Source organism: Thalassophryne amazonica, chromosome 13 (assembly GCF_902500255.1).
Source record: "Thalassophryne amazonica chromosome 13, fThaAma1.1, whole genome shotgun sequence".
Taxonomy (NCBI): domain Eukaryota; kingdom Metazoa; phylum Chordata; class Actinopteri; order Batrachoidiformes; family Batrachoididae; genus Thalassophryne; species Thalassophryne amazonica.
This window is the reverse complement of record NC_047115.1, coordinates 89,376,440-90,224,804: the sequence shown is the minus strand read 5'-3', so window position 1 is coordinate 90,224,804 and position 848,365 is coordinate 89,376,440. Positions and strand designations below refer to the sequence as shown.

Sequence of the window (848,365 nt, the reverse complement as noted above, 5' to 3'; positions counted from 1 at the left end):
GTATTCTTTGTTTGAGTGTCTGTGTGTCTGATTGTCTGTATTTCTTTGTTTGAGTGTCTGTCTCTCTGATTGTCTGTATTTTTTTGCTTGAGTGTCTGTGTCTCTGATAGTCTGTATTTCTTTATTTGAGTGTCTCTGTCTGTATTTCTTTGCTTGAGTGTCTGTCTCTCTGATTGTCTGTATTTCTTTGTTTGAGTGTCTGTGTCTGTCTTTCTTTGTTTGAGTGTCTGTGTCTGATTGTATTTCTTTGTTTGAGTGTCTGTGTCTGATTGCATTTCTTTGTTTGAGTGTCTGTCTGTCTGTCTGTATTTCTTTGTTTGTCTGTCTCTCTGATTGTCTGTATTTCTTTGTTTGAGTGGCTGTGTCTGATTGTCTTTCTTTGTTTGAGTGTCTGTCTCTTTGTCTGTATTTCTTTGTTTGAGTGTCTGTGTCTGATTGTATTTCTTTGTTTGAGTGTCTGTGTCTGATTGCATTTCTTTGTTTGAGTGTCTGTCTCTCTGTCTGTATTTCTTTGTTTGTCTGTGTGTGTGATTGTATTTCTTTGCTTTAATGTCTATGTCTCTGATTGTCTGTATTTCTTTGTTTGAGTGTCTGTGTCTCCTTGTTTAAGTGTCTGCATGTCTGATTGTCTGTGTCTCTTTGTTTGAGTGTCTGTGTCTCTGATTGTCTGTATTTCTTTATTTGAGTGTCTGTGTCTCTGTCTGTATTTTTTTGCTGTAGTGTCTGTCTCTCTGATTGTCTGTATTTCTTTGTTTGAGTGTCTGTGTCCCCTTGTTTAAGTGTCTGCATGTCTGATTGTCTGTGTCTCTTTGTTTGAGTGTCTGATTGTCTGTGTCTCTTTGAGTGTCTGTCTCTCTGATTGTCTGTATTTCTTTGTTTGAGTGTCTGTCTTTCTGATTGTCTGTATTTCTTTCAGTGTCTGTGTCTCTGATTGTATTTCTTTGTTTGAGTGTCTGTCTCTCTGATTGTCTGTATTTCTTTGTTTGAGTGTCTGTGTCTGATTGTATTTCTTTGTTTGAGTGTCTGTATCTGATTGTATTTCTTTGTTTGAGCGTCTGCCTCTCTGATTGTCTGTATTTCTTTGCTTGAGTGTCTGTGTGTCTGATTGTCTATTTCTTTGCTTGAGTGTCTGTCTCTCTGATTGTCTGTATTTCTTTGTTTGAGTGTCTGTGTCTCCTTGTTTATGTGTCTGCATGTCTGATTGTCTGTGTCTCTTTGTTTGAGTGTCTGTGTCTGATTGTATTTCTTTGTTTGAGTGTCTGTCTCTCTGATTGTCTATTTCTTTGTTTGAGTGTCTGTGTGTCTGATTGTCTGTATTTCTTTGTTTGAGTGTCTGTCTCTGATTGTCTGTATTTCTTTATTTGAGTGTCTGTGTCTCTGTCTGTATTTCTTTGCTTGAGTGTCTGTCTCTCTGATTGTCTGTATTTCTTTGTTTGAGTGTCTGTGTCTGATTGTATTTCGTTGTTTGAGTGTCTGTCTCTCTGATTGTCTATTTCTTTGTTTGAGTGTCTGTGTGTCTGATTGTATTTCTTTGTTTGAGTGTCTGTCTCTCTGATTGTCTGTACTTCTTTGCTTGAGTGTCTGTGTGTCTGATTGTCTGTATTTCTTTGTTTGAGTGTCTGTGTCTCTGATTGTCTGTATTTCTTTATTTGAGTGTCTGTGTCTCTGTCTGTATTTCTTTGCTTGAGTGTCTGTCTCTCTGATTGTATTTCTTTGTTTGAGTGTCTGAGTCTCTGTCTGTATTTCTTTATTTGAGTGTCTGTGTCTCTGTCTGTATTTCTTTGCTTGAGTGTCTGTCTCTCTGATTGTCTATATTTCTTTGTTTGAGTGTCTGTGTCTGATTGTATTTCTTTGTTTGAGTGTCTGTCTCTCTGATTATATTTCTTTGTTTGTCTGTGTGTCTGATTGTCTATATTTCTTCATTTGAGTGTCTGTGTCTCTGTCTGTATTTCTTTGCTTGAGTGTCTGTGTGTCTGATTGTCTGTATTTCTTTGCTTGAGTGTCTGTCTCTCTGATTGTCTGTATTTCTTTGTTTGAGTGTCTGTGTCTCCTTGTTTATGTGTCTGCATGTCTGATTGTCTGTGTCTCTTTGTTTGAGTGTCTGTCTCTCTGATTGTCTGTATTTCTTTGTTTGAGTGTCTGTGTCTGATTGTATTTCTTTGTTTGAGTGTCTGTCTCTCTGATTGTCTATTTCTTTGTTTGAGTGTCTGTGTCTCTGATTGTCTGTATTTCTTTGAGTGTCTGTGTCTCTGATTGTCTGTATTTCTTTGTTTGAGTGTCTGTCTCTCTGATTGTCTGTATTTCTTTGAGTGTCTGCGTCTCTGATTGTCTGTATTTCTTTATTTGAGTGTCTGTGTCTCTGTCTGTATTTCTTTGCTTGAGTGTCTGTCTCTCTGATTGTCTGTATTTCTTTGCTTGAGTGTCTGTGTCTCTGTCTGTATTTCTTTATTTGAGTGTCTTTCTCTCTGATTGTCTGTATTTCGTTGAGTGTCTGTGTCTGATTGTATTTCTTTGTTTGAGTGTCTGCGTGGCTGATTGTATTTCCTTGTTTGAGTGTCTCCGTGACTGATTGTATTTCTTTGTTTGAGTGTCTGCGTGGCTGATTGTATTTCTTTGTTTGAGTGTCTCCGTGACTGATTGTATTTCTTTGTTTGAGTGTCTGCGTGGCTGATTGTCTGTGTCTCCTTGTTTGAGTGTCTGTGTCTCTGATTGCTGATTTCTTTGTTTGAGTGTTGCGTGGCTGATGTATTTCTTGTTTGAGTGTCTCCGTGGGATTGTATTTCTTTGATTTGAGTGTCTGCGTGGCTGATGGTATTTCTTTGTTGATGTCTCCGTTGCTGTTGATTCTTGTTTGAGTTGTCTGCGTGGCTGATTGTTATTCTTTGTTTGGGAGGGTCTCCGTGGATGACTTGTATTTCTGTGATTTGAGTGTCTCCGTGGCTGATTGTATTTCTTTGTTTGAGTGTCTCCGTGGCTGATTGTATTTCTTTGTTTGAGTGTCTCCGTGGCTGATTGTATTTCTTTGTTTGAGTGTCTGCGTGGCTGATTGTATTTCTTTGTTTGAGTGTCTCCGTGGCTGATTGTATTTCTTTGTTTGAGTGTCTGCGTGGCTGATTGTCTGTGTCTCCTTGTTTGAGTGTCTGCGTCTCTGATTGTCTGTATTTCTTTGTTTGAGTGTCTGCGTGGCTGATTGTATTTCTTTGTTTGAGTGTCTGCGTGGCTGATTGTCTGTGTCTCCTTGTTTGAGTGTCTGTGTCCCTGATTGTCTGTATTTCTTTGTTTGAGTGTCTCCGTGGCTGATTGTCTGTGTCTCCTTGTTTGAGTGTCTGTGTCCCTGATTGTCTGTATTTCTTTGTTTGTCTGCGTGGCTGATTGTCTGTGTCTCCTTGTTTGAGTGTCTGTGTCCCTAATTGTCTGTATTTCTTTGTTTGAGTGTCTGCGTGGCTGATTGTCTGTGTCTCCTTGTTTGAGTGTCTGTGTCTCTGATTGTCTGTATTTCTTTGTTTGAGTGTCTGCGTGGCTGATTGTATTTCTTTGTTTGAGTGTCTGCGTGGCTGATTGTATTTCTTTGTTTGAGTGTCTGCGTGGCTGATTGTATTTCTTTGTTTGAGTGTCTGCGTGGTTGATTGTATTTTTTTGTTTGAGTGTCTGCGTGGCTGATTGTATTTCTTTGTTTGAGTGTCTGCGTGGCTGATTGTCTGTCTCCTTGTTTGAGTGTCTGCGTCTCTGATTGTCTGTATTTCTTTGTTTGAGTGTCTGCGTGGTTGATTGTATTTTTTTGTTTGAGTGTCTGCGTGGCTGATTGTATTTCTTTGTTTGAGTGTCTGCGTGGCTGATTGTCTGTGTCTCCTTGTTTGAGTGTCTGTGTCCCTGATTGTCTGTATTTCTTTGTTTGAGTGTCTCCGTGGCTGATTGTCTGTGTCTCCTTGTTTGAGTGTCTGTGTCCCTGATTGTCTATATTTCTTTGTTTGAGTGTCTGCGTGGCTGATTGTCTGTGTCTCCTTGTTTGAGTGTCTGTGTCCCTGATTGTCTGTATTTCTTTGTTTGAGTGTCTCCGTGGCTGATTGTCTGTGTCTCCTTGTTTGAGTGTCTGTGTCCCTGATTGTCTATATTTCTTTGTTTGAGTGTCTGCGTGGCTGATTGTCTGTGTCTCCTTGTTTGAGTGTCTGTGTCCCTGATTGTCTGTATTTCTTTGTTTGAGTGTCTGCGTGGCTGATTGTCTGTGTCTCCTTGTTTGAGTGTCTGTGTCTCTGATTGTCTGTATTTCTTTGTTTGAGTGTCTGCGTGGCTGATTGTATTTCTTTGTTTGAGTGTCTGTGTCTCTGATTGACAGTGACTACGTTTACATGCAGCCAATAACCCTTTCATAACCGGAATATTAGCAATAACCTGGTTGTACACGGCCATGTAAACACCCGCAAAAACCCGAATATGCTCATATTCCGGTTTTTAAAAACCCAAATAAGACCTCTGGGTTACTCCTTTTCTAACCTGAATATCAGGTCATATAAACACGCATTGGGATAGCCCCATAGAAAGGAACATTATTTTGTGTTCCACGCATGTCCTATGCGCAAAGAATCTTGGTCTTTTGAGTACAGCAACTACTTGTATGCGGTGCGCGCAGCCCACCGGACACCACAGAAGCAGAGATAAACAGCGCACTGTGTTCTGCATCCTTATCAGGTGGGCCGGTTGCGGCACGGTCGGCATCACCGAGGATTGCTCTCACTGCGGCTCGGTAAATGCTGCAGCGGGCCACTCACACCGCCCTCCTCTCTGCTGTGCGGAGCTGTGCCAACTCTGGCAACAGGTCTAGAGACTAGCTCGCTGTTTTGATGCAGAGTGCTCTGGCATTTGCAGAAAAATCCACAGCGCCGCAAGGTCTTGGTATACCGCAGCTGCAGAGCTCTGTGGCCATGACTTGGATTCTTTGCAGGTCCCACATCCATGCCCCTGGAGGCAGTGAGCGAAGGGAGAGCACGCGCATTGTGTTCTGCATGTGTCTGTTTATAATCTTCTCGCCCAGAAGAAAAACGAGTGTTTTCACAGGAGAGAAAAGTGAGAAAATGTTAATGCCTGTTTGAGAAAAGTGTATAACGTGTGTAATGAGGGGTTTTACAGCCTTAAAACATCTATAATAATTGTAAAAACTAACATTGACTACTTTGCGGATTTCGCCTATTGTGGGTTATTTTCAGAACGTAACTCCCGCGATAAACGAGGGACCACTGTACGTCATTAGTATCGTGAAAGACATGAATATAATGTCTTTTATTGATGGTATAAAGTCCCGAGATAGCGACATTTACAAGAAGGTGGCCGAAAACTTACACGAAGCAGGATTTGCATGAATGCCAGACTAAATCAAGCACCAGTGGAAGACGTGTGTCACTGTTTAGATGGGGATATTCCAAATGATACCAATGACCATGAATACAGGAGTAACTCTGTCTGCTTAAACATGTAAACGGGTTATTCCTAATGATTCAGAAACCGGAATATTGACCTTAACCTGAATATTAATGGCATGTAAACGTAGCCTGTGTCTCATTGTTTGATTGTCTGTGTGTCTGATTGTCTGTATTTCATTGTTTGATTGTCTGTGTGTCTGATTGTCTGTGTCTCATTGTTTGAGTGTCTGTGTCTCTGATTGTCTGTGTTTCTTTGTTTCTGAGTGTCTGTGTGTCTTTCTTCCTTTGGTATCCAGACCATTTTGTGTCCCTTGCAGCCTTGGAGGATACCCATGAACAAAACCACAATAAAAGGTCACTCTAAAATGTTCAGTTTTATCATAGCAAAATGCCACAGAGGGAGCGTGCAATTGTCATGTGGACTACAGGAATATCCATCAGAGCTGTTGCCCATGAACTGAATGTTCATTTCTCTACCATAAGCCATCTCCAAAGGTGTTTCAGAGAATTTGCCAGTACATCCAACCGGCCTCACAACCTCAGACCACGTGTATCCACACCAGCCAGGACCTCCACATCCAGCATGTTCACCTCCAAGATCGTCTGAGTCCAGACACCCAGACAGCTGCTGTAACAATCAGTTTGCAGAACCAAAGAATTCCCGCACAAGCTGTCGTAAGCTGTCCCAGGAAAGCTCATCTGCATGCTCATCGTCCTCATCAAGGTCTCGACCTGACTGCAGTTCTTTACTGTAAGCAACTTGAGTGGACAAGTGCGCACATTAGATGGTGTCTGGCACATTGGACAGGTGTTCTCTTCACAAATGAATCCCGGTTTTCATTGCTCAGGACAGATGGCAGACAGTGTGTGTGGCATTGTGTGGGTGAGTCATTTGCTGATGTCAACATTGTGGATTGAGTGGCTCATGGTTTGTGCAGGTATATGTTATGGACAATGAACACAGGTGCATTTTATTGAAGGCATTTTGAATGCACAGATATACTGACGAGATCCTGAGGCCCATTGTTGTGCCATACATCCACAACCATCTCTTGTGTCATTCATCCATGACCATCATGCAGCATGATTCATGCACAGCCCCATGTTGCAAGGATCTGTAAACAATTCCTGGAACCTGAAAATATCCCAGCTCTTGCATGGCCAGCTTACTCAGTGGACATGTCACCCACTGAGCATGTTTGGGATGCTCTGGATCAGCGTATACGACAGGATGTTCCAGTTCCTGCCAATATCTAACAACTTCGCACAGCCATGGAAGAGGAGTGGACCAACATTCCACAGGCCACAATTAACAACCCGATCAACTCTATGTGAAGATGTGTTGCACTGCGTGAGGCACACCTGTGCAGTATTCATGCTTTCTGATCAGCATCTTGATATGGCACACCTGTGAGGTGGGATGGATTATCTCAGCAAAGGAGTTGTGCTCACTAAGATTTAGACAGATTTGTGAACAATATTTGAGAGAAATAGGGCTTTTGTGTACATAGAAAATGCTTTAGATCTTTGAGATTAGCTCATGAAAATGGGAGCAAAAAGAAAAGTGTGTTTATATTTTTGTTCAGTATATGTCACATTTGTATGGCAAATGGGCTGCATGAATATAGTGCATTTAAATCTATATAAGAAGCTCAAACTGCTTTACATTAATGCCTCACATTCACCCATTTACACACACACACACACACACACACACACACACACACACACACACACACACACACACACACACACACACACACACACACACACACACACACACACACACACACACAGATGTCAGGGTGTTGCCATGCAAGGTGCTCACTACTACCAGGAGCAACTTGGGGATTAAGGACCTTGTGTTGCAATTTAACGTCTGAACAAACCCAACATGCAGACAGAGATGAGACAGGAGGTAAATTGTTAAATCCAAGGTGATTTAATATTGAAATAGTGACAAGCAGTCCAAGAAAGTGACATGAAAGAATGTGGGTAAAAGAGTGCAAACCAAACATGTCAAAGGAATCTAATCACAGAATATACACAATTAAATACAGCAGTTTAAAGGACGTGAGATTAGATTAGATTAGATGAGATTAGACAGAACTTTACTGATCCCTTGGGAAGACTCTCTCGGGGAAATTGAGGTTCCAGCAGCATTGTATAGCAGCAGACAGGGTAAGAAGCACACAGAGTATCAAAAGTGAAAGTTTAAAAAAAAAACAGTTTGCAAATATAAATATACATACACAATATAAATACTGGACATACTGATCAATACTGATTTACTGGTTACTACTGTTCCTCTCCTTCCTGTCCTCTGTTTTAGTGTTGCTCCTCCTCCCCCTGAGTGAGGAGATATACAGTCTGATGGCCTGTGGGACAAATGAGTTTTTCAGTCTGATGGTCCTGCACTTGGGAAGGAGCAGTTTGTGGCTGAAGGGGCTCCTCTGGTTGCTGATGACAGTGTGCAGAGGGTGACTGGCATCGTCCATAATGTCCAGCAGTTTGTCCAGTGTTCTCTGCCAACTTCACCAGAGAGTCCAGCTTCATGCCAACCACAGAGCCAGCCTGCTTGATCAGTTTGTTGAGCATGGATGTGTTCTTCTTGCATGTGCTGCTTCCCCCCAGCACACCATGGTGTAAAAGAGGATGCTGGCTACTACGGATTGTTAGAACATCTATAAGAGTTTCCTGCAGAGGTTAAATGGCCGCAACCTCCTGTGAAAGTATAGAGTGCTCTATCCCTTCCTGTACAGGTGTTTGGTGTGGGTTATCCAGTCCAGTTTGCTGTCCAGCCACAGCCCGAGGTACTTGTAGGAATCCACAGGGTTTACCTCAGCTCCCTGGATCAGAACTGGGCACGGACTTTGGACTTCCAAAGTCAATGACCAGTTCCTTTGTTTTCGAGGTGTTGAGCTGTAGATGGTTTCTATGGCACCGGGCAGCAAAGTCCTTCACTAAGCTCCTGTACTGCTCCTCTCTGTTATCCCTGATGTATCCAGCAATGGCTGTGTCATCTGTGAACTTCTGGATGTGACACAGCTCAGAGATGTAGCAGAACTTGGAGGTGTACAGGGTGAAGAGAAGAAGGGCCAGTACCATGCCCTGGGGTGCTCTGTGCTATTTATCACAGCGTCAGATGTGGTGTCCCTCAGCCAGTCGGTGAGGTAACTGGAGATCCAAGTGACCAGGCAGGGGTACACTCGCATTCTGTTCAGTTTGTCCTGGAGCACAAGGGGCTGGATGGTGTTGAAGGCACTTGAGAAGACCCCAGAAGGAAAAGACAAAGGAACGGTGACAATCAATTCTCAAGGTAATTACAAAATCCAAGGGTGTTGTTCATTGAACAAATCAATCAATTCAATCAATTTTATTTATATAGCGCCAAATCACAACAAACAGTTGCCCCAAGGCGCCTTATATTGTAAGGCAAGGCCATACAATAATTACGGAAAAACCCCAACGGTCAAAACGACCCCCTGTGAGCAAGCACTTGGCAACAGTGGGAAGGAACAACTCCCTTTTAACAAGAAGAAACCTCCAACAGAACCAGGCTCAGGGAGGGGCAGTCTTCTGCTGGGACTGGTTGGGGCTGAGGGAGACAAATGAACAATAGGTGTGTGATGAGGTCAAACATCAAGAGTTAGACTAACAATAAAATGATGAGTAGAAACTAAACAGACATCTAAAGGTAAGTAGAAACAAAACATGACAAAAATCAAACATAACCTAAGAAGAAGAAAAACCACAAAACCAAAATCAGGACAAAGGAGGAAGGAAGAACGCATGTGAAACCTCAATGAACATACAGCGACAGAAACCTAAAACCAAACTCAAGAGAAAATAGAAAAATGTATAACAAAAATACCATAACAAAATCGAACAGAGGAAAATAAATAAAAATACCATATAAGTCCAAGTGCAAAAACAAAAACACAGAACTAAATGCAGAACTCAACAAGTGAATAAGCGAACCCGAGACAAAACTAACATGGACTAACACAAAATAGCTACCTAAATAATAGTACTACTGAAGAGCGACAAAAGTGCAAACAAGGAACCAATAAACACAGTGCAAACAGGGTACAAAGTAAAACATGATCAATATGGCACCTCATGCAGGAACTCAAGGGCCAGGAACACTAGGACATTGAGGACTCAGGACAGGGGAAAGTACAGGTCAAACAGACACCATGAGGACACACACGGATGCCAGACAAAAACAGCGGAACATGATGACACATCACAGACGGGATGGATGACAGAGACAGTGATGACAAAAACAGATCAACAACATAGACCAAGGATGAGCCACAGGGGGAGCCAAACACAGACAAGAACCAAGACAGCAGGAGAACGGACACAAACCACAAGACCCATACATAAAACCAGGACTGGAAACACACACAAACACACACACACCAAACAACAAGGAAGAGATACAAATTAAATCCAAAACCAATTAATGAACAAATTAACACCACGTGTGTGACCAGAGCAAAGGTTAAGGGATAGTCTAACAATAAAAAGGTGACTAGAAACTAAATAAACATCTAAAGGTAAATAACTGGACTGCATTTATATAGCACATTTCCATCTGAATCAGAAGCTCAAAGCACCTCACAGTTATGGCTCGCATTCACACAGACACACAGACACACGCACACACACCGATGTCAGGGTGCTGCCATACAAGGCGCTCACTACACACCGGGAGCAACTATGGATTAAGGACTTTGCCCCAGGACGCTTTGTGATTTTCCGGTGTGGCTGGGTTTTTGAACTGAAAGAGAAGGCCAAGGGGATGCTCACGGTTCACATGGCTGCACCAGATAGATAGTTACAGTGAGGAAAATAAGTATTTGAACACCCTGCAATTTTGCAAGTTCTCCCACTTAGAAATCATGGAGGGGTCTGAAATTTTCATCTTAGGTGCATGTCCACTGTGAGAGACATAATCTAAAAAAAAAAAAAAAAAAAAAAATCCAGAAATCACAATGTATGATTTTTTAATAATTTATTTGTATGTTACTGCTGCAAATTATTTGAACACCTGTGAAAATCAATATTAATATTTGGTACAGTAGCCTTTGCAATTACAGAGGACAAATGTTTCCTGTAGTTTTTCACCACGTTTTCACACACTGCAGCAGGGATTTTGGTCCACTCCTCCATACAGATCTTCTCCAAATCTTTCAGGTTTGGAGTTTCAGCTCCCTCCAAAGATTTTCTACTGAGTTCAGGTCTGGAGACTGGCCAGGCCACTCCAGGACCTTGAAATGCTTCTTACGGAGCCCCTCCTTAGTTTCCCTGGCTGTGTGTTTGGGGTCATTGTCATGCTGGAAGACCCAGCCATGATCCATCTTCAATGCTCTTACTGAGGGAAGGAGGTTGTTTGCCAAAATCTCAGAATACATGACCCCATCCATCCTCCCTTCAATACGGTGCAGTCGACCTGTCCCATTTGCAGAAGTGCACCCCCAGAGTATGATGTTTCCACCCCCATGCTTCACGGTTGGGATGGTTTTCTTGGGGTTGTTCACATCCTCTAAACATGGTAAGTGGAGTTGATTCCAAAAAGCTCTATTTTGGTCTCATCTGACCACATGACCTTCTCCCATGCCTCCTCTGGATCATCCAGATGGTCACTGGTGAACTTCAAACGGGCCTGGACATGTGCTGGCTTGAGCAGCGGGACCTTGCTGCCCTGCAGGATTTTAAACCATGACAGCATCATGTGTTACTAATGTAATCTTTGTGACTGTGGTCCCAGCTCTCTTCAGGTCATTGACCAGGTCCTCCTGTGTAGTTCTGTGCTTTCTCAGAATCACCCTTACCCCACAAAGTGAGATCTTGCATGGAATCAAAGACCAAGGGAGATTGACAGTCATCTTGTGTTTCTTCCACTTTCTAATAAATAATCATAACAGTTGTTGTCTTCTACTAAGCTGCTTGCCTGTTGTCCTGTAGTCCATCCCAGCCTTGTGCAGGTCTACAGTTTTGTCCCTGGTGTCCTTAGACAGCTCTTTGGTCTTGGCTATAGTGGACAGGTTGGAGTGTGATTGATTGAGTGTGTGAACAGGTGTCTTTTATACAGGTAACAAGTTCAAACAGGTGTAATTAATACAGGTAAAGAGTTCAGAATAAGAGGACTTCTTAAAGAAAAATTAACAGGTCTGTGAGAGACAGAATTCTTGCTGGTTGGTAGATGGTCAAATACTTATTTGCAGCAGTAACATACAAATAAAATATTAAAAAAATCATACATTGTGATTTCCAGATTTTTTTTTTTAGATTATGTCTCTCACAGTGGACATGCACCTAAGATGAAAATTTCAGACCCGCCCATGATTTCTAAGTGGGAGAACTTGCAAAACCGCAGGGTGTTCAAATACTTATTTTGCTCATTGTATTTTAGAGATGTAGGAATGGACTGGATGTTTGCCTGGGTAGTTGCCATCCAGGACCCAAGGCGGTTCCATGGTGTTGTGGATGTTGCAAAGTGCAATTTGTTGACTTGACCCCTGTGTAATTCTTCATTGACATTGACCCCTACCTGGCTATAGCTCCACCCTGGAATGGCTATCATACATTTTTGTGTAGGCCATAGTACATGGAGGGGGAATTTTAAGTGTCCTTTATTCCCATTAAGTAGTTGCAACAATGTTGCTAAGAAATTCTTTAAGTAAAGTGTTTTCCAGCCTCAGCATAAGGCCTGTCAGGAGGAAATTTCTTCACCAGTTGCACTATTATTGCCTTTGGGATTAGAGTCATACGGCACACTCTGGAGCAGCGTGTTCTGGACTTGTTCCAATTTCAGACCTTCTCCTTTGCATATAATTACAGTATACTGAATTCACACATCAGGTCTCTTGCCTTCAAGGACTCTGAAAAAATTGAAAGTGGAATGATGAAAGGGACTCACAACACCATTATCCGTGATTGATATGGAAATAGGAAACACAGCAGAAAACACACTGGTGTATTTTTAACATTTTCATCACATTGTCCTGGCACTTGTTTTTTCATTTCTTTCCCATTTTCTTTTTTTTTTTTTCCCTACATAATGCTGAAGTGAAGAAAATGACTGGTACATTTATGGACATTTTATTTCCCAAGTGAACATTCAACATCACCATTAGGGTTAGTTAAAATCTTTAACTTACTTGGCAACATCTGATGCCTCGGAAATGTCATACATTACCATCAGGACATGATGCAAGAGTTACTTCCTGTCATGCATATTCAGTGTGTGTATGAATGTTGATCTGCGTTTTACCAACACTGAAATCAACAGCTAATGTTTGGAAACCTTCTCCTCTCTCATTCAAATGAATGCCTTTCACCTTTTCTTCTAATGCTAAAGCTTTTCTGAGATGTTTTACCAGTAGGAACCTTTTTTCTTAGTTGTTTTGTTTACTGGAGTAATCGCATAAGCTCATGTTTGTGTAGCAGTTTTAATGTGACTTCTGTGGAAAAAACTGAATGGGAATTTCCACAGAATGGCCACTGTTAAGAGGATTTTCATCCTTTTGAGTGGGCTGCTGGATGCATTTGAGGAGTGGCCTCACTTGAGAGGGGAAATGAATAGAAAGTCTGTAGAAATGTGGCCGTATATGAGGGGCCACTATATATATGGGATAACAACATTCAGAGGCAGATCACATGGTCTGGAACACTCAACCTATGTAACATGGTAGACTCAGACAAAAAAAAAATAAATCCCTCCTTTTCCCCTTTGGCAGTGCATTGCCCAAATCACCCTTATGAACATGGCACCCCTGGAGGAGGGGCATCAAACACTACTTTATTTTCCCAGAAAGATATTTAGTATTTTGGCGTGACACCTCCACAACCTCAGTGAATGCGGATGCTCTGAGCTGGTAGAGTCCTTTTCACACCAGGCCAACGCAGAGCTGCGTAATGCGGCATACCAACTATGCCAAGCTTACGCAGCCCTACGCCAAGCTTACGCAGCCCTACGCCAAGCTTATGCAGCACTACGTGACAATACGCACAGGGATGCAAAGGGGTCTGCGATATGGATGAAAAAATTAAGCATATTAAATTGGTAGATTTTATGAATCCTGCTGGACTCTGCTGAACTTTTCTGGCACTGAAGCTTCAAAACCACAGAAGAAGCAGAGGCGGGCCAAAACCACAGAAGAAGAAGGGGCAGACCAAAGCTTCCCCCTCTGCACGCCATATACACAGCCATTCCTGCATAATAGATATGCAGCACAATGCAACTCTGTGTAGGCCCAGTGTGAAAGGGGCTTAAGACGCCTTTTGCTGTGCCCTCCTTAAGTCCATGCACTGTTTTTCATGGTTAAGAAATTTTAAAGAATCATAGTAACTTCTGGATTCATCTTTGTCAGTCTTGTGCAAACGTGGAATACGTAGTAGTTACGGCCATCATCTGCACCAGATTTGAAATTGCATCCAATATTTGAACTTTTCAAAAATTTCATCCTGATTCTCAAAACTGTTGATAGTACATAGCAGCTTCCTGGTATCTGTAGTCTTAATAGCTTCAGTCATGCTTGATTTTCTTTAAGTGTGGTATTCATTGTGATGAAGGCTCGAAACCTGATTGTGGTCCACTGGGGTGAAAATTTGATGCTGAAGCAGCACTTGTTGCGGTTTTTATTCAAAGTTGAAAAGCTTGATTATGCCTGGCCGAGGGTAGAGCTCCTTTGCTTCAGTTTTCAGACAAGTTGCCAGGTCTCTGCTTTATAAGGTGGCCAGTTGCCAGGTCTGCACATTATAAACCAGCTTGTTAGGAGGCAAGATGGATTAGGCTGTTTCATTGTTTTTTGCACTTTTTTGGACCATGGGCAATTGTAGCACCACGGTGCCCTGTGGAATAGGTGTGTGACATCTGTGCAAGTTTATATATTTTCAATTGATGTATAAACAAACTAACACAATCCCATTTCTTTTAAACTGCCTCTCTCTGTGCCTGAATGGCAATGTTGTATAGTCACTAAAACAAGAGGTTCATATAAGTTGGGACAATAAACCAGACTGTGAAAAGCCTGTTACTGTATTTACATTACATGAAAAGCAATAAACAGACTTTTGGACATATTTATTGTAAATTCCTTTAATTGTGCAACACAGCCGATGTCGACAGCACAAGCATTCACTTTGAACAATGCACACATACACACAATAGCTTCAGTAGCACTGTACAGTCTGACAGCAAGGCTGTTGAAACACTAAACATCCTCAGAATTCTGCAGCTGCATAATGTAAAAGTGTTCCTTTGCATATTATACGGAATTACAAAATAATGTTCCAATTACAAGGTAAACCTTTTTAATACAAACAACCTCAAACATAACATGTTTCTTAAGTAAAGCAACAAATACATGCTCCAACGTTCACACTTTGACAAGATACATTAGGCTCCTTTGTTTTCTTCTAGGATGCATTTCACACACTGCAGTCCTTTTATTGTACATAAAGATTAGAAATGCCAAAACACAGTTCAAAGAGTTACCAAGGCCAGGCATGCTTATTCATAAAAAAAAAACTAATACCGCTGGCATGCCGCAAACAAAGACTTTACTTTTACACACTTTCCCCCCCACACATCTATTCATATAAATGACTATTTTATTTTTTTTTTACATTTTAAGCCTTCAGTCCTTGAAATAGCAAAATGACTTAAAAAAAAATTAAATCATGCGAACAACCAATGTTGCCCGTGAGCATCTGATTGATAAAACAGAATTTCAAATATCCTGTATAAAATTACTGACCAGCTTCATTTCAACATGGCACATCCACCATTCAAAAACATGACACCTACAGTACTGCTACAAAATGATCTATAGCACCAGATGAAAACAAATCGTGGAACACCTCCAAGTTGACACATAAGTAGCAGCGACTTCTAAACACTTTTCAAACTTTACGAGCTAACAGAAGGAATCTGATATAATACAAACTTCAGGCTGACACATAGATGTGCATTTAGAAAGTATAATGCATTTGTGTTGCAATTATTTCACCTCAAATCTGATTTAAATGTCTAATTCCAGGTTCAGATGATCTGTAAGACTCTGTGTCCATATAGGGTTTTTTCCTAGCAGAAAAGTTCTCAGAGTGTGCAGAGGAAGGCTTCAATCCCAGAACCTCATCTCAGTGCTTTTGTAAGAATCAAAAGCCATTCTTGTGGGATCTGTGTCGATGACAATAAACAGCTTTCGACTAGTTGATAATGTTCAGCAATAGAAAGCACTCACCCTCATCAGGAGCACAGTGTCTGTCCAATCTGCTATCACGGATGAGAGGTTTTGTGTGTGTGTGTGTGTGTGTGTGTGTGTGTGTGTGTGTGTGTGTGTGTGTGTGTGTGTGTGTGTGTGTGTGTGTGTGTGTGTGTGTGTGTGTGTGTGTGTGTCTGAAAGGTTCACAAATTTTCAAGATAATGCACTTGTCACAGCCACAGGAACAAAAGCTGTCTTAAAAAAGATCCATTTTCTCTCTAGGCAGCCACACATGCTATTCTCATTTAGAGCAAGTGAAAAAAACAAAATGCTGCCGCTCAGAAAAGTGGGGAAAAAACACTATATGGACATGGGGTCTTGTTCGGGTCAGGGTGTAACTCCCTTTTGTACTGATGAAATTGTTGCTAATTTTTATTTTGTATTGCATTGGCATGTAACACCAGATGGCTCAGACACCTGCACAGACATCTCCACCGCAGATTGCACACTTGCCCGTGCCTCCGTTTTTCAGTAAAGTGGCAGCGGTGGTAGTGAGTGAGGCTTTGTTGTTACTGATTTCAACAAATGTTGATATGAGTATTGCACAGACTGAAGTTCAGAATTATGCAAAAAAAACATCTAAGGATGACTTTGTTTTCTGGTTCTTCCTCAAAAAAAAAAAAAAAAAATCTTCTTTCATACAGTCAGTTATTAACAGGGGAGACACAACAGACACGTGAACACGATGACAAGACAATTTAACATTTACAAAACACAGAAAGCCAAATGTGAGATTTTTGGAGACTTGCTTTATATCAACCTTTTACTGCTTTTGAAAGAGTTAGCTTTCAAAATAATGGGAAAAAAGAAAAAAAATTTGATTTTTTTTTTTTTTTGTAGATACATTATTTACACTCTTTCCATGTTAGAAAATGGCACTTTTTTGTTGCTTTGTGTGTGTGTGTGTGTGTGTGTGTGTGTGCGCGCGCGTGCGTGCGTACGTGCGTGTGTGTGTGTGTGTGTTTGTGTGTGTATATGCATGAATAAAACCTGCAGTTTCACCTGTACACTGAAATCACAGCAATGGAAAATACATACATTTAGTAATGAAAGAAAACTACCTATAAATTCCAAAACTTATTTCACACCAGAATTGTGCCTACATTATGGCTGTGTTGCAGAACTACCATGGCTCATGTGTGGCTTTCATTTTTGTAGAGATTTGTTTTCAGTTTGAGTTTAAATGGATAACAAAGAAAAGACACATTTTTTTTTTTCAAAAGAAACTAAACTGTGTAAAAGGCCAAGGGTGTGTAGACTTTCTAAAGCCACTGTAGCTGGATGTCAACATTTCTCATTCTCAGTGTTTATCTGTACTTGGTCTCTGAGAAAACCTGTATATACAATAGATCTCATTCAGGACCCTATACTGTGACAGTGCTAAACAGAAAAGTGAATGATTCCTCTGGAGATGGTAGACCTGTCCACTGCTAAATTCACTCACTCAGACGCCAGTCTGTTGCAGGGCCACATATAGACAAACAAACACATTCACACCTACGGACAATTTAAAGTTTCCACTTCACCGAACCTGCAAGTATTTGGATGTGGAAGGAAGCTGGAGCACTGGAGAAAACCCACAGAAACACAGAGAGAGCATGCAAGCTCCACACAGAAAGGCCACAGGTGGGAATCGAATCCATGACCTTCTTGCTGTGAGGCAACAGTGCTAACCACTAAGGCACCATGCTGCCCCTGTTAAATTCAAATCCACAACATTTATAATAAGAACTAACACCTTAACTTACACTTCATCAGTACTCTGTTGCTGTCTTGCTTTTAGGTCCAGTTCCTGACATTCTTGCCATTTCTGCAGGAGCCCCCATAGGTTTCCCTGTATCACTACAAAAACAAACCTACAGGAAAAAGTCATTGTGATTCTTAACATCCTAAACAGTTCTTCTGTTTAGGATACTAGAAGTGTTTTAGAACTGTTCTACAATAACCATACATGATTCTGACAGGGTTTTTCAAGTAAAGGTGCTGCACCTTATCTCTATAGACCCACTGCAACTGTGAGGCTCCACCCGTGCCTGAGATGCACGTGTCATGCAGTTAGTGTGCGAGCTGTAACTTGTTATCATGTGTACCAAAATTACAGTCATGACACTCTGCAGGTGTGATGCATGTCCAACACATCTGGTGTGAAACAGGCTTAAGAGAACAAAAACAGGCTCCAAACTGCGTATCGACAAGAAGAGAACATCACAGGCATGTAAACAACCAACGCACAAGAAGGCTATACATCTTTGGCATCTGCTTCATTTTAACATGGTTTCCCTCAACTACTGCTTGATGAATAAAAGATGAAAAATTGATTGTGAAATATTCTGTAAACATGTGAATGGGGGTTTCAGGATTGTCTCCACAATTCTAGATTTTCAATTTGCAGGAGTACAACATACTGAATCCCATTTATAAAGTCTGTGTAGTGCAGTGCTGTAATTTTAATGTGGTCATAAGCAGCACTGCCTGATGCCCCTTAATGAAGATTAATGCATGATCTGTCACATTTTGTGCCTTTTGCTCAGACCACTCATTTATTGGGACCACATGACTGTGCAACTCCTCAGAATGCGTTATGTGCAGTGGTTATGAAAATAGTAGCAGGAAAAGGATAGATGAAGGTGCTGTGCACAAGGAAGGAATGCCGTATAAGAGAACTCAAAAGTACAATAAAAAACAGCAAACCAAATACTTATATATGTTTGGTGTGGTGGATATGGTGGCACATGGTGCCAGAGCAAAAATAGACATAAAAATAATTCACAACCACAGTCATCTTCTTTGAACTACAGGTAGTAAGACAGGCCTTGGATTTATTCTGCATTCTATTGTTCACTTCAAAAGTCACATTAACAACAAAATCAAAATCATACCTAACATTCATTTATACAGATGCAGAATTTACAGTATGTTTCATTGTGATTGTGAGAAACATTTATATACTTTCATTTCACAGGAATTGAATTGTTGTAATACTCTGATGCAAGAGCACAACATATGAAAATCCAATAACTATGGTCCTTGAACATGACTAAAAAGAACATATTACTCCAGATGCCTGGATCTCAGTGATCTGGAGTAATGGGAATTACTACTGAATCAGAGGACACACTCCCTGTGATGCACTGAAAATCCCTGCGAGAACTAATAGGACCATAGCTCCACACCGATTTCCACCATGATGTAGTTTTGAATCAAGTGAATGCTTTCATAGTAACTGAGGTACCAATTTTTATCAACAATTCCAACTGAGAAATAAGTGGACATTTTTAATCATGACAGGAAAGCTGGGTGACTGGAGGAATAGCTACACACATGGGAAGAACAGGCCAACTGAACACGCCTTGGAACCTAACCCACAACCTACTTGTTGGGAGTCCGGCCAAATGCTTCAGTTGGGCAGGAGAGTTTGAGGAGCATATGATGGCCTGGGATGCTGTGTGGAGATCACATTCCTGTGGGAGAAACTTCAGCATCGCACCAGTCATCCACAGCTGGGTGAGTGTTTTTACAGTGAGTGGAGGTCAAATTCTGCTACAATCTGTATGGATTAATGTTATATCCATGATAAAGCAACTTGGGCAGACCACAGTTTAATCACTAGGGTGGTTGTCCTCTGAAAAACTGTCAGTGTATTAAATCCCAGATAAGACTGACTCTGTGTTCAAGTGTCTTTGAGCAATACGCTGGGCTGAAAACAATACTGATTGCCAGCAAAGATCATAATGTCCTTCTTAAGGAATATAGTCCAGTCAGAACTATGAGCAAGGTTGGGTAGGATTACTTTGAAGGAATACATGTGGATTACATGTATGTATGTACATACATTTGGATTACTTGTAATTTGATTACTTTTGGATTACATTTCAAAGTAATCCTACCCAACCCTGCCTATGAGGTCATCAAATTCTGGTTTTCTAATTGGACTTTGAAGCAGATCAACTGAAACAATCTTCAGAAAATGTATTTCTGCTCTCTAGAAACGAGTCTGATGGTTTGAGATCAGTCATGACAGTAAACATTAAAAGTACACTGAAAACTGTTCTGTTCTACAAAATTAAAGCCTGATTTTGAGTAACTAGGTGACTGGATTTCTGAGGAGACTTTTACATCTGGCACACAGTTGAACTACTGTACAAGCCAGGAAGTGTCAACCACACTCCCTTCACACATCAAATCAATTCAAATCAACTTTATTTATATAGCGCCAAATCACAACAACAGTTGCCCCAAGGCGCTCCAAGGTGTGATTTGCCCTGATTCGTATATAAGTACGAATCAGGGCAGATCACAGCGAAACAGCCCGAATGAGCGAACCACGAAAACACTGAGCCAACACGGTCAGGCAGGCGTGAATGATCCCGCTGCGACAGTTTCATGCATGCTCGAGCACACGCAATGCAAGCAGCTGGAACGTGTTGCACCACATCGTGCCACTGCTATGGAGAAAGCAAAATGAAAACCGCACACCATATAAAACACTGCAATTCCCAATATTTAATCCCTCTTACTGAGTTGACAAGACAAGTATTGTATGATGCCTCTGTATATGACCCATGGTCACAGACGTACAGTCACGAAATGACATAAATGAAGCAGTGCGCTCTTATTATATTATGTCCATCCAGGTATAGAAATAATTACTACAATAACTACATACACAATTACATGCCAACATAACTAAATAAAATGATCACATAAACAGTGCGCTCACTCCAGCCCATCACAAAAGCGATATATGTTTTTATGTATTTCCACATAAGGACAGCAAGCACACAGACGCACATCACGGTGGACAGTTGTAAGTCATGATCTTCAAAACATGGTACTTGTTCTAGAGCTGTGACGTCCAGGACCAGAGATCTCAACAACTGCTGCTGTTTGGAGCCATGCCCCCTGTTCCTTCAGCGCACAGACCTAAATGTCACTCTCTATTTCTGTGTTATGTGATCATTTTATTTAGTTATTTGTTATTTAATTGTGTCTGTAGTTACTTATTTATATACCTGTTCCTGGCTGTGGTCTCTGTTTTTAATGTGACACGTTGTGTGCACTGAGCCGTTATTTGCAGCTGTCAGTGAGTCTCTGCCCTGCAAATCAGCTGAGAGGCGTCTTGTTGTGCTGTGTGCACACAGACGTGGCTGGCCAGTCCCCATCTGTAAATACATGTCAGCATTATATGCAGGTGTGCCCCCCCATCCCCCATGCCACATTGTGTTGCGGGGGGGGGGGGGGGGGCAGGGAGGGAACGAGACAGACACACATGACATGTGTTGTGGGGAGGAGCGGTGATACACATGCATGCCACATATTGACGGTGAGGTCGACACGCTGACATGCCATATGTGTGTTGGTTGGCAACGCCAGAAAGTTCTTCTGCTATGGATTTTGAGGAGCAAACTGGAGCGATCTGAATTGTTCAGCAACTGACAGTTGGATGAATATGGGGGTGTGTGTGGACAATTCACCTCATTCACAATGTGTCAGAACTTAATGATGCGCTGTTGCGCACGATAGCTCGCAACAACGCGGAACATTATTCTTGACCGTGCGTAATGGCTCCTGATAATTCTCCAGCAACACATGCCATTAATCGTAGCATGTGGTAACAGGTTGCAGCAGTTGCTGAGGACACCTGACGCCTCTGCCTCAAATCATCACATTTGTGATCAGCAGCCAAGAATGTGTACTTCATGGCATTTGTGACGTGCCATTGTTATGTGTAAATGCAGCTTAAGAGAACTATTTACAGAACAAGTTTTTTTAAGAACTCAGAACATGAATATTCTTAAGTGTATGAAGGAATATTTACAGAACAGCCTCAGAATTGACGTTCAATGTGGTATGAAATTATGAACTACTAAGTTTGCATGAGAGAGTTGTCATACTCAACACAACTTTCTTTTTTTTATTTTATTTTTTAATTTTATGATGAAATTGTGATTTTTTTTAATTATTTATTTTTACTATAATGTTCTTGCCATTTTTTCCACACAAAGGTAAACAATGTTGATTAAGGGGTGTGTGTGTGTGTGTGTGTGTGTGTGTGTGCGTGTGTGAGACTGACTGTGTGGGAGAGAGAGAGGTTGTTCTACTAACCAGTTTATTTTTATGAACTGCAGTGAGAAAGTGTCAGATACTGCATGCAGCCATATACAATAAAAATATTATTTTTATGGAGAAAGCATTGTGTGTGAAGCTACGTATATGTGTGTAAGTGGTCTGTAAGACTGTTTATTTTTCATGATGTGTGAACTTGGTGATTCATGCAAAGATCCAGTGATGGCAAACGGAAATAATATGTCAGCCTTGTTCACTGTATTTTTCTCAAAAGCACCGCATTCAGTACAAGCAAAGTTTTCCAACTGACTTTATATCACCAGCCAAACTAAGAGCAAACAAATGATTTAAAAAAAGAACCCGACCGGAGTGGAGGCAGTGACCAATGCAACACGAGCAGTTTTCAGCTCTGTCTTGTCAAATGCACCGCATACTTTATGAAACAAGCTCACCAAGTAACTTTAAGTATCATACAAACCGAAATAGAGGTGAGCTGAAGAAAACCTAAGGAGTACTGAAGACAGCAATGTGAGGTAGTCAAGCCAAGCACAGAGAGTGTCTGTGTGAGAGAGCCACAGGTCTGGCTGCAGAGACGTGTCTGTGTAGGGAGGGGTGGGCACTGTTTGTGACTGGCCAATCACAGACCATGAAGGTAATCAGTTAGCCAATGAGGATTTTCCTTCAGCACGAGCACAGATATTAACGAGTTTTACCTGTATCATGCTCGAACCTGTCAAAAAAACTTTACCCATACCGGATACTCGTCTGAAACAAGTATCCAGCTCAACCCTACTGTCAAGCAAAGTGATTCAAGAACTTGGTAGGACTTTATAAAGAGTGGACTAAGGCTGAAGTCAGGATATCAAGAGCCACCTTGCACAGACCTGTCCAGGAAATGGGCAACAAGTGCTGCATTCTGAGGAAGAACTCAGTCCTGGACCAGAAATAATGTTGGACGCATCTTTTCTGGACTAAAGAGGAATAAAGAACTGGACCTTTGCTCAGTGATACAAAGTCCTATTTTCAGATGAAAGTACATTTTGCATTTCATTTGGAAACCAAGGTCCCAGAGTTTGGAGGAAGAGTGGAGAGGCACAGAATCCAAGCTGCTTGAAGTCCAGTGTGAAGGTTCCACAGACACTGATGATTTGGGGTGCCATGTCATCTGCTGTTGTTGATCCACTATATTTGATCAAATCCATAGTCAACACAGCCATCTAACCGGAGATTTTAAAGTACTTCATGCTTCCATCTGCTAATAAGCTTTGTGGAGATGCTGACTTTCTTTTCCATCAGGCCTTAGCACCTGCCCACAGTACCAAAAACTGCTAGTACTGGTTTACTGACCATGGCACAACTGTACTTGATTGGCCCCATAGGCTTTCCTGTAGTTTTTCTTTGGGGCATTGTCAAGAGGAAAATGGGAGACACAAGACCCAATAATGCAGATGAGCTGAAAGCTGCTATCACGGCAACCTGGGCTTCCATAACACATCAGCAGTGTTACAGGCCTATCCCAGCAGTCATAGGGTGTGAGGCGGGGCACACCCTGGACAGGACGGCAGTCCGTCACAGGGCTACATATAGACAGACAAAGATAAGTCCACCCGCACGCACACCTATTGACAATTTAAGGTTTCCAGGTCACCTAACCTGCATGTCCCTGGATGTGGAGAAAAAGCCAGAGCACCCGTAGGGAACCCACACAAACACGGGGTGAACATGAAAAGTCCACACAGAAAAGCCACAGATGGGAATCGGTCCCATTATCTTCTTGCTGTGAGGCAACAGTGCTAACCACTAAGCTGCCATGCTGCCCTGAACTTTTCACAATATTGGAATTTTTTGAGATGCTCTTGCATGTCTTGGAGTCAATGACTGGTAGGAGGATGATGATGCCTGGAAGGACACCAAACTGGTTAAAAACAGTTCCATCAGGGAGACTAAATAGACCTTTGTCTGGTAGGAACTGTCTTGGGATGAACTCAGGCAGCATGGTGTTTGGCCATCAAGAATTCAGAATCACCCACTAGTGGAACTGAGTAAATCATTGCTGTCAGTCTATGTTCCCTGACCAGTTTGGGATTTACAGTTTGTCAACAAATATGTGTCAAAATTACAGAAATGTTTAAAAATAATGTCCCTCAAAGACAGATTTGAAAGTATTTGAAAATTTCTCCATCTACAGTATATTTGGTACTTCAGCTTTTGCCATGATCCCCCTGGTGCCCCCCTGTGCTTCCCAGAATGCACCGCAGAGCCAGCAGAGTTCCGCCATCTCACAGCGCATGTAAATAATGGCAAAGCAAGGATGTGGATGGCGTTGATTTAGCGAGTTCCTGGGCGATTATGATGATGACACGTTCTCCCAAGTTGAGAGGGTTATCTAGAGGAGGTGTAGCACCTGTGATGGACTTCTGTTGTGCCCCAATGTTATCTTATTTTCCATACTTCAATGAGGTGTGTTTACACTGTGCTGTGTATGCTGAGCTCCTGACAATGGAACTCTGCTGAAACCGACCTCTCGTGTGAGTCACAGACTGCAAGGTGGCGGGAGATTCACAACTGTAAAACAGGGAATTGTATCCTTGAAAATTTCAAGGAATCTGGAGGAATTACAGTGCTTAACCCTATGGGGTCCAAGGGCATTTTTTTGGACAGTTCACTTGCCTGACATAAATGTTTTATTATTGCTGTTAATAGCTCTCGCTGTATCCCACAATCAAGTTTTATGTCTCTTTTTTTCAGGACAACCTGTGCTTTCAGAATATATATGCTTTTGTTGTGTTTTATAAGTGTAATAAAGGTTTACAAACAAAAATAAGAAAGAAAAAAGAGAAAGGGAAAATAATTTTCCACACACATTTATTCAAAACACACAGCAAACTATAATAAACAACTGTTTTGACACTTTATAAAGGTAATTTGAGGTCTTATGTGAAAGACTGTACAACAAAAAGGTTCAAACAATAAACACAAATGCACATTTTGAACAATATATACAAAATGGTCTATGTGGGTTTTTTTTGTCTTCATCTCAAAGCAATTTCTGTCTGCTATTACACAAAGGTTATAACACAAATTTCTACTTGTACTCTGTTTTAGACTGTTCTGTGCTGCTCCTAAAGCAGCTTTTACATGAGATTGTCATCAGAGGCTCTCCTTCTGCTTTTACTGATCGCTGTGCGTAAATGGCGCAGGGCGCACTGAGTATGTACTAATAGTATCTACTCATTGGAGCACCCAGGGGGCTATTCAAATGGGCTAACTAGTAATATATCACTTCTGAAAATGATCTTTGGCTTTTCACATGAGGTAAATCTGTCCTACGATTGGATTTTGGAAAACCATATGATGGTGAACCAATTCCAATTGGATACATTGCGCACGCCATCACACAGCTTCTATGAGGAGTACAAAGCTGGCCAATGGGTGGCTCAAAAGTCAGCTGAGTTAACTTTTCAGCAAAAAAAAAAACTAAGTTTCTATCTCATATCATTAAAAAGTTATTTATAATTTAGTAAAGCTTGGTTTTAGCCTCTGGGGCCAACGCCGTCGGCCCCAGAAGGTTAAAGGCCAAGGTCACAAGCCTAAGGTGAATGAATAACTCTGATCTCCCCTCCTTCAGTCAGCACTACATCAGATACAATGATTCATCAATAGTTGATATACAGTTGTGCTCAAAAAGTTGTGCTCAAAAAGGTACCCATGTAGGTGCCCTTTTACCATCCTGTAAATTCCTGGGCTGTTTTGCATGAACTGCATGTTTGAGATCTTCCAGAGTAGCTCAGTGATTTTGAGGTCAGGAAACTGAGATGGTCACTCCAGAACCTTCACTTTATTCTGCTGTAGCCAATGACAGGTCGACTTAGCCTTGTGTTTTGGATCATTGTCATGTTGCAACGTCCAAGTACATCCCATGTGCAGCTTCTGGGAGGGACACACGGTCGGACAGGTGTGAGCGATACTGCATGACAGTTTTTTCATGCTTATGCTCGTGCACGTGCACGAACACACTGCAAGCACCTGGAACATGTAACACCACATTGCACCGCTGCTGTAGGGGAAAAAAACACACACAAAAAAACACAGCAATTTCTAATATTTAATCACTCTTATCGAGCAGACAGTCAAGTATTATCCTTCTGTTCCTTTGTATATGACACATGGTCATAGATGCCATCATGGAATGCCATGAATGAAGCAGTGCGCTCTTATCATGAGTGCTGGCGCCACATCCACAGCGAGTGGTGCACCAAAGGACACTGTGTCATGTGGACTATAGCTGACTTGGGTGATGTGACGTGACATGGGACAACCTGCCGATGTGTGTGCTGACATAGTCGCTCCTACCCATTGCAAAGGAGCTATGTGTTTTTATGAATTTCCACGTGAAGACAGCATGCCCATGCACGCGCCTCATGGTGGAGTGTTGTCGGGTGAAATCCTTCAGGGAACAGTATGTGTTCTCCAGCCGTGACTTGCGAGCCCACAGATCGCAACAGCAGCAGCTGGCATGGACACGCCCACCTTATGGAACAAACTCAGCTCAAAGAAAAAAGTCTCACTCTCTGTTCCTTTGTTATGTGATTATTTATTTTATGTATTTCTTATGTAATCATGTATGTAGTTATTGGTGTATGTATTTATTTAATTGTCATGTTTGTGTACACTGAGATGCTGTCAGCTGGAACTGACAAGAGTATGAGAGCCCGCGCACACATGCATTGTGTGGAGTGTTGTTCATGCTGTTGATGACACAACATATGTCCTCCAGCTGAGTTGCGAGTACACAGCAGTCAGCTTTTCCTAGCTGGACATTAGAGCCACCCAGATGCATGCTGCACTGGACGGCGATTGTATTCTGGCCACGTCAGCCGCACCTGACAATGTTGTATCATGGCGTGGGTTGGGGACGTTGGAGACACACTCCTCACGACGTCTGTGTTGCGGGCAGGGTGTGACACACTCGCACGCCACCTGTGTTGTGAGGGGGAGCCTTGCATGACGTGTGTTGCTTGGTAACGGCACACCTGTGGGGCACTTAGAACATGTGGGGCCACTCGCACAGCCAGGTCGAAAGTGGTCACCTGCTCTCTACTCTCGTGCTGGCAGTGCAAAGGGCCCCGCCTTTTTTAAGTGCCCCATGAATGGTGTTGGATGCTCATGCGTGACACCTGGACTCCAGCTGACTCTGGCCGAGAGTGGGTCGAGTGGCCACTTGCATGGCATTCAACGACTTTCGGCCGCTGGTGTGAAGGCTGCCACGATCACATCATTCAGCACGGTTCAACATGGATGATGATTTTGTGCAGCTGCTTGGCCGGGCACGATATGTCCGACCTGTGTATGACATGCTGTTCAAATGCTCCGAACATGATCAGATAGTAGTACGACATCATCATGCCCACCATTCAAATGGGTTTCCGGCGTGAGCGGCATGCGAATATAGAGTGCATGTTCTGTGCCCGTTGGAATGTTGTGACTGCTGTATGAGGCGTTCGAGTGTGGCTCCGATTTTCCACAAGTACCATTTGACTCCTCCTTCCTGCTCCATTCTGCCTCAATTGTGTTATGTGTGAAGGGGCCTTAACGTTTATGGGTGTGGCCAAAAAGTTCAATTTTGGTGTCATCACTCCAAATGACTTTGTTCTCTGAGTTGATTGGCATATTGTAAGTAGAATACTTTGTGGCGGGTGACTTCAATATTCATAAGGACAATGCTAATAACTCTCTCACAAAAGATTTTACATCCTGTTTGGACAGTTTTGGACTTCAACAGTTTGTCAACTTTCCCACACACAACAAAGGTCATATTCTTGATTTAATCTGCTGCTCAGGACTTGCTCCTATGGATTGTAAAGCTGCTCAACTCCCTTTTACTGACCATCTGCTCCTATAATTCAGTATCACATTGTCTTTTTCAAAATCCAACCCTCCATGTACTATTTACTTCCATAACATCAAGGATATTAACCTGGACAGTTTAAATACTTACATTAATAACATCCCCATTGCTGATAGTCTTTCTACAATAGATGAGTTTCTTACACACTACAACACCCATCTCCATAATATTCTTAACACTTTGGCTCCACTCAAAACCCACACTGCACCTTGGTTCACCCCCACTCTCAGACTGTTAAAAACTAAAGGCTATCAGCTGGAAGGACTTTATCGCAAAACTGGACTCACCATTCATAAGGAAATGTACTCAGCCCATATCATCCACTACAAGGATTCCATATCTATAGCTAAATCCAAATACTACTCTGGTTTAATCTGCGCAAATGAAGGAAATCCTAGAGCACTTTTTTCACTCCTCTCACACATCGCAAAACCCCCGGACTTATTACCATTTCATCTTTATTGGACTGACCTGGCTTCATTTTTCACCACGAAAATCCAACACATTCACCAGCAACTCTCCCCCCTTTCTGCTCCAAAAGAACCCCTCCCATGTCCTCCTGCCCTGTCCCATCTATTCTCTACATTTACCCTCCCTACAGTCAACCAAATCTCCACACTTATTCAAAAATCTAAATCTTCTGTTATGTGTCGGACGCAGCTCGGAGAACCGACCAGCGTTTGAAGGACCCAGTATGAAATAAGCAGAGCACGGTACAAAGGCTAACTGAATTTAATACATAACAGTGATGTGATACAAAACAACAAAAGAGTGTGCGGTCTGGCGTGGTGGTGATACGGTGCGCTCCCAGCAGCGCTAACGGTCCGGAGCCAGAAGCCGTTCAGACCCAAGGACCCCGCCGACACCCCCCAGGTGGCCGCAACAAACCGAGTCTGTGAAAGAAGGAACCATTATGTGAGTCCACACTCTACACACAGAGAGACCACTCAAAGGTGTACATAAACAGCAAACACTTCCTGGCTTAATTACTAATCAGCTTCCCAACCTGCAGGCATGGAACATCCAGTTCACAAAACTCCACTGCAGTGGAAGCCGATACATGACTAACGTACAGCTCAATATAATAAGGTGTGAGGGACACCACATTTACTGACTGTATAAACGTTAGTCACAAAATCTAACGTACCTCAGGAAGTGTGCTGACGAGCGTGAGACCTCACCCCCTCCTCTTTCACAGACCGTGCATCAAACCCTGGACGTTCTCTGCATCCACTGATGATGAGATGGCTCCCGAGACGACGATCTCACCCATCTGGTCACAAGGTCGAGTCTCTGGCAAATACACACTGTACACTCCAGTCTTAAATGCCACCATGTTCCAATCCATATAGATGCACCACAGCTGTGAGTCCTGACGAGCCGCAGGTGATCAGGCTGAGGTCCTGATAACCTCAGCAACACAGCCACTCAGTCCCAAATGCAAGCCACCTGGAAGGAAAAACAAAAGACAGAAACAAAAAGGCAGCCAGGCCCCCCAGCCATACAACACTTTTAACAGGAAGAAACCTCCAGCAGAACCAGGCTCAGGGAGGGGCAGTCTTCTGCTGGGACTGGTTGGGGCTGAGGGAGAGAACCAGGAAAAAGACATGCTGTGGAGGGGAGCAGAGATCGATCACTAATGATTAAATGCAGCGTGGTGCATACAGAGCAAAAAGAGAAAGAAACAGTGCATCATGGGAACCCCCCAGCAGTCTACGTCTATAGCAGCATAACTAAGGGATGGTTCAGGGTCACCTGATCCAGCCCTAACTATAAGCTTTAGCAAAAAGGAAAGTTTTAAGCCTAATCTTAAAAGTAGAGAGGGTGTCTGTCTCCCTGATCTGAATTGGGAGCTGGTTCCACAGGAGAGGAGCCTGAAAGCTGAAGGCTCTGCCTCCCATTCTACTCTTACAAACCCTAGGAACTACAAGTAAGCCTGCAGTCTGAGAGCGAAGCGCTCTATTGGGGTGATATGGTACTACGAGGTCCCTAAGATAAAATGGGACCTGATTATTCAAAACCTTATAAGTAAGAAGAAGAATTTTAAATTCTATTCTAGAATTAACAGGAAGCCAATGAAGAGAGGCCAATATGGGTGAGATATGCTCTCTCCTTCTAGTCCCCGTTAGTACTCTAGCTGCAGCATTTTGAATTAACTGAAGGCTTTTTAGGGAACTTTTAGGACAACCTGATAATAATGAATTACAATAGTCCAGCCTAGAGGAAATAAATGCATGAATTAGTTTTTCAGCATCACTCTGAGACAAGACCTTTCTGATTTTAGAGATATTGCGTAAATGCAAAAAAGCAGTCCTACGTATTTGTTTAATATGCGCTTTGTCTTCCAACAGAATGGTTGATGTCCTCTCCTCTGGCTGCATCCTTGCCTTTGTTTCAGTCAGTCACTTAGCACAGGTGTGGCCAGGAGTTCTTAAACCTGTGCGGTCAGCCTTTATCCAACCATGTGCGGTCATTAGTCATAAAACAAAAAAGACAAACATAAACAACCAAACCACCCCCCCCTCCCCAGGGGACCGTCCTATCAAACCCCGGGAAGAGGAGAAAAGAAAAACCCCAAACTTAAGCTTACAAATAAAAGCGCTAAAACACCCCCCCCCCCCCCCCCCAAACGACATGTAGGGACCAACACCCCCCAGAGGACTTCCCGCCAGCTCCAGGAGTAATAACCACATGTAGAAGAATTTTTAGGTCCATATTTGAACTGTGATGAACTATCAAGTGTCCTGATCCGAACTGTATGTCCTCTGGTTGAACTAGCAGGTGTTCAACCCAAAAAAAAGGGCTCTATTAGTCATTCAGTCTGTCAGGGGCTTTCCAAGGCCTTTTAGGTGCTTTCCCGCAGGCCACGTGCAGGGGCCTCAGGCCAGCTGCACGTGTGGCTGAGGCCACGTGCGGAGGGGGCCTCAGGCCAGCTGCACCTGTGGCTGAAGGTCTTTTAAAAAAATCAGTTGTAAATCCTTCACGTTTTAATGGGAGCGTTTGTCACATTGAAATAATGGCCTAACACCTGCTTAGGGTTCACTAGAGGACGCTTCCAATAGAAAACCATGTCTTGGGAATGAAATAAATAAAAAAGTCGAAGGAGGAGCGATGCCCGCGGGTCTCCAATAAATAGATGAGCGCGGTTGTCATATTCAGTCTCTCTAGAGGACTCAGTTTGTCTAAGCTTTGTGTCGAAGGCTTAAATAAACTTAAAAACTCTGTGCATTTTATCTTGCTTAAGGCTGAATTATTCTAAAGTGTTGTGTCCTTTTTCTAGCATATCACTTGCAATTAGTTTGTGTTATCTAAAAGAAGACATCCCGAGAAGACTAAAGACGAGCCGCGACAGAACTTGGCGAGCCAGCTTCAGGAGGGTCCAGGGGCATTCCGGCAGCCTGGGGCAGTCCAGCTCATCCCTCCAGACCGTAAATAACAGTGATCACGACTAAAAGGTAAGCAGAAACCTTTTATAATTTCTGCACGATCTGGAGGAGTGAGTCGGGATTTCCGCCCAAGTTGACAGGTGATATTTTTTAATTGCCTCTTACCCAAAAGAACCTGGACTAAGAAAATTGATAAGAGACTAAAAAAAGATAAGATTGAAAATTATCAGGCCTTGTAGATAAAATGCTCAGAAGGTGTGTGTGTTCCCGGGAAAAAGAATGTCTATGTGAGTGAAAGGTCAGGAATGTTCATGAACTCTGGTGCGGAAAGAGTGCGTGAAGAACTAACCTGGATGCTTGGGGAATAATTGGTGTTGAAATTCGTTAATAACGTGCCGGCTGATAGCATGTGCTGTAGGGGTTAATTTAGGGGAGTATACTGACAAATAGATACAAGGTAATACAAGGTTGTTTAAAGAGTTTAACAGAGACTGAAGTGAAATAAGTGAGAAAAAGAGTTTAACAGAGAATACGTGCAGAGGAAGCACAAGATAAGCGCCTGAGGGGGCGCAGTAGAAATACCGTACGTGATAAAGAGATTTAAAAGTGCAAAGTGGCACAGCTGACAGTAAGTAAAAGAGCTCAATAAAGGACGTCATTTTTTAAGAAAAGAGAAAAACTATAAAAAAAATAAAAAATAAAAAAAAATAAATGAAGAGTTAGTGCAGAATACATGAGAATTAATGAAGCAGAAAATAGTGCAGTAAGGCACCAGATACACGCTTGTGGGGCGTGGGAGAAGAATAAGTAATTAAGTACACAGTAATATGAGTTTTTTTTATAAGAAAAGAAAAAGAGAATATTTTCAGTGCAAAGGCACATTAAGCTCATGAGGAGCTCAGTAAGTGAAGAAAAAAAAGGTAGAAGAAAGTGCAGAAAGGCACAGGATACGCATGCGAGGCGCGGTAAGGCATAGACATAAATGAAATATTGTATGCTCAGAAAAGAGCTTGTGAAAATAATATAGTAAGCACAGGATACGCACGCGAGGCGCGGTAAGGCGTAGAAGTAAATGAAATATTGTACGCTCAAAGAGGGCTTGTAAAAAAGTAATATATGAAGTTGCTGACAGCGCCGGAGAAGCTGTCTAACGTGAAGAAGAGATACATGCTTAAACAGAACACATTGGTGTTAAGTGAATAAAAAGGTTGTTTAAAGCCGCGGAGTGAAAAGTGGCAGAAGTCTAGATAGAGATATATAGAAAGTTGTTTTTAATAATTTTTGTGTATAAAGCTTTTGAAAATTGTGTGTGGGAGAGTGGAGAGTAAGCGGGGAGGTGCAAGCAAAGCTGTGGGCTTGCAAGCTGGCTGACATACAAGATTAATGTGAAAGAGTACGAGGGGGAGGTATTTAGACCCAACAGGAGGACTTGGGAGGTGCATGACAGGCAGAGAGGAAAGTGTGAAACAGAGACAGTGAAGAAAAAGACAGGAGAAGAGTGCTATGTAAATAAAGAAAAGGTAGATATTATTTCAAAGAGAGAAAACTAATAAACAAACATAGCAGAAAAAGACGAGAAGCAGAAAGTTAAAAAATTAGAAGGAAAATAGAAAGTCGGGAGCAAAGACATTAGGAAGTGTTAGGGTTGTAAGAGGATTAAATAAATAAAGTTGGTTATAAATCAAAAGAGTTAAAGCTTAGATTATAGTGAAAAAGCTGACAGACTGATCAATGCTTGGGACAGTCTTTGATGGGAGACTTAAGTGATGATGAAATAATACTCCCAGAACATTACTTGACTGACGGAGACATCGAAACCCAGGGAATCAGGACACATTTTTGGCTGGAAAGGACCTATTTTGACAGTGTAGGAGCAGAACATTGGCAGGACGAACAAGAGATCAATCAGAAATTATGGCAGATTACTAAGGTAATCAATCTGAAGCAAAAGAAAGAACAATTCCCTCTAATTAATTGGGAGCTGCTGATAAGACGTCTGTGGCATCAGGGTTTAACCCGTGGCTGGAGCTGCTTTGTGCTGACCCTAATAAAGAACTTAGCATACCATTAAATCATTTAGTAACACTGCCAGCCGATCCAGGTGAAGAACTGTTTCCTAGGTTGACTCTGACTGTGGTCCCAAGGAAGGTTCGGTGGGAAACAGGTAAATTTTCGTATTTAGTTAAAGAAAAAGAAGACGGGCATAACAGTTGGAAATTTAATCCTTTTAAGGGTTTAAAATACAAAACAGGTGTTACAGCCAGCAAGTTATTGGTCTGGATCAGGACAGCCCCTGAGGGACTACCAGAACACCATAGAAACACCTCACATAGCGTTTGTCAGGGTTACATGGGTAACTCTCAAGGTCAAGGTCGGGAAAGTACCCCGCTAGACTTAGTACTAAGAAAATATCCAGGAAAACGCATTAAGGCCAACCAATGTATGAGAAAGTGGCACAAAAGGTCACATGGGGGCAGGCAATGGCCTTTGGAGGGATCATTTGATCCGGTGATGTGTGAAGCAGTTGCGGTAGAAATACAGAAAAAAGAAATTAAAGATCAGCAGAAGAACGTAAATAACAACAAAAAACGCACTGAAGAAAAAGAAGTTTTGGCCTTGTTCAAGCAGGAAGCACAGAGGCTACAGCAGAAAAGAGAAAAAATGACAGAGGAAAGATCCAGAGAGACTAAAGCCAGTGCACCGAGCTGGGAATCAGAGCCACCCCCATATAAACGTCATGATATGGGAAAGACAGCTGGACAATTTGTATTAGGAACTCGTGAAGAGGACCAAGGCATGGATATGGAGGGCAAATTCACACTGACACTAAAAGCTCGAGAGCCACAAGGAGACAGGTCCTCAGTCTGTCAAATGGATCATACAAGGTCTCCAAGTCCGAAAGTAAGTGGTCGCTCACCACGACCAGCAGGGGGGGCCACAAATAACAGTGACACGGAGGCAGACGAGGATAAAGAGAGAGACCTGAAGGCTCCGCCTGCACATCGAGGTCCACTGAAAACCGTCCCCTCCCACCATAAGTCAGCCGACTGGACCTTCACAGGCTATAGAGGCTCCGAAGAGTGGCACAAGAGCTTCTGTGACACACTGGATCTGGCCAGAAGAGATAATGAAGAACTAGCTGAGCAACTTCGGCTAGCGAAGGAAAGAATACAAAGACATAGGGACGCCGAGGAAAGAAGAATATTACAACAATCGACGCCCAATCAAGGGAATCACATTATAGAGCCACCCACCCGAAAAATTTCTGGTGGGATCATCATTGAGAGTGCAAAAGAGGCCCGACTCAGGCAAAGACAACAATGTGTAGCCAAAGACATAGCGGCTTTAGAACAGAATATAACCGACTGGATGGACTGCCTGGAACCAGTCAGTCGCACTCGATCTGGAAGACAGTATGGAGCCCGCACAGAAGAAGAGGAGGACGAAGACCTCATATGCCCATTGGTGGTTAGAAATGGTCATCATGTGTATACCCCATGGAGCTGGACAGACATGGTGGGGCTGGCCAACAGGCTGCCAGACATCACCCAAGGAGCTGGGAGATGGATAACTGCCTTAGAAGAAGGCACTGCAGGGGTAACCTTGTCTTTAGGTGACATAAAAGCCTTGCTAATGCATGTCATGGGAAAACATGACACTGAAGAATTAGCAGGAAAGGTTGGACTAACACAAATGATGGGCACTAATCAACATGATGAAGTCCCCTTTAATCGCTATAGAAACTCCATGTGGGAAGGACTGAGAAGAAAGTACCCTGAGGTCTTGGATCCCTCTAAATTGGATGATGAGGAGTGGACACCTGAAGAGTGCCCAAAGAAGTTCCTGCACCGATTCCAGAAAAGATGGGCGGAGGAAACAGGAAATGCATGGAACCATTCTCCAGCAACTGAAATCCTGTTTAAAATAACTGTAAAAAAGGCTCTACCAGATGAGGTTCAGAAAGCCCTAGATGGAGTCGTGGGACTATCAAAAATGAATTGGGCTTTATACTCTGAGCATATTTGTCACCATCTTGAAATCTACAAGAAAGAAAAACAAAAAGAAGAAGATGCAGCAAAATCCCTGACGAAAAAATTGGTGCAGATGCAGTTGGGAGAGCTAACCAAAGTCAAGAAAGAAAAAACAAAGACCCAGGCACCAATGATGACCCCTGTTCCTTCTGAGTCGGCAAGCACAGGCCCTACGACAAACACTGCTGCCACCATACAGGCACCTGTGGTAACAGCCACACAGAGCCCCCAAGGAGCAGCAGGGAGCACTGCTGCAGGAGAAGTCTCAGCACCAGTGGAGCATCACTATCACTACCATAGCACTGGCACACCCGGAAATGGACCCACCTACAGTCATGGGTGGAGAGGAGAGTCACGGAACTTTCAAGGTCAAAGAGGAGGGTGGCGAAGAGGATCTCGCCAACCTTCATTTGGAAGCAGATTCCAAAACTCAGCTCCCAGGAACAGTCAAGCGGGACCGCCTATGGGACCAACACCCCCAATAGGGGATCAACCCTCTAATGAGTGTTGGAGCTGTGGACAACCTGGACATCAAATGAGAAATTGTCCGGCCCGACCTTGGGTTGGACCCTCTGCCTATTGGCAATAGGGAGGCCTAGAGAAGACAGAGGGGGAAACGGTGGCATTGGCTATTTCGATGATACCTAAGGAAGAGCCAACCGTCACTGTTAATATACAAAACAGAGATTTCCCTTTCATGGTGGATACAGGGGCAACATACTCGTGCATAGGGAAAATGGGCGCTCATCTCCCCCTCTCTGGGTCTGTAATTAAGACCATCGGCTTCTCTGGGAAAACTCAAATAATACCGTTTACACGCCCACTTCCTGTAACGATTGTAGGAAAAACAATTGAAGCACCCCTGTTATACTCACAAAATACACCTGTGAATTTGCTGGGAAGAGACATTTTATGTAAGCTACAAACCCAGATAGTGTGTACCCATCAAGGACTGCAAATACACTTTCCTGACGAAGCACTCGCCAACATTATGGTGCTTATGGACATGGAAAACAAGGTCCGACCTGTGCAACCCATGGTATACTGGCTGAAGTTACAACCAGAAAATTCAAATCTTCAACTGCAATGGGAAAAATGGAAGCCCTGGGCCGAACAACACTATGAAGCAGTATATTCACCTACACTCAACAAAAATATAAACGCAACACTTTTGTTTTTGCTCCCATTTTGTATGAGATGAACTCAAAGATCTAAAACTTTTTCCACATACACAATATCACCATTTCCCTCAAATATTGTTCACAAACCAGTCTAAATCTGTGATAGTGAGCACTTCTCCTTTGCTGAGATAATCCATCCCACCTCACAGGTGTGCCATATCAAGATGCTGATTAGACACCATGATTAGTGCACAGGTGTGCCTTAGACTGTCCACAATAAAAGGCCACTCTGAAAGGTGCAGTTTTATCACACAGCACAATGCCACAGATGTCGCAAGATTTGAGGGAGTGTGCAATTGGCATGCTGACAGCAGGAATGTCAACCAGAGCTGTTGCTCGTGTATTGAATGTTCATTTCTCTACCATAAGCCGTCTCCAAAGGCGTTTCAGAGAATTTGGCAGTACATCCAACCAGCCTCACAACTGAAGACCACGTGTAACCACACCAGCCCAGGACCTCCACATCCAGCATGTTCACCTCCAAGATCGTCTGAGACCAGTCACTCGGACAGCTGCTGAAACAATCGGTTTGCATAACCAAAGAATTTCTGCACAAACTGTCAGAAACCGTCTCAGGGAAGCTCATCTGCATGCTCGTCGTCCTCATTGGGGTCTCGACCTGACTCCAGTTCGTCGTCGCAACTTCGCACAGCCATTGAAGAGGAGTGGACCAACATTCCACAGGCCACAATTGACAACCTGATCAACTCTATGCGAAGGAGATGTGTTGCACTGCAAATGGTGGTCACACCAGATACTGACTGGTATCCCCCCACCAATAAAACAAAACTGCACCTTTCAGAGTGGCCTTTTATTGTGGACAGTCTAAGGCACACCTGTGCACTAATCATGGTGTCTAATCAGCATCTTGATATGGCACACCTGTGAGGTGGGATGGATTATCTCAGCAAAGGAGAAGTGCTCACTATCACAGATTTAGACTGGTTTGTGACCAATATTTGAGGGAAATGGTGATATTGTGTATGAGGAAAAAGTTTTAGATCTTTGAGTTCATCTCATACAAAATGGGAGCAAAACCAAAAGTGTTGCGTTTATATTTTTGTTGAGTATAGTTTACCTTTACATGTCACCCTGATGTTCGATGCCAAACAAGAACAAACTGACTATGCATGCTGCTGGGATGTATTGATGAATCAACGGCTGTTTCACATAACCACCACAGAAATTTATTTAGGCCCCCAAGGGGCCGCAGCTTCTGTCAAGCTAACTTCAGCTGAACAACAATGGTATCAAGTGCCGAATGCCACGCCTCATGTGACCCTTTTAGTCTCAGAAAAGTACGAATCCCATGACCTAGGTCCAATGGTAAAGACAGCCTCAGAAGTTGAAGAATGGCAAAACATGGAAAGTCCACAAGTACATCTGTCAAAAGACCAGCAGTTTATACGAATTAATTTAAAAGTAAATGATGAGGCTATAGCTCAAAAAGTGGAGCTCAATCCTAGACCAGAGGGACAGATGGTGTTATCGGCCCAACAAGAGAAATTGTTAGAGCAAATACCACCAGTGGTGTGGTCCAAAAGCAAAACAGATGTAGGACTAGTAATAACAGCCTTACCAGTAAAAATAAAAGTAAAACCGGGAGCAAAACTGCCTCACCAAAGGCAGTATCCATTAAAACCTCAGGCTATTGAAGGCATAAAACCAGTAATTAAGGGACTAATGGCAGCTGGAGTTTTAATAAAAACTGCAAGCCCATGCAATACTCCTATCTATCCTATCCCTAAAAACAATACCAAAGAGTATCGGCTGGTACATGATCTGCGTCCTATCAATGCAATAATAGAAATGGATGCACCTATAGTACCTGATCCGCATACTATACTATCAAGCATCCCTGCTGGAGCAGAATGGTACACAGTAATAGATCTGTGTTCAGCCTATTTCAGTGTGCCTGTGCACCCAGACTCACAACATTTGTTTGCATTCACATTTCTGGGACAACAGCTAACGTATACACGGCTACCTCAGGGACTGAACCTGTCCCCAGCCATCTTTAACAAAGTCCTGGCTGAAGATTTACAACACCTTGATATACCCAGTACATTGGTGCAATATATGGATGATCTCCTTATTGCATCAGAGACTCAAGAACAGTGTGAAAAAGATTCATTAATTGTATTGCATGCATTGGCAGAGGGAGGTCATAAAGTAAGTAAGGACAAATTGCAGTTCTGCAAACAACAAGTAGAATACTTGGGAAGACAGTTGTGTGGGACCACGCGATGTATAGCCCCAAGCCAAGTGGAGGCTATAATCAAGGCTCCCAAACCCCAAACAGTGGGACAGATGCTTTCATTCCTTGGGATGGCAGGGTACAGTCGGCCGTGGATTTGTGATTATGCTATAAAAACTGCACCTTTGCGTGCCATGATTAGAGCAGTGGGGCAAACAAGCAATGCAGCTCTCCTCGTCTGGACAGATCAGGCAACGGGAGCTTTTGAGGCCCTAAAAACAGACATGCAATCTGCTCCCGCGTTAGGTAACCCAGATTATGGGAAACCTTTCCATTTGTATGTTACTGAAAAAGCTGGATATGCTTGTGCTGTACTAATGCAGGAAACAAATGAAGGAAAACAACCATTGGCCTATTATAGTACAAAGCTTGACAACATTGAAACAGGATTGCCACCATGCTATCAGGGTCTAGCAGCAGCTGCCTTTGCATTTCAAAACGCATCATCCATAATCATGGGACATGCAGTAACGTTGTAAACGTCGCATCAGTTACATGCCCTGCTAACCAGTCAACGTTTTGTCTTAACACAAGCTAGACGCACTGGATATGAAGTTGTGTTGTCCGCTCCAGAAATAACAATACAACGTTGTCACACGGTGAATCCTGCCACCAAATTGACCACACCGTTAGATGGTACTCCACATAACTGTGTGGCAGAGACAGAGAAATTTTTGAGAGCCAGAGAACATTTGTATAATCACGCCATAGATACAGATCTAACCCTGTTCGTGGATGGCTCATGCTTTCGGGATGCCGCGGGATTGCATGCGGGTATGGGGATTGTTAAACTAAACACAGATGGCGAGACCTTTGAATTACTGGAGTCCCAAGGAATTGATCAGCCTTGTTCAGCCCAACTGGCAGAAATCAAAGCCTTAACTATGGCTTGCCAGATAGCTAAAGATCAACGTGTTAATATCTACACAGACTCAGCCTACGCTTATGGCGTATGTCATGTACATGCAAACATTTGGAAACAAAGGGGATTCCTGAGAGCAGATGGCACCCCTGTCACTCATGGAGAAGTGATTTCCCAACTGTTACAAGCTCTCCAATTACCGTCTGAGGTAGCCATCATTAAATGTGCAGGTCATCAAAAGAATAATAACATCATAGCTCAAGGTAACAACCTAGCAGATGACGCAGCGCGCAAAGGAGCACAAGGAGAAAATATGTTTCCCCTGCTAACCATCCAAGATTGTGCCCCACTGGTTTCACTTGACGCACTGATAGTGGCTCAAAGTAGGGCCAGTGGAGAAGAAAAACGAATGTGGGTTAAACGAGGAGCTATTGAGACACGCAGTCAGGGGCCAGCGGACAAGCTGTGGCGCAGTAGTCATGGACATTTTGTGTTACCCACCAATTTATTACGACATGCAGTCATTTGGGCCCACGGACCCGATCATTGTTCGCGAGTCCAAATTATGAACAAACTAAAAGCTGTCTGGTGGTCACCATATATGGCAGCAACAGTGGACCGTTTGTTGAATGAGTGTGAGGTATGTGCACAGTACAATGTCCGGAAATCATTCACAGCCCCTTTAGCCCACATTCCGGTCCCTGATGGGCCATTCAGACATCTTATGATGGATTTCATAGACATGGGAGCTGAAAATCGAGTTAAACGAATGAGATATGTTTTGGTAGTGATATGCAGATTCAGCCGATGGATTGAGGCAGTAGCCTCTGCAAATCAAGACCATAAAACGGTAGCCAAATTCTTGTGCCGAGATGTCTTTCCAAGATTTGGCATTCCAGATACTATCTCATCTGACAACGGTAGGGCTTTTGTAGCCAAGGTTACACAAGAAACATTCAAACAATTGGGTATCAAACAGAAGTTTGGGTGTGTTTATCACCCCCAATCAAATGGGGCGGTGGAACGGGCTAATGGCATTTTAAAGAACAAACAAGCAAAAATCATAGCAGACAGTAATGGCAAACTAACCTGGCTGGATGCGTTGCCGCTTGCTTTATTGTCAATGCGCTCACAAACTAACCGACTAACCCATTTGACACCATTTGAAGCTCTTACAGGTCGGCCGATGCCTATTCCATACCTGAGAGGACCCTACGAAGGACCATCGCTGGAGCAGCTACAAGACGAATGGCATAATTATCTGAGACAGTTAACCCAAATACACAAAACTATCTTTTTGCAGGTCAAAGGTGCTACAGAAGACAGAGAAGCAGAGATTCCACTTGAAAATCAGAGCATCCAGCCTGGTGATCTGGTTTACGTCAAGGTGTTCAAAAAGAAGTGGGACAGGCCCCGCCGAGAAGGTCCTTTTAAAGTTATTCTTGCCTCACGTACAGCAGTCAAAGTAGACGGTAAGGACATTTGGTTTCATTTAAACCACTGCTGTAGGGTTGGTGGCCCAGCGCCCCTGCGGCCTCGGCAAGCTCGTCTTGGCAGAGCCGCCGGGCCAAGGGGGGAAGCAGGAGAAGCCAGAGACCCTACAGCAGCACCGAGGGACGGCCACGCCTCCCTGCAGCCAGAAGAAGCACCGAGGGAAGGCCACGCCTCCCTGCAGCCAGGCGAACACTGGCCAAGGCGCTCACAGAGACTGATTGAACAAAGACGACGCACAGCTTCAGAGAGTAGTGGATCCCTGCCAGATAGAGCAGCGACAGACTCAGATGCAGACTCAGAAACAACTGGAGATGCAGGCCAACAGACAGACAGAAATACAGACCGACAGATAGACAGGCCACAGGAGACATCAGACTCGGACAGCAACTCAGTAGATTTACCGACAGAAGAACCGCAGGAAGTACAACCCAGACAAAGCACAGATACACCACACATCCCTAGTGACAGCTCATCTAGTGACGGCTCACTTAGTAGCACATCTAGTAGCACATCTCAACAGTCATCAGAGCAATGATTAAGGAATTATTCAAGGGATTGACAATACTACTGGTGATCAGTATGGGAGAAAATAGACATCCAAAACATACAACGGACTGTGCCGTGGCCATGGCCGCAATAGCAGCTAAACAAGGCATTCTAAACACAGGAAAAACATATAATTTGGTATACATTAAATCAAAAGCCTACAAGAACATAGGAATACAGGGAAAGCTGGGGGATTACATATTAGGCGAAGCCATTAGCATCAAATGTGAAGAGGAGGGAACACTCAACATAGAGGTAATTTGTGATAAAAGAGGATGCAGGGAAACCAAGCAAGACGTAACTGTTACAGTACATGAAGCCACAAAATGGGTAAAAATCAAACCAAGGAAAAAGAGGACAATTAGAAGCCTAGAAACAAGCAGTCACTTAGGGAGATGGGATCCCAGTACAGACCTAGCCCGCACACAAGGGTTGAAGACCAATTTATTTTACCAATGGTTGAAATTTTCGGCTAGGCAGATCAGTGAAAAGCCTTGCATAGCCTGTCACCGGAAAGGTGTGATACCTCAGGCTAAACCCCTACCTGATATCAACAACTGTTATAGGAGTCCCCAACATAACTCAGACCAAGCAGAATGCTATACACAATGTGTTATGAAAATGGCAGTAGGTGATGAAAAATATGCTGCCGACAGTAAACTTTGTCCAGTGCCCCTAAGTACAGAAGGAACCGTTCCACCTATGATTAAAATAGAGAAAGGGATGATACACCCATTCTGTATAGCTAAAGGCTTAGTAGCACAATACATAAGCGATTGGCAGGTAGGGACGACCCAGCCAAAACACCACATACAGTGTATGCAAAAGCAGCAAGAATACAAACCGGCCAAAACAGCATGGAACATTACCGTCTGTCACACCCTGCCAGCAGCAGGCATACAGTGTGAACAAATAGTACCGGCCACAGGGGGGTCTGTAATTGGACTGAATCTCACCCATGCTTCATGGGTATCTACTCCAAATTTAGCTAAGGGAACGGTACCCTTAGCTGACATCTTTTGGATATGCGGACAAAGAAGGAAACTCCTGTCATCGCTGTCCCCTAATTGGAAGGGCCTTTGTGCTCCTGTGATGCTCACAGGAGCTATAACAGTAATTGAAATGCCAAATTCAATACAACCCATGCCACAGAAACTTCGTAAGAAAAGAGGAATAATGACGTTTAAAACAGACTACAACATCACAGTAAGAAACGGGATACCAGAAGGGATACCCCGACAGTTAGAAGCCATAGACAGTAGCAGAGTTAAAGCAGATGAAGATGCGGATAAATGGGGATGGGCATTGGCTCTGTTCGGGGTTACTCCAAAAATCCGTTCTAGGTTCCAGGAGGTGCAGTGGATTAATTACTTGTGGTATAATCAGCAAAGATACCTGAACTGGACATTATGAACGTATATGTATATTACTAGGACACAGGAGTATGGCTGAGAGACCAGACTCCCCTGATCAGGGACCTATGCCTGATCTGCCTCTATCAAGTCTGATTGGACTCTCAGAACTGTTTGGAGAAGAGGATATACAGGAGGGATGGTCGAGACATGATTGGTCGCCACAGCCGCCTTCCATCCAGCAGCTAAACCAGTTGGCAACAGAAGGATCTTCATCATTCCAGCACCTGGCGATGACGGCTTCACAGAATCTGCCTGCAGCAAGAGTCGGCCCGAGGACTCCACCATCACCTGAAGGACCCTTTGGACTCAGGAACACACCCCTTCCGCAGATGCCATGGAGACAGTCACATGTGCCAGTGGCAACGATACCCTCCAGGGGAGGCAGCCAAGGTCGGCCATATGCAGCAACTGCCCGAGTGCATCCTAGACCCAATTCACTGCTAGGACCTGTCCCCAGCTTTCCACCCCCAAGGCAGGAGAGATATTCTGATCAGCCCAGTACCTCTGGAGGAGGATCAGCAGGGGTAGACCTTTAGCCGAACTCACCCACCAGGACAGAGGGGAGCTTTGTACAGGCTGCTAAATGCCCAGAGTGTCCCACCCACTTGCCTGTGCGACATCAACAATACTCCCCCCACACATGAAATGCCTTCCCCCTTGTACTTCCTGTCCCCTGGACTGCACAACCTTAATCTGGTCATGGTCACCCCACAGGACATGGCAATCTTGGTTCGAGAGCTTCATCTTCCACAAGAGTCTGTTCCAAAAACCTTGGAGCAGCTCCTGCCCCTCACAAATCACATTCCCCATGAGCTATTTGAGGAAATCATGCCACAACTAAGTCAGACAGCTGCATACCTGTTCAGGATACACCGTGACAATGCCAACATCTCTTGTGCTCAGGAGGGCCTCCATACTCAACTGTGTGGTCTTCAGTCTAGTATGGACATGCTAGCCTGCATGATGGAGCATATGGAAAGGGAACAGCTAAGGCTGGCCACCACCACCCTGAATGTGGGCAAGAATTCTCTGGGGGCCCTGTACAACCTGGCCAAGCAGCACAAGGAGCTGGAAAGATCCATCAGAGAACTGCACGACTGTCTGAAAGCCAGAATTCCTGATCCTCCCCCCACTACCCCTGAAAGGCCAACCTCCCCATGTTCCCCAACTTCTCCCAAAACTTCAGATGCTGAGTAAATGCTGAGGAGCGCGGACTGACGTAATGGCACTGAACACGGACTATGATCTTGGTTCTTGAGTTTGAATTGCGGACTGGTTTCAGAAATCTGAGTGTAAATAAAACAAAGAAGGATATATGTTAGTAACGAAGGTTGGGTAAATGTCTGTCCTTACCATCATCTGCGTAACACAGATAAAGCTAAATGCATACACATAGATATCACATTGCAAAGTTATAAAAAGGGGACCCTTACACGGCGTGTTTGTAGATTTAGTAGTAAAGATGCACCATAGGGACCCCTTTTTCTTAAATTATAGCATGCCTCAAGAGACATGCATCGCCTAAATTTGGCGTCTGGCCAAAAAGGGCATTAGAAAACAAGCTGAAAAAGAAGAAAAACAAAGTGGAGAATGTTGAGAAATGGCCTATAATGAAAACCATTATATGATTGACTAAGGCAAATGACTTAAGGACGGACATGAAGGGAAACCATTTATTGTGTTTATCATTTAACTAGACATAGCTGCGCTAACCTTAGAATAGTTTCTTGATTGGTTGACTAAATAGTGGTAACGTAGGGGTTATTTGATGCATTTAAATAATAAATGTGTGACGCTTTAACAAAATAATATGTAGAACCAAGTATAATGGGTTGGAGCCTCTGGTTGAGTGAGTCAATAGATGCCAGAAGATGATTGGTTGCACTGATGTCAATGTGAAGCCTTTACTTTGCCATGATTAAGAGGTTGATGTAACTTGTTTTATGTGGCCATTTTAAGTGCCTTGAATTACACCAAAACTCAATGTTTGAATGTCACCTTGCGTTGATATAATCCGGCTAATTGCTCACCTTGTGCCTTAGTATGTAGGTTCACCTGCACTTCAATATATTTACCGTGTGAAGTATCACTGATATTCATATCCGCACCAGAGTTATCAGTAAGTCGAGTGATGTGTTTTTCTTTTTTATTGCAATGCACAAATGAGGATGTCTTGTCAGTAAACAACCCAAGAGTATAATTGAAGTAATGGGACTCTTTCGAGTCCCAGAGGAGGGACTGTAGAAGAATTTTTAGGTCCATATTTGAACTGTGATGAACTATCAAGTGTCCTGATCCGAACTGTATGTCCTCTGGTTGAACTAGCAGGTGTTCAACCCAAAAAAAAAAGGGCTCTATTAGTCATTCAGTCTGTCAGGGGCTTTCCAAGGCCTTTTAGGTGCTTTCCCGCAGGCCACGTGCAGGGGCCTCAGGCCAGCTGCACGTGTGGCTGAGGCCACGTGCGGAGGGGGCCTCAGGCCAGCTGCACCTGTGGCTGAAGGTCTTTTAAAAAAATCAGTTGTAAATCCTTCACGTTTTAATGGGAGCGTTTGTCACATTGAAATAATGGCCTAACACCTGCTTAGGGTTCACTAGAGGACGCTTCCAATAGAAAACCATGTCTTGGGAATGAAATAAATAAAAAAGTCGAAGGAGGAGCGATGCCCGCGGGTCTCCAATAAATAGATGAGCGCGGTTGTCATATTCAGTCTCTCTAGAGGACTCAGTTTGTCTAAGCTTTGTGTCGAAGGCTTAAATAAACTTAAAAACTCTGTGCATTTTATCTTGCTTAAGGCTGAATTATTCTAAAGTGTTGTGTCCTTTTTCTAGCATATCACTTGCAATTAGTTTGTGTTATCTAAAAGAAGACATCCCGAGAAGACTAAAGACGAGCCGCGACACACAGCCGAGGTCCCTCTGGGATCCAACGTCACCCACGGGGACTCCCAGCGCCTCCCAGAGGACCACTCGTCAACCCCAGGAGACGCCTCCCCTCATGACCAACGGACCCAGCCCCGGCCGTCTATGGCTAGATGGACCCACAGCCCTTTCCCCCCGAGAGGACACCACAGTCAAACCCTGAGGGCGGAAACTGGGGGGAAAAACAAGAAGAGAGAAAAAAAAAACATACAAACAAAACAACCCCAACCCCACCCCCTTGGCGCAGTGGAAACTGGAAGCACGTCCAGTGTCACCAACCGTGACTATACCCCAGAAGCCAACCGGGAGGAGTGGTACAGCAGTTATGGCAAACGGCACAAAACGGCGCCACTCCTCCGACTTCTACACCAGCCACTAGCTGCGGGTATATCCCACTGCCCCAAACCTCAGCCACGCCGATGGCAGATGGCCAAAGGCGTGCTGAAGCCGGAGGTGGAACAGGGAATCAAAAAACACACCCCCCCCCCCCCCCCCAGGTGCAGAGGTTACCCGGGAAACGCCCAGTATAACCAAACTGCACCACTCCAGCAACGCCGACACTACGGCTCACCCGGCTGGAGCCAGAGGAGAAGAGAGGGAAGAAAAAGAAAATACCCCAACCCCCCCCCCCCCCCCTCCCGGGTGCAGAGGCTACCTGGGAAATGCCCAGCACAACCAAACTACACCCCTCCAGCAACGCCGACACTACGGCTCACCCGGCTGGAGTCAGAGGAGAAGAGAGGGCATAACAAAAACAAACAAAAAAAAAGAAAAAAAAACCCAAGTACCACCCCATCACCCCCCAGGGGACCATCCCATCAAACCCCGGGGAGGTGAAACAAAAAGAAATAAAAAGAAAGACTAACAGACCAACATACAGTTGTTTGGGTCCTTATTTTTTTTTTTCTTCTTAGACAGGCTGCAGGGTCACAACCCCAGACACAAACAGTGGAAAAAAAAAAAAATAAATCCCACACAAAAAACAACTCAAAAAACACCCACACGAAATGAACTAACACAAAACAAATCAGTGACGTATACCGTTAAGCTCAAACAAATCGAACACACCTGTTCTAACTTAAGAGCTTAACGGTAATGTGACTAAGTCACCAAAAGAGGGAGCCAAAGTGCTAAAAATGAAAAAAACCCCTTTGGTGACAGAAAACAAACGAGCTGCATCTCCGTGCGCAGCTGTGTGCAACACACAACCAAAATGTGCTCAACTAAATAACACCGGAGCTGATACAACAGACGCAGTAGTTATCTTTATCCGGGGAAACGGGGCTACAACTGTAACACAGGAAGCTCAGCGACCCGTGCCACAGAGCTCCGCCGTGCGCGTGCACCCATTACAGACACACTCTTGCAGCTCCCGTTTAAACCTCTTATCCGGTCGGAGCGTGACGCGAAGCCGTCGCCAGTCACACTCCACCACGACCCACGGATAAGGCACAAACACAGGAACACGGCTGCAAGAGAGCACAAATCAGTATTCAGTAATGGGTCTCAAACACGCACCATCCGGGCGGAGAGCACCCGCAACTGATCCGGATAACTACTGAACGTCTGCTGCCGCCTTCCCGGCGCGTTACCGTCTCTGCTACCGCTGGGTCCGTGATGTTTGGCCAGAGACTACTGTTATGTGTCGGACGCAGCTCGGAGAACCGACCAGCGTTTGAAGGACCCAGTATGAAATAAGCAGAGCACGGTACAAAGGCTAACTGAATTTAATACATAACAGTGATGTGATACAAAACAACAAAAGAGTGTGCGGTCTGGCGTGGTGGTGATACGGTGCGCTCCCAGCAGCACTAACGGTCCGGAGCCAGAAGCCGTTCGGACCCAAGGACCCCGCCGACACCCCCCAGGTGGCCGCAACAAACCGAGTCTGTGAAAGAAGGAACCATTATGTGAGTCCACACTCTACACACAGAGAGACCACTCAAAGGTGTACATAAACAGCAAACACTTCCTGGCTTAATTACTAATCAGCTTCCCAACCTGCAGGCATGGAACATCCAGTTCACAAAACTCCACTGCAGTGGAAGCCGATACATGACTAACGTACAGCTCAATATAATAAGGTGTGAGGGACACCACATTTACTGACTGTATAAACGTTAAGTCACAAAATCTAACGTACCTCAGGAAGTGTGCTGACGAGCGTGAGACCTCACCCCCTCCTCTTTCACAGACCGTGCATCAAACCCTGGACGTTCTCTGCATCCACTGATGATGAGATGGCTCCTGAGATGACGATCTCACCCGTCTGGTCACAAGGTCGAGTCTCTGGCAAATACACACTGTACACTCCAGTCTTAAATGCCACCATGTTCCAATCCATATAGTTGCACCACAGCTGTGAGTCCTGACAAGCCGCAGGTGATCAGGGTGAGGTCCTGATAACCTCAGCAACACAGCCACTCAGTCCCAAATGCAAGCCACCTGGAAGGAAAAACAAAAGACAGAAACAAAAAGGCAGCCAGGCCCCCCAGCCATACAACATCTTCTTCCTGTCAACTTGACCCACTCCCCACTGTCCTTGTTAAAGCTTCTCTTCCTGTGTTGTCCCCTCTCATCACTACCATAATCCATGCCTCCCTCACCTCTGGAACTGTACTACCTTCACTCAAGACTGCTGCTGTCACTCCTGTCCTCAAAAAAACCTAGTTCCGATCTGTCTGACCTCAATAATTTTCGCCCCATTTCAAATCTTCCTTTCATCTCAAAACTTCTTGAAAAATCTGTTGCCGCTCAACTACAAACCCACCTTTCCTCCAATAACTTGTATGAAAAATTTCAATCTGGCTTCCGTTCCCTCCGTAGTACTGAAACTGTTCTTCTTAAAATTACCAATGACCTGCTCCTCTCTGTTGACTCTGGTTCACTATCCATCCTCCTTCTGCTAGATGTCAGTTCAGCCTTTGACACCATCTCACACCCCATCCTTCTGGACCGTCTTGCCTCCATTGGCATTACTGGCACACCCCTTACCTGGTTCCATTCTTATCTCTCAGACCGCACTCAGTTTATCCAACTAAAATCTTTCACCTCACACCCCTTTCCCCTCACTTCTGGTGTTCCTCAGGGTTCTGTTCTAGGCCCCCTCCTGTTCATTATCTACTTACTCCCTCTTGGCCACATCTTCAGAAAGCATCAAATACATTTCCACTGCTACGCGGATGACACCCAGCTCTATATTTCCAGTAAACCCAACACTGCTCTTCCACCATCATCCCTAACCAACTGCCTCTCTGAAATCAACTCCTGGTTTACCTCAAACCTCCTTAAATTAAACAGCAATAAAACTGAATTCCTACTCACCGGTACCAAATCCACCCTTAACAAAACCCAACTATTCTCCATTTTCATTAACGGCATCCCCGTCTCCTTTTCCCCTCAGGTAAAGAGTCTGGGTGTCATCCTCGACAGCTCCCTCTCCTTTGCACATATAAATAACATCGTCCGCTCCACTTACTTTCACCTCCGAAACATCCACCGCCTTCGTCCCTTCCTCAGTTCTCACTACACCGCCGTCCTCGTTCACAGCCTCGTCACCTCCCGTCTGGACTACTGCAACTCCCTCCTGTTTGGTCTCCCCCACAAAAGTATTCATAAACTTCAACTGGTCCAGAATTCTGCCGCCCGCATCATCACACACACACCCTCCATAAATCACATCACCCCTGTTCTCCAGCAGCTTCACTGGCTCCCCATCTCACACCGCATCCATTACAAACGTCTGCTCCTCACATTTAAAGCCATCCACAACCTCGCCTCCCCGTACTTGACTGACCTCATCCATATCAACTCACTTGCCCATTCCCTCCGCTCCGCTTCCTCCCTCCAGCTTTGTGTCCCCCCCGCCCATCTTGTCACTGTGGGGAGCAGGGCATTCAGCCGCTCTGCTCCCCAGCTCTGGAATGCTCTCCCCCCAGCCCTCCGCAATACCACTTCACTCACTGACTTCAAATCTAAACTCAAAACTCATCTGTTTAGACAAGCCTCCTCACTACAACCATAACTGCTTTGTCCTGTTTAATTTTAACCTGAACTGTTTTTAACTTTGTTTTAATGTCATTTTATATTGTTGTTGTTTGTTGTATTGTTGTAAGGCGACCTTGAGTGCCCAGAAAGGTGCCTAACAAATAAAATGTATTATTATTATTATTAGAATCAATTTGTGCTGCCATGATGAAAATGAGGCGCTTTTTGTCACAATATCATAAACCAATAGATTAATGTATATTTTGTGCTGCTGAATCACGACTTGCCGTGAGACCAGGTTGTTCTGCACACATTACAAAGGCATGGCTGCTGAAAAGCTGGACAAATGTACTGGACTGGTCTGCCTGTGGTCCTACCCTGTCCCCAATACAAAAATGTGAGGAGAATATTGAAATGTACAATGTAATTAGGGTTGAGCCGGATACTCGTTTTAGAGGAGTATCCAGTACGGATAAAGCATTTTTGAGGAGCACGATCATGAGCATGATCCGAATAAAACTCATCAATATCTGTGCTCGTGCTGAAGGAAAATTCTCATTGGCTAACTGACTGTCTTCACACTCTTGTGATTGGCCAGTCACACACAGTGCCCACCCCTCCTTACACAGACACATCTCTCTGCAGCTTCTCACACACACACACAGACAGGATTCCTCTCTGTGCTTGGCTGGATTCTGCCTCACGTTGCTCTGTCAGTACTCTAAGTTTTCTTCAGCTTGCCTCTTTTTCAGTTTGTCTGACATTTAAAATTACTTGGTGAACTTGTTTTGTATCTTACGCGGTGCTTTTGACAAGACAGAGCTCTTGTCACGTCCGTCACTACCTCCACTACGGTCGGCTTTTTTATTTATTTATTTTTTAACTTTGCTTGCTCTTTGTTTGGTTTGGTGATATAAAGTCAGTTGGAAAACTGAATGCGGTGCTTTTGAGAAGAATACAGTGAACAAGGCTGACATATTATTTCCCTGTTTGCCATCACTGGATATTTGCATGAATCACAGATCATTCAAAAATAAACAGTCTTACAGACCACTTACACACATACACACATATAGCTGAACACACAAAATAGCCTATATTAATATTTTTATTGTATATGGCTGCATGCAGTATTTGACACTTTCTCACTGCAGTTCATAAAAATAAATTGGTCAGTCGACCAACCTCTCTCTCCCTCTCACACAGTCACACACACATGCACACACAGACAGTCATGCACGCTCAGACACACATGCACACACAGACACACACACACACACACACACACACACACACACACACACACACACACACACACACACACACACACACACACACACACACACACACACACACACACACACACACACACACACACACACACACATATCTTAATCAATATTGTTTAACTTTGTGTGGAAAAAAATGCCAAGAATGTTAGGTAGTAAAAATAATTAATTGAAAAAAATCAGTTTGATCATAAAATAAAAAAAAAAAGAAAGTTGTGTTAAGTATGACAACTCTTGTTCATGCATACTTAGTGGTTCATAATTTCCTACTACATTGAATGTCAATTCCGAGGCTGTTCTGTTATTCATTCTTACACTTAAGAATATTAATGTTCTGAGTTAATAAAAACTTGTTCTGTAAATAGTTTTCTTTTGTGATCAAAAACATTGATTTGAATCTCAATTTTGAAGCTGTTCTGTAAATAGTTTTCGAATAAACAATAAATATAGCAACTTCTGATCAATCCATATCAATTTCAGACTTAAAATAATGTACTGATTTAAGCTCCAGCCATTTCTGGTTAAACCACGCCCACTTCTGGTTTAGGCCCCACCCACTATGAGTACAGATACGGATACAGATCATTTAGATGGTTGAACAGATACAGATAGTGATGTACTCGCTCATCCCTAAATGCAACAACAATAAATCTGTACTGCTGCACAACTAAGGGCCCCTTCACACATAGTATGATTGTGGTCAAATTGAATTACGCATGAAGCAGGAATCGTATGCAATACATATAAAATCGTAGCTGCCTCCAATGCCTTGTACACCTGTTGCTACAAATATTTGCACACATCAGCGGCTGAAAGACAGAGTGTGCCCTGTGAGAGTCCATTCAATCCCTCTCACGGCAGGTGTTGGTCAGATTCCAGGTGATACACACGAACATCTAACTCCACTAACTTGGTACTTAGAAAATGTGTGGCTGTTCGCACTATTAGCATGAAAACAGTCAGGAGACAATCACTTTCGAGATGGTGGTGAAATTTGTGCCTCCCCGACTGTGGAGTTGCCAAATACACATGTACTTCATTCCATTCCAGAGTGTCGCCCCCCCCAACACGTGCTATGTGTTGTTCGCGCACCCCCCCGCACCCGCACATGAGGCACCTCTCGTCTGATCATCTGATCACAGAGTGACACCTTGGTCTTTGCACTGAACGGATGGGGGCGTGGCTGGCTCCTAGAAGTCACAGCTGCAGAACACGTACCATGTTTTGACAGACACACGCGTGTGTGCTTGCTGTCCTCACGTGGAAATACATAAAAACATATATTGCTTTTGTGACAAACACACATTGACAGACTGTCCCAGGCTCCCAGCTGGAACAGACCATCAGTTCATGTGGACATGCAGCAGGCAATCTGAATGTCACATCTGTCTGACAGGACGCAGCATGCCGCCGCACTATATACCAAGCCAACATTGCGACAAATACGCCACTTTCAGTCACGTATCAGCAGAAATACGCCGTAACAAACACCGTTTGGTCAATTATCATGTCGCTTTAAAAAAAAACACGTTTATGCCCTTGTTAATATCAGCCATTTTTCTGCACCTTTTATAGGACAGTGATGGTAGCACAGTGGTAAAGTTTCTGGCTGGCAACCTGACCTTTTGTACATTGCAGGTTTGAATCCCGTGGGTGGCATGTATTTTTCTTCTTTTTTTTTCATAGCAGCTGCGTGATATGGTTACACATGCTCCAGCTGCTCGCACTGTGTTCCCACTGTTGAAGCAGGTTTGTTCATGCCTGCCCATCAGCTCAATGTTTTTGTGGTTTGCTCCTATGAGCTGTTCCACCGTGATTTTATCTGATTAGTACTTATTCGTACTATGAGGTCTGTCCATAAAGTATCATACCTTTTTATTTTTTTCAAAAACTATATGGATTTCATTCAAATGTTTTTACGTCAGACATGCTCGGAGTGTTAGAGGACAAGTTGGGACATGTCCAGCTCTCCACAAGTTCTTTTATACTCACTCAACTGGTAAGCACTGAAAGCCAAGATAGACATGTCCCAACTTGTCCTCTAACACTCCGAAACGGAGGTGTTCCTTTGTCTCGCTTCATCAGCGAATCGGTCGTGACGCGCGAAGCCTCCGCGCGGCTTTCCATGACAAAATCTCTTGTTAAAAGTGAAATCTGCCGGAAAATGGCTGATGTCCAGGTCTTGTGATAACCAGAGAAAGAGCACACGATGGTCTCGTATCCACAGAGCCATCAGCTTAAAAATGATCCAGTGGTTTGTGCCGCATCATCGCAGCTCGCAGCGCGGCGCACCGACCGTCCTTAAAGGGGTCCTTAAAGCTGTAGTTAAAGTCCTTATTCTCTGTGAAGCCCGTAAAATTTTCACTGAAAGCCAGATAAATTTTTCTAATGGTTTCTAGGTGCCAGTCTCTAACAGCTTCTGAAAAAATTCTGATGGAAAAAAAGTCCTTTTCATTCCGCCATTTCCAGACAATGAAAATCCGACGAGGGGGCGGGACCACTCCTTCCACAAGGCGTGCTCACAGGCGAATGACGTCACCGACAGGCGTGGAAAAACTCACGCATGTGCACGAGGGTTCAAGCATGTCTGACGTAAAAACATATGAATGAAATCCATATAGTTTTTAAAAAAATAAAAAGGACCGTTAATTTATGGACAGACCACGTATGTGTGAAGGGGCATTTAGGACGTGTGCAAGACGAATAAGACACCATAACATTCATCTCTTGGTATTTTCAATGCCAAAATGTCCTTTAAGCATTCTGAGAAGGAATGGCAACATTAGATAATAGATGTTTCAGCATCCCAATTTTTTTTTTTTTTTTGGAATGTCTTTAATCCAGGTATGGCTGTAGATTAACAAATGAAATAAAGATGTTTTGTGTGAAATTGATCACACAAAACATGATATGTCTTGTCAACTTTTTCTGATTTGGAGTTGTATGCGTTAACACTTCTCTCCACAACAGAAGTGAAAGGCCACTTCTACAAGGCCCTATTTGAGGCAGAATCCAGGAGTATGTCACTGAAGGGATTGTATGTGCTCAAAGACAACAATGCTCGAGCTGACAAAGAAGCCATACACACATCAAGGGAAGGAAATAAGCTTCACAGGGTCTCTCAAAACACACCCACAATCCCAACACTTGCATTAGTTTGACCTCCTCATCACCAAATGCATAACTTTGGCCAGCATCTACTTCACCCACAGTTATCACAGTGCTGAATGTGAATACCTATCACTTTTTAAAGAACAGCAAAGTGAGGATCATGACCAAGAATATTCACTAATTTGAAACAAATGGTTGGCCACATTTCAACAGCTCATCAACACTGACAAAAGATCTTTGGGGATGGTTCTGGCAGTGGTGGGCACATCTTACCAAAAAGTTAGCTTTGATAACCATTAATCAGATAACTGAAAAGTTATCTTTTATGAGGATAAACCAATAAACTGCTAAAAAATTATCTTTATTACAGATCAATCAATCAATCAATTTTTTTATATAGCGCCAAATCACAACAAACAGTTGCCCCAAGGCGCTTTATATTATAAGGCAAGGCCATACAATAATTATGTAAAACCCCAACGGTCAAAACGACCCCCTGTGAGCAAGCACTTGGCTACAGTGGGAAGGAAAAACTCCCTTTTAACAGGAAGAAACCTCCAGCAGAACCAGGCTCAGGGAGGGGCAGTCTTCTGCTGGGACTGGTTGAGGCTGAGGGAGAGAACCAGGAAAAAGACATGCTGTGGAGGGGAGCAGAGATCGATCACTAATGATTAAATGCAGAGTGGTGCATACAGAGCAAAAAGAGAAAGAAACAGTGCATCATGGGAACCCCCCAGCAGTCTACGTCTATAGCAGCATAACTAAGGGATGGTTCAGGGTCACCTGATCCAGCCCTAACTATAAGCTTTAGCAAAAAGGAAAGTTTTAAGCCTAATCTTAAAAGTAGAGAGGGTGTCTGTCTCCCTGATCTGAATTGGGAGCTGGTTCCACAGGAGAGGAGCCTGAAAGCTGAAGTCTCTGCCTCCCATTCTACTCTTACAAACCCTAGGAACTACAAGTAAGCCTGCAGTCTGAGAGCGAAGCGCTCTATTGGGGTGATATGGTACTATGAGGTCCCTAAGATAAGATGGGACCTGATTATTCAAAACCTTATAAGTAAGAAGAAGAATTTTAAATTCTATTCTAGAATTAACAGGAAGCCAATGAAGAGAGGCCAATATGGGTGAGATATGCTCTCTCCTTCTAGTCCCCGTTAGTACTCTAGCTGCAGCATTTTGAATTAACTGAAGGCTTTTTAGGGAACTTTTAGGACAACCTGATAATAATGAATTACAATAGTCCAGCCTAGAGGAAATAAATGCATGAATTAGTTTTTCAGCATCACTCTGAGACAAGACCTTTCTGATTTTAGAGATATTGCGTAAATGCAAAAAAGCAGTCCTACATATTTGTTTAATATGCGCTTTGAATGACATATCCTGATCAAAAATGACTCCAAGATTTCTCACAGTATTACTAGAGGTCAGGGTAATGCCATCCAGAGTAAGGATCTGGTTAGACATCATGTTTCTAAGATTTGTGGGGCCAAGTACAATAACTTCAGTTTTATCTGAGTTTAAAAGCAGGAAATTAGAGGTCATCCATGTCTTTATGTCTGTAAGACAATCCTGCAGTTTAGCTAATTGGTGTGTGTCCTCTGGCTTCATGGATAGATAAAGCTGGGTATCATCTGCGTAACAATGAAAATTTAAGCAATACTGTCTAATGGGGTCTAATAAACATGTTGATGGTTTGGATGAAGTAACTAATGAAAATAACTCAGACAGAACAATCGGAGAGAAAGAGTCTAACCAAATACCGGCATCACTGAAAGCAGCCAAAGATAACGATACATCTTTGGGATGGTTATGAGTAATTTTTTCTCTAATAGTTAAAATTTTGTTAGCAAAGAAAGTCATGAAGTCATTACTAGTTAAAGTTAATGGAATACTCAGCTCAATAGAGCTCTGACTCTTTGTCAGCCTGGCTACAGTGCTGAAAAGAAACCTGGGGTTGTTCTTATTTTCTTCAATTAGTGATGAATAGAAAGATGTCCTAGCTTTACGGAGGGCTTTTTTATAGAGCAACAGACTCTTTTTCCAGGCTAAGTGAAGATCTTCTAAATTAGTGAGACGCCATTTCCTCTCCAACTTACGGGTTATCTGCTTTAAGCTACGAGTTTGTGAGTTATACCACGGAGTCAGGCACTTCTGATTTAAAGCTCTCTTTTTTAGAGGAGCTACAGCATCCAAAGTTGTCTTCAATGAGGATGTAAAACTATTGACGAGATACTCTATCTCACTTACAGAGTTTAGGTAGCTACTCTGCACTGTGTTGGTATATGGCATTAGAGAACATAAAGAAGGAATCATATCCTTAAACCTAGTTACAGCGCTTTCTGAAAGACTTCTAGTGTAATGAAACTTATTCCCCACTGCTGGGTAGTCCATCAGAGTAAATGTAAATGTTATTAAGAAATGATCAGACAGAAGGGAGTTTTCAGGGAATACTGTTAAGTCTTCTATTTCCATACCATAAGTCAGAACAAGATCTAAGATATGATTAAAGTGGTGGGTGGACTCATTTACTTTTTGAGCAAAGCCAATAGAGTCTAATAATAGATTAAATGCAGTGTTGAGGCTGTCATTCTCAGCATCTGTGTGGATGTTAAAATCGCCCACTATAATTATCTTATCTGAGCTAAGCACTAAGTCAGACAAAAGGTCTGAAAATTCACAGAGAAACTCACAGTAACGACCAGGTGGACGATAGATAATAACAAATAAAACTGGTTTTTGGGACTTCCAATTTGGATGGACAAGACTAAGAGTCAAGCTTTCAAATGAATTAAAGCTCTGTCTGGGTTTTTGATTAATTAATAAGCTGGAATGGAAGATTGCTGCTAATCCTCCGCCCCGGCCCGTGCTACGAGCATTCTGACAGTTAGTGTGACTCGGGGGTGTTGACTCATTTAAACTAACATATTCATCCTGCTGTAACCAGGTTTCTGTAAGGCAGAATAAATCAATATGTTGATCAATTATTATATCATTTACCAACAGGGACTTAGAAGAGAGAGACCTACCACTCAGACAGCCAGCAATTCAAGGAGAACATGCGGCTAAACATGTCACTCCCGGTCCGATTGGGGAGGGGCCCAGAGAAAACTACAGAGTCCGACATTGTTTTTGCAAAGTTACACACCGATTTAATGTTAATTTTAGTGACCTCCGATTGGCGTAACCGGGTGTCATTACTGCCGACATGAATTACAATCTTACCAAATTTACGCTTAGCCTTAGCCAGCAGTTTCAAATTTCCTTCAATGTCGCCTGCTCTGGCCCCCGGAAGACAATTGACTATGGTTGCTGGTGTCGCTAACTTCACATTTCGCAAAACAGAGTCGGCAATAACCAGAGTTTGATCCTCGGCGGGTGTGTCGCCGAGTGGGGAAAAACGGTTAGAAATGTGAATGGGTTGGCGGTGTACATGGGGCTTCTGTTTAGGGCTACGCTTCCTCCTCACAGTCACCCAGTCGGCCTGCTTTCCCGGCTGCTCGGGATCTGCCAGAGGGGAACTAACGGCGGCTAAGCTACCTTGGTCCGCACCAACTACAGGGGCCTGGCTAGCTGTAGAATTTTCCACGGTGCGGAGCCGAGTCTCCAATTCGCCGAGCCTGGCCTCCAAAGCTACGAATAAGCTACACTTATTACAAGTACCATTACTGCTAAAGGAGGCCGAGGAATAACTAAACATTTCACACCCAGAGCAGAAAAGTGCGGGAGAGACAGGAGAAGCCGCCATGCTAAATCGGCTAAGAGCTAGTAGTTACGCTAAGCTAGCGGATTCCTAAAAACACGCAAAGATAGCCGATAAGTATTAGAATTGATTTGGACGCGGCCACATCAGATTACACTGTCGGCTTCTGATAAACCAGTTTCACTTTAAAGTAGATATGACTCCTAAAAAATTAGGTAAAACTGATATAAATATCAAAATATACATACAGTATAGTAAGTTGAAAATGGTTTTAATTATTATCACTGAGAAATAAAGTTTGTACAGTTTCTCAAAAGTGTGTTTCTTGGAAAACGCGCTGACAGAGTTCCATTAGCGGTCACGTGATGCTGTGACGTCACAGCATGTAGAGTCCCGTCTTTGTCTGTTTGATTGACAACAGGAACAGATGGACCTCAGCATGGACAGCGACGAGATCGAGAACTTTTCTGACTCCTCTTCAAGTGTGGATTATTTCTGACTCGGATCCTGAGGATGTCGCAGCAGTGATTAGACCCTACAGATTGGAGCCGTATCTTTCGGACGAACATTCAAATCAGGAGCATTCTGACAGGGAAAATAATGCAGACGGTGCTTATGGCGGAGCCGAAGCAGAGGCAAGAGACGTGCAAATTCCGATGGATTTTGAAAGGCTGCAGAATACGGAATGGTAAGGGAGGCATTGATTTTTGTTGCTGCAGTTTATAACACTCTAATTACAGTGGTCCCTCATTTATCGCGGGAGTTACATTCTAAAAATAACCCGCGATAAGCGAAATCCATGAAGTAGTCAGCACTATTTTTTGCAATTATTATAGGTGTTTTAAGGCTGTAAAACCCCTCACTACACACTTTATACGCCAGATTTGGCGCAGCTCCGCACAGCAGACAGGAGGGCGGTGTGAGTGGCCCGCTGCTGCGTTTACTGAGCACGCAGACTCAGTAAGCGCATCGGAGGCAGTGAGAACAATTGCAGTGATGCCGACCGGTGCCGTGACCGGCCTGCCTGATAAGGATGCAGAACACAATGTGCTGTTAAATTAAATTCATCCATGTTTAGTTGCGTTATTTTCACAAAAGAATAGGAAATAAACGGCGAACGTTTCGAGAAAGATCGCCGAAAACAACAGTGAACATGCCGCCGCCGTGTTTACTACGTATTGCACTGATATTTTTACAAGTTCCTTGACCATTTCAAGATTATTGTGAACATATTATTTGGGGTTGACATTTTATGTGTTCCTGTGAGCAGTGTGAGAACATGGAGATGGTAGAGGAAAGTGTCTGCTGTCGGGAGCAAATACGGGTGTGCGAGCGGAGCGAACGGCAGCCGGACATTTCGTGCATCACACAACACCGCGGCTTTCTATCAATCTGCCTGGACTCGAAAAGGCTAAAACCTTTCGCCCTTGTGTTTGTGCAATATGCTCCGACACACTGGTCATATCGACAAACAAATCCCTGAGAGCTGTGTTTAATCCAAGTTTCTGCTGCTAAAAAAGTGTAAACAACGGCCACCAGGCGCGCAAGCCGATACGGTCTACACGTAGTGATGTATTTCAGGCTTAACTTTTGTTCTGCTGGAGGTTTCTTCCTGTTAAAAGGGAGTTTTTCCTTCCCACTGTAGCCAAGTGCTTGCTCACAGGGGGTCGTTTTACCGTTGGGGTTTTACATAATTATTGTATGGCTTTGCCTTACAATATAAAGCGCCTTGGGGCAACTGTTTGTTGTGATTTGGCGCTATATAAAAAAATTGATTGATTGATTGATTGATTGGTGCTCAGCGGGAAGCTGGTCACGGGGTGTGCACATTTTTCAGTGGCGGGACGTTCAAATGTTATATATAACGGGAGAACCATGTCCATTTTCCCAAAACGCTTAGGTTGACTGAATTATATAACCTTTGTTACATGTAATAAGACTATGTTGTTTTTAAGTGTCATATCAACTTTAAGTGCTGCAGGGGCTTCTGGGTAAATTCAAGGATCACAAACAAAAAGAGCACATGAAAAATGAATAAATAAAAAATAAAACCCCAAACACTGTCATCATCTTTCAAAAGCAGTAAAACACAGTATTAGAAGTCACAATTTATCTCAGTATTAGATACACTGTCATTCACAAGCTAAAAGCTGCTGCTTTTTTCGCATGCTTTGAACCCTGCGGCTTACACAACCGAAATACATTCATGAATGCACTGATTGGCAGAGTAAAATACATGTAGTAAATATAAATTCTTACTGTTAGTTTCAGTAGGATTCATCTGAATAAATAATCCACATAAAGCGTCCTTTTTTAAAATCCAAAACAGTGTCTAAAGCCCCTTTCACACAGGGGCTGCTCCCAGTTGCTCCCTGTGGAGTCATGACGACGCAGGAATTTCTGCGTCAGGTGCTCGCAGCAGGGAGCAGAGAGGAGGTGAGAACGCAACCTGCAGGTTCTCTGCACAGAGAAGTCAGAGTGCACAGTTTGGCTGCAGACAGACTGTGCACTCTGACTTCTCTTCTACTTGTTGTGCTGCAGGGCTGCGCTCTGAGTTCTCTTATAGTGCGTGCGCGCACGAACCATCCTTAAAGCAAATGTGGAGATGTGTGGAGTTCTACTTGATGTTGACATGTCCTGGACTTATGTGCTTTTTTAACTGTGATAAGAGTGTCTGAGGAGAGAAAGGAACTAACTGCCTGCAGACATTTTTTTTTCTTTTCTTTCCTCCTTTGACCGCGAGCGAAGCGTCAAGCAAATGTGGAGAGGTCTGGAGTTCTACTTGATGTTGACATGTCCTGTCTCAGGACTTAAGTTCTTTTTTGTCCTTTTTTTTAACTGTGATGTGAGAGTTTGAGCAGAGAACAAGGAACTATTGCCTGCAGTCAGACTTTTTTTTTCTTTTAATTGTTCACATGTGCGCGCGTGAACGAACGTCCATGAGTGTACTAGAGATGTCCGGACTTTTTACTGGATATTTCTGGCAATCATTCTGCATTTTTTTTTTCTTCAGTATGTAGTTTTTACTGCATTAAGTACACGGTATAACAACAATCCTGCGTGATTTATACTGCGGGAACAATGGAACAGCAGGAATCATAAATTGGCTTCGAGTCACACCAGGTAACACCTGTTTGCCCCAAATTATGCCTCTTTGCCCCGACTTGGGCTGGAACCACTTCTTTTCTGCGTGGAGCACAGGACGCCAAAAAAATTAAACAGGTTTAATTTTTCGGCACCCGACTTGCTTCCTCCTTTGCGCCCTCGCGCTGTTGTGGCAGCGAACTGCATCATCTCGGCACTGAGTTGCTTCCACACGGTGTCATCAGAATGACGCACGGCACAACTGGGAGCAACCGGGAGCACCCCCGGTGTGAAAGGGGCTTTACACTTTAGAGCCTGAGTCTGCGCAAATTTGTGCAGGTAAAGGTACCCCCCTCTACTCCAAGAGCCCATCATTATGGCACAATGGTTCATTAACGAGCCATTCAGTAGCCCAAACATACGAGGTCTGTCCAAAAAGTAACGGACCTTTTTATTTTTTTCAAAAACTATATGGATTTGAATCACGTGTGATTGCATCAGCCAAGCTTGCACATGCGTGAGTTTTTCCACGCCTGTTGGTTGCGTCATTCGCCTGTGGGCAGGCTTTGAGTGAACACTGGTCCACCCCTCCCGTCGGATTTCTTTTGTATGAGAACTTGCTGAGAGACTGCCGCTTTGCTCCATGAAATTTTTTTCAGAAACTGTTAGAGACAGGCAGTTGGAAACCATTCAAAAGATTCAATTGGATATCGGTGAAGATTCTGTCGGCGTCACGCGGATTCTGAACTGTTAAACCTTTTTAAAGATGGCCCACAGCGGCGGAGGGCGCACGGCGCGCCGAGCGGCCATTCAACAGGCTGGATCGACCAGATCATTTCTAAACTGAATGCTGTGTTGATCCAGGACATCATGTGACTACCAGAGAAATGGCAACAGAGCTGGACATAGCACTTTTGCGGCACATTCCACTGTTACAGGAGATTTTGTAATTTTGGAGGATTTCGCACGTCGGCACGAAGCAGCTCAGGACACGCAGCAAAAAAAAAAAAACACCTCTGTGTTGGAAACCATTCAGAAGATTCAGACGGCTTTCGATGGCTTTCAGTCGAGTGAGTATCCGAGAAATTGTGTAACAGCTGGACATGCCCCAACATGTCCTGTGAGACTTCCAAGACTGAGGTCTTTTTTTGCTGCATTTGGCAGAACCGGTGCCATGTGTGACTGCTGGTCAAAATGCTTCGGCATTCCGGAAATCATGTCCACAATGTCCCGAGACCGATATGAAGAGTTGATGCACTATTTACGCGTCAATATTAAGGACACCCGTTTGGAACGCATGCAGACGGACAAATTTGCTGCCATTTCAGACATTTCAAATCAAATCAAATCAATTTTATTTATATAGCGCCAAATCACAACAAACAGTCACCCCAAGGCACTTTTGGGGGTGCTTTGTTCAGAACTGTGTGCTGTCGTACAACCCAGGGCAACACATAACAGTTATTTCCAACAAAGGTCCGATGTCCTTTTCTGCAATACATTGCATCTAAACCGGACAAGTTTGGAATAAAGTTTTGGATTGCAGCAGACTTGAACACTAAGTACATGTGCAATGCCATTCCTTATTTAGGAAAAGACCCCAGCCGTGCCATAGCAGAGTGACTTCCAGACAATGTTGTGACAAGACTTATGGAACCCTTTTTGGACAGAGGCAGAACTGTCACTATGGACAGTTTTTCACATCGTTGTCTGGTGAACAGGCTTCTATGTACAACGCAACACAACTCTTTTTGGCACAATAAACAAAATTTGACGGGAAGGTCCAGAGCAGGTAAAAAACACCAGAGAACGTGAGTTTTCAAGACAGGTGTTCACTTCTGGCAGTGCCCTGCTAACAGTTTATGCAGCTAAAAAGAAGAAAAATGTGTGTCTTCTCAGCATACTGCATAAGAAAGTGAAGAAGATTTGCGGTGAAAACCAAATGTAATCATAGACTACAACCATTTGAAATGTGGTGTGCTGGATCAAAAACTGCATGCTTACACAGTGCGCTCAGGATAGCTGTCTTCTGCAACATCCTGGACATTGCTGCTGCTAATGCACATACTGTACAAGGCATGTACAGGATCAAAGGAGTCGAGGCGAAAGTTCCAGCATAAGCTTGCAATTGAACTGAGAAATAGACACATGCAGGAACGCGCTCTGGAAAGAGAGAGAGAGGAGGCACTACGTGAAATGAGAAGAGTTTCTGAAGGGAAAACAACATGCCAGGTGCGTCAGAGTTGCAACAGAAATCGCAGTACAGAGAAATGTGCAATTTGCCACAAGTACACCTGTCGAAAATGTAGGAAAGGATCTCCATTCATGTGTAAAAATTGAACACTGTACATAGGAACTCACAATTTGTTGACTGTGCTGACAAATTGTTTATCAATGCAATTTCTCTTGAATATTTTTATGTGTGAAATAAATGTTGTTGTTTTTTCACTGAAGTCCTTTGTTTGGTCTATCCTTCAATTTAGGCCAGGGATGCCCAACCCTGGTCCTCAAGACCTGTTATCCTACATGTCTCCCTCTTTCAACACAGTCTGAGTGGGGCAAGGCAGCAGGTACTGATCCAATTTGCAACTCAAAGGAACCAGTCAGTAGGGTGATCACCACAACACTAATCTGAGAGGGGGAGGAGGGCCTTGCAGGAGGGACCCAGGGTATATAGGGAGAAGGATGCTGAGGATGGAGCCACCAGGCAGGAGGAGAAGAGGGAGACCAAAGAGGAGGTTCATGGATGTGCTGAGAGAGGACATGCAGGTGGTTGGTGTGACAGAGGAAGATACAGAGGACAGGGTGAGATGGAAACGATTGATCGGCTGTGGCGACCCCTAACGGGAACAGCCGAAAGACAAAGAAGAAGGAGGAGGGCCTTGCAGCAGCAGGCATTCTAGTGCTAAACGTTAAGAAAAGTCCCTCCCTTTGTACACACAGCTGCGCCATGAAAGCTCCTCTCCCCCACCGAGTCTTGGCGATTAAATTACAGCTACAAAGAAATAAAATAAAATGTTAAAATTAGTCTGTTTTGTTTTTGTGTCGAGTGAACAAGTCACTGTAACGTCCAAAGTGAACCTGAACTATACTACCCGTAATGCTCCCTGCGTCGACCGGCCAATCACGTTTTGCACTTAACGATGATGTCATCAGCAAGTGACAGGCAGCCATGCAAACACACAACAAACGGACTAAAATGTTTGATTTTAGGGTTTACAAACGTTTTTGACCATTAAACTTTACTGGCAAAGAAAATGTTATCGGACTGAAAGTTATCTGAACTAAATTTATCGGAAGATAATTGGTCCGATGATGGTTTTAAAACTTATCTGGAAAGCTAATCCGATAGCAAAAACATTAGCTTCAATAATTATCTGCTATCGTATTAGTTGAACTGTGCCCACCACTGGGTACTGGTAATGATAACACTGAATCAGCGTGGGTCAGCCTATGTGACACAATACGAATGTGGCCATTGAACGCTTGTGAAAAGAAAGAATACAAGAACATCAACTGCTACAAGTTCAGAAGCCAAGAGGGAAAGTGGTTTAGATTTACAAAAAAAAAAAAAAAAAACAAGTCAGGGTACTAAAGACACTCTAAGATCCGCTCGCTACTGCACCAGTGATGACGAGCTAAAGTTGCGCAGTAGTTTCCAGACGGCAGCTGACACGAGAAATGTCAGGGCAATGTTCAAATGTATCAAGAAGGCAACTGGCCCCGTTGCCTCTGGGACCACTCCCTTAAGGCAAAGACTGATCACTGGTTTGAGCACTATCTTGTGTGATACATATAAGGACAAAATTACCCCCCCTCCCCTCCCCCCATGAAATTTAAAGTTTTCCCAAGTGCATTTTTAACATTCATTCATCCATTTTCTTCCGCTTTATCCGGAGTTGGGTCGCGGGGGCAGCAGCTCAAGCAAAGCCGCCCAGACCTCCCGATCCACACACACCTCCCCCAGCTCCTCCGGGTGAACCCCAAGGTGTTCCCAAGCCAGCGGAGAGATGTAGTCCCTCCAGCGTGTTCTTGGTCTTCCCCGGGGCCTTCTCCCAATGGGACGTGCCCGGAACACCTCTCCAGCAAGGCGTCCAGGGGGCATCCGGAAAAGATGCCCAAGCCACCTCAACTGACTCCTTTCGACGTGGAGGAGCAGCGGCTCGACTCCAAGCTCCTCCCGAGTGACCGAGCTCCTCACCCTATCTCTAAGGGAGATGGGGTGAGGGTGCATTTTTAACAGAGCAAGAAATTTTCAACACAGCCTTTCTAAACATCCTAGATTTATTTTGGATGTTTAGATTATTTTACTTTGAATAATCCCACCGCTAAATCATTATTATTAATTTTTCAAGCATACAAGCAAAATTATTTCACAAAAAGCAAAACCTAACAGAGTCAAAATTAGAAGCCCTTGTCGATGTAGTCAATTGTGTGTACTTTTTGCTGGATAACAGCCTGCAGCCATTTGTTGTAATTTTCAACAAGTCTCAGACATGTCTTTGCGTAATCACAGCCCATTCTTCTCAAACTCAAGCTCCTCCAGATTTGATGGACTTCTGACAAGGACCTTGTTCTTGAGTACACCCCCCACATTTTCAATGGAATTCAAGTCAGGGCTTCATGCAGGTCAGTCAATAACGTTCACTTTGGTCTTCTTGAGGTAGTTCTTCACCAGGACCAGTACATGTATTGGGCCATTGTCGTGCTAGAAGACAAAACAATGACCCAGTCCCACCTTTCCTGCTGACTGCTTGAGATTTTGTTTCAGAATCTTCCAAACCCTTTTTTCTACATTATTCAATCCACATTGAGGAGATTCCCAATTCCAGATACACTAAAGCATCCCCACAGCATAATCTTCCCACCACCATGTTTCATTGTGGGGACAGTATTCTTTTGGTTTTGCATATCTCCCTTCTTTTTGGCCGAAGAGCTCTTGTTTCATCTCATCTAACCAAAGGATGTTTCCAGTATACATAATCTTTCTCCAGGTTGTCCTTAGGCCCCCATCACACATAACAAGAATGTGGAGGAGCCATTCCAACACGGCAAATACTGCCATTATCCGATGCAGTCGGTAGAAAAAGAGGCATGGCCAGCCTTGGTCCGAACGCATCCAGTCTGCCTCGTGCACACCTGCAGGATGCAGCCCAAACATATTTCAGACAACAGTCAGATGACACAGACTGCACTCAGATGGCACCGACATTGGAGCCATCACTCACCCACTCACTCACGCAATCAAATCTGTGCTCGTCTTCACATTCCCAGCATTAAATTGACCTCTCATCAGTGTGTGTCTCACTCTGACATGATGAGAGCAGTGTGCGAGTGTGTGGCAGAAATGTTCTCTCAGCTGCGTGTATATGTGTCCATAAATGCTGTACCAGCAACTCTCCATGCACGAGCATTGGGGGTAATGTCCATTTGAGCATACTGACAGCTGTCAGTGATCACCTGCTGTTGTACAGTCTCGTGAAAAATAGGTGTTTAGGTGTTTGATCAGTATATACTTGCATTGCTAGATTTTATTTGTCCAGCTGGACTCCATAACTGCTGCTGAATTGCTGCTGGCAGTGCGGCAACGTCCGACATGTGCGCAACATTCAGATGCAGCCAGTGGACTTTCTCTTTTTTAAAACTTTTTTTGTTGTTGTTGTCATTTTACTTGATATACATCATAACACAACTGTAGCTGGATTATCGTTGTGGGACGACACTTCACATGGGATTTAATTATACGAGGTGGATTATGCTTTTGTCATCTGATCGATGTTGCCAGCACAAAGCACAGCGGGTGAAAAGGACTGTCTGTGCCGCACTGTGGAACATAAGGTACCAGAGGTGAGTTACATGTTTATTTATGTCATCGTGTGCTGGGCAAACATTTCCGCATCATACCTGCTACAAACGTAGGAAGTGTACGTGTAATAACGTGTGTTACAGCGATGAAATCCTATTCAGCTGCGTTGCAGTACTGCACCATGCCTTTGATGCGCGCACACTGCTACATATGTGTTATTACATAACAATATTTCCTTCGCCCTCCCTGGCCAGGGTCCAGTGGAGGTGGACAAACATGGCACAACAATGTCAGCAGGCTTTGCTGTGATCAATCGATCGATCTCAAAGCTCAATCAACCACAATCAGATCGTTTAAAATCCTGTTTATGCCGCTATCGGAATATGGAAATTACGGTCAGATGGTCGTCAGATTACATATGGGACGCTGTTGGATAGGTGTCCCATCTCAACGCTGCCTGGAGAGTTTTGAACATGTGCATCACACTCAGGGCCACCAGCCGATTTTGACCAACTGTGCGGATTTCTGCTGATGGCTGTCAGAAGGTTTTGGAACTGAAATCTGACACATTTCAGATGTGTGCCAATTCACAACTCCAACAGCACTCTGCGTGATTCCGGCTATGTGTGACAGGGGTATTAGCATACTTCAGTCTGGCATAAAGATGCTTCTTCTGCAGAAGTGGAGTTTTTCTTGCTCGCGAGCCTTGCAGTCATTCCTGTCTGGGGTGTATTGCATTGTCTTCCTTGAGACTACAATTCCCAACCTGGCTGAGTCATTCAGTAGTGTCTTGGCAGTTGTTCTGGGGTCTTTAGACACATCTCTCACTAGTTGTCTTTCCAGAGTCTTTGAAATTTTTATGCCCCAGTCACACGGCACACTGCAAAAGCAGGACAAAGGATAAAAAGTCTAATTCATAGGTGGACAAAAGCTGCTGCACTTTTCCCATCACAGAAAAGCCTGTGAATCACGCAAACTCAAACAGAACTTAAAACAAAAAGAAAATGAAGCGAACATCTAAAAACCGCGGTTTAAAATGTAATCAAAACAAAACATTCAGGATGACATGACCGAAAGTGGGTATAAAACCAAGTGCAGCCAGCCTTGTCCTCATTTCTGCAGTACTTGCAGGTGCAAGATTTTGTTTTTCTTCACAAGTTTTGTTTGTCTTCACATTCTGAGTTCTCGCAGGGTGTCTGTACCTTGTTGTACACTTTATCTGTGATAGTACTTGTCCTGACAAGTTTATTTGTTTATTTGCATCCCCATGCTGCAGCTACTCTTCCTGGGGTCCACTTAAATTTACAAACACAATAAATCAAAAGTACATTAAAAAAATATATAAGAAAAAATATGAATGAAAATAAAAATCAAGAAAATAAAAAATCAAATCAAATCAAATTCATCATCACACATGGGCATAAATTTTTTTTATATGTTTAAAGGTCTGACCCAGATTGCTCATTATACCAACATATGCAGTTTCATAAGTTTTTTGAAAAGACATTCATTAGAAGTGAGTTTAATGTAATCCGGTAATAAATTCCATTCCTTCATACCCCTAAATATGATAGTGTTCTTAATGGCATTAGTTCTAGCTGCAGGTAGCTTATAGTTTCCCATCACAGCATGTCTGGTTATGTATTTATGTTTTTCTGAACTGAAAGAAAAATCCCTAAACAAAATATAAGGTAACTTAGTGACAATAATCTTTGTGGTAAAAATAATAAGTGAATACAAAAGTCTGTCTTTGACTAACAGCCAATTTCAATTTTTGTGCATTGTGATGATATCTGTCCTATAACTGCACTTAAGTGCTATACGAGCAGACCTATTTTGAATAATCTGTAATTTATTCATCATTTCTCCAGTGGCATTTGACCAAGCTACTGGGCAATAGTCCAAGTATACTAATAGTAATGCTTTAATAGTATTCAATGTAGTTCAGTAATAATTCAATGTAGTACAACTTAAAAACCTTGCATGTCTTCTCATAATTGATATACTCCTGTCCATTTTTACAAAAATATTATTTATATATTTTTCCATGATAGTTTTGAGTCTACATTACACCCAGCAGCTTAGTCTCATGTACTTGATTTATTATCATATAATTAATTTTGATACTTAATATGGGCTTTTTCATCATAACGCAACTGGAGCCAATAATCATACAATTAGTCTTTACTGTATTAACACTAGCTTATTGGATGTTACTCAGTCAACTACCTTGTGCAGTTCCATGTTTAAAACAGTTTCTAAAGCATTGTGTGAGCGTGCTGATGCATAAATGGTAGAATCATCAGCATAAATCACTATACTAGCTTTATTAAAAATATATGGTAAATCATTCTTGAAAATAGCAAATAACAATGGACCGAGACAACTCGGTCATCTTTGGACTCGGTTTCTTTGACAAGTCCATGGCATCAGCCATGGGAAACCGTCCGTGTCAGACGAAGGCTACTTCTGAAGACACATACACATGCAAGCACATGCAGGCCAGCCACAAAAGGTTGAAAGTGCCTTAATAGTTAAAGTAGTTGATAAAATGTTCTTAACGTTAGTGTTTCTGTATTAAAACATTGCTTTTTCAGGCCAATCGATGATTCATTCAGCATCTCGAAGCTTTGGTGATTGATTCGTTGAGAGGTCATCAATGTTGGACTTGGGAGGTTAAACGAAGTTGGATACAAGTAAAATGAAATGCTAACATTATGAAAACTAAACAAACGATAAGAAACCATCAAGAATGAAAGCAAAACAAAAGACGGATGAAAATTGTTGTCGGTATTCGTTCAAATTTTTCAAGGGTTGAAAAATTCTGACGAAGTGCCAGCTACAGGAACGAAGCTGGATGAAGGTTAAATGATGCCTCCGAAAGTCAATGAAAGTCCAGATTTCTTGTTTTGTTTGGGCTTCGTTTGTGCCGTGTGACCGGGGCTTTAAATTCCTACCTCTACCAGGCTTCTGTACTGTGTAACCATCACTGAATTTCTTGATGATACTTCTCACTCCAGTTCTTGGCACTTGGAAATGCTATGATAACTCCATGATATTTTTTGGTTTTGTGAAATATTTTTGTTTCTGTGTGTAAAGTAAAATAGTGTAAGCATCAAAAATAAACTAAGATTTTTAGAAACACTGTGTTGAAAATTCCTTGCTCTGTTAAAAAAGCACTCAAGGAAATTTGGAAGAAACTGTAAAATTTCACAGGGGACTAATAATTTTGTCCTTATCTGTATGTAATCCAAAACATGGTGGCTGACATTGCCTTGGAATCCATCCCAAGAATGTCTGTCATGAAGAAGCATGACAGACATTACCACTGCTGCAGAAGCAGCTTACCACTAATGCCACGTTCACACCGGATGCCACGCGACGCCACAAATTCACATCCCTCGCCTGCCGATGGACACCCCACCATCACTCGGTGTGTCGCTCTGCTTGAGCCGCATTCACACCGGACACCACGCGATGCCACAAATTCATCATTTGGTGCAGGAACTGTGTCTGGATGATGGCCACTTTCAGCGGTACTTCTGCCTCTCCAGGACCCAGTTTGAGGACCTCCTGTCCCGTTCGCATGCGCACATGTGAACAAAGAAAAAAAACTGGCTGCTGCTGCAGTTCATCGCTCTTCTCTCTCAATGTGTCATACAAGTAATTGTGTTACATAAGTAAAGGACAGGGGCGTAAGCCATGCTCACAGGCTGATTGCCAGAGACAGGACATGTCCACATCAAGTATAAACTCCAGACAGCGCCACATCACTACATATCTAGTCCCTGATTGGTCATCGCAGTGTGACAAGTTCAGATTTTTCAACTTGGAGAAGAGGGCGATGCGATGCAACGCGATGCAATGCGATATTGTGCCACAAATGCACCAATCGCTCAAAATCGCTTCATTTGCATCGCTTGATTCGCATCTATTGCGTCGCATTGCGTGGCTTGAACGTTTGTGGCGCCACAACGTGTCCATCCATAGGTATTACATGGCAAGCTGTCGCTGTCGTCGCTCGTGTGGCATCTGGTGTGAACGCGGCACAAGAGCTTAACAAAGCCATGGACTCTTACCTGTGGGAAGTTCCCTAGGAATGATAGTATACCATCTGGAACTTTGAAATGCAAGAAGGCAGCATGACGGCAGCCACAATACAAGCTCTCTGTCTCTGCTGGTACAAAGTCTACATCCAGCAGGACATGTGTGACTCTGACATTATCACAATGTTCAAAACAAAAATTGACTGCAGTGATGGTAAGAACTACTGCAGCATAGTGCTCAAATTCTTTTGCTTAATTCACCCTGATGTGCTTGCAGACCCTCGCTTCCCATGTCTACTCTGAGTCCCAGTACAGTTTCAGAGCCAGGAACGTACTGTAGGCATGATCTTCTCACTATGGCAACTGCAGGAGAACTGTCTTAAGCAGCAAATAAGCCTCTTAAACACATTTATTGCAACAAAGACTGCATCAGCCGAAGCTGGCTTTTTAAACTGCCGGAAAAGGGCAGCTGTCTCCAAAAGCTGCTGAACATCACCATTTTCTTCCATGACAAGATGCATAACACGTTCTGTTTCAACAGAAAAAAAATCAAAAGCCTTCACAGCAAGTAGTAGAGCAGTAAAAGGATATATCCTGATGCACACCCTCTTTGAAATGTTTTCTATGATCCTGCAATGTGCTTCTGAAGACTCTAAAGTCCTGTCTGTTTTCCTCCATGCCAGTGTTCACTGATGGCAACTTTTCAACCTTGCATGGGTTTTCTCCAACAGAAAAAAAAAAAAAATTACCAAGTCCTGGTCCATAAGCTCCTCTGTACAGAAGATGGAGCAGTGGTGTCCCACATGTAAGGCCAGTTGCTGTTCAACTGCAGAAAAGTTGAATTCACCATGAGCTGAAAGAAGACGAACATCATGGACCCAGTTTCATAAAGCAGTCTAATCTTGTTTAGTCAACTAAACTCACTTAATTGACTAATCTTTTTTTCCCCTGTCTGCATATATAGTAATGGTAAATGCCACACTGGCAGAACCATTTATGAACATTAATACACATATATGCAATTTATTCTCGCAAGACAGAAGGTATGTAGTGCGTGAGTGATCGTGGTGTGTGTGTGTGTGTATGACCCCCATCCACCCTTCCTGATCAGCCTACCACATCCTACTCAAAGCCAACTGACAGCTTCTATCTATTCAGCCGACCACCAAAACAACGCAAAGACAGACAAGAACGAAAGACAAATGGTGAAGGCAATGACTGTGAAGTGATGAGAAGAGACACAGAGACCCCAACCATACAACTTACCAGGACAAACAACCACACATGAACAAGTAATGACAGCAACAGTCTGTCTAATTATTGAGCATCCATACCCTAATCTAGGACACCAGAGTCTTGATCCCCTTGAGAGCACCCAAACCGAATTGTGGTAACGGCCACAAACACACAACCATCCACACACAGAGACCCAGATCACAGCTAAATATCCGATCACTACTGTGGCTGGTGAGCTGGGCCAAGACAAAAGTACAGAACCTTACCATATGACGTGGACCACTCTGGCACGTAAGAAGCCATGTGGCCGACTGCACGCAATGACGGAAATGGGTCCAGGACGCAGGGCCCCAGGAGAAAAAGGGCAGCGGAAGGGCACAGGGGCCAGGAAGGGCAGCCACCAGAGCCACCGGGGCAGCAAGATGAACCTCCCGCTGTGTTTAGAAATATTTATTATAAACGCAACAGGAGATGATGTAACAATGACTGCAGTGTGTCTGTTAATTAGGATTTCTCAGTGTTTTTTATTTAGTCATTTCCACAATTAATTACCTACTTGTTGACTATGTGATTGCTTTTCATGTTGTAATCAGGGCAGAGTAATTGCTATAATATGAATTTGACCATTCCACTGACTGTGAATGCTTTGAAATTGTGCAAAATGGGTGGGGCTTCTTCTACCTGTACAAGTGTCTTATTGACTTAATTTTGACTTCATGGACATGTTTAATAATTCATTAATTTAATGTTAAAATATAGGAAAGGAAACAGCTTTTTCAAATAATAAAATAGTTGCTCTTTAAAGAACCTTTGTTTTATTTAGAAGTGCAGCAGCAGGTGTTGGTTTTCAGAGACGATGGACCCTCAAGACATCTGATCTCTTGGTGGAGTTTTTGGAGACAATTTTCTCACATTTTGCAGAGCAGAGATGTTCTATTCTTTTTTCTGGATTATAGGTTTTGGTGTTCACCTCCATCACTGGACGTTTTTGAAGTGCATCTGGATTTATAGGGTTCTCTGCATAGAAAATGATGAAATGTTCCTGATGTGAGACAAGTGAAGAAATATATATATTTCATAAAATACAAAGAAATGGGAAACACTGTTCTACTATTTTCTGCTATCCCTGCTCTGCTATCTTCTTTGTCTGATTACAAGATAGTCAGGGCTTAATTTGAGGGGGAGCATGCCGGAGCACGCTCCGGAACCTCGGATGCGCGCTCCGGAACCTCTGACGTTGGCTCCACCAGCTATTTATCCCTTTATCTACGGCGATGGTGTCCACGCCATATTTTCCATATGCATATTTTTTTTACCGTAACTCCGCCATAGTTTGTCCAATCCGAATGATTCAAAGGGCATTGTAAAGCTAACACCAAGGGCTTTCCAATGATATATAGTGTATTACGGTAAACATAGCCTGTGATGTCATAACGCAGAGGAAAAACACGGAAGTTTCACACTAGTGCGCTGCTGATTCTCATTACCGTAAGTTCTCATGTAAGGCCTCAATCTGAAAAATTTCAACACTGACAGCAAGCCAAGAACCAACAGTATGCTATATGTTGCATATATTACAGTAAAAGTGCGTTCGGTGACTTTTGAAACGAGGGAAAAGTATGAAAAAGAGCGCAAAAGTGGCAGAAAAGTACAGAGACAGACAGCAAACATAAATGTAGTAATTTTTGAGGAAAAGGCAGGGTGTTAGTGTCATCTGTGAAGGTGTGTGTGCGTGTTTGTGTGGGTATGCAGTTTATTTTAAGTGTGACGCACAGCGTTGTTCGAAAGCCCCCCCGCCCTTCTTTTTTTTTCCTGCACCAGAGCCATCCTCTGCGCTCTGGGACCTCCCACTTTACAAATTAAGCACTGAAGATAGTTAAAGAAAATTCAACTAAAAGAAATCTAAGTTATTTAAAGTTGAGACTGTTCTTCCAGTCACAGCAGTAACAACTACAAAACTGTGTAGCTTTATTTGGTAAGAAGAGATAAACTGAATTGAATTGGCTTGCTGTCTCCTCCTCCGCTCTCTCTCAGTCTCTGACTTGAACACCGGCCGCTTCAGCTTCAGCCAGCCGGACACTCTGAAGAGTCGCTGAAAAAAGCTTCCCCCAGCAGAGTTGTGGTTATGTGGTATTGTGGTTATGACTGGCAGACTGAGTGTGTTGTTTTTTTCTGTTCCAAATCCATGATGGCAATTGTCTGGGTTGTTCACAGGGCCCTCAAAAGCCAGATAGTAGTGCAAGGGAAAGCGATGATCGACCGACATGTTCAATGTGAAAGGCCCTTAAATCCTAAGTACTGTACTGTATGACATCAAAGCACAGACAGCATAGGCAAGACAGGAAAAATGACAAATCAAATACCAATGACTTTGGCTCAGGTGTATCCTACACATCTCCTGGGAAAGGCAAAATTTTTGCTGCAGAGACATTCCCAGCATATTCACTTTTTTCAGCCATCTCATTTGGTACCTCACATGGTTAGGCTCTATACTTGGCTTAGAGGCAATGCATCAGAAGTGGGATGGAGCTTGCACAGATGGCCAGAAATGCACAGCATGTAGATACAAGGACAAGTGCATCATCATACAACTATTGGTAGCATGACTGCTACTCCAGAGGGGGACTGTGCAACTAACACACGGCTTAACCTTGTGCTGCACCATCATCTCGTAAGATGGAAGTATGCCAACAACAACACCAAGCATGTGTAGATGTTCATTTTACCTGTCTCTGTGGTTTTTGTACTGGGTGTTTAGGCAGATTGTTTTTGTGTGCTGGTTACTTGGATTCACTTCTTCTAAGTGCAAGACACTGCATATTGGGAACAAGCAGCTGGTGGTATATTATATGACAGAAGGGGAACTTTCGATGGAGAAAGACCAAAGAATCCAAGTTAGTGATGACCTCAAGCCAACAGCTCAGTGTACTGCCACAGAAAACAAAAATACATAAGCTCACAGATTGATAAAGAACTTGTTCAGTGCCATCACTAAAGAAAGCTTCCCTGTTCTGTATGGCACCTGTCATACCACACCTGGGATATTATGTCCAAGCATGGAGTCTGTATCTGAACGAAGACATGAACCTCATGGAAAAGGTACAAGGAAATGCAATAAAAATGGCAGAATGATTAAGTGATTATCATAAATGTGGTCAGAAAACCTGTGCCTGTAGACTCTAGAACAGAGAAGAGTAAGAAGAGACCTGATAGAACTGAACAAGATGGTACAAAAATAAGGCTGCACCTCAACTAGGGATATCCTCCAGAAAGGACAAAGAATGCAAAAAAAACTATGAAGAATTGATCAGAAACTTATTAACCAGTGATGCCAGACCCAGATTCTTCATACAAGTGGTAGACTACTGGAGCAAGCTCCTTCCCTCAGTAATCAATGAGAAGACTGTGGCCAGTTTTAAGAATGCTCAGGAAAAGCACTGGTTGTCAGATAGGTATCAACAAGGCCAGTGGCCTCAAACGGCCATTAAATATAAGTGTGAGTGTGTGTTTATAGTTCCACATGTTGATTTTGCATGTTTTACACTGCATGTCCTTCTTGATGCAAATCCAGATATATAAGGAGACGGTGGTATAGCAGGGCTTTACCCACCACCCCTTCTTGCAGTGAGGCAAGAGCGCTACCACGTTGCACCTTTCTGCACCACCAACAAATAGCAAATAAAGTACAACATGTATTAGTAACATACAGATTTAAACCATACCAACACAATATTTTCAACAGTTTTCCTCAAAGCTTCTAAATGTTTTTGGACCATTATACAAAGAAGCTGCTGATTTGTTAACACCCAACAGCAAAAGACATGCAACAAAGGTTGCCCAGCTCAAGAATGGATCCACATGATGGTGCAAACTTCAGTTTGGTGCGCACACAAACCCTCAGTCTCATTCATTGATTCATTGATTCATGTTTTTGGTTGTTGACACTTTGGGAATGACACTGATCTCATGCATTCATCGATGCTGAATGGTAGTTCTTATAAAGGTTATGCCCAAAACAGTTTCAAGTGAAACTTTACTGCAGATCAAAATCTCCAGGATTTCTTAACTGAGCTGGCTGATGGAAGTCTGTCTCCACTACTGCAATATTTCTAAAAGTAAAACAATTTGATAAAAAAATTTAATTAAAATGTTATGTAATGTAATTAAATGTTTTGTGATAAAAGCATGGCATTTGGCACACATATTCTAAATTAACTAATGTTTATTTTCAGATATGGTGCCATCATGGAGCTGACCTCTAATGAGCTACAGGAGTAAATAAAGAATTACGCGAGGTCAAAATTTAAAAATGCTCCAATCATGTTGAAAACTATACCATATTATTTGTCTGATCATACCAATTCCAAAACAGTATAGTGTGGACTATCTGTGCCTGATTTCCATGGAGTTATGGGGTAAAACAGCAAAAATGATGACAAAGGTCAGTTTCAGTTTGTACAGGGATCAAAAGTGAAAGTTGCGCCAATTTTGGAAAAAAAAATTGTGCAAATTATTGGTTAAGAGCATTTTAAAAAGGAATATCGTTGTACCATCTGTCATGCTTAGTTATCATGTTATGAGGTAACATGTCATATGTCATAGAATCCAATGGACGTCGACCTTGTTTGACCTTTACTTTGGTCAGTCAAAATGATTCCATTTATTAATCTTTTTATTTCAACCAATAATTTGCATCACTTTTTACCAAAATGAACCATTATTGTGAATAATAAACTACAGTGAACTAAATATCATGTCAGTATCATGAATCAGATGTGGGGTTTTCTTTAGTTATTACTTCCATTCATGACTAAATCTAACAAAAAAAAGAAAACTTTTTTGAAGCAGCTCAGGGTTAATGGATGTGTGGCAGTAGATTTTCATGTGTTACAAGACATCACTGCATCTCATGGTTTAAATGCACCCCAACTGTTGGTCCCAGCTTTTTAATCAAACAAACATTATATATATATATATATATATATATATTTCTAGCAATAGTTTTGCTTTTTATCCATCAGTGATGATGTACCATACGAGGTGTATTAGAAAACTAACCGGCAGTTTTATAAAAAAAAAAAAAAAACACTATATGGATTTGAATCACGTGCGATTACACCAGACATGCTTGAACCCTCGTGCGCATGCGTGAGTTTTTTCACGCGTCGGTGACGTCATTCGCCTGTGGGCAGGCTTTGAGTGAGCAGTGGTCCAGCCCTCTCGGCTGAAATCCTTTCTGAGACGCTGCTGGAGACGGCGCGCGTTGCTTTATCAAAAATGTTTTGGGACCTGTGAGGAATATCCAAGTGGACACTATTCAAGAAATTCTGCTGGTTTTCGGTGAAAAGTTTAACGGCTGATGAGAGGTTGTGGAGTTTCTTTCGCTTTAAGGACAGCTCACAAAGCAGATCGGCGCGGCGCGGTCGGAGGTGGCGTCCGTCTGGCTGTTTTGAGCTGAAAACGTCCTAATTTAAGGCTCTGTTCACCCAGGACGTTGTCAGAGAACAGAGAAGTTTCAGAAGAAGTCGGCATGAGGAGTTTATGCGGACATTCCACTGTTAAAGGAGATTTTGTAATGAAAGAACGTGTGGGCAAATTCGCCGAGTCGGTTCCGTGACGCCGCCGCAAATCCGTCTGCGCCACGACAGGAAAAACACCTCCGTGTTGAAAACCATTTGTAAAATTCAGGCAGCTTTTGATGGCTTTCAACAAGTGAGTATCTGAGAAATTGTTTAACAGCTGGTTTGGTGTTTGGTTCAAGTGTATGGCTCAAAATTGAGGCCAGTTGCCTACTACTCATCTAAATTGGATGCAGTAGCAAGTGCTCTACCACCATGCGTACAGGCTGTTGTTGCAGCCTCTATGGCTGTTCAAAGTAGCAGTAATGTTGTTCTATTCCATCAGTTGACACTGAAAGTTCCACATGCAGTTTCTGCACTTCTGTTGCAGACAAACATGAGCCTTTTGTCCCCAGCAAGACATCTTTCGTGTATGTCCTTGCTATTATCACAACCACACCTTACGGTAGAGCGCTGTACAACATTGAATCCATCCACATTGATACCTTTGCCTGAGGATGGTGAGCCGCACAATTGTCTTGATGTAGCTACGGTCTGTACGAAAGCACGCCCAGACCTCCAGGACACACCCATCCCAAACAGTACAATTGTGTATGTGGATGGTTCTTCCACTAAAAACGCTTATGGACAAACACAATCTGGATATGCTGTTGTCACAAATTCAGAAGTATTGGATTCTGCTTCATTGCCATCGTCATTTTCAGCACAAGCAGCTGAATTAGTTGCTTTAACTGCAGCTTGCTATCTGTTTAAAGGTACGGCTGTATCAATTTATACAGACAGCCAGTACGCTTTCAGTACGCTGTGAAATTGCCTAACCAAATTGCTATATGCAAATGTGCGGCTCACACCAAAGGCTCTGACAGTGTTTCAAAAGGAAATGACGTTGCTGACAAAACCGCAAAGGCGGCAACAGCTCTTTCTATTTTTCTCCTATATGACACCCCTCCGGATATGACCACAAAAGAAGCCCATATTGCCAAAAAATATGTTTAAATGGGCAGCTATTATGAGCCATGGCGTGACGCATGTCTCATCAGGGGGTATGATATCGCAATTGCAATCTATTTTTTGTCTTTATGGGTTCGATGCATATGCAAAACAGCATTGTAGAGCATGCATGACATGTGCAAAACACAACTCACAAGGCAATTTGAGACCCCAAAGAGGCAAATTTCCAACACCACAATATCCCTTTCAAGTGATTCATATGGATTATATACAGCTGAGTAAACATGAAGGGAAGGAATTTTGTTTAGTCATAATTGATGCCTTCTCAAAATGGGTAGAATTGTTCCCTACAAAACATGCAGATGCACTTACAGTGGCTAAGGCATTGTGCAAAGACATCATTCCACGATTTGGAATACCAGAAACAGTTTATTCAGATAATGGAGCGCATTTGTTAATACAATAGTGCAATACGTAGGAGAAGCGCTACAGGTCAATCTCAAAAATCATTGTGCTTATCAACCACACAGTGCCGGATTAGTGGAAAGGACAAAGGGCACAATAAAAATAAGATTAAGGAAATGTATAGAAGAGACAAAACAAACCTGGATTGAATGTTGGACCTAGTAAAATTGTATATGAGAATAACACCAACACCATCAGGGTTAACACCATTTGAGATACTTTATGGACGACCATATCGTCTACCAATTTTGACATGGATACTAAAACAGCAGATGAGGAACAAACATTAGCAAATTTTATGAAAAAGACATTAACACAGAAAGAGATAACTTAAACACATTTACTGCCGAATAATTTTGATCTTCCACAGGACGGCCTTCCAGTAGTCTAGCCAGGAGACTGGGTGTTCATCAGAGTCCAGTCCTCGTTGGGAAGGTCTATACCAAGTGCTGTTAACAACACCAACTGCAGTAAAGATAGCGGAGAGATCAACGTGGATACATCACTGTAAGATACAGCGTGTGTTGGCTGCCTCCACAGTGTAAGGGGAAGTCTGGCTACAAAGGGAGTCTATTTAATTAGTAATAGATTGTCTCAATGCCAGTGAAGCAGGGAGATCCTTGCACTATTAGGTGAGGTGGTTAACAACACTGTATCCTAGCAATCATGACTGAACTACAGCAGACCCCGGAGCGGCGTGCTCAGCGCCGCCGCTGCCGGACTGTTGGTAGGGCAGCCGGTTGCGTTGTGATCTTAGTGTGTTTCGTGCTCCTCGGATTCCTGGCCTGGTGGTTGACCCAAGAATTGCAGCTCACTGTGGACCGAGCCAGAGAACAACGCAAGCAACGTCAGAAGAGGTTTATTCATAATGTGAACGAGACAGATGGACACCCTCATATATACCATACTAATATGTGGTACAGACATGTTCATTTATTGGCTATGGAATTACGTTACTAATTGTTATGTTTGTTCGCAAATACCTATATCCTCAACACACCCAGCTCTGACGGCTAAACCGTACCCTGCTAGGGTGACAGAATGTCTTATCATACGGATGCATAATCAAACTGTATTTCGGGGGCAGCAGTTCTCAGCAAATCTGATAAGATGTAACACCACTTGCCTCAGTGCAACCACTTATATGATAGGGATTTCAACAGAGGACGTACAAGCGTGCCCAAGTGCTGCTCCATTGACTAGACTGAAGGGAAACGCAAAAATATCATCACGTTAAATTGTCATCACAACGGCCATTCCCAATTTGCTTTTACGGGACAGGGAATAAAAATGTAGGTAAAATTAAGAAACGTCTGTGTACCCAAACATATGTTTTATCAAATAATTTAAGCCTAACCAAAACATAATATGTGGATGGTACTTATCTTCATCACATTGGACGGGGATGTAATTATACAGGCTCCTGTCCATGGGGAACGGATGAATCATGTGCTTATGTTAGTTTTTGCTACCACCTGTAAATGGTACTCCGGTGTATGATGACATCTATTGGCTTTATGGTTCCAGACTGTACATGAGTCTCCCACCAAATTGGGGTGGTGTGTGTGCACCTACCCAGGTGACTGACCATACATATGTGGTAGGACCTCCACAGAGAAGAATGGCAGCACCAGACGGAGGAGATTGATATACCCAGATGTGTTACCACATGATCACATGTGGGGCTCGGATGTACTAAAGGACCAAAAAATTGTGGTCTGTAGGAGATAAAATAGCACATTCATTGTTCCCCTGGATAGGAGTGGGAAAAAATTAATTAATGATTGAAACTCTGAATTATTGATTGGGTCTGTTCATGAATGTAACTAAAAAAATAGTAGCAGCTCAAAACACTGAAATAGATGCTTTACGTACCATGGTGATGCAAAATCGCATGGTTTTAGACTTGCTTACTGGTTCACAGGGAGGAGTTTGTGTTCTGCTGAACACAACATGCTGTACTTTCATCCCAGACTCCATTCATTCAGTGGATATGCAGGACGCATTGGAAGAGCTGAATAAACTTCGTGATGCAATGCATAAAGACACCCTAGCCATGAACCGGTGGAATCCCTGGTCCTGGTTGACTTCAGGACCATGTTGGCAGTTACTATTGAAAATGGTGACACCAGTTATTGTAGTCCTAATTCTGATTGGACTTTGCATGTGTTGTGTGATCCCTTATATCAAAACAATGGTTGGCAAAATGGTGTCAAATACATTTGTACAGTGTAATCTGGCCTTCCAACAAACTATGCCAAAATATCAAGCATTGAAACAGTCAGACCTTAGTGGAGAAAACTGTAATGACTGTACTGAGAATTATGATGATATTGAAAAGCTCACAACTCCAGTTCAAGCTTGAACTGTTGACGTGATGAGTTAACACACTCTTAGCCTATGAAGCTTTAGCTGAAAAAGTAATAAGACAAGTGGTGTAGTCGAATAATACAGAAAAAACAGTTCATTTATACCAGTCGGTAGGAGTGATGTATGGTGGTGGTGTGGTGATAACAGAATCTTTGACAGACTGCCACGAAATGTGTCAGGTTATTGTGCATTAATATCATTATTGTTACCCATGACCCCTGAAGACGTTACGACATATGCAGCCTCTCTTATTCCTGAGGATTGGCAGAAAGGCATAGCCAGACATAGAGTAAAAAGAGATTGGAAAGGAGTAGGAAATCCAACATATATTGACGCAATAGGAGTCCCCAGAGGAGTGCCTGACGAGTATAAACTGGCTGATCAGATAGCAGCTGGATTCAAATCTTCCATCTGTTGGTGGTGTTCAATTAATAAAAACGTGGACAGAATAGATTAAGTTAATAAACTAACTAACTAAGCTGGGTGATGCCTACTGTATGTTTAACAGGTGATAAACAAGTGGGAAATGTTAAGGATTTTATATATATATATATATGTTATCACTGTTAAACATTTGTACCTTTTGTCTTCTTTCTGATGAGAACGGTGTTGTGCTGTTTGCACTTAACCCCGAGAATGTACGTGTTATTCAACCTTGTTTTAGCATGCTGGGGTCAGGCTGAACTGGGAGTAAAAGAACTGAAGGTTGTTTTGACTGTTATGACGTGATGCTTAGTGTGAAGACCAGGACACTCCAGGCAGATGCAGAACAGCTGATAACTGCAACAGATGAACGAGATGTGCTGACCTTCGACGAGTAAAAGAAAGAAACTGTTTTTGCTTACAGCTGCACTTATTGACGTGTGTGTTTATGTTACGGGAAGAAACTTGTCTTGCGTCATTCCCCCACCCTTAGGACAAGTTTTTGTTCATGTGATGAGGGATTCACTAATAAAAAGAGCGAAGCGCAGGCCAGACTTTAGTGTAGCTTTGGTGTATAGCCTGACTGCACTCCGCGCGTAAAATTTGACTTTCTGTCTCACTGGTGGTTCTTGACTCTGTTTGTCTTATCAAAGGTTTTAAGAATGTTTGGAGGAGAAAATACCCAACAGCATGTTCCAACTTGTCCGTTAAGGTTTCCATTGGAGGTGTTTTTCCTGTCACGACCCCCCGCGGTCAGGTCCGGCCCGACATGTGAATCTGCCCGCACGTTCTTTCATTACAAAATCTCCTTTAACAGTGGAATGTCCGCATAAACTCCTCATGCCGACCTCTTCTGAAACTTCTCTGTTCTCTGACGACTTACTGGGTGAACAGAGCCTGAAATGTGGAAGTTTTCAGCTTGAAACAGCGAGACGACGCCACCTCGGAGCGCAGATCGCCATCAGGCGCCATGGGCCGTCCTTAAAGCAACACTTACACACCAAAATCTCTCATCAGCCATTAAAATTTTCACCGAAAACCAGGTGAATTTATCGAATGGTGTCCACTCAGTTGTGCCTTACAGTTTTTGAAAAAAATTTTATCAAACAAAGCAGCAGTCTCTGAGCCATTCCTAAACAATGAAAAAAAACGACGAGAGGGTGGGCGACTCCTCACTCAAAGACTGCCCACAGGCGAATGACGTAACCGACAGGCGTGAAAAAACTCTCGTATGCCCACGAGGGTTCAAGCATGTCTGATGTAATCACACGTGATTCAAATCCATATGGTTTTTGAAAAAAATAATAAGGTAGAATACTTTTCTAACAGACCTCGTATTCACACATTGAATCTAAATGTAGACATTCACAAGTGCAAGAACCAGATATATAAAAATAAAATAAAGCTGAAATAACAAAGTGTCACAGAGATGGGGTGTGATAGTCGGGCCTTGTGTGAAGTGTATTACTGTTCACTGGAATGTATACAAGAGCCAGTCCTTCATTGGGCAGGGGGAGGCGGTGTTGGAGGATTTGGGATGGTGTTGGAGGGTGTCTGGGTGGCCACTAGTCATACAGGCCCCTCAGTCAAGCCCTCCAAGGGAAGGGTGGTGGCATTGTCAGTAGGCTGAGGGTCCTCCTGGGGGTGTGAAGGCGTGTGCGTGGCAGCAGCCAAGCTGGCGTAAGGCAGGTGGCAGTTCATGTGCAGAAACGGTGGATAATGCTGACGATAGCAGATATATGCAAACATCAACCCGATCACACCTCCAACAAAGGCATCTGTAATGGAACAGCACACATGTTGATGGTTAATTTTAGCATTAAGTGGAGGAAGCACAATCAACACTTTTTTTTTGCCCTGTTAATTAGGTGCGATGTACTGTGTTGTTCTCTGTGAGTGTTCTTCATGCATGGCTGGTTGGGACAGAGATGAAAGTAAACTGAAGGACGAAGCAGTGAATCTGAGAAGCTTTCACTTGCCTTCAGACAGGCTGTCTCTTTCACTTTGTCATCTCCACTGAACAGCTTCGTATTATACCTGCTCCGCTTTGAGCAATAATACATCATAATATTATACTGCCATGGTGAATATGAAACCTATATTGCAGCGTATAGCTCAAAATGACACGGCCATCTGCTGACTGTATCCACGAGACTAGAAGCTTATATTTCTCCCCCCACCTCTGCAAAGAGGTTATGTTTTCATATGTTGATGTGTTGATTGGCCTCTCATCAGAACTACAACTCATTTAAAATAAAAAAGGACAACTGCCACAAAACAGAGAAAAGATTAGTTGTGGCCCAAAACAGAATCCATAAAATTTTATGGCGGAGCCGCAAATATTTAATATATTACAACCGCAGGAGACCAATTTGTTAATGAATTTAATATTTTATGAAATCTGGTGGAAAGGTCAGGCCTGTCTGGAATGGAGATCATTACATTTCACAGATGATCTGTAATAAAAGAGCAAACCAGGAAGCCAGGGGGGATTACAAACTGGACAGGACGGCAGTCTGTCGTAGTGCCACATACAGACAAACAAACATATTCACACCCGTACGCACACTTACGGACAATTTAAAGTATCCAATCCACCTAACCTGCGAGTCTTTGGATGTGAGAGGAAGCCGGAGCATCCGGAGGGAACCCACACAAACACGGACAGAACACACAAACTCCACACAGAAATTTGGCCACAGGTGGGAATTGAACCCATGACCTTCTCGCTGTGAGCCAACAGTGCTAACTACTAAGCCCCCCCCCCCAATGGTTCGGCATGCTTGATAACTACGGCTTAATAGCAAACTTTACATAAGTGTGATTTCTTGTCATCATGGATTGTTTTTAAAGTGATAACTATTAATTTTGATGCAGTTGTGGTAAAATCACAGTCTGAATGGAAGAAATGCATCTACACACTCACACAGTCTCGCAGAGATACAATCTCTCCCTCTGTACGCTTGTTCCAGACTTAGCGCAATTCTGAATCCAACCACAGAAAGAATCTCTCAAATGTTAAAGGAGTTGAGGACAAAGTATCTGCCGTCTATTCCATGTGCAGTCATTAGCCCACTGAACTGAGTATTGTGCTCAAAGTGTGTTCACAGTCGAGGTGGCTGAAAGAATGCAGCCCCAGAGAATAACGAGTATTCCCAATTTTTTCTGAGCATCTCCTTGGCTGGACCACTGATCTGAATGAATTCAAATTAGTGAGTAGGATGGTATATTTATTTGGAAAGTATTATAATAAACATATTATTGTTATCTTCTTACCAGACAATGTAGACATCCTGATATCTTGTAAAAATAAATAAATGAAACGAGCGTGTTGCCCGTGGGGCTCCACGGGCTCTAGATTGGGTAGTGTTTAGGTAGCTGACATTTTTCAAGGGTGGTAATAAATTAAGCAATGAGTTGGAATGGCGTGTGAGTCCAGAATGTTTTTAGAACCTTTGACCTCAACAATTTTCAGAAGAGGAACTCAACCCTTTAATTTCCTGTTAATTATTTTTTTATGTTAACTGTCTTAATGTATTTATAAATTATTTAGGCTGTTGTTATCATATATACACACTATTATTATTATCATTATTATTATTGTCATTGTTATTATGTTTATTTTATTATTACTTCTATTTTGTCATTTGATTTTTAAATGGGCCACAATGGAAACAAGTGTAAGTGTAAGGGGAGGTGATGGTTTAGGGGAGGTGATGGTCTAGTGCAGGGGTGGCCAAGTTCGGTCCTCGAGAGCCACCTTCCTGACACTCTTAGTTGTCTCCCTGCTCCAACACACCTGAATCCAATGAAAGGCTCATTATATATATGTATGTATATATATATATATATATATATATATATAGCTTTTACTGAGGCATGGACACACATAGTACAAATAAGTACAGCTTACGGTGACTCACGGCGGAACAGCTCGTATGAGCGAACCACAAAAACATCGCACCAACGGGCAGGCATGCACGATGCTGCTGCGACAGTTCATGCACGTGGGAACACAGTGCAAGCAGCTGCGAGATTTGTAACCACATCGCACAGCTGCTGTGAAAATAAAAAATAAAAAATACATGCCACCCACGGGATTCAAACCTACATTGCCAGCCAGAAACTTTACCACTGAGCTACCATCACTGGCCTGTAATCAGTGCGGAAAACTGCCTGAAATCAACAAGAACCTGGATGAGGAGCACTGCCGCTGCAGCCCAGTGCAAAGGCGAAAGATGTTTTATATATTTCTACATGGGGACAGCAGGCAGAGGCATGTGCCTCACACATGTTGTAAGTTCATGTCCTTCCAAACACGGAACGTGTCCTCCCGCTGGGATGTCCAGGAGCAGAGATCTTTACAGCCGCGGCTGTGAGCGGACACACCCCCGTCCATTCAGCACCCAGACCAACGTGTCACTCTCTGTGTTATGTGGTCAGTCATTTTCGTTATTTGTTATGTAATTGTGTATGTAAGTGTTGTCATAATTATTTATATAACTGTCCTGGCGGTGTATTTTTGTGTTTGTAATGTGTGCACTGAGCTGTGATCCAGTTGTCAGTGTGCTGTGATCAACTGACAGGCCCCTCCCCTTGCTGTGTGTGATCAAACCTCACTGTGATCAGATCTGTACATACACATAAGCATTTTATGCATGTGTGCTCCCCCCGGGATGCCAGATGACAAATTTCACATCCAGCTCAACAGTGATCGACTGCTGACTGTTTTCGTGATGACAGTGTGAATGGCCACATATTTTCTAAGTGCCATGCAGTGGTCTTACATGTTCATGCGTGTCAGCTGGAATTTGGCCATACTGCCGCGAGAGGGTTCGATGGGCTCTGACAGTGCAAACTCTGTCTTTCAGCCACTGGTGTGTGCAAATAGTTGTAGCAATAGGTGTACGAGGTGTTGGAGGCAGCTACAATGTTACACATATTGCATACAATTCCTGCTTCTTGTGCACTTCATGCGCAATTCGACCAAATTTGCACTATGTGTGAAGGGGCCCTTAGGGTTTGCACATATGTAATAAATTAATAACACAATATCTAGGGCACAAACATCCAGGTATTGACTAAATCACACAACATAGCATAATGGGACTCTTTAAAAGGTTATTTCTAGAAAGGAATGGACCCAGAAAATTTTCACACTTCTAGTTTTGAAGCATGCCCTCTGAATGTTTCATCAGCTTGTGTTAACAGAGTGTGTGTCTCGAGGCAGCGGGTTTTACTCAAATTTTGTGCAGCACTTTGGTAACATTCTGTGAAATAAAGTTGATTGGATTGGATTGGGTTAGTTTGGTGGCCTTATTGAGATGGTCATCAGAAGCTCAGTCTTTGTCTCTGAGGATCATGTGCCACCAAAGCGCAAAGAGATCCTGAGTTTGTTAGAATTCATCAAGCACAGCTCAGCAGCCCGGCTGGTGGGGGCTTGCAGCTCGTGTTTACTGAGTACAGATTTAATGATTGTATTTTGGATATAGAGGAGGGCAAATGGACTGCTGACTGTGTGTCGAACTAAGAAAAACAAACTACTGTCACTCAGAAAGTGGTCTGCTGGCTGCATGCTGATTATAATTTGGATTTTATTTTTTGACAGAAATTAATTAAAAATAGTTAAAGAGTGTTTGCTGTCTGTTTGGCAGCCATCCTGCTCCTCAGAACACATGGCTGCAAAAGCTAAATACACAGGATGACAGAATTGTTGTCATGTTATCAGAAACTCTCTGCCACACCACACCCGCATATCTGCTCTGTTTCATTCATCATGATGACATCTACGGCTGTTTGAGAATAAAGATGAAAAAAAAACAAAAACAAAGAAAGCTTCATCAGTTCTAAGTTACAGTAGTGAGAAGCTGAAACATTTATCCTCTGGTGGATCACTGATGTTACAGTGAGTACGTTTACATGCCATTAATATTCGGGTTAAGGTCAATATTCCAGTTTCTGAATCATTAGGAATAACCCATTTACATGCTTAAGCAGACAGAGTTACTCCTGTATACATGGTCACTGGTATCATTTGAAATATCCCCATCTAAACAGTGACGCACGTCGTCCACCAGTGCTTGATTTGATCTGGCGTTCGTGCAAATCTTGCTTCGTGTAATCCTGCTTCGTGTAAAACCCCTCACTACACGCTTTTTTTTTTTTTTATATTTATTTCATTCATTTAAAAGAAAAACAGAAAAGCAAAAACAGGCATTTCTCAAACAGGCATTAACATTTTCTCATTTTTCTCTCCTGCGGGCTGCCTCCACATCAAAACAGCGAGCGTCTCTGGACCTGTTGCCAGATTTGGCGCAGCTATGCACAGAAGAGAGGAGGGCGGTGTGAGTGGTCCGTTGCGGCATTTACCGAGCCGCAGACGTAAGCGCATTGGAGGCAGAGCAATCGCGGAGATATGCCAACAGGTTTTGTGGATGATGTGGTTCTATTGCCTTCATCAGACTGTGACATCTTTGAGGATGAGAGTGAAATGACTGGGATGAGGATCAGCACTCACAAATCTGAGACCATGGCCCTCTGTCAGAAAAGGGTGGATCGTCCCCTTTGGATCAGGGGAGAGTTATTCTCCAAGTGGAGGAGTTTAGGTATGTCAGGGTCTTTTTCACGAGTGGGGTTAAGCTGGAGCGTGAGATTGACAGATGGTGCTTATATCTGAAGTCCTGCAGACACTGTACCAGGCCATTGTGGTGAAGAAAGAGCTGAGACAGAAGGTGAGGCTCTCAATTTATCGATTTAGGCTCCTGTCATTACCTATGGTCAGGAGCTTTGACAAATGACCGAAATAACAACGTTGCGGATACAAGTGACAGAAATGTGGTTCTTCAGTAGAGTTTCCATGCATACACTCAGGAAGACACATAGAAAGATGCAGGGATGTGATTTAGTAACAGAGAATTCTGAGGAAAAGTAAACATTCAGGCTGTGGGTCTGGGGCCCGCCTGGAGCCCCATAATCTGAAAGGTTGTAGATGTTCTGAAATGCATTGTCCTGTATTTTACAGTAATACATTAAAGAAATTTCTTGAGACTTTCATGAGAAGGTTTGTGAAAATTTTGTGAAATACATCAGTAAGAGTAATTATTAGCAAAGTTACACATGCCATGACAATCCAGTAATATTCATCTGCCCTCAGTGGTAGAAGTAACACATGCACAGCAGTAAAAGTATCCCAGTTGTATTTAAGATTGTTCAGTATTCCATTGAACCAATAGAGAAACACAGAGTTTGACAAATTATTATACAAAGCTTGACTTAGCAATCAAAAGGATAATAGCAAGTATTGTTTCTACAGTAATGTTCAGTATTTGAAGGGAGAAATAAAGTTATAAAGCTGACATCTATCTTAGAATTACAAGCTATGAAATGATATCTACACAAGTTAGTTATTCTGAGATACGTTTGTCTTTAATGTTAAGAGATTTTTTTTTTTTTGAATTGTTGGATTCAGACGTGCCGAGCCTGTTGTCTGTGTGGAGCACGAGACAGCACAGGCTGCGTGATCATGTTACAGTGGGAGCACATCTCTCTGCAAGGCTGTTTAAAAAACAACAACAAAAAGAAAAAAAGAACAGTAGAGAAGCTTAAATCTTCGACTGGACTGGGTTGCTTGACACGAGGATGTTTCGCTTCTAATCGCAGAAGCTTCCTCAGCTGAATTCTTGCTCGAGTAGTCTGAATCCTGTCTAGACTCTTGTAGAGAAGAATAACAGAAGCCAGCAAAAGCTGGAGTTTAAACCCATGGAAATATAGACCTGGAATGGACGTGTGCGCCTCAGTCTATTAGCATCGCTCAGGACAGGGCGGCGGCATTGCTAAGGGTGGAGATGTGCAGATCATAAATAATACACTGACCGGTTTTTCACACTAGCATCTCTATTTCTTAACGGATTTTAATAAATGTAGGCTTGTTTTAAAGCCCTTTGAAAGCTCTTTGCTATGGTTTAGATGCGAATTGAGGAGCGGTCCAGTATCTGACTGAACCCAGCATGAAATAATCAGAAGCAGTTCCAAAAAGAAAACACATTTATTTTTCTCCCTTTGTGCTATACATGAAATACTAAATAATTAGAGTTCTGGTGAGGTGAAAAGGCGGCGCGCTCTCTCAACAGTCGGAGTCCGAACGTTCAGGACTCAGGAGTCCCGCCAACACCCCCCCAGGTGACTTTCCCAGACTGTACTCTGCGAAGGAGGAACAGAGATGAGATTATTCAACACTTATTACTACGAAATATTGTTTAGAGGCAAACTTATCAGCTACACGTTTAGGTCTGTTTTCAAAACTTAGTTCAAAGAGGCTGCTGCTCACAGCTAGTGGAGGATCATTAATCCGCACGCCACTGCCGTGAGGAGCACGCCAAACAATTTCCACCAATAATTACTTATAGCTGCGTATAAACGCCAATTTACATTCACGGATAAACTTTTCAGAATATTCACCTCTGTCGTGTGCTGACAACGTTTGCCTCTCACCCTCGTCCTCCTTCACAGGCGCGATGTCAGACTCTGAAACGGCCCTCAGCGTCCCCACACGGTCGTCACAAGGTCGTATTCTCCGGCAATCTTATCCAACTCACTGCTGGTTTAAATGTAGTTCTTCATCATTACATTGGTACCAGCTGGAAGTCCTCAGATCTGCACGTGAACATCACAGGTGTCGTGGATTGTCCTAATAGAGAGCCGCACGAGAATGCAACAGGTGCAGCCAATCATCGTAACAGAGGAGAGAGACTCTTCTGCAGCACATTTTCCTCAGAGAACAGCCCCAAATCACCTGGGAAGGAAAGTAAACACAAAACAACCCAACCTTGTCCAGCCAAACCCCACCAACACACAACACCCTTTCCAGTGAACCTATGCATGTTTGGGTGAAAAAAAAACTTTTTTGTAAAATGCAGAAATTTGGGGAAATTATGAGAAACTCTGCTGCTTTTCTCTCTCTATTGTCGCTATTTGTTACCAGATTTTAATAAACATAGGCTTGTTTTAAAGCCCTTTAATTGCGCTTTCTGATGAACCAATACATGTCTGGGTAGAAAAACAAAATGTTTTATGTAAAGTGTGGAAATGTAGGGCAAAATATGCCATTCTGTTCATTTACTGTGATGGTTTTTTTCTTGTCATCATAATTCTCGGATTTTTATAAATGAAGCCTTGTAAGTTGTATTCAAGCTGATTAAAAGCTCTAACGAACCCATACATGCCTGGATAAACAATCCTTATGTATTAAAATATAAATCTGAAGTATGCCTTGCCATTGTGCTCATTTACCTTGCTGCATTTTCCACTGTAATATTACTGCTAGTCTTTTAGTGACAACAACATGTATATGATTTTTACTAACATTTTATTACAAGTAGATATAAAGCCATTCAGAATTTATGACTTTTGACCCTCAGTCAGGGTAAAAGTACCTCCTCCATCCCCTCCAACCACACTGTTAAAATTTAAATGCCACCTGTGACCACCATGTACATATTATATTAAACAACTGCAAGTATATATACAGAAATATATTTAAACATTTTTGTTTCCATATTTGTATGCATGTGAACGCAGCTTCATGAAAAGAACTTATGGCGCTGAGTTATAGTCTCAGTATATCGATATCAATATTAAATTGCGACATAAGGACTTTAAAATAGGCATTTGTTTTACATAATTACTCTACATTAAGGCGATTGTACATTTTAGTGCAGTTGATGGCGAAGCACTGGCTGCCTTTTTTCTTCTCATTTCGCTTCTTAACAGGTACCATAACTGGCTCAAGGCGCTCTCTCCTCCATTAGTAATGGCCACCATGCAGCACACCATTAGTCACGTGACGTCCATTCCAGGTCTATATTTCCATGTTTAAACCTAAACAGACCCCTGCTACTGAGAGGCGGACTGCTATTGGCTAGTGACTAACAACTGCTCTAATTAGCACCTATTGTGCTCTAGTTAGCACCCTCCTAATGACAGGGCAGCTGTCCCTCCTAGCGACGGGACTGACACCTCTCCTGATGATGTGATTGACTCATTAACATGAACAAAAGACTGAAACTGCTTTGACCTGAGTACCCCATTGTAAACAGACTCACTCCCCGGTTAAGGCTGGGTTTCTGTTTCACATACAATGCTTCCTTCACTCCCCTCTCAAACCATTTCTTTTCTTTGGATAAGATTTTAACTTCCTTGTCCTCAAACGTGTGGTTAGTGTCTTTAAGGTGGAGATGAACTGCAGACTAAGGTCCACCGGTGCCCTCTCTGCGGTGCTGGTATAGCCTTTTGTGCAACGGCTGCTTAGTCTCACCTATGTAGTGTCCGTTACAGTTTTCTTATAGAATACACTACATTGCTCTGTTTGTAACTAGGGATCCTGTCATTAGGGTGAACTAATTTCTCTCTCGAGGTGTTAACAGGTTTAAAGTAAACTGGGATTTTGTGCTGTCTGAAGATCCTCTGTAGTTTTTCCCCTACTCCTGCTAAATAAGGAAGAGACACTCCTCTTCTTCGTGGCTCCGTCTCCTGTCTGTCTGGTCTCTTTGTTCTTTGGGACTTCTGCATTTTATCCAGGGACCATCGTGGGTACCCACATACTGTGAGGGCTTTCTGTACATGTTGTTCTTTAGCCCTTCCCTCTGTACTTGTGGGCACCTGTAGGGCTCTGTGTTGAAGAGTCCTGATCATCCCAAGCTTGTGTTCAAGGTGGTGGTTTGAGCCAAAAAGCAGATATTGGTGAGTGTGAGTGGGTTTTCTATAAACTCATGTCTGGAGCTGCCTGTTCTCCCAATCGTAACATCACAGTCCAAGAAGGATAAATGGTTGTTTCTGGCATCCTCACGTGTGAACTTGATATTGGAGTCCACCGAGTTGATGTGCTCTGTAAGGGCTCCGCTTCCTGCTGCTTGATTTTAACCCATGTGTCATCGACATTTCTGAACCAGTGACTGGGAGAGATGCCCGTGAACAATGCCAAGGCTCTCTACTCCACTAGCTCCATGGACAGATTGGCCACAATGGGGGACACCGGAGACCCCATCGCACAACCATGGATCTGCCTTTAGTAATTCCCCCTAAACAGGAAATACGTGCATGTTAAGACAGATCTCCAAGATTTGGCAGATGTGGTCTGGTGTACGTTTGGTCCTTTCAAGTACAGACGCATCCTCCAGCAGCCTCTGCCTCACAGCTGTGATGGCCTCAGCAGTGGGCATGCAAGTGAACAATGATGTCACATCGAATAACACCATAGTTTTATCTGCCTCCAGCTGAAGGTCCTTGATCTTGTTCACAAAATCTTGTGTGTTCTCTACATGGTGGACTGAGTTACCCAATAGAGGAGCCAAAATCCACTTGAGGTGCTTGGCCAAATTGTAAGTGATGGAATCTGTGCTACATACAAAAGGCCTGAGTGGCACGTCCTGTTTGTGGATTTTGGGCAGCCCATAGATGCATGGCATCCCCAGGGTACAGCCTGTAGTACGCCTGGCTGTTGATGAGTCCCTCTTTCACCAGGTTTTGGAGGTAGTTAATGATTTTCTTCTTATAGCCACTTGTGGGGTCTCTCTTCAGATGTTCGTATGTACTGGAGTCACTGAGCCACTTGCTGACCTTGGCCTCGTAGTCCGATGTGTTCAAGACCACTGTGCATCTGCCTTTATCCGCAGGCAGGATAAGGATGCTTTGGTCCTTCTGCAGTTCTGACAATGCTTTCCGTTCTTCTCCTGTGATTTTGGAAGGAGGAGGCTTAGCCTTGTTCAGCACTGCTGTGACTCTTAGCCGGAGGTCCCCAGCTTCTGACTCTGACAGACTGTTATGTTTCATGAATGACTCTACTGCAGTGATGTAATCTACTGTCGGTATATGTTTAGGGGTCACTGAGAAATTTAGTCCTTTTGCGAGCACATCCTTTTCTGTCTGTGTAAGAACCCTGTCGGACAGATTCTTTACCCAATTTTCCCTGTTCTCAATAATTTGTCTGGGTGTATCTTTATACCTACCCTCTGCTCATGAAAGTAAGTCTTTTCTACACTAAAAGGTTGTGAAACTTCCTGATTTTCCGCTCCTTACTTTTAAATGCTCAGACATTTGAATTTAACTATGAACTTTGTGATCTTATTATGGGCCTCTTCCCACACTAAAGTTGTAACCTTTTTTTTTTTTTTTTTGAAGACTATCCAAAATCATTTTGGAGGTCTAAGATTTTAAATTAAGCCTTCTAAGACCCAAAATCCTCCTAAGTGTGCAGGCTTTTTTCTGCTGTGTGACCTGCTTCTAGTGCCTTTTGCTTCATGCATTTGGGAATAACGTTGTTTTGTCTGCATCTCAGGTTAAATCTTAAGTGGCTTCTAAAGTTAGCTATCTTTTTAGCAGTCTTTTCCATCTTACGTACCAGTGCCAGTGGACCTCAGTCTCCAGTGCATCTCTATCGACACTAACCACACGTTTGAGGACAAGGAAGTTAAAATCTTAGCCAGAGAATAGAAATGGTTTGAGATGGGAGTGAAGGAAGCATTGTATGTGAAACAGTTGAAACCCAGCCTTAACTGGGGAGGGGGTCTGAGACACGCTTTGTCCCCTGTTTACAATGGGGTACTCAGGTCAAAGGAGTTTCAGGTCTTTTGTTCATGCTAATGAGTCATCAGGAGAGGCGTCAGTTCGTCATAAGGAAGGGACAGCTGCCCTGGCATTAGGAGGGTGCTAACTAGAGCGCAATAGATGCTAACTAGAGCAATTGTTAGTCACTAGCCAATAGCAGTCTGCCTCTCGGTAAGGAAGGGTCTGGGTTAGGTTTAAACTCCAGCTTTTGCTGGCTTCTGTATTCTTCTCTACAAGAGGTCCAGATATAAGTCAGACTACCAGAGCAAGAATTTAGCTGAGGAAGGTTCTGAAATTAGAAGTGAAACGTCCTCACGTCATGCAACCCTGTCCAGTCGAAGATTCAAGCTTCTCTACTATGGAAACCACCTGGACAACTGAGAGCCTACACAGAAACAAAAAGAGGAGGTTATGCGAGCACAGAGTTGTTGTTTAATTCCACAGACTGAGATTTGTACCACAACTGCATCAAAAATTAACAGTCAGAACTTTAATATCAAGTCACCATGACAAACACACACACACACACACACACACACACACACACACACACACACACACACACTTATTTTGCACTTAAATTTTTCAATTAATCTGTGGTTCACATGTGTGCTGAACCCTGAGGGGTCGGTCCAGAAGGATCACAGATCAACCAGGGTTGGCGATGGTCTAGTGGTTAATGCTTTGGGCTTGAGACCAGAAGATCCTCAGTTCAAATCCCAGCCTGACTGGAAAATCACTAAGGGCCCTTGGGCAAGGTCTTTAATCCCCTATTGCTCCCAGTGTGTAGTGGGTGCCTTGTATGGCAGCACCCTCACATTGGGGGTGAATGTGAGGCATTATTGGTAAAAGCACTTTGAGTGTCTGATGCAGATGGAAACGCACTATATAAATGCAGTGTTATGTGTCGACGCGGGTTGAGGAGCGGACCTGCGTCAGACGGAACCCAGCGCTACAAATAACCAGAAAAGCGGTTCCAAAAACAATATATTTATTTCACCCGCTGTGCTTAAAAGGTGTAAAAAACAAAAATAGCGTCCTTCTGGTGGAGTGACTGTTGGTACGCTCTCCAGCGCCCGCAAGGATCAAAGCCCGGCGCTCCTGGACCCACTACCACCGCCAAACACTCCCCAGGTGGACACGACAAACTGACTCTCTGTGAAGCAAAGAAGAGGTGAGGTAAGTCAGCAGTTACAACAATAACTTTCAAAAGACACACGCTATCAGCAACACATTCAGGTCTGTATCTTTTTAACTTTATGCAAATGAGCAGCTTCTCACAACAGGTGGAGGATCACTTATCCGCATGCCACAGCAGTGAGAAGCAAGCTGCACAATTCTCATCACAATTCAAGTATACTGTGTAACAAAACACCAAGTTACTATCAACAATTAGTCAAACACTTAATCACCTTTGATGTGTGCTGACAGCATGTGTCCTCACCCTTCCTTGCTTCACGGGCTCGATGTGTCAAACCCAGGCGCGGTCCTCAGCGTCTCACAAACGAACATCACAAGGTCGAGTTCCCGGCAGTTCTGCTTGAATCACACATGACTTAAATGCAGAACGCCACAGGTGCTTCACATGATGTTGATGAGGGTGAGGACTCTTCAGCCAGCACCTTCTCCACAGAAGAATCAGTTTCCATGCCACCTGAAGAGCAAAGAAAAGAAAAGAACACCAAAACATCCAGCCACACCCCCCAACACACAACATGCAGTCCATTTACCCTTTACCATTACACCACTAAACTATGGAAATCTGCCATTCCGTGGAAATTTCATATCCCTGATGATAGCCTCAGTTGTCCACAAGGAACTCGGAGTAGAACTATTGCATCTTCACATGAAAGGGAGCCCAGTGGGGTGGTTTGGGGCATTCTCAGTGGCTTGGAAACATTTAGGGATCTGTGGACTTCGCTTCCCATTGTCAGGGATTTGGTCGGGACAGGGCGCCGAGGCCCTTATTTTTCCCCGTTTTGTGGTTTTCCTTCTGCTTCAGCTTTGATTTGTCAGTAATTATTTCATCATGAGTTATTCTGTTATGTTTTTCTTATCACTTTGTTACTTTCCATACTTTAGCCATTGTCCAGTTCTGTTCTAGTTTATTCAGCCGGTTTGTGTTTTCATTGTTTATCATTTAGCTTTCATCTGTTTCTGTTATACTTTATATCGGGTTTTGATATCTGTTTATTAGTCTGTTCCTGTTTAATTCTGCTTTTCTATTGATTTCCTGATCAGTTCTAGTTGCTAGAACTCTAGTAGTACTCTTGCTCATGTTTGATTTGGTTCCTGTTGTTGTATGATATTTTGACCATGATTTCCAATTTAGCTCTCTTCTGTTTTTGCCATTTGTTTCCACTTCGCACCTCCCATCATGTCTTCGTTCCTTGTCTCACGCCCAGTTACTTATTTTCACTCCACGTCCTGGCACCTGCCCCATGTCTTTGTTTCCCACCTTGTTTATTTTTGCTTTGTGTTTCATTCACTCCCACTCTTGTTCCAGCTCTCGTGTCTTTGTATGTTACTTCACTCCACTCTGTGCTTTCCTTCCTTCACTATCTTGTACTCTGCACAACCATTGGCTCCCCCAGTCACGCCCCCTTACCAGAGACTTCCATGCACCTGCTTTACATCACCCTAATTTGTTTGCTCCTTATTTAAACCATCACAGTCTCACAGCTCACTGCTAGTTTCTTGTCACTTTTTGCACACATCCCAGCCTTTTGTTCTCAGTCCTGTTTTGCCAAGCCGTGTATCGATTGTTGCTCTGTTTTTTCCTCGACCACGTTTTTTGCCTCGTCCTTGATAACTGTGTTTGCTCGTGCCTTGACCCCTTCTAGATCATGACTGCGTTTTTGTCTGACCCCAATTGTACCTCTGCTTCACTGCTTGATCACCTGTGCACTGAACCTAAGCCTGAAATAAAGACCATGTTTTTTCCTATTCCAACTACAAGTCTGGAAGTCTGCATTGCGGGTCCAGCCACTATGGATGTCGGGCAGTCGCCCGTCCTGACACCCTCTGTGCAAGACTGTTGCAATGTCCCACATAAACAATGCCGGTGGAGACAGGCACAAAATATTTTTTTACCTAAATCAACAGAGGAGGGCACTGTACATTCTTGTGACATCATAAACACACTTGTGGAGCAGGGGGATAAGGAGTAATACAATAATTTTAGAGACCTGGGTTCAATTTCCAGTCATCGTGGCCTATACAGGACTCACTTTGTCTTATTATAAATAGACTTAGCTTCATGACATCATACCATAGGAAGGCTGTGTTGGTGTGAGGTTATATCTTTCTAATGAGGTTTTCCTTTTACAATGTCACAAAACCAAAATGATGTTACTTGATGAAAGAGATCCAGGATGCACCCCCACTTCCCCTTTATCCTGGGTCTGAAAAAGCAGTCTCATTTGAGCGTGGGCACTACAGGGGTAAAAAAAAAAAAATGACCCAGGTGAGAGAGAAGGTGAGAGAAAGCAGCTGGTCTGGTTAGCTGTATAGGCTAACACTTACTGACAAAACGTCTCCCATTCACCTCGTCTTCCTTTCTCCACTGGGAACTGAAAAAAAACTCCACTTTACGCAACTGCTTTGGTGATTGCAACCGACAACAAAGCAGTACACCAGTTATCCGGGTGAAGTTATGCTGTGTATATGTTGCGCAACGGGAACAGCTGTCCCCATAACCCCATAAGTGGTCAAATCCCATGATATCATGCAGGATTCAAATGAGACTGCACTGTCCTATTATGTCACAAGAAATCATGTCAGGACTGAGATTTTGTTGTCACAAACTAAAAAATATTATTTGATGATAGTGTGTATGTGGGGATGGGGCATCTCGGATCTGCCTCAGGATCTGGTCTGCTCCAAAACCTCCTATCTTTCACTGTGAAATAGCAAAACAGCAAACACAACCTTACTGTTGCACCTAAGAGCACTGCATTTGGTGGATAAGCAATTCAGCTTCATCATCACCTTACTGTGGTATAATTACTTTGTCAACCATGATTTTCAATTTGAAAACTATAATTATTATAAAAACAAAAACAAAAAAGAGCATTTGTTTAAAAACACAGTCAGTCATGCATTATCTTGTGCAGTGATCGAGACAGGTGTAATAAACACAAATTTCTTCACTGCAAGCCTTCTCAAGCTGACACCAGCAGATGTAACATGAATGAAGAAAAACGATATCCCGTCCATCGTGGCTGAGTGCTGCACCTGACCTTGCCAGTGATGTTTGTAGTCGCAGGTTCGGGACAAAGCAATCATCATAGCACTGTAGAGGGGTAAAACCATGGCACAGAGACGCCAGCTCCGCCCCCGCCCCTGGTCTGTGAAACACTGCAGCTTCCCCGCCAGGTAGAAGGAGGTGAAACCAAGACCAGAGAAAGCAACTGGTGGGACATGACAGGCAAAGACACAAAACAACATTTCAGCATAATACAGAGCGGCCAGATGCTCAGCATCCATCCTCATAGATCAGAGGTGAGGTGGTGAGAAATAGAGTCTATCCAGCAACTTTTAATATCCCTTTCAGATCCACAATGGTTTCTCATTGTTGATTTTTCTGAGATGTGTTGTATGAATGTGATGTACCCCACTTTATGACATACCCACGTACAAGACAGTGCCTCATATTCTAGTGTTATCTAGACAATATTGTTGTGTCACTATGAAGACAGTATGCAGGACAGAATATCAGCACGCTTGTATTTGTGTGTGTGTGTGTTTGTTGGCAGTTCTGCCAGTCACACGTCCTTGTGCCCATGGTAAAAAAAAAAGTAAGTCCCTTCATCTGATTTCACAGCATATCTAAGGTGGATCTGGAGGTTGATTTGGCACAAGTTCTCCACCAGATACCCTTCCTGACACAACTTCATATTACTGAGAGTGGACAGGTGTGGGGGTTGAACTGGTAACCTTCCACACTGGAAACAAACACACTTAACCACTTGGCCAACACCCCTGTCTCTTGTGCCCATGGTAACCTAAAGAATTTTTTTCACTAAAGTTGAAATGAACATCACAAATAAATATCTTTGATGCATTTGAAATGGAGTATGAATGTGTTTCAGTAATACACTGCAAGACTGGCAACTTTACTGAACATATGACTCAGGTGGACCAGTGAATTTTGTACGTTATAATCAAAATCCATTGTATGTGTAAAATGGATAAAAGCCATTATATGTATGTAACGGATTAGTTACAGTCAGGAGGCGCCGAAGGATCTACAGAGAATCCTGAATAGGGGCCTGCCACATTTAATGACCGGTGTCGCTGGATTTATGCTTCTCCTGCTCTGTGGCCATGCAAAGACATTGATGTCCACGTGACCCTTTGAAAGATCTCCATCGCATCTTCTTACAATTTGCTGCAGGAACAGTGGCTTTTTCTGGATTAATTTGTCCTTCAATGAGCTTCTTTATACGAACATAATCTCCAAACCAATGGTAAGGTACATTCAATTTCCCTCCATGAATTGTGGGTTATTTAAGCGTCTTTTTCTGACTCTGTGTTGTAAAGTTGGTCATATTTGCACACTTTTCTGCCAAACGCATTTGATCCATGATCAAAATGTAATAGGCGAGCACACTGCAAAAACTTTTAAAATATGTTGGGGGAGGAAGGAATGAAACCGGAAAAGTGACAAATCACAGCTCTTGCGGCCTCCGTCATTTGGCAGGTCGCGTCAGGCTGTGGGGAGGGTTCGCAGCCACGCAGAGTGCTCTGATGTACAACTCTTTGGTTCGTCACACCCAGGGATATGTGTGAAAATTAACACCATATTACAGTGTAGGCAACAAGTAGCATTTTGTTAATAATCACCAGCCATGAATTACACCCTGCCTTGTTTAGATCTGTGTTTGAGCACAATTTGAAAAAAATAAATGGCTGGTCTTTTAGTCACGGAAATACGGTACCCGCTATCCTGGAATTGGCAATGAGTGTCGGGGCTGAACTGCATTTCATACCTCTGTTACTGGGCACAGTCAGACTGCTCTATTCGGTACATGAGAGGGGTTTTTAATTGAAATATAATGCAATGGGATGGGACGTTTTGTCCGATGTGAGCAAAAGTCTGTTAGACAAAATCTGGTATATACAGTATTACAAAGAAAACCATATAAAAGCAATGGGACTTTTGCTTTTGCCTGATGATTGCAAATATACAATGACAGTTGAGGCGACTTTTACTGTAGCTTGAAAAAGAGAATTGAAGTGGACATCTCAAATGTCCAAGACCCTGTAAGGTCGTCCACAACACCAAACAGCATGTTGATGACTGTAATTTATTATCAGGCTTTAAATTTTGAAAGAGAAGTGACAATTTTCTACAACACCAAAACAAAAATAAAGTTGAGAGTATATAGAAAATGCAAACAAAACAAAACACAGTGGTTCTGAATATTTATTTTGCCTTCTATTTCACTGCAGACTTGTATGAACTCAAGGTAATTAAGGTCATTTCTTTATACTATGTTCAGTTATTCACCCAATCCTGTAAGTCATTCCAAAAAACGCTGGGACATGGTCAACTTTGGGCTAGTAATGATCTAAAACAAAATAAAATTATGATGTTATTTTAAAAATGCAATGTCAATAGGTGTTGGTAATCGTCATTTGGTACAAAAACAGGATCCATGAAAGGCTGAGTCTCTAAGTTGCAAAAATGAGCAGAGAATCTGCAGTCTGTGAACAAATGCATCAGAAAATTATTAGAATGTTTTCAACCAATGTTCCTCAAAGAAAAATTGGAAGATATTTGCATATTTCTCCCTCTATCTACAGTGCAGAATATCATTAAATGATTCAAATAATCTGGGGGAATTTCAGTGCATAAAGGGCGAGGGTGCAAGCTTAACCTGTAGACCCATGAGTTCTGATCCCCCACTGCATCAAGAACAGTCAGTCATCAGTAGCTGATCTCATCATTGTGGCAATCCCTTGGTGGTGAGGATAACCGCATGGACTAGGGATTAATTTGGGAAACCTTTGTGAAGTGCTATAATACAGTCCTATACACAAATGCCACTTAAAACTTTACTGTGAAAAAAGTACAGGTGAGCCCTGTTAACTTGTGCGAGTTGGGGTCCACAAAATTATACCCCCTGTTATCATAAGCGCGAGTGAATGAAGTTGACCAGAAAAATATACAGTACAACAACGGGGTTCACCTATATTTTGTCATACCCCGTCACGAATGAGGCTGAATGGCGTCCGAAAGACAAATCGACCCACATCTGAAAAGTGCCGAGGTGCGGTCTGAAAACGTCAGACATCAGTCTCATAGCAGTTGACATGAGCGGGCCCATTTGCACAGCTGCCTCAAATGTTTTGCACATGTGCAAAACACCCGTGGTGCAGTCCAGGTGGGACACCCATCGAACCGCAGTCAATGTGCAGTCCGAGCACAATCCCACTGCAATCTATATATTCGTATGGCGTCATAACAGCATTCGGAACAATGTGATTGTGGTCGAGGGAACCCAGAAATGGATCGGGCACGTCAAATCCTACCGGCATACCCCGCTTGTGCCACGTACGTGCACCTCCATTGGATCCTGTTCAGGAAGCGCAAAGGAAATCTTGATATGCAGCATGTATATGGCACTCATCCATCATGTACAGTCAATGTGAACATTCAGCAATCGAACCGAAAGCACCAAGCAAGTCAATGCATCATTGTGCGTGTCAGAGGCTTGCCGCAATGCGGGGCCCCTGCGCAGCTGAACAGGATGTCCCCCCATAATACACATATAACATGTTCACCATCGAACTCTGTCAGCAGAATGACAGTGGAACTGTTTCGCTAGCCCATGACACCATAAATAAGCATGTAACTCACCTCTGTTACGGCCCCACATGCATGTCACAGTGCAGGGTGGACACCACCCAGGCACTGCAGCCTGTGGTGAAATCCTTCTCACTTTGGCTGCTGCTGCTGACAAAATCAACTCACAAATGCCTTGTCCAACACAGTATAAATATATCCCATGTCAAGCGCCGTCCCGTGGTATGCTACACGCAATTATCTGACTGGACAGTGCGGCGCACAGCCCCTCCGTGCACTCCGTGTGCGCAACATATCGCCCTCACTGTGTACTGTGTCTGTGAACACAATGCTGACAGTCCGTCATGTGTGGGACACACATGTCCATCCTGGTGGCGCAGTGTCCTGCTCAGAAGTCAGTGCATGCGAGGGAGTGAGTGGACGTGTGAATCACAAGTGAATTTATGATTCTGGTGCAGTCTGGCAGCAGTCCATGTCTACGTTCTGTTGTCCAACAACGTTTGGTCTGCACTCATGCAGGTGTGCACGACTCAGTCCGGACTGGATACGCCCACATTCTACGTGGTCATCTGGCAGTTGTACACAACTGTCCCTCCCGACTGCACCTTGAAGTTAGTTTTTTCCCATTCCAGCTGATTCTGGTTGATTTCTGCTCATTCTTGCTATGTGTGATGGGGGTCTTAATCTTGTACAGAAGCAACATCTACTTCTCTGGGTTGCAAGGCATTTGAGGTGGAACATCACATTGTGGAACCATGTACGTGGTCTGTCCATAAATTAACGGTCCTTTTTTATTTTTTTAAAAACTATATGGATTTCATTCATATGTTTTTACGTCAGACATGCTTGAACCCTCGTGCGCATGCGTGAGTTTTTCCACACCTGTCGGTGATGTCATTTGCCTGTGAGCACACCTTGTGGAAGGAGTGGTCCCGCCCCCTCGTCGGATTTTCATTGTCTGGAAATGGCGGAATGAAAAGGACTTTTTTCCATCAGAATTTTTTCAGAAGCTGTTAGAGACTGGCACCTAGAAACCATTCGAAAAATTTATCTGGCTTTCAGTGAAAATTTTACGGGCTTCACAGAGAATAAGGACTTTAACTACAGCTTTAAGGACCCCTTTAAGGACGGTCGGTGCGCTGCGCTATCTCGGCTTTCAGTGCTTACCAGTCGAGTGAGTATAAAAGAACTTGTGGAGAGCTGGACATGTCCCAACTTGTCCTCTAACACTCTGAAACGGAGGCGTTCCTTTGTCTCTCTTCATCAGCGAATCAGTCGTGACGCGCGAAGCCTCCGTGCGGCTTTCCATGACAAAATCTCTTGATAAAAGTGAAATCTGCTGGAAAATGGCTGATGTCCAGGTCTTGTGATAACCAGAGAAAGAGCACACGACGGTCTCGTATCCACAGAGCCATCCGTTTAGAAATGATCCAGTGATTTGTGCCGCATCGTCGCAGCTCGCAGTGCGGCGCACCGACCGTCCTTAAAGGGGTCCTTAAAGCTGTAGTTAAAGTCCTTATTCTCTGTGAAGCCCGTAAAATTTTCACTGAAAGCCAGATACATTTTTCGAATGGTTTCCAGGTGCCAGTCTCCAACAGCTTCTGAAAAAATTCTGATGGAAAAAAAGTCCTTTTCATTCCACCATTTCCAGACAATGAAATCCGACGAGGGGGCGGGACCACTCCTTCCACAAGGTGTGCTCACAGGCGAATGACATCACCAACAGGCGTGGAAAAACTCACGCATGCGCATGAGGGTTCAAGCATGTCTGACGTAAAAACATATGAATGAAATCCATATAGTTTTTGAAAAAATAAAAAGGTACAATACTTTATGGACAGACCTCGTATAGTGGTCTGACAACTCAGTATTTCAGATCTTTCATTTTCTGGGGTCTTGGAGTCTGTCACAGCAGTCATACTGCCTAGGGCAGGGTACATACACCCTGGACAGGATGCCAGTCTATTGCAATGGACAAGGGACAAATACATTCACATGCACACCTACAGGGAGGAACCCACACAAACACAGAGAGAACATGCAAACTCCACACAGAAAGTGATCCACAACCTTCTTGCTGTGATGCAACAGTGGTAACCACTAAGGCACACAGATACAGGGCACACAGAGGACACAGGCAGGTAGTGTAATTGGGCATCAAACCCAGGTCTGCATATTGGTAATCCACCTCCTAATCCCAATGAGCTATCTGCTCTGCATGGTGGTGAAACCCAAAAATGAAATGTAAACCTGTTGGAGAGCCACTCATTTATGATGTACAGTTCAAGTTTTCTGAGAATCATATATTTTATTCAAATTGTTGTGTCCGCTAGAGCCCTGTGATAGATTGGTGTCCTGTTCAGTGTGTACTCCGCCCTATGACTGCTGGGACAGGCTCCAACCAGTTAAACTGAACATTAAGAAAAGCAAAGAGTACGACAGAGGATGGCAAATCTGTCTAGAGGAGGCCCCTCACAGAGACTTGGCCTGCATGAAGAAAAATAGTGAGGGAAGCCATCAACAGGCTCCAGGAGCTATGGATTTGAGAGTTTTGTTGCTTCATCAGACATGTTTTCGTGGTATTTTGTGGTGATGTGCTGAGGTACAAAAATCCATCTTGACCTGAAGACTAACCCCGCTAACACAGACCAGTGTATGTCCATGTTTACATCTCCAAAACAAAGACACTGCCACAGGGCATAAAACATTCACATTCAGAGATGCTGTTTTATGTTTGAGAGTTTATGAAGGAGAACCTCTTCATAGAGCTGAAGCTGAGAGCTGAGCTGGATACTTCGTAAACACTCTGTTCTTCAGACTGAGCAATTTGATCCACTGATTTCAATCATCTGAGGCTACATTTATAACCACTGCTCAGCCACAAAATAACATACATTTCATGGACAACAATTTTAATGCGTATGTTGTGATTTATTTTGCAAACATTTCTGAGATGCTGTGCATTTTGGAGAGGATTAAAATGTGAGTGGCAGCACTGAATGTCATTCATAACATACAGAAAATGGTCGTGTGTCCCACTGAGTGTGTCCCACATGATGATAAATTTTATAAACTGGAGTTGTTAGATGTGGTGGTGAGACGTCATTATTCCACAGTGACTGTTCAGATGTTCAATACAGGTGCATCACAAAAATTTAGAGTATTGTGGAAAAAGTACAGTAGTTTTTGTCAGGTCTTTCAGAAAGTCAAACTAAATGTTCTAAGCATGTTTATTTTAATTTTGATCATTTCAGCTCAAACAAACAAACAACAGAAAACCCAAAATCTCAGAATATTAAAACATGTCATAAAAATCAATCCAAGATAAAAGGATTGACATTACAGAAATGCTGAATTTTTGAAATGTGAGTTTATTTATGCACTCAGTATTTGGTTGTGGCTCCTTTTGATCAAATTCCTGCATCAGTGCAGCACAGGGGGTGATCAGCCTGAGGTGTTCTAGAAGCCCAGGTTGCTGTGATAGCGGTATTCAGTTGGTCTGTATTGTTGGGTCTGGTTGGTCGTCCTCCTCGTGACAGTAACCCAAAGAGAAACTGCAGGGTACTGTCAATGAAGCCAGTCAAATACAGTAATACCATGGTCAGTAAACCCGTTACTAGTAGTGTCTGCACTGTGTGCAGGTGCCACGTCCTGCTGGAAAAGGAAATCAGCATTTCCATAAAGTTAGTCAGCAGATGGAAGCATGAAATGCTCTAAAATCTCCTGACTTTGGACTTGATAAAACACAGTGGACCAACAACAGCAGATGACATAGCACAGGGGTGGCCAAGTTCGGTCCTCGAGAGCCACCTTCCTGACACTCTTAGTTGTCTCCCTGCTCCAACACACCTGAATCCAATGAAAGACTCATTAGCAGACTTTTAATGAGCCTTTCATTGGATTCAGGTGTGTTGGAGAGGGAGACAACTAAGAGCATCAGGAAGGTGGCTCTCGAGGACTGAACTTGGCCACCCCTGGCACAGCACCACAAATCATTCCTGGAAACATCCCACTGGTCTTCAAGCAGCTTGGATTCTGTGCCTCTTTGTGGATTCTGTGCCTCTCTTCACTTTTCCTTCAGACTATGGGACACTGATCTGCAAATGAAATGCAAAATTCACTACTTTTACCTAAAAAGGGGACTTTAGATCCTCGAGCAATGGTCCAGTTCTGTTTCTCATAAGCGCAGATAAGATAATTCTGACATTCTGACTGGTTTAGGTGTGCCTTGACACTTAGAATGTTTCATTTGCAGCCTATTTCCTGGAGAGCCTCAGTTCACTCATCTCATCTCATCATCTCAAGTTTCTGAGTCGGCTTTGCTTGTCAGTCTTCTCAAGGTTGTGGCCATCCCTGTTGCTTATGCAACTTTTCTGACCACTCTTTACCCCTCCAGTCAACTTTCCATGACTAAGCTTTGATACAGCATTCTGTGAACTGCCTGTTGTGAAAGTGTAGGAACACGGACCCACAACAGGGGGCGCAATGAATGGACAATGGAGGAAGTAAAAAACAAGATTTACTACTGAAACAAGCACGAGTAGTATAACAAACACAATGTTTAGGGTCGAATCCGCTGGTGTCGTGTGGGCAGGCTCGAAGATAGGAGACGTCCGTCTCAGTCGAACCGGAACCACCCAGATCTCCACTGCCACCGAACCCCGGAAATACTGGAACCGCCAAGTCCCGAATTCCCAGGTGGCCACTGCCTCCGCTCGTCGGATCCGGTACTGCTGGCAGGAGAGAGCAAGAACACACAGGAGTGGATGAACGCACCCAGTACAGAGAGGGGAGAAGCCGCCTCCACCTCTTGGCAAAGTTCAGCAGGAAGGTGAGTACTTATCCAAAGAAGGAGGGTCTCAGTAGTCACCAGTCCTGAAAGGTTTAACAAGTTTATCAATCACAGAATATGCTGCAGAGAATGTTACCTTGGTCTTAGGCGATATCTCGGCACTGAGGTGGAGACGCCGTCCTCCTGATATACCTCGGTGCTGAGTAGAAAACAGCTTTGTTTGGTGAGGGTGACAGCTGTCACCCAGATTACTCCCATGATGCGGTAGCGCCCTCTGGTGCCTGGAGCCCGCACTCCAGGCAGGGCGCCTTCTGGTGGTGGTGGGCCAGCAGTACCTCCTCTTCAGCGGCCCACACAACACTGCCAGTCCTTTCAGCAATGATCCTTTGTGGCTTACGTGGAGGGTGTCAGTGAGTGTCTTCTGAACAAGTGTCAAGTTAGCAGTCTTCCCCATGATTGTTTCTGTGTGTACTGAACCACATCAAGAAATTCATGTTATTTAAGGTCCGGGGGCATTTTTGGACAGTTCACTCGCCTGGCACAAATGATTATTATTGCTGTTAATAGCTCTCGCTGCATCCCACAATCAAGTTTTATGCCTCTTTTTTTCAGGACAACCTGTGCTTTCATAATATATATATGCTTTGCTGTGTTTTATAAGTGTAATAAAGGTTTACAATCAGAATAAGAAAGGACAAAGTAAAGCGATATTAATTTTCCACACACATATATTCAAAACACACAGCAAACTATAATAAACAACTGTTTTGACACTTATAAGGTAATTTGAGGTCTTGTATGAAAGCCTGTACAACAAAAAGGTTCAAGAATAAACACAAATGCACATTTTGAACAATATATACAAAATGGTCTAGTGCGTTTTTGTTTGTCTTCATCTCAAAGCAATTTCTGTCTGCTATTACACAAAGGTTAAATCACAAACTTCTACTGTCTTTTGGAGTGTTCTGTGCTGCTTCTAAACCAGCTTTCATTCACACTTTGGCCCTGTTTGGCTCCTTACAGTCTGAGGAGCGGCCCTCCCCCTCGCTCCATTGATGTGGTAAACAAGTGCTTTACGCCAAGAAAGCAACAGAGTTATCCAGTAACATTCACATGCAAACTAGTGGAGCAATCCTGATAGTTACACACTCTTTGTTTGAGTTCACTCTTTGTTTGTTTCAGCTCTCTGTCTGCTCTGTCTGCTTTCACTGATCGCTGTGCATAATGGCACAGGGCGCATTGGAGCCCAATAGTATGTACTCATTGGAGCATCCAGGAGGCTATTCAAACGGGCCAACTAGTAACATATCACTCCTGAAAAACGATCTTTGGCTTTTCACTTGAGGTAAATCTGCCCTACGATTGGATTTTGGAAAACCATTGATGGTGAAACCAATTCTGATTGGACACTCACATTGCGCACGTCATCACACAGCTTCTATGAGGAGTCCAAAGACGGCCGATGACTGGCTCGAAGGTCCGTGGAGTTAACTTTTCAGCAAAAAAGTAAGTTTCTATCTCATATCATTAAAAAGTTATTAATAATTTAGTAAAGCTTTGTCTTAGCCGTCGTATAAGACGGCGTTGGCCCCAGACAGTTAAGCAGCATAAATAAGGGTGAATCAAATGTACAGTGGATCTAAAAAGTAAAAGATAAGATAATCCTTTATTAGTCCCATGACAGGAAAATTTCTGATGTTACAGCAGCAAAATTCTACACATGACACCCATAATTGACAATGTAAAAAAGTATTTTTTTTATTTTGCAAATTTATATATATATATATATATATATATATATATATATATATATAATATATATATATATATATATATATAAAATAAAACTAAGAAATCACATGTACATAGGTATTCACAGCCTTTGCCATTAAGCTCAAAATTGAGCTCAGGTGCATCCTGTTCCACTGATCATCCTTGAGATGTTTCTACAGCTTAACTGGAGTTCACCCGGGGTAAATTCAGTTGATTGGACATGATTTGGAAAGGCACACACTTGTCTACATATAAGGTCCCACAGTTGACAGTGCATGTCAGAGCACAAACCAAGCATGAAGTCAGTGAAACTGACTGTAAACCTGATATTGATATTGATAAGAATTTATTGATATCGATGCCATTATTGATTCTGCTTATCGATCTGATTTCTTATCGATTCCCTTATCGATACCGCTTGTGAATTTTCTGTGTACTAAAAGTAGGCTTTACAGGTTTTCTATGTCAGCAACATTTTAAATTGGTCACTGGATCCGTGATCTCTGGACATAAATAAAATAAATAAAATCTGTAGTTTTGTCAAAAGCATTTCCTTTCAGCATTTGGCATGAATGTCTCTCCGTACCTCTGAACTGTGCTCAGCTGGCTGCTGCACGTAAAAGCGCAGGACGTCTCATTTTGGGAGGAAAAAACATTTTGATTAATTGCAGTTTGTTTGTATTACAACATCTGGAAAGAGGTGTCAACTGATTTCAACAGCGTTTTGCTTTGAAGTTATTAATTCCAACTATCGTTCTAACTTGACTCGGCAGAGAGCCGCACACCGTTTGGAGCTGTGTGAAAAGAACGGAGGACGATTCTCGTTTCTTTCTCGCAACAAGACCGGAGTCCCAGTTAGTGACTTTAATCTGCACAAAAGTGACTCATGGTTGACATATTCATGGATGAAAGTGGTGAAAAACAAAAAAAGCTGTAACCCAAAATACCCCCCCCAACACCTCCCGCACAAAAATGTTTGAATTCTAGAAGCTCTGAAATGCAATCTGGGACTATTCCAGACAATAAACTGTAGTGAGTGCAGCATCCATTTTGGTGAGAAAAAAACCCAACTTTCCTTATTCAGATTCATTCCAGTAGTATTCTGCTCTTACTGGGATGCAGCAGGTTTCTAGTTTGGCAGATAGTTCTGGAGGAAATCACTGAAGAAATTAACACATTGAAAATATGGTTTGACCGAAACAAACTGTCATTAAACTTAAATAAAACGGGGATGAAGTGGAGGTGTGAGAGTCACTAGGTGTTCACAGGAAACACTTATTTATTTCTATATTTATTTATTTTCATTGTTAGTTGGTTTTATCTTTTCTGTTGTGTTTTGTTTCATCAGGTTCTTTTTGTCTCTTTCTCTAAAATTGTATTGTAGCATTATTAATTATGAGTTATTATTACTATTATTGTTGTTGCTATTATTATTAATATATGAATAAAAATAAAAAAATACAATTTGACTCTTTTACAACAACACGCTGAGCCATTATGTACACAACAAACATGCTGCAATGCGAACAGCTTAATGCTAACTTTAACACTGAAAATGCCATAGACATGCTAACACTTTAGCATCGGTTCCATTTTTAAGTTGTAAAATACATCTGTCAACTGTTTCAGAAGACCATAACAGGTCGGTTTAACATAAAAAAGGTAAATATTACTCACAGACATATGCTCTTTAGGATTTTAGTGGGTGAAAATTAAGATGAAGCGAAATAAAACAATGAATCAATGAAGCAGCAAATTGAAGCACTGCTTCGATCTGCAAATCACTGCTTCAATTGGTTCAAGGTTCAAAGCAGCTCTGCAGAAAAATTGATTCAATCAATGTAGAGAAATTATCATTTTCCTGACAAACGCCCCGAAAAACAAAGGCCACTGAAGGACTGATAAGGGAATCATTAAGCAAAAAGGTTATTGATGTTGGTGGATAGGATCATTTCTTAACGATACCCGAAAGGAACCGGTTCTCAATTCTCATCCCTACTTGTTGTCCTTTTTTTAGGCTTGTCACTTTATTTCCTTGTTTTGCCCCTTTGTTTTGTTCATGTTAATTATTGTTTGTCTTGAGCACATCATGCTTTTCACTGTTGGGATTTTCTGCCACTTAATTCTCTTGCTTTGGTTTGCTTTGCTTGTTGTGACACTTCACTATCTTGTACCTGCCTTTGTGTTTGTCAGTCACGCCCCATTCAGAAACTTCCTCACACCTGTTCATCATTCACGCCCTGATTAGCCTGCCATTGTTTAAGCCCTCACAGTTCCACAGTTCACTGCCAGATTACTGATTTCTTATCACTTTCCAGTCTCCAGTCCCAGCTCTGTTTTGTCTTGTGTTTGCCTGGCTGTATTTTGACTTTGTTTTGCCCTTGACCTTGTATTTGTCTTTGCCTCTGAACACCACCTCACTGTGTATTTTCACCTGTGCCTGTTTTTTGGACCATGACTCAGCCTCACATGTGTCTGTTACCTTTGCCTCACTGCTGGACCACCCGTGTATAGACTCCCTGCTTATTTTGACCATTAAACATTTTTCTTGCTCTATCGGTTGTGAGAGTGCACATTGAAAAATATGACAAAGGGGTGACACTTACACACAAACAAAATGGAGTTTGCAGCTAGCTAGACTAGCCTGTGACGTCACCATGCTAATGTCCACAAAATGTCTTGTAAATCACTTTAGAGGTGTTATCAGATTTCAAAAACAGCATTTTCAGTTTCAGAAGTGTTTATTTCTCTCTAGCCTTTAGATGATATATGACAAAGAGGTTGTTTTTACACACAAATGAAACAGAGTTTGCAGCTAGCTCGACCAGCCACTGATGTCACGGTGCCGCTCTACTCTGATTGGCTGTCACCCCCACCCCTAAAACAAAAAAAACAAAACAAAACAAAAAAAAACCAGAACAGAATGAAACAGAATGTAAAGTTTTACCTCTTAAAATATCTCTTAAAATAGGACAAGGTTAGCCATCTTTGAACATGTCCAAGGTCTGATTCCCAAGAATATTCCCTGTGAATTTGAAGTCTCTGGCAGTAATAAGACTGGATTTATGAGTACAGACAGACAGACGGAAGCGAAGTCTTCACAATACCCGATGGCCTTATTTGATGGCCTCAGATAAAAAAACAGAAGAGGATGATATCACATTGAAATGAACTTTAGTCATGATAAAAACACAAACTGGCCTGTTTTTATATTTAAAACTAATTCCCTTCGGCTGCTCTCTTGTTTGCACTCGGGGTGCCACAGCAAATCCGAGGTGGATCTGCATGTTGAATTGGCACAAGTTTCACACCAGATGCCCTTCCTGACGCAACTCCACATGGACAAATGTGACTGGGGTGGGGTTCAAATCGGGAACTTTCCACACTGAATTCAAGCACACTAACCACTTGGACACCACCTTTTCACAATTAATACAGCATAGCTATACACTTTATGACCTCTTACTACCTGTACCTTTTATTTTAGTCTTCAATCAATCAATCAATCAATTTTATTTATATAGTGCCAAATCACAACAAACAGTTGCCCCAAGGCGCTTTATATTGTAAGGCAAGGCCATACAATAATTACGTAAAAACCCCAACGGTCAAAACGACCCCCTGTGAGCAAGCACTTGGCGACAGTGGGAAGGAAAAACTCCCTTTTAACAGGAAGAAACCTCCAGCAGAACCAGGCTCAGGGAGGGGCAGTCTTCTGCTGGGACTGGTTGGGGCTGAGGGAGAGAACCAGGAAAAAGACATGCTGTGGAGGGGAGCAAAGATCAATCACTAATGATTAAATGCATAGTGGTGCATACAGAGCAAAAAGAGAAAGAAACACTCAGTGCATCATGGGAACCCCCAGCAGTCTAAGTCTATAGCAGCATAACTAAGGGATGGTTCAGGGTCACCTGATCCAGCCCTAACTATAAGCTTTAGCAAAAAGGAAAGTTTTAAGCCTAATCTTAAAAGTAGAGAGGGTGTCTGTCTCCCTGATCTGAATTGGGAGCTGGTTCCACAGGAGAGGAGCCTGAAAGCTGAAGGCTCTGCCTCCCATTCTACTCTTACAAACCCTAGGAACTACAAGTAAGCCTGCAGTCTGAGAGCGAAGCGCTCTATGGGGGTGATATGGTACTATGAGGTCCCTAAGATAAGATGGGACCTGATTATTCAAAACCTTATAAGTAAGAAGAAGAATTTTAAATTCTATTCTAGAATTAACAGGAAGCCAATGAAGAGAGGCCAATATGGGTGAGATATGCTCTCTCCTTCTAGTCCCCGTTAGTACTCTAGCTGCAGCATTTTGAATTAACTGAAGGCTTTTCAGGGAACTTTTAGGACAACCTGATAATAATGAATTACAATAGTCCAGCCTAGAGGAAATAAATGCATGAATTAGTTTTTCAGCATCACTCTGAGACAAGACCTTTCTAATTTTAGAGATATTGCATAAATGCAAAAAAGCAGTCCTACATATTTATTTAATATGCGCATTGAATGACATATCCTGATCAAAAATGACTCCAAGATTTCTCACAGTATTACTAGAGGTCAGGGTAATGCCATCCAGAGTAAGGATCTGGTTAGACACCATGTTTCTAGGATTTGTGGGGCCAAGTACAATAACTTCAGTTTTATCTGAGTTTAAAAGCAGGAAATTAGAGGTCATCCATGTCTTTATGTCTGTAAGACAATCCTGCAGTTTAGCTAATTGGTGTGTGTCCTCTGGCTTCATGGATAGATAAAGCTGGGTATCATCTGCGTAACAATGAAAATTTAAGCAATGCCGTCTAATAATACTGCCTAAGGGAAGCATGTATAAAGTGAATAAAATTGGTCCTAGCACAGAACCTTGTGGAACTCCATAATTAACCTTAGTCTGTGAAGAAGATTCCCCATGTACATGAACAAATTGTAATCTATTAGATAAATATGATTCAAACCACCGCAGCACAGTGCCTTTAATACCTATGGCATGCTCTAATCTCTGTACTAAAATTTTATGGTCCACAGTATCAAAAGCAGCACTGAGGTCTAACAGAACAAGCACAGAGATGAGTCCACTGAGGCCATAAGAAGATAATTTGTAACCTTCACTAATGCTGTTTCTGTACTATGATGAATTCTAAAACCTGACTGAAACTCTTCAAATAGACCATTCCTCTGCAGATGATCAGTTAGCTGTTTTACAACTACCCTTTCAAGACTTTTTTAGAGAAAAGGAAGGTTGGAGATTGGCCTATAATTAGCTAAGATAGCTGGGTCAAGTGATGGCTTTTTAAGTAATGGTTTAATTACTGCCACCTTAAAAGCCTGTGGTACATAGCCAACTAATAAAGATAGATTGATCATATTTAAGATCGAAGCATTAAATAATGGTAGGGCTTCCTTGAGCAGCCTGGTAGGAATGGGGTCTAATAGACATGTTGATGGTTTGGATGAAGTAACTAATGAAAATAACTCAGACAGAACAATCGGAGAGAAAGAGTCTAACCAAATACCGGCATCACTGAAAGCAGCCAAAGATAACGATAAGTCTTTGGGATGGTTATGAGTAATTTGTTTCTAATAGTTAAAATTTTATTAGCAAAGAAAGTCATGAAGTCATTACTAGTTAAAGTTAAAGGAATGCTCGGCTCAATAGAGCTCTGACTCTTTGTCAGCCTGGCTACAGTGCTGAAAAGAAACCTGAGGTTGTTCTTATTTTCTTCAATTAGTGATGAGTAGTAAGATGCTCTCTTTTTCAGAGGAGCTACAGCATCCAAAGTTGTCTTCAATGAGGATGTAAAACTATTGACAAGATACTCTATCTCACTTACAGAGTTTAGGTAGCTACTCTGCACTGTGTTGGTATATGGCATTAGAAAACATAAAGAAGGAATCATATCCTTAAACCTAGTTACAGCGCTTTCTGAAAGACTTCTAGTGTAATGAAACTTATTCCCCACTGCTGGGTAGTCCATCAGAGTAAATGTAAATGTTATTAAGAAATGATCAGACAGAAGGGAGTTTTCAGGGAATACTGTTAAGTCTTCAATTTCCACACCATAAGTCAGAACAAGATCTAAGATATGATTAAAGTGGTGGGTGGACTCATTTACATTTTGAGCAAAGCCAATTGAGTCTAATAATAGATTAAATGCAGTGTTGAGGCTGTCATTCTAAGCATCTGTGTGGATGTTAAAATCGCCCACTATAATTATCTTATCTGAGCTAAGCGCTAAGTCAGACAAAAGGTCTGAAAATTCACAGAGAAAGTCACAGTAACGACCAGGTGGACGATAGATAATAACAAATAAAACTGTTTTTTGGGACTTCCAATTTGGATGGACAAGACTAAGAGTCAAGCTTTCAAATGAATTAAAGCTCTGTCTGGGTTTTTGATTAATTAATAAGCTGGAATGGAAGATTGCTGCTAATCCTCCACCTCGGCCCGTGCTACAAGCATTCTGGCAGTTAGTGTGACTCGGGGGTGTTGACTCACTTAAACTAACATATTCATCCTGCTGTAACCAGGTTTCTGTAAGGCAGAATAAATCAATATGTTGATCAATTATTATATCATTTACTAACAGGGACTTAGAAGAGAGAGACCTAATGTTTAATAGACCACATTTAACTGTTTTAGTCTGTGGTGCAGTTGAAGGTGCTATATTATTTTTTCTTTTTGAATTTTTATGCTTAAATAGATTTTTGCTGGTTATTGGTGGTCTGGGAACAGGCACCATCTCTACAGGGATGGGGTAATGAGGGGATGGCAGGGGGAGAGAAGCTGCAGAGAGGTGTGTAAGACTACAACTCTGCTTCCTGGTCCCAATCCTGGATAGTCATGGTTTGGAGGATTTAAGAAAATTGGCCAGATTTCTAGAAATGAGAGCTGCTCCATCCAAAGTGGGATGGATGCCGTCTCTCCTAACAAGACCAGATTTTCCCCAGAAGCTTTGCCAATTATCTATGAAGCCCACCTCATTTTTTGGACACCACTCAGACAGCCAGCAATTCAAGGAGAACATGCGGCTAAACATGTCACTCCCGGTCCGATTGGGGAGGGGCCCAGAGAAAACTACAGAGTCCGACATTGTTTTTGCAAAGTTACACACCGATTCAATGTTAATTTTAGTGACCTCCGATTGGCGTAACCGGGTGTCATTACTGCCGACATGAATTACAATCTTACCAAATTTACGCTTAGCCTTAGCCAGCAGTTTCAAATTTCCTTCAGTGTTGCCTGCTCTGGCCCCCGGAAGACAATTGACTATGGTTGCTGGTGTCGCTAACTTCACATTTCTCAAAACAGAGTTGCCAATAACCAGAGTTTCATCGTCGGCGGGTGTGTCGTCGAGTGGGGAAAAACAGTTAGAAATGTGAACGGGTTGGCGGTGTACACGGGGCTTCCTCCTCACAGTCACCCAGTCGGCCTGCTTTCCCGGCTGCTCGGGATCTGCCAGAGGGAAACTAACGGCGGCTAAGCTACCTTGGTCCGCACCAACTACAGGGGCCTGGCTAGCTGTAGAATTTTCCACAGTGCGGAGCCAAGTCTCCAATTTGCCCAGCCTGGCCTCCAAAGCTACGAATAAGCTACACTTATTACAAGTACCATTACTGCTAAAGGAGGCCGAGGAATAACTAAACATTTCACACCCAGAGCAGAAAAGTGCAGGAGAGACAGGAGAAGCCGCCATGCTAAACCGGCTAAGAGCTAGTAGCTGCGCTAAGCTAGCGGATTCCTAAAAACACACAAAGTGAATAATGTGTAAATAATTTAGAGGTGATTCAGCAGAGGGAGTGCTTTATTTAAGGCACGTGAAGATTACACTGTGAAGCAAATCGTTATCTAGGTAACTACATCAATCTAACTGCACAGATTAAACAGCTAACAGATACAGCAAAACACAGCTGTGCTCCGGAAACGGAAGTGATACAATACCGCAGTGAGAGCCAACCACCAGTAGAGGCAAGCCAATATGTAACATGTTCCAAAAAATGTGGGGAGGACTCAAATAAATCTGCATGGCTCTATGTTTATCCATTTTTATACCTGCTTACTCAAAATATGGGTCACGGGTTGGCTGGAGCCTATCCCAGCAGTCATCCGGTATGAGCCAGGATACACTCTGGACAGGACGCTAGTCTATAGCAGGGCCACAATCCAAATGCTCCCGACATCCCGACAGTGTATATCATCCCAACAGTGCAGCATTGAACTGAACAATGGTAGCCTTAGCGTTACCCGGCACTCAGTGCTTTTTTTAGTTCTTGCTTTTTAAGAGATACTTGTCTGTTTTATTGCATGCCCTTCTATTCCTACTCTTCTATGCCGCGATGTGACACTGAAATTTCCCCATTGAGGGATGAATAAAGGCTTTTCTTATCTTATCTCTATCTTATGGTTCACCGTTGTTTTTTCAGATTGACCCTTAGAACTGACTTTAGCCCAAAACTTTTTCCTCCTTACACTTCAGAAATCCTCAGCGTCCATCTGGTTGACAGGCTGAGCTGATGGCAAGGCGGACAGCTCGGCCCGATGCCTGATGGTTAGCAGGCTAAGCCGACATCAGATGGCTAGCAGACTGAGCAGCTCACACATCCCACTAAAAGAGCTGCTCTTACTGCCGCGACCCAAACATAAAACCCCTCACAGCCTCAGGCTAAGATGATGGGTAATGGCCACGTCCCCACTAGCAAGTTTGATAAGTTGACTGTTCATTTTCTAAAAGCACCATGCAGCTACAAAAAGTGGGGATAGAAAAGAAGTTCAGATTTAATAAGACCATACTGCAGGAGTATCCAGGCGTGTGGTCTCGTGGTCTACAGTTTCCATCCATGTTTAAATCTATTTGTGAATCTGATGGACCACAATGATGAATTCTCTATTCCAAGAATATTTTACATTTTACAAGTCCATTTTATCGGCTGAAGCCACTGGCACCCAGGAAGTTAAGCTTTATGGTTTAAAATTTGTTGCCAGTATGTGTGATACTTCTATATTTTATTCTCAAACATCAAACTGAGTGATTGGTCCTGGTGACAACGCCACAGCAGAGTTGCCGTGAACTGTGCAGTCAGTTTTCTAATAATAGTCACACATGCACAGTGTGCACGTGGCATTAATATGCATGTGAAATAAAATGCAGGAAGAAATTAGATTCCAAGCTGAGATATTGATTGTATCACTTCCTGTTCCGGAGCACAGCTGTGTTTTTCTGTATCTGTTAGCTGTTTAATCTGCGCAGTTAGATTGATCTAGTTATCTAGATTACGATTTGTTTCCCAGTGTAATCTTTACGTGCCTTAACTAAAGCAGTCCTTCTGCTGAATCACCTCTAAATTATTTACACATTATTCACTTTGCGTGTTTTTAGGAATCCGCTAGCTTAGCGTAGCTACTAGCTCTTAGCCGATTTAGCATGGCGGCTTCTCCTGTCTCTCCCGCACTTTTCTGCTCTGGGTGTGAAATGTTTAGTTATTCCTCGGCCTCCTTTAGCAGTAATGGTACTTGTAATAAGTGTAGCTTATTCGTAGCTTTGGAGGCCAGGCTGGGCGAATTGGAGACTCGGCTCCGCACCGTGGAAAGTTCTACAGCTAGCCAGGCCCCTGTAGTCGGTGCGGACCAAGGTAGCTTAGCTGCCGTTAGTTACCCCCTGGCAGATCCCGAGCAGCCGGGAAAGCAGGCCGACTGGGTGACTGTGAGGAGGAAGCGTAGCCCTAAACAGAAGCCCCGTGTACACCGCCAACCCGTTCACATCTCTAACCGTTTTTCCCCACTCGACGACACACCCGCCGAGGATCAAACTCTGGTTATTGGCGACTCTGTTTTGAGAAATGTGAAGTTAGCGACACCAGCAACCATAGTCAATTGTCTTCCGGGGGCCAGAGCAGGCGACATTGAAGGAAATATGAAACTGCTGGCTAAGGCTAAGCGTAAATTTGGTAAGATTGTAATTCACGTCGGCAGTAATGACACCCGGTTACGCCAATCGGAGGTCACTAAAATTAACATTAAATCGGTGTGTAACTTTGCAAAAACAATGTCGGACTCTGTAGTTTTCTCTGGGCCCCTCCCCAATCGGACCGGGAGTGACATGTTTAGCCGCATGTTCTCCTTGAATTGCTGGCTGTCTGAGTGGTGTCCAAAAAATGAGGTGGGCTTCATAGATAATTGGCAGAGCTTCTGGGGAAAACCTGGTCTTGTTAGGAGAGACGGCATCCATCCCACTTTGGATGGAGCAGCTCTCATTTCTAGAAATCTGGCCAATTTTCTTAAATCCTCCAAACCGTGACTATCCAGGGTTGGGACCAGGAAGCAGAGTTGTAGTCTTACACACCTCTCTGCAGCTTCTCTCCCCCTGCCATCCCCTCATTACCCCATCCCCGTAGAGACGGTGCCTGCTCCCAGACTACCAATAACCAGCAAAAATCTATTTAAGCATAAAAATTCAAAAAGAAAAAATAATATAGCACCTTCAACTGCACCACAGACTAAAACAGTTAAATGTGGTCTATTAAACATTAGGTCTCTCTCTTCTAAGTCCCTGTTGGTAAATGATATAATAATTGATCAACATATTGATTTATTCTGCCTAACAGAAACCTGGTTACAGCAGGATGAATATGTTAGTTTAAATGAGTCAACACCCCCGAGTCACACTAACTGTCAGAATGCTCGTAGCACGGGCCGGGGCGGAGGATTAGCAGCAATCTTCCATTCCAGCTTATTAATTAATCCAAAACCCAGACAGAGCTTTAATTCATTTGAAAGCTTGTCTCTTAGTCTTGTCCATCCAAATTGGAAGTCCCAAAAACCAGTTTTATTTGTTATTATCTATCGTCCACCTGGTCGTTACTGTGAGTTTCTCTGTGAATTTTCAGACCTTTTGTCTGACTTAGTGCTTAGCTCAGATAAGATAATTATAGTGGGCGATTTTAACATCCACACAGATGCTGAGAATGACAGCCTCAACACTGCATTTAATGTTGTGTGGGCCGCTGAAGAGGAGGTACTGCTGGCCCACTACCACCAGAGGGCGCCCTGCTTGGAGTGCGGGCTCCAAGCACGAGAGGGCGCCAGACCCAGAGGAAGTGACAGCTGTCACTCATCACTCCAGCTGTCACTCATCTACACTACTATATAAACCAGACTGCAACTCCACCTCCCCGCCGAGAAATCGACTACCAGAACCAAGGTAATTTCTCTGCTGAATTTAAACTGTGACTTACGTCTGTTTGCAGCCGTAATCCTGTGAAGACCCAGAAGAGGGACAAACAGGAGCTGCACGAGTGTGTGTGATTTGGAGGTGGAGGTGCTCCCTCCTAACGGTATCTGGACTATATATTACTGAGTGTGCGGACTCACACTCACACATCATATTTCTGCTTTCTGCCAGCAGTACCAGGGTCGACAGTCGAAGACAGAGGCCACCTGGGGACTCGGGACTTGGCGGCTCCGGTGTTCTTCAGGCCGTTGGTGGTGGAAGCCGTGTGGGACGCGGCTTCTCTCTCGTCGGGCGTCTTCTATCTTCGAGCCTGCCCACACTTCACCTGGTGTTTATTGACTGTGAGATTAAGACACGTTTCGTTGTGTAATATCACAACATTAAATTGTTACCTTTTGGCTTACTCATTGTCCGTTCATTTGCGCCCCCTGTTGTGGGTCCGTGCTACGACACCTTCCCAACATTTAATCTATTATTAGACTCTGTTGGCTTTGCTCAAAAAGTAAATGAGTCCACCCACCACTTTAATCATATCTTAAATCTTGTTCTGACTTATGGTATGGAAATAGAAGACTTAACAGTATTCCCTGAAAACTCCCTTCTGTCTGATCATTTCTTAATAACATTTACATTTACTCTGATGGACTACCCAGCAGAGGGGAATAAGTTTCATTACACTAGAAGTCTTTCAGAAAGCGCTGTAACTAGGTTTAAGGATATGATTCCTTCTTTATGTTCTCTAATGCCATATACCAACACAGTGCAGAGTAGCTACCTAAACTCTGTAAGGGAGATAGAGAATCTCGTCAATAGTTTTACATCCTCATTGAAGACAACTTTGGGTGCTGTAGCTCCTCTGAAAAAGAGAGCTTTAAATCAGAAGTGTCTGACTCCGTGGTATAACTCACAAACTCGTAGCTTAAAGCAGATAACCCGTAAGTTGGAGAGGAAATGGCGTCTCACTAATTTAGAAGATCTTCACTTAGCCTGGAAAAAGAGTCTGTTGCTCTATAAAAAAGCCCTCCGTAAAGCTAGGACATCTTTCTACTCATCACTAATTGAAGAAAATAAGAACAACCCCAGGTTTCTTTTCAATCAATCAATCAACTTTTTTCTTATATAGCGCCAAATCACAACAAACAGTTGCCCCAAGGCGCTCCATATTGCAAGGCAAGGCCATACAATAACCATGAAAAACCCCAACGGTCAAAACGACCCCCTATGAGCAAGCACTTGGCCACAGTGGGAAGGAAAAACTCCCTTTTAACAGGAAGAAACCTCCAGCAGAACCAGGCTCAGGGAGGGGCAGTCTTCTGCTGAGACTGGTTGGGGCTGAGGGAAAGAACCAGGAAAAAGACATGCCGAGAAGGGGGGCAGAGATCGATCACTAATAATTAAATGCAGAGTGATGCATACGGAGCAAAAAAAGAAAGAAACAGTGCATCATGGGAACCCCCCCACAGTCTACGTCTAAAGCAACATAACCAAGGGATGGTCCAGGGTCACCCGATCCAGCCCTAACTATAAGCCTTAGCGAAAAGGAAAGTTTTAAGCCTAATCTTAAAAGTAGAGAGGGTATCTGTCTCCCTGATCTGAATTGGGAGCTGGTTCCACAGGAGAGGAGCCTGAAAGCTGAAGGCTCTGCCTCCCATTCTACTCTTACAAACCCTAGGAACTACAAGTAAGCCCGCAGTCTGAGAGCGAAGCGCTCTAATGGGGTAATATGGTACTACGAGGTCCCTAAGATAGGATGGGACCTGATTATTCAAAACCTTATAAGTAAGAATAAGAATTTTAAATTCTATTCTAGAATTAACAGGAAGCCAATGAAGAGAGGCCAACACGGGTGAGATATGCTCTCTCCTGCTAGTCCCCGTCAGTACTCTAGCTGCAGCATTCTGAACCAACTGAAGGCTTTTTAGGGAACTTTTAGGACAACCTGATAATAATGAATTACAATAGTCCAGCCTAGAGGAAATAAATGCATGAATTCGTTTTTCAGCATCACTCTGAGACAAGACCTTTCTGATTTTAGAGATATTGCGTAAATGCAAAAAGGCAGTCCTACATATTTGTTTAATATGCGCTTTGAATGACATATCCTGATCAAAAATAACTCCAAGATTTCTCACAGTATTACTAGAGATCAGGGAAATGCCATCCAAAGTAACGATCTGGTTAGACACCATGCTTCTAAGATTTGTGGGGCCAAGTACAATAACTTCAGTTTTATCTGAGTTTAAAAGCAGGAAATTAGAGGTCATCCATGTCTTTATGTCTGTAAGACAATCCTGCAGTTTAGCTAATTGGTGTGTATCCTCTGGCTTCATGGATAGATAAAGCTGGGTATCATCTGCGTAACAATGAAAATTTAAGCAATACCGTCTAATAATACTGCCCAAGGGAAGCATGTATAAAGTGAATAAAATTGGTGCTAGCACAGAACCTTGTGGAACTCCATAATTAACTTTAGTCTGTGAAGAAGATTCCCCATTTACATGAACAAACTGTAACAAGAACAACGGGCCTCCCGCCCACAGCGTCTGAGCGCCGCGCTCTCAGACGCTGTGGGCGGTCTTTAAACTGGCTGGAGCACTCCTTAATCTGTGTAATCCCCATAAAATCGTCCCTGAAAGCTATATTAATTTTCCGAATGGTGTCCACCTGGAGGTCTCTCACAGTTTCAGGAAAAAATTGATGCAGCAAAGCTCCAAATCATTCCGCCATTTCCTTAACGACGAGAGGGGTGGACCACTGCTCACACAAAGCCTGCTCACAGACGAATGACATAACCGACAGGCGTGAAAAAACTCACGCATGCCCACGAAGGTTCAAGCTTGGCTGATGCAATCACACATGATTCAAATCCATATGGTTTTTGAAAAAAATAAAAAGGTCCGATACTTTTCTAACAGACCTTGTATACATATACCTTATGACCTCATATCTGTATCAGCCCTCAAGGGCTGATACATCAGGGCATGATGCGTGATACATAAACAGACATGTAATAAGATATTTATCAGATACAGTATTACAACAAAAATAAAGAACAAGAACCATATAATTATCGTCAACTCCATTTGTCAAGTTCTACCGGAGAAAGAACAAGGAGCTCTTTCTTCTCATTCGTGGTTCCACTCAGCCATTCAGTGAACAAGTTCACGTCACTCTCTGTTTTCCTGGTGGTGTTCTTGTTCTTATGTCTCTGTATAAAGTCATGAGTGTCCTCTTCACTAACTTCTTGGTGTCTCACAACTTCAGTATAAGACTCAAGTTGTAGAATTCTCCCTGCTAGGGAGGCTAAAACTCTCTCACCTTGATCAGACATCTTGGCTGAATAAACTGATCTGGATCCTGTATCAGGATCCTGCACATGTCACCAGAGTAACACATAGGGGTGTGTCATTGGTTGGACCGAGAAATGGGAACTCCTGATTGGGCGATACAAAGCCTGGTATTTTCAATATCTTTTTTTGTATCACCCTGTTTTGAGATTTGTATTGCCTTGATTTTATTGCCACAGTATCCAGGGCAGTAAAATTGATAGGCAGAGTATGTTTTATCAGTCCTATTTTTTCTTGTATCTCATGAGGGCTGGTTTACGAGTATAGGGTATATTTTTGTTGTAACGTGATTAAAAACACATGTTTTTCAGATGATGTTTCCCTTGACCTTTGAGTGGTGACCCTGAGTGCAAACATGGGAGCAGCAAAAGGGATTTACTTTTGTATTGTATCCATTGACATTTGACCAAATTCTAATCACTTAAATCACTAATCTAATCACTTCACTGAAGTAATATCCAAACCAAGTTTGAAGGAAACCCTACTACAGATTTGCAGGGTAATGAATCGGTAGTTACAAGAATACACTGGCTGCTTGGCAGAATACACTGGCTGCTTGGCAGAGGCTGGTACTGACTCTTTATTTAAAAGTGACCTCACAGTGTCATCTAAACTCTCACGCAATGTTAAGAATTTTCTTCAGATGATTGTATTTTTACATCAGGGCATTTTGGGAAAAACATAGGCCTCCTTGATTTAACATCAACATGTATCCACTGGTCAAAATGATGCAACACAATAAAAACTCCAGTTATAACTATGCAAATGACTTGGCTGAGTTCCCAAGTGATCACAGCTGTGGATTCTGTTCAACTCCACTCGGCCAAATATGACCAGAATAACTCAATCAGCTTTTGGGGGAAAGAGGCTGAAAAATAAGATCCAATTACACATTCATTCTCTGGAACACACAAAAAAAGCTTGTGAGAAAAGTGATGCAATCACAGATGCATTGCTGAACTTTAGCACTCATATTAAATTAGTATCACTGGAGGCTTCACATGACTGGGATTGGCTGCAGCTCCACCGTGACCCTTAATGGGAGTAGGCGGGTTTAGAAAGTGGATAGATGGATAGAGACATCACAACCTAAACTTATCCAGACTTTTATTTCCAGTATATTGAATAACTGTAACACACTTGTCTGGTTTCACCCTCAAAAACACTCACATGCAAGTGGAAACAACAAAGGTGAAGAAACGTGAGCCCATGAAAAGTCTTAGGTCTGTATACATTGGAAATGACTAATATAAATTACCACTGCTTCAATGGTTTGGGACCAGAATGTACAATAGTGTTCAGAATAATAGTAGTGCTATGTGATTGTTACATGGGAAACAAGGTACCAGTAGATTCAGTAGATTCTCACAAATCCAACAAGGCCAAGCATTCATGATATGCACACTCTTAAGGCTATGAAATTGGGCTATTAGTAAAAAAAAAGTAGAAAAGGGGGTGTTCACAATAATAGCAGTGTGGCATTCAGTCAGTGAGTTCATCAATTTTGTGGAACAAACAGGTGTGAATCAGGAGTCCCCTATTTAAGGGTGAAGCCAGCACCTGTTGAACATGCTTTTCTCTTTGAAAGCCTGAGGAAAATGGGACGTTCAAGACATTGTTCAGAAGAACAGCGTAGTTTGAATAAAAAGTTGATTGAGAGAGGAAAACTTATATGCAGGTGCAAAAAATTATAGGCTGTTCATCTACAATGATCTCCAATGCTTTAAAATGGACAAAAAACAAAAAAACAAAAAACAGAGACGCGTGGAAGAAAACGGAAAACAACCATCAAAATGGATAGAAGAATAACCAGAATGGCAAAGGCTCACCCATTGATCAGCTCCAGGATGATCAAAGACAGTCTGGAGTTACCTGTAAGTGCTGTGACAGTTAGAAGATGCCTGTGTGAAGCTAATTTGTTTGCAAGAATCCCCCGCAAAGTCCCTCTGTTAAATAAAAGACATGAGCAGAAGAGGTTACAATTTGCCAAAGAACACATCAAGTGGCCTAAAGAGAAATGGAGGAATATTTTGTGGACTGATGAGAGTAAAATTGTTCTTTTTGGGTCCAAGGGCCGCAGACAGTTTGTGAGACGACCCCCAAACTCTGAATTCAAGCCACAGTTCACAGTGAAGACACTGAAGCATGGTGGTGCAAACATCATGATATGGGCATGTTTCTCCTACTATGGTGTTGGGCCTATATATCACATACCAGGTATCATGGATCAGTTTGGATATGTCAAAATACTTGAAGAGGTTATGTTGCCTTATGCTGAAGAGGACATGCCCTTGAAATGGGTGTTTCAACAAGACAATGACCCCAAGCACACTAGTAAATGAGCAAAATCTTGGTTCCAAACCAACAAAATTAATGCCTCGCAGATGTGAAGAAATCATGAAAAACTGTGGTTATACAACTAAATACTAGCTTAGTGATTCACAGGATTGCTAAAAAAGCAGTTTGAACATAATAGTTTTGAGTTTGTAGTGTCAAAAGCAGATGCTACTATTATTGTGAACACCCCCTTTTCTACTTTTTTTTTTTTTTACTAATAGCCCAATTTCATAGCCTTAAGAGTGTGCATATCATGAATGCTTGGTCTTGTTGGATTTGTGAGAATCTACTGAATCTACTGGCACCTTGTTTCCCATGTAACAATAAGAAATATACTCAAAACCTGGATTAATCTTTTTAGTCACATAGCACTACTATTATCCTGAACACTACTCTTTCTATCTCTGTGTTAACCCGCACGGAAAACTGAATCCTATCTGATGTTGCATCTCAGTGACATAAGCAAATTGTCTGTTTCTTTTCTTACATTCAGCTATTGTGTTCATACAACTCCCACACGAGTTAAACAGTTGTAACGGCTGAAGCAGATGGCAGAGGTTATCACTGCAAAGCAGGTGCTCTGCAATCACCATGTCCATTTGTCCACAGTAATATCTTTAACAAGAGTGCTCTGAGAGCACAGTATCCCCGCTGGCAAATGCTGCTTTGGTACAAGTGCTTGCTACATGCTGATAACATTTCAAGGACTGTGATAGTTGATTTCAGAATGCAGACACAAATTCATGAAAGCGGCGGTGTCTAGCTTTGTTATTCAAGGGCCATAACTCTGCCTAAATGTGTCAATCTTGCACAATATTACAATATGTGTATTAATAACAACCAATAAAAAGGAATTGTACCAAGTTTCCCAAAATTCCTACTAATTCCTACTAGCCAAGATTTGTTAGGGCCCTTTCACACATAACACGATGTTGGATGAAAGACACAGAAACCAAAAGAAAATCTGCAAACAAAAGACAAAATGGGGAACCGCAAACTATTCCACCTGTCATCGGGAGGGACACACGGTCAGACAGGTGTGCACGATACCGCAGCGATGGGTTTGTGCATGTTCGTGTTGACCCACACAAACACAGTGCGAGCATGTGGAAAGCCACGTACACAGCAGCGGAGCAAAACAATTTTAAAAACAAGACACTTTATAATACTTAATTTCTGTTATAAATAGCGGACTTGGCCCCCGCCTAGATGTACACCAGGAAGTAATGAAATGACTTGGATTACTGTTCTCCTTGTTATGTTTTTGAATGAATGAATGAAAACTGTTTATTTCGAACATTTGATACAACAACAATTACAAGATAGATCAGTAAAGACAAAACAAAAAAGTTCCTACTGTGTACCCAACATGTCCGAAAAGGGGTAGGGTGAAGCATCAGCTTATTTATCCCTACCCCTTCTTCCCCACAACCAGTAATACCCTTTGCCACATATACACATAGATTCCTACACACCTAAACCGATATCAATATATATATATATATATATATATATATATATATATATATATATATATATATATATATATATATATATATATATACATATATATATATATATATATATATATATATATATATATATATATATATATATACACATATATATATATATATATATATATATACATATATATATATATATATATATATACACACACATATATATATATATATATATATATATATATATATATACACATATATATATATATATATATATATATATATATATATATATATATATACACATATATACACATATATATATACATACACACATCAACATACATACACATATACACACATATACATATATACATATATATACACATATATATACACAAACATAAATATACACCTACACATACCTACTTACATACAAAATACTATATATTTACAAGCCGAAGCAAAAAACAAAAACACCCTAACCCTCATTACCCTTCCTCCTCCCTATACCTAGAAAAAAACATATTTTTGTACCGCTGTTTGAACTGGTTCATGCTTGGACATTGCTTGAGCCCCACTCCCAATCTGTTCCACATCCTCACCCCACAGACAGAAATACAGAAACCTTTCAATGTTGTTCGTGCCCACTGATGCTTTAAATTAAATTTCCCCCTCAGACTATAATCCCCTGATCTGTTAAAAAACATATTTTTAATATTTGCTGGAAGTAAATTGTTTATTGCTTTATACACAATTTGTACTGTTTGAAAATGAACCAAGTCTGTGAATTTTAAGAATTTGGATTGTAAAAATAGTGGATTTGTATGATCTCTATAGCCAGTATTATGAATAATTCTTATAGCTCTTTTCTGCATTACTGATAGTGATTGTGTTGTACCTTTATAAGTATTACCCCATACCTCTGCACAGTACTGTAAATATGGTAAAACCAGTGAGCAGTAAAGAATGCGGACTGAGTTGTGGTCCAGAATATGTTTCGCTTTGTTTAGAACTGAAATGCTTCTTGACAGTTTACTTTGTATATGTTTTATATGAGTCTTCCAGTTTATCTTATCATCTATTATCACCCCCAGAAACTTATTTTCATGTACCCTTTCAATATCTACCCCCTCGACTTGTAACTGAACCTGTATGTCTGTATTACAATAGCCAGATAACATGTATTTTGTTTTACTTAAGTTTAATGATAATTTGTTTCTGTCAAACCATATTTTCAATTTTCCCATTTCTATACTGATCCTCCTCAGTAACTCCTGCAAATCCCCCCCTGAACAAAAAATGCTTGTGTCATCTGCAAATAATACTAATTTTAATATTTTGGAAACATTGACAATATCATTTATATAAATTAGAAATAGTTTTGGACCCAATACTGACCCCTGTGGGACGCCACAAGCATTGTCCAAGCATGATGATGTATATTCCCCCAACTTCACAAACTGTTTTCTGTTACTTAAGTAGCTTCTCACCCAGTGCAACACCAACCCCCTAATCCCATACTGTTCAAGTTTATTGATTAATATGTCATGATTGATTGTATCAAAAGCCTTTTTAAGGTCTATAAATATTCCAACTGAATGTAATTTGTGGTCTATGGCGTTTGTAATCTCAACTGATTCTATTAATGCAAGTGATGTTGAACTATGTGCTCTGAATCCATATTGACTATCAGTAAGTAATTTATGTTTATTTATGAATTTGTATAATCTATTATTGAATAACTTTTCTAATAATTTGGAAAATTGTGGAAGCAAAGAAACAGGTCTATAATTTGTGAAGTGGTGTCTATCCCCAGTCTTATACAGCGGCACAACCTTAGCTATTTTCATTTGATTGGGAAATTTACCGGTTTGAAATGATAAGTTACAGATGTATGTTAATGGTTCTACAATCCATTCAATGACCACCATATCACCACCATATCAATTTCATTTAAATCGGTAGATGTTTTATATTTACAATTATTCACAATGTCTATAATTTCTTTTCCATCCACTGCTGTGAGGAACATTGAACAGGGATTTCTTTCTATGAGATTATTATCCCAATCCTCAGGTTGGGAATCGGGAATTTTTTCTGCCAAGCTTGGTCCAATATTTACAAAAAAATTATTAAAACCGTTGACTACCTCATCCTTATTTTCCTTCTTGACATTATTATCAATGAAATACTGAGGGTAACTCTGTTTTTTATTACCATTTTTGATAATGCTATTTAATATATCCCATATTCCTTTAATATTGTTTTTGTTATTATATAATATGTTACTATAATATTCCTTCCTACATACCCATATAATATTAGTTAATCTATTTTTGTATTTCTTATATCTATTTTCTGCCTCTTTAGTCTTTAGTTTTATGAATTCTCTATACAGTGTATTTTTCTTATTACATGCATTTCGTAACCCTTTCGTCATCCATGGTCGAGCTTGGATTTTTTGTTTTCTGTAGTCTTGTTTAATTGGACAATTTTTATCATATAATGATGTAAATATTTGTAAAAAAGTTTCATATGCACTATCAACTGTTATGTGTCGGACGCAGCTCGGAGAACCGACCAGCGTTTGAAGGACCCAGTATGAAATAAGCAGAGCACGGTACAAAGGCTAACTGAATTTAATACATAACAGTGATGTGATACAAAACAACAAAAGAGTGTGCGGTCTGGCGTGGTGGTGATACGGTGCGCTCCCAGCAGCGCTAACGGTCCGGAGCCAGAAGCCGTTCGGACCCAAGGACCCCGCCGACACCCCCCAGGTGGCTGCAACAAACCGAGTCTGTGAAAGAAGGAACCATTATGTGAGTCCACACTCTACACACAGAGAGACCACTCAAAGGTGTACATAAACAGCAAACACTTCCTGGCTTAATTACTAATCAGCTTCCCAACCTGCAGGCATGGAACATCCAGTTCACAAAACTCCACTGCAGTGGAAGCCGATACATGACTAACGTACAGCTCAATATAATAAGGTGTGAGGGACACCACATTTACTGACTGTATAAACGTTAGTCACAAAATCTAACGTACCTCAGGAAGTGTGCTGACGAGCGTGAGACCTCACCCCCTCCTCTTTCACAGACCGTGCATCAAACCCTGGACGTTCTTTGCATCCACTGATGATGAGATGGCTCCCGAGACGACGATCTCACCCGTCTGGTCACAAGGTCGAGTCTCTGGCAAATACACACTGTATACTCCAGTCTTAAATGCCACCATGTTCCAATCCATATAGATGCACCACAGCTGTGAGTCCTGACGAGCCGCAGGTGATCAGGGTGAGGTCCTGATAACCTCAGCAACACAGCCACTCAGTCCCAAATGCAAGCCACCTGGAAGGAAAAACAAAAGACAGAAACAAAAAGGCAGCCAGGCCCCCCCAGCCATACAACAATCAACATCACTTTCACTGTATACCTTTTCCCAGTTTTGCTCCTGTAAATCCTTCTTTAGTGTGTTCATGTTTTCCTCTGTCCGCACTCGCCTGTATTTTATTTTCTCCTCTGGCTGATTCCGCCGATGGTTTCTATTATAAACGATGAAAACTGGTAGATGATCACTAATGTCATTGATTAATAATCTACTCACAGTGTTATTCACAATATCATTGCTGAATATATTATCAATTAAGGTGGCACTATGGGATGTAATTCTGCTTGGCCTGGTGATTTTTGGATATAAACTCATACTGTACATTATACTGATAAATTCATCTGTTATTTTATGCTTATTTGGATTGAGCAGATCAATATTTAAGTCACCACAAATGAACACAGTTTTTTGATTAGTTTTTGAGAATGTTTTTTCCATACAGTCAGTGAATGTTTCAATACTAGATCCTGGTGCTCTATATATACAGCTGACTAATACATTTTTGCTTTTTTCTTCACATATTTCAATAGTTATACATTCTAATAAGTTATCAATCACAGTTGTCATATTGTCTACTGTTTTATAATCCATGTTCTTATCCACATACACAGCCACTCCTCCTCCACTCTTATTCTTTCTGTTTACACAATTAAATTCATATCCATCCAGTTCAAAATCCATTCCTTTATCTTCATTGATCCATGTTTCTGATATAGCAATTATGTTAAATATTTTTTTAAACTGACTTAAATATTCTTTAATGTTGTTAAAGTTTGCATATAGACTTCTGCTGTTGAAATGGATTATTGATAATTTGTTATCCGTTCTAATGATCCGATTAAACTGTTCATCTGTATAATAGCAACAACTGTCATTGATATTTGAGAAGAAATTATTGTCCGGGTCTATATCGTGCTCCAAGTCCAGTACATTGTGGTCTGTGTATTTAAATGTTCTCAGTTCTACTTTTCCATGATCAGCAATCCTTTGAGTTATATCCTTCTTGTCTCCAGATGTAGATGATGTAGTAGATGAATAGGTTCCTCTGGTCTGTGTCATGGTGTTGTGATGTGTTTGTGTCCTCATACCTTATTGGTCGTAATTGTCCAGTTCCTCGATGTTCCTGATTACCATAACCTTCGCTTGTTCTGGTGTTCCATTCAATTTGATAAATGTTTTGCAGTTGGATGTCCATGTCTGTTGAATTTTTCCCTGCTTTTTTAAGAAACGAGCTTTCCTGGCGATGTCTGCGTTTCTTTTGGTCAGATGTTCATTGATGAATACGTTTGTTCCTTTAAGTTTCCGTCCCTGTTTTAACAATGCCATTTTATGTTTTCTGTTGACAAACCTCATTATAACTGCTCGCTTGTCTCCATCCTCTCTCCTGGGCAGGGGGTGGCATACTTCAATGTTATTACAGTCCATTTGAATACCTTTAGATTGCAGGAAGTCAGCCACCTGTTGTTCCACTGAGCTGGCCTCCTGCTCACTGGCCTCCCCTCCGCTGTCTTCTGACACCGCCCGTGCGTAGGATTATGGTTTAATATGAATTCCTGTAATATAACGTCGTTCATCCTCTGTGTACTGTTCCAACTCCGCAAACGGTTTCTCAAGGTGCACAGAAGCCGGGTCTTCTTCCGGCATTCTGGATCCGGAGAGCCTTCACTTCTTCCACCAGCCCATAATGGATTTCTGCCTGCATTTTAAACATTTTTAATTTTACATGAATTACCTGATGCACTTACTCTCATGGAGACATCAGCCGGGCTCTCGTTTTAGAGTCGGCTCCCATGTCATGAAGCGCTGGCCTCCCGTGTCATGAACACATCAGCCGGCATGGCATGTCCACTGCACAGTGAAACTGTGGTGACCGCATTGGAAATGTGATATGTGTTTTAATTATCCCTGAAATCCCACAATGACACAAGCCTTGCTGTGATTTTCTGCATGGCATGAAATTCACCAGTGTTGCGGTGCGCTGACACAACTGAAGTGATATGTTTTAATTTATTGCTACATGAGGACAGCAAGCTGATGTCCGTGCTTCAAGGTGACGTTATGCGATGTCATAGTCTACCAGCCACTACAGGTGTTCTTCAGTTGTGACTTGCAAGCACAGATATCTGAACAGCTGCCAGTCATAGGGACACCCCCCCCTTTGTCTGCCAGATGTTGTCAGCTCACAGAAAAAAAGGCTCACTCGGCTTTCCTCTATTCTGTAATTTTATTTCATGTATATATTTTTATTGTTTGTCCTGCATCTGTCTGTCTGTTTTTGCATGCACAGTCTGGTCCAGCTGTTAGCCAGTCGGGCGGTCAGCTGACAGGCACCGCATGTCCACAGGCCAAATCGATCACAAATGAATGAGTCACGCCTTTACCTTTATTAGTTTTATTAATGTCCACTCTTTCTGTCTGTCATGTAAACTACAATTTATGTGGTGGAAGTGACATCAGCCTGCCTGGCCAGCTCAATAATTTCGCACTGTGCACTTCAGTCAGATGGTGGCCAGTCCTCATGAGGGCATGAGCGCCCACCCACACTGGGCATAGCGTGTTCTTAAGCTGAGCTGCAGTACACAGCAGCGCACTGCGCAGCAACTGGACTCTGTGACCATCAGCCACAGCTGACAATGTTGGATTTATGGTGTGTGTGTGTGTGTGTGTGTGTGTGTGTGTGTGTGTGTGTGTGTGTGTGTGTGTGTGTGTGTGTGTGTGTGTGTGTGTGTGTGCAGGTGGATGGGTGGGGGGTTGGCACAGTCATAACCATGTCTTGCTAGGTTACACCACACTCGTGTTGCACTTAAACAATTTTTACAGACAGCTCAAATGTGGTCGTCTGCTCTCTACTCTCGTGCCCCGCCTTTTCTAAGTGTCCAGTGAGCAGTGTTGAATGTTCGTATGTGACACCTGGAATTTGTCCGACACCTGCCGAGAGGGGGATCGAATAGACACTCGCAGGGTGCTCGCTGTCTTTCAGCCACTGGTGTGTGTGAATGGCATCAGACCAAATTCTGTGGTCTGATGAGACAAAGCTTGAATCTTTGGCATGAATGCCAGGCGTTATGTTTGGAGGAAACCAGCCACCATCCCGACAGTGAAGCATGGTGGTGGCAGCATCATGCTGTGGGGATGTTTTTCAGCAGCAGGAACTGGGAGACTAGTCAGGATTGGGGTAAAGATAAATGCAGCAATGTACAGAGACATCTTGAATGAAAACCTGCTCCAGAGTGCTCCTGACCTCAGCCTGGGGCGACAGTTCATTTTTCAGCAGGACAATGACCCTAAGCACACAGCCAAGGTATCAAAAGTGTTGTGTGTTGGGGGGGGCGTGGCTGGATGTTTTGGTGTTCTTTTCTTTTCTTTGCTCTCCAGGTGGCATGAGGGCTGATTTGTCTGTGAAGAAGGTGCTGGCTGAAGAGTCTTCACCCTCATCAACATCATGGAAAGCACCTGTGCTTGGTGCTCACGTGCAACCTGGACGACTTGCAGCTGAAGCAGATAATTGGATGGCGTTCTGCATTTAAGTCATGTGTGATTCAAGCAGAACTGCCGGGAACTCGACCTTGTGACGTTCGTTTGTGAGACGCTGAGGACCGCGCCTGGGTTTGACACATCGAGCCCGTGAAGCAGGGAGGGGTGAGGACACATGCTGTCAGCACACACGAAAGGTAATTAAGTGTTTAAGTACTTGTTGATAGTAACTTGGTGTTTTGTTACACAGTGTACTGGAATTGTAAAGAGAATTGCGTAGTTTGCTTCTCACTGCTGTGGCGTGAAGGATAAGTGATCCTCCACTTGTTGTGAGAGGCTGCTCATTTGCATAAAGTAAAAGAAAGGACACTGACCTGAGTGTGTTGCTGGCAGCGTGTGTTTATTGGAAGATATAGTTGTATCTGTTGATTTACCTCACCGTCTCTTTGCTTCACAGAGAATCAGTTTGTCGTGTCCACCTGGGGGGTGTTTGGCGGTGGTAGGAAGTCCAGGAGCGCCGGCTTTAATCCTTGCGGGCGCTGGAGAGCGAGCCACGATAACTCCACCAGAGGGACGTTGTTTTTTTTATGTTTTTACACTTTTAAACACAGGTGTATAATAAATAGTTTTTGTTTGGAACCGTTTTCTGGTTATTTTTAGCGCTGGGTCCTGTCTGACGCAGGTTCGCTCCTCAATCCGCGTCGACACATAACAGTAGTTCCCGGCCATTCCATAATGGACCCAGCGGCAGAAGCGGTTCCTTTTGTCGAAAAAGTTCAGGAACACTTGGAGAACATACGGGAGCAATTACAGCATCTCGCGAACCAAATTAAACAAACAGACGCCCGTGTTACGGAGCTTGCAGCGCAAGCTGTTCTGCTTCCTGCTGCTCCAGCTGCGGCACTATCGATATCGGTGCCGATAACTCCGTCACCCACAGGTTGGAATGCCGCAGTTTTACGAGGCGTATTTGTGGACGGGTTAAATGAGTCATTAAAAGACGAGCTGGCGGTCCGTGATGAGCCAAACGATTTAGACGAGCTAATATCGTTGGTGATTCGTCTAGATGATCGGATGAAGGAGCGTGGACGCGAGAGAGGACGCCCATTAGAGCGGTTTTTTTTTTTGTCTCGGGGCTTTCCCCGACACAAAGCTGGGCCGCCTCTTCTTCGCCCCACTGCGGCTCCTCCGACGGGACCTCCGGCTCCTCCTATTGACGAGCCCATGCAGCTTGGACAAGTCGAGATTCCTGTGTTGCCCCGACACGTGGGCATCAAGAGAAATGGCGGTGACGTAACTCCAAGTGTTCTTGGACAGACAACAGAACCCACATAACAAAAAAAAAAAAAAAAAAATTTCTAGCACACGTAAATGTTTGGTTTCTTTAATCAGGGGTTATACTTGTTTGGGGTGGTAGGGGCGTATCTGGTGGAGTGATAGGCGGTCAGAAGCCCGCCTGGGCTCACTTACCTGTCAATTGTGTCTGTGTTTTTAGGTATTTTCTGTTTGGGTTGTTGGGTCGTTTTGTTTTGTTGTTTTTATTTCTCTACATTCCTAACCCCAACCTCAGTTGCCCTTAGACCGCTTGTCTTGTGGGTTGTGGGGTGGTGCAGGTTGGTCACGCTGAGCATTCTCAGAAGACCTCTGCACCTAGGGGGGGGGTGTTAGAGGCGTTCTTTTTGGTTTGGTTAGGGCCCGGTTCCACTCCAGCCTCGGTGAGCCTTTGGACCGATTGTCATGGGTGTTGCCGGGGTGTGGTGCAGCGGAGACATGCCTCAGTCGGAGGGGTGGGCCGATCTGTTGCTGTTTGCCATTTCGGTAGTTCCACCCCTCCCGAGTGGCTGGTGTTTGGTCGAGTTGGGGCACCGGACGTATTTCCGGTTCTCCGCTGCGCTTTGGGGTTGGAGCTGGGTTAGTTTTTACCTGTTCCCTTCTCCGGCTTACTATTTTGTGCCGTTTGCCACAATAGAGCCGCCAAAGGGCTCTGGGAGGGACCTGGGGTCTTTTGGGGTGCCGGGGAGGGCAACGGGGTTTATGGTCGTTTTATATCCCCCCGGGGTTGTTTTTGGTTGTCCTCCGGGGGTTGGTTTTTGGTTTTATTTTGTTTCCTTCCGGGTTCCGCCTCCAGGGTTGATGGGACGGTCCTCTGGGGGGGGGGGAATTGGCTTGGGACCGGCCGGCCAAGTGTGACCGGATCTTGGGTTCCGGGGTTGTGGGGAGGGTGCCTCCTGGGGTTGATGATACGGTCCCCTGGGGGGCACCGTTTCACTCCATGTATACCTGGGGACCTTTGTGGGATCACGGTTTTGGCTGTTCCTCCTGGAACTGGCAATGAAGGCCTTCTGAGGGGGGGTTGGGCTCTGCAGGTCATTCTGGGGGGGTTGTTTGTTATTTTTCTTTTATGCATCTACGTTTGTACTGTGTTGTGGGACTGTGTTGGGTTTTTGTGTTTTGGAGTTTTTCTTTTCCTCCCGGGGTTTGATGGGACGGTCCCCTGGGGAGGTTTTGGGTGGGTTTTATGTTTTTTTTGTGTGAGTGGACTTGTTCTGGGGAATGTTTTGGGGCTTTTGTTGATTCCAGCCGGCCTTCCAGCTGCGGTGCCTGTCTTGCCGTCTGCTTCCTGACGTGGACCCCGGAGGGAGGGGCTGTTCTCGGGCCTGGTCTGTTCGGTCGCCGGGAGGCTTCCCGTTGATGGGGGGGTACTGTTGTGTGTTGGGGGGGGCGTGGCTGGATGTTTTGGTGTTCTTTTCTTTTCTTTGCTCTCCAGGTGGCATGAGGGCTGATTTGTCTGTGAAGAAGGTGCTGGCTGAAGAGTCTTCACCCTCATCAACATCATGGAAAGCACCTGTGCTTGGTGCTCACGTGCAACCTGGACGACTTGCAGCTGAAGCAGATAATTGGATGGCGTTCTGCATTTAAGTCATGTGTGATTCAAGCAGAACTGCCGGGAACTCGACCTTGTGACGTTCGTTTGTGAGACGCTGAGGACCGCGCCTGGGTTTGACACATCGAGCCCGTGAAGCAGGGAGGGGTGAGGACACATGCTGTCAGCACACACGAAAGGTAATTAAGTGTTTAAGTACTTGTTGATAGTAACTTGGTGTTTTGTTACACAGTGTACTGGAATTGTAAAGAGAATTGCGTAGTTTGCTTCTCACTGCTGTGGCGTGAAGGATAAGTGATCCTCCACTTGTTGTGAGAGGCTGCTCATTTGCATAAAGTAAAAGAAAGGACACTGACCTGAGTGTGTTGCTGGCAGCGTGTGTTTATTGGAAGATATAGTTGTATCTGTTGATTTACCTCACCGTCTCTTTGCTTCACAGAGAATCAGTTTGTCGTGTCCACCTGGGGGGTGTTTGGCGGTGGTAGGAAGTCCAGGAGCGCTGGCTTTAATCCTTGCGGGCGCTGGAGAGCGAGCCACGATAACTCCACCAGAGGGACGTTGTTTTTTTTATGTTTTTACACTTTTAAACACAGGTGTATAATAAATAGTTTTTGTTTGGAACCGTTTTCTGGTTATTTTTAGCGCTGGGTCCTGTCTGACGCAGGTTCGCTCCTCAATCCGCGTCGACACATAACAAAAAGAGTGGCTTTGGGAGAACTCTGTGAATGTCCTTGAGTGGCCCAGCCACAGCCCAGACCTGAATCCAATTTTACATGTCTGGCGAGATCAGAAAATAGCTGTGCACTGATGCTCCCCATCCAACCTGATGGAGCCTGAGAGGTGCTAGCAAAGAGGAATGGACAAAACTGCCCAAAGATAGGTGCACAAGCTTGTGACATCATATTCATGAAGATTTGTGGTTGTAATTGCTGCCAAAAGTACATCAACAAACTATTGGCATAGGGTGTGAATACTTAAGTACATCCAATGTCTTAGTTTTTTAGTTGTAATAAATTTGCAAAAATTGCAAAAAAAAATTGCAAAAAAAATTGCAAAAAAAAAAAAAACATTTTCATGTTGTCTTCATGGGGTGAGTACACTTGGAGGAGAAAAATTAATATACTCCATTTCGAATATAACGAACCATGGAAAATAGTGAAGCACTGTGAATACTTCTGGATGCAGCGTTGTACGTCTTATCACCAAATACTCCCTGTTCTGAGAGGTGCTCCAAGAGGAAATGGGTAAAACTAGCCCAAAGAGAAGTGCAACCAAGCTTGTGGCCTATATTCATGAGCGATCCAGCTGTTGATTGGCTAACACACCTGACTGAGCTGATCTGGTCTGAGAATATGATGGACATGTTGTATTTTGGGTACAAGGTCATGATTGGTCATGATTGAGAAACACCACTCTACACTGTTTCTTTGGGCTAAGTTGAAATGGGATAGAAAATGTGCAAAGTCAAATAATAGAGGGCAGCACATGCTGGTGACTCCATGGCCACCTGTAGTACCAGCTTTTTATGCGAGACCAAAATCTATTCAGATGTCCAGCATTTTAAAACTGAACAGGAGTTCACGGTATATTGTGAAATGAATTACCCAAGGATGAAATGAATAAGGTATGAAATTATTTCTATTTCAACAAAGTCTTCTGCAGGACCTTCCAGCCACTGCCATCTGCTCCAAACTTTGATGTTATATCAAACCAAAGGCTTCTTTTTCTCTTCAACCTTCCTTCTAACTCCCCTGCAGTAGTCTACAAATATATCAAATCATCTTCTCCTGAGGGCGTGTTTCTCCATTTTCTTCTTTATTTTTAAGAGAAGACCTGCATATTCTGCTACAGTATTCCTACTCTATGCCCCCCCCCCCACCCCCACCCCCAAGGGCGTAGGTTTGGTCTCAGCTTTGGTAGGGACAATACCACCCCCCCCACCCGGCCCCCCTGGCTCACCACCATCACCCCATAACCCCACTCATACCATTAGACGCACAAAGTAAGCATAATACATAACATATGACGACATAATGCTGAATAATTTAACACTTTATTTACAATATTAAGTGTGTAGGCAACCAAACAAATAGCTTAAATAACAAAATTGCACCCAAAATCACTATCTATTCTATAGGCCTACACCTGAGAGAACAAGACAACAAAAAAAAAATACTTGTGGAGCTAACAAAAAAAAAAAAGTTTTGCAAACAAGATGTATAATCTATTCTCTTCATCAATAATACAGTTGTAGGTATCTGGCAACCTAATTTGCCCAAAAAAAAAAGGGATTTCCAATGATATATATGGTGTATTACGGTAAACGTAAGCCTGTGATGTCATAACGCAGAGGAAAAACACGGAAGTTTCACACTAGTGCGACCGCTGATTCTCATTACCGTAAGTTCTCATGTAAGCCCTCACTCTGAAAAATTTCCAACACTGACAGCAAGCCAAGAACCCGTGCTTTCCACAGTATGCTATATGTTGCATATATTACAGTAAAGTGCGTTCGGTGACTTTTGAAACGAGGGAAAAGTATGAAAAAGAGCGCAAAAGTGACAGAAAAGTACATAGACAGACAGCAAACATAAATGTATTTTTTAAGGAAAAGGCAGGGTGTTAGTGTCATTTGTGAAGGTGTGTGCAGTTTATATTTAAGTGTGGCGCACGCATTGTTCGCAAGCCCCCCCCCCCCCCCCCCCCCCCGCCCTGCTTGTTTTTTTCTGCACCGGAGCAGTGTTGCCAGATATGAATATGAAACTATCGACCAACACCTCAAATTATCGTATTTTGGGAGAAATTATCAGACACAAACAAAACGCATACAACGTAGCTATTTTAGCGTTTTTTTTTTTAAATTTACAAAGAATTTTATGTGACATTTTCAAACAGTAATTATATAGATGGGGACTATGGCACAAAAAGAACGCAAATGCACAAGCAAATGCACTACCAGACTGTGAAGTAACACAAACGTGTTAATTACCAGACTAGAGTCGAATTCAACCTCGAGGTCGCTGTCGTCATCCGATGCCACTTGTGCAGATTTTGTTGAACACAGAAAAAATGTTGACACCTCCATAAGGAACTTGAACTTTTTTTTATTTTTCTTGTATATCTCTTTGCTCTTGTGTTTTGTTCGTTTGTTATTGCATTTGTTGAAATACAGTTTCGAAAAAAAAAAAAAAGATGTCGGTTGGGGAATCTTCCTGTCCTGTCCTGCAGAGATTGGATGGGAACTCATTACTTTGTATGGGGAGGGGGCGGGCTTTCAAATGACAGCAGCCCTGTGTGTGGTGTGTCTTTGATGCCGCCTGAGTGCAACGCCTGCAAAATGATTCTTGGGTGTCAGAGAGAGATGCGCGTTTGGGCAACCAACTGAAATTATCGTACATATTGTGTTTTTTCCCATTATAGATCGTACATCGTACAGATGGCAAAACTATCGTACAAATACGATAATTATCGTACATCTGGCAACACTGCACCGGAGCCACCCATCCTCTGCGCTCCGGGACCTCCCACTTTACATATTAAGCACTGCCTGCCACGAGATGCGCTTTGTTTACGTCCATGTGAGAAGAACGTGAGCCAATGAAATTGCAACATGGCACGTCGAAAACACAAAACGTGACGACTAAAATTATAGTATCGAGTTCGCAAAAAAATAGTGAATGATTTTGTTATATAAACAAAAATGCTAAATATTGGTAGGGACTATTTTGCCATCCCAAAATATTGGTTGTGACTTGTCCCTATGGTCCATATGCAAACCTACGCCCCTGCCCACCCCAACCACTCATTCATACATTTTTTCTCTCTGACTAATCCACATCATTCCCCCACACCCACAGTTTGGAATCAGGTGCTTGGGGTCACCACAGTGGATCTGGTACAGATCTGCATTGGGTGTTGTCACAATCTTTACAAAAGAGTAATGTCTAAGGAGCATTTGTGCTGAATCTGGTGCTTCTATCGCCATCTGCTGCACTATTAGACAAGTCAGGTTTTGGATACATCTAAGACATGTCATTTACATCAAATCATGGTACTGCGTGGTAAATCTGTCTGGAGGAGGCAAGAAGGAAATTAGTGAGGAAACCCACCAAGACACCCATGACAACTCTGAAGAAGTGATAGGCTTTGTGGCTGTGATTGGAGAAATTGTGCACGGTGCAACGTTTTGCCTGCACTGCTCACAGTCTCCTAGTGAAATGGCAACAAAGACAACAAAATTGATCAGATCTAGGCTTGCATCTCTCATGTATACCTGCTGGCAAACTAGCTGAATTTTCACATCTTTTTTTAAAACCTTCTCTGTGCTGCCCCACCATGAAGCTGTATAACTGGTGATGCAACAACTAAAAGTTACATTGACCAGTTTTTACACTCATCACTGCCACAGATGCCTATCACTTCTTCAGAGTTACTTTTGGTGTCCTGGTGGCTTCCCTCACGAGTCTTGGGAGCATTTACAAGTGTTAAGGCAGACACACAGTTTCTAACTCAGCTTTGCATTTTCTCATGAGTTGTGGACAAAGTGGAGATTCCCTGCCCATGATTGCTACTCAAAAACGCATTAGCCTTTTATTCCTACCCAGTTCTTTCATGTAATTTACTGCCCCTTACCAAGAACCAAACCATTGTATTCCTCATTTTTAGTTTATTAAAGGTCACAACAAAAACCAGGCCAGTGTCCCTCATAGCCTGCTTCCAGCGTAGGCGATGCACATTAAGCCTGCGTTCGGTGGCCATTTTGTAAACTGATATGGTGGGAATTTCCACTGGTCATGCCTTGCAACGCCACGAACGTGAGACAATGTGTAGCCTGTTTCCGGCGTAGGCGATGCACATTACCCTGACGTCATAAGTTATGCACCAATCACAGTAGGGGAGGAGACCCGCGGTACCTGGCTCTTTTGAGCCACTCCAGGCTATGTCCCTCACAGACAGTGTCCATCTTGTGAAGGCACACAAAGTAGCCTGTACAACACTTTTATTCAATGTGGGTTTCAACAATGGGTGTGGTTTAGTGTCACATTTCTAATGTTACTGGCTCTCACCAACAGGGGGAGATCTCCCTGCGTCTGAAACTTGGACATATCATGGAAGTGACACTTAACTTACATCTCTCAGAACTTCCAATTTCAATTTCAATTTATTTCAGTTTATTTTCATTTATATAGCACCAAATCACAACAGAGTTGCCTCAAGGTGCTTCACACAAGTAAGGTCTAACCTTACTAACCAAACAAATAACACAAATACTTGATAGCTAACATAAAATAAAGAATTATCACAGATATTATCTAACAGGCCTTTCACACTGCACGCATTATTTGCATATTTTGATGCCTCCCCTTGCACTGGATACGTTGGAGGCATTCAACACGTTGGACGGGGCAAGGGTAGTGGAGATTCCTATGTCACTATCTGGCTTTTCGGGAGTGCCATGAACAAGCAGTACAATTACCATCTTGGAATTGCAGCAGGACAAGCAAGACAGTCTGCCACTCGTAACCACAAAAAGCAGAAGGAATCACCCTGCTGGGAGAAGCTTTTTTTTAGTAACTGTTCGGAGTGACGCCAAGCCTGTGGAGAATTGTTCAGGCATTGGGAGCGATCTGACCAGGACAGTGGGAAGAGTCACACACAGCAGCCAGCGGTTCAGGCCACAGCCTCGGTCAGAGCCACACACAGCAGCCGGGGATTCAGACCACAGCCTCTGTCAGAGCCACACACGGCAGCCGGGGATTCAGGCCACAGCCTCGGTAAGAGCCACACACGGCAACCGGGGGTTCAGGCCACAGCCTCGGTCAGAGCCACACACGGTAACCGGGGGTTCAGGCCACAGCCTCGGTCAGAGCCACACACGGCAACCGGGGGTTCAGGCCACAGCCTCGGTCAGAGCCACACACGGCAACCGGGGGTTCAGGCCACAGCCTCGGTCAGAGCCACACACGGCAACCGGGGGTTCAGGCCACAGCCTCGGTAAGAGCCACACACGGCAACCGGGGGTTCAGGCCACAGCCTCGGTAAGAGCCACACACGGCAGCCGGGGGTTCAGGCCACAGCCTCGGTCAGAGCCACACACGGCAGCCGGGGGTTCAGGCCACAGCCTCGGTCAGAGCCACACACGGCAGCCGGGGGTTCAGGCCACAGCCTCGGTCAGAGCCACACACGGCAGCCGGGGTTCAGGCCACAGCCTCGGTCAGAGCCACACACGGCAGCCGGGGTTCAGGCCACAGCCTCGGTCAGAGCCACACACGGCAGCCGGGGGTTCAGGCCACAGCCTCGGTCAGAGCCACACACGGCAGCCGGGGGTTCAGGCCACAGCCTCGGTCAGAGCCACACACGGCAGCCGGGGTTCAGGCCACAGCCTCGGTCAGAGCCACACACGGCAGCCGGGGTTCAGGCCACAGCCCCAAAGACACTTGCACAGGTGGAAGAAGCCCGACCCCTATTGTGCAGAATTTCAAAGCATTCACAATCACTAGAATAGTCAGATTCATATTTTAGTAATTACTCTGTCCTAATCACAACATTAAAAGCAATCACATAGTCAATGAAGATGTAATTAAATGTTGATTGTTGAAATGTTGATTTATGTCATATTTAGAAATCCCAGTTAACAGACACACCACAGTTGTTGCATCATCTCCTGTTGTGTTTATAAGAAATATTTATATTTATTTATGGTGTCTTTTTTCCTGGTTGAAATGCAGATATGAATTAATGAATTTACCAGACTTAAAAAATGTACACAATACATTTCATGCTATATTATTTGTCTCAAAATAAATGTCCAAGGTTCCTATCATATCAATCAATCAATCAATCAATCAATTTTTTTATATAGCGCCAAATCACAACAAACAGTTGCCCCAAGGCGCTTTATATTGTAAGGCAAGGCCATACAATAATTATGTAAAACCCCAACGGTCAAAATGACCCCCTGTGAGCAAGCACTTGGCTACAGTGGGAAGGAAAAACTCCCTTTTAACAGGAAGAAACCTCCAGCAGAACCAGGCTCAGGGAGGGGCAGTCTTCTGCTGGGACTGGTTGGGGCTGAGGGAGAGAACCAGGAAAAAGACATGCTGTGGAGGGGAGCAGAGATCGATCACTAATGATTAAATGCAGAGTGGTGCATTTAATCATCATCATATCATATCATCTGAAACAACAACAGGTAAGTTATGGTTTTAATTTACAGATGAACAAAGATTTCTAAAGATTTTTTTCTTTACTTAAAGCTATTTTAATTACAAGTTTTATAATGGAAGAAACTTTTTTCTTTATATCAAAATGTACAGTAATTAGAAAATCTTGCGCTAAAAAAAAAAAATTGTAAGGATTTTCTTTAGAAAATTGCTGTGTATAAATAAGTAGTTCTGTGACACATTTCTGCACTCTGTAGTCTGTGTTTTGGCCTGATGCATCATTCCTATTGGACAGTGCAAAGCTACATCACAGTGCGCAGTGGTGAAAGTTGGATTGGATTGAACTTTGACCACGGTGGCCTGACGATAAGCGGCAATGCGCCAAAGGTGGAGCGTCATGCTAGCTCTGTTTTTGACATGTCGTGCTGTGACGTGTCAAAAGCACAATGCTTCTTAATGAAAATAATGGGTTTTATAGCAATCTGCAACACCTTTAAGGCCCATCAGCCTTTCAACCAAATCATTACTAAAATCACCTGCTGGAAATAACATCATTATTTATGTACCTCATTACAATCCATACATTTCCCCCATCCCAGCTTTTCTAGAAATGTGTTGGAGGCCTTAAATGCATGACTATTAACATCCTTTTGGCTTCTCCCTTTTCCCTTTCAGGTCACCACAGCAGATCCAATATGAGTTGATTAGGCACAGGTTTTATGCCAGATTCCCTTCCTGACACAACTTATTGTACGGAGAATGGGCATGGGTGGTCCTGAACTGGGAACCTTCTGCTTTAGAAGCAAGTACTTGATCAATACACTGCCCAGAATGGATATATATGAACACATGAAATTAAGTTGACCACGCAAAACATGAAATATCTTCAGTTCATATTGTCTGCAAAGAAATAAAAATCACAATTTTTTCTTTTTTTGCATTTTCCATATCATCCCAAGTTCATAAATTTTCTCTAATTTGGACTGTCTAATTTGACTGTCTAATATTGTCATCAGCAGTATATAAAATAGTTTCACCAGCACAGAGTCCAAATGAATATGTGGGGTTGTTGATTATTGATTTATTCTGCCTTACAGAAACCTGGTTACAGCAGGATGAATATGTTAGTTTAAATGAGTCAACACCCCCGAGTTACACTAACTGTCAGAATGCTCGTAGCACGGGCCGGGGCGGAGGATTAGCAGCAATCTTCCATTCCAGCTTATTAATTAATCAAAAACCCAGACAGAGCTTTAATTCATTTGAAAGCTTGACTCTTAGTCTTGTCCATCCAAATTGGAAGTCCCAAAAAACAGTTTTATTTGTTATTATCTATCGTCCACCTGGTCATTACTGTGAGTTTCTCTGTGAATTTTCAGACCTTTTGTCTGACTTAGTGCTTAGCTCAGATAAGATAATTATAGTGGGCGATTTTAACATCCACACAGATGCTGAGAATGACAGCCTCAACACTGCATTTAATCTATTGTTAGACTCTATTGGCTTTGCTCAAAAAGTAAATGAGTCCACCCACCACTTTAATCATATCTTAGATCTTGTTCTGACTTATGGTATGGAAATAGAAGACTTAACAGTATTCCCTGAAAACTCCCTTCTGTCTGATCATTTCTTAATAACATTTACATTTACTCTGATGGACTACCCAGCAGTGGGGAATAAGTTTCATTACACTAGAAGTCTTTCAGAAAGCGCTGTAACTAGGTTTAAGGATATGATTCCTTCTTTATGTTCTCTAATGCCATATACCAACACAGTGCAGAGTAGCTACCTAAACTCTGTAAGTGAGATAGAGTATCAATAGTTTTACATCCTCATTGAAGACAACTTTGGATGCTGTAGCTCCTCTGAAAAAGAGAGCTTTAAATCAGAAGTGCCTGACTCCGTGGTATAACTCACAAACTCGTATCTTAAAGCAGATAACCCGTAAGTTGGAAAGGAAATGGCGTCTCACTAATTTAGAAGATCTTCACTTAGCCTGGAAAAAGAGTCTGTTGCTCTATAAAAAAGCCCTCCGTAAAGCTAGGACATCTTTCTACTCATCACTAATTGAAGAAAATAAGAACAACCCCAGGTTTCTTTTCAGCACTGTAGCCAGGCTGACAGAGTCAGAGCTCTATTGAGCTGAGTATTCCATTAACTTTAACTAGTAATGACTTCATGACTTTCTTTGCTAACAAAATTTTAACTATTAGAGAAAAAATTACTCATAACCATCCCAAAGACGTATCGTTATCTTTGGCTGCTTTCAGTGATGCCGGTATTTGGTTAGACTCTTTCTCTCCGATTGTTCTGTCTGAGTTATTTTCATTAGTTACTTCATCCAAACCATCAACATGTTTATTAGACCCCATTCCTACCAGGCTGCTCAAGGAAGCCCTACCATTATTTAATACTTCGATCTTAAATATGATCAATCTATCTTTGTTAGTTGGCTATGTACCACAGGCTTTTAGTGGCAGTAATTAAACCATTACTTAAAAAGCCATCACTTGACCCAGCTATCTTAGCTAATTATAGGCCAATCTCCAACCTTCCTTTTCTCTCAAAAATTCTTGAAAGGGTAGTTGTAAAACAGCTAACTGATCATCTGCAGAGGAATGGTCTATTTGAAGAGTTTCAGTCAGGTTTTAGAATTCATCATAGTACAGAAACAGCATTAGTGAAGGTTACAAATGATCTTCTTATGGCCTCGGACAGTGGACTCATCTCTGTGCTTGTTCTGTTAGACCTCAGTGCTGCTTTTGATACTGTTGACCATAAAATTTTATTACAGAGATTAGAGCATGCCATAGGCATTAAAGGCACTGCGCTGCGGTGGTTTGAATCATATTTGTCTAATAGATTACAATTTGTTCATGTAAATGGGGAATCGTCTTCACAGACTAAAGTTAATTATGGAGTTCCACAAGGTTCTGTGCTAGGACCAATTTTATTCACTTTATACATGCTTCCCTTAGGTAGTATTATTAGATGGTATTGCTTCAATTTTCATTGTTACGCAGATGATACCCAGCTTTATCTATCCATGAAGCCAGAGGACACACACCAATTAGCTAAACTGCAGGATTGTCTTACAGACATAAAGACATGGATGACCTCTAATTTCCTGCTTTTAAACTCAGATAAAACTGAAGTTATTGTACTTGGCCCCACAAATCTTAGAAACATGGTGTCTAACCAGATCCTTACTCTGGATGGCATTACCCTGACCTCTAGTAATACTGTGAGAAATCTTGGAGTGATTTTTGATCAGGATATGTCATTCAAAGCGCATATTAAACAAATATGTAGGACTGCTTTTTTGCATTTACGCAATATCTCTAAAATCAGAAAGGTCTTGTCTCAGAGTGATGCTGAAAAACTAATTCATGCATTTATTTCCTCTAGGCTGGACTATTGTAATTCATTATTATCAGGTTGTCCTAAAAGTTCCCTAAAAAGCCTTCAGTTAATTCAAAATGCTGCAGCTAGAGTACTGACGGGGACTAGAAGGAGAGAGCATATCTCACCCATATTGGCCTCTCTTCATTGGCTTCCTGTTAATTCTAGAATAGAATTTAAAATTCTTCTTCTTACTTATAAGGTTTTCAATAATCAGGTCCCATTTTCCTTCCCACTGTAGCCAAGTGCTTGCTCACAGGGGGTTGTTTTGATCGTTGGGGTTTTACATAATTATTGTATGGCCTTGCCTTACAATATAAAGCGCCTTGGGGCAACTGTTTGTTGTGATTTGGCGCTATATAAAAAAAAAAATTGATTGATTGATCTTATCTTAGGGACCTTGTAGTACCATATCACCCCAATAGAGCGCTTCGCTCTCAGACTGCAGGCTTACTTGTAGTTCCTAGGGTTTGTAAGAGTAGAATGGGAGGCAGAGCCTTCAGCTTTCAGGCTCCTCTCCTGTGGAACCAGCTCCCAATTCAGATCAGGGAGACAGACACCCTCTCTACTTTTAAGATTAGGCTTAAAACTTTCCTTTTTGCTAAAGCTTATAGTTAGGGCTGGATCAGGTGACCCTGAACCATCCCTTAGTTATGCTGCTATAGACGTAGACTGCTGGGGGGTTCCCATGATGCACTGTTTCTTTCTCTTTTTGCTCTGTATGCACCACTCTGCATTTAATCATTAGTGATCGATCTCTGCTCCCCTCCACAGCATGTCTTTTTCCTGGTTCTCTCCCTCAGCCCCAACCAGTCCCAGCAGAAGACTGCCCCTCCCTGAGCCTGGTTCTGCTGGAGGTTTCTTCCTGTTAAAAGGGAGTTTTTCCTTCCCACTGTAGCCAAGTGCTTGCTCACAGGGGGTCGTTTTGACCGTTGGGGTTTTACATAATTATTGTATGGCCTTGCCTTACAATATAAAGCGCCTTGGGGCAACTGTTTGTTGTGATTTGGCGCTATATAAAAAAAATTGAATTGATTGATTGGTTGTTGTGTGTGCAAACATGGCTGTTTAGACCGAAGCTCATGCTGAAGTGTTTGTTGCACTGTCGACAAGATAATGCCAAATGAATACTGTGCACATAACAATATCTGAAAGATGCTTTCCAAGAGGCACTACGAGTCCCACAAAGGCCATGTGACAAAGACGAGGCAACAAATAGAAAAACATCAAGGCAATGAATCTGCTTCATGCATTTTAAAAGCCTGGAACAAATCCCTCCAGACAAAACAAAGATACCTAATGACAGTGTCGAGTGGCGTGCTCCTGCTTATTTCAATTTCAGCACAGGGCTTGTTTTGAGTTTCCGCTGAAGAAATGTATGACTGCACTCTGCAGACTCTCCACAGACACCGTGCTTAGAAAGACAGCAGAAAAATAGATTTCTATCACATTTCTTATGTCTAACAGTTATCATATCATTCAATATGACACACTCATGGTACAACATGCCCACTGTATGTCAGGATTCAGTAAGACTGACTCAAACAATGGTGTGTAACACGACTCACAGTGCGGGAAGATGACAAACAGACAAAATCAGAACTTTACCCATCACTCTGTTATTACAGGCAACTTTAAAAAGAGTGACGAGCAGAAAAGTCGCTCTACACATCGTATTTAAAGCATCACTCAACACCAAGTCAGACAGGCACAAAGCCACAAGTGAAGCCTTAGAAGTGTTTTTTTTTTTGTCAGTCATCACAGGTGATTTTGGACTCACATACGAGGTCTGTGAGAAAAGTATCCGACCTTTTTTATTTTATGTAAAAATATATGGATTTGATTCATATGTTTTTACGTCAGCCAAGCTTGAACCTTCGTGCGCATGCGTGGGTTTTTTCACGCCTGTCGGTTGCGTCATTCGCCTGTGGGCAGGCTTTGAGTGAGCACTGCTCCACCTCTTTCGTCGTTGTTTCATTGCGAGGAAATGGCGGAATGATTTGGGCTTTTTTTCCATCAGAATTTTTTCAGAAACTGTTAGAGACAGGCAGCTGGAAACCATTCGGAAAATTCACATGGCTTTCAGTGAAAATTTTATGGGCTTCACAGAGATTACGGATTGTTACTACCGCTTTAAGGACGGCCCACAATGGCGCAAGGCGCGCGCTCCGAGCCATGATCGACAGGCAGAAACCACCATTTCATTTCTAAATGGATGGCTGTGTCGATCCGGGACCGTCGTGTGCAATTTCTCTGGTTATCACAAGAGCTGGACATCAGCCATTTTCCGGCAGATTTCACTTTTAACAAGCGATTTTGTCATGGAAAGCCGCGCGGAGGCTTCGCGCGTCACGACGGAGCCACTTATGGAGCAAGACAAAGAACACCTCCATTTTGGAGTGTCAGAGGACAGCAATTCAGCTGAACTACGCTACATGGATAGCTATTATCAAGTCAAAAAAACATTCCAATGGTTTTTGTGAAATTTTCCATTTTGATATGAGCCCTGGAGTATGACCATGCCCACTTTCAAGTTGTCAGTTTAAGCATCATGTTCTCCAAAACCACTGAGTCAGTGGAGCTGAAATTTAGTGTGTTTGTCCCTACCCATGAGGGCACCAAAGTTTGAGGCATTCCAATCTGAACTCAAATGTGGGACACCATGGTGGCCACATCCCCCCGCCCCTCCTCCCACTTCCTTTGCCCTCTACAGTGGACAGAATGTGTCAGGTGGAGACTACCAGTGACACTTGAGTCACGCTGTGTGCCACTTTAGACCGTGTGGAGGACAGAGACATTAGTGTGTCATCTGTGACTCAGTGCAGTTATACATTATATTGACAGAAGCTCACATCGAAGAATACAGTAGAATATGCGATCAACGGTCTGTTAAAATGGTCATTTTTATGGCTGTGACATCTCTATCACAATGCCACATCACTTCAGAAGACTCCTGTGAGGAGAAGACATCTCATTTGTCTAACGTGATTTCCCTATTCAAACATCTTGTCCTCACATTCCTCTCTTGCATGTTTAGTAGGATAGAAAGAGGCAGCGGGGAAATGTGGATGCAAGTAGCAGCGTGTTTGTTCTGTGTGTTTATACATGGATTTATTGATTTCAAAAAATGGTTTTAGCCCACACTGTGCTCATCCACACAGATATAAGCAATGGATATATCAGACTTATTTGACTTGTAAATTCTTTATTTATTGCAGATGTATCATTGTAAATGTCAAAATGTGCACAACATTGTAGACTGTGTATTTTCCTCACATTTGGAAAAGCCAAGGCAAATAAATGAATGAGTCCAACTCCTCCAGTTCTTATCTTGTAAGCCATCAAATTAATAAGACATACTATGAGGATAAACCTTTTCATAACTGGTGAACTTTGATGCACCAGATCAATTACAAATATAATGTTTTGCCTATGTAATACCCCATAGACATGTCTGCTACCTGCTACTACCGGACGGAGTGTGAAAAATTAGGAACCATTGTGGAGAAACGTAAACCCTTGTACACGGGCAATTATGAGACAAAATGTAAAGTCAGGTCAGGTCAAGCAGAATGTGGACATCCTTTTAGAGCCTTTTCCATTTGCATGCTGGACGTGCCACATGCTCAAAATGTTGTAGCTGAGATTCTGTCACAATGCAAGTGTAAGACTCATCTAAGGTTCCCAACCTAACCATTCATTTAACACAAAATCACTCCAACGGGCCCCGGGAATATTCCACAGAGAGCTCGTACCAAAGACATACATTCATTACTTCAGGTCACTGCTGTTGTCCAAGTCACACAACCATCCACTAAAACAGGAAGCGTCAGAACCCCAAGGATTTGGACCTTCATTTTCCTGCAAAGGTATCTGCACTGTGAAACACCTCTGTCCAGAGAAACTCTTTCTAGATGTCACTCAATCACAAATGCTGAGGACCCAGACACATTAACATCACTTCTGAGATAAGTGAATATCTCTGCAAGTTTGACACTTTCATTGCATACAGACCTCTGTTGGTCATGTCCAGAAAGTCACTGAAAGCATGCACATGAGTCTTGATGCAGAAAAATCATAAACCCAGGCACTCCAGAGTCTGCTTCTCAAATACTGCAATCAGGGCATCCATTGATTCCGTAAAGATCACAGTATTGTCTGCATAGTCAGGGGCAATAAACCTCCCCTTATTAGGGCCCCTTCACACATAGTACGAATAAGTACAAATCAGGGCGAATCATGGCGAAACAGCTCGTATGAGCGAACCACAAAAACATCAAGGTGACGTCGGGAGGGACACATGAACAATCCCGCTGCGACAGTTTCATGCACGAACGTGCTCGAACCTGCAATTTACAAAAGCTCTGATTTCCAGACAGAAACTTTACCACTGCGCTACCATCGCATCAGCAGTTCATGCAAGTGTGCTCCCCCCACCCAGCACGCCACAACACACGCGTGATTCACATGCACAGCACATGTGTTGCAGAGGGAGCCGAGACTCTGGCACGCCACGTGTGTTGCTGTTTTGCAACACCACACTCGTGGGGGCACTTAGACATATTTCACAGTCAGCTCAAAAGTGATCGTCTGCTCACTATTTTTGTGTTAACAGCGCAATTGGCCACACATTTTCTGTGTCAAGAGATCTTTTAGATTTAGATATTCGTGTGTGTCACCTGGAATTTGGCCGACACCTGCCACAAGAGAGATCGAATGGGCTCTCGCAGGGCACACTCTGTCTTTCAGCTGCTGGCGTGTGCAAATAGTTGTAGTGACAGCTGTATGAGGCGCTGGAGGCACCTCTGATTTTATATAAATTGCATATGGTTCCTGCTTCATGTGCAATTTGGCCACATTCGTACAATGTGTGAAGGGGCCCTTAACAAAGACACTGAAATTGCTGATCCCCTCAAGCCTACCCAACAGTAAGTCTGAGTAGACATCAGGGTGTATTCCTGTTAAACAGAATTCAATGGAAAGAAGTCAGAGACTCCACACCTGATCTGCACAGCACTCACATTACGTCTGTGCAGGCAACTTATTTGGGATCCTGCAAATTTTCAGGATGTCTAAGAAAACAATCTGATCAACTGAGTCAAATTCAAAAAACAACATAAGCTGCAAAGAACTGCCAATTATTCAAGTTTGTGTCCAATAACTAATTGTAGAGTAAAGATGGAGGTCAATGTTAGCTTCTTGAGTTTGAAACCAGGCTGTTCTGGTTGCTGAGTGGAAGTAACTGGGACTGAATGCTATTAAGAATAATCCCTGTGAACACCTTTCTTTTTATTCGATGTCTTGAACATTCCAGTTTTGCATGAGTGATCCCTGCAAAAGCAAAATACATAAGCGCGTTGGAAATTCTGCCCCTGTCTCCATCTGTGGACAGTTGCATGAACACAATTGCATAAAAACGGGTAAAGTGAAATTATTTTAATTCAGTAAAAAAAAATATGCACACAGATTTTCATTTGCCAATTTATTAGACAAACCAAGACAATACTGACACATTACAAATAAAGAGTCTTGCAATAATTCCTCCCTTCAGGGTTATAAACTGACATGTTAATGTTATGACTGAATCTTTTTGAGAGAAGTGATGATTTATTTTAAGGTCATTGTTAACGGTATTTTAAGGTTTAAGGATTTGCCAAACTGTTGTTATACTGAGAGAAGAAGAGATGCTGAGTCCATCTGGATAATGCTAATCCTCACGCACTGTAGAATGAAGTGGATGAGAATCTGCAAGTCCCCAGGATGGGAGGTCAGTTCATCGTAGGTTACCACCCCAGCCAAGGCTGGTAGCCATTTACAGCTGGGTGAATTGAGACAATGCAGATCAAGTGTCTTGTCCAGGAACAATGACAGTGTGACTGGGAATTTGACCTGGAACAATATATTGGTTCCAACTCCTATCCCACTGAGCCACCTGCTCTATAAGAGAGTATTTTAGGGAGCCGGCAGCCAAAGGTTGTAGGCTTCCGGTTACAAGAGACACAGAAAATGATTTTGTGAGAATTCAGCCAAAGTAGACACTTCTTCCCTCTCCCTCTCTCTCGGTTCCTGACCATGTGCAGTTTTGAAGTGGAGGTTACACTGAACTTTCATTAAAATCACCAGTTATCACCAATATCACCAGTTATCCATCTTCATGATGAAGTGGTATAGAGGAGGATTTTCTTAAAAAGAAGACCTGAAAGTTTTTTTTATTTATATAGCGCCAAATCACAACAACAGTTGCCCCAAGGCGCTTTATACTGTAAGGCAAAGCCATTCAATAATTACAGAAAAACCCCAACAGTCAAAATGACCCCCTGTGAGCAAGCACTTGGCGACAGTGGGAAGGAAAAACTCCCTTTTAACAGGAAGAAACCTCCAGCAGAACCAGGCTCAGGGAGGGGCAGTCTTCTGCTGGTACTGGTTGGGGCTGAGGGAGAGAACCAGGAAAAAGACATGCTGTGGAGGGGAGCAGAGATCAATCACTAATGATTAAATGCAGAGTGGTGCATACAGAGCAAAAAGAGAAAGAAACACTCAGTGCATCATGGGAACCACTTAGCAGTCTAAGTCTATAGTTTAGTTACAAATTGCCAGAAGGTACATCTGAGATGCAAGCCTGGATTTGATCTGTTCTGGTGAAAGAAAATCCTTCTGTGCTCTACTCCACTATGAAGCTAAGAGTAGTGATGCAAAATGCAAAGCTTGCACTGTGGACAATTTCTCCAATCACAGCCACATAAGCCCATAACTTCTCCTGGGTTGTCTGGATGTCTTGGTGGCTTTCCTCACTCTTCTCCTTCTTGCACAGTCACTCAGTTTTTGAGAACTGTCTACTCCATGCAGATTTACCATAGAGTGCCATACTGTTTGTATTTCTTTGTAATTAATGTAACTAAAGTCCAAAACATATTCAGTGGCAGCTTTACTATCAGAGAGCCTCGTCCAAAACTACCACAAAAAACTCCAAGCTATCATTGATGTTAAAGGGGGCAATACATGTTATTAAGTACAGATGTATGTAAACTTTGATCAGGGTCATTGGGTAGTTTTGTGTTGTCAACACGGTTTAAAAAGAGTAAATCTGGTTGTTTGACAATACATGGCTTCACCCAACCACTAAACGTGAGTGAAAAAAAAGTTTTTGTGTTTATAATTCATATTCTCTGAAAAATGGCCAAAAAACAAAAATGCCAGGGTATGTAAACTTTTGAGTTCAACTGTACCTTTGACATTGGCTCTTCTCTGTGAAATTACCATACTCTTACCATTTCTCAAGGTTATCTATACAGAAAATGTGTCATAAAATCCACAAATGTAAAGCAAAAAAAAATGTCATATTTATTGTTATTCAAACCCGAACCTTAATTATAACCATAACTCATATTTCTGAATATTAAATGGGAAACACATGTTGCACATGTATGTGGAAAACCACAGAAATATGCACGAAATATCACACTTACAGCCGTCCGGCCTTTGAAATTTCACTAAACTGACAACATTTAGTTTCTGCTAGAATCCAAGCATGAATGCTGAGTTTACACATCGGCAAGACACATTATGAATGTCATATTTGCGTCATTCTTGGCACATTCCTGACATTCTTAATGTGACTTAACGCATCTGAATAGGTTTCTTAATAGTGCGATCAGTGAAAGCAGGAGCAGACAGACAGCCTCTGATGACAATCTCACGTGCTCAAACAAAGAGTGTATAACTATCAGGATTGCTCCACTAGTTTGCATGTGAATGTTACTGGGTAACTCTCTTGCTTTCTCTGCGTAAAGCACTGTTTACCATATCAATAGACAACAAAACGCATAGACCATTTTGTATATATTGTTCAAAATGTGCATTTGTGGTTATTGTTTGAACCTTTTTGTTGTACAGTCTTTCACACAAGACCTCAAATTATCTTTATAAAGTGTCAAAACAGTTGTTTATTATAGTTTGCTGTGTTCTTTGAATAAATGTGTGTGGAAAATTATTTTTCGCTTTATTTTTTCCTTGCCTATTTTTGATTGTAAACCTTTATTACACTTATAAAACACAACAAAAAAAACACAACAAAAACATATATATTCTGAAAGCACAGGTTGTCCTGACAAAAAGAGACATAAACGTGATTGTGGGATGCAGGGAGAGTTGTTAACAGCAATAATAAAACATTTATGCCAGGCAAGTGAACTGTCCAAAAAATGCCCTCGGACCCCAGAGGGTTAAACCCTGCTACACCGCTTTCAGTTTCATTGCTGCAGTATGCTGAAGAAGGACAGTGATGCCAAGTCAGCTAAAAGTTTTGTTCCAGTGCTCCTCAGCACGCTCCTGCAGGTGTTCCACCTGCTGCATGTGCCTGTTTGTGAAAACAAGTGAGACGAGTCACGTGGAGCCACACATCTGGCTCTCTGCGTCTCCTCCTCCTTTCTGCACCACTCCACGGCACAGAGCCCAACTAAGCATGCAGTCACAAAGTTCTTCTGCTGTGGATTTTGTGGAGCAAACTGGAGCAATCTGAAATGTTCAGCAACTGATGGATGAATATGAGGGTATGTGTGGAGACAATTCACCTCATTCACAATGTGACAGAATGCAACAATGCGCTGTTACATGCAATAGCGCGGAAAATTTTCTTGACCGTGCGTAATGGTTCCTTATAATTCGCCAGCAACACGTGCCATTAATCATAATGCGTGGTAACAGTTTGCAGCAGTTCCTGAGGACACCTGACGCCTATGCCTCAAATTATCACATTTGTGATCAGAGGCCAAGAATGTATACTTCATGGCATTCGTGACTTGTCGTCTTTATGTGTAAATGCAGCATAAAATGTCAGTTTATATTTGAAACGTGATTCATAATTACAGCTCATTTTAATGAAGAGAACATATTACCTGTGGGAATTCCATAATGAATATGTTATTTTCCTTTAAACACTGTCTTCAGGAGGAGATGTGTGTGCATGCACAAGGTTTTTGAAACTACTGAAAGCTACCTTGACCTTAAGTGATGCGTGTACACGAGGCATGCACACATCTGTAAGATGCTACGGACTTTTACTCACCAACTTTTACAAAATATACGAGAAACATTAGATTTATACAGAAATAAGTTGTTTCAGAGAGTGTTTTCCAACATGCTGGATTATTTTATTGGAGAGAGCAGCCAGCAAACACCACTGTGCCTCTCTACTGTGATTGGCTGTTGCCATGTGCTTCCCAGTATCCCTCGCACGGGAAGCCACTGTGTGATCTTTGACATGGCTGTGGGTCTATGACTGTATAGGTCGTTATCATAAGTAGTTCAAGGCCGTCTGTTCATTTGAATTTTTTTATTTATATTGTCAGTCATATTATGAGTTCCCTATTTAAAAGCTAATAAATACAATTATAGTGGTGCCAAATAAAACTATTTTTTATGACTTTTTGAATTTTCTGTCACTTTTTGAATGTCTGATTTTTAACTGAACACTTTAAATCAGTCTTGTGAATGAAACGATAAGAGCGTAGCGCAGTGACCTGTGAGACAGCTGTCGCAGAACTGTGTAATCACATTTATTCCAGACTACACACAGTAAGCACTGTAAATTTGGATTTAATTGCCCTCAAATTAATTATTTATAAGCTCTGAGTTTTTTTTGACCAATTTCATCCTGGATGACATGCACAAAAGTAAAGGCTCATTACTCTTGAACATGTGGCAAATGACTCATTTATGTTGTACCAGCTGAGAAATGGGATTTGACAAGCTTGAGGAAAATGAGTTGGCATCAAGTTCAGACATTTCCAGCTTCAACAATGATGATAAAAAGACTGACATTATGAATGAGAAGAGGATTTTGCTTCACATCATGTATTCTTCAAAATGAACACAAGAAGTCAGCTACTTAAACATTAAGTCCCTTCAGCTGCTCCCTTGTTTGCACTCGGCTGTAACTATAGCAAGGCTGTAACTGTAATAAAATGTGGACAAAGTGAAGTGCTGTGGATATTTTCTGGATGCACTATAACCTGCGGGTCTTTGAAAGTGGGAGGGAGCCAGAGCACATGAACATGGAGACATGCAAACTCCACATTGAAAGGAGATTCTTGTTGCGAGGCAACAATGCTAAACACTAAGCAACCGAGCTGCCTGTCTTATAATTGGAGCTGTCTTGTATTCGTGGCCATATAGAATTTTACAAACAAAAGCTGGTCTGTTAGTGGGGGGGGGGGGGGGGGGGGTTCCCCTGTTGTCATAGGACGAGAGACAGGGTTCAAGAACGGGGCACCTGTCTATCGGGCCATATAGACAGACAAACTAATAGACAGACAAACTAATAGACAGACAAACTAATACACAGATAAACTAATTCACACCTGCCATCAATTTAAAGTTCCAGTTCACCTAACATAAATGTCTCTGGATGTGGGAGGAATCTGGAACACCCCCAGGGAACCCATACAAACACAGTGAGAACATACAAATTGAACACAGAAAGGACCAGGTGGGAAACAACCCCATGACCTTCTTGCAGTGAGGCAACAGTACTAATCACTAATCCACTGTGCCACCTGTCAGTAAAGATTCTAACACGTTTTACCGTGCGCTGTGCAATCCATCCACATGAAAAATGAAAAATAAAAATCAATGTTCAATAATAAAAATAAATAAAAATCCTCTGTGTGTATTTTTCCATGACAATTACCTTTTGGAAAAGACTGAATAAAAATGTTTGTTTTCAATTGTTCACTAAGTTCACTTTTTTGACTTTCTGAGTTTGTTTCTATCTTCTATTACAGAAGAAAAACTGGTGCTAGCACATGATACTTCACACAAACACACAGCACTCCACTCTGCCTGATATGTGACATTCTCTGGCCTCTTGGGTTGATTGTGACTGAAGGATTGTGATTGTGAGTGAAGGATTGTCTACAAACCAGATGCACACTCTTTGTGAGAAGTTGTACATTCAGGAAGTGGTCAAATGAATGTGCTCCTTGTGCACTGTTGTGTGGGCCGCTGAAGAGGAGGTACTGCTGGCCCACCACCAGAGGGCGCCCTGCCTGAAGTGCGGGCTTCAGGCATGAGGGGGCGCAACCGCCTCGCAGGAGCAACCGGGAGTGACAGCTGTCACTCATCATCAACACCAGCTGTCACTCATCACCACCATCACCATAAAAGCTGGGCAGCAACTCCACCTCCCTGCCGAGATATCGTCTTACCTTCAGATAAAATTCTCAGCCGTTGTTGTGCCAAATGCACGTAATCTCTCTGAACTGTTTGCAGGTGTCCGTATTCACGCTACTTTGCAGCTGGAGGCTGGGTTCACGGATGTGGAGGAGTGACACACTTCACTCCTCACTCTGAACTTCAACAAGTAGGAATACAGACTCTGCATAATTGTGTACTTGTTTCGGAGGTGTTTTTTCCCACCCGATAACGGAGAGACTGTTGCTGACTGTTTTACTAGGCGTGTACACACACACCCACCATTAACTGTTTCTGCCTCCTGCCAGCAGTACCAGGTCTGACAGCTGGAGACGGTGGCCACCTGGGGATTCGGGACTTGGCGGCTCCGGTGTGCTCCAGATCCGTTGGCAGTGGAAATCATGTGGGACCCAGCTCTTCTCTGGACAGACGTCTTCTATCCTCGAGCCTGCCCACACGTCACCTTTATATATTGACTGAATTCAAAATCTGTGATTGTCTATATTTCGTTGTGCACATTCACAACAGTAAATTATCTCATCCACTGTCCGTTCATTTACACCCCCTGTTGTGGGTCCGTGTCACTACACTTTCCCAACATGCACATTCTGTTGTGCTCGACAGCACTTTGGACACCAGTCAGTGCTGTAAAGTGCTTTATAAATAAATGTTGATTGATTGATTGATTGATTGAAATGAGGTCTATGTGACATTCTGTCACTGATCCATTGACAGAAACACAAGGAAAAGAGAATCATGACACAAAGGCGCGTCACTAGGGCTCAGGTAAATGTCTGCCACATGTGGTAACCATTATGCATCACAAGTGCATTGCAGTTCAAAATGTATTTTACTGAGTAAGCACACATTTGGTAGTGACCGAAGATCAATGTCACAGATACAAGCGGCAGAAATTAGGTTCCTCCATCTGGTATCTGTGCTTACATTCAGGGAGAGGACGAGTGGCTTGAACGTCTGCAAAGCCTGAGTAGAGGTGATGCTTTTTCACATTTGAAAGGAGCAAGCTGAGGTGCTTCAGCCATCTGTTCCCCGGGGAAATGACAGCACATCTCACTAATATATTACTTTTAGCTTCACAGAGGAGTGGAACAAAGAAGGATTCTCTTTCAACAAAACAGATCAGATCTAGGCTTGCATCTCAGATGTACCTTCTTGCAAATTGTAGCTGAATTTTCAGGTCTGCTTTTAAAGAAAATCCTCCTCTTCACTTCATCATGAAGCTGTATAAATGGGAATGCAAAATGCAAAACTTGTACTATGCAGAATTTCTCCAATAACAGACACACTGGCTTGTAACTTCTTCTGAGGTGTCTGGGTGTCTTGGTGGTATTCCTCATTCTTCTCCTTCTTGCACAGAAATTGAGTTTTTGAGAACTGTCTCCTCCAGTCAGAGTTATCATACAATTTTGTTTGTTTGTATTTCTTAAAGACTGATGTACATGTATCCATCCCCTGACTTGTCTCAAGAAAACAGAATAAAACTGCATGTTATATCAAAGGGGACCATTACGTTTGCAATCCATCATTTTGGCTTGATATTTATATTTAATTTATATCAAGCTGTAGAGTTTAAAGTTTAAAGAGGATAATTTTACAAATTCTAATATTGAGAAGCCTGAATTACTTTTTGTATTTGAAATGGCATAAACAAATTAAAATGTGTAAAATCCCAAGGGGTTGAATACTTTATCAAGGCACTGTATTCTGTGTAACCACACACTGAGACTCGTGGTTATATTGTATTTCTCTCCTGCTCACAGGCCTTCTCATTTTCACTGAGAAATCTCTGACACCTGCAGGAGCCAGTGGGACACCCTTCAGACTCCTATTAGAAATGGTGCATGTTAATTAACCACTTCACACTGAGGCTACACCCATTACTGTGTAATAACCTGACAGAAGGTCAACTTTAATGCTCCGCAAACTGTGTCTGCTGTCCTGACTGAATTAACGCACGCCCCATCATTTAAAAGACCAGTTTGCAAAAGTGCACTTTTCTCAGTACACTGAACTAATATTATGGCTATTCAAGATCCAATTTTATATGGACCCTTACTGCTTCAGTGAAAAGGAAAGGTGGAAATTTGAATATAGTTCTGTTTTAGAAGAATAATTTAGCTATTGAAGAGAAAGTAGGTGGCAGATGGTTTGAAAACATAATAACTGATCATATCCAATGGCTTAAAATCCACAGGAGGATGAGATGAATATGAATGAGATAATTTCACCCAATTACAACATGCATGTTGCACTGTTGTCTTACTAGTGCAGGATAGTTTGCTTTTATTATTTTGTTTCCTCTTTCTTCCAAATGCTGTGACCCAGACAATTAGCTTGTATTATTAACAACACAGTAAATAGTACAATCCCAAATAAGATAAAAGTTGGAAAGATATGGATAATACAAATGAATAAACAAGAACGCAGTGACTCTTACATATTCTTTTGACTTCTATTTCACTGCAGACAGTAAGAACCCAAGACAGTCATGTTTGTCTGGTCAACTTCATTTAATTTGTTAATATACAGCAAGAAAACATCAAAACAACCAAACAAGAAAACTGGCAATAACACTGATTATTATATGGCTGCGACACTACGCACGCTCTGTTTGGCTGATTACTGGTCGAATACTTTCCCATATCTGGACCAGTTTCCATGACAATCGGTAGGCAAGGCGTATTTTTGTTACAACCAGGAAGCTAAAAACACGACTAGGAAAACCAAGTCAGACATGAACTTACTTCCATAAATATCTAAACAGCATTGAAAAAAAAAACACAGATTGAAAGTTTACCAGCTAACGACCCGGACCACCTGCTAGCAAGTTCTTCATGGAGGGTGAAAAAAAGCGAACAAGCTCAACAATATCAGCAGCATATTCAGGGGGTACTGTAAGTTTGCATTTTTTAAACATGCTGCTTTGTTTAGTTATGTCCATTTTGTACCTCTCTTTAACATAAAGAGCTGTTACAAGTTTTGGATGTTGAACTCAACTTTACAACTCAACTCAACTTGTAAACTTGAGTTCAACATCAAAGAGAGTGCAGTGAGAAAAAACAAAGCAGACAGAGGCAAGAGAAAATAGTGACAGAAAAACCAACGGTGAATAACCTAAAATGCCAAAAGACAGATAAAACCCAAAACCAGCAATTATTAATACGAACAAAGAGGTAAAGTAGGAAATAAAATGACAAACTTAAAAAGGGAACAACAAGAAAATAAAGACTATTACTAAACTATAACAGAACTCACACTGGCAAAAGGAAAATTGATAATACGACTAATGACTGCACAAAGATAAGCTGAGAATCAAACCAGTGACAAAAAGCATAACACAAAGAAAGAAATAATCAGAACCAAACTAAGACTTAAGTAACTGCTATACAATCATGAGAAAAATAAAACAGATGATTCCAAATAAGACAAAAGAAAAACAAACAGGTGAAACAACTAATGATAATACAATGGAGAAAAACAAAGGCTGGAAAAAACTGGAACGGAAGAAGACATGGCTCAAGTAGGATAGACAGAAAATCAAAGACCGAGGTTGAAGATGGAGGGCATAGATATAAATGTGAGACCAGACCATAACAAGAGCCCAGAGTGGGCAGAATCATGACACAATGATGCAAGCCTAAGATAAAGATAAAATTCACATATTACGTCAGCTCTTAAAAAACACACAGGTGGGTGCAAGTAGAGGAAAATGTTCATCAAACAGTGTGTGCAAGGATAAGCAATGATAATAATACTTGTAACAGTACAAGACATAAGAAATGAGGTAGAAATAGAATATGTATGTATGTATAAATATACACACACACACGCACACACACATACATATACACATACATAAATGGACTGCATTTATATAACACTTTACCATCTGAATCAGAAGCTCAAAGCGCTTTACAAGCTGACCGCACAAAGTATGAAATATCTTGGGGTCATGCTGCCTGCAGAGAAACAGAAGCCAAAGTATAAATGTCTTTGTGTTTTGTTTGGCTTTCTTGATTGCTTTTTTTATGGGGGGGGGGCATTTTCCAGAGTCTGTGATGGCTTTTTAGTTCTGGAAACCCACCAACATTACTACAGTACCACTAGGGGAACACTAGGGGATACAGTGGATCAGAAATGTTATTTTGTGGCAGCATAAACACATTAATACAGCAAGTTATTGTTTATAGGCTGTGTCTTTATGTCTCCCTACGTGTAATTTACAGGTGTTTAAAATCGATTTTAAAATTTTTGATTCACTGTGTCCCGGGGCACAGTGAATCAACTTAGAATATAATGACAAAGCACATAATCATAAAGATTTCTTCAAAATTATTAAATATATGCTGATGCATATACAAACTATAATCCGGCAAACCAGCTATGTAATGTGTGATATAAGTCCTTTAGAAACTATTATACAACTGTTATAGTTTCTGTTCAAATGTGAAAACAGTTGGTTATATAGAATAGAATAGAATAGAATAGGTCTTTATTGTCACTGTAATATATACACGAAATTTTAAAATGCTCTCCGGTCGGTGCAACATCCCTATGTATATAAATATATAAAAACTATTTAAAAACTTAAATTAATAGTTCACATACATACACACATACATGCATACATAAATACATACATTCACACCATACACACCTCCACATACATAGTTGGCATGGTCACACTGTTACTATCCTCTAATGGCATTGAGAATAGTTATTGCAGATGGATAAAAGCTGTGTTTGAGTCTGTTTGCCCTTACAATTCAGTGACCTGTACCTTCTTCCTGATGGTAACAGTTCAAACAGGGAGTGACCTGGATGGTGTATGTCCTTGATAATGTTCTTAGTTTTTTTTAAAACAACAGTCACGGTGTAGCTCTTCCATTGTGGTGAGAGGGCAGTCGACAATCCCTTGGGCAGTATTGATGACCCCCTGGAGCGCCTTCCTCTGAGCCACTGTGCAGCTTGTATACCATACGCCCATGCAATATGTTAAAATGCTCTCTATGCAGGCATGGTAAAAGGTCACCAGCAGATGTTGTGTGATGTTTATTCCTCCTGAGTAGTCTCAGGAAGTACAGTCTCTGCTGGGTCTTTTCAGAAGCTCAGTGGTATTCACACTCCAGGACAGGCCTTCTTCAATATGTACTCCAAGAAAGCGAAAGTCTGCTACCCTCTCCACACAGTCCCGTTTATAAATAGTGGTGTAACTGTTGTGTGTTGGGGGGTTTGGCTGGATGTTTTGTGTTGTTTTTCTTTTCTTTGCTCTCCAGGTGGTATGCAAAACTGGTTTTTTGTCTGTGGAGAAGGTGCTGGCAGAAGAATCCTTCACCCTCATCAACATTATTGACTGCACTGTGGAGGATGTTCATGTGCAGGCCTAATGACTCGCAGCACCTGTGGATGATGCTCACGTGCAGACTTAAAGACTTTCAGCTGAAGCAGATAATGAGATGGCGTTCTGCATTTTAAGCCATGAGTGATTCAAGCAGAATTGCCAGGAACTCGACCTTGTGACGTTCGTTTGTGAGACGCTGAGGACCGCGCCTGGGTTTGACACTCGTGCCTGTGAAGGAGGACGGGTGAGGGACACATGCTGTCAGCACACATCAGAGGTGATTGATTGTCTGAATAAGTGTTAATAGTAATTTGGTATTTTGTTACGCAGTATATTTGAACATTGATGAGAATTGTGCAGCTCGCTTCTCACGGCCGTGGCGTGCGGACTGATGATCCTCCACCTGTTGTGAGAAGCTGCTCATTTACATAAAGCTTAAATTCAGACCTGAATGTGTTGCTGATAGTGTGTGCCTTTGAAGGATATTAGTTGTAGGCTGTTGACTTACCTCACCTCTTCTATCCTTCACAGAGTCAGTTTGGTCGTGTCCACCTTGGGGGGTGTTTGGCGGTGAATTTGAGTCCAGAAGCGCCGGGGCTTGATCCCTTTGGGCGTTGGAGAGCGCGCCGTCCTTCACTCCGCCAGACAAACCATATATTATGTTGTACACAATTATTGCACAGAAAGGGAAATAAATGTTTTGTTTTTGGAACCGCTTTCTGGTTATTTAGCGCTGGGTTCAGTCAGACGCAGGTCCGCTCCTCAACCCGCATCGGCACATAACAGTAACCTCCATTTCTTCCTCCTGTAGTCAGTGATGAGTTCTTTAGTTTTTGCTGTGTTGAGGAGCAGGTTGTTAGCCTTACACCATGTTGAAAGCTGCTCCACCTCCTCTCTGTAGGCCGATTCATCTCCCCCCCTGGAGATGAGCCCCACCACCGTGGTGTCATCAGCAAATTTCACAATGGTGTTACTGTGATGGACAGGTAAACAGTCGTGTGTATAAAGGGAGTAAAGGACTCAGCACACAGCCCTGGGGAGAGCTGGTGCTGAGGCTTAGGTTCGTGGATGTATAATGGCCTACTCTAACCCTTTGTCTACGGTCAGACAGGAAGCTGTGAATCCATATACAGGTATTTTGTGGCAGCCCCAAGTCCCTCAGCTTGGCCACCAGCCTATGAGGGAGGATGGTGTTAAAAGCAGAACTATAATCCACAAAGAGCATTCGCACATAGCTCCCCTGCTGCTCCAGGTGGGAAAGTGCAGTGTGGAGTGCTATGGCTACAGCGTCCTCTGTGGATCGGTTTGCCTTATAGGCAAACTGTTGGGATCAATACTGGGGGGGGGGGCTGCTATGATGTGATTACAGACCAGTTTCTCAAAGCACTTCATCACCACTGGTGTTAGTGCCACTGGTCGGTAGTCATTAAGCCCTGAAATGTGGGGTTTCTTGGGAAGGGGGACTATGGTTGAGGATTTCAGGCAGGGTGGAACAATGACCTGTGCCAGGGACCGATTAAAGATCTTTGTAAAAATTCTAACCAACTGGTCTGCACAGTCCTTCAGCACACGTCCGGGGACACCATCAGGACCAGTGTCCTTCCTTGGGTTTACAGCCCGCAGCACACGCCTCACCTCATGTTCCTCCACCATGAGGTTTATGCTGCTGGCTGAATGGGAATGTGGAATGGGCAAAGAAGCTGTTCAGCTCCTCTACCAGCCCGGGGTCACCTTCAGCAACTTCAAGGTTGGTCCTGTAGTTGGTTAGATGTTGAATTCCCTGCCACACCTGCCTGCTGTTGTTGCTGCTCAGGTGGTCCTCTATCCTCCTCCTATAGTCCACCTTGGCCTCCCTGATGCTCCTCTTCAGGTTGGCTCGGGCCGTGCTGTAGTGGTCGCTATTTCCGGACCTCCAGGCGGTGTTCCTCTCCTTCAACAGCCACTGGACCCTCCTTGTCATCCAGGGCTTCTGGTTGGGGTAGACCCGGATATATTTGTTCACTGTGACAGTGTCTATGCAGTGTTTGATGTAGCACAGAACCCTGTCCGTGAACACCTCCAGCTCATGATGTTCAAAAACCCCCCAGTCGGTCCTCTCAAAGCAGTCCTGCAGCTGCTGGGAGGCACCCTCTGGCCATGCGGCAACAGTCTTTGTAATGATGGGAGCAGTTTTTCTGAGGGGGGCATATGCAGGGATTAGCAACAAAGACAGATGGTCAGACTGGCCCAGATGTGGAAGTGGCCTTGCCCTGTAGCCCAGCTTAATGTTGGAAAACACCTTGTCCAGAGTGTTATCTCCCCTAGTAGCACACTTAACATGCTGGTGTAATTTAGGGAGTGCTGTCTTCAGGTTTGCATGGTTAAAATCACCTGCTATAATATGCACAGCCTCGGGATGCGTGCTCTGCTTGTTGGTATTATTTGCATGCAATAGTCCAATGGCGCGCTAACATTAGCATCTGGTGGTATATACACAGCTGTGATCATGACAACCGTAAACTCCCGTGGGAGGTAAATGGGCCTGGATTTAACAGTCAGATATTCTAAGTCTGGAGAGCAGTGACTTTCCACCGTCACAGTGTTGGTACACCAGTTGCTGTTAACATACACGCAAAGCCCCCCTCCCCTGTTCTTACCAGAATCTGATGTTCTGTCATGGCGCAGTGTATTGAAGCCTGCTATCTCGATAGCAGAGTCCGGAATAGAACTCTGAAGTCACGTCTCTGTGATGAGCAGAATGCATGCATCCTTCACGGTGTTGTTTACTGCAATCCATAATCTTAACTCATCCATTTTATTCGCAAGGGATCTTGCATTCATGAGAAATAGGCTGGGAAGCGGTGGTCGACGTGGCTGCCTCCGCAGCCTTATTAGCACGCCAGCTCGGCAGCCTCACTTATAAACACAAATTATATAAATAATTCATGGAAAAATAAATGCATAAGCATCAACAAGTTATATTTGTCATGCACTTGATACTGGGGCCTAGTAAATCACTTTCTAGACTGATTCACTGTGCCCTGATTCATTGTGCCCCGGGTGCATGTGACACGCATGAGTCATGTTATCAAATAGCTGATAGTCTGGAGAAGACATAACACATGCTCATCAGTTGGACAGGGTAGTCTTCTAACTAAAAACAATTTTGGGCCACCTTTCCTCTGTTGTGAGAAATAAATACAAAGACACTGACATCCACAAAATTTACTTTTGCTAGGAAAAACTGACTTCACTTGCTACTTAGTTTACCCTTAATGTATCCAAAAACAAAACACTAATTTATAAGGGGTTGTCTTTATGCATTAAAATATGGCTGCTGCAAATACTATGTAGTTTTGCAGATATAGCTACTGATTCACTGTGTCCCTTGATTCACTGTGCCCCAGTTTCCCGTATACAGAGATCAGTTAAAAATAGTTTTTAAAAAGCATTTCTTTCAAAAAAAAATTACACAGGAACAAAGACTAACAACACAGTCAAAATGCCAAAAACTGACAGGAAATGGAGATCTGTGAGCAAACTATACCTGTGCTAAGCTGGAGTATCATATGTGGTTGATGGAATTATGATGAAATTCCTGAATAATCAAACTGGTTAACCTATGGTTAACCTTTTTAAAAAAAATACATTTTTGTGTTTTTATATTCTATTTTCAGATTGTTTGTTTTAAATTTGTCATGTTTTATATGTATATTTGTGGGCCTTGAGTCTGACAATAAAGGTTCATTCATTCTGTGTTGAAGAACCCAACAAGTCAGTATATACATGTAACTGACAAACATGATGGACAAAATTAAATGATCTCCCCTTGAAGATGTCACAGTGGAATTGTTTCTGTCATGCAGATCATCACTTTGCGCTATCATTAAGTGACGATTCACTGAAAGTGATAAAGTGCTTTAGGAGGAAATATAAAATCAAATCAAATCAATTTTATTTATATAGCGCCAAATCACAACAAACAGTTGCCCCAAGGAAAATATGCTTACAAGTCTCATGGACAGATGGAGGAACGGACAGGGTGATTCCTACATACCCCTCAAACATTTGCTTGTAACATATTAAAAATGTTACATTATATAGTTCAGGTAAAATCCCGCTAAATGGGCAAACTCCGCCATCTGCTGCTGGAAAGCTGTAACTGCATTGGGTAATAAAGGCAAAGGATTATGGGTAATCCTCAGTGGAATGGAGAATTCACCATGGAGGTAGCATGTCTGTGATTGTCCATGGATGAATTGTAAACTCACTTGTAAACGGTGCTCGAGCTAAGATGGTTTTCTTTGGTTGGTTATTGTTTGCTTTACAGTATTTTTTAGTGTAGTCAAGAAATTGTTTTAGATTTATTGCCAGTTAGTGTAGTTAGAGAACATCCACATGGTGCCATCTTTCCAGATGGAGAATGAACTGTTTATCCACACGAAGACTGAATTAAATGCCTTTGTTCAGGTATGTTAGTGTGTAGCCCATTAGAGTGGGAAATTTATCAAAAAATCTGTAATATGTTATTTTTGTATTGGTTTTATATACTAATTTGTTCTCAATGGAAAACAGTACCAGTCCAAGTCTAAAAGTGAAAACTACATTTTTATTTTAATTGGTTGTTTAGCCAGTGCTGTAGACATTTCCCAGGAGAGAGTTCATTTGGTTCTGATAGAAGAACTGTGAATGACAAAAGGTTTCTCATGATAGATCAGAAATCCAGCGAGTCTTCGGCTTTTTGAGGCAGAGCCGGATAACTTCATGTGATGATTCGTGACTATGGACAAAACCTGGGTCCATCACTTCAAACCAGAGTCCAAATAACATTCAAAGTGCTGGAAACATGTAGGTTCTCCCCCGCCAAAGCTGTTTCATCTGCTGGAAAGGTCATGGCTTCTGTCTTCTGGCATGCTGAGAACATCATAATGGTGGACTATCTCTAGAAGGGACAGACCATCAGTGGGGCTTATTATTCTGCCCTTTTAGCGACAGCTACGGGAGAAAATAAAGCAGAGGCAGCTTGGAATGCTCCAATGAGGTGTTCTGTTTCACCAGGACAATGCTCCACAGGTCAGTCATCGCAATGGCTGCTATTCATGAATGTGGCTTTGAACTTGTTCTGCAACCACATTATTCCCATGATTGGCTCCTTCAGACTTCCATCTGTTGCCACACATGAAAAGACATCTTGCTGAAACTCATATAATATTGATAATGATGTCATGTCTGCAATGGATGACTTCCTTGAGCTCCAGCATAAGACCGTCTAGGAGAATGGTATTAAGGGACTGCAGCCATACTGGAAAAACTCTGCAGACTTACATGGGGATTACATTAAAAATAAAGCATTACTTTATACAGTTGTGGTTTCTTCTTCGTCTGGCTCAAAACTTTTCAATAAGCACTCATATTGTCTCCAGTAATATTGTGATTGATGTTTTACAATGTACAATCTAATGTTATTGAGCATTTAAATGACCTCACACGTACTGAATGTCCACGCATTCGTGGATCAAAGGTGCATGGCAGCAAAAGCCCCTTGCTGGGCAGAGCAGTATTATTGATTGGGTTTGGATTTTTTAAAAACTAATTTGGTGGGCAAATGTTTTGGCATCAGTTTGGAGTTCATGCTAATTTGAAACAAAACCCGGTTAGATGAAGCCAGTTTTTGAACAGCTTTTGGGTTGGAAATCATCAGCTGTATCTTGCAACACTGCAGCAGAGCAAAGCAAGATAGTTTAACACTTAGCATGACTGAGGTAAAAAAAAAGTGAAAAAGGAGACGACAGTAGACACCTCCAGCGTACAGTCAACCTTGGAAGATTTAGTTGCTTGGTGTGGATCAACCTCTCCAGTGGAGGTGGTCTGGATTTGAAAACACGAGAGGTGATGGTCTAGTTGTTAAGCGTTGGTCTTCAGACCAGAGGATCCTCAGTTCAAATCCCAGCCTGACCGGAAAATCACTAAGGGCCCTTGAGCAAGGTCCTTAATCCCCTAGTTGCTCCCGGTGTGTAGTGAGTACCTTGCATGGCAGCAGCCTGACATCAGGGTGAATGTGAGGCATTGATGTGTAAAGCGCTTTGAGCGTCTGATGCAGATGGAAAAGTGCTACATAAATGCAGTCCATTTACCATGTAACATGGATATTGGTCAAAAGGCCAGAATTTGCAGAATATGTTGAAAACCTGTTGCTGTTAAAAACAGCTGGACAACAAACTTGTTTCACCACATGTGAACTACCCTACAAGCCAAATTCCAATGAAGTTGGGACGTTGTGTAAAATGTAAATAAAAACAGAATACAATGATTTGCAAATCCTCTTTAACCTATATTCAATTGAATACACCACAAAGACAAGATATTTAATCTGATCAACTTTATTGTTTTTGTGCAAAGATTTGCTCATTTTGAAAGCATATCAAAAGCTTTGAGACTCAGCTGCCCAAGAAAACCTCAATCAGCCGATGTGCTGCCACAGTACACTTAGCAAACTTTATTTGATTCGCGTAATATTTGTACTTTTGATTTTTGTGTTGTTTTTACTTTAATGTTTAAGTTTTAAAGAAATAAAAACCATTATCATTAACAGCATTTCCATTAATGTCATTAATAAGCAACAATTAATGCCTTCTACTACCACAACTTTTACAAACATATCATCTAACATCATTGTCAAAGTCACAAAAATTTCCCATATGTTTACCTCACGAACTTTGCACAAGTGTCAGTGGGGTGCCCTTTCACCAAAAGACATATACAATAAAACTCTTGGGGACACATATCTTAAATGTGGTGCTTGTATAGGCCCTAAGGCCCACTGCTGCAGGTGCTTCTCCCTAGACACCACAGCATGAAATGGATGAGAGTCTATGACTCCCCCTGGACAGGATGCTAACCTGTTATCTCCCCAGGCAAGGATGGTACCCATTTACAGCTGGGTGGACTGGGATGTAATATATTACTAGACTACCTAATCATCATTATATATTCCTCATCTTTTTTTAGAGCAACTGTCACACTGTGATGGATTGAGAAACTGAGGAAACGTACGAGGGCTGTCAATAAAGTGTAGGTCCTTTTTATTTTTTTCAAAAACTATGGATTTCATTCATATGTTTTTACGTCAGACATGCTTGAACCCTCGTGCGCATGCGTGAGTTTTTCCACGCCTGTCGGTGACGTCATTCGCCTGTGAGCACTCCTTGTGGGAGGAGTCGTCCAGCCCCTCGTCGGAATTCCTTTGTCTGAGAAGTTGCTGAGAGACTGGCGCTTTGTTTGATCAAAATTTTTTCTAAACCTGTGAGACACATCGAAGTGGACACGGTTCGAAAAATTAAGTTGGTTTTCCGTGAAAATTTTAACGGCTGATGAGAAATTTTGAGGTGATACTGTCGCTTTAAGGACTTCCCACGGAGTGAGACGTCGCGCAGCGCTCCCAGGCGCCGTTGTCAGCCTCTTTCAAGCTGAAAACCTCCACATTTCAGGCTCTATTGATCCAGGACGTCGTGAGAGAACAGAGAAGTGTCAGAAGAAGTCGGTTTCAGCATTTTATCCAGATATTCCACTGTTAAAGGAGATTTTTTTAATGAACGTGCAGACGGGTCCGCGCATCGGGACGCAGCCGGCACGGTGCGGCGGCACAGGAAAAACACCTCCGTGTTGATAACCATTTGTAAAATCCAGGCGGCTTTTGATGGCTTTCAGTGGATGAGTATATGAGAAATTGTTTAACAGCTGGACATGTTCCAACTTGTCCTTAAGGCTTCCAACGGAGGTGTTTTTCCTGTGACGGAGCGTCGCAGCGGCTGCGAGCCAACGCTGCAATCCGCCCGCACGTCTTTCATTAAAAAAATCTCCTTTAACAGTGGAATATCCGGATAAAATGCTGAAACCGACTTCTTCTGAAACTTCTCTGTTCTCCACGACATCCTGGATCAATAGAGTCTGAAATGTGGAGGTTTTCAGCTTGAAACAGGCTGACGACGGTGCCTGGGAGCGCTGCGCGACGTCTCGCTCCGTGGGAAGTCCTTAAAGCGACAGTATCACCTCAAAATCTCTCATCAGCTGTTAAAATTTTCACGGAAAACCAGCTTAATTTTTCGAACCGTGTCCACTTCGATGTGCCTCACGGTTTAGAAAAAATTTTGATCAAACAAAGCGCCAGTCTCTCAGCAACTTCTCAGACAAAGGAATTCCGACAAGGGGCTGGACGACTCCTCCCACAAGGAGTGCTCACAGGCAAATGACGTCACCGACAGGCGTGGAAAAACTCACGCATGCGCACGAGGGTTCAAGCATGTCTGACGTAAAAACATATGAATGAAATCCATATATTTTTGAAAAAAAATAAAAGACCTATACTTTATTGACAGACCTCGTATGAGTAACCAATACAAAATTTTGACATCCATCCATTTCCGTTTTGTCCTGTACAAATCCTTTTCTCATTGTGAAATGCATTCCTTGTCAGTTGATGTTCAGTGAGGCCATTGGAAAGTTTTGTGCAGACATCAGTTGGAGAGCTTCCCCGATGGCTGAACATTTGTTTTGCGCTTCTTATGCATTTTTTTTTCTGCTACTTGTTCATTACTTCTACAGTACTCATGCATTCATATCCTGAGGTTGTCCATTTGGCTTCTGACTGGGCTCCATCAGAGTGGGAGGAGGGAGAACCATCCCTGGGTGACTGCTCTGGCTCATCGTGCTATTCTGGCTCATCTGCTGCCTGGTCCTGCCCACTCTCACTGGTACTCTGAGGAGGAAGTGGAGGAGGGCAGCCCTCCGTCCTTCCTTCTTTGGCAGCATACTGAAAGATGAACTGCAGATGTGAATCATTGAGAAGCATAGGAATAGTGTGTATGCAGTAACTAGTCCATCCGGTCAATGTCCATCACATGACCTTTGCTTACGTGTTTGTTGTGTAGCTTACTGGTAGATGTCCAGTAAGGTGTAGTCACACTGACGGACTGAGTGAATTGACTAGAATGGATTTAAATAATTTGTCCACTGGCAAAATTTGCCTAATCCATCAGTCTTCAGAGGATTGGGACTTTGATGGAATGAGTGGACAACTACCGAATGTAGGTGAGCAGTGCTTCTCGATGCGATGGGAGGGGACATGAACAGATAATGCACGGATAAAACTAATGTCTACTGGATGTCCATTTGCAAGCTCACAAACAAGTATAGCATAAAACAGCAAATGTAGGTGCAACTGCTGCAGAAGCTCCCCATCTGAAGCACTCATTAGACATCAGCTGACAAGGAACGTGTTTATCGAATGAGAAAAGGATTTGTGCAGGACAAAAACAGACAAACATATATAAATGTAATTTCCGTTGCTCATATGTTTCCTCAATCTGTCACAGTGCGACAACGGCTGTAGATTTGTTTTCCATTCACCACAGTATTCGCAGTGTCAGTAAAGTCACTAAACATTCAGTGGTTGTCTACTCATATATCCTGTACTTATCAGAGCCCCACATCCACTGGAGACTGGGGGATTAAGTAATTTAATTCATTCAATCTGTCATAGTTTGACACCTTTAGATTTATAGGGCGAATTTTTCAGTTTAACTTCACACTTATTTGCACTTGATGTGGTGTGCATTGTGTGTTTTGAATTGAGCATCTGGCCTTTTTGGAGAGTGCCGACGTGTCCATGCTGCCCATAAAGTGGCACAAACACAGAGAGACAGCTGCAGACATCTCTGAAGAAGTCTATATCTGCGTGTGTCATGTGCCTCACCCTGTTAGCCATCCACTGACACATTTCTCTGGGTACATTTTGTGTGATGTACTGTATGCACAGTGAAACAGGGGTTATCCTGGTGAAAAGGGTCTGAGACAGGAAATTGGATTCCTTCTGTCTTGACACAGTGGCACGTGGGCGCGCCTCTCAATCACCTACTCACAGCCCAGCACTATGAAGCCATTAGAGCTGGTGTGCAGCAGGTGTAATCCACACACACAGTGATGCACAGAATTACACAGCAAAGTCTCTCTGCCAGTTCTGAAGGGACAGACACAGCACTTCAAAGTGTTTGTTACTTAAAGCTGATTTCTGACAAGCTGTAAGTAAGCAAATTTAACACCATGTTCACACATCAATTTCAAATGAGGATGGACCATGAAATTGCATTCTCCTTCAGTGCCAGTGAAAATTTGCATTGTGTCATCTCCCACCTCACTCACAGATGAAGCAAATGTTTATCTGCTGCTTTATTGCAGAAGGATATTAGTAATAATCATCCTCCCTGTGGCATTAGATCTCCAGTCACTATAAGAACATTCACCCAGGTCCACACCACCTGAAGGTGGACACGAGTGTGGTGCGCATGTCTGCACATTCCCATGCATCACAACTAGAAGCACATGATCTGAGAAATATTCCCATATTTTATATGAGGCCTTAGTCTACTAAAATTAATCACACATATATTCTAATCCAATTACATTTTTTCTGTGAATCTGATAGTTAATCATGTGTTAATCATCATCCCTGACCAGTGTTCTGACGAGATGTCATTCCTGTTGAATGCACATGCATGTGCAGTATTGTCAGGACACGGAACTGCTGATTTATGCGACGAGACACACAATTTGACAGAATAACAACTGTGTGCGCTGCTAGTTGTTAGTGCTGTTAGCTGAGAGCAAGAGAAAATCACATATGCCGCTGCCGCCGCCACCTCCGAAATGGGTGAATTTAAGCTACCATACAAAAGTATCAGTGTAGATTCTGATATAGTATTACTGTTTTACATTTGATCAATCAATCAATTAATCAATTTTTTTTATATAGCGCCAAATCACAACAAACAGTTGCCCCAAGGCGCTTTATATTGTAAGGCAAGGCCATACAATAATTATGTAAAACCCCAACGGTCAAAACGACCCCCTGTGAGCAAGCACTTGGCTACAGTGGGAAGGAAAAACTCCCTTTTAACAGGAAGAAACCTCCAGCAGAACCAGGCTCAGGGAGGGGCAGTCTTCTGCTGGGACTGGTTGGGGCTGAGGGAGAGAACCAGGAAAAAGACATGCTGTGGAGGGGAGCAGAGATCGATCACTAATGATTAAATGCAGAGTGGTGCATACAGAGCAAAAGAGAAAGAAACAGTGCATCATGGGAACCCCCCAGCAGTCTACGTCTATAGCAGCATAACTAAGGGATGGTTCAGGGTCACCTGATCCAGCCCTAACTATAAGCTTTAGCAAAAAGGAAAGTTTTAAGCCTAATCTTAAAAGTAGAGAGGGTGTCTGTCTCCCTGATCTGAATTGGGAGCTGGTTCCACAGGAGAGGAGCCTGAAAGCTGAAGGCTCTGTGTGTGGGCCGCTGAAGAGGAGGTACTGCTGGCCCACCACCACTAGAGGCGCCCTGCCTGGAGTGCGGGCTCCAGGCACCGGAGGGCGCTGCCGCCTTACGGGAGCAGCCAGGACGACAGCTGTCATCCATCACTGGAGACAGCTGATCCCAATCAATACGGAGGTATATCAGCAGGATGGCATCTCCACCTCATTTGCCGAGATATCGCCTGACCAAAGAGGTAACAATCTCTGCCCATACATATAACTAACCATTGTTGTATTTCTTGTGGAGCATTTGTAGGACAGCTGACTACTGAACGACTTTTGGATAAGTACTCACCTTCCTACACTCCTGTATCGTTGTTAACGAGAGGTGGAGGTGGACTCTCCACCCTCCGTGTTACTGGGTGCAGCCGCATCCACACCTGACTGTTTTTGTTCCTTGCCAGCAGTACCGGATCCGACGAGCGGAGGCAGTGGCCACCTGGGGATTCGGGACTTGGCGGCTCCAGTATTCCCGGGGTTCGGTGGCAGAGGAAATCGGGTTGGTTCCGGTTCGACTTGGACAGACGTCTCCTATCGTCGAGCCTGCCCACACGACACCGTTGTTATTGGACTCAGTCTCCATATTGTAATCGGCTGTGTTGTTGTGCCTGTTTTCACAACAGTAAAAACAGTGTTATTTGATTCCTCCATTGTCCGTTCATTTGCGCCCCCTGTTGTGGGTCCGTGTTCCTACACTTTCACAACAGGCTCTGCCTCCCATTCTACTCTTACAAACCCTAGGAACTACAAGTAAGCCTGCAGTCTGAGAGCGAAGCGCTCTATTGGGGTGATATGGTACTACGAGGTCCCTAAGATAAGATGGGACCTGATTATTCAAAACCTTATAAGTAAGAAGAAGAATTTTAAATTCTATTCTAGAATTAACAGGAAGCCAATGAAGAGAGGCCAATATGGGTGAGATATGCTCTCTCCTTCTAGTCCCCGTCAGTACTCTAGCTGCAGCATTTTGAATTAACTGAAGGCTTTTAGGGAACTTTTAGGACAACCTGATAATAATGAATTACAATAGTCCAACCTAGAGGAAATAAATGCATGCATTTGATGGATTTGATGGCTTTTCACATTTGATGGATTACTCCACACCCTGACCGCTGATGGAGCGATGCAGCCTTGGCTTGACGGTAAGCCTCACCAGCCAAATTACCTACAGAATAATGAACCGTGCAAACGATGGGATTGAATTAGAATGGGAATAACCCCCGTAAAGCTCAATTTGTGACCGCATAACCAGCATCCATCCATCCATCCATCCATCCATTTTCTTCCGCTTTATCCGGAGTCAGGTCGCGGGGGCAGCAGCTCAAGCAAAGCCGCCCAGACCTCCCGATCCACACACACCTCCCCCAGCTCCTCCGGGGGAACCCCACCGCATTCCCAAGCCAGCCGAGAGACGTAGTCCCTCCAGTGTGTCCTGGGTCTTCCCCGATGCCTAGTACCGATGGGACGTGCCCAGAACACCTCTCCAGCGAGGCGTCCAGGGGGCATCCGGAAAAGATGCCCGAGCCACCTCAACTGACTCCTTTCGACGTGGAGGAGCAGCGGCTCAACTCCGAGCTCCTCCCGAGTGACCGAGCTCCTCACTCTATCTCTAAGGGAGCGCCCAGCCACCCTGCGGAGGCAACTCATCTCGGCCACTTGTACTCACAATCTTGTTCTTTGGTCATGAGCCAAATCTCATGACCATAGGTGAGGATCAGAACGTAGATCGATCGGTAAATCGAGAGCTTTGCCCCCCTACTCAGCTCTCTCTTTACCACGACGGTCCGATATAACAACCGCATCACTGCAGATGCTGCACCAATCCGTCTATCGATCTCACGCTCCATCCGTCCCTCACTCGTGAACAAGACCCCGAGATACTTAAACTCCTCCACTTGAGGCAAGGACACTCCCAAACATAACCAGCATGAATGTCCGCAAATCATCTGACACAACAGGGTTATTCCCTAAATGAAACACCACAAATCATGAACGAGAACTGTCCTACTGAGGCATGATGGTGAGTGTTTGATCTGATACATTTTAAATGACATTATAATATGAAATGCAGTAAAATCTTTGTTGTCATTATATTGCAGAGATTTTCCATTTGTTGTTGTTTGTATTTAATGGTCTCAGCTCAGGTGCCGCATCCTTCTGCAATTAGTCTCATTTTGAAGTTTCCTTGTTGTGCCGTTAATGAATGCAGCCTTCCTTCCACTGAAAATGAAGGATACACCACGTATATCTTTTGTGGCCCAAACAATCCCAAGCATCACTGCACATTTTTTTTAAGACAAAATGGTTTGTAAATTAAAAAAAAGACTATTTCATTTAATTTTTGCAGTCCTCACAAAAGAACAGACCAAAAACTCCACAGTGTAAGAAAATGTAACTTCAATTACATTAATCCACTGAGCCATCACATCATTCCTACTCCCACGCTGTCTTTGGAGTGGGTGTGGCAAGCAGCAGATCCTTTCTGTTTAAAGGAACAGGAGCATAGCAGTCAAGAAGAAAAAAAAAAAATCACATTGTCAATTTTTTCCAAATCCAATGTACTTCGTAGCTTCAAAGTTTCATTCATAGGTGGTTTGAAGTAAGTTTCAAGTTACATTTTTGCCAATCTGGTTCGGTTTGACCACTCAAATCAAATTCTGAGTAAGTTTTGTTACGTCTGTGACTTTTAGAGTTGTACTCTGCCCGTGCTCCCGGCAATCAAAGCCACTGCAGACCGCGCCGCTCATTAGCGCTCTCAATTCTGGTGAAGTTACACCCCACTCCAATAAAACTGCTCACCATTCACTCCAAAAGGAAAACAACATGTTTGACATGAGGTGTCAGGGACAATTAAAGGAGCCAGACTGGGGCGGGGGAGGGCTGCTTGCAAGTAAGAAAGTAGAGTAGGAGATTTCAGGTGACACTCACTTTTTTTCAAATGCACCATAGGCACTATGTCATTACAATAGCAACCAATGTAGATAAATTTGAAAATGACGATTGCCAAAACAGACCAGATCTGGTCACTTGCTATCTTATATAATGTTAACCAGGAGTGCCCACACATTTTTGGCTTGCAAGCTACTTTAAAATGACCAAGTCAAAATGATCTACAATACAAATGCTAAACATACATTGGCTCATCAACTGAACTGAGTGCTAACCATAGTAAAACTTAGTCCCAGAGTAATACTAAACATTTCAATTGTTATAATAATAATAATAATAATAATAATAATAATAATATAATATATATTTTATTATTATATATTAACTATTATAAGTAGTAGTAGTATTTAGTAGTATGAAAAAAATGCTTCAAAAGTGGACCTTTAATCTAGAGGTGGTGTGCTCCCCACCCAACTCCCCCCGCCCCCCCCCCGCCACACCCCTTTTCTATCTCGATTCGCCCCTGGTTTGCTGTCTGAGCAGGAAGAATAGATAACTTGTATTTATGCAGAAAGTACAATCTGACTGACAGGTAAGGAGGTTTCATTTTGTGTTTTTTTATGTCATGCTGTCCTCACAAGAGACTTTAGGTGCATTTGGTGGGGAAAAGTGTTCAAATTTGTTGTTAATGTGTCGCAGGTCTTCAGCTGTTTTTAGTTTAACCACAGCGAGGACACTCACAGAGTGGCACAGAGTTTTAAAGAAAAGTGTAAAAATGTCGTAAAGCTAGCACTGCAGGTGTGCTGCCATCACTGTGCTTTGAGACGATGACAACTGTTTCTTCGACTTGGAGCTGCTGTGCAAAACAGTGGATGAACAGCTTGTAGCATCAAAAACTAAAATTGGGCGAAGTGGGTGATTCGCCAAAGCCCGACTTCCCCCTGACTATGGGCCAGTTTTCCTGGCCCATAGTCAGGGGGCTGCTGCCCACTGATGGACATGGATGAGGAGGCCATGGAGGATGTAGCTGTCAGAGATGATCATGTGGGAAATACAAAACGCTGAGAAATCACTGATAATTGTTAACTGTACTGTTTAGGCCTATACTAACAGCAGATACAGAAGAGAACAAAATTATTAGCCCCCTCTGAAACTAAATTTAAGGTCTTCCAAAATTTCCCAAGTAATGTTTTTTATTTTTTTTATTTTGTAAACACAGCAAGGAAATTTCAACACATTTGTAAAGTTTTATTTTGTATGCTTACACTTGTTTTACTGTGCATACAGAAACATTATTTCACAAAGAGCAAAAACCTTGAGGGTCAAAAATACAAATTATTTTTATACTGTATGTACATTGGAAGATGACACTTTTACAGTGACTGTGCTAGTCGGGACCTCTTTGATGGTGTGGACCTGGACATTGTTCTCTGGGTAGCGATCAGCCACCATCCATTTGTGACAGTGCCAGTCGGGACATTTTTGATGACAGGGACCTAGACATTATTCTAAGTTGGAGATTGCACCATCATACATGTGTGATGGTGCCAGTCTGGCCATTTTTGATGACGTGGACCTGGATATTATTCTCTGGCTGCAAGTGATCTGTGCGTGATGACTTCTTTGATAGTTTGGACTTTACATATACTCAACAAAAATATAAACGCAACACTTTTGGTTTTGCTCCCATTTTGTATGAGATGAACTCAAAGATCTAAAACTTTTCCACATACACAATATCACCATTTCCCTCAAATATTGTTCACAAACCAGTCTAAATCTGTAATAGTGAGCACTTCTCCTTTGCTGAGATAATCCATCCCACCTCACAGGTGTGCCATACCAAGATGCTGATTAGACACCATGATTAGTGCACAGGTGTGCCTTAGACTGCCCACAATAAAAGGCCACTCTGAAAGGTGCAGTTTTATCACACAGCACAATGCCACAGATGTCGCAAGATTTGAGGGAGCATGCAATTGGCATGCTGACAGCAGGAATGTCAACCAGAGCTGTTGCTCGGTATTGAATGTTCATTTCTCTACCATAAGCCGTCTCCAAAGGCGATTCAGAGAATTTGGCAGTACATCCAACCAACCTCACAACCGCAGACCACGTGTAACCACACCAGTCCAGGACATCCACATCCAGCATGTTCACCTCCAAGATCGTCTGAGACCAGCCACTCGGACAGTTGCTGAAACAATCGGTTTGCATAACCAAAGAATTTCTGCACAAACTGTCAGAAACCGTCTCAGGGAAGCTCATCTGCATGCTCATCATCCTCATCGGGGTCTCGACCTGACTCCAGTTCGTCGTCGCAACCGACTTGAGTGGGCAAATGCTCACATTCGCTGGCGTTTGGCACGTTGGAGAGGTGTTCTCTTCACGGAAGAATCCCGGTTCACACTGTTCAGGGCACATGGCAGACAGCGTGTGTGGCATCGTGTGAGTGAGCGGTTTTCTGATGTCAGTGTTGTGGATCGAGTGGCCCATGGTGGCGGTGGGGTTATGGTATGGGCAGGCGTCTGTTATGGACGAAGAACACAGGTGCATTTTATTGATGGCATTTTGAATGCACAGAGATACCGTGACGAGATCCTGAGGCCCATTGTTGTGCCATACATCCAAGAACATCACCTCATGTTGCAGCAGGATAATGCACGGCCCCATGTTGCAAGGATCTGTACACAATTCTTGGAAGCTGAAAATGTCCCAGTTCTTGCATGGCCGGCATACTCACCGGACATGTCACCCATTGAGCATGTTTGGGATGCTCTGGACCGGCGTATACGACAGCGTGTACCAGTTCCTGCCAATATCCAGCAACTTCGCACAGCCATTGAAGAGGAGTGGACCAACATTCCACAGGCCACAATTGACAACCTGATCAACTCTATGCGAAGGAGATGTGTTGCACTGCATGAGGCAAATGGTGGTCACACCAGATACTGACTGGTATCCCCCCCAATAAAACAACACTGCACCTTTCAGAGTGGCCTTTTATTGTGGGCAGTCTAAGGCACACCTGTGCACTAATCATGGTGTCTAATCAGCATCTTGATAAGGCACACCTGTGAGGTGGGATGGATTATCTCAGCAAAGGAGAAGTGCTCACTATCACAGATTTAGACTGGTTTGTGAACAATATTTGAGGGAAATGCTGATATTGTGTATGTGGAAAAAGTTTTAGCTCTTTGAGTTCATCTCATACAAAATGGGAGCAAAACCAAAAGTGTTGCGTTTATATTTTTGTTGAGTGTATTTAATCTTGGAAGTCATTCTACAAGTGGGTGAGTGTCCTGTTCAGTTTTTTTTTTCCTTTTGTATTTTGTTCTCTTCAGTGGAGGTGGTAGGCTTTGTTATTTTTATTTTACTTTAAGATAGTCTACTTGATTTTGGATCTCTATTTTGGATCCCATGATGCATTGTTTCTTTCTCTTTTGCTCTGTATGCACCACTCTGCATTTAATCATTAGTGATCGATCTCTGCTCCCCTCCACAGCATGTCTTTTTCCTGGTTCTCTCCCTCAGCCCCAACCAGTCCCAGCAGAAGACTGCCCCTCCCTGAGCCTGGTTCTGCTGGAGGTTTTTCCTGTTAAAAGGGAGTTTTTCCTTCCCACTGTAGCCAAGTGCTTGCTCACAGGGGGTCGTTTTGACCGTTGGGGTTTTACATAATTATTGTATGGCCTTGCCTTACAATATAAAGTGCCTTGGGGCAACTGTTTGTTGTGATTTGGCGCTATATAAAAATTGATTGATTGATTGATTGATATGTGTCTGGAGTCTGCTGTCTACCAGAAAAGCACCCCAGTATAGCTCCCACCATGAATGTGCACGCAGAACTCTCTGCTGTTTTCAGGCTGCCTGATAACACAAATGTTTTCTTAGATTTTTCAGAATTAAACTGAGAACAACACTTACAAGCATGGACAAAGCCGAGCTTCTAGCAGAGGACTGTTTTTAACACGCTGCGTTTATGACTAATGGAAGGGTACATCTTCTCACAGTGGAGAGCAGCTGCTGATTTTACCATGAATGCATCAAACAACAGTTATCACTTAAAAAGAGTCATCATAAGATGACATCACACTTATGGAAACTTTGTAATTAATCTGTGGCTCTGTTCTTAACATTTGCAGCTACATTCCATTCAAGCATGCACTGGGATGTTTCCTTCAATGCTACATAAATGCTGTGGAAAAATGATTCTTGTGAGTACCTTGTTTTGTCAGTTCTGTAACTGTTTGTTGTGAATGTTGTATAGTTTGAGACCGGTCACGGAAGTGACAAAGTAATCCTGTGTATCATTGGATGATCACTAACAGCCTAAATCTAATTTATGATTTTTGTGCGACATGTCCTTTAGTGTACTTTTATTTGTATCATATGGTGTTTATTCTGCAGGACTGACTTAACACTACAATCACACAACAACACTGTTGTATTCTGGACAACGCCAGAATTACTTAAGATTATGCTGAATTAGAAGACCTTGTAAAGAAATATATCCAGTCAAGTGTCCAGAGTTCCACAGCGGTTAAACACAACTGCAGCAAATCCAGTGTGATGCCATAATAGTGAAGCTGACAGGTGAATAAATGGAAATACTACAACATACACTACCCCAGGTGGAAATACGGCATCCTGTTGGTACATTCATAATTACCTTTGAATGTAGCTATGAACAAGATTGCTGCGTTAAAATGTTACGTGCAACAGTGGCCTTGTGGCCACAGGACTCCGACATTTGCAACAAGGCTTCTGCTCACGTGTTGATGCACACTCATCTGATATAAGAAAAAGCAAGTTGCCAGTGTGAAACAGAAATTCTCCCATGATGAGCAGATCAAACACAAGAGGATTGGAGTTACTCACTGAGTCTACAAAATTTCTGCCTTCTAAACCTTCTAAATATTAAACTGCAATTTTTCAATTTTGATAGACAGATTAGAACCAGTGAACCTGTGCTGTGGGCCACATTGGTCAGGGCGTGGCACAAAATCGACTGTGGACACAAATGCGAACTCTCATAGCAAAATGCAGTTAGAATAAGGTTAATGATAGTAACAGAGCAGAGATTCGGTACACAGATGGTCCAGCAGTGAAGCAAAGGTACAGACAGCCGTAAGGCTGAGGCTTGGTCGACAAAACAGGCTGAGGTCAAAATACACGGTCGTGTTGGCAATCAGAGGCAGAGACAAAAAAAACGTGGCAAAGGCAAAAACAAGTGTTCCAATACAGGCAGGCAGATCACCAGCAAAACAAGGCAGGACGTGAGAGCTGGAAAGTGAAATACATTCGACAACGAGCAAGGGACTGTGACGACTGTGCGGGCTTATATAACTGGTGACGTAATTAGTGCAACAAGACACACGTGTCGATGAAGGTTCTGGAAGGGGGCGTGACCAGCGGAAGACAAGGTAAGTTGCAAGAGAGTGAAGGCAGGAAGGACAGAGTGAAGTGATGAGAGACAAAGGACACATGAGCAAGTGCAAGAGTGGGACCGTGAACGAAATACAAAGCAGACAGAAAAAGAGTGAGACAAAAACACAATGGCTGGTGTAGTGAGTGAACACAAACAAATGAGGATGACGTGAGAACCGAGCTAAAACAGAATATGATACTAGGGGACCAGGACAGATCAAGCATCATGGGCACAAAAAGCAAACCAGATATAATAAGTACAAAAGAAAAAACTACATGAGAACTGCAGATAAACTGGTGACTACAGAATAGTGCAATAAAGAAAAAGAACTAACTGATGAGCAATAAGTGACAAACAGAACATAATCAGAAGAAACACTGGAAGATAAACCAATAACCAAAACCTGTGACTAAAGCATATCACAAAATGTGATAAACAGAACTAAGCTATGAATACAGATGCTCAAAAGAAAACTGGAACCAGTGACCAAAGCATTAATACAAGAAATGAAGTAAACAGAATCAAACTAAGACTGGAGGAACTAAGTGACCAAGAGTGAATAAATACAAGGTTAATTTGACAAAAACAAAACCAATGATAACATGAAAAACCTGACAAGAACAAGAAACAAGACCAGCTGAAGCATGACTATGATACATGGCATGATAAAAAAAAAAAATACAAAGGCTCAGAGTACAAACGTGGAAAAAAAAGACTTCAAAATAATAACAGCCAAGCCCAACAGGGCTGGATCATGACAACATTGGCACTCTTCCATCATGCAAATGACCGTGCCATAAGATAAAGAAATAAGATGGATAAGTCTTGACTAATCTCTTCATAGAAATGTTGTTACATGACAAACACATGGTCCTCCACAGATCCTGGGAAATCTCAGACCACTGGGGTCTGAGGGACCTGCTGCAGCCTTCATTCCACCTTCACAGTCATTGGGTTAAAAGCATCACTTCCTCCGCCTGATCCACCATTGAGTGCTTCTTGTTTCATCAGAGACCTGTTTGCCATCTTTGTGTTTGGGGTTCCTCTTGGGCACATAAGCCCCCCTTCATATTCACCCCGACAGGCAATCCCCTACTTGATCTATTACTCAGGTGTTGCAACGGGGACAAGGGTTGGATTTTAACGCCCTCTGTGCAAGTGCAATATCAAGGAACGTATCACCATCACATCAGGACTCAATATCAGCAGATACTGAACATTAATTGACTTGGATTTGGGCCATGGCTGGAACCGGGGCCCTAAGGGGCAACATGGTGGCTTAGTGGTTCGCACTGTTGCCTCACAGTGAGAAAGTCATGGGATTGATCCCACCTGTGGCCTTTCTGTGTGGAGTTTGCATGTTCACCCAGTGTTTGCGTGGGTTTCCTCTGGCTGCTCCGGCTTCCTCCCACATCCAAAGACATGCAGGTTAGATGAATTGGAAACTTTAAATTGATCCTATGAGTGCGTGTGGGTGTTGAATGTGTTTTTTTTGTCTATGTGCCAGCCCTACGTCCTGTCCAGGGTGTACCCCGCCTTACCGCTGCTGTGATAGTATCCAGCTCCCCGTGATCTGATCTTGGATAAGCGGCTGAAGATGAGTGTGTGTATTAGTGTGAGATCTCTAAGAAATTTAAATGTCATAATAGGCCTCATAACAGGTAATGCAGAGGTTTTTGCAGCATATGGTATGTCAACGACGGTAGCATTTCAGAGGTAAATATAGTTTATACAGAAATTTTGTGGACTCACTGACTCATTCTTTGAATCCTATGCACGCCTGACTCACTGCAGAGAGGATCATGCACAGAGATATTTTTTGCTGTAGTTGTAAGTGGTGTTGATGAAGTGTCTCGAACATGTTTGGCATTAGATTGGTAAATGCTACTCACAGGAGGAGTGGCTGCTGGGGAAACTTTTGCGTCCCTCTGAGATGATTTCTGGCTCCCCAGTGCACAGCATTTTGTCATTCTCCTGTCCGTCTGGGAAACAGCGATGGAATAATCTGGCCTCGGTCCTGTGTCAAGAGCAGAGGGAATTGTCGAAGTACTTATTAAAAATTAAGGTACTTTTTACAAGAGTTTGTGTATATTTACAGTGTGATTTATGGAAGACTATTAGGGCCACATTTGTTCTTTATAGCTTTCCCATGATGACCTGCCATGAAGTACTATTTGATAATTACGGGACACCTCATAAGGATGATGCAGTTTCCTTATTATGAGCAGAGATGCCATCAGCATGATGTATTGTGTGAATATTATGAGGTAGATGTGCTGATGATTATGAGATGGTTTCTTATAATTATCATGAACACCGGTAAACGTGCTGTACTTTTTCATAAATATAAGATGGTAATTCAAATTCATCAAAATAATAAATTAAAGTTAGAATAAAGAGTTCTTTATAATGAGGGTCAGGGGCAGCAGAAACAGTTTTCCACAGAAACAACATGGTGTCTTTTTAATGCTTGAGGTGATGACTGTACCTGCCCACAATTAACTTGATGGTATTGGTGAAGACTCCATTGAGGGCGAGAGCCAGGGACACCGCTGCAGGAGGAAGATTGAGACACATTCAGACAGGCTATCAGTGCATCATTAGACCTGATTTTTTTTTTTAATTTCACTTCAATACCAATGTGGACAACACAGCTCAGCCACACAGCTCAGGGACATGTCTGACACAACATGGTGCAATAGCAGAATGATACAAATCTGCTTCGCACATCACCCTGCTGGGAGGAGCATCATCAGTGACTGTTCATCAGTGAGGCTGTGCAGAGCTGATGGAGACACAGTCAGAAATTCTTCACTTTTGGGTATATACACAGAACCAGTGTGAAAAACAGAGCTTCTGTGAATTTGTCTGAGGTGAGTTATTGCACCACTGAACATTGAAGTTTTGTTGGGTAATGTTAGCTTTGCCTTTAGCTGCAGTACGCTGTCAATCACTCACTTTTCACCAAACTTGGTGAGAAGATTACTTGGGCACATATCTCAAGATGATTAACTGTTGGAGAAGCTCAAACAAAAATCAAGGTCAAGATTTTAACAAAGATGTGAAAAACATTTTCTGCTATATCTCTAAAATCAATAGCACAAGAGAGACGATCTGAAGTTTAGATTGATCAGCAAAATATCTGCGATTGACTGGTAACATGAACTATTGGAGTATATCCCAGCGTGCAGAGTGTGCAGGATTTAGGTTAGCCATCTGATGCCTTCAGCTTAATGGCTCTTGCACTGTTTAATGTAAAAAAAAACCACTATGCTGGTTGTTATACCAGTTTTTTTGTTGGTCTATGGTGCACGTGCTTGCAGCTTTCACATGATAGAAACACACCATCACTTCACCTGGTCACATCTCATATTTAGACCAACATGCTCACGATTGCAAAGATCACCTCAAGTGGCCTTGTGATATAAAATATGTGGCAGCTCAGCGTGAAAACCAGAACTGCATCACGTGGACTCATCCAGTAAGAAAATATCAGCTATGAGAAGGTCTGTGTCAGTCTGTCTGAAGGAAATGGATCACAAAAAATAAATAAATAAACACTTTGAAAAGCAATGACAATGTGGTTTTAATAAAAAGTCTTGGAGTTGATTTTTCCTGTATATTTAGTGGTGAGTTCAGACTGGCTTTGCCCAACAGTGGCACGTTTGTCGTGAAACAACACAAGAATCATGAGTGCCCAGCATAAACCCACCCTCTGAGAGCTACAGTATGTCTGCATAAAACCGAACACTTCTTAAAGGGCCGTGCCTGGATTAAATATCCATTTTCTCACCAATGAAGAAAATGTTGAACCACAGTTCCTTCTCTTCTGCCATTAAGAAAAAAAAAAATAGTCTTCCAGAAATTGTGGTCCTTGAGTTTTTCAATAAGCTACTGGACCCACATCAGGGTTCAAACATAGTGCAAATATTCCAAAAACTGGTAATGCCAAACCACAGACAAAAACAACCACATCCTCATCCAACACCACTAAAGACGGTGACAGGAACAGACAAAGTGGCAGCTCATGTGATGGCAAAACCACAGCATAAAGCATACTGAGAGTATGCGCGCATGTGTGTGTGTGTGTGTGAGAGAGAGAGAGAGAGAGAGAGAGAGAGAGTCAGGGTTTAACTGGGCTAAATGTAAGGAACTGTATCATCGTCACAATGCCTCGAGGGTTCACGGGGAGAGCTGCAGGCACAGCCGCGGACAGAGAGGTGCACACAGCCAGAGGACAAACTGCCCAAAGGTCAGCTATCCACACCGCCAGCAGACAAGAAGCCATGAAAAACTCAGGCACAACCTCTTCCCGGAGACGTACGTACGCCAACCTCATCTACAAGAACAGCCAGGTTCCATTTTCAGACAAGTAGACTGCCTAAGACATTTTCTGTTAAAAGCAGACAGCAGAGGGAATCTTATGCATTTTGACCTGCTGAATTCAAAAATTGCTCTTGTCAAGTTGTAGCCTTTACTCCTTCACCCTCTAATTTGCATAAAGCAACGTGGCACACAACACAGTTCCTCAAGTCTCAGCAGCACTAAAGACCTTAAAATGAAAACATCCTTATCAGTTAGTTGTGAAAATATCATTAATATATGCAGGCCTGGTATGATTTAAATCCACTGATTTAAATTATGATTTAAAATGCTGTAAAAATAAAAAAAAAAAAAAAAAAAAAAAAAAAAAAAATATATATATATATATATATATATATATATATATATATATATATATATATATATATTATATATATATATATATATATATATATATATAGAAACAATACTTAAAACATCACCAAAATATGAAATCACTACCACTAATTTATGGTACTTATACATGTCGTATGTGACCATTATGTTTTAACAGGTCAATAAAGATTATAACTAATGATATTATTTGTATAGTCTCACTGAAAATAGTGAAACAAAAAAATGAAAAACATTTAAATCAATAAACATCAGTTTAAATAGAAAAAAAAATCATAAACCATGAGTTTAAATAACAAAGACTTTTTTTTTTTTAGCCCTGATTAGATTTCATATAACTGGGGGCATAATAGTATTGAAAACACTAATCTTGATTATGCAAATTGAGGATGAAGGATTACATGTACAGCTTTAATATGGTTATTTTGGAGTTAATCTCACCAAAGTATTTGACATTTTTCATTTTATTTTGGAACACATACAGTGAGCAAATAAATATTTGATCCACTATCAATTTTGCAAGTTTTCCCACCTACAAACATTAACATAGGTACACTTCAACTGTGAGAGACAGAATCTAAAAAAATCAATAAATAAATAAAATCACAAAATCACACTGTATGATTTTTAAATAATTAATTTGCATTTTATTGCATGAAATAAGTACTTGATCACCAGCAAGAATTCTGGCTCTGACAGACCTGTTAGTTTTCTTTAAGAAGCCCTCCTATTCTGCACTCTTTACCTGTATTAATTGCACCTGTTTGAACGTGTTACCAGTATAAAAGACACCTGTTCACACACTCAGTCAATCACACTCCAACCTGTCCACCATGGCCAGGACCAAAGAGCTGTCTAAGGACACCAGGGAGAAAATTGTAGACCTGCACAAGGCTGGGATGGGCTACAGGACAATAGACAAGCAGATTGGTAAGCCAGCAACAACTGTTGGCGTAATTATTAGAAAATGGAAGAAACACAAGATGGCTGTCAGTCTTCCTCGGTCTGGGGCTCCATGCAAGATCCCACCTCGTGGGGTACAGATGATTCTGAGAAAGCCCAGAAACACAGGAGGAAATGGTTAATGACCTGAAGAGAGCTGGGACCACAGTTGCAAAGAGACACAGGTGGCAGAAGCTATCTCTGGGGGTGCTGAACATCACCTCATTATAGGGAAGGAGCCAGAGCTTGTGCATGAGGTGGAGCGCTACCACTTAGATCTGGTGGGCCTTGCCTCCACGCACAACCCTGCCTCTGGAACCACTCTCCTTAATAGGGGTTGGACCTTATTCTTCACTGGAGTTGGCCAGGTTATGAGGCCCCAGGCATTTGTGGGATTCTCAGCCCCTTTTCTCAAGCCCCTGCTTGAGCATCGCTGCATTGGAGTTTACCTCGGTAGGTGAGAGGGTTGACTCCCTGCACTTTCGGGTTGTGGGGGTGGGGGAGGGACTCTGACTGTTGTGTGTATGCACCGAACAGCAGTTCCCTTGTAGAAGCCCCTGGCTGGAGTCGTGCATGGGGCTCCAGTGGGGGAATCCATTGTTCTGCTGAGGGACTTCAATGCACACATGGGCAATGACAGAGACACCTGCAGATGCATGATTGGGAGGAACGGCCTGCCTGATCTAAACCCGAGTAGTTGTTTGTGATTGGATTTCTGTGATAGACATGGACTGTCCGTAACAAACATCATGTTCGAACATAAGGATGCTCATAAGTGTACATGGCACCAGAGTACCCGAGGCCGAAGATTGATGATCGATTTTGTGATCGTATCATCTAATCTGAGGCTGCATGTTCTGGGAACTCGAGTGAAGAGAGGGACAGAGCTGTCAACTGATCACCATGGTGGTGAGTTGGATCAGAGGATGGGGAAGACTTTGGACAGACCTGGTAAGCCCAAATGAATAGTGTGAGTGAACTGGGAATGTATGAAGGAGCCCACTGTCCAAGAGATCTTTAACTCACACCTCTGGAGGAGCTTTTCTGGCATCCCTGTTGAGGTTGGTGGCATTCAACATTGTGTGGAGGTCTGGGACAGTGCCAAAGGAGTTGCAAACTGGGATGGTGGTCCCCATATTAAAAAAAGGGACCAGAGAGTGTGTGCCAACTACAGGGGCATCGCACTACTCAGCCTCCCAATGTGGATTCCACCCTGGCTGTGGAACAACTGACTAGCTTCCTCTCTGACAAGGATCCTGGAGGGGGCATGGGAGTATGTCTATCCACTCTACATGTTTGTGGACTTGGAGAAAGCATTTGTTCAGGAATCCTGAGAGATGCTGTGGGAGTATGGAGTGAAGGGTTCTCTTTACAAACCCATCCAATCTCTGTACTCACAACGCGAGATCTGTGTTTGGGTCTTCTAAAGTAAGTCAAACTTGTTTCCAGTGGAGTTTGGCCTCCGTCAGGGCTACGCAGTATTGCCAATCCTGTTTGTTATATTCATGGACAGGATATTGAGACGTAGTTGGGGGGAGGAGGGTCTTCAGTTTGGTAGGCTGAGGGTTTCATCACTGCATTTTGCAGATGATGTGGTCCTGTTAGTATCATCGGCCTGTGATTTCCAGCACTCACTGGATCCATTCCCACCTGAGTATAGAGTGGCTGTGATAAGGATCAGCACCTCTGAATTTGAGACCATGGTGCTCAGCAGGAAACCGATGAACTGCCTACTCTGGATAGGGAATTAGGTCTAGCCCCAAGTGTGAAGGAGTTTAAGTACCTCGGGTCTTGTTCATGAGTGAGGGTACAATGGCGCGTGAGATTGGCCATGGAGTCAGACAGTATTGCATTCACTTTACCATACCGTTGTGATGAAAAGAGAGTTGAGTCGAAAGACAAAGCTCTCAATCTATCAGTCAATCTTGTTCCTACTGACCTATGGTCATAAGGGTTGGATCATGATCGAAAGATACATGATCCAACAAGCGGCCGAAATGGGTTTCCTCAGGAGGGTGGCTGGGGTCTCCCTTACAGATTGGGTGAGAAGCTCAGTCATTCATGAGGAACTTTGAGTAGAGCCGCTGCTCCTTCACATTGAGAGGAGCCAGCTGAGGTGGTTCAGGCATCTGGTAAGGATGCTTGCACATCCTGCCGGGAGGATACCCCGGGGAAGACCCAGGACTGCTACAGCCCATTTTAAAGTGAAGGATACCTGCCACTCAGATTATTTGCTGGACAAGAAATTGCCAAGAATAATGAATGTAGTAATGCCAACTAGGGCATGACCCAAATTTTATTGCACCCTCAGAACAATTTAATTTACTGTTAGCCATTAAAGTAGTGTCCGAGAGAATGTGGGCATTAGATAGTCTTACGCAAAAGATGTTATGTTCTGTATTTGGCCCCATGTCCACAGTTTTTGTTGTTGTTGTTTTGTACTTTTTTCTGCACACCGCACATATTTCAATTACTCTGAATGAGATGAACAGTATGTGGCTGCATGTGGCTACCTAAAGGAAAAAAAAAACAGCATCCAGCGTATTTTGTGTGGCTGAACAAGCACTTTAACATGAAAATCAGTGAAACTTTTCTGAAAGGACCTCTGTCCTCACTGCAGAGCATTAAAAGGCAACCAATCAAATGAACCAAAATTTGTCACTCTTCCAGAAGCAGATTTTTTTGCTGCTTCTGCCTGCAGTAAGTTGATATGTCACACAAAATCTAAACCAATAAAAAAAAAAACAAAAAAAAAAAAAAAGCAAACAAAAAACAAAACCATCATCTGTGATAACAGAATTGATTGACAATGTTCCTGCTGGGGGTGACTACTTTTTTATGCCATACATTAAAAGTAGTTGTTAGAAGTGTATTCTGCATTTCATAGAAACAAATCCCACCAGGAGACCTTTATTTTTAAGAAAGCACCCTCTCGGCACTTTTCTGCCAAAAAAAGTGCTGCTGTATGGATATGGAGCATTATTTAATACATCATTAAATGGAGGTTTCTGTTAAAAGGGAGTTTTTCCTTCCCACTGTCGCCAAGTGCTTGCTCATAGGGGGTCGTTTGACCGTTGGGGTTTTTCCGTAATTATTGTATGGCTTTTGCCTTACAATATAAAGCACCTTGGGGCAACTGTTTGTTGTGATTTGGCGCTATATAAATAAAATTGATTTGATTTGATCACCATGCAATAAAACACATTCTAGTCTTTTTCTCAAGTTCATCTTTGATTTCAAACCCAAACACTGTCAGTGTACAGCAAAAACAAATTCAATGTCCTAGCTGTGCTAATACCTTTTGAGGGAACACTACTTGGCCAAATGTCTTCAAACATCATGGTGTCAATCCACTGCATGCTAAAATAAAAAAATACACTAGCAATCTTTGTAACACCGTGAAAACCATCCTTTAAATTTGAAACTTCACATGTTGCATTCCCCTTTATTCTTTCTAATCAGAAAAAAAAAAACTAAATGAATGAAAAGGTGTTCTCACTGTACAGATCAATGAACACATAGTCAAACATTTAAAAGCAGTGGCGTTAAAAAACACATACTTGGAATGTTGGGTAGCTGTGATTCACATGGACTCTAATATCAATCTGAGGTCTGCCAGTGTCAGACAGATAGACATTTTATTATAATAACTGTAAATTTGTTCCGCAGACAATGACACAAAGCAGTGGAGCTCATTAATGGCAGTGCATCCCTCATCTGATAATCCCAGCACTAAAACCTATTATTCTCTGGGTAAGCAGAGAGGAGCACTGTGACAGTGGTATTTAACTGCCTGTTAATTTGGCCAAATTATTTTGATCTGATGAAAATGGGAATGAGACACATTCAGAGGAAGGTCGGCACTAAACATTTATTGGACTCCTCATGATGACTAAACTCTAATATTTTGGAAGGTGCCGTTCAGAGGTGTTCAAACGGTAATGAAGACATCAATTTATGCAAGGTAACAAATTAATAACCCAACAGTGGGAGTGATGTCGATGTAGAGTTTATGGAGCTACATCAAGGCCAAAAGTTTTGTAATCTGAAAATAAAAAAAGATTGAAAAAATACATTTTGAAACTGAAAATTCAATGTTTGTTCTTGAATTTTATAGTCATTTAAAAAGTATTAAAATAAAAAAAGTGTAACATATATATTTTTCAGTTTAAATAAATTTTTGATTCAGCTCTGTAATTTTTTGATCAAATAATTTATTTTCATTCATATTTCTTTTTTCACCTTCAGATGTTTTTTCACTTTCAGATCTTACAGTATTTTTTCAATTTCAAACTTTTGGCTCCGTTCTGGCGTGGGAGGGCGTGGCTTCGATTGAGAGGGGGTGGGAATTGTGAATGACAGCAGAGCAATCAGTGCTCACATGATGTTGCTTTCAGGAAACGTGGGTACTTGATAGATAATGGCTCTGCTCCTGTCTCCTTTGTTTATTATTACGCGGTGGTGTGTGAAAGAAAATGTAGAGAATGAAAGCTTATTACAAGGCTTTAAACCCTCGAGATAAAGCTGTTTATTGTGATCGATGTGTAACAGTTGGTTCAGTGGATCCGTATGTTGTACCGGATAGTGAATTTAATGACGATGTAACAAAGTGACCGGCAGTTTCACAGCGTAAACTTAATATGACCAGAACCAAGCAGACTGCCAGTAAATCCAAATCCAAAGCCGCCCGGAAGAGCGCTCCGGCTACCGGTGGTGTGAAGAAGCCTCACCATTACAGGCCTGGCACTGAGGCGCTGAGAGAGATCCGCCGCTACCAGAAATCCACCGAGCTGCTGATCCAAAAGCTGCCGACCAGGTCAGCCTCGCCGGCCTCCTGCAGAGCATCACAGAGGAGCTCTGAAAGCGGAGGTCGGTCTTGAAGTCCTGAGTGATTTCTCTCACCAGGGGTGGAAGGGCAGCTTGTGGATCAGCAGCTCGGTGGATTCTGGTAGCGGCGGAGTGCCACAGTGCCACCGCGCCTGTAACGGTGAGGCTTTCACACCGCCGGTAGCCGGAGAGCTCTCCGGGCGGCATTGGATTTGGATTTACGGGCAGTCTGCTTGGTTCTGTCCATATTTAAAGCTTCCTCTGATCTGCTGAGCCAGGTCTCTGTGTGTCACTTAGAAAGCTCGTAACACTCCACTGCAGCCTGTAAATTGAGCGACTTGCCTCATTTTTATGCGGCGATGCTGTGCTGCGTTCACGGTCTTGTGTGGATTTGGGACACATCGTTTTTTTAGGTATAGGTGTTAAACTTTACAATCTTGCATATTTTCCAGTTTTAAACATCAAAAAAATGACCAAGAGTGGTCAGAATTACTTGTAATAGACATCTTTAGCATCACTTTATTTACAGGTATCAAGACAATACAGTGGAGAGAAAGTGTTAAGTCATTATCTATCAAAGTACCCACATCATGTGAGGACTGACCGCTTCTCCTGTCAGTCACAATTCCACGCCCCTCTCAATCGAAGCCACGCCTTCCTATGCTAGAACGGGGCCAAAGTTTGAAATTGAAAAAATAAGATCTGAAAGTGAAAAAAAGATCTGAAGTGAAAAAAAGAAATATGAATGAAATAAATTATTTGATCAAAAAAAATTACAGAGCTGAATCAAAAAATTTTAAACTGAAAAATATATATCTTACACTTATTTTTTTTTGAAATACTTTTAAATGAATAAAATTCAGAAAACAAACATTGAATTTTCAGTTTCAAAATGTATTTTTTCAATCTTTTTTATTTCAGATTACAAAACTTTTGGCCTTGATTTAGCTCCATAAGAGTTAGGATGAGAAATATTTGGACAAAACAATGGTTTTGTTCAATTAACTTACTTTCACAGCATATGGTGTATGTCACAGAAAAAATTCTAAGTTCATATTCCACGGTCTGCTTTAATTTGAGGGCATATGTGTCAAACCAGGTTGTCACTAATCACGTTTTGGCTCAGGTCTTGTTTTGCCATTTTGGTTGTGTGGTATAAGTCATTCTGAGTTACTTCTGGTAATTTCCCCTCAGTGTCACTGGGTGGTGTTTCTTAGTCATCCTCTCATTGTGACATTTGTCCTGTGTTCGCTCGGGTTTGTTTTACTTTCAGAGTTTTTGTCTTCCACATTTGCCTGCCATTTTGGACTCAATTCTTATGATTTCCGAGGTGATGGAACCTAAAAAATCAGATAGAGACCAGCAGGAGTATAAAGTAAGGAGTTTTTTTTTTTTTTTACTGTGACAGAAGTTGATAATGGGAGTCCAACAGTGGCTAACAATCCAAACAATCAGGAACAACCCAAACGATAAGTAGGCAGCAGCACTGGTACAAGAGGAAACAAGCAAACACAGAACTAACTACTACCAACAGGACGAGATGAACTAGAATAACCCAGCAAAGTGAAAGCAGAACAGCTGAGGAGAAACCAGGTGCTTGGACCATGCCTACTAACACACAGATGGCCTGACAGAGAGAAACATCAAACCACAACAAATCCTGGGGTTAGTAATACCTAAAACTAACTATAAATAATGACCAAACTAAGGGGGGACCAAAAACTGACTGAAAACAAAACCAAGGAACAATGGCTGAAAACAAAAGTGAAAAAGAAAGGCATGAATGCAATAAAGGAAAACACAGCAACTAACCAACAGGACATAAGACAAGGACAGGGCCACAGCATCAATGATATGAGAATCTCTGATTGAGCTGTGACCGCGTTTTGGAGAACTCTCATGCCCAATTCCTAGAAGGACTATAGCCTTGAGGAATTTTGGTTACTGAACTATGTGTGGTTTTTGGATTACTCCTCTGTTTACCCCCTTAAATTGGACTGTACCTGCTGATTATTATGTGCCTAACTGGAGCCTAATCAAATCAAATCAAATCAATTTTATTTATATAGCGCCAAATCACAACAAACAGTTGCCCCAAGGCGCTTTATATTGCAAGGCAAGGCCATACAATAATTACGTAAAAACCCCAACGGTCAAAACGACCCCCTGTGAGCAAGTACTTGGCGACAGTGGGAAGGAAAAACTCTCTTTAACAGGAAGAAACCTCCAGCAGAACCAGGCTCAGGGAGGGGCAGTCTTCTGCTGGGACTGGTTGGGGCTGAGGGAGAGAACCAGGAAAAAGACATGCTGTGGAAGAGAGCAGAGATCAATCACTAATGATTAAATGCAGAGTGGTGCAATAGTCAATCAATTTATATAGCGCCAAATCACAACAACAGCTGCCCCAAGGCGCTTTATATTGTAAGGCAAGGCCATACAATAATTACGTAAAACCCCCAACGGTCAAAATGACCCCCTGTGAGCAAGCACTTGGCGACAGTGGGAAGGAAAAACTCCCTTTTAACAGGAAGAAACCTCCAGCAGAAACAGGCTCAGCGAGGGGCAGTCTTCTGCTGGGACTGGTTGGGGCTGAGGGAGAGAACCAGGAAAAAGACATGCTGTGGAGGGGAGCAGAGATCAATCACTAATGATTAAATGCAGAGTGGTGCATACAGAGCAAAAAGAGAAAGAAACACTCAGTGCATCATGGGAACCCCCAGCAGTCTAAGTCTATAGCAGCATAACTAAGGGATGGTTCAGGGTCACCTGATCCAGCCCTAACTATAAGCTTTAGCAAAAAGGAAAGTTTTAAGCCTAATCTTAAAAGTAGAGAGGGTGTCTGTCTCCCAGGAGAGGAGCCTGAAAGCTGAAGGCTCTGCCTCCCATTCTACTCTTACAAACCCTAGGAACTACAAGTAAGCCTGCAGTCTGAGAGCGAAGCGCTCTATTGGGGTGATATGGTACTACGAGGTCCCTAAGATAAGATGGGACCTGATTATTCAAAACCTTATAAGTAAGAAGAAGAATTTTAAATTCTATTCTAGAATTAACAGGAAGCCAATGAAGAGAGGCCAATATGGGTGAGATATGCTCTCTCCTTCTAGTCCCCGTTAGTACTCTAGCTGCAGCATTTTGAATTAACTGAAGGCTTTTAGGGAACTTTTAGGACAACCTAATAATAATGAATTACAATAGTCCAGCCTAGAGGAAATAAATGCATGAATTAGTTTTTCAGCATCACTCTGAGACAAGACCTTTCTAATTTTAGAGATATTGCGTAAATGCAAAAAAGCAGTCCTACATATTTGTTTAATATGCACTTTGAATGACATATCCTGATCAAAAATGACTCCAAGATTTCTCACGTATTACTAGAGGTCAGGGTAATGCCATCCAGAGTAAGGATCTGGTTAGACACCATGTTTCTAAGATTTGTGGGGCCAAGTACAATAACTTCAGTTTTATCTGAGTTTAAAAGCAGGAAATTAGAGGTCATCCATGTCTTTATGTCTGTAAGACAATCCTGCAGTTTAGCTAATTGGTGTGTGTCCTCTGGCTTCATGGATAGATAAAGCTGGGTATCATCTGCGTAACAATGAAAATTTAAGCAATGCCGTCTAATAATAAGGGAAGCATGTATAAAGTGAATAAAATTGGTCCTAGCACAGAACATTGTGGAACTCCATAATCAGTTAGCTGTTTTACAACTACCCTTTCAAGAATTTTTGAGAGAAAAGGAAGGTCTGGCCTATAATTAGCTAAGATAGCTGGGTCAAGTGATGGCTTTTTAAGTAATGGTTTAATTACTGCCACCTTAAAAGCCTGTGGTACATAGCCAACTAATAATGATAGATTGATCATATTTAAGATTGAAGCATTAATTAATGGTAGGGCTTCCTTGAGCAGCCTGGTAGGAATGGGGTCTAATAGACATGTTGATGGTTTGGAGGAAGTAACTAATGAAAATAACTCAGACAGACAGAACAATCAGAGAGAAAGAGTCTAACCAAATACCGGCATCACTGAAAGCAGCCAAAGATAAGATATGTCTTTGGGATGGTTATGAGTAATTTTTTCTCTAATAGTTAAAATTTTATTAGCAAAGAAAGTCATGAAGTCATTACTAGTTAAAGTTAAAGGAATACTCAGCTCAATATAGCTCTGACTTTGTCAGCCTGGCTACAGTGTTGAAAAGAAACCTGGGGTTGTTCTTATTTTCTTCAATTAGTGATGAGTAGTAAGATGTCCTAGCTTTACGGAGGGCTTTTTTATACAGCAACAGACTCTTTTTCCAGGCTAAGTGAAGATCTTCTAAATTAGTGAGACGCCATTTCCTCTCCAACTTACGGGTTATCTGCTTTAAGCTGCGAGTTTGTGAGTTATACCATGGAGTCAGGCACTTCTGATTTAAGGCTCTCTTTTCAGAGGAGCTACAGCATCCAAAGTTGTCTTCAATGAGGATGTAAAACATCCTCATTGCTCATCCTAATGCTGTTAGCTGTTAAATTATGGTGAAAAATAACACCAAAAACTGTTCAACTGTCCATCAACTGAAATGGCTATCTCTGATTTTTGGCTGATCCCTAAGATCAAAATAACACTAGAAAAAAAAAAAAAGACTTGATTTGAGTGATGAGAAAACATCATGTGGAACGCGATGGCCCAAGCTGAACACCATTCTGAAAGAGATCTTCCAGAAATGCTTTCATCAATGGCAGAACAGCTGGGAGAAGTGTGTGCAGTCCCAAGGAGACTACTTCAAAGGGGATTAGAATTTCAGACCCCTAGGTGAGTAACTGTATTTTTCACATCCAAAGGATGGATATTTTATGAATTCACCTCGTATTTATATTAATAGTCCAGTTATCACCTCATTGAAGATGTGAAAGAAGAATTCTTTTCTTTTATAAACATTGTCATGTGTACCTATGTGTGAAATATCATTTAAAAAAACCAACAACTATGTTTAGGAAGCACACACGGGTCACAGTGATGACTAAATAACAAAAACAATGTCCGTGTGTAAATATTGGTAGCTCTTCCTGTCCTTGGATGTACCTGGATTTAAACATGCCCTCTAAAAAGCATTAGATGAAAGACTAATTCTTATCGATATACTGTAACTGGCCTTTCACTGATTATACTCATTGACCCCATGAGGAGTCATGAGAGGAAAATTCAAGATGATAAGGGGTTATGCACAAGACATCCTGAAATCAGCCACTCAAACCCAAACCCGACATTGTTACCAGTACAGGAAAAAAAAATGTAACTTTTGTCAAATCTTTGCTCTTTTCCCTTGTGAAAAACCATACCATTGTTATTTTCAGAGTTAAGTGTAACCAGACACTAATCTATTCAGGCCAAATAAGTCTTCAGTTTAATTACACAGTACGAGGAGTGAAACATAACTATGCTGAGAACCACTGATCTCAGTTGCCACACTGCTGCTGTGCCGTTGCAGAAGGGACAGTACTTTTTGTAGAAATGTACAAAATGCCATTATATTTAAAGCTTTTATGCACAGCCAGGGGCTTCAGGGTTTCCTGAATCAAACTTGAAGCTCATAAAGGGGCTCCATGTGCCCTTGAGTCACATTTGGAGTTCCTCGCAGCTTTGTGCCAGCTGCTTTTAAATCACACTAAGTGATGTGATTGGCTGTTTTTGAAGCCCACTTGAACTCCACCTGCTGATACTGCATTCCTCCTAGCATACTCTGTAATCCTCCTGCAGCCTGCGCCATACTGCACCACAGTGTACAATGATTGTGCTTGTGCCATGTTCCATTTGTGCATAATGACTGAGCTTGTGGCTGTGAATATTAAAAAATCTTGTAATCAATCACAGCCACACTGAGTTGGCGTTCATTAGATAAGAGACAAAAGAATAAAATCAATTATATTTTTATCAGATTTCTGAACCAATTTCCTACTCCTAAAGGTGTTGTGACACTGTGATTGACAGAGCAAATGGATTAGTTATATTTAAACATTTGTCCTGTGGCAAAATCACATAATCCATTAGTCTCCTGTGGATTTCAGCCACCCAGGAGCTGAAAGGTTTCAGTCATGCTCATGCTCCCAAGAACCATTTTAATGAAAAATGTCTGAAGGACCTAAAGGACATGGTTAGATAGTGAGGACCTTCCCTGCATGTGAGATGCAAATAAGGAAAAATGCTTAAAAAGGTGGGGGGTCTGGGGGTGCAGAACTCCCCCAGAAGATGAAAGGTTTTAGCCATGCTAATGCTCCCCTGAAACATTAACTCAAAAAAATCTGAAGGACCTAAATGACACGGTGAGATGCTGAAGAGCTTCACTTGTTCATGTCTCTCTTAACATAAAGAGCTGTTACAAGTTTTGGATGTTGAACTCAACTTTACAACTCAACTCAACTTGTAAACTTGAGTTCAACATCAAAGAGAGTGCAGTGAGAAAAAACAAAGCAGACAGAGGCAAGAGAAAATAGTGACAGAAAAACCAACGGTGAATAACCTAAAATGCCAAAAGACAGATAAAACCCAAAACCAGCAATTATTAATACGAACAAAGAGGTAAAGTAGGAAATAAAATGACAAACTTAAAAAGGGAACAACAAGAAAAATAAAAGACTATTACTAAACTATAACAGAACTCACACTGGCAAAAGGAAAATTGATAATACGACTAATGACTGCACAAAGATAAGCTGAGAATCAAACCAGTGACAAAAGCATAACACAAAGAAAGAAATAATCAGAACCAAACTAAGACTTAAGTAACTGCTATACAATCATGAGAAAAAAAACAGATGATTCCAAATAAGACAAAAGAAAAACAAACAGGTGAAACAACTAATGATAATACAATGGAGAAAAACAAAGGCTGGAAAAAACTGGAACGGAAGAAGACATGGCTCAAGTATGATAGACAGAAAATCAAAGACCGAGGTTTGAAGATGGAGGGCATAGATATAAATGTGAGACCAGACCATAACAAGAGCCCAGAGTGGGCAGAATCATGACACAATGATGCAAGCCTAAGATAAAGATAAAAATTCACATATTACGTCAGCTCTTAAAAAACACACAGGTGGGTGCAAGTAGAGGAAAATGTTCATCAAACAGTGTGTGCAAGGATAAGCAATGATAATAATACTTGTAACAGTACAAGACATAAGAAATGAGGTAGAAATAGAATATGTATGTATGTATAATATACACACACACGCACACACACATACATATACACATACATAAATGGACTGCATTTATATAACACTTTTCCATCTGAATCAGAAGCTCAAAGCGCTTTACAAGCTGACCGCACAAAGTATGAAATATCTTGGGGTCATGCTGCCTGCAGAGAAACAGAAGCCAAAGTATAAATGTCTTTGTGTTTTGTTTGGCTTTCTTGATTGCTTTTTTTATGGGGGGGGGGGCATTTTCCAGAGTCTGTGATGGCTTTTTAGTTCTGGAAACCCACCAACATTACTACAGTACCACTAGGGGAACACTAGGGGATACAGTGGATCAGAAATGTTATTTTGTGGCAGCATAAACACATTAATACAGCAAGTTATTGTTTATAGGGCTGTGTCATTTATGTCTCCCTACGTGTAATTTACAGGTGTTTAAAATCGATTTTAAAATTTTTGATTCACTGTGCCCCGGGGCACAGTGAATCAACTTAGAATATAATGACAAAGCACATAATCATAAAGATTTCTTCAAAATTATTAAATATATGCTGATGCATATACAAACTATAATCCGGCAAACCAGCTATGTAATGTGTGATATAAGTCCTTTAGAAACTATTATACAACTGTTATAGTTTCTGTTCAAATGTGAAAACAGTTGGTTATATAGAATAGAATAGAATAGAATAGGTCTTTATTGTCACTGTAATATATACAACGAAATTTTAAAATGCTCTCCGGTCGGTGCAACATCCCTATGTATATAAATATATAAAAACTATTTAAAAACTTAAATTAATAGTTCACATACATACACACATACATGCATACATAAATACATACATTCACACCATACACACCTCCACATACATAGTTGGCATGGTCACACTGTTACTATCCTCTAATGGCATTGAGAATAGTTATTGCAGATGGATAAAAGCTGTGTTTGAGTCTGTTTGCCCTTACATTCAGTGACCTGTACCTTCTTCCTGATGGTAACAGTTCAAACAGGGAGTGACCTGGATGGTGTATGTCCTTGATAATGTTCTTAGTTTTTTTTAAAACAACAGTCACGGTGTAGCTCTTCCATTGTGGTGAGAGGGCAGTCGACAATCCCTTGGGCAGTATTGATGACCCCCTGGAGCGCCTTCCTCTGAGCCACTGTGCAGCTTGTATACCATACGCCCATGCAATATGTTAAAATGCTCTCTATGCAGGCATGGTAAAAGGTCACCAGCAGATGTTGTGTGATGTTATTCCTCCTGAGTAGTCTCAGGAAGTACAGTCTCTGCTGGGTCTTTTTCAGAAGCTCAGTGGTATTCACACTCCAGGACAGGCCTTCTTCAATATGTACTCCAAGAAAGCGAAAGTCTGCTACCCTCTCCACACAGTCCCCGTTTATAAATAGTGGTGTAACTGTTGTGTGTTGGGGGGTTTGGCTGGATGTTTTTGTGTTGTTTTCTTTTCTTTGCTCTCCAGGTGGTATGCAAACTGGTTTTTGTCTGTGGAGAAGGTGCTGGCAGAAGAATCCTTCACCCTCATCAACATTATTGACTGCACTTGTGGAGGATGTTCATGTGCAGGCCTAATGACTCGCAGCACCTGTGGATGATGCTCACGTGCAGACTTAAAGACTTTCAGCTGAAGCAGATAATGAGATGGCGTTCTGCATTTAAGCCATGAGTGATTCAAGCAGAATTGCCAGGAACTCGACCTTGTGACGTTCGTTTGTGAGACGCTGAGGACCGCGCCTGGGTTTGACACATCGTGCCTGTGAAGGAGGACGGGTGAGGGACACATGCTGTCAGCACACATCAGAGGTGATTGATTGTCTGAATAAGTGTTAATAGTAATTTGGTATTTTGTTACGCAGTATATTTGAACATTGATGAGAATTGTGCAGCTCGCTTCTCACGGCCGTGGCGTGCGGACTGATGATCCTCCACCTGTTGTGAGAAGCTGCTCATTTACATAAAGCTTAAATTCAGACCTGAATGTGTTGCTGATAGTGTGTGCCTTTGAAGGATATTAGTTGTAGCTGTTGACTTACCTCACCTCTTCTATCCTTCACAGAGTCAGTTTGTCGTGTCCACCTGGGGGGGTGTTTGGCGGTGAATTTGAGTCCAGAAGCGCCGGGCTTTGATCCCTTTGGGCGTTGGAGAGCGCGCCGTCCTTCACTCCGCCAGACAAACCATATATTATGTTGTACACAATTATTGCACAGAAAGGGAATAAATGTTTTGTTTTTGGAACCGCTTTCTGGTTATTTAGCGCTGGGTTCAGTCAGACGCAGGTCCGCTCCTCAACCCGCATCGGCACATAACAGTAACCTCCATTTTCTTCCTCCTGTAGTCAGTGATGAGTTCTTTAGTTTTTGCTGTGTTGAGGAGCAGGTTGTTAGCCTTACACCATGTTGAAAGCTGCTCCACCTCCTCTCTGTAGGCCGATTCATCTCCCCCCCTGGAGATGAGCCCCACCACCGTGGTGTCATCAGCAAATTTCACAATGGTGTTACTGTGATGGACAGGTAAACAGTCGTGTGTATAAAGGGAGTAAAGGACTCAGCACACAGCCCTGGGGAGAGCTGGTGCTGAGGCTTAGGTTCGTGGATGTATAATGGCCTACTCTAACCCTTTGTCTACGGTCAGACAGGAAGCTGTGAATCCATATACAGGTATTTTGTGGCAGCCCCAAGTCCCTCAGCTTGGCCACCAGCCTATGAGGGAGGATGGTGTTAAAAGCAGAACTATAATCCACAAAGAGCATTCGCACATAGCTCCCCTGCTGCTCCAGGTGGGAAAGTGCAGTGTGGAGTGCTATGGCTACAGCGTCCTCTGTGGATCGGTTTGCCTTATAGGCAAACTGTTGGGATCAATACTGGGGGGGGGGCTGCTATGATGTGATTACAGACCAGTTTCTCAAAGCACTTCATCACCACTGGTGTTAGTGCCACTGGTCGGTAGTCATTAAGCCCTGAAATGTGGGGTTTCTTGGGAAGGGGGACTATGGTTGAGGATTTCAGGCAGGGTGGAACAATGACCTGTGCCAGGGACCGATTAAAGATCTTTGTAAAAATTCTAACCAACTGGTCTGCACAGTCCTTCAGCACACGTCCGGGGACACCATCAGGACCAGTGTCCTTCCTTGGGTTTACAGCCCGCAGCACACGCCTCACCTCATGTTCCTCCACCATGAGGTTTATGCTGCTGTTGGCTGAATGGGAATGTGGAATGGGCAAAGAAGCTGTTCAGCTCCTCTACCAGCCCGGGGTCACCTTCAGCAACTTCAAGGTTGGTCCTGTAGTTGGTTAGATGTTGAATTCCCTGCCACACCTGCCTGCTGTTGTTGCTGCTCAGGTGGTCCTCTATCCTCCTCCTATAGTCCACCTTGGCCTCCCTGATGCTCCTCTTCAGGTTGGCTCGGGCCGTGCTGTAGTGGTCGCTATTCCGGACCTCCAGGCGGTGTTCCTCTCCTTCAACAGCCACTGGACCCTCCTTGTCATCCAGGGCTTCTGGTTGGGGTAGACCCGGATATATTTGTTCACTGTGACAGTGTCTATGCAGTGTTTGATGTAGCACAGAACCCTGTCCGTGAACACCTCCAGCTCATGATGTTCAAAAACCCCCCAGTCGGTCCTCTCAAAGCAGTCCTGCAGCTGCTGGGAGGCACCCTCTGGCCATGCGGCAACAGTCTTTGAAATGATGGGAGCAGTTTTTCTGAGGGGGGCATATGCAGGGATTAGCAACAAAGACAGATGGTCAGACTGGCCCAGATGTGGAAGTGGCCTTGCCCTGTAGCCCAGCTTAATGTTGGAAAACACCTTGTCCAGAGTGTTATCTCCCCTAGTAGCACACTTAACATGCTGGTGTTTAGGGAGTGCTGTCTTCAGGTTTGCATGGTTAAAATCACCTGCTATAATATGCACAGCCTCGGGATGCGTGCTCTGCTTGTTGGTATTTGCATGCAATAGTCCAATGGCGCGCTAACATTAGCATCTGGTGGTATATACACAGCTGTGATCATGACAACCGTAAACTCCCGTGGGAGGTAAATGGGCCTGGATTTAACAGTCAGATATTCTAAGTCTGGAGAGCAGTGACTTTCCACCGTCACAGTGTTGGTAACCAGTTGCTGTTAACATACACGCAAAGCCCCCCTCCCCTGTTCTTACCAGAATCTGATGTTCTGTCATGGCGCAGTGTATTGAAGCCTGCTATCTCGATAGCAGAGTCCGGAATAGAACTCTGAAGTCACGTCTCTGTGATGAGCAGAATGCATGCATCCTTCACGGTGTTGTTTACTGCAATCCATAATCTTAACTCATCCATTTTATTCGCAAGGGATCTTGCATTCATGAGAAATAGGCTGGGAAGCGGTGGTCGACGTGGCTGCCTCCGCAGCCTTATTAGCACGCCAGCTCGGCAGCCTCACTTATAAACACAAATTATATAAATAATTCATGGAAAATAAATGCATAAGCATCAACAAGTTATATTTGTCATGCACTTGATACTGGGGCCTAGTAAATCACTTTCTAGACTGATTCACTGTGCCCTGATTCATTGTGCCCCGGGTGCATGTGACACGCATGAGTCATGTTATCAAATAGCTGATAGTCTGGAGAAGACATAACACATGCTCATCAGTTGGACAGGGTAGTCTTCTAACTAAAAACAATTTTTGGGCCACCTTTCCTCTGTTGTGAGAAATAAATACAAAGACACTGACATCCACAAAATTTACTTTTGCTAGGAAAAAACTGACTTCACTTGCTACTTAGTTTACCCTTAATGTATCCAAAAACAAAACACTAATTTATAAGGGGTTGTCTTTATGCATTAAAATATGGCTGCTGCAAATACATATGTAGTTTTGCAGATATAGCTACTGATTCACTGTGTCCCTTGATTCACTGTGCCCCAGTTTCCCGTATACAGAGATCAGTTAAAAATAGTTTTTAAAAAGCATTTCTTTCAAAAAAAAATTACACAGGAACAAAGACTAACAACACAGTCAAAATGCCAAAAACTGACAGGAAATGGAGATCTGTGAGCAAACTATACCTGTGCTAAGCTGGAGTATCATATGTGGTTGATGGAATTATGATGAAATTCCTGAATAATCAAACTGGTTAACCTATGGTTAACCTTTTTAAAAAAAATACATTTTTGTGTTTTTATATTCTATTTTCAGATTGTTTGTTTTAAATTTGTCATGTTTTATATGTATATTTGTGGGCCTTGAGTCTGACAATAAAGGTTCATTCATTCTGTGTTGAAGAACCCACAGTCAGTATATACATGTAACTGACAAACATGATGGACAAAATTAAATGATCTCCCCTTGAAGATGTCACAGTGGAATTGTTTCTGTCATGCAGATCATCACTTTGCGCTATCATTAAGTGACGATTCACTGAAAGTGATAAAGTGCTTTAGGAGGAAATATAAAATCAAATCAAATCAATTTTATTTATATAGCGCCAAATCACAACAAACAGTTGCCCCAAGGCAAATATGCTTACAAGTCTCATGGACAGATGGAGGAACGGACAGGGTGATTCCTACATACCCCTCAAACATTTGCTTGTAACATATTAAAAATGTTACATTATATAGTTCAGGTAAAATCCCGCTAAATGGGCAAACTCCGCCATCTGCTGCTGGAAAGCTGTAACTGCATTGGGTAATAAAGGCAAAGGATTATGGGTAATCCTCAGTGGAATGGAGAATTCACCATGGAGGTAGCATGTCTGTGATTGTCCATGGATGAATTGTAAACTCACTTGTAAACGGTGCTCGAGCTAAGATGGTTTTCTTTGGTTGGTTATTGTTTGCTTTACAGTATTTTTTAGTGTAGTCAAGAAATTGTTTTAGATTTTATTGCCAGTTAGTGTAGTTAGAGAACATCCACATGGTGCCATCTTTCCAGATGGAGAATGAACTGTTTATCCACACGAAGACTGAATTAAATGCCTTTGTTCAGGTATGTTAGTGTGTAGCCCATTAGAGTGGGAAATTTATCAAAAAATCTGTAATATGTTATTTTTGTATTGGTTTATATACTAATTGTTCTCAATGGAAAACAGTACCAGTCCAAGTCTAAAAGTGAAAACTACATTTTTATTTTAATTGGTTGTTTAGCCAGTGCTGTAGACATTTCCCAGGAGAGAGTTCATTGGTTCTGATAGAAGAACTGTGAATGACAAAAGGTTTCTCATGATAGATCAGAAATCCAGCGAGTCTTCGGCTTTTGAGGCAGAGCCGGATAACTTCATGTGATGATTCGTGACTATGGACAAAACCTGGGTCCATCACTTCAAACCAGAGTCCAAATAACATTCAAAGTGCTGGAAACATGTAGGTTCTCCCCCGCCAAAGCTGTTTCATCTGCTGGAAAGGTCATGGCTTCTGTCTTCTGGCATGCTGAGAACATCATAATGGTGGACTATCTCTAGAAGGGACAGACCATCAGTGGGGCTTATTATTCTGCCCTTTTAGCGACAGCTACGGGAGAAAATAAAGCAGAGGCAGCTTGGAATGCTCCAATGAGGTGTTCTGTTTCACCAGGACAATGCTCCACAGGTCAGTCATCGCAATGGCTGCTATTCATGAATGTGGCTTTGAACTTGTTCTGCAACCACATTATTCCCATGATTGGCTCCTTCAGACTTCCATCTGTTGCCACACATGAAAAGACATCTTGCTGAAACTCATTATAATATTGATAATGATGTCATGTCTGCAATGGATGACTTCCTTGAGCTCCAGCATAAGACCGTCTAGGAGAATGGTATTAAGGGACTGCAGCCATACTGGAAAAACTCTGCAGACTTACATGGGGATTACATTAAAAATAAAGCATTACATTTATACAGTTGTGGTTTCTTCTTCGTCTGGCTCAAAACTTTTCAATAAGCACTCATATATTGTCTCCAGTAATATTGTGATTGATGTTTTACAATGTACAATCTAATGTTATTGAGCATTTAAATGACCTCACACGTACTGAATGTCCACGCATTCAGTGGATCAAAGGTGCATGGCAGCAAAAGCCCCTTGCTGGAGCAGAGCAGTATTACTTGATTAGTGGGTTTGGATTTTATTAAAAACTAATTTGGTGGGCAAATGTTTTGGCATCAGTTTGGAGTTCATGCTAATTTGAAACAAAACCCGGTTAGATGAAGCCAGTTTTTGAACAGCTTTTGGGTTGGAAATCATCAGCTGTATCTTGCAACACTGCAGCAGAGCAAAGCAAGATAGTTTAACACTTAGCATGACTGAGGTAAAAAAAAAGTGAAAAAGGAGACGACAGTAGACACCTCCAGCGTACAGTCAACCTTGGAAGATTTAGTTGCTTGGTGTGGATCAACCTCTCCAGTGGAGGTGGTCTGGATTTGAAAACACGAGAGGTGATGGTCTAGTTGTTAAGCGTTGGTCTTCAGACCAGAGGATCCTCAGTTCAAATCCCAGCCTGACCGGAAAATCACTAAGGGCCCTTGAGCAAGGTCCTTAATCCCCTAGTTGCTCCCGGTGTGTAGTGAGTACCTTGCATGGCAGCAGCCTGACATCAGGGTGAATGTGAGGCATTGATGTGTAAAGCGCTTTGAGCGTCTGATGCAGATGGAAAAGTGCTACATAAATGCAGTCCATTTACCATGTAACATGGATATTGGTCAAAAGGCCAGAATTTGCAGAATATGTTGAAAACCTGTTGCTGTTAAAAACAGCTGGACAACAAACTTGTTTCACCACATGTGAACTACCCTACAAGCCAAATTCCAATGAAGTTGGGACGTTGTGTAAAATGTAAATAAAAACAGAATACAATGATTTGCAAATCCTCTTTAACCTATATTCAATTGAATACACCACAAAGACACAAGATATTTAATCTGATCAACTTTATTGTTTTTGTGCAAAGATTTGCTCATTTTGAAAGCATATCAAAAGCTTTGAGACTCAGCTGCCCAAGAAAACCTCAATCAGCCGATGTGCTGCCACAGTACACTTAGCAAACTTTATTTGATTCGCGTAATATTTGTACTTTTGATTTTTTGTTGTTTTTACTTTAATGTTTAAGTTTTAAAGAAATAAAAACCATTATCATTAACAGCATTTCCATTAATGTCATTAATAAGCAACAATTAATGCCTTCTACTACCACAACTTTTACAAACATATCATCTAACATCATTGTCAAAGTCACAAAAATTTCCCATATGTTTACCTCACGAACTTTGCACAAGTGTCAGTGGGGTGCCCTTTCACCAAAAGACATATACAATAAAACTCTTGGGGACACATATCTTAAATGTGGTGCTTGTATAGGCCCTAAGGCCCACTGCTGCAGGTGCTTCTCCCTAGACACCACAGCATGAAATGGATGAGAGTCTATGACTCCCCCTGGACAGGATGCTAACCTGTTATCTCCCAGGCAAGGATGGTACCCATTTACAGCTGGGTGGACTGGGATGTAATATATTACTAGACTACCTAATCATCATTATATTCCTCATCTTTTTTTAGAGCAACTGTCACACTGTGATGGATTGAGAAACTGAGGAAACGTACGAGGGCTGTCAATAAAGTGTAGGTCCTTTTTATTTTTTTCAAAAACTATGGATTTCATTCATATGTTTTTACGTCAGACATGCTTGAACCCTCGTGCGCATGCGTGAGTTTTTCCACGCCTGTCGGTGACGTCATTCGCCTGTGAGCACTCCTTGTGGGAGGAGTCGTCCAGCCCCTCGTCGGAATTCCTTTGTCTGAGAAGTTGCTGAGAGACTGGCGCTTTGTTTGATCAAAATTTTTTCTAAACCTGTGAGACACATCGAAGTGGACACGGTTCGAAAAATTAAGTTGGTTTTCCGTGAAAATTTTAACGGCTGATGAGAAATTTGAGGTGATACTGTCGCTTTAAGGACTTCCCACGGAGTGAGACGTCGCGCAGCGCTCCCAGGCGCCGTTGTCAGCCTCTTTCAAGCTGAAAACCTCCACATTTCAGGCTCTATTGATCCAGGACGTCGTGAGAGAACAGAGAAGTTTCAGAAGAAGTCGGTTTCAGCATTTTATCCAGATATTCCACTGTTAAAGGAGATTTTTTTAATGAAAGACGTGCAGACGGGTCCGCGCATCGGGACGCAGCCGGCACGGTGCGGCGGCACAGGAAAAACACCTCCGTGTTGATAACCATTTGTAAAATCCAGGCGGCTTTTGATGGCTTTCAGTGGAGTGAGTATATGAGAAATTGTTTAACAGCTGGACATGTTCCAACTTGTCCTTAAGGCTTCCAACGGAGGTGTTTTTCCTGTGACGGAGCGTCGCAGCGGCTGCGAGCCAACGCTGCAATCCGCCCGCACGTCTTTCATTAAAAAAATCTCCTTTAACAGTGGAATATCCGGATAAAATGCTGAAACCGACTTCTTCTGAAACTTCTCTGTTCTCTCACGACATCCTGGATCAATAGAGTCTGAAATGTGGAGGTTTTCAGCTTGAAACAGGCTGACGACGGTGCCTGGGAGCGCTGCGCGACGTCTCGCTCCGTGGGAAGTCCTTAAAGCGACAGTATCACCTCAAAATCTCTCATCAGCTGTTAAAATTTTCACGGAAAACCAGCTTAATTTTTCGAACCGTGTCCACTTCGATGTGCCTCACGGTTTAGAAAAAATTTTGATCAAACAAAGCGCCAGTCTCTCAGCAACTTCTCAGACAAAGGAATTCCGACAAGGGGCTGGACGACTCCTCCCACAAGGAGTGCTCACAGGCAAATGACGTCACCGACAGGCGTGGAAAAACTCACGCATGCGCACGAGGGTTCAAGCATGTCTGACGTAAAAACATATGAATGAAATCCATATATTTTTGAAAAAAAATAAAAGAGACCTATACTTTATTGACAGACCTCGTATGAGTAACCAATACAAAATTTTGACATCCATCCATTTCCGTTTTTGTCCTGTACAAATCCTTTTCTCATTTGTGAAATGCATTCCTTGTCAGTTGATGTTCAGTGAGGCCATTGGAAAGTTTTGTGCAGACATCAGTTGGAGAGCTTCCCCGATGGCTGAACATTTGTTTTGCGCTTCTTATGCATTTTTTTTTCTGCTACTTGTTCATTACTTCTACAGTACTCATGCATTCATATCCTGAGGTTGTCCATTTGGCTTCTGACTGGGCTCCATCAGAGTGGGAGGAGGGAGAACCATCCCTGGGTGACTGCTCTGGCTCATCGTGCTATTCTGGCTCATCTGCTGCCTGGTCCTGCCCACTCTCACTGGTACTCTGAGGAGGAAGTGGAGGAGGGCAGCCCTCCGTCCTTCCTTCTTTGGCAGCATACTGAAAGATGAACTGCAGATGTGAATCATTGAGAAGCATAGGAATAGTGTGTATGCAGTAACTAGTCCATCCGGTCAATGTCCATCACATGACCTTTGCTTACGTGTTGTTGTGTAGCTTACTGGTAGATGTCCAGTAAGGTGTAGTCACACTGACGGACTGAGTGAACTAGAATGGATTTAAATAATTTGTCCACTGGCAAAATTTGCCTAATCCATCAGTCTTCAGAGGATTGGGACTTTGATGGAATGAGTGGACAACTACCGAATGTAGGTGAGCAGTGCTTCTCGATGCGATGGGAGGGGACATGAACAGATAATGCACGGATAAAACTAATGTCTACTGGATGTCCATTTGCAAGCTCACAAACAAGTATAGCATAAAACAGCAAATGTAGGTGCAACTGCTGCAGAAGCTCCCCATCTGAAGCACTCATTAGACATCAGCTGACAAGGAACGTGTTATCGAATGAGAAAAGGATTTGTGCAGGACAAAAACAGACAAACATATAAATGTAATTTCCGTTGCTCATATGTTTCCTCAATCTGTCACAGTGCGACAACGGCTGTAGATTTGTTTTATCCATTCACATCCACAGTATTCGCAGTGTCAGTAAAGTCACTAAACATTCAGTGGTTGTCTACTCATATATCCTGTACTTATCAGAGCCCCACATCCACTGGAGACTGGGGGATTAAGTAATTTAATTCATTCAATCTGTCATAGTTTGACACCTTTAGATTTATAGGGCGAATTTTTCAGTTTAACTTCACACTTATTTGCACTTGATGTGGTGTGCATTGTGTGTTTTGAATTGAGCATCTGGCCTTTTTGGAGAGTGCCGACGTGTCCATGCTGCCCATAAAGTGGCACAAACACAGAGAGACAGCTGCAGACATCTCTGAAGAAGTCTATATCTGCGTGTGTCATGTGCCTCACCCTGTTAGCCATCCACTGACACATTTCTCTGGGTACATTTGTGTGATGTACTGTATGCACAGTGAAACAGGGGTTATCCTGGTGAAAAGGGTCTGAGACAGGAAATTGGATTCCTTCTGTCTTGACACAGTGGCACGTGGGCGCGCCTCTCAATCACCTACTCACAGCCCAGCACTATGAAGCCATTAGAGCTGGTGTGCAGCAGGTGTAATCCACACACAGTGATGCACAGAATTACACAGCAAAGTCTCTCTGCCAGTTCTGAAGGGACAGACACAGCACTTCAAAGTGTTTGTTACTTAAAGCTGATTTCTGACAAGCTGTAAGTAAGCAAATTTAACACCATGTTCACACATCAATTTCAAATGAGGATGGACCATGAAATTGCATTCTCCTTCAGTGCCAGTGAAAATTTGCATTGTGTCATCTCCCACCTCACTCACAGATGAAGCAAATGTTTATCTGCTGCTTTATTGCAGAAGGATATTAGTAATAATCATCCTCCCTGTGGCATTAGATCTCCAGTCACTATAAGAACATTCACCCAGGTCCACACCACCTGAAGGTGGACACGAGTGTGGTGCGCATGTCTGCACATTCCCATGCATCACAACTAGAAGCACATGATCTGAGAAATATTCCCATATTTTATATGAGGCCTTAGTCTACTAAAATTAATCACACATATATTCTAATCCAATTACATTTTTTCTGTGAATCTGATTAGTTAATCATGTGTTAATCATCATCCCTGACCAGTGTTCTGACGAGATGTCATTCCTGTTGAATGGCACATGCATGTGCATATTGTCAGGACACGGAACTGCTGATTTATATGCGACGAGACACACAATTTTGACCAGAATAACAACTGTGTGCGCTGCTAGTTGTTAGTGCTGTTAGCTTGAGAGCAAGAGAAAATACACATATGCCGCCTGCCGCCGCCACCTCCGAAATGGTGTGAATTTAAGCTACCATACAAAAGTATCAGTGTAGATTCTTGATATCGTATTACTGTTTACATTTGATCAATCAATCAATAATCAATTTTTTTTTATTATAGCGCCACATCACAACAAACAGTTGCCCCAAGGCGCTTTATATTGTAAGGCAAGGCCATACCAATAATTATGGTAAAACCCCAAACGGTCAAAACGACCCCCTGTGAGCAAGCACTTGGCTACAGTGGGAAGGAAAAACTCCCTTTTAACAGGAGAAACCTCCAGCAGAACCAGGCTCAGGGAGGGGCAGTCTTCTGCTGGGATGGTTGGGGCTGAGGGAGAGAGAACCAGGAAAAAGACATGCTGTGGAGGGGACAGAGATCGATCACTAATGATTAAATGCAGAGTGGTGCATACAGAGCAAAAGAGAAAGAAACAGTGCATCATGGGAACCCCCCAGCAGTTACGTTCTATAGCAGCATAACTAAGGGATGGTTCAGGGTCACCTGATCCAGCCCTAACTATAAGCTTTAGCAAAAAGGAAAGTTTTAAGCCTAATCTTAAAAGTAGAGAGGGTGTCTGTCTCCCTGATCTGAATTGGGAGCTGGTTCCACAGGAGAGGAGCCTGAAAGCTGAAGGCTCTGTTGTGTGGGCCGCTGAAGAGGAGGTACTGCTGGCCCACCACCACTAGAGGGCGCCCTGCCTGGAGTGCGGGCTCCAGGCACCGGAGGGCGCTGCCGCCTTACGGGAGCAGCCAGGACGACAGCTGTCATCCATCACTGGAGACAGCTGATCCCAATCAATACGGAGGTATATCAGCAGGATGGCATCTCCACCTCATTTGCCGAGATATCGCCTGACCAAAGAGGTAACAATCTCTGCCCATACATATAACTAACCATTGTTGTATTTCTTGTGGAGGCATTTGTAGGGACAGCTGACCTACTGACGACTTTTGGATAAGTACTCACCTTCCTACACTCCTGTATCGTTGTTAACGAGAGGTGGAGGTGGACTCTCCACCCTCCGTGTTACTGGGTGCAGCCGCATCCACACCTGACTGTTTTTTGTTCCTTGCCAGCAGTACCGGATCCGACGAGCGGAGGCAGTGGCCACCTGGGGATTCGGGACTTGGCGGCTCCAGTATTCCCGGGGTTCGGTGGCAGAGGAAATCGGGTTGGTTCCGGTTCGACTTGGACAGACGTCTCCTATCGTCGAGCATGCCCACACGACACCGTTGTTATTGGACTCAGTCTCCATATTGTAATCGGCTGTGTTGTTGTGCCTGTTTCACAACAGTAAAACAGTGTTATTTGATTCCTCCATTGTCCGTTCATTTGCGCCCCCTGTTGTGGGTCCGTGTTCCTACACTTTCACAACAGGCTCTGCCTCCCATTCTACTCTTACAAACCCTAGGAACTACAAGTAAGCCTGCAGTCTGAGAGCGAAGCGCTCTATTGGGGTGATATGGTACTACGAGGTCCCTAAGATAAGATGGGACCTGATTATTCAAAACCTTATAAGTAAGAAGAAGAATTTTAAATTCTATTCTAGAATTAACAGGAAGCCAATGAAGAGAGGCCAATATGGGTGGAGATATGCTCTCTCCTTCTAGTCCCCGTCAGTACTCTAGCTGCAGCATTTGAATTAACTGAAGGCTTTTAGGGAACTTTTAGGACAACCTGATAATAATGAATTACAATAGTCCAACCTAGAGGAAATAAATGCATGCATTTGATGGATTTGATGGCTTTTCACATTTGATGGATTACTCCACACCCTGACCGCTGATGGAGCGATGGCAGCCTTGGCTTGACGGTAAGCCTCACCAGCCAAATTACCTACAGAATAATGAACCGTGCAAACGATGGGATTGAATTAGAATGGGAATAACCCCCGTAAAGCTCAATTTGTGACCGCATAACCAGCATCCATCCATCCATCCATCCATCCATTTTCTTCCGCTTTATCCGGAGTCAGGTCGCGGGGGCAGCAGCTCAAGCAAAGCCGCCCAGACCTCCCGATCCACACACACCTCCCCCCAGCTCCTCCGGGGGAACCCCACCGCATTCCCAAGCCAGCCGAGAGACGTAGTCCCTCCAGTGTGTCCTGGGTCTTCCCCGATGCCTAGTACCGATGGGACGTGCCCAGAACACCTCTCCAGCGAGGCGTCCAGGGGGCATCCGGAAAAGATGCCCGAGCCACCTCAACTGACTCCTTTCGACGTGGAGGAGCAGCGGCTCAACTCCGAGCTCCTCCCGAGTGACCGAGCTCCTCACTCTATCTCTAAGGGAGCGCCCAGCCACCCTGCGGAGGAAACTCATCTCGGCCACTTGTACTCACAATCTTGTTCTTTTGGTCATGAGCCAAATCTCATGACCATAGGTGAGGATCAGAACGTAGATCGATCGGTAAATCGAGAGCTTTGCCCCCCTACTCAGCTCTCTCTTTACCACGACGGTCCGATATAACAACCGCATCACTGCAGATGCTGCACCAATCCGTCTATCGATCTCACGCTCCATCCGTCCCTCACTCGTGAACAAGACCCCGAGATACTTAAACTCCTCCACTTGAGGCAAGGACACTCCACCAAACATAACCAGCATGAATGTCCGCAAATCATCTGACACAACAGGGTTATTCCCTAAATGAAACACCACAAATCATGAACGAGAACTGTCCTACTGAGGCATGATGGTGAGTGTTTGATCTGATACATTTTAAATGACATTATAATATGAAATGCAGTAAAATCTTTGTTGTCATTATATTGCAGAGATTTTCCATTTGTTGTTGTTTGTATTTAATGGTCTCAGCTCAGGTGCCGCATCCTTCTGCAATTAGTCTCATTTTGAAGTTTCCTTGTTGTGCCGTTAATGAATGCAGCCTTCCTTCCACTGAAAATGAAGGATACACCACGTATATCTTTTGTGGCCCAAACAATCCCAAGCATCACTGCACATTTTTTTTAAGACAAAATGGTTTGTAAATTAAAAAAAAGACTATTTCATTTAATTTTTGCAGTCCTCACAAAAGAACAGAACCAAAAACTCCACAGTGTAAGAAAATGTAACTTCAATTACATTAATCCACTGAGCCATCACATCATTCCTACTCCCACGCTGTCTTTGGAGTGGGTGTGGCAAGCAGCAGATCCTTTCTGTTTAAAGGAACAGGAGCATAGCAGTCAAGAAGAAAAAAAAAAAAATCACATTGTCAATTTTTTCCAAATCCAATGTACTTCGTAGCTTCAAAGTTTCATTCATAGGTGGTTTGAAGTAAGTTTCAAGTTACATTTTTGCCAATCTGGTTCGGTTTGACCACTCAAATCAAATTCTGAGTAAGTTTTGTTACGTCTGTGACTTTTAGAGTTGTACTCTGCCCGTGCTCCCGGCAATCAAAGCCACTGCAGACCGCGCCGCTCATTAGCGCTCTCAATTCTGGTGAAGTTACACCCCACTCCAATAAAACTGCTCACCATTCACTCCAAAAGGAAAACAACATGTTTGACATGAGGTGTCAGGGACAATTAAAGGAGCCAGACTGGGGCGGGGGAGGCTGCTTGCAAGTAAGAAAGTAGAGTAGGAGATTTCAGGTGACACTCACTTTTTTTTCAAATGCACCATAGGCACTATGTCATTACAATAGCAACCAATGTAGATAAATTTGAAAATGACGATTGCCAAAACAGACCAGATCTGGTCACTTGCTATCTTATATAATGTTAACCAGGAGTGCCCACACATTTTTGGCTTGCAAGCTACTTTTAAAATGACCAAGTCAAAATGATCTACAATACAAATGCTAAACATACATTGGCTCATCAACTGAACTGAGTGCTAACCATAGTAAAACTTAGTCCCAGAGTAATACTAAACATTTCAATTGTTATAATAATAATAATAATAATAATAATAATAATAATAATAATAATAATAATTATTATTATTATTATTATTATTAACTATTATAAGTAGTAGTAGTATTTAGTAGTATGAAAAAAATGCTTCAAAAGTGGACCTTTAATCTAGAGGTGGTGTGCTCCCCACCCAACTCCCCCCGCCCCCGCCCAGCAACACCCTTTTTCTATCTCGATTCGCCCCTGGTTTGCTGTCTGAGCAGGAAGAATAGATAACTTGTATTTATGCAGAAAGTACAATCTGACTGACAGGTAAGGAGGTTTCATTTTGTGTTTTTTTATGTCATGCTGTCCTCACAAGAGACTTTAGGTGCATTTGGTGGGGAAAAGTGTTCAAATTTGTTGTTAATGTGTCGCAGGTCTTCAGCTGTTTTTAGTTTAACCACAGCGAGGACACTCACAGAGTGGCACAGAGTTTTAAAGAAAAGTGTAAAAATGTCGTAAAGCTAGCACTGCAGGTGTGCTGCCATCACTGTGCTTTGAGACGATGACAACTGTTTCTTTCGACTTGGAGCTGCTGTGCAAAACAGTGGATGAACAGCTTGTAGCATCAAAAACTAAAATTGGGCGAAGTGGGTGATTCGCCAAAGCCCGACTTCCCCCTGACTATGGGCCAGTTTTCCTGGCCCATAGTCAGGGGGCTGCTGCCCACTGATGGACATGGATGAGGAGGCCATGGAGGATGTAGCTGTCAGAGATGATCATGTGGGAAATACAAAACGCTGAGAAATCACTGATAATTGTTAACTGTACTGTTTAGGCCTATACTAACAGCAGATACAGAAGAGAACAAAATTATTAGCCCCCTCTGAAACTAAATTTAAGGTCTTCCAAAATTTCCCAAGTAATGTTTTTTATTTTTTTTATTTTGTAAACACAGCAAGGAAATTTCAACACATTTGTAAAGTTTTATTTTGTATGCTTACACTTGTTTTACTGTGCATACAGAAACATTATTTCACAAAGAGCAAAAACCTTGAGGGTCAAAAATACAATTATTTTTATACTGTATGTACATTGGAAGATGACACTTTTACAGTGACTGTGCTAGTCGGGACCTCTTTGATGGTGTGGACCTGGACATTGTTCTCTGGGTAGCGATCAGCCACCATCCATTTGTGACAGTGCCAGTCGGGACATTTTTGATGACAGGGACCTAGACATTATTCTAAGTTGGAGATTGCACCATCATACATGTGTGATGGTGCCAGTCTGGCCATTTTTGATGACGTGGACCTGGATATTATTCTCTGGCTGCAAGTGATCTGTGCGTGATGACTTCTTTGATAGTTTGGACTTTACATATACTCAACAAAATATAAACGCAACACTTTTGGTTTTGCTCCCATTTTGTATGAGATGAACTCAAAGATCTAAAACTTTTCCACATACACAATATCACCATTTCCCTCAAATATTGTTCACAAACCAGTCTAAATCTGTAATAGTGAGCACTTCTCCTTTGCTGAGATAATCCATCCCACCTCACAGGTGTGCCATACCAAGATGCTGATTAGACACCATGATTAGTGCACAGGTGTGCCTTAGACTGCCCACAATAAAAGGCCACTCTGAAAGGTGCAGTTTTATCACACAGCACAATGCCACAGATGTCGCAAGATTTGAGGGAGCATGCAATTGGCATGCTGACAGCAGGAATGTCAACCAGAGCTGTTGCTCGTGTATTGAATGTTCATTTCTCTACCATAAGCCGTCTCCAAAGGCGATTCAGAGAATTTGGCAGTACATCCAACCAACCTCACAACCGCAGACCACGTGTAACCACACCAGTCCAGGACATCCACATCCAGCATGTTCACCTCCAAGATCGTCTGAGACCAGCCACTCGGACAGTTGCTGAAACAATCGGTTTGCATAACCAAAGAATTTCTGCACAAACTGTCAGAAACCGTCTCAGGGAAGCTCATCTGCATGCTCATCATCCTCATCGGGGGTCTCGACCTGACTCCAGTTCGTCGTCGCAACCGACTTGAGTGGGCAAATGCTCACATTCGCTGGCGTTTGGCACGTTGGAGAGGTGTTCTCTTCACGGAAGAATCCCGGTTCACACTGTTCAGGGCACATGGCAGACAGCGTGTGTGGCATCGTGTGAGTGAGCGGTTTTCTGATGTCAGTGTTGTGGATCGAGTGGCCCATGGTGGCGGTGGGGTTATGGTATGGGCAGGCGTCTGTTATGGACGAAGAACACAGGTGCATTTTATTGATGGCATTTTGAATGCACAGAGATACCGTGACGAGATCCTGAGGCCCATTGTTGTGCCATACATCCAAGAACATCACCTCATGTTGCAGCAGGATAATGCACGGCCCCATGTTGCAAGGATCTGTACACAATTCTTGGAAGCTGAAAATGTCCCAGTTCTTGCATGGCCGGCATACTCACCGGACATGTCACCCATTGAGCATGTTTGGGATGCTCTGGACCGGCGTATACGACAGCGTGTACCAGTTCCTGCCAATATCCAGCAACTTCGCACAGCCATTGAAGAGGAGTGGACCAACATTCCACAGGCCACAATTGACAACCTGATCAACTCTATGCGAAGGAGATGTGTTGCACTGCATGAGGCAAATGGTGGTCACACCAGATACTGACTGGTATCCCCCCCAATAAAACAACACTGCACCTTTCAGAGTGGCCTTTTATTGTGGGCAGTCTAAGGCACACCTGTGCACTAATCATGGTGTCTAATCAGCATCTTGATAAGGCACACCTGTGAGGTGGGATGGATTATCTCAGCAAAGGAGAAGTGCTCACTATCACAGATTTAGACTGGTTTGTGAACAATATTTGAGGGAAATGCTGATATTGTGTATGTGGAAAAAGTTTAGCTCTTTGAGTTCATCTCATACAAAATGGGAGCAAAACCAAAAGTGTTGCGTTTATATTTTTGTTGAGTGTATTTAATCTTGGAAGTCATTCTACAAGTGGGTGAGTGTCCTGTTCAGTTTTTTTTTTTCCTTTTGTATTTTGTTCTCTTCAGTGGAGGTGGTAGGCTTTGTTATTTTTATTTTACTTTAAGATAGTCTACTTGATTTTGGATCTCTATTTTGGATCCCATGATGCATTGTTTCTTTCTCTTTTTGCTCTGTATGCACCACTCTGCATTTAATCATTAGTGATCGATCTCTGCTCCCCTCCACAGCATGTCTTTTTCCTGGTTCTCTCCCTCAGCCCCAACCAGTCCCAGCAGAAGACTGCCCCTCCCTGAGCCTGGTTCTGCTGGAGGTTTCTTCCTGTTAAAAGGGAGTTTTTCCTTCCCACTGTAGCCAAGTGCTTGCTCACAGGGGGTCGTTTTGACCGTTGGGGTTTTACATAATTATTGTATGGCCTTGCCTTACAATATAAAGCGCCTTGGGGCAACTGTTTGTTGTGATTTGGCGCTATATAAAAATTGATTGATTGATTGATTGATATGTGTCTGGAGTCTGCTGTCTACCAGAAAAGCACCCCAGTATAGCTCCCACCATGAATGTGCACGCAGAACTCTCTGCTGTTTTCAGGCTGCCTGATAACACAAATGATTTTCTTAGATTTTTCAGAATTAAACTGAGAACAACACTTACAAGCATGGACAAAGCCGAGCTTCTAGCAGAGACTGTTTTTAACACGCTGCGTTTATGACTAATGGAAGTGTACATCTTCTCACAGTGGAGAGCAGCTGCTGATTTTACCATGAATGCATCAAAACAACAGTTATCACTTAAAAAGAGTCATCATAAGATGACATCACACTTATGGAAACTTTGTAATTAATCTGTGGCTCTGTTCTTAACATTTGCAGCTACATTCCATTCAAGCATGCACTGGGATGTTTCCTCAATGCTACATAAATGCTGTGGAAAAATGAGTTCTTGTGAGTACCTTGTTTTTGTCAGTCTCTGTAACTGTTTGTTGTGAATGTTGTATAGTTTGAGACCGGTCACGGAAGTGAACAAAGTAATCCTGGTGTATCATTGGATGATCACTAACAGCCTAAATCTAATTTATGATTTTTGTGCGACATGTCCTTTAGTGTACTTTTATTTGTATCATATGGTGTTTATTCTGCATGACTGACTTAACACTACAATCACACAACAACACTGTTGTATTCTGGACAACGCCAGAATTACTTAAGATTATGCTGAAATTAGAAGACCTTGTAAAGAAATATATCCAGTCAAGTGTCCAGAGTTCCACAGCGGTTAACACAACTGCAGCAAATCCAGTGTGATGCCATAAAGCTGAAGCTGACCATGTGAAATAAATGAAATATACAACATACACCTACCCCAGGTGGAAATACGGCATCCTGTTGGTACATTTCATAATTACCTTTGAAATGTAGCATGAACAAGATTGCTGCGTTAAAATGTGTACGTGCAACAGTGGCCTTTGTGGCCACCAGGACTCCGACATTTGCAACAAGGCTTCTGCTCACGTGTTTGATGCACACTTCATCTGATATAAGAAAAAGCAAGTTGCCAGTGTGAAACAGAAATTCTCCCATGATGAGCAGATCAAACACAAGATGGATGGAGTTACTCACTGAGTCTACAAAATTTCTGCCTTCTAAACCTTCTAAATATTAAACTGCAATTTTCAATTTTGATAGACAGATTAGAACCAGTGAACCTTTGACTGTGGGCCACATTTGTCAGGGCGTGGCACAAATCGAGTGGACACAAATGCGAACTCTCATAGCAAATGCAGTTAGAATAAGGTTTAATGATAGTAACAGGCAGAGATTCGGTACACAGATGGTCCAGCAGTGAAGCAAAGGTACAGACAGACGTAAGGCTGAGGCTTGGTCGACAAAACAGGCTGAGGTCAAAATACACGGCGTGTTGGCAATCAGAGGCAGAGACAAAAAAAACGTGGTCAAAGGCAAAACAAGGTCAAATACCGGCAGGCAGATCAACAAGCAAAACAAGGCAGGACGTGAGAGCTGGAAAGTGAAATACATTCGACAATCGAGCAAGGGACTGTGAGACTGTGCGGGCTTATATAACTGGTGACGTAATTAGTGCAACAAGACACACGTGTCGATGAAGGTTCTGGAAGGGGGCGTGACCAGGGAAGACAAAGGTAAGTGCAAGAGAGTGAAGGCAGGAAGACAGAGTGAAGTGATGAGAGACAAAGACACATGAGCAAGTGCAAGAGTGGGAGTGAACGAAAATACAAAGCAGACAGAAAAAGAGTGAGACAAAAACACAATGGCTGGTGTAGTGAGTGAACACAAACAAATGAGGATGACGTGAGAACCGAGCTAAAACAGAATATGATACTAGGGGACCAGGACAGATCAAGCATCATGGGCACAAAAAGCAAACCAAGATATAATAAGTACAAAAGAAAAACTACATGAGAACTGCAGATAAAACTGGTGACTACAGAATAGTGCAATAAAGAAAAAGAACTAACTGATGAGCAATAAGTGACAAACAGAACATAATCAGAAGAAACACTGGAAGATAAACAATAACCAAAACCTGTGACTAAAGCATAATACAAAAATGTGATAAACAGAACTAAGCTATGAATACAAGATGCTCAAAAGAAAACTGAACCAGTGACCAAAGCATAATACAAGAAATGAAGTAAACAGAATCAAACTAAGACTGGAGGAACTAAGTGACCAAGAGTGAATAAATACAAGGTTAATTGACAAAAACAAAACCAATGATAACATGAAAACCTGACAAGAACAAGAAACAAGACCAGCTGAAGCATGACTATGATACATGGCATGATAAAAAAAAAAAATACAAAAGGCTCAGAGTACAAACGTGGAAAAAAAAGACTTCAAAATAATAACAGCCAAGCCCAACAGGGCTGGATCATGACAACATTGGCATCTTCCATCATGCAAATGACCGTGCCATAAGATAAAGAAATAAAGATGGATAAGTCTTGACTAATCTCTTCATAGAAATGTTGTTACATGACAAACACATGGTCCTCCACAGATCCTGGGAAATCTCAGACCACTGGGGTCTGAGGACCTGCTGCAGCCTTCATCCACCTTCACAGTCATTGGGTTAAAAGCATCACTTCCTCCGCCTGATCCACCATTGAGTGCTTCTTGTTTCATCAGAGACCTGTTTGCCATCTTGTGTTTGGGGTTCCTCTTGGGCACATAAGCCCCCCTTCATATTTCACCCCGACAGGCAATCCCCTACTTGATCTATTACTCAGGTGTTGCAACGGGGACAAGGGGTTGGATTTTAACGCCCTCTGTGCAAGTGCAATATCAAGGAACGTATCACCATCACATCAGGACTCAATATCAGCAGATACTGAACATTAATTGACTTGGATTTGGGCCATGGCTGGAACCGGGGCCCTAAGGGGCAACATGGTGGCTTAGTGGTTAGCACTGTTGCCTCACAGTGAGAAAGTCATGGGATTGATTCCCACCTGTGGCCTTTCTGTGTGGAGTTTGCATGTTCACCCAGTGTTTGCGTGGGTTTCCTCTGGCTGCTCCGGCTTCCTCCCACATCCAAAGACATGCAGGTTAGATGAATTGGAAACTTTAAATTGATCCTATGAGTGCGTGTGGGTGTGAATGTGTTTTTTTGTCTATGTGCAGCCCTACGTCCTGTCCAGGGTGTACCCCGCCTTACCGCTGCTGTGATAGGATCCAGCTCCCCGTGATCTGATCTTGGATAAGCGGCTGAAGATGAGTGTGTGTATTAGTGTGAGATCTCTAAGAAATTTAAATGTCATAATAGGCCTCATAACAGGTAATGCAGAGGTTTTTGCAGCATATGGTATGTCAACGACGGTAGCATTTCAGAGGTAAATATAGTTTATACAGAAATTTTGTGGACTCACTGACTCATTCTTTGAATCCTATGCACGCCTGACTCACTGCAGAGAGGATCATGCACAGAGATATTTTTTGCTGTAGTTGTAAGTGGTGTTGATGAAGTGTCTCGAACATGTTTGGCATTAGATTGGTAAATGCTACTCACAGGAGGAGTGGCTGCTGGGGAAACTTTTGCGTCCCTCTGAGATGATTTCTGGCTCCCCAGTGCACAGCATTTTGTCATTCTCCTGTCCGTCTGGGAAACAGCGATGGAAATAATCTGGCCTCGGTCTGTGTCAAGAGCAGAGGGAATTGTCGAAGTACTTATTAAAAATTAAGGTACTTTTTACAAGAGTTTGTGTATATTTACAGTGTGATTTATGGAAGACTATTAGGGCCACATTTGTTCTTTATAGCTTTCCCATGATGACCTGCCATGAAGTACTATTTGATAATTACGGGACACCTCATAAGGATGATGCAGTTTCCTTATTATGAGCAGAGATGCCATCAGCATGATGTATTGTGTGAATATTATGAGGTAGATGTGCTGATGATTATGAGATGGTTTCTTATAATTATCATGAACACCGGTAAACGTGCTGTACTTTTTCATAAATATAAGATGGTAATTCAAATTCATCAAAATAATAAATTAAAGTTAGAATAAAGAGTTCTTTATAATGAGGGTCAGGGGCAGCAGAAACAGTTTTCCACAGAAACAACATGGTGTCTTTTTAATGCTTGAGGTGATGACTGTACCTGCCCACAATTAACTTGATGGTATTGGTGAAGACTCCATTGAGGGCGAGAGCCAGGGACACCGCTGCAGGAGGAAGATTGAGACACATTCAGACAGGCTATCAGTGCATCATTAGACCTGATTTTTTTTTTTAATTTCACTTCAATACCAATGTGGACAACACAGCTCAGCCACACAGCTCAGGGACATGTCTGACACAACATGGTGCAATAGCAGAATGATACAAATCTGCTTCGCACATCACCCTGCTGGGAGGAGCATCATCAGTGACTGTTCATCAGTGAGGCTGTGCAGAGCTGATGGAGACACAGTCAGAAATTCTTCACTTTTGGGTATATACACAGAACCAGTGTGAAAAACAGAGCTTCTGTGAATTTGTCTGAGGTGAGTTATTGCACCACTGAACATTGAAGTTTTGTTGGGTAATGTTAGCTTTGCCTTTAGCTGCAGTACGCTGTCAATCACTCACTTTTCACCAAACTTGGTGAGAAGATTACTTGGGCACATATCTCAAGATGATTAACTGTTGGAGAAGCTCAAACAAAAATCAAGGTCAAGATTTTAACAAAGATGTGAAAAACATTTTCTGCTATATCTCTAAAATCAATAGCACAAGAGAGACGATCTGAAGTTTAGATTGATCAGCAAAATATCTGCGATTGACTGGTAACATGAACTATTGGAGTATATCCCAGCGTGCAGAGTGTGCAGGATTTAGGTTAGCCATCTGATGCCTTCAGCTTAATGGCTCTTGCACTGTTTAATGTAAAAAAAAAACCACTATGCTGGTTGTTATACCAGTTTTTTTGTTGGTCTATGGTGCACGTGCTTGCAGCTTTCACATGATAGAAACACACCATCACTTCACCTGGTCACATCTCATATTTAGACCAACATGCTCACGATTGCAAAGATCACCTCAAGTGGCCTTGTGATATAAAATATGTGGCAGCTCAGCGTGAAAACCAGAACTGCATCACGTGGACTCATCCAGTAAGAAAATATCAGCTATGAGAAGGTCTGTGTCAGTCTGTCTGAAGGAAATGGATCACAAAAAATAAATAAATAAACACTTTGAAAAGCAATGACAATGTGGTTTTAATAAAAAGTCTTGGAGTTGATTTTTCCTGTATATTTATGTGGGTGAGTTCAGACTGGCTTTGCCCAACAGTGGCACGTTTGTCGTGAAACAACACAAGAATCATGAGTGCCCAGCATAAACCCACCCTCTGAGAGCTACAGTATGTCTGCATAAAACCGAACACTTCTTAAAGGGCCGTGCCTGGATTAAATATCCATTTTCTCACCAATGAAGAAAATGTTGAACCACAGTTCCTTCTCTTCTGCCATTAAGAAAAAAAAAAAATAGTCTTCCAGAAATTGTGGTCCTTGAGTTTTTCAATAAGCTACTGGACCCACATCAGGGTTCAAACATAGTGCAAATATTCCAAAAACTGGTAATGCCAAACCACAGACAAAAACAACCACATCCTCATCCAACACCACTAAAGACGGTGACAGGAACAGACAAAGTGGCAGCTCATGTGATGGCAAAACCACAGCATAAAGCATACTGAGAGTATGCGCGCATGTGTGTGTGTGTGTGTGTGAGAGAGAGAGAGAGAGAGAGAGAGAGAGTCAGGGTTTAACTGGGCTAAATGTAAGGAACTGTATCATCGTCACAATGCCTCGAGGGTTCACGGGGAGAGCTGCAGGCACAGCCGCGGACAGAGAGGTGCACACAGCCAGAGGACAAACTGCCCAAAGGTCAGCTATCCACACCGCCAGCAGACAAGAAGCCATGAAAAACTCAGGCACAACCTCTTCCCGGAGACGTACGTACGCCAACCTCATCTACAAGAACAGCCAGGTTCCATTTTCAGACAAGTAGACTGCCTAAGACATTTTCTGTTAAAAGCAGACAGCAGAGGGAATCTTATGCATTTTGACCTGCTGAATTCAAAAATTGCTCTTGTCAAGTTGTAGCCTTTACTCCTTCACCCTCTAATTTGCATAAAGCAACGTGGCACACAACACAGTTCCTCAAGTCTCAGCAGCACTAAAGACCTTAAAATGAAAACATCCTTATCAGTTAGTTGTGAAAATATCATTAATTATATGCAGGCCTGGTATGATTTAAATCCACTGATTTAAATTATGATTTAAAATGCTGTAAAAGTAAAAAAAAAAAATAAAAAAATAAAAAAAAAAAAATATATATATATATATATATATATATATATATATATATATATATATATATATATATATATATATATATATATATATATATATATATATATATATAGAAAACAATACTTAAAACATCACCAAAATATGAAATCACTACCACTAATTAATGGTACTTATACATGTCGTATGTGACCATTATGTTTTAACAGGTCAATAAAGATTATAACTAATGATATTATTTGTATAGTCTCACTGAAAATAGTGAAACAAAAAAATGAAAAACATTTAAATCAATAAACATCAGTTTAAATAGAAAAAAAAATCATAAACCATGAGTTTAAATAACAAAGACTTTTTTTTTTTTTAGCCCTGATTAGATTTCATATAACTGGGGGCATAATAGTATTGAAAACACTAATCTTGATTATGCAAATTGAGGATGAAGGATTACATGTACAGCTTTAATATGGTTATTTTGGAGTTAATCTCACCAAAGTATTTGACATTTTTCATTTTATTTTTGGAACACATACAGTGAGCAAATAAATATTTGATCCACTATCAATTTTGCAAGTTTTCCCACCTACAAACATTAACATAGGTACACTTCAACTGTGAGAGACAGAATCTAAAAAAATCAATAAATAAATAAAATCACAAAATCACACTGTATGATTTTTAAATAATTAATTTGCATTTTATTGCATGAAATAAGTACTTGATCACCAGCAAGAATTCTGGCTCTGACAGACCTGTTAGTTTTTCTTTAAGAAGCCCTCCTATTCTGCACTCTTTACCTGTATTAATTGCACCTGTTTGAACGTGTTACCAGTATAAAAGACACCTGTTCACACACTCAGTCAATCACACTCCAACCTGTCCACCATGGCCAGGACCAAAGAGCTGTCTAAGGACACCAGGGAGAAAATTGTAGACCTGCACAAGGCTGGGATGGGCTACAGGACAATAGACAAGCAGATTGGTAAGCCAGCAACAACTGTTGGCGTAATTATTAGAAAATGGAAGAAACACAAGATGGCTGTCAGTCTTCCTCGGTCTGGGGCTCCATGCAAGATCCCACCTCGTGGGGTACAGATGATTCTGAGAAAGCCCAGAACTACACAGGAGGAAATGGTTAATGACCTGAAGAGAGCTGGGACCACAGTTGCAAAGAGACACAGGTGGCAGAAGCTATCTCTGGGGGTGCTGAACATCACCTCATTATAGGGAAGGAGCCAGAGCTTGTGCATGAGGTGGAGCGCTACCACTTAGATCTGGTGGGCCTTGCCTCCACGCACAACCCTGCCTCTGGAACCACTCTCCTTAATAGGGGTTGGACCTTATTCTTCACTGGAGTTGGCCAGGTTATGAGGCCCCAGGCATTTGTGGGGATTCTCAGCCCCTTTTCTCAAGCCCCTGCTTGAGCATCGCTGCATTGGAGTTTACCTCGGTAGGTGAGAGGGTTGACTCCCTGCACTTTCGGGTTGTGGGGGTGGGGGAGGGACTCTGACTGTTGTGTGTATGCACCGAACAGCAGTTCCCTTGTAGAAGCCCCTGGCTGGAGTCGTGCATGGGGCTCCAGTGGGGGAATCCATTGTTCTGCTGAGGGACTTCAATGCACACATGGGCAATGACAGAGACACCTGCAGATGCATGATTGGGAGGAACGGCCTGCCTGATCTAAACCCGAGTAGTTGTTTGTGATTGGATTTCTGTGATAGACATGGACTGTCCGTAACAAACATCATGTTCGAACATAAGGATGCTCATAAGTGTACATGGCACCAGAGTACCCGAGGCCGAAGATTGATGATCGATTTTGTGATCGTATCATCTAATCTGAGGCTGCATGTTCTGGGAACTCGAGTGAAGAGAGGGACAGAGCTGTCAACTGATCACCATCTGGTGGTGAGTTGGATCAGAGGATGGGGAAGACTTTGGACAGACCTGGTAAGCCCAAATGAATAGTGTGAGTGAACTGGGAATGTATGAAGGAGCCCACTGTCCAAGAGATCTTTAACTCACACCTCTGGAGGAGCTTTTCTGGCATCCCTGTTGAGGTTGGTGGCATTCAACATTGTGTGGAGGTCTGGGACAGTGCCAAAGGAGTTGCAAACTGGGATGGTGGTCCCCATATTAAAAAAAGGGACCAGAGAGTGTGTGCCAACTACAGGGGCATCGCACTACTCAGCCTCCCAATGTGGATTCCACCCTGGCTGTGGAACAACTGACTAGCTTTCCTCTCTGACAAGGATCCTGGAGGGGGCATGGGAGTATGTCTATCCACTCTACATGTTTGTGGACTTGGAGAAAGCATTTGTTCAGGAATCCTGAGAGATGCTGTGGGAGTATGGAGTGAAGGGTTCTCTTTACAAACCCATCCAATCTCTGTACTCACAACGCGAGATCTGTGTTTGGGTCTTCTAAAGTAAGTCAAACTTGTTTCCAGTGGAGTTTGGCCTCCGTCAGGGCTACGCAGTATTGCCAATCCTGTTTGTTATATTCATGGACAGGATATTGAGACGTAGTTGGGGGGAGGAGGGTCTTCAGTTTGGTAGGCTGAGGGTTTCATCACTGCATTTTGCAGATGATGTGGTCCTGTTAGTATCATCGGCCTGTGATTTCCAGCACTCACTGGATCCATTCCCACCTGAGTATAGAGTGGCTGTGATAAGGATCAGCACCTCTGAATTTGAGACCATGGTGCTCAGCAGGAAACCGATGAACTGCCTACTCTGGATAGGGAATTAGGTCTAGCCCCAAGTGAAGGAGTTTAAGTACCTCGGGTCTTGTTCATGAGTGAGGGTACAATGGCGCGTGAGATTGGCCATGGAGTCAGACAGTATTGCATTCACTTTACCATACCGTTGTGATGAAAAGAGAGTTGAGTCGAAAGACAAAGCTCTCAATCTATCAGTCAATCTTTGTTCCTACTCTGACCTATGGTCATAAGGGTTGGATCATGATCGAAAGATACATGATCCAACAAGCGGCCGAAATGGGTTTCCTCAGGAGGGTGGCTGGGGTCTCCCTTACAGATTGGGTGAGAAGCTCAGTCATTCATGAGGAACTTTGAGTAGAGCCGCTGCTCCTTCACATTGAGAGGAGCCAGCTGAGGTGGTTCAGGCATCTGGTAAGGATGCTTGCACATCCTGCCGGGAGGATACCCCGGGGAAGACCCAGGACTGCTACAGCCCATTTTAAAGTGAAGGATACCTGCCACTCAGATTATTTGCTGGACAAGAAATTGCCAAGAATAATGAATGTAGTAATGCCAACTAGGGCATGACCCAAATTTTATTGCACCCTCAGAACAATTTAATTTACTGTTAGCCATTAAAGTAGTGTCCGAGAGAATGTGGGCATTAGATAGTCTTACGCAAAAGATGTTATGTTCTGTATTTGGCCCCATGTCCACAGTTTTTGTTGTTGTTGTTTTGTACTTTTTTCTGCACACCGCACATATTTCAATTACTCTGAATGAGAATGAACAGTATGTGGCTGCATGTGGCTACCTAAAGGAAAAAAAACAGCATCCAGCGTATTTTTGTGTGGCTGAACAAGCACTTTAACATGAAAATCAGTGAAACTTTTCTGAAAGGACCTCTGTCCTCACTGCAGAGCATTAAAAGGCAACCAATCAAATGAACCAAAATTTGTCACTCTTCCAGAAGCAGATTTTTTTGCTGCTTCTGCCTGCAGTAAGTTGATATGTCACACAAAATCTAAACCAATAAAAAACAAAAACAAAACAAAAAAGCAAACAAAAAACAAAACCATCATCTGTGATAACAGAATTGATTGACAATGTTCCTGCTGGGGGTGACTACTTTTTTATGCCATACATTAAAAGCTAGTTGTTAGAAGTGTATTCTGCATTTTCATAGAAACAAATCCCACCAGGAGACCTTTATATTTTTAAGAAAGCACCCTCTCGGCACTTTTCTGCCAGAAAAAAGTGCTGTATGGATATGGAGCATTATTTAATACATCATTAAATGGAGGTTTCTTCCTGTTAAAAGGGAGTTTTTCCTTCCCACTGTCGCCAAGTGCTTGCTCATAGGGGGTCGTTTGACCGTTGGGGTTTTTCCGTAATTATTGTATGGCTTTTGCCTTACAATATAAAGCACCTTGGGGCAACTGTTTGTTGTGATTTGGCGCTATATAAATAAAATTGATTTGATTTGATCACCATGCAATAAACACATTCTAGTCTTTTTTCTCAAGTTCATCTTTTGATTTCAAACCCAAACACTGTCAGTGTACAGCAAAAACAAATTCAATGTCCTAGCTGTGCTAATACCTTTTGAGGGAACACTACTTGGCCAAATGTCTTCAAACATCATGGTGTCAATCCACTGCATGCTAAAAATAAAAAAATAACACTAGCAATCTTTGTAACACCCGTGAAACCATCCTTTAAATTTGAAACTTCACATGTTGCATTCCCCTTTATTCTTTCTAATCAGAAAAAAAAACAACTAAATGAATGAAAAGGTGTTCTCACTGTACAGATCAATGAACACATAGTCAAACATTTAAAAGCAGTGGCGTTAAAAACACACCTACTTGGAATGTTGGGTAGCTGTGATTCACATGGACTCTAATATCAATCCTGAGGTCTGCCAGTGTCAGACAGATAGACATTTTATTATAATAACTGTAAATTTGTTCCGCAGACAATGACACAAAGCAGTGGAGCTCATTAATGGCAGTGCATCCCCTCATCTGATAATCCCAGCACTAAAACCTATTATTCTCTGGGTAAGCAGAGAGGAGCACTGTGACAGTGGTATTTAACTGCCTGTTAATTTGGCCAAATTATTTTGATCTGATGAAAATGGGAATGAGACACATTCAGAGGAAGGTCGGCACTAACATTTATTGGACTCCTCATGATGACTAAACTCTAATATTTTGGAAGGTGCCGTTCAGAGGTGTTCAAACGGTAATGAAGACATCAATTTATGCAAGGTAACAAATTAATTAACCCAACAGTGGGAGTGATGTCGATGTAGAGTTTATGGAGCTACATCAAGGCCAAAAGTTTTGTAATCTGAAAATAAAAAAAGATTGAAAAAATACATTTTGAAACTGAAAATTCAATGTTTGTTCTTGAATTTTATAGTCATTTAAAAAGTATTAAAATAAAAATAAGTGTAACATATATATTTTTCAGTTTAAATAAATTTTTGATTCAGCTCTGTAATTTTTTGATCAAATAATTTATTTTCATTCATATTTCTTTTTTTCACCTTCAGATGTTTTTTTCACTTTCAGATCTTACAGTATTTTTTCAATTTCAAACTTTTGGCTCCGTTCTGGCGTGGGAGGGCGTGGCTTCGATTGAGAGGGGTGTGGAATTGTGAATGACAGCAGAGCAATCAGTGCTCACATGATGTTGCTTTCAGGAAACGTGGGTACTTTGATAGATAATGGCTCTGCTCCTGTCTCCTTTGTTTATTTATTACGCGGCTGGTGTGTGAAAGAAAATGTAGAGAATGAAAGCTTATTACAAGGCTTTAAACCCTCGAGATAAAGCTGTTTATTGTGATCGATGTGTAACAGTTGGTTCAGTGGATCCGTATGTTGTACCGGATAGTGAATTTAATGACGATGTAACAAAGTGACCGGCAGTTTCACAGCGTAAACTTAATATGACCAGAACCAAGCAGACTGCCAGTAAATCCAAATCCAAAGCCGCCCGGAAGAGCGCTCCGGCTACCGGTGGTGTGAAGAAGCCTCACCATTACAGGCCTGGCACTGAGGCGCTGAGAGAGATCCGCCGCTACCAGAAATCCACCGAGCTGCTGATCCAAAAGCTGCCGACCAGGTCAGCCTCGCCGGCCTCCTGCAGAGCATCACAGAGGAGCTCTGAAAGCGGAGGTCGGTCTTGAAGTCCTGAGTGATTTCTCTCACCAGGTGGTGGAAGGGCAGCTTGTGGATCAGCAGCTCGGTGGATTTCTGGTAGCGGCGGAGTGCCACAGTGCCACCCGCGCCTGTAACGGTGAGGCTTCTTCACACCGCCGGTAGCCGGAGAGCTCTTCCGGGCGGCATTGGATTTGGATTTACGGGCAGTCTGCTTGGTTCTGTCCATATTTAAAGCTTCCTCCTGATCTGCTGAGCCAGGTCTCTGTGTGTCACTTAGAAAGCTCGTAACACTCCACTGCAGCCTGTAAATTGAGCGACTTGCCTCATTTTTATGCGGCGATGCTGTGCTGCGTTCACGGTCTTGTGTGGATTTGGGACACATCGTTTTTTTAGGTATAGGTGTTAAACTTTACAATCTTGCATATTTTCCAGTTTTTAAACATCAAAAAAATGACCAAGAGTGGTCTAGAATTACTTGTAATAGACATCTTTAGCATCACTTTATTTACAGGTATCAAGACAATACAGTGGAGAGAAAGTGTTAAGTCATTATCTATCAAAGTACCCACATCATGTGAGGACTGACCGCTCTCCTGTCAGTCACAATTCCACGCCCCTCTCAATCGAAGCCACGCCTTCCTATGCTAGAACGGGGCCAAAAGTTTGAAATTGAAAAAATAAGATCTGAAAGTGAAAAAAAGATCTGAAGATGAAAAAAAGAAATATGAATGAAAATAAATTATTTGATCAAAAAAAATTACAGAGCTGAATCAAAAAATTATTTAAACTGAAAAATATATATCTTACACTTATTTTTATTTTGATAATACTTTTTAAATGATTATAAAATTCAAGAACAAACATTGAATTTTCAGTTTCAAAATGTATTTTTTCAATCTTTTTTTATTTTCAGATTACAAAACTTTTGGCCTTGATTTAGCTCCATAAGAGTTAGGATGAGAAATATTTGGACAAAACAATGGTTTTGTTCAATTAACTTACTTTCACAGCATATGGTGTATGTCACAGAAAAAATTCTAAGTTCATATTCCACGGTCTGCTTTAATTTGAGGGCATATGTGTCAAACCAGGTTGTCACTAATCACGTTTTGGCTCAGGTCTTGTTTTGCCATTTTGGTTGTGTGGTATAAGTCATTCTGAGTTACTTCTGGTAATTTCCCCTCAGTGTCACTGGGTGGTGTTTCTTAGTCATCCTCTCATTGTGACATTTGTCCTGTGTTCGCTCGGGTTTGTTTTACTTTCAGAGTTTTTGTCTTCCACATTTGCCTGCCATTTTGGACTCAATTCTTATGATTTCCGAGGTGATGGAACCTAAAAAATCAGATAGAGACCAGCAGGAGTATAAAGTAAGGAGTTTTTTTTTTTTTTTTACTGTGACAGAAGTTGATAATGGGAGTCCAACAGTGGCTAACAATCCAAACAATCAGGAACAACCCAAACGATAAGTAGGCAGCAGCACTGGTACAAGAGGAAACAAGCAAACACAGAACTAACTACTACCAACAGGACGAGATGAACTAGAATAACCCAGCAAAGTGAAAGCAGAACAGCTGTGAGGAGAAACCAGGTGCTTGGACCATGCCTACTAACACACAGATGGACTGACAGAGAGAAACATCAAACCACAACAAATCCTGGGGTTAGTAATACCTAAAACTAACTATAAATAATGACCAAACTAAGGGGGGACCAAAAACTGACTGAAAACAAAACCAAGGAACAATGGCTGAAAACAAAAGTGAAAAAGAAAGGCTAATGCATGCAATAAAGGAAAACACAGCAACTAACCAACAGGACATAAGACAAGGACAGGGCCACAGCATCAATGATATGAGAATCTCTGATTGAGCTGTGACCGCGTTTTGGAGAACTCTCATGCCCAATTCCTAGAAGGACTATAGCCTTGAGGAATTTTGGTTACTGAACTATGTGTGGTTTTTGGATTACTCCTCTGTTTACCCCCTTAAATTGGACTGTACCTGCTGATTATTATGTGCCTAACTGGAGCCTAATCAAATCAAATCAAATCAATTTTATTTATATAGCGCCAAATCACAACAAACAGTTGCCCCAAGGCGCTTTATATTGCAAGGCAAGGCCATACAATAATTACGTAAAAACCCCAACGGTCAAAACGACCCCCTGTGAGCAAGTACTTGGCGACAGTGGGAAGGAAAAACTCTCTTTTAACAGGAAGAAACCTCCAGCAGAACCAGGCTCAGGGAGGGGCAGTCTTCTGCTGGGACTGGTTGGGGCTGAGGGAGAGAACCAGGAAAAAGACATGCTGTGGAAGAGAGCAGAGATCAATCACTAATGATTAAATGCAGAGTGGTGCAATAGTCAATCAATTTATATAGCGCCAAATCACAACAAACAGCTGCCCCAAGGCGCTTTATATTGTAAGGCAAGGCCATACAATAATTACGTAAAACCCCCAACGGTCAAAATGACCCCCTGTGAGCAAGCACTTGGCGACAGTGGGAAGGAAAAACTCCCTTTTAACAGGAAGAAACCTCCAGCAGAAACAGGCTCAGCGAGGGGCAGTCTTCTGCTGGGACTGGTTGGGGCTGAGGGAGAGAACCAGGAAAAAGACATGCTGTGGAGGGGAGCAGAGATCAATCACTAATGATTAAATGCAGAGTGGTGCATACAGAGCAAAAAGAGAAAGAAACACTCAGTGCATCATGGGAACCCCCCAGCAGTCTAAGTCTATAGCAGCATAACTAAGGGATGGTTCAGGGTCACCTGATCCAGCCCTAACTATAAGCTTTAGCAAAAAGGAAAGTTTTAAGCCTAATCTTAAAAGTAGAGAGGGTGTCTGTCTCCCAGGAGAGGAGCCTGAAAGCTGAAGGCTCTGCCTCCCATTCTACTCTTACAAACCCTAGGAACTACAAGTAAGCCTGCAGTCTGAGAGCGAAGCGCTCTATTGGGGTGATATGGTACTACGAGGTCCCTAAGATAAGATGGGACCTGATTATTCAAAACCTTATAAGTAAGAAGAAGAATTTTAAATTCTATTCTAGAATTAACAGGAAGCCAATGAAGAGAGGCCAATATGGGTGAGATATGCTCTCTCCTTCTAGTCCCCGTTAGTACTCTAGCTGCAGCATTTTGAATTAACTGAAGGCTTTTTAGGGAACTTTTAGGACAACCTAATAATAATGAATTACAATAGTCCAGCCTAGAGGAAATAAATGCATGAATTAGTTTTTCAGCATCACTCTGAGACAAGACCTTTCTAATTTTAGAGATATTGCGTAAATGCAAAAAAGCAGTCCTACATATTTGTTTAATATGCACTTTGAATGACATATCCTGATCAAAAATGACTCCAAGATTTCTCACAGTATTACTAGAGGTCAGGGTAATGCCATCCAGAGTAAGGATCTGGTTAGACACCATGTTTCTAAGATTTGTGGGGCCAAGTACAATAACTTCAGTTTTATCTGAGTTTAAAAGCAGGAAATTAGAGGTCATCCATGTCTTTATGTCTGTAAGACAATCCTGCAGTTTAGCTAATTGGTGTGTGTCCTCTGGCTTCATGGATAGATAAAGCTGGGTATCATCTGCGTAACAATGAAAATTTAAGCAATGCCGTCTAATAATAAGGGAAGCATGTATAAAGTGAATAAAATTGGTCCTAGCACAGAACATTGTGGAACTCCATAATCAGTTAGCTGTTTTACAACTACCCTTTCAAGAATTTTTGAGAGAAAAGGAAGGTCTGGCCTATAATTAGCTAAGATAGCTGGGTCAAGTGATGGCTTTTTAAGTAATGGTTTAATTACTGCCACCTTAAAAGCCTGTGGTACATAGCCAACTAATAATGATAGATTGATCATATTTAAGATTGAAGCATTAATTAATGGTAGGGCTTCCTTGAGCAGCCTGGTAGGAATGGGGTCTAATAGACATGTTGATGGTTTGGAGGAAGTAACTAATGAAAATAACTCAGACAGACAGAACAATCAGAGAGAAAGAGTCTAACCAAATACCGGCATCACTGAAAGCAGCCAAAGATAATGATATGTCTTTGGGATGGTTATGAGTAATTTTTTCTCTAATAGTTAAAATTTTATTAGCAAAGAAAGTCATGAAGTCATTACTAGTTAAAGTTAAAGGAATACTCAGCTCAATATAGCTCTGACTCTTTGTCAGCCTGGCTACAGTGTTGAAAAGAAACCTGGGGTTGTTCTTATTTTCTTCAATTAGTGATGAGTAGTAAGATGTCCTAGCTTTACGGAGGGCTTTTTTATACAGCAACAGACTCTTTTTCCAGGCTAAGTGAAGATCTTCTAAATTAGTGAGACGCCATTTCCTCTCCAACTTACGGGTTATCTGCTTTAAGCTGCGAGTTTGTGAGTTATACCATGGAGTCAGGCACTTCTGATTTAAGGCTCTCTTTTTCAGAGGAGCTACAGCATCCAAAGTTGTCTTCAATGAGGATGTAAAACATCCTCATTGCTCATCCTAATGCTGTTAGCTGTTAAATTATGGTGAAAAATAACACCAAAAACTGTTCAACTGTCCATCAACTGAAATGGCTATCTCTGATTTTTGGCTGATCCCTAAGATCAAAATAACACTAGAAAAAAAAAAAAGACTTGATTTGAGTGATGAGAAAACATCATGTGGAATGCGATGGCCCAAGCTGAACACCATTCTGAAAGAGATCTTCCAGAAATGCTTTCATCAATGGCAGAACAGCTGGGAGAAGTGTGTGCAGTCCCAAGGAGACTACTTCAAAGGGATTAGAATTTCAGACCCCTAGGTGAGTAACTGTATTTTTCACATCCAAAGGATGGATATTTTATGAATTCACCTCGTATGTTGAATATATTAATAGTCCAGTTATCACCTCATTGAAGATGTGAAAGAAGAATTCTTTTCTTTTATAAACATTGTCATGTGTACCTATGTGTGAAATATCATTTAAAAAAACCAACAACTATGTTTAGGAAGCACACACGGGTCACAGTGATGACTAAATAACAAAAACAATGTCCGTGTGTAAATATTGGTAGCTCTTCCTGTCCTTGGATGTACCTGGATTTAAACATGCCCTCTAAAAAGCATTAGATGAAAGACTAATTCTTATCGATATACTGTAACTGGCCTTTCACTGATTATACTCATTGACCCCATGAGGAGTCATGAGAGGAAAATTCAAGATGATAAGGGGTTATGCACAAGACATCCTGAAATCAGCCACTCAAACCCAAACCCGACATTGTTACCAGTACAGGAAAAAAAAATGTAACTTTTGTCAAATCTTTGCTCTTTTTCCCTTGTGAAAAACCATACCATTGTTATTTTCAGAGTTTAAGTGTAACCAGACACTAATCTATTCAGGCCAAATAAGTCTTCAGTTTAATTACACAGTACGAGGAGTGAAACATAACTATGCTGAGAACCACTGATCTCAGTTGCCACACTGCTGCTGTGCCGTTGCAGAAGGGACAGTACTTTTTGTAGAAATGTACAAAATGCCATTATATTTAAAGCTTTTATGCACAGCCAGGGGCTTCAGGGTTTCCTGAATCAAACTTGAAGCTCATAAAGGGGCTCCATGTGCCCTTGAGTCACATTTGGAGTTCCTCGCAGCTTTGTGCCAGCTGCTTTTAAATCACACTAAGTGATGTGATTGGCTGTTTTTGAAGCCCACTTGAACTCCACCTGCTGATACTGCATTCCTCCTCCTAGCATACTCTGTAATCCTCCTGCAGCCTGCGCCATACTGCACCACAGTGTACAATGATTGTGCTTGTGCCATGTTCCATTTGTGCATAATGACTGAGCTTGTGGCTGTGAATATTAAAAAATCTTTGTAATCAATCACAGCCACACTGAGTTGGCGTTCATTAGATAAGAGACAAAAGAATAAAATCAATTATATTTTTATCAGATTTCTGAACCAATTTCCTACTCCTAAAGGTGTTGTGACACTGTGATTGACAGAGCAAATGGATTAGTTATATATTTAAACATTTTGTCCTGTGGCAAAATCACATAATCCATTAGTCTCCTGTGGATTTCAGCCACCCAGGAGCTGAAAGGTTTCAGTCATGCTCATGCTCCCAAGAACCATTTTAATGAAAAATGTCTGAAGGACCTAAAGGACATGGTTAGATAGTGAGGACCTTCCCTGCATGTGAGATGCAAATAAGGAAAAATGCTTAAAAAGGTGGGGGGTCTGGGGGTGCAGAACTCCCCCAGAAGATGAAAGGTTTTAGCCATGCTAATGCTCCCCTGAAACATTAACTCAAAAAAAATCTGAAGGACCTAAATGACACGGTGAGATGCTGAAGAGCTTCACTTGTTCATGTCTGTGACATATACATATTAATAATAAGAATAAGAATAAGAATAGATCAATTTTATTTGTTCATATTCATGTCATAAACATTTATCGTGAAAATAAATCAACAGAAGGAAGATGAATCTTGTATTCTCTGTTCCTTGTAATGAAAAATAAATACAGTTGTATGTAAAAGTTTGGGCACCCCTTATGATTTCCATGATTTTCCTTTATAAATCATTGGTTGTTTGGATCAGAAATTTCTGTTAAATATATCATATAGTAGACAAACACACTGACATTTGAGAAGTGAAATGAAGTTTCTAGAATTTACAGAAAGTGTGCAATAATTATTTAAACAAAATTGGTCAGGCACATAAATTTGGGGACCCTTGTCATTTTATTGATTTGAATACATTTAGCACTAATTATTGGAACATAAAATTGGTTTGGTAAGCTCATTGACCCTTGACCTCCTTACACAGGTAAATCCAATCATGAGAAAGGGTATTTAAGGTGGCCATATGCAAATGTTTCCCCTCTTTGAATCTTGTCTGAGTGGCAACATGGGAGCCTCTAATTAACTCTCAAATGACCTAAAAAAAATGTTCAACATCATGGTTTAGGGAAAGGATACAAAAAGCCATCTCAGAGATCTCAGCTGTCAGTTTCCACTGTGAGCAACATAGTGAGGAAATGGAAGATCGCAGGCACATTACTAGTTAAGGCCCACAGTGGCAGGCCAAAAAAATCTCAGATAAGCTAAAGTGAAGGAAGGAGAAAATTAGACATCAACAGTTTTTTGAAGAAGTCAACCCTTTTATTTCCTGTTAATTACACACTTTTTTAAAGTTTAATTTACTGTCTTAATGTTTATTTATTTATTTGTCTGTCTGTTAGCAGGATCATATCAAAACTATTGGAGGGATTTTGACAAATGTTTCACCACAGACAGATACGAGGTCTGTGATGAAAAAAGCGTTCCTTTTTATTTTTTCAAAAAATAAATGGATTTGATTCATATGTTTTTACGTCAGACAAGCTTGAACCCTCGTGCGCATGCGTGAGTTTTTTCACGCGTGTCGGTGACGTCATTCGCCTGTGGGCAGGCCTTGAGTGAGGAGTGCTCCACCCCGCCCGTCAGAATCTCTTTGTCTGAATAGCCAGTGCGGACGGCGCGCGTTGCTTTATCAACATTTTTTCTGGACCTGTGAGGAATATCCGAGTGGACACTATTCGAGAAATTAAGCTGATTTTCGGTGAAAAGTTTAACGGCTGATGAGAGATTATGGGGTGTTTCTGTCGCTGTAAGGACTTCCCACAGAGCGGGACGTCGCGCAGTGCTTCCAGGCACCGTCGTCGGCCTGTTTCGACCTGAAAACATTCTAATTTAAGGCTTAATTCACCCAGGACGTCGTGAGAGAACAGAGAAGATTCAGAAGAGGCCGGCATGAGGACTTTATGCGGACATTCCACTGTTTAAGAACATTTTGTAATGAAAGACGTGCGCGCAAATTCGCCGAGTCGTTTCCGTGACGACTCGGCGAATCTGTGTGTGCCGCGACAGGAAAAACACCTCTATGTTGAAAACCATTTGTAAAATTGAGGCGACTTTTGATGGCTTTCAACAAGTGAGTAACTGAGAAATTGTTTAACAGCTTGGGCATGTTCCAACTTGCCCCTTAAGGTTTCCAACGGAGGTGTTTTTCCTGTTGCGACCCCCCACGGTTGGGTCCGGCCCGACATGTGACTCTGCCCGCACGTTCTTTCATTACAAAATGTCCATTAACAATGGAATGTCCGAATAAACTCCTCATGCCGACTTCTTCTGAAACTTCTCTGTTCTCTGACGACTTACTGGGTCAACAGAGCCTGAAATGTGGAAGTTTTCAGCTTGAAACGGCGAGACGCTGCCGCCTCGAAGCGCAGATCGCCATCAGGCGCCGTGGGCCATCCTTAAAGCGACACTACCAGACCAAAATCTCTCATCAGCCGTTAAAATTTTTACCGAAAACCAGCTGAATTTTCGAATGGTGTCCACTCAGTTGTGCCTTACAGTTTTTGAAAAAAAATTGATCAAACAAAGCAGCAGTCTCTGAGCCATTCCTAAACAATGAAAAACGACGAGAGGGTGGGCCACTCCTCACTCAAAGACTGCCCACAGGTGAATGACGTAACCGACAGGCGTGAAAAAACTCTCGCATGCCCACCAGGGTTCACGCATGTCTGATCCATATGGTTTTTGAAAAAAATAATAAGGTCTGTTACTTTTATCACAGACCTCATATTACACTGTGGAAGACTCCATTAAATTTTGGAGGTGATCCAGATCCCGATTCTGGATCAAGGTTTCACTTTATATAGGCTTTGAAGGATTATGTCAAAACTACTTCATGGACTCTCCCACAATTTTCACCACGGATAGATATTAGGGCATATGGAAGACTCCACTGAATTTTAGAGGTGATCCAGATCCGGATTGTGGTTCAGGATTTCACTTTATAGGCTTTTAAGGATTACGTCAAAACTGCTTCATGGTCACCAAATTTGCACCACAGATAGATATTAGGGCATGGAAGACTCCACTGAATTGTGGAGGTGATCTGGATTCGCAGATGTCAGAAATCTCACATTGCTCAATTTTAATGTAAATTTACTGTCTTAATGTATTTATAAATTGTTTAGGCTTTTGTTATCATATACACACACACTATTATTATCATTATTATTGTACTTATTATTATTTCATTTTATTATTACTTCTATTTTGTTATTTGATTTTTAAATGGTCCACAATGAAAATAAATGTTTTCACTTTGTGTCATCAGTGTATTTTAATGTATTTACAATTATATTATGTACTTACATTGATCTTACTAAATAAAAGCACAAACACACTCACGCTTTAAATATGCACATACACACTCACGCTTTAAATATAAAGCTAATTTACCACCCCCTGCTGAAATGGCATGTGAGTCCAGAATGCAATTAGCAATGTTAGCTAATGTCCATAGCTTCTCCAAAATGGGAAATTTTCACGCACCTACAGGCTAACTTCTGCTAAACTTTTACTGTGAATTGAGACTTTTTGTACAACAGCAAGTCAGTCTAAGCTCCGCAGAAAGTTTACTCTTTTTACATAATTTGTTTTAGATCTTACAAGAGTGAAGTTTCAAGATGTGTACCAATTAATAGAGACACTCTCCCACAGCCCGTTCCAAACTGGATTAAGGATACAGTTTATTTTTGAATGCTTCATCTACAACTATGAGGGTTGGTAGCTAGTCAGCTGAGCATCAGCTCATATATAAACACTGTTAACATTATAATGTGTGCAGTCGAGGGTAAAGTTAAACCTAACTAAACAGTTTATCCACTTTTTAAAAATAAGAATGAGCTGACTTATTTTGTAGACTGTTATGTAAAGAACTATGTTAGCCAATGTTAGCAACAGTTAGCGCTAGTTAAGACTGTCCTGTGTACCTGAATAAACAATCCATAGTCCAGTGTAGGCATTTGTACGGAACATAATAGAAATTTGGCTATTAGATTATTGTAAATGTGATGTTGAGTTCTTACAATGAAGCAGGACACTATTCCACTCATGTTAATATTATTCCCAGGGGATTCATGCAGATACAGTTCAGGACGCAGCTGTGAGGAGACCAAAGCCATCAGCCAGGAGTGTCTGTAAACCAACATTATCAAAGGCACACACAGGCAATGATACTATTAAACTGTTGGCTAGTGTATAATAGAATGTCTGCAAACCAACACTCTATCAAACACACACACAGGCGATGATACTATTAAACTGTTGGCTAGTGTATAATAGAATGTCTACAAACCAACACTCTATCAAACATACACACAGGCGATGATACTATTAAACTGTTGGCTAGTGTATAATAGAATGTCTGCAAACCAACACTCTATCAAACATACACACAGGCGATGATACTATTAAACTGTTGGCTAGTGTATAATAGAATGTCTGCAAACCAACACTCTATCAAACACACACACAGGCGATGATACTATTAAACTGTTGGCTAGTGTATAATAGAATGTCTGCAAACCAACACTCTATCAAACACACACACAGGCGATGATACTATTAAACTGTTGGCTAGTGTATAATAGAATGTCTGCAAACCAACACTCTATCAAACATACACACAGGCGATGATACTATTAAACTGTTGGCTAGTGTATAATAGAATGTCTGCAAACCAACACTCTATCAAACACACACACAGGCGATGATACTATTAAACTGTTGGCTAGTGTATAATAGAATGTCTACAAACCAACACTCTATCAAACACACACACAGGCGATGATACTATTAAACTGTTGGCTAGTGTATAATAGAATGTCTGCAAACCAACACTCTATCAAACACACACACAGGCGATACTATTAAACTGTTGGCTAGTGTATAATAGAATGTCTGCAAACCAACACTCTATCAAACATACACACAGGCGATGATACTATTAAACTGTTGGCTAGTGTATAATAGAATGTCTGCAAACCAACACTCTATCAAACACACACACAGGCGATGATACTATTAAACTGTTGGCTAGTGTATAATAGAATGTCTGCAAACCAACACTCTATAAAACACACACACAGGCGATGATACTATTAAACTGTTGGCTAGTGTATAATAGAATGTCTGCAAACCAACACTCTATCAAACATACACACAGGCGATGATACTATTAAACTGTTGGCTAGTGTATAATAGAATGTCTGCAAACCAACACTCTATCAAACACACACACAGGCGATGATACTATTAAACTGTTGGCTAGTGTATAATAGAATGTCTGCAAACCAACACTCTATAAAACACACACACAGGCGATGATACTATTAAACTGTTGGCTAGTGTATAATAGAATGTCTACAAACCAACACTCTATCAAACATACACACAGGCGATGATACTATTAAACTGTTGGCTTAGTGTATAATAGAATGTCTGCAAACCAACACTCTATCAAACATACACACAGGCGATGATACTATTAAACTGTTGGCTAGTGTATAATAGAATGTCTGCAAACCAACACTATCAAACATACACACAGGCGATGATACTATTAAACTGTTGGCTAGTGTATAATAGAATGTCTGCAAACCAACACTCTATCAAACACACACACAGGCGATGATACTATTAAACTGTTGGCTAGTGTATAATAGAATGTCTGCAAACCAACACTCTATCAAACACACACACAGGCGATGATACTATTAAACTGTTGGCTAGTGTATAATAGAATGTCTGCAAACCAACACTCTATCAAACATACACACAGGCGATGATACTATTAAACTGTTGGCTAGTGTATAATAGAATGTCTGCAAACCAACACTCTATCAAACATACACACAGGCGATGATACTATTAAACTGTTGGCTAGTGTATAATAGAATGTCTGCAAACCAACACTCTATCAAACACACACACAGGCGATGATACTATTAAACTGTTGGCTAGTGTATAATAGAATGTCTACAAACCAACACTATATCAAACATACACACAGGCGATGATACTATTAAACTGTTGGCTAGTGTATAATAGAATGTCTGCAAACCAACACTCTATCAAACACACACACAGGCGATGATACTATTAAACTGTTGGTTAGTGTATAATAGAATGTCTGCAAACCAACACTCTATCAAACATACACACAGGCGATGATACTATTAAACTGTTGGCTAGTGTATAATAGAATGTCTGCAAACCAACACTCTATCAAACATACACACAGGCGATGATACTATTAAACTGTTGGCTAGTGTATAATAGAATGTCTGCAAACCAACACTATCAAACACACACACAGGCGATGATACTATTAAACTGTTGGCTAGTGTATAATAGAATGTCTACAAACCAACACTATATCAAACACACACACAGGCGATGATACTATTAAACTGTTGGCTAGTGTATAATAGAATGTCTGCAAACCAACACTCTATCAAACACACACACAGGCGATGATACTATTAAACTGTTTCTTAGTGTATAATAGAGTGTCTGTAAACCAACCCTCTATACTATTAAACTGTTTGTTAGTGTATAATAGAATGTCTGCAAACCAACACTCTATCAAACACACACACAGGCGATGATACTATTAAACTGTTGGCTAGTGTATAATAGAATGTCTACAAACCAACACTCTATCAAACATACACACAGGCGATGATACTATTAAACTGTTGGTTAGTGTATAATAGAATGTCTGCAAACCAACACTCTATCAAACATACACACAGGCGATGATACTATTAAACTGTTGGCTAGTGTATAATAGAATGTCTGCAAACCAACACTCTATCAAACATACACACAGGCGATGATACTATTAAACTGTTGGCTAGTGTATAATAGAATGTCTGCAAACCAACACTCTATCAAACACACACACAGGCGATGATACTATTAAACTGTTGGTTAGTGTATAATAGAATGTCTGCAAACCAACACTCTATCAAACACACACACAGGCGATGATACTATTAAACTGTTGGCTAGTGTATAATAGAATGTCTGCAAACCAACACTCTATCAAACACACACACAGGCGATGATACTATTAAACTGTTGGCTAGTGTATAATAGAATGTCTGCAAACCAACACTCTATCAAACACACACACAGGCGATGATACTATTAAACTGTTGGCTAGTGTATAATAGAATGTCTACAAACCAACACTATATCAAACACACACACAGGCGATGATACTATTAAACTGTTGGCTAGTGTATAATAGAATGTCTGCAAACCAACACTATATCAAACATACACACAGGCGATGATACTATTAAACTGTTGGCTAGTGTATAATAGAATGTCTACAAACCAACACTATATCAAACATACACACAGGCGATGATACTATTAAACTGTTGGCTAGTGTATAATAGAATGTCTGCAAACCAACACTCTATCAAACACACACACAGGCGATGATACTATTAAACTGTTGGTTAGTGTATAATAGAATGTCTGCAAACCAACACTCTATCAAACACACACACAGGCGATGATACTATTAAACTGTTGGTTAGTGTATAATAGAATGTCTACAAACCAACACTCTATCAAACACACACACAGGCGATGATACTATTAAACTGTTGGCTAGTGTATAATAGAATGTCTGCAAACCAACACTCTATCAAACACACACACAGGCGATGATACTATTAAACTGTTGGCTAGTGTATAATAGAATGTCTACAAACCAACACTCTATCAAACACACACACAGGCGATGATACTATTAAACTGTTGGTTAGTGTATAATAGAATGTCTGCAAACCAACACTCTATCAAACACACACACAGGCGATGATACTATTAAACTGTTGGCTAGTGTATAATAGAATGTCTGCAAACCAACACTCTATCAAACACACACACAGGCGATGATACTATTAAACTGTTGGTTAGTGTATAATAGAATGTCTACAAACCAACACTCTATCAAACACACACACAGGCGATGATACTATTAAACTGTTGGCTAGTGTATAATAGAATGTCTGCAAACCAACACTCTATAAAACACACACACAGGCGATGATACTATTAAACTGTTGGCTAGTGTATAATAGAATGTCTGCAAACCAACACTCTATCAAACACACACACAGGCGATGATACTATTAAACTGTTGGCTAGTGTATAATAGAATGTCTACAAACCAACACTCTATCAAACACACACACAGGCGATGATACTATTAAACTGTTGGCTAGTGTATAATAGAATGTCTGCAAACCAACACTCTATCAAACACACACACAGGCGATGATACTATTAAACTGTTGGCTAGTGTATAATAGAATGTCTGCAAACCAACACTCTATCAAACACACACACAGGCGATGATACTATTAAACTGTTGGCTAGTGTATAATAGAATGTCTACAAACCAACACTCTATCAAACACACACACAGGCGATGATACTATTAAACTGTTGGTTAGTGTATAATAGAATGTCTGCAAACCAACACTCTATAAAACACACACACAGGCGATGATACTATTAAACTGTTGGCTAGTGTATAATAGAATGTCTGCAAACCAACACTCTATCAACACACACACAGGCGATGATACTATTAAACTGTTGGTTAGTGTATAATAGAATGTCTACAAACCAACACTCTATCAAACACACACACAGGCGATGATACTATTAAACTGTTGGTTAGTGTATAATAGAATGTCTACAAACCAACACTCTATCAAACACACACACAGGCGATGATACTATTAAACTGTTGGTTAGTGTATAATAGAATGTCTGCAAACCAACACTCTATCAAACACACACACAGGCGATGATACTATTAAACTGTTGGTTAGTGTATAATAGAATGTCTACAAACCAACACTCTATCAAACACACACACAGGCGATGATACTATTAAACTGTTGGCTAGTGTATAATAGAATGTCTGCAACCAACACTCTATCAAACACACACACAGGCGATGATACTATTAAACTGTTGGCTAGTGTATAATAGAATGTCTACAAACCAACACTCTATCAAACACACACACAGGCGATGATACTATTAAACTGTTGGTTAGTGTATAATAGAATGTCTACAAACCAACACTCTATAAAACACACACACAGGCGATGATACTATTAAACTGTTGGTTAGTGTATAATAGAATGTCTGCAAACCAACACTCTATAAAACACACACACAGGCGATGATACTATTAAACTGTTGGCTAGTGTATAATAGAATGTCTACAAACCAACACTCTATCAAACACACACAGGTAATGATACACAGCTGATGATACCATAAAACTGTTTTATAATAATGTAGATTGCTGTATATTGTCACTTATTGTTCACATTAATGTAGCAAATAAAACATTGAAATGAGCAGTTTACCAGAATGACTGTTGACGTCAGAATCGAAAATCAAAACAAGTTGCAAGAGATGTGTGAAAGGTCAGTGAATTTAACACGTATTTATTTATTTATTTTGCTTAATTTATTTCAGGACTCCGCCTGACACATTATCATTTCTTGGTGAAGGAGTGAAGCGCTTCGGACTGGAACCATTGATTTCCTCGGTGCTGCGTGGCCTGTCTGAGCTCTCCATGGTGGACTGTAGGTTCGACCTGTGCCACAAGGTTCACCCCGGTCATACTACAAACCAGAAAATCTTGATCTCCACTTCTCAGCTGTATATTTAGGAGACCACTAACTGTAAATAATAAATAAAAAAAAACTCAGACATGTTTTGTCAAGTTATTAAATGTTTACTAAATGTTAGTGTCATTCACAAATGTTAAATTAACTTTTTACATCTCAAATGAGTGACTCTTCTCATATTCAATGTATACATACAACTAACTATATACATTACAACAGAACTAGGCCAATATACTAACTATATACACGACAACTGTGTGATCCATGTGCAGAGTTGTTGTACAAAAGGACGGAGGTTTGATTCTAGGGGTGAATTTGCACTGCAATATTTGAATGAAGACAAAAAAAATGATGCATTATTTCATATCAAGTCATCCCTGGAAGTCAGTCATCACACAGCAGTTGATCCACAGCTGGTTGACTGTCCCAGACAAGGTCAGAGGAAGAGTGTGTTCCCAGATGTGATACTCCTTCAGTCTGCGAATGGCTCCTTCCACAACGATTCGAAGTTGGGCAATTGCTTGGGTTTTCAGAGCATCTTCTTTGCTGAGCTGCACTGTGGTTAGGAGTGAAATTAATTAATTTATATTAGAAACAATTGTCTGCGCATTTTAAAAACATACCATCAGTCACAATTTTCATTTGAAATGTTGATTTTGTGTCCTGCCCAGCTGTCATCTTGAAGGCTGGTATCATCTTTATAACCAGATCCTTTACTTCAGTCTCCGACTGCTGTATGTTGGCAGCTGCAGCTTCCAGTGCACCTGTATGAAATCAGACAAAATAATGAAAATGAGAAAGCATTCTTCAGCTCAATATTTACCTTTTCTTGCTATTGTTAGACTATTACTTTTAATATTACTTTTAATTGAGCAGAATTTTGCACTGTGGTCAAAATAAAGTTGGTCAAATGCTAAGACGGCAATTACACTGAGATTTGCCGATCAAATTCAATGTCTGGAATTAAGCTCATGTGCCAGTGATAATTTATATTAACTCCACACTCACAAAAGTACAGAATTCTCAGGCGTTTAAATGGTTTTATGATGGCATTTTAGTAACTCTACCTGTATTCCATGCTGGCTGGATGTTGTGATGTTTATTTTATTTATTGAAATGAGTGTGTGTGTGTATATATATATATATATATATATATATTTACACACACACACACACACACACACACACACACACACACACACACACACACACACACACACACACACACACACACACACACATATACACACATTTTGTATATGTTGTGTGGGTTATGTTCATGCTGTGCTGCCTTCTTGAGCAGGTCACTCTTGAAAAATAGATTTTTAATCTCAATGAGGCTTTTACCTGGTTAAATAAAGGATATATATAAAACCTACCTGGGTGAGGAGCTGAAAGGTTGCTGTGTTCTGTCATCACAGCTGCCATGTTCTCGTCTTTGTCCTCACACAGCAGCTCCTCCACAGTCAGAGCAGAGTGATCATCATGGTCTAAGCTCTCACCTATTTCTTTCAGAGACTTTTGTCACTCGGGAATGGGTGAAAGCTGAGGTATAACTGTGTTTGTTGGAATTGCAGAGTGGCAAGGAGCAGTGACACTGTGAAGCCGCTTCTCCCACTGTTGATACCTGAACGGAACTTCAGATGCACAGTTAACTTTTACTTCCACATAAGAAACCTGGAAACGTGAAAATCCCCCAGTGTTAGTTCTATCAACATTCCATTTTGAAGCTGATCATCCTTGACCCAAAACACATAAGCATACAGGAGTGTTCAGAATAATAGTGCTATGTGACTAAAAAGATTAATCCAGGTTTTGAGTATATTTCTTATTGTTACATGGGAAACAAGATACCAGTAGATTCAGTAGATTCTCACAAATCCAACAAGACCAAGCATTCATGATATGCACACTCTTAAGGCTATGAAATTGGGCTATTAGTAAAAAAAAGTAGAAAAGGGGGTGTTCACAATAACAGTACCATCTGCTGTTGACACTACAAACTCAAAACTATTATGTTCAAACTGCTTTTTTAGCAATCCTGTGAATCACTAAACTAGTATTTAGTTGTATAACCACAGTTTTTCATGATTTCTTCACATCTGTGAGGCATTAATTTTGTTGGTTTGGAACCAAGATTTTGCTCGTTTACTAGTGTGCTTGGGGTCATTGTCTTGTTGAAACACCCATTTCAAGGGCATGTCCTCTTCAGCATAAGGCAACATGACCTCTTCAAGTATTTTGACATATCCAAACTGATCCATGATACCTGGTATGCGATATATAGGCCCAACACCATAGTAGGAGAAACATGCCCATATCATGATGCTTGCATCACCATGCTTCACTGTCTTCACTGTGAACTGTGGCTTGAATTCAGAGTTTGGGGGTCATCTCACAAACTGTCTGCGGCCCTTGGACCCAAAAAGAACAATTTTACTCTCATCAGTCCACAAAATATTCCTCCATTTCTCTTTAGGCCAGTTGATGTGTTCTTTGGCAAATTGTAACCTCTTCTGCACATCTCTTTTATTTAACAGAGGGACTTTACGGGGGATTCTTGCAACTAAATTAGCTTCAAACAGGCGTCTTCTAACTGTCACAGCACTTACAGGTAACTCCAGACTGTCTTTGATCATCCTGGAGCTGATCAGTGGGTGAGCCTTTGCCATTCTGGTTATTCTTCTATCCATTTTGATGGTTGTTTTCCATTTTCTTCCACGCATCTCTGGTTTTTTTTGTCCATTTTAAAGCATTGGAAATCATTGCAGATGAGCAGCCTATATTTTTTTTGCACCTGTGTAAGTTTTCCACTCTCCAATCAACTTTTTAATCAAACTACGCTGTTCTTCTGAACAGTGTCTTGAACGTCCCATTTTCCTCAGGCTTTCAAAGAGAAAAGCATGTTCAACAGGTGCTGGCTTCATCCTTACATAGGGGACACCTGATGCAAACCTGTTTGTTCCACAAAACTGACGAACCCACTGACTGAATGCCACACTACTATTCGTGTGACCACGACCTTTTCTACTTTTGTTTACTAATAGCCCAATTTCATAGCCTTAAGAGTGTGCATATCATGAATGTTTGGTCTTGTTGGATTTGTGAGAATCTACTGAATCTACTGGTACCTTGTTTCCCATGTAACAATAAGAAATATACTCAAAACCTGGATTAATCTTTTTAGTCACATAGCACTACTATTATTCTGAACACTACTGTATACTCAATGGCAAATGTCAGCTGTCCCCAGATTATGCATGATCTAAACCATAAACATGCACACAGAGGCCACTTGGCTATTATAATATTATATTGGTTATTATAATAGCCAAGTGGCCTCTGTGTGCGTGTATGCGAGTGTACGCATATGTGCTTGCGTGTGCATGGCTTTGATAATGGAGAAAATGGAGAGAGCTGACATTTGCTGTTTGGAATGCTTATGTGTTTTGGGTCAAGAATGAATGTTGCTGTAAGAGAAAGTTGATAGGACTAATATTTTTGGAGAAATGAGCAATATTAGCTAACAACAGTGAACAATGGCTACAATGTCCATTGTTCACTGCAATTCACCATGGGAGTTTGGGGTTTTAAATCTTATTGTGGCTCATGTTAGTTTAACAGTGTTGTTAGTGTTATTGTTTTATTGTATTTTTGTAATTCACTTGGTTTACTTAAGTTGTGTCTTGCTAACGTTACCATGAGTGAGGAGTGTAGTGCATTTGATGTCTTCTGTCACCATCACTGCTTGTGGGTGTGTAAAAATAAAAGCACCAATTTTGTTGTGTGGGCCGCCGAAGAGGAGGTACTGCTGGCCCACCACCACCAGTCGGCGCCCTGCTTGGAGTGCGGGCTTCAAGCATGAGAGGGTGCCGAGACAGAGAGTGACAGCTGTCACTCATTTACACCAGCTGTCACCAATCACCTGCATCCCTACAAAAGCCGGATCATTACTCCACCTCCTCGCCGAGAAATCAACTACCGTGAAGGTAATTCTCTTCTGTGATTAGTGCTAACTAATTATTCTGTGTGCAGCCGTAGTCCTGAGGATTCAGTGATTTTTGGATTGGCGTGCAGTGAGAGTCTGCGACGTCTTCGCCTCTCACTCCATCCAAGGAGCAACTGTCAGGAGCTGCACGGGTGATTTTGTATCGGAGGTGGAGGTTTTCCCTCCTCGAATATCTGTAGGTGAAGGATTACTGGGTGTGTGGATACACACTCACCATTAACTGTTTTTCATCTTCTGCCAGCAGTACCAGGGTCTGCAACAGAAGACGGTGACCACCTGGGGACTCAGGACTTGGCGGCTCCGGTGTTCTTCTCTGTGTGGGTCCCGGCTCTCCAATCGCCAGAGGTCTCCTATCTTCGAGCCTGCCCGCACGTCACCTTGTGTTTAATTGGCATTATCTTTGTCTGTATCCAGTTGTGCGTTTCACAACATTAAATTGTTACTCTTTGTCTTATCCATTGTCCGTTCATTTGCGCCCCCTGTTGCGGGTCCGTGTTACGACACCTTCCCAACACATTTGAGGCAGAATGCAGAAAAGACAAAATGTCTGTGTGTGTGCATAAATGTAACTTTGATCATGGACAAACTGGGAAGAGTTGACATTTGCCGTTTGGTATGCTTGTGTATTTTGGGTGAAGAATGAACGCTGCCAAAATGGAACACTGATATGACTAATATTTTTGGAGAAACTACAGATATTAGCTGACAACACTGAACAATAGATGTTGATACTTAGGTTCTGGACTCAGATGCCATTCCAGCAAGGGGCGGTAAATCTTCTATATATTAAAAGCGTGTGTGCACGTGTGCGTGCTTGAGTGATTTTATTTAGTAAGTTCAATGTAAGTACATAATATAATTGTAAATATGTTAGAAATACATGGATGACACAAAAAAGTGAAAACACGTATTTCCATTTTGTTGATTTAAAAATCAAATGACAAAACAGAACTAATAATAAACAGAATTAATAAAATAATAATACTGTGCATACGATAACAAGAACCTAAGCAATTTATAAATAAATTAAGACTGTAAATTATCATAAAAAATTATGTAATTAACAGAAAAAAGGGAATGAGTTCTTCTAAAAACTGTTGAGGTCTAAGGCTCTAAAAACATTCTCGACTCACACGCCATTCCAACTCATTATACAAACTTTGTATATTTTTCCCCCCTTTAAAAATGTCTTGGGCTTCCCTCAGAGGAGCTGGGGGAGGTGTGTGTGGATATACGAGGTCTGTGATAAAACTAACGTACCTTTTTAGTTTTTTTCAAAAACTATATGGATTTGAATCACGTGCGATTACATCAGACAACCTTGAACCCTCGTGCGCATGCGTGAGTTTTTTCACGCCTGTCGGATACGTCATTCGCCTGTGGGCTGGCTTTGAGTGAGGAGTGGTTCACCCCTCCCGTCGGAATCTCTTTGTCTGAGAACTTCCTCCGTGTTGATAACAATTTGTAAAAACCAGGCGGCTTTTGATGGCTTTCAGTTGAGTGAGTATCTGAGAAATTGTTTAACAGCTGGACATGTTCCAACTTGTCCTTAAGGCTTCCAACGGAGGTGTTTTTCCTGTGGCGGCGCACCGCGCCGGCTGCGTCCCGACGCACGGACCCATCCGCACTTTCTTTCATTACAAAATCTCCTTTAACAGTGGAATGTCCGTATAAACTGCTGATCCTGACCTCATGCCCACGAGGGTTCAAGCTTGTCTGATGTAATCGCACGTGATTCAAATCCATATCGTTTTTGAAACAAATTAAAAGGTCCGATACTTTTCTAACAGAACCCCTGGCAAAAATTATGCAATCACCGGCCTCGGAGGATGTTCATTCAGTTGTTTAATTTTGTAGAAAAAAAGCAGATCACAGACATGACACAAAACTAAAGTCATTTCAAATGGCAACTTTCTATCTTTAAGAAACACTATAAGAAATCAGGAAAAATAATTGTGGCAGTCAGTAATGGTTACTTTTTTAGACCAAGCAGAGGGAAAAAAATATGGACTCACTCAATTCTGAGGAATAAATTATGGAATCACCGTGTAAATTTTCATCCCCAAAACTAACACCTGTATCAAATCAGATCTGCTCATTAGTCTGCATCTAAAAAGGAGTGATCACACCTTGGAGAGCTGTTGCACCAAGTGGACTGACATGAATCATGGCTCCAACACGAGAGATGTCAATTGAAACAAAGGAGAGGATTATGAAACTCTTAAAAGAGGGTAAATCATCACGCAATGTTGCAAAAGATGTTGGTTGTTCACAGTCAACTGTGTCTAAACTCTGGACCAAATACAAACAACATGGGAAGGTTGTTAAAGGCAAACATACTGGTAGACCAAGGAAGACATCAAAGCGTCAAGACAGAAAACTTAAAGCAATATGTGTCAAAAATCGAAAATGCACAACAAAACAAATGAGGAACGAATGGGAGGAAACTGGAGTCAACGTCTGTGACCGAACTGTAAGAAACTGCCTAAAGGAAATGGGATTCACATACAGAAAAGCTCAACGAAAGCCATCATTAACACCTAAATAGAAAAAACAAGGTTACAATGGGCTAAGGAAAAGCAATCATGGACTGTGGATGACTGGATGAAAGTCATATTCAGTGATGAATCTCGAATATGCATTGGGCAAAGTGATGATGCTGGAACTTTTGTTTGGTGCCGTTCCAATGAGATTTATAAAGATGACTGCCTGAAGAGAACATGTACATTTCCACAGTCATTGATGATATGGGGCTGCATGTCAGGTAAAGGCACTGGGGAGATGGCTGTCATTACATCATCAATAAATGCACAAGTTTACGTTGATATTTTGGACACTTTTCTTATCCCATCAATTGAAAGGATGTTTGAGGATGATGAAAGATGATAATGCATCTTGCCATAGAGCAAAAACTGTGAAAACATTCCTTGCAAAAGACACATAAGGTCAATGTCATGGCCTGCAAATAGTCCGGATCTTAATCCAATTGAAAATCTTTGGTGGAAGTTGAAGAAAATGGTCCATGAGAAGGCTCCAACCTGCAAAGCTGATCTGACAACAGCAATCAGAGAAAGTTGGAGCCAGATTGATGAAGAGTACTGTTTGTCACTCATTAAGTCCATGCCTCAGAGACTGCAAGCTGTTATAAAAGCCAGAGGTGGTGCAACAAAATACTCGTGATGTGTTGGAGCGTTCTTTTGTTTTTCATGATTCCATAATTTTTTCCTCAGAATTGAGTGATTCCATATTTTTTTCCCTCTGCTTGGTCTAAAAAAGTAAATGTTACTGACTGCCACAATTATTTTTCCTGATTTCTTATAGTGTTTCTTAAAGCCAGAAAGTTACCATTTGAAATGACTTTAGTTTTGTGTCATGTCTGTGATCTGCTTTTTTTCTACAAAATTAAACAACTGAATGAACATCCTCCGAGGCTGGTGATTCCATAATTATTGCCAGGGGCTGTATATATATATATATATATATATATATATATATATATATATATATATATATATATATATATATATATATATATATATATATATATATATATATATATATATATATATATGCACAAACATACAGTGAGACAAATAAGTATTTGATCCACTTTCGATTTTGCATGTTGAGGTCTGAATTTTTATCGTAGGTACACTTCAACTGTGAGAGAGAGAATCTAAAAAAGAAATTCACAAAATCACACTGTATGATTTTTTTATATAATTAATTTGCATTTTATTGCATGGAATAAGATCACCAACCCACCAGCAAGAATTCTGGCTCTCACAGAGCTGTTAGTTTTTCTTTAAGAAGTCCTCCTATTCTGCATTCTGTACCTGCATTAATGGCCCCTGTTTGAACTTGTTACCTGAATAAAAGACACCTGTCCACACACTCAATCAATCAACACTTCAACCTATCCACCATGGCCAAGACCAAAGACTTGTCTAATGACACCAGGGACAAAATTGTAGACTTGCACAAGGCTGAGATGGGCTACAGAACAATAGGCAAGCAGCTTGGTGAGAAGGCAAGATGGCTGTCAATGTTCCTCAGTCTGGGGCTCCCTGTAAGATCTTCCCCCACGAGGCAGGATATTACAGGGATCCCCAGGCCAGTGACTATATGGATGATCCAGAGGAGGCATGGGAGAGGATCATGTGGTCAGATGAGACCAACATAGAGTTTTTTTGTATCATCTGCACTGGCCGTGTTTGGAGGATGAGAACAACCTCAATGACACCATCCTACCCATGAAGCATGGGGGTGGAAACATCATTTTTGAGGGTGCTTTTCATCAAAGGGGACAGGACAACTGCACCGTATTGAAGGGATGATGGATGGGGTCATGTATCTCAAGATTTTGGCAAACAGTCTCCTTCCTTCGGAAAGAGCACTGAAGATGGGTCGCGGCTGAGTCTTCCAGCATGACAATGACCCAAACACACAGCTAAGGCAAGTAAGGACTGGCTCCATAAGAAGCATTTCAAGGTCCTGAAGTGGCCTAGCCAGTCTCCCGACCTGAACTCAATAGAAAATCTTTGGAGGGAGCTGAAACTCCAAACCTGAAAGATCTGTGTTGTGAAAGTGTAGGAACACGGACCCACAACAGGGGGCGCAAATGAACGGACAATGGAGGAGTCAAATAACACTGTTTTTACTGTTGTGAAACAGGCACAACAAATACAACCGATTACAATATTGAGACTGAGTTTAATTACAACGGTGTCGTGTGGGCAGGCTCGACGATAGGAGACGTCTGTCCAAGTCGAACCGGAACCAACCCGATTTCCTCTGCCACCGAACCCTGGGAATACTGGAGCCGCCAAGTCCCGAATTCCCAGGTGGCCACTGCCTCCGCTCGTCGGATCCGGTACTGCTGGCAAGAAACAGAAACAGTCAGGTGTGGATGCGGCTGCACCCAGCAACACGGAGGGTGGAGAGTCCACCTCCACCTCTCGTCAACAACAATCAAGAAGTGTAGGAAGGTGAGTACTTATCCAAATGCTGTCTGGTAGTCAGCTGTCCTACAGATAATCAACAAGAATACAATTAAAGTCACACGTATGTGTAGGCTGAGATTGTTACCTCTTTGGTAAGGCGATATCTCGGCAAATGAGGTGGAGATGCCGTCCTGCTGATATACCTCCTTGTTGATTGGGATCAGCTGTCTCCAGTGATGGGTGACAGCTGTCATCCTGGCTGCTCCTGTAAGGCGGCAGCGCCCTCCGGTGCCTGGAGCCCGCACTCCAGGCAGGGCGCCCTCTAGTGGTGGTGGGCCAGCAGTACCTCCTCTTCAGCGGCCCACACAACAATCTGGAGAAGATCTGTATGGAGGAGTGGACCAAAATCCCTGCTGCAGTGTGCAAACTCGGTCAAGAACTACAGGAAACATCTGACCTCTGTAATTCAAAACAAAGGTTTCTGTACCAAATATTAAGGTCTGTTTTTCCTAGTATATCAAATACTTATTTCATGCAATAAAATACAAATTAATAATTTAAAAATCATACCATGTGACTCTCTGGATTTTTTTCGATTCTGTCTCTCACAACTGAAGTGTACCTACGATAAAAATGATAGACCTCTCCATTCTTTGTAGGTGGGATAACTTGCAAAATCGAGAGTGGATCATTATTTGCCTTACCGTATATATATATATATATATATATATATATATATATATATATATATATATATATATATATATATATATATATATAGTGGTAGCAGTATATTAAAATATATTATCAAATATTGTAACTGTTATTTTAAAAAGTAAACTTATTTTACTTCCATGAAATATTTTTAATAAATATTGCAAAAACATGATGCATTTTATTCCAGTGACTGTATACGTTTGAATCTCTTGAATCTGTCTGAGGTTTTGCAGAGACTGGCTGAAGCTGCAGCCAAGGTCAGATCACCAGAGAGTTGTGCTGTACTTCTGTAGGTTCCTGACTAATTCTGGACTGAATTATAACTTCAATATCTCTTATTGTCCTTGCATTTGATCTGAAAATGTGGGTTAAGGCTTATTTAAATCTGACCTGTTATAGTCAGTATGCTTCCACACTACTGTTCATCACAGTTACGGGTATTTGCATCAATTTAAAATTCCATGTTGTTTGTCTAATTCTCAAAAACCATCTGGGCACATCTTTCAGATGGTTTTTCATGCATCCCTTGGGTTGAGAGGCCTGTGGAGGCTTTGGCATATCACAGAGCACGACAGAAGTTTAATACAAATCCAGTTAACTAGACACAGAGAGATGAAACGTGTGGAGAGGGTGGCTTAGTGCATCAGTGTGGAGATCAGAGTTCTGTGTCGAACTTAACAGGCCCATTATTTTGCATGCAGAGCAACACTTCTCCCAGGCTTTAACGCCATGCGGGAAACATCATCAGTCAGAGTGGCAATAACAAAGGATAAAGAGCCCATTATTCTAACACGTTTCTACACCATCATACTTTCAAAAGAGCTGCAAAGCTACCTACAAACCAAATGAAAAACGAATTCAGAAATACACATCTAGAACTATGGAGCATCCAGAAAGTATTCACAGCGCTTAACCTTTTCCATGTTTTTTTTTTTTTTTTATGTTAGAGCCTTATTCAAAAATGGATGAAGTTCATTTTTTCCCCAACATTCTACACACAATACCACATAACGACAATGTGAAGTAAGTTTTTTTTCTTAGATTTTTGCAAATGATTAAAAAAACAAACTAAACAAAACTAAGAAATCACATATACATAAGTATTCACAGCTTTTGTCACGAGGATCATAATTGAGCTCAGGTGTATCCTATTTCCACTGATCTTCCTTGAGATGTTTCTACAGCTTAACTTGAGTCCACCTGGGGTAAATTCAGTTGACTGGACATGATCTGGAAAGACACACACCTGTCTACATATAAGGTTCCACAGTTGACAGTCAGAGCACAAACCAAGCATGGAAGGAATTGTCTGTAGACCTCTGAAACAGGATTGTCTTGAGGCACAAATCTGGGGAAGGGTACAGAAACATTTCTGTTGCTGTAAAGGTTCCAATGAGCACAGTGGCCTCATCTTCCAAAAATGGCAGATGTGCGGATCCACCAGGCCTCTTCCTAGAGCTGGCTGCCTGTCTAAACTGAGCTATTGGGGAGAAGGGCCTTAGTCAGGGATGTGACCAAGAGCCCAATGGTCACTCTGTGAGAGCTCCAGCATTCCTCCATGGAGAGAGCAAGACCTTCCAGAAGGACAATCCTCTCTGCAGCAATCCACCAATCAGGCCTGTATGGTAGAGTGGCCAGACGGAAGCCACTCCTTTGTGAAAGGCACATGGCAGCCTGCCTGGAGTTTGCCAAAAGGCACCTGAAGGGCTCTCAGACAATGAAAAATAAAATCCTCTGGTCTAAAGAGACAAAGATTGAACTTTTTGGTGTGAATACCATGTTTGGAGGAAATCAGGCACCATCCCTACAGTGAAGCATGGTGGTGGCAGCATCATGCTGTGGTGATGTTTTTCAGCAGCAGGAACTGGGAGACTAGTCAGGATTGAGGGAAAGATGAATGCAGCAATGTACAGAGATATGATGAAAACCTGCACCAGAGCGCTCTTGAACTCAGACTGGGGCAACGGTTCATCTTTCAGCAGGACAGTGACCCTAAACACTGCCAAGATATCAAAGGAGTGGGTTCAGGACAACTCTGTGAATGTCCTTGAGTGGCCCAGCCTTTAGAAATATATTTACTGAGAAAAACTGTGACGTGTTCAATACTTATTTTACCCGTTTTCTATATACAGTATATATATATATATATATATATATATATATATATATATATATATATATGTACACACACACATGGATGCACAGTCTATGCCTATTGACTTATTGTCTGAGTTTTCTGTGTTGTAATCCAAACCAATCATGCAGCTATTATAAGGCGGTGAAGGTGTTAAGCCTGGCTCACATGGCAGGATTTTAAAATTGTTTGTCGGTTTCCAAAATCTGAGAGACCACATACGTGGAGATAAAAAATCATAGATCTAACAGTGTTGGTCGTCCAGTGTGTGGTGTTCAGCCACACGGTAAAAACAACACCACACACAAACACATGTTCACACATGAACATTCCCAGGACAGACAGGAAATCTCGCAAAATCTCTCAAGATTAAATGTGACTTAAGAGTAAACAAATGTAGATACTTTACTCAGAGGAAAAAACGATACAAAAAGAAAAAGAAAAGGCGTTCTTTCAAGGAGTGGAGACAGCACGACCACCGGACTTTCTGGTAAGTCAGAACAGCTGTTTTGATTTTATTTTCCACTCTGTGTGTCCGTCACCTCGCTTTCTGATTGGCTGCACGTCACATTCATCAGGCTGCAGGCTCGTTTGTGAATGGAGGACACCGCTGCAATATCAGGCCAAGACAATCCAACATGTTGAATATCCTCGATTTGCGATCAGAGCGCTCCTGACGTCCTTCCAAGCAGGTCAGAGTGCTCTTAACACACACACAGGAGGAATATCTGATAAGATTATCTTTTGTCGGGGCGTCTTTAAGGTTGTTGGAAGGAAGATAAGGGCTTATACTGGCATAATTATCTTGCTGTGTGAACCAGGCATAAGTGTGTCAAAAAGTCCTTGGTCCTTTGATTACCCATGATCCTCTTATTTGATATGGCCATAAGCTAAAATGACTAAAGTAAACTAAAGTCAATAGTTGTATGTATACACCAGTGGTGGGCACAGTTCCACTAATCTGCTAATTATCAAAGCTAATGTTTTCATTATCAGATTAGCTTTTCAGATAACTTTGAAAACCATCAGCGGACCAATATTCTTCTGATAAATTTTGGTCAAATAATTTTTAGACCACTAACATATTTTTGCAGGAGTAGCAAATAAAGCTGTAACAGTTAAAAACATTTGTGAAGTCTGATATCAAAGATTTTAGTGCCTACTTGTTAGATATTTTGTAGTAGATGTATAGTTCTATCCTCTGCCGACAGAGGAGAACTGATCACAGAAAAAAAAGTGAAAAAAAAAAAATCATTTTTCTTGATATCAAATCATTTTTCTTGATACCATACTAAATTGCTGGCAATATCACCCAAGTCATCCAGAGGCATACAGTTTTAACTTATGGTTAAAATTTTAAGCAAACTAATTTCAGACACGTTATTTAAATTAATGTCACTTCTGAAGTTTTATAAAGTGAAAATATCAGCTATATGTTTCAGTTTTAAAGTATTGCACTAATTGTGAAGGTTTTAGTGTGGACATGCCTCAGCAGTGCATTATGGGTAAAGATTAACAACAGGAGAAATGCATTTGAGACAGTCTGATTGGGCTCCACATGGACAACAGCATTAAACCCTTTGTATACTGTGCCTAAAACTCTCAAGAATATATTCTCTGGGTTTATGGATGTTGTTATTGTGTTTGTTTTGTGTAAAAATGCCAGAAGAAGCTCAGGTTGCTTCTCCATTATTTTCAGTGGGAATCACTGTGAGCTGCAATCGCTTCTTGTTTGCTCTTTAAAGTCCTGCTTATTGTCCTTTACAACACTGTCGTCTTTGTTCCAGAGTAATATATAGATAAAATGTCTGAAATTCGGTTTGTGTTCATTAAATTCCATGCAGATTAAACGTAGCAGACACAGATTATTTATTTGGAATATTTGTTTTGGCAAGTTTTCATGGTCTCTACTGCCATCTATTGGCCAGTAGTATTCATGGCAGTATTCACCCTCAGTATTGAGATATCCCATAATCCTTTGCTCGCCAGAGAGTTGTTGCAGCCTCTTGCTGCAGCTGATGAAAAGAAATAAAAATGTGTTAGGAAGGTGTCGTAACACGGACCCACAACAGGGGGCGCAAGTGAACGGACAATGGATAAGAAAAGGAGTAACAATTTAATGTTGCGAAAGTACACAACGGAATACAAACAGAAATAACAGGTGCCAATTGTATACAAGAGGACAGTGGGCAGGCTCGAAGATAGGAGACCTCTGATGAACGAGGAGCCGGGGCCCACACCGCTTCCACCACCAACGGCCTGAAGAACACCGGAGCCGCCAAGTCCTGAATCCCCAGGTGGTCTCTGTCCTCCGTTGTCGGCCCTGGTACTGCTGGCAAAGAAGAAACAGAAGGAGGTGAGTGTGAGTCCTCACACCCAGCAACCTTTACACTCAAAGTCTCTGGGAGGGAAAACCTCCACCTCCAGATACGTTTCTCGCGTGCAGCTCCTGTTGGTCCCTCTTCTGGATCACCACAGGAATGCGGCTGCACACAGAACAAAGTTTAGACAATCGATAAGTCAGCAGAGAAATTACCTTTGTGGTAGATGATTTCTCGGCGAGGAGGTGGAGTTGTGATCCGCTTCTTGTAAGGAGGTTAATGAGAGACAGCTGGTGAGGTTGACAGGTGACAGCTGTCACTTCCAATAGCTCTGGCGCCCTCTCATGCTTGAAGCCCGCACTCCAAGCAGGGCGCCGACTGGTGGTGGTGGGCCAGCAGTACCTCCTCTTCAGCGGCCCACATAACAGGACCCCCCCCCTCAACGGGCGCCTCCCGACCAGGCTTGTCCGGGTGTCGGCGGTAGAAATCGACCAGAAGGGCCGGGTCCAGGATGAAGCTCCGTTTCACCCAGGAGCGTTCTTCGGGTCCATAACCCTCCCAGTCCACCAAGTACTGAAAACCCCGGCCCATCCGACGGACGTCCAGGAGCCGACGAACAGTCCATGCCGGCTCCCCGTCGATGATTCGGGCAGGAGGTGGCTCGGGTCCAGGGGTGCAGAGTGGTGAGGTGTGGCATGGTTTAAGCCTAGAGACATGAAAAATGGGATGGATCCGCAGTGAAGCCGGGAGTGTCAGCTTCACTGCGGCCGGACTGAGGATCTTGGCGATAGGGAACGGCCCAATGAAACGGTCCTTCAGTTTCTGAGATGTCACCTGAAGCGGGATGTCTTTGGTGGATAACCACACCTCCTGCCCAGGTTGGTATGCAGGGGCCGGGGAACGCCGGCGGTCTGCATGGGTCTTGGCCCTCGTCCGGGCCCGCAACAGGGCAGAACGGGCGGTTCGCCACACCCGGCGGCACCTCCGTAGGTGGGCCTGGACCGAGGGTACCCCGACCTCTCCCTCCACAAGTGGGAATAATGGGGGCTGGTAGCCCAGACACGCCTCGAAAGGGGAGAGGCCGGTGGCGGAAGACACTTGGCTGTTGTGCGCGTACTCGATCCAGGCCAGATGGTTGCTCCAGGCCGCCGGATGCGCGGAGGTGACACAGCGAAGGGCCTGTTCTAGGTCCTGGTTCGCCCGCTCTGCCTGGCCGTTCGTCTGTGGGTGATGCCCGGACGAGAGACGTACGGTGGCCCCCAGCTCCTTACAAAAACTCCTCCAGACCTGCGAGGAGAACTGGGGACCACGATCAGAGACGATGTCCGATGGTATCCCATGCAGACGCACGACGTGGTGGACCAGGAGGTCTGCTGTCTCCTGGGCCGTCGGGAGCTTCGGGAGGGCCACGAAGTGGGCCGCCTTGGAGAACCGGTCCACTATCGTCAGTATGGCGGTGTTGCCCTGGGACGGCGGGAGGCCCGTGACGAAGTCCAGGCCAATGTGGGACCAGGGGCGATGAGGCACAGGCAGGGGTTGGAGGAGACCCCTGGTCTTGTGATGGTCCGCCTTGCCCCTGGCACAGGTGGTGCAGGCCTGGACGTAGTCCCGGACGTCGGCTTCCAGTGACGCCCACCAGAAGCGCTGCTGGACTACTGCCACGGTCCTACGCACTCCAGGATGACAGGAGAGCTTGGAGCCGTGACAGAAGTCCAAGACGGCAGCCCTGGCCTCTGGTGGGACGTAAAGCTTGTTCTTTGGACCGTCTCCCGGATCCGGGTTCCTTGCCTGGGCCTCCCGGACGGTCTCCTCTACGTCCCAGGTGAGGGTGGCCACGACAGTGGACTCTGGAAGGATGGTATCGATGGGGTCCGACAACTCAGCCTTGGCCTCCTCTTCGTGCACCCGGGACAGTGCATCGGATCGTTGATTCCTAGTCCCGGGGCGGTAGGTGATCCAGAAGTCGAAGCGAGCGAAGAACAGGGACCAGCGGGCTTGCCTGGGGTTCAGCCGCTTGGCGGTCCGGATGTACTCCAGGTTCCGGTGGTCTGTGAAAACCGTGAAAGGCTCCGTAGCTCCCTCCAACAGGTGTCTCCACTCCTCCAGAGCCTCCTTCACCGCGAGGAGTTCTCGATTGCCCACGTCATAATTCCGCTCTGCGGGGGTCAACCTGCGGGAAAAGTAGGCACAAGGATGGAGAACCTTACCGGACTCCCCGCTCTGGGACAGGACGGCTCCTATTCCTGAGTCTGAGGCGTCCACCTCCACTACAAACTGGCGAGTAGGATCAGGCTGCACCAGAACTGGCGCAGACGAAAACCGGCGTTTCAACTCCTGAAATGCGGCCTCGCACCGGTCCGACCAGGTGAAGGGGACTTTAGTGAAGGTCAGGGCGGTCAGGGGGCTAACAACCTGACTGTAGCCCTTAATGAACCTCCTGTAGAAGTTTGCAAAGCCGAGGAACTGTTGCAGCTTCCTACGGCTCTTTGGTTGGGGCCAATCCCTCACCGCCGCAACCTTGGCCGGATCCGGGGCGACGGAGTTGGAGGAGATGATAAACCCCAGGAAGGACAAAGAAGTGCGATGGAACTCACACTTCTCGCCCTTCACAAACAACCGGTTTTCCAACAACCGCTGAAGGACCTGACGTACATGCCGTACATGGGTCTCAGGGTCCGGGGAAAAGATGAGTATATCATCCAGATATACGAAGACAAACCGATGCAGGAAGTCCCGCAAGACGTCGTTAACCAATGCTTGGAACGTCGCGGGCGCGTTGGTGAGACCAAACGGCATGACCAGGTACTCAAAATGACCTAAAAGGGTGTTAAATGCCGTCTTCCATTCGTCTCCCTTCCGGATCCGAACTAGGTGATAAGCATTCCTAAGATCAAGTTTGGTGAATATTCGGGCTCCATGCAGGGGTGTGAACACCGAATCCAAGAGGGGCAATGGGTATCGATTGCGAACCGTGATCTCGTTCAACCCCCTGTAATCAATGCATGGACGGAGTCCGCCGTCCTTCTTGCCCACAAAAAAGAAACCAGCACCCATCGGGGAGGTGGAGTTCCGGATCAACCCGGCAGCCAAGGAGTCCCGGATGTAGGTCTCCATTGATTCGCGTTCCGGGCGTGAGAGGTTGTACAGTCTACTGGACGGGTACTCAACGTCCGGGATCAAATCAATGGCACAATCGTACGGTCGGTGCGGTGGAAGAGTGAGTGCCAGATCTTTGCTGAAGACGTCAGCTAGATCATGGTACACCTCTGGCACCGCCGTCAGATTGGGGGGGCTCTTAACCTCCTCCTTAGCCGTGAACCCGGGAGGAACCGAGGATCCTAAACACTCCCGGTGGCAGGTTTCGCTCCACTGCACCACTGCCCCAGACGGCCAATCGATCCAGGGATTGTGCTTAACCATCCAAGGAAAACCCAAAATCACTCGGGAGGTAGAAGGTGTCACGTAAAACACGATCTCCTCCCGGTGATTCCCAGACACAACCAGAGTCACGGGCTGGGTCCGGTGTGTAATCAACGGGAGTAGGGTGCCATCTAGTGCCCGTACCTTCAAAGGCGAAGGCAGAGCCACTAGAGGGAGCCCCACTTCCTTTGCCCATCTGCTATCCAACAGATTCCCTTCGGACCCCGTGTCCACCAGTGCTGGGGCGTGAAGGGTTAAATCCCCACTTAGGATTATCACTGGGATTCGTGCTGATTTGTGGGGTTTCCCCGTGTACATGTTATGGCCCACCCTTAGCCCAGTTTCTAAGGGCGGGCGTTGGTGTTTGACCGTTTGGGGCAGTCTTTTAACAAATGCTCACATGAGCCACAGTAAAAACACTCCCCGCGGGCCAGCCTCCTTTGTCTGACATCAGATCTTACTTTGGCCCTGCTCGTGTCCATAGCTTCGTCAGCAGCTGTTGCCACACGGAGCCCACTGGCAACGGAGCATGGGGACGACGTCACCCTTTCTGACCCGGAAGAGAGAGGGACGGCTTGTGCCCGGCCACGCCCTCCGGCCTGCTCCCGACGGTGTTCATTTAAGCGGTTGTCTAATCGTATAATCAGATTAACAAGCCCGTCGAAATCCTGCGGTTCATCTTTAGCCAGTAAATGCTCCTTCAGTACTGGAGACAGTCCTGTTAAAGATTTTGTATATATGTTATCACTGTTAAACGTTTGTACATTTGTCTTCTTTCTCATGAGAACGGTGTTGTGCTGTTTTGCACTTCACCCTGAGAACGTACGTGTTATTCAACCTTGTTTTAGCTTTGTCTTCTTTCTCATGAGAACGGAGATGTGCTGTTTTGCACCTGTCTTAATGCAATCCTGAGAATTCAATTTTGTTTTAGCACTCTGGGGTCAATCTGAGCTGGGAATGAAGGACTGGATGTACTTATTGTTATAACATAACTTTGTTTTCGCAGCCTCTAACGACTGGGAGCAAGAGAACGTTTTGACTATTGTGATGTGGTGTTTAGTGTGAAGGAGTGTGGAAGACAGGACACTTCAGGCAGATGCAGAACAGCTGATACCTGCAACAGACGAACGAGATGTGCTGACCTGAAGTGTTCTTCCTTACAGCTGCACTTGACGTATGCGTTTATGTTATGGGAAGAAACTTGTCTTGCGTCATTACCCCCACCCTTAGGACAAGTTTCTTGTTTATGTGATGAGGGCGTCTCTTAATAAAAAGAGCGGAAAAGCAGGCCAGACTTTAGTGTAGCCTTGGTGTACAGCCTGGCCGCACTCCGCGCGTAATATTTGATTTTCTGTCTCACTGGTGTTTCTTGACTCTGTTTGTCTTGTTAAAGGTTGTACAAATGTTTGGAGGAGAAAATACCCAACATTGACTGGGGGCTCGTCCGGGAGTTGAACCCGGGACCTCTCGTCCAGACGTAAATCCTTGGCCAAGGTCTGATCGATCGATTGATCGTGTCTGCAATTGTCGACCACCGTTGGCATCGTCTGGTTGACGAGATTTTCCCGAAGACGACAGACAGGAAGTCGAGTCAGTGAGTAAAATTTCTTTGTAAACAGTACTGAGTGAGTGGTGATCAGATCACATAAAACGGTTAAATTCCGCAAGCGATGATACAGAATCGCCTGTTAATGCAAAGCAGTTAAACTCTGTAAGGAGGGTGCGGACTCCTCTGTTTTAATACGCGTACCGGTAGGGGATAAAAGTGATCACATAAAACAGTTAAACTCCGTAAGCGATGATACAGAATCGCCTGTTAATGCAAAGCAGTTAAACTCTGTAAGGAGGGCGGACTCCTCTACGGTTGCGAGGGACGCAAGTAGTTAAATTCCGGAAGGAGGATACGGACTCCTCTGTTTTAATACGTAAAGGAAATCCCGGGTAGAAATACGTGCACTGTAAAAAAGTAGTTAAATTTGGCAGGGACGGCGGAGTCCCCTAAGGCAGGACATTAGTTAAATTTCACGGGAGGGCGAGCTCCCCTGACATAAGAATACGCGTACGATTATTAGGAGTGTTTCTATGTGTAAATAGTGTTTGCGCAAGTGTAAATAACTGTGTGAAAGTGTAATACTTTGGACAACGTTAGTGACAACCGTGCGTGTGGAAGCAGAGGCAAGTGATTCCGCTTCCTACGGGGAGGTGAAAGGAATCAACCACACGACGGCAAATTAATTGTCACGTCCAAAGAAAGTGTGAAAACTTCAGATTTAGAACACCCTAGGTGTGCCCCCGTCTGAAGTCCAAATTATAACAAGGGATAATAAAAATGGGGGGTAAGACGTCTAAAAATAAGGAAAATTTATCAACTGACGACTGGAAAGTTATGGAGGCAAAAAATCCAAAAGCAACAAAGAAATTGGAGACCTGGATACATAAACATGACTTTGACGGACGACTGAACCTGATCAGTATACAGAAGCTAAAGAAGGAGTTAGAACGGGAACATAAAGGTGATGAGAAAAAGATGCAGAAAGTAGGGGCAGGTTTAGTGGCATTTTGGGAGGAAGAAGCAGAGAACAGACAGAAAGGAGCAGAGAAGCGACGATTAGAGAAAGCAAGGAAAAAGAAAGCTGTAGGTAAGGCAGAAGAAGATGTGATAATTCAGCACAGAGAGCCAGAACAGCCTCAACAATCACCGCCGGCTGGATCGTCGGTGACAAAGAGACCTTTATCTCCTCTACCAGAGGATGACGATGTACCGCCACCACAGTATGATTTGGCGGTAAAACCTAAGGTAAAAAGAGAAAAACCAGAAAAACCACAAACACGCAGTCAAGCGAAAGTGCCTACAGCCCCTCCCATGGTGGAACATAGTGATCAGGGAGGTGCCTATCCTATGATAGAAGTACCAAATCCTCGTGCAGGAACAGCAGGACAGCTACCAACCATGCTCGTTTATCGGACATGGAATGCTGATGATATCAAAGCAGCAGTCGACATGATACCATCGCCACATGTCGATATTGAGGGATTTATGCAGGATATAGAAAACATTAGAACATCTTACCACCTTAATGGACCTGAAGTCCAACAGGTGTGGATGAAAGCATGTGGCCCTAAATGGAGTCAGGTACGCGGAGACTGGAATCCTGCAGATCAACAAGGCGTGCCACTGACACATGATGATCTAGTCTTGAAAACAAGAGTGGAAGCTATGATTACACGTGCAAAAGGAGTGTTAGGACCAAAGATAAATTATACTGAAATTACCAGGACAACTCAGAAGAAGGAGAGCCATGGACAGAGTTTAGGTGCAGATTTGAGAATGTGTTTAGGGTCCATAGTGGCATATTGCCAGAAACACCTGTGTATGAACAACAATTGAAAAACGCTCTGATCCAACATTCCAATAAGGATATAAAAGCTTGGATACAGAAACATTGGATTGGATTGCACATCTCGATTTTCTCCTCCAAACATTTGTACAACCTTTAACAAGACAAACAGAGTCAAGAAACACCAGTGAGACAGAAAATCAAATATTACGCGCGGAGTGCGGCCAGGCTGTACACCAAGGCTACACTAAAGTCTGGCCTGCTTTTCCGCTCTTTTTATTAAGAGACGCCCTCATCACATAAACAAGAAACTTGTCCTAAGGGTGGGGGTAATGACGCAAGACAAGTTTCTTCCCATAACATAAACGCATACGTCAAGTGCAGCTGTAAGGAAGAACACTTCAGGTCAGCACATCTCGTTTGTCTGTTGCAGGTATCAGCTGTTCTGCATCTGCCTGAAGTGTCCTGTCTTCCACACTCCTTCACACTAAACACCACATCACAATAGTCAAAACGTTCTCTTGCTCCCAGTCGTTAGAGGCTGCGAAAACAAAGTTATGTTATAACAATAAGTACATCCAGTCCTTCATTCCCAGCTCAGATTGACCCCAGAGTGCTAAAACAAAATTGAATTCTCAGGATTGCATTAAGACAGGTGCAAAACAGCACATCTCCGTTCTCATGAGAAAGAAGACAAAGCTAAAACAAGGTTGAATAACACGTACGTTCTCAGGGTGAAGTGCAAAACAGCACAACACCGTTCTCATGAGAAAGAAGACAAATGTACAAACGTTTAACAGTGATAACATATATACAAAATCTTTAACATTCCCCTCCTGTTTATCGCCTGTTAAACATACAGTAGGCATCACTCAGCTTAGCACTTCTTTTTGAGATTTTCACTAAGAGGTTCATCATGGTATGTTTTCTCTATAGGCTTACACCCCAGAGGTGATGTCATCATTGTCACCATCATCGGTGTCTGGGTCATCATACTTCCATTGGTCTGGGTACAGGTCAGGAGAGCCATCGTCCTCCTTGTCGTCATCTGTCCCCAGAAGTGGATATGATGCTGGACCCCCTCCTGGTCCTGGACTTATTGCTGTGGTTATCATTCTATTTACAAGGCCTCGGAGACATGGAATACAACAACATCCACACAATGTTAGAATTGCAGCAAATACTGCTATAGACACTAATAGTGAAGAAATCAAAGACCTCCATTTTCCCATCCCTTCCAGCCACCAATCCCAGCCTTCGGTGTTTACTCCACTGTGCTCTTTCATCTTCCTGTTCAACGTTCTCAGCCCGTCAATGGCTTGAGTGAGACTGCCGTCTGCAGCTGTGTTGTTGGGAATGAATGTGCAGCATTGTTCTCCGAACATGGCACAAACACCTCCTTTCTCTGCCAACAACATATCCAGAGCAATGCGATTCTGGAAGGCCATAAGGGACGTGGCTTCTAACTGTGAATGGACAGCCTTAAATCCTTCCTCAGTCCAATTTCCTAATTTCTGTACATTGTAGTGGATGTAGTTTATTCTGTCCACGTTTTTATTAATGGAGCACCACCAACAGATGGAAGATTCGAATCCAGCTGCTATTTGATTAACCAGTTTATACTCGTCAGGCACTCCCCTGGGGACTCCTATTGCGTCAATATATGTTGGATTTCCCACTCCTTTCCAATCTCTTTTCACTCTATGTCTGGCTACGTCTTTCTGCCAATCTTCAGGAATAAGAGAGGCTGCATATGTCGTAACGTCTTCAGGGGTCATGGGTATGGCTTCAACTGGTAACAATAATGATATTAATGCACAATAACCTGACACATTTCGTGGCAGTCTGTCAAAGATTCTGTTATCCCCACACCACCACCATACGTCACTCCTCCCGACAGGTTTGAATGTGGGAGTACTATGGACCACATTCTTACACCAGGCGGTGTGGTTTAAGCTACCCAAAGTCTTACTTGTCCCTGTCAAGTGTACACATGTATGGTTAGCATGCCCAACTTTGCTTGAGAATAAAGGTTTAATCTTAGTCAATTTGGTCACTGGATAGATCTTGTCCCACTTAGAACATTTGTTGTTTGCCGCAATGTATGTCTGTGTCATAGCAGTCAGTAGACAGTCTTTGGGTAATGCTGCCGGTATTACCTGTAATATAGGTCTGGGTCCCATACACACAACACAGTCCTTCTTTGCTGCTAGTCCTGCTTGTTCTGCCATTAAAAGCCAATTGTTATTTTGTCCACTAATTCCTGTAGTTACTAGGAACTAGTCATCTGCCTTCACGTCTTTTGTGCCTTGTACAGACACCCCCTTTGCTTGTATGGGCACCCCCTTTGCTTGTATGGACACCCCCTTTGACGTACTTAAGTCGGTCAATATTGGTTGCTGTACTCTATCTGTTTCACAGAGGAAGAAATGGAAATACGGATCTTTTCCTTGTTTGTATACCCAAAGGAGGAACAACCAACAGTCTCCCTCTATATCAGGTGGGAATATGGTTCCTTTTTCTGTGGTATTCACCACTATAGACAGCTTATCATCTGTTTGATACATTTTGAGACTTTGACTCTGGTACTTAGCCCACTCGGTTTGTGCCCATCTTGGTGTCCATCTACTCCATTCATCGGCTACCAACGTTTCCCATCTCCTATCTTGTTGATCGTTGGTCATATACCATGAGAAACTATTTCCGTAATTAGTCCCTCTGTCACCATCCGGCATTCCATGGATAAGAGCACTATATGGTACAGAGATGATCACAGAAGTATTTCTAGGAATGCAGGCCTGTACACCAAATCGGTATGCATTATTCCCATCACAGCTATGTACTGTGGCATTGATTATTGGACTGGGGTCTTTGTTACTTCTTTTTGGTCTCTGCAATCTGTGGATGTGATCCTTATTATCATGTCCCGTGCTCATGGCTTTTAATAATAATACCAATTCAAAAAAGAAAAGTAGCATAACAAGGACTGTCCGTGGGGTCCAGAAACCCCCTTTCTTTTTATCTTTTTCTTTCGCCATTTCTGCACACTACAGCACACCTATGTTCAGAACAGTGGCTTCTTAATGTCTTCTGCTAGCTTTCGTGTCTAACCTGGATCTTAACACCAAGCTCACACACTATTACTAGTCTTGTCCTACTGTTCTTACTGTTTGTCTGTGTCTGCAGAAATGACTTTCTTACAGTGAGTTAATTGAATCCATGTACTTCTTTCCCCAATTTTCAAAGCTGTGGGTGTTGTGAGTAGTACTTGATAGGGCCCTTCCCATTTAGGTGAATGCCAGTGTTTTCTCTTGATGCTTCTTATCAACACCCAGTCTCCAGGTACCACTTTAGGGTCCTCCTGTGGAGAAATGGGATCATCAGTGTTTGGAACTCTCCCTCGTTGTCCTTCTAACATTTTTCTCATGTAATCCGCCAAATTGGCTTCCTCAGGTACATCCCAAATTTGTCCATAATATGGCAATCGATATTTTCTGCCAAACAATGTTTCATACGGTGTCAACCCCATGGTACTAGTTATGTTTATATACATTTTACCAAATCTACACAATGTGTCCATGGTCTGCCTGTTTCCTCCATTGTCTTTCTAAGTCTGTTTTTTACTGTTCCATTCATCCTTTCCACTAATCCGGCGCTTTGTGGATGATAAGCACAATGATTTTTGAGATTAACCTGTAGTGCTTCTCCTACGTATTGCACTATTGCATTAACAAAATGCGCTCCGTTATCTGAATAGACTGTTTCTGGTATTCCAAATCGTGGGATGATGTCTTTGCATAATGCTTTAGCCACTGTAAGTGAATCTGCATGTTTTGTAGGGAACAATTCTACCCATTTTGAGAAGGCATCAATTATGACTAAACAAAATTCCTTCCCTTCATGTTTACTCAGCTGTATATAATCCATATGAATCACTTGAAAGGGATATTGTGGTGTTGGAAATTTACCTCTTTGGGGTCTCAAATTGCCTTGTGAGTTGTGTTTTGCACATATCATGCATGCTCTACAATGCTGTTTTGCATATGCATCGAACCCATAAAGACAAAAAATAGATTGCAATTGCGATATCATACCCCCTGATGAGACATGCGTCACGCCATGGCTCATAATAGCTGCCCATTTAAACATATTTTTTGGCAATATGGGTTTCTTTTGTGGTCATACGTACAAGTCATTTGCATACGTAGCGCCTTTAGCTATCCACATTTGTTTTTCTCTGTCTGTTGCCTGCTGTTGCATATCAGCAAGCAGTGTACGCCCTATATACAAATCTGGAGTTGTTTCCTGTATAACAAAAATAGAAGAAGCTGCGGCTGCCTCTTTTGCTACTCTGTCAGCAAAATCATTTCCTTTTGAAACACTGTCAGAGCCTTTAGTGTGAGCCGCACATTTGCATATAGCAATTTGTTGAGGCAACTTCACAGCTTGCAGTAGGGCAGTTAGGAGAGTGGCATGAGTCACTGGCTTTCCAGATGATGTCACCATTCCACGCTCCTCCCACAGTTTTGCAAACACATGCACTGTGCTGAAAGCGTACTGGCTGTCTGTATAAATTGATACGGCCGTACCTTGAAACAGATAGCAAGCTGCAGTTAAAGCAACTAATTCAGCTGCTTGTGCTGAAAATGACGATGGCAATGAAGCAGAATCTAATACTTCTGAATTTGTGACGACAGCATATCCAGATTGTGTTTGTCCATAAGCATTTTTGGTGGAAGAACCATCCACATACACGATTGTACTGTTTGGGATGGGTGTGTCCCGGAGGTCTGGGCGTGCTTTGTACAAACTGTTGCTACATCAAGACAATTGTGCGGCTCACCATCCTCAGGTAAAGGTATCAATGTGGAGGGATTCAATGTTGTACAGCGCTCTATCGTAAGGTGTGGCTGTGCTTATGAAGGCAGCGCGGAGCGCAACGTCGTTCCAGCCAGACCTCGCAGCCGCGATGCGGAAGTCGACAGCGTACTCAGCTGCGCTCCGACGCCCCTGTCTCAGTGACAGCAGCACGGTCGAGGCAGTCTCGCCTCTGTTGGGATGATCAAACACTTGTTTGAATTCCCGTATAAACCCAGCGTATGATGACAGAAGCCATGAATCCTGTTCCCAGAGCGCTGTAGCCCAAGCGCGTGCCTCACCTCGAAGCAGATTAATTACATAAGCCACCCGGGTGGCGTCTGATGCGTACATAACTGGACGCTGTGCAAAAACGAGCGAACACTGCATTAGGAAGTCTGCGCACGTTTCTACACAGCCTCTGTACGGTTCGGGAGGACTTATGTAAGCTTCAGGGGACGGTGGGGGGGGGTAGTTGAACGGCCAGTGGAACATCTCTATCAGGCACCGGGCCAGCAGGAGGAGACACTGCAGCGACGCTTGACTCGCGTGCTTCCACTCTGGCGGTGAGAGCCTCCATCCTCCGATTCAGAACAAAGTTTAGACAATCGATAAGTCAGCAGAGAAATTACCTTTGTGGTAGATGATTTCTCGGCGAGGAGGTGGAGTTGTGATCCGCTTCTTGTAAGGAGGTTAATGAGAGACAGCTGGTGAGGTTGACAGGTGATAGCTGTCACTTCCAATAGCTCTGGCGCCCTCTCATGCTTGAAGCCCGCACTCCAAGCAGGGCGCCGACTGGTGGTGGTGGGCCAGCAGTACCTCCTCTTCAGCGGCCCACATAACAAAAATGTACATTTTGGTTGCATAATGTTCATTTACAATTGTCGTCTTGTGTTTTCTCTCTGTGCTGTTTAAACAGCAGCAACTCTCTGGTGTACAAAGGATTATGGGTTAGGGTCTGAGCGTCTGGGTGTCAGTAGATGGCACTGTTCTATACATTTTGACCCTGGTTATATCAGACAGTTGTCTAATCACAACTTGACTTTTGGCTTTTGCAAAGGGCTTTAAAAAAAGAATAAAATGGCATATTTTACAAAAGCACATGTACATACAAACCAACACACACATCACATTAACGTGTTGGTTTTTACATAGAATGAATGAGGCTCATTTTACCCATAATGCCTTTGGCATCTGTGTGTGTTTGTTACAAATCTTCAGATTTAGTGCATTATGTAAAATTAAAAGATATGTGTTATATTTTAACTTTGTACAAAAGACAGAATTGTCATTAATTGTTTGTTTGTCTATTTGTGGCCCTGCGACAGACTAGCGTCCTGTCCTGGGTGTACCCCGCCTCGCACTCTATGACTGCTGGGATAGGCTCCAGCCCCCCGTGACCCTTAATTGGACTAAGCGGTAGAAGATGGATGGATGGATGGATGGATGGATGGATGGATGGAGTCATTCCATCAAGATAAATCTGATTTATAAATCAAGACCACAAGTCAAAATTGCTTTATTTTCCCAGACTTCTGCCTCACGGGGTGGGGGACTACTACATGCTGTTAAGGAGTAATGATTTTTTTTTCTTTTTTGTTTTGTGGTAATGTGGTGGTCAGTGTCTTTTTGCTGCGGTAAAGGTGAGGTTAACGCTGCTCAACTGCTTCATTGCTGCAAAATACATAGCAAACAGGAGCTTCCAGCAGTGGTCAGGGCACACAAAGACAGAAATGGTGACTCATTGTCTGGGTTTGTGGTTGTGGTGTTAAAACTCAAAATCGGCTTGTTAGTAGCTGAGAGTATACCGAGACAATACTGAAAATTATCCGTTAGCGTTAGCTTCCGATATATTTTTTGGTGGTTTATTGGTTTAGCTTCATAAAAGATAACTCCCATTTTTCATGAGTTGAACTCAAAGATCTAAAACATTTTCTATAGACACAAAAGACATATTTCTCTCAGATATTGTTCAGAAATCTGTCTCAATCTATTGTGCTGTGTGATAAAACTGAACATTTCAGAGTGGCCTTTTATTGTGACCAGCCTAAGGCATATCTGTGCAATAATCATGCTGTCGAATCAGCATCTTGATATTAAAGGGTGGATGGATTATCTCAGCAAAGGAGAAGTGCTCCCTAGCACACATTTAGACAGATTTGTGAACAATACCTGAGAGAAATAGGCCTTTTGTGTATATTAAAAAATGTATTAGATCTTTGAGTTCAGCTCCTGAAAAATGGGAGAAAAACAAGTGTAGGGGAGAGTATCCAAGTATTGAATGAAACTTGAATTTATTGAATAGAAGCTTGAATATGTTGAATGAAACTGGAATATATTGAATGGAAAATTGAATATATATTGAATGAAAACTTGAGCATATTGAAGGGAATCTTAAATATACTGAATGAACCTTGAGAGTATTGAATGGAAGTTTGAATATACTGAACAGAGCAGACTCACAAACGTCAATCCCCCAAAAACAAAATAACCAAACTTCTGCAGCTTTTCTTTATCAGTTTATTTCTTCAGCTCTGAAAGAACAGATTGATCGCGACAGTGACTTTCAAATTTTCTGTGGGGTTGACTTTTTTGTGCTTTGATCACTTGATGGAGAAAAAAAAAACATTTCACATTGCAATATTTTTGTTGTCTTTTAAACCTGCATGCACATGCAAGAGCTCCATGCCTATGAGCCACAGGCAGACTGTGTAGGAGAACAACGGACACACACGATGACCAGAGGAGGGGAACGGAATGAAACACAGCTCACACAGACATGCAGAGAGAGAGACAGAAAGAGAACTCTTTTCCAGTACTGAACATCCGGGCTTATTTATACTCCGGTCTTCAATAGTGTTGCCCCGGGCCATTTCATACCGGGTTTCAGTACCTGTCCCTTCCACAGCACTGCCATTTTTTAGAGTACACATTTTAAAATATGTTCAGTAATAAATGCAAACTTACTGAACATAAATAGGTCAGTCACTTCAGCTTCTCCCCTTTTCTCACTTCAAGTCAACACACATCAGATCCAACATGGATCTGCATGTTGTTTTCTCCACATATACTTCCATTACATGCAGAATGGGTAGGGGTGGTCTTGAACTGAGAACCGTTTTCTCAGTATGTTTTCTCAGCTTGCCCACCATGGTGGCAAAAGTTACTGAACACAAATGACAAAAGAAAATATTTTTAGAATGCAATTAAAAAATATAATGCATGCTGGACACTTTTCTTCTATGACACATTACATTATTTTTATTTCATTATGAAACTTTTTTGTTTGTGCATTGTGCACATGTGATTGCAGCAGCAGTGCTGAGATGCTGTGTGTTAAGTGGAGGAGGAAAAAAAACTGATGCAATCAATTCTATTGTAAATGAGTTTGGAATCCTACAGTATACTAATTTTTATCCTAGACCAAAATATGGCAATCAAGTATTGCCATAGATTTTGCATCTGTCCATCTATGCTCAGCATAACTCCATTCCTTTTACTGCCAGGGTCTTTAACTTTACAGCAAGCATTCTTGGGACACAGACCTTAGACAAGTTCAAAGATGGCTAACCTTGACCCATTTTAAGTAGTTAAAAGGCCCCATTCTGCCACGATGTTCGCGTCCCGCATATCCTGGGGGATGTAGCCCTGTTCCCAGCAGAGGCAAAGTAGGTTGTGCAGTGGCTGAAGTAGTGCAGGTTTCCCGCTCTTGAGGACCTCTGGTAGTATGCCATCGCTTCCAGGGGCCTTCCCACAAGCAAGGCAGTCGATGGCTTTGCTGAGCTCTTCCACAGTGGGTGGGATGTCTAGCTCCTCCAAGACCGGCATGTCTGGGATGGCGTTGAGATCAGTGTCTGTAACGACGTTCTGTGTTGCGTACAGTTCCAGGTAGTGCTCGGTCCACCGCTACATCTGCTTCTCCTGGTCGATGATGACTTCGCCCGTCTTGGACTTAAGGGGGGCTGTCTTGGTGGGTGCTGGGCCCGTTGCCTTCTTTATGCCCTCGTACATCCCTCTCGTGTTCCCTGTGTCAGCGGCGGATTGAATGCTGCTGCAGAGGTTCAGCCAGTAGGTGTTGGCGCAGTGGCGAGCGGTCTGCTGAGCCTCTTTCTTGGCAGTCCTAAGGGCTTGTAGAGTGCCGGGGCTTGGCTTGGATTTGTAAGCCAGGAGGGCTTTCCTTTTTGCTTTGACTGCAGGTTCCATTTCCTCCCAATGGGCCTAGAACCAATCGGTGCCTGTACGCTCTTTCTTCCCGTAGGCAGTGATGGCAGAGTTGTAAACAGCGTCATGAAGGTGGGACCAGTTGGAGTCAATGGTGTCGTCTGCAGGAGTTTTCTCAGCCAGCGTTGCTTCCAACTTGCTGACGAACTGCTGGGCTTTTTCTGGATTGCTTGCACAGCGAGTGTTGATGCGGGGACAACCCTTCTTCCTGGAGTGGTGCAGCTTCTTTGGTGTTACACGCACCTTGCTGGCGATGAGGGCATGATCCATGTCGCAGTCTGCACTGTGGTAGCTGCGGGTGAGGAGCACACTGGCGAGGTCCGAATGCCTGGTGATGACTAGGTCAAGCTGGTGCCAGTGGCGGGAGCGCGGGTGTCTCCAGGACACCTGATGAATCTGCTTGCAGTTGAAGAAGGTGTTAGTCATGCATAAGCCACGAAAGCAGCACAGCTCCAACAGTCTTTGTCCATTCTCATTGATTTTTCCCTTCCCGAATCTTCCAAGGCATGTAGGCCAAGCCTCGTGATCAGCTCCAACTCTGGCATTGAAGTCTCCCAGGAGGTAAAAGCCTTCAGCGCTGGGGATCCAAGATATAACTTCATCCAGAGCCTGGTAGAACTGATCTTTCACCTCGGGTGTGGCACAGAGGGTAGGAGCGTACACGCTGATGATGTCGGCGGGGCCTGAGGATGTTGATAGCCGGAGGCTGAGGATCCTCTCTGAGCCTGCTACTGGGGGCTCGATGTAGCCGATGAGAGTGTTCTTCACAGCAAAGCCCACACCATGCTGCCAAGGTTCGTCCAGAGGCATTCTTTGCCAGTAGAAGGTGTAGTTTACTTCCCTAATGGTGCCGTTGTCTGCCAGCTGTGTTTCCTGTAGGCACGCGATATCGATGTTTAGTCATGCAAGCTCTTTATTGATGACTGCAGTCTTTCTTGCATCGTCAATCTGTTGAGGGTCTGTGGAGAGACCGGGACACATTGTCCTGACATTCCAGCTAGCGATGCGGAGTGCAGGGGACTTTTTGTTATTGTTTTTTGTTGTGCCTGGTCCAGAAGTTTTTGGCCCACTTGTCGAGGAGGTTCTCTAATCTCCACACACCCAGTGGAGCAGGTGAGCCATGGCGGGACAGCACCTTACTGGCTGCTCAGCTTAAGGCGGGCGGTAGCTGTCCAATGAGGCGCGATGACGTCTCCCACTGTCAGAGGTAACCCCTGGCGCTCGTTTCCTTCGCCAATCGGATTAAGCTTATAACCGGTGACTGCCCCCTCCCATGTTGTGCCGGCATCTTGCGATGTCGCTGGAGTGACCTCTCCAGTGGGACTACAGTAGCCTGGGCGGGTAGGTATGGTGAGTCAGCTGTCACCCAAGCAGCAAATCCCCCCTCTCCACGCAGCTGGCGGATCCAAGGGAGTGAAAGAATCGATACAGCTTGGCACCATCTTTGTCACAGGAGTTGCCGGTGTTGATGATACAGTGTCAGGCCGCCTTAGGAACTCCAGCTCCTGATTTTCTGTTGGGGTTTACTCCCATAGCCTTTCCCTTGAAGGGGTAGCCCGCAAGGCAGCGGGGGTTTGAAATCAGAGTTGCCTTCTCCTAGATGGGCTACCGCAAACAGTTAACGAGCCCCATCTACCCGAAGCAGCCGGTTAAGGCGCCAGCGGACTGCCTTTGCCCCTTCTCCTGTCAGTAGAAACAGTTTCGACGGACTTAGAAGCTAAGTCACACTTGAAGGCCAGGAGCTGGACTTGGTTGTCAGAGGCTTTTTGAGACGCGCCTTGGGAGTATTTTATAGGGAGTGGGAGCTTATCCCCACTACCACCCCTGGCTTAACAACCTTGAAATTCATATCAATATATATATATATATATATATATATATATATATATATATATATATATATATATATTAGCTTCTTGAAAGCCTGGGTGGATGAAGCTCTTTGTGAGTCTGGTGGTGCAGGACCGGAGGCTCCTGTACCTCTTCCCGGAGGGCAGAGGTGCGGGACCGGAGGCTCCTGTACCTCTTCTCGGAGGGCAGAGTGCTAAACAGGCTGTGTGCGGGATGGTTTGCATCGCCCACAATTGTGGTTGCTTTGCGGGTGAGGTGGGTGGTGTATATGGCTTGCATACGTAGATGGGAGTGAGGCACCAATGATCCTTCCAGCTGCATTCACTATGCACTGCAGGGCTTTCCTGTTGTAATCAGTGCAGCTTCCGCCACAGTGATGCAGCTGGAGAGGATGCTCTCAATGGTGCCATGGTAGAAAGTGCTAATGATGGTTGGTGCAGCACTTGCCCGCTTGAGTTTGCGCAGGAAGTAGAGACGCCGCTGGGCCTTCTTTGCCAGTGATGCAGTGTTGGTGGTCCAGAACAGGTCCTCACTGATATGCACCCCCAGGAATTTGTTGCTGCTCACTCTCTCCACAGCAGCACCCTCGATGGTCAGTGGCAGGTGTTGGGTGTGACCTTTCCGGAAGTAAAGAACAATCTCCTTGGTCTTGCTGACATTCAGCAGGAGGTTGTTGTTTCTGCACCGCGTGTTCAGAAGGTTGACCTCTTCCCTGTAGTGAGTTTCATCGCCCTTGGTGATTAGCCCCACCAGAGTTGTGTCATCCACAAACTTCACTATGTGGTTTGTGCTGTGGGTTGTTGTGCAGTCATGTGTCAGTAATGTGAAGAGCAGTGAACTGAGCACGCAGCTTTGAGGAGCCCCTGTGTTTAATACAATGCTGCTCGAGGTGTTGTTGCAAACACGGACTGCTTGTGGCATTGCATTTAGCATTGCATTCTAAATTTTAGATTAGATCACGGAGAAACTGGGGAGTGATGATATTTGCCATTTTGTATGCTTATGTATATTGGGTCAAGGATGAACGCTGCGAAAATGGAAAATTGATAGGACTAATATTTTTTGGAGAAATTAGCGATATTAACTAACAACAGTGAACAATGGACATTGTGCTGCAATGCACCATAGGAGTTCGGGGTTTTAAATGCTGTTATTGTGATTCATGTTAGTGTTATTGATTTGTGATTTTGTAATTCAATTGGTTTAGTCATTTTAGTTATGTGTCATATTGCCATTATCATGAGTGAAAACTGTACTGCATTTGATATCTTCCAGTACCATCTCCATTTGTGGGTGTGTAAAATTAAAACCACCCGCTTGCAGCAGAAGGCTGAAAAGACTAAAAGTTCTGTTTGCAAGCCCAGGTTTAACTGCGATTACAGACAAGCTGGGGAGAGCTGACATTTGCTGCTTGGTATACCTATTTATTTTGTGTCGAGGATGAATGTCGCCAAAACGGAACATTGATAGGACTAATATTTTTTGAGAAACAGTGGATATAAGCTAACAACAATGAACAATGGATGTTGCTAATTACATTCTGGACTCACATGCCATTCCAGCAGAGGGTGGTAAATCATTTTTATTATAAAAGCATGAGCATGTGATTTTATTTATTAACTTCAGTGTAAGTACACAGTGTAATTGTAAATATGTTAAAAATACATGGATGACACAAGAAAGTGAAAACACTTCTTTCTATTGTGGTCCATTTAAAATCAAATGACAAATAGAAGTAATAATAAAATTAAATAATAATAGTGTGTATACAGTCATAAGAACCTAAACAATTTATAAATACATTAAGACAGTAAGTTAACACACTTTGGAGACAGTGTTATAGAAAGGATGTGTATGGCTGCCAGTGGGACTGGGTCACTGGTGTTTGAAGATGATAAAGCTGATTTGGATTTTTTAAATGGCTGGAATGTCTTAAAAGTTTAGGCAATTCACTGGTTGTTGGCTCTCACTGCGGTATTGTATCACTTCCTGTTCCGGAGCACAGCGGTGTTTTTCTGTATCTGTTAGCTGTTTAATCTGTGCAGTTAGATTGATCTAGTTATCTAGATTACGATTTGTTTCCCAGTGTAATCTTTACGTGCCTTAACTAAAGCACTCCTTCTGCTGAATCACCTCTAAATTATTTACACATTATTCACTTTGCGTGTTTTTAGGAATCCGCTAGCTTAGCGTAGCTACTAGCTCTTAGCCGATTTAGCATGGCGGCTTCTGTCTCTCCCGCACTTTTCTGCTCTGGGTGTGAAATGTTTAGTTATTCCTCGGCCTCCTTTAGCAGTAACGGTACTTGTAATAAGTGTAGCTTATTCGTAGCTTTGGAGGCCAGGCTGGGCGAATTGGAGACTCGGCTCCGCACCGTGGAAAATTCTACAGCTAGCCAGGCCCCTGTAGTCGGTGTGGACCAAGGTAGCTTAGCCGCCGTTAGTTACCCCCTGGCAGATCCCGAGCAGCCGGGAAAGCAGGCTGACTGGGTGACTGTGAGGAGGAAGCGTAGCCCTAAACAGAAGCCCCGTGTACACCGCCAACCCGTTCACATCTCTAACCGTTTTTCCCCACTCGACGACACACCCGCCGAGGATCAAACTCTGGTTATTGGCGACTCTGTTTTGAGAAATGTGAAGTTAGCGACACCAGCAACAATAGTCAATTGTCTTCCGGGGGCCAGAGCAGGCGACATTGAAGGAAATTTGAAACTGCTGGCTAAGGCTAAGCGTAAATTTGGTAAGATTGTAATTCACGTCGGCAGTAATGACACCCGGTTACACCAATCGGAGGTCACTAAAATTAACATTAAATCGGTGTGTAACTTTGGAAAAACAATGTCGGACTCTGTAGTTTTCTCTGGGCCCCTCCCCAATCAGACCGGGAGTGACATGTTTAGCCGCATGTTCTCCTTGAATTGCTGGCTGTCTGAGTGGCGTCCAAAAAATGAGGTGGGCTTCATAGATAATTGGCAAAGCTTCTGGGGAAAACCTGGTCTTGTTAGGAGAGACGGCATCCATCCCACTTTGGATGGAGCAGCTCTCATTTCTAGAAATCTGGCCAATTTTCTTAAATCCTCCAAACCGTGACTATCCAGGGTTGGGACCAGGAAGCAGAGTTGTAGTCTTACACACCTCTCTGCAGCTTCTCTCCCCCTGCCATCCCCTCATTACCCCATCCCCGTAGAGACGGTGCCTGCTCCCAGACTACCAATAACCAGCAAAAATCTATTTAAGCATAAAAATTCAAAAAGAAAAAATAATATAGCACCTTCAACTGCACCACAGACTAAAACAGTTAAATGTGGTCTATTAAACATTAGGTCTCTCTCTTCTAAGTCCCTGTTGGTAAATGATATAATAATTGATCAACATATTGATTTATTCTGCCTTACAGAAACCTGGTTACAGCAGGATGAATATGTTAGTTTAAATGAGTCAACACCCCCGAGTCACACTAACTGTCAGAATGCTCGTAGCACGGGCCGGGGCGGAGGATTAGCAGCAATCTTCCATTCCAGCTTATTAATTAATCAAAAACCCAGATAGAGCTTTAATTCATTTGAAAGCTTGACTCTTAGTCTTGTCCATCCAAATTGGAAGTCCCAAAAAACAGTTTTATTTGTTATTATCTATCGTCCACCTGGTCGTTACTGTGAGTTTCTCTGTGAATTTTCAGACCTTTTGTCTGACTTAGTGCTTAGCTCAGATAAGATAATTATAGTGGGCGATTTTAACATCCACACAGATGCTGAGAATGACAGCCTCAACACTGCATTTAATCTATTATTAGACTCTATTGGCTTTGCTCAAAAAGTAAATGAGTCCACCCACCACTTTAATCATATCTTAGATCTTGTTCTGACTTATGGTATGGAAATAGAAGACTTAACAGTATTCCCTGAAAACTCCCTTCTGTCTGATCATTTCTTAATAACATTTACATTTACTCTGATGGACTACCCAGCAGTGGGGAATAAGTTTCATTACACTAGAAGTCTTTCAGAAAGCGCTGTAACTAGGTTTAAGGATATGATTCCTTCTTTATGTTCTCTAATGCCATATACCAACACAGTGCAGAGTAGCTACCTAAACTCTGTAAGTGAGATAGAGTATCTCGTCAATAGTTTTACATCCTCATTGAAGACAACTTTGGATGCTGTAGCTCCTCTAAAAAAGAGAGCTTTAAATCAGAAGTGCCTGACTCCGTGGTATAACTCACAAACTCGTAGCTTAAAGCAGATAACCCGTAAGTTGGAGAGGAAATGGCGTCTCACTAATTTAGAAGATCTTCACTTAGGCTGGAAAAAGAGTCTGTTGCTCTATAAAAAAGCCCTCCGTAAAGCTAGGACATCTTTCTACTCATCACTAATTGAAGAAAATAAGAACAACCCCAGGTTTCTTTTCAGCACTGTAGCCAGGCTGACAAAGAGTCAGAGCTCTATTGAGCTGAGTATTCCATTAACTTTAACTAGTAATGACTTCATGACTTTCTTTGCTAACAAAATTTTAACTATTAGAGAAAAAATTACTCATAACCATCCCAAAGACGTATCGTTATCTTTGGCTGCTTTCAGTGATGCCGGTATTTGGTTAGACTCTTTCTCTCCGATTGTTCTGTCTGAGTTATTTTCATTAGTTACTTCATCCAAACCATCAACATGTTTATTAGACCCCATTCCTACCAGGCTGCTCAAGGAAGCCCTACCATTATTTAATGCTTCGATCTTAAATATGATCAATCTATCTTTGTTAGTTGGCTATGTACCACAGGCTTTTAAGGTGGCAGTAATTAAACCATTACTTAAAAAGCCATCACTTGACCCAGCTATCTTAGCTAATTATAGGCCAATCTCCAACCTTCCTTTTCTCTCAAAAATTCTTGAAAGGGTAGTTGTAAAACAGCTAACTGATCATCTGCAGAGGAATGGTCTATTTGAAGAGTTTCAGTCAGGTTTTAGAATTCATCATAGTACAGAAACAGCATTAGTGAAGGTTACAAATGATCTTCTTATGGCCTCGGACAGTGGACTCATCTCTGTGCTTGTTCTGTTAGACCTCAGTGCTGCTTTTGATACTGTTGACCATAAAATTTTATTACAGAGATTAGAGCATGCCATAGGTATTAAAGGCACTGCGCTGCAGTGGTTTGAATCATATTTGTCTAATAGATTACAATTTGTTCATGTAAATGGGGAATCTTCTTCACAGACTAAAGTTAATTATGGAGTTCCACAAGGTTCTGTGCTAGGACCAATTTTATTCACTTTATACATGCTTCCCTTAGGCAGTATTATTAGACGGTATTGCTTAAATTTTCATTGTTACGCAGATGATACCCAGCTTTATCTATCCATGAAGCCAGAGGACACACACCAATTAGCTAAACTGCAGGATTGTCTTACAGACATAAAGAGATGGATGACCTCTAATTTCCTGCTTTTAAACTCAGATAAAACTGAAGTTATTGTACTTGGCCCCACAAATCTTAGAAACATGGTGTCTAACCAGATCCTTACTGTGGATGGCATTACCCTGACCTCTAGTAATACTGTGAGAAATCTTGGAGTCATTTTTGATCAGGATATGTCATTCAAAGCGCATATTAAACAAATATGTAGGACTGCTTTTTTGCATTTACGCAATATCTCTAAAATCAGAAAGGTCTTGTCTCAGAGTGATGCTGAAAAACTAATTCATGCATTTATTTCCTCTAGGCTGGACTATTGTAATTCATTATTATCAGGTTGTCCTAAAAGTTCCCTAAAAAGCCTTCAGTTAATTCAAAATGCTGCAGCTAGAGTACTGACGGGGACTAGAAGGAGAGAGCATATCTCACCCATATTGGCCTCTCTTCATTGGCTTCCTGTTAATTCTAGAATAGAATTTAAAATTCTTCTTCTTACTTATAAGGTTTTGAATAATCAGGTCCCATCTTATCTTAGGGACCTCGTAGTACCATATCACCCCAATAGAGCGCTTTGCTCTCAGACTGCAGGCTTACTTGTAGTTCCTAGGGTTTGTAAGAGTAGAATGGGAGGCAGAGCCTTCAGCTTTCAGGCTCCTCTCCTGTGGAACCAGCTCCCAATTCAGATCAGGGAGACAGACACCCTCTCTACTTTTAAGATTAGGCTTAAAACTTTCCTTTTTGCTAAAGCTTATAGTTAGGGCTGGATCAGGTGACCCTGAACCATCCCTTAGTTATGCTGCTATAGACGTAGACTGCTGGGGGGTTCCCATGATGCACTGTTTCTTTCTCTTTTTGCTCTGTATGCACCACTCTGCATTTAATCATTAGTGATCGATCTCTGCTCCCTTCCACAGCATGTCTTTTTCCTGGTTCTCTCCCTCAGCCCCAACCAGTCCCAGCAGAAGACTGCCCCTCCCTGAGCCTGGTTCTGCTGGAGGTTTCTTCCTGTTAAAAGGGAGTTTTTCCTTCCCACTGTAGCCAAGCGCTTGCTCACAGGGGGTCGTTTTGACCGTTGGGGTTTTACATAATTATTGTATGGCCTTGCCTTACAATATAAAGCGCCTTGGGGCAACTGTTTGTTGTGATTTGGCGCTATATAAAAAAAATTGATTGATTGATTGATTGATTTTTATTAAACCCTTTGAATTAAATCTACACTTCAGACACATACTGACTGTGCCATTTCAAATTCAGTGTGTTCGTGTACAGTGGAAAAATGAATCCTTATGTTTTCTGTGTGTGTGCGTGTGTGTGTGTGTGTGTGTGTGTGTGTGTGTGTGTGTGTGTGTGTGTGTGTGTGTGTGTGTGTCTGACCAAGAAAGACTGAGAATAATGTTTCAGCACCAAACTTCACAGGTTTATTGTGGCATAAGATGGATTTTGATCTGAGAAGGGATGGCTCTCTTCAAGAGCCCCATATGGCACCATGATGAACCAGGAAAATAATGATAATAATGACTTGGATTTTTGAGCACCTTATTATTGCTAAGATAACTAAAGCGCTTACAAGTTGCACTGTTATTTATCCACTCGCACATTCACACATTGGTGGTGGTAAGCTACTAGTGCAGCCACAGCTGCCCTGGGACAGAATGGCTGGAGCGTGGCTGCCATTCTGCACCTACGGCCCCTCCAACCACCACCTGTACTACATCAAGAACAACAGGGCCTACCTTTGCTACAACCACAGCAAAAGCAGATTGCTCTGTCGCCTCAAAGGCAGATCATTATATGGCATCAAAAGTACTGGAAAGCCTTTGAGATCCTGGGGGTACAGCTTAATGTAGAGGCGGGGTACACCCAGGACAGGATGCCAATCTGTCACAGGGCCACAAACAGACAGACAAACACTGTCACACCCTATATCAATTGAATACACCATGAAGACAAGATATTTAATGTTCAAACTGATAAACTTTATTGTTTTTGTGCAAATATTTGCTCATTTTGAAATGATGCCTGCAACACATTTCAAAAAATCTGGGACAGTGGTATGTTTACCACTGTGTTATGTCACCTTTCCTTCTAACAACACTCAATAAGCGTTTGGGAACTGAGGACACTAATTGTGAGTATCATGATTGGGTATAAAAGAAGCATCCCCAAAAGGCTCAGCCGTTCACAAGCAAAGATGGGGTGAGAATCACCACTTTGTGAACAACTGCATGAAAAAGTAGTCCAACAGCTTATGAACACTGTTTCTCAGTGCTCAATTGCAAGCAATTTAGAGATTCCATCATCTACAGTCCATAAAATAATCAGAAAATTCAGAGAATCTAGAAAACTTTCAACACGTAAGCGGCAAGGCCGAAAACCAACATTGAATGCCCGTGACCTTCGATCCCTCAGGCGGCACTGCATTAAAAACTGACATCATTGTGTAAAGGATCTTACCACGTGGGCTCAGGAACACTTCAGAAAACCACTGTCAGTTAACACAGTTCATTGCTACATCTACAAGTGTAAGTTAAAACTCTACCATGCAAAGCGAAAGCCATACATCAACAACATCCAGAAATGCGACTGCCTTCTCTTGAAATGGACAGACACAAAGTGGAAAAGTGTGCTGTGGTCTGATGAGTCCACATTTTGGAAATCATGGGTGTTGTGTCCTCCAGACAAAAGAGGACAATGACAATCCAGATTTTTACCAGTTTAAAGTTCAAAAGCCAGCGTCTGTGATGGTATGGGGTGTGTTAGTGCTCATGGCATGGACAACTTACACATCTGTGATGACACCATCAATGCTGAAAGTTACATCCACATTTTGGAGCAACACATGCTGCCATCCAAGCAACGTCTTAATCAGGCACGTCACTCCTTATTTCAGCAAGACAATGCCAAGCCACATTCTGCACGTTACAACAGCGTGCCTTCGTAGTCAAAGAGTGCGGGTACTAGACTGGCCTGCCTGCAGTCCAGACCTGTCTCCCATTTAAAATGTGTGGCGCATTATGAAGCACAAAATACGACAACGGAGACCCCGGACTGTTGAACAACTGAAGTCGTACATCGAGCAAGAAGGGGGGAAAAAATTCCACCTACAAAGCTTCAACAGTTAGTGTCCTCAGTTCCCAAACGCTTATTGAAGGAAAGGTGATGTAACACAGTGGTAAACATACCACTGTCCCAGCTTTTTTGAAATGTGTTACAGGCATCCATTTCAAAATGAGCAAATATTTGCACAAAAACAATAAGGTTTATCAGTTTGAACATTAAATATCTTGTCTTGGTGGTGTATTCAATTGAATATAGGTTGAAGAGGATTTGCAAATCATTGTATTCTGTTTTTATTTACATTTTACACAACATCCCAACTTCACTGGAATTGGGGCTGTATGTTCAGTGTTTCTCATAGGATTTTGTGAGATGATGGTGGGCAGATCACGGGTATTCTGATCAATCTGGTGCACTTTGTAGCAAATATGCAAAAACACATCTTTATGGAACAAGGTGGCTTCAATTTTCATTTTAAGGCACCTCCAAACATAACATGATTGAGGCCGAATGGTGCACAAAGGTGGATACGAATGCCACTCGTGAAAAATTGGAGCCGCCTTGAATGCTTCGTAAAGTGACCTTCCACAGGTTTTGGAAGCCAGGGCATTTTTGACAGCAAACACCAAAATATTCATGCTGGGATGGTGAACCTAACTTCTACAGAACCGACGAACCATCATATTCTGTCCTGCTGGGAAACCAATGGAGCAGTCTACATACCTGTATTCATTTGGGAAGAGCCAGTGGGTTTACCCCGACACAGGTTGATCAAAGGAGGCCAGCAAATGGTCGATCAGGAAACTGGATCTTCACTCCACCCAAAGGACCCAGATAATTGAACCTTCAAGTGTTCTGATGGTCTTTGCTGTCAGTGATGCAAAATGGCTTTCTTTGTTTCATTTTCCTAATAATAACAATAATTTGTGAACCCAAATTCTTTAATTTTTTATTTAGTGCCTTGTTCTTTCTTTTTTGATTGCTCCTCATATCTCAGCATCAACATATCACCTCAGAAATAAACCTGTGAATCATTCTTCATATTCTCAAAATCAATCAATCAATCAATCAATCAATTTTTTTATATAGCGCCAATTCACAACAAACAGTTGCCCCAAGGCACTTTATATTGTAAGGCAAGGCCATACAATAATTATGTAAAACCCCAACGGTCAAAACGACCCCCTGTGAGCAAGCACTTGGCTACAGTGGGAAGGAAAAACTCCCTTTTAACAGGAAGAAACCTCCAGCAGAACCAGGCTCAGGGAGGGGCAGTCTTCTGCTGGGACTGGTTGGGGCTGAGGGAGAGAACCAGGAAAAAGACATGCTGTGGAGGGGAGCAGAGATCAATCACTAATGATTAAATGCAGAGTGGTGCATACAGAGCAAAAAGAGAAAGAAACAGTGCATCATGGGAACCCCCCAGCAGTCTACGTCTATAGCAGCATAACTAAGGGATGGTTCAGGGTCACCTGATCCAGCCCTAACTATAAGCTTTAGCAAAAAGGAAAGTTTTAAGCCTAATCTTAAAAGTAGAGAGGGTGTCTGTCTCCCTGATCTGAATTGGGAGCTGGTTCCACAGGAGAGGAGCCTGAAAGCTGAAGGCTCTGCCTCCCATTCTACTCTTACAAACCCTAGGAACTACAAGTAAGCCTGCAGTCTGAGAGCGAAGCGCTCTATTGGGGTGATATGGTACTACGAGGTCCCTAAGATAAGATGGGACCTGATTATTCAAAACCTTATAAGTAAGAAGAAGAATTTTAAATTCTATTCTAGAATTAACAGGAAGCCAATGAAGAGAGGCCAATATGGGTGAGATATGCTCTCTCCTTCTAGTCCCCGTCAGTACTCTAGCTGCAGCATTTTGAATTAACTGAAGGCTTTTTAGGGAACTTTTAGGACAACCTGATAATAATGAATTACAATAGTCCAGCCTAGAGGAAATAAATGCATGAATTAGTTTTTCAGCATCACTCTGAGACAAGACCTTTCTGATTTTAGAGATTTTGCGTAAATGCAAAAAAGCAGTCCTACATATTTGTTTAATATGCGCTTTGAATGACATATCCTGATCAAAAATGACTCCAAGATTTCTCACAGTATTACTAGAGGTCAGGGTAATGCCATCCAGAGTAAGGATCTGGTTAGACACCATGTTTCTAAGATTTGTGGGGCCAAGTCCAATAACTTCAGTTTTATCTCAGCCACATGTGTTTGTACCTGTAAGTGTGCAAATAAAATTTATAAAAATTATGCCAGTTGGTTTGCATTGTGTCCAGTTGAAGACAGATATTTAATCAATCGCATCCACAGCTTATGACCTTCAGATCAACGACCAATTAATATCAAGCACATTGCTCTTATGCTTCTACGTAGGTTGTGCCCTCTTGTATTTAATTCAATTTCAGATTTTATTAAATATTGTTTTAAGTTATATCCCTTACAACTTTGAGAGAGCAAAATTAATCCTGTGGAGTCGATAGATGCACTGGCACATCAAGTCGAATTATTGTCATAACTCTACTTCAACAGTTTACAGATGGAACATACCAGAAACGTCTTTTGACAACTTGTTGAAATTATAAATTCTCAGCAATAAAATGGATCTTGTCTCTCGACGATCTTTGATTCACAGCCAATCCTAGACGCCGAGAATTTCATATGGTCTGTTTCCACTGTGGCTTGCCTGTGCCCTATTTTCTTTAAAGATTAATTTATTCAAAATCCTTTCTGCAGGGTTATGTGGAGGAGTGACCATGTTATTTGAGTCTTACAACATAACCACTGTGAAACAATCAGAAAGTAACAGTCCACTTTTCTGACTGCTGTGCAACATGTGTTTGTCTATCTCAGTGACACCCACACCTGCTCCTAATCCATCATCCATGGATTAGGTGGCAGACAAAAAAAAAAAAAAAACTTTTTGGGTTGTTCTGATGCACCAAAGTTCACTAAATCTGAATGAGCTTGTCCTCATTATAAGCCCTTTTAATTTTGAGAGTTAAAAATGACAGCATTTGCAGGTTTTTTTTTGTTGTTTTCTAAACAAACTGGAGGGGATATACACATTTATCTATTCACTCATTGCATTTTAGCAGCTGTTACGTGCCTAGGAACCAGCACAGCTGAGCAGAACAATTATTTCTGCAAACAAATAATGAAACATTTTGCTCAAAGCCCAATATTATTCTCTGATATTTTTTTTTCTAAATGTCTTTCTAATTATTGTTAGTCTAATTAAAGTAGCTGTAGAGTGAGTCTGTGTTTATATGTTGGAGGCTGCCTCCATTTATAATAAAGCCAAAGCACCTTAACAGCTTTATACCATCCCAGCGCAGGGAACCATGAAAGAAACCACTTGCCAATAATTCTGAAAAGCAAAATCTCAAATACACACACTTTTGTTTGCTTTTCAAAAGCAACACTGTGACCAACAACCAAATAAGTGCATTTCATTTCGTCAGCTGCACGTACCTAAACATGCCTCCTTTATCTCCGTTCTGTCCGTCCTCTGAATTATCTTCACCACAAATATCACTGCCAGAGGGGTAAGGAATGAAATTGCCTGGAGGAAAGACAAAGAAATTATAGTGATAGTTGTTTATTTATTTATTTTATTTATTTATATTTATATAGCGCCAAATCACAACAAACAGTTGCCCCAAGGCGCTTTATATTATAAGGCAAGGCCATACAATAATTACAGAAAAACCCCAACGATCAAAACGACCCCCTGTGAGCAAGCACTTGGCGACAGTGGGAAGGAAAAACTCCCTTTTAACAGGAAGAAACCTCCAGCAAAACCAGGCTCAGGGAGGGGCAGTCTTCTGCTGGGACTGGTTGGGCCTGAGGGAGAGAACCAGGAAAAAGACATGCTGTGGAGGGGAGCAGAGATCGATCACTAATGATTAAATGCAGAGTGGTGCATACAGAGCAAAAAGAGAAAGAAACACTCAGTGCATCATGGGAACCCCCCAGCAGTCTAAGTCTATAGCAGCTTAACTAAAGGATGGTTCAGGGTCACCTGATCCAGCCCTAACTATAAGACATGAGAGATGCATTTTAGCCATCCGTGATGTCCATTTTGGAGGTTAAGCATGCAGTGATTTCTGCCACAGGGAATGTTGCAAAAGCATCTATTATTCAGAGCTCATTTAACAAAGCAAAACAAAGGCACCAAGCAAAGCCATTTATTGTTCTTTTGGGTTTTCTGCTGAAAAATATGAGATTTCAGGCTCCACAATGTCGGGGAAATTAACTATGCCTTGCAATATTCACTGCCTAAAGCAGCAGAGGTAGTAAAAGCAAAGACAGGTTTTTAGTGCCATTATTACAGCATGCATATTGAATTTCCTTGAGGTAATGTGTATCCTTTTGGCTACACATAAATCTGTGTATGTCTGCCATTATAAACTTATTTTCACATTCACAACAGTGATAACAATCATAACTGCACAAACACTCACCAAAAGACAGCAACCCAGGAAAATCATAATTATGATGCTTCACCCTAAAGCACAATTTTGCCAGTATTCTGGAAGTTAAGATGACCACGTTAGAGCCATTAATATTAAATAGCAACTGACCATAACAAACAGGAGACATTAAAGGCTAAATACATGTTGTCTACTGTTAACTGCCAACCTTTTACTGTAGCTAGTGTTTTATGTGGCCAGGATGGCATACAGTGTTTTTGTTCATATTTCTAATTAGCCACTGGGGGCAGTGTTGCATACAGTAGCAGAAGGTGCAGCCCAGAAACAAGAAACCAGGACTTTTCTGCCTGTTACTGCCAAGCCCCAACATCCAGCTGTTCAAAATGAAGCCACTCAGAAGAGGAAAAAATTCCTTGAATGACTGCTGGAGGCTGGCTCCAAAAGTGAGCAGATTCCAATAGAATTCCATGTTAAAATGTCCAACATTAGAGGAGAAATAAATATGTTTACCGCCTCAAACAAAAAATAATTTATGGTTTCTACAGTGAGTTTACCCTCCATGGAAGCTGTGTGTGGGGGGGGGGGGGGGGGGGGGGTCTGTTTAAGACATTTTAGGGGTGTGTGTGTGTGATGGAGGCAAGCCAATGCGCTGTGCATATGAAGCCAGAAAACATCACTCCCCAATGCAAAAAACTAAAAAATAAAAAAAGATGCTCCACATACAGTAGAGTAGACCCATGGCTTTTAGCCCCATGGCTTTTAGTGCCTGCCTCCCATCTGGGAGAAACGCAAACACAACACAGAGGTTAAATGTGGTTGTGACAATAGGGGTGTCAGAGTGTCCCACGTCACAAAGTATCTGTCCCCAAGCTCTATTCCATTCAACTCGGCTTCACCTTGTTGAATGGTATGTTCCAGCTTTCACCTCATGAAATATTCATACCATTGAACTCATAAACATTCATTATTTGTATTATATATATATATATATATATATATATATATATATATATATATATATATATATATATATATATATATATATATATATATATATATATATATATATATATGGTGTGTGTGTGTGCGTATGCATGGACGCACACACACGGGGCAAAAACAAAGTAGGGTATGGTTTTCCTTCTTTTGCTTTCTGAAAAACCAACATTTCTGAAGAATGTCTGAACTTTTACTCACTGGGTGTGATGTTGAGAATTACTGAACATGTCACCATTTTTTCAGTACGTATTTTTCTAAAAGTGCTATTGACATGATATTTTCACCAGATGTAGGTCACAATGCAAGTAATAAATATGAACATGGAGCTCAAACCATAGAGGTCCATAAATTATATGTAATAATGTGAAATGACAGAAAAAGTATTGTACTGAGCTAAAGAAAGGGAGATAAAAAAGCATGGAAAGCCAAGATACCAGCTGAAATGGATCAGTAATTGGAATGCAATCCTGATCCTTGTCAGTGCAAACTATTATCAGCTGGTTCAATCCCAACTGATGGCCTATAAAAAGATGTCACACAAGAAACAACTCATGATCGGTAAAAGCAAACTCTCAAGATATTTGCAACATTATTGTTGCAAAAGATTCTGATGCCATTGGTCACAGAAGGATTTTGAAACTTCTAAATGTTCTATTGAGCACTGTGTAGTGAGGAGCCTGCATTGAACAACCTCCTAAGTTTGCATTAAGCAAAAGTCATAAAAAATTCTTCAAAGACAGCTCAAGATCTGGGAAATATCAAGTTGCCAAAAGGAGGCTTTCCTGACCATAGCACAGGATGGCCAACTGTCACCAACCCCCACCATTTAAGATTCTCTAAAGTGCATTCCTCATGGAGCTGTGGATTCCCTTATCAGCCCCGAAACCAGATGTTGCCAACTCCTTTCTCACCTAAAAGAACAGACCACAGAAAGCCCTACTTTCTCCAAAGTCCAAAAACTGTGCTGTTACTGCAAATTCCATACAAGACCATATAACAGAAGGATTACTCTCAACTTGGGAATCACACTGCAGTTTGTCTGGCTCAAATCAATGCAGAATTGACAAATATAATATTTTACGATGAAATCCAAAACCCAGTCCCTTCCAGTCCGTGAACCAAGAGTGACCCAAGTTGGACAAATTGGGGAAGGGCAGGTGGAGCTTTTAACCCTTTAAAAAGCATGCGCCCCTGGGGAATCACTCTTCCTCTTGCTCTTGCTTCTCCTTTCTCTTTCTGCATGTTTCTAGACACCTTCATCACTTTTCTCTGTTTGGCCATTTCTTCCTGAGCAGCGTTGAGCTGCAGCAGGCTGAGCTGGCCCAGTGTGGCCTGCAGCTGCTCCCTGCTGCTCTCCACCTGCTCCTGTAACTGCACATTGCGCTCTCCCACTCTCTCTCTTCTTGGGTCTTGAGACAGGGCCTAGCCGTCCAAAATTTTTATGACCCTTTATCTGCAACCACGTGTTGTGTAAACTTTTTTCTTGTTTGTGTGTGCCAACAACAAATTACTTTTTCCTTTTTTCTACAGATAACGTTTGCTCAACTTTTGTAAAGTTAAACGCGCAGGCGCATTTAACTTCTTTTTGCGATTTTTCAAATTAAAACTGTTTTCTTCATTTCTTGAACTCCAAATTCATCTCGCAAACATTTTTCTTACAAAGTCAACTATTTTTGCATTGAGTTTTGTGATTTGATCCGGCTTCCAAAGACAACGACGAAAGACAAATTTTTCTTTTGGCGAATAGAAAAATAAAGACACTCAAGCCTTTATTCTGACGATCCCAGACTACAAGCACTGCAGAGATAAATACATCCAGGTCAGCTGAGATGTCAACAGCGATTTGAACCGCTGCCACAAGTAACAGCCTAACAACGGAAAGCGTCCCCGGTAACCAACGAAACCGGGCGGGGTAACTGGCAGAGTCTCTTTGTCAAGGTCCCTGAAGCAGCTGTGTGACAGACATATCATCGACTGAAAACGAGATGATTCCCAGCACATGACCTACGGAGACCGATCTGCACAGCGTCCAAGTAAGACCAAGTTAGGGTGTCAGATAAAAACAGAGTGGCTTTATTTTAATTCTGTTCACCTTCACTAACTATCTCACGTTAATAAATACGAAAGTAAATTCCCTGATGATTAGGATGAAATTCATTCTTAAATTCCCGCAATTAAACCAAGTTATCTGAATGTCATACAATAATTGTTCAGTGAAATTCATCATTATCAAATTGTCTTACTGCCTGAGTTAAATAAATATCTTAAACATGTGAAGTTGTCTGTGATTTTGTATGGTTTTACTGAGGGGGTCAGACTTGACATGTACAACTTACGACTGAAGATTAGAGACTGATTTTAATATTGCCTATTGACTGACCCTAAAATCATAGATATTACAACCTTGTTATAATATCATTCAGTCATAGGTGGTATTCGAGGTAAAATTATCTACAATTGATAATTTTAAATATACTAAAACACATATTCTGCCTGATGCTACAACTGTTAGGGCCAGAATCCAGAAGTGGAAAGAACATCATTGAACAGGCCATGGCCAGGTGCTTCAGAAAGACCTGGAATCACCAGGTACAATTATTTCAAAGAAAACTATATGTAATGCACTCAACTGCCATGGTCTGTATGCACACTCAACATGTAAGACTCCATTGCTGAAGAAAAAGTATGTTGAAGCTTGTTTAAAGGTTGCTGCACAACATTAAGACAAGCCTGTGAAATACTGGTCAGATATAGTACTGGTCAGTTTTGGGGATGAAAATTTACAGGGTGATTCCATAATTTATTCCTCAGAATTGAGTGAGTCCATATTTTTTTCCTCTGCTTGGTCTAAAAAAGTAACTGTTACTGACTACCACAATCTTTTTTTCTTGATTTCTTATAGTGTTTCTTAAAGCCAGAAAGTTGCCATTTGAAATGACTTTAGTTTTGTGTCATGTCTGTGATCTGCTTTTTTTCTACAAAATTAAACAACTGAATGAACATCCTCCAAGGCCGGTGATTCCATAATTTTTGCCAGGGGTTGTAGATATGAAAAATATAGTTTGGTCAGATGAGAGAAAATTTGAAGTTTTTGCATGTCAAAAGACATGCAAATGGAAGTCAAATATCACTGCACTTCACTCCAATAACACCATACCTAAATCGAAGTCTGGAGGTGGAAACATCTTGTTGTGGGGCTGTTTTTTCAGCATATTGCACTGGCAAACTTCATATAACTGAAGGAAGGATGAATGGAAAAATGCACCGAGACACTGTTGATAAAAATCTACTGCTATCTACCAGGATGATGAAGATGAAATGAGGGTGAACATTTCAGCAAGACAATGATCCCAAACACACAGTCAAGGAAACTCAATTGGTTTCAGAAAATGAAAATAAAGCTGCCAGAATCACCTGACTTGAATTCAACAGAAAATTGATGGAAAGAACTAAATATCAGAGTTCACAGAAGAGGTCCACAGAACCTTAATAAGTCTCCCCTAAAAAAAAAAAAAAAAGAAAAAAATCAAAGTCCAGATTTCAAAAAAGAAGAGAAAAAAAGGACAGGGAAAGAAAACTAAATGAGGGAAAACAGCTGCTAACCAAATTCTTTGAGAGGTGAGCTCGAAAACTAGTTTAACGCACATGCAGGAAACTGAGGGCATATAAATTTCACAGATTAAAAGTGAAAGACAAGATAAACCCACACCGGTTTTGGTGGAAAAATAACTAAAATATAATCTGAATGAATGTCAACAAGCAGCCGTAGCTCTGCTCACCACAGTCCACACGGGAGGGAGAAAGGGAGGCAGGGGGACACAGAGTAGCGCACGGCTGCTGCTGTGATGACACACAGGACAGGAGCAAGGCAGCTTGCTTCTGTTGCAAGAAAATCAAATGTCTTTTTCTCCCCTGACTTGCCACTTGTTGTTCATGCATTTATTGCAAATTACAACCCCAATTCCAGTGAATTTGGGATGTTGTGTAAAATGTACTGTAAATAAAAACAGAATAATGATTTGCAAATACTCAACTTATATTCAATTGAATACACCACAAAGACGAGATATTTAATGTTCAAACTGATAAACTTTATTATTTTTGTGCAAATATTTGCTATTTTTTAAATGGATGCCTGCAACACGTTTCAAAAAAGCTGGGAGAGTGGTATGTTTACCACTGTGTTACATCACTACAACAATCAATAAGCATTTGGGAACTGAGGACACTAATTGTTGAAGCTTTGTAGGTGGAATTCTTTCCCATTCTTGCTTGATGTATGACTTCAGTTGTTCAACAGTCCGGGGTCTCCATTGTCATATTTTGCGGTTCATAATGTGCCACACATTTTCAGTGGGGACAGGTCTGGACTGCAGGCAGGCCAGTCTAGTACCCGCACTCTTTTACTACGAAGCCACGCTGTTGTAACCAACTCAGTCTCATGGCAAGTCGTGATTCAGCAGCACGAAATATACATTAATCTATTGGTTCTTGATATTGTGACAAAAAGCACCTTATTTTCATCATGGCAGCACAAAGCCCCGCTGTTGTAACACGTGCCGAATGTGGCTTTGCATTTCCTTGCTGAAATAAGCAGGGACGTCCCTGAAAAAGACGTTGCTTGGATGGCAGCATGTGTTGCTCCAAAACCTGGATGTAACTTTCAGCATTGATGGTGCCATCTCAGATGTGTAAGTTGTCCATGCCATGAGCACTAACACACCCCCATACCATCACAGATGGTGGCTTTTGAACTTTGTGCTGGTAACAATCTAGATGGTCTTTTTCCTCTTTTGTCCGGTGGACATGACGTCCATGATTTCCAAAAACAATTTGAAATCTGGACTCCGCAGACCACAGCTCACTTTTCCACTTTGCGTCTGTCCATTTCAAATGAGCTCGGTCCCAGAGAAGGCAGTCGCATTTCTGGATGTTGTTGATGTTTGGCTTTCGCTTTGCATGGTAGAGTTTTAACTTGCACTTGTAAATGTAGCAACAAACTGTGTTAACTGACAATGGTTTTCTGAAGTGTTCCTGAGCCCACGCGGTAAGATCCTTTACACTATGACGTCGGTTTTTAATGCAGTGCTGTCTGACGGATCGAAGTTCATGGGCATTCAATGTTGGTTCTCGGCCTTGCTGCTTACGTGTACAAAGTTCTACAGATTCTCTGAATCTTGTGATTATATTATGGACTGTAGTTGATGGAATCCCTAAATTCCTTGTAATTGAAAGTTGAGAAACATTGTTCTTAAACTGTTGGGCTGTTTTTTCATGCAGTTGTTCACAAAGTGGTGATCCTCGCCCCATCTTTGCTTGTGAACAGCGGAGCCTTCTGAGGATGCTCCTTTTATACCCAATCATGACACTCACCTGTTTCCAATTAACCTGTTACCTGTGGAATGTTCCAAACAGGTGTTCTTTGTTGCCCCTGTCTCAGCTTTTTTGAAACGTGTTGCAGGCATGCATTTCAAAATGAGCAAATATTTGCACAGAAACAATAAAGTTTTCAGTTTGAACATTAAATATCTTGTCTTTGTGGTATATTCAATTGAATATAGGCTGAAGAGGATTTGCAAATCATTGTATTCTGTTTTTATTTACATTTCACACAACGTCCCAACTTCATTGGAATTGGGGTTGTAATTACCCAAATGATGAAAACAACTGCATGCATTTAGCGATGTCCCTTTCATTATATATGCACAGATTTTTAAAAGTCTGCTTTATTACAAGGACACAAAAAACACGTATTAGCCTGCCTGTCTTCTGTGGGATTTAATATGACCACAGTCCAGTTGCACACACACCTGCCTACAAAAACACATGCACACATACAAATAGGTTAAATCTTTTACAATAAAAAAATGTATTATCAGAATGTAATATTAACATTATGAACCCCATGGCATTTAGTTTCAGACAAAGCAGCATGTGCTGGTCCAGGTTCTGGTCCCTCATATTGTCCAAACAGCAATGAGGATGTTAGTGAAGGTGAGCTTATGGAGCCACTTTACAAGCAAATGATTTCACTAAAATGTAATTGAATTTTAGTAACCTTTACAATTTTTTTTTTTCTGTTTTGTGTATTTGTTTTTTAGCTAGCATTTTACCTAATAAATGGTGTGTCTTTGTAGTTGCAGGAACTGAGGGACAGATAGAAGATGAGTATACAAACTATACAATATTACACAGAATTATAAAGTATACAGAATAAGAGTAGGGTTATTATGGTATGTAGAGAGTATATAATATGAATGAACCTTTGTCCTTATTTTTTTAACAAACAAATATACTGCATTGATTTATTCAATCTAATATTGTTAAGAAATAACAGGAATTACCTTCTTTTTTTCAAATACAGAGTTATAAAATATGTCATTTTTATTATGACATTATTTTATATTACCTCATGAGACAGTACAGTAATTCCAAAACTACAAGTTGTGGGTTAAAGAAGTAATATTCTGAAAGTCTGTCTGTTATTCATGTGGACTGAGTGAATGACATTGACTAAAAGATGGGTAATCTGTTCTTTAAAGTTTTGATTGTAGAATATTGTATTATGTATTTTTTCCCTTCACAAAGGGAATTACACACTGTTAAGCCATGAATTAAACTTACTTTTATTTAATTACTTATTTTGGAAAATTGTGTTAAATTAGATATTTTGCTGTTACTATAGATCTTATATCCCTAACCCTAACCCTAATTTGTAGTCAAGTTAACATTGGGGTATATGTCTGTTAAAATGCACAGGAATGGCCCAAATTGCACCATTTTTTCTAGAAAATGGTGCAATTTGGTCCTCCAGACCTCCCAACTCAATATTGCGCTCCCAACTTTAAAAAGGGCTCTAACTCCCAGGTGTGATCTTAGCAGTGGTGGGCACAGATAACCAAAAAATAACTTCGATAACAGATAATCAGATAACTGAAAAGTTATCTTTGATAAAGATAAAACGATACCCCCCCCCCCCCCCCCCCCCAAAAAAAAAAATGTATTGGAAGTTACAGATAACCGATAAATTCCAGTATTGTCTACAGTACACTTGCAAGTACTAACAAGGTGATTTTGAGTTTTAACACCACAACCACTTTTGGAAGCATCAAAAGCAACAACAGACCCAAACAATGAGTCAGCACTTCTGTCTTTGAGTGACCAGTCCCCTGCTGGAAGCTCCAGTTTATTACATGGCTTCCAGCACAGAAGCCATTGAGAGGCGCAACAAAGCTCAACTCTCTACTCAATCACAAGGCTGCCATCAGGCTGAGGTCTTGGAAAATAAAGCTGTGCTGAGTTATGGTTTGGTGTATAAATAAAATGAATACTGATAGAATAACTCCATTAATGTCAATTCTGTCATTTACGCAAAGTTAAGATATATATATTTTAATGTTTAATAATGCACTAATTCTGAGGTTTTGTAACAAACACAGACAGATGGCATTCTGGGTAAAATGTGCCTCCACTAACACTGTTTGATTCATTCTATGTAAACCAACACGTTAATGTGAGGTGTGTTGTGTATTGGTGTTTACAGATAAATGTGCTTTTGTAAAATATGCCATTTTTTAATTTGTAAAAAAAAAAAAAAGACATTTTCAAAAAAAAAAAAAAAGCCAAGTTGTAATTAGATAACCGTCTGACATAACCGGTGTCAAAATAAATACAACATTGCCATGATCTACTGGTGCCAGTGCGAGTTTTGGCCCCTTGTCAGCTGATTTTTCATTTGTGTGAGAATTTTTTGGATCGCGCCGGGTTTCAGGTTAATCAAGCGTCCTCTGCTTCCTTTCGTATACATGGAGTAACGAGCTGCGTTTAACATCTCACGACCACCTCCTGATCAGCGATTGTATGGTCAGATGAAAATCAAACCTGTTTGATATTCTGGTCGGCCATCGTGAGGGTGTCCTGCTGCTGAAGCACTACAACCGTCCAAACTTTCGCACTGTGCCTGTGCAAACACCGCAGACCTGTCTTGTAATTTTTTTTTGTTTGTTTGTTTGTTTTAAATTTTGATGTCTCTCATTGAGAGTTTTTGTAAATTAAGTTTGAAAAATAGCTTCTCCTTATGTTTTGCTTCTGGAAACACGAGTCCGACGTGTGATTTTTGAACGTACAATGTGTGTGAGAACATAAATCGTGCGCACTGAACTTTTAAACAGTGCGGTTCTGTGGTACAGTTTGAGCTGGAACCGAGTACAGTGATTGAAAATATTGTACAGTGTCTGCCCAGTTTCAGTTTGAATACTGCCATGAACACTACTGGCCAGTAGATGGTAATAGAGACCTTGAAAACTTGCCAAAACAAAATTCCAGATAATCTGTGTTGCTACTTGCTATGTTTAAGATGCGTGGAATTTAATAAATGCAAACACAATAACAACATCTTTAAACCCAGAGAATATATTCACGAGAGTTTTAGGCACTAGAGTTTAATGCTGTTGTCTGTGGAGCCTGATCAGAATGTCTGAAATGCATTTCTTCTGTTGTGAACGTACTGAGATTACCCTATCACCCATAATGCACCTGGACACAGCATGTCCACACTAAAACCTTAAAAATTAGTGCATTCCTTTAAAACTAAAACATATCTGATATTGTCACTTTATAAAACTTCAGACGTGACATTAATTTAAATAACTTGTCCGAAATAAGTTTGGTTAAAATTTGAACCGTAAGTTAAAAATGTATGCCTCTGGATGACTTTGGTGATAATGTCTATGGGGTTAAAAGAAATTAGGGTTTTTTTTTGTGATCAGTTCTTCTTTGCCTGCAGAGGATAGAGTGGTTTCTTCTAGATGCAGTTTTCCTCTGTTTGCAGAGGGTAAGAACTACACATCTGTTCACCTTTGTTTACCACGTTAACAGTCTAAAAATTATCGGACAAAAATTTATCGTAAGATAATTAGTCCGATAATGGTTTTCAAAGTTATCTGAAAAGATAATCCGATAATGAAAACTTTATCTTGGATAATTATTGGTTATTGGAACTGTGCCCACCACTGGATCTTAGGTATACATGATTTAGACCTGGTTTGACTACGCATTAGAAATTTGGTGTTTCCATTAATAAAAAAGAACATAACAGTGGGGAAGGGCTTCAATATGGCTAGTACCTAGGCCCAGAATTTGGTGCTATGCCTCTGCTTTTAGTGGTGTAGCTTGGCTAAAATTTCCATAAAAATGGTTCATTTTTAGATAAAAGCATGGAATGTGGCACACAGTGGTGGGCACATTCCAATAATTATAATATTATTATAATTATATTATAATTATATTATTATATATTATAATAATACTACTAATAATAATATATATTATTATTTTAAAATTATCTTTGATAATTATCGAAGATAATATTTTCATTATCTGATTATCTTTTTAGATAACTTTAAAAAACATTATCGGACTAATTATCTAGTGACCCCATACTGATACATGGGCAATATCACCCAAGTCATCCAGAGGCATACATTTTTAACTTATGGTTCAACTTTTAACCAAACTAATTTCGGACAAGTTATTTAAATTAATGTCATGTCTGAAGTTTTATAAAGTTAAAATATCAGATATATGTTTTAGTTTTAAAGTAATGCGCTAATTTTTAAGGTTTTAGTGTGGATATATGCTGTGCCCAGCAGTGCATTATGGGTAGGATAGGGTAATCTCAGTACGTTCACGACATGAGAAATGCATTTCAAACACTCTGATCAGGCTCTGTGGACAACAGCATTAAACTCTAGTGCCTAAAACTCTTGTTAATATATTCTGTGGGTTTATGGACGTTGTTACTGTGTCTGCGTTTATTAAATTCCACGCATCTTAAATGTAGCAGACACGGATTATCTGGAATTTTGTTTTGGCAAGTTTTCAAGGTCTCTACTGCCATCTACTGGCCAGTAGTGTTCAAGCTGGGCTGATATATTTTCAATCACTGTACTCGGTTCCAGCTCATAATGTACCACAGAACCGCATGGTGTAAAAGTTCAGAGCACACGATTTATGTTCTCACACACAATGTACGTTCAAAAACCACACGTCGGACTCATGTTTCCAGAAGCAAAACATAAACAGAAGCTTTTTATTCAAACTTAATTTACAAAAACTCTCGATGGGAGTACGGAACCCAGGAGAGGTCACTTAAAGTGATATTTTTTTCTGGCCATGATAATTTGTGCGCATGTTTTCCTTTAATTGAGCCCACAAATTAATAAAACATGCTCTCAAATTAATAAAACCTGCACACATTTTCCTGGCTGTGATAATTCGTGCGCACGTTTTCCTTTAATTGAGCCCGCGAATTAATAAAATGTGCGCGCACATTTTCCTTTCATTCAAAATGAACTTCATAATATGACCTAAATTGTCATTCTCACGACGGGGAGATGCTTCGCCCTCAGCATCCTTTTTAATGTGCTTAAACTCCAGATCAATCAATCAATCAATTTTTTTTATATAGCGCCAAATCACAACAAACAGTTGCCCCAAGGCGCTTTATATTGTAAGGCAAGGCCATACAATAATTATGTAAAACCCCAACGGTCAAAACGACCCCCTGTGAGCAAGCACTTGGCTACAGTGGGAAGGAAAAACTCCCTTTTAACAGGAAGAAACATCCAGCAGAACCAGGCTCAGGGAGGGGCAGTCTTCTGCTGGGACTGGTTGGGGCTGAGGGAGAGAACCAGGAAAAAGACATGCTGTGGAGGGGAGCAGAGATCGATCACTAATGATTAAATGCAGAGTGGTGCATACAGAGCAAAAAGAGAAAGAAACAGTGCATCATGGGAACCCCCCAGCAGTCTACGTCTATAGCAGCATAACTAAGGGATGATTCAGGGTCACCTGATCCAGCCCTAACTATAAGCTTTAGCAAAAAGGAAAGTTTTAAGCCTAATCTTAAAAGTAGAGAGGGTGTCTGTCTCCCTGATCTGAATTGGGAGCTGGTTCCACAGGAGAGGAGCCTGAAAGCTGAAGGCTCTGCCTCCCATTCTACTCTTACAAACTCTAGGAACTACAAGTAAGCCTGCAGTCTGAGAGCGAAGCGCTCTATTGGGGTGATATGATACTACGAGGTCCCTAAGATAAGATGGGACCTGATTATTCAAAACCTTATAAGTAAGAAGAAGAATTTTAAATTCTATTCTAGAATTAACAGGAAGCCAATGAAGAGAGGCCAATATGGGTGAGATATGCTCTCTCCTTCTAGTCCCCGTCAGTACTCTAGCTGCAGTATTTTGAATTAACTGAAGGCTTTTTAGGGAACTTTTAGGACAACCTGATAATAATGAATTACAATAGTCCAGCCTAGAGGAAATAAATGCATGAATTAGTTTTTCAGCATCACTCTGAGACAAGACCTTTCTGATTTTAGAGATATTGCGTAAATGCAAAAAAGCAGTCCTACATATTTGTTTAATATGCGCTTTGAATGACATATCCTGATCAAAAATGACTCCAAGATTTCTCACAGTATTACTAGAGGTCAGGGTAATGCCATCCAGAGTAAGCATCTGGTTAGACACCATGTTTCTAAGATTTGTGGGGCCAAGTACAATAACTTCAGTTTTATCTGAGTTTAAAAGCAGGAAATTAGAGGTCATCCATGTCTTTATGTCTGTAAGACAATCCTGCAGTTTAGCTAATTGGTGTGTGTCCTCTGGCTTCATGGATAGATAAAGCTGGGTATCATCTGCGTAACAATGAAAATTTAAGCAATACCGTCTAATAATACTGCCTAAGGGAAGCATGTATAAAGTGAATAAAATTGGTCCTAGCACAGAACCTTGTGGAACTCCATAATTAACTTTAGTCTGTGAAGAAGATTCCCCATTTACATGAACAAATTGTAATCTATTAGACAAATATGATTCAAACCACTGCAGCGCAGTGCCTTTAATACCTATGGCATGCTCTAATCTCTGTAATAAAATTTTATGGTCAACAGTATCAAAAGCAGCACTGAGGTCTAACAGAACAAGCACAGAGATGAGTCCACTGTCCAAGGCCATAAGAAGATCATTTGTAACCTTCACTAATGCTGTTTCTGTACTATGATGAATTCTAAAACCTGACTGAAACTCTTCAAATAGACCATTCCTCTGCAGATGATCAGTTAGCTGTTTTACAACTACCCTTTCAAGAATTTTTGAGAGAAAAGGAAGGTTGGAGATTGGCCTATAATTAGCTAAGATAGCTGGCTCAAGTGATGGCTTTTTAAGTAATGGTTTAATTACTGCCACCTTAAAAGCCTGTGGTACATAGCCAACTAACAAAGATAGATTGATCATATTTAAGATCGAAGCATTAAATAATGGTAGGGCTTCCTTGAGCAGCCTGGTAGGAATGGGGTCTAATAAACATGTTGATGGTTTGAATAAAGTAACTAATGAAAATAACTCAGACAGAACAATCGGAGAGAAAGAGTCTAACCAAATACCGGCATCACTGAAAGCAGCCAAAGATAATGATACGTCTTTGGGATGGTTATGAGTAATTTTTTCTCTAATAGTTAAAATTTTGTTAGCAAAGAAAGTCATGAAGTCATTACTAGTTAAAGTTAATGGAATACTCAGCTCAATAGAGCTCTGACTCTTTGTCAGCCTGGCTACAGTGCTGAAAAGAAACCTGGGGTTGTTCTTATTTTCTTCAATTAGTGATGAGTAGAAAGATGTCCTAGCTTTACGGAGGGCTTTTTTATAGAGCAACAGACTCTTTTTCCAGCCTAAGTGAAGATCTTCTAAATTAGTGAGACGCCATTTCCTCTCCAACTTACGGGTTATCTGCTTTAAGCTACGAGTTTGTGAGTTATACCACGGAGTCAGGCACTTCTGATTTAAAGCTCTCTTTTTTAGAGGAGCTACAGCATCCAAAGTTGTCTTCAATGAGGATGTAAAACTATTGACGAGATACTCTATCTCACTTACAGAGTTTAGGTAGCTACTCTGCACTGTGTTGGTATATGGCATTAGAGAACATAAAGAAGGAATCATATCCTTAAACCTAGTTACAGTGCTTTCTGAAAGACTTCTAGTGTAATGAAACTTATTCCCCACTGCTGGGTAGTCCATCAGAGTAAATGTAAATGTTATTAAGAAATGATCAGACAGAAGGGAGTTTTCAGGGAATACTGTTAAGTCTTCTATTTCCATACCATAAGCAGAACAAGATCTAAGATATGATTAAAGTGGTGGGTGGACTCATTTACTTTTTGAGCAAAGCCAATAGAGTCTAATAATAGATTAAATGCAGTGTTGAGGCTGTCATTCTCAGCATCTGTGTGGATGTTAAAATCGCGCACTATAATTATCTTATCTGAGCTAAGCACTAAGTCAGACAAAAGGCCTGAAAATTCACAGAGAAACTCACAGTAACGACCAGGTGGACGATAGATAATAACAAATAAAACAGTTTTTGGGACTTCCAATTTGGATGGACAAGACTAAGAGTCAAGCTTTCAAATGAATTAAAGCTCTGTCTGGGTTTTTGATTAATTAATAAGCTGGAATGGAAGATTGCTGCTAATCCTCCGCCCCGGCCCGTGCTACGAGCATTCTGACAGTTAGTGTGACTCGGGGGTGTTGACTCATTTAAACTAACATAATCATTCTGCTGTAACCAGGTTTCTGTAAGGCAGAATAAATCAATATGTTGATCCATTATTATATCATTTACTAACAGGGACTTAGAAGAGAGAGACCTAATGTTTAATAGACCACATTTAACTGTTTTAGTCTGTGGTGCAGTTGAAGGTGCTATATTATTTTTTCTTTTTGAATTTTTATGCTTAAATAGATTTTTGCTGGTTATTGGTAGTCTGGGAGCAGGCACCGTCTCTACAGGGATGGGGTAATGAGGGGATGGCAGGGGGAGAGAAGCTGCAGAGAGGTGTGTAAGACTACAACTCTGCTTCCTGGTCCCAACCCTGGATAGTCACGGTTTGGAGGATTTAAGAAAATTGGCCAGATTTCTAGAAATGAGAGCTGCTCCATCCAAAGTGGGATGGATGCCGTCTCTCCTAACAAGACCAGGTTTTCCCCAGAAGCTTTGCCAATTATCTATGAAGCCCACCTCATTTTTTGGACACCACTCAGACAGCCAGCAATTCAAGGAGAACATGCGGCTAAACATGTCACTCCCGGTCCGATTGGGGAGGGGCCCAGCGAAAACTACAGAGTCCGACATTGTTTTTGCAAAGTTACACACCGATTTAATGTTAATTTTAGTGACCTCCGATTGGCGTAACCGGGTGTCATTACTGCCGACGTGAATTACAATCTTACCAAATTTACGCTTAGCCTTAGCCAGCAGTTTCAAATTTCCTTCAGTGTCGCCTGCTCTGGCCCCCGGAAGACAATTGACTATGGTTGCTGGTGTCGCTAACTTCACATTTCGCAAAACAGAGTCGCCAATAACCAGAGTTTTGGTAATGTAATGATGCCATGCTGGGCAGCTGGAGTTCTCTATGTGTCCTTGTGCTCACAAACCATGATGATACACTCTGACCAGATCCATTTCTAATGGGGAAATGTATTACACTGTCTCCTGGTTTGTTGGCTAATAGCCAACATTTATGTGTCAATATTGAGTGGATGTTTTACAAATTGTGGCCACGTTTAAGTAGATTATGCCCTTGTTTTACTTAAACGATGCTTAAAGCATGCGCACAATATCATAAAATGTGCGCACAATATAATAAAAACGTGCACACAATATAATAAAATGAGTGCACATTCTCTCCACATGCAAAACATTTTGCGATGACACTTCCAGGGCCCTGTAAAAATGCCTGTTTTTACAAATAAAAAATGGAATATTTTACAAAAGCACATTTATCTGTAAACACCAACACATGACACACGTCACATTAACATGTTGGTTTACATAATCAATGACTCAACCAATCAGTGTTTAACGGAGGCACATTTTACCCAGAATCCTTTGCGATCTGTCTGTGTTTGTTACAAAACTTCGGAATTAGTGCATTATTCAACATTAAAAGATATATGTTATATTTTAACTTTGTACAAATGACAGAATTGACATTAATGGAGTTATTCTATCAGTATTCATTTTATTTGTACACCAAACCATAACTCAGCATTGCTTTATTTTGCAAGACCTCCGCCCGATGGGAGTGTTGTGATTGGCTGAGCTTTGTGTTGCTGTTTGCTGGAAACCACGTAGTAAACAAGAGTTTCTAGCAGTGGGCAAGATGTTCAAAGACAGAAGTGCAGGCTCATTGTTTGGGTCTGTTGTTGCTTTTAATGGTACCAGAAGTGATTGTGGTGTTAAAACTCAAATTCAGCTTGTTAGTAGTTGCACGTGTACCAGAGACAATATTGGAATTTATCGGTTATCTGTAACTTCCGATACATTTTTGGGTGGTTTATTGTTTTATCTTTATCAAAGATAACTTTTCAGTTATCTGATTATTTGTTATCAAAGTTAATTTTTTGGTTATCTGTGCCCACCACTGGTGGCACACATATTCTAAATTAATTAATGTTTATTTTCAGATATGGCGCCATCCTGGAGCTACAGAGGTCAATAAAGAATTAAAAATATGCAACATTATTTGGCTGATCATAACAATTCCAAAAGGTATAGTTTGGACTATCTACGAGGGTAGGCTGAAAAGTTCTAAGGCTCCCCATGAAGGAGTAATGCATTAACTGCATTATAGTGAGCCTTAGAACTTTTCAGCCTACCCTCGTATGGCTGAATTCCAAGTGCGCAGCAGAATTCTGCACGAGCTGTAAGCGGATATGGAAGGATTTGTCTACTCCACAGTACAGCGAGTTGCAGTAATCAAGTCGTAACAGGATACAAGTGAGGACAACTTGCTCAAAATCCTTGCGGGGGAGGTAAGGTTTCACCTTGCTTCGGACTCGTAGTTGAAAAAAGCTAGCTTTAACCACAGAATTCATCTGTTTGTCCAACTTAAATGAGCTGTCTATTAGAACTCCAAGGTTTTTTTTTTAACCACATACTGGGAGAAAGGTGCCAAGGGGCAAATAACACAATCAGTGGATGATGGGGAATTGGGATGGCCAAACACACAACGTTGGTTTTGTCTTCATTCAATTTAAAAAAAAAAAATTGAGCCAGCCAATTCGTCACATCCTGCAGACAAGCCAGGAAAGTCACTGTGCTGCCTGATCTGAGGGGCAAATAAATCTGCAAGTTATCTGCAAAACAGTGGAAGGTAATATTTTATATTTTTAAAAATATTACTGAGAGGCAAAATGTATAAAGAAAATAAAACCGGGCCCAGGGCCGAACTCTGGGGAACACCACAGGTCAGAGGAGCTGAACCACATGATTAAGGCCCCAGATGTACAGAAAAAGTCTTGTTATCCAAGTAAGACTTGAACCAACAAAGGACATCGACCTTGTTTGAACTTTACTTTGGAGACCAAGCATTCAACACAGTCAAAACTGGAACAGTTTTGACTGTTTTGACTGTTGAATGCTTGGTCTCCAAAGTAAAGTCCAATCCTTTTATTTCAACCAATAATTTGCATCACTTTTAACCAAAATTGGAGCAGCTTTAACTTGTGACCCATGTAAAAACTGAAACTGAACTTTGTCACCATTTTTGCAGTTTTTACCCCATAACTCCAGAACATTCAATCATAGATAGCCCAAAGTATACCTTTTTGGAATTGTTATGATCAGACAAATAATGTGGTATAGTTTTCAATATGATTGGGGTATTTTTACATTTTAACCCCTGTGTAATTCTGTATTGACCCCTCTAGCTCATTAGAGATCAGCTCTAGGAAGGCTCCATATTTGAAAATAAACATTAGTTAATTTAGAATATGTGTGCCAAATTCCATGTTTTTATCACAAAATGAACAATTGTTTTGCTATGCCGCCCCACTATTTTATACGTTCGAGACTGAAATGATGGTTCTTGGTCCAGCAAGACATCATCATCAGTTTGACCAGCTAACGCTTTTAACCTAGGCATGTGTGTCATACAGCACACTGACAAAGTGAGAAACCTTGGTATGATTTTTGCTCCCACATTGTCCTTTCACCAACACATAAGAGATATTACAGGGACGGCTTTCTTCCACCTGTGAAATATAGCAAAGATTTGTTCATCCTGTCTTTGACTGATGCTGAGACCCTGATTCATGCATTTGTCTCTTCTAGATTGGACTTCTGCAATGTTCTATTTTCTGGTTTACCGCAGTCCACCATTAGGGGTCTCCAGTTGGTTCAAAATGCTGCTGCCAGACTCTTGACACGAAGCGGAAAGTTCTACCACATTACACCCATTTTGGCGTCTCTTCTCTGGCTTCCTGTCTCTGTGAGATCAGATTTTCTGCTATTAACCTACAAAAATATTCACAGAGTGGCACCTCCCTACTTAGCTGACCTAATTAAACCCTACCGGCCCAGGCTCTGTGTTTTCAGGGTGCAGGACTACTTTGTTTCCCCACAGTGAATAAAAGGTCTGCGGGTCACAGAGCTTTCTCTTATCGTGCACCTGCTTTGTGGAATGATCTCCCTGCATCAATAAAACAGATTCTGGATTCTGTAGAGACTTTGAAGTCCAGACTAAAGGCGCATTTATTCTTTACTTCTTATCCTTTTAAACTTTATCTAAATTATGGGTCAGTTAGTGAAGCTTAGGACTAGTGGCTGGTGATCACCTTAGTAATTTCTATGCTTTCCTGTTGATTTAAAGCTGATGATTTATACCTTAGCTGTGTTTTTTATGGTTGATTAATTATGTTGTTTCTCTCTCTGTCCAAGGTGCAGAGGGCAATGCACAGGAGTGACATCTGTGGACAACTAGATGCTGGACTGACCGCGAGATATGGTGCCTGAAGCTGATGCAACAGATGTTGTTTAAATTTCCACTTTTCTGTTTCTTCAGCTTTGTAAAACTTTGTGAAAACTTTGTAACTGTTAAGGGCCTTTCACACTGTGCGCTTTATAAACTTCAGGCAACGCCTACCAATGCATTAACATCTCAACACGTGACGTCAGACACTTCGCTTAGATTGCTACATCACACCCTGGCTGTTTTCCCAACCAGAAAAAATTTGAGTGATCACCATCTTTGAATTTGCATCAGCAAGACCACATAAAAGCTTTAAAAAAAACAGCAGTAGAACAATTCTCCCATCGCCCTGCTGCGAGAAGCTTTTTTCAGCTACTTTTCAGAGTGACGCCAACTGAGGGAGGACTGATGACTTGGTGGAATATCGATCGAAACGCGACAGAGGGCCGACCCACACGGAGAAGCTGGGGTTCAGGCATCATAACTGGGCAGAGCGAGGCAGGCAGCCGGGGCGATGGAGCAGACCCATTCAGTCCTAAATCTCCCACTTTTTGGATATATGGAAGTCCCAGTTTGACCAACAGAATTTAGTTCTGCAGCTTTATTGAGGTAAAAATAATATAAAAATAAAATGTGAAGTTTAGTGCACTGCTGAGAAGGTTTAATGATCGGCTAATGTTAGCTAAGCATTTTAGCACAGTTGATCTGAGTGAACGCTTTAATTTGCAAATGGTTTAGTCTTTTTTATTTTTAACCAAATAAAGTTACAGCTTTTTTCGGAGACCACAAAAGCTCAACTTTAAATAACTTTTTTTTGGGGGGGGGTTGGGCATTTTTTCCGTGTTTGTTTTCCGATATATATATATATATATATATATATATATATATATATATATATATATATATATATATATATATATATATATATATATATTATGAACTGCAATGTTTCTTTATATTTTAAGAAATATTTTTTATTTGTCCCAATCAGAACATTTGCTGTGCAGACAACCTTAATACACCATTGATGAGCTAAACACCATGAAGTCCAGTCGGAAAAAAACATCTCTGCTCTTGACCTTCTTCAGCAACAACACCAGAGGTCAAAGCTGCAGAAGAGACCTTCATCTGGTCCCAAGAATCCAGCATAGCATCACCTGCTTCTAAATAAAAGGCTCTTTAAACAGCATCTATTTTATTATTTTTTAAAAAGCTGTTTGATTTTATATTTTAACAATAAATTAATGGATCATTAAACATGTCCACAGAATAAAAGTTAAGTTAGAAGACATTTGCACAGATAGAAGCTCTCCCCTTATTGTGCACAATTTTAAAACATTCACAATCACTAGACAAATTCATATTTTAGAAATGACTCTGTCCTGATCACAAGATTAAAGGCAATCACATATTTTGACATAATTACAAGTTCAAATGACTCAATTAAAAAAAAAAAATTTCATCATGAGGTTTATGTCACAGAAATTCTGCTTTTCAATCACACTGCAGTCATTGTTAAATTATCTTTCCCCTATCTTATTTAGGGGAGGTGATGGTCTAGTGGTTAAGGTGTTGAGCTTGAGTCCAGAAGATCATGGGTTCAAATCCCCGCCTGACTGGAAAATCACTAAGGGCCCTTGGGCAAGGCCTTTAATCCCCTATTACTCCTGGTGTGTAGTGAGCACCTTGTATTGCAGCACCCTGACATCGGGGTGAATGTGAGGCATTATTGTAAAGCACTTTGAGCGTCTGATGCAGATGGAAAAGCGCTATATAAATGCAGTCCATTTAACATTTACCATCTCCTGTTGCATTTATAATAAGCATTTGTATTTATTAACAGTGTCTGTTTTTCTGGTTGGAATGAGATATTAATAATCTATCAGACTTTTAAAAAAATGTACAAATTGCATGTTATTTTATTTGTCTAAAAATAAATGTCCAACGTTCCTTATGTTAAATAAGAAAATAAATGGTAAATGGACTGCATTTATATAGCGCTTTTCCATCTGCTCAAAGCACTTTACAAATAATGCCTTACATTCACCCCGATGTGAGGGTGCTGCCATACAAGGCACTCATTACACACCGGGATCAATAGGGAATTAAAGACCTTGCCCAAGGGCCCTTAGTGATTTTCCTGTCAGGCTGGGATTTGAACCGAGGAGCTTCTGGTTTCAAGCCCAACGCCTTAACCACTAGACCATCTAAAATAACATCCATCCATCCATCCATCCATCCATCCATCCATCCATCCATCCATCCATTTTCTTCCACTTATCCGAGGTCGGGTCGCAGAGGCAGCAGCTCAAGCAAAGCCGCCCAGACCTCCCGAGCCGCACACACTTCTCCCAGCTCCTCCAGGGGAACCCCAAGGCGTTCCCAAGCCAGCTGAGAGACGTAGTCCCTCCAGCATGTCCTGGGTCTTCCCCGGGGCCTCCTCCCAACAGGACGTGCCCGGAACACCTCTCCAGCGAGGCGTCCAGGGGGCATCCGGAAAAGATGCCCGAGCCACCGCAGCTGGCTCCTTTCGACATGGAGGAGCACCGGCTCGACTCCGAGCTCCTCCCGAGTGACTGAGCTCCTCACCCTATCTCTAAGGGAGCGCCCAGCCACCCGGCAGAGGAAATTCATCTCGACTGCTTGTACTCGCGATCTTGTTCTTTCGGTCATGAGCCAAATCTCATGACCATAGGTGAGGGTTGGAACATTGATCGATCGGTAAATCGAGAGCTTTGCCTCCCTGCTCAGCTCTCTCTTCACCACGATGGTCTGACACAGCGACCACATCACTGCAGACGCTGCACCGATACGTCTATCGATCTCACGCTCCATCCGTCCATCACTTGTGAACAAGACCCTGAGATACTTCACCTCCTCCACTTGAGGCAAGGACACCCCACCGACCTGAAGAGAGCAATGCACCTTTTTCCGGTTGAGAACCATAGCCTCGGATTTGGAGATGCTGATCCTCATCTGGATGCTTCACACTCGGCTGCAAACCGCCCCAGTGCACACTGAAGGCCTTCGTTTGATGAAGCCAACTGAAGCCGACTGGACTGGGTTGCTTGACGCGAGGATGTTTCGCTTCAAATCGCAGAAGCTTCCTCAGCTAAAATTCTTGCTCTGGTAAAGATTCAAGCTCCTCTACTATTCTGTGGTTCCAAAGCCGGATCCCCTCTACACCCTGGCTGCGCCTAGAAATTCTGTCCATAAAGGTGATGAGCAGAAGCAGTGACAAAGGGCAGTCCTGGCGGAGGCCAACGTGCACTAGGAACAGATTTGACTTACTACCAGCAATGCGAACCAAGCTCCTGCTGCGGTCATACAGGGACCGGATAGCCCTTAGCAAAGGACCCCGGACCCCGTAATCCCAGAGCACCCCCCACAGGGCGCCTCGAGGGACATGGTCAAATGCCTTCTCCAGATCCACAAAGCACATGTGGACTGGTTGGGCGAACTGCCATGAACCCTCGAGCACCCATTGAAGAGTGTAGAGCTGGTCCAGTGTGCCGTGACCAGGATGAAAAATCTGAAATAACAGGTGGTTTTAATTTACAGATGAAGAAAGGTTTCTAAAGAACCTTATATTTATTTGCTATTTTAGATATACTTTATTGATCTCCCAGTGGAGAAATTACATTTACACTCCAGTTACCTCAGACAGCAATTACTCCACAATTATTACTTGTTTACCATAATAATGGCACACATCAGAATTAAAGGCAACACATACACATTTGACATTGTTTATGTGCGCTCAGTTTGAAGACGTCCGTTATCCAAATTGAGGCAAGTGGGTGAAGGCCACGCAACAACCCTGAGATGCGTCGCCGTCAACTTGGGGGGGAGTGACGGGGGCTGCAGCTAAAACTACACCGCACCCGCCGAAGGGTGAAGGAATGACTGTGAATGAATATTGGCCTCTCTTCATTGGCTTCCTGTCAATTCAAGAATAGAATTTAAAATTCTTCTTCTTACTTATAAGGTTTTGAATAATCAGGTCCCATCTTATCTTAGGGACCTCGTAGTACCATATCACCCCAATAGAGTGCTTCGCTCTCAGACTGCAGGCTTACTTGTAGTTCCTAGGGTTTGTAAGAGTAGAATGGGAGGCAGAGCCTTCAGCTTTCAGGCTCCTCTCCTGTGGAACCAGCTCCCAATTCAGATCAGGGAGACAGACACCCTCTCTACTTTTAAGATTAGGCTTAAAACTTTCCTTTTTGCTAAAGCTTATAGTTAGGGCTGGATCAGGTGACCCTGAACCATCCCTTAGTTATGCTGCTATAGACGTAGACTGCTGGGGGGTTCCCATGATGCACTGTTCCTTTCTCTTTTTGCTCTGTATGCACCACTCTGCATTTAATCATTAGTGATCGATCTCTGCTCCCCTCCACAGCATGTCTTTTTCCTGGTTCTCTCCCTCAGCCCCAACCAGTCCCAGCAGAAGACTGCCCCTCCCTGAGCCTGGTTCTGCTGGAGGTTTCTTCCTGTTAAAAGGGAGTTTTTCCTTCCCACTGTAGCCAAGTGCTTGCTCACAGGGGGTCGTTTTGACCGTTGGGGTTTTACAGAATTATTGTATGGCCTTGCCTTACAATATAAAGTGCCTTGGGGCAACTGTTTGTTGTGATTTGGCGCTATATAAAAAAATTGATTGATTGATTGATTTAGCAGGCGCCGGAAAGGGGGGGGGGTGTTGATGGGGGAAGGAGGGGGTGGGGGAGGGAATGGAGGATGCTTCAGTCCTGTGAAAAGCAGTTTATTGTCTTTGTGAGATGAGATAAGAAACAGCCAATGTTCCCCAGGCCAAAACAAATCCCTCTGGAGGAAAAACAGTCGGGCAATTTGACCTTCAGGCTTGATAAGCCTGTAATGTTATGGTTTGAGCAGTGAAAAACATTTTTTAACAGTTCCACTTGCACAACCAAATCCCAATTAGGAATTAAGAATATTCCCAATTATGAATAAAGAATATTTATAAGTTTACAGTAATCAGAAATTCTGAGGTAAAACAAAAAATGCAAGGATTTTTCGTCAGAAAACTGCTCTATAAATGAGCAGTCCTGTGACACTTTTCTGTTTTGTAGAGATCAGTGGTTTCTGCACTGATCTGTTTTGTAGAGATCAGTGGTTTCGGCCACTAGTCTTCTATGTTTTGGCCCGACGTGTCATTCCTATTGGACAGCACAAAGCTACATCACAGTTTGGCGAAAGTTGGACTGGGTTGAACTTTGACCACGTCAGCCTGTCAAAAGCGGCAATGCGAGCTCCTGTCAGAAGCGTCGGTTTAGCTCGGCTTTTGACATGACGCTTCTGACGCCTCTAAAAAGCAATGTGTCTCATTGAAAATAATGCACTTCAGACCGATTTGTGATGCCTCTGATGCTTCCAAAGCATCCGGTGTGAAAGGCCCTTAGGCTGGCCCAAGCAGTGGGTCACCCGTCTGAGGCTGGTCTGCTTGAGGTTTCTTCCTCAGTATCATCAGAGGGAGTTTTTCTTTACCACTTGTGCGAAGTGCCCGGAGGCAGCTTTGTTGTGATTTAGCGCTACATACAGTAGTGTTCAGAATAATAGCAGTGCTATGTGACTAAAAAGATTAATCCAGGTTTTGAGTATATTTCTTATTATTACATGGGAAACAAGGTACCAGTAGATTCAGTAGATTCTCACAAATCCAACAAGACCAAGCATTCATGATATGCACACTCTTAAGGCTATGAAATTGGGCTATTAGTAAAAAAAAAAAGTAGAAAAGGGGGTGTTCACAATAATAGTAGCATCTGCTGTTGACACTACAAACTCAAAACTATTATGCTCAAACTGCTTTTTAGCAACCCTGTGAATCACTAAACTAGTATTTAGTTGTATAACCACAGTTTTTCATGATTTCTTTACATCTGCTAGGCATTCATTTTTTTGGTTTGGAACCAAGATTTTGCTCGTTTAGTAGTGTGCTTGGGGTCATTGTCTTGTTGAAACACCCATTTCAAGGGCATGACCTCTTCAGCATAAGGCAACATGACCTCTTCAAGTATTCTGACATATCCAAACTGATACATGATACCTGGTATGCGATATATAGGCCCAACACCATAGTAGGAGAAACATGCCCATATCATGATGCTTGCACCACCATGCGTCACTGTCTTCACTGTGAACTGTGGCTTGAATTCAGAGTTTGGGGGTCATCTCACAAAGTGTCTGCGGCCCTTGGACCCAAAAAGAACAGTTTTACTCTCATGAGTTCACAAAATATTCCTCCATTTCTCTTTAGGCCAGTTGATGTGTTCTTTGGCAAATTGTAACCTCTTCTGCACATGTCTTTTATTTAACAGAGGGACTTTGCGGGGAATTCTTGCAAATAAATTAGCTTCACACAGGCGTCTTCTAACTGTCACAACACTTACAGGTAACTCCAGACTGTCTTTGATAATCCTGGAGCTGATCAATGGGTGAGCCTTTGCCATTCTGGTTATTCTTCTATCCATTTTGATGGTTGTTTTCCATTTTCTTCCATGCGTCTCTGGTTTTTTTGTCCATTTTAAAGCACTGGTGATCATTGTAGATGAACAGCGTATAATTTTTTGCACCTGTGTATAAGTTTTCCCCTCTCCAATCAACTTTTTAATCAAACTACGCTGTTGTTCTGAACAATGTCTTGAACATCCCATTTCCCTCAGGCTTTCAAAGAGAAAAGAATGTTGAACAGGTGCCGGCTTCATCCTGAAATAGGGGACACCTGATTCACACCTGTTTGTTCCCCAAAATTGACGAACTCACTGACTGAATGCCACACTACTATTATTGTGAACACCCCCTTTTCAATTTTTTTTTTTTTTACTAATAGCCCAATTTCATAGCCTTAAGAGTGTGCATATCATGAATGCTTGGTCTTGTTGGATTTGTGAGAATCTACTGAATCTACTGGTACCTTGTTTCCCATGTAACAATAAGAAATATACTCAAAACCTGGATTAATTGTTTTAGTCACATAGCACTACTGTTATTCTGAACACTACTGTAAATGAAATCAATTGAAAATGAAAAAATTGAATTAACAATCAAACACAATGAATATAACTTAACATATAACTTAGGACTGGCCATCAAATAAATCTAAAGTTAAATTATGCTCATTCACGTGTACATTCTTGCCTTTTATCTCAATGAAGGTAAAGCAATGTTTGTAGTTCCAGATTTACAACACTAATGTTGCATGTGTGTCTGTATTTGTGTATGAACTCAATTTCAGTTTCAATTTATTTTCATTTATATAGCTCCAAATCACAACAAGGTTGCCTCTAGGCGCTTCACACAAGTAAGGCCTAACTTTACCAACCCCCAGAGCAGCAGGGGTAAGGAAAAACTCCCTCTGAGGAAGAAACCTCAAGCAGACCAGACTGAAAGCGGTGACCCTCTGCTTGGGCCATGCTACAGACACAAATTACAAAACAATTCACAAAACAATTCTGAAACAAATACCACACCCATCTCTGGATGGAGCCACACCTCAAACAGAGAGAAAAAAACAAAGCAGACTCAAGCATCAGAAAGACAGTGTAATTTGTCAGCATTAAGCAACAGGAAAAACAAAAGAAATACTAAGGTGATCACCAGCCACTCACCCTAAGCTTCACTAAACAACCCAGAATTTAGATAAAGTTGAGGCTGTGGCCTGCTCCGTTTCCTAATAACGAATGAATGAATGAATAAATTAATTTATTCACCACACACAGTCCAAAACAACAACTAAAAACAACGAAGAAAGACAATGGATTAACAATGCATCCGTGTACCCGAAAGGGTATAGGCAGAAGCAAAGCTTATTAACGCCTACCCCTTTAACCCAAAATAAAATTATCTAGTCCAAAAGGAGTGGGGGGAAGTAAAAAAAACACCCATCTGATCACACTCCCATTTTCAAACACTTCAAACTCTTCAGCTTAAAGGACACAATCTGAATGCTACCAAACAAATTTACATTTACAATTGGCAACACACAAAACTCATCCTTCTTCAAATCAAAATCAAATCAATTTTATTTATATAGCGCCAAATCACAACAAACAGTTGCCCCAAGGCGCTTTATATTGTAAGGCAAAGCCATACAATAATTACGGAAAAACCCCAACGGTCAAAACGACCCCCTGTGAGCAAGCACTTGGCAACAGTGGGAAGGAAAAACTCCCTTTTAACAGGAAGAAACCTCCAGCAGAACCAGGCTCAGGGAGGGGCAGTCTTCTGCTGGGACTGGTTGGGGCTGAGAGAGAGAACCGGGAAAAAGACATGCTGTGGAGGGGAGCAGAGATCAATCACTAATGATTAAATGCAGAGTGGTGCATACAGAGCAAAAAGAGAAAGAAACACTCAATGCATTATGGGAACCCCCCAGCAGTCTAAGTCTATAGCAGCATAACTAAGGGATGGTTCAGGGTCACCTGATCCAGCCCTAACTATAAGCTTTAGCAAAAAGGAAAGTTTTAAGCCTAATCTTAAAAGTAGAGAGGGTGTCTGTCTCCCTGATCTGAATTGGGAGCTGGTTCCACAGGAGAGGAGCCTGAAAGCTGAAGGCTCTGCCTCCCATTCTACTCTTACAAACCCTAGGAACTACAAGTAAGCCTGCAGTCTGAGAGCGAAGCGCTCTATTGGGGTGATATGGTACTACGAGGTCCCTAAGATAAGAAGGGACCTGACTATTCAAAACCTTATAAGTAAGAAGAAGAATTTTAAATTCTATTCTAGAATTAACAGGAAGCCAATGAAGAGAGGCCAATATGGGTGAGATATGCTCTCTCCTTCTAGTCCCCATCAGTACTCTAGCTGCAGCATTTTGAATTAACTGAAGGCTTTTCAGGGAACTTTTAGGACAACCTGATAATAATGAATTACAATAGTCCAGCCTAGAGGAAATAAATGCATAAATTAGTTTTTCAGCATCACTCTGAGACAAGACCTTTCTAATTTTAGAGATATTGCGTAAATGCAAAAAAGCAGTCTTACATATTTGTTTAATATGTGCTTTGAATGACATATCCTGATCAAAAATGACTCCAAGATTTCTCACAGTATTACTAGAGGTCAGGGTAATGCCATCCAGAGTAAGGATCTGGTTAGACACCATGTTTCTAAGATTTGTGGGGCCAAGTACAATAACTTCAGTTTTATCTGAGTTTAAAAGCAGGAAATTAGAGGTCATCCATGTCCTTATGTCTGTAAGACAATCCTGCAGTTTAGCTAATTGGTGTGCTTCATGGATAGATAAAGCTAGGTATCATCTGCGTAACAATGAAAATTTAAGCAATGCCGTCTAATAATACTGCCTAAGGGAAGCATGTATAAAGTGAATAAAATTGGTCCTAGCACAGGACCTTGTGGAACTCCATAATTAACCTTAGTCTGTGAAGAAGATTCCCCATTTACATGAACAAATTGTAATCTATTAGATAAATATGATTCAAACGACCGCAGCGCAATGCCTTTAATACCTATGGCATGCTCTAATCTCTGTAATAAAATTTTATGGTCAACAGTATCAAAAGCAGCACTGAGGTCTAACAGAACAAGCACAGAGATGAGTCCACTGTCTGAGGCCATAAGATCATTTGTAACCTTCACTAATGCTGTTTCTGTACTATGATGAATTCTAAAACCTGACTGAAACTCTTCAAATAGATCATTCCTCTGCAGATGATCAGTTAGCTGTTTAACAACTACCCTTTCAAGAATTTTTGAGAGAAAAGGAAGGTTGGAGATTGGCCTATAATTAGCTAAGATAGCTGGGTCAAGTGATGGCTTTTTAAGTAATGTTTAATTACTGCCACCTTAAAAGCCTGTGGTACATAGCCAACTAATAAAGATAGATTGATCATATTTAAGATCGAAGCATTAAATAATGGTAGGGCTTCCTTGAGCAGCCTGGTAGGAATGGGGTCTAATAGACATGTTGATGGTTTGGATGAAGTAACTAATGAAAATAACTCAGACAGAACAATCTGAGAGAAAGAGTCTAGCCAAATACCGGCATCACTGAAAGCAGCCAAAGATAACGATACGTCTTTGGGATGGTTATGAGTAATTTTTTCTCTAATAGTTAAAATTTTATTAGCAAAGAAAGTCATGAAGTCATTACTAGTTAAGTTAAAGGAATACTCGGCTCAGTAGAGCTCTGACTCTTTGTCAGCCTGGCTACAGTGCTGAAAAGAAACCTGGGGTTTGTTCTTATTTTCTTCAATTAGTGATGAGTAGTAAGATGTCCTAGCTTTACGGAGGCTTTTTTATAGAGCAACAGACTCTTTTTCCAGGCTAAGTGAAGATCTTCTAAATTAGTGAGACGCCATTTCCTCTCCAACTTACGGGTTATCTGCTTTAAGCTGCGAGTTTGTGAGTTATACCATGGAGTCAGGCACTTCTGATTTAAAGCTCTCTTTTTCAGAGGAGCTACAGCATCCAAAGTTGTCTTCAATGAGGATGTAAAACTATTGACGAGATACTCTATCTCACTTACAGAGTTTAGGTAGCTACTCTACACTGTGTTGGTATATGGCATAAAGAAGGAAACATATCCTTAAACCTAGTTACAGCGCTTTCTGAAAGACTTCTAGTGTAATGAAACTTATTCCCCACTGCTGGGTAGTCCATCAGAGTAAATGTAAATGTTATTAAGAAATGATCAGACAGAAGGGAGTTTTCAGGGAATACTGTTAAGTCTTCAATTTCCATACCATAAGTCAGAACAAGATCTAAGATATGATTAAAGTGGTGGGTGGACTCATTTACATTTTGAGCAAAGCCAATTGAGTCTAATAATAGATTAAATGCAGTGTTGAGGCTGTCATTCTCAGCATCTGTGTGGATGTTAAAATCGCCCACTATAATTATCTTATCTGAGCTAAGCACTAAGTCAGACAAAAGTTCTGAAAATTCACAGAGAAACTCACAGTAACGACCAGGTGGACGATAGATAACAACAATAAAACTGGTTTTTGGGACTTCCAATTTGGATGGACAAGACTAAGAGTCAAGCTTTCAAATGAATTAAAGCTCTGTCTGGGTTTTTGATTAATTAATAAGCTGGAATGGAAGATTGCTCCTAATCCTCCGCCTCGACCCGTGCTACGAGCATTCTGGCAGTTAGTGTGACTCGGGGGTGTTGACTCATTTAAACTAACATAATCATTCTGCTGTAACCAGGTTTCTGTAAGGCAGAATAAATCAATATGTTGATCCATTATTATATAATTTACTAACAGGGACTTAGAAGAGAGAGACCTAATGTTTAATAGACCACATTTAACTGTTTTAGTCTGTGGTGCAGTGAAGGTGCTATATTATTTTTCTTTTTGAATTTTTATGCTTAAATAGATTTTTGCTGGTTATTGGTAGTCTGGGAGCAGGCACCGTCTCTACGGGGATGGGGTAATGAGGGGATGGCAGGGGGAGAGAAGCTGCAGAGAGGTGTGTAAGACTACAACTCTGCTTCCTGGTCCCAACCCTGGATAGTCACGGTTTGGAGGATTTAAGAAAATTGGCCAGATTTCTAGAAATGAGAGCTGCTCCATCCAAAGTGGCATGGATGCCGTCTCTCCTAACAAGACCAGGTTTTCCCCAGAAGCTTTGCCAGCAGATGCATATCTTGAAAACATCATGTCTTTATATTGATTTTAAATTGATTGATATTTGGACATCATTTGAGTTCCTCTGTCAGGTTATTCCATATTCTAGGGCCACACATGGAGACAGAAACCTTTCCTGGGCATCCGTGCGCCAAGAATTTTAAAACGATACAAACCCCATAAATTATATTTTCCCTCTCTCTTACAAAAATATTCTTGAATTGTAAAGGGCACTTGTTTATTTTTCACTTTGTACATTAATTGAACAGTATTGAACAAAATCATATTGTGAAGTTTTAATGTTTGAGATTTAATGAACAATTGGTTGGTGTGGTCACAATAAACTGCATTATGAATTGATCTTAATGCTCTTTTTGAAGAATGAATAATGGTTCCACTGTAGTTTTATAACTGTTGTCCTTCAGCACAGGAAGTCAGGTAGGGTGCAACCAATGAACAATACAAAGTATGTAGTGCTCTGCAATCAAGAACATGTTTTGCTTTATTTAATATTGCAATATTTGATACCTTCTTTTGAACATGATGAATATGAGCATTCCAATTAATTTTTTTGTCAATAATGACACCTAAAAACTTATTTTCTTTGACATGTACATTTAACTGTATTTGTATGTCTTTTTTATAATTTCCAAATAACATTAATTTAGTTTTTGACAAATTGAATGATAATTTGTTCATATCGAACCATCTCTTTAACTTTATTATTTCAGTTCCTAAATCACATAACAACTGTTGCAGATTTTCTCCTGAGCAAAACAGGTTTGTGTCATCTGCAAAGAGAACTGCTTTAAACAGATCTGAAACTTCACATAACTCGTTGATGTATAAAATAAATAATTTCGGTCCGAACACAGAACCCTGTGGAAGCCCACAAATGATGTCCAGACATGAAGAACAGTCGCCCCCGAGTTTAACAAACTGCTTCTGGTTTGGTAACTAACTTTTAATTCAACTCAGAGCCACCCCTCTGATCCCATACAGTTCCATCTTTTGAAATAATACATAGTGATCAACTGTGTCAGAAGCCTTTCTTAGGTCAAGGTTCAATGCCACCTCCAATCTAACGACCCACAAAACATGTGGAGGGACATCACGGACTACAAAAACAATGTAGCACAGTGCTCTGCAGACCCAGCACTCCTGGACACTCTGAATGCCTTTTATACGTGTTTTGAGGCGTCCAACACTGAACACCGAGATCCTCAGGGCCTTCTACAGCTGTGCAGTGGAGAGTGTCCTGTCCTGCTGTCTCCCTGTGTGGTATGGTGGCTGCACGGTGGCGGAGAAGAAAGTGCTGCAGCGGGTGGTGAAGTCTGCACAGAGGACCATCGGATGCAGCTTACCACCACTGAGGACATCTACATCTCCAGATGTAGAGACAAAGCCACCTGCATCCTCCGAGACTCCATCCACCCTGTGCAAAGTCTGTTCAGACGCCTTCCCTCTGGAAGGATGCTGTGCAGCATCCAGGCAAAAACGTCCAGACTCAAAAACAGCTTCTACCCAAATGCTGTCAGACTGTTGAACAGTTCAACATCCACCACCAAACTGTGAACATTGCACTACATGCACATTGTCACCTTCTTAATACTCTAACCGTTGCTGCTGCTGCCGACCCTGTGCCTTGTATGTATATTCTATGGCCACAGGGGTGTGTACAAGGTCTATTAGAAAAGTATCCGACCTTATTATTTTTTCAAAAACCATATGGATTTGAATCACGTGTGATTACATCAGACATGCTTGAACCCTCGTGGGCATGCGAGAGTTTTTTCACGCCTGTCGGTTACGTCATTCGCCTGTGGGCAGTCTTTGAGTGAGGAGTCGTCCACCCGCTCGTCGATTTTTTTCATTGTTTAGGAATGGCTCAGAGACTGTTGCTTTGTTTGATAAAATTTTTTTCAAAACTGTAAGGCACAACTGAGTGGACACCATTCAATAAATTCAGCTGGTTTTCGGTAAAAATTTTAACGGCTGATGAGAGATTTTGGTCTGGTAGTGTCGCTTTAAGGACGGTCCACGGCGCCTGACGGCGATCTGCACTTCGAGGCGGCAGCGTCTCGCCGTTTCAAGTTGAAAACTTCCACATTTCAGGCTCTGTTGACGCAGTAAGTTGTCAGAGAACAGAGAACTTTCAGAAGAAGTCGGCATGAGGAGTTTATTTGGACATTCCATTGTTAACGGTCATTTTGTAATGAAAGAACGTGCGGGCAGAGTCGCATGTTGGGCTGGACCCGACCGCGGGGGGTCGCGGCAGGAAAAACACCTCCGTTGGAAATCTTAACGGGCAAGTTGGAACATGCCCAAGCTGTTAAACAATTTCTCAGTTACTCACTTGTTGAAAGCCATTAGAAGCCGCCTGAATTCTACAAATGGTTTTCAACACGGAGGTGTTTTTCCTGTCGCGGCGCACACAGATTTGCCGAGTCGTCACGGAAACAACTCGGCGAATTTGCGCGTACGTCTTTCATTAAAAAAATGTCCTTAAACAGTGAAATGTCCGCATAAATTCTTCATGCCGGCCTCTTCTGAATCTTCTCTGTTCTCTCACGATGTCCTGGGTGAATTAAGCCTTAAATTACAATGTTTTCAGCTCTAAACAGGCCGACGACAGCGCCTGGAAGCGCTGCAGGACGTCCCGCTCCGTGGGAAGTCCTTACACCGACAGAAACACCCCATAATCTCTCATCAGCCGTTAAACTTTTCACAGAAAACCAGCTTAATTTCTCGAATAGTGTCCACTCGGATATTCCTCACAGGTCAAGAAAAAATTTTGATAAAGCAACGCGCGCCGTCTCGAGCAGCGTGTGAAACAAAGGAATTCAGCCGAGAGGGCGGGACCACATCTCACTCAAGGCCTGCCCACAGGGAAATGACGTCACCGACACGCGTGAAAAAACTCACGCATGCGCACGAGGGTTCAAGCATGATTGGTGTAATCGCATGTCATTCAAATCCATATAGTTAAAAAAAAAAATAAAAGGGTCGGTTTATTATCTAAGAGACCTCGTATATTGTACATTGCAAAAGTTTATATTGCAAAAATTTATATAATAGGTTAGGCTAAAAAAACTGTCCAGGTTAACTACACCAAGACCTGGACAAACTACATTTTGTTCTGCCTATAAGGGTTGAGTGAGTAAAATAAAATATAAGTGAGTCTGAGTCTGAGTCTAAATTAACCTAATACTATTTCTCTTTGGTCCACATGTCTGTTGATCTCTTCTATTGAATCAAGCAATGCCTGTGCAGTGGACCTTTCTGCTCTAAAACCATACTGACTTTAATCAAGCAAGTTGTGTCATTCTATAAATTTATCCAGTCTGCTGTTGTAAAGTTTTTCCAATATCTTAGAAAATTGTGACAATAGAGACACTGTGTTGTGAAAGTGTAGGAACACGGACCCACAACAGGGGGCGCAATGAACGGACAATGGAGGAAGGTGAATAACAAGGTTTACTGTTGTGAAACGAGCACAATGAATACAACAATCACAATTTGGGGTCGAATCCGCTGGTGTCGTGTGGGCAGGCTCGAAGGTAGGAGACGTCCGTCTCAGTCGAACCGAAACCACCCAGATCTCCTCTGCCACCGAACCCTGGAAATACTGGAACCGCCAAGTCCCGAATTCCCAGGTGGCCACTGCCTCCGCTCGTCGGATCCGGTACTGCTGGCGGGAGAGAGCAACAACACAGGCGTGGATGCGACAGCACCCAGTAACGGAGAAGGGAGAAGCCGCCTCCACCTCTAGTCACAATATGGCAGGCAGGTGAGTACTTATCCAAGCAATTTAGCTTACAGTAATCAGCTGTCCTGAAAAGGTTTAACAAGTCTTTTAGCTAGTAGTCAGAATATAAATGCAGAGAACGTTACCCTCAGTCTAAGGCGATATCTCGCACTGAGGTGGAGACGCCGTCCTCCTGATATCCTCTGTGCTGAGTGGAACATGCTGTGCTCCAGTGATGGTGACAGCTGTCACCCCGGCTGCTTCCCATAAGGCGGCAGCGCACTCTGGTGCCTGGAGCCCGCACTCCAGGCAGGCCGCCCCTCGGTGGTGGTGGGCCAGCAGTACCTCCTCATTCAGCGGCCCACACAACAGGACCCCCCCCCCTCAACGGGCGCCTCCTGGCGCACGGCCGGGCTTGTCCGGATGGCGCCGGTAGAAGTCGGCCAGGAGGGCCGGGTCCAGGATGAAGCCCTTCTTCACCCAGGCAGCGTTCCTCGGGACCGTACCCCTCCCAGTCCCACCAGATATTGAAAACCCCGGCCCATCCGACGGACATCAAGGAGCCGGCGTACAGTCCCAAGCAGGTTTCCCCGTCGATGATCCGGCAGGAGGCGGCGCCGGGCCTCGGGGTGCAGAGGGGTGAGGTGTGAAGGGGCTTGATCCGGGAGCCATGAAAAACTGGATGGATCCGCAGGGAGGCCGGAAGCTGGGAGCCTCACTGTCGGCGGGGTTGATGACCTTGATGATCTGTAAGGTCCGATGTACCGTTCTTAGAAGTTACGGCGAGTCTACCTGCAGAGGGAATGTCCTTGGTGGACAAACCAGACCTCCTGCCCAGGACGCTACTTGGGGCGGGGCCCGCCGCCGGTCTGCCTGTTTCTTCGCCCTCGTCCGGGCCTTCAACAAAGCAGAGCGGTGCGGCACGCCAACACCCGACGGCACTTCCGTAGGTGGGCCTGGACGAGGGCACACCGACTCTCCCTCAACCACTGGAACAAGGGGGGCTGATACCCCAAGCACACCTCAAACGGGGAGAGGCCGGTGGCAGATGACACTTGGCTGTTGTGGGCGTACTCGATCCAGGCCAGGTGGGTACTCCAGGCCGTCGGTGGTGCGCGGCTGTCACACAGCGAAGTGTCTGCTCCGTTCCTGATTCGCCTCCGCTCTGCCTGCCCGTTGGTTCTGGGGGTGGTACCCAGACGAGGAGGCTGACCGTGGCCCCCAGTTCCCGGCAGAAGCTCCTCCAGACGTGCGAGGTGAACTGGGGACCGCGATCGGAGACGATGTCTGATGGTATGCCATGCAGACGGCACGACGTGGTGGACCAGGAGGTCCGCTGTCTCCTGGGCCGTTGGGAGCTTCGGGAGGGCCACGAAGTGGGCCGCCTTGGAGAAACGGTCCACTATCGTGAAGACGACGGTGTGTCCCTGGGACGGCGGGAGACACCGTGACAAAGTCCAGGCCGATGTGGGACCAGGGGCGATGAGGCACGGGCAGTGGCTGTAGCTGCCCTGAGGTCTTTCTGTGGTCGGCCTTTGCCCCTGGCGCAGGTGGTACAGGCCTGGACGTAGTCCCGGACGTCGGCCTCCAGGGATGCCCACCCAGAAGCGTTGCCGGACGACTGTCACGGTCCTTCACACCCCAGGTGTGACAGGAGAGTTTAGAACCGTGACAGAAGTCCAGGACTGCAGCCCTAGCCTCTGGTGGGACGTATAGTCTGTCCTTTGGTCCGTTTCCGGGGTCCGGGTCACGGGTCAGGGCCTCCCGGACGGTCTTCTCTACGTCCCAGGTGAGGGCGGCCACGATAGCGGACTCCGGGATGATGGGATCCGGGGGATCCGACGGTTCAGTTTTGACTTCGTCTTCGTGCCACCCGGGACAATGCATCCGATCCTTGATTCTTGGTCCCGGGACGGTAGGTGATCTGGAAAGTCAAACGGCCAAAGAACAGTGACCAGCGGGCTTGCCTGGGGTTCAACCGCTTGGGCGGCCCTGATGTACTCAGGTTCCGATGGTCAGTGAAAACCGTGAATGGCACGGCTGTTCCCTCCAACAGATGTCTCCACTCTTCGAGGGCCTCTTTCACAGCAAGGAGTTCCCGATTGCCGACGTCATAGTTCCGTTCAGCGGGGGTCAACCTGCGGGAAAATAGGCACACGGGTGAAGGACCTTATCGGTCTTCCCGCTCTGGGAGAGCACCGCTCCTATCCCTGAGTCCGAGGCACCACTTCAACCACTAACTGGCGGCTAGGATCGGGCTGCACCAGAACTGGTGCAGACGAGAAGCGCCGTTTCAACTCCTTGAACGCGGCTTCGCACCGATCCGACCAGGTGAAGGGGACTTTTGGGGAGGTCAGGGCTGTCAGGGGGCTAACTACCTGACTGTAGCCCTTAATAAACCTCCTGTAGAAATTAGCAAAGCCGAGGAACTGTTGCAGCTTCCTACGGCTTGTTGGTTGGGGGTCAGTCTCTCACCCGCCGCAACCTTGGCCGGATCAGGGGCGACGGAGTTGGAGGAGATGATGAACCCCAGGAAGGACAAAGAAGTGCGGGTGGATTCACACTTCTCGCCCTTCACAAACAGGCGGTTCTCCAACAAACCGTCTGCAGGACCTGACGGACATGCCGGACATGTGTCTCAGGATCCGGGGAAAAGATGAGTATATCGTCTAGATACACGAAGACGAACCGGTGCAGGAAGTCCCGCAAGACATCGTTTACCAACGCTTGGAAAGTCGCGGGAGCATTAGTGAGACCGAACGGCATGACCAGGTACTCAAAATGACCTAAGGGGGTGTTAAATGCCGTCTTCCATTCGTCTCCCTTCCGGATCCGAACCAAATGATACGCATTCCTAAGATCCAGCTTGGTGAAGATTTTGGCTCCATGCAAGGGGGTGAACACTGAATCCAACAAGAGCAACGGGTATCGGTTGCGAACCGTGATTTCGTTCAACCCCCTGTAATCAATGCATGGACGAAGCCCGCCATCTTTTTTACCCACAAAAAAGAAACCTGCACCCATCGGAGAGGTGGAATTCCGGATCAACCCGGCAGCTAATGAGTCCCGGATGTAGGTCTCCATTGATTCACGCTCCGGCCTTGAGAGGTTGTACAGCCTACTGGACGGGAACTCACTGCCTGGAACCAAATCAATGGCACAATCATACGGGCGATGGGGAGGAGCGTGAGAGCCAGATCCTTGCTGAACACGTCAGCGAGGTCATGGTACTCCGCCGGCACCGCCTTCAGATTGGGCGGGACCTCGGACCTCCTCCTTAGCTTGGGAGCCGGGAGGAACCGAGGAAACCTAGACACTCCCGATGGCAGGTTTCGCTCCACTGAACCACTACCCCGGACGGCCAATCGATCCCGGGATTGTGCTTAGCATCCAGGGAAAACCCAAAACACACGGGAGGTGGCCTGAGTCACAAAGAACTCGATCACCCTCCGGTGGTTACCTGACACCACCAGAGTTACTGGAGGTGTCTTATGCGTGATTGGTGGGAGTAGGGAGCCATCTAGCGCCCGAACCTGCACAGGCGAGGTAAGAGCCACCAGAGGGAGCCCTATCTCCCTGGCCCATCTACTATCAAGCAGATTCCCCTCAGAGCCCGTGTCCACCAGTGCTGGGGCCTTCAGGGTTGAATCCTCAAACAGGATCGTGACTGGGAGTCGTGTAGCAATGTGGGTGTGTCCCACGTGAATGTTTTGGCCCACCCCTGGCCCAGTCTCTAGGGGCGGGCGTTTGGCGTTTGACCGCTCGGGGCAGTCTCTCACATGGTGCTCTATTGAACCACAAACAAGACACGCTCCGTGGGTCCATCTCCTCTGTGCATCTGGTGCCCTAAATGTTGCCCTACTCGTGTCCCTAGCTTCGTCAGTAGGGGGAGCTGTGACCCCACGGAGCGCAGGGGCTGTGGAGCGTGGGGAAGGCGGAGCCTCGATCGGAACCGGAAGGGAGAGGGACGACGCGTGCCTGGCCACGCCCTTCGCCTCGTTCCCGACGGCGTTCTTCTAACCGGTTGTCGAGTCGTATGACCAGATCGATGAGCCCATCTAAGTCCCGCGGGTTCGTACTTCGCCACCACGTGCTCTTTTCGGACAATGACAGTCCGGTTTACAAAGGCGGCGCGGAGGGGCAGTGCTATTCCAGCCGGATCTCGCCGCCGCGATGCGGAAGGCGACTGCATAGGCAGCTGCGCTCCGACGCCCCTGTCTCATTGACAGTAGCGCGGTTGAAGCGGACTCTCTCTGTTGGGATGGTCGAACACCGTTCTGAGCTCCCGTACAAACCCAACGTATGTATGAAGGAGCCGTGAGTTCTGCTCCCAGAGCGCTGTAGCCCAAGTGCGTGCCTCCCCGCGAAGCAGATTTATTACATAAGCTACTTTGCTAGCATCAGTCGCGTACATCACGGGACGCTGTGCGAAGACGAGCGAACACTGCATCAGAAAATCCGCGGCACGTCTCCACACAGCCTCCGTACGGTCTGGAGGGCTTATGTATGCTTCTGGGGACGGAGGAAGGGACCGTTGAACGACCAGTGGAACGTCACTTTCACGCGCAGGGGTCCTCGGGAGGGAGAGCCGCAGCGGCGGTCCGAAGGGCGCGCCTCCACTTGTGCGGCGAGAGCCTCCACCCTGCGGTTTAGGAGAACGTGCTGCTGTCGGGTCATTAAATCGATCCGAGAGGTGAAAGCGGTGAGGATCCGCTGCAACTCACCGATTACCCCTCCCGAAGCCGCCGACGCGCCTTGGTCTTCCATTGGCCGTTCAACAGCCGGTTGACGCCCCTCGGGGTCCATGACGCTGGCCGAGATATCCTGTTGTGAAAGTGTAGGAACACGGACCCACAACAGGGGGCGCAATGAACGGACAATGGAGGAAGGTGAATAACAAGGTTTACTGTTGTGAAACGAGCACAATGAATACAACAATCACAATTTGGGTCGAATCCGCTTGGTGTCGTGTGGGCAGGCTCGAAGGTAGGAGACGTCCGTCTCAGTCGAACCGAAACCACCCAGATCTCCTCTGCCACCGAACCTGGAAATACTGGAACCGCCAAGTCCCGAATTCCCAGGTGGCCACTGCCTCCGCTCGTCGGATCCGGTACTGCTGGCGGGAGAGAGCAACAACACAGGCGTGGATGCGACAGCACCCAGTAACGGAGAGGGGAGAAGCCGCCTCCACCTCTAGTCACAATATGGCAGGCAGGTGAGTACTTATCCAAGCAATTTAGCTTACAGTAATCAGCTGTCCTGAAAAGGTTTAACAAGTCTTTTAGCTAGTTAGTCAGAATATAATGCAGAGAACGTTACCTCAGTCTAAAGGCGATATCTCGGCACTGAGGTGGAGACGCCGTCCTCCTGATATCCCTCTGTGCTGAGTGGAACAGCTGTGTCCAGTGATGGGTGACAGCTGTCACCCCGGCTGCTCCCATAAGGCGGCAGCGCCCTCTGGTGCCTGGAGCCCGCACTCCAGGCAGGGCGCCCTCTGGTGGTGGTGGGCCAGCAGTACCTCCTCTTCAGCGGCCCACACAACACACTGGCCTGTATTTAGTTAAAAGATGCTTGCTACCAGCATAATAAAATAAAGTTAAAGAGTAAAAGGCATAGAAAAATACTATGCCAGTATACTCGCCATGCGAAAGGGAAAATAAAACCATCTTAAATCTGGACTTGAAAGTCTCTACAGAATCTGACTGATTTACTGATGCAGGGAGATCATTCTACAGAAGAGGGCCCCATAAGAGAAAGCTCTATGACCCGCAGACCTCTTATTTCACACAAAGTAGTCCTACACCTTGAGAATGCGAAACCGGGGCCAGTACATAGGGTTTAATTAGGTGAGCTAGGTAGGGAGATGCCAGTCTGTGAACAATTTTATAGGCTAGTAGCAGAACCTTAAAATCTGGTCTCACTGGGACAGGAAGCCAGTGAACAGATACCAAAATGGGTGTAATGTGGTTAAACTTTCTGCTTCGTGTCAAAACTCTGGCAGCAGCATTTTGAACCAACTGGAGACCCCTAATGCTAGACTGCGGTAAACCAGGAAATAGAACATTGCAGTAGTCCAATGTAGAAGAGATAAACGCATGGATCAGGGTCTCAGCATCAGCCATAGACAGGATTGGACGAATCTTCGCTATATTTCGCAGGTGGAAGAAAGCAGTCCTAGTAATATTTCTAACTTTGTCAATGTGATGTATGACACATGACCCGAAGCTGAGTGTTAACTGGTCAAATTGATGCCGATGTCTCACTGGACCAAGAACCATCATTTCAGTCTTATCAGAGTTTAAAAGTAGGAAGTTTCTAGACATCCAACTTTTCACTGCTGCAAGGCAATCTTCTAAGGATTTTATGTGAACGAGATTACCAGCAGTTATCGGCATGTATAACTGAGTATCATCTGAATAGCAGTGAAAGGTAATCCCAAAATGCCGCAATATGTGCCCAAGGGGTGCTATATAAAGGGAGAAAAGCAGGGGACCTAAGACAGACCCCTGTGGAACCCCAAATTTCATGTCACTATGGTTAGAGGTAGTGTTACTGTAAAAAACACAATGAGAACGACTGGTCAAGTATGATGTCAGCCATGCAAGGGCACTCCCAGTAATCCCAAAGTGATTTTCCAGCCTATCAAGTAGAATATGATGATCCACTGTATCAAATGCAGCACTGAGATCTAACAGCAACAGAACCGTAGTGGTGTCCGAATCCATTGTAAGCAGAATATCATTCACCACTTTAATGAGCGCCATCTCTGTGGAATGATATTTTCTAAAAGCAGACTGCAGTGGCTCAAAGAGATTATTCTCAGTAAGATAGTCTACGAGCTGCCGTGACTGTTATGTGTCGGACGCAGCCCGGAGAACCCACCAGCGTTTGAAGGACCCAGTATAAAATAAGCAGAGCACGGTACAAAAGATAACTGAATTTAATACATAACAGTGATACAAAACAACAAAAGAGTGTGCGGTCTGGCGTGGTGGATTGCGGTGCGCTCCCAGCAGCGCTAACGGTCCGGAGCCAGAAGCTGTTCAGACCCAAGGACCCCGCCGACACCCCCCAGGTGGCCGCAACAAACCGAGTCTGTGAAAGAAGGAACCATTATGTGAGTCCACACTCAACACACAGAGAGACCACTCAAAGGTGTACATAAACAGCAAACACTTCCTGGCTTAATTACTAATCAGCTTCCCAACCTGCAGGCATGGAACATCCAGTTCACAAAACTCCACTGCAGTGGAAGCCGATACATGACTAACGTACAGCTCAATATAATAAGGTGTGAGGGACACCACATTTACTGACTGTATAACTGTTAGTCACAAAATCTAACGTACCTCAGGAAGTGTGCTGACGAGCGTGAGACCTCACCCTCTCCTCTTTCACAGACCGTGCATCAAACCCTGGATGTTCTCTGCATCCACTGATGATGAGATGGCTCCCGAGACGACGATCTCACCCGTCTGGTCACAAGGTCGAGTCTCTGGCAAATACACACTGTATCCTCCAGTCTTAAATGCCACCATGTTCCAATCCATATAGATGCACCACAGCTGTGAGTCCTGACGAGCCGCAGGTGATCAGGGTGAGGTCCTGATAACCTCAGCTACACAGCCACTCAGTCCCAAATGCAAGCCACCTGGAAGGAAAACCAAAAGACAGAAACAAAAAGGCAGCCAGGCCCCCCCAGCCATACAACAGTACCCCACCCTCACGGGAAGCCTCCCGGCGACCACACAAACCTGGCCCAGGAGAAACACCCCCCTCCAGGGACCATGGCTGGAAACCGCATCTGCATTCGTCTTCCAACAGAATGGTTGATGTCCTCTCCTCTGGCTGCATCCTTGCCTTTGTTTCAGTCAGTCACTTAGCACAGGTGTGGCCAGGAGGTCTTAAACCTGTGCAGTCAGCCTTTATCCAACCATGTTCGGTCTTTAGTCATAAAACAAAAAAGACAAACACAAACAACCAAAACATCCCCCCTCCCCAGGGGACCATCCCATCAAACCCCGGGAAGAGGAGAAAAGAAAAACCCCAAACTTAAGCTTACAAATAAAAGTGCTAAAACACCCCCCCCCCCAAACGACATGTAGGGACCAACACCCCCCAGAGGACTTCCCGCCAGCTCCAGGAGTAATAACCACAGCCGAGGTCCCTCTGGGATCCAACGTCACCCACGGGGACTCCCAGCGCCTCCCAGAGGACCACTCGTCAACCCCAGGAGACGCCTCCCCTCATGACCAACGGACCCAGCCCCGGCCGTCTATGGCTAGATGGACCCACAGCCCTTTCCCCCCCAGAGGACACCACAGTCAAACCCTGAGGGCGGAAACTGGGGGGAAAAACAAGAAGAGAGAGAAAAAAAAAAACATACAAACAAAACAACCCCAACCCCACCCCCTTGGCGCAGTGGAAACTGGAAGCACGTACAGTGTCACCAACCGTGACTATACCCCAGAAGCCAACCGGGAGGAGTGGAACAGCGGTTATGGCAAACGGCACAAAACGGCGCCACTCCTCCGACTTCTACACCAGCCACTAGCTGCGGGTATACCCCACTGCCCCAAACCTCAGCCACGCCGATGGCAGACGGCCAAAGGCGTGCTGAAGCCGGAGGTGGAACAGGGAATCAAAAAACCCCCCCCCCGGGTGCAGAGGCTACCTGGGAAATGCCCAGCACAACCAAACTGCACCCCTCCAGCAACGCCGACACTATGGCTCTCCCGGCTGGAGTCAGAGGAGAAGAGAGGGCATAACAAAAACAAACAAAAAAAAAGAAAAAAAAAACCCAAGTACCACCCCATCACCCCCCAGGGGACCGTCCCATCAAACCCTGAGGAGGTGAAACAAAAGAAATAAAAAGAAAGACTAACAGACCAACATACAGTTGTTTGGGTCCCTTTTTTTTTTTTTTTTCTTCTTAGACAGGCTGCAGGGTCACAACCCCAGACACAAACAGTGGGAAAAAAAAAATAAATCCCACACAAAAACCAACTCAAAAAACACCCACACGAAATGAACTAACACAAAACAAATCAGTGACGTATACCGTTAAGCTCAAACAAATCGAACACACCTGTTCTAACTTAAGAGCTTAACGGTAATGTGACTAAGTCAACAAAAGAGGGAGCCAAAGTGCTAAAAATGAAAAAACCCCCTTTGGTGACAGAAAACAAATGAGCTGCATCTCCGTGCAACACACAACCAAAATGTGCTCAACTAAATAACGCCGGAGCTGATACAACAGACGCAGTAGTTATCTTTATCCGGGGAAACGGGGCTACAACTGTAACACAGGAAGCTCAGCGACCCGTGCCACAGAGCTCCGCCGTGCGCGTGCACCCATTACAGACACACTCTTGCAGCTCCCGTTTAAACCTCTTATCCGGTCGGAGCGTGACGCGAAGCCGTCGCCAGTCACACTCCACCACGACCCACGGATAAGGCACAACACAGGAACACGGCTGCAAGAGAGCACAAATCAGTATTCAGCAATGGGTCTCAAACACGCACCATCCGGACGGAGAGCACCCGCAACTGATCCGGATAACTACTGAACGTCTGCTGCCGCCTTCCCGGCGCGTTACCGTCTCTGCTAACGCTGGGTCCGTGATGTTTGGCCAGAGACTACTGTTATGTGTCGGACGCAGCCCGGAGAACCGACCAGCGTTTGAAGGACCCAGTATAAAATAAGCAGAGCACGGTACAAAAGATAACTGAATTTAATACATAACAGTGATACAAAACAACAAAAGAGTGTGCGGTCTGGCGTGGTGGATTGCGGTGCGCTCCCAGCAGCGCTAACGGTCCGGAGCCAGAAGCTGTTCGGACCCAAGGACCCCGCTGACACCCCCCAGGTGGCCGCAACAAACCGAGTCTGTGAAAGAAGGAACCATTATGTGAGTCCACACTCAACACACAGAGAGACCACTCAAAGGTGTACATAAACAGCAAACACTTCCTGGCTTAATTACTAATCAGCTTCCCAACCTGCAGGCATGGAACATCCAGTTCACAAAACTCCACTGCAGTGGAAGCCGATACATGACTAACGTACAGCTCAATATAATAAGGTGTGAGGGACACCACATTTACTGACTGTATAACTGTTAGTCACAAAATCTAACGTACCTCAGGAAGTGTGCTGACGAGCGTGAGACCTCACCCTCTCCTCTTTCACAGACCGTGCATCAAACCCTGGACGTTCTCTGCATCCACTGATGATGAGATGGCTCCCGAGACGACGATCTCACCCGTCTGGTCACAAGGTCGAGTCTCTGGCAAATACACACTGTATCCTCCAGTCTTAAATGCCACCATGTTCCAATCCATATAGATGCACCACAGCTGTGAGTCCTGACGAGCCGCAGGTGATCAGGGTGAGGTCCTGATAACCTCAGCTACACAGCCACTCAGTCCCAAATGCAAGCCACCTGGAAGGAAAACCAAAAGACAGAAACAAAAAGGCAGCCAGGCCCCCCCAGCCATACAACAGTGACACCACTTTTTCCAGAACTTTAGAGAAAAATGATAGATTTGATATCGGCCGATAGTTTGTCAATACACTAGGGTCAAGATTGGGTTTCTTAAGTAATGGTTTAATCACTGCAGATCTGAAACATTTAGGAACAGATCCAGAAGTTAAAGAAAGATTAATAATTTCCAGCACAGTCGGCCCAAGAGTGGGCCACAGGTCCTTAAACAGTTTTGTTGGTATAGGATCAAATAAACAGGTTGTGCTTTTTGTTGACATTACGAGTTTTGTCAGCATGCCTAGTGAGATACTGTCAAATTCTGTAAATCTAGGTAATACCTCAGTAGTGGTGCCCACATCAATAGCAGGGTGTAGTGGCTGGATTAAGGCATGCCGGGATATGTTTAACCTGATATCTTCTATTTTCTTCCCAAAGTTATCCAGGAAGTCTTCTGCTGTAAAAGGAGAGCGAACTACAGGTGGTTGTCCATGTAAAAGTGTTGCCACCGTGTCGAACAAGAACTTTGTGTTATGCTTGTTTTTGTTGATCAAATCAGAGTAGTAAGTCCGCTTTGTCGCCAATAATGCATGCTTATAGTCTAAGATAACTTCACACCATGCAAGGTGAAATACTTCTAATTTTGAACAACACCATTTCTGTTCTAGACCTCTTGCTTTATGCTTGAGGTCACGCAGATAATCATTGAACCAAGGTGACTGTGATTTGGGGGTATGCGGTTTTAACACAGGTGGTGCAATCATGTCGAGTGTAGTTTTGAGCACTGAGTTTAAAGTCTGTCTACTGACTGGGTATTTGTAAAATGTGAAGCTAAGACATCAGGCAGTCTAGCTTTGAGTTCAGTCTTAGTTGAGGAGTTGATACATCGCCGTAATGATATATAAGGTTGTTGTTCCACTAAACACGGCAGCGAAACTGTAAGCTTAATAAGTGAGTGATCAGACACCACTGATGTAAGAGGCATGATGTCAGTATTCATGACAGCAATACCATGTGCAAGAACCAGATCCAGGGTATTTCCACTAATGTGCGTTGAATCCTGAATGCATTGCCGAAATCCTAATGCATCCACAATTTCCATAAATGATTTGCAGAGGGGATCAGAAGGCTTATTTATATGAATGTTAAAGTCACCAATGATCAGAATGTTATCTGCACTAGTTGCCAAGTTAGAGATGAACGCACCAAATTCATCTAAGAATTCAGAATATGGGCCAGGAGGCCTATATACAGTGACAAAGTAATACGACTGATTTTTATTCTTCTGACCTTGGCAATGTGTAACATCCTGAGCAGAGCGGAGAATCAGATGCTCAAACGAGTGATATTTGTAACCCCCAACAGCTAATAAGCTAAACCTAGATTTATAAATAAGAGCAACACCCCCGCCTTGCTTTGCATCATGAGGGACATGACTAAATGTATATGCTGGTGGGCAGGCCTCATTTAAGGGGAGGACAGCTGTAGGTTTAAGCCAGGTTTCACATAGCCCAATCATATCTAAGTGATGATCAATAATTAGATCATTGATCAACAATGATTTTGAGGACAGTGATCTTATGTTAATGAGACCCAGTCTAAGGACCTCAGTGGGGTTGACAGTTGGACTGTTTGGGTTTAGGGGTGGTTCCAGAGTAGCATATATAAGATGCCTAGAAGTAGGTTTAGGTTGAAGACATTCCACGCGCGTTGTAGGTAGCAGACACCAAATCTTTGCTATTGCTGGAACAACCACTGGGCCATCCTCAATTTCAACATCATCCAATATAGTAATGGCTTTTAAGTTTGGAAAGCATATCCCTCTATGATTTTTATGGACACGACTACGGAAGCAGGCCACAGTCTCAACTTGTTGAAATTCCCTCCTTGGCAAATAAACTGCACTAACACCATAGTGGATTTTCTGCACTAAATTCCCCGCTAAGCTAATGGATTCCACACCCACATTTGTCATAAGCCTTGCAGGGTCTGTAATCACCTGCTCTGTGGCCTGCTGTAGATTCCTAATGTTACCCTCCCTATAGAGCTCTATCTATGCCTCGTGCTCTATGACTGCTGGGATAGGCTCCAGCTCCCCATGACCCTTAATTGGATTAAGCGGTTAAAGATGAGTGAGGGAGAATTCCCATAGGTGCTTGTGAGACTCATCAAACAAACTGGACTTCGCAGGTGTCCACACTATGACATGTCTAAGAGACTAATTCTGTATGCCAGGTTACATCATGGGAAAAACTGTCACCATGTGTCTCTGTGTTGCATGGCGTGTCCTCCTATAGGTAGCACACGTGTTGCAGCAGGCACACGTGTTGCAGCAGACAAGTCCTCCTTCCTCGTTAACAAAAAATCCCTTGCTTTAGCCAAAGAACAGAATCAGAATCAGAACAGCTTTTATTCGGCAACTATCTACAGAATACAAGGAATCTGACTTTGGTTTGAACTGTACTCTCTCTGTACAAGCATGTATAAATATACACTAAACACTAAATAATTCACAGTAATAACGTGCAAATGAAATTTGGAAGAAAAATAAAATGTGCAATAAGAGAAAAAGAAAAAGAAAAGGATGTATAAGACAGACAAGAGACTGAAGTTAAGTTGTACATGAGGTAGATGAATGAGTGATTTTTTTTTGGCAGGTTATATTGTTCATCAGTGTGATGGCCTGTGGAAAGAAAGTGTTCCTGTGTCTTATTGTTTTGACGTACAGAGCTCTGTAACGTCGACGAGAAGGGAGGAGTTTGAACAGTGATCATCATCTCTACAGTCTTGAGTGGGTTCAGCTCCAGGTTGTAATGACCACACCAGAGGACAAACTGTTCCACCTCCTGTCTGCATGAAGCCTCATCACCATCTTGGATGAGTCCAGTGATAGTGGTGTCATCCGCAAACTTCAGGAGTTTAACAGAGGGGTTCTCTAAGGTGCAGTTGTTTGTGTAGAGGGAGAAGAACAGTGGGGAGAGCACACACCCCTGAGGCACGCCAGTGCTGACTGGCCATATGCTGGATGTGATGCTCCCCAGCTGCACCTGCTGCGTCCTGTATATGAGGAAGGTCGAGATCTACTGACAGGTGGGAGATGGCACAAAGAGGTTGGAGAGTTTTTGGTGGAGAATGTCGGGATGATGGTGTAATGTAAATTTGTATCACAAACACAAAATTGTGCATGTGTTCATCACTGACATTTGAAATAAATGTCTCATTTATGTGACTGCAACTTCTTTTCTGCCGGTGGACGACTGTCCAGTCTCTCCGTGTTGCCCACGTCCGCACCTCCGTGCGCCTTCAGCCCATGTTGCAGTGGGTTTTCCAGGACCAATTTTCCTTCCCACTGTCGCCAAGTGCTTGCTCATAGGGGGTCGTTTTGACCGTTGGGGTTTTTCTGTAATTATTGTATGGCTTTTGCCTTACAATATAAAGCACCTTGGGGCAACTGTTTGTTGTGATTTGGCGCTATATAAATAAAATTGATTTGATTTGATTTTCCACAATGTCCTTCACTCCATTCATGTGGGCTGTGACAGAGATGGTCAGCGATTCTCCTCAACCTCCAACAGTCTGATCACGGTGTAACTAGGGCTTAAAGTGGATTATAACTACTGTGCATATACCAATATTTCATTCCTTTTGTTCTTGCTGGGTTTTTTAAAATGTAAAACAAGCATTATACAACCTCAATTCCAATGAAGTTGGGACGTTGTTTAAAATGTAAATAAAAACAGAATACAATGATTTGCAAATCCTCTTCAACCTATATTCAATGAATACACCACAAAGACAGATATTATATGTCAAACTGATAAACTTTATTGTTTTTTTTGTGCAAAATTTGCTTATTTTGAAATGGATTGCCGCAACACATTTCAAAAAGCTGGGACATTGGTATGTTACCCTGTGTTACATCACCTTCCTTCTAACAACACTCAGTAAGTGTTTTGGAACTGAGGACACTCATGATTGGGTATAAAAGGAGCATCCCAAGAAGTCTCAGCTGTTCAAAAGGAAAGATGGGTTGAGGATCATCACTTTGTGAACAACTGCATGAAAAAATAGTCCAACAGTTTAAGAACAATGTTTCTCAACGTTCAATTGCAAGGAATTTAGGGATTCCATCATCTACAGTCCATAATATAATCATAAAATTCAGAGAATCTGGAGATCTTTCTACATGTAAGCGGCAAGGCTGAAAACCAACAATGCCCATGACCTTCAATCGTTCAGGCGCCGCTGCATTAAAAAAGGATCTTACTGCATGAGCTCAGGAAACCATTGTCAGTTAACACAGTTCATCGCCACATCTACAATTGCAAGTTAAAACTCTACCATGCAAAGAGAAAGCCATACATCAACAACATCCAGGAACGCTGCCGCCTTCTCTGGGCCCAAGCTCATTAGAAATGGACAGACGCAAAGTGGAAAAGTGTGCTGTGGTCTGATGAGTCCACATTTGAAATTGTTTTTGGAAATCATGGACGTCGTGTCCTCTGGACAAAAGAGGAAAAAGACAATCCAGATTGTTACCAGCGTAAAGTTCAAAAACCAGCATCTGTGATGGTATGGGGGTGTGTTAGTGCCCATGGCACGGGCAACTTACACATCTGTGATGGCACCATCAGTGCTGAAAGGTACATCCAGGTTTTGGAGCAACACATGCTGCCATCCAAACAACATCTTTTTCAGGGATGTCCTTGCTTATTTCAGCAAGACAATGTCAAGCCACATTCTGCACGTGTTACAACAGCATGGCCTGCAGTCCAGACCTGTCACCCATTGAAAATGTGTGGCGCATTATGAAGCGCAAAATACGACAATGGCGACCCTGGACTGTTGAACAAACGAAGTCACATCAAGCAAGAATGGGTAAGAATCCACCTACAAAGCTTCAACAATTAGTGTCCTCAGTTCCCAAACGCTTATTGAGTGTTGTTAGAAGGAAAGGTGATGTAACACAGTGGCAAACATACCACTGTCCCAGTATTTTTGAAACGTGTTGCAAGCACCCATTTCAAAATGAGCAAATATTTGCATAAAACAATAAAGTTTATCAGTTTGAACATTAAATATATTGTCTTTGTGGTGCATTCAATTGAATATAGGTTGAAGAGGATTTGCAATTCATTGTGTTCTGTTTTAATTTACATTTTACACAACGTCCCAACTTCATTGGAATTGGGGTTGTATGTGCTAAATTGAAGATGACATTTTCCAGCTTGAAATGACTGAAGGTAACAGTAACCACCTACTCTGCAGCTGTTTCAGCAAATAATGAAATGACTAAGATGTGTGGAAGAGAATGGGATGGAGAGAAGTGCCAGTCAAATGCTGTCACTCCAGAAAAACGTGAGGATATACACCTTATGCTACTGTTTTTTTTACATAAAAAAAACAGTAAATACATGATACTGTCCTAGGCTTAGACGTTGTCATATTTTTCTAACAATGAAAAGGTTTTTTTTTGTTTGTTTGTTTTTGTTTTTTGTTTGTTTGTTTGTTTTTTCTCCCCAGCTTTGTCAGTGATTCAGGAGGAAATCTGATATGAAAATCCCAAAACTCTCCTACGCCATTTATATTTTTTTTTTTTTTAATTTCAGTGATGAAACGACTATATTTTTTTGGAGTATATGTCAAACTGGAGTGTAAGTCACATTGGTCCAAAAATGCCTCTTTAAGAGGAGAAACAACAAAAAAACAGAGTATATAAGTCGCATCGGAGTACAAGTTGCAAATATCACTTCAATACAAGAAGCAAAATGGATTAATTTGCTGTGTTATTCATTTATAAGGCACACATGTAAGGAGCACAGCTAACAAGATAATTAATGTTAAGTCCTTCCTTCCTTCAATCCTTGCTTCTGATTAGACAGCTTCCGGCCACCTCAAGCTGGACAGTCCCCAGCCAGTAGGTGCTGTCTCGCCATGGCTTGCTTGCTCCACTGGGTGCATGAAGCTTACAGTAAACTTCGAAGGCAGGCCACAAGAACAAAAGAAGAAAGAAGAGTCCAGCTCTTGTTTTGCAAGCTGGAACGTCAGGTCCTTTCAACAGTGCTTTTATTAACATGTACTTTTGTTTTTCTTGCTAATGTATTCAATACTTTTTTTAATCAAAATGTAGACCTTAAAATCTATCCATAATGTGTCTACTTTTTGTTTGCCACAATGTTTTCAGTAAACGTTGAGTAAACAGTGTAACAATTCCATGTTAAAGGTGTAGCTCTCCCCTGCTTCTGTGAGGAGGGGAATACAGGAATATTAATTCTATATTTCGAGTCAGAAAATTTGTTTTCCGCAAGTTACACCTTGCGGAAAACTAGTTATACCTTCCAATTTTATCTCCAAATGTTTTTCTGATGACTCCTCCAGAATCATCTGGGTCAGACTTTGAGCTTCGTCACATGATCAACTTCAAACACATGAAACCCTAACTAGCAAAACTGTAGAGTCGGTGGTTGATTTCAGAAGGATTTAGATTAAACATCACATTTGTTGGGATGAATTCACAGGAACAAAGCATTTTGTCATAATGCATACAAAGATGTCTGTAAACTCATAAGCTTGTGGTATTTCAGAACATATTCCATCGTGTTTGTAAGTCTTTGGAAAGGGTGGCGGGCAGTAAAATAATATTTCTGTTTTTAGCACAGTGTCCTGTTTTGGCACTCCTTTGCATTGACACATTTTACCACACATGCGCTCAAAGCAACATATGGCACATTACAATGTTGGATACTGAATATTATAATTCCCAGTATGCCAGCATTTCAACTGTGCTAAAGCCAGTGATTGTTGTTCATTTTCACTAAGAAATACACTGAGAACAAGACTGGCACAGATGCTCCAAACTGTGACAGATGTTTGTCTCCAGATACTGATTTGCTGGTTGCTTTTTCAGAATGTGCTGGAGGTAAAAACACTTCCAGCCTCATCAGGCTGTATTGATTAACAGTTCATCTTCATCCAGCTCTGCCCACCTCTGTCCAAGAGGGGATGATATTTAAATTGGGAGCACTAATCACCTCAGCTTCTCATATCTATGAACACACACACACTCACCTCAGCAGTATTGATTGACGTCACCATGCACATTACTAGGAGTTAAACGGAGGATGCACACTTTAAAAACCTCAATAACCACCAAGCAGCTTGTGGCAGTCAAGAGAGGAATAAGAACAAAGTGTAATTAAACAGGTACTTACAAACATCACCCTCTTAGGAATGTGGTCTGACTCCACCAGAGGATTCTTGTAAAGCCAAAGCTCTTCAGGTTGAATTACTCTCTCAAATGGCTCCAGGAATTCTGTAAACCTGTAGGATGTAACAAAGTTCAGTCACTTGTCTTATACCAACACATTTTTCTGCACGGATAGTTAAGTTGCACATCCACTTTGGTACAACAGCACACTTCATATGAACTGTCTGCCTGGAATCAGGAGACTAACAAGGGACACGGTGCCTTAAGTCCCTTTCACATCGGGCCAATGTAGAGTTGAGTAATGCACCATACTGATTACGCCGAACTTATACGTACAGCCCTATGTGGCAGTACACTGAGGGACACAAAGGGAGCCGCGAAATGGACACAAAAAATTAAACATGTTTAATTTTTTTCACGGACATTCCGCATACAGCACTATGTCCAGCACTGCTATTGTACACCAAGCCTCTGCAATTGTACGCTACCCTGCTTTTACTTTTTTTTTTTGTATCAGAACATACTCTACCTGCATTGCTAGATTTTATTCATCCCACTGGACTGTGCTGAACTTTGCTGGCAGTGAAGATTCAAAACCACAGAAGAAGAAGAGGTGGGCCAAAGCTCCGCCCCCCTCCCCTCCCCGTGCACAACATATGCAGCCACTTCTGCGTAATAGATATGCAGCATAATGCAACTCTATGCAGGCTCAATGTGAAAGCGGCTTTCGTGGTTAGCACGGTTGCCTCACAACAAGAAGGTCCTGGGATCGCTTCCCGCCTGGTCCTTCCTGCGTGGGTTTTCTCCAGACACCCTGGTGTCCTCCCACAATCAAAAACATGCTTATATAGGGTCTGTTCCTTTCTCTGCCACTGACCAAGGACATAGTCCTCTTCATACTGGAGTAGGTCCCAAGGGGCCAAGACTGCGGCTAGCTCCTAGTGGGTTGGATTGTGTCTAACTGTAATTAGGATGAGTTCAATGCAGAGGACAAATTGTGTTGTATGTCAGAATTGGAATCAGAATCGGAATCGCCTCTATTGTCATTCTAATTGGGATTACAATGAGATTTGAGTGTAACTCCAAAAAGGTGCTTCCGTGGTGCAAGTAATTTTCAGCCAAATAAAAGATTGAATAACTGAGTATATGTACAACTAATATAAACTGTTGTATGGCTGGGGGGCCTGGCTGCCTTTTTGTTTCTGTCTTTTGTTTTTCCTTCCAGGTGGCTTGCATTTGGGACTGAGTGGCTGTGTTGCTGAGGTTATCAGGACCTCACCCTGATCACCTGCGGCTCGTCAGGACTCACAGCTGAGGTGCATCTATATGGAGTGGAACATGGTGGCATTTAAGACTGGAGTATACAGTGTGTATTTGCCAGAGACACGACCTTGTGACCAGACGGGTGAGATCGTCGTCTCGGGAGCCATCTCATCATCAGTGGATGCAGAGAACGTCCAGGGTTTGATGCACGGTCTGTGAAAGAGGAGGGGGTGAGGTCTCACGCTCGTCAGCACACTTCCTGAGGTACGTTAGATTTTGTGACTAACGTTTATACAGTCAGTAAATGTGGTGCCCCTTTTCAAATCGGACCTGGCCACGCTGTACAGGGCCCTGTCCCCTGATTTAAAGGCGGTGTTGCGGCTTTTTAATAGAGACTGGACTATGCTGTTCACCCAGGGCTTCTGGTTGGGAAAAACCCTGACACTTTTGTTGACGGTGACAGTGTCAACACAGTTCTTAATGTAGGAGAGTACGGTGTCGGTGTACTCCTGCAGGTTGTGGCTGGAAAATGAATCCCATACAGTCCGTGAGAAGCAGTCCAGGTGCTGGGAGAGCGCTCCTTCAGGCCAGGTTTGGATTGTCTTCCGTTGTGGCTTTGTTCGCCTCAGCAGGGGGTGTAGGTGGGGGTGAGGGACAGGCAGAGATGGTCAGACCCAGCGAGATGGGGGAGGGGAGTGACTTTGTACGCGTGTTTAATGTTTGAGTGGTTCAAACATGGTTCAAAGTATTTTCCCCTCTGGTGGCACACTTCACGTACTGGACGAACCTGACCCTGCTGCTACAGCACCACTCGTGGTTCACATAAACACAGAGCCCTCCACCTCTTCACTTACCCGAATCACTGGTTCTGTCCTGCCGGTGTAGCGTGCGGCCTGCTAGCTCGACTGCAGCGTCGGGGATCAGCAGGTGATACCACGTCTCCGTGATGAAAATAATGCTGCAGTTCTGCACAGAGCTGTTTGTGGCCATCTGTAGCTCCTATTTGTCCATTTTGTGTGTGATGGATCTGGTGTTTGAGAGGAAGAGGCTCCGTAATGCTGGCCTGTGTGGTTGTTTACGTAGCCTAGCATCGGAGCAGGACCGACATCCTCGCTTCTGCTCCTGTCTCTACGCCGCCTACTCCGCCTGCTGGGCAGGCTGGTAATCTACGGAGAGCCCGGTGTTCTCGCTATGGTCCCTCGGGATGTTTGTGGTACTGGTGGAATTCGCTCGTAACCGACAGTTTGTACCTCAGACCGAGGTCGATAAGGTTCTAGCGGCTGAAGCTGTGGGTCTCTTTACAAAACTCGAAGAATATACACACAAAAAGTAAGAAAAACAAGCACCAAATTGGAGAGGTAAAAGCCGCTGCCACCCGTGCGCGGCGCCCGCCATCACGCTCAATATTCGGCATGTGTGTATTTTTCTATGTACAATAAAGGCTCTTCACTTGCCAGAGTATGACGTCTTTCACAGAATATCACATGAACACTGCAGTAGCAAAAACATTTGTACTGATTGTCAAACCACACATTTCCTCTTAAAGTGCCATTTGAAAGAACAGTGACTGTACTTTCTCAATCTGACGCTGCTGTGCTCATGTGAATCCGCACGTCTTCACAGAGGCTCACTTACATTTACCGCGGTAGCCCACTCCACCTCCAGTGTCTACCGTTTGAGTCTTGGAACAGATAATGTAAATTCTTCAGATGATATAAGCTAGTAGCAGCCGGTAGTATGAACAGCGGTGAAGTGAAAGTGCTCACACCAGAGTGACTGACCTCATGAGCAAGTGCTGGTGCACAGCTGCAAAGCCTTCAGTGGGTTTTATGAGTGCACGATGAGTCTGCATTATATTACAATGAGGGATATGCATGCAGTGATTTATGTTTCCAACATATATTCTTGGCTCATATGATGTGCAAAACTACATCTGTGAGGCAGCACAAGTGTCCTAACTGTCACATTGGGCAGCCACTCACAAAACGTAACTGCTGGGAAGTATGACACTTTGATTAGGCGTGGGCTCATTAAATTTAATGTCAGAACTGAGAATAGTGTATACTGAAGATTGAGTGCATCGTCCTCTCAGTTCTCAAAAAGTAATATTAAATAGTAATAATCTGTCCTTAAATGTGCAAAATCACTCTGCACATTCTTCAAAAAGGAAAATACATCCATCCATCCATCCATTTTCTTCCGCTTTATCTGGAGTCGGGTCGTGGGGGCAGCAGCTCAAGCAAAGCCGCCCAGACCTCCCGATCCAACACACCTCCCCAGCTCCTCCGGGGGGAACCCCAAGGCGTTCCCAAGCCAGCCGAGAGATGTAGTCCCTCCAGCGTGTCCTGGGTCTTCCCTGGGGCCTCCTCCCAATAATGTATTTTCCCAATTTTTCCCATTGGGAAAATACATTATTTCATCATTTTAATGGTCAGAATTTAAGCAACCTTAAGAATTTGAAATGCGCTGATGAAGACTTGAGAATTGACCTGGAACAGCAGTATAGTTTATTGTGTAAAGGTGATGATTAATTTAATTGTCTTTTAAATCAAAGCCTTTGTAAGACGAGATCATTTTGTTCATTTGAAATCTGGTGTCAATCAAGATATCTGTCACTGTGCAAGTACCATGAAATGGTGATGAAGTGAACCTCTAGAAGCCTCGTAAGCACCTATGCAAAACCTTTAAGCCCTATACAACAAGGTTGCACAAATTTTGATTTGTAGAATTGTAATTCTGCATCCTGTTTGCTCACTGAGTTCACAATTCAACTCAAAATCATTCTCAGTTCATTTCTGAATTTTACACAGCCCCGCTCTACAAAGTACACAAGTATTTAAACACGACTCCATCACAACCAAGTTATAGAATATTACAAGAGATGTTTTTTTTAAATAACACAGATACTATACACAACTGGATAGACTAAAATAAGACAGATAATAACTGAAACGTGCTGAGAGTCCACAGCTTCACTTAATAACACTACATGTCAATGTGTGAAGGAGGGATGGGATGTGGAGCTTTGGGGGTTTGGGGGTAACGTCTGTGATGCTGAGAGTCAGTGTGAGGAGGGGAAGGGTTACTGCTGTGTGCTCAGCACTGACCGATCCCTGTAATACAGAGAAGCTGACCCCAAGCCTGGTCATGCACTCGTAAGGGCTGTGTTGTGCTCACCAGATGGCAGGAGGGCAAACATATTGTGACCAGGCTGTGAAGTGTCTGTGATTTTTTGGGTCCGGCGGGTCCTCTAGATATCCCCCAGTATGTGGAGCAGAGAGCAGCAGGGCAGGTGATTGTTTCTGCTGTCTTGATGACGCACTGGAGACTCTTTGAAACTCTCCTGTTTGAAGCACAGCCCAAGTACCACCATGTGAAGCAATAGGTGATAACAGACACAGTGGCTCTCCAGCAGCTGTTTCTTCAGACACCAGAAAATGAAGCCTTCAACAGCCTTTCTTGGCCATCACTATGGTCTTGATGGAACACGTCACATCCTGGGTGATGTGGACTCTAAGATATCTGAAGCTCTGCAGGATCTCCACCCACTCACTACTGATGTTAATCACGCAAAAAGACAGCAGGCTTCAGCCTCCTGAAGCTCAGGATCATCTCCATTGTCTTTGCAGTGCTGAGGATCAGGTTGTTATTCCAGTCCCAGCTCTCCAGGTTCTCAACCTCTGCTCTGTAGGCTGACTCAATATTGGCGATCTGCCAATCACAATGGTGCCATCTGCACCATAATGATGGTGCCAACACAACACCATCACTATCCCTTTTGTGTGTAGAGGGACAAAGTAAAGGGCTCAACACACATCCCTGCAGTATACTGATGCACGCTTGTCTATACATACAGTCTCTGGTCTACAAGTGAGGAAATCCAAGACCTACACAGTAAATTTTGCTGAGTAAAATATACTCTGCCTGGATAACATTTGGCCACAGTCTAAACAGAGTAAAATACACTCTATTATAGACTTTTGCTATGTTGTTTAGGATGGTTTGGGGCACCATTAAGCTTTAGTTTGAAGAGTGTGGCAGAAAATAGCAAAATTTCAATGCTTTTAAATCAATGTATGCAAACAAAATTTTACAAAGCATGTTTTTTTCATCAATTGGAACCTACTGAGTATTAAATTTCAAAACTTCGCAAAATAAGGACCAACCTACTGTGTGTGTGGACTCAGGTGCTTTAGTGAAGTTTAGCTTAGCCTTAGCTAGCAGAGGGATGTAAACTGTGAGAAAACTTAACCAAACATCCTTAGCAGACAAAATGTCCTGGATTTCAGTGAACAAAACTGCACAGTAATGTCTGTGGAGATGCAACAGGTGTTGTTTCCATATTACACACTCTACCGCCTTCATGCTAGCTCGATAGCTGCACTGGGGATGCTAGCATTCAATCAAGTTCATCCTGTGTGAATAAATCCTGTCTCAGTTCTAGGGATGGGTCTTGATAAGATTTTATCGATATCGATACCATTATCGATTCTGCATATCGATCCAATTCCTTATCCATTCCCTTATCGATACCTCTTGTGAATTTTCTGTGTACTAAAAGTAGGCTTTACAGGTTTTCTATGTCAACAACATTTTATTGAGTCTTAAAGTAAATAAATATGAAATTGGTCACTGGATCCTTAAACTCTGGACATAAATAAACTCTACATGGTGGATCCTTGATCTCTGGACATAAATACAAATAAACAAAATCTGTAGTTTTTGTCACAAGCATTTCCTTTCAGACATTATTGGCATGAATCTCACTCCATACATCTGAGCTGAGCTCTTGCAGCTGGCTGTGATGCATGACAGCATCAATGTAATTCATAAAGAATGCAGGACGTCTCGTTTTGGGAGCAAAAAAACATGCCTATTGTAGTTTCTTGTCTGTATTACAACGTTTGGAAAGAGGTGTCGTTTTATTTAAAACCGCAATTTGCTTAGAAGTAATTAATTCTGAACTCCACCGTGACTCAGCAGACAGCCACAGAGCATTTGGAGCTGTGCCAACGGAGTGGAGGACTATTCTTGTTTCTTTCAGTGATGCTGAAAGGCTGGTCCATGCCTTTGTCTCCTCCAGGCTAGACTATTGTAATGTCCTCCTCGTCGGGAGCATGCAGAAGCTCCAGCACATCCAGAACTGTGCTGCCTGGGTCCTGATGAGGAGGTGCAAATATGACCACATCACCCCCATACTTCAATTCCTCCATTGGCTCCAGCAGAGGATTGACTGCAAGATCTGCCTGCAGACCACCCAGTGCCTCCATGGCCACGCCCCAGACTACCTGACAGAGCTGCTCACTCCACACACCACCACCTGACGCCTCCGGTCCACTAACTCAAATCGCCTCTGTCAACCTCGGACCAAGCTCTGCACCACAGATCTTTTCAGGCAGCTGCCCCACGACTTTGGAACACCCTGCCCCAACACCTGAGAATGCCACAGTCTGTGTAGTCTTTTAAAAAGCAGCTTAAAATCTTTTTATTTAGAAAGGATTTTAATGTGTAGTTTTAATGTGTTTCTGTTCATTTTTATGCTGTAGCTCTTTGAGATTTTTTTTTGCAAATGTAAAGTGCGTTATAAATAAAATTTATGATTATTCTTATTCTTGACTGCAACAAGACAAGAGTCCCAGTTAGTGACTTGAATTCACACAAAAGTGACTCATAATTGACATATTTTAATGGCTTTGAGAGGGGTTAAGAAGCTTTCTTGCCACTACTGAAGAGCAGGAAATCAAAGAACCAACAAAGCAGGGGATCGAAGCACTGCTTCATTGGTTCAAACTTCAAAGCAGAGTCGCGCTGCAGAAGCGGTTGATTAAAGACCCGCTGCAGGGTCTGTAATCAACATAGAGAAATGATCATTTTCCCGACAAACACCCTCAAAAACAATGGCCACTTTGAAAGACTGATAAGGGAATCATTAAGCAAAAAGGCTATTGATGTTGGTGGATCGAATCATTTCTTAATGATACCTGAAAAGAACCGGTTCTTGATACCCAACCCTACTCAGCTCATAGATTTTGTACACAATGGACAGATGTTCAAGACGAACAGGCTGGGTAAAGCTGGTTTGTTGTGGGAGCTCCTTAACCTGTAGCATGAATGCCACCCACTTGCCCTGCTTTAGCTTCCTGCTTCCTCCCTGGGCTCAAAATCCAGCCAGGCACTGATGTGTGGAGCAGCTCGTCGTCTGTATTGGATGCAAGGGATGAAATAAAGTTTTCAATAATAATGCCCAGTATTTCCTCTCAGCTGTGTGTTATGGGAGCAAATCTTGATTTACAAGAAAGGCTTTGTACACACAGAAAGTGGAAAAACAGGAACAAACGGCAGCAAGTGACAGAGCTCTGAGATGTTATGTCTGTGCACACTGCAGTGAAATTTAAAAGAAAAATAAAATGTGTTCATGTCAAGGGTGCTGAGATGTTTTCATACCACTGTATGTATGACTTCGAGCAAGAAATGGAATTGATCTTGTTATATGTCTTACGTCCTGATTTCCTAAGGGTTTGTATGTTTAAAATGCAAACATCATAGCTCTGAAACAATTGTGTGCTTGCTCATTTACAAACGGTGCAGACTGAGGACAGTTTTTTTCCAAAGCACAAAAATAGTGTTTATTGTACATTTAACACATTGCATTCATGAATATGCTGTTTGGAGTATGACCACCTCTGTGTGCAGTTATTTAGGTGGTAAACATGCAAGTGGGTGAGGTTTGCACAGGAACTGAAATTGCATTTATACAGTTGTGCTCAAAATTGTACATACTTGAGCAGAATTGTTGTTTTTTGGCCATTTTTCAGAGAATATGAATGATAACACAATAACTTTTTTTTTTACTCATGGTTAGTGGTTGAGTGAAGCCATTTATTGTCAAACAACTGTGTTTAGTCTATTACTGTAAATCATAATGACAACAGAAACTACCCAAATGACCCTGATCAAAAGTTTACATCCCCCTGTTCTTAATACCGTCTGTTGCCCCCTTTAACATCAATGACAGCTTGGAGTATTTGTGGTCATTGTGGATGGAATTCTCTGATGGTGAAGCTGCCACTGAATATGTCTTGGACTTTATTTGCATCAATTATGAAGAAATACAAACAGTATGACACTCTTTATTTCTTTATTTAAGGAACTCCATTAGTCTTTACCAAAGTAGAGACTATTCTTCCTGGGGTCCATTCTCAAATAAAAATCTTACAATTACATCAAAGTATTACAATTTATACAACTCACAAGCACCAACTGTACAATTCACAGAACATACACAAGTAACAGTTATTTCTTCATAAAACAAACACCAACACTACATTCACTACATTAGAAGAACTGTCTTGTTGAGTACACATTTCTTAAGACTTGCTTTAAAAACTATATGATTTCGTATTAACCTCACATCCGGAGGCAACTGATTCCAATATAAGATTGATCGACATATAAATGTATTTTTTAGAGCATTCGTTTTTGGCAGCGGCAAAACAAAAATAGAACTAGTAGCTTGTCTTGTGTTAAACTCATGCCTGTTACCAGTGAGTTGAAGTTTAGAGAACAGGGTAAAAGGTTTGTGTGTGGTCCAAATTTTTTGCAAAGAAATGACAGAAGAACAGGCCAGTCTCTCCCTCACTGTCATCCTTGACAATCTTTGATGTAGGATGTTAACACTGGTTCGAAAAGGACAGCCTAGAGCGAGTCTTGCTGCTCGATTCTGTGCTATCTGGAGTTTGTTCAGGTCTTTGAGAGCAGCCTTTGACCACACAACAGAACAGTAGTCTAAGTGACACAACACTAAAGACTGTAAAACTAATTTCCTTGTTGCTGTTGACATAAATTGAGCATGGATCGAATTAAAAGATGTTTCTGCTCATTTTGGTCACAATATTATTAATATGTGTTGTCCAAGACATCCTTTGAACCAAAGTCACCCCAAGCAATTTTATCTCAGTCACGTGTTCTAATAATTGATTGTGCAGAGAGAGGTTTAACTTCGGGGTGTCTCTTAAGGTATGTTTAGAGCCTAAAATCATACACTTAGTTTTTAACACATTCAATTTTAACCTGTTTACCACCACCCAGTCATAAGTCAACATTAGCTCTTTTTGTAAAGTGCTATTGACCTGATTCAGGCTAGAAGCAGAAACATATATTGTTGTATCGTCTGCATAGACAGTCATACATATGACATATCATTTACAAAAATACTATACAGCAAAGAACCAAGACAACTGCCTTGTGGAATGCCACATGTTAGGGTCACAGTATCTGAAAATGAACCATTGAAAGCAACACATTGCTTTCTGTCGACCAAATAACTTCTTAAAAAACATAAAGCAGAGCTTTTAAATCCATATGCTGATAATTTCCCAAATAGAAGTTCATGATCGACTAGGTCAAAGGCCGCACTAAAGTCCAGAAATGCAATTCTTATGAGTTGCTTACAATCAATTTGTCGCAGCCAGTCATCAGTCAGAGCTGTAAGTGCTGTACTTGTTGAGTAGCATTCTTTATAGGCATGCTGGGCATCAGAATGAAGATGATTTACTTCAAAATAATTCTGAATCTGTTTGAACATAATCCCCTCCAACAGTTTACTCAGGACAGGTAAGATGCTTATTGGTCTGCTGTTCTGCCCAGTCAGTGGCTCTTTGGAATTTTTTGTTAGAGGAATAATTTTTGCTATTTTCCATCGATCTGGATAAATACAGTCATCAAAACATTGATTGAAAATATAGCTTACCGACCTGGCTATTGATGTAGCTGCAATTTTTAAAAGTTTTCCATCCATGTTATCAAATCCACATGGTTTCTCACAGTTTATATTTTCCAGTAATTTTTGAATTTCATTGTCATTAACAGATTTAAAAACAAATGAACAACTCTTACCATACATAATTTGATTAGTTATGATTTCTTCTGACATTTTCCCACCAACTGAGGGCAGCTCATTTCTGATTGTTTTTACTTTGTCCTGGTAATACTTGCTGAAGTAGTTTGCGATTTCAAAGGGTTTAGTAATGAATGTTCCATTCAGCTCAATAAATGAAGATATTTTACTTGTTTTGCTTTGACACATAAGTTCATTTATCATCCTCCATATTTGTTTACTATTATCACCACATTCTTTAAATGTCTTTAGTCTGAATTCTTTAGTCTGATAGTAGTTTTTTCTTTTGCCTGTTAATTTTGTTACTTTGTTTCTCAATAAACGATAAGCTTGCCAGTACTTGTTTTGCTTCGACACATAAGTTCATTTATCATCCTCCATATTTGTTTACTATTATCACCACATTCTTTAAATGTCTTTAGTCTGAATTCTTTAGTCTGATAGTACAGTTTTTTCTTTTGCCTGTTAATTTTTGTTACTTTGTTTCTCAATAAACGATAAGCTTGCCAGTCTCTGGAGCTACAAGACACTACAGCAACTTTTTTCATTTGATCCCTTGTACTGTATGGTACCACTCTATGGTAAATCTGCATGGAGTAGACAGTTCTCAAAAACTGATTGACTGTGGAAGAAGGAGACGAGTGAGGAAAGCCACCAAGACACCCAGACAACCCAGAAGAAGTTCCAGGCTTATGTGGCTATGATTGGAGAAACTGTGCACAGTGCAAGCTTTGCATCACCATCTTTGTATCACCAGTTATACAGCTTCATGATGAAGTGGTACATAGGACGGTTTGTCACTATGACGCTAACAGTTACTTTTCTGATGACTCAATTTTAAAAGTAACTAAGTTACATTACTAGTTACTTTATTAGTTACTTTCAGCAGCTGCTGACAACACCCCCTGCCACCTCAACATGAAAATGATAACCTGCTTTGTCAATACACTTTATAGTCACCCTTTCTTGACTTCAATGAACATAAATACTTGTTTTATAAAAAACAAAATAAAGACATATTGCTTGACCTCATATTTAAATGATGCCAACACTATAACAGTAAAACTTACTATTTCTAACCAACATTGTATATAAATGTAAGTATTAAATTTTTCTAACATTTTTCTAACATTTAATTTTTTTTCTAACATTTTAGTTGTTGAAATTATTATAAGTACTATTAGTAGTAGTAGTAATAAAAAAATGTCTTCAAAAGTGGACCGTTAATCTAGGGGTGTTGGGGGGAGCCGCATTCCCCTCCATGCCCCCTTTCCATCTGGATTTGTCCCTGCCTTGGCTTCTGAGCACAAAGAATGGATAACATGACAAGATTGACAGGTAAGAAAATTTTATCAGCAATTTTGCATCATATCGTCCTCAGAAAAAGACTTTAGGTGCATTTAGGTAGAAAAAGGTGTTAGTTGTTAAAGCGTCGCAGTTCAGATTTTTAGCGAGGACACACTGAACGGCAGAGTTTTAAAGAAAAAAACATAAAAATGTATTTCTAAAGCTCAGTGCAGATGTGCTGCTGTCACCATGCTTTGAGAGACAAGGACTGTTTTTCAACTCGGAGCTGCTCGGACAAAAAGCTTGCAGCTTGCTGAAAGTTGGCAAAAGTCAATGGTTCAGCCTAATCACGACTTGCTCCTGCCCACAGCAGTTTTAATGCTGCGATTGTCCACAATACAAAAATAATAGTAACACAGAGGGACTTGGAGAAGTAACTTCAACCTGATGACTGATTTTGAAAAATTAATGTGTTAGATTACTTGTTACTAAAAAAAGTGGTCAGATTAGAGTAACACATTACTAAGTAAGTAACATGTTACCAGCATCACTGGTTAACACAGACAAAACAATTAAATATTCATTTCTAGGAGCCTGTTTTCCATGTGACATTTCTGTGAAATGGCAAATGGATTGCATTTATATAGCGCTTTTCCATCTGCATTAGACGCTCAAAGCGCTTTACAATTATATCTCACATTCACCCAAACACACTCACACACTGATATCAGGGTGCTGCCATGCAAGGCGCTCACTACACACCAGGAGCATTTTTCAGTCAGGATGGGGTTTGAACTGAGGATCCTCTGGTCTCAAGCCCAACGCTTAACCATTAGACCATCACCTCCCCAAGAGAAAAGAATGTGGAACAGAAACATAATCTCTGCAACCACGTATGAGAGCTGAGAGCAGTAACAACCATAGTCTGTGGTTCAGCACCACGGACAGCTCCTTGGACAGTATTGACACGACACCCAGCTAAATATTAAACATACACAAACTGGAGCATTGCACTCATAGCGTGCAAACCTCCGTCAATATTAGTTTTTAATTCCAATTAATTTAGTTTTTACTTTGGAAAAGATTTTCAAGGTCAAAGTCGTGCTAAAAGTGGCAGAAAGGTAAAATATAATACAAAAAATATAGATCAAAAGGGTTTTTCAATGTTAAAATCTAATATCCACTAAATAAGCGGTACAAATCAGATGCAGAACAGTCTGCACCTCATTGTCACAAATGAGAGTGATTGAAGCACTTTTGATTGATATATAATACACTAAATAAATGTATAAATGTACACCAAATGGGCTTTTCAATATTAAATTTAAATGTCTACAAAATCCACAAACCTTGTCAGTGTTGGGAAGGTGTCGTGACACGGACCCACAACAGGGGGCGCTAAGGAACAGACAATGGATAAGCCAACGAGTAACAATTTAATGTTGTGAAAACACACAACGGAATACAGACAGAAGTATGGACTGCCAATAATACACCAGGTGACGTGTGGGCAGGCTCGAAGATAGAAGACCTCTGGCGAGAGAAGAGCTGATTCCCACACAGCTTCCACCACCAACGGGCCTGAAGAACACCAGAGCCGCCAAGTCCCGAGTCCCCAGGTGGCCTCTGCCTTCGGCTGTCGACCCTGGTACTGCTGGCAGAGAATAGAGAAAGTCCAGGTGAGTGTGAGCCCGCACACTCAGTAGTCCACTCACAGTTAATGTTCTTTTTAGGAGGGGGATTCCTCCACCTCCAAACACACACTCGTGCAGCTCCTGTTACCACTTATCTGAGATGAGCGTGATGCAAAGTCGTCGCGGTCACGCCTTTACACCAAGCTCCGATAAGGACACCACAGGGCAAACGGCTGCAAAGAAGAGTTCAGTTGTAGTTTAGCAGAGAAATTACAATAGAGACAGGTTACCTCTTGGTTGCTGATTTCTCGGCGGGGAGGTGGAGTGGCAGTCCGGTTTTTAAGGGTGAAGAGGTGATGAAAGACAGTTGGTGTGTAGGAGTGACAGCTGTCACGGCCGGTGGTTCCGGCGCCCTCTCGTGCTTGAAGCCCGCACTTCAAGCAGGGCGCCATCTTGTGGTGGTGGGCCAGCAGTACCTCCTCTTCAGCGGCCCACACAACAGACAGGTGATGATGAGTGACAGTCTGCACATCACTTTCAAATATGAGAGTGACTGGGGCATGTTTGTTTTAGATATAATGTAAAATATACATTAAATAGGCTTTTCAATATTAAATTAAAATGTCCACAAAATCCACAAACCTTGTCAGGTGACAGTGAGTGATAGTCTGCACCTCATTTTCAAATATGAGAGTGATTGGGGCATGTTTGTCCACAAAATCCACAAACCTTGTCAGATGACAGTGAGTGACAGTCTGCACCTCACATTCAAATATGAGAGGGACTGGGGCATGTTGTTTTAGATATAATGTAAAATCAGATCTGGATCACTATCCTACATAACACTCTCAAATAGGAAAGAAATTAAATCTTTTTTGACAGAGTTATGAATTTTTGAATATTAGTTCAATGTTAAAGATAGGGATTTTTCCAGATTTCCAAGATTTTTCCTGGCTTTACCCTTTGACCTATGACCTTGAAAATGTAATCAGTTCTTGCCTATTAGGATATGAATCTTCAGTAAAAATGCCATAACAATATATAAAAAATTGTGGGCTCAGGGCTGTTCACAGACAAACAAACAAACAGGAGTGATAACATTACCTCCTCCACCTTTCTTGATGGAGGTAATGACTCTCCTTCTATATCAGTTGCTACAAATGCAACTATGGAATCATGCAACTGTTCTCTTCATGTTCTTTTTCACACCGGAGTCAGTTTGCGCACAGTGAAACACACCTCTGTCGTGGGAGCGAGCATGTGAAGAATCCCAGATCACCTCATTATCTAGACACAAGAAATGGATGCTGAGTCTATTTACAGCAAAGTGACTTCAATTAATAAAATCTAACTCTTTATCGATGTGGGCGGGAGCTGTTGATGGCAGCGGTGCTGAATTTGGACTGATGCCACACACCTCACATCTCCCGTGAAAGAGCAGACAAATTATTTTGAAGGCACATTCATTTTTGATTTGCTAAACGTTTAATGAATGAAGTTGTCAGGTAAAACGTGTGCTTGTCGTATTGGATTTCACTTTGTGCATACAGTCATTCACATGTGCCAAATCCTCATTAACATACTGCCGTCCACGTCAGGTTACCACCCACAGGTATGTGTCCTATATTCACTGGGTTGGTGAATGTTTTGCAGATAATTTACAATGTGCAAAAGTTTGGAATGTTCTATGGGATCTTAGTTAATCAGCTCCTTCATGTTGTTTGAGAAATCAGGGTCAGAGTTTATTTTATTACCTTCATCAGTGACATTCCTGGGCAGTTTTTCACTTTATTATGCAAATAATAATGAATCCATTTGAATTAAACTTAGTGGAAGAGTGGAAAATTTAGAGAGAAATCACCAGGATTTGGTTCAGATCTGAATGAAGTGGCACAATTTGACTTTGGCCCCTAATGGAGATTTTTTTATCCTGATTCCTTTCGTCATTATGGTTGAGGATAAAAGCAACCTGTAATTGGGATGTCTGCTCAGCAATCAGGATCACAATTTGGGTACATGATGAAAGATTAGTGATCTGGATCAAACATCAACAATCAGGGTCAAAGCTCAGCAATCAGGAGTAAATATTAGTGACAACCATCAAAGATCAGCCATCAGGACTGAAGATTAGGATTCATTCATCAAGGACTAAAGTTCAGGATCAAAGACGACTCGTGTGGAAGAAGGCCAGGATCCAGATCGGAAAGACACAATGTCACAATGTACTTTTAAAGGGTGATCTACTAGAGTTTGGCGTATAAATGAACAGAACGTTGTGTGGCCATGGGAAAGGTATGCGCTCAGCTGAGTGCACTTCTAGTTTTAACGTGTGTACACTGGAATGTGTTTGAAGATGCAGGATGATACTTCACACACCCAGTAAAAAGACCCAGAAAAATTAGCATGCTTGTGGTTTCTCCGGCATCCTCTGCGGACACCCAGTGTTTTGCAAGACATGACCTTGTGCTCTGTCAGCTGATCAAAGTCCTTGTTTGTGACTGCCCTCCAAAGCAATTCAATAGTCTCCTCTGTTCCGTGTCCCACAGTGAGGCTGAGAGATAATTCCCAGGGGATCAGCAAGTTACACATAAGACTCATTGATGAAAATGAACAAACAGGAGACTGCAGTCGGTCAGGACACAAGTACGTCAACCCAACTGGAGCCGGCTCCATCAATAGGACGTGGACCCTCACAGTGGAACCCCCACTGTCATCATCTGTGATGCTGTTCCTGAGCAACCAAGCAATCACACACACACACACACACACACACACACACACACAACACACACACACACACACACACACACACACACACACACACACACACACACACACACATGCACGTTCTTAAGCTTTTCATATCTTCTGCCAGAAATTTGCAATTTATCATTTATTTAGACATTCCTTGCACAGCGTTTTCCACGACACTATGCCTTTGAGATCGAGAGGGACCTGGGAAGAGCGTGTGGACTCATGATGTCACTGGAAATAGCTGTTTGGTGATCATGACATCTTTGCAGGCAAACGAAGGTCCACATTTTTGGGATACTGGTGCTTCTTGTCTTGCTGTATGATTGTGAGACATGGACACTAACCAGAGGATCCTTGGGTCCCACCAGTATAACGCTGTGTCAAACAAGTGATTACTAAGAGACAGCAGGATGAGAAGTATGACTTGCATTGTGAGGGAGCACCAGCTATGCCATTTTGGCCATGTGTCCAGTTGGTCTGTGCTTGATCCAACACACAGGTGGCTGAGTGCTGAGGACCCCAGTAGCTGGAGAAGGCCAAGGGATGCCCATGTTTCACCTGGCTGCAGCAGATGGTTATGTTAGAGAGGTGAGAATAGACCAGTTGTCTGCCTGGGTGGCTGCCATCCAGTACCTCAGGAGGTTCTGTGGTGTTGTGGATGTGGCAAAGTGTAGCATCAGTTTATTCTCACAGACCTGACTTGATGATGCCTCTTGTGTTTGTTTATGATTCTAAATACCTTACACTATGTTTATGGTTATTGTTCTGCAAGATGAGACCAAACCAAATGAACCTACTTGGCAATAAATCTGATTCTGAGTGAAAAGTTATTAGAGTAATTGCTGGGAATAATAAAGGAGCACAATTGTCACCCAGAGGCACTAAGTTTTGTTTAAATCCCTCATTTGTTTAAATTAACAGAGTAGAAAAGCCACTCTGCTGGGATTTAGGGACCTTCACATGCAGAAAGCTGGCACAGGTTCTGGTGTTGTGCCCAGTAATTTTCACTGGGAGAACTTGATTGGTCTGACAGCAGATCGATCCATTTGCACTCACCTTCAGTGAAATGTTAAGAGTCACTCTATGACCCATTATTGACAACTACATTTGTTCTCATCATTGATAAATGGATTATCTTCCTTGACATAGAAATCAACAACCCAAAATATCAAGAATATCAGTCTCACATTGTGTCAAACATTTGTTGTTGCTCCTTCAGATTGGTGCTGTTTCTAAGTTCTGGAAAATGGGGGCAAAAACATAGTGTAATGTAATGTAAGAGAAAACCTTTGGTGTGTTTAGCATGTCCCACTTTTCTCCTCAAAACCTATAGCATTTGAACTGTAAGAAATGATCACTGTATAGTTATAGTAGTTTGACACTGTGGGAGATGGCTGCCTCTCCAGTTTTACCTCTTTTTGTAGCTTTTTTTTCCTATATAAGCGTCTTTGAGTTTCTAGAAAAGCGCTATACAACTAAAATGTATTATTATTATTATTAAAGTCATTGTGTGCTTTATACATAGCCAATGGATATTTTTAAAGTTCTAATGCTACCAAGAGCCAACGTTTTCCCTTATTCAAGAGAGGAACTGCTGTCACTGAAAACAAAGGGATGAGCTGGGATATGACACTCTATCCCGGCAGAGTTGAGGAGGAGACCCAGGGGCTGCAAGGCCGGGTCTAAGCTAAAGGCTAGCTTAGCAGACAACTGGAGGTGCTTGAAACCCTCCGTGATCATGGGAAATGTGAACTTGCTGCAGAACCAAATCGGCAGCAAGTTCCCGTGGAAATACCATGAAAGCAGCATGTTTATCTTTACAGAGATGTGGCTAACCCACCTTGTACTGGATGCTAACGTGGACCTGCTGAGATTCACTGCTGTGAGAGTCGATAGAGACACTAAAGTGTGTGGAAATAGCGAAGCGGATGTTAATCATGTACATTAACAACCGCTGGTGTAACCCAGGACATACGTATGTCCATAAAGACGGTTTTGTGTTGCCGGGTCCCCAAGCTGCTAACCATTAGTCTGTGGCCATACTACCTACCGAGGGAGCTTAGTCATATGATCACCGTCTGCGTTTACATCCCCTCCGAGAGCAGACGCATGTGAGAAAATTCACACATCACAGTAAGGCTGCAGACAAAGCAGCCTGAGGCACTGATGATGGTTTCGGGGGATTTTAACCACGCAACTTTGGACTCTACTTTGGCTGCTTTTCACACAACTTTTATTGTGACGATACAAGTTGTGTGAAAAGACTATTTTCTCATATTGGCAAGATGACAAAACGATAATACACAGTCTGCCACATGGATTAGAATACAATGTTATTATTACAATTTAATAAGTCTGCATATTCACATTGGATTAATGTTCTGTTTCTACATTTATCTAAACATTTTACTTCAGCAATTTGTGCTTTCATATCAAATGATAGTGTCTTAGTGTAAAAAACAAATAAAAATTGATACAAGTAAAGCTGCATCTACTGTTCATTAAGTCACCAATTTAACTTTTAGTTCTCAGGAACAATGATTTGGGTTTAAATTAGATTCTTATTCACTTCTATGAATGAGAAACGCAATAACACAGACTTTTCCATCCACTGCTGATGTCAGCATTTCTTAAGTGTTGTGCAAAATGACGCGCAAACATTGTTTACATCAATATCTGACTTCTACAAGCATGTTAAATATTAATATTTTCCTCCACATGAATATTTGAGACACACACACATAACAGAAGAAACCATAAAAAGCAGATTTAGCAGACTAACGTTTCACGTTTCACATTTGCATGGAGACAGTTTGAAGTAAATTCATCCCAAAGACAGAGTTTGATTTTTGTGAAACAACTGGAATAACGTCAACTGACAAAGACTTTTGTCAAAAACATGATATAATGATATGAAAGACTTACTATGAGTGCTAACTTTTCCATATAAATAATGATTTTGAAAAAAAGGTCTAGTCGGCGTTGCTCGACCAGCCCCGTTTGAATTTATTCCTGATGAACTTTCCATGCGGAGCTCATTTCAAAATGTGTAACCACGTCTCCCATTCATGGCTGTGTGGATGAGCGGCGAAACGTTACATTATCCACTGTGACGTCTAATCAGAGACGTGTCTATACAATTTTACAACTGCAAACACAGTGAAAGAGAGACCACAGACTAAATCCGACACATGCCAGTTAAACAAAAATAAGCCGCCTTCTTCTTTCAAGTTTATTGGTGGTTTCGGGCAAAAATAACAAAGAAACATTTATGATGTAAGTAAAAACCCGGATTTCTACGAATTTATGGAAAACTCCCATCACTGTTTACACTGTGGTGTGCATGTGCAGTTTGCACCTCATTGTCACAAATGAGAGTGATTGAGGCACTTTTGATTGAGATACAATGCAAAATGTACACCAAATGGGCTTTTCAATATTAAATTCAAATGTCCACAAAATCCATAATCCAGCCCAAATGACATAAGTCTCCCAGAGCCGTACGGAGGTTGTGTGGAGATGTGCGCGGACTTTCTTATGCAGTGTTCGCTCGTCTTTGCACAACGTCCCGTAATGTACGCGTCTGACGCCAGTAAGGTGGCTTATGTAATTAACTTGCTTCGTGGTACGGCACGCGCTTGGCCTACGGCGCTTTGGGAGCAAAATTCACGGCTCCTTACCACTTATAATGGGTTTGTGAGGGAGTTCAGAACAGTTTTTGATCACCCTAACAGAGGAGAGACTGCTTCAACAGTGCTGCTGTCAATGAGACAGGGGCGCCGGAGCGCAGCCGAATATGCAGTCGACTTCCGCATCACGGCTGCGAGGTCCGGCTGGAATGACGTTGCGCTCCGCGCCGCCTTCATAAACTGACTGTCATCGGTCCTGAAGGAGCACCTGGTACCGAAGGAAGAACTGCGGGATTTAGATGGGCCTATTGATCTCATTATATGGTTGGACAATCGGTTAGAGGAACGCCGTCGGGAGCGAGACGAAGGACGTGGCCGGGTACGCGCCGTCCCTCTCCCTTCCGGTTCCGAAAGGGTTCCGCCCTCCCCACGCTCCACAGCCGCAGCGCTCTGTGGGGCAACAGCTCCCCCTGCTGACGTTGCTAGGGAAACGCACAGGGCCAAAATGAGAACAGATGACAGAATGAGGAGGCTGGTCCGCGGGGAGTGTTTTCTCTGCAGCTCAAAAGAGCACATACAGAAAAACTGCCCCAAACGGCCAAAACGACAACACTCGCCTTTAGAGACTGGGCTAAGGGGGGGTCATAACATTCATGTGGGACACACACATATTGCCACACGACTCCCAGTTACAATCCTGAGCGGGGATTTAACCCTTCAAGCCCCAGCACTGGTGAACACGTGGTCGGAAGGGAATCTGCTAGACAGCAGATTGGCTAGGGAGGTAGGGCTCCCTCTGGTGGCGCTCCCTTCGCCATTGCAGGTGCGGGCACTAGATGGCACCCTTCTCCCTTTAATCACGCACAAGACACAACCAGTAACTCTAGTGGTGTCTGTAAATCATCGGGAGGAGATTGAGTTTTTTGTGACTCCTTCTACCTCCCGCGTGATTTTGGGCTTCCCGTGGATGCTGAAGCACAATCCCCGGATTGATTGGCCATCTGGGGTGGTGGTTCAGTGGAGCGAAACCTGCCATCGGGTGTGTAATCTGACAGCGGTGCCGGTTGAGTACCACGATCTTGCTGACGTCTTCAGCAAGGATCTGGCACTCACCCTTCCCCCGCACTGTCCGTACGATTGTGCCATTGATTTGATTCCAGGCATGGAGTTTCCGTCCAGCAGGCTGTACAACCTCTCACGACCTGAGCGCGAATCAATGGAGACCTACATCCGGGACTCATTAGCTGCTGGGCTGATCCGGAATTCCACCTCCCCGATGGGTGCAGGTTTCTTTTTTGTGGGCAAGAAAGATGGCGGACTCCGTCCATGCATTGATTACAGGGGGCTGAATGAGATTACGGTTCGCAACCGATACCCGTTGCCGTTGTTAGATTCCGTGTTCACCCCCCTGCATGGAGCCAAAATCTTTACAAAGTTGGATCTTGGGAATGCGTATCACCTGGTTCGGGTCCAGAAGGGAGACGAATGGAAGACGGCATTTAACACCCCGTTAGGTCACTTCGAGTACCTGGTAATGCCGTTCGGCCTCACTAACGCCCCCGCGACGTTCCAAGCTTTGGTAAATGACGTCTTGCGGGACTTCCTGCACCGATTCGTCTTCGTATATCTGGACGATATACTCATCTTTTCTCCGGACCCTGAGACTCATGTCCAGCATGTACGTCAGGTCCTGCAGCGGTTGTTGGAGAACCGGCTGTTTGTGCGAGTTCCACCGCGCTTCTTTGTCCTTCCTGGGGTTTATCATCTCCTCCAACTCCGTCGCCCCGATCCGGCCAAGGTTGCGGCGGTGAGAGATTGGCCCCAACCAACAAGCCGTAGGAAGCTGCAACAGTTCCTCGGCTTTGCAAATTTCTACAGGAGGTTCATTAAGGGCTACAGTCAGGTAGTTAGCCCCCTGACAGCCCTGACCTCTCCAAAAGTTCCCTTCACCTGGTCGGATCGGTGCGAAGCCGCGTTCAAGGAGTTGAAACGACGGTTCTCGACTGCACCAGTTCTGGTGCAGCCCGACCCTAGCCGCCAGTTTGTGGTTGAAGTGGACGCCTCTGACTCAGGGATAGGAGCCGTGCTATCCCAGAGCGGAGAGACCGATAAGGTTCTTCACCCGTGTGCCTACTTTTCTCGCAGGTTGATCCCGGCCGAACGGAACTATGACGTCGGCAATTGAGAACTCCTTGCGGTGAAAGAGGCTCTTGAGGAGTGGAGACACCTGTTGGAGGGAGCGTCTGTGCCATTCACGGTTTTCATCGACCATCGGAACCTGGAGTATATCAGGACCGCCAAGCGGATGAACCCCAGGCAAGCCCGCTGGTCACTGTTCTTTGGACGTTTTGACTTCCGGATCACCTACCGTCCCGGGACCAAGAACCAGAGATCGGATGCCTTGTCCCGGGTACACGAAGACGAAGTCAAAACTGTGCTGTCGGATCCACCGGAGCCCATCATTCTGGAGTCCACTGTTGTGGCCACCCTCACCTGGGACGTGGAGAAGACCGTCCGAGAGGCCCTGACATGGAGCCCGGACCCGGGGACAGGTCCGAGGGTCAAGTTGTATGTCCCACCAGAGGCCAGGGCTGCGGTCCTAGACTTCTGTCACGGTTCCAAGCTCTCCTGTCATCCAGGAGTGCGAAGGACCGTGGCGGTTGTCTGGCAGCGCTTCTGGTGGGCGTCTATGGAGGCCGACGTCCGGGAGTACATCCATGCCTGCACCACCTGTGCCAGGGGCAAGGCAGACCACAGGCGGTCTCAAGGACTGCTCCAGCCGCTGGTCCCACATCAGCCTGGATTTCGTCACGGTCCTCCCACCGTCCCAGGGCAACACCACCATCCTCACGATAGTGGACCGATTCTCCAAGGACCGAAGCTCCCAACGGCCCAGGAGACAGCGGACCTCCTGGTCCACCACGTCGTCCGTCTGCATGGGATACCAACTGACGTAGTCTCGGATCATGGTCCCCAGTTTTCCTCTCAAGTCTGGAGGAGTTTCTGCAGGGAACTGGGGGCCACCATGAGCCTCTTGTCCGGGTACCACCCACAGACGAACGGACAGGCAGAACGGGCCAACCAAGAGTTGGAACAGACCCTCCGCTGTGTGACATCCGCGCACCCGACGGCCTGGAGTGACCATCTGGCCTGGATCGAGTATGCACATAACAGCCAGGTGTATTCTGCCACCGGCGTCTCCCCATTTGAGGTGTGTCTGGGGTACCAGCCCCCGTTGTTTCCCGTGGTGGAGGGAGAGGTCGGTGTGCCCTCGGTCCGGGCCCACCTGCGGAGGTGCCGTCGTGTGTGGCGCACCGCCCGTTCTGCCTTGTTGAAGGCCCGGACGAGGGCTAAGGCCCATGCAGACCGCTGGCGGTCCCCGGCCCCTGCATACCAGGCCGGGCAGGAGGTGTGGTTATCGACGAGGGACATCCCCCTCCAAGTGGACTCCCCTAAGTTGATGGTCAGGTTCATCGGACCCTTCAAAATCCTCAAGATCCTCAGCCCTGCCACAGTGAAGCTCCAACTCCCAGCTTCACTGCGGATCCATCCTGTTTTCCACGTGTCCAGATTGAAACCACACCACACCTCACCCCTCTGTGCTCCCGGTCCGGCGCCGCCTCCTGCCCGGATCATTGACGGGTAGCCGGCCTGGACAGTACGCCGGCTCCTGGATGTCCGTCGAATGGGCCGGGGGTTCCAGTATTTGGTGGACTGGGAGGGGTATGGACCTGAAGAACGCTCCTGGGGGAAGAGGAGCTTCATCCTGGATCCGGCCCTCCTGGCCGATTTCTACCGCCGACACCCCGATAAACCTGGTCGGGCGCCATGAGGCACCCGTTGAGGGGGGGGGGGTCCTGTTGTGTGGGCCGCCTGAAGAGGAGGTACTGCTGGCCCACCACCACCAGATGGCGCCCTGCCTGGAGTGCGGGCTTCAGGTACGAGAGGGCGCTGCCGCCACGGACACAGCCGGGGGTGACAGCTGTCACTCATCATCTCATGACAGCTGTCACCCATCAACACTTCATCATGCTACTCCATAAAACCCGGACGTCATCTCCACCTCGTTGCCGAGATATCTTCGACCTGTGAAGGTAACACTCTCAGCCATTGTTGTGCTAAAACACAGAATTCTCTGAGTTGTTGCAGGAGTTCCTACTGTTAACGGGACGCTAAGTTTGGGGAAACGTGACAAGTGACGCACGTCAGACTAAGTAGCCCTCAGTCTCTTACTGTGTTAGAGTTGGAGGTGGAATCTCCACCTTTGTTGTTACTGGGTGTACACACACCCACATCTTATTGTCTCTGCTCCTCGTCAGCAGTACCAGATCCGACACTCGGAGACGGTGGCCACCTGGGGACTCGGAACTTGGCGGCTCCAGTATTCTCCGGGTTCGGTGGCGGAGGAAATTGTGTGGTTCCGGTTCTTCTCAGGACAGACGTCTTCTATCCTCGAGCCTACCCACACGTCACCTTTGTGATTGACTGTTTGCAAAATCTTATATTCCTCTGTATTGTGGTTGTGTTCATTCACGACAGTAAAGTGTTCATATTCGACTCTTTCATTGTCCGTTCATTTACGCCCCCTGTTGTGGGTCCGTGTCACTACACTTTCCCAACACACTTAAGCTCTTATCCTCAAACCCAGAGGCTTTGAACAACACACGACTACTTCAAGGGCATTGAAAGGAGGACGGGGCTAAGCAGGTACAACAACACAAACGGCAAATGCTTTTGGACAGTAATTAAGTTATTAATGTTTTTGTTACCCACTGCAGCATACTGGAGCTGAAAGCAATTACATGGTCAAAGTGCAAACATTGGGTGGTGCCAACTTTCACATATATATTAGGGTGGTTCACAACTTACACCTCCCAGATCTGGAAATGAGAAAAGAACACAGTGAAAACTATTCAATTCCAATAACATTTTGGGGACGATCAGGTGAACCAAAGTTTGGGGCAACTTCTTTGAGGACTTACTGATGTTTGTGAATGAATGATTGTTTGTGTTCAAGTTTAGTATTTAGTTATCATACTTTTTTCACATCAGGGAATTACTTTCTGTGATCAGTAAGGACCTGAAACAGATATTACAGTTGGTCTTCATCTTTTGTATGCTTGCTCTTGAAAAGTGGAATAAGAGCAACACCTCCCTCTGTGCAGTCATTCACGACCGTGAGGTTATGAGAGCAAGCTTTGGCATGGAGGAATTGGCCATCATCAAGCCAAGTCTTTGACTGCTCATCCAACTTTTCAATGTCAAGGTCAATACTTTCTTTGAATTTCTTGTTGCCAGAGATTTCAGTGATTAATTTTCATCAAAATTCATGAGACCTTTTGGACATTACTCCTCTCCCCCGTTGTCTTTCATAGGTTTTATGTTTTTCTTAATTTAATCGGGCATACAGTGCATTCAAAAAGTATTCAATGCTGCAATTTTTCCACATTTTTTTTATGTTACAGCCTTATTCCAAAATGGATGAAGTTAATTTTTTTCTTCAAAATTTTGCACACAATACCGCATAATGACAATGTGAAATAAGTTCTGATCCACCAGGACTCTTCCTAGAGCTAGACACCCGTCTAAACTGAGTGATTGGGGGAGAAGTACCTTAGTCAGGGAGATGACCAAGAACCTGATGGTCACTCGTCTGAAGAAAGGAGCACCTTCCAGAAAGACAACCATCTCTGCAGCAATCCAACAATCAGGCCCGCATTATAGAGTGGCCAGACAGAAGCCACTCCTTAGTAAAAATAATAATAATCATCATCATCATTTTTATACTCAACAAAAATATAAACGCAACACTTTTGGTTTTGCTCCCATTTTGTACGAGATGAACTCAAAGATCTAAAACTTTTTCCACATACACAATATCACCATTTCCCTCAAATATTGTTCACAAACCAGTCTAAATCTGTGATAGTGAGCACTTCTCCTTTGCTGAGATAATCCATCCCACCTCACAGGTGTGCCATATCAAGATGCTGATTAGACACCATGATTAGTGCACAGGTGTGCCTTAGACTGCCCACAATAAAAGGCCACTCTGAAAGGTGCAGTTTTGTTTTATTGGGGGGGGATACCAGTCAGTATCTGGTGTGACCACCATTTGCCTCATGCAGTGCAACACATCTCCTTCGCATAGAGTTGATCAGGTTGTCAATTGTGGCCTGTGGAATGGTGGTCCACTCCTCTTCAATGGCTGTGCAAAGTTGCTGGATATTGGCAGGAACTGGTACACGCTGTCGTATACGCCGGTCCAGAGCATCCCAAACATGCTCAATGGGTGACATGTCCGGTGACTATGCCGGCCATGCAAGAATTGGGACATTTTCAGCTTCCAAGAATTGTGTACAGATCCTTGCAACATGGGGCCGTGCATTATCCTGCTGCAACATGAGGTGATGTTCTTGGATGTATGGCACAACAATGGGCCTCAGGATCTCGTCACGATATCGCTGTGCATTCAAAATGCAATCAATAAAATGCACCTGTGTTCTTCATCCATAACAGACGCCTGCCCATACCATAACCCCACCGCCACCATGGGCCACTCGATCCACAACATTGACATCAGAAAACCGCTCACCCACACGACGCCACACACGCTGTCTGCCATCTGCCCTGGACAGTGTGAACCGGGATTCATCCGTGAAGAGAACACCTCTACAACGTGCCAAATGCCAGCGAATGTGAGCATTTGCCCACTCAAGTCGGTTACGACGACGAACTGGAGTCAGGTTGAGACCCCGATGAGGACGACGAGCATGCAGATGAGCTTCCCTGAGACGGTTTCTGACAGTTTGTGCAGAAATTCTTTGGTTATGCAAACCGATTGTTTCAGCAGCTGTCCGAGTGGCTGGTCTCAGACGATCTTGGAGGTGAACATGCTGGATGTGGAGGTCCTGGGCTGGTGTGGTTACACGTGGTCTGCGGTTGTGAGGCTGGTTGGATGTACTGCCAAATTCTCTGAAACGCCTTTGGAGACGGCCTATGGTAGAGAAATGAACATTCAATACATGAGCAACAGCTCTGGTTGACATTCCTGCTGTCAGCATGCCAATTGCACGCTCCCTCAAATCTTGCGACATCTGTGGCATTGTGCTGTGTGATAAAACTGCACCTTTCAGAGTGGCCTTTTATTGTGGGCAGTCTAAGGCACACCTGTGCACTAATCATGGTGTCTAATCAGCATCTTGATATGGCACACCTGTGAGGTGGGATGGATTATCTCAGCAAAGGAGAAGTGCTCACTATCACAGATTTAGACTGGTTTGTGAACAATATTTGAGGGAAATGGTGATGTTGTGTATGTGGAAAAAGTTTTAGATCTTTGAGTTCATCTCATACAAAATGGGAGCAAAACCAAAAGCGTTGCGTTTATATTTTTGTTGAGTGTAGATGTGGACCATTCTCACATTTTCTGGAAATGTGCAAAACTTTTAGATTTTTGGAAAGCTGTCAGTAATGTCCTGTATCATGTTTTGAGATATGTAATTCCATCGAAACCTGACTTTCTTTATTTGAATAATTTCCAAGATGGCACCATTGACAAATGTAATTAACAAATATTTGGTAAAGGTAATGTTAATAGAAAAGGGAGGTGAGGAGGCGAGTCTTGTGGTTAAGGTGTTGGGCTTGAGACCAGAAGATCCTCAGTTCAAATCCCAGCCTGACAGGAAAATCACTAAGGGTCCTTGGGCAAGGTCTTTAATCCCCTATTGCTCCTGGTGTGTAGTGAGTGCCTTGTATGGCAGCACCCTGACATCGGGGCGAATGTGAGGCATAATTGTAAAGCGCTTTGAGCATCTGATGCAGATGGAAAAGTGCGATATAAATGCAGTCCATTTAGAAAAGAAATGTATAAGAAATGTATAACGAGGAAGTGGGGGAAGGTGGATGTGCCATCAAAGCACCAATAGATCGCCACGACAGAGGGTATATTCTTAATGAAAAATTAAAGCACAGATTGAGACTACAGGAACCACAAATGGACAAAAAAAAAGGAAAAAATAGACACTGTTTAAACAAATAAATAATACTGTGTTACCCAGACATATGTATTTTGATGTTGATTTGTATAATTGTGTTATAAAGTTATAATTATAAATTATAAGTTAAAAAAGCTATCAAAAATCTAAATTAAATCTCACCACAGCTTCACCTGGGTACACTGCTAATAAACACAACTATTAACTACAACATTTGATACATTCTTCAGAAGAATGTACTGGTAGTCTCACAAACACCAAAAGACATCAAATACAACAAATTGCAAATGTTAGGGCCCCTTCACACATAACACGATTGAAGCCGACTAGCACACGAAGGAGGAATTGCATGCCATTTGTAAAAAAGCAGAGCCGCCACAAACGCCTCGTACACCTGTCGCTACACCCATTGTGCACACAAACAGTTGAAAGACAGCGAATGCCCTGCGTGTGCTCATTTGATACCCCTCTCGGCAGGTGTCGGCCAAATTCCAGATGTCACATATGAACATCTAACACCGCTCACTGCACACTTAGAAAAGGCAGGGCTATTCGCGCACTTGGTACGATAGTAGAGAGCCGGCAATCACATTCGACCTATCTGTGAAAAGTGTCTAAGTGCCACACGAAAGTGCCATAACCTAGCAACACATATGGGTGTAACTGTCCCCACCCCCCCTTACACACACAAATGGCGTGTGGAGTGTTTCATCGTTGTCCTGGAGTCTGGTGCTGGACCAGCTAACTGCTGTGTCCTGCCCCTCAGCTGGAGAACATGCAGTGCACATGTTTGTGCGGGCGCTCACGCCCTTATGAGGACCGGCTAGCGTCTGAGTGAGCGGCACGGTGTGAAGCCGGCTGGCCGGCTGATGTCACTTCCACCATGTAAATTGTAGTTGACATGACAGACACAAAGAGTAGAAATTAAATAAAACACGAGGGTGAAGGCGTGAACTTATTCATGTCTGATTACTTTGCTCATACGCTTTTCTGTGGACATACAGCGTCTGTCAGCTGACTGCCAACTGACTGACAGCTGGACGTGACCGTGCACACAAGGCATTACATTACAACACAGACATCAGACAGATGCAGGAGAAACACATAATAATACATACATGAAATTAAAATCACAGAACAAAGCCACAGAGAGTGAGCGTTTTTTTCTGTGAGCTGCGAGGTCCGCTGACAGAGGTGGGCATGTCCCCCTGCGACATGCAGCTTTTCGGATATCTGTGCATGCAAACCATAGCTGGGAAACACCTGTAGTGGCTTGTAGGATACTATGTCGCATAACTACAGCGTGAAGCGCGGACGTCGGCACACTGTCCTCGCATGTGAATAAATTAAAACATACTGCTTCAGCTGACCGCTGCATCAGTGCACCGCAGTGCTGCTGAATATCATGCCATGCAGAAAATCTCCCCACCGGATCCTCCCGTGAGGCGCGTGTCACTGTGGGATTTCCCCACATTGTAATAATTAAAACACATATCACATTTGCACCAAATCACTGCTGATGTGTTCACGATGCAAGAGCCAGCTCTTCATCACACGGAAGCCGACTTTTCATGACACGTGAGCCGGCCAGCTCAAGCGCATCAGGTAATTCATGTAAGAAACATGCCTGTCTAGGTGGAGGCTAAATCTGCTGTTTATAGCAGGAATTAAGTATTATAAATTGTGGTGGGTTTTTTTTTCCTCTGCTGCTATGTGCAATTTGTTAAAAAAAAACAAATGATTTACAAATTGCTGCAATTTTTTGTCATCTCTCTATCCTATAAGGTGTGGAGACATCCTTGAAAATGTAATTTACAGATTTTATTTTTGACGACCTTAAACTTTGATCAGTCTGCTCCAAAAATGAGTGATTTAGAGAAAGTCAACCAGGAATTATTCTGAAAAGTTATTTTGTATACAGACATCAGTGAGTGATTAAATGGACAATATCCCACTAACGTGTACTAGAACAACAAATATGTAAAATATAGTGTACAGCAGGGGTCAACAGCAGAGCACATGCCCTGCATGTTTTCCATGTCTTCCTGCTCAGGTCACACCTTTTAAAAACCAGTTTTAAAAACTGGTGTTTTCCACCTCTTGAATTATCCGGGAGTAGAACAGGCAGAGTTCGAAAACATGCAGGATCGGTGATCTCCAGGAACAGGGTTGTAGACACCTGGTCTGCAGTATCTGGGACTCTGATTTGCATCTTGTGCCATTGTGAACAACTGATGGTTGTTTTGTTGCAACATTTCTGTAATTGCATGTTTGGCTAATTCTGTGTTGTGTGCTTTGTTTTTTCTTGTTCGTAATGTGATGATGCACATCACATTACTAAACTTATCCTGATGCAGTGTGGACCAGCATCAGTCTGTTTGAGGTTTCTTCCTGTACAATCCAAAAACACTGGAGTAGTTTTCCTTTGCCACTATTGGCAATGTGCTTGGTTTTGATATAGTTGTGTGTAGCATGTTGAGATGTCTTATGACTGTGCACGATATACTAAAATATTAAAACAACATATGCTGAACTAAGTCTCTATTAGACTGAGTTGTTCCACCCCAGTTACAAATAAAAGTCGAGATTTCATTGTTGTATCACATTTTTTGATTTGGGAATTCATAAATAACACAGTGATGTATCTATATGAACCTTTGAAGAATGATGATTAAAACAGATAAAGATGCCTTTTTTAAACGTTTAACTGGGTTCCTTATTTTTGAGAATCAGATTCACATCTTCTCCAACAAAATCAATCAATCAACTCTCAAAGGATCTGCCTGCGCTCAAGAATAAGATTGAATTTTTTATTATTATTTTTTGGGGCTCACAACTCTAAACTATAACTATAAACGTTATTAAAGTAATACTTCAGTGTGCTTTAGTTGTACTTTAAGGCCTCTGGGCTCCTAACTTCAAACATAGTTGGAATTAATCCAGCCTTCATCCGTCTTTCCTTCCACATGGATGGAAATATCTGGCCTTTGTGGAATTGAGTATTACTTGTGCTGTAATTTACTGGCTCAGATGAAAGCGGCAGGAGGTGCGTCCTTCACAGTTGCAGACAGAAGATGCTTATGTGTTGTTACAATCACACGGTTCCTGCTGTTAGAAGAAAACAGAGTTAATGGTAACCGCAGCAGTCGCCCCAATTTACCCTACTTTGGGATAATTGTAATTGCCTCATTTCAATGACAGAAAGCAAGATCGTATTGGTAAAACCTCAGAATTTAATAATTGTCTCATTACTCATGAAAAGGTGGAATGTTCAACATTTTCCTGCTATTTATTGATTGCTTTCCTTGTTTTAAGGACATCTGAATGGGTAGCTCAATGAGATAGGATTTGGGCTACCAGTACTGTGTGTAGACCTGGGATTGATGCCCGATCATGCTACTTGTCTGCAGCCTAGTAAAAGACACTTAATCGGAATCATCTCAGTCTATCTAGCTGTAAATGGGTGCTGGCCTTGGCTGTGGAAGTAACCAGTCGATCAGTCAACCAGTTGACTTTATTGCTCTGTAATGATGCTTTAAGTCTGGCATCTACTTCTCACTGATCATGTGATTATAGTATGTGGTCTGCCACACAGTATTATCAACAGTGCTTGGTTAGAGTTGCCCCACTCCATGGACCTCCTCTAAGATAAGAGTCGGACACAGCTGTGCATGACAGGTCGGTGGGGGGTGGACTGGACCATGAACATGCCAGGGACTATCTGAAAACAGTTTTCCACTCCCTGTGTCTGTCAGAAACAGTGCACCTCAAGTCTGGCCCTGTTCAGTCATCTCCGCGTCCACCATCCCATGCAGGAGTCTATTAAGAGATAATCTTCCTTGGCAATGAGGGATTACCGTGACTCTGCACATGCACACAGTCTCTGAGTGGTATTCAACACAATGGTCACAAAAACTGACTGGAAGGTGCTCAACTGTCATCTGTGGATGTGGCAGTGTGACTAACTCTGTTTTTTATCATGTTTCCATTAATAAATCAATGATGGGATATTACAGACTTAACTCAATTACTTCCTGAAATTACAGAGTAACATGTCCTCTTGTTTCAAACCCTGTTGTAGAAAAAGCCAATCCCACAGATGCTGTTATATATTCAGTGTATCTGCACATTTTTATTAGTAGGGTTCTACTGGTTTAGCAGCAAATGCATGCTCATTGGTGTTGAACCTATAATAATTATAATTATTCTTATAATAATTATTATCTTATTATATCGCAGTCACATTTACTGTGTACATGTGTCATTGAGGAATAATGGTCTTGGCTCTTCTCTCCCATCACTGATGAATCTTTGTATTCCAACATTTCTTTATTTTTGTTGCCTTAAAATCAGGGATGCACGATCCTGATACCAGTATCGGGTATCGGCCCAATCTCTGATACTACGTCACCCGATACCCCTTTACAGCAACATGATGTCAACCTCTCAATGGGGGATTTTCTCCCACACGCGCCGTAATTTCCAGACTATAAGCCGCTACTTTTTTCATACATTTGGAACACTGTGACTTAAACAGTGATGCGGCTAATTTATGGATTTTTACAGGCTTTCATGTAATTTACTCATAAGTTGAAATACGTCTATCAATGCTGTCCACTGATTGGCTGGAAGCTGTGGTCCAACACGCAGAGTAAATTCACATACAGAGTAAATAAAAGGTCTTACCTGCTTCAGTGGAAAAATAATCCAGACAAAGCCTCCTGAGTTTGGAACACATCTGGAAACACTTTAATTCCTTGTGTGGCTGAAAAAAGTTCCTCCCTGACTTCGGCACTTTGCGCCAGTTCCTCCGTCAGAACTCAGATCAGCATTTCAGCGGCGGAGGTCGTCTATCAGGTTGGTGGGTTTTAGCCCTTGGTGTAGGTGTTCAGGCTGATGGGAGACCGGCTCAGTCAGCTACAGGTTGAATGTCTGCGCCTGAAGTCAGAAGTTGAGTCACTGTTCTTTGTCAATGGCTCAGTTACCACAGGCAACAGGCCATTCTGTCTGAACACGAGGAAATTATACCATGATCCACAAAGAAAAAATAAAATAAATTAATCTTAAAATTACTCAGTTTTGCCTCCGTGTGTTGCAGAGATGTTCAAAACACTCCATCAAAATGGACTGCATTTATATAGCGCTTTTCCATCTGCATCAGATGCTCAAAGCGCTTTACAATTATGCCTCACATTCACCCCGATGTCAGGGTGCTGCCATACAAGGCGCTAACTACACACCGGGAGCAATAGGGGATTAAAGGCCTTGCCCAAGGGCCCTTAGTGATTTTCCAGTCAGGCGGGGATTTGAACCCATGATCTTCTGGACTCAAGCCCAACACCTTAACCACTAGACCATCACCTCCCCTAAAGATGCGATGCACATCTGACAGCGGTCTATATGCAGTTTTTGCATTATCTGATCACAGTCTACATATTATGATGGCATTAAAACAGCATCTGAAATGATCTGTTCGCGGTTGATTGAGCTCTGACATCACCTGATCACAGCAAAGTCTGCCGGCATGTTGTGTCACGTTTTTCCACCTCCACTGGACCCCAGCCAGGGAGAGCAAAGGAAATGCTGATGTGTAATAACATGAATGTGGCACTCGTGTGCGTCACAGGCTCGGTGCAGCGCCTCATAACGCAGCTGAACGGGATGTCACCACTGTAATACAGGTATTATTACATGTTCACCTCCTAAGTCTGTAACAGGTATGATGTGGAAATGTTTGCTCAGCCCATGATAACATAAATAAACATGCAACTTACCTCCGGTACCCCGTGTTCCACAGCACAGCGCTGACAGCTGGTGAAATCCCTTTCAGCCAGCTCCGCTGTATGCTGGCAACATCCATCGTGTCACAATTGTATAATCCACCTCTGGCATATATAAATCCCATGTGAAGCACCGTCCGACACCAATAATCCAACCACACTTGTGTTAAGATGTGTATCAAGTGAAATGGCCACAAAAAAAGAGTTTAAAAAAGAGAGAAGAAAAAGTTCACTGGCTGCATCTGAGGAATGTTGCACACATGTGGGAATTTGGCGCATTGCCAGCACAGTTCAGCAGCAGTTACAGAGTCAAGCCAGATAAATAAAATCTAGCAATGCAAGTATATACTGATCAAACACCTAAAGGGATTCTTCAACAGACTACACAAGCAGGCGATCAGTTATCAGCCTTTTTGTGCACTGTCAGGATGAACAGCTCCTGTGATCGTGCATGCACACATGTGCATGTGTGCCCCATATGTGCCCCATGTGTGCATGTGGAGTGGCTCGCACAGCCATTATGAACACACACACATACAGCTGAGCGAACATTTCGGTCACACACTCGCACGCTGCTTTGATCACCTGTGATAAAAAAAAAGTGGTATCGGTGCATCACTACTTAAAATGTGATGGGCAGCGTGTTCTCTCATGGGAACATGCTGGCTGCTAGAGACTCTAATACATTCTGAACTGATACGTCATTCCAGCAGGGGGCAGCAAATCATCTATATATTAAAAGTGTGTTTGCGTGCATGTGTTTTGTGCGTGTGTGATTTTATTTAGTAAGTTCAATGTAAGTATATAATATAATTGTAAATGTGCTAAAATACATTATTATCAGTATTATTGTTATTATTAATTTATTTTATTATTACTTCTATTCTGTCATTTGATTTTTAAATGGACCACAATTGAAATAAGTGTTTTCAGTTTCTTATGTCATCCATGTATTTGTAACATATTTCCAATTATATAATATATTTACATTGGACTTATGAAATAACATCATGCATGCACACACACACTCATGCTGTTAATATAACGATGATTTACTGCTCCTTGCTGGAATGGCATGTGAGTCCTGAAAGTAGTTAGCAATGTCCATTGTTCAGTGTTTTTAGCTAAAATCCAGTGTGTCCAAAAATATTAGTTCTATCAATGTTCCGTTTTGGGAGTGTTCATTCTTGACACAAAATACATAAACATATCAAACGGCAAATGTCAGCTCTCCCCAGTTAATCTGTGACTGAAGTTATATGCACGCACCAAAGCAGAGCTTTTTGTCTTTTCAGCACTGCTGCAATTAGGTGCTTCTATTTTTACACACAGGCAAAGAGACACAGTGGCGAAAGACATCAAACGCACTACAATTCTCACACATGGTAACAATAACATGACACTTAACTAAACCGACTAACTCAGTTGCATGACAAAAACACAAGAAACAATGACACTTACAACACTGTTAAACTAACATGAACCACAATAATGACACTTAAAACTGCAAACTCTCACTGTGCACTGCAACACAATATCCTATTTTTCACTGTTAGTTAATATTAATGGAAAATGTCAGCTCTTCCCAGTTTCTCTGTGGTCGAAACCATACACACACGCATATGTGCACACGGGCACCCAGTGAATTAACATAAAAATTACATATTTAACAGGAAAAAAGAGGGTTGCATTCTTCTAAAAACTGCTGAGGTCTAAGATCTAAGGTTCTAAAAACAATCTGGACTCACACGCCATTCCAACTCATTATACAAACTTTGCACAGTTTATTACCACCCTTGAAAAATTTCAGCTACCTATTTTATAAACACTACCCAATCTAGAGCCCGTGGATCCCCACAGACAACACACTAGTGCTTATATATTTGTCTTGAACACTGGTTAAAAGATATAACTTTGCTCTAAACCTGAAAATATGAAATATGTTTTGAGAAATTCGTCTGGAGGAGCCTCTCCAGGAACCATGACCTTATCATGGTGGAGAGGTTTGTGTGCCCCTTTGAACCTGAGACCTGTGTTGTCTGGAGCTGTCATGCTCCTGGCAAGATCTTCCATGGAAAACTAGTCTCAGGTGAGGGGTTCGAGTCAGAATGGTTCACAATGACCCCAAGAATAAATGAGGAAGAATTCCAGGACCCTCGTCTGGAGCCAGGCTTGGACGGAGGGCCCTTCAGTGCGTGCCTGTTGGCCAGGCTTGCCACACAGCCCAGTCAGGCACAGCCCAAAAAGACAATATAGACTTTAAACCCTGTGGGCTCACCACCCACAGAGGGAACCGCTGGAGTTGAGTTCGCTGTCCCATGGGTGGCAATGAAAGTCGAGGGCCTCGACCGACCAAACCCGGGCAGCAGAGGCCGGCTCTGGGGGCACAGAATGTCACCTTGCTTTGGGGGAAGGTGCTGCTGCATTGGATTTTACCCTGTGAGATGACAGGGTTGTCTCCCTGTCATCTACCAATAAAACAAAAACCACGCTCCTGCCACAAGCAACTGCTGGGTTTGAAACAACAAAATAATCCTGTAATCCTGCAAACGTTACCCCCCCCCACAATGCAATTCTACATGGTGATTTGTGGGTGGATTATCACATGGGATTTATGTTTGGCATGTTGTTTGCAGCATTCCACCACACGCTGTGTGGGCCTGGCTCCTGGCACATTGCGCTGTGAAATGCTCCTGGAGGTGAGATTCATGTTTCATATGTTGTCATGGCGACACAGTTCCATGTCATATGTCTGACAGAATTAAATTGGAACAAGCAATAATTTGTTTATTACATTGTTTATTTACAGTGGTTACAGTTTATTACAGTGAGATCTGTTCAGCTCTGAGCCTCTGACGTGAGGTGTGACAGTGTGTGCACCTGTCTGCCAGCTGTCGTGGTGTCGCAGATCTGACGGGCACAATATTTCACATTGTTATGTCGCCCATGGGGAGGAATATTATCTGTACTGTAAGAACTATTATGGATATAACAGCCTGTCCAGATCTGCAGCGCCATGCGCTGTGCCACACATTGACCCACACTGGACACGGTGCTTCGTTCTGTTTGCGCTGTGTTCACATCACCTGAACATCGATGGCTGCGAGCCACATACATATCAACGAACAACAGTTTCTTTGCATTCCGGGGGGGGCAGTGGAGGTGGGCATTATTATACATGGCCCATGCAGATACTGGCAGGCTTGGCACCATGTCAGGTTCCCTCGTATGTGCTCAAATCATTTCAGATGCTGTTTTGTCGCCATCACAATATGTAAATTGCGGTTAGATGGTCCTCAGACTGCTCATGGACCTCCGTCGAATAGGTGTCTCATCTCAACCACACCAAGAGAATTATGAACATGTGTTTCACACTCAGGGCCGCTGGCCCTGATTTTGACCAGCTGTGTGGACTTCCACAGATGGCTGTCAGAATGTTTAATTCACACAGAAGGTTTTTTTTTTTATCAATCTGTCATTTTTTTTTTTTCTCATCATAACGTGCCTTTTCCATAGGACAGCGCACAGATGTTCTCTGGTGTGGGTTTACTTTTCAGGGAGTCTTTTGCACCAACACTCTGCGCAGCTGTGGGAAAAGTTCCCTTGCAGCGTACCACACAGCGAGTTGCTGAGGCGAGTATTTGTAGGGGAGAACAGGACCATTTTCCCCCAGAACATTTTATAATTTATAACTCTCTGAAACACTATTACCTGCATTTTGAGAGCCAAATTGTGTGAAGTAAAGCCATAGTTTTTCTTTAAAATCTTCCCTACCGCCTTACCTTAGCTTATAGTTAGGGCTGGATCAGGTGACCCTGAACCATCCCTTAGTTATGCTGCTATAGACTTAGACTGCTGGGGGGTTCCCATGATGCACTGAGTGTTTCTTTCTCTTTTTGCTCTGTATGCACCACTCTGCATTTAATCATTAGTGATCGATCTCTGCTCCCCTCCACAGCATGTCTTTTTCCTGGTTCTCTCCCTCAGCCCCAACCAGTCCCAGCAGAAGACTGCCCCTCCCTGAGCCTGGTTCTGCTGGAGGTTTCTTCCTGTTAAAAGGGAGTTTTTCCTTCCCACTGTCGCCAAGTGCTTGCTCACAGGGGGTCGTTTTGACAGTTGGGGTTTTTCTGTGATTATTGTATGGCTTTGCCTTCCAATATAAAGCGCCTTGGGGCAACTGTTTGTTGTGATTTGGCGCTATATAAATGAAATTGATTTGATTTGATTTACCTTAAAGCCAAAAGAAATGAGGCATCGGGCCAAAACATATGTACCTGTGTCAGGTGCAATAAACCAGGTACCTCTGACGGCCTCTTTTGACTAGCCTGGATCAGTTCAGTAATTCTGCCCTCCAGCATGTTTGTGAAATAAAAATACTACTCTATCATTCTGGGAGGGAATTGGTCCATGCCATCAGTCTTATAGCCATCATTATTAACTACCAATACTTCACTAATTAGCTGTCAAATGTCAACATAACACTAGTATTAATATGTTGCATAACTAGACAATCAGGAAACAGCTCAAAAACAGTTTTAATAACACTAACCCAAATTATAATTTATTACTTTATTTGATCAAACCCTACGTACCAGCCCAGGCTCTGCGTTCCCAGGGCGCAGGACTACTTTGTGCCCCTAGGGTGAATAAAAAGTCTTTGGGCCACAGAACATTCTTTTATCATGCCCATTTTGTAGAATGATCTCGCTGCGTCAATAAAAGTCAGATTCTGTGGAGACTTTCAAGTCCAGACTTAAGACGCATTTACTTTCCCTTTCATATGGCTATCATACTGGCATAGTATGCTACTATGTTTCCTACCCTTTTAAATTCATTTTATTAGTAAACATTGCGGGTCTCAGCCTCAACTTTATCTAAAGTCTGGGTCTGTTAGTGAAGCTTATGGTTAGTGGCCGGCAATCAGCTTAGTATTTCTTCTGCTTTCCTGTTGCTTAATGCTGACAAATTATACCTTAAGTGTAGTTTTTCTGGCTGACTGATTCTGTTTTCTTTTTCTCTCTGTCCAAGATGCAGCTGGATCCACATGCTGAATTATGTGATTTCTGGAGTGGATGCAAACAGACTCTGCTGCAGGAATAGATCCAACAAGTGGTTTGATGATGAATCTGCTCACTTTTGGAGCCAGACTCAAGCACCCAGGCAAAGAACTGCAACTTTCCATCTTCTAGGTGGCTTCATTTTTGACAGCCTGGGGGCTTCATTATTATGTCGCTGTTTAAAAGGCATTATATAAATTTCATTCTTATTCTATTTAATTTTTGCTTCCATTTCAGCTTTGATGACTTATGAACACTGCATTAAGTTTATCATATTTAAACTATAACCCAAATGAATGGGAAATGCTATCTGCCATAAATATGTAAAATACTAGCAGGACTAATTAGTATATATTTATCTAATTGTGTGTGAGAGTTTGTGACTTTTTATTTTACTTTCTTATGGTGTTTTGCCTGATTTGAACATGTTCCATCTGACTGTACGCACAATGGTCCCACCCTGCCCACTGCATATATTGCATTTCTTTCTTTCTTAATATGTAGTAGTATTTATTTTGTTCATTATTTTTATTTGCCATAACAAGGTATTTTGTTTTCCTTCTATTTTCACACTTTCCCTTTGTGTGACTGTTTTCTAATTCTATTTCCAGACAGATTATTGCATTGATGTTTGCCGAGTAATGGGCTGGGTGCAGATTCTTACACATTGGTGGCTACATGTGGTACCGGTCGGTGTCACAGACACTCGATGTGCATCCTGCCTCTTAGTCAGCACACATCGATGTGATAATCTAGCTTGATCCAGACGCTCTGCAGCATATCTGGCGTGATCAAGAGATGCACAGAAATTCTCTGGGTGAGAAAAAAAAGTTTTTGATTTAATGAATCTGCAGTCAAGATACTTATAAACATATTCCAATAAGTTTTGATATTATACAGTAGCTACTTGGAATCAAGAAGTGTTTTTTTTTTTTTTTTTTTTTTGTGCTCATCCTGTATATTTATATTTTCTACAGAAAAAAAGACCACACTTATCAGACTCATCTCTGAACATCAGCTCTCTCATCAAGGAAGCCCAGCAGAGGATGTACATCCTGCAGCAGGTGAAAAAGTTCAGCTTGCAAAAAACAATGATGGTGCACATCTCCAGATCCATCACTGAGACCATCCTCACCTCATCCATCAACATCTGGTCCACTGCTGCCAGCACCAAGGACAAGGACAGAATGCAGCCACTGCATCATCCGCTCTACTGAGGTGATTGGCTGCAATCTTCCATCTCTCCAGGACCTGTGTGTCTCTGAGACCTTGAGGCAAACATGAAGGATCCTGTCTGACCCCTCTCACCCCAGATATTATCTTTTTGAGACTGTTGCCTCTGGTAGGAGGCTGTAGCGAACCCTTGAACTCTCTGGTGAATCACTTTGCACTCATGCACTACCACAGGATGTGCTCATTTTAACAGCACAGTATATACACACTAAACCTTTGTATTTCTGCGCTTTAAGTTATAGAACTGGTTTTATTCTGTTGATGTTTATTGTTGTACATCAATGCTAATCCTTTGTTAGTGGAAACATACTTGGCAATAAATTTGATTCTGATATTCATTCATTCATTTTCAAGAACAGAATAGAATACAATAGTCTTTATTGTCATTGTATGGGGGGTTACAATAAAATTGGGGTTGCTCCTGCAGAGCTAATGTACACCACAGAAAAATAAGACATCAAAAAAGGTTATATATGAAATATCCACTATATGCTTATAATAATAATAATAATAATAATAATAATAAATGCTATTTATATTGCACTTTATATTTGTTTCCAAATCTCAAAGTGCTACAGAGACAAAAAAAAAAAAAAAAATACACATCAGTTAATAACATTAGCTGTAAGCTTTTCTAAAAAGATACATTTTTAGTCCTATACACTCATCTTTATGGAGCTAAATCAAGGCCAAAAGTTTTGTAATCTGAAAATTTAAAAAAAAAGATTGAAAAAATAAAATAATTATAAAATAATTCCATGCCCCTCTCAATCGAAGCCACGCCCTCCCACACGCCAGAACGGGGCCAAAAGTTTGAAACTGAAAAAATAAGATCTGAAAGTGAAAAAAATAAATATGAATGAAAAAAAATTATTTGATCAAAAAAATTACAGAGCTGAATAAAAAATTTATTTAAACTGAAAAATATATATCTTACACTTATTTTTATTTTGATAATACTTTTCAAATGATTATAAAATTCAAGAACAAACATTGAATTTTCAGTTTCAAAATTTATTTTTTCAATCTTTTTTATTTTCAGATTGCAAAACTTTAATTTTCAGCTTCAAAAATTATTTTTTCAATCTTTTTTATTTTCAGATTACAAAACTTTTGGCCTTGATTTAGTTCCATACATCTTCACCCACTTAGTGCAATCAAGGGCCACGGGGGGCTGGAGTCTATCCCAGAAGTCATACAGCACGAGGTGTGGCACACCCCGGACAGGACACCTGTCTGTCGCAGGGTCACATATGGACAAACAAACGCATTCACACCCACACGCACACCTACGGACAAGGTAAAGATTCCAATCTACCTAACCTGCATGTTGTTGGATGTGGGAGGAAGCCGGAGCAAACACGGGCAGAACACACAAACTCTACACCAGGGGTGGGCAACTTGTTCCAGAAAGGGCCAAGAGGGTGCAGGTTTTCTTCGCAGCCACTGACTCCACCAGGTGATTTCACTCATTAACTGATTCCATCTGCTCAAAGTGATATTAATGAGTGAAATCACCTGGTGGAGTCAGTGGCTGCAAAGAAAACCTGCACCCTCTTGGCCCTTTCTGGAACAAGTTGCCCACCCCTGCTCTACACAGAAAGGCCACAGGTGGGAATTGAACCCATGACCTTCTAGCTGTGAGGCAACAGTGTAACCTACAAGCAACAGTGCTGCCTCTGTGTGTGTGTGTGTGTGTGTGTGTGTGTGTGTGTGTGTGTGTGTGTGTGTGTGTGTATATATATATATATATATATATATACACACAATGGTGGGCACAGTTCCGATAATTCGATAACAGATAATTATCGTAGATAATGTTTTCATTATCGGATTATCTTTTTAGATAACTTTAAAAACCATTATCAGACTAATATCTTCCGATAAATTTTTGTCCGATAACTTTTAGACCGATAACTTAGTAAACAAAGCTGAACAGCGGCAAACATTTTTAAAATTTAAAATCAGTTGAGCACCTACCTGTTAAAAGTTTTCTAACAGATGTATAGTTCCACCCTCTGCAAACAGAAGAGAACAGAACAGAAGAGAAGAGAGAGAAACCACTCTATCCTCTACAGGCAAAGTAGAACTGGTCACAAAAAAAAAACATTTCCTTTAACACCATACTGATATGCTGGCAATATCACCCAAGTCATCCAGAGGCATACATTTTTAACTTATGGTTCAAATTTTAACCAAACTAATTTTGGACGTTATTTAAAATTACTGTCATGTCTAAAGTTTTATAAAGTGAAAATATCAGATATATGTTTTAGTAATGTGCTAATTTTTAAGGTTTTAGTGACCAAATGCTGTGCCCAGCAGTGCATTATGGGTAGGATAGGGTAATCTCAGTACATTCACGACAGGACAAATGCATTTCAGACACTCTGTTCAGGCTCCACGGACAACAGCATTAAACTCTAGTGCCTAAAACGCTCGTGAATATATTCTCTGGGTTTACAGACGTTATTTTATTTGTGTTTGTTAAATTCCGCGGATCTTAAATGTAGTAGACACGGATTATCTGGAATTTTGTTTTGGCAGGTTTTCAAGGCCTCTACTGCCATCTACTGGCCAGTAGTGTACATGGCAGTTCATGGCAGTATTCATCCTGAAGCTGAGCAGACACTGTATGATATTTTTAATCACAAGTTAAGTTTTTTTCAAACTTAATTTACAAAAACTCTCGATGGGAGACATCAAAGTTTAAAAACAAAACAAAACGACAAAAAAAAAAAAAAATTACAAGACAGGTCTGCAGTGTTTTCACATGCACAGTGCGAGCGGTTGGATGCTTGTTGTTCTTCAGCAGCAGGATACCCTCACGACGGCCGACCAGAATAATATCAAACAGGTTTGATTTTCATTCGACCATACGATCACCGATCAGGAGGTGGTCGTGAGATGTTAAACGCAGCTTGTTACTCCATGTACACTTCACGATGCAGGACGCGCGATTAACCTGAAACCCGGTCCAAAAAATTCTTGCACGAATGAAAAATCATCTGAAAAAGGGCCAAAACTCGCACAGTGTAAAGCCAACATTTATATGTCAAGACAATATTGAGCGCAGGTTTTACAACATCATCAAACATGCGCACGGCATTAATAAAGCAAGCGCACATTCTCTCCACATGCAAAACATTTTGCGATGTCAGTTCCAGGGCTCTGTAAAAATGTCTGTTTTTACAAATTAAAAATAGAATATTTTACAAAAGCACATTTATCTGTAAACACCAACACACGACACACGTCACATTAACGTGTTGGTTTACATAATGAATGAATGAACCAATCAGTGTTTAGCAGAGGCACTTTTACCCAGAATTCTTTGCAATCTGTCTGTGTTTGTTACAAAACCTCAGAATTAGTGCATTATTCAATATTAAAAGATATATGTTATATTTAACTTTGTACAAATAACAGAATTGACATTATTGGAGTTATTCTATCAGTATTCACACCAAACCATAAGTCAGCATGACTTTATTTTTCAAGACCAGTTTATTAGTAGTTGCAAATGTACCAGAGACAATACTGGAATTTATTGGTTATCTGTAACTTCTGATACATTTTTGGGTGGTTTATCGTTTTATCTTTATCAAATATAACTTTTCAGTTATCTGATTATCCGTTATCGAAGTTAATTTTTTGGTTATGTGTGCCCACCACTATATATTATATATAAATATATATATATACGGACAAAGACTGCATCTTAGCAGCCGGGTCACAGCTGCACCAGGTATAGAGCATGTAGGAGACGTGCTCCAAAGTGACTGTGGGGATAAGTACTCACAAACAAGATTGAAGAGGCAACCAGTAAGAAATGCTTATTTATTTACTTAATGCTGGTGGATTGTTACGTGTGGGCTGTGGTAGATTGTGCTAAGACTTTTACTAGCAGTCTCAGTGCTTGTGGTTTAGATGTGAGCATTAAACAGCCAATGCGTGCCAGCTGAGATGCCTGGACTTTAAAATATGCGGTGTGGCGTCTCGGTGGCATGTGAACTGTTTGGCGTTTGTGATGTGTTAATATAATATTAATGTTTTGATGACTGCATGCATTTTTAGTGGTTCGAGAAGTGCCTTTATTGTTTGCTTTAGACGCCTTTATTTGATTAAATAAAGTAACATTAAAGGGTAAATAATCTTGGTTACTGGGCATAGTGCAATGTAGCAGTTGTTGAAAATTAATTATTATTAGTTGGACTTTGTAAATTAAATAATAGTATTTGTTGATTATGTAGTTAATTTTAGACTTCAAATTGTGTTAAATGAGTTAGTGTACTGGTTGAGATTTTAAATTATGCATAGAAATGAGATGAATTTATTGTGGTTTATAATTTTCACTGCAAATAAGTGTATGTGTATCTGTGTTTAAGGTTTTTAACCTGGCTTTTTGGGAAATAAGGCAAAATAAGCAAACTCCTAATAAAGAAAAGAAAGGAAAAGAAACGTAATGCTGCAGCCTGAGTAATCCATGCAAATCTTCAACTGGGTACTCCTCTTTTCAAATGTGGGGCACCGTGCATTCAATGTACACTTGACACACACACACACACACACACACACACACACACACACACACACATATATATATATATATATATATATATATATATGTATATATATATACTCAACAAAAATATAAACGCAACACTTTTGGTTTTGCTCCCATTTTGTATGAGATGAACTCAACGATCTAAAACTTTTTCCACATACACAATATCACCATTTCCCTCAAATACTGTGCACAAACCAGTCTAAATCTGTGATAGTGAGCACTTCTCCTTTGCTGAGATAATCCATCCCACCTCACAGGTGTGCCATACCAAGATGCTGATTAGACACCATGATTAGTGCACAGGTGTGCCTTAGACTGCCCACAATAAAAGGCCACTCTGAAAGGTGCAGTTTTGTTTTATTGGGGGGGGATACCAGTCAGTATCTGGTGTGACCACCATTTGCCTCATGCAGTGCAACACATCTCCTTCGCATCATCCGTGAAGAGAACACCTCGCCAACGTGCCAAATGGCAGCAAATGTGAGCATTTGCCCACTCAAATCGGTTACGACGACGAACTGCAGTCGGGTCGAGACCCCGATGAGGACGACGAGCATGCAGATGAGCTTCCCTGAGACAGTTTCTGACAGTTTGTGCAGAAATTCTTTGGTTATGCAAACCGATTGTTTCAGCAGCTGTGCGAGTGGCTGGTCTCAGACGATCTTGGAGGTGAACATGCTGGATGTGGAGGTCCTGGGCTGTTGTGGTTACACGTGGTCTGCGGTTGTGAGGCTGGTTGGATGTACTGCCAAATTCTCTGAAACGCCTTTGGAGACGGCTTATGGTAGAGAAATGAACATTCAATACACGAGCAACAGTTCTGGTTGACATTCCTGCTGTCAGCATGCCAATTGCACGCTCCTTCAAAGCTTGCGACATCTGTGGCATTGTGCTGTGTGATAAAACTGCACCTTTCAGAGTGGCCTTTTATTGTGGGCAGTCTAAGGCACACCTGTGCACTAATCATGGTGTCTAATCAGCATCTTGATATGGCACACCTGTGAGGTGGGATGGATTATCTCAGCAAAGGAGAAGTGCTCACTATCACAGATTTAGACTGGTTTGTGCACAGTATTTGAGGGAAATGGTGATATTGTGTATGTGGAAAAAGTTTTAGATCGTTGAGTTCATCTCATACAAAATGGGAGCAAAACCAAAAGTGTTGCGTTTATATTTTTGTTGAGTAGAGAGTGGGAAGGTGATGGAGGATTATCATCAATTTCCCTGGTGGAAGTCACTGAGGTAGTCAAACAACTCTGCAGTGGCAAGGATTGATGAGATCTGTCCAGAAATGCTGAAGGCTCTGGGTGTGGAGGGACTGTCTTGGGTGAGACGTCTCTTCAACGTTGCGTTGAGGTCTGAGACAGTGCCTAAGGAGTGGCAAACTGGGGTGGTGGTCCCCATATTTAAAGAAGGGGACCAGAGAGTGTGTGTGCCAATTACAGGTGCATCACACTACTCAGCCTGCATGATAAAGTCTACTCCAGGGTGCTGGAATGGCGGGTTCGGCCAATAGTTGAACCTCTGATTGTATAGGAACAATGGGGGTTCCATCCTGGTCGTGGAACAACCGACCAGCTCTTCACTCTCACAAGGATCCTGGAGGGTGCCTGGGAGTATGCTCATCCAGTCTATATGTGTTTTGTGGACTTAGAGAAGGCATATTATTGGGTAGCCCTGGAAATACTATGGGAAGTGCTGCAGGAGTATGGAGTGAGGGGGTCCCTTCTCTGGGCCATCCAATCTCTGTACTCACAAAGTGAGAGCTGTGTTCGGGTGCTCGGCAGTAAGTCAAACTCGTTTCCAGTGGGGGTTGGCCTCCACCAGGGCTGTACCTTGTCACCAATCCTGTTTGTGATATTCATGGACAGGACTACATTCCCTACTTCAGGTAGGTAATGCGGTCTTGCCCCAAGTGAAGGAGTTCAAGTGCCTTGGGGTCTTGTTTATGAGTGAGGGACAATGGAGTGTGAGACTGGCCAGAGAATTGGTGCAGCAGGGGCGGTATTACATTCGCTCTACCGTACTGTTGTGACAAGATGGGAGCTGAGCCAAAAGGCGAAGCTCTCTGTCTACTGGTCAATCTTCATACCTACTCTCAGCTATGGTTATGAGGGTTGGGTCATGACCAAAAGAACTACATCACGGGTACAAGTGGCAAAATGGGTTTCCTCACGAGGGTGGCTGGTGTCTCCCTTAGAGATAAGGTGAGAAGCTCAGTTATAAATTGGGGGGCTTGGAGTAGAGCTGCTGCTCCTTCGCATTGAAAGCAGCCAGCTGAGGTGGTTGAGGCATCTGGTAAGGATGCTCCTTGGGCGCCTCCCTAGGGAGGTGTTCCTGGCACATCCATCTGGGAGGAGACCCTGGACTAGGTGGAGAGATTATATCTCCACCCTAGCCTGGGAACACCTCGGGATGCGCCAGTCAGAGGTGGTCAATGTGGCCTGGGAAAGGGAAGTCTGGAGTCCCCTGCTCGAGCTGTTGCCCTCGCGACCTGATCCCGGTAAAGCGGTTGAAGATCAGTGAGTGAGTGATATATGAAGTCACCCATGGGAGGGTATGACAATGAATCTGTTAAATTAGGCTCATCGTGGACATAACAGCCTGTCCAGATGTGTGCGCTGTACTGGACAGCTATCACACTGCACTCCCACCGTCGTTTGTGCTTTTGTCATCTTGACCACACCTCGAATATGGTGTCATGTGCACTACATTCAGGCTGGCCGTGTGAATGGGCCCAGCTGTTGTAAATGCACTGCGACTGCTGTTGGAGGCCTTTGGATTGCGCATCAACTTTGGGCGAGTGTAGGTCAAATGGGCATTTGGCCACCATTCACCCCCATTTGCCCTGTAGTGTGAAGGCTGGCTCAGTCAGGGTATTCAACCAGGATTGGATGTCGCCAAACATTTTGCACGGCCCCTCGACCGCAGTCCGAATGGTCCAACTTGCGTACCGACTTACAAATGCGTACGGTACAAATGTTGTGACATCAGTGAGATGGCAGTATGACTGCATCTCAACTGCCTTTCAACTGGGTTTCCAACGTGAGTGCAACACGAGTTCTGTGACCGAAAGGATGTGCCGCCTGCTATACGAGGCGTTTAACCCTATAACGCCAAGTGTATCATATTTGATACAGGATTTTCTGAGATGTCTGCTTCATCAGTGTGATATTTTCTCCCCAAAAAACCCATCGTATACAATGAGATACTTGTAGTGCACAGACAAACCACCAGATGTCAGTATCTTGCATCAGAGGGCCTTCAGATGAGACATTCATAATGGCTGCCTGAAACAAGTGATCCACAGTAATTTCCCTAAGAAAATGCAGCATTTTATAGGTTTGAAATGTTATGTTTGCTCTGGATTTAAATAAAAACTGATATATGCAAAAAGGTTTTTTTTTTTTTTTTTTTTTGGTGGGTTTGTTAAAAGGTCCAATAAAGACTCTTGTTTAAAAAAATTAGAGTTTTCTGACAATTATTTCACAGGGTGGGCTTTATAGGGTTACGTGCAGTTCAAATTTGCATGACAGTCATCCGAATCCTCATTCAGCCTCATTTGTGCTATGTGTGAAGGGGCATTTAGATAACGTATAATTTTACTGAAACTGGAGTATATGGAGACTCACTTATTGAGGAAATCACAGAGAGAAGTTCACAATAAGACTGAAAATTAATACAGAAGACAAATACAAACAAAAAACACAAGATTAATTGTTAAGCTGCACTTCAGTTGTACTTCATCAGCTTTGGTTGTTTTGTGCCATAATGGGATGGTGCATTTCTTCTGAAGATGAAGATGAAAAAGTAAGCTCTTCTGAAATTCACTCAACTACCAGGTACCCTGGCCCACCCGCAGACAGCTTAGGACAGCACAGGGATGGCGAAGTGCACACTTGGTATACAGACTTACCATCTGAACCAGTAGCTTTTCCTTTTGAAATTAATCTAGATTCTGTGGGTCACAGAGCTCTTTGTGAGTTTCATTGACCATTTAGAAAAGTGAAAACCAGAAAACTGATTTTGTAACTGGACTGGAGTCATGTGACTTCTTTCAATTGTTGACTCGCAGCTGTAGGGTCTAGCTCCCTCGTGGAGCTTAATTAGAATAGAAAATGGATGGATGGTATTGTTCCTCTATTTTTGCCATGTGCCACTCACATCCCATGTGAAAAATGGGTGCTGTCCTGAACCTATCGAACAGCATGGCAGCCATGGTGTGAGACATTTGGGATGCTTCCCTCATGCAGTCAGCGTGCAAGCTGTAACTTGTTAACATGGCCACTGAAATGAAAATCAACATGCAAGGCAGCTGACCCTCAACACACACAAACACAGTTGGTGTGTTTTAGGCCCAAGTTATAAATTTCCTCATTACTGTTCCATAAATCAGTGTGATTTCATGTTGAGCATCAATCTGGTTAAGTAGTATTATCTGCTTTCTAATTAGCTAACATTAACATCAAAGGATGACAGGACAAGCTACTGGAGATGATGTTTCACAAGTTTTAGAAAACAATCATCTTTAAAGAAATGTTGAAAGTCTCAGAAGAGCTGAAGCTTTAGTCTGTGCAGACTGTCAGTGATTTATACTCAGCTTGTTCTGAAGTAGCGATTTGTGTGTGTGTGGAAAGGACAGAAGAATCACTTCTTTTCCAACGGCAAAAAGTTTCAGAACCACTGACTGTCACGAAATGTGTTACATTGTCAAGATGGTATCACAAAATTATTTTGTAATGGCATCACAAAATTTGGGGTGACGTGAGGGGGATGTTGTTGTTAAGGTTAAAAATAGTGACCTAAACTTGACCACATTTTGTGACAGTAAAAAAAAACAAAAAAACATGAGACTGGGGTGGAAGGTATAGGTCAGTTTAGGTCTTGGAGGATGGTTTGCTTCTGTGCATTTCCACAACTGCCATTCGTCCTGGAAGGCAACTATCCTGGCAGATAACTGGTCCAATTCTGCGGCAACCAGGTGAAAGGTGGGTATTGCCTTGGTTATTTCATCTACATGCTGAATCATGACGAGTAATGTGCCACATGACCAAAACATGCAAGCTGATCTTCCCTTGCAATCCAAGTGTCACTTCCCATCTGCGTCTCCCTGTCAGGGATTTGGCCGGGTCAGGGCGCTGAGCCCTTGTTTTCCTCCTTTCTGTTGCTTTCGGTCTGTTTCAGCTTTGATTTATTAATATTTATTTTCATCAGAATTTATTCTGTCATGTTTTTCTTGTCAGTTTGTTCTTGTCATGATTCACTAGTTATTTTGTTTTCATCATATGGATATTCCCAGTTCTGTTCTAGTTTTGTTCTGTCAGATCATTATTGATCATTAGTTTATCATCTGTATATTTTCTAATTTGTGTTATCTATTATGCTTTATACCGGGGTTTTGCTTTCTGTTTTTCTTGTAGTTTGTTTTCTTCTTATAGTTCATTCATCACCTTGTTTTCCTAGTCTAGTTCTGCTCTTGTATTTGTTTCCGATCAGTTCTCGTGTCTAGTCTGCTTCCAGCCATAATATGTTCTGTTCATAGTTCCCTGGTTCTCCTCACGCCCATCTGAGTTCTATTTCACTCCGCACCCACACCTTCATGTCTTCGTCCCTCACTTATATCTGATTATGTTCTCTCTGCACCTGCCATGTGTCCCTGTCTCTCACTTTAATTCTGTCTGCTTTGTGTTTCCTTTCTCTCTCACACTGTGCACCTGTTCACATATCTTTGTCTTTTCTTCACTCCACCTTGTGTTCTCTTCCCTCACTATCTTGCGCACATAGTATCTTTGTTCATTAGCCATGCCCCCTTTCTGGATCTTTCCTCTCACATGCATCTTGTTAACACCACCTGTTCCTAATTAGTCCACGTGTATATAAACCCTCACAGTCTCACAGTTCCTCGCCAGATTGTTGTCTCTCTCCAGCCTTCTAGTTCTCTGTCTCTGTCCTGATAGTCTTGCCGTGTACCAGTTCTTTGCTTTGAGTTTCTTGACCGAGTCTTTTTGCCTCAGCCTATATGCCAGTGTTTGCTTATGCCTCAGACCCCTGCCCGGAAATGATTACAGTTGTGCCTCGCTCAGCTTGTACCTCTGCTCCGCTATATGACCACCTGTGTCCAACCTCTGCCTGTAATAAACATGACAACTTCTTATACCTCAAAGCCTGGTCTGGGAGTTTGTACCATGGGTCCACCCGCTCCTGGTGTTGGGCAGCTGCCCGTCATGACACTCCCTAAGTACCTGCTCCTTTGACACAAAGTCATTCCAACAGTACCCAAGGATCCTCCAAAGACACCTCGTATCAGACATATCCAGTCATGGCCTTAGGTCACTGTTTCATAAAGTAAAGGTTGAATGCTTGTTGTGAAAGTGTTGGAACACGGACCCACAACAGGGGGTGCAAATGAACGGACAATGGAGGAAGTCAAATAGCACTTTTACTGTTGTGAAATAAGCACAACAAGCACGACAGATTACAATAGAAAATAATAAAGTCAATTCACAAAGGTGTCATGTGGGCAGGCTCGAAGATAGAAGACGTCTGTCCAAAGCAGAACCGGAACCACACGATTTCCTCCGCCACCGAACCCCGGGAATACTGGAGCCGCCAAGTCCCGAACTCCCAGGTGGCCACTGCCTCCGCTTGTCGGATCTGGTACTGCTGGCGAGGAACAAAAACAGTTAGATGTGGGTGCGTTTGCACCCAGCAACACGGATGGTGAAAAAAACACCTCCACCTCTTGTCAGGAAAATGTGAGTACTTATCAAAAAGGGTTCAATACAGTCTCCAGCTGCAAGTACTCACCAACCACTATCAAAACACAAGCAACAAAGTCACTGTCTGAAAGACAACACAACGGCTGAGTTCGTTACCTCCTCGGTAGAACGATATCTCGGCAAAGAGGTGGAGATGACGTCTTGCTGATATACCGATGCAGATCAGATGAGTGGTGACAGCTGGCAGGGTGCCCTCTGGTGGTGGTGGGCCAGCAGTACCTCCTCTTCAGCGGCCCACACAACAATGCTTGCATTTATGAAAAATACGCACTGTCTGCTTGTGATGGATGGTGTAAATGATATGCTTCTCACTGACCAATCAGGGAGAATTTCCATATGCATAAGAAGGTTTTTCTTGTCATCTTGTCTGTTATCCTCCTGCTAATAACCACTGTACCGGTTTACTCCAGTTAAGAGCCACAGGGTGGCTGGAGCCAATCCTAGTAGTCATAGGGTGTAATGTTATATGAAACAACGACAGTAATAATTATGATGTATGTATTTTAACAACTAAAATATAGCCACCAACCATTAATAAATGTTTAGTCAATATTACTAATATTCTAATTTTGGCACTACAATGCTGCACTCAGTGGAATTGATGACCCATTAAAAAAAATCTCTTAAAAAATCTCTTGCACTTTGTTGTTTGTGAAAAAAAAAACCATAAAGGCGCATAATGGATTGAAGATAGCGGCCAGCTCTAGGAAGTGTCCTGGTGGAGCCAAACATCTTCCATTTATGGATGATGGAGGCCGCTGTGCTCTTTGAGACCTTCAAAGCAGCAGAAATGTTTCTATATCATTCCTCAGATTTGTGCCTTGAGACAATCCTGTCTCAGAGGTCTACAGACAAGTCCTTTGACTTCATGCTTGGTTTGTGCTCTGACATGCACTGTCAACTGTGGGACATTATATGTCGACAGGTGTGTGCCTTTGCAAATCATGTCCAATCAACTGAATTTACCCAGGTTGACACCAATTAAGCTGCAGAAATATCTCAAGGATGATGTGATTTCGTAGCTTTTTATTTTTAATAAATTTGCAAAAATCTCAACAAAAACATTGTCACATTGTTATTATGGGGTATTGTGTGTAGACTTTTGAGGTAAAAAAAAAAAAAATTTAATCCATTTTGGAATAAGGCTGTAACATAACAAAATGTGGAAAAAGTGAAGCACTGTAAATACTTTCCGGATGTACTGTATTTATCACAAATCCACAAATGTGGTTATGTATTTAAAACAAACTGAGTTTATCTGTAGCCAAGTATTAGATTAATCTCATTGTTATCAATTTCTTGTATCCATGGCTGTGTTTCTCATCTTGGCAGGAACATGCTTCAAAGTCCGTGCGTCCTTGAGTGTTGGCATTGGGCCACACACTTCTGACAGCTGATTGCAGCATGTCATTACAATTATTCTCACTGAAATGGGATCTTAGTCTTGAACCAGGATAACAGCAAACTGAGATCATCCTACTCCTCACTCAGCTTTTCAAGTGCTGCAGTCAGGGAAACCACAAAGGTCACAGCAGCGTCTGAAAAGTCAAGGTCAATAAACCCTACCACACCAAAAAAAAGGCACCTACACATAAGTTGCACAGGATCCACAACCCTACCCAACAATCCATGCAAGCACTAAATACAGTAGGAGGAACAACACACCCTGATTGTCCAGAACTCATAGTACCTGTGTATAGGATGCTATGATGTCCACCAACATATGGCGTTTCCATGAATTCTTAGGATGTACTACAGAGCAGCTCGGTCAATGATATCGGACACTTGGTTAAAATGAACACAGTCTGCAAAGAAACACTGCTGGTATTCATACTTGAGTTCAATGAGGACTCATATCTAGGATGTGATTGATGGTCGACTTCTTTGATGTGAAGCAAAACTGTTCCAGTCATTGGCGGCAATTAACTGCTTCTGAATGTTGTTAAAAATGATCCTCACAAGTAGTTTTCCTGGCACAGAGAGCGGTGTAATACTCCTGTTGGTGCTCCAGTCCAGACGGGCAACCTTTGCTTTCCACAGACAGACATGAATCTGTGTCAAACACTTACAATATGACTATTTCACATTCTGAGTAGCTTCTATTTTGACGTATCTTTAAACAATAGCTGGTGTTGAACACAATCCTACTTCAAAACATTTGTTTCTAAAATTATTTGATTTCAGCTCTGATCTCCTACTGAACTTCACACAATGACTTTAACTGCCTGAGAGCTAAAATAGTGATTGATCATCAAGAGTCAAACTACAGTCCCCTCTAAAAGCACTGGTACAAGGACAACTCTTTTGTTTTTGATGTACTCCAGAAACATTTGTTTTAGATGAAAAGATTTTGAGCAGACAGTTCAAACAGTCAGGCATGAAATAAGACATGACTTTGTAGATTCAACCTAAAACACCACTGTTTAAATTTACCAAAAAAGTTTCATAACTGAATAAAACACTCATCTCTTTTCTTTTTCATTTTCTCAATGACATATACTGAGCATAAGTTGAACCTGATAAAAAAAAAATGTCCCTTGAAAAGGAGAAAAAAAAAACATAACTTGCGCATTTTTCTGTGTTATGAGCTCTTTAATTTTGGATTATTGGGCATTGTTGTAGTGTATTTTTTATTGTTGATGTTTATGCTTTTATTGTTGGTGTTTATTTTGTACAGTGCTTTGATTCTTGGGAAAGGTTTATATAAAACACTCATCTCTTTTCTTTCTCAATTTCTCAATGACATACTGAGCATAAGTTGCACCTGATGAAAATGTCTTTTGAAGAAGAAAAATAAAAACATATACAATGGTTTGCAAAAGTATTCAGCCCCTTGGTATTTCACGCATTTTAATTTATTTACGCCATTTAAAATATAACAAGTAAATTAGGCTTCTCAATATAAAACTTTCTAAAATTATCTTCCTTAAACTCAACATCAAATCAAATCTCTACAACTTGATATAAATTAATTAAAAATAGGGAGGCAAAGCTCTTGATTTACCGATCGATCTACGTTCCGATCCTCACCTATGGTCATGAGATTTGGCTCATGACCGAAAGAACGAGATCGCGAGTACAAGCGGCCGAGATGAGTTTCCTCCGCAGGGTGGCTGGGTGCTCCCTTAGAGATAGGGTGAGGAGCTCGGTCACTCGGGAGGAGCTCAGAGTCGAGCCGCTGCTCCTCCACGTCGAAAGGAGTCAGCTGAGGTGGCTCGGGCATCTTTTCCGGATGCCCCCTGGACGCCTCACTGGAAAGGTGTTCCAGGCACGTCCCATTGGGAGGAGGCTCCGGGGAAGACCCAGGACACACTGGAGGGACTACATCTCTCGGCTGGCTTGGGAACGCCTTGGGGTTCCCCCGGAGGAGCTAGGGGAGGTGTGTGTGGATCGGGAGGTCTGGGCAGCTTTGCTTGAGCTGCTGCCCCCGCGACCCGACTCCAGATAAAGCGGAAGAAAATGGATGGATGGATGGATGGATGGATATAAAAGCCAAGATGATGGGCTGCATAAGTAATGGGTCCCTTTGGTATAATACCTGTAAATAACCAGTTTTATTGCCAGTGTCCTTCAGACAAGTCAGGGGATAGATACATGAACATTTCCAAGTCACTGAATATGTCTTAGACTTTATTTACATCCATTATGAAGAAATACAAACAGTATGGCACTCTATGGTAAATCTGTGTGGAGTAGACAGTTCTCAAAAACTGAGTGACTGTGCAAGAAGGAGAAGAGTGAGGAAAGACACCAAGACAGCCAGACAACCCAGAAGAAATTACAGGCTTCCGTGGCTGTGACTGGAGAAATTGTGCCTAGTACATGTTTTGCATTTTGTATCCCCAGTTATACAGCTTCATGATGAAGTGGTACAGAGGAGGGTTTTCTTAAAAAGAAGAGCTGAAAGGTCAGCTGCAAACTTGATGTTTTGGTGAAAGAGAATCCTCCCACATGTGGTGTCAGGAAATAGTTTTCCTGCAAAGGCAGACTGTGGTCCATGCTGCAGTAACACCTGAGGCCCTGAGACACAAAGTGTGGTCAGAATAACTAAAGTGACGATGAGCACAGTCCAGAAAAAGCCTGAACTCAGCACCTCCTGTCGCCATTGTGGAAAGCCCCACATTCTTTTTATCAGCTTCTGCTGCCTGTGTGCATAATTGTTATTGAGTGCAGCAATAACATCTGCTATAGGAGCACTAAGCATTATAGATTAAAGGATAAAAGGCTATTTTGTAAGGTATATTTTATGATCGGTATTAAAGTTTCCAAAAACTTGAGACACTTTGTGTAGGGAAGCATTTTGTCTTCTTTCAGCTTCCTAATTGTGAGGCGGTTGGCACTGATCTTCAGCGGAAACAAACATACACATAAATTTCCACAGAGAGCTGATTAAACCAACCCTTTATTCTTAGCTGTAAGGGGTTCCCGGGGTGTAGTGAGTGCCTTTTATGCGAATGTGTCTGTGTGAATGGGTGAATGTGAGACATAACTGTAAAGTGCTTTGAGCTTCTGATGCAGATGGAAAAGTGCTTTATAAATGTAACCCATTTACCAGCATTTATCTGTAAGTAAAAGAGGCCAGCATGTAGCTGTTACACTTAAAAAAATGCACTGTGTGACCATCAGGGGTGAAAGTAAGCCGGTGCCATCGGGAACGACATAGTGTTAAAAGACTGAGAGTAGTACATAGTCGTGGTAACACCAGCTGGCTGCTCTCTGCCAAAAACCCACATTCAAAACCAATCAGGACACACTACTATCACTATGTCATCTGAAACACACATTATTCTCCTTTATGAGTCATCCTGAAATCCCTCTCAAGTGTCTGTGCAGTGATTTTTATGGGTTTGTGCCGGACATTAGCATCTGACTGTTACTCACAGTCAGAGTTTGGCAGGAGGACGTTTGGTGCCAAAAATGTCACAAATAAAAAATGAAGCTCTTTCACGGTATTAAATCAAATCAAATCAAATCAGTTTTATTTATATAGCGTCAAATCACAACAAACAGTTGCCCCAAGGCGCTTTATATTGTAAGGCAAAGCCATACAATAATTACAGAAAAACCCCAGCGGTCAAAACGACCCCCTGTGAGCAAGCACTTGGTGACAGTGGGAAGGAAAAACTCCCTTTTAACAGGAAGAAACCTCCAGCAGAACCAGGCTCAGGGAGGGGCATTCTTCTGCTGGGACTGGTTGGGGCTGAGGGAGAGAACCAGGAAAAAGACATGCTGTGGAGGGGAGCAGAGATCAATCACTAATGATTAAATGCAGAGTGGTGCATACAGAGCAAAAAGAGAAAGAAACACTCAGTGCATCATGGGAACCCCCCAGCAGTCTAAGTCTATAGCAGCATAACTAAGGGATGGTTCAGGGTCACCTGATCCAACCCTAACTATAAGCTTTAGCAAAAAGGAAAGTTTTAAGCCTAATCTTAAAAGTAGAGAGGGTGTCTGTCTCCCTGATCCGAATTGGGAGCTGGTTCCACAGGAGAGGAGCCTGAAAGCTGAAGGCTCTGCCTCCCATTCTACTCTTAAAAACCCTAGGAACTACAAGTAAGCCTGCAGTCTGAGAGCGAAGCGCTCTATTGGGGTGATATGGTACTATGAGGTCTCTAAGATAAGATGGGATCTGATTATTCAAAACCTTATACGTAAGAAGAAGAATTTTAAATTCTATTCTAGAATTAACAGGAAGCCAATGAAGAGAGGCCAATATTGGTGAAACATGCTCTCTCCTTCTAGTCCCCGTCAGTACTCTAGCTGCAGCATTTTGAATTAACTGAAGGCTTTTCAGGAAACTTTTAGGACAACCTGATAATAATGAATTACAATAGTCCAGCCTAGAGGAAATAAATGCATGAATTAGATTTTCAGCATCACTCTGTGACAAGACCTTTCTAATTTTAGAGATATTGCGCAAATGCAAAAAAGCAGTCCTACATATATTTGCTTAATATGCGCACTGAAGGACATATCCTGATCAAAAATGACTCCAAGATTTCTCACAGTATTACTAGAGGTCAGGGTAATGCCATCCAGAGTAAGGATCTGGTTAGACACCATGTTTCTAAGATTTGTGGGGCCAAGTACAATAACTTCAGTTTTATCTGAGTTTAAAAGCAGGAAATTAGAGGTCATCCATGTCTTTATGTCTGTAAGACATTCCTGCAGTTTAACTAATTGGTGTGTGTCCTAGCTTTACGGAGGGCTTTTTTTATAGAGCAACAGACTCTTTTTCCAGGCTAAGTGAAGATCTTCTAAATTAGTGAGACGCCATTTCCTCTCCAACTTACGAGTTATCTGCTTTAAGCTGTGAGTTTGTGAGTTATACCACGGAGTCAGGCACTTCTGATTTAAGGCTCTCTTTTTCAGAGGAGCTACAGCATCCAAAGTTGTGCTCAATGAGGATGTAAAACTATTGACGAGATAATCTATCTCACTCACAGAGTTTAGGTAACTACTCTGCACTGTGTTGGTATATGGCACTGGAGAACATAACAAAGAAGGAATCATATCCTTAAACCTAGTTACAGCGCTTTCCAAAAGACTTCTACTGTAATGAAACTTATTCCCCACTGCTGGGTAGTCCATTAAAGTAAATGTAAATGCTATTAAGAAATGATCAGGCAGAAGGGGGTTTTCAGGGAATACTGTTAGGTCTTCAATTTCCATACCATAAGTCAGAACAAGATCTAAAGTATGGTTAAAGTGGTGGGTGGACTCATTTACATTTTGAGCGAAGCCAATTGAGTCTAATAATAGATTAAATGCAGTGTTGAGGCTGTCATTCTCAGCATCTATGTGGATGTTAAAATCGCCCACTATAATTATCTTATCTGAGCTAAGCACTAAGTCAGACAAAAGGTCTGAAAATTCACAGAGAAACTCACAGTAATGACCAGGTGGACGATAGATAACAACAAATAAAACTGTTTTTTGGGACTTCCAATTTGGATGGACAAGACTAAGAGTCAAGCTTTCAAATGAATTAAAGCTCTGTCTGGGTTTTTGATTACCGTATTTTCCGGACTATAAGTCGCACCGGAGTATAAGTCGCACCAGCCACTTTATCCATTATAAAGAAAAATAAACCATAGATAAGTCGCACTGGAGTACAAGTCGCATGGACATACAAGTATGTTAACTTAACATGAAAGTTCAGATGATAATATTATGATATTATGATGATAATATCTGCACGTTGTTCGAGCACCCATGTGCGGACTCGTTCCTCTAGCTGTGGCCATCTACCTTTTAGCCCGTGATTAGTTTTTTGTTTTTTTCATGGTGGTTAGAGTAACCTCCGCTTTCCTCCAGTCCCTCACAAGTTTCTCACTCGCTCCAAACTCTCTCTCTGCTGGTCGATTACCATTTTCGGATGCATATTTCACCAGTCGCAACTTGTAATCTGCAGAGGATGCTTTTCTTTTTGGTGGCATTTTTTTCTGGCCTTCTCCGTTGTCTTGTTATCAGTAATGTCGAAATTTTAATTTTTCTATGGTAGTCAGAAGTCGCAGGAACAGTCACACAAGCCTTGAGTGCCCTCTCGTGAGCTACATTTTACCTACGGATATGTTTGTATTTTGCGGACCACATTGCGAGCCGAACCATGCAGCACCTACCTGCATAGCTCATGACCGACCTGTGGTGTCGAAGCCAGCTCCTTCCAAGTGCAGATGCTAATCCTCCGTCGTCGCTCACCCATTGCTCCCACGCAGCTCTCAGCATCAACTCTGCTCACACTGATATCCAAGGGTTGAAGCTGTTTTGTTAGCCCTCCCAGAATAAGCACCGTGTTCGTCTGCTTCACACACTGTCTCACAATCATTGTCTGGGTGAAGTGAGGAATACGCATCCATTGTTCTGTTCTCTGATTGGTTATCCTGACCAGCGTAACCTATAGGACGGCTGCCATACTACAGTGCCCATGATGCATTGCATTTCCATTTCCGGTGGCCATTTTAAAACATAGAGCAACTCTGTCACGTAAAATTGTTTTATTACGGTAAATTAATTGAGAATCTACCGGTATATTTTTCATTTATAAGTCGCACTGGAGTATAGGTCGCACCCCCTGCCAAAACATGTAAAAAAGTGCGACTTATAGTCCGGAAAATACGGTAATTAATAAGCTGGAGTGGAAGATTGCTGCTAATCCTCCCCCTCGGCCTGTGCTACGAGCATTCTGACAGTTAGTGTGGGGTGTTGACTGTGGTGCAGTTGAAGGTGCTATATTATTATTTTTTTTCTTTATGAATTTTTATGCTTAAATAGATTTTTACTGTTGTTGGTGGTCTGGGAGCAGGCACCGTCTCTACGGGGATGGGGTATTGGGGGGATGGCAGGGGGAGAGAACCTGCAGAGAGATGTGTAAGACTACAACTCTGCTTCCTGGTCCCAACCCTGGATAGTCACAATTTGGAGGGTTTAATAAAATTGGCCAGATTTCAAGAGACGAGAGCTGCTCCATCCAAAGTGGGATGGATGCTGTCTCTCCTAACAAGACCAGGTTTTCCCCAGAAGCTTTGCCAATTATCTATGAAGCCCACCTCATTTTTTGGACACCACTCAGACAGCCAGCAATTCAAGGAGAACATGCGGCTAAACATGTCACTCCCGGTCCGATTGGGGAGGGGCCCAAAGAAAACTACAGAGTCCGCCATTGTTTTTGCAAAGTTACACACTGATTCAATATTAATTTTAGTGACCTCCGATTGATGTAACCGGGTGTCATTACTGCTGACGTGAATTACACCAAATTTACGCTTAGCCTTAGCCAGCAGTTTCAAATTTCCTTCAGTGTCGCCTGCTCTGGCCCCCGGAAGACAACTGACTATGGTTGCTGGTGTCGCTAACTTCGCATTTCTCAAAATAGAGTCGCCAATAACCTGAGTTTGTTCCTCAGTGGGTGTGTCGCCGAGTGGGGAAAAACGGTTAGATATGTGAACGGGTTGGTGGTGTACAGGGGGCTTCTGTTTAGGACTACGCTTCCTCCTCACAGTCACCCAGCCGGCCTGCTTTCCCGGCTGCTTGGGATCTGCTGGGGGACAGCTAACAGCGGCTAAGCTACCAATACCAGCTAATGCCCACATGCAGAACCAACAGACTAAAAAACTCTTTTATTCCCACAGCCATTGCTCTCCTAAATAACACCTAAGGACCCACTGTTGCACTTAAGTCTACACTGACTTGCACCTTATCTCTTGGTTTTTGTTTTGTATATTTATTCTGCTGTGTTTTTGTGAACTTGTATGATGTGTTTTTATGAATGCAATTTTTACTGCTGACTGCACCTGAATTGCCCCCATGGGGACTAAATAAACGATCAAATCAAATCAAATCAAATCAAAATCAAATCAAACCGTGGTCCCCCCAAATTGCTCACTACTTTGGCTCAAAGACTGATCCAAACTCAAAGACACAACATGGACAGTTTGCACCCAGACATCGGGAGAGACCCACATACTGGGAAAGACAAACTGATAACCAACACCAAAGCAGGACTTCCCCTGCAGATGAACATGAAAACTCTGCCTTTAGGCAGAAAACTCTAAGCATCCTACGAGACACCCTCTACGACCTGAAGGAAGAGAATCATCAACATAGGGCTGATGTGCTATCCATCACCTGTATGGTTCCACCTTCAAACGTAGCAACATCATTCCCTCAGTCTCACAGAACTGAGGAAGGTCACAGACTGACTCAGACACAGATCCCGAGTCCTAGACTCGAAGCTCAAGACCAAACACTACGGAAAGGTCCACCTTTCTCCTCCAGCAATGCTCGTGGAGACAAGGTCAACCTTGAGGAGCAAACATGTGCTCACCCAGACGGAGTCAGCATAAATGAACAAGGCCAACCAAAGTTTTTGTGCAACCTGTCAGAAAACGACAGAATGCAAGAACTATACATGCCTGTAACTCTTGAGAATTCCTTCCAGCAGGAAGCCCTCATTGACACCGCTGCCGATGTCACACTTATTTCACCAAAACTGTTTAACAAACTGCAGGCTGAGACTAACAAGAACCTTACACACGCACCTTGCTCAGTTAAGATATAATCTTACACTGACCAAGACACAATGATGTCATCCATGGCCCACACCCACCTGACGGTGGGGCCCATGAGTTTTGTCCATCCAGTCGGTATATCACAACTGGATACTTTTCCACTTCTTCTCGGCAAAGACTTCTTTGACTGAATTGAACCTCTCATAGACTTTAAGCGGTTGAAACTTTGGGCTCAGGTGCAGCAACCGCATCCCCCGAAACCGCTATGACCGACTGTCAACTTGAGGCGCTACGTACCTAGACCACATGACCAAAGCACCAGTAGACCGACCTGGGCATTCCTTCCCCGTAGGGCTGGATCTCACCTGGTGTGGGACAAAATCTACACTGATGTGGATCAATTTAAAATCAGCAGAGATCAAAGAGAAATTTAAAGCAACCTTCAGTTTCAATCGAAACAAAGAATGGGATCAATGATGCAGACCTACAGGGTCTGCAAACTGTTGAAACAGGCTGAACCCTGAATAGCTTCCAAGAAAACACTCTTTGAAGCTTCCCAATATAGAAAACAAAATGTTTTGCTTTGTTTTGTTTATTTGAGCCAATTTGTGCCTATGACATCAGCCTTTCCAACAAGCATCGCCTGGGAGGACCTCGTCCATCATCAGCCACCGATGACTCTTCTTGGCCAGCTTCTTCCTTGTGATGGAATCGACATCATCTATTCCTCCATCAAATGGGGGGATATGTAGCGCCATGGCCTCGATTCGCCCTAATTAAATGAAGTACATTAAGGCTGTCTCAACAACAACCTAAGTTTTCAACTGGAGACAGACTGTGCTTTCCACTCTCAGTTGAGAAATTCCTAAGTCATCTGGAGATCTTCAGATAAGTCTGGAGATGTCCCCCGATGGTCCAACACTGCTTCGCAGAGGAAAAACATTTTATTTCATGCAATAAAATGCAAATTAATTACTGTATTTAAAAATCATACAATGTGATTTTCTGGATTTTTTTTTGAGATTCTGTCTCTCACAGTTGAAGTGTACCTACGATAAAAATTACAGACCTCTCTATTCTTTGTAGGTGGGAAAACCTTTGGAGGGAGCTGAAACTCCAAACCTGAAAGATTTGGAGAAGATCTGTATGGAGGAGTGGACCAAAAGCCCTGCTGCAGTGTATGAAAACTTGGTCAAGAACTACAGGAAACGTCTGACCTCTGTAATGGCAGACAAATGTTTCTGTACCAATTGTTAAGCTCGGTTTTTCTAGGGGGTCAAATACTTATTTTATGCAATAAAATGCAAATTAACTACTTAAAAATCATACAGTGTGATTTACTGGATTTTTTTTTAGATTCTGTCTCTCACAGTTGAAGTGAACCTACGATAAAAATTACAGACCTCTCCATTCTTTGTAGGTGGAAAACCTGCAAAACTGACAGGGGGTCAAATACTTATTTTCCCCACTATACGAGGTCTGTCAATAAAGTAACGGTCCTTTTTATTTTTTTCAAAAACTATATGGATTTCATTCATATGTTTTTACGTCAGACACGCTTGAACCCTCGTGCGCATGCGTGAGTTTTTCCACGCCTGTCGGTGACGTCATTCGCCTGTGAGCACTCCTTGTGGGAGGAGTCGTCCAGCCCCTCGTCGGAATTCCTTTGTCTGAGAAGTTGCTGAGAGACTGGCGCGTTGTTTGATCAAAATTTTTTCTAAACCTGTGAGACACATCGAAGTGGACACGGTTCGAAAAATTAAGCTGGTTTTCAGTGAAAATTTTAACAGCTGATGAGAGATTTTGAGGTGATTCTGTCGCTTTAAGGACTTCCCACGGTGCTAGACGTCGTGCAGCGCTCTCAGCCGCCGTCGTCAGCCTGTTCAAGCTGAAAACCTCCACATTTCAGGCTCTATTGATCCAGGACGTCGTGAGAGAACAGAGAAGTTTCAGAAGAAGTCGGTTTCAGCATTTTATCCGGATATTCCACTGTTAAAGGAGATTTTTTTAATGAAAGACGTGCGGACGGGTCCGCGCGTCGGGACGCAGCCGACGCGATGCTCCGCCACAGGAAAAACACCTCTGTTGAAAGCCTTAAGGACAAGTTGGAACATGTCCTGCTGTTAAACAATTTCTCATATACTCACTCCACTGAAAGCCATCAAAAGCCGCCTGGATTTTACAAATGGTTATCAACACGGAGGTGTTTTTCCTGTGCCGCCGCACCGCGTCGGCTGCGTCCCGACGCGCGGACCCGTCCGCACGTCTTTCATTAAAAAAATCTCCTTTAACAGTGGAATATCCGGATAAAATGCTGAAACCGACTTCTTCTGAAACTTCTCTGTTCTCTCACGACGTCCTGGATCAATAGAGCCTGAAATGTGGAGGTTTTCAGCTTGAACAGGCTGACGACGGCGGCTGAGAGCGCTGAGCGACGTCTCGCACCGTGGGAAGTCCTTAAAGCGACAGAATCACCTCAAAATCTCTCATCAGCCGTTAAAATTTTCACTGAAAACCAGCTTAATTTTTCGAACCGTGTCCACTTCGATGTGTCTCACAGGTTTAGAAAAAATTTTGAACAAACAACGCGCCAGTCTCTCAGCAACTTCTCAGACAAAGGAATTCCGACGAGGGGCTGGACGACTCCTCCCACAAGGAGTGCTCACAGGCGAATGACGTCACCGACAGGCGTGGAAAAACTCACGCATGCGCACGAGGGTTCAAGCGTGTCTGACGTAAAAACATATGAATGAAATCCATATAGTTTTTGAAAAAAATAAAAAGGACCGTTGCTTTATTGACAGACCTCGTATATATATATATATATATATATATATATATATATATATATATATATATATATATATATATATATACGTATATCATCATGTGGTTATGCACGACAGCCAGGACCACATTGATTGTGTGGACTCCTGGACATTACATATATATAATTCTGCAAAAGCATTCTACAACTCCTGTTCACAGTTTTCTTCCTGATGTATTTTTTTTTCTTCTCAGTGGAGGAAAAAGGGTTAGTTATTATTTATTCATTTATTTTTCTGAGGACAGAAGTGGATTTAATTTTAATGATTCTGGTCGCACACACAGTGTGCATGCATGAACAGCATGCTGACATCATTCTGCAAGTCTATGAGTGGCTTTCCACACATTTCTTGCATTTTTAATATTTTATTATTATTTTATTATTTATTTTACATTATTTTAGCATGATTTACAATTCTTTTTCTGCTTAAAGTCGGGGGAATTTTCACAGCCTCATTCATATAACAACAATGTAACAGTCCACATCCATCCTGAGCACTGTGTGTGCAAATGTCATTTTCACCCATACCAGTGATGCTCAATATCCGTGAGTGCTGCGCAGCACTTACATGCAAATCCTTGCACCTGCAAAGACTGTGCCAATGCTGATATAAATATACTCTAAGTCACCAGTTTATTAAGTACATCTACTTATTGTGAGGCAACAATACTAACCACTGAAGCACAGTGCCACCCATTACTATTATTATTATTGTTGTTGTTGTTGTTCATTCATTAATTCATTCATTTTGTATACATGTTTCTCCAATTAAGGGTCATGGGGGGCTGGAGCCTTATCCCAGGAGTCATACGGTGTGATGCAGGGTACACCCTAGACAGGACGCCAGTCCACAAATAGAGAGACAAACACATTAACGCTTGGACACACGCCTACGGTCAAGTCAGAGTAAATGTCAATGTCAGCTTTATTTATATAGCACATTTACACAGCCAATGGCCTCCCAAAGTGCTTTACAGTAAAACAGGCACACCAATAAAAACCATAAAAACAACAACAGTACAGTGTAATAAAACAGATAAAAGACCCAATAAAAGTGATTTTATTCAACTGAACAAGTGAGACTTAAGAAAATATCCAGATGTATCAAAGTGTGTGTACGCATGGATCCAAGCATGTTCCATTTGTACATCACAATCAACGTGGAATTGAGCACACATGCACACGCACTAAGCTCCTCACTTTCCATTCACCTGTTTAAATATGGAGCTAGGAATCCCCACTCCATCAGATCAGTCAAGATGAACACAGAAAATAATTTATATCGAGTGTGAGCTCAGATTGTGAGTTCAGATGATTAGACATGTTGTGGAGACACACAGGGATATTTTATTTGGTACCCTGTTAAACATAATAATCATGAAACGGGAAAAAGTTAGTGGCAGCCTGTGTGTGTGAGGCCACTGTGAGCTCAGAGCAGCGTACACACATGGATGTTAAAAGAAATTAGTTGTTCTGGTTGACAGTGCGTTACATTCACAACTTTACACATGCGCTTATTGACAAATACTGAACACATGGAGACAATCGGAGGCCTGTTAAGAATCTGCAGCTCTAATGTCACTATAAAGGAAAAGAAGACATTAATAAGAAGAATAAAAAACATATTTGAATGTGCACATGCCCAAATGTGCCTGCACTAGTTTTTGTTTGGAACAATTACACAAATAAACTATCCATGCAGCCATCCATTGCGCACCATGCCAGCTTCTGTTCCCAACCCAACCCAATGCATTTGCACATCACATATGATTTGAACATTGATGGAATGAAATTGTTTCCTATTAACAAAACACTGGAATGCCCCTGTTGCCAGGAAGCTCAGATGGTCACCACCTGTGTGGCATACATGTCAACCCCTTTGAGGGTCCACCTGTATCACCAATTGAGAAAATCCATAAAATCAACACAAAAGCCTTATAACATCCAAATTGCACCAAAATCAGTTTTATTACAGTATACACAACTGCATAGCGGTGTCACATAACTGGGTTTTTGTCCACATATTGTGAGTTGCCACAATGCCATTAAAGTCAGGATCATTAGTATTTCCTCCACAGGTGAATTTTAAACAATAGAGATCTAGTATTCATGCATCAAGCTAAATTTTATAGAACTGAATGTGTCAAATTTAGTTATTTTTTACAGAAACAAGAACTGTGTGTCACTAGTGGTTGTGTACCTGCGGTATTGTATCACTTCCTGTTCCGGGGGACACAGCAGTGTTTTGCTGTATCTGTTAGCTGTTTAATCTGCGTAGTTAGATTGATCTAGATAACTAGATAATGATTTATTTCACAGTGTAATCTTCAAGTGCCTTAACTAAAGCACCCTCTCTGCTGAATCACCTCTAAATTATTTTCACATTCTTCACTTTGTGTGTTTTTAGGAATCCGCTAGCTTAGCACAGCTATTAGCTCTTAGCTGGTTTAGCATGGCGGCTTCTCCTGTCTCTCCCGCACTTTTCTGCACTGGGTGTGAAATGTTTAGTTATTCCTCAGCCTCCTTTAGCAGTAACAGTACTTGTAATAAGTGTAGCTTGTTCGTAGCTTTGGAGGTCAGGCTGGGCGAATTGGAGACTCGGCTCCACACCTTGGAAAATCCTACAGCTAGCCAGGCCCCTGTAGTTGGTGCGGACCAAGGTAGCTTAGCCACCATTAGCTGTCCTCCAGCAGATCCCAAGCAGCCGGGAAAGCAGGCCGGCTGGGTGACTGTGAGGAAGAAGCATAGTTCTAAACAGAAGCCCCCTGTACACCACCAACCGGTTCATATCTCTAACCGTTTTTTCACCACTCAGCGACACACCCGCCGAGGAACAAACTCTGGTTATTGGCGACTCTGTTTTGAGAAATGTGAAGTTAGCGACACCAGCAACCATAGTCAAATGTCTTCCGGGAGCCAGAGCAGGCGACACTGAAGGAAATTTGAAACTGCTGGCTAAGGCTAAGCGTAAATTTGGTAAGATTGTAATTCACGTCGGCAGTAATGACACCCGGTTACGCCAATCGGAGGTCACTAAAATTAATATTGAATCGGTGTGTAACTTTGCAAAAACAATGTCGGACTCTGTAGTTTTCTCTGGGCCCCTCCCCAATCGGACCGGGAGTGACATGTTTAGCTGCATATTCTCCTTGAAATGCTGGCTGTCTGAGTGGTGTCCAAAAAATGAGGTGGGCTTCATAGATAATTGGCAAAGCTTCTGGGGAAAACCTGGTCTTGTTAGGAGAGACGGCATAAATCCCACTTTGGATGGAGCAGCTCTCATCTCTAGAAATCTGGCCTATTTTATTAAACCCTCCAAATTGTGACTATCCAGAGTTGGGACCAGGAAGCAGAGTTGTAGTCTTACACACCTCTCTGCAGCGTCTCTCCCCCTGCCATCCCCCCAATACCCCATCCCCGTAGAGACGGTGCCTGCTCCCAGACCACCAATAACCAGTAAAAATCTATTTAAGCATAAAAATTAAAAAAGAAAAAATAATATAGCACCTTCAACTGCACCACAGACTAAAACAGTTAAATGTGGTCTATTAAACATTAGATCTCTCTCTTCTAAGTCCCTGTTAGTAAATGATATAATAATTGATCAACATATTGATTCATTCTGCCTTACAGAAACCTGGTTACAGCAGGATGAATATGTTAGTTTAAATGAGTCAACACCCCCAAGTCACACTAAAAGTCAAAATGCTCGAAGCACGGGTCAAGGAGGAGGATTAGCAGCAATCTTCCACTCCAGCCTATTAATTAATCAAAGACCCAGACAGAGCTTTAATTCATTTGAAAGCTTGACTCTTAGTCTTGTCCATCCAAATTGGAAGTCTCAAAAACCAGTTTTATTTGTTATTATCTATCGTCCACCTGGTCGTTACTGTGAGTTTCTTTGTGATTTTTCAGACCTTTTGTCTGACTTAGTGCTTAGCTCAGATAAGATAATTATAGTGGGTGATTTTAACATCCACATAGATGCTGAGAATGACAGCCTCAACACTGCATTTAATCTATTATTAGACTCAGTTGGCTTCGCTCAAAATGTAAATGAGCCCACCCACCACCTTAGCCACACTTTAGATCTTGTTCTGACATATGGCATAGAAATTGAAGACTTAACAGTATTCCCTGAAAACCCCTTTTTGTCTGATCATTTCTTAATAACATTTACATTTACTTTAATGGACTACCCAGCAGTGGGGAATAAGTTTCATTACAGTAGACGTCTTTCTGAAAGCACTGTAACTAGGTTTAAGGATATCATTCCTTCTTTGTTATGTTCTTCAATGCCATATACCAACACAGTGCAGAGTAGCTACCTAAACTCTGTGAGTGAGACAGATTATCTCGTCACTAGCTTTACATCCTTATTGAGCACAACTTTGGATGCTGTAGCTCCTCTGAAAAAGAGAAACTTAAATCAGCTTAAAGCAGATAACCTGTAAGTTGGAGAGGAAATGGCATCTCACTAATTTAGAAGATCTTCACTTAGCCTGGAAAAAGAGTCTGTTGCTCTATAAAAAAAAGCCCTCTGTAAAGCTAGGACATCTTACTACTCATCACTAATTGAAGAAAATAAGAACAACCCCAGGTTTCTTTTCAGCACTGTAGCCAGGCTGACAAAGAGTCAGAGCTCTATTGAGCCGAGTTGTTGTGTGGGCCGCCAGAAGAGGAGGTACTGCTGGCCCACCACCAGAGGGCGCCCTGCCTGAAGTGCGGGCTTCAGGCATGAGAGGGCGCTGCCGCTACGAACACAGCCGGGAGTGACAGCTGTCACTCATTATTTCCTGACAGCTGTCACTCATTCATGCTTCATCATCTCACTCCATAAAACCCAGACGTCATCTCCACCTCATCGCCGAGATATCGTACTTCTATGGAGGTAACCTTCTCAGCCTGCAGATTCAGATAAGTGGTTACACAGACGCTGCACGAGTGTGTGTTAGAGGTGGAGGTGGCATTCCCACCGTTGTTGTTACGGGGTGTACACACACCCACACTTGACTGTCTTTGCTCTTCGCCAGCAGTACCAGATCCGACAGTCGGGGACGGTGATCACCTGGGAATTCGGGACTTGGCGGCTCCAGTATTCACCAGGTTCGGTGGCGGCGGAAATCGTGTGGTTCCGGCTCTTCTCAGGACAGACGTCTTCTATCCTCGAGCCTGCCCACACTTCACCTTTGTGGATTGACTGTTATCAGATTCTGAGATTGTTTGTATATTCGTTGTGCACCTTCACAACATTAAATTGTTACTTTTTGGCTCATCTATTGACCGTTCATTTGCGCCCCCTGTTGTGGGTCCGTGTCACTACACTTTCACAACAGGATATCTCGGCCAGCGTCGTGGATCCCGAGGGGCGTCACCCATCTGTTGGACAGCCAATGGAAGAGCAGGGTGCACAGGTGTCTGCAGGAGGCGTGCTCGGTGAGTTGCAGCAAATCCTCACCGCCTTTACCGCTCGGCTGGATTTGACGTCCGAGCAAAACGTCATCCTTAATCGCAGGATGGAGGCTCTCACCGCACAGGTGGAAGCGCGCGATCAGAGCGCTGCTGCGGCTCCTCCTCCTGCCGACCCGGTGCCGGATATTAACATTCCACTGGTCGTTCAATGAACACCCCCACCATCCCCTGAAGCATACATAAGTCCCCCAGAGCCGTACGGGGGTTGTGTGGAGACGTGCGCGGACTTTCTGATGCAGTGTTCGCTCGTCTTTGCACAACGACCCGTGATGTACGCATCTCACGCCAGCAAGGTGGCTTATGTTATTAACTTTGCTTCGGGGTAAGGCACGCGCCTGGGCTACGGCGCTCTGGGAACAGAACTCACGGTTGTTATCAGCATACACTGGGTTTGTGGGGGAGTTCAGAACAGTGTTTGATCACCCTAACAGAGGAGAGACCGCTTCAACAGTGCTGCTGTCAATGCGACAGGGGCGCCGGTGTGCAGCCGAATATGCAGTCGACTTCCGCATCGCAGCTGCGAGGTCCGGCTGGAATAACGTTGCGCTCTGCGCCACCTTCATAAACGGACTGTCATCGGTCCTGAAGGAGCATCTGGTAGCTAAGGAAGAACCACGGGATTTAGATGGGCTTATCGATCTCATTATACGGTTAGACAATCGGTTAAAGGAACGCCGTCGGGAGCGAGGTGAAGGACGTGGCCGGGTACGCGCCGTCCCTCTCCTTTCCGGGTTCGAAAAGGGTCCGCCCTCCCCACGCTCCACAGCCGCAGCGCTCCGTGGGGCAACAGCTACCCCTGCTGGTGTTGCTAGGGAAACGCACAGGGCCAAAATGAGAACAGATGACAGAATGAGGAGGCTGGTCCGCGGGGAGTGTTTTCTCTGCAGCTCAAAAGAGCACATACAGAAAAACTGCCCCAAACGGCCACAACGCCAACAACCGCCCTTAGAGACTGGGCTAAGGGGGGGTCATAACATTCCGGTGGGACACACACATATTGCCACACGACTCCCAGTTACAATCCTGAGTGGGGATTTAACCCTTCAAGCCCCAGCACTGGTGGACACGGGGTCAGAAGGGAATTTGCTAGACAGCAGATGGGCAAGGGAGGTAGGGCTCCCTCTGGTGGCGCTTCCTTTGCCATTGCAGGTGCGGGCACTAGATGGTACCCTCCTCCCTTTAATCACACACAAGACACAACCAGTAACTCTGGTGGTGTCTGGAAACCATCGGGAAGAGATTGAGTTTTTTGTAACTCCTTCTACCTCCCGCGTGATTTTGGGCTTCCCATGGATGTTGAAACACAATCCCCGGATTGATTGGCCGTCTGGGGTAGTGGTTCAGTGGAGCGAAACCTGCCATCGGGTGTGTTTAGGATCCTCGGTTCCTCCCGGTTTACATGCTAAGGAGGAGGTCAAAGTCCCTCCCAATCTGACGGCAGTGCCGGTTGAGTACCACGATCTTACTGACGTCTTCTGCAAGGATCTGGCACTCACCCTTCCCCCGCACCGTCCGTACGATTGTGCCATTGATTTGGTTCCAGGCATTGAGTTCCCGTCCAGCAGGCTGTACAACCTCTCACGACCTGAGCGCGAATCAATGGAGACTACATCTGGGACTCATTAGCTGCAGGGCTGATCCGGAACTCCACCTCCCCGATGGCTGCAGGTTTCTTTTTTGTGGGCAAGAAAGATGGCGGACTCTGTCCATGCATTGATTACAGGGGGATGAATGAGATCACGGTTCGCAACCGATACCCGTTGCCGTTGTTAGATTCTGTGTTCAGCCCCCTGCATGGAGCCAAAATCTTTACTAAGCTGGATCTTAGAAATGCGTATCACCTGGTTCGGATCCGGAAGGGAGACGAATGGAAGACGGCATTTAACACCCCGTTAGGTCACTTTGAGTACCTGGTCATGCCATTCGGCCTCACCAACGCCCCCTCGACGTTCCAAGCCTTGGTTAACGACGTCTTGCGGGACTTCCTGCACCGATTCGTCTTCGTATATCTGGACGATATTCTCATCTTTTCTCCGGATCCTGAGACCCATGTCCTGCATGTACGTCAGGTCCTGCAGCGGTTGTTAGAGAACCGACTGTTTGTGAAGGGCGAGAGGTGCGAGTTTCACCGCACGTCTTTGTCCTTCCTGGGGTTTATCATCTCCTCTAACTCCGTCACCCCTGATCCGGCCAAGGTTGCGGCAGTGAGAGATTGGCCCCAACCAACAAGCCGTAGGAAGCTGCAACAGTTCCTCGGCTTCGCTAATTTCTATAGGAGGTTCATTAAGGGCTACAGTCAGGTAGTTAGCCCCCTGACAGCCCTGACCTCTCCAAAAGTCCCCTTCCCTGACCTCTCCAAAAGTCCCCTTCACCTGGTCGGATCAGTGCGAAGCCGCGTTCAAGGAGTTGAAACGACGGTTCTCTACTGCGCCAGTTTTGGTGCAGCCTGACCCTAGCCGCCAGTTCGTGGTTGAAGTGGACGCCTCTGACTCAGGGATAGGAGCCGTGCTATCCCAGAGCGGAGAGACCGATAAGGTTCTTCACCCGTGTGCCTACGTTTCTCGCAGGTTGACCCCGGCTGAACGGAACTATGACGTCGGCAATCGAGAACTCCTTGCGGTGAAAGAGGCTCTTGAGGAGTGGAGACACCTGTTGGAGGGAGCGTCTGTGCCATTCGCGGTTTTCACTGACCATCGGAACCTGGAGTATATCAGGACCGCCAAGCGGCTGAACCCCAGGCAAGCCCGCTGGTCACTGTTCTTCGGGCGTTTTGACTTCCGGATCACCTATCGCCCCGGGACCAAGAACCAGAGGTTGGATGCCTTGTCCCGGGTACACGAAGAGGAGGTCAAAACTGCACTGTCGGATCCACCGGAGCCCATCATGCCTGAGTCCACTATCGTGGCCACCCTCACCTGGGACGTGGAGAAGATCGTCCGGGAGGCCCTGGCACGAAGCCCGGACCCGGGAACTGGACCAAAAGACAAACTATGCGTCCCACCAGAGGCCAGGGCTGCGGTCCTAGACTTCTGTCACGGTTCCAAGCTCGCCTGTCATCCGGGGGTGCGAAGGACCGTGGCAGTTGTCCGGCAGCACTTCTGGTGGGCGTCTATGGAGGCCGACGTCCGGGAGTACATCCAGGCCTGCACCACCAGTGCCAGGGGCAAGGCTGACCACAGGAAGTCCCAAGGTCTGCTCCAACCGCTTCCTGTGCCTCATCGCCCCTGGTCCCACATCGGCCTGGATTTTGTCACGGGTCTCCCACCGTCCCAGAGCTACACCACCATCCTCACGATAGTGGACCGATTCTCCAAGGCGGCACACTTCGTGGCCCTCCCGAAGCTCCCTATGGCCCAGGAGACAGCGGACCTCCTGGTCCACCACGTCGTCCGTCTGCATGGCATCCCTACTGACGTAGTCTCGGATCGTGGTCCCCAGTTTTCCTCTCACGTCTGGAGGAGTTTCTGCAGGGAACTGGGGGCCACCGTGAGCCTCTTGTCCGGGTACCATCCACAGACGAACGGACAGGCAGAGCGGGCCAACCAGGAGTTGGAACAGACCCTCCGCTGTGTGACATCCGCGCACCCGACGGCCTGGAGCAACCACCTGGCCTGGATCAAGTATGCGCATAACAGCCAGGTGTCTTCTGCTACCGGCCTCTCCCCATTTGAGGTGTGTTTGGGGTACCAGCCCCCATTATTTCCCGTGGTGGAGGGAGAGGTCGGTGTGCCCTCGGTCCGGGCCCACCTTCGGAGGTGCCGTCGGGTGTGGCGCACCGCCTGTTCTGCCTTGTTGAAGGCCCGGACGAGGGCCAAGACCCATGCAGACCGCCGGCGATCCCCGGCCCCTGCATACCAGCCCGGGCAGGATGTGTGGTTGTCGACGAAGGACATCCCGGTTCAGGTACAGTCACCGAAACTGATGGACAGGTTCATCTGACCCTTTCGCATCCTCAAGGTCCTTAGCCCTGCCGCAGTGAAGCTGGGAGCTGGAGCTTCACTGCGGATCCACCCGGTGTTCCACATCTCCAAAATCAAACCGCACCACACCTCACCCCTCTGTGCTCCCGGTCCGGCGCCGCCTCCTGCCCGGATCATTGACGGGGAGCCGGCTTGGACAGTGCACTGGCTCCTTGACGTCCGTCGAATGGGCCGGGGGTTCCAATATCTGGTGGACTGGGAGGGGTATGGACCTGAAGAACGCTCCTGGGTGAAGAGGAGCTTCATCCTGGATCCGGCCCTCCTGGCCGATTTCTACCGTCGACACCCCAATAAGCCTGGTCGGGCGCCAGGAGGCGCCCGTTGAGGGGGTGGTCCTGTTGTGTGGGCCGCCAGAAGAGGAGGTACTGCTGGCCCACCACCAGAGGGTGCCCTGCCTGAAGTGCGGGCTTCAGGCAAGAGAGGGCGCTGCCGCCACGGACACAGCTGGGAGTGACAGCTGTCACTCATTATTTCCTGACAGCTGTCACTCATTCATGCTTCATCATCTCACTCCATAAAACCCAGACGTCATCTCCACCTCATCGCCGAGATATCGTACTTCTATGGAGGTAACCTTTTCAGCCTGCAGATTCAGATAAGTGGTTACACAGATGCTGCACGAGTGTGTGTTAGAGGTGGAGGTGGCATTCCCACCGTTGTTGTTACGGGGTGTACACACACCCACACTTGACTGTCTTTGCTCTTCGCCAGCACTACCAGATCCGACAGTCGGGGACGGTGATCACCTGAGAATTCGGGACTTGGCGGCTCCAGTATTCACCAGGTTCGGTGGTGGCGGAAATCGTGTGGTTCCGGCTCTTCTCAGGACAGACGTCTTCTATCCTCGAGCCTGCCCACACGTCACCTTTGTGGATTGACTGTTATCAAATTCTGAGATTGTCTGTATATTCGTTGTGCACCTTCACAACATTAAATTGTTACTTTTTGGCTCATCTATTGACCGTTCATTTGCGCCCCCTGTTGTGGGCCCGTGTCACTACACTTTCACCACTCGAGTATTCCTTTAACTTTAACTAGTAATGACTTCATGACTTTCTTTGCAAATAAAATTTTAACTATTAGAGAAAAAAATATTCATAACCATCCCAAAGACATATCTTTATGTTCGACTGCTTTCAGTAATGCTGGTATTTGGTTAGACTCTTTCTCTCTGATTGTTGTGTCTGAGTGTCATTAGTCACTTCCTCCAAACCATCAACATGTCTATTAGACCCCATTCCTACCAAATCAAATCAAATCAAATCAATTTTATTTATATAGCGCAAAATCACAACAAACAGTTGCCCCAAGGCGCTTTATATTGTAAGGCAAAAGCCATACAATAATTACAGAAAAACCCCAACGGTCAAAACGACCCACTGTGAGCAAGCACTTGGCGACAGTGGGAAGGACCAGGCTGCTCAAGGAAGCCCTACCGTTAATTAATGCTTCAATCTTAAATATGATCAATCTATCTTTATTAGTTGGCTATGTACCACAGGCTTTTAAGGTGGCAGTAATGAAACTATTACTTAAAAAGCCATCACTTGACCCAGCTATCTTACCTAATTATAGACCAATCTCCAACCTTCCTTTTCTCTCAAAAATTCTTGAAAGGGTAGTTGTAAAACAGCTAACTGATCATCTGCAGAGGAATGGTCTATTTGAAGAGTTTCAGTCAGGTTTCAGAATTCATCATAGTACAGAAACAGCATTATTGAAGGTTACAAATGATCTTCTTATGGCCTCAGACAGTGGACTCATCTCTGTGCTCGTCCTGTTAGACCTCAGTGCAGCTTTTGATACTGTTGAGCAAAAAATTTTATTAGAGATTAGAGCATGCCATAGGTATTAAAGGCACTGCGCTGCAGTGGTTTGAATCATATTTATCTAATAGATTACAATTTGTTCACGTAAATGGGGAGTCTTCTTCACGGACTAAGGTTAATTATGGAGTTCCACAAGGTTCTGTGCTAGGACCGATTTTATTCAGTTTATACATGCTTCCCTGAGGCAGTATTATTAGAAAGCATTGCTTAAATTTTCATTGTTACGCAGATGATACCCAGCTTTATCTATCCATGAAGCCAGAGGACACACACCAATTAGTTAAACTGCAGGAATGTCTTTCAGACATAAAGACATGGATGACCTATATCTCTAAAATTAGAAAGGTCTTGTCTCAGAGTGATGTTGAAAAGCTAATACATGCATTTATTTATTTTAGGCTGGACTATTGTAATTCATTATTATCAGGTTGTCCTAAAAGTTCCCTGAAAAGCCTTCAGTTAATTCAAAATGCTGCAGCTAGAGTACTGACAGGGACTAGAAGGAGAGAGCATATTTCACCCATATTGGCTTCTCTTCATTGGCTCCCTGTTAATTCCAGAATATAATTTAAAATTCTTCTTCTTACTTATAAGGTTTTGAATAATCAGGTCCCATCTTATCTTAGGGACCTCATAGTACCATATCACCCCAATAGAGCGCTTCGCTCTCAGACTGCAGGCTTACTTGTAGTTCCTAGGGTTTGTAAGAGTAGAATGGGAGGCAGAGCCTTCAGCTTTCAGGCTCCTCTCCTGTGGAACCAGCTCCCAATTCAGATCAGGGAGACAGACACCCTCTCTACTTTTAAGATTAAGCTTAAAACTTTCCTTTTTGAAAAAGCTTATAGTTAGGGCTGGATCAGGTGACCCTGAACCATCCCTTAGTTATGCTGCTATAGACTTAGACTGCTGGGGGGTTTCCCATGATGCACCCAGTGTTTCTTTCACCTCTTTTTGCTCTGTATGCACCACTCTGCTTTTAATCGTTGGTGATTGATCTCTGCTCTCTTCCACAGCATGTCTTTTTCCTGATTCTCTCCCCTCAGCCCCAACCAGTCCCAGCAGAAGACTGCCCCTCCCTGAGCCTGGTTCTGCTGGAGGTTTCTTCCTGTTAAAAGGGAGTTTTTCCTTCCCACTGTCGCCAAGTGCTTGCTCACAGGGGGTCGTTTTGACCGTTGGGGTTTTTCTGTAATTATTGTATGGCTTTTGCCTTACAATATAAAGCGCCTTGGGGCAACTGTTTGTTGTGATTTGGCGCTATATAAATAAAATTGATTTGATTTGATTTGATTTAGTGGAAATACAATAATAAAATGAAAAATAAATTGAATGTAATGAACAAAATAAAACATACCTCAGAACTTCATCAAGTGTAACGAAAATCGCCTCGCCAGTGCCGATGTTGCGGACTGACATGTCAATGATCCTCGACTTCGCCCCTGTGTTTATTAGGGATGGGTATCGAGAAGATTTTATCAATATCGATTGCGCTTATCGATCCGATTCCTTATTGATTCCCTTCTTGTGAATATTTTGTGTAATAAAAGTAGGCTTTACAGGTTTTCTATGTCAGCAGGTCAAAGAGCTTTTTCTTATCATGCAGCCGCTCACCCACTCTGTGGAACGGTCTTCCTGCGACCATGATGCAGTTGGAGTCCGTGAACATTTTTAAGTCAAGACTTAAAGCCTATTTTTATTCTCTTTCTTATGAATAGTTTTTATTTTTTATCTGTTTTATTCTTTTACTTCTGTTTTTAATTATGTATTTTAATTTTTTAATTTTGATTTATTTATTTTTATTTTTTATGTTGAACTGTTCTATATGAGGTGCCTTGAGATGACTTTTGTTGTGATTTAGCGCTTATAAGCCGTTAAATTGAAATTGAATTGAAAATGAACAACATTTTACTGAGTCTTAAAGTAAATAAATATGAAATTGGTCACTGGATCCTTAAACTTTGGACATAATAAACTCTACATGGTGGATCCTTGATCTCTGGACATAAACAGGAATAACCAAAATCTGTAGTTTTTGTCAAAAGCATTTCCTTTCAGACATTATTGGCATGAATGTCTTTCCATCCATCTGAGCTGAGTTCTTGCAGCTGGCTGTGCTGCACGTCAGGATGTAATTCATAAAGAATACAGGACATCTCATTTTGGGAGGAAAAAAGATTTTAGTCGATTGTCGTTTCTTGTCTGTATTCCGTTTGTAAGAGGTGTCATTTTATTTAAAGCGGCAGTTGGTTTTGAAGTTATGAATTCCGACTGGACTATGTCTCGGCAGAGAGCCGCGCAGCGTTTGGAGCTGTGTCAATGGAACGGAGGACGATTCTCATTTCTTGACTGCAACAAGAGAAGAGTCCCAGTTAGTGACGTTAATCCACACAAAAGTGACTTGCTGTTTCTGAAGTGCAGCGAATCAAAGAACCAACGAACTAGTGGATCGAAGCATTTCTTCATTGGTTCACACTTCAAAGTGGAGTCGCGCTGCAAAAACGGTTGATTACAGAGCCGCTGCAGACCAAACGCCGCAGTTCCCCACGTAATTCCAGTAACAGTGGCCTTGGTAATCAAAATTGTCTTATGGTAAATGGTAAATAGACTGCATTTATGCTTTTTCCATCTGCATCAGATGCTCAAAGTGCTTTATAATAATGCCTCACATTCACCCCAGTGTTAGGGTGCTGCTACAAGGCGCCCACTATACACCGGGAGCAACTAGGGGATTAAGGACCTTGCCCAATTTTCTGGTCAGGCTGGGATTTGAACCAAGGATTCTCTGGTCTCAAGCCTAATGCTTAACCACTAGACCATCACCTCCCCAATGAGTCAGTTGTAATTTGGAAGTAAATCCTTGCATTCCCTGAATACATGCTCACCTCAGATTACACCATTTGTAAGGTCCTCTAACAATGCTAACAAAACCATTGTTAATGCCATTTTCTTCATCACTTTGTGCATACTTTTATGTCCACCCTTATAATTGCAGACATGTGGGTGTGTTAATTGTTCATGAGTGAGTCGTTGATGTGCACATCACTCTGATGACTTCATGTTTTCACACTATTAACAGTTTCCCAGCATCACCTCTACGTGTCGGCAGTGGAACAGTAGCTGTAGAAATATGGGGCACTGCACAGTTCCACAGTCATTTCATGTTTGATACATCTGAACGTGAGCGTGGAGATGCACATATCTGTACGCATGCTTTGTACATGAGGCCCAAGATGGGAAGTGGTCCCACAACCTTCTTGCTGTGAGGCAACAGTGCTAACCACTAAACCACCATGCTGCCCATCTAGTATTATTATTATTACTGAGACACTTTGCTCTCCAACTTTTCTTCCGTAATCGTTTCTTCCTTTTCTCATTTCCACAGCTATGACACATGCATAAACATGCTTCCATGTAATATTGAGGCAGCTCATCTGAGAATATTAGAATTTTTTGTATCTGTAAGGATTTGTATCTGTATATTCTGTGCAGGACTACTGCGTCTGGTTTTGTGAGAGGAAGAAGTGTGCATTGAGGTGGCAGATCTGTGGGTAAACTAATAACCTCTTTGTTTTCATTTTCTCTGCAACCTTTGGTAAAGCAGGGCTTCCTCTTTCCGGAGTTGTCAAAATCTATAAACCTCACCGCCACAAACTGTAGCTCACAACAGCGTGTGGCATTTTAACTCCAAGTGCCCTGCCCACCATGCTGTCATGACACCAATGAGGAGCCTTTACTACATCACGCAGTGTCTTTATACACAGCCATGACCTCATCTAAACCTGACAGAACTTCAGCAACAGTCATACCAATAAAAGCATTACAAAGAGACACTGACCACAGGGCTCTCACCAGAAATTTCGAGCATGATGGCCCAAGAAGTCAAGTACCCCCCAACCCACCCCCACTTCATTGTAGAGAAGCTCTAGGATTTTGCCTTCTTCAAATACCAATGGAAGCCATTTCCTGCAACTTCAGCTTTACATCTCATCTAAAATTACAAACTAAGGCCTTGTCCACACAGAAACAGATGTGATCTTTTTCTTTATCATTTTCAAAACGTGTTCCGTAAGCATGGCACCATTTCAAATAATAAATGCACATGAATCCCCTGAAAACGCTGTAGTGCATATGCCAGGCCTGTATGTGGTGCTGTAAAACTCCCACAAAAAAAAAAACAAAAAAACAGAGAGACGTGGAGCATGGACATAACCGGTGTCAGGACTAAATCAACATAGCAGCCGTTGCAAGAACTTTACAAAGAGGCACACTGAGTAAAATAAAGCCTTTTAAGAGAAAGGAGGTTCACTGGCTGCTGTTATGTTATAACAGAATTTATTTATTTACTGGGGTTTGTGCAACTTGATTCAAAGAAGTTAGATAATCCTTATCAATTTAATTGAAACTATCTATTTTTGAAGATGTTGAACCATCTTAAACAGATTGTGTTAATCCAGCCTAAGTAAATTGCCAAACCTTGCAACCAAGTTTAATGGACCCTAATAAATTAAGTTAAACTCTGCTAAGTACCTTAAGTTGGACCACAAAAAACTAGTGCATGTTGAAGATAAGACAAACTTTCTTTGATTTTTCTTTAAAGTAAATCCAAAGAATAGTTATTTTGAGTGTATTGTAACAGTTTAATTCAGTAGCCTCACTCATCTTCACCCACTTATCTGGGACTGGGTTGCGTGGACAACAGCTCCAGCAGGGGACCCCTGACTTCCCTTTCCTGGGCCACATTGACCACCTGACTGAGGGAGCCCGAGGAATTCCCAGGCCAGTGTGGACATATAATCTCTCTACCTAGTCCTGGGTCTTCCCCAGGGTCTCCTTCCAGATGGACGTGCCTGGAACACCTCCCCACAGATGACCGAGCTTCTCACCTTATGTCTAAGGGAGACACTAGCCACCCCCCTAAGGAAGCCATTTTGGCCACGTGTACCCGTGATCTAGTTCTTTCACTCATGACCCAACCCTCGTGGCCATAGGTGACAGTAGGAACAAAGACTGACTAGTAGATCAAGAGTTTCACCTTTTGGCTCAGCTCCCTTTTTGTCACAACAGTACAGTAGCATGAATGCAACACCGCCCCTGCTGTGCCGATTCTCTGGCCAATCTCATGCTCCATTGTCCCCTCACTCGTGAACAAGACCCCAAGGTACTTGAACTCCTTCACTTGGGAAGACCACATTCCCTACCCGGAGTGGGCAATCAATTGGTTTCCTGCTAAGAACCATCCCACAAATTCCCATAATTAGTTTTAATGCAGAAGCCTATTAAAACTAATTGTGAGATTTTGCCTTATACATCATAAACACATAGAGTTGATAAACTTATATTTAAGGCAGGTACACTCCAAGTCTCTTCATCACCAGCTCATGGGAGATGCAGCACGGCAGAGCAGAGCATCAAAATAAAGACCTTCACCATGCTTCAAGACAATTCCTCATGTATTTTCTCACAGGTTTGGCATCCTCTTTAACCCTCTGGGGTCTGAGGGCATTTTTTGGACAGTTCACTCACATGGCATAAATGTTTTATTATTGCTGTTAACAGCTCTCCCTGCATCCCACAATCAAGTTTTATGTCTCTTTATTTCAGGACAACCTGTACTTTCAGAATATATATGCTATAATGGTGTTTTATAAGTGTAATAAAGGTTTACAATCAGAAATAAGAAAGGAAAAAGTAAAGCAGATTAATTTTCATACACATTTATTCAAAACACACAGCAAACTGTAATAAACAACTATTTTGACACTTTATAACGGTAATTTGGGGTCTTGTAAAACAGAATATACAAAATAAATGTTCTAATAATAAACACAAATGCACATTTTGAACAATATATACAAAATGGTCTATGCATTTTGTTTGTCTTCATGTCATATCTCAAAGCATTTTCTATCTGCTATTACACAAAGGCTTGTAACACAAACTTTTTTCTTTCCTGGAGTTTGACATTCTCTTGGAATGTGTTCCTGCACTGTAAACAACCTATCTTCACAGTTTGAGGCCCTGTTAACACCCCCCCCCCCCCCCCCCTTTCATTTATATGTGTAAATGGCACTTTACGAGCGAGAGTGAGACAGGTTTATTCAACAATATTCCTGGCCAAGTAGTGAGTCATTTCTGCCAGTGACACTCTTTGTTAGACCACGTGATCACTTCATTCATGAAGGTGATCACCTTCATTCATATGTGCAACGCTGCGCTTTTACGCATGGAGCCAGGAGCCAGAGGGCTGTTCAAACAGCATTCACATGCCAGAGAGTAACACATTCTTTCTACAAACAATCTTTGGGATACCATGTGAGACTGCTCTGCCCTATGATTGGATATTGAAAAACCATGTGATGGTGAACCAATTCTGATTGGACACTCACATTGCACACATCATCACACAGCTTCTATGAGGAGTACAAAGATGGTGGATGGCTGGCTCGAAAATCAGCAGAGTTAACTTTTCAGCAAAAAAAAAAAAAAAACAGTAAGTTTGTATCTCATATCATTAAAACGTTATTTATAATTTAATAAAACTTGGTCTCAGCTGTCGTATACGACGGCGTCGGCACCAGAGGGTAAGAGCACACTCCCACCCGCTGATGGTCAGGGATACAAGTTTTTCAAGCATGTGGGGACATTGACTGTCTCATGTTATTTTGGCATGACTGAATCAATTAAAAACTATGCAGGTGAACTCCAAGCAAATATTACATGATTTATTCACGTTCATTTTGTAAACAGAACATTTTATACTTCTTCATCATCAGTCTATGAAGATGGCGTTGGACCATGATAGACAGCCGTCAGACCAACCTGGTCTCATGGCAAGTCGTGATTCAGCAGCACAAAATACAGTATACATTAATCTATTGGTTCGTGATATTGTGACAAAAAGCACCTCATTTTTGTCAAAATGCACAAAATTAAAAGTGAAGTGGGGGGGTTGGGAGTGGTTATGGTCAGGGTTGGGGGAAGGAGTAGGGTTAGTAATAGTGAGTTTAAAAAAACCCCGTCACGAAAATTTGACTGATTTCTTGACGGGTGCACAAAAAAAACGTGAGACTGGACTGCGTCACACATGAGGGGCATACAAGGTTGATACCTCTAGTCCAAATGGAAGTGTGCTAAGCACTACAACCCTGCATATGTTTAGCTTCATGTTAAGTCTTATACGTTTCACATTCCACAGCCGGTCCTGAAGGCATCCGATTGCAGTTGAGGCAGCTCGCACCTGTGTGTCAATCTCACTTACCATGGAGTTATCATTTGCCACTGTAGATCCCAGATATGGGAAAGTTTCCATCTCAATGAATCGGGTTCTGCCCACCACAACCCATAGTGGGGTGTGCAGCTGCCCAGCAACTGGCTGGTAGAGAGTACCCTGGTTTTCTTTTATGGTCATACCATAAGCTCTGGCTGCTGCGGTGAACTCCTCCAACAGCCGCTGGATATCGTCCAGTATGTGCGGCACCAGAGCAGAGTCACTGACATAGAGGAGCTTGCGAATGCACCTAACCAGTACAAGATGCTTGGATTTTAAGCGGGCAAGGTTGAGGAGTCCATTGTCCGATCGAGTTCGGATGTAAATTCCGTCCAGTACACACTGGATGGAACATTTCTTCAGTGACAGTGCAAACAAAGTGGGGGCTAAAATGCATCCCTCTTTAGTCCCATGAAAGACCTGGAAGAAGTCAGACATTGAAAGTCACCATGGCTCGCATGTCCGTGTGGAAGGGCTTGATGACAGCCAGCAGCCTTGATGGACATCCATATTTCTCCAGAATGCACCATAAGGCATCCCTTCACATAGATAAAAGGCCCTCGTGAAGTCTATGAAGACGATGTACAGTGTCATCTTTTGTTTAACAGCCTTTTCTTGAAGTTGTCTTGGCGCACAGATCATATCTGTGATTCTGCACCGACTCTCTGACAGTATTCCCTCCAAAATTGCTTGCAATCTTGATAATGCAACCTTGGCCAGTACCTTGCCAACAATTTTGAGAAGCAATATTTTTGTTTTCCTTCCCAGCCGTCTTTTTGCTGCTGGCAACCCGGCACTCGTAGTGAGGGGTTCAGTAGTCTTCTGCAGGCACTTCTTTGAAGCCAGTTGGGTCTTGCTGGCCCGCCCATAACCTTGCCCCCACTATCAGGATGCAGTTTAACATCATACCCAGGACTTACATGATTTATTCATGTTCATTTTGTAAACACAACATTATATAGTATACACATAATGTGTCTCATTGAATGGAACATTCTTTCTTTCACCTCAATGAAATATTCTTTCCATTCCAGGAAAGAAAAAAAAATCAGTATTTGTTTTATATAAAGCCAAAATAGATCCTTGACTTTTGATATTTTATTAATTTATAAACAAGAAAAAGGGACGTATGCCCTTCCTGGTCCTATGGTGTCCACCAAAGCTCGGTACTGAGACAAGATGCCCCGTCTCACCCAGGTGTCATCTGATGGAGCCTGCTGATCCTTAATAGCCCCCTGCAAGTCCCGAGCTGTGGTGGGGTCAACCTGGCCTGCACAGCTCTGTCTCCTGTAAACACTGCTTTCTCAGGACTCCCAGACTCGCTCTCGAGCCCCCTCAGCACATCCAGCCTTCCCGTCCGTTACTCAGCAAGTCTGGGCACTGTGTCGGGCCACTGATTGGTGATCCCCTCTTGCTTGCCTCTACTGGTGGTTGGCTCTCACTGCGGTATTGTATCACTTCCTGTTCCGGAGCACAGCGGTGTTTTTCTGTATCTGTTAGCTGTTTAATCTGCGCAGTTAGATTGATCTAGTTATCTAGATTACGATTTGTTTCCCAGTGTAATCTTTACGTGCCTTAACTAAAGCACTCCTTCTGCTGAATCACCTCTAAATTATTTACACATTATTCACTTTGCATGTTTTTAGGAATCCGCTAGCTTAGCGTAGCTACTAGCTCTTAGCCGATTTAGCATGGCGGCTTCTCCTGTCTCTCCCGCACTTTTCTGCTCTGGGTGTGAAATGTTTAGTTATTCCTCCGCCTCCTTTAGCAGTAATGGTACTTGTAATAAGTGTAGCTTATTCGTAGCTTTGGAGGCCAGGCTGGGCGAATTGGAGACTCGGCTCCGCACCGTGGAAAATTCTACAGCTAGCCAGGCCCCTGTAGTCGGTGCGGACCAAGGTAGCTTAGCCGCCGTTAGTTACCCCCTGGCAGATCCCGAGCAGCCGGGAAAGCAGGCTGACTGGGTGACTGTGAGGAGGAAGCGTAGTTCTAAACAGAAGCCCTGTGTACACCGCCAACCCGTTCACATCTCTAACCATTTTTCCCCACTCGACGACACACCCGCCGAGGATCAAACTCTGGTTATTGGCGACTCTGTTTTGCGAAATGTGAAGTTAGCGACACCAGCAACCATAGTCAATTGTCTTCCGGGGGCCAGAGCAGGCGACATTGAAGGAAATTTGAAACTGCTGGCTAAGGCTAAGCGTAAATTTGGTAAGATTGTAATTCACGTCGGCAGTAATGACACCCGGTTACGCCAATCGGAGGTCACTAAAATTAACATTAAATCGGTGTGTAACTTTGCAAAAACAATGTCGGACTCTGTAGTTTTCTCTGGGCCCCTCCCCAATCAGACCGGGAGTGACATGTTTAGCCGCATGTTTTCCTTGAATTGTCGGCTGTCTGAGTGGTGTCCAAAAAATGAGGTGGGCTTCATAGATAATTGGCAAAGCTTCTGGGGAAAACCTGGTCTTGTTAGGAGAGACGGCATCCATCCCACTTTGGATGGAGCAGCTCTCATTTCTAGAAATCTGGCCAATTTTCTTAAATCCTCCAAACCGTGACTATCCAGGGTTGGGACCAGGAAGCAGAGTTGTAGTCTTACACACCTCTCTGCAGCTTCTCTCCCCCTGCCATCCCCTCATTACCCCATCCCTGTAGAGACGGTGCCTGCTCCCAGACTACCAATAACCAGCAAAAATCTATTTAAGCATAAAAATTCAAAAAGAAAAAATAATATAGCACCTTCAACTGCACCACAGACTAAAACAGTTAAATGTGGTCTATTAAACATTAGGTCTCTCTCTTCTAAGTCCCTGTTGGTAAATGATATAATAATTGATCAACATATTGATTTATTCTGCCTTACAGAAACCTGGTTACAGCAGGATGAATATGTTAGTTTAAATGAGTCAACACCCCCGAGTCACACTAACTGTCAGAATGCTCGTAGCACGGGCCGGGGCGGAGGATTAGCAGCAATCTTCCATTCCAGCTTATTAATTAATCAAAAACCCAGACAGAGCTTTAATTCATTTGAAAGCTTGACTCTTAGTCTTGTCCATCCAAATTGGAAGTCCCAAAAAACAGTTTTATTTGTTATTATCTATCGTCCACCTGGTCGTTACTGTGAGTTTCTCTGTGAATTTTCAGACCTTTTGTCTGACTTAGTGCTTAGCTCAGATAAGATAATTATAGTGGGCGATTTTAACATCCACACAGATGCTGAGAATGACAGCCTCAACACTGCATTTAATCTATTATTAGACTCTATTGGCTTATTCCCCACCCAGCAGTGGGGAATAAGTTTCATTACACTAGAAGTCTTTCAGAAAGCGCTGTAACTAGGTTTAAGGATATGATTCCTTCTTTATGTTCTCTAATGCCATATACCAACACAGTGCAGAGTAGCTACCTAAACTCTGTAAGTGAGATAGAGTATCTCGTCAGTAGTTTTACATCCTCATTGAAGACAACTTTGGATGCTGTAGCTCCTCTAAAAAAGAGAGCTTTAAATCAGAAGCGCCTGACTCCGTGGTATAACTCACAAACTCGTAGCTTAAAGCAGATAACCCGTAAGTTGGAGAGGAAATGGCGTCTCACTAATTTAGAAGATCTTCACTTAGCCTGGAAAAAGAGTCTGTTGCTCTATAAAAAAGCCCTCCGTAAAGCTAGGACATCTTTCTACTCATCACTAATTGAAGAAAATAAGAACAACCCCAGGTTTCTTTTCAGCACTGTAGCCAGGCTGACAAAGAGTCAGAGCTCTATTGAGCTGAGTATTCCATTAACTTTAACTAGTAATGACTTCATGACTTTCTTTGCTAACAAAATTTTAACTATTAGAGAAAAAATTACTCATAACCATCCCAAAGACGTATCGTTATCTTTGGCTGCTTTCAGTGATGCCGGTATTTGGTTAGACTCTTTCTCTCCGATTGTTCTGTCTGAGTTATTTTCATTAGTTACTTCATCCAAACCATCAACATGTTTATTAGACCCCATTCCTACCAGGCTGCTCAAGGAAGCCCTACCATTATTTAATGCTTCGATCTTAAATATGATCAATCTATCTTTGTTAGTTGGCTATGTACCACAGGCTTTTAAGGTGGCAGTAATTAAACCATTACTTAAAAGCCATCACTTGACCCAGCTATCTTAGCTAATTATAGGCCAATCTCCAACCTTCCTTTTCTCTCAAAAATTCTTGAAAGGGTAGTTGTAAAACAGCTAACTGATCATCTGCAGAGGAATGGTCTATTTGAAGAGTTTCAGTCAGGTTTTAGAATTCATCATAGTACAGAAACAGCATTAGTGAAGGTTACAAATGATCTTCTTATGGCCTCGGACAGTGGACTCATCTCTGTGCTTGTTCTGTTAGACCTCAGTGCTGCTTTTGATACTGTTGACCATAAAATTTTATTACAGAGATTAGAGCATGCCATAGGTATTAAAGGCACTGCGCTGCGGTGGTTTGAATCATATTTGTCTGATAGATTACAATTTGTTCATGTAAATGGGGAATCTTCTTCACAGACTAAAGTTAATTATGGAGTTCCACAAGGTTCTGTGCTAGGACCAATTTTATTCACTTTATACATGCTTCCCTTAGGCAGTATTGCTTAAATTTTCATTGTTACGCAGATGATACCCAGCTTTATCTATCCATGAAGCCAGAGGACACACACCAATTAGCTAAACTGCAGGATTGTCTTACAGACATAAAGACATGGATGACCTCTAATTTCCTACTTTTAAACTCAGATAAAACTGAAGTTATTGTACTTGGCCCCACAAATCTTAGAAACATGGTGTCTAACCAGATCCTTACTGTGGATGGCATTACCCTGACCTCTAGTAATACTGTGAGAAATCTTGGAGTCATTTTTGATCAGGATATGTCATTCAAAGCGCATATTAAACAAATACGTAGGACTGCTTTTTTGCATTTACGCAATATCTCTAAAATCAGAAAGGTCTTGTCTCAGAGTGATGCTGAAAAACTAATTCATGCATTTATTTCCTCTAGGCTGGACTATTGTAATTCATTATTATCAGGTTGTCCTAAAAGTTCCCTAAAAAGCCTTCAGTTAATTCAAAATGCTGCAGCTAGAGTACTAACGGGGACTAGAAGGAGAGAGCATATCTCACCCATATTGGCCTCTCTTCATTGGCTTCCTGTTAATTCTAGAATAGAATTTAAAATTCTTCTTCTTACTTATAAGGTTTTGAATAATCAGGTCCCATTTTATCTTAGGGACCTCGTAGTACCATATCACCCCAATAGAGCGCTTCGCTCTCAGACTGCAGGCTTACTTGTAGTTCCTAGGGTTTGTAAGAGTAGAATGGGAGGCAGAGCCTTCAGCTTTCAGGCTCCTCTCCTGTGGAACCAGCTCCCAATTCAGATCAGGGAGACAGACACCCTCTCTACTTTTAAGATTAGGCTTAAAACTTTCCTTTTTGCTAAAGCTTATAGTTAGGGCTGGATCAGGTGACCCTGAACCATCCCTTAGTTATGCTGCTATAGACGTAGACTGCTGGGGGGTTCCCATGATGCACTGTTTCTTTCTCTTTTTGCTCTGTATGCACCACGCTGCATTTAATCATTAGTGATCGATCTCTGCTCCCCTCCACAGCATGTCTTTTTCCTGGTTCTCTCCCTCAGCCCCAACCAGTCCCAGCAGAAGACTGCCCCTCCCTGAGCCTGGTTCTGCTGGAGGTTTCTTCCTGTTAAAAGTGTTGTATGGCTGGGGGGCCTGGCTGCCTTTTTGTTTCTGTCTTTTGTTTTTCCTTCCAGGTGGCTTGCATTTGGGACTGAGTGGCTGTGTTGCTGAGGTTATCAGGACCTCAGCCTGATCACCTGCGGCTCGTCAGGACTCACAGCTGTGGTGCATCTATATGGATTGGAACATGGTGGCATTTAAGACTGGAGTATACAGTGTGTATTTGCCAGAGACTCGACCTTGTGACCAGACGGGTGAGATCGTCGTCTCGGGAGCCATCTCATCATCAGTGGATGCAGAGAACGTCCAGGGTTTGATGCACGGTCTGTGAAAGAGGAGGGGGTGAGGTCTCACGCTCGTCAGCACACTTCCTGAGGTACGTTAGATTTTGTGACTAACGTTTATACAGTCAGTAAATGTGATGTCCCTCACACCTTATTATATTGAGCTGTACGTTAGTCATGTATCGGCTTCCACTGCAGTGGAGTTTTGTGAACTGGATGTTCCATGCCTGCAGGTTGGGAAGCTGATTAGTAATTAAGCCAGGAAGTGTTTGCTGTTTATGTACACCTTTGAGTGGTCTCTCTGTGTGTAGAGTGTGGACTCACATAATGGTTCCTTCTTTCACAGACTCGGTTTGTTGCGGCCACCTGGGGGGGGTCGGCGGGGTCCTTGGGTCCGAACGGCTTCTGGCTCCGGACCGTTAGCGCTGCTGGGAGCGCACCGTATCACCACCACGCCAGACCGCACACTCTTTTGTTGTTTTGTATCACATCACTGTTATGTATTAAATTCAGTTAGCCTTTGTACCGTGCTCTGCTTATTTCATACTGGGTCCTTCAAACGCTGGTCGGTTCTCCGAGCTGCGTCCGACACATAACAAAAAGGGAGTTTTTCCTTCCCACTGTAGCCACGTTCTTGCTCACAGGGGGTCGTTTTGACCGTTGGGGTTTTACATAATTATTGTATGGCCTTGCCTTACAATATAAAGCGCCTTGGGGCAACTGTTTGTTGTGATTTGGCGCTATATAAAAAAATTGATTGATTGAATTGACTGATTGATTGTTTTTAAGCTAAGCGCCGTTGCCGCTAGTATGAGCACCTGGTGGTTACAAAACATATGGAACCAAATTTGCACAGTAAATGGAACACAATGGCAAAAGGAATGAATGATCAATATCATATCACATAAAAACCACCAATCAAATGACAAATATATTTAGGCATTATATAATAGGAAATGAATGTTACACTTAAGTAAATGGAACAGTCAACCTAATTCCTTTTTTTAAGTTTACATTATCACAAGAGAGCCATGACCTGTTCGTTTTGAACAAAAACGTGCCAAAATCTCTTTTAAATACGGAGTGCAACATGTCTTTACGTCATCAATACGGACAATGATTGATGGGTACTGATGCAGCTGAAGAAGGAAAAGAGGAAAAATGAGGTTGGTGGTTTCTGGCCAGTGTTTGTTGAGGTTTTGTTGCCATGTCATCAGTCCTCCCAGCCCATACCATACCATACCAAATGGTAAATGGACAACAATGCATGCTTTAAATGATGCCTTACATTCACTCAGGATAGTCTAAACTGTACCTTTTTAGAATCTTTATGATCATAGAAATAATATGGTATATTTTTCAATATGATTGGAATATTTTAAATTTTGACCCCTGTGTAGTTCTTCATTGACTCCTGTAGGTCATTAGAGGTCAACCCCAGGATGCCTCCACATTTGAAAATAAACATTAATTAAATAACATTAATTAATATGTGCCAAATTTGCAGCTTCAATCACAAAATGAACAATTGTTATGGAAATTTTAGCTAAGCTGCACCACTACCTCTCAGAAATACAAAACTAAACATTAAAGTTCTTCCAAAGCATACAATCAGATACCAAAAATGAATGCAATTTTGTACTGACAAGACACCAAAAAAAGCATGTTTTGTATCGCACTACCTGCACAACTCGACAAACAAAACATGGATTAACATGCTAATTTATCTTAGGGTTTGTCATAACAGAATAAATGACGAAATATGTTCTTCATTCCTACAAAGTGCTGTGTGTGTGTGTGTGTGTGGGGGGGTAAAACTCAGAAGTAGATACATTGTGAAGTAAAAGGTCACTCAGAATTTAGGTTTCCATTTCACTGGTGCACTGCTGCAGGAAGGAAGGCAGGATGCATGGATCCAAGCACGATCCTTTTGTACATCCCAATCAACATGCAACTGATTAGGGAAACTGCGCTGTAATGTTGGAATGTGATCTACCTGGATGACATTTGGATGATTGCATTCCACACAGCTGGCATGGCTCGGCTCAGGGTTGAGTGGCATACTCCTGGGCGATCGATGACCTCCTGCTGGAATGCCCCTGTTGCCAGGAAGCCCAGTGTGGTCAGCACCAGTGTGGGCACAGACAAACCCTGGGTTCTCGCCATATTGCACTATGGGCCAGCCGCGGTCTGCGCACAACTCCAGTAACAGTGGCTTTGGTAATCGAAATCGGCTTATGAGCGAGTTATTGTCATTTGCAAGTAAATCCTCATGTTCCCTCAATGCACGCCCACGTCGGATTGCACCATTGGCAAGGTCCTCAAGGTCAATTGTTAATGTCATTTTACAGATCAATTGCAAACACGTGGGTGTGTGAATGGTTCATAAGTGTGTCGCTGATGTGGACGTCACTCTGATGACTTCAAGTTTTCACACTAACGGTTCCCAGCATCAACTCTACGTATCGGCCAGTGGCGATTGGTGAAAAAAAATCTTGGTGAGGTTGGTGTGCCAACAGATTTCCATGCCTATTCCAGTACAGGCATTCAAATGAACATTCCAATACAACACTCAAGTTCTTGAGCAAGGAACGTTTCACCATTTGACAACAATTACACACACAGTACACCAAACTGTATTGCACTGCCATTATCTTCAGCCAAACACATCCTGGGGTTCACAATGACACCCCCTGAATAGAAATGAAAATAACACCAAATTTGGACTCTTTCAAAATATGGAAAAATTCTTCTGTTGACAAAAAGAACACTATGTACATACGACAATGTTCACACCACCTTCCAAAAAAAGAGAGAGTAAAAGAGGTGGTGTGTGTGTGTGTGCGTGTGTGTGTGTGTGTGTGTGTGTGTGTGTGAGAGAGAGAGAGAGAGAGAGCGAGGGAGAAAATTAGGGTAAAGTTAAGGTAATAATTTGCATGAACATTACTGAACGGAATGGAGGTAAGATAAAGAAACTAGAATAACTTAAATTAAATAATATGGCTAACTAATAACATCAAAACCTTTAAATTAAATCAGTTAAAATTAATTAACAATGTAGAAGACAAAGCAAATTGAGTATACAATACCACTTAATTAAATGCTTTGCTATACTTGAGTTAGTCTGACTATAAGCGTCTTGTGTGAACTCAGTAGTGGCTGAGTTAGAATTTCTTTAAAAACATGCAAATTGCTACTTTTGTTTTGTTTTTGTTTTTTTTTTTCAAATCTTTCATTTTAGACTGTGGAATACTCCAAATAATATTTCACTTCTGTGGGCTGATCCTCATTACATGTCAACTGAAATCAAGTTGAAACTACTCCAATATTTTATGACCAAAAATGCCACCATGGCTGCAGCTTTGAATGTTGTCACAAACAGCCCCGGTCTCCCCTAACTGTTATAACTGGTCCGCTGTACCAATGAAGATCACAGCTTTGACCCCCAAAACAAACAAACATCACTCATTCATTTTATCTTAAATTTTCATACTCATTTCCACACCAGGAGCAACATTCGGACAGCTCGACGTAAGCTCACCTGAGCTGAAGTGCGATCCAAAGGTAAATCTGCAGCTGAAAACCACTGAGATATAACGGCCAGGAGGAGCACGCAGCAATCATAAAGTACCAACATTCTTCAAGTTACTCCAGCAAAACATAAGACAAAAAAAAAAAAAAAAAAAAAAAAAAAAATATATATATATATATATATATATATATATATATAAAATCCAAACATCAGTGGGATTTCTGTTTCTGCCAAAAATAGCAGCACTTTCATAAATCCATGTTCAAACCAAGCCATTAAATTTGGCGATGCTGATTGGCCAAATATTTATTATATTTCCTTAGCAACCACACACAATTGGTCATTTCGCTGAGTTCAAGGGGCAGATGAGTGAGCGCCCAAGATGAGAAATTATACGCTCTGTGCTTCTATCGGTGGAAATGCACTCTTGAATGAGAGTCAGGTGGTGGAAATGTTGTTTTAATAATTCAAATTACATGTAGGCACATACTATTAAGTAAAACTAACTGATAATACTTTTAAAATATATATTTTATCCTTTTTCCCCTCCACATCTGGGAGGGCAGCGCCCCCTATGGGCCAGCCCCACTGGTATCGGCAGTGGAACAATTGCTGTAGAAACGTGTATGCCGGCTAGGATTTTGCATTAAGCACTGCATATTTCCACAGTCATTTCACGTTTGATAAATCTGAACGTTGGTGTGGAGAAGGACATATGCCACGTTTTTGTGTGTGCGCCCTCTTTGTACATGAGGCCCCTGCCCATTTCTGCCACAAACACTTGGAAGGCAACATAAAGTTGAATATTTTAATATATAAAGATAATATACAGAATATTAGAACAGTCTTTGGCATAGTTCCCAGTCACAGCAAAGAGTAGCAGCACTATGATCTCAAATTCAGTCACTAGGAAAGGCAGAGTCAGAGCCTTCCCCCAGGTAAGGGACAGGGACCAACTGATGGTGATGGAGTGGAGGTAGCATTTGGTCAGCCAGCAGGAAGAAATAAGTTAAAACTTTAACATTTTAAAGAATGTGTGCTTCCTATTGGTTGACAGTTGATGACTACAAGAGAACACCAGCTTCTCTTGAGAAATTACAGTTGCTGTTGTTGACTCACTGATTCTAAATTAATATTAAAAACTTAGTGTTGTGGTAAAATGCACACAACTCTGAATTTTCAAGTCTTTGCACCTCAGTGTAGCCACTTCGATGCAAAGCAGTGGAAGAATGTGATGCTTGCAAAGAAAGGATAGTCCAGGTGTGTCCACCTGCATGAGCAATCTAAGGTTTCGACCTGGACATCACTGTGCAGTGGACAACCCCTCAGCACATGGTCAAGTAAAGCAATGGTCTCATGACCAGAGGCTCCTCAGTTCAAACCTCCTTCATACGGCCGTCACACTTAATCCCAAATGAGATCAAATGCCATACGAATGAAAATTTGGCTTTGATTTGGGCAAAGTCGAGACACATTCGGAAATCTTCTATAGCAATCTGAGTGCACTCCAAACAGTTGGGCACAGTTGTCCAGCCAGCCCGAATGTAGAGCACGTGCTTTCCATTCTTGAGGTGTGTTGAGGTGTGCATCAAAACAGCATTCAGAACAGTCTGATAATGCTTGAGAGACATTCACCATGGTCAGACACGTCAAATCCTTCTGGCATGTCCCGGATCACACCTCCAGTGCATCCCATTTGGGGTGTAATGTGGAAAGTCTGTAGCATTCATTCATTTTGTGGAGTAGACATGAACATTGTGCAATCATACCGAAAACATCATCTGTCGCTATGAGTCAATGAGTCTCAGCGCTGTGGGGCATCTGGGTGGGGTGCTACATCCATAATAATCATATTAGCACTGATACATTGTCAGTCCCTCTCATGGGCTAGATCATGTATCTGTAATATTATGGACATCATAGCTGTAACACCACATGCAGATGCACTGCATCACAGTGACTCAATGCATTTCAGTGGCAGGATAACACGTTTGAACGGGGTGTCACAGCTGTAATAAACATTATCACAGATACACCATCGAACACATTAGAAGGAATGATGGTGCAACTGTTTCACCAAGCCATTACAGTATGAATAAAATATATAAACACCTTATAACCAGCCTATGTTATAATCTATGTGATCCTGGGAGCGGAGTGAGATGGCGACACCAGCAAAGTACCAAGAGGAAATGCGCCGTCCACTACGACATAAATATTAAATATGATGTGGCGGCAGCACCCAGTGATGGATGAAAGTCAGGTATCTTCTCCTGTGGTTTTGTCTTTTCCAGATATCCATGATTTACTTTTCATGTAGTTTGTTTACAAGAAATAATTAACATTTTCTCAGACTAAGATGGATAAAAGCTGAAATGATTTTGATAATTGGACTGCATTTCTGTACAAAGCAGCTCAGAGGGCACACACACACACACACACGCACACACACACAACTGCATACTGCTACCAATTTGAGGACAAGGGCCTTGCTCCATGGCACTTTTGTGAGTGATCAGTGAATTGAACCAAGGATGCTTTGGTCAAAGACCCACTTCTCTGACCTCCAGGCGACGTCCTTCTAATATATATACTTGCAGTTTGCAGTAAGTCATAGTAATGTGATGGTAACTTGATCAATATAAAAATCTGCAGTAATTAGGACTGTTTTCACCACCCCTCACTGGCTACAGCTGTAATGCATACAACATCACTGATGAGATGTACAGTGTAATTAGAATGACTGCTTCAGATTAGACTGGGCTGAGTATTCCACACCGATAGAAGTGTTGCAGATTTACTGTTAATAGCATAAACGTCTGCATGTGTGGCTGTTTGCACCTTCCCTTTGAATAGATGACAATTTTCAGATCTGACTCTGATGAAGGAGGCGAATCAGGGTTTCTTTATCACACCTTCCTGGAGAAATGTTGGCAGTCTGGAAGCCTAAAAATGTGACACTTTATTAAAATATTTCATGCATGATATATTATTGTCCTTAAAAATAGTCAAACATATTTATATAACGTATTTCAGGCAACGACTGCAGCATTTCCATTTTTAGATACGGTTAGTGTAATGCGCTGGCTATGTTGTTGTAGTTTCAAGGACAAAAGTTATTCATATTGTCAAAATTAACAGGAAAAATCAAATGTCTGTGTCCACCCTTCTGCAGCTCATCACCTGGGTGTATTTAAGCTTCATTGGTTGCACTAGTTCTCCGCCAGATTGTTGTGCTTTGTGCCTTCATTTCCAGCTCTGTATTATGCGTTTTCTAGTCCTGCTTCCACATTGTGTTTTGACCACCTGCCTGTTTATCCAACCACGCCTAACGCCTGATGATTCTGATTTGTTTGCTGATTTTGGACTGCCTTTCTGAGTACCGGACCCCACTGTTTCATTCAGTAAACAATCTTAAAAACCAAAGCTATGTTGTTAAGTCCATCATTTGTGTCCAGACGTCTCTGTCCACCAAATGTGATAGAATGATCTGGCCAAAAAAGGACACAGCATACTCACATATGTTCCAGTAAGCCATCATAGCCACCAGCTAGTGCAGCAAGAGAACTGTCTTACCGAGCTGAGCTCCAGATCCAGTGACCTCGCCAAGTGGCAAGACGCATCCATGTCATCCCTGTGTTCTCAGATGGAACAGCTTCTTGCTAAACTGCCTCATCAGGCCTCTAATGACTCTGCACCCACCATATCCAGTCAATCATTTCTGCGACTAAGGGCAGCCCCACTGGTGTCTACAGCTGCACCTGTTTTCTGCAGTCAGCTGTCACAAGTGTTTCTCCAGAGAGTCTGGAGATGTCAAGCCTTTTATCACCCAGTGTGAACTGCATTTTGAGTTAATCTCAGCAATGTTTCCATCTGAACAGATGATGATAACATTCATGATAACTCACCTTACCGACCGGGCTACAGCATGGGCGTCGGTAGAGTGTTGCTGGCAGTCACCCTCATGTGTCTCTCTCCAAGCTTTCATGACTGCTGTCCTGCAAGTCTTCCAGCATACGTTACTGGGATGTAAAGCAGCATGTTCCCTGATGATGCTCAAGCAAGACAGCAGAAGTGCCGCCGACTATGCCGACTATATCGACTTCCACATCCATAACCACCTCATCACCACAGACCTGCCCGAAGATCTGGATGAGCTCCATTTCTTCTTATATACCACAGAACGTAATCTCTGCTAAATTTCTCTCAGAGCACTCATCTTTTTCCACTCCAGTTTTTATTGACTCGCCAGGTCCCTGCACCTTAAACTGTACCATCTCTCGCACCCTCTGGTGGTGCATGCTGTGGATGGCCACGAACTCGGTCAGATCACCAACTGTTCATCATTCTGAGAGTTTTCATGTATTTGACAAAATAACTCATTCGACTATTTTGGGGCACCCCTGGCTAAAGAAACACAGCCCACACCATGACTGGTCAAAAGGACAAATTAGTTCATGCCTGGGTAGGCCGTTGTTTGGACAGTTCCACCGTTAAGGTCCCTACACCTAATCCAGATCTCTCTGGAGTCCTGCCCTGTTATCACGACCTTGCTCAGGTCTTTAGTAAAGCCCAAGCTAAATCTCTACCTCCACATCGATCTTATGATTCTGCTATCAAGTTCCTACCAGGAACTAGTCCCCCTCGGGGTAAACTATTCTCTCTGTCTGCACCTGAACACGTCGCAACGAATGACTATATCCAAGAATCATTAGAGGCAGGTTTGATTCAGCCCTCATCTTCACCAGCAGGGGCGGGATTCTTCTTCGTGGAGAAGAAAGACAAGTGTCTCTGCCAGTGCATAGATTATCGGGGCCTTAATGACATAACAGTAAAGAATTGTTATCCCCTACCTCTCATTGCCACCACGTTTGAACTGCTAGAGGGTGCCAAAGTGTTCACGAAATTGGATCTGCCTAACTCGTATCATTTAGTACACATAAAACATGGTGATGAATGGAAAATGGCCTTCAACACTCCTACTGGTCACTATGAGTACCTAGTCATGCTGTTTGGTCTAATGCACCCACAGTGTTCCAAAATCTGGTAAATGACATCCTACGCAAGTTTGTATTTGTTTATTTAGACAATATTCTGATTTTCTCTCTGGACAAAGAGACACACACACACGCATCAAGTACGCACAGTTCTGCAAAGCCTGTTGTGCATCACTTATTCGTCAACGCTGAAAAGTGTGAAATTCACACCAAAAACACCGAACACCCCTGATTTTTTTTCCCCCCAGCCATTTTGCTGTTGAATTGCATGTAAGACACATCAGGCTTGGGGGCAGGTGGTACTCAAGCATGTTAGAGACCTGGGGATTGATGAATTGTCTTGTCTCCTTCCCTTTTTGGTGTTTTTAGTGTCATTAATAATAATGATTATTAATATTATTATTATTCTAATGATAATAAAAATGGATGCTGGATCTACTGGACTACTATTGGATTAACCATGGAATTGATCAGCTGGTCTCTGAATACTATTGACACCATTTTTTTCTACAAGAAGGTCAGGACCGGGGGATCCTACCTGCCCAGATGGAACGTATCCTGCAGGCTATGTCCTCGACTCCTGGGGGTCTTGGCGTGTTGCATGCTTGGCGCCTTTCTCCATTGAGGACATCGAGGATTTATTCATTTTTGGTCTCATGGTAGCAGGGCTAGTACTTTTTGGCTTATGTGCTGCGCTGATCTACCGGAAAATTGGCAAGACGGCGGCATCAAGAATCACGGCCCCTCGCTTGTCCGTCATGATTAATGAGGTTGGCAAGGCAGTGCATTCTCAGATTACGATGACTCTTGACTCAAATTGGATGACATCTTGGAGCAGATGCATGCTTTGCAGTTGAAGCTGAAAGTTTCGGAGCCCGGTGAATATTCTTAATTCATAATTGGGAATATTCTTAATTCATAATTGGGATTTGGTTGTTCAAGTGAAACTGTTAAAAGTGTTTTTCACTGCTCAACCACAACACTCCAGGCTTATCTAGCCTCAAGGACAAATTGCCCAATGTTTTCCTCCAGAAGAATGTCTTCAGGCTCTGGTGAGATTATCTAATTGTGGATTAATTGCTGTATCTTGTCTGAGGTAATTGGAGTGTAAACATAATTGCCCTTTTTTGGGTTCAATAAAGTTGTCTGAAGTCTGAAATAAAATCAGCAGCTGATGTTAAACTAAGTAAAGTACGCTTACCAAGGGTGAGCACCGAAAAGGGTAGAATAAGGACAAGGGATTCTATGGCTCCATGATTGACAGGGGCCCAGAGAGGCCCCTAATACAATATATACATAAATATATGTATATATAAATATAATACTGACAAAATAGTATATCATTCAGTTATAAACTTACAATCAAACATATATTTTATTTACCGTGCATAGTTTTATGTAAAACCGTATCAAAATTTTCCACTGGACTGGTGGCCGGTTATGGAGGGAGAGGGGCAGTGAAATTTCTTTCATGGGGCCAAAACTCCCTTGCTGCACCCCTGCCTGCACCTCACACAGGATGGGACCCAGAACCATGTCCACATGCAAGTTTCTGACACCGGAGAGTTCCCATTAATTAAAATATGTTACACTGGCCATAGAGAGTTTCATGTGAGCAATAAATGTGATTAACACAATCACTTGAGAGCCGCAGTGGAAGTTCAACACATGGAGAGATTTTCTTTTCCCTCTTCATTTTGATTAATGGTCTTATTCAACTTTAGAGTATACCAGCTTTTGCCATTAAAGGGACATCATTTGGTAATAACTTATTTGTAAGACAGAGCTTCAATTTCTCATATGTCACCTCCGTGGCAACATTCTGCACAAGGGCCTAAAACCAGGATTTATAGGTTTAATGTTTTCTACTTGAATGCTTTTTTTTTTAAGGTTTTTTTTTTTTTTAAGTGTGGGCTTTGTTTGTGAACATATTGCAAGAAAAAAAACTGCCAGGTGTTTAACTGACATTATTTTTGAAGAACCTGACATAACACTAGTTTTATAGAGTGATTTAATCACTGAGCAGAGCTGTTCCAAAGTGATTTATGCTGTTTCCGGGTTCTTACGCTCAGAGGTTTTGTTGAGCCCTGAGGAGAACGCCACTTGTTTCAGTGTAATTTTAGCTTCATTTAACACAGAAAAGTCATTTTTCTCCTCCAACTGCCCATCACATGCAGCTGCAGAGGCTGACGATTTGACAGGCGGGAAGCAAGAACGACCCCAGCCTTAATATATTTTTATTGTTCAACCCTTGCATGGCTATAAGGTATTGGGATATTACAGGGGTCTCCTGTGACCTTGCCTCCCCCTGCCTCTCATCCCCGTGCGTCCGTTGATTTGAAAGAAGGTATTAACCAGTCATTTAAATTCAAACACAATTACTGTGAGGGCTAGTCCACCACTCAGAGATTTACTGAACAGGATTTAACTGTCACAAATTTTGACAGAATTTAAGTTTTACAGAATGAGTGAGATAAACAAAAACATACCCAGACATTCTCAGGGTTCCTCTCTGCTGTCAGCTTGCTGGGACACCACATTGCTGGTTGGAAGCTCACGGCTCCTGGGACCCTCAGAACTTCTTCTTTTTTTTTTTTTTTTTTTAATATCTAGAAATTGTTCAATTGTAGGAGAAGAGAGTGGTTCCGGAGCCGAGGCTGTGTTTCCGGTTTGGTGGGCTCAGGGTCTCATCACTGCTTTTTACAGATGATGTGGTCCTGTTGGCTTCATTGGCCGGTGACCTCCAAGACTCACTGGAGCGGTTTGCAGCCGAGTGTGAGGCAGCTGGGATGAGGATCAGCACCTCTAAATCTGAGGCCATGGTTCTCAGCGGGAAACAAATGGATTGCCTACTCCAGATAGGGATTAGGTCTTGCCCCAAGTGAAGGAGTTCAAGTACCTCGGGGTCTTGTTCAAGAGTGAGGGGACGATGGAGCGTGAGATTGGCCGGAGAATCGGTGCAGCAGGGGCAGTGTTGCATTCGCTCTGCCATACTGTTGTGACAAAAAGGGAGCTGACCCAGAAGGTGAAGCTCTCGATCTACTGGTCAATCTTTGTTCCTACTATCACCTATGGTCATGAGGGTTGGGTTATGACCGAAAGAACTAGATCGCGGGTACAAGCGGCCGAAATGGGCTTCCTCAGGACACTGGCTGGTGTCTCCCTTAGAGATAGGGTGAGAAGTTCAGTCATCTGTGGGAGGCTTGGAGTAGAGTCGCTGCTCCTTTGCACTGAAAGGAGCCAGCTGAGGTGGTTCGGGCATCTGGTAAGGATGCCTCCTGGGCGCATCCCAAGGGAGATGTTCCAGGAACGTCCATCTGGGAGGAGACCCCGGGGAAGACCCAGGACTAGGTGGAGAGATTATATCTCCACACTGGCCTGGGAATGCCTCGGGATCCCCCAGTCAGAGGTAGTCAATGTGGCACGGGAAAGGGAAGCCTGGGGTCCCCTGCTGGAGGTTTGCCTCTGCGACCCGAACCCGGAAAAGTGGTTGAAGATGAGTGATGAGTGATGAGTTCAATTGTAATAAGATTTCTTAAAACAATTGGTTATTTTTAAAGTAGACCTGCATTGAAATAAATGTGGTCAGATTTCAGAAATAAATAGCTGATATGTATTTATAAGACCCTTGTGAATGCAGTAAAGTAAATCTCTAAGCCCAAATTTGTAATTCAGCGGAGAAATCTTAGTTTAAAAATGACAAATTTGAAGCTAAAATTTAGCCCTCTGCGAAAACAGTTTGTACATCCGGATCATTTCCGTGACATCGGGGACAAGACGACGCGCTCCCGCCTTCAGTCCGATCCTGCATTGAAATTGATTGTACTATTATACACATCCTGGTTTCAACATCCAAAACTAAGCTGCAATGAATGTGAGATACAGCTCTGCATGCTCAGATCAGCGGCGACATCAACAGCGGGCGACGTTCTTCCCCGACGCCTTGCTCTCACGGCCCACGATGCGCTTACCGAGTGCATGCTCTTGTTAAATTCCGCCGCAGGCCACTCACACCCCCGTGTCTGCTGTGCAGCCACAGACACGGCTCTGTCTACTGAATGGAGGTGCAGCCAACTTGGCACAAATCCAGAGACTACGCTCGCCGTTTTGATGCGGAGCGGCCGGTGACACCTGTTGCTGCAAGGACAGACTTCTTGCGGCAGCGCCGCACATCTCGGTAATCAGAACCGCAGAGCTCCGTGGCCGCTGAGAGAGGTTTATATCTTTTTAATGACTTGGATTCTTTGCGGGTCCCGCCTCCGTATCCCGCAACGTAACACCGGAGGCAAAAGACAGTAGATTTTCAATGCAACACCACTCAATCAAACGGGCGTATGAAAAAGTCCCCAAAAATAATTTTCAAGCACAAATAAAAGAAATGTGTACTCACCAAGCGTACCGCAAGACAATATGAAGTTTTAAAAAAGTAGATCCTTCCGTATAAGACAAGAAAAAGGTGCAGATGCAAACTGACGTAAATCCACAAATTACAGTTGGCGCGCGCAATGCATGCTGGGATAGGGTCTTCTCCCTGACGTCTCGGCAGCGTCCCGGATGTGATGACAGTTTTGCGGAGGGCTAAATTTTAGCTGTAAATTTCTCATTTTTAAATGAAGATTTCTCCGTTGAATGACAGATCTGGGCTTGCCGATTTACTTTACTACATTCAGAAGGATCTTATGTGTAAATATAAGTCATTTTTGGTCCAAAGATCTGACTGCATTTATTTCAATGCAGGTCTACTTTAAACAGGATAAAATGGCTAAACTTGAGTTAAAATTCTGCACTGTATGGCCAAATAGGAAGCACCGATTGTCTCAGGTGAAGCCCGGCCAGAAGAAGAAAAAGTTGCAGTTCCTCAACTGGCCCCTTCAGGCTGGCTCCTACACAGATGCCCATAGCTGTCCATTTACAGGATAAATAAATGTTTACAGCCTGGTACAAAAGCGACTTGGGTCTGTATTTATTGTAGTTTTTCTTCCATGACAATGGTACAGAGGAGAATTTGTTTCAGTCTTCTTAGTTTCAGACATTTTGAGTTATACAGGTATGTGTGGGGGGCATGCTCGCTTTGAGTGACAGCTGCTGAGCCAAGCAACTCAGCCTCTGATAACTTGGTGTATATATATATATATATATATATATATCAATCAATTCAATCAATTTTATTTATATAGCGCCAAATCACAACAAACAGTTGCCCCAAGGTGCTTTATATTGTAAGGCAAGGCCATACAATAATTACGTAAAAACCCCAACGGTCAAAATGTCCCCCTGTGAGCAAGCACTTGGCGACAGTGGGAAGGAAAAACTCCCTTTTAACAGGAAGAAACCTCCAGCAGAACCAGGCTCAGGGAGGGGCAGTCTTCTGCTGGGACTGGTTGGGGCTGAGGGAGAGAACCAGGAAAAAGACATGCTGTGGAGGGGAGCAGAGATCAATCACTAATGATTAAATGTAGAGTGGTGCATACAGAGCAAAAGGAGAAAGAAACACTCAGTGCATCATGGGAACCCCCCAGCAGTCTAAGTCTATAGCAGCATAACTAAGGGATGGTTCAGGGTCACCTGATCCAGCCCTAAGTATAAGCTCTAGCAAAAAGGAAAGTTTTAAGCCTAATCTTAAAAGTAGAGAGGGTGTCTGTCTCCCTGATCTGAATTGGGAGCTGGTTCCACAGGAGAGGAGCCTGAAAGCTGAAGGCTCTGCCTCCCATTCTACTCTTACAAACCCTAGGAACTACAAGTAAGCCTGCAGTCTGAGAGCGAAGCGCTCTATTGGGGTGATATGGTACTACGAGGTCCCTAAGATAAGATGGGACCTGATTATTCAAAACCTTATAAGTAAGAAGAAGAATTTTAAATTCTATTCTAGAATTAACAGGAAGTCAATGAAGAGAGGCCAATATGGGTGAGATATGCTCTCTCCTTCTAGTCCCAGTTAGTACTCTAGCTGCAGCATTTTGAATTAACTGAAGGCTTTTCAGGGAACTTTTAGGACAACCTGATAATAATGAATTACAATAGTCCAGCCTAGAGGAAATAAATGCATGAATTAGTTTTTCAGCATCACTCTGAGACAAGACCTTTCTAATTTTAGAGAGATTGCGTAAACGCAAAAAAGCAGTCCTACATATCTGTTTAATATGCGCATTGAATGACATATCCTGATCAAAAATGACTCCAAGATTTCTCACAGTATTACTAGAGGTCAGGGTAATGCCATCCAGAGTAAGGATCTGGTTAGACACCATGTTTCTAAGATTTGTGGGGCCAAGTACAATAACTTCAGTTTTATCTGAGTTTAAAAGCAGGAAATTAGAGGTCATCCATGTCTTTATGTCTGTAAGACAATCCTGCAGTTTAGCTAATTGGTGTGTGTCCTCTGGCTTCATGGATAGATAAAGCTGGGTATCATCTGCGTAACAATGAAAATTTAAGCAATGCCGTCTAATAATACTGCATAAGGGAAGCATGTATAAAGTGAATAAAATTGGTCCTAGCACAGAACCTTGAGGAACCATAATTAACCTTAGTCTGTGAAGAAGATTCCCCATTTACATGAACAAATTGTAATCTATTAGATAAATATGAATCAAACCACTGCAGCGCAGTGCCTTTAATACCTATGGCATGCTCTAATCTCTGTAATAAAATTTTATGGTCAACAGTATCAAAAGCAGCACTGAGGTCTAACAGAACAAGCACAGAGATGAGTCCACTGTCTGAGGCCATAAGAAGATCATTTGTAACCTTCACTAATGCTGTTTCTGTACTATGATGAATTCTAAAACCTGACTGAAACTCTTCAAATAGACCATTCCTCTGCAGATGATCAGTTAGCTGTTTTACAACTACCCTTTCAAGAATTTTTGAGAGAAAAGGAAGGTTGGAGATTGGCCTATAATTAGCTAAGATAGCTGGGTCAAGTGATGGCTTTTTAAGTAATAGTTTAATTATTGCCACCTTAAAAGCCTGTGGTACATAGCCAACTAATAAAGATAGATTGATCATATTTAAGATCGAAGCATTAAATAATGGTAGGGCTTCCTTGAGCAGCCTGGTAGGAATGGGGTCTAATAGACATGTTGATGGTTTGGATGAAGTAACTAATGAAAATAACTCAGACAGAACAATCGGAGAGAAAGAGTCTAACCAAATACCGGCATCACTGAAAGCAGCCAAAGATAACGATACGTCTTTGGGATAGTTATGAGTAATTTTTTCTCTAATAGTTAAAATTGTATTAGCAAAGAAAGTCATGAAGTCATTACTAGTTAAAGATAAAGGAATACTCAGCTCAATAGAGCTCTGACTCTTTGTCAGCCTGGCTACAGTGCTGAAAAGAAACCTGGGGTTGTTCTTATTTTCTTCAATTAGTGATGAGTAGAAAGATGTCCTAGCTTTACGGAGGGCTTTTTTATAGGGCAACAGACTCTTTTTCCAGGCTAAGTGAAGATCTTCTAAATTAGTGAGACGCCATTTCCTCTCCAACTTATGGGTTATCTGCTTTAAGCTGCGAGTTTGTGAGTTATACCACAGAGTCAGGCACTTCTGATTTAACGCTCTCTTTTTCAGAGGAGCTACAGCATCCAAAGTTGTCTTCAATAAGGATGTAAAACTATTGACGAGATACTCTATCTCACTTACAGAGTTTAGGTAGCTACTCTGCACTGTGTTGGTATATATAGTATATGAGAGTGATGCTGAAAAACTAATTCATGCATTTATTTCCTCTAGGCTGGACTATTGTAATTCATTATTATCAGGTTGTCCTAAAAGTTCCCTGAAAAGCCTTCAGTTAATTAAAAATGCTGCAGCTAGAGTACTAACGGGGACTAGAAGGAGAGAGCATATCTCACCCATATTGGCCTCTTAGGCTTAAAACTTTCCTTTTTGCTAAAGCTATAGTTAGGGGCTGGATCAGGTGACCCTGAACCATCCCTTAGTTATGCTGCTATAGACTTAGACTGCTGGGGGGTTCCCATGATGCACTGAGTGTTTCTTTCTCTTTTGCTCTGTATGCACCACTCAGCATACAGAGCAGAGATCAATCATTAGTGATTGATCTCTGCTCCCCTCCACAGCATGTCTTTTTCCTGGTTCTCTCCCTCAGCCCCAACCAGTCCCAGCAGAAGACTGCTCCTCCCTGAGCCTGGTTCTGCTGGAGGTTTCTTCCTGTTAAAAGGGAGTTTTTCCTTCCCACTGTCGCCAAGTGCTTGCTCACAGGGGGTCGTTTTGACCGTTGGGGTTTTTACGTAATTATTGTATGGCCTTGCCTTACAATATAAAGCGCCTTGGGGCAACTGTTTGTTGTGATTTGGCGCTATATAAATAAAACTGATTGATTGATTGATTGATATGGCATTAGAGAACATAAAGAAGGAATCATATCCTTAAACCTAGTTACAGTGCTTTCTGAAAGACTTCTAGTGTAATGAAACTTATTCCCCACTGCTGGGTAGTCCATCAGAGTAAATGTCAATGTTATTAAGAAATGATCAGACAGAAGGGAGTTTTCAGGGAATACTGTTAAGTCTTCAATTTCCATACCATAAGTCAGAACAAGATCTAAGATATGATTAAAGTGGTGGGTGGACTCAAGTCAGACAAAAGGTCTGAAAATTCACAGAGAAACCCACAGTAACGACCAGGTGGACGATAGATAATAACAAATAAAACTGTTTTTTGGGACTTCCAATTTGGATAGACAAGACTAAGAGTCAAGCTTTCAAATGAATGAATGAATGAATGAATTAATTAATAAGCTGGAGTGGAAGATTGCTGCTAATCCTCCCCCTTGGCCCGTGCTACGAGCATTCTGGCAGTTAGTGTGACTCGGGGGTGTTGACTCATTTAAACTAACATATTCATCCTGCTGTAACCAGGTTTCTGTAAGGCAGAATAAATCAATATGTTGATCGTTGGGTGAAGACTTGACTTGACTCTTGCTTGCCTCTACTGGTGGTTGGCTCTCACTGCGGTATTATATCACTTCCTGTTCCGGAGCACAGCGGTGTTTTTCTGTATCTGTTAGCTGTTTAATCTGCGCAGTTTGTTGTATGGCTGGGGGGCCTGGCTGCCTTTTTGTTTCTGTCTTTTGTTTTTCCTTCCAGGTGGCTTGCATTTGGGACTGAGTGGCTGTGTAGCTGAGTTTATCAGGACCTCACCCTGATCACCTGAGGCTGATCACCTGCGGCTCGTCAGGACTCACAGCTGTGGTGCATCTACATGGATTGGAACATGGTGGCATTTAAGACTGGAGTACACACTGTGTATTTGCCAGAGACTCGACCTTGTGACCAGGCCGGTGAGATCGTCGTCTCGGGAGCCATCTCATCATCAGTGGATGCAGAGAACGTCCAGGTTTGATGCATGGTCTGTGAAAGAGGAGAGGGTGAGGTCTCACGCTCGTCAGCCCACTTCCTGAGGTACGTTAGATTTTGTGACTAACATTTATACAGTCAGTAAATGTGGTGTCCCTCACACCTTATTATATTGAGCTGTATGTTGGTCGTTTAAATCAGCTTCCGCTGCAGTGAGTTTGTGAACTGGATGTTCCATGCCTGCAGGGTGGGAAGCTGATTAGTAATTAAGCCAGGAAGTGTTTGCTGTTTGTGCACCTTTGAGCGTTCTCTCTGTGTGTTGAGTGTGGACTCACATAATGATTCCTTCTTTCACAGACTCGGTTTGTCGCGGCCACCTGGGGGGTGTCGGCGGGGTCCTTGGGTCTGAACCAGTTCTGGATCCGGACCGTTAGCGCTGCTGGGAGCGCACCGCAATCCACCACGCCAGACCGCGCACTTTTGTATTTTTCACAGCACTGTTATGTTCATTAAACTCTGTTATCCTTTGTACCGTGCTCTGCTTATTTTATACTGGGTCCTTCAAACGCTGGTCGGTTCTCCGGGCTGCGTCCAACACATAACACAGTTAGATTGATCTAGTTATCTAGATTACGATTTGTTTCCCAGTGTAATCTTTACGTGCCTTAACTAAAGCACTCCTTCTGCTGAATCACCTCTAAATTATTTACACATTATTCACTTTGCGTGTTTTTAGGAATCCGCTAGCTTAGCGTAGCTACTAGCTCTTAGCCGATTTAGCATGGCGGCTTCTCCTGTCTCTCCCGCACTTTTCTGCTCTGGGTGTGAAATGTTTAGTTATTCCTCGGCCTCCTTTAGCAGTAAAGGTACTTGTAATAAGTGTAGCTTATTCGTAGCTTTGGAGGCCAGGCTGGGCGAATTGGAGACTCGGCTCCGCACCGTGGAAAATTCTACAGCTAGCCAGGCCCCTGTAGTCGGTGCGGACCAAGGTAGCTTAGCCGCCGTTAGTTACCCCCTGGCAGATCCCGAGCAGCCGGGAAAGCAGGCTGACTGGGTGACTGTGAGGAGGAAGCGTAGCCCTAAACAGAAGCCCCGTGTACACCGCCAACCCGTTCACATCTCTAACCGTTTTTCCCCACTCGACGACACACCCGCCGAGGATCAAACTCTGGTTATTGGCGACTCTGTTTTGCGAAATGTGAAGTTAGCGACACCAGCAACCATAGTCAATTGTCTTCCGGGGGCCAGAGCAGGCGACACTGAAGGAAATTTGAAACTGCTGGCTAAGGCTAAGCGTAAATTTGGTAAGATTGTAATTCACGTCGGCAGTAATGACACCCGGTTACGCCAATCGGAGGTCACTAAAATTAACATTAAATTGGTGTGTAACTTTGCAAAAACAATGTCGGACTCTGTAGTTTTCTCTGGGCCCCTCCCCAATCAGACCGGGAGTGACATGTTTAGCCGCATGTTCTCCTTGAATTGCTGGCTGTCTGAGTGGTGTCCAAAAAATGAGGTGGGCTTCATAGATAATTGGCAAAGCTTCTGGGGAAAACCTGGTCTTGTTAGGAGAGATGGCATCCATCCCACTTTGGATGGAGCAGCTCTCATTTCTAGAAATCTGGCCAATTTTCTTAAATCCTCCAAACCGTGACTATCCAGGGTTGGGACCAGGAAGCAGAGTTGTAGTCTTACACACCTCTCTGCAGCTTCTCTCCCCCTGCCATCCCCTCATTACCCCATCACCGTAGAGACGGTGCCTGCTCCCAGACTACCAATAACCAGCAAAAATCTATTTAAGCATAAAAATTCAAAAAGAAAAAATAATATAGCACCTTCAACTGCACCACAGACTAAAACAGTTAAATGTGGTCTATTAAACATTAGGTCTCTCTCTTCTAAGTCCCTGTTGGTAAATGATATAATAATTGATCAACATATTGATTTATTCTGCCTTACAGAAACCTGGTTACAGCAGGATGAATATGTTAGTTTAAATGAGTCAACACCCCCGAGTCACACTAACTGTCAGAATGCTCGTAGCACGGGCCGGGGCGGAGGATTAGCAGCAATCTTCCATTCCAGCTTATTAATTAATCAAAAACCCAGACAGAGCTTTAATTCATTTGAAAGCTTGACTCTTAGTCTTGTCCATCCAAATTGGAAGTCCCAAAAACCAGTTTTATTTGTTATTATCTATCGTCCACCTGGTCGTTACTGTGAGTTTCTCTGTGAATTTTCAGACCTTTTGTCTGACTTAGTGCTTAGCTCAGATAAGATAATTATAGTGGGCGATTTTAACATCCACACAGATGCTGAGAATGACAGCCTCAACACTGCATTTAATCTATTATTAGACTCTATTGGCTTTGCTCAAAAAGTAAATGAGTCCACCCACCACTTTAATCATATCTTAGATCTTGTTCTGACTTATGGTATGGAAATAGAAGACTTAACAGTATTCCCTGAAAACTCCCTTCTGTCTGATCATTTCTTAATAACATTTACATTTACTCTGATGGACTACCCAGCAGTGGGGAATAAGTTTCATTACACTAGAAGTCTTTCAGAAAGCGCTGTAACTAGGTTTAAGGATATGATTCCTTCTTTATGTTCTCTAATGCCATATACCAACACAGTGCAGAGTAGCTACCTAAACTCTGTAAGTGAGATAGAGTATCTCGTCAATAGTTTTACATCCTCATTGAAGACAACTTTGGATGCTGTAGCTCCTCTAAAAAAGAGAGCTTTAAATCAGAAGTGCCTGACTCCGTGGTATAACTCACAAACTCGTAGCTTAAAGCAGATAACCCGTAAGTTGGAGAGGAAATGGCGTCTCACTAATTTAGAGATCTTCACTTAGCCTGGAAAAAGAGTCTGTTGCTCTATAAAAAAAGCCCTCCGTAAAGCTAGGACATCTTTCTACTCATCACTAATTGAAGAAAATAAGAACAACCCCAGGTTTCTTTTCAGCACTGTAGCCAGGCTGACAAAGAGTCAGAGCTCTATTGAGCTGAGTATTCCATTAACTTTAACTAGTAATGACTTCATGACTTTCTTTGCTAACAAAATTTTAACTATTAGAGAAAAAATTACTCATAACCATCCCAAAGACGTATCGTTATCTTTGGCTGCTTTCAGTGATGCCTGTATTTGGTTAGACTCTTTCTCTCCGATTGTTCTGTCTGAGTTATTTTCATTAGTTACTTCATCCAAACCATCAACATGTTTATTAGACCCCATTCCTACCAGGCTGATCAAGGAAGCCCTACCATTATTTAATGCTTCGATCTTAAATATGATCAATCTATCTTTGTTAGTTGGCTGTGTACCACAGGCTTTTAAGGTGGCAGTAATTAAACCATTACTTAAAAAGCCATCACTTGACCCAGCTATCTTAGCTAATTATAGGCCAATCTCCAACCTTCCTTTTCTCTCAAAAATTCTTGAAAGGGTAGTTGTAAAACAGCTAACTGATCATCTGCAGAGGAATGGTCTATTTGAAGAGTTTCAGTCAGGTTTTAGAATTCATCATAGTACAGAAACAGCATTAGTGAAGGTTACAAATGATCTTCTTATGGCCTCGGACAGTGGACTCATCTCTGTGCTTGTTCTGTTAGACCTCAGTGCTGCTTTTGATACTGTTGACCATAAAATTTTATTACAGAGATTAGAGCATGCCATAGGTATTAAAGGCACTGCGCTGCGGTGGTTTGAATCATATTTGTCTAATAGATTACAATTTGTTCATGTAAATGGGGAATCTTCTTCACAGACTAAAGTTAATTATGGAGTTCCACAAGGTTCTGTGCTAGGACCAATTTTATTCACTTTATACATGCTTCCCTTAGGCAGTATTATTAGACGGTATTGCTTAAATTTTCATTGTTACGCAGATGATACCCAGCTTTATCTATCCATGAAGCCAGAGGACACACACCAATTAGCTAAACTGCAGGATTGTCTTACAGACATAAAGACATGGATGACCTCTAATTTCCTGCTTTTAAACTCAGATAAAACTGAAGTTATTGTACTTGGCCCCACAAATCTTAGAAACATGGTGTCTAACCAGATCCTTACTGTGGATGGCATTACCCTGACCTCTAGTAATACTGTGAGAAATCTTGGAGTCATTTTTGATCAGGATATGTCATTCAAAGCGCATATTAAACAAATATGCAGGACTTTTTTTTTTGCATTTACGCAATATCTCTAAAATCAGAAAGGTCTTGTCTCAGAGTGATGCTGAAAAACTAATTCATGCATTTATTTCCTCTAGGCTGGACTATTGTAATTCATTATTATCAGGTTGTCCTAAAAGTTCCCTAAAAAGCCTTCAGTTAATTCAAAATGCTGCAGCTAGAGTACTGACGGGGACTAGAAGGAGAGAGCATATCTCACCCATATTGGCCTCTCTTCATTGGCTTCCTGTTAATTCTAGAATAGAATTTAAAATTCTTCTTCTTACTTATAAGGTTTTGAATAATCAGGTCCCATCTTATCTTAGGGACCTCGTAGTACCATATCACCCCAATAGAGCGCTTCACTCTCAGACTGCAGGCTTACTTGTAGTTCCTAGGGTTTGTAAGAGTAGAATGGGAGGCAGAGCCTTCAGCTTTCAGGCTCCTCTCCTGTGGAACCAGCTCCCAATTCAGATCAGGGAGACAGACACCCTCTCTACTTTTAAGATTAGGCTTAAAACTTTCCTTTTTGCTAAAGCTTATAGTTAGGGCTGGATCAGGTGACCCTGAACCATCCCTTAGTTATGCTGCTATAGACGTAGACTGCTGGGGGGTTCCCATGATGCACTGTTTCTTTCTCTTTTTGCTCTGTATGCACCACTCTGCATTTAATCATTAGTGATCGATCTCTGCTCCCCTCCACAGCATGTCTTTTTCCTGGTTCTCTCCCTCAGCCCCAACCAGTCCCAGCAGAAGACTGCCCCTCCCTGAGCCTGGTTCTGCTGGAGGTTTCTTCCTGTTAAAAGGGAGTTTTTCCTTCCCACTGTAGCCAAGTGCTTGCTCACAGGGGGTCGTTTGACCGTTGGGGTTTTACATAATTATTGTATGGCCTTGCCTTACAATATAAAGCGCCTTGGGGCAACTGTTTGTTGTGATTTGGCGCTATATAAAAAAATTGATTGATTGATTGATTGATTGAAAGTGAAAGCAATCTTGGAACGGACCAAGCGATGATCCGTATACCAATCCGCGCTAGGCATCACCCTGGTATGTAGTACGTCTCTTCTATCACGCTGTCGCGTCAGAACGTAGTCCAGAAGGTGCCAGTGTTTGGAGCGTGGGTGTCTCCAGGTTGCTTTGAATCTCTCTTTCTGCTGGAACAGGCTGTTGGTGATCGTCAAGTCATGTGCAGAGCAGAACTCCAGCAGCAGGCGGCCATTGTCGTTACAGTTGCCTATGCCATGTTTCCCTAGCACGTCCTTCAAATCAAAAATCAAATCAATTTTACTTATATAGCGCCAAATCACAACAAACAGTTGCCCCAAGGTGCTTTATATTGTAAGGCAAGGCCATACAATAATTACGGAAAAACCCCAACGGTCAAAACGACCCCCTGTGAGCAAGCACTTGGCGACAGTGGGAAGGAAAAACTCCCTTTTAACAGGAAGAAACCTCCAGCAGAACCAGGCTCAGGGAGGGGCAGTCTTCTGCTGGGACTGGTTGGGGCTGAGGGAGAGAACCAGGAAAAAGACATGCTGTGGAGGGGAGCAGAGATCAATCACTAATGATTAAATGCAGAGTGGTGCATACAGAGCAAAAAAGAGAAAGAAACACTCAGTGCATCATGGGAACCCCCCAGCAGTCTAAGTCTATAGCAGCATAACTAAGGGATGGTTCAGGGTCACCTGATCCAGCCCTAACTATAAGCTTTAGCAAAAAGGAAAGTTTTAAGCCTAATCTTAAAAGTAGAGAGGGTGTCTGTCTCCCTGATCTGAATTGGGAGCTGGTTCCACAGGAGAGGAGCCTGAAAGCTGAAGGCTCTGCCTCCCATTCTACTCTTACAAACCCTAGGAACTACAAGTAAGCCTGCAGTCTGAGAGCGAAGCGCTCTATTGGGGTGATATGGTACTATGAGGTCCCTAAGATAAGATGGGACCTGATTATTCAAAACCTTATAAGTAAGAAGAAGAATTTTAAATTCTATTCTAGAATTAACAGGAAGCCAATGAAGAGAGGCCAATATGGGTGAGATATCCTTCTAGTCCCTGTCAGTACTCTAGCTGCAGCATTTTGAATTAACTGAAGGCTTTTCAGGGAACTTTTAGGACAACCTGATAATAATGAATTACAATAGTCCAGCCTAGAGGAAATAAATGCATGAATTAGTTTTTCAGCATCACTCTGAGACAAGATCTTTCTAATTTTAGAGATATTGCGCAAATGCAAAAAAGCAGTCCTATATATTTGCTTAATATGCGCATTGAAGGACATATCCTGATCAAAAATGACTCCAAGATTTCTCACAGTATTACTAGAGGTCAGGGTAATGCCATCCAGAGTAAGACACCATGTTTCTAAGATTTGTGGGGCCAAGTACAATAACTTCAGTTTTATCTGAGTTTAAAAGCAGGAAATTAGAGGTCATCCACCCCAACCAGTTCCAGCAGAAGACTGCCCCTACCTGAGCCTGGTTCTGCTGGAGGTTTCTTCCTGTTAAAAGGGTGTTTTTCCTTCCCACTGTCGCCAAGTGCTTGCTCACAGGGGGTCATTTTGACCGTTGGGGTTTTTACGTGATTATTGTATGGCATTGCCTTACAATATAAAGCACCTTGGGGCAACTGTTTGTTGTGATTTGGCGCTATATAAATAAAATTGATTGATTGATTGATCCATGTCTTTATGTCTGTAAGACAATCCTGCAGTTTAGCTAATTGGTGTGTGTCCTCTGGCTTCATGGATAGATAAAGCTGGGTATCATCTGCGTAACAATGAAAATTTAAGCAATGCTTAATACTTATGGACCCGACTGTACAAACAAATACTTAAGTGTGGAGATCACTGGGGCATGTTTTGAATAATCTTTCCAAAAATTAGGCAAACACCTGTGATCACATCACATCTTGAATGTACATAAAGGTCATGTTGGCTCGTGCACTGAGAAGCACACTTGCTTTGATGAAATGACACTGAATACACATGGTTTCCTCATGGCACAAAAACTGTATATAGGATGTACAGAAGTGTTCAGAATAATAGTAGTGCTATGTGACTATGAGATTAATCCAGGTTTTGAATATATTTCTTACTGTTACATGGGAAACAAGGTACCAGTAGATTCAGTAGATTCTCACAAATCCAACAAGACCAAACATTCATGATATGCACACTCTTAAGGCTATGAAATTGGGCTGGATGAAGCCAGCACCTGTTGAACCTGCTTTTCTCTTTGAAAGCCTGAGGAAAATGGGACATTCAAGACATTGTTCAGAAGAACAGTGTAGTTTGATTAAAAAGTTGATTGGACAGGGGAAAACGTATACGCAGGTGCAAAAAAATTATAGGCTGTTCATCTACAATGATCTCCAGTGCTTTAAAATGGACAAAAAAACCACAGACGTGTGGAAGAAAACGGAAAACAACCATAAAAATGGATAGAGGAATAACCAGAATGGCAAAGGCTCACCCATTGGTCAGCTACAGGATGATCAAAGACAGTCTGGAGTTACCTGTAAGTGCTGTGACAGTTAGAAGACGCCTGTGTGAAGCTAATTTATTTGCAAGAATCCCCTGCAAAGTCCCTCTGTTAAATAAAAGACGTGCAGAAGAGGTTACAATTTGCCAAAGAACACATCAACTGGCCTAAAGAGAAATGGACGAATATTTTGTGGACTGATGAGAGTAAAACTGTTCTTTTGGGTCCAAGGGCCGCAGACAGTTTGTGAGACAACCACCAAACTCTGAATTCAAGCCACAGTTCACAGTGAAGACAGTGAAGCATGGTGGTGCAAGCATCATGATATGGGCATGTTTCTCCTACTATGGTGTTGGGCCTATATATCGCATACCAGGTATCATGGATCAGTTTGGATATGTCAAAATACTTGAAGAGGTCATGTTGCCTTATGCTGAAGAGGACATGCCCTTGAAATGGGTGTTTCAACAAGACAATGACCCCAAGCACACTAGTAAACCAGCAAAATCTTGGTTCCAAACCAACAAAATTAATGCCTTGCAGATGTGAAGAAATCATGAAGAACTGTGGTTATACAACTAAATACTAGTTTAGTGATTCACAGGATTACTAAAAAAGCAGTTTGAACATAACAGTTTTGAGTTTGTAGCGTCAACAGCAGATGTTACTATTATTGTGAACACCCCCTTTTTTTACTTTTTTTTTCTAATAGCCCAATTTCATAGCCTTAAGAGTGTGCATATCATGAATGCTTGGTATTCTTTTGTGAGATTTGTGAGAATCTACTGAATCTACTGGTACCTTGTTTCCCATGTAACAATAAGAAATATACTCAAAACCTGGATCAATCTTTTTAGTCACATAGCACTACTATTATTCTGAACACTAATGTATTTGGGCACTGTGCAGTGAGAGTTTTTACGATGTTCTGAAGGTCACTGATTGTGTTACAGTCAGTGCCTCAGCTCAGCACGTCAAAACACACAGCGCCACGCCGGTCATGTCAGGGGCCGAGAGACAGAGAGAGCGAGGACTGACACTCCGCCTTCCCTGGAGAAATGCACTCTCAATTTTGCTGAAAGGGAGAAAACTGGCTAATATCCTTTTGTTGTCATGCAAAACCGTGTTGAAGGATATCCAGGGTCAGAGCATGACAGCCTGAGATGCCGCGCTCAAGAAGAAACAGCATAACAAGTGTAGGCAGCGTGACTTCAGGGGTGTGGTCACAGTAAAATCTCTGAAATACTCACAGACTTAAAAATGATGAAATTCACCCGTCTGAAGCTGACAAGAATCGGTCGCTGCACACAAAGGGGGCCAAAGGGTTCCAGCACACAGCTACAGAGAAAAAAGTGCGCAGATGATTTCCCAGCAGGCTTTGTAGGCTCACGTTCACTGAGTGTGCTGAGGAAAAGCATCGACTTCAACCTCCCCCTGGCATCACATGATCACATTTACTGAATGTTCTCTCCATCACACTGCACAGAGGCAGCGGGCAGCGGCACAACCGTCAAATTCAAATGAATTCTGGAGCTTCGGGTGAGTTTGCCGTACTCTGTTTTTACTTTAGGGGGTGCAAAAGGTGTGACAAGTGACAGGATATGACACAAATATCGTAATATATAACTACATCGCTGTTCACACTGATTTTGTAGAAAGTAATCTGTGGGGTGTGTTAATTTAAACAAAGTTCATTATTTCTATAAACTTTTCATGGCATTGAAATTCTTATTCAAAAAATAACAATAGAATTTAATACATGCTGTCTATGATATGTGATTCCACCCATATTTAGTAAAATAATTTCACATTTGCTCACCTTATGAGATTTCCAGGCAACAATTTAACGAAATCACACAATAGGGCAGATAAAGGCTTGTGAAACAGGGAAGTGATCTTAAACTAAGTGCTGAAATGGTCATGATAAATATGTTTCTTTTTCAACTGATTTTTTCATACATCCTCTGAACTGGATGCATCCAAAATTTCAGCTCCTTTGGTCAAGAGAGCCACTGTCTGCAGTTAAACTTTTGTTTTTTGTTTTGGTTTGGTTTTTTTGATTGCTTGTTTAATTTTTTAGATTTTATAGATGTCAGATTTATATATACTAGACCTCTTGGCGAAACTGTATTGTATCTGCATTAATGTTAAGCATCACAAGGTGGAGATATCGCTCCACTTCAAGAACCTTGAGTATAGGCTGCTGTGGGACAATGGAGACCAACCTATTGCTTATATAAGTAGATTAGTATTTTCTGGATGTTATCCCTTTATCTACGGCAATGGCGCCCACGTCATATTTTCTATATGCATATTTTTTTTACCGTAACTCCGCCATAGTTTGTCCAATCCGAATGATTCAAAGTGCATTGTTAAGCTAACACCAAGTGCTTTCCAATGATATATGGTGTATTATGGTAAACATAAGCCTGTGACGTCATAACGCAGAGGAAAAACACAGAAGTTTCACACTAGTGTGCCGCTGATTCTCATTACCGTAAATTCTCATGTAAGCCCTCAATCTGAAAATTTTCAACACTGACAGCAAGCCAAGAACCCGTGCTTTCCAACAGTATGCTATATGTTGCATATATTATGGTAAAGTGCGTTTGGTGACTTATGAAACGAGGGAAAAGTATGAAAAAGCGCTAAAGTGACAGAAAAGTACAGAGACAGACAGCAAACATAAATGTAGTAATTTTTGAGGAAAAGGCAGGGTGTTAGTGTCATTTGTGAAGGTGTGTGTGCGTGTTTGTGTGGGTGTGATTGCTCCATCTGCCACAAGCCACTGCCCGGTGCCAACAAGCACTGGAAACCCAACTTGCCAGCGATCCACAAAGGGGTGGCGTTCTTGCAAGGTTTGCAAGAGGTCAGCCTGCTGGATGTGCAAACTTTGTAAAATTGGTCTCTGTCTTCAGCCAGACAGAAACTGTTACAAACAGTACTACAAACAGTACCACACTGACTGATGTAGTTTAGATCTAATTTTGATTCTTGGTTATATATTTGTATATAGTTTGACACTTTATTGTTTTATTCATATTGTATAATTTTGCACAAAATGAGTGATCAAATGAATGATTTATTATACATTTTAATAATACAGATAATAATAGATATATTTATATATAGTTTTGCACTTTGTTTGTTGTTATTCATATTGTTTGGTTCTGCACTTTAAAATTGGTTACTTTTCGCATATTTTCGCCTTGCAAAATTTTACTTTTGCACTGTTTCTGCGCTGTTTCTGAGTTCTAGACACACAAAATTAATTATTTTGATTGTAAACACTTACAGCTTCCTGTTAAAAATGTGAAATCCAAACTTCCATTACATAATAATTTTTCACTAAAAAACAGAAAAAAAATCAAGTTCATTTTTGTGTTTTTTTCTCATTTTAAATGCTAAAACTTACAAATAATGTGTATAAATAGTTAATCAGGTGTAATATAACTGAAATTCAGGTACTCTTGGAAAGGGGTACCAAAGCACACAAACATAGAACATTATTTCTTAATTTTATTACTATAATAAAAAAATTATAACCAATCGTCCATTTATAGCCTCACTAGGTAAAGGGTTAAGGCATGCAATTTTTTTACTTCTGGGAGCAAGGCTTTGAACCAGTTCGTTGAACGAAAACAAAACCAGAAACCTTTTGTATTTTGCTAGAAACAAAAATGAAACCAGAAACTTTATATTTTTTATATTCCAGAACAGAACTGTTTATTTAAAATAATGGCACCATTATTATTTTTTGCATTCTTGAAAAGATTTCTATTTACAATGACCCGGTAAAGACGTCCATTAACACTCTAAACCTAAACACACCTGGAGCAGACAAACACTGAGGGACTTCTTTCAAAACACTGTGTTTCTTCAGCAATTTCCTTGATAAGGAATTAAAGTATTTCTCAGACATTGTCTACCAAAACAAGAACTCATCAGGCTGTGATGATGAATCCATCTGAAACGATGTAACAGGTCAGAATAAGACTTTATGTTATGTTTTTTGTCTCTGTGTGTTTTGCTGGAGTAAGTTGAAGAACTTTGGGACTTTACGATGCTGCTCCTCCTGGTCGTTATGTCCTCGGTGGTTTTCAACTGCGCATTCGCCTTCAGATCCCACTTCAGCTCAGGTGAGCTGACGAGCTGTTAGGATTTATTCCAGAATGTTGCTCCTGGTGTGGAAACGAGGATGAAAATTTAAGATACAATGAATGAATGATGTTTGTTTGTTTGTTTGTTTGTTTTAGGGGTCAAAGCTGTGATCTTTACTGCTATCAGACAGTTATAACAGTTAGGGGAGACCGGGCTGTTTGCAACAGTGTTCAAAGCTGCAGCCATGCTGGCATTTTGGTCATAAAATATCAGAGTAGTTTCAACTTGATTTCAGTTTACGCATCATGAGGATCAGCTCACACAAGTGAAATATTCTTTGTAGTATTGAAGTATTCCACTGTCTAAAACGAATGATTTGCAAAAAAAAAAAAAACCTAAAGTAGCAATTTGCATGTTTTTTTTAAAAGAAATTCTAACTCAGCCGCTACTGAGTTCACACAAGACACTTATAGTCAGACTAACTCAAGTTTAGCAAAGCATTTAAATAAGTGGTTTTGTATACTTAATTTGCTTTGTCCTCTACACTGTTAATTAATTTTAACCACTTTAATTGAAAGGTTTTGGTGTTATTAGTTAGCCGAATTATTTAATTTAAAGATATTCTAGCTTCTTTATTTTGCCTCCATTCCACTCAGTAATGTTCATGCAAATTATTGCCTCAATTTTGTGAAGTTTAAAAACATTTTTTTAACTTATTTCACTAAAGTTTGAATAAATTACATGTTCAAGTTTTACAGTCAAACTGTTAACTTTAAAACTATTGCCAACCTATGTCCAACTGTTTTAATTTTGCCACACACACACATGCTCTCTCTCACATACACACACACTCTCTTCATACACTCAGTCCCACACTCACCTTAAACCCCCCACTCATTCATTCACACACACTTTTCATAAAATCACTCAGTCCCCCACTTATCATACAACCCCTGACAAAAATTATGGAATCACCGGCCTCGGAGGATGTTGATTCAGTTGTTTAATTTTGTAGAAAAAAGCAGATCACAGACATGACACAAAACTAACTTTCTGGCTTTAAGAAACACTATAAGAAATCAGGAAAAAAAAAATTGTGGCAGTCAGTAACGGTTACTTTTTTAGACCAAGCAGAGGGAAAAAAATATGGACTCACTCAATTCTGAAGAAAAATTATGGAATCATGAAAAACAAAAGAACGCTCCAACACATCACTAGTATTTTGTTGCACCACCTCTGGCTTTTATAACAGCTTGCAGTCTCTGAGTCATGGACTTAATGAGTGACAAACAGTACTCTTCATCAATCTGGCTCCAACTTTCTCTGATTGCTGTTGCCAGATCAGCTTTGCAGGTTGGAGCCTTGTCATGGACCATTTTCTTCAACTTCCACCAAAGATTTTCAATTGGATTAAGATCCGGACTATTTGCAGGCCATGACATTGACCCTATGTAAGGAATGTTTTCACAGTTTTTGCTCTATGGCAAGATGCATTATCATCTTGAAAAATGATTTCATCATCCTCAAACATCCTTTCAATTGATCGGATAAGAAAAGTGTCCAAAATATCAACGTAAACTTGTGCATTTATTGATGATGTAATGACAGCCATCTCCCCAGTGCCTTTACCTGACATGCAGCCCCATATCATCAATGACTGTGGAAATTTACATGTTCTCTTCAGGCAGTCATCTTTATAAATCTCATTGGAACGGCACCAAACAAAAGTTCCAGCATCATCACCTTGCCCAATGCAGATTCAAGATTCATCACTGAATATGACTTTCATCCAGTCATCCACAGTCCACGATTGCTTTTCCTTAGCCCATTGTAACCTTGGTTTTTTTTTTCTGTTTAGGTGTTAATGATGGCTTTCGTTTAGCTTTTCTGTATGTAAATCCCATTTCCTTTAGGCGGTTTCTTACAGTTCGGTCACAGACGTTGACTCCAGTTTCCTCCCATTCGTTCCTCATTTGTTTTGTTGTGCATTTTCGATTTTTGACACATATTGCTTTAAGTTTTCTGTCTTGACGCTTTCATGTCTTCCTTGGTCTACCAGTATGTTTGCCTTTAACAACCTTCCCATGTTGTTTGTATTTGGTCCAGAGTTTAGACACAGCTGACTGTAAACAACCAACATCTTTTGCAACATTGTGTGATGATTTACCCTCTTTTAAGAGTTTGATAATCCTCTCCTTTGTTTCAATTGATATCTCTCGTGTTGGAGCCATGATTCATGTCAGTCCACTTGGTGCAACAGCTCTCCAAGGTGTGAGCACTCCTTTTTAGATGCAGACTAAAGATCTGATTTGATGCAGGTGTTAGTTTTGAGGATGAAAATTTACAGGGTGATTCCATAATTTATTCATCAGAATTGAGTGAGTCCATATTTTTTTCCCTCTGCTTGGTCTAAAAAAGTAACCGTTACTGACTGCCACAATTATTTTTCCTGATTTCTTATAGTGTTTCTTAAAGCCAGAAAGTTGCCATTTGAAATGACTTTAGTTTTGTGTCATGTCTGTGATCTGCTTTTTTTCTACAAAATTAAATAACTGAATGAACATCCTCCAAGGCCGATGATTCCATACTTATTGCCAGGGGTTGTAGAACCCCCCAACTCATCCACTCACACACAAACACACACATACATACACACCACCCCTCTCTCTCTCTCTCTCTCTCTTTTGGAAGGTGATGTGAACATTGTTGTATGTACATAATGTTCTTTTGTCAATTGAGAAAATTTTTCCATATTTTGAAAGAGTCTAAATTTGTTGATATTTTCTGTTCTATTCAGGGGGTGTCATTGTGAACCCCAGAATCTGTTTGGCTGAAGATAATGGCAGTGCAGTAGTTTCACAATGGTGAAATGTTCCTTGCTGAAGTACTTGAGTGTTGTATTGTATTTGATCCGGTTCCTTTCCAAAGTATAAATGAGGCCTAATATAGCTGTCAGTGGTTAACTTTATCTGTGAAACTGCTGATTTTGAGAAGGACGTTAAATGATTATTGTGGAATTGTAGTCATTTTCCAACTGTTCATTTGAATGCCTGTACTGGACCAGGCAGGGAAATCTACTGGCACACCAGCCCCACCAAGATTTATTTTTCATCAGCCGCCATTGAATGGGTGTTTCCATCCAAATTGTTGATGCTTTTAATTGGGATCTTTATCCCAAACCAGCACACTCGGGATCCAAGCAGGGTTTTGTTTTTTATATATTTTCTCACTTGTTATACTTACTCAACTGAAATTTTATGTAACTGTCACCTATGCAGTTGTTTTCAATTTCACTTAGTTTGAGCCAGCTTGATTAAATACAGTGGGCTCCTTAATCATTTATCTTATGGGGTCTGCCTGGACACCAATTTGAATAAAATGGTATCCTGTCAGATTCCATTGCAAAATTTGAGCTAAGCATCAATGTTCTCATAACTACTAAACTGTCAGAGCAGTTTTTCTTCAGGTTATTTGCATCAGAGCAACGACAGGGAGTAAGGGTTAGGGTTAGGGCTAACCCTAACCCTAACCCTAACCCTGGTATCACAAAATGTGGGGTAACATGGGGCGGCGGGCATTTGGGTTAAAAATTAGTGACCAAAGGGTGACCGCATCATGAATAGTAATACATTTTCTAATGGTATCAAAAAAAGTGAGACTAGGTTGGATCAAAAGAGGAAAAAAAAACTGTAAAAAGCTTTCAAAATGAAATGTGGTTTATCAGAAAGATACTCAAATGCATTTTTTCCAAATAATTGTAAAGTGATCTTGTTCAGTTGGGGTGATGGGTGGGAAAAAATACATGAGAATTGCAATTCTTATTCTTAACAATTCAAAAAATAAATAAATAAATAAATAAAATAAAAAATAGATTCTTAAAATGTCTGTTTTGACTCAATTTCTCCTCATGACCATTAATGTAGAGTTGCTATCACATGTTCTTCCCAGCTTCTATACAACAGTCCACACTAGCCCCTCTCATCTCTAAAGACCTGCAACCTGAGAGCGTCATGGAATAACACCACCATTATTCATCAGTTAGCTTTTATGTGACCCTTTTCAAATATAAAACGACATAATCTGAGACACACTTTGCTTTTGTGGCAAATATTGATTTTGAATGTAATTGTGACCCCATGAACTGAATCGTGAGATACTGGAAGATTCAAACTCCTATTATTATAGGCACCTTCAATCAAGAATGGCATAAATTGCACATAAATGGCACATGAGCACATAATCAATGAAATTGTGTAGAAACAATGTCATCTTTTGACCCCTTAGAATAGGTCAAGGTTAGCCATCTTTGAACCTTGTCCAAGGTCTGTGTCCCAAGACTGGTCTCTGAATTTGAAGACCCTGGCAGTAATGGTAATGGATTTATGGTCAGAATAGTCAGATGGATGGATGGAGAGTCTTCAGAATACCCGATGGCTTTATTTTGTCCCCAAGTAATGAAAACGGTCCTGGTTAACATTTGTCACATTTCCACAGAGATATGTCTCTTTTATGGTGGATTTTGAGAAATCTGCCATCATATTTCCTCATGGTGAGTGTGCAAAGAGAAAAAAAGAGAGAGAGAGAGAGAGAGAGAGAGAGAGAGAGAGAGTTGTCAGTTTGGATTTATCAGCTAAATGTGGAGAAAAAGGACATCACTGGACAAATAACAAATTTCACTGGACGTTTATGGCTAGAACATAATTGACAGCCACGAAAAACACAAACTGATTTTTTTAAACCATTGCAGGAACTGAAAAAGTCATATGACTATTGTCCTCTTCAGAAAAACTCACGTTTATTTCTTCTTCTTTCAACTGGAGCTCCACACGGTGCTCTGCGAGTCAAACTCTGAATGCTGCAATTCATGCAAAAATGGACAAAACTGTAGTGAGTCCACAACAGGGATGGGCATTGATAAGATTTTATCGATATCGATGCCATTATCGATTCTGCTTATCGATCCGATTCCTTATCGATTCCCTTATCGATACCTCTTGTGAATTTTGTACTAAAAGTAGGCTTTTACAGGTTTTCTATGTATTTCATTGAGCCTTAAAGTAAATAAATATGAAATTGGTCACTGTATCTTTGATCTCTGGACATAAATAAAAATAAACAAAACAGTGTTTCGTTATTAATTCCGAATGGACTCTATTGTTCTAACTTGACTTGGCAGAGAGTCGCTCAGCGTTTGGAGCTGTGTGAACAGAACAGAGGATGATTCTCGTTTCTTTCTTGCAACAAGACAGGAGTCCCAGTTAGTAACCTTAATCCGCACAAAAGTGACTCACGATTTCACATATTCAGGGATGAAAGTGGTGAAAAACAAAAAAAGCTGAAACCCAAAATTACCCCCAACACCACCTGCACGAAAATGTTTGAATCTAGAAGCTCTGAAATGCAATCTGGGATTATTCCAGACAATAAACTGTAGTGAGTGCAGCATCCATTTTGGTGAGAAAAAAAAACAACTTTCCTTATTCAAATTCATTCCAGTAGTATTCTGCTCTTACTAGGATGCAGCAGTTTTCTAGTTTGGCAGATAGTTCTGGAGGAAATCACTGAAGAAATTAACACACAGAAAATATGGTTTGACCAAAACAAACTGTCATTAAACTTAAATAAGACAGGGATGAAGTGGAGGTGTAAGAGTCACTAGGTGTTCACAGGAAACAGTTAATTATTTCTGTATCTATGTATGTATTTATTTATGTATGTTCATTGTTAGTTGGTTTTATATTTTCTGTTGTGTTTCTATTCAGGTTCTTTTTGTCTCTTTCTCTAAAATTGTATATAATCATTAGATTAGTTATTGTTAATATTATTCTTGTGCTTGCTATTATTATTAATATATAAACAAAAATAAATTGAAAAAATATTACAATTTGTAATAAATTTGACTCTTTTACGACAACAAACGCTTGACAGCTGCAACTGCTTAATGCTAACATTAACACTGAAAATGCCATAGACATGCTAACGTGTTAGCATCGGTCCCGTTTTTAAGTTATAAAATACATCTATTAACTGCTTCAGAAGACCATAACAGGTTGGTTTAACATAAAAACGTAAATAATACTCACAGCCATATGCTCTTTAGGGTTTTAGCAGGGGAAAGCGAAAGAAAAAAATTAAATCAACGAAGCAATGATCGAAGCACTGCTTCGATCTGTGAATCACTGCTTCGATCTGCAAATTACTGCTTCGATCTGCGAACCACTGCTTCCATTGGTTCAAGGTTCAAAGCAAAGCCGCACTGCAGAAAAGTTTATTACAGACCCACTACAGGGTCTGTAATCAATGTAGAGAAATGATAATTTTCCTGACAAACACCCCCAAAAACAACAGCCACTCTGAAGGACCGATAAGGGAATTGTTAAGTAAAAAGGTTATTGATGTCGGTGGATCAAACCATTTCTTAACGATACCCGAAAAGAACCGGTTCTCATCCCTAGTCCACAATGAACTTAATGTACCTACTTATATAGGTACATTAGGTGTTGTCAGGTGCAGCGGAAAAAAAAAAACCTTGCACATGCACACATAATCCAAATAGAATGTGAATATACAGAAACATGAAAAAAGCATTAATTTAATATTTAGCTGGTTTTGGTTCCATTGTGACACGTATTTAGTTAGTTAGTGCTTCAGGTTGTCATCATAACAGCAGTTGGGTGCAGATTATGTTCTGACGTGACACATAATTTCGGTGACATTTCCACTTGTGCTGAATTGACTCTAGAGGTTTCAGAAGCCCAGAATGAACCATCAGCTGCAGGAAAAGTAGAAGACAAATATTTCCGCCTGATCTGTTCAGATTTGAACATGCACGAAGGTTTCTGACAAACTTGGCAGACATCAGCTGACAAGGACTGTGACACTGCAATAATTTCCAAACTCACGTCTCTCCGGTCACTGGATGGACTGTGGTTGCTGTGGCGAAAAAGGCCACAGTAACAGCAGACTGTCCACATGGGGTGGTCATGGGGTGGTCTTTGAGGTGATTTTGTAGGGCCTGTGTGGTATTTGTGTGCCTTCTGGCCTTGGTGACTCTTCTGCAGAAATCAGGTGCAGCTTCACTGCAACCATTGTGATCATTTGTGCGAGGAGCCCGAGAGGACCTTCCATGGTCCTGGCGGCAGCTGAACGCCACTACTGCATCAAGCGGTGTTCAATGCGATTTTACGACAAGAACCACTGGACAGATCCCGTCCCTGTGAAAAGGGGGTTTTAGAAACTAAATTGTGACTGATTGGAGAAAAAATGAGAATCTGACATTCCAGGTACGAGACAGGCTCAAACTGCCCTAGGACCCCTGGGAGTGCAACAAAATTGCGAATACAGGTCAGTGTGATACAAAGTAAAAAATTTCACTAAGTTGAATATTTTCTCAAAATTGTGTCTCCAACTACTTCACAACTCTCGCAGCCTAGTTAGCTGGTACTTTAAAACATGATTCTCATATTACAGTAAAGTGTGCCTAAACCATCGGCATATTAACTGGATACTCAAACTCACATCGGACAAAACATCACACGCCATCGTAATGTATTTCCATTAATAAAAACCCCTCCCATGTACCAGACAGGGCAGTCTGAGTGTGCCCAGTAACAGAGGTATGAAATGAAGTTCAGCACTGACACTTGCCAAATAGAGAAAAATGGGTACCATATTTCCTTGACTAAAAGTCCGACCATTTATTTTTTTCAAACCATGCTCAGACCCGGCACCTAAAAAAGGCAGGGCCGATGATTATTAACAAAATGCTGCTTGTTGCCTACACTGTAATATGGTGTTAGGTTTCACACGTATCCCTGGGTGTGGAAACCAAAGAGGTTTAGATCAGCCCCCTCTACGTGGCTGTGAACCCATACACCTGCTAAATTGGAGACCGCAGAGGGCTGTGATTTGTCACTTTTATGTTTTCAGTCCTACCTCTCCCTTCATATTTTAAAAGTCTTTGCAGTGCGCACACTGATTACATTTCGATCATGTGACCCACAATTCATGGAGGGAAATTGTATGTACCGTACCGTTGGTTTGGAGGTTGATGATTGTATAAAGAACTGGAGCTTGTTGAGGGACAAATTAATCCAGAAAAAGCCACTGCTCCTGCCGTAAATTTCCTAAAAATGCGACGGAGAACTTTAAAAGGGTCACGTGTACATCTACGTCATTGCATGGCCACAGAGTTACAGAGTTGCAGAAGCATAAATCAGGCTTTAGGATTTAAGGTAACACTCTACAGCAGACTTGGAAAAAAAATGACTCTTTTTAATGCACATGATGCCCGGCGCTTATTTAAGGCAGGTGTTTATTTTTTCAGACGTAGTTTAGAGACGGTCATTAAATGAAGCAGGTTCAGATTCAAGGTCAGGCGTTTAATCAAGGAAATATGTAAGCCTAATTAGTGCTGCGGCTTCTCCGTAGATCGTTCGGTGCCTCCTGGCTGTAACTAATCTGTTACATACATATAATTGATATTATTTATTTTATACATATAACAGATTTTGTCCATTATCCATATAACAGATTATTATCCATCCATATAACAGACAAAATTCACTGGTCCACCTGAGTCTATTATATGCAAGTTTTACTGTATAAAAATAAATATTGCCAGTATTATTCCACACCCCTGCTGTTCCTGGCCCAAGGAAAGCCTGATGTGATAACAGAATGAACACCAGTTAGTGACATCAACTGGTGGACAATCAGTTTCCTTGGGCATATCAGCAGTTTGGTGTGGACATGTGTCTCTAGTGACCTAAAACCACAATCCCAGTTTCCTATAAAAGCTATGGAATGTTATCAATCTGTGTCTCAACACTGTTCAGACTCACGGTTGAAATAACTCCGAAACCTGCTTGACTGCTGTAATTTCTGTGTCCTGTATTCTTTAAATCACAGAACTTTTTGAACAAACGTAGGTCAAAGTGCATGTGACCCTGGTAGAGAATAAAATCTGTACTTTAACAGTCTGTAAGAATTTTAGGCGTTATAATTCCAACAATGTCCTTCTTTTTTTTTTACTTTGGTGTGCTGCTTTGTGCGCTGACTAGCTAAGTCATCAAAAGGTCAAATGTGCTCAGGCAGAAACAGATTTGCTAATTAATTCAGCAGACTGTATAAGTGACATCTTCAGTCACGTCAGACGCTCAGCGAAAACACCAAATGTTCCACTTCTCTCACTTGGATGAGATTGACAATGAGGTTGAGCGAACTGGCACCATGCGCAGGAGGACAGAAGGGAGGTGGAAATAATCAGCAATGGCTTGATCTGTCTCACATGATGTTGGACACAGATATACAACTGGGACACCAGGACATTTGTCACTGTTGTCATGTCCATTGTTGGTTCTGGCAAATGTCGAACGAGCTATTAAAATGTTCTGCATGGGTGAACAAACACATCCTTCATCCATATCTGCAGAAGATGAAACCTATACATGCATGAAGTCTACCTGAATGTTTTATAGAGCTATCATTTTTTGTCAGCTGTGGTCCTAATGGTCTTTTGTTGCATCCCTCCCACATCCAGTTGCCACAGGCTGTTTAACAATGTGTTGACATCAGAGCTGTTCAGTTTAAATCAAATTCTGCTGTGGTTCCTCCCATGGCACCATTCCAGTTGGCAGAATGAACATATCATTCACCCTTTGCAGGAGATCCTAATCCAAATGTGGTGTTCTCTGTTTCATCAAGGTATTCATGCAGTTCCACCTTAGGAAGGGATTCAAAAGCAGCAACCACAAGAACTATTACAGATACCTTTATATGTAACCTTCAACACTGTTCCAAAATTCAACTCTCAGGAGAGAAATAAACTTAAAAATGAATGAAGTTCAGCACTGCCTGCTGTGAAGATGCAGTACAAACTGATTCTACTCCAGCAGTTCACCCAGTGGTGACAGCATTAGAAGCCAGGTGTGGCAGCATGCACCGGTGGTGCACGTCAACAAGCTACAGAACCAGTCTGAGCCCTGGTTAGCAACCACCCAGATAGCAACCATCCATCCCCAGCTCTCCCATCTGGAACTTTTTGGAAACACAAATTTTTATTTTTCTAATTTATTGTCATTTATATAGCGCCAAATCACAACAGAGTTGCCTCAGGGCGCTTCACACAAGTAAGGTCTAACCTTACTAAACACAAAGCCTTTCAACTGTAAAACAATCTGTAAATTTCTAAATGTATCATCAGCGAGGCTCACGCGAGGGACTCTGGATTAATACTGAAGGATTGTGATGGAGTTTTTTCCCATTCAGCATACAGAAACAAACTCTGCTCAGCTCTGCTCTTATGCTCTGAGCTGCTCTTTATAGCATTTCACAGCCTTGGGACACCAAAGCTGTTGATTTTTTTTTTTTCAGCAGACATTTCTAGTTATTTTTTCAGAATATCCTGCCTCGGCGGCACAGACAGTTTGAACCCAAGAGACAAAATTTGTTGCTACCCATGGCTTAAAACTCTTGCCTGCAGTGTGCGGAAGAAACGGCTCAACTTCAGCTCAGCTTCAGCTCAGAAACCACCCCCTCCCTCATCGCCTCCTCACGCTGACCAGTAAACAGCAGAGAGCATGCAGCAGTTGAGAGGTTTCACAGATGAGGCTTCTCTTCGGTATCGGAAAATGCCGCAGCTTATATCAGTATTTTCTGATACTTGAATTAACTTGGTATCGGAACACGATACCAATATTAGATTGGAGGGGCCACACCCCTGCCACCTTTACCAGTCATGCTGCCAACATTCAAAGTCCCGACTCTCTCTTACACCCTTCTAGTTCTCCTCTTTTCCCACTGTCTCTGGACATGTTCTCCTCCTCCTCTTCTTCTTCACCCAGCAGTAGCCCAATTTCTGCCGGTATCCTGTTGGGCAACAACACCAACAGTCCCAGTTGATGTTAATCCGGTGTAACAGTTTATCTTCCCCCCTGGATAATCGTACCCCCCCCCTTTGTTTTGGCAGGATGTTTGTCAGTATATATGTTTGTTTGTAATCATTGTATTTTTCACCTTTTAAATCGCTGTGCAGCACACAGTTTACATCGCAGACTCTTGCAACTAGACATATAGCAGCCATAGTAAGGTACCTTTCAGTACACAAAAGGATCAAGGTCAAAGGTCAAGGTCACAGGGAGGTCAAACACTAAATTCAACTAAACAACTTTCCTAGTCACAATTTTTTAAATTTTGCCTACAAATTTCAATCAGTCAATCAACTTTTTTCTTATATAGCGCCAAATCACAACAAACAGTTGCCCCAAGGCGCTCCATATTGTAAGGCAAGGCCATACAATAATTATGAAAAACTCCAACGGTCAAAACAACCCCCTATGAGCAAGCACTTGGCAACAGTGGGAAGGAAAAACTCCCTTTTAACAGGAAGAAACCTCCAGCAGAACCAGGCTCAGGGAGGGGCAGTCTTCTGCTGAGACTGGTTGGGGCTGAGGGAAAAAACCAGGAAAAAGACATGCCGTGAAGGGGGCAGAGATCGATCACTAATGATTAAATGCAGAGTGGTGCATACGGAGCAAAAAGAGAAAGAAACAGTGCATCATGGGAATTACAGTAAAACATGTGCTGTAATACACCAAATTACTAATATTTTATGATTATGTTAGTACTAGCAGAATACAGTTATATGAGTACAAATAGATAAAACTTTAATTATAAGTGTTCATTACAGCAAACTATTGCTATCATACTGGGTTTTGAAAAAGTAACATAAATGTGTTGTTTGCTTTGTTTGCTGTTTGTGTATTTATTTATTAGAGCCTGTACATGGGGAACCATTAAAATGTAGTGTATTATTGAATTTACAGATATTCAGGCCTCGCAACGGGGGACCATAAAGATGTAAACCAATTATGAAATAAAACGTCACACGCGAGCACCAGAAGAATGCAGCAATTTATTTATAAAGCCTCCACACGGAGACGCATTAGATATATAGCGAATGTAATGAATAAGTAGTTAAACTCCCAAATTGAACTAGATTGGACTAGGCCCCATATAATGAGTCACCAAAATAATTAATTTCTGATTTAATACTTATTATTTAATTACACTATGTAACAAATTTTTTATTTTTGTTTTGTTCCTGGGTACACAGTGTTTTTTCCTAAACTGTTATGCCTTAAATAAATAGAAAATAGCTGCTATTCCACAGAAACTTTGCTTCTGTGATCAGGACAGTGATATTTTGAAATTTGTCTGTTTTCATGAATATTCTCGATTCGCCTTCACTACTACTGAGTAGTCTTCTAGAATATTCTTTAACTGCTAGAACTGTCCAGAATTTTCTAGAAGTTTCCAGAATTATCTAGAAATTTCAAGAAACTTTTAGAACTTTCTAGAATGTTAAAAAAAAATAAAATAAAATCAAAGTTTGTGCTGAATGTAGTCATTTTTCCATAGAATTTAAACATAAGCAGTTGAAATATAACACTTAGAAGCCAGGAACAAAAATTGTTACATAGTGTTATTACTCAGGGCACCACCTATTTGAAGCATAGGTGCTTTAATTTAAACATTCATTAATTTATCAGTCTCAAATTAATTAATCAGTCTCTGATCTGAAAGTGAATTCACACGATACGGTTGACCGAAGGTTTCCTTCTGAACACAAAATGAACCACAGCAGAAATATTTACAATTTATTTACAAGTATACAAGAACTGAACAGTTTACTGGCATTTTTGTGGACAGTGATCAAATAAGTTCATTCATGGAAACAATTTTCTTACTCAAAAGACATTTGAAAGAGAGAGAGAGATGAAGCTTAAAGACTTTAAGTGAATAAATCTGATTGGAATTCAATTATGAAATTTGAAGACAATTATTAAGAAAAATATTAAACAAACATATGAATATGTTTAAAAGGAAGAATAATAATAAGAAGGAGCCACTTTTTATCCATCCATCCATCCATCCATTTTCTTCCGCTTTATCCGGAGTCGGGTCGCGGGGGCAGCAGCTCAAGCAAAGCCGCCCAGACCTCCCGATCCACACACACCTCCTCCAGCTCCTCCGGGAGAACCCCAAGGCGTTCCCAAGCCAGCAGAGAGATGTAATCCTTCCAGCATGTCCTGGGTCTTCCCCGGGGCCTCCTCCCAATGGGACGTGCCCGGAACACCTCTCCAGTGAGGCGTCCAGGGGGCATCTGGGAAAGATGCCCGAGCCACCTCAACTGACTCCTTTCGACGTGGAGGAGCAGCAGCTCAACTCCGAGCTCCTCCCGAGTGACCGAGCTCCTCACCCTATCTCTAAGGGAGCGCCCAGCCACCCTGCGGAGGAAACTCATCTCGGCCGCTTGTACCCACGATCTCGTTCTTTCGGTCATGAGCCAAATCTCATGACCATAGGTGAGGATCTGAATGTAGATCGATCGGTAAATCGAGAGCTTTGCCCCCCGACTCAGGTCTCTCTTCACCACAACGGTCCGATACAGCGACCGCATCACTGCAGATGCTGCACCGATCCGTCTATCGATCTCACGCTCCATCCGTCCCTCACTCGTGAACAAGACCCCGAGATACTTAAAATCCTCCACTTGAGGCAAGGACACACCACCGACCTGAAGAGGGCAAAGCACCTTTTTCCGGTCAAGAACCATGGATTTGGAGGTGCTGATTTTCATCCCAGACGCGTCACACTCGGCTGCAAACCGCCCCAGTGCACGCTGAAGGTCCTGATTTGACGAAGCCAACAGAACCACATGGGGCTGAGGGAGAGAACCAGGAAAAAGACATGCTGTGGAGGGGAGCAGAGATCAATCACTAATGATTAAATGCAGAGTGGTGCATACAGAGCAAAAAGAGAAAGAAACAGTGCATCATGGGAACCCCCCAGCAGTCTAAGTCTATAGCAGCATAACTAAGGGATGGTTCAGGGTCACCTGATCCAGCCCTAACTATAAGCTTTAGCAAAAAGGAAAGTTTTAAGCCTAATCTTAAAAGTAGAGAGGGTGTCTGTCTCCCTGATCTGAATTGGGAGCTGGTTCCACAGGAGAGGAGCCTGAAAGCTGAAGGCTCTGCCTCCCATTCTACTCTTACAAACCCTAGGAACTACAAGTAAGCCTGCAGTCTCAGAGCGAAGTGCTCTATTGGGGTGATATGGTACTATGAGGTCCCTAAGATAAGATGGGACCTGATTATTCAAAACCTTATAAGTAAGAAGAAGAATTTTAAATTCTATTCTAGAATTAACAGGAAGCCAATGAAGAGAGGCCAATACGGGTGAGATATGCTCTCTCCTTCTAGTCCCCGTTAGTACTCTAGCTGCAGCATTTTGAATTAACTGAAGGCTTTTCAGGGAACTTTTAGGACAACCTGAAAATAATGAATTACAATAGTCCAGCCGAAAGGAAATAAATGCATGAATTAGTTTTTCAGCATCACTCTGAGACAAGACCTTTCTAATTTTAGAGATATTGCGTAAATGCAAAAAAGCAGTCCTACATGTTTGTTTAATATGTGCATTGAATGACATATCCTGATCAAAAATGACTCCAAGATTTCTCACGGTATTACTAGAGGTCAGGGTAATGCCATCCAGAGTAAGGATCTGGTTAGACACCATGTTTCTAAGATTTGTGGGGCCAAGTACAATAACTTCAGTTTTATCTGAGTTTAAAAGCAGGAAATTAGAGGTCATCCATGTCTTTATGTCTGTAAGACAATCCTGCAGTTTAGCTAATTGGTGTGTGTCCTCTGGCTTCATGGATAGATAAAGCTGGGTATCATCTGCGTAACAATGAAAATTTAAGCAATGCCGTCTAATAATACTGCCTAAGGGAAGCATGTATAAAGTGAATAAAATTGGTCCTAGCACAGAACCTTGTGGAACTCCATAATTAACCTTAGTCTGTGAAGATGATTCCCCATTTACATGAACAAATTGTAATCTATTAGATAAATATGATTCAAACCACCGCAGCGCAGTGCCTTTAATACCTATGGCATGCTCTAATCTCTGTAATAAAATTTTATGGTCAACAGTATCAAAAGCAGCACTGAGGTCTAACAGAACAAGCACAGAGATGAGTCCACTGTCTGAGGCCATAAGAAGATCATTTGTAACCTTCACTAATGCTGTTTCTGTACTATGATGAATTCTAAAACCTGACTGAAACTCTTCAAATAGACCATTCCTCTGCAGGTGATCAGTTAGCTGTTTTACAACTACCCTTTCAAGAATTTTTTAGAGAAAAGGAAGGTTGGAGATTGGCCTATAATTAGCTAAGATAGCTGGGTCAAGTGATGGCTTTTTAAGTAATGGTTTAATTACTGCCACCTTAAAAGCCTGTGGTACATAGCCAACTAATAAAGATAGATTGATCATATTTAAGATCGAAGCATTAAATAATGGTAGGGCTTCCTTGAGCAGCCTGGTAGGAATGAGGTCTAATAGACATGTTGATGGTTTGGATGAAGTAACTAATGAAAATAACTCAGACAGAACAATCAGAGAGAGTCTAACCAAATACCGGCATCACTGAAAGCAGCCAAAGATAACGATATGTCTTTGGGATGGTTATGAGTAATTTTTTTCTCTAATAGTTAAATTTTATTAGCAAAGAAAGTCATGAAGTCATTACTAGTTAAAGTTAAAGGAAAGGAAGTAAATGTAAATGTTATTAAGAAATGATCAGACAGAAGGGAGTTTTCAGGGAATACTGTTAAGTCTTCTATTTCCATACCATAAGTCAGAACAAGATCTAAGATATGATTAAAGTGGTGGGTGGACTCATTTACATTTTGAGCAAAGCCAATAGAGTCTAATAATAGATTAAATGCAGTGTTGAGGCTGTCATTCTCAGCATCTGTGTGGATGTTAAAATCGCCCACTATAATTATCTTATCTGAGCTAAGCACTAAGTCAGACAGAAGTTCTGAAAATTCACAGAGAAACTCACAGTAACGACCAGGTGGACGATAGATAATAACAAATAAAACTGGTTTTTGGGACTTCCAATTTGGATGGACAAGACTAAGAGTCAAGCTTTCAAATGAATTAAAGCTCTGTCTGGGTTTTTGATTAATTAATAGGCTGGAGTGGAAGATTGCTGCTAATCCTCGGACCGTGCTACGAGCGTTCTGGCAGTTAGTGTGACTCGGGGGTATTATATCATTTACTAACAGGGACTTAGAAGAGAGAGACCTAATGTTTAATAGACCACATTTAACTGTTTTAGTCTGTGGTGCAGTTGAAGGTGCTATATTATTTTTTCTTTTTGAATTTTTATGCTTAAATAGATTTTTGCTGGTTATTGGTAGTCTGGGAGCAGGCACCGTCTCTACGGGGATGGGGTAATGAGGGGATGGCAGGGGGAGAGAAGCTGCAGAGAGGTGTGTAAGACTACAACTCTGCTTCCTGGTCCCAACCCTGGATAGTCACGGTTTGGAGGATTTAAGAAAATTGGCCAGATTTCTAGAAATGAGAGCTACTCCATCCAAAGTGGGATGGATGCCGTCTCTCCTAACAAGACCAGGTTTTCCCCAGAAGCTTTGCCAATTATCTATGAAGCCCACCTCATTTTTTGGACACCACTCAGACAGCCAGCAATTCAAGGAGAACATGCGGCTAAACATGTCACTCCCGGTCCGATTGGGGAGGGGCCTAGAGAAAACTACAGAGTCCGACATTGTTTTTGCAAAGTTACACACCGATTCAATGTTAATTTTAGTGACCTCCGATTGGCGTAATCGAGTGTCATTACGTGAATTACAATCTTACCAAATTTACGCTTAGCCTTAGCCAGCAGTTTCAAATTTCCTTCAATGTCGCGGGTGTGTCGTCGAGTGGGGAAAAATGGTTAGAAATGTGAACGGTTTGGCGGTGTACACGGGGCTTCTGTTTAGAACTACGCTTCCTCCTCACAGTCACCCAGTCGGCCTGTTTTCCCGGCTGCTCGGGATCTGCCAGAGGGAAACTAATGGCTGCTAAGCTACCTTGGTCTGCACCGACTACAGGGGCCTGGCTAGCTGTAGAATTTTCCACGGTGCGGAGCCGAGTCTCCAATTCGCCCAGCCTGGCCTCCAAAGCTACGAATAAGCTACACTTATTACAAGTACCATTACTGCTAAAGGAGGCTGAGGAATAACTAAACATTTCACACCCAGAGCAGAAAAGTGCAGGACAGGAGAAGCCGCCATACTAAACCGGCTAAGAGCTAGTAGCTGCGCTAAGCTAGCGGATTCCTAAAAACACACAAAGTGAATAATGTGTAAATAATTTAGAGGTGATTCAGCAGAGGGAGTGGTTTAGTTAAGGCACATGAAGATTACACTGTGAAACAAATCGTTATCTAGTTAACTAGATCAATCTAACTGTGCAGATTAAACAGCTAACAGATACAGCAAAACGCCGCTGTGCTCCGGAACAGGAAGTGATACAATACTGCAGTGAGAGCCAACCACCAGTAGAGGATTACACAGATTTGACCATTGGGGTTTTACATAATTATTGTATGGCCTTGCCTTGGGGCAACTGTTTGTTGTGATTTGGCGCTATATTAAAAAAAATTGATTGATTGATTGATTAAGGAGTGCTCCAGCCGGTTTAAAGACCGCCCACAGCGTCTGAGAGCGCGGCGCACTCCGAGCACCGATCGACAGGCTGAAACAACCAGATCATTTCCAACGTGAAGGATTTGTTGATCCGGGACGTCGTCTGACTTACACAACAATGGCAGAAGACGTGGGCATCAGTACTTTTTCGGCACATTCCACTGTTACAGGAGTTTTTTCATGGAAAGAGGAGCGGAGGGATGGGCCACCGTGCCGCTCATGGCGCGGCACAAAACCACCTCCGTGTTGGTCTCACAGGACGGCTTTCAGATGGCTTTCGGTGGCTTTTCAGTTGTGTGACTATCCGAGAAATTGTGCATGAGCTGGACATGCCCCAACATGTCCTGTGAGGCTTCATCACGGTGTTGCTTTGCGCCATGCAGACTTTGCTCTTGTAACAGTGGAATGTACCATTCATTTCCAAACTGGACGCTCTGTTGATCCGGGACGTCGTCTGACTAGGACATGAATTGCGGAAGACGTGGACATCAGCACTTTTTCGGCACATTGAGACAGACGTGCGGAGGAATTGTGCGTGTTGCGGTGGAGCCACATGGCGCAAAGCAACGCCATGATGAAGGACGTGTTGGGGCATGTCCAGGTCATCCACAATTTCTCGGATAGTCACACGACTGAAAAGCCACCGAAAGCCGTCTTTAAGCCATCTGAAAGCCGTCCTGTGAGACCAAAACGGAGGTGGTTTTGTGCCGCGCCATGAGCGGCACGGTGGCGCATCCCTCCACTCCTCTTTCCATGAAAAAAACTCCTGTAACAGTGGAATGTGCTGAAAAAGTACTGATGTCCATGTCTTCCGCCATTGTTGTGTAAGTCAGACGACGTCCCGGATCAACAAAGCCTTCACATTGGAAATGATCTGGTTGTTTCAGCCTGTCGATCGGCGCTCGGAGTCTGCCACGCTCTCAGACGCTGTGGGTGGTCTTTAAACCGGCTGGAGCACTCCTTAATCTGTGTAATCCCCATAAAATCGTCCCTGAAAGCCATCTGAATTTTCCGAATGGTGTCCACCTGGAGGTCTCTCACAGTTTCTGGAAAAATTTGATGCAGCAAAGCTCCAAATCGTTCAGACATTTTATTCGCAATAAAAATCCGACGAGAAGGGTGGACCACTGCTCACACAAAGCCTGCTCACAGGTGAATGACGCAACCGACAGGCGTGAAAAAACTCATGCATGCGCACGAAGGTTCAAGCTTGGCTGATGCAATCACACGTGATTCAAATCCATATGGTTTTTGAAAAAAATAAAAAGGTCAGATACTTTTCTAACAGACCTCGTATACTATGGATATTTTATGCAAAACTAAATTGGAGTATTTTCCATCACATTTCCAAATCAGGTCCATATAATTTGTAGAGTATATTTGGAAGGGGGATTTAAAGATACTTGAGAATAGGAAATATATGACTATTGCAGATACAAAAAGAAAACCAATATTGTTCACCATCAAACTGCTTCATCTGTGACCATAAAACATCCAGGACATATAGAGTTTAAAGGTTGTCCTGATTGGGCCTTATCAAGGTTTGGGTTAATCACTGCTGCCCTACAGGAATGTTGCCTGTCGATTTCTTTGACTGTGAGATACTTGTGATATTGTCACACCAAAGAAATTGCAGTTTTTTCTTTAAATAAAGCCCTAAAAAGAGTCATTATTCAAGTAAATTTTTTGTTTAAGAGACAAAAATACAAATGGTCAGAAATCCAAAAGATGGTAAGCTTTTGACAGATAGTTGTGTTGCAAGGTTTGGTTTCACTGTCGCGTTAGCTGAAGGTGAAAAAGTTTTTGGTGCTCACGCTTAGCTTACTAACCATGCTAAGTTTACTTTCTGATTCTACTGGCATGGCAATTACTTCATTTGCTGTTCAGACTGTGATTCATAAACACATTTAGGAACTGAATGTCAGTTCTATGATATAGCTGTCGCAGATTTTGTGTAGGCAATCACAGCGGCGACTCCTAACACATTTCTATGGTGAGCAAATGTTGCAATGGGGACTAAGGTGACCCATTCAGTCATTCACATAAAACTAACTAGACAGTTTGTTTCACTGTATTACGCAAATTCGTCATCAAGCAAACTTACAATTGTCTGGTCACCTTATGTAGCAATACCACCAGTAAATACTAGGCTAGTCAATAGTTCTGTCCGGGTTCACGGTCAGTGTCAATTTGAATAAAATTAAAAGCCTAGGACCTACAATGACTGAACTGCAGATAATGAGCATTTATGTGGTCATTTCTCAGAATACCCTCATATACTTAGAACACATACTTATCTTTTCGCCAATCTGTCACCTTCAATATGAAAACCACATTATGAATGCATTGGATCAAAAGGTTGTCATTAGTAAGATAAATTACACTAAATACCCAAATGTTGATAATGATCTAAAATCAGTGGTGGGCACAGTTCAGCTAATCCGATAGCAGATAATTATCAAAGCTAATGTTTTTGCTTCGGATTAGCTTTTCAGATAAGTTTTAAAACCATTATCGGACCACTTATCTTCTGATAAATTTAGTTCTGATAACTTTCAGTCTAACATTTTCTTTACTGGTAAAGTTTAACGGTCAAAAATGTTTGTAAACCCTAAAATCAAACATTTTAGTCCGTTTATGGTGCGTTTATAGCCACTGAGCAGACTGGCTGCCTGCCGCTTGCTGATGACATCATCAATAAGCACAAAACATGATTTGCCAGTCGATGCAGGGAGCATTGTCCGTAGTGTAGATCAGGTTCATTTTGGACGTTACAGTGACTTGTCCACTCGACTCACAAACAAAACAGACTCATTTTAACATTATTTTATTTAATTTGTTTGTGGCTATAATTTAATCGCCAAGACTCGGTGGGGGAGAGGAGCTCTCATGGCGTAGTTGTGTGTACAGAGGGAGGGACTTTTCTTCACGTTTCGACACTGTTTTAGATTAAAAAAGAACGCTTTATGTGGATTATGTATTCAGATGAATCCCACTGAAACTAACAGGTAAGAATTTATATTTACTACGTCTTTTACTCTGCCAATGAATGCATTAATGGAAGTATTTTGGTCATTTAAGCCACATGGTTGAAAGTTTGAGAAAAAGCGGCAGCTTTTAGTTTGTAAATGATGGTGTATCTAATACTGAGATAAACTGTGACTTCTAATACTGTGTTTTACTGCTTTTGAAAGATGATGACAGTGAGTGGGGTTTTATCTTTTTGTTTATTCGTTTTTAGTGCGTTCTTTGTGTTTGTGATCCTTGAATTTACCCAGCATGTTGTGTGTTGGGGGGTTTGGCTGGACATTTTGGTGTTCTTTTCTTTTCTTTGCTCTCCAGGTGGTATGCAAACTGATTTATTGTCTGTGGAGAAGGTGCTGGCAGAAGAGTCCTTCACCCTCATCAACATAATGAGCAGCACCTGTGGATGGTGCTCACGTGCAACCTTAAAGACTTTCAGCTGAAGCAGATAATGAGATGGCATTCTGCATTTAAGCCATGTGTGATTCAAGCAGAATTGCCAGGAACTCGACCTTGTGATGTTCGTTTGTGAGACGCTGAGGACCGCGCCTGGGTTTGACACATCGTGCCTATGAAGGAGGACGGGTGAGGGACACATGCTGTCAGCACACATCAGAGGTGATTGATTGTCTGAATAATTGTTAACAGTAACTTGGTATTTTGTTATGCAGTATATGTGAACATTGATGAGAATTGTGCAGCTCGCTTCTCACAGCCGTGGCATGCGGACTGATGATCCTCCACCTGTTGTGAGAAGCTGCTCATTTATATAGAGCTTAAATTCAGACCTGAATGTGTTGCTGATAGTGTGTGCCTTTGAAGGATATTAGTTGTAGCTGCTGACTTACCTCACCTTTTCTATCATTCACAGAGTCGGTTTGTCGTGTCCACCTGGGGGGTGTTTGGCGGTGAACGTGGGTCCAGAAGCGCCGGGCTTCGATCCTTTTGGGCGCTGGAGAGCGTGCCGTCCTTCACTACGCCAGACTGACGCAGTTTATGTTTGTACACTTTGTATTGCACAGAAGGGGGAAAAAATAAAATTGTTTTGTTTTTGGAACCGCTTTTTGGTTGTTTTGGCGCTGGGTTCCGTCAGACACAGGTCCGCTCCTCAACCCGCGTCGACACATAACACAGCAGCCCCTGCGGCACTTAAAGTGAAACTGGTTTATCAGAAGCTGACAGTGTGATCTGATGTGGCCACATCCAAATCAGTACTAATAGTTATCAGTTATCATTATCTGTAATAAAGATAACTTTTTAGCAGTTTATCGGTTTATCGTCATAAAATATAACTTTTCAGTTATCTGATTAATGGTTATCAAAGCTAACTTTTTAGTTAGCTGTGCCCACCACTGTCTAAAATAATAATTAACTGACTATGGAATATTATTCCTTTTAATCAAACCACACACAACATAGGCTAAGCCATTTTTATTTAGTAGTTACTCTAGTCAGGGGTTGGCTTCTATTATTTAGTATTAAACTTTTACTATGTTTACAGTTATTCCTATTTATTGTATTTTGTAGCCTTGTTAGTTTTATATGGGTCATATTGTATATTCCAGTCTGCTGCACACACGCTACTCGTGTACGTAGTTTTGGGCTGCAATGGAAATACGTTTGTTTTTACACTTTATGTGTTGTCCTCTGTGATTATTTATGTGTGTATTTTACATCTCTGGAGTTTTACCAAAATAAACCACCCAATCCAAATATTGTTGTTGTACGTATAATTTTATACAATGTTATTTTAACAATGAATAAATCATATTAATTAATGCAGGTTCAGTTGGTTGGTACTCACCTTTCTCACAAAATTGCCACAAAAAGAATCACATAGGGACAGCATGGTGGCTTAATGGTTATCACTGTTGCCTCACAGCAAGAAGGTCATGGGAGCGGTGTTCTGCTGTATCTGTTAGCTGTTTGAACTGAGCTGTTTGAGTTCTTTGAATTAACAGTCTTTTTCAAGACTTTTTTACTTTTTTTTTTACTTTTTCACCGTGCTCCAACGCCTAAAGAAGACCTCTAACGGTCGAAGCATCGCGACGGAGCTCTTTTATCAGCTAACCTTCATCAGCGTTGGCAAGCTAACTAGCTTGCTAACGCTTTCGTTTTTATTTTTATTTTATTTTTTAGCACTGTTGTCGTGCTGCTCCACAGCCTGCCTAGTGGATTTTTATTTTATTTTAGCACTGTTGTCGTGTGTTACCTGTGCTGCTCCACAGCCTGTCCAGTGGATTTTTATTTTATTTTTAGCACTGTTGTCGTGTGTTACCTGTGCTGCTCCACAGCCTGTCCAGTGGATTTTTATTTTATTTTTAGCACTGTTGTCGTGTGTTACCTGTGCTGCTCTACAGCCTGTTCAGTGGATTTTTATTTTATTTTTTACCACTGTTGTCGTGTGTTACCTGTGCTGCTCCACAGCCTGTTCAGTGGATTTTTATTTTATTTTTTACCACTGTTGTCGTGTGTTACCTGTGCTGCTCCACAGCCTGTCCAGTGGATTTTTATTTTATTTTTAGCACTGTTGTCGTGTGTTACCTGTGCTGCTCTACAGCCTGTTCAGTGGATTTTTATTTTATTTTTTACCACTGTTGTCGTGTGTTACCTGTGCTGCTCTACAGCCTGTTCAGTGGATTTTTATTTTATTTTTTACCACTGTTGTCGTGTGTTACCTGTGCTGCTCTACAGCCTGTTCAGTGGATTTTTATTTTATTTTTTACCACTGTTGTCGTGTGTTACCTGTGCTGCTCTACAGCCTGTTCAGTGGATTTTTATTTTATTTTTTACCACTGTTGTCGTGTGTTACCTGTGCTGCTCCACAGCCTGTTCAGTGGATTTTTATTTTATTTTTTACCACTGTTGTCGTGTGTTACCTGTGCTGCTCTACAGCCTGTTCAGTGGATTTTTATTTTATTTTTACCACTGTTGTCGTGTGTTACCTGTGCTGCTCCACAGCCTGTTCAGTGGATTTTTATTTTATTTTTTACCACTGTTGTCGTGTGTTACCTGTGCTGCTCTACAGCCTGTTCGGTGGATTTTTATTTTATTTTTTACCACTGTTGTCGTGTGTTACCTGTGCTGCTCTACAGCCTGTTCAGTGGATTTTTATTTTATTTTTTAGCACTGTTGTCGTGTGTTACCTGTGCTGCTCCACAGCCTGTTCAGTGGATTTTTATTTTATTTTTTACCACTGTTGTCGTGTGTTACCTGTGCTGCTCTACAGCCTGTTCAGTGGATTTTTATTTTATTTTTTACCACTGTTGTCGTGTGTTACCTGTGCTGCTCTACAGCCTGTTCAGTGGATTTTATTTTATTTTTTACCACTGTTGTCGTGTGTTACCTGTGCTGCTCCACAGCCTGTTCAGTGGATTTTTATTTTATTTTTAGCACTGTTGTCGTGTGTTACCTGTGCTGCTCTACAGCCTGTTCAGTGGATTTTTATTTTATTTTTTACCACTGTTGTCGTGTGTTACCTGTGCTGCTCTACAGCCTGTTCAGTGGATTTTTATTTTATTTTTTACCACTGTTGTCGTGTGTTACCTGTGCTGCTCCACAGCCTGTTCAGTGGATTTTTATTTTATTTTTTACCACTGTTGTCGTGTGTTACCTGTGCTGCTCTACAGCCTGTTCAGTGGATTTTTATTTTATTTTTTACCACTGTTGTCGTGTGTTACCTGTGCTGCTCTACAGCCTGTTCAGTGGATTTTTATTTTATTTTTTACCACTGTTGTCGTGTGTTACCTGTGCTGCTCTACAGCCTGTTCAGTGGATTTTTATTTTATTTTTTACCACTGTTGTCGTGTGTTACCTGTGCTGCTCTACAGCCTGTTCAGTGGATTTTTATTTTATTTTTTACCACTGTTGTCGTGTGTTACCTGTGCTGCTCCACAGCCTGTTCAGTGGATTTTTATTTTATTTTTTAGCACTGTTGTCGTGTGTTACCTGTGCTGCTCTACAGCCTGTTCAGTGGATTTTTATTTTATTTTTTACCACTGTTGTCGTGTGTTACCTGTGCTGCTCCACAGCCTGTTCAGTGGATTTTTATTTTATTTTTTACCACTGTTGTCGTGTGTTACCTGTGCTGCTCTACAGCCTGTTCAGTGGATTTTTATTTTATTTTTTACCACTGTTGTCGTGTGTTACCTGTGCTGCTCTACAGCCTGTTCAGTGGATTTTTATTTTATTTTTTACCACTGTTGTCGTGTGTTACCTGTGCTGCTCCACAGCCTGTTCAGTGGATTTTTATTTTATTTTTTACCACTGTTGTCGTGTGTTACCTGTGCTGCTCTACAGCCTGTTCAGTGGATTTTTATTTTATTTTTTACCACTGTTGTCGTGTGTTACCTGTGCTGCTCTACAGCCTGTTCAGTGGATTTTTATTTTATTTTTTACCACTGTTGTCGTGTGTTACCTGTGCTGCTCTACAGCCTGTTCAGTGGATTTTTATTTTATTTTTTAGCACTGTTGTCGTGTGTTACCTGTGCTGCTCCACAGCCTGTTCAGTGGATTTTTATTTTATTTTTACCACTGTTGTCGTGTGTTACCTGTGCTGCTCTACAGCCTGTTCAGTGGATTTTTATTTTATTTTTTACCACTGTTGTCGTGTGTTACCTGTGCTGCTCTACAGCCTGTTCAGTGGATTTTTATTTTATTTTTAGCACTGTTGTCGTGTGTTACCTGTGCTGCTCTACAGCCTGTTCAGTGGATTTTTATTTTATTTTTTACCACTGTTGTCGTGTGTTACCTGTGCTGCTCTACAGCCTGTTCAGTGGATTTTTATTTTATTTTTTACCACTGTTGTCGTGTGTTACCTGTGCTGCTCTACAGCCTGTTCAGTGGATTTTTATTTTATTTTTAGCACTGTTGTCGTGTGTTACCTGTGCTGCTCTACAGCCTGTTCAGTGGATTTTTATTTTATTTTTTACCACTGTTGTCGTGTGTTACCTGTGCTGCTCTACAGCCTGTTCAGTGGATTTTTATTTTATTTTTTACCACTGTTGTCGTGTGTTACCTGTGCTGCTCTACAGCCTGTTCAGTGGATTTTTATTTTATTTTTAGCACTGTTGTCGTGTGTTACCTGTGCTGCTCTACAGCCTGTTCAGTGGATTTTTATTTTATTTTTAGCACTGTTGTCGTGTGTTACCTGTGCTGCTCTACAGCCTGTTCAGTGGATTTTTATTTTATTTTTAGCACTGTTGTCGTGTGTTACCTGTGCTGCTCTACAGCCTGTTCAGTGGATTTTTATTTTATTTTTAGCACTGTTGTCGTGTGTTACCTGTGCTGCTCTACAGCCTGTTCAGTGGATTTTTATTTTATTTTTAGCACTGTTGTCGTGTGTTACCTGTGCTGCTCTACAGCCTGTTCAGTGGATTTTTATTTTATTTTTAGCACTGTTGTCGTGTGTTACCTGTGCTGCTCTACAGCCTGTTCAGTGGATTTTTATTTTATTTTTAGCACTGTTGTCGTGTGTTACCTGTGCTGCTCTACAGCCTGTTCAGTGGATTTTTATTTTATTTTTAGCACTGTTGTCGTGTGTTACCTGTGCTGCTCTACAGCCTGTTCAGTGGATTTTTATTTTATTTTTACCACTGTTGTCGTGTGTTACCTGTGCTGCTCTACAGCCTGTTCAGTGGATTTTTATTTTATTTTTTAGCACTGTTGTCGTGTGTTACCTGTGCTGCTCCACAGCCTGTTCAGTGGATTTTTATTTTATTTTTTACCACTGTTGTCGTGTGTTACCTGTGCTGCTCTACAGCCTGTTCAGTGGATTTTTATTTTATTTTTACCACTGTTGTCGTGTGTTACCTGTGCTGCTCTACAGCCTGTTCAGTGGATTTTTATTTTATTTTTAGCACTGTTGTCGTGTGTTACCTGTGCTGCTCTACAGCCTGTTCAGTGGATTTTTATTTTATTTTTAGCACTGTTGTCGTGTGTTACCTGTGCTGCTCTACAGCCTGTTCAGTGGATTTTTATTTTATTTTTTACCACTGTTGTCGTGTGTTACCTGTGCTGCTCCACAGCCTGTTCAGTGGATTTTTATTTTATTTTTTACCACTGTTGTCGTGTGTTACCTGTGCTGCTCTACAGCCTGTTCAGTGGATTTTTATTTTATTTTTAGCACTGTTGTCGTGTGTTACCTGTGCTGCTCCACAGCCTGTCCAGTGGATTTTTATTTTATTTTTAGCACTGTTGTCGTGTGTTACCTGTGCTGCTCTACAGCCTGTTCAGTGGATTTTTATTTTATTTTTTACCACTGTTGTCGTGTGTTACCTGTGCTGCTCTACAGCCTGTTCAGTGGATTTTTATTTTATTTTTAGCACTGTTGTCGTGTGTTACCTGTGCTGCTCCACAGCCTGTTCAGTGGATTTTTATTTTATTTTTTACCACTGTTGTCGTGTGTTACCTGTGCTGCTCTACAGCCTGTTCAGTGGATTTTTATTTTATTTTTTACCACTGTTGTCGTGTGTTACCTGTGCTGCTCTACAGCCTGTTCAGTGGATTTTTATTTTATTTTTAGCACTGTTGTCGTGTGTTACCTGTGCTGCTCTACAGCCTGTTCAGTGGATTTTTATTTTATTTTTAGCACTGTTGTCGTGTGTTACCTGTGCTGCTCTACAGCCTGTTCAGTGGATTTTTATTTTATTTTTTACCACTGTTGTCGTGTGTTACCTGTGCTGCTCCACAGCCTGTTCAGTGGATTTTTATTTTATTTTTTACCACTGTTGTCGTGTGTTACCTGTGCTGCTCTACAGCCTGTTCAGTGGATTTTTATTTTATTTTTAGCACTGTTGTCGTGTGTTACCTGTGCTGCTCTACAGCCTGTTCAGTGGATTTTTATTTTATTTTTTACCACTGTTGTCGTGTGTTACCTGTGCTGCTCTACAGCCTGTTCAGTGGATTTTTATTTTATTTTTACCACTGTTGTCGTGTGTTACCTGTGCTGCTCCACAGCCTGTTCAGTGGATTTTTATTTTATTTTTTACCACTGTTGTCGTGTGTTACCTGTGCTGCTCTACAGCCTGTTCAGTGGATTTTTATTTTATTTTTTACCACTGTTGTCGTGTGTTACCTGTGCTGCTCCACAGCCTGTCCAGTGGATTTTTATTTTATTTTTAGCACTGTTGTCGTGTGTTACCTGTGCTGCTCTACAGCCTGTTCAGTGGATTTTTATTTTATTTTTAGCACTGTTGTCGTGTGTTACCTGTGCTGCTCTACAGCCTGTTCAGTGGATTTTTATTTTATTTTTACCACTGTTGTCGTGTGTTACCTGTGCTGCTCTACAGCCTGTTCAGTGGATTTTTATTTTATTTTTAGCACTGTTGTCGTGTGTTACCTGTGCTGCTCTACAGCCTGTTCAGTGGATTTTTATTTTATTTTTTACCACTGTTGTCGTGTGTTACCTGTGCTGCTCTACAGCCTGTTCAGTGGATTTTTATTTTATTTTTTACCACTGTTGTCGTGTGTTACCTGTGCTGCTCCACAGCCTGTTCAGTGGATTTTTATTTTATTTTTTACCACTGTTGTCGTGTGTTACCTGTGCTGCTCTACAGCCTGTTCAGTGGATTTTTATTTTATTTTTTAGCACTGTTGTCGTGTGTTACCTGTGCTGCTCCACAGCCTGTCCAGTGGATTTTTATTTTATTTTTAGCACTGTTGTCGTGTGTTACCTGTGCTGCTCTACAGCCTGTTCAGTGGATTTTTATTTTATTTTTTACCACTGTTGTCGTGTGTTACCTGTGCTGCTCTACAGCCTGTTCAGTGGATTTTTATTTTATTTTTTACCACTGTTGTCGTGTGTTACCTGTGCTGCTCCACAGCCTGTTCAGTGGATTTTTATTTTATTTTTTACCACTGTTGTCGTGTGTTACCTGTGCTGCTCCACAGCCTGTACAGTGGATTTTTATTTTATTTTTTACCACTGTTGTCGTGTGTTACCTGTGCTGCTCCGCAGCCTGTCCAGTGGATTTTTATTTTATTATTTTATTTTATTTTTTTATTTTTATTTTTTTTTTTTATTTATTTATTTATTTATTTATTTTTTAGCACTGTTGTCGTGCGTTACCTGTGCTGCTCCACAGCCTGTCCAGTGGATTTTGATTTTTATTTTATTTTTTTGGGCGCTGTTGTCGTGCGTTACCTGTGCTGCTCCACAGCCTGTCCAGTGGATTTTTATTTAGCGTTGTTGTCGTGCGTTACCTGTGCTGCTCCACAGCCTGTCTAGTGGATTTTTATTTTGTTTTAGCACTGTTGTCGTGCGTTGCCTGTGCTGCTCCACAGCCTGTCCAGTGGATTTTTATTTTATTTTATTTTTTAGCACTGTTGTCGTGCGTTACCTGTGCTGCTCCACAGCCTGTCCAGTGGATTTTTATTTAGCGCTGTTGTCGTACGTTACCTGTGCTGCTCCACAGCCTGTCTAGTGGATTTTTATTTTGTTTTAGCGCTGTTGTCGTGCGTTACCTGTGCTGCTCCACAGCCTGTCTAGTGGATTTTTATTTTATTTTAGCACTGTTGTCGTGCGTTACCTGTGCTGCTCCACAGCCTGTCTAGTGGATTTTTATTTTGTTTTAGCACTGTTGTCGTGCGTTGCCTGTGCTGCTCCACAGCCTGTCCAGTGGATTTTTATTTTATTTTAGCACTGTTGTCGTGTGTTACCTGTGCTGCTCCACAGCCTGTCCACTGGATTTTTATTTTATTTTAGCACTGTTGTCGTGCGTTACCTGTGCTGCTCCACAGCCTGTCTAGTGGATTTTTATTTTATTTTAGCACTGTTGTCGTGTGTTACCTGTGCTGCTCCACAGCCTGTCTAGTGGATTTTTATTTTATTTTTTACCACTGTTGTCGTGTGTTACCTGTGCTGCTCCGCAGCCTGTCCAGTGGATTTTTATTTTATTATTTTATTTTATTTATTTATTTATTTATTTTTTTTTAGCACTGTTGTCGTGCGTTACCTGTGCTGCTCCACAGCCTGTCCAGTGGATTTTTATTTTATTTTTTAGCACTGTTGTCGTGCGTTACCTGTGCTGCTCCACAGCCTGTCCAGTGGATTTTTATTTTATTTTTTACCACTGTTGTCGTGTGTTACCTGTGCTGCTCCACAGCCTGTCCAGTGGATTTTGATTTTGATTTTATTTTTTTGGGCGCTGTTGTCGTGCGTTACCTGTGCTGCTCCACAGCCTGTCCAGTGGATTTTTATTTAGCGCTGTTGTCGTGCGTTACCTGTGCTGCTCCACAGCCTGTCTAGTGGATTTTTATTTTGTTTTAGCACTGTTGTCGTGCGTTGCCTGTGCTGCTCCACAGCCTGTCCAGTGGATTTTTATTTTTATTTTGTTTTTTAGCACTGTTGTTGTGCGTTACCTGTGCTGCTCCACAGCCTGTCTAGTGGATTTTTATTTTATTTTAGCACTGTTGTCGTGTGTTACCTGTGCTGCTCCACAGCCTGTCTAGTGGATTTTTATTTTATTTTTTACCACTGTTGTCGTGTGTTACCTGTGCTGCTCCGCAGCCTGTCCAGTGGATTTTTATTTTATTATTTTATTTTATTTATTTATTTATTTTTTTTTTTTAGCACTGTTGTCGTGCGTTACCTGTGCTGCTCCACAGCCTGTCCAGTGGATTTTTATTTTATTTTTTAGCACTGTTGTCGTGCGTTACCTGTGCTGCTCCACAGCCTGTCCAGTGGATTTTTATTTTATTTTTTACCACTGTTGTCGTGTGTTACCTGTGCTGCTCCACAGCCTGTCCAGTGGATTTTGATTTTGATTTTATTTTTTGGGGCGCTGTTGTCGTGCGTTACCTGTGCTGCTCCACAGCCTGTCCAGTGGATTTTTATTTAGCGCTGTTGTCGTGCGTTACCTGTGCTGCTCCACAGCCTGTCTAGTGGATTTTTATTTTGTTTTAGCACTGTTGTCGTGCGTTGCCTGTGCTGCTCCACAGCCTGTCCAGTGGATTTTTATTTTTATTTTGTTTTTTAGCACTGTTGTTGTGCGTTACCTGTGCTGCTCCACAGCCTGTCCAGTGGATTTTTATTTTGTTTTAGCACTGTTGTTGTGCGTTACCTGTGCTGCTCCACAGCCTGTCTAGTGGATTTTTATTTTGTTTTAGCACTGTTGTCGTGCGTTACCTGTGCTGCTCCACAGCCTGTCTAGTGGATTTTTATTTTGTTTTAGCACTGTTGTCGTGCGTTACCTGTGCTGCTCCGCGGCCTGTCTAGTGGATTTTTATTTTTATTTTTATTTTATTTTTTAGCACTGTTGTTGTGCGTTACCTGTGCTGCTCCACAGCCTGTCCAGTGGATTTTTATTTTTATTTTATTTTATTTTTTAGCACTGTTGTTGTGCGTTACCTGTGCTCCTCCACAGCCTGTCTAGTGGATTTTTATTTTATTTTAGCACTGTTGTCGTGCGTTACCTGTGCTGCTCCACAGCCTGTCTAGTTGATTTTTATTTTATTTTAGCACTGTTGTTGTGCGTTACCTGTGCTGCTCCACAGCCTGTCTAGTGGATTTTTATTTTATTTTAGCACTGTTGTCGTGCGTTACCTGTGCTGCTCCACAGCCTGTCTAGTGGATTTTTATTTTATTTTAGCACTGTTGTCGTGCGTTGCCTGTGCTGCTCCACAGCCTGTCCAGTGGATTTTTATTTTTATTTTATTTTTTAGCACTGTTGTTGTGCGTTACCTGTGCTGCTCCACAGCCTGTCTAGTGTCGGATTCCCTGTTTGGGAATCCGCTAGCTTAGCATAGCTACTAGCTCTTAGCCGTTTTAGCATGGCGGCTTCTCCTGTCTCTCCTGCACTTTTCTGCTCTGGGTGTGAAATGTTTAGTTATTCCTCGGCCTCTTTTAGCAGTAACGGTACTTGTAATAAGTGCAGCTTATTCGTAGCTTTGGAGGCCAGGCTGGGCGAATTGGAGGCTCGGCTCCGCACCGTGGAAAATTCTACAGCTAGCCAGGCCCCTGTAGTCGGTGCGGACCAAGGTAGCTTAGCCGCCGTTAGTTCCCCCCTGGCAGACCCCGTGCAGTCGGGAAGGCAGGCTGACTGGGTGACTGTGAGGAGGAAGCGTAGCCCTAAACAGAAGCCCCGTGTACACCGTCAACCCGTTCACATCTCTAACCGTTTTCCCCACTCGACGATACACTCGCCGAGGATCAAACTCTGGTTATTGGCGACTCTGTTTTGAGAAATGTGAAGTTAGCGACACCAGCAACCATTGTCAATTGTCTTCCGGGGGCCAGAGCAGGCGACATCGAAGAACATTTGAAATTGCTGGCTAAGGCTAAGCGTAAATTTGGTAAGATTGTAATTCACGTCGGCAGTAATGACACTCGGTTACGCCAATCGGAGGTCACTAAAATTAACATTGAATCGGTGTGTAACTTTGCAAAAACAATGTCGGACTCTGTTGTTTTCTCTGGGCCCCTCCCCAATCAGACCGGGAGTGACATGTTTAGCCGCATGTTCTCCTTGAATTGCTGGCTGTCTGAGTGGTGTCCAAAAAATGAGGTGGGCTTCATTGATAATTGGCAAAGCTTCTGGGGAAAACCTGGTCTTGTTAGGAGAGACGGCATCCATCCCACTTTAGAGGGAGCAGCTCTCATTTCTAGAAATCTGGCCAATTTTTTGGGATCCTCCAAACTGTGACTGTCTAGCGTTGGGACCAGGAGGCAGAGCTGTGGTCTTATACACCTCTCTGCAGCTTCTCTCCCCCTGCCATCCCCTCGTTGCCCCATCCCCATAGAGACGGTGCCTGCTCCCAGACCACCAATAACTAGCAAAAATCTATTTAAGCATAAAAATTCAAAAAGAAAAAATAATATAGCACCTTCAATTGCACCACAGACTAAAACAGTTAAATGTGGTCTATTAAACATTAGGTCTCTTTCTTCTAAGTCCCTGTTGGTAAATGATATAATAATTGATCAACGTATTGATTTATTCTGCCTAACAGAAACTTGGTTACAGCAGGATGAATATGTTAGTTTAAATGAGTCAACACCCCCGAGTCACACTAACTGTCAGAATGCTCGTAGCACGGGCCGGGGCGGAGGATTAGCAGCAATCTTCCATTCCAGCTTATTAATTAATCAAAAACCTAGACAGAGCTTTAATTCATTTGAAAGCTTGTATCTTAGTCTTGTCCATCCAAATTGGAAGTCCCAAAAACCAGTTTTATTTGTTATTATCTATCGTCCACCTGGTCGTTACTGTGAGTTTCTCTGTGAATTTTCAGACCTTTTGTCTGACTTAGTGCTTAGCTCAGATAAGATAATTATAGTGGGCGACTTTAACATCCACACAGATGCTGAGAATGACAGCCTCAACACTGCATTTAATCTATTATTAGACTCTATCGGCTTTGCTCAAAAAGTAAATGAGTCCACCCACCACTTTAATCATATTTTAGATCTTGTTCTGACTTATGGTATGGAAATAGAAGACTTAACAGTATTCCCTGAAAACTCCCTTTTGTCTGATCATTTTTTAATAACATTTACATTTACCCTGATGGACTACCCTGCAGTGGGGAATAAGTTTCATTACACTAGAAGTCTTTCAGAAAGCGCTGTAACTAGGTTTAAGGATATGATTCCTTCTTTATGTTCTCTAATGTCATATACCAACACAGAGCAGAGTAGCTACCTAAACTCTGTAAGGGAGTTAGAGTATCTTGTCAATAGTTTTACATCCTCATTGAAGACAACTTTGGATGCTGTAGCTCCTCTGAAAAAGAGAGCTTTAAATCAGAAGTGTCTGACTCCGTGGTATAACTCACAAACTCGTAGCTTAAAGCAGATAACCCGTAAGTTGGAGAGGAAATGGCGTCTCACTAATTTAGAAGATCTTCACTTAGCCTGGAAAAAGAGTTTGTTGCTCTATAAGAAAGCCCTTCGTGAAGCTAGGACATCTTTCTACTCATCACTAATTGAAGAAAATAAGAACAACCCCAGGTTTCTTTTCAGCACTGTAGCCAGGCTGACAAAGAGTCAGAGCTCTATTGAGCTGAGTATTCCATTAACTTTAACTAGTAATGACTTCATGACTTTCTTTGCTAACAAAATTTTGACTATTAGAGAAAAAATTACTCATAACCATCCCAAAGATGTATCGTTATCTTTGGCTGCTTTCAGTGATGCCGGTATTTGGTTAGACTCTTTCTCTCCGATTGTTCTGTCTGAGTTATTTTCATTAGTTACTTCATCCAAACCATCAACATGCTTATTAGACCCCATTCCTGCCAGGCTGCTCAAGGAAGTCCTACCATTATTTAATGCTTCAATCTTAAATATGATCAATCTATCTTTGTTAGTTGGTTATGTACCACAGGCCTTTAAGGTGGCAGTAATTAAACCATTACTTAAAAAGCCATCACTTGACCCAGCTATCTTAGCTAATTATAGGCCAATCTCCAACCTTCCTTTTCTCTCAAAGATTCTTGAGAGGGTAGTTGTAAAACAGCTAACTGATCACCTGCAGAGGAATGGTCTATTTGAAGAGTTTCAGTCAGGTTTTAGAATTCATCATAGTACAGAAACAGCATTAGTGAAGGTTACAAATGATCTTCTTATGGCTTCGGACAGTGGACTTATCTCTGTGCTTGTTCTGTTGGACCTCAGTGCTGCTTTTGATACTGTTGACCATAAAATTTATTACAGAGATTAGAGCATGTCATAGGTATTAAAGGCATTGCGCTGCGGTGGTTTGAATCATATTTGTCTAATAGATTACAGTTTGTTCATGTAAATGGGGAATCTTCTTCACAGACTAAAGTTAATTATGGAGTTCCACAAGGTTCTGTGCTAGGACCAATTTTATTCACTTTATACATGCTTCCCTTGGGCAGTATTATTAGACGGTATTGCTTAAATTTTCATTGTTACGCAGATGATACCCAGCTTTATCTATCCATGAGGCCAGAGGATACGCACCAATTAGCTAAACTGCAGGATTGTCTTACAGACATAAAGACATGGATGACCTCTAGTTTCCTGCTTTTAAACTCAGATAAAACTGAAGTTATTGTACTTGGCCCCACAAATCTTAGAAGCATGGTGTCTAACCAGATCGTTACTCTGGATGGCATTTCCCTGATCTCTGGTAATACTGTGAGAAATCTTGGAGTTATTTTTGATCAGGATATGTCATTCAAAGCGCATATTAAACAAATATGTAGGACTGCCTTTTGCATTTACGCAATATCTCTAAAATCAGAAAGGTCTTGTCTCAGAGTGATGCTGAAAAACTAATTCATGCATTTGTTTCCTCTAGGCTGGACTATTGTAATTCATTATTATCAGGTTGTCCTAAAAGTTCCCTAAAAAGCCTTCAGTTGGTTCAGAATGCTGCAGCTAGAGTACTGACGGGGACTAGCAGGAGAGAGCATATCTCACCCGTGTTGGCCTCCCTTCATTGGCTTCCTGTTAATGCTAGAATAGAATTTAAAATTCTTCTTCTTACTTATAAGGTTTTGAATAATCAGGTCCCATCTTATCTTAGGGACCTCATAGTACCATATTACCCCATTAGAGCGCTTCGCTCTCAGACTGCGGGCTTACTTGTAGTTCCTAGGGTTTGTAAGAGTAGAATGGGAGGCAGAGCCTTCAGCTTTCAGGCTCCTCTCCTGTGGAACCAGCTCCCAATTCAGATCAGGGAGACAGATACCCTCTCTACTTTTAAGATTAGGCTTAAAACTTTCCTTTTCGCTAAGGCTTATAGTTAGGGCTGGATCGGGTGACCCTGGACCATCCCTTGGTTATGTTGCTTTAGACGTAGACTGTGTTTCATAGTTGTTGTATGGCCTTGCCTTGCAATGTGGAGCGCCTTGGGGCAACTGTTTGTTGTGATTTGGCGCTATACAAGAAAAAAGTTGATTGATTGATTGATCGATTCCCACCTGTGGCCTTTCTGTGTGGAGTTTGTGTATTCTCCCCGTGTTTGCGGGGGTTCCCTCTGGGTGCTCTGGCTCCCTCCCACATCCAAAGACATGCAGGTTAGATGGATGGGAGACTTAAATTCTGCACAGATGTGCATGCTGGTGTGAATGTGTTTGTTTTGTCTGTATGTACGCCCTGTGACTGCTGGGATAGGCTCCAGTCCCCCCATGACCCTTAACTGGAGTAAGTGGTTGAAGGTGAGTGTGATATCCCATAAGATCCTCTCTCTCTCTCTGTACACAACCGAGCTGTGAGTGTTTACAACCCGGTCTCATGCTTTTTCTTTGTGCCCCTGCCACGAAAAGCACCTGATTTTCGAGATTTTTTTTTCTTTTTTTTGCTATTTTGAATTTTCTAATTCTCCAAACTATAAACATAACCATAGTGTTAGTGTCTACCCTCCACTCACCTAACCATAGCCCCCAGTTCCTCCGTCACTCCACATTTCGTACCCCCACCATGGAAGAAAATCATCCCCCTGTCACGAAAAGGGGCACATTTTCGTGCCCCCGTCACAAACCCATAGATTAATGGACTTTTTGTCATGCTGCCACAAACTGCCGTGAGACCGGGTTGGTGTTTATTACATGCAGCTGAAGCCCTCAGTCATGGCAGCGAGGTGCCAAACGAGCTGCCATTAGCCTGGTCTTCACTTTTTCTGCTACCGGAAGAATATGAACTGTATTTGTTGGGATGACACCAGTTGGAATAATGAGCCATGTTGATTTTGAATGACTGGCTGATTTTTAATGTGACTGGCCGCTTGCAGCTGAGCTAATTACCATTACATCATTCCCTGCATGACGGAACAATGTTAAGTGCACGCATGAGGAACTGTGACATAGATTGCACGGAGAACCTGCAGTTTGAAAAAAAAAGTCTTGCAAGTTTTACATAAAGTCTGTCGCTGAAGTCATCCCAAAGGGGGCGGTACTTCACAAAGAAAAACTTCACACTGATTGGATGATGATTCAAAGGCAAGAAAAACTTTGCACACCATCTGAAACTGCATGAGGGAATGTGACAGAAACATTCCCTCATCTCTTGTAAATGTTCTTCTCTGGTGGTGCATCACACCATCGACCGCGTGGACGAGTCACCACTGGCCAATGAGCAGAAATGTGGGCAATGGATTTTTTGTGTTTCCACAGGATTAACTTACATAAATCGAGTTTAGAGAACAGAAGTGTGAGAGCAAAAAGATCCTTTTCACAGTGTGCTTTGAAAATCATTAACACCCTTCTCTACCTGAGTTATCAAGTCTGAAAGTGTCACTTCCACTTTCTTGAGGTGCGGCTGCACGGTGTGTGACCCGTCTGTCTGTAGGGAAAAAGTGAACCATGAGGGAGTGTTTGGGTCTGACAGTCCTGATGGACACACAGATTGTTCTATTTCCTTGATCCGTCGTGACTTTGACAGATAGAAGTATGGAACCAAAAATGACAGTAATGGAGCAGATCTAATAAAGCAGCTGTGAAAAAGCCCAGTGTGACAGTGTGTAATAATAGAACTTGCATGACTGCAGGAAAGCTGCAGCGCAGCGATGTTCTCTGTTCCTGCAGGAACTGTCATTTTACCCAGAAGGCCTCTCACCAAGAACCTGTGACAGCCCACCCGGAAGCGAACATTTGCAAACATCAAACAAATGTTCATATAATGTTTGTTTACTGTTCACCAAGTTTGTGAACGTTCATGTAATGTTTGTGACGTTTGTCTAATGTTTGCATGGAGGCGAAAATTTGTGAACATCAACTGAACGTTCATAGAATGTTCATTTACTGTTCAGCAAGTTTGCGAACATTCATATAATGTTTGTGATGTTTGTCTAATGTTTGCATGAAAGCAAACATTAGACAAACATGTAAGGAAACATTTGCAAAAATCAATCAAATGTTTATAGAATGTATGCTTAATGTTCAGTGTGTTTGTGAACATTCACATAATGTTCATGGTGTATGTGCAAAGCTTAGCTTGCCTCTAAATAAAAATATATATATATTCTAAAATTTTGTAAAATTTCATATACAGCTAGGAAAACAATAAATATCATTTTGCCTACAGAAAGTTAATGTTGGACTCCATTTAAATCATGTATGCAAACATAGGTAGAATGAACAGGAAATAATTAAGCACTCTACCATGGTAACCAATAATTTGTCGATTTATGATTTATTCAGGCCTATACTGAATATAGAATTTCAAGATTACTGTGATAAACTGACAGAAAACATGTCTTGGGCAACTTGCATAAACATGCAATCTGTTGAAATATTAATTTTTGCAAAATAATTTAAGCCACTAGATTGTCAGCTACCAAAAATATATATTTTTTTATGGAAACAGATTGCAATGCCAGCTTATTATAAGTCTTATTATAAGTATAAATTTTATAAAAGCATAATATATTTAACATTTTTGTAAATAAGGAAAATATATAAAGGTATTAAAAATTGATTTACAAAATAATGTTTTCAACATGCATGAGCAGGAAACACTGACATTTAAATAAAACAGCTCATAGACAAATAATATTTTTTACAGGTCATAAGCGAACATTTGCGAGCAAATGTTCATAGAATGTTTGCTTATTGTTCAGCAAGTTTGAGAGCGTTCATGTAATGTTCGCGATGTTTGTGTGATGTTTGCATGGAAGCGAACATTTGCAAACGTACGTATCAAACGTTCATAGAGTGGTTGCCATAGCGGAGCGTTTTTTTTTTTTTTTTTTGGCTGTGTTTTCATTTGGTTGCGTCATGATATAGCAGAGCCTTGATATGTAGTGATTTGCAGCGCATTTTTTGTTGTGTTTATATTTGGTTGTGTGGTGCAGAGATGTTTTTTTTTTCTTTTTGTTGCATTTTTGTCGGCACCTCACTGCACAACTCAGGATTCTCTGGTCACAAGCCTTAGGGTATGCAGAGGTAAAGTGCAGCCTTTATGTTTGGTTGTGTAATTTGCTGGGTGCTTTTTTTGTATTTTATTTTTTTATTGTGTTTATATGATCGTTATGTTTGGAAGCGAACATTTGCATGTATCAAACATTGAATGTTTGTCTATTTATTTGCCTTAATTTGCAGAGAATTTTTTGTGTGTTTGTTGGTTGTCATGGTAATTTGCAGAGCATTTTTTGTGTTTATATTTGGCTGTATTAATTTGTCGAGCGGTTTTTTTTTCCTTCTTTTTTGTGTGTAATCAAGAAGTTTGTTGGTCGCACGCGACTCCCCGCAAGCCCAGTACCTTTAAAATCACGCGTGATTTGCGCGAGATTTGAGACCTGAACGGCACATACGGCCTTCGTTTCCCATCGCCATTTTGCGGTTTGGGAGCTTGGAGAGAGGTGCGCCGAATTTGTGAATTAAAATCTATCGCCATCAGGTAAGAAATATCTATTGCAACGCTTTCAAACATACTGCAAAAATTATCGGAACGTCGTGGTTATACGCTGGTCTCCATATTATACTTATTGTCGTTTTTATGTTATAACTGTGATGTTTTTTGAACTGATCTGATTGCGTCTTTCCATTGATTTACCGTCTTTAATTTCTTAAGAAACACACTTTGGACTTACATAACAATGAAAAAGCATGTATATGTTATGCTCACGACATAGCTGACCTGTCTAAAAGTTTGGATAGAGGTCTGTATTTAGCAACAACTTGTTTATCTGATCAATCCACGGCCTGGACGGCTTGGCACAAATCTTAATTATTATCGTCTCCAAAACAACATTAAACCATTGCCGCGAGTCATGCAGTTCGTGGCTTGTTAATAAATAAATTTGAAGTTCGAATAATACTTGACATTTTACATTTATTATGCTGGAACAAAAAAAAAAACGCAGTAGGCCTGAAAAAATCCCCAGATCGAGGCCTTCAATTCCAATTCGCCCTATTGACGTATCCCATAATCCCTTGCGTGCCAGAGAGTCGCTGCAGTCAAACATATAGAGAATCCACATGATGACAATTGTAAATGAATGTTATACTACAAAAATGTAATTTTTTTTCTGCTTTTCATTACGTTAATAAGAGACTGCTGCATGATACCCTGAAAACTTGCTAAGACAATTATTATAATGTATACTGAGGCCATCTTACAAAAACAAACGCTAAACAATTAAATAGAAGTAATTATTTGGAGTCAGTCTGGTTCACTCTGCTCCATTTTGTTACATTTTAGACCATTTCGTGATTATCAGTCTCCATTTCATATTTTAGTATGGCCCAGACAGAATACCTGATGGTAGGGTGTAGGACCAGCTATAAAGACAGGGGATACAGAACTTCCAATGCATTCTAAACAAGAATAATAGACAAATATGACATTTATGTTGTAATGTTTGTAATATCAAAGTTCTTTTTTGCATGTTTCTGTCAAAATCTAAGTTAATATAATGTTGCACATTAATTGTTTTGTCTTTTTCAATATATTTTTGCATTAAAAAACAAAAAAAAATATAACCCCAATTGTTTTATTTCAACAGAGCTGAACTTGTATTAATCGAGGAAAACGGACATCTGGGACACTGGTCACGTGATCTGAAGCGCACCCTAGTCACCATTTTAAAGTAAGTGAAAACAAAGGAAACCCCTTTGTCCTTTGTAGCATTTTGAGTGGTTCTGATCCAGTAAATGTGCTCGCTATATATATATATATATATATATATATATATATATCTACAACTCGGAGCAGAATATAAATTTGAAAAGAGACCTTTAGATGTCTCTTTTGCGTAATATTGTTTTTATATGCCCATGTGAGTATTTTATCATTTACATGCTTTATTTATTATTTATTATCCTTCCTCTCAATGTACATAACTTTTTATAACCAGAATTAAAATTTATATGCTGTCTGTTACTAGGCATTCAGGAAATTTAAGTTCAAATAACATGTTAGTGCACAGAAAGAGACTTTGTGAAAATAAGTTTGATTCAGTTGTGTTTTTGCATTGCCACAACTGTTTTATATTTTTGTGTGAATATTTAATTATTGATTGTAACTTTCATTACTGCCATAGGTTTTGCATGTGTAATTACTTCAAATTGTTTGTTTGCCCTTTACAAATGCGACCAATAATAATAATTTTTTGGGTTATTGTTTATTTTTCTTTTCAAAAGTAACCATGCCTGCTGTCATAAGAGCTGCCACATCAGTGATTCCATCCGACCAACCGGTTGAGCCTGAGCCAAACGCCATGATGGCAGTTCAGTCACACCAACAGCCCGATCAGTCTAAATCGGAAAGTAGTAGTGAATCCACAGGTTTGTATTTTGTTTAAATGAGACTGTACAGCGACTTACTTTTAATATTGAGTGTTTATTTTCTTTTGGCATAGAAACATCAGCTAGTCTTGACTGAGAACTGAAACCTTCTGAACATGTGCCGGCAGTTGTGTGAAGACGCATGTCCTGCAGACAGCATCTGTTGACAAATTCTCTAAAGGATGCTCAAGATCAGGGGTGGGCAACTTGTTCCAGAAAGGGCCAAGAGGGTGCAGGTTTTCTTTGCAGCCACTGACTCCACCAGGTGATTTCATTGATTAATATCACTTTGAGCAGATTTAATCAGTGAAATCACCTGGTGGAGTCAGTGGCTGCAAAGAAAACCTGCACCCTAATGGCCCATTCTGGTCAACAAGTTGCCCACCCCTGCTCTAGAGTCTACAAGTTTTCATATAATGTACATTGAAAAAATTTGTATAGGTGTAATAAGTCTGGGGTGAGATACAGAGGTTTAGTGATTATGCATCTTGCACATTCTCTGTCTAGCCAGTTAGTGGTTGTGTTTCCATATGTTTGTAATTTTCTTGGAAATGATGATTATATATATGTCACTGCTTTTGTTTTTTGAAGCTTTGTCATCTGCAAGAAGACCTGCGGCTGAGCTTACGGCACGTTGTCATTTGGCAAGTGTTTCTGCTGCAGATGCACAGCTGTCTGAGATTCCTCGTGTTGAGTTGACGCCAACAGAACGACTTGGCAGCATCATGCAGATGCTGGGCATATTGATGGTATGTTTAATTTACTCAAGTTTTACCTTTTTATATTATACAATTATAAAGGGAGCTGTGGTGGCCTAGCACTAATGCACTGGTCCCTGTGTCACAGTTTGAACTGTCCCCTTTTGTGTACTGCGCATGTGTCATTTCGGACAGTCAGCAGCAAATTAACAGAACATTGCCTTGTTTCTGCTTTAAACTGACTTTAGAATAAGAACAAGGTGAAAATCTGTGAATCACTGCTGGCGGTCTGAAATGACGTATGCAAAAGGAGACCGCTTTTTAACAACACTGAGTTCAAAGCTCATGTTGTGCTGTATGCGAACTAGGAGACTATGAAACACTGTGCACTCGGCACACCCTAACCCTTTTCCAGCTGACTGTGTGTGTGTGTGGTGTGAGCACTTTGTGGAGTAACACCGCTCTGCTTCACGTTGTGGTTTTTTAGACTCCGCCTCGTGCGTTCAAACAGTATAATGCATGGCTTCAAGTTGTTTAATCCTTATACCATGGTCCCAACACAGTGACTAACACACAAATACTTATTTAAGTTAACAGAACTTGATTAAAAATGCGTAAGTATTTGGGACTAGGTTTATGCCGTCTCAAGATATTTTCATCCTTGCCAACCGTATCATCTTCTTTCCCGTCTCAATCTTGTCAGGTCGTCGGATGTTAAATCTTTATGCCGTTGCTTTTGCTGTTCTTCTTTGTTTAGTGCAGTAGATAACTGAAACAATCTTTCAAATGGTGATACAAGCACCAAATTTGGGACATGTATTCTTTAGACATATTCTTTTGAGAAACCAGACTGTCCACTTGATTGTTCAGTAGGCGCCAAGTGGGTCAATGAAGAATTACAGAGGTCAGATTTACAATGCTCCAATCATATTGAAAAGTATACATATTCATCTGATCATACAGATACCAAAAAGGTATCACTTAGTCTATCTTTGATTAAATGTCTTGACGTTATGGTGTGAAAACAGCATAAATGGTAACAAAGGTCAACGTCAGTTTGTATGGTGGGCCAAAATTAAAGTTGCTCCATCACTATTCACGTTTACCACTATTTATTGTTTATCACTATTTACAAAAATTGGAGCTTGGAACTTTTGCCTCCCGTACAAACTGAAATTAAGCTTTGTCACCGTTTTTGCTATTTTTGACCCATAACTTCGGAACATTCAGTCAAAGATAGTCCAAACTATATCTTTGGAATCTTTATGGTTGGACGAATATGTGGTATAGTTTTCAATATGATTGCAGCATCTTTTAATTTTGATCCTGTGTAATTCTCATTGACCCCTACCTGACTGCCTATTGAAAATCGAGTGGATACTCTGCTTTTTTCAAAAGAGTAATGTCTAAGGACTATTGTATTGAATTTGGTGCTTGTATCACCATTTGAAAGATTCCCCTGTAAATATTCTCAAATCTGCTGCAATATTTGCTCTCCTCCTCTTCCCATTCCTCAAACATTTAATTTAGGCCAAAAATATTAAAATTCACTTGGAAATCCATGTTTTATCATGTTTCTGTTATTCACCTGTCAAAACACAGCTGATCTGTGCCAAATGATTTGTGCGTTGCTGTGGTGCCGACCACAACGGAGTGATATTACACTGACTTAACTTGCTGAACTACGTGTGCGTATTCACAAAAATAATGCACGCCAGTTAGACATGTAATTCTCACTGACCATGGTGTGTGTGTGTGTGTGTATATATATTATATATATATATATATATATATATATATATATATATATATTATATATATATATATATATATATATATACATACACACACACACACACACAAAACTGTATACTCTCTCTAGGGCAAAAAAAAAGTGACCTGTCCCAACTAAAAACTGATTTTGTTGTAGATTGGGGGGGGGGGGGGGGGGGGTCAATGGGAACTTCTGTATTAAGGGTAGTAATATTTGTGTGCACATTTTATGTTACAGGAGAAAGCAGAATGACCTCATCTGCAAAGTTGATGCATTGCTCACACAAAGTGTCCGTTCCCGAACATACCAGGAGAGGGAACTTGAACTTGAGATGAGGATGATTGTTAGAAGAATGTCCAGCTCTAATCTGGAAATGTGAGCTACAACAAATTACAAAGCAGTGCCTGGAAGTCTTGGGCCTTCCTGTAAAGTCACTTGAAGAAAGTGAGTTAATACATTTTACATTTGTCTATCCTCTTCACTTAACAAAATTTTGTTTTATTTTTTAGAGTATATTATGAAACAACATGCTGTATTTATGGCATATACCACTTCTGAGTTTTCTCCATTGTGGTAGCTGATAACTACATAACTTGAGAAAATTCTGCAAACCAGTATAAAACAAGCTTGATAAAAATATAGGGCCTGTACAATAGGTTGTTGGGTTGAGAATACCAATTCTGACCATGCTGCTGAATTGTATAGTATCTTAATAGTAAAATGTGTCTCATTTCTTATGAATAACAATGGCAATTTTCAACTTGCAGCTGAGAGTGCCAATGAGAAACTTGATGGTGAGGACAAGGGAGCCAGGCGCCGAAGGAATGCCCTCATCAACGCTTTGACTGCATATGCCCCTGGAATTGGACATGGAAAGAATACTATAACCAGCATTGTCAGGGACTGCTTGTATGCTATAGCCCCAGTTTATCTCTGGCAGTGCTTCAGCAGTCAGGGAAAGTCGGGAACTGCCAAAGGCAGCCTTGCCAGGGATCTTCCAACAAATTATAGGGTTGTCATGGCAGCTGTAATAGCTATTACATCAATGGACAGCAACACTATAATTTCTACGATTAGTACCGTAATACGAAGCTGTCCCAACAGAGCAGAATCAAGGAAGTATAGACAGGACCATCCTGAACTTTTTCCTGACCAGAAAAAAGGAGAATAAAACAACTGAGGACACCATAATCCACCCAGCCATTGCCATCAGCTCTGTCAATGGTAGGCCTCTCTCCTCTGATGAGTACTCCGAGGAGGACATTCCGGCCTCATCTCCAGAGTGCTCTACCAGACAACAGCCTCTTTTTCCATTAATGAATCTTCAGAAGACACGTGGAGTTCTGTCTGCACCCGGGGTGTCGTCTTCTGAATCTGAAGAGGTACTGGAGGTGGATTATTTAGATGACTGTGATGACAGCCAATCAGAGTAGAGATGCACCATGACATCAGGTCATGGCAGAATCCACTTCCAAATTGCAGGGTGTCAGATCAATGCCAAAACCACATAAAAAAAAAAAAAAAAACACCATAGTGCCATACGTTACCATTTCCCTCGGTCGAGAAGCAGTTTCCTCACATGGAGATATGCCTTTGTTTTTTTTGTTTTTTCTTTCAGACTCCGTTAAAATGTGGTGAATGTCTCAATGTCACAGATAATATAATAAAGCATAATGCTCATTTCCATTGTGTTGTATCTGACTGCCATACTATTTTCAACGTCTGTATGTAATAAAACTTGCAGTATTTTTTTTTTTTTCACTTTTTGTACTTCCCCCCCCCCCCCCCCCCCCCCCCCCCCCCCCCACTCTGGAAATATTGCTTGCAGTGTGTTATAACTTAAGTTTCTTGTCTGCATGAAAACATTTGGGGTGGTTTGTTTCATTTGATTTCCAAGTCATCGGAATAAAACACTGAATTTTGAAACATTCATAGTTTGTTTTACTTCACTTTTTGGTTTTCAATATGGAGAGTAAACCTTTCATACAATCAAATTGTAGGCCAATGCCTGCATGTAAATGTATAATGTTGGCATATATAACATACAAACATGAACAGCTGAAGCGGGACATGTCCCGCTTCAGCTGAACATTCCCGAAATTTTCATTGATTGCAAGCGGGACATGTCCCGCTTCAGCTGAACATTACAGAAATTTTCATTAATTGCAATCAATGAAAATTTCTGTAATGTTCAGCTGAAGCGGGACATGTCCCGCTTGCAATCAATGAAAATTTCGGGAATGTTCATATAACGTTCATAGATGAACGTTATATGAACATTATACAAATGTCCACAAACATTATATGAACAGTTGAAGCAGGACATTCAATGAACATTTGTATAATGTTCATATAATGTTTGCATACAAAATGTTACATGAACATTATACAGATGTTCACTGAATGTTCTGCTTCAGCTGTTCATACAATGTTTGTGAACATTTGTGAACATTTGTATAATGTCCATATAATGTTCATGTGCAAACATTACCTGTCCTCATTCTTTGTTCATCTGACGTTCATGCAGTGTTCATGGCTTGTTTGCAAACGTTTGCATGCAAACGTTATATGAACATTCAAAAAACGTTTGGTTTCCGGGTGGGAGTTCACATGTTTTGTCTACAGAATCTAAACCTAAAACCATTCTGTTTCTAACATGTACAGCAACATTTTTATATTTAAATTACTGCATATGTGCATTTTTAACCCCTCATTTAGACACTCATCATCATAGAACTCTTTAATCATATGCAACGAGAGGAAGGTTTTGATTGAAAAGTTTTGAGCTTCACACAGAAAAAGTAGGGTGTGGTTCTCCATCTTTTGCATTCTGAGAAACCAACATTTCTCTTAAGAATGTGCGAAATTCTGACTCACAGGGTAATATTTCAGTGAAGCAAGTAGGGGTGTAACAGACTGACAAAATGGACAAAGCTGATGGGCGTGCTGTGATTCTGGGTCTCACAAAAAAGGGGAATGTCTCTGAAGGAGATCCATGAGGACATGGTAATGACATTAGGGGAGGATGCCCCATTTTATGCAACAGTTAAATGCTGGACAGCCGAATTCAAGAGCGGCAGTATAAGCATTGACGAAAGAGCAAGATCAGGAAGACCCAGAACTGCCACCTCGACCGATATGATCCAGGAGATCCATGAAATGATCCTCTTTGGCAGAAAAGTAAGTGAGTGTCACATATCCAGTACTGTAGGCATTTCTCAGGAGAGAGAGTTCTGATGATGAATAACTATGAGCACAAAGGCTTCTGGCAGCCAATCAGAAACACGTGGGGTTCCAGATGTCCAGGGAGAATCTTTAGCTTTTTGAGGCAGTTTCAGATAATGTCATACAATGATTCTTGACCATTTTTTCAATTTAATTTATTTTCATTTATATAGCGCCAAATCACAACAGAGTTGCCTCAAAGTGCTTCACACAGGTAAGGTCTAACCTTACCAACCCCCAGAGCAACAGCGGTAAGGAAAAACTCCCTCTGAGGAAGAAACCTCAAGCAGACCAGACTCAAAGGGGTGACCCTCTGCTTGGGGCATGCCACAAACATAAATTAGAGTCCAAACAACACTTGAAGCAATTTAAACGTGGGATCTCCCCTGCCAAAGAAATCTAATGCTGTCTCATCTGCTGGAAAGGTCATGGTCTCTTCTGGGATGCTGAGGGCTTCATAATGGTAGACTATTTCCAGAAGATACAGACCATCAATGGGGCCTACGTGCGCACAGCACAACACAAATGGCAAAAACTCTGATCTCCCCTATATATATATATATATATATATATATATATATATATATATATATATATATATATATATATATATATATACACACACTGGGGAGATTGTGTAATGTGTAGCACTGGAGAAGGGAAGAAGAGGGTGCTACAGGATTATATTCCATAGTACACACCAGACACCCCCATCCCCAAATAATCTGATGCACGGGTTTTTACTTAAAAAACAGATGTGATCGGATGTGACCTCCTTGGTGATGCATGCCAGAGCACTGCACTGTAATGCAGCACAGACCAACAGTGGGTGTGTTCCTTCTTTCAGAACCTTGGACAGCAGCGTAACCTCAAGGCTCACGTCCAAAGAATGTGTCATGTCCACCCACACAAGCTACAACCCCAATTCCAGTGAAGTTGGGATGTTGTGTGAAACATAAGTATAAACAGAATACAATGATTTGCAAGAAAATCTCTTCTTTATGTTCCCTAATGCCATATACCAACACAGTGCAGAGTAGCTACCTAAACTCTGTAAGTGAGATAGAGTATCTCGTCAATAGTTTTACATCCTCATTGAAGACAACTTTGGATGCTGTAGCTCCTCTGAAAAAGAGAGCTTTAAATCAGAAGTGCCTGACTCCGTGGTATAACTCACAAACTCGCAGCTTAAAGCAGATAACCCGTAAGTTGGAGAGGAAATGGCGTCTCACTAATTTAGAAGATCTTCACTTAGCCTGGAAAAAGAGTCTGTTGCTCTATAAAAAAGCCCTCCATAAAGCTAGGACATCTTACTACTCATCACTAATTGAAGAAAATAAGAACAACCCCAGGTTTCTTTTCAGCACTGTAGCCAGGCTGACAAAGAGTCAGAGCTCTATTGAGCCGAGTATTCCTTTAACTTTAACTAGTAATGACTTCATGACTTTCTTTGCTAATAAAATTTTAACTAGTAGAGAAAAAATTACTCATAACCATCCCAAAGACGTATCGTTATCTTTGGCTGCTTTCAGTGATGCCGGTATTTGGTTAGACTCTTTCTCTCAGATTGTTCTGAGTTATTTTCATTAGTTACTTCATCCAAACCATCAACACGTCTATTATAGACCCCATTCCTACCAGGCTGCTCAAGGAAGCCCTACCATTATTTAATGCTTCGATCTTAAATATGATCAATCTATCTTTATTAGTTGGCTATGTACCACAGGCTTTTAAGGTGGCAGTAATTAAACCATTACTTAAAAAGCCATCACTTGACCCAGCTATCTAGCTAATTATAGGCCAATCTCCAACCTTCCTTTTCTCTCAAAAATTCTTGAAAGGGTAGTTGTTAAACAGCTAACTGATCATCTGCAGAGGAATGGTCTATTTGAAGAGTTTCAGTCAGGTTTTAGAATTCATCATAGTACAGAAACAGCATTAGTGAAGGTTACAAATGATCTTCTTATGGCCTCAGACAGTGGACTCATCTCTGTGCTTGTTCTGTTAGACCTCAGTGCTGCTTTTGATACTGTTGACCATAAAATTTTATTACAGAGATTAGAGCATGCCATAGGTATTAAAGGCACTGCGCTGCGGTGGTTTGAATCATATTTATCTAATAGATTACAATTTGTTCATGTAAATGGGGAATCTTCTTCACAGACTAAGGTTAATTATGGAGTTCCACAAGGTTCTGTGCTAGGACCAATTTTATTCACTTTATACATGCTTCCCTTAGGCAGTATTATTAGACGGCATTGCTTAAATTTTCATTGTTACGCAGATGATACCCAGCTTATCTATCCATGAAGCCAGAGGACACACACCAATTAGCTAAACTGCAGGATTGTCTTACAGACATAAGGACATGGATGACCTCTAATTTCCTGCTTTTAAACTCAGATAAAACTGAAGTTATTGTACTTGGCCCCACAAATCTTAGAAACATGGTGTCTAACCAGATCCTTACTCTGGATGGCATTACCCTGACCTCTAGTAATACTGGTGAGAAATCTTGGAGTCATTTTTGATCAGGATATGTCAGTCAAGCGCATATTAACAAATATGTAAGACTGCTTTTTTGCATTTACGCAATATCTCTAAAATTAGAAAGGTCTTGTCTCAGAGTGATGCTGAAAAACTAATTCATGCATTTATTTCCTCTAGGCTGGACTATTGTAATTCATTATTATCAGGTTGTCCTAAAAGTTCCCTGAAAAGCCTTCAGTTAATTCAAAATGCTGCAGCTAGAGTACTGACGGGGACTAGAAGGAGAGAGCATATCTCACCCATATTGGCCTCTCTTCATTGGCTTCCTGTTAATTCTAGAATAGAATTTAAAATTCTTCTTCTTACTATAAGGTTTTGAATAGTCAGGTCCCTTCTTATCTTAGGGACCTCATAGTACCTATCACCCCAATAGAGCGCTTCGCTCTCAGACTGCAGGCTTACTTGTAGTTCCTAGGGTTTGTAAGAGTAGAATGGGAGGCAGAGCCTTCAGCTTTCAGGCTCCTCTCCTGTGGAACCAGCTCCCCAATTCGGATCAGGGAGACAGACACCCTCTCTACTTTTAAGATTAGGCTTAAAACTTTCCTTTTTGCTAAAGCTTATAGTTAGGGCTGGATCGGGTGACCCTGAACCATCCTTAGTTATGCTGCTATAGACTTAGACTGCTGGGGGGTTCCATAATGCATTGAGTGTTTCTTTCTCTTTTTGCTCTGTATGCACCACTCTGCATTTAATCATTAGTGATTGATCTCTGCTCCCCTCCACAGCATGTCTTTTTCCCGGTTCTCTCCCTCAGCCCCAACCAGTCCCAGCAGAAGACTGCCCCTCCCTGAGCCTGGTTCTGCTGGAGGTTTCTTCCTGTTAAAAGGGAGTTTTTTCCTTCCCACTGTTGCCAAGTGCTTGCTCACAGGGGGGTCGTTTTGACCGTTGGGGTTTTTCCGTAATTATTGTATGGCTTTGCCTTACAATATAAAGCGCCTTGGGGCAACTGTTTGTTGTGATTTGGCGCTATATAAATAAAATTGATTTGATTTGAAATCATCTTCAACCTATATTCAACTGAATACAACACAAAGACAAGATATTTAATGTTCAAACTGATAGACTTTTTGTTTTTGTGCAATATTTGCTCATTGTTGAAATGGGTGCCTGCAACACATTTCAAAAAAGCTGGACAGGGGCAACAAAAGACTAGGAAAGTTGATGAATGCTCAAAAAACACCTGTTTGGAACATTCCACAGGTGAACAGGTTAATTGGAAAACACGTGAAATGTCTGACTCAAGAGTCAGACAGAATCAGACTTCCAGAGCAAGAATTTTAGCTGAGGAAGCTTCTGAGATTTGAAGTGAAACGTCCTCGTGTCAAGCAACCCAGTCCAGTCGAAGATTCAAGCTTCTCTACCACGTGAAACACGTACCATGATTGGTTTATAAAAAGGAGCATCCCCAATATGCTCAGCCATTCACAAGCAAAGATGGGGTGAGGATCAGACTTTGTGAACAACTGCTTGAAAAAATAGTCCATCAGTTTAAGAACAATGTTTCTCAATGTTCAATTGCAAAGGAATTTAGGAATTCCATCATCTACAGTCCATAATATAATCAGAAGATTCAGAGAATTTGGAAACTGTGTACATGTAAGCGGCAAGGCCAAAAACCAACAAAGAATGCCTGTGACCTTCGATCCCTCAGATGGCACCACATTAGAAACCGACATCATTGTGTAAAGGATCTTACTGCATTGGCTCAGGAACATTACAGAAAACTATTGTCAGTTAACACAGTTCGTCACTACATCTACAAGTGCAAGTTAAAACTCTACCATGCAAAGAGAAAACAATACATCAACAACAACCAGAAAACACTGCCGCCTTCTCTGGGCCCGAGATCTTTTGAAATGGACAAATGCAATGTGGAAAAGTGTGCTGTGGTCTGATGATTCCAGATTGCAATTTGTTTTTGAAATCATGGACGCTGTGTCCTCCGGGCAAAAGAGGAAAAAGACATTTTTACCAACACAAAATTCAAAAGCCAGCATCTGTGATGGTAATGGGGTGTGTTAGTACCCATGGCATGGGCAACTTACACATCTGTGATGGCACCATCAATGCTGAAGGTACATCCAGGTTTTGGAGCAACACATGCTGCCATCCAAGCAACATCTTTTTCAGGAACGTCCCTGTTTATTTCAGCAAGACAATGCCAAGCCACATTCTGCACGTGTTAACAGCATGGCTTCATTCTTTGCTCTGTTTTTGCTTGCATGTGTTTGACTGCATGATTTTTGACCTTGATTTTGCCTTGCCTCTGGTAGCCCTTACACCGTAGTTTTTGACCTGTGCCTGTCAGCCTCTCGCCTTTGCTACCTTTGCCTCGCTGCTGGACCTCCTGTGTACCGAATCCCTGACTGTTATTAAACCATCTGAACAATACCAAGTCTAGTGAGCTTGCATTTGAGTCCACCTGGTTTGCCAAGCCTGATATTTTAAACATTAAATATCTCATCTTTGTGGTGTATTCAACTGAATATAGGTTGAAGAGGATTTGCAAATCATTGTATTCTGTTTTTATTTACATTTTACACAACATTCCAACTTCATTGGAATTGGGGTTGTATTTTTATTGTAATATTGAATGATTCTCACAATATACCATGAAAAAAATGTATGCACAGTCTGTTCAGCATTACACCTACCTACAATGTCATAGATAGAAGCTGAGGACAGACACAAAGTGATATTGGCTGTGCTAACACAGGTACACCAACATTGGAATACGAGGCGGCAGAGGCGATGGGGGGCATCCTTTTGCATGCACTCCTGGCTTGTGACACACTCTAGTCAGGAGTGACTGTCTCGGACAGACCACCTGACTAGAGTTCCCCACCTCTCATGCACAACAGGTGTGCAACCCTTACGTGACAAGTACCACGCCCATACTCTTTCACAAACTTTTCCCCCGGATACCTGCGGCACAGCTGCGACCTGCCACTCCCTGTGACATGAGCCTGTCCAACACACATGCGGTGCATTGTGAGTGAGGCTTAACAGATCTGCAGGGTGGAGTCGTGTGATTGGACCGGTTCCACACCAATCTGTACCACTGGACTTGCATGCAATGCAAAATTTAAAAATCATACCAAGTATATTTATCTTGTCAAAACATCAAATATACAGTAATAAAATTGACATTTTACTTCAGTGATTCTGAGTTAATGATCCTTTCCTGAAGAAAGCTTTAAACACTCTACTTAGTGGTGAGATGTATTATTATCCTGACAAGTCTTCATCATCACTGTGTTTTCAGAATGACACATGTATCCATAATGATGCTGCACAACGTCTGCACAGGACTGAGTTAATGCTTCTCTGCTGGTCCTTTACTAAATATTGAGACATTGTTTGTTTACTTCCGTCATTATTTATACTGTATGTTTACTAGAACAGCACCAGACTAAAGTTCCAGCATCACTTCCTGCCAATACATAATGAGACTTTATCACTGAGCATCCCTTCCATCCAATTAGCCGCACTGCACCACTGTTCCAGGGGGGCAACAATTTACTACGTGGCCTATATGAGATGCATATCGTGATACTCTTATCACAATTGATACATATCACAATATGTAATTAGATCACTGTTCCCATTAAACATATAGAAAGTAATCTGTAGTGAATGGTATAACTTTAAAAGAAACAAGTTATTGTGAAGCATAAATGTCTACCCTTGATATTATCTGTTTGTACATTTGACGAATCATCTATGACACTTTCTGAAAGAGTCATTATTTCTTCTGTGCAGTAGTTGCCTTTTCATGGTATCATGATACTAATTTAAAAAAATACTATTCTACACAGGCTTCAGGACAAATGGTCACGATTCAAGATGCATTGCAACACCCTTAAAATTGGACAGCCTTTAACTATACACACACACACACACCATCAACAGCTTAGTCCAATTAGGGTATTCATCACATGACATTGACAATATGATAAAAATATGCATTGTCTAGAAAAAAAAATAAAAAAAGTTGCATGAAGGGGAAAATTTTAAATGAACACACGGCCTTGAACTACTCACAGTAGAGACCCACACAGTCTGTAATAGAGATGTCATAGAGCACATGGAGGCTTACCCTAACTTGCAGGACGGACATAGCGACAGCCAATCAGAGTAGAGATTGCATAGTGACATAAGCTGACTGGTCTCTAAAATAACTGAATAACTACAATAAATGACTAAAATAATCCAAGACAGTGGTAAATGCTCTCAAACATCTTATTCTGTATAAATCTGTTTTCTCATATATTTAGTTAAAGTTTGCAAAAAAATAAATACTTCTAAATCTACAAAGGCTGTTTTTGTAACCAGCTAACACCTCTGAAGTCCTTTACAAGACATGTTACGGATGTTAGTGTGCCGCTCTGTGTATGCACGTCACGCAAGGTCAAAAGTAACTTCCTGTAATTTTCAAAGCCTCATGCACGCACACATGCACATCTTCCTGCAACAGCATAAAAAAAAATCAGTATGGAATTCCCCCCCAAGATAAATATGTTTTTTCTTCATTGAAATAAGCTGCAATTTGCAACACATTTCAAAAATAAACCAACATTGTATTCTTGGATTTTAGCGAAATTAAATTGTGCTTGTTTTGTTAAATTTGGCCAGACTCCTTTAACAGTTTCTCTTTAGCCCACTATGGTCTTTTCTTCTCTCTGGAGGTCTTAGTGCTAATTAATGTTTGGGCTGTCTACCCTATTTCTGGAGTACAAGTCGCACCTATAAAAAAATGCCTTTTGAAGGAGAAAGAACCATATGTAAAAGTTGCAGGGCCTCCTAGTAAAAAAAAAAAACAGGCCTTCTACTCCAAAAAATACAACATATGTAAGTAAATATGTTAGCCTCAGGAGGTCAAAAAGTAACAGTATCCAATACAAGAGGCGAATTAGAGTCAAAGGCTAACAGCGGACAAAAAACAGTACTGCTTGAAAACTGGAAAAAAATACTCACTTGGGAAGCCAAGAAAGCAGAATAAACATGACAGTCTAGCGGGAAACTGGGAGTGCAGCATTTTTTAAAAAGGGCTCAGACCCTCAAAGCTGCAAAAGTGGAGGCATAAAGGCTTGAACTAACTGCTGCTGGAAGTGCCGGCTGAAGAGGTCTCTAAGCAATGAGGAAAAACTTGCGTACCATATTCGCAGCACTAGGAGGAAGAAAAGTCACAATCACCACAAAAAAACACAAGATATTGCAAGGAGACCCTCAGAGACAAAAGCGACAAACCTGTGGTGAACCCAAATAATTAAGAAGAGAAACCTGCTCACTGTTTCACATGGCAAGAGGAGGAGAGCAGAGAGAAACTGCTCGTGGTTGTTCTGTCATCGTGAACGGGGGAAATGAGAAGCTCACTTGAAAAGCCTGGGGGTGGGGTGGGGGGGGCAAATACAGAATGAAACAAGGAACCCATCACACAACAGTACATGAAAAACATAGGCCCATGACACAACCAACATCTTTTGCCAGACGCACCCACTGAATTTCCATTATGGAGGAGTTTTATCATCCATTGGATTGTTGTCACTGAAAATGCTCTTGCTTGGTACCGATGTTTCCTTTCAGTTTAGCCAATTCCAACAGCTCAGTAGTGTCTGAAAACTCGCTACTTTATCTGTGGACTACTTTCGATTTTTTGACCAGTGCAGGTATTTGTTTTAGAAAAGACAAGAGTCATTACATTTTTTTTTCCCTCAACAAGTGATTCATAATTCTTCTTGACTTGATCTGGACAACAATATGTCACTGGTTCAATAATCACACTTTATTGTTTGAGGTATTTCTCATGAAAACAGAACTTTTGCGAAGATGAATAGGCATGGCTGAGTCTGCAAGCAAAGCTTTGGTGCAGGAATTAAGTTAGTATGTATGTTAGGGATGCACCAATCCACTTTTTCCTCACTTCCGATCCGATCCCGATACCTGAATTTGAATATCTGCCGATACCAATACTATTCTGATACCAGAGTGTGTGTGGGCTGCTGAAGAGGAGGTACTGCTGGCCCACCACACCAGAGGGCGCACTGCCTGGAGTGCGGGCTCCAGGCACCAGAGGGCGCGCCGCCTCACAGGAGCAGCCGGGGTGACAGCTGTCACTTATCACCGACGACAGCTGTCATCATCACCAGATATACAGGGGTATATCAGCAAGACTGGCATCTCCACCTCATTGCCGAATATCGCTCTACTAGGAGGGTAATATTCTCAGCTGACTGTGTTTGTTGACAGGAATAATCTGTTACTTGTGTGAGTTGGACAGTATTCATTCTGTTCCTTTTTTCGACGAGAGGTGGAGGTGGTTTCCTCACCATACGTTGTTGCTGGGTGCACACGCACCCACTTCTAACTGTGTTTGCTCCTCGCCAGCAGTACCAGATCCGACACGCGGAGGCAGTGGTCACCTGGGAGTTCGGGACTTGGCGGCTCCAGTATTCCCGGGGTTCGGTGGCGGAGGAAATCGTGTGGTTCCGGTTCGACTTCCGACCGATGTCCTATCTTCGAGCCTGCCCACATGACATCTTGTATTTGACTTCATTCACTATTGTAATCGGTGTTGTTGTGCATTTTCACAACAGTAAAGTGTTGTTATTCGGCTTTATCCATGTCCGTATCTTGCGCCCCCTGTTGTGGGTCCGTGCTCCTACACTTTCCCAACACCAGAGATCTGGTTTGCTTTAACAGTTTTTACAACCGCTATGACCCCTTTGTCAGAACCTTAAACACTTTTTTCAAACTGTTAACGCACATCACACCTGAACACACAATTCCCCAAACAGCTAATTCATGCTCAAATTCACGCAGTGTAAATAAACACAGACACACACTTCCAAAATACAGTAATACACTAACACAATTCACCAAATAAACCAAAGCACTGACACACACTGTCTTCCAACAGAAAACATGTAGTCAGTCACAGCAGTGTCATAAAAAACACTGACAACTGATGAAATAACACAAACTGAATCACTTTGGCATGTGTCAAATCTACTTTTGTCCTTTTCTGTTACAATCAACAGATTATTGTATTGATCATACATGTAAATTAATGTTTGTGATGATGTTCTTCATTTTTCCTTTGTTGGGCATGAATTTTGTTCCTTTTTTTGAACAACACTCAGCACAAAAGTGAATGACCCATGTCAGAGCACCTTTGCAAAATGCTTATGAAGGGAAGAGACAGTAAATGACAGGATTTGCAGTAAACACTTTACCTGTATTGCAAGTGAAAAATGACATACAGTAAGAGGAAAAAAAATCAGCATTAGCTGTCATTCATTACTGTATTGTCAAATACACAAAAGAAAAAGAAGCAGAAGAAATTACTGTAAAAGAGGAAGAAAAAAAAGCTCATCTGTTCAGTCATCAGCATTGGGCCACATGATTTCATTGACATGACACCTGATGTCTTCTCTGCCATGGCATCTTGGGAAGTATCTTGTTTGCATGCCTTATCCAGCCCTGGCAGTTGTCATCTGTGATGTCCTAGCATGCAGCAGCCCATTGCATCCAGGAGGGACATTTGGTCATTGGATGGTGATCGAATGATCGATGATGTCGCTTTTATTTCATCTGTCACCCTATCTCTGGCCCTTCTTTGAGCCCCACCATGCATTCTAAACTCTCTACCTCTAGCATTTTTACTCACTTGTTTTTTTGCAAGTCCTCCACCTTGTCCTTGTCTTGTCTTTTGTTCTTTTCCCTCACAAGATACGCCTATAAATATAGGTAATGTTATTGGTAATGTGACTGACAAAGCCCAGCACCTGAGCTGGGTGAGACGGGAATCAGCTGTGATCAATGTCATCTTTGCTCCATTAGTTTTGAACATGAGGTTTTCTGTTTTGACCAACCGAGTGAAAGCAATTGAAAATACACCAGTTAACATCTACTGTTTTGGTCATGATGAGCTTGTGTGTAAAGGGAGTAAAACTCATTTTAAACATGTAAATGTGTGTATTTTGTGTCAACACTAAGAAGAATATGTTCATTGTATAGCCCACACAGGCTGATGTTGTGGTAACTGTGTGAAGAGTTTTGAAAAAGCCTTTAAAAGGTATTGAACAACAGGTCAAAGCAGTTGTAAAAAAACTGTAATATATGTGATTTTATATGAGGATATTTTGTATTCCCAGTTTTACAGTTTCATGATGACATGATATAGAGGAGAATTTTCTTAAAAAAGAAGACCTGAAAGTTCAGCTACATTGGCCAGAAGGTACATCTAAGATGCTGTTTCGGTGAAAGAATTAAATACTTTATTTATTGTTGGGTCAGGGGCCTAAAGTTTTCATCTCTTGAACACCAGATGGCACACCTGCCTTGAGTACATGCACCGTGGTTCAGGACAGAGTCCATTTCCCACGTTTCCAAACTGCAACAAAAAATATTGAAAGTACTTACTTTACTCCATTTGGAGTCAGTCTGGGTCAGTCTGGATAAATTGTCACAACCTTCCGGCTGACCTCCTTTTGTCTTTCTGGTCCCAGCTAAAAAGATCCTCTGCACTTTAATATGGTGCTTTTTCAAATGTTGATTAATTTCGTTGTATTGTAGGTTACATGTAGGAGCTTCTCGGTACAACGGCTTTGCAACACTGCACGTTGCTGTCCTGCTTTGCGGTGTTATAGTGTAAAAATACAGAGGACATGCGTGGATAGAAGAGTTAGTCTAGAACAGCTTAATGTTCGTGTGCTAGCGACTGAAAAACTGTGGAAGGGATTTCCTAAATGGAGGGCTGTCCCATTACTCCACATCTCATGAGACACGCCTCCATTCAATTGAAATCTTGTGGCACAATCCTACAATTTGTGGTGTGGTAAAACAGCAGTATCCTGGAAGAGTTGGCACAACAATGGAATATGTACCCTGCATAATCTGGAATGATGTTGAAAGTGTTTATGGCCTGCACTGATGTACTGAGTAGGGATTGGGTATCGAGAACTGGGTTCTTTCTGGATATCATTAAGAAATTATCGATCCATCGACATCAATAACCTTCTGCTTAAAGATTCCTTTATACGGCCCTTCAGAGGGCTGTTGTTTTTGGGGGTGTTTGTCAGGAAAATGATCATTTCTCTACATTGATTACAGACCCTGCAGCGGGTCTGTAATCAACCATTTCTGGATGCGCGGCTTTGCTTTGAAACTTGAACCAATTAAGCAGTGCTTCAATTTGCTGCTTCATTGATTCTTTGTTTTATTTCGCTTTATCTAATTTTACCCACTAAATCCTAAAGAGCATATGTCTGTGAGGAATATTTACCTTTTTTTTTTTTTTATCTTAAACTGACCTGTTATGGTCTTCTGAAACCGTTGATAGATGTATTTTACAACTTAAAAATGGGACTGACTGCTAACGTGTTAGCATGTCTATGGCGTTTTTATTGTTAAAGTTAGCAATTAAGCTGTTCATATCTCAACACGTTTGTGTGCATTTGTTTTCTGCATAATAATTAATGGCGCAGCGTTGTTGTCCTTAAAGAGCCAAATGTATTACAAATTGTATTTTTTATTTATATATTATAATAATATAGCAACAGCAGCACCAATAATAGTAATAATAACTAATAATGCTACAATACAATTTTAGAGAAAGAGACAAAAAGAACCTGATAAACAAAACACAACAGAAAAGATAAAACCAACAATGAAAATAAAAAATATAGAAATAAATAAGTGTTTCCTGTGAACACCTAGTGACTCTCACACCTCCACTTCATCCCCGTTTTATTTAAGTTTAATGACAGTTTGTTTCGGTCAAACCATATTTTCAATGTGTTAATTTCTTCAGTGATTTCCTCCAGAACTATCTGCCAAACTAGAAACCTGCTGCATCCCAGTAAAGCAGAATACTACTGGAATGAATCTGAATAAGGAAAGTTGGGTTTTTTCTCACCAAAATGGATGCTCACTCACTACAGTTTATTGTCTGGAATAGTCCCAGATTTCATTTCAGAGCTTCTAGAATTCAAACATTTTCATACAGGTGGTGTTGGGGGGTAATTTTGGCTTTCAGCTTTTATTGTTTTCACCACTTTCATCCCTGAATCATGAGTCACTTTTGTGCAGATTAAAGTCACTAACTGGGACTCCGGTCTTGTTGCGAGAAAGAAATGAGAATCGTCCTCCGTTCTGTTCACACAGCTCCAAACGGTGTGCGGCTCTCTGCCGAGTCAAGTTAGAATGATAGAGTCCAATCGGAACTAATAAATTCAAAGCAAAGCACCATTTAAATCAAATGACACCTCTTTCCAAATGTTGTAATACAAACAAACTGCAATCGCTCAAACGTTTTTTTTTTCCTCCCAAAATGAGATGTCCTGTACTGACTTGCAGCAGCTGGCTGAGCTCAGCTCAGAGGTACGGAGAGATATTCATGCCAAAATGTCTGAAAGGAAATGCGTTTGACAAAAACTACAGATTTTATTTATTTTATTTATGTCCAGAGATCAAGGATCTAGTGACCAATTTAAAATGTTGCTGAATAGAAAACCTGTAAAGTGTACTTTTAGTACACAGAAAATTCACAGGAAGTATCAATAAGGGAATCAATAAAGAATTGGGTCGATAAGCAGAATCGATAGCGGTATCGATATCGATAAAATCTTATCTGTTGTGTGTTGGGGGGTTTGGCTGGATGTTTTGTATTGTTTTCTTTTCTTTGCTCTCCAGGTGGTATGCAAACTGTTTTTTGTCTGTGGAGAAGGTGCTGGCAGAAGAGTCCTTCACCCTCATCAGCATTATTAGCTGCACTTGTGGAGGATGTTCACGTGCAGGCCTACTGACTCCCAGCACCTGTGGATGATGCTCACGTGCAAACTTAAAGACTTTCAGCTGAAGCAGATAATGAGATGGCGTTCTGCATTTAAGCCATGAGTGGTTCAAGCAGAATTGCCGGGAACTCGACCTTGTGACGTTCGTTTGTGAGACGCTGAGGACCGCGCCAGGGTTTGACACATCGTGCCTGTGAAGGAGGACGGGTGAGGGACACATGCTGTCAGCACACATCAAAGGTGATTATTGTCTGAATGATCATTAATAGTAATTTGGCATTCTGTTACGCAGTATATTTGAACATTGATGAGAATTGTGCAGTTTGCTTCTCACTGCCGTGGCGTACGGAATGATGATCCTCCACCTGTTGTGAGAAGCTGCTCATTTACATAAAGCTTAAATTCAGACCTGAATGTGTTGCTGATAGTGTGTGCCTCTGAAGGATATTTGTTGTAGCTCTGTTGACTTACCTCACCTTTTCCATCCTTCACAGAGTCAGTTTGTCGTGTCCACCTGGGGGGTGTTTGGCGGTGAATCTGAGTCCAGAAGCACCGAGGCTTCGATCCTTTTGGGCGCTGGAGAGCGCGCCGTCCTTCACTCCGCCAGACAAACCAAATATTTATGTTGTACACTAACTATTGCACTGGAGGGGAAATAAAATCGTTTTGTTTGTGGAACCGCTTTCTGGTTATTTAGCGCTGGGTTCGGTCAGACGTTGGTCCGCTCCTCAACCTGCGTCTGCACATAACACTTATCAATACCCCATCCCTAGTCATGTCACTAGACTGGCAAATGGAAGGCAACTATATTTTTACCACCTCACCATCACAGAGCCTTGATGAATTCAGCACTGATCTGAAAACTTTGAAGGCTTTATGGGAAAAGGGCTTTGAAATCATTTTCGGGAATGTGGGATGGTTGAAAATAATTTCACAATGTGAAAATTTTTTAAGAGAATGTAAAGGCAAATTTACACAATATAAGATGTACAAAGATATTATTGGACCTTTGTGAGACTGAAATTTTAGGCCTCATGAATAACTTATTGTGTTGATGTCAAAATGATAAAGGTACCCAGATGCAGACCCAGATGTCTGTTGGAATGTCCAATTACACTGGTTAACACAAGTTTCTTGTCATTTTTCTTGAGTTTTTCAATGGATTTCTGTAATTTGGGGGTACTGAATCCAAATCTGGCGTTAGTTTTTGCCAGTCACATTTTTAAGAAATGAAAAACAATAAAAAAAGACATTTTTTGCACAATTTTTTTTTTTTTTTTGCGTTTAAGCACCCATATATGCAATAATGGTTATAATGGAAGGCAGCTACTCCTTATACCCCTGTCACACTAAAGCACGAATTGACATTCAAACAACATTCAGATCTGATTTTGTGGACCCCATCTCACGTGAGTTAACAGGGCTCATTTGTATTGTGATGCAGTTACAGTAACATCACAGTCTGACTGGAGGGAACGCACCTGCTTGGCACTCACAAAACATGTATTTTGTTTTTTTTAAACAGTCTCGCTGAGACTTTGGTGATCCATTGTAACCTGTTACAGCCTCGTGCTCTTAAAGACAACTCACTTCTTGATCTAACCACAGAAGAAAACAAAACAAAACCTCTGTTCACGTTAACAGGGTTGAAGACGTGTCCATCATCTCTTTCCTGTGCAGCCATGTATCCACTGAACAAGAGCGCCATGCTCGAAGCACGTGCACAGCTGAGGTGGCTGGAAGTCCGCAGCTCCAGAAAATATATATCTGACTGTTTCTGAGCGTCTACTTGCCAGGTTCAGTGGTAGGGAATGTATTTATCCAGAAAGGGTTATAAATAAAATTATTATTGTTACCATCTCAATAGACATTATACACATCCTCATGTCTTGAGTAAAAAAAGTTTTTTTGTTTTTTTTGTACTTTTGTGATTTTGACAAAGGCTGTTTTTTCACTGATACTGTTTATATTGCAATTTAATACAATTCCATATTTTATTTTAAGATTCTAGGTTAAACAATGGACATCTTGTTTTCATTCAGTAACACGAGTAGAATTCCTTATTTTAATTACTCAGTTATGTTTAAAAATAAAAATGAAAGTAGTATTTGTCATTTTTCATGATCTGAAAAATGATCCAATCTTTGGCTTAAAAACCATATCTGATCCAAACCATGACTTTTGTGATCTGTGACAAACCAACTCTTTATATCCAGAAGCTTGAGGTTCCAATAGGTGATTCTGACATGTTTCCTGAGCAGATGGCATACTACTCCCTAAGGGCCCCGTCACACTAGGGCACGAATACTGTACAAATCACACGAATTGGAAAGACAAGCAGAATTCAAGCTGCATTCATATGGGACATACATTTGTACAGCCATGTACAAATACCCAGAATGTGGCACAGAGCCAGCACGAAAGATTCACGCAATTAGGCCAGCACCGAAGTCTGGGTGGAAAGTAAGGAGGGTGCCATGGCAGGCCAAGCGCTGTGATACGCAGTTTGAAGGCTTGCCGTGTCCCACTGCAGGTTGACATACCCATGAACAGAATAGACAGTTCTGGGTTGTCCCCCCCCCCCCCCCCCACCCCTTGCATGGGCACCTTCCTCTTCCTCTCTGTCTCTCTGTCCTGCACTTTCTCTCCTCTCTGGAAATCAGCTGTTCAGGGGGGGGGGTGTAGTTGATATGGCAGATGAGCAGTAAAGCACCAGAGCCCTGAGTGGGACTACCTCCTTCCCACTCCCACTGAATGGACCATTGCCGCTCGCACCCACAACGTGTGTTACACTCCAACCCGCTCCCGCAACAGGGCTGTCCAGTCCCGCCGGCAAAATGCAGAGTATTTATGCCCATATAATAGTGCTGCATGAAAACACGTCATTTAGACCATTAATAATGTGATCCACATGGTTGACTGTTTCGATTCCCTGGCCTGTATGGCCTTTCACACACTGGAGCAACTATTTGGATGTTTATATTTAGTTTAAAGACAGTCTCATTTGACATGTGAGCATGCAGTGAATGACGTGTGACATGAGACCGTGAATGCAGCACCTCGCTGTCGCTCCCTCTCTGTCTCACTCTCTCTCATTTCATTTCTTTTGAGCTTTATTGACATGTGAAACATACATTTACATTGTCAAAGCAGGTGTTACATAGAGCAGTTCTCTCTTTCACCGCCCCCCCCTCCCGGATCATCTGTGTATAGCTGCAGCCATGCTCATCAGGCGGGTTCACACACGAGCTCTGAGGCAAACAGATGAGATATGTGGATGAAGCAGGCACATGCTGCGATCAGCTGTTATCCCAGCCGGAGTGACAGGAGCAAGAGCTCATGTGATCACCGGTTGCCTGTACAAAGTGCTGGTGGCCCCCACTGTCACATGGATGCGGTCATGGTCCCAGCATTGTCACTGTATTACATGACAGATCCATATGTAATGATTTCTAACGCATATCTGTCAAAAAGGGAGATTAAATATAGGTATTAATTCACATGCAGATCCACCTTGGATTTGCTGTGGCGACCCCAAGTGCAAAACAAGGGAGCAGCCAAAGGGACTTACTTACAAATATAGGTATTAAGATAATTGACTGTTTACCCACCGGCGGCACTCCTGTGTGCTGAGTGGTTCCATCCGGTGCCATTCCAAAGGAGATATTCAGCATATTAATACTGTGATGGTCTGTAATACAGTTGTGATGTCAGCCCTCCATGTGAGTCAGATGTTGTAACAGTTGTATGATGTGTAATAAAGCTGCAACCACCTGTTCAGCCGTGTACAGTGTATCGTGGCTCCGAGACGCACTGACTCACTGCACCTGTGATCGCAGTATAACGTCCCAATTGAGTATGTAATCACACATCCATTGACAGTCCACCTCATTTGTCAGAGGATTCATCTGAATATCATGTCATCATGGCTGTTACTGCATGTCAATGCATCATGGAGATGCGCTGATTGCTGTGACACACGGTGTATTCGGTGTAATTGCACAATGTTCACGTCTAGTGCACAAGATGATTGCATGCCACATACTTTGTACATCACAATATTTCCTTTGTGCACCGAACAGGATGCGGGGGGTTCAGCTCCCTAGAGCACAATCGGGGCGTGCCTACACAATCAGGCTGTTCCAGTTGCTGGTGGGTTGCCATTTGGGATGCCAGTTTGTATGCCATTTGAGCTAGTAGTCACACAGCAGTACAACCGCCATAGGAATATTCCCCAGTTCAAATGCAAGACAACAGTAGTGTGCCGTTCTCTACATTCATGCTGGACTGTCAATTTGGCATATTTCCCTATTTCCCTAAGTGCCACATGAATGCTGTCCGAGGAATTCAAATGCAGCTCGACTGCAGCACAACTTGCACAAATCTCATTCAAATGTCAATTCGTACAGCATTCGTGCAAATCGAGCTGCAGGTTGAATGCAGTTCAAATGCACAAATGACGTTTGATTGTCCATTCCTACGGCAGTACAAATGTGGTACGACTGGCTCCACCGACATTCGTATGTTTTCCAGCATGACATATACACAAATGTGCTGACTGCTGTAGGAATGCTGCACGAGGTGTTCGAGTGCAGTTTGAATGCAGCATGAACTGCACAAATGTTGTTCAAATGTCACTTCGTACGGCATATGTGCAATTTGTGCTTGTGTGTGACAGTTGACCCTGGGGTCTCTTCCACCTAGGGTCCACAAGAACTATGAAAGAGAGAAATCAGGCAGTATTCTTATGATGACACCCCACAGAACTAGGTCCAATACAGGCCCTCAGAACCACTGGTACTAATACAATAACATGCTGTTGTCATGCGGTATGCATTTTCAGAGGCCCAACGTCCATGCCCAGTTGCCCAAAATGACAGCTATAGCTGTCATTGCGGGCAACGGGATGGATGGAGGGACTCAGAAAAATGCATACCGCATGACAACAGCATGTTATTTGCATTATTATCACTTTTTACTGAGATACACAACACGTAATGCGTACATAAAAAGTTGGCTCACTTAACTTCTGCCTTGTCACCTGGCGCGCGCGCTGCTGTTCAAATTCAGCAGTGCGTCCTCATCAAGCTGGCTGCTTTAGCTGCTGTTCATTGTCATACTATCCGTGAGAAAATCATCCGGAATATCCATATTGGGACCAAAACACACTTCTCGCCTTTTCATCTTTTCCTCTGTGCGCACGCTATGATGTCATTTGTTTACGCACAGCGGGCGGGTATAGCCAGATACCGTCGACGTAAATCTATGATACCGGCCTAGCAACGCCCCGGTAAAGTGATAATAATGGTGTTTATCACCTGATTCTGTAGTGTGAAGCGGATGAGAGTGCACAACTTCCCCTGGACATGACACCAGTTCAGTTCATGTTAGGCTTGTCATAGAAAGCACAATTAATGCTACTGTGTGCACATGACACAGAAATTGTTACTACAGTTTAATTCATTTATGCGCAATCCATACTTTTCAGCAGGGCATCAAAAAAGACAAGATGCTGACTCACATCCACCTTTCTCTTTGTGCAAAGGAAATCTATTCTGTGCTCAGTGTATTTATGTAATCAGCACAATTGATTATGTTGAGGAATTGCTCCAGCCCTGGTGATGTCACACAGGGTTTGGCCAGTCTATGGTTGTATATAAGGTGTGTCTGAATACTGTACTATGCACATAGCAGGAAAGCTTTGGGATTGGCTTTAGACCACATTTTTGGTAGCCTATGGTGTACTAGCATACCACTTGACTACACCCCAATTTCAAGACCAGCATACCCATGAGCAGAGACAAACAGAGGTACAACTGCTACATACACAACGTCAGTGCTAGGTATGAAAATGACAAATGGGTTGGTTGCAAACCAGCACTGACACTTGCACTGCATGCTGCTGTGTGTCAGGTTGAAGATAGGGCCCTTTGTATTTTCAGAATTTCTGATTTCCTGTGTACATTTCTTCAAAATGCCAAATAGTTTGATCGTATGTTGGAATTTTGTGCTTTCTTGCAGAAATGAAATAAAAAGGTAGATGTCGGGGAGCAAAGAGGGGGCAGCTGTCAGTGATCCTCCAAACCAAAAGCGGAATGGTTTTGTCTTTTGTTTGACCCCTTCTGTTTATGCTTTTACTGGTCCTAAGAGGACTCTGTTGAGCAATACTGATGTTTCACTTCCTCTGACAGCTAGTCCATAAACCCATCTCTGCACATCACAGTCTCATTCTGCTTTTTGTGTGTTTTGGACATTTTTCACTCAGTTACTACCATTTCTGTCCTCAGCCTACTCTCTGGCTGCTCGTTTCGTCTCATCTGCTCCCACATTTGGCTCAGTCCCCCCCCCCCCCCCCCCCCCCCCAAAAAAAATGAGGAAGAGCCTGCACCTCTTCTTCTTTTGTTCAATCACCAATGTAATCACAGGAGCTACTTTAAACGATCTTTTCCAATATTAAACATCAACTGCAGTGTGTATAACTTAAGTTCTTGTCTGCATGAAAACATTTGGGGTGGTTTGTTTCATTTGATTTCCAAGTCATCGGAATAAAACACTGAATTTTGAAACATTCATAGTTTGTTTTACTTCACTTTTTGGTTTTCAATATGGAGAGTAAACCTTTCATACAATCAAATTGTAGGCCAATGCCTGCATGTAAATGTATAATGTTGGCATATATAACATACAAACATGAACAGCTGAAGCGGGACATGTCCCGCTTCAGCTGAACATTCCCGAATTTTCATTGATTGCAAGCGGGACATGTCCCGCTTCAGCTGAAACATACAGAAATTTTCATTAATTGCAATCAATGAAAATTTCTGTAATGTTCAGCTGAAGCGGGACATGTCCCGCTTGCAATCAATGAAAATTTCGGGAATGTTCATATAACGTTCATAGATGAACGTATATGAACATTATACAATATGTCCACAACATTATATGAACAGTTGAAGCAGGACATTCAATGAAATTTGTATAATGTTCATATAATGTTTGCATACAAAAATGTTACATGAACATTATACAGATGTTCACTGAATGTTCTGCTTCAGCTGTTCATACAATGTTTGTGAACATTTGTGAACATTTGTATAATTGTCCATATAATGTTCATGTGCAAAACATTACCTGTCCTCATTCTTTGTTCATCTGACGTTCATGCAGTGTTCATGGCTGTTTGCAAACGTTTGCATGGCAAACGTTATATGAACATTCAAAAAACGTTTGGTTTCCGGTGTGGAGTTCACATGTTTTGTCTACAGAATCTAAACCTAAAACCATTCGTTTCTAACATGCTACAGCAACATTTTTATATTTAATTACTGCATATGTGCATTTTTAACCCCATCATTTAGACACTCATCATCATAGAACTCTTTAATCATATGCAACAGAGAGGACGGTTTTGATTGAAAAGTTTTGAGCTTCACACAGAAAAAGTAGGTGTGGTTCTCCATCTTTTGCATTCTGAGAAACCACATTTCTCTTAAGACTGTGCGAAATTCTGACTCACAGGGTATATTTCAGTGAAGCAAGTAGGGGGTGTAACAGACTGACAAAATGGACAAAGCTGATGGGCCGTTGCTGTGATCTGGGTCTCACAAAAAAGGGGAATGTCTTGAAGGAGATCCATGAGGACATGGTAATGACATTAGGGGAGGATGCCCCATTTTATGCAACAGTTAAATGCTGGACAGCCGAATTCAAGAGCGGCAGTATAAGCATTGACGAAAGAGCAAGATCAGAAGACCCAGAACTGCCACCATCGACCGATATGATCCAGGAGATCCATGAAATGATCCTCTTTGGCAGAAAAGTAAGTGAGTGTCACATATCCAGTACTGTAGGCATTTCTCAGGAGAGAGAGTTCTGATGATGAATAACTATGAGCACAAAGGCTTCTGGCAGCCAATCAGAAACACGTGGGGTTCCAGATGTCCAGGGAGAATCTTTAGCTTTTTGAGGCAGTTTCAGATAATGTCATACAATGATTCTTGACCATTTTTTCAATTTAATTTATTTTCATTTATATAGCGCCAAATCACAACAGAGTTGCCTCAAAGTTGCTTCACACAGGTAAGGTCTAACCTTACCACCCCCAGAGCAACAGCGGTAAGGAAAAACTCCCTCTGAGGAAGAAACCTCAAGCAGACCAGACTCAAAGGGGTGACCCTCTGCTTGGGGCATGCCACAAACATAAATTAGAGTCCAAACAACACTTGAAGCAATTTAAACGTGGGATCTCCCCTGCCAAAGAAATCTAATGCTGTCTCATCTGCTGGAAAGGTCATGGTCTCTTCTGGGATGCTGAGGGCTTCATAATGGTAGACTATTTCCAGAAGATACAGACCATCAATGGGGCCTACGTGCGCACAGCACAACACAAATGGCAAAAACTCTGATCTCCCCTATATATATATATATATATATATATATATATATATATATATATATATATATATATATATATATATACACACACTGGGGAGATTGTGTAATGTGTAGCACTGGAGAAGGGAAGAAGAGGGTGCTACAGGATTATATTCCATAGTACACACCAGACACCCCCATCCCCAAATAATCTGATGCACGGGTTTTTACTTAAAAAACAGATGTGATCGGATGTGACCTCCTTGGTGATGCATGCCAGAGCACTGCACTGTAATGCAGCACAGACCAACAGTGGGTGTGTTCCTTCTTTCAGAACCTTGGACAGCAGCGTAACCTCAAGGCTCACGTCCAAAGAATGTGTCATGTCCACCCACACAAGCTACAACCCCAATTCCAGTGAAGTTGGGATGTTGTGTGAAACATAAGTATAAACAGAATACAATGATTTGCAAGAAAATCTCTTCTTTATGTTCCCTAATGCCATATACCAACACAGTGCAGAGTAGCTACCTAAACTCTGTAAGTGAGATAGAGTATCTCGTCAATAGTTTTACATCCTCATTGAAGACAACTTTGGATGCTGTAGCTCCTCTGAAAAAGAGAGCTTTAAATCAGAAGTGCCTGACTCCGTGGTATAACTCACAAACTCGCAGCTTAAAGCAGATAACCCGTAAGTTGGAGAGGAAATGGCGTCTCACTAATTTAGAAGATCTTCACTTAGCCTGGAAAAAGAGTCTGTTGCTCTATAAAAAGCCCTCCATAAAGCTAGGACATCTTACTACTCATCACTAATTGAAGAAAATAAGAACAACCCCAGGTTTCTTTTCAGCACTGTAGCCAGGCTGACAAAGAGTCAGAGCTCTATTGAGCCGAGTATTCCTTTAACTTTAACTAGTAATGACTTCATGACTTTCTTTGCTAATAAATTTTAACTAGTAGAGAAAAAATTACTCATAACCATCCCAAAGACGTATCGTTATCTTTGGCTGCTTTCAGTGATGCCGGTATTTGGTTAGACTCTTTCTCTCAGATTGTTCTGAGTTATTTTCATTAGTTACTTCATCCAAACCATCAACACGTCTATTATAGACCCCATTCCTACCAGGCTGCTCAAGGAAGCCCTACCATTATTTAATGCTTCGATCTTAAATATGATCAATCTATCTTTATTAGTTGGCTATGTACCACAGGCTTTTAAGGTGGCAGTAATTAAACCATTACTTAAAAAGCCATCACTTGACCCAGCTATCTTAGCTAATTATAGGCCAATCTCCAACCTTCCTTTTCTCTCAAAAATTCTTGAAAGGGTAGTTGTTAAACAGCTAACTGATCATCTGCAGAGGAATGGTCTATTTGAAGAGTTTCAGTCAGGTTTTAGAATTCATCATAGTACAGAAACAGCATTAGTGAAGGTTACAAATGATCTTCTTATGGCCTCAGACAGTGGACTCATCTCTGTGCTTGTTCTGTTAGACCTCAGTGCTGCTTTTGATACTGTTGACCATAAAATTTTATTACAGAGATTAGAGCATGCCATAGGTATTAAAGGCACTGCGCTGCGGTGGTTTGAATCATATTTATCTAATAGATTACAATTTGTTCATGTAAATGGGGAATCTTCTTCACAGACTAAGGTTAATTATGGAGTTCCACAAGGTTCTGTGCTAGGACCAATTTTATTCACTTTATACATGCTTCCCTTAGGCAGTATTATTAGACGGCATTGCTTAAATTTTCATTGTTACGCAGATGATACCCAGCTTTATCTATCCATGAAGCCAGAGGACACACACCAATTAGCTAAACTGCAGGATTGTCTTACAGACATAAGGACATGGATGACCTCTAATTTCCTGCTTTTAAACTCAGATAAAACTGAAGTTATTGTACTTGGCCCCACAAATCTTAGAAACATGGTGTCTAACCAGATCCTTACTCTGGATGGCATTACCCTGACCTCTAGTAATACTGTGAGAAATCTTGGAGTCATTTTGATCAGGATATGTCATTCAAAGCGCATATTAAACAATATGTAAGACTGCTTTTTTGCATTTACGCAATATCTCTAAAATTAGAAAGGTCTTGTCTCAGAGTGATGCTGAAAAACTAATTCATGCATTTATTTCCTCTAGGCTGGACTATTGTAATTCATTATTATCAGGTTGTCCTAAAAGTTCCCTGAAAAGCCTTCAGTTAATTCAAAATGCTGCAGCTAGAGTACTGACGGGGACTAGAAGGAGAGAGCATATCTCACCCATATTGGCCTCTCTTCATTGGCTTCCTGTTAATTCTAGAATAGAATTTAAAATTCTTCTTCTTACTTATAAGGTTTTGAATAGTCAGGTCCCTTCTTATCTTAGGGACCTCATAGTACCATATCACCCCAATAGAGCGCTTCGCTCTCAGACTGCAGGCTTACTTGTAGTTCCTAGGGTTTGTAAGAGTAGAATGGGAGGCAGAGCCTTCAGCTTTCAGGCTCCTCTCCTGTGGAACCAGCTCCCAATTCGGATCAGGGAGACAGACACCCTCTCTACTTTTAAGATTAGGCTTAAAACTTTCCTTTTTGCTAAAGCTTATAGTTAGGGCTGGATCGGGTGACCCTGAACCATCCCTTAGTTATGCTGCTATAGACTTAGACTGCTGGGGGGTTCCCATAATGCATTGAGTGTTTCTTTCTCTTTTGCTCTGTATGCACCACTCTGCATTTAATCATTAGTGATTGATCTCTGCTCCCCTCCACAGCATGTCTTTTTCCCGGTTCTCTCCCTCAGCCCCAACCAGTCCCAGCAGAAGACTGCCCCTCCCTGAGCCTGGTTCTGCTGGAGGTTTCTTCCTGTTAAAAGGGAGTTTTTCCTTCCCACTGTTGCCAAGTGCTTGCTCACAGGGGGTCGTTTTGACCGTTGGGGTTTTTCCGTAATTATTGTATGGCTTTGCCTTACAATATAAAGCGCCTTGGGGCAACTGTTTGTTGTGATTTGGCGCTATATAAATAAAATTGATTTGATTTGAAATCATCTTCAACCTATATTCAACTGAATACAACACAAAGACAAGATATTTAATGTTCAAACTGATAGACTTTTTGTTTTTGTGCAAATATTTGCTCATTTTGAAATGGGTGCCTGCAACACATTTCAAAAAAGCTGGGACAGGGGCAACAAAAGACTAGGAAAGTTGATGAATGCTCAAAAAACACCTGTTTGGAACATTCCACAGGTGAACAGGTTAATTGGAAACACGTGAAATGTCTGACTCAAGAGTCAGACAGAAGTCAGACTTCCAGAGCAAGAATTTTAGCTGAGGAAGCTTCTGAGATTTGAAGTGAAACGTCCTCGTGTCAAGCAACCCAGTCCAGTCGAAGATTCAAGCTTCTCTACCACGTGAAACACGTACCATGATTGGTTATAAAAGGAGCATCCCCAATATGCTCAGCCATTCACAAGCAAAGATGGGGTGAGGATCAAGACTTTGTGAACAACTGCTTGAAAAAATAGTCCATCAGTTTAAGAACAATGTTTCTCAATGTTCAATTGCAAGGAATTTAGGAATTCCATCATCTACAGTCCATAATATAATCAGAAGATTCAGAGAATTTGGAAACTGTGTACATGTAAGCGGCAAGGCCAAAAACCAACAAAGAATGCCTGTGACCTTCGATCCCTCAGATGGCACCACATTAGAAACCGACATCATTGTGTAAAGGATCTTACTGCATTGGCTCAGGAACATTACAGAAAACTATTGTCAGTTAACACAGTTCGTCACTACATCTACAAGTGCAAGTTAAAACTCTACCATGCAAAGAGAAAACAATACATCAACAACAACCAGAAACACTGCCGCCTTCTCTGGGCCCGAGATCTTTTGAAATGGACAAATGCAATGTGGAAAAGTGTGCTGTGGTCTGATGAGTCCAGATTGCAATTTGTTTTTGGAAATCATGGACGCTGTGTCCTCCGGGCAAAAGAGGAAAAAGACATTTTTACCAACACAAAATTCAAAAGCCAGCATCTGTGATGGTATGGGGTGTGTTAGTACCCATGGCATGGGCAACTTACACATCTGTGATGGCACCATCAATGCTGAGAGGTACATCCAGGTTTTGGAGCAACACATGCTGCCATCCAAGCAACATCTTTTTCAGGAACGTCCCTGTTTATTTCAGCAAGACAATGCCAAGCCACATTCTGCACGTGTTACAACAGCATGGCTTCATTCTTTGCTCTGTTTTTGCTTGCATGTGTTTTGACTGCATGATTTTTTGACCTTGATTTTGCCTTGCCTCTGGTAGCCCTTACACCGTATTTTTTGACCTGTGCCTGTCAGCCTCTCGCCTTTTGCTACCTTTGCCTCGCTGCTGGACCTCCTGTGTACCGAATCCCTGACTGTTATTAAACCATCTGAACAATACCAAGTCTAGTGAGCTTGCATTTGAGTCCACCTGGTTTGCCAAGCCTGATATTTTAAACATTAAATATCTCATCTTTGTGGTGTATTCAACTGAATATAGGTTGAAGAGGATTTGCAAATCATTGTATTCTGTTTTTATTTACATTTTACACAACATTCCAACTTCATTGGAATTGGGGTTGTATTTTTATTGTAATATTGAATGATTCTCACAAATATACCCATGAAAAAAATGTATGCACAGTCTGTTCAGCATTACACCTACCTACAATGTCATAGATAGAAGCTGAGGACAGACACAAAGTGATATTGGCTGTGCTAACACAGGTACACCAACATTGGAATACGAGGCGGCAGAGGCGATGGGGGGCATCCTTTTGCATGCACTCCTGGCTTGTGACACACTCTAGTCAGGAGTGACTGTCTCGGACAGACCACCTGACTAGAGTTCCCCACCTCTCATGCACAACAGGTGTGCAACCCTTACGTGACAAGTACCACGCCCATACTCTTTCACAAACTTTCCCCCGGATACCTGCGGCACAGCTGCGACCTGCCACTCCCTGTGACATGAGCCTGTCCAACACACATGCGGTGCATTGTGAGTGAGGCTTAACAGATCTGCAGGGTGGAGTCGTGTGATGGACCGGTTCCACACCAATCTGTACCACTGGACTTGCATGCAATGCAAAATTTAAAAATCATACCAAGTATATTTATCTTGTCAAAACATCAAATATACAGTAATAAAATTGACATTTTACTTCAGTGATTCTGAGTTAATGATCCTTTCCTGAAGAAAAGCTTTAACACTCTACTTAGTGGTGAGATGTATTATTATCCTGACAAGTCTTCATCATCACTGTGTTTTCAGAATGACACATGTATCCATAATGATGCTGCACACGTCTGCACAGACTGAGTTAATGCTTCTCTGCTGGTCCTTTACTAAATATTGAGACATTGTTTGTTTTACTTCAGTCATTATTTATACTGTATGTTTACTAGAACAGCACCAGACTAAAGTTCCAGCATCACTTCCTGCCCAATACATAATGAGACTTTATCACTGAGCATCCCTTCCATCCAATTAGCCGCACTGCACCACTGTTTCCAGGGGGGCAACAATTTACTACTTGGCCTATATGAGATGCATATCGTGATACTCTTATCACAATTGAATACATATCACAATATGTAATTAGATCACTGTTCCCATTAAACATATAGAAAGTAATCTGTAGTGAATGTTATAACTTTAAAAGAAACAAGTTATTGTGAAGCATAAATTTCTACCCTTGATATTATCTGTTTGTACATTTGACGAATCATCTATGACACTTCTGAAAGAGTCATTATTTCTTCTGTGCAGTAGTTGCCTTTTCATGGTATCATGATACTAATTTAAAAAAATACTATTCTACACAGGCTTCAGGACAAAATGTCACGATTCAAGATGCATTGCAACACCCTTAAAATTGTACAGCCTTTAACTATACACACACACACACACCATCAACAGCTTAGTCCAATTAGGGTATTCATCACATGACATTGACAATATGATAAAAAATATGCATTGTCTAGAAAAAAAAAATAAAAAAGTTTGCATGAAGGGGAAAATTTTAAATGAACACACGGCCTTGAACTACTCACAGTAGAGACCCACACAGTCTGTAATAGAGATGTCATAGAGCACATGGAGGCTTACCCTAACTTGCAGGACGGACATAGCGACAGCCAATCAGAGTAGAGATGCATAGTGACATAAGCTGACTGTTCTCTAAAATAACTGAATAACTACAATAAATGACTAAAATAATCCAAGACAGTGGTAAATGCTCTCAAACATCTTATTTCTGTATAAATCTGTTTCTCATATATTTAGTTAAAGTTTGCAAAAAATAAATACTTCTAAATCTACAAAGGCTGTTTTTGTAACCAGCTAACACCTCTGAAGTCATTTACAAGACATGTTACGGATGTTAGTGTGCACGCTCTGTGTATGCACGTCACGCAAGGTCAAAAGTAACTTCCTGTAATTTCAAAGCCTCATGCACGCACACATGCACATCTTCCTGCAAACAGCATAAAAAAAATCATTATGGAATTCCCCCCCAAAGATAAATATGTTTTCTTCATTGAAATAAGCTGCAATTTTGCAACACATTTCAAAAATAAACCAACATTGTAATGCTTGGATTTTAGCAGAAATTAAATTTTGCTTGTTTTGTTAAATTTGGCCAGACTCCTTTAACAGTTTCTCTTTAGCCCACTATGGTCTTTTCTTTCTTCTCTGTAGGTCTTAGTGCTAATTAATGTTTGGGGCTGTCTACCCTATTTTCTGGAGTACAAGTCGCACCTATAAAAAAATGCCTTTTGAAGGAGAAAGAACCATATGTAAAAGTTGCAGGGCCTCCTAGTAAAAAAAAAAAACAGGCCTTCTACTCCAGAAAATACAACATATGTAAGTAAATATGTTAGCCTCAGGAGTCAAAAAGTAACAGTATCCAATACAAGAGGCAGAATTAGAGTCAAAAGGCTAACAGCGGACAAAAACAGTACTGCTTGAAAACTGGAAAAAAAATACTCACTTGGGGAAGCCAAGAAAGCAGAATAAACCATGACAGTCTAGCAGGGAAAACTGGGAGTGCAGCATTTTTTAAAAAGGGCTCAGACCCTCAAAGCTGCAAAAGTGGAGGCATAAAGGCTTGAACTAACTGCTGCTGGAAGTGCCGGCTGAAGAGGTCTCTAAGCAATGAGGAACAACTTGCGTACCATATTCGCAGCACTAGGAGGAAGAAAAGTCACAATCACCACAAAAAACACAAAGATATTTGCAAGGAGACCCTCAGAGACAAAAGCGACAAACCTGTGTGAACCCAAAATAATTAAGAAGAGAAACCTGCTCACTGTTTCACATGGCAAGAGGAGGAGAGCAGAGAGAAACTGCTCGGTTGTTCTGTCAGCGTGAACGGGGAAATGAGAAGCTCACTTGAAAAGCCTGGGGGTGGGGTGGGGGGGTGCAAATACAGAATGAAACAAGGAACCCATCACACAACAGTACATGAAAACATAGGCCCATGACACAACCAACATCTTTTGCCAGACGCACCACTGAATTTCCATTATGGAGGAGTTTTATCATCCATTGGATTGTTGTCACTGAAAATGCTCTTGCTTGGTACCATGTTTCCTTTCAGTTAGCCAATTCCAACAGCTCAGTAGTGTCTGAAAACTCGCTACTTTATCTGTGGACTACTTTCGATTTTTTGACCAGTGCAGGTATTTGTTTTAGAAAAGACAAGATCATTACATTTTTTTTTCCCTCAACAAGTGATTCCATAATTCTTTCTTGACTTGATCTGGACAACAATATGTCACTGGTTCAAATAATCACACTTTATTTGTTTGAGGTATTTCTCATGAAAACAGAACTTTATGCGAAGATGAATAGGCATGGCTGAGTCTGCAAGCAAAGCTTTGGTGCAGGAATTAAGTTTAGTATGTATGTTAGGGATGCACCAATCCACTTTTTCTCACTTCCGATCCGATCCCGATACCTGAATTTGAATATCTGCCGATACCAATACTATTCTGATACCAGAGTGTTGTGTGGGCTGCTGAAGAGGAGGTACTGCTGGCCCACCACCACCAGAGGGCGCACTGCCTGGAGTGCGGGCTCCAGGCACCAGAGGGCGCTGCCGCCTCACAGGAGCAGCCGGGGTGACAGCTGTCACTTATCACCGACGACAGCTGTCATCAATCACCAGATCTACAGGGGTATATCAGCAAGACGGCATCTCCACCTCATTGCCGAGATATCGCTCTACTAAGGAGGTAATATTCTCAGCTGACTGTGTTTGTTGACAGGAATATCTGTTACTTGTGTGAGTTGGACAGTATTCATTCTGTTCCTTTTTTCGACGAGAGGTGGAGGTGGTTTCCCACCATACGTGTTGCTGGGTGCACACGCACCCACTTCTAACTGTGTTTGCTCCTCGCCAGCAGTACCAGATCCGACACGCGGAGGCAGTGGTCACCTGGGAGTTCGGGACTTGGCGGCTCCAGTATTCCCGGGGTTCGGTGGCGGAGGAAATCGTGTGGTTCCGGTTCGACTTCGGACCGATGTCTCCTATCTTCGAGCCTGCCCACATGACATCTTGTATTTGACTTCATTCACTATTGTAATCGGTTGTTGTTGTGCATTTTCACAACAGTAAAGTGTTGTATTCGGCTTTATCCATTGTCCGTTCATTTGCGCCCCCTGTTGTGGGTCCGTGCTCCTACACTTTCCCAACACCAGAGATCTGTTTGCTTTACAGTTTTTTACAACCGCTATGACCCCTTTGTCAGAACCTTAAACACTTTTTTCAAAACTGTTAACGCACATCACACCTGAAACACACAATTCCCCAAACAGCTAATTTCATGCTCAAATTCACGCAGTGTAAATAAACACAGACACACACTTCCAAAATACAGTAATACACTAACACAATTCACCAAATAAACCAAAGCACTGACACACACTGTCTTCCAACAGAAACATGTAGTCAGTCACAGCAGTGTCATAAAAAAACACTGACAACTGATGAAATAACACAAACTGAATCACTTTGCATGTGTCAAATCTACTTTTTGTCCTTTTTCTGTTACAATCAACAGATTATTGTATTGATCATACATGTAAATTAATGTTTGTGATGATGTTCTTCATTTTTCCTTTGTTGGGCATGAATTTTGTTCCTTTTTTTGAACAACACTCAGCACAAAAAGTGAATGACCCATGTCAGAGCACCTTTGCAAAATGCTTATGAAGGAAGAAGACAGTAAATGACAGGATTTGCAGTAAACACTTTACTGTATTGCAAGTGAAAATGACATACAGTAAAGAGGGAAAAAAAATCAGCATTTAGCTGTCATTCATTACTGTATTGTCAAATACACAAAAAGAAAAAGAAGCAGAAGAAATTACTGTAAAAGAGGAAGAAAAAAAAGCTCATCTGTTCAGTCATCAGCATTGGGCCACATATTTTCATTGACATGACACCTGATGTCTTCTCTGGCCAGGCATCTTGGGAAGTATCTTTTTGCATGCCTTATCCAGCCCTGGCAGTTGTCATCTGTGATGTCCTAGCATGCAGCAGCCATTGCATCCAGGAGGGACATTTGGTCATGTGGATGGTGATCGAATGATCGATGATGGTCGCTTTTATTTCATCTGTCACCCTATCTCTGGCCCTTCTTTGAGCCCCACCATGCATTCTAACTCTCTACCTCTAGGCATTTTTCTCACTTGTTTTTTTGCAAGTCCTCCACCTTGTCCCTTGTCTTGTCTTTTGTTCTTTTCCCTCACAAGATACGCCTATAAATATAGGTAATGTTATTGGTAATGTGACTGACAAAAGCCCAGCACCTGAGCTGGGTGAGACGGGAATCAGCTGTGATCAATGTCATCTTTGATCCATTAGTTTTGAACATGAGGTTTTCTGTTTTGACAAACCGAGTGAAAGCAATTGAAAATACACCAGTTAACATCTACTGTTTTGGTCATGATTGAGCTTGTGTGTAAAGGGAGTTAAAACTCATTTTAAACATGTAAAATGTGTGTATTTTGTGTCAAACTAAGAAGAATTATGTTCATTGTATAGCCCACACAGGCTGATGTTGTGGTAACTGTGTGAAGAGTTTTGAAAAAGCCTTTAAAGGTATTGAACAACAGGTCAAAGCAGTTGTAAAAAAACTGTAATATATTGTTGATTTTATATGAGGATATTTTGTATTCCCAGTTTTACAGTTTCATGATGACATGATATAGAGGAGAATTTTCTTAAAAAGAAGACCTGAAAGTTCAGCTACAATTTGCCAGAAGGTACATCTAAGATGCTGTTTCGGTGAAAGAATTAAATACTTTTATTTATTGTTGGGTCAGTGGCTAAAGTTTCATCTCTTGAACACCAGATGGCACACCTGCCTTGAGTACATGCACCGTGTTCAGGACAGAGTCCATTTCCACGTTTCCAAACTGCAACAAAAAATAATTGAAAGTACTTACTTTACTCATATTTGGAGTCAGTCTGGGTCAGTCTGGATAAATTGTCACAACCTTCCGGCTGACTCCTTTTGTCTTTCTGGTCCCAGCTAAAAAGTCCTTCTGCACTTTAATATGGTGCTTTTTCAAATGTTTGATTAATTTCGTTGTATTGTAGGTTACATGTAGGAGCTTCTCGGTACAACGGCTTTGCAAACACTGCACGTTGCTGTCCTGCTTTGCGGTGTTATAGTGTAAAATACAGAGGACATGCTGTGATAGAAGTTAGTCTAGAACAGCTTAATGTTCGTGTGCTAGCTGACTGAAAACTGTGGAAGGGATTTCCTAAATGGAGGGCTGTCCCATTACTCCACATCTCATTGAGACACGCCTCCATTCAAGAAATCTTGTGGCACAATCCTACAATTTGTGGTGGTAAAACAGCAGTATCCTGGAAGAGTTGGCACAACAATGGAATATGTACCCTGCATAATCTGAATGATGGTGAAGTGTTTATGGCCTGCACTGATGTACTGAGTAGGGATGGGTATCGAGAACTGGTTCTTTTCGGATATCATTAAGAAATTATTCGATCCATCGACATCAATAACCTTTCTGCTTAAAGATTCCTTTATCGGCCCTTCAGAGTGGCTGTTGTTTTTGGGGGTGTTTGTCAGGAAAATGATCATTTCTCTACATTGATTACAGACCCTGCAGCGGGTCTGTAATCAACCATTTCTGGAGCGCGGCTTTGCTTTGAACCTTGAACCAATTAAGCAGTGCTTCAATTTGCTGCTTCGTTGATTCTTTGTTTTATTTCGCTTTATCTTAATTTTTACCCACTAAAATCCTAAAGAGCATATGTCTGTGAGGAATATTTACCTTTTTTTTTTTTATCTTAAACTGACCTGTTATGGTCTTCTGAAACAGTTGATAGATGTATTTTACAACTTAAAAATGGGACTGATGCTAACGTGTTAGCATGTCTATGGCGTTTTTATTGTTAAAGTTAGCATTAAGCTGTTCATATCTCAACACGTTTGTGTGCATTTGTTTTCTGCATAATAATTAATGGCGCAGCGTTGTTGTCTTAAAAGAGCCAAATGTATTACAAATTGTATTTTTTATTTATATATTATTAATAATAATAGCAACAGCAGCAACAATAATAGTAATAATAACTAATAATGCTACAATACAATTTTAGAGAAAGAGACAAAAAGAACCTGATAAAACAAAACACAACAGAAAAGATAAAACCAACAATGAAAATAAATAAATATAGAAATAAATAAGTGTTTCCTGTGAACACCTAGTGACTCTCACACCTCCACTTCATCCCCGTTTTATTTAAGTTTAATGACAGTTTGTTTCGGTCAAACCATATTTTCAATGTGTTAATTTCTTCAGTGATTTCCTCCAGAACTATCTGCCAAACTAGAAACCTGCTGCATCCCAGTAAGAGCAGAATACTACTGGAATGAATCTGAATAAGGAAAGTTGGGTTTTTTTCTCACCAAAATGGATGCTGCACTCACTACAGTTTATTGTCTGGAATAGTCCCAGATTTCATTTCAGAGCTTCTAGAATTCAAACATTTTCATACAGGTGGTGTTGGGGGGTAATTTTGGCTTTCAGCTTTTATTGTTTTCACCACTTTCATCCCTGAATCATGAGTCACTTTTGTGCAGATTAAAGTCACTAACTGGGACTCCGGTCTTGTTGCGAGAAAGAAATGAGAATCGTCCTCCGTTCTGTTCACACAGCTCCAAACGGTGTGCGGCTCTCTGCCGAGTCAAGTTAGAATGATAGAGTCCAATCGGAACTAATAAATTCAAAGCAAAGCACCATTTAAATCAAATGACACCTCTTTCCAAATGTTGTAATACAAACAAACTGCAATCGCTCAAACGTTTTTTTTTTCCTCCCAAAATGAGATGTCCTGTACTGACTTGCAGCAGCTGGCTGAGCTCAGCTCAGAGGTACGGAGAGATATTCATGCCAAAATGTCTGAAAGGAAATGCGTTTGACAAAAACTACAGATTTTATTTATTTTTATTTATGTCCAGAGATCAAGGATCTAGTGACCAATTTAAAATGTTGCTGACATAGAAAACCTGTAAAGTGTACTTTTAGTACACAGAAAATTCACAGGAAGTATCAATAAGGGAATCAATAAAGAATTGGGTCGATAAGCAGAATCGATAGCGGTATCGATATCGATAAAATCTTATCTGTTGTGTGTTGGGGGGTTTGGCTGGATGTTTTTGTATTGTTTTCTTTTCTTTGCTCTCCAGGTGGTATGCAAACTGTTTTTTGTCTGTGGAGAAGGTGCTGGCAGAAGAGTCCTTCACCCTCATCAGCATTATTAGCTGCACTTGTGGAGGATGTTCACGTGCAGGCCTACTGACTCCCAGCACCTGTGGATGATGCTCACGTGCAAACTTAAAGACTTTCAGCTGAAGCAGATAATGAGATGGCGTTCTGCATTTAAGCCATGAGTGGTTCAAGCAGAATTGCCGGGAACTCGACCTTGTGACGTTCGTTTGTGAGACGCTGAGGACCGCGCCAGGGTTTGACACATCGTGCCTGTGAAGGAGGACGGGTGAGGGACACATGCTGTCAGCACACATCAAAGGTGATTATTGTCTGAATGATCATTAATAGTAATTTGGCATTCTGTTACGCAGTATATTTGAACATTGATGAGAATTGTGCAGTTTGCTTCTCACTGCCGTGGCGTACGGAATGATGATCCTCCACCTGTTGTGAGAAGCTGCTCATTTACATAAAGCTTAAATTCAGACCTGAATGTGTTGCTGATAGTGTGTGCCTCTGAAGGATATTTGTTGTAGCTCTGTTGACTTACCTCACCTTTTCCATCCTTCACAGAGTCAGTTTGTCGTGTCCACCTGGGGGGTGTTTGGCGGTGAATCTGAGTCCAGAAGCACCGAGGCTTCGATCCTTTTGGGCGCTGGAGAGCGCGCCGTCCTTCACTCCGCCAGACAAACCAAATATTTATGTTGTACACTAACTATTGCACTGGAGGGGAAATAAAATCGTTTTGTTTGTGGAACCGCTTTCTGGTTATTTAGCGCTGGGTTCGGTCAGACGTTGGTCCGCTCCTCAACCTGCGTCTGCACATAACACTTATCAATACCCCATCCCTAGTCATGTCACTAGACTGGCAAATGGAAGGCAACTATATTTTTACCACCTCACCATCACAGAGCCTTGATGAATTCAGCACTGATCTGAAAACTTTGAAGGCTTTATGGGAAAAGGGCTTTGAAATCATTTTCGGGAATGTGGGATGGTTGAAAATAATTTCACAATGTGAAAATTTTTTAAGAGAATGTAAAGGCAAATTTACACAATATAAGATTGTACAAAGATATTATTGGACCTTTGTGAGACTGAATATTTTAGGCCTCATGAATAACTTATTGTGTTGATGTCAAAATGATAAAGGTACCCAGATGCAGACCCAGATGTCTGTTGGAATGTCCAATTACACTGGTTAACACAAGTTTTCTTGTCATTTTTCTTGAGTTTTTCAATGGATTTTCTGTAATTTGGGGGTACTGAATCCAAATCTGGCGTTAGTTTTTGCCAGTCACATTTTTAAGAAATGAAAACAATAAAAAAAGACATTTTTTGCACAATTTTTTTTTTTTTTTTGCGTTTAAGCACCCATATATGCAATAATGGTTATAATGGAAGGCAGCTACTCCCTTATACCCCTGTCACACTAAAGCACGAATTGACATTCAAACAACATTCAGATCTGATTTTGTGGACCCCATCTCACGTGAGTTAACAGGGCTCATTTGTTATTGTGATGCAGTTACAGTAACATCACAGTCTGACTGGAGGGAACGCACCTGCTTGGCACTCACAAAACATGTATTTTGTTTTTTTTAAACAGTCTCGCTGAGACTTTGGTGATCCCATTGTAACCTGTTACAGCCTCGTGCTCTGTTAAAGACAACTCACTTCTTGATCTAACCACAGAAGAAAACAAAACAAAACCTCTGTTCACGTTAACAGGGTTGAAGACGTGTCCATCATCTCTTTCCTGTGCAGCCATGTATCCACTGAACAAGAGCGCCATGCTCGAAGCACGTGCACAGCTGAGGTGGCTGGAAGTCCGCAGCTCCAGAAAATATATATCTGACTGTTTCTGAGCGTCTACTTGCCAGGTTCAGTGAGTAGGATGAATGTATTTATCCAGAAAGGGTTATAAATAAAATTATTATTGTTACCATCTCAATAGACATTATACACATCCTCATGTCTTGAGTAAAAAAAGTTTTTTGTTTTTTTTTGTACTTTTGTGATTTTGACAAAGGCTGTTTTTTCACTGATACTGTTTATATTGCAATTTAATACAATTCCATATTTTATTTTAAGATTCTAGGTTAAACAATGGACATCTTGTTTTCATTCAGTAACACGAGTAGAATTCCTTATTTTAATTACTCAAGTTATGTTTAAAAATAAAAATGAAAGTAGTATTTGTCATTTTTCATGATCTGAAAAATGATCCAATCTTTGGCTTAAAAACCATATCTGATCCAAACCATGACTTTTGTGATCTGTGACAAACCAACTCTTTATATCCAGAAGCTTGAGGTTCCAATAGGTGATTCTGACATGTTTCCTGAGCAGATGGCATACATACTCCCTAAGGGCCCCGTCACACTAGGGCACGAATACTGTACAAATCACACGAATTGGAAAGACAAGCAGAATTCAAGCTGCATTCATATGGGACATACATTTGTACAGCCATGTACAAATACCCAGAATGTGGCACAGAGCCAGCACGAAAGATTCACGCAATTAGGCCAGCACCCGAAGTCTGGGTGGAAAGTAAGGAGGGTGCCATGGCAGGCCAAGCGCTGTGATACGCAGTTTTGAAGGCTTGCCGTGTCCCACTGCAGGTTGACATCCTACCCATGAACAGAATAGACAGTTCTGGGTTGTACCCCCCCCCCCACCCCCCCCACCCCTTGCATGGGCACCTTCCTCTTCCTCTCTGTCTCTCTCTGTCCTGCACTTTCTCTCCCTCTCTGGAAATCAGCTGTTCATGGGGGGGGGGGTGTAGTTGATATGGCAGACTGAGCAGTAAAGCACCAGAGCCCTGAGTGGGACTACCTCCTTCCCACTCCCACTGAATGTCGGACCATTGCCGCTCGCACCCACAACGTGTGTTACACTCCAACCCGCTCCCGCAACAGGGCTGTCCAGTCCCGCCGGCAAAATGCAGAGTATTTATGCCCATATAATAGTGCTGCATGAAAACACGTCATTTAGACCATTAATAACGTGATCCACATGGTTGACTGTTTCGATTCCCTGGCCTGTATGGCCTTTCACACACTGGAGCAACTATTTGGATGTTTATATTTAGTTTAAAGACAGTCTCATTTGACATGTGAGCATGCAGTGAATGACGTGTGACATGAGACCGTGAATGCAGCACCTCGCTGTCGCTCCCTCTCTCTGTCTCACTCTCTCTCATTTCATTTCTTTTGAGCTTTATTGACATGTGAAACATACATTTACATTGTCAAAGCAGGTGTTACATAGAGCAGTCTCTCTCTTTCACCGCCCCCCCCCTCCCGGATCATCTGTGTATAGCTGCAGCCATGCTCATCAGGCGGGTTCACACACGAGCTCTGAGGCAAACAGATGAGATATGTGGATGAAGCAGGCACATGCTGCGATCAGCTGTTATCCCAGCCGGAGTGACAGGAGCAAGAGCTCATGTGATCACCGGTTGCCTGTACAAAGTGCTGGTGGCCCCCACTGTCACATGGATGCGGTCATGGTCCCAGCATTGTCACTGTATTACATGACAGATCCATATGTAATGATTTCTAACGCATATCTGTCAAAAAGGGAGATTAAATATAGGTATTAATTCAACATGCAGATCCACCTTGGATTTGCTGTGGCGACCCCAAGTGCAAAACAAGGGAGCAGCCAAAGGGACTTACTTACAAATATAGGTATTAAGATAATTGACTGTTTACCCACCGGCGGCACTCCTGCGTGTGCTGAGTGGTTCCATCCGGTGCCATTCCAAAGGAGATATTCAGCATATTAATACTGTGATGGGTCTGTAATACAGTTGTGATGTCAGCCCTCCATGTGAGTCAGATGTTGTAACAGTTGTATGATGTGTAATAAAGCTGCAACCACCTGTTCAGCCGTGTACAGTGTATCGTGGCTCCGAGACGCACTGACTCACTGCACCTGTGATCGCAGTATAACGTCCCAATTGAGTATGTAATCACACATCCATTGACAGTCCACCTCATTTGTCAGAGGATTCATCTGAATTATCATGTCATCATGGCTGTTACTGCATGTCAATGCATCATGGAGATGCGCTGACTTGCTGTGACACACGGTGTATTCGGTGTAATTGCACAATGTTCACGTCTAGTGCACAAGATGATTGCATGCCACATACTTTGTACATCACAATATTTCCTTTGTGCACCGAACAGGATGCGGGGGGTTCAGCTCACCTAGAGCACAATCGGGGCGTGCCTACACAATCAGGCTGTTCCAGTTGCTGGTGGGTTGCCATTTGGGATGCCAGTTTGTATGCCATTTGAGCTAGTAGTCACACAGCAGTACAACCGCCATAGGAATATTCCCCAGTTCAAATGCAAGACAACAGTAGTGTGCCTGTTCTCTACATTCATGCTGGACTGTCAATTTGGCATATTTCCCTATTTCCCTAAGTGCCACATGAATGCTGTCCGAGGAATTCAAATGCAGCTCGACTGCAGCACAACTTGCACAAATCTCATTCAAATGTCAATTCGTACAGCATTCGTGCAAATCGAGCTGCAGGTTGAATGCAGTTCAAATGCACAAATGACGTTTGATTGTCCATTCCTACGGCAGTACAAATGTGGTACGACTGGCTCCACCGACATTCGTATGTTTTCCAGCATGACATATACACAAATGTGCTGACTGCTGTAGGAATGCTGCACGAGGTGTTCGAGTGCAGTTTGAATGCAGCATGAACTGCACAAATGTTGTTCAAATGTCACTTCGTACGGCATATGTGCAATTTGTGCTCTGGTGTGACAGTTGACCCTGGGGTCTCTTCCCACCTAGGGTCCACAAGAACTATGAAAGAGAGAAATCAGGCAGTATTCTTATGATGACACACCCACAGAACTAGGTCCAATACAGGCCCTCAGAACCACTGGTACTAATACAATAACATGCTGTTGTCATGCGGTATGCATTTTCAGAGGCCCAACGTCCATGCCCAGTTGCCCAAAATGACAGCTATAGCTGTCATTGCGGGCAACGGGATGGATGGAGGGACTCAGAAAAATGCATACCGCATGACAACAGCATGTTATTTGCATTATTATCACTTTTTACTGAGATACACAACACGTAATGCGTACATAAAAAGTTGGCTCACTTAACTTCTGCCTTGTCACCTGGCGCGCGCGCTGCTGTTCAAATTCAGCAGTGCGTCCTCATCAAGCTGGCTGCTTTAGCTGCTGTTCATTGTCATACTATCCGTGAGAAAATCATCCGGAATATCCATATTGGGACCAAAACACACTTCTCGCCTTTTCATCTTTTCCTCTGTGCGCACGCTATGATGTCATTTGTTTACGCACAGCGGGCGGGTATAGCCAGATACCGTCGACGTAAATCTATGATACCGGCCTAGCAACGCCCCGGTAAAGTGATAATAATGGTGTTTATCACCTGATTCTGTAGTGTGAAGCGGATGAGAGTGCACAACTTCCCCTGGACATGACACCAGTTCAGTTCATGTTAGGCTTGTCATAGAAAGCACAATTAATGCTACTGTGTGCACATGACACAGAAATTGTTACTACAGTTTAATTCATTTATGCGCAATCCATACTTTTCAGCAGGGCATCAAAAAAGACAAGATGCTGACTCACATCCACCTTTCTCTTTGTGCAAAGGAAATCTATTCTGTGCTCAGTGTATTTATGTAATCAGCACAATTGATTATGTTGAGGAATTGCTCCAGCCCTGGTGATGTCACACAGGGTTTGGCCAGTCTATGGTTGTATATAAGGTGTGTCTGAATACTGTACTATGCACATAGCAGGAAAGCTTTGGGATTGGCTTTAGACCACATTTTTGGTAGCCTATGGTGTACTAGCATACCACTTGACTACACCCCAATTTCAAGACCAGCATACCCATGAGCAGAGACAAACAGAGGTACAACTGCTACATACACAACGTCAGTGCTAGGTATGAAAATGACAAATGGGTTGGTTGCAAACCAGCACTGACACTTGCACTGCATGCTGCTGTGTGTCAGGTTGAAGATAGGGCCCTTTGTATTTTCAGCATTTCTGATTTCCTGTGTACATTTCTTCAAAATGCCAAATAGTTTGATCGTATGTTGGAATTTTGTGCTTTCTTGCAGAAATGAAATAAAAAGGTAGATGTCGGGGAGCAAAGAGGGGGCAGCTGTCAGTGATCCTCCAAACCAAAAGCGGAATGGTTTTGTCTTTTGTTTGACCCCTTCTGTTTATGCTTTTACTGGTCCTAAGAGGACTCTGTTGAGCAATACTGATGTTTCACTTCCTCTGACAGCTAGTCCATAAACCCATCTCTGCACATCACAGTCTCATTCTGCTTTTTGTGTGTTTTGGACATTTTTCACTCAGTTACTACCATTTCTGTCCTCAGCCTACTCTCTGGCTGCTCGTTTCGTCTCATCTGCTCCCACATTTGGCTCAGTTCCCCCCCCCCCCCCCCCCCCCAAAAAAAAATGAGGAAGAGCCTGCACCCTCTTTCTTCTTTTGTTCAATCACCAATGTAATCACAGGAGCTACTTTAAACGATCTTTTCCAATATTAAACATCAAAATATGACAGCTCTGCCTCAGTTATGCCTCTGAACCCCAGCGGATGCACATTACTGCTGAGACAATATTAATCATCCGACTCCCAGAGACATGTTTCTTCTATCATGGGATTTGCTTTTATAGGTTTTCCAGGTCCAAGTAATACTCTTCACACATTCTGCAGTCGACTCTGCTGCTCATTGTTCACACCTGCTTCCCATTTCACCAATTAAGGACTCTGCATAAACACGCGGCACTGCTATTTGTTGCTGGAGTGTTGACTCGCTGATCTCCTGCTTGTCGAGCCCTGAAGCAGTGCCTTTGTTTAGCCTTTTCCAAACGCTGCAGTGTTCTGCTGATTGGTTGATAATCTGTTTGTGTTAGTCCTGGTAGATATTTCACTGTTGTTCTCTGGCTGATATAAATTTATGTAAACTCTCTACATTGTGCATTGGGTTGGAATCCGGATTTGTCACTGCCAAAGTCAAATGACCAGCACGTGTGACGGGCTGAGATTTTCTGTGCATGGTGAAATCATTAAAGCTCAACTTGGACGGATTCAGTTTTATGTGATGCGGTGAGGTAAAGTCATTACTGTTAAGCCGCGTTCACACCGGGCACGACGCGAGCGACAGCAGCGACAGGTTGCCATGTAATCCCTATGGAAGGACGTGTTTTGGCGCCAAGCCGCGCAGCACGACGCGATGGACGCGAATGAAGCGACGCGAGCGAAGCGATTTTGAGCAATTGGCGCGTTTGTGGAGCGATATTGCGTAACTTTTTTAGTTACTCTCCCCAGCTGCCGACAACAACCCTCTGCCACCTCAACATGACAATCAATCAATCAATCAATCAATCAATCAATTTTTTATATAGCGCCAAATCACAACAAACAGTTGCCCCAAGGCGCTTTATATTGTAAGGCAAGGCCATACAATAATTATGTAAAACCCCAACGGTCAAAACGACCCCCTGTGAGCAAGCACTTGGCTACAGTGGGAAGGAAAAACTCCCTTTTAACAGGAAGAAACCTCCAGCAGAACCAGGCTCAGGGAGGGGCAGTCTTCTGCTGGGACTGGTTGGGGCTGAGGGAGAGAACCAGGAAAAATACATGCTGTGGAGGGGAGCAGAGATCAATCACTAATGATTAAATGCAGAGTGGTGCATACAGAGCAAAAAGAGAAAGAAACAGTGCATCATGGGAACCCCCCAGCAGTCTACGTCTATAGCAGCATAACTAAGGGATGGTTCAGGGTCACCTGATCCAGCCCTAACTATAAGCTTTAGCAAAAAGGAAAGTTTTAAGCCTAATCTTAAAAGTAGAGAGGGTGTCTGTCTCCCTGATCTGAATTGGGAGCTGGTTCCACAGGAGAGGAGCCTGAAAGCTGAAGGCTCTGCCTCCCATTCTACTCTTACAAACCCTAGGAACTACAAGTAAGCCTGCAGTCTGAGAGCGAAGCGCTCTATTGGGGTGATATGGTACTACGAGGTCCCTAAGATAAGATGGGACCTGATTATTCAAAACCTTATAAGTAAGAAGAAGAATTTTAAATTCTATTCTAGAATTAACAGGAAGCCAATGAAGAGAGGCCAATATGGGTGAGATATGCTCTCTCCTTCTAGTCCCCGTCAGTACTCTAGCTGCAGCATTTTGAATTAACTGAAGGCTTTTTAGGGAACTTTTAGGACAACCTGATAATAATGAATTACAATAGTCCAGCCTAGAGGAAATAAATGTATGAATTAGTTTTTCAGCATCACTCTGAGACAAGACCTTTCTGATTTTAGAGATATTGCGTAAATGATACAATGATACTTGTTTTGCCAAAACTCACTTTATAGTCACCCTTTCTTGACTTCAATGAAAAAAAAAACTTGTTTTATAAAAAGTAAAATAAAGACCTCTTTCTTGACCTCATATTTAACTGTTAGCACTGTGACAGTAAAACTTGCAATTTCTAACCTACATTGTTATATATATATAAATGTAACTATTAAATTCTTTCAAACATTTTTCCAACATTTAAATTCTCTCTAAACATTTTACTTGTTGAAATTATTATTATTATAAGTAGTATTAGTAGTTGTAGTTAAAAAAAAAAGGCTTCAAAACTGGACCTTTAATCATCCCTGCCCCATGCCCCCTTTCCATCTGGATTCGCCCCTGCTTTGGCGTTTGAGCACAAAGAATGGATAACATTTATTTATGCAGAAAGCATGACCAGATTTACAGGTAAGAAAGTTTTATTGTGTTTTCACATCATGTGGTCCTCAGAAAGATAGTTTAGGTGCATTTGAGTGGAAAATAGTGTTAGTTGTTGACGCGTCGCAGAGGATCAGCTGTTTTTAACGAGCAGATACGGACCGGCTCAGCTCAGAATTCTAAATAAAGGAGAAAAAAAGCATAAAAATGTCTTTGTAAAGCTCAGTGCAGGTGTGCTGTTGTCACCGTGCTTTAAGAGGTGAGGACGAGTCCTAGCTGCTGTAGAAAACCGCATTTAAAAAGCTCACAGCTCGCTTAAAGTCGAACCCCGCCCTCCTGCCCACGGACCAAGTTTAATGCTGCTATGGACCCACAATGCAAAAATAATAGTAATGCACAGTGACTTGGAAAAGTAACTTTAATCTGATTACTGATTTGGAAAGATTAATGCGTTAGATTACTCGTTACTAACAAAAAGTGGTCAGATTAGAGTAACTCGTTACTAAGTAACGCGTTACCGGCATCACTGATTATGACAGAGTTTTTGGAGTGAGCAGCAGCCCCGCAGCAATTTTTAAATTGTTTACATGTGCGCGTGTGAACGGAACAGGAGGTCCTCAAACTGGGTCCCGCAGAGGCGGAAGGACCGCTGAAAGCGGCCGTCATCCAGACGCAGCTCCTGCAGCAAATAATGATACTCCCCGAATTGGGAACATCTCATGACGTTTGTCAGCTTTCCACAACAACTTGCTCCATGTGACCAAGGTCCGTCATGTTAACTTGACTGACAACCGGAGCCGGCGAGCGAATAAACCTTCCTCCTATTTGATGACGCACTGGGGTGAATTTTCGCAGCAAAAGCAGAGCGACACACCCGGCAATGGTGCGGCGTCCGTCGCCACACGACCAACGCAAATTTGTGGTGTCTGGTCGCTCCCGGTGTGAATGCGGCATTAGGCCTGGCAGAAGTGTGGCTCAAACAGAGCAGGACACAAATGCAAACTCTCTCAAGCAGATTGGTTTAAGAAAAAAGGTTTAATATAGTTAAACAAGCAGGGATTCGGTACACGGTGGTCCAGCAGCAAGACAAAGGTAACAGCTGGACGAGAGGCTGAGGTGTGGTCCAAAAACATGCAGAGGTCAAAATACACAGCGTAATGGAGTTCAGTGGCAAAGGCAAAATCAAAGTCAAAGACAAGGCAGGGTCAAAACGCAGATAGATAACGAGGCAAAACAGGACTATGAATAAAGGCTGGAATGTGAAATAAATGCAACAATCTGGCAGGGGAGAAGAGAAAGTGAAGGGTTTAAATATCAGGTGAAGTAATTAGGAAAACAAGACACAGGTGTGGGAGAACAATCTGAAAGGACAGGACACACCCACAGCAAACCCCTAATACCAGACAAGAGAGTGCAGTAAGACAAAAGCAAAGTGAACAGGACCCAACTCAAAGATGAACCTAAAACCACAGTGATCTAAACAAAATGCCAAAACCACAGAAGAACAAAACCAAAGTTCTAATAAATAAGAAATAAAATAAAGAAGAGCATGAAATAATGAAAGAATTAACCAGGAAGCAAATGTAAGTACTGAAAAGAGATCAACAACAAAAATAAAGTCTTGGACTAAACTAAAATGGAACGCACAAATGGTGACAGTAAAATAAACAGATAATTCAACATATGACAAAAGAAAAACAGGTGATCAAATAAAATAAAATCAATTTTATTTATATAGCGCCAAATCACAACAAACAGTTGACCTTGGTCAACAGTTGCTTTATATTGTAAGGCAAAAGCCATACAATAATTACAGAAAAACCCCAACGGTCAAAACGACCCCCTATGAGCAAGCACTTGGCGATAGTGGGAAGGAAAAACTCCCTTTTGACAGGAAGAAACCTCCAGCAGAACCAGGCTCAGGGAGGGGCAGTCTTCTGCTGGGACTGGTTGGGGCTGAGGGGCAATGGGGAGAAACAAAGGCTAAACAGGAGAAACAAAGGTGAGGCAGTAACTAAGACGGAACTAGACACATGGCTAAAGTATGATACACAGAAGATAAATGCTAAACAAAATCAGAGACTACCAAATCATAAACAGAAAATCAAAGACAGAAGATTGAAGGTGGAAGGCATGGAGACAAAACCATAACAAGGGTCTGAACAGGCAGAATCACGACAATTATTACCAGAGTGATTCTAAGTGATTTTAGTCCTGTCCAAATGTGCTGTGTAAATCATTTTAACAACCTGTGTGCTCTCGTGTCAGTGAAGATGCTGACCAAAACTACAACTATAATTGTCAGATGAATGGACGGGGCGAGTGATAAGAGCCTGGAATCATATTGTAACCCAGGCTCAAACCAGTTTAATGCCTGCAGGAAAAAATACTGAAAATAAATCAGATGAAAAACAAGATCTGGCCCAAACATTACACAATGAACTGCATCCCAGACCTGAGGGAACACATCCACCACAATATGCTCCTCAGCCACATAACATTCCACTAACACCACATACTCCAGACCGCTGTGATGATTTGGCTCATCCTGGAGAGAAAAAGAGACAGATGGTGCAGGGAAGTCAGAACCAAATGACCCTGATGAGAATGACTGGTGTGATGGACACGGAGGTCCCCGATGGTGACAGTGAAGGATTGGCGGCGCTAAGAAAAGAGTGGGATGATATGAAGGCGGGATTTGAGACAGCTCAAAAGGCTTTAGAACTGGCAAAAGAGAAAAGAGTTAAAGAGCAGGCAGCGGCAGCTGCTAGATTAGCTGAACAGCAACAACAGACAGATATAGATGATGAGAAAAGTCATTATGATAGGGATGATCTGAAAATCTCAATTTGGTGGGATGATCTGAAATGGGAAGAGGGGGAAATGTGAGGGAAAACATGCAAGGTGAAAATAAGGGAAATGGCATGTGACAAAAGGTGGACTCGTAACTCATATACTCTTATAAGAAGGGCATTGGAGGGAGAGACCTCTGATAGCACAGATGAGGAAGAAGGAAGCGGCCCAGGTTATGGGACTACACACTCTGGGTGTAGTTCGCAAACAGGACGCAATTATGCTGCTAAGAGAGCCAGACCTAAGACCTCCTCCTCCTGAGCTAGCGCTAAACAAATGCCGATGATTGTGAGAAGGGACGTGGTGGCAGAGCCACCCTGGAGTACAGGTGTCTCAAACTGCAGGATGCTGAAATCATTTACCGGTGGCATATTGCCACATGTAAAACAGGGCGGGTGACAGTGGATCATTACGTTTGTGGATCTATTTGTGGGACAAACTTTAGCCTTAGGGGATTGTAGGATATGTTTGAAAGGGGGATTAGGGAGTACAGAAATTCATGATTTGGAATTTAAGGCAGGCACTGATGAATATGATGACGACACACCATTACAGGATGTAAGCAGAGAGTTGTGGAGAGCTTTGAGGCAGCTGTACTCGACCCAGCGAAGGGTGGTATGGCGATACCTTTGTAAGACCATGTAGAGAAGCGTGGGAAGGCCATATGGGACATCCTTTGAGCGCCCACTGTATGATGTTATTTAGGAATGCAGTCGAGCAAAGCTGCCCCATTCCAGTGAAAACTCAATTGGAAAACACTGTCAGATTACAAACCAAAGAAGACAGGGACTGGACTGCACATATAGTACACTACATTAATAACGACCAAAAATCACAAAGAGATAAAAGCAAGGAGTTAACCAAGATACAGCTGAAACTGGCTAGGACATAGCTGGAGGAAATAAAAAAGAAAAATAATAATGAGAAAAAACAGACACAACTGACACAAAAGGAACTAGTGAGGGACTTGAGGTTACTGTCCTTCCAATACAGGCTCTGCAGTACCCCCAACACCCCTTCCCAGGTCCTCAGCCATATTATCCATCCACGCCAAGCACAGACTGTTTTATATATGGGTCTCCGACCCACTGGGCACGTACTTGCCTGTACAGCCAACACCCACAACAAAAAGGCAGGGAATACAAAGGGGGGATGAGCGGGGGATCCAACATGGTGAGGCACTCTGCTGGGCCACCTCCTAGAAACAGGGCTAACCCGCAACGTGGGTAGGACCCTTACAGCTGGCCGTATCAGCAGCCCATCCCTCAACCACTGTTTCAGACCCCTCAGTCTCCACCCCTACAACAGCCACCAAAAGTGGGACACGCTGGACCTCAACAGGGGGCCACACATACAGTATACCCAGTGGTGGGCACAGTTCAACTATCAACGATAGTAGATAATTATCAAAGCTAATGTTTTTGCAAGCAGATTAGCTTTTCAGATAAGTCGGACCAATTATCTTCCAATAAATTTAGTTTCGATAACTTTCAGTCTGATTACAATTTTTTTGCTGGTAAAGTGAGCAAAGTTTAAGTTCAACTAAAATCAAACATTTTAGTCCTTCTGTTGTGTGTTTATTTATGGCAGACTGGCTGTCGCTTGCTGACAAAGTCATCATTAAGTGCAAAACGTGATTGGCCGGTCGACGCAGGGACCATTGTGGGTAGTGTAGTTCAGGTTCACTTTGGACGTTACAGTGTTTCCATCCCTTGTCTCTTGGAAATCTGCTACAAAACCCATCACACATCATGCAAAAAGAATTATTTAAATAAAGGACACTGGATTACTTCATCACATCTAAACAAATGACTATGGCTGCCAGGAGTTGAGGTTTTGTAAAATCTCAGCGATCACTCACCAGCCCGGTAGACGGAGGTAAATGCACCTTAAGCTGCTGTCGTCCACCATTGGATCCAAAAGAAGAAGAAGTGTTATCGTCCTCTTGACACGAAAACAAAACAGACTAATTTTAACATTTTATTTTATTTCTTTGTGGCTGACGGTATTGCCAAGACTCGGTGGGAGAAAGGAGCTCTCACAGCACACCTGTGTACAGACGTTTCTTCAACCTTTAGACCTTTTTGGATAATCTCAAGATGATTATTTTTTCAGATGAATCCCACTGAAACTAACAGGCAAGAATTTATATTTACTATGTGTCTTTTACTCTGCCAATCAATGCATTAATGGACGTATTTCAGCTGTTTAAGCTGCAGGTTTGAAAGCGTGTGAAAAAAGCGGCAGCTTTTAAGTTCGTGAATGACAGTGTATCTAATACCGAGATAAACTGATTTTTTTATTCATTCATTTTTCATGCGTTCTTGTGTGTTTGTGTTCCTTGAATTTACCCAGCAGCCCCTGCGACGCTTAAAGTGAAACTGGTTTAGAAGTCTGATGTGGTCGTGTCTGAATTGGTTATCTGTAATAAATTTTTAGTAGTTAATCGGTTTATCGTCATAAAAGATAACTTTTCAGTTATCTGATTAATGGTTATGGACACTAACTTTTTGGCTAGTTGTGCCCACCACTGCATATATCCCCCAACCAGTGTATGATGCCATAAGGAAGCTGAGATCTAGCCCCGGATGAGGAAGAAATTTATCCTGAACTAATAATTACATGGAAGTAGGAGGTGCAAGTTATGATTTCTTAGTGGATACTGGGGCTAGATACAGCACAATTGTGTCTATTGCCCTCCCACCCTCATCCAGTTACAGCAAAATGGTTGGATTTTCGGGACAAACCAAAAAATGTTATTTTTCATACCCCTGCTGTGCAAGCTGGCTGATGATCAATTTGTACATAGCTATCTTGTTCACCAATCGTGCCCCATCAGTTTTTGTGCTAGCGATATCCTAAGTGTGTTAAGGGCTACCTTAGTGTGTGAGCCCCATTCCACAGATGTTATCTTTCCAAATGGCTGTATTTTACAGTGCCAAAGCAAGTCTGTACAGAAACAGCTGGTTCAGGTCACTCGATCTGAAGGAAATGATTCAGATGAGGGAGCAGTAGTCTGGTGGGGAAAACTGGTACAACAAGAAGAACCTCCACTGCTCACCTATTTTGAGCAGTGGAAGCCTTGGTTGATGACCTTGAGAGCCTATGAGGCCACACAAGATCCCTACCATTGTACATATAACTACCTGCTGCCATAACATTCTTGACTTGGTTATGTTCAAAAGGTTTCAAGGTGTCTAAGCAAAAATTGCAATTAGTAAGAAAAAGAGTGACCTTTCTGGGGAGAGAGGTTTCGAACAAAGGAGTGGGAATGACTGCACAGCACAAGAATGCTATTTTAAATCATCCCAAACCTCCACAGTTCGGGAAATGATGTCCTTTTTGGGGGTAGCAATTTATAGCAAACACTTCATTCCAGACTCCCCTGAGAAAACTCACTAACAAGGCAGGTAACACGGCTATAAGACTGATTTGGAATGGGACCTTTTATTGACCTGAAACAGCTGCTTTGTAGGGCCTCCGAATTGGCGACACCGTATCTCTCCAAACCATTCCATTTGGACATGACAGAGAACAAAGGTTTTGTTAATGCGGTGCTGTACCAACCCGGTAGTATGGACAGAAAGGTTATGTGCTAAAAGTAAGTTCCTTCAGCTGCTCCCTTGTTTGCACTAAAGGTCGCCACAGCAAATTCAAGGTGGATCTGCATGTCAAATTGGCACAAGTTTTACGCCAGATACCCTTCCTGACGCAACTCCACAGTACGTGGAGACATGTGGCAGGGGTGGGATTTGAACCGGGAACCTTCCCCACTGAAACCAAGTGCATTAACCACTTGGCCACTACCGCTGCGTCCAGAAAAGTTATGTGCTATTATAGCAAAAAATTGGATCCAGTTGAGACAGGACACAACACATGCACTCGGAGAGCATGTGCTATTGCACTAGCCATCAAGGGTGTGTCCCATATTACCAGCCCAGTCTCATGTTTTTTTTTGTGCTCCCGTGATGAAATTGATGAATTTTCGTGACGGGTTTTTTTTAAGTCACTATTACTAACCCTACACCTACCCCCAACCCTAACCTTAATCAGAATTTAATCCTACTCCTTCCCTCTACCCTAACCATAACCACCCCGACCCCCCGCTTCACTTTTAATTTCGTGCAGCCATCATGGAATGAATTAGAATGAATTTGTGCTGCCATGATGAAAATGGGGCGCTTTTCGTCACAATATCGCAAACCAATAGATTAATGTATATTTCCTGCTGATGAATCACGACTTGCCGTGAGACCAGGTTGCATATTACATGCAGCCAGGAAATGTACATACATACCAACCATTCTGTTCATGCCTTCCTGGCCAGCAAGAAATTTACACTGTCAGCACAAAGAACAAACAAACTGGTCAACCTCATAAGCCAGGAAAATCTACACTACACTGCATCAGACACCAACATGGCAGACCACGTGAGTCCACAACCAGCACACAATTGTGAAAACTTAACTGCGGAAGAAAATTTAGTAGATTAAGTTGTGCAATCCGAACCATTGTTGGACCCAGACATGGTCTACTTCACTGATGGCCACTAAGACCCCGATAAAGGGGGTGGTGGCATCCTACGCAGTACAGTTGTATGCTAATTTCCATCATTTTCCTTTATAAATCTTGGTTGTCTAGATCAGAAATTCCAGTTAAATATATCACATAGCAGATGAACACACTGATATTTGAGAAGTGAAATGAAATTTCTCGTATTTACAGAAAGTGTGCAATAATTATTTAAACAAAATTAGGCCGATACATAAATCTGGGCACCCTTTTCATTTTATTGATTTGAATACATTTAGCACTAATTACTGGAACACAAAATTGATTTGGTAAGTTCATTGATTCTTGACCTCCTTACACAGGTGAATCCAATCATGAGAAACGGTATTTAAGGTGGCCAATTGCAAATGTTTCGCCTCTTTGCACTCTCAAATGACTTGAAAACAATCATGGTTTAGGGGAAGGATACAAAAAGCTATCTCAGAGATTTCAGCTGTCAGTTTCCACTGTGAGGAACATAGTGAGGAAATGGAAGACCACAGGCACAGTACTAGTTAAGGCCCGAAGTGGCAGGCTAAGAAAAATCTCAGATAAGCTGAAGCAAGGGATAGTGAGAACAGTCATAGTCAACCCACAGACCTACTCCAAAGACCTTCAACATGATCTTGCTGCAGATAGTGTCTCTGTGCATCGTTCAACTATAAAGCACACTTTGCACAAAGAGATGTTGTATGATGCTGTAATGCAGAGGAAGCCTTTTCTGCGTACACACCACAAACAGAGTCGCTTGAGGTTTGCTAAAGCACATTTGGACATGCCAGCTTCATTTTGGAATAAGGTGCTGTGGACTGATTAAACTAAAATTGAGTTATTTGGACATAATTTGGACGCATAAGGGGTGGTATGCATGGCTGAAAAGAAATACAGCATTCCAAGAAAAATAGTTGCTACCTACAGTAAAATTTCATCATGCTGTGTGGCTGTGTGGCCAGTGCAGGTACTGGGAATCTTGTTAAAGTTGAGGGTCACATGGATTCCAGTCAATATAAGCAGATTTTGAGCACAATGTTCATGAATCAGTGACAAAGTTGAAGTTGCTCCGGGGCTGGATCTTTCAACAAGACAACAACCCTAAACACTGCTCAAAATGTACTAAGGCATTCATGCAGAGGAACAAGTACAACATTCTGGAATGACTATCTCAGTCCCCAGACCTGAATATTATTGAAAATCTGTGGTGTGATTTTAAGCGGGCTGTCCATGCTCGGAAACCAACAAACCTGAGATGTTTTGTAAAGAAGAATGGTCCAAAGTACTTTCAAGCAGAATTTAGACTCTCATTGGCTATAGGAAGCGTTTAGAGCAGGGGTGGGAAATTATTTTTTGCAAAGGGCCAAATGAGAAAGAAAAAATATCGTGGAGGGCCGAACCAAAAGGCTAAATTCAAGTCTGCACAATAATGAATTTATTCATATAGAAAAAGCAGTAAATAGCATTATTTTGACAAACTAGATGTTCTGATTAGGCAATGAAAAAAGAGGTCATCTTACAAAAATGCAATTTATTCAATCAAATTTTCCAAGACAATAGCAAAATGTGAAACATTTCTGACTCATTACATTTGTGATCATTTTCAGTCACATGGACTCCAAAATGCATTTTGAGTTTAATTTACTGTTGAAACTGAAACTCACTGGTGGAACAAGGAGGTTCTTGGCTTTCTGAAGACATCACATCAATTGTCATTGTCAACCAGTAATTAAAGACAAGTCACAATATCATTGTCACTGAACTGTGCAGAAAAAAGAGAAAAGTGTCCCAGTTCACTAGTTCTCATCATGTCTGTGCAAGACTACATTTGTATTTTCCACCACTTTTTACATTGTTGTGTTTTTCAGTTCTTTTTTTCTTATTATAAGATAACTTAGTCTCTGTTGATTTTTAACAAGAGTACCAAATGTGAAGCACAACTGAAACACGATCATCAGTGAGAGAGGACTTGTACCTGGATTTATTAAACTTCATCAAATGCACCTCTTTTTGGCATGAGCGGATATTTTTGAGGAGTGGTATACATTGATCGGATTAATCATTTCCGAGAAAAAAAAACAAAAAACCTTCAATATAAAAGCAACACATTTTTAGTTCAGTCGTGAAAGCCCGATCACACAACAACAGGAGGATAGCTGAATAAAGGAGAAATCAAAAAGTCGGGAAGAGGTGGACGAATGATCTGCAACTTTCCCATCACTGAAAGCCTGTGCACTAAGAGCACGAGTGTGAAAATGAAACATTCACAATCACGGGACCGAAAGTGGATATAAAACCAGACAGTCTCCAGCGCTGGGTCTACAGATAGTTCCCCATGGATGTGGCAACGTGATGGCGCCGCGCCAGGCTGTGTGGCACGGGGTGACTGCTCCATGCCAGGCTATTACGCGATGATGCCATGCCAGGTTGTGCGGCTGTGTGGCAAATGTGATGGCACCGCGCCAGGCTGTGTGGTACAGGGTGATTGCTCCATGCCATGCTCTGCTATTACATGATGGTGCCATACCAGGCTGTGTGGCTGTGTGGCAAATGTGATGGTGCCGTGCCAGGCTGTGTGGTGTGGGGTGATTGCTCCATGCCAGGCTCTGCTATTACGTGATGGAGCCATGCCACGCTGTGCAGCTGTGTGGCAACGTGATGGCTCCATGCCAGGCTCTTGTGGCACGGGTTGATCGATCCATGCCAGGCTCTGCTATTACGCGATGGCGCCATCCCAGGCTGTGTGGCAATGTGATGGTGCCATGCCAGGTTGTGTGGCGTGGGGTGATTGCTCCATGCCAGGCTCTGCCATTACACCATGGTGCCATGCCAGGCTGTGCGGTTGTGTGTCATGCATTACGCAATGGCACAGTACCAGGCTGTGTGGCGTGGGCCATTGGCTCCGTGACAGGCTCTGCTATTACAGAAAATTTTAATGGTTTTGATACCGTAGCTTTTTCATAGGCGGTATACCGTGAAACCGGTTATCGGCCCATGTCTGATGATAGAATAGTAAATATTTTATTCTTTAATTTACAGGTATTTGCGGGCCAGTCTGAGTCAGCCAAAGGGCCGGATATGGCCGTAAAATGCCCAGGTGTGTTTTAGAGGCTGTTATTTCTGCAAAAGGAGGATCTACTAAATATTGATGTACTTTTTTTGTTGTTGGGGTGCCCAAATTTATGCACCTACCTAATTTTGTTTAAAGAATTATTGCACATTTTCTGTAAATCCTATAAACTTCATTTCACTTCTCAAATATCACTGTGTTTGTCTGCTATATGATATACAGTGGGGTAAAAAAGTATTTAGTCAGTCCCTGATTGTGCAAGTTCTCCTACTTAGAGAGTCATCATAGGTACACTTCAATTATGAGAGACAAAATGAGAAAAAAAAAAAAATCACATTGTAGGATTTTTAAAGAATTTATTTGTAAATTATGGTGGAAAATAAGTATTTGGTCACCCAAAAACAAGCAAGATTTCTGGCTCTCACAGACCTGTAACTTCTTTGAGAAACTGTCCTCCACCTGTTACCTGTAGTAATGGCACCTGTTATCAGGCGTTATCTGTATAAAAAACACCTGTCCACAGCCTCAAACAGTGTCACTCCAAACTCAACCATGACCAAGACCAAAGAGCTGTCGGAGGACACCAGGAAGAAAATTGTAGATGTGCACCAGGCTGGGAAGAGTGAATCAACAATAGTGAAGCAGGTTGGTGTGAATAAATCAACTGTGGGAGCAATTGTAAGAAAATGGAAGACATACAAGACCATTGATAATCTCCCTCGATCTGGGGCTCTATGCAAGATGTCATTCCATGGGGTCAAAATGATCATTAGAACGGTGAGCAAAATCCCAGAACTACACGGAGGGACCTGATGAATGACCTGCAGAGAGCTGGGACCAAAGTAACAAAGGCTACACACTACGCAGAGAGGGACTCAAATCCTGCAGTGCCAGGTGTGTCCCCCTGCTTAAGCCAGTACGTGTCCAGGCCCGTCTGAAGTTTGCCAGAGAGCATATGGATGATCCAGAAGAGGATTGGAAGAATACATGTGGTCAGATGAAACCAAAATAGAACTTTTTAAGAAAAACTCAACTAGTCATGTTTGGAGGAAGACGAATGTTGAGTTGCATTCCAAGAACACCAGCATGGGGGTGGAAACATCATGCTTTGGGGCTGTTTTTCTGCAAAGGGGACAAGACAACTGATCTGTGTTAAGGGAAGAATGAGCGTGGCCATGTATCGTGAGATTTTAAGCCAAAACCTCCTTCCATCAGTGAGAGGATTAAAGATGCAACATGGCTGGGTCTTCCAGCATGACAATGATCCCAAACACACCACTCAGACAATGGAGTGGCTCCGACCTGGAGTGGCCAAGCCAGTCTCTAGACCTCAACCCCATAGAAAATCTGGAGGGAGTTGAAAGTCCGTGTTGCCCAGCAACAGCCCCAAAACATCACTGCTCTAGAGGAGATCTGCATGGAGGAATGGGACAAAATAGCAGCTACAGTGTGTGCAAACATGGTGAAGACAAAGGAAACATTTGACCTCTGCCATTGCCAACAAAGATTATGTTACAAAGTATTGAGTTGAACTTTTGTTATTGATAAATACTTATTTTCCACCATAATTTACAAATAAATTCTTCAAAAATCCTACAGTGATTTCCTGGATTTTTTTTTTCTCATTTTGTCTCTCACAGTTGAAGTTGTCTCTCACAGTTCAATCACCACCCCTGGAGAGAGGTGGTGATTGACTTCACCGATATGGGTGAAGATAGTAAGATTAATGGCCACCGCTACCTGCTGGTGGCAGTGGATACATTCACTCGATAGGTCAAAGCCATCCCCACGAAAAAAGGAAAAAGCTGAGACAGTAATTAAATTTCAGATGTGTTATCTTTGAAAGAAAAACAAGAACATATATCCAATTACTTGAAATCACTTAATGCGGCTGTGAAGATTCTTTCCCTGTCCGTACAGGAGACACTGTTGCAGGAATCAACAGCTGTGCAACCAGAACCTGTGGAGGTAGGAGACTGGGTGCTGAGGAAGCACCCGAAATGGACCTGGCGAGAACTCTGGTATCTGGGCCCCTACCAAGTGGTCCAGGTCTCTGACTACAGCCTAAAGGTTCAGCTATCCCCAGAAAGGGTAAGTAATTGGTGGCATAAATCAATGTGTAAAAACAACTGCACCCACAGAAAGGTCGGTCAGAGAAAACAAGGAGCACCTGGCAGACCTAGGCAAAGGACCGGAGGAGGACAATCTCCTGTAAGTATGGATATTGGCAAGAGAATTAGGGCCTGCAACATGAAAACCCTATTACTATGTGTGCCTGGAATTGTATGTCTGTTGATTATTCCCCCTGGGGTATCACACCAGCAAACGTAGCGTTTAACCCACAGAGAGGTCATGGATAAGTGTTTAAAGGAAGTTGGGGGCAAAATAGAACTCACCCATGACCTGACCAAAGTTGAAATGACAGCATCTTACTAACCTAGCGAGGGATGGCCTGGAAGCGGTGCATGCACAGTTTGGAGCAACGTCCCTAGTTGAACATCAGAGCATGTTGGCACCGGACATGATTTTTTAACGTGGCGGTGTCTGCTCCATGTTCAGGTCCCTTTGCTGTACCATCATTCCCAATAACACGGCTCCTGATAGTAGCCTAATGAGAAGCCTGAATGGCCACTCTCTCTGCCGAACTTAAGTCACATTTGGGCATTGATAATTACTGGGAGGACTGGATGAATAAATGGTTTGGTAGGTGGGGTGGACTGATAGGTAGCCTACTGATTCTGATATATCCTCAGAAGATATATTTTATACTTTTGATACAATTTAATGTTTGTTATTTTCCACCGTATAGCCACACATTGTTAGAATTTTCACACTCTGTTGGTAGCATGGCCCAAGCAGAGGGTCACCCCTTTGAGTCTGGCCTGCTTGAGGTTTCTTCCTCAAATCATTAGAGGGAGTTTTCCTTGCCGCTGTCACCTGTGTGTTTGCTCTGGGAGTTGGTAAGGTTAGACATTACTGTTTGATTGTCATTTGGCACTATAAAAATGACAATGAATTGAAATTGAACTAGCTAGGACTCACATACGTTACATGTACTTTTGGCTGCTTTGTTATTTTCGTATTTTACTTGTAATTTTTTTTAACCTTCTCTGTTTGTTTTTGCACCTCATTTTTTTCTCTTCTTTTCTTTCTTCTTTCGTGACGCGACTTAGGTCACGTCATCAGGGGGAGCTGAATGAATGAATGAATGAATGAATGAATGAATGAATGAATGAATGAATGAAAACTGTTTATTTCAAACATGTGATACAACAACAATTACAAGATAGATCAGTAAAGACAACAACAAAAAAGTTCCTACTGTGTACCCAACATGTCCGAAAAGGGGTAGGGTGAAGCATCAGCTTATTTATCCCTACCCCTTCTTCCCCACAACCAGTAATACCCTTTGCCACATATACACATAGATTCCTACACACCTAAACCGATATCAATATATATATATATATACATATATATACACATACATATACACATCAACATACATACACATATACATACACATATATACACATATACATATATACACATATATATACACAAACATAAATATACACCTACACATACCTACTTACATACAAAATACTATATATTTACAAGCCGAAGCAAAAAACAAAAACACCCTACCCCTCATTACCCTTCCTCCTCCCTATACCCAGAAAAAACCATATTTTTGTACCGCTGTTGAACTGGTTCATGCTTGGACATTGCTTGAGCCCACTCCCAATCTGTTCCACATCCTCACCCCACAGACAGAAATACAGAAACCTTTTAATGTTGTTCGTGCCCACTGATGCTTTAAATTAAATTTCCCCCTCAGACTGTAATCCCCTGATCTGTTAAAAAACATATTTTTAATATTTGCTGGAAGTAAATTGTTTATTGCTTTATACACAATTTGTACTGTTTGAAAATGAACCAAGTCTGTGAATTTTAAGAATTTGGATTGTAAAAATAGTGGATTTGTATGATCTCTATAGCCAGTATTATGAATAATTCTTATAGCTCTTTTCTGCATTACTGATAGTGATTGTGTTGTACCTTTATAAGTATTACCCCATACCTCTGCACAGTACTGTAAATATGGTAAAACCAGTGAGCAGTAAAGAATGCGGAGTGAGTTGTGGTCCAGAATATGTTTCGCTTTGTTTAGAACTGAAATGCTTCTTGACAGTTTACTTTGTATATGTTTTATATGAGTCTTCCAGTTTATCTTATCATCTATTATCACCCCCAGAAACTTATTTTCATGTACCCTTCAATATCTACCCCCCTCGACTTGTAACTGAGCCTGTATGTCTGTATTACAATAGCCAAATAACATGTATTTTGTTTTACTTAAGTTTAATGATAATTTATTTCTGTCAAACCATATTTTCAATTTTCCCATTTCTATACTAATCCTCCTCAGTAACTCCTGCAAATCCCCCCCTGAACAAAAAATGCTTGTGTCATCTGCAAATAATACTAATTTTAATATTTTGGAAACATTGACAATATCATTTATATAAATTAGAAACAGTTTTGGACCCAATACTGACCCCTGTGGGACGCCACAAGCATTGTCCAAGCATGATGATGTATATTCCCCCAACTTCACAAACTGTTTTCTGTTACTTAAGTAGCTTCTCACCCAGTGCAACACCAACCCCCTAATCCCATACTGTTCAAGTTTATTGATTAATATGTCATGATTAATTGTATCAAAAGCCTTTTTAAGGTCTATAAATATTCCAACTGAATGTAATTTGTGGTCTATGGCGTTTGTAATCTCCTCAACTGATTCTATTAATGCAAGTGATGTTGAACTATGTGCTCTGAATCCATATTGACTATCAGTAAGTAATTTATGTTTATTTATGAATTTGTCTAATCTATTATTGAATAACTTTTCTAATAATTTGGAAAATTGTGGAAGCAAAGAAACAGGTCTATAATTTGTGAAGTGGTGTCTATCCCCAGTCTTATACAGCGGCACAACCTTAGCTATTTTCATTTGATTGGGAAATTTACCGGTTTGAAATGATAAGTTACAGATGTATGTTAATGGTTCTACAATCCATTCAATGACCTGTTTTACCACCACCATATCAATTTCATTTAAATCGGTAGATGTTTTATATTTACAATTATTCACAATGTCTATAATTTCATTTCCATCCACTGCTGTGAGGAACATTGAACAGGGATTTCTTTCTATGAGATTATTATCCCAATCCTCAGGTTGGGAATCGGGAATTTTTTCTGCCAAGCTTGGTCCAATATTTACAAAAAAATTATTAAAACCGTTGACTACCTCATCCTTATTTTCCTTCTTGACATTATTATCAATGAAATACTGAGGGTAACTCTGTTTTTTATTACCATTTTTGATAATGCTATTTAATATATCCCATATTCCTTTAATATTGTTTTTGTTATTATATAATATGTTACTATAATATTCCTTCCTACATACCCGTATAATATTAGTTAATCTATTTTTGTATTTCTTATATCTATTTTCTGCCTCTTTAGTCTTTAGTTTTATGAATTCTCTATACAGTGTATTTTTCTTATTACATGCATTTCGTAACCCTTTCGTCATCCATGGTCGAGCTTGGATTTTTTGTTTTCTGTAGTCTTGTTTAATTGGACAATTTTTTATCATATAATGATGTAAATATTTGTAAAAAAGTTTCATATGCACTATCAACATCACTTTCACTGTATACCTTTTCCCAGTTTTGCTCCTGTAAATCCTTCTTTAGTGTGTTCATGTTTTCCTCTGTCCGCACTCGCCTGTATTTTATTTTCTCCTCTGGCTGATTCCGCCGATGGTTTCTATTATAAACGATGAAAACTGGTAGATGATCACTAATGTCATTGATTAATAATCCACTCACAGTGTTATTCTCAATATCATTGCTGAATATATTATCAATTAAGGTGGCACTATGGGATGTAATTCTGCTTGGCCTGGTGATTTTTGGATATAAACTCATACTGTACATTATACTGATAAATTCATCTGTTATTTTATGCTTATTTGGATTGAGCAGATCAATATTTAAGTCACCACAAATGAACACAGTTTTTTGATTAGTTTTTGAGAACATTTTTCCCATACAGTCAGTGAATGTTTCAATACAAGATCCTGGTGCTCTATATATACAGCTGACTAATACATTTTTGCTTTTTTCTTCACATATTTCAATAGTTATACATTCTAATAAGTTATCAATCACAGTTGTCATATTGTCTACTATTTTATAATCCATGTTCTTATCCACATACACAGCCACTCCTCCTCCACTCTTATTTTTTCTGTTTACACAATTAAATTCATATCCATCCAGTTCAAAATCCATTCCTTTATCTTCATTGATCCATGTTTCTGATATAGCAATTATGTTAAATATTTTTTTAAACTGACTTAAATATTCTTTAATGTTGTTAAAGTTTGCATATAGACTTCTGCTGTTGAAATGGATTATTGATAATCTGTTATCCGTTCTAATGATCCGATTAAACTGTTCATCTGTATAATAGCAACAACTGTCATTGATATTTGAGAAGAAATTATTGTCCGGGTCTATATCGTGCTCCAAGTCCAGTACATTGTGGTCTGTGTATTTAAATGTTCTCAGTTCTACTTTTCCATGATCAGCAATCCTTTGAGTTATATCCTTCTTGTCTCCAGATGTAGATGAATAGGTAGTAGATGAATAGGTTCCTCTGGTCTGTGTCATGGTGTTGTGATGTGTTTGTGTCCTCATACCTTATTGGTCATATTTGTCCAGATCCTCGCTTTAAGAAACACTATTGTTCATATTTGTCCAGCTCCTCGATGTTCCTTATTGCCATGACTTTTGCTTGTTCTGGTGATCCGTTCAGTTTGATGAATATTTTACAGTTTGAAGTCCATGTGTGCTGGATTTTTCCCTGTTTCTTCAAGAAGCGTGCTTTCCTGGCGATGTCGGCATTCCGTTTGGTGAGATGTTCATTGATGAATACGTTTGTCCCTTTCAGTTTTCTTCCTTGTTTTAACAGTGCTGTTTTGTGTTTTCTGTTGATGAATCTCATGATGACGGTTCGTTTATCACCGTCATTTCTCCGGGGCAGAGGGTGGCACGCTTCAATGTTATTTAAATCCATTTCTATACCTTTAGATAGGAGGAAATCAGCAACCTGTTTTTCCACAGAGCTGACCTCCTGTTCACTGGGCTCCCCTCCGCTCTCATCTGTTACCGCCCGTGCATAGGACCGTGGTTTGATATGAAGACCTGTGATGATGACGTCGTTAATTCTGGTGTACTGCTCCAATTCAGCCACTCTATTTTCCAGCTGCACCAGATGCCGGTCTTTCTCGGCATTCTGGAGCCGTAATGCCTTCACCTCCTCCACCAGATCCATGATTGATTTCTGTGCTGCTTCACAACAGAAATCTCCTCTGATAAAAAGTCCAGAGATTTTTTAATATCGTCACCTTCCTCCGCTGTCAGAACCTTCTTAGGCCCCATGGTCGGCTTATGAGCAGCTTCTCGATCGCCGATGTTAACAGCCTGCGTTGTTTGTCACCGGGATGGATCTGCACTGCGCTGGTGCTGCGCGGCCTCGGTGTTTCCGCGCTGATGGATGCGCGGTGGCTGCACGAGGCCTCGGGGAAGCGGCACTCGTGACGCGCGGCTCTAATGACGCAGCGCGCGGCCTCAGTGAATTCACCACGTTGGGCCTCGGACGTTGTTGCTGTCCAGTCGCTGGGCTAAGTTGCCGGTTGAGGTGGTATTCCCACTGTCCGGGTTGGCAAACACCGGCGTGGCAGATGGCAACTACAAACACCACCTCTGAAAACTCAGGTACAAACTTTTTGCAGCTCGCTCTGACGACACGCAGCTCTGACTGACTGTGACTGACGCTGAAGCGATAAGCGATATATCTGCTTCTGTTTGTGCGGCTGGACTGGGCAGCTGTTGCAATTATAAGTTAAAACTTTCAATCTGAGGCTGTTCAGAGTATTCCATGATGTATACCACAAAATGTCCTTGTAACTATCTGATCTTAACCTAACTGCTTTTTATAGCTGTCTCTAATTGATAAAACTATCTTATTTTTTTCTAGCTGTCTGATTGATAAAACCAAAGTATTCACATCTATTTGGACGACATGATGGAACACTCTGATTTGTTGCGTGACAGGCAGACATACACTATAACATTTTTACATACTGCTTTGAATGCAACGTGAGCATGACACCCACTTATACCTGCCTACTCACTTCACTTTGCAGCCAATCATATAGCCACTGATTCACTGCAGGCTAAATACCCCCCACCCACATGTGGCCAGCCTTGACTCAGGAATGAGAGTTAGCGTAGAGAGATCTAGGCTTTTTGTTCCAGATGTTGCATGTGATCTGTTCAAAAGACCCCAGCGCTGTTAGATGACTCTCTGTGTATCAGATGCCTACACTATCAGTGTAGGCATCTGATACACAGAGAAAAACCCTGCATATGAGAGAAAGATCATAGTTTTTAACATCCAGAGGTTAATGTACATAGTAGTTAGTACTGCAGTACTGCAGTTTAAAGAAATCTTTTTGTGATCGTGTCCTAGAGTTTAAGGTAAAAGAAGGTGGAGACATAAGAAACCAGCAAACTGTTCTCCTGCTCAACAAGATTATATTTCACTCACTAACCATTGCTGCTCTTTTCTAATGCAGCATCATATTTTAACCAACACATTATTTAAATACTTCAGGATAAACACATTTAAGGGGGTAACTTTTACTTAATTCAATATCTATTAAAATCTCAGGACAGCAGCCAGGATCTGAAAGCGGGGGGTTCATTTTTGGTGAAAGTCTGGGGGGTGCTCAAGGTCCCCAGAAAATGTTGAGTTTTTGTTGTCCAGGGATGCATTCTGAAAGTTTTGATGATGACTATTTTCTCACCCCAATCCTCCCTGTTTACTGTACTTACGAGGTCTGTGAGAAAAATATTGGACCTTTTTATTTTTTCAAAAACTATATGGATTTGAATCACGTGTGACTGCATCAGCCAAGCTTGAACCTTCGTGCGCATGCAGTTTTTTCACGCCTGTCGGTTGCATTAGCAGGCTTTGAGTGAGCACTGGTCCACCCCTCTCATCGTTAAGGAAATGGCGGAATGATTTGGAGCTTTGCTGCATCAATTTTTTCTTGAAACTGTGAGAGACCTCCAGGTGGACACCATTCGGAAAATTAATATGGCTTTCAGGGACGATTACACAGATTAAGGAGTGCTCCAGACGGTTTAAAGACCACCCACAGCTGCTGAGAGCGCGCCGCGCTCCGAGCGCCAACTGACAGGCTCAAACCCCATTGAAACAACCAGATCATTTCCAATGTGAATGCTTTGTTGATCCGGGACGTCGTCTGACTTTCACAAAAAGGCAGAAGGTGTGGACATCAGCACTTTTTCGGCACATTCTACTGTTACAGGAGTTTTTTTTCCATGGAAAAAGAAGCGGAGGATTACCCCACCGTGCCGCTCATGGCGCGGGACAAAACCACCTCCGTGTTGGTCTCTCAGGACGGTTTTCAGGTGGCTTTCAGACGGCTTCCGGTTGCTTTTCAGTCGTGTGAATATCCGAGAAATTGAGCATGAGCTGGACACGCCCCAACATGTCCTGTGAGGCTTCATCACGGCGTTGCTTTGTGCCATGCAGCGCGGGATTCCTCCGCTCCTCTTTCCATGACAAAAACTCCTGTAACAGTGGAATGTGCCGTTCATTTCTAAACTGGACGCTGTCTTGATCCGGTATGTCGTCTGACTAGCACAGGAATTGCGGAAGACGTGGACATCAGCACTTTTTCGGCACATTGAGACAGACATGCGGAGGAATTCCGCGCGTCGCGGGGCGGCATTTTTTTCATGACACTTAGGGGGTGACATGAGGACTTAAAAAAAAAATCATCTGCGCCGCAAAGCAGTTTTCTATTATCTATCATATCACTGTGTGGGGAATTGGCAACTTGGCGCCCCTGCAGCTGCAGGTGCCCCTGCTTGTTGAAAAGGTGCACAGAAGCATTGTCAGAACATGAAAGGGGAGGGGCGCACAGAGGACAGCTCACCTCTGTATTTCCCCAAATGAAATGGACGAGAGGGGGGAGAGATTAGTGGGTTAAAGTTAGTTACATCTCAACTTTCTTCCAAATAACGCACGTCAGTCATAATATGATAAATACCGGCCTATAATTCCTGAACGTTTTTCTGAATTGTGTGAAATGGCTAATAAAAATAGGTGATACAAAATTATTATTTATTTTTTTACTTCTGGTCATGAGTGGGGAGGGGGGCGGAGATGGGAAATCTGTTCATTGTTGAGTGCCAAATAAACAGAGATTGACTGAAAAAGGTCAAAGCCATCAGGTGCCCAATTTGACAAAAAAGAAAAGAAGAGGGGAAACGAGCAGAGGATAAAGGTGTGCAACTATGTTCTTTCTATATGATTATGGTATCCATGCCAGGAAAGTAGGGCTAATGTTAATTGGTGGTATAACACATTAGCCTTCTTTCTATGATGCTTGCTATGCTTATACAACAATAATTCGGTCTTAACTCAACAAACACAAGATCTAATTTCAGAATGTCAACTGTACAACAGCAAGTAAATGTAATTTTAATATTTCTGATAATTTCTTAGTAGGCCTATGAGTTAAGTTCCACTTATGTGCTTTGAGTAAAGTGCCAATATGCTGTCTGATAGAAATGCCTGGAGGTGAACCCCCACTCAGCCCCACTGCTGAGGATGAGCCTCTGTTATCCGACCCTGCTAACTGGCCCTCACCCCTGACTGACAGGATTCGGACTGAGCTGGTGCGGAGAGGACCCAATAAGTTACCGCCTGGCTTTGTTTTTTTCTGTAGGAATGAGAGTGATGGGAGAAGTTGCTACCACCAATATTTCAAAAAGACATTGTGGTGAAAAGATAGTAAGAACTTGGCTGATGTATTCCATGGAGGACAACAGCCTCTTTGCTTCTGCTGCAAACTGTTTTCCAAGAGGAACATTCATTTAACAAGTTCACGAATGGCAAATTGGAAACATGCAAGCGCTTACCTCACATCAGATGAAAATAGTCCAGCACACCTCAATTGCATGAAGGCCTGGAAGGAACTGGCAGTGAGGTTAATAAGTGGGGAGAAATGACTGCAATTTTTTTGTTTTTTTTTTGGGGGGGGGGGGGGCACTATGAGGGGGTCTTGTCCGGGATGCAATTTTAGTTGTTAAAATAATAATAATTATTATTGTTAGTAGTAGTAGTACTGTAATAGGTAGTAGCATGAAACATGTCTTCAGAAGTGGACTTTTAATCAAAGGATGTTCTGGAGAGCACGTACCCCCACAATACCCTCTTTCCTTCTGGATTCACCCCTGGCTTGCAGTTTCTGAGCAGGAACAATCAAGAATATGTGTATATTGTGGAAAGCATGACCTGATTGAGAGGTAAAGTTTTATGAGCTCATTTACATCATTCCATCCTCAGATGACATGAAGAGATTTTAGGCATATTTTGGGGGTTGAAAAAAAAGTTAGTGTTTGTTGTTACTGTCTCACGGGTAGGGATAGGTATCCACAACTGGTTCCTGTTAAGAATCTATAAGAAATGACTTGATCCACCAACATCAATAGCGTTTTTGCTTAACAATCTCCTTATTGGTTCTTCAGTCAGAGCAGCTGGAACTTACATCAACGTCACATCACTTGCCGCACACCAATCACGCTCGCCATCAGTGTCAGTCAGCACAGCAGCAGAATGTTCCAAAATCATGGGACAGCAAAGAGAGCAAAGAGAATGAAGTGATTGAAAGCTTGGCCTAATTTTACGAAAAAGGATGTTAACAGTGTGAAATGCAACTTCTGCAGTGCTGTTATATCATGTAAGAGTGGCAACACCTAAAATATGTGTTAGATAATCACTCACTCATCACTCATCTTCAACTGCTTTCCCAGGTTCGGGTCGCTGGGGCAACAGCTCCAGTAGGGGACCCCAGACTTCCCTTTCCCGGGACACATTGACCACATCTGACTGGGGATCCCGAGGCCAGTGTGGAGATATAATCTCTCCACCTAGTCCTGGGTCTTCCCCAGGGTCTCCTCCCAGATGACCGTGCCTGGAACACTTCCCTTGGGAGGAGTCCAGGAGGCATCCTTACCAGATGCCCGAATCACCTCAGCTGGCTCCTTTCAACGCGAAGGAGCAGCGACTCTATCCTTATTTTATTATTTTATGTTAGTTATGAAGTATTTGTTTTTGTTATCTGTTTAAAAGTGCCTGGAACCTGGTTCTAACTGGTTCAAAGTTTCAAAATAAGAGTTATGTTTCACTTCCATTACACATGTGCAACCATCAGATACAGGGAGGGCTTCCCTCTGTCTCTGGGGAGCCAAGTTAGTGAGACTAAAACCCACCCACTGTACTGCCTACATTGTCCTTCAGAAGATGGAGCCTTTTTGTGGGCTGTGTCTCTTGGGACCCAGGCCTGGTTTTCAGCATGACTTTCAATAAATTCAAACTGAAGAATATATAGATTTTGTTCTTCAGCATTACAGTAAAAACCAGGGAGTTGTAACACACTTAAACATTTGTCGACACATGGTATTAAATATCAAGGATATCACGTGTTTGTCAAGCTTAGAAAAAGTGCAGCCACTGCAACTCCACTGCAGAGCAAAGATGATGAGGGCAAGTTTTGTTTCTCTTCTGTCCTGTGTTAAAACCTCCTAACATCAGCCTGTTTTTGTCTTGTGCATAATGGTCTTGCATACCCAAGTGCCATTGCTCACTAAAACAATATTTTACCTCCCACATGCTTATGATATGGCTCATTTTAAAGATCTGGATCTCTAGTTTCTGAAGATGTGTATAAGAACCATGGGAGTGCTGCACAACTTTACGTATATCATTTCAAACATGCCTAAAAATGTTAGTTTTTATTCTCAAAAAAAAAAAAAAAAAACATATGTCAAAAGCCTTTAGCTTGGACATACTTTACAGCAGACATTCCCTACTAGCTACAATTGTTGTTCATGTTGTTGACAACATCTGTGTGAAATAACAGGTCTCTAGTTATAAGCATTTTGCTTCTGTGAGCCTTTTTGTGAGAAATAGTCCATTCGGCACAACTGGTCCAATTTTGTGCCATCTTGCTTTATTTGCATTATATGTCTTCTTAGACCATAAAAAACACATTTTCATGTTTTGGTAGTTACAAATTTCAATTCTAGCACTTTTTTTCAAATATTCATATTTTTGCATTGTGAATATGCACTTTCTAATACCCCACATGCGTTCTGACCTCTGCCTGGCCTGTTACGCACAGTTATAGCAGCGGCCTCTGGATGCATGACTACAAGTCCCATAATGCATTGGAAAGCTTATTTCCTGTTCTACAACCCTACGTAGCCCAAATGCTCCACACGTGACTTATTTTTTTTGTCCGCTGATTGGATAACAGGCGTTACGCAGTTGTCCTTATGGAGTGCTTGTTTTGGTCAAAGGGCTCTGCCGGATGACTCCGTGCACCGACAACCAACATCCAATCATGGTGCCATTTTGAAGCCAAGAGCAGTAGGAAATCGAGCGTACCTGTCGTAACTCAGTCATGGCATCAACTGGTGTACAATAATAAGTAATAATTCATTCTCTCATCTTTTTTTTTTTTTTACAAAAACATGACAAAAATGTACTTTGATGGATTCTTTCTTCAAACGATCTTACTTTATGGAAAATACAACTACATATTATTTTTCCGTGGATTGTTACGGACAAAATGAGCCCAGTCATGCTTGGATTTGGACTGATATGGACCATCAGAACACCGGGCAAGGTAAGAAGTTCTAAGTTATGAATCATAAATTCATCCCAAATTATTGGTTATTGGCTTTTGTGGTGGATAGTTGACTTTGTTTGGATTATGTGGTCACTTTCTTTGAGGTGTCCTGATTCCAAAGAGGTATAACAAGTTGGAATTGTTAATCCGAATTAAGTTTTGGACTTAAAAATAATTTGCGCAAAACCGCCCGCCGGCGGGTGGTGGAGATTATCAGGTTTAATATTAGCAATTTCAGCAGCATATTCTGTAATGTTATTTGACATAGATGAAACAAATGCTATACAAATATTCTGTAATTTGATCCAGTAGTGGACCAAGCACCTCTGCTGCCTGCAAGAATCCACCATCTCCAGCTCCACATGCCCGCCCCTCGCTCCCTCCATATAGCCAGCAGACCCCACTCGCACTTGCTGCAAAAAGCAAGTTGTCACAGGACAAGATAGATGAATGTCATCATGCACTTACTAAATTCATTGTGAACGGTTTGCACTCTTTCTCACTGGTGGAGGAGCCAGCATTCAGGTAGGCTCAGGTTCAGAATAAAACATTATTAAAGGCAATGTCTTCAGTCATAATTTACAAAACAACCTGAGGTAACAGACGTCATTAATTATTAATAACTGCAGCAATTACGGTATTCATTTCCTATCTCTGTTGAGCAATATTACAAAAAGAAAAACATCATGATCATGACTCAATGAGAAACTATGCCGCAGATAAAACCCCCATCGCGCGATATCCTGTCCAACAAACTGATCCCCGCATGGTACAATGTCATAAAGGACAATTTAATAGATGATCTAAAGGATGTTAAAAAGGCAGCAGTAACAGCAGATGGGTGGACAGGTCTTAATCAAGACCACAATCTGACTGTTTCATTGCATTATATAAGGATGGTGTAGTTAAATGCTAGATCCTCCAAACCAAAGCTGTCTATGAAGCACAGACAGCAGCAGCAGTGGCAAAGGAAACTGCCAACATCCTAGACCATTTCAAAGTCAGGGACAAAGTTGTGGCAGCCACAGTGGACAGTATGGGGAAAAGGCTTAATGTCCAGAAGATCAGATGCTTTGCCCACACACTGAAAATACAGCACAGAAGATACAGAAATGCCAGACAGTGTCAAACTGGGTGGCAAGAGTCAGGGCAGTCGCGCGGTGAAGACATCCCACATGGCCAAAGTTGTCCTTAAAGAAAAGCAGCAACTACTCAGTAAGAATCATACTGCAGTACTACTACTACTATCATCGCCAATTCTGACCAACTGTGTGGACTCTCACAGATGGCTGTCAGAATGTTTTGGAACTAAAATCCGACACTTCTGACGCCATTCTGCATGGTTCTGGCTATGTGTGATGGGCTATTAGTGCATTGTGGGAAAACTACGGTGCATTTATGGAGATGCGAAGCCACTGGATAAATACCCATTTGAGGCTGATATTTCCTGTTTATTTAAATAAGGTATTAATTCTCCTGAATCAAAATTTTTTGGCACATCCCCATAAATATTTGTTGCTTTTAACAAAGACATTTGCCATTAATGTTTAATTATTCTGACCAAAATTTAAACAGCAATAATAAAAAAGAATTATAACACAAACATTTTGTTTTTCCTTTCGAAACAGTAGCAGTTTTACTCTGAGAACATTCAGGAATTTCAGAATTATGCCTGTAACCAATCCTCTCCAGAGATTTTCTCCTCAGACCTTGGACAAGCCTCCATCATTGACATGCAAAACAACCAATCTGCTTAAACAGTCAAAGGCCTGAAATTCTGCTCCTCCAACATCTCACACTGCTTTGTGATGTTTGCCAAGTGGCTGGATTGTTTCAAAGCCCTGTTCTATGAGCAGAAGATGAACACTACTTTCACATATTAATGGCTTTGTCTCAGACTACCGCGTTTATGGTAAAATGTAACGCTGCAAATTATCCCACGGTGCACAACTCGCTACTTCACAAGCTGCCCAGAAGCAGAGTCGTGGATTTTCAGTATCAAATTATTGTCAGCAGGCAGTCAGTGTTTATCATTGTTGTTACGCTCATTATTTATCAGGATAAAGATGCCAAACTGAGATCTGTGTTGTTCTGTCTCACTTGGACTTTCTGGTTAAAATCCTCTTGTCCGTAGCTTTTGAATTAATGGGTCATCTAATCTCTGGGGCCAAGCACATCTGAAACACCCAACCTGGCTCGAGCCTGAACCTGGATGATTGGATAACTGCTGGAGATGCATTTGCAAAACTATGCCCCTCCACACCAGCAAAACCATGTCCTTTCTGCATTTTATACAGATGTTCAAAGACTGGTATCCAACTGTGAGTCTCCATAGTCTATTCACTTTATCTCTTCATTGTAGGGTTTTCATGATACTAGAATTTCAATTTCTATACCATTTTCAATGCCACAGGGGGAAACAAAGGACAAAAAAGTTAAGGATTTTTTATGAAGATTACAATAATACAAACAATAATGTCAATGACACCTTAAGTTGTCTGGTGCAGTGCAAAACAAATCCAGAAACATAAGGTACATGATCAATATTTTGCAAAGAAAAGAACAATATTTTTAGGTTGTCTGAGATAGTGCAAAAAAGACAAGAATAAAAAAGCCCCCGCTCCCCAAAAAAAGCAAAACATGTTTGTAAAAGCAACAAAAAAACGATGTGACTGCGTGCATCCATACTGTTTTCATATCGGATCATCATGCGAATGCAATTTCTGGAAGTTTCCAACTTGACATTAACGAGTCATTTTGAAGATGTTAATGGTCCAGGAGTTCATGAATTCAACACTAAATGACACACAGCACAATTTCACCATATCTAACACAGCTCTATGACTTTTTAAATTTTTTGTCAATGGCCAGCCTTTATTTATATAACCAACTGTAACACTGCATCTTAGCTGCACACAAAGCACTAGTTCTTCATCCGCTTTGGACCTGGAAGTCACGGCTTCCATCCCAAAGTATACTTTAATAAGACACAGCACAATCTCATCACATCTAACACAACTCCCTGACCTTTTTCTCTGGCCAGCTTTCATTTTTATTACCATTGGTGATGTTGCATCTCAGCTGGCTGTCACTGACTAGTGAGCTGTTGAAAAGAATTAGTCTGTTCACAAACGACATAACACTACATCAAAGAGACCAAAGCACCCCGATCCTGAGAGACCAAACATCATCAGTCATAGGACCATGATCTGGCACCACAAGGAGGAAAGACATGGCCATGGGAGACTGCAGACCAGCACCCAAGGAACCATTACAGTAGTGCTGATGGATGAGAACCTTTTGAGAAAATGCCATGAACTTGAAAGAACTCATGAACTAGTGAACTTCAGCTTCAGTCAACAGCAAACTGCTCAATAAGTCTTTTCAATCTCCTAATGCAAACTATGGTAGTTTACAAAGATACAGTGAAATGGCTATATGAAGATGGAATTTCTAATTTAAAAGACTATGTGTTTTCATGGACCAGTGTTTGGTATTCTGGCACGTTTCTGTGGCAGGATAAGGATGAATAGCGTTCCTGTTCCATCCCCATAATTACATGTGATATCCATGATTTAAGCAACACTGAGAGGTAACACACACACACACACACACACACACACACACACACACACACACACACACTGACCCGTCCAGTATGTGTGTGTGTGTGTTGCCTCTCAGCCAGTGTATCCTGGGATGGACTCCAGCACTCCCATGAACGTCAACAGGAAAAGCAGAAGAAAATGGCTGGATGAATCCATAATTTAATTCTGGCTCAAATTCCTTCCCATGGTCCAAATAAATAAATTGCTCTCTTTATCTATGTACATCAAACCCTGGAAGCAGCTGCCTTCTGTGGAAAAATTGCTCCATCAAGAAGCTCCAGCTTTGTTACAACAGTCATCCAGTTGGTTTCGGTGCATCTCACTGCGGTATTGTATCACTTCCTGTTCCAGAGCACAGCGGTGTTTTTCTGTATCTGTTAGCTGTTTAATCTGCGCAGTTAGATTGATCTAGTTATCTAGATTACGATTTGTTTCCCAGTGTAATCTTTACGTGCCTTAACTAAAGCACTCCTTCTGCTGAATCACCTCTAAATTATTTACACATTATTCACTTTGCATGTTTTTAGGAATCCGCTAGCTTAGCGTAGCTACTAGCTCTTAGCCGATTTAGCATGGCGGCTTCTCCTGTCTCTCCCGCACTTTCTGCTCTGGGTGTGAAATGTTTAGTTATTCCTCGGCCTCCTTTAGCAGTAACGGTACTTGTAATAAGTGTAGCTTTTTCGTAGCTTTGGAGGCCAGGCTGGGCGAATTGGAGACTCGGCTCCGCACCGTGGAAAATTCTACAGCTAGCCAGGCCCCTGTAGTCGGTGCGGACCAAGGTAGCTTAGCCGCCGTTAGTTCCCCCCTGGCAGATCCCGAGCAGCCGGGAAAGCAGGCTGACTGGGTGACTGTGAGGAGGAAGCGTAGTCCTAAACAGAAGCCCCGTGTACACCGCCAACCCGTTCACATCTCTAACCGTTTTTCCCCACTCGACGACACACCCGCCGAGGATCAAACTCTGGTTATTGGCAACTCTGTTTTGAGAAATGTGAAGTTAGCGACACCAGCAACCATAGTCAATTGTCTTCCGGGGGCCAGAGCAGGCAACATTGAAGGAAATTTGAAACTGCTGGCTAAGGCTAAGCGTAAATTTGGTAAGATTGTAATTCACGTCGGCAGTAATGACACCCGGTTACGCCAATCGGAGGTCACTAAAATTAACATTAAATCGGTGTGTAACTTTGCAAAAACAATGTCGGACTCTGTAGTTTTCTCTGGGCCCCTCCCCAATCGGACCGGGAGTGACATGTTTAGCCGCATGTTCTCCTTGAATTGCTGGCTGTCTGAGTGGTGTCCAAAAAATGAGGTAGGCTTCATAGATAATTGGCAAAGCTTCTGGGGAAAACCTGGTCTTGTTAGGAGAGACAGCATCCATCCCACTTTGGATGGAGCAGCTCTCATTTCTAGAAATCTGGCCAATTTTCTTAAATCCTCCAAACCGTGACTATCCAGGGTTGGGACCAGGAAGCAGAGTTGTAGTCTTACACACCTCTCTGCAGCTTCTCTCCCCCTGCCATCCCCTCATTACCCCATCCCCGTAGAGACGGTGCCTGCTCCCAGACTACCAATAACCAGCAAAAATCTATTTAAGCATAAAAATTCAAAAAGAAAAAATAATATAGCACCTTCAACTGCACCACAGACTAAAACAGTTAAATGTGGTCTATTAAACATTAGGTCTCTCTCTTCTAAGTCCCTGTTGGTAAATGATATAATAATTGATCAACATATTGATTTATTCTGCCTAACAGAAACCTGGTTACAGCAGGATGAATATGTTAGTTTAAATGAGTCAACACCCCCGAGTCACACTAACTGTCAGAATGCTCGTAGCACGGGCCGGGGCGGAGGATTAGCAGCAATCTTCCATTCCAGCTTATTAATTAATCAAAAACCCAGACAGAGCTTTAATTCATTTGAAAGCTTGTCTCTTAGTCTTGTCCATCCAAATTGGAAGTCCCAAAAACCAGTTTTATTTGTTATTATCTATCGTCCACCTGGTCGTTACTGTGAGTTTCTCTGTGAATTTTCAGACCTTTTGTCTGACTTAGTGCTTAGCTCAGATAAGATAATTATAGTGGGCGATTTTAACATCCACACAGATGCTGAGAATGACAGCCTCAACACTGCATTTAATCTATTATTAGACTCTATTGGCTTTGCTCAAAAAGTAAATGAGTCCACCCACCACTTTAATCATATCTTAGATCTTGTTCTGACTTATGGTATGGAAATAGAAGACTTAACAGTATTCCCTGAAAACTCCCTTCTGTCTGATCATTTCTTAATAACATTTACATTTACTCTGATGGACTACCCAGCAGTGGGGAATAAGTTTCATTACACTAGAAGTCTTTCAGAAAGCGCTGTAACTAGGTTTAAGGATATGATTCCTTCTTTATGTTCTCTAATGCCATATACCAACACAGTGCAGAGTAGCTACCTAAACTCTGTAAGGGAGATAGAGTATCTCGTCAATAGTTTTACATCCTCATTGAAGACAACTTTGGATGCTGTAGCTCCTCTGAAACAGAGAGCTTTAAATCAGAAGTGTCTGACTCCGTGGTATAACTCACAAACTCGTAGCTTAAAGCAGATAACCCGTAAGTTGGAGAGGAAATGGCGTCTCACTAATTTAGATGATCTTCACTTAGCCTGGAAAAAGAGTCTGTTGCTCTATAAAAAAGCCCTCCGTAAAGCTAGGACATCTTTCTACTCATCACTAATTGAAGAAAATAAGAACAACCCCAGGTTTCTTTTCAGCACTGTAGCCAGGCTGACAAAGAGTCAGAGCTCTATTGAGCTGAGTATTCCATTAACTTTAACTAGTAATGACTTCATGACTTTCTTTGCTAACAAAATTTTAACTATTAGAGAAAAAATTACTCATAACCATCCCAAAGACGTATCGTTATCTTTGGCTGCTTTCAGTGATGCCGGTATTTGGTTAGACTCTTTCTCTCCGATTGTTCTGTCTGAGTTATTTTCATTAGTTACTTCATCCAAACCATCAACATGTTTATTAGACCCCATTCCTACCAGGCTGCTCAAGGAAGCCCTACCATTATTTAATGCTTCGATCTTAAATATGATCAATCTATCTTTGTTAGTTGGCTATGTACCACAGGCTTTTAAGGTGGCAGTAATTAAACCATTACTTAAAAAGCCATCACTTGACCCAGCTATCTTAGCTAATTATAGGCCAATCTCCAACCTTACTTTTCTCTCAAAAATTCTTGAAAGCGTAGTTGTAAAACAGCTAACTGATCATCTGCAGAGGAATGGTCTATTTGAAGAGTTTCAGTCAGGTTTTAGAATTCATCATAGTACAGAAACAGCATTAGTGAAGGTTACAAATGATCTTCTTATGGCCTCGGACAGTGGACTCATCTCTGTGCTTGTTCTGTTAGACCTCAGTGCTGCTTTTGATACTGTTGACCATAAAATTTTATTACAGAGATTAGAGCATGCCATAGGTATTAAAGGCACTGCGCTGCGGTGATTTGAATCATATTTGTCTAATAGATTACAATTTGTTCATGTAAATGGGGAATCTTCTTCACAGACTAAAGTTAATTATGGAGTTCCACAAGGTTCTGTGCTAGGACCAATTTTATTCACTTTATACATGCTTCCCTTAGGCAGTATTATTAGACGGTATTGCTTAAATTTTCATTGTTACGCAGATGATACCCAGCTTTATCTATCCATGAAGCCAGAGGACACACACCAATTAGCTAAACTGCAGGATTGTTTTACAGACATAAAGACATGGATGACCTCTAATTTCCTGCTTTTAAACTCAGATAAAACTGAAGTTATTGTACTTGGCCCCACAAATCTTAGAAACATGGTGTCTAACCAGATCCTTACTCTGGATGGCATTACCCTGACCTCTAGTAATACTGTGAGAAATCTTGGAGTCATTTTTGATCAGGATATGTCATTCAAAGCGCATATTAAACAAATATGTAGGACTGCTTTTTTGCATTTACGCAATATCTCTAAAATCAGAAAGGTCTTGTCTCGGAGTGATGCTGAAAAACTAATTCATGCATTTATTTCCTCTAGGCTGGACTATTGTAATTCATTATTATCAGGTTGTCCTAAAAGTTCCCTAAAAAGCCTTCAGTTAATTCAAAATGCTGCAGCTAGAGTACTGACGGGGACTAGAAGGAGAGAGCATATCTCACCCATATTGGCCTCTCTTCATTGGCTTCCTGTTAATTCTAGAATAGAATTTAAAATTCTTCTTCTTACTTATAAGGTTTTGAATAATCAGGTCCCATCTTATCTTAGGGACCTCGTAGTACCATATCACCCCAATAGAGCGCTTCGCTCTCAGACTGCAGGCTTACTTGTAGTTCCTAGGGTTTGTAAGAGTAGAATGGGAGGCAGAGCCTTCAGCTTTCAGGCTCCTCTCCTGTGGAACCAGCTCCCAATTCAGATCAGGGAGACAGACACCCTCTCTACTTTTAAGATTAGGCTTAAAACTTTCCTTTTTGCTAAAGCTTATAGTTAGGGCTGGATCAGGTGACCCTGAACCATCCCTTAGTTATGCTGCTATAGACGTAGACTGCTGGGGGGTTCCCATGATGCACTGTTTCTTTCTCTTTTTGCTCTGTATGCACCACTCTGCATTTAATCATTAGTGATTGATCTCTGCTCCCCTCCACAGCATGTGTTTTTCCTGGTTCTCTCCCTCAGCCCCAACCAGTCCCAGCAGAAGACTGCCCCTCCCTGAGCCTGGTTCTGCTGGAGGTTTCTTCCTGTTAAAAGGGAGTTTTTCCTTCCCACTGTAGCCAAGTGCTTGCTCACAGGGGGTCGTTTTGACCGTTGGGGTTTTACATAATTATTGTATGGCCTTGCCTTACAATATAAAGCGCCTTGGGGCAACTGTTTGTTGTGATTTGGCGCTATATAAAAAAATTGATTGATTGATTGATTGATCTCCGTCTGGTGCTGCTGTGCTCCGTGTCTTAATCACTAACCTCCATAATAATTGACATCCTACTGGCTTCATGTCCTAAGTTTCATTTCCCTCCTCTGCTTCAGCATTTGTCCCCTGGGCTTTCCCTCCTCTTCTTCTCCCCTGAGATAATTTAGATATTTACATGGAATTATGTGCTTATTCATCCGCTTATCTTCCATGCGTAGATGAAGACGGCACAGTAACTGTGCTCATGCTGGCTGACTCCAGACACGAGTTCTGCCCAACAACTGCCAAGGGAAGAAATGACTTCTGGGTATTTTGTGTAAGCTCTGGTTGTTTTGCACCAAATTACAAGAAGAGTGAAAGAGCCTTAAACTCATTATCTTATCATAGTGGGTCTAAATGTTTTTTTTTCTTCCTTCTTTCAGTTTTTCAGTTGTTGTTTTCCCACTTGAATAAATTTGTGTTGTTGGTTTGCTTTTCCCTGTAGACGTGTGGAGCTCCTGGTGTGCACACCGTTGTCTGACTGCTGTCCACCTAATGTCACTTACATGACCTCCCCCCGCCCCTCACTGAGGTCACCTCACCCCCTGAGGCACGGAATATTCAGGCAGCTTGGTCATGAAGTCATAGAAGTTATATTCCCTTAAATCTGAGTCATCTTTGACAAGATGCACATGTGAATAACGCAGAGAATTCACGGCTTTTAGGATTCATCTTTATGAGTCTTCAGAGGATACAAAGACGTGTTTTCCTGCATGAAGAACAGAAAATATATGGTATTATGATGAGGCTCTGTCTCGACAACTTTTGCCGGATGACATATTGCTTCTGAAAATATTACAATAAACAATATCACAATATCATCCAAATCATTTTAGGCCCATGTTTATGCCACTGATGATAATCCTTTCAAAGAACAATGAAGTTTTAATTATCAAGAATATTCAACACTGGAGTTGAAATGTGAAAAAAATAAGTAAATAAAAAAAATCCTAAATCAGTGATTAATATTTCAAAAGGGTTGTCCACCCCCAAAACGTGAACTAGCTGCAAATCTTGAATTATCCACAAACCATGATATGCAAAACGTGAATACTGAAAAAATGTCCCGAAACGTGAACGCAGCTCTCGCAAAATTTAAGTCATAAAACATGAATTTCTTCACGATTTGGTGTATGTGTTTGGCTGAGGAGCCAAAGGTGCGAAGCTACCATCTGTGGGATTATGACTGTGCACTTCACTTTCATTCCACCAGGGGGATTCGTGCCACCCCTCGACTCACACACGTGCAGGATGGATGAACAATCCAACGCTTGGTAAACTCTGCATCCTGAAGATTGGAAGGGTCAAAACGATTGGCCGCCACAATCCAGTTATCCCTGTGATAATTTTACTGACACCTCCTGCTTAAAACCCAAAAAGTCAGAAGGATCGTGAGGCCCTGCTTTCATGGTCTGTATTTATACTGAAACTCAAGATCAAACAAGTTTTTGCTCTTCTGCTCTACGGGAGGTTTCTGTCCTCCCTAACATTTTTTGACAGGTGTACTGTTATGGATAAGACACGGATTGAGGAGCGGTCCAGTATCTGACTGAACCCAGCATGAAATAATCATAAGCAGTTCCAAAAAGAAAACATTTATTTTTCTCCCTTTGTGCTATACATGAAATACTAAATAATTTAAGTTCTGGTGAGGTGAAAAGGCGGCGCGCTCTCTCAGCATCGCAATAGTCGGAGTTCCGCCAACACCCCCCCCAGGTGACTTTCCCAGACTGTACTCTGCGAAGGAGGAACAGAGATGAGATTATTCAACACTTATTACTACAAAATATTGTTTAGAGGCAAACTTATCAGCTACACGATTAGGTCTGGTTTCAAACTTAGTTCAAAGAGGCTGCTGCTCACAGCTAGTGGAGGATCATTAATCCGCACGCCACTGCCATGAGCAGCACGCCAAACAATTTTCACAATAATTACTTATAGCTGCGTATAAACGCCAATTTACATTCACGGATAAACTTTTCAGAATATTCACCTCTGTCGTGTGCTGACAACGTTTGCCTCTCACCCTCGTCCTCCTTCACAGGCGCGATGTCAGACTCTGAAACGGCCCTCAGCGTCCCCACACGGTCGTCACAAGGTCGTATTCTCCGGCAATCTTATCCAACTCACTGCTGGTTTAAATGTAGTTCTTCATCACTACATTGGTACCAGCTGTAAGTCCTCAGATCTGCACGTGAACATCACAGGTGTCGTGGATTGTCCTAATAGAGAGCCGCACGAGAATGCAACAGGTGCAGCCAATCATCGTAACAGAGGAGAGAGACTCTTCTGGAGCACATTTTCCTCAGAGAACAGCCCCAAATCACCTGGGAAGGAAAATAAACACAAAACAACCCAACCTTGTCCAGCCAAACCCCCCCCAACACACAACGTACCACCCCAGGCAAACTCCCCACCTGTCACTGTACCGGTGGGTCACGCCCAGCGGGGTGAGGCAGCTGACACCAGAAGCAGGAGCCCGCTCAGGGCTTGCCTCCCGCGCCGTAGTGACCCCCTTCACCTCACCCCAAAAAATATATAAATATTTTTGCGGAGATAGGGTTTACAATCAGGTTTTCCTGAAGAAATTGATCTGTAAACTGAAATCTGTAAACTACTTAAACTGAAAAAATATATATAATGCTATGAAAGAAATTCACGTTTTGCAACTTACATTTTGCGAGACCTGCGTTCACGTTTTGTGGGATATTTTTTTCACAGTTTGCAATTAAATTATTAATGGTTCACAGATATTCACAGTTGAATAAATTTTCATTAATAGTTTGTGGCTAATTCACGATTTGCAGCTGATTCACGTTTTGGGGGTTCTGGGGTGGTATGGGGTGGTTATGGTATGGGTATGGGGTGGGTATGCTTATGGTTATGGTATGGGTATGGTTATGGTATGTGGTGTGGGGTGGTTATGGGGTGGTATGGACTAATGGCTCCCCACTACCTGAAGTAATGGGCCATTTTCTCCTTATGAAAGGCCCTTATCATACATCAATGGGCAAATGCAACGTCGAAAATTATAAATAATTCAAGATTTGTAACTGATATTTTATCTATTGTAAGAGCCACAACTTAAAACAATTTCTCAAACCAAATATGATTGAAATTCCTTTGGTTATGTCATGCCATAGGTCAGGGGTGGCCAAGTTCGGTCCTCGAGAGCCACCTTCCTGACACTCTTAGTTGTCTCCCTGCTCCACCACACCTGAATCCAATGAAAGACTCGTTAGCAGACTTTTAATGAGCCTTTCATTGGATTCAGGTGTGTTGGAGCAGGGAGACAACTAAGAGTATCAGGAAGGTGGCTCTCGAGGACCGAACTTGGCCACCCCTGCCATAGGTCATAAATGATGTTTAAAATAATCAATAGCTGTAGTGTTCACTCCCATGTCCAGATCTTGCATACAGGAGCTGTAATCTCATGAGGCAAAGTGTAAATGTAAACTTTCTTCATTAAATGTTTTAGAATTGGATTATATCACTTGTCATTCGCGTTGGATTAATTTACTGTGCAGCACCTTTTTTTTTTTACCTGTCACACCAGACCACCTTCAATATTTTGTCAGTTTTAACTTTGTTTGAATTTGCACAAATGACTGCCTCTCACAAACCCTCAATCTGTACAGATTTAAATATACAGCATTGCTATTACCGACCACATAGTCCACTAATTTATATAAAACGTCAACTTTTGTAATTAGTTGGTGGCATTGTTTGCCTAAACTTGCCTGTGGTGGTCTGATCTCACACAGTGGCAGTGATTCAACACACGTGATTTGGTATACTTTTACTTTTAGGTTCACATTTGCAACAAGGTAACTTAACCACTTCATTTATTCTTCCAAACTTTCGTGATGAATAATGCAGTCACTTCACTTCAACTGGCTCGATCGATGATGCTGCCGACTGTCCACCCTGAGTGTCACACAGAGATGGGCGACTCACTGAAATGTTGGTGACATGTAAAAAGACACACATGTAAAAACCAATATTTGGAGACCAGAAAAATTATTGCGTTCATCTTTATATATCGAATGATAACTCGACATAGTGATTATCGCGACAGGACTAACTGTGTTCCAGTCATTATGTAGAATCAGAGCGAGATGGATCTTGCAGCCACTGTGGAATCTGTTCTGATTAAACGTGACTCTCTCCTGCCTTCCTTTTGCTGTGGAGCCTAAATGAAAAGATTATTCAATTATTTCTCAGTGGCCCTCAGTACATGCTCACAATTATGGAAAATGATGTGCAGAAAAATGAAAAATACATTTTATTATAGTGATTCAAATTTAACATTGAGCAGTACAGATGGGGAAAAGCAATAAAATGAGATTCTAAACACAGTGGTGCAATTTTAACAGAGCAAGGAAACACTGAGGGCAGAGTCTCCCAGGGAATTCTGGTGTTCATCAGGGATGTGTTCTGGCTCAGACTGGGATTTGGGATTGAGTTGTGAAGTCCAGCAACTTAGGCGCCATGTTTAGTGAGGAGAGGTTGTAGCTCTCAAGTCTCACTCATTCAGAGTGAGACTCACGCTTTAAAACGGTCCTGTCAAGTCTAACGCATTTGGTGAGACTCAAAATGTTGTCACGCTTTCATGCTAATGCATGACATTCTCCAACATTTCACTATGACCTGCAAGACAAGATTCAGTTCAGATGAATATTTCACCTGAACCTAAGGCTGAAAGCAGTTCCAGCTACACCCTTCCCAGAACACACATACGAGGTCTGTCCGTAAAGTATAGGTCCTTTTTATTTTTTTCAAAAACTATATGGATTTCATTCATATGTTTTTACGTCAGACATGCTTGAACCCTCGTGCGCATGCGTGAGTTTTTCCACGCCTGTCGGTGACGTCATTCGCCTGTGAGCACTCCTTGTGGGAGGAGTCGTCCAGCCCCTCGTCGGAATTCCTTTGTCTGAGAAGTTGCTGAGAGACTGGCGCTTTGTTTGATCAAAATTTTTTCTAAACCTGTGAGACACATCGAAGTGGACATGGTTCGAAAAATTAAGCTGGTCTTCAGTGAAAATTTTAACAGCTGATGAGAGATTTTGAGGTGATACTGTCGCTTTAAGGACTTTTCATGGTGCGAGACGTCGCGCAGCGCTCTCAGGCGGCGTCATCAGCCTGTTTCAAGCTTAAAACCTCCACATTTCAGGCTCTATTGATCCAGGACGTCGTGAGAGAACAGAGAAGTTTCAGAAGAAGTCGGTTTCAGCATTTTATCCGGATATTCCACTGTTAAAGGAGATTTTTTTAATGAAAGACGTGCGGGCGGATTGCAGCGTCGGCTCGCAGCCGCCGCGACGCTCCGCCACAGGAAAAACACCTCTGTTGGAAGCCTTGAGGACACGTTGGAACATCTCCAGCTGATAAACAATTTCTCATATACTCACTCCACTGAAAGCCATCAAAAGCCAACTGGATTTTAACAAATGGTTATCAACACGGAGGTGTTTTTCCTGTGCCGCCGCGCCGCGTCGGCTGCGTCCCGACCAGTGATGCCGGTAACGCGTTACTTAGTAACGTGTTACTCTAATCTGACCACTTTTTTTAGTACCGAGTAATCTAACGCGTTAATCTTTCCAAATCAGTAATCAGATTAAAGTTACTTCTCCATGTCACTGTGCGTTACTATTATTTTTCATTGTGGGTCGATAACAGCATTAAACTTGGTCTGTGGGCAGGAGGTCGGGTTCGACTGAACTGCCCACTTTAAGTGAGCTGTGAGCTTTTAATCCGCGGTTTTTTGCAGCTGCTCGACTCGTCCTCACCTCTTAAAGCGCGGTGATCAGCACACCTGCACTGAACTTTACAAAGACATTTTTATACTTTTTTTCCTCCTTTATTTAGAATTCTGAGCTGAGCCGCTCTGTATCTGGTCGTTAAAAACAGCTGATCCTCCGTGACGTCAACAACTAACACTATTTTCCACTCAAATGCACCTAAACTCTCTTTCTGAGGATCACATGATGTGAAAACGCAATAAAACTTTCTTACCTGTAAATCTGGTCATGTTTTCTGCATAAATAAATGTTATCCATTCTTTGTGCTCAAACGCCAAAGCAGGGGCGAATGTAGATGGAATGGGGGCGTGGGGCAGGGATGTGCCCCCTCCCCCACAACACCCCTAGATTAAAGGTGCAATTTTGAAGCCGTTTTTTACTACAACTAAAATTGCTTAAAATAATAATAATTTCGACAAGTAAAATGTTTAGAGAGAATTTAAATGTTAGAAAAATGTTAGAATTTAATAGTTACCTTTATAAACAATGTAGGCTCTCAAGTTTTACTGTTACAGTGCTGTCAACAGTTAAATATGAGGTCAAGAAAGACGTCTTTATTTTACTTTTTATAAAACAAGTATTTATTTTCATTGAAGTCAAGAAAGGGTGACTATAAAGTGAGTTTTGGCAAAACAGGTATCATTGTCATGTTGAGGTGGCAGAGGGTTGTTGTCGGCAGCTGGGAAAAGTAACTAAAAAAGTAACTAGTAATCTAACTTAGTTACTTTTACAATTGAGTAATCAGTAAAGTAACTAAGTTACTTTTTCAAAGTAACTGTGGCAACACTGGTCCCGACGCGCGGACCCGTCCGCACGTCTTTCATTAAAAAAATCTCCTTTAACAGTGGAATATCCGGATAAAATGCTGAAACCGACTTCTTCTGAAACTTCTCTGTTCTCTCACGACGTCCTGGATCAATAGAGCCTGAAATGTGGAGGTTTTAAGCTTGAAACAGGCTGATGACGCTGCCTGAGAGCGCAGCGCGACGTCTCGCACCGTGAAAAGTCCTTAAAGCGACAGAATCACCTCAAAATCTCTCATCAGCTGTTAAAATTTTCACTGAAAACCAGCTTAATTTTTCAAACCATGTCCACTTCGATGTGTCTCACAGGTTTAGAAAAAATTTTGATCAAACAAAGCACCAGTCTCTCAGCAACTTCTCAGACAAAGGAATTCCGACGAGGGGCTGGACGACTCCTCCCACAAGGAGTGCTCACAGGCGAATGACATCACCGACAGGCGTGGAAAAACTCACGCATGCGCACGAGGGTGCAAGCATGTCTGACGTAAAAACATATGAATGAAATCGATATAGTTTTTGAAAAAATAAAAAGGAACTATACTTTACGGACAGCCCTCGTATAATCAAGCTACCTGGGTCAAAACTCAATCGACCACATGCCATGACGTACATTTGGTAATGATGTCATAGATCACGTGTGGGCTTCCTTCAATCTGCGCAAGGATGCTGGGAAGAAAATTTAAACCAATCTCACAAAGGCGTAGACATGAAGGAGAGGAGAGCAAAATGTGGTACACCTGCTAAAGTGACTGAAAGTGCAAGAAAATCATGCAAAGTTGAGGAAGAGGAAAACAGAAGGAGGCAGCTGATACTCCAAAAAATAGAGTGGCCAGAAATCAGGACAGCAGTGTAAAATACATGTACTGTGACACCACAACTTTTAATTTATAAACAACAGAAAAGGGACTTACATTTTGGTGTTCCACTGCTGCTAAAGTCCAAATTGCGATGTGTAGTCCAGTGATGCTGTGCACTGGCTTCAGACTTCCATAAAAAATAAAAGACTTTGTGTAATTCCTCAGTCCAGCCAAAAATCACGTCAGCTTTTCATCTGAACAGCTCTTCATGCATCCAGACAGCTTTTGGCTTTTGTGTGTGTGTGTGTGTGTGTGTGTGTGTGTGTGTGTGTGTGTGTGTGTGTGTGTGTGTGTGTGTGTGTGTGTGTGTGTGTGTGCGCGTGCGTTAAAAGAATTAGAAGCATCAGTTAGCTCAGTGTCGTTGTCCCCTGCACGCACGCACACACGCATCTGGGTCAGCACTTGTGCATGCGTGTACTACCAAAAAAAGACTGTGTACATCCTCAGTGAAGCAAAAAAAAAAAAATCACATCAGAAATTAGTCCAGCTTTTCATTCTTTCTTCCTGCAAACAGCCTCCAGACAGCACAGTGGATTTGTTTTGTGTGTGCGTGCGGCTTGGGTGTGTTTGTGCGCACGTGCATGTGTGGGCACAAAATTTGTCAACCGAAAACCAAATGGTGACTTTGTCATCAAAGTTTAAGGCAAAAATATGCAAAAACCGATATTTCATTAAATTCCCATCTTTCAAGTGGTGTAACATTCAGCACCATCCCCAAGCCAGTTTAACTATCAAATGACTTACGGAGGCAAACTCTTGCATTACATTTCATTTCAATGAAATGTAATTACATGGTAAATGGACTGCATTTATATAGCGCTTTTCCATCTGCATCAGACACTCAAAGCACTGTACAATAATGCCTCACATTCACCCCAATGTCAGGGTGCTGCCATACAAGGTGCTCACTACACACCGGGAGCAACTAGGGGATTAAGGACCTTGCCCAAGGGCCCTCAGTGATTTTCCAGTCAGGCTGGAATTTGAACCAAGGATCCTCTGGTCTCAAGCCCAGCACTTAACCACTTGACCATCACTTCCCCTGGAATACAGTAAGTCTCTTTGGCTGCTCCCTTGTTTTCACTGGTGGTCACAACAGCAAATCCGAGATGGATCTGCATATTGATTTGGCACAAATTTTACACCGGCTGCCCTTACTGACGCAACTCCATATTACATGCAGAAATGTGGCAGGGGTGAGGTTTGAACCAGTGCACTTGGTTTCGGGACGCAGCCGACGCGGCGCGGCGGCACAGGAAAAACACCTCCGTGTTGATAACCATTTGTTAAAATCCAGTTGGCTTTTGATGGCTTTCAGTGGAGTGAGTATATGAGAAATTGTATGTACATATACATATATATATATCAATCAATCAATCAATCAATCAATTTTTTTATATAGCGCCAAATCACAACAAACAGTTGCCCCAAGGCGCTTTATATTGTAAGGCAAGGCCATACAATAATTATGTAAAACCCCAACGGTCAAAACGACCCCCTGTGAGCAAGCACTTGGCTACAGTGGGAAGGAAAAACTCCCTTTAACAGGAAGAAACCTCCAGCAGAACCAGGCTCAGGGAGGGGCAGTCTTCTGCTGGGACTGGTTGGGGCTGAGGGAGAGAACCAGGAAAAAGACATGCTGTGGAGGGGAGCAGAGATCGATCACTAATGATTAAATGCAGAGTGGTGCATACAGAGCAAAAAGAGAAAGAAACAGTGCATCATGGGAACCCCCCAGCAGTTTACGTCTATAGCAGCATAACTAAGGGATGGTTCAGGGTCACCTGATCCAGCCCTAACTATAAGCTTTAGCAAAAAGGAAAGTTTTAAGCCTAATCTTAAAAGTAGAGAGGGTGTCTGTCTCCCTGATCTGAATTGGGAGCTGGTTCCACAGGAGAGGAGCCTGAAAGCTGAAGGCTCTGCCTCCCATTCTACTCTTACAAACCCTAGGAACTACAAGTAAGCCTGCAGTCTGAGAGCGAAGCGCTCTATTGGGGTGATATGGTACTACAAGGTCCCTAAGATAAGATGGGACCTGATTATTCAAAACCTTATAAGTAAGAAGAAGAATTTTAAATTCTATTCTAGAATTAACAGGAAGCCAATGAAGAGAGGCCAATATGGGTGAGATATGCTCTCTCCTTCTAGTCCCCGTCAGTACTCTAGCTGCAGCATTTTGAATTAACTGAAGGCTTTTTAGGGAACTTTTAGGACAACCTGATAATAATGAATTACAATAGTCCAGCCTAGAGGAAATAAATGCATGAATTAGTTTTTCAGCATCACTCTGAGACAAGACCTTTCTGATTTTAGAGATATTGCGTAAATGCAAAAAAGCAGTCCTACATATTTGTTTAATATGCGCTTTGAATGACATATCCTGATCAAAAATGACTCCAAGATTTCTCACAGTATTACTAGAGGTCAGGGTAATGCCATCCAGAGTAAGGATCTGGTTAGACACCATGTTTCTAAGATTTGTGGGGCCAAGTTTAAAAGCAGGAATTTAGAGGTCATCCATGTCTTTATGTCTGTAAGACAATCCTGCAGTTTAGCTAATTGGTGTGTGTCGTCTGGCTTCATGGATAGATAAAGCTGGGTATCATCTGCGTAACAATGAAAATTTAAGCAATACCGTCTAATAATACTGCCTAAGGGAAGCATGTATAAAGTGAATAAAATTGGTCCTAGCACAGAACCTTGTGGAACTCCATAATTAACTTTAGTCTGTGAAGAAGATTCCCCATTTACATGAACAAATTGTAATCTATTAGACAAATATGATTCAAACCACCGCAGCGCAGTGCCTTTAATACCTATGGCATGCTCTAATCTCTGTAATAAAATTTTATGGTCAACAGTATCAAAAGCAGCACTGAGGTCCAACAGAACAAGCACAGAGACGAGTCCACTGTCCGAGGCCATAAGAAGATCATTTGTAACCTTCACTAATGCTGTTTCTGTACTATGATGAATTCTAAAACCTGACTGAAACTCTTCAAATAGACCATTCCTCTGCAGATGATCAGTTAGCTGTTTTACAACTACCCTTTCAAGAATTTTTGAGAGAAAAGGAAGGTTGGAGATTGGCCTATAATTAGCTAAGATAGCTGGGTCAAGTGATGGCTTTTTAAGTAATGGTTAATTACTGCCACCTTAAAAGCCTGTGGTACATAGCCAACTAACAAAGATAGATTGATCATATTTAAGATCGAAGCATTAAATAATGGTAGGGCTTCCTTGAGCAGCCTGGTAGGAATGGGGTCTAATAAACATGTTGATGGTTTGGATGAAGTAACTAATGAAAATAACTCAGACAGAACAATCGGAGAGAAAGAGTCTAACCAAATACCGGCATCACTGAAAGCAGCCAAAGATAACGATACGTCTTTGGGATGGTTATGAGTAATTTTTTTCTCTAATAGTTAAAATTTTGTTAGCAAAGAAAGTCATGAAGTCATTACTAGTTAAAGTTAATGGAATACTCAGCTCAATAGAGCTCTGACTCTTTGTCAGCCTGGCTACAGTGCTGAAAAGAAACCTGGGGTTGTTCTTATTTTCTTCAATTAGTGATGAGTAGAAAGATGTCCTAGCTTTACGGAGGGCTTTTTTATAGAGCAACAGACTCTTTTTCCAGGCTAAGTGAAGATCTTCTAAATTAGTGAGACGCCATTTCCTCTCCAACTTACGGGTTATCTGCTTTAAGCTGCGAGTTTGTGAGTTACACCACGGAGTCAGGCACTTCTGATTTAAAGCTCTCTTTTTCAGAGGAGCTACAGCATCCAAAGTTGTCTTCAATGAGGATGTAAAACTATTGACGAGATACTCTATCTCCCTTACAGAGTTTAGGTAGCTACTCTGCACTGTGTTGGTATATGGCATTAGAGAACATAAAGAAGGAATCATATCCTTAAACCTAGTTACAGCGCTTTCTGAAAGACTTCTAGTGTAATGAAATTTATTCCCCACTGCTGGGTAGTCCATCAGAGTAAATGTAAATGTTATTAAGAAATGATCAGACAGAAGGGAGTTTTCAGGGAATACTGTTAAGTCTTCTATTTCCATACCATAAGTCAGAACAAGATCTAAGATATGATTAAAGTGGTGGGTGGACTCATTTACTTTTGAGCAAAGCCAATAGAGTCTAATAATAGATTAAATGCAGTGTTGAGGCTGTCATTCTCAGCATCTGTGTGGATGTTAAAATCGCCCACTATAATTATCTTATCTGAGCTAAGCACTAAGTCAGACAAAAGGTCTGAAAATTCACAGAGAAACTCACAGTAACGACCAGGTGGACGATAGATATAACAAATAAAACTGGTTTTTGGGACTTCCAATTTGGATGGACAAGACTAAGAGACAAGCTTCAAATGAATTAAAGCTCTGTCTAGGTTTTTGATTAATTAATAAGCTGGAATGGAAGATTGCTGCTAATCCTCCTCCTCGGCCCGTGCTACGAGCATTCTGACAGTTAGTGTGACTCGGGGGTGTTGACTCATTTAAACTAACATATTCATCCTGCTGTAACCAGGTTTCTGTTAGGCAGAATAAATCAATATGTTGATCAATTATTATATCATTTACCAACAGGGACTTAGAAGAGAGAGACCTAATGTTTAATAGACCACATTTAACTGTTTTAGTCTGTGGTGCAGTTGAAGGTGCTATATTATTTTTTCTTTTTGAATTTTTATGCTTAAATAGATTTTTGCTGGTTGTTGGTGGTCTGGGAGCAGGCACCGTCTCTACGGGGATGGGGTAATGAGGGGATGGCAGGGGGAGAGAAGCTGCAGAGAGGTGTGTAAGACTACAACTCTGCTTCCTGGTCCCAACCCTGGATAGTCACGGTTTGGAGGATTTAAGAAAATTGGCCAGATTTCTAGAAATGAGAGCTGCTCCATCCAAAGTGGGATGGATGCCGTCTCTCCTAACAAGACCAGGTTTTCCCCAGAAGCTTTGCCAATTATCTATGAAGCCCACCTCATTTTTTGGACACCACTCAGACAGCCAGCAATTCAAGGAGAACATGCGGCTAAACATGTCACTCCCGGTCCGATTGGGGAGGGGCCCAGAGAAAACTACAGAGTCCGACATTGTTTTTGCAAAGTTACACACCGATTTAATGTTAATTTTAGTGACCTCCGATTGGCGTAACCGGGTGTCATTACTGCCGACGTGAATTACAATCTTACCAAATTTACGCTTAGCCTTAGCCAGCAGTTTCAAATTTCCTTCAATGTCGCCTGCTCTGGCCCCCGGAAGACAATTGACTATGGTTGCTGGTGTCGCTAACTTCACATTTCTCAAAATAGAGTCGCCAATAACCAGAGTTTGATCCTCGGCGGGTGTGTCGTCGAGTGGGGAAAAACGGTTAGAGATGTGAACGGGTTGGCGGTGTACACGGGGCTTCTGTTTAGAATTACGCTTCCTCCTCACAGTCACCCAGTCAGCCTGCTTGGGTTCTGCCAGGGGGGAACTAACGGCGGCTAAGCTACCTTGGTCCGCACCGACTACAGGGGCCTGGCTAGCTGTAGAATTTTCCATGGTGCGGAGCCGAGTCTCCAATTCGCCCAGCCTGGCCTCCAAAGCTACGAATAAGCTACACTTATTACAAGTACCATTACTGCTAAAGGAGGCCGAGGAATAACTAAACATTTCACACCCAGAGCAGAAAAGTGTGGGAGAGACAGGAGAAGCCGCCATGCTAAACCGGCTAAGAGCTAGTAGCTACGCTAACCTAGCGGATTCCTAAAAACACGCAAAGTGAATAATTTAGAGGTGATTCAGCAGAAGGAGTGCTTTAGTTAAGGCACGTAAAGATTACACTGGGAAACAAATCGTAATCTAGATAACTAGATCAATCTAACTGCGCAGATTAAACAGCTAACAGATACAGAAAAACACCGCTGTGCTCCGGAACAGGAAGTGATACAATACTGCAGTGACCCTAAGCACACAGCCAAGATATCAAAGAAGTAGAGAAGCTTGAATCTTCGACTGGACTGGGTTGCTTGATGTGAGGACGTTTCGCTTCAAATCACAGAAGCTTCCTCAGCTAAAATTCTTGTTCTGGTAGTCTGACTTCTGTCTTGACTCTTGTAGAGAAGAATAAATAAATAAATATATATATACATATATATATATATATATACATACACACACACACACACATATATATATATACATACACACACACACACATATATATATATATATATATATATATATATACATATATATATATATATATATATATAAGTATCCGACCTTATTATTTTTTTTAAAAAACCATATAGATTTGAATCACGTGTGATTACATCAGCCAAGCTTGAACCCTCGTGGGCATGCAAGAGTTTTTTCACGCCTGTCGGTGACGTCATTCGCCTGTGAGCAGGCTTTGAGTGAGGAGTGGTCCAGCCCCCTCATTGGAATTCCTTTGTCTGAGAAGTTGCTGAGAGACTGGCGCTGTGCTTCATCAAAATTTTTTCCACAACTGTGAGGCACATCCGTGTGGACACCATTCGACAAATTAAGCTGGTTTTCAGTGAAAATTTTAATGGCTGATGAGAGATTTTGGATTGTTTCTATCGCTGTAAGGACTTCCCACGGAGCGGGACGTCGCGCAGTGCTCCGAGGCGACGTCGTCATCCTGTTTCAAGCTGAAAACCTCCAAATTTAAGCCTCTGTTGACCCAGGACGTCGTGAGAGAACAGAGAACTTTCAGAAGAGGTCAGAATCAGCAGTTTATCCAGACATTCCACTGTTAAAGGAGATTTTTTTAATGAAAGATGTGCGGACAGATTGGCGCGTCGGCTCGCAGCCGGCGCGGTCTGCCCGCCACAGGAAAAACACCTCCGTTGGAAGCCTTAAGGACAAGTTGGAACATGCCCTGCTGTTAAACAATTTCTCAGATACTCACTCAACTGAAAGCCACCAAAAGCCGCCTGGATTTTACAAATGGTTATCAACACGGAGGTGTTTTTCCTGTGGCGGGCGCACCACGCCGGCTGCGAGCCGACGCGCCAATCCGTCCGCACATCTTTCATTAAAAAATCTTTAACAGTGGAATGTCCGGATAAACTGCTGATTCCGACCTCTTCTGAAAGTTCTCTGTTCTCTCACGACGTCCTGGGTCAACAGAGGCTTAAATTTGGAGGTTTTCAGCTTGAAACACGATGACGACGTTGCCTCGGAGCGCTGCGCGACGTCCCGCTCCGTGGGAAGTCCTTACAGCGATAGAAACAATCCAAAATCTCTCATCAGCCATTAAAATTTTCACCGAAAACCAGCTTAATTTGTCGAATGGTGTCCACTCGGATGTGCCTCACAGTTTTGGAAAAAATTTTGATTAAGCACAGCGCCAGTCTCTCAGCAACTTCTCAGACAAAGGAATTCTGATGAGGGGGCTGGACCACTCCTCCCACAAGGCGTGCTCACAGGCGAATGACGTCACCAACAGGCGTGGAAAAACTCACGCATGCGCACGAAGGTTGAAGCTTGGCTGACGTAAAAACATACATATATATATATATATATAGTGGTATTGAAAGCGGTACTTAGTGTTGGGTATTTTTCTGGGAATTGGTCTTAAGTTTGTCACTTTATGATCATGACCACCCTGACAGCAGATAGGTCATGTTGTGAGCGGGATGTGAACCCCTGACATCAGGGTACTCTGGAGTCGGCCCGTACACGATGCCTTCTTTCAGTGAAGGAGAAGCATCAGGTTGGATCATTTTTAAACTGAGCCCAAGGACACATATTAGTGGACCTGGTTTCTCTCCGGTGGCAGGAGAGCTGCAGGCAGCAAGGTGAGTCATGTCAGATAAGAGGATCTGTGCGGGTTCCACATCAAGCCAAGCAGAAAATGAGCAAACAGGACAAGCAGCCTGACAAACAATTAATTCAGATTTATGCAAATATCGGAGGAAAAAAAACCCGAGCTCGGTCTCTGTGATATTCCACACAAAAGACTGGAGATGGAGCTGGATGCAGGGAATTGTTTTCACTTTCATCACCACACTGAGCTGGAGGACAGACAGGTTTTAAGACGTGTGTGTGGAATCTGAAGGTGTGTAAGTGGAGTTTTAGGGCGAAGCACCTGTTGCAGTTTGTCACTGTGTCAATCACTCAAACCCGTGAAATACAGTCAAAACCTGCCCGACAGCCACCGCAGGGCTCCGAATCTACAACCAGCACGTGTACCGAGGAGAAAGAAAGAAAAAAAAAAACAGAATAAAAGCAGAGGAAGAAGCTCGCCTTTACTCACACGAAAACTCCGAAGAGCAGAACTCGGACGCCGATCTCCAGAGCCAGCTGTCGCACGGTCTTCCTGCGGTCCGGAGGCGACACGTTCATGGTTCACAGATAATCCGCCAAAACAAGAAGAAGGTAACAGGTTCGGTTCTGGAAGCTCCGCGTGATCCGACCGGATCCTAATCACACACCAACCTCAGCGCCTCCATCACAGCTCCGTCACCTGAAGTGCTCTCCTCCTCCTCCTTTCTCCTCCTCTGCCTTCCTCCTCTCTCCTCCTCTGCCCTCCTCCTTTCTCCTCCTCTGCCCTCCTCCTTTCTCCTCCTCTGCCTTCCTCCTTTCTCCTCCTCTGCCCTCCTCCTCTCTCCTCCTCCCGGCTCCGTTTCAGGGACTTCCAGCGGTTTTCTTCAGAACTCTGCAGCGGAGAGCTCCTAAAACCCAAACACCTCCAGGTGAAGGGAGGAGAAAAGTCATCTCTCTCTCTCTCTCTCTCTCTCTCTCTCTCTCTCTCTCTCTCTCTCTCTCTCTCTCTCTCTCTCTCTCTCTCTCTCTGTGTTATGGTCAGTGGCGGTTCTACACTGAATTACTCCCGGGCAAGACCCCCCCCCCCAAAAAAAAATTTTTGCACAGACATTTTTTATTATTTTTAATATTTTAGAAATTGCAATTGGAATTAACATCAAAAGACTGTAGGCTACAATATAACTCTTATACAAAACATCCATGAATTTCAAATTTGAATAAACACGTCACTTACATGCTAAAGGTCTGTCATTAGACACTTTATTCATCTGTCTTTCAGGGAGGAACAATTTGATCTTTTATTAAGGTGCATATTTGTCTCAACATTTAGCTAAATATTCAGCTTGATGTTTGTAAAGATTAGGCTAAATGTGTAAATACAGAGCATCAACTCATCTGCAAAAGTTTTAGGTTTGACAGAAATTTGATAATGTAGTTTATTTTTTTCTCCCTAATTTTAGGTCTTCATCTGTGGATCAGTAAAAATCAAAACTGAAATGTTCCTGGCATTCCCATGCCAATGAAATTAAATGTGATTCTTTTTCTCCATCAAATAAACCAGTTAATTATGAAAATAAGCCTCATTTTAAATGTAATTATTACTATTACTATTATCATTATCATTATTATTATTATTAGGGCCCGAGTAGACAACGTCCTACGAGGACCCTATTGTAATTGCGCTGTTTATTATTATTATTGTTATTATTATTAGTTATTATTATTATTATTATTATTATTATTATTATTATCACTCTTGAAATCGAAATTTCGGCCTCTTCCCATGCTCAAAAACTCACCAAACTTTCCAAAGTCATCCGGCCAGATCCGAAATTCGATATTTTGGGGGCCTCGCACATGGTCGCAGAAAAATCGCGAAATAGCGCCCCCTAGAAATTTTCAAAAACCCCTCCTCATTGGGCTTTTTTCATTGTAGCCTCACGAAATTCGGTACACATATTTACCATGCCAGGACGCACGAAAAAGTCTCTTACTGTCATGGTGAAATATCGACAGGAAGTCGGCCATTTTGATTTTAAGTTTTGATTTTGAGCAAATTTTTGCCATTGTTGGCCATTTCCACTACTTACATTTGAACGAACTCGTCCTAGGGATTTCATCTGATTGTCTTCAAATTTGGTCAAAATCATCACAACACAATGTTGATCAAAAGTTATCAAAAGATTCTAATTAAGTCAAAAGGCGTGGCTGCTAGGGGTCGTCAAACTTTGGCGAGCTTTTCGGAGCACGCCATTTCACTTTGAACGGCTGTCACGCCCACATACATCATCGTAGATCCTTCAAACTTGCTGGACATGATGAGGGCTCCGTCCTGAACGTCTACATATCTTAAGTTCCCACCTGCGCCATAGCGCCCCCTGGTGGTGGCGGGAAATGTCCTATTTTTACTTTAAGAGGTCCTGATGTCACATGCTTAACCCAATCAACTTCATTCCACTTCTAAAACATGCAGAACAAATTGGTGAACATAGGTGATGAACGCCATGAAGTTACGAGTAATGGCGTCCGTGTGGCGGCGTGCCGAATATTGCCCATTCACCATGAAATTACATTCTTTCTTTTGACGGCTTTAATTTTGTCACATCATCATGAAAATTGATACACAGGTCGAGCACGACAACCTCTTACAATTCATAGGGGCATCGCCCATGGGCGGGGCAAAATGCCTCAATAGCGCCCCCTTGAATCTTTCAAAAACCCCTCCCCATAGGGGTTTTTTTGGAGTAGGGAGATGAAAATTGGTACACATGTGTGACTTGCATAGACATACAAAAAAGTCTCTTGCACCATGGGTCTACTCCAAACAGGAAGTCAGCCATTTTGAATTTTCTTCTCATTTTGGCGTGATTTCCACATGTTGTATTTGAACGAACTCCACCTAGGGATTTTGTCCAATGCACTTCAAATTATTAAACAGCATCCACAGATGATACTAACCAAAAGTTATCGAAAGCTTTTCTCTATGTTGAAGGGTGTGGCCGCTGTGGTGCCGCCATTTTGACCCTTCGCCATATAACATCAAGTCATGATAACTCCTTCATGCTTTGCCTGATTGACTTGAAACTTCACATGTATGATGACAGTTGGCCCCTCAACACACCTGGCCCCTCTGTTTCTACACTGAGCGCCCCCTAGTGGATGAACCATCAACATGTCATAACTCCTTCATGCATTGTGTGATTTGCTTGAAATTTGAACTGTGGGATGAGTGGTTGCCCCTGTACTCACATGCCCACATCTGGTCACAAGAGAACACACTGCCCTGGGTAGGCGGTCGCGCGGAACGAGGGCCCATATATGACTGCTTGCAGTCCTAGTTATTAGTATTATTATTCTCACTCTTGAAATCGAAATTTCGGCCTCTTCGCATGCTCAAAAACTCACCAAACTTTCCAAAGTTGTCTGGCCAGATCCAAAATTTGATATTTTGGGGTGTCGCACATGGTCGCAGAAAAATCTCGAAATAGCGCCCCCTAGAAATTTTAAAAAACCCCTCCGCATTGGGCTTTTTTCGTCGTAGCCTCACGAAATTCGGTACACATATTTACCATGCCAGGATGCACAACAAAGTCTCTTACTGTCATGGTGAAATATCGACAGGAAGTCGGCCATTTAAAGGCGTGGCTGCTAGGGGTCGTCAAACTTTGGTGAGCTTTTCGGAGCATGCCATTTCACTTCGAACGGCTGTCACGCCCACATACTTCATCGTAGATCCTTCAAACTTGCTGGACATGATGAGGGCTCCGCCCTGAACGTCTACATATCTTAAGTTCCCACCTGCGCCATAGCGCCCCCCAGTGGTGGCGGGAAATGTCCTATTTTGACTTTAAAAGGTCCTGATGTCACATACTTAACCCAATCAACTTCATTCCACTTCTAAAACATGCAGAACAAATTGGTGAACATAGGCAATGAACACCGTGAAGTTACCAGTAACGGCGTCCGTGTGGCGGCGTGCCGAATATTGCCCATTCGCCATGACATTACGTTCTTCCTTTTGACGGCTTTAATTTTGTCACATCATCATGAAAATTGATACACAGGTTGAGCACGGCAACCTCTTACAATTCATAGGGGCGTTGCCCATGGGCGGGGCAAAATGCCTCAAAAGCGCCCCCTTGAAACTTTCAAAAACCCCTCCCCATAGGGGTTTTTTTTTGGAGTAGGGAGATGAAAATTGGTACACGTGTGACTTGCATAGACGTACAAAAAAGTCTCTTGCACCATGGGTCTACTCCAAACAGGAAGTCGGCCATTTTGAATTTTCTTGTCATTTTGGCGTGATTTCCACGTTGTATTTGAACGAACTCCTCCTAGGGATTTTGTCCAATGCACTTCAAATTTCTTACAGATCACCCAGAGACGATACTGAACAAAAGTTATCGAAAGCTTTTCTGTATGTCGAAGGGTGTGGCCGCTATGGCGCCGCCATTTTGACCCTTTGCCATCGAACATTATACTTAAACAGGTACTGATGTCACATACTTAACACCATCAACTTCCTTCCACTTCTAAAACATGCAGAACAAGTTGGTGAACATAGGCGATGATCGCCGTGAACTTACGAGTAATGGCTTCTGTGTGGTGGCGTACCGAATATCGCCCCTTCGCCATGAAATTACGTTCTTCCTTTTGACGGCTTTAATTTTGTCATATCATCAAGAAAATTGATACACAGGTCAAGCATGCCAACCTCCTACAATTCATAGGGGCATCGCCCATGGGCGGGGCAAAGTGCCTCAATAGCTCCCCTTGAATATTTCAAAAACCCCTTCCCATAGAGGTTTTTTGGATTAGGGAGATGAAAATTGGTACACGTGTGACTTGCATAGTCGTACAAAAAAGTCTTTTGCACCATGAGTCTACTCCAAACAGGAAGTCGGCCATTTTGAATTTTCTTCTCATTTTGAAATGATTTCCACATGTTGTATTTGAACAAACTCCTCCTAGGGATTTTGTCCAATGCACTTCAAATTTCTTTGACAGCATCCAAAGATGATACTGACCAAAAGTTATCGAAAGCTTTTCTCTATGTTGAAGGGTGTGGCCGCTATGGTGCCGCCATTTTGACCATTTGCCATGGAACATCAAGTCATGATAACTCCTTCATGCTTTGCCTGATTGACTTAAAACTTCACATGTATGATGACAGTTGGCTCCTGAACACACCCAGCCCCTCTGTTTGTACACTGACTGCCTCCTAGTGGATGAACAATCAACATGTCATAACTCCTTGATGCATTGTGTGATTTGTTTAAAATTTTAACTGTGTGATGAGTGGTTGCCCCTGCATGCACATGCCCACATGTGGTCACAAGAGAACACACTGCCCTGGGTAGGCGGTCGCACGGAACGAGGGCCCGTATATGACTGCTTGCAGTCCTAGTTATTATTATTATTATTATTATTATTATTATTATTATTATATTATTATTATTTTGTCAATATACATAACAACAAAAAGAGAGTTTCCAGCTGCTGGAAAATTATTGTAAAAATTGGATAACACACATTGTTTCAGGCACACAAAAAAGGTAAGATTCACGTCACTTCAGCTCGAAATGTGAATGGAGCTCCTGTCCTCTCTGGTAAGATCCAAAACCCATTGTTCCACCCTGTCTGTCCACTTTCAAATGCCTTTTACTTCATAAACTAGCTGCCTGCCTCATTTGGTGGAGTTGTGCTCTGCTGTATCCGAAGTGGACTTTGCTCTGCCAGAGAGGAGACGCTGTGGAGGCGGAGCAGCGAGGAGCAGTGAGCACAATGCTCCGTCCGGAGCTACGGAGCAGAGCGCACAGCTTGGGGTGGAGCATGCCTGTCCCCGGTTACGCAGGAGACAACCACTGAACCTCTGTCACTGCTTCTGTTCAGTGCACATCAGTATGCAGGGGTACCTGCCTGCAGCTGTGGGATGTAAATTTGCCAATTCCTCACACAGTGATATGATAAGTGTTTTGCGACGCAGAATTATTATTTTTTTTTTAAGTGCTTGCTGTGCCCCCCCCATATGTGTCATGAAAAAATGATTCATCCAAAATAACTGGTCTGGACAGAAGGAAAGTCGTTCATACAGATAGTTTTTTGTGATGCTCCATTGTACAGCAACTCATCTTGGAAGGATAATGAGCTTGGGATGAAAAGATCATACTACAGACTCCGACACAAAGAACCACAATGATTGCAACTATTCTCTCAGCAAATGGGAAAGTGTCCCTCAAGGATCTCAGATGAATTCACTCACTTGAGATGTCACGATATTTCAAAATGCAAAGCCATATTTAATTTATAATGGAATACAGCTATTGTGGAGCTTATTCCACCGCTTCGATTATTTTTGTTTGAGCGAGAAATCAATGTACCAGTACAACCAACAAGGCTGCCTTCATTAGGACTGTCAGTCATTGTGTTGCGTACTCAGTATTTCCATAAAGTGGACTTCTCTAATCTGGTCCTGCCTATCTAGCAGCATAGTGATCACTTGTCCATTTTTGGTGTAAAATGCAGACTCTGAAAACGAATACATATTTTCAGGGTCCCATCATCCCCTGCACACCTGGAGTGGTTCCGATTTGAGTGGCCGGGTATAAATAATTAAAATAGAGTAATCGACCATCACACACAAGGGAAAGAAACGCAAACCAGCATGAAATGCTGTCACCGACGGGATTCAAACATAAGTTAATGTATCTATGGGTTTTGGTTTGTTTTTAAATACCTGGACAAATCACATCCAGGATACGTGCCATCGATATTCATATTCCAGAAGGTCCTTAATTTCCCAATAACTACAAGGAAACAATGAATCTCCGTGTGACCCCATGCTATTGTGCAACTGGAACCACTCCTCACGCGCAAAGGACCATGGGACCCAGAAGTCCTCTATGGCAGCCGGTCGCTCTGCCTCTGTCTCTTGTAAGTAATGTGACCAAGGCATTGAAGTGCAAATTGCATATTGTTAGCTGTATTGTTTGTTGCTAGGTGGTTCATAGAGAAGTAGTTGTGGTTTGCTTCTGTCGTTTCTGTGGCAGCCATATTTGCTAGCAAAAGGTACTATCTCAGTGGGCTGTGACAGTGTGCGAATGGAAATTGCAAGGCAAATCGCTTGATTTTGCACATTTGCTGGGTGGTGGTCGTCCCTCGTTTGACTCGCAAGTGTCACACCTGGAATGTGAACAGTTCAAAGTTGGCGATTTGACAAGGGTCCTCAATGTTTGCTCCCAGAGCTGTCGCTGGTGTCGTGCGACCCTCAGAATCTACTCACTGGGACTCCTAACATGCAAGATTCATAAGAGAACTGTGAGAGGAGTGGACGAGCCTTGAAATTACATTGTGACTGAATTGAGAAAAAAAAAGATCATCTGGTATTCTGGGTGCCAGACATGCCTGAGCTGCCCTGGCAGCATCCCATAATAAATCGAGAGGAACAGTGCTTCTGGAAGTGCTTGAGCGGCTGCCGGCCTGGCTGCAGTGAGCTTCAGGACTCCTGTCCACACTTTATGGACTGTCTGGACATTTATTTATTTATTTATTTTTGAGGAACACAATGGAAGTTTAAAAGTTTAAAACCTGCAGCTCTCCGATGGTTCATTCTGTATTTCTGGGCAAAGCCAGGTGTTAATACTGGATGCACAGAGCACCAGACACAGCTGTTCCAGTTCATACCAGGCTGTGTGGTTTGAAAGCTTTCTCTCTCTCTCTCTCTCTCTCTCTCTCTCTCTCTCTCTCTCTCTCTCTCTCTCTCTCTCTCTCTCTCTCCCTTGCTCCCTCTCTTGCTCTCTCTCTCTCTCTCTCTTTTGCTCCCTCTCTTGCTCTCTCTCTCTCTCTCTCTTTTGCTCCCTCTCTTGCTCTCTCTCTCTCTGTCTCTTTCTCTGAGGATGTGCAGTGGAGTTGTTTGATGTCCCAGCTGAGAACAGCGCATGAACAGTGAGGAAATAAGATGTCATGGTTTCAGACCACGACAAACTCCGATCAAATCCTCCTTCCCCATGTGCATGTGTGTCTTTAAACTGGGACAATACTTCTGCTAAATGCAGCTCTTTGTGCTACTGTGAAAATGTGACAACATCTGTCCATCAAAGCCAAAACACAGGAAGATGGAGGAGGAGGATGTTGTGCGCGATCCATGCCAAATTAACATGGAGATCAACATTGGATCTGCTGTGGCGACCTCGAGTGCAAAACACAAGGGGAACAGCTGGGGGGCTCACTGTGTTATTTTCAAATAATTAAAATCAAATCAAAGGACACACACCCCAGAAACGCTGCTGAACATTCTGGACATTCACGGGAAGACTAACATCACAGCGGTCATGGGAGGAGAGGACACTTGCAGTGACATCATTCTGCAAGTTGGTGAGTGTGCTGTCCACACTTTTGTTCCAGTTTTAATTTTTCCATCAGTGGAGCTATTCTTGGCTTTTTATTATTGTTTATTTATAATTATTTTATTAATATTGACAAGGCTTTGCCACCCTGACTATGTCTTTTCATATAATGTCAGGATAATGGTTGGATAATATCAGGTGACCACTTTGTGCACAAACATGTCATCGTTTCAGCCGCGAGTGGTCTTAGACATCTGTGAGAGTGTTGCATGACATTTGCATTCAAATAAGCAGATCCTTGCATCTGTGAAGGCTGCACTCAAAATTCGCACAACTTCTGCACGGCATTCGTGCAGCAGTCACAATATGTATGCTGACATCTGAGTCTGTGTGAAATAGAGCTGACATTTGAATGACATACTGTGATGATCAGTGAGACACCAACTGCAAATTTATTGCTCATTTGCTTGTTTGGTCACTAATTCACATCTCCAACTTTTGTCCAGCAGCAGCCCAGTGAGTCAGGACGCTTAGTGGTCATGGTTATGTAAGCTCACATAGCTGATGTGTTATTTGTTGCTATGAACCTTTTTTAGGGCTGACACCAATTATGCATCATCAAAGAGAAAAGAACAATATACATTTCCAGTAAAAATGAATGTCTTTAAGCCAAAATACAGAACCTTATTGAAATGCACAGAAGCATATGGTTAATTAAAAGATAAAATTTCAACTTTATGTTAAAGCAAAAAGTTCAGGGAGCTAGCTTCCAGCAGCATCTCTTACAAAGTATAACAGATATATGAACAAAACAGATCCCAGATGTTTTATGAAATAAATGTCAAAATAAATAAAGCCACCAAAACATGAGTTAGCAGCAGTAGCCCTAAATCAGCAACACCAAAGGGGTTAGATCACATGTACATACGCATTCACAGCTTTTGCCAAGAAGCTCAAAATTGAGCTCAGGTGCATCCTGTTTCCACTGATCATCCTTGAGATGTTTCTACAGCTTAATTGGACTCCACCTGTGGTAAATTCATTTGATTGGACATGATTTGGAAAGGCACACGCCTGTCTACATATAAGGTCCCACAGTCGACAGTCAGAGCACAAACCAAGCATGAAGTCAAAGAAAATGTCTGTAGACCTCCAAGACAAGACTGTCTGGAGCTACAAATCTGGGGAAGGGTACAGTAACATTTCTGTTGTTTTGAAGGTCCCAGTGAGCACAGTGGCCTCCATCATCTGAAAATGGAAGAAGTTCGGATCCACCAGAACTCTTCCTAGAGCTGGCTGTCTGTCTAAACTGAAGAATCAGGGGAGAAGAGCCTTAGTCAGGGAGGTGCCCAGACCAAAAATCCGATGGTCACTGTGTGAGAGCTCCAGCATTCCTCTGTGGAGAGAGGAGAACCTTCCAGATGGACAACCAGCTCTCACTCAAAGCCTGCCCACAGGCGAATGACGCAACCGACATGCGTGGAAAAACTAACGCATGCGCACGAAGGTTCAAGCTTGGCTGATGTAATCACACGTGATTCAAATCCATATAGTTTTTGAAAAAAATAAAAAGGTACAATACTTTTTGGACAGACCTCGTATAATATCTCAAAAGGTGTTAAACCACTTTCTTCCCCTGGAGTTATGCTCATATAGAGTTTGACTAAATCTAAGCAGTAAACCCAATTTTTACCTGTTTTTCCATGCATTTCTTTAATTTGTTTTTTACTGTGCCGTTAGTTCTTTCTACCAATCCTGCACTGTGTGGGTGATAAGCGCAATGTGTTTTCATATTTATTTTTAGGTGCTGTGACATATTTTTATTACTTTATTTACAGAATGTGTGCCGTTGTCACTGTATATTATTTCTGGTATTCCATGTCTTAGAATAATGTCTCTGCATAATATTTTTGCTACTGTTAGTGCATCTGCTTATTTGGCTGGATATACTTCTACCCATTTAGAATATGCACCAATAATCACCAGGCAATATTTCTTTCCCTCACATGGTGTCAATTCAATAAAAGCCATGTGTATAGTTTGGAATGGGTATTGTGGCACTGGAAATTTCCCTCTTTGCAGTCTCTCATTGTGTTGGGGATTATGTTTGGCACAAATTAGGCATGCTCTACAAAAATGTTTTCGAATAGTTAGTAAATCCATAGGTGGTCAAGTGTTGTTGTACTATCCTCACCATCCCTCCTGTTGAGACACGGCAAGGCCTGTTGTGTGGGCCGCTGAAGAGGAGGTACTGCTGGCCCACCACCACTAGAGGGCGCCCTGCCTGGAGTGCGGGCTCCAGGCACCGGAGGGCGCTGCCGCCTTACGGGAGCAGCCAGGATGACAGCTGTCATCCATCACTGGAGACAGCTGATCCCAATCAATAAGGAGGTATATCAGCAGGACAGCATCTCCACCTCATTTGCCGAGATATCGCCTAACCAAAGAGGTAACAATCTCTGCCCATACATATAACTAACCATTGTTGTATTTCTTGTGGAGCATTTGTAGGACAGCTGACTACTGAACAACTTTTGATAAGTACTCACCTTCCTACACTCCTGTATCGTTGTTAACGAGAGGTGGAGGTGGACTCTCCACCCTCCGTTTTGCTGGGTGCAGCCGCATCCACACCTGACTGTTTTTGTTCCTTGCCAGCAGTACCGGATCCGACGAGCGGAGGCAGTGGCCACCTGGGGATTCGGGACTTGGCGGGTCCAGTATTCCCGGGGTTCGGTGGCAGAGGAAATCGGGTTGGTTCCGGTTCGACTTGGACAGACGTCTCCTATCGTCGAGCCTGCCCACACGACACCGTGGTTATTGGACTCAGTCTCAATATTGCAATCAGCTGTGTTGTTGTGCCTGTTTTCACAACAGTAAAAACAGTGTTATTTGATTCCTCCATTGTCCGTTCATTTGCGCCCCCTGTTGTGGGTCCGTGTTCCTACACTTTCACAACAAAGGCCCATGGCTCAAAATAGCTGCCTACTTAAACACGCTTTTAGGTAATATTGGTTTGCCTAAGGTCACATGTAAATTTGATCTCTATGTGTAGCACCTCGGTTTTTTTTTCCATAATGCTTTTTCATTTTCAGGAGCATTATTCTGCATGTCTCTAAGGACATCTTCGCTTACAATTTGGTCTGTGAGCTGGAATAGTAACCCTCTTTCCTGTCATTAAGTTGCATGCTTCAGTCAATGCCACTAATCAGATTCATCTTTAATTTCTAAGATTCAACTCTACTGGAATACTTCAGGATACAAAACAGCCCATAGGACAAATAAAAGATAAATACGAGACAAAATAAAAGCAAAATCATCAAAAATCCAAAGTAATAAAAAGTTTAAATATTTCAGTAGGGATTGAAATATATACAAACAATATATCATTAATAATACACTCAACAAAAATATAAACGCAACACTTTTGGTTTTGCTCCCATTTTGTATGAGATGAACTCAAAGATCTAAAACTTTTTCCACATACACAATATCACCATTTCCCTCAAATATTGGTCACAAACCAGTCTAAATCTGTGATAGTGAGCACTTCTCCTTTGCTGAGATAATCCATCCCACCTCACAGGTGTGCCATATCAAGATGCTGATTAGACACCATGATTAGTGCACAGGTGTGCCTTAGACTGTCCACAATAAAAGGCCACTCTGAAAGGTGCAGTTTTGTTTTATTGGGGGGGGATACCAGTCAGTATCTGATGTGACCACCATTTGCCTCATGCAGTGCAACACATCTCCTTCGCATAGAGTTGATCAGGTTGTCAATTGTGGCCTGTGGAATGTTGGTCCACTCCTCTTCAATGGCTGTGCGAAGTTGCTGGATATTGGCAGGAACTGGTACACGCTGTCGTATACGCCGGTCCAGAGCATCCCAAACATGCTCAAGGGGTGACATGTCCAGTGAGTATGCCGGCCATGCAAGAACTGGGACATTTTTAGCTTCCAAGAATTGTGTACAGATCCTTGCAACATGGGGCCGTGCATTATCCTGCTGCAACATGAGGTGATGTTCTTGGATGTATGGCACAACAATGGGCCTCAGGATCTCGTCACGGTATCTCTGTGCATTCAAAATGCCATCAATAAAATGCACCTGTGTTCTTCGTCCATAACAGACACCTGCCCATACCATAACCCCACCGCCACCATGGGCCACTCGATCCACAACATTGACATTAGAAAACCACTCACCCACATGACGCCACACATGCTGTCTGCCATCTGCCCTGAACAGTGTGAACCGGGATTCATCCGTGAAGAGAACATCTCTCCAACGTGCCAAATGCCAGCGAATGTGAGCATTTGCCCACTTAAGTCGGTTACGACGATGAACTGGAGTCAGGTCGAGACCCAGATGAGGACGACGAGCATGCAGATGAGCTTCCCTGAGACGGTTTCTGACAGTTTGTGCAGAAATTCTTTGGTTATGCAAACCGATTGTTTCAGCAGCTGTCCGAGTGGCTGGTCTCAGACGATCTTGGAGGTGAACATGCTGGATGTGGAGGTCGTGGGCTGGTGTGGTTACACATGGTCTGCGGTTGTGAGGCTGGTTGGATGTACTGCCAAATTCTCTGAAACGCCTTTGGAGACGGCTTATTGCAGAGAAATGAACATTCAATACACAAGCAACAGCTCTGGTTGACATTCCTGTTGTCAGCATGCCAATTGCACGCTCCCTCAAATCTTGCGACATCTGTGGCATTGTGCTGTGTGATAAAACTGCACCTTTCAGAGTGGCCTTTTATTGTGGGCAGTCTAAGGCACACCTGTGCACTAATCATGGTGTCTAATCAGCATCTTGATATGGCACACCTGTGAGGTGGGATGGATTATCTCAGCAAAGGAGAAGTGCTCACTATCACAGATTTAGACTGGTTTGTGAACAATATTTGAGGGAAATGGTGATATTGTGTATGTGGAAAGTTTTAGATCTTTGAGTTCATCTCATACAAAATGGGAGCAAAACCAAAAGTGTTGCGTTTATATTTTTGTTGAGTGTAATTTCTCATGATTACAATTTCTAACAAAATCTTAAACAAGCTTTCTCTTAAAATCACACGATAATATTTTGGTGAATTATATAGTTTTGCTGTCAGTATTGCTCATTTTTGGTAACACACACACACACACACACACACACACACACACACACACACACAACAAAGACAAGGACACACAGCCGCAGCACATTCACACTGGTTGTCTTTTTTTCAATATTTCTCGTGGACAATACTTACTTCCATATACTTCATTTTCCCATCTTTTGGTTTGTCCTGCAACAAGAACAGCAGTTCCCCATAATTTAGCCATCCGTGGTTTTATTTCCTTGGGAAATCTAAACAGATGGATTGCTGTCCTTTTCACTGATTAAAGATCGGTCATACTGAAAAGTTGTCACCACTTCAGCCTCAGGAGGTGGGTGAACCTTGCCTAGAGCCTCTTTTCAGTTTTGTTGTCTTTTAATCAGGTGTCATACACACATGTAACATTCACACATAAATTATTTACAACAATTATTTACAACGATTATTTTCAGTTTCCAGTGGACAACACTGAGGGACTAATCATCCCAGAATTTTACGATCTGCCCACCGAAGGTTTTACTGACCCGTTTAGTGTAATATTACTTTTTAGCGCTTTTGTGCCTATTAGAGGTCCCCCACCTTAAGTGAGAACTTTATAGGGCTTTTTCCTACCTATCTGAGGTTTTCCTGGTTTGTTCTTTTCTGAAAACTTTAATAGGGTTTTTTCATACCTATCAGAGTTTTTCCTGGTCTGTTCTTTACTGAAAACTTTAATAGGGTTTTTCTACGCGGTAACCCTCAGTCACCCATACTGTTACAGAGACAACAGTACTCTCCCCTGGTGAATTTCTTTCACTAAGTTCGGAGTCTTCACCCTGATGACCATCGACCTGTCAGGGAGGAGTCCGCCCCGGAAAAGGTTTTCAATGGGATTTGTTCCCGTGCTGTGGCCACAATCGTTCACGGAGTCCTCCTTCACGGGCTGACGACCGTCAGGTTTGTTGACACCAGGCTTGAAGGACCATTGAAATGTCAGGTTCACCCTGTAATAGAAATCACAGACAACCTGATATCAAAGAAACACACCAGGAGTCACTGCTTCTCTTTTGCTCACGAAGAGAGAGAGAGAGAGAGAGTATCGCTCAAGCATCAAATTCCTTCCTTCCTTCTCTCTCCTGAGTGACTCCTTCTCCTGCTTTTTATTTACTCAAGCAAACAAGGGTGCGGGTGGTTACACAAAGAATGACGGAAGGCAGAACTGAATGATCAGGAACTCTCATGGGAACAAGGACAGTTACAACCTTTAGTTAAGTGTCAACATCAGCAAAATAAGTTTAACAAATTCCACGTGCGAATGTGTGGCAACAGCTTGTATTTTTCTACTTGCTCTGAGTAAGTGAAACAAAAACCTCAGATATCTCATGTATCTGAACACTGCGTATGAAAAACAGACACATTGTATTAATCACACCATGAGAGACTTCTACTCGCTCTGAGTAAGCAAAACAAGACCTCAGATATCTCATGTATCTGAACACTGTGTATGAAAAACAGACACACTGCATTAATCACGTCATGGGTTACTTCTATTTCAGATTAAAGAAAACAATTCCTTTAGACATTTAAGTGATAACAAAATAAGGCATATTCACATTTTTTCCAACACATGACAAAATGTGGAAAAAGTGAACACTGTGTAAAGTATATATGTATATATATACTTTACACAGTGTTCACATACACAGTGTTCATGTACTGTATATACATATATATATATATATATATATACATATATATACACATATATATATATATACATATATACATATATATACATATATATATATACATATATATACATATATATACATATATATATATATATATATATACATATATATATATATAGTTAAGTTAAAGTTTTACCAAGGCAGAAACAGATAATGCAACTCTAAAGGGACACACTGGTATTGAAACAACAATATGACAAAAACAAATGCAAACTGCAGGTTGTTTATATATTCTTTAGTAACAATTTTATATTCACTCATCTTCAAGTGCTTACTCCATTTAAGGATTGCAGGGGGCTGGAGCCTAGCACAGCAGTCACAGGGCGTGAGGGGGGCTACACACAGTCTGTCGGACAAACAAACACATTCACGCACACCTACAGACAATTTAAAGTTTCTGACACACCTAATCTGCATGTCTTTGAATGTGGGAGGAAGTCGGAGAACCGGGTGAAAATCCACGCAAACAAGGGGAGAACATGCAAACTACACAGAAAGGCAGCAGGTGGGAATCAATCCTATGACTTTCTTGCTGTGAGGCAACAGTACTAACCACTAAGCCACCCTGCTGCCCTAATAGCCCAGTAAATACTATATTGCAAAATGGGGGTGAAAGTACCACTAATTGCAATACTGTTCCTGGCTGTTGCGTCTTGTTCAAAATTTCAAGCACTATAACATATCAAAAGTATAGAAAGATCTAACTGTGGGAACATTTCTTAAGATTGTCTTAAAGACTCCCACCCTCGACCCTTTTAAATCTCATTTTAGTCCATCAAATTAACCACATAGGGATTAATTAAAACGGAAAATACTTTTATTAAACAGTGGTTTCATCTGAGAAAATATGTATCTTTTCTCTTTCTTTTTGTATAATTACGTCTGTCAAGGACGTAATAAAATCATTGATGTTTATTTATTTGTCTGTCTGTCTATCTGTCTGTTCGCAGGATTACATCAAAACTACTGCACGGATTTTGACGAAACCTCAGATAGATATTAGGCCATGAAAGACACCATTACATTTTGGAGCTGATCTGGATTCTGGATAAAGATTTCACTTCATATAGTTTTTGAAGGATTACGTCAAAACTACTTCACAGATTTTCACCAAATTTGCACCACATATAGATATTAGGGCATGGAAGACTCCACTGCATTTTGGAGGTGATCCAAATCCGGATTGGTGAACGTCAATAATTTCTGATTCTTCTTGTTTTCATACAGTATATTTTGCATTTTTATGTATAATTATTTTATTTATGTATTTATTTATTATTATATATTTTTATGCATAATTATATGAAACTCTTGAATGTGTCATCACTATTGAAGCAAAGTTAAACAGTGATGCAAAGTTATACATATTAGGTAAATCATTTTAAGGCATACAAAATGGATGGAAAATGGTGTTCACATCAATTTATTTTCCCTCCCAAAGCTGAAAGTATGCATTACATGAATATATGATATGAACATTATATTTTGCATTTAGTATGCACTTTCTGACCAACAGAAATAGATAGCAATTATTCTGGAGCTGCACTCGCTCTCTGGATGCCATCACAGCTTCATTGTGTTAATGTCACTGTCTTTTCAACATCAAGAGATTACATTACATTATATTATTCTATAACCGGAATAATTTGATTCATAAATAAAAACCATACGTCAAACCTGCTTCCCATTTCAATACCTCTGCCTCATGGCTGGACCACTGTATGGTATTAAGGAGTAATGACTTCTTTTTTTTTTTTTTTGGTGGAAGTCTAGCAGCCAGGCCCCTTCTGCTGGGGGCAGAGTTGAGTTTGTAAATGTTTTTCAATGTTACTATCAAAAAAGAAACATTAGCGGTCTAAAAGTTATCGGAACTAAATTTATCGGAAGATAATTGATGATGGTTTTAAAACTTATCTGAAAAGCTAAAAAAACATTAGCTTCGATAATTATCAGTTATCAGATTAGCTCAACAGTGCCCACCACTGACAGAGAGTGCCCACCCTTTGAGCCTGGTCTGCCTGAGGTTTCTTCCTCAATATTATCAGACAGAGTTTTTCCTTACCACTGTCACCTGTATTCTTGCTCTAGGAGTTGGTAAAGTTAGACCTTAGTTGTGTGATGCATCTTGAAGGCAGCTTTGTTGTGATTTGTGCACTGTATAAATGAAATAAATTGAATTGAAATATTACCAAAACTTGAATGAACTATACCATTTACAAGAATGAAAAAAAAACCCTAGTGAAACATCACATGAGTATTTTCAATGAAAGATCATGTCTTTCAAATAATTTGTTTTGAATGTGGACAGTAAGAATGTTCACACTTCTTCTGAGATGAGTGGAATGAAAATTTGAATTTGTACAGCAAAATTTATATACTCCAAGTTAGCAAGATCTTGAGGAAGTACAATATTAAATAATAGACCCCAGTCTACCTCTGATGAGGATAAATTATGCATTTGATTGAAGTATGTGAAACCAATGCAATCAGTTGAGCCTGGATGTGGGACAAGTTGAAGTGTATTCTTTTCAGTTGCCGTGGCGACTAAAAACATTATCTTTATTAATTCTGTACATAGCCAGAATCAGAATGGCATCAGAATGACGAATCAGCGCACATCTGAAAAGCCTTTGGTTTCAGTTACAAAACTTTCTGACAAAAATCTGCAAGAGTTCATACAGTTGGTCAAAATCGGTTGGCGGCCCTGCGTGTGATGCACATGTTCAAAACCCTCCTGGTCTGAGCACCATCTGACCACAATTTACATATTCTGAAGGCGGCATAAACAGGATCTGACACGATATGAGCGCATATGAGGGAACCTCGAGATGTACTGGGCATGGCAAAGCCTGCACATGTCACGTATCCACTTATAACTTCGCAGCCATCCATGTGCAGGGGATGCGAGCACAATGCAAACAAACCGAAAGCACCATGTCCACTGCAGCTCAATGTGTGGCACAGCGCATGGTGCAGCAGATCTGGGCAGGCTGTTATATCCATAAAAGACCTTACAGACCTTAAAGCAATAGACCTTACAGTACAGATAGTATTCCTCCCTATGGGTGACATAAATAATGTGAAATATTGTGCCCATCAGTTCTGCGACACCACAGCCGCTGGTGGGCACTCTGTCACACCTCACGTCAGAGGCTCAGAGCTGAACGGATCTCACCGCAATTAACACCAACAATGACCACAAAGACATATTTTTTTTCCAGAAGCAAAAACGATCAAGTCAGTTGCACATTGTTATTATGCCCCATCGATAAAATTTTCTATACTTTTAGTATGTTATTTCAGTGGTCCCTTAAAATAAAAAAACGCATAGATTAAAACTATTGCAATTAGTGATGAGTATATGTGTATCTTTACTAGACTATAAATCTAAATACTATGTAGTGGAATCCTGATAACAGCAGGAACTACTGTAGCTGCGACCATCTTCCACAAATAATGTATGAGTTGTCCACATGTCCTACAGGACTGTGGGAGATGCTGGGAGGAGATCCTTCATGATGATGTCATTATGTTTCCATTATGTTTGGCAGAGCTATAACTGTTTTTGGTGGGTACTCAGACGGGGCCTTATCTAAGGATTGTGCTCATCTTTGCAGAAACAACAGAAGACTGGGCATCACACTTCATTTTGCTGTTGATAGTAAGTCCCTTCAGCTGCTCCCTTGTTTGCCCTCGGGGTCGCCACAGCAAATCCAAGGTGGATCTGCATGTTGAATTGGCACAGGTTTTACGCCGGATGCCCTTCCTGATGCAACTCCACATTACATGGAGAAATGTGGCAGGGGTGGGATTTGGACCCGGAACCTTCTGAACTGAAACCAAGCGCATTAACCACTTGGCCACCACCCCCTTCATTCATTTTGCTGTTGATATGAAGCTGCAAATGAAGAAAAAGTTCTTCCTTAACTGGAAAACGCTTCATCCACATGCTTGCTGAGAGCCAAGGAAAAACCTGCTGTCATTTAGGCAAACAGAGATGCAGATGTACTCAATGTTCAAACAATGGTCGACTCCGCTGCCAGTTCTGACAGCATGCCGTGCCGTGCACAATAAGCTGTGTTCGGATGTAATAGTACGTCTCGGCTTCACAAACACTGACCTGCTCAGAGCTTTTCATGAAACCCAACATGACCAAAGATCATCAGTTGTATTTGCAGTGTGCAGTGGCTTTTTCAGTTTTATGAAAAGACAACATCAAGCACCTCAAGCATTTCCTGAGGTAACTCTGGACCAGCAACATCCCTATGTCAGGCCATGCTGGCATCTTTAAATGTGCAAAAATAAATAAATAAAAAAAATAAAGACGGGCAATCACAGGGACCTGGTGGCCACTAGAGGCCGCTGTTGCTTGTAATACATTTCAGGAAAACATGCTTCATTTTAAAAAGATTGTGTAGAACCCATCATGGTTACATCTCATTACCCACTGATTTGCATCTCCTTATTTTCTCTCCTCCCTTCCTTACACTCAGCAATGTCATATTCTTTGTTTTTTGTTTGTTTGTTTGTTTTTTAGGTCTATTCAAGGTTCAGAGGGGTGGTGAATACTCCCCACTGCACTGCATTGATTGCACACCTGTTTTATTTATTATTTTTTCACTGCCTGCTGCTTCTCAAAATTTAGTGATAATGCTGCAGCTTACGCTTATTTATGGTTGACATACCCAGAATATCTGCAGCGTTTTTGTTGCATGTTCTACAGATTCATTCAACGTCTCATAAAGTTGAAGCAGACACCTCAACAAGAAGTGTCGCGGAGCAGTGAGTAGATTTGTGTTTTAACTTGACCAAAGTGAAGTTTGTCTACGTTACCTCAACATTCAATCTCTTCAGCTGCACGGCAAAGATTTGCTCTTAGATCTCATACATAAATATTCTTATCTCTGTGTCTGTAGGACTCACCTGAAAGGAGGAAGCTGGACTCCAGTGTTACCAGGGTACAAGGGAAACAAATCATGGACAGGCTATCTACAGCACGCCTGACAGCACTGAATACATTCCACCTCTGGATGACCTTCAGTTCACAGCTGTTTAGATGAATGATGAAGGCAAACCATTCATCACTGTGCTGCGCTGCCAACCGTCTAAATGTGAGTGACGTTCGGTTCATCAGGCTTCCTGACGAGTTAGCGCAGTGCTTCCCAATCTTTTGTATTTGGGCCCCCCAATCATTGAAGAAAGCTCCCACGCCCAACCAAGTCTGTATGAAAATTCATTATACCATGGTCAGTGAGAATTCCATGTCTAATTGGCATATTTTCGTGTATACGCACATGGAGTTCGGCGAGTTAAGTCACTGTAATATCACCCCGCTCTGGTTGTCACCATAGCAATGTGCAAATCAGTTGGCGCAGATCAGCTGTGTTTTGACAGGTGAATGACAGAAACACGATAAAATATGGATTTCCAAGTGAATTTTTAATATTTTTGGCCAAAATAAAATGTCTGACGAATGGGAAGAGGAGGAGAGCAAACGAGAAGAACAGCAAAAGCAACGGCATAAAGATTTAACATCGGACGAACTGGACAAGATTGAAGACAGGAAAGAAGAAGAGAAGTCCCAAATACTTACGCATTTTTATCAAGTTCTGTTAACTTTAATAAATATTTGTGTGTTAGCTCACTGTGTGGGAGCATGGTATAAGTGGATTAAACAACTCGAAGCCATGCATTATACGGTTTGAATGCACTTAGCGGAGTAACACCACTCTGCTTCGCGTTGTGGTGTTTTAGACTCCGCGTCGTGCATTCAAACCGTATAATGCACAGCTTCGAGTTGTTTAATCCTTATGTAAGGTATGTAAGGCATGCACACTTCAAATAAAGGTTTGGTTTTTTCCTTCCAAAAATTAACTTCAACACACTGTAAAACCATCTGAGTTTGCCAACTTAAATAAAATAATTTTCAAAAATTTAATTGTTAAAGTTTTAGTAACTTAATTTATTGTTAATTAAACTTATGTAAATCTCATTTATGTTTTTCAATAAAAAAGTGACAAATTTCTGCCTAAAAAAATTGGATTACATTTTGGATTAGATTTTTTTTATGCATTCTTTGGTTTACTTGTTGACTCTGCATTGTGTTGTTATGACTCCGCCCATTCGCTCCCATCGGGACATGCACTCACGATCTCCCACATGGAAGTCGGACTCTCTAACCAGAAGGCTAAAACCCATGGCTCTGGCCTTGTGACCAAAGAATTCTTTGGGGCTGTTGGGAGTGAGGTTTATTAACTACATATGCACAGCGACACCTGCTGGCCTCGGTTACATAAACTCAGTTAAAATTAGTGAATGGAATGCACTGGAAATACATCACCAACACTTAAATGCTCCAAAATTTTAAATGCACTTAAAGGAACTGAGTTGTTATGACATCAGTTCATTTTGAGTTAGTTTAATTAAGGGAAATGAGTGACTATTACTTTATTCAAAGTTTGAGTTACATTAACTTAATTATTGTATTAAAATGGAGTGTTCAGTTTAATAGTGAACATACAGTTGTTAGAAGTATGAGCAATGTGTTTAAAAAACACTCAAAATCCTTGTTTCTTTTTTCATACAGGCAAATGCATTATGAACGCTGCACATTCTATACCAAATCAAATTTGATCAAATTTCTAATTAACAGAAAGAGAATAAGGAATATTTTGCGATTCAAAAAAAATAGCAGTGTCTGCATTTTTCATTACAAACTCAAACATTACTGTAAAAACTAGGGATGTCCCGATCCGATCACGTGATCGGAAATCGGGCCCGATCACGTGGTTTCAGACTTGATCGAAATCTGACGTTGCATCCCGATCAGGAATCCGATATAGATTTTATCCTCATTATTTTGATCAGCGCTATTTCAGGCTCATTACTGCATATTAATGGGCCTTTCACACATCGGAAGCGTCAGAGGCATGAGACGCATTGCTTTTTAGAGGCTTCAGAAGCGTCGCTGGCTTTTGGCGCAACGCTTCTGATGGGAGCGCAAATTGCTGCTTGTCGGCAGGCTGACGCGGTCAAAGTTCAACCCAATCTTTTTTTTTTTTAATTGAACAAAGGAAAAAACATAAGTTCAACCGGACATTCTCGCACACACGTGCGGCATAAACGGATTCCAGAGGAGAAAAGGGAACAAGAGTTGCGCAGTGAAATTGGGAAGAAGAGATGAAATTGTAACCCGAACAGAGATGGGGGGAGTTACGCGCGCAAAGTTTCTTTAGCAGAACTGCTGTGTGTTTACGCGCTCAGCCTGACGCCTCGATGGAATGACAAGAGGATGATGGACACTTTCCCACCGAAACTCTTGCTGAGTCATCCTTCCGTGCGCAGCAGGAACCAGTGCTGACCAAGTCCTCAGAACGACGATCTGTCATCTGATTAACAAAAAGAAAAAACAAATTGTCCTGTGATCGTCTGTCTGCAAAACGGAGCGACAGATGGTGTGCGCACGAGCGATGTACACACTCATCACATTTAGGAGTGCATCTTAAAGAGCTTCCATCTTCATTCACGTTCACTTCGCTGCTCTGAACTTGTTGAACACTGATAAAGCATCAGAGGGGCACACTGAGGACTGTCAGGACGCAAAAGTAAGTTTTACTTTTCAAGTTGACTATTGAACTTTCGACATTCTGAGCTTCGCGCTGTGCAATAGGAGTGAAGTGTTGGGCCAAAATACAGAAGACTAGTGGCAGAAACCACTGATCTGTACAAATGGTAAATGGACTGCATTTATATAGCGCTTTTCCATCTGCATCAGACGCTCAAAGCGCTTTACAATTATGCCTCACATTCACCCCGATGTCAGGGTACTGCCATACAAGGCGCTCACTACACACTGGGAGCAATAGGGGATTAAAGACCTTGCTCAAGGAAATGTTTTTTGTTGTTGTTGTTTGTTACCTCAAAATTTCTGATTACTGTTTAAAAAGGTTTAGAACACTTGTAATTAAAATAGCTAAATCAATAAATGGTTCTTTAGAAACCTTTCATCTATAAATTAAAACCACCTGTTATTTCAGATTAGATAATTTCTTGTTTAACATAAGGAAACTTGGACATTTATTTTTAGACAAATAAAATAACATGGAAATTTGTACATTTTTTAAGTCTGGTAGATTATTACTTGATTGTTCAAGCTACCTCAAGGAGAAGTGCACTGTTTAAGTGATAAATAATAAAATAAGGTGATTAAAATGAAATTATTATATATTTAGCATTTGTTCATTGTTCATTCCGTTTTTAAAGTATCGGATCGGGACTCGGTATCAGCAGATACTCAAAATCAGATGACTCGGAATCGGATCGGGGCCAAAAAAACCTGATCGAGACATCCCTAGTAAAAGCTGAAAAATGCTTGAAGATGTATCTTTCCTGTGAATCATTGAAGTAATATTTACTTGTACAACCATTGTTTTTCAGAACTGCTTCACATCAGTGTTGCAAGGAATTGACCAACTTCTGGCACCTGTGAACAGGTAACCCAGTCCAGGACCATTGGACCACATTCCACAATTCCTCTGCATTTCTTTGTTTTGTGTCAAACTGAATTTTTGATGTCACACCCCAAATTTTCTATTGGATTAAGGTCCCAGGACTGGGCTGGCCACTCCATAATGTTAAATCATTTCAAGGACAATTGCTCTTTGACGTCAGGCAACATGGCCTCTTCAAGTATTTTAATGTATTCAAGCTGATCCATGATCCCTGGTATGTGATACAGTAGTGTTGAGAATAATAGTAATGCTATGTGACTAAAAAGATTAATCCAGGTTTTGAGTATATTTCTTATTGTTACATGGGAAACAAGGTACCAGTAGATTCAGTAGATTCTCACAAATCCAACAAGACCAAGCATTCATGATATGCACACTCTTAAGGCTATGAAATTGGGCTAGTAGTAAAAAAAAGTCAAAAAAGGGGTGTTCACAATAATAGTAGTGTGGCATTCGGTCTGTGAGTTTGTCAATTTTGTGGAACAAACAGGTGTTTTCAAGGATGAAGCCAGCACCTGTTGACCATGGTTTTCTCGTTGAAAGCCTGAGGAAAATGGGACGTTCAAGACATTGTTCAGAAGAATAGTGTAGTTTGATTAAAAAGTTGCTTGGAGAGGGGAAAACGTATACGCAGGTGCAAAACATTATAGGCTGTTCATCTACAATGATCTCCAATGCTTTAAAATGGACAAAAAACAGAGACACGTGGAAGAAAATGGAAAACAACCATCAAAATGGATAGAAGAATAACCAGAATGGCAATGGCTCACCCACTGATCAGCTCCAGGATGATCAAAGACAGTCTGGAGTTACCTGTAAGTTTATTTGCAAGAATCCCCTGCAAAGTCCCTCTGTTAAATAAAAGACATGTGCAGCAGAGGTTACAATTTGCCAAAGAACACATCAACTGGCCTAAAGAGAAGTGGAGGAATATTTTGTGGACTGATGAGAGTAAAACTGTTCTTTTTGGGTCCAAGGGCCGCAGACAGTTTGTGAGACGACCCCCAAACTCTGAATTCAAGCCACAGTTCACAGTGAAGACAGTGAAGCATGGTGGTGCAAGCATCATGATATGGGCATGTTTCTCCTACTATGGTGTTGGGCCTATATATCACATACCAGGTATCATGGATCAGTTTGGATATGTCAAAATACTTGAAGAGGTCATGTTGCCTTATGCTGAAGAGGACATGCCCTTGTCCTCTTTCAAGTGTTTCAACAAGACAATGACCCCAAGCACACTAGTAAACCAGCAAAATCTTGGTTCCAAACCAACAAAATTAATGCCTCGCAGATGTGAAGAAATCATGAAAAACTGTGGTTATACAAAAAATACTAGTTTAGTGATTCACAGGATTGCTAAAAATGCAGTTTGAACATAATAGTTTTGAGTTTGTAGCGTCAACAGCAGATGTTACTATTATTGTGAACACCCCCTTTTGTACTTTTTTTTTTACTAATAGCCCAATTTCATAGCCTTAAGAGTGTGCATATCATGAATGCTTGGTCTTGTTGGATTTGTGAGAATCTACTGAATCTACTGGTACCTTGTTTCCCATGTAACAATAAGAAATATACTCAAAACCTGGATTAATCTGTTTAGTCACATAGCACTACTATTGCTCTGTTGGGACTGTTTACACAGAGACTGCTACCTGCTGCTTTGGACTTGAACTAACAGTCTTTTTCAAGACTTTTTTACTTTTTTACCTTTTTATTTTTTTTAACTTTTTTACTGTGCTCCAACGCCTAAGGAAGACCTCTAACGGTCGAAACATCGCGACGGAGCACTTTTATCAGCTAACTTTCATTAGCGTTGGCAAGCTAACTAGCTTGCTAACGCTTTCGTTTTTATTTTTTTAATTTTTATTTTATTTTAGCACCGTTGTTGTGCGTTCCCTGTGCTGCTTCATGGCCTGTTTGGTGCCTTGATTGGGGCACTCCTTCTGCTGAATCACCTCTGGATTATTTGCACATTATTCACTTTGTGTGTTTTTGGGAATCCGCTAGCTTAGTGCAGCTACTAGCTCTTAGCCGGTTTAGCATGGCGGCTTCTCCTGTCTCTCCGGTACTTTTCTGCTCTGGGTGTGAAATGTTTAGTTATTCCTCGGCCTCCTTTAGCAGTAACGGTACTTGTAATAAGTGCAGCTTATTCGTAGCTTTGGAGGCCAGGCTGGGCGAATTGGAGGCTCGGCTCCGCACCGTGGAAAATTCTACAGCTAGCCAGGCCCCTGTAGTCGGTGCGGACCAAGGTAGCTTAGCCGCCGTTAGTTCCCCCCTGGCAGATCCCGGGCAGTCGGGAAAGCAGGCTGACTGGGTGACTGTGAGGAGGAAGCGTAGCCCTAAACAGAAGCCCCGTGTACACCGTCAACCCGTTCACATCTCTAACCGTTTTTCCCCACTCGACGATACACTCGCCGAGGATCAAACTCTGGTTATTGGCGACTCTGTTTTGAGAAATGTGAAGTTAGCGACACCAGCAACCATTGTCAATTGTCTTCCGGGGGCCAGAGCAGGCGACATCGAAGGACATTTGAAATTGCTGGCTAAGGCTAAGCGTAAATTTGGTACGATTGTAATTCACGTCGGCAGTAATGACACTCGGTTACGCCAATCGGAGGTCACTAAAATTAACATTAAATCGGTGTGTAACTTTGCAAAAACAATGTCGGACTCTGTTGTTTTCTCTGGGCCCCTCCCCAATCAGACCGGGAGTGACATGTTTAGCCGCATGTTCTCCTTGAATTGCTGGCTGTCTGAGTGGTGTCCAAAAAATGAGGTGGGCTTCATTGATAATTGGCAAAGCTTCTGGGGAAAACCTGGTCTTGTTAGGAGAGACGGCATCCATCCCACTTTAGAGGGAGCAGCTCTCATTTCGAGAAATCTGGCCAATTTTTTTGGATCCTCCAAACTGTGACTGTCTAGCGTTGGGACCAGGAGGCAGAGCTGTGGTCTTATACACCTCTCTGCAGCTTCTCTCCCCCTGCCATCCCCTCATTACCCCATCCCCGTAGAGACGGTGCCTGCTCCCAGACCACCAATAACCAGCAAAAATCTATTTAAGCATAAAAATTCAAAAAGAAAAAATAATATAGCACCTTCAATTGCACCACAGACTAAAACAGTTAAATGTGGTCTATTAAACATTAGGTCTCTCTCTTCTAAGTCCCTGTTGGTAAATGATATAATAATTGATCAACGTATTGATTTATTCTGCCTAACAGAAACCTGGTTACAGCAGGATGAATATGTTAGTTTAAATGAGTCAACACCCCCGAGTCACACTAACTGTCAGAATGCTCGTAGCACGGGCCGGGGTGGAGGATTAGCAGCAATCTTCCATTCCAGCCTATTAATTAATCAAAAACCTAGACAGAGCTTTAATTCATTTGAAAGCTTGTCTCTTAGTCTTGTCCATCCAAATTGGAAGTCCCAAAAACCAGTTTATTTGTTATTATCTATTGTCCACCTGGTCGTTACTGTGAGTTTCTCTGTGAATTTTCAGACCTTTTGTCTGACTTAGTGCTTAGCTCAGATAAGATAATTATAGTGGGCGATTTTAACGTCCACACAGATGCTGAGAATGACAGCCTCAACACTGCATTTAATCTATTATTAGACTCTATCGGCTTTGCTCAAAAAGTAAATGAGTCCACCCACCACTTTAATCATATTTTAGATCTTGTTCTGACTTATGGTATGGAAATAGAAGACTTAACAGTATTCCCTGAAAACTCCCTTCTGTCTGATCATTTTTTAATAACATTTACATTTACCCTGTTGGACTACCCTGCAGTGGGGAATAAGTTTCATTACACTAGAAGTCTTTCAGAAAGCGCTGTAACTAGGTTTAAGGATATGATTCCTTCTTTATGTTCTCTAATGTCATATACCAACACAGAGCAGAGTAGCTACCTAAACTCTGTAAGGGAGTTAGAGTATCTCGTCAATAGTTTTACATCCTCATTGAAGACAACTTTGGATGCTGTAGCTCCTCTGAAAAAGAGAGCTTTAAATCAGAAGTGTCTGACTCTGTGGTATAACTCACAAACTCGTAGCTTAAAGCAGATAACCCGTAAGTTGGAGAGGAAATGGCGTCTCACTAATTTAGAAGATCTTCACTTAGCCTGGAAAAAGAGTTTGTTGCTCTATAAAAAAGCCCTCCGTAAAGCTAGGACATCTTTCTACTCATCACTAATTGAAGAAAATAAGAACAACCCCAGGTTTCTTTTCAGCACTGTAGCCAGGCTGACAAAGAGTCAGAGCTCTATTGAGCTGAGTATTCCTTTAACTTTAACTAGTAATGACTTCATGACTTTCTTTGCTAACAAAATTTTGACTATTAGAGAAAAAATTACTCATAACCATCCCAAAGATGTATCGTTATCTTTGGCTGCTTTCAGTGATGCCGGTATTTGGTTAGACTCTTTCTCTCCGATTGTTCTGTCTGAGTTATTTTCATTAGTTACTTCATCCAAACCATCAACATGTTTATTAGACCCCATTCCTGCCAGGCTGCTCAAGGAAGTCCTACCATTATTTAATGCTTCAATCTTAAATATGATCAATCTATCTTTGTTAGTTGGTTATGTACCACAGGCCTTTAAGGTGGCAGTAATTAAACCATTACTTAAAAAGCCATCACTTGACCCAGCTATCTTAGCTAATTATAGGCCAATCTCCAACCTTCCTTTTCTCTCAAAGATTCTTGAGAGGGTAGTTGTAAAACAGCTAACTGATCACCTGCAGAGGAATGGTCTATTTGAAGAGTTTCAGTCAGGTTTTAGAATTCATCATAGTACAGAAACAGCATTAGTGAAGGTTACAAATGATCTTCTTATGGCTTCGGACAGTGGACTTATCTCTGTGCTTGTTCTGTTGGACCTCAGTGCTGCTTTTGATACTGTTGACCATAAAATTTTATTACAGAGATTAGAGCATGTCATAGGTATTAAGGGCACTGCGCTGCGGTGGTTTGAATCATATTTGTCTAATAGATTACAGTTTGTTCATGTAAATGGGGAATCTTCTTCACAGACTGAAGTTAATTATGGAGTTCCACAAGGTTCTGTGCTAGGACCAATTTTGTTCACTTTGTACATGCTTCCCTTGGGCAGTATTATTAGACGGTATTGCTTAAATTTTCATTGTTACGCAGATGATACCCAGCTTTATCTATCCATGAAGCCAGAGGATACACACCAATTAGCTAAACTGCAGGATTGTCTTACAGACATAAAGACATGGATGACCTCTAATTTCCTGCTTTTAAACTCAGATAAAACTGAAGTTATTGTACTTGGCCCCACAAATCTTAGAAGCATGGTGTCTAACCAGATCGTTACTCTGGATGGCATTTCCCTGATCTCTAGTAATACTGTGAGAAATCTTGGAGTCATTTTTGATCAGGATATGTCATTCAAAGCGCATATTAAACAAATATGTAGGACTGCCTTTTTGCATTTACGCAATATCTCTAAAATCAGAAAGGTCTTGTCTCAGAGTGATGCTGAAAAACTAATTCATGCATTTATTTCCTCTAGGCTGGACTATTGTAATTCATTATTATCAGGTTGTCCTAAAAGTTCCCTAAAAAGCCTTCAGTTGGTTCAGAATGCTGCAGCTAGAGTACTGACGGGGACTAGCAGGAGAGAGCATATCTCACCCGTGTTGGCCTCTCTTCATTGGCTTCCTGTTAATTCTAGAATAGAATTTAAAATTCTTCTTCTTACTTATAAGGTTTTGAATAATCAGGTCCCATCTTATCTTAGGGACCTCGTAGTACCATATTACCCCATTAGAGCGCTTCGCTCTCAGACTGCGGGCTTACTTGTGGTTCCTAGGGTTTGTAAGAGTAGAATGGGAGGCAGAGCCTTCAGCTTTCAGGCTCCTCTCCTGTGGAACCAGCTCCCAATTCAGATCAGGGAGACAGATACCCTCTCTACTTTTAAGATTAGGCTTAAAACTTTCCATTTCGCTAAGGCTTATAGTTAGGGCTGGATCGGGTGACCCTGGACCATCCCTTGGTTATGTTGCTTTAGACGTAGACTGTGGGGGGGTTCCCATGATGCACTGTTTCTTTCTCTTTTTGCTCCGTATGCATCACTCTGCATTTAATCATTAGTGATCGATCTCTGCCCCCCTTCTCGGCATGTCTTTTTCCTGGTTCTTTCCCTCAGCCCCAACCAGTCTCAGCAGAAGACTGCCCCTCCCTGAGCCTGGTTCTGCTGGAGGTTTCTTCCTGTTAAAAGGGAGTTTTTCCTTCCCACTGTGGCCAAGTGCTTGCTCATAGGGGGTCGTTTTGACCGTTGGGGTTTTTCATAATTATTGTATGGCCTTGCCTTACAATGTGGAGCGCCTTGGGGCAACTGTTTGTTGTGATTTGGTGCTATATAAGAAAAAAGTTGATTGATTGATTGATTATTCTGAACACTACTGTAAATAGACCCAAACATGCTTCACTGTCATCGCACTGTGGATTGAATTCAGTTTTAGTCAATCTTAGCTTTCATCAGTCCACAAAATGTTGCTCCATTTCTCATTTTTTTAATTTTTACTTTTTAGTCAAAGCATGCTCTTCTTCTGATAATGTCTGGAACAACACATTTTACTCAGATTTGCTGTCTTCGGGTTGATTTGCTACCAACTTTTGCTGCCTTAGTTATTAAATAAGCATCACCTGTAAGGCTGGAATAAGAGTAACTGGTACATTGTTATTTGGTTCTTACCAAGATTTTGTAAAAAAAAAAAAAAAAAAAATACCTCTTCAGATTTAGAAGTTTTTGATCTTGTTTTAAGGGTTAATTTCTTAAGTGTTCATGCTTATTTCTAGATTTAACAATCTTAATTCAAGACATCTTGTCAAGTGAAATGATCTGTCCATGCAGCAAGATCATTTCCTTCAGATTTAGTGTTTTTATCTTGTTTTTAGACACCCCCTATTTGCAGTGCACTGACTTTGGAAACATCAAACTGCACTTAATCCTTTAGGATTTTCTTCCTCCAGACTCTGGGACATTGATTCCACAATGAAATGTGAGTTTATTTTCATCTGAAAAAAGGACTTTGGATCACTGAGCAGTGGTTCTGTTTTTAACTCCAGGGTCCAGGTATGATACTTATGACATTGTCTCTGGTTCAAGAGTGGCTTGAGACTAGGAATACAACACATTTTCTGGATGCGTCTGTGTGTGGTGCTGCTGTGCTGTGCTGTGGTGTGGGTAGGGGCGGCAATGGAGAAGGCTCTGTCTCCCCAGGTTCGGAGCCTGGTCCTACAGGGAAAGGACAAAAGGTTTGTGTCGGAGGAGCGGAGAGAACGTGATGGAGTGTGGCAGTGGAGGAGGTCATTGAGGTATGTGGGGGCCAGGTTATGGAGAGCTTTGAAAGTGATCAGGAGGATTTTGAAGTGGATGCGTTGAGTGATGGGAAGCCAATGGAGGTTTTGTAGGACGGGAACCATAGAGGATGCTATTGCAATAGTCGATTCTGGATGTGATAAAAGCATGTATGAGGGTTTCAGCAGCGGAGAAAGTGAGGGATGAACGGAGACGTGCGATATTTTTCAGATGGAAAAATGCAATCTGGGTTATTTGTTTAATGTGTGGATCAAATGAGTCAAGAAGAATTCCAAGATTACGGACAAGGGGGGATGGGTTGAGCATAGTGTTGTCAAAACAGAGTGAAAAATGGGTTGATTTTGTGATGTTTTTAGGGCCGATAATGATGATGTCTGTTTTGTCAGTGTTTAATTTCAAGAAATTGTGTTGCATCCAGGTTTTTAAGTCAGACAGGCAGTGGGTGAGGGTGGAGTGAATGTTAGGGTTTATGGATGTGGTGGAAATGTAAAGCTGTATGTCATCAGCATAACAGTAGAAGTGAAGACCATGATGACGGATGATACTTCCGAGAGTGAGAATGTAGAGAATGAAGAGGAGAGGACCAAGCACAAGCTTTGGTGCATCACCCTGTGAACAGCCAGTCCTTTCAGCAATGACCTTCTGAGGCTAACCCTCCTTCTGGAGCTTGTCAGCGAGTGTCTTCTGGACATCTGTCAAGTACGCATGTCTCTCTGTCTCTCTCTCAGTGTGTGTCTCCTTTTCAGCGCATCTCTCTCTGTGTTTCATTCTGGCTGATCCTGCATCTGCGCTATGCTGTTCACAATATTTTCAGCAAACAAATATGTGGGTTGGTGATCATTTTTGATTGGTTCAGGTCAGTGGTGTCCAAAGTATTCCAGAAAGGGCCAAGAGGTGCAGGTTTTCTTTGCAGCTGCTTTCTGGAATACTTTGGACACTGCTGGTTTAGGTTGTGCAGTAAAGGGGAAGTCATATTTTTTCCCTCACAACTTCTTCAGTGAGACAAGGAGAGAAAAGGAAGGGAAACTCCCGTTCTGAAGCACATTTCTGCAGGAAACGCGCATGACGATAATATTCAGGAAAAAGCATGGCATAAATTATTAATCATTAATCAACACAATTTAAAAACTGGTACACAGCAAATTTTTTTGAGTAAAACATACTCTCCCGGGATAACATTTGGTCCCAGTCTAAATAGAGTAGAATACATTCTATTATAGAGTGAAATCAGCACTACAGTCTTGTCAAATCAAGTGTTTCTACTCCATTAAGAGTTGATTTTACGCTGTGATAAAGTATATTTAACTCTAGTTGGACTGGGACCAAATGTTATCCTGGCAGAGTAAATTTTACTCTCCAACATTTACTGTGTATATAGTTTGAAGTTCACACTTTCACCACACATTCAACTGGAGACTGGGTGCCTTTTGTTTCTGTCTTCTGTTCTGTCTTTTGTTTTTCCTTCCAGGTGGCTTGCGTTCAGGACTGAGTGGCTGTGTGGCTGAGCTATTAGGACCTCACCCTGATCACCTGAGGCTGGTCATGTGCAGCTCGTCAGGACTCACAGCTGTGGTGCATCTATATGGATTGGAGCATGGTTGCATTTAAGTCTGGAGTACACAGTGTGTATTTGCCAGAGACTCGACCTTGTGACCAGATGGGTGAGATCGTCGTCTCGAGAGCCATCTCATCATCTTGGATGCAGAGACCGTACCAGGTTTTGATGCCATGGTCTGTGAAAGAGGAGGGGGTGAGGTCTCACGCTCGTCAGCACACTTCCTGAGGTACAGTAGGTTTTGTGACTAACATTAGTACAGTCAGTAAATGTGGTGTCCCTCACACCTTATTATATTGAGCTGTTATGTTAGTCGTTTAATCAGCTTCCATTGCAGTGAAGAATGTGAACTGGGTGTTCCATGCCTGCAGGGTGGGAAGCTGATTAGTGATTAAGCCAGGAAGTGTTTGCTGTTTATGTACACCTTTGAGTGGTCTCTCTGTGTGTGGAGTGTGGACTCACATGATGGTTTCTTCTTTCACAGACTCGGTTTGTCGCGGCCACCTGGGGGGTGTCGGCGGGGTCCTTGGGTCCGAACTGTTTCTGGCTCCGGACCGTTTGTGCTGCTAGGAGTGCACCGTATCTCCACCTCGCAGACCGCGCACTCATTTGTTTGTATTGTAGCATATCACTGTTATGTTATTAAATTCAGTTATCCTTTGTACCGTGCTCTGCTTATTTTATACTGGGTCCTTCAAACGCTGGTCGGTTCTCCGTCCTGCGTCCGACACATAACAGTAGTCTCTGGCCATACATCACGGACCCAGCAGTAGCAGAGACGGTACCGCGCCGGTAAGGTGGCAGCAGACGTTCAGAAGTTATCCGGATCAGTTGCGGGTGCTCTCCGCCCTGATGGTGCGGGTTGAAGAACCCATTATTGAATACTGATTTGAGCTCTCTTGCAGCCGTGTTCCTGTGTTTGTTGCCTTATCCGTGGGTCGTGGTGGAGTGTGACTAGCGACGGTTTCGCGTCACACTCCGACCGGATAAGAGGTAAAACGGGAGCTGCATGAGTGGGTCTGTAATGGGTGAACGCGCACGGCAGAGCTCTGTGGCACGGGTCGCTGTGCCTCCTGTTGTTACAGTTGTAGCCCCGTTTCCCCGGGTAAAGATAGCTACTGCGTCTGTTGTGTCAGCTCCGGCGTAATTTAGTTGAAGCACATTTTGGTTGTGTGTTACACATAGCTGCGCACAGGAAAAGCAGCATGAGTTGTTTTCTGTGTTACCAAAGGGGTTTTTATTTTCAGCACTTTGGCTCCCTCTGTTGGTGACTGAGTCACATTACCGTTAATGCTGTTAAGGTGGAACAGGTGTGTTCCATTTGTTTGAGCTTAACGGTATAAGTCACTTATTAGTTTTGTGTTGGTTCATTTTTTGTGGGTGTTTTTTGAGTTGGCTTTTGTGTGGGATGTTTTACACTATTAGTGTTCTGGGGTCGTGACCCTGCAGTCTGTCTGGAGCATAAAAAAGGACCCAAGTAACTTTATGTTAGTCTGTCAGTCTTTCTTTTTATTTCTTTTGGTTTCACCTCCCAGGGTTTGATGGGACGGTCCTCTGGGGGGTGATGGGGAGCTAATTGGGTTGTTTTTTCTTTTTTCTTTTTTTTTTTTGTTTTTGTTATGCCCTCTCTTCTCCTCTGGCTCCAGCCGTGTGAGCCGTACGTGTCGGCGTTGCTGGAGTGGTGCAGTTTGGTTATGCTGGGCGTTTCCCAGGTAACCTCTGCACCCGGGAGGGGGGGGGGGGGGTTTGGGGTATTTTTTTTTATTCCCTCTCTTCTCCTCTGGCTCCAGCCGTGTGAGCCGTAGGTTGTCGACGTTGCTGGAGTGGTGCACTTTGGTTATGCTGGGTGTTTCCCAGGTAACCTCTGCACCTGGGAGGGGGGGTGGGTTCGGGGTGTTGTTTTTTTTGTTTTTGTTGATTCCCTGTTCCACCTCCGGCTTCAGCGCGCCTTTGGCTGAGGTTTGGGGCAGTGGAATATACCCGCAGCTGGTGGCTGGTTTGGAAGTCGGAGGGGTGGCGCCGTTTTGTGCTGTCTGCCATTGTCGCTGTTCCACTCCTCCCGGGTGACTTCTGGGGTATAGTCATGGTTGGTGACGCTGGACGTGCTTCCAGTTTCCACTGCGCCGAGGGGGTGGGGTTGGGGTTGTTTTGTTTGTATGTTTTTTTTTTCCTTTTGTTTTTCCCCCCAGTTTCCGCCCTCAGGGTGCGACTGTGGTGTCCTCTGGGAGGGAAAGGGCTGTGGGTCCATCTAGCCATAGACGGCCGGGGCTGGGTCCGTTGGTCATGAGGGGGGGCGTCTCCTGGGGTTTGATGGAACGGTCCTCTGGGAGGCGCTGGGAGTCCCCGTGGGTGACTTTGGATCCCAGAGGGACCTCGGCTATGGTTATTACTCCTGGAGCTGGCAGGATGTCCTCTGGGGGTGTTGGTCCCTACATGTCGTCGGGGGGGGGGGGGGGGGTGTTAGCATTTTTTATTTGTAAGCTTAAGTTTGGGTTGTTTTTCTTTTCTCCTCTTCCCGGGGTTTGATGGGACGGTCCTCTGGGGAGGGGGGGGGGGTGGTTTGGTTGTTTGTGTTTGTCTTTTTTGTTTTATGACTAATCAGACTTTAAACATGGTTGGACAAAGGCTGACCGCACAGGTTCAAGAACTCCTGGCCACACCTGTGCAAATTGACTGACAGAAACAAAGGCAAAGATGCAGTCAGAGGAGAAGACGTCAACCGTTCTGTTAGATGAAGATTCTGTTGGAAGATGAATGCAGATAAGGTTTCCAGCCATGGTCCCTGGAGGGGGGTGTTTCTCCTGGGCCAGGTTTGTGTGGTCGCCGGGAGGCTTCCCGTGAGGGTGGGGTGCTGTTGTATGGCTGGGGGTGCCTGGCTGCCTTTTGTTTCTGTCTTCTGTTCTGTCTTTTGTTTTTCCTTCCAGGTGGCTTGCGTTCAGGACTGAGTGGCTGTGTGGCTGAGCTATTAGGACCTCACCCTGATCACCTGAGGCTGGTCATGTGCAGCTCGTCAGGACTCACAGCTGTGGTGCATCTATATGGATTGGAGCATGGTTGCATTTAAGTCTGGAGTACACAGTGTGTATTTGCCAGAGACTCGACCTTGTGACCAGACGGGTGAGATCGTCATCTCGAGAGCCATCTCATCATCTTGGATGCAGAGACCGTACCAGGTTTTGATGCCATGGTCTGTGAAAGAGGAGGGGGTGAGGTCTCACGCTCGTCAGCACTCTTCCTGAGGTACAGTAGGTTTTGTGACTAACATTAGTACAGTCAGTAAATGTGGTGTCCCTCACACCTTATTATATTGAGCTGTTATGTTAGTCGTTTAATCAGCTTCCACTGCAGTGAAGAATGTGAACTGGGTGTTCCATGCCTGCAGGGTGGGAAGCTGATTAGTGATTAAGCCAGGAAGTGTTTGCTGTTTATGTACACCTTTGAGTGGTCTCTCTGTGTGTGGAGTGTGGACTCACATGATCGTTTCTTCTTTCACAGACTCGGTTTGTCGTGGCCACCTGGGAGGTGTCGGCGGGGTCCTTGGGTCCGAACTGTTTCTGGCTCCGGACCGTTTGTGCTGCTAGGAGCGCACCGTATCTCCACCTCGCAGACCGCGCACTCATTTGTTTGTATTGTAGCACATCACTGTTATGTTATTAAATTCAGTTATCCTTTGTACCGTGCTCTGCTTATTTTATACTGGGTCCTTCAAACGCTGGTTGGTTCTCCGTCCTGCGTCCGACACATAACAGTTTGGTGATACGTTCTTTGATGGTACGTCTGCTTCAGTCGTGACTTTGACACACGTTCACGTCAGACGACTCCAGAGTGTTAATGCAGGCACAAACCTCATAGAGCCACGGAGAAGAACAAGCAGAGTCATCACATGACCAAGGAGGCAGCGTCATAAAGATAAATTTAGAGTGCATAGCTGGATCTAAACTGTGCAGCTGATTTAAGTACATGTTTATCCTTGGTCAGAAATTTCCATCCAGAATTTCAATATTGTTTGCCTTCCTTTGTAATTTGCAACATAAGTGCTAGTTACTGTATGAGGCTGAACTGATTTCAGCAGGCGTTCTCACCCCAGTTACATATGGTCAAATTTTAAACAATTTGATGGGAATCTGTATTCAGAAAAAGAATGTGCAGCCCTCTGGTTTTCCATCCATTTGTTAGTTTTAAAGCTACAGTGTAGCTTTAAAACTAGTGACATCTACTTCAGTGTCATCTACTAGTGAGGCTGTAAGTTGTGTTATTCTGTCTCTGGTCAGGAATGCATTTGTTTTCATGTTTGTGCTTTTTTGGACAATAGAGAGTCATCCTTTACCATTTCCTGTGATAAGTAATATGTTTGATCCTCCAACTCACAAAAATGATGAACTTATTGGCCTGCTTGAGCAACCAATAGACAGTGTATTGGGGCAATTACTGACTCCTCCTCTGCTTTCTTCAGCTTTTAGCTCTGGTGGATGGATGGATGAGGGACTGAGCCTTCACTTCTGGGAAGCCATAATTAATGTTATGGCTTCCCAATACCTTGTCCACCAGGATGTCCAGGATGATGGTGTTTAAAGCTGAACTGTAGTCAATGAACAGCATCCTCATGGAGGTCCAAGGGTGCTCCAAGTGGCAGAGTATGGTGTGAAGGGCTGTGGAGAAGACATCCTCTGTGGATCTGTTTGCTCTGAAAGTGAACTGATGTGGGTTGAAGGAGGGAGGAAGACAGTCTTTGATGTGTTGTAACATGAGTTCCTCACAGCATTTTGTGACCACAGCAGTTCGTGTGATGGGTCTGTAGTCATTGAGGTTACTCACGGATGGGCTTTTGGGGACAGGGATTATGGTGGCTGACTTGAGGCAGTGTGGGATAGTGGCGTGTGTCAGGTCGAGGTGAAAGAGCTCAGTAAAAACTGCTGAGAGCTGGGTGGCACATGCTTTGCTTTGAGTACTTTGTCATTCCATTAGGTCCAACAGCTTTTCCTAGTATTCTGTGAATACTAGAAACACACGGCTGAGGGGCAATTCATATTCATAAATGGGAGAACAGTAATCTGCGTTATTTTATTACTTCCTGGTGTACGTCTATAACAGGAATTAAGTATTATAAATTGTGGTGTGTTTTTAATTTTTTGCTCAGCTGCTGTGTGCAGCAGTACGTGTTTCCACGTACATGCACTGTGTTCGTGCGCGCAAACATGAGTGTGCACAAAACCATTGCTGTGGTATCGTGCACACCTGTCTGACCGAGCATCCCTCCCAACAGCAGGTGGAATGTTTCGCGGTTCCCCATTTCGTTTTTGGTTTTCCATTTTTTCTTCCGGTTTCTGCGTATTTCGCCCAACGTCGTGTTATGTGTGGAGGGGCCCTAACAGATGGTGTCAATTTGGTCCAGAAACTGAAAGGGAAAGAGAATATCTTCACTTATCTGGTACAAACTGACTTGAATAATGTTCTCAGTGAAGATAACAAAAGCCTTGAGGTTTGCAAAGAGACATTTATCAAACATGTAGAAAAAAAATCAGAGGTGTAGACCAGAGGTGGAAAACTGTGGATTCAGTGAGTAAAACCCTGACTGTGCATTGCTTCTACCTGTGCACCAGCTCATCTGCCTACCTGAAGAGCTGAACTACTAATCAGCTGGTTTAGTGGGTGGATGGAACAAATATGTGGGAGGAGTTTTACTCATTGAAGCTGGGGTTTTCCAAATCAGGTGATGAAATGGGATTCCTATTCAGAAACACTGCTATTTGGGTAGAATTATCAACACTTGCTTGCTTGCCTCTACTGGTGGTTGGCTCTCACTGCGGTATTGTATCACTTCCTGTTCCGGAGCACAGCGGTGTTTTTCTGTATCTGTTAGCTGTTTAATCTGCGCAGTTAGATTGGTCTAGTTATCTAGATTACGATTTGTTTCCCAGTGTAATCTTTACGTGCCTTAACTAAAGCACTCCTTCTGCTGAATCACCTCTAAATTATTTACACATTATTCACTTTGCGTGTTTTTAGGAATCTGCTAGCTTAGCGTAGCTACTAGCTCTTAGCCGATTTAGCATGGCGGCTTCTCCTGTCTCTCCCACACTTTTCTGCTCTGGGTGTGAAATGTTTAGTTATTCCTCGGCCTCCTTTAGCAGTAATGGTACTTGTAATAAGTGTAGCTTATTCGTAGCTTTGGAGGCCAGGCTGGGCGAATTGGAGACTCGGCTCCGCACCGTGGAAAATTCTACAGCTAGCAAGGCCCCTGTAGTCGGTGCGGACCAAGGTGGCTTAGCCGCCGTTAGTTCCCCCCTGGCAGATCCCGAGCAGCCGGGAAAGCAGGCTGACTGGGTGACTGTGAGGAGGAAGCGTAGCCCTAAACAGAAGCCCCGTGTACACCGCCAACCCGTTCACATCTCTAACCGTTTTTCCCCACTCGACGACACACCCGCCGAGGATCAAACTCTGGTTATTGGCGACTCTGTTTTGAGAAATGTGAAGTTAGCGACACCAGCAACCATAGTCAATTGTCTTCCGGGGGCCAGAGCAGGCGACATTGAAGGAAATTTGAAACTGCTGGCTAAGGCTAAGCGTAAATTTGGTAAGATTGTAATTCACGTCGGCAGTAATGACACCCGGTTACGCCAATCGGAGGTCACTAAAATTAACATTAAATCGGTGTGTAACTTTGCAAAAACAATGTCGGACTCTGTAGTTTTCTCTGGACCCCTCCCCAATCGGACCGGGAGTGACATGTTTAGCCGCATGTTCTCCTTGAATTGCTGGCTGTCTGAGTGGTGTCCAAAAAATGAGGTGGGCTTCATAGATAATTGGCAAAGCTTCTGGGGAAAACCTGGTCTTGTTAGGAGAGACGGCATCCATCCCACTTTGGATGGAGCAGCTCTCATTTCTAGAAATCTGGCCAATTTTCTTAAATCCTCCAAACCGTGACTATCCAGGGTTGGGACCAGGAAGCAGAGTTGTAGTCTTACACACCTCTCTGCAGCTTCTCTCCCCCTGCCATCCCCTCATTACCCCATCCCCGTAGAGACAGTGCCTGCTCCCAGACTACCAATAACCAGCAAAAATCTATTTAAGCATAAAAATTCAAAAAGAAAAAATAATATAGCACCTTCAACTGCACCACAGACTAAAACAGTTAAATGTGGTCTATTAAACATTAGGTCTCTCTCTTCTAAGTCCCTGTTGGTAAATGATATAATAATTGATCAACATATTGATTTATTCTGCCTTACAGAAACCTGGTTACAGCAGGATGAATATGTTAGTTTAAATGAGTCAACACCCCCGAGTCACACTAACTGTCAGAATGCTCGTAGCACGGGCCGGGGTGGAGGATTAGCAGCAATCTTCCATTCCAGTTTATTAATTAATCCAAAACCTAGACAGAGCTTTAATTCATTTGAAAGCTTGACTCTTAGTCTTGTCCATCCAAATTGGAAGTCCCAAAAACCAGTTTTATTTGTTATTATCTATCGTCCACCTGGTCGTTACTGTGAGTTTCTCTGTGAATTTTCAGACCTTTTGTCTGACTTAGTGCTTAGCTCAGATAAGATAATTATAGTGGGCGATTTTAACATCCACACAGATGCTGAGAATGACAGCCTCAACACTGCATTTAATCTATTATTAGACTCTATTGGCTTTGCTCAAAAAGTAAATGAGTCCACCCACCACTTTAATCATATCTTAGATCTTGTTCTGACTTATGGTATGGAAATAGAAGACTTAACAGTATTCCCTGAAAACTCCCTTCTGTCTGATCATTTCTTAATAACATTTACATTTACTCTGATGGACTACCCAGCAGTGGGGAATAAGTTTCATTACACTAGAAGTCTTTCAGAAAGCGCTGTAACTAGGTTTAAGGATATGATTCCTTCTTTATGTTCTCTAATGCCATATACCAACACAGTGCAGAGTAGCTACCTAAACTCTGTAAGGGAGATAGAGTATCTCGTCAATAGTTTTACATCCTCATTGAAGACAACTTTGGATGCTGTAGCTCCTCTGAAAAAGAGAGCTTTAAATCAGAAGTGTCTGACTCCGTGGTATAACTCACAAACTCGTAGCTTAAAGCAGATAACCCGTAAGTTGGAGAGGAAATGGCGTCTCACTAATTTAGAAGATCTTCACTTAGCCTGGAAAAAGAGTCTGTTGCTCTATAAAAAAGCCCTCCGTAAAGCTAGGACATCTTTCTACTCATCACTAATTGAAGAAAATAAGAACAACCCCAGGTTTCTTTTCAGCACTGTAGCCAGGCTGACAAAGAGTCAGAGCTCTATTGAGCTGAGTATTCCATTAACTTTAACTAGTAATGACTTCATGACTTTCTTTGCTAACAAAATTTTAACTATTAGAGAAAAAATTACTCATAACCATCCCAAAGACGTATCGTTATCTTTGGCTGCTTTCAGTGATGCCGGTATTTGGTTAGACTCTTTCTCTCCGATTGTTCTGTCTGAGTTATTTTCATTAGTTACTTCATCCAAACCATCAACATGTTTATTAGACCCCATTCCTACCAGGCTGCTCAAGGAAGCCCTACCATTATTTAATGCTTCGATCTTAAATATGATCAATCTATCTTTGTTAGTTGGCTATGTACCACAGGCTTTTAAGGTGGCAGTAATTAAACCATTACTTAAAAAGCCATCACTTGACCCAGCTATCTTAGCTAATTATAGGCCAATCTCCAACCTTCCTTTTCTCTCAAAAATTCTTGAAAGGGTAGTTGTAAAACAGCTAACTGATCATCTGCAGAGGAATGGTCTATTTGAAGAGTTTCAGTCAGGTTTTAGAATTCATCATAGTACAGAAACAGCATTAGTGAAGGTTACAAATGATCTTCTTATGGCCTCGGACAGTGGACTCATCTCTGTGCTTGTTCTGTTAGACCTCAGTGCTGCTTTTGATACTGTTGACCATAAAATTTTATTACAGAGATTAGAGCATGCCATAGGTATTAAAGGCACTGCGCTGCGGTGGTTTGAATCATATTTGTCTAATAGATTACAATTTGTTCATGTAAATGGGGAATCTTCTTCACAGACTAAAGTTAATTATGGAGTTCCACAAGGTTCTGTGCTAGGACCAATTTTATTCACTTTATACATGCTTCCCTTAGGCAGTATTATTAGACGGTATTGCTTAAATTTTCATTGTTACGCAGATGATACCCAGCTTTATCTATCCATGAAGCCAGAGGACACACACCAATTAGCTAAACTGCAGGATTGTCTTACAGACATAAAGACATGGATGACCTCTAATTTCCTGCTTTTAAACTCAGATAAAACTGAAGTTATTGTACTTGGCCCCACAAATCTTAGAAACATGGTGTCTAACCAGATCCTTACTCTGGATGGCATTACCCTGACCTCTAGTAATACTGTGAGAAATCTTGGAGTCATTTTGATCAGGATATGTCATTCAAAGCGCATATTAAACAAATATGTAGGACTGCTTTTTTGCATTTACGCAATATCTCTAAAATCAGAAAGGTCTTGTCTCAGAGTGATGCTGAAAAACTAATTCATGCATTTATTTCCTCTAGGCTGGACTATTGTAATTCATTATTATCAGGTTGTCCTAAAAGTTCCCTAAAAAGCCTTCAGTTAATTCAAAATGCTGCAGCTAGAGTACTGACGGGGACTAGAAGGAGAGAGCATATCTCACCCATATTGGCCTCTCTTCATTGGCTTCCTGTTAATTCTAGAATAGAATTTAAAATTCTTCTTCTTACTTATAAGGTTTTGAATAATCAGGTCCCATCTTATCTTAGGGACCTCGTAGTACCATATCACCCCAATAGAGCGCTTCGCTCTCAGACTGCAGGCTTACTTGTAGTTCCTAGGGTTTGTAAGAGTAGAATGGGAGGCAGAGCCTTCAGCTTTCAGGCTCCTCTCCTGTGGAACCAGCTCCCAATTCAGATCAGGGAGACAGACACCCTCTCTACTTTTAAGATTAGGCTTAAAACTTTCCTTTTTGCTAAAGCTTATAGTTAGGGCTGGATCAGGTGACCCTGAACCATCCCTTAGTTATGCTGCTATAGACGTAGACTGCTGGGGGGTTCCCATGATGCACTGTTTCTTTCTCTTTTTGCTCTGTATGCACCACTCTGCATTTAATCATTAGTGATCGATCTCTGCTCCCCTCCACAGCATGTCTTTTTCCTGGTTCTCTCCCTCAGCCCCAACCAGTCCCAGCAGAAGACTGCCCCTCCCTGAGCCTGGTTCTGCTGGAGGTTTCTTCCTGTTAAAAGGGAGTTTTTCCTTCCCACTGTAGCCAAGTGCTTGCTCACAGGGGGTCGTTTTGACCGTTGGGGTTTTACATAATTATTGTATGGCCTTGCCTTACAATATAAAGCGCCTTGGGGCAACTGTTTGTTGTGATTTGGCGCTATATAAAAAAATTGATTGATTGATTGATTGACTTGAGAAACTTGCTTTCTACTCCTTCCGACAAAACAAAGCAAGTTCCTTATAGACAACAAAGTGGCTCCTGCTATTGATCTATGCATAAGCACAAGGTGTTGTATGTAAACAGTAAAACATTCTGTTTTGTTATTTCTACCTGGTTCTTTTATGTAAATTTCTGCCCCTTACCAAAAAAAAAAAAACCCATTGTATTCCTCATTTTGAGTTTATTCAAGGTCACGTTAGAAACCAGGCCTGGGACCCTCACAGACAGTGCCCATCTTGTGAAAGGCCCCTAAAATGAGTCATACAACACTTTTTATACCTTGTGGGTGTTAACATGGGTGTGGTTTAGTCTCACATTTCTAATGTTACTGGCTCTCACCAACAGGGGGAGCTCTCCCTGTGTCTGAAACTTGGTCAGATGATAGAGTAAAACTTAACATATTTCTCAGAACTTCCAAACAAATAACACAAATACTTAATAGCTAACATAAAACAAAGAATTAGCACAGATATTATCTAACAGTTTCAAACTCACCAAAAAGCAAGAGAAAGTCCTAACCAGAAGATGCAGATACTTGCTTACTACTCCATGCTTTTCATTCAGAAAAACCTGGCAAGTCTGTTCTCCGTGCTGAGGACACAGCTGTCACATGTACCTGAAGAGTGGAACAATGAGCTAGACCAGATTTCTTGACATCAGGAAGCTTGCCCGAGGACTAGCTTTACATGTCTTCACAGGCTGTGATACAGTCAGTGCATTTGCTGATTGTGGAAAGATGACTTTCAAGCAGATTCATTTGGACAAGACCTACCAAGATGATTTCAAGGGACTTAGGAGCTCTCTGATAGATTCTGCAAGAAGATAACTCTCATAAATGTCCATCACATGTAATGTACATGACTTCTACCCTCCCCACTGAGCAGGGATGTGGTAATGCGTTACTTAGTAATGGGTTTGTTAATATTTCCAAATCAGTAATCAGATTACAGTTACTTCCACAAGTCACTGTGCGTTACTATTATTTTTAGATTTTTATACAGTATAAATCAGGGGTGCCCGACTGGTCGATTGCAGAGATAGTGTGGGTCAATCGTAGAATTAAAACTGGCCCGTGGGCAGAGCAGCTCAGAGTTTAAAAAAAAAATAGCTGTCATCTCTCAAAGCACGGTGATGGCAGCACACCCACACTGAGCTTTAATAAGACAGTTTCACACTTTTTTTGTTTAAATCTCTGTGCTGCTCTGTCCTCGCTAAAAAACAGCTGAAGACCTGCGAGGCATAAACAACAAATACTAAGTGGCTTAACCCTGTAAAGCCCAAACAATTAAATAACTGACAGAAAATTCCAATCTTTTGAAACTGGAGCCTTTATTGGCCCTTTTGAACAAACAAACAAACAAAAAATGTTCAAATATGAATTTCCATATATGAGTTTCAATTTGTATCATATTTGATACAACGGGTCACAATGCTCAAAGATTCTTTTTTCTCGAACAAGCAAAAAAATAATAAAACACAAACAAATTGGGAATTCCAAAGAAATGAGAAATCCACCAATGGAACTGGCAGGGTGGAAGTTCGGACAGCATAACATTTGAGTTATTTTTACTCATTTTGCAGTTGACAGTTTTATTTTGCATGGTGGTAGGATTGGAAACAATTTCTGTCCTTGTTCAGACAAAGATGCACGCTGCATTTCTCACAGTACACATGGGCAAAGTGGCCTACGCAGTGCTTGCATCTCTCTCAGTTTTCCCATGTTGGGAAATGATTAAGGCCATCCTTTCTTACATCAGGGGGCACTTCAGTTGTTCTCCTCTTCCGGGGAGGGGTTGGCACTCTTTCTGGAGTGGACAGTGGTCTGCCACACTTTTTGTCCTTTCCTGCACTTGTGAGGGCAGTGCCAACAGAAGCTTGAAATCTTCGCAGGGGCACAGGTTTCTGCCTGGGCTGCAGTTTCTCCAGGTCTCTTCTGTAGCGGATCCATGCATTGATTACTGCCACTGTAACGGTGTGCCACCAAATGTAGATGTACCATCTTCAGGATCTGAAGTTGAACTTGTACAGCGCAGATAGCATATCAAGAAGGTCAACACCTCCCATGAACCTGTTGTATGTGTCAACAATGCCTGGTCTGGGAACCATTATGTAGGTTTTGGTTTTCCGATCCCAACGCTTCACATTGCCCAGTGGTTCAATTCCAACAAAAGAAGAGAGCAGGCTCACAGCTTTGTTATCATACCATTTCACAATTATGTTGTCTTCCTGGTTTACTCTAAATCCAGAGACCCTCTTCCCTTTGTCTTCAGTTCTTTCTCATCCATCAGGTGGCAGTTCTTCACCCTGTTCATTCGGACAGTGCCTATGTAGTACATTCCTCTTTGTTTCAAGCGCTCTACCAATGGAACTGATGTAAAGAAGTTGTCAGCAAAAACTTTGTGATTTTTTTCCTGCTGGAAGGGTTGAGGTCATTTTCAGGACAACATCTCCTGTAGCACCAACATCAGACTTCTTTTTGTCACGGACACACGTCAAAGTCATAGAGATAGCCACTTTGCCCGGCATGTCCCCACATCTTGAACCCCCACTTGTGAGGTTTTCCTGGCATGTAGCACCGTAGATGTGATTTTCCTGTGAGGGGCACCATGATTTCGTCAACAGCGTGACATTCTTCAGGAGGTATGCAAAGAAAGCGTTGACGTAGGTACTCTAACCATGGCCTGATTTTCCACAATTTATCATTTTTTGCATCCTCAGACACATTGAGGTTGTCCTGAAAGTGAATCAGCGTCAGCAAATTCAGGAATCGACCCCATGACATCACATCACAAACTGGGGGGTACCTTGTCTCCATTTCCAAGTAAGCTCGTACATTGGGCATCTGCACTAACCCCATGTGCATGTACATTCCCAGAATTTGCTCAATTTCTTGGGCATTTGTGTTCACAGATTTTCCATTTTTCTGCACACTGTACAAGTTTGTTTCTTCTGCAATTTCCTGTAGCATTTCCTCAGTCACAAAGTCTTTGAAATACTTATATGGTGTCCAGTCAAGCCTCTCTTCAGAGTCTTCCTCAACAAATTCCACAAACTCAACAGATGGAGGTTCAAACTGTTTTCTTTTCCACAGATACTCTTTCCTTTTCACTTTGTAGCTTGCAGACTGCTTTGGTGTTGTTTCCTCTTCTGAGCCTTCGTCAGCATTACTACTATCTGGCTTTTCCTCTTCATCATCACTATTATCTGGGTTTTCGTCTTCCTCATCATCATTGCTATCTGGGTTTTCCCCAATCCTTGCAGTAGGAGTCCATTCCTCGTCCTCATCATCATCATCTTCCTCTAGCTGCTCCATGTCACTTGAATTCCCATCCATAATCATCTTCAGAACATCTTCAACACTGTATTTTTTTGCCATCTAAAAACACAAAAACAGATTATTGTGTATTTTTTCTTTGAATTGGTCAGTTTTTAGTGAAAATCAGTAAGTAAACGGAATGTATGATGCATGAAATACAATAAAGTGACAACCGAGTGATTTAGAGTTACATGACCTTATATACCGGCTGTATCAAATTACGCTATGTAATTTTCAACACGGTTTTACTAAAACACAAATCATGAAATATTAAGTAATTTCACGTTACATCATCCCAGTAACTGTTCCTATTGATGTTTCATAAAAAAAAAAAAATATTATTTTCTTACCTTAACCTTTTCAAAATTGGCAAAGTTGTTCATCAAAAACCACCTGTGTCCTGTTCCTTGCTAATAGCAGTCTTCTAGCATCACTGGAAAACCTTCTAGTGAACAAATTACTGCCCCCTGTTGAATTATCCGTGCACTGCATGTACCTCATTATATACATTGGGTTTTTCAGGGAAAAAATTGTACCACTGCTCACGTGGTGGGCTAAAAAGATCATGTATCACATATGATACATTTGGCGTTATAGTTAAATAACCAGACTGTTATGGTTAGAGGTCCGGTCGGGACCGGACCAGTACTTGATGATGGACTTACACGCAGGGAGCAAAGAACAAAATGGGTTATGAATGAAAAGAGATTTATTTACACTAAACAAAGAACAAAGCTGAGCAGGTTAGGTGGCCTGCTGAGTGGAGAGCCAGCCCGCTCGTAGTGATGGAAATCAGGGTGCTGCAGGTTTCTGAGCCAATCTTGAAGGAGAACAGAAAACTTGTATTCTGAGACCAGGACCAGATGATGACACACAGGGCCAAGGACAGGAAACTGAGTTTAGCTGCAGGAAGCTCTGACATCTTTGGCGCTTGGAAGCAGCAGGAAAACATTATCAATGTCACAGAGAGGAATCAGGCTCGGTCCTCAGATCATGGATCTCTGGATCATGGAAGCATCTGGAAAGGCTCATGGGTAGTCAGCATAGAATCTGGCCTCAGGGAAGGAAAATCAACCAAGAATCTGGCAACAATGAACTACCAGCCTGGAATTATATAGCCTGATCCTCAGCCACTCATGCACAGCAGGTGATGTGCAGCAGGTGAGACTCAGCTCTGAGTGAGCCATCTGGGGGAAAAAACTCAGAACTACTAACAGAGTGAAAAAGGGAAGGGCAGAGAGGCAGGGCAAAGGCTAACAATGACACAGGCTATTAATCCACAGCTGCAATAATGAGGCAGACAGAAACCGGTTCAAATAAAGGAAACATAATTGGGCAGCAAACAGACATCCACAAGTAATTAATGCATAAACCATAACAATGATACATAACCAAAACAAAACATAAGTGAGCAACAATGTTGCCACAGTTACTTTGAAAAAGTAATCCAATTACTGATTACTCCTTGAAAAAGTAACTTAGTTACTTTACTGATTACTCAATTGTAAAAGTAACTAAGTTAGATTACTAGTTACTTTTTTAGTTACTTTCCCCAGCTGCCGACAACAACCCTCTGCCACCTCAACATGACAATGATACCTGTTTTGCCAAAACTCACTTTATAGTCACCCTTTCTTGACTTCAATGAAAATAATACTTGTTTTATAAAAAGTAAAATAATCTTTCTTTGACCTCATGTTTAACTGTTGACAGCACTGTAACAGTAAAACTTGCAATTTCTAACCTACATTGTTTGTAAATGTAACTATTAAATTCTAACATTTTTCTAACATTGAAATTCTCTATAAACATTTTACTTGTCAAAATTATTATTATTTTAAGTAGTATTAGTAGTTGTAGTAAAAAAACGGCTTCAAAACTAGATCTTTAATCTAGGGGTGTTGTGGGGGGGCACATCCCTGCCCCACGCCCCCATTCCACCTGGATTCACCCCTGCTTTGGCGTTTGAGCACAAAGAATGGATAACATTTATTTATGCAGAAAACATGACCAGATTTACAGGTAAGAAAGTTTTATTGTGTTTTCACATCATGTGGTCCTCAGAAAGAGAGTTTAGGTGCATTTGAGTGGAAAATAGTGTCAGTTGTTGACACGTCGCGGAGGATCAGCTGTTTTTAACGAGACGATACGGAGCGGCTCAGCTCAGAATTCTAAATAAAGCATAAAAATGACTTTGTAAAGCTCAGTGCAGGTGTGCTGATCACCGCGCTTTAAGTCGTAGCTGATGAAAAGCTCACAGCTCGCTTAAAGTGGGCAGTTCAGTCGAACCCTGACCTCCTGCCCACGGACCAAGTTTAATGCTGCTATCGACCCACAATGCAAAAATAACAGTAACGCACAGTGACTTGGAGAAGTAACTTTAATCTGATTACTCATTTGGAAAGATTAACGCGTTAGATTACTCGTTACAAAAAAAGTGGTTAGATTAGAGTAACGCGTTACTAAGTAACGTGTTACCGGCATCACTGGTGAGCAACAATTCCAATAACCACCTGTGCAAAAGGCGAAACCTATGATGCAGAGAATATACGCTGAACTCAAAGGAAAGGAGTGAGAACAGGAGACAAATATGACAAACCTAAGAAATACATAGAGAAACCGACGAGCACGGAGAATGCAAGAAAGGAGGACTGTGGACGTGGGAGACAGAGTGACAGGAGCAACCACAAGGAACACCGTACACAAGGAAGACCGTAAGGAAGACAAAAACACACGGCATCGATGCAACAGAGAGAATGACAGCGGAAGAACGCGCATACACACACAGGACTCAACCGTGACACGAGGGAACAAGTGTGTGAGCACATGCACTCACACACAGACTGAAGGGAGGGGGCATACCCACAAACACCTAGCGCAGAATGCACACCTGTAGATCCACACCAGATAAAGACAAGACCAAACACATAAACAACAGGTGCATCACAGAATCACACGGGGGGAATGGTAACAAACGAACACATCCAGACAAGCACACAAAGCACATAGAGGAACCATAGAACCACACCCACCAGACACTAATAAGGAGCACGTGCGTTCCTTGTTAGTGTCTGGTGGGACAGACATTTCCTTATTAAAATGATTTGTTACTCCGATGCATTTCCCTTAACCATCTTTGTTAACTGTTACTACAATATAAAAGTAGAAAAAATATATAAAAGATGACAGGTTGAATCTGTGCCACGGCTGAGGAAGAGGAGACTGTGGAGGGTGAAAGCCATCTGTGCTTTGGACTCCAAATGAGCACATGCTGATGCACACACACACACACACACACACACACACACACACACACACACACACACACACACACACACACACACACACACACACACACACAGATCAGCTCCCAATCTGAGTTAACACACACTTAAGGGGAAAACTTCAGGGCCCTTAAGTGTTTATTTTATCTGAAATTGTTGCAGAGAAGCGCCATAACGAATCGGTACATAAAAGTAGCACTAGGTTTTGGAGTCGAGAGCGCAAGAGCTTTGCATTTGGTTGCTTTGCAGTGGTTGGTGGTGGTGACGCTTGAAAAGTTTTTTTTTTGTTGTTTTTTGTTTTTTTTAACTTTTCCTTAAATTTGCCACAACGGTGTAGCTATAAATGACTGTTCTGTTTCACAAGAGCCTAGTTGTTGTGTTTAACAGAAAAGTGCATATGGGTCTTCCAGGAAAAAGACTGTACATCTTCAGATAAAGAAGAGCAACTTTATTTACAGTTATATACATCCACCTGTTGTTCACTCATCCTGTCACCAACACCAACTGCTCTGCCAGAGGCAGATCCAGCCGTTTATAGGGACTGAGGTTTCTCCAGACACCACACTGACTTTCTTTTCATGCCACCATTTCACTCTCCACTCATTCTGGATTTTACTTTTACTCAATACTTAAAGTGCATTTTATATGAGAAATTTACTTTTGATACTTAACCATAGTAAATGTCAGATACTTTAAGACTTTTACTCAAGTAATATTTTTAAAGGAGACTTTAACTTTTACCAAAGTAATTTAATGCTAAGATACTTGTACTTTCACTCAAGTATCACTTTGAAGTACTTTATACAAGACTGCTGGCACATGAGTAATTATTGGTGTTTTAACTGTCACAGTGTACTGCACACTAACGCTGTTTCACTGAGTTGTAATAAGTACCTGTGGATTTTTAGTGTGGGTTAATGATAATAAAGCACTTTGTACAATTCCACTGACTGCTGACTGAACAGAAAACACACCAGGATTAATCAGGCCTGGACTGGAGAAGGACAGCTGCACAAAATAAGTCTGCATGGTAATTTATGCACCTTCACCTTCATGAAACCCAGTCACAGATTAATCCCGCCAGGATACCCAGAAAATACGGTTTTAAACTGCAATGTGGGCTTTATGATATTTCCCCAAGGAGCAGACTTGGACAAGTCAGTGCTCAGAAAACCGTCACTGATCCAAGCTCAGAAGTGTGAACACACATTATGCACACACACACACACACACACACACACACACACACACACACACACACACACACACACACACACTGGACAAAATCAATAATAACACTAATGTAGACTTTAGTGTTTTCTGCAAACGGAGGCTGCTGATTTTATATGTTTCATTTGCAATTATATTCTTCATGCTGCCGAGAAAAAGCTTAGTATCCGTTCTACTAAAGCCATCAACACTCTGTGTATGTCATTTAGTCATTCCTTACTATTATACACACACACACACACATCTAATACACCTCCCGTAAACCCAGCTTCCTGTTTGAGGTTGCTGTTACCTAGGAGACTGAAAAGGAGGTGATAGAAGCCTGACTTGGTGCCTCATGTACAAAGGTTGCATACACACAAAAACATGGTGCACATCCATCTCCATGCTAACGTCCAGATGTATCAAAAGTGAAATGACCGTGGAAATGTGCAGTGCTTCATGCCAACTTCATGGCTGGCGTACACCCATTTCTACAGCTATTGTTCCTCTGGTGACACTTAGAGGTGAGGCTGGGAATCTGTTAATACGAGCGAAGCGATGTGCAGCGGCGCGAAGCTCGCTCATGGTATGGGGAGTCCCAAACAAGAAGTGACAAATTTTGAGTCCACTGTGAAACAGAAAATGTCAAATGTCAAACACTTCCTGGATCAACACTTCCTGGAGTTATGGGGTAAAAACAGCAAGAATGGTGACTAGGGATGAGCGAGTACACCACTATCTGTATCTATATCTGTTCAACCATCTAAATTATTTGTATCTGTATCTGTATTCAGAGTGGGCAGGGCCTAAACCAAAAGTGGGCATGGTTTAACCAGAAATGGGCAGGGCTTAAATCAGTACATTATTTTAAGCCTGAAATTGATATTGAATGATCAGAAGTTGCCATATTTATTCTTTATTTGAAAACTATTTACAGAACAGCCTCAAACTTGAGATTCAAATAAATGATTTTGATCACAATAGTAAAGGAACTATTTACAGAACAACCTCAAAATTGAGATTCAAATCAATGATTCTGATCATAAAAGTAAGAGAACTATTTACAGAACAAGTTTTTATGAACTCAGAACATGAATATTCTTAAGTGTATGAATGAATATTTACAGAACAGCCTCAGAATTGAGATTTAATGCTTTTGATAACAATAGTAAAGGAACTATATACAGAACAGCCTCAAAATTGAGATTCAAATCAATGATTTTGGTCACAAAAGTAAGAGAACTACTTACAGAACAACTTTTTTATAAACTCAGAACATGAATATTCTGAAGTGTATGAATGAATATTTGGGTGATTCTTAGACTACGGGCACTTATTATGTCCTTTGATCATATTGTATGAAAAACAGAAAAAAGGGGAAATTTCACACTTGTATAGTTATCTTTACAATGAAAGTGTGTTAAGAAATTTGTTCTAGTAGTCTATGATGACTTTTTCACCTTTTTTCAGCATCATTATATGCAAATATTGCCATTTTGTGCTTGTCCCACACCCAGACTTTTGATCTTCAATGATAAAAATGAATGGTAAAGAAAGGTTTTTTCTAATATTTTAAAATATCTCTGAATAAAATATCAGTAAAATAATCAAAACATAATTGGGGTATTCAGTGTCATACAACTGTTGTGATTTTTTTTTTTAAACAAAATGTGTTATGATTCGGACGCGGTCGGAGCACCGACCCAGCGTTTGAAGGAGCCAGCATAAAATAAGCAGAGCACGGTTCAAAAGATAACAGAATTTAATAAACATAACAGTGACGTGCTAAACAACTAAAACGTCCGCGGTCTGGTGAGGTGAAAACACGGCGCGCTCTTAACAGCGCAAACAGTCTGGAGCCACAGCAGTTCGGACCCAGGGACCCCGCCGACACCCCCCAGGTGGCCGCGACAAACCAAGTCTGTGAAGAAAGAAAACATGAGGTGAGTCCAACTCCACACAGAGAGACACAACTCAAAGGTGCATGCAATCAGCAAACACTTCCTGGCTTAAAGTTATACATCAGCTTCTCACCCTGCAGGCACGGAACAACTCAGTTCAAATCTTCACTGCAGCAGAAGCTGATTAGACAATTAGCATAACGTGACAGCTCACTAACACAAGGTATGAGGGACACCTAATCCACTGTCATTACTTCATAAAAGTCACCAAAACCAAATTACCTCAGGAAGTGTGCTGAAGAGCGTGAGACCTCACCCAATCCTCCTTCACAGACTGTGGCGTCAAACCTGGAGCGGTCTCTGCGTCCGTGATGGTGAGATTGTTCTCCTGACGTCGATCTCACACGTCTGCTCACAAGGTCGAGTCTCTGGCAATCACACACTGTGCATTCAAGGTTTAAATGCAGCAATCTCTGATTAAGACAAAATACAACACAGCTGTGAGTCCTGATGACCTGCACGTGATAACAAGTCTCAGGTGTTCAGGGTGAGGTCCTGATGCTCAGCCACTCAGTCCTGAATGCATACCACCTGGTGGGAGAAACAGAAAACAAAAACCAAACCAGCCAAACACCCCAGCCCACAACAAAATGTAGTTGTCCCACACTATTGCCGTAATTTCCACCAAAAACACTGTAATGTCCCTAAACAGTTTGTATGAAAGATTGTTTGGGTAGTTTCTATGGAGATAAACAGTGACATCAGAGCACATGTATATAGCGCCAAATCACAACAAACAGTTGCCCCAAGGCACTTTATATTGTAAGGCAATGGTGTGGTGGAAATTACATTACAAGGCCAATAGTGCCCGTAGTTAAAGAATCACCCATTTACAGAACAGCCTCGGAATTGAGATTCAGTGTTTTTAATCACAGTAGTTCAGGAAATATTTACAGAACAGCCTCAGAACTGACATTCAACGGAGTAGGAAATTATGAGCTAAGTATGCATGAACAAGAGTTGTCATACTCATCACAACTTTTTTTTTATTATTAATATTATTGTTATTTTATGATCAAACTGATTTTTTTTCCAATTATTTATTTATTTTTACTACCTAAGATTCTTGGCATTTTCATAAAGGTGTCTGTGTGTGTGTCTGTGTGCATGTGTGTGTGACTGAGTGAGAGGGAGAGGTTGTTCTAAGACTGTTTATTTTTTAATGATCTGTGTGAACTTGGTGATTCATGCAAACATCCAGTGATGGAAAACAGGGAAATAATATGTCATCCTTGTTCACTGTATCCTTCTCAAAAGTACGGCATTCAGTAGGAGCAAAGTTTCCAACTGACTATATCACCAGCCAGCAAACAAACGGTAAAAAAAAAACCCCGACCGGAGTGGAGGGGGTGACAAACACAACACGAGCCGTTTTCAGCTGTCTTGTCAAATGGACTGCGTACGTTATGAAACAAGTTCAACAAGTAACTTTAAATACCATACAAACCAAAATAGAGGCGAATTGAAGAAAAAACCTAAGGAGTGCTGAAGAGAGCAGCAACGTGAGCTCGAGTCAAGCCAAGCACAGAGAGAGAGATCAGTTCCTGTCTGTGTGTGTGGAGAAGAAAGATAAGTCCCTCCGTTCCTGCATCAACTACCGCGGGCTCAGTGACATAACTGTTAAGATCCAGTATCCTCTGCTTCTCATTTCAACCATGTTTGAATTACTTGGAGCTAAAATATTCACCAAGCTTGATCTTCATAACGCATATCATCTAGTCAGAATCAAACAGGGAGTCGAATGGAAGACACCATTTAATAAACCCACTGTATTAAACACCCACTATGAGTATTTTTGCATGCCTCTTGGTCTCATGAACGCTCCTGCGGTCTTCCAAAACCTAGTGAATGATGTCTTACACGAGTTCCTTAACAAATTGATTTTTTGTATATTTGGATGACATTTAGATTTTTTCCCCTGACTTTGATTCCCATACCCATCACGTCCGCACTGTCCTGCAGACCCTGTTACAGAATAACCTATTTGTAAAAGCCGAGAAATGCAAGTTCCACAAACCAACAGTGTTGTTCCTGGGGTTCATCATTACCGAGGCTAAGATTAAGATGGACCCTGAAAAGGTTGTGGCTGTGTGGGACTAGGCCGTTCCAGGTACTTGTAAGGAAGTTCTTGGGCTTCTCAAATTTCTGTTGTAAATTAATTCGTAATTTCAGCACAATCGCAGCTTCGTTATAAGGTGTGACGTCGTCCCTCTGGTCGTTCACTTGGATGCCGGAGTGCGATGAGGCGTTTAGGGTCCAAAAACAACACTTTACTACGGCTCCCATGCTGCACCTCCCTGACCCCACCCAACAGTTCGTGGTTGAGTTTGATGTGTCTGATTCGGGTGTCAGAGCAGTTTTGTCACAAATTAATCCCTCTGATAACAAGCTGCACCTTTCTGTTCTGCCTTTCCAAAAACTGACCACTGCCAAACGTAATTATTGCATCGGCGACCAAGAGCTACAGGCAGTTTAAATGGCCTTGGAGGAGTCGCGTCACTGGTTGGAGGGGGCACAAATGCCGTTCCTCGTATACCCATATCACAAAAATCTCACATATCTCTGAACTGCTAAACGTCTTAATGCCTGACAGTCTAGGGGGGCATTTTTTCAGCTGATTCAATTTTGTACTGTCCTACCAACCAGACTAAGAATGGCAAACCAGATGCGCTGTCAAGGTGACCCAGTGGACGTGCCTTCCGATCCTGGGACTATCTTACCCACCTCCTGTTTTGTTTCAGCCATAACGTGGGAAATTTAGACAAACGTCAGGTCTGCTTTGGGCAATGCGCCGGTTCCTCCAGGTTATACACTGGATAAATTATTCGCACCAGTGGCTCTAACAGGAGAAGTAAACAGGTGGAGCCATGAAAGCTGCTTTTCATGTCACCCCGGTATCATAAAGACTGCTTATGTTGTGCAACAGAGATTCTGCTGGCCTGGTTTACTCAAGGATGTTACTAACTATGTGAATGCCTGCCAAGTGTGTGCTTTGCACAAGCCTTCCACTTCTCCGCCTGCTGGCACACTACTTCCTTTGCCTGTTCCTACACACCCGTGGTCACATATTACCATTGACTTTGTACCCAGTCTTCCGCTCTCTAGGGGAAACACTGTTGTTTTGACTGTCGTAGATAGGTTGTCTGAAATGGTTCATTCATTTCATTCCTCTGCTCAAATTTCCTTCGGCCAAAGAAACAGCCGAGGTTATATTGCCTCAGGTCTTCAAGTTGCATGGTTTTCCTCAAGACATTATTTCCGACCAGAGCCCACAATTCATCTCTAGGTTCTGGAGGGAGTTCTGACGCTTACTTGGGGTCACCTCCAGTCTGATGTCAGGCTACCATCCACAGGCCAACAGTCAAACTGAACGCATCAACCAGGAGCTTGAAAAGGGACTCCGGATCCTGGTCTCTCAACATCCTGCTACCTGGTCATCTCAGCTATCATGGATTGAAACAACAGTCTGCCTTCTTCATCTTCTGGATTCTCTCCCTTTCATGTTGTGTATGGTCACTGACCTCCCTTGTTTCCCTCCACAGCTCTGAACTCCTCTGTTTCCTCAGCCCTGGCTCTCATCCTCCAATGCCGGTGAAGCTGGGAGCGGGCAAGAAGGGCCCTGCTATGTTCCTCGTGGCTTACAAGATTGCTGCTGACCGGAGGAGAACCACTGCACCATCGAATGTGCCTGGACAGAAGGTTTGGCTTTTCACTCACCACCTGCTCCTGGGAGGTCTGCCCTGGAAACTTGCTCCCAGGTTTGTTGGTCCATTCCAGATTTCCAAAATTATGAATCCAGTCTCTGTTCGTCTTTGTCTCCTGAGATCCATGTGCATCCGTGCCACGTTTTATGTCACCCTTGTCAAGTCTGTTCATTCCATCCATTTGTGGATGGTGGCCCTGTTTTAACTGTGCGCTGTCACCTGGACTCTGGTCACTGCAGTCGTGGCATCCAGTACCTGGTGGACTGGGTGGGTTATTGCCCCAAGAAGTGGTCATAGATTCCCTCCCGCTTCATGTTGGACCCTGCCTTGATCCATGCTTTTCATGCTGCTCACCTTGGTTCCCCTGGGCTGTTGGGGGCCAGCCATTGGGGCGGGGGGATACTGTCAGGATTTGGATTTGGTTATGTGTGTTCTGTTATAGTTTATTTGTTTTACAGTTTTCTTCTGTGGTTAGTTCTGTTGTGGGTTTTTCCTGCTTGTGGTTTTCTGTTTCTTGGTGCTTGGTGGTGGGCATTTCATTCTGTCTGGCCACACCCTTGTGGTGTTTTCCATGCATACCTGTTTCTAATCTGCAGATCATCACCTGGGTGTATTTAAGGTTCACTTGGTTCTCTAGTCCCTTGCCAGATCAATGCGCCTTGTGCCTACCTTCCAGCTCTGTTTCCTGTTCTTCATAGTTCTGCCAGCCTCATTGTGTTTTTGACCTTCTGCCTGGTTTTTTTTGTTTTTTTTGACCGCGCCTTTAGCCTGTTCATTTTTATACTGTTGTATTTTTTGGACTGCCTACTCTTGTACCGTCCTCAGCTATCCTCACCAGTAAACTCTTTTAAAAGCCAAAGCTGTTTGTCCTGCATTTGTGTCCAGCCATTCCTGACCATCCAGCCTGATAGTTTTTTTTTTTTTTTTAGATTTTGCAAATGTATTGTAACAAACAAACAAACAAACAAATCACGTCTACATAAGTATTCACAGCACAAAGTTGAGCTCAGGTGCATCCTGTTTCCACTGGTCATCCTTGAGATGTTTCTACAGCTTAACTGGAGTAAATTCAGTTGTTTGCACATGATTGGAAAGGCACACACATGTCTACAGATACTGGCCACCCATATAAACTGAGTGATTGGGGGAGAAGGGCCTTATTCTGGGAGGTGACTAAGAACCTGATGGTCACTCTGTCAGAGTTCCAGCATTTGTCTGTGAGGAGAGGAGAACCTTCCAGAAGGACAACCATCTCTGTAGCAATCCACCTGTTGCATGCTTAGTTCTAGGATGAACCCAAAAACGCAAGCAGTAGCCACACAGGATGTAAATGGAAAACAAAGGCGATTTATTTACCAAAACACAGGAGTCCAGTCCAACAAGCAGAGGGAGTTCAAAAGGAGTACAACAGGAGGAAGGTAAAACTTAAACCAAAATGTAGGCAGAGGAAGGCAACAAAGAACCCAGTTGAACAAAGGGCAATTAACACAGAGATGTCACAAATGGCAAAACTCACTGGAGGTGTCAAAGAATAATCTGGCAAGTGCAAAGGAAACAATGCAGTTCTAAAATTGTGACACAAACAAATGACGAGTGACAGGTGGTGTGATTGAACATGTGCAACAGCTGTGGGGGAGACTGGGTGACAATGACACACCTACAAACACACAGACACTGACAACGACAGAGTGACTATACAAAAGAGTACAGTGCGTAAGTAGAGCCTAAAAAACCATAATAAAAATCAAACTAAAAGGAGAACCACAAAATCACCAAGTACAAAACCAAGGAGGAAAAGGCAGAAAACTAAAGTGGAACTCAAGACTGAAAAAGAGTAGTAAAACAGGAAAACAACATGACTAACAGATACGGACATGGGACTGAACACAATGTCAACTAGTGCACTGTGCTCATATAACGTAAACCTCCACCAACACTATCTTGCCTTGGAAAAAAAAAAAATTCAAGGTCAAAGACCTGTTAGAAGTGACTTTCCATAAGCTAAATTAGATGTGTTAGGTGTATGCATTTACTTCATGCACTTGAATCAAAGGTTTTTTGTGGTGTTGTCAGGTTTTGTTTCCTTAACTTTTTCAGTTTCTGAATTCTTTTTCAGATAATTTTCACAGAACATTGGTTATCTTTGCTATGCACAATTAGTCATTCATTTTTGGCACTTGGTTTCTGACTGATAATTGGAAGATAGGCAGGCATACAATTGGAACATCCATCCAATTTTGGTAGTGCAGGCAAATTCATAACAGAAAAATCAGACTGAGGCACTTTTGATTGCGATATAATGCCAAATGTACACCAAATTGGCTTTTTGATATTAAATTCAAATGTCCACAAAATCCACAATATGTATCAGATCCAGATCAAACTTTGTCATTTGATAGTGAGTTCCAGCCTGCACCTCACTTTCAAATATAAAAGTGATTGGATCACGTTTGATCAAGATATAATATAAAATATACATTAAATGGGGTTTTCAATGATACATTTTAATGGCCACAAAATGTGTAATCTGGATCAACTCCACATCAACCTTTGTCAGTTGATAAAGTATACCATCCCTCATAACACTCTCAAATATGAAAGAAATTTGATCTTTCTTGACAGTTATGATCTTTTGAAAATTTGTTCAGTGTTCAAGGATAGGGATTTTTCCAATACTCCTTGGAAATTGAACCAGTCCTTCCCTATCAGTATATGAACTGTTAGTAAAAACTTCATAATGATATATGAAAAATTGTGGGCTCTAAGCTGTTCCCAAACAGACAAACAAACAAAAAGAGACAATAACATTACCTCCTCCAACTTCGTTGGTGGAGGTAATTAACATAAGGAGCATAAAGTCCACTAACATACATAAGTGTCAGACAGGGGGCAGACAATGACAATTAATAGAAAGATGCATACAGGGGACAGACTGCAATGACAACTAAGAAGGACAAAAGACAGAGACAGGGGAGAGACCACAACATCCACCAATCAGGCCTGTATGGTAGAGAGGACAGATGGAAGCCACTCCTTAGTAAAAGGCACATGGCAGCCCACCTGGATTTGGACAAAAGGCACCTGAACGATCAATCATGTTCATTTGTCCAACATGTGATTGTTGCTGCTGTGTGAGCATGATGTGGTGTCACACCTCTCACATGCTCACAATGTTTGTGCACATGCACATGAGCATGCACAAAACCGTCGCCGCAGGATCGTTCACACCTGTCTGACCATGTGTCCCTTCCGACAGCAGCTGCAATTTTTCGTGATTCGCCAAATTGTTTCTTTTTTTTCTGGCCGGTTTCTGCCTCGTTCGTCCACATTGGTGTTATCTGTGACGGGGCCCTAAAGGATAAGGATTTTCTGAGAGTTTTCCTAACTTTGACCTTTGACCTTGAAAACTGAATCAGTTCTTGCCTATCATGATATGAATAGTCTGTAAAAAATTCATAACGATATATGAAAAATTGTGGGTTCCAGGCTGTTTAGAATCAAACAAGCAAACAAACAAATGTGTGAAAACTTAACCTCCGCCCAACTTCGTTGATGGAGGTAACAAATGAACAGTCAAATGACTGGTTTCTTTACAGTGTTTGTGCCTCATTTCTTTAAAACAGGGTGCAAACCCAACAGTTTTTTTCCTGGCGCCCAACATGGGGCGTCGACAGATCTTCTCGAGCGAACGGAGGGAGACGCACCGCTGACAGCGCGCACTGAAGAAAGTCCTGAGGAGTGAATTCTCCGTCGGGCCGGTGACCATAGACATCCACCTCCGCTGGCCGCAGTAGATTGACGACGCCTCCGAACCAAATGAGAGGTGCAACAAATTAACGTAAGTAATTACTGCCTGCCTGTGAGGATAAAATACATTAACGTGCGGGGGAGGGAGTTAGAGTCTCCGGTCCTGCCGGCACATTTGGCGGAGGGGTTCGAGTCCCCATCCGGCTAAGAAATACAGGAGGAGTAAAAATAGATTTCAGGAGAAGCAGTTAGAGAGACGCAAATTAATTGAATATTCCAAAAGTGAAACTAAGTGTGTTTGTGGTATGAATGTGAGAGAATGGGACTGTGAGTGACTGAAGCACGGACAGCTTGATATCCCATTTTATCAGGGGACAAAAGTGAAGCTGTCGTCTGCAAAGTAGGTCATTTTAAGTCCATACGTACCACACTCACATATTCCTGACGAGTCTGCAAAGAGGGGGATTCCAAGGAAGGTCCGCCCCACGGGGTAGAAGCTTGACCTGAACTTTGCAGAGTGAAGGGGAATAGGTGACCAACATGGGAAACACATGCACAGAAAATAAGCCCCTATTTCAGGGCGACGAAAAATACATGCACAAACGCAATCCGGAAAATCTGAAGTACATAACTAAATGGAAAAAAATATGGCTTTTCAGGTAAATTGGTTGTGCCAGATTGTGAAGGTTTGGTGTTAAAACTTACAGCAGCAGCAGCAGCAAATAAAAAGGGTAACAGGAAAGCAAGAAAAGAAGGAGAAATAGAGAGTATGGCTCAGTGAAGCACAGATGAGAGTAGAGGCCATAAAGACGAAGAAAGACCTGTGGTGACTCTAAAGGTAAATGGACAGGACATGGATTTTCTCTGTGACACAGGAGCATGTAGGACAGTGATAACAGACAGACCTCCCGGAACTAAATTTGCAAAAGAAGTTGTTTGGGTAAAATCTGCAAATGGACAGGTGAATTCAGAGAAAATATTGAAGTTTGTCAATTTTGAAGATCCTGAAAAGGACCAAACTGCTTGTGTCTTCTGTGGTTTATTCGCCCCATTGTCCAGTAAATTTACTGGGACGAGATTTGATGACTGCCTTATCTATAGGAGTCACGCCAACAGTAGGTGGTATGAGAGCTGTGAGGCAGCCCGCTACTGTATATACAAATTTGGCCCAGGCCTGGCAGTACTCTTTGGATATGTCGGAGTTGAGACAAACTGAACAATTATTGGAGGAAGGTCTGATGACCTGTGAAAACAGAGAACACGTAGTAATGATGTCACCAAAAGATCTACACATAACTATACTATTCACTCCACAAAAGGATGAAAGGTATGGAGCAGGATTTCTGCTAATTCCATCAGAATTTCAGACAGTAGCACACCTATACACAGACAGAAAAACCACCTCTGTGTGTAGTGTAGTGCTGACCCAAAGTGCAGACAAATGGTACAGAGGAAAACCTGAGGCTGTGCCGCATATTTCACTGACAAGGGCAGACACTCAGTCCTGGAAGGACCTTGGAGGAATTGCTAAAATAGCTGAAGAAGCGACTGATTGGCACGAAGCAGATGCAATGTCGGTGTGGGATTTCAGTCCATCCACAGGCTTGTATCGGAAATACATGTTTGTAAGTGTTTGGACGACACCAGTGATACATGAAGTAGATCTGGACAATTGAAATTTAACAACATCTGTGTTGTTGACACAGGAAGATGAGACTTTATTGGCCAAACTGCCTCCTCATCTCTGGGTGAATGCACCCACAGATGTAGGACGGTTGAAAAATATTCCGCCAGTCAAAATTAAGCCATGATCTGATTGGAGACCACGGATCAAACAATATCCATTAAAACCTGAAGCAGAAAAAGGAATTGAACCGGTTATTGTAGAATTACTGGAAGCAGGAGTCATCAGGGAATGTTTAGATGCATCCTGTAACACTCCAGTATATCCTGTGAAAAAAAGCAGACAATCAGAATTGGCGAATGGTACAAGACCTACGTGCAGTAAATGCTGCAGTAGAAACTAGTGCCCCTCTGGTCCCAGACCCACATACGCTGCTAAATAGATTAAGTCCTGGAAACATGTACTTCTCTGTCATAGACATCAGTAATACATTTTTCTCAGTACCTGTTCATCCAGACTCTCAATTTTGGTTTGCTTTTACATTCAAAGGGAAAAGATACACATATACAAGACTCCCTCAAGGTTTTGCTGACAGTCCGACCATTTTTACACAAGCAATAAATTGTTGCTTATCTTCATTTACTCCACCAGAAGATTCACAATTCCAGGTGTATTTAGATGACATTTTGGTGGCAGGAAAGACAAAAGACAGCTGTACAAAATGTACTATGATGCTTTTGCAACATTTGGCAGAAACAGGAAGTAAAATTAAAAAGCAAAAGTTGCAGTTCGTGCAACCACAAGTGACTTATTTAGGCCACGTCCTATCAGCTGAGGGGAAACGAATACAAGACGATCGAAAGCACGCTATTCTCAAAGCGCCTAAACCGTCAACAAAAAAGGAAATGATGACTTTCTTAGGTATCTGTAATTATTGCAGAGCCTGGATTTCATGTTATGCAGAGAAGGTGCAGAAATTGCAGGATTTAATACATTCTATACCAATGGCTATGAGTGACAAAATACAGTGGAATAAAGAAGCTGAAGAACAGTTTACAGCTCTTAAACAAGAATTTGTGAGTTCCACAGTATTATCTCTGCCCAATTATGCCAAGCCATTCACTCTCATGGTGGACACAAAACAGGGATTCATGTGTGCAGTCTTGCTACAACAACATGGTAATAAAAATAAACCAGTTGGCTACATTCTTATCGCCTGCTAGACAGATAGCATATACAGCAATGCTATTGTCTCAGCCACACATTACCATTGAAAGATGCAACACCTTGAATCCCGCCACACTCTTACCTACTGAGACAGATGGTGAACCGCATGATTGCTTGGCAACAATTACCTCGACCAGACTTAGCAGACGAACCATTTACAGATGGACTACATTACTTTACTATGGAGTGCAGGATTAGTGGAAAGGACAAATGGCACAATAAAAACAAGATTAAGGAAATGTATGGAAGAGACAAAACGAACCTGGATTGAATGTTTGGACCTAGTAAAATTGTATGTGAGAATAACACCAACACCATCAGGTTTAACACCATTTGAGATACTTTATGGACGACCATATCGTCTACCAATTTTTGACATGGATACTAAAACAGCAGATGAGGAACAAACATTAGCAGACATTAACACAGAAAGAGATAACTCAAACACATTTACTGCCGAATAATTCTGATCTTCCACAGGACGGCCTTCCAGTAGTCCAACCAGGAGACTGGGTGTTCATCAGAGTGATTAAGAGGAAGAACTGGTCCAGTCCTCGTTGGGAAGGTCCATACCAAGTGCTGTTAACACCACCAACTGCAGTAAAGATAGCGGAGAGATCAACGTGGATACATCTAAGTCACTGTAAGATACAGCGTGTGTTGGCTGCCTCCACAGTGTAAGTCTGGCTACAAAGGGAGTCTATTTAATTAGCAATAGATTGTCTCAACGCCAGTGAAGCAGGGAGATCCTTGCACTATTAGCTGAGGTTGGTTAACAACACTGTATCCTAGCAATCATGACTGAACTACAGCAGACCCCGGAGCGGCGTGCTCAGCGCCGCCGTTGCCGGACTGTTGGTAGGGCAGCCGGTTGCGCTGTGACCTTAGTGTGTTTTGTGCTCCTCGGATTCCTGGCCTGGTGGTTGACCCAAGAATTGAAGCTCACTGTGGACCGAGCCAGAGAACAACGGAAGTAACGTCAAAACAGGTTTATTCATAATGTGAATGAGACAGATGGACACCCTCATATATACCATACTAATTTGTGGTACAGATATGTTCATTTATTGGCTATGGAATTACATGTTACTAATTGTTATGTTTGTTCGCAAATGCCTATATCCTCAACACACCCAGCTCTGACGGCTAAACCGTACCCTGCTAGGGTGATAGAATGTCTTATCATACGGATGCATAATCAAACTGTATTTCGGGGACAATAGTTCTCAGCAAATCTGACAAGACGTAATACCACTTGTCTCAGTGCAACCACTTTTATGATAGGGACTTCAACAGAAGATGTACAAGCATGCCCAAGTGCTGCTCCATTGACTAGACTGAAGGGAAATGCAAAAATATCATCACATGTTAAATTGTCATCACAACGGCCATTCCCAATTTGCTTTTACAGGACAGGGAATAAACTGTAGGTAAAATTAGGAAACGTCTGTGTACCCAAACTTATGTTTTATCAAATAATTTAAGCCTAACCAAAACATGTGGATGATACTTATCTTCATCACATTGGACGTGGATGTAATTATACAGGCTCCTGTCCATGGGGAACGGATGAATCGTGCTTATGTTAGTAAGTTTTTGCTACCACCTATAAATGGTACTCCGGTGTATGACGACATCTATTGGCTTTGTGGTTCTAGGCTGTACATGAGTCTCCCACCAAATTGGGGTGGTGTGTGTGCACCTACCCAGGTGACTGACCATACATATGTGGTAGTGCCAAGGACCTCCACAGAGAAGAATGGCAGCACCAGACGGAGGAGATCGATATACCCAGATGTGTTGCCACATGATCACATGTGGGGCTCGGATGTACCAGAGGACCAAAACTTGTGGTCTGTAGGAGATAAAATAGCACATTCACTGTTCCCCTGGATAGGAGTGGTAAAAAAAATTCATTAATGATTGAAACTCTGAATTATCGATTGGGTCTGTTCATGAATGTAACTGAGAAAATAGTAGCAGCTCAAAATACTGAAATAGATGCTTTACGTACCATGGTGATGCAAAATCGCATGGTTTTAGACTTGCTTACTGGTTCACAGGGAGGAGTTTGTGTTCTGCTGAACACAACATGCTGTACTTTCATCCCAGACTCCATTCATTCAGTGGATATGCAGGACACATTGGAAGAGCTGAATAAACTTCGTGATGCAATGCAAGACACTCTAGCCGTGAGCCAGTGGGATCCCTGGTCCTGGTTGACTTCAGGACCATGGTGGCAGTTACTATTGAAAATAATGACACCAGTTATTGTAGTCCTAATTCTGATTGGACTTTGCATGTGTTGTGTGATCCCTTGTATCAAAACAATGGTTGGCAAAATGGTCTCAAATACATTTGTACAGTGTAATCTGGCTTTCCAACAAACTATGCCAAAATATCAAGCATTGAAACAGTCAGACCTTAGTGGAGAAAACTATAATGACTGTGTTGAGAATTATGATGATATTGAAAAGCCCACAACTCCAGTTTAAGCTTGAACTCTTGACGTGATAAGTTAACACACTCTTAGCCTATGAAGCTTTAGCTGAAAATGTAATAAGACAAGTGGTTAAATTGGACAAATTTTCTATTGAAGTGTGTTTTTGGACATGACAAGCTTATGTAAATAAACGATAAACAGGGAGGATTATGTCAAGGATTTTATATAGTTCATGCTTATATTATCATTTATTTTATATAGTTCATGCTTATATTATAATTTATTTCCTTTTTATGAGTACGTGTACTTTTCCTCTTTGTGAGAAGAGGAGGTTTTAAAAAGAAAGACTTGTTGTCTGCATTCTTCATGATTGAGCAAACTATTTTTCATTTTGCATAAGTGCCTCATCCTGCTTTGGACGAGCCACAAGGCTCATGTCGCAGGAATGGAAGGTTCCAGCCGTCACCTTGCCTTGATATCTCCCTCTTGCAGACATGACTCATGTGTAACCTCTCCCCGACTGTCCTTGTTTGTTTTTTCTCATGTTGATGAACTACACTCAACAAAAATATAAACGCAACACTTTTGGTTTTGCTCCCATTTTGTATGAGATGAACTCAAAGATCTAAAACTTTTTCCACATACACAATATCACCATTTCCCTCAAATATTGTTCACAAACCAGTCTAAATCTGTGATAGTGAGCACTTCTCCTTTGCTGAGATAATCCATCCCACCTCACAGGTGTGCCATATCAAGATGCTGATTAGACACCATGATTAGTGCACAGGTGTGCCTTAGACTGCCCACAATAGAAGGCCACTCTGAAAGGTGCAGGTTTGTTTTATTGGGGGGGATACCAGTCAGTATCTGGTGTGACCACCATTTGCCTCATGCAGTGCAACACACTCCTTCGCATAGAGTTGATCAGGTTGTCAATTGTGGCCTGTGGAATGTTGGTCCACTCCTCTTCAATGGCTGCGCGAAGTTGCTGGATATTGGCAGGAACTGGTACACGCTGTTGTATACGCCAGTTCAGAGCATCCCAAACATGCTCAATGGGTGACATGTCCGGTGAGTATGCCGGCCATGCAAGAACTGGGACATTTTCAGCTTCCAAGAAATGTGTACAGATCCTTGCAACATGGGGCCTTGCATTATCCTGCTGCAACATGAGGTGATGTTCTTGGATGTATGGCACAACAGTTGGCCTCAGGATCTCGTCACGGTATCTCTGTGCATTCAAAATGCCATCAATAAAATGCACCTGTGTTCTTCGTCCATAACAGACACCTGCCCATAGCATAACCCCACCGCCACCATGGGCCACTCGATCCACAACATTGACTTCAGAAAACCACTCACCCACACGACGCCACACACGCTGTCTGCCATCTGCCCTGAACAGTGTGAACCGGGATTCATCCATGAAGAGAACACCTCTCCAACGTGCCAAACACCAGCGAATGTGAGCATTTGCCCCCTCAAGTCGGTTACGACGACGAACTGGAGTCAGGTCGAGACCCCGATGAGGACAACGAGCATGCAGATGAGCTTCACTGAGACAGTTTCTGACAGTTTGTGGAGAAATTCTTTGGTTATGCAAACCGATTTTTTCAGCAGCTGTCCGAGTGGCTGGTCTCAGATGATCTTGGAGGTGAACATGCTGGATGTGGAGGTCCTGGGCTGGTGTGGCTACACGTGGTCTGCGGTTGTGAGGCTGGTTGGATGTACTGCCAAATTCTCTGAAACGCCTTTGGAGACGGCTTATAGTAGAGAAATGAACATTCAATACATGAGCAACAGCTTTGGTTGACATTCCTGTTGTCAGCATGCCAATTGCACGCTCCCTCAAATCTTGCGACATCTGTGGCATTGTGCTGTGTGATAAAACTGCACCTTTCAGAGTGGCCTTTTATTGTGGGCAGTCTAAGGCACACCTGTGCACTAATCATGGTGTCTAATCAGCATCTTGGTATGGCACACCTGTGCACCTGTGAGGTGTAATGGATTATCTCAGCAAAGGAGAAGTGCTCACTATCACAGATTTAGACTGGTTTGTGAACAATATTAGAGGGAAATGGTGATATTGTGTATGTGGAAAAAGTTTTAGATCTTTGAGTTCATCTCATACAAAATGTGAGCAAAACCAAAAGTGTTGCGTTTATATTTTTGTTGAGTGTAAATAAAAAGCTGGGCCAGAGGAGGGGATTTTAGGAGAGCTTTGGAGCTGAGCACTTACAAGCTGCTTCTTGTTCTCCTCCTCCGCGCAGAGCATAAAATATATATATTTGTCTCTCTCTGACTGGTGTCTTTACAGTGTTTGTGTTGTGTGGGCCGCTGAAGAGGAGGTACTGCTGGCCCACCACCACCAGAGGGCGCCCTGCCTGGAGTGCGGGCTCCAGGCACCAGAGGGCGCTGCCGCCGACGAAGGCTGTCAGGGTGACAGCTGTCACCCATTACTGGACACAGCTGACTGCACTCAGGACGGAGTATATCAGCAGGACAGCGTCTCCACCTCAGTGCCGAGATATCGCCTTGAGATTAAGGTAACCTTCTCTGCAAGCTCATATTGAAGACTCTGATAAACCTTGGTAAACCTTTTCAGGACAGCTGACTACAGAAAGCTATTTGCTTGGATAAGTACTCACCTTTCCTGCTTCATGGTAACAAGAGGTGGAGGCGGCTTCTCCCCTCTCTGTCTACTGGGTGCTGTCGCACCCATACCTGTGTGTTTGTGCTCTTTCCCGCCAGCAGTACCGGATCCGACGAGCGGAGGCAGTGGCCACCTGGGAATTCGGGACTTGGCGGTTCCAGTACTTCTGGGGTTCGGTGGCAGAGGAAATCTGGGTGGTTCCGGTTCGACTAGGACGGACGCCTCCTACCTTCGAGCCTGCCCACACGACACCAGCAGATTTCGGCTTCAACTCCAAATTATTAATTGTTGTATTGGTTGTGCTCTTTTCACAACAGTAAAACTTGTTATTCACCTTTCTCCATTGTCCGTTCATTGCGCCCCCTGTTGTGGGTCCGTGTACCTACACTTTCACAACAGGATATCTCGGCCAGCGTCATGGATCCCGAGGGGCGTCAACCGGCTGTTGAACGGCCAATGGAAGAACAGGGCGCCGCTGCGGCTCTCCCTCCCGAGGACCCTGCGTGTGAGAATGACGTTCCACTGGTCGTTCAACGGTCCCTTCCTCCGTCCCCTGAAGCATACATAAGCCCTCCAGAACCGTACGACGGCTGTGTGGAGACGTGCGCGGACTTCCTTATGCAATGTTCGCTCGTCTTCGCTCAGCGTCCCGTGATGTACGCAGCTGATGCTAGCAGGGTAGCTTATGTGATAAATCTGCTTCGCGGGGAGGCACGCGCTTGGGCTACAGCGCTCTGGGAACAGAGCTCACGGCTCCTTCAGTCATACGACGGGTTTGTACGGGAGCTCAGAACGGTGTTCGATCATCCCAACAGAGGAGAGTCCGCTTCAACCGCATTACTGTCCATACGACAGGGACGTCGGAGCGCAGCTGCCTATGCAGTCGCCTTCCGCATCGCGGCAGCGAGATCCGGCTGGAATAGCACTGCCCTCCGCGCTGCCTTTGTAAATGGATTGTCTCTGGTCCTAAAAGAGCACCTGGTGGCTAAAGACGAACCGCGGGATTTAGATGGGCTCATTGATCTGGTCATACGGCTTGACAACCGGTTAGAAGAACGTCGCCGGGAGCGAGGCGAAGGGCGTGGCCAGGCACGGGTCGTCCCTCTCCCTTCCGGGTCCGGTCGAGTTCCGCCGTCCCCACGCTCCTCTGTTCCGGCGCTCCGTGCGCTTACGGCTCCCCCTGCTGACGAAGCTATGGACACGAGCAGGGCAACATTTAGGGCACCTGAAGCACAAAGGAGGCGGGCCCACGGAGCTTGTTATGTTTGTGGCTCGAGTGAGCATATGGCAAACGACTGCCCCGAGCGGTTAAACTCCAACGCCCGCCCCTAGAGACTGGGCCAGGGGTGGGCCAAAACATGCACGTGGGACACACCCACATTGCTACACGACTCCCAGTCACGATCCTGTATGAGGATTCAACCCTGAAGGCCCCAGCACTGGTGGACACGGGCTCTGAGGGGAATCTGCTTGACAGCAGATGGGCCAGGGAGATAGGGCTCCCTCTGGTGGCTCTTACCTCGCCTGTGCAGGTTCGGGCACTAGACGGCTCCCTACTCCCACCAATCACGCACAAGACACCTCCAGTAACTCTGGTGGTGTCAGGTAACCACCGGGAGGTGATCGAGTTCTTCGTGACTCAGGCCACCTCCCGTGTGGTTTTAGGGTTTCCATGGATGCTGAAGCACAATCCCCGGATTGATTGGCCGTCCGGGGTAGTGGTACAGTGGAGCGAAACCTGCCATCGGGAGTGTCTCGGTTCCTCGGTTCCTCCTGGCTCCCAAGCTAAGGAGGAGGTCCGAGTCCCGCCCAATCTGAAGGCGGTGCCAGCGGAGTACCATGACCTCGCTGACGTGTTCAGCAAGGATCTGGCCCTCACGCTACCACCCCACCGCCCGTATGATTGTGCCATTGATTTGGTTCCAGGCAGTGAGTTCCCGTCCAGTAGGCTGTACAACCTCTCACGGCCGGAACGCGAATCCATGGAGACCTACATCCGGGACTCATTAGCTGCCGGGTTGATCCGGAATTCCACCTCACCGATGGGCGCAGGTTTCTTTTTTGTGGGCAAAAAGGATGGCGGGCTTCGTCCATGCATTGATTATAGGGGGTTGAACGAGATCACGGTTCGCAATCGATACCCGTTGCCCTTGTTAGATTCGGTGTTCACCCCCCTGCATGGAGCCAAGATGTTCACCAAGCTGGATCTTAGGAATGCGTATCATTTGGTTCGGATTCGGAAGGGAGACGAATGGAAGACGGCATTCAACACCCCCTTAGGTCATTTTGAGTACCTGGTCATGCCGTTCGGTCTCACTAATGCTCCTGCGACCTTCCAAGCGTTGGTAAACGATGTCTTGCGGGACTTCCTGCACCGGTTTGTCTTCGTATATCTAGACGATATACTCATCTTTTCCCCGGATCCTGAGACTCATGTCCGGCATGTCCGTCAGGTCCTGCAGCGGTTGTTGGAGAACCGTCTGTTTGTGAAGGGCGAGAAGTGTGAGTTCCACCGCACTTCTTTGTCCTTCCTGGGGTTTATCATCTCCTCTAACTCCGTCGCCCCGGATCCGGCCAAGGTTGCGGCGGTGAGAGATTGGCCCCAACCCACTAGCCGTAGGAAGCTGCAACAGTTCCTCGGCTTCGCTAATTTCTACAGGAGGTTCATTAAGGGCTACAGTCAGGTAGTTAGCCCCCTGACAGCCCTGACCTCTCCAAAAGTTCCCTTCACCTGGTCGGACCGGTGCGAGGCCGCGTTCAAGGAGTTGAAACGGCGCTTCTCGTCTGCACCAGTTCTGGTGCAGCCCGATCCTAGCCGCCAGTTAGTGGTTGAAGTGGATGCCTCGGACTCAGGGATAGGAGCGGTGCTCTCCCAGAGCGGGAAGACCGATAAGGTCCTTCACCCGTGTGCCTATTTTTCTCGCAGGTTGACCCCCGCTGAACGGAATTATGACGTCGGCAATCGGGAACTCCTTGCTGTGAAAGAGGCCCTCGAAGAGTGGAGACATCTGTTGGAGGGAACAGCCGTGCCATTCACGGTTTTCACTGACCATCGGAACCTGGAGTACATCAGGACCGCTAAGCGTCTGAACCCCAGGCAAGCCCGCTGGTCATTGTTCTTTGGCCGTTTTGACTTCCGGATTACCTACCGCCCCGGGACCAAGAACCAGCGATCGGATGCATTGTCCCGGGTGCACGAAGAGGAGGTCAGAACGGAACCGTCGGATCCCCCGGATCCCATCATCCCGGAGTCCGCTATCGTGGCCGCCCTCACCTGGGACGTGGAGAAGACCGTCCGGGAGGCCCTGACCCGTGTCCCGGACCCCGGAAACGGACCAAAGAACAAACTATACGTCCCACCAGAGGCCAGGGCCGCAGTCCTAGACTTCTGTCACGGTTCTAAGCTCTCCTGTCACCCAGGGGTGCGAAGGACCGTGGCAGTCGTCCGGCAACGCTTCTGGTGGGCATCCCTGGAGACCGACGTCCGGGACTACGTCCAGGCTTGTACCACCTGCGCCAGGGGCAAGGCCAATCACCAGAAGACCTCAGGGCAGCTACAGCCACTGCCCGTGCCTCATCGCCCCTGGTCCCACATCGGCCTGGACTTCGTCACGGGTCTCCCGCCGTCCCAGGGAAACACCGTCGTCTTCACGATAGTGGACCGTTTCTCCAAGGCGGCCCACTTCGTGGCCCTCCCGAAGCTCCCTACGGCCCAGGAGACAGCGGACCTCCTGGTCCACCACGTCGTCCGTCTGCATGGCATACCATCAGACATCGTCTCCGATCGCGGTCCCCAGTTCACCTCACATGTCTGGAGGAGCTTCTGCCGGGAACTGGGGGCCTCGGTCAGCCTTTCGTCCGGGTACCACCCCCAGACCAACGGGCAAGCAGAGCGGGCCAACCAAGAATTGGAGCAGACACTACGCTGTGTGACAGCCGCGCACCCGACGGCCTGGAGTACCCACCTGGCCTGGATCGAGTACGCCCACAACAGCCAAGTGTCGTCAGCCACCGGCCTCTCCCCGTTTGAGGTGTGCTTGGGGTATCAGCCCCCCTTGTTTCCGGTGGTCGAGGGAGAGGTCGGTGTGCCCTCGGTCCAGGCCCACCTACGGAAGTGCCGTCGGGTGTGGCGTGCTGCCCGCTCTGCTTTGTTGAAGGCCCGGACGAGGGCGAAGACACATGCAGACCGGCGGCGGGCCCCGGCCCCCACGTACCGTCCTGGGCAGGAAGTGTGGTTGTCCACCAAGGACATTCCCCTTCAAGTGGACTCCCCCAAGCTCCAAGAACGATACATCGGTCCCTTCAAGGTCGTCAAAGTCATCAATCCCGCCGCAGTGAGGCTTCAGCTTCCGGCCTCACTGCGGATTCACCCAGTGTTTCACGTCTCCCGGATAAAACCCCATCACACCTCACCCCTCTGCACCCCGGGTCCGGCACCACCTCCTGCCCGGATCATCGACGGGGAACCGGCTTGGACCGTGCGCCGGCTCCTCGATGTCCGTCGAATGGGCCGGGGTTTTCAGTACCTGGTGGACTGGGAGGGGTACGGCCCCGAGGAGCGCTCCTGGGTGAAGAAGGGCTTCATCCTGGACCCGGCCCTCCTGGCCGACTTCTACCGACGCCATCCGGACAAGCCCGGTCGTGCGCCAGGAGGCGCCCGTTGAGGGGGGGGTCCTGTTGTGTGGGCCGCTGAAGAGGAGGTACTGCTGGCCCACCACCACCAGAGGGCGCCCTGCCTGGAGTGCGGGCTCCAGGCACCAGAGGGCGCTGCCGCCGCCGAAGGCTGTCAGGGTGACAGCTGTCACCCATTACTGGACACAGCTGACTGCACTCAGGACGGAGTATATCAGCAGGACAGCGTCTCCACCTCAGTGCCGAGATATCGCCTTGAGATTAAGGTAACCTTCTCTGCAAGCTCATATTGAAGACTCTGATAAACCTTGGTAAACCTTTTCAGGACAGCTGACTACAGAAAGCTATTTGCTTGGATAAGTACTCACCTTTCCTGCTTCATGGTAACAAGAGGTGGAGGCGGCTTCTCCCCTCTCTGTCTACTGGGTGCTGTCGCACCCATACCTGTGTGTTTGTGCTCTTTCCCGCCAGCAGTACCGGATCCGACGAGCGGAGGCAGTGGCCACCTGGGAATTCGGGACTTGGCGGTTCCAGTACTTCTGGGGTTCGGTGGCAGAGGAAATCTGGGTGGTTCCGGTTCGACTAGGACGGACGCCTCCTACCTTCGAGCCTGCCCACACGACACCAGCAGATTTCGGCTTCAACTCCAAATTATTAATTGTTGTATTGGTTGTGCTCTTTTCACAACAGTAAAACTTGTTATTCACCTTTCTCCATTGTCCGTTCATTGCGCCCCCTGTTGTGGGTCCGTGTACCTACACTTTCACAACAGTTTGTGCCTCTCATTTCTTTAAAAACAGGGTGCAAACCCAACACACATATTCGTCCCTGACCAACCGACCACTGTCGTCATCAGGGAAGATGGCAGGATTGTCTCAGTCCATGTCTGATCGCACTCTGGGGATCCTCTCCTACCTCAGGCAGGCCACACAGTGGAGGACAGTAAAGACCACCTTGATGTCACATGCCATCAAAGGGTTGACCCTTATGTCGTGAAGATAGTGAAAGCGTGCGTTCAGAGGAACAAAAGCCATTTCAGTCCTGGTCCTTGTCCTGGCATGGGCATGACTGTAGGCCTGCTGTGCTTCCTGGGGTCTGTGTATGGTGTCAGGAGAAAAGACTGGCAGGCGTACCCCCTGTCCCCCAGCAACACACCAGAGAATTCACCTGTCAATATAGAATGTCATCATGACCTCATAAATACAGCGACATTGTCAACAGAGCCATGATGTGTGGCTCACCTTGTGATAGGTCCTGGCAGATTCCAGAGGTCCAAAAGACTCAGAGTCATGGACTGAGCCAGGCCACTTTCAAATCAAATCAATTTTATTTATATAGCGCCAAATTACAACAAACAGTTGCCCCAAGGCACTTTATATTGTAAGGCAAAGCCATACAATAATTACAGAAAAACCCCAACGGTCAAAACGACCCCCTGTGAGCAAGCACTTGGCGACAGTGGGAAGGAAAAACTCCCTTTTAACAGGAAGAAACCTCCAGCAGAACCAGGCTCAGGGAGAGGCAGTCTTCTGCTGGGACTGGTTGGGGCTGAGGGAGAGAACCAGGAAAAAGACATACTGTGGAGGGGAGCAGAGATCAATCACTAATGATTGATCTCTGCTCTGTATGCTGAGTGGTGCATACAGAGCAAAAAGAGAAAGAAACACTCAGTGCATCATGGGAAACCCCCAGCAGTCTAAGTCTATAGCAGCATAACTAAGGGATGGTTCAGGTCACCTGATCCAGCCCTAACTATAAGCTTTAGCAAAAAGGAAAGTTTTAAGCCTAATCTTAAAAGTAGAGAGGGTGTCTGTCTCCCTGATCCGAATTTGGAGCTGGTTCCAGAGGAGAGGAGCCTGAAAGCTGAAGGCTCTGCCTCCCATTCTACTCTTACAAACCCTAGGAACTACAAGTAAGCCTGCAGTCTGAGAGCGAAGCGCTCTATTATATCCCTAAGATAAGATGGGACCTGATTATTCAAAACCTTATAAGTAAGAAGAAGAAATTTTATTATATTCTAGAAATAACAGGAAGCCAATGAAGAGAGGCCAGTATGGGTGAGATATGCTCTCTCCTTCTAGTCCCTGTACATTTTGAATTAACTGAAGGCTTTTCAGGGAACTTTTAGGACAACCTGATAATAATGAATTACAGTAGTCCAGCCTAGAGGAAATAAATGCATGAATTAGTTTTTCAGCATCACTCTGAGACAAGACCTTTCTAATTTTAGAGATATTGCGCAAATGCAAAAAAGCAGTCCTACATATTTGTTTAATATGCGCTTTGAATGACATATCCTGATCAAAAATGACTGAAATTAGAGGTCATCCATGTCTGTATGACAATCCTGCAGTTTAGCTAATTGGTGTGTGTCCTCTGGCTTCATGGATAGATAAAGCTGGGTATCATCTGCATAACAATGAAAATTTAAGTAATGCTGTCTAATAATACTGCCTAAGTTAAGCATGTATAAAGTGAATAAAATTGGTCCTAGCACAGAACCTTGTGGAATTCCATAATTAACCTTAGTCCGTGAAGAAGATTCCCCATTTACATGAACAAATTGTAGTCTATTAGATAAATATGATTCAAACCACCGTAGCGCAGTGCCTTTAATACCTATGGCATGCTCTAATCTCTGTAATAAAATTTTATGGTCAACAGTATCAAAAGCAGCACTGAGGTCTAACAGAACAAGCACAGAGATGAGTCCACTGTCTGAGGCCATAAGAAGATCATTTGTAACCTTCACTAATGCTGTTTCTGTACTATGATGACTTCTAAAACCTGACTGAAACTCTTCAAATAGACCATTCCTCTGGAGATGATCAGTTAGCTGTTTTGCAACTACCCTTTCAAGAATTTTTGAGAGAAAAGGAAGGTTGGAGATTGGCATATAATTAGCTAAGATAGCTGGGTCAAGTGATGGATTTTTAAGTAATGGTTTAATTACTGCCACCTTAAAAGCCTGTGGTACATAGCCAACTAATAAAGATAGACTGATCATATTTAAGATCGAAGCATTAACTAATGGTAGGGCTTCCTTGAGCAGTCTGGTAGGAATGGGGTCTAATAGACATGTTGATGGTTTGGAGGAAGTAACTAATGAAAATAACTCAGACAGAACAATCGGAGAGAAAGAGTCTAACCAAATACCGGCATCACTAAAAGCAGCCAAAGATAACGATATGTCTTTGGGATGGTTATGAGTAATTTTTTCTCTAATAGTTAAAATTTTATTATCAAAGAAAGTCATGAAGTCATTACTAGTTAAAGGAATACTCGCCTCAATAGAGCTCTGACTGTCAGCCTGGCTACAGTGCTGAAAAGAAACCTGGGATTGTTCTTATTTTCTTCAATTAGTGATGAGTAGTAAGATGTCCTAGCTTTACGGAGGGCTTTTTTTTATAGAGCAACAGACTCTTTTTCCAGGCTAAATGAAGATCTTCTAAATTAGTGAGATGCCATTTCCTCTCCAACTTACGGGTTATCTGCTTTAAGCTGTGAGTTTGTGAGTTATACCACGGAGTCAGGCACTTCTGATTTAAGGCTCTCTTTTTCAGAGGAGCTACAGCATCCAAAGTTGTCCTCAATGAGGATGTAAAACTATTGACGAGATAATCTATCTCACTCACAGAGTTTAGATAGCTACTCTGCCTTGTGTTGGTATATGGCATTGGAGAACATAAAGAAGGAATCATATCCTTAAACCTAGTTACAGCGCTTTCTGAAAGACTTCTATTGTAATGAAACTTATTCCCCACTGCTGGGTAGTCCATCAGAGTAAATGTAAATGTTATTAAGAAATGATCAGAGAGAAGGGGGTTTTCAGGGAATACTGTTAAGTCTTCAATTTCCATACCATAAGTCAGAACAAGATCTAAGGTATGATTGCACTGTTTCTTTCTTGCACTGTTTCTTTCTCTTTTTGCTCTGTATGCACCACTCTGCATTTAATCATTAGTGATCGATCTCTGCTCCCCTCCACAGCATGTCTTTTTCCTGGTTCTCTCCCTCAGCCCCAACCAGTCCCAGCAGAAGACTGCCCCTCCCTGAGCCTGGTTCTGCTGGAGGTTTCTTCCTGTTAAAAGGGAGTTTTTCCTTCCCACTGTAGCCAAGTGCTTGCTCACAGGGGGTCGTTTTGACCGTTGGGGTTTTACATCATTATTGTATGGCCTTGCCTTACAATATAAAGCGCCTTGGGGCAACTGTTTGTTGTGATTTGGCGCTATATAAAAAAAAAATTGATTGATTGATTGATTGATTGATTGATTAAAGTGGTGGGTGGACTCATTTACATTTTGAGCAAAGCCAGTCGAGTCTAACAATAGATTAAATGCAATGTTGAGACTGTCATTCTCAGCATCTGTGTGGATGTTAAAATCGCCCAGTATAATTATCTTATCTGAGCTAAGCACTAAGTCAGACAAAAGGTCTGAAAATTCACAGAGAAACTCACAGTAACGACCAGGTGGACGATAGATAATAACAAATAAAACTGTTTTTTGGGACTTCCAATTTGGATGGACAAGACTAAGAGTCAAGCTTTCAAATGAATTAAAGCTCTGTCTGGGTTTTTGATTAATTAATAAGCTGGAGTGGAAGATTGCTGCTAATCCTCCTCCTCGGCCCGTGCTACAAGCATTCTGGCAGTTAGTGTGACTCGGGGGTGTTGACTCATTTAAACTAACATTCATCCTGCTGTAACCAGGTTTCTGTAAGGCAGAATAAATCAATATGTTGATCAATTATTATATCATTTACTAACAGGGACTTAGAAGAGAGAGACCTAGTGTTTAATAGACCACATTTAACTGTTTTAGTCTGTGGTGCAGTTGAAGGTGCTATATTATTTTTTCTTTTTGAATTTTTATGCTTAAATAGATTTTTACTGGTTGTTGGTGGTCTGGGAGCAGGCACCGTCTCTACGGGGATGGGGTATTGGGGGGATGGCAGGGGGAGAGAAGCTGCAGAGAGGTGTGTACAACTTTGCCACAACATTGCTGATCAGACAGTAACACCATGTTCACCTGAACCTTAATGCTGTGAAAGGATTTCCTCTTCGGAAAATCCACCTCATGCACACTTGAGGGGGATGTTATCTTGATGTGTCCAATGCACCAATGATTATGGGGAAACTTGTAACACAAAGCAAAGAATATCCTACTACAACTGTTAGCAGTTGTCCTGTAATTTGCAGTTTCTCTTACCTGCAATCCTATAAAACTCCTCTTTGATGTCGTAGAGTTTTCTGTGGCTGGGGAAGGAGATGGAGACTTCTGACATGGTTTAACAGCCATACACACACTCCCTAACGTGCAGCAAATTCTGGCCTTAGTCAGTTGTTCTCCATCCCGCACTCAGGGTCGCCAACTCTCAATCATCTGACGTGACACTCACGCTTTCAACATCAATCTCACGCTCTCACGCACAACCAAGAAATGTCACCCCCCCAAAAATATTTCTCCCATTAATTTTCTGTTGATGACTAAATGAGACCAGACCACAGCGCATTGTTTCTTAATGAAAGGAGTTTAAGGCTCACACCTGAAACAGCTGTGAACATCTGCTTACAACATTCTCACTGCAGTATTGTCTGACTGTTAAACCTTGCAGGTGATACGTCAGCTGCGCGTGAAGAGTTCAGAGAGAGTTCAAGCATTGCTTTGGAGCTTGGTTCTGAATCGGCCACTGATGCGTGATAGAAAGTTTTGGATACAAGGTAAGTCCATGAATAGCCTAACAAATCAAATCATCTATTTTCTAACACAATAGGGTCCCTTGTCACTACAGACATAATCTAATAAGATTAATTGTGTATTGAGACAGTAGGCTACAGACTTCTACTAGTTACAAACTAGTTGTCTGATGTGCGATATGTAGCAGCTGGGTAATCAATAAAAACAGGCTCATGATACAGATGACGTTTTGTTAGATGAGCTTGCTGAAATATTTTGGAAAAGGGAAGGAGGATGGTTGTGGAGAGGAGAAGAATCAAGCAGACCATCAACAGGTAACCTAGTCACATAAACATTTAATGTTCAGTTGTTTGTTAGTGTAATGGATGCTGAACTAGGCTAGATGATGACAAGAGGCTACATGCAAAATGAAATATGTTGCACTAGGCTACCTATTCATTAAAAGGTGGACAGTGTTCCCTCCACCTGATGCCCCACCCACCACAACTCAGAATATGAGTCTGTCTAACCAATGTTAGCATAGGAAAATCTAGGCCTACAAGTCATTTTAATGGATGTCATGCCATTATGATTAGGCTACCATGTCATTATAAGGATGCAGGTGTTTAACCTAACCTTACTTTTTAGATAGAGGAAAGAGTTGACAAAGACAATGAAGATGTGGTATCGGATGATAAGGTGCTGGTGGAGGAGGAGGTGCTAGTAGTGGAAAATGAGAAGGAGGAGACAAGAGCTACAAGTATAGAGCCCACAGTCAAGAAGAAGAAGAGACAAAATCAGGGCCCGCTGCTTACAGTTTCAAATTTAACAGCATCTGGACTAAAGAGTGGCCTTTCATTAAACCAGGCACAACTCAATTTCATGTTTGGTGTGAAGTCTGCTGGCATGAGTTGGAAAGGAATTCGAAGGCTGAAGAGATGAGTCTGGACACTCAGGTGATCAATTAAATCCAGTCTCTTCATACGTGTGCTTTGGCTATGCATTTGTACATATTCCATCTCAGATGAAAACTCTTTTTTTTTTTTACAGACTAGAAGGGCAGAGGTCAAAGTGGCAGTAAGCCTGGTCAGCCACAATATCCCAATAGCCTTTTCAGACCACCTCAGCCCACTATTCAAGGAATGCTTTCCTGATTCTAAAATCACGAGGAAATATTGTTCTGCAAGAATAAAAACTTCAGCCAGTCAGGTAAACTGCTCAGTTAGTCTAGTCACAGCATTATAAAGATAATGTAGTTCAAGCTCAAGTAAGAAACCACAAAACATCACATAGACCAGGGGTGCTCAAGTTCGGTCCTCGAGAGTTATCTTCCAGATACTCTTAGTTGTCTCCCTGCTCCAACACACCTGAATCCAATGAAAGGCTCATTAAAAGCCTGCTAACGAGTCTTTCATTGGATTCAGGTGTGTTGGAGCAGGGAGACAACTAAGAGTATCAGGAAGTTAGCTCTCGAGGACCGAACTTGAACACTCCTGACATACGAGGTCTGTCCAAAAAGTAACGGACCTTTTTATTTTTTTCAAAAACTATATGGATTTGAATCACGTGTGATTGCATCAGCCAAGCTTGAACCTTGGTGCGCATGCATGAGTTTTTTCATGCCTGTCGGTTGTGTCATTCGCCTGTGAGCAGGCTTTGTGTGAGCAGTGGTCCACCCCTCTCGTTGGATTTTTATTGCGAATAAATGTCTGAACGATTTGGAGCTTTGCTGCATCAATTTTTTTCCAGAAACTGTGAGAGACCTCCAGATGGACACCATTCGGAAAATTAATATGGCTTTCAGGGACGATTTTATGGGGATTGCACAGATTAAGGAGTGCTCCAGACGGTTTAAAGACCACCCACAGCTGCTGAGAGCGCGCCGCGCTCCGAGCGCCGATTGACAGGCTCAAACCCCATTGAAACAACCAGATCATTTCCAATGTGAAGGCTTTGTTGATCCGGGACGTCGTCTGACTTTCACAAAAAGGCAGAAGGTGTGGACATCAGCACTTTTTCGGCACATTCTACTGTTACAGGAGTTTTTTTCCATGGAAAAAGAAGCGGAGGATTACCCCACCGTGCCGCTCATGGCGCGGGACAAAACCACCTCCGTGTTGGTCTCACAGGACGGCTTTCAGGTGGCTTTCAGATGGCTTCTGGTTGCTTTTCAGTCGTGTGAATATCCAAGAAATTGAGCATTAGCTGGACATGCCCCAACATGTCCTGTGAGGCTTCATCACGGCGTTGCTTTGCGCCATGCGGCTCCGCCGCGATGCGCGGAATTCCTCCGCTCCTCTTTCCATGACAAAAACTCCTGTAACAGTGGAATGTGCCGTTCATTTCTAAACTGGACACTGTTTTGATCCGGTATGTTGTCTGACTGGAACAGGAATTGTGGAAGACGTGGACATCAGCACTTTTTCGGCACATTGAGACAGACGTGCGGAGGAATTCCGCGCATCATGACGGAGCCGCATGGCGCAAAGCAATGCTGTGATGAAGCCTCACAGGACATGTTGGGGCATGTCCAGCTCATGCTCAATTTCTCGGATATTTACACGACTGAAAAGCAACCGGAAGCCATCTGAAAGCCGTCCTGTGAGACCAACATGAATGTGTTTTTGTCCCGCGCCATGAGTGGCACAGTGGGGCAATCATCCGCTTCTTTTTCCATGAAAAAAAACTCCTGTAAGAGTAGAATGTGCCGAAAAAGTGCTGATGTCCACGCCTTCTGCCTTTTTGTCAAAGTCAGACGACGTCCCGGATCAACAAAGCCTTCACGTTGGAAATGATCTGGTTGTTACAGCACGGTTTGAGCCTGTCGATCAGCGCTCGGAGCGCGGTGCGCTCTCAGCAGCTGTGGGCAGTCTTTAAACCGGCTGGAGCACTCCTTAATCTGTGTAATCCCCATAAAATGGTTACCACCTGGAGGTCTCTCACAGTTTCTGGAAAAAATTGATGCAGCAAAGCTCCAAATCGTTCAGACATTTATTCACAATAAAAATCCGATGAGAGGGGTGGATCACTGCTCACCCAAAGCCTGCTCACAGGCGAATGACGCAACTGACACGCGTGAAAAAGCTCACGCATGCGCACGAAGGTTCAAGCTTGGCTGATGCAATCACACGTGATTGAAATCCATATGGTTTTTGCAAAAAATAAAAAGGTCCGATACTTTTTGGACAGACCTCGTAGACTATTATATGAAAGAAAATGTTCATCTAGTGTTCCCTAGGAAACTTGTTCCATTTGCATTAGCGTTCCTTCTTTAAAAAGAAAACAATCCTTCCAGATCACAGGGTTTGACATTGAGGACCTGGCAGTAACTGTGGGTATTGGTTCAACGCTGGCACCAGACACAAGAACATACTAGGTGGTAATCCACCCAATTCATTCCTCCAGATATAGTAATACATTGTTTTTCCTAGTTTCCATCATCACAGTTATTTCAGCGGCAAGACCCTTGTGTCTACCTGCTTCATGAACAAGTACATAGCACTTATGGCATTTAGTTTATTTGTTGTTGCATTAAGTTTAAATTGTAGTTGTGTTCTCAAATATATTCAAAGTTATTTGTCTAGTATTCTATTCACTTCACTATTTTAGAGTTACTTTAGCCCTGTGCCTTAAGTGAGTGCGCAAATAAGGATCATTTTCAAGGGGTATATGTTTTAAGGTAATGTGTGAGAGTGCACAATTTGAATAACCTTATACTTTTATTTGTATATTCAAGATCAGTTTTTTTTTTCCATCAAGAAACTCATGTGCAAGTTCTTGAAGCTGGAAGCTTTTAGAGGGGTCAGTGTGGACACAGTGGACCTCACGAATGAGAAGAGCTAATTGCTAGGTGAATATTAGGAGTAACAAAAACAAAGCTTTCATATCATGTTTGCATTGTATGCAGGTCTTCTGTTACTCTAAGCACTAAATTATCCAAACATACCTTTTTCGATTGGCAGATTCTGATTCGTTGGCTTTACAACAAAGACGACGTTAAACCGCCTTGTAGAGGTGGGGGATGTCTCAGAGGACACAGCTCCCACTGTACGACCCGGGGCTGGAACATTCAAGCATCGTTGACTTCAGACAAATAATGGATACCACCTTCCATGCTGTGCTCTACTTTGTCCAAAGGTATGTATGCTACCAGCTGGGCTGTAGAAGGATATTGGTTCATTCTGTTTCTGCTACAAAGACACTTTTTCTCAAACTAATGTATCTCTGTTTAGATTCAACCATCTCCTGCCCTATAACGAAGTAAGGGAGCAGGACCTTCTAAATGATGAGTTCCTAGAGTTTCAGATGATGGAGGCAGTGGATATCCCTGCATCCATCTGGGGGGAAGCAGCTGTCTGGACAAATGATGATGGAGAGCACCACAGGATAGAACACCTATGGGTATACCTGTGAGGTCTAAAGAATTAGGCAAGTGGCATTTTAACATTCCCAAAACTGAAGAAGGTTGCCCAGATTGTATTGCACCTACCGCAATGTAAATGCTGATGCTGAGTGGACATTCTCAATGATTGGCCTTAACAAGACTGATAGCACTCTGTCATCAGTTATGACCATGAAGATGAACAGCCTTGAACCCTGCTTTAGATATGAACCTCCTGCAGAGGTTGTGAAGCAGGTCAAAACTGCCATTGTGGCAGACAACAGGCCTAACTTGTAAATGTGTGTTTATTCTGATCTGTTCTGTACTGTGTTCTGCCTGACTTGAGGAAGATGCACACACATGCACAGACACATGCAAGCACGCACGCTCCTGACATAAACACAGTTCCCTGTGGTGCCTTCCGACAAACCCAGACCCAACAGTGTGAAAGGTGATGCTGTGCTGGCAAGGAGTTGAACTGCTTCTTCACCCACTTCAAACAAAAACACCAGGAGCAGCTACAACCCCAATTCCAATGAAGTTGGGATGTTGTGTGAAATGTAAATAAAAACAGAATACAATGATTTGCAAATCTTCTTCAACCTATATTCAGTTGAATACACTACAAAGACAAGATATTTAATGATAAATTTTATTGTTTTTGTGCAGATATTTGTTCATTTTGAAATGGATGCCTGCAACACATTTCAAAAAAGCTGGGACAGTGGTATGTTTACCACTGTGTTACATCACCTTTCCTTCTAACAACACTGAGTAAGTGTTTGGGAACTGAGGACACTAATTGTTGAAGCTTTGTAGGTGGAATTCTTTCCCATTCTTGCTTGATGTACGACTTCAGTTGTTCAACAGTCCGGGGTCTCTGTTGTAAGTTGCCCATGCCATGGGCACTAACACACCCCATACCATCACAGATGCTGGCTTTTGAACTTTGCGGTGGTAACAATCTGGATGGTTGTTTTCCTTTTTTGTCTGGAGGACATGACGTCCATGATTTCCAAAAACAATTTAAAATGTGGACTCATCATGGACCCTTGGGGCAACTGTTGTTGTGATTTGGCGCTATATAAATAAAACTGAATTGAATTGATCAGACCACAGCACACTTTTCCACTTTGCGTCTGTCAATTTCAAATGCACTCGAGCCCAGAGAAGGCGACGGCATTTCTGGATGCTGTTGATGTATGGCTTTCGCTTTGCATGGTAGAATTTTAACTTGCACTTGTAGATGTAGTGACGAACTGTGTTAACTGACAATGGTTTTCTGAAGTGTTCCTGAGCCCACACGGTAAGATCCTTTACACAATGATGTAGGTTTTTAATGCAGTGTTGCCTGAGGGATCGAAGGTCACTGGCATTCAATGTTGGTTTTTGGCCTTGCTGCTTATGTGTAGAAAGTTCTCCAGATTCTCTGAATGTTCTGATTATATTATGGACTGTAGATGATGGAATCCCTAAATTCCTTGCAACTGAACATTGAGAAACATTGTTGAGACTTTTGGGGATGCTCCTTTTATACCAAATCAATTTGTGTCCTCAGTTCCCAAACACTTATTGAATGTTGTTCAAAGGAAAAGTGATGTAACAGTGGTAAACATATAACTCTCAGCTTTTTTCAAAATGAGCAAATATGACTGAATATAGGTTGAAGAGGATTTGCAAATCATTGTATTCTGTTTTTACTTACATTTTACACAACATCTCAACTTCATTGGAATTGGGGTTGTACATCATATCCATCATTCAACACCAGCCGCATTTTTACAGTGCAGGAGCATGACATGAGGCATGTGTAAAGAACAGTGAACACCAGAAAAACAGCAAGACCTGACCTCGTCACTGGTTGGGTGCTCAAGGACTCTGCAGACCAGCTTACAGGGGTCTTCACCAACATATTCAAGCTGTCCATAGCACAGGCTGCTGTCCCGCCCTCCCTGGAGTCCTCAATAATTACCCATTTGCCAAAAAAGACCACTATCAGCAGCCTAAATGACTTCTAGCCAGTCGCTCTGACTCCAGTCATTATGAAGTGCTTTGAGAAATTGGTCAGAAGTCACATCATTCAAGGGCTTCCACCCACCAGTCTGCATATGGACAGCAGGTCAACTGAGTATGCCATAGCCTTAGCCTGCCACATAACCTTAACCCACCTGGAACAGAAGTGCATCTATGCCTGGCTTCTTTTCACTGAATTTAGCTCGGCATTTAACACAACGATCCCAAACAGACTCATTACAAAATTAAACAATTTCAGCTCCCGACACTCCATCTGCCTATAGATTAAGGAGTATCTCAGGGACCACCAACACAGTCAAAGTAGAGCCCCACCTCTCCCCTGCACTCAGCCTCAACACTGGCTCCCCACAGGGATGTGGGCCGAGACCCCTACTGTACATGTACACTCTCTACACACATGACTGCACCCCCACCCACCCAAGCAACTCCATCGTGAATTTTGCGGGTGACACGGCAGCGATTGGGCTCATTGCAGGGAAGATGAGTCTGCATATAGGGATGAGGTGGAAAAACTGTCTTCATGGTGCAGAAATACACCACAAAAATGAAGGAAATAATAGTGGACTTCAGGAGGAAAAGAGCCAACCATCAGCTCCTACACATCAACAGAGACTGTGTGGAGAGGGTCTCTGACTTCAGGTTTGTGGGGCTGCACCTGAATAATGACCTAACAACACTGCAGTGATCAATTCCTGAAAAACAGGCCCTAGCCAAGGAGCTGCTGGTGTCCTTCTACAGATGCTCAATTGAAAGTGTATTGATGTATACTGCAGCCCAGTGCAGTTTGCCAGCTGTGCAGTTCAGGAAAAGACAGCACTCCAGAGGGTCATCACCACAGCCCAGAAGATCAGCAGTTGTGCTCTCCTCTCCTTAGAGGAGCTGCACAGGTCCCGCTGCAATAGAAAAGCCTGCAGCATCCCGAAGGAAACATCCCACCCAGGACATCACCTGTTCCAGCTACGATGCTCAGGGAGACAGTACAATAAAAGAGAAGACAAACAGACTGAAAAACAGCACCTATCCCACATTTGTTGCAATAACAAATCAAAACACAGAGACAGATAGATAATGCACGCTTGAGGAACACACATTACCACTCTCCCTGGGGGTGGTGAGGAAGATTTTTGTACAGGTTCTATTTATTTACCTTTTATTTTTATCTTTGCACATAAATGGCTTTTTTGCATTGCATGGCACTGCATGCAGTTTCTTTAGTTTTTGTATGACAGTAAAGATTCAGATTTCTAATGGCCCCTTCACATATAACATGAAGTTGGGTGGAAGATGCAGAAACCGGCCGAAAAAGAGCAACCGAAAAAAGCAGTGGTAAAGAAAAACTCCCTCTGATGATGTTGAGGAAGAAACCTCCAGCAGACCAGACTCACTTACAATGTTTTTACAAAGCTGAAGAAACAGGAAACAGAAAACCGGAACAACATAAAAAACACAGCCGATTATTGAGATGACCATGCAAGCAATTGTGCTGCAGTCAGGAGGGTCATCCAGCACCCTGGGATGCAGGGCCAGCATCCATCATTCACACCATCAGTGGGCGCATCCTCCTGGTAGAGTATATTCCAAAAACAGATTGCAGTGTGCTGCGTCAGCTTTGGCCATGGCATCACGTAGTTGGTCTCATGGTTGTAAACCATGTAAGATGTCATCAGTACCTCAGACAGACAGAAAAAGACCAGAATCAGTCAGCTGGAAAAAAAAAACTGAACCTCAGGCATCAGCAATAAATCAACAGGGAAACAGACAGAATACTAAGGTGATTGCTAGCCACTAGCCATAAGCTTCACTAACAGACCCGGAATTTAGATGAAGTGAGGCTGTGAACTGTTCCGTTCCTAATAAGATGATTTAAAGAGATAAGAACTAGAGGATGACATTTTTCGGGAATTCCCGTGGGTCATGTGATTCCTGCGGGATTCCCGCGGGATGGGAGTCAAAATTTTATCAATCCCGTGATTGGGATGGGAATAAAAATGAGCGGGAGCAGGCAGGAGCAGGAATGCCAAAAATAGATTATGATTTTCATCTATTTAATGCCGCGTGCACACCGGGCGCGATCAGACGCTACAAATTCGCGGGGTTGCGTGGCGACGAACGTGCCTCCGCCCGGTGTGTCGCTCTGCTTTTGCTGCGAAAATTCGCCCCAGTGCGTCATCAAATAGGAGGAGCTTCCATTTCGCTCGCCGGCTCCGGTTGTCAGTCAAGTTGACAGACCTTGATCACACGGAGCGAGCTGTGAAAAGCTCCCAATACAGAGAGTATAATTATTTGTTGCAGGAGCTGCGTCTGGATGACGGCTGCTTTCAGCGGTCCTTCCGCCTCTGCAGGACCCAGTTTGAGGACCAACTGTCCCGTCCACGCGCGCACATGTAAACAATTAAAAAAAAAAAAAAAAACTCAGCTGCTTGCTGCAGCTCGCTCTTCCACCAAAAAACTCTGTCATAATTGTGTTTAGAAACCAGTCACCATTTGTTCTATTATACATCTGTGTAGTTAATAAGTAAAATAATCTCCATTCGCTTGCGCGTGCACGTAACATAAGAAAAACTCCGCTCCTGCTGCTGCGGGGCTGCTGCTCGCTCCAAAAACTCTGTCATAATTGTGAAATAAAGGACAAAAGAGACATAAGTCCTGCTCACAGGCTGCTACCAGTGACAGGACATGTTCACATCTTCAGTCAAACTCCAGACATCTCCATGTCACTACATATTCAGTCCCTGATTGATCATCACAGCGCAAGACATACGGGAGTGGGATGGGAGTGGGACTGATTTTGAGTGGGAGCGGGATGGGATTGGGAGTCATCTTTACAGGATTGGGACAGGATGGGATTTTTTTTCTGGGAGCGGGATGCGACGGGAGTGAAAATCCACTCCTGTGTCATGCTCTAATAAGAACCATAATACCATACTATGTCAGTATGCTTTCCATACAAGAGGGAAAATCGATGCGTCTTAAGTCTCAACTTAAATGTTACTACAGAATCTGACTGACATCCATTTGGATGTCAGCTCACAAAACGGGCATGATAAGAAAGGTTGGCCTGCATATGTTTTATTCACCTAAAGCCTTGGTCATACAGCAAATGGACAACGAAGCCCAAATGAAACAAGAAATCTGGACTTTCGTTGACCTTCTGAGGCATCATTTAACCTTTGTCCAGCTTCATTCCTGCAGTTGGTGCTTCAACAACAACCTCAATTTGTCCATATTTCGTTTTGCTTTTGTTCTTGACAGTGTCTTATTGGCAGTCGGTCTGCTCTGTGTAAGCCTGATCCCGTCAGATCTCAAAAGCTAAGCAGTGCAAGACCTGGTTAGTACTTGGATGGGGGACCTCTTTAGAACACCAGTGGCTGTCTGTTTCTCCAGGTTACACTGGAGTTGCGCCAAGAAGGGCATCCGGCGTAAAACTTGTGCCAAATACTAATGCGGATCTGGTTTACGCTGTGGCGACCCCAAACAAAAACGGGAGCAGCCACATGGACAACAACAACAACTTGACGGTGTCTTATTGTTCGCTTGGTTTTTGTAGCATTAGTGTGTCGTTTGACTGTTGTCTGACGTCATTCAACCTTCCAAGTCTGACGTCTTGAACAAAGTTTGATATCTGAATGAATCAGTAACTAAATCTTCGACGAGCTGAACCTAAACATCCTTGTATCGCTGATAAATCATCCATATTTGGGACGAAAAAGCAACATTCATATTTATGCATGTTTCAACTGTTTGTGGCTGGCCTTGCGAGTGCCTGCATGTGTGCTCGGTTTTATAACCACTTTTGGTCACTTCATCATGAATGTTTTGTTTTTGTTTAAAGCATTGAGGTCGACGTTCACTACTTTTTCATTTCATTTTAAGTTCTCTTTGAGTTCACTTGATTCGCAGGCCTTTCAGTGAGATTTCAGGGTGTTTTGACATCAAATTTGGAATTCACGAAAACTCAAGTCAAATTTTGCCTGATGGAAAAGCAAACTTTACCCTGCCTAATCAATCTATCCATCCATCCATCCATCCATCCATCCATTTTCTTCCGCTTTATCCGGAGTTGGGTCGCGGGGGCAGCAGCTCAAGCAAAGCCACCCAGACCTCCCGATCCACACACACCTCCCCCAGCTCCTCCGGGGGAACCCCAAGGCGTTCCCAAGCCAGCCAAGAGATGTAGTCCCTCCAGAGTGTCCTGGGTCTTCCCTGGGGGCTCCTCCCAATGGGACATGCCCGGAACACCTCTCCAGCGAGGCTTCCAGGGGGTATCCGAAAAATATGCCCGAGCCACCTCAACTGACTCCTTTCGATGTGGAGGAGCAGCGGCTCGACTCCGAGCTCCTCCCGAGTGACCGAGCTCCTCACCCTATCGCTAAGGGAGCGCCCAGCCACCCTGCGAAGGAAACTCATCTCAGTTGCTTGTACTCGCAATCTCGTTCTTTCGGTCATGAGCCAAATCTCATGACCATAGGTGAGGATCGGAACGTAGATCGATCGGTAAATCGAGAGCTTTGCCCCCCTACTCAGCTCTCTCTTCACCACGACGGTCTGATACAGCGACCACATCACTGCAGATGCTGCACCGATCCGTCTATCGATCTCACGCTCCATCCGTCCCTCACTCATGAACAAGACCCTGAGATACTTAAACTCCTCCACTTGAGGCAAGGACACTCCACCGACCTGAAGAGGACAAAGCACCTTTTTCCGGTCGAGAACCATGGCCTCGGATTTGGAGGTGCTGATTCTCATCCAGGACGCTTCTGTGGTATGGCAGAGCTGGGGCCCCACCCTGGAGCCAGGCCTGGGGTTGGGGCTCGCGCACGAGCGCCTGGTGATCGGGCCTTAGCCCATGGGGCCCGGCCGGGCTCAGCCCATCTAATTAATTAATCAAAAAATGGTGGTAAGCAGTTGAAAAGTGTTTTATATATATATATATATATATATATATATATATATATATATATATATATATATATATATATATACACACAGTAGTTACTGTGTTTAAATATTTAGGTTTTTTTCCCCACATATGCCTGAGTGTGCATAATTTGTGTGTATTCATATTACCCTCCTAAGAAACAAATATATAAATGGAGGCACAATTTAACATCCTGTTAAATCACAAAATGTGCTCTGAGTTGGTACCTTCTCATGACAGTAGAAGAACTGGTGGAACTCGTGTCATTACTCAGTTTAACCCACATTACACGACTGTGCCACTGCGGGCCAATTTTTGAGTGCTGATCCATTCCCACATTGTCCAATCAAGCCACGATGAAGAAGCCTGTGCCACCCGACAGGGATAAAAGAGTGCCGGCTGATGAATACCTGCAGGCCAGGAAACCTGGCCAGCACTTCATAGATACACATGAATATTTGATGCCCTCTAAAACCAGATCGACATCACCTGCTTGTCTAAGATATGTGTTCATGTGTTTGTGTATTTTGTGTGCTGATGTATGCTTTACACAAAAACCACCCATAAACAAACTGACTCAGCTGCAATGATTCACTCTGAAACAGGATGAATGGTTTGTTACATACGACTAACTTACACTCAGTGCACATTCACACTTGAACACACAAATGAGTTTTTAGTCTGACCCAGAAAAAGTAAGGAGTGGTTTTGAAACCAATGTTTCTCAACATTGCTCCCAGTGAGTCAAAACCTCACATATTCTCAAGAAGTGTTTGTTTCTCAGAATGCAAGAGATGGAGAATCATGCTCTACTTTATCTGGGTCAGGCTCAAACGTGTCAGTCACCTCTCAACCAAAGTGAAGCTTTTCATCTGTTCCTCTGTCTTGCACAGAAGATCCATAAGCTTGTTTCCACAATGTTTTCGTCCATCATCTTGGGAGAGGAGAGGAATTGTTGTGATTTTCTGAGGCATTGCTGCACAGACAGCAACACTAAGATCCACGACTCGAGTCAGTTCCTGTCAGATACATTCACTGAATGAATCTCTGTCATAGACCAAAATATCCGCCCTGCCTCCACTGCGCATGTGTCATTCCAGAGCTCTGCTGCTCATCTAAGACAGTCTCTTCACCCAAAGCGATCAAATGGATTAATGGGATTATTAGCCATCAGATGACAAGGTAACACCTCTTAAATCATTCTAAAGTCAGTTTGAAGCAGAAACGAGGTGATATTCTGTGACGCTTTGAAGTGATGGACGTGCAGTGAATGTGTTCTGATCACTTCCATCTTTTATGATGAAATAATGCTGAATTTATGTGAAAATGACTGTTGTACAAAAGCTTCAGATATCTGTCGCTGACATAGATGATGACTGGAGTGCAGTCTGAAGCAGAAACAAGGTGATAATCGGTGAACCGCGGTTGATGATGCGCAGTGAAGGCAGGGTGGACCAGTTTTTAGGGGGACCGTTCGGTCTGTGACATCGGCATCTGGTGGGTATTGGTAAATCTGACAAGGTTTTTTTTTTTTTTTTCATGAACAGACATAATATCAGCATAGTGCACCAGTAGAGAAGCAATTTTCCACAAGTGAGATGGTATTTGCTTTTTTTGAGGTGCAATTCTCAGTTTAAGTAACAATAACTGATATCATGTGCCTGGAGGGAATCTACACAAATACGGGAAGAGCATGCAAACTCTACACAGAAAGGAAGTATACACAAAAAAGAAATATACACTAAGCCATCATACTGCCTGTAAAAAACACGCCTTTGGTTAAGCGAGAGAGAAGGACACAGAGAAACCCCAGTGTTTCTATTTACAAGAGATTGTTATGGTTTGGTGTCCTGAAGGACTAAAAGGAACCTAAAAAGCGTATCAGCCCAGACACGAAGGTGGAAAAACAACAGTTTATTCATCAAAGGTGAATTCAAACAGAGTCAAGGTGGAGACAGGATATAACTGAAGAATATCCTGTCTTCATAGAAGGTGAGTTCAAACAGAGACAAGATTCAGCTGAGGTATATCCAGTGGTGGGCACAGCTAACCAAAAAGTTAGCTTTGATAACTGCTAATCAGCTAACTGAAAAGTTCTTTTATAACACTAAAATGATAAACCACCAAAAATAGAATAGAATCAAAGGCGATCAATAACCCAAATGCAGCCAGTGAGTCAGCACTTCTGGTTTTGTGCGCCCTGCCCACTGCTGTAGGGAAGCATCATTTATCTTGACAGCATACGGTGGTCCAGCCGTGAGGCAGACATCTTGAAAAGGAAAGCAGGTTTGACTTATAAACCAAATTAATCCAGATACTTTAACTACATTAATGTCAAGTCTGTCATTTGTCAAAGTGAAAATATAACACATATCCTTTAACTTTAAAATAATGCATCAATTTTTGAAGTTTTGAACATAACACACACACAGATGCCAAACTACATTATGGGTAAACTGAGCCTCAATTTCAATTCAATATATTCACTTTATATAGAGCCAAATCACAGAGTCACCTCAAGGTGCTTCACACAAAACAATTCAGAAAACAAAAAATGAATGAAAGTTTACAAAGCATAGTATAATAGTAAAAGCATGAAATGAAATGAGGAGTATCTTTAACGTGGGTAACCAACGAAAGCACAAAACTTATTTCCAGAAGGGCCCACGGCATGTGTCTCCCACTCCACCCCAGCACTGTTAACACTGTTGTTGACACATTGGAAGATGGTGCCTGTGACTGGCGTGGCCATCGCTCAGCTCCTGTTGTGTAGGCTACTAATGGTCACTTTTTCAACATGTTATTTTAGCAGCCTGACTAACAGATGGAGGTGTCTTGGCTTTACGGGCTTATGATCGGGACTCTGTTTCATATCAAAGAGATGATGGCGAGCCTGTTTGTTACACGAGACAGGTACAACCAGGCGTTTCCTCCACCCCTAACTATCGGCTCCGACTCACCTGAATATCTGCTGCTGTTGCGGGCGCTGTGTAAGATCCGCAGGAGACTGAGGAAAAGAGGCTTTTTGGACAAGAGGAGAAGAGCACTTTTGTGGCACATTCCACTGTTAGAGGAGATTTTGTAATGAAAGACGTGCGGAGGAATTTGCGCGTCGGGACGGAGCTGCTCAGGGCGCACAACAAAAAACACCTCCGTGTTGGAAGTCTCACAGGACATGTTGTGGCATGTCCAGCTGTTACACAATTTCTCGGATACTCACTCGACTGAAAAGCCACCAAAAACCGTCTGAATCTTCCGAATGGTTTCCAACATGGAGGTGTTTTTTGTTGTGCGCCACGAGTGGCTCCGTCCCGACGCGCGGATTCCTCCACACGTCTTTCATTACAAAATCTCCTGTAACAGTGGAATGTGCCGCAAAAGTGCTGATGTCCACATTTTCTGCGATTTCTCTGGTAGTCACACGACGTCCCGGATCAACACAGCCTTCACTTTGGAAATGATCTGGTCGTTTCAGCCTGTTGATGGCCGCTCAAAGCGTGGCGTGCCCTCCGCTGCTGTGGGCCATCAATAATTCGGTTGTAATCCTCCTTAATCTGTGTGACGCTGATAGAATCTTCACCGAAAGCCATCTGAATTTTCCGAATGGTTTCCACCTGGCTGTCTCACACAGTTTCTGAAAAAAATTTCATGGAGCAAAGCGGCTGTCGCTCAGCCATTTCCCTGACAATGAAAATTCGACAAGGGGGCTGGACCAGTGCTCACTCAAAGCCTGCCGAGTGAGCATGACGCAACCGACAGGCGTGAAAAAACTCACGCATGCGCACGAAGGTTCAAGCTTGGCTGATGCAAGCGCAGATGATTCAAATCTCTATAGTTTTTGAAAAAAATAAAAAGGTCGGATACTTTTCTAACAGACCTCGTATACACACCACAGCTCTTTCCCCTCAGCATAACACTTAAAGATATTTTTCCTTTGTTCATGTTTGTCTTGAACATTTTTCAGAATAAAATAAGATACCTCACACGAGGGCTGAACATGCACACAAGAGTTTTTCCTTCAACTGCACTGCGTGAAAATAATATTTACATGTCAAAAATCTGAGAACTTTACCCAAGCAGACCAAACTTCATTAAGCTGCCAATAGCAGCTCAAAGTATTAATGCAGCTAGGATACAAAAGTAAACACTAAACTTTTACTCAGTGGAAATACTGGAGCACAGATGATCTCCTCGGATAATTAACAACGAGCAGCCACAGCTAGCAGTATCGACCGGATCTCTTGGGTCAATGGCACACTCTAGTCACTTAAAGTCACCACACCCCAATTGTTGATAACTTTGTAACTTAAAACATTCACTTCCCCGTATAGTTGTCATGAAACGGAACAGTAACTATAACCAAAACCATTTTATTTGTACCAGGCTGTAAGCATGTTTATTTCTGCTCTTACTGTCAGTTGAATATTTTAACATGAGCTTCTATGGGAATCTGCTCCTTTTTGGAGTTAGCCTCAAATGGACAGAAAACAAACTGATATTTTTCCTCTCCTGGGTGGCTTCATTTCATCCTACCTATTGAGACGTCCTACCAAACTTAGTGCGCATGTGCACAACACAAAAACCTAATATTTCAGTATTGTTTTCTACTTTATTCAAGTTAATACTTGATTTTACTTACTGTTCATGGCTTGTTTTTGATTGATATTCTCTGTATTGGCATATTTGTGTTAGCTTTGTGGACCCCATGCATTTGGTGTCACCAATAAGTTCTGTTTAGATTTATCCTGCATTTCAGTTTTGCTGGTTTTACATCATTCAAAACAGCACATACTGACTAAATGACCAGATTTATAACTACTGTAAGCCACCTGACAGATGCGTCTATAAATTCAGTGTACAGCAGGGCAATTCAACAGAGGATGATGGTTAGTCAGAACACTGGGGCAAATCGAGCACTGACATCTTACAACAGCAACACTGAATTACACTCTGCATCCACTGCCAGCAAGGAATCACTCGTCGCCGTGCAATCTGCTTTTGGAGTTCATCAGATAGTGAAAACTGTGATTCCTACAGGATCAAACAGATCATTATCCAATAGATACACCAGAATTTGATGGTGGACTACTTTCTCTGGGTGTTTCAATGACATCAGCAGCTGTAGCTCCACAGACTCCAGGGAGCAAGTGACTTTTTTCAGATATGTCCCACAGTGGACTCTCTTAGGATTAGTGCCACTGGTGAATTACCTCTAGGCTTAGCACCCACAGTCTGCAGTGAGTTGCGCCATAGTAATTATAACCTGTGGGGCCCTTGACAAAACCTCACACATCAAACAGGATGGCCATGTAACACACAGTGTTTCAGAGTGTGGTGGTGGAGTTCCTCTTCATTAAGGACATGAAACCACTTTATCAGCTTGATGCTCAGGGACAAAGAGTACAGAGAGAGCCAAACATCTGCATATTTATCTTCCGCACTCCACTGGCCAAAGTCAAAGTCACCACTAGCTGTTTTGGCCACACACCCAGATGGAGCCACTCATCTCCTGCCTGTGGACAAACCACTCCATTGTGAGGAGAAGCTGCTCTGTTCTTAGGAGAAGACACTCCCCAATAAGACACGGTGTCCTCAAGGTCCTGATCTACCACAGCTGATCATCAGTCTACAAATCCTAATTTTTTGTTATGTCCTTTCAAACTGCAATTTGTGATGATTGAATGTCTTTGGTTCTTAGACTCTTCAGAGGATCTTTGGGAATCATTAGACTCTGTGGCTTGATGCTCACTTCTCCTTGGGGGTATAGTAATATTGAAGTCATTGTGTTTGTTCAGCTGCCCATTCTGTAAGTTTCCAGTCTTCATGCACTGCTATTAGAGCAAAGCCAACTCCATCACAGGGAATCTTTGTGTGCTACCCTTGTCTAGTTTAGCTCACAAGCCAATGCAGTTTACTGGGTGTGGCCATTTTTTAAGAGTTAGATAGCTAGAGAGTGGTACAGTTAGGAGTTATGGCAGCTAACTGAAACCAGGACTTAGGTAAACAGTGTAGAACCCCAGAATGCAGAGCAGCTCAGACACAAGAGTGAGGATAGATAACAGTTTGTTCACTCAGGTGAATAACACCAAGCCAGAGTTCAACTGCAGAACAGTCTTGAGACTGGTGTGAGTAAACAGAGAAATAATCTTCATAAAAGGTGGAAACCAACTCAGGAAATCCTCTTCTTAAAAGGAGTGCCTTCTTCCATTTGCGAAATATAGCGAGGATTCGTCCTATTCTGTCTATGGTTGATGCTGAGACTTTGATTCATGCGTTTGTCTCTTCTAGATTGGACTATTGTAATGCTCTATTCTCTGGCTTACCGCAGTCCAGGATCAGGGGTCTTCAATTGGTTCAGAATGCTGCTGCCAGACTTTTGACACGGAGCAGAAAGTTTGACCACATTACGCCAATCTTGGCGTCCCTGCACTGGCTTCCTGTTTCTGCAAGATCGGATTTTAAAGTACTGATTTTAGTTTATAAAATTGTTCATGGACTTGCACCTCCCTATCTGGCTGACTTGATAAGCCCCTATGTACCAGCTCGGGCCCTGCGTTCTCAGGGTGCAGGACTTCTGTGTGTTCCCAGGGTGAATAAAAAGTCTGCCGGTCACAGAGCTTTTTCCTATCGTGCCCCAGCTCTGTGGAACGATCTGCCGGCACACATTCGGCAGTCGGACACTGTGGAGACCTTTAAATCACGTTTAAAGACTCATTTATTTTCCCTGTTTTATCATTAATGTTATGATGTGTTTTTAATCTTGTATTCTTTTACTGCTGTCTTTCTTTATGGTTGTTTTTATTGTGTTTTAAATTTTTAATTGTTTTTTATGTTGTGAAGCGCCTTGAGACGATTTTGTCATGAATTGGCGCTATATAAATTAATAAATTAGAATTTTTGAATTTGAATTTGAGTGGACAAACTCTTAATGAAAAGTGAGAACGCACAGAAACCTAGAAACCACTTTTCATAGAAAGAGCATGTCAGACAGAATTCCAACTTAGAAAATCTCCTTTCTTCAAGGATGGTGAGAGTCACACAGAGAGAATCAAACTGATGTTTAGTTTCTTCGTAAAAGTGAGTTCAACTGAGAAACTCCAGAGTGCAAAAAATAGGTAAATACTCACTACTAAGGGGCAACAGTAACCAAACAAATACAATGGATCTACAACTCAAGATGAACCAAGCCCCTTTAAATACACAAACAAATCAGAGAACAGCTGTAGACATTAGCAGGTGGAAATTATCAGACCTAATTACGTGTATGGACCACAAACAAACACAAGATGGAGGTAATTCACAGACAGAGACTAAAACCTGTGAGGACATAAACAGTCACCAGAGGGAAGCACAGAATGATAAGACTGAAAGGTGAGAGCGGCCAAATGCAGAGAATACTAGACAAGAAAAAGGGTGAAACTGACAAGATGTGGTATCTGAGCTGGAAACGACTGTGAGAAGGAAATGACAAAACAGCAGAGACAGATAGAAAATAGAGCAATGAGAGAGAGGACATGACTCAGACAAAAGCTGGGATAAAGTGTGAAAAATAGGAATAGAAGACAACACCAACCAAGACAGGACCCTAACTGGACAGGACCACGATAGATAGATAGATAGATAGATAGATAGATAGATAGATAGATAGATAGATAGATAGATAGATAGATAGATAGATAGATAGATAGATAGATAGATAGATAGATAGATAGATAGATAGATAGATAGATAGATAGATAGATAGATAGATAGATAGATAGATAGATAGATAGATAGATAGATAGATAGATAGATAGATAGATAGATAGATAGATAGAACTGTGGTTTGAAACCTTTGAGCTGGAGGATCAGCACACTATTATGGGAGAGAAAAAAGAAAATGGTGAAATATGAAAAGAAGAGGAGAGCAGGAGGAAAGAAAGTCAGACAAGTATGTAGGTCAGTCTGAGACTCCAGTCTCAGTTTTTGTTGAGGTTTTTGGTCGGTGTGACGAAGGTTCACTCACTGTGGCGGAGATGTTACTGTTCTGACTTCTTGTATCCACAGCGGGTCTCCACCTGAGCCTCCTGCAGAGGACAACAGACACGAGGTAACAGACAAAACAAACATGGTAACAGACAAAACAAACATCATCATATTTAAATCTGTCAATAAACAATATGGTCTTGTTTTTGTCATTCATTTGTCAAACTCAAGCTAAGTCAAGCTAATGAAAAGGCATATTCCGAGCTGTACAAGAAGAAGAATAGTAAGGAAGGAGTAAAGGACTTGTACCAATTGGCCAGGCAAAGGGACAGAGCTGGAAAAGATGTGCAGCCGGTTAGAGTGGTAAAACATGCACATGGTAAAGTGCTGGCAAGCGATGAGAGTGTGTTGAGAAGGTGTAGGATATATTTTGAGTAGCTGATGAATGAAGAAAATGAGAGAGAGGCTGGATGATGTGGTGAGAGTAAATCAGGGAGTACAAGAGTGTCGTGGGCTGTCCTGGTTCCTGTCCTGTCTGATCCTGTCATGTTTTCTGTATTCCTCCAGGTGGCGCGCAAGCAGAAATGAGAACTGTCACACCTGCAGCTCATCTGCACCTGATCACCACCCATATATATAAACCACAGTGCTTCATCTCATCTCTGCCAGTAACTCAGCGTTCCATACGAGGTAAACCTGGTCTTGCTATTCTCAGCACTAGTGCCTTGCTATTTTGGTGTGTTCCTACACACTCAGTTCTTGAGCTCCCACGCTCTGCGTCAGTATTTTTCCCTGATTAGCTCCCACGCTAATTTTTGGGTAATAATAATAATAATAATAATAAATTTTATTTCTAATGCACTTTACATTTGACTCCAAATCCCAAAGTGCTACAGTATAAAACAGAAGAACACATAAAACTATAAATCAATCTAAAAGCAATAAAACAGTAACAATAAAATCAAAATAAGAACGATAAAACAGCAGCAGTTAGCTAAAAGCCAGAGTAAAAAGGTAGGTTTTGACTCCTTTGATGCCTCTACTGGTGGTTGGCTCTCACTGCGGTATTGTATCACTTCCTGTTCCGGAGCACAACGGTGTTTTGCTGTATCTGTTAGCGGTTTAATCTGTGCAGTTAGATTGATCTAGTTAACTAGATAACGATTTGTTTCACAGTGTAATCTTCATGTGCCTTAACTAAAGCACTCCCTCTGCTGAATCACCTCTAAATTATTTACACATTATTCACTTTGTAGGAATCCGCTAGCTTAGCACAGCTACTAGCTCTTAGCCGGTTTAGCATGGCGGCATCTCCTGTCTCTCCCACACTTTTCTGTTCTGGGTGTGAAATATTTACTTATTCCTCGGCCTCCTTTAGCAGTAATGGTACTTGTAATAAGTGTAGCTTATTCGTAGCTTTGGAGGCCATGCTGGGCGAATTGGAGACTCGGCTCCGCACCTTGGAAAATCCTACAGCTAGCCAGGCCCCTGTAGTCGGTGCGGACCAAGGTAGCTTAGCCACCGTTAGTTCCCTCCCAGCAGACCCCGAGCAGCCGGGAAAGCAGGCCAACTGGGTGACTGTGAGGAGGAAGCGTAGTCTTAAACAGAAGCCCCGTGTACACCGCCAACCCGTTCACATCTCTAACCATTTTTCCCCACTCTGCGACACACCCGCTGAGGATCAAACTCTGGTTATTGGCGACTCTGTTTTGAGAAATGTGAAGTTAGCGACACCAGCAACCATAGTCAATTGTCTTCCGGGGGCCAGAGCAGGCGACATTGAAGGAAATTTGAAACTGCTGGCTAAGGCTAAGCGTAAATTTGGTAAGATTATAATTCACGTCAGCAGTAATGACACCCGGTTACGCCAATCGGAGGTCACTAAAATTAATACTGAATCGTGTGTAACTTTGCAAAAACAATGTCGGACTCTGTAGTTTTCTCTGGGCCCCTCCCCAATCAGACCCGGAGTGACATGTTTAGCCGCATGTTCTCCTTGAATTGCTGGCTGTCTGAGTGGTGTCCAATAAATGAGGTGGGCTTCATAGATAATTGGCAAAGCTTCTGGGGAAAACCTGGTCTTGTTAGGAGAGACGGCATCCATCCCACTTTGGATGGAGCAGCTCTCATTTCTAGAAATCTGGCCAATTTTCTTAAATCCTCCAAACCGTGACTATCCAGGGTTGAGACCAGGAAGCAGAGTTGTAGTCTTACACACCTCTCTGCAGCTTCTCTCCCCCTGCCATCCCCTCATTACCCCATCCCCGTAGAGACGGTGCCTGCTCCCAGACCACCAACAACCAGTAAAAATCTATTTAAGCATAAAAATTCAAAAAGAAAAAATAATATAGCACCTTCAACTGCACCACAGACTAAAACAGTTAAATGTGGTCTATTAAACATTAGGTCTCTCTCTTCTAAGTCCCTGTTAGTAAATTATATAATAATTGATCAACATATTGATTTATTCTGCCTTACAGAAACCTGGTTACAGCAGGATGAATATGTTAGTTTAAATGAGTCAACACCCCCGAGTCACACTAACTGCCAGAACGCTCGTAGCACGGGCTGAGGCGGAGGATTAGCAGCAATCTTCCACTCCAGCTTATTAATTAATCAAAAACCCAGACAGAGCTTTAATTCATTTGAAAGCTTGTCTCTTAGTCTTGTCCATCCAAATTGGAAGTCCCAAAAAACAGTTTTATTTGTTGTTATCTATCGTCCTCCTGGTCGTTACTGTGAGTTTCTCTGTGAATTTTCGGACCTTTTGTCTGACTTAGTGCTTAGCTCAGATAAGATAATTATAGTGGGCGATTTTAACATCCACACAAATGCTGAGAATGACAGCCTCAACACTGCATTTAATCTATTGTTAGACTCGATTGGCTTTGCTCAAAATGTAAATGAGTCCACCCACCACTTTAATCGTACCTTAGATCTTGTTCTGACGTATGGTATGGAAATTGAAGACTTAACAGTCTTCCCTGAAAACCCCCTTCTGTCTGATCATTTCTTAATAACATTTACATTTACTCTGATGGACTACCCAGTAGTGGGGAATAAGTTTCATTACAGTAGAAGTCTTTCAGAAAGCGCTGTAACTAGGTTTAAGGATATGATTCCTTCTTTATGTTCTCCAATGCCATATACCAACACAGGGCAGAGTAGCTACCTAGACTCTTTCTCTCTGATTGTTCTGAGTTATTTTCATTAGTTACTTCCTCCAAACCATCAACATGTCTATTAGACCCCATTCCTACCAGGCTGCTCAAGGAAGCCCTACCATTAATTAATGCTTTGATCTTAAATATGATCAATCTAGCTTTATTAGTTGGCTATGTACCACAGGCTTTTAAGGTGGCAGTAATTAAACCATTACTTAAAAAGCCATCACTTGACCCAGCTACCTTAGCTAATTATAGGCCAATCTCCAACCTTCCTTTTCTCTCAAAAATTGTTGAAAGGGTAGTTGTAAAACAGCTAACTGATCATCTGCAGAGGAATGGTCTATTTGAAGAGTTTCAGTCAGGGTTTAGAATTCATCATAGTACAGAAACAGCATTAGTGAAGGTTACAAATGATCTTCTTATGGTCACAGACAGTGGACTCATCTCTGTGCTTGTTCTGTTAGACCTCAGTGCTGCTTTTGATACTGTTGACCATAAAATTTTATTACAGAGATTAGAGCATACCATACGTATTAAAGGCACTGCGCTGCGGTGGTTTGAATCATATTTATCTAATAGATTACAATTTGTTCATGTAAATGGGGAATCTTCTTCACAGACTAAGGTTAATTATGGAGTTCCACAAGGTTCTGTGCTAGGACCAATTTTATTCACTTTATACATGCTTCCCTTAGGCAGTATTATTAGACAGCATTGCTTAAATTTTCATTGTTACGCAGATGATACTCAGCTTTATCTATCCATGAAGCCAGAGGACACGCACCAATTAGCTAAACTGCAGGATTGTCTTACAGACATAAAGACATGGATGACCTCTAATTTCCTGCTTTTAAACTCAGATAAAACTGAAGTTATTGTACTTGGCCCCACAAATCTTAGAAACATAGTGTCTAACCAGATCCTTACTCTGGATGGCATTACCCTGACCTCTAGTAATACTGTGAGAACTCTTGGAGTCATTTTTGATCAGGATATGTCATTCAATGCGCATATTAAACAAATATGTAGGACTGCTTTTTTGCATTTGCGCAATATCTCTAAAATTAGAAAGGTCTTGTCTCAGAGTGATGCTGAAAAATTAATTCATGCATTTATTTCCTCTAGGCTGGTCTATTGCAATTCATTATTATCAGGTTGGCTTCATTGGCTTCCTGTTAATTCTAGAATATAATTTAAAATTCTTCTTCTTACTTATAAGGTTTTGAATAATCAGGTCCCATCTTTTCTTAGGGACCTCATAGTACCATATCACCCCAATAGAGCGATTCGCTCTCAGACTGCAGGCTTACTTGTAGTTCCTAGGGTTTCTCTTTTTGCTCTGTATGCACCACTCTGCATTTAATCATTAGTGATTGATCTCTGCTCCCCTCCACAGCATGTCTTTTTCCTGGTTCTCTCCCTCAGCCCCAACCAGTCCCAGCAGAAGACTGCCCCTCCCTGAGTCTGGTTCTGCTGGAGGGTTCTTCCTGTTAAAAGGGAGTTTTTCCTTCCCACTGTCGCCAAGTGCTTGCTCACAGGGGGTCGTTTTGACAGTTGGGGTTTTTCTGTAATTATTGTATGGCTTTGCCTTGCAATATGAAGTGCCTTGGGGCAACTGTTTGTTGTGATTTGGTACTATATAAATGAAATTGATTTGAGTCCTTTTTTAAAAGCATCCATGGTCTGTGGAGCCCTGAGGTGGTCTGGGAGGGTGTTCCATAGACGGGGAGTAGCCACTGAGAAGGCCCTGTCACCCATGGTCTTGAGCCATGTCCTGGGCATGGCTAGACAGTGCTGTTGGCCTGACCGGGTCCTAGTGGAAGTGTGTGGTGTGAGCAGTTCAGTGAGGTAAGTGGGGGCCACACCGTGAAGACAGTGATGAGTGAGCAGGAGGACTTTGTATTGAATATGGCAGTGAATGGGAAGCCAGTGGAGGGAGTGAAGAATGGGGGTGATGTGCTCGTGCCTGCGCACCCTTATCAGGACCCTGGCAGCGCTGTTTTGGACATACTGGAGCTTTTGAATGCTCCTGCCAGAGATCCTGATGAGGATCGCATTACAGTAATCCAGCCTGGAGGAGACAAAGGCATGGACGAGCTTCTCTGCAGCAGGGAGGGAGAGAGAAGAATGAAGTTTGGAGATATTACGGAGGTGAAAGAAGGCAATTTTACAGATGGAGGTGACATGATTGTCAAAGCAGAGGTGGGGGTCAAATTTGACCCCCAGGTTTATCACAGAGGGACAGAGGGGAATGTTGTGTCCAAAAAATGAAACAGAGGTGATTGGGGAGGAGTGGAGTTGATGGGGGGTACCAGTTTGGATGGCTTCTGTTTTGGAGCCATTTAGCTCCAGGAAGTTTTGACTCATCCACGCCTCTATCTCCTCCAGGCAGGAGCTGAGGCGGGAGACTGACCGAGGGGGGACAAGAAGGAGAGATGGTGAGGTAGAGTTGTGTGTCGTTAGCATAGCAGTGAAAATTAATTCCATGCTTGCCGACGACACGACTGAGGGGAAGCATGTAAATGGTGAAGAGGGTTGGGCCGAGTACGGAGCCCTGGGTGGACCCCACAGGTAAGTGTGGGGTGTGGATCTTGCTTCCCCCAGAGCTACGTACTCGGTTCTGTCAGAGAGGTAGGAGTGAAACCACTGAAGGGCAGTGCCAGAGATACCTGTATAGTGCTGGAGACGGTGTAGGAGGACGTGATGGTCTACAGTGTCAAACGCAGCAGAGAGGTCGAGAAGAATGAGGAGGGATTTGGAACCGGAGTCAGAAGCCCTCATCAGGTCATTGGTGACTCTGATGAGGGCTTTTGGAGTTACCTGTATTGTTTATTCTGGTGGAGTTGTATTCTGACTGGGCCTTGGTAAGTGCTTTGGAGTATGTTGTGCAATGTTCCCGGTAGGCCAACTGATGCACTGTCAGGCCGGATTTTATGTAGGCACGCTCCAGAACATGGCCAGCCCTCTTCATTTCTCTCAGCTCTTCTGTGAACCACGTGACAGAACGGGTGAAATTTACAGTCCGGGTTCTTAATGGAGCAAGAGAGTCCAGGATGGAGGCAAAGTTAGCGTTGTAGAAGTCTATTAAGTTGTCAGTTGATGCATGAGGATGGGGGAAAAGAAGCTGTTGGCAGAAGGAAGTGGAGTCCATGTTTTTAATGTTCCTGAAGGTAATTTGTCGGGTCAGTTTGGTGGCGGGACAGGGCACAGAGATGGTGAATGTGACTGCCAGGTGGTCAGAGACACCAACATCATACACTTGTAATCTAGTGACAGGGAGGGAGTCGGTTATTACAAGGTCTAGTGTGTGACCCCCCCTTTTATGTGTGGGGCAAGTAACATGCTGGTCCAGATTTCTACAGTCCAGGGTTTCTTTAAAATTGGTAGCTAATTGACAGTTATTAGAATCCATGTGGATATTGAAGTCACCAGTAACCAGAATGTTTTTATTGGGTGTGCAGAGTGAAGTAAGTAGATTGTGCATGTCTGATATAAAATTTGGGTGTGGTTTAGGGGACGATATATAAGGGCTATTGTCAGTGGAAATGGTTTTTTACAGTTAAAAATCAGAGATTCAAAGGAAGCAAAACAGGGAGCGGTGACGGGGGATAGTTCAAGAGTACTGCTGTAGAAGGCGGCTAAGCCCCCACCTCTGCCAGTTGTACGGGCTCTCTCCATATAGCGGTACCCTGGGGGGCACGCTTCATTCAGGGAGAAATTTATCCCTGGCTGCTGCCATGTCTCCATCAGAAGGAGCAAATCCAGCCCCTTCTCTGTGATGTGGTCATGAATTAGTCCAGCTTTATTTGACAGTGACTGTATATTTAACTGTTCAACTATGATGGTAGACGTGATGTCTGATCCAGGATCCTGCTTTTTGAGAGGACAGAGTACACTGAGATCCCCTCAGGTTTTCCAGTGCACCGCTCCCTTTCAGCATTTTCAATGCCGAGAGTAGTGGCGCTCGGATGACGTGACCGGTGACGCATCAGTTGTGCGCCAGGACGTGATGCAGACCAGAGCGGCAGGATGGAACTGTGGTTACCACATCTGGGCACCACAAACCGGCGTCCGGAGCCCCTGTGGATGTTCCGAGGATGATACGGGTGATCAGCTACTACCTGCAGCCAGCCTCCTGAGCTTCCACACTCTGCACCTACCTCAGTTAAGTCTGCTGCTCATTTTTTTCTCCTTTTGAGGTTACAGCTCAGAGAATTCGGACTATGTTTCATCAGCAGCACTTCACGCACACCTGTGCTCAGGCACTTGTGAATCTGAACTCAAACATTCCTGAACTGAACTGTCAGTGTTTACAGGTGCATGCCACTCACCGTTGTCTCAATCTACTCAGCAAATCCTCCTCATCAGCTTTGCGAGCAGCCACCTGGCACCGGTCCTCGACTGGCCCTGTTCTGGTTTCCCTCCATCGTTTCTACCAGTCTGGTCCTGTCCGTGGTGCGGCTTCTTATTTCCACCTCAGGGACATGTCTCTGCTCTCCAAACCCCCTGGCTCCATTATTTACTTCTGTTGCTAATTTCATTTGTTAAGAAATCCTTTGTTTGCTCATTCCATTTCTCATCCTTGCTCCCTGCATTTGGGTCCAGCCTATTCAGTCCGATTCAGAGCCTAACCATAACAAAGAGATTGTTAAGGATGAAGTGAGGGCAGCTATGAAGAGGTGAGTGGAAAGGCTGTTTGTCCAGATAATATTCCAATGGAGGCATGGAAATGTCTCAGACAGATGACAGTGGAGAGTCTAACCAGAATGTTTAATAAAATCTTGGAGAGTGACAAGATGACTGAAGAGTGGAGACAAAGTGTGATGGTTCCTATTTTTAAGAATAAGGTTGATGTGCAGAGCTGCAGTAACTACAGAGGCATAAAGTTGATCAACCACAGCATGAAGTTATGGGAAAGAGTAGTAGAAGCTAGGCTTAGAAAACTGGTGAAGATCTGTGAGCAGCAATATGGTTTCATGCCGAGAAAGAGCACTACAGATGCAATGTTTGCTCTCAGAATACTGATGGAGAAGTATAGAGAAGGCCAGAAGGAGTTACATTGTGTGCTTGTGGATTTAGAGAACTGTTATGACAAGGTGCCACACGAAGAGTTGTGGTATTGTATGAGGACATCTGGAGTGGCAGAGAAGTACTTGAGGGTAGTCCAGGACATGTACAAGAATAGTGTGACAGCAGTGAGATGTGCAGTAGGAATGACAGACTCATTCAGGGTGAAGGTGGGATTACACCAAGGATCAACTCGCAATGGTGATGGACACGTTGACAGATGACATCAGACAGATGTCTGCATGGACTATGATGTTTGCAGATGGCATTGTGATCTGTAGTGAGAGTACAGAGCAAATTGAGTCTAGCCTGGAGAGGTGGAGATACACTCTGCAGAGCAGGGGAATTAAAGTCAGTAGGATCAAGACTGAGTACATGTGTGTATGAATGAGGGGAAGCCTGGAATAGTGCAGTTCCAAGGGGTAAAAGTGGTAAGTAGATGAGTTTAAATACTTGTCTAAAATAATGAAAAGTAATGAAAAGTGTGGTAGAGAGGTGAAGAAGAGAGTGCGGGCAGGGTGGAGTGGATGGAGAAAGGTGGCAGGAGTGATCTGTGACTGAAGAATATCTGCGAGAGTGAAGGGGAAAGTTTACAAGACCGTAGTGAGACCAGCTATATTGTACGGTTTAGAGATGGTGGCACTAACAAAAAGACAGGAGGTAGAGCTGGAGGTGGCAGAGCTGAAGATGTTGCGATTCTCTTTGGGAGTGACAAGAATGGACAGGATTGGAAATGAGCATATCAAAGGGACAGCTCAGGTGGGACAGTGTGGAGACAAAGTCAGAGAGGTGAGATTGAGATGGTTTGGACATCTGCAGAGGAGGGTATATAGGGATAAGGATGCTGAGGATGGAGCCACCAGGCAGGTGGAGAAGAGGGAGGTCAAAGAGGAGTTTTATGGATGTGCTGAGGGAGGACATGCAGGAAAGCTGATCTAACACTTGATGAGTTCCTTTGACATCTTGATTATGTAGGGGACTGTGTCATGCTACATGGTGTTGAGCTGGTAGGGTCCACAACATGTCACAATATTCTTTGAAATGTTCAAACATTTTCTTTTCCTGTGTTTTGATGTTGTAAGGACACATGCATCCTGTTGACATCTTGCCATTTACTTGACAGCATCTTTCTGAATAAGTCTGCGTCTTCTTTGCAACACCTGAGGAAAATAAATGGCTGAGAAAGAGTAAGATGCTGTCAAAAACACAAGACAAAGCCCACCATCCCCCCCCCCCCCCCCTCAGAAACCATCAGGGTCATCAAGGTCATCACAGCAGACATCTTTCTTCTTCACCTGCAGCAGCATCTGACCTTCATCATCGTTGTCCATACTCCACCATCATGAAAATACCTATCGCCGCTGCGTCTGTACGCACCTCCATCTTATGCATTTTATGTGTGGCGAATTATTGATTGATTGATTATTTATTTCGAGCTTTACAAAATAAGCATTTCTTTCACATTTACATTTACCCACATTGGGTTGAAAAGAACAGGAAATACATATGTACATACATACATACACTCAACAAAAATATAAATGCAACACTTTTGGTTTTGCTCCCATTTTGTATGAGATGAACTCAAAGATCTAAAACTTTTTCCACCTACACAATATCACCATTTCCCTCAAATATTGTTCACAAACCAGTCTAAATCTGTGATAGTGAGCACTTCTCCTTTGCTGAGATAATCCATCCCACCTCACAGGTGTGCCATATCAAGATGCTGATTAGACACCATGATTAGTGCACAGGTGTGCCTTAGACTGCCCACAATAAAAGGCCACTCTGAAAGGTGCAGTTTTGTTTTATTGGGGGGGGGATACCAGTCAGTATCTGGTGTGACCACCATTTGCCTCATGCAGTGCAACACATCTCCTTCGCATAGAGTTGATCAGGTTGTCAATTGTGGCCTGTGGAATGTTGGTCCACTCCTCTTCAATGGCTGTGCAAAGTTGCTGGATATTGGCAGGAACTGGTACACGCTGTCGTATACGCCGGTCCAGAGCATCCCAAACATGCTCAATGGGTGACATGTCCGGTGAGTATGCCGGCCATGCAAGAACGGGGACATTTTTAGCTTCCAAGAATTGTGTACAGATCCTTGCAACATGGGGCCGTGCATTATCCTGCTGCAACATGAGGTGATGTTCTTGGATGTATGGCACAACAATGGGCCTCAGGATCTCGTCACGGTATCTCTGTGCATTCAAAATGCCATCAATAAAATGCACCTGTGTTCTTCATCCATAACAGATGCCTGCCCATACCATAACCCCACCGCCACCATGGGCCACTCGATCCACAACATTGACATCAGAAAACTGCTCACCCACACGACGCCACACACGCTGTCTGCCATCTGCCCTGAACAGTGTGAACCGGGATTCATCCATGAAGAGAACACCTCTCCAACGTGCCAAACGCCAGCGAATGTGAGCATTTGCCCACTTAAGTCGGTTACGACGATGAACTGGAGTCAGGTCGAGACCCCGATGAGGACGACGAGCATGCAGATGAGCTTCCCTGAGATGGTTTCTGACAGTTTGTGCAGAAATTCTTTGGTTATGCAAACCGATTGTTTCAGCAGCTGTCCGAGTGGCTGGTCTCAGACGATCTTGGAGGTGAACATGCTGGATGTGGAGGTCCTGGCTGGTGTGGATACACATGGTCTGAGGTTGTGAGGCCGGTTGGATGTACTGCCAAATTCTCTGAAACACCTTTGGAGACGGCTTATTGTAGAGAAATGAACATTCAATACACAAGCAACAGCTTGGTTGACATTCCTGCTGTCAGCATGCCAATTGCACACTCCCTCAAATCTTGCGACATCTGTGGCATTGTGCTGTGTGATAAAACTGCACCTTTCAGAGTGGCCTTTTATTGTGGACAGTCTAAGGCACACCTGTGCACTAATCATGGTGTCTAATCAGCATATTGATATGGCACACCTGTGAGGTGGGATGGATTATCTCAGCAAAGGAGAAGTGCTCACTATCACAGATTTAGACTGGTTTGTGAACAATATTTGAGGGAAATGGTGATATTGTGTATGTGGAAAAAGTTTTAGATCTTTGAGTTCATCTCATACAAAATGGGAACAAAACCAAAAGTGTTGCATTTATATTTTTGTTGAGTGTACATACACGCGCATTTAGCCCGAAAAGGGGTGGGAAGAAGACGAGCTTATTTAATCCCACCCCCAAACACCCATACCACTACCAAGTGTGATCAGTATTCCTTTTTTATTATTATGTAATTGATGTCATATATTAGTGATGAATATCTATAATAATAATATTAATAATAATAACAATAATAATAAAAATTCACACCATAATAGTTAGTAATAATGACAACAATAATTTATTATTATTGTCGATCAATTTTTTTTTTTTTTTTGTGATATTGCTGGTGTCATTCCTTAAGTCATTTTCATATATCAATAAGTTCCCCACATTTATTCAGAGAATGACTATTTAGAAGAATTATTATTGTATGCGTCGATGGTAGTTCTGTCTCAATAAATATATATTATATATGTAGATATATATACACAAAATACACACATACATCACCTATACACACATGTATACACATACACACATATATATACAAATATGTTTCATTTATTTTATTTTATTTTATTTTTTTTACCTTAACTTTTTTATTAATTTATTTTATTTAATTTTTTTCCCCCTTCCCCTCCCTCTCCATTCGTCTTGTGTGTGGTGCATTAAATGATGCAAAGTATTTTGTAAACCTGCTGCCAGAGAGGGGTCACCCCCTGACACAGGTCCACCCTTTGCTGAATGTCCTAGGCTCTGCATTAAAAGACAAGGTTTTGGAGTCTGCTGGCAGAAGGGGGAGACCTTCGAGCAACAGACCACCACTTGCCGGCCCTGATCTGCTGATAGTGTTACATATCATACTCTTCAAGTATTTTTATTTTTATGTATCAATAAATTTATATATATATATATATATATATATATGAGGTCTGTCAATAAAGTAACGGTCCTTTTTATTTTTTTCAAAAACTATATGGATTTCATTCATATGTTTTTACATCAGACATGCTTCAACCCTCGTGCGCATGCGGGAGTTTTTCCACGCCTGTCGGTGATGTCATTCGCCCCCTCGTCGGATTTTCATTGTCTGGAAATGGCGGAATGAAAAGGACTTTTTTTCCATCAGAATTTTTTCAGAAGCTGTTAGAGACTGGCACCTGGAAACCATTCGAAAAATTTATCTGGCTTTCGGTGAAAATTTTACGGGCTTCACAGAGAATAAGGTCTGTTAAGTACCCCTTTAAGGACGCTCGGCGCGTCGTGCTCCGAGCTGCGACAACGCGGCACAAGCCACCGGACCATTTCTAAACTGATGGCTCTGTGGATACGAGACCGTCGTGTGCTCTTTCTCTGGTTATCACAAGAGCTGGACATCAGCCATTTTCCGGCAGATTTCACTTTTAACAAGAGATTTTGTCATGGAAAGCCACGCGGAGGCTTCACGCGTAAAGACCGATTCGCTTTGGAAGCGAGACAAAGGAACACCTCCGTTTCGGCGTGTCAGAGGACAAGTTTGGACATGTCCAGCTCTCCACAATTTCACTGATACTTACTGGACTGGTAAGCATTGAAAGCCAAGATAGACATGTCTTTATTGACAGACCTTGTATACACACATAAACACATACACACATGTATACACATACACATACACATACACATACACACATACACATATATACATATACACATACATATACATACATATATAATACACACATATATACACACACATACACATACACACATATATACATGTATACATACATATATATATATATATATATATATATATATATATATATATATATATATATATATATATATATATATATATATATGTTTCCCCCCCTCTCTCTAAGTTATTACCATCGGCACCATACTTCTATTTGACTAGGATTTCAACTACAGGATCTTGATGTATAAAAATAATACTTTTGACCATGGTTCCGACACCAGCAATAACAGGTATTATGCAAATATGTTAACATATATCAACAAACATATAGTAAGATTTTATTATTATTATTATTTTCTTTTTTTAATCATATAATTTACAATTATGGCTATGATACATATAATTAAATTGATGTACAGTATAATTCTAGGTATTTTATGAAAGTTTGTGTGTCTTAGCGAGACCCCTTCTATTGCTGACAAGGCAAAAAAGCAAAGGTAAATTAAGTAGAAATAAATTAAAAAGACGTAATGATCATGCACCTCTCTCCTCATTCATGTATTTCAACAGAACCATTTCTTTTTATCTTTTTTTTTAATTGATGGATATTTGGACATTGCTTGAGCTGAGGTACCAAATTATTCCACAGCTTAATGCCACACACGGACACACAGAACTTTTCCTGGTAGTTCTCACTGCCTTGACTTTAAAGTTACCACATCCCCTAAAATTATAGCTCCCTTCTCTCTGAGTAAATAGACTCAGAATATTACTGGGTAATGAGTTTTTACTGGCTTTATGTAATAATTGTGCAGTGTAGAAATTAACCAAATCTGGCATTTTCAACAATTTGGATTGCCAAAATAGACTATTTGTGTGGTTCAGATATCCTACCTTATAGATGATTCTTATTGCACGCTTTTGGAGTATACAGAGGGGATGTAGCAAATTTTTGTAATTGTTGCCCCAGATTTCTATACAGTATGTTAAATAAGGAGAGACTAAAGAACAATACAATAAATATAATGCATTATGATCCAGAAAATATTTTGCTTTGTACATAATAGAGACATTCTTGGAAACTTTTTTATGTATGTGGCTGATATGAGACTTCCAGCTTAATTTACTATCAATGATTATCCCTAAAAATTTGATTTCTGACACTTTATCTATTTCGACACCGTCTATATTTATTGGTAAATTAGAATTGTCATTATGTTTTCCGAAACACATGACTTTAGTCTTATTTATATTTAGGGATAATTTATTAATATTCAACCAGGTTTTCAGCTTAATTAATTCACTATTTACCACATTAATAAGTTTGCTATAATTATCACAGGAATAGAATATACGAGGTCTGTTAGAAAAGTATCCGACCTTTTTATTTTTTCAAAAACCATATGGATTTGAATCACGTGTGATTGCATCAGCCAAGCTTGAACCTTCGTGCACATGCGTGACTTTTTTCACGCCTGTCGGTTGCGTCATTCGTTTGCGTCATTCGCCTGTGATGCGTGGAACTCCTCTGCACGTCTGTCTCAATGTGCCGAAAAAGTGCTGATGTCCACGTCTTTTCACAATTCCTGTGCTAGTCAGACGACATACAGGATCAAGACAGCATCCAGTTTAGAAATGAACGGCACATTCCACTGTTACAGGAGTTTTTGTCATGGAAAGAGGAGCGGAATTCTGCGCGTCGCGGTGGAGCTGCATGGCGCAAAGCAACGCTGTGATGAAGCCTCACAGGACATGTTGGGGCATGTCCAGCTCATGCTCAATTTCTCGGATAATCACATGACTGAAAAGCAACCGACAGCCGTCTGAAATCCACCTGAAAGCCGTCCTGTGAGACCAACACGGAGGTGGTTTTGTGCCGCGTAATGAACGGCTCCGTGGCGTGTCCCTCCGCTTTTCTTTCCATGAAAAAAACTCCTGTAACAGTGGAATGTGCCCAAAAAGTGCTAATGTCCACGCCTTCTGCCTTTTTGTGAAAGTCAGACGACGTCCGGATCAACAAAGCCTTCACGTTGGAAATTATCTGGTTGTTTCAGCGGGGTTTGAGCCTGTCGATCGGCGCTCGGAGCACGCCGCGCTCTCAGACGCTGTGCGCGGTCCTTAAACCGGATGGAGCACTCCTTAATCTGTGTAATCCCCATAAAATCGTCCCTGAAAGCCATATTAATTTTCCGAACAGTGTCCACCTGGAGGTCTTTCACAGTTTCTGGAAAAAAAATTGATGCAGCAAAGCTCCAAATCGTTCATACATTTATTTGCAATAAAAAAATGACGAGAGGGGTGGACCAGTGCTCACACAAAGCCTGCTCACAGGCGAATGACACAACCGACAGGCGTGAAAAAACTCACGCATGTGCACGAAGGTTCAAGCTTGGCTGATGCAATCACACGTGATTCAAATCCATATGGTTTTTGAAAAAAATTAAAAGGTTGGATACTTTTCTAACAGACCTCGTATTGGTGTCATCTGCAAATAATAATAATTTTAATAATTGTGACACATTAAAAATGTAATTTATATAAAGATTAAAAAAATGTGGACCCAGTATGGATCCCTGTGGGACCCACAAGCGATGCCCAAACATCCAGATTTAAATGCACCCATCTGCACAAACTGTTGTCTCTCTGTTAAATAGCTTTGAATCCAGTTCCAAGCCACTCCCCTGATACCATATCTTTCCAGTTTATTGAGTAAAACTGAGTGATTGTGTCAAATGCTTTCTTTAAATCAATGAATATTCCAACTATATAGTTTTTACTATCTAAGGTGTTTGTGATCTCTTCTATTGCTTCAATTATTGCAAGTGAAGTTGACCTTCCAGACCTAAACCCATATTGACTTTCGTTAATTATGTTATATTTTTCTATAAAGGATTCTAACCTGTTGTTAAAAAGCTTTTCTAAAATTTTGGAAAATTGTGGGAGTAGAGAGACCAGTCTGTAGTTTGTGAAGATGTGTTTATTTCCATTTTTGTATAGTGGAATAACTTTTGCCATTTTCATTTTGTTCGGGAATGTCCCAGTTTGAAATGATAAGTTACATATATGAGTTAGAGGTTTTGATATGCTTTTAATTATTGTTTTTACTAGCTTCATATCTATGTCATAAATATCAGTTGATTTTTTATTTTTACATTTATTAACAATATCTATTATTTTGGCTTCACTAACACTGGAGAGAAACATTGTGTTTAGATTGATTTTTATGAGTGATTCCTGCTCCTTGTTACAACCTTTGGGAATTTTTGCTGCCAAGTCAGGTCCAATATTAATAAAGAAGTTATTAAAACCATTAACTATGTTATTCATATTATAGATGTCACTGTTCTTATCAATAAAATAATTTTGATAAGAATTACCTCTTACCTTATTTTTGATTATAGTGTTAAGAATTTCCCAGATTCTCTTGGTGTCATTTTTATTATTATTTAATAGATTTGTTTAATATAATTTCTTGCTGGTTCTAATTATATTAGATTGTTTTTATATAATTTATATCTAAGTTCAGATTCTTTTGTCCTTAGTCTAACAAATTGTCTGTATAATGTATTCTTCTTTTTGCAAGCATTTTGTAGACCTTTTGTTAACCATGGACTTTTGGTGGCAGTACTGTTTTTGTTGACTTGGCGTATTGGACAGTTTATCTCATATAATGAACTGAAAATGTCTAGAAATTTATTGAAGGCACAATCCACATCATTCTCCCTGTACACAGTGTGCCAATCCTGTTTTGTTAAGTCATTATTGAGTTGATCTATTGCTTTTTGGGTTCTTACACGTTTACATGCAGAGTATTGGGGTTTTACTTGAAAATTACAATTGGAGTCATACACAGTGAACACAGGAAGATGGTCAGTTATGTCACATATCAATAAACCACTTATATTTTTAGTTTCTATATTGTTTGTGAAGATGTTGTCTATTAGAGTTGCACTATTCAATGTAATTCTGCTTGGCCTGGTGATAACTGGGTATATGTTGTGGCTGGCGTGCCTGGCTGCCTTTTTGTTTCTGTCTTTTGTCCTGTCTTTTGTTTTTCCTTCCAGGTGGCTTGCATTTGGGACTGAGTGGCTGTGTAGCTGAGTTTATCAGGACCTCACCCTGATCACCTGCGGCTCGTCAGGACTCACAGCTGTGGTGCATCTACATGGATTGGAACATGGTGGCATTTAAGACTGGAGTACACAGTGTGTATTTGCCAGAGACTCGACCTTGTGACCAGACGGGTGAGATCGTCGTCTCAAGAGCCATCTCATCATCAGTGGATGCAGAGAACGTCCAGGTTTGATGCATGGTCTGTGAAAGAGGAGGGGGTGAGGTCTCACGCTCGTCAGCACACTTCCTGAGGTACGTTAGATTTTGTGACTAACATTTATACAGTCAGTAAATGTGGTGTCCCTCACACCTTATTATATTGAGCTGTATGTTGGTCGTTTAAATCAGCTTCCACTGCAGTGGAGTTTTGTGAACAGGGTGTTCTATGCCTGCAGGGTGGGAAGCTGATTTGCAATTAAGCCAGGAAGTGTTTGCTGTTTGTACACCTTTGAGCGTTCTCTCTGTGTGTTGAGTGTGGACTCACATAATGATTTCTTCTTTCACAGACTCGGTTTGTCACGGCCACCTGGGGGGTGTCGGCGGGGTCCTTGGGTCCGAACTGGTTCTGGCTCCGGACCGTTAGCGCTGCTGGGAGCGCACCGAAATCCGCCACGCCAGACCGCGCACTTATTTGTTTGTATTTTTTCACATCACTGTTATGTTTATTAAACTCTGTTATCCTTTGTACCGTGCTCTGCTTATTTCATACTGGGTCCTTCAAACGCTGGTCGGTTCTCTGGGCTGCGTCAGACACATAACAGTATAAGCTCATGCTGTACATTGTGTTTATAAATTTGTCAGTTGATGTGTGTCTATTAGGGTTTATTAGATCAATGTTATAATCTCCACATATAAATATTTTTCTTGTTATTTATTGATGAAAACATTTTGTCCACCCAGTTTGTAAATGTAGCCATATTTGAGCCTGGCGCCCTATATAAACAACTTATAATAATGTTTTTCTTGTTTCTATTATAAACTTGATATACGAGGTCTATTAGAAAAGTATCCGACCTTATTATTTTTTTCAAAAACCATATGGATTTGAATCACGTGTGATTACATCAGACATGCTTGAACCCTCGTGGGCATGCGAGAGTTTTTTCACGCCTGTCGGTTACGTCATTCGCCTGTGGGCAGTCTTTGAGTGAGGAGTCGTCCACCCGCTCGTCGATTTTTTTCATTGTTTAGGAATGGCTCAGAGACTGTTGCTTTGTTTGATAAAAAATTTTTCAAAACTGTAAGGCACAACTGAGTGGACACCATTCAATAAATTCAGCTGGTTTTCGGTAAAAATTTTAACGGCTGATGAGAGATTTTGGTCTGGTAGTGTCGCTTTAAGGACGGTCCACGGCGCCTGACGGCGATCTGCGCTTCGAGGCGGCAGCGTCTCGCCGTTTCAAGTTGAAAACTTCCACATTTCAGGCTCTGTTGACTCAGTAAGTCGTCAGAGAACAGAGAACTTTCAGAAGAAGTCGGCATGAGGAGTTTATTCGGACATTCCATTGTTAACGGTCATTTTGTAATGAAAGAACGTGCGGGCAGAGTCGCATGTCGGGCTGGACCCGACCGCGGGGGGTCGCGGCAGGAAAAACACCTCCGTTGGAAATCTTAACGGGCAAGTTGGAACATGCCCAAGCTGTTAAACAATTTCTCAGTTACTCACTTGTTGAAAGCCATTAAAAGCCGCCTGAATTCTACAAATGGTTTTCAACATGGAGGTGTTTTTCCTGTCGCGGCGCACACAGATTTGCCGAGTCGTCACGGAAACGACTCGGCGAGTCATTAAAAAAATGTCCGCATAAATTCCTCATGCCGGCCTCTTCTGAATCTTCTCTGTTCTCTCACGATGTCCTGGGTGAATTAAGCCTTAAATTAGGATGTTTTCAGCTCGAAACAGGCCGACGACAGCGCCTGGAAAGCGCTGCAGGACGTCCCGCTCCGTGGGAAGTCCTTACACTGACAGAAACACCCCATAATCTCTCATCAGCCGTTAAACTTTTCACAGAAAACCAGCTTAATTTCTCGAATAGTGTCCACTCGGATATTCCTCACAGGTCCAGAAAAAATTTTGATAAAGCAACGCGCGCCGTCTCGAGCAGCGTATGAAACAAAGGAATTCAGCCGAGAGGGCGGGACCACATCTCACTCAAGGCCTGCCCACAGGGAAATGATGTCACCGACACGCGTGAAAAAACTCACGCATGCGCACAAGGGTTCAAGCATGATTGGTGTAATCGCATGTCATTCAAATCCATATAGTTAAAAAAAAAATAAAAGGGTCAGTTTATTATCTAAGACCTCGTACATTCTAACACATCTTTTATTGTTAATGTCATACTTTCTATTACCTTAAATTTAATATTTTTATGTACATATATAGCAACACTGGAATTATGAAGCACAAAATATGACAACAGAGACTGTTGAACAACTGAAGTTGTACATCAAGCAAGAATGGGAAAGAATTCCACCTACAAAGCTTCAACAATTACTGTCCTCAGTTCCCAAATGCTTATTGAGTGTTGTTAAAAGGAAAGGTGATGTAACACAGTGGTAAACATACTGTCCCAGCTTTTTTGAAACATGTTGCAGGCATCAATTTCAAAATGAGCAAATATTTGCATAAAAACAATAAAGTTTATCAGTTTGAACATTAAATATCTTGTCTTTGTGGTGTATTCAATTGAATATAGGTTGAAGAGGATTTGCAAATCATTGTTTTCTGTTTTATTTACATTTTACACAACGTCCCAACTTCATTGGAATTGGGGTTGTGTGTATATATATAAATTGAACATAATGAACAAGTTCAATATTTTTTTTTTGTCAGGTATTTCAGAGAGTTATTTCAGAGTTCAATTTTTTATTTACATTTTACACAACGTCCCAACTTCATTGGAACTGGGGTTGTATAAGTAGGGTTTTTTCAGTCTGTGTCACACCAGTTGCAAAAACTCATATTTTTGATCAATTAGAAGTTATATAACAGAATTGTTTGACTTCTCATTTTATTTCAAAATGTAGTTTCATGATACTCCCATTAGATCATGAGGTTGAGAACAGTTTCTACAAATCCAACTGTCACTTAAATGAAAATTTCTGCCCATAAAGTTAAGTTCTTCGAACCTTCTCTCTATGCTTAAATATCATCTCATTGGTGGAAAATATTTTCTCCACTTGTGCTCTTCATTGGTTTTATGTGTTCTTGAATCACTCTCAAATATTTTGATGGGAAAAACAAACTGTGGCGATCAGTTACCTCAGTTTTCTTGAGGCCTACAAATTTATTTAGGTTGACAGTGTAGCATGTTGGCTTCCAGTCAAAGTTACCACTGACTGCACAGAAACACAGAATTAATCCGTCGAGGCTGTTGGCTCGATCTGGAGCCACACAGAATATGTTTCCAAGCTGATTTAACTCCACTTTCACAAAAAGGAGCCACATCTTCATTCAGCCAAGAGCTGCCTGCAAAAATGCAGCGTAATCTGTGAAATACCCCTCTGGGCTTTGGTTTGACTGTTCCTGTCTGATCCTGACAGAAGAACCATTTGGATTGCTGTGTTTATTGGTCTCATCAGAGCCTGGAATGTGCACATTTCATATAAACTGGACACAGCTGATTCATGTCCATTTGGAAAGAAAGTGTAGAACCCTACTCCCTACGGTCCTCAGACTCGAGCACTCTGCTGCGTCTCTGCAGTGTGTCTTTACACAGTATTACCTGAATAAACCCGCAGCAACAATATGTTCCAAGTCACAATGGTGGATACTTCCTGGGTACCCCACATTAAAACAAGAAAAAAGTACATAAAATATGAAGGTAAATTTGAAAACTGCAACTTTAAAAAAATAATTTCTATTTCTTTATTTTATAGAACATATTTTTATTTTCCACCTTAAAATAAGCTTCTAAATATAATAATATGTATGCTTCTGGGGAGCATCAGCATGGCTAAAAACCTTCAGCTTCTGGGGAGCTTTGCTGCCCAGATACCCCAACTACGGCCCTCTTTGCCCCCTGCCCCTTTGAGCATTTTTCTTTATTTGCCTCTCACATTCCTGGAAAGTCCTCACCATCTCATTTAGGTCCTTCAGACTTTATTTTCAGGAAATACTTCTGGGGAGCATTAGCATGGCTAAAAACCTTCAGCTTCTGGGGTGTTTGGTGCCCCCAGACCCCCAACTATGGGCCTCTTAACCCCCCGCCATTTTAAGCATTTTTCTTTATTTGCGTCTCACATGCCTGGAAAGTCCTCACCAACTCATTTTGGTCCTTCACACTTTATTTTCAGTAAATACTTCTGGGGAGCATTAGCATGGCTAAAATCCTTCAGCTTCTGGGGAGCTTTGCTCAACCCCCCAATGACAGCCCTCTTAACCACCTACCATTTTAAGCATTTTTCTTTATTTATGCCTGGAAAGTACTCAGCATCTCATTTGCATCCTTCAGGCTTTACTTTCAGGAAATGCTTTTGGGGAGCATTAGCAGGCTATGCATCACTTCACTCAATTAGAAATAAAACAAACCAAAATTGTGCTTTTATGTTTTATTACACTGTATTCCCCAACAGTGTTCTAAGCAATAAAACTGCAGAGCTGTACTCAAAACTGCCATATTGTACAGGCACCTCAAAAGATTAAAGTTCAATCAACTAGTGTCCCAGTTATTGATTATTTTGACTTTCAAGACTGGATTGAAATTACAGGCTTTGCACAAACCTACATAAACGTATTCCTGGAAATCCCACAGCTGTGAATAAGCTAATCCATAATCAATTATGGTTGATTAAAGTAAATTAATAGCCTATGCTTTAACATCGGCTAGTTGTTTACAGCGGCAACAGCCAACAACAGCAAGCCTTCAACAACATCACTCTGCAAACATGAGACTCCTCTACTACAGAAATGTGCCTCAATAATTTCTTCTTTTTTAATGTTTTACTGTCTTCCAGCGGGCAGACTTCAGCTAGGGTAGGTTATATGAGAGAGATCTTTTGTAGGCTAATTGTTGCATGTTTTGGCAAGTTAAAGTTGTCTCAGCTGTCTGCCTGTAGCACTAAGTTACTTTAGATTACTTCCAGACTGAGTACAAGTATGAGTACATCAATTTGTGTACTCACTGATGCCGATTATAGATACGAATACTTAATAATACCATTACAGTTTTATGATGACTTTGAAAACATGTTTTATTCATCAGTTGTTCCTTACTTTTTGACTGTAACTGATACCAATATCATTAGCTTTGTTTTTATTTACAAATATTTCACTTAAATCATGTAACTTCACTTTTTGACTACAACAAATTGTCCTTTGACATTAATTGTGTGTTTGTTAATAAACATGACACTGCCAGACATCTCACTGAAATGTAACCTGTGGACTTCAGCACTACAAAATATACAACACCAGAAACAGAACTGAAATTGTCCATCACTAACTTTACTGTATGTCTGTGAGGACTAAAAGCCTTTTAATGAAAATGTGAGGGGCAGGTTCTTTTTGATGAAAAGAAGCTCTCATCACTCTCATCACTCATCTTCAACTGCTTATCCGAGATTGGGTCGCGGGGGCAATAGCTCCAGCAGGGGACCCTAGACTTCCCTTTCCCAGGTCACATTGACCTGGGAAAGGGATCCTGAGGTGTTCCCAGGCCACTGTGGAGATATAATCTCTCCACCTAGTCCTGGGTCTTCCCCGGGGTCTCCTCTCAGATGGACGTGCCTGGAACACCTCCCTAGGAAGGCGCCCAGGACGAATCCTTACCAGATCCCCGAACCACCTCAGCTGGCTCCTTTCAACGTGAAGGAGCAGTGGTTCTAAACTGAGCTCCCCATGGATGACTGAACCTCTCACCCTATCTCTGAAGTTTCTCTGCATTATTTCCATTTCTGTTTTCATCTACGTGTGACACTGAGCTAAACAGACTTTCACTCTCCACACTAGTTTTTTTTGTTTTGTTTTGTTTTTTTACTTTGAATTAAATACATACAGGTAACATACACAAATATATACCGTAAATGTTTTTTCCCCCAAAGGTGGAACATGTAAATACTGGAGGAGCATGGCATGTGCACACACACACACACACACACACACACACACACGGTGTTGCGCAGTGTCTTTGCTGAACACGGAGGCAAAATGGTGTAATTTTAACATTATTTTTTTTTCTTTGTGGATCATGGGATAATTTCATTGTGTGCAGACAGAATTGCCTGATGCCTGTGGTAATTGAGGTGTTAACAAGGCGCAGTGACTCTGTCAACTCTGTTTCCCATCAGCCTGGACAGTCACACCAGAGGCTGAAATTCACCAACCTGGTGGACAGTCTCCGCCGCTGAAACCGTGATCCGAGTTCCTACAGAGCAACTGTGGTGCAAAGTGTCGAAGTCACAGAGGAATTTTTTTCAGCCACGACAAGGAATTAAAGTATTTTCAGATGTTGTTTTCCAAACTCGGGAGGCTTTATGTGGATAATTTTTCTTCAGGATCATGTGATGATGAATTCCACTAAAACAAACAGGTAAGACTTTATATTTACCCCCTGTGTGAATTTACTCCACATTATGGACTGCAGCTTTCAGCCAAACAATGGACAGCATTGATGGACATATTTTTGACTTATGAGCAAATTACACGAAAACCTGTAAAAATCCATAAATTAGCTGCATCATCGTTTAAGCCGCTGTGTTCAAAACGTATGAAAACGTAGTGGCTTATAGTCCAGAAATTATGGAGCGTGTGTGTTAAAAAACCCCCATTGAGAGGTTGATATCACGCTGCTGTAAAGGACTATCAGGTGTCGTAGTATCGGAGAAGTTTTATGATTACAAGTACAAGCAAATTAATACGGTATCTGGCCGATACCCGATACTGGTGTCGGGATTGGTGCATTCCTAGTTTTAGCACTAAGTGACCAAAAATCCTTTATCACCGTCTCTTGTGTTAAGTCTACCTTAGCTGTGCAGGTTAGTTTATAGTCTAACGTGAAGTAATGTTTCATAACTTAAACATTTAAAAATCAAACACATGACACAAATACAGGCAGCCTGCTTTTAAACATTTTATTCGTTGTCTGCTACCATAGGCTACGGATCATATTAGCTGCTAAATGTATACTGTTTTCGGCCACTCTGTCCGAGGTCATTTTTTGGATGGTTCACTCACTTGGCGTAAATGTTTTATTATTGCTGTTAACAGCTCTCCCTGCATTCCACAATCAAGTTTTATGTCTCTTTTTTTAGGACAACCTGTACTTTCAGAATATATATGCTATAGTTGTGTTTTATAAGTGTAATAAAGGTTTACAATCAGAAATAAGAAAGGAAAAAGTAAAGAGGAAATAATTTTCAACACACATTTATTCAAAACACACAGTAAACTATAATAACGGTTTGACACTTTATAAAGGTAATTTGGGCTCTTGTGTGAAAGACTGTGCAACAAAAAGGTTCAAACAATAAATACAAATGCACATTTTGAACAATATATACAAAATAGTCTATGCGTTTTGTTTGTCTTCATCTCAAAACAATTTCTGTCTGCTATTACACAAAGGTCACATCACAAACGTCTACTTCTACTGTGTTTTGGAATGTTCTGTCCTGCTCTGAAAGTAGCTTTGACACTTTGGCCCATTTACACTCTGAGGAGCGGCCCCTCCCCCCTCACTCCATTGATATGGTAAATAGTGCTTTACGCCTTAGCGATAGAGCTTGTCACAGGCTTATTCAATAACATTCACAGGTAATGAGGAGTGGAGCATCTCTAAAACTCACACACTCTGTCTGAGCACGTGAGCTTGTCATCAGAGGCTCTCGGTCTGCTCCGTCTGCTCACTTTCACTGATCACACTGGAGCAAGCAGCCAGATGGCTATTCAAACGGATCAAAAAAGTACAAAGATGGCCAATGGCTGGCTCAAAAGTCCGCGGAGTTAACTTTTCAGCAAAAAAAAGAGTAAGTTTCTATCTCATATCATTAAAAAATTATCCATAATTTAGTAAATCTTGGTCTCAGCCGTCGTATACCATGGTGTCAGCCCCAGAGGGTTAAGGGAAAAATCCTTATAAAAGATGTTATTTTAGTTCTTATCGACTTTTTTCACACTCACATTCCACTTTTTCATGTTGTTATTTTACATTCGACACCTAGTTTGCCATAAACGTGGAGATGAATTGTTTATAATAGCTAAAACAAAACACCATGTCGCTTCTGAAAATGCTAATAATTCCAAACCAGTATTACGAGTGTACCGAGAGAAAATCAAAGCTAACGGCATCGCTCACTAATTTAAAACAATTGCCGTGTCTGATTCAGCATGAACTTGACAAAAGTCAACCACAGTAACAGCACTGGGAGGTTTTCAGCCAATTTTGAAGTCAATTTCCATACAAAACCTAAACTTGTCAATACATTAGCAAGGGTACCATAGCAACAATGTCTAGTAAAATTTGTCCAGAGCTAATATTTTATCATTTTGTCTAAAACCAAATGTCAAGCTAAACCATAGCTTAAAACACAAACAATCGTCCTAAATCTTGTGCTCTGGTCTCCCTAGATTTGAATAAAGGGGGTGGCCAAATACTGTACCCAGCTGAAAACCGGCTGTCTAACTATAACGAAAAGTAACATTGCAGCAATAGCATCTGTCTGTGTAGATGGCACAATCCCCTGGTTTGTTGCTAAGGGTTTATATTAATGAAGACACATTTCACAAGGTCATTTTACCAACCAGACCAACCACGCTCGATGAACTCCTTCAATTTCTGAAAGTGAGTTTCAACTTAGAAGGCCAATTTACTCTTTAATATGAAGATCCAGATTTTGATGGGGAACTGCGTCTTGACAGAGATGTCACAGTTACCCTCAAAGGATCTTGTCAGGATTATAAGTCCAGACAATAAGCGCAGTGCGCAACGCATCTGGGCATGCATGGGTCAAACGGGGCAAAAATTCCAACTACCAAACTCACACCGCTCCCATTGAATTTTGTATACAGTAGCATTAGCGGACTGTGAAAGTTAAGGCTTACAGGGATTGTTTCAAAGGTTTTAAGCCTTAAGCGATGACAGGGGCGCATTGTGCTGTTTTCAAATGCACAAACTGAATTATAGCGTTGAAAGTTGGCTGAAAACACATGATTGCAAAGCTCCGCCGAGTCCACACAAAGACAGAAAGAAGAAGAAATGTGGTTGTAAACCTCTGTTCATTCTTACACAATGTCGCCACAGAAAAGAAAGATCCAGACGGACATAAAAGAAGGACTGTAAGTAAATTGTAAGTTTCTTGCACACATTTATTTTGTCAATATCCTGAAACTGTGCCGAATTATAATGTGGTTGATGATGCCGTTTTTGCATGTTATGACTGGCGCATAATATTGTAATATTGACATGTTCTATAAACAAACTGCATGCATGCACATATTGCGTGTCTGTCAACTTATCAAAACAAATGTGACACCAAAGTGTTTATATGCGAGTCCCACCTTCCTAGTCATTACAAAGCCGGCGGAGTAGTGATTTCTCATCCCTGCTTAGCAAATATTCTGCAATATCCATAGTTTCAGTCTCTGGACTTCGTCTAACCATCCGTCAGTTGCCTTCAAGGGGTCAGAAATTTGTTTGTCTCCAACTATCAACAAAGACTGGTCATTTTCGACAGTGGCTCTCTCTTCCTCCTTTGTAAGCACCAACGGTAGTTTCTGTAATGATGCAGCGTACACAAGGGCAGGCAGCTCTTCTTTCCATTTCTGTCTACTGCTGTACGTAGTCCTGGTTGTAACAGGCAATCCGCAGAGCTTACAAAAAAGCTTTAAACTTTCCAGCGGTTGAAATGATCCAAATCATAGCACTCCTCGCTGCTTTCCGTCGTCATAGCATGTGGGTTGGTAGTCGAAAAATTTAGCCTACCCATAATGCACCGTGCGGCCCGAGATGTGCACTTCGCTTATTAAATGACTGCCCTCCTACAGAATTCACTACCCAATCCCAGGAACACACTCAATGAATTCCCAGTTCCTACATTCTCCTATGATATGGAACACATACTGGAGGTAGGTAACACGGCATATCATACCACACAAACACCCATAACTGACAAAAGGACAGAAACAACATTTTAGAAAAAGTTTTAGTGCATATGCCAGTGATGAAGAGTTTCCAAAAGCTGCAGAGGCATTAGTGCGCAAACTCCCTTGCCTTAAAGAGCGTGGGAGTGAATGTGGTTGGTTGGCTTGGCAGACCAGCTTAAAATTTTAAAATGGGTAACTATGGTTAACTCTCCCTCTAGCTGCCACCTTATCGTGGTGGGGGAGTTTGCGTACCCGGATGATCCTAGGAGCTATGTTGTCGGGGGCTTTGTGCTCCCTGTAGGGTCTCCCAAGGCAAACAGGTCCTAGGTGACAGGTCAGACTAAGGGCAGTTCAGAACCTCCATGACCAGTAAAAGTTCAAGGACCGTGAAGTCGCCCAGTATGGCGGAGCCGGGGTCCCACCCTGGAGCCAGGCATGGGGTTGGAGCTCGCACGCGAGCGCCTGGTGGTTGGGCCTTAGCCCATGGGGCCCGGCCGGGCTCAGCCCAAAAGAGTGACGTGGGCCCGCCCTCCTGTGGGTTCACCACCTGCAGAGGGGGCCATGGGGGTCGGGTGCAGAGAGGATTGGGTGGCGGTCGAGGGCGGGTGGCCCGCCGGCCCGGCCCATGCTCACAGCCCCTGGCTGTTGGGACGTGGAATGCCACCTCGCTAGGGGGGAAGGAGCCTGAGCTTGTGCGGGAGGTTGAGAGATACCGACTAGAGATAGTTGGGCTCGCAGTGAGAGGGGGGGTGATCGGGAAGCACGGCCTCCCCGATCTGAACCCGAGTGGTGTTCAGTTGTTGGACTTCTGTGCTAGTCACAGTTTGTCCATCACAAACACCATGTTCGAGCACAAGGGTGTCCATAAGTGCACGTGGCACCAGGACACCCTGAGCCGGAGGTCAATGATCGACTTTGTAGTCGTATCATCTGACCTTCGGCCACGTGTCTCGGACACTCGAGTGAAGAGAGGGGCAGAGCTGTCGACTGATCACCACCTGGTGGCGAGTTGGATCCCCTGGGAGGGTAGGAAGCCGGTAAGACCTGGCAGGCCCAAACGTATCGTGAGGGTCTGCTGGGAACGACTGGCGGAACCCTCTGTCAGCGATGTCTTCAACTCCCACCTCCAGGAGAGCTTCTCCGAGATCCCGGGGGAGGACCTGTTAGGGATAGAGCATAGAACTGATAAAGTGTAACACAGACACATTTTGAGTCAATTCCATGTCGGTCCCTGTGGGTGAGATTTTAAAATATAAAAGAAATTAATTAGAAAGTTTTCATTGTATTTCAACCACAGAGGCCATTTCATCAGTTTGAACAGTAAGAAGGCTGCGACAAATGCTGTTGCTGCCATCTAGTGGTCAATTAAAACAGATTTTTAAAAGCAGTTTGGATTGAAAACTTTATCAGGAGCAGCAGTGGGCATCAAACTGGTTCCAAAAAGCCAAGGTTCAAGATTTCATCTCTCTTTGAGTAAAGAGGAGGAGTTCATCAGTAGATGCTCATGATGGTGGTTTTGGGTTAAACAAAAACCCTCTCATGTGAGTTTACTAATTGTGCGGATTATTGATGTGAAATTCTTCAGACCTTCCTTCTACTCTACTGCTGGAATAGGCTGCAGCCACAGCAGGGATAGGAGATGGACTGATGGATGGCCCTCCCTCAGTCAGTATTTGTGGTAACTGGAGAAAACCTGCAGATTACTCAGTCTCCGAGGTGGATTGGCCATTGGGAGAATCGGGATTTTTCCTGGTGGGCCAATCAATAATGGGCCGATGGCTGCCCGGTTTGTTTTTTCATGGTCTCTCACAGAGAGACACATGTACCGCCCCACAGAGCTCAGCTGCAGCCTGCAGACACAGAGTAGGCCCAGTGGTTTGTCTGTCAAAAGAATAGACCTAATTGTGGCTCTATGATAGGCTACAGAGGCCCAGGAGTCCCATCCACACATGTTCTAGACCTCCCCCCCTCTCTTCCAATCACCTTTAATGATAATCATGATGAGAGAGAGAAACAAGACAGCAGAACATGAAAAACAAAGTGAGTCACAAAATGGAGAAAAAACGGAAAGGCGGTGCAGAAAAACTGAGGGAAAAGGGGAAAAAAGCTCTCACTACTGAGACTGCTATAAGAGCATAAAAATTTCAGAGAGTTTGCTGCGGAGGCCAGCCTAGCAGGGGCGACTGCGGGTCCCTCTCAGCACCAGCAGGTGGTGTCAGAGTCGGACAGTGAGACTCCCACTGCCATGGAGGTGGTAGGAGCAGGAAGAGATTGGTGGTGATGATAGCACGTGTGCCAACATAGTGTGGATAAACACTCATTCAAATAAATGTTTGACCATTTATATAAATGAAAATGCCCCCACCCCATCTCCGCTTTTCCGGTTGTACCTATGGGTCAAAGAGATTTGCGTCTCCATAAATGTTCAAATCAAACATGTAATGTACCCGCCCGCTGTGCGTAATCAAATGACGTCATAGCGTGCAGCCCAAGAACTGTCTGCAGAGGAAAACATGAAAAGGCGAGAAGTGTGTGTGTTGGTCCTAATATGGATATTCCGGATGATTTTCTCATGGATAGTACGACAATGAACAGCGCAGCCAAAGCAGCCAGCTTGATGATGACGCACTGGCAAATTTGGAGAGCAGCGTGCCAGCCGACATGACAAAAGTTAAAGTGAGCCAACTTGTTATGTACACGTTACGTGTTGTGTATCTCAGTAAAGTGATAATAATGCAAATAACATGCTGTTGTCATGCGGTATGCATTTTCTGAGTCCCTCCATCCATACCGCCCAGCTCCACCGCGATGCGCAGAACTCCTCTTTCCATGACAAAAACTACTGTAACAGTGGAATGTGCCATTCATTTCTAAACTGGACGCTGTCTTGATCCGGTATGTCATCTGACTAGCACAGGAATTGTGAAAAGACGTGGACATCAGCACTTTTTCGGCACATTGAGACAGACGTGCGGAGGAGTTCCGCACGTCGCAGTGGAGCCGCATGGCACAAAGCAACGCCGTGATGAAGCCTCACAGGACATGTTGGGGCATGTCCAGCTCATGCTCAATTTCTCGGATAATCACACGACTGAAAAGTAACCGACAGCCGTCTGAAATCCACCTGAAAGCCGTCCTGTGAGACCAACACGGAGGTGGTTTTGTGCCGCGTAATGAATGGCTCCGTGGCGCGTCCCTCCGCTTTTCTTTCCATGAAAAAAACTCCTGTAACAGTGGAATGTGCCGAAAAAGTGCTGATGTCCACGCCTTCTGCCTTTTTGTGAAAGTCAGACGACATCCCGGATCAACAAAGCCTTCACGTTGGAAATGATCTGGTTGTTTCAGTGGGGTTTGAGCTTGTCGATCGGCGCTCGGAGCGCGGCGTGCTCTCAGCAGTTGTGGGCGGTCTTTAAACCGTCTGGATCACTCCTTAATCTGTGTAATCCCCATAAAATCGTCCCTGACAGCCATATTAATTTTCCGAATGGTGTCCACCTGGAGGTCTCTCACAGTTTCTGGAAAAAAAAATTGATGCAGCAAAGCTCCAAATCGTTCAGACATTTATTCGCAATAAAAAAACGACGAGAGGGGTGGACCAGTGCTCACACAAAGCCTGCTCACAGGCGAATGACGCAACTGACAGGCGTGAAAAAACTCACGCATGCGCACGAAGGTTCAAGTAGAAGGTTCAAGCTTGGCTGATGCAATCACGTGATTCAAATCCATATGGTTTTTGAAAAAAATTAAAAGGTCGGATACTTTTCTAACAGACCTCGTATATCTTGATAAACTGATGCTAGTTGCTTTTATTAACAACCACTATTTTATATTTTCATCAAAGGATTGATTGATTGATTGATTGATTGATTGAAGTTTTTATTTTGGACATCAAAAAAAAAAACAAATATAGAAGAAAACAAACAAAGAAAGAAAAGCAACAAGTGCCAAAAGAATAAAAAAGACAAAACAATGATGAACAATAATTTTTCTGAAAGCAAGTAGGAAGAAGCATAGTCTTATTCAATCCTACTCCTTGTCTTTTCTAAGACTTTTCTTAATCATCAGTTGATTTGAAAATACTGTCTTTTAAACATATTTGCAACTAGATGTATATAAATACCTACTAACACCTTATAATTATACATAACATATGTGCATATTTACAGACAAAAATAAATAAATGCATAAATAATTAAATGTAAGCAGTCAGCGATTCTGTGAAACAACTGGTGACCAAAGCCATTCATCCTCCCTGTACCCTGTGAAAACCATGTTTTTGTTCCGCTGTTTTTGTTCTGCTGTTTGAACATGCCGTTTGTCATGCTTGGACATTGCTTGAGCTCCGCCCCCAACCCGTTCCACAGCTTCACTCCACATACTGAGGAAGTCAGGGTGGGCGGCTCTATTTTGTCAAACAACTTCCGGTTTGTCACTGCGTCGATGATTAGCGACGTGGGAGCACAGTACGCTAGAAGTGTCCAAACATGAGCAGCATTAATTGTTTAGTTCGTGGGTGCCACAACACCTGGAAGAAGAGGAAACTATCACTTTCAGAACAATGTTTTGAATATGAAAAGTAGAGATCTGAGTGGTGTGGATGAGCATTTAACTTGTTCCCTCCTCCATTGAAAGACGAGGATCTCCAGTGCTCACTAAAGGCGCTGAATTTGAAAAATTCACCCAAACGTCCCAATGTCTGTTCTTTTTATTTTATGGAGAAAAAACCCACACCACTGGATCCTTACCCAGAGAAATGATTGGACTATAACGCTGTGTTGAAGAAGCCACGGTGGACGCTAGTGAGACAAACGGGTAAGCTGTGTTTGTAGCGTTAGCTGCTATGTTATTTACTCATTTTCTGGCTTTTGATACAACCAAACACTGCATGAAATAACACCATACATATATTAACGTTACGTAATCTTGGCATTATGGTGGTACTACGTATCAGTTAGTATTTTAACTTGATTGTGCTTTTATACGAGCTTCAGTGGCGCTGTGCGGCACGGAGCTCGTAGTTCCTCATAGCCAAACTGTACACATCGAGTAACAACACAGAATACTTAAAAATAATCGAGGGTCACTTTTTCTTGTCATCTTCCCACTCTGTTCTGACGCGTGGGTGAGCCAGAGTCGATCCCTTTGAGCTTTTCAAAAAGGTTTTTGTTTCTACCCATGTAATATCATCCGTTGTTCTATATTGAAAACACCGCTCACCGGAAGTCCTAAGACAAAACGGAAATGCCTCTTTTGTAAAAGTGGGCGGGGCTGAACAACGTGATTACAAAACGTTTTTAGTGTTGTGTTTTAGTTGTTTCGAGTTGTGTTCGAGTGTTTTAGTTTATACTTCCCCTTCAGATTACATATAATGATCCGGATATTTTCTTTGACTTTTATTTACTGCAGACTGTATGAAACCAACATATTTCATGTTTTGTGTGGTCAGCTTTATTCTATTTGTTAATATTTATCCATTACTACATTTAAGGCCTGCAGCATTTTCCAATGAAAAAAATGTTGGGACAGGGCAGTTTATTCTAAATGTAAGAAATGTAAGAATTAATATATATATATATGTTATCTTGTTAGTCGCCTCTCTCACACCATCTCTCTCCCCCTAACATTACCATATGGGTACGACTTGGAAGTTGTGGTGCACTTCACATACCTTGGGTCAAGGATCTTTAACTCAAGCTCCATTGAAGCAGAGACGAACAGCAGGATTGGGAAGGCAGCAGCAGTTGTGGCAAGACTAAGCCACAGAGTCTGAAATAACTCCAGCCTCACTGAGAAGACGGTGCCCAACACAGAGTTTGTGGAAGACACCAACATGAGCCTTCCTTGTCTTGGCCACGTCCGGAGAATGGATCCAGACCGCATTCCTATAGATCCACTGTATGGTGAGCTGGCATTGAGCACTCGTTTGGCTGGTCGACCATGCCTGTGCTTTAAGGATGTCTGCAAGAAGGACATGAAAATGTGCCGCATCAATGTTAACATGTGGGAGCAGTGTGCAGAGGACCGTGCAGCCTGACGCCTTACAGTCAGAACAGGTGCACAGAGGGCTGAGCAGGAGAGGAACCAGGGCCTTTCCGAGCAAAGAGCCAGGAGGAAGGAGCGATAGTGGCAATCTCTGCAGGCATCACAGTACACATGCAACAAATGCAGCAGAGATTCACTTGCACATTGGACTAATGAGTCATTCACACAGGTGCAGATAGAAACAAAAGACAAAAATTTTCTGTATATTTGTATTGTCAACTGTGTCTGTGGCATGGTCCAATCAGAGGGTCACCGCTTTGAGTCTGGCCTGCTTGAGGTTTCTTCCTCAAATCATCAGACAGAGTTTTTCCTTACCAATGTCGCCTGTGTGCTTGCTCTAGGGGTTCATAAGGCTCGGCCTGACTTGTGTGAAGTGCCTTGAGGGAGCTTTGTTGTGATTTGGCATAAATTAAATAAATTGAAGTTGAATTAAAAAAGTGAAAAACAAACAAAATATATACCTACTATCCTATGCTATCCTATATCTATATCCTGTACTATCCTACATATATACGAGGTCTGTCCATAAAGTATCGTACCTTTTTATTTTTTTCAAAAACTATATGGATTTCATTCATATGTTTTTACGTCAGACATGCTTGAACCCTCGTGCGCATGCGTGAGTTTTTCCACGCCTGTCGGTGACGTCATTCGCCTGTGAGCACGCCTTGTGGAAGGAGTGGTCCCGCCCCCTCATCGGATTTTCATTGTCTGGAAATGGCGGAATGAAAAGGACTTTTTTTCCATCAGAATTTTTTCAGAAGCTGTTAGAGACTGGCACCTGGAAACCATTCGAAAAATTTATCTGGCTTTCAGTGAAAATTTTACAGGCTTCACAGAGAATAAGGACTTTAACTATAGGTTTAAGGACCCCTTTAAAGGACGGTCGGTGCGCCGCGAGCTGCGACGATGCGGCACAAACCACTGGATCATTTCTAAGCTGATGGCTCTGTGGATACGAGACCGTCGTGTGCTCTTTCTCTGGTTATCACAAGACCTGGACATCAGCCATTTTCCGGCAGATTTCACTTTTAACAAGAGATTTTGTCATGGAAAGCCGCGCGGAGGCTTCGCGCATCACGACCAATTCGCTGATGAAGCGAGACAAAGGAACACCTCCGTTTCGGAGTGTTAGAGGACAAGTTGGGACATGTCCAGCTCTCACAAGTTCTTTATACTCACTCGACTGGTAAGCACTGAAAGCCGAGATAGACATTATTTTTTTTAAAAACCATATGGATTTGAATCACGTGTGATTACATCAGCCAAGCTTGAACCCTTGTGGGCATGCAAGAGTTTTTTTCACGCCTGTCGGTGACGTCATTCGCCTGTGAGCACGCCTTGTGGAAGGAGTGGTCCAGCCCCCTCGTCGGAATTCCTTTGTCTGAGAAGTTGCTGAGAGACTGGCGCTGTGCTTGATCAAAATTTTTTCAAAAACTGTGAGGCACATCCGAGTGGACGTCGCGCAGCGCTCCGAGGCGACGTCGTCATCCTGTTTCAAGCTGAAAACCTCCAAATTTAAGCCTCTGTTGACCCAGGACGTCGTGAGAACAGAGAACTTTCAGAAGAGGTCGGAATCAGCAGTTTATCTGGACATTCCACTGTTAAAGGAGATTTTTTTTAATGAAAGACATGCGGACGGATTGGCGCGTCGGCTCGCAGCCAGCGTGGCGCGCCTGCCACAGGAAAAACACCTTCGTTGGAAGCCTTAAGAACAAGTTGGAACATGCCCTGCTGTTAAACAATTTCTCAGATACTCACTCAACTGAAAGCCACCAAAAGCCGCCTGGATTTTACAAATGGTTATCAACACGGAGGGTTTTTGTTGTCTTAGCCATGTCAGGAGAATGGATCCGGGCCACATTCGTAAAGATCTACTGCTGTGTTACATCATATTTCCTTCTAACAACACTCAATAAGCATTTGGGAACTGAGGACACTAATTGTGAGTATCATGACTGGGTATAAAAGGAGCATTCCCAAAAGGCTGAGGCATTCACAAGCAAAGCTGGGGCGAGGATCATGTCACCGTTTGCATGACAGAATAGTCCAACAGTTTAAGAACAATGTTTCTCAACTTTCATTTGCAAGGAATTTAGGGATTCCATCATCTAAAGTCCATAATATAATCAGAAGATTCAGAGAATCTGAAGAACTTTCAACAAGTAAGCAGCAAGGCCGAAAACCAACATTGAATGTCTGTGACCTTTAATCCCTCAGGCGGCACTGCATTAAAAACCAACATCATTGTGTAAAGGATCTTACCGCATGGGCTCAGGAACACTTCAGAAAACCATTGTCAGTTAACACAGTTCGTCGCTACATCTACAAGTGCAAGTTAAAACTCTACCATGCAAAGTGAAAGCCATACGTCAACAACATCCAGAAACGCCACCGCCTTCTCTGGACCCAAGCTCATTTGAAATGGACAGCCCCAAAGTGGAAATGTGTGCTGTGGTCTCATGAGTTCACATTTCAAATTGTTTTTGGAAATCATGGACGTTATGTCCTCCAGACAAAAGAGGAAATGACCATCTAGATTGTTACCAGTGCAAAGTTCAAAAGCCAGCAGCTGTGATGGTTAGTGCCCATGACATGGGCAACTTACACATCTGTGATGGCATCATCAATGCTGAAAGGTACATCCAGGTTTTGGAGCAACACATGCTGCCATCCAAGCAACGTCTTTTTCAGGGACGTCCCTGCTTATTTCAGCAAGACAATGCCAAGCCACATTCTGCACGTGTTACAACAGTGTGGCTTCGTAGAAAAAGAGTGCAGGTACTAGACTGACCTGCCTGCAGTTCAGACCTGTCACCCATTGAAAATGTGTGGCGCATTATGAAGCACAAAATACGACAACGGAGACCCTGGACTGTTGAACAACTGAAGTCATACATCAAGCAAGAATAGGAAAGAATTCCATTTACAAAGCTTCAACAATTAGTGTCCTCAGTTCCCAAACGCTATTGATTCCTTTCAGGTATCGTTAAGAAATGATTCAATCCACCGACATCAATAACCTTTTTGCTTAACGATTCCCTTATCAGTCGTTCAGAGTGGCCATTGTTTTTGTTGGCATTTGTCAGGAAAATGATCATTTCTCTACATTGATTACAGACCCTGCCAGGCCACTCCAGGACCTTGAAATGCTTCTTACAGAGCCCCTCCTTTGTTGCCCTGGCTGTGTGTTTGGGGTCAGTGTCATGCTGGAAGACCCAGCCATGACCCATCTTCAATGCTCTTACTGAGGGAAGAAGGTTGTTTGCCAAAATCTCGCAGTACATGACCCCATCCATCCTCCCTTCAATACGGTGCAGTCGTCCTGTCCCCTTTGCAGAAGAGCACCGCCAGAGTATGATATTTCCACCCCCATGCTTCACAGTTGGGATGGTTTTCTTGGGGTTGTTCTCATCCTCTAAACATGGTAAGTGGAGTTGATTCCAAAAAGCTCTATTCTGGTCTCATCTGACCACATGACATTCTTCCATGCCTCCTCTGGATCATCCAGATGGTCACTGGTGAACTTCAAATGGGCCTGGACATGTGCTGGCTTGAGCAGGGGGACCTTGCTGCCCTGCAGGATTTTAAACCATGACAGCATCATGTGTTACTAATGTAATCTTTGTCACTGTGGTCCCAGCTCTCTTCAGGTCATTGACCAGGTCCTCCTGTGTAGTTCTGAGCTTTCTCAGAATCATCCTTACTGTTATGTGTCGGACGCAGCTCGGAGAACCGACCAGCGTTTGAAAGACCCAGTATGAAATAAGCAGAGCACGGTACAAAGGCTAACTGAATTTAATACATAACAGTGATACATAAAAAACAAAGTGCGGTCTGGCGTGGTGCGCTCCCAGCAGCGCTAACGGTCCGGAGCCAGAAGCTGTTCGGACTCAAGGACCCCGCCGACACCCCCCAGGTGGCCGCAACAAACCGAGTCTGTGAAAGAAGGAACCATTATGTGAGTCCACACTCTACACACAGAGAGAACACTTAAAGGTGTACAAACAGCAAACACTTCCTGGCTTGATTACTAATCAACTTCCCAACCTGCAGGCATGGAACATCCAGTTCACAAAACTCCACTGCAGTGGAAGATGATACATGACTAACATACAGCTCAATATAATAAGGTGTGAGGGACACCACATTTACTGACTGTATAAATGTTAGTCACAAAATCTAACGTACCTCAGGAAGTGTGCTGACGAGCGTGAGACCTCACCCCCTCCTCTTTGACAGACCGTGCATCAAACCTGGACGTTCTCTGCATCCATTGATGATGAGATGGCTCCCGAGACGACGATCTCACCCGTCTGGTCACAAGGTCGAGTCTCTGGCAAATACACACTGTGCACTCCAGTCTTAAATGCCACCATGTTCCAATCCATGCAGATGTACCACAGCTGTGAGTCCTGATGAGCCGCAGGTGATCAGCCTCAGGTGATCAGGGTGAGGTCCTGATAAACTCAGCAACACAGCCACTCAGTTCCAAATGCAAACCACCTGGAAGGAGAAGCAAAGGACAGAAACAAAAAGGCAGCCAGGCCCCCCCAGCCATATAACACTTACCCCACAAAGTGAGATCTTGCATGGAATCAAAGACCAAGGGAGATTGACAGTCATCTTGTGTTTCTTCCACTTTCTAATAAATAATCATAAGTTGTTTTCTTCTACTAAGCTGCTTGCCTGTTGTCCTGTAGTCCATCCCAGCCTTGTGCAGGTCTACAGTTTTGTCCCTGGTGTCCTTAGACAGCTCTTTGATCTTGGCTATGGTGGACAGGTTGGAGTGTGATTGATTGTGTGAACAGTGTCTTTTATACAGGTAACAAGTTCAAACAGGTGCAGTTAATACAGGTAAAGAGTGCAGAATAAGAGGGCTTCGTGAAAAATTAACAGGTCTGTGTGAGCCAGAATTCTTGCTGGTTGGTAGGTGATCAAATACTTATTTGCAGCAGTAACATACAAATAAATTATTTTTAAAAATCATACATTGTGATTTCCAGATTTTTTTTTTTTTTTTTTTTTTTAGATTATGTATATCACAGTGGACATGCACCTAAGATGAAAATTTCAGACCCCTCCATGGTTTCTAAGTGGGAGAACTTGCAAAATCGCAGGGTGTTCAAATACTTATTTTCCTCACTGTCATACCATTTGGGGGTATCTTGGTATGACCATTCTAAAGGGGTCTTTCTGCCATAATTTTTGTTCTTAAGTTCATTTTTTCTGAATACTGAGATGTGGCCCTACGTAATGAAATTGGTTTCAACTGTGCACCTTTTATGTTAAATAAAACTGGAACTAGTGCTAATTAACTATGTTTTTAAATAGTGCTTCCACCAAAATAAATGTTCTAAAGTTGGGTTTTGCCATTCAGTGAACAGTCCTGCATCAATTGGCACTGAAATAAAGTCTGCACTTCCCATGTTAAATAAATCCATTTTTGGGGTGTATGGCATGGTGTGTCTTTCCACCAACATTTTTGTTCTTAAGTTTATTTTTATGACTACTGAGATGTGGCACTATGTAATGAAGTTTGTTTCAACTGCGCACCTTTTATGTTAAATAAAACTCTAATTAGCATTAATTAATTGTGTTCTTAGTTAGTGCTTCCACCAAAATAAATCTTCTTAAGTTGGATTTTTCCATTCAGTAAGTACACCTGCAATCAGCTGGCATTGGAACGAAGTCTGTACCTCCCATGTTAAATAATCTCATTTTGGGGGATACTTTGGGTGTGGCCCCTAGCCATACCCACCACTTGCAAAACTTAAGAATTGCATTTCCTGGCACAATTTAGCCTCATAAGCATTTCTGATACTACAGACCTTCCGCACCTTTCATGTTGAATAAATGTCACCTAGCCCCTGCACTGTTACGAATGAATTCCTGCATCAATGTGGTGTGTCAACCCAGTCTCACCACAAGTCGTGATTCAGGAGCAGGAAATATACATGAATCTATTGGTTCGTGATATTGTGATGAAAAGTGCCTCATTTTTGTCACGGCAGCACAAATTCATCCTCATTCATTCCGTGATGGTTGCACGAAATTAAAGTGAAGCGGGGGGTCGGGGTGGTTATGGTTAGGGTGGGGGGAAGGAGTACAATTGGGTTCTGATTAAGGTTAGGGTTGGGGGTTGGAGTAGGGTTAGTAATATTGAGTTTAAAAAGCCCCGTCATGAAAATTTGACTCATTTTGTGCCGGGAGCACGAAAAAAAAAAGCGTGAGACTGGGTTGGGTGTGGCAGTGATCAGCCTCTGGCACTGCTGAGTTGTTCTGGAAGTCCAGGTTGCTTTGATAGTAACCTTCAGCTCATGGGGATTGTTGGTTCTGGTGTCTCTTATGTTCCTCTTGATATTACCACTTAAAGAAGCTATGAGGGATTGTTTGTGGGATCAATCAAGTAATATTATATTCAGCAAACCAGGTACTAGTAGTTTTGGTACTGTGGACAGATACCAAGTCCTGCTGAAGAGGAAATCAGCATCTGTATCATTTTTAAGAGCCTGTGTAGAAACAACTCAAAATTCCATGTTTTATTATTTTTCTTTTCAGGTATAGAAATGGCATGCACTGGAAAAGAAAAGTCCTTTTGTGTGTTCATGAGAGAATTTGCTAAAAATGCCCCAACTGCAATGCAGATTTGGACACGTCACAAAAAGTTCAAGGAGGAAGGCTGTGCAGGGCAAAAGGATCTGGACTTTTATTTATCAGAAGAGATGGTCGAATGGGTTTGGGAAACACTTTTACGAAACTCCAGGAAGTCCATCAGAAGAGCAAGTCTGGAAATCCAGATTCCTCCAACGGCAGTATGGCGTGTTGACTGACTTACCATGTGCTGTGCCACTGGCAGTGCACATATTGAAAACTTGTGAAATTTGAATTTCTCAATGAGAATTTGATAAATGGATTGCATTGTGCTCACTATTAAGCCTGCTTAGTTTTCCTTGTCAAGACAGTGTAGTTCCTCAGATATTAACATCTCAAATTATATCAAATTTTTTGAAACACCCTGTAACACTCTGCCTGTGCACCTTTTAGTCTAACCTTCCCTGTTTGCTGTTTATTACCAGTGATGAAAGTGAGGTAAGAAAAAAAAACCTGTATTTTTCTGTGGCTTGTAGGACCAGAGGAAAACTGCAAACCTTCCATATTGCAATGGCCAAATGGCAAAGGTCACCGGTCTGATGGACCTCTCCCAGGAATTTTGACATTGTACATTGTAGTGAAGATACCCTCATTTAGAGTTAATTAAATGTGCATTAATTCTTTTCTCCAAAAGGGCTGATGTTCCAACTAAATAAAACTGCTGTTTTCACTTTTGACCTGAAATTCCTGGTGTCCAACTGTAAATGTCTCCTGAAAAACTCCCTCCAGCTGCACTGTCCATTTTCTACAATTCAGAGTTATTCAATGGTGTCCCTTTAACCTGTTATCCATGAAATTCCAGCCAGCATAAGTTACTGGACATTTTAATAGTCAAACGTCAAAATGGACGACTAGCCAGACTAGTCAGAATATCTTCCCCAAGATAACGGGGCCATATACTCAGAGCCTTGACAACCAGTTCTTCTAGAGGTCTCAGTTTGAAGAACACAACCACCTTGTGCTACAAAGGACATTATTTTATCTACATATGAAAATTCTAATGTTTTCCTCATGTGTTTAATCAAGCAAAACACTTTGCATATATTCAATTTAATCCGATGTGTTCCTCTTATAACTTGGTATGTTAAATGTGATTCTTGAATTATTAATACTTTGATGGTGAAATATTCTGTTTTTAATCAATGACTTGTTTATGTTTTAGTTGGGTAACTTTAATAATGTTATATTCAATCAAAAAGCAGCCTAAGAAAAATGTTTGACAATATATTTAATTGTATAAGTATTTGAAATGTCTCTGATTCTCTTTGCATCTATTTTTGAGTGAAATTACACACCCATGTCAGACTGGTAGTTCTGTGGTCTTGATTTGGATTATTGTTGTTTTGTCTTTTCTGTTATTTCTTTTGCTTGGCATTTTGTGGCTATGTTCTTGTGTCTGTCACGTGGGTGTTTGGTGGTGGGTGTCTTACTTCAGTTTTTTTCCCCACCCTGCTGACTCACATCTGCTCTGCATCACCGGCTGATCACTTGCCTTATTTAAATCACATTCCCTTCCTCCCATTTTGCCAGATCGTTGTGCCTTGTGCCGTTGCTTCCAGCCTTTCCTCTGGGTGTTTGTGTGACCTGACTGCCTCACCGTGATTTTGAAATCCTCTGGCTGTTTTTATTAACTCTGCCTTTCAGCCGATAATTTGGTTACTGTTGCTGCGCTATGACTGCCTTTTTGTGTACCGAACCACACCTGTCCTTCCAGTAAAGATCTTTGAATGCCAAACATCTGAGAGTGTGTCTCCAAGCCTGATAAACCAACTGGGTGGAGTTTTGTGATGTGTGGGCTCCCTTTTCTGTTCCCTCTCCCCCCTCCCCCTTTTTGCAAGCGCTTATTTTAAAAAGGCCCCAAGCGGCCTAGCCTCATGTAGCTGGAGCTACCACCCGGCTCTTTGTTCATCCTTTGTTTCATGACTTTTGGTAATGTTTGGTATCAATTTGCCAGCCTGATAACTCTTTTTAAGGTTTGTCAAGTTTTTCACTTGTATAAGATATAAGATAACTTTGGAGTGTTTCAAGAATAGTGGAGTGTTTCAAGAATAAGAGCAAATTTACAGAAAAGCATCTTTTTTTCCTTTCCTGTAACTTTACGACATTGCTTTCAAAACTTTAACTTTTTCAAAATTCACAAAGTCTTTTAATCCTGTTCCAGCCAGGTTTTAAGAACACCACAGAGAACCAGCGAACAAACACCTAAACCTTTTTTCCATGGGTCAAGACTGACTTGCAGAAAGCCTCAGCCCGGCCTGCCAGTAAACTAAGTCGACACTGGAGTCTGGTATCACCAGGGAAATCCAGCGGTTCAACCCCAGAACCAGGCAACCTCAGGCCAAGCCCGACCATCAGCGACAGATGAGATCGGATCAGCTATGTGATCCCATTAAAGGTTCCAGCAAGGGTTTTGTTACATGGTTCAAGGTGGCTTCATACAGTGTTGTTTGATAATATTAATAATAATTGTCTTCAAAATTCATCACTAAATTCCAATCAGATTTATGCACGTGATTCCTTAAACTTCTTTTGCTGCTTCAATTTTCAATGTCTCATGAGTAACAAATGTGTCCATAATAAAACTTTAATCATAATAAAAATTTAATCACTGTTCATATACTCAAAATGCCAATAACCTGTTTATCTCCTTGTATATTTGTAAATAAAATGTAAATATTCCTGCCGTGGATACTGTGTTCAGGTGGAACCAGTGTTGCTCAATCGTATTGTAGAAGTTCCGACTTTCAGATTTGAGACTGATTAATGATTTCAGACTAATTAATGTTGGAGACTGACTGATGAATTAATAATATTTAAATTAAAGTTCCTATGGCTTTAAAAACATAGGTGGTGCCCAGATAGCTTCAAGGTAATTAAAATTCATTCCAAATAATTAAGTATTGAAATTAATTATTTTGGTGACCTGCAGGTGAGGTCCAGTACAATTTAATTTAATTTAATTTAATTCCATTTTGGATCATAATAATTCTACTTGCCACAGCTTGTTGACACCATGTGTGACCAAAGTCCAAAGTTCAATAACTGTAAATGATTGATTTTCATTTTTTTGCTACAACATGCTCTGAGGTGCACTCTGGTGCACTCAAGCAGTGAAATACTTTAGAGTTTCTGGTCAACAAAAAGTAGGAAATGATACCAAAAGTGATATAAATCGGGATTAGATTGCTATTATTTGATTTATTCGAATGCTTTTTGGAAGGGCAGGAGTGGTGTCCAACCTTTGACCAAATTCTGGGACCATCAAAGCACATGGACTGATTCAGCTTTAGTACAAGACAGTCCAAGATGATGTCAAAAGCCATCTTTGATTAATTAAAGGAAAACCTCCCATCAGACACCTTGAGCTCACACAATCATGTGACAGCATTTTATTCTGTGTATCAAATGTGAAAGAATTGCCAAGACAGTTAGGGGAGTGAAGATTTCAGTCTTCAAAATGGGACAATGAGACACAATGGCCAACTGCACAAAATCCTTAAACCAGTAACAATCTGCAGTTCAAGTGGATGTGATAATTCTTCAGTAATGGTAAATCTACAGAGAAGGGTTTCTTTTTAGACACTTTCTTTTCTTGAGTTAATTTGTTGAGGGCCCGATGTTAAACTTCACTCTGAACCACTGACGTGGCCCACTGTAACACTACAAATTCTGAGCAAAACAACAGAAATACATCAGTTTGTGCAGGTTTTTGGTGCTTCTGTGGTGGTGAACCCAGTAAACTGTCATCACCACTGACAGGTAGTGATTGACAGAACAACGTACGAGTGTCACATGAGTGTCTTTGGTCAGTTAGTTCATACCTGGAATGCATAATACCAGGTACAAAGCCTACATCGTTTTTTTTTTTTTTGTTTATCTCCATTCATAACATTGCATAGACTGACAGACATGCTTCTACATTACAAAGCTGCCCTATGCAGATGTTTCTTGAATCTTTGACTTGATCCAGTTGTGGAACTGAGTGACCCGTGTATAGACTCCAGGCTTGTTTGCTTTCCCGCATTCATCTCCCCAGCTCACCAAACCATAGACAACATGCACATTATTCTGCATACAAGTCAGTGGTCCACCAGAGTCACCCTGAAATGAAAGAAAACAAAAAAAATCTTAAATGTTCTGTCTGCTAGATGAGCTTGTTTCTTAAAACAAGTTTGTGCTTCTCAATTCACGAGGTAATCTGACAAACAAAGACCATCTTTGGGGAGCACAGTACTGCACCATGTAGGTAATATAAGTAACAAATAAATGGTTCCTTTACAGTCATGTGGCTACCAATAAGCAGAGACCCATTTTACCACATTTACAATCTAAACACAGATTGTTTTGCCTGTATCTTTTGACTGACTGTTGTTACAACAGGATTACACAAAAAGATACAAATCATTTATCATAAACTTGTGAAAGAGTTGAGTTGGACTCTGAAGCAACATTTTCCCACTTTTAGGATGATCTAGAAAAACTGGGAAAACCAGGATCTTGTGTATTGTTTTTGGTCTTGTGTGACCATCCATCAGTATATGAATCAATAAAATAACAATAACTTCTTTTTATGAAGAAAATTGTTTAATTTCAAAATAATTCCGATAAAAGCAGATTTTATAGACAGACCCTCGTTTATTTTTTCAACTACATAGTGGCACAACACCGCTTTAACTACCACTATAAGAGTCTGTTTCCATTTGTAAGATGGACTTTTTTTGGCCAAAAAAAAAAATAGTTTTTTCCTTACCACTGTCACCTGTGTGTTTGCTGTAGGGGTTGATAAGGTTAGACCTTACTTGTGTGGAGCGCCTTGAAGCAGCTTTGCTGTTATTTGGTGTTATATAAACTAAATAAATTGAAATTAAATAGCACTGAACATCTAACATTTTCAGTGTGGGAGAGTGAGCTCCCCCTCAACAAACAAATGAATAGCTGCCCCCCGACACACATACACACAATTTCAACATCTTCGTATGTATCATTTCATTCTTTTACACATCTTAAACACATTTTTAAAGTATTTGTGCATTTTTAAGGAACTGCCTATGCATTTACACATTTTACAGTCTTTTGTAAACATTTTAAACATGTGTTTTTAAAGAACTTTCTATTCTTCTATTTTTACCTTTTGTCATATTTTAAATATTGTTTTGTAAAAAAAAAAAAAATTAAACATCTGTGTGTTTTTAAACATCTTTGGCATAACTAACACATTTTAACATAAATAATATTAATTTAACTTCACGGATGGGTACTGATAAGATTCCATCTATATCAATGCCAATATCGATTCCACTTATCGATCCAATTCCTTAAAAATTCCCTTATCAATACCTTCTGTGAATTTTCTGTGTACTAAAAGTAGGCTTTACAGAACAACATTTTATTGAGTCTTAAAGTAAATAAATATGAAATTCCCTTATCGGTCCTTCAAAGAGGCCGTTGTTTTTGAGGGTGTTTTATCGGGAAAATGATCATTTCTTTACATTGATTGCAGACCCTGCAGGGGGTCTGTAAGCCACCACTTCTGCAGTGTCTCTTCTTGAAGCTTGAACCAACGAAGCAGTGCTCCAACCCACTGCTTAGTTGATTCATTGCTTTGCTGGTTTTCAGAAGCGACAATCGTTAAGCAAAAAGGCTATTGATGTCGATGGATCTAATCATTTCTTAAAGATTCTTGATACTCATCCCTTGTGCCCCCCTGAAGGCCTCACAGTTTGAAAACCACTGATTCAGACCATATTTGTTCACTGCCTGAGAGTTGTTTGATTCTCCTGCATTTATCACCAAGATCTTAAAGTGGGCATCATAACTTCTCCTCAGTTGTTGGCAACTTACACATTTACTGTGTCTCTACATTGTTATTTTTCCCCCCAGTTCTTTCTGTAATACTGCTCCTTACAAAGCACAAACTCAAACTATTCCACACTTTTAAATTTAATCAAAGTCACAGCAAAAATAATCAGCCCTGTGCCCTGCAAGAACTTCTCTTACAGACAAGATCCACTTCTTACAGAACCCCGGACAATGGATACAAGCAGTTTTTATACAGGATTACATATGCGTAACAAAGGTGGACCTTATTTCGCAAAGTCCTTCTCTTATTGGCCCCCGTGAGCAGGGGCGTAGCACCAAATTCTGGGACCTAAGTACTAGCCATATTGAAGACCCCCCCACTGTTATGTTCTTTTTATTAAAGCAAACACCAAATTTGTAATGCATACTCAAACCACGTCTAAATCATGTCTACCTTAGATCACACCTGGGAGTCAGAACCCTTTATAAAGTTGGGGGAGCAATATTGGGTTGGGGGTCTGTTAAAAATGCACAGGAATGCACCAAATTGCACCATTTTTCTAGAAATTGGTGCAATTTGGTCCCCCAGACCCCCCAACTCAATACAGCTAGCTTTCAAGCTCACCTCTCTTTTCAAAGAGTTTGGTTAGCAGCTGCTTTCCCTCATTTAGTTTTCTTTCCCTGTCCTTTTTTCTCTTCTTTTTTGAAATCTGGACTTTGATTTTTTAGGAAAGACATATTTTATTTCAGCCTAAACATTAGGGCTGCAACTAATGATTATTTTACTAATCAGTTCATCGGTCGATTATTTTTTCGATTAATCATTTTGTTTGTTTTTACTTAAATGTGATTTTTGCCATTATTTCTTTAAGTGAGTTTTTATTAAAAGGCCTTTATCACACAACATCAACGTTTGACCTTGTAACAAAGTTCTGTTATATTCTCATCAAAAACATACCTGGAGTAGTGTTTTAATTTGCACATACATACATCACCGACACACCAGAAAGAGATTTCCATCCGGTTTAGATGCCTACAGCAACTGTCTCAACCACTGACAACATATTACAGCAAGAGTCCACAAAAGTATTTTAAAGGCCTGACGAAAGTGTAATATGTTATATTTAATAAGATATTTTCATGAAAAAAGACACAAATGTGCAGTTTACTGCATTTTATTTTTTTCTTGTGTAAAAACACAGCTTAGATGTGGTTTGGCCGAAACAAATTGTCATTAAACTTAAATAAAACAGGGATGAAGTGGAGGTTTAAGAGTCACTAGGTGTTCACAGGAAACAGTTATTTCTATATTTATTTATGTTCATTGTTAGTTGGTTTAATCTTTTCTGTTTTGTTTTATCAGATTCTTTTTCTCCGCTTCTCTAAAACTGTATTGTGGCATTATTAGTTATTATTACTATTATTGTTGTTGTTTCTATTATTATTATTATTATTATTATTATTATTATTATTGATATATAAATACAAATAAATGAATAAAATATTACAATTTGGAATACATTTGACTCTTCTACGACAACAAACGCTGAGCCATGAATTATTATACAGAAAACAAATGTGCTGACAGCTGCAACAGCTTAATGCTAACTTTAAAATTGAAAATGCCATAGACATGCTAACGCGTTAGCATCGGTCCCGTTTTTAAGTTATAAAATACATCTGTCAACTGTTTCAGAAGACCATAACAGGTCAGATTAACATAAAAAGGTAAATGTTACTCACAGACATATGCTTTTTGGGGTTTTAGTGGGGAAAAATTAAGATTAAGCGAAATAAAACACTGAATCAACAAAGCACCCGATCGAAGATTGGTTCAAGGTTCAAAGAAAAGCCGCACTGCAGAAACAATTGATTTATATGGAAGAAACAAAACATTTGCAGTAAAACAGTTATTTAACAACTAATTGATGACTAAATTAGTTGACAACTATTTTAATAATCGATTAAATCGATTAGTTGTTTCAGCTCTACTAAACACCTCCTCTTTCTGTCAGATCCCGTTTGGGATGTGTGTGTGTGGGGGGGGGGTCGCCTGTGCGCCTGGACTAAACCATTGTACAACTGTGCAGGGGTTGGAAGGGCCCTCAGAGATCTTTCAATATTATTGTTCGAGCAGAATTATGTTTCGCAACATTTATATATTCATTCTAATTATATTCTTTTACAACATGAATTGTATAGACATTAATAACATGCAACACAAAAATGTATATTAATGCCAGTTTTTTGTGCCCCCCCCCCCCCCCCCCCCCATGCTCTGGGCCCTGGGTACATAGTATCCTTTACCCCCCCCCCCCCCCCCCCAAGTCCGACGCCCCTGCCCATGAGCATAAAAGGGAGGTCCATCCCCCTGCCCCAGGCCCGCGCAATAACGTGAGACATATGATTTAGAATTGTAACCTAACTCTCTTTATCCTGAGTGGTACAAACTGGTTAAATCCAGTTCTACATGCACATACCAAACCATAATTAGACACAGAAATATATCTAACACCATCATGCAGTAATGTAAACTAGTAAGGTGGGTTAATTCAGTCCTGGGAAACAAGCATTTGTATTTCCAAGAAAGTCTTATATTTGGAACCATACAGTCAGTGTATTGTAGATATGAGAGCTTAATCAAATCAAATCAAATCAATTTTATTTATATAGCGCCAAATCACAACAAACAGTTGCCCCAAGGCGCTTTATATTGTAAGGCAAAAGCCATACAATAATTACGTAAAAACCCCAATGGTCAAAACGACCCCCTGTGAGCAAGTACTTGGCGACAGTGGGAAGGAAAAACTCCCTTTTAACAGGAAGAAACCTCCAGCAGAACCAGGCTCAGGGAGGGGCAGTCTTCTGCTGGGACCTGGTTGGGGCTGAGGGAGAGAACCAGGAAAAGACATGCCTGTGGAGGGGAGCAGAGATCAATCACTAATGATTAAATGCAGAGTGGTGCATACAGAGCAAAAGAGAAAGAAACACTCAGTGCATCATGGAACCCCCCAGCAGTCTAAGTCTATAGCAGCATAACTAAGGGATGGTTCAGGGTCACCTGATCCAGCCCTAACTATAAGCTTTAGCAAAAAGGAAAGTTTAAGCCTAATCTTAAAAGTAGAGAGGGTGTCTGTCTCCCTGATCTGAATTGGGAGCTGGTTCCACAGGAGAGGAGCCTGAAAGCTGAAGGCTCTGCCTCCCATTCTACTCTTACAACCCTAGGAACTACAAGTAAGCCTGCAGTCTGAGAGCGAAGCGCTCTATTGGGGTGATATGGTACTATGAGGTCCCTAAGATAAGATGGGACCTGATTATTCAAAACCTTATAAGTAAGAAGAAGAATTTTAAATTCTATTCTAGAATTAACAGGAAGCCAATGAAGAGAAGCCAATATGGGTGAGATATGCTCTCTCCTTCTAGTCCCTGTCAGTACTCTAGCTGCAGCATTTTGAATTAACTGAAGGCTTTTCAGGGAACTTTTAGGACAACCTGATAATATTGAATTACAATAGTCCAGCCTAGAGGAAATAAATGCCAGAGTGAAGAGAACACAGAAAGTCCAGATGAAGAATTTGTTATGCCAGTGCCACAAAAAGCCAGTAAAATTAAAGCTGTTGTAACACCAGGACTTGCAGCAACATTGGATAGGACCAAAACAACAGACAGAAGTGCCACCTATATTCTGACTGAAACGGCAGCAAGTCTTGGTCATGATGCAAGCAACTTAAATATCATTATCATGTAAAGGATGTTCTCTTATGTTACACAGCTGTATAATTGGTTCTTGTGCTGATTCATACATTTTTGAATATTAAGTACTGCAAGGCATAAAGAATATTATTGTTTGGAGCTAGATCAAAATATATGTGGAAATATATAAAGCATAGACTTATTTAAATTTATCAATAATGAAACAGTATTTCATCAATAAAATGAAAATGCAATGTTTGATTGTTACAAAATCTTCGCTACCCCAGTATGTAGGTATTGTAGGAGCATGATACATGTACGAGAAGAACTGCATCTCACAATTCATGTTTTAGTGTTAAATATTTTATGGGATATGAAAAGATTTGATTTTCCAATGTATTGCCATAATTTCTGTCCTGACATATCAATATTAAACTGACAGAAATAATTGGAAATATCTGGAAATGACCATACTATATGACAGTTATTGCCAGCAAAATCTTTAAGGGCTGTGTGCTACCAGTAAAAATTATTAGAGTTTTATGAAATTGTACATGATGTGTTTTTATGTTAGGTACAACAAATTTAGAGGGTGAGACTTGAAGTTTTTTGAAAAAAAAATTTTGACCATTTTTATGGACCACCCTAGTGTGTGTGTAGTATTTGATCTCCTGTCAGTTTTGCAGGTTTTCCCACCTACAAAGAATAGGGAGTTCTGTAATTTATATCGTAGGTACACTTCAACTGTGAAAGACAGAATCTAAAAAAATCCAGAGAATCACATTGTATGATTTTTAAATAATGAATTTGCATCAGGTCGTCTGCAAGTGATTTAGCACCAGGGTCTCCACAAACATGAGTTGCGTGGGAGGAGAGGGGTGGCCACATATTCGGCCACGCCCCAGTCCAGTCATGGGCGGCTCTGCTCACCACCACCACCACCACCCCCCCCCAGCTATCAGGGGCCAACCGAAAATCCACGGCGCTTCGGTATCGCTTCGTCTAGGCAGGATTCTGACTTAGAGGCGTTCAGTCATAATCCCACAGATGGTAGCTTTGCACCATTGGCTCCTCAGCCAAGCACATACACCAAATGTCTGAATCTGCGGTTCCTCTCATACTGAGCAGGATTACTTTTGAAACAACACATCATCAGTAGGGTAAAACTAACCTGTCTCACGACGGTTTTTCTCCCCCTCTAGCTGCCACCTTATCGTGGTGGGGGAGTTTGCGGAGCTGGATGATCCTAGGAGCTATGTTGTTGGGGGCTTTGTGCTCCCTGTAGGGTCTCCCAAGGCAAACAGGTCCTAGGTGACGGGTCAGACTAAGGGCAGTTCGGAACCTCCATGACCAGTAAAAAATCAAGGACCAAGATGTCGCCCGGTATGGCAGAGCCGGGGCCCCACCCTGGAGCCAGGCCTGGGGTTTGGGCTCGCGCGCGAGCGCCTGGTGGTCGGGCCTTAGCCCATGGGGCCTGGCCGGGCTCAGCCCGAAAGAGCGACGTGGGCCCGCCCTCCTGTGGGTTCACCACCTGCAGAGGGGGCCATGGGGGTCGGGTGCAGAGAGGATTGGGTGGCAGTCGAGGGCGGGTGGCCCGGTGTCCCAGTCCATGCTCACAGCCCCTGGCTGTTGGGACGTGGAATTGTCCACCTCGCTGGGGGGAAGGAGCCTGAGCTTGTGCGGGAGCTTGAGAGATACCGACTAGAGATAGTCAGGCTAGCCTCCACGTATAGCTTGGGCTCTGGTACTCAACTCCTGGAGAGGGGCTGGATGCTTCATTTTTCTGGTGTCGCCCACGGGAGAGGCGGAGAGCTGGGGTTGCATTGCTTATTGCTCCCCAGCTCAGTCGCCATGTGTTGGAGTTCACTCCGGTGAACGCCTTCGGGCTGGGGACAGGTCTCTCACCGTTGTCTTGGCCTACGGGCCGAGCGGCAGTGCAGAGTACCTGACCTGCCTGGAGTCCCTGGGAGAGGTACTAGATAGTACTCCGACTGGGGACTCCATTGTTCTCCTGGGGTATTTCAATGCCCACGTGGGCGGTGACAGTGAGACCTGGAGAGGGGTGATCGGGAAGCACGGCCTCCCCGATCTGAACCCGAGTGGTGTTCAGTTGTTGTAGTCTCTGCTCCCCTCCACAGCATGTCTTTTTCCTGGTTCTCTCCCTCAGCCCCAACCAGTCCCAGCAGAAGACTGCCCCTCCCTGAGCCTGGTTCTGCTGGAGGTTTCTTCCTGTTAAAAGGGAGTTTTTCCTTCCCACTGTCTTCAAGTGCTGCTCACAGGGGTCATTTTGACAGTTGGGGTTTTTACGTAATTATTGTATGGCCTTGCCTTACAATATAAAGCGCCTTGGGGCAACTGTTTGTTGTGATTTGGCACTATATAAATAAAATTGATTGATTGATTGATTGTGCTAGTCACTGTTTGTCCATCAAGAACACCATGTTCGAGCACAAGGGTGTCCATAAGTGCACGTGGCACCAGGACACCCTGAGCCGGAGGTCGATGATCGACTTTGTAGTCGTATCATCTGACCTTCGGCCACGTGTCTTGGACACTCGGGTGAAGAGAGGGGCAGAGCTGTCGACCGAGCACCACCTTGTGGTGAGCTGGATCTGCTGGGAGGGGAGGAAGCCGGACAGACCTGGCAGGCCCAAACATATCGTGAGGGTCTGCTGGGAACGACTGGCGGAACCCTGTGTCAGTGAGGTCTTCAACTCCCACCTCCAGGTGAGCTTCTCCCAGATCCTGGGGGAGGTTGGAGACATGGAGTCAGAGTGGACCATGTTCTCCACCTCCATTGTCGATGCGGCCGCTCATAGCTGTGGTCGCAAGGTCTCTGGTGCCTGTCGCGGCGGCAATCCCCGAACCCGGTGGTGGACACCGGCAGTAAGGGATGCCTTCAAGCTGAAGAAGGAGTCCTACTTATCTTTGTTGGTAGGTGGGACCCCAGAGGCAGCTGACAGGTACCGGCAGGCCCAAGCGTGCCGCAGCCCGTGCGTCGCAGAGGCAAAAACTCGGGTCTGGGAGGAGTTCGGGGAGGCCATGGAGGAGGACTATTGGTCGGCCTCGAAGAGATTCTGGCAAACCGTCCGACACCTCAGGGGGTGGAAGCAGCTCTCCAACAGCACTGTTTACGTGCGGGTGGGGAGCTGTTGACCCTGACTGGGGATGTTGTCGGGCAGTGGAAGGAGTACTTCAAGGATCTCCTCAATCCCATCATCACGTCTTCCGAGGAGGAAGCAGAGACTGGGGACTCAGAGACAGACTCATCATTACCCAGGCCGAAGTCACCGAGGTGGTTAGAAAGCTCCTCGGTGGCAAGGCTCCTGGGGTGGATGAACTCCGTCCTGAGTACCTTAAGTCTCTGGATGTTGTGGGACTGTCTTGGCTGACACGCCTCTGCAACATTGCGTGGCGATCGGGGACAGTGCCTCTGGATTGGCAGACCGGAGTGGTGGTCCCTCTGTTTAAGAAGGGGGACCGGAGGGTGTGTTCCAACTATAGGGGGATCACACTCCTCAGCCTCCCCGGTAAGGTCTATTCCAGAGTACTGGAGAGGAGAATTCGACCGATAGTCGAACCTCGGATTCAGGAGGAGCAGTGTGGTTTTTGTCCTGGTCGCGGCACACTGGACCAGCTTTACACGCTTGAAGGGAGGATGGATGGGGTCATGTATGGCAAGATTTTGGCAAACAACCTCCTTCCCTCAGTAAGAGCATTGAAGATGGGTCATGGCTGGGTCTTCCAGCATGACAATGACCGCAAACACACAGCCAGGGCAACTAAGGAGGGGCTCCGTAAGAAGCATTTCAAGGTCCTGGAGTGGCCTGGCCGTCTCCAGACCTGAACTCAATAGAAAATCTTTGGAGGGAGCTGAAACTCCAAACCTGAAAGATTTGGAGAAGATCTGTATGGAGGAGTGGACCAAAATCCCTGTTGCAGTGTGTGGAAACTTGGTCAGGCAGACAAATGTTTATATATATATATATATATATATATATATATATATATATATATATATATATATAGGTAGACCAAAAACAGAAGTACCTGTGTGGGACGTCACGGCTGTGCGCAAAGCATGAACAGCAGCAATTAAACAAACAAACAAACACATAAAAGTGATCTCCTGTTTACACATTAGGTTCTTGTTCTGTCCACAGTATTTTTGCGTGTTGGTAGGTAGTTGCGATGTGTTCCGTGCATCATGAATGTTCAGCTGTTTGTCTGAGTGCCACGGATGGACCAGGAGCTGAATGTTTGAAATAGAAGATTGTTTTTGTTTTCTTTTTTTTTCTTTTTTTGTCAACATGCGAATGCAGTTATGTGTTAGAGTTATGTGTAACGTAGCACAAGACACAGACTGATTGTACTCCTGATTAGAAGACAACAGAATGACTTAAAGAAGGTTCTGTCTGGATTTGAGGAACTTGTCATTTACAATATGAAACGGCTCCGAATGGTAGCGGTTTTTAAAATAAATTGGACAAACGTTGGAGAAATCGTGATTGGAAGTCCAGTATTTAGATGAATTGGTTAAATATGCAATTTTTCAAGGCCTGAGTTGTCTTCCATGTATATTAGATCTGGATAAAGAGGAGCCTTGAACCATTTTGCTCTTATTGCCATTAACACACACAAAATCCTCTTTTATCTACTGCTGGCAATGTCACATACTGCCTGCTATCACCCCTGCAAAACTGTTTCCATCCCAATGCACCAACATATGGATGGCCCATGTAGTTTGCACTTATCTGGGATTTTAGCAAATGTGGCCCAAATAAGGACCAGTACCAAAGTGCCTCAAGATCTATATAAGACTTATACAGTAATTTTGTCCAAGTTGTTGCGCGCTGGTCTGACTGGGTGGTTCGTATCACTGCTCTCTGTGAATGCTGCTAGTTTCTCAAACCATCTCTACCACCAAAAAGTTTTTGAACTCATGTGAAACATGGATGAGACAGAAGAGGGAGTTCTCAGGGACCCTCAGCCACTCTTCTGGACCTGCAACAGATACACTAAATCTGGTGTCAGCCAGTTGTTTTGTTGACTGAAACACCCCACTGACCTATGACATGTGGATTGATGGAAATCTTGCAGGGTCATGGGCACTGGGTATGAGCTCAGGAAACTGTTCAACTAACCTGGCAGGCATCAGCTCCTCCCTGGAGGTGGCCTGCACAGAACATGCTTGAGTCCAGAGATGATCCATAAATGTTCTTTTCAGAGCACTTCTCCTGGTTAATCAGTGTTACGTCAGCTTGAGCAGTGATGGAACCAAAAGAAGCTGCAGCAAGAGCAATATGGGGAAAATTTTGAACACAGCAAATAATGTAGGAAAGGTGGAATAAAATTAATGACATATTTTGCACGATTCCTTACAAGAAACATAATTTCAACCACCTAACTCTGATTACACGTTTTTGTTTTTGTTTTTTTGAATTATGGTAAAATAATCATGAGCATTAATAAATATCAGTTGAATTTTACTTTAGACAATAATAATATTCAATAATTTAATGTTGAAATTACTTCATAATTATATGAAGAATTTGTAGCACAATTTTCAGACTTTTTCCCAAATATTGCAAGGGAATAAAATGATGTTGATAAGATGGAAGCAGCCTTACAATTCTCAGTTACTCCCCATCCTGAAATTTTACAATCCGTCCCATCAGGCAGCTGGGCATCAGGCAGGCAGGCCGTCTTTACGTACTGGGTCTCATTGGCACAAACGCCGTTAGTACCTTTCAGCTTCAACAAAGCTTTAAGAGTGCACAAAAGGACAATGTCTTGAGCTGCTCAGCTGTGAGTTACATTGCCTTGTTCCATGCAATATTACCAAGATCCAGTTGGATACATCAGTATTTGGACAGTGGAACTTTGTCTTTTTCACAATTTTGTCTCTATACACCACCATAGTAGATTGGAAATGAAGTAGTCAAGCTGTGCTTGTGGTGTTGACTACCACTGTTCAAGGAGTATAACTAAAATATCACATTAACCATTTAAAAATTGCAGCCATTTTATACATAGTCCCTCTGTTCTACAAGTTATCTTGAGACCCATCAACCAGTTTTTTCCATGGCCTGAACTACAGTGTTAAGGTTCAATAGCATGCTCCCACTGACCAGCATGTAGCACAGCAGCAAACATAGTTTAATTTACACAGATCATCAACAGTGGACTCCATTTCACTTCATTCTCCCTTTGTTTAGTAAGCTCAATGCTGACACAGTAATATCACTCAGCCTCTGTTATCGCACAATGCAACCATGCACGTTTTAAAACCATATTTTGCTGTCCTTTGCCTCAAACACATTCCATGTCTGTTTCACATGTGATATACCCTTCTTACCTGCCAATTGGGCAGTGATTTCCACATGAAGTTTTTTTTCTTGTCATTGTTTCTGTTTTCTTCCTGGTAACAGATATACGAGGGCTGTCAATAAAGTAACGGTCCTTTTTATTTTTTTCAAAAACTATATGGATTTCATTCATATGTTTTTACGTCAGACACGCTTGAACACTCGTGCGCATGCGTGAGTTTTTCCACGCCTGTCGGTGACGTCATTCGCCTGTGACCACTCCTTGTGGGAGGAGTCGTCCAGCCCCTCATCGGAATTCCTTTGTCTGAGAAGTTGCTGAGAGACTGGCGCTTTGTTTGATCAAACGTTTTCTAAACCTGTGAGACACATCGAAGTGGACATGGTTCGAAAAATTAAGCTGGTTTTCAGTGAAAATTTTAACGGCTGATGAGAGATTTTGAGGTGATACTGTTGCTTTAAGGACTTCCCACAGTGCGAGACGTCGCTCAGCGCTCTCAGCCGCCGTCGTCAGCTTGTTTCAAGCTGAAAACCTCCACATTTCAGGCTCTATTGATCCAGGACGTCGTGAGAGAACAGAGAAGTTTCAGAAGAAGTCGGTTTCAGCATTTGCTCTAAAGACACCATCAGCATGATGTTTCGTGGTTCATTCATATGGGCTGTGAGTCGCCCTGAGTCATACTTAGATGTACTTTGATGGGAAGAGATGTGTCAAACATGGTGGACTCCTGATGAAATAGACAGGGCTACAACTATCTGTCCAGATTCAGCCAAATGCTGCCAAACTGTTCTGACTGAGCTTTACTGTGGAGATGGACAATGACACAAAAACATACCACCAAAGTAAACCAAGTCCTTCTCAAGAAATTAAATATTCCAACACTGGCCAAAAGAATTCAGATGACCTCATCCCAGCAGAGCACACCGCAAAGGATTTTCATCAAAATATTTGCTTGTTCAATTCATTCTGCCATCTGAAAATTAAAGCACTGTGAAGAAAAAATGGCTGTTGTCTTAGATCAATAATGCAATATTTTTGTTAAACCATATACATTTAATGTGGAAGTCTACACTTCAACCACATTTTTAGTCTGTCATTTCATCTCCATTGTGGTGATACATAGAGACAAAATTCTAAAAATGCTGTCAATGTCCAAATAATTATGAACCCAACTGTATCATAAATTATGGAGCTTGATGTTTCTCAGAACATCAGTGTCATTAAAATAAAATGATTTAGTGAAGGATAAAGTCAAAAGGATCACCTATGTCATTGTAAACAGTTGAAGGGGTCTCTCTGTAGTTTTCATGTCTAATGGCCTTTTCAACGTGCAGGATTTGTTTTGTGGGTTCTTGTGAAAACAGTGTCATTTCCCCCAGGACCACTTGCATGTCCTTGTCTGGTTCCCTGTGTTCAAACACAAACAAAACAATACAATAAAAATCCTGTCAATTTGTGAAAAATGGGCTCCTCTTCCCCACATATCCACATATTCGGTTTAAAAAAAACACATTTGTCATACCATGCACAAATTCAAATTTCTATCAGTAAAGAAACTAATGTTTTATGGTCAGTTTTTCTTAACATTACACTGCATAATCAGCTAAATGTGAGTATTGTAACTTAAACAGGAGATGTGATGTCTGTCCATACATTCACTGTCATGTTTGCATACATCTAACGATATGTCCTATGAAGATCTGGTCTTCAGAGACAGCAGAGGCCGGATTAAACTATTCTGAAATGAGAGAGTCCAGCCCATGGTGCATTTTGCTATTGTGTCATTAGCTTAATCATGTTGGTGAAGGGAACAGAAGTGATGTGGGAGTAATGGGTAGATATGGTATCACAGAGGAATGGAGAAGGGCATATGGTAGCAGCCTTTGCAAAAAGGATGGAAATGTGTGTGATGAATACATACTTTAAGAAAAGGGAGGAGCACAGGGTAACATTACAGTGGAGGAAGGTACACACTGGGACAGACATTTTGTAGGAGATGCAAGCTCAAAGAAATGGGAAATGATAAAATGGTGGCAGGGGAGAATGTAGTTAGTATGAGATGGTGGTTTTTGTAGGATGACATTAGAGGTGAAGAAGAGGAAAAGAGTGAGAGCTCAACAAAGGATCAGATGATGTAAGCTGAATGAGGAAGACTGTCATGTGAAGTTGTTGAGACAGGCACCGGATAAAGATGACATGATTTTGTAGAACGGGAAAAGTACTGCAGATGTGGTGAGAAAGACAGCTACGAAGGTGTTGGATGTGACATCTGGACATGGAAGCAAGACAAGAAGACTTGGTGGATCAAGATGTTCAGACAAGTATAAGGTGAAAGAGGTTGGCAAAAAAGAAATGCGATAGTCAGAGGTGAAGAAAGTCAACAGGAGTACAAGGAGATGCAGCGTAAGGTAAAAAAAGAAGTGGTTAGGCTATGGAAAAGACATACAGCAAGCTGTATAAGATGTTGAACAGTAAGGAAGGAGAAAAGGACATGTACCGATTGGCCAGACAAAGGGACTGAGCTGAAAGGATGTGCAGGAAGTTAGGGTGGTAAAGTATACTTGAGGAGCTGTTGAAAGAAGAAAATGAGAGAGAGAAAAGGCTGAATGATGAAGAGAGAGTAATTCGGGAAGTGTAAGGGTCCGGGATTAGTAAGGATGAAGTGAGGGCAGCTATGAAGAGGATGAAGAGTGGAAAGGCAGTTGGTCCAGATGACATTCCACTAGAGGCATAGAAATGTTTAGGAGAGATGGCAGTGGGAGTCTCTAACCAGACTGTTTTACAAAATCTTATAAAGGAGGAGGATGCCTTAGGAGTCAAGAAGAAGTGTGATGGTTCAGATTTTTAAGAACAAGGGGGATGTGCAGAGCTGCAGTAACTACAGAGGCATAAAGCTGGTGAGCCACAGCATGAAGTTATGGGAAAGAGTAGTAGAAGTTAGGCTTAGAAAATAGGTGAAGAGCTGTGATTAGCAATATGGTTTAATGCAGAGACAGCACACAACAGATGTAATGTTTGCTCTGAGAATACTGATGAACAAGTACAGAGGAAGCCAGAAGGAGTTACATTGAGTGTTTTTAGATTTAGAGACAGCTTATGACAGGGTGACAAGAGAAGAGTTGTGGTGTTGCATATAGAAGTCTGGATTGGCAGAGACATATGTGAGGGTGGTACAGGATATGTAAAAGGACAGTGAGACAGCGGTGAGATGCGCAGTAGGAATGACAGATGATTTGAAGGTGAAGGTGGGCCTTACACCAAGGATTGGCTCTGAGTCATTTCTTGTTTGCAGTGGTGAGTGACAGATTGACAGATGAGATCAGACATGAGTTGCTATAGACTGTGATGTTTGCAGATGACATTTGTGAGCTGTAGTGAGAACAGGTTAAGATGAGCCTTGAAAGGTGAAGATTCACTTTGGAGACAAGGGGAATGAAAGTCTGGATAGGCAAAACTGAATACTGAGAGGAATAGTATGGTTGCAAAAATATGGTTGCAAAGGTGGTGACGGTAGATGAGTTTAAATTCTTGGGCTCAACTATCCAAAGTTATGGAAAGTGTGGCAGAGAGCTGAAGAAGAGAGTCCAGGCAGGGTGGAGTGGGTGGAGAAAGGTGGCTGGAGTGATTTGTGAAATATATCACTGAATGGAATGAAGGGGGAAAGGTTACAAGACCAGCTATGCTGTATCACTGCTAACAAAACAACAGGAGATGGAGCTGCAAGTGGCAGATCTGAACATGTTGAGATTTTCAGTGGGAGTTTTCAGAGGCAGATGTTTTGCCATGATAATATACCTTTAAGATATTGCCCTCTTAACATCAAGATGATACTTACAGGCAGTGTCCCGCTGTCAGGACCCAGCAGCTCTCAATGAGAACACCTCCACATATGTGTGCATAAGGAAGGTAGGAGCCTTTGTTTTTCACTTGTACAGACACCTGCCAGGGTAACTTCCCAGGAGAAACCTTCCAACCTTGAAATATTCTCTTCCTCTTAGGCTGAGGTATCCCACAGGTAGCAAACTGTTTTGAAGGTGCTTCAGTTGTCAAGGGAACGATGACGGGAACAGAAGTGGTTGTTGGTAGTTGGCTTTTTTCGGTAAGCACTGGCTGGATTTCTTCTGTAGGTTTTGGCTGTGGCTCCGTGGGCTTTGGCTGTGGCTCCGTGGGCTTTGGCTGTGGCTCCGTGGGCTTTGGCTGTGGCTCCGTGGGCTTTGGCTGTGGCTCCGTGGGTTTTGGCTGTGGCTCTGTGGGCTTTGGCTGTGGCTCAGTGGGCTTTGGCTGTGGCTCCGTGGGCTTTGGCTGTGGCTCCGTGGGCTTTGGCTGTGGCTCCGTGGGTTTTGGCTGTGGCTCTGTGGGCTTTGGCTGTGGCTCAGTGGGCTTTGGCTGTGGCACAGAGGGCGTTGGCTGTGGAGTGGTGGGCTGAGGTGTAGGAGGGACAGCATGAGTTGGCATCACATCTGAAAACACATATGGTGTATAGGATTACAAAACTGTGCAGGTTACAGATGCACTCAGAAAGTTTGCAAGAGGTGTTAAAGGCCAACCTGTTGGCTCAGAGCATTCTGCTATATTACAGTAATCCCACGACAGCCTACGACCTCTTCTGATGAAGCACCAGGGCCTTGTGTCTCCATCTGGGTTTCTATGTAATTCAGAATACTTGAGTGAGCTTTCTTTGCAGCATACTGTCTGCAACCCATCAGCTGCCTAATAATTACAATTTATTTGATGTTTAGCAGAATTATTTTAGTGGCAACAACTTCCCTCTTAATTCTGGGGTAAAAAGTCAAAATTGACACCCATTTGAGTATGTGAGAAAATTACCACAATGGAAATAATAGCTTGTAATTGCTTGATAACAAAGGGACATGGTTGTAAATTTAAAAAAAGAACTTCCTGAATGGAGGTAACTTGAACGCCGTAATAAATTTTCTTTGAAGATAAAACTGACCTGCAGAAGTTGTGAGGACCTAGTCCATCTTCATCCTCAAAGGAGGTGTAAGGAGAAGATCCGTGCTCCAGGATGAAGTGAGAGTTCCAGTAGAGACATTCATCACCGTCCTCAGTCTCACTCACATTGCCACGATATGACTCCCCTTCCCCTGTGTAGCAGTCATCTGGACCTAAGAATCATCACAGACCATCATCAGTGACAGTGTTCCTCTGTGCCTTACCGACTTCCTACCTAAGCAGGCTATATTATTTTCCCCTACATGTGTTTCTGGGTTTGCAGCCGGTCTGCTCTGTGTAAGCCTGATCCCGTTAGATCTCAGAAGCTAAGCAGAGCAGGATCCGGTTAGTACTTGGATGGGAGACCTCTTTGGAACACCAGCGGCTGTGTGTGTTTCTCCAGGTAAAACTGGAGTTGCGTCAGGAAGGGCATCCGGTGTAAAACCTGTGCCAATTACCAATGCTGATCTGACTGTATCCGCTGGGGCATGCCATAGGTATTAAAGGCACTGCGCTGCGGTGGTTTGAATCATATTTATCTAATAGATTACAATTTGTTCATGTAAATGGGGAATCTTCTTCACAGACTAAGGTTAATTATGGAGTTCCACAAGGTTCTGTGCTAGGACCAATTTTATTCACTTTATACATGCTTCCCTTAGGCAGTATTATTAGACAGCATTGCTTAAATTTTCATTGTTACACAGATGATACCCAGCTTTATCTATCAATGAAGCCAGAGGACACACCAATTAGCTAAACTGCAGGATTGTCTTACAGACATAAAGACATGGATAACCTCTAATTTCCTGGTTTTAAACACAGATAAAACTGAAGTTATTGTACTTGGCCCCACAAATCTTAGAAACATGGTGTCTAACCAGATCCTTACTCTGGATGGCATTACCCTGACCTCTAGTAATACTGTGAGAAATCTTGGAGTCATTTTTGATCAGGATATGTCATTCAATGCGCATATTAAACAAACATGTAGGACTGCTTTTTTGCATTTGCGCAATATCTCTAAAATTAGAAAGGTCTTGTCACAGAGTGATGCTGAAAAAAATAATTCATGCATTTATTCCTCTAGGCTGGACTATTGTAATTCATTATTATCAGGTTGTCCTAAAAGTTCCCTGAAAAGCCTTCAGTTAATTCAAAATGCTGCAGCTAGAGTACTGACAGGGACTAGAAGGAGAGAGCATATCTCACCCATATTGGCCTCTCTTCATTGGCTTCCTGTTAATTCTAGAATAGAATTTAAAATTCTTCTTCTTACTTATAAGGTTTTGAATATCAGGTCCCATCTTATCTTAGGGACCTCATAGTACCATATCACCCCAATAGAGCGCTTCGCTCTCAGACTGCAGGCTTACTTGTAGTTCCTAGGGTTTGTAAGAGTAGAATGGGAGGCAGGTGACCCTGAACCATCCCTTAGTTATGCTGCTATAGACTTAGACTGCTGGGGGGTTCCCATGATGCACTGAGTGTTTCTTTCTCTCTTTTGCTCTGTATGCACCACTCTGCATTTAATCATTAGTGATCGATCTCTGCTCCCCTCCACAGCATGTCTTTTTCCTGGTTCTCTCCCTCAGCCCCAACCAGTCCCAGCAGAAGACTGCCCCTCCCTGAGGCCTGGTTCTGCTGGAGGTTTCTTCCTGTTAAAAGGGAGTTTTTCCTTCCCACTGTTGCCAAGTGCTTGCTCACAGGGGGTCGTTTTGACCGTTGGGGGTTTTTCCGTAATTATTGTATGGCCTTGCCTTACAATATAAAGCGCCTTGGGGCAACTGTTTGTTGTGATTTGGCGCTATATAAATAAAACTGATTTGATTTGATTTGTGGCGACCCCAAACAAAACTGGGAGCAGCAGAATGAACAACAACAACGTGTTTCTGGGATTGTTAGCAGCATGTATCAACGGAAAAAAACAAAACAAATTGAACTCTTTTTTCTTTTCTTTTTTTTTTTTTTTTTTGAGGGTGGCATGATGGTTTAGTGATTAGCACTGTTGCCTCACAGCACGGTCCTTTCTCTGTGGAGTTTGTATGTATTCTCCGTGTTTGCGTGGGTTCCCTCAGGTTTCCGGCTTCCTCCAACTTCCAAAAAAATTGCAGGTTAGGTGAAATGGGAACCTTAAATTGACCGTTGGTGTGACTGTTTGTCTATATGGCCCTGTGATAGACTGGCATCCTGTCCAGGGTGTACCCCAGTTTTCTCCAAGTGATTGCTAGGATAGACTCCAGCTTCGTCATGACCCTTAATTGGAGAAACTGAGGTCATAATTTGATGTAAATCCAGGTTAGATGTGATGAGGAATATCAACCATGACAAATTCTTTTTCCACATTTTGTTATGTTAGTCTTATTCTAAAATGAATGAAATTAATGGAATTTTTCCCTCAAAATTCTTCACTTTTTTTAGATTTTAGCAAATGTATATATATAAAAAAACAAAACTAAGAAATCACATGCACATAGGTATTCATAGCTTTTTGCATGAAGTTCAAATTGAGCTCAGGTGCACCCTGTTTCCACTGGTCATCCTTGAGATGTTTCTACAGCTTAACTGACCAGATGTAAGAGACTCCTTAGTAAAAGGCACATGACAGCCCGCCTGGAGTTTGCCAAAAGACACCTGAAGGACTCTCAGACCATAAGAAACAAAATTCTCTGGTCTGATGAGACAAAGCTTGAACTCTTTGGCGTGAATGTCAGGCATCATGTTTGGAGGAAACCAGGCACCATCCCTACAGTAAAGCAAGGTGGTGGCAGCATCATGCTGTGGGGACGTTTTTCAGCAGCTGGAAATGAGAGACTAGTCACAGTTGAGGGAAAGATGAATGCAGCAATGTACAGAGACATCCCAGATGAGAACCTGCTCCAGAGCGCTCTTGTCGTCAGACTGGGGAGACGGTTCATGTTTCAGCAGGACAGTGACCCTAAGCACACAGCCAAGATATCAAAGGAGTGGCTTCAGAACAACTCTGTGAATGTCCTTGAGTGGTCGAGCCAGAGCCTAAACCTGAATCCGATTGGACATCTCTGGAGAGATCTGAAAATGGCTGTGCACCAACATTCCCAATCCAACTTGATGTAGCTTGAGAAGAGTAAAGAGGAATGGGCCAAACTGCCCAAAGATAGTTACGCCGAGCTTGAGCTTGAGACTTGAGGATGTTGAAAAAAAACTTTTTTCATATTGTCATTATGGGGTGTTGTGACTAGAAATTTGAGGGAAAAATGAATTTACTTTGGAGTAAAGCTGTAACATCACAAAAATGTGGAAAAACTGAAGCGCTGTGAATACTTTCCAGATGAACCGTAAATCAAGCCAATTTCACCACTCTATGTAAGACCAGGGTCACTCCTCACCTGGAGTTTGCCACCTCTGTTTGGAGCCCACACTTAAAAAAAAGGCATTACTTTAATCGAGAATGTACAGTGTTAAAAAAAATTTTAAAATTAATACCTGAACTATAAACACTCACTTGCAAAGAATGACTCAGATATTTTGGATTGCCAGCACCTCATTTTAGATGCTTCAGATATGATTGAGGTTTTTAAAGTGCATATCACTCATAAATAAAATGTCAAACGAACTGACTACTTTAAATAAATAAAGAATTCAGAAAATATTGATGTATTGCATTTAATTCTTGGTGCCATATGCCCTGAGAAATAAAGAAAGTCATAAACATGGGGAGATAAGCCTGATGTCACCTGCCTCTGATAAACAGTCTGAAACATCAAACTGTCCAGAATATGAACTTTGACACTCTGTTGAAATGAACTTGAAAAACTTTTTTTTTTTTTTACAGTGTGAAATCAGTGATTTTTGTAGACTTTGACTGTGAATACTTCAAAATGGTTAAAATGTCTGTTTTTCAAGGATGCAGTAATATACTGTAACTAGTGTTGCTTACTGGGTGCACAGGTTTTTGTAAGCTAATATTTTGAGGAAGAAAGTGAGAGGTTTTTTTAGTACCTTTCAGAGAGACAGCTCAAACGAAGCCTGAGCACAGTGTGAGAATGGTCTTCAAAAAACAGATCTAACTCCAGATGTTATGCTTTCCCTCCTTGCTGCTAGGAGAACTCCATAAACGAGTGTTTCCTCTCCCGAATGCGTGGAATCAAGAATGCTTGTAGTTTGTGCAGCGGCATCGTGTTGTGCTAAGCTAAGCTGCTTCGTGCGGGATGCCGGTGGGTCTCGCTGAGGAAGCTGCTTCTGTGATCACAGAGTCGGACAGAACGTGATGATGAGTCACTGATGTTAACAGGACAGCAGGATATGAACCAGCATTAAAGTTTATATTACTGGCCAAGCTGAGCGAAAACCAATAGCTAAGCTAAGCTATCCTGTGGACAAAAAACACAGTGAAAGTTTTCCGTAAATTCCCAGAAATCTGGGTTTTTACTTATGTGGTGAACGTTTCCAAGTTATTTTTGATAGCATACGTCAGAATCCGTTAATGCTCCACACCCAAATAGTAGATGGAGGCAATGCACCTCATTGGTTTGCAAACTGTCAATAAACTCGAAAGAAAAAGGGTTATTTTTTATTACTTTTTATTTATGTGTCAGATTTAGTCCGTGGTCTGTCTTTCATGATGTTTGTAAAATTGTTTGGCAACGTCTCTGATTAGACTGTTGTTGTTGACTGTTGTTCTGCATCTCCTGTCTCTCTCTCTCTTCCCAGGTGGTTTGACACAGAGCTGACTGATGATTGTGACACCTGCCGCTCATCTGCTCAGCAGTATATAACCCGGTTTCACACATCCATCCATGCCAGAAACAAAGTTTTCACTACCTGGTAACCTGGCCTCTCTATCTAGAGTTTTCCAGCCTTTGGGGTTCGGCACTAAGTTGAGCCTACGCCTCAACTTAGTGTTTATTTCTGTCATTCTCGCTGTGAGCGCACAGCCGCTTGTTTTGTGTTCGGATGCACCTGCATACACCTGCACACCCTCTTACCTGTTTGTAGTCTTCATCCTCAGTGGCTCTGCTCGTCCTCGGTTCCATTCCTACCTCGGCTTGTCTCTCCTGATCTGGAACCTCTCACTACAGACTCATCATCACCTGGCTGCGGTTAGCTCAGTATCCACCTTGGGCTCTGGTTCTAGTGGACTGCAACTTCCTGTTTCCATCACTGTGTGGGCCATGTCTCCATGACTCAGGCCACCTTGCATTATTCCAAAGTTGTTGCATAGTTTTTATATTTTCTGTAATAAATCCTTCCTTCATCCATTCTCTCTGTTCCCTGCATTTGGGTCCAATTCCATCTGGGCAAAGCTGTAACAGGACTTTCTGGCCATCAACATCATGGATCCAGTGGGGGAAGAACAGGCCCAGCAAGCCCTCAGCCTGCAGGGAGAGTTCTTGGGTAAACCACAACCGCAGCTCGACACAACCCTTGGATCAGGTTCAAACCATCACACAACAGCTCACACTCTCTCAGGGATGTCTCGCAGCACTCTCCACACAGGTTGATCAGATCACCAAGAGGCCCACACCTGCTCTTCTCCCTCCGGTTCTGGTCACTGCCTCAGCAGGGGCTGTCCAGTCCCACGAACCCCACATTTGCCACCTCGATCTGTTCTCCGGTGATGTTAATACCCGTTCGTTCTTCCTTATGCAGTGTTCATTTGTTTTTTCACAGCGCTCCTCCCACTACACTACTGATGCCAGCAAGGTTGTGTACGTGGTGAATTTGCTCTGAGGGGAGCCTCGTATCTGGGCTACCACCCTCTGGAGCAAAAACTCCCCCTTGTTAGATTCATTCTGAGCCTTCTCCTGGGAGTTTAGGTTGATAGTTTAGGTTAATCATCCTATGCAGAAGCATGCCACTTGGCAATACCTTCTGTCCCTCAGGCAGGAATAGCACAGTGCTGCGGAGCATCTTGTGGATTTCCGTGTTCTCGCTGTGGAAGCCGACTAGAATCCCACGGTGCTGCGAAGTGCATACATCCACGTCCTTTCTGAGGCACTTAAGGATGAACTGGTGGTTCTGGATGATCCCAATGACCTTGACTGGCTTATTGCTTTAGTCATTAAAATAGACTGTCGGTTGAGGGAGTGCCGGTGGGAGAAAAGCTGAAGGGCTGACTGCATCACCCCCACTTCAGTCCATTCATGACACGGACCAGGTCCTTCTTTTCCGAGTTCCATCGGGCTCCCTCTCTCCGGTCCTCCAGGTCTCCCTGCTGACAAGCCCATGCAGCTTGGCAGGGCCAGACTGTCCCCCCCCCCCCATGAGTGGTGTAGAAGAATGGAAGCCTGAGAGTGAAAAGACAATGTAAGATCCGGGCTGCGAATGAGCCAGGTCCAATTCATGGGTGTAACTTCTTCTTGCACCCAACTCCCCGCCACAATTTTATTTGGTCAGCGCTCACTAGCTTTACCTGCACTCATTGGCACTGGGGCTGAAGGAAATTTCTTAGTTCTCCAGGTGGTTACTGACAGTGGTGGGCATAGCTAACCAAAAAGTTAGCTTCAATAACAGATAATAAGCTAATTGAATAGTTATCTTTTAATAAAGCTAAACTGATAAACCACCAAAAAATTTATTGGAAGCTACAGCTAACTGATAACTTTCATTATTGTCTCCTGTAGACTTGCAATGACTAACAAACTGATTTTAGTTTTAACACCACGATCGCTTCTGGTAGCATCAAAGGTGACCACAGACCCAAACAATGAGTCAGCACTTCTGTCTTTGAGCGTCCTGCCTACTGCTGGAGGCTCCTGTTTACTACATAACTTGCAGCAGTGATGCAGTTGAGAGGAGCAGCGAAGCTCAACTCTCTACTCAATAGCAGTATCGCCGTGAGGCGGAGGTCTTGGAAAATAAAGCAGTGCTGACTTATGGTTTTGATTTATAAATAAAATTAACACAGATAGAACTCTATTAATGCCAATTCTGTCATTTGTACAAAGTTAAAATATAACATATATCTTTTAATTTTAAATAATGCACTAATTCTGAAGTTTATTAACAAACAGACAGATGCCAAAGGAATTATGGGTAAAATGTGCCCCTGCTAACACTGATTGGTTGACTCATTCATTCTATGTAAAAACCAACATGTTAATATGAGGTGTGTGTTGGTGTTTACTTATAAATGCGCTTTTGTAAAATATGGCAATTTTTTATTTGTAAAAAAAAAAAAGGCATTTGCAAAAAGCCAAGTTGTAATTACACAACCGTGTGATAAAAGCAGTGTCAAAATAAATAGAACACTGCCATCTAGTGATGCCCAGATGCTCAGTACTTAGGGCAAATACTGCCATGAACACTAGTGGCCAGTAGATAGCAGTAGAGACTTAGGGTCTCTACTTGCTAAAACAAATATTTCAAATAAATAATCCATCTGTGTTTGCTATGTTTAAAATGCGTGGAATTTAATAAACGCAAACTGAATTTCAGATATCTTATATATTTTACTCTGGAACAAAGAGGACAGTCAGTGTTTGACAAAAGCAAGACATTAAAGAACAAAAAGGACGCGATTGCAGCTCATAATGATTCCAATTCAAAATAATGGAGAAGCAACCTGAGCTTCTTCTGGCATTTTTACATAAAACAAACACAATAACATCTATAAACTGAGAGAATACATTCATGAGAGTTTTAGGTAAAATATACAAAGGGTTTAATGCTGTTGTCTGTGTGGAGCCTGATCAGAGCATCTCAAATGCAATTCTTCTGTCGTGAATGTACTGCAATTACCCATAATGCACCTAGACACAGCATGTTCACACTAAAACCTTCAACTGCACCACAGACTAAAACAGTTAAATGTGGTCTATTAAACATTAGGTCTCTCTCTTCTAAGTCCCTGTTAGTAAATTATATAATAATTGATCAACATATTGATTTATTCTGCCTTACAGAAACCTGGTTACAGTAGGATGAATATGTTAGTTTAAATGAGTCAACTCCCCCGAGTCACACTAACTGCCAGAATGCTCGTAGCACGGGCCGAGGCAGAGGATTAGCAGCAATCTTCCATTCCAGCTTATTAATTAATCAAAAACCCAGACAGAGCTTTAATTCATTTGAAAGCTTGACTCTTAGTCTTGTCCATCCAAATTGGAAGTCCCAAAAACCAGTTTTATTTGTTATTATCTATCGTCCACCTGGTCGTTACTGTGAGTTTCTCTGTGAATTTTCAGACCTTTTGTCTGACTTAGTGCTTAGCTCAGATAAGGTAATTATAGTGGGTGATTTTAACATCAACAGTATTCCTTTAACTTTAACTAGTAATGACTTCATGACTTTCTTTGCTAATAAAATTTTAACTATTAGAGAAAAAATTACTCATAACCATCCCAAAGACGTATCGTTATCTTTGGCTGCTTTCAGTGATGCCGGTATTTGGTTATTATTTGGTTAAATTAATAATATTAATGATAATAATAACTATTCATGGCTTATAATGGTCCACTCTAAGGAGGCCATTCGATATTAAATAATTAATCATTATTAATACTTCAGTTTTCATATATTCTGGCGCTTCTGTGTGAGGCACATTTGATCTTAAATATTATTAAATATAAATATTATAATTTCTTACATATTATTTTGGTGCCAGTGTGTGAAGCACATTCAACCTTAAAGATGAATAATTATTAATGATTCAAATTCATTACATTTATTGGTGCCTGTGTGTGAGGTGATAGTGAAAATATTGTAATTTTGTACAGTTGAATGAAAGTTTTCACACTGAAAATTCACTCTCTCCCAGAGAGCAGCAGCCTGGTCAACTGAACTGAACGCTTTGTGAATTTAATGCCATCTCTAATCACAGTATCTGAATATTGTGCCGTCTAAAAGACGTATCGTTATCTTTGGCTGCTTTCAGTGATGCCGGTATTTGGTTAGACTCTTTCTCTCCGATTGTTCTGAGTTATTTTCATTAGTTACTTCATCCAAACCATCAACATGTCTATTAGACCTCATTCCTACCAGGCTGCTCAAGGAAGCCCTACCATTATTTAATGCTTCGATCTTAAATATGATCAATCTATCTTTATTAGTTGGCTATGTACCACAGGCTTTTAAGGTGGCAGTAATTAAACCATTACTTAAAAAGCCATCACTTGACCCAGCTATCTTAGCTAATTATAGGCCAATCTCCAACCTTCCTTTTCTCTCAAAAATTCTTGAAAGGGTAGTTGTAAAACAGCTAACTGATCATCTGCAGAGGAATGGTCTATTTGAAGAGTTTCAGTCAGGTTTTAGAATTCATCATAGTACAGAAACAGCATTAGTGAAGGTTACAAATGATCTTCTTATGGCCTCAGACAGTGGACTCATCTCTGTGCTTGTTCTGTTAGACCTCAGTGCTGCTTTTGATACTGTTGACCATAAAATTTTATTACAGAGATTAGAGCATGCCATAGGTATTAAAGGCACTGCGCTGCGGTGGTTTGAATCATATTTATCTAATAGATTACAATTTGTTCATGTAAATGGGGAATCTTCTTCACAGACTAAGGTTAATTATGGAGTTCCACAAGGTTCTGTGCTAGGACCAATTTTATTCACTTTATACATGCTTCCCTTAGACAGTATTATTAGACAGCATTGCTTAAATTTTCATTGTTACGCAGATGATACCCAGCTTTATCTATCCATGAAGCCAGAGGACACACACCAATTAGCTAAACTGCAGGATTGTCTTACAGACATAAAGACATGGATGACCTCTAATTTCCTGCTTTTAAACTCAGATGAAACTGAAGTTATTGTACTTGGCCCCACAAATCTTAGAAACATGGTGTCTAACCAGATCCTTACTCTGGATGGCATTACCCTGACCTCTAGTAATATTGTGAGAAATCTTGGAGTCATTTTTGATCAGGATATGTCACTTAAAGCGCATATTAAACAAATGTGTAGGACTGCTTTTTTGCATTTACGCAATATCTCTAAAATTAGAAAGGTCTTGTCTCAGAGTGATGCTGAAAAACTAATTCATGCATTTATTTCCTCTAGGCTGGACTATTGTAATTCATTATTATCAGGTTGTCCTAAAAGTTCCCTGAAAAGCCTTCAGTTAATTCAAAATGCTGCAGCTAGAGTACTAACGGGGACTAGAAGGAGAGAGCATATCTCACCCATATTGGCCTCTCTTCATTGGCTTCCTGTTAATTCTAGAATAGAATTTAAAATTCTTCTTCTTACTTATAAGGTTTTGAATAATCAGGTCCCATCTTATCTTAGGGACCTCATAGTACCATATCACCCCAATAGAGTGCTTCGCTCTCAGACTGTAGGCTTACTTGTAGTTCCTAGGGTTTGTAAGAGTAGAATGGGAGGCAGAGCCTTCAGCTTTCAGGCTCCTCTACTGTGGAACCAGCTCCCAATTCAGATCAGGGAGGCAGACACCCTCTCTACTTTTAAGATTAGGCTTAAAACTTTCCTTTTTGCTAAAGCTTATAGTTAGGGCTGGATCAGGTGACCCTGAACCATCCCTTAGTTATGCTGCTATAGACGTAGACTGCTGGGGGGTTCCCATGATGCACTGTTTCTTTCTCTTTTTGCTCTGTATGCACCACTCTGCATTTAATCATTAGTGATTGATCTCTGCTCCCCTCCACAGCATGTCTTTTTCCTGGTTCTCTCCCCTCAGCCCCAACCAGTCCCAGCAGAAGACTGCCCCTCCCTGAGCCTGGTTCTGCTGGAGGTTTCTTCCTGTTAAAAGGGAGTTTTTCCTTCCCACTGTCGCCAAGTGCTTGCTCACAGGGGGTCGTTTTGACCGTTGGGGTTTTTCTGTAATTATTGTATGGCCTTGCCTTACAATATAAAGCGCCTTGGGGCAACTGTTTGTTGTGATTTGGCGCTATATAAATACAATTGATTGGTTGATTGATATTACTTGTCCTATAGGTAATGCAGACCACAGTGTACTAACCTGGGATTTTCATATTAAGGTTGTCATGTGTCAAGTGATCGTTTAGATATGACCACCAGGTTTGAGAATTGTTAATAACTGTTTTATTGTAACTTTTAATAATGTTATGATGTGTCATTATATACATTTATGTATACAATATTTTTACACAATAAAATGAATTTTGAATTATAAATTAAGCCCCACAATCTGACGTTCTCACCTCCAAACATCACTGTTGGTATGGTGTTTTTTGGGGGCCATTTGACCTCCAAACATGGTGTGTGTTATGGCATCCAAAGAGTTCATTTTTGGTCTCATCTGACAAGAGCATATACTCCCAGTATTTCACAGGCTTGTCTAAATGTTTTGCAGCAAACTTTTAAATGAGCTTGAATATGCTTTTTTCTTCAGCAATGGAGTCTTTTGTGGTGAGCATGTATACAGGCCATGGCTGTTGTGTGCATTACTTATTGTTTTCTTTGATATAAACTGTATCTGCTCATTTCAGGTCTTTCTGAAGCTCTCTTGGACAACTCTTCTAATAATTCTTTTAAGTCCTCTATCAGAAATCTTGCGAGGAGCACCTGGTAGTGGTTTATGGTGAAATGATGTTCTTTCCACTTTCAGATTATGGCCCCAACAGTGCTCACTGGAACACTCAAATGTTTCAAAATCCTTCTGTAACCAATGCCATACGTATGTTTTGCAGCAATAAGGTTGCAAGCGTCTTCAGAGTGGTCTTTGCTTTTACCCATCATGTTTCTTGTGTGACACCTTGGTAATGAGACACCTTTTTATAGGCCATTAGTTGGGACTGAACCAGCTGATATTAATTTGCACTGACAAGGTGTAGGATTTCTTTCTAATTATTGGTAGATTTCAGCTGGTGTCTTGGTTTTCCATACCTGTTTGCATCTCCCTTTCTCCAAGTATTCAATACTTTTCCCTGTGTCATTTCACATAATTACACCATCCATCCAACCATCCATCCATTTTCTTCCGCTTTATCCGAAGTCAGGTCGCGGGGGCAGCACCTCATGCAAAGCTGCCCAGACCTCCCAATCCACACACACCTCCCCCAGCTCCTCCAGGGGAACTCCAAGGCGTTCCCAAGCCAGCCGAGAGATGTAGTCCCTCCAGTGTGTCCTGGGTCTTCCCCGGGGCCTCCTCCCAATGGGACTGCCCGGAACACCTCTCCAGCGAGGCGTCCAGGGGGCATCCGGAAAAGATGCCCGAGCCACCTCAACTGACTCCTTTCGACGTGGAGAAGCAGCGGCTTGACTCCGAGCTCCTCCCGAGTGACAGAGCTCCTCACCTTATCTCTAAGGGAGCGCCCAGCCACCCTGCGGAGGAAACTCATCTCGGCCGCTTGTACTCGCGATCTCGTTCTTTCGGTCATGAGCCAAATCTCATGACCATAGGTGAGGATCGGAACGTAGATCGATCGGTAAATCGAGAGCTTTGCCCCCCTACTCAGCTCTCTCTTCACCACGACGGTCTGATACAGCGACCGCATCACTGCAGATGCTGCACCGATCCGTCTATCGATCTAACACTTCATCCGTCCCTCACTCGTGAACAAGACCCCGAGATACTTAAACTCATCCACTTGAGGCAAGGACACTCCACCGACCTGAAGAGGGCAAAGCACCTTTTTCCGGTCGAGAACCATGGCCTCGGATTTGGAGGTGCTGATTTTCATCCCGGACGCTTCACACTCGGCTGCAAACTGCCCCAGTGCACACTGAAGGTCATGATTTGACGAAGCCAACAGAACCACATCATCCGCAAACAGCAGAGATGAGAGTCTGTGGTTCCCAAACCATACCCCCTCTACACCCTGGCTGCGCCTAGAAATTCTGTCCATAAAAATAATGAACAGAACCGGTGACAAAGGGCAGCCCTGGCGGAGGCCAACGTGCACTGGAAACAGGTTTGACTTACTACCGGCAATGCGAACCAAGCTCCTGCTGCGGTCATACAGGGACCGGATAGCCCTTAGCAAAGGACCCCGGACCCCGTACTCCCGGAGCACTCCCCACAGGGTGCCCCAAGGGACATGGTTGAACGCCTTCTCCAAATCCACAAAACACATGTGGACTGGTTGGGCGAACTCCCATGAACCCTCGAGCACCCGATGGAGCGTGTAGAGCTGGTCCAGTGTGCCGTGACCAGGACGAAAACCACAGTGCTCCTCCTGAATCCGAGGTTCGACCATCGGTCGAATTCTCCTCTCCAGTACTCTGGAATAGACCTTACCGGGGAGGCTGAGGAGTGTGATCCCCCTATAGTTGGAACACACCCTCCGGTCCCCCTTCTTAAACAGAGGGACCACCACCCCGGTCTGCCAATCCAGAGGCACTGTCCCCGATCGCCACGCGATGTTGGGGGAGGAGACAGCTGGTACCTGTCAGCTGCCTCTGGGGTCCCACCTACCAACAAAGATAAGTAGGACTCCTTCTTCAGCTTGACAGCATCCCTTACTTCCAGTGTCCACCACCATTGCCACCACGACAGGCACCAGAGACCTTGTGAACACAGCTACGAGTGGCCGCATCGACAATGGAGGTGGAGAACATGGTTCACTCGGACTCCATGTCTCCAACCTCCCCCGGGATCTGGGAGAAGCTCTCCCGGAGGTGGGAGTTGAAGACCTCGCTGACAGAGGGTTCCGCCAGCCGTTCCCAGCAGACCCTCATGATACGTTTGGGCCTGCCAGGTCTGACCAGCTTCCTCCCCTCCCAGCGGATCCAACTCACCACCAGGTGGTGATCGGTCGAGAGCTCTGCCCCTCTCTTCACTCGAGTGTCTGAGACACGTGGCCAAAGGTCAGATGATACGACTACAAAGTCGATCATCGACCTCCGGCTCAGGGTGTCTTGGTGCCATGTGCACTTATGGACACCCTTGTGCTCGAACATGGTGTTCATGATGGACAAACTGTGACTAGCACAGAAGTCCAACAACTGAACACCACTCGGGTTCAGATTGGGGAGGCCGTGCTTCCCGATCATCCCCCTCCAGGTCTCACTGTCGCCGCCCACGTGGGCGTTGAAATCCCCCAGGAGAACAATGGAGTCCCCAGTCGGAGCGCTATCTAGTACCCCTCTCAGGGACTCCAGGAAGGTCGGGTACTTTGCACTGCTGCTCGGCCCTTAGGCCGAGACAACAGTGAGAGACCTGTCCCCGACCCGAAGGCGTAGGGACGTGACCCTCTCATTCACCGGAGTGAACTCCAACACATGGCGACTGAGCTGGGGAGCAATAAGCCATGCGACCCCAGCTCTCCACCTCTCCCCGTCGGAAACGCCAGAAAAATGAAGCGTCCAGCCCCTCTCCAGGAGTTGGGTACGAGAGCCCAAGCTGTGCGTGGAGGTGAGCCCGACTATCTCTAGTTGGTATCTCTCAACCTCCCAAGCTCAGGCTCCTTCCCCCCCAGTGAGGTGACATTCCACGTCCCAACAGCCAGGGGCTGTGAGCATGGACTGGGACGCCAGGCCATCCGCCCTCGACCGCCACCCAGTGCTCTCTGCTCCCTCTGCAGGTGGTGAATCCACAGGAGGGCAGGCCCACATTGCTCTTTCAGGCTGAGCACGGCCGGGCCCAATGGGCTAAGGCCCAACCACCGGGCGCTCGCGTGCAAGCCCCAATCCCAGGCCTGGCTCCAGGGTGGGGCCCCGGCTCTGCCATACCGGGCGACATCTCGGTCCTTGATTTTTTTACTGCTCATGGAGGAGTAATTACATAATTACATAAGTACATACATAATTACACATAACTTAAATTATGTATATCTATGGTTCGATTTCTTTATATGTGTGGATTACTTGGATTGTTACCGACATCTGGTGAAATTGCCACGTCAATAGCACGTTCAGAAATATATTCACTGAGAAAAATGGTGATGTGTTTACGACTTATTTTACCCACTATATGTATAACCAAAGTATCGATAAATTAACACTGTTGTGGTTGCTTGCTGAATCACAAAAAGCAATATAGCCAACACAATCCTATCGCAACAAAAACTGTCTCATTCATAAGCCTTGCTGCTGCCCCCCACGTCTTCCTCCACGCCCCCTACTTGGGAAACCACTGCTGTATGCATTAATTTTTGCAAATGCAGTAGAGTCAGTATAAAGCAGTCCCTTCTGATGTGCTTGTATTGATCATGTCATCAGCAGTTAGTTGACACCTGCTCATCTTCCATGACACAGTCAACTTTAAGAAATATCTTAAGTAACACCATTTTGTGTGTGTGTGTGTAGGCATGTGCACACACACACAAACACATCCACTGGCTTTGTGTAGAGTTCACTGACGATGAGATATTTACCAACATGACAGTATCGTCCTGTGTACCCTTCAGGACACTGACAGTCAAAATCATTTCCATCCCGGATGCACGTTCCACCATTTTTACATGGACTGGGCTCACATGTTGAAACTATGGAGGAAAACACCACAAATTACATTATATATATGACACTATAAATGAGACTTCAGCAGCAGAAAACATGAGATGTTCTACTGACATAAAAATAAAAGAATAAATCCTCCTTACAGGATCTGCAGTGTGGTGGTTGAAAGGGCAACTTGCATTTACACTCATAGTACGGCGGGTTTGGAGTCAATACACACTCACCACGTCCACATTTACCTTTTCTACAATATTTGGGACCTGAGACAAAAACACAAATAACAAATTACTGTTCGTAAAGGTCCATTCAATGTTAAGATACTGAAGGGTGCACAACCTTTCTCGCACTTTCTTCCCTTGAAAGGTTTGGGGCATTCACATTTGTATTTGTTCTTGCGCTTTTCCTTACATACTCCATTGTTCAAGCATGGGTTTGGATTACACTGCCCTGAGAAAGGAGAAGAGTAAAATTCATGAGCTTCAAACAAGAGGTTTCCTTCTATGGGAATTCATGTGACATGGAATGATCCTGATCTGAGGAAGCACTTTCATCAGTTATTATATTTTTTTTCTGTCTTACCTTCTGTGTCAAAGTCGAAAAACCAGTCTAAATCATCATGCTCCTCATCATCGTCATCATCATTTAGGAGCGCAAAGATAATGTCTGGAAACATTTTTCCCCATTAGACAAAATGCAGTGAAATCATTATCATTAAATCATTAAAAATGGTGCACATCTGAAGCATTAACAGCAACAGCGTGAGGAATCTCAAATCATGTGTCAATGATAACAGAAATTGTACTTACCCTGAATTATGTCTTGAAATTTAGCATGTTTTTTGTGCTTTGGTACACGATGACCAGGAGGTCCACCATGCCCATGTGCAAAAAGTCCATGATGCTTGCCCTTATGTTTTTTGTGTTTAGGTTTTAGCTGATTAAGAACAATTGTAAATCAGTAAACAACATAAAATAACTGTTTCTGACAACTAAACAGAAATGACAAGTAAACATGCATGATAAATGATAATGCATTTAATTTCAAACATTAACTCTATAAATTAGAACCTTTTTCTAAAGTATGATGGTGGATACCTACTTGAGCAGGCATGAAGAGCACTGCCAAAAAGAGGAAAACAAACAGGAGCTTGAGGTTCATCGTGGCAGAGAATCGCAGGACGTCCAGGAGGATGAACTGTGCTGTCTGGCGGATCACCTGCACTTTTCTACCCATGTGCTAGTATTTACCAAAGGTAAATACAAGCATTGATGATTAAGTTTTATTGATTTTGACTGCTGACACAATCTTCTTTATTTCAGCTTGTATCAAGCAGAACATTATTCACATTACCAAGCAGCCATAAGCAGCACATGCAGCAATGGTGGTCACCCCTTTTACCACAAAGGAGAATTATTCCAATTATGGAATTGATGAAAGTGATGTTTGATGAAAGAGGCTTAAAGTGCACTATGTTGATTGCTACATAAAGGCTCAGAGATCATATTTGCAAAGGGCTGTTTGTTCGCAGGCAGACTTTGGATCCACACATACCCACGCATACCCAGTGCACCTGAGGACGCTGTGCATCCAGAAAGTATTCACAGCACTTCTATGTTTCACATTTTTTTATGTTACAGCCTTGGTCCAAAGTGGAGTAAATTCTACTCACAACACCCCATAATGACAACATGAAAAAAGTTTTTTAATGTTTGCAAATTTTTTAAAATAACATATTGAGAAACCACATATGCATAAGCATTCTCACCCGTTGCTCAATACTTTGTTGATGCACCTTTGGCAGCAATTACAGCCTCAAAACATCTTGAATACGATGTCACAAGCTTGGTGCACCTATCTTTGGGCTGTTTTGCCCATTCCTCTTTGCAGCACCTCTCAAACTGCATTGGGTTCGATGGGGAGCATCGTTGCACAGCCATTCTCAGATCTCTTCAGAGATGTTCAATCAGATTCAGGTGTGGGCTCTGGCTGGGCCACTCAAGGACATTCACAGAGTTGTCCTGAAGCCACCTTGGAAATCTTCTCTGTGTGCTTCGGGTCATTGTCTGGCTGAAAGATGAACTGTCACCCCAGTCTAAGGACAAAAACGCTCTGGAGCAGGTTTTCATCTCGGATGTCTCTGTACATTGCTGCATTCAGCTTTCCCTCAATCCTGACTAGTCTCTCAGTTCCTGCTGCTAAAAACATCCCCTCACTATAATGCTGCCACCACCATGCTTCACTGTAGGGATGTGCCTGGTTTCTTCCAATAATGACGCCTGGCATTCACGCCAAAGAGTTCAATCTTTGTCTCATCAGACCAGAGAATTTTGTTTCTCATGGTCTGAAAGACCTTCAGGTGCCTTTTGGCAAACTCCAGGTGGGCTGCCATGTGGCTTTTGTCTGGCCACTCTACCATACAGGCCTGATTGATAGATTGCTGCAGAAATGGTTGTCCATCTGTAATTTTCTCCTCTCTCCACAGAGGAAGGCTGGAGCTCTAACCAAGTGACCATCAGATTCTTGTTCACCCCCCTGACTAAGGACCGCTCAGTTTAGATGGGCGTCCAGCTCTAGGAAGAGTCCTGGTGGATCTTTCATTTATGGATGATGAAGGTCACTCTGCTCATTGGGACCGTCAAGGCAGCAGAAATGTTTCTGTACCCTTCCCCAGATTTGTGCCTCAAGCCAATTCTGTCTTGGCCTACAGACAGTTCCTTTGACTTCATGTTTGGTTTGTGCTCTGTCAACTGTGGGACATTATACAGTGAGGTAAATAAGTATTTGATCCACTATTGATTTGGTACAGAAACCTTTGTTTGCAATTACAGAGGTCAGACATTTCCTGTCGTTCAAGTTTGCACACTGCAGCAGGGATTTCGGTCCACTCTACCATACAGATCTTCTCCAGATCTTTCAGGTTTCAAGTTTCAGTGCCCACCACAGATTTTCTACTGAGTTCAGGTCTGGAGACTGGCTAGGCCACTCCAGGACCTTGAAATGCTTCTTACAGAGCCCCTCCTTAGTTGCCCTGGCTGTGTGTTTGGGGTCATTGTCATGCTGAAGACCCACCCATGACCCATCTTCAATGCTCTTACTGAGGGAAGTTTGCCAAAATCTCACGATACATGACCCCATCCATCTTCTTTTAATTTGGTGCAGTCATTCTATCCCCTTTGCAGAAAAGCACACGCAACAAATGTTCCCACCCCCATGTTTCAAGGTTGGGACAGTGTTCTTGGTGTTCATCCTCCAAACACAGTGAGTGGACATGATGCCAAAAAGCTCTATTGTGGTCTCATCTGATCACATGACCTTCTCCCATGCCTCCTCTGGATCATCAAGATGGTCACTGGTGAACTTCAAACAAGCCTGGACATGTGCTGGTTTGAGCAGGGGGACCTTGCTGCCCTGCAGGATTTTAAACCATGACGGAGTAGTGTGTGAGAGCCACTGGTGGTTGGCTCTCACTGCGGTATTGTATCACTTCCTGTTCCAGAGCACAGTGGTGTTTTGCTGTATCTGTTAGCTGTTTAATCTGCGCAGTTAGATTGATCTAGATAACGATTTGTTTCACAGTGTAATCTTCACGTGCCTTAACTAAAGCACTCCCTCTGCTGAATCACCTCTAAATTATTTACACATTATTCACTTTGTGTGTTTTTAGGAATCCGCTAGCTTAGAGCAGCTAGTAGCTCTTAGCCGGTTTAGCATGGCGGCTTCTCCTATCTCTCCCGCACTTTTCTGCTCTGGGTGTGAAATGTTTAGTTATTCCTCGGCCTCCTTTAGCAGTAATGGTACTTGTAATAAGTGTAGCTTATTCGTAGCTTTGGAGGCCAGGCTGGGCGAATTGGAGACTCGGCTCCGCACCGTGGAAAATTCTACAGCTAGCCAGGCCCCTGTAGTCACACTAACTGCCAGAATGCTCGTAGCACGGGCCGAGGCAGAGGATTAGCAGCAAGCTTCCATTCCAGCTTATTAATTAATCAAAAACCCAGACAGAGCTTTAATTCATTTGAAAGCTTGACTCTTAGTCTTGTCCATCCAAATTGGAAGTCCCAAAAAACAGTTTTATTTGTTGTTATCTGTCGTCCTCCTGGTCGTTACTGTGAGTTTCTCTGTGAATTTTCAGACCTTTTGTCTGACTTAGTGCTTAGCTCAGATAAGATAATTATAGTGGGCGATTTTAACATCCACACAGATGCTGAGAATGACAGCCTCAGCACTGCATTTAGTCTATTATCAGACTCAATTGGCTTTGCTCAAAATGTAAATGAGTCCACCCACCACTTTAATCATATCTTAGATCTTGTTCTGACTTATGGTATGGAAATTGAAGACTTAACAGTATTCCCTGAAAACTCCCTTCTGTCTGATCATTTCTTAATAACATTTACATTTACTCTGATGGACTACCCAGCAGTGGGGAATAAGTTTCATTACAGTAGAAGTCTTTCAGAAAGCACTGTAACTAGGTTTAAGGATATGATTCCTTCTTTATGTTCTCTAATGCCATATACCAACACAGTGCAGAGTAGCTACCTAAACTCTGTAAGTGAGATAGAGTATCTCATCAATAGTTTTACATCCTCATTGAAGACAACTTTGGATGCTGTAGCTCCTCTGAAAAAGAGAGCTTTCAGAAGTGCCTGACTCTGTGGTATAACTCACAAACTCGCAGCTTAAAGCAGATAACCCGTAAGTTGGAGAGGAAATGGCATCTTGCTAATTTAGAAGATCTTCACTTAGCCTGGAAAAAGAGTCTGTTGCTCTATAAAAAAAAAGCCCTCCGTAAAGCTAGGACATCTTACTACTCATCACTAATTGAAGAAAATAAGAACAACCCCAGGTTTCTTTTCAGCACTGTAGCCAGGCTGACAAAGAGTCAGAGCTCTATTGAGCTGAGTATTCCTTTAACTTTAACTAGTAATGACTTCATGACTTTCTTTGCTAATAAAATTTTAACTATTAGAGAAAAAATTACTCATAACCATCCCAAAGACATATCGTTATCTTTGGCTGCTTTCAGTGATGCTGGTATTTCAACTTCAATCAATCAACTTTTTTTTTTATATAGCGCCAAATCACAACAAACAGTTGCCCCAAGGCGCTTTACATTGTAAGGCAAGGCCATACAATAATTATGAAAAACCCCAACGGTCAAAACGACCCCCTGTGAGCAAGCACTTGGCAACAGTGGGAAGGAAAAACTCCCTCTTAACAGGAAGAAACCTCCAGCAGAACCAGGCTCAGGGAGGGGCAGTCTTCTGCTGAGACTGGTTGGGGCTGAGGGAAAGAACCAGGAAAAAGACATGCTGTGGAGGGGGGCAGAGATCGATCACTAATGATTAAATGCGGAGTGATGCATACAGAGCAAAAAGAGAAAGAAACAGTGCATCATGGGAACCCCCCCACAGTCTACGTCTAAAGCAGCATAACCAAGGGATAGTCCAGGGTCACCCGATCCAGCCCTAACTATAAGCCTTAGCGAAAAGGAAAGTTTTAAGCCTAATCTTAAAAGTAGAGAGGGTATCTGTCTCCCTGATCTGAATTGGGAGCTGGTTCCACAGGAGAGGAGCCTGAAAGCTGAAGGCTCTGCCTCCCATTCTACTCTTACAAACCCTAGGAACTACAAGTAAGCCTGCAGTCTGAGAGCGAAGCGCTCTATTAGGGTGATATGGTACTACGAGGTCCCTAAGATAAGATGGGACCTGATTATTCAAAACCTTATAAGTAAGAAGAAAAATTTTAAATTCTATTCTAGAATTAACAGGAAGCCAATGAAGAGAGGCCAACACGGGTGAGATATGCTCTCTCCTGCTAGTCCCCGTCAGTACTCTAGCTGCAGCATTTTGAATTAACTGAAGGCTTTTTAGGGAACTTTTAGGACAACCTGATAATAAAGAATTACAATAGTCCAGCCTAGAGGAAATAAATGCATGAATTAGTTTTTCAGCATCACTCTGAGACAAGACCTTTCTGATTTTAGAGATATTGCGTAAATGCAAAAAGGCAGTCCTACATATTTGTTTAATATGCGCTTTGAATGACATATCCTGATCAAAAATGACTCCAAGATTTCTCACAGTATTACTAGAGGTCAGGGAAATGCCATCCAGAGTAAAGATCTGGTTAGACACCATGCTTCTAAGATTTGTGGGGCCAAGTACAATAACCTCAGTTTTATCTGAGTTTAAAAGCAGGAAATTAGAGGTCATCCATGTCTTTATGTCTGTAAGACAATCCTGCAGTTTAGCTAATTGGTGTGTGTCCTCTGGCTTCATGGATAGATAAAGCTGGGTATCATCTGCGTAACAATGAAAATTTAAGCAATACCGTCTAATAATACTGCCTAAGGGAAGCATGTATAAAGTGAATAAAATTGGTCCTAGCACAGAACCTTGTGGAACTCCATAATTAACTTTAGTCTGTGAAGAAGATTCCCCATTTACATGAACAAACTGTAATCTATTAGACAAATATGATTCAAACCACCGCAGCGCAGTGCCTTTAATACCTATGACATGCTCTAATCTCTGTAATAAAATTTTATGGTCAACAGTATCAAAAGCAGCACTGAGGTCCAACAGAACAAGCACAGAGATAAGTCCACTGTCCGAAGCCATAAGAAGATCATTTGTAACCTTCACTAATGCTGTTTCTGTACTATGATGAATTCTAAAACCTGACTGAACCTCTTCAAATAGACCATTCCTCTGCAGGTGATCAGTTAGCTGTTTTACAACTACCCTCTCAAGAATCTTTGAGAGAAAAGGAAGGTTGGAGATTGGCCTATAATTAGCTAAAATAGCTGGGTCAAGTGATGGCTTTTTAAGTAATGGTTTAATTACTGCCACCTTAAAAGCCTGTGGTACATAGCCAACTAACAAAGATAAGTTGATCATATTTAAGATTGAAGCATTAAATAATGGTAGGACTTCCTTGAGCAGCCTGGCAGGAATGGGGTCTAATAAACATGTTGATGGTTTGGATGAAGTAACTAATGAAAATAACTCAGACAGAACAATCGGAGAGAAAGAGTCTAACCAAATACCGGCATCACTGAAAGCAGCCAAAGATAACGATACATCTTTGGGATGGTTATGAGTAATTTTTTCTCTAATAGTCAAAATTTTGTTAGCAAAGAAAGTCATGAAGTCATTACTAGTTAAAGTTAATGGAATACTCAGCTCAATAGAGCTCTGACTCTTTGTCAGCCTGGCTACAGTGCTGAAAAGAAACCTGGGGTTGTTCTTATTTTCTTCAATTAGTGATGAGTAGAAAGATGTCCTAGCTTTACGGAGGGCTTTTTTATAGAGCAACAAACTCTTTTTCCAGGCTAAGTGAAGATCTTCTAAATTAGTGAGACGCCATTTCCTCTCCAACTTACGGGTTATCTGCTTTAAGCTACGAGTTTGTGAGTTATACCACGGAGTCAGACACTTCTGATTTAAAGCTCTCTTTTTCAGAGGAGCTACAGCATCCAAAGTTGTCTTCAATGAGGATGTAAAACTATTGACGAGATACTCTAACTCCCTTACAGAGTTGAGGTAGCTACTCTGCTCTGTGTTGGTATATGACAATAGAGAACATAAAGAAGGAATCATATCCTTAAACCTAGTTACAGCGCTTTCTGAAAGACTTCTAGTGTAATGAAACTTATTCCCCACTGCAGGGTAGTCCATCAGGGTAAATGTAAATGTTATTAAAAAATGATCAGACAGAAGGGAGTTTTCAGGGAATACTGTTAAGTCTTCTATTTCCATACCATAAGTCAAAACAAGATCTAAGATATGATTAAAGTGGTGGGTGGACTCATTTACTTTTTGAGCAAAGCCAATAGAGTCTAATAATAGATTAAATGCAGTGTTGAGGCTGTCATTCTCAGCATCTGTGTGGATGTTAAAATCGCCCACTATAATTATCTTATCTGAGCTAAGCACTAAGTCAGACAGAAGGTCTGAAAATTCACAGAGAAACTCACAGTAACGACCAGGTGGACGATAGATAATAACAAATAAAACTGGTTTTTGGGACTTCCAATTTGGATGGAAAAGACTAAGAGACAAGCTTTCAAATGAATTAAAGCTCTGTCTAGGTTTTTGATTAATTAATAAGCTGGAATGGAAGATTGCTGCTAATCCTCCGCCCCGGCCCGTACTACGAGCATTCTGACAGTTAGTGTGACTCGGGGGTGTTGACTCATTTAAACTAACATATTCATCCTGCTGTAACCAGGTTTCTGTTAGGCAGAATAAATCAATACGTTGATCAATTATTATATCATTTACCAACAGGGACTTAGAAGAGAGAGACCTAATGTTTAATAGACCACATTTAACTGTTTTAGTCTGTGGTGCAGTTGAAGGTGCTATATTATTTTTTCTTTTTGAATTTTTTTGCTTAAATAGATTTTTGCTGGTTATTGGTGGTCTGGAAGCAGGCACCGTCTCTACGGGGATGGGGTAATGAGGGGATGGCAGGGGGAGAGAAGCTGCAGAGAGGTGTATAAGACCACAGCTCTGCCTCCTGGTCCCAACGCTAGACAGTCACAGTTTGGAGGATCCAAGAAAATTGGCCAGATTTCTAGAAATGAGAGCTGCTCCATCTAAAGTGGGATGGATGCCGTCTCTCCTAACAAGACCAGGTTTTCCCCAGAAGCTTTGCCAATTATCAATGAAGCCCACCTCATTTTTTGGACACCACTCAGACAGCCAGCAATTCAAGGAGAACATGCGGCTAAACATGTCACTCCCGGTCTGATTGGGGAGGGGCCCAGAGAAAACAACAGAGTCCGACATTGTTTTTGCAAAGTTACACACCGATTTAATGTTAATTTTAGTGACCTCCGATTGGCGTAACCGAGTGTCATTACTGCCGACGTGAATTACAATCTTACCAAATTTACGCTTAGCCTTAGCCAGCAATTTCAAATTTCCTTCAATGTCGCCTGCTCTGGCCCCCGGAAGACAATTGACAATGGTTGCTGGTGTCGCTAACTTCACATTTCTCAAAACAGAGTCGCCAATAACCAGAGTTTGATCCTCGGCGAGTGTATCGTCGAGTGGGGAAAAACGGTTAGAGATGTGCACGGGTTGACGGTGTACACGGGGCTTCTGTTTAGGGCTACGCTTCCTCCTCACAGACACCCAGTCGGCCTGCTTTCCCGAATGCCCGGGATCCGCCAGGGGGGAACTAACGGTGGCTAAGCCACCTTGGTCCGCACCGACTACAGGGGCCTGGCTAGCTGTAGAATTTTCCACGGTGCGGAGCCGAGTCTCCAATTCGCCCAGTCTGGCCTCCAAAGCTACGAATAAGCTGCACTTATTACAAGTACCGTTACTGCTAAAGGAGGCCGAGGAACAACTAAACATTTCACAACCAGAGCAGAAAAGTGCGGGAGAGACAGGAGAGGCCGCCATGCTAAATCGGCTAAAAGCTAGTAGCTACGCAACCTAGTGGATTCCTAAAAACACGCAAAGTGAATAATGTGTAAATAATTTAGAGGTGATTCAGCAGAAGGAGTGCTTTAGTTAAGGCACCAGACAGGCCATGAAGCAGCACAAGTAACGCACGGCAACAGCGAACGCACGACAACGGTGCAAAAATAAAATAAAAATCCACTAGACAGGCTGTGGAGCAGCACAGGTAACGCACGACAACAGTGGTAGAAAATAAAATAAAAATCCACTAGACAGGCTGCGGAGCAGCACAGGTAACGCACGACAACGGTGGTAAAAAAAATAAAATAAAAATCCACTAGACAGGCCGTGGAACAGCACAGGTAACGCACGACAACGGTGGCAAAAAATAAAATAAAAATCCACTAGACAGGCTGCGGAGCAGCACAGGCAACGCACGACAACGGTGGCAAAAAACAAAATAAAAATCCACTAGACAGGCTGTGGAGCAGCACAGGTAACGCACGACAACGGTGGTAAAAAATAAAATAAAAATCCACTAGACAGGCTGTGGAGCAGCACAGGTAACGCACGACAACGGTGGTAAAAAATAAAATAAAAATCCACTGGACAGGCTGTGGAGCAGCACAGGTAACGCACGACAACGGTGCTAAAAATAAAATAAAAATCCACTGGACAGGCTGTGGAGCAGCACAGGTAACGCACGACAACAGTGGTAAAAAATAAAATAAAAATCCACTGGACAGGCTGTGGAGCAGCACGGGTAACGCACGACAACGGTGCTAAAATAAAATAAAAATCCACTGGACAGGCTGTGGAGCAGCACAGGTAACGCACGACAACAGTGCTAAAAAATAAAATAAAAATCCACTGGACAGGCTGTGGAGCAGCACAGGTAACACACGACAACAGTGCTAAAAAATAAAATAAAAATCCACTGGACAGGCTGTGGAGCAGCACAGATAACACACGACAACAGTGCTAAAAAATAAAATAAAAATCCACTGAACAGGCTGTGGAGCAGCACAGGTAACGCACGACAACGGTGCTAAAATAAAATAAAAATCCACTGGACAGGCTGTGGAGCAGCACAGGTAACGCACGACAACGGTGCTAAAAAATAAAATAAAAATCCACTGGACAGGCTGTGGAGCAGCACAGGTAACGCACGACAACGGTGCTAAAATAAAATAAAAATCCACTGGACAGGCTGTGGAGCAGCACAGGTAACACACGACAACGGTGCTAAAATAAAATAAAAATCCACTGGACAGGCTGTGGAGCAGCACAGGTAACACACGACAACGGTGCTAAAATAAAATAAAAATCCACTGGACAGGCTGTGGAGCAGCACAGGTAACACACGACAACGGTGCTAAAATAAAATAAAAATCCACTGGACAGGCTGTGGAGCAGCACAGGTAACACACGACAACAGTGCTAAAATAAAATAAAAATCCACTAGGCAGGCTGTGGAGCAGCACAGGTAACGCACGACAACAGTGCTAAAAAATAAAATAAAAATCCACAGAACAGGATGTGGAGCAGCACAGGTAACACACGACAACAGTGCTAAAAAATAAAATAAAAATCCACTGGACAGGCTGTGGAGCAGCACAGGTACGACAACAGTGCTAAAAAATAAAATAAAAATCCACTGGACAGGCTGTGGAGCAGCACAGGTAACACACGACAACAGTGCTAAAATAAAATAAAAATCCACTAGGCAGGCTGTGGAGCAGCACAGGTAACGCACAACAACAGTGCTAAAAAATAAAATAAAAATCCACAGAACAGGATGTGGAGCAGCACAGGTAACACACGACAACAGTGCTAAAAAATAAAATAAAAATCCACTAGGCAGGCTGTGGAGCAGCACAGGTACGACAACAGTGCTAAAAAATAAAATAAAAATCCACTGGACAGGCTGTGGAGCAGCACAGGTAACACACGACAACAGTGCTAAAAAATAAAATAAAAATCCACTGGACAGGCTGTGGAGCAGCACAGGTAATGCACGACAACAGTGCTAAAATAAAATAAAAATCCACTGGACAGGCTGTGGAGCAGCACAGGTACGACAACAGTGCTAAAAAATAAAATAAAAATCCACTGGACAGGCTGTGGAGCAGCACAGGTAACACACGACAACAGTGCTAAAAAATAAAATAAAAATCCACTGGACAGGCTGTGGAGCAGCACAGGTACGACAACAGTGCTAAAAAATAAAATAAAAATCCACAGAACAGGATGTGGAGCAGCACAGGTAACACACGACAACAGTGCTAAAAAATAAAATAAAAATCCACTAGGCAGGCTGTGGAGCAGCACAGGTAACACACGACAACAGTGCTAAAAAATAAAATAAAAATCCACTAGGCAGGCTGTGGAGCAGCACAGGTACGACAACAGTGCTAAAAAATAAAATAAAAATCCACTGGACAGGCTGTGGAGCAGCACAGGTAACACACGACAACAGTGCTAAAAAATAAAATAAAAATCCACTGGACAGGCTGTGGAGCAGCACAGGTAATGCACGACAACAGTGCTAAAATAAAATAAAAATCCACTGGACAGGCTGTGGAGCAGCACAGGTAACACACGACAACAGTGCTAAAATAAAATAAAAATCCACTAGGCAGGCTGTGGAGCAGCACAGGTACGACAACAGTGCTAAAAAATAAAATAAAAATCCACTGGACAGGCTGTGGAGCAGCACAGGTACGACAACAGTGCTAAAAAATAAAATAAAAATCCACTGGACAGGCTGTGGAGCAGCACAGGTACGACAACAGTGCTAAAAAATAAAATAAAAATCCACTGGACAGGCTGTGGAGCAGCACAGGTAACGCACGACAACAGCGCTAAAATAAAATAAAAATCCACTGGACAGGCTGTGGAGCAGCACAGGTAACACACGACAACAGTGCTAAAAAATAAAATAAAAATCCACAGAACAGGCTGTGGAGCAGCACAGGTAACGCACGACAACAGCGCTAAAATAAAATAAAAATCCACTGGACAGGCTGTGGAGCAGCACAGGTAACACACGACAACAGTGGTAAAAAATAAAATAAAAATCCACAGAACAGGCTGTGGAGCAGCACAGGTAACGCACGACAACAGCGCTAAAATAAAATAAAAATCCACTAGACAGGCTGTGGAGCAGCACAACAACAGTGCTAAAAAATAAAATAAAAACGAAAGCGTTAGCAAGCTAGTTAGCTTGCCAACGCTGATGAAAGTTAGCTGATAAAAGTGCTCCGTCGCGATGTTTCGACCGTTAGAGGTCTTCTTTAGGCGTTGGAGCACGGTGAAAAAGTAAAAAAAAAAAAAAAAAAAAGTAAAAAAGTAAAAAGTAAAAAAGTCTTGAAAAAGACTGTTAATTCAAAGAACTCAAACAGCTCAGTTCAAACAGCTAACAGATACAGCAGAACACCGCTGTGCTCCGGAACAGGAAGTCACAGGAAGTGTGCATTTCACCAAGCTATCCATGAAGCTATCTGCTGCAAGCAAGACTGCAGGTCAATACAAAAAACATTAACCGCAGTTAGCCTCAAGTGAGAATGAAGGTTAAGTCTACGAGATTATTTGGTTATACTCTTTCTCTCCGATTGTTCTGTCTGAGTTATTTTCATTAGTTACTTCCTCCAAACCATCAACATGTTTATTAGACCCCATTCCTACCAGGCTGCTCAAGGAAGCCCTACCATTATTTAATGCTTCGATCTTAAATATGATCAATCTATCTTTATTAGTTGGCTATGTACCACAGGCTTTTAAGGTGGCAGTAATTAAACCATTACTTAAAAAGCCATCACTTGACCCAGCTATCTTAGCTAATTATAGGCCAATCTCCAACCTTCCTTTTCTCTCAAAAATTCTTGAAAGGGTAGTTGTAAAACAGCTAACTGATCATCTGCAGAGGAATGGTCTATTTGAAGAGTTTCAGTCAGGTTTTAGAATTCATCGTAGTACAGAAACAGCATTAGTGAAGGTTACAAATGATCTTCTTATGGCCTCAGACAGTGGACTCATCTCTGTGCTTGTTCTGTTAGACCTCAGTGCTGCTTTTGATACTGTTGACCATAAAATTTTATTACAGAGATTAGAGCATGCCATAGGTATTAAAGGCACTGCGCTGCGGTGGTTTGAATCATATTTATCTAATAGATTACAATTTGTTCATGTAAATGGGGAATCTTCTTCACAGACTAAGGTTAATTATGGAGTTCCACAAGGTTCTGTGCTAGGACCAATTTTATTCACTTTATACATGCTTCCCTTAGGCAGTATTATTAGACGGCACTGCTTAAATTTTAATTGTTACGCAGATGATACCCAGCTTTATCTATCCATGAAGCCAGACGACACACACCAATTAGCTAAACTGCAGGATTGTCTTACAGACATAAAGACATGGATGACCTCTAATTTCCTGCTTTTAAACTCAGATAAAACTGAAGTTATTGTACTTGGCCCCACAAATCTTAGAAACATGGTGTCTAACCAGATCCTTACTCTGGATGGCATTACCCTGACCTCTAGTAATATTGTGAGAAATCTTGGAGTCATTTTTGATCAGGATATGTCACTCAAAGCGCATATTAAACAAATATGTAGGACTGCTTTTTTGCATTTACGCAATATCTCTAAAATTAGAAAGGTCTTGTCTCAGAGTGATGCTGAAAAACTAATTCATGCATTTATTTCCTCTAGGCTGGACTATTGTAATTCATTATTATCAGGTTGTCCTAAAAGTTCCCTGAAAAGCCTTCAGTTAATTCAAAATGCTGCAGCTAGAGTACTTGCAGGGACTAGAAGGAGAGAGCATATCTCACCCATATTGGCCTCTCTTCATTGGCTTCCTGTTAATTCTAGAATAGAATTTAAAATTCTTCTTCTTACTTATAAGGTTTTGAATAATCAGGTCCCATCTTATCTTAGGGACCTCATAGTACCATATCACCCCAATAGAGCACTTCGCTCTCAGACTGCAGGCTTACTTGTAGTTCCTAGGGTTTGTAAGAGTAGAATGGGAGGCAGAGCCTTCAGCTTTCAGGCTCCTCTCCTGTGGAACCAGCTCCCAATTCGGATCAGGGAGACAGACACCCTCTCTACTTTTAAGATTAGGCTTAAAACTTTCCTTTTTGCTAAAGCTTATAGTTAGGGCTGGATCAGGTGACCCTGAACCATCCCTTAGTTATGCTGCTATAGACTTAGACTGCTGGGGGGTTCCCATGATGCACTGAGTGTTTCTTTCTCTTTTTGCTCTGTATGCACCACTCTGCATTTAATCGTTAGTGATTGATCTCTGCTCCCCTCCACAGCATGTCTTTTTCCTGGTTCTCTCCCTCAGCCCCAACCAGTCCCAGCAGACGACTGCCCCTCCCTGAGCCTGGTTCTGCTGGAGGTTTCTTCCTGTTAAAAGGGAGTTTTTCCTTCCCACTGTCGCCAAGTGCTTGCTCACAGGGGGTCGTTTTGACCGTTGGGGTTTTTACGTAATTATTGTATGGCCTTGCCTTACAATATAAAGCGCCTTGGGGCAACTGTTTGTTGTGATTTGGCGCTATATATGTTATATGGCTGGGGGGGCCTGGCTGCCGGTTTGTTTCTGTTTTTTGGTTTTCCTCCCAGGTGGCGTGCGTTTGGGACTGAGTGGCTGTGTTGCTGAGGCTGTCAGGACCTCACCCTGATCACCTGCGACTCGTCAGGACTCACAGCTGTGGTGCATCTGGATGGATTGGAACATGTTGGCATTTAAGACTGGAGTGCACAGTGTGTATTTGCCAGAGACTCGACCTTGTGACCAGACGGGTGAGATCGTCGTCTCGGGAGCCATCTCATCAGCAGCGGATGCTGAGAATGTCCAGGTTTGATGCACAGTCTGTGAAAGAGGAGGGGGTGAGGTTTCACGCTCGTCAGCACACTTCCTGAGGTACGTTAGATTTTGTGACTAACAGTTATACAGTCAGTAAATGTGGTGTCCCTCACACCTTATTGTATTGAGCTGTTTGTTAGTCATGTATCAGCTTCCACTGCAGTGGAGTTTTGTGAACTGGATGTTCCATGCCTGCAGGTTGGGAAGCTGATCAGTAATCAAGCCAGGAAGTGTTTGCTGTTTGTACACCTTTAAGTGTTCTGTGTGTAGAGTGTGGACTCACATAATGGTTCCTTCTTTCACAGACTCGGTTGTTGCGGCCACCTGGGGGGTGTCGGCGGGGTCCTTGGGTCCGAAACAGCTTCTGGCTCCGGACCGTTAGCGCTGCTGGGAGCGCACCACGCCAGGCCGCACCTTTTGTTATTATATTATCACTGTTATGTATTAAATTCAGTTAGCCTTTGAACCGTGCTCTGCTTATTTCATACTGGGTCCTTCAAACGCTGGTCGGTTCTCCGAGCTGCGTCCGACACATAACAGTAGTCTCTGGCCCAACATCACGGACCCAGCGGTAGCAGAGACGGTAACCGCGCCGGGAAGGCGGCAGCAGACGTTCAGTGGTTATCCGGATCAGTTGCGGGGCTCTCCGCCCGGAAGGTGCGTGTTTGAGACCCATTACTGGATACTGATTTGTGCTCTCTTGCAGCCGTGTTCCTGTGTTGTGCCTTATCCGTGGGTCGTGGTGGAGTGTGACTGGCGACGGCTTCGCGTCACGCTCCGACCGGATAAGAGGTTTAAACGGGAGCTGCAAGAGTGCGTTTGTAATGGGTTCACGCGCACGGCGGAGCTCTGTTAGCACAGGTCGCTGGGCTTCCTGTGTTACAGTCGTAGCCCCGTTTCCCCGGACAAAGGTAACTACTGCGTCTGTTGTATCAGCTCCGGCGTTATTTAGTTGAGCACATTTTGGTTGTGTGTTGCACTCAGCTGCGCACATAAAAGCAGCTCGTTTGTTTTTTCTGTCGCCAAAGGGGTTTTTTCATTTTTAGCACTCTGGCTGCCCCTTGTGGTGACTGAATCACGTTACCGTCAAGCTCTTGAGTAGGAACAGGTGTGTTCCATTTGGTTGAGCTTGACGGTATAACTCACTGATTTGTTTTGTGTTAGTTCATTTTGTGTGGGTGTTTTTTGAGTTGGTTTTTGTGTGGGATTTTATTTTTTGTTGTCCACTATTTGTCTGGGGTTGTGACCCTGCAGCCTGTCTGAAAAAGAACAAAAACAAAAAAACAAAAAAGGGACCCAAACAACTGTGTGTTGGTCTGTTTGTTTTTTCTTTTATTTCTTTTTGTTCTTTTTCAGACAGGCTGCAGGGTCACAACCCCAGACAAATAGTGGACAACAAAAAATAAAATCCCACACAAAAACCAACTCAAAAAACACCCACACAAAATGAACTAACACAAAACAAATCAGTGAGTTATACCATCAAGCTCAACCAAATGGAACACACCTGTTCCTACTCAAGAGCTTGACGGTAACGTGATTCAGTCACCACAAGGGGCAGCCAGAGTGCTAAAAATGAAAAAACCCCTTTGGCGACAGAAAAAACAAACGAGCTGCTTTTATGTGCGCAGCTGAGTGCAACACACAACCAAAATGTGCTCAACTAAATAACGCCGGAGCTGATACAACAGACGCAGTAGTTACCTTTGTCCGGGGAAACGGGGCTACGACTGTAACACAGGAAGCCCAGCGACCCGTGCTAACAGAGCTCCGCCGTGCGCGTGAACCCATTACAAACGCACTCTTGCAGCTCCCGTTTAAACCTCTTATCCGGTCGGAGCGTGACGCGAAGCCGTCGCCAGTCACACTCCACCACGACCCACGGATAAGGCACAACACAGGAACACGGCTGCAAGAGAGCACAAATCAGTATCCAGTAATGGGTCTCAAACACGCACCTTCCGGGCGGAGAGCCCCGCAACTGATCCGGATAACCACTGAACGTCTGCTGCCGCCTTCCCGGCGCGTTACCGTCTCTGCTACCGCTGGGTCCGTGATGTTGGGCCAGAGACTACTGTTATGTGTCGGACGCAGCTCGGAGAACCGACCAGCGTTTGAAGGACCCAGTATGAAATAAGCAGAGCACGGTTCAAAGGCTAACTGAATTTAATACATAACAGTGATAATATAATAACAAAAGGTGCGGCCTGGCGTGGTGCGCTCCCAGCAGCGCTAACGGTCCGGAGCCAGAAGCTGTTTCGGACCCAAGGACCCCGCCGACACCCCCCAGGTGGCCGCAACAACCGAGTCTGTGAAAGAAGGAACCATTATGTGAGTCCACACTCTACACACAGAACACTTAAAGGTGTACAAACAGCAAACACTTCCTGGCTTGATTACTGATCAGCTTCCCAACCTGCAGGCATGGAACATCCAGTTCACAAAACTCCACTGCAGTGGAAGCTGATACATGACTAACAAACAGCTCAATACAATAAGGTGTGAGGGACACCACATTTACTGACTGTATAACTGTTAGTCACAAAATCTAACGTACCTCAGGAAGTGTGCTGACGAGCGTGAAACCTCACCCCCTCCTCTTTCACAGACTGTGCATCAAACCTGGACGTTCTCAGCATCCGCTGCTGATGAGATGGCTCCCGAGACGACGATCTCACCCGTCTGGTCACAAGGTCGAGTCTCTGGCAAATACACACTGTGCACTCCAGTCTTAAATGCCAACATGTTCCAATCCATCCAGATGCACCACAGCTGTGAGTCCTGACGAGTCGCAGGTGATCAGGGTGAGGTCCTGACAGCCTCAGCAACACAGCCACTCAGTCCCAAACGCACGCCACCTGGGAGGAAAACCAAAAAACAGAAACAAACCGGCAGCCAGGCCCCCCCAGCCATATAACAATATAAATAAAATTGATTGATTGGTTGATTGGGATGACTGCCGTTCTGTGCACAACTTCAGTGTCAGTGGCCTTGGTAATTGGAATCAGTTTATGAGCCCATTATCATCATTTTCAAGAAAATTCTTGCATGCCCTGAATACACACTCACGTCAGATTGCACCATTTGCAAGGTCCTCTGATGCTCATACAGCTACTGTTAGTGCCATTTTATGCATCACTTTGGGCATGGTTTTATATCCATCCATGTAACCACAAACAAGTGGGTGTGTTAATGGGTGTGTTAATTACTCATTACTGTGTCGCTCATGTACACATCACTCTGATGACTCTTGTTTTCACACTATTATCAGTTCCCAGCATCACCTTTACGTGTTCGCAGTGGAACAATAGCTTTAGAAATGTGCATATGCCAGCCAGGATTTTTGTGTGATGCACCACACATTTCCACGGTCATATCACTTTGATACAACTGAACGCTGGCGTGGAGATGGAGGTACACCACGTTTATGTGCATATGAGGTCTGTCCATAAAGTATCGTACCTTTTTATTTCTTTTTTAAACTATATGGATTTGATTCATATGTTTTCACGTCAGACAAGCTTGAACCCTTGTGCGCATGCGTGAGTTTTTCCATGCCTGTCGGTGATGTCATTCGGCTGTGAGCACGCCTTGTGGAAGGAGTGGTCCCGCCCCGTCGTCGGATTTTCATTGTCTGGAAATGGCAGAATGATTTGGGGTTTTTTCCATCAGAATTTTTTCAGAAGCTGTTAGAGACTGGCACCTGGAAACTATTCGAAAAATGTATCTGGCTTTCGGTGAAAATTGTACGGGCTTCAGAGAGAATAAGGTCTGGTAGTATAGCTTTAAGGACCCCTTTAAGGACGCTCAGCGCACCGCGCTCCGAGCTGTGATGACACGGCACAAGCCACCGGACCATTTCTGAGCTGAAGGCTCTGTGGATACGAGACCGTCGTGTGCTCTTTCTCTGGTTATCAAGAGCTGAACATCAGCCATTTTCCGGCAGATTTCACTTTTAACAAGAGATTTTGTCATGGAAAGCCGCGCGGAGGCTTTGCGCGTCACGACCGATTCGCTTTGGAAGCGAGACAAAGGAACACCTCCGTTTCGGCGTGTCAGAGGACAAGTTTGGACATGTCTATCTTGGCTTTCAATGCTTACCAGTCCAGTAAGTATCAGTGAAATTGTGGAGAGCTGGACATGTCCAAACTTGTCCTCTGACACGCCGAAACGGAGGTGTTCCTTTGTCTCGCTTCCAAAGCGAATCGGTCGTGACGCGCAAAGCCTCCGCGCGGCTTTCCAATGACAAAATCTCTTGTTAAAAGTGAAATCTGCCGGAAAATGGCTGATGTCCAGCTCTTGTGATAACCAGAGAAAGAGCACACGACGGTCTCGTATCCACAGAGCCATCAGCTCAGAAATGGTCCGGTGGCTTGTGCCGTGTCGTTGCAGCTCGGAGCGCGGCGCGCTGAGTGTCCTTAAAGGGGTCCTTAAAGCTGTACTACCAGACCTTATTCTCTGTGAAGCCCGTAAAATTTTCACCGAAAGCCAGATACATTTTTCAAATAGTTTCCAGGTGCCAGTCTCTAACAGCTTCTGAAAAAATTCTGATGGAAAAAAACCTCAAATCATTCCGCCATTTCCAGACAATGAAAATCCAACGACGGGGCGGGACCACTCGATCCACAAGGCGTGCTCACAGGTGAATGACGTCACCTACAGGCGTGGAAAAACTCACTCATGCGCACAAGGGTTCAAGCTTGTCTGACGTGAAAACATATGAAATCAAATCCATAGAGTTTAAAAAAAATAAAAAGGTACGATACTTTATGGACAGACCTCGTATGCAGCACTTGTACATGAGGCCCTGCTCCTCCCATGTAGTTCTGGGCTTTCTCAGAATCATCCTTACCCCACAATGCGAGATCTTACATGGAGCATCAGACCGAGGAAGATTGACAGTCATCTCGTGTTTCTTCCGTTTTCTAAAAATTACGCCAACAGTTGTCTTCTCAGCAAGCTGCTTGCCTGTTGTCCTGTAGTCCATCCCAGCCCTGTGCAGGTCTACAATTTTGTCCCTGGTGTCCTCAGACAGCTCTTTTTTTAGATTTGGTCCCTCACAGCTGAAGTGTACCTACGATAAAAATTACAGACCTCACCATTCTTTGTAGGTGGGAAAACTTTAACAGTGGATCAAATACTTTTTCTTTTCAAATCATGTCCAATCAACTGATTTCACCCCAGGTGGACTCCAAATAAGCTGTAGAAATATCTCAAGGATGATCAGTGAAATCAGGATGCACCTGAGCTCAATTTTGAGCTTCATGACAAAGGCTGTGAATACCTATGTACATGTGATTTCTTAGACTTAGACTCATTTTTATTGCCGTTCAGTAAAAAAACATCATAGATGCTGACATAGAAGAAAAGATTGATGCACTGCTCGAATAGATAAAAGCACAGAACACCAGTCCAAGGTGTGTGACAGTGATAAATGGGTAAAAAAAAAACTATTGATAATTGAAAAGAAACAAGAGCAATTAGAGATTTCTGACGTCCGCCAATCCGGATACAGATCAGTTCCAAAATTTAATGGAGTCTTCCATGGCCTAATATCTACCTGTAGCCTAATATGTATCCATGGTGAAAATGGTGAATCTTGATCCAGAATCCAGATCCAGATCTGGATCACATCCACAGTTCAGTGGAATCTTCCATGCTCTAATATCTATCTGTGGTGCAAATTTGGTGAGAATCCCTGAAGTAGTTTTGACGTAATCCTTCAAAGCATACATAAAGTGAAATCTTGATCCAGAATCTGGATTTGGATCTGGATCACCTCCAAAATTTAATGGAGTCTTCCATGGCCTAATATGTATCTGTGTTGAAAATTTTGTCAAATCCATCCAGTAGTTTTGACGTAATCCTGCTAAAAGTCAGACAGACATACAGACAGTCAGTCAAATAAACGCAGGTGATTTTATTACGTCCTTGGCGGATATAATAAATAAAGTACATGGTTCTCAAGACCAGGCACCCAAGTGGCTCTCCTCTTTTTCCTTTTTTTAGATATTTAGATATACCATAGTATACACTAGTAGAGTTCTACCTTAGATTTGGAATGTATAATAGAAGATATACCTTACTGAATTTTCATGGGATATGAAGATATGAAGATGTTACAAGGATAAAGTTGCAACCTGATGCTAGAGTGTATTCTATATTCTACATTCTGTATTGCACCGTTTCTTCTACTGATTATTTTTAAGACTTTATAGATTTTTATTTTTAATAAATTTCCAAAAAAAAAAAAAGTTCTCATTATGGGGTGTCATGAGCAGAATTTTGACAGAAAGAATTAATTTACCCCCGCGACCCGGCCCCGAATAAACGGTTGAAGATGAGTGAATTAAATTAATTTAATCCAGGCTGTAACATAACAACATGTAGAAAAAGTGAAGCGCTGTTAATACTTTGAATACTAAGTCACTTTGTATTACTGGAACAAAAAAATTTTTTTTTTAAATATATAGGGGAAGCCGGGGCGCAGTAGATCCGAAATGTTGTTTTGTGGCAGCATAAAACATTATGCATAGGTTTAGGTCAAGTTATTGTTTATAAGGCTGTATTATTTATGTTTCCCCAAGTGTAATTTACAGATGTTTAAAATCGATTTTTAAATTTTTTGATTCACTAATGGCACTAATTCAGGGGGCACAGTGAATCAGTGTCCTGGGCACAGTGAATCAACTTAGAATATAATGAAAAAACACATGATTATACATATTTCTTCAAAATTATTAAATATATGCATATACAAACTATAATCCAGCAAAACAGCTATGTCAAGTGTTCATTCATTCATTCATTCATCTTCTACCGCTTAGTCCAATTAAGGGTCGTGGGGGGCTGGAGCCTATCCCAGCAGTCATAGAGCGTGAAGCGGGGTACACCCAGGACAGGACGCCAGTCTGTCCACAAAGAGACAAGCAAACACAGACATCCCCACACACACACCTACGGACAATTTAAAGATTCCAATCCACCTAACCCGCATGTCTTTGGATGTGGGAGGAAACCAGAGCACCCGGAGGAAACCCACGCAAACACAGGGAGAACATGCAAACTCCACACAGAAAGGCCACGGGAATTGAACCCATGACCTTCCCGTTGTGCTGCCCACTATGTAATGTGTGAGAGTCTTATATAAGTACTTTCGAAACTATTATGAATACAACTGTTCAAATGTGAAAACAATTGTTTATATACACAAATTATAGAAATAATTCATGGAAAAATAAATGTATAAGCTTCAACAAGTAATATTTGTCATCCACTTGATACTGGGGCTTAGTAAATAACTTTATCGACTGAGTCACTGTGCCATGATTCACTGTGCCCCAGGTGCATGTGACACACATGTCATCTTTCAAATAGCAGATACTCTGGAGAAGACATAACACATGCTCATCAGTTGGACGGGGTAGTCTTCTAATCAGTGATGGTGGTAATGCATTAGTAAAGCGTTACTCTAATCTAACCACTTTTTTAGTAACGAACAATCTAACACGTTCATTTTTCCAAATCAGTAATCAGATTAAAGTTACTTCTCCAAGTCACTGTGCGTTACTATTATTTTTGCATTGTGGGTCGATAGCAGCATTAAACTTGGTCCGTGGGCAGGGGGTCAGGGTTCGACTGAACTGCCCACTTTAAGCGAGCTGTGAGCTTTTCATCTGCAGTTTTCTGCAGCAGCTATGACTCGTCCTCACCTCTTAAAGCGCGGTGACAACAGCACACCTGCACTGAGCTTTACAAAGACATTTTATGCTTTTTTTTCCTCCTTTATTTAGAATTCTGAGCTGAGCCGCTCCGTATCTGCTCACTAAAAACAGCTGATCCTCCGCGACGCTTCAACAGCTAACACGTTTTTCCACTCAAATGCACCTAAACTCTCTTTCTGAGGACCACATGATGTGAAAACACAATAAAACTTTCTTACCTGTAAATCTGGTCATGTTTTCTACATAAATAAATGTTATCCATTCTTTGTGCTCAAACGCCAAAGCAGGGGCAAATCCAGATGGAAAGGGGGCGTGGGGCAGGGATGCGGCACCCCCACAACACCCCTAGATTAAAGGTCCAGTTTTGAAGCCTTTTTTTTTACTACAACTACTAATACTACTTATAATAATAATAATTTCAACAAGTAAAATGTTTAGAGAGAATTAAAATGTTAGAAATAATTTAATAGTTACATTTATAAACAATGTAGGTTAGAAATTGCAAGTTTTACTGTTACAGTGCTGTCAACAGTTAAACATGAGGACAAGAAAGAGGTCTTTATTTTACTTTTTATAAAACAAGTATTTATTTTAAGTCAAGAAAGGGTGACTATAAAGTGAGTTTTGGCAAAACAAGTATCATTGTCATGTTGAGGTGGCAGAGGGTTGTTGTCGGCAGCTGGAGAAAGTAACTAAAAAGTAACTAGTAATCTAACTTAGTTACTTTTACAATTGAGTAATCAGTAAAGTAACTAAGTTACTTTTTCAAGGAGTAATCAGTAATTGGATTACTTTTTCAAAGTAACTGTGGCAACACTGCTTCTAACAAATAATTTTTTGGGGCCACCTTTCCTCTGTTGTGAGAAATAAATACAAAGACACTGACATCCAAAAACAAAGCACAAACTTATAAGGGGGATGTCTTTATGCATAAAAATATGGCATAACTGCTCAAATATATATGTAATTTTGTAGATATAGCTACTGATTCACTGTGCCCTGTGATTCACCGTACCCGTTTCCCCTACCTTTACGTTCAATTAAAAAATGTATTTTGTTTTACATCCTGTATAGAGGAATACATTAAACTAAATTTTCAGTGGTGCTCCAGCCTGCAGACAATTCCATTTTGGGGATTGGTAAGGCAGTATTGGCACATCACCAAGTTCAGCACCTGAAAAGATCTCGTCTCCGCAGTCTGTGGGAGCATCTTCTCTGCCATCTTATTACATCAGAGGGTGGCACACAATGAATGGCATGGAAGAAAACTGTCTGGAGCCTCATCTTGGTTATCGAGGAAGCTTGTGTGGAAGCACCGAGTGTGTAATAGGGCTGTTCATGTTATATAGTGAAAAAAATAAAAGTTGTGAGAGACTTCGGGCCACATGTTGATTTTTGTTCCACTTGAGGTTTTATATTTTATTTTATGCAGACCAAATTTGAACTCAATTGGATAAGATTTAGAGGTCCCCCAGAGTGACACATTTTCCTCGCCGTCCGCTGACAAGGCGACGTCACCCTAATAGAAAAGACTCTGATTCCATTATTTTTCTTTTACAGGTACATGTGATGGCTTCTAATTGCAAAAAGTGGTGGTTGGTTGGTCACCCAGAGGAGAACATTACTGGAATTACTGGATTACTACATTGCTTCTTTGGGGAAAATTGTTGCTTCGTGGGGGATCCCTAAATATATTTTGAACAGGCCTAGTGTGTAATGGTACATACTGAACGACAAACCAAATATTTGTCAGTAATCATAAATTTGCAAGTCCTTATCAAGAAGAGCAATTCTGCTGGTGACCAAGAATTTAATTCAAAGTTGCAGACTCAAAAAAACAGTTCCAAATTGGGTAGCACAGTCTTGTATGAGAGCGGGCACTAAAGGGGTAAAATAGATAAAAATAACATAGATGTAATTTCTCTACTTCCGGAGACAGAAACATGGCACTTTTTCTGAGTTTTTGGGAAAATTACACGCAAACAAAATGAAAATACAAAGAAAAAGTGACAATGTGGTGGAAAGTGGACATGTGTTGGGGTTTGTTTATGACCTGGAGTTCAAACGTGTCAAGGAGGTTTTGCAGGTGAGAGAACGTAGTTACTCTGGTTAGCTGTGTATGGTACCAACACGACCTCTCCATTTGCCTCATCTTCTGTTCTCCACTGGGAACTGAGAAAACCACACTTTTCGCGACTGCTTCGATGACTGCAGCCGAAAAAAACAGTACCCCATTTTCCCATGTGAAGTTATGCTGTGTATATATTGCGCAACGGGAGTGGCTGTCCCCATAAGTGTTCAAATGATACTGCGCTGCCCTATAAGCACACAGACATAGTAAGCAAAGCTAAAATGTCTAAAAACTAAATATCGTAAAGGTGGGCTAAAATGTGTCTGAGGCAGTTGTAACGAACAAGTACCAATACCTCCACTACCAGGGGGCAGAGGAGCTGGACGCAACATTGGATGGGAGCAGGTATCACATCATTCACCTCAAGCTGCAGAGGGCATTATCTTTGGGGTACGGATCAATCCAGTTGAGTCCACCTACATTTCCCTCATGGAGTGTGTTGGCTTCACAAAGCACACAGACTCTCACCACAGTTTATTATTATTAGTGTTCATTATTATAAGTGTGACTGGGCCCTAAGGGACAGACCAAATATTAGTGAGAGTATATGTATATATTTGATACTGCATGTATCATTTTGACCCTGTTTAGTGGAGATCCAAAATGAATTCAAACTTGTGCACCCAGTTCTTGTTTGGAAAGTCATTAATGATGTACACTGTACAATTATTCCACCCTGACAAAAGAACAGTTCAAGATATCATTAAAAGCCCAGACTTACCTCATGCCCATACTACGTGTATGTGAAGGCCCCTTCATACATAACACGAATGAGGTTGAATGGCACATGAAGGAGGATTCGACTGTCACTCCTGAAAAATCCGAGCCGCACTCAAACGCCTCATACAGCAGTCGGCACAACCGTTTGGCCCCAGCGCATGCACTCCCCATTTGCATCACGCTTGTGCTGGAAACCCAACTGAACTGCGGTCAAAATGAGGTCGTACTGCTATCTGACCGTATCCGCAACATTTGAACAGCATGTCAAACACAGTTTGGACCATTCGGACCGCAGTCAATCCACACTCGGCCAGAGTCGGTGCCACCCATGAGCTTCCCACAGCAGTCGCAGGGCACTTAGAAAATGCAGGCTCATTTGCGTAGCCAGCATGAATGTACAACCCCAATTCCAATGAAGTTGGGACGTTGTGTAAAAAATGTAAATAAAAACAGAATACAATGATTTGCAAATCCTCTTCAACCTACAATTGAATACACCACAAAGACAAGATATTTAATGTTCAAACTGATAAACTTTATTGTTTTTGTGCAAATATTTGCTCATTTTGAAATGGATGCCTGCAACACATTTCAAAAAAGCTGGGACAGTGGTATGTTTACCACTGTGTTACATCACCTTTCCTAACACTCAATAAGCGTTTGGAAACTGAGGACACTAATTGTTGAAGCTTTGTAGGTGGAATTCTTTCCCATTCTTGCTTGATGCAGAGGCTTGAGCAATTACAGCCTCAAGTCTCTGTTGTCGTATTTTGCGCTTCATAATGCGCCACACATTTTCAATGGACGACAGGTCTGGACTGCAGGCAGGCCAGTCTAGTACCTGCACTCTTTTACTAGGAAGCCACGCTGTTGTAACACGTGCAGAATGTGGCTTGGCATTGTCTTGCTGAAATAAGCAGGGACGTCCCTGAAAAAGATGTTGCTTGGATGGCAGCATGTGTTGCTCCAAAACCTGGATGTACCTTTCAGCATTGATGGTGCCATCACAGATGTGTAAGTTGCCCATGTCATGGACACTAACACACCCCATACAGTAGTGTTCAGAATAATAGTAGTGCTATGTGACTAAAAAGATTAATCCAGGTTTTGAGTATATTTCTTATTGTTACATGGGAAACAAGGTACCAGTAGATTCAGTAGATTCTCACAAATCCAACAAGACCAAGCATTCATGATATGCACACTCTTAAGGCTATGAAAATGGGCTATTAGTAAAAAAAAAAGTAGAAAAGGGGGTGTTCACAATAATAGTAGTGTGGCATTCAGTCAGTGAGTTCGTCAATTTTGTGGAACAAACAGGTGTGAATCAGGTGTCCCCTATTTAAGGATGAAGCCAGCACCTGTTGAACATGCTTTTCTCTTTGAAAGCCTGAGGAAAATGGAACGTTCAAGACATTGTTCAGAAGAACAGCGTAGTTTGATTAAAAAGTTGATTGGAGAGGGGAAAACCTATACGCAGGTGCAAAAAATTATAGGCTGTTCATCTACAATGATCTCCAATGCTTTAAAATGGATTTAAAAAAAAACAGACGCGTGGAAGAAAATGGAAAACAACCATCAAAATGGATAGAAGAATAACCAGAATGGCAAAGGCTCACCCATTGATCAGCTCCAGGATGATCAAAGAGAATCTGGAGTTACCTGTAAGTGCTGTGACAGTTAGAAGACGCCTGTGTGAAGCTAATTTATTTGCAAGAATCCCCCGCATAGTCCCTCTGTTAAATAAAAGACATGCAGAAGAGGTTACAATTTGCCAAAGAACACATCAACTGGCCTAAAGAGAAATGGAGAAATATTTTGTGGACTGATGAGAGTAAAACTGTTCTTTTTGGGTCCAAGGGCCGCAGAGAGTTTGTGAGACGACCCCCAAACTCTGAATTCAAGCCACAGTTCACAGTGAAGACAGTGAAGCATGGTGGTGCAAGCATCATGATATGGGCATGTTTCTCCTACTGTGGTGTTGGGCCTATATATCACATACCAGGTATCATGGATCAGTTTGGATATGTCAAAATACTTGAAGAGATCATGTTGCCTTATGCTGAAAAGGACATGGCCTTGAAATGGGTGTTTCAACAAGACAATGACCCCAAGCACACTAGTAAACAAGCAAAATCTTGATTCCAAACCAACAAAATTAATGCCTTGCAGATGTGAAGAAATCATAAAAAACTGTGGTTATACAACTAAATACTAGTTTAGTGATTCACAGGATTCCTAAAAAAGCAGTTTGAACATAATAACAGTTTTGAGTTTGTAGCATCAACAGCAGATGTTACTATTATTGTGAACACCCCCTTTTCTACTTTTTTTTGCTAATAGCCCAATTTCATAGCCTTAAGAGTGTGCATATCATGAATGCTTGGTCTTGTTGGATTTGCAAGAATCTACTGAATCTACTGGTACCTTGTTTCCCATGTAACAATAAGAAATATACTCAAAACATGGATTAATCTTTTTAGTCACATAGCACTACTATTATTCTGAACACTACTGTACCTTCACAGATGCTGATTTTTGAACTTTATGCTGGTAAGAATCTGGACGGTCTTTTTCCTCTTTTGTCCGGAGGACACAATGTCCATGATTTCCAAAAACAATTTGAAATGTGGACTCATCAGACCACGCACACTTTTCCACTTTGCGTCTGTCCATTTCAAATGAGTTCTGGCCCAGAGAAGCTGGCAGCGTTTCTGGATATTGTTGATGTATGGCTTTCGCTTTGCATGGAGGAGTTTTAACTTGCACTGTACATGTAGCGATGAATGTTAACTGACAGTGGTTTTCTGAAGTGTTCCTGAGCCCATGCAGTAAGAACCTTTACACAATGATATCGGTCTTTAATGCAGTGTCACCTGGGGGACTGAAGGTCACAGGCATTCAGTGTTACGTGTAGAAAGTTGTCCAGATTCTCTGAATCTTCTGATTATATTATGGACTGTAGATGATGGAATCCCTAAATTCCTTGCAACTTGAACCTTGAGAAACATTGTTCTTAAACTGTTGGACTATTTTTTCACGCAGTTGTTCACAAAATGGTGATCCTCACCCCATCTTTGCTTGCGAACAGTAGAGCCTTTTGGGGATGCTCCTTTTACACCCAATCATGACACTCACAATTAATGTCCTCAGTTCCCAAACACTTATTGAGTGTTCTTAGAAGGAAAGGTCATGTAACACAGTGGTAAACATACCACTGTTCCAGCTTTTTTTGAAATGTGTTGCAGGCATCCATTTCAAAATGAGCAAATATTTGCACAAACACAATAACGTTTATCACATTGAACATTAAATATCTTGTCTTTGTGGTGTATTCAATTGAATATAGGTTGAAGAGGATTTGCAAATCATTGTATTCTGTTTTTATTTACATTTCACACAATGTCCCAACTTCATTGGAATTGGGGTTGTATAGTGCCCAGGACACCACTGTAGAGGTGTGGTTGAGGTAGCAACAGTTCAAAGGATGGTCAGTGTGTCGTGTCCCTCCATCCGAGCACCATGAATAGCATACGAGTGTGTCGTGTCTCTCCCTCAGCACAACAAATGGTGCGCAAGTGTGTCATGTTCCTCCCCTCGAGCATCACGGATAACGTGCAGATGTGTTATGTCCATCCAGAGCACCATGAATGCCGTGCGACTCTGCCCCCCACCCCATCCAACATTGTCGAGCTGTGGCCGAGGTAGTGAAAGCTCAAATGGCAGCTGGAGTGCAGTGCAATCGCTGTCCAGTGCAGCACGCACACCTGAACAGGCTGTCAAGTCCATGATGGACGTCATTTAACACATACATTGTCATTCCCTCCTATGGGTTACACACTGTATATGAGATTTCACGATCTTCACAGCTGTAATACAACAAGTGTAGGTGTGCACAGCATGCTGCCTGCCCACGGCAGCACAATGCACGTGATAGCCTCGGCGCGCTGCCACCAAAGACAGCTGAGCGGGATACGACAGCTATCAAACACCACCATGACACATACAGCATGTCCCTCTGGATATCATGGATTGCCTTGGTTCCTGCCCTGTCTGCACCTGTGTTTTTTCTCTGTCACTCCAGGTGGCGTGCAGCAATCAATCAATCAATCAATCAATTTTATTTATATAGCACCAAATCACAACAAACAGTTGCCCCAAGGCGCTTTATATTGTAAGGCAAGGCCATACAATAATTACGTAAAAACCCCAACGGTCAAAACGACCCCCTGTGAGCAAGCACTTGGCGACAGTGGGAAGGAAAAACTCCCTTTTAACAGGAAGAAACCTCCAGCAGAACCAGGCTCAGGGAGGGGCAGTCTTCTGCTGGGACTGGTTGGGACTGAGGGAGAGAACCAGGAAAAAGACATGCTGTGGAGGGGAGCAGAGATCAATCACTAATGATTAAATGCAGAGTGGTGCATACAGAGCAAAAAGAGAAACAAGAACACTCAGTGCATCATGGGAACCCCCCAGCAGTCTAAGTCTATAGCAGCATAACTAAGGGATGGTTCAGGGTCACCTGATCCAGCCCTAACTATAAGCTTTAGCAAAAAGGAAAGTTTTAAGCCTAATCTTAAAAGTAGAGAGGGTGTCTGTCTCCCTGATCCGAATTGGGAGCTGGTTCCACAGGAGAGGAGCCTGAAAGCTGAAGGCTCTGCCTCCCATTCTACTCTTACAAACCCTAGGAACTACAAGTAAGCCTGCAGTCTGAGAGCGAAGTGCTTTATTGGGATGATATGGTACTATGAGGTCCCTAAGATAAGATGGGACCTGATTATTCAAAACCTTATAAGTAAGAAGAAGAATTTTAAATTCTATTCTAGAATTAACAGGAAGCCAATGAAGAGAGGCCAATATGGGTGAGATATGCTCTCTCCTTCTAGTCCCCGTTAGTACTCTAGCTGCAGCATTTTGAATTAACTGAAGGCTTTTAGGGAACTTTTAGGACAACCTGATAATAATGAATTACAATAGTCCAGCCTAGAGGAAATAAATGCATGAATTAGTTTTCAGCATCACTCTGTGACAAGACCTTTCTAATTTTAGAGATATTGCGTAAATGCAAAAAAGCAGTTCTACATATTTGTTTAATATGCGCAGTGAATGACATATCCTGATCAAAAATGACTCCAAAATTTCTCACAGTATTACTAGAGGTCAGGGTAATGCCATCCAGAGTAAGGATCTGGTTAGACACCATGTGTCTGGTGTGTGTCCTCTGGCTTCATGGATAGATAAAGCTGGGTATCATCTGCGTAACAATTAAAATTTAAGCAATGCCGTCTAATAATACTGCCTAAGGGAAGCATGTATAAAGTGAATAAAATTGGTCCTAGCACAGAACCTTGTGGAACTCCATAATTAACCTTAGTCTGTGAAGAAGATTCCCCATTTACATGAACAAATTGTAATCTATTAGATAAATATGATTCAAACCACCGCAGCGCAGTGCCTTTAATACCTATGGCATGCTCTAATCTCTGTAATAAAATTTTATGGTCAACAGTATCAAAAGCAGCACTGAGGTCTAACAGAACAAGCACAGAGATGAGTCCACTGTCTGAGGCCATAAGAAGATCATTTGTAACCTTCACTAATGCTGTTTCTGTACTATGATGAATTCTAAAACCTGACTGAAACTCAAACTCAAATAGACCATTCCTCTGCAGATGATCAGTTAGCTGTTTTACAACTACCCTTTCAAGAATTTTTGAGAGAAAAGGAAGGTTGGAGATTGGCCTATAATTAGCTAAGATAGCTGGGTCAAGTGATGGCTTTTTAAGTAATGGTTTAATTACTGCCACCTTAAAAGCCTGTGGTACATAGCCAACTTGTTGTGTGGGCCGCTGAAGAGGAGGTACTGCTGGCCCACCACCACAAGATGGCGCCCTGCTTGAAGTGCGGGCTTCAAGCACGAGAGGGCGTCGGAGCGACCGGGAGTGACAGCTGTCACCCATCATCCGTACCAGCTGTCACTCATCCACTACTCATCACCACCAACATAAAGGCCGGACTGCAACTCCACCTCCCCGCCGAGAAATCAGCTGCCATTCAGGTAATTTTCTCTGCTGACTTGAAACATTGAGTAATAATTTGAACTTCTTTGCAGCCGTTTTCCTGTGGCGTTTCCTTATCTGTGGGATTGGCGTAAAGTGTGATCAGCGACGGCTTCGCTTCACACTCCAACCAGATAAGTGGTTAGACAGGAGCTGCACGAGTGTGTGATTGGAGGTGGAGGTGCTCCCTCCTAACTGAATACAGACTGTGGGATTACTGAGTGTGCGAACTCACACTCATCAGGACTGTCTCTGTTCTCTGCCAGCAGTACCGGGTCTGACTGCTGAAGACAGCGGCCACCTGGGGCGCAGGGCTTGGCGGCTCCGGTGTTCTTCAGCTCCGTTGGTGGTGGAAGCTGTGTGGGATCCGGCTCTTCTCTCGCCAGGCGTCTTCTATCATCGAGCCTGCCCACACGTCACCTGGTGTATAATTGACGGTCCACCATATTGTTATTGTCTGTACGTCGTTGTGCGATTCACAACATTAAATTGTTACTTTTGGCTTATCCATTGTCCGTTCATTAACGCCGCCTGTTGTGGGTCCGTGTCACAAGACTTTCACAACACAACTAATAAAGATAGATTGATCATATTTAAGATCGAAGCATTAAATAATGGTAGGGCTTCCTTGAGCAGCCTGGTAGGAATGGGGTCTAATAGACATGTTGATGGTTTGGATGAAGTAACTAATGAAAATAACTCAGACAGAACAATCTGAGAGAAAGAGTCTAACCAAATACCGGCATCACTGAAAGCAGCCAAAGATAACGATACGTCTTTGGGATGGTTATGAGTAATTTTTTCTCTAATAGTTAAAATTTTATTAGCAAAGAAAGTCATGAAGTCATTACTAGTTAAAGTTAAAGGAATACTCGGCTCAATAGAGCTCTGACTCTTTGTCAGCCTGGCTACAGTGCTGAAAAGAAACCTGGGGTTGTTCTTATTTTCTTCAATTAGTGATGAGTAGTAAGATGTCCTAGCTTTACGTAGGGCTTTTTTTTATAGAGCAACAGACTCTTTTTCCAGGCTAAGTGAAGATCTTCTAAATTAGTGAGACGCCATTTCCTCTCCAACTTACGGGTTATCTGCTTTAAGCTGCGAGTTTGTGAGTTATACCACGGAGTCAGGCACTTCTGATTTAAAGCTCTCTTTTTCAGAGGAGCTACAGCATCCAAAGTTGTCTTCAATGAGGATGTAAAACTATTGATGAGATACTCTATCTCACTTACAGAGTTTAGGTAGCTACTCTGCACTGTGTGGTATATGGCATTAGAGAACATAAAGAAGGAATCATATCCTTAAACCTAGTTACAGCGCTTTCTGAAAGACTTCTACTGTAATGAAACTTATTCCCCACTGCTGGGTAGTCCATCAGAGTAAATGTAAATGTTATTAAGAAATGATCAGACAGAAGGGAGTTTTCAGGGAATACTGTTAAGTCTTCAATTTCCATACCATAAGTCAGAACAAGATCTAAGATATGATTAAAGTGGTGGGTGGACTCATTTACATTTTGAGCAAAGCCAATTGAGTCTAATAATAGATTAAATGCAGTGTTGAGGCTGTCATTCTCAGCATCTGTGTGGATGTTAAAATCGCCCACTATAATTATCTTATCTGAGCTAAGCACTAAGTCAGACAAAAGGTCTGAAAATTCACAGAGAAACTCACAGTAATGACCAGGAGGACGATAGATAACAACAAATAAAACTGGTTTTTGGGACTTCCAATTTGGATGGACAAGACTAAGAGTCAAGCTTTCAAATGAATTAAAGCTCTGTCTGGGTTTTTGATTAATTAATAAGCTGGAATGGAAGCTTGCTGCTAATCCTCCGCCTCGGCCCGTGCTACGAGCATTCTGGCAGTTAGTGTGACTCGGGGGTGTTGACTCATTTAAACTAACATATTCATCCTGCTGTAACCAGGTTTCTGTAAGGCAGAATAAATCAATATGTTGATCCATTATTATATCATTTACTAACAGGGACTTAGAAGAGAGAGACCTAATGTTTAATAGACCACATTTAACTGTTTTAGTCTGTGGTGCAGTTGAAGGTGCTATATTATTTTTTCTTTTTGAATTTTTATGCTTAAATAGATTTTTGCTGGTTATTGGTGGTCTGGGAGCAGGCACCGTCTCTACGGGGATGGGGTAATGAGGGGATGGCAGGGGGAGAGAAGCTGCAGAGAGGTGTGTAAGACTACAACTCCTGCTTCCTGGTCCCAAGCCTGGATAGTCACAGTTTGGAGGATTTAAGAAAATTGGCCAGATTTCTAGAAATGAGAGCTGCTCCATCCAAAGTGGGATGGATGCTGTCTCTCCTAACAAGACCAGGTTTTCCCCAGAAGCTTTGCCAATTATCTATGAAGCCCACCTCATTTTTTGGACACCACTCAGACAGCCAGCAATTCAAGGAGAACATGCAGCTAAACATGTCACTCCCGGTCCGATTGGGGAGGGGCCCAGAGAAAACTACAGAGTCCGACATTGTTTTTGCAAAGTTACACACCGATTCAATGTTAATTTTAGTGACCTCCGATTGGCATAACTGGGTGTCATTACTGCCGACGTGAATTACAATCTTACCAAATTTACGCTTAGCCTTAGCCAGCAGTTTCAAATTTCCTTCAATGTCGCCTGCTCTGGCCCCCGGAAGACAATTGACTATGGTTGCTGGTGTCGCTAACTTCACATTTCTCAAAACAGAGTCGCCAATAACCAGAGTTTGATCCTCGGCGGGTGTGTCGCTGAGTGGGGAAAAACGGTTAGAAATGTGAACGGGTTGGCGGTGTACACGGGGCTTCTGTTTAGAACTACGCTTCCTCCTCACAGTCACCCAGTCGGCCTGCTTTCCCGCCTGCTCGGGATCTGCCAGAGGGAAACTAACGGCAGCTAAGCTACCTTGGTCCGCACCGACTACAGGGGCCTGGCTAGCTGTAGAATTTTCCACGGTGCGGAGCCGAATCTCCAATTCGCCCAGGCTGGCCTCCAAAGCTACAAATAAGCTACACTTATTACAAGTACCATTACTGCTAAAGGAGGCGGAGGAATAACTAAACATTTCACACCCAGAGCAGAAAAGTGCGGGAGAGACAGGAGAAGCCGCTATGCTAAACTGGCTAAGAGCTAGTAGCTGCGCTAAGCTAGCGGATTCCTAAAAACACACAAAGTGAATAATGTGTAAATAATTTAGAGGTGATTCAGCAGAGGGAGTGCTTTAGTTAAGGCACGTGAAGATTACACTGTGAAACAAATCATTATCTAGGTAACTAGATCAATCTAACTGCGCAGATTAAACAGCTAACAGATACAGCAAAACACCGCTGTGCTACGGAACAGGAAGTGATACAATACCGCAGTGAGAGCCAACCACCAGTAGAGGCAAGCAAGAGCCAAAATCGACCGCTCTCGCAGAGCTGAGAGCTGTCAGTCACACCTGCAGTTTTTCTGCACCTCATCATCTCCTGTGTATTTAAACCCTGGCTGTTCACTTCCACCTTTGCCAAAATCTCAGTGTAATTTACCAGTAACTTGGTCTCTGAGACTGTTCAGATTTTGTGCATTTCACAGCATTGCTATTTCGGAGCTCCTACGCTCAGTAATTTGTTCTCAGGTAAATTACCTGCAGCTGTCTCTAAGCTCCCACGCTCAGCATCTTTTTGTCTGCTTTTTAAGCTGATATTTCCTTGTGTTTCCACGCCCTGCAGTTTTGACTGATTCAGTTACTAACTAGCCGCACTTTACATGCCTCCATTGCCCAGGCACCTTGAACATTCCGATATTGAAATGCACCAGCGTGTCTGACTGTGCACACCCGCTCACCTGTTTCTCCTCTCATTCCTCATCCTCAGCGACTCCACACCTCTGCAGCTCTGCTGGCATGAGCACTTGGCTCTGGTCCTCCTATCAGTCAGTATACATCCTTCTGGTTCAACTCATCATCTGAGCAGCCTGTCTCAGTTCTCTGTTAATCCAGTCATCTTCCACATCTGGTTTCCTTCAGGCTGTGGTTTCCTTTTTCGCCGCGGGACAGGCTGTGTCTCCATCAACAAGGCCTTCTTGCAATTAATTACTTTACTTGCAATTTCCTCATTTTGTACAACCCTAGTCAATTTCAGTGAAGTTGGGACATTGTGTAAAATGTAAATAAAAACAGAATACAATGATTTGCAAATCCTCTTCAACCTATATTCAGTTGAATACAGCACAAAGACAAAATATTTAATGTTCAAACTGATATTTTTTTGTTTTTGTACAAATATTTGCTCATTTTGAAATGGATGCCTGCAACACGTTTCAAAAAAACTGGGACAGGGGCAGCAAAATACTGGGAAAGTTGAGGAATGATGAAAGAACACGTTTTGAACATTCCACAGGTGAACAGGTTAATTGGAAACAGGTGAGTGTCATGATTGGGTATAAAAGGAGCATCCCCAAAAGGCTCAACCGTTCACAAGCAAAGATAGGGCAAGGATCACCACTTTGTGAACAACTGCATGAAAAAATAGTCCAACAAGTTTAAGAACAATATTGCAAGGAATTTAGGGATTCCATCATCTACAGTCCATAATATAATCAGAAGATTCGGAGAATCTGTAGAACTTTCTACATGTAAGCAGCAAGGCCGAAAACCAACATTGAATGCCCGTGACCTTCGAATCCTCAGGCGGCACTGCATTAAAAACCGATATCATTGTGTAAAGGATCTTACCGCGTGGGATCAGGAACACTTCAGAAAGCCATTGTCAGTTAACACAGTTCATCGCTACCACTACAATGCAAGTTAAAACTCTTCCATGCAAAGCGAAAGCCATACATCAACAACATCCAGAAACACCGAGCTCATTTGAAATGGACAGACGCAAAGTGGAAAAGTGTGCTGTGGTCCGATGAGTCCACATTTCAAATTGTTTCTGGAAATCATGGACGCTGTGTCCTGCAGACAAAAGAGGAAAAAGACCATCCAGATTGTTACCAGCATAAAGTTCAAAAGTCAGCATCTGTGATGGTATGGGGGTGTGTTAGTGCCCATGGCATGGACAACTTACACAGATGGCACCATCAATGCTGAGAGGTACATCCAGGTTTTGGAGCAACACATGCTGCCATCCAAGCAACGTCTTTTTTAGGGACGTCCCTGCTTATTTCAGCAAGACAATGCCAAGTCACATTCTGCATGTGTTACAACAGCGTGGCTTCATAGTAAAAGAGTGCAGGTACTAGACTGACCTGCCTGCAGTCCAGACCTGTCATCCATTGAAAATGTGTGGCGCATTATGAAACACAAAATACAACTTTTTTTCATATGTGTTGCAGGCATCCATTTCAAAATAAAATTTTGCAAATATTTGCACAAAAACAAGAAAGTGTATCAGTTTGAACATTAAATATCTTGTCTATGTTGTATGTATGTATGTCTTTGTGGTGTATTCAACTGAATATAGGTTGAAGAGGCTTTGCAAATCACTGTATTCAGTTTTTATTTACATTTTACATCCCAGCTTCATTGGAATTGGGGTTGTACAATTAATCCCTGGTTTTGTTGGGAAGGTGTCGTGACACGGACCCACAACAGGGGGCGTTAATGAACGGACAATGGATAAGCCAAAAGTAACAATTTAATGTTGTGAATCGCACAACGAAATACAGACAATAACAATAATGTGGATTGACAATTATACACAAGGTGACGTGTGGGCAGGCTCGAAGATAGAAGACGTCTGGCGAGAGAAGAGCCGGATCCCACACAGCTTCCACCACCAACGGATCTGAAGAACACCGGAGCCGCCAAGCCCTGCGCCCCAGGTGGCCACTGTCTTCAGCAGTCAGACCCGGTACTGCTGGCAGAAAACAGAAACAGTTAATGGTGGGTGTGTGAATACACACCCAGCAATCGTGTAAAGCTTAGTTCCTCCAGTAGGGAAAACCTCCACCTCCAGATACAGAATCACCCGTGCAGCTCCTGTCAGTCTTTTCCCTGGAAGGAGTGAGAGGCGAAGACGTCGCGCTCACACTATCCGCCAATCCAGCTTCAGACTGTCACCACAGGAAAACGGCTGCACACAGAACACTATTCAGTCTCAGAAAATTCACAGCAGAGAAGGTTACCTGGAACGGTAGCTGATTTCTCGGCAAGGAGGTGGAGTTGCAGTCCGGCTTATATGGTGATGAGTTGAACGAGTGACAGCTGGTGCTGATAAGTGACAGCTGTCACTCCCAGCGGCTCCACCGCCCTCTCATGCTTGAAGCCCGCACTCCAAGCAGGGCGCCATCTGGTGGTAGTGGGCCAGCAGTACCTCCTCTTCAACGGCCCACACAACAGGTTTGTTCATCATTGCTTCTGCCTTGCTCCCAGCATTTGAGTCTTACATTCCTGACCTGGTCCAAACCGTGACACTGGAGGTGGAATTACTCGGCAGCAGTGTGCCCACGCCACCACAAGGGAGATAAAAATAAAAACTCTGCTGTGGAATTGTTCCAATCTTTGATCCACTACATGGACTGATGTGAACCACGGACCCATGTTCACATGATGCACCGCAGACTGGTTTACCAGTTTTGATGGTGGTGGGTGTGCTTGTTGGTGATCTGATGTCCATATTGACATGATCATTCGTGATCAGTTATGCATTTGTCAGGGACCCGTGGTTGACACGGAATCATGTCATGGGTTGGATGTCATTTGAAATCTAGTACGGAGGGAGCTGACCATGCTGTGCAACAGCCCTGTCAACAGCCGATTCCCAGAGAGAGAGAGAGAGAGGAGAGCGAGAGAGTATAGACCACATGACGCAGTGTCCTTTGGTGCACCAAGTGCCAAGTGGCCAGAGACGGCTGGAAAGTGGCCGGCTACTTTCACCTCCGTGGTTCATGAAGTGAGCGCATGAACACCTCATGTCTGTGTGGGTCAGAGCTGCTCTAGTCAGGTGGCCCACAGCAGCCATGAACTTCGCTGGCCTGACCTCCGGTCACTGTCTGCACAAGGGAGGGAAGGAGGGATGTTTTTATTTCATTTTATTTCATCTCATTTACATCATGTAATTCGGTCCTTGTTTATTTCCATGGGCATCGTTCATGAACAAAAATGAAGGATGATGATTCTTGATTCTTGTATTCTCTGCTCCTTATAACAGGAATTAAATATTTTAACAGACAAAAAGAAACCCATTTGTTTCCTCAATTCTAACACAGATGCCGTCCCAGCATCAAATCATCAAGCATCAATTAAACATCATTACCAGTTACTTGATCGTTTTACGTTCCAATGGTGCATTCATTGCCCCTATAATGTTCTATAGTCTCTCATCATTTTGTCCTTATACATTTTCTTTGATTTATAAACATTTGTACAGCATTTGATTGGTTCTGCTGCAGTGATTGCGCAATGTGGTATCACACCTCTCACTGTGGTCACACTGTTTGTGCACATGCACATGACTGTGCACGAAACAGTCACTACAGGAGCTGCCCACATTCTCGGTGGTCGTACAGTATCCGTACACATCTGTCCCTCCTGACTACAACTGGAATTTTTCAGGTTTTGCCCATTCGGGCTGTTTCTGCCTGATTCGCCCAACTTCGTGTTATGTGTGAAGGGGCCTTCAATGTGTGACCACAACTGTAACTTGAATGGTGTCCCTCACTGGTCTCCAACTCAGAATCACTGGCATGGGAGGCAAGCATTCTACCCACAAGGCCTGACCTCTGGAGCGCTAGTATCTGTCAATCGAATGTCTTGTGGCAACTGGGAGTGAGGTGTACTACACTGTACAGTACCTCCTGCTGCCCAGAATTACTTACTGCAACGTTGTAAAAATAGTTGTACAAACTGTTTGTGTTAGCAAAAAAATGGATTTTAGTTGTCTCCTCAGTGTTGTCAAGTTAAACTCAGTCGCAAAGAACACTGATAACATGCGTTTCACAGTAAAAGTATTTGCTGGGATGCTGGCATTAAATGTTTTATTGTGAAATGGTGCAAGCAACATGAACTATCTGATGTTGCTTAACTTTGCTACCAGTAACATCAGTGAACCACACCATCTTGGAAGTGTGAATGTTACAATGTTAATCAAAATAAGGTTTTGAAAATTAATTCCTAAATTTTCATATAAAGGATGCACATCACCGTGCTATGTGTAAGACATATCCGAAAGCTGAAGCAGATCTGACAAATAGAGAGATATGCAAGCCACATACTCGCACTCACACAGACACTTCTTGCTTTATAGATTTATTGATGGGATAATACATGATATTCACTTATTTAGAACTCCAACAGAACTAAATCCAATCAGGATTACAATCTAGGCAAAATGACAATTTTTTTCTTCACTTTTTCTCAGGAGTGATTGTCCTTTGATGGGCTACATTACTCTACTGGAGACTGGAGATAGAAGCACGGGTTCTTCTGTCAGAATTACCCATTCGTAATCATTAATTCCACTAAAAGATAGATGGTTTGCACAGACTGAGCCATGGCACGTATCACATTGTAGAGTGAATTGTACAGAATGTGTAGATCTGTGGCAGATATCGCGTTACAAACCATGCAACACTCTGTGTAAAGTCTGTGTTCTTCAGTCGGTGCCATTTGAGGATCAGTGAGATCAGAGCATTGACAACAATTTCAATTTCATTTATTTCATTTATATAGCGCCAAATCACAAAAAAGCTGACTCAAGGCACTTCACACGAGCAAGGTCTAACCTTACCAACCCAGTGGTAAGGAAAAACTCCCTCTGATGATATTGAGGAAGAAACCTCAAGCAGACCAGACTCAGGGGGGGTGAACCACTGCTTAACAGTTACAAGGTTTTTGCAAAGACAACAAGAAATATCTGCTTTATTCAAACAAATAGTTTGCCAGCCCTTGGCTGACAAATTTATATGTTTTAATTCCTGTGTCCTTTCACTGGTGTGAGTGTGACAATATACAATTCATTGTTCTCACTGAATTAATGAAAATCACCTGTTGCTGGTCTTACAGATTACAATAGGATTTGTGTTGGCACCATTGTGGCCATGACCAGGACACAAGGCCAGGTGAAGGCATTCTGAGAAGGTTCCAGCACAGAAGGAGAACAGTGGCATTGTGCTGTTTGCCTCAATAAATGTCACCAACCCAGCAGGGAAACTGCACAATATCCCAATCTGACATAAATGTTTTGCTACGGGCAGTTGATGAGCTACCCCTCCGTGCCAGGCGGTGTACTCCCCATCAAAGAACTCTACACACCAGGACTCAATCCCTCGACCCAGCCAACATTCCTCACCGGTGCCCTTGCGTGGAATGGTGGGGTAGGTGACACCCAGCTCCCAGTACGTCTTTTCAGTCACATTCACTTCCCAGTAATGGCGACCAAAATTGAAACCTTGCAAACTTATGACGTTGAGAGTGGTGTCAAAGCGCCCAGGGAGATCTGCAAGTTCCTGCCAGATGTCTGTGTAGGTGGCGCTGTCACGTTCAGAGGAGATGATCAGCTTTGGATGGGCCGTATCTGGATCCAGGCAGACCTCACTAGAATCTGAAGACACACATTGAAAACTGCTGACAGTCAAATAAATGTAACAACAAGGATTATGGTGATCTCAAATACTTCATACTGACAGCTGTTGATGAGTTTCTTGACTGCTGGAGTTTGGGAGGAGACAAGTAAAAGCATGTTGTTGGTGAGGCTGAGCATCTGGTCTGCCTTGGCTTCATCGAGTGTCACACTGCTGGGGTTGGTACTGTTCAGCACATTCATCACTCTGGATAAGACAAAAACACACAAAATCACCTGTTTTCCAGTTGTACTGTACTTCAGCATTTTCATGAGACAACGTTTGATTCCATACCTCTCTATGAGCTCTGTGTCTTTTACCAAAGGATAAGAGAAGAATGGCTGAAGAAAGGGAGAAAGTGTGAGGTTAAAATATGAAACACTATGCACATACTCTTGCTGTTAGCTGGATGTCAGGACTTCATCATTAAGTAGTGAATTTCTTTTAACTTCTTCAGTTACCATCATATCAGGCTGCACATCAATCTGTTCCGCTGCCGCAGTGAGTCGGGCCAGGCCCTGCTCGATCTCCTGGATGAGACAACAGTTCTTATCCATGAGTCCATCCAGGGCTGTGAGAGCTGCCCTCTCTTCCATCTCCAGATGGCTCAGGGTGATCCTCAGGTCCTTGTTCAGGACAGACTGGATCTCCTCATATTTCTCAATGATTCTCTCTCTTATCACCTTATTATTTGTTTAATATGCGCTTTGAATGATCAGGATATGTCATTCAAAGCGCATATTAAACAAATATGTAGGACTGCCTTTTTGCATTTACGCAATATCTCTAAAATCAGAAAGGTCTTGTCTCAGAGTGATGCTGAAAAACTAATTCATGCATTTATTTCCTCTAGGCTGGACTATTGTAATTCTTTATTATCAGGTTGTCCTAAAAGTTCCCTAAAAAGCCTTCAGTTAATTCAAAATGCTGCAGCTAGAGTACTGACGGGGACTAGCAGGAGAGAGCATATCTCACCCGTGTTGGCCTCTCTTCATTGGCTTCCTGTTAATTCTAGAATAGAATTTAAAATTCTTCTTCTTACTTATAAGGTTTTGAATAGTCAGGTCCCATCTTATCTTAGGGACCTCGTAGTACCATATCACCCTAATAGAGCGCTTCGCTCTCAGACTGCGGGCTTACTTGTGGTTCCTGGGGTTTGTAGGAGTAGAATGGGAGGCAGAGCCTTCAGCTTTCAGGCTCCTCTCCTGTGGAACCAGCTCCCAATTCAGATCAGGGAGACAGATACCCTCTCTACTTTTAAGATTAGGCTTAAAACTTTCCTTTTCGCTAAGGCTTATAGTTAGGGCTGGATCGGGTGACCCTGGACTATCCCTTGGTTATGCTGCTTTAGACGTAAACTGTGGGGGGGTTCCCATGATGCACTGTTTCTTTCTCTTTTTGCTCTGTATGCATCACTCCGCATTTAATCATTAGTGATCGATCTCTGCCCCCCTCCACAGCATGTCTTTTTCCTGGTTCTTTCCCTCAGCCCCAACCAGTCTCAGCGGAGGACTGCCCCTCCCTGAGCCTGGTTCTGCTGGGGGTTTCTTCCTGTTGAGAGGGAGTTTTTCCTTCCCACTGTTGCCAAGTGCTTGCTCACGGGGGGTCGTTTTGACCGTTGGGGTTTTTCATAATTGTTGTATGGCCTTGCCTTACAATGTGGAGCGCCTTGGGGCAACTGTTTGTTGTGATTTGGCGCTATATAAAAAAAAAGTTGAGTTGAGTTATCACCGAAGACTTCATCTGTCAGAAGCATACCTTTAGTGTTATCATATTATTCCTGAATTCCAGAAGTTTGTGATTGCACAAGTGGAACTCTGAACAAAAGAAATCTTACTGAGATTTCAGATTGCCGCTCCACCAGCTTCTTCAGTCTGTGTTTCACTAATTCCCTTTGACTCTGTAGGCACTCCTGATGTTTTCCTAACATCTCCTGTGGAAATGGTGCCGCAGATATTCAGAACATCTCAGTTTATCATTAACAAGATGGCTCCAGCCAATGTTTATAAGACTGTGCAGTTGGCTGTGAGGCTTAATCTCATTAGCAACTAAAAAGACCCAGTTAGTCATGATAGACAAGGAGTGGTGGCCACCAGACCTACAAATGAAAAGATACAAGGAACGACTGAGACGTTTGTGTGGTTCTCCATCTTTTGCATTCTGAGAAACCAACAATTCTCAACATTGTTCAAGCTGAAGTTCAAGAGTTTATTCTTGCCATTTGATCAAATACAACGTGCAGGGACACTGGAATACTTGTGTGGATCAATCAGTCTTTAAAAAACACAAACTATATCATCAGGCTAAGGCGTGGTCGTTAAAACAGGCAGGAACACAACGAGGCAGACGGGACTGTGGAACATGAAGTACACAAGGTGCATCAATCTGGTGAGGAACTACTGCACCCAGTGAACCATATATAACCCAGGTGATGAGCAGCAAATTAGGAACAGGTGTGTGTGGAAAGGACCAGAACAAGGGTGTGGCCAGAGAGAGAGAGACACCCACCACCAAGAACCCAGAGACAGACAAGAGAGATAGAAACAGACAGACCCAAGCAGAAATGCCCAGCAAGAGAATGAACACCCAGAAAAGCAATGAACCAAAAAGAAAACAAGACAAAACTTCTAACCCTGACAAATATTAACAGTGTGTGTATGATAACAAGAACCTAGACAATTTATAAATACATTAAGAAGGTAAATTTACATAAAATAATTACGTAGATCAAGCAGGTAGTGTGTTACTGACTCACTGTTGTCCTACATACAGAGAATATCTCTGCTTTCTCTGTGTCTTTTCCACCATCTTGTCTGCTTAAGATACTCTTGGGCTTCTTAAAAGTCCTCCTCACTACTCTTACCAGTTTGGTACCTTAGGAGCTCTCTTAAGGCCTAAAGTGCTTTGCAGACAACTTTCATCTTACTAAGGGAAAATTCTAAGAAATGTCTAAGAATTTGAGGAATTCTAAGAGTTTTCTTAGAATAACTTCACTAGGAGCTATTGTTAGCCTTAGGCTGCTTCATGGATACGGGACCTGGACATTTCCTGCACTCCTTCCCAAAAGCCAGGCATTGTCTTGGTACATGCTTGTTGACACGCTCTTGCTATGCTCTCTCAAATGCTGAGCAAATTTCAAGTGCCTTTTCAAGAATAAGTTCAGTCTCTTTCAATAAGTGCAGTATCACCTGACTGTAATGTACTCCAATTAGTATCTGGTCCTTCGTCTTGTCAACCAGCGATCCAGAGTTGCAGGACTGACTTTTCACTCTGAGGTCTGTGACACACTGATCGATTCTGACTCCTTCTGAATCTGATTTCAGCACACACACCTCTTGTAGGTCTCTTTTTTTCTCGATGTGCAGCAGTGTTCATACGAAGCCATTACTGCCTCAAACTTGTCTTTCTCTTCGTGTGTGAAGACAAACGTGTTGGATGCACCCAGTGCAGCTTGACCAGCTACCGTTAGCAGCAGCTCTATCATCTGTTTATCATTCCCGCTCAGGATAATAGTGAGCATCTAAAATTTAAAACTTTGCTTGAAAATTTCCCAGTTGACATTAATAGTCGGCTTTATCTTGTCCAGCCAACGAATGGAATTCATTATTTTCTTTTTTCCCCTCCTGGTACCATGTATTGACACTGCTCACACATCCTGCTACCAGGTTACAGCCGAATCAACACACTGCTATCTAGTGGTGCCAACAGCACACAACACATATCAAGATACTTACTGCTTTAGTTTTGATTTAACTGATCTGTTTCATGGCAGCACGGTGGCTTAGTGGTTAGCACTGTTGCCTCACAGGCAGAAGGTCGTGGGATTGCTTCCTGGCTGGTCCTTTCTGTGTGGAGTTTGCATGTTCTCCCCATGTCTGCATGGGTTCTCTCCAGGTGCTCCAGCTTCCTCTCTTTTCCATAAACATATACGTTCGGGGAACTGGAAACTTTAAATGAATGTGTTTGTCTGCCTGTCTGTGACTCTGTGATAGACTGGCATCCTGTCCAAGGAGTACCCTGCCTACGGGCCTATGACTGCTGTGATGAGCCCCAGCCTTACTATTACCCCTGAATGGAGTTAGTGAGTATAGATAATGAATGATCTGTTTCAATGCAATCTTTCATAATGAGACTGAAGAGCAGTCTTGGATAAAGTATCTGTAAGTGATATTTGAGTGAAAGTACAAGTATCTTACCATAAAATAACTTTTACCAAAGTTATTTGGTAAACGTTTTATGGATTATTTTAATTTCCCAGCGGTCACTGGGTGAGAAGTGGGGTGCACACTGGACAGGCCACCAGTCTATTACAGTGGTGACACACAAAAGGAGATACACTCACACTGAGTAAATAAACAGGCTTTTTGTAAATCATGTTGTCCAGCAAAGACCAGAATAAATTATGCAATTAAACATAAAGCATTTCTTACAATGAAAAACTTAAACCTTATGTTAACCAGACTGCTACATCTATATAAAGTAGCCAAGTAGCCTCTGTGTACATGTATGCGTGCGTGCATGTATATGGCTTTGATCATAGCGTAACTGGGGAGAGCTGACATTTGCCGTTTGGCATGCAAATGCACTTTGGGTCAAGGATGCACGCTGTGAAAACGGAAAAATGACAGGAATAATATTTTTGGAGAAACTACTGATATTAGCTAACAACAGAACAATGAACATTGATAATTACAGTGACTTGCAAAAGTATTCAGCTCACGTATTTTAGTTTATTTGTGGCATTTCAAATACAAAAAGTAAATCAGGCTTCTCAATAAAAAAAATTCTAAAATTATCTTCCTTAAACTAAAACTGAAAGTAAATCTCTACAACTTGATATAAATTCCTGAAAAATATAAAAGCCAAGATGATGGGTTGCATAAGTAATCAGCCCCTTTAGTATTATACCTGTAAATAATCAGCTTAATTACCAGTTTTCTTCAGACAAGTCAGGGGCTGGATACATGAACATTTCCAAGACACTTAATATATCTTGAACTTTATCTTCATAACATCAGTTATGAAGAAATACAGACAGTATGGCACTCTGTGGTAAATCTGCATGGAATAGACAGATTACAAAAACAGAGTGACTGTGAAAGAAGGAGAAGAGTGAGGAAAGCCACCAAGACACTCAGACAACCCAGAAGAAGTTACAGGCGTCTGTGGCTGTGATTGGAGAAATTGTGCATAGTGCATGTTTTGCATTTTATATCCCCAGTTATCCAGCTTCATGATGAAAAGTTGCTGAAAGTTCAGCAACAATTTGCCAGAAGGTACATCTGACATGCAAGCCTAGATTTAATATTTTAGTGAAGTGTAAATGTGTTTGATCTCCACCCTGTTTGTGTCTAAAATTAGAAGCACCTGCATGCGGGAAAGATAAACAGCTGTGCATGCGTGCGTGCACGCATGCATGCGTGCATGCGTGCATGCGTGCATGCGTGCATGCGTGCATGCACGCATGCATGCGTGCATGCATGCGTGTAAGCAAGCAACTTTAATCAGGGTCGAAGAGAGCACAGCTGACATTTGCTGTTTGGCATGCATATGTATTTTGGGTCAAGAATGAATGGCACCAAAACAGAACAGTGATAGGACAAGTAGTTTAGTCTAAAAAGCTACAAATATTTGATACCATTGCAAATTACATTTTGGACTCACATGCCTTTCCAGCAGGGGGCAGTAAGTCATCTTTATATTAAAAGCGTGAGTGCATGATTTTTAGTAAGTTCAGTGGAAGTACAGAATATAATTGTAAATATGATAAAAATACATGGATGACGCAAGAAAGTGAAAACACTTATTTCCATTGTAATCCATTTAAAAATCAAATGACAAAATGGAAGTAAAAATAAAATAACAATAATATGAGCGATGCGTCGCGCAGTGCCGCAAAGCTCACTCATGGTACAGGGCGTCCTAAACAGGAAGTGCCAAAATTCAAGTCCACAGTAAAACAGGAAATGTTCAAATGTCAAACACTTCCTGGATTGACAGACGAGATCCCATGGAATCTCGCAAGAACTCAGTGGCAAGCTCACACTCAAACAGGAAGTGCCAATTTATCAGTCACAGTGAAACAGGAAATGTTGATCACTTCCTGGCATGGGTGGAGCTAGAGCGGAGGCCGGGGTTTCATTGGACTCCCCTGAAATCTGATTGGACACAGATGATTGAGATGTCACAGCACCACATGTCTGTTTGAAAGAGCTGCATTTTTAAATCAGTGTCACGTTGACTGCTAGGTTCCTCCTGTCCAGTAGTTAGTGCTGTGTACCACAAAAAGTTCTAATCCAGCTTAGTAGAAGAAGAATGTTTGCTTCAAATTTGTACTGAACATGTCATTTGAACTATGGACTTCTAATGACACCAAACTTATAATGGTGAGTAAATGACCGTATTTTATGACAGAAATGAGGTCCAGGTTGTTAAAAACAGCATTTCTCCTTTAATTCAGGTGGCCTTATGTACACATTTTTAAACTAAGACAGCAGCTTGTTCATGTTGACTTATTAGTGCAGCAGATAACTGAAACAATCCTTCAAATGGTGACACAAGCATCAAATTCTACACAAATACAGCTGGAGCAAAATTAATGGAGCAACTTTAACTTTTGACCCCTGTACAAACTGAAACTGACCTTTGTCACCATTATTCCTGCTTTTACCTCATAATGGGCCTTTCACATTGAACACGTCAGGCCGATGCGTCAACGCTTTCCAATCCAATGCGTTTCCAACACGTCGTGCCGTCAGACACTTCGCTTCGGAAGCGGCAAGGGGGCGGAGATTTCTACGTCACACTCTGGCTGTTTCCACAACCTGAAAAAAGTTCAGCGATCGCCATCTTGAATTTGCGTCACCTGAACCACAAAAAAGCTTAAAAAAACAGCAGTAGAACGATTCTCCCATCACCCATTCTGGGAGAAGCTTTTTTTCAGCTACTTTTCGGAGTGACGCTGACCGAGGGAGGACTGTTGGGATATCGATCGAATCGCGACAGCGGGCCGACCCACACCAAGAAGCCGGCCTTCAGGCATCATTCCTGGGCAGACCGAGGCAGGCAGCTGGGGTGATGGCGCAGACCCACTCAGTCCGAAATCTCCCACTTTTTGGATATATGCGAATTCCCAGTTTGCCCAACGGAGTTTAGTTCTGCAGCTTTATCGAGTTGAGAATAATATGAAAATAAAACATGACGTTTGCTCCACTGCTGTGAAGGTTTAATGATGGCTAACATTAGCTTAGCCTTTTAGCACAGTTGATCTGAGTGAACGCTTTAATCTGTAAATGGTTCAGTCTTTTTTATTTTTACCAAATAAAGCTACAGCATTTTTTCGGAGACCACAAAAGCTCAACTTTAAATAACTTTGGTTTGTTTTTTTTTGGTGTTTTTTTTTTCCCCATCTTTTTTTTTTGTTTGTTTGTTTTTTCTTTTTATATATATACATATAAACTGTTTAGTGTTTCTTTATATTTAAAGAAATATTTTTATTTGTCCCAATCAGGAACATTTGCTGGGCAGACAACCAAACTTCCATTGATGAGCTGAACACCATGAAGTCCAGTCGAAAGAAAACATCTCTGCTCTTCAAAATAGGACAAACGTGTCTTCAGCAACACCACCAGAGTTCAAAGCTGCAGAAAAGACCTTCATCTGGTCCCGAGAATCCAGTATAACATCACCTGCTTCTAAATAAAAGGCTCTTTCAACAGCAACTATTTTATTATTTTTTAAAAAGCTGTTCCATTTTATATTTTAACAATGGATGACTAAAAATGTCCATAAAATCAAAGTCAAAAGACATTTGCACAGGTAGAAGCTCTCCACTTATTGTGCTCAAATTCATATTTTAGAAATGACTCTGTCCTGATAACATTAAAGACAGTTACATATTTTGACAAAATTACAAGATGAAATGACTATAAAAAATTCATAAGGTTTATGTCACAGAAATCCTACTTTACAATCACACTGCAGTCATTGTTAAATTATTTCCTGTTGCATTTATAATAAACATTTGTATTTATTTACAGTGTCTGTTTTTCTGGTTGAAATGAGATCTAAATAATCTACCAAACTTTAAAAATGTACAAATTTCCATGTTATTTTATTTTTCTAAAAATAAATGTCTGTGGTTCCTTATGTTAAACAAGAAATTATCTAATCTGAAATAACAGGTGGCTTTAATTTACAGATGAAAGGTTCTAAAAAACCATTTATTGATTTATTTAGCTATTTTAATTACAAGTGTTCTAAATTTTTTTAACAGTATCAGAAATTTTGAGGTAAACGACAACAACAACAAAAAAACATTTCCAAGGATTTTTCTTCAGAAAAGTGCTGTATAAATGTGCAGTCCTGTGACACGTTTCTGTTTTGTACAGATCAGTGATTTCTGCACCGATCTGTTTTGTACAGATCAGTGGTTTCTGCCACTAGTCTTCCATGTTTTGGCCAGACGCATCATTCCTATTGGACAGCGCAAAGCTCAGAGAGCGTCAAAAGTTGGATTGGGTTGAACTTTGACCGCGTCACCCTGCCGAAAAGCGGCAATGCGCACTCCCATCAGAAGCGTCGCTTTAGCTCGGCTTTTAACGCAACACTTCTAAAGCATTTAAAAGCAACGCGTCTCACTGAAAATAATGCTTTTTAGACTGATTTTTGACACATTTGACGCTTCCGACGTGTTCAGTGTGAAAGGCCCATAACTCCATAACATTCAGTCACAGATTGTCCAAACTATAACTTTTTTTTATCTTTATGATCAGGCAAATAATGTGGTGTAGTTTTCTATATGATTGGAGCATCTTTTAATTTAGAGCAGGGGTGGGCAACTTGTTCCAGAAAGGGCCAAGAGGGTGAAAGTTTTCTTTGCAGCCACTGACTCCATCTGGTGATTTCACTGATTAATATCACTTTGAGCAGATGGAATCAGTTAATCAGTGAAATCACCTGGTGGAGTCAGTGGCTGCAAAGAAAACCTGCACCCTCTTGGCCCTTTCTGGAACAAGTTGCCCACTCCTGATTTTGACCCCTGTGTAATTCTTCAATTGACCCCTACCTGGCTGCCTATTCAAGTGGCCAATCAGTTTTATTTATTTATTTTTTTAAGTGTTCATGTCTATGGATTATTTGTGCCAAATTTGATGTTTGTATCACCATTTGTAGGATTCCACTCCAAATATTCTCTGATCTGCTGCACTATATATAAAAAGCTTCTGTGTTTCTCCATTGCCCTCGAAAGTATTGGAACACTTGGTATTTCATACATTTTAATTTGTTTATACTATTTCAAATACATTTTTTTCTAAAATTATGTTCCTTAACTCAAACTAAAAGCAAATCTCTACAACTTGATATAAATTAATTAACAATATAAAATCCAGCTTCCTGATGAAGTGGTGTAGAGGAGGATTTTCTTAAAAAGAAGACCTGAAAGTTCAGCTACAATTTGACAGAAAGTACATTTCAGATGAAAGCCTAGAATTGATGTTTTGGTGAAAGAAACTTTTGTATATCTTCATAATTGATATAAATAAAGTCCAAGACATATTGTTCATGTTTCCATCCCCTGACTTGTCTAAAGAAAACTGGCAATAAAACTGATTATTATTTACAGGTTTTTTTTCAAACTTTATTTACCGTTTTTTAATTTTAATATACATTCACACAAATATAACAGCACACAAAACAAAATCAGACAAAAAGAAATACAACAACACAAATCCTGGTAAAGACCATGGGTTAATCCAAGCACGGTACTGAAGATATAAATATGTAAATAAAATAAAAAAAAACACCACAAAAAGGAAAAAAAAGGGGGGGGGGGGTGGTCTAAAACAGTGTCATAACAAAAAAACTATCACTCCAAATCCAAAACAAACCAAGGTGCATATTTCTTGGGGGTCACTTAGAGCATTAAGTAATCCAAAATAGGTCTCCATATATTATAAAATTTCTGTGGTGAGCCTGCCACTTCATGCCTCAATTTTTCAATATGGAGAATCCCTGTTAGCTCCCTCAGCCAAGCCTCAAAATGGGGTGGTGAATCTGACTTCCATAGTTTCAAAATACACCTCTTGGCAATAACAATCCCATAGGCTACAACTACACATGCACTGTGATCCAAATTGTCTAATGTGCTGGAAAAGCCAAGTAAAGCTGTTTCTGGGTCAAGATCAAGGTTTACTTTCAATACAGTAGAATACCATTTAAATATTGAACTCCAAAACCGTTCAACTTGGGGCATAGCCAAAAATGGTGTACAAGTGTGCTAGGAGTGGCCATGCATCTATCACAAGCAGGAGAGGTTTGTGGGAAGATCTTATTTAACTTGGCCTTTGAATAATGTAATCTATGCATGACTTTAAATTGAACCAACTGAAGCCTAGCATTGACAGAACATTGATGAATATCCTTGAGAGCACGTTTCCAGATCCCATCCTGTATTGTAATATTAAGATCCTCCTCCCACATTTGTTTAATTATTACGGCAGGTTGAGAAAGTTTATAAGAAAATATACGGACTAATAATGAAATTAAACCTTTGGCTTCTGGGGACCCGAGCAAAATTTTAAACAGATCCACAGGCAGAGAGTCAAATGAGGAAACATTTTGTCTGACGTAGTTTCTCAACTGCAGGTAGCGGAAAAAGTGGGTCTTAGGTAATGCATATTTCACGTCGCTGCCATATGTGACTCTCAGCCAAGCGGGGTAAATAAATCCCGTGCGAAGTCCTGCAGCTTTCATTTTCTTCCTCGAGTCTTCAAAGAGTTGGCGCCGTTTCATTATTTCAGGTGGAAAATCTTGAAAGATGTGGACACACCAACCTTGATAAGTCAGAGGAGACTGTTGAAAAGCTAGCCGCATGATAAGCTCCTTGACATGGTAGCTGTGTATCTTAGTAATCATGATCCAGGGACGGGAGGGATCTTTAGATGGCTGCCCTCCCAGCCTATGTGCGCGGTCCACTTCTACAGGCCTTAAGAAATGTTCTTTCCCTAAAATATCATGTATGAAAGAAGTCACAAATTCAGCAGGGCGTCCAGCTTCAGCATGATCTGGCAGGCCAACTATTTTGATATTCTGGCGTCTGGAGCGCACCTCGAGATCGATAACTTTCTCCCGCAGTGCCCTGTTAGCCTCCTCCAATAGCTTAGCTCCTTGCTCTAGTCGGGATAGCCTACAGTCATGCTCGCTGCACATGTCCTCTACCACTGTAAGACGTGTCCCATGCTCCATTAGGGTTACCTGATTAGCTTGAAAACACTGCTCCAAAGAATTAAACCTGTCCTCCATCTTCTTACTCATCTCGTTGATGGCAGCAAGAACAGCCGTATAATATGTGGAGGCCTCAGCTAGCGCTTGCTCGGTTAGCATAGCTTCACCGTATTGCTCAGACTGGGAGTACTCCTCGGGTTTTTTCACCGTGGCTTGTTTCTTTGGTGGCATGGTTAAAGGACACCCTGATGATGTTAATAAAATAATACCAAGTGACTTTTGGTCAGGAATGTGTGTTTTATTATAAAAACTCGATTTATCAGGGTGGAGCTCTGCCAAAACACGTCTACTCCATACCGTGCGCTCTAGTGCCCCCCAAATCATATTTACAGTTTTTATCAAGTTTTAGAGATTTGCTTTCAGTTTGAGTTTGAGGAAGATAATTTTATAAATTTTAATCATTATTATTATTATTATTATTATTATTATTATTATTATTATTTGTATTTCTAGTATTTAAAATGGTATAAACAAATTAAAATGTGTGAAATTCCAAGTGTTCCAATACTTTTGGAGGGCACAGTATCCTAACCTAATGATGAGTGCAAAATGAGTGTGGTATTATTACTGTTTTGTTTAAGAATGTTTAATTTTCACTGTTGCTGTACTTTGTGTCAAATCAGTCATACCGTATATCATACTGATATGAGAATTCAGTAAGGTATATCTTCTATTATACATTCCAAATCTAAAGTGGAACTCTACTAGTGTTTACTAAGGTACACTGAAATATCTTTAAAAAAAAAAAGAGAGAGTAGAGCCACTTAGGTGCCTGGTCTTGAGAACCAGGGATGGTAGGTTGAAAAGCTTTTTTATCCCATGGGAACTCTCCCTACCCACCTACGTGGCTCAAGAATATAGACAACCTGTATACACAGTAGTGTTCAGAATAATAGTAGTGCTATGTGACTAAAAAGATTAATCCAGGTTTTGAGTATATTTCTTATTGTTACATGGGAAACAAGGTACCAGTAGATTCAGTAGATTCTCACAAATCCAACAAGACCAAGCATTCATGATATGCACACTCTTAAGGCTATGAAATTGGGCTATTAGCAAAAAAAAAAAAAAGTAGAAAAGGGAGTGTTCACAATAATAGTAGTGTGGCATTCAGTCAGTGAGTTCGTCAATGTTGTGGAACAAACGGATCAGGTGTCCCCTATTTAAGGATGAAACCAGCACCTGTTGAACATGCTTTTCTCTTTGAAAGCCTGAGGAAAATGGGATGTTGTTCAGAAGAACAACGTAGTTTGATTAAAAAGTTGATTGGAGAGGGGAAAACTTATACGCAGGTGCAAAAAATTATAGGCTGTTCATCTACAACCCCTGGCAAAAATTATGGAATCACCGGCCTTGGAGGATGTTCATTCAGTTGTTTAATTTTGTAGAAAAAAAGCAGATCACAGACATGACACAAAACTAAAGTCATTTCAAATGGCAACTTTCTGGCTGTTATGTGCCGACGCGGGTTGAGGAGCGGACCTGCGTCTGACTGAACCCAGCGCTAAATAACCAGAAAGCGGTTCCAAAAACAAAACATTTATTTCCCTTTCGTGCAATAATTGTGTACAACATAAAAGTGCGTTTGTCTGGCGGAGTGAAGGCCGGCGCGCTCTCCAGCGCCCAAAGGGATCGAAGCCCGGCGCTTCTAGACTCACATTCACCGCCAAACACCCCCCAGGTGGACACGACAAACTGACTCTGTGAAGGATAGAAGAGGTGAGGTAAGTCAACAGCTACAACTAATATCCTTCAAAGGCACACACTATCAGCAACACATTCCGGTCTGAATTTAAGCTTTATGTAAATGAGCAGCTTCTCACAACAGGTGGAGGATCATCAGTCCGCACGCCACGGCCGTGAGAAGCGAGCTGCACAATTCTCATCAATGTTCAAATATACTGCGTAACAAAATACCAAATTACTATTAACACTTATTCAGACAATCAATCACCTCTGATGTGTGCTGACAGCATGTGTCCCTCACCCGTCCTCCTTCACAGGCACAATGTGTCAAACCCAGGCGCGGTCCTCAGCGTCTCACAAACGAACGTCACAAGGTCGAGTTCCCGGCAATTCTGCTTGAATCACTCATGGCTTAAATGCAGAACACCATCTCATTATCTGCTTCAGCTGAAAGTCTTTAAGTCTGCACGTGAGCATCATCCACAGGTGCTGCGAGTCATTAGGCTTGCACATGAACATCCTCCACAAGTGCAGCCAATAATGTTGATGAGGGTGAAGGATTCTTCTGCCAGCACCTTCTCCACAGACAAAAACCAGTTTGCATACCACCTGGAGAGCAAAGAAAAGAAAACAACACAAAAACATCCAGCCAAACCCCCCAACACACAACAGTACCCCCCCATCAACGGGAAGCCTCCCGGCGACCGAACAGACCAGGCCCGAGAACAGCACCTCCCTCCGGGGTCCATAACAGCAAGCAGATGGCGTAACGCTCCCAAGGTCCACAGCAGACAGCAGGACAGGGCACCACGGCTGGAAGGCCGGGTGGCATCAACAAAACCCCAAAAAAGTCCCATATACAACCCAACATACAAGAAAAACACAAAACCCACCCAAAACCTCCCCAGGGGACCGTCCCATCCAACCCCGGGAAGAAAAGAAAAACTCCCAAATGCAAAAACCCAACACAGCCCCAACAACACAATACAAACACAAATTCACAAAGAAAAATAACAACCACCTCCCTCCCCCCAGAACAATATGCAGAGCCTAACCCCCCCCAGAAGACCTTTACCGCCAGTTCCAGGAGAGACAACCAAAACCGGAATCCTACAGAGGTCCCCAGGTTTACATGGAGGAGCAGCGCCCCCCAGAGGACCATACCATCAACCCCAGGAGGCCCCCACCCCACAACCCAGGAACCCCAGACCCGGCCACACTTGGTTAGTCGGCCCCACAATCAATTCCCCCCCAGAGGACCATCCCATCAACCCTGGAGGTGGAACCTGGAAGGAAGCATAAAAACACAAAAATCCAACCCCCGGCGGACTTCATTAAAACACCCCGGGGGCAAATAAAACAACTGGAAAACCCTGTTACCTCCCCCAGCATCCCGAAAGTCCCCAGATCACTCCCAGAGCCAGTCGTTAGCTCTATTTTGGCGAACGGCACAAAATTACTAAGCCGGGGAAGGAAACAGGAAAAACTAACCCGGTCCCAACCTCGAAGCGCAGCGGAAAACCGGAAATACGTCCAGTGCCCCTACCCGACCATACCACCAGCCTATCGGGAGGGGCGGAACTACCGAAATGGCGAACGGCAACAGATCGGCCCACCCCTCCGACTGAGGTATGTTCCCGCTGCACCACACCCCGGTAACACCAATGACGAACGGTCAAAGGCCCACCTAGGCTGGAGTGGAACCGGGCCCTAACCAAACCCAAAAAAACGCCCCTGACAACCCCCCCCCTAGGTGCAGAGGTCTTCTGAGAAACACTCAGCGTGACCAACCTGCACCACCCCACAACCCACAAGACGAACGATCTTAGGGCAAGTGAGGTTGGGGTTAGGGAAGCAGGGAAATAAAAAACAACAAAACAAAATGACCCAAAGAAAAGAAAACAACACAAAAACATCCAGCCAAACCCTCCAACACACAACACTGGCTTTAAGAAACACTATAAGAAATCAGGAAAAAAAATTGTGGCAGTCAGTAACGGTTACTTTTTTAGACCAAGCAGAGGGGAAAAAATATGGAATCACTCAATTCTGAGGAAAAAATTATGGAAAAACAAAAGAACGCTCCAACATATCACTAGTATTTTGTTGCACCACCTCTGGCTTTTATAACAGCTTGCAGTCTCTGAGTCATGGACTTAATGAGTGACAAACAGTACTCTTCATCAATCTGGCTCCAACTTTCTCTGATTGCTGTTGTCAGATCAGCTTTGCAGGTTGGAGCCTTGTCATGGACCATTTTCTTCAACTTCCACCAAAGATTTTCAATTGGATTAAGATCCGGACTATTTGCAGGCCATGACATTGACCCTATGTGTCTTTTTGCAAGGAATGTTTTCACAGTTTTTGCTCTATGGCAAGATGCATTATCATCTTGAAAAATGATTTCATCATCCCCAAACATCCTTTCAATTGATGGGATAAGAAAAGTGTCCAAAATATCAACGTAAACTTGTGCATTTATTGATGATGTAATGACAGCCATCTCCCCAGTGCCTTTACCTGACATGCAGCCCCATATCATCAATGACTGTGGAAATTTACATGTTCTCTTCAGGCAGTCATCTTTATAAATCTCATCGGAACGGCATCAAACAAAAGTTCCAGCATCATCACCTTGCCCAATGCAGATTCGAGATCCATCACTGAATATGACTTTCATCCAGTCATCCACAGTCCACGATTGCTTTTCCTTAGCCCATTGTAACCTGGTTTTTTCTGTTTAGGTGTTAATGATGGCTTTCGTTTAGCTTTTCTCTATGTAAATCCCATTTCCTTTAGGCGGTTTCTTACAGTTCGGTCACAGACGTTGACTCCAGTTTCTTCCCATTTGTTCCTCATTTGTTTTGTTGTGTATTTTCAATTTTTGAGACATATTGCTTTAAGTTTTCTGTCTTGACGCTTTGATGTCTTCCTTGGTCTACCAGTATGTTTGCCTTTAACAACCTTCTCATGTTGTTTGTATTTGGTCCAGAGTTTAGACACAGCTGACTGTGAACAACCAACATCTTTTGCAAAATTGCGTGATGATTTACCCTCTTTTAAGAGTTTGATAATCCTCTCCTTTGTTTCAATTGACATCTCTCGTGTTGGAGCCATGATTCATGTCAATCCACTTGGTGCAACAGCTCTCCAAGGTGTGATCACTCCTTTTTAGATGCAGACTAACGAGCAGATCTGATTTGATGCAGGTGTTAGTTTTGGGGATGAAAATTTACAGGGTGATTCCATAATTTATTCCTCAGAATTGAGTGAGTCCATATTTTTTTCCCTCTGCTTGGTCTAAAAAGTAACCGTTACTGACTGCCACAATTTTTTTCTTGATTTCTTATAGTGTTTCTTAAAGCCAGAAAGTTGCCATTTGAAATGACATTAGTTTTGTGTCATGTCTGTGATCTGCTTTTTTTCTACAAAATGAACAACTGAAAATTAAACAACTGAATGAACATCCTCCGAGGCCGGTGAGTCCATAATTTTTGCCAGGGGTTGTATTATTCTGAACACTACTGTAAGTGACATTTACGGGGGGGGGGTGGTGGGTATGCTCCCTTGAAGCATTACTCAAAATAAAGTCTGAGGGAGCTGGTGAGATGCTGATGAGCTTCGCTCATTCATGTCCACGACATATGCTTATTAATAATAATAATAATAATAATAATAATAATAATAGTAATATATGATATATATGATAATGATAATAATAATATGAGCGAAGTGAGGCAGTACAGGGAATTCCAAACAGTAAGTACCAAGTTTTGAGTCCACAGTGAAGCACGAACTGTCAAATGTCAAAAACTTCCTGGATCGACATTTTTTGGATTGACAGACGAGATCTCATGGAATCTCACAGGAAGACAGTGGCAAGTTTACACTAAAATGGGAAGTGCCAAATTTTGAGTCCACAGTGAAACAGGAAATGTCAAATGTTGAACACTTCCTGGAATGGCGTAGCTAGAGCAGAGGCCGCTAGGCATGTGGATATTAATTGATATGAATCGGTATCTAGATACAAACGTGTGCGATGCAAGTGCATCGATTCATTCAGTGTCAATCGATTCAATTGACGGGTTGAATCATGTCGCATCACTCGCTGCCTGCTTGCATCAGTTTTTCCGAGGCACACTGAATGCACCATGGACAGTTCAGGACACCGGCGCGAACATTGTTTTTGAGGGTGTTTATCAAGTTATCCATCAGGTAAAGGAAATAATAATAATAATAATAATAATAATAACAACTATTAATAATAATAATAATAATAATAATAACAACTAATAATAATAATAACTACTACTACTATTAATAATAATAATAATAATAATAAGAATAATATCCTCTGTTTTGTGGGACTAAGTGTGCAGCTTCAAAGAATTAGTAACTTCAGAGCGAATCGCCGTTTACAATCAAGTGACACCTCTTTCCAAACATTATAATACAAACAATAGAACTGCAACCGACCTAAACCAGGGTTTTTTCCCCCCAAAATGAGACGTCCAGCATTTTTTATGAATTACGTCCTGACGTGCAGCAGCTGGCTGAAGAGCTGAGCTCAGAGTGAGTTACATTTGTGCCATTAATATCTGAAAGGAAATGCTTTGGACAAAAACTACAGATTTTGTTTATTTTGTATTTATGCCCAGAGATCAAGGATCCATCATGCACATCAAGGATCCAGTGACTATGTACAGATTTTATTGATTTTTATTTATGTCCAGAGATCAAGGATCCAGTGACGAATTTCATATTTATTTACTTTAAGATTCAATAAAATGTTGTTGACATAGAAAACCTGTAAAGCCTAATTTTAGTACACGGAAAAATAAAAAGCGGTAATAAGGGAATCGATATAGAATCGGCTCAGTATGCGAATTGATAATGCCATCAATACCGATTAAAATTTTATCAATACCCATCCCTAATTATGTCACACAAAATCGTATAGTTGGTAGTGGAGTGAGTTGCATATCAAATTGTTGTCAGTGAAGAGATTCTCATGCCCTGAGGCCAGGGTTGCACTAGACTCCCATGAAATCTAATTGGACACAGATGATTGGCACGTCACATACTGACTGCTAGACCCTCCTGTACAGTAGTTAGCGCTATGCAGTGGTGTAGTCTACATGGAACGCAGGTAGACGCTGTCTACTCACCTAAAAAGACCCTCAATTTCCATCTACCCACTTCAAATTGCCCCAGGGAACGTGACGGTGTAAATAAAATGAGCGCTTATTGACTGCAATTTTATTTTCTCCCTTTAAAAGACAGCCATCAGGCGTCCATCACTGCAGAGTGCACCGTATGTGGCACCGTATGTAGCGACACGCTAGTTGTGATTTATAAAGAGTAAACACAGTTGTTTGACAATAAGTGGCTTCAATCAACCACTAACCATGAGTGAAAAAAAATGTTTTTGTGTTATCATTCATATTCCCTGAAAAATGGCCAAAAAAACAATATAATTCTGCCAGGGTCTGTAAATTTTTGAGTACAACTGTATTTGTATTGTGGTCCATTGAAAAATCAAAATGAGAAAACAGAAGTAAAAATAAAATAATAACAATAATACTGATAATTGTCATGGTCTGCCTCTGTCTACCATTCTCCTTTCCTTTTTTAACCTTGTATGTAGTTTTTTAGTTTTCCACCCAAATGGCATGCTGCAGAGCCGAGGAACTCATCTGCTCATCACCACCACACATCTGACATGCATGAGGGGCTCATCAGCTGTGGGTTACTTAAACCTAGGCTTTCAGCTTATTCACTGCCAGATTCTTGGTTTTCCATGCCATGAAGCCAGATTTTGCATCCCGTCCTGCATGAGAGTCCATGACCTTAACCTCGTCTTTCCTGCCGCTTCCATGCACTCTGACGTCAGAGCTTTCCGCACCTCATTTCAAGGTAACCTGGCCAAGTCTAATTCCCGTATTAGAGCTTGATGATTTCCCTGGTGTTTCCAGACACTCTCCTGTGCGATTCCTATGTTGCGTACACTCCTGGCTTCAGGAGTGACTTTGGAACTCCTGTTTGTGAACTGTTCCAAGAACTCATACCAAGAGTTGTATGAACTCTTATCTTGAACCACTAAGAACTTTCCAAGTTATTTCTAAAGTCAAGTCCTGTTTAATTGGAACTGCGTCACAAGACGCGCAGCACTGGACCTCAGACCTCTGAAGACACCTCATGCACTGTGAATGATTCATGAACAGCAAACCTTATTTCCTAAACTGTGAACATTCCTGTTTTGAGCCTTCAGTGAACTGTCGGTTGTTAAAGGCTTCAGTGTTATGAGTGCAATCACTCACCTCTGTTCTCCTCCATTCTCCTAGTTCCTGTCCTTGGTTCTGTGCACCTACCTGGCTCCGGATTCAGTTCCCATATACCCCAGGATTCCAGTTTGTTCTCAGACTCAAAAGTCTGTCCATTTGTGCAGTGCAGCTCCCAAAATTCCACCGCTACAAGCGGGCAGTGTTTTGGCTCAGCAGGCCATCTGACCAACGCAGCATTGTTCATATGTTTATTGAAAATAAATCTCTTTTCATTCACAACCAGTTCTGTTCGTTGCGCCCAGTGTTTAAGTCAGCACCTGTAATGGTCCGGTTCCGTCCGGACCTCTAACGATAACAGATTATAATAATGATAATAATAATAATAATAATAATAATAGTGTGCAAGTGGTCATCAAGTGGTGAGTGCACTTGGTTTCAGTGCTGAAGGTTCCCAGTTCAAACCCTGGGACACATTTCTCCATGCCATGTGGAGGTGCATCAGGAAGGGCATCTGCCATAAAACTTGTACCAATTCAACATGCAGATCCACCTCAGATTTGCTGTGGCAGCCCTGAGAGCAAACAAGGGAGCAACCGAAGGGACTTACATTCATTCATTCATTCATCTTCTACCATCCAATTTAGGGTCACGGGGGGCTGGAGGCTATCCCAGCAGTCATAGAGCGCAAGGCGGGGTACACCCAGGACAGGACGCCAGTCTGTCGCAGGGCCACAAATAGACAAACAAACACAGACACACCCACACACACACACACACCTACGGACAATTTTAAAGAGTCCAATCCACCTAATCCGCATGTCTTTGGATGTGGGAGGAAACCGGAGCACCCGGAGGAAACCCACACAAACACGGGGAGAACATGCAAACTCCACACAGAAAGGCCATGGGAACTGAACCCACAACCTTCTCGCTGTGAGGCAACAGTGCTAACCACTAAGCCACCGTGCTGCCTTACATATACATACATACAGACAAGGGACTTACATATACATACATATTGTGCATATGATAACAAGAACATAAACAACTTAAGACAGTAAATTAACAATAAAAAATTACGTAATTAACTGGAAATAAAAGGTTTGAGTTCTTTCTCAAGGAACTGTTGAGGTCTAAGGTTCTAAAAACATTCTGGACTCACACGCCATTCCAACTCATTATAGAAATTTTGCATAATTTTTTACCACCCTTGAAAAATGTCAGTGACCTATTTCATAAACACTTCCCAATCTAGAGCCCGTGGATCCCCACAGACAACATGCTAGTTTGGTCTAATCAGCCTGTTTATCTGGTGTAAACTTTCTCATCTCTGTCAGGATTTGGCCCACTCAGGGCCCTGGTCATGGTTTCATCATTTTGCCTCACATCCGGTTTTGATTATTCTGTCTGTGGGTTCTGTTCATCTGTCTTATGTTTTCTCATTTTGTTATGCTCTGTTTATGATTAGTTTTGTTTCATTTATTTTCTTTGTTTCACCTTGTTGCCATTTATTTAGTTTTGTCTTTGTTCTTGTCCAATTTGTAATTTGTTTTTCTTTATTGCTCATTGTTATGTATTTGTATTCTTTTACTCATGGTCCCTTTAGTTACTTCAGTCTCAGTTTAGTTTTATCACATTTAGTGTATTATGCTTTAGTCCCTGGTTTTGGTTATTGATTATCTTGTGTTTTCTCCTGGTTATGTTCCTTTGGTTGTGTATTTCATTCTCTGTCAATCATCTTTTTTCTAGTTAGTCATTAGTCTGCTTGCCACTTTATCAGTTATTGTATTACCTTTTATTCTGTAGTCATCTGTTCCGTTCATCACTAGACTGTTAGTATTACACGTATCTGTTTGTTTGATCATAGGCTGTATTTGTTACTCTTGTATATCCATTTGGTGAGTTCTGCCTTAGTTAAGTCTCTGCCTTTTAGTTTCTGGGTCCTGTCACATGAGCACATCAGTTTGTGGTATTCAGTTCTTTTTGTCTCTGTTGGTTGTGGGTGTGTCTCTGGCTCTGAGTTGTTTTGTCTGTCACACCCACCTGTCTTGTCTGGCCACTCCCCTTCCTGAACCTTCCCCACACCTGTTTTACATCACGCCCTGATTACTCCCCTGTGGTATTTTAGCTCTCACAGTCCCTCACTTCCCTGCTAGTTTGTTGATCGTGTGTCACATCCTTGCCTTCCTTGTCACAGTCTGTTTGCCTAGTTTTTTGACCTTGCTTGTTTAACCCGATCTTTGCCACGCCGTTTACCTGACCCCTGCTTGTGTACTGAACTACGAATCTGCCTCTTGCTTGTCTGTACTGCCGCCCGGCTGACTGCCTATTTGTGTACCGAACCATCACCTGTTTTTGGATAAAGCCTATTTTTACCTCCACGCTTCAGCCTGTGAGTCTGCATTGTGTGCCCTACCACTTTCTGTGCCATGTCACACCCAGCCTTGACAATCTCTTGGTTGCCATCTCTCATAGTATTACCTCCTGTGTTATAGCTCCAGTGTTTATCTGGGGTTTCTAATGTTCGTGTACTCTGCTCCGCAATGTTTAGTCTCTTAGTGATACCTCCTCTGTGTTGTTGTTCTCCGAGTGATTTTATTTTGACAGTCCTGGTCCCAGTATGATGTTGATTTTACCTCCTTGGCGTGCATGATTCCAGATTCATGTGCATGCTTATTTCCTGATTAACTGGCTTATACTCTTTTTTACAGTCACAGTGGCAGATTGTCTTGTGTGTTATACCATCTTTCTCATGGTTATCTCCAATGTTTTGATCTTCAGGTACCAATCTCGAATGACTTTCTGTTTCTTCGAAGTTCAGCCTTCTGGCACTTCATGCATGGTATATTCAATAAATGTTTATTGACCCTCTGCTAACATTATTGTATTTTCCTGTTGCTGCTGCTCACAGACATTGTTGCCTTTTGGTTAACTGTCCCAAACTTATGCTTGTTTTCAGTCACACCACCAGTTGTTTCCACCAGGACACCATTGTTTCTATCAGAGTGCTTATCAGCAAATGTTATTGGAACTTTACATTGGTGGTGTTTTCTTCTCAGGGATCTCCAGTTGTCCTTTAACTTAGTATTCACTGACTCTAGAAGGTACATGTGTGTAGCTTTTTCATGATTGGCCACAAATGATTAAGTGATCAATATTGTAGCAGCCAGGCTCCATCTTTGAGACACAAATTCACCATAAAAACCTTTCAGTCACTATGCACACGTGATTTCACTGTGTTGTTTCTGCCTGTAACAGAGCCTCTGCAAATTAATGTCTTGTTTACAGAACTTGTCCATCCATCCATCCATCCATTTTCTTCCACTTATCCTAGGTCGGGTCGCGGGGGCAGCAGCTCAAGCAAAGCCGCCCAGACCTCCTGATCCACACACACCTCCCCCAGTTCCTCCGGGGGAACCCTGAGGCGTTCCCAAGCCAGCTGAGAGACGTAGTCCCTCCAGTGTGATCTGGGTCTTCCCCGGGGCCTCCTCCCGCTGGGACGTGCCCGGAACACCTCTCCAGCGAGGCGTCCAGGGGCCAGGCGTCCGGAAAAGATGCCCGAGCCACCTCAGCTGGCTCCTTTCGACGTGGAGGAGCAGCAGCTCAACTCCGAGCTCCTCCCAAGTGACAGAGCTCCTCACCCTATCTCTAAGGGAGCACCCAGCCACCCTGCGGAGGAAACTCATCTCGGCCACTTGTCCTCGTGATCTTGTTCTTTCGGTCATGAGCCAAATCTCATGACCATAGGTGAGGGTTGGAACATAGATCGATCGGTAAATCGAGAACCTTGCCCCCCTGCTCAGCTCTCTCTTCACCACTACGGTCCGATACAGTGACCGCATCACTGCAGATGCTGCACCGATCCGTCTATCGATCTCATGCTCCATCCATCCCTCACTCGTGAACAAGACCCCGAGATACTTAAACTCCTCCACCTGAGGCAAGAACACCCCACCGACCTAAAGAGGGCAAGGCACCTTTTTCCGGTCAAGAACCATGGCCTCGGATTTGGAGGTGCTGATCTTCATCCCGGATGCTTCACACTCGGCTGCAAACCACCCCAGTGCACGCTGAAGGTCCTGGTTTGACGACGCCAACAGGACCACATCATCCGCAAACAGCAGAGATGAGAACAGAGATGACAGAACTTGTGCTTTATAAAAATTCAGTAAGGTATGTCTTCTATAATACATTCCAATTCTAAGGTAGAACTCTACCAGTGTGTACTCAAATATATGTAAAAATCTAAAAAAAAAAAAAAAAGAGTAGAGTAGAGCCACTTAGGTGCCTGGTCTTGAGAACCAGGGATGGTAGGTTTGAAAAGCATTTTTATCCCATGGGAACTCTGTTAATGCCTTTTCATGTCTGACTGAGTGTTAACATACTGAGATGCAACATGTATTCGATCCAGACATTAAAGGTCTGTTTCATGTCACCCACAAACCATGGGTGGCAGCGACCACCTGTTCGCGACCATATACAAATGATCAGCGGCACAGATCAAAGCCTATCGCCGGACTCTCACTGTCCTTCTTTTGTTCACTGAAACAAAACGTCTCCTGCTCCAATGTTTATCAATTTGTATACATGCTGTACATCTGAGAAAGAAAGTGAGTTCTATTCACGTCTAAGCTTACTCAGTGTCTGGACTCATTTTTCTCTTGTGCTCACCTTCCATGGCACTGAAATATGTTGAGGTCTTGCTCAAAGGCACGCCATAAGCCTAGCTCCAAAGCTCCACACTGGCGACCCACAACTTCTACATCGGTGCGTCACGACCTGAAATGGAAACCTCTACATTGGTGACCCTTGACCTCTACAAAAATTAAAACTAGCATGTTGTCTGTGGGGATCCACGGGCTCTAGATTGGTTAGTGTTTATAAAATAGGTAGCTGACATTTTTCAAGGGTGGTAATAAATTATGCAAAGTTTCTATAATGAGTTGGAATGGCGTAAGTCCAGAATGTTTTTAGAAATTTAGACATCAACAGTTTTTTGAAGAGGAACTCAACCCTTTAATTACCTGTTAATTATGTATTTTTTAATGATAATTTACTATCTTAATGGATTTATGAATTTACTTTGTATACATGTAAATTAATATTCAAAGTTTTCAGCTAGTTGACAGGAGGACTGTACAATATGGCCAAATTATCATATCTCAATATTGTCATATCAATATAATATACAATATGACTATGATTTCACACAGAGTGCAGCAACAGTGAAAATTAAACATTCTTAAAACAGTAATAATACCACAGTCATTTTGCACTCATCCTAAGGTTAGGATACTGTGCCCTCCAAAAGTATTGGAACACTTGATATTTCACACATTGTACTTTGTTGATGCCACTTCAAATACAAGAAATACAAAAAATATAAAGAATAAAAATTTCTAAAATTATCTTCCTCATACTCAAACTGAAAGCAAATCTCGATCTCGATCCACTAGCTCGTTGGTTCTTTGATTTGCTGCTCTTCAGAAACGGCAAGTCTGCTTCTTAACCCCTCTCAAAGCCATTAAAATACCGTGAGTCACTTTTGTGTGGATTAAAATCACTAACTGGTACTCTTGTCTTGTTGTAGTCAAGAAGCGAGAATCATCCTCCGTTCCCTTGTCTGCTGAGACAGAGTCCGGTCGGAATTAATAACTTCAAAACGAATTGCCGCTTTAAATAAAATGACACCTCATTAAAACTTTGTATTACAGACAAGAAACTACAATCGACTAAAACGTTTTTTTTTTCTTCCCAAAATGAGACGTCCTGCATTCTTTATGGATTAAACTGATGCTGACCTGAAGCACAGCGAGCTGCAAGAGCTCAGCTCAGACGTATGGAAAGATATTCATGCCAATAATGTCTGAAAGGAAATACTTTTGACAAAAACTACAGATTTTGTTTATTCCTATTTATGTCCAAAGATCAAGGATCCACCGTGAAGAGTTTATGTCCAAAGTTTAAGGATCCAGTGACCAATTTCATATTTGTTTACTTTATTCAGTTTATTTTTCATGATTTTATTAATGTGCAAGGTCTGTGAGAAAAGAAACGGACCTTTTTATTTTTTTCAAAAACTATATGGATTTGAATCACGTGTGATTACATCAGACAAGCTTGAACCCTCGTGCGCATGCGTGAGTTTTTTCATGCCTGTTGGTTGCGTCATTCGCCTGTGGGCAGGCTTTGAGTGAGCACTGGTCCACCCCCCTCGTCGGATTTTTATTGTCAGGGAAATGGCAGAGAGACTGGCGCTTTGCTTTATCAAAATTTTTTCAGAAACTGTGAGGCAGATCTGAGCTGTTAAACAATTTCTCGGATACTCACTTGACTGAAAGCCATCGAAAGCCGCCTAAATCTTACGAATGGTTATCAAGACGGAGGCGTTTTCATGTGGCGCTGCGCGATGAGCGGCTGCGTCCCGACGCGCGAATCCGTCCGCACGTCTTTCATTACAAAATCTCCTTTAACAGTGGAATGTCCAGATAAACTACTGATCCCGACCTCTTCTGAAACTTCTCTGTTCTCTCACGACGTCCTGGGTCAACAGAGGCTTAAATTTGGAAGTTTTCAACTCGAAACAGGCTGACGACGGCAGCTCGGGGCGCGGCACGCCGGCCGGCTCCGTGGGCAGTCCTTAAAGCGACAGTAACACTCCATAATCTCTCATCAGCCCTTAAAATTTTCACAGAAAACTGTCTGAATTTCTCGAATGGTGTCCACTCGGCTCTGCCTTACAGTTTCTGAAAAAATTTTGATAAAGCAAAGCGCCAGTCTCTCTGCCATTTCCCTGACAATAAAAATCTGACGAGGGGGGTGGACCAGTGCTCACTCAAAGCCTGCCCACAGGTGAATGACGCAACCGACAGGCGTGAAAAAACTTACGCATGCGCACGAGGGTTTGAGCTTGGCTGACGTAATCGCACGTGATTCAAATCCATATAGTTTTTTAAAAAAATAAAAAGGTCCGTTTCTTTTCTCACAGACCTCATATTTCCATTAGTGACAGACAGTTCTTGTTTCTGTAAAAAAAATAACTAAATTTGACACATTCAGTTCGATAAAATTCAGCTTGACACATGAATACTAGATCACTATTGTTTGAAATTCAACTGTGGAGGAAATACTAATGATCCTGACTTTAATGTCATTGTGGCAGCTCATAATTTGTGGACAAAAACCCAGTTATGTGACACTGCTATGCGGTTGTGTGTACTGTAATAAAACTGATTTTGGAGGTTATAAGGATTTTGTGTTGATTTTATGGATTTTCTCACTTGGTTATACAGGTGGACCCTCAAAGGGGTTTACATGCATGACTTTAGATTTATTTATCTAAAGTTGTGTCACTGGTGTGTCACTCAGACAGCAAAATTAAGAGGTTATTTAACAAAAAGTCCTTCAGAGAGCAAAATTAAGAGGTTACACAGGTTTTATACAGAACAGAGGAGGAGTAAATTATCTGTATTTCTTTCAGCCTGAGCGTCTTCACGTTATATCTCAGGATTCACCAGCTGCCTGCTCATTTAAAAATGACTGGACACACACACACACACACACACATATAAGGCAACTAAATTAAAGGAGAAATGCAGCTTTTAACAACCTGGAGATCATTTCTAGCATAAAATACGGTAGTTTACTCACCAATATAACTTTGGTGTCATTGTAGTCTGTGGTTCAAACGACGTGTTCAGTTCAAATCTAAGTCAAACATTTTTCTTCTTCTGCTAAGCTGAATTACAACTTTTTGTGGTACACAGCACTCACTACTGTACAGGAGAGGCCTAGCAGTCAATATGTGTCACTGATTTCAAAATGCAGCTCTTTTCAACCAGACTTGTGGTGCTGTGACATGTCAATGTGTCCAATCAAATTTCTGGGGATTCCAGTGCAACCCTGGCCTCTGCTCTAGCTCCACCCATGCCAGGAAGTGTTCAACATTTGACATTTCCTGTTTCACTGTGGACTCAAAATGTGCCATTTCCTGTTTCAGTGTGAACTTGCCACTTTATTCCCGCGAGATTCCATGAGAGCTCATCTGTCAATCCAGGAAGTGTTGATCCAGGAAGACATTTGGCATTTCCTGTTTCATTGTGGACTTAAAATTTGGCACTTCCTGTTTCATTATGAACACCATGTAACATGAGCAAGCTTCGGGCCGCTGCGCGTTGCTTCGCTCGTATTATTATCATTATGATTATTATTATTATTACGGTTATTATTATGATATTTTATTATTATTTTGTCATTTGATTTTTAAATGGACCACAATGGAAATAAGTGTTTTCACTTTCTTGTGTCGTCCATCTATTTTTAACATATTTATGATTATATATTGTACTTACATTGAACTTACAAAATGAAATCATGCACGCACACACTCACTGGGAATCTTGTTAAAGTTGAGGGTCACATGGATTCCAGTTAATATCAGCAAATTCAACAATGAACAAAGAACAATGTTGATGAATCAGTGACAAAGTTGAAGTTGCGTAGGCCTGGATCTTTCAACAAAACAACCCTAAACACTGCTCAAAATCTACTAAGGCATTCATGCAGAGGAACAAGTACAATGTTCTGGAATGACCATCTCAGTCTCCAGACCTGAATATTATTGAAAATTTGTGGTGTGATTTTAAGCGGGCGTCCATGCTCAGAAACCAACAAACCTGAGATGTTTTGTAAAGAAGAATGGTTCAAAATACCTTCAACCAGAATCTACACTCTCATTGGAAGCTACAGGGGTTGTTTACTGATTTATTCGTGTGTGTGTGTGTGTGTGTGTGAAAGAAATAAACCAATTATTATTCACTTTAGGAGTACAGGAACCTGGTGCCCTGCTATACAGATGGTGGACTCAAATGAGAGGCTTTCTGGCAAGTCAGACGTTCTGTGCATAATGTCATAACACATGAAAAGAAAACAGCCACCAAGGCTCCCTGAGTTGAAGCAGTGAATCCCTTTTTCATTAGTGTTTTCTTTTGTTTTAAATTTAACTGTTTGTTGTGTAAAAGTGGAGTGTGCATGTGTTGTGAACCCACATGTAATGCATGTGTAATTAGTCAAGTCTGGGTGCAGGATCTGGTGTCATGCTTTGCCATATCCATGACACCACAAAACTGCCTTGGGTCCTGGATGACAAACACCCAGGTAGACAACAGATCCATCCCCACCTTTTGAAATTAACAAACCATTTGCTGCAGCCAAGTGAACCATGGCCATCCCCTTAGCTTTCAACAACCACTGGAGTCCTCAACAGTCAGGCAGCTATGTACTGGATCATACTCAAAGAAATGCACCACATGGCCAAAATGTCAATGCTGATGCTCCCTCGCAGTGCAAGTCATACTTCTCATCTGATACTCCATAAGTCATTCCAGCAGTACCCAAGGATCCTCTGAAGTGAGCTGTGATCCAGTCTTCACAGTAAGTTACCGGATATTATCCAAGTCGTAACTCTGATGCTTTCTATAAGACAGAAAGCACCAGGACCCTAAACACTTGGAACTTCATTTTCCAACAAAGATATTAGCATCAGCAAACATCCCCATCCAGCAACCTCAGGACTCCATACAGTGCATCCATAAAGTATGCACGTTTTCCACATTTTTTTTTTTTTTTTTTTTATACAACCTTATTCCAAATTGGACGAAATTCATTTTTCTCTCTCTCTCAAAATTCTACTCACAATACCCCATAATGACAATGTGACTTTATTTTTTAAGATTTTGGCAAATTTTAAAAAAATTAAGACACATTAAAAGACAAGACAAAGAAATCACATGTATATAAGTATTCACAGCCTTTGCCATGAAGATCAAAATTAACCTCACGTGCCTCCTGTTTCCACTGATCATCCTTGAGATGTTTCTATAGCTTAATTGGTGTCCACCTGGGATACAGTGGAGCTGTTATGTGGGCCGCTGAAGAGGAGGTACTGCTGGCCCACCACCACCAGAGGGCGCCCTGCTTGGAGTGCGGGCTCCAAGCACGAGAGGGCGCCGGACCCTGAAGAAGTGACAGCTGTCATTCATCCCCTGCACCAGCTGTCACTCGTTCATCATCAGCATCACCATCTTAAAAGCCGGATCGGAACTCCACCTCCTCGCCGAGAAATCGACTACCGTAAGGTAATTTCTCTGCTGACTCATACGTTGAGTAATAACCTGAACTTTTGTTGCAGCCGGTATCCTGTGGTGTTCGCCCTTATCTGGGAAGTGGCGTGGAGCGTGACGACGACAACCGCGCTACAGATAAGTGGTCACACCAGGAGCTGAACGAGTGTGTGATTCGGAGGTGGAGGTTCTCCTCCTAACTGTGTACAGACTATAGACCACTGAGTGTACGGAGTTACACTCATTCATCTTTTCTCTGCTTTCTGCCAGCAGTACCAGGGTCGACAGCCGAAGACAGAGGTCACCTGGGGATTCGGGACTTGGCGGCTCCGGTGTTCTTCAGACCGTTGGTGGTGGAGGCCGTGTGGGACGCGGTCTCTCTCTCGTCGGGGTCTTCTATCTTCGAGCCTGCCCACACGTCACCTGGTGTTAATTGACTTTGCAATTTCTGTACATTTCGTTGTGTATTGTCACAACAGTAAATTGTTACCTTTTGGCTTACTCATTGTCCGTTCATTTTGCGCCCCCTGTTGTGGGTCCGTGCTACGACACCTTCCCAACAGGAGCAAAATAATTATTTAGTCAGCCCGTGATTGTGCAAATTCTCCTACTTAGAAAGATGAGAGAGGTCTGTAATTTTATCATAGGTACACTTCAACTATGAGAGACAAAAAGAAAAAAAAAAAACCAGGAAATCACATTGTAGGATTTTTAAAGAATTTATTTGTAAATTATGGTGGAAAAATAAGTATTTGGTCACCCAAAACAAGCAAGATTTCTGGCTCTCACAGACCTGAAACGTCTTATTTAAGAAGCTCTTCTGTCCTCCACTCATTACCTTTATGAATGGCACCTGTTGGAACTTGTTATCTGTATAAATGACACCTGTCCACAGCCTCAAACAGTCAGACTCCAAATTCAACCATGGCCAAGACCAAAGAGCTGTCGAAGGACACCAGGAAGAAAATTGTAGACCTGTACCAGGCTGGGAAGAGTGAATCTGCAATAGTCAAGCAGGTTGGTGTGAATAAATCAACTGTGGGAGCAATTGTAAGAAAATGGAAGACGTACAAGACCATTGATAATCTCCCTTGATCTGGGGCTCCATGCAAGATGTCATCCCGTGTGGTCAAAATGATCGTGAGAACAGTGAGCAACGAAAGAGTGGCTCTGTAAAAAGCATTTCAAGGTCCTGCAGTGGCCGAGCCAGTCTCCAGACCTCAACCCCATAGAAAATTTGTGGAGGGAGTTGAAAGTCCGTGTTGCCCAGCGACAGCCCCAAAACATCACTGCTCTAGGGAAGAAGATCTGCATGGAAGAACTGGCCAAAATACCAGCTACAGCGTGTGCAAACCTTGTGAAGACTTTCAGGAAATGTTTGACCTCTGTCATTGCCAACAAAGGTTATGTTACAAAGTATTGAGCTGAACTTTTGTTACTGACCAAATACTTATTTTCCACCATAATTTACAAATAAATTCTTTAAAAATCCTACAATGTGATTTCCTGGGTTTTTTTTTCTCATTTTGTCTCTCATAGTTGAAGTGTACCTATGATGAAAATTACAGACCTCTCTCATCTTTCTAAGTAGGAGAACTTGCACAATGGGCTGACTAAATACTTTCTTGCCCCACTGTGAATTCAGTTAACTGGACATGATTTGGAAAGGCACACCCCTGTCTACATATTAGGTCCCATAGTTGGCAGTGCATGTCAGAGCATAAACCAAGCATGAAGTTATTGTCTGGAATTGTCTGTCGAAGAATGTCTTGAGGCACAAATCTGACAGTGGAAGGGTGTCAGAAACATTTCTTCTGCTTTGAAGGTCCCAATGAGTACACTGGCCTCCATCATCCATAAATGGAAAAAGTTGAGATCCACCAGGACTCTTCCTACAGCTGGCTGCCTGTCTAAACTTAGTGATCAGGGGAGAAGGGCCTTAGTCAGGGAGGTGACCTCAGACACAGCTCCAGAGGAATGCTGGAGCTCTACAGTGAAGAATGGTGGTGTCAGCGTCATGCTGTGGGGATGTTTTTCAGCAGCACAAACTGGGAGACTAGTCAGAATTGAGAGAAAGATGAGTGCAGAAATGTACAGAGACATCCTGGATGAAAACCTGCTCCAGAGGGCTCCTGATGGTTCATCTTTCAGCAGGACAATGACCCTAAACACACAGCCAAGATATCCAAGGAGTGGCATCAGGACAACTCTGTTAATGTCCTTAAGTGGCCCAGCCAGAGCCCAGACCTGAATCCAATTGAATGTCTCTGGAGAGATCTGAAAATGGCTATACACAGGCGCTCCCCATTCAACCTGATGGAGCTTGAGAGGAGGCCGCAAAGAGGAATGGACAAAACTGCCCAAAGATAGATGTGCTAAGCTCGTGGTATCATATTCAAGGAGACTTGAGGTTGTAATTGCTGCCAAAGGTGCATCAACAAAATATTGAGCAAAGGGTGTGAATACTTAGGTACACGTGATTTCTTAGTTTTTTATTTTAATAAATTTGCAAACATTGCAACTGATTTTTTCATGCTGTCATTATGGGGTGTTGTGCATAGAATTTTTGAGGGGGAAAAATTAATTTCATCCATTTTCGAACAAGGCTGTAACATAACAAAATGTGAAAACAATGAAGCGCTGTGAATATTTTCTG

The 848,365-nt window shown here is 42.4% G+C and overlaps 3 protein-coding genes and 2 long non-coding RNA genes across 5 annotated transcripts; 2 read left to right on the top strand and 3 right to left on the bottom strand.

The window, feature by feature from the left end:
* Positions 1-83,268: 83,268 nt before the first annotated feature.
* On the bottom strand, positions 83,269-601,760 carry plpp4 (phospholipid phosphatase 4). Its single transcript, XM_034185252.1, has 7 exons — positions 601,542-601,760; positions 345,245-345,353; positions 292,420-292,510; positions 225,051-225,114; positions 224,455-224,579; positions 98,647-98,817; positions 83,269-83,583 (listed from the first exon to the last, which is right to left on the bottom strand). Exons 1-7 carry the CDS (start codon positions 601,628-601,630, stop codon positions 83,375-83,377), a joined length of 858 nt encoding a protein of 285 aa, XP_034041143.1. The 5' UTR covers positions 601,631-601,760; the 3' UTR covers positions 83,269-83,374.
* LOC117523675 lies at positions 135,625-153,338 on the top strand. Its single transcript, XR_004564578.1, has 3 exons — positions 135,625-135,636; positions 145,098-145,112; positions 153,269-153,338. It is a non-coding gene; the product is annotated as an uncharacterized LOC117523675 (long non-coding RNA).
* LOC117523676 lies at positions 500,126-509,959 on the top strand. The gene is made up of 3 exons (XR_004564579.1): positions 500,126-500,137; positions 504,135-504,137; positions 509,824-509,959. It is a non-coding gene; the product is annotated as an uncharacterized LOC117523676 (long non-coding RNA).
* Positions 601,761-742,136: 140,376 nt separating the features above from the next.
* LOC117523930 (hyaluronan-binding protein 2-like) lies at positions 742,137-776,047 on the bottom strand. The gene is made up of 14 exons (XM_034185552.1): positions 775,953-776,047; positions 775,646-775,787; positions 775,434-775,517; positions 775,191-775,301; positions 774,998-775,114; positions 774,770-774,880; positions 759,541-759,712; positions 759,134-759,231; positions 758,863-759,046; positions 758,422-758,676; positions 755,851-755,993; positions 753,890-754,024; positions 753,404-753,546; positions 742,137-742,868 (listed from the first exon to the last, which is right to left on the bottom strand). The coding sequence occupies exons 1-14, from the start codon at positions 776,010-776,012 to the stop codon at positions 742,701-742,703; spliced, it is 1,923 nt and encodes a 640-aa protein (XP_034041443.1). The 5' UTR covers positions 776,013-776,047; the 3' UTR covers positions 742,137-742,700.
* A 39,597-nt stretch (positions 776,048-815,644) lies between these two features.
* Positions 815,645-818,247, bottom strand: LOC117522793 (probable E3 ubiquitin-protein ligase TRIML1). Its single transcript, XM_034184186.1, has 5 exons — positions 818,156-818,247; positions 816,794-817,015; positions 816,627-816,673; positions 816,397-816,539; positions 815,645-816,313 (listed from the first exon to the last, which is right to left on the bottom strand). Exons 2-5 carry the CDS (start codon positions 816,926-816,928, stop codon positions 815,754-815,756), a joined length of 885 nt encoding a protein of 294 aa, XP_034040077.1. The 5' UTR covers positions 816,929-817,015; positions 818,156-818,247; the 3' UTR covers positions 815,645-815,753.
* Between the last annotated feature and the right edge of the window lie 30,118 nt (positions 818,248-848,365).

Bases quoted from the DNA above. Each gene is read 5' to 3' on its own strand.
- plpp4 (XM_034185252.1), bottom strand. From the start codon at position 601,630: ATGAACGTGTCGCCTCCGGACCGCAGGAAGACCGTGCGACAGCTGGCT. The intron at 345,354-601,541 runs GTGAGTAAAGGC...TACATCCTACAG, and splicing joins CTGCTCTTCGGAGTTTTCGT to GTTTACAGAATTCCTGGAGC. The intron at 292,511-345,244 runs GTAAGTACCTGT...TCTTTCCTCCAG, and splicing joins TTCCTAAGAGGGTGATGTTT to GCAATTTCATTCCTTACCCC.
- LOC117523930 (XM_034185552.1), bottom strand. From the start codon at position 776,012: ATGAACCTCAAGCTCCTGTTTGTTTTCCTCTTTTTGGCAGTGCTCTTC. The intron at 775,518-775,645 runs GTTATCATTGAC...AAATGTTTCCAG, and splicing joins TCAGGGTAAGTACAATTTCT to ACATTATCTTTGCGCTCCTA. The intron at 775,115-775,190 runs GTTGTGCACCCT...TTTTTGTCTCAG, and splicing joins GGGAAGAAAGTGCGAGAAAG to GTCCCAAATATTGTAGAAAA.
- LOC117522793 (XM_034184186.1), bottom strand. From the start codon at position 816,928: ATGGAAGAGAGGGCAGCTCTCACAGCCCTGGATGGACTCATGGATAAG. The intron at 816,540-816,626 runs GTATGGAATCAA...TGTCTTATCCAG, and splicing joins GACACAGAGCTCATAGAGAG to AGTGATGAATGTGCTGAACA. The intron at 816,314-816,396 runs GTCAGTATGAAG...GTGTGTCTTCAG, and splicing joins CAAGAAACTCATCAACAGCT to ATTCTAGTGAGGTCTGCCTG.